The sequence below is a fragment of the Pan paniscus genome, chromosome 6, assembly GCF_029289425.2.
Source record: "Pan paniscus chromosome 6, NHGRI_mPanPan1-v2.0_pri, whole genome shotgun sequence".
Lineage (NCBI taxonomy): Eukaryota > Metazoa > Chordata > Mammalia > Primates > Hominidae > Pan > Pan paniscus.
In genome coordinates, this window is record NC_073255.2 from 22,885,869 (window position 1) to 23,955,689 (window position 1,069,821).

The window sequence follows — 1,069,821 nt, forward strand, 5'->3', positions numbered from 1 at the left end:
ATAAAAAAGTATAAATAAATAGGAAAAGTCATTGAAAATCCCACCACTCATTTTGGCATATTTCCTCAATTTTTAAAACACATTTGAAACTTTACTATACATGGATTCTCAGTTCTAGCTCTTGCATTTAATATTATAGCATAAGGATTTTTTTCTAGCCATTTAAAATGCCTAGCAAGCATAATTTTTAAACAAAAATGAATACTTCTTTGTTTCCTAGTCTCATGATATAAATAATTCATGCTAGTTATAGAAATTCCAAATAATACATAAGTGCATATAGCAACAGTAATCTGCCACACAGAAATAACTGCAGTTAAATTTAGTGTATATCCTTCCAAATTTTTGCCCATGCTTTTAAACACAAACTTCTATGTGTATATACAGATAAATATATGTGTAAACATGCAACATTGGGATCATACTTTGTATAGAGTTTGGCAACCTACATTTTATACTTAATACATTTTGGATGTGTTACTATCTATCATCTTCATGTTTATGTATTATTTACCCCTTTTAACAGCTGCATAGTGCAATATCTTAAAAAAAGAATCTTAATAATTACATAAAATTGTATTAAAATCTTGTTCAACTTGGCCCAGGATGGCTTTGAATGCGGTCCAACACAAATTCGTAAACTTTCTTAAAACATTATGAGATGTTTTTTGCAATTTTTTTTAAGCTCTTCAGCTATCATTAGTGTTAGTGTATTTTATGTGTGGCTCAAGACAATTCTTCTTCTTCCACTGTGGCCCAGGGAAGACAAAAGATGGGACACCCCTGTTGTATTGAATGGATGTGCGACAGTGTCCTTAACTTTTCCCCACTGTCCACTCCCACTCCCCATTAATGGAGATGGGGGCTTAGTTTGTTTCTTAACTTTAAAAACTAAGAGTGATGCTAAACTGAAAACAATGTTACAGTGGACATCTTTACCCATAAATAACTGTCCACATATAAAATTATTTCCTTAAGATAGAGTCCCACTGTTAGAATTATTAATTCAAGACATGAAAAAGCTTAAGACTCTTGATCAATCTTATAAATTTTTTTTAAATAGGGTATCAGGATCTAAATTGTTTTACTGGCCAATGAAACAAGAATTTCTGCCCAGAGGGTTAAATATTTTGAATAATATTCAAAAATTTTGTGAAAAAGAATTTTAAGATTTTCTTCGTTTGCCTTCTGTAAGGAAGCCTTTTTATTCTTTTTTCTTTTTTTTCTTTTTCTTTTCTTTTCTTTTTTTTTTGAGACAGAGTCTTGCTCTGTCACCCATGCTCGAGTGCAGTGGTACGATCTCAGCTCACTGCAACCTCCACCTCTCGGGTTCAAGTGATTCTCCTGCCTCAGCCTCCTAAGTAGCTGGGACTATAGGCACGTGCCACCACGCCTGGCTAATTTTTTGTATTTTTAGTAGAGATGGGGTTTTACCATGTTAGCCAGGATGGTCTCGATCTCCTGACCTCTTGATCAGCCATCCTCAGCCTCCCAAAGTGCTGGGATTACAGGCGTGAGCCACTACGCCCGGCTGGAAGCTTTTAATGTGGTAATCTTTAATTCTTTAATATTTTAGATGGTTCTGTGTACCAATTAAAGAATATACCACATTGTAAAAAATACGGTTTTAATTTTAAAATTTCTTTGCTATTTATTTTATGTAAAATGCTTATATCTACCTCCCTGTTGCTTTTTAATAACTGTATCCTAAGTCTTTTAAAATTCAAATTTGCATTTCTGTCATCTTCATTGAATACATTAGATGTGATTTTATATCATTTAATATAAATTTAAGAAAGACTGGTGAAGATGGCTGGTACAAGTGTGAAATTTGCTTGTGGATAGAGTTGAGGGTGGTTTCTAGCCCTATCTTTTGTCCTTTATCAGACTTTTTGGGAAAGTTTACGGCACTAAACGTATGGGTAGTATACCCAGAAGTATGAAATTAGTCTTCAGGAGCTGCATTACCTGCTTTCATTCTGTAACAATTCCTAATGTTAGATGAAGTTTTACTTAGGAACATTCTCAACTCTGAAGTCTCTCACAAACTTCTATGAAATGCATGTGTTCAGAGTTAAATTTTCACAAGAACTTTGCTCAAGAAATTACTTTTCACCTCAGTTCAATGTGAATTTTCTCTCCTTGTAAGCAAACAGAATGTAGCAGTACTATTTCTATCCTAAGAACATATGCACGTTGTTCCATTAGTAGTAATATTTTCATCAGAACATTGTTTAACAGTAGCAAGTGATAACATTTGTAGGCAGTAATCAGAGACTTGACAGCTTTCCTCACCACTAACATTCTTCCATCTAGGAGACAAGAGATGTAAATGAAATAGAATACTTCAGAAAATGATTATTAGCCGATGCTAACTCAAGTGCCAAGTCGAAGTTGAATTACGTGTTTAAAAAAAGAAAAAGTGATCTTCTGACATTGCTGTTTCCCAGCGGCTTCATTTTATAGGTGATAGTCATAACAGAGTAGGGAATGAAGTAGGATTATGCAAATTTTCTCATCTCGCACAGAGAAAATAAGAGTTATCATGTGTGAATTTCTTCAATTTCGTGATATGCACCTAAAATTTACCAGCATCCATTCCATCTTCTTTTTTTCATCTGTGAGAAGAAAAAAGTGCCTCTTCTTCTATCCAAAGCTAAACCCTCCCTTCTCCTCTGGCAGTCAGTGCATTAGTCAGATCTCCTTTGTCTTCTGCTCTTGACAGCCCAACTACTAAAAACCTTTGAAAGATGCAGCTTCTGTTCCTTCTCCTTTTCTTTTTTTAATTTAAATAGAATTGAGACAGGGTTTTACTGTGTTGCCCAGGCTGGTCTTGAACTCCTGGCCTCAGTTGATCCTCCTGCCTCAGCCTCTCAAAGTTTTGGGATTATAAATATAAGCCACCACACCTGGCCTATTTTTTTTAAAGCTAATTTTTACTTTTCTGTCCAACTATACATGCCTTTCTCAACAGAGCTGCAAGAGAGAACTAAGCCCTATAGAAAGTGATTTGAGCGACAATTTTTTTTCAAATCTCTCATGGATGGTACCCTTCATCATGCACGGGAAAAAGGTTAATTCATAACATGCAATGTGTGCTCTAAGGCATTAAGGGAAAATAGAAATTCAAGGTATAAATTTCCTACCTCCTATCTTCACTGCTTTATTAAAGGTGCAGTTATCTTCTGTTGGCTTCTCCAGACTCACATTCCACCTTCCTCCATCCACTTCTGTGCCTTGCAAGGATGTGCTGTACAGACTGCATCTGTGGGTTTCTTTCATCTATTGCTTTCAGTAGGGTTCAGCTCATAGGCATCTCATCAGGAGTTAGAGGAGAGCAAGTTTGGCATATTTATTAATATTTCTCTGGATCCCTCCTTGGAACATCACCTTGGGTTGCATATGTCCCTCAATTAAAAGATACAACTTCTCTCAAGGTGGCCCTTTCCTCTACAGGACCCTCTTGCTGGATTCCAGTGACTGCATCCTTACCTTGAGGTTATTTAGGCCTCAATGTGATAACAGCTCCATTACTACTAATCTGGGGGAACTGCACTATTCTACTTTTGTAAGTCATGTAAAATTCACGCTTTGTAGTATGAAGTTCTATTGGATTTGACAAGTCCATAAAGTCATGTATCCATCACCACAATTATGACACAAAACTGTTCTATCATACCCCCAAATTCCCTAATGCTGTCTCTTTGTAGTCAAGCCTTCACCTTCCTCCAGCATCTGACAATCACTGATAGGTTTTCTGATCCTAGAGTTTTACATTTCAAATCATAACAAATGGAAGCATACACTATGTAGACTTTGGGGTCTGGCTTTGTTTACTTAGCAAAGGTACTTCAGATTCATTTGTGTTGTTATGTGAATCAGCAGTTCTTTCTTCTTTATTGCTGAGTAACATTCCATTATATGGAGATGTCAGAGTATGTTTATTAATTCATTGGTTTAAGGACATTTGGGTTGTATCCAATTTGGGGTGATTATAAGCTGCCAAAAACAGTTAAGAGCTGCTATAAACACTTGTGTACAAGTTTTTGTGTGAGTAAAAGTATTCATTTCTCTTGAATAAATACCTAGGATTTTTAAAAATTAATTTTTAACTCAAGATGGATTAAAGATTTAAATATAAAACACAAAACTATAAAAACCCTAGAAGAAAATCTAGGCAATACCATTCAGGACGTAGGGATGGGCAAATATTTCATGACAAAAAGGTCAAAAGCAATTGCAATAAAAACAAAAATTGACAAATGGTGTCTAATTAAACTAAAGAGCTTCTGCACAGCAAAAGAAACTGTCATCAGAGTGAACAGACAACCTACAGAATAAGAGAAAATTTTTGCAATCTATCCATCTCACAAAGGTCTAATGGATAGAATCTACAAGGAACTTAAACACATTTATGAGAAAAAAACCAAACAACTCCATTAAAAAGTGGGCAAAGGACATGAACAGATACTTCTCAAAAGAAGACATACATGTAGCCAACAATCATATGAAAAAAAGCTCAACATCAGTGATCATTAGAGAAATGCAAATCAAGACAATAATGAAATATATCACACCAGTCAGAATGGCTATTATTAAAAAGGCAAGAAACAACAGATACTATCAAGGCTGTAGAGAAATAGGAACACTTTTACACTGTTGGTGGCAATGTAAATTAGTTCAACCATTGTGGAAGATAGTGTGGAGATTCCTCAAAGACCTAGAACCAGAAATACCATTTGATCCAGCAATCCCATTACTGCATATATACCCAAAAGAATATAAATCATTCTATTATAAAGATACATGCATGTGTATGTTCATTGCAGCACTATTCACAATAGCAAAGACATGGAATCCACCCAAATGCCCATCAATGATGGACCGGATAAAGAAAATGTGGTACATATACATAATGGAATACTATGAAGCCATAAAAAGGAATGGGATCATGTCCTTTGCAGGGACATGGATGGAGCTGGAAGCTGTTACTCTCAGCAAACTAATACAGGAACAGAAAACCAAACACTGCACGTTGTCACTTATTAGTGGGAGCTGAACAATGAGGACACATGGACACAGGGAGGGGAAAAAACACACACTGGGGCCTGTCAGGGATGGGGCCAGTGGGAGGGAGTGCATCAGGAAAAATAACTAATGCATGCAGGGCTTAATGACTAGGTGATGGGTTGATAGGTGCAGCAAACCACCATGGCACAAGTTTACCTATGTAACAAACCTGCACATACTGCACATGTATCCAGAATGTAAAATAAAATGTTTTTAAAAATTAATTTTATAATGTTCATTGATTTTATACAATTTTCTGGGTCCTGTGTAGAAGATGGTTGCAGCCTGGACAAGTGTGTTCCTGATCGTTGTCAATGAATTAGCCAAGATGAGGAGGAGATTAGCATAACTGGGAGATTAGCATAGCTAAGGAATTGAAGGCTAAGGCAAACTGGTTCATGCACCAAGAATGAAGGAGGCAGAACAAAATAAGCAGTCAGCAGCTAAGAAGCAGCAAGGGAATGCAGGAAAGGGTGGATAGTGAGGTGTAGAGCAGGCAAAATTGGAGATTCAGGCATCCTACTTGCTGTCTCCTACCTTCAGCTTTAAAAACAGGTCCCAAACCCACAAAGCCCCAGAGTGAACACTCAATAACCTGAGGATTAGCTCCTTTCTCAGCCTTGAACTAATTACCCATAACTCACCACACTTTGACTGGGTCATTTTATACTCTCCTTGTATCAGCTGCTATTTTGCTCTGCTCTTCTAGCATGGGTCTATCTCCATGTTCGGTTTCCGGGGCAACAACTGACTGTTCCCTTCTTTGTGTTACCACTTGACTGAGTGTGCAGACACTTCTTCCAGCTCAGATTGGGCCCAGCCTGCTTCCATGAGCCTTGGTGACATTACTGGCTTGAATGGAGGGCAGATGTGTACCTTCACGAAGTACACGAAGAAACTAAACACTGAGACGTTGAGTGAGTTACATATACACATCACATTCATAATAACAATGGCAGTAAAAATTGGCACTAACATTTATAGAGCATTTACTTTGTACCAGGCATAGTAGCAAGAGCTTTCCAGGCGCAATCATGTAATCTTTGCAAAAACCTATAAAGTATTTACAACTCTTATGCCCCCATTTTACAGATGAAAAAATTAAGGCAGGGAGATCATGACATGCTTATTGAGCTAGTAAGAGAAGGAAGCAGAATATGAACCCAAGGATGGAGATCTAGAGCTCTTAAACACCTATACTATGCTGTTGACCAAAAATTTTAAGTAGAAGATTTAGGAGTAAAACTTCTGACTCCTAGTCTATTGCTTTTCTTGGAATGATAAGTCCTAAGTGTGTGCCATGTCCAGATCAATATACTCACTGGGGATACAAAATATGCAAATTGCATGGTCTTCATCTTGGGAAAATTTATAATACTACCAAATAAGTACACAAAATATTTTTATTTGGAGAATGAATTAAATAAGACAGGACCAGTTCACAGGTGGCTTTGATTGTACAGCTGTGTAGTCTGTAGTTGTAACATAGTTGGTTTCAGTTACCTCACATATAATGATAAAGCATATGGTCATTAACTCTAAATTTATGATTGTTTTTTTCTCTTCTTCCTTCTCTCCCTCTTTCCTTTTTCCTTCCTTCCTTCCTTCCCTCTTTCCTCCTTTCTTTCTTTCTCTTTCCTTCTTTCTTCTTTCTTTCTTTCATTTTGCCATTCTCCCACTGCCTACAGAGCACTTGTATGTATTTCTATATAAGTTAGTTACAAGAATGTTTTAAAATTTGTTACAAGTATTTTAAAAAGCATTCAATTTATATTTAGCATTAAAAACCCCAACTAAATTTTTGATGTCTTGATATGATATTTGAAAATAATTACAATTTTTCCTCTTTTAAAGAAGACACCATAACTGGGTCTGAAGGAAAAGTTGGCTTAGATGTATTTTACTGACTTGCTTTTAGTAAATAGATAAAAATTATTTCTAAATAGCATAACAGTGAGCCATGTTTAAGTGAGTGTTCTTAAATGCTTAAAGGTACTTGAAAGTAGTGGCCTAAAATAGTTGAAAGAGTTTTCATAAAATTTTGTGAAAGTGTTCATCTACTTAACAAAGACTTTCTTGGCTGGGTGCAGTGGCTCACACCTGTAATCCTAGCACTTTGGGAGGCCAAGGCTGGTGGATCATCTGAGGTCAGGAGTTCAAGACCAGCCTAGCCAACATGGCGAAACCCCTTCTCTACTAAAAAAAAAAAAAAAAAAAAAAAAAAAAAATCAGCCGGGTGTGGTGGTGGGCACCTATAATCCCAGCTACTCAGGAGGCTGAGGCAGGAGAATAGCTTGGAGGGCGGAGGTTGCAGTGAGCTGAGATTACGCCACTTCACTCCAGCCTGGGTGAAAGAGCAAAACTCTGTCTAAAAAGGAAAAAACAAAACAAAACAACCCAACAATAACAAAAAGCAAAAACAAAGACTTTCTTTAGAGATAGCATAAACATTAGTCTGGCCTTCTTTATCACAAATTCAGCTTTAGTGGAGTGTGAATTCACAAGATATTGTTGTCTTTCCAATGTTCCCCATTCCAACTGGAAAAACTAAAAAGATTAAGGAAGGAATTGTCTAGTTCAGGGGAGGGATAGCATTAGCAGAAATACCTAATGTAGATGACGGGTTGATGGGTGCAGCAAATGACCATGGCACGAGTATACCTATGTAACAAACCTGCACGTTCTGCACATGTACCCCAGAACTTAAAGTATACTAAAAAAATTTTTTTTTAAATGCATCACAGTATCTTGTATGAGCAGTGGACAGTCACTAAGTGTTCCCGATTGATGGGGATGAAAGGACAGATGGGTCCCGGGAGTGTATTTACCAATGCAGACAGTCCCTTCTGGGTGATGAAATCACAGAAAACGGAAGCTACTTGCACAAAAGAAGAGATAGAAAAACAAAGATTTGGTTTGTAACATCATATATTTTTTCTAGTTGTTTTAGAATTTCCATTTTCAGGTGAATTTCTTACTGTGTGAATTTATGAAAGGCAAATTGCAACTTCCAGTGTTTTTCTTTCAAGCCATCCACTTATTTTTCCACTCTACCTTCCCCAGATGATTGCATTTTGTTAGAAATGTTATATGCAACTTTGTGTTTTCCACAAGGAATGAACTGAAAGAGAGGGGTTGGGATTTGGGGTTTTGTATCATAAGCATCTCTTGTATTGCCTCCTGCATATACTCACAGTAAAATTATGCTCAGCAGGTAATCTGCCTCATAACAGCAAACCTGAGCAGACTGGATTTAAAAAAATACTAGAAAGTGAAATCGCCAAATGAAACTCTCCTATTTGTAAAGCATCAATGAAAAGATACGTAGATTGAAACATGATAAAATTCTCAAAAGAAAAATCAAGATGAAGGCATTAACATTCTCAAACATTCATAGTGTAAAATTAATTTGTTAAATTCATTATTAAGTTAATTTTATTGCATGCCTACTATGTGCCAAGCATGATTCTAGGCACTTAGGGATACAATACTGAACAGGATAAAAATCTCTGTTGAGTTTGCCTCTAGTGGGAATGGAGTGAAGACATATAGTATTCCAATAAATAAGTAAAAAATGCAGTACATCAGTGGAGATTGGTACCATAGAAATAAGCAGGGAAGGGAATAAGGAGTGACAGAATGGGGGTGCTGGTTTGTAAATTTAAATATGTGACTTGTGAGTAAATACTAATGTTTTAAAAGGGATGTGTTTGCATATATTTGGGAGAAGGGCATTCCTGCAAAAGCAGCAGCAGGCGCAAATGGTCTGGGCAGCAGTGTGTCTGGCATGTTCAAGGGACAGTCAGACCCGTGGAAAATGAAAGACAGCTATAAGACATGAGCGCAGAGAAGTCAGTGGGGCAATTGATCATCTAGGGATTTTGTAGGCCATTGCTAAGTCTTTGGCTTTTATTTGTGTTGGCTTCTGTGTTGAGAATAAGCTGTGGAGTAAGCTTGGAAGCAGAGAGACCAGTTAAGAGGATGTTGCAATGATCCAGGTAATGATGGTTAGAGAGTGAATGGTGGAGGTGGAGAGATGTGGTCAGATTCTGGATATTTTGTGAAGGTAAAGCTAATAAGATTTGCTAATGGATTGGATATCACTTGTGAGAGAAAGAAAGCAGTCAAACGTGAATCCAAATTTTTGGCATGAGTAGATGGAAGTTTAGAGTTATTATTAACTGAGGGAAATAGTTGTTAAGTGGAACTTTATTGCAGATGGAAAATTAGATGCCAGGTTTGGGCATCTCAGCAGACTTGTCTGGTAGCAGACACAGAACGTGGAATGAAGGGAGAGATCTAGGCTAGGATATACATTTGGAAGTCATCCACGTATATATGGTATTTAAAGTGATAAGATTGGTGTACTCACCAGATCAAATTCTCAGTTCTAATACAGTTGTGTTTTCTCATGGTGATGGCGCAAATAGATTGATTTTTAGGTGTTTTGACATACTTGAAGTTGGTCTAATGATAATGTAAAACACAGGCATTTTCTCTATTTTCAGCTTCCAGTTTTAACATCACCTTGGCTATAAATACATTTGTTGCCAAGTGCAACTGGTTACTAGTGAGCAGTCTAAGCCCTCTAACCTTAAGGCCACTAGAAGACAGTACTCACACTTGTTGCAGCTCAAAATAAAACAAAATGAAGCAGAACAGAAAATATTCAACTCCATAATGTATTGGTGAATAATGAAGAATGCATTGCAGATTTTGTGGTTTGAGAGATGAGAAAGTTGACATTGCATACTACATAGATAAAATGTAATAAAAATTTCCTTCTTTGTTCTTCCCCCCGAAAGTTCCTCTTGGGCCACCAGCAGTCACCTCCATTCTCTTCCCCGGATCCCCTACTATCTCAAAGAAACTTCCTTACCACCCAAACTATTCATTTCTAGTTTCAGGTTTGCTTACCCTCCACCCTCCACAAAATAAAACCTTTCCCTATATTTAACCGAATCTACTTTTCTCACAAAGCAGTTTAGCAACTTCTACTCTAATTCATTTGTCTTTTAAGTAGCCAATCATCCATGTCAACACACTTCTCATCCAAGTGTCTGCCAAACAAAGCAGGTCTCTTTAAAAGAGTATATGTGCATATGTGTGTTTAAGAGACGGAAAAAGAGAAACAGAAAGAGGGAGAGAGACAGAGACTGGGTATTGAAGAGGGGACTTTCCAAATCAATACACATTTTTTCTCAAGTCTGGATAAAGACTACAACATTGGATAAAAAGGTATTATTTTTATTTGGTCATAATTTCCATACAGAGGAATATAAAATGCCAAGAAAAGTTTGATATCTTCACAATCTTTATACTCATTTTTACCATTCAATTTCTTATTCATGTTAATATAATTATTTTCAAACTCTCTTCCCCTGCCATATAAATCTGTATCACTGGATAACTGAATATAATCTGTATTTGTTAAATTTTAACACTTTTCCATATACCAGTATTCTCCACTTTCGTGGATGCTGTACTCTGCTGTCCAAATCTTCCATTCAGAACTGAGGGTCTTCTTCTCTCAGCTGATGGGATGAAATGTCATCTGTGGAAGGGAATCTTTTTGTCCAAATTCATGCCCCCTTCTATGGCCAGCCTGCATCTAATTGGTTGAACTAAGGATAAAAGTGGCTCAGCTCCCTCACTCCAACTCAGGACATCTGGAAGGACTGTCCCAGCTTCAGAGCTCCCCATGGGGTCAGCTGAGGCCTTGTTGTGACTTCACCAAAAGCTCATCTTCTCTCTCTGCCTCAATCCCTCTCTTTGCGGCTGGTCACTTCTGGGAACTCTGCAATACTGCTTTTTCCCAGCAGGAGGCGCTCTACAGCTCTCTATGTTAGGTAGGCATCATTCCCTTTCTGTCCTAAGCCTTTATTCTCCTACAATATCACCCACACCAAGCTACAAGGATATATCAGACTTACTGAAGCATTGCAGGCAACAGAAGTTATTACAACCAAATGTGATTGAACACATAGTGTAAAGGGCAGAAGCACAAAATGGTAAACCTCTCATTGGGGGACCCTCATGAACACATCCTGGGTCTTTATTATTACGTCATTTGTTTGTGTGTATGTTTTGTTTTGTTTGAGACAGAGTCTCTCGTCACTTAGGCCAGAGAGCAGGGGCGTGATCTTGGCTCACTGCAGTCTCGACCTCCCCTGGCTCAAGCTATCCTCCCACCTCAGACTCCTGAGTAGCTGGGACTATAGGCACATACCACCACACCTGGCTAATTTTTGTTTTTTGTATTTTGGTTTTTTTTATTTTTATTTTTTTGTAAAGATGGGTTTCACCATGTTGTCCAGGCTGGTCTCAAACTCCCAGGCAATCAGCCCATCTTAGTCTCCCAAAGTGCTGAGATTACAGGTGTAAGCCACCATGCCCAGCCTTTATTATGTTCTTTATTTTCAAATTCTGCCCTCTTAAGCATCTCATTTTTCAAATATCCAGAATGAACCTTTTTCTTCTCTTTTAAGAGAATCCTATCCTCAAACTACAAGATTTCTAGGATCATACTCATTCCATGCCAGGGCATATTAATCAAATTCCTAAAGTCTGGGCATCAACTGGACAGTGCCAAGTGGGGTCTGACACTTCAAGTCAGCTCACCATGTGGTCTTGTTACCAATGTAATGGGCATATATGTCTCATCACTTTCCCTAGCCATTCAGTGATCCACTATTATGTCATCTCCTAAAGGCGAATGAAAATTCTCATAGCCAGTATATATAAATCAGCACTGTCTGATACCATAGCTACTAGCTGCATGTGGCTACTGAGAACTTGAAATGTGAAACATTGTCCGGGGTTTCCTTCCATTATTTCAACTCTTGCCCCTTTGCGATTCCACTTTTACAGGTACCCGTTACTTCTGACTCATGAGTTGTGGGTTGACTAACTTCTGATTTTAGCTTTCTCTTGGCTTCTAAGTCAGTTACATTCATCCGTTTTGTTTTCCAGCCTCTAAAATTGTGCTGTTCTCATCTTCTTTCTCACTCTTTACATTTTCATGGATTTATGCTTTTAAAAATCTTCACTGTCATTTTAATGGGGTTTTAGGGGAAGCTAAGATAAGTACATGTTCAATCCACTACATTTAACTCAAAGTTTTAAATAGAGTACCCTCAAACAGTTAAACTTTTCCATTATAGACACTAAGTTTATAATAAAATTGAAGAAAAGTCATAATGATGAAATATAGGAATTAGTCTTCAAAAGTATCCTGTTTTAGCTTAATATTTTGGCTACTATTGAGGTTAAATCAATTTGAAATAGGAGAAAAGAGGATTTGCTATAATTCCATATGAAATATATTAAAATAGCATTTCAATATAAGGATTTGTGAAGATAGCCTATCAGTTGTCCTATAATTCTCTACTCCTTTCTGAGGAAATAGCTGCTTCATCCCTTTAAAACTTCTAAGTGAGAAAAACAAGCAGAAAAGAATATTTTCCCCAGTAAGCTTTTCTCAGAAAACATAATTTATGTCTCCTGTGCCCTATATTTTTTACTTCAGTCTTTGTGAGGCTATAAAGTAACATATTTTTAAAATTATGGATGCATTTCATATTTAAAGATGACAAAATATGCCTTTCTTACCAGTCAGCCAAAGAGTTAGGGAAAGTAGCACTTCATTTTTGAGTATTAAACGGACAAGTCTGAACAAACCCCGGGGCAGTGGAGAGAAGAGGATACATATTTAAGAAATATATTACCAATCTAAAATGATTTTTAAAGCACTAAAGTATGCAACTGTTATGAAGTAAGTAAAACCCTGTAAAATATAGCTACTGAAATATGTTTTTCAAGGGTTTTCAACTGACACTAGAACATTCTCGCTCAAGAACAAAAGATCAAAATCTCTTTAAAAAGAGTAGGAAGATGCTATTGATGGTACTGGGGATTTACAATATTCTGGATTCAACTAGAGAAAGTCATTTTCTTTAAAGCATAAAAATAAATGCATCCATAAGAGGTAAAATACAGACATTACCTTAAAAATACAAATAAATACCAAGGTTGGAGGTATAATATGGAAATACAGTCCCAAACTGAGAGAATTAATTTAAACTTTTCCTTACTGAGTTAGGAGATTAGTCCTCATTCATTGAATCATCTGAATTTTGCCGATTACTTTTGAACTCATTAAAGATCACTTTTGTTTATGATTTTGATCTATTTTTTCCGAACAAGCTCATTTTTTTTTGTTGTTTAGTAGATTTGACAAGGACCACCATGCTAATAAAATAACCTTATGGGCACATTTTTTTCCTCTTTATATGTAGTGGATATCCTCAAATCTGAAATTTTCTGTTTTTCCAATTCTTCTAATGCCTAATTATGGTCTCAGATCATCTATTCTAAAATTGCCTGGTTGGGAGTATTGACACTCTCTTTTGAAGAGTGATAGAATTATTGATTCTTCAACCATAGCCCCTAATAACACACTATAATGGAAAGAATGCTTTTCTGTGACAAGTACTTCAAAAACAAATTCCTTTTTGGTCCACAATTTACCTATTTTAAGTGAAGGATCCATCTCCTTGCAATGCTCTACCTGTCAGATTGATACTACTATTATTGTATTAGATATATGCATTGAAGATACACATGTTCATAATTAAGTTGAAACAGACACACACACACACACACACACACACACACACACACACACACACAAAGTGATTCTTCCCTGGCCAGTGAGACTAAAGCTTGGATAAATACAAGCATGTCCTAGATACCTTTAATGCAGTTAGGTGGGAAAATCCAGCATTCTTGGGAAACCTTGGAATTTTAAGCTTTAGTGAGCTGCCTGGTGTGCCTTAAAACAGGTATCCAATCTCATTCTAGTGATGATGATAGAGCAACATGGTAGCTTCAGTCAGAATATTTTGCGGTTGACTGACTTAAAGACTTATTCTTATTACAGGTGGTTTTAGCCTATATAATAGTCCAGGCAGAAAAACAGATAGCACAATCAAAGGTGTAATCAAAGGTGTAAAAAGGGCTTCAGTGACAACGTATAGAGGTGTAGGCAAGGTTTAAAATAGTCAACAAGTAATAAAGTACCTAGGAACTGGGTACTTCTGATATTCTTGCAGCAATAGCAGCAAGTCCTTAGTATCCCTAGGTCTGAAGAGTTGAGAAGTGAGGGCAATTTAACAAACCCTGTAAGAGCCATAGCTCTGGAAACTTCAAGCTGAAGAGGCATGCAGTCACTACCAAGCTGTGGCCCAGCAGACAAAGCTGGGAGTGGTGGTACTAAATAATATGTGACCTCTCTTTCTGACCCTCACATTGGCCAAACCCAACCAGGTGCCCAAAGGCAAGGAAGCCAGGTGATGCAGTCTGCAGAGGTCAGCCATCTGGGCTGACTGAGAAGAGAATGAATGAAATAATTCTCTTTAAACTGCAAAATGTGACCCAATTACCATGAAACTGAAACTACATTGAAATTAAACTGAAAATGTGACCCGTTTACTGATTACTGATTACACAAAGCCACAAATGATGAAGAGCTGAGCATAAATGAACAGTTAAGATTGGAATCTAAAATGAATTGACACATTTAATAATGTGCTCAGTCAATATTGTGTTCATTTCTTTATCCATTCAGACATCTACTTGTCTTTTCAAGGTAAGTGGTTTACTGTAGAATGTGATTTATATTCAAAGTCTAACTTAATTTTTAATTTTTAAAAACTTTCTCCTTTGTTAGTATATCAGAGGGCCAGGATTAGAACCAAGGAATAATAGGACTGAAAGAAATATGCAGCATTTTATTTAACAAGTTTATGGATAACTGAGTTCCACTTGCATACCTGAACAATTTTATGTTGAATAGCTTGAGAAAGAAGCTGCAGCAGCAACTGGGCCTGTTAGGACAAATGAGAAAGAGGACTGGGTTGATTTGGGTGAGCAGGAAAAGAGTGGACTCGACCAGCTGGAAATGCTGGTAGCAGCTCACATATTAGTGTGTCCACACTTGTCCCTAGCAACAATTCTATAGCTACAGCAGTAAGCTTATCCTGCTTAAGGTGACAAAATTAACGGCAATGTATTTGCACTAGAATATAATCAATATCATATTGTTTCTATTTTGATGGATGTGAGTGAAAATGGGGGAAAAGTAAAGTTTTGGGTTTGGAAAATAAACTGATTGATTAATCCCATGTACCTTTCATGTAATTGTGTCAGTTTGGGCTTGATTCTACATCCTCCTGCCTACTTCTCTTAACTCATTCTGGAGTGAACAAAGGAAGGAACTGCCTAAGCACCAGTGTGAAAGCCGAAGCATAGAGTCCGACACACCTGGAGTCTAATCTTGGTTCACGTCTTACCAGTTCTGTGAACTTAGGCAAGTTACTTAATCCCTCTAAGCCTCAGTTACCTCATGCTGATTATTGTACATTTCTCACAAGGTTATTATTTGGGTTGATTGAGATAATGCAAATAGAGAGAAACATATGATACTTATGAACTCTCATTAAATGTTAGCTGTGGTGATGATGATGATCACAACACCAGTGACCATGTCTAGAATGGTTCTGATTGTTATTTTCGCTGGGAGCAATATCCACTAAATTTTAGATTTGATAAAATGGCATTATTTGAGAATGTCACAAGTATGTATTATAAATAAAACTATTACTAAATTAAGATTTAAGATAACATTTTAATATAGACACCTGTAAGTAAAGAAACATTCAGTATGAGTTTAGTTTTGACCACAAATTCTTCCTAACCAGGGATCCCTGAAAGGCCGGGGATCCACATCTTGGTTAATTTTTTCAGTCCTCTTGGTCTTAGTCTTTGGTCTTTTTCAATAAATATCTTTTTGACAGTATCCTTATTGGCCTTCTTGGCCTCATTTCCCTGGAATGCCTCTTTCTGTGCTATTATGGATGTTGCAAGGTAGGTCTGGATTGCTTTTGCAAATAATCAAGTTTACTGAATATTTGTATTACCAAGACTTGCTGACTTAGTGCTCAAGTCTTATGAGCTTTCTTTGTTTTGCTCGTATTTCTGAATATTGCATCTTTTGCCTTCTGCATTCAATAAACTGTGCAGTAGACCCTTGTGTTGCTACTTCGGTATAATTTGTTAGGAGCTGGGCCCCAAAGTCAGACTGTCTGTGTCTGAATTAGGCTTCATTATTCATTCATTAGCTGTGAGATTTAACTAGTCAACTTTATTCTGTGTTAATTTCCTCTTCTTTAATAGTGACAATTATCAGTACCCAAATCGTAGGGTTGTAAAAATTAAATGAGATCATCTATGTGCTAGCACCTAGTCTACTGCCTTGTATGTAGGAAATCCTTAATAAATATTACGATACGTTCAGTACTACTTGAACTTCCTCCCCATGAGACGATTATACTTCTTTCCACTGAAGTTAGGCATGGCCAAATGATTTGCTTTTGCTAATGAAATATGAGCAGAGCAGATGTATGTAATTCTCATTTGGAAGCTTTTAGAGCCAGTGCACCCATCCACCATAGCTTTGTTTCCTCCATTATGAGAATGCACTTTCAGGATAGCTATGTTCTATGTGCCTAGGCCTTGGAATAGAGACATTGTAGAAGAAACTGATAGCTGACCTGCCAAGGACCAATTTCATGAACATAAAATAAACCTTTAAAGTGTGTGTGGGGGGGTGTTTGTAATTTTGCATAACTTTTAAAAAGCAAATACATTCCTCATGCCATCAGAATTCATTGTCAGACTGTTACTTGTTCACTGTCTATCTGCAGGTCTTTGTTTATGTTTACTTTTTAATGACAGAAATATCTGTAAAGACATGTTTTTACTTTCATAGCAAATTTGCCCACTTGGCCAGTAAAAGACTTCTGAGCAAGGTTGCAGTGAGCCGAGATGTGCCACTGCACTCCAGCCTGGTGACAGAGTGAGACTCCATCTCAAAAAAAAACCTCTGAGCAATGCTACCCTTAAGTCAAGTCCATGGTATCCTCTGCTCTGTTCCACCATTGTCTTATTTCTTGATACTCTGTTCAGAGTAACATGGTAATTGTGTGAATGTAGCTATACAATCTTAGTATTTTATCTTTTAAAAATTATCTGCTGACCTAGACCATTTAAAAGCTGTTTATTGGAGTTCTTTAGCTTAGAATAAATAAAGCTTATATATTTTACACAAATCCACATTACAATGAATTATTTTTTTTAAAAGACAATGACATGATGAGAATTTACTTAATGCTTTCTTTTTTTTTGAGATGGAGTTTCGCTCTTGTCGCCCAGGCTGGAGTGCAATGGTGCGATCTCGGCTCATTGCAACCTCTGCCTCCCAGGTTCAAGCAATTATCCTGCCTCAGCTACCCAAGTAGCTGGGATTACAGGCATGCGCCACCATGCCCAGCTAATTTTTTTGTATTTTCAGTACAGACGAGGTTTCACCATGTTGGCCAGGCTGGTTCAAACTCCCAACCTCAGGTGATCCGCCCACCTTGGCCTCCCAAAGTTCTGGGATTATAGGCGTGAGCCACCATGCCCGGCCTACTTAATGCCTTCTAAATGTTCCTGAATTACATGAAAATAAAAATTCGGAATTTATAAATAACTAGTAGAGCTTGTTACATAATAAAGTCTAGAGATTAAAATTTAAAAAATAAACTCTAAGAAAAATTTCTATGTTTTCCAATTATATTTAACAGAACATGACTGAAGATTTTAATGATCAAAACTATTGTAAAACAAATATTTTTTAACTGCTCTCAAAATTAATCTTTTTTTCTAAACTTGAATTTTCTTAAGACTATTTTGTGGATGTATCCTGTCTTCTCAGACAGCTCCAAGGAGTTACAGATGAGACTGTACTCCTGAATAGGCAGTTACAATTATCCTTAGTAAAGGAAGGTTCGTTCCAGTATTCTTAATGTTCAGAAATAATACTCCAAAGTTAACAGCAGAAGGTTTAGAATGGGGGCAGCAGCAAAAGAGGGTTATAATGTAAAACTGTCTTTTCATATTAATCAAAACCATACCAATATATTGAGACATCTTTGCTATGTATTTGGAATTTTGGCTCAGTAGATGGAAATAAGTTAGAGTATGGGGCGCACGCTTTTCTTTCCTTCTCTCTTTTTAAAACTGTTTTTTAAAAGTACTTACACAGAAAAGGCATAATGGACAGGGGTTACACTGGGAGGAGGATGCTAACACAGAAGCTGTGTGATAAATCAGAGTGGGCTCTTGGTTCCGGAATAACTAATTCTGGACTGGGCAAGTCAGCCAGAATTTGTGGATCTCAGCTTCCTCATTTGTAAAACCTAGATGGGTTAGATATGGTCACTAAAATCATGTAAATGAACGTCTGAAACTCTATGAAATTCTGTAACAAAGCACATTCTCCAAAAATTGTTGGATAACAAAATTTTCCTATTACAGTCAATACAACATTTTTTAGGAAACTTAACTTTAAGGACTATGGAAGATATTATAAGTTGATTCACTCATCCATTCTAACCCTCTTTCCCTTATCTTTATCTAGTATGGGGGCTGGGAAAATACATAATAAATAAATAATTAAGAAACAATTCTCTTTTCCAGTCTTCCTTGCAGACAGCATTGATGATGTGTCATAGTTGTGGCCACTGAGAACTAGGCAGAAGTATGTTGAACTTCTGGGAAAGCCCTTGTTTTCCTGATGCGTGTACTATCCCTTTTATATTTTCCTCTTGTCTTTTCTTACTGTCTAGAAATTAGTTTGATGGCTGAACCTGTAATCGCCATTTAATGAAGAGAAGGCCACAAAACCATCAGAGAAATGCAAATCAAAACCACAATGAGATACCATCTCACACCAGTTAGAATGGCAATCATTAAAAAGTCAGGAAACAACAGGTGCTGGAGAGGATGTGGAGAAATAGGAACACTTTTACACTGTTGGTAGGACTGTAAACTAGTTCAACCATTGTGGAAGTCAGTGTGGCGATTCCTCAGGGATCTAGAACTGGAAATACCATTTGACCCAGCCATCCCATTACTGGGTATATACCCAAAGGACTATAAATCATGCTGCTATAAAGACACATGCACACGTATGTTTATTGCAGCATTATTCACGATAGCAAAGATTTGGAACCAACCCAAATGTCCAACAATGATAGACTGGATTAAGAAAATGTGGCACATATACACCATGGAATACTATGCAGCCATAAAAAAGGATGAGTTCATGTCCTTTGTAGGGACATGGATGAAATTGGAAATCATCATTCTCAGTAAACCATCACAAGAACAAAAAACCAAACACCGCGTATTCTCACTCATAGGTGGGAATTGAACAATGAGATCACATGGACACAGGAAGGGGAACATCACACTCTGGGGACTGTTGTGGGGTGGGGGGAGGGGGGAGGGATAGCATTGGGAGATATACCTAATGCTAGATGACGAGTTAGTGGGTGCAGCGCACCAGCATGGCACATGTATACATATGTAACTAACCTGCACAATGTGCACATGTACCCTAAAACTTAAAGTATAATAAAAAAAATAAATAAATAAAATAAAAAAAAAAGAAAAGGCCACAAAAATTATCAACCTTGGCCTTCTATCCTTGAACCACAAATCAATATCGACAGCTTCCTGTCTTTAGACTTCTTATGTTAAAATTAAATAAATAAAACTTAATTTGATTGAGCCACCATTTAGATATTTCATAGCTTAGCAAACCCTAACTCTTAAAAGGACTAAAAATGGATCCCTTCATAAAGGCATCCTAAATTTAGTATGTTATTTTTTTATATGGGATATAAAATTTTCCAGCTGGTTGAACATTCCAACTTCAAAAGGCAACATGAACTTATATTTTATGTCATAAGGTAATATTATATTAGAGCTGAAATATAACCTAATGATTAGTTCAAATCCACTGAAAACAGCCCATAAATAGTACTTATTTGCTCACATTATTCCTCTAACTTAATTGGTATAAAACTTATTTATGTTATTTTCTGATAAGGGCTTTAGTTCACCTACTAATATTACATGTATAAATGTAGGCATTACATATAAATATATATATAGATTTTAAAATCTTTTCTTGCAATGTAAGCTGATTATAGATTTGGGGTACATGGATCACCTTAACATAAAGTATTTATAATAATAGATATGAAAAGGAATATTTTAAATTCACCCTGAAAGCATACATGTATATGCAAAGGCTCTTGTTTGTTTCGTAATTCAAAAACTTTGTTGAGGACCTGCTAACAATGCACATGATAATGGTGCTTCATATTTGTACATGACTAATTGCAGTTCAGGGTATTTCATAAATGACCATTGGGTTGTGATTAAACTTCACCATGAGCCACATGTTTTTGCATAAGAAAGGAATTATCGAAAATAGAGGCAGCGTATTCATTCAGTTCCCATTCAAAATTTAGCAGGAGAAAGAAATCCTTAATGGGTCACATTACAACTTCTATTACTGCACAGACCTGTCCTTTCAATGGGGAATTCCTGAACAGATGATGAGCAGTACAACATCCATTGTTGCAGACCTAGAAGTTGACAAAATTAATTGAGAAAAATTGTTACTTAAACCTCAAGAAAAAGTATTATCAGCAACCATAAGAAAGCTTATTTTCAAGATGAAATGACTTCTAGAAAAAAATCTCGGTAAAAACTGGAACTTTTATGAAGAAGACTAATAACTTGCTCAAATATTTTTTGGATGATAAGATGAAAGCCACATGATGGGAAAATGCTATGATGGGTACGCTGACACTGGCCTTGCATGTTGGGTGGTGATAGTTTGGCTGTGTCCCCACCCAAATCTCACCTGGAATTGTAATAATCTCCACATGTCAAGGGTGGGGCCAGGTGGTGATAATTAAATCATCGAGGCAGTTTCCCCCATACTGTTTTCATGGTAGTAAATAAGTCTCATGAGATCTGATGGTTTTATAAGGGTTTCTCCTTTCGCTTGGCTCTCATTCTCTCTTGCCTGCTGTTATGTAAGATGTCCCTTGCTCTTCAGCCATGATTTTGAGGCCTCCCAAGCCATGTGGAACCGTGGGTCAATTAAACCTCTTTCTTTTATAAATTATCCAGTCTTGGATATGTCTTTATTGGCAGTGTGAGACAGACTAATACAGGTAGCTTCTAGATTAAGGGGACTCTGCCCAAGGCTGAATGTATCCTCCTGCCTTACAGTTATAGATGCACATGCTGACTCAATTTTAAATCTCACTACAGAACTCAAGCTTCAGGTTCACCTTTCCAAAAACCCTATTTCTGGGAGGGGAGATGTACAGATTCTGTGTACTTGCTCCAGTGTGGGAGTGCTGCCATTTATTCTTAGGACTCTTATAGCTCTTTGTTTTCATGCTTTCATATTTGGTAGTATTGAGGGAAAGAGCCAGGTTTGGTGGGGTCTGAAGCTTATACACATCTGGGACCCTTTTAAGTAAAATAATTCTAAATTACGAATACAGTCTTAGAAGGTACCTGTGCAAATGAGGCTTCCTGAAGCCTAAGCTTCATTAGCGTCATGGTAAAATCCACCTCTGATAGTATATTATTCTAATTAAATTTCTTTGTTTATTACTTCAAAATATTACATCTTTACTTTTTGAAGTCAATGAAAAGTAAATGATGTCATCCTAAAATTAATATTCAGAAAAATGATTACAGTTTCTGCCATAGTGTTCTGCACACAGTGGGGGTTCAATTAATTTTATTGATAGTGTTGCAACAAAACATGAGGCTTGTTCCTTTATAAAGAACAATGTTTATTTTTAAATATAATGGGAAAACATTTTAAAACATACTTGTATCATAACCAAACACAAATAGTCCTAAAAGGCTGCACCCCAAAGGTGATCACTGATAAGAATTGAATCAAGCACAGCATTTGGTGGTCTCATTTTAGTAACTTAGGATTTTGCAATCAGAGTAGATAGGCTAACTAATGTTGTAATAGCAACAAACCCCCAAATCTCAGTGGTTTACTTCTGGGTCACATTTACATCCTCAGTGATTTGGAAAAGGTTCTGCTCATGTGGCCTTCATTCTTGGAAAAGGGAGCAATTTCCTTTATATGCAAAACTGCTGATTTAATGTCTGAGGACAAAAAGATAAATGGAAAAACCAAGGGAAGGCTGTATGGGAAGTATGACCCCTTAGGGAGTGCCACAAATATTTCAAATAATAGTAAAATGTACACAGTACTTCTCCCTCTAAAGAAAACTAGAAAACATCTACCATCACCATCACCACAAATACCTCATTTATCTTCCCCTCCATGCCTAACTTTTTTTTTAAATGGAAATTTAGCATGAGGCTTTTTTCCTGCTTAAATGCAGAGAATAGCATCACCTTTCTTTTTAAATTATTCCATTTTAATTGACAAATATATATTGTGTACACTTATTGTGTATAAAATTATGTTTTGAAATATGGATACATTCTGGAATAGCTAGATTGAGCTCATTAACATATGCATTACCTTACATACTTTTTTTTTAGGTGAGAGCATTTAAAATCTACTCTCATTAAGTTTCAAGAATATAATACATTGTTATTAACTACAGTTACTATGTTGTACAATAGATGTCTTGAATTTATTCCTCCTGTCTAATAGAAATTTTATATCCTATGAGCAACCTCTCCTTAACATCTACACCAGCCTTGTTCCTGGTAACCACCATTCTACTCTTTGCTATGAGTTCAACTTTTTTCGATTCCACATATAAATGAGATTGTGCTGTATTTGTGTTTCTGTGCCTGGCTTATTTCACTTAACATAATGTCCTTCAGTTTCATCCACATTATTGAAAATGACAGGATTTCCTTTTAATTAAAGCTGAAGAGTATCCCATTGGGTATATATACCACATTTTCTTTATCCATTCATGTGTTGATGGTCACCTAGCTTGATCCCATATCTTGGCTACTGTGAATAATGCTGCAGTAAACAGGGGATCACAGATATCTCTTCAACATATGGATTTCATTTCCTTTGGATATGTGCTCTGTAGTGGGATTACTGGATGACATGATAATTCTATTTTTAGTTTTTTGAGAAATTTCCATACTATTTTCCAAAACAGCTGTACTAATTTCTATCCCACTAATAGTGTACCAAGGTTCCCTTCACATCCTAACACTTCTTATATTTCATCTTTTTGACAATAGCCATTCCGAGAGGTATGCAGTGATATCTCATTGTGGGTTTAATTTGTATTTCCCTAAAGATTAGAGATGTTGAGCATTTTTTCATATACCTGTTGGTCATTTGTATGTTTTTCTTTGAGAAATGTCTGTTTTTCTTTGAGAAATGTCTGTTCAGATCCATTGTCTATTTTAAAAATTGTGTTGTTTTCTTGCTATAAAACTGTTTGAGTTTCTTATATACGTTGGATATTACTCCCTTATCAGATATATGGTTTGCAATATTCTCTCCTAATCTTTGCATTGTCTTTTCACTCTGTCAATTGTCTTCTTGATTGTGCAGAAGGTTTTTAGTTGGATTTAATCCCATTTTGTTTACTTTTGCTTTAGCTGCCTGTGATTTTGGGGTCCTAGGCAATAAATCATTACCCAGACCAATGTCATGGAGATTTTCCTCTATTTTTTTCCTAGTAGTTTTGCAGGTTAAAATTTTATGTTTAAGTCTTTAATCCATTATGAGTTGATTTTTGTATCTGGTTTAAGATAAGGGTCCAATTTTGTTCTTTTGCATGTGGACATCCAGCTTTCCCAACGCCCCTGACTGAAGAGACTATCTTTTCTTTATTGTATGTTCTTGGCAGCTTTGATGAAAGCCAATTGACTGTAAATACTTGGGTTTATTTCTAGGCTTTCCATCCTATTACACTGGTTGATATGTCTGTTTTTGTGTAGGTACTATGCTGTTTTGATTACAATAGCTTAATAATAGATTTTGAAATCAGACAGTGTGATGCCTTCAACTTTGTTCTTTTTGTTCAAGATTGCTTTGGCTGTTTGGGAGTTTTTGTGGTTCCATATGAATTTTATTTTTTTTTCTATTTTTATGAAAAATAACATTAGAATTTTGACAGAGATTGCATTGACTCTGTAGATTGCATTGAGTAGTGTGGACACTTTAACAATATTAATTCTTCAAATCCATGAACGTACAGTGTCTTTCCATTTATCTGTATCTTCTTCAGTTTCTGTCATCAATGTTTTATAGCTTTCAGTATACATGTCTTCCATTTCCTTGGTTAAATTTATTCCTATGTATTTTGTTTTTTGTAGCCATTGTAAATGATATTGTTTGTTTGATTTTTTCTCTTAGATAGTTCATTGTTAGTGCACAGAAATGCTACTGACTTTCGTATGTTGATTCTGTATCCAACAATTTAACTGAATTCATTTATTAGTTCAAAGAATTTTTTAGTGGAGATTTTAGGGTTTTCAATATATATGATCATGTCATCTGAAAACAGAGAAAATTTAACTCCCTTCTTTCCAATTTAGACGCTTTCTATTTCTTTCTCTTCCTTAATTGCTCTTCTAGTACTATGTTGACTAGAAGTGGCAAGAGTGGGCATCCTCCTCTTGTTTCTGATCTTAGGAAAAATGCTTTGAATACTTTTCACCATTGAGTATGATGTTAGGTGTGGATTTTTCATGTATGGCCTTTATTGTGTTGAGGTATATTCCTTCTATGCCTAATTTGGTGAGTTTTTTTTTAATCATGAAGAGATGTTGAATATTGTAAAATGTTTTTTCTCACCCATTGAGATGATTATATGGTTTTTGTCCTTCATTCTGTTAATGTGGTGCATCATATTTATAGATTCGCATATGTTGAACTATCATTGCATTCCAGGGATAAATCTCACTTGATCATGATGAACAATGCTTTTAACTTGCTATTGAATTTGGTTTGCTAGTATTTTGTTCAGGACTTTTGAATTTATGCTCATTATGGATATGGCCTATAGTTTTCTTTTATTGTAGTGTTCTTTTCTGGCTTTGGTAACAGAGTAATGCTGGCTTCAAATTTGGAAGTATTCTCTTTTCTTCAATTTTTTGGAAGCATTTGTATTAGTTCTTATTTAAATGTTTGGTAGAATTCAGCAGTGACAACCTCAAGTCCTGGGCTTTTCTTTAATGGGAGACTTTTTATTATTAATTAAGATTCTTACTTGTTACTCACCTATTCAAACTTTCTATTTCTTCATGATTCAGTCTTGGTAGGTTGTATGTGTCTTGAAATTTATCAATTTCTTCTAGGTAATCCAATTTGTTGGTGTGTAATTACTCACAGTGGTCTCTTATGATCCTTTGTATTTCTATAGTATCAGTTGTAATGTCTTCATTTCTGATTTTATTTATTTGAGTCTTCTGTCTTTTTTCTTAGTCTGTCAGTTATGATTATCTTTTCAAAAAAATCCATTCTTTTGTTCATTGATCTTCCTTGTTTTTCTAATCTCTATTTCATTTATTTATGCTCTTATCTTTATTATTTCTTTCATTTTACTAACTCTGGGCTTAGTTTGTTCTTTTTCCCCCTATCTCCTTGATTTGTTGTTTGAGATCTTTCTTAATTTTTGATGTAGGCATTTATTGCTATAAAATTCCCTTTTAGAAATGCTTTTGCTACATCCCATAAGTTTGGGCATGTTGTGTATCTATTTTTGTTTGTCTCAAGGTATTTTTTAACTTCTCTTTAAATTTTTTATTTGACCCATTGGTTGTCAAGGAGCATGTTGTTTAATTTTCATGTATTTATGAATTTTCTAAAATTCTTCCTGTTATTGATTTCTGGTTTAATTCCACTGTGGTCAGAAAAGATACTTGATATGATTTCAATTTTAAATTTGTTAAGACTTGTTTAGTGGTCTATACTATATGATCTATTATTGTCTAGGCCACTAAACAAGTTTCATGTGCACTTAAGAAGAATATGCATTCTCCTGGTGTTATATGGAATGTTCTGTAATGTCTGTTAGGCCCATTTGATCTAAAGTGTAGTTTGAATCCAAGATTTTCTTATTGCTTTTCTGTCTGAATAATCTGTTCACTGCTGAAAGTGGGGTACTGAAGTCCTCTGCTATTTTTATATTACAGCCTATCTCTTCCTTCAAAACTATTAAAATTTGCTTTATATATCTAGATGCTTTGATGTTGTGTGCATATATATTTATGATTGTTATATCCTGTTGATGAATTAACCCCTTTGTCATTATATAATGACCTTCTTTATTTTATTTGATATAAGCATAGCTACCTCTGATATTGTATTAATAAAGACATCCTGAGGCTGGGTAATTTAAAAAGGAAAGAGGTTTAATTGATTCACACTTCAGCAGGACTGGGAAGCCCTCAGGAAACTTACAATCACGGCAGAAGGGGAAGCAAACATGACCTTCTTCACATGGTGGCAGCAAGAAGTGCCAAGCAAAAGGAGAAAAAGCCCCTTATAAAACCATCAGAACTCCTGAGAACTCACCCACTATCATGAAAACAACAGCATGGGAGTAACCACCCCCATGATTCAATTACTTCCCAGCGGGCTCCTCCCAGGACACGTGGGGATTATGGTAACTACATTGGGTGGGGATACAGCCAAACCATATCAGCTATCTTTTGGTTTCAAGTTGCATGGAATTTGTTTTTTTTTTCATCCTTTCATTTCGATCTGTGTGTATCCTTAAAGGTGAAAGGTGTCTCTTCTAGCAAACGTGTAGTTGGGCCTATTATTTGTTAATATACTTTCTATCTTTTGATTGGATAATTAATCCATTTACATTCAAGGTAATTATTGATAGGTATGGACTCATTATTGTCATTTTGTTATTTTTTTCTTTGGTTGTTTTGTAGATCCTTTGTTCCTTTATTCCTCTCTTACTGTCTTCCTTTGTGATTAGGTGATTTTGTTTAGTGGTATGCTTTGTTCTTTACTTTTTATCTTTTATGTATCTACTGTAGGTTTTTGCTTTGTGGTTACCATGAGGCTTATATAAAATATCTCATAACAGGCTGCTTTAAGATGATAATTATTTAATTTTTATTGCATAGAAAAACTCAGTATTTTTATTTTACCCATTTTATGTTAAAAAACTTTTCAGTCTGAGTCAATAATGTTGATATTTTATGTTTTGATGTTTGAATCTACATCTTTTTATATTGTGTATATCTTAGCAAATTATTGTAGCTATTATTTTTAATAGTGTTGTATTTTAACCTTTACACTAAATATAAACGATCTGCATACCACTATTACAGGATTAGAATATTCTGAATTTGACTTTGTGCTTACTTTTACCAGTGAATTTTATACTTTCATATATATTTTTGTTACTAATTAGAGTGCTTTCCTTCAGCTTGAAGAAATCTCTTTAGCATTTCTTCTAAGGCAGTTCTGGTGGTATAAACTCTCTCAGCTTTTGTTTGCCTGGGAAGCCTTTATTTCTCCTTCATTTCTAAAGAACAACTTTGCTGAATATTAGTAGTCTTAACTGGCACGATTTCTTTTTTTTTCTTCAGCATTGTGAATATATAATCCCATTTTCTCCTGGCTTGTAAGGTTTCCACTGAGAAATAAACTGCTAGCCTTATTAGAACTCCCCTTTGTGTGATATGCTTATTTTCTCTTGCTGCTTTCAGGATCCTCCCTTTCTCTTTAATTTTTGACAGTTTGATTTTAATGTGTCTTGGTGTAGTCTCATTTGGATTGAATCTGAATGGAGACTTTTGACCTTCCCATACAATGATATTTATATCTTTCACCAGATTATATTACATTTTTCACCAAAACCCTGTCTTTACTAGAAATACAAAAATTAGCTGGGTGTGGTGGCAGGTACCTGTAATCTCAGCTACTTGGGAGGCTGAGGCAGGAGAATTGCTTGAACCCAGGAGGCAGAGGTTGCAGTGAGCTGAGATTGCACCACCACACTCCAGCCTGGATGACAGAGTGAGATTTCCTCTCAAAAAAAAAAAAAATATTTTTTCTGGCCCTTTATCTCTTTTCTCTCCTTCTTGAAATGGTATAATTCAAATATTTTCTCTTTTGATGCTTTCCCATAAATTCTGTAAGCTTTCTTTATTCCTTCAATTTTTTTTCTGTTTTCTCCTCTTATTTACATATTCTCCTCTTATATATTTGCAAATAACCTGTCTTCCAGTTCACAGATTCTTTTTCTTCATCAATTTTACTATTGATGCTCTCTATTGTATTTTTTATTTCATTCACTATGTTTTTCAGCTCTAGGATTTGATTTTTAAAGATAATTTTAATCTCTATTAAATTTCTCATTTCATCATTTATTGTTTTCTTGATTTCATTGAATTATTTCTCTGTATTTCCTTCAAGTTTGCCAAGTTTCCTTAAAAGAATTATTTTGAATTCTTTGTAAATCATTTCATAGATCTCAATTTCTTTAGGATTAGTTAGTGCTTTACTTCCCTTGCTTGGTGGTGTCATGTTTCCCTGATTTTTCTTGAACCTTATCGGTATGTATTGGTGTCTGTTAATTTGAATAAATAGGGACTTATTAAAATCTTTGCAGACACACTTTATCTGGAAAACCTTTTACCAGTCAGTCTGTCTAGAGATTCTGGCATGCTTTCTGGTGTGGTTCACAGGTAGAGTTACTGCTGGATTTCCCAGGGAGGCTGTGCCCAGGTCTATGGGGTTGTACCTGGGGTCTGCAACCACTGGGGTAGACATGTTGATTGAGTCCATGGGGGTGGCCCTGGAGCCTGTGTTCATGAGGGTGTGCCTACAGCCTGTGTCCATGGGATCCTGCCCCAATCCTGGGTCTATAGGGACTGACCTGTTACTGCTGTGTGCTTTGAGCTTCAATCTGCAGGGGATGGGCAGGCACTAAGATGGGGCTGGAAACTGGTCTGGCACTGGGGTGGCCCTGGAGGCTGAGTCTGCAGGAGCAGGCCTAGGTCCTGGGTCCGCTATGGCCAGTCTGTAGCCTGGGTTGGCAGGTTTGGTTCTGGAGTCTCAGTCCATGAGGTCTGGCCTGACATTGGGGTCTACTGGATTCTGAGTCTCTGGGTTATATCCTGGAGCCAAGGATCATGGGTGTTGGCTTGGTACTTGAAGCCATGAAAGCTAGCCTGGAGCTTGGGGTCTACCAGGATAGGCCTAGACCCAAGTCTGCTGAAGCAGGCCCGAATTGTGGGTTCACTGGTGTATAGGACCACAGCAGATGGCCTGGGGGTGTATTTTTGTGCATGAATAGTTGTTCAGATTGATGTTTCTGCAGGAGTACAAGCATTGGAAAGTCTTATTCACCATTTTGCTGACATCCAGATCCTATAAACTTTCTTGAGGGGAAAAATTCTGTTTAATCCTATTCTTGCACTTCACATGTAGTAAGAACCTACTATGTTGAGGGCTCTGTGCTGATCTTTGGAAATAAAAAGTGAATGACTAACACTTCCAGATAAATTATGTAGATACTCTGCCCTAAAAGAAGAGGTCATATCTTTGCTCCGTAAGTGTGGGCTGCGCATAATGACTTCCTCTCAGAGAATACAGTATGTAAAGGGGAGAAAAAAGAGTAAATTTGCAGTGGAGAAACCTGACAAACATTACCTCAGCCAGGCAATTAAGATCGTCATCAACAGGGACAAACCATGTTGCCTAGTATATACCCTTGATATAATGTAATGAAAATAGAACTTTATAATCTTCTTTTCCAAAATCCATCACTTTATTTTTACCATGAGAAAAATATCAGACAAATTACTACAGAGGGGCATCCTACAATATATCTGACTGGAATTCCTCAAAACTGTCATGGTCATAAAAAACAAAGAAAGTCTGAGGAAGTGCCACAGCCAGAAGCCTAAAAAGACATGATCACTAAATATATTGTGGTCTCCTAGATGGGATCCTTAAACAGAAAGAGCACATTAGTAAAAGCTAACAAAAAAAAATCTGATAAACTATGGACCTCAGTTAGTAATGTACCAATACCAGTTCACCAATTGTAGAAAATGTATCAAACTAAAGAAAGATGAGAATAGCAGGAGAAATTGTGTGTGTGTGTGTGTGTGTGTGTGTGTGTATGTGTGTATGCATGTATATTGTTCTCTATACAGTTGGCCATTGAATAACACAGGTTTGAACTACATGGATACACTTACATGCACATTTTCTTTCACCTCAACCACCCTTGAGACACAAGACAAACGTTTCCTCTTCGTCTTCAGCTTATTCAGCGTGAAGATGAAGAGGATGAAGACATTTATGATGATTTACTTCTACTTAATGAATAATAAATAAATTTTCCTTATGATTTTCATAATAAAATTTTCTTTTCTCTAGACTACTTTATTGTTTGACCACAGTATATAATACATATAGCATACAAAATGTGTGTTAATTGTTGATGTTTTGAGAAGGCTTCTGGTCAGCAGTAGGCTATTAGTAGTTTTTAAAGAGTCAAAAGTTATATGTAGATTTTCAACTTTTCAGGGGGTCTGCTCTCCTAACCCCTGGGTTGTTCAAGGCTCACTGTACTATCTTCTGAATTTCTCTGTAAATCTAAAACTGTTTTGAAAAATAGTCTATTAAAAAACTACAAAAAATGTGAATGAGTTATCTTTGTCCTCTTAGAGCTCAGTTGACAAGAGACTAAAACCAGGAAAAAATTATAATATAGTGTCATATATGCAATAATATAGGTTTGAACAGAGAACATGCCAACTCAACCAAAACCTTTAAGATAAACTATCTTTTCAACTAAATCATAATTTAAAAATTTGAGTCTCTAGTAGCACCCAGTATGTATCTTACTCAAAGTCAGCATTCAAATGTCTAGCAGAATGATGAGGAGGACTGCTCCCATTTGTGAAATGACCTGGACATGGGATAGTTAAATAATTAGACTTAAGTGAAGGTTAACTATGCCTGGTATCACCACCCTAAAAGATGAAAATGTTTCAATTCAAATTTTGCCATATACATCTTTATTAAACAAAATCTGTTTTAGATGCCCAGTGAAATCCCAGGGGCATTTCCTTTTATGTGCTTCAGCCATACTTTACATGAAAGGTTTCTTGAGAGACAAATAGAGGGAGAATTTTCCCCTTAAAGTCAATGGAAGGCAAACAGAATCATTAAAAAAAAAAAAAAAAAAATCAGTCTAGACACTAAAGTAAGGCCTCGTCTCTAAAAAAGTTAGTCCCAGATACTACTTGGGAGGCTAGAGGATCACTTGTGCCCCGGTCAAGGCTAGAGTGAGCCCTGATGGTACAGCTGCACTCCAGCCTGGGTGACAGAGCAAGACCCTGTCTCAAAATACAAAACAAAACAAAACAAAACAAAACCCCCCCACAAAAACCAAACCAAAACAAACAAACAAAAAACCCTCCAAACACTTAAAGGCTGGACACTTGACCATTTCTTAACTCCATTTTGAAAGGTAAAGGGTGAAAGGTCACTAGATAGTTATATCTGGCATATATACAAATCAGAAATATCTCTACTTGAGTCAATATCATCAATTTCATCCATGAAATGAGAACCCATTACTACGATTCGTCATGCTAACGAACAGAATCCTCAGTGTGGACAGAAAGTTAAGCAGAAGCTCTAGCACCAACAGCCTTTGGAGTATGACCTTTATTATTTATTTTTTATTTTTAAATTTTTATTTAAAGCTAGCTGACCACTCCTGCAGCGTGAATTCCTGATTAGAGCAAAGTGAGGGATAAATCTAGCCATCATACACTTTTATCCTGCTAAGAATGCTGAATTATTTTAAAAGTACAGCTACCATACCACTCCTTTTCTCGAGTTATCTTGCTGTTATGAAATTGGTAGTCTGGCTTTATTCCTGAGGTTTTTGTTTGTTTGTTTGAAATGGGGGTTTCACTTTGTTGCCCAGCGTGGTCTCGAATTCCTGGGCTCAAGCAATCCTCCAGCCTCGGCTTCCCACAGTACTGGGGTTATAGGCTTGAGCTACCGGGCCTAGGCCCTAATCCTAAATTTTAATCTTAACTCTGCCACTGTGAGACCTTGGGCAAATCACACTACTCCCATGGATCCCAGTTCTCTCCTCTAAAAATGAGGGTACTGGGTTAGGTCTTTCTTGATCTTTCCATCCATATAATTAATCTATAAGCTTAGCTGTGTTTTAGCTGACGTAGAGGAAAACCATAAATATAAAAGGAGAGACACCAGCTTTAATTCGTTTGACGGTCAAATTACATACACCATAAATATTAGCCTCTTTGAGTGATCAACTGTTAGCTTTAGCCAAGTATATTTAGGATTACACTTAAAAAATATTTTATTGTTGTACACTTCATAAAGGAATCTACAGCTACTAGTGATGCTAGTATAGACTTCATTTATAGCAGAAAAAAAATCCCCAAGGTAAGAATACTAACCACTGAAGGAGATCACCTCGTTAATTCTCGGCCCTTCTAACTCTGCTTGCCTTCTTTCAGGGTTGGTTTCAGAGCGAATGGTCCTCTCTGTTCAGCCTTAAAACGCGGCATACCTAAGTCATGTTTCCAACAGCAGTCACCATATTCCCTCACGTTTCCCATTTGACAAACCCCAAATGTAGCATTTTTTTCTCTTAAAATTCCCTTGAATGATTCTTCAAGCTCCACGCATCTGTGGGGACGTTCCAGGTACCGCCCCACAATGCTACCTCCTCTTAAAAAGAAGTCGTTCAGCTGGGGCGGGCTGGCGCTGCGTGGCGCGCACCTGAGCGGCCGGGGCTCCCCGAGCCACGGGGGGCGCGAGAGGGCGAGGCAGCGGCCTGGCTTCTCCCCAGCACCGTTCTCTATCACGGCCGCCGCCTGACCATCACCCCGCGCCTCGCGTGGGCATGTCTCGCTTCAGAAATCCCAAGTCGTCTTAGGTTCCCTGGTCCTTCCCCTGGGGGGGAAAATAACGCTGGTGCAGCCCAGAGCCCTTTTCCGCTCCACCCCGGGATGTCCTCGCTGCCCTCCCGCCTCCCGCGCGTCCTTCTCAGCGCGTCGGCCGCGCGCCCAGGTGTTCCCGCGTCCGTAATCCCCTCCGGCCCGCGCCTCCCGGCCCGCCCTGCGGGTCTCCAGCGCCTGGGCCCGCGCTCTCGCCGCGGGTCCTTCCTCCTATCCCCACCCAGCCCCGCCCAGCCTCCGCGGCGCTGGGGCTCCCGGCCGAGCCTCTCCTCCCACCTCCGTCCCCTACTTCCCTCCCCAAGAAGTGCTATTTTTAGCAAATCCTCCGCGCGCCGCCACCCGCTCAGCTCGCAGCTCGCAGCCGCCCGCTGCCGCCCTCCCGAGCCCCCCCCGCGCGGCGGCGGCGGCGGCGGCGGCGCGTCCCGCACATCGCGCAGCGCGCACCGAGCCGGCCGCGCCGCGCCCGCCGCTCTCGCCGCTTTCGCCGCGGTCTCCTCCTCTAGCGCCCGCCGCGGCCGGTAAATCTCGGCTGGAGGAGCAGCGGCGGCCCCCGAGTCAACTTTCATTCCCTTTTTGCTTCTGCCTCACCATTCTCTTCTCCTCCTCGAAAGATGGCTGTTTGGAGAAGGGGGAGAAGTTAAGAGGTCGCCGGCGCGGAGCGAAGGAGGGCGCGATAGCCTCAGCAGGAGCGGGCGGAGGTGAGTGGCACCACGGCAGTGTCCCCGGCTGGTGCTTGAGGAAAGCCCTGGGAATTGGGGGCCACCGGTCCTCAGGATGCGCCGCGGTATTCCCTTCTCGGGTTCCGCAGGTTAACAGCATCTCAGTCCGGACTCTGATGCCACTTGCCTTGCATCTCGCAGCCCGGAGACCGGTGGGTTTAAGGGAACCTTTGTCAGAAGTTGGGTGCTAGGTCATCTTTGTGGTGCAGACCCTGACATTTGGCTAGGCAAACTGAGGCGAGCGGTCGGTGGCGTGATTCTCTCCCGCCCCCAAACACACCCAGTTTATGTTGGAGCCGAGCTATGAATGAAAAGTTTGTACTGGCAACGTGTTGCTTGAGGGGAGCAACGCTTATTGGGGGGTACCTTTGATGTTTCGTGGAGGACTTCAGTTTTAAGTCAATACATCAGAATCCTGGGTTTTAAGAAAAGTTCAGGAGGCTGGGGGATGGGATGGGAGATAAAGCAGTTCCTTGACTAGTGGAAGGAGAGTGATGAATCGTAAGCTTATTAAGGTAAACTGGTTAATTAGATGCCATACGAGGGTGTCACAGTGGGGACTAGAGGGAACGGAGGACGGGGGCGTTCCCTGAGCGCCTAGCAGGCTGCGTTTGTTTGGCTTCGAAGCCGTTACCCCCTTGTCCGCAATGAGAGGTGCTGGTGTCAGGCCTGTGTATCTGTGATGTGACAGAGCGGGACTGAGCTCTCTCCAGATCCGAGACGCGGTTGTCAGGAGAGGTGGCCTGCAACGGAGAGCTGAGGATGCAGTTCCTGTGATGTGGACTTGGAGAATTCTCTAGTGAGTCTCCTGTGCTCCAATTTCAGGAAGATCTGTCAATTGTTTTTTCTTCCAGGGAGGTGTGTGTAATCTCCTAAAAGGAACTTTCAGCTTTAAGTAACTGTAGCATTTTGAAATCCTATAAGAAATAAGATATCTACATATATTCATTATTTCATGTATGTGGGGTGTGTATGTGTGTGTGTGTAAAATATGGGAAAGGGGTAAGAAAGGCTTAAAAAGTTTAACTTCTACCAGAAAAGAAAGCGAAGAGTTAATTTTTTTCTCCCCAAATGGTATAACAATGCATATACAACTAAATACTCTTGCTGTGCTGAGATTTCTCATAAGGAGTAAGATTTAGGAATTACAAGTATTCAGAGCACTGTCATGTTTTCAAATCTTGCAGGCACTATCGAAATCTGGAAAAAGGGAGTACGTACATAGAGAACCCATATTAAAGGAAAAAAGCATTGAAAATCTTCCAAAAGAAAACCTTATGACATTTGAAAAGGCCTGGATGTTTTCTGATGCTCCAGAAATCTTTCTAATCCTGTAATTAAAAACAGCACAGAATAAGTTGCATTTAAGAAATCAGAAATCATGTTTAAAGGGTATCTTTTGACCTTCTTTTTCGTACTTTTGATATTTATTATGGAAATTATTGTGACTGAAAATTTGTTGTTTAATATATTTGCCTTTTACCACAGATAATTAGTCCTCCTTATCCTTTTAAACCACTGTTCCAGTTTGGACCAATTTAATTCCCCAAACGTCAAATTACTGATGTTCCTTCTGGAAACCATTTATGTTTAAAATGGCTAATAAGAATATTATATTTTCAAAACAACATAATTTAGTCAGTTGTAAAACTTGCTTGTAATTTATTCTCATCCATTTTGTTTGAATGGGGCACATTTGAAGAAGAGCAGCATTTTCTTAGAATATGCCATTTTCTGTGTGGGAAAAAGCTAGTGTTTTCATATATGTTTTAGCTATTAAACAGATGCATGTAAGGTGGCAATCCTGTCTGACCTTTGATAAACTGCCAGCCAGAGGGAGAGAGATGCTTTCTTAGCTGTGCTCGTGAATTGATAATCTTTACTACAAAATGGACACGGTTAGATGCACATAAGGTTGTGCAGAAGGAAGTTAAGGAGTTTTAAATTAAATACCAGTTTATGGGTAGGAGACAGATTTTTTTTTTTTTTTAACCTTGATCTTCCTGTTTCTTTCTTTCTGCAGTTCAGCCTGTTGGGCTGGCCTTTATTGGAGAGTCAGACCAGCACTCTGACTAAAGAGTGTTTAGCACATTAAACTGCTGTCTTTTGTAGAAATAATGATGGCTCTTTTGCAATTAAAAGGTAATTTTATACATGGTTATAGATTTTTGTGATTGTTTGGTGACCAAATTAACCATAACCATTATTATAGTAGAAAGAGTTGTTTTATGAAGTTATTGCCACTATATATAAATAATTATATATTTAAGATATAGATGAATTCTATTTGAGGTTTAGGAGTTTTGAATCTTAAGGCCAGCTGACCAGATATAAACCTATTTAATTAACTAATTTGAATGACACCAGAATTCAGATTTTTATTAATATCTACATCTAGGTTTATGTAGCTTTCCTTTCTTTTTATTAGAATTACTTCTTTTTTGAATTTGTTTAAATATTACAACATATTACATTATAATTTGTACACACTCAGTGGGGAAGGTGCAGGTTATTCTTAAATAGAGATGTGGAGAAATAGCTAACAAGGAGAGTCATTTGAGAAACATATGGACATCATAAAATCCTTCTGTATGTAGCATCTGTACCTTCTCATTAGTGAAATATTGTAGTTATGGACATTTTTTGTTATTACATCCAAATGTGGCTTTTTATTTTTGCTTCATTGGTTTTTTTTGTTTGTTTTAAAATACAATTTGTATTACTGTTTAAGTTGGTGGGGGCTCTTACTGCTTGAAGCCTTTTGCTTTCAATAGACATCATACTTAATTTTTATTGCATGCATCTGCAGATATATACAATTGTTTCCCACTTTGTTATTATAATTCTTACACTTTTTGGTGATTCCTCAAAACATTTGAGAGATAAGTAGGGTGACATATTGTTCTCATTTTAGGAAGGAGGCGGCAGGTACACTGATATACCCAACGTTACACCATAGTGAATCAGTGTGAAGCTGAGCGTAACATCTATATTTCCTGTATTTTAATTATGAGAGCAAGCTGCTCCTGTGTCTTATGATAACTTCATAAATTTATGTATTTCTAGATTTTTAAAGTGGTCATCTTTATATATGTGCAGATCAGATTTTAAATCAGTCAATATAGTCATAAGGGGATGGATCATACTGTTGGCCTGTTGATGGGAGAGAACCATGACTCTAATAGCTACTGCTGAAATAAACAAAGAAGCACACACACCTCTGCAGAATATTTGTTCTTGCAATCAATCCATAGTCCACATATTTCTCTGCCCTGCTGGCCTCACCCTATCAACTACCTACTGACCTTTTACTGATCAAAGCAGTTCTTAAAGTTTATCAGCACAGTTGTCAAGCTTGAGGATCATCAGCCTCACTGGCAAGAAAAGTCAGAACCTGATTTTTGGGAAGAGAGAGTATTGACGGGGGACAGTAATGGAGTGTTCACTCCAGAGGCAGCCAGTAATGGTCAGAGATCATATTCTGGGGGTCGGGATGTCTATTTCTCTCATCAGCTCTGCTTCTTTGGCCGAACTTACAGGTATCAAAGTGAACAGAAGGTTTATGGAATTATCTAGTCATTTCTTTCCATGTAGATCTCATATCTGAATAAATCAGACTTTTTTTTAAAAAAGAAAAGGACAGAAACTTGTTCTTTTTCTTCATCTCACCAAAGCTCCTCTCCTTCAAATCCCACTAGAATTTTTTTTAGGATAATTGCCCACATGATTTGTAACACTAAAGTGATAGACTTCTGATATTGCATTATTACACTTAACAGTGGAATATATTATCCAGCTTGCAGAAGGAAGCATTGTAATTCTGTAGATAATGGTAATATGTAATCTTATGCAAGTATTTTTGAATAAGCAGACAGTACCAAGAGCTCTCCATTAAGCTAATATGTATATTCTTACTCTTCCATTCCCTAAATTACAAATGGTTTATAGGAGCTCATCCAAATCATTAAGTATCAAGTACTGAAAAAAAGTTCAGATGTGGTTTCCTGTTTACTATGGTGAATTTTGTTTAGAGCTTCAAAGAGAGGAAAACTACTATCTATTGTTTGCTGCACCAGAGAGAGTATAACGTGTTTCTGGTGAGCTTGAGGAGCATTGAGGTTGCTGGAAATGGTACTTTCTTCACATCTCTATAGAAGCTGTGATAAGAAGGAGATGGGTGTGGACTGGTTTAGTTCTAGTACAATAGTGATGACTGGAATTTGAAGTGACCACTGAAAGGGTAAGATTTGGATAGTCTGTGTGTCACTCAAGGTATTCAGTAGCAAGTCATGGAAACTAACTTTAGTTAATATAAGCATCAAATAAATTTATTAGAGGATATTGACTTTGTTTTCTCTTGCTGTGTAACACATTTCCACAAATTTAGCAGCTTAACACAACACCCCTTTATCATATCAGTTTCATTGCTCAGAAGTCCACACATAGCTCAACTAGGTCCTCTGGCCAGAGATCTTCTCCCATGTTGGCTAGGGCTGCAATCCCAACAGAAGATCAGTGGGAAAAGATCCACTTTCAAGCTCTTTTCTATTATTGGCAGAATTTATCTCATAGTGGCTGTAGGACTGAGGCCTTCATTTTCTTGCTGGCTGTCATTCAGAGGCTGCCCTTAACTCTTAGAGGCTGCTGTTATTCTTTGCCATGTGGCACTCTCATAGGTACTGTTACAACATGGCATCTTACTTTTTTAAAGGTAGCAAGGAAGTCTCTCTTGCTCCAGTCTGATAAGAAAGAGTCTTATATACTATAATATAATAGTGAGAGAGTGACATCAGACTATACAAGGGCATGACTCCTTGGAGGTCAGCTTAGGATATGTCCACCACATTGACTAGCTCATAGAATCTCTGGTGTAGGGTGGGCACAGTGGCTTATGCCGGTAATCCCAGCACTTTGGCAGGCCAAGGCAGATGAACTGCTTGAGTCCAGGAGTTCAAGATCAGCCTGGGCAACATGGCATGACCCTGTTGCTACAAAAAAATGCAGAAAAAATTACCTGAACGTGATGGTGTGTGCCTGAAGTCCCAGCTAGTTGGCAGGCTGAGGTGGGAGGATCACCTGAGTCTGGGAATTTGAGGCTACAGTAAGCCATGATCGTGCCACCATGCTCCAGCCTGGGCAACACAGTAAGACCCTATTTTTCTTTCTTTCTTTCTTTCTTTCTTTCTTTTTTTTTTTTTTTAAAAAAAAGAACCTCTGGTAAAGTCAGCAGACCTGACTTTGAAGCCACTCAAGTAGAAACAAGGCTCCAAATCCCTCTGCAGAATTTGTCCTGTGAGGTACTGCTGCTGTCGCTGCTGGCATATAGCTTCTACAGTTGAATGTGGGCTCTATATCATAAAAGAGAGGATTCTCCACATATAATAATGGGGTCCCATTGTCCATTGCCAAAAAGAATGACAGGTGTCCACTGCTGAGGGAAAGAAGAAAAAATGATTGCTTAATGAAATGTTTGAGTTTTTGGCCAGGATAGGCATGATAGCCTTCTAGGGATGGGATTGAATTGGAAAGTGACTGAAGTCATGATGACTCCTTGGAAGAGAAAACTCTTCCAGGATTTAGGAGACTAATGGTAATGAGGGTCCATTTATGAGTGGTAGTGATAAGAAAGGAGTAGAAAACCTTTGAAAGATGAGTCGCTACACATACATTAGTCTGGGTATTGACTTAATTAGTCCCTAAATATATTCCACGCATGAAAGACTTTTAAGGGACTGATTCCACTAATCCTTGCAGGGAACCAGCGCTGTGACTTGGAGGCCTGCAGTGTGGTCTACCCTCATTTTATAGAAAGGAGTAGAGCTAAGGACCACTGTACTGTATTTGTGGCCCAGTGACTATAGGGTGCTATGTAGTGGGTTGGGGACTATTGAACACACCCTGTGCTCTAAGCACTTTGCCAGACACATTTTATCTATTTTGTATCTCAAACTCTGGCAGTTTAGTTTATATTTCCCTAGTTCTGCCTCCCTTCTCCCCTGGCAGGTGTGTGGAGACTTTGAAAGGCTAAATACTTTGCCAAGGGTCGTTCAGCTAGGGGTGGCATTAGGATTTGAATCCAGGTCTGATTCCAGAGCCTGAAGTCTTGTAGTACACATCCCATACTCACAAGCAGTAAGTGAAGTTTCCAGGGGGAAAGCCTGTTACTCACATTGAAGTGGATGTCAGTGCTACAATTGCTGTTGGGTTCCATCATTCAGCTTGAGAGAACTGGATACTGCAAGATGAGGGTTAAAGAGAGGAGTGAGAGAGTGTGCTGTATCATGCCTTCTTTTATTTTCTCAGCAGGAAGTACATATTATAGGTCTCTCTTAGATCTAAAAGTAAGAATGGGGAGTAGAGGCTGTGCATTTTTATTTCTACTTATCATTTTGGTTAAAATCAAAAGCGCTGTGTCTCCTTTCTTTCCTATATGTAGATTTCTACTATTAAATTAAATCAGGTAACATTATGAATTCTCATTGCCTCTTTGGCCATAGGGTTCTTTCTATAGCTTTTTCAGTAGATGCCACTGTTTTGATCTTGAAAAGTCTATTGAGACATTCTTCCTTTGTTCTTCTATTACTCAGTCCCTCTTTCTACTCTGTGGTGCCTCTGAAATCTATTCATAGATATTCTACTTTTTTCTTCTGTTTTATGTACTTAAATATCTTCTTTAAATGGATCTAGTTTCATTGATCAGAATCATTGGCCCAGATCCCCTTGCTGCTCTACTGTACCCAGGAAGTCTTATCTATTTTCTGTTAATTTTACTGAGTTTTACTCTACATCCCAGCACAGTGTGAGGAAGCCTTTAAGATTTCCCTGGGTTTCTGAGCCTAAATGTAAACATTTAAAACTGAATACCTCAAGGAAGAGTATGATTGGATTGTGTTAGATCAGGTGCACACCTATGGACTACTCCACTGTGGCCAGGCAAAGGGAGTTTTATTATTGCTCCATCTGGGTTCAGGTGTCCACCCTTCTAGAATACTACTGTTCTCAAAGAAGGAAATTGTGAGCCAGCCCCAGCTTGACTGGGGTCAACAGTACTAATCTATTCTAGAGCACACTGTAGCTCAGGAAGTCTCTAAATAAACTTAATTTCTTCATATAGGTTTTAGATTTCCTAAACTAGATTAGGCCAGATTTGACTTTAAATTCCCCAAACTTCTTAGCATGACACCAGTTCTTTCACAGCCTGGACCCAGCCTATCTTTATTACCTTTACTTTTTTTTTTTTTTTTTTTTTTTTTTAGGTGCAGGGTCTTGCTCTACTCCCAAGGCTGGTGTGATCACAGCTCAGTATAACCTTGAGCTCCTAGGCTCAAGTGATCCTTCTGTGTCAGCCTCCCAAGTAGCTAGGACTACAGGCTCATGCCAGCATACCTGGCTAATTAAAAAAAATTATTTATTGTTTATTTTTAAACATTTTTTTGTGGAAGGGGTCTTGCTGTATTGCCCAGAGTGGTCTTGTACTCCTGGCCTCAAGCTGTCCTCCTGCTTAGGCCTCCCAAAGCACTAGGATTACAAATGTGAGCCACCGTGCCAGGCCCTTACATTTTTAACTGTTGCAACTCCCTGCCTTTCATCCAGTAAATCATTAAGGATTTCAATCCTAAACTTGGAGCTAGCAAGTGGCTTCGATTTTAGATAAACAGGAATAGCCAGCCTGAGAGAATACATCGACGTGTAAAGAAAAGTCAAGATGAGAGAGAGAGAAATAAGTACATTTCAGTTTTTCACTTCCTGCATCCAGTCATTCTTAAGTCTCGTTCTGTAGCTGATTTTTTCCAGGGATATGTTATGTGAGCAATGAATTATCCATAAATTGAGTTTCTGCCTCTTGCAATGGAAAGAGAACCGTGTAGCATAGGTTTCTATAAGTGATCATCTCGTAGTGAAAATCAGACTTTCATTCTGCTGGGGTTCTGTTGGGGGATTAGGAAGCTGTGCTTCTCTGCCCTACTTTTTCACTGGGCCCAATGTATGTCCCACCTCTTCTGTGATGCTTCCCCTGATTACTACAACACACTGAGATCTCATTCCTCTCTGAATTCCTACTGTAGTTTAGGGTTATGGCTATGTTTTCGCAGGCTTACAAATGGAATTCTAGTGTTAATTGAGAAAATCCATAATAAAAAGGCTACTGTATTAGGAAAGTCTTTAAAAGGAATTTGCATTTTTATTACCCCAAACAGCATCCTTACATTTTTGAAATATAGTAGTATATTTAATATACAGGAGGATTTACATGTGTATTTATGGTCTTCTTGCAATTACCCTGTGGCTTGCTAGAGATTCATAGTCTCCCACCACTTAGATGGAAAAGAGGGCAGAGAAGGTTTGGCTTCCTAATGGGTACCTTCTCCAAATAAAACACCACAGGAAGAATGGGCCGGTTTTGACTAAGACTACAGGTCTGTACAGTATGAGTGTGTTTATTTTTTATTAAACATTCTACTTAGGTATATAGGAACATAAATATGAATGCTTTTGCTTATAGATTTCATAAATTATAAAACCAAACCCAACAAACAAATGTTGAATATAAACAACAGAATTGATGAAATTAAAAGAAACAACATTGAACTCTGTGACAAATGATGCTGTATTGTTGAAATTACATTGCCAGTATCCAGTTTAAAAGTATAAAGATGCAGTCTCAGATTCTGTTTTTCTTTAATCTATTTCTATGTTTTATATCAATATAGATACAAAAATTGTCCGTTTACAACCAAACAAACAATGTTAACTTTGAGGCTTTGTGTATGGCTCAGGATAATCAGACTTTACACATGATCAAAATTCCTCAAATAATCCTCAAATGTCAGGTTTAATGAGATATCACCTGAGATCTCTATAACATCTTTTCGTTCCCTTGAAAATGTGATTAGTATTGTGGAGTCATCGAATTCTAAATCAAATCTGTAAGCTGTATTCCAAGATTTCTGGAATGGAGAACAGATTATGTAGAAGCTACACAGAGATAGGATGCATGCATTATCTTCATACTCATGATGATTATAACCTCTATAGTACAGGTACTTTTGCCTGCCTGTGCTACCCAGTGTTCTGTAATGACTCACTTCATCCTCACCTTTTCTCTAAACAGACTTTATTTGTTTAGCAACCTTTCTATTCTTTGATCTCCACTTAGTATATGCATGATTGAAAACACCAAGTGCAAACAACATGATGAAAATTTGGTGGCAGTATTTAGTTTTTAAACGTTTATTCAGAAACTGATTAGCATACAACATGTATATTTAGATGATCATCCCAATGAAATCCCAAAATGGAAAAAAAAATATTTCACATCAAGCTCATGGACCTCAGTTTGAAATACACAGTTGCAAATGTTAATTGGCCACTTAAAACATTTTACATCTTGCCTTATGTTGTGTGTCATTAATGAAATTGTAAGCTCCTTGAGGTGAGACTATATGCTTACTGTTTTGTTTTCTTCCATAGCACTGTGTGCATTTGTTATAGTTGGTGACCAACAAGTGTTTGCTGATTGACCGATTATTAATATATTGTTATTTCCTATTGCTCTGTGACTCAAAGGCAGGGACTATTTTGTTTTAATCTGTGGTCTCTGAATGCGTAGCACAGCAACTCTCACATGAGAAGTGCCTAATAAATGTTCTGAATGAAAGAATGGATGACTTGTTGGCTTTATGTGTGTGTGTGTGTGTGTGTGTGTGTGTATTCGTACTCTTTTAGATCTAATCTCTTATGTACAGGGCACTTCTAACAGTTGTATAGATTAGTGCTGTCCAGTAAGATTTTCTGTGATGATGGAAATATTCTATGTCTATGCTCTGCAACATTATAGCCACTAGGCACATGTGGTCTTTGAAATTTAGCAAATGTGGCCAATGGCCTGAATTGAGTTTTATTTCGTTTTAATGAGTGCATAGTCACACATGGCTAGTGGGCAGCACAGACCCAAATGATAAAATGTACTTTCTCAAACTTATTTGCTCTCATATCTAACATTATTATATTTTTTGGTTATAATTGGATGTTGTTATTTGATTTTGTTGTATTGGATGGATGAAGTGAGTTTATCACTTTAAAAATAGGGCAATATAGTCCACCAAGTTGACTTCATTCTTTCCTAAATGACCAGCAACATTGGATGTCATCTGTTTACTTGCCCCACCATCTATTTTGGTATTTCATCATTTCCTTATTAGGCTAGAGGCCTGACACCACTTTACCAAATAAGTTTTATGTACACTTTTACCTTTTTTTTTTTTAATGACCCAGGTTATCTTGCGTTTGCTTGTCTTTCTGTTTTAGTCCTTTTTTCCCCTAATAAACCATTTAAACTTGGATTATCTATATCATTATTATCATTTTTAGAGACAAGGTCTTGCTCTGTCACACAGGCTAGAATGCAGCAGTGTGATCATAGCTCACTGCAGCCTTGAACTCCTGGACTCAGCTTATCCTCCTGCCTCAGCTTCCCAAGGAGCTGGGACTACAGGCATATACCACCACACCTGGCTAATTTTTTATTAGATTTTTTCTTTTTTAGAGATGGAATCTTGCTTTGTTGACCAGGCTGGTCTTGAACTTCTGGCCTCTAGTGATCGTCTGGAGTAACTGAGATTATAGGAGTGGACCACTGCACCCAGCCTATATTATCATTGTTAATACCACCATCATCATTTTCATTTCTGGTGTTTATGCTTTGCCAGCCCATATTTGATGTTGTGTACTAACGTCTACTGATAGTCTAAACACATTTCAAATTTATTATAATCTGAAAAATGTCTGAATATTCTTTTTCTCCAATTGTTTTGTTTGCTTATCTTGCCCTTTTACCCTTTCTGGTCCAGAAGAATGAACTAGCATCATATGCATTTAAACATTACAACTCAGTCCTTACATAAGATGTAATCCCATCATGACAAGTTTCACTGCTGTTGCCAAATCCGTGAAATCGATACTACAGGACTGTCATTTAGAAAGACAGGAATTGCTTCCTGCAAATGGCTGAGATCTTTATGCAATTTGTAGTTCTGCTAGAGCAAGACTTCTATTATAAGTTATTGTACATATATTGAACCTCAGTATTGGGTATATTCAATTCTCCTTTAATTCTTATAACAGTATTGAATCTAGTAGTATGTAATGGTTATAGAGGCTATCTATGCAAATAAGTTGAAATCAGCTCTGCTGACTAGCAGAAATACTTTAGAATTTTCCACTCATTTTCTGTTTACTGCTAGAGATTTAATTGTTGTCTTATGTGGCAGAATTTGAATGCACAGACTTCAGCATGGAAGCTTGCCTTTTGTTCATTTTTTTAGTCTAGCTTAGTAGTTCCCAAACTTGAGTGTGCATCAGCATTTCTGTTCAGGGCGATACACACAAAAGATTGTTAACTATACTTTATGGATGAGTTAACCTCTTTTCAAGGCAGTTTTGTCTATACTAGATTTTCATCTTGGAACCTACCTTTCCCTCATTACCCCAAAGATGCATCTCCTCTTTATTCCTTCTGTTTCTACTTTCAGTCCAGCACACAGCTGCTCATTGAGTGGACTTGTAGATGTGCTCTTGAATAGATTTCACACAATGGGAGACAAATTCAGTAGCAATATATAGAATTTTGAACTTGTGAATCCCCAGTTGAGCTTTTATCTTCTTATTGCTTTCATATGCCTCTCTATGGTGAGAAGCTAGTACTGCTTTGTTATCTTCTTTCCCAATTTTTCCCCATAAACATTCTCCTAAAAAGCCCTAATGATGTAAATGATACATTATGTTCATTCTTGACAGGTTGGGGAAATGAGGAAGGGAACTTTCCTTTGTGACTTGTGCTGTAGATATATTTTAAAATCTCCTATTTATCTATTTGACCCAATTTTTAAAAGTTACCTACATTAAAATAAATATTAAATAAATTTAGTATTATAATGAAACAGTAGTTTGCTTTTATTTATAAAGTTCATCTGGGTGTGTTGGCTCACGCCTGTAATCCCAGCACTTTGGGAGGCCGAGGCAGGTGTGTCACCTGAGGTTGAGAGTTCAACACCAACCTGGCCAACATGGTGAAATCCTGTTTCTACTAAAAATACAAAAAAGAAAAAATTAGCTGGGCGCGGTGGTGGGCACCTGTAATCCCAGCTACTTGGGAGGCTGAGGCAGGAGAATCGTTTGGACCCTGGAGGTGGAGGTTGCAGTGAACTGAGATTGCTCACTGCACTCCAGCCTGGGCGACAGAGTGAGACTCTGTCTCAAAAAAATAAAGAAAAAAAAATAAAGTTCATCAAAGGCCTTTGCTTAAACTTATGAGATAACTTGTTTACTAACCAGAACACCCTTTTGGAGTTACTTACTACATTTCTCTGTGAGAACAAACATCATATATTCACCTTAACTTATATTTTCAAAAGTATAATGCTAAGACTACTCAAGCCAAGTGGGAAAGTGTAGGCCAAATGGAATAGTATTTCAGAATAACGGCTACAGTTTTAATTTCTCTAGAATAGCAGATCTGAAATATTGTTGTGTGTTCTAATTTTCAGGTAACTACTGGAAACTCATTAAAATATATTTTATACCCTATTCTATTTTTCTTACATATGTTATAAAGCCCTTACTACATTCGTATTTTATTAAAACAGTAATTATTTAAAGATATTTATGTAAAACAGAAATCTTTTGTATTTACTCGAGTAGTTACCATTTCAGTGCTCTTCATTCCTTTGTCTATATCCAGATTTTCCTCTGATATCCTCTTCCTTCTGCCTGACTTCCTTTAAACATTCTTTGTGGCACAGATCTGCTGGTGATGAATCCTATCAGCTTGCTTTTGTATTTCTGAAAATGTCTTATTTCACCTTATTTTTGTTGGATATAGAATTCTAGGTCAGTTTTTTTCTTTTAATAGTTTAAAGATGTTACTTCACTGTTTTGTCATTTGCATTTTTTTTTACAAGAAACCTGCTGTCATTCTTACTTTTGTTCTCCTTTATAGATATCAAGTCCTATAACGTATTCTGTTTATTCCTGGTTTTGAACAATTTGATTTTACTGTATCTTGGTATAGCTTTCTTCATGTTTCTCGTGCTTTGGGTTCATTGAGCTTCTTGGGCCTGAGGGTTAATAGTTTCCATCAAATTTGAAAAAAAAGTTAGTCATTATTTCTTCAGAATTTTTTTAGGAGTCCCTCCTCTTTTTTCTCTTATTCAGGAACTCCAGTTGCATGTATATTAGGATCACTGATGCTCTGTTTATTTATTTTTATTTTTTCTTCTCCATATGTTACATTTTGAGTAGTTTCTATTGCTGTGTCTTCAAGTTCATTACCAAGTAGTCATATTTAGTGTGTTCTCCATCTCACACATTGTAGTTTTCATCTCTTGAAGTTCAATTGGGTGTTTCAAAATTTTCCATGTCCCTATTTAACTTTCTGGACATATGGAATAGATTCATAATAACTGTTTTAATGACTTTGTTTGCGAATTCTAATGTCTTTTTTAGTTCTTGGTCAATTTTGTTTGATTGACTTTTTATCCTTGCTATTGGTTATATTTTCCTATATCTTTGCATGCCTAGTAATTTTTGATGGATGCCAGACATCGTGAATTGTAGGGTGCTGGATATTTTTATATTCCTATAAATCTTCTTGAGTTTTTTTTTTCTGGGATGCAATTAGTTACTGGGAAACAGCTTGATCCTTTCAGGTCTTGTTTTTAAGATTAGTTTCTGAGTACTCTACCCAACACCCCATGAATTATGAAGTTTTCCAGTCTGGCTGGTAGGAATAGGCACAATTCCCAGACTTGTGTGAGTGCTGGGTACTGTTCCCATTAACACTTTCAGGTGGTTGTTTTCCTAACTTTGGGTTGTTTTCTCACATCTGTGTCCTGATCATTACACTGCTGAATATTGAAGGGGGGAGCTCATTTGTAGACCTCTGGATATCTCTTCATATTTAGCTTTCCCCCTCCAGTACTCTGGCCTGTGACATCCAGCTGCTCTGATCTCCTTAGTTCCTCCAATTCATCTCCTCAATTCAGGGATTATGCTAGGCTCTGCCTGGGTTTTCCTTTCCTGGGCCACAATCTGGAAGCTGGAATAGTCATAGAGCCCAGGTCATCAGTTTCCCATTTCTTAGGGTTCACCTCATATGTTTTCTGTTTCTCAAGGATTATTGCATTGTGTCCAGTGTATTGAAAACTATTGCTTCATATTTTGTACAGAACTTTTATTTTCTTAGGCAGGGGGATAATTCCAATCCCTCTTACTCAGTCTTCTTTGGAAGTGGTTCCCCCATTCCTTTTCTCTTCCATGTAAAACCTTGTTGGTCAATATCATTTTGGAGACTACTTAAGTATTTAATGCTCAATTTAATGTAGTTTATTTTGATATTCTACATCTTTCTTTTCAGCAGTTTCCAAATTTTCTTTAATTAACATTTCATATTACAAGCATATTTTAAAAAATCCATTTGGCACAGTTATATTCTATATCATGCTTGATGCTTTTATCACTGTCCTAGCCATTCAAAACCATTCTTAAGGCAAGCTGGTCATAAAATAAGGAGTTAAATTTGTTGAGCATAATAATTTACATACTTTTAAGTGGATAAAAGATGCCACTATGGGAAAGTACCATGTTTTTTAAGAAGGATAGAAGCCAAGTGGCTTTGAAATAATGTACTCTTGAATCTAGTAAATGTGAATGATCATAAAACAGCTCATAAATTACTATATTTTAAATTGGATCACTTATGGATTGCTCCTCTTTTATATTTATTTAGGAGGTTCTGTAGTTCATGGATAGGCCTTGAGATTGTTCATATGTCAAGCAATAGTGAACTATGTGCTGGTGAATTATTTTATTTTTAATCCTCTCTCATATTTGAATGATAAAATATACTACTGTGAACTAATATGAGAATAAAGTGTCAAAATTCAGGAGCACATCTTGCTATAGTGAATACATCTTGTTACTTCAAGAGTTTTCTGGCAGTAAGGGCACAATTGACTGTGATAATTTAAAAGAATCCTTGAGGTGGTATAGTTCCATATGTCGTAGGAATATGTCAATGATTTTTTAATTTTGCAATTTGAGTTTTTAATGTAGTCTTTTGAAAGCTAGTTGTTAAGCATGGCAAGAAGACTAGAGTTACTTTAGAATTCTTAGGAAAATAATTTTGTAAGAACAAATTAAAATTAACTTTTTCTTCAGCACTGTCATAAATATCAGCACCATGAAGCCAAAATTGTGGCAGTGTTACATGGCTATGTTTCCAATATTTAAGAATAAAGGTTAGGCCAGATTTATATTCTCTTGCAAAATTGAACCAAAATATAAATAATTTATAGAATTTTAAGAATAGAATCTTGAAAAAGCGAATACTACTCTGTGAGGGAGACTGTTAGTTGTCTCCTAGTCTCTCTTTTCCCCACTGTCCTCAGACATAAAGCCCCTAAGTTTTATCTGGGGACAAATCCCTACAGGATAGAGATGACATTTCTTAGCCTTCCTTGCAGCTAAGAATTTTAAACCATGTGACAAAGTTCTGACCACAGGATATAAACAGAATGGTTATGTGCAACTTCCAAGTAGGCCATTAAAGGACAGGGGTGTGCTGTCTCCTTTCCCTTCTCATTTGCTGGAATGTGGGAATAATGGTTGCCTATCTTAGACTTTGCTAAGGATGCCAGCACTTTAAGAATGGCAGAACAACAAGATTTTTGAAGAAGGCCTAGGACAGTAATCTGTTCTCACACTGCTAATAAAGACATACCCGAGACTGGGTAATTTATAAAGGAATGAGGTTTAAGGGACTCACAGTTCCACATTGCGGGGGAGGCCTCACAATCATGGTGGAAGGCAAAGGAGCAAAGGCACATCTTACATAGTGGCAGGCAAGAGAGCTTGTGCAGGGGAACTCCTATGTATAAAACCATCAGATCTCATGAGACTTGTTCACTACCATGGGAACAGTATGGGGGAAACCAACCACATGATTCAATTATCTCCACCTGGCTCCATCCTTAACACATGGGGATTATTACAATTCAGGGTGAGATTTGGGTGGGGACACAGCCAAACCATATCAGACTGTGATAGTGACATTTTTACTTTATTATTTTATTTTATTTTATATTCGGGGGGTACATATGCAAGTTTGTTACAAGGGTATATTGTGTGATGCTGAGGTTTGGGCATCTATTGATCCCATCACTCAAATAGTGAACATAGTACCCAATAGGAGGTTTTTCAGCCCTTTGCGCCATCTCTCTGGCTCCTCCCTTTTGGAGTCCCCAGTGCCTATTGTTCATAGATGATGACTTCTTGAAGCAGAGTTGCCATAACAGCTTGGAGTCTTGTCTAACTAAGCCACTATTATTTTCAGTCTCTGTCACATACAGCCAAAGCTATATGCAGTAAGTCCTCACTTATCGTTATGGATAGGTTCTTGGAATCTGCGACCTTAAGTGAAATGACGTACAAGGAAACCACTGTTACCACAGGCTAATTGATATAAACAAGAGTTAAGCTCCTATGGCATATTTCTGGTCACAAAAATATCACCAAACTTCTACATAAAGATCGAAATATTTCTAATATAAAACATCGGAATAAATGTGAGCTATACATACATTTAAGAAAGATTCCTAAAAACAAGTCCGAAAATTGTTTACCCACTTACACCAATTCATGGTCTTGGGTGGCCAGAGCCGATCCCAGCAGTTTAGGGCACCAGTTGGGAACCAGTCCCGGACAGGATGCCATCCCATCTCAGGGAACACTCATACCCACCCACATTCAGACCGAGACTGTGTAGACACGCTGATTCACCTAACATGCACAGCTTTGGGATGTGGGAGGAAACCGGAGTACCCAGAGAAAACCTGTGCAGACAAGGGGAGCATGTGCAAACTCTATGCACACAGTGGCCCGGGCTAGGAAGTGATTATTTCTTTTATCAACTTTATAATGAAACAAATGAAATGACATTATTTGAGAACCTGCTGTACATTGTTCCCATAATTGTATTTTTTTTGTTTATAAGACACATTAAGGGTTTCTTTTTGTAACCATAAGCTTGAAAGGACCAAGTGATCATACATCATAGAGATCTAAACTTTTTCAAAGGCCTTAATTTTTTTAAAACCAGACTATTTCAATATCTATCAGCTGAGGTGAGGAACACAATATAATTAAACTTATCTGGCTCTTTTATGAGAAATTTAAAAAAAGATTTGAGGCACTTAAATCCTTATGCTGACTTTTGAAAAAAACAAGGGTTGGGAAAAGAGAGAATGCTAAGTTGTTCAGCTTTCTACTTTGCCCGCAGACACCAAATATTTTTTCAATTTTCAGTTCCCAGTGTGAAAAGACTCCCTATACCATTTCACACTGTTTACTACTCCCCCTTTTGGAAATGATCATCCCAGAGCTTCTGGGATATCATACTCTCCAGTTTCCTCCTCTGCCTCTGCTCTCTCCTTGTCTCCTTTTTGGGACCCTATTTAATTCACTCCCTCAGTGTGGGCATATTCTGATTCTTGGCTCACTTTTCCCTTTACTCTGTAAGGGAGATCACAAATTGGCAGCTTATAGACATGTTTTGTTGATGCCACACAGAATTCAAAGAAATATTGAATTAATTGACAGTGTTTAAAAATCAGGACATACAACATGAAGGTACAGATTTTGGCTCTTCTTGAATAGGGAGACCATCCCACTGCACTGCACAGACATTCCCGGTAGCATTAGGTGATTGGAGCTGAGTTACAGCTGCCTCCTTTAGAGAGGCGTGTTCTTTCTTTTTTGTTATAGTCCACCCTACTCCCCATTGCTTACATCTTGTGTTTTATTTATTTTCATTACTTGCCTGATATTTTAGACATTTTAGTGGAGAAGATACTCATCTTCCTAGGTAATTTAAATTTTGAATTAATCTTTTCTAAAGGCTATTTCCTTTTCCTCCCCCTTTGTTTTCAATTCCATTTCCTCCTTCAGATCATTTCTACTGTTATCTTAATCAGACAATCATGTTGTCTTACCTAGCTTCCTTGCAATAGAATTCTAACCAATATTACTTTTGGAATAGCCTTTCTAAAATGAAATTTTAATATTTTTCTATCTAGCCTCAAAACTTTGATCAGCTCATCTGCTTTCTAGATGTGGATTTCATCTACATCTAGATGCTTTCTAGATGTGGATTTCATCTACATCTAGGATGCTTTCTAGATGTGGATTTCATCTACATCTGGGATGCTTTCTAGATGTGGATTTCATCTACATCTGGGATGCTTTCTAGATGTGGATTTCATCTACATCTGGGATGCTTTCTAGATGTGGATTTCATCTACATCTGGGATGCTTTCTAGATGTGGATTTCATCTACATCTGGGATGCTTTCTAGATGTGGATTTCATCTACATCTGGGATGCTTTCTAGATGTGGATTTCATCTACATCTGGGATGCTTTCTAGATGTGGATTTCATCTACATCTGGGATGCTTTCTAGATGTGGATTTCATCTACATCTGGGATGCTTTCTAGATGTGGATTTCATCTACATCTGGGATGCTTTCTAGATGTGGATTTCATCTACATCTGGGATGCTTTCTAGATGTGGATTTCATCTACATCTGGGATGCTTTCTAGATGTGGATTTCATCTACATCTGGGATGCTTTCTAGATGTGGATTTCATCTTCATCTGGGATGCTTTCTAGATGTGGATTTCATCTACATCTGGGATGCTTTCTAGATGTGGATTTCATCTACATCTGGGATGCTTTCTAGATGTGGATTTCATCTACATCTGGGATGCTTTCTAGATGTGGATTTCATCTACATCTGGGATGCTTTCTAGATGTAGATTTCAAACTCTGGTGTTGGTATGAATGCAAAATGGGCACAGCCACTTCAGAAAACAATTTTGGTAGTTCCTCAAAAAGCTAACCAGAGAGTTACTATATTACCTAGGTATACACCCAAAAGAATTGAAAACATATTTCCAGGCAAAAATGTATATATGATTATTCATGTCCATTTATAATAGCCAGAAAGTGGAAACAACCCAAATGTTTACCACCTGGTGAATAGATAAACAAAATGTGGTGTAGTTGCACAATGGCATATTACTAGGTAATCAAAAAGGAATGAAGCAGTGATTTATGCTACACCTGGGTGAACCTTGAAAACATTATGCTAAGTGAAAGAAGCCAGACTTACAAGGCCACATGCTATTTTATTCCATTTATAGGAAATATCCAAAGACTAAAAGTAGAATAGTGGTTGCCTGAGGCAAAGGGAAGGGGGAATGAGATGTGACTGCTAAAGGATATACGGTTTCTTTCTGTGGCAATGAAAATTTTCTGGAATTAGATGGGGCTGATGGCTGTATACCTCTGTGAATATAATAAAAATCACTGAATTATATAGATTAAAAGGGTAAATTTTTAGGTATGTGAATGATACCTCAGAAAAAGTCAGGGAACGCAGTGAAAAACAAAACAAAAACCGAAAGCTCCTTAGAACTCAAGATCCTTCATGATCTGACCTTTGCTGGTTTCTCCAGTCTCATTTCTGGGTACTTTGTCTTTCCATATCCATTGCCTGTCTGTTCCTCTCTCCCTTCTTGCACTAGTATGCTAATCTACAAACTTTTCCAAGAGTTCCATGCTGTCTATGAGTCTTAATATCCATGCACACATTTCTTTTTTTTTTTTGAGATGGAGTCCCACTCTGTCTCCCAGGCTGGAGTGCAGTGGTGCGATCTCAGCTCACTGCAACCTCCGCCTCCCAGGTTCAAGTGATTCTCCTGCCTCAGCCTCCTGAGTAGCTGAGATTACAGGCACACTCTACCACACCTGGCTAATTTTTTATAGTTTTGGTAAAGATGGGGTTTCACCATGTTAGCCAGGCTGGTCTTGAACTCCTAACCTCAAATGATCTGCCTGCTGCAGCCTCCCAGTGTGCTGGGATTACAGGCGTGAGCCACCGTGGCTGGCCCTGTGTACACATTTCTACCAGAAAAGTCCTGCCCACTCTCTTCTCACATTCATCTCTTAAATTCCTGATTTTCTTTTGAGTTCATATTTCACCTCTCCTGGAATCCCTTTTTATACACCAGTGCTGGAATACTTAATAGGGGGATTATGTAGACTCTTCAGGGCAGGCAGGAGTACCCTACAAATGAAAATAGATTAACTTTGATGAGCTTATACCACCTTTGCAATCAGAAAATCTTGAAAGAAGCTTTTTGAGTGTGCATGTAAGTGTTATGTTTCATAGTTTTTAAACTTTAAATAAAATGTAGTGGACTGGGTATGCAACCATGATATTTTAGAACAAGCATCATGTCACAATCTTAATCTGGCTTTGCTGCCCCCTCTCCCCTGCCCTGTGTAGATTAGGAGCAAACCTAGGGTGTTTGCGCTTCCCAAATACTCTGGGCATCCCTTGCTTCCCTAAATGGTAAATATCTGTTTCTTTTTCTGTCTCTCCATCTAGACTGGGAGCTGCTTAGTGATAACTCCTTTGTCTTTCATTAAAAAAATCTTTACAACTAAATTCCAGTAATTCTCCATAGAAAGTGTTTGGTAAGTTTTGAACAAATGATTAGACATCCTTTGTGGTCAAATGTAGGCATGTGAGAGAGACTACTAGCATTTGACCTACTGAAGATCAGAGATCTGAGGACATTTTAAGAAATGCCTAATTAGATGGCTTCATTGAAATACAACTTGATCTCTTTCTTGCTCTCTCTCTCTCTCTCACACGCACACACACACACAGACACCTCCTTTAAAAAGCTAATTCAAAAAGAGTAGAAGCAAAAAAGTGAGATTTAGAACTTTTTCTCAACCTATACACCTGAGGAAGGTGTTAGATTTAAGGCCTAAAGTGGATTTTAAACTGACACTTTCCCTAACATATTTTTAAAGTGTTTTCTGTACTTTTTAAAACAGCTTTTCTTTTTCATGTCAGCAAATTCATGAGTTAACATTCATGTACTAACATTAACTCCCATTTTGGACTTGCTCATTATGCAGTGGTAAATAGTGGCTGGTTAATGTTTTCTCTTTCAAAAACGTGATTATACTTAGTTATTTATAAGTAATTCCCCCTTTTTTACCTTTCATTTTTAAAACTAGAAATTCTTGTTTCGACCCTATATGTCTTATTTGGGTTCTCCGAATCAGATTCTTAGACAAAGATTTGAGTGCAGGTAGTTTACTAAGGAGGCATTCAGTAAACTGTTTGTATTAAGCAAGTTACTGACTTGAGCAACTGAAATTTTAATTCTTTCGAGGGACCTGTGAAAAATATGCCTACAATTAGCTACATGAGAAGCAAGGGAGTTGGGATATGATATCCTAGAACCTGTTAGTCCTTAGTTGAGGGCTCTTCTAGGGGGTGTTAATACCCAGAGTTTCCAACTGCAGTGCAGGTCCAGAGAAAACCCTCAGGTAAAGAAATAAAAGGGTTGACGGTTGGAAGTCTGTGGGCACAGATTTAAGTAGCAATGACCAGGGAGTGTGGGGGAGTACCAACAGCGTTCACTGTATATGGAGATGGGCGCCATCATGGGAGGAGTGCTCAAGTGTGAAAAAGCCCAGAATTTAAGTTAGTTTTTCTCAAGCATTTACTCAGTCCTCAGGTAAGTACCTACTGTGTGTAAAGGCTGTGCTAGGTAATGGGATGTATGAATTCGCTTGTAGAGGCAATTAGCTGTTTAAAGCTCAGTTTCTTCAGTTCAAATGAGAACTTATTTTCTTTCTTTCAAAATGGAGAATCAAATGAGATAGTATTCCTGAACATACTTTAAAATGTTGAGAGCATTTTACACTCATCTCCTTTTTTTTTTTTTTTTTTTTTGATATGGAGTCTCACTCTTGCCCAGGCTGGAGTGGCAGTGTTGTGATTTTGGCACACTGTAACCTCTGCCTCCTGCCTCCCAGATTCAAGCGATTCTCCTGCCTCAGCTTCCTGAGTAGCTGGGATTACAGGCGCGTGCCACCACACCCAGCTAATTTTTGTATTTTTAGTAGAGACAGAGTTTCACCATGTTGGTCAGGTTGGTCTCGAACTCCTGACCTCATGATCCTCCCTCCTCGGCCTCCCAAAGTGTTGGATTACAGGTGTGAGCCACTGCGCCTGGCCACACTCGTCTCTTATCAGGAATATGTTAGCCAGTCAAAAGCTTGTTTTCTTCTTAGGCCATGTGAATTTGGCCTCTCTGCGAAGCATGTATAAGACAGTAAATTTAAAAGTTTCATGAAAGGAATAAGGTACCATGGGGATGGTTATTTTTAGCCAGTTGGCAGTTAAGACTTCCTGGGGAAAGTGGATAAAATGGACCTTAAAGTAATGGATAGGAATTATCCATGTGGAAACAGGGAATTTCTGAAGGAACAGTGAATTCCAGGAGAGCTTGAGCAAAGCCCTAGAGGCAGTGCAACTGAGAACCACTCAGTACCCAGATTAAGCATTTTTTCCCCCCTTAACTACAAATTGAGGATATTAGTACTACCTACACTATAAGATTGTTGTAAGGATATCTTGTAAGGATAAATGAGCTATGTCATGTAACGTAGGTAGGTTAGGGTAAATTCTAACTTCATCTGTAGCTTTTGGTGTCAATGTAGTTTCTGATGATAAGTTATCCAGTCCCAAAGAAAGCAGTGTTTCCTAAAGTAGATGGGACGTAAACCCCACAACATCTGCAAGAAAAAAGGATTATGACATTAAAAGAATTTGAGAAATCCTGTGTACCACACATAGATGGATTTCATAGAGAGGCACATTAAGATATTAACAGTGCTGAGAAGTGCAGCAATAAACAAACCTTTTTTTTTACTTTGTTTAATGCTGTGTATTAAATTTCTTTAATTGCTGGTTTCTTTTCTCCCCTTAATGTAATACTTATTCATGTTGGACATTCTTTGTAAAATGTGAATTTGAAGAGCTTCATGTGGTGCGCCAACCAAGTTACCAATACTTACATATCCACTTTAATGTTGTTAATCTATCTTAAGGAGTTGTAAATGGCTTGAAATAATAAGAAACGTTGCTTAAAATACTTTTTGTGATTCTCCCTCTAGGCATGCTTCTGAGCAGTTTCTTAGTCATTGCCCCCACATCAATCATTGTATGGTGCTTTACATATTTCATTCCTCATTTTCTGCACAGAATTGTATTGCTCACCCCATGATTTCTCCCAGGCCTCAGATCTGCTCAGAATGATGTTTTTTTGGCCTCACTTGAGATAATTTAAAGAACATTCCCCAGACAATTCTGAAAGTTGACTTCCAAAAATACTTGGAGTAATGCCATCATCATTAAACTAAGTGGATGACTTTCAAGGTGAGTGGTTTTAAAAGGGACAGCAGCTTCTTGGACGTGCACTTTCTCTGCAGAACAAATGGTTTGTCTTTTTATAGTCATAGAAGGAGCTCTGAATTCCTACTATGTGTTTGTCCTTTTGGTAGATGTAGTCTATTTTGGGCAGAAGTTCATAGTCTACTGGGGAAAAAATAAATGTTCAAAAGTAACCACTGTAGAAGAGGATAGATATAGTCATAAAAGCTTCAGAGTGTTATCAAAGTACAGAGGAGGGGTCTTCCATAGGGGTCAAGAAAAGTGGCAAGGATACTTATGATGAACCTTGAATACCACATGAACAATAGAGATATTCCAGGCAGAGAGAAGTAATGTGCAGAGGCCCAGAGATGTGACAAAGGACAAGGAACTCCATGTAAGTGCAAATGGAGTGTAGACTCCACATGGGAATATGGATGGTGAGTGAGGCTGGGAAGCCAGATGGAGTCCTGACCATAAAGGGCTGTGTAAGTGCTGGGGTAAAGAGTTTGGAGTTTAGCCTCTAGATGGTAGAACACACCTGATAGATTATTAGACAGAGATGGCCATAGTCACAATTTTAAGCAATTTGGTAAGTGGCAACTATGCAGTTGAGTTGGAGTGAAGAAAGACGGGGGCCAGGAGCTTGGGAGGCTATTACAGCGGTCCAGCCAACGGGGAGTCTAAACTAAGGTAGTAATTGTGATGATGGGGAAGACAAAATGGATATGATAGATATTTAAAAGATGAGGAAGGGAGAAGATAAGGGGAATCTGGGATTCTTTCACATGGGGAAGAGTTTGGATGTTGGTATCGGTCAGTGTAATTAGAATTCAGGAGAGAAACACATTTTAAGGGACATTTGCTGAGTTGTATTCTGTATTTGTTGTGTTTGAAGTGCTTATGGGTTATTCATTTGTATTTTCATCAGTTCCTAGAGTAAGTACTCTGTGCCAAACAATGTGTTTGACTCTGAGGATGTGGCAAGAAAAGAGTCAGAATGTTCCATGTGCCTGTGAAGCTTACAGCTTAGTGGGAGAGACAGACATAAATAATTACCCAACTAATTACTTCATTAGTAAGTATAGAAGAAGGGGACCTAACTCATAAGGAAGTCTTCTGTCCATTCTGGAACTTAGCAAAGTAGTTTGGTCTGCAAAGTGACAGAGATTTGAGGATGATTGGTGAGTAGTTGCTAACTGAAGTCATTAGTAAGATTGCCCAGACTAGGTTTGCAAAACAGGCAGAAAAGGAGGCCTAGGTTAGAATGTGAATATTTAAGGAGAAAGTTAGATAGAGTCCTAAAATGAAGCTGGAAAAGAGTGGCAGAGTATCACTGCCCCTCGGTATCTGTGGTGGATTGGTTCCAGCAACTCCCTTGGATACCAATATCAGTGGATGCCCAAGTCTCTTGGGTAAAAGGGTATAGTGTTTGCATATAATCCATACTGTATACTTTAAATCGTCTCTATATTACTAATAATACCTAATTCAGTATAAATGCTATGTAAGTAGTTGGTATACTGTATTGTTTTTCAACTTGTATTTTTGTATTGTTATTGCTTATTTATTTATTTTTAAAAAATATTTTGCATTTGCAATTGAATTTGGGGATGTGGAATCCATAGATATGGAGGGCCAATTGTAATTTAAAGGTGTATGGAAAGGGTTGGGAATGTTGCCAAGAGGTCACATAAAGTAAATGTAAGAGGTGCCATGGGCTTTGAAACTGCAGTTCCATGCTGGCTCTAGCAAGAGCAGGTGCAGTAGAGTGGTGTATGTACAAGCTGTATTTCCTCCCAGTGATGTGCTGGATCTAGCTTATGCTGCCTTGAGAGAGCTGGATTGTTAAATTTTCAGGAATTATGCAAGCTGGTTGTTAAAATAGCCATTAGTAAAAATTAAAGTATGTACACTTACAATTAAATTGTATTAGAATAAATGTAGTAAAAATATTAAAGCTCATCCTCCCTAATTATTTTACAACATTTTCCTATTATCTATGCTCTTAAGGTTATTTATGTCTATTATTTTCCTGAATGGGTGGATGTACTATACAATGGTGTACTACCGCACATTTCTTTTCAAGTCTATGTTTATTGACTCTTGTTGGCATATTGAAATTAGCCAAAGTGAGAGTATTTACACCGTGGAAATTGGCAAATAAATGCCACAAATCGGAGATTTTGTTTTGTTGATTTTCTAGACCTGAGAAAGTGATAGAGAAATTGTTAAGAATGCGGACTACACTTAAACTTGTGTTGGTATACAACAATTACATTGTGAATGGCACAAAAAAATCGAGGAAATGGTCTTTCGGTACTTGTGAACTGTCATCCAATTCAATAAAGAAGTTGCTCTCAATATGGATGAGTAAGAGAAGTTCCGATATACACAGTCATTGTTTCACTTTCTTCTTACTTATTAATGCAAAAGAAAATATTATTTGTGTCAGAACCTACCAGGTTTGGTAAGTATTAATGAAAGCATTTTGTAAGAAACAGTTGGCTATATGGAATTTTCAGTAAAGGATATTATATGTTTTATTATTATTTGTCAATTGTGTGCTGTATCTCCTTTATTTTAGTACAATTTATAACGAACATATGTATGTGTGTATATACACTTTTATTTTGATGAGAGCCAGTTGTTAACATTTATCAGCACACAGTGGCTATATATATGGGATGTGAAGAAGCAGGTCACATGTACTTTTTTGAAAAGTATGGCAGAGAAGGGATGTTGCATAGGTACTAGGTTGGTAGGTAGTCAGAAGATGTTTACAGGTTTGGGAGAGCATTTGTTTGTTTGTGTTTTTCCTTGAGTGGAAAGTGAGCAGCCAGTAGAGAGGGAGAGATTGATGGTACAGGCGAAGGTGGAAGTAAATGTTAGAAGAAGGCGATAAAGAAATAGGAAGAAATAAGATATAGACTATTGTGGGAAAATTAACCTTGAACACAGGAAGGACCCCTATTCCTGTAAGGATGAGGAAATGATAAACATAAGATGTGATAAATTAAGTACACGTACATTAAAATCATGTACATCAGTGAATTGTAATTTAAGAAATAAGAAGGATGAGGTCAGGAAAAGAAGCTCAGAAAGATATCAGTTAATTTATGAATAAAGTGTAGATTAAGAGGTGAATACTATGATTGACCATGGCAAGATTTCATGCTGATTTAATCTCTGAACTATTATGCTGTATTTTTAGTCTGTTTTTCTAGGCTGAAATATTTAAATAAAAAATGAGAGACAAGTTAAAGGCGCCTCATTGCATTTAAATGCCAACTATTATTTCTTTTACTTAGCTTTGCAATGTAATGCTACATTTCCATGGACACGGATTAAGTTTCTACGAGATGATCAGAAATGGGATATAATTTGAGGTTGACTAAACTACATTCATTGCATGCATGGATAGTTTGAACACAAGGTAAAATGTTATCCAGACTGCTGAAGAAAACAAGTCTTATTTTGGAACATGACTTTCTTCAGCATTATAATTTATGACTTTTTCACTTGGATTCTTGCTTTTAACACACTCTTATTTATATATGTATGCTTCAATTAAAGAAATGCGTAACATTTTGCTTACACTGTCTTAGTTCTATTAGTTTTCCTGTATTAAAATTTACAGTCCTTATATTTCTCTCAGTTGAAACATAATAAGATACAGAGCTTTTTTTTTATATTTGCATGGTAGTTTGACATTTCAAATCTTTTCAGATCTATTTTCTGAAATATTTATTAATTATCCTAAATATTCATAGATATTGGTATTGATGATGCTAAATATGGCTGTTGATATTGAATATACATATGTAATCTGCCCTTAGTGTGCCATTGTAGCTATCACTTTGAGCCTAACACTGTAGTTACATTCCCCCTCACCTTGCAGTCTAACAGCACCTCAGACATCTGGCTGAGAACCTCAAGACTTTGGAAAAATAACTCTGCATGTATGTTTTCAGAGTTATAACACTGTTGTAGCCCACTCAGACAGCTGGTCCTTGTGTTTGTTGATTAATTTATGGTTGCAAGATGATACTGTGGTCTAAATATCATGTTCAAGGTAGAAAAAGAGGGAAGAATCAGCACAGCACTAGCCATGTGCGTGTCTGGTTTAATCAAGGAAGCAAACGCGTTAGAGAGACATCCTTAGCGGAATTCTTCTTAGACCTCATTGGCCACCCTTGGCTACAATAGAGTTTGGGAATGTGAATATTTAGCTTTCCCACATCTATATTGGGAGACAGCAAAGGAGAAATTGGTAGAGAATGACTTTTGTTAGCCAATTAGTAGTGTTTGCCAAAGGGGATGATCTCAAGTCCTGTCTAGCTCCAACCTTTGCATTTTTACTATCAGTTGAATGCTATTTCACCTGGAAGGCTACCTTTTTAGTCCTTACCTGCAGGCCTGGGACAAACTTTGTTGACCTCCATCTAGACTATTTTTAATTAATAAGTGAAGACCTGACACAATTCCTTCTGGCGGAGAGGATCCATTCTTCAATGTCAATCTAGATGGAGCAGTCCAGGAAGTAACCCCAGACTTGAAAGGGAACCAATATTAATGACATCTCCTTCTCAAGCATGGCTGCTGGGAAGGCTTCTGTAAAAAAGATAAGCAAAGAGGAAAGTGATCTGAGAATCTGCCTGATAATACTTTTTATATCTGAACGATTTAAACAAATATAGCCGCATACATTGATGGGTGGTTTTCCATTTTGTGTGGGACTATATATTCAGACTTCTTGTTTGAAATATGTTAGCCTCTTTGCAGCTAAAAAATATTAGAAACGAGTGAAATTTAAGGCAACCATTTGTTCTTACACTCCCAGGGAGCATAGAGTATAGATTAGAAGTGTATAAGTGTATTTCTAAAAAATTCATATGTCCGGGCACAGTGGCTCATGCCTGTACTCCCAGCACTTTGAGAGGCCGAGGTGGGAGGATCACAAGGTCAGGAGATCGAGACCATCGTGGCTAACACGGTGAAACCCCATCTCTACTAAAAATGCAAAAAAAATTAGCTGGGCTTGGTGGCGGGCGCCTGTAGTCCCAGCTACTTGGGAGGCTGAGGCAGGAGAATGGCACGAACCCGGGAGGCGGAGCTTGCAGTGAGCAGAGATTGTGCCACTGCACTCCAGCCTAGGTGACAGAGCGAGACTCCGTCTCAAAAAAAAAAAAAAAAAAAATCCATATATGGATCAATCTTGCAGTATTCACATTTGCAAAAATATAATACTTCTGATCTTCTAGGCAAATGATAATTCTTTTAGATTTGTGAGAATATTTTTAGATGACAAAAAAATTGGTTGCACAAGTGCATGAAAAGCCAATGATTATGTTATTTGCAAAATTACATTCCACCGTGAAAATACAATGAGATATAAGTTTTTCTGAAAATGTAGTAGATTCCAGTATTGGGTTAAGTCATTTACATTTTATATTATTTTATATCCTTGAGGGAGTTACTATTATTTTCTCCTTTTGAGGAATTTGATGTTCAAATCGGTTATTTGACCAATGTTTCAGTGCCAGTAACTCATAGCAGCTGTACTGTGAAACCAGGCAGTTGCCATACCTGCCAGCTGTGGACCTGTGCTCCTAGTAATAATAACAATTAGCCATTATGCCAAAGATTTTATAGTCACTTAATCTATTATTCATTAAAATCCTAGAAGCTGATACTACTATCATCATCCCTGTTTTAAAGCTGAGAATAGTATTAGAGAGATTCAGTAGATGTCTCAATTTCTTGCAGCTTCCAGGGCTAACCTGTGGCTTCAAACTCAGGTCATCTGACACCATGTGGACCCTAACCACTTCACTACATTGATACTTAGTTACACGTTGAACTGTATCTCTATAGTTTTCTTTAAAATGTAGTGTTTATTTCTATAGAGAAAAATTCATCCACGTTTTGAAATTCAAGAAAAACCTTCTCATGTTTCTCAATGGTTTCATACTGAGATAATTTTCCTGTGTTAGATCAAATTTGCTAGCAATTTTCCTGGTGTATGTTAATGAAAATTTGATATGCATTGCTTTGTTTCTTGCATATATAACCATAATTTAGATTAGTTCATTTTTTAGGTAATTGAATTTTTGAGAATAAGAAATAAATTTATATTAGAAAAATTCCAGAATGAGAAATTGGACTCAAATTCCAGCAATTATGAAAATTATGCCTGCTTGGAAAAGTTACATTTTATGTTACTTGCTAAAATTTTTTGAAAAGGATAAAGTGATCAATTTATCTGTCAACTATCACTTTGATTAAATGATATTAATCAAAAGTACTGTGTGTTCCCTTATACTGTGAATTATATTTGGGAAAAATGTGATTGATATTCAGTGTTTAAAAATAACCTACCTCTTTATAGAAACAGCTATATGAAATTATAGTTCGTTCTAGATCAATAGTGCTTTGGTTTTGGTTAACATATGTATCAAATAAAATATGTATGTTTTGGTTAACATACGTATCAAATAACATATGTATCAAATAAAATAATAAAAATTTGTTTTTTTATTAACGAATAATAGAGTTGATTTAATAAATCAACTCTATTATTCTAGGCAGATTTCATAGCCTAACTCCCCTTCACCAAATTCAGTGCTGTATTTTATAGTGATTGACTCAGAGGAGAAAGATCTGTGACTTCTATCTTGCTGCATGACCTTGGGGAAAATTGGCTTAAATGTATGAAAGGATATTTCAGGCATTGACTCAGACTAAATAAATGTGCTAAATTTGATACAGTGAGTGGGAAATTTTTCTCACCACATGGAACCACTAATGAGCTTGGGAAGTAAACATAGTTAAGTAGGCATAGTTGCCTTTTTGTTACAATCATTCCGAATTGGTCCATTAGCCTGAATAACATTTCAATGAACTTCACATTTGTAGCTTTAGGATTGACCAAACCAAACCGCAACATTATAAACTATTTCCAGGTGAGAGGGTTGTAGTGGGTTGAATTGTTTTTCCCCAAGAGGTCTGTTTAAATGTGAACCCCTGGTACCAGTGAATGCGACCTTATTTGGAAAAAAGGTCTTTGCCGATGTAATGAAGTTAAGATGAGATCATACTGGAGTAGGGTGGCCTATCAACCAATATGACTGGTAACCTTATAAAAAGAAGAGAAGGTCAGGACATCGAGACCTTCCTGGCTAACACGGTGAAACCCCGTCTCTACAAAAAATACAAAAAATTAGCCAGGCCTGGTGGTGGGCGCCTGTAGTCCCAGCTACTCGGGAGGCTGAGGCAGGAGAATCGCGTGAACCTGGGAGGCGGAGCTTGCAGTGAGCTGAGATCGCCCCACTGCACTCCAGCCTGGGCGACAGAGCGAGACCCTGTCTCAAAAAATAAAATAAAAAATTAAAAAAAAAAAAAGAGAAGAGATAGAGAGACTGAGATCCCCGCAGGGAAAACACCATGTGACATCAGAGGTGGAGACTGGGATGATGCAGCATTGAATTGATGCATTGGGATGATGCACCCACTGAAGAATGCTAAGGATTGCCAGCCACCAGCAGAAGCTAGGAAGAGGCAAGGAAGGACTCCATCCAGAGTCTGAGAGGGAGCATGGACCTGCTGACACCTTGATTTCAGACTTCTGGCCTTGAGAACTGTGAGAAAATAAACATCTGTGGTTTTAAGCTGCCCAGTCTGTGGTACTTTGTTACAGCAGCCCTAGGAAAGGAATTCAGAAGTTGAGAATGGAGAGACAATGGAGAGAATGAAGAGTCAGCAGCAGTGGTAGTGCTCCCTGGATTGACTCTTTCTCCTGTAGTTCCACATCTTTCCTCCTCTCTTATGTTATTATCATACACATTAGACAACTGGGCTCTGTTTCCTCCCCCTTCATCACTTACAGATCTCTCTGAGTCTCATTTGCCTTGTCAGTGTGATGAGGATCTTAAACTCCTCTGAGTAATAATAACGACCAACATTTATGGGAGTTTAACCCCATAGTACAGCCAGGGCTCAGGGTTAACATGCATTATTTCATTTACTCCTCACCAGAATCCATGAGGATTATATTGTTATTATCCCTACTTCACAAATGAGCCAAGTAATCGCATTTCTCTATGACATCTTGCTTTCTCTTGCCTTGTTCCTTCAGAGACTTGAACATGAGAGTCAGAACTGGAATATTGTCGGTCCTTATGGTTCCTTGATGGGAAATATAGCAGATCCCTAACTTTACTTAATCTTGGTAGAATGGGGGTGAAGGCCATTGGAAAGGGATGTTACATCAACATGTTGTGTTCGTCTTGGCCATGTCACAGTTTCTTCATGTATAGAACATAGAAATTTTTAATAAAAATTCTTTCTTCATTATATTTCCCCTATTTTATTGGGGAAAATAATTTTAATATAACTCCCTTATTTTCTAGCTTGCTTGACAATTTTACTGTCTGAACTACTTAGGATATAACAGAGGAATTTAATGATATAGCTGCTATTATTGACATTCACCATGTGCTAGGAACAGCATTATGTACAGCAGACTATCAGATGGGTGATATTACTCCATACCTGACAGTCCAGGGCTTAAGAAAGTAACATGGTCCGAATTACTAGCCTTCAAATCCTTTTCTATTTTGTATCCAGAGCCTATTTTTGTATATTCTTTTTAGGGAAAGCCATTACTACAGTGACATGGATTAATTTATCAGATTAATGATGAACTTGAAAGCTGGACATCTGGGCTTTAAGAGAATGTTGGCCAAGAAAGGGTAGTATGGGAAATCGGAAAACACCTGAAAAGTGGCATGCTGAGTGCAGGTAGCTTAGATTTAAGGATGGGGCACAGTATGAGGACCCCATTTTTGTCAGTATGGGGATATCAGAGTTGAACCTGGCTTCTTTCAGAATATTTTATCTGAAGCTCTTCTAGAGTTAGACTAATTTCCTTAATTACCATAATTAGGGCCAAGCAAAAATTGGATGTTTCCTACTTCACTTTTTGGTTGCTTATTTTCTCTGAGTCAAGAACATGATAACAAACTTTACACTCTATTTCTAACAAGGACCTTTTAGTAAATGGTAGGTTACTATAACAGAAAAGATGCTATATCTGAAATCAAAGTGCACAAGTCCATTGCATGCTCCATGCTATTTCCTTGCAAGTCTAGATACTGTCACATGCCTGTAATACTAAACAGTCTTAGAAAATACAGCAAGCAGCAGTGTTGGAATAGGTCTTAGAGGCAAAACTGATCTGACCAAGCAATGTATGTTGGTTAAGTGAAATATGAAAGGCAGTCTGTTCTATCTCAGCTGAGGACATTTGCCATAGAAAATGTTTGTTATGGCACAGTAGAGAGACCGAAGCTACCAGTTTCTTACCACCAAACTTGTCTTGGTTGAATTTGTCTCCTGTCTTCTAAACTCTAGAGAACTGTCGGTCTTCTGAAGAACTGTTCAGCATAGTGAAGGAAACAGGAAGAGAGACTGAGGAGCTTAGCCAGTTGATCAGAGGGATTTAATGGGAAAACACACTTGGATAGTGAATAGACACTGGAAAATCTGACTGTCTAATTTGGATTTTCCCAATATACCTGTCATGGTGAAGTGAAATATCTGTTGGACTGAAAGTAAGTGTGTCAGTTATTTTGGTCACAGCTCTGCTACAAATTGACATTATGACTGGGAAGTGGTGGTTTGTGCCCATAACTTTCTCTGTGAGTCAAAGCTGTGGGATTTTACATCCTTTCAACTTCTCTCAAAATTCTTTTCTACTTAAAAGACCATAGGTGTCATATTGAGAATTCATTTCATCAAGTATTGATCAATCCTTGGGGTGTTTGCCATGATCTTGTCATGCTTTCCATCTTTGCCACCAAAGAATGTTTTTAGGGGTAATGTATGGGAAGTTTGAAATGTGAATTATATCACAGTTTGTATCTGGAAATCAATGTCTAATAGATAATGATGATAGTGAGTACTGTCTAGTAAACATTTACTACTGGGTAGAAAAGTCACCAGATTCTCCACAGGAGAAGATTTTGCTCCCTTGGGACATTTGGCAATGTCTGGAGGCATCACAACAGAAGGGAGGAGTGCTACTGGCATCTAGTGGGCAGAGGCCAGGGATGCTGCTAAATATCTTACATTGCACAGGACAGCCCCCCACAACAAAGAATTATGTGGTCCGCAAGGCCAGTAGTAGTAAGGTTGAGAAATCCTGCTTTACAGCTTGTTTAATAAATGTGCATGCTGATCGTAGAGGATGTTATGCTCATCTTGTAGCTGAGGTTCAAAAGGGTTAAGTAAATTCTTCAATGTCAAGCCATTCATTAGAGACGGAGCCAACATTCCATTCCAGTCTGTAAAGCCAATTGAGGGATGGTCCCCAAACACAAACCTTTTCTATTTTGCGACTTTGGGAAGTTTCCTTCATCCTCGTTTCTTCATTTTTAAGATAAGAAGGTCTTTCCTTTACCAGAAGTTTGTAGTAGTATATTTGGGTGGGGGTAGGCAGCGGGGAGAAAAGACAGGGGGTTTGGAGATTTTCAAAAAGTTGAGGTATTATGCTTAAATGTAATATTTTTGGCAAAAATGTGTAGTCATAAGCAGTGTGGGTGAAATACAAAATGTATATTTAGACTTTAGTGTTGCTCATACATATGCATTGTTTTTAGATTAAGAATGAGAGCTTTTAGTTTTTGCTTCTCTTTGTATCTTTCAAAAGCAATTTGATTTGCTCTTCTCTTGGGCATGATGGTGATTTGTAGAGCTTGCTGGTTGTTGAGAAATCGAAGACTCTTTGTGGGTTCTTAAGGATGAGAGTTTACTTCCACACTGGCAGTAAGGTAGATTTTGGGTTTTGGACTTAGAGCATAACAGAAGACATAGAGATGAGAGAATGGCCAAATTGCATTTTAGAGAAAGAAGTGTGGAGAACCCCATGAGAAAACTGTGTTTTACTTACATCTCTGGTCACTGATAAATCTCAATTTTGGGACAAATCCTGACAGATAAGGAAGGTTATTGGAATGTAAGAGGTAAGAAAAAGTTAATTTAAATTATTTTATTTGAAAACTTACATTTTATGAGTGGGAAGTGTGGTTTAAGGTAATTGGCAAGACTCCCTCCTCTAGAATATTAAATTTTTGCCAAAACTGCCTTTTGAATAGAGTATTTTGGGACTTGCACATTGAAAAATATAGGCAGTTGCCTTGTGTAGGGCTATACTTGCTCGTAGAGTTTTACACTTCCACAGGGTGTCGGGTTTTGTTCTGCAGACTTGTGGCAGCAGCTTTAGCTGCTTTGTGTGATAATCAGCACACAGAGCAAAGGCACCTCAGTAATTTACTGGGTGTTCATTCTGTCAATTGGTAGGTTTAATAAAGAGAGAAAGGACAGGACACGTAGCTAATACAGCCAAGGTAAGGTGAGCACCATAAGAATATGCAAAAAAAAAAAAAAAAACCATTGAAATTATCTATAAAGGAGTTGAAAACAGCTTTTAATCAACATTCAATAATTGAACCTTTTAAGGGAGCAGTACACAGAGATGTGCTCAGTGTGGCAGTCAAGTTAACCAAAAGAATGAATTCCAGCTTTGCAACGTGAATTTCAAAGCATCAGGAACACTGAGGCCTAACCCTTACTGTCTTATACTAACAAGAGTCTTACTGTTTTATAATAACTACATTCTTTTTACAGGCATTACTAATGATTGCAATTTATTTTTAAGATAAAAAAGGTTATTACTGAGAGTAGGATTAGACACTCTGAAACTCTTAACAGTTTACAAAGGAAAGATGAAGAGATCTTGAGGAAAAGATGAACTTTTCTATGTCATATCCAACCTTGATTTGAATCGGAATTATTATTTTGTGTTTCTTTTTCAACCTTTTATGAAATGAAGGCATTCTTGTATTTCTTCAACATGCCAGTTCCCCAGAAACCAACTTCAAGATCCATGGTATCAGCAGAATTTAAGTACAAGTAACAGTAATTATAGTATTGAAAAGCCCCCATAGCATTCAATCATAATATTTTATTTAAGGTTGGGAGAGCTTAAGTTAATTCGTTTCCACAAGCAGTTGAAAGATTGTGGTGGAATTGACTTTCTTTAGAGACCATATGCATATTTACCAGTTGAATAAACTCTGGTTGTCAGTTATGTGTGTAGGTTGGTGAGAATATGGATATGTTATATGAGGGCAGTATTCTTGTAGCGGGAGAAGAAGATGGAAAGTAATGGAACTGACAGTGAGTGCCTACTGGGCTTCAGACACAGCGCTGGGAAATGCTTTGGTTTGTAATTGTCACAATGTGTCTGGGACCTAGATGATATTATTTTCATTTTATAGCTGAAGAAAAAAGCCAAAATAACTAGGAAGTATTTTTTCTACTATATCCTTATCTGAGTCAAGAAATGGATATTTTTTTTGATGTGTATGTTTAGTGGGGGCAACTTTTAGTTGTTGGTTGACTCGAACACAGAATTCTAAGGATTTGGATCTATCATTATTTTTAATTTTTGTGGTGTTGTTTTTGAGACAGAGTCTTGCTGTGTCCCCCAGGCTGGAATGCAACAGCATGATCTCAGCTCACTGCAACCTCCACCTCCCAAGTTCAAGCGATTCTCCTGCCTCAGCCTCCTGAGTAGCTGGGATTACAGGTGTGTGCCACCATACTGAGCTAATTTTTATATCTTTAGTTGATTTGGGGTTTCACCATGTTGGCCAGTCTGGCCTTGAACTCCTGGCCTCAAGTGATCTTCCTGCCTCAGCCTCCCAAAGTGCTCAGGCATGAGCCACAGTGCCCAGCCTGGATCTTTCATTAAATACAAAGATTTCTGCTAGGGTTTTTTTCTTTATTTGAGGGCAAATAATTCATATACTTATTCAAATTACTGCTTTAAATATTTCCCAATGGCCCTAAAGAGACATTGGTTGCAGTGACAGGTTTTGGCACAGTGGGTGGTTATTTCCTAATAAATAGCCGAATACCTATTTAATTTGTAAAGTAATTCCTTCCTCCAACAGAAAATTACTTTAAAATGGAAGCTGGTAGGCTATCTTAGTTCTAATTTTGCATTGCAAGTTGGTACTGCAAGAGGTCACAACCCCCTTTTATTCAGAGCTATTTTATCTAAAATGGTAAAGGAACATTTATCAGTTTAAAAGCCAGAACTCCAAATGTGATTTTTGCAGCTGATAACTCAGTTTCATGCCTAAGTATTTTAATTATAAACAAATATGTAACCCCCCGATTTAAAACAGGTGGCATTCAAAAGTTCATTTGGAACAGAGTCGTATGAAGTTTGAAACATTTTTCCATAGAAACAATGTTAGGTTTCCAGGCCAACCCACAAAAGCCTATTTAAACCATATCGTACAATTTCTGCTCTAAAATCATCACGGGGCCCACACAACATATATAATAATATTTCTATTGGGAAAATGCATTTGGAGTTTAGCTTGGAATAGACTAGAATTTCACTGGAGTAGAACTGGGCATTTTAAAGTCCTCCTGCCATTTTGGCAATGAGGATCAGCATTTTTTCCCTAAGATGTATCTTTGGTTCCCATGACCTGGGGTGAAGCAGTATGAAGGCTAGGGCAGGCAACAGGGTGTCTTCCAAGGGTGAATTCATGATTCAACATGCTTTTGGCTACAAGCAAGAGGCTATTGAACTTGAATACTAGAGTTAATTTTCTCACATAATAAGTCTAAAACAGGCAGTTTAAGCAGTGGTTAATTTAACATCTCATTTAAGTCAGAGTTCTAGAAACCTTTATAACCTTATAGTTGGAAGATGTCCACTAAATATGTAAGAATCTTGTCTGTACATAACAACCTCCTGAAGGAGAAAGAATGAGGGGTGCTCTCTTAATCTTATTAAATAGGAAACTATTTCCCAGAAACCCCACCTCCAGCAGGTTTCCCTTTGCATACCATTGGCCAGAACCCTGACTCACAGCCTGCCCCAAACTAAACACTGGCCACCAAGAATCAGATTGTTAGAAGTGGCTTAGAGTCTAAGTTCTAGTTGAAGTATAGTTCACCTTCGGGGGATAGGCAGGTGGCCACCTTCTGTCATCACTTTGCCGAGCTCCTTTGGAGATCTGTAGACAAAGAAGAAGGTGGAATATCTGTTGGGTGAATGTTATCTATGTCTTTTACGGTCTGCTTCCATACAGCAATGGCCTAGGGCAAGGGCAAGGTCAGAAAAATTTTAGCTTTCCAAGTAGCTGTGTGATCTTGAAAAAGTCATGTGCTTTTCTTCTGCAGACTCCAGTTTCTATAAAACAAGGAGGTAGGATAGATTTGTTTATTCCTCAGTTTATTCATTCAACAAATGTTAATGAAGCACTTACTTTGTTACAAGCAGTATTTTATGCATGGAGGTTACAATAGTGAACCTTCCAAAGTTCTTCCCAGATATCTTATGTTTTTACATGATTGCTTGTGAGAAGCTGTGGTCCTGGTAAAGCTGTGGGCGTTGGTGTAGGGATGGTGTGCACCCGTGAGGCCTTCTAATACCGTCAACTCTAGGGGGAGTTTTTGGACGTCATGGGTTCATTTCACTTTATTTATTTATGTATTTGTTTATTTATTTAAGAATCCAAGAGATTGATCTGGTTCCTTCCATTTGCCTTGCCCCCAGCTGCTGTTACTGACAGGGTTTCTGCTTTCCATATTGCCCATTCTAGAGCAACACACAACCTCACTGCATTTTTCTTACACTTCTGCCTCTGATCCCAAAAGGAACAGATGACTGATATTTTCTGAGTTTTTCTTTGTTTCTTTTTCTTTTTTTCTTTTTTTTAATATTGTTAGCAACAGAGGAAATAGATGACAGTGGTTGTTGGGGGAAGCTTCTCTGCCCTTCACACTTTTTCATCCTAGCACTGTAGAGAAAGATAAAAGAACATTAAAGCAGAAAGAGTGTGTTCTTGAGTCTGTAATACTGAGGTATTATCTTATATTTTTGATAAATAGCCAGATTAGATGATGAGGAGGGAGAAGGGTGTGTTGGAGGAAGTTGACTAGTGGCTGAGAACAGCTGCAGCAGTCCTGGGGAATGAGGGTACCCCCCCATCTTTTACCCTTTGTCTCAGCCATATCAATTCCTGCCACCCGGGACACTGCTAGGACAGGCTGCAGTGCAGGTGAAGATCAAGGACTGGAGAGGGGAAGGGACTGTGAAGGCAACATCAAAGGTTTTGGGGCTGTGAGGGGAGATGGCACAGAGATCCTCTGTTGAGACGCTGAGTTTCTAGGACTTTCCTGAATCTCTGTTTTCCAAGGGAATGTATATATACACGAACACATATATATATATATGCGTGTGTGTGTGTATGTGTGTGTGTGTGTTAAATGGAGCAACAAGGTGAGGACTGGCTCATGATATATATGATTTGTTTCTTAAGTGATGATAAAATAAATTCTGAAGTACTGTGGTGATTTTAATAACAACACTTTGGAAACCTTTTGGGACATGTAGACAGGGATTACAGTCTGTGTTATCTATCTACTTATCTATCTCAGGGGTCGGCATACCATTCATATTTACTATCGGCAAGATAGTAAATATTTTAGGCTTTGTGGGCCATATGGTCTGTGTTACAACTACTCTGCCCTTGTAGCAGAAAAGCAGCCATGCACAATAGCTAAGCAAGTTGGCCGTGTTCCATTAACACTTTAGCTATGGACAACTTCCTTGTGTTTCCTTCAGTTTCATATAATTTTCATGTGTCATAAAATATTTTTCTGTTGAGTTTTTAAAAAACTATTTAAAAATGTGAAAACACTCTTACTTTGTAAGTGGTGCCGAAACAGGCCTGCAGGCTGTAGTTTGTCAACCCTGAGTCTATCTGGCTATCATTTGTTTATTTGTTGGTCTATCTACCTGTATGTTTTCCTTCTTCCTTCTTTCATCTAGGAGAAGAAATCTGGTTCCATTAAATTTTGTATGAGAAATTCTTTCCTATTTATATAGTCAACTACTCTAAACACTTACAAAGGGGATAGAGAATAACTGATTTATTGGATTTCTGGTATTGATTCGCTTGTGTCCTGTGGTTGAACTTGTACAAGCTTTATGTATTGTTATTATTTTAAAATACTACATTTAGCATTCTTATAGCCAATTTAGAATAATTACTTTGTAAAAGATCCTTGAGGAAGTACATTACATCTAATAAAAAATTATCTTGGATCTTGTTAAGACTTGAAAACCCCAGGTGAATGATAGCGTTGGGTCAGGTTTTACATTCTGAATAGAGCACGTGTTTTTTCTGAGTCAGACAGGCAAGACTTGGATAGCTGTATATTACTGTTTATGAGCCTTATCCTTTCCTGCAAATCAAGTGTTTATTCCACTCCTGAACTTAATTAGCAGCTAAGAGCTTTGTGCTTTGTATTTGAAGGAAGCATGTGATTTGTTCATTAGTTCAAAAGCAGATTAATTATTATATCTTTAGTCACCATCTGTAAACACATCTATATTGGTGAGCTGTCTCCTGCTGAGTTACCTTGAAATGCCCTGTGGTGTTTTATTAGCTTCAATTCTGTGTTTATTACAGTTGGCTGGAGATTTTTCAATTTAGTTTATTGGCCACAGAAAGTCCAATCATTCTGTGGAAACTACCAATTTCTGAGAGTGAGGGGTTTACTAGTGCTGGCTGTCAATTTGCTCTAAACATTTTCCCCAAATCAAACTGTATTTCTGTTTGTATTAAAGATAGTAGTAGTTTGATTATAAGCTAAGATTTTAAGCACCCTATATATTGTCCGCATTCAAGGAAGAGCAGTTGGGATTAAAATTAGTAATCTGCATGAAAAAATATCTTTCTAATCCAAGTTAGCTCCAGACAAAACTGTGAAGTACGTGAACGAAAGAAGATAAATGAATAGTTATTGATGCCTGGGCATTTTAATATTATCTAATTTTGGTTTTGCAGCAATGCTGTTAGGTTCCAAGTGACTCTCAGAGAATTTAAAGAACTTGCATAAGATCACTGATAGAGCTGGGATATGAATCAATATTAGTGTGACTTGTGAGTTTGTGCTTCTCTTCACCAGTGTCTAGATTGTCAGAAAAAAATATAGGACACCTAGTAATATTTGAATTTTATATTATCAACAAATACTTCTTTAGCATAAGTATGTCCCAAATATTGTTGTCCTAAATATTGTGTGGGCCATACATATATTACCAAATTATTTGTTGCTTATCTGAAATTTATATTTAAGTGGGTGTCATGTTTTATTATTACTTGTGAAATTTGGAAACCTTAGTAGTGTCCCTTCCTTCTCTCTCCTTCTCTAGGCATTAAGTCTGTCCAGGAACCCCTTTATCTGCTTCCCTGCTCCCTCTGTACTTCTGGCTTTGGCTTATTAACCCCATTGTTTGCTTCTTTAGTTTGAAGTTTACCTGCTCAGGTAAACTTAAACATTAACTGGGGACCTTATTCTCTCTGGTTTTCAAAGTGTCTAGTGACTATTTTAAAAAAGGAATAGGATTAGCCTGTTTGTCAGAGCTAATGTCTTCAGTGATCATATTTTTCAAGTTATGTATTTACTTAACACAGCCATGCTTTAATGCAGGGTAACTCTAGAGGCCAAAATTTTTAGACCCTGTGCAAAGAAAAAGAAGAGTTTAAGACCATTCTTTTAGTTATTCTGATAGGGTATTTTCCCCACAGAACCTGTTGGTGACTTTATATTTTTAATTTTATCTAAAATTTGATTATTATTATTCAGATTTTTTTTGCTTTTGTTTCTTGTATACTAAACAAATTTTGAAGACAATTTTGGTGCATTAAAAAAACTTTATAAAATACTTTTCAAAGAATTAGTAGATGATTGAGGTCTCTAACAATTCTTAAACTATATTTTCACTTAGTAAAAGGTAACACTTTTACAATACAATTTTTATTTCTTGAGTAACAAGAATACAGAGGGAAAAGTTACGGTTCTCAGTATCCAACCATTTAGCTATATACCAACATAGTAGCAGACCAGACGCTTCTCAGTGAAGCTAATCCAAGCCAGCACCTTATGTTCTCTGCCCAAACTCTAGGAAACTTGTATCTTTACCAAAAAATCTCAGAGACTGGCTTGGAAACCACTGGGTAAATCAGTAGGATTGTTTTATTATCTAGTTACCTTAAGGACTTTAACTGGGGCCTCAAACTCTTTTCAGACCACTAAGCAGGAAGCGTGTGCTGTTAGCCATAATGTGGCTGCAATAAGAATGATAGTGTTGGGTCAGCTAACAGCATGTTATGGATGAATGTGGCTCCTTTCATCTCTCTGAATCTTGGCTTTGTTGTCTGTAAAATCAAGCAGGGGTGGGATTGAATGATAGCTGAGGTCTTTGTTAGTTTGTTACTGGCTTCAACAGAGTTGGGAAGCCTCAAGCCACATGAACCTTTCTCAGAACTGCTTCTCAGGACACCTTAGGGTAGCTGAGTGATTACAAAAAGCATCTGAACTATGTGCAGATCCCTTGGAATAGAAGCAGGGGATCTGGAAAGGCTGTTCCCCAAGGTCTCTGCAGTCAGCCACGCACTTAGATTTGACTACAGACAAAACAGATGTATTCAAAAAATTGAATGGCATGTTTTACTTAAATGGTACGGGTTAGGGAAGATAGCTTCTTAATGGGTCTTTGTGCCATGTCTCTTTATTCCTTATGATTAGTACAGCTGAATCCTGATTCTCTTTCCTTTTCCTTGTCTTCCTTCCCTCTCTTCCTGTCTCTCTTTTTTTCTCCCTCCCTCTCTCATTGCTCATTTTTTTCCTTTTCTTCCTTTCTTGCCACTCTAACAGGCTGAGAACAGGACTTTTAGGAGCTAGCTTTCCAGAAGTGATATAGTTACATTGCCTTATCTGGATTTCCAGAGCGCATTTCTCCTCATGTGCTTTTTTGCAAGAGAGAGAACATAACATAAGCCCCTAATCCTTTCAAATATGTTAGAGAGAACAATGCTGTGATTGGAGCAAGGAGACTGGGATTTGACTCCCGTGTCTTCCTCTTACCTACTATTTGTATGGCTATTGAAGAAGTCACTGAATACATTTCATTATATCTAAAATGTGAGTATAATCCTCATTGAACTCTTAGGATTTCGTTAACACTGAAATTCTATTGAAAAACAGTTTTTAAACTGATATACCATGGAAATTATTTTTTCATGTGCCTAGGTAGGTTTGTTTTCTTTCTTCTCTCTGTAATTCCAGAGTTGTTATAATGTGTCTTTCTCTCATGCTAGACTCTAAATTCATTGAGAGAAGGACTTTGTTTTATTCACCTTTTAGGTTTTAATTAATAAGCCTATAGAACCTATAAAATGAGTCAGCATTTAGTAGGGTCTTATGTGTACTAATGTGTCTGAAGGCATGTACACATAAATTTAACTAATTTTTATTTTACTTATGATTCTGTCCAGTTTTTAATACAATATTAAAACCTGAGGAAAGCAGAATATTTAACTTTGTTATTATAGTTGATTAAATACTTTACTGTCTTTTTGCATATTCAGTTATCTGTAGCTTGTGCAGTCTTGTAAGACACTGGTTGTGGTACTCACTCATTCATTCTTAATCCATTCATCTATCCAACCAATAGTTACTTTCCCCATTAACTGTCCTCTGAATTGTGCTAGGCACAAAACAGATGTAAACTCTGACATCATGAAGCTTATAGTCAATGGAGGAGAAGGCAATAAAATAGGTAAACACAAATGAATATGTAATGGCAAAGTGATATAAGTGTTAAGGAGAGCATCCGGTTTCAAGTGAATGAGAATAACAGTGTCACCCACTCTAGAATGGATATATTTAAATTCTTTGAGGAAGTGGCATTTAAGCTAAGAGAGATCTACTCTTGAGGATGATTAGTTCTTGGCTAGACAAAACCAAACCAAACCAAAACAACACAACGGATGAAGAGTGGATCAGACATGTTACATGATACATACAGATGGAGTAGCCCTTATCCAAAATTCTTGGAACCAAAATCCTTTGAATATTTTCAGAATATATACCAGTTGAGCAGCCCTAATTTGAAATCCAGAATCCACAACCCAGAATGCTCCAACGAGCATCTCCTTTGAGCATCATGTCGGTGCTCAAAACGTTTCAGATTTTGGAGCATTTTGGATTTGAGATTTTCAGATCAATGCTCAACCTATATAATGCTCCACCTGTATAAAGGCCCTGAGGTAGGAAAGAGCCATGAGGACTCAAAGAATTGAAAGGTAAGCATGAGGAATAGTGGCATGAGGGACGGTGATGCTGTTCATAGTGCCCAATTCCCCAAATGTTTTATTCCCTTACTAAATTACTCCGTTGTAGTTGCTTTTTTTGGTGTTTCATTTTTCAACATCCTCATATGCCTCCTTTCTTGGTAACAGCTTTATTGAGATATAATTTACATATCATACAGTTCAACCATTTAAAGCATGCAATTCAGTGGTCGTTAGTACATTCACAGAGTTGTGCACCCATCACTACAATCAATTTTAGAACAACTTCATCGCTATTCTCTTTAGCTGTCACCCCTAAATCCCTCCATTCCCGATGCCCTAGGAAACCACTAATGTACTTTTCCCCCATTTATCTATTTTGGATATTTCATATACATGGAATTATATAATTTGTGATCTTTTGTGTCGTGCCTCTTTTAACAATTTTCTGTTGCATGTCCATCTGCTTTTCATCTTTGCTCCCAAGTTACTGCAATTATGGACTTTTTTTTTGCCTTCAGTGTGCTACCTCGTTCCAGTGAAGTTATTTCTCTTTTTGTTTCCCTACACCATTAGCAATGTCCAAACTTCGAAGAGTTTCCATATTGCTAAATGAAGTCATAAAATTTATATTAATGAAAAGTTGTCTTTCTAGTTTCTTATTATCCAGTGTTTAGAAATCTTTACGAATCACCAGTTGGTCATTTTTCTGTTACTCAAATTTGTGCTCTTTCACCTAAAAGAATTAGGAATCCAAATGAGATTTTGTACTATAATAAACAAATTGCACAAAGCTTCCATCCACCTCTAAATAAAAGGAGAACTTGGACAGCATACATTTTGACATTTTAGATGGTATGTGTAAAGAACACATACGTACCCAAATCTCTTCCAGTGATTTCTCAAAAGGTGAGCTCTCTGCTTTGAAAATAGAACAGTGATAATTCAGTGCCCAATATTTATTAGTATGAACTTAAAAAATATTGATTGATTGAAAACTAATAGCAAAATTTGGTTGTTGAGTAGATATCTGCAGTCTGCTGAAAATCAAAATGTTATGGTTAAAGAACTAGTTTAGTAGCACTAATCAGAATTCCTTGGTTTCTTGGGAAATTAGGAGGTTGCTGCTTTACTACCAAAGAAAAGGAATTAAGAAGTATTAATAATCTTCATTTGTTTTTGGCTAGACAACTTGTGGGATGCAGTAGGGGGTAAAGTGTATACATACTATTAAACTATCTTCTGAAATAAATTGTAGAGGGCATTTTTTGAAGGCAGAGAAGGAAGAGTCAGTGTGTTTCCTAAGCCAAAGCTTTGGTCATTGTCACTACTCCCTTTCTTTTAAGCAAAGGACAGAAACTCTGATGTTACAAACAAGAGAGGAGGGTGAAGGTGAGGCGGTGAGAGCCTCAGTGCTAGCAAAGGGTTTTAGACCCACACTCCCTCATGGAGAGCAGACCTAGTCAGGCAGTCATGTTCACACATCTTTGGTCTCTGCACTCTGAGCAATACAAAATTTAAGAATTATGGTTGGAATTATAGATAAGTGGGAGTCACAATTTAAGACACCTTCTTCCCCAATATGTTTTAGGCAAAGAAGAGGCTGGCGTCAAGTATTTAAGAGCTATTTTAGCTAATGGCAACAGATAGATTATGGAGAATCACTGCTTGTTCTGTGGGCCAGGTGGTAATTACAGACTTAGAGATATAAGAGTTGAATGTGTTCCATTCTCTAACACCTTCACATGCCTCTTTTTGAAATTCTCTATTGCGTGTTCATTTACTTCCCTCCCTTTGCTCCCAAGTCACAGCAATTAAGGGCTTTTTCTTCCCTTCATTGTGCCAGTGTGTCCCAGTGATGTTATTTCTCTTTTCTTCAGACAATTAGTAGCTTCCAAAATCCATGATGATCTCCAAATTACTAACTACAGAAGTCAAATGGAACTACATTCAAGGTGTTTAGAAACTCTCATAAGATTGTAATAATATGAAGAATAATAGGTAAAATATTTTGTCATATCTGAATATATTCAAAAGTTGTGATTGAAGTCTTTTTTTCTTTCTGTTTTTGTTTGTTTGTTTTTAAGAGACAGGGCCTTTGTCTCACTCTGTTGCCCAGGTTAAAGTGCAGCGGGTGATCGCAGCTTATTGCAGCCTCCAACTTCTGGGCTCAAGTGATCTTCCTGCCTCAGCCTCCTGAGTAGCTGAAACCGCAGGCACATACTACCACACCTGGCTTTGATTGAAGTTTTTAGCCTCCTTTTTGTGGGATCCAAAAACATTCCTTTCTGCATTACGTGGAAGAAATTAATAATTTTCAAAAAAGACAGCATGTTCCTTCAAGTAAGTTTATTCAGAAAATGGCCTATAATCATTAAAAGACCTTGGCTGAGTTCTTTGGACCTGTGAGGCCTTAGTTTTATTATCAGTAAAATAAAGAGTTTGGCCTATATTGGTTTTTAGTAAGGTGATTGGTGCAAGACCTTTTCAAATGATATTGTTTCTTTATATCAGAATCCCAATGTGCCCTGCTCCCCCTTCCCTAAATAAAGTGACTTTATTTTTTATTTGATTTTACTTTTGTATAGCACCCTAAGGTTAACAGTCTTTTAAAATAACTCTCAGAATTAAATCAACTGGCTGTGAACTTTGGGCCCTGTCCTAACTGAGTCCTCTGGTCTTTAATGTAGCAGAAACTGCTCACCATGGAAACAGCTGATAGCAGTGGTCTGTTTGTCAAGGAAAGCAAATCTTGATTCAGACTTCTCCCCACCCTCAGCTCACCATCCTTAGCTTCTGTCACAAATTGCATTGGAAAATACATCGGAAAAACACAAAAACACAGAAATATGAACTCTGGCTCAAAATAGAACAAATTCCACAAAAATTGCCCATGGCATATCAGTAAAATACAGGATTAATCACAAAAAATAATTATAGTCTTTGGACATATCAGAATCTCATAATATATTTAGAGCTGTTCATTCCTCTTATCATCCTCTTAAGAAAAAAAATCCACTGAGCATTTAGTTAAGCAGTGGTGATATTCTAGATGACATGTGAGAAGACTTGTCAAATATCCATGACTTGAAACTAAAAACAGCGTGACTTCTTGTCATTTTAGGGAGACTTAGGAGCTAAGTCTGGTAGCTTTGGCATCAGCTTATTTTTAGCAGTGTGTGATGTCTGTTTTTCCTGGTTATTATCCCTGGGCTCAATTTTGCAATTATAGGATGCACATGTTATTCAGCAGATATGAACGTTTTCACTTAGCAAACTGTGTACGTGAACACCTTTTTAAATGACTTAATGGGCTCGAGTTTTGTTGGTTGTTTTGCATTTAAAATGGCACTTGAGACAGATAACCAAAAGCATAAAATGGAAAAAGTGATTATTGTAGAAAAATGGGAAAGCAACATGTTTCTGTAAATGCTTTCATGTCGCTTACTCAGAGAAACACCATTTGACTATTGGAAGTTGCTATGGGAAGCATGCAACATTTCCGTGGCGTTACATTTTACTTTCTTATTTGCTTGCTTGCAGTTATTCTTTAAAAATATCTATATCTATATATCTGTGTGTGAATATACACACGTGTGCACACACACACACACAATCTCTAGCCTTTCATCCATCTATTTTTTTTTTTTTTAATGTGTCTGAGCACCACTTCTTAGGCAAGGTCAACACAGTAAAACTCAGCTTTGATTATAATGTTCACCCTCCTGGAATTGGTCCATTACAACCATTGTGTGAATAACCTTGTAGAAGTTTCCTGTAAATGTGCTGGCTCCTTGGCACCGTAGTGTTCTCAGTGTTCATACAGTGGGACTGCTTTAAAGTTCAACTCCCCTTAGCAAGAGCCTTGGTATTTCAGAGACTAAATTATCTTGTGGCTGAGTAATGCCAGGTATATACCTGCTTTATTCCTAATTCTGCTGGATAGCATATTATTTTTTATTAATGTCATGGTATATATTAATTAAGTATTATTCAAGGACTGCTAGGGAAAGAAATGAGCCATTGGGTGACCATATAAATTCCTCTATAACTCTGATAGATCAAGACCAATGGAGCTAGTGCTTAATTTCCACCATTAACTGTACTTATACCTGTCATTATCAAAATTCATGGATTGAATATACATAGTTTAGAAATTCTCATGCATGACTCTGTTTGAAGCAGTAGAAACTTCATATGAATTTTTAAAGGCAGAAATTAGTTACAAGGACTGCATAAAAGGAAAAAAGAGGATCAGTTGTAAGTTATCAACATAGTGAACAACATTATTACTCATTCTTAAACACTAGGTGTGATTCTAAATCAGCTTTCTGTTTCTAGTTCTCACCCTCATCTCCATGCCCGTTCTTACCCTCACCCAAATAATATTTGACTGATACCAGAAATATTCTTCTCTCTTTATTTGCTACATTAGGGATTTCAGAGGGAATTCTTTTCATCCAGGAAAAAGAAAATCAGGCCAGTTTTGAGGAACTAAAAATAAAGCTATGCAAAATTGTTTTCAAAGTGGAATTCATTGGCATTTGTTTTTATGCATGACAATCCCTTAGAATATAGCACTGAATCAAACTATGATTCTGACTTCAATGATTTTTGTAGTCAGTTTACGAATATTCACTATAGATTTTCTTATATATGGTTTGTATCTAAACAGATCTAATTTAAATCCTGGAAGCATGATAGTAATAGTAGTAATGGTAGTGATATAATGAGTTCATCATATGTGACAGACTGTGATAAATTATTTTACATCTATTTTCTCCTTAAGTTCTCACAACTACCTTTTTCAAGTGGATACTATTCACCCCATTTAAAATGTAATGAGGTAGGAAATGTCTTACTATTTTGACAGAAATACAGAATCCTCTTAGGAAGATAATTGTGTTTGTTTGCAAACATTTCTTTGTAAGGGTTCTAAGGAGACCATGAGCCCTGATCTATTAATACCTGTGTGCCTCCCTCTCCCTCTCTCCTTGCAAGGACATCTTCTGCTGGTGCCAAGACATCAGAATGAGATCTAGATTGCAAATGGTGTAAGAAGGGTTTAGAACTCCTGGTTTTAGGAGATGGAGGGAGTGTGGAATAGAGATGAGAGGGAAAGAATGAAATGGAGCCAAATAGCAAGATGGTGGGAAGCTGTAGGGAGAGAGAGAGAGGTGTGTGTGTGTGTGTGTGTGTGTGTGTGTGTGTGTGTGTGTGTGTGTGTGTACATGCATGCGCACGTGCTCATACACATGCTCATTTAGTTATTTGGGTTTTGGCTCAAGTGGATACAGTGCTGGAGAGAGCCCAAGAAGCAGAGTGGGACAGGCTGCAACCTTTCTAGGAACTCCTTTGGACATGCACCAGCCAAAAAATTAGAGGCTCAAGTCTATTTCATTAAGAATCTAGGTTGGCAGGGAAATGCCCAGGGACATCGCTCACATCACAGTGTAAGAAATTGAGAAAAAAATGCTCTCCTGAAGTCATTCAATTAATCAGGGGCGAGGATGGAATGCAAAGCCAAGTCTCTCAGTTCAGAGTACTGGATTCTCTTTATTATACCTTCCTGGCACTCTAGAATAATGATTCTAGCATCAGACATGGTAGAATCTCAACAAATAAATGCTATGATTATGTTTATGCTTACTAGCAGTTCTAGTAATCTTCCATTTCTAAACTTGGTAATCAGGTAATCAGATGTGTTAAAATTTTCTTTTAAATGATTCATTCTAGACAGTGGAAAGTATGCTTAAGAATATTAAATATTTAATTTTATTGGGTATCACCATCATATAATTATAATCTGGACTTTTTTTTTTTTTTTTTTTTTGAGACAGGCTCTTGCTCTGTTGCCCAGACTGCAGTGCAGTGGCACAATCTTGGCTCACTGCAGCCTTGACCTCCTGGGCTCAAGCTATCCTCCTGCCTCAGCCTTTCAAGTAGCTGGTACTACAGGCATGTGTCACCACGACTGGCTAATTTTTGTTATTTTTTGTAGAGATGGGGTTTTGTCATGTTGCCCAGGCTGGTCTGGAACTCCTGAGCTCAAGCAGTCCTCCTGCCTTGGCCTCCCGAAGTGTTGGGACTACAGGTGTGAGCCACTGTGCCTGGCCCTGGACTTCTTATGACACTTTATTTTATCCTGTGGCACCAAGTAATTATGATGCTTTACTTATAATCTATACACACTACGTTTGCTATTCCTTTTTTCCCTGTCAGGGAAAAGTAAAGTGGCAAGTTTTACGAACTGTTTTGTAATATGTTGGACTGTATGAGACACCTCTAGTAGGCTGAATAATGGCACCCCATAAAATATCCACCTTCTAATCCTTGGCATCTGTGAATGTTACCTCATACGGCCAAAAAGGATTTTGCAAATATGGTTAAGGCAGGGAGATTACTCTGATTATTCTATATTGTCCAGGTGGGCCCTAAATGCAGTCACACGTATCTTATAAAGAGGGAGACAGAGGGGTATTTAATACATACAGAAGGGAAGAAGGCAATATGATCATGAAAGCAAAGACTGGACAACCTCCAGAAGTTAGAGTCTTCAAGGAATGAATTATCTCCTAGAGCCTCTGGGGGAGAACAGCCCCGCCAACACCTGGATTTTGGCCCAGGAAAACTGATGTGGGACTTCTGTCCTCCAGAACTGTAAGAGCATACATTCTGTTGTTCTATGGCACAAAGGTTGTGGTCATTTGTTATGGCAGCCACAAGAAATGAATACAACACTGTGGAGAAGTGTAAGCCCATAAGCAACCTCAGTCCATGATGAAAGCCATGGCTAGATGTTGGTGTTTTCCCCCAAAGCCAGGGTACTCATTACTCAAATAAAATTCGTATCTTCCCAAAATGAAATCTGCAAACATCCCGGGGCCCTTCTACCTGGGAAAGGACCTTCTGATAGGAAAACAGTGACAGCATATTAGTCTACTGCTTGGGGAATTCTTGGCAACAGGGATATGGCCTCCATCCCATGGGAGACAGAACTGGCAAAAGAAGACATTGTGGATATTGTTGTATTTTTTAAAGATTGAAACATCTGCATAAAAGTTATTTTACAGGGTTTTCTCTTTGAGCCCACAAAAACAAGAAAAAAAATACTGTCTTCCACCGAACTTTAAAAAAGTCACTCTTAGACTAGATCCAGATTTTATCCCATCTCTTATTATTTTACTTTAAATAAGCAAAATTAGGAAACTGTCAATACTTTGTATTATGTAGGAAAAATTGTTATACATTATGCTTACGCTATTGATTAGTGAATATTTTCTTTTTAGTTGTGCAGTTACTATATCCATCTAATTATGATAACAGATTTTTAAAATAAGTTATTGGTTGGTATGCAGTATTTGAAAGAATGAAATTAACCTTTTCCTTCCATTATCAAGGATTTTAACTTACATGCCTATGTCATTGAACATACACATATATAGAATACATATATACACTGAATATATATATATATTCTGTTTTTTATTTGAAGTTCTTTAGTAATAAAATATCACCTTAAAAACAAAGCAATTTCTTTGACACAGCATTTAATTTGGAGGTCACTCATATTTTAAATGGGGAGCCAAACTTTAAAGTTTTTTTTTTTTTTTAAAGAGAGTGTCTACAATAGAATTTGACTTCCCTTGCCTTCATAAAGCTAAAATTCTCAATGAGCAGCATTTTTATTTAGGATAAACTGGCCTCTGTGAAAACAAGCATCTTCAGCTGGTGAGAAGTTGTGTGCCCTGATTAGCAAGCAAGCCACACTAGACTTTAAAATTGAACTGAGGGCCCTGCTGAAGCACAGCTTCTATTGTTCTGTAATAAGTGTTTTGCAGAGTCCTTTCAAAAGTAAACTGTATTGTTCCCTTGCTAGTTTCAGTACATCTGAGTGAGGTGATTATGTTCCTTAAAAAGCACTTTCAGGACTGCAGAAAAATTATCTACTTTAAAAAACATTTTTTCCCTTTATCTGGTGATAAATTTTAAAACCTTGAACGTTTCATGAGCATCCTGGCAAGAGGTTTAAAATTATCTGGAAATCCTGCCTTTGATCCAAGGTGCAGAGAGTCTAAAAACCCATCAGAGCCTATAGGCAGGTCTCTGCTGCCTGAGCTGCTGCTTGAGCAGGAAATTTTGCATAGTAAATACTTTAAAACTTTGGTATTCAGAGAGCAATATTAAATCTAGGTGAGGACTAACATCTCTGAATAGAGCAAAATTTCATGATGCCAGGGTACTTGTATAGCTATTGACAGCCTAGTTTTTCAAATAAAATTTTAAACTGCTGGGGCACTTGGAGTCCATTTGTATTTTTCTGATGCAATGTCCATGGGGCTTTCAGAATAGTGGGAGCACGGGTGGGACTGGAGCTCTTTTTTTTAACCTCTTTTCATTTCCACATGTCTGTTATTCTTAGTGACTTGTATCATTTCCGTATTACTAAGTTGAAACAGCCACAATCTTGGCCCTGCTGTCAATAAATTTGTTGAATTATTTATTCATTTCATTTATTTATTTATTTCAATAAATAATGTCTTAGAGCAGGACCAAGACTGTGGCTTTATAGATTTGAAATATTTTAGGGTAAGCAGAGTTTGCAATAAAGGAGGCAAATATTGGATTGGATCTAGAATACCCTATCAGTTCATTGAATCATAATTTCCCCACATAAATCCTTGGGTTCTTAATTTATCGAATTGACCCTAGTCCTTTATTGTGTCAGGACTTTTTTCCTAAATCCTAATTGAGTGACAAGTTCTATTTGAAGAATTCCAGCACTTCACCACTCTCTGTGTAGATGAGTTATTTTTCTGTCTCCTAGAGAGTATAGAGCAAGGCTACAAAGAGCCTGTACCCCTAAGGGTCTCCTGCATTTTCCCATTCCCCTAAGCATATTTTAGGTGATATAGAAAGGATTAGACATGTCTTAATTTGGCCCAAATAAGTAACTTAATTTGGCCCAATGAAACTACCCTTAAAATACGTTGTGTTTCCAAAACAATCAGTAAGAGGAGAGTGATCCCCCAGGGAGCCCCTCACTTCTGCTCATCCTTCTGTCCCCCCAGTGGCAATTTTCATTCTTATCCCTGAGGTTCTTCTCCCTATTGAAAAAATACAAGTTTGAAGATGAAATATACTGGATTCTTGTGCAGTGCCATGACGTCTTATGGAGACATCTGTTGTTACTGGGATGAAGCGAACGTCACCACATGGAACTTTGTTGTGCCTCCCTCACCATGCAAGGGAATTAGAGTTTTGTTAATTCCGTAGTTGTTTCTCTGCTTTAATCAGAGGGACAACTGGTCAGAGAGTTATGTCCTTTCTGGGACCAGCTCATCTTAGGCCATTCTAATGACTTTGCAGCTTGCCCTTGGGCCCAGGCCTTTGATTTCAGGTGGCCCATAGGACTGCAGACTTTTACTTCCCTTGAAATGAACAGCTCCATCATCCATCCTCCTAGAGGATGTGGCAGGTCAAGACTATTCAGCTTCACGTTCACAACTTCTGACTCCTCCTCTCCCTGCTCCCAAGTGTGTGGCGTAAACCGATAGCAGCCACCATTATATGATGCTGAGGGAGCCTCCTTCCTTATAACCTTCCGTTATAACAGCTGCATCCACAGAAACCCTGGACTTAGTTGTGAGATATATTCAGTCCCTCCAGGGCAGGGGATGTCCTTCAGTTCCATCCTTAGATCCCTAGTTTTGAATCACTTTTGATTTATAGTAACCTGGGTGAGATGCTTCCAAAACTCCATCCCCTGCTGCTTCATCACCTAAATGTGACACTAGGGCAAAGATCCCCCCTGCTTTTGTAAACTGGTCTATCCTGTGCACCTACGCCTATTGTCGAATTAATAAATCTCTATAATGGCATATTTGCATTTTGTAGCAATTGCTGATAGTAATTCTTTTCAGAACCTGGAAGAACATTCTTCAAAGAAATCAGGAAATTAAGTTATATAACTCGTTAATTCTTACCACACAACTGACTACATTAAGACATTTTAAAAAAAGTTCTATGTGCATGATGCTTTTGGTCAGTCTGATTATGAAAATGGTATGTTTTAGAAGAAGTTCTATTTATTGACAGGGTGATGGCAGAAGCTGTTTTTATATTACCATGTCATGTTTTTAAGTATGTAAATAAGATGAATTGCTGCTATGATCATGTAAAAATTAAAAGCAATGTAATAAATTCATAGAGTGAGTGTTTCTTGGGAGGCCAAGGCAGGCAGATCACAAGGTCAGAAGTTTGAGAACAGCCTGACTAACATGGTGAAACCCCGTATCTACTAAAAATACAAAAATTAGCTAGGCGTGGTGGCGGGCACCTGTAATCCCAGCTACTCAGGAGGTTGAGGCAGGGGAATTGCTTGAACTCAGGAGACAGGAGGCGGAGGTTGCAGTGAGCCACGATCACACCGTTGCACTCTAGCCTGGGTGACAGAGCGAGACTCCATCTCAAAAAAAAAAAAAAGTGTCTCTTTTTATTTTACCTATTAATTTGGTGCACAGTATGGCTGTGCATGATGTATTCTTACTGTAGGCATTATACAAAAATCCTGTGCCATGTGGCAGATAATCTCATTAGAAGAAGAAAAAAAGCCTAAATCGACATGGATCACCTGGTAGTGTCACAGTCTTCTCTATTGCTGGATCTATTTATGCAAAAAACATAAAATCTTCATACCCTCACGTCTATCTACATGTCACACCTGGTTTTGATTTTAATGACTTTCAGACTCTTCAGTGGGAAGGAAATAAATAATAAAACCAGTGTTATTGAAAAATTCTGGAAATGAAAACATTTTCTGATTATGAATAATACATGTTTATTTTAGAAAATTTGGAAATAAAAAAAGGATAAGATAAAGTCACCTTAAATACCAGCTCTAAGAGGGATCCATTAAAACTTTGAGGTATTTTCTTCCCACAGTTCATGGAAAGTGAAGGCTTCTGAACTGCTTGTTGTTCCTAATTCTTTGTTCCTGATTTCTGTAATTGGGACTTTCTTCTGGTCCACCAAATCAGAAACCTTTGGGGTCATCTTGGACTTCCCCTTTCACTCACCCTGTCATCTTTTGGCCCTGTGGGTCCTACCTCTGTGGATTTCCCTGCCCATTCCCTCTGGTTCAACCCCACTCCTATTATTCTAATTCAGTCTCCCTTTCTCTCTTATTTGGAATTCTGCTGCAGGTTTCTGCTCAGTCTTCTTGTCCCTAGTCATACCCTCCTCTGCTATATGCACCATTCTGAGACCATCATATCTTTTTTTCCCTAAAAGTTAACCCTATGTTGTTGTACTCTTGTTTAAGCCTCTGAAAGCCTCTCTGCTCTCCTTTTCGTGATCTGCCCTGATAAGTTTCCTCTTTCCATCTCTTCCTTAGCCTCACTCTCTGCCTTTTCTCTTTCCGTCTCCTCCCCAGCCATCATCTCAGTCACTGTGCTAGCAGTTTCTGGATCGTCCTCTTTTTTGCTTGCACAGTCACACATTCTGTTCCCTGTACCTTTTCTTCTAACCACCTTGAAGTTGCAAACTCCCCGAGGTCTGAGAAATGAAGTAGAAAGACCTTGTGGTACTGTATGTTTATTGTAAAAATGTATTTTGAATGACATCTTTCTGTTCCTCCTGTAGAAGTCAACTTGTCATCACCGACTCTGGGAACACTCCCTAGCCACAAAGACTTAAGTTTCACTTGCTTTGTGTTTCCACAATTTATGGACAACACTTAGGCTTTAGGTCAGTAAGTGATCCTGAAGATTTATTCAGGTGACATCCCTGAGAAGCAATATTTTAGGCTGATTTTATTTGGACAGTCAACAATTGATATGAACTATATGTCATATGTCAAGCACTGATCTCTGATTCCTGTGAATTAGACAGACATAATCTTTGCTTTCATGGAGCTTGTAGTCTGGTATAGTCTGATGTAGGCAAGCACTCAATAAGAAGCAATGAATAAGGAAGATAATCTCATGGAGATAATTTGAAGTAATAAATACAGGGTGATGTAATGTCATTGGGTGCAGTTATATGGTTTCAAGTTGACTGAGCTGGTAAGGGCTGTGCTGTAGTACCTACCAGTATATTATCCAGACATATGTCAATCATATTACTAAGTTAACAGCATTTGGTAGTGGAAGCTGTGCATATCTGTTGGGCTAATGGTTTTAGGGTTAAAACCTTATTTGAATGAATAGAGGATATTTAAGATTGGAAAGAAACATGATAGCATTCAAATAATTGAATGACTATATATTAGTACTATAACAAAGAGATTCTGGAACACTCCAGAAGGCTGACTGGAGCAAACCAAAAAACAGAAGTTACAGAGGGGTATATTTTAACTTAATATAAGGAACATCTCTTAAATGTTTATGATTTTCTCATCAATAGAATGGATGTGCTGAATCTTTGATAGGGGTTGTATTCAGATACCGGTGATCTGTCTGAGGTGAGTGAGGAAGTTCCTCTAAAGGAGAGCAAAGTAGCCTAGATAGTTTCAGAGATCTCTATTGTGTTATGTTGAGGAAGCTCAAACTAGGAGAAATAGAGGTATCCCGAGAGGAGCAAATTTAAGGCAGAACAGAAAGACCCCACAAAAGAGGTCAGTGGAACAAGAGATGATATTTCTCTGGAAAAAGGGCACATAGCAAATATGTAAGACTGTTGATTCACCAGCAAAAGAATCTTCATGCTGATTGGTTGGGAAAAAAAGGAAACAGAAGAAAAAGAGATCAAGAAAAGGAAATGTCTTATTGAAGAAGAGGGACCCTATCAAGTAATTCCAGAATGCTGAATGCTGTCGTGCTCTGAATAAATACGGCGTCAATTAAAGGGATAAGAGCTTTGATTATAACTTAATGTCTGGCTGAGCTATTTCTTACATCACTGTTTCTTAGGTAATAGTTTTTAATCTATTACCTAATAGTCCATTAGTACGTTGAATAGTATTCTATAAATGAATCTAGAATAATATGTTTACCTTCCATTTTAGGTATGATATGGCGACTCTTCATTTTCAATACTCACAGTTGTTGATTGAGACATAAATTTATTTGGGCTCAGGCTTGGCTTGGTCAGGAAAACAACAAAGGAAAAAGTTTTTCTTCAGAGCTGCTATGTTTATGCTTTTATGTTGTGGTTGGCATTTTGGCAGCACAGGTATTAAGTTATGTACCACCCAAAACTACTTAAAATTAGTTTTCGCAGGCTTAAAAGAAAGAGACCTTGGCTTTTTAAGACATTGAATAAGCTTTAGTTCAGCAACAATGGGCTGTAGAAGCAATGCTTTTAACTTTTATTTGTGTCATATATTTAAGTTACACATTATTTTCGATTCTTCTTGTATTTATTTTTTCCTTCTAGTGAAAACAATTTGGTTCCAGTATTTTAAGTTATTAATGCTTCCTAGAGAACAAGTTTAAGTTTTCCAGCTTAGGAGGAAAAGCATTCAAATCAGAAAACCCCCTCATTTTTAACATTTTTCCCAAGAAGCAGAACAGTCATTTTTTAATCTTCTCATAATGCCCTGGGGGCATTAGACAGACATTGTCCCTTAAAAAAGAGAAAAATAGGAATTGCATCATGTTTGATAGAAGTATAAGTAACAAGGGAAAAATATTAAACCACAAAAAGTGGATTTATATTTTTTCCTCAATATTTGTGTATTTTAGCAAATAGGTTTATTAAGCCTCATTGGTGGAGGGTTGACAAGGATATGTAATGTTATTTTGTCTATTTAACAACTTACAGCTTATTTAAACTCTTTTTCCTAAATGAATCATCCCCCTTTTTTTTTGTCTGAAAGGTGACAGTATATTTATTATGGTCCATTTTGTAAATACCCGCTTGCAAATAGACCTCTTCATACCTGGGTGTGCCTCTTTGGAGACATGCAGAAGAAACCCTCCCAGTGTGAATTACTTCTTGACTTTGCAGACTTAAGATGAAATTGCTTAAAATAAAAGGAAAAATAAAAATACACTGCTTGTTTTAGTGTACATTTGGAAGGTTACAAAAATTGGATTAAAATTGATGTTTGCTTTTAGGTATTTTTGTCTTTTAATTGGCAAGTTAATAGGGATACTTCCTTGGGTGAGATCATTTTCTGTGAACTTGGGAAGAATCAGTTTGCCTGTTCGCTGGTGGACACATGGAAAATACATCATTGGAGCATATGTTGTTTATTTTTTTATTATGAAATATTTTAGTAATTCAGAAAAATATGAATAATAAATTTAATAAATATTCATCTACTCATTATATGTTTATGTTTTGTCTTACCTCAGGACTCGTTTTTTTTTTTTAAGCAATAAGGCATTTAAAATATAGTTGAAGTGCTCTTTGTAAAATTTCACTCACTGCCCAGAGTTAGCCATTATCCTGAGTTGAATGTGGTGTTTACCATTCCCATTTATCTATTCTTTTAAATATAAAATATTTATTCATAAATATTACGATATTATTTCATATGTTCTTGAACTTTATATATGTGGTATATTATATAAATCATTTTTGATTTTATTATGTCTAATTTACTGTAAGTATTGAGGTGTATCCATTTTGACATATATAGCTCTAGGTCCGTTGTATTAATTGCTGTGTATTATTCTAATATATAAACTGCTACAGTTTTCACATATTCATTCTCCTGTTGATGGACATCTAGACTGTTTCCAGAATTTCTGTTCCACATTGTCTTGCTGTTAATATTTTTGTGATTTTTCTCAAGAAGATATTGGGGAATTTCTCTAGGAGTGGAATTGTTGGGTCACTTACTAGTTTCCTATTGCTACTGAAACAAATTATCCTAAGTGTGCTGGCTTGAAACAACAGAAATGTATTATCTTCGAGTTCTATAGATGAGAAATCTGACATGGTTCACACTGGGCTAAACTCACGGTATCCGCAGGGCTGTGTTTCTTCTGGAATCTGTAGGGAAGAATCCATTTGCTTTCCTTTTTTGGCTTCTAGAGAGTGCTCACATTCCTTGGATCATGGTTTCTCTCCTGCATCTTCAGCAGGACTGAAGAACCAGCACTGCTGCATCGACTATTATTCCATAGTCACATCTCTACTTCTGCCTAACTCTATTCTGCCTCTCCCTTCTACTTTATTTATTTATTTATTTTTGAGATGGAGTCTCACTTTTGTCACTCAGGCTGGAGTGCAATGGTGCGATCTTGGCTAACTGCAACCTCCGCCTCCCGGGCTCATGCGATTCCCCCACCTCAGCCTCCTGAGTAGCTGGGATTACAGGCACTCGCCACCACGCCCAGCTAATTTTTTTGTATTTTTAGTAGAGATGGGATTTCACCATGTTGGCCAGGCTGGTCTCAAACTCCTGACCTCAGGTGATCCTCCCGCATTGGCCTCCCAAAGTGCTGGGATTACAGGTGTGAGCCACCACATCTGGCCTCTCCCTTCCACTTTTTAGAATCCTTGTGAATGCGTTGGGCCGTTCTGAATAATCCAGGATAATCTTATGATTTTAGGTCATTTTATTAGCAACCTAAATTCTACCTGCAACCTTAATTCCCCTTGGCATATGAGGTAATATAATCAAAGGTTCTCGGGATATGGTCATGAATATCTTTGCAGGGGGATGGTATTGTACCTACACAGATCATAGGGTGTCATACATTGTCCACTTGACAGGATAGTTTTAAATTGCTATTTTAAATGGTGTGTGCATTTATACTGTCTCTGAAAGTGTATGAAAATTTTAACTGTTCCATATCCTTGCCAACGTGAGGATTATAAGACTTCAAGATGTTACCCAATTGGATGGATGTGTTTTGGTATCTCATTGAGCATCTTTCCATATAATTATTAGCTGCTGAAATTGTCTTTTTTATTTATTTCCTGCTTCTGTCCTTTTCTTATTTCTAAATTGTTCTTTGTTTTGTTTTCTTACTCATTTATACGTAAGAAAAAAAGAAAAGAAAAAATAATTAGTAGTTAATTATAATATTTAACAACATATTAATTCTTACAATAATTAATAATTTTTTCTTTTTTTTTTTTTGTTTAGAGTCAGGGTCTCACCGTGTCACTCGGGTTGGAGTGCAGTGGTGTGATCATAACTCACTGTTGCCTTGGCCTCCTGGGCTTAAATGTTCCTCCCACCTCTGCCTCCTGAGTAACTGGGACTACAGGCACGTACCAGCATACATGGCTAAGGTTTTTTATTTATTTATTATTTATTATTTATTTTTATTATTATTTTTTTGAGACAGAGGCTCACTCTGTCGCCCAGGCTGGAGTGCAGTGGCTTGATCTCGGCTCACTGCAGGCTCCGCCTCCCGGGTTCACACCATTCTCCCGCCTCAGCCTCCCAAGTAGCTGGGACTACAGGTGCCCACCACCACGCCCGGCTAATTTTGTTTTTGTATTTTTAGTAGAGACAGGGTTTCACTGTGTTAGCCAGGATGGTCTCGATCTCCTGACCTTGTGATCTGCCCGCCTTGGCCTCCCAAAGTGCTGGGATTACAGGCATGAGCCACTGCGCCCAGCCCAGTTTTTCATTTTTTTAAATTTGTAGAAATGCCGTCTTGCTATTTTTGCCCAGGCTGATCTTGAACTCCTGGTCTCAAGTGATCCTCCCGCCTCAGCCTCCCCAAATTCTGGGATTACAGGTGTAATCTAAAGTGCTCAGCCATAATCCCATTACTAATTCTTGTTGGTTATTTGCATTCCCATATTTTTCCCAGTGTGATTTGTCTTTGCACTTTATTAGGGTTTTTTTTTTTTTTTTTTAGTGCACAAAGATTTTAATTCAAAGTCAGCAAGTTCTGCCATTTCCTACTTGAAGTAAGCTATCCCTCTTCATTTTTAAATAAAGAGCAACATTATACATTGAAATAATTTTATTTGTATCTAGATATATATGTTTCTATTTTTGTTTTTGAGATGTAGCAACAAAACAGTCTGATTTATTAGGTTGGTCCAGTTTTATATAGGCCGCAATTGAGAACTGTGTAATTTAAAGATTGATGGGTTTATAAAATGTTATTGCTAGCAAAAACTTTAGAGATGATCTGGTCTGAAACTGATGTCCAGAGAGACAGGGAATGGCGATTCTAGAAGCGCTTGTATTGACAAAGTGAATTGCATACACACTGCAATATTATCTTCGTTGGCTAAGGGACTCTGCCTTACCTTGAAAAGCATGATTATAAAAATAACAACTGGACATCAATTTTGCTGAGAATCTTCTCTTATCTCTGGAGTGCATATTTTCTTTTGTAAGGCTTTTGTCACAAACATACCTCTACTGTGAGCCAGGTCCCAAAAGGGACCCTTACTTTAGCAAAGTCCCACAACTTTTCTGTCTGGGTATTCATCCACATCACTGTCTGTTCCAACACTGCTACTCCTCCAACTCACTAAACAGGTTTTATTTTCCCAATATCACTCGATTCTCAGACTCTTGAAGATCAGAGATAAAATTAAGTGCATCTTTTATGCCCAAAAATAAGTGTGTCAAGATTTTTTCACTATTTTTTTCTTAAGGAAGTATTGCAGAGGAACTTAAGAGTGAGTGACAGTTGACAAAAAGAAATGGTTGCCTGGAAACTGGCAATTTAAATAACTAGGAGCTGATATGATTTACCAGCCTGATAAACAGCTAGGACTTTAATACAATCTAAAGGGCTGCTACAGATGTTGGATTGAGCTATTTATATGTGTTAATCTGTCTCAGTCTATTTTAATACATGCATATATATATGCATTTTTTTGCAGAACTGGAATATAAAAGCAAAGGCTGTATCTCTTCCCCTATATGACATTAATAGAAATAATAGAAATTGCCTTCAATAAAATGAATTGTTTTGGTCCCTTGTTTTTATATAGATTTTCAGTTTCAAAGGTGGCTTTCTCACTCAGGGGGAATGGATGTCCTGTGGATTGAGTGCGGAGTTTGTTTTGAGTTCTGACACTGTAATTATATACTTAATAATTGTTACCTTGTTTTTTCAGGTTTTATCATTTGAAACTTTACTCCATTTGTTGAGATGGAGTTGCAGATACTTTTGATTCTTCACAGGAATAATGAGGTTTAATAGGATTGGTTCTCAGTGAATTAGCTTAATCAACTAGCCTGTTTTACTGATGGGATCATTAAGAGGCTTTATCCTCTCATGGGCCAGTTAGTTTCCTGGAGCAGGTGAATGTCTTTGCAGCCTCCTTGATCCTCACTAGACATCTTTCACATGGTTCTTCGAAGAGATGATAGAAAAGCTGCAGCCTATATTGTACTGTAATCATAGTTATAGTAACCCAGAGTTCCCTCTTCTGGCAGGAGGTCAGTACTATCATTTTGTGTATAAATAACTGATGGCATATTTGTGAAGCTGTCTGTATAAAATTCCACCATCTCCTTGGGAATGGAATGTGCTACGTACAACAAACTATCATCATGTTACTAGCATAAAACTTGAGATAATTTTGAGGATAATTTTGACAGTGGAAATGTTTTATGATATGAGGAATATAAAAATAGATCATTTAATTCACAGAATAGTTGAAGGACACAGCAAGGTAATTTTTAAATTGTTTCTTGCAATTGTTTACAATTCACTGAGCGTAGTAGCTATGACTTGGAGAACTTCTGGGAAAGGAGGACATTTTTACCACCCATGCATGTTTGAATAAATTTCAGTCTCCTAAAGCTGTGCACCAGCTCTTTCATGTATCTTCCCTTCTACCTCTAATCACAGTGAGAACTCCCATCTCCTAATTCCTGTAGCACTTGTGCTGTCCCTTTTTTTTTTTTTTTTTTTAAAGAAAATAGCTATCAGGGCTGCAGTGTTTCACAATTCGAGAGGCAGTTTGTAACACAGAGGCCCTGAATGTCATAATGTCTCACATATATTGAGCACTATGCTAAGTATTTTAAATATATTATCACTCATCCCTAGTGACCCTGCAAGTAACTATTAGAGCCAGCAACTTACCAGTGAGGAAACTGAAGGTCAGAATGGTAAATAATTTGCCTGTGAAAATACAGCAATTGGAATTTGCATTAAGGTCAGCCAGACTCCAAAGTCAGGGTTCTTTTCCTTGTGCTGCTCTCTATATATGTTTGTTATTTTGTTTCTTAATTGTTCATATGCATATGTTGTTTCTCTTGTGCTTCTCATACCTTAGCTTAGTTAAGAATCACCATGGAAACTTGTTTAAAATGCTGTTTCTGGGCCCTTGTCCTAAAGATTCTGATTCAGAAGTTCTCAGATAAGTCCTGAGTGTCTGCATCTGCATTTTCTGAGAGGTTCTTGGACTGTACTCTGAGAAATCACTGGTATGAAATCTGGGAGACAGGAGCTACCTGAACAACTCTCCCAGCTCTGAGCATTCATAGCAAGCACTCAATAAGTACATGTTACATTCAAGCAGAGCTAACTTGCTCCTGGGCAAAATATAGCCCACAAGGTTCCATAGCATGAACTTGGATTGTTCTTAACTTGAATATAAAGTTTGTGTAAGTTAGAAAAGTCAATACTAATTATAGGATGAAGTTCAAAGAACACAATATCTGATATGATTCATTTTTTACAAATTGGTGTATTCTGGAAATATAGGTGTATCCTAAATTAGGTGTATTGGTGTGTTTTCACAAGGAAGTTTCTGTAGACAAAGGAACAGCATTGGCTAGAAAAGAACTAGAGAGGGATGGAATCGAAGTAAGTTGTAGGTATAAAGTAGAGTTCTTTGGAAGGGGAGGAGGAGATGGAGATAAAGATGGGAGATGAGGTTGGTTCAACTCACTAGTGAAGGCAAGTTCTTTGGAAAGGGGCCAAATAACCAGTGGCCTAATCAATTGCAAGGGATTCTGGAGAAACCTAGTAGAAAAGAGGGTCACAGATGTGTTAGCGGTGAAAAGAATTGGACCAAACACACAGACAAAGCAAGGAAAGAATAAAGTGACAAAAGCAGAGATTTGCTGAAAATGAAAGTACACTCCACGGGGTGGGAGTGGCCTGAGCATAGGGGCTCAAGAGCCCTGTTACGGAATTTTCTGGGGTTCAAATACCCTCTAGAGGTTTCCCATTGGTTACTTGATATACACCCTATGTAAATGAAGTAGCAGCCCACGACCAGTCTGATTGGTTGCAGAAAGTGACCAATCAGAGGCTGAAGTGAAGTTATAAAGTTCTGTACAAATGAAGACTTGGCCCTCTACCAGCCTGATTGGTTGTGGGAGGGGTCCAATTAGAGGTACTTTCAATTCCTCATCTGCTCTGCAGGAAAAGGTGGGGAGGGTTGCAAAGGGAGTAGCCTTTGGTCCTTTTGTTACTTGAGCATGGAAAGTTGGGATTTTCCTTTTGATTTAGTTCTAGGAAGCCAGTGCGAATCGGCTTTAGGGTCCCTGCCTCTAGAACCTATTCTCCTGCCTCAGATGGAGGGATAAGAAGTAAACAGAATCAGTGTCAATGTGGGTCTTGGCTGGGGAGGGTGCCATGTACCTCACATCTTTGGGCAATGGCCCTGGTGACTTAAGACTCATACTGGTTTCCTTCTACATTGTGTGGGTATTTTCTGTTATCACTTCTTCACCTGAGGGGCACATCTGCTTGTGCCTAGAGATGTGTCTTGGCTGGCTTAAAATTGTGTGGACTGCTAGCAACAGGTAGAGCAGTGACTAAAATGATCAGTGAAATCCTTCCCAAAATAGAGGGACCTTAGGGTCTATTGAAATTCCCAAGCCAATCTGTTAAAACAGATTCAAGTTCTATATAGAAAGATCTATACAATATCAGGGGAATAGACTTCATGCTTCCCTTCACATTTCTACAAAATGATACATGTTTCTAACTTACAGTTTTTTTTTCTATTCGAATGTTTTTCTTTCTATTAACATCCAAGTGATTTTTTTATATAGCTAACACTAGTGAAAGATTAAAGTAAACATGGTATATTCACAAGCAAAGGATGGCACAGTATATTTCCTTAGAGTACACATTTGCCTTCTAAAAGAAAGAAAAAGAATGAAAAAAAGCTTTAGTAATTAGATACCTGCTGTAACCCTAGTGGAGTGAGAAAGATTAATAGTTGTGCTGCAGGACTCTGTGCCACAGTGAGAGGCACTGTGTGTCACTGTTTTCTCTTGGGATGAAATTTGGCCTGAAGTAAAATAAAATTTCTGTAATGATAATAACAGCCAATGTTTTTGAGCACCTTCACCTTACCAATGATTACTTTACATTTATTTCCTTCAAGCCTCACAATGACCTCATAAGTTAAATAATTCATGTTTAAGCAACTGAGGCTCAGAGAGGTTAATTGACTTCCAGACCGCCCAGCTAGTGACACATTTTACAAGAGCACTTTGCTCAACGTGGGGATTATCAGATCTTCAAGACTTGAGTTGCAGCATTAAAGAAATGTGATTAAAGAAATCACAGAATTTTAAAAAATGTACACAATATTGAGCTTGAAAAAGAGAATCATATCACTCTAAATTACAATGATGGCTAAAGGTCTTTTGTGTTTGGCTAGCTGATCATAACCCATGCCTCCACACAGGTGAGGTAGTAGACCAGGGGAGACGGGTTCTTTTCAACATGCTTGGTCGGCAGTTTTCTGCAGGGAAGGTTATAGCGTGTGAGTTACAAAGCCCTCCTGCTGCACAGGTATCAGAGGTTGTCTGTTACAAGTTCCTTCACTTCGACTATTACTTCCTTTTCACAATTCTATTTTGGACTTCTGTCCAGTGTGTATTTACAGGTAGACAAAGCTTTTTTTCTTTCTTTCTTTCTTTTTTTTTTTTTAACAACCCCTTTGCCATGACTGAAAAGAAGCCTGTATATCCTGCAGTTTCTGGGCATTGTGAGTCTCCTTTTAAACTCAAATTGGTGATAATGGTGACTGTGACTCCCTATTGTCCAAGAAGGGGAGTTGCAGATAGGGCCTTCAAAGATGATCCAATAAAAATCAGTGGAGTAAGACTTTTTGATAAAATGATCTTTATGATGTAGAGGCATTTGGAATATGGGTTGGGTACTGGATACCCTGGGGCTAAGCCCAGTGTTTAAAAATCAAGGCTTACTACGAAAAGGTCTGTTTTTATTAGTGCAGGTACTGTAGTTGGCAAGATTTCTTCTTATGAAATGCAATATCCAGCAGACCATTCCTGATTATGTTATGTATTTTTAGATGTTACCATTGAGTTATATTTATAGTATAGACTACTGAATCTTATCTTAAATATGCAAAATATATGCATAACTAACCTCCCAAGCTGCGTTCCCTGCTCTATATTACACCCAACAATGTAGCCTGTTCTTAAATGGTTCTCCTAAAAGTCTTAGAATGGAGCTTATTATTTGCTGTTAAAATGTAAGCACAGAGACTGTATGTTAGATGTGTGGCCTTCTGGGTGACATGTTCTGCTCCTAGATATACTCTAAGGGTGAAGTCAGCAAACCTTCGGCAGTGCAAGTGGGGAGTGAAACCAATAGTCTTGCATAGATAACTCCCCAGAGTCCAGAATGAGCCAAAAGTAATTGATATGCCAGTCTTTGCCAGCATGTTTGGTGAATCAGAGCAGCAGGTGTCTGTTATGGTATTGGGGAAGGTTAAATCACTGACTGCATTGCTGGTGTGGCTCTTGCTTGTGCCCATTAGCTTCCCAGTCCCCAGAACCCCCAGAGTCCTAGACTCTCATCATTCTATTCCTCAGGACAACATAAATATTATCAGGAGCACTGTGAGCACAGTCCTGCTTCTGCTACTTAAAGTTGAAGGGAAACGAGTATCCTTACATCTCTGTATCCCATGTTCCCCTGTCTTCATGAATAAGTGGTTTGATTGTTTTGAGGCCAACTTGAGTTTATAGAGCTTGTCTAATAAAAAGATGGATGTCCTTGGGGAAAAAAAGCTGAGGCTAATAAGGTGAGAGAGAAGCGGAATCCTTTCAATGAGCTAAGAAATTACTTCAATTGAAAAGCCTGGGAAGTGACCCTATCTTGGTCAACATATTTCATGGGCAAGGTCTGGGGATGTCTGGTGTCTTCCCAACCCATGAAGGCACCCATCCCACCTGGGTTTGCCCTTTCTAGATGGTGGCCCAAACTCAAGAATATTTTTCTTTCTTTCTCTGATCCAAATCCAAGGACTATGTTCTAGTCCTTCAGAAATCTATACTAACAAATTGGATAAGCGATTCTGCCTCAAAGTTGCATAACTGCAGAATCATTGGTTAAGTTCTTACTGCCTGCTCACTTATTCATCAGGAACTTATTGTGTACCTGCCATGTATCAGGTACTCTACTAGGGGTGGGGGTTACAAAGATGAATGTAGTACAGTCCCTGAACTGAAGAACATAGTCTCATCATGGATGAAAGTACTCCACTAACATAAGATACATTATTATTGTCTAACATATGTGATGTTATTATGGGTATGGTACAAGATACAGTGGAAACAGATGAGAAAGCTGATCTTTTACTTGGAGTGGTTGGCTAAGAATTCTCATTTCAGTATGGCTTTAAAGAATTCAAGATACAGCTGGGTGTGGTGGCTCACACCTGTAATCCCAGCACTTTGTGAGGTTGAGGCAGGACGATGGGGATAAATTGTTTCTATAAAAAAAGTAAAAATGTTAGGTGGGCGTGGTGGCACACGCGTGTAGTCCCAGCTACTTGGGAGGCTAAGGTGGGAGGATCACTTGAGCCCCGGAGGTTGAAGCTGCAGTGAGCTGTGATCACATGAGACAAACTGATACCCTATCTCAAAAACCAACCAACCAAAAAAACCCCAAGAATTCAAGGTGGGAGATGCAGAAAAGGTAATAGTATCCTTTGCAGACAGAGACACAAAAGCATGGACACGCGAATGATACTGTGCAGGAATAGTCAGGACTCGTAGTCAGCTGATACGTTTTAGTAAAGCTCCACCAGTGCTTATACAGGTGTTCATTCTGAGTAGCCTGTGCCTCGGTAGTAGCTAATAATGTTGAACATCACTCTAGGAGTAATCACAGATTGCCTGAAACCATAGGGGTTATACATAAGGGAAAGAAGGAAGAAGAAAAAGTGGGATGAAAGGAGACCAGTTATGAAGGCACTTGAATACCAACTAAGGAGCTGTGTGTCACCAAATTGTAGTTACTGACTCATTCATGTATTTATACATTCCCTGGAGGCAGGGATACCAGATAGAAGACTAGATTAAGAATCCAATCAAGAATAAACAATTAATTGAGCTAAGGCAGTATTAATTGAAATGGAAAGGAAGATTCAGATAAGAAAGATATTTTTAAGAGGTCAGTGTTCTGACTCTGGTGACTGTCTATGGTAAAAGCAAGAACAGAGAAATGAAATAGAATCTAAGGTTTCCATATTGGGTAACAGTGTGTCTTGTATGTGCTCAGTAAGGGTTGTTGAATTGAACACAATGTTAAGAGCGGTTTTCTAATGCTTTTCTCCAAAGTTGAAATTACAGCAGAATTTCAGGTTCTAAGGCATGAGAGAAAGAGAGAGAGAGAGAGAGAGAGAGAGACTGAGGATCTGATGAATCTCTTGGTGTTCAACGTGTTGGCACAGTAAGCATTTCCCACCAATAAATGATCTGTATAGTGATTGTGATAAACTGAGTTTTTGAAGGATACTCTATGGAGGAACCATGGTTAATGGCTCAGTTTGAGAAGAGAAGGACCTGTAGATAAGTGTGAATGGCTGTGTAGACTGAACTGTACATTTTGGCTTGCCCTAGCCATGAGAAAGATATATCAGATTTAAATAGACAGGTTTTTGTTACCTACATAGACTACAAAAGCGTTCTGCTTTTTTAGTAGCACACTATCCAAAATAATACTAATTACCCAAAAGTGGGGGAAAAAGACAACTGTAATAAGAAGCTCAGAGTATAGTTAAAAACCAAAATGATTATTGTGATATTCAAGGAACATGAAGTCTAAGTCAAATTTGAAAGCTTCTGTTGTGAGATGATTTGTAGACTTTTATGGAAAATTTTGGATTCATTGTATCATGTTTTGTGACTGAGTTTGATCTATTCAATGGCTTGACAGGTCCTTTAGTAAAGAAGACCTGTATCTCAATGAGCCATTACTGAAGTTGTAATGAGTAGATAGGCAATGTCTTGATGTTCATACAGCTCTGCTCAAGTGGTCTGTAATTCCTTGCAATGCCACGAAGAAAGCACTGGGCTAAGAGTTACAGAATCAGCCCTCCATTTGCCAGCCACATATCTGTAAACAAATCCCTGAACCTCTTTACACCTCAGATGCCTTGTTTGTAAAATGGGAATAATAACAGCTGATTCGGTATAACCCAAAGGGCTGTTGTGAAGATCAGAAGAGATACTCCATGTGCAATTTCTTTGTGACATATAAAGCTCTGCTGACTTGTGATGCTATTACTATTGAGAAGGCCACATAGGTGGAATGGTTAAAGGACCTATGGAAGACCACTATGTATGATGTTAAGGACAGTAATAGGCTGGGACAGTGAAATGTGGTAGTGCCCTCTCTTTTTTCTGGCTGCATGGGTAAGCTGAGACTGCAAGATGTCACTGTCTTGAGTTGTTGCTCCGTGCTACATCTGAGGATATTACAGTAGTAACGTACTTTCAGAGAGCTGACAAAATTGTAGTCAGAGATGATCTTTTTGAAGCAAAGGACTCTTAGTCTTTTATTGTGGATTTATGTAGCTCAAGGGATATAGTTAAGAACCAAAATAACGATTCCTGGATCTTAAGAGACAAAGGATTCATAGCAGCAGTTGTTTTTGCTGCACTTGTGTTTATCTCCTTAAATGTGCACGAATATGTATATGTTTTTTACAGCATGGGGAAACTCATGTTAAAATTCATTGAAACCATTAATTGAAAGCAGATATATTTCTATTATATGTTTTGATAATCTGTATTTACAAACAATTTGTATTATTTTTCTATTCTTTTTTGTTATCTACCCACCTGAAGGCGAGTTTCCTATTATTTCTAGTTCAGGCTTATAAGAATGACTAATATATGAGGGGAACTTCTAAACAGTCTATTACTCTGCAGCCCATTTGGATAAAGAAGTGTGGGAAGATTTGAAAATAAATTCCCCATTGTCATCGACACATGTTGACCACTGACCCTTCTTTCTTTTCAAAGCAACTTAAAGTGGTCTTAATTTGTATAAAATTATATATCAATCTTGTCCCTAAAAGGTGTGGATCAGGCTGCTAATCTGATTTTGTGGGTGTGAGGAGAGGGAAGCATATATAGCCTATGATGTATCCATACATGTGATGTGCACATATGTACAGCAGATCCATATCCCTGAAACATTTTAGGAGAACTCCTTAAATGACCATATTCTACTTGTGCAGCTGTGGCAGTAATGATAACTTTGGTTTAATATGGATTATTGGAAATGGAAATGCAGTAAATGGAAACTAGTGTATATCAATATAGAAATGCCTATTCATTTTCATTAAAAGAGTATTCAGATAACATTTTCATAAATGTTAGAGCAATGTGTCATGTGGAGGCAGTTATTAAAAAGAGTGAAGGCAAGGGGAGTTGTTTAACTTTCAAAAAGACTTGATATTTGTAAGTCAAATTTATATTTCCATCGGAGATTTACTTTGCAACTCAGGTTTGGAGCTGTGAAGTCAAAACCCAACTATTACATGCCCAGCCACAAATCAGCATGTCATGGAGAGTTGTTGTGTGTGTGTTTGTGGAAATAAGTGGGAGAAGTTAACTGCTGTTGAATTGTTGGAAATTATTGGTTAAATTTGAGTTATATTTGCAAATACACAAGTATCAATTGTGCAAAGTGACGTTAAAGATGAAAAAAATTTTTTAAAAATCACACTAACTATGCCCTTGATGGAAGTTACCTTTCAGAGCTGCTTCACTTACATTCTCTAAAGGTTTCCTGTTGCTTTCTATTCGTTATTCTTAATTTAAAATCAAATTGTGCCATTGAGAATCAAGAATGTATCAAGAGCATTTACAAAATGTTTCAGACTACAATGTAAAAAAGTAAGAATGACTAAATCTTGAAGCTCACACTTGTCAATTTAGGATAGTCTATAAATTCAAATTCAAGTAAATTTAACTTTTATTTTATTTACTTTTAATTATGAAGCAGATAGCATCTCAGTTTCCTCACCTGTTAGGTCCAGGGTGAGAGGAGAGAGTTACAAGTTATCTATTAGCATGGTTCTTATGAAAGTAATATCAAATATGGTGGCATGTCTAAAAGCACTTTGTAACTATAAAGAACAGCGTGAGCAATGTTTATATTTATTATTATTATTATTTTTGAGACAGAGATTTGCTTTTGTTGCCCAGGCTGGAGTGGAGTGGCACTATCTTGGCCCACTGCAACCTCCGCCTCCCGGGTTCAAGTGATTCTCCTGCTTCAGCTTCCTGAATAGCTGGGATTACAGGCGCCCACCACCATGCCTGGCTAATTTTTTGTATTTTTAGTAGAGATGGGGTTTCACAATCTTGGCCAGGCTGGTCTCAAACTCCTGACCTCAAGTGATCCACCCGCCTCGGCCTCCCAAAGGGTGATATTATTATTATAGTAAATATCACATTGAACAATTTTTATCTAAAACTAATGTCAGAATGTCCATTTCTTGATATAGAAATAAAAAAGTTTGCTTTTCATTTTTATCTTTCTGTAGAGATGTTGCTTTCTCATTGACACAGAAATCAAGACTGTTCAGATGATGTTAATAAAACAGCACATCAATATAATTTTTGAAGGAGATTTATAAAAATGTACATTTTAATTGTCGTTAAATCTTAATACTTATTGAGCACCAAGGATGTGATGAGAAGTAGCCTGCTAGGTCTAATGACACTACTTAGCTGTTTGAATAACTAAATAGCACATTTCTATTTAGAGACCATGTAAGTATTATAGGTATTCTTGGTGATGTTATAAAGTTCTTCAAAGAAAATATGTATTTATATCTGGCTTTATATATTGGGGCAAAAATAGCAATAACACTTTCAAAATAGTGACGGAAAAACAAGTCACAATAAATACGTTGGATTCTGAAGATAAAGGAGTATATAATTCTCAGTTACAACATCTGTCTATAAAAATAGTGCAATTTGGATATACTATTTTATTAAGAAACTCATTAAGTGTAATTTTAAAAGCTGCTGCTTTTTTCTTAAGTTTGACATTCCAGTAAACTCTTAGGAAAATGTCCTTCCAGTTGCTTTTCCTCTAAATGTCTAGAAGTGGAAGTACATTAAAATTAAAAGCAGAAAGTCCCTTAAATTCCTTTTAAGAAGTCCATCCTGTTAGTCTGACTCCTAGAAAGACTATGGTTGATATTACTTTGGGCTGGAACAAGATTACAAAAGACCTCAAGAAGAAGTGGAAATTATCATGGGAGTTTTCTGTCACTCTTATAGTTTATGGCCTATTTGTTCTTTTTTTAGTCCATTAAACATTTCTTTTTGCCAAGAGGTCCTATCTGTAAAAGGAAGTCTTTGATAATGATAGTTTAAAATGCTATGTAATGAGATACTTATATGCAAAAATCCAAAAAAGCTTTTTTATTTCTATAATGATAATAGCAAACAAATTATAGTGAACAGTAAACAATAAGCTAATTATAATTATGTGAATTGCTTTCTCCCTCACTGATTCCTTCTATACCTATTATTTTATTTCTGTGTTCACAATATTCCTGTGCTATAAGGGAGACTGCTAAATTTGCTCTTTTTAAGATGAAGACTTAGAGACCTGTAAGGTTGATATGACTGCCTCAAAGACACATGGTCGCGCTGTGGCTGAGTCGACACTCAAGGCCAGTTCTCTGTGTTTCTTTTTCAGTGTGACTTGACATAGCTTGTATCTTAAACACTGCATTTTTCTTATGTTCTAGGTTTCTCCTCTGCCAACCCCTCCTGGACCATCGTCAGCAGTTGAACCACAAAGGCTGTGAATCTGCATCCTAGTCTTAGCAGTCCCTCTGATTCTCATGATGAGCTCACCTGCACAGCCTGGTCAGTCTGGTTGCTTCTTAAACTGTTAATAGACTTTATGTGAAAGATGTTGCTTTGTGTTGTTTCAAACCAAGTAATTTAATTTATGAAGGAACTTTTTTTTTTGGACAAAGATTGCTTAATGTAACAAATCTTGAATTTTGCATTCGATAGCTAATTCTCTATTGCTTAACCCAGTTTGCTTCCTGGACAACTGATTTGATTTGCATTGTAGTCTGAGCATGGGACTTTAATTCTTCTGCTTCCAAGGTAACATTCAGATTGAACTTTATGAAGTTATGAATATGAACTATTATATAGGGATCCATTTTTCACCTGTAATCTTTCTGTCCTAACATGTGTCTGTATGCTTTTAAATTATACTGTGGGGCTTTGGAAGTCAGTTTGTGGATTGACTCCACCTCCATCTCTTTGATACACAGGAAGGATATTTTTCCTCCCCACCCTTCTTTGCTGCCATTCCTGTTTCCTATATACATATTTAATTATAATCTCAGCACCTCCTTCCTCCTATTCCAGTGATGTGTGCTGCTCATGTAGTGCTGTGATCAGCACAGCCAACACCCGTTCCTCCAGGAACAGGCTGTCATTTTTGGAACAAACATAATCCAAGTTTTGGGAATGATGAAGTAGGGTCAGATACCACATACTAGTAACAGACAAGTTTTACAAGAATTTTCTGCTTGGATACTTATAGGAGCATTTATTTCTTTATAGATTCCTTAGAATATTGATATCCTTGGTTTATTGAACTAAGTTGAAGCTTATGTACTATCATATTCAGGGCTTATAAGGGAGAAAACTTGCCAAGATTTTCATTCCCTGGATTGCCACACCCAAGTCAGCTGTTTGGGAATTCCGCTGTTTCATCAACCTTCCCCACATCCCCAACAGGCCGCCAACTTGTATGCTGAATTTGGAACTTGATTCTAAATGGTGCAGTCCAGAAATCCCTGAGTCTTTAGTCACAACCATGTTTGATAATTGGCATGTCACTAGGTTAAGCAGATGACAGTTACTTACTTATGCCTGTTATCTCTGAGTCTTTATTGCCTAGTGGTTCTCAAACTTTAGCATGCATTGACATCACTTGGAGAGTTTGTTAAAACAAGCCCTATTCTCGTAGTTTTTGATTTCGTAAGCCTGGAGTGGGGCACAGGAATTGTGATTTTTACAAGTTCCCCTGACAATGCTGTTGCTGCTTGGGGACCACACTTTGGGAATCACTGGTTTAGCTTCTTCTGCCCATTTCTCACCCCATCCCCTACCAGCCTCTACAAACAACCTTGTTTAAGTGTGTTCTGTGAGCAGCATTGCTTATTACAATTATGGTCTAGTACTATTATTCTTTCTGTTGGGATGAACTTAAATTAACATTTACCTTATATAGGTGTATATTGCATTTTAAATATTATGTATATTTATCTGTATATAAATTCAGTGTTTCAAAATTGGATTGTTTAAAAGAGGCATTAATTTAGAACCACTGTGGTCAAGTATTTTTTTCTTGTGATAATATTTGGCAGTGGATGTTGGTATACCCTGCTCCCCAAGAATATTGATTTTATAAAATGAAAATCTCACTTGAAGCTGCTATTTTGATGAGGAAATTCTTGCCAGTCATGATAATTGTTCAGTTACGAGGAGAGAAAAGGTGATGGATAAATAAGACAACCATTGAGTGAAGCTCACTTGACTTTAGGGTCACCAAAATTTCCTCGTGTACTTTTTTCTTATAAATCATTCTGCTGTGTTGACAATAACATTATGCAGAAGTCTCAATCAACTCCGTTTGGGAAATTTTTATGAATGAAATCTGAAGTTGAGGAAAGTGATAGTAAATGTGCCAGGTGGGTAGGAGTTTCTTCTGTTTATTGCAAGTAAAAAACTATGATCAGAGACCTGAAATTCACTTTGCATGGATAGAGGAAAATGTTCCTGCCACAAACATAAAAAAAATTTTTCTCCTGTTATTAGCCTGCATCTTAGGGTGCCGTATATATTCTGAGAAGTAACCTGATTGTTTGATTTAGAAAAAAATATGTTTTTCTTACATCTTTTTTCCCCACTATCTAAAAAGAGAATTAAATTGGTCTTATGCAATCACCATCCATTTATTTTGCTTTTGTTCCACAAATGGCTCTAAGGAGTTATTGTGCACCAGAAAGAAAAATAGACTCACTTCAGTAGTTCCAGAAATTCTTTAATAGTCCATGTTTCAGACTGAGTATGTTTGTCTTCAAAATTGGTTCTGGTATAGTGTGAATTCTTATTTTTCCCATACATTAACATCATTCTTAGAAACGTTCTCCATCCATATTCAAATATGGTTGATATGAAATACAAAATGCCGCCGTCTTAATCATGTATTCAGTCAAACAATAAGTGCTGATTTTTGTATATAAAATTTACTAGTTTTTATTTTAATTTTGCTGCCCAGTTCTGTTCAAAGTTAGAGCCTTGGGTATTGCTTTTAGGCACTGAGGATCCTGAATGGAGGAAAGACTATCTGGATAAGATTGGCAGCTAGCTGCTGCAGTTGAGCTCTTCATTCAAAACTTATTAAGCATCTAACTTGTGCCAGCCAGTGTGTTACCCAATAGGGACACAACGAGCACTAAAACATAGTTTCTATCCTTAGGGACAGCACCCTTTCATGGGAGAGACAAATAGTAATAGCTTTAGTCCATTCAGTGTCTTAAGTATTTTAATAAATTTAGGACCAGAAATTTATTTCCTCTGTACAGCAGTATGGATACTATTTCTAGTAATGTAATTTTTATCAGAATTGCCAAATCTCAGAAGGAAGGATTTTAGAACTTATCTAGCATTTTCCAAACATGTCAGATAGTAAAAATCTCCTGAGACTTGTTAAAAATACAGATTTCCAGACTCCTCCCTCAAAGAGTATCGTGTGGTAGCCTGGGGGAAGGATACTGGATTGTAGAATGTATATTGCTCTTTGCTATGACTTGGCAAAGTGTAGAAATGGTCTTAGTCCTTTCAACAGCACTAGTGTTTCATATTTGGAGACTATAAACACAAAAAACACATCATTAAGTCTTATCTCAAGTAAATGTTTCTCTTGTGAGCAAAACTATGCTAATTCAGTTATTTTGTTCTCTGATGGTAGATAAATCTATCTCTGATGATAGATGAATTTATCTCTGATGATAGATAAAGCTAACACTGGCTAGGTGCAGTGGCTCATGCCTGTAATCCCAGCAATTTGAGAGGCCTAGTGGGGAAGATTGCTTGAGCCCAGGGGTTCGAGACTAGCCTGGGCAATTTGGTGAGATCCTATCTCTACAAAAAAATTTTTTTAAAATTGCTTGGCATGGTGGTGCATGCCTGTAGTCCCTGCTACTTAGGAGGCTGAGGTGGGAGGATTGCTCGAGCCCAGGAGGTCAAGGCTGCAGTGAGTGAGCCATGATGATGCCACTGCACTGCATTCTAGCCTGGGCCACAGAGCAAGACCCTGTCTCAAAAAAAAAAAAAAAAGAAAAAAGAAAAAAGAAAGAAAGCTAACACTGTGGAAACCTAGAGAAGGCAATAATTTGAGGGGAACGTTCTAGTGGCTTTGCATCTATCTAGGCCATCTCATTTTTATGGGGAGGTGGATGGACCAAAGAGATTTTTATGGAGTGCCTTTATTTTCCTCAAAAGAAGTTTAAGCATATTTTAACCCAGGGCAGCTTTTTAGTCTGATCTCAAGATTATAGAAAACCCAATTTCAGCCTGAACGTTTTTAAATAAATTGGGCTACATTAACCCTAACATGATTTTTAAATTTGATGAATCTATCTTTTGTAATTAATTTTGATGAAAACGCATCCAAAGGAATTTTCCAAGCATAGAACACAATGTGCCTGTTGCCCTTAGAATTGTGCAATGCTCTGGCCTTGTGGGCTTCTAGGTAAAGTGGCCAAAGCTGTGTTGCAAAGTCCTGTAACATTAGTTTTCAAAGCCCCTTGTATAAAGCTAGCTCATCTCTCTTTTCAGCATTGTGGGAACACTTACAACTACTCTACTCATATGGAGTGAGAGGACCAAGCTATTTATAGAAGTGAAAGGTTTATAGCAAGATCTTATATTCTGTTCATTTTCTCATATTCTATTCATTTTCTTATTGGCAAGTCTTGGGCAAAAATTAGTTAAGAGATTTATCTTCATGCCTCTGTTTTGCTAAACAGCTGAATTCCCCTATAGAAATGTAGAGTACATGTAACTAATGATCAAAAAGTTCTTTGAAATATAAATTGTTATGGAAATGCTAAGTAGTATAAACAATTTGGGGGCAAGCATTAATAAAAGCTTCTCTGCAAGCATTTTTAAAGAGGACTAATAAAAGCTTCATGGTTCAATTAATACAGCACAACATCAGGTTTTTTAGAAGCATGTGGGACCCAGAAGGCCTGCCCCTGTTTTTAAAATTTACGAACTCTTTAATGATTCACCATTTTTACTCCAGTGCATTACCCACTGTGGTGCCATTTAGCCATTAAGTAGGAAACTAAAACCAGGACAAAGCTACAAACAAATATCATAATGTCCAAGTGGGTATTTTTTCTTCAGTTTGTTCATAGTGTGTTACCAAAAAAATGAATGTTAAATGAAACAGAGTCTTAGGGCAAATCAAATAGGTTATGGCTTCCCTAGATGAGTATGATCAGTTAGCTTTTTAATGAAATACAGGTCAAATCCCATGACAAGTAGCTCTACATAACTAAAATATTTTCAGGCCACTGGCCAATTATCTATTTCAAGTAATATTCAAGAAAAATATTCCAGGATAATAAAACAAATTAGTTTTTTGATGTTTGTTGTAGCAGAAGTTGATCACAGGGTATGGTATTAATAGGAAACACTGTATGTTAAAGTTATTAACTATTGTTTTGGATTGTTTTTTTTTTTACTACTTTAACTTCACAGTTAAGTGATTCATTCTTTTGCCATTTGTAAGTCAAAACTTCTCAATCTGATATTGAAGTTTGAAACATAAACCAAATAAAGCATTTTATTCATTCTCTAGTTTTTGAAGGACAGTGCTTTAATAAGTGAGGCATAAACCTTTTCTGAAAATGTTCAGTATAAATTTGTTTTGAACATTTATTTGTTTTTATATTTGCTTTTCACAATTAATTTTGGTGGGTAATTCAACTTATATAATTTTCATTATTGTAACAGTACAAACAAACTCCATAATGCAGGCCAAACAGAAAAGAAGGTTATTTCTCGTTCATATAAAGACTGAGTAGAGAGCTGCTGTTTTTCTAATGGCTACCCTTTGCCCCGGACAGCTTCTAACTGGTTTGTGCTTCTTCAGTTCATGTATTCTAAGGTCATTGTGCATCTCCCCATCAAGCTGATGGGAGGGAAATTGAAGAGGTGCATTGAGTGTGGGAGGTTTCCAAAGGTACATCACTTTTGTTCACATTTCGTTGAGTGGAATTTAGCCACGTGGCCATACCTAACTACAAAGGAGGCTGGGAAAAGTAGTCTAGCAGTACTCCAGGAAGAGGAGGAGACAGGTTTGGTGAACAGCTGGCCTCTCTCTACCACATTTGTCTTAAAATTTTATACCTAGGACTGCAGATACGGTATTGCTTACCAAGAGGTGCAGTATTTTATAATGCACTCTTGATTTAACCAGTCATTAAAAAGTTAAGTAATTTTCCTTTGAAGAGATTGAAACACATTAAAATCAGGGCAGATCAGCTCACCAACATTTCTAAGAGTTGCCTAAGCCTTTCTTTATGAATCATGCAGAATAGATAATGCCCAGTGTAGCTATTAGAAAATTCAAGTTCCTGTTAGTGGGAACTCTGCAGAAAATGGGAGTAAAATGTATGCTGAATATTATATGTCCTTAATTAGTGTTTAAAAATAATGTCAATTTATCTGAAATTATAATTGCACATATGCTGAGGAAAAAGTACTTTAAACTTTATAATCACAATTCTTATGTTTGTTCTTTATTGCATTTTGGGGTCACGTTTTTCAACACCTCTGTAGTTTTAAGTATTATGATGAAAATCTAGGCCAAATATACAGTGGTTGATAAATACTTGTTTTACACTGATCTTTTCATGAACACTATTATAAAACAATGCTAGACTATATATTTTCTTAAGCCCTGTAAGCAAAATCTTGCTACCTCTGCAAATACACATGTACAGCCCTTTGTTTATAACATTATGTGGAACCTTTATGGAGGATATTTTTGTCTGTATAGATTGGAGTTTACTCTTAAGAGTACAAAAACTCTGTGTGTGTGTGTACGTGTGTGGTGCATGTGTGCTTGTGTTGCAGTACTATAATAACTCTAGGGAAACACAAAGGTATGTGGAACCATGTAACCTGTACTTTTACACTAAATATCCCCCAAGGCTTTACTTTCTGTGGTTTTCTGCATGTTTCTTAATTTTTGTCATATTTTGAGAATGTCAACGTATAGCAGTTTTCTCCATTTATAATTCATTGCCTCTAACTTGTTGTAGGGTTAGAAAGCTAAGAACTGTGTTAAATAAAATTGTTAAAAGATCACAAGTTCTGAGGAGGTGCAAAAGTCTTGTTTTTGTGTGTGTGTGTGTGTGTGTGTGTGTGTGTGTGTGCATGTGTCTGTGTGTGTGTGTTTTAAATGGAATTTTGTTCTTGTTGCCCAGGCTGGAGTGCAATGGCATGATCTTGGCTCACTGCAACCTCCGCCTCTTGGGTTCAAGCAATTCTTCTGCCTCAGTCTCCCAAGTAACTGGGATTACAGGCATGTGGCACCATGCCTGGCAAATTTTTTGTATTTAGTAGAGATGGGGTTTCACCATGTTGCTCAGGCTGGTTTTGAACTCCTGACCTCAGGTGATCCACCCACCTCGGCCTCCCAAAGTGCTGGGATTACAGGTATGTGCCACTGCACCCAGCCTGCAGAAGTATTTTTTATGAACAAAATAGATGTACTTGTTTTTCTTACATACTGTAATTGCATTTTAATTGTCTCCTTATCCACTGCACCCCTCTTATTTTCTCGGTTCTTCTGTCTTTATTCTATAGATTTACAGAATTTTGAGTTTCCAGTGGGTGAGGCATCGTTATGGTTTTAATTTTGCCATACTTTTCCTTGCAGTTATGATACATCAGTTTTTTTTCTTTTTTTTTAAATTATACTTTAAGTTGTAGGGTACATATGCACAACGTACATGTTTGTTAACATAGGTATACATGTGCCACGTTGGTTTGCTGCACCCATTAACTCATCATTTACATTAGATATTTCTCCTAATGCTATCCCTCCCCCTGTCCCCCACCGAACGACAGGCCCCGGTGTGTGATGTTCCCCGCCCTGTGTCCAAGTGTTCTTATTGTTCAATTCCCACCTATGAGTGAGAACATATGGTGTTTGGTTTTCTGTCCTTGTGATAGTTTGCTGAGAATGATGGTTTCCAGCTGCATCCATATCCATGCAAAGGACATGAACTCATCCTTTTTATGGCTGCATAGTATTCCATGGTGTATATTTGCCACATTTTCTTAATCCAGTCTATCATTGATGGACATTTAGATTGGTTCCAAGTCTTTGCTATTGCGAATAGTGCCGCAGTAAACATACATGTGCATGTGTCTTTATAGCAGCATGATTTATAATCCTTTGGGTATATACCCAGTAATGGGATTGCTGGGTCAAATGGTACTTCTAGTTCTAGATCCTTGAGGAATTGCCACACTGTCTTCCACAATGGTTGAACTAGTTTGCACTCCCACCAGCAGTGTAAAAGTGTTCCTATTTCTCCACATCCTCTCCAGCATTTGTTGTTTCCTGACTCTTTAATGATTGCCATTCTAACTGGTGTGAGATGGTATCTCATTGTGGTTTTGATTTGCATTTCTCTGATGACCAGTGATGATGAGCATTTTTTCGTGTGTCTATTGGCTTCATAAAAGTCTTCTTTTGAGAAATGTCTGTTCATATCCTTTGCACACTTTTTGATGGGCTGGGTTGTTTTTTTTTTCTTGTAAATGTGTTTAAATTCTTTGTAGATTTGTCAGACGGATAGATTGCAAAATTTTTTCCCGTTCTTTAGATTGCCTGTTCACTCTGATAATAGTTTCTTTTGCTGTGCAGAAGCTCTTCAGTTTAATGAGATCCCATTTGTCTATTTTGGCTTTTGTTGTTGTTGCTTTTGGTGTTTTAGTTATGAAGTCCTTGCCCATGCCTATGTCCTGAATGGTATTGCCTAGGTTTTCTTCTAGGGTTTTTTTTTTTATGGTTTTAGGTCTAACATTTAAGTCTTTAATCCATCTTGAATTAATTTTTATATAAGGTGTAAGGAAGGGATCCAGTTTCAGCTTTCTACATATGGCTAGCCAGTTTTCCCAGCACCATTTATTAAACAGGGTATCCTTTCCCATTTCTTGTTTTTGTCAGGTTTGTCAAAGATCAGATGGTTGTAGATGTGTGGTGTTATTTCTGAAGCATCTGTTCTGTTCCATTGTTCTATATCTCTGTTTTGGTACCAGAACCATGCTGTTTGGTTACTGTTGGCTTGTAGTATAGTTTGAAGTCAGGTAGCATGATGCCTCCAGCTTTGTTCTTTTGGCTTAGGATTGTCTTGGCAATGTGGGCTCTTTTTTGGTTCCATACAAACTTTAAGTAGTTTCTTCCAATTCTGTGAAGAAAGTCATTGGTAGCTTGATGGGGATGGCATTGAGTGTATAAATTACCTTGGGCAGTATGGCTATTTCCAAGATATTGATTCTTCCTATCCATGAGCATGGAATATTCTTCCATTTGTTTGTGTCCTCTTTTATTTCATTGAGCAGTCGTTTGTAGTTCTCCTTGAAGAGGTCCTTCACATCCCTTGTAAGTTGTATTCCTAGGTATTTTATTCTCTTTGAAGCAATTGTGAATGGGAGTTCACTCATGACTTGACTCTCTGTTTGTTATTGGTGTATAGGAATGCTGGTGATTTTTGCCCATTGATTTTGTATCCTGAGACTTTGCTGAAGTTGCTTATCAGTTTAAGGAGATTTTGGGCTGAGATGATGGGGTTTTCTAAATATACAATCATGTCATCTGCAAACAGGGACAATTTGACTTCCTCTTTTCCTAATTGAATACCCTTTATTTCTTTCTCTTGCCTGATTGCGCTGGCCAGAACTTCCAACACTGTGTTGAATAGGAGTGGTGAGAGAGGGCATCCCTGTCATGTGCCAGTTTTCAAAGGGAATGCTTCCAGTTTTTGCCCATTCAGTATGATATTGGCGTGGGTTTGTCATAAATAGGCCTTATTATTTTGAGATATGTTCCATTGATACCTAGTTTATTGAGAATTTTTAGCATGAAGGGCTGTTGAATTTTGTCAAAGGCCTTTTCTGCATCTATTGAGATAATCGTTTCATTTTTGTCGTTGGTTCTGTTTATGTGATGGATTATGTTTATTGATTTGCGTATGTTGAACCAGCCTTGCGTCCCAGGGATGAAGCCAACTTGTTCGTGGTGGATAAGCATTTTGATGTGCTGCTGGATTCGGTTTGCCAGTATTTTGTTGAGGACTTTTGCATCGATGTTCATCAGGGATATTGGTCTAAAATTCTCTTTTTGTTGCGTCTCTGACAGGCTTTGGTATCGGGATGATGCTGGCCTCATAAAATGAGTTAGGGAGGATTCCTTGTTTTTCTATTGATTGGAATAGTTTCAGAAGGAATGGTACCAGTTCCTCTTTGTACTTCTGGTAGAATTCGGCTGTGAATTCGTCTGGTTCTGGACTTTTTTTGGTTGGTAGGCTGTTAATTATTGCCTCAATTTCAGAGCCTGTTATTGGTCTATTCAGAGGTTCAACTTCTTCCTTGTTTAGTCTTGGGAGGGTGTATGTGTCTAGGAATTTATCCATTTCTTTTAGATTTTCTAGTTTATTTGCATAGAGGTTTTTATAGTATTCTATTCTCTGATGGTAGTTTGTATTTCCGTGGGATCGGTGGTGATATCCCCTTAATCATTTTTGATTGCGTCTATTTGATTCTTCTCTCTTTCCTTCTTTATTAGTCTTGCTAGCAGTCTATCAATTCTGTTGATCTTTTCAAAAAACCAGCTCCTGGATTCATTGAATTTTTGAAGGGTTTTTTATGTCTCTATCTCCTTCAGTTCTGCTCTGATCTTAGTTATTTCTTGCCTTCTGCTACCTTTTCAATTTGTTTGCTCTTGCTTCTCTAGTTCGTTTAACTGTGATGTTACGGTGTTGATTTTAGATCTTTCTTGCTTTCTTTTGTCGGCATTTAGTGTTATAAATTTCCCTCTACACACTGCTTTAAATGTGTCCCAGAGATTCTGGTACGTTGTGTCTTTGTTCTCACTGGTTTCAAAGAACATCTTTATTTCTGCCTTCATTTTATTTACCCAGTAGTCATTCAGGAGCAGATTGTTCAGTTTCCCTGTAGTTGTGCAGTTTTGAGTGAGTTTCTTAATCCTGAGTTCTAATTTGATTGCACTGTGGTCTGAGAGACAGTTTGTTATAATTTCTCTTCTTTTACATTTGCTGAGGAGTGCTTTACTTCCAACTGTGTGATCAATTTTGGAGTAAGTGCGATGTGGTGTTGAGAAGAATGTATATTCTGTTGATTTGGGGTGGAGAGTTCTCTAGCTGTCTATTAGGTCTGCTTGGTGCAGAGCTGAGTTCAAGTCCTGGATATCCTTCTTAACTTTCTGTCTCGTTGATCTGTCTAATATTAACAGTGGGGTGTTAAAGTCTCCCATTATTATTGTGAGGGAGTCCAAGTTTCTTTGTAGGTCTCTAAGGACTTGCTTTATGAATCTGGGTGCTCCTGTATTGGGTGCATTTATATTTAGTATAGTTAGCTCTTCTTTTTGAATTGATCCCTTTACCATTATGTAATGGCCTGCTTTGTCTCTTTTGCTCTTTGTTGGTTTAAAGTCTGTTTTATCAGAGACTAGGATTGCAACCCCTGTTTTCTTTTTGCTTTCCATTTGCTAGGTAGATCTTCCTTCATCCCTTTATTTTGAGCCTATGTGTGTCTCTGCACGTCAGATGGGTCTCCTGAATACATCACACTGATGGGTCTTGACTCTTTATCCAATTTGCCAGTGTGTGTCTTTTAATTGGGGCATTTAGCCCATTTACATTTAAGGTTAATATTGTTATGTGTGTATTTGATCCTGTCATTATGATGTTAGCTGGTTATTTTGCCAGTTAGTTGATGCAGTTTCTTCCTAGCATTGATGGTCTTTACAATTTGGCATGTTTTTGCAGTGGCTGGTACCGGTTTTTCCTTTCCATGTTTAGTGCTTCCGTCAGCAGCTCTTGTAAGGTAGGCCAGGTGGTGACAGAATCTCTCAGCATTTGCTTGTCTGTAAAGGATTTTATTTCTCCTTCACTTAGTTTGGCTGGATATGAAATTCTGGGTTGAAAATTCTTTTCTTTAAGAATGTTGAATATTGGCCCCCACTCTCTTCTGGCTTGTAGGGTTTCTGTAGAGAGATCAGCTGTTAGTCTGATGGGCTTCCCTTCGTGAGTGATCTGACCTTTCTTTCTGGCTGCGCTTAACAGTTTTTCCTTCATTTCAACCTTGGTGAATCTGACAATTATGTGTCTTGGGGTTGCTCTTCTCGAGGAGGAGTATCTTTGTGATGTTCTCTGTATTTCCTGAATTTGAATGTTGGCCTGTCTTGTTAGTTTGGGGAAGTTCTCCTCGATAATATCCTGAAGAGTGTTTTCCAACTCATTTCCATTCTCCCCATCACTTTCAGGTACACCAATCAGATGTAGATTTGGTCTTTTCGCATAGTCCCATATTTCTTGGAGGCTTTGTTTGTTTCTTTTTACTCTTTTTTTCTGTAAATTTGTCTTCTTGCTTTATTTCATTAATTTGATCTTCAATCACTGATACCTTTTCTTCCACTTGATCGAATCGGCTATTGAAGCTTGTGCATGCGTCATGTAGTTCTCATTCCATGGTTTTCAGCTCCATCAGGTCATTTAAGTTCTTCTCTACACTGTTTATTCTAGTGAGCCATTTGTCTAATCTTTTTTCATGGTTTTTAGCTTCCTTGCGATGGGTTCAAACATCCTCTTTTAGCTTGGAGAAGTTTGTTATTACTGACCTTCTGAAGCCTGCTTCTGTCAGCTCATCAAAGTCATTCTCCGTCCAGCTTTGTTCCATTGCTGGCGAGGAGCTGCGATCCTTTGGAGGAGAAGAGGTGCTCTGGATTTTAGAATTTTCAACTTTTCTGCTCTGGTTTCTCCCTATCTTTGTGGTTTTATCTACCTTTGGTCTTTGATGTTGGTGACCTACAGATGGGGTTTGGTGTAGATGTCCTTTCTGTTGATGTTGATGCTATTCCTTTCTGTTTGTTAGTTTTCCTTCTAACAATCAGGACCCTCAGCTGCAGGTCTGTTGGAGATTGCTGGAGGTCCTCTCCAGACGCCGTTTGCCTGGGTATCACCAGTGGAGGCTGCAGAACAGCAAATATTGCAGAACAGCAAATATTGCTGCCTGATCCTTCCTCTGGAAACTTCATCCCAGATGGGCACCTGCCTGTATGAGGTGTCATTCGGCCCCTGCTGGGAGACGTCTCCCAGTTAGGCTACATGGCGGCCAGGGACCCACTTGAGGAGGCAGTCTGTCCGTTCTCCAATCTCAGACACCATGCTGGGAGAACTACTGCTCTCTTCAGGCCTGTCAGAAGGGGACGTTTAAGTCTGCAGAAGTTTCTGTTGCTTTTTGTTCACCTATACCCTGCCCCTAGCGGTGGAGTCTACAGAGGCAGCGGGCCTTGCTGAGCTGCGGTGGGCTCCACCTAGTTCTAGCTTCCTGGGCACTTTGTTTATCTACTCAAGCCTCAGCAGTGGCGGACACCCCTCCCCCCTGCCAGGCTGCTGCCTTGCAGGTCCATCTCAGATTGCCACGCTAGCAGTGAGCAAGGTTCTGTGGGTGTGGGACCTGCCGAGCCAGGAGTGGGATATAATCTTTTGGTGTGCCATTTGCTAAGACTATTGGAAAAACGCAGTATTTGGTTGGGTGGTGTCCCGTTTTTCCAGGTACCATCTGTCAATGGCTTCCCTTGGCTAGGAAAGGGAATTCCCCAACTCCTTGCACTTCCCAGGTAAGGTGATGCCCTGCCCTGCTTCAGCTCACCCTCCATGGGCTGTACCCTCTGTCCAACCAGTCCCAGTGAGGTGAACCAGGCATCTCAGTTGGAAATGCAGAAATCTCCTGTCTTCTGCATCGATCACGCTGGGAGCTGCAGACTGGAGCTGTTCCTATTCGTCCATCTTGGAACGGACCAATCCATAGTTTTATAATGCATGCCTATGTGTTGATTTGTGTTGTTTTGGAGTTGCTTTAATATCCAAATGAAAGACTCATGACCATATTATTGGTGAGCTTTTAAAAAATATTGTATTGATTTATAGGAAATTGATAAGCTTTGAGGTAGTCTGTAAAATTATTTTTAACCCCCCCGTTTTTTTTTAGAATAACTTCCTGGCACTTGATTATATAAGGCTCTTGCTGCTTATGATAGATGGTTGCTCCTCACATATCATTGCATAATTAACCTTTTCTCCCAGGCTCTTAATGTCCAAGAAAATGTTCTCTTCATACCAGTAATGTAGTTCCACTGGAAAGTGCTCTGGGTGAGCTGGGGATTTTTCCTTTGGAGTTGGAATTTGCCCTAGTAATTCTGCCTTCTTTGGAATTCTGTGAGTTCTGTGAGAGGGCAGATAATCATAGTGGTGTATGACCAAGCACTCACCTTTTATCTTTAACTCTCAGAAGAAATTGTTTTTCAGAAAGAAATGTCAAAATGACATTATTCATGAGAAAAACTAGTCATGAGTTTTGGACTCTCTAGGAATGTAAACATGTTTAATAAAAGCTGGTGACAGTTTTTCGGTCTGCTGTTACTGGAAAGCCTGCTTGATTTCCTTCCCTGTGTTTTTCTGGTCTGAGATCTCCAGTGCTTTCTGAAGATCCAGGAATGCCGTACAAATGGGAAAAGCCAGACTGTTATCTTGAACCTCTGTTTTTGAAATCTCTGTCTGATAAGGAAAAAAATATTGCAAGTCATTGTAGTTACTTGTTTGGTTTGTCACTGGAATTCCAAATATTTGCTTGGTGGTTCATGTAAATTTTGGGATATGTTACTATTGTTTAGGGTATACTGTCTGTAAAATAAGTTATTAACCCAGTGACTGTTAACTAGATCTTCCAAAAGCCCTGTCTCCTATCATTTTATGTTGTATTGAAAAATTATTATAATTAGAGATTTTTTTAAACTCTTAGAAAATGAAAGTATACAGCTATGAAAATTCTGTTTGGGTAATTTTTTAAAAAATTTATTTTCGGTTCAGAGGTACATGTGCAGATTTGTTATACAGGTAAACTGTGTGTCACGGGGCTTTGGTGTACAGATTATTTCATCATGTTTGGGTAATTTTTATGTTATTTTTTAATGCATTTTTATCCTTTTGTCTGTATTATTGTGCTTCCTTTTTTATTAAAGAAGAGTTGGATGTATCTTACTTTGGCTTTATGTTTAAAGTGAAACAGTAAATTGAAAGATTTTAACAGGTCATGGTATGTCAATGAAAGAACCTAGAAATTAGCAGAAAAATGCAGGAAGCCAACTATAGATACTGGAAAAATAATACATACCATAACTTGAGTTAGGTAATGTACACTATCGAGTCTTTGAATTTCAATAAAGTATCTCAAAGTAAACATTGTATGTCATTTTCCCTTCTGTTGGGTGAACTGATAATCCGCCTACCCATCTGCCTTCCTACCTTTCTTAGTTTTCTTTCTTTTTCTTTTATTCTGCCTAAGTCCAGAAAAGATTTGGGGTCTATATAAGTAAGTTATGGAAAATAAAATACGTGAGGAGGAAGGGAAATGAAGGGAAATTGGGTACACCCTGTTAGTACCTGCATTTAAATTCTGTGAAGTTGCTTGAAGACGGATGGATCTGTGTCTGAGCTTCCTGATTAGCAAGTCTGTTGTCTGTGGTGCGATTAATCTCTTCTCAGCCTAGCTCTGATATAGTCACTGCCCTGTATAAGAAATGTCAGTGGCTGTCTATCACATCTATTTAAGGTATATAAGAACCCGTACCCTTTTCAGGCTTATCTTATTTTTCTCCTCAATGAACCCCACTCTGTTCAACATGTAGAGCTGCTTACCTTCCCCAGGTCCAGTTTTCTTGCTTGGAGGCCTTTGAATGACCCTTCCTCACCCCTGGGAGTGTCCTGTTTACTTATCTTCAACACCCAGCTCCTACTCCATTCTTCTGTGAGGCCTTCCTGGGTGACGCTGACATTTGTTACCTCTCTCAGTTCTGGAACTTATCTTAGTACTGGGGTTGTCATCTCTAATAGGCTTAGCTTTTTGAGGGCAGGGGACATCTAAGTACATTTTGTGGGGTATATATAGAGCGAAGCAGTTGGCAGCTGTATTTATGGTTGCTCTCTTAGTTAAGTAATATACTGCCCAGCACACAAAAGGAGCCAAATAAGTGAAGAATAAAGGGCACTTTGTGAGGAGGCTGATTATAGTGGTGCTAGGGGCATGGAATTGGGGAGGAGGGAAGCAGTTGAATATACCTGAGCAAAACCAAACTGTTTCATATGTGTCATGAATCATATCCCTTTTCTTTTTGCTTACTCATTTGTTGACTTTCGGTTCTTTTCACCTCTAGTGCTATCCACTGAACTTCCTCCATCCCCCTACCTCCCCTTCCCTCCCGTTCCCTCCTCCACCTCCCCTCCCCTCCCCTCTCCTCTTTGACAGAGTCTTGCTCTGTCACCCAGGCTGGAGTGCAGTGGCACAATCTTGGCTTACTGGAACCTCCACCTCCCTAGTTCATGCAATTCCCTTGCCTCAGCATCCCGAGTAGCTGGGATTACAGGCACATGCCACCATGCTGGCTAACTGTTTTGTATTTTTATTAGAGACAGGGTTTCACTAGGTTGGCCAGACTTGTCTGGAACTTCTGACCTCAGGCAATCTGCATGCCTTGGGCTCCCAAAGTGCTGGGATGACAGGCGTGAGCCACCGCACCCGGCCCCCCTCTTTCTAAGGTGGCTTATCTATTCATTGAACAACAAACATTGCAATAGGGTAGTCATTGTTTGCAAGACTTGTGGTTTCATACTGAGTTCTCTAAATGTGGGGAAGTTGCTAAGTTTGGCTCTTCTTCAGCTAGCACAGTGGTAGAAGCAGACCTACCACCCTCTTTCCTTTTAGTAACTTGAACTTCTCCCTGTTTCAATGCTTATAAACCACCTCTCTCCCAAAACAAATATGTATTGTGGTTAAGAATAGTGGAAAGAGTAAAATGATTTTTAATTGTGGTTAAGCAGGAAATTGTTTTAAGTTAGTTTAGAATTCAGTGATCCAACATTCTTTATACTTTTAAAAAGTAATACAGTTTTGCATACTGTATAATTAGCAGTAACTTAAATATACTACGTTTCTGAGGACCTTCAGTAAAATATATAGAAAGGAAAACATCCGGCTTAAAATTTGTGACTTTTCAATCTGTATACATCTTCAGTTCCTCTTATTTAAAGTGATGGACTAATAAATATTTTAATATAATGGTTGAAGTCTTCATTAAGATTAAATTAGGATCTTAAACTTTCTGTGTGTCTCCATTAAAGATGTGTTTTTGGCTTCATTATTTGACAGTGTTGTGGTATGGCATTTAATGGAGAACAAGATCTCTTACTTTGGAATGTATCTGGTCAAATGGAGTTCCTTTCATATTTTCCCAGGAAGCTTATTTTTCTAAAGATTATGGAAATAACAGATGTGGAACAAGCAAGCACTGCATGTCTTTCATTCAGAGTTCTCTGAGGAACCACCTTGGGTAGGCCTTTGTTTGTCACACACATAGCAAGTATGTCTTTACCCTGACTGATGCAATAGTCCAGCCTCCTGTGGGGTATCATCCACTAACAATAATGCCATAACCCATTAGTCGATTGCAAACTCTCTGAATCCATAGGGACTTGCCCCAGTCCAAATGAGTGACTAATTCTTAAACTACAAGGTAAAGCTGAGGTCCTAAGGGAGGAGGGACATGTTAAGGTTTGACTGTTTATTTTGCTTGTTATTACTACAGGATCATTAAAGAAATGTTTATATCCTGTTGGGGTTCTATGTTCTTAACCACTATATAAGGATGAATAAGCTTTGTTTTTTTTGCTTCTACCTCTCTTATATTTCTTTCCATTCTCTACCCTCCCTCTCCTAAGGAAAAATGGTGTTCACACTCATTGGGTCTAAATAAACCCAAACGTCTTTTCTTTGAATATTTTATTACCTTATCTGTTTATCTATTAATGAGAAATTATACAAATGCATATTTGAAGTTCTTAGTAAAAGCCCAAGGACTTAAACGCAGCTCTGGAAACACCTGTCATCTATCTTTTATTTAGTAAATCTCCCTTTGTCCCAGATTCCTCATTTGGAAAATATGTCATGAATTTGTTATGTTGGTATCATAAAAGATGTAATTGTACAAGAGATACTAAAGTATCACATGTTCATTTAGAATGATCACACATAAATATGTGCTTTTTTCTCTCAACGTGACCTGTAACTATCCTTTTTTGAATGTCACAAAAATCTCATGTCTATAAGCCTCTCCACACTGATGAGATTGAGGCCTAAAGCCATCATCTCCCAGCTCTGTCACAATTTCCAGATTTGTCTCTGTCTTTAGGTTTGCTCACTTTTGAGCACATAGAATTATGCCATCCTTTTCAAATTACATGTCAGCTCCTTACTTTATCCTACCCCTAGTAGTGAGCGCCTTAGTTGCCTTGCTTCATCTTTTGGTGTGTTTTTACACTGTTTGTCATGCCAGCATTTCTTGTGAGCACCCTCCCCAACACACATACACACACACACACACACACACACACACACACACCACATTCTTAACCTATGGACATTTGCTGCTGTAAATTCATTATATATGGTGCATTGAAAATGTTTGCTCTGTGGTTCTTTCTGGACCTTGTACTAGCAACTTTGTTTTGTCATTTTTGTCAAGTGATTTTCTTTTTTCTTTTTTTTTTCCAAATCAGCTAAGTCATTGATAAGATTGATGAGTATGAGAGATTGATCATTTTACAATTTCCATCCTGCGGCCATATGAGAGGTTGTATTTGGTACCTAGATTAAATCAAAGAGTGTCAGAACTCAATGGGCTGTATAACATGTGGCAGGTAGCAGAGTAAATTGGAAAGAATAAGAATACCAGAAGGAGCCAAGAAATACCTGTTGGAAACCCCAATCTGCCCTAACTAAATTTGGGCCTTTGAGAACAAGTTTACGTTATCTCTCTGGATATCAGTTTTCTATCTTGTATTAGTTTCCTGTGGCTGCTGTAACAAATTACCACAAACTTGGTGGCCTAAAACAAAGGAAATGTATTTTCTCACAGTTCCAGAAGCCAGAAGTCCAAAATCAGTTTCACTGGGCTGAAATGAAGGTGTCAGTGGGACCTTGCTCCCCACAAAGACTCCAGGGGACAATCTGTTTCTTATCTCTTCTAGTATCTGGTGGCTGCTGGCATTCTTTGGTTTGTGACTGTATCACTCCAGTCTTTGCCTTTGGGGTCACATTGCCTTCTTTTGCATGTGTGTCAAATCTCCTCCTCCTTCACTCTTATATGCATATGTGTGATTGTATTTTGGGACCACCTGGATAATCTGAGATAACCTCCCCATCTCAGAACCTTTAAGCATGTCTGGGAAGTCCTTTTTTTTCCCTAAGAGGTAACATTCACAAGTTCTAGGGATAAGGATGTGGGTATCTTTTGGGAGGTAGTTATTCAGCTACTAAACACCTGAAATAATATCTGAAGTCATGCTGGCTTGGCTTGTAATTGCTATTCATTTAATTCATTTGTTCATTCACCAAACTTTTATTTCATGCCTAATATGTGCCAGACACTGTTCTAGGCAATAGGAATAACCCACTGATCATGCCTTTAGTAAATTCATTATATTGTTGGTGAGATTACCATACAGAATAAATGCTAAAATAAAGGTAAAAGAGAGAATTTAGACTATTGGATTAATTCTTTGTATGTCTCCTTTTGCACCGTTCTGGAGCACAAGCCACCAGCATGCCTCAGTACTTGTAAATCATTTCAGTAACTATAAGGATTATGTGTAGTGTAGCCTGTGGACCAGAAAGTATTTTACAGAGGTCAAAGCACGCATCAGCTTAAATTCAATTCAGGTGTGTATATTGAGTACAAAAATAAAGTTTAGACCTCCACCACAATTATACAATTTTTGTCAACCCTGGCTGCACATCAGCATCAATAGCAGACCTTTACAAACTACTCATACCTGTCCCCCCACCCCACCTTGTGCTTGGTTCTAGGTGGAGCCCAGGGGTCCTTTAAAAAAATCTTATTCGCGGATTCTTACATGCTGAGGGCATTGAACAGAGAGAACCTGTGGTCTGAAGAGTAGGAAAACCAAATACAAGGGTACTGATACAAATGCAAGTCAAAATGCTGTAAGTTTTATCAGGATATATAGAAACAAAATAGTTTGGATACTCAGAGGAAAATGAGATCACATCTGGCTCAAGGGAAATTTGAAGACGGAAGTGTTTGAAATATCCTTGATGGATGTGTAAAATTTCAACAGGCATTGATTAGGGGAGGGTGGAGGAAAGGGAATCCACAGAGGTCTGGAGTAGGGGAAAAGGTGTGTGTCATGGCCGGCAGCAGGGCCCAGGAGCCAAGAACTAGGCACCAATTCTCTCTCCTTTTGCTGAGACTTTCTGGCCGGGAAACTTGAAGAGCTTGAGAATTCTAAATTTAAATCTGGTCCTCTAGGTCATTGTGAAGGTATACTTTTTCAAGGCAGGAGGGTAAAATGTATTTTATTTGACAGGTAATAGGTTGATTTATACTTTTTAAAAATTTAGAAACATGATTTCTGGGCTTCCATTTGTACTCTTGCTCTATGTCGTACAAGTATTAGGAGCAGGCTTCTGTGGGGGAAATAAAAATGGAGAGGAATGTTTTAAAGTGTTTCAAAAGAAGAATAGCCAATATGTGATGACTGACTGGAAAACAGACAAACATAGTGGGAGGTAACAAAGGTAATTTAAAAGTTCAAGAATGACAGTAGAATTAGTGGGAGTGAGACATATTGATGGAAAAGATAGCTAGCATTTGTTGAGTTTTTCTCACAAGCCAGGGGCTTTCACTGCATTTTCTTTATGTCAATGAATTATTTTCATAAGCCTTGAGGTAGGTACTATTCTTATCCCATTTTACAGACGGGAAATTGAGACTTTGAGGGGTTAGTTATCTTGCTCTATCAAGGTCTTACAGTAAATCTAGCTCTTGGATCCAGGTACCTTAATTCTAGAGTTTGTATTGTTAACCACAGTTCTGCTAGTTGTCAGGAGATTGGCTTGAGAATAAGGCTGATGAAGAGTAGTTGAATTCAAAGACAGGAATTTAAGAATCATCAGAAGAGAGGTCACAGTCAAAAACTTGGGTAGTCAGCAAGCATCACCTTATCAATTAAAAAACGGAAGAAAGAGAGAAGAGTAGAGAGACAAGACTAAATGTCACTGAAGCTTTCAGGGCAGTATCTTGTACCTGTTTATGGCTGCCAGTCACTTAACATATGATTTTTTTTTTTTTTTTTTTTTTTGAGACGGAGTCTCACTCTGTTGCCCAGGCTGGAGTGCAGTGGTGCAATCTCGGCTCACTGCAAGCTCCGCCTCCTGGGTTCACGCCATTCTCCTGCCTCAGCTTCCCGAGTAGCTGGGACTACAGGTGCCTGCCACCACACCCGGCTAATTTTTTGTATTTTTAGTAGAGACAGGGTTTCACCGTGTTAGCCAGGATGGTCTTGATCTCCTGACCTCGTGATCCGCCCACCTCGGCCTCCCAAAGTGCTGGGATTACAGGCGTGAGCCGCGGCGCCCAGCCATGGTTTGTTTTTTTTAAAAAAGCCCTTGAATATTTAAGTAAGCAAATGAACCAATCCCTCAATCGTGAATTTTTCTACCTGTGCTTCAGATTCTACATACATAATAATTACGATGGCTAGAAGGAGACAAATCTAAAGAATTTCCTCAACTTTTGCTGCCTGTTTTTGTGACCCTGATTCAGTTTCAAATCCTTGGGGATCTTCCTTGGATTCCATTTTTTCACCTTACTCCATCTTTTCCCCCACAGAAGATAGCTGCTTTTGGAAGGTTATCCTAGCATAAGAAGATTGGCAGAACAGTTCACTACTTTTGTCATTTTAAACAGTTTCTTTAATTTAAATTTTTCATTTTTCTGTAGAGATGCGGGTCTCGCTATGTTGCCTAGGCTGATCTCAAAATCTTGGCCTCAAGAGATCCTCCTGCTTTGGCCTCCCAAAGTGTTGTGATTACAGACATGGGCCATCACACCTGGCCATTTTAAACAGTTTGTAAACTAAGATATTAAAGTAACAATACATAAATGGTAAAGTATCCTGGGCTGTTGAGTGTCTTTCTCCTCCCCTCCTCTTCGAGTGCCCTGAAACTTTTTTCATTCTACCATTCTCACAATGAGTATGCATAAAAAGTCACTATTAAATAATCCAGGAAAATAAAACTATTGCCTTTAAAATATATAAATTATACATTTTTGTGTTACCTGTTATTGCAGGTTGAGTATTCCTCATCTGACATGCTTGGGACCAGAAGTTTTTAGATTTTGTATTTGTTTGGATTTTGGAATATTTGCATATAAATAATGAGCTATTGGCCGGGCGTGGTGGCTCATGCCTGTAATCCTAGCACCTTGGGAGGCTGAGGCAGGCAGATCACCTGAGATTGGGTGTTCGAAACCCGCCTGACCAACATGGAGAAACCCCGTCTCTACTAAAAATACGAAGTTAGCTGAGCGTGGCGGCACATGCCTGTAATTCCAGCTCTACTTGGGAGGCTGAGGCAGGAGAATTGCTTGAACCCAGGAGGCTGAGGTTGCGGTGAGCCAAGATCTCTCCATTGCACTCCAGCATGGGCAACAAGAGTGAAACTCCATCACAAATAAATAAAAAAATAAATAATGAGCTATCTTGGGGATGAGACCCAAGTCTAAACATGAAATTAATTTATGTTTCATACATACCATATGCAAATAGCCTGAAGGTAATTTTATTCAATATTTTAAATAATTTTGTGCATGAAACAAAATTTGTATACCTGAGGTAAGGTGAGGAATTTCCATGTGTGGCATCATGTTGGTGTTCAAAAAGTTTCAGATTTTGGAATATTTTGGATTTCAGATTTTCAAAATAGGTATATTCAACTTATATTAACCAGATCAAATGTTCTATGCTTGTCTTGTTCTCTTGACCCTCGGATTATTTCACAACCAGAATCCAGCATATTCATTTGAAAGGTGTAGGGTATTGAATAAAAAGGATTTCAGAACAGCTATATAGTTGTGTCAGATATTTTAATATTATAGTACTGTATTTTTGTGCTATTGTATCAGAGTCACATTTTTATTAAAATTTATGATTTACACCTAATCTCTTAAAAAATACTGCAGAGCTTGCCTTAGTCTGTATCCTGCATGTCCTATTTCTTTTTCTAGTACTGTAATTGAGTTGCTATGTAAAATGCGGTCTGCCTATGTAATTCTTCCCACCTAAGTTTATTAGGAAAATTAATAGAATAGCAATATCACAAAAGTGTTTGATTAGAATCATGGGAAATGAAACTAATTTGCAATAAAGCCCAAGACTGGCTTTCAAAGCAAGTGATGTTTATGCTTAGAAGTAAAACAACTTTACTTACAGACAGTGATCGAGGCAAAAAAAGTCCATTTGTTATTTGAAAGACATCAGGGAAGCCACTGATTCTCAGTTTGGACTATACATTAAAATAACCTGGAGAACTAAAAATGAAAACCAAAAGTCTGAACCAGGACCACCACCTCAATGATACTGACTTAATTTGACTTTTATGAGGCTTAGGCGTGAGTATTCGTTAAACCTCCAAGGTAATTATAATGTGCAACTAATGTTGAGGACTGCTGTTAAAGCAAGCATCAGGAAAGCACAAAGAACAGGATAAAGTAAATAAATATAAAATCCTTACCATTTAGGAGATGACATGTCCTTTCTAAAAGAGGAAATATTGTCTATTAAGTTATGAAATCTAAACTTTTAGTTCTATTTTGAAAAGAGACAAGTTAATCTCATTTAAATATTGTTACAAGCATAGATAAGAGTACATATCTATACTTTTTAAAAAGCCCCTTTTTTTCTCTTTGTATTTAAACTCACTTATCTTCTTATATTCAAGATTATTAAATCTCAGCTATGGGCCTCGTTTTCCCCTGCCTTCATATTGTTCCAACTTATGAATTGAAACTGTACATTAATTTCCAAATGAATAATTTAAAATCAATGGAGTAAATGGGACACTTGCAATCAATGAAAAAATCCAGCGATTATCTCGGGCATTTTTTTTCTCCATAAGGAAAGCATGATTACTCTTACAAAATGGTATTTTGTCACTTCGTGCAAAGTATCTTGATCATTCTGGGCCTATGTTGCTTTTTCTGTAAAACTGGGATATCACATACTGCTGAATTGCAGTGACCATTTATTGAGTGTTCATTGTATTTCAGGTTCTAAGTGTATTAAGTGCTTTATATGTGATATCTCATTTTATCAGATTGAAAACACTATGGAGTAAGGACTATTTTCTAAAATCCTATTTTGAAGATGGAAAACCAAGCCTTAGAGACTTGCCTAGCTAGGTTAACATGTCTAAAGTTATATTTCTTGTTATCGACTGGGCCAGGATCTGAATTTAGGCAGTCCAACACGGTAGCCAGTGGTAACAAGGTAGCGCTAACCCTCTGTGAAGACAAATTTTTCTGTTTAGCTGACTGGTTAAGACTAAAATTAAAGCTTGTACCTTCTTTACAGGGACGTTTTCCAAAAAGACAGTCTTGATATTTCCCAACTGAGCAACAGGTTTTTCTGTTGAAGCTAACAAGGAACAGGTGCACTGCTGGTGTTGGCATCTGCCGCTGGCACCGGACTTGTGGTAGGATGGTGCTTTCTGGTGCTGGATGGGTTTGAAGGAAGGATCATGACACTCAAAAATTCCCAAAGCCCATAAGACTCTGCCCCACTCTTCACTACCAAATCTTAGGGAAAACTTCGGGTAGGGAGAAAATAGAAGAGAGCTCATCTGGATTAACATGAATTGGCTTGAGGAATGTCAGGAGTGGGAAGCCAGGAAAATTTGTGGTCAGAAGACCTTAATTAAATTCCTGGCTCTGCTCTTCATGCCCTGAAAGTCACTCAACTTTTCTGAATCTCAGTTTTCTCAACTTTAAAATAGAAATGATGATGTGGTAATTGAATTCCATACTTCAAAGGACAGATGATCAAATAAGATAATGTACTGTAAAAACTCTAAATAAAGCATAAGGTGGTTTTGAAAACTGTTAATGTTAATAAAAGCAGATTTTTATTTTCTAATTGGAAGACTTTATCTCTTTAACATGCAGAATAAAAGTAAAACAATATTTACTCTACAGAACTACTTAAATTAGAATGCCTGTGTGGTATACTTGGACTGACTTTTACTTCCCCAAAGTGTTCAAAACCCCTAGGCATTTAAGCAACTTTCAGTGTATTAGTTACTGCCTAATGGGCAAACCCTATGCTCTTTTCTCAGTCTTCATAGAATTATAGCAGTAATAATTTATTATTCAATAAGTGTACATTGAGTACCTACTATGTCCCTGGAATGGGTTTAAGTCATTGGAAATAACAGTCAGTGAAAATAAAGGTGGGCAAAAATGAAATTGTCTATTAAGCACCTAATGTGGACAAAGTGTTACATATAATCTCATTGAATCTTCACAGCAATCCTGTGACATAGGTTTTACTGGCATTACTTATAAATGAGGATACTGAGGGTCAGAGAGTTTAAGAGGCATGTCTGGCACATCCTAGCAAGGAGAAAAGTAGAACTGGGATTAAAACCCTATTCTATCTTCTTTTCTAGCAAGTGGCTTTTCTTGTGATCATTTATTTGTTAATTCATTTATTCATGCTTCACTCAGTAGTCGTTTGACTTTCTTCTTTCTATGAACATCACAGATATTTTCTTAGCCACCTGTGGTTAAAACCATGGCACCATCTTTAAAACTCTTAACTCTATTCCCCTCCACATCAAATCTGTTCCAATCTTGACAAACCTTGTCTTCCATTTTTGTTGCCAACCTTTTGCACTTATTACTCCTTGCTGCTACTATTCTACTAGACTTACAACTAGTCTACTTTCCCTCTCCCCTCCATTCAGCCTAATCCATACAGTGTTGCCTAGTGAATCTTACTAAAGCACAAATCTAATTATGTAATTTCTCGAAAATCTTCCATGGCTTGCCATGGCCTACAGAAATTGTCAGTAATCACAAAGCATTCCTACTGTCAAGGGTATAGGGCAAACCATATTTTCAGCCTTCTTCAGTGTGCTTCTTCCTGTGCACAAAATTCATGTTTCCCAGGCTTGTCTGATAAGAATCACCTGGGGCTAAAATAATTTATAGATTCAGTGGTATTCCCATCAAAATACCATTGACATTCTTCACAGAATTAGAAAAAACTATTTTAAATTTCATATGGAATCAAAGAAGACCCTGTGCAGCCAAGACAATCTTAAGCAAAAAGAACAAAGCTGGAGGCATCATGCTACCTGATTTCAAACTATACTACAAGTCTACAGTAACCAAAACAGCATGGTACTGGTACCAAAACAGACATATAGACCAATGGAGCAGAACAGAGGCCTCAGAAATAGCACCACACATCTACAACCATCTGATCTTTGACAAAACTGACAAAAACAAGCAATGGGGAAAGGATTTCCTGTTAAATAAATGGCGTTGGGAAAACTGGCTAGCTATATGCAGAAAATTGAAACTGGACCCCTTCCTTACACCTTATACAAAAATTAATTCAAGATGGATTAAAGACTTAAATGTAAAACCTCACACCATAAAAACCCTAGAAGAAAACCTAGGCAGTTTCATTCAGGACATAGGCATGAGCAAAGACTTCATGACAAAAACGCCAAAAGCAATTGCAACAAAAGCCAAAATTGACAAATGGGATCTAATTAAACTAAAGAGCTTCTGCACAGCAAAAGAAACTATCAGAGTGAACAGGCAACTTACAGAATGGGAGAAAATTTTTGCAATCTACCCATCTGACAAAGGTCTGATGTCCAGAATTTACAGGGAACTTAAACATATTTACAAGAAAAAGACAACCCTATCAAAAAGTGGGCAAAGGATATGAACAGACACTTCTCAAAAGAAGACGTTTACATAGCCAGCGAACATGTGAAAAAATCTCAACATCACTGATCATCAGAGAAATGCAAATCAAAACCACAATGAGATACTATCTCATGCCAGTTAGAATGGCGATTATTAAAAAGTCAGGAAACAATAGATGCTGGCGAGGCTTTGGAGAAATAGGAATGCTTTTACACTTTTGGTGGGGATGAAAATTAGTTCAACCATTGTGGAAGACAGTATGGCAATTCCTCAAGGATCTAGAATCAGAAATACCATTTGACCCAGCAATCCCATTACTGGGTATATGCCCAAAGGAATATAAATCATTCTGCTATAAAGACAAGTGTACATGTATGTTTATTGCAGCACTATTTACAATAGCAAAGACATGGAACCAACCCAAATGCCCATCAATGATAGACTGGCTAAAGAAAATGTGGTACATATACACCATGGAATACTGTGCATCCATAAAAAGGAATGAGATCATGTCCTTTGCAGGGACACGGATGAATCTGGAAGCCATCATCCTCAGCAAACTAACACAGGAACAGAAACCCAAACACCGCATGTGCTCACTCGTAAGCAGGAGTTGAACATTGAGAACACATCACACAGAGAGGGGAACAACACACTCCAGGGCCTGTTGAGGGGTGGGGGGTGAGGGGAGGAAATTTAGAGGACAGGTCAATAGGTGCAGCAAACCACCATGGCACATATATACCTATGTAACAAACCTGCACATTCTGTACATGTATCCTGTTTTTGTTTGTTTGTTTGTTTTAGAAGAAATAAAGAAAAAAAAGAATCACGTGGGGCTTATTAGTATGTGAGTTCCCAGACCCCACTTGACCATACTGAGCCAGAATCTGCAAGGATTTACAGAGCCTTGTGGGGCATGGTAAGACTGGTGTTCCTCCCAAAGACCCAGAACACAGGTGCATGCCTGTGATCATCCTAGGTCTCTTGCTAGCACTGTGTGTTGAGGAAGTCAGCCAGTGTCATCTGATATGATGACACTTTGTCATATCTGAGACCTCCCAGTCACCCTTCCTCATGCATTACTGAGGTGCAAACTAAGTGTCAAAAAACCCAAAGACACATTAATTAAATTGAATCCTCCAAAGAAGTGGTTTTCTCACATTTTTAAGAGCATGAGATATTTTTATGTGAGCACAATGTGAAACACATAAAAAGATTTAACTTGTAAATAACTTGTGTGTGGTGTGTGTGTGTGTGTGTGTGCACGTTCGAGACAGAGTTTTGCTCTCGTTGCCCAGGCTGGAGTACAGTGGCACGATCTCAGCTCACTGCAACCTCTGCCTCCCGGGTTCAAGCAATTCTTCTGCCTCAACCTCCCAACTAGCTGGGATTACAGGTGCCTGCCACCATGCCTGGCAAATTATTTTTTGTATTTTTAGTAGAGATGGGGTTTCACCATGTTGGCCAGGCTGGTCTCAAACTCCTGACCTCAGTTGTCCCACCAATCTTACCCTCGCAAAGTGCTGGGATTACAGGCGTGAGCCACCACGCCCGGCCATAAATAACTTGTTTAGCTCATATGTGATTGTCCAATTTTGGGCATGTATACATAGATACATATACATATATAAATGTATATAAATAAATATGTGTATATGTGTACATAAATGATTATGGGCATATGTATTTGTGTGTTTGAATATATGTGCGTAGGGATAGGGACACACATGTACATGCATAGATGACTTGCCTTCGCCAAAATTTATACGCATGTTTCTCAACTTACAATGGGGCTATATCCTGATAAACCCATTGTAAGTAAAAAAATTGTAATTATAAACTGGCTTATAAAAAGACCACCCAATATTGCAAGATAAAAGGCATTAACTGTAAGATTATGATGCAAGAGGAAAATAATGACCAGAAAATAAGTTGGAGTGGAAAACGTTTCTCTGAAACTTTCTACGCTATCATTGAAATAGCTATTAAATAGTATATTGAAATAAAGATTGTTGCTTTTCTCTTTTTATTTTCCCAATTTTCACTCTTATTAAGTAAAATTACTCAGCTTTTAAAATCACTTGTATCATCTCACTGTGTATTTACAGATTTTTTGCTTCTCAGAAATTTCTGTATGTCCCAAATTCCTTTTAAATATTTAAATATTATGCATGTTTTACCTTTGTAAACTCCTACCTTTGTAAAACATGCGGAATATTATTTATCTCGTGGATTTCACCCACTGTCAAAAGTCTACTTCCCTATCACCAATAAATACTTGAATACTATTAAGTGATAATTTTTTAGAATCACGGGGATCAAACTGTAGTTGACTTTTGAACAACACAGGGGTTAAGGGTGCTATCACCACCCCCAGTGGAAAATTCATGTGTAACTTTTTGACTCCCTGAGAACTTAACCATTAATACCCTACTGTTGACTGGAAGCCTTACTGATAACATAAACCATTGATTAACACATTATTTTATGTTGTATGTATTTTATACTGTATTCTTACAATAAAGTAAGCTATACAAAAAAATTAAGAAAATCATAAGGAAGGAAAGATATATTGCCATTTATTAGCTGTGTGGGTGAAGAAAAGTTACTTAACTTGACTACGCTCAGTTTATTCATTAAATAATCTTTGCAGACCTGGTAAGCACTGGATGAAATAATGTAATAAGACAAAAATGTGAAGATTTTCTCCATAGTCTTATCACTCTGTATCATAATTTAATCATGTTTCTTTACACGGTTTCTCAATTCCTGAGAGAATGATTTTAGACAAACCCAGAGAACTCTCTTTGAATATCATTCTTTGTTTCAAATGTATTTCCTTGTGGCAGGAAACGATAAACACACATGGCACAGACAGCTAGTGACTGAAGGGGAAGTTAATGGTGTTTGTTTTTCCTCCAGAATTAGTAGTTCAGAAATTAAAAATAAAAATGTGGCTTGCCAAGTTTGTAAACTACACAGAATTCTTTGATTACAAGATGACAATGAATTTAATTTTTTTGACATTTGTATTTCTTTGATACTTATGAATTGAAATGTTTTGAAAACTTATGAATTTGCAGCTTTACATTTTATAAACTATAATGATTAAAATATCCAAATCCATTAATTTCTTCCTTGCCCTGTAAACTTGAAAACTGAGAAAAGATTTAGAGTAAAGCATTTTGAAATCATTGACAAGCACAAATACTGTTAGATTCTATGTCAAGATTGTGTTGCTGCCCTTGAGGAGACGTTATACATGCTTTCTAAGCTATGACGAGAAGACATAAACAAGGTCTTTCCCCAGCTATGTGCTAGAAAAAAACCCTTAATTGTGATTGTACAGTATTGCTTGATGCAAAAGTCAACTCATTTTTCACCAGGGATTCCTGTCCATTCCTGGAAATGAGGTAGGATGAACCCGGGGGGGTGTCACAGTAGAAGGTGGTGGTTTAGGAAAATCTACAAGTGACGGTAAATGCTATTCTAGAAAGTTAATTTTTTTTATTTCAGGGAGCAAATCCTTTATATTTGGCAGGTAGAATGCAACTTCTTAGTAGTGTCTTTCATTTAATTAAAATTAAGATTGATGTGGCTTGCTGCTGCTGCGTAATATCATTCTGACTTTTGCATAGCTATTGCATTTGTAAATATTCAAATGCACTTTGTTATGGATAAAAGGGAGTTCCTTGGGTAGATGTTTAACTTTTATTGCAAAACCTCTTGTGCTCACTTACGTTGCCAGATTTGGTAGTAGTCATGCACCCTGGGAAAATCACTGGCAAAGCAGTGGAGTGGAAAGGATCATGGGCATTTACTGTGAGGAGAAGGGAAGGTAAAGATGTTGTAGGGGTTATATCATTTCACTCAGGAATTCGCTTTTGGAAATGTCATTAAGGATATAGTATTTGGGGATGGTAGGTATTTTCAGAATGTTTCTAAGTAAAATCACGACTTTTCTTTTAATGCACTGCGAAGAAATCATCTAGTCCAGTGCTCATGAAATCAATTTAGTAGGTTGCAATTCAACAATGGAATAGAATAGGCTAAAATACAACATGCCAGAATGCACACACGTTGTAAGATTTAGTGTTAATTTATGAGACTGCATGAGTTTTATATAGATAAGCATGTTTCTATATATATGTGCATTGTATTTAATATGTATTTCTCAGTATGAGTAGCTGTTGAAAAAGCTTAAAAGCCACGGATTGACTTTTTCTCCCATTTTACAGATGAGGAAACTGAAAGAGGCTGATTCTCATTTTATTTGAGTGGGTCTCCTTGAGGCAGCTTATCTGTCATCAGGGGTCTCTTGTTATAATCTGTTTAATTACCTATGCATCTTTTACAATTTTTCACCCTTGCTCAAAAATTGCTATATTTTTGTGACCAGAAATTGGATCAAAGATGCTGATTCTGGGGAGATAATCTTTGCTGAGTCTCTGAGCACCATGTTGGATGGGTAGTTGGTGCTTGTAATACCAAGGGGAAAAGAACAGAATATTTATAGCTCTCTGTAGAGGTAAGATCTTAGGTAAAGTCAGATGAAAAGGTGGAACAATAATCTAATACATTTCATCAATAGATACAACAAATCACCATTAGCTTCTACCATTTGTTTCAGTTCAGTTCAACAAATATTTATTGAGCTCCTACTTAGTATCAGGTATTTTAAAAGCTAACCACTTACTTCCTTCTTTATGATAAATTAATTAGTCAAACAATTAAATTATTCTCTCCCTTTGCTTGTGGTGTACAGGGAGATTTACTGAAGTAAAAGGGGGTTTCGTTTGTCAAAGATGAAAGACATGTAGCGCCATGCTTTATAACACAATATGCTACTTGGAAATCTGTTATGCCTTATCTAGAAATGTTCCTAATATCTTGAACTCCACCTTTCACTCATTAGGAAGTCCTGCAATATAAAGCTCACCTATAATATTTTCTCTATATTTGCTCTCATAACACATTGATTTATAGTGAACTTTCTCCTTGTTGCTATTTATACAGTGTCAGTTCTGCTCTATGAGCTGATTTTTTTTTTCTCTGACTACCTGAGAATTGAGGCAGCAGGGCCAAGGGGGCCGACTTGCCACGTGAGGTTTTGTCTTTCCCACCTTGTTAGGCTTCTTGTTTGCCTTTCTGCCTGGCAATTCCTGAAGGTGGTGTTCTGTTTTATCTCTTTTTTGTTTTTAAAGTGTTTGTGCAAAGCATATTATTCTGTTTTTACTTTGCTTCTTAATTGAGTATCGGCCATGTAACTTATTGTTTGAAGCAGTTACAGCATCAGGGAATAGTCCCAAATGGCACGATGAGCCTGATTTTTCCTGATGGCTGTCACTGTGGAAAGGGACACCCATGAGGTAGGTCCAAGCCAAAGAAAGGAGATGTATAAGTACAGCCTAATCTTATTAGTGGGTCTAGAAAAACTGCTTCTTTATTAACTGTCAATCTTTTAAATCTTTGCTAATTATAACGATTAAACATGATATTTTGTAGTCATTTCTACTTGCATTCTTGATTATTAGTAGTTTTGAGCTTTTTTACATATCTCTGTAGTATTTTCTTCCTATGTTTGGAATTTCTGTTTGTGTCCTTTGGTTATTTTTCTTTTAGACTATTCTGTTTTGTTATTGATTTATAAGACCTTTTTTCTATCCTATTGAAATTAATCATTTTCATTATGGTTAAATTTTACCATTTTAACATATTTTGAGTGTGCACTTTAGTGGCATTAAGTACATTCACACCATTTGCCACCCTCACCATTGTCCCATCTCCAGAAATTTCCCATTATCCCAAACTGAAAAAAACCATGGTAGGTGCTATGAAAATAGGCCCAAGGGCCTCTTCGATTCTTAACAAGAGAGATGCTAACCTTCTCTTTTTTCCCACAACACTAGTAACACTTCTTGAATCATCTAATCCCCTAATTATTTCTCTGGATCCAGTGCTGCCATGATGATTGCAACTGCATTTTAAAGATATATTCATACATTAAATAAACAGGCAAACAGCTGTTCTCATATGACCATCTTATTGAGCAAATTCTGTTTTGTTTAGTCTTTATAGTTCTTCCACTTGTTATTTAATCTACTGGTGTTTGATGTTTTCCTTGCTTGCCAATGTGGTATTTCCAGCTGTGCATGGAAATTAATTTTCTATTTGAATAGACAATTCCAGGAAATTATCTATTAAGGTTATAGGAGGCAAAAAGAATGTTGCTTTATAGTTTTGTGTGTGTGTGTGTGTGTGTGGTGTTCTTGGCATTATAAGGAGGAAAGGTTGATTTAAGAGTTCATGATTGCCAGTTTTTGTTTTTAACTAATATTATTTAAATAAAACAAACTCTGCCACTGGTCACAAACGCTGTCAATAATAGGAAGTATGGGGAACTGAAAACTTATTCTCTATCTGAAACAACAATTCTAAATGGATCGCTCATGGACTCTGAAACCTTTTTTGGACAATAGACCTCTTTGTGTATCTGACAGATTCTGTGGAACCTCAAAACCTAAGGTTCCCATATTTTTATCTAAAACCCTAGTTGAGGTGCATTTTGGAATCAAGAATTTATCAGATTTTAAAAAGGTAGTATGATTTAAAAAATGTATTAGGTTTTCAAAAGTACCATATACCCCCATATTACCTATCACCTTTAATGGGGTCTGGGATGGTTCCCTATAATCAAAAAATAGTATTTCTGCAGTTAAATTCACAGATCTTAATCTTAAATGAGATAAATAAAAACATGAAATAGCCTCACATCTGTGTAGGTCAGTTTATGCTGCCAGATAAGTTGAGGTTTGTTGCCAAACAATTTCTGAAAAATCTTTTGTTCTTTAGGATCAGTGATAAGGGACAAACACAATTTCACCTATACTCTAGGGGGTTCCACTGTCCTTGGTCAGGAGTGTTTTGGCTCCATGCTCCAGCCGGGCCTGCTTCTCCTCAGCCCTACTCAAGTCATGGACTTAGCATTTTCACTGTTACAGACATTTTTGCTTCTGGAGTTCTGCACCTGTCACTTTTTTGATGAATTTAATCCTCTTTTTTGCAGCCATATTGTATATGGGCTCTCATTCTTTATACTCAATATGTTTGCCATTATGTGTAAATGTTTCATCATAACGTGAACACATATATTATGTTCATCATCATCCCTGTTCCTTTGTATTGGTTAAAAAATTGGTTATTCTCAATACTTGAAATGCCTTTTTCTGTCTTCCTCCTGTTAATTTATCCTCTACCACATCATTGTACCAGGATAACCTATTTTCTCCTTCTTTTATATTCTCTATATTCTTTTAAAGCTTTGTGTCTACCACTGTTTTAGCATGCATTACATTCCTCCATAATTATTTCAATATTTATCCATCTCTTATATAAGACTGCACATTTCTTGAGAGTAATACCTCTTTATATATCCATTGCCTTGCACAGTGCCTGGCACATACAGATTCAAAGCTTTTCAGCCCAAGATAAATAGAAGGTGTACATTTGGAGCCAGTGGGGTAAGATTGGAGACACGAGAAAGAGGGATGTACAATCTTAATAAATTAGAGTTCAAGACAGAATAGTGTAGAGGAACAGTGATTTTGTTTAGTTTATGTGCACATGAGGATTAGGAAATTAAATGATATATATGGTTTGGAGAATGGAGAAATTTCAAAAAGGAGGTAAAGCTTCAGACAAACCTGGGCAAATGGATGAGATTGGGATGGAATAGGCAAAGAAGAATGTACAGTGCTTTCAGAGAAGGGAGTATGTTGAGGAGCGAATTGGCATTGGTGGCTGAACAAGATATTTAAGCTATTGCCAAACTATAATGGAAGTTCTGAATTATGAGATGATGGAAGAAAAAGGTCAGTAGGCCAAATGGTGCTGGATTATGTACAGCAATATATAATAAGAAAAAGAATTCGATCTATTCAGAGTAAGGTGTCATTATAAGTTAAGGAGTAGAACAGGGATGGTAAGATAAAAAACATTTCTGAAAATAAATGTGTCCACAGCATACGCAGTGATGCCTGAACTAAAGGGTGTAGGGGTGTGGGGCTGAGTTGTTTTACATCATAAGGACCTGAACCGAGAAGACAGTAATGAGACTGGAGAAAAGGGTGTGAAACTTTTAAAAAGTAAAACCATAGTGTGATAGTTAATTTCTTGTGTCAACTGGAGTGGGCTACAGGTTGCCCAGATACTTGGTCAAACACTACTTAGGGTGATCCTGTGAGGGTGATTTTAGATGAGGTTGACATTTAAATCAGTAGACTGAGTAGAGCAGATTGCCCCCTTTAATGGGGATGGGCCTCATGCAATTGGTTGAAGGCCTGAGTAGAGCAAAAGGCTGACCCCCCTTATGTAAGAGAGAATTCTCTTGCCTGACAGTCTTTAAACTGGGGCATTGACCATTACTGGTTCTGCAGTAGCCTTCTGGCTTCTGACTCAAAACTGGGAAATCAGCTCTGCAGCTTTTGGACTTGCCAGACCCCTTAATCATGTGAGCCAATTCCTTATAATCAGTCTCCCTTTCTTTCTCTCTCTCTCTGGAGAACCCTGACTAATACGCGTAGTATATGGAGACTGACTAGATATGGGAGCCACAGGAGGTGAGAAAGGAATTAACAATTACTTAGGAATGGGAATGGAGAAATTGAAAAGGGCAGTCAATTTTGATGGAAAATATATTTGGTTTTGATTTTGTTGACTCTGAAGTGATATTGGAGATTCAAGTTAAATTACTGTAAGCAGCTGTAGTGAGGTAGGTAGCTTGTGTGGGTGAGGCTGGATGTTGCATCTTTGAATCATCTACAAGTAGGGCAAAAGAAGTTACGTGACAGAACAGAGTTCACAGGTGAATGAGAGAGACAAGCATAGGCAAGGATTTGACTGAGGTTCTTCAGGTGGGAATTATGGGGCTAGAGGAGAAAGATGAGCCAGTGTATAAAAATATTGGTGGCAGAGCTCTCTTGACATCGGTTTGTCAGCCTCTTGCACCAGAATGTAAGCTCCATGAGGCCAACAATTTACTCAGTCCTTTTTCCCTAGCTTTAAGTGTTGTACTTCAGATATTTGAGATTTCTAGACATTGTTTTTTCTTCATTTTCCACTTGAGACAAAGCCTTTTAAGGAAAACTGAACCAGGAATTAGGATTTATTTGCTGTAATCTTGACTTTGCACTTAGATATAGAGACTGAGGTTTGACTTTTTAATTCCTAGGATTTTGACTCCTTTTTCAAAAAATGAGGAGATTGGATTAAGAATTTGTAGGATTCCTTACAACTCAAAAGTTATGGAGAAAAATATCTATAGGCTGAAAATTGTTCTAAGCTGCAAAAATGGCCTTGAGTAACTTCAGAAAATAAACATTAAAGCAAATCATCTTTTATATCCCTTTTTTGAATGTTTTATTTATTTAATATCAATCAAAATACTGTAATAGATTAAATAAATCAAAACACATATAATCTTGTCTAGAAGCAGCTTTGGACTAAAAATTTTCTTTGCAAAATATTAAAGGTGTGACTTTTAAAGAAAATCTCTTAATACAGGCCAACCCCATTTTATATAGCATTAAGTTAATATTACTGTAAAAAAGAAAAAAATATAAGCAGCATTTTTCTTTTAATATCAACACCATAAAGAAATTTTGGTTCTTATGGAAATTTTATTCTATTACAAATCTTCCAACTCTAAAATCTTCTCTTAGAGTTGATTATGTAATTGAAAACAAAGGGAAGAATCAGTGGCTCAAATGGTCCTGTGTTTACCATACTTCATTCAAAATTCTCTTGCATCTCCTCGTATGTTTCTAGTATGTTAACATCATACAATCTCACAATATCCATTTTTAATTTATGCAAGAATACTTTCTGTTTTGAACAGCACATTATTCTAGGTTATATCCAATGTCAGTTTTGGGTATTTGATCAATATGTGATGGTTAAATTATAGATGGCTAACTTTTTTTCCTAATTGTACAATTTGAAATATGGTGAATTTCCAAAAAATAGTTTGGAGAAAATATGAACTCTATTTTAAAAATGTGCATGTATGTTGATATCATGTATTTGACATAGAAACTGTCAAACAGAAATAGATGTCATAAACTTTAATTCAAAGGCATTAAACTACTAGCACTAACAACCAACATTTTTTTTTATCAAATAGAACTTATTTTGCCCCCAGGATCATGTGTTGTTTTAGATATTAATTAACATTATAATTGTCTTCTCACTTTCTGGTATGCAGGGGTACTCTCCATGACCATTCTTTGTCATTTATCACCTACAATGTAAAATTTCCATCAGGAAACAATCTTCTGCCTTGAACTACCAAAGTGCTGATTTTGCTTTTTGTCATTAAGTTGTTTGTTTGTTTGTTTGTTTTAATTTGCTTTAGAGCTTCTTTATTGAGGACAACTAACAGTTAAGAGTTTTCTTGGGGAATAGTGTCACAGCAAGAATCACACATAGACTTTTCAGATACAATTCTTCTATCTACAAAGTAATGCTAGAAATATTGTTGATTTACAATAGATATAATTTAAAATTATTTATTTTTATTTTCCACAGATCCCAATTTCTGGATTTCTTGTGAAGTTTAATAATTTATCCTTGGATTCATTTTATTTTTGTTTATATTTATATAGAAGGCATTTAGCCATTCATGTTGATCAGCTGACCTCTTAGTTCCATTTGTATAATGTAATATCTGGTTATATAAACCCAAGGATCTGCTGTTATTGTTTGCTCTGCAATCTGATAGATAAGAGATTAAAATAGGGTGGGTGTAGTGGCTCATGCCTGTAATCCTAATGCTTTGGTAGGCCAAGGCAGAAGGATTGCTTGAGGCCAGGAGTTTGCGACCAGCCTGGGCAACATAGTGCGACCTGTCTTTACAAGACATAAAAAAATTAGTTGGGCGTGGTGGCATGCTGAAGTCCCAACACTCTGGGAGGCTGAGGCAGGAGGGCTGCTTGAGGTCATGGTTTCAAGACCAGCCTGGACAACATAGTGAAGTCATGTGTCTACCAAAAAAAAAAAAAAAAAAAAAAAAGGTTGTGCTTAGTGTTGCACATCTGTAGTCCTACCACGCAGGAGGCTGAGATGGGAGCGAGGATTGCTTGAGCCCAGGAATTTGAGGCTGCAGTGAGCTATGATCACACCACTGCCCTCCAACTTAGGGGACAGAGTAAGACCCTGTCTCTGAAACAAAAAACAGAGAGAGAAAAAAATAATAAGATGTATGTATTCAGAAACATAAAAAAGGAAGAGTAAAACTTTTGTGACAACTTTGTTCCATTTATAAGTCACACTAATGACTGCTTTGCTTCTTAGTAATTTTCCATTTGAACATTTTATACCTGGATACACAAATGTAATGCAATTGAACAAGAAAACAATTATCTGTCTGCTGGAAATAATGTACTTATCTCATTGAAACAATTGACTTGTTTAAAAATACACAGGTCTGTTCAGACTGCAGTTACCTGTAATTTGTAATGAATTTCCAGGAAGAATTAAAATCCTCTGATGTAATTGAATCAGTAGTTGAAAACACTGATTGTGAATGATAAATTTCCATGCATAATTCCCCTCTTATATAAACCTCCATTTGGAGCCATTTTAGATTTTAGAGGTTTTTTCAATATTCTATGAGTTTTGGCTGGATCCCTGGAAAACTTCACTCAAAGGCTGTATCTTCCAGTGAAAGCTTCATGTTGACTTGTGGGTTCTGTGTCAGTGGAATGTTTCAGTACTTTTTGGCCTGGCTCAAATGTTTCTTGGCATTTTCTGTGGAGTTTGGCCCAACCAATCTATAGTATCACATTGGATTCCAGATAAACCCTAAAAGCCGTAATTCATCCGCAAGCTAATATGGGACTTTATTGGGGTTTGGTAGTAGACTAACATCATCGAGCAATTGGGAGTTCAACATTATGAATGATATTTCTAAGGACATATCTATCTGAAAAATCATACAAAGAGAAGCTACTTTTCCTTTAGCCCAGCACTTATTTTTCTCAGAGGTCTCTTTCACAGAGGTCAATGTCCTAATTTAATTCCTTATTATAATTTTTTCCCTCCTCAGCAGTTTCTAAACCTATTGCAGATCAACAGCTTTTTCTTCTTTCTTAAAGTGAGATGGCTCTGGCTCTTGGCTGACTTCAGTCTTGTGATGTGGGACTGATGTGCGTTTTCATTTTTCACTTTGAAGGTGCTGCCAAAGCTAGTTAATTTTAGTTATACCATCATAGAATGCTGGAGCCTGTAGGTGCCCTAGAAATGGTTTGGTACAGCCTCCTTGTTTTACACATAAGGGGAGCCAGGCCCAGTTCCTTAGTTCTCACAGGAAGCTACGGCACTGTTAGGATGGAACTCGTGTCCGCCTCGCAACAGAACGGGTCTCTGCAAGTCTATCCGGCTGCTGAAAGATCCACTCCCCATTCCCAGTCTCAGATTTTGTACCTCTGGGTAGTTTTCCTCTTTTCCTTAAAGCTTTTTAAATGTAGCTCCCCATATGTTATATTTATTTGGGAAACCAGCCAACAAATTAGTTTTACATTTGTTAGGATTCTAGGGTGTTATTTATGATACCATTCTCTTTGTGTTCTGAGTCACTAAGAAATAAATATAGGAACAAGACAGAGATCAAAATAATAGCTTCATTATAAACAGTGTTAAATTTTAGAACACATAGTGGACCCAAGGTGGAAGCCAGCTTCTTATGCCTTTAACAGTCCCCTACTGAGCTTAGCCACTCAGTCATAGAGAAGTGTGCAACTGCAGGTTCCTGGTCCAGCCCTCATCTGCAGGGCCCACCCTCAGGGAGGACTAGCTGAGCAGCACCTCTGAGAGACTCCAGGAACCAAGGGCCTCCTGCCAAGGGAAGGGCCTCTTTCTCAAGTCTGGCCAAGTAGAGCAGTCCATACCCACTCATGGAAAGCAGTGTCCTTCAATGGCTCACCTTCTGGTGAGTGTTTCTCTTTCCTTCTTTTCTCTTGCTTTAGCATTCCTGTTTCACACTGGTATTCTGAAACCAATATTAGTGTATTTCTTTTCCTTGTAAGATGAGTTATTTTCCCATTATTCTCCTGAATAGAGTTGAAAAAGCAAAGGTAGCAAAATCAGCCTAGGCAACTGATTATTTACAACAGAGAAAAATAAATGAAGAATTAAGTAGCTGGTAATGAGAGATGGCACCATGGGAATGTGCTCAGAATACTTCCCAGTAATGGAAGATGAATAATTTTTCCTGTTCTCTCCTGACCAGGCCATTGTTCTCACATTTTTAAGAAGAGAAAGTTGGGAAAGACTTTTACCTCTCTGTTTACATCTTTGTTTAAGCTCTAGACCTCTGCCAGCACCCACCATTGTATTTTGATAAATATATTCTCAGCCATCTATAGGTGGATTCACATGATCTTGTTTTGCTTTCATTTTCCTGTGATTTTGAATTAAGTAAAATTTCAGATCACAGAACTCTCTTGGAAATGTTAGTTGATTCATGTAGGTAGGTTTCTATAGGTTTCACTATTTCATTTTGTTCCAGATATTTTTCCAATGTTTATCTCTTTTTTAAAATCTTCTACATTAGCTTTCAAGATACTTATGAGAGCCCAGATAATATTTAAGTTTTCTTCATATTAAGGGATTTTTTTTTCCTTCAGATTTCTTGCCTTGTGGTGCATGTTGCACAGACACTCGTACTTAATTCAGAGGTAAATGAAAAGTAATTTACAATTCTAATACTCTTGATACTCATACCTTCTCCTTTACTGTTTTTATGCTTGCAGGTTTCACTTCCTTTTAGTAGGTTGAGGGCCATTTAGATAAAAAAGATACAGAATTGCAGACTAGTAGATTTAAGAGTTTATGTATTATGATTTAAGATGTTAAGATTTAAGGTGTTCCAGTAGCATACTTGGAGTTGAAATCACGATTATTAAGATGAATTCTTTTTGTGTGAGCAGCTTAACAGACTTCTCTTGAATCACCATAATGTTTTTGCTTCATGGGCATGCCAAGTATCTGTTATAGTGGAACCTGAGAGAGGTCATACAGGAAATAGCATAGAAGTTGTCACAGTACACCTGGAATGATGCTCAAGTGGTTGCCATGGGCTCAGGAGCCATTTGCCTGGGTTGAAACTCAGCTCTTCATTCCTTTGTTTCAGTTTGCTCATCTGCACAATGGGCATACTAATTAAGATATCTACCTCGAAAGTTCTTGTGAGGATTAAATGGATGAATATATGTAAAGCAGTTTAAACGAGTGTCTGAACATTATATATGCTTTATAAATGTGAGCTGTTAAAACAGTCCCCACGTGCCTAATTGGGTGAATAGATCAGGGTTCCTCTGTGTTTTCAAGTGTTTCTCTCAGTACACTATTATTTAGGAAAAATAGACTAAAAAGATATTGTCTGAGGTGTTACCGGCTGATATTTTAACAGGTGAACCATGCATTAAAAGATTGTGAGTCTAAATTTTGTGTAATTTAATATTAATAAATAACCTGACTTCTTTGATAGTCTACGTGAAATATGAGGATTTCAGGCACTTTGTTTCCACAGCCAAACTGTGTATATTGTCTTCATTACTGGCACTGATTTTGGCATTTTGATTTTTAAATTATTTTGTGCAGTTTTCACAGTTGCTCCCATTAGAAGGGAAGTATTGAGGAAGTAGTCTTCCAGTTATTGACGGATCTTAAGAAGCATAAAATGGTTTGGTATTTTGGAGAAATGTAGGATAATATAAGACCCAGAGGCATACTATTCCAAGTAGAAAATTTCATCATATAATGCACTTATATGTATGTGGTATATGTGGGTAGGCAAATTCCATCATGAAAGGAATAATGAAGGAACAGTTTTGGGGCAACCTAAAGTTTTACTTTAGTTTGTATAATAATTAACTCAGCTGCATAAATGCCAGGAAAATAATTAGAGCAACAGATTATGTTGAATGCCTAAAGAAATATGTTTAACAACTTTTAATTTTCTTTCCTCCCACACACCACTTCCTAGTTTGTTTCTGGCACACCAGTTGTGTCTCAACACAGTGGCTGATCTGGTAGAGTTGTGTGAACACCTGTGATTGTGGCAGAACAAATTTTCTCCTTTTGGTTACATTTAATGAAAGTAAAAGTAGAAGGAGCACTGTATTTTGGAGGTAATGTAGAGATATAGGGGATAGCCTACCTTTTTTCCAAAGCTATATATGAGCTTTCAATGTTTTGAAAGCTCATGCATACTGAAGCGTGTGTCCACATGGTGAATGTAAACAAACAAAAGCTGATCGTAACCATCTTGCTTTTCCTAGTTAGATATCAATGGGCTACTATTGGTCAGAAAAACAAAGAGGGACCTACATTAGTGGGGAAAGGTAAAAAAAATTTAGTGACAGTGAAAGTTTTAAAAGTAATATATATTTTTTCTGTTTAAGATATTCCTTTATATTTATGACATTATGATATTCCTTCAGGAGTGGTTGTTTGATAATCTGTAGTTTACTTAATCATTCCTATGGTGTTACAGACAGATTTATAAAGTTTTGCTGTTACAAATTATGGCACCACAAATACCTATTTGAATCTGCCTTTTTTTTTTTTTTGGAATTATTTACTCAGTTTAAAATTTCTGGCCTGATATTATTAGGTTAAAGGCTTTGCATATCTTTATAAGTCAAAGGATGTAGATTTTAACAAATGGCTTTTCAAGTGCTTTGCCAAACTGCTTTCTAATATAAATATATAAATTGTTAACAATAATGTATGGGTTTTTCAGTTTCACTTTTTGAGACCCTGAACAGTGATCGTTGTTGCTTTTTTAAAATAATTTTTTGTATTTATTCAATAAATATAAAGTGGAACTTCAGTGTTGTTTCAGTTTGCATTGCTTTGGTAAATAAAATGTGTGTGTGTTCTTTTTTTCTTCATGTGTCTTTAATAATTTAATTTCCTGTTGTGCATGTTCATGTTTTCGAGGTATTTTTTTTCTTGATTTTCTGTTTTTCTGTCAGATTGTTTATCCCCTGTATGTAACATACAAATCAACGTTTTATCTCATGTTTGATAAACATATTTCTGCAATATGTTGTTTTTTTATTTTACCATGACTATTACTTTTCTTAGTGTTAAAGCTCAAACTGTTGTAAAAGTTATATTATTTTGTTTCTTTTATTGACTCTAGGTTTAAAAAGTTGTCATCTTTCAAAAAAATATTCTATTCTATTTTATGCTAATGTTTAGTGAACTAATTTATATATGTGTGTGTGTTTATAAACCCACGGATACATATATGCACAAATACACATAGGGAGTTAGAGGCATTAGTATTATAATGATAGTATATGGCATACATTTTGATCCATTTTTTTCCTCAAATTACTAGCCAGTTATGTCAGCCTCATTGATTACATAGCTTTCTGTCTTCTCCTCCCCAGTTGTTTTAAATTTCCCCTTTATCATATTATTACATTCTAACATATAATTAGATATTTTACTGGGCTTTATTTTTTTATTCACTGATCTATTTCAAATTAGATATAAAAATATTTTTAAAATTTAATTATTTAAATTATTAATGCTTGATAATATGCTTTAAATGTAGTAGGTTCAGGTCTTCTTTTCCAAAAACATTGAGCTTCTCCTGTGTTACAAACTGTGAATATGGAAATTAAAATTATACGGTTTCCCCACTCATAGTAATCAAAGTCTTGCTGGAAAAACAGACATGTAAAAATGTAATTATACTATAATGCTACAAATCCAGAATGGAGAGATGAACAAAGCACTGATAGCACCGAGGTGACAGTATATTTTTACCTTTTTCCCCTATATTTTCTAGTTCTAATGAAAGTTTGATTATCATCTAAATTGCTAATTTATTATATCTACAAAATAACTTAGAAAAATTTGATTTTTTAAAATCCTATAATCTTCTCCCTCAGGGTTATTGTCTGTTTCATCTTTTTAATTTTCTAATTAAATTCTGTAGTTTTCCTTAATGTTAAATACTGGTTAGAAACAGTTCATGTTAAACATATGCATCTTATGGATATTATTGGTGACAGTCTACAAGTAATTCAGTGTTTGATTTATTTCTTTAAAGAAGCCTATATTTTGGGTTTAACATTCACAGGGAAAATCGGAGCCCATACTTTTTTATCTTTCTTTATTGAGTGTGGGGTCTCAAATATTCATTGGTAATACCTTTGGGATTTGGTAAGAAATACTGCACACAGATACAATGTAGAAATTTCATTGAGATTTTTTTAATAGTAACTTTTAATAGTTAAAATTTTGAATAGTTGCTTTTGAAATGAATGATAGGCCAATGAAAAATTTGTGTGCCATGAAAGCTATATTTTTATGAAAACCTGATTGGAATTATGGAAAACAATCTGTGTTTTATAGTCATGGAAACCTGTGACTGATGATCATTTTTGGAATGTTAATTGTAATTTCTATCATTGCAGCTGTTAATTGGTAACAAGGAGGGGATTAAAGGCATTAAGGAGTTTTGGAAAATAAAACTTAAACACACATCAAATAGCAATCATTTCTGGAATTCTGCTCATATTAGTTGTATAAACCTGACTATTAAAATATAGAATAAAGTGTATTTCATTATTCCAGCTTCTAAACTGTATATTATTTAAAAATATGTTTGTATTTACAAATTAGGTCAGGAGTAAGCAGGGCCTCAGTGACGTAAATAAATCCCAATGGAGGCTTGTCTTTGGACTTTCTCTTTTGTGTAATTCTTTGTATATACAAGATCCTTGGCCAGGATCCCATTATACAAAAGAAAAGGTGGGGATGTGGGGGAGGGTGAATATTCCCAGAGAAATTCAGCCTTTCAATTACTTGATTATTCTTGTGGTTGCAGGAAATTAAAGAATAATGAGTTTGTTTCCTATGTGAATCATAAAAAAAAATGGCCCTGTATACACAGGGCCATTGACTTAAATAAATGGATGGACCTTAAAAAATTCACTTTTTGGAGGGGTGCATAATGCTTTTTGAGGACACACTGAAATTTTGTTGGTAATCCCAGTTCCAAGCCTTTAAAGTTAGTTTAAGTGTAGGAAGAGGAGTGGCAGCAACTTGATAATAAATTTAGTACAAATGTTTATTTTATTTCATTTATGTATTGCCTCATTCAAAAAATGATTTGAGATATCTTTTCTTTTTTTTTTTTTTTTTTTTGTCTTTTGAGACAGGTTCTCACTTGGATGCCCAGGCTGGAGTGCAATGGTGCCATATTGGCTCACAGCAACCCCTGCCTCCTAGGTTCAAGTGATTCTCCAGCCCCAGCCTCCCAAGTAGCTTGGGACTTGTTTTTGTTTGTTTGTTTGGTTGGTTTGTTTTTGTTTTTGTTTGAGATGAGTTTTTGCCATGTTGCCCAGGGTGGTCTCGAACTCCTGAACTCAAAGCAATCTGCCTGCCTTGGCCTCCCAGTGTGCTGGGATTACAGGCATGAGCCACTGCGACTGGCCCTGATTTGAAATATAAGAACATGTTCAACTTAATAATAATAAAATGTGTATAGAAGAAAAGGTGCATTATCTGGAAAAGTATAAATAAGAAGAAAGTCCTAACTGGAAACAAGAAAATAAATATTTTAGGATCCATGCAATTTTGTTTTGATTCATTATTTTTATTTATTTATTTTTAATAAAGATAGGTTCTCACTCTATCATCCAGGATGGAGTATAGTGGTGCAATCGTAGCTCACAGCAGCCTTGAACTCCTGGGCTCAAGCTGTCCTCTCACCTCCTCTGCCCAAGGAGTCTTTTTTTTTTTTTTTTTTTTTTGATTTGAGCTTTCTAGCAGCCAAAACAAAAAGAGTGCTGTGCCATAAAAGGATAGATATAGATGCTATGTCTTTTGCCACACACGTGTGCATGCATACACACACACACACTTACATACTGTCTCTCATAATTATTTACTTCTTATTAGATTTATTTATTTATTCATTTATTTTTGAGAAGGAGTTTTGCTCTTGTTGCCCAGGCTGGAGTGCAATGGCGCGATCTCGGCTCACCACAACCTCTGCCTCCCGGGTTCGAGCAATTCTCCTGTCTCAGCCTCCTGAGTAGCTGGGGTTACAGGCATGAGCCACCACGCCCGGCTAATTTTGTATTTTTGGTAGAGATGGAGTTTCTCCATGTTGGTCAGGCTGGTCTCGAACTCCCGATCTCAGGTGATCTGCCCGCCTCGGCCTCCGAAAGTGCTGGGATTACAGGTGTGAGCCACTGTGCTCGGCCTATTTATGTTATTTTTAAAAAGCAAATTGCTTTCATGTTTCTTAGGAGTGGCACAGCTATGTGGATCTCTAATTTCTAAAATAAATTTCTCATACGTATGCTTAGTAGTACTTTCATTTCAAAGAACTAGCTTACCTGTGGGTGATTTCAGACCAACCTGTTCAGTTCTTCTGTTTGAGAGACAAATTCAAATGCTTATAGTTACCCAGATGACCACCTTTCACATTTTCTATCTCATCCTAGCTACCACTTCTCCCTTAACATCACCTGCAACCAACAAAACGACTCCCCTAATCTGAAGCCAATTTTAATTTATGGGATGGACCTAGTCATTTGTATCCAAAATGTCTGAGAGTATCTTTTTTATTTTTTATTTATTTATTTATTTTCCTGAGACAGGGTCTCGCTTTGACATCCAGGCTGGAGTATAGTGGCAAGAACAAGGCTCAGGCAGCCTCCAACTAACTCCTGGGCTCAAGTGATTCTACTACCTCAGGCTCCTTAGTAGCTAGGACTACAGGTTCGCACCACCACACCTGACTAATTTTTATATTTTTTGTAGAGACTGGCTTTAGCCATGTTGGCCAGGCTGGTCTCCAACTCTTGGACTCAAGCAATCCACCTGTCTCTGCCTCCAAAAGTGTTGTGATTACAGGCCTGAGCCACTGCACCCGGCATGTATATATTTTAAATTGTAAACAAAGTTATCATTGATAAGATACAGAAAAAAATTTAAAGAAAAATTTTATCTAGCTGTCAATGAGAAGGAAAGCAAGCTAAATAATGAAAATTAAATTAGCATGAGGAAAATGAAAAATAAAGAGAGACTGGAAGATACCACATAAATTATGTGGCTCATAAGTCTAAGAGTTTTGAAATAATAATTGAGTCAGGAAAAGACTTCTGCCTTACTCATATATGCATTTTTTGCATTTAATGTTTTATTATATACAACTTAATTGTCCCTTAGTTAAGTCCTAATCCACTGAATAAACAAAAGTAATTAGTCAACATACCTTGCTTAGCAGCTTTACCTTTTTCAAATTTTGTTTTGTTTATTTATTATGTCATTTCCAAATTCCTGTGGGCCTTTTGGTCTGTAATCTCCATAAACCACTGTAGGCATAGACATTTTAATGGAAAGGGCTAGTGACTTTTCTGGTTTTGTGACCTTTTACATTCTGATTCAACAAAACTTTATTGGTCTCCCGCTGATATAACAGTCACTATGCCAAGAGATTTTTCATACCTTATCACATACTACTTTCCATAATAAACACATGAGGTAAATACTTTATGGTCCCCATTTAATATAGGACACTGCTAATAAGCCTCAGGGAGAAATGAGCCCAGATCACATTGCTAGTAAGTGCTAAATTTTGGCTCAAACCCATCTTGACGCTTGAAGCCAGTGTTCTTTCTATAGCCATGTCTCTTGCTAAGTACTTCTGACTTTTACTTAAGATACAGTCTTCTCTTTGATTATTAATTACTCTGGTGTGAACTGTGATCTTTTATGAAATCTAAGACTGCTACTATTATCTGGGCAAAATTGTGGAATTGAATCATTGAGATGCAGATTGAATTGTTGTTGATGGTCCAACAATTTTGAGATGAGACAGATCAAATTTTCCTTTATTGAAATCAGAGTGGTTGGAGCTTAATAAAAAAGCAGAACATCTTAAGGTAAAAGAGCAGGTACTTTTTTCTTTCTTTTTTTTTTTTGAGACAGGGTCTCACTCTGTTGCCCAGGCTGGAGTGCAGTGGTGTGATCTTGGCTCACTGTAAGCTCTGCCTCCCAGTTTCACGCCATTCTCCTGCCTCAGCCTTCAGAGTAGCTGGGACTACAGGCGCCCGCCACCACGCCTGGCTAATTTTTTGTATTTTTAGTAGAGATGGGGTTTCACCATGTTAGCCAGGATGATCTCGATCTCCTGACCTCGTGATCCGCCCTCCTTGGCTTCCCAAAGTGTTGGGATTACAGGTGTGAGCCACCGCGCCTGGCCAAGAGAAGGTACTTTTTTTTTTTTTTTAACACTGACATTAGTTCTCTTTTTGACTGCTAAGGATAACTACAAACAATACATTCTGTAAACCTTTTGTCTGAAATAATAAAGAAAGTGAAGCACAGTAGGAATTCTTTAAAATGTTGTCTTGTTCATTGGGCATTTATTGGGTACCTAGTATAATCCAGATATTCTGTGGTGTTCTGTGATACAACCTTAAATAAGACAAGACATAGATCTGGCTCTCAAAATATTTATAGTCTAAGGGAGAAACTTTGAATTTATAATTAGATTGTTAATTTTCAAAAATTAAAATTCAATAAGTTGCTTATTAGCATCATCGGCTTTGGAAATTTAACACTTTTCTAATGAAGAACATAAGTTCCAGTTAAGAGGGTTTCCTATTTCAGACAATGTAGAATAAATCAGCTTGTTCCATAACTTTTAATATTTTTCAAATATAACTCGCATTTTACCTTTAGAACTAAAGATATGTCGAGAAGAGTTCATTATAATGTAATTGAGTCACTTACCAAGCCTATTTTAAAACCAGTTACTTCCTTTTCTTACTTTGCACTCTGTGACACATAGACTTCCAGAATCAGAGAAGTATTGTTTTTGTTTTTAGGGATTTGCTATATTATGTGGAACCAAAGCCAAGTTAATATGGCTAAGTAATTTTCAGTTCAAGGTAGGATATTAGATAGAAATTCTCTTTTCTACTTCTAGATTTGGACATGAAGTAGTTTTTCATGTTATAAAATGACAAATTTTATTTATTTGTAATGAAATAATCCCTTTTATTTATAGCCAAGTTCATCATTTTAACACTTAATCTTCCATGACAGTCCGGAGGAGAAGAAACTTGGCAACCATTCATTATTATCTGTTTTTATCATCAGAAGGTATTTATTTGTAGGGGGAGTGTAGAAATGATGTCAAGGGTAGGACATTTTTGTACAGGACGGCCTTTCCTTTGGAGTCATGATGGTAAATATGACCACAGTTACTTAAAATGCATGCAAATAGTTACCAGTCAAGATGTATAAAGTTCCCTGGAAACTCAGAAGCATGTGATTATAGCTGTGGAATGAGAATGTCTAATAATAAAAGGAGAAAATGTCAGTTTTGGATTAGTGATTCAGGAATCCCATCAGTGACCATCTAATCAGCAGCATTTCACCCGTTGTTTTACAAAGCTCTTATTGAGCTGTGCTTCCATACCTTTGTGCTTGTATGAAGATCTGCTCATCATAGAAGCCCACTTACCTATAGTTTCAACATGACAAATCTGAGCTTAAACACAAATTAGAATATTTAGGCCCTGAGGCTATTTCTTGGATTTAAATATAGCACATAGTAGGTGAACTTTGAGCTTGATAATGCTGTGGTACAGTGAGAGAAGGCCAGTGTCAAGGATATCTGAATTGATTTGACCTTTTGTCCTTGCATGTGAAAATGATGTGCTTCTGTAGAAGTCTATATACTCATGACTTCCTTCTAAAATGATTATTGTACAGTATTCTATGGCCATTTGATTTGATTCTTATCACAAAATTATCGAGACATCCACTAGTGTCTACTTAATTGATGGCAAACAAGAAGAAAACTGTAATCTGGAGATAACTAGGTAAACCACATATTCTACATCTGTGCCTGGATAGAATGACTTTTGTGGTTATGTATGCAGCAAACACTTTTGAGTGCTGGTCATTTCCCTAAGCTCTGAGAATGCAAAAATGTGCCATGTCCATTGTGATTATTGTGGTGAATACAGAGTGTTGTGAGAGTAAATAATGTGGAGGGAGTGAGAAAAGCCTCCTGTGAGGACATTTAGCTGAGAAGGAAGGGTAAGGAGGAGACTTAAGAGGGCGTCAGAAGTTCTGGAGGGAAGGGGAGAGTGGGAGTTTGAGGGACAAATGGCCGTCATGGTGGAGTGAACAAAGGGGAAAGTCACCTGGGATTAAGGATAAAGAGAATTCTTGAGTAACTAAAAAATTGATTTGTTCACATTGCTCAGTGATTCACTGACTGTGTTTCTTTGGGGAGAGGCTTATAAAAATTAGAATGTCCAAGTCTTCATAGCTATCTAAATGTTTTCTGCATGTTTCTGTCCAGCACCTATGTCTGACTTCATCCCAATTTGATGATTAGGATGATGATAAAGAGGATGATGAATAATACAACTATGGAGATTTAAATTAGAAGAAAAAATTTTCTTTATCATTTTTATTGTAAGATTTATTAATACAAATCTGTATTGTTATTCAGTTCTAGAATGTTCTAATATGCTTCTTCCATCCAAATTTATGATTACTTCTTTACCTCATATAATATTATTACACTTTCTTACAATAAAATACATTTTTAAAATTCACTATTAACCCTGTCTGTGATGAGACAGCATAATCTTGTGGTTAATTTAATATTAGCTCAGGCTCTGTAGCCAGAAAATACGGGTGTGAATTCTTGTTGCATCATCAAAGATACAGATGTGAGTCCTGGCTGTATCATTCACTGACTGTTTACATTTAATATGTTATTTAGCCTTCAAAACCTTTGTTTACTCATCTGTAAAATGGGATAATAATTGTACCAGCCTCCTAGGATAGGTAAGATATTGCAGTGAAGTTTCTTGTTACGATGTATTTCCTTGATTATTTCGTAAGACAGAGGAGGCATCTTTTCTACGTTCCTCCCTTGAGATACTAAAATGGCTAGTGAGCAGGTAAGTTCTAAAGATTAGGTTTCAGACTGTCATATACAACTTGTAGTCCATCTGTGCAGCTGGAGACTAAACCAAAGTGTCACATAAACCTTTTCTTAATCAAAGTGGTTGTTCATTTATTAATGTAAATGCCCTGTGCCTTGGATGTGTGAGTCCTAAAAATACACTTCCAGGGATAAAAATAGATTTCTGGGAGTTCTGAGATGCTGCTTAATCAGAACCAGCTGCAAGCTGTCTAGAAAACGCAAGTTATATGAGCCAGATGGCTTTTGCCCTTTTTGCTTTAGACAGCATGTAATTTGGATAACTACAGCTACAGTAATACATTTTGCCAGTCACAGTGTTTGATAAACATGTTTGTTGAGAACAGCCACTTCCAATTAGAGACCCAGTAAAATGTTAATTTATTTTAATAAATTTTCCCTCTAGGGCAAGACAAAGAATACTTTTGACAGGTTACAGAAATATCTGTTCATGGAACAGAGTACTGTTCAAAAGTTATTGTATGCCAGTGATTAATTTTTCAATTTGGCATTTAGAGAATGATGAGCAGTATTCATGACCTCCGCCTCCATTTTTCTCCTTACAACCTCATGTATATATAAGAGACCAGGATTTTTCATATTTGAAATTATGTTGCTTTACGTGTAGAAAGATGGTTTAGCTAATTTTTAACTTTCTTCTACCCATGTCTAATTACTATAAACTCTGATAATAGTTACCGAATTATTGCTTGCTTACAGATGCTTATTAATGTGGTAGTTCTTGGGATTTTTCTTTTACGATCGTATTCTTTGAGAAGAAGCTTTGTCTGTTAGCCTTATGTAGCCATGACTGATTTTCATCAGCTGAGGACTGCAAACGTAGTCACTGATATTGGCTGAATTCTAATTTTATTCAGCTCCTATTCAGACAAAATAGTAAAGCTAAATGTGTAAGCTATTCACACTGTAAGACCTAAACTCAGATACAGCCTACTTTTAGGAGATGTGAAACTATCAATTCTTCCATTTTCACTGGTGACACCACTTCTTGGAAAAGCGTATTTAAGCCCTGGTTTCCCATTACAGGAATTGAAATATTCTGTGCTTTATTTCTTGAGACATGTCTACCAGGCATCATGTAACAGATTGTGAAGTACCTTTGAAGGATCCCTTGAGTCATAATTTTTCCATAATTCCAGGCCTTCCAGCTTTGTAAGTTTAGTAATCACCCCGCAGTTGTTTTTTTCCTTCCCCAGTTTAAGAGGAGAGGGTATTTCATTTCCAGGTTAAGTGATATTAGAACATAAACATCATTATAATAGTAGCTACAGGTTTATTTACTCTTACCAGGAACTATGCTAATCACTTTATACATTATTGCATTTAAGCCTCACTACAACATAGTATTATAAGGTATATATTTTTATTCTGTTTTGCAGATAAGGATGTCACTATTAATATAACATTTTTATATTAATAGAGTATAATTATTCTAGAATTATCACTAGAATGATGATTATTCAACATCATACAGAAAGTATTACAGCCAGAATTTGAAGCTACTCTTGTATTAATGGTGTGTCTGGCTCAGGATCTTTAATTCCACCCATTAAGCTATGAAAATTGGCATTTGACCTAACTAGGGCTGCTTTTTCAGAGGTAAATGCATGCCTCTGGCCATCTTCATGTACTTCAAGGAATTTACAGTATTGCTTCTTAACGTTTATTTTAAGCTCAGATTGTATGTGAAAGAGTCTGATCTCTCTCATCCCACCTTGTTAGATGAATTATAACTGATGTGCTTTAAAAATAATTCATACTGCTGGGGAAAAAATCTCACTTTGATGCTTTTCCAGTATATAGTTAAGAATTACACTGATGGGTAGTAATTGAAGAAATTGGTAAGCACTTGTCTGATATGAAACAGCATAGGAAACTTATATATAATATATGATAGCCATTACATATAAGCTTATATATAATGTGTATAACATTTACAAAAGCAAAATAATACCTTTATGTTTTTATTTAACAAAGTGAGATAAATTCATTAGTGAATGCAGCAGGGCATACCTGCAAATTCTGTCATAGGTAGCAGGAAATAAAGCAAAGCGTTGTTTATAAAAATACCTCTTTGTTATGATTCTGTCCACTCAAAGCAAACTGATGGGGGCATGGAAAAGATCTTATTACTTTTGACTATTTTGGAAGAGCATACTGTTGGTATTATTTTCATTTGCAGCTATAAAATGGTACTTCTTGAAAGATACCATAAAATAATAGAACAGTTTATACTTAAGTACTATGGTATGGTAATGGGCTTATGCTGTTTGTTAGCAAAGAGTTGATGTTATTTGTTGTTTCTTGGAAATGAAAGGGAGAAACAGATAATATTCCTTTCTAATAAATGGATTATTCTATTCTACCCTATTCTATTAGACAATTTTATATCCAAACAATTACTGAACTCTATTTTTCATATTTCACAGAGTTGTACACAAGATCTGGATTTGAATATGAAATCTGATACCTCCGTGGGCCAGTCGAAAAAAGCATTTTGATATCATTAGATGAGAGACATTATAGACATATTAGTTCTAGAGAAAGTCCCAGTCCTTTCTTTATGTCAAGAGATTTGTGTTAGAAAGAGCCAACAAGGCCTATGCACTCAATTAATATACATCAGTTTTCTGTTAGCATGTAAGGTCCTATAGTTGGTGTTCAAGAAAAGAACATGATACATGAAAAGTGATCTTTGCCAAATGTATCCATGTTTATGCTAATGTGGGTAAATTGTTCCTCTTTTACCATGTGAAGGATTGGTAGCTTAATAGTTTGCTTTGCTTGAATGATTTTATGTGGCAGTGTTGAGGATCATCTGCAGAAGTGACTGTGTCCTTGCTCTCAAAGAACTTTTGGCATTTGGCACCAAAAGGGGGCACTGCTGTCTTGTGACATAAAATGTAGTCCCCAAATAGTGGGGCTTTTGAAGGTTAGTGACTCCAAAGGAAATAGTACATGAAAGGAAAACGTATTTACTTCATCTCATGGGGGTCTTTCTTGCCTTGGTCTTCCTGAAGAAAAGATAAGCATTGGGCTGAAAATGTTTGTTATATACCCTTGGGCACCATTGGCATATTCCAAGCTGTTTTTGTCAATCATATAAATACATATTTAGACAATTTCTGAAACATTTCTCATAAAGAAAGAAGTCATTCATCTGGTATATCATATTCATATGCATGATGGCTTTCTAGAGTTGTGTCATTTCTTCACTATGGCTTCTCTCGTCTCGCACCTCTTCAGAAGGCACCCTTCCTTTCTTTTTTCAGTAAATACCACTATTTTATTTTTAGGTGTATGCAGCATGAAATGTATGTGTGTGTATGTGTGCCTGCGTGTCTGTGTGTGTGTGTGTGTGAGAGAGAGAGAGAGAGAGAGAGAGACAGAGAGAGTTTGAGAGATAGAACAGAGAGATTGATTAATTGGTTGATTGATTAGTTGGTTAGTTGGAGCTTTTCCCAGAAAGTTTTCCAACTGTTCTTATTGGCATATTTGAAAGTTTAACAAAATCTCATTAAAGTTCATGGATTTCACTGAAATCTCTTATTTTTATTAGATAATCAGTAATATTAATAAGTATACATAATCTGCCATCCCAATATTTTCAAATTTTAGTTCTTTTTCTATCGTATTGGTAAGAATGTTACAGTTTCTTCCTAATGTTGGTGATAGGCATCTGTACATCTGGTTTTGTTGGAAACAACTCTGCTAAATGTTTAATAAGGTGCTCATTGTAAGTTAAAGATAGGGAATCTTTATTATATTATAGAACTACCCTGGCCTATGCACATGTATTGAGATGACTACATGTTATTTAGCATGCAGGGATAGGTTCTGTTTTAACATATTTTGACCTATTGATGTCGTAACTTCATTAGTAGATTACCTAGTATTAAACCATTCTGGGATTTCTGATGTAAACTCAATTGGACATGTTTTATTATTATTTAATATGCTGTTGGGTTTGGAATATATTTCATCTAGCATTTTTGCCTCTATATTTGTGATACTGAATGATAGTTTTCTGTTTTGTCAGCTGGTTTTCAGGTTTTAGTGTCAGGGTTACCAGGCCCATCACTTGTGATTATACAAGTTGTACACTGCCACCTATAATATTGTCATTTGCATAGTTATTATGACAGTTTTACAAAGGAGGACAGTAAAGTATCTTGAGGAAGGGACTTTTTAAAAAAACCGTGTTGACTTACCATATCAACTAGCAGAATGTAACATTCTAAAACAGATTTTTAAAAAATTCCATATTTTTCCATTCTTTCAGTGTTTAAAAGAATCCACGCAAAAAATCAGTCAGGTTTATTTGACAATAGTTGTTTACTTAAATTTCTTCTAGAACTGTTCATCTCTTTAGGGTTTATATATTCTACTCAGCTGGAATGATCTTTTAATTTCATTGAACTATTAAAATTCATTCTTTAACAACCAACTATACATAATATTCTTTATAATTCTTTTATTCTTTTCTGTGTTTTTCATCCCCCTTTTATTACTTTACTATTTTATCTTTTTCTTGAATATTAAGATTTGCCTTTTGTTTTCCTCTTTTTTCCTTCTCCAAATACTTTTGGCTTTATTTACTGGAATGTAATATTTTAGTATTTGAAATTAACAACTGTTTTTATCTTTATTATTTTTTCCTCTTGCTTTCCTTAGATATAGTTTGTTCACTTTTTTAAAAGGTATTTGCATTGAATATTTAGCTTTCTTATTTTCTCTTATTTTTTATTTTCAAAGGACCTTTTTGGGTACTTTTAAAGTTTGCTAATTTACTGTAACTGGAACATTTAATTTAGAGTTGAACCAACTGACATAGGTGTGCTATCCATGTGAGAATCCTTTGGAAACATTTAGCTTGACAAATTGAAACACTGGAATTAATCTTAAAAATCTGTATTAGGATTGCATTGACAATGTCTAGTGTTTTAAAATGGCAGTTTATTCTCTGATTTTAAAAGCAGTACAAGTTATCTGTGGATATTTGGAAAATATAGAGAAACATGCTTAGCTATGTAACAATTACCCTAAAATTTAACAACTTAAAATGACAAACATTAATTTTCTCACACAGTTTCTGAGGGTCAGAAATCTGGGAGAGGTTCAACTGGGCCATTTTTGCTCTGTCTCTCCTAAAGTAGTAGTCAGGCTGTGGGCTGGAGCTGCTGTTATCTGAAGGCTTGAATGGGGCTGGAGGACCCATTTCAAAAATGGTTCACTCACATGGCTATTGACTGGAGGCCTTAGTTCCTCACTGGCTATTGGCAAAAGATGTTGGTTTTTTTGCCATGTGGGCCACTTCTTGCTGCAGAGTGAGTGGTCCAAGACAGAGTAAAGTGGAAGCTACAATGTCTTTTATGAACTACTTTCAGAAATTACATACTGGCTGGGTGCAGTGACTTGTGCCTATAATTCTAGCAGTTTGGGAGGCTGAGGTGGGCGGATCACTTGAGGCCAGGAGTTTGAGGCCAGCCTGGCCAACTTGGTAAAACTCCGTCTCTACTAAAAATACAAAAATTAGCCAGGCATGGTGGTGCACGCCTGTAATCCCAGTTACTCAGAAGGCTGAGGCATAAGAACCACTTGAACCTGGGAGATGGAGATTGTAGTGAGCTGAGATCACACCACTCCACTCCAGCCTGGGAGACAGGGTGAGACTCTGTCTCAAAATAAATAAATAAATAAATAAATAAATAAATAAATTTAAAAAGAAGTGACATACTGTTCCTTCTACTGTATTCCATTGACCCTACTAACCAACCGTTATACAGTGTGGGGGATAATGACACAAGGGAGTAAATGCCAGAAGGTGCGGATCATTGGGCCTTCTTGAAAGCTATCCACCACACACAGAAGGACATAGAAGTTACGCTTAGGTCCACCATTCAGTCCCTGTGAGTCTTCCAGGTTTTTGTTTTCCCTTCCATTGCAGCAGACCATAAACATTTCTTACATTATGAAATAGTGTTCTAAAATGAGATTTTTATATGTTTGCTTAGTATCCATTTTTAGGGCATGCCAATTTATTTTACCAGTTTCTTAACATTATTTTATAATTGGGTTGTTTTGAGCATTTGACTATTATAAATTATAATATTTCTTGTCTACAAATCCTTGAGCACATCTCCTGCCATTTACCTAAAATAGATTCCTGGAAATGTTACTCCTGGGTCAAGGCATGTAAGCATTTTCAGGCTTTTTACACATATTGTCAAAATATTCTGCAGAAATTTGTACCCAAATTTATACTAGTATTGCCATAACAAAATGATGCCTAACTTCTTATGTGCTTTTCAATACTAGGTACAATATTTTAAAAATATAAAGAGCCTGATAAGGAATATAGTATCTCATGGCAGTTTGAATTTTTTATTACTAATAAGGTAGGGGAATTATTTTAAAAGTCTTATTCTTGAATCTATGTAGTATTTTTCTTCTTGATTTTTAAAGGTATCTTTATCATAATTACTTTTAAAGTTGTAATTAGTTCTCTTTAAAAAAATTATAGTTTGCTTTCTTTCAAAATATATTTCACTGGATGTTTTCATTAAGGCTATACAATGGGAGTGGTTCTGTAATGAACCTGGAAATGTTGAAAAATAATTGAATAACTTAAGCAGTTTCAAAATACCAATTAGTTTGTTGGTGACTAAACTAAGTTTCTCTAACTTACATTTTATTGATTGAACATTTGCTAGAATAATGAGTTAAAAAGTGAGAAGATGCTTTTTTTTTTACTTTTGTTGTAAGCCATCTGCCAAAATTTGGTGAGTGCTGAGGAACATTTGTCAAGGAATAAAATCATAATTGAGAGTTGTCTAGTCTGAAAAAATAATAAAAACACTCTCAGTGTTTCCATGTGATAGAATGAGAATGACTGTTATTACTTCAAAAGTTTCCTGCCCAGGACTTTCATATAACTGATGTTCTCTGTGTTGTACAAAAAAGAAAAAAAAAATAGCTTGCTGAACAGTTTTCTGGATTTCCAAAAAACTTTATTTTGGTTTTTGATATTTTCATAATAATTGGTTTTAAATTTGAAAGTTGTTAAGTAAGTGTAACAGTGAGAGTGGGTAAAATACGTTGTCTGGCAAGGCAGGAGCAGAGTGTAGCAGGGAGACCTTGGAATAAGGCGCTTATTTTATAGTCAACTCTGTTACCTGCTTTGTGGCTTTGGTCCTTTCAGCCTGTTTTCTCACCTATACAAAAGGAATACATTTTGCCAGATTTGCCAGATTATTTTCAAAACTAAGTTATATAATGTACACATAGTGCCTGGCACACACAAGTGCATGATACATGTATAAAGCAACAGGAATAACTATGGAAATGTGTACTATTCTTAACATAAGTAGTTGGAAGGGGAGATCTTCACAAGACCATAACAAAATGAAAAATTCAGTGATTTGTAGGTGAACATTAAATTTATGCTATAATTCTGACCAAGAGTGTATGTGATGGGAGGGAGGGGAACAAATATTTATTTTTTGCACCAGTGAAGAGTTTTGCAATTATCGCATTGCTATAAAAGTTTGCTGAAAGATTAAAAATAGAATAATATTAGCCATGACTATTCAGAACTGAAGACCGTGCCAAATAAAGCAAGCAATAGACTAGCAGTATGAACTTTGAAACCGACAGATGTGATGAATTCTGTGGAACCAGCTCTTAAGTGTATAGATACATAGATGTTCATGATTTCACTGGGGGAGGCTGATGATCATAGGTCTTGAACTGGAATTGAAGAATGGGTTGGTTTGTACAAGAGTAAGAGAGAAGGAGTGTCATAAGCCCAGGAATAGTATGGACACCTACACAGAGACAGATAACCATGTAGTGTTTTGCTGTGAATAAATTGACCTAACCTAGAGAATCTGTGTTTGGGATGCAGTATGGATAGGAATGGTCTGATCAGAATACTGAGAACCTTAATTGTCAGGCAAAAGAGATGAAGCAAACTGTAGACCATCAGTTGAAAGGTTTTAGAGACTTTAATGTAGCAGTGATGCAGGGTCTCTGTCGTAGTTCAGATTGGGATGCACTCTTAAAGTGAGCTCAGTAAGTCAGGAAGAAAGCAATCAGATTCCAAACACTGGAACCATAATTTCTCACTTTTTTCCTACTCAAGAAGCTTTTAGTAATGTTATCTTGTTCTCTTATGAGTATGTTGTTTTAAAAAGAAGAAATTAAAATGTGACATAGCTGTTGCTTTCCTTTGGTTGACCTCACTTTTACTTTTTATTTTAACACTTTATTTTTCAAGAAAACACATACTTTGAAAAATCGTATAATTATAATTCCACAGTGACAATTTCTATAATATTTTGCATTTCTATTCCTTTTTTTTTTTTTTTTTTTTTTTTTTTTTTGTGACGGAGTTTCACTCTTTTTGCCCAGGCTGGAGTACAGTGGTGCAATCTGGGCTTACTGCAACCTCCTCCACCTCCCAGGTTCAAGCGATTCTCCTGCCTCAACCTCCAGAGTAGCCGAGATTACAGGGGCCCGCCACCATGCCTGGCTAATTGTGTATTTTTAGTAGAGATGGGGTTTTACCATGTTGTCCAGGCTGGTCTCGAACTCCTGACCTCAGGTGATCCGCCCACCTCAGCCTCGCAAAGTGCTGGGATTACAGGCACGAGCCCAATTGTATTCCTTTCTTGGAGGTGTTTCCTATGACTTATCCTGGCTACAGACCTGCTGGAAAGGGAGTAGCATTTATGAAACTCCTACATTGTATTATGCATGTTAGTCTCAGCATCCTATTTAGTCTTTACAGTATCCTTATAAAGCAGATGATGTTATTCCTATTTTACAGATGTGTGCACTGAGCTTCCAGAAAATTAGATGACTGGTAAGTGTTAGTTCAGAACGCTCTGCTTTGTAACATGATGCTTCCTGAGAGAATCTGGGGAATGCACAACTTTTGGCAGGAGAAATAAGGACTAAACTAAGAACAGCAATGTTAATTTTTTTTTATGCCTTAGAGATAGGGAAGTTAGTCTCCCTCAGAGGAATCCAACTTGATTTTTTCTGAGGGATATAATATCTAGTCACAGGGCTGTTCCTTTGCTTCCTGAGGAAGTGAAATTCACTAAATTGGGTAGTGACCTTCCATATTTAAAGATACAGTTACAGCTTGCTTTAGTAAAAATGTTAAAAACCTTGGAAAATGCAAAATATCTGATCTCAAGAAGATTCTGATACCCTTCATTAATGAAAAAAGAATGTCTTGTTTCCTTTCTACTATAATGATCATGAATTTTCCATGTCACTCTAGTTCCTGAAAGAAGTGAATTAGTTTGCTAGTAGTGGGTCAAAGGTAACTTTCTCCTTTTAAAAACTATGATGAAAGGTGCGAGGTTTAGATAGTATGGGGAACTTCTGAGTTTCTAAATTATAAAACACATTTTGAAATTTGAATTATGTGCTGCTTAATCTGGTTCATAATTCTTGGTTTCAAATACTAATGGAAATGTTACTTGCAAGTTAAACCCTGAACTGAGAAACATGCTTTTCTTTATTCTTTTATAAGTGGCTCTTTTAATTGTAGTTCTTTTAAAAAGGAAGTTAACACTTAAGTATCTATTAATTCTTGACAAGGACCTTATTAAACCTAAGCAACGTGTTTTCAAAAGGGCAGGTAGCTGTTAGCTTTATGTGAGAAACTAAAACTAGGAAAGTAATTATTATGAGCTTCTTAATCTTTTATTTTTTCCAAAATAGAAATGTCCCTATTTTTTCTTATTATAAAAGGAATTGTTAAATGTTTAAAAGTATTGAAACAGTACTGAACAGTATACATTAAAAAGTGAATGTTTCCCATAATCTTACCCCCTACAGATGACCACTGATTACAGTTTAACACATGTTTTTCCAGAACTTGTTATTTGCAAATGTAAACCTCTATTGCTGTCTACATATTTAAAACATTTTAAATGGGATTGATTGTACTACATGTACTATTCTTTATTTTGCTTTTTCTTGTTGAAAATTGTTGTTGATCTATTTCCCCTTCAGTAATGACAGTTCTGTTTCTTAGATTGTTGCTTTGTTTTGCTATTTTAATAACAGTATGAAGAAATACCTCTTTTGTATGTTTTTGCACACTTCTCTATTTCCCTAGGCTAAGTTCTTACAAATAGAACTGTTAAGGGAAAGGTAATGCATATTTTAAACTTCAATATATGTTCATAAACTGCTCTCTAAAAGGTTTTGCCAATTTACTCTCTCGTCAGTATTGCAGGAGAAAGTCCTTTTTGACTAACTCTTTTACAATAATATGAATAACAGTTTTTGCCAGTCAGGTGAGAAAAAAGAAATGTATTTCTTTGATTATTAGTGAAGTTGAGAAGAATGTCATATGTTTGTGGGCCTTTATGTTTCTCTCGGGAACAGATTGTTCATGACATGTACCTTGTTTTTCTTAAGGGTGTTTGTTTTTTCTAGTAATTTACAGAGCTTTTAATATAGCCTTTGATACGTATGTTGTAAATATTTACATACGTCTTTTTCTTTTACCTCTTATGATGATATTTGTTGCACAAAATACCTAAAAGTTGACATATTTACACACATCATTCTTTTTTGCTTATGGTTTCTGTCTTTTGTTTGCATGCTAAGAGTAAAAACCCCGGTCAATTTTTTTTTTTTTTTGGATGCCAAGGCACTTTATGTGCATGTTCTTATTGAAACCTCCCAGCAACCCAATGAATAGAATACTTTAGCTTCCCTTTTATAGATGGTGGGTAATCACTTGTCCAAGGCTACACCGTTTTAAATGATAGTGCCATAACACAAATACAGGCAGTCAGATATCTCCCTAGGCCCAAGATTATTAATACAAACAAACAAGAAAATCTCCTGTATTGTAGCCACTGTGTTTTCTTTTTTTAATTGTTAAATATTTAATTCATGTGGGGTTCACCTGTTTAATTTCATTTTCATTTTATACTGTTTATTTATATATGCACATGTGTCTACATGTTTACTATATACTCATTATAATAATCATCATTTCTTTGTCAGTAAAACATTCTTTATTCTGATTTTAGAGTAATTTTTATATCTAAGGGAAAGTCTCCCTCTTTATTTTTGTCTTTAAAACTTCTCTTGACTATTCACACATATCTTTTCTTCCAGAATCAACATGTAAAATTTAATGTACAAATTCTCCTTTTAAAATAGTCTGTAATTGCACTAATTGTAATTGCACAATTATCGTCATTACAATATTTATCTTTCTATTCGGGAAAATAGTATGTCTTTTAATTAACTTTTTTAGTAAAGCTGTATAGTTAACTTCATTTAGATTTGGGGCATGCTATTGTAGGTATATTCCTGGGTTAAATTTTGATTGTGCTCATTATTGTTCAAATGTATGTATGACTGCATACCATTTTGACAGTGGGTACATGTTAAATCATTAATGTTTACGAAGTCAATGTCCATTTTTGTGAATGTTATGCTAGTTCATGTCCTCTTTTTAGACATTCAGTGTTAGAGAGTGAGGAATAATTTTAGTGTCTTGATGGCCAAGACTCTACTTAACCAGCTGTTGGTGACTGAAAGTCCAGTTTCCTTTAGATATGACTCATAGTTCTTGGTTGGTTCAAATTCTGGATATCAATTTAAAATTGTATTTAAAACCATAGTGGTCCTTAGGGGCCCAAAATTCTTCAAAATTGAACTGAAAGTCACATAGCAACATGGAAATAGGCAGGAAGTCACATTTAAATTCTTAGCACAAATTAACCTCCGCAAACAGGTTTGTTCCCTGCCCTGCCACCCAGCGTGGGTGCTTGTGCCACAGTAGGTTCTGGGAAGGGTTCAGTATTCTCTTGAGATTGGGAGGCACAGAAACATCACACACATTCACATGGAAGCTCTTTCCTAATCCCTCCATTACTGCTCCCTGTCTCCCATAACCAAGAGAAAGGAGGCCTTTCTTTACAAAGCGTGACCAAAGATTGTAGAATTAGAAGTTGAATGGAGAGTGTATAAGAAATTGAATTCCTAAAAGAGATATGAGGATGTAAAGTAATTACAATAATCAAAGAAGGTCAGAAGGAGGAGAAAGGATAATAAAGAGCAGGTAAATAAGAACATGAAGAACATTGAACCTTCCCTTTGTCCCCCCAAAAAAAGCTGCAGAGGAAGTTGGAGGATATAGAGGATGGAAGAAAGGGGCAAGACAGTAGAAAAATGCAGCAAAGTAAAGATGATGGAAGTTTAGTAAAATGGACTGATACTTACAGACATAGTTGGCTTAAAAAAAAAACCCTCACTGATCCTTTCCTTTAAACTGCTCAGTAGCTAAATAAAGAACTTGTTGATTTCTCTCTCTTTAGCAGGCTCTTTCAGTAGTGCATTTTGAAGATTTCTTCATAGAACATTAGGATATTTTACTACCTGACTGAAAGTGGATAAACAGAACTGGAAGATTTCTGCTTTGCACATTTCTGAAGCTTTATTTTATCCTTATATAGGTAAAGAGAGAAGTTATACACTGAGTATGCCAAAATGACCACATGCTTCACACTTGCACTACCTCTTTTTATGAAGCTAAATTTGGAGTTTTCAAAACCTCCTGTTTAAAAATACATCCCAAAAGACTTCTGCTTATTGCACATTTTGTTCCTGTCCTGTACAACTGAGATTTTCATTTATAATTCTTTTTGGAATGTTTTTCTTTTTGTCATAAATACAAAAGGAAGCTATTGACATATAATCCTTCATTATGTTTTATGCAGTAGCATCATAATTCTCAAATTTTGAGAATATATATTTTTTCTTTCAAGTCTAGAGACAAATCTTACAAGAAAGTTTAATTATGTGTTCATGCATATACATGGAATCTTAAATATAATTGAATGAATAAAAATTAAGTTGCCACAAATTAGTTTATGCAGGCATCTTTCACTTAAAAGATAGTTTGGAGGAGAAAAAATTCACTGACAGGTTTTTCTATTATATGATTTATATTTTCCTGTTGGATTTCATGATAAAGTTACAGTTTCATTTTATCAAAGGGAAAACTTGTTCCTTGATTTTTAAATAGGAAGTCATATTCAGAGATACATTAGTCCTTTTAAAATAACATATTTAAACATAAAATAGTAATCTTATAAAATTTATTAAGTCATACTTCGAGTATTAACTGTTTTCTGTTATGCTCAAGAAAAATTATAAATTAAAAATGAGGGTACCAGAAACTCTTAAAATATAATAATCTATCTCTCCTAATTTTACTCATAATATAATTCATTAACCCATTATTCCATCTTCCAGAATGCTAACTTGCCTCTTTCCAGCTATCTTGAAATGTACTTAACTGTAACATATCTATACTTTAATGTATGTCACTGAATAAGATAAATTTAGAGTATGCGAAGTTTAAGGCTGAATGTTTTGTGGAATTGTTCTTTAAACTAACCCAAAATACCACCTTTAGACTGCTATAGCTGATACTGGAGCATGTTTCTTGTCTCAAGGAGCAAATAATCTTTCTAATATTAAACCCCAGAATCAGAGAGATGTACCCATCCAGTTTTGGGAGTGGTAGACAACTGCAGGCTCCCCTGCAGGGAAAAGACTTGGCCCCTGTGAGACATACAGCACCTGGAGGTTGAGCACATGCTCCCTGTAGGTGAGCTAACTCCCAGGAAAAAAAAAGGGATAGAAGAGGCAGACTATACATTGCCCTTTTAAAATCTACCAGGTCAGTCACTCCTCCTGGAAGAATAAGTGTCACGCTAGTAGTGCTCCTTCCATAAAAAAAACTAAAGGAGTGGGGAAGAATCATTCCCTCCCATAGCAATAATGATGTGTGTAAGACAGAGTTGATGAAAAAGGAAGTATGGAATATGGTGGGAACATAGCCTAGCCTAGGGGTTCATTGGAAGTGATATTTCAGCTGAAGGAATAGGGAGTAGGATTGAGGAAGGTGGGTTTGGGCAAGAGGAAAGATGTCTTAACACATCTGTGGAATTTACAGCAATTCAGCATGGCCGGTTACAGCCTAGACTAAGAGACAGAATCTGGAGTGATATAGCAGGATATGTAGGCAGTGACCAGATCTCAGAGTGAGTTGTGAGTCAAATTCAGATGAATAAAGGGCAACAGAAACATTTGAAGGGTTTCACATAGAGCGATGACAGAATCAGATTTATGTTTTGAGGGGACAATCATTCTAACTGTAATTTGGAGGGAAGCAAAGCTAGAGAGAGGAAGATCTATTAGTGGTATGCAAGGAAAGGAGGTTTGTGGGAGGGGACGTGTAGATTAGTATAGTTTTATAAATTTTGCCCTTGAAGAGCAAGACATTCAAATAAAGTTGTTAAGAAAGTTAGATGGGTGCATACACATAAGTCTTTCTGTGAATGCCTTTTATTTGAAATACTGATCAATGGGTTTATGTTAAAGCTAGGGTAGCCATAAATTTAATTAGCCTTCTCCCATTGTGATAGAGACTTTATAATCCTTCTGAGTATTTTCTTTAGTTTTCTGATGAATCCACTTATTTAAATAAAATTATTCAGTTAAAAATTTTTTTGAAAGAATATAAAAATTCGCTGTTTCCTGCCACTGTTTACTACAAGATACTGTTGATATGTGGTAAGTGTTCTGGTTTATGGGAGGAGAAAGGAAAGTTTAGGTTCATTTTTGGGAAGACACATTTCCATTGACATTGAACTTGCTAAAATTGCATGATCACACACAAAGTGATTGCACAGCAATTTTTTTTTTAGTTGCTGCCAATATACAACTATTTAAAGGCTGGACTATTTCAAAAGATAATAATTTGTTATCAACATTCTTAGGTGCAGATAAAGAGCCTGGAACCATGTCTGATAAAACCCTTTCCAATTTACACCAGAAAGTCTTTGGCAAAGGTAATCCTGTGCTGCTTAGCTGAAGGCCCTTCAGTATCAACTAACAATGTGGCCTGCTGCCTGCTGTCATTTTTTCACTATTAGAAATATTATCATATTACTATTTTTGTACCTTTTGTGTAATGTTATAATAGCTTCTAAAGGTTTTCTCCTAATATTTTGAGAACTTTTGTTTGCATTCTTGATTTGAAACAGTGTGACCTGTTAGTGCCTATCGGATGAATTATATTCTTTGAATGTCTCTTTTTCTAAGCCACTGTGCTAATACACTTTTTATTCATTTTCCCTTGTGTTATAATAACTATGTTTAAGTCTCATGGCAATCTTCTTTAGTCTATATATGCTGAAAAGATTTATTTGCATTTCTATCCAGAATAAATCAAAATAAATTTTGCTGGAAATGGCATCATGTGAATTGAGTTTCTTTAGATTGCAATTTTTAATCATTGTGCTTTATCTGGTGGAAATGTTAATGTTTAGTGGCAAAAGAATTGTAAACAGTGTTTAACACACCTTTAGTCACAGACACTTTCATAGAATAAAGGGGGTTGTTTAATACTCCAAGAATTACTATTCTTATTTGAATTTTATTTCTATTGTTGCCAAGTCATTTTTTAAAAAGAAAAATGATCCCAGAAGTAGATAACCTTTTTTTTTTAATAAAGCAGATAAACTTACTGAAAATGACGTATAAAACTCAATTTTTGTGGTAGGTACATACTCTTTTGATTAAAAGTTATCTTAAACACCACATCCCTTAAAACACAGTTTTACCCATTCAACAATCTTGATGTTCACTGTCACTGTGATAAAGGAAATCCAAGAGATTAGATAGCAATATTCTAGAGAAAAATAAAGAAATTATATTTCCTTCCCCTGATGAAGTTGTCTAGAAAGCTCATCCAGGCCATGGGGTGAGACCAAGAAGTGAGAAGTTCTAGTGTCTGAAAGGAACTGCAGTTGAAGGACTTTATTCTTAGCATTATATATATATATATTTTTTTTTTAACCTCTCTTTGGTTCTCAGATCAACACCAAAATGCATGTGCTCACCTTCTCTTGTCTTTATGCTTTCAGTAGGAGGAAGGCTGGCATTAGCAATACAACTTTGAACTCAGGAAGAAAGTTTAGCCTGAAAAAATTAGGCTGACTAGGGTAAAGTTTGTGGCCTTCCAAACTAGCCTGTTACCTTTATAAGTTTATGAGGTAGTAAAATGGAACCAACATTTCTAACAGAATACAGTCGTGTGAGCCTGTCATTCTGAAAGGGACTTTATGTGTGCTGAGGTCAAAATCCAGTATGGGAACCCATGCAGGGCAGGATCCAGGTTTTGTGGCTTATTAGACTTGTGCAGTTTCATGGGGCCCTCTTTAAGAAAAAGAATGTGGAATTACAAATACAAAATTAGTGAAAAGATCTCGGAAGGGGCCTATGCAAGGAAAGGGCCCTGTACTTAAACTTCATTAATTCACAATAAATTCACTTCTAACCTCATACATAAACCTGTATCTAATAAGTTAAATTGTGAATTGATAATACAGCTAAATATTTTAAAATGAGATTGAATGTCACATTCTTGAGGAAACCTTCCCTGATTGCTTTCTTTGTAATGCCACTGTGTCACATATACATGGTGTGGTAACGATCCATTTACCCATCTAATTTGCTCATTAGATTCTAAGCTGCAGACTGGCTAGGATGTCTTGCCCACTGCTGTACCTTTTGTGCCTAGCACAGTGCTTAGAAAATTGTAGTTGTTAAAAGTAGAGTGCAGGGATGCTGGAGTCACAACACCTTCAAACGTATTCCAGCAGCAGGCTCGGTGCCGTGCCTGATGTGCCGAAAGGTGCCTCTAGTGCTATTACAATGCAGACACAGTTTCCATCAATCATATGGACAGCAGCTGCCAAGTTCTCTTTTACTTGGTGAGTTATGGATGGCAAAGATGTCTTTCAACTATGCACAAAAATTGGTAAAGAACTGGCTAGGTGTCCATCCGTCAGGTAGGAAGGAGTGATTATAACTGATCTGAAGGTAGAGTGAGATACAAAATGCCCTCTGAGGATATTTTACTTATTCCTGAGAGCTGCTGCTGTCTTTGAACACCTTTGAACATTTACTTTTTAAGACAATTAGATCAAGGGAAAAAATCATGGAAAGCATGATTCAAAGATCAAATTCTTCAATTTGATGAAGTCACACTTCATCTAACTGGGTCATTGATTTTAAACCACAAGCCTATTTACTAATTTTACAGCAAAGATATTTAACTGTTTCTACAAGTCATCATAATAAATGTTATTTCTAATGAACAGTGTCTTGAACTTAAATAAGAGAGAGAAAAATAGAGGCATTTCCTCTACTCCCCAAATAATTCTATTATTGCTTAAGTTTAGTGTTTATAAGATTTAAAAATAATGGGTGCAGGTTGGGATGAGGATCTATATAACCATGGTGGATTATTTTTAATACTCAGAAAAACATAGGATAAATTCTGCAAGTACTATACTTTTTCTGCCAAAGGAGAAACATCCTAAAACAAGAAACTTAGGGGCTGATTTAAGAAAAAGCTGGATGAAAGATGTCCAGACCGGCTACATAATTTATAGTGCCCAGTGAAAAATGAAAATGTGGGAATCCTGGTTAAAAATTGTTAATAGTTTCAAGTCAGCAACAGCAGAGCATTGAACCAAGTGTGGGGCTCTTCTAAGCTTGGGGCACATGTTACGTGCCCACGAAGCTAGCCCTTAAAGATGCCTTTGCGTGGTTCCTGAGAGCTGCTGTCAAAGACCGTATTCACTATGTAACCTGGTGAATTGCAAAGAAAAATTCACATGATAAATTCCTCTTTGTTCTCAGCACCAGAATAGCATTTATCACCCGAAATGACCTATTAGGTTCCTGTAATTGAGCAATAGGAGCTACCAGAATTAAATGTTGTGCTCAAATGAGGTCGTTTTGCTCAGTCTGGGTTTTGGGATGCCATTTCGTTGTTGCTATTTGACTTTGATTTTATATGCAATGTTAATGGGTTTTAGTCTTTGTGTTTTAAGGCATCTCAAATCCTTTTTTGGAAGTAGAGACAGTACGTAAGTAAACAAAACTCTTAAAAGTAGTTTTAAAAGTTGATTTTAAAAGCCTATCATCAACATTACTCACTGGTTGCAGTAATAGCTCTATTAATGAGATTAATGCGTTCCAACAACATAATTATTTGTTAGCGACTTCATAACTACAGGCAGAAATAATCCAGGAAAGCAGAAGGATGTGTTCCACATAAGCAAGAATATATAACAAATTTTAAATAGTGAGAAAAATATCTTTGTCTTAAGCAAAGCTCAGGCAACTAAGGTTAAAGGAGGTGAAGGTTGGGGCTCAGTTTATAATTGGGAATGGAAAACCCACTGGGGACAAGCTTAGAGCGAGGGACCTGCTGGCAGACAACCCTTTGCTGTGGTGATATAGGCTCACTTCAGAAAATGTAACATATACTCTTTTATTCCCTGAAGTTTCCAGGAGCCTTAGCTGGGATCCCAGAACAGTAAGGAACCAGTCTGGCCTTACAGTGTGCATTTGTGCATTCTTCCCCAATCATCCCACAAGAATTAAATTGGATTGCCCTTTAAGCAGGGCTGCCATGTTCAGTTGTGGAAGATTTTCCATTGCATAGACTCATTGGGTAATAGGCAGTGGCATCTGCGTTTCTCCCCACTTTACGGCGATCAAGCTGCATCCCCTCTCATGGGGCTGTGCTCCCCACTACACCAGTCCCAAGAAGAGGCACCATATGGGCTAGTGTTTAGGACTACCTGAGTCAGCTAGATAGGCTTAGTAGGCAACCTAAGTATTCAAGAATCCCTTAAAGTGAGAAAATGCCTTTCCTTATCAGGAATAAAAAACATTGCCAATTAGAGAGCTCTAGAAAGTGAAAATATTTTGAGTTAATTTTAAGTATGAAGAGTGCTAATTAGAGTGGAATTTTAACAGCAGTCATTCTCCACTTTTTGATAAGATTATGGGATGTGAAGGACCAGAGCCTCTATGTGGGAGTTGGGAGCTAGGAAATGCAGAAAATTGATGCAGAAGGAAATAGCGTTTCTCGTTACACTGGCTTTGGTTTACATGCCTCCTTCCTAAAGGATTTGTTAATTTAACTATTACTTGTATATGTTAATTGAAGTACTACTCGATTTGCGTGTAATTTTCTCTAAGTTTTTCTTATCCTTTGGTACAAAGAAATCATTTGTATTCCATTGTTAAAACTGATGAAAACATGTGAAATCATACATGAAGACATGGAAAGATACAAACTGAAAAATTAGTTAACATTTTTGTAATATTAAATGGGAACAAATTAATTTCCATCGAAGGTAAAATAATGAGTGCATTTGTGATTTTTGTTGCTTACTCATCATAATTATGAGACATTATATTTAAGCACATATAAAATAAGCACACTTTCACATTTAAAACTCTAGTGATCTTCTGTATGGAACTTACACTGAAATAACTGCCCTAGCTGGGGTCGTCTCCCTCCTTGATTCCATCGGGCTTGGCTGCCTTCCCTCAATATATGTTGAGTGGCTACTGTGTGCCACGTTTGTTCCTAGAGGATCCAAAACCCAAACCAGAAGCTCCCAGGGTTGCAGTGTAATTAATATGGGGTGTAATTATAGCCTTTTATCATAGTCTGTTTCTTTCCTTGTTACTGTAGTCCCCAACACTTCCTGAGATGTGCCCTTTAACCAAGTTTGTCCCAAGCCTCCACGTCTTAGGAAAATTATAAACTTTTCTGTGTTCTGTCTTTTCTGTAAAACCTTCCTGTCCCCCTAGTTGGACCTAATCACTTCCTCCCTGGTGTTTCACAGAGCGCCTCAAAATTTACTTTTCTATAGTAGTTATTTCTATTTGTGTTTTTATCCCCCACTAGGTTTTAATGTCCCTAGAGGCATGGATTCTAATTAATTCTTGTATCTCTATTGCTCAAGATATTTGCAGAATGCATTTCTCATAGTTGGTACTTACTCAAAAATATAGCATATTACACAAATCAGATTGGATTACAATAATGGTTTGCATGCCACCAGTTTAGGGACACAAGTTGTTGACCCCAAATACTGTAGAGCCAGGTTGAGTTACTGTCAGCATTCTTAATTCATGTTTACTGCGTAACAGAAAATTTAATGCCCTTTGCCCAATTCCTGAATAAATCCACTATTATCATTCTCTGCTCCCCTTTCTAATCTGCTATCCATGCAAACATCATTTCCATGAATTTATGAGCATAGGTTCATCATAAACAGTTTTGAGTGCTGTACTCTTCTCTCAGATATCTAGGAGACTCAGTTAAACTAAAGGAATAAGCAATTTTGTCTATAAGTATAAACATCTGAAAAATTGTTGCCCCCAAACAGCCTTTAAATTCTGAGAGAAGCATGTCTAGAGGTTTCTTATCAAGCTTCAGAAAGTACATCCTTCTGAACATTTTTAATGGCAGCTCATAATTGATGCCCATATACATCAGAGGATCACCTAAACTGGGCTTTTCCTGCAGTGAAACAGTGTCTAATAATTTGAGATGAAATTCTAATTATTTTAATGAGATTATTCTGCTTCTTGGCATCAAGCAATTTGTTTTACACCTTTACTCATTATTTTTCATTTTTGAGGACTTAAATAGAAGAGACATGACAGAATAGGAGTCCTGTTTCATCTCTTGGACCATTAATTATGCCAAGGCGGTTTCAGTACTGATGAGACTCCAAGAGGAATGAATCTTTTTGGGTCTTACTTGGTTTAACGGATTTCATTCTTTATACTTCAAACAAGTTTTCTTAGAAAACCATTAATCACTAAACTATGGATTAAATAGTGACAATAATGGAAATATAACCAAGAACAAATTGTTCATGGTTGGTTTCTCCAAGGGTTTGACAGCTAATTTATAAAACAAGTTGTTTTTGTACAGCAGGACTTTTGTGACTAAAGTAAAATTGCTTTGGCAAAAGGCTCAGCAATATTCTATAGCCTGTAGGGGAACGGAGCACACACAGACCTTCATCCTTCTTTCTTGACCCCCTTTCCTTGCCACTTTTTGCAAGATTTCAATTTGCATACCTGTCCTGACTTGTTGCCAGAATGTGCCCTTGACACAGTTACTAAGTTTGCTAGTATAAAAGATTCTGAAATTTGTTTTATCTTGTCAACACAAGGTCCACATTGGAGAGCTTCCAAGACATACTGTAGGAAACTTGGCAAATAGGTAAACCAAGTTTTTTTTTTTTCTTAAGTTTGGTCTTCATTTTATATAGTCATCTGCATCAATTACGTTCATAGTTTCATAATCCAAACAAACACTGACATAAAATATGTAAGGGTTGCTTTCTTAATCTGGACGTTTTCACCTTTGTTGGTTCTTCAGTTTGCCTAGCTGGGTGATGTGTGTTAGATTACGTAGTTGTTTGTACAAAGCGAGAGCTTTCTCCCTTCCAGACACATGTTATATCAGGGAGGCAGTCTACCAGGTATTACAGAGTGCTGGTAATTAAGCCTGTGCTGGGAAAAGTAGGGCCAAAACCAAGAACACATCTTGGATGCTTCCCTCAAGGGTCTTAGGTGTAGTTGGGGAACATAATTGTATTTAAAATTGTGAATAACAGTAAAAAGCAGTGACTGATAAATTGCCAATATGTAGAAGGGAGAATAAGTGTTATAGAAATTTAGAGAAGGGGTAGGTAGGCTAGAGTGGCCAAACTAATGTTATTTCTTAGAAATTGAACTGACCGTTTTCCTCATTCATTCTTTTATTCCATCTACTCATTTATTTATTATTAACTACCTTATTAATAAAAAGCAGCTAACCTTTATTTAGCTGCTCAAGCACTGAGCATTATATGTACAACTCATTTAATATGCCATTGTTTTGCAGATTAGTAATCCGAGGCATAGCATTTGACCAACTTGATAATGAGTGGAAGAGACTGGTGAGAAACCAAGTCTGTGTATTCCAGAGCCTGGCTCTTAACCAGCATGTCCTATTGTTTTTTGCCTAACATTTGCCGACAGCTTGTCAAGTAGTAGGTTCACAGAGACAGCTGGGACATAGAGATAGTGGAACAAAATCCCTCCATTTGAGAAACCACAGAAGTAAGTTTGAAGGCCAAGGATTCTGTTGCAGGACAGTGATGGTAGCTTCTGAATTCAGGGGAGGCACACCTGTGGGAACATTTGGAGATGGAGAGAAGGAAGTTAATGACCAGGTGGTAGAGGACTTTGAAAGCCAGAATGTGGGGTTTTTGTTTCATCCATAGCTTCACATGTCATCTTAGGACCCTCTATTTGGGATCCCCCCAGAGCTTGTGAAAAAAGCCCCTTTGGGATCCTTTGCCCAGAGCTCTTGTTCAGATTCTTCTTAGGGGTAGGGCTCTGAAATTTGCATTTTAATGAAGCACCCTAGATGATTGTTATCCCATTTGATGTGGAAAATCACTGCTGCAGATAAAAGGAGTACATATGGTAAAACACCATATTTGTTTATATTTTAATATGTTTTGCTTAAATGAAAACATTTTTGTGTGGTATAAAAAAGAGAAAATCTTTATCACTTTATCAAAATCTGACTATCACTATACTAAAGTTTACCAGAGGTATATTGGAAATATACCTCTGAGAGACCCAGTATGTCTTATAGGCAGTGGTATTCTGGTAAATGTTTTAACAACGAACTCTCTGAAAACAATGCACAAGTTTTGATTTGTAGCATTTGTTGATTTCAAGGTACCAACTTAATGTCACTGAACATGGGGTTAGGAAGAGATGTACACAGTTGGGTCCAGTTCCCCACTGCCTAACTGCCTATGAGTTTGACCAGTGAGTGACCGGCAGTATTAGAAGTCTTAGTGAGTATTTACAAGAAAAAATATTTATATGTATCCAGGTTTTATAAACTTTTAACCACTTAGGCTGATTGGAAGTTATTTGCATCATAACTTAACTTTAATCCTTAACTATTTTCAAAGCATGATCTCATACATTACCTTTGAATTTTGCAAATATTCTGTGAGATTGCCATGGCAGGGAAGATATTAGCCTTATTTTGTAGTCGAGAAAATTGAGAGCAAGTAAATTTAAAGAACTTACCTAAGGTCACAGTGCTATTAAGAGACAAAGACTGATTATTTCTAGTCATTTTTCTTCACTCTATACTGGATCAATACTATGTAACAAGCTGCAGGACACAACCAAGGGGGCCTATGTGTACAATGCTAAGATACTGACACTAAGGATATAGTGAAATCATAATTTGGGTATATTAGTAGAGGTGCTTCTACAACTGCACGTTTCTTTGCATTATACTGTATGAATCATCCTCAAGTTGAGACGGGTAGGGTACTCCTTCCACCCTCACTGGAGTTGTTTTGTTGTCAAACGCAGAGATGATAAACTTGAGAGAAATAGTTCAGAGACTGGAAAAAGACCAATGAGGAGCTAATGTCACCTGGAAGAGTCTTATCCTTGTCCCAGTGGCTCTCATTGCATGATCCCTGAGACCTCCTGCAGCATCAGCATCAACTAGGAACTTGTTAGCAATGCAGATCCTTGGGTCCCCACCTCAGACCTGCACACACTGTGGGCTGTAATCGACAAGTCTTCCAGGTGACTTTGTTGTTTCCTGAAGTTTGAGAAGAGCCCTATATCATCCCCTCCAACCCAGAAACCCTAGAGAAGTTTGTGGGATCTTAAAGAAGAGAAGGCATGAGTATTTTATTCCAAGTTGACAGAGTTTAAATCAGAAGTAACTGAGTAGTCACTAATTAGATTGCATTTACTTGAAGTGACTCAATTAAGTTGTCTGCTGTTAGCTGGAATTGGGGGTTTAAGGTAGGAATTAAGTTCAGTTTAAGGAAATTAAGATAGTTACACACCTGAGTTTGTAGCTTATAAAATAGAATTTTCTATGTACACTCTGGATGCACTTGCAATTTTGTCCTGGAATGAACCAAACAGATGAAGTGAACAGACAGACCTTGGTGCCTCACGTAGTGTCAAGAGGTAGTTCATACACTTGGCCGAATTAAGACTCATGATGTACGGCTGTGGGGGTGGGGGTGACAAAGCTTTTGAAATGGCATGCTGTGGCAAAATATGATCCACGTGAGTTTTCCTTGGCCTTTGGCACCATGGACTCTGGCCCCCTACCCCATGGCCTTGACTTCCCTGACCTGATTGTGCTTAGTGCTTCTCCTGCAGCTTGGCAACGTGCATCGTGGTCTCAACTAGTGCTACCGACTCATCCCAGTTGGCTTGAGACTTTCTCAGTTTTAACAAAGAAATTCCCATGTCCCAGGAACCTCTTAATTCTGGGCAAGCCAGTAGAGTTAGTCACTCTGTTCGTATCCCACTTGACTTAAGACCTCCACTGGGTGTTTTCTTTGCTTTTTCCACTGGTGCAGGTTGGTCCCGCATCTTTGGCAGGCTGGCAACCCCAGCTTCCACTGTTGTTGGTTGGGGAGCTGCCAGGGCAACTGGCTACTGAGAGTTGCTGTGAAAGAGTCAACTATTACTTTTTGTACATGTAAGATTTGTAGGAAGCATGATTAGAAGTTATTTTTAGGCTGCGTTGAGTATTTCTTGCTGATTTGGAAATATCTAGTCACATGTAACTGACATAGTAATTTAATAAATTACCAACTGCAATTTATTAAAGCTTGGAAACATCTTGCTGTGGAGTGACTTCAATTAAGGAAAATCACTTTGAGTGGAATTTGAAAACTTGGCATGGTACTGGGGTATTGGTTATTTCGAATAAATGGGTGATACCTGAAGGTGGAATCTTAAGAAAATTAATTCTGGCATATGTGAAATAAAATAGAGGGATTATGAGTATGGAGGCTCATGGGAGAACACATGTTAGTCTAGTATTGAGATGATAAAGGCACATTAAGGAGTTAATGGTCAGAATAAAAGGAAAATTTTTGAAAGATATTTTGAAGGAAGAACGGATGAAGTACTGAGCTGGGTAATTGAGAGAATGATGACATTATTAATGAAAAATAAGCAAGCCTAAATTTAGACAATTGCAATGAATTAAACTTTAGGACTGGTAAGTGTCAGGAACTCAGATGATTTCAAACAGTTAAGGATTTGAGTTAAGGCCCAGGAGAAAGGTGTGGGCTGCATATGTTCATTTGTGAGCATCTTATCAAAGGTGATGGTTGAAGCACCGGAGTTGGTGTAGTATTCTTGCATCAGTAGGTAGGTGATCATCAGAAGCAGACAGCTGAGTTGAGTAATGTCAATGGCCATAAATCTTTTGTTTGGTCCTTAATACATTTGGTGCTATGAAATTAACATTTATTCAGGATTTTATTGTGGTTCCTTCCATGCTATTTTAGCAGTGAAATTTCAGTGAACCAATTAGAACAGTGAACTTGATTGCACATGCTAATGAAGATCTTCTTAATTAACTTTTAATAATAAAAACTCCAAGTTCTCAAGAGCTAGTTTACTTCCATAATGATAAGGAAATTAGAGTTTGAGCATACCAATAGTAGTGTGATCCCTTGATTTCTACAGCATTTATAATTTGCAAAGCATTTTATTATTTTATCAATGACCAAAACCCTTTGGGACAGTTGGCTTTATGTCTAATTTATAGATAAGTAAACTGAGTCTCAGAGTGAGTGCGTTGCTTGCAAAGGCATGTAGTAACATCAGTCATAACCACGTCAGATTGTCTTTTAGTTCCTTGACCGATGAACTTTCCACAGTGCCATAATTGCTGGTTGCCACACATTAACACTAGTGTAGTGGGAGGTTGCTCCAGTATTTCCCCAGCACAGTGTAGATTTCAGAAGCTTTTGATAACACGCCTTCATTAGTCAGAGAAAGATAGACCCTCTATATATAGAAGATTTGATGGATAAATATATCTGACATTGCTATAAGGCGTTAGTACCACAATTTTTAGATTCAGTCATCTTCACTGAGAACCCAGGAATAAAATCAGGCTGATTGAGGGCAGAAGAAGGCTGAGCCAATTAAAGAAAACCCTGGGAAGCCAGGATTAAGTAGCACAAAGACAAAGATGAGTGAGCTGATGAAATTGCACCCCTAGCTGAAAAGCAGCACACTTGAAGGAAAACCATAGAATGTTCCGCTAACTTTTAGCAGTGGGAGTTACATAATCTAATAATTAATTGTCTGTAGCCTCCAGATCTATTAGGGAGGTGTGGAACAGACTCCAGAGGCAAATCACTGGCTCCTGTGCAAGTCAGGAACATTGCCTTAGGCACTCAGCTTCAAATTGGTAATGTTTACAAGTTGTTTTCCCCATAATTTTTTAACTCTGGGCATAATCTTTTTCATCTTAATGGGTATTTTAAGTGTATCTTAAAGATTTCTCACCGGCTTTACACTTATGATTGGAAATTGTCTAGTTTGTCACAATACTTCTGAGTGTCAGAGTACACATCTTGTTTTTGTTTTTGTTTTCCCCCTAAAAGACAACGTTCAAAATACAAGGTGATAGAATATCCCTGGCACACTGGAGAAAAACTGAGATCATGTGCAAACATGTGCAAACAGAAGGATACATCCTTTTAAAATAGTTTAAACTGCCATTAGAAATAGAAGGAAACCCATTTTATCTGGGTTACTTTGACAGATGTAACTCTCACAAAGGATGAATATCAACCACCAGCACCCTCTTGTCTGACATTCTGACTTGAAAAGGAAGAGCCCCTGCAACCACATAGCATGGAGAGGAGATAGGAGGGAGGCTGTGAGTAGATGAAGGCTTTCAGTCATCAGGGGCCATAGGTTTCGTTTTGATGTACATAAAAGCTGACCAAGGACTTTGTGAAAACTTTGGGCTGCCTTCCTGACCACCTTGGTTTTTTTCCTTCACCCATAGATCAGCGTCATTGACAACTGTGTTCTTTTCAAGTGGCAAAAAGAAGTTAAAAATAAAATTCTATTTTAGATGTACCTTTGATTTTCTTCAAAAACATTTCAGATGACATGAAAGAGAAATACGTGATAAATTTTAGCAGAGACCTGGCAGAGTCTTCCTATAGTTTAATCAAAAATGGGCTCAGTTTCAAATATATTAAGTTGCCACAGGAGAATGGGAATGACTTTTGGGAACAGTTAATAGTTCCTGGAATTTTAATCCCCTTTTATCACAATACTGGGTAAAAGTTCCAAGGTAAGTAGGCAAATAATACTTAAAGGAATATTGCATGAAATCTAAGAGGTGACGTATTTAAAAGAAGTATCCTTGTACAGCTCGCCTTTCCTGTGATATGTGCTGCATGTTTTTTTTTTTTTTTTCTGGATAATTTGTCCTGGACTTTGTCCAGGACAGAAAACTTTGGTGTTTCTAAAGTTTATTTAGTCAGTCTCATCTCCTTAACAATGTCAGAAGAAACCTTTTAACTTGGAACTTGGTAAAAGTAATAGAAGATATTGTTTAAGATCTAAATGTAAGCATTTGGGGTGAATTCTTTAAAAAAGTGGCTATTTCCTAGATTTATAACTGCAAACACTGTACAATTAAAACCACCATGGTATTCCTCATGATTCTTCCTATTTGGGTATTGATGAAGGCCTTAATCAACCATAGCTGTTTAGAATTTTGAGTGTAGGTTGTAATTTGGGATATTTTCTATTGAGGTCCTGGATTTGCATTATGTTCTGATTTCTTACCCTATACTGCATTTTCCCCTATGGAAAAAGTACCTTCCTTGTATTGGAATTTTTTAAAAGATTGCAGTTATTTGTAATTTGTAATCCCCCAGTGTTTCTAGTTTTTATCTTTAATGTTGAAATATGAAGAATATTTTATTCTATTTTCCAAACAGCTGGTAAGATAATTCCTCTGAGAAAAAAATATCTGCCTGGACTCTCACAGTCATCTCCTAATTTATCTTTCTGCTTCTGCTTTCCACGATTTAATTTTTTTTTTGTACAGTATCCAGAGTGATCCTGTTAAAAGTCAGATCACGTTACTCCTCTGCTCACAACCATCCAGTGGCTTCCCATCTTATCAGAACAAAATCTAGAAAAGTCATCCTCTTCCACGGTTCTATAAGTGATATGCACCTCAAATATATCTTTCTGGCCTCATCTGTAAAAACTCTCTTCCTTGTTCATTCTACTCCACACTGGCCTTCTTGCTGGTTCTTGCATACAGCAAACACAGACCTACTTCAGGGCCTTTGCATTTCCCTTTATCTCTTCTCCCAGAAATTTGCATTATTTGCCTCTCCTCCTTTCTTTCAGGTCTCTGCTCAGATGTCACGGTATCATTGAGACCTTCCTTGACCATCTGAAGTTAAATAGGACAAGTACTTCAGGTGTATACAGAGTCCAGACCGTGAGATCTTTGATCTCAGAAATTAGGAGGTACCCTTAGGGGATTAGGGCTTCCCAGGTTCTAGAAATGAGGTGGTTGTTCTTTCTAGGTCTTAAAGGCCAGGGGACCCCAGCTAAAATTTGGGTAACTTCAAAATACAAATACTTTCACTTAAGTTACACTGCTGTTTATCAACTATGTGTCTGTAGTTATTTAGTTTGTTAATTGTTACTCCACAAAACAAAGTATATACTGAAAATTCATAAAGCATATCTTTTTGCAAATGAAAATGTGATCTAATGGTCTCTTTGGGAATTCCTTCTGGGAAATGCTCCATTATTGTCATAGTTGGTTTATAGCCTTCCTTGGTGTTAAAAAGAGAAAAGATGTTTTCTCTTTCCATTATTGGGAGCTCTTTTCTTTCTGTTGTTTCTGTTCTTCCTGCCCTGTGGCTGCTCAGATTCTGTGTACAGCTGTTTCTATGAAGTAATCTGTGATCTCCTCATGTTGCTGCCTCTTTGTTGTTTTCACTACATGTAGACCACAGTGTCACAATAAGACAAGAGAATAAAATAAAATGTTTCCTATTTTATTAATGATTTAAAAGTCCAATGCCATTATTCAATGAAAAGCCCAAGTCAACAACATTTTGGTGTAATTTAGCGAGAAGTGTTCTGGTCACTTGGCTCAACCATGCCTGCAAGGCAAGTTTCAGTGTTTCCTGACGCTGAATCGCCTGAGTACCATTGTGGTTATACATATGGTGGGATGACGTGGCCAGTTGAAGTATATAGATTAACATGCTGAAGAAAAGAGAGTAGTGGCACTTGCTTCGTGAGCCAAAAAAATGCAATCACTTTTAAATATATGCCACAAGGCTGTGCTGGGATATGAAGGAAGGTAAGATAGAGCCTAGGTCTGTCTAGGGATTGGGCTGCTTCTGTTATATAACCACAGCAAGTCAGTTCAGGGATTTTAGCAAACCTTTGGGAATAGCAGGGACTGAGCTTTAGATGATGGCTCTGAACTGCTGGTTTCCAACCACTAGGGTGCTCTACCTGTGTCAGATTTTCCTGGATCCCATGCATTTCCCCAGTCCATGGTAAGGGAATCTCTGGGTATCTGCTTGTCATTCCCCAATACACAGCATTCTACCACATTCTGACTTAGAATTTCCTTACCACTATTTTACCCCCACTAGCCTCTGAGGGGCTTTCTGAACATTTAGCCCAACTCCTTGTATATGTAAGGCATTTGTTACACTTTGATGAAGAAATGAAATTGTGTGACTTACAACTATTATATTTTCTTTTCATTAATCCTTGTACTATATTTGCATGAGTAGAATTTTGTAAGGTTGTAAGCCCTAGGTTACTGGAAGAAACAGGAGTCCGATTGATTTGTTCTGAGAAAAATGACTGGATAACAAAGCTAGGGATATAGAGTTGAATTTAAATCCTTGAGATGATCTAACCTGATAATGTAACATCATCCATCTGTAATATTTTCTCAGTCAATTTTTCTGGTATTCTTCATTTTCTTTTTGAGAAAGTGAAGCATATATTTATAGCATTATAGCATATATTTATGCCATTCTCTATTCTTAAGGAATAGAGACAGTATTATTTTCTCTTCAATCTGTATTTCATAGTGACATCAAAGTAAAATTCTACTTAAATTGTGTGCTAATCATAGCTTTTTATGTTTTCCCTTTTCTGCCTTCTACTTTTTTCTACTATATCTCCACTTCAGGTGCTTCTCTCACATTTTCCTTAAATGTTTCTGTCAGTTCCTTAGTCTCTACAATTCAAGAGATTTCTATGAATCTCTTGGTCTATTATGTACCTTTAGAATGGAAAGGTCTTACTAGAAAAAAATATTTTTATCTGCATCACATTTGTTGACAGAAAGAGACCTTCATGCTCTGTTGTTAGGTGCATAAAATAGCACAAAACAATAGATACTGAGTGCTCTACTTCTGGAAAAACAAATATTTTGTTTTAGCTATTTGCATATGAAAAGATGTGGAAGGTTACTTATCAAAATATTAACTGATTATTTGAGAATGTTTAGAGTCTTGTTGATTGTAGTTTTCCTTCTTTCTTTTTTCCCCACTATTTCATGCATTCATTCACATAGTCATTCTTTTTCTGTGCATTTTTATTTTCTGATTTTCTGTATTACTAGTGTAAAAGCAAACACTAATTGGGAAAATATACAGGAAAAAATGTTCTATGGATGTAAAGAAATAATTGTGAATGTTTATAGCACCAATGGTGCTATGAAACTATTCTTGACTTCCTTTTCGTTGTTTCTAAGGACTAAAGCATAATCCCTACTTCTTTGGAGCTTTGGAGGGCTTGGATTGTGTCTTCCTCTTACAGTTAGAATGATCCGTGTTTTGCCAAAGTGTTCAAGAAAGGGCGCCATGTTGGATGTCCCTTACAGCTTTACCTGGGCATGGAGAAGGCCCAGTCACACAGTGATGACTTGTAGCCTCTGGACAAATGTCATAGAATGGCTATGCTCCTTCCAAATTCCACTCAGGGTGGGGACAGCTCTACTGCTTGCTGAGCAGTCTCCATTCAGAAGTGTTTCCCTTAAATAATATGGCAAAAGCCAAAAGGTAAGATTGGGGAAGGAAACGTGGACCTAGGCTAAGGTCATCTCCTCTCCCCCACTGCCACCTACATGTTTGTTTTGTTTACTTGAATGAAACATGGAGCTATTTTAAATGTCTGTGTAACACAGTGGTATCAATAAAATGCAGCTTAGTTAAAAAAATTATTTTATTTTTCTATTTGTGATTACATTAAGCTTCTGTGAAAATGGAACGCACCAGTTTCACAGCAAGAGAAGATACATACAGCAAGATTAGGGAGGCAAGATGTTCAGGATTAGAAGGATCTGTATGGCTGAAAGTGAGGTAATGATAATGATTATGTGATAATAGTACTGTTGTGCTGTTTTATGAGGCAGTAATCCAGCTCCCAAAGCAGATAAACTATGGGGGAGAAGGCTGAGTTTATCCCATGGAGGGGAATAGATTGTTGCTGAATAGCCCAGCATGACAGTAAGGCTTTTTCTTTTTTGAGGCAAGAGCTCAAAAGTAAGTTTTTAAAATAAAATGAGTAACTTCCCAAATACGAACAAGTGAACAGCTGAGCAAGGGTAAAAGAAAATCCAATAGTGCAGGAGGGTGAGGGGTTGGAGGGGTGGGGATGGGATTCTTTTTATGCAACAAAAACTGGAGTTCTAGTCATATGAGAAAAAAATTTCAGGGCCAAACACAAAAACAAAACCCCCCTACTATGCAAATTGGCAGCTGAAATGAAGTGGTATTTTCTAGAAAAGTATTAAACTACTGCAAAATGCAAACAGATTTCCATTCATCTCATTTTAAATCACTATTTGTTCATTTCTTGAAAACTTGCTTCATGGAAGGGACTATAATTATAACAGACAAATGGCATATTGTCCTTGACTTCTATGAGCTTACAGATTGGTATTTTTAATAAGATGTTGCGGCCAGGCGTGGTGGCTCATGACTATAATCCCAGCACTTTGGGAGGCCAAGGCGGGTGGATTACAAGGTCAGGAGTTCGAGACCATCCTGGCTAACACGGTGAAACCCTATCTCTACTAAAAATACAAAAAATTAGCTGGGCGTGGTGGCGGGCGCCTGTAGTCCCAGCTACTCAGGAGGCTGAGGCGGGAGAATGGCATGAACCCGGGAGGCGGAGCTTGCAGTGAGCCAAGATCACACCACTGCACTCCAGCCTGTGCAACAGAGTGAGAGACAGAGTGAGCCTCTGTCTCAAAAAATATAATAATAATAATAATGTTGCAAGAGCTAAATCTTCACTTTTCCTTTTGTATTCAGGATTGACTGGAAAGTAAATGTCACTCAGTCTGAGGATTCCTCCTTCCTGATATATATCTATATCTGTATCCGTATATGGACATAAGATATATATACATCTCTCTATTATCTATCTAATCTGCCTCTATCTGTCTGTCTGTCTGTCTGTCTGTCTGTCTGTCTGTCTATCTATCTATCTATCTATCTATCTATCTATCTATCTATCTATCTATTGATGCATTCCAAGCTTATTCAGTTCTAGAAAATGGAGGAGGGATGGAACTCAGTCCTCAGTTCATACTGATGTGACTTCTCCTGGGCTCCTTGCTTAGACATGTGGGGCCAATTTGATTTGGATGACTCCACTGGCAGCTGGTTTCACTCTAGGACAGCTGGGAAAATTTTGCTTCATCTCCCAAAGGTTTAGTGCTTAGTACTAATTCTTTCTCCCTTGCAGGCTGCCAGCAGGCATCCCCTTGTGGTATCGTCACATCAGAGGCTATGCTATCAAATGGGTTCATATGTCTTCCAACCTGTAGAATTGCAACCCCTGACTTTTCTATGTATCTGGAAGCTATTAGACACCCCAAGGGATGGGGCCATTTCTAACACTGAGACCTCCTCTTCTCCTCCATCTTCAAACAAAAACTCTAGCTCAGTAGCCTCATGGGCTGTAGTCCCAGCTACTCATGAGGCTGAGGTGGGAGAATGGCATGAACCCGGACTTTGACCTCCCAATGCAAAGGCCCATTTAGCCTCTGGGGGAGCCCACCAAGATAGAACTTCTTTTCAACTTAATCACTCAAAAAGGCTAACTTCAAGGACACTGAGATTACCTTCAGTGTTACTTTCTGGGATATGTGAGAATGAAAAACAATAGCTTTCATTTCTCTTCATTGAAGCTAAATTTGAGAAGAATAAGATTAAATTAAATTCTCAGGAGCTTATTCTGCCACCCTGAATTCTCCACAAAGTCCCTCCTGTACTTAAGAAGAGGGAGTTTTGTGCTCGCTTGTTCACCATTGAATCCCTAACATTCAGCAAACTGCTTGGCTCAGGAGGCCTGATATATATTTTTGAAATAATAGCGAATGAATCAGGCTTAATGTTTCCAGAAGTTAGTTACCATGACTGGATCAGTCATTGCTTATATCTGGGAACACTGAAGAGCATTAATTCACAGATAATCACTGAGTCTATGTACCAGGTGCTTATCTGGGCACTTGGAATCTGTCACTGAACACAAGGGCAAAGATCCTTGCCTTCATGGAGCTTTCATTCTAGCCAAGGAGACAATAATCAATGAATTTATTGAAAAAGTGGGTTATCTAGTATGCTAGGAAATAGGTATTATGGGAAAAAGAAGGGTTGAGCAGGGTAAGGGAGATACAGAGTAAGGAGCAGTTTGCATTATGAAGTAGGTGGTTGGCCTCATTAGATATGACAGTGAACAGAGACTTAGAGGTGGAAGGGAGTAAAGTGGAATTTAGGGCAAGAGTACTCTCTGGGCAGAGGAAACAGCTACAGCAAAGGTTGGAAGTCTGCTTGGCATTTTTACTTTAGTAAAATACACATAACAAAATTTACAATTTTAACCATTTTTAGTGTACGATTCATTGGCATTTCGTAAATTCAGTGTGCAGACATGACTACTGCCGAGCTCCAGAACATTTTTATCACCCCAAAGGAGAACCCATATTCACTAAATAGTCACCCCCCCATTCCCACCTCCCTCAGACTCCCGGAAATTCCTAATCTTCTTTCTACTTCTGTGGATGTCTTTGGCATTTTGGGGAGGTGAAGAGGCTCATGTGGGCTGGAGTCTAGTAAGTGAAGGGGAGTTTCGTAGGGGAGAAAGTCAGTGAAGTAATGGGGGCTGGGCCGGATCCCTGGTAAGCCACTGTAAGAACTATGACTTTTACTCTGAACAAAATGGAGAACATTCCAGAGTTTTATACCGAGGGGCAAAACTCTATGCAAGAGTAGGTCGTATGTGTGAGACAGGGTGAGAGGCAGATTGACTAGGAGGTTATCAGTGTAATCCAGGTGAGAGGAGATAATGGCTCAGAACAGGGTAGCAAGAGTGAGAGTGCTAGAAGGAGTTGAATTTTAGTAAGATTTTGAATCTAGGACCAAGAGAATTTGCTGTAGGCTTGGATTTGGGATGAGACAGAAAGGAGTTAAGGATTCTCCAGTTGTTCTAACCTGAGCAACTGGAAGGATGGAGTTGCCATTAACTGAGACAGGGAAGCTATGGCTGGAGCAGGCTTGCAGAGAAATATAGGGAATGCTGTTTTGGGCAGGTTGAGTTTGAGATGTCTGGTCATCTGAATAAAGGTGTCAAGCAGTTAGTGGGATATGTCTGTCTGGAGTTCTAGAAAGAGTTCTGTTGTGGAGAAAAAACAACTTGGGAGTCATTAGCATAGAGATGGTATTTAAAGCTATGAGAATGGGGGAAATCGCTGAGGGATTGAGTGTGAACTGATAATGAGAAGAGGCCACGTGGTGAGCACTGGGGCATATTCTCCTTTAGTGGTGAGGGGCACAGAAAAAAACTATAAAAGAAAGAATTGAAGTAGGAGAAAAATCATGGGTGTGTAGTGTTTTGGAAGCCATGTAATGAAAGTAAACCAAGGAGGAGAGGTCAACTGAATGAGATGCTGCTGAAGTGATGGACAGTTGGCTCTAGCAGATTGTGGTTGGATCGAAAGTCATATGGGAATGGGTTTAAGGGAAAATGAAAAGAGGAGAATTGGGAACAGTGAGTAGGGACAAATATTTGGAAGACTTTCTTATAAAAGCTGAAAAAAATGAGGGCAGTACCCCCTTCTTCGGTGCCTCACCTTCACTAGAAAGCTCCATATTTCTTAATTATTATAACAAATAATTATAGTTAATTCTGGTGAGTGATACATTTCTTTGCAAAATATTGTCTCAGTTTCTTCCTCACAGTTTCTCAGGATGCTCTTTGTCATCATTTAAAAAGAATAATAAACTAATGAGCAAGATAAGGAGAGAAAAGAAACAGATCTGAAAGAAGATTCTCTTTCTGGAACACTAATAATAAGCTTAATATTTTACAAAATAAAACACTTTTAAAAACTATCCTGTAAAGGTCTTATTTATGTACTTTTTATAGGTTAGCTTATAACTGTTTCTATAAAAACTAAGAAAATGTGGAAAATTTTGAAGTCATGGGGAGAATATCTGAATAGCTTTTCCTCCTAGTTTCTTGGAAAAACAGGAAATTATATGCAAGACTCATTTTAAGGCCTTTACAGTGTTTAATTTACTTAAGTACATAAAAATGTATTATGTATAACTTATTAAATGTATTATGTATAACTAATAAAGTCGTGTCTGGGATAATTAAATTTTAAAAATATGGTAGATTAAGAAAGCAATTGCAGATTTACTAATTGAATTTGCTATTTGATGTTTTTAATTTTTTAAATCACAAATAGGGTTCCAAAGTTGCTGCAGTGAAATGAATTTAACATTTCTTATATGCTCAATTAATTGGGAAGCAGGCAAACACCTGAACAACCATCATACTAGTATTGCACATAAATAGATCCTGTTTTAGCTAGTTTTATGCTCTTATGACATTAAAAAATTTTAGAGACAAGTTTTCTGGAAAAGTAGCTGTATCATAAAGGGGAGAAAGCCCTTGAATGTATTGAACATGGTGGGCATGAAACTTGGTGGAACTGTTGGCAGTTTTTGAGGTGTCACTTTCCACAGTCTCTTCAGGAACATTGGTTCATGTCTCATTCCTTCTCGCATGCTACTCTACTATTTCATTTGATCATTGTTTTACAATTTCCGAATGAAAATCAGCTTTTTTCATGCACTACATGAGAGGGAGGAGGCTAAAATGCAATAAATGGTCTTAGAGGATTGGTCTGTAAAAGTCTTCTCACCAAGGCTGTGGGAAGGAACGTTTCCTCCAAGAACTATTTGGCTTATTTATCTACTATGTGCCAAGTATTATGCTAAATTCTGTGATGCAAAGATGAGAGCTAGATTCATTCATTCAGCGATTTATTCATTCAATCAACATTTATGCAAAATCATTTGGATTATTCAAAAAATATATAAAGACAGTCATTATCCTGCAACAATTGAAAATAGAGTTAAAGCTTATTTTTGCTTTGTAATTTAATCAAATAAACAACTATGCTACTTGCTCTAACTTACTTTTCTGGCTTTTTAAGTCTTGAGTTCAAACTACTTTCAGCTGGAATCTTAGGGATACAGTTGAGGACAGTGCTATTATACCTGTTTTCCCAAAGCTCATAAAAAAATCCTAATTAATCTTTAACTTATATTCTTTACATTTTCAATTTTAGTATATATTTTCTTAAAACAAGAAACATTTAGTGAATTCTTAAATAAAATAATATTTTCATAAAATCTTTCTTCAGTCTGGGTGTGGTGGCTCACGCCTGTAATCCCAACACTTTGGGAGGCTGAGGTGGGCAGATTGCTTGAGGTCAGGAATTTAAGACCAGCCTGGCCAACATGGTGAAACCCTGTCTCTACTCAAAATACAAAAAATAGCTGGGTATGGTGGCACGTGTCTGTAATCCCAGCTAGTCGGGAGGCTGAGGTGTGAGAATCGCTTGAGCCTGGGAAGTGGAGGTTTCAATGAGCTGAGATCATGCCACTGCACTCCAGCCTGAGCGACAGAGCAAGACTCTGTCTCAAAAAAAAAAAAAAAAAAAAAAAAAAAAATCTTTCTGAACAGATCAATTTTTTAAGTGGGTAGTTTTACAGGGGAGAGGTTATTTCCTAACGTTCCTTCAAGTGAGCAAATCTGTCAGAGTTTGCTGCTCCCCACAGGCACCTACCATTCTACCCCCAAATTAACTCTTTCTTATCAATGAAAGGTATTTCCATTTTTTTCTGGGAGAGAACACCAATTAAATAGTTAGGTAATTTGGTACCTAATGTCTTTAGCATTTCTTATTAATACCTTATGAATTATAATATTATAATCTTCCTTTTAATGAATAGGTTATACTCCCCTGCAGGTGGAACACTTAGATGAGAAGTTGTAAATATTTTTAAAATAAGGGTTTAATTAATTATAAATATGCCTGCTAATTTTAGGCAGGATTCTACTCTAGGAACTGGAAAAGAAATCAAGAAAATAAATGTCTTTTCAGCTGTGAAGTAAATAACCATCTAGTGAGAGCAACAGAGTGAGCCTCACATTATTCAGGTGGAATTGGATTAAAAAGCTCTGCCAGTGAGATAAAAACAATGGGATCAGTGGTGGACTATTGAAATAGGAAGGAAAACCATACCTTATTTAGATATGATACTCATATAAAGATGTTGAAATGCTTTTATTTCTCTGCATTGTCATATGATTCAAGTTGGGATGGGCCCATGTAAGATAGATGAAGCAGAAGAGCAAACAGCATTGGGTTTAGAGGGAACATCTAAAACAATGTGATTATTTTGCCCCTCACAGAAATTAGTGTCTCAGTAAAAGTAAATACATTTCCTGGGCAACCAGAAACATATGTTGCATGTTCTTTCCAGTACAGTATGAATCCTCAGTAAGACAAAAAGAGAATGGTTCTCACTAAGCAAACCTTCCAACTTTTATGTCCCTGAGCCTTCAGTTGCTGTTGTTGGTTGTTAACATCTGGCTTTCCATCATCCCACTTTTCTCACTCATAGTTGTGGGCTTACTGTGGGTATTCCTTGGTAGTCTATCACCAACATGAGGGCAAGATTAGTAGATCAACATCTTGTATGTTTACCACTTAGCTGAGAGCCTTACACATAGTCACTGCTCAATAAATATTTTTTAGCAAATGAGTTACCACGCAAATCTCAAAGCCTTTCTTGTATTACATTCTAGAATGGTCTTTGAGGAATCACCACACTGTCTTCCACAATGGTTGAACTAATTTAAACTCCCACCGACAGTGTAAAAGCATTCCTTTTTCTCTGCAACATCACCAGCATCTGTTGTTTTTTGACTTTTTAGTAATAGCCATTCTGACTGGTGTGAGATGGTTTCTCATTATGGTTTTGATTTGCATTTCTCTAATGATTAGTGATGTTCAGCTTTTTTTTCATGTTTGTTGGGCACATGTATGTCTTCTTTTGAAAAGTGTCTGTTCATGTCCTTTGGCCTCTTTTTAATGGGTTTGTAGAAATACCATTTGATTCAGCAATCCCATTACTGGATATATACCCAAAGGAATATAAATCATTCTATTATAAAAATACATGCACATGTATGGTCATTGCAGCACTATTCACAATAGCAAAGGCATGGAATCAATCTAAATGACCATCAGTCATAGATTGGATAAAGAAATTATGGTCCATATACAGCATGGAATACCATGCAGCTGTAGAAAGGAGTGAGATCATGTCCTTTGCAGGGACTTGGATGGAGCTGAAAGCCATTATTCTCAGCAAACTAATGCAGAGAGAGAAAATTAAACACCGCATGTTCTCACTTATAAGTGAGAGCTGAATGATGAGAACACATGGACACACTGGGAGGAAACAACACACACTGGGGCCTGTTGGAGAAGAGTGGTGGCGGGAGGGAGAGCATCAGGAAGAGTAGCGAATGGATTCTGGGCTTAATACCTAGGCAATGAGATGATCTGTGCAGCAGACCACCATGGTACACATTTAGCTGTGTAACAAACCTGTGCATTGTGCACATGTACCCCTGAACTTAATATAAATATTGAAGGAAAAAAATACAAAAAAAAATTCTAGGGTGGACTTTGGAGAAGATGGAGGGCAGGGAGATTCTAAGAACAATTTTTTTGACACTCTAAAAACAAATGAAAGTGACATTAGTCATTGAGCTTTTGAATTTTTTCTGGTAGGACTTTACCTGCAACTAAAGAAAAAAGATGGACAACCTTTAATCTTGTATCACATCAATACTGTCATTACCTTGTATAAAATTTCCATTTAATGCATGTTCTTTAACTATCTGAGTGATAACAGGTGAATGACATTTTTGTATATGCGTATGTGGCTTACATATTTCCCAATTCTGCAAACTACCATGAAGTTAGTATTAGAAACTTACTTTGTTATGGTTAGATGAGTTAAAGGAGGGAAATCAGATGCACTGTATATACGTATGTCCCCAAGAGTGCACTTTCCGTAAATGATGGCTTGCATCTTCTCATTTTCCTAGATTTTTCACTTCTATCACTATCATGCAAGTAATTGCAAATAGCAAATAATTTTAAATGTCAGTAAGCTAGTCTTGAGAGCATGCAGCATTTACTGTCATAGAGCAAAATAAATTAAGTAGAAGATGAAGTCTTCTGCCTTCATGAAGTTAGCATTCAGTAGAGAAGTTGGGACAAAAAAATTATGAAATATTTGTTGCCATCTACAAGAGAAATGTGGAACTACAACCATTTGCAGTGATCCTCAAGTCCTGAAGGGTGGAAGGAGTCAATGTGGCCACTGGTTCCAGGAATGGCCTGGAGAACTACAGGCAGATTGTCTGAAAGCAGAGAGCATATCAACCTTCTCCTCTCTTCATGGGTAACAGATGCACCATTAAAATGTGAACATCACACATGTAAATCTTAGACTTTAATGTTTTTATAACTGCAAAAGTATAGCTTAATTAGACATATATAATGAACCTATCCTATATGTAGGATATATATCCTATATACCCTAAGGTGCATGAAACATAGGAATGACTTTAGAAATATCAAAATTAGGAATCCTTCTCTGTTGCCATGTTTTGAAGGTAAGATTTTTGGAGTTGTATATAATTCATTTTTTAACACTTTGAATGTATTACTTTGTCTCAAGCCTGCTTAACACCAAAGCACATTCATAAAAGCACTTAGCTAATTGTGAAAGCTAGTAATAACTAGGGAATCTGAACCTGAAATCACATACTTTTGTGTTTATTTTTGTTTGATTATTAAAAGAGAAATTAAGTTATTTGCTCATGTTTATATTATGGTAGGTAAATTTAACTCCCAAACCACAATCTTACATAGGTAGACTTGCACCACGGGACTTTGCTGTACACATTATTTCATCACCCAGGTATTAAGCCTAGTCCCCATTAGCTATTTTTTCGTGACCGTCTCCCTCTTCCATCCTCCACCCCAGTGTGTGTTGTTCCCCTCTATCTGTCCATGTGTTCTCCTCATTTAGCTCCCACTTACAAGTGAGAACATACAATGATTAGTTTTCTGTTCCTGCATTAGTTTGCTAAGGATAATGGCCTCCAGCTCTATGTTCCTGCAGATGACATGACCTTGTTCTTTTTTATGACTGCATAGTATTCCATGGTATATATGAACCATATTTTCTTATGCAGTCTACTGTTGATGAGCATTTAGGTTGATCCTGTGTCTTTGCTGTTGTGAATACTACTGCAGTGAGCATATGCATGCATGTGTCTTTATAATAGAACAATTTATATTCTTTTGGGTATATACCCAGTAATGGGATTATTGGGTTGAATGGTATTTCTGTTTTTAGGTGTTTGAGGAATTGCCACACTGTTTTCCAGAGTGGTCAAACTAATTTACACTCCTACCAATAGTGTATAAGCATTCCTTTTTCTCCAAAACGTTGCCAACACTTGTTATTTTTTAACTTTTTATAATAGCCATTCTTAATGGTATGAGATGGTATCTCATTGTGATTTTCATTTTCATTTTTCTAATGATCAGTGATACTGAGCTTTTTTTCATATGCTTGTTGGCCACATGTGTGTCGTCTTTTGAAAAGTGTCTGTTCATGTCCTTTGCCCATGTTCTAATGGAATTGACAAACCACAATCTTGATTGCTTAATACAATAAAGGATTATTTCTCACCATGTCATCATCCAGTTTGAGTTAGTATTCGTGGTAAGGGGACAGGTGTTGGGAACCTTTGCTCTGCCCAATCTTTTAGGAATTCCGATTTCTTCCACTGATAGGCTTCACTGTCAAGGAAGGCTGTGGAGTCCCCAGTGGATCCTCTGCGTTTGGCCTGGAAACAAGGGAGGAAAAAGTGTGGAGGATTGTGTTGAAGGGTTTATTTTTCATCCAGAACTGGAGGTGCTAGCCATCACCTCTGACCACCTTTCCTTAGCCAAAATTTAATCATGTCATTCCACTTAACTTAAAGGAGCCTGGGAAATGTAATCTAGCCCTTTGCTGGGGAGGAAAAGAAAACAGAGTTTTGAAACATGCAGCACTGCTTCTGCCATAGTGTTTAAACATCATGCATTGATGTAAAATTTTCTGGACTTTCAATATACATCAAAAGTTTCCAGCTTAACACAAAGTCAAATGAAAAAGGAATGGCCAAAAACATAACAAACAAGAAGGAAGGCATATCAAATAAATTGGTGAATTTGGAAGCACCTATTTTAAAAGAAATGGCTGTCCAAAGACAGTTCTAGTGGAAATGAAAGGCAAGTAACTCTATTTCAAATCTTGGACTAAATGGAATAGTGTAAAGAGTTACCTATCTAGGAATCCCCATTAAGTAGCCATACACCCTTGGACTATTCACTTATCTTCTCTAAGACTTGGTTGCCTTGTATGAATAGTGGACATAATGTTAATATATGTTTTCATGCTTGCTGTGAAGCAAACAATTATATATATGAGGGTGTTTGTGAAATATTAATTGCTAAACAAGTTTTCTTTCAGGCTAGTTGCATTAAGGAAAATATACTTCCAAGACCACCTGTTATTCACCTATGACTCATGAATTTCCAGTTGGCTAGAGTAGCATAGAAAGGCTTTCAGATTTGTAAAATCAAGGTTTATCTGAGGTAACCTTTGCTGCTTGTTGGAAGTATGTAGCTGAGTAATTGTTCAAAAATAGCAGGTTATTTTGAGGTAGAACATATGTTCTTTAACAAATAAAATAAGTGTTCTGAAGGGAAATTTTATAGCATATTTAATCACACACTTAAAATAATTTAAATCTGGCAGTTTAGAGCACTGTGTACTTTGATATGTTTTTTAAGTGCTTTATTAAGTGCAGTAATACTAAGGTGAGTACTATTGTGTGGATTTGCATTTTATGAGTAGCTCTTTTCAACTTCTGTAAAGAAAAACCATGTCATGAATAACCAAAACTGAAAAATATAGACTAAACATTTTTTATATTTGATATGTTTTATAAAATTATGAATATATGATTTTTATATACACACATATACATATATAAATTATAGGTATGATAAAAGTGACTTGTTTCATAAGTCAAACAAGCAAAGAACCCTTTTTTATTTATATCAACCTGTTAATGCATGCCTCTTGGTTGTTGGATGTGTTCATTTAATAGACATTTAAAGACTAAGTTGTTGTTGGTAGTAGGGAGCCCAGTAGGTGTTTTCAGGATATTAACAAAAAGCAGCCATAACTTCCAGCACAGAGCTAAACACATAGCTGATATTCATACACAAGAAAAATAAAATGTAGTCAAGCCAGTATTTTGGAATTGGTCAGGAGACAGATAAGTGGTATAAATATGGCAGAGTGAGATTCTTTTTAGGTTGGAGAGCCGGGCAAGACAACATCATGAGGAAGGAAGTTTTTCATTGATTCTTGGAGAATGGAAAAAATTTAGTCATGTGGCAGCCATAAGTCAGGCAGGGAGCATGGTATGAGCAAGACAAAGGGAGGAGCCAGTTGATTTGCCTGGAGAATTAAATAAGTACAAGAATATTGGAAAATTATTCAGCTCGGAAACATAGGTTGTGGCCAGACTGTGGATAACCTTAAAAGCCCACAGCTTTATGGATAGTTTTGATGATGTGACATTGATGAGTTTTCTTTTCTTTTTCTTTCTTTCTTTTTTTTTTTTTTGGAGATGGAGTCTCGCCCTGTCGCCCAGGCTGGCGCGCGGTGACGTGATTTCGGCTCACTGCAACCTCTGCCTCCAGGTTTCAAGCGACTCTCCTGCCTCAGCCTCCTAAGTAGCTGGGATTACAGGCACGCACTATCACGCCCAGCTAATTTTTGTATTTTTGGTAGAGACGGGGTTTCACCATGTTGGTCAGGATGGTCTCGATCTCTTGACCTCGTGATCTGCCCGCCTCGGCCTCCCAAAGTGTTGGGATTATAGGTGTGAGCCACCATGCCTGGCCCAACATTGATGAGTTTTCACAACTCATCATGTGATGTGATTAAGGAAGCATTGAAAGCACAGTTTAAAAAGCCTTAATTGCTGAGATGATTTCATGATTATTGTTGTTTCTTTAGAAACGTTGACATCTCAGCATATCTAGGACTTTTCTTCTCTCAATATCTTGAAGAGCTAATTTTGTTTGCCCCAGTTTTTAGGTTTTCACTTCCTATTTTTATGTCACGTATCTGAGATTATTATACAATGCCCCGTATTTTAGGGTTCCTACAAAAGATAGTAATGCTATTGCTTAAGCAGAAAGTAATATTGATTCTGACTACGTGGAAAGTGGGGTGGTAGGTGAAGTAAGGAACACACAAAGATATAAAACCATGATGTTATAATAATAATAATACTGCATAACATTTGGGGAACAGCAAATAAATAGGATAGAAAATACAATTCTGTAGGAGTTTGGAGCTGTGATTGGATTTTAGAGGAGCTAGATGGAAGAGTTCAAAGGACCTCTAACTCCAAAACTGAGTAGTGAAATTGATGGTGTATTATCAAGGAGCTTCAGGTAAATCATGCAGCCAATGAAGAGCCTTTTCTACCTCTCCAACTGGTGTTTCTGTGGCATTGCTTTAGCATAATTCATGGTCATCAGTATTGGGAACAATCATAAGGAATTTTTGAAGCTGAATCTTTTAAAAAGTAATTGTGTTAATAAAAATTTTAGTTGCTTTATAGTTTTTGCAGCAGATAATGGTGGAATGTTTAGGAACTGTGGTGGGTATATTTTCTGTTTCTTAAAAGTTGAACAATTCTGTTCTTTTATTTTCTAGTTCCATTGCTCTCTTATTTGAACAGGATTTTAAGTTTGTTTAAAATACATAAATGTGGCTGGGCATAGGGGCTCATGCATGTAATCCCAGCACTTTGGGAGGGCAAGGTAGGGGGATTGCTTGAGCCCGAGAGTTTGAGACCAGACTGGGCAACATAGTAAGGCCACATCTCTACAAAAAGTAAAAAAAACCAGGCATGGTGGTGCATATCTGAGGTCCCAGCTACTTGGGAAACTGAGGTGGGAGGATTGCTTGAGCCTGGGAGGTTGAAGCTAGAGTGAACCGTGATTATACCACTGCACACCAGCCTGGGTGACAGAGTGAGACCCTGTCTCAAATTGTGTATGTGTGTGTGCGTGTGTGTGTATGTGTGTGTGTGTGTATAAATATATAAATGTAACAAAACAAAAATAAGAGAAGAAAACGTTGGGTCAGGTGTGGTGGTTCACACCTGTAATTCCAGCACTTTAGGAGGCCTAAGTGGGTGGATTGCTTGAGCTCAGGAGTTTGAGACCATCCTAGGCAACATGTTGAAACCCAATCTCTACAAAAAAATACAAAAATTAGGCAGATGTGGTGGTGTATGCCGGTAGTCTCAGCTACTTGGGAGGCTGAGGTGGGAGGATCGCTTGAGCTCAGGAGGTGGAGGTCGCAATAAGCTGTGATTGCGCTACTGCACTCCAGCCTGGATGACACAATGAGACCCTGTCTCTCTGACTCTCTCTCTCTCTCTCTCTCTCTCTCTCTCTCTCTCTCTCTCTCTCCCTCCCTCCCTCTCCCCACACACACACACACACACAAAGAAAAAAAGAAAAAGTTGCATAAATTAAAGATGAAGTTATACATAGAATCCAGGTGCTAAGGTACTATCCATTTTGTATAAATAAATGACCCACATACTTGTCTCTTGAGTTTTCTGTTAGCCACACAAAAGAGTGAACGGTAGGAGGTTTATAAGATTGGCACTGTCTGTAGTATAAAAACAAACCAGCTACTCAGAAAGAGCACAGCCCTTCCTAATACCAACTCTAGGCAGAAAGAAATCTTTTCTGTAGGTTCTCTGAGAGAAGCCCCATAGAATGTAATGAGTAATGAATATCCTTAAAAACATCCTTACAAGTAGATAGAGAAAACTTGTTTTAGGACTTTAAAAATACACGTTTATAATGCTTTGGGTTAATTGCATAATGCCTAAGCATCATCCAGAAAAAACTTTTACAGAGGTCAAAAAAATGTGCACTAGACACAAACTGTAAGGGAGGGACTTAGAGCCGGGCCAGTCAGTGTCAGTTGCTGGCCAGCAGCTGCAGCATCATCTGTGGCCTCGTTAGAAAGGCAGACTCTCCAACCCCATCTCAGACCCTCTGAATCATAACCTTCAAGGCACTGTTGAGAAGCATAAAGTATCTAAGTTGACTTAAAAGACAGTTAGATAAGCCTTCATGAATCATATTTCCCTTAACTGAGTTTAGATAAACATTATGGAACAGCAAATTTGGAGATTTTTCTTTGTGAAAAGGAAATGAAATAAATATAAATTCTTTTACTGGTTAAGTGTAGATCTATTGCTTTTGCCTTTACCCAAGCATTGGGAAGGGTGTTAGACATTCAGTTACTATCTAATATGGGTGAAGCACTGGGTTAAATGAGAGATGTAAAGATGAACAAGACAGACATGGTAACTGTTTCTTTTATTTATTTTTTATTTCAGTAGGCTTTTGGGGAACCGGTGGTGTTTGGTTAAACGAATACTGTTCTTTAGTGGTGATTTCTGAGATTTTGTTGCATCCATTACCCCAAGCAATGTACACTGTACCCAGTGTGTAGTCTTTTGTCCCTTACCCCACTCCCACCCTTTTTCCCAAGTCCCCAGAGTCCATTAGCAGGGGCAATTTAGTTGTAAACAAGTTGAGGGAAGGAAACTACAAGGTATAAACAAAGTGCTGTGATGGTTATTTCTATTCTCTAGATTTTATTCAGAAGAAGAAACTAGCTCAGAGAAATAACTTGGTTTAGATTACACAGCTAATATGTTACAAAGTTAAGAATTGAACTCAAGGTCTATGTGATACTAAATTCAGTTTACACTTCTGAAATATAGCTTCTTGAAAGAAAAGAAAGGGAAAACTATTCAGAAAGTGAGAAAAATCATACTATAAATCAGTAGCTTCTCTATTCAACTCCAGTATTTTAGACAATGTAATAATTTTGAATTACATCTCCTGGAGCAAGTGCTGTTTTTAGTTAATATAAACGGAGGTGACTCTTGCAGTTTTCCTCAGGAGGTAATAATAAAGTAGGGATTCTTCTTCTCCCTTTTTTTTTTTTAAACAGGGTCTCACTCTGTCGTCCAGGCTGGAGTGCAGTGGCATGATCTTGGCTCCCTGCAACCTCCGCCTCCTGGGTTCAAGCACTTCTCTTGCCTCAGCCTCCCCAGTAGCTGGGATTTCAGACATGCGCCACCATGCCCAGCTAATTTTTGTATTTTTAGTAGAGATGGGGTTTCACCATGTTGGCCAGGCTGGCTTGAACTCCTGGCCTCAAGTGATCCACCCGCCTTGGCCTCCCAAAGTGCTGGGATTACAGGTGTGAGTCACAGTGCCCAGCCAAGGGATTAAATTTTGCCAAAATAAACAGTGCCATGATTGCAGTCCCCTGCCACCCCCCAATGAAAGTAAGATTTTATTGATATATGAAGACAAGCCTGTTTTTTCTTTTTTGAAACAGGATCTTGCTCTTTCCCCCAGGCTAGAGTGCAGTGGTGCAGTCTCAGCTCACAGCAACCTCTGCCTCCCAGGCTCCAGAGATCCTCCCACCTCAGCCTCCTGAGTAGCTGGGACTACAGGTGTGCACCATCATGCCTGGCTAATTTTTAGTATTTTTGTGTAGAGATAGAATCTCACCATGTTACCCAGACTGGTTTCAAATTGCTGGACTCAAGGGATTCACCTACCTCAGCCTCCCAAAGTACTGAGATTACAGGCGTGAGCCATCATGCCCGGCCAACAAGCCAGTTTTATCCTCAAGTGTTGTGTGAGGATTCATGAAGTGCTTAGCACACAGCAGGTTTTCAATAAATATTGATTGAGGAAAAGAATTTAATATTTACCCTTTAGATCACCTTTGGAGCCCACTTTTATTGGGTAATAAAAGAGTAGAATGAAAGGAATATATTTAGAATTTTAAAAATCTTACCTCTTTTAGAAACATTTTATAGTATACCAGTCGTCATGACAATATGTGAACTCCCCATCACTATGTACTTCATACTTCAGTTGGCATTGGCCACAGTTTCCCCCATATCATACTGATATGTATATTTGTCTTATATTCCCACAATAGTATGAGCCTTTTAGAGAGATCTTTATATTTTTCTTTCCTATATGGGCTACTGTTAGGTGTGTGTACTCAGAAGATGGTCATTAAGTATTTAAATGAAGAATGAATGATGATCACTACAATTATTTTAAGTCAAATCTAATCTAGCAACCTGTGCCTTTATAGTGAGTTCCCAATGGCTGCCTTTTAAACCTGGTCAAAGCCTTGCTAGTCAAAGATGATCTATGACCATGCTTCTGAGTATTTTTAGTATTGCTGTTGAGAGGGCTAGCATTTACGGGGTGCTAATTCTGTGATAGACACTTTTTTTTTTTTTTTTTTGAGATGGAGTGAACTCTGTCGCCCAGGCTGGAGTGCAGTGGCACGATCTCAGCTCACTGCAAGCTCCACCACCTGGATTCATGCCATTCTCCTGCCTCAGCCTTCCGAGTAGCTGGGACTACAGGCGCCCGCCACCATGCCCAGCTAATTTTTTGTGTTTTTTAGTAGAGACAGGGTTTCACCGTGTTAGCCAGGATGGTCTCGATCTCCTGACCTCATGATCTGCCCGCCTCAGCCTCCCAAAGTGCCGGGATTACAGGCGTGAGCCACCGCGCCCGGCCAACAGACACTATTTAAAACATTATTTCCTTTAGTCAGTACAACAGTCCTAGGAACTCTTACTGTCTGTAGTGGAGATAGGGAAACAGGTTTATAAGGAATTAATAATTTATTGCTCAAGAGTAAGAGTAAATGAATAACTAGGAGATAATGAATGTCCTGGCCATTTATTCTCAAAGAGCATGAATATACAAAATAGGCTGATTTGAGACATTATACTGCTTTCTTCCTGGAAACTGACTTTGGTGGAATGGTCAAGCTCTTACTTTAGAAGTCATAAAGAGCTGTGTATGGAGAAGGTAACAGTCGGTATGTTAAAACAACAGATCCGGCCATAGAATAGGTGCCTAATGGTTCTGAAATATAAGCAAACATGCTGGACAACTTTATCATTATTTCTGGCATGGCTGGCTCTGGGGCTTATGTTTGTAATCCCAACTCTCTGGGAGGCCGAGGCAGGGAGATTGCTTGAGCCTAGGAGTTTGAGACCAGCCCGGGCAACATAACGAAACCATGTCTTTACAAAAAATTAAAAAAAAAAATTGGGTGTGCATGGTGATGCAGGCCTATAGTCCCAGCAGCTCAGGAGGTTGAGGTGAGAGGATTGGTTGAGCCTGGAAGTTCGAGGTTGCAGTGAGCCATGATCATGTCACTGCACTCCAGCCTGTGTGGCAGAGCAAGACCCTGTCTCCAAAATAAAAAATAAAATAAAATAAAACATAGTTGTTTCTGACTTAGCAGAATGTGTTATATTGGAAACTCTATGCTTCTGTGAATCCAGTACTGCAACTCTCTCCCACTCATTTAAGAGTAAATCCTTAAGAATCCCAAGAAATAAACATATACCACAGTTCAGTCCATTGGGCCAGTATATTTATAGGATAGTCACACAAGTCCAGAAACTGTCAGGCTGTTACTCTGTGAGAATAATGGGAAGGGTTCTTATCTTCATTCCCACTCCAAAGTAAGGTTTACTTTCTAGAAGTGAGATGCAATATAAAGTACCCACGCAAAAGGTTTGAGGCTTATGCAGAAAACAAGCATGGATTAGGATAGTTACGGTTTCATGGAGCATACTTTTTCCATTAACACCAAGAAGATAAATTTAGTTGTCTTTTTCTGCTAGAGCTTTGTGGAATGGAGTTAGTGAAGTAAAAGGCATATTCCCTTTGTTTTTGTTGCAGAAATAAATGGGCGAGGACACTTTAAAGATTTCGTGTGTGCATTGTGGCTACTTGTCCTAAACATAAAATCATACAACTAAATGAAAATCTCTCTTTCAATTCATTTTAACATAGTGATTTGCTGCTTATTAGTGCAATCTGGCAAAAGTTAGCCAAGCAGCTAATATTTTGTTTACATTTTTGCCCTAGCAAAGATATAACAAATCCCCTAATGTACACCTCTTACTAAGGTATTATTGTAAAAATCAACAAGGACCACTTGAACACTGATAATACTAAAAACTGTCAGTTCCCTTATCGTTTCTTTAAAAATAAAACCAAAACAAAGCAATTAACTGCAGAGGGCTATATTAGCCCAAAGCAAAGTTTACATATTTAAACATAGGGGAGTAAGGAAGTACAGAAGTTAAACAACAAGAGAGATAATCTTGAAAGTGGCAAAAGTGACTTATCTCACTTAAAAGAGTCTCAATAAGGCTGACAGCTGATTTCTCTTCAGAGACCATGGAGGTTAGAAGACAGTGGCATGACATATTCAAAGTGCTGAAGGAAAGGCTATCAAGCAAAAGTTTTATCTGTAGAAAAACTCCTCCAATTTTTAAGGAGAAATTAAGGCATTTCCAGATAAACATAACCTGAGAGAATTTTCCACTAGTAGACCTGTTCTACAAGAAATACCAATGGAAGTCCTTCAGGCTGAAATAAAAGGGTATTAGATCACAATTCAAATCCACATGAAGAAATAACACTAATAAGGTAACTGCATAGGTAAATATAAAAGACAGTATAACTGTATTTTTGTTTGTAACATTTTTTCTTCTATCTGATTTAAAATACAATGACATTAAAGCAATAATGATAAAACTATGTGTTTGGCTAATAGTGTATTCAGAAGTAATTTGTGTAACAATAACACAAAGAAGAGGGTAGAGAACAGAGCTATTTAGAAGCAAGATTTTATATACTATTGAAATTAACTTGGTATTAATTCTAACTACATTGTTATAAATTGAGATAATATTAATCACCAGGGATTAAGAAAACAACTAAAATGCATACTAATAGAAATAACAAGGGAATTAAAATGATACATTATAAAATATAAATTTTTTATAAAAGAAGGCAATAATAGAGAAAGAGAGGACAAAAAGACAGCATATAGAAAACAAATAACAAAATGGTAGACATAAATCCTACCTTATGAGTAATTTATTTAATGTAAATGTATTAAATAGTCCAATAAAAAAAGCCGATGTTGAAAGAATGGATAAGAAAATATTATCTATTTGTATTCTCTATGTAAGAGACACATATGAGATTCAGAGACACAAATTAGTAAAAGAATGTAGAAAGTAAAAGAGTGGAGGAAGATATGCCATGCAAACAGTGACTGAAAGAGAGCTGACTACACTAATATCAGTATGTTGTGTATCAGACACAATAGATTTTTTTAAATAATAAAACTGCATTTTCATGTTACAAGAAGATTTTATATAATATCTGCATGATATACCAATTTTCTCATAATCTCTTCTGTAATATTATTTCGTTAACACTCTGGTCCACAGCTTGATTCAACAAGATCAGGAGGGCAGGCAGGAGGATGTTAAAAGAAAGGTACTGAGGTGTAAAAGGAACCAAACATTTACTGACTCAGGCACCTATTCTTGATTTCTGTTCACCTGTTGCCTTGAACAAACTGCCTGAGCTCATATGCCTTACCTCCATAAGGAGCATGACCTTTGGGAATTTACCAGGTCCTCATCCCTATGGACTCAGAATCTTGCTTGGTAAGAGTTTATAATTGACTTTTTTTTTTTTTGAGACCGAGTCTTGCTCTGTCACCTAGGCTGGAGTGCAGTGGTGTGATCTCAGCTCACTGCAACCTCCACCTCCCAAGCTCCAGAAATTCTCATGCCCCAGCCTCCCAAGTAGCTGTAACTACAGACATGTGCCATCACACCTGGCTAATTTTTGTAATTTTTCTGTTTTTAAGTAGAGATGGGGTTTCGCCATGTTCACCAGTCTGGTCTTGAACCCCTGGCCTGAAGTGATTGACCTGTCTCAGTCTCCCAAAGTGCTGGGATTACAGGTGTAAGCCACCATGTGGGCCTGGCTGACACAATAGATTTTAAAGGACAATAATTTTACTACAGACAAAAAAGGACATGTTGCAATGATAAAAGGCTCAAACCATGAAGAAGACATAGGAATTGTAAACATTTATGCACCCAAAATGTATGACACAAAATTGACAGAATTAAATGGAGAAATAGAAAATTTAACAATAATAGTTGGGAACTTCACTACTCCACTTTACATAATGGACAGAACATCCACAAGGAAATAGAAGACATGAACAACACTAAAAACTAGGCCTAATAGGCATTTCCACCCAACAACAGTGGAATACATATTCTTCTCAGTGCTCAAGGACTATTCCAGGATAAGCCATATTTGCTAGGCCATAAAATAAGTTTCAGGAAAATTTAAAGGACCAACAGCATGCAAAGTATATTCTCCAACTACAATGGAATGAAATTAGAAATTAAAAAAAAATAAGAATTTAGTAAATTCTCAAATATATGGCAATTAAACAATATACTCCCAAATAACCAATAGGTCAAAGAACAAAGCAGGGTAAACATACATGTATATCCATATTAATGAATTAATTTAAAGAATTTTTAGTCACATTATGGCTTAAAAATAATTTTTCAGTATTGTCCAAATAAAGTACCTCATTGCCATGATGAAATTGGATACGGGAGATGTTAGCTTGCTAAAAATGACATATAATTATTATGTAAGAGGGACATTAAAAGGCTAACAATTAAGTTTGAAGGATTAACATTCTTATTTTAGAAAGGATGACTCCTGTTAAGACATTCTTGCCTATACATACCTGCTGTTTGGATTTTCTTTCTAATGGAATAGACTAGTTTATATTACTATCTATCTTATTGACATCTCAAAGCCCTTGGTTTAAATTTATGGTTCAGTTAGACAAAATCTTAAGTTACAAGGAAAAGTTGTTTATGTAAGTGAATTTAGAAATTTAGCTATCTATACTTTTAAAAACGTTGGCAGTATATCTCAGTGGTATGAGATAGTCCACATCTTTTTATGGACTTTTTGTTTTATTATAGCCTTTAGTGCCATTAAGGGAAAACTATTTAGTTACTCTAGGAATAGCCAAACATTGTTCCCAGAAATGCTTGTGTTATGTCTGTCATGGTACATTGTTAAGTTCAGAGCACATGTGTTTAGGAGTCTCAATGCTGGCTGAAGAATGGAAAGGACTTTTATTACAAATAGTGGATTTTATTTAATTTTGAATTTACATTAAATGATGAAAAAATAGGTCCTGCAATAATTTAGAGAAAACCTGTCTCTTCAGGGCAAGGACAAATCAATATTGAGTGTTTCAATTGAATTGATGCACTTTCAATTATAATAATCTTCATGGTAGTTGAAAGGGAGGCCAAAGCAAAAATCATGATATGCACAAAAATATTGCTGGAAGCACTATCTGCTATTAGCTATCTGCTCATGCTGTTTACCTTCACGGAATTTCTAGGTTCAAAATCAGCCATTTATTTAGAACGTCAGAGTACCCACCAAGGAAGCATATTGTATAGTTTTGTTCTGACAAAGCATGTGGCTAGAAAACACCAGAAATTAGAGTTGGGGTTACAAAGAGTCTATGCACATTTCTTAAGTCTGAGAGGTTTTTTTCCTTATGATAATTCAGTAGATTCCTATAAATGACTCTTTAGTCACAAGTTTTTTTCATTTAGAAGAAAATTAAAGGTATTTAAATAAATAAATAAATAAATGACATGCCCATTACATGTTAACATGAGAAACTTTTTTAATGAAAAATAAACATATTTTCGAAAAAAATTTAGTGAGGAGAGTAGCAGTGTTTGCATTGTTGCAAATAGCTTTGATATTTAACGTAATACAAGACAGCTGGATTTTCATATCTGCTTCTGCATGCAATCTTTAGCAATATGTGTTTCAGGTTGAGAATATGTGGAAAATTTGGCCTTCCACAGATAATATTGTTCAAAGAGGAAGAAGTATTTTAAGAATCTCTGCAGACAATTATGGAGATTATTCTATAATACCACACCCAAACTTCAAAAGTAGTAGTTTCCTAAAGGTTGGTCGCAATGTAGAATCTGACACCATATCAATAATTTTTAATACTCTTATTACATTAAAATTTGTTGGTCTATCTTGCACTTTGAATGGGCTTTTTAACCATGCTTGATATTGCATCACTCATTGGTCATTTGGAAAAAATGTGTGTCACTAAATTATACAGATTTTCCAAATGCTGACACACTTCATTGTACATTATCTAACAAAACACTTTCATTAATTACACCATTTATCTCATTAGAAAATCCTAAGTATTGACAAGATATCATGGTGGCCAACGCACAATTTCAAAAATTTAAAGTTTTCCTTGAAAGTTCTAATTTTATTAGCAACAATTACTCTCAGTTATTTTCCTTACCGTGACAGGCACTTTGGGTTCATTTTTGATAAGATATAGGCCAAATACTCAGGTCTGAATAATCAGTTAATTGAATCATTCAAGTAAAAATGTTTTTCTGTTTTTAAGAAAACAGCTAGTTTGGCTTGCAACTCAAACAATTGCACAAGTACCTTTCCTCAGGACAGACATTGTGCATCTGTATGCAGCAGGAAGGCTTTATGTGCACGTCCCATCTCATCACACAGAATATTAAAAAGATGCATGCCCAACAGTTGACATTCAATAAAATTAATTTTTTCCTGTTTCATCAAGAATATTAGTAAATAAAATATATGTTGTAGGTTTTTTCCTAAAGGTGGGGGTACAGTTTTAAGGGATACAATGACTGTAAATACAGTGTGATACCACTGCCTTGATTGTTGATAATTGACAGCTGCAGTTTTACCTGCCATCACTTCTGTACCATCGGTGCAAATATCAACACAGTGAGAAAACATATAACATCTTAGTCTTCTTATGAAAGTCATTTTGATGCCCAAGAGCCCATGTGCCACGCTTTTTGAGAACTAGTGCTTTATTTATATTTATGATGGAGCCATCCAATTTTAGAGATGCAAAAACATTAGGTACATAGGTTTTAAGAATTTTCAAACTGAGAAAAAATATTACAAAAATCACATATTTAGGTTTTAACCTGACTTCTGTGCTGTTCAGCTGTGAAAATAAAACCATGTTATTAATATAAATTGTGAGGGGACCAGTCTACAGCTTCTGTACTCCAAAGTACATTTTGCTAAATCAAGGTCATATCTAAAAGACATGGCTTTATTAGGATAGTGTAGTTTAGAAACGTTAAAACTTATTTCTAAATTTATTTTAATTGACTGTATAATGTATAATATGTTGTTTTGAAACATGTATACATTGTGGTGCAGCTAAGTTGAGATAATTAATTTATGCATTATCTTTCATACTACTTTTTTTGTGGCGAGAACACTTAGGAATATTTCTCTTGCAATATTCAATACTACAATGCATTGTTATTAGCTATAGTCACCATGGCGTACAATAGATCTCTTGAACTGAGTCCTCCTATCTAACCGAAACTTTATATCTGTTGACCAAGAGCTCCCCAGTCTCTTCCCCACAACACTGTGATTAGTACCTACCCTTCTACTCTCTACTTCTATGAGAGTGATTTTTATAGAATTCTACCTATAAGTGAGATCATGCAGTATTTGTCTTTCTGAGCCTGGCTGATTTCACTGAACGTAATGCCATCTAGTTTTGTCCATGTTGTTGAAAATGACAGGATTTCCTTTTATTTGTTAAGGCTGCAAGGTATTCCGTGTATATGTATGCATCACATTTTCTTTATTCTTTCTTTATTGATGGACACTTAGTTTCATTTCATTTGGCTGTTGTGAATAATGCTGCAGTGAACATGGCAGTGCAGATATCTCTTTGACATATTTACTTCATTTCCTTTTGATACATACCCAGTAGTGGGATTGCTAGATCTCGACTAGAAATATTTTGTGCTTCTGCTTCTGTCCTTACATAGCTGTTTATGATAGACAATAAATATTAGGCAGATACCTAAACACTCTTAAAATACCAACAAAAAAACCTGTGACACCATTCTTATAGTATTTCCAATTTTACTCTTTCTTTGCATAGTACTTGATAGAATGCTGAGCACCCTGACTTAACACAATCTTAATTGATGTTGGTGCTACTCAGTTATTGGAATAATTTAAAATGTGCCTTTCTTGATCAGTTAGTATTTTCATTACAGCTCACTTATTTAATTGATCTAATGAAACACTAAGCCTATTAGAATGTGAAGAAATCAAAGAGAAATATAGAAAATATTTTATAAAATTCATCTAACATATCCACTGTGCTGTGTGTTTTGCAGCTATTTTCAAAAAGTTTATGTCCATGTCCATGTTTTATTGACACACATACAATCGATACATACATTGCTTGAGATGATAGTTTCTTTGATGGCTATATCTTATTTCTCATATACCTGTAATATTTAGCACATAGAATTCGCATGACCAAAGTTTGTTATTAGTTTGAATTTTAAATTTTACTTTATGGGCATAAGTTTATGAACTCATTTCCAGCTGAGTTTAAGAGTTTTCAGGTGTCAGAGAGGTTGCAAGAACCAAATTAAAAAAAAAAAAAAAGTTGTTGCTGAAAATTCTCTCTTAGGCTCAAGAGCCTCAATTTTCAAATGTGGTTGATTTTAATTAAAGTTTAAAGAGAAAAAGAAACTATTGGAAAGATATTGGAACTAAATAATTCACTTCTAGTGAATAGGGAGTTTGTGGTTTGAGTTAATAGTATTCATTACACTGATTAAAGGCAGTGAGCCATTTTGCCCTTGTTTATTTTCCAAGCCAGTGTTTTCAGTAATGGGGGGTGGCTGGTATTTGATGTTTTATGTAATGAGGTATTTACTGATGGGCTACTTTGACTTCTCTACTTAAATGGATAACCACTTGAAAGGAACTGATCAGAAGAACAATTTCTTTTCTAGAGCTGGACCATTTATTCCAAACTCAGACAGTAAGAAAACAATTGAATAGCTTTTATTGCCACCAGCTGTGCTGTGGTTATTTGAACAAATGGAAGACTAAAGTAATGGTACAATCTCATTTTATACAGCATTACACAAAATCAGGATTCTTTTGCCTAATAAATATTGCATTTATAGTTACTTAGATTTCCATCATTATGATGAGTTTGCTGCCCTTTGAGGGTTAATAAGTGGGTCTATCAAAGTTAAGTCTTCTGGAAGTTCAGGGAATGTGCTGCTTCAGGGCTTATAGCAAATTCATGATTATTTGTTTTGCAGATATACACACATATATACATACACATATATGGAATATGTAACGTGGAATATATATAAATAAAACTCTAAACTTTGAAAAATTATAGTTCCTCAACCAGGAATTCTAGTGATTTATATCACTTGGCTACTCTAGGGCTTTGGAAAAAATGAGAAGTGGGTGTTTAAATGTTTTAAGAGGTAATTTTCCAAGCAATTGAGCAGGTAGTTAAAAATACCTTGTTTTCATTTCCTTGCCTGAGAAAATCCTAAAAGTCTAAAGGTTTAAAAGAGAGTAGAAGGAACTACACTGAATTGGGCCTGAAGTGTATGCACCAGAAAAGAAGACCTTCACCACTCACCAGTCTCCAGAGTTTACTGATCAGTATATGAAGTCATTGTGTTCGAAATATGAGCATGGGAAGCTGGGCATGGTGGTGTGTGCCTATAGTCCCAGCTACTCAGGAGGCTGAAGTGGGAGGATTGCTTGAGCCCTGGAGTTGGAGGTTGGAGTGAGTCATGATTGTGCCACTGCACTTTAGCCTGGGCAACAGAGGGAGACCTTGTCTAATACATATATATGTGTATGTGTATATATATGTGTGTGTGTATATATATATATATACACACACACATATATACACACATATATACGTATATATACATATATACACATATATATATACACACACATATATATATGCATGGGAACCAGGATTGCCTCCTCCTAGTTGGGCTGCCTAAATATGTAGTTGCATGGTGATTGTTGGTGTGCCTTTTGATTCTTATAACTTATTAAGTGTTATCATTGAGGTGAAAAGATCTCTTGAGTTTGATAGAGATAAGCAGTCCACACAAAAGGGCTAGACAGGGGTTTCTCAACCTCAGCACTACTGATATATTGGGCTGGATAATTCTTTGTTGTAGGGGCCTGTTGTGTTCGTTATAGGAGGTACAGTCATATCCCTGGCTTCTATCTACTGGCACACTCAGCCCACATTGTGACAACCAAAAATGTCTTTAGGCATTGCTAGATGTCCCCCTGGGTTGGGGCACTGTGTAGTGGCAGAATGGCCCTTGTTGAAATCCACTGTAATAGACAGTGAACTCCTAGCAAGTGGTATTGGTTCTCGGTCATCTGTGTATCCTCAGTGGGATATCTTCAAAGGGCCTGGCATGGAGTTGCTTCTCAATAAATGTTTGTAGAAATTAAAAAAAAAAAAAACTGTGACTTAGAAAAGAAAGGGGATTTCTTTTCCTGTTACCTTCTCTGCCACTGATTTCCTGTTATTGGTAGAAGAGGCATAGAATAAAAAAGTTCAATGCTACATTACTTACAAAAAGCAAAAGCTCAGAAAAACTTCTGGATGCTTAATAATATAGAAAAGGCCAAGTACATTGGTACTTTCCTTTGTGGGATATGGTACATTTCTTTTGTGGGATACTACCTTCATAAAACAGGTTGTCTATCAAAAGTTTAAACGTTATTTTTTCTGTAAAAAGTTAGGCTTTAAACTTACATAATCATCTGTTTTTAATATGTATGTATGTGTATACATACGTAGTATATTATTTATTGGTGAAAAAAGAGTAGGAGGAAAAATGCTAAATTATTAGTCATGGTTGCTTTTGGTAGTATGATTACATTTTATGTGCACCTTCTGAGTAATTATTGAGAAGATGCCTTCTTTTTCTTTGGTCTTTTGACAAGCTAAATAAAACCAATAGAAAACCAGCCAAGTCTGAGTGAATTTTATATCATCATTGGAAATGGATTTTTTCATTTTTTAATGAAAATAAAAATAAATAACAAGTTAACAGAATTTTCCCTTTAATTTTATTATTCGATTCTGTGTAACATTGTTAATTTGCAAAAATAAATTTAGCATTAAAATTGATTCTGTGTGCTAAACATAGCCTGGAAAAAATGCTCAGGGCATTTAGTAACTACTATATGGAAGTTTCTTAAAAGGTAGAAGAAATAATTTCTACAAAGTTTGTCTGTATTGCAAACATTGCAGTGTAATATTGATTGTTTTTCACTATTATTCCTTGTGATTATCTCATGGTAATGCTTTCTTGTAGAACCTGTAATTGGGGAAGAAAACATAGATGTTGCAAGTGTACAGTGTGATTTTAAAAGAATTACCTGTTTTCAATTAGAGAGATAATGTGGCTATATACCTGTATGTATATATACTCTATGTATTGATTTGTATATTGAAGTGAGATTGTACAGGAGCTTTTTGTGAAATACTCCCAGCTGTCTTGCCTAAGCACACATTAGATACATACATTTTAGAAGGATCCATAACTTAGAACATTAGTGGTTCCCAGTTTTCCTCCTCACCATCGTGTTGGACTGAACAGCCCAAGTGGTATATGTATTCAGCCTGCCATATGTTTCAGTAAGAGCAAACATCTGGTACCAGTTTCCCCCTTGCTTTTCTTGATCCAGCTGTATAGACTAACTTTGAATCTTAGAAATGCTGCAGTCTTCCATTTCATGCATCCCTCAGCATGAAGCACATTTTTTTTCACCCGAATTCCTACATTTTTATTAAGTCTTAGTTTGAAAGCACTTCTTCAAGATGGGCATTTCGTGATGCCTTCTTCCTTGGATGCTAAGTTGTGCTCCTGACACCCCATGCTTCCTTTGCAGCAGCATTTTAATACAGGATGGAGAAACCTCCTTTGATACCTGCCTTCTGCAGGAATCTATAAGCTTCTGTGAAGGCAAAAATCAGTCATGTCCTGTTCACTACAGTATCTCAGGCATCTAACAAAGTGCCCAGAACATTGATAGCATTTAGTAAATGATGAATGAATGCATCCATAAATGAAGGAAGGAATCTGTTCTAACATCTTTGGGAGGAAAGAGTCAGAAGCATCAAAAATTAATTCTCAAATAATAGAGATTAGTACAATATTTGTTGAACAATAACAGCCATTGAAAGCGCATTCATCACCAATGTACTGATTTGGAAATGTGAAGTTTTGGAAATGTGAATTTTAGTAATATCATAGATTATTATGGAATGGCAGTATTTCAAATGTTTATGTTTTACAGGATGAGTGCTAACTCTACCAGCAATTATAATATTAACAGTATCATCAAATATTTTCCTTGTTTCTGAATCTTACCAGTTGTGCATAGGTGCTTTTCTATTTGAAAGCAGCGCATCATTCAGCCTCCTGAATGTATTTAGACCTTGTAAGTATAATTAACTCTTTCCTGACAGGGGCATATTTAAGATTTTTTAAAAAATACATATATAGTGTGTTGCAGCAAAACCTTTCTAAGAAGGAGTCAGTAGGATGTAGGGATAATTTTTTTCTACAATAAATATTTCCAGACCCTTTATTTATAATCAATACATGAATAAGGACCACTAAATTTAAAATGTTTAATGAGATGTGTATAGAAGGATCAAAAAGATATATTTCCACAGTTACAAAATGCAATGGAAGCTGTCTCTAACACTAGCTATCGAAATAAAAGAAACCTCAAAGTAGGCCTAATCAAAGATTCAAAATATGTTCATGTACAAAAATGATTTTTAATGAAAGTCATTTAAGAAGATTTAAATCAATGGAGAAATACTGTTTTTATGGATTGGATAAGTCAATGTTATAAATTTGCTAATTCTTTTCGAATTGAGGTATGGGTTCAGTAAAATTCTAATCAAGACCTTAACAAATTTTTAAATAGAATTTGACAAGTTAATTCTCAGATTTATCTGGAAGAGTAAAGGTCAGGAAAGAAAAGACAAATTTGAGGAGAAAGAATAAAGTGGGAAGAATGGCATTATAAGATAACTAGACTACTGCTACTACTACTACTACTACTACTACTACTACTACTACTACTACTACTATTTCTTCCTCCTCTTTCTCCTCCTCCTCCTCTTCTTCTTCTTCTTCTTCTTCTTCTTCTTCCTCCTCCTCCTCCTCCTCTTCTTCTTCTTCTTCTTCTTCTTCTTCTTCTTCTTCCTCCTCCTCCTCCTCCTCTTCCTCTTACCCTTCCTCCCCTTCTTCTTCTTCTTTTTTTTTTGAACAAGACAGGATGTCTGTTGCCCTCGCTGGAGTGCAGTGACATCATAGCTCACAGCAGCATCAAACTCGTGGACTTAAGCTAGCCATCCTCCCACCTCAGCCTCCTGAGTAGCTAGGACTACAGGCATGCCACACCATGCCTGGCTAATTGTTAAACTTTTTTTGTAGATTTAGGGTCTCCCTTTTTTGCCCAGGCTGGTCCCGAACTCCTGGCTTCAGGTGATTCTCCCTCCTTGGCCTCCCAAAGTGCTGGGAGTACAGGTGTGAACCACTGCAGCCAGCCTAGACTTCTTATAAAGCCATAAGGTATATTGTGTATAGCAAAATAGACCAGACTGGAGAGCCAGAAAGGACTAATTTACACATAATATATACATATCTGAAAGAGGTGTCATTGTTGATCAGTGGGAAAGGGATGAGTCACTTAGTAAATGATGCTGGGACAAAAGTTTGAAATTGTATCTTTACCTCATGAAAGCACAAAAGCAATTCCAGATAAATTACAAATTAAAATTGGAAATGGAAATTGGAGGATATTTGTGTGATATAGGGAAGGACAGTAGTTTATAAACAACATTTTAAAAAGCACTAATCTCAAAGGAAGGGATTATAATTATGAACAAAAATGATGAACATTAAATATAACAAAGAATTAGCATTCAGAATACCAAAAATAATATAAGTAACACAGTGGAAGACGGGACAAATAAGAATAGTTAATCGTAAAATGAAACCCAAATGGCTACTAAGCAGCCAAGACAAGGATTAGGGAAATGCAAATCAAAACTACACTGTTATACAATTTTACACATCTATCATATTGACAAAATTGTAAAGTTCAATGTCACCAGGTGTTAGTGAAGATACGGAGCAGTAGGAAATTTCATAATTCTGAGGAATGTAAATTGGTGACACCTGGGAGAAAATTTCACATATATATGTAGTAAAGTTTCATATTTTATAAGGACCCAGAAATTCTATGGGAAGTATAATCCCTAGGGATACCTTCTCATATGTATACAAAGAGACATGTACAGGAATATTTATTAGGGATTGTTCATAATATTAAAAAAATAGAATCAAAGTGAATAGCCATTCTATTAGTTCATTTTGTGTTGCTCTAACAGATTACCTGAGGCTGGATAATTTATTTTTAAAAATAGTTTTATTTGGCTCACAATTCAAGTGGCTGGAAAATTGTCTGCATCTGGTGAGGTCCTCATGCTGCTTCAACTCATGGTGGAAAACAGAAGGTGAGCAGGCATGTGCATAGATCACATGGTGAGAGAGAATGCAAGAGAGCAAATCAGAGGAAGCCAAGCTCTTTTTAACAACCTGCTCTCAGGGGAATGAATCCGTTCTTGAAAGGCCAAGAACTCACTCACCCCCAAGAGAAGGCATTAATCTATTCATGAAGGATCCACCTCTATGGCCTAAACACCTTCCAATAGGCCCTACCTCCCAACACTGCCACATCAGAGACCAGATTTCAATATGAGTTTGGGTGGGGACAAACCACATCCCAACTATAGCAGCCATCAGTAGGAAAATGGATAAATAATTTGAGATGTTTTTATGCAATGGAATATTATGTCAGTCTGAGAAAGAATGAACTAGGGATTGACATATTGTCATGGACAAATCTCAAAAATATGTTTAGGAAAAATAAGTTGCAGAAAATTATTATACTTTATCATTTATATAAAGCTGAAACTATGCATAACACTGCTATATATTCTTTAAGGTTACGTACATATGAAATAAAACACAAAGACATGCTTCAGAATGATAAATTCAGAATTTCAGAACAGATTATTTGTGGGGAGGGATGCAATGAAGCTTCAAGTATATTTGTAATATATTTCTTAGGGATGGGGGCTGTGAATGCCATTTATGTGACAGTAGCCCCAGATTTGTATGTCTAGCCCAGGCAGCTTTCCTGAACTTCAGGCATGTATATCCAGATGATCTGGTAGCCTTCTAGAATGGCCAGACTGAATTGCTAGCATTTCAGCAAAATTGCTCTACACACAGTGTTTCCCATATCAATTAATGACACTTACTTCTAATTGCTCAGGCCAGAAATTTTTGAAAAATCATTGAATGTTGTCTTTTCCTCATGCCCTAAATTCAGTCAGAAACTCCTCTTGTCTGTACCTTCAATACATAAGGAGAGGCCTGTTATTCCTTCTCACTTTACAGCTACCCTCACAGATCTATATCACCACAATCTTTTGCTTAGATTTTCAAAATAGCTTCCTAATTGGCCTCTCAGCTTTCACCCCAGAAACTCTTCCCAGCCCCACCGTTTATTCTTAACACAGCTGCCAGAATGGTCCTGTTAAGTATGAATCATGTTGTATTACTCTTTTTCTCAAAGCCCAGCAGTGGCTCCCTATTTCTCTTCCAGAAAAAGCCAAAGTCTTAAAAGGCCTCAAAGGCGCTGTATGGTATGGTCCTTGCCATCTGTCTCACTTCATTCTTTTAACTCTCCCCTTCGTTGAATTGCTGCGGTTGCAAGAGCCTCCTTGATGTTCACTGGACCTGCCTCAAGTGCTCCCACCAGACATATTTTATCCTTGAGCTTTTCTCTCAATCTGCATGGTCAAGTACCTTTATGGGCTTGTTTACGTGGCCTTTCCCTTCCTCGGGTGTTTTCTCAGAAGTCACCATACCACTGAGCCTTTCACTAGCCACTCTATTTAAGATTGTAACACTCTCATTCCATGCTTCGTTTTTGTTTATAGCACTTCCTATTTTCTAACATACCTGTCATTTACCTCTGTTTAGTGTACACTCTTTATTGTCTGCTTCCCATGATAAAACAAAGTTTGCAAAAGCCAGGATTTTTGTCTGTCTTATCCACAGGCTTATCCCCAGCACCTTGAAGAGTACAGGTATAGTAGACTCTGGATAAACATATGTTTAACAAAGGAATGAATGAATATGCAATTGTTTGTTATGTTATTCTGTGTATCTATAATGTAACAATTTAAAGAAAGCACCTGGTTGAGAAAGATGCCATGGTTCAATGGTAGATACTAAAAATAATTGCAATCATAGTATACATTTTTATCAGATTTTATATCTATTCTTATACTATAGCTTGACTCCATTTTTAACCTGTATGAAACTAGGAATGGAATTAATGATAGGCCAGGTGTGCATATTGAATAGGTAGCTCAGAGTAATGAAGGAAAAGGCAAGAAAGAGCTTTCCCAAGAGCAAGTGTGGTATTGATACAGTATTTCCTTTATAATACCCTTTAAACTCTTATATGGAACCTTAGAAAAACACAAAACCTCCTATTTTCTACAAATACTTTAGAATGTCTTGCCTAATGCATTCAGTTTGTGTCAGCTTCTTGATATTATTTTAACACATCTTTCTGTAATTGTTTTTTAAGTGTGGCACTCGAGTTTTCAGGAGTGTTCTGAGCTGTGATTGATCATCATACATGCATTTTGAATAGGGACATCTGTCTCTGCAGCATATTATGTCTCCTGACATGCCATTTCTCAGCTTGACAGAGCACCTCTAGAGGGCATAGGCTTTAATAAGAGAGAATATGTGACTTTTTTTTACTTCCATAGACAGTGAGTGGTGTTACATTTTATAATGAAATAATGAATCGCTGAAGTGACAGCTTACCCAATTTGCCTTTCTTCGTGAGCCAAATATAAAACTAGAAATAAAGCTTATTCATTTTAGCCTAATATTTACTTCAAAAACATTTTAATAGGACAATATTTACTAAATAAGTTTTCTTGTATTCGTAGTTGACAGTGACAAAAATGGCTTCTTTGTCTTTTTCTCCTAAATTTTTCTCTTTTTATCCTTATCATTTTTTCTATACCTAAATTTTTCTTGCATCCTTTTATATGAGCAAATTGCCTCTAATCTTGAAACATATAGTTTATTAATTTGATTTGAAATTTATTTTGATATTATTTTTACCAGTCATTCAGTAATCATAGATGGTTACATTGTTAAAAAAACAAAACAAAACAAAAAAAACCCAAAAAAACAGGCACAAAGCTAGATGAATGAGCGTTGTGTGGACTCTGCCCTAGAGGAGACCCAAGTTTAGTGTGAGAAGGAGATAGAAACAATGATAAAGTTTGTGCACTCCAGAAGAAGTAGGAGCGATCGCCTGTGGCACTGAAGAAACAGTGGCAGGCTCTGCTTGGATGGAGGACACTGGCCAAGTGGTCAAGCTGGCAGAGAAGGCAACTGATCCATGTCTTAAAAAGTGCATGTGCCTTTACCAGCAAAAAGGAGACGAGATGGGGCAGACAAGCAGAGCAGCACGTGCAAATTGGAAGACTGGAAGGTTTTGGCCTGTTGAAAGAAAGATGAAAATTACTTGTACCTGGAGTAGTAGGTGTGCAAGGTGGGAGGAGGAGGATGACAGATGAAGCTGGAGAAGTAAATTTTTATTTATACATAGAACTTATAGTTCTTTTCTTCCATTTTGATATTGTCTGCCTGACTCAAGTATCTTATTTTACACCCACAACTGCAAATATCTCCCAGTCATTTGAAAGAAGACTTACTGGAAGTCATTTTCCTACCGCATTTTCTCATTTCCTGACAACTTCTTTCAACTGTCTTGATTAATTTCCAAATATGGGAATATTTTCAGGTCCCATGGTCAAAGATTTTATTAAAAAGTCTTACCTCTGATTCAGCTAAATGGTTAGTCAATTTACTAATTAATAGGAAATGCTTTGTAGTTATAGGTAATTAACATGTTAATAGTTTAAATAAAATTGATTGATTCTTCTCTTTGCTTGGTTAATTTAACTATCCCAGAGATCAAGTTTTAAAAAAACTTGTTATCGTGTAGCTTTATGCAACTAATTACCGTTAGTCCTTTACCATGTCTATGTCATTGCACTTGCTTCTTCAGCTAGTGACATCAGAACCTTCACTTCACTAGCAACATCGTACAAACAAGAAGAAGCACCATCTTGAACTTCCACAGGAATCTCTTCCTTTCGGAAGTATTTTAATCATTACTTCACCAGCTATGTTCCACTTCTGGATATTTTGGTAAATTTTCCGAGCATTTAGAAGCCACATATCACTCCTTTCAGTTGCAGGAAATTGGCCTTTTATATCAGAACACTGTGATCTGTGAAATGGGTACTCAGTGACTTTAGAACACGTCAAGAGATTAGCTTCGTGTCTAGAGTCTGCCTAAACAGTTCCAAGGTGAGATGTGTTATTTCACATTTAGCAATGATTTAAAAACAAAAACATACGCTTTGAATGGAGTGCTTTATTAAAATAATGGAAGAACATGGTAGAGGAAGAACTCCCTGGGAAGAGTTTAAATAGTATAAATAGCTTTGCTGAGAGAGCAACAAAGTTCTGTATTGTGCTGTTGCCACAGCAGCACCAATAATTCAAAACAAGGAAATGGAGTCTCATATTTAATATAATACAGACTTTTCCCTAGAACTTCTGTGGTCTAGGGTTTTTCAGGGATTGGCATGTTTACATATGTCTAAATTTAGACATGCCTTTTATGTAATATGATGAAAGAGAAGTACTTAAAATTCTATATGATGCAGTTATTTCTTAAACTTTTTTTTTGTTTTAAATTGACTAAAATATCAGGAATTTTCTGTGCTGAAGTCAATGCCCCAGGACATTGTGAATTTATGCATATGAAGGGAGACATAATCTCTTATGCACCCCACATTTGATTTTAAAAGATCACTTTGAAAAGTATGAAGAGGTGTTTAGTAATTCAAGGAAGAAAAATAATTTCTTTTCTATTGAATATTCTATTGAACATTCTATAACAAGAGTTTTCTCTGCTGTGGAAGTAGGTACTCTGTTCTGAAAGTCAGGATCTGGAAATTCAGAAACACAGATATGGACGTTTGGGGAATTTTAAAGTAAATTTTATATGTCATTTTGGAAATAAATTAGAAAGATATTGGACCAATCTCAGGCGTGGACAGAATTCAATTCATCATTCAATAAAGTACAACTAAATCTCTACCAAATAACAAAATCCAGTCATAATAAAAGCTCGCTTACAAAGAAATGTTTGACTGTAGCAAACTGCTTTTTATTAAACGTACTTGACACAACACAAGGAGATGGCAGTGTGCTTTCCGACTTTCAGATTTTTGTTGTCCCAATGTTAGTTACTTCATCTCGCTGCCTGCCTGGCTTTTCCACCACCAATTTTATCCTTGTTCTTACTAAAGAGTAAATTTGTAGGCAAGTTTGATTGTTATGGGATAAGAATAAATGAAATGGTTAGGGAAATTTTCATATTTTGATCTTTTCTACCCAGTGACATCATGATGAAGATGATGCAAAAAATTGATCAGATATATATCTAGTATGAATGTGTGTTTGCATTTACTTTTTTTTTTTGAGGCAAAGTCTCACTCTTGTTGCACAGGCTGGAGTGCACAGTGGCGTGATCTCAGCTCACTGCAACCTCTGCCTCCCGGGTTCAAGCGATTCTCCTGCCTCAGCCTCCTGAGTAGCTGGGACTACAGGTGCCCGCCACCACAGCTGGCTAATTTTTGTATTTTTAGTAGAGATGGGATTTCACCATGTTGGCCAGGCTGGTCTTAAACTCCTGACCTCGTGATCCACCCCCCTCGATCCCCCAAAGTACTGGGATTACAGGGTGAGAACCACCATGCCCAGCCACATTTACTCATTTAATAAGGACAAATACTGCCTAGAAACTAGTTTCAAAGAGGCCTAATTCATTTTTTATGTAAATTGACCAAATATTATTTCTTGCATGAAAGCTTTATTAAGGAATTATGATGTAATTTTTCATTTATCTCTTCTGGCTAGTGTCGAAAGGGGAATTCTGAGTGTTGAAAGGGGAATTCTTAGAGATGTAAAAAAATAACTGAATTACCCTTAAAAAGATTGAAAAATTAAAAAGCAAATAAAAAGAAAATGAAAATATACTTATCCATTTAGCAAATATTTAAGGACCTACGTCAGTTACGTTTCTAGGCACTGGAAATAAAATGAATATTGAAAAAGACAGGAGATAGGTTCATGAGACTTATGTATAATCAATATTTAAAGAGGGAATTTGGGCCAGGCACAATGGCTCACCCATGTAATCCGAGCACTTTGGGAGGCCAAGGCGGAAGGATTGCTTGAGCCTAGGAGTTTGAGACCAGCTTGGATAACATAGTGTGACTCCATCTCTACAAAAAAGTTAAAAATTAGCAGCTGGGTGCAGTAGCTCATGCCTGTGATCCCAGCAGTTTGGGAGGCCGAGGTGGGCCATCATGAGGTCAGGGGTTCGAGAACAGCCTGATCAACATGGTGAAACCCCATCTCTACTAAAAATACAAAAATTAGCTGGGCATGATGGTGTGTGCCTGTAATCCCAGCTACTCAGGAGGCTGAGGCAGGAGAATCACTGGAACCTGGGAGGCGGAGGTTGCATTGAGCCAAGATCGCTCCATTGCACTCCAGCCTGGGTGACAGAGCGAGACTCTGTCTCAAAAAAAAAAAAAAAAAAAAAATAGCTGGCGTGTTGGCATGCACTTATAGTCCCAGCTACTCAGGAGGCTGAGACAGGAGGATAGCCTGAGCCCAGGAGGTCAAGGTGGCAGTGAGCCATGATTGTTCCACTGTATTCCGGCCTGGGTGACAGAATGAGACCCTGTCTCAAAAAAAAAAAATAAATAAATAAAAAAGAGGGGATTTGGATAATAAAATAACTTATTGAGATGGTCTAATATTGTTATAACTTCTTCCATTTAATCATTTATTTAGGCATTATTTATCATGAGCACATCAACATTTGTATCTGCCCTTTTCTTCTTTGTTCGCTTAATGTTATCTTTTCCAGTTTCTCAAAAGGAAAAAGAATTAAATGAACCTCACATGTGATTTGAAAACAGAGATAGTATCCATTCCAGGCCTCTGTTTTATTTTGCTCTTCCCCTCTCCTTGACACTTTACTTTTGGGCAGATGTGCCTGAGGAAGACTTAGTGTAAGATGATACAAGGTGGAACAGAGCTTAGTTTGTGAGTCTGACAAGACTTAGTCTAAGATGATACAAGGTGGAACAAAGCTTAGTTTGTGAGTCTGAAGCAGAATCAGGCAGTGATAAGCAGTGTGTTTCCTGGAGGATAACAAACTTTCTATATGATGACCTTGTTTTATCGTGGTATTAGTGAGCATCAAAACTATTCACTGACTTATATTCATATATTTTCTCAAGAGGAGGAAAATACTGCATGGGTTTTACAGCCAGTCTTCCTGTTCAGATTTACTCTGCTTAAGTACTTAATTTAAGAGAGAGAGAGAGGTTGACAAAGGATTCCATAACTTCTAGTCTTCAAATGATCAAAACTGAGGACCTGGTGAAGATTTCAGGAAACCACTTCTTTAATTGATTCTCTTTCCATGTAAAATGTATTTCAAAGGATAATAGCCTACGATTTGACTCCAAAGCTTCAGCGTAGAAGAGGAATTCTTCTGGCTGAACTATATAGCTAATACTCAATTACCTTAGCTTCTATTGAACCGTATTCTAAACACCTTCCTTTGTAACCATCACCTTGTGCAGAAGTCTGTATTTTTAGCCTTTAAGCAGAGCTCAAGCACTGTATTTAGACATCTGACTTGACGACTAAAATTTGCTCAGTGAGCAGAACAAATGTTCAGAAAATAACATTTCAAGGTTAGAGTTAGTGTCCTGAATAAAATCCCTTTTCTTCTTTTTCTCCGTATTGAATATAACATAAATAATGTACCCTGACTGACTTTTAAGATTAAAAATCAGAGAATACAGTGAACTTGGAAAGGGAAGAGAACATAATTAAAAATTGAAGGGGCTTCAGTTGAACAATTGTTTGCCTGAAACTAAGTACACGTTTTATTCTTGACTCAATAGGATTATGGATCTTAAAAGGATTTTTAAAACTATATAGTAAGGCGTTTAGAAAAAGGGCCTGAATAAGCCTGCAGCTACTGTAAGAAATATTGAAAGAGACACACACACTCACAGAATCATCATAATATCCTTCTTAGTATGAGGAGGAAAAAACTAAATACTGTTTATTGCTAGTAGTTACAGTAATTGTATTTATCAGGTTTTGACTGTCTGCAATGTGTTAGTCACTGTGCAAGGCCCTGTATATAATAAACCTTATTTAATATTCACAGCAATTCTATGGAATAGGTATTATAAATCCCATTTTGTAAATGAGAAATAAAGTCCAGAAAGTTTAATAACATTCTTAAGATTATATAGTTAGTAAATGGAAGTATATTGTGAATATTTCTCAAGAAAATCTCAAAATGGTGCCCAAGACTCCCTGTCCTTGAGAAATAAAAACATTTTACTTCTTAGGGGAAATAGATGAGAGTGATACGTTGTGATTATTATTCTTAAACAAGACAATGCAAGGTCCCGGGACCCTTTTTTGAAAGGGAAATGACATATTTGCACTGAGGGAAAGTGATTATCACTTGCTGAGCATTTCCTTAAGAATTCTGCTCACTTGGATTATGTGTAATTTGGTGAAGAATTTATCCCCATGTATTCCATGAGGCAAAAGGATGTTGCAATTGCACTGCACAGTGCATCCATACCAATCCACCGGGGGAAAAATAATAAATGAGTCTGGGTACTCCCTTCTCTTGGCCACATGGTTGATGTTGTAGTCTTCACTCTATACAGCCAGTCACCTTGTGAACAGAACTAGCTAGAGCCCAGGACTATTTGATTGATTAAAGATTCCCACCCTTAAAATTAGGACTGAAAGACATGTTAGAAATTCTGAATATGTTTTAGGCCCTGCATTTGAAAGGTAATAAATAGGGCATGTGAAACTCTTTGACCTTTTTCTGGTTCTCAGTGCCTTGAAATTTCTATCTCAATTTTTTAGATACTCAACACTCTAACCCAGCAAGGGGAGATATTTCATAGTGGGGCATAGTAATAATATAAGAAGAGTGTATTAGTCTGTTTTCACACTGCTAGAAAGAACTACTTGAGACTGGGCAATTTAGGAAGAAAAGAGGTTTCATTGACTCACATTCTGAAGGCTCAACAGGAAGCATGACTGGGAGGCCTCAGGAAACTTACAATCATGGTGGAAGGCAAAGAGGAAACAGGCAGCTTCTTCACATGGTGGCAGGAGGGAGCAAAGGGGGAAGTGCCACACACTTTCAAAAAACCAGATCTTCTGAGAACTCACTCACAATCAAGAGAACAGCTTGGGGGAAGTCCACCCCCATAATCCAATCACCTCTCACCAGGCCCCTCCACCAATATGTGGGGATTACAATTCGAGATGAGATTCAGGTGGGGACACAGAGCCAAACCATATCAAAGAGACTGAGTAAAGCAAAGGTGAATTAGAGATTTATTTTAAATGTAGTGGAATACCAAGTTTATGTAAAGCAGAAAGTTTAACAGTGGTATGGCTATTATTTGGTGAACTGATTATCATTCCTTTTTGCATAATAGGTTGTGAGTACATGTGGCCCAATGGTATCTTAATTCTTCATTTGAAATTCTAAAGGTTTGCATTTCATTTTTGTTAAGCATGTTGCATTACTCTAAAACAGATTTTAAAAGAAAGATACTGAAATATAATTCCATATAGTTACTGAGTCATTGACTTTTTCAGAACTCTTTTAGGTAATCACCCTTATTTATAGATGGGAAACATTCAGCTGCAGCATTAAATGATTTGCTCAAAAGGAAACAGGAATAAATGGCAGAATCAACCACCTAATACTTTGGATTTTTGGAAAGTATTAAAAATAAATAAATCAGAACAACAAAGTTCTCCATTTCTTTGTTTGTGGAGTATTCTCCCCTCTGGCCCCAGCAAAATAAAAAGTTAGAAAGGAGATCCTCTGGAAGTTAAACCAATGTGTTTAAGGTTAAACCCTGCCTCATGTCACTTGTACAATTTACACAACATTCATTTCCTTAAGTGCTACCATAATTTTGTGAATGTTAACATAAAGAAGTCCAGGAGGCCACCAAATTGTTCCCATTGGCTTTTTTGTGTAGTGTAGGATAATGAGGCAATTTTTGCTTTGTCTATATATATTTTGTGTATTACTTGATTTTATGATCATATATTGTTTGTGTGACTTTACCTTTAAAGTCAATAGAATTATAAATTTAATTTGGTATTTACAACACACTTATACACACACACATATATATATATATTTTCATCAAACATTAGGCAAATGATGGTTACATGAAACATGAAACTCTGGGACTACTTCTGTTTCACATGTTCAGATCCTGTGTCCTGACTTTTGGTTGAGAAAATATAGGCTCAGTTAATGTATTCAATTGTGTGCTTTTACCCAATTTTCCATTATCTCCTATTTCATCTTCCACCATAGTAACTTCAGACGAGAAAAGTGTGTTTGAAGACTACCACGGGTTAACTACCTGTATTCCATTATAAAATCTTTGTATATCGTGTTAGTCTTTGGTTTTGTGGTCAGGATCGACTATAATGAATTCTGGTTCTTGATTTACCAAATGTGAGAACTTGGCCGATTTATCTAATCTTTGGGTAAATTAGTCTCCCCATGTGTAAATTAGGAACGAGAAAACTTAACCTTTAGGGTTGTTTTGAGAACTAAAAGAGCTCCAGTTTGTCCAGTGCTTGGTTTTATACGGACTAGATACAGGTAGATTTCTTTCTTCTTCATTTGATTTAAATCCAACGCTCACTCTTACTGTTGTCCCAGGTAAAATTTTAAAAATTCATTTTGCTATAAGTCAGACATGATTTTCAGCACTCTGATTTAAAAAGTAATGTGATTTCTTGTGGAATAACTAAAATAAGGACCCAATGACAGTTGTTTCCACATTAAAGTTGGGTGGATTTCACCTAAAGCTTCTGAATTGCCAGACAAGCTTCACTTTATCAAGGAGAAAAATTAAAATCCACTAAACCAAAGTAAAATGAACTAAAATTCCAGAAGCTAAAGGACAAGTAAAGGACACAGTCTTCACACTCTGGGCTTTTCTTTTGGTGTTCTTTCCATTGAGTGTGGGATAAAATTTGGGGGAAATTGTGAGGGTGTGAATGGCAAGTGTATGTTTGGGTTCTAAGACTTGGGTCATTAATACCAAGTCATAATGTATATTTTTCTATCCCCTTTCTTACTCAGTATTGTTCATTTTTTAGTGTTATTCAGTATTTTCAGTATGATGATTTGTAGAAATTTTTATAATAATGACATAATTATACCATAATTTCTTTTACAATTTTCCTTATATTGGGAATATACACCATTTGCAGTTATTCAGTGACACTTTAAAGTAGCAGTGTGATGGACATTCATTTACATAAATCACTATCCACAGCCTTGATTTTTTTTCTTTTGAAATGATTCCTAGAAATAGAATCACTCTTAAGGAGTGTGAACGTTTTAAAAGATTCTTGATATAGTGTGACATTTTTTTCCCTGGGAAAGGTGTACCAATTTACACTCCTACCAGCAGTGTTTTTCACATCATGTGCTTGTCATTATCTATTAGCATCAATGATATATGAAAATGCTAATGTTTCATAATTTACATTTACTTGCTTACCAGTGAAGTTGAGTGTTATGTCTTATGTTTACTAGAGAAGACAGGCACACTGGAATGCTCCTTCTTTTCAGCAAGTACATATTTAGACACTTTGTGTTCCAGTGGTAGTTTTTCTCATTTATTTGAATATATGTCAATAAGCAAAATCTTGGCTAAAAATAATCACCTTAGCACTAAATTTAGTCAAGTGTCAAAGGCATTTTAAAGAGACTAAATTTGGGATGCATCTCAGAAAAACATACTGCATGATACTATGCTAATGAGATTTTCTTTTTTTTTTATGCTGGGCAATTGGTAATTTTGTTGTTCACCCTGAGTTCCCCAACAATGTTGAACTAGCAATTTTCAAACCTGTAAACATTTGCTTTTGTAATCAAAATTGAAAGATACAATTGAAAGGAAAGGTTTAGTTCACAAACTGTATAATCTTCTGATTCTGCAGAATTGAAATGAATAAACTTGAACACATATTTAAGAACTCAAGCTCTAGTCAGCATACAACTTAAGAGGGAAAAGGTTGAATTTCCTTTCAAAATAAGCACCATGCATGACCATGCTTCCTAAGAAAAAAAGAAAAGGTAATATCTCTAAAAATTGTATCATCATTATTTTCATACCAGTTACCATGGTTCAATTAGTCCCTCTCTATACAGTCTAGTGGTACATTTTTCTAAATTGTGAAAATTCAATAATAATTACATATATAGTAATATGTATTTATATAGTATTATATAATATGTAAAATAATAATTATATATAGTTTATATAAATGTGTGTTTTAAGTGGTCTTATTATGTATGATATTTCAAGGTGTAAGCTTATTTTTCAGGATATTGTGTTTTGGTACCTAGGAGGATCAGCTTTGAATCATTTCTAGTTACATATTTCTAATTTGGGGGAAAATCAGGTTTTATAGGAATAAAATGTGGTCCAAGTCTTCAGCAGAGTGAAGGATAAGACTGAATTATAAAAAGAGAGGTTTAATAAAGTATTTTTTAAGCCTTAGAGGAAGTTAATAAAATCATTTTATTGAATTCCATCATGACTCATCTTCTAATATTAATTTTGTAAATAGGAAAAAGGTAATTAAATTACTAAAGCACCTTCATTTTAAAGGTTAACTTTATTATTATTGCTCATAGGAAAGTTTATTTTTTACCACTTTTAGAACACTAGGTCTTTTTAAATTGATGCACAATTCATTTGGGTGCTTTCTATGACACGCAGTCAGACTTGCCTCCTTCCTGTGTGGGCTCTGACTATCTAATAAAAGAGATAATGTAATGACTTACATATCTAGAACACAAGGTAATGATTCCATTACCAGGCATATCCCTGTTCTGATTTGCAGACAGTTTAATTTTTACATCTGATCTTTAACTAGTGCTTCAAATGAAGCAGAACTGGGTATTTGAAAGGAATTTAATTTGTTTTGCCCATTTTAATGGTAGTTTTTTCTGAGTGTATTTAAAGAGCTTTTTATAACTACCATCTTCCAATTTTTAAAATGGAAATATATTTTCTATTGCTTATTTTTTTTACTGCAAAGCCTTATGTGTTTATTTTAGAAAAATTAGAAAATACTGCAAAGAAAAAAGAAAAACGAAAAAATAATATATTCCTAGAGAATTCTCATTAACATGTTGGCAGATACTCCAGTTTATTCTATATAATTCCTATATACAATAGGGGATCAAAGTACTTGTTACACTGAATACCATACTCTGACATTACATATTTTGTAAATGTTGTTATATGTTTTTGATTGAGCAACCAGTAATCATGTTAGCCTGAAGACAAACTTTGCATAGTTCAAAGAGTGTTTGCCAACCCTTTTTTAAAAAGGAGGTTTCACATAAAAATCCAGATGTCCACCTTCTCTTGATAGATGGGGATTCTGTGCTGCTGGGGCTCAGAATCCTGGTTGGCCACAGTTGAGAGCAGATGGCCACAGTTGGCCTTAGCCAGCCAGAGCATGCACTCTGCATTCAGCGCATTCCTGCCCTGGTCTCCTTCACATCTTGATGTGCCTACCTGACTCCCAAAGCCAGCTATTTGAAGGGTAGTAGTTTGTCTAGGGTAGTGCTTTTCAATGAGGCTGTACTGGCCCCTAAGGGAAGACTGGAAAGTGTTTTCTGGATGCCGCAATTCTTGGAGAGCACTACTGGCATTTAGTGGACTGCAGTCCTGTTATGTGAGAGGACTGGACCCGGAAGTTGTGTCCTGCATTTTCAACAATCCCTTTGGGTAGTCATATAGGTGAAACACCTGTTTATAATTATTTGAGCCTAGAAACAAAACTGGTTGCACATATAAAAATTGCTTTAATTCAATTTTAGTATGCGTTGAATTTCCTAAGACTACAGCTACTGTATAATTTCAGGTAAAATTGTTCTTTGCTTTGGAAGGTTTACTGTGCATTGTTCACCATTTGGAAAACCATGTTGCTGACAACAAGGTGGCTCATGGTATTTGAATAACCAACACAGTGCAGCTCCATCAGTGCTCATTTGTAGCACCCTTGTTCAATACAACAAAAAGCAAAATTAACACTCCTTTAACATTTTTTATGAATAAGAAATAAATATCAGATCTTATGAGAGAATATTAATTCTTCTTTGTGTGTTCTCTACTTTTACCATCTATAATTTGCCTTGGCATGTTATCTAGACTTCATTTACTCTTATTTTCCTTTTATCACTTGCCTGTAAGCCTGCTTTATTGTTTCTTATTCTAATACTAAATTTTAGCCTAATGTCCATGTAACCACTCAACCCTCCAGTCTTTCACTTTCTTACTCTTCTTGAAAGTACTGGCTGCTTATTACTTCTCTTTAATTCATATTTACTTGTTGGTAGTAGGGCAGGCATCAGATGACTTCCTCAATATGTAAGTTATGTTCATGCCTGGAGCACTTTATGATTAAAAAGAATATTATGTATAGAGGTTGTTTGTATAAACTATGAACTTTGTGTTAGGTTAGTAAAAGCGGCATTACAAAATACTTGTTTTTAAAAGTGAAGCTTTGTGCTTGAGCAGCTTAATGCTCTAGGTGACCATCGAGAATATACGTTGGTCCTAAAGAGGCTTACAGGCTTCTAGAAAGACATTACATAGAAATAAGTTATGCCTAGACTGAGAGGATGATGAAATATGCTCCAGGATTTCAGAGAGGGGCAAGTAGGTGTGTTTGAATGGGTGAGGAAGGCCTGTGGATGAAGCCGAGGAGGTGCCACCAAACCTAGATGCTTGGGGAAGCTGTTAAGAGTTTTGGAGAAGGGGACAATGAAGCAAAGTTCTCTCCCTTTCTTTTTCACTTCCCCCTCTTCTTTTTCTTCTAGAACTGTGTCTTTTCTTCTTTCTTTCCTGAAGATGCAAAAGCCACAGATGTAAGTGAGAGGGACTAAAGCCAGAGTCATGACTATGAAGTATTGATTTCAGGTGTTTGTTCTCACCTTAAACTCAGACCAAATATAAAAATATGACCTTGGGGGCTTAGAATTGTGCAGTTTTTGTTCTTCAAGAGAAACTATTGGAGAGATCTCAGAGCAAGGCATTGCTTGTATTTCCCTTCAGTGTAGTACTTAGATTTTCATTTTCTTAGATCTAATTATAAAAGAGACTTAGGAGGTGGAAAATAAATTCAATAAGTCTTCAAAGTTTTTCCTTTCTTTATTTTATAAGCTAAGTATCACTGAATTGGGGGTATACTAAGAAGGGTATCAATGACAGAATTGCTAGTTTCCTCAACCTGCCTCAGCTTACCAAATTTAACTCTTTTTGTGAAACTATTACCACATGTAAATATATTTAAAAAATTAGAATTTCTTTGAAGAAACATTTTCCTAGCCAATCAAAAGCAAGAGCTAGTGAGGCTTCAGGATGATTTGGTTTTCAGACTTTTTTTTTTCTAATGCCACAATCCTTACATATGGTGGGGAAGGCACTTCAAAGTGAGTACTCCAGATTTAATTCAAATGCACCCATTTAAGTAGCTCAGAAAATTGCATCATCTAGGGTTCTGGAGTGACAGTGTTTTATATGTTGAAATCTTTTGGAGTGGGATTGAAACAGCAAAATCATTTTATTTCGTTAAAATCGGTCTCAGCCTCTTCTTTTTCCTCTCATTCACTGCAGGCCTTTCCATCTAAGAAACAATTCATAGCTGCTTCTTCAGAGGATGTCTAATTTTCCCTCATTCAGAGGGACACATTTGGTACTTTGCCCTGTGTTTTAATTAGTAAGCTTCAGAGAAAGAAAGTTGTCAGAGCCAGGGCCCCCAGTTGTGGAAGTTTCTATATCCGGTAAATTGGATCCATTCCAGGGCAGAATCATTTATCAACAAATGAAACACCAGCCACTTCCCACACGTCCTCTGATTGCATTAAAAAATCACTCCCCTTCCTACCCAAATTGAGTATACTTAGAGTATGGAGCTGACAAACATTCTCTTTCCTTCTCCTCCTCCTCCTCATTCTGTTGAATTGCTGGTTTCTGTAGTCTATTAGGCTTCTTATTAATAGTAATAAAATGTTCATTCATTAACTCTCTCATGACTGCATACCAGCTATAGTAACTGTCTTTGCCCCCAAGTTATGCAGTCTTTATAAAGTCGTTCAGTAGCAGGGCAATGAGTTGGGAAAACTGATATTGCTTCTGTAGCATCAGGTACTATTTAACCAGTGGGAGGGACTGATAAAATTAGCAAGTTGACTAACCACTTCCCTTCCTTGTGGCTCTTTAATATTGTAACGGATACAGAAAAGTTCAGAAGGACTGAGCTAGTTTGCGAAACCACAGCACACTTTGGCAAAGAGGGAATGCACAACAAAACGGGTAAGTTTCTTTATTTTAATCTTTTAAGAGAACTGTGAAAAAGATAGTGGGGTAGATGTTTTTAAGTCTGACTCTGCAAATCGTCTTTAATAATTTGTAGGCTGTGGAAAGATAAACTTGTCATGCGGAGGGAAGCAAAAGGTTTTCCAATCAGTAACAGTAGCAACAACAACAACAAAAATTACATTGAGCAAAAAATTCAACTCTGAGAATGCCTTTATTATTTCAGATAGAAAGACTAAAGTATTTTGGGGACAGGGTTCTTGAATTAGTAAAAATATTGATGAATAAGTTCCTGTACTCTGATTTTTTGAAATTTAGCCCGGAATTGTCAGCAGGGGCATTATCTACTGAAGCTGTATGTCCGCCTAGATCCTGAAACAGCTTAGTCTTCTGTTGTCTTCTTTGTGGTTGAAAATGTTTGTTGCTTTTAACTCTTTTGTTATCAAAAATTTCAAACACAAGCAAAAATAGAGTGAATAGTATAGAGATTTCCCATGCATCTATCACATAGCTTCAACAGCTATGACTTCAGAGCCCAGGTTGTGTAATCCACACCTCTGTGGTACACTCCCTCCTTCAATCTAGTTGAATTGCAGCATTTTGAAATATGCCTATTGTGAACATTAAATAAAAGAGGCCTAAAGTTTCCTAAAGGCTCATACCACCTCAGCAATATAAAGTTTAGAGAAATATTATTACATAAAATTGAATTATGAGTCATAGAAAGCACAAGTGAGTTTCCACTGGTTGTTTTACCAGTGGGAGCAGGAGTAGAGGATAGTAGATATTAAGATTGTAGTCTCTGGAGCCAAACTGTTTGGGGTCAAATTTGGTTCTATCACAATCCAGTATCCTTAAGAAAATTTCTTAACCTTTCTGTGTCTCAGTTTCCTCACCTGAAAATGAATACAATAGCACTGATCTCCTGAGCATGAGGGATGATGAACCAGTGCATGCCAAGACTCTGAAAATTGCTGGGAACATAGAGTGCTCACTGTTTGTTAGCCCTACAACTGTTGGTCAAAATTATTAGAGTGATGGTAGGGTTGTGATTTGTCCAAGCAGAAAGCCAAAGGTTGTATCTGAGCATATTGGGCTGTCTTCTGACCATTGCTTTTCTCCTGATTATTTTATAATGCCAGGCTAGGAAAAGTCTCCATTGAGATATCTTGCTTGCTTTTGCACCCTGGGAAAACTCCTTGCTCTTGCTTTCCCCCACCAGCTCTGAATTAATTCTCTCTACAAACAAAAGTTATCTGAGCTTGTCTTGCCCACCTTCTCACTGTGAGGATGAGGGAGTAGAGATTGGTCTAAGCTCACAGAGCAAGGAGTAGATCTAATGGAAAAGACCCTGTCATGGGCTTCATGGACTCCTCTAATGTCTGTTTGGAGGGGCGCTGCAGTTGGGTTTAGGCAACACTGTTGGGCCTGAGAGGCTGCCTCATATCTGAGCTCTTATGCATCCATCTCTGATGTAGAGGTCTTCCAGGGCTGCAAGTTGCTCAGATACTTTTTTCATTGCTAATGAGAATGGTGAAATTCTGAGGATGGCAACAAATGGATGGTGAGGACCTTCCCTAAGCTATTTTTTTTCTATACTATAGTAATGGCTGTCATTTATTGAGCATTTACAATGCACCTGGCACTGTGCTATGTGGTTTTCTTATTTAATCCTCCCTATATCCCTATATAATACTTAATATTAATATCTTCATTTCATAGAAAAGGAAACTAAGGTGCAGAGAAGCTAAGCTACTTACCCAGCTCATAAGAGACAGCCAGGATTTTGTTCCAAGTCTGTCTGACTTCTTAGAGCATTTGTCCACAAGAAATAGGTTTGTTCAAACATGTGCACTCGAAGTGCATCCGTGGTTTTGCTCTTAGGCTTCCTGAAGATGAAAGTCGTCAGTATTCCTATAAAGCAAGCTGAATGGAAAACCTTTTCTCTAGTAATAGTTTTCCCACAGTGAATTTTCAGAATGCCTAATTACAAGCTGGAAATTTGTCATAAATTTTGACAAATACAGAGGCGGGTGGGGATGGTGTGGAGTTACCACTGTAAAAAGTAAATATTGAACTGACAGGTTAAAAAAAAGAAATGCTCTTTTAGTAAATTAACCATGCTTCAGTGGTGGATTTTGTTTTTAAGGCCATTTGTCTCTCTTGAGTTTTTGTAGAGGAGGGTGAAATACATCTAAGTCAGTTTTTGAGAACATGCAGTGCTGTTGTAAAACAAATGATAAACACTGATGCGCTGCAGAAATAAAAATTGGCTGAATCTTCTGGGAGGTGCTGAAGAGAACTGGGACATGCACAGTCAGACATTTTAGAAACCTGGAATTGACTTGAAGTGCTTTATCTTTTACATTACGGGTACAACTGCAAAAATAGAACTGAATGTGTGAATGAAGAGAGAGGTTAATTTCACAACTTTGGAGTTTTTTTTCCCCTCCAATAGAGTAATGGTGTTTTAAAATTTTTTTTTCTTCACTCAAGGGGACATGGTCTAAAATTTAGAGCTAAAAATGCAAACATCAGACATAAACGATTGACTTGCCTTTTATCAGGCAATCTGATACAATTTGCAGTCGTTCATTTTTCCTTCATTGGCTACAGTACTTTTGTCATCTTGACAGAATCAGCCAAGCTTTACCTGTAAAAATATTGGAAGAGATTTGAAATCATATGATCTTTTTGCAGAAAAAGAAAAGGATAAAGGGAATTGCAGCTGCCAGTGTTGGGGGGAGTGAAGTGGGAAGGGTCACTGTTATGTCACATTCTTAGATTCTTTTTTTTTAATTATACTTTAAGTTTTAGGGTACATGTGCACAACGTGCAGGTTTGTTACATATGGAACCCATCATTCTCAGCAAACTATCGCAAGGACAAAAAACCAAACACCGCATATTCTCACTGATAGGTGGGAATTGAACAATGAGAACACATGGACACAGGAAGGGGAACATCACACACCAGGCATTCTTAGATTCTTAAACCTTTGAGAAAGCAGAGCAGCTCTTTAGTGCTGGCCACTGCAAACCATCTTCCAGAATTGTTCCATCATCTTGGTATTTTTCTTTTTCTTTTTGTCTCTAATGTCTTTATCTCATAAGAACATATTCACAACCTGTAAAGCATGGTTTAGGGTCGGAAATTTCTGTATTTGTCTGTCATTAGAGACAGATTCAGAGTGCCATTTAGCTTGTCAGTGTCCACTTCTTTGTGCAGTAATGTAATTTCTGGTGGGGTTGGTCACCCACGGGATTACTGCGTACTAGTGCCTTCATGTTTACAGATTGTTTTCTATCCTGATCTTTAACATTTGTCAATGCATTATGTCACTGCTATTATTAAATGTAAAAATTTAATAAGTTTTAAAAATCAATAAACATTAGTGCTTGATTTAAATGCTTGATTTAATTATTAACTTAATAATCAATTTAAATTTTAATAATAAAATGTATTAAAAGTCTTAAATAGATAAAGCATTGTTTTCCCTTGAGATGAATTCTGTCTTCATTTGTTCTTTTGTCCATTTATTCACAATTGCTTAGCATCTCCTGCTGGAGATCCAGAAATCAATAATCACAGTTTGTGCCCTCAGAAAATTCACAGGTTTGGGGTTAAAAAGAGTTGTATGAAATAAGTGATGCTATAGTTCACAAAATATATTCTAACTACATTGTACTGTCTACATTGGGAGAGAGGGTGTGTGTGTATGGATAATCCCAGACCCTGGGATTAGAGAATCATGGTTCAAAGCCCATTACCCTCTGGTTTTGGGTATTTAACTAATGTTCTTATTCCGTGGTTTCTTCACCTGTAAAATGATACTGAGCTGCTAGGGGTGTTGTATTAATTTAACATGTGATACATGTTAAGTATTTATATAGCATATCCTATAGTCTTTGGGGGATCAAGGATAGTTTCTCAAATGAAGTTAACTTTAAACAACCTGAATGGCATAGATGCTTCTAGTCACAGGGAACTGGATATGACAAAATGGAAAATAGTTTTGCCTCTTTGAGAAGGAGAGTAAAGGTCAGCATGGCTGAAACATGTAAAAAGTGGGGAAGTTGCTTAGAGGTACTGGCAGAATCCAGATCGTGCTGGGCCTAGTAGGTCATGTTATGCAGCTGCATGTTGTGCAAGTGCAATCAGAAGTGATTGAAAGGTTTACACGGGGAGTTGCATGACCTGAATAATATTTTTAAACTAGTTGCAGAGTGGAGAATAGATTCGTGAAGAGCAAGAGTAGTCACATGGAAATAGGTTAGAAAACTATTTCAATAGCTTAGTCCAAAAATGATGGCCACTTGGATTAAACAGTGTCAGGGGTGTAGGGGCAGTGGACAGAGTGAGAAATACTGTATAATTAATAGGACTTGGTAAACAATTGGATGTCATTGGGGAGCATCAATTATGATCCTATGGTGTTTAGCCACTGGGTCTAGTGAGATGTCTTGTGTGAAGATGGGCAAATTGGAAAAAGCAGGCTTGGACTTCTCAATTTACATGCTTTTGAAACATTCAAGGGGAGATGTCAAGTAGGCATAAGATGTCATGTAGATGTTAACTGAAGCCATGGAAATAGATGTGATCACTCAGAGAGATGGGATGAAGTGAGAAAAGCTGAGGGCCCAGTACTTAACCACTGGAAATTCCAAAATTTAGAGGACAGAGGAGAAGCAGCCAGTAAAGGAGGTGGATAAGTCATGGTCAGAGAAAAGGGATAACAAGAAAGTTGTGGTTTTTAAGGAAAACAAAAGAAAATAGCATATTCAGGAGAAAGGAGTGATTATCCATGCCAAATGCTAAGGAGCTAATAAATAATCAAAAAATACCGTGGAATTGGTATCATGGAGCTCATTGACCTAAAATAAACAGGCAGAAAATATAATTTCTTTAAAATTGCATTGCATTTTAACATACTGACTAATCAGTTTTACTATTGACTAATTGAATAAATATATGAAGACAATAAAAGAGACATATTATTTTCCCAAGTGGCAGTATATTTAGAAATTATCTTACTTCTATCTTTACATAACTGTATGGTATACAAGGAAGCAGTAATAAACTATGCTGGTCTAAACTTACTTCCTTGGAAGTGCAAAAGTACTTGAATTCAGCACTTTCTTCTTGTGTATTCCCAATATCAAGATTACCAGGTACCATTGCTGAGGGAACCATTTGCGTAGACCAGTAGTTCTCAACCGGGGGCAGTTTGGTACCCCAGAGCACATTTGGCAATGTCTAGAGATATTTTTGATTATTACAGCTGGCAGCAGGTAATCTAGGGGGCAGCATCTAGGGGGAAGAGGCCAGGGATGCTGCTGAATATCCTATAATTCACCAGACAACCCCCCACAACAAAGAGTTATTTGGCCCCAAATGTCAATAGTTGAGAAACCTTGACATAGACTAATGCAGACCTGCTCAGTGCCTAACATCAGGCCTTGGCAATAGTAGATCTTCACTCGAATTTTTCTGCAGGAGAGTGGGAGATCCTTTACTGCCTTTTTTTCATGGTCTACCAGTAGGTTTGTGTAGTAAGTGATCTTTGAATTTGGTTTTTATCTTGAAACTTCTTTGTAGAAAACAAAGTGAATAAATAAAAGTATTGTGTACTCACGTGAATTACCTCTGCAGAATTTTCAATAGAATTTATTTATGTGGTTAAAAATAGAGGACAGTGCTCCACCCAGTGCATGTTAGACTACTTACAGCAGAACTGGCTTCTTTATGCAAAGTTAGTTCCTATGCTGAAGTGCATTTTAGAGAAGTTTCAGTATTAAAACATACTTTAAACATTTAATAGATTAATTTTCTTAAAACCTGTAAAGATCTACGTCTTTAAAAATAATAACTTTTATTTTCTCTTGATTATAACATAATTCATATAGCTCATATTTGTGTGTGTGTGTGTGTAACTATGATAAACTCTTAGATACCTATAACTAACGCAGGATATGGAATTTAACCATTATCAATAAAACCTCCTTTGTGAATTCCCCTCTTGGCCAAGGAGAAACACAATTCTAAATATTTTGTTTCTTGTTTCCTTGTGTTAAAATTCTACTACATATATATGTATCCCCAAACAAAGTATGAAATTAGTTTTTAAAATGTCTATGCCTGTACGATGGATTGGCAAGGAGAGCCATGGGAAAAATAAAACAAACTCAATGGCTATTTGAGAAATGCAGACACATGGCTTTGAGGCTTGGCACCAAGCGCGGGGGCAGTGGCACCATTAGAAAGAAGTAGACATTTCTGTGACTGTCTGCCTCTGTGGAGAAAGGGGGAGCCTAAGGTCAAGATGACAGTGGTTTAAACACAGTGTTAGAATGGAGGTTTTATGAACAGAATCACAGAAGGAGGCAGGGGACAAGAAGCACACAGGCTGAGACAGACTTTGTATGCGGTGCCTTCTTTCAGGAAGATTGAAGTGCCATGTTTATTGTCTAGACTTGTACTTGCCATGGAAGCAGGACATCTGAGAGCTTGCTCTGTCTGGGCAATTCAAGATAGAGACTTAGAGACGTCATTGTTGAGCAGTAGAGCTGGAGGTGAAGATTTGAGAAACTTCCGTGTAGGTACGAGTTGAAGCCACATGAAAGGAAGAAACCTGGGGACAAAAAGCTTAGGGAATGCCCATAGCTAATGGTGGTATTTAAAACACATTATAAGCTTTTGCTGTGGCTTTTGCTTATTTTTATTTAAAAACTTTTTTATTTAAAAAACTTTTAATTAAAAACTGTTTTATGTCCACGTATAGGCTTCCTCGGGCTGTCTTTACAATATATGTTATGGTAGGGGATTATTAGGCTGGCACAAAAGTAATTGTGGTTTTTGCCATTAAACGGAGTGGACCAAAGAATTTTGCACCAATTCTTTGGTCCATGTGTCTGCATTTCTCAGATAGCTGTTGAGTTTGTTTTATTTTTCCGACTGCTCTCCCTGCCAGTCCATCCTACAGGCATAGACATTTAAAAACTCAAATTTCATACCTTGTTTGGGGATACATAAATACATAGTGGAATTTTAACAACATGTTAAATGTTTGAATGCTACAATAACATTCTAAACTAGGTTAGATTCTTGTGACAGTAAATAGGATGTTATGGTTTGGCTTGGAATTCTTGTAAGACTTGGCACAGTTTTTAGTCCTGATCCAAAGGAGTTTAGTCATCAGAAGAACCACCAGTGGCACAGTAAATGTCAGTGCTAGGTAAAAATATGACATCAACAAAGTTTGTTTCTAGGGCTGCCATTCTCCTTTTTGTTAGTTTCTTTGGTCCTACATTTCTTCATCTTCACAATAAGAAGTTGGTCTGGATAATGTGTCAAATCATTGAAAAAATGTTCTCTGCTTTTTAGCCTTCATGACCTTCCATCCTGCCTAGGGCCTGTGCCTGGGGGATTTCACTCTGCCCTTTCTTCTCTCACAGGCCATTTAAATGTTACAGCTCTAAATTCGTTTTTCTCAGAGTCCTGCTACTTACTAATGCTAATGTGTCAAGTCTGTATTATTTCCAGTAATTCACAATACACTATGATTGGCCTAATATATTCACTCCCAGATGGCTTCTTCACTGGGGGTTTCACTGCCTGAACCTAAAGTGGTGCTCAATGGTAGCATGGCAGAGGTAAGCTAAACAGGGTGATATTGTTATTATTTATTTTCACAAGTACTTTTCTGATCCATATTTATCTAACCTTTATAAACATAACATTAGAAATGTAAGACCTACATTTTTATGTTTTTCTTACTTGAGATAATTTTCAAAAGTTTTTACTTTCCAGTCAATGAACTTTCTTTGTTTAGCTTGTATTTGAATTGACTGTTATTAAGTCAATTTTTATGTGACAATGTTGCTACATAGGACACTTTTAGTCATATAGCTATAGCTGTGAGTTGGTTTAAATATCCCATATAAAAAGTTATAAAAACAAATAGTAAAGCTGTTATTATGAATTTACCTATAGGAAAACTGAAATTTTATTAAAAATTTCATATCAGCATTTTGTGATTTTGTAACAACACCGTGAACGAAAACCCAGTAAGTAGGAGGGAAAGTGTTCTGTATTTATAGTTAGGATTGTATCTGTTAGATTCAAAATGATGAGTTAGATTTTAAACTTATTTTGGAGCCCAACTATTCTTGAGTTTCCAAATGAATAAAGATATTTATATAATAAAAATTCAGTTTATTGTTGAAAAATGAATTAAGATGACAGTAAATAACCTCAGGTATAGGACTCTGCATTGTAAAGTGGTACATTTAATGTTTATGCAAGAGTAAGATTTTTTTAAAAATTTATTTTAAAAAGTGATTAGCACCTTGGCTGTACAACTCTTAAGTTTTTTTTTTTTTGCAACACTGCATAAAATTTGAAGTATTTTTTGCTTCAAAATTTGACCTACTTAGAAAAGTTCTGATAATTCCAACGTAATATATTCCTTGTTTTGTAAGCGCCTTTGGGTAATGTATTGGAGAGACAAGTAATCTCATCAAGAAGCGTAATGGACCTTATCACATTTCAAGATATATTTTTTTTCCTAGCACTTCTGCTTCAAATTTAGTCTGTGTTTAATGATACCACACTTTACTGGCGAGGGTACTTTTCCAGCAGTTTAACTCTCTTTGCATACAAATGGTGTTTTGGGTCTGGCTGCCATTACTGATCTTTTCCTTGAAATGAGGTGACATAATTTGATTTTTTACAGTCAGGAAAAAAAGGTTTAGTTCACCTTGAGAGGTTAGAGAAAGAAAGGTTATCATTGAATGAAATGCATGGCTTGATGCCATTTGTAAAACAGGTTGGTGCTGGCTCAAGAAGGCAGGAACAAATTCTAACTTGGTTGAAAAGTATGATTGGCGGAGGGGTAAAGGAAAATCTCCAGAATTAGTCATTCAGGGGCTCTGCAATGTAGATCTGAAGCAGCGCGGAGAAAAGGCTACCAATCCACCTTCATCTTAGCAAGCAAGCACTGTTCCTCTTCTTGATTCCAGGGAGCTACGTATTTTAGTCAAAGATGTTAAATTTTGAAGGCTTCTCGAGAGACTGTCATGACAAGCAAGATATTCTTTATTATCTCCTTTTATTAATGAAGCAGTTGAGGTCCTAAGAGACATTAAGTGACTTTCCCAGGAACTCAGATACCACCACCCTAAAATTCAGGTCTTCCTCCCGTTACAGCAGCCTCTCTCTAGATCAAGCTTGTCCAACCTGTGGCCTGCGGGCCATGTGCAGCCCAGGGTGGCTTTGAATGCAGCCCAACACAAATTTGTAAACTTTCCTAAAACATTATGAGATTTTTTTGCAATTTTTTTTTTTTTTTAGCTCATCGGCTATCATTAGTGTTAGTGCATTTTATGTGTGGCCCAAGACAGTTCTTCCAGTGTGGCCCAGAGAAGCCAAAAGATTGGACGCTCCTGCTCTAGATATACTGACTTTTCCAAGGAATGTCAGGGGTTAAGATCCGTTTTTAATTGGTTCCACTCCTGGTGGAAGGCTTTCTTCTATACATGTCAGGTTTTCTTTGACTTATCAATACCTTCATGAAGAAACAATGAACTGAAGGACATTTTAAAAGCAGGTTGTATAAGCCACTAAAAAATTTTGAATAATGCCTAGTCTCTGCATATAAGTAAAAAAAAAAAAAAGCAGTTTAACAATATGTTAATTATATGTAGACATTATTTTTATCACAATAAAATTAAGACATACTACAAGAACAAATTGACTTAGTTTTTCAGTTTGCAATTATCTTCCCAGTTAAATATAAGTAAAGATCTTAATAAATGTAACATTAAAGTTCTTGAACTATATACCACACACCATTCCACATAAACAGACAGGTTATATTAAAACTAGCAAAGCCGTATTTTGTCTGTGCTTGCTAGAAAATAAATTTTGCGTATATTCTAGAAGACAAAGATGATTTTGTATATGTAATTGACAAAAAATACTTCTAGGAGAAATATAATTATTGTATTAAAGGTTATGAAATGGCAGTTGAAACCCCTAAAGTCATGGATTCTAGTTAATACAGTATAATAAGGGAGAGCTCACACTATTCCTCATGAATCATGCTGAGAAAACTCCTGTCAAATAAAGAATTATTAAGTTGAGTTAAAGAAATTAATTTGTTTCTTCAAAACTGAAGTTAAGAAATGCAAACTTTTTTTCTCTGGATGAAAACACTGTTTTTTTTTTTCCGCAATGCAATTTTATAAATAAAAGGTTTATTGCAAATGTATTTTGATGACCTTATTATACTCATTTTGTGTGAAATTGTTTAAAAAATAATATTCCCTCAAGTTAAATTGCTCAATTGAAACTTCTCTGCTTCTCAATATAAGCATCAGAATAATACTTTAAGGTCATAATATCAGAAGCTATTGACTAAGTGATTTAAAGATAGAATGTCTGTATTCTCAGATGGAGCAAATTAATTTAAATATGGTAGTTGAAGTTGCATTTTATGATAGAGCAGGACATTGTTGTCGTGTTTTTTAACCTTAACCTGAAAATAATTAGAGGAAAAAGCAATCTAGATACATTATAGATTTTTTTTTATTGCATAAAGTGATTTAATCCTCTGTTTTATTCCAGAGACTTATTTAGGTTTCATTTACTATCCCACTGGGATAGTAAATAGCATAATGCTTTCTTTCATATTACTATCTAAGTATTTAAATGCAGAAATGGAGATGAAAACTTTGACTCCTACTGCATTTGAATGTATGAATTTACATATATAAAAATGTACAATAAGCATGTGTATAGAAAAAATCAGTTATATTTTTTGTAGCTCTTGCTACAGAGACCAAGAGATCAAAATAAATCTGCCCTCAAATGAGAAGTGCCAGCTTCTTCGCTTCCCATTTCTCCCACCAGACACTCATGTTTAATAATGAGAATGAATGAATGATGCAGTGGATAAAGGTCTGTCTTGTTAATTAGATGTTCTCAGATAATGAAGTCTTAATACACCTGTGTTTTCCATATTCCCTCTAAATCACCATAGAATTCAAGAAAATGGATCTTGTATAAATCTTCAGATCTATTTATTTTTGTGCATATGCATTTGACCAAGTAATTTATTTAAATGATTTAAATGTTCAATGACTCTACTGCTTTTGAAGTCATATGTGTGGTTCTTAAAAATTTTAAATACTCAGGTGTTAAGAACAGCAGCCTTACCATCAGTTGGTGATTTCCTTAAGTGAAAATTGAAGAGTTTAAGGGCGCAAGTCATACAGCAATTAAGTAGAAAATGTACATGTGATTAATAATAATTCCAGTCTACTTGTTTGTTTGCGCTCTTGGGTCAGTGCTAGTAATCTTACACACTTAATTGACACTTGTGATGTATGCCCATATGCTTAGTTCTCTAATTGTGGTTCTGAAGGGGACTTACTTGGCATATGTAGTTTATATGCATCATCTCAGTCAGAAAATGAGAAGAAATCCAGTTGATGATATGAAGTATGCAATGTTATCCTTTGGTGAAGACATTGTTAATGTGTATGGTGTGGCTGGATATGAGGGTTGAGGTGTCAAAGAAGGGCGTTAGTCTTGGAGCCAGGAAGATCTGGATTTTTACATAAGCATATTATTAGCTACCTCAGTGATATTTGCGAACTAACTTTACCTTTCCAAGTCTCAGTTTCTTCATCCATAATGCCTTCTTTGTGAGGTGGTAGTAAACTAAAAGGAAAAAATTTATGTAAAGTTTGAACCTACTTTCTAGAAGATGTGAACAAATTGACTTTGCCTTCATTTGTTTCAGTTTCTTCATCTAAATGTCTAGTCTGTAAGGCAGTAGTAATTGTATGATGAAGTCATTCTGTAAAGCTAGAAACAAACCTTCTAGAAGGCATAGACAGTGTCTAGTCTATAGTACAGTGTTTGGAGCCTAGGGAGTGCTCAGTAGTCATTTGAGTGACTTTAGGCACTTAGGATACTGACAGATATTAAACAAATATTATTTCTGTGATCTTCTTTTTCCAGAGTTCTTTAACTGGTTGAATTACTAGTTAACAATACTTAATCATCTCAGTTAAGTAACTTTTTCCTTCAGGTCTTATTTTGTACATATATAATATATAATATAAAGTGTTGTTTGTCAATTGTTTTTTTTTATGGCTTTTCCTAAAAACATGACTTTACTGGATGCAGTAGCATAAAGAAGCCATTAAAATATTGATAGTTTTTCATAGAAAGGGTAGAACACCAGTTAATATAAAGATTAAGTGTATAGTAAATTCACCCCACCTGTATTATGGTCAAGTCACTAGCATAAAGCTATTAAGTTTTCAGAGATGGCAAATGGGTAGTTATGGAATAAGACTCTTTTTTTTGAGACGGAGTCTTGCTCTGTCGCCCAGGCAGGAGTTTAGTGGCGCGATCTCGGCTCACTGCAAGCTCCGCCTCCCGGGTTCCTGCCTCAGCCTTCCGAGTGGCTGGGACTACAGGCACCCACCGCCACGCCCAGCCAATTTGTGTGTGTGTGTGTGTGTGTGTGTGTGTGTGTGTTTTTAGTAGAGATGGGGTTTCACCGTGTTAGCCAGGATGGTCTCGATCTCCTGACCTTGTGATCTGCCCACCTCGGCCTCCCAAAGTGCTGGGATTAAAGGCGTGAACCACCGCGCCCGGCTGGAGTGAGACTCTTACATTTACGTTGAAAAGCATAGGTGCTGGAGTCCATGGTAAGATTATTAGCTGACTACCAAATTCCATTCCTTCTTGTTCCATGGAAACAGTGCCTCAGCAGGTGACTGGCCAGCTAGGCACTATGACTTCCAGTTCCCATTTGAGATAGGTGTGGCCATGTGGCTGAGTTCTTATGAATAGAATGTGAGTGATTTGGCAATTTGTGTCACTTCTGGATCTGTGCTTTAAGATGTTAGTTAGGCTCCATGTTCCTTCCCCGTTCTGCTGGCTGGAACCTCACATGGTTTTGGTCCAGTGTCAACCTTCTGCTGTAGCAGTGCTCTAGAAATGTCAGGGCAGCAAGGTGGAAAGAACCTTGGTTGCTGAGGTCCTGCCAACCTGAAGTGTTACACAAGAAAGAAACTTCTCTGTTGTTTACAACACTGTATTAATTGGTTTCTTTCTTACAGCAGCTTAGTATAAACCCTGCTTGATAGAGAGTCCCATAGAATTTGGTTGACCTGGGCTCTGCCCAGCATTAGCAAAGTGTTTTCAATCTCCAAGCCCCAGGTTCCTCCTGTGTTACATAGTACTATTGTGAGATTATACTATATAAGAGTTTAAAAGTTCAGCATTTAAATATACCAGGGACTGTACTAAGTGCCTTCTATACACTGTCATTTAATGTTCATGACTAAGTTATGAATTAGAAATTATCTGGATTTTATGGATGGGAGCTTTGAGGAATGATGAGTGTAAATTACTTTCCCAAAGGTCTAGAGCTGGTACTGATAGAGCCAGGTTTTTAAAAAACTCAGACTACCAGACTTCAGAGCTCACACTCTCAAGCAATACCAGTAGCTCTTAGCAAAGTCTTTGGAAAATATTAAGCATTCCATAAGTGCTAATAGTATTATTAATTCTTAGCAAACATCATGGAGCCCCTGTTATAGGTAAAGTAATGTGGGTTGTGTTTTGGGGACCCTCAGGCTATTTAGCAGGGGACACAGATGTATAGAAAAGTCATCAGAGTACAAGTACTGCATGAAAGTTGAAAAAAAGTAGGTTCTCTTTGACAAAAAAGTAATAGAGATCAGTGAATCTCAGAAACTAGATCACCTACCATGCAATCACAAAATATGCCATATTCTACACTGTTGATATTAAATTAATATTTAAGGTCCATACATCACTTTTTAATGGGGGCAGAGTGCGTAAGCCATTTTTACGTATTCCAAGACTTAAGAATATGTCTTGTGATTTCTCTAAGAGAAATTCTCCAGCAAATCAGAAGGATAGAACCCTCAGTGGAAAATGTATGAAAATCATCCATGCTGCCCTGGACGTTCACATATGCCCCCACCCCCACCTCTGCTGTCCCCAACTAGTGAATCCTTCCTAACACATCCAGATGCCATGGTCCCTGATTTTGTTGGAATAGGGTAAAAAGTTTAAGAACTGGAAATTCTAAATTGTGTTTCTTTATAGGATAAGAAATCAGTTTTTTGCTCACACACTCTTCCTTCAGGGCAGGAAGACCTTCTCTGACCCACCAATCTGGGTAGCACCTTTCCCTCCTGGTTATTCTCTTTTCCAGAATTCTGTATATTTCCTCCATAGCCCACTTTTTATAATTGTAATGTTTGTGTTTGTTTTTACTGGCACACTGTGTATCTTTTTCCATCTTCACTCTTGATGATAAGTGCCACAATAGCAAAAATCGTATATCCTCCACCAACCAGTGCATGTAGATATCCTAGGCCGGTGCCTGACACATAGCAGGTTCTCAATAAACAGTCATCAAATATGAAAACACATGAATAATATTAGGTTTGAGTAAAAGAAAAAGAAATATTGTTAGTTTCCCCACTTTCTCGACTAATTCTGAAAAAGGAAAATAAAAACATGTTCTGGAATAGTTTGCTTCCACTGAAGCTAGAAATCCACATTCACATTTGCTGGTCCTTTCACCTTCTTCCACTGTACCAACCCATATGTGTCCAAAGAAACATAACTCAAAGCTAAATAAAGCATGACTCCCCTTTTATCATCAGGTTTTCTGGTCTGTAAGTCAACCAGAGAAGTAGTAATCTAGAACTGTTTGAATGACACATAGTTCTGTTGTACCCTTGTAGAGCACACAAAGAAACAAAGTTTCTGATCTCTAGGCAGGGGTCTAATAGATGAGAAGACAAGACATATGCATAGCACACCATGTAATATAGAGTGAGTAAAGAGTGCAGGCAGTAATTGCTTAAGGGTTTAGGAAAGGAACTTGGTACAGTGGCCTGGGCTGATCAGGAGAACTTGGAATGGGTTGGTGAAGGGAAGTACTTTCCAGGTTTTGAGGGACTATCTGGAACGAGGAAGGTAACCTGAGCCAAGATGAGTGAGCTAGAACACCAAGATGTATTTTAGTTTGAATTTATTCCCGCCCTCAGCAATTCACTCCCCAGTCCTGAGACATGGAATGAAGTGTAAGTTGTTTATTTGGGAGGAGATCCCAGGAAACTCCAATAGGGGAAATGAGGCAGGGAATGGAAGGCAGCCAAAAAACAGTATGTTATCAAGTAAGTTGGTGTGCTAGGTAACTAAAGCTTAATTCTGCTGGGGAACTCTGGAAATCTCTGTACAACAGGCACACAGGGTGAGGAGCTGGGGTATTTCAATACCAACTCCTGAACATCGTTATTAGTTGGGGGCTGCTGTGGGTAGGACTCAGACTATGGGTGGGGATGTTAATTCCTCAGCACTTCTGGCCACTGAAAAATACATCCAATCGTTACAGTTAGAAGTCAATGTCTGGCCAGTGTGTACTGCAGTCGCAAAAGCAAGGAGATATGGGTGGACTGTTGATAGCATCTGCTATGATGTGTTTTCAGAAGTAAATCTGAGTTTTACCCATGCTCCAGAAATATGTTTACATGGTTTTGAAGTAGCAGCCTTTGTAGGAAAGAAAAGATGATAGTAATCTAAGTTTAATTAAGACTGAGTAATATAGGGGTAGTTTGGAATTGACCAATAGATTCTGAAGCCTTCTACACATACTTTTGGTCTCTCTCCAAATGGTGCTATTCGTGCTGCTGGTAATTACTTTTCTTCAACGCCTTTTGATCCAGGCATTTTCTTGCTTACGATCTTTGGATGGATATTCATGCTGGCAGGATTAAGTCTTAACTCCTCAGACTTTAAGATTTCTACAGTTATTTCAACTGTTTTTCTAGCTTCATCAATATTGCTGAATATAAATTCTTCACTCCAACCAGACTTATTTACTCACACTCCTTTTTGCTTGTGCTATTTTGGATTTGCGAAACACCCCCCACTTACTTAAATTCTTCCCATTCTCCATGTCTGTTTCCAAACTCCCTCATGCAGCCATCTCCCCTGGTCATCTGAGCCAGCAGGCTGAGATCTCACTTCTCTCGTGGACCTCATTCCACAGTTAACATTGTGACATGTATTCTATCTATTAATGTGAAGTTAATTTTTTCTTATGTTATTAAATTTATTGTGTGTTTATATCTTGGCCCTTCAGCTACAGGAGGGCAGTTCTTGTGTGTGTGTGTGTGTGTGTGTATGTGTGTGTGTGTGTGTGTTTGTATAGGGGGAGGCAAGAGTATCTTTTTTAAAGCCATACCTCTCAAGTTCAAATCCTGGCTTCCCCATTTGTGAGCTTTGAGTCCGTGGGCAAGTAATTGACACCTCAACAACCATGAACATTTATACCTGTTAATCCAAGAGTACAAAGGGAGGGCACATAAATGAAAGTTCTGACGTGTATTAGAAAGGTTCTGAATATGAGAATCATCTTGAACACATTGAATTTTGTGAAAATAATGGTAATTGTTCAAGATCGTTATAAAAAAATTCATTTCCCCCAAAGTTCTTGTTACCATGTCATTTTCACAAATAAAGTGCTTGCTCTTTCTTAGATTCTAAAACTAGTTTCTAACATTATAAAATCATAATTATTGCCTGGTGCCATGGCTCACGCTTGCATTCCCAGCACTTTGGGAGTGTGAGGCAGGCAGATTACCTGAGGTCAGGAGTTGTGGGCCAGGCTGACCAACATGGTGAAACCCTGCCTCTATTAAAAATACAAAAATTAGCCAGGTATGGTGGTACACACATGTAGCCCCAGCTACTCGGGAGGCTGAGACAGGAGAATCCCTTGAACCCAGGAGGCAGAGGTTGCAGTGAGCCAAAATTGTGCCACTGCACTCCAGCCTGGGTGACAGAGTGAGACTCTGTCCCAAATTTTTTTTAAATTGTAAAATTGAAAAAAATCGTAATTATTATTAAAGTCATAGTAATATTTTAAAAACAATTATCACACATTAACAAAACAGCCGATGTCACTAACACCAAAGATCAGGGTGTGGAATATATGCACCAGTGGTTCTCCATCTGACTAGATATACTTTCCAGGAAATGAAAATACTTGGAAGCTTTTCAAAAAGTTCTAGAAGAAAAACCATTTCTGATACCTACAAATACACATGTATATGAAAGTGTTACAAATATAAAAATACATGTTTTCAAACTCAAATGTAATTTTAAGAACTTTGCCTTAATTTATATTGCCAAGTAGCTTAAACATTTTAATAGTGTCACTGACTGATGTTGATTGTTAAAGACTTCATCCAATTTATGAAGTTGGTTTTAGCAATCTATATGAACTAGGTTAATTAAAATGTGAAATTTGCAAAACCAAGCCTACGTAGAATACTTTTAAACATCAGAAGAAAATAAATCACTGTTGTAGCCTTGTTTCTTTCATAGTTATATAAATTTGCTTAACCATATACAAGAAAAGAACTTTTCTTTTGAGGAAAAGGTACACTTGAACTCTGATCTGTAATTATTTAAGCTTTGGGCAGTTCATAGCCTAATGATCATTTGCTGTAAAGATACCATACTCCCTTTCAAAATGATATTTAATCTGCATTTAGTACGTGGTATTGGATTTTAAATTTCTTAATGATATATAAAAGTTTTGGTATACTCAGTAGGTGATTGAAGATGTGCTACTTCATGGAGAAAAATATATTAGGTGCGTCTGACCTGGAAAGAATGTTCTATTAATCTTTTTCTTGTGTCAGATTTATAACAAAAAGAAGTGGAAACTATATTAAGCAAGGATATAAGTTACATATATATATGTGTGTATGTGTGTGTATATATATCTGTAGGATATGAAAAGATGTTAGCCATTATATTTTCTCTTATTCATGCTGTTCTCTAATTTAAACTCAAATTCTGGGGATTCGTATGAGTTTTTATGGGTAAATACTAAGACAGGAAGATAGGGTTCGTTGAATGATCCCTTCTTCAGATCCACTTTATGATGCAGGCTTTACCTGTGTGCATAGATGTAGAAACAGGTCCAGAAACACCAGGGAACCTGAACAAAGTCACATGGCTGGTGAGAGGAGAATTCGTATCAACTCCAATTCCTTTGGAGAATATATGCAAATTATCTGCTTGTGTTTGTGGAGATCTCTAAGTCAATCCATATTACCCACATTTCAATGCATAATTGTGAGTTTACTGAGACTTTGACCAGAAGTATTGTAAAGCTGAGCTTGTTCTATGGTGTTTGGGAGGAGTTGAAATAAATCATTTCAAGGACAATGAAATGTTCAGCCCAAGGTACACTTGTCCTTGGTTTAAACACCCATTTCCTTTAAGGACTTTCTAATGAGACCTTGTGGATTTTCCAAAAAATATACCGTGTCAGTGGCAGCTTATTCACCTTACTTACATAGTTCGAGGAACTGCTTGTTTAAATTTAGATACTGTCTCTGATGAAATGTTTTGACAAAGTAATACCAGCTTGATACTATTTAAAATATTTTGACAGATGGGAAAATTGTTTCAGTCTGAGTTGAGCAATACTTTATTGCAGTATTTTGTGAGTTAGAAAAAAAATGGTAAAGGTAGCCTCACTGTTCCCCAAAATAACATCCTTCCATTCTCCCTGAGGAGAGAAAGGCCTCCATTCAGTCATAGATTACAGTATGTGTGCTGAGTATGTTAAGAATTCACACAGTTTAAACAAGAGGGAACATTTGGGGACTATTTCCATACAGGGAACATTTATTGTTCTATAAGCAAACCGAACCTAAAGAACTTTCGGGAACATTTGTTGTGGTAGCATGTTATCAGAGCCTTCTCATGCTGCGGTGAGATTGTTCTCAATTAATAAAACTAAATCACTAGATTTTAAAACTGACTTGGATGAAAAAAAAAGCTCAAATTTACCTACTTCAATATCTAGAGTTTTAAAAAATATGCTATTATAATAAAAAATATTTAAATATTTCACATTAGTTGCAAAGGAAGAAATCCAGGTGGTCCTTGTTTGTGATATTAAACAAATGTGTTGAAGCAATGTGGTAGGGCAGTGGTCCTCAAAGTGTGATTCCTGGACCATTAGAAATGCAAATTCTAGGCTTTCTGATTCAGACACTGGTGCAGCCCAGCCATCTAGATTTTTAACTCGTGTTCCTGATCATTCAGATGCACACTTTAGCTTGATAAGTGCCCAGATAGTGTAGAGACTTTCAAGCTATCCCAAGGCCTGCCAGATTGGAAAGAGGGAGGACTGTGGTTGGGGGGTGGGGTTGGGGGGAATGATCAGGAATGGTTCCCAGGCTTCCCCATGTCCATTTCTACTATGGGAACTTTGATTTTCTGTTTTACGTATCACAGAGTTTTATGTTGGGCTCTGTGACTACATGGTTTTGAAAAACACTGGGATAGATATTTCTTTGGAGGACGATATACCATGGCCCAGAAAATCTTTAGAGAATAACAGCATCTCTGGCTGTGTTCACATCATTTTAGCAATATGTGTGTCCTGAAACTGAATTTGGTCAGTAAAGTAAGAGTTAGCCTGTGTGTCAGTGACAGCCTCATGTTAACCAGTCTCCTAAGGAACACATGTACAAATCAGAAATGCCAGTTGTATTTTTCTAATTACAATCAGAGGCATAACAAAAAATTATGCGTACACTCACGTTTAACTTCTCCTGATACTCGCACTGTGCACAAGTTAACATTTAGAGTTGGGAATATCCCAACAATCCCTTGTCCAGTGATTGAATTGTCCATGATACCAATTCAGGCCTCCACCTTTGATATATTCCTGCAGGTGTGACATAGACATCATACAGCATTGTTAACTTACAGCTATAGAATCAGGGGAAAGAGAAGTTGACATTTTCTACAGATTTTTATCAACTTGTACAAATCCATTACACACACACACACACACACACACTCTTACTAAATTGCTGAGGGCCGCTAAACTCAGTGTCTTTCTGAACCATGTTATACAAATCTACTCTATTATCTCTTTCAAATTTCTATTTCTAAAAAAAGTTATATATTATTGATGGTTATTTATATAGATTTTTAATATCATTAATTAAATTGTAATAAGATCTTTATGTTAATGTAACTTTTTGCTCACATCAATTTTATATTGATATTATTTGTTTACCTCTCAGTTCTGGAGAGAGGTGATGATGATGATGATGATGACAAAAATAGGTTACTGTTTTTATAACAAGGATTCTGCAGTTAACATTTAGAGGTCTTACACGGTACCAAACAGTGTTCTAAGTATTTTATATTTATTAATGCTTTTTATTCACACAGCCTACTTATGACAAAAGCCTTTAACCTTTTGAACATAACCCCCAATGAAAAAATTGAGATTTGGTACATATATACTTCCTTTATGTATATATTGTATATGATTAGGAAAAGAAATAATGAATCAACTTTTATTATATCTAATAACTTGTGAGTTTTTATTCCCTTCCATTTTATTATGTTTAATTTCATTTTTAAAAGTCCAGTTGAGATTCAGAAAATTGATTTCATTACTCACATTAATAGTCACAGCCTGCAGAATAAAAAATTGTGCTATCAGATAGATAATATTATTATTTATATTTTACAGATGAGGAAATAGGCACAGAGAGGTTAGGTTAGTTGCCCAAATTTACATAATGAGTGGCAAATCCGCAGTTCAAACTTAGGCAGTCTGTCTCCAAAGCCCTCACTCATAGTACTATATTCTGTCTTACCTAGTCAGCTCCTTCATATTCTACTACTGTCAAGGAGGGATGAACCAAATGGGGAATGTTTTTCTCCCAAATATGGGGACAATATAGTGACAGCCTCAAATTTTCTAAATAGAAGGATTTAGAGATGAAGGAATGGAGACTGGCTGTAGACTGGCGTTAGAGCTACTTTTCCATTTGAAGGCATCCTTTTATTTAGGATGTGTGTTTGTTTTAGGAAGTATTTGTAAAGAGGCTGATGGAGATTACTATGGGGGGAAATGGCTTTTGCCACTGAACCACCCTCTTGGCACTACCACGGGAAATTTATTTTAAACAATCTAAAGAACAGTAGGTGGAAAAGATGTGTACCCAGATTATGTGGACCTTCCTGGTGAATGAGGAGAGGACAAAGTGATTGTAGGGCCTATTGTCCTGAGTCCTTCTAGGGCATACGGTTAGAGGTGCAGGACTGCTACCATGGCTGCATATTTTTGAACACAGACATATTCTTTCCCTGGTGCTTTTAAATGTGATTTAAAAATATGTGTCAGATGAGCAGGCACAAAATGCAAAGATAGGAGAGCCATACAGTGAAAAATCTATTTCTCCATCTTTTCCTTGGTTGTCTCTCTTTTCTCTCTCTTTCCTAGAAACAATCACTGTTGTCTCTTTCTTGTGTAGCCTTCCAGAATGCTATGCTGTGTGTGTCTGTGTGAGTATCTGTAGTAAACATTAAAATATTACTACACATTTTCTGTGCCTTGAATTTATTCCTCTTATTTTATGTTTCAGATTTTGTTCCACATGTGGAAGTGCCTTGTGCCTCCTTTTTCACTGCTACATAGTAGTTCATTGTGTGGGTTTTCCAAAATTAATTTAACAGATCCTCTGTTAGCAGACATTAGGTAATTTATAATCTCTTGCAAGCCTGATTATTTTAAATTTAAATTGCACCTAGGGTTCTGAGTCCTCTGTATGGTCTTTTATTCTTAGCAGAAGCTTCACAACTCTCTGGGTCTTCAGCAGGGACTGATAAAGATTAAATTGTTAAATTAGGTCAGGTTTGTGTCAGGAAGTTGCTTGATCTCAATTTTCTTCGATGGCTATTTTTAGCTTGTGAACAGTAATCATGGTAAGAAATCTTTGTATCTTGCCCTAGACAATCTTCTCTTGGAAGATTAAAGTGGCCCCCTTTAAAAGATTTAAGAAATGCAATTTGCTAACAGTTTAATGGGTTTATTAGGGACTTTGAGGGTATATTTCTAGAAGGAGAAATATTTTTGTTTCTCTGAAAGTTCTAGCTACTTTATTCTCCATAGCCCTTAAAAACTTTTCAGATTTGTCTTCCTATAATTCATAGAGATTTGGAAAATTAGACATAAGGCACCTGTTTTCTTAAATGCATGGTTACCTATTCCTTTGTCCTATCCTTTCAAGACAATTCTGGGAACAGTTTGTTCAGCTTTACAAAGAAAACATTTCTTCACCACCTGAGTTTTCAGTCACCCATGCATTCTAAGAATATTTTAGCTGATTTCAGGGAAAAAGTATTCAATATTAGTGATTGATAATTATATGAAAAATAGACCAGTAAAGCAATCAAGTGGAAACTTGGTAGAAATGTATAGATAAGTGACCTGGTCCATTCTGCATTTTTCTGATTCAATTATATCCACAGTAACTCAGAGATAACAAAATTGGTGCTATGTAGCAAATAATCTGAAGAAAATAATGCTATAAATTCTTTCAGAAGTGATTTCAGAATTTAATATTTTCCTGTCAGGAGATTTATGACCTGACACTGAGAATTATTAAGGCTCAGATCCAAATACTTAGTTCATATTCTCTTGCTCAGCATTTACTAAAGATGTGGAACACACTAGTCAGATACTGGTTAGTCAAGCTCGGAATTCAGGATTTCATATCCTTGTCACCATGTGTGAACTTTGGAATATTTGGATTTTAATATATGCAAATGCTTTTATAATGTGTGATGTGTTAGGTGAAAATTATTGCACACACTAACAATTTAATTTAAAATGCTACTCTTGAATATTTTATAAACCACTGGAATAATAACATAGCCTTAATGAATATAAAACTGTTTCTTCTTCCTTTGTTAAATCATGTGGGCTGCATTCTACTTAATACACTGCCTCAATTTATCCTTTTGTGCTAAGATTTTAAGTTAAAATAGAAAATAAACAATAAATCAAGTTGGACTGCAATCATGTTCACTTGGGAAATTTCACTTAGAGACATTTGATATATTTTTGGAGGGATTTCAGGGATCTACATTGGTTAAGTTGAATCTGTAATTTGGTTATACATAAAATTAAAGTTAATCTAAGTGGACAGAATCAATACTCTTCTGAGTTTAATTAGATGGCCAGCTTCCAAGCAAGAGATTATTCTTTTTACTATCCTCCTATCCTCTTTCCTTAGGCAGCAAAATAATTCCTTTGCCAAAGTATGTTGGACAGTTCCCTGGTGACAAGTTCTATAGAAACTCATAGCTATGCTGTTAGCAATGTGAGACAGAAGGGAGGGATATGTGGGTGAGGAGGCCATTGTATTCTAGAGATAGTAATAAGCCTACCTTATCTCCAGATCATAGCCCAGCCAAAGGGATAGTGTCCCATTTGCAGAGGATCTGCAGTCACTGTTTCTAAACCAAACCTATAAAACAGGATGGTGTTTCTTTCAGGCTGAAAAATCCCAGGACAGAAAAACAGGAAAAGTTGGGGAGATAAATTATAAATTAGACTGGACTTGCAGTGTGAGAATCCTGCTATTAATAGTTAAGTTTGATATGAGATGCCTGGAAATGTGGCAGTAAATTGCAGTGAGGTTTTATTTCAGGTAATAACTTTCCTTTTATCTCTGTTGGTGCATTGGCAAGAAAATCTAGAAGAGTTTTAGGAGGACTGGATGCTATAACCTTCATTGTTCTTTATGTTCAGTGTCATACGCAGGCTTTTACTTATTGAAGAGTAAGTTATTTACAGTGTTTTAAGAGTGAGATTTTATTCTAGCTCCATGAAACAGACAACTGGGTTGAGTTGTCATGGTTGATATTACAGAAATTATTTGATGAGTAGATGCATTTTTAGCAATAAATTTAAAATAGGTTTAGTAATATTTAAGCTACATGATTATATTTCTAACTTTGTGGCTGTCTTTTTTTTAAATAAATGAAGTTTGAAATTTGTGTTTTATATTTCAGATTTTTATTCTTCATGTTGCACCATCACAAATAAATATGTGTTAAGTAGTTAATATGAGCAAGGAGCAGTGAGAAATAAAGATCAGTAAGAAAGGTTCTGTCTTCAATGGTTCGCAGCAACGTGGTTGAAAAACCTTGGCAAGAGTACATGAACTAAATAATATTAACCACACACAGGTTGTGATCTGATTGTAGGTATTAGGCAGAGTATCAGAACAGAATGCATTTCTATAATCCTCATGTTAAAGAAAATGGATTCTTTTCTTTTTATAAGACTAATGATGACTAATATAAGACTAATAAGAATAAACCAACTTTTATTGTTCTGTTTCCTATACCTTATTGTAAAATTAATATTTATTGAGCACTTAGTAGGGGTCAGGCATTCACTGTTCTGTGTTTACCATATGTATGAATTCCTTTAGTCCTTAACATCTCATGAGATGGGCATGTTATGATCGTCCCTTTAGAATATATAAAGGAACTGAGGCACAGCGTGGCTCATTAGCTGCTCAAGGTCACAGAGCTCATAACTTATGAAACCAGGCTGGAAAAACAAGCCGCAGGACTTGTGAGTCAACACTCTTAACCTCTGTGCTTTATACTTTCTCTCATTTCACTTCATATTAGTTAACACCTCTCTGCTTTAAGCCTAAATAGATGTCCAGTTTGCACTAGGAAAATACAGGCTTTAGGCTAGGATCAGAGACTTGAAATTTATTTCTGTAGAAAAGGATGAGTTATTTTGATGTAAGTATTCACAACACTACATAATTTAAGTGATTAAATTAATCCCCTTTGGTGAGGTGGGGGGAGTTTCTAGGACAATGACACCCTCACCTTTGGATGTTGAGAGATGCATATTTATGGAAGTGTGCATTTCCTCTACCTGCTCAGTCTAAACTGACTTTCTTCCTGGACAGATCCTTGTGATGATGACTTCTGTCACAGATCACAAGAGAGCCAGTCACAAACTGGGTGTCTGCACTGAAGAGAGTCCTTTAGAGACTGAGTGTCTGATGGACCTGTGTTTGCAATTGTCTTTTTCTATTTATGTGACTTTGGAAAGTTACTACTGAGTTTTATTTCTTCTTCTCCTTAAAATGGTAATGATAAAAGTGAAAACACCTAGCTCATAGGGTGGTTGTGAGAATGAAATCTGAAAACATCTATAAGCACCCTAGCTGCATATGAGCTATACCAGTTTTTCTCAAAATGTTAAGTACCTGTGAAGTCATCTGGAGATCTTTTTAAAATGCAGACACTGATTCATTTCATTTAGTTAATCTAGGGTGAGGCCTGAGATTTTGCATTTCTAACAAGCTCTCAAATGATACTGTGCTGGTTCAGGGGCCACACTTTGAGTCACAAGGTCCTGCACAATATGCATAGAAGAAATGTTCCTATTAATAGGAGCTGTTAAAGTTTGTATTAACAGAATATTTCTGTTGATAACTTTGCACTCAGTTTGGGGTTGTCTGCTGAAATATGTACATATAATGTATAAGTATTGAGAAATATGGCATTTAGAATCTTTTCATTGGGAAATAATGCATTCTATAATGGTTTTGTGCTGCATTGTGACAAAAAATAAATTTGGAGTCCTCTTTGGAATAAGATTCCATTAAAAATTCACCCATGTTGCCAGGTACGGTGGCTCATACCCATAATCTCCGTACTTGGGAGGCCAAGGCACATGGATTGCTTGAGCCCAGGAGTCTGAGACCACCCTGGGCAACATGGCGAAACCAGATCTCTCCAAAAAAAAAAAAAAAAAAAAAAAAAAATTGGCTGGATGTCATGGCGCACACCCAGCTACTCAGGTGGTGTATTCTCAGCTACTCAGGAAGCTGAGGCAGGAGGATCGCTTGAGCCCAGGAGTTGGAGGTTGTGGCGAGCCAAGATTGTGCCATTGTATTCCAGCCTGGGTGACAGAGCAAGCCTCTGTCTCAAAAATAAAAAATAAGAAAATAAATCCAGCACTTTGGGAGGCCGAGGCAGGCAGATCACGAGGTCAGGAGATCGAGACCATCCTGGCTAACACAGTGAAACTCTGTCTCTACTTAAAATACAAAAAAATTAGTTGGGAATGGTGGCGGGCGCCTGTAGTCCCAGCTAATAGGGAGGCTGAGGCAGGAGAATGGCGTGAACCCGGGAGGCAGAGCTTGCAGTGAGCCGAGATGGCGCCACTGCATTCTAGCCTGGGCGACAGAGTCAGACTCTGTCTCAAAATAAATAAATAAATAAATAAATAAATAAATAAATAAATAAATAAATAAATAAATGGCGCCACTGCACTCCAGCCTGGGCGACAGAGTGAGACTCTGTCTCAAAATAAATAAGTTAATTAATTAAATTAAAATAAAAATTCAGCCATATTAAAAGACTCATGAGTGTAGTAATGAATGAAAGATGTGATTGAGTAACTTTGTATCATATGTTTATTTCTAGCAGCCAGATTTTCTTGACTAAAGCAATAATAAGTCATCGCTCTCTGATTATTCTAAAAAGTGAATTTATTGTCTTGAGGGCGTTGCTCTTAATATATTTTGAATAATAAAATGCTGAAATTAAGTATGCTTGACTTGTGTCTGATAAATTTGAATCTTAAAACAGACTTTTGAAAATATAGGAAGAAAAACTGTATAGGAATATCCAGTCACTTGTAATGTTGACAAAAATAGTAGAACCTATGACTCACGTGTGTATTTCCCAAACGTGAGTTGAGTAACTGGCTCCAGTTGTTACTGATGGCATGCCGTGCTTGTGCCATATCTGTGTTCTCTGATAACTGCTAAATCAACTGCTGCCTGAAGTAGTGTCAAGGCAGTGAAAAGCCTCTGGCCACCTGTGGAATTGTTTCGGGGGATGGGACTTTCTACTTTGGGGAAAATCTGTAAATCTATGGTGTAAGGCAATCCTTTGTGTTTTGTTTCTGTTAGACTACTTTTGTGTTATCAAAAGTAGTCTAACAGAAATACTGAGTAGTCTAACAGAAATCCATGTTGTCAAAAGTTCTTCATAAATTTTATTGCTGTGTCTTGCATAAATGGCCTGTATACAGGCTCTTTAAAATGGTTGGTAAGAGTGGAAATGGGAAGAGAGTCTTGCCCTACTTAAACTCCAGAAAATATGATAATGGTTGCCTGTAGGAGCTCTGACTAATCATATATTTTTTGATGACATGTGCTTGCCATCAAAACAGCATCAAAGAGAGAAGAAAAGAATTATATCAGAGCCTGGTTCATCCCAGTGTCCTGGCCTCCTAGGGAGGTGTTAGAATGGGATGGTTTTTTACTTGCAGCTGCAAGATACGCCAGCATCTCTTGGATCAGAGCCCTTCGTGAAGTAGGGGAGAATTACAATAGGACTGTAAGCTCAGGCCAAGGGATTAATAGAAAGATTAAATTTTGTATGTTTTAATTCAATACAAAAATGCTACATAAACATCTACCTTTTTAAAAAATATGAAATCCTTTCCATCTTGCTGATCAGCTTGATCAGCAACCACACCTCACACTTACTGTTTTCAATAACAAATGGAATGCAGATGGCATTTGTTTCAACGATAACTACAGACAGCAATAACTAATGAATAACTTCAGTGATACCTGGAGTCACCTGTGGAGATGGTGAAAATATTTAGAACTGACAATTCCTACTGCATTCATGGAAAAAGAAGTAAAGTGGAGTGGGGCCTCAGCATCTGGATTTTTAAACTGTTCTATTGTTGATTTGAATCAATTCATCATGAATTAGCAAGTTGCTAGTAAGTAGCATTAACTACTGATGATGATCAATTCTTTCCTTGAGAGACGAAGGCAGTAAACTATTATAGAGAAGGTCTGTGCTTTGGCTTCAAAGAGACCTGGGTTCATACTTTGGGTCTGTCACAGAATTATGTGAAATACCTCTTTTCCTCTGTTTCTTTATGTGATAAGGGGGGATAATACACCCTATATCATAGGGTGGTGGAGGTTAAATGTAAAAACATAATGACTAGTATAGTGCTTAGTACATTACAGACTTTTGCTCCTCAAAGTCTCGCCCTGGGATCAGCAGTATTTGTATCACAGCAGAGAGATCCAAGAAATGCAGTATCTCAGGCCCATTCCAGACCTCCTCAGTCGGAATCTGCATTTCCGGGGGATTCCTCTGTAACCTGTAGTGTGACAAGCACTGATACAAACAAACGTTAAATGTTTGTTAGCGTAGTAGCATTTACCGTAATTGTTGATTGCTTTTACAGTTCTGAGCTGATAATCTTAAAAACGCCATGATGGTTGAAACAAAAACACTTTGTGGTATTTATTTTCTGGTATTTTCTTTTTATTCATACTAACTAGAGTAGTTTCTGTTGCTGCTGAAGATTTGTTTGGGGTTCAGTAAAACTTTCAAAATCGCCTTTCAGATCTTAAGTATCTTCTAGTTATCTCCTTCTTTTTGTGTTTATGCATTTAAACATAAACTATAAAGCCAAAATGCAGTTTAAAATTAGGCACAATGTATCTAAAAATAAAAGCTCATCTAGCAACCAATAAAATGGAAACTTGCAGATTCCCAGCCAGATTTTAAAAATCAGATCAAATATTTGGAAACTATGTTATTTGTTGACGCCTATAAATTTAAAAATAAGTCAAACAAATCTGCTATTCTTGCAAAGCCTAAATTTTATGAGTTCCCCATCATTATTGGAATGAGAAATTGCCATTGTAAACTCTGTGCTAAATTTACTTTCTTTTTTGACTTTTAAAACTCACCAATATATTGCTTGTAATTTAGCTCTGACAAAAATATAAAAAAGGCTAAATTTAAGAGGCACTTCTGTTGTGTTCCTCAAAAAAATTTTTAGCCATCCAACTTTGGAAGGTAAAGATGTATTTGTCATCTACAGCTAGGCTTAAATATTATTGAAATTATTGAAGGCTTTTGAAAAGTTTCTTTGCAGTTGTTTAAAATAACAGCTTTGCCATTAATGGCAGGCAATCACAACATTCATCCAGTATTTTGATTTTTTTTTTTCTTGGAGCACAAACTGAGTGAGAAAAGTAATTTTCTTTTTCACATATAGAATCTATTTTAGTTACTCTAGCAGGTTTTTGTTGTTGTTGATGACCAATTTTCAGTTCCAAATGTTAACCTTAACAATTCACGAGGGGTGGTGGGAACTAAAGATTTTTTTTCACTCTCTAGTCCAACTTACTTCAGCACCTGCTACTCACTATAGGCAGCCTGACTTTTAACAGGCTCATCAGCAAATCCGTGGAAGAAATGTCTTGAGGACATTCAACCACACTGAGGGGCCCAGTGATCATCAAGGATGCTTGCAGTAGCAGCCTATTAACTTCCTTTTATCTGCTTATGAGATTAATTTGGGTTGATCAGATACTTGATTGTACTGTATTTTTCTCCCTTCCCTGTACTCTGTGGTTGATTTCTCATTAAATCCAGTGGTGACACCTCCACAAGGCTTCGAAATCTGTCTTTAACTTCCAGCTAATGGAGGAGCTTGCTGTGAATAGTACAAGCTCTTATTTTTCAGGACAGTAATAATGACTGAGGGAATAAAATCCTTTGTACCGGCTCTCCTGTCCAACCTTGAAAGATGTGTTGCTGCAGGATCGGTGGCTCTTCAGAGTATCCCTTACTGTCAATCACGTTAACTAATCACCAGCAGAGGACTCTTGAATTTGGCAAACTTGGGATTTACTCTTTAAAAGTGCTGTTAGCTCATGGAACTTGAAGGACCTGTCATTCTTTCTGCTGACTCATTTTTTATTCCTTCATTGTGCTCTGGTATATGAGGAGGAAGGGATCTCTATTTTGGTAGATATAATTATGTCCTTTAGTGAATTTCTGAGTGAGAGATAAGTCTGACATTTCCTCCCACTTTGTTTCTCTCCTTGGACACCCCCCACCCCAGTTGTCACAATAGTGTTGTGGAAAGAGCACTGGGCCGGGGGGAGACCCTAGTTGCTTGGCCCCTGCTCTGCCTGTGGCCAGCTGTGTGACCTCAAGCAGTCCCATAAACTTTTTAGGAGAACTTTCCAATTGTCCACTTTCCAGCACATTTATCTAAGTCATGGTTGAGAGGAAGAGAGAAGAGAGAGATAATTAAGGAACTAACTAGTATTGAGAATAAAAATATTTGTCTTAGGTTGAACATATGCAATCGCCATTTTTGTAGGCTACGTATTTTCATAGAACTTGACCAAATAGGTTCCTCTATCCACACCTCAAGGCCTAAGGACTCTAACATATGTAAGGCAAGTTCTATAGATGTGTCAGAAATTTCCCTACTCAAGTCAGATCTGGCTTGAGTCCACATAGTGGAGGAGATGGAAATTGTTCTTAGTATTTACAACTACTTCTTTTTCTATCTCTTCCCTTACATATTATTCTCTCTCCTCCCTGGTTAACTCCAGACCTTCAGAACCTTCATACTCTTTCCATCCTATCCATTCATCATTAGTTCATCTACCTTATTCATCTCCCTACTTGTTTCACATGTGTTTTTAATACTTACCATATTCCATGTACCACACAAGAGAAAGGAAAAAGGTGAGCTAGAGAATGGTCATAAACTCAATAACAGGCCATTCTAAATAGGTGATATGCCTTTATGTTGCTGAAGATACTCCATTTTAACCACAGAATCATTTTATATGCTTTTTAAAAAAATGTTTGTGTTATTGTGGAATTACAGGAATAAGAAAATTACATGGGAAAGTGGTTGATTTAGTTCAGAAATTGTACATATTGGTGAGTTTTGGAAAGACTGTTCCTTTATATACTGTGCCTTTTCGAAGAAGGTTCAGATTCCTGTCTGATTTTAGGTAGCACATGAATAATTGCCTTATTAGCTTTTCTTCTCTTTCCTGAACTAAGCCAAGTTCCAATCAAATTGTATAGTGTGCCCCAGATGAGATGCGCCCTGGTGCACAATAGAACCATATAAATGTTGTTATCCACTTCTTTTAAATTGGAGAGCTGTAACTTTTTTGTAGCTTTGAATATTTCATTTAGAATTTATATAAAAAGTAGGGCAGAAATTGAAATATTTCTGCTTTCCATTATGTATTCGCCTCATTTTCAGAGAGATATTTAACATTTCAAACTAGTTAAATTTATTTTACTCTTCTTTGAGGTGAGAATGCCTTTGAGATTTCTAGTGGAATAAATGTAAAGCTCCCATGTCACTCGGCCTTCTCAGGTCCTTTCTCTCGTATTTGAACCATCTCCTGACAATAACATTTAGAACAATATCATCTACATGTAAAGCCTGTATTAAAGTAATCCCTTCTTCACTATCGATTTAGCAGCATTAAACACTGTTCATCTGTAAAGCTGGGGCACAATCAGAAAATTATTTTTTCTAGTCCCATACTTTAGGTTATGAATGTGAGCATCACAATTTGAATTACTTGGTCTGTTTCTTTTTCATAATCACAAACTTTGGGCATAAGAGAAAGATTTTTGGATGTTGAGAAAGGGATATTGAGTGTAACTGTCATGGTTGTAAGCTATCACAGAGTAATTTTTGTGGATTACCATATCAGATATCACAGAATCCATTTTACCTCCAAGAGTATAGTTAGATACATCTTTGATTTGTCAGTGAGAATAACTTTCAAGGCTTACTTAATGGGAACATATCATTTTGATATACTGCATCCTTTATCTTCTACTTAGCAAGAGATTATTATTTCCATATTGAAAGGATCTAATTCTATAGACAGACGCAGAATGTTTTTTGTTTGTTTCCACCTCTACAGTATGCTGCTGAGGATCATGCTGATTGCCGATTGGCAGGGGCATCCAAGGTGGTTTCCTTGTTAGGTGCACAGGAGAAGAAAGCAGACAGTCATGGATAATAGTAAGCCGGCATTCGAGAACAGGATTGAAGGCAAAGTGTGGGGTCACTGTAGGAGAGAGAAAAATAACAGTTAGTTTCAAGATGAAGAAAGAAGCAAGAATAATGTCCCCTTGGGAGAAAAATACCTCCAATAAGCATATGGGAAATGAGAAAGGATTCATGAGGGGAAAGGAGGATTCTGGGAAGGGCTGGGAAGTTGGCTTGGGGAAGAAAAGGTGCCTGGTTTAGAGAAGGGTGTCAGGATGGAGAAAGTATGACAGGGAAAAGAACTCCATTACTAAAGGGTGGATGCCATTTTAAATAATGCCAACCTCAAGGATGGTTGGCCCACTTCTGGAATGAATAGCATCAAAGGTTTACGTGTTATTTATCCTTTCTTAAGGCCTCCTCATGTTAGAAAGTAGCAAACTTAGTCTTCTAGATGCTCAGGCCCATAACCTTGGAGTTATCTTTGAACCCGTTCTGTCTCCCAGACTCCATATCCACTGATTTCCAGTTCTTTCTTATTGGCTCTACTAGGGAAAATATATCTAGACCCATGACTATTTCTCACCACCTCCATTGCTACCTCCCTGGTCCAAAGCTCTATTCTCTCTGTCAGATTATTACAGTGGCCTCTGACTTGTTGGCCCAGTTCTTGGCTTGGGCCTTTGTTTCCATATAGACTATTCTCAACACTTTAGTGGAGAGTCACACCTCTCAAAGGGATACACACCTCACCCACAGTGAAAGCTCCAGTTCTCACTATCTCTCATGAAGCCCAAAGTCAGGGCTTCTCACCTGGGGGCACATTAGAATCCTCAGGGGATTTTTATAGACATGCTGATGTCTAGGCTTTAACAAATTTGAATCCCTGGAAGTGGAGCCTAGAGGCATTGTATCTTTTAAAAGCTCCCATGTCCTAAGTTTTGGGGATCAACAATGAATAAGACCTAGTTCCAAGTCTTAAGCTTTTGACACCTGACCAGGGACACCCACCCTGGTAACTGTAATAGTCTTTGGTGAGTACCAAGAAGAACAAATTGCTGGGGGATCTCAGGAAAAGTCAGGTGTCTTAGTCTGTTTGGGCTGCTGTAACAAAAATACCATAGACCACGTGACTTTAACAACATACAGTTATTCTCACAGTTGCGGAGCTTGGGAAGTCAAAGATCAAGGTGCTGACAGATTCAGAGCCTAGGAAGGACCTGCTTCCTGGCTTATGGTTGTTGTTGTTGTTGTTGTTGTTTTTTTTTCACTTTGTCCTCATATGACTGAAGGGGTGAGGGAGTTCTATGGGATCTTTTTTATAAGAGCACTAACCTCATTCATAAGTCTCAGCTCTCATTACCCAATCAGCTTCCAAAAGCCCCACGTCCAAATACAATCACATTGGGGATGAAGCTTCAACATATGAATGCTGGGGGCACATAGACATTCAATCTATATCTCCAAAACTACACAAAGTGGAGGGGAGTCAAAGAAGTGGCATTTTTCTGGACTTTGAAGGATGAGGAAGGCTTTCCCTGAGAGAGGAGAGAAAGTGCAGTCAAGATGACCTCATTTATTGTGGCTACAAAATGCGAGTAGGAACCATGCTGATGTGATTATAGAAGAAGCTTTCAAATTAGGCAAACCCCGGTTCAATTTCTTGGCAAATTACTTCGCCTCTTAGTGTCTCAATTTTCCTGTCTCTGAAATGGAGATAATCATAGGACCAGTCTCATAGGGATGTAAGAATTATCAACTGTCTTTGGCATATTGTAGGTACTTCATAATGTTAACTTTCTACAATAGCTAATTAGGCATTTCTCTCAAAGAAAAGTAAAGGAAATAGCTTTTAAATGGCTTATGGTTTTTCTTGGGTGCTGTATACCCTTGCTACTCACAGTGTGGTCCTCACACCAGCACGGGCAGCAGTTGGCAGAAATTGCAGTGCCTCAGGGCCCATTGCGGAACTACTGAACAGAATCTGCATACTAATAAGATTTATCCCCCAGATGATTTGTGTGCACATTAAATTTGTGAAGCATTATTGTAGAGCATAAAAAGGTGAGCAAGAAATAGCTCTTGCCTTTGTGGTGCTTAGAGGTCCCTTTAATAACTGTAGCATTTACAGAAATAATTATAATTCAGGGTATAATGTGATAAATGACATGAGACGTCCTCACCAAATACTAAAATACAGCAGATTGTTTTAAGCTCCAGTTGAAAATAGTATAAAGTTCCCTTTCTCTCTAATAAAGTATGAAAGTTCTTAAAGTTATAATAAGCCCCCTTCCCTTTCTGCCATCCTTCAATTGCTGTAAACCATAGAGCTTATTGAATATCTAAGCAGAGAGCTACATCTGTTTATGCACATTGGGAACAATTGACCAACAAGTACGAGTTGAATCCGTTGCCTGAAATAAAAGGAACAAGAAGTACCAGAAGTTAATAAAAAAAGACCCAATAGTTTTGTCTATGAGATGAAGTAGACTATCTAGAGAAAGATCAAGGTTAAGATAAGCATGTGAATATAAATATTAGTTTCCTTAATTTTTGATGCTCAGCGCTTTTCAAAAGAAAACCCTATTTTTTAAATATAACAGCAATGAATAAAACAAAGTCTTCAATTTCCCCGGTTGACATTATGATCAAAATATCAATTTAATAATTATTCTCCTTTTAATAGGACTGATTTCATCTTGTCAAGTTTACCATTACAAGTTACTAGAACAGCCAGAGTAAAGCAATTTGAGTTCCATATAGTCACCACAATGTAATTATTATTTTTGAAATTAATTTTGCCGTTTTCTTTTTGTTTAAGAAATGAGGTCTTACTGTGTTGCCCAGGCTGGTATCAAACTCCAGTGATCAAGTGATCCTCCTACCTCAGCCTCCCAAACAGGTGGGATTACAGACACACAAAATTTTCAAGTTTGGGGATATTTAACTTCAGTTCGTGGTAAAAATCACATGGCCTAGTGTAATCTAAGCAAAAAAAAAATAATAAAATAAGTGTTTCTGTCACTGGCTGTAAATAATGATACAGTCATGTGATAGACCATATATATGATTATAATATCATGTTTTTAAAGTACCTTTTCTATGTTTAAATACATAAATACTTATACCTGTGTAACAGTTGCCTCCAGTATTCAGAACAGTAACATGCTCTACAGGTCTGTAGCCTAGGAACAATAGGCTATACCAGATAGCCAAGTTATACCATCTAGGTTTGTGTAAGTGCACTCTGTGATGTCCACATGAAGATATTGCCTGACAGTCCATTTCTTAGAATGTATCTCTGTTGTTAAGCCACACATCACTGTATTTAACCAAAGTGAACACATTCTGCTGGGTTTTGTTCTTGATACACGTGTGTAAAATTATCACTTTTCAGGTGATAAATTAGACCAATGATATTCTGACACAGCAGAAATGAAATTATTCATAGCAAATTACATTTAATATTTTCTGTTTTTAATAAATGTAAAGATCTGTTATTGTCTTATTTCAAGTTTCATTTTTGCTGGCAAAAGGTTTTGGCCTTTACTTTCAAGAACTTAAAGTGAAATTCCCTACATTCTTCAAATAAGGTATGCTTGAATAAAAGCATCTAAAAGAAAATGTTTTTTTATAAATGACAACATACTTAGGAATTTTTACAATTTGGGGCAAAAATTGTTTGAAAGAAGTAGATGTTGGGTAACACATATTCAGAAATATTTATATTATTTTCTTGTTTATTTTATGCTATTGCAGTAGATGCTTCACTTCTCTATAGGAATTACCAATTCTCAATTCCTCTTCACCACTTACATGTTTTTGATTTTGTCCCAAATAGCCAAACATGCTGCCATAACTTCTGAGCTCAGAATGAAGGATCTGATTAGGAAAAGCAACATGTTAACAGTGTACATGCTCCATCTATAACCATGATGAATGTATACTTTGGATTTATCATCACTTTTAAATTATTGAGATTTTTAAAAACTCTATTAGTGCTAGCTAAGACTTGTGTACTGCATGGGCTATGTTGTTTTGGTGCACATCTATCTTTGTAAGCTATTTCTTTCTAGAAGCTATTTCTTTCTACCTTTTGTACAGGGTAGAAACTTTGCAGAAATCCGAGGTCTTCAGAGTTAGAATTCAGGGGAGAACTGATGATGGGTAGTCTATTGATGGGTTAAGTCCTGAAGGTTATTCAGGTAAACATGAACCTTTCCCCTGAATACCTTATTTTCTGTCATTTCATCATTATGATTTTGGATGCCTCATTACATCTGTAAAAGCAATTAAGAGTTGAAGGAATTCTTTTTTTATAGTTCCAGTCTGCTGATGACCCATTAATGTCCATATAGATATATTATAAAATATTTATAAATGAATACTTACATTGATTTTTATTTGAGCTGGTTTTACATTTGACTTATTATTTATTGGACTATTTCATTTAGTAAGGAAACACCTCTTTTTCATTTTTAATTAGTGCATGGAAGGCTTATAAGATTAAAAATAGTTGTGTTTAGGGAAATAAGCTTATTTCTTATGATGAGCAGTTACCTACTATAGATTATATTTAATCTGGTAACTAAAATATTATTATTTTTAGTTTACATATCAGAACCTAGATATAATGGCCAGAAGATGTAATGCTATAATATAGTTAATTTGCAGTAATAATCACATTTTCAGTAAATATTTGTTTGAACTATATGAAATTGCTGATAATTGATCATTTCTGACCTACAGATATGACAGCTGCATAGATTCAACCTACTATGAAAAGCCAAAACATGGAATATTACACTAGTTAAAATGGTTACACAACAGAACATGGAATGTGCGACACTTCATCTTGGGATGCAAATTTTTGTGCTAAAAAAAACAGAAAAACAAAAAGAAAAACACATATTTCTGAGGAACTTGTTTTTATATCTGGCATAAATGAGAAAAAGCTAATTAAAACTATTAATTATCAGAAAATTGAAGATAAAGTTGAAGAGCCTATACCAACCAAAGTTGAATAAATGGCAAGATATAATATAGATGAGTTACTCTGAAATAATTTTTTATTTCCTACTATCAAACTTACCAAACTTCCTGATTTTAATTAGATAACAATTTTTTGGTTATTTTAATATTCATTTGGTACTTATTTCCTTTTTTATTGTTATAGTATTAGATGAAATAATAACATCAATTTGCTCCTTTGTAAAAGAGGATGTTGAGTTAGAAGTGTTCTAAGGTGGCTTTCAGCAATAGGCTGCCATACCAATTGGAAAAATCTAGCATGGTATAAAAGAATATTTAAGCAGTAATTATGACTGGAAAACATCAGAGTGGAAATGAAGTATGGCTTAGAAACCTTTTTGCTTTTAGCTTTTTTTGGAGTTCATTACAATAAAATGAAATTATAGAAACTTAACCCATGAGTATTTTTCTCTTTGAACTTTAGTTCCTATTGAAATTGGAGAGGAAACTACACAGTAATCTAAGGGTGATCACAGGAGATGTCAGCTGCCTTCCAGGGCTTTTTGCAACGTGGAATTGCCTTTACTCGTTTATTGAAGAGTGCCCGTTATGTGTTGGGGATGGACTCACAGTTTCCAGGGTGTAGATCTTAGCCATGGAGATCCAGACACTTACTGGGTTAGGATATTGGGAGTAGAGCTCTTATGCAAGGACAGGCTTGCATTAACCAAACTCACCAGATATTAGTGTATAACCAAAATGCAAATTTATTGGTTTACAATAAGAATTCTTTGCACTAAGTAATTTAGAATACACACGTAAACCCACTCTGTGCTAACTAAGTGAAAGTCACTTTATAGGGAAAATCAAATTATAATTAGAAGATCATGTAATTTTTATCCTCATTTTGTTAATATGGTGTTCACATTTACTGATTGCAGATGTTGAACCATCCTTTCATGTTTGGGATAAATCCCACTTGATCATGGTGAGGTGTCTTTTTAATGTGCTTTTGAATTCAGTTTGGTAGTATTTTGTTGAGGACTTTTTGCATCTATGTTCATCAGGAATATTGGCCTGCAGTTTATTTATTTATTATTCTTGTATTGTCCTTGTCTGGCTCTGGTATCATGGTAATGATGGCCTTGTAAAATTAGTTTGGAAGTATTTCCTCCTCTTCAATTTTTTAATATAGTTTGAGAAGGATTGGTATTAGGTCTTCTTTAAATGTTTGGTAGAATTTGTCAGTGAAGTCATTAGGTCCTGGACTTTTCTTTGATAGGAAATATTTTATTACTGAATCAGTCTCCTTACTCATTATTGATCTGTTCAGATTTTCTTTTTCTTCTTGGTTCAGTCTTGGTAGGTTGCATGTTTGTAGTTCATTTGTTTCTTCTAGTTTATCCTATTTGTTGGTATATAATAGTTTATAATATTCTCTTCTGATCCTTTGGATTTTTGTGGTATCAGTTGTAACATCTCATTTTTCATTTCTGATTTTGTTTGGGTCTTCTTTTTTTCTTTGTTAGTGTAGCTAAAGTTTTGTTCATTTTTATCAAAGGGTACAAAATTTTAGAGTGGAGGAATCAGTTTTAATGTATGTATTTTATATTTCAAAATTATTGGAGAATAGATTTTTAACATTCTCACCACAAAATATGGTAAGTTGGTGAGTTGATAGGTATGTTAATTAACTCGATGCATCTGTCTACAATGTATAACATAAATCAAAATAACATATTGTACTCCATAAATATACAATTATTATTTGTCAGTTAAAATAAATATGTAAAAATTATACTTAGAAGGCCACTTTGGTAAGTGTCGGCTTAAGAGTGAATGAAATAATTGTCAATTAGTAAACAAAAGAAATGTCATCTCTCAAAAAAAAAAAAAAACAGTGAATGGAATGAATTGTATAATTCAATGTTTGATGATACTGGTCTCTGATATTCTGTGGTCTCTGATTCACAAAAGTGATGTGCCTGTCAGGGGATCAGATTGCTCAAGAACATGGGCCAGAGTATAATTCCTGTCGATGGCACTTGGATCCAGATTATGTCTTTTGAAGCCTTCTGTTTCTTTCCTCCATTTCACATTACACTCTCCTTGCTGCCTTTTATGCATTTTATGTAGGCTTACTAACCCAGCTCTCTAGCTTAGTGCCTGGCCCCCAGAAGTACTCAAGAAATGTTTAACTACCGTTTAGCTAGCCACAACATTCTTAGTAGTTTTGCTTTGGGAATAGTGTGTATTTTACTTCTAAGGTACTTTGGGTCTATTTTATTGCTGCATTCTAAGGCTTGTGTGTGTGTGTGTGTGTGTGTGTATGTGTGTTCCATGTGTGTGAGAATAATGGGAAGGTATGATACCCACCTCTCATACCTTGATGCTTTGGGAAAATAAAAATTTTCTGATTTTATTATTTTGCAGATGTTCTAGTTATACTTATCAATATTTTCTGCTTGCCAAATGAAGATTTAGATTGTGAAGATACTTTTCAGAGACATAGGTTCAAAACTAAATGAAACCCAGGGCATCTGTAATTCTTCACACTTCAGTGAAGCTCTGTGATAATAGTGAGTAGATGTGTGGTGTGGGGACACTTGGAGTGGTATTTCAGACACTTAGATATTTGCCAGAAATCTGAAACTTGTTAGTTCACATTTAATTTTCACTAAATGGATTATATTTTTCTCCTAAAACTGCTATTCCACTATTAAAATTAATGGACATACAAGATACCTTGTCTGTAAATAGAACAGATATTTTAAATATTTTGTCACAGTCCCCCAAAGCATTAGTCTGTAATGTTGACTAATGGGTTGAAAAGATATTAACTTCAGAAAAACCAAAGAGAATTAATCTTTTAGAATACTTCTGAAACCACCAACTTCTGTTTTTGATTTTATATTTCTATACCTCAGGAGGGAAAAAAAAAACAACCAAAAACTATTTCCCCTCTACTCCCTCCCTGTTTTCTAAAAATAAGTCACTTTTGGTTTGTTACCCTATAACACATGCCAAAATTTATCCCAGAGTGAATTTTTGTAGCCAACTTAGAACCCCAAAATAGAAACTGCTGACAGTTCCTTAAATACAGTAACACTGGCAGGTGCCTTGGTAATAAATTCACAAGCTTAGAATCTACAAAACAATAAAGTTATGCAAATTGGAGCATGTAGGAAGAATAATCTGAAACAAATGGCAGAACAGTAAGTTTAGCATTGTGGCATCCTGGTTTTACTAACATAAGGCAAATAACCCTGAGGAGAATCAGGGAAATTTTAGATCAAGGAGGATTACACAGACATACAGTAATACATGAATACAATTTGAGTTGACCAATTAATAACTGGTTTCTCTGTTATCACAACCATAAACGGAGATGGGAAACTGATCATAGGTTTTGCATTTGATAGGTACAACTATCAAGAGGTAAATGGAAAATAACAAGAGACCTAACTTGAAGTGATCACATGTGCAGAGCCTCTTAGCTTTTGTTTTAATTGTTCCTTCAGCGTCATTCCCATCAGTCATATTCAGATTAGTTGTTTAATTTTAGCCAAACAATCAGGCATGTAATACACTTGTGAATTTCATTTATTTTAAATATCTTTGCCTAGTTATCTTTTACTTTTGTTATTAATCTCTGATATGGCATAATGAAAAATTGTGTTTTTTAATGAAAAGAAAAGAAGATGTGTTCAGTTAACATATTTTCAGGAAATACATATTTTCAGTTAAAATTAGAATAGCTCTAATAATATCAGACAAAAATGGAGCTGAGGAATATAGCACTACCTTTTATTAGTTGTGTAGTAAAATGTAACTTTTTGACCCTGTAGTATCGCTTGCAGAATGTAACAGAAATGTTTAGCTTTTCTTCTTTTTGTTTTCATCAACCTCAAGTTAGTCCCAAAGAAGTTCAAAATGTATCCCAGAACTTAAAGTATAATAAAAAAATTTTAAAAAAAGAAGTACAAAATGTCTGTTGTGTACACAAGAAAAATATATTAGAATAATGATTATCTTAAGTATACTACCTACCATATTCGAGGTGATGAAGTAGTGGACTGCTACAAGTTTGTTGGAGAGAGGGACTAGAACTGTCCTTTTAAATGCTATATTCTATATCATAGCATTTTTGTCTGGCACTTAGAAGATCCTCAATAGAGATTGCTTGAAATGATAAACAATATCACCTCCAAACTCAGGTTCACAAAATTTGAGTTCAGTGGCACAGTGGTGATCACATGTGCAGAGCCTCTTAGGAAAAGGAGGCCTAGAGAAGTATTGAGTTAGATGCTCAGGTTCCAGAGCCAGGACTGGAACACAGATACTGGACTTCTGTCAAGCACAATATACTTTTCATGGCGTTTGCCAGTCATTCAGATGTTTAAATTTGCTTAAAACAGTGCCATCTATTTTCTTTGGAGTTCGAATAAAAGTTCTTTCTAGCAGAGTGAGTAATTCACACAGATACTTAATAATTTCCCTGATTATTTTTTCATTTAGAGATTTTCAAACTAACAACCAAAATATTCTGGTAGAAATAAGGTAAGGTTGAGAAGTAAATATTATAAACTGGTCTGTTTAGCCAGAGTTCCCCTAAGAGCCTTCCTCATTCCACCTCAAAGACCATGTTTTAGTTTTTCCAAGTGTCTGTGAATTGTGGCTGTGTGTGCGTGCATGTGAGTGTGTGTGTGTGTGTGTGTGTGAGAGAGAGAGAGATTTTTACTTTAAAAAATTCTCCTCATCACTTAAGCTTGACTGTTGCTTTTCTTCTTGCATGTAGCTTTTCTAACCAAATAAATTAAAAATTGAGTATATTCCATAATTGGTCCAATAAAAGAGGGGATGCATTGGAAGGGAGCTATGGCACAGGGATTAAAAAAAAAGTTTTGCACCTGGCTCCTCTATATTAGGTGTGGAATGGCAGTCAAGCCGTTGAGCTGCTGTGGATTTCAATTAATGCATTTCTAAAATACTTTCCAGAAATTCAAGATGGTGATTATTTAAATACTTGAAAAATACTACATCTCAATTTGGCCTATCTTTTTGTGTTGAAGATAGAGGATGTAATCTTTTTTCATGTTCAGTAGACTGTGAGCTAATAGTTTTGTTAGGGGCTGAGAAATCAACATACACCTTATGGCAGTGGAGAAGCAGAAACCTGGCTTAATTTCAGAAGTGCAGGAATCTTTGACAGAAATATTCTACTGTGAGGAAATAAATTTACACAAGGATCCCTTCTCAGAGTATTTACTAAAGTCTGAAAAGCCTTAATTTATTTTATGCCAAAATTTATGTTTATGTCATGCCAAATATAGTTGCTGATATTGTTAGGTATTAATTTGTGTGCCAAAAGATACTCTTTATACTGTATTCTCTGATCACAATGTAATAAAGCAGAAATTAGTAAGAAAAAAAGTAATACGAAATAAACAACGATTTGGAAGGAACAAGCCATTAAAATCTACTGAGTCAGAGGCAGTTTTTAAACAGAGCTCAACTAGAGATAGAAATAGAGAATGTTAAAACAGTCTTTACCATTGGATGGGGTGAGGTTGGAGAGAGGAAATGGGGAGATTTAGGCCAAAGAATACAAAATAGCACATGTGTTGGATTACTAATTAAGAGATCTCATGTACAACATGAGGATTAAAGTTAATAAAATTGTATAGTATTAGGGATTTTTGTTAAGTAGATTTTAGCTGCTCTGGTCACACACAAATAGTAACTATGTGAGATGATAGCTATGTTCATCTGCTTCACTATATAGCCATTTTACTATCTCTCTATATCCCATGTCATCAGGATATAAACCTCAAATACACACATGAAATGTGTTTTTAAAAAACTTGCAATCATAGGTTATTTAGAAAATAGTAACACCATTAAGGGAATAAACAAAATGGTGCACCTTATGAGGTGCAGCCAAAGCTGTTCTCATGGCAAATATATTAGTATTAAATAATTTCACTATGAAACAACAACAAAAAACCCCAGCAAATCATTTAGGAATTTTTTAATGTGAAATTTAAACATAATGTAGCAATGTTAAGGAGAATGAGGTATGATAAAATATAAAGTTTAAGAATCAGTAAAAAGTGGAGTTTATATATGCAAGAGCTGGTTCTTAAAAATAATAATTACAAATGTCTGAAAATGTAGCTAAAAATGTTAAGTACAATTATTTTAAAAATGAGTAAAGAAGTTTAAATGAAATATAAATTATAATAAAAATAGAAATTATAAGCTAACACACTGTGAAACTTGGTGGCAGGAAAAAAGTCAATGACTACTTATAATTTCAGAGTAGAAAAATACAGCTTTTGAAAAGGGAAAAACTGGAGAAATATCATTTGAGGATTACTTCTCAAAATGTTTTTACCAGTTAGATTTTCAAATTTTCAAGAGATAAATTCTTATTTAATGAATAGAAGTTGCTAGAAAGTATTCCAATGACTGTTTTTGAAGGTCTCATACTCCTGAATCTAAAACCTGACAGAATATCATATCACAAAAAATCTACAGACCAATAATTTTTATGACTTTGTAGGCAAAAGTGTAAGTATAAAGTAGCAAATTAAATTTAGCAATATTTTAAAATAATAATTCACCTGAATCAGGAATGGCTTAGAGTCAGGAATTCATTAATAATCACAGAACTAGATCAAAAGAAAAAACATCTCACCAGAGATGGATAAAAAGCTATTCCTGCAGGAAAATATTAATAAACTAGAAATAATATAATCCTTATTATGTAAGAAAATGTATCTCAATCTATTTCATAATTTGTCAAATGCCAGAGGCATTCTTGTTACAATCAGGGCATGTTTTATATTAAAGATTATTGGTGATGGTCACTTTTTCAAAAATCAAGTAACTTTTCCAGTGCATTAATAAAAAACATACGTTTATATCCATTATTTCCAGAAACTCCACTCACGTAGTAATAAGAATTTAAATTATGAATGCACAGGAAAAAGAATAGGAACAAAGATAATTGTAAAGAAGGAATGTTAGCAAATTTTAGGAATATATGAAGAGGGTGGAGGAGTTAGCACCACAGAGGAAGTTCAGGTTCAATGTCTATAAGGAGAGTGACATTGAGAAGCAAGCTATTTTGCTCTCTAAAACTCTAATGGGTCCAGAGATTACAGGCGGGGATGAGGTTAAGGGCTGGGTACATAATGGTAGGTTAAAAATGTGTGTAAATAACAGATCACCAGATCACTTCTCTCCCCTCTTTGGCTCACTACCCTGCACACTTAGGAGACAACTTTTCTTTTTGTCCGGCAGGGTTTTAGAAGTTGATTATTAGAAGAAATTAATCCATAGATTTTGAGACTTTCAGACACCTGAAATATGGGAAGCTGGGAGTGAGGGATTGAAAAGGGATTAAGAGAAAGTCTTCATATTGAAAGTGAGAATTGTCAACTTACTTCCCACCTGCCCACCGTCTTTCAGAAGATTTTCCAACTCTAAGGAGATAAATAAAACCTTGAAAATAGGAAGAAGTGAAAAAATGGAACTTGGAGGAAATACATGTAATGCAGGGCACAGGAGAAAAATTAAAACAATTTAGCAATAGCTGCAGAGAGATAAAAATACTGATCTTTATGCCACCAACAATCTTAGGTCCTAATCTTGTGGCTTCTTCAGCAGGTAGGACGGTGACCCAGAGATCCCATCTCATGGTTCCTTTTTGATTGCTCATCGCCATGTTCCAAGGTTTCATCAGGCCCACAATGGTCTTGATGTACATGGATTTTCTTCTTATCTTAGTGCAGGTCTGGGAAGGCTATTAGCTGTTTTTCATTGCTTTAACTTGCAAGAGTCTATCGGAGCCTGGGAGATAAAAGGGCAAGAATTAGATAACTTTAATTTTAGACATCTCTAACGAGTCTGAAAAGATTAATGGGGAAAGTAGATTTATTCTCAGGTAAAGGGTGGAGGTAAATGCTGAGCTACTGTTTATCCTTCTAAGAATGTTTAGAATCTCTTTCTCATAGAAGGAAGTAAAGAAAAAGGCAGGATTATTAGCCCTGCTATACCTGGGATGATACCAAACCATCACCTTCACTGGCTGTCAGCAGAACTGATGAGTGAAGAAAGGATCATGGCTGATGCAATGGTGGGGAAGTGATTTTGTTTGGAAGGCCAATCCATAAATAAGGGCAAGTGTAAGACATGAACTAGTATATTTCAAGAAGTACTTCAGTCACACAGACATTTTGTAGTTTGTCTTTTTATTTATTTTATTGCTCATGATGTAACATTGATGACGTAAATGATATAATTATAAAATATTTAGTTTAGAGCAATGCTTTTACATTTTCTCTTAAGAAAATTAAGAATTTACCTTCTCTAGTCAGAATGGCTGAGATCAAATTTTTACTCAAATGCTTGCTAGATATCAGGTCTTGGACAAGTATTTTAACCTCTTGTGCCTCAGTTTTTCCATTTACAAGATAGAAATTAATAGCACATAGCATATCTTGTATCAGGTCAAATAGATGTTATTGTTAATGTTGTTGTTATTATTATAAGCATTTTGGCCTAGCCTCATTTTAAATCCTTCATGAGATGCTCCCCAGATCTGGTTATCCATGTGCTATATCCTAACCTCTCTCTTTGTGTCCCATGTTTTCACATTCAACCACTGACCCAAATGCAGTCCACATACATAAGCAGAGTTAAGCAAACAAGGCTCTGTGGAATGAATTCTGTAATGAGAAGACTGTTGATTTATACTGTCCTCTCTGCTGTAAATAACATCTTCATTTTAACATATGTACTTTTCACTATGAATATATGTAAAATTGTCTCTATATTTTAAAGAATAAAACTGATAGAAATTTGGCTGCAATCCTAGCCATTTGGGTGAGATTTAATTATTATTGCTAGTTTAATCTCATGCTAAATATTTCAAAAAGTCACTCTCCAAGTTCAGGATATTTATTATAATACTTCATTATGCTAATTTCATGTTTTATAAGATGGCAAGCTATTGTCATGATTTATTCCTTGTCTATATTCTTTTGAGGAAGCCAATTGAACGTTAAGTTCTTGTGGATGTATTTCTTTAAAAAGTAGTAGTGTCATACCATGTACTGTCATTATTTAAAACTGTGACATTCTGACAGTGTGTCAGAAAAAAATGGTGGCTGTGTGAAATTTACATGCCTAAGTTTGTAACTAAAACTAATTGTGTCAGGATATATTTTATAATTACCAATTTAAAGAAGTGTATAATTAAAGTAAAATGAGCTCTGCATGTGCCTAGAAACATAATTTTTAATGCTTTTGTTAGATTTTCTTCAATTGAATTATTTTATAATATATTTAATTTATATCAGAAACAGTGATAGAGTAAGATTACTTTTCAAAAAGTTACAGTAATTTGGAGAAATCCATGAACAACTTACTATATTAATTATTTTCACATTAATTTAGTGACTTTTAAAAGAGGAACGGCAAATCAACCAACTTTCAAATGCTCCCCCTTCTTATACTTCTGTATTTTATTTATAGCAGAGGAAAACCTTTCTTCCTTTCTTCCTGTCAGCTGTGCAGTAGCAGTTCTACTGAAATTGGATAAAGAATCTCCAAAATATGCTTTAGCACTTTGAGTTAGCCTCTGTTCAGTAATTTGAGTAAGATGATTATTTTTCTAGCTAAATCAACTACATGGTTTCATGATATAGGTCTAAAAAGCAGCTTATTTTTTAACATTCCTGTATAGCACTTTGAAAACATCCCTCAGTAAGGGGAATTTATTTTTACAGAGTAACTTTGTAGACATGTAATGAATGTTTTTTACATTTGGATTCTAATGTTATAATAATGTGCATTTTTAGTTCCTGATCTCATCTTCTTCACAAGGGCACTTGCTCACTCCGGCCAGCCTGATCATCTGGTAACAGCGTAAGACTTGCAGCGTGTGTATGTGCTGAACTTCATTACCATTGAGTAGAAATATTTAGTCGCCATATTAAAAAGGTTTCATTATTGAATGTATTTGAAGTGGCCCGCTTAGGAAATGATTGGGCATGTGCCACTACATTCAAAAAAGATGATGCATATTTTTAAAACCAGCTATCTTTCTGAAAATTGAAGGAGATGGGTAAATAACATCTATTTTTGTATAAAAATTAAATAACTGTGAATGATGGATAAATCGCTTAACTTCTTTGGACTTCAGTTTTCTCATCTGTAAAATAAACGTAACATTATCCTTCTCTGGTGAGTTCAAATAGTTTTAAAAATGAGATAATGAGATAATCAATGTGAAAATGCTTTGAAAAGTATAGAGCACTGTGCAACTTTAAGGCATTACTATTTTTCACTATTGTTTTGTTATTTAAATCTACAACAGGGTTAAGTACCTTTTTCCTGGTAAACAGGAATGGAAAAATAAAATTTTTGTCTTTAAGATAATTCACATTTCAGAAGTAGAAATAGAATGTGCACAGGCTATGATGATACAGGGTAAGTTATATATAATCAATTGAATATGCAGTAACAACTCACCATGTTGGCAATGTTGCAGTGGGTGGTAAAGTACCATTGCTATTCAAAGAAATATCTGAACAGAGGAAGAGAAATGACAACGATGTTGCAGTGATAATGACAACAATACAGATATAATCTCTATTGAGGCACAGGTTTTTGTCTCTTTTTCCTTAATGTTTTCTTAGATCCAAGGATTAGGCTCAAGGTACATAGCAGGTACTTAATAAATATTTGGCAGTATTACTGAGTGAATATCACTTACTTTGACATAAACAAAAAGTTTACACCTATTTTCATGTCATCAAGAATGCATTTAGTATTTCCTACTTCTACTGAAAAGTCATGTAGTTTTTGTTATTTATTCTATTAATATGGCATCTTTTATTTATTGATTTTCAGATGATAAATCAATCTTGCATTATTGGGATAAATCCTACTTGGTCAAGGTATATAATGCTTTTTATATAGTATTGTATTCTATTTAAATAACATTGGTCTATAATTTTCTTTTCTTGTAATGTGTCCCTCAGATTTTGGTATCAGGGTAATTCTGATCCCATATAATAAATTGAGAAAGAGTCCTTAGTCTTTAATTTTTATGGAAGTTTACAGAGAATTGGCATTATTATTATTTTTTTAAATCCTTGGTAGAATTCAACAGTTAACTCCATCTGGGCCTAGAGCTTTTCCTGTGGAAGGATTTTAAATTATGAAACCAAATCCTTTAATAAATATCGTGCTATTCATGCTACCTATTTCTTGTTGAATTTGGTAGTTTGTGTTTTCCAAGGAATTTGTCCATTTCATGTAAGTTTTCAAATGTATAGGTATAAAGTTGTTGGTAATATTCTCTTGTTATGCTTTGAGTATATGTAGAATCTGTAGTGACGTCATTATTTCCATTCCTAATATTGGTAATTAGTATCTTGCCTTTTTTTTTTCTCCATGATCAGTCAGGCTACAAGTTTGTCAGTATTCTGGATCTTCTAAAATAATCAGCTTTTGATTTCATTGATTTTCTCTATTGTTTTTCTACTTTCTATTTTACTGATTTCCACTCTGATCTTCATTATTGCCTTTCTTCAACTTCCTTTGGGTTTCATGTGCTTCTCTTTTTCTAGTTTCGTAAAGTGGAAGCTGAAGCAATTGGCTTAAGATCTTTCTTCTTTTCTACTATAGGCACTTAATGCTATAAATTTTCCCCTAAGTTCTATTTTAGCAGCAATCTGCAGATTTTGATATGTTATGTTTTCATTTTCATTGTTTAAAATATTTTTTTTAAATTATACTTTAAGTTTTAGGGTACATGTGCACATTGTGCAGGTTAGTTACGTATGTATACATGTGCCATGCTGGTGCGCTGCACCCACTAACTCGTCATCTAGCATTAGGTATAAACTATCGCAAGAATAAAATATTTTTTAAAAATTAAAAAAGAATGTACTATGTGAAGTAATAGATACGATAATTTGCATAGTAGCTTCATTGTGTATATGTAGTTCAAAACTTTATATTGTACACCTTACAGTTATACACTAAAACATAAAAATAACATATTTCCTATTTTTTAATTCTTTGATCTGTAGATTATTTAGAAATGTTGTATTTATTTTCCACTTATTTTAAGATTTTAACATATATGTTTCTGTAAGTGATTTCTAATTTATTCTACTGGGGATTAAAAACACAACTTCTATGACATTAATTCTTTTAAATTTCTTGAGATGTGTTATTGCACACAATGTGGTCTATAAGACCACATTTATAGGTAAATATTCAATATCCATTTGAAAAGAATGTGTATTATGCTGTTGAGTTTTCTACAAGTGCTAATGAGGTCAAGTATGTTTATAGTGGTATTTAAGTCTTGCATATTCTTACTGATTTTCTGTCTATGTTTTCTATCAGTTATTGAGAAAATAGTATTGAGATTTCCTACTATAATTGTGGATTTGTCTGTTTTTCCTTGCCATTCTGTTAATTTTTGCTTCATGTGTTTGGAACCTTTTTTATTAGGTGCATAAACATTTAGGATTGCTATATCCTCTTGATAAATTGGCCCCTTTACCATTATGAAATGATATTTATCTCCAATAATATTCTTTGCTTTGCAAACTATATGTCTTAAACTTTGTTTTGATTAGTGTTAGCATAGTATATCTTTTCCACTCCATTCACTTTTAACCTATTTGAGTCATATTTATAATGAGTACCTTGAGGGCTGCATATAATTGAGTACTGTTTTTTTAATCCAATCTGGTAATCTCCACCTTTAAATTGGAATGTTTAGACCATATACCTTTAGTGTGATTATTGATATGGTTAGGTTTAAATCTACTATTTTGCTACTCATTTCCTACTTGTTCTGTCTGTTCTTTGTTCCCTTTTTACTTTTGTACCTTTTTATGGGTTGATTATTTTGAAAATGATTCCATTGTATCTCCTTTTATTGGCTTATTGTCTACAACTCTTTGTTTTGTTATTTTAGTTGTTACTTCAGGATTTATAGTATACATCTTTAAATTATAATTATCTTCAAGTGATATTATAGCATTTCATGTATATCACGGGAATTTTACCAAAAGTGTGTTTCCATTTCTCCCTCCTATTGTGCTGTCATTGTCATAGATTTTACTTTATATTAGTTATAAATCCCATGCTGAATTTTTATGAGTTTTGTTTAAACATTCAAGTATCTTTAGATATTTAAATAATTAAAAATGTTTATTTTTTCATATGGTTACCTTCTCCTGTGCCTTTTATTCTTTGTATAAATCAATTTTCCCATTTGGCATCAGTTTCCTTCTGCTTGAAGGACTTCCTTAAACATTTGTTGAAGTCCAAGTCTGCTGGTGATGAATTCTTTCAGTTTTTGTATGTTTGAAGAAGTCTGTTCCACTTTCTGTAAGATATTTTGGCTGGGTATAGAATCCCAAGTTGACTTTTTTTTTTTCTTTTAGTATTTTGAAAATGTTGGCTCCACTATCTTCTTGGTTACAATGTTTCTGACATAAAATATCTGCCATCCTTATCTTTTTTCTTTTGTACTTAAAGTGTGTGTTTTCCCCCCTGACTACTTTTAAGATTTTCCCCTACCTCCATGACTCTTTTGGAGAAATTTGATGATAATGTGCCTTGGAGTAGTTTTATTCGTGTTTTGTGTGTGTGTGTGTGTGTGTTTGTGTGTGCACACACACATGTGCCTGGTGGTTGTTGAGCTTTTTGATTCTGTGGATTTATATTTTCCATCAAAATTTGAAAATTTTTTTGCCAGTATTTCTTCAAATTATCTTCTACTCTTTGGGGGCTTCAAATATATGTAACTTAAAATGCTCCCACATGTTGACAATTCTCTCTTCTTTTTTAAAAAATTTAATTCTCTCTTTTCTGAGTGTTTCATATTTTGGTAGTTTCTGTTGCTGTACCTTCAGGTATGCTAATCTTTTTTTCCTGCGATATCTAATTGGCTGTTAGTCTCATCCAAAGTGTTTTTTATCTGACAGGTTATAGTTTCATCTCTAGAACTTCTATTTTGTTCTTTCTAATGTCTTTTATGTCACTACTTAGTTTTTTGGACATAGGGGATACAGTGACACAACTGTTTCAATGTGTTTTTTTTCTATTTTCTCTTCAATTAATTCTAGGATCTCTATCAGTTTTTGGCCTATTTTGATTGATTAATTTTTCCTTATTTGGGGTTATATTTTCCTGCTAATTTGCATACCTGGTAATTTTTTATTATATGTGAAATAATGCAAATTTTACTTTCTTGGGTCTTGAAAATTTTTTTGTACTTCTATAAATATTCTTCAGCTTTATCTAAGGACAGTTATTTGAAAACAGTTTTATCCTTTTGGTTGCAGTTAGGCATGACTAGAGTAATGCTGTCTAGGGCTATTACTTCTCACTACTCGGGGAAGCCTCTTCGGTTTACTGTACTCAGTGTCCCGTGATCAAAGAGGCTTTCCTCTCATTTCTAGCCTTTTGTGACCATAAGGAACTATTACCTTTAATTCTTTAGGCTTATTCTTTCCCTAGCCTCATTTAATTTCCTTACACACATGTACAGGTCAGTACCCTGCTGATTTTTCAAGGGAAGAACTTCTGTATAGGCCTGGAATTCTCTGTGTTGTTTGGTGCTTCCCTCTCCTCTCTGATTCTTCCTCCTGTGAACACTTTGGTGTTGTCAGACTTTCAGCTGTGTTTCTTCCACTCTGTGAGTTTCCTCACTTATTCTTTGGTTTCTGCTCACTGCCCCATCACTGGAAAATCTTTCAAGGCATTAAACTGGAACAATATTTGGTCTCACCTTGAAAATTTCACATCTCACAGGGATTACTCTCCTTTGTTGCCTCATGTCCAGTGTCTTAAAATGTTTGCTTCAAATATTTTGTCCATTTTTAATTATTTCAGGTGGGATAGTAAATCTGGTTCATTATGCCATCTTGACAGGAAATGGAGTTTCTGACTCATAGTAATTTTTATATTACAAGAAAAATGTTTTAAATGCTTACTTTTTCACTTTTTATTAAGAAGGCTAATTACTTTACCTCTCTGCCTCAATTCCCTCATCTAAAAATTAGAATTATAGTTGTGCCTACTTTCGGAGTGGCTGATAAATTTTACTGATAAAATGGTATAAATCACTGAATAGACACATTGCAAGCACCCAATAGATTACTTATTTTATCACTATTTTATATTACAAATCACATGAAACAGTCTTTCATTTGTAAATGCAGTCTGTCCACTTATATTGAATTCAATTTCTATTTCTATTAAACAAGCTGAATATTTGCGTTATGTGCAAGCAAAGAGTGAAGTGGATCTACTGAATGAGAGAGAAGAATCATACATCTTGAAAGACAGGTGGTAACTGTGAATATAGTTAGTTGGGTAAAATTTCTTGGGAGAAATTTTATTAAGGACACTTACATGGTGCTCAAAATGTTCCTCTGAGAGTGAAATTCCCTATCCGGAGAAAAGATTCCCAGTAACAATTTGCCAAGTCATTTATTTATGACTTGGATCCTCTCTGTACCCTCCTGTATAAAATCTCCTGTCAAGGAAGACACACATTTATTTCCATCTTTCTCAGTAAAAGTTGGGCTGTTAAACCAGCAGCATGGGATTTTAACATATCTCTATGGTATCTTACTCATCAGTTTTTTTAGGCATGTGTCACTAAAACTACCCACTGGAAAACATTTCACCGTTCCCTAAGGTTAAATGTAGAAGCTACTTAACAGTAAATACTTTATATCTTATGAACTTTTGGCAAGGAAGGTAATTAGTAACTTGGTATTTAAAATGTCCAAGGAAATTTATGTTATATAAATTCTTAACACAGTTATAACATATTTGACAGAGTTTAATGGAAACAATACTAGGCATATTTCAAATCATCATAGAATTCAGATTATCTACAGAAAATGTTGCCTAGTGTATGGTGTGTTCAGCTCTGCTGTGTCTCTACAGAATATTGAGAAAGGGAAGAAGGAGCGATTTTTTAAACTCAAAATTAAAACAGAAATTTAAGCATATTTTTATATTAAAGAATACTTTGCTTAATGTACATTTTTAAAAACAGCAAAATATAAAACATAGAAATAAATTTCTACCTTGGATCTAACTAGGGAGCTCTTTTGCCTTCTCTACTTTTCTTGGATTCAGTAAAAATAACAACCATTTTCGCATAGATTTTATGGGTACTGAACTGCATTTTCTCAAGAAAAAATTATTTTCTTAGTAAATTCACCTTTATATATGTATTTACTTCTAATAGAAAGAATCATAGTATTGTTTTATCAAAAAGTAAGCGTAGATGATATTTATTTTAGGATACCCACTAAAGTAATACATAGCCTAGTCTAGTCTAGTATAGTTCAGAAATAGTTTAGTAAACCCTTATTTTTCCAATAACCCAACTGTATTGGGTCAGGACCAAGTCATATCTGCCTTCTTTACAATTTCTTCTGTGTTGAGCAATTCAATAGAAATATCACTTTTTAGGGTCTTAATGAGTAATTGTCTTGGGGGAGTGGCCTTTGACAGAAAATATTCAGTTTCTTAGCACATGTAATGTGAAAAATTAGGGTATTTCAGATTATAAGTAAAAGCTGGAAATGTCTTTTCAAAAATTATTTTTGTTTTGCAAATGCTATGACTAGTGTCTTGAACCCAGTAGATGAAAATATCTAACAAGATATCATAATAGAGGTATTATTTGTTGATTATGTACTATGTGGTAGGAACTAGATCAAGCACTTTACGGATATTATTTCAATGACTTCTTCCAACAAGCTTATAAGGTATTATTATCCTCCTTTCACAGATAAGGAAACTGAGGTTGAATGGTTAAGAATATTGGCCAAGTAGCACAGAAAGAATTCTAATAATATTGTCTGATTTCACATATAGATTATGATAGTGACGTTTCATAGCACTTATGTTTACAAATGGCTTCCAGAAATTGTTCAGGTAGTATTCGTACTTAAATAGTAAATCAAATTAATCTACCATTCTATTGGTCTTAAAATCATTTTTCTTTGCATCCAAAATTACCATTGTAAAGTTTTCAGGGAAGATAGAATCCACATATTTTCAGCCTTTGTTTTGGCAGAAAAAAATAGGAGTTAAAAATTTGCAATTTGTTCAAAGTGCAAATATGCTGTGGCATTTTGGCATTATTCCAAGGGCACAGATTTAACTTGGAATTTTGGTGGCTGTTACTGGGAATGTACTGTTTATCAAATTCAGTGTTAACTGCACAGTTGAAGATTTTCTAGCAAAACTTTCTCTTTTTAACACTGAAAAAAATTCACCAAATTCTAAGGATTGATAAGTAAAATCCATAAGGAGCTGCAGTCTTTAATGAACAAATCTTCTATTAAAAAGTAATCAGTCAGGTCATTCCACAGAGAGCTTGCATAATCGGGATTTGGATGATCTTGGGCTCTCTACTAAAAGCTCACGGCCTCACATCTTAATGGAAACAAGAGAAGATGAAGTTTATAGCCCTTCACTTATGTAATGAGTGAAATAACCAGCAAGCAAACACCTGTCAGATGGTAGTAGGTGCTCCTGAGAGGTATGACACGTAATAATTTAATCAGATGCATTGGCAATTCTATGACCTGAAAGGGATATTGTGTTTCCAAAGCCCAGAATTTTCTTTCTTCTAGATAATGCTGTGTCCTTGTGTACAAAATGACTTAAAATGAAACATTAGAATGTAGAATATATTTTAGCCTAAAATGTTCTTTAGTTCTTCATTGCTTTCAGGAATTTCTCCCTCCTTTGTGCTTCTAAATTGTTAATCCATGCAGATCATACTAAGCATTATTTCCTCTCATATATTAGAACAAATATCTGATTAAGAGGTTATTGACATTAGGAATCACAATTCTCCTAGCCAACCACACAGCGGGATTCAAAGCTTGTTCATTTAATGAATTGTTGTTTAGTGAAAGTACGTGATTGTGTTCTCATAGGACACTTTGTTCCCTTTATTATTCAACAGAAGACAAAAAAAAAAAAACTACAAAATTTCAAGGACAATTTTTTGCCCTTTTAGCTTATTATGCTCCCTGGAACATACATAGAAAGGGGTGCATTTGTTTCTCACAGGTGGATGAGAATTCATTTTATCTTCTTGAGCCAAGGCCCTGAAGAATCTGATTTTCACCTTTTATTTGACTGGGTGACTGATTCTCTTTTCTTTACAAGTTGGTGCTGCCTATACCTTCATTCAGCATTTTTTTTCCCCTTTTACCTGTATTTTTGGGATTTTACTCCCCCTGCTGGCCTCTGGCATGCATTAGAGTTGACTCTTTTCCAATGACTCCTGTTTCTGTCTGTTTCTCTTCAAGGAGCCTCATGTATAGTACATTTATGTTCCAAACACAGCAGAAACGACATGAGTTTAAAGGTAGGTATTTTAAGTTTTCAGGAACTCATTTTTCTCAATTTTTTTCTAGAGAGACTAAAGTAGACCAATGCTAATTTAGAAAATATAGAAACAACGTTCTGAATTTTTGAATGCTAAATGTAATTGGTTTAATTACAAATCATTTTGCTAAAGAAAAGTTATGTTATGGCCCATAATGAAGAAAGTTTCTTTCTCCTTCCTAGGATAGCAGTAATTATGCTGCAAAAAAACCAAAATGTTTCTATTTTAAAAATGTCTTATGAATTATAAAACCTTTGAAATTGATGGCTTGATGTTGCAGATAAATTGAACTAGATTTCAAAGTACAGTTAACTTGACAGTGCTTTGAAACAAGGGTCACTCATTGTCATTACATCTTTATGACTATTTTTATGAGAGAATTTGGATAATTTAACTCTCAAAAATTGTCACATGCTGTTTTAGCTTTTGTAGTTTGGCTTTTGTTAGATGCCACAACCGCTATTAACACAACTTGCATTTTTTCCTTTCATTTATGTTGAACTAAAAGATATATGTGAATATTTTCTGGGAATTATTTACCTTAGATTGAAGAGGAGAGTTGCAGTTTTTACATTTTACAGTTCTTTTGCTGTCATTAAAACAAAAAAAAATCATCTGACCAGGAAATAGTATTTTTAGTAAATATACTCTCAGAATCTTCTCCTTCCCATCTGAAAATAAGATGTTTTTGCTTTTTGATAAGGTAAAGGTCAATGGGATCGAAAGACACTTTTTTCTTCCACAATTACAATAGACACTGGTATGGTTTATTGATGATTCTCATCAGTTATATTTCACCAAAATCTCATAGCAACAGGAGAAAATTTCCCATTGTTTGGTTGGGAGCCAGAGGCTGACAGTGCAGGTCATTTTTCTTCATCTGAGGAAAGTGGAATAGCCAATCCACCACTTTGTTTTCTAGGTCTAAAATGATCTGTTCAGTCTTTCCTAATTCATGGGTGTGGCATTCATAGGAGAGGCTGGTGGCACAAAGGAAATAAGACATCTATGCATCAATATCTTTATATTGTACCATGGGATGGGGGTTTTAAAAGTTGTTCTTATTTGTTTTCTGCACCATACTGAATGAATATTTCACAGTACCTCTTTTTAGAACACAATACTTTGTGAAAAATAAAATTCACCGTATTAATGTAACATTTTCCAATCCTAGTTACCAGCACTGCAAAGTACACACCACTCAACAATTGCTAGAATATGTAGCTATGTGTATTTTTAAAGCATATTATAAATTTTCCCACTCTTAGCAGAAAGTGAAGGAAAATGAGCACTTCATTAGCAACACTCTTAGTTGTGCAGCCAAGAAATAAAACGTGAAGTAAAGTTTCTAGATACTATGGGAACCCCATCATGATGACTCCCTGGGGAGGCTTAGGGGAGGATGTTTTTCATAATGAGTCCATGCAGAAAGTTTTAATACTAGAACATCCTTACTTAGACATCTGCTTAGATTTCTACCACTAATGGGAGAACAAAACTAACAAAAACAACAACTCCCATGTAAATTGTGTTTATTCCTATTCAGTTAAACAAAGGGATCTTAGACCAAGTTCATAAACTGCAACATGTTTTTCTTTATTTTATTTTATCTTATGTTATTTTATTTTATTTTTTAGACAGAGTCTCACTCTGTTGCCCAAGCTGGAATGCAATCTCGGCTCACTGTAACCTCTGCCTCCCAGATTCAAGTGATTCTCCTGCTTCAGGCTCCCGAGTAGCTGGACTACAAGGTGTATGCCACCACGCCCGGCTAATTTTTTGTATTTTTAGTAGAGATGGGGTTCTCAAACTCCTGACCTCAGATGATCCACCCACCTCGGCCTCCCCAAGTGCTGGGATAACAGGCATGAGCCACTGCACCTGGCCTGCAGTATGTTTTTAATCTGTATCTCAGTGCCCTCTGTTTTTACAAAGTAGATGATAAGTATTGAGTTTTGAAATAGATAAAGGGTTGACAGTCATAGATTCTTGCTTTTAGTTTTAAGAGAGAAGTAGGTAGCAAATTTTTGAGTTGAAAGACGGATCATGCAGTAACTAGCAACTGTTTCTCAAAATTCCCTCATCATTAGGATCTCTTGAATTGCTGGTTTAAAATATCAGTTTCTAGGCTGCTCCACAAAATATTTTGGGTCCTGCAGTTGAACATGAAAAGCACAAGCTCCCTAGGTAATTCTTATGATCAGGAGAATTTGGGAAACATTTATCTGATTTAATTAATTATAGAGGCAATGTCAGCGATTAAGAGGTAAGATATGGAGTATAGATTCGTATGTTCATTTAGGAAATGCTTACCTATCAACACTTATTGAGCATTTATACTGTGGACCAGATTTGAGCACACTTACTACATGTGTGATTTTTGAACTTGTCTTTTACCCTTTCTGAATCTCAGTTTCTCATTTAAAAAATGAGGATAATACCTTACTCATGGATTTTTGGGAAGGTTCAATTAGATATGCCCCAAGAAATGCTTAATTTTTCTGAAAAATACCACTGTTTTTAGGCATCTATTATACTGTAGGGGTCGTAATTTAATTATTTCTATTAGGTATTTTTACTATATACCAAGATTTCATTATGCAATCACACATCTGTTGTTCTGAGCTGTGGTTCTTACTGGCATCTTTTGGAGATGTATTTAGAGGTAAAGAATCCTTTAACAACTTTTAGGATCCAAAGTCTCCAAACACAAACTTTCTCCTTCTGCCTTCTCTTTAGCCCTTTTAAAATTGGTGTATTTCCTACTTAAACTCAACATATTTCAACTTCTTGCAACACTATTAAAATTACAGCTACTATTTGTTAAGCACTTACTGTAATCCAGGCACAGTCCTGGATGCTGCTTGTATTATTTAATCTTCACAGTAGTACTGCAGTTTAGGTATTATGACTATTTAAATGGAGTCTGAGAACACAGAACTCAGTAATTGAGACAGCATCTTATAGGTATGATGCTGTGAAGAACAGAAATTATTTTAATCCCTGTATATCTGTCTTCAAGCCCAAGTTCTGTCCACTATAAGCTATTCCCATAACTTTAATACAGTCATTTTCCCAATATGAGAACATGAATTTCTCCCATTGGCTTCCTAATGGTTTTCTGTCACTCAAAGTAAAATTCAGAGTCCTTACTTACTAAGGCCTCCAAAGCACTGCACCGTATGTCTTTCATGTTCTAAGACTTTTGCATTTGTTGGTCCCTGTGCTTGAAACTGTCTTGCCTTAGGTAAGCTGTGCCCCTCTCCCTGACCTCATTAGAGATGTCTTTCCAGATGACCTCCCATACTTGAGAGCATCTACACACACACACACACACACACACACACACACACACACACACACAGATATTGCCCTTACTCCTTGCTGGCTTATTTTTTCTCTATAGCAGTGTTCAACAGCTAACATCTTAACATCTTATATAGTTTTCTTTATTTTTTCTTTCTCCCAGTATAATGTTAGTCCCTGAGAATGGTAGCTTAATGTTATCTGCTTTATCCCCACCGCCTAGCACATAGCAGGGATGCAATAAATATTTGATTCTCAAACATTGAATTGGGGGACATATCTATATTCTTTATATTAGTAATTTTATAATTTTCACAGCATTAGAACTTCATATGTGATATCTTGGTGGTTACCCTAATATTGTCTTTGTTAAGTATACTTTTCTAAACAAAGTTCCTGACAAAAAAAAATGTGGTGTTGTGTTTTACTTTTCGCGCCAACAGGAATAGCACTATGCAGAAAAAATATGTCTTTCTATGTAGAATATTTAGAATAAAAGGTTTTTGGAAAGATCCCTTACTCAAATAATGAAGTGGCTATTCAGTATTAATACTTAGTATATTTCAGTTGTTCTTTGCTTTGGAAATTAGGGCTTGGGAACATATGTGAGAATTAGGTATTACTTCAGTATTAGGAGGTCTTCTACTTGCTGACAGAATACTTCGTTTGTGCCAGTTCTGGCCATCATTCATTATTATTAATAGTAGTATATAAGCGTGGTAATGCTAATTCGATAGGTTTTCCAGGCTTTTTCTCCCTCTTGTTATTATCTTTTATTTTGAAGTTTGCCTTTATTTCAAGTTGTATTTGTGGGTATTCAGAATTATTGTACCTGTGTATAACTCAGTGGTTCAAAAGTCGTTAGTCTTTAATAAATTAGAATTTATTTTAAAAATTCAAGATCTGAAAACATCATTTCATTGACTCTCAAGTAATGTTAATGCCAAGTTTTGAAAAGCAATTTTTCTTTTTGGAGGCAGTAATTTTGAGTAATTGGATTCCATGAAAAAAATGGATTCAGGAGCTAATTGTGTACCAGGTTTACTGGCATTTGTGCAAAACAACATTTAGCAACTGTCAGTGACAATACTCATCTAATTTCTCTTTATCACCGGCTGGTCAATCACGTATCTTCATCAATACAAGTATTTTAATTTCCTCTTTCAGGTATCCTCTTTGTGTGTTTTCTTCCTTCTCACTCTCCCTTCTCTCCTTATTTTAAGCTACTTTAGAAAATAGTAATACTTTACTGATGTGTAAGATGCAAATCACTTTGGAAGTGAGAAGGTGGATATTTATACATTTGTTCTATGACGGGGTTTCTAAGTCTGTCCCACTGGGAATGGTTAGTACATTCCATAGCTGTAAGGGAAAAATCCACTTTTCCCAGAAATAAAGGTCAAGAGACATGGAACAACTCTTTTATTATTTGCTTTCAAAACAGAGGGAATATGATTTATGTCGAATATAAGCTTATGTCATAGCTGTGCAGGTGCTGCCGTGAAGCTGTGACCCCTGTCTAATCCCCATAACGACACTGGGCATTGACCACATTTGCTTTGTAGTTACTGAGCTGCTTTCCCAGGGGCCTTCTAGTTTCTGAACCCAGCCGCTGGGTAGCTGGTCGACCCGTGCTTGGTGCAAGAACATTGTTTTGTAAGTGCAACCTGAAATACATTTTATAACCCCTGCCTAAGTTAAATGACTGTAGGTCTGTGACGGAGCCTCTGTGACTGAATCAAAGTCTCCTCCTAACTCCTTTTTTTCCTTCATGAATTTAGTAGTCGGCTGTAAATAGTTTTTTCTGCTTTATTTTTTATTTATTTTTTATTGCGTTAAACATAATCACAGTGATTTATTTCAAAAACACTAAACAGTTGCTTGATATTTACAAGATAAAATGTAATACTGACTTTAATACATCATTGCCTGATTTACTTATATAATTTTTATTTATCGTTGTAAGATAGTTAACATTTTTCCATGTTGCTTCAATATTTTTCCCTTTAAAGATTAATGACTTGGTAAAATTTGCAGTAATCACACAAAAAATTTGTTTTCCAATTTCATTCTGTCTTCCAACATTTTGATCTCCCAGAGTTTTAATATTTTTTAAGTTTCCTATGTGTTATGAATTGTAAAATAAAACAAAAATCCCCCAAAACAAAAAAAGACAGCTATATTCAAAGTATTAACTTTATTTTAAATCTTATTAATGCTTTTTATAATGGGAGGGAAGATTTGTATATTTAAATGACCATTTAAAGCAAAGTGAGGAAGATAGGAACCAGGACGCTGAAGCTAAACTGAAGCTGAATCTCAGCTCTATCATGTCCCAGCTCTGTGATTTTGTTAATCTCTCAAAATCTGTCTCATCTGTAAAAAAAGGTGAATGATAGTAAAACTATCTGTTGCATAGCTGTTGTGATTATTAAATGAGTTAGCATTTGCAAAGCCCTACATAAATATTTGCTGTGTAGATAATGTTTAATTTTGTCAAGAACTTTTAAAAGATGTGTTTTGAGTCATTCATACAGGCACACACACAGGTTATTACAATTTTATCAAGAAATTATTAGCCTTATCTTAAATCTCAAAAAATTTGAATTGACGGTGAATATGTGGAAAGTGACAATATACAAAGTTATCCACTATTGGAAGGTGTGTGTGGAATAGAACAGAACTAGATCACATAGCTGTGGAGAACAAAAGCTCAAGAAGAAAAAAATTCAAAATGAGTTTATATTTTTCTCACAATAACTGTGGGCACCCTTCAAGCTTCAGTTAAGTGATGACAACATAATTAGACAGTAAAATATTCTGTTTCTGAACTGTTCTTTGTGTGACCTTCAGTTATCTCTGAGGATCCTCAGCTTTCTTAAGGTTTCCTTAGGCTGTCTGTTTAATCTGATTTTTCTGAAAAATGTACATGAATAAATAGGCCCTCCAACCAAAAATATTAATATTTAACATTTAGCCAAAGAGGTAGCAAATATTATTTTCAAACAAAATGAAGTAAGATAGAAGAGCTGAGACAATATGATATTCTGCTTAGAGGGAAAGAGTAGGTTGCCACTGATTTTTAGTCCTGTGTTTTGAAAACTATTTGAGATAGAAGGACTAAAATTGCAATGAAGATTACTGCAACACAGTTACTTGGTCCTCATATCATTAATTGATTAAAGGTAATTGCCAGGGAGTCACCTCTGGAGGGCAGTGCAGTCTTATATTTGTTGCAGGAGCTTCAGGTACCTTTAAATTTTCCAGAAGTTCATTTCAAAGATTCTTGGCCTTGTGAGATGTGAGTCATTCCCCGTTTTAAATACTCAAAGGGAACGTAAAGGTGAAAACAAACTCTTTTTCGTTATGATGGTTAGCATGCTAGATTCAGGGAAAATGACGGGAAATAGGACTTATATAGAGTTAGTGAATCTCGGTGTGCAAATAAGGAGCTGGCTGATGTTTGTTTTTTCCCCCCTTTTCCCCACTTTGATTCAGATACTTGTGAACCTCCATTTCATGTTCCTTGTTTTTGTCTCTGTCTTACTCTAAAATACAAATCTGTATCTTCTAAGAAAATCTTTTAACAGCCTCACCATATAGGGTGTTGTAGAAGGTCAGCTCGGCAGCCAGCAAAATATCTTCCAGTACCTTAACAAATCAGCAAAATATTTTGAGAAATGCTTTACTTTTATGAACAAATACCCTGATAGTTATTGGATTTGTCATAGCATCTAAGGTTTCTCTCATAACCATACTGACCTTCATGTGCTATTGTATTACAAAACCAACTCTTTATGTAATCAAACCTAAGGAAGAATGCTTAATTAGCTATACATGACCCTGTGTTATGATACAGGCATACAAAAGTTATTTTCTTCAGCACTATCTAGCTATTGTACAAAGAAACTTCTTTATAAAGTAAGACATGGGATATTTGATGTCTCAGGAGTAAAGTAATATTGGGATTTTTTTTTTCCTCTGCAAGCTGTTTGAGAGCTTTCAGCAGGGGGATACCGTATTTAAAGGTAGCCTAAGATCTCATAACTCCATGTGTCACAAAAACTGTGTAGGTTATGAAAGACTTTTCTCGTGAGCAAAACAACTGTGCTTTTTAGCTCTAAATCATGACGTAGTCTTGTTATACCACAAAGAATTAAAGAATGTTAAGTAAATGACTTTCTTCCCTCCCTCTGTGCCTCTGAGGATAGTTATTAATGCCGATTCTTGCTGCTGAGTGATCCTGAAGCTACTGTGGCAACCTTTTTATTCCCCGAGTGCAAATGAATCCTCTATGAGGTAATTGAAGGAAATTGATGACATTATTTGCTGTATCTTGGGTATCAACAGCATATACATGAAAAACACAGCAGAATGCCTGGCCTGTGTTACCACATTGACCTACACATTTGGATCTGAAAGATCTCGAGCTATTTTCTGCCTAAGCAGACTTTGCACCTTTGTGTTTTATAGTGAAGTAGCAGGTACACAACTTTTTAAAATCATGAACTCCTAGCATTAGATTACCACCACCTGGTGTAAGGGATAGGTTTTATAGAAACACAAAGAGCATGGACTTATTCTTTTCATTTTTGTTCTTCTTTGTTTATTTTAATGTTATCTTCACAATCTGAACAGTGTGACCTGTTTCACCTTCTTTTATTTTGAATGTTAGTGTATGCACATTCTAAGCCAAGGGTGGCTTTACCCTTTAAGTTAAATTAAACCATTTGGGACTTAGCAAATTCCGGGTTGTATGTTTTAAGGTGAAAAAAAAAGCACTAAAAAGAAAATTTAAAAGAAATTTTATCATCATATAGGGTGTGGATGAATGATTCAAATAGAAAACCTATTTTAAATCAGCCCTACTGAATGAACTATACTAAAAGGACACTTATTTACCTAGTTAGGGAAAAAAGTCACCTTAAATATGGTCTCTAGTTACTTTTGTTCCCATTTATTACATTTGCCACTTCATTGTGACCTTACTATGACCTTGTAGTTTATGGGCTAAAGGTAACCATTATGCAATAATGAAAATATGCAGGCCAATCTTTACCACCTTGAAAAAATTGGTTTCTTATATTTTGTTTAAATTAACACACTTTGCTATTTATAAAGCTCTGCTCTACGGTGCTTGAAAGAGGAGAGAAGAATTAATCACAACTAATGTGCAGATTGAGGCTTTTAGAGACTGTGTTTAGTGGAGGTGAGTCAGCAGGCCTTGTTATATTAATTATAGTGGTTTGATTCTCTACTGGTTTTGATTCACAAAGATATGCTCTGTACGTAAGACTTAAAGCATCAATTGCTTAGGAGAAAAAGGAACTTAAAAATCAAACCATTAATACCTATCTTTGCTTTCTTATTTTGTCTAATTTGTTTTATTTTAGTTATCCAGGCCCAGATTTCCTCCACTTTCCCTTTGCCTTGATCCCAAAACCTGACCTCTGTGAAAAAGGCAATTCATCAATTGGATGCGGTGAGGGAAATTCCCTTCAGAAGGATCTAAAACAGGCAATACAAAAAGCTTTAGACAGTCAACACATCGGGGCACGTAAGCTCTGATGTGACTTGCTATCTCTGAGACCAGTGTTCGCATTTTTCCTGGTTTGTTCCTTAGGCTTGGAAATGCACTGAAACCACAGCTGGTCTTGAAGAGCCATAGAGGATGTGATACAAGGAATGATAAATTAATAATTACAGATCCTCAATCTGCTTATTGTCAGTCATTTTTTCTACCACCAGTTACAAATCCAGTCTTTATTCTCAAACAGAAGTGATGATAATTATCCTTGGTAAAATAACTTTCAGATAATGTTGATTGCAGACAGTCACCAAGGGCTATGCTCCAAGTACACTTCTCACCATTTTTATACATGAAATAAAAATTCTTATTATCTCCACTTGTCCATGAGGAAACCAATGTACAGAGAAATTAAGTACCCTTCTCAGGGTTACACAGAAATTCAAGAGCTGGATTTTTACCATAAAGGATGGTTTAGAGCCTCTGGTCTTAACCTTCCAAGAGTCTGGGTTCTTGGGAATCTTCATTTTCAACATAGGCTCTTTATACTACCAGAACTAGCATGTTCTTCAGATATTCAAAACGGAGACTTTTAATAAGTTCATTATTAAAGAAGTGAATAATTTAGGATTAAAAAAATTCTGTTAAAAATGGGTTGCTCATAATTAATGAAGGCAGATATTTAAACCATGAATCCTTTATAAAACCTTGGGATGTGAAAGCTTATTTTGAAATGGACTGTTGGACTGCATGCTAAAAGTATACCCAGAGTGAATTTTCAGAGACATTAGAGACAAATTTAACATCACCCTCAAATCTGTGGAAGGTTAAATATACAGAGTGTGAGACATTGAGAATTAGGCATTTACAGGTACTTTTCCCCAAAGTTTGGTTTGGTGAGGGATTTAACCCCCATTTCGTGACACTGATCAAGGCAGGACATTTTGAAGGAAAAGCACTACAAAAAGGAGGAATTGCCTTGTCATGTTATGAAGCATTTAATTCTAAACTTCTCTGTTTTAAAAACAAAAGAGGCCTATCTATAGATAAACAAAGTAGACTCGTGATTTCCAAGGGCTGGGGCAGGAATGGGTGGGTATTAGCCATAAACTGGCTAGAGGGATCTTACTGCAGGCGATTGAAATGTTCCAAAATTGGATTATAGTGATAATTGTACAATCTGGTTTAAATGAACTTTGAAATCATTGAAATGTACCCTTTAAATGACCAAATTTATGGTATCTAAATATACCTTAGTAAAGTCATTTTTAAAAATGCATGTAAAAAAACTAAAAAAGAAAAAAAGGAAGATCCAGAATTGGGTCTTCAGACAGAATCATTATTTGCATCAAATTCAGAATTTCCCATACATGATATTAATTTACTTCTCTAATTTGAAGTATGACACTAAATGTAACACGTTAGGTCATTCATTTGGCAAAGACAAATTCTTCCTGCCTGTACTTTTTCCTTTCTGTTTTTAGTAGGTGGCTCCATTATTCTTTGTAGCCTCTAGAGGGCAGCACATAGGGGTTTTTTTTTTTTTTTTTTTTTTTTTTGAAAGACAACAAACTTGTAACTCCCAAGCATCAAGAATGCCCAGTTGTTTCAGATGAACTCTCCAATTTTAGTTCATCCTGGCGACCTCACAGTGGAGGACCTTCCTATAGTGACTCCTGCAAATGAATCCTCCCTTCCTTCCTGTTAGTTGCTCCCTTTCACCTCTGGCTATTTAATGTCCTTGAAAGATCTTTCAGCTCTCTCTACAGGGGAACATAGGAGTAATTTCAGTTGAAACTTTCACAACCTTTTTCCTTTAGAGAGCTTGATTTTTAGGTAAAGACAATAGTCAGTTAATGAATAAAACCGGTATTTGCACATGGGGGAGGGTTGATGCCCAGGAGATTGTCATAAGAATTCCTGACACAAGTTCTTCAGATCGCATCGGAAGAATCAGGCTATGCCAAAAGATAAATGTAGAGTTCTCCTCAATGTATGAATAACTAGGGATGCAGGATTTAAAATCTATAAGAATTTTTAAAGTTGTAAGACATAAGCATCCTGGTGTGTTTTTTGATTGTTGTTCTTTTCATTTAATTATTTATTATTAGTTTATGTACAGTAGAAGCCAACAAATAAGGGTTGGAAAGGTAAATTAACTAGCATTAAGGTATATACTGAAAGTCATTTTAAGAAATGCCTTACCTCTTCTCATCCCCACGATTAATGGCATTTTCCCTATGATCATTGAATTTTAAAAATACCTGGAAATTTATACCATTCTAGGATCTTATAGAATCTTATAGGATTTATTGGAGTTGATTTTAGTGTAGGAACCTGAAACAGTTTTAGGTCCCCCTCACTATGTCTTATTGTTACTTCGTTTCTGACATTCTTCCTATATATCCAATCTAATATATATGTGAAAAAGGGTAGACATCAATCAATATTAAGAAACAATGAGAAATGCCTGAACAGACCTTTAAGCTGTGATTTAAAAAATCGTATTTGGGTGATCCTAGCAGTTAAATTGACTTTTTCTTTCCTTCTGTCGTCTCTGTTCTCCTTTTTTTTCCTCAGTAAACTTTGATTGCTTGCTAATTGTGTGCTAGGCATTGTTTGGTTGTTTATTGAGAGAAAGAAATAAAGGAGAAGGGAGAGAACACAAACACAATTTCTGCCCTTGTGGAATTATAGCCAGTGTAGGAGACAGACAAAACAGTATATAAACAAAAAATAACAATACATAATTACAGATTGAAATCAATTCTAAGAAAAAAAAGGTCAGTAAGTATATATAACCTTTGGGGCCAACTTTAGGCTAGAGAGTTAGGAAAGAATTTCTGAGGAGGTGAACTTAGGTGGCCCTACCACATAAAGGATTGGGCAAAGAGTTATCCAGGCAGAGGAACAGAGTATGAGAAGGCCCTGAGTCAGGAAGGAGCATGGCTTGTTGCAGAAACTGAACTAGTGTCTAAGTGTTTCACTGTGAATCAAGAAGTAAACTAGGATGTGGCTTGGGGAAGTAACTGGCCAGGACTGAAAGATCTTTGTGAGGAGCTTGGATTTGTTTCTAGGTTGAGTGATGCCTTCAGAGGGCAAAAGAAAAACAGCAACATTATCTGATTTTGCTTTTGATAGCATTATTCTGGTTTCTCTATGGAGATTGGATTGGAGAGGGGCTCATATGAATGTGGCAGAAGTTTAGAAGGTGTAGCTGGGTGTGGTGGTGGGCACCTGTAATCCCAGCTACTCGGGAGGCTGAGGCAGGAGCATCACTTGAACCCTGGAGGCAGAGGTTGCAGTGAGCTGAGATGGTGCCATGCATTCCAGCCTGGGCAACAGAGAGATACTCCATCTCAAAAACAAAGCAAAACAACAACAGCAACAAAGAAGTTTAGAAGGTGGTTGTGATCTAGACAAAAATGCTCTTGCAACTGAGTTTCACCTGCAATTTAGGAATGGGAAGTAATGTGTTGAGTCCACTGATGTTGGGAGCACAAACACTTATGTAGGAGGTAGAAGAAACAGTTTTTTTTCCTATAAAGTTATAAATAGCTTTTAGCTTATTAGGTGTGGCTATGTTGAGACAGTAGTTAATGATTAGTGGGATATTTAAAAGTGATTTTGGAAACATGAATATCTTGTGATTTTTATTTTATGCAAACTGGCATTGATTTTAAAAGCTGAGGCAATTTAAGCAACTTTGAATGAGTGTTTTCTCTCTGAGGGCTGGAATTTGGAAAAAATTGAAATATGGGAGCAGATGAGAACATGAAGAACTTGATAAGTATACCTACATATCCTTTGATATCATTGTTAGGAACTTATCTTTTAATCGAATACATGGTGCCATAGGTTATTCCTTCTCTATATCACTTAGTACTTAAGAACACAAAACTAGACATTAGTAGAATTCACAGATACACATTTGATTCCTGGCTTTACCACTTACTCTAGCTATAACTTTAGACACCTGTCCCCTCACTGATACTTCTGAACTGGAAAATTGAGATATAATAACCACGTTAGAAGAATGTGGTGAGGATTATGCGAAAAAATTTATGCAAAGTACCTGTCACATAGTCAGTAGTATTCAATTAATACCAGATTAGGTGATTTGCCATGATTTGCCCAAGGACAACAGCTAATAAATCGTAGGACTAATATTTCAACCCAGAAGGCCTTATGCCAAAACCTGCACTGTTCATCACTGCCCAGTACTTCTTTCTTAAATTGGGGCAGTGAGGCCGGGCACAGTGGCTCACGCCTGTAATCCCAGCACTTTGGGAGGTTGAGACAGGCAGATTACATGATGTCAGGAGTTCAATATCAGCCCGGACAACATGGCAAAACCCCGTCTCTACTAGAAATACAAAAGGTAGCTGGGCGTGGTGGTGCACACCCAGCAACTTGGGAGGCTGAGGCAGGAGAATCACTTGAACCTGGGAGGCAGAGGTTGCAGTGAGCCAATATCGCACCATTGCACTCCAGCCTGGGCAACGGAGTGAGACTCTGTCTAAAATAAAATAAAGTAAATTAAATAATAAATTGTGGCAGTGAAGGGACAGGGAGGGAAGGATATTTGCTGTTGTCCCAAACTATCTTCTTACTTCTTTTCTTCCACTAACCTGCTTTTCCTCAACTCTCATTCACATTTTCTAAAACTTGAGAATGAAAAATTCAAAATTGCATAAAAATAGAGCAAATAGTACAATGAACTTGCATGTAACTGTAGTCCCCAGCACCTGCTTTGTGTCTCCAGGGACCCAGCAAGGTTGCTTTGGTGATTTTTTTTGTGGAGATGGAATCTCATTCTGTCACCCAGGCTGGAGTGCAGTGGCACACTCTCAGCTCACTGTAACCTCTGCCTCATGAGTTCAAGCAATTCTCCTGCCTCAGCCTCCCGAGTAGCTGGGACCACAGGCACGCACCACCGTGCCCAGCTAATTTTTGTATTTTTAGTAGAGACAGGGTTTCACCATGTTGCGCAGGGTAGTCTTGAACTCCTGACCTCAGGTGATCCACCCACCTCGGCCTCCCAAACTGCTGAGAATACAGGTGTGAGCCACCGTGCCTGGCCACTTCGGTGATTTTCTAACCACACTGAAGGGCATTTTCTTAACCCTCATTTTCCTCTGCAGTTAGGGCTCCTGCTGACACCACCTTCTGCTCTGCCTTAGCATTGCCACAGGACACGGTCACCTCACCTTCCACCCTCCGATTCTCCTCTCTAAACCCCTCACTTCTTGCTCTTCTGCTCTTCTTGTTCTAGATTGTTTTCAGAAAGTTTTTATGGTTTCTTGGACTCAACTATAATTGTAATTAAGAGATTAATCTCCAGTCCTAACCTCTTATCCTATGTATATTCCTACATTTTCAATTACTTTTAAACATTTATGACAAAACTCATATCTGCCACCAAGTGGATGGACTTCCTTTGTGCCATCATTTTTCTAGTTTACATGAGTGAAATTTTCAAGTTTTTCCTCTGTGCTTTCGTACTCCTTCAGTCATGTAGACCCAATGTCCTTTGGTAATATGTTTCAGTATCTTCTCCTTATTTTATTTTCCTTTTTCTAGAAACATGCATCAACCTTATGACTTGTTATCCTCATTTTAATCTTTTCCCCTACACTTTCTGAACATCTCTTTAGCCAAAAATTTCCAGAGGCTCTCCATTTGCTATGGAAAAAAAGGAGAATTTAAGAATTACCGTTTCAAGTGCTTTTCCTCTCACTGTTACTTTAATAAATTCTTTTCATCTTTCAAGGTCCACTTCAATCTCATCTCCTTTTTGAAGATTTCCATATTCTTTCCTCAAAGAGTAATATATTCCTTTCATTTAGTTACTACAGCACTCTTGGCACCACTCATTTCAAAATTATTATGTAGTACATTGCTGACAATTTTTTTTATTTGTCTTGTTATACCAGTAAAAATGTTTACTTTCCAAGAGTTGACTTTTTTTTATACTTACTTACTTTCAGTGTCTAGAGCATTTCTTTATACATAATAGTTGAATGATTGATTTTCATACTAGACAAATAATGATCAATGGGTAAATTAATTAGCAGTAAGTTATATACCTGAAAATTATTTAAAGAAATGGCAGAATAATTACCCTTGTCTGGGATCAGTTTTGTAACATGCCACAGCTAAGAGGCAAATTTTCAGTTCATTAAGCTTCTTCCAAAAGAGTCTAGTTTCAGAATGGAATGGTGTTTCTCCTGTTCTGAGAATTATAAGAAAGTGCTTTAGCTAGCAAATTTTTTTTTCCTCCCAGGTGGTTCTTTGTCTACATACCATCCAACTATGAACAATAATGTATTTTATAGACTATACTAAGATATTGAAAGTTGGAGAGATGTATTCCTTTGTCTGATCAAACCTAGCAAGGAGAAAAACTGGGTTTTCTTCTCCTAAAATATTAAATTCCAAAAATTACAGGTACTCATTAAAAATCTCAAACAATACATAAGTAAGTGAAAGTAAATGGTGATGAAAGCCTCTTATCCACCCACACCTCTCTCCTGAAGTTACCTAGACCACTGCTTTCAGTTCATTTCAAACATCTCATCTATTGCATGTCGATTTATTTGGGTAGTATTCACTGCCTTCCCTACCCCTTCTTTACCACTGCACCTCAAGAAGACCTGAAAACCTTTAAATTGAAATTTAATTATTTCAATTTAAACATTCTTATTCTGTATATTTGGTAAATAATTATATTCAGTTATATTACACCAGGGAAACCAAAGGAAACATTCATTTCTCTTTCTTTAGAAACATTTTAACTGACTCAATAGGCATAAAATTTTACTGAAGGTTAGATTTCTGTTGAATATATGGTTAATTCTACTTCTGTTTAAGGAAAAGACCTTGACTTTAATTCATAGAGCAATGCCGTTGCAAATGTGTAATTTTCCAAATTGTCCATAGTCCACAAAACACTTTAATGTATTATTTCCTTTATTGCAAGGAGAGAGAGAAAAAAAAAAAACATTCTGGCATAAAGCCAACTTATTACTGATACACTCGGGAGACTCACTGTCAGTACATGATACGCTATTTTCCTCCAAGTGTTCCTTATTTCTTCCCTTCTCTCCTTGCCAGCTCCCCGCCCTTCTGGAATTTCTTGGTTCAAGGACAAGTGCTGACTCAGCATGGGCCACCTTCTTAGGCTAACTTACTGCTTTCCCTGCTCCTAAGGAGTCACCAGAGGGGGAGCAAATGGAGCATCAGCACATTCTCCAATTCTCCTAGGTGTCGTAGCTCTCCTCACTGATTATGAATTGTTTCTGGGAGAACAGAATGAGCTGTTAGGCTGCAAATGATCTAACCTTTCATACTTGACCATGTAGACTTTCCGCATTTATTCCAGTCCTCATTTCCAAATTTCACTAACAGAATTGCAGAGATCGTAGGATTCTATTGTCACAGAATAGAAATCTGTGATGCTTACGTGTTGCAAACCTAATTTCTCTATATATTTGTGTTAGAGGAAAGTTATATTTTTCTATTATCTTTGTAGAATAACTTTGGTTTTTAACAATCATGGTAACTTAAAAACAAGTTTCTTGGTAACTTAGATGATCCAGTCATTAAAATCATGATATAGATTCTAAATATTGGGGAATTTGGAGATTTTTGATTCTTAAAGGCATTATAAAAAATAAATAGGTATATGGTATACAGTTCTAAATAGCTTGGAATTATGAGTGTAAATGTTAAGTGTACTAGCAGTGATTTCTCTTTAAAAAATGAGCAAAAATTGACCCTGGATTGATGAAATTTTTTTAACCCTTATTCATGTTGTAGGAAATTTTATAGACAGACATTGTAAAAGAGTGAATGGATTGCTATTGAAAGATAATCTGATATCAACTTAACTTGCTGGTGACTTTAAATTTCATATACTGGCTTTCATGCTACATTTATATCTTAGCAATAAGTATTCATGAGTCTCATATTTGAAGGTAGAGAATCTTGAATAGTAAAGAGTTCTGGTTTACGTCTTTAAAGGTCAGAAATATGCACTGTTATATCTAGTTTGTATATTTCCTCTGGTAAAAATCTATGCTTGACTGAAAGTACTGAATTTATGGTAGAACAAAAGAGACTTATCCCACCCAGATTGATTCAAATACCTGGAGATACCAGTTTCAGACATGTGTTGATACAGTTTATTGAAATAGTAAACTCACTAATAAGCATTTTTGTATTTTGGATTGATTAAAGAATGTTTATGTCAAGAAAAGCATATTTTGAAAGTAATTACAACCATTAGTTATAATTAATTCTATTTATCTTTTTTAAGGAAGGCTAGGATTTAATAAGGTGGGTTTTCCTAAAGCCTTTAATCCATGGCTTTTATTTTCACCACGGTTGATTTTCCATATAATTTCCCTCCTTACTTTTTCTTAATGTCAGATGAGGTATATACATCTTTTGTAACTTCCTGGTGTCTGATCTTAGATACTTCTAAAGCTGATTGTGAGGATTAATGGACAGGGATTCTATCTAGTAATTGTGGGTTTTAGAAGAAACATACTCATCCTAGAGAAAGAACTGGCACACATTTGCCCATTTTTGTAGAATATGGCCTAGATTCGCAAAGAAAAAAATAAATTTTGAAGACTTCTGGTGGTTCATTTTCTTAAGAAAGAAAGAACTGGTTGTTATTATTATTTGCATTTGGTACTGTGCTATGTAAATAAATCAGTGGCATCTAAGTTAGACTTGATTTTGAAGTGCTGTTATTGATTCACTAAGAACCACTAAGTTTCTGCATCTGCTTCCTATTTACAAAATGGAGATGTTTTCTGTTTCTAATTTGCCCCTCAGAAGTGCAGTGTTATAAGGATTAATTAGAGAAAGCCAATGGGCTGAACAGTGAGGAAGACATAAATAGAGACAAACGGGGACATTACCAGGTGCCTCCTCTTTTTGTTCATGGTTGATCTTCAATCTCATTTTTTTTATACAAAGGGCATCTCATTGTATTATTTGGTCCAATGACTTGCATTGAAAGGATACTGACTGCCCCAGAATTCATTTGATTTTCTTAGTGAAATGCCTTAACATTAATATTTTTCAGGGTCTAACTTTTCCTAAAGATTTTCAGGTCCCAGAATTTCATTCTGAATGGTTGGGCTTTATCAGATTATTTTTCAATAGCAAGCCATTCACTCTTTTACAATGTCTATCTATAAAATTTCCCACAATAGTTCATAATCCTCTTTTCAGCAGCCTTTTCTCCTTCTTTATCACTTCTTTTGTCCACTTATTTTCAGGATGCAAAGTTGGCATCACTGACTTGCTCATGGCTTCTTGAACATCTGTGTGAGGCAGGATTGCTGAAGATCCTAGGCTTTTGAGTTAAACTGCCTGGGGCTGAATCCCTGTTCTAATCTGGCTGTGCAGTGTTAGTAATGGTACCTCAATTTAACCATCTTTAAAGCGAAAAATTTCTCATGGATTCCTGTGAGGATTCAGATAATGTAAGGTCTGCGGCACCGGCATATGATAAATGCTCAGAATAGTACTATTACTTGTATTAACATTAGAAATAAACATTTAGGCACAAGGAAGGAAAAAATAAGCAATAAGAAGGAAGAAAAAGAGCAGTCAGAAAATGGTGAGAATTAGCATGGGGTGTGTTGTGAAAGTAAAAAAGAAGAGACAGTCATTCAGAAATAGAGAATTATCTATACCTTTGCTACTCAGAATGGCTCGTGGACCAGCAGCATGGGCACCCTGGAAGCTTTCCAGAAATTCAGAATCTCAGGCCCCCAAAGCCCCAGGAATCTAAATCTGCATTTTAACAAAATCCCCAGGAGATTCATTTTAAAGCTTGAGAAGGCCTGGTCTACAACCTAACATGCAGCAGAGTTGACAGATGAGATTAAGACTAAACAAACCTTCGAATTTTCCTGCTAGACCTTTAGTGGAGAAAACAGGGAGGAATGAATAGGTGGAAAATAAAAGAGAGAAATCAGGTATTGATAATTCTTTCAAGAAGCTCAAAAATTAATCAGGGTGAAAAAACGTTAGATAATACCTTTAAAATGTAGCAGAATCGAAGGGAAATTTATTTTTATGAACAAGAAAAAGTTGAGTCTGTGTGCAGGTGGAGCTAAAGTGTCACACAGGGTAAAAGATTGAAAAGTAATGAACACATGAAGACATGGATAGCTAAGAGATGGGGCAAAGAGTGCTTTAAAAACATTGACAGCTGCTAAGTTTGAGAAAAACACCTTCATAGACTAGTGCAAAGATGGAAACAGTGAGGTCAATAAGAGAGAAGATATGTAATTAGGTGTCTTCAGGGCTGTTTGCTGGGAGTAAGTAGGGCAGGAATGTTATTGGTAGCTGATGTTTTGATAGGGTTAGAACCACTTTGGTGAGTGAGATAGAACTAGAGTTGTAAATAAATTTTAGATCTAGTGTGAACTCTGATAGGTAGGAGCTGCATGGAATATTGTGTTGAGAAGGCTTCTGAGGCCAACATAATATTAACAGATAAGAGCTGTGTATGTCATGAGCAGTTCCTGGCATTATAATTAGGGAGACATAGTAGTGTATGCTCTGCACATTCACCATCCCTGGTATAAAGGATCTCCTGGCCTTGTATGAAATTATTGAGTAGAAATAAAGAACTGTAACATGAAAGTGTGATGAATCATTTTTGCAGTATTTTTTCTTTTCTCCAATAATCCTTAGCCTAGGAATAGAAAATACAGACAAGGGACTAACGAGCAGTAATAAGTTTATTTTTGAAAGGCTTGACTTTTATAGTCTTTATGACTTTTTTTAATAAAAAAGAAAATAAAGCCTACATTTGAACAATTTTATGTTTTAAAAAGTGTGGGCTCTTGTATAGAACAGACTATGGAATTTGAACATCACATCTACTACTTTTTAGCTATGCCTTTGGGCAAATTATAGTTAACCATTTTCTAGAATGAAAAACTCAGTTTTCTGAGTTTAATATTAGTAGTAATAATAACTAATAGTAATTTCCAAATAGAGTTGAAGAGAAGATTAAATGAATGTAACATCATGCCTGATGCATTCTTCTGCTGGTTACTTTTACCCTTTAGTGTTGTTTTCAGTTGTTTTTTTTTTTTTCTGTCAATTTCTTCTCTATTAAAAATTGTTTTCTGTCACCACGCAAAGCAACCAGGAATCATAGATTATGGTTGAAAAATCAAATGGCAGGCTATTTGAAAAATATTTATTTCAAAATTTTATTTGAAAAATAAAATTCCCCACTGCTGTAATTTAATGCTTATTCCTAATCTACTTAATTTCCATTGCTTTATGTATTATATAGAGATAAGCTGGAGGGAAACTGATCATGGGTGATGATAACTGCAGAACTGCTGTAAGCAAGGCTTGTTCAGAAACTGACAAATCTATTACAAAGTGACTCATGGAAGTGGAGGTTCTGTCACAAACAGGGTCAGTTATTACTTGGCAGTATTCTGTGTGCTTTAGAAGAAAACAATGGGCTGACATAGCATAGAACTTTGGGAATAAAAGTTTCTGGATCATGGCAATTGGCCCAGGACACCAGACCTAGAATTTGCACCGGTAGAATTTCTCTGCCCCAAAGTAACTGGCAACAATGCCAATCAAGACTTGTGCCTACTCTTCCATGGGTTCTGGTCCTTCAGTCACATTTGGCCAGGAAACTTCTTGGCTGATGAACTTTTATATGGATACACTATAAAAGAGCACAGCTGAGAGCCAAGGAGTGGGATGCATTAATTCCATAACCACATTTTTTCTTTATCCTTCAAAAAATTTGAGAATATATGACACTGACAGATGACATTTTTTTGGCAGTGCTTTTAGGTCTTTGCTACAAGGCAGTTTTCCATCTTTGTAGTTGCAGAGTTATAACTTGGTTTCTAAAAGAAATCCTCATAGCTATTCACCTGGCTCATATTTCATTCTCAGCTTGAAATTCAAATGTATTGACTCTCCTATTTTTATGTAAAGTAAAGCGTTTAGTTAGATTGTCACATCTTCTATATATTGTGTACTTAATCAGTTTAGTAAGAAAAAATCTATAGAAAATGCTTTGGATGAAGTATGCCTATTAAAATCTCTTACATTTGGCTAGTTTTATTAACATGCAGTTCTTAATATGTAGCATTCACTACCTTTCTATATAACTAGTTTCTCATTCTCTTCCCATCTGTATGAGATTTTTTTCATTTTCTTTCAGAATATACATCAAAATAATGCTTTTGTTTCTTTTTCACAAGTAATAGATGTTCACATCAGAATAATGAAAAGGCACAGATAAGTAAATAGAAGAAATACAATCATATTTAATTCCTTCATTCCAAGAAAGCCATTGTTAATTCCAGTGCATTCTAAGGGGTTGCAAACTCAGATGCACAGAGAAGGCCAGTTGAGATGATAAATGTACAAATCAAGCTGGATGGGGGCCATGGGACTAGTCCTTGCAAGCATGTGGGCCTGGGGTCCCCTGTTCTTCCTATTTTTCAGGAGAAGAAGGGTATCAGATTTTTATATAACACATCTGATATTGAAATTTGAACGTGATAAAAGTTGGTAAAGACTCTGTAGAAACCAAACAGAATAGGTATGCACACCTTTTGCTTTGTTTTTTTTGTATATATAAACTATAATGTTAGAAATTACAATGGTGTTTGCATTTCTTCATTTTTAACTGTACTTTAATATTTCTTCCTTGAATAAATGACATTTGCTTATCTCTTTTCCTCTTGATAGGCATTTACATTGTTTTAGGCTTTGCTATTATGGCAATCATTTTCTGAACATGCTTGTGCATGTTTTCTGGTACATGTATGGGTATAAGGTATATTGGAAGTGGAATTACTGAGCTAAGTCATAGGGTGGGTACATGTTCAACTGTATAAGATAATTCCAAGTTATTTTTGAAGATGTTTGGAACCAATGTATATGCCCATCAGCAGCATATGAAGGCTCCTAGTGTTTGCCATGTTTCCCAACACTTGTATGTTTAGATTTTTTCATTTTTGTCATTTGGAGAATGTTCGTGTGATCATTTGCACTTTCCTGATTAGCATGAGGTTGAGTATCTTTTGAAACTTATTGATTTGATACTTATTCAACATAGTGTTTCGACTTGTGGGAAATGCCTGCTTTGTCTACTTTCTTTTGAGTTGTTTCTATCTTTTGTTGACTTACGGAAGTCATTGTAATAATTTGATACTAATCCCGTGTCAATTTTGTTACCAGTATCTTTTCCCAGATTGCATATCATCTTTTCACTTCCTTTTAGTGTCATTGATAAATGGAAGCTCTCTTTTTGATGGATTCAAACTTTTTTTTAACTAAACAGTTAATACTTTTTAATGTCTTGTTTGAAATTTCCTATGAAAGGTCATAAAGATATCCTCCCATATTTTATTCTAAGATGAAAGTGATCTATCACTTTACCTTTTAATCCATCTGGGATTTTTTTGTGTTTGGTATGAGGTGCAGATCCAGTTTCATTTTTGTTTTCCATATGGTTAACCAAGTATCCCTGACTAACCGGTGATCGGCAGTGCCACTATTGCCATATATCAAATTTCTTATATATCAAACATGCGGTTTCTGTTTCTGAACTCTGTTTGGTTCCATTGCTGAGAGCTTTGCTTCTCATGTACACTGTGTTTATAGAGCAAAACATATTGTTTTGTTAAACCGTGCTTTATTTTCTGGAAAAAAAAACCCCAAGGTTTATATTAATTTTATGAAAAAATGGCTGTCAGTTTATTTTATACCTTTTCCCATCTGCCCCTTTATGCTGATTATAAGGATTAACCCTTTCCACTATCTAAGCTTTATGATGATCCACTTGAGTAATATTGGAAAAGAAGGAACAACATGTCCAGGTTTCAGACACATGCTCAGGGAGGCAAAATGGAATACAGAAATTCCTACCTAAGTAGTAGCCAAGTCAAAGAGAGAAATGCCTCTCTGTGGTGCCCCTGAGAAGGAACAGGGGTTGTAACTGATGAACTCACTATGTAGGCCACAGCCTGATGCTTGAATATATTGCTGATAAAAATCCTTATAAATATCTAGATAGTGATTATAAATTAAACTTGTATTCCATCTGCTATTAGTTTAAAATCTACTAAACCCATTTTTCAGCCCGTGAAAAATATACCACCTGGCCAAGTGCTTTCACATTATTTATGTATGGGGCATTTAGGGTTTTCTTATGTCTTTTTTCCTTTTGCTCTACTTCAGGATCTTTTATATGTTTAAAGTGAAAAGTATTTCCACATATCTCTATTTAAAATAATTTAGTAGATCCTTCTATGTCTCTCTATATTTTTGAATTAGAAATGCCATTCTGGATTGTTGTAAATGAATTATTTGAGTCTGTTTTGTCTCAATGTAACAGCAGAATAGTGGAATTCTTATGGAAATAATTGTTTTACACTTAAAAAATTCTTTTAGTGACCTCAAATTCAAGAAAAAAGAAATTAACTGTATCATTATTTTCTATAGTGGTATTTAAAATATTGTAATAATATGCTTACCATGTTCTCTGAAAGTGAACCAAGAGAGTTATATTGCAGATCTATTCTCTGTTTTTTCTCCTCTGTTTCTTTACCTTTTCTTTTTCCTTTTTTTCTTTCTCCTCCCTTTTTTCTTCTCTTTTAAATATTTGTAAATTAATGTCCTTACCTGGAAATCCTGAGAATATTTTATCTTGAGCTTGATATCTGGGCTTTATTTAATGACTCCTTTAGTGGAATTTCTAACTATAATTGAAATACATTTTCCCTAAATGCTGTGGACTTTGCAGTACAGGAGGCCGATTAAGTCAAGATATCTACTATTGTTATTCTATATGCCACGAACAGTGTTTCAAGGTTCAGCAAGTCATGAAAAGTGTTTCAAGGTCCATCAAGGAGAGACTCAGAGGGATGATTGAGGAGGTGTGCTGCTCACTGTGTCTGTCCCTGCCATCATCCCCAAATGGGATTTTTTGCATCAGTGTAACTGCTGCTCCGAGCGGAAATAAAGTTTATAGAGAATCTTTAAATTATTCCAGTGTAGGAAAAAATTATAAGATCAACTTTCTCATCACCTGCCAATGCAATAATTTTTTTTTGTAGGTTGAAAGCATATTCAAGAAGAGTTTTTTAAAAAAGATGTCTAAGACTTACTTTTTCAGTTCTTTTTTTGTAACTACAAACAAAACTTGTCAGTAGAGGTAATGATACTGAAAGGGAAGGAAGTATGAATTTTAAATGAATGGAGCACAGGCTATTAAGAAAGTAAATTTATTCCTGCAAACCATTGTGCATGTATTCTATAGGTTATTCCAGCCCCAACTGGGTTACCTTCTCCCTGTACTCACTAGCAATCCAGTCAGTGTGGTTCTAGTTAGAATCCCATAAATCTGTAATATAATTAATTGCATATCCTTCCAAGCTAGCAGTGAAAGGAGTAACATTGGCCAGGATTTTGATGTTTTGCCATATTGTAAAATCAACATGATGGTATACGACATTGCTGAAAACATTAATTTAGAGGGTGGCTGGAAATTGCTGAAAATATTGAACTCTAGCTAGTGAACCCAAACATTCTCCTTTTTTTCTACTTCTAGATCAGAGAAGTCCATGTAGTTAAAACTTCACTCTTAATTTAATTCTCTACCTCAAGTATATATGCATAAAACCATATTTCTTTGTTTAGCAAGCTGAACACTGCTTTTTATAATATTAGTCTGTAAATCATAAGTGTGAGGCAATTGGATCATTGTGCTCTGTAAGGAGCATATTCCACAATAGCCAGTTTATTTTATTTGACTTTTATCTAGCCCTTGCTAGCAATATACTGGATTCTGTTTGATGCATTTTGCATAAGGGTTCTATTTGGTCCATAATGGTTTGTGTAATGAACTATTTGTTCTCTTCTAGATGACAGCCAGTTGCTTAAAACCTATAATGAGATGTCAGGTGAATTGCACTGATTGGCATTGATGGATGGACTTGTTGAAATATTGCAGAGTTTCCGTAGGGGCGTAGAGGAAAATGGCTGTTTAGAGGTTTGGGTCTCCTAAGCATTGAAACTGTAATCACATAAACAGAACCACTTCTGCAGGTCTGAGGTGTCATCGTGCATTTTCTGGCTAATCTATCCATTCATCTCAATAGTCCAGAACTCGCGCATCATGTCACTCTTTGCCTTTGTTCTGCACTTTGATCTTTCAGAATGTCTGTCAGAAGAAAAGTGTTTATATTGAATTATGTGTGGAAAGGGGTAGGCTGCATACTTCAGAATCTTGGCATGAAATTTGCTAAACAAACCTTGCCAGTTGCTCTGCAGCAATAATCGAAGTATGGATTTCAATTTAACGATATGTAGGTGCACACTTTTCCCCTTCAAAAACAACTTTAATGTGGATGTTTGGGTGTAGGAGATTTTATTTTGTTTTGTTTTTCCTGTAGAAAGTATGTAGCACCTTTATTGTTAACTGTTAAAATTAATGTTAAGGAAGATAAATGAATTTTTCAAAATCAACTTTTTTCCACTAAAATTCTGGTTAAATGAATTAACTAAATGTATGCTTGGGCTGAAATATCTTTTTGTGTGTATATTTTATCTCACTGATTCTAACATTCTAGTATAAGATAGTGTATTTTGGTATCCATTATATCTATTATGATACATGTATTAGAACACATTAGGAATTCCACAACAAAACCAAAAGCAAACAAAAATAGGAACTAATTACATTGAAAAGTACTATACAGACACAATAGCAGAAACAATGCGTGAATTATTAGTTTCTGCATTCTGTCACAGCTATCCATTCTCTTTTCTCATACCTTTTTAATATGTTTGAAATAAAAAATAATTATGAGATCAAGGTTTTTTTCCTTCAAAGTTGTCTAAAATGATTAAGGACATCAATTTCCACTGATATGATGCTGTGGGCAAGAAAATGTATAATGGTTCAATTCCTCAGGTTAACTTGCCTTGCAGTGGGCAAAAACAGACTTCAGAGATCTTTTGACATTGGTCATATGTCTTTCCTCAGTCTGGAGATTGAAGTTTTGGTGCTCTTAACTGCTATATCCTGGGCTTCTCGAGGTAATGACAGATCTTATGCTAACTTAGGGACCCTTTGGATTAAAATTGAATAGTAACCTGCAATGACATGGATGATCTTTGAATCAATAACTTTCTTACTACAAATGAAGCATTCATGGAAGCTGAATGAGCTCAGCTAACCCAGTAAGGTAACTCACATTCAACAAACTGATTTGGTCTTTGACAAGGCTCAAGTGTGAGTAGTTCTGAAAGTTTCCCAGGTGATTCCAATGTGCAAGCCAAGTTCAAAGCCACTGAGCTAGGCAGATTGAACAGAATCATTGCAACTGTATGAATATGAAGCTTTCCAGGCAGAATGAAATACATGGACACTCATGAGACATCTAGAGCTAGCTGGTCTACCAAGGGCTTCTCAAACCTGCAAACCAAGCCCTGCTGATCTACCAAGAGCTTCTCAAACCTCCAAACCAGGACAGGCATGGCAGGAAGAGGGTTGAACCACAGCAGAGAGCTGGTGAGACAAGGTAGTCTGTTTTCCAGGTCTGTATTTTCCCTTAAGTGAAGACCACATCAGATGTTAAATGAAGACTATGACCCTTTAAAGGCTTTGGCTTGCTTAGTATAGACACTTCTTCCCACTCCTAGTGTCATTCTTGAATGGTTTAAAATATGTTGATAGAAGAGTAAGAGGGGCAGAGCTGTTATTATTTTCTGCAAATTTTTAAACATGAGAACATCACGACAGTGTCCCTAGGATTATAAGCTAGGCCCAGACCTAGTCTAGTCTGTGATCTACCAGGGTTGACAGAAAAAAGCTTTTTGACTAGCTGAACAGCTTCTGGCAGACTTGGTTGTGTTTGATGGCATTTATGGTGATGTCAGTGATGCCATGGTAGTGACTGGCTGTTACAGATTGTAAAAAGGACAAGGCATTTGGTACAGGCAAACAGAGGTATTAACCATATAACAGATTTCTCTATTCATAACAATGGTTACTTTTAATAAACTGGAAATTGCATGTTTAGTCATTTGTCTGATACTTGTTCAGACTTGGAGTCAAAAGACTTGAGTTTTTTAGCCTCATTTTGTAATTTTAATAATTATTTTTACTATTCACTATATTCTAACTTTTTACTAGTATCAATAAATTAATATCTCCCCCATTATTTTTACAAGTACTTAGGTTAAATATCTAATTATAGAGTGCTTTTCATATTTTTAAAAATATCAACTGTCAACCACAAAAAGAACTGGAGTCACAAGTATAAGTCTACTGTAAGTATACTGCTATGTATTTGTAGTAATTTCTAGCTGAGCACTAATGAGTAAGAAAAGGTGGTGCAGTAAGAAAAGGTGGGTGGGTATGTTTCTTCATTTATTTCAAGTTATAGTTTATGTAAAGTTCGTATGGTTTTAGAACATTTTTAATGAGGACCTCTGGTATATGTTACCTTAAAAAAAAGGATAGCTTAAGTATCCTTCATTTATTCATCTGTAAAACGGGATAATAATAGTGACTGCATGTGGGATTATTACGATACAAAAAGATGTATATTTGGAGGGTCTTAGCAATGACAGTGAAAACTATTTTGTTGAGCTTTGTGTCCAAGTAATTCAGACATCCTGATGAACTTTCTTTTTGTTTGAATATTGAAAACATTTTTCTACTTTAATGGGATTTCATAATAGGTTAGAGATTCCATGCCAGGAATTGAGGTGTAAATGCCACATTTGCAATGCTACTTCCCTTGAAATCCAGGTGAAACTAAAGAAGCTTTGAAGGAAACATGACAAAACTTAAACTCTTCAGGTAACCCTTCTTTTCTAATCATTGACATTTTTTAGGTTGCTTTGATATTTTGTTTTGGAAAAAAATGATAATATATTTTTTCTGGCATTTAAGTCATGCTAACTTTTAAAGAGAAATAGTAGACTTAAACTTGTGACTCCAGTTTTTTTTGTGGTTGACATTTGATATTTTTAGAAATATGAAAAGCACTCTATAATTAGATATTTAATCTAAGTACTTCTAAAAATAATGGGGGAGATATTAATTTATTGATACTGTAAAAAATGTTACAATATGGTGAATATAAAAATTATTAAAATCACAAAATGGAGTTAAAATGTCACTAGTTCCCTCTCAGATGTGTTTCTTTTACATTGAAAAATTGCTTATTCACTAAATCATACTATGCATATATATCATAAAAATATAGCTTAACCGTATCATATATACTAGATATATGTAGTATATGTATAAATCTAGTGTGTATGTATGTGTGTATATATATATACACACATATATAGGTACAGTTTAGAAGTTATATATATGTAGTGTAGGTGTAGGTGTGCGTATATATAGTTTTGAATGTGTACACACAAATACACAGATGCGTTGTTGACTGGGATAGGTTCTGATAAATACATGGTTAGGTGATTTCCTCATTGTGAGAACATCTTAGAGAGCACTTACAACACAAGCCTAGAGAGTATAGCCTACTACACACCTAGGCTGTATGGTATAGTCTGTTGCTCCTAGGCTACAAACCTGTACAGCATGTTACTGTATGGCATACTTCAGGCAACTGTAAAACAATGGTAAGTATTTGTGTATCTAGGCATAGAAAAGGTAATGCATTTGGCTACAACATTAAAATGGCTACAACATCACTAGGTTATAGGAATTTTTCAGCTCCATAAAAATCTTATGGGACCACTGTATATGTGTTCAGTCATTGACTGAAACATTGTTATGCTGGGTGTCTCCAGACCTCTTAAAGTCTTTATATATATAAAATATATAAAGTCTATATATTTAGATGCTCTGCTGTTGGCAGCATAATATACAGTCATGTGCTGCATAACAATGTTTGGGTCAATGACAGATGGTATGTACAACAGTGGTCCCATAAGATTATAATGGAGCTGAAAAGTTCCTATTGCCTGGTGCTATCAAGCTGTCCTAATGTCATAGTGTAAAGCATTCCTCACGTGTTTTTTGGTGATGGTGGTGTAAACAAGCCTAATCTGCCAGTTGCATAAAAGCCTAGCACATATAGTTATGTACAACACATATCACTTGATAATAATAATAATTATGTTACTGGTTTATGTATTTACTATACTATTAATCATTATTTTAAAATGTGGTTATATAAACAAAGTTAATTGTAAACAGCCTCAGGCTGGTCCTTCAGAAGGAGATGATAGCTTCATGCATGTTACTACATAAAATTGTTTGGGATAATAAATAAGATAACTTGGCTGTGTGAGGCAGCTCACGCCTGTAATCCCAGCACTTTGGGAGGCTGAGGCAGGCGGATTACCTTAGTTCAGGAGTTTGAGACCAGCCTGACCAACATGGTGAAACCCCATCTCTACTAAAAATACAAAAATTAGCTGGACATGGTGGCACATGCTTGTAATACCAGTACTCAGGAGGCTGAGGCAGGAGAATTGCTTGAACCCGGGAGGTGGAGGTTGCAGTGAGCCGAGATCACGCCACTGCGCTCCAGCCTGGGCGACGGAGCTAGACTCCATCTCAAAACAACAACAACTACAACAACAACAACAAAAAAGATAATTTATATAATGCGGTTGGTATATGGTAGGCCCTTACTAAGTTGTCCTTTCCTTTTCTCCTTAGCTAGGACACCACATATGTGGTGCAGATGGTACCCTGCACACTGGCACTTCGCTGAGGGATGAATGGGTGCTGCAGTCCAGTGTGCTCTCATTTTTAGTAAGCCTAAAGCCCCAGTGTGGAGCTGCATTCACACTAGCCTGGGTTAGTGGTGGCCCTGCCCCTAGGGCTCTGAGGTTGAGAATCAGAAGTTCATCCAGGACTGAATCCTAGCTGGCCCTAACCAGCTGCAAGGTCCTGGGTATGCCACCTCACAGCTTGGTATCCATGCCTCATCTAGAGGAAATGCATTAGGATCTGTCCCTAATGCTAATTCAGATGTCATTTTTTTCAAAGATGAAATGAAATCATGTTTGTGAAGAAATAATTATAAACTGAATGTATTGTACAATTCCATTGTAATAGTTTTTATATGCAGAAAAGGCAAGATCATTAAAACATGATTATTGACATTGAGTGTTATCATTTAGTTAGGTGGGTGGTTTTAAAGAAGGAGCCAAGAGATCTTTGTGACCCTTCTGAGCCAGAGGGCAGTTTGGTAATGGGGAGGAGGTATAAGAAATGAGGCCCTGGAGGGAGTAAGAGATACACGGAAGGCCACTGTGAAAGGCAATGATTAGAGCATGACATTGATGTTGCTTGGGCCATGAAAGAAGAGAAGTGGGTACTCCGCTCAATTAAAAAAATTATCAAAATAAATTCAATCTAGAAGTAGAGATAATTTCTCTTCTAAATAAGATTTGAAATGTGTACATTTGTAATAGTTCTATTTCCAGGACATAAATATTATTTTAAAATGTGACTAAACTTGCCCTGATGCCATAATTTTGATTTCATAGAATGAGTACATACTTCCTCATGCTTCATATGCAGAATGCTTTGATTTATCAGCTTTGGTATATTAGGATTTCTGGCACTCTAAGTTGATGCATATTTCCATTTTAATGTTAAATTACTGAATTAATTATTGTATATTTCTGTTGTTTTGGGTGCCTGGCAGTCATGAAATAATTCTTACACCATATTGATGCAGACTTCTGGTTAATAACCATAAAACTAACATGAGCCTCCCTTCCTTTTGCTTAAATTGAGAAAGAGCTATCAGAGATGCTGAAGCTAAGGTCCAGTTAATAATAACCTGGAAACTATGGATTAACACTGTATCTCTAGCCTAGAACTTCTACTTTACCGTCACTTTAATTCATCAATAATCATATGCCTGTTTGCTTTAAAAAACCATCAGTGTCTTCATCAGCTTAGGCTGGTGTAATAGACTGCTGGGTACTACACCATCCAGTTTATGGTATTTTATTATAGCAGCGTAACTTAGGTGCTATACCATCCAGTTTATGTTATTTTATTATGGCAACCTAAGCTGATGAAGACATTAATGATTTTTTAAAGGGAACAAGCATATGATTATTGATGAATTAAAGAGACTGTAAAGTAGTCCTTGGCTAGAGATACAGTGCTGACAGTGCTGATATAGCACCAGTTTCTGTTCTTATAGCAACAGAAATTGATTTCTCACAGTTATGGAGGCTGGAAGTCCAAGATCAGAGTGCCAGCATGGTTGAGTTCTGGTGGGAGCCTGCTTCCTGATTCATAGACAGTTACCTTTTCACATGGTGGATGGGTGATGGAACTCTCAGGGGTCTCTTTTATAAGGGCACCAATCCCATTCATTCATAAGGGTAGAGCCATGGATGATTGGGTAGGACCCAATCACCTACCAAAGGCCCACCTCCTAATACCATCACATTGGAGGTTAGAATTTTAACATATTCAGTATATAGTGTTTGGTTTTCTAGAGGTTTCCTTTAAAAATGAGCATAAGTTTTATGTACAAAATGTTGTCAATATTTTTCTAGTCAGTAGTATTTATTAACCATATTAACTACTTCTTCAGGAAGATTTCTTCTTTTTTTCCTTTTAAGAATGAGAAATAAACTCGTTATCCATATATGTGCATGACACTTGATTTGTTGAAGCTAAAATAAAGACAATAATTTCAATGTAAGTTTTAAAATCTTCTAACCAAAGTGAATGTAGCAAATGTGTTTAATATGATTTGAAATTTAAATAGCAGCCTCCAGAGTTCAGGTGTACTTTATTCTTTCAGTAAATTGGGTGGACTATGGATTTATATTGAGCAGTTGTTCTGATTTATCTTGCCTGTGATTTCTTCTCCAAAGATAATAATGTAATAATGATTCATTAAGGATCTCGTTACATTTAAGCATTAAAAAAATCTGCAGTTATCCATACAAAGATAAGAATTTCATTTTTATTATTTTTCCTTTTGTTCTCCAGATTTAAAGTAGACATTTGGTCCTGTAGATAGAGTAGGGAACAAGAAAATGGTTTAATTTTACATCTTAAGAAATACTTAACTTTCATTCCAGAAGACTTAAGGGAGGTCTCAGATTCCCCAGTAGATGAAAGAAAATGAGTAAACCTAGAAACTTGGAAATAGATGGTGATTTAAATAATTAGTTAGCAAAATGAAGTGCTCGAAGGGTTTTGAGGCAGCAAAAACAAGAGGCATAACTAAATTAGGTGCCATTTTCCAGTGACCCCATACTGATAGCACTGACTGAATGATTGAGTGCAGACTTAGGAAAATATAAGAGATTCGGAAATCAGCAGGTGACAAGTCAAAGGAGTTTCAATTGTACAAATGTCAAAACAATTAGAAATTTTCTTTTAGTACAAACGAATACCACAGTTAAACTTCTGAGAGAGTAATTAATTTAGTATGTTTGTTTATATCCGTATATGTATTATATTAAAAAGTTTATTTTTAATAAATTATATAAAAAACTTTATGTGTATACTTAGAAACTACATTTATTTTGTTTTACTACACTGCTAATCATATTACAGTATAGCTTTTTCATAATAATGCCAGATAAAAATATCTGAGAATGGATTAAATTCATATTAAGAATAGTTAGGAGAGAAAGGAGCCTAACCACAGAAAGTCAAATTTTAGTAATCTAATTTTTACGTGGATGTTTACTAGAGCAAAGTGAAATTATATATACATATACATATAAATATATGCACACACACCTAACTGTAGATATATATTTATGCACATATGTTTATATGCATATAAATATGTTTATGTATATGCATAGTCTCTGTTTTGGAGTAAACATATGCATTTTATAAATGCATAGCCCATACCAAAACAAAACAAAACAAAATGCCTTCACTTCAGTATGTCTACACAATTGAAGCGATAAAGCATATAGCAAAGGGAGCTTGTTTTTATTTAAATGACATCTGTATTGTTTTTAGTAGAACTAAATATGGAAAGCCTTCCCTTAATTCAGTTTTATCTAATGTTGTAATTGGTTATCTGATTTATGGGCACATCAGTTTTACTTAGATACCTGCCAAAATAAAACCAAAGTTTGCTTTTTAGAAGATTTATACCTAAAAAAATCATTATTCTTACTACACATGAGGCTCTATGTTTGTAGTTGAAATGCAGCTATTGACATTTATAACTTTATAACTCATAAATAGCTTCTCTGTTTTAAAATACTTTTGAAAATCTACCACTCAAAAATCTGATTCTGTGAATAATAGAAAATGCACTTAAGAGAATGAATACAAACTACATTATTTTTAGTATGTCATCAGGTTATATTGAGTCTTAGATAAGTATAGATGAAAATCGTAACCACATTATCCAACATTAGTGGTCACTGTTTAGTTGCTAGAAGTTCTGTCAGTAGAGAAAACAATTAAGTTTGCTAATGTAGCAAGTAGGCCTGAAATCCATGTATACCAGACAAACAACAGCTTTGTCTTGCTATGAGAAATCTGTTTGTATTGTGAGCATCTTTTCAGGGAAATCAATACTAGTTTTTTCTTGAATCCTTGAATGCATTGCACTATTCTGTCTCTAAATGGCCTCCTGTCCTATGAAAGAAATTGAACTGAGTTAGGGTAAGGAATTGGTTAGTGTGCCAATTGTGTCTTTTTGAACTCACACACAAACAATTTAAAAGTCTAGTTTCACAAACAGTTCTTAAATTTTAAGATTAACCTTAAGTATGCAATCCTTTTCTGTCTTAGTTTCGGAACCTGTCACAAGGACACTGAATTTTTCCCCCAGTATTTGTTCTTCTGTTTTACTGGGAGGATTGTTGTCTGACTTCATTGTGTAGTTTTTCTGAGGCTCGCGGTACATTATTGGCAAATAATTATAAGGTCTCTATTTCTTGACCCTCACATGTGATTCTTAAACAGATCTAAGGTATCTTATTTCCACATAGATGCTGCAGATTTCCTAAAGGATCAGTTAGAACTTCCTGGAACACCCTTGGATGTGGGTCTTGCAGCTGGCTCTTACTCAAGAAAACCTCCACTAAGTCAGGGCAGAATCACTCCTGTTGCTCCCCACCTGGAGTAGAATGAATGGAGTAACACATTTTAGTTTTTCTCTAAAACCAATTGAGTTCTTAAAGACTCTGATCTCTAAGTAAAATGAGACATTTAATTATGCTAGTGAATACAAATGTATCAAATTTTACTTTAAAAGGCAGAGGCTCTTTCAAATTAGATTTTATAAAAATTGTTTGCAGAAGGCCTGAAACAAAGTGACAGAATAAGATTAAAATCAAATAATGGGTTAACGTATATCTTAATTGATATATAGTAAATAGGGAAAATTATATAACAACTTATAGAATATAAGACAAAAAAGCATTACATGAGAAAAAAGGACTTTTTAAAATAATTTAAAGAAAAATCCACGGTGAAAACACAGGTGTTGTAGTTTATGTACCAAACACCAAAGAAAAGAGTGTCAAATTAAATTGTATTGATTAAATCGTATATTGCAGTTTGGTTATTAAGATTGGCAGAAAGAGACCAAAGCATTACTTGTTATAAGTTTGCCATAAAATTTTTCAAGGGTATTTGGTGAAACAAAAGAGAGTCATCTGTATAGAGAGGAAGGATGCAGCAATTGACTGTATGGCTTCTCCTTTGGCCCTCACGCTGTTGCCCTTGACTCTCCTGGCACAGGTATGGTCTAGCAATGGTCTTCACTGAGCTGAAAGGGAGGCCAAATACTTGCAAAATTGGAATCCATTTACACATTGGTGTCCGTCACCAAACACACCTAACATCAATAAGCTTCTCTTAGAGGTTTTTTGTTTGTTTTTAAACAAGTGCATAATTTTCAAAGCTGCTTTCTCATCTAGGAGGAAAGAGAAGTTCTGGGGCTCCCCAAACATCTTTACCTCCAGCACTCTGGAGTTTAAGAAAGCTATCTCTTCATATTTATAAAGCAAAACTTTTGGGGAAAAACAAAAGATTAGGGCCAGGTGCTGTGGCTCATGCCTGTAATCCCAGCACTTTGGCACTTTGGGAGGACAAGGCAGACAGATCGCTTGAGGCCAGGAATTCAAGACCAGCCAGGCCAACATGGAGAAACCCCATGTTTACTAAAATTACAAAAATTAGTCCGGTGTGGTGGTGCATGCCTATAGTCCTGCACTACTGGGGAGACCAAGGCACAAGAATTGCCTAAACCCAGGAGGCAGCGGTTGCAATGAGCTGAGATCATGCCACTGCACTCCAGCCTGGGTGACAGAGCAAGACTCTGTCTCAAAAAAAAAAAAGGAAAAGAAAAAAAATAAAAATAAAATAAAATAAAATAAAATAAAAAGATAAAAGATTAATTGTGTTAGAAACACAATTTTATTCTGGGTCTTTGACCACATGGTTTGGGAGGAATTTGGAAGATATAATTAACATGGTTGAATAAATTTCTCTAACTAGAAAGAGCATAGTTTATATTATCTGACCACCAAGCAGTAAAGTATAAATTAATATCAAAGCTTTACGTAAGAAAATCACGGGAGATTTAAAACAAAAATCAACTTTCTAAATTTTGGTATCAAAAGGAAATAAAAACTAATCACTGACAAGAAAATAGTGGCAATGATGGGATAAAATATCATAATGTATGGCATAGGACAAAACTATAATTAATAGACAAATTTTAGGCCATTTTTTATTAAGTAAGAAAAAGTGAGAATAGACCATTCATTCAATACTCAAATTTAGATAAATAATGCTGCTGAAATAATATGAAGAAAATAAAAATAACTTAAATAATAAAATATTAATTAGAGACAACTTTAACAGAGTAGACAAATAGGTTGAAGAGTATATTTTAGGAAAATACATGCTGACAACAGAGTTCTTATTTCAGGGTTTGGCAGTATATTTAACGTTAGAAAATATTTTAGCTTCTTACTTTTTTTGTTGTTGCTTGTTTCCTATTTTTCGCCTCAGGTATACGGACTCTTGGATAGTCCATGCATGAAAGACTTTAATGCCAGTTCATCTCTGAGGTTAAATACAAATGTGTGTGTGAGTAACATTTTTCTAAACGTAGTAATAATGTTTTTCTAATGTGAATATGAGAGTCTCAAAGTACTCTGGAACTCCCTCATAAAAAAATCCAGTTATTGTTCCCACTCAAACAGTAAATCATCTTGGTAGACCAAAGGAGAAAACCTACGTGGTATTTTTCCTTTAGGAAATATCCAAAATATGTTCTATATCTATTCCATATCTTTAAAAAAAAAGATAAGACAAAATAAAACAAGAAACAAAAATAGTTATAGAAAGTGCTTTCTTAATAGTAACAAGTGATTCCCAAGCCAGATTGAAATATCAGTTATATATGTAATAGAAAACTACTACATTTTTTGTAAAAAATAAGGAAAAATCGCCACCTCCACCATGGTATTCTGGAAGTTCTAATGAATGTATTGTGTCAGGAAGAAAACCTTTGAGATATAATTCTTAGAAATATGAAGGGAATATTGCCATTGTTTTTGCAAGATTTTATTTCAAGGAACAGGGTCATTCATTAAGTATTGAGTATCTGCCATATGGCAGTTACTTTTCTAAGCCCTGGAGATCAAACTGTGCACAGGACAGGCAAGGCCTGCTCCCATGGAGTGTATTATTTAGAGTGACTATGTAGAGAAAGACAATAAGGAAACAAATGAACAAGAAAATTTCAGATAGCAGTCTAATAATTTCAGATACGATGTCATTGTCTACCTAAAAGTCAAAATGTGTTTGCAGAAAAATTATTAGAAACGACATGAAGGAATAGTAAGCTGAGGATGTAAAATACATATAAAAGTAATAATTTTAAAGTAATTATTTGGAAACAGTTATAGACAAATATCTCCATTCATGATAGCAACAAATAACATAAAATATACTGAAACTTAAGGAAGTATAGAACATGAAATATATATCTGTATATGTGTATGAGTGTGTATGTATATGTATATAAATGTGCAAATACAAATATACACACACACATATTTTCTTTTTAATTTGGAAAATCCGTGACTAAATGGGGCAACTTAAATTTCTGGGTAGAAAGATTCATTGTGGTAAAGATGTCATGTCTTGTCATACTTTTAAAATAAATGTACTGTTATAAATTAATTCTAACAAGTTTTTAAGGAAACTTGTAAAGAGAAAATGACATTCATCTGAAATGAACATTAAAGAACAACCATACATAATTTGATTAAGAAGAGAAATAAAGTCACCCAGCCTACAAGATATTAAAATGCGTATCATAAAGCTGCAATAGAAATGAACTAGAAAACCCAGAAATCGATGTGCTAGTGCAGGGATGGCACATTTGTGGCACAGTTACCTTCTTTCCCCATATTGTTACCATGGTAGACATTCACTAGTAATTGATGTTGTCACATTTCCCTGCTGGGCCTGGACGTGATCTCAGAACTAGATGAACACTATTAGGCTATCAAAGTTGGCACGTGGATTAAAACATTTTGGCACCCTGTTCAGGTATATGATAAAACTGGCATTTAAATTAGTAAAGAAATGAAGGGTTATTTCAGAAATGATTCTGGGAAAAACTGGCTCTTTGGAGAAAAAAATAGTCCTTTACTTCACATTATATACTGAAATAAATTCCAGATGGATCAAAGGATTGAATGTAAAAAAAGAAAGCAGGAAAAAGCTTGAAGATAATATAGATATGCATCTAACATTAAAGAAAGCTTTTTTAGCATGAAAGAAAAGGAAGAAATCAATACAAGAAAGAACTGATGACCCCGTCTCTACTAAAAAAAAAAATACAAAAAATTAGCCGGCGTGGTGGCGGGCGTCTGCAGTCCCAGCTACACGGAAGGCTGAGGCAAGAGAATGGCGTGAACCCGGGAGGCGGAGCTTGCAGTGAGCCGAGATTGCACCACTGCACTCCAGCCTGGGCGACAGAGCGAGACTCCGTCTCAAAAAAAAAAAAAAAAAAAAAAAGAACTGATGAAATTACTACAACATTTTAAATTTCTTTAAGTCTTAAATGTACTAGTTACAAAACATACTGGGTATGTTTTACAATGTTTTGTAAAATATTATTTGGAAGTACACATAGGCCAGGCATGGTGGCTCATGCCTGTAATCCCAGCCATTTGGGAGGCCTAGGTGTATGTTCAATAACGTTCTTCTCACAGTATGTGTGCTTCTAAAATCATATCATTTTCCTTTGGGATAATAACACCATAAGAAATGAATAAAGTTGCCTTAGTATGCTAGTGAATGTAGCCAGTTTTCAATTTTGGTCTGGGATATGTTAACCCACTAAAGTAAATCTGAGTGTATTTTGGAAAGATACATCACTATATCACTATAGATACATTGTATTGTTTTCTGGTCTGTGGTAGGGTCTTTCCCTTCCTCTTCTGTTGACAGGAGAGTATTATTTGAGAACATCTGATCAGATATAACAATTTTCAAATTGACTAAAATAAGGGCCATAGTCATACTTACGATATTGTTCTTCTGGAACTATTTGCTAATAGCCATTTCTCATAAATTGGCTTTAGAATATACCTCTAAACAACATGATAGTGACCACTTTATTGCAAAACAAACCCAATGCACTGAATCTTTTTATTTTTAAATACATTTTATAATATTGAGGTCATTATAGGCATTCTCTAAGAGCTGGAAGAAAAAATTTCCTAGCATAGGATCTGCTCAGTATGTTATAGAGTGGACGATATTTAATTTCACTGAGTTCCTTTCCTTCTTCCCAGTTTGCTTGTCAAAAAAAAACTCACATTCCACATACCCAAAACTACCTTTCAAGCTGCTTTTAATGTTTAACGCACTCTTTGTTTCTGCAAAGATGTAGCATTTAGTATTTAGATGATTATACTTATTCATTTTCTATTTCTTCTGATCATCGTGCTTTTGATTTCCTGATATATCTGTCTACCCCATTTCTCTCTGGTGAAAGCCATTCAGGCTCAGCTTAACTCATCAATGAAGCTCTCCCCGATCCCCAACTCTGAACTCCCATAGATTGCTTGTTTGCACCTCTGATACCATGTACCTTGTATAGATCTTTTCATAAGTTAACTTTCTGGCAGCCCCATAATGTGCACCCTGGGCACCTGCATCATATATGTGCAGTTTTCTCAATTCTTTATGGTTTTCATTTCCTTGAGTAATTCCTTACTCCTCACCTCACTTGGTTTGTATTTTCTATCAACTCCAGTTTTAGACCTTTAAATGAGGTCTTATTTTCATTGAACTTGCATAGAAAATCCTATTTTGTAATGTTATTTTGCAATGGCCTCTCTAAGACAAGCCTTGTGGCCCCCCTATGCATGTTACTTAATACCTTTTGAAGCCAAAACAACCTGAGGCCACACCCTAACTTGAAACCCAGGTCACGCTCGCCTTGAACCTTCCCACTTACCAGTGGAGGGGAATTAAACACTTACAAGAACATCGCATGTAACATTACACTCTATGAGGTGGTCCCCCAGTCCCTTTTGTGCAGCCTAGTTAGAGTAATCAAAGCAACTCATCACGATTAAACCATAGCTGGAAAAGAGACTGTTCTATTGCTATAGTTTCAAGCAATCTATTCCCACTCGTATTCAGTCCTCAGAGAAAAGAAGATTACACACTGCCTTCTTTTGTCATTTCAGCTCTTTTACTGAATTCCACTAATGGAATTTAGTCTGGTCTCTTGGGATACACCACATGGCCAAATTCATTCTCTGCTTTTGACAGAAATATCTACCATGGATTCTCTCCCTTCAGCTCTCTCTTACCATTTTCTTCACCTCCCGCAATGTGGCAGCTCATCAGTGTTTTTATGTCTTTGTAACCCTCTTGGGTCTGGCCTTTCGTGAAGATTGCCAGTCTCAGATCTGCCTAGTTCTGCTGATAGATAAGGAATGTGGAGCTTCCATTTCTGAGGATAAAAGAAGATTCAAAGAGGAAGAGTATCTCCTGCTCAAAGAGGGCTTGTCTCTCTTTGCTTTAAAAAGCTCCCATTTTTATAACTTGAATCTTTTCTATGTTTCAGCATGGGCTGGATCAAGGGGGGAATCTACCCTGCCACAGCTTTCTGTCCATCACTATTCTTGTTCTATTTATGTGTAGATTTTCAGCCAATATAATATATTGGTACCCAGTGAGGAGTTTTGCATATAAAAAGGGCTCAATTAAATGCTGGATTCATAATCCTGCCCATTTAAAAAAAGTCCCACATTTTATTCTCTTTTGCTATTATAGAATCTGAGTACAATTAAAGCTTTCTCCAAATTGCCTGTGTTGTATTTCTCAGTCAGAAGCTTGCAAAGAATATTTTAAACAGTTGTCGTGTGGGCTTTTCCCGAAATGCCATGTCACTCCAAAAGTGATACTCTGCTATTTTGACTACTCATAGAAAATGAGGAAGGAGGTAGGCTGAACAGAGAGAAATTCCAACTGAAGTAGTACTCCTAGCCAAGCCAGTGGTATAGCACCATTGCTCATCTTTAGAATTTTAGAAATAACTAAGGCAGCATGTACTTTTAAAAATCTTTTATTTCAGTGGCAAAATAAATGATTAAATAATAATAGCAGTTGGTATAGGGATAAGCTAATAAAACATCTCATTTCTTGATATTTTTAATATGAATTCCAATAGTGTGATGTGGTTATAGTCTTTGTTGGGGACTGTGTTTGTGACGGTAAAGCAATAAATTTTATTATGTCATTATTTGAAAAACATCTTAACATTTTTTGTGTGTCTTAAAGTAGGTTACAGAGGACAAAATAATCTGTGGAGAGAAAAAAAAAAGAAAAAAGCTTTCCATTCACATTAGATTGCAGTAACCCAGTGATTTCTTGTACTTTAAATAATTTCTGAAATTTTAGTTTTAAATTCTAGTAAGAATATTTTTAAATTATACATAGGATCTATGTGGGCCCATCTTATCCAGGAGAGAGTTTATTTCACATATTCATGTAGGCTGGTTTTACAAAAACGACGTAAATATTATGACTAAAAAACACCCTGCTATATTTGTATGTGTGGCTAAGATAATCAAATAAGACCATTCCCAAGTTGTCCCTAGAGTATTTTATTTATGTTCCCAGTACCCCTGCCATGACTCCCTGAGAGGTTCTCCCTTGACAGTGATCCTCCTTGAGCACATCTGAAGTAGCTGGTAGGGAAGGTGTCCACAGTGAGGGCTGTGTAGCTTTCAGAGCCCCCATCCCTTCCATGTAAGTCTGAAGCCCCAATATTGTTTTGTGCAGCCTCTGAGGATAGAGGAGAAGGGAAGGAGGAAGTATTTTTGAGAACTAGTTTCACAGTGCTTTTTTGAAATTTTAATCAGAGAGTTTGCTTTTTTAAACCATAGACTTGTAGTTTCTTAGTACTTTAGTTCCCTCAGAAATTTAATAGGTTCTGATATATTGCTTCTAGTCAGTTCTGTGACCAGGAAACACATGAAAAGTTGTTCTAAATGTAGTTCCTAACTCTGCTCTTTTTCTTTCTTTCCATACCCCGTGCTTCTTTCTCTATTCAGTGGTGGCCACCTTGAGTCCATCTGAAACAACAGACTGGGGGAATTGGTGGGGTGGCTTTATTCTTAGCTACAATACTATTTTTGTTACAGAACTAAGTCTTTTGTGAATTGGGAATTTTAATGGAATTTTGTTTTTCAAAGCTTTTATATTTATTTTTGCTCTTTGGGAATCAGATGCAGTGTAATTTTTCAGCTCTTCAAAGTATCAGATTTCTTGACACTCTCATTCCTTTTCATTTCTAGTTAATTTTTGTCTGAACTAAACTTTTTCTTGTCGTACCTTGCAGTCAGTGGCAAAAATCAACAATATATAAGAACATCATGGCCTCTTGAACCCTCTTGTTCGCTAAAGCTGCAGTTTCACTAGGCAATTGGATTGCCTTTTGAATAGCTGTAGGCTTTAGTTTTACTGAATGTTTTTTCATTGGTATGAGTTGCTAGTATTCCAGCTTGTTTTGTCTGTTTTTTTGCTACCTGATTTTGGCCACTAAGCTAATACTTAAGTGTTGAGCCTTTGTTACAGTCCCAATTCATTTCAAGTTGTCAATTCAGTTTCTCTGTTAAGCTAGGCTAGGAGTAGTAGCACAGAGACCACAAAATAATCAGTGGATAATCACAATAATATTTTATTTCTCATTCACATAAGAGTCCTGGAGTTATAGGCATTTAGGACAGCACAGCAGCTCTCCTGTATTCTTCAGGGCCCTGTAGTGATGGTAGCTTCAAAATCAACACATGGCTTCCAGTGTTGCTCAGGATGGCTGCATCCCAGGCACTAGAAGGGAAACAGCATCTGGACGAGTGCTCATGGTCATTCTGTAAAGGCTAGATCTGGAATGGCACTTGCTACTTCTACTCACATTCTGTTGGAGACAAGGTTGTCACTTTACCTAACTGCAAGGGAGGCTGGGTTGTATATGGTAGGAGGAGAGAAACATTAGTGGCTGGCTTGTGGTCTCTGCCACAAGATGATGGGAAGGAATTTATGTATGTCAAGTATATGCATAAGCAAAAAGAAAATGTTTACCTTAAAGACAGTTGGACTTAATGATTAGATGATAAGGGACCAAAATATGGAAAAGGAACTGTGAACTAATCATTAATATCATGTGATACTCTGAAAGAGATAACTATTTTGATTTTCTAAAAATGCAGCAAAGGCAAAGAGGGGTTAATAAAAGTTGGCTTCTGGGATTGTATACTTTAGAGAGTGTGTGACTTCCTGAGGATACAGTTTTATATTTATTTTGGCATTTTGTGAACATGACTAACATGTTCTCCATACGCATCAATTAGTGTAGTTGTTCTGAAAAAATAAGATATTTTTAGATCTCTGTTGTGTTTGACCCTAGAGAAAGACAACACACACACACACACACACACACTCACACACACATGTCGTAGAGAAGGGAAGTAATGGGGGATGAGGCAAGGGGTGAGAACTGAACATTTATTTGTTCAAAGGTTTGACTGTGATTTTCTTGGCTTTTGTTAGGAAGAATATAGCTAGATTTAAAAGTAATTCTCGGATAATGACTAGACACAATTCAGTAGTGTTTGCATGGCTCTTGGCAACTGATCACTCCCTGGAATACACTGAGAGAGCTGGAGAGGGGGTTTCAGTGCCTGCTCTTAGGTTTTTCAGAATTATGGCTGAGATCCCAGTAGGTCAGCAAGGTCTGTCTCTCACAGCAACCATTGGTTCCTAGAAACCCTTAGGGTTTACTTATGTTCTTGAATGTTTGGTTTTATTCTTAGTTCCTGTTTTTCCTTCCTGTCACATCCTAGACCAGGCCACTTTGCATGTCATTCTTGAGTTCTGTAGTAGTTTGGTACAGGCTACTCCTCTCTTTCCACTTCAGTATATTCTGTGTCCGGCTTTTTCCTGCTCATAAAACCTTAAATTACTGTACGTTGTTCAAAGGATATATTTCTGTCTGTGCCTAGACAAAGCCTAGTCCAGCAGCCAGAAGTCTTCAGTTCTGACCCCAGTTTTGCCACTAACTAGCTGCATGGCCAAGGAGAAGTGACTTATGAGAATATATCTGTCCCCAGCTTCTCTGTGAAACAATAAGCATTCTAAGGAAGATTAGAAAACATTGTGTTTGGGCTGGGCATGGTGGCTCACGCCTGTAATCCCAACAGTTTGGGAGGCCAAGGCAGGCAGATCACTTGAGGTGAGTAGTTCAAGACCATCCTGGCTAACATGATGAGATCCCGTCTCTACTAAAAATACAAAAATTATCCGGGCATGGTGGCACGTGCCTGTAATTCCAGCTATGTGGGAGGCTGAGGCAGGAGAATCACTGGAACCCGGAAGGCAGAGGCTGCAGTGAGCCGCTATTGTGCCACTGCATTCCAGCCTGAGCGATGGAGCGAGACGCCATCTCAAAAAGAAAAAAAGAAGAGAGAACATTGTGTCCTACATCCTTTTCTTGGCCATCTGAAGTTGTATAGTGATATATTTTAGATGTTTCGGGAAATCCTGTCACAAAGTGACCTGTTTACCTGCATTAAACCTTGCATAGCCTTCACCAATTGGCCAGCAAAACCTTTTGTTCACACAACATATTAACATTCCACCTCCACACAAATAGTGTTACCCAGAAGACACACTTAGAAATAATGAACTATGTTGAGGATACTAGAGAGCTTCTGAAAATGTCTCCACTTTTTCATCTTTATCACCTATCAAGAATGGCAGCTTTGAAGTAAGATGCCTGGATATAAACCCCTCACTTAGTACACAGACAATTTTGGGCAAGTTACTTAATCTTTTTGCTCTCTGGTTTCTTCTTCTGTCAAATGGGGGCAATAGAAGTTTTTACCATGGGGTTATTTACAGGATTCCATGAGTTCACACAGGTCTAGTGCTCACAGCAGAGCCTGGTATGTAGTAAGCATTGCCCATTATCAATAGGCACTTTGCCTATCTCCTCCATGGTGCCTTTCACTTTCCCACACTTTACCTTTACTTGTGTCTTTCCCTTATGTAAAATGACCTCCTCATCCTCATAATTTAACTAGCAATTTCTTTAATGAGGTGAGCAAGACACAGTGAAAAGAGAGAAGTTTTGAGTCACACAGATTTGTATTCTCATTCTAGAATGACCATTTACAAGTTGTATTACCTGAGTGAGTTACTCAGCCTATCTTGACCTTAGATTCCCTGGCAATCTGGGATTATTATAATATGATCCACAAGTGTGCTGTGAACCTTCAGGTACATGATTATACATTCTCTTTCTATCTCTGTCTCTGTCACTCTCTCTCTCTCTGTCTCTCTCTCTCTCTCTCTCACACACACACACACACACACACTGTCTATATCTAATCTCTGTCTAGATAGATAGATAGATAGATAGATAGATAGATAGATAGATAGATAGATACTCTTTATGGGTGATGCTAATGATGTTAAAATCCGTTACTGGTAAATATAGGTATTTGGTAAATGCAAACTTGATATTCTTATAATTATTATAATTATTAGCTTAAATCCTGTTCTCACTCTGGCACCTTTTCTGACATCTGCAATCCAACTAATGCAATTTTCCAGAGAATGGTAAGAGATTGACCTCTGTGTATTGCGCATCCAGATCAATTTATTATTGATATTGTTAGTATTTTACCTTGTCATCAACAAAGTATTTGAGTTATACTTTTATTTTTCCAGAGGACATGATATTTCATTCTTCACATGGGAGGGGGTCACTCAGATATGATTTAGACTAGAAAGAACCAGCGAGGGCTAAGGGAAGCAGCTGAATATACTTTTCCCCTCACCCTGTTTATTTGCTGGACTTGACATTCAGAGTTAACAGTTCACTAAAAAGGTGTGAATGTAGGTCTGGCCATGACTGGCAAAAAAAAAAAAAAAAAAAAAAAAAAAAAAAATTGGAAATACTAATAAAATAGACAAAATTTCACCAAGATTTTTAAAGAAAATAATTAAGTGTGGAGGGATGTATGAACATTATTAGAAATGGGAATGGGCAGAACAGTGATTCACTTGTGATATTAAAATCTTAAGTAAATACAAAAAAATTGCTGATGATTTTAAAAATTTAGATAAAATGGATTTAAAAAAAAACAAACATAAATTGGCTCAAGATGAAATAGAAAACCCGAGGAACAATAATCACTAAAGAAATTAATTTAGGCTAAGAAGAAGAGTGAATTAAACCAGTAAAGTTTATAAGAAGTATCCTGGACAAGAGAAGAAACATAAAATTGGTCAAAATTAGAATTAGGAAAAATGTATTTGGAGGAGAGATAATCTTGACCAGATAGGATCAGGGAGGTTCTTTTCAAGATGGATTAGACCTGGATAGTAAAGGCGTAGAGGGGACAGAGGAGATTTGCAGCAAATGCAGCAAAATGGTCACCTGTTTTAAATCAGGCATGCTTCTCCTACTATTTTTGTTACTTTTCTAGATATTTGAAATATTTCTAGGTTTAAAATTAAGTTTTTAAAAGGATGGATGAGGTGAGGCAGGGAGGGGGAGGCATGTAGAACTGTGAACAGAAAGACTCATCTGGAGTCGATTTTTGTTTAGAAGTGCAGGAGGAAAGTGAGCTAAAATTAAAGCCACAGAATTTTAGAGTATTATGGGAACCTCCCATTTCCCATTCCTGCTACCCTGACAGAGCTGCTTTTAATACCCTAGATGCTGAAAGCTTAGGAAGCTTTTTGTTTTTTTGTGTTTTGTGTTTTGTTTTATTTGTTTTGAGTGAAATCATTTTGGCCTTCCTTTTCTTGGTTATGGGAAATTGTTTCAGTGAAAATTTCCTACAGGCTGCTTAAAAGCCACGCACGGAACAATGGGCCTTGTGGCAAGTGAAATGCGTGTGGGGAAGTACTTAGAGTTTAATGTGAGTTATTTTTATTTCCATTCATAGACATGTCTCAGTGAAGTTCAAATTATCCCTTGGACAGTAGAAGGCAGTCTGTTAATTTAAAGCTAGACTTTTTTGGTTCCATAAAGCCAAATTTAGGATTGATTTCAAAAGCTAAATAAACAACAGTCTACCTCCCTATTAAAAGTGAGTGTGTCAAGTTTCTGTGTACCTTAGTCTTTAAATAATCTCCACTTAGCATTTCTACAAGGGGCCTTAAATATTTAGAAAGAGGCTATCCTTTACAATTATACCTTGTTTGTTAAAGGGACACTCAAAGGTTGGGGCTGTCTTAATCTTATTACTAAAATTCTGTAGGTGTCACATTTATTTTAACAAATTAAAGCAGAGGCTGGAAAAGTTAGGGTTATTGCAGGTGGTGTGATTGGAAATATTAAGAGGGAGCATCGTCTAGAATCCTTAGAGATATTGCTCAGCATCATTTTCCTACAATGCCATAAAATATTATTCTTAAAAATTGTCAGAGGAAACAAATGTTACACTTCTAGGAGTGCTTCTGAATTTTGACTCTTAAACAGAATCCCCGTGGAGTTCTTAAAAAGTACACATATTGGGACCCTGTTTTGGAAATTCTGATTCAGTGGTCCAAGGGGACTGGGCCTGGGTGTGTATGCATGTGTGTTATGTGTGGTTTTGTGTGTGTGTGTGTGTGTATCTGTGTGTGGAAAGTTTCACAAGTTATTTTAAAGTAGATCTTGAGGATCAAGGGCTACTACAATAGACTACATTTCATTTCTGTTGAAATTCATTATTTAAGAACTGTACTCTGGAGATTTACCATGTCAAGCTGTAACAAGGCTATTGCTTTCAAGATGGCAAGGTAAAGTCTTAGCCGAACTGTTGTATGGAGGAGCGTGTCATTTCTGATACCAAAGGACACTTTGCAGGCCAATCAGCAACACAGTTACCTATGTATTTATTAAATAGTTTCATATTTTAGTTTGAAATTTTTCATTTAACATAATTTAACAAAATAAGACAAAACTTCCACTGAGTTAAATACACAAGTATTCAGACATTTAATAGTATTCTGACTCAATATGATGGTCAATGTGATTTACCAAAAAATTTCAGTAAAAATGGTAATATCGTAATTTTACAAGGTGGATTTAAATTGATACTTGCACTGTTTGACTTTCTACCAAAATAGGAGTACCTGTTAAAATGCTGTGGTGTATGGAGACAGTTATGAGAAACTGGAGGGAGGATGATAGTTGAGGTAAGTTCAGGCTTTGAGTCACGGTTCTTCCACCAGCTGTGTGACCTGGCAAATAGTTTAACCTTAAAATAGGGCTAATTTTTAGCAACTTCACACATTATCTCACTTAATACTCAACTTGACTAGGTAATTTTGAGTATTTAATGAGATAATGTGTGAAAATGCAACATAAAAATTAAATCAGTATAATTAATTGTTTGGAGTGGACTCCCTTTGCACTTCTTCTCTATTGGAATTAATGCATGTATGGGACTATCATGTGGTAATTTTGTGGGTATAGATTGTGGAATTGCAGAATAAATGAATTATGGTAGACATTTTCACATTTATATTTTTAGTAACCTAAGGCTTCAAAAAAAAAATAACTAGATACCTCTCCACTCTTATGGGAAGGAGAGAATTCTTTGTTAGAGTATTCTCCAGTTTGATTATTTTTTCCTGAGATTGGATTTCTTTGATATTATTTATGATCACAACAAAGATACATTTTATGTATCGGAAACTTGACATTGCCAAGACATATTAGACTTTTTAAACATGTTACCTTTTTAAACACTCAACCACTGTTCTCCTAAGGCCGTTACCTTATTTCAGAGAAAGCCTAAAGCCTTTAATTTTGCCTCAAAAAGTTTTGATCTGTAGAATTCATGTTGATACCATTAACATTTGATACCATTTTTCTATGTGAGAAAAATTTAGGAGGTAGCTACCTTCTTTTGAAAGCCTATATATTGGCCTAGTAGTTGATTCTGTTTTAAATTATGTTTTGATAAATTATAATATTTTGAAATTACACTTTTTATTCTATTAGGAAGGATGTAGGGACAAGCCAGTCTTTTTATATGGTTTCTAGCTGAGTAGATTGTCCTGCCAATGACTCTCAAAGTGTCATTCCCTTCCCTTCCCTTCCCTTCCCTTCCCTTTCCTTCCCTTCCCTTCCTTCTTTCCTTCTTTCCTTCTTTCCTTCTTTCCTTTCTTCTACAAATATTTACCGAGGGACATTGTGTGCCAGGTACTATAATAGGCACTGGCACTGGGAGTAGATGTGAATAAGAAACACAAACTCCCCACTCATACAGAATTTACATTTTAGTGAGGAATATGGACAATAAATAGGCCAAAAAACTTATAAGATGATTACAGAAATGAAAAGAACTACGCAGGTATTGGCAGGATGCTGTAGAAGGGTGGAGGGATAGTGTAGATGCGCTCACCTAATTGCATTCAGTACAGGATATATAGTTAGTTTATTAATATTCCCAATAGCTTGGAAGCAAAGAGGAGTTGATATTCCCCCCTCCCCACCTTCTCCGTATATTCTCCTCTCTAACTTGATTTTCCATTTCAGGCTGCTCTTGATTTTTTACTTGAATTAGAGTCTATCCTGGAAATTGTTTTAAGGGACAGAGGTCAAGGTGTTAATTTTTACCCTTGATTGTCACTGTTAAGAGACAATGCCCCTAAGTTTCACACTCCTTTACGCAGACCAGGCTTAAAAATTCCAGGTTTCTAATCAGCGGTGATAATTGTGTTTAGCCAATATTTTAAAGACTGCTAAATATTTGGAATTTTACATGGGAAAAATACTTCAGTTAGCATGTTTATCCCACAAGTTCTCCTGATTCCTTGTTGCCGATTTTAATGGGTGAATTCACTTGGGTCAAAGGTTGTCATTGTGTTGTAAAACACATTTTTGTTTTTTTTTGGTTTACTTGTTTGTTTGTTCATTTCTTTTTGACTTACAATGTGATACCTTCTCTCCCAATACCGATTGCTCCCCACCCTTGCCCCAGAGTTCAGTCTTCTGAGTGAGAGAAATCCACTCTATGTTGGAAAAAAAAAGATCATCGTCGACTCCTATCTTTAGGCAGATACAAAAGGGTATTGAGAGAATAGATTTAGGATGCATGAGAATAGGTGATTAAGGGATATAATGGATGTGAATGGAAATAGAAGGCACACAGCTTTTAAATGGGTGAAGATGTGTGGACGAGAGAATACGGGGGCAGAAGGGAGTGGTCCTTGTATATTAGTGGTCATATAGTTTTTGTTTTTCAAAGAAAGGAAATTGACACTGACATATTAGCACTAAGTTACCTAAGAACTTTGTTGGTAAAAATCCACTGTATTTTCAACTCAGAATGCACTGAGAGGCATCAAATGCTTTTATATTACAGAAAGAAAAACATGTCACAAAATCTTGAAGGGGCAATCTGAAATCAAAGCTCTTCATTAAGGAAAATCAGCATAGGGATTATTCCCTAGGCAAGTTTTTGGGAGATGGATCGTACACTTTATTCACTGTTTTAGGAAAATGTAATCACCCCTACCTCCTGAGAAAACATTTAGCTTCCCATCCTCCCAGTGTTAGTGGGTGTCTTTGAGAATGCAAAATTCTTTTAATGTTAACTAAACCAGACATCATTCAGAAATGCAATCTGCTTTTTAAAATTCATGTAATATATGGAAAAATTAAAATATAAGTGATTTTTAAACATTCTGCCATATGGAAATACATTCTCTATGACATCCCTTCTCCATTGCCTGATAACAAAAAGCCAGTTGTAGTGAAATTTACATCACAGTTTGAAAGACAGAAATTCCACATTCCTGACTGTTACTGACCCTATTGGTAGTATTAAATCAGTCAGGAGGGCCAGAGAAGGGGCTGGCCTGTGGTGTCATTTTAACAATGTCACAAAGTAGCAGCCTCCCAAACCAGGCATTGTCTGTGTATTTCAACCTAAGAAGCGGGAGCTGGCAAGATCCTGACCCTCATTGATTCAGCCACATCATCTTACAGATGAGGGATCTGAAACCCACTAAGGTTCGGAGATTTGTCCAAGGTTTAAATACCCAACCTGAAATTCCAAGTTTATTCTAAAGTAAATTTGTATTACAGGGTGTTATGATCCATTTCTAAACCCGAATCCTAGAAGTCATCCCTTGTAGCTTCTACTTATGAGTATTTTCCACAACTGCTTCAAAGGGCTGTCCTTCTTCAACTAACAGTATTTCAAAATAAGCAAAAACTATTTAAAGCACAACTCAGAAAAACATAGACTAGCATGATTTAATAATGAACAATATCAGTTTTTCAATTGATTCCATATTTTTCTCAGATTTTAACTGATGTCTTTGTATTTTCCATGTAGAAAAGAAGGTATGCTTAATGTGAACATTGTGAAACAAAATAAGATTTTGTTCTTGGGAAACCCTTTTACTTCAAATTTCAGAAAGTAAAGCACTGCCTTAGAGTTGAGTTTGTTTATTTTTGTTTTGTTTTTGTTTCTTTTTGTCTTTTATAGCTTAAAACATTTGCCTTTTTTTTTTAACCTGGAAACATTGTGATGGACTTTATAGTTCCTTAGATTGGACAAGTAGAAAGATACAGGACTGTGAGTATGAGCCTTTGCTCAACCCAGTGCTTGAGCTGTGTTAGCCCATTGAATTCTTTAAGATATATTTCAGTCATAATTTTACATTTAAATATGGCTAAACTAAGTTTAGCCAATTCTGATGCATTTTTAAAAAGAATGTGCTGTTGAGCTAAGACTCTATATGCTGTATTTTAGCCCCAAGCAGATTTTTATGACAAAGTAATAAACCCCTGGAAACATGTTTATAATGGAAAATGCAACTTGACCTTAACTAGAGGAACCCAAATGCACCTTACAAAAAGGCTCATTTTTTTTTTTTGAAACATACGAAATCCCTTTCTCCCAGAGGTGGTGTCACAGGAGAAAGGTGTATAATAATAGTTGTATTTACCATAAATACCTAACATATTTTATGATGATTTGATTGTATTAAAAAATTTCACCTTATAGATTTTAATAAAGCTGCCTATGGGCAAAGTTATTGCAGTTGGATTTCTTTTCTTTTGCCCACTGCTCTGTGTGGAAAGAAGCAAGCAACCCTTATAAAAGGCTTTAGTTTTTAGTACCTGGTTAATAAAAAATAATTTCCTCTCCTTTGGACTTGTTCATGAAGCTGAAAAATGACTCTGCAGGTCAGTGGTGTGTGGCAAAGCTAATTTCTATAAGCTTTTTATCAGGTGGTACTGAGTAAAACAATATGGGAAACTGAAAAACCCACCCTTCTGTACCAGATTTACAAGGGTGAGGGTTATCCCCAGTGTCACAAAAAGAAAAAAAAATGACACTTTTTCTTCCCAATTTCTAGTACAGTAACGAAAAATTCTGTATTATAAAAGGTACGAAAGGAAGAACTAAATTGTATGGAAGTGTTCAGCTAAATTTAGATTTTAAAATTCGGACACAAATGGCACTCATTGTTTAAAGCACAGTAAAACTCAACTTTCATTTGTTGTTTTGTCGACAAGGGAATCTCATAGTAATAGGCTAAATGAGGCAAGGCACATCATAGCAACCAGGAAAGTGATTGTCATTCAAATAAATATGCAAGGCTTCTTTTCCCCAAGCATCACATTTTTTCAGAGGAGTACTAGGAAGACATTCTAATCAAGAGAACTGGAGCTGCTTCCCTTGAGGTTCAGCAGAGTGTTTGCTGTGTGCTTTGCAGAGCATGATAGAGAAATATCACATCCCTCCTGTCTCTCCAAGATATTCACAGGCCACATTCCAGGAAAGAAGCTGGAGCAGGGCTGCATAAGGCTCCCAGGCACCTGTGTAGCTGGCAAATCTGCTCCCAGCAAGCTTGAAGTCACATTCTTTTCTTTAGTTTTTCAGGCTGGGGAACAGCGAGGATGCACAGCAGCAATGTATGCTTAGGAGGTCACAGAACCCTTCTTTACTGTCCTTGTGTCAGGGTACCTAGGGCCTTCTTACACTGGCCTATTCGCATCAGAGCCCAAAGGAAAAGTCAGAAACCACAGGAATTTGGAGAGGTTATGGGTGAGTCTTTCTTTTATGATTTCTATTTTAGCAGCTAGCATGGAGACTTGTAGCTGACAACATTAGATGGAAGAAGTACCATGCTACTTTGGAGTCATGTCTTAGATGAAGGTAAAGAGAGAAAAATAATTATAAGGACTTTGGAAGATACAGACTGTTTTCCCTTATTTAGTTTAGTTTAATAAAGGTAAAAGCATGCGACGTGTAGGTGTGAGAGAGGTTTTGGATTGTAAGGGTAGAAATATGTAAAATTTCCAACATAACTGCTGTTCAACAGCTGTATCAATGATTTGGAGAGTGATTGACAGGGAAGAGGACATGTTTTACTACAATACTGAAGTGGAAGACAGAGATCAAGACGGGTGTGGTCTCAGACAAGCATGTTGCTGTAGAAACTGGGGGTTGGCAGTATTCCCTCCCACCAGATGACTTCTTGGTTTCACTGTGAAGTTGGACATGGGGTCATCCATTGAGAGGATAGCCGGGAGGTATGAATGGGAACTTGAAAAGACTGGATGAGGAAGGTGGACAGTTTCTGGAATGGGAGCAGATGCTGAAAAGTGGCACTTAGAAAAGTTGAGAACCCTGCATCAATTTATACATGCAATTATGTGAGTCAAATAGAGGAGGATGAAGATGAATTAGGACTCTACTAGATAGGAGAGGCAGAGGAACAAGAAAGTAGATGTACAATGAAAGCCATGAATCCTGAGGCCCAGAAAAGGAGGAACAGACTACAGTGACATTCCCCTTCAAAAACTGGAGATTGAATCCTGCAAACCACGTCTGCATTTTGTGAAACTTACTTTCCTCTTAGGTTTTCTTTAATGGATTGAGGCCTGAGTGTTTAAATTGAGCTATCAGAAGCTAAATAAACAGTAGTGTAATTTGCATAAGCTAGTCTCAGATGCCTTAGTTGTGGTATAAAAACGCTTGGGAAACTCATCTAAATTTAATCTTTTGTAGGCTGTTTATGGGCTTTCTGGAGAAAATAAGTCTTCCTACTTTTTGTTCAGCTTTCATTACTTTTAATCATTTTGGTCATGGCATGTCAAAGGTTTTCTCTTTGAAAAGTGCTTTTAGTTGGTATTTTTAATGAAGTGTTATCCACTTAAAGTGTGATATAATTGTGATATTACAGCTAGCAGGGAACAAAACAGCTTGATAGTCACTTCCAGGGCTCCTTTGAAAAACTTATACTCAAGGAAAGGTCAGCTCCTCTCTACTCTGTATACATCTTTTGGGTGCCCTTTCTCACTTTTGCACAGCTGCTTTGCATGATTCTATGGCTGTTTGCCTCATTTGAAGATGCAGTTGGGAAGAGGAGCAAAGAGTGGCTATGCTGGTGGTTGGGGTGGCCATGTTCTGCAAAACCCCGCATTCTTCTGGGAGCTTTGCACTTTGCATGATAAGACTTCATCTGTCCCTTTCAATCATAAAGTGGCAGAGCTAGGGTATACTGTGGTGATCATCATGGTGGTGATCATGGTATTCATGATGGAGAATAACCTCAATGCCTCAGCAGAACTGGATAGGTAATTTTCTCTTGTTATAATTGTGCTCAAAAACCTGCATTGGTTTTTGCCTTAGTTACATCATGTATAGACTAAACTTAAATGCATGAGCTTTCAAAAAAACCCATGCTCTAGTCCTAGCCTCCTTTTTATTTTTCTTCCATATTCTGCTACGTACAGCTCTCTTGGCCAGAGTTACTACTCATAGTTCACAATCCGGTGTTACCTGCCTCTGGTATTTTTTTATACAGGCAGTTTCTCTGGCCCTCTTTCCATTTTCTTCTATCAAAATTATACTCATTCCGAGAAACACAGTTCGAATATAACTTTTGTTGATATTCTCAATCTGTTGTTCCCTTTTTCAGCTCCCACTGGCCTTTATTTGCACACTACTTTGTGGCACTTCTCATATCCACTTCCTGATTTATGACTGTTTTTATACTTATTTCATTCTTTTCTCAATAATCTATTTTGTAAATGCCTTCAGTACCTTTTTGAGAAAGGAAACAACTAATATTTGTTAGGCACTGATCTTGAGTTAAACACCATGGTTGACTTGGAGGGGGTGGATACAACGAAAAATAAGACTTATATCCCTGTTCTTCAGTTCTCAAGGATCTTGTAGTCTAACCAGAAGTAGGACGGGTTAACAGGTATATCAATATAATATAATAGGTGTAAAAATACAGTAAGCTCAAATTGTTCTGGAAAACAGAGTAAGCTGTCTATCCTGGGATGGAGAGCTCAACAAAGGCCTCCTAAAGGAATGAAATGAAGTAAATCTTAAAGACTGAGTAGGAATCTTTAAGCCAGAAAAGGAGGAGGTTCTGATCTGAGGAAAGAGCCTGTGCAAAGGCATGAGACAGTGTGGGGGATAGAGAAGCCATTAACTTCTCACTATCAATGTAGTATAAAGTAAAAGACTGAGTGAGGTGGGTGGTGAGCTGGGAGTGTAAAACAGGGACCAGTTCATGGAGGGTTTTGATTGCCAAGCTAAGGAGCTGGACTTTTATCATGAATGTATGGGAGTGCCCTCAGAAGGTTTCAGGCAAGTGAGAGGCATGATAAGATTTCTGGTTTGGAGAACTTACTCTGGTAGCAGTGTGAACAATGAACATAGAGGCGAGAGACTGGTTCATATTTGGTATTGCTGATGGTTGGGATGAATTTTGTATGTAAAACAGTTGAATGAAAGGTTGCTTTCAGGCACTTCTTTACTGGCTAGGCACCTTTTTTAAGAACAGACTCAATAAAAAGCCATATACATTATATTACCCTTCAGAGAAAATTTTGGGTGGCATAGCAAATCTAAAAAAAAATCCACAGGAAATCTGATGTTCTAAACAGAGCGATTATATAAAACGCTGGCTGTGGCTTAAGCAAACGCAATCACAGAATTGCCTAGCTGTGAGTCAGAGTCGGCTTGATCCTGAAAAGTCCCTTGCTTGATAGTAAATTAGTGGCTTAGGGAAATATGTTTACATTTCATTTCATATTGTACATCTGATTGCATGTTTTGAGAATTGGATATAAAATATCTTTATTTACAGATTTGGAGCTGGGAATTATATTGACTGTGTGTACATACAGACTTAAATTTCCCAGTTAAGTGTATAAATGCAGTGAGGTATATACTTACATAGCAAGATAATGCTAATTTGCCATTTTATCTCAAATAGAAACATATCCAAGATATAATAATGGAATTCAGTGACTCTTACGGTAAAGTCATCATTACTATAGAATGGCATACTAGGTCTTATGATTTGATCAATAATAGTTTATTGGGGGAAGGCAGAACAGGTTTAACTATTTTTAACTATTTCTTTGCATGTACTTCCATATTTCTTTCTATCATAAAATCGAAACAAGCTGTTGCACTTGTTATTTTCTTGGGTCTTTTTTCTATATTCACAAATGCACCTGCTGTGTATTTGGTTGTAGCATCAGAGTCTAGCACAGTGCCTAGTCCTAGTAATTTCTCCATGTATATTTGTGAGAATGAAATGGCAAAATGAATAATGAGTAAATGAAAATAAATAAATGCATAAACAAATTAGTAAATGAACCCTTGGTAGGCTTGGCTCACTCATAACATTTATTGAGTAGCTACTATGTCCAAGGTTCTGATCTGGTACACCATGGTGAGCAAGGCAAAAACAGTTCTTGCCTTTTGAGTTCTTGCTTTATAGATCAAGACATATGTTAATCAAATAGTTATAGAAGAAAATATGTAATTAAGACATATTGTAAGCATTGGGAAAGAAAAGTAGAACTTTCTATGAGTCTATTTAATGGAGAGACTTAATCTACCCTGGGTAGGGCAGAGTAAATAAGCTTCTGTGAAGCAGTAGTCTGCAAGCTCAGACCTGAATGAGTTAGCATTAGTTCCGTGAAGAGGGGCGAGACCTTGCAGGCAGCAGAAGAGTCTTTTAGAGCTCTTGAGGAGGCTAGGAATGCGGCATGTTGGAGAAACTGACAGGCCAATGCAGAAAAGAAAAGGGGAGTTGACCTTAATCAGAAATCAATAAGGATGAGGCAATACGTATCTTCAAATTTCTTCTTTGACCACATGTACTTGTCATATAAAAATACAAATATAATGTCGGGTAATGCAATGATGTTATATTCATATTTAATATCTAGTTAGTCCACCAAAAGGTATCTATTGATTGACAAGTTGAAAGCCAGCAAAAATGTAAGAGGCATCCTGCCTTTAAGAGGTATATAACATACATAGGCAGGACAAATGTAATGTTTTTTTAAAGGGAAAAATAATAAATCATGTAAACGATTTATCCTGAATGGAAGAGCAATGTCAAATCAGAAGAAGGAGAATGAGAATAGGTTGTATATTGGAGAATTATGCTAGGATTATGCTAGACTGTAAGTTCTACAGGGTAAGGGCTGTGTCCAACTTGTTTCCAGTGCTTAGTGCCTAGGCAGGTATATAATATAATTACTAATGTTGAATTGATTTTACTTCACTTTGTATTCTTGAAATTAGGGTTTCTTATACTATTAATAGTTAAGCTTAGAAACACAAAATACAGTAAATCTTCACTTAATCATTGATAGGTCTTGGAAACTGCAACTTTAAGAGAAACGTTGTATAACAAAATCAATTTTACCATAGGCTAATTGATATAAACAATAGTTAAGTTTCTACAGTATATTTATGGTCACAAAAATCATCAAACTTCTAAATACTTCTAATATTAACTATTGAAATAAATGTAAGCTATATGTAGAAATGTATAAAAAGAAAGATTAATAAAAAGAAGTACGATTATTGTTTCTCTGATTATTCTACTTCAGGGTTGTGGGTGTCCAGAGCTCACCCCAGCAGCTCAGGGAACCAGCCCTGGGCAGGACGCCATCCCATTGCAGGGTGCACTCACACACACCCTCGCACTTATTTAGATGGGGACTATGTGGACACACCAGTTCACCGAACATGTGCAACTTTGGGCTGTGGGAGCAAACAGGAGGACCCAGAGAAAGCCTGCGCAGATAAAGGGAGCATGCGCAAACTCCATATAGATAGTGGCCCCCGGCAGGGAATTGATTTTTTTCTTCATCAAAGTTATAACAAAACAACATTATTTGAGGACATGCTGTACATAGACAGCTTCATTTGGAAATGAAAACCTAGTAAACTTTCCCTAGCTCTCCCTTAAAACAGAGCTGCTTCAGACTAGTTTTACATTCCTGTTTTTACCTAAACATGCACAAATATAACTCCAATTTCTAAGTATTTTTTGCCATATTTAATTCTGCTTATTGATTCCTGTTCTAGATTGCTTTTCAGTGTCTCTCCACACATTTTCTCCCCATAATCATCCCCCTATCTTACTCACTTTTCCTTCCCCAAGTGAAAATACAGCACAGCCAGTATAGAAGCATCTGTAACCCACAGTGAAGTGGGAATAGCCATTTGGTTCCTTTCCTCCTGGTATTGAGCAACTTTTGTTCATCAAATCTGAAAAACAATATCCAGCTTACCTGGGCATCCTTCTTAGAAAGGTAATGGAGATTGGGGCATAAGAAGAAAGAAAATATCTTTTGAATGTGCAGGATTTTCAAGAGAGAAAAAAAAAATATGCTAGGGAAAGAAATTAAGGCAGAACTGATAGTGTTAGAAAAGGTACACTTGAATTTTTTGTTTTAAAATAGTTCAAGTTCAGATAATAATTTGCCATCTTCAACTTTAGCACTTGAACTAAAATACCGCTTTAGCACTTTAACCTGTAGCATAAAAACAATTTAACAAAACAACTTTGGCAGATTCTGCTTAGTTGCCTGTGGTTTCTAGCTGGGTTTCCTGCAATTGCCTGGCAGTTCCTCTCTGTTCTGACCAGATTTCTGGGTAACTGGCCTCCCTTCCCCTCTGGGATTCATGAATCCTGTCTACCAGAAGTTATCACACAAATAGTTACTTTTAGACCAATCATTGGTTGTAAATATATGTTTTAAATATAAAAGCAATATTGTACAATTATGTTACCTACAGTTTTTAGAATAATGAAAACATTCTTAAAAATACTGATAATTCAGCTAGTATAACATGAACAAGTGTATCATTTTGGTTTATAAATTATTTAATCGATTCAAAATAATATGACTTTTCCATAATTGTAAGTAGAGTTAACACAAAACATTGTCCTACTTTCTCATCCAAACATTTTTATAAGACAAGTATTAGGTTGGTGTAAAAGTAATTGCAGTTTTTTGCAATTACTTTTAATGGCAAAAACTGAAATTATGTTTGTACCAACCCAATCAATATTTCCCTTTTTTTCTTTTTCTTTCTTTTTTTTTATTTTTTTCTTTTGAGATGGAGTCTCGCTCTGTCGCCCAGGCTGGAGTGCAAGTGGTGCGATCTCAGCTCACTGCAAGCTCCGCCTCCCGGGTTCACGCCATTTTCCTGCCTCAGCCTCCCGAGTAGCTGGGACTACAGGTGCCTGCCACCACGCCCGGCTAATTTTTTGTATTTTTAGTAGAGACGGGGTTTCACCGTGTTAGGATGGTCTCAATCTCCTGACCTCATGATCCACCCGCCTTGGCCTTCCAAAGTGCTGGGATTACAGGTGTGAGCTGCCATGCCCGGCCTTCCCCTTTTTTTCTAAAATACTTTTACATATAACTTTTTTGGATGCCTAATTTTGGTCTAGTAACTACACCATATTGTATGAAACATCTCTCTTATGATTACAGTTTTAGGTTCTTTCATCTTTGCTTTTTTTCTCTCTTTTTCTAGTTATTAAAAATAATATAGTGATGAAGGACTCTCTTTATACACATAAAGATGTATTGCTTAAAATTACTTATGTGAGATAGGTTCCCAGAAATAATCAGATATATCTTCTTAGATAAAATAAACAACTTGGTTACATGCCTGGAAAATAATAATAGAAATATATAAACAATATGTCTACAAGCAATTAAAGGTATATCAATATGTATAGACCCAGCTTAGGTATTCTTTCTTACTGAAATCTCCTGATCTCACTATATGTATTTCTTTCTTTCTAAACTTCCAAAGTCTAAGGTCTGGTCCTTTTTTCTTTCACTCTAGATCTTATTTATCTCTCAGTCTGTTGGAGAAAATTCCACTTTCCTAATCTTCATGTTTTGTTCACCTATTTATTGAGTTCTTTGCTCTATATCTAGAAAAACTCCTGAATGTTATCCTATGATTCCTTTCTTGGACCCAAGAGTCATTTGTTCAAAATGTTATTTGAACATCTCTGCAGTAAGTATAGTTGTTCATCAGGGACAAATAATGTTGCACATTAAAATCTTGTCTCCTTATGTATTGTGTTCTAATGTCTCAAGCTACTGTAACAAATCTCAAAGTGGGGTGACACGTTTAGGCAACCAAAGAGCCTAAAAACGTATGAACAGCCAATAGAAACTGGAAATTCAAAGTCAATGTGCAGCCTTCTGTGATTCATCAGTTCACCAGGTAAGATCTTGGATAAAAAAAAAAATTATCCCATTGTTCACACAGTCTCTAGCAGAATGTGGGTAGGCACTTAATAACATTACAATGCAGTTTGAATTCTTGAAACCCTGCAAAGCATTTATGAGTTAAATGTTAGAGCACTAGGATGCACCATTCCATAGAACAGTAGTAAAACTGGCAGAACTGTTTTTCATATGTCAATTAAGACTGCACTCCGGAGACCATTAAGGAAAAGGATGCTGCTATTCCCCGCTGTTAAAGGAAATCTATTGTGTTTCCTTTGGTCTAGATATATAAGTTCTGCAGAAAATGTCTTTCAGTAGGTTAGGATCTGCTAAGATTTGATCCTAAATTATTTTTCAGATAGAGATAATAAAATCATAAGAAGAAACACTTTGGATTCTAATGGAGTGAGTTTGAGTTCTGGCCATATTCAATTGTGTGTCGATGGACAAATTAACCTCATACTTACATCATACTTACATCATGGAATTATTGAGGGGATTAAATGAGATGATGTATGTATAATGCTTAGCATTATACTTGGCGCAAAGTTGGTACTCAATAAGTGTTAATACTTATTAGTATGATGATTTTGTTAATTTGATGACAAAAGGGGATGAACTGTGTTAAAATTAGCAAATATTGAAGAACCAACCTAAAGGTTTTTCCTCACTAGATTATCAGCTACATGAAGGCAAGTATGTGTTGTCTTTTAAAAAATTATTGTTTCTACAATACATAATTCTTGAGTTATAGAAGGCACTCAATGAAGGAAGAGAATGAATGAATGAATGAACAAATTCCTAACTTGTGTCTGTCTCTTGGCCTTTGAGTATGTAGGTATTTTCACAGCCATAGGAAAATCAGACGCTATAATAATAATTCTACTAGCTTTCTGACATAAATCTTTTAATTTCCTTCTTAGGAGGCTAGTTCACATAAATAAAACACTAGAAAAGGAAAATAGCTCTTCCTGGTTCTGTAAGTTCAAAAAATAACCAATTTCTTAATATGGCAGTAATTCCTTGTATGACTAGCTGGGCTGTGACTGAGATCAAGGACCTTGACACTAATGGGCCGTTTGTGAAACTTACATAGCCTGAAGTCATCCTATCGGAATGTCCTTAGTAACCATCACCATTGTTACAGAAAAGAATTGGGAGGCTTTTTCTTTCTTGCAATGATTTCTTTAGTTTTTTTATGTTGTGGATCCTATGGTTGAGATCATGGTTTGAGTATTTACATAAGAGCAAACAGTCCTAAAAGTATGTAATAATTTCTAATGCAGCTCCTTGGTAAAAAGAATGCAACAAATGACACAGATCTACAGCACAACATTAGAAAAGGCGCAGATTAAATTTGAAACAAGAGCAACCTAGTGCAAATAAAACCCTTCAGGTAGCAGCTTTTTGGAGATAATCAAATCCATTTTTAGACTTCCACATTTTCCTAACTTTATGCCCTCCATAAGGATGTGATTTCTGATATGCGTTTGTGTGCTTTTACTTGTTGGTGACTTTTGTAAGAAGTCAGCCCTGGAATGTAGTTGCCTTGCAAAAAAATTCAAGGGAATATTTTTTAGGTTTTGCTGTCTATGCCTTGGAAGCAAACAAATTATGGTACAGGACTGGAACTTTACCTACTTGTTAATTGGCAGGTTAAACTTTTATGAGTTTCTGGTACCCTGGCGATACATGACTATTAAAATTTGCAGGTGGTTCAAGGGGAGAGAGATGTAAGTTCCTGTGCTAGTCATATATCATAAAAGTGTGTATTTCATGTGCCTGTTGTGAAAATGGAGACTTTAATACTCTTTCACAGTATAAGCTGATTAAGGAATCTTTATGGATCTCATTAACGATGGGCCTTTTTTTCACAGAAAGTGAAAAGTGTAATGCTTATAGACAAGCATAGAAGAAAATAATTAGCTTGGTAGTGCCTCTTTGAGACTGAGTTTAGTGCACCCTCTGCATTCACTTCCCAACCCTCAGAAACTGCCCTTGTCTCAGAAATTGCTTCTACCACATGAAATACTGTAAATCTGTCATTTTATTTTTACTTTCAAAAGACCGTGTTTGCTTAATTTTACTTACATTTAATAGATGGTATGTTTCCTTTTTCGAGTCCATGTTTTCATTAGGAAATACAAAGACATATACTGTGGCTAGTGATGTGATTCCACATAATGAACTAAATTTTGGAAAAAGTGATAAGGGGATTGTAGTTCTTTGGAAACTCTATTTTCTTATATTTTACATGTAGTCTTATGATGGAAAGCTCCTCAAATATTGGCTAAATTAAACATTTGCCTGCAAATCTTAGAAGTAGATCTTTGTATTCAGGAGCATAGCTTGTTTTAGCATAGAGAAATAGTGATATGAATTAGCTTTAACTAAGAAAAGGGTAGTAAAGTGAACAATAGAAAGTATTCGTTTTATTTTAAATTTTTTTAGTCCATAATTTTTCTTTACCCATTTTTTTTTGGAGAATTTCTGTTTGTTTCTCTTAGTATCATCATAATCTTAATATAGCACTTTTGGAACACTAGATTGTGATTTAGTTTCTTCACTCTCTTGGTAAATATATAATGTAGTTTGAAGGTACTTCATCCATTGGCACTTGTTGAAAAATTCATTCTTTAAAAATGGTTATTTTCTAAATTGGTTTAACCTATGGTCAGGGTGATGGAGCAGCAAGGGAGGTGGGATTGCATGGGGCCAGGGGATGGAGAGACTTAGGGACAAGATGAGTGTGTCACGGAGAAGCTGAGGACCACAGGAAGGCATTGGCAATGGACATCATGAAGAAAGAAGTAATGCTGGATGAACAATCCTGTTGGGCTTTTAGCTCTGACATCAGTCATAAAAATTTTGTCTCCCAAATTGGTTGCCAAGAACCTATAGTTCTTTGTTTCAACAAAGAATGTTTTCTGAGCATGACAATTGTGTGCATATAATTGTATATGATAATAAGTATATATACACACACTATTTACATGTTATGTACATACATACACTGATAATGTACTATATTTTAATAAAGACTTGAATGACCTTTATGGCGTTTGTTAAATTAGCTTTGTTTTTAAAATCTCATTTTAAAATGTGAGACAGTAGTACATACAGTAGAGTTGACAGGAATGTATTTCCTTATTTTTAAAGGATATATTGTGTCAGGAAAGAAGAATCATCAACTCTTTTGACCCAGTGAGATTTAAGAAGGTGGGAATAGAGACTTTTATAAAAGTTTCTGCCTAAATATTTTTTTAAATTGTGTATGTACTCCAAATGATATTCTTATCAAGTCTTATGATTAATATAGCTTTACAAATAATTCACCATTTTAATGAGGGTTGTGAGAAGCAAACTCAATGTTATAGGAAAGATGTAAAAAAATAGTTCGCCTTATAGAATTATAATCGTCAAGGAAGTATTTGGGAATCAAAGCCTAGTTTTGGAAATCATTTCTTGCCAAGTGAAAAGGTGCTAAGCTTCTCAGCAAGAAGTCATTTGTAGCACAGGCTTATCTGTCAGTGTTTGGGAGGTGCTAATAAGCAAATAAGCCTAGAGTTCCAGCCTGAGTATTTGGTACATCCATGGAGTGCTGGTGGGTATCTTACCTTAGGGATAGCTGCAAGTCAGTCCACAAGATTTACTGGAGACCTACTTTCTATATATAGATAGTCTCCGATGTTTGATGGTTTGACCTAAGATTTTTTTGACTTTACGATGGTACAAAAGTAATACACCTTCAGCAGAAATCAAACTGCAAATACACAATCATTCTGTGTTTCATTTTTAGTACAGTATTCAATAAATTACATGACATATTAGACTTCTTTTCTTTTTTTGAGATGGAGTCTTGCTCTGTCACTCAGGCTGGAGTGCAGTGGCGTGATTTTGGCTCACTGCAACCTCCGCCTACTGGGTTCAAGCGATCCTCCTGCCTCAGCCTCGCAAGTAGCTGGGGCTACAGGTGTACACCATCACACCTGGCTAATTTTTTTGTATTTTTAGTAGAGGTGGGGTTTCACCATGTTAGCCAAGATGGTCTTGATCTCCTGACCTCGTGATCTGCCTGCCTTGGCCTCCCAAAGTGCTGGGATTACAGGCGTAAGCCACTGTGCCCAGCTGGCTTTTTAAAAAATAGTCTTTGTGTTAGATGATTTTGCCCAAATGTAGGCTAATGTAAGTTTTCTGAAGAAATTTAAGGTAGACTAGGCAAAGCTATGATGTTCACAGTAGGTTTGGTGTACTAAATGTAATTTCAACTTGCTTTTTTTTTTTTTTTTTTTATCAGACAGGGTCTCACTCTGTTGCCTAGGCTGGAGTGCAGTGGCATGATCTCAGCTCACTGCATCCTCCACCTCCCGGGTTCAGGTGATTCTTCTGCCTCAGCCTCCTGAGTAGCTGGGACTACAGGTGTGCACCGCTATGCCCAGCTAATGTTTGTATTTTTTGGTAGAGAAGGGGTTTCACTGTGTTGGCCAGGCTGGTCTTGAACTCCTGACCTCAAATGATCCGCTTGCCTCAGCTTCCCAAAGTGCTGGGATTACAGGTGTGAGCCACTGCGCCCAGCCTCAACTTGCTGTATTTTCAATGTATGATGGGCTTATAGGGTTATAACCCCATCCTAAGTGGAGGAGCATCTCTGTAGGTCTTTTACTAGGTGCCTGTCGGGGAGAAAATGTTATTTAAGAATAGGTTATAAGGATTTGTTTTTTCTTGCACATTCTTTATTTTCTAGCCAGAGTACATAAATAAACAAATAATATATAGCTCACTGAAAAAACTATAATAACAAAAAAGTCAAAACTACGATGGAATGTATCAATCAGAGGAGGAAACAGAGGCAAAGGTTTCAGGAAAGGAAGGCTTCCCACAGTACTGTAAGGGATGGTGGTAGTGATTGCTTGCAGCTTTGTTTGTCAGCTTTGTGCTATACGCCTTATCAATCATTTATTTTTACCATTTAGTGCCATAGGAATCCTATGATGAAGACACGATCATACTCCTGTTAGATGAGGATCCGGCAGTTCAGATGTTTGAAGTAACTTGCTGGCCGTTGCATCACTAAGGGACTCACGCTCAGTTGTGATTTGCTTCAAAGCCTGATCTCTATTACATGGCAGAAAACAAAGTGAATGTTATTCATAATAAAAAGTATGTGCCACATGCAACAGGGACTCATATCTCCAGTTTTCTTAGTTCAACTGTGAGGTAAAAATTATGTAAAAATTAGAAGAAAAGGCCGTCTAGCAAAGGAAGACTCTTCATCTAATGAAAACTTGAAAAAGTTAAAACAATAGTGTAATGAAATGGATTATTTTTTAAAATTCATAATTTAATGAATATTGATTTTAAAAACTTTAGAAATTAGTGGAATATGAAACAATTCAAACTACATTAGAAACAAGTGCCAGTCAAGGTTTTAAAATATGTCCATCTTTAGATTAACTAATTAAAAATGTTTTAGCTTAAGTAAATTGTAAAATTTCTCTGTCAAGGATGTCTGTCTACTAAAATTTCATTTAAAGGCATTCATTAGTTTTAGCTACCAACTAAATAGGAAAGTTTTCATCGCAATTTGAAGGGTATGCAAAATAATAATATGTAATTTCCTATAGATATTTTTGTTATGAGTTGGTATTTGCTGCAATGATATCAAAAAAGGAAAGTAGAGCAGAAGGAAGCCCAGACGTCTCAGTTTTAATTTGAGGAAAGAGTATGTGATAAGTATAATATACCACTGGTTCTCTAGGTTCCATTAAAAGACTGTAAAGAGAAAGAAAAGAATTCTTTGGAACTAATGATTCCAATCTGGAGTCTATCTCTGGATCCCTAAGGATTCACCAACTTAAACATTAGTTTCCTTGTTGATATTTTTGAAGTCCTAATGTTAATACCTTTCCCCCACTTAAAGATACACAAGACTTAAGACTTAAATTGTTGAGCATTTTCACTCTTTATTACTACATCAACAGTATGATAACATTGTCTCTCCTATATGTCGGAAGCTCTGATTTGCCATTATATGTGTCTTTGTTTATAAATAATATGAAACTGTATAATTCTTACTTTATACAATTTGCTTGGTAGACAAAATTTTTGAATTAATTGTATACATAGAGGAATAGATAATAAAAGGGTATATTGAAAAGGCTGGGAATCACTATTCTGTATACTGTACTTAGAATTTAGGTGAGTAAAATGACCCCATACATCATTGCAAGACTGAGGCTGGTGTTTTTTGCTGCCTAAAACTAAAGATATTTAGCGTTTGGGCATTAGCTAATAATGATTAACTCTGTGGTAGGTGCTATATCTTTGTGTTAAGGTAAACATACTTTAATATTTGGGACTTTCCTTGAATATTGTATAAGCCAGTTATGACAAGAGATTTAAGTGAAAGTGCTAATAAACTCCCTTCAGACTCAGACCACACATGAGAAACTTCCCCTCAAAAGGAAATTAGAAGGCCAGAGGGAAGAAATTATAAGTAAATGAACGGCGTTTTAAAACTGAGGTGCCGTAACTAGAATGCTGCTAAGATATTAAAGTACTTAGACATTTAAAAGACATGGTTATTTATATTTAATTTTAAAATTATTTAAGTGAAAATTTGAAAAATATTTGAGATAAGCAGAACTTTCAGATTTTTTTTTCATTTTGTTAAAGGAAATATCCTACTTTCATGTATTTTGCAAAGATGTCACAATGATATTGACCATTATATTACCCGATGTCCATTAAAGGACAAAAAAAGACAAAAAGTAACTTTAATGTTTTTTGTTATCAAATAATAGGAGACATGTCTGCTCCTTACTCATCCTTCCTTTTTTTTTTTTTTGCATTGGCTGACAGAAAATTAAATTTAGTATTCAGTTGAGGTAAATAACTTATCTCAGCCTAACTACAAGGACATACCTTTCACTATGCATTTTATTTGAATTTTAATTCAGTAACGTAAGTATTTAGTTATATTTGCTATCTGAAATGCCTTTTAGATATTTGTAACAAATAAATTATAAGTAAACAAGTGACCTCTGAGATATAAATTTTTTACATCTTGCTATTTCCAAGTTACATTGCCTGTTCTTATTGAATAAACAGGTTGGCAGAATATTAAGAATATCAATGTTTACTTCTAAATACAGAAAAACATTGTAATGGTAGGCACAAACGCTTCTTAGAAGAAATTAAGAATGAATATAACTTAAGAAGAAAGGCTCTTTGTTATTTTTGAAGACTATCCTGGTTGACTTTACATTTAATGGGGAAGCAGAGGATGTTTGATATTTTTACCTCAACTTTTTTTCCTCCTCTTCCTTTTTGTAGAGAATACTCTTACTTGAAACCCTTTGTATTTGGTCCTCATTCTCTGCTTTCCATGGCTTCCTACCTTACCTATTTGTTCTATGGCCTGTGTGCCTCTTTCTTTTCTCTTTGTTGGTTCCTCACCCTTCTTCTTATTGTGTTCCCAAATATTTTCCCGAATTTTACAGATGAGAAAGCTGATACTCAGCGGCATTAAGTAGCTTGACAGAGTTTACACAGCTGCTAATTGGTCAAAACTGAGGTGAGAACTCTAATCCTCTCCCTCCTGGTACACTGCTCTTTCTAATGGAGTTACTTATAATAGAACACGATGCTGATAGACTGTGATGTAGTTCTTGATGGCTTAAAGTGTATGTGTTTTTCTGTGTAAACTAGAATCCATGGGGCTGATGTTAAGCCAGTTCACACTGGTACAACTGTGCTAGTTTTAAAAATACTGAAATATTTCCACATTGGCTAATTGGTAGCTACTGTTAGGAGCCTCTCAGCTGTACCTCTTCCTTCTTTAGAGGCCTTTAGTGAATCCATCAGGAACCTCACAACTTGGTCCAGTGGCAATCAAAGAGAGGCATTTAGCTACCAATAGTTGGATAAGATGATTAGTGTAATACTTCATGTTTTTATAAAGAGCAACGCTCTCTAACATAATTATCTTTTTGGTTTGTTTTTTTCTCATGATAATAATGAGAGGGAAAATTTATTCTGCTCAAAGAATGATGATTTCAGGTTTTGCTGGCTTTTGTTATTTAAAAACTTCATGTGGTGAAAAGTGCCTGAACAGTATATGAGAATGTTATGATGCAGTGTCAAGGTTTTCTAGCCCCTGTGTTCACTTAAAGTTTTGCAAGTGTGATTCCTTTTAGAGATCATTTAAACATTTTAATTCTGAAATAACTGAGTATCTATATATGTTTTGCAGATTTCAAGTATGGGATTACTATTGTTATATCTTTACTGTATTCTTGCTCTTTTTTTTAGTTATAGGGAATTGCACTGACTGATTTTCAAATGCTAAATCATCTATGCATTTTTTTGTGATAAACTTCACTTGGTCATGATGTATTATCCTTTTAATATATTATTGGATTGGAGTTGCTAAAATTTTATTTAGAATTTTTGCAGCCAGGCTCAGTGACTCACGCCTTTAATCCCAAAACTTTGTGAGGCCAAGGTGGGCGGATCACCTGAGGTCAGGAGTTTGAGACCAGCCTGACCATCATGGTGAAACCACATCTCTACTAAAAATACAAAATTAGCCGGGCGTGGTGGCGCATGCCTGTAATCCCAGCTACTCAGGAGGCTGAGGCAGGAAAATCGCTTGAACCCGGGAGGCAGAGGTTGCAGTGAGCTGAGATCATGCCATTATACTCCAGACTGGGCAACAAGAGCAAAACTCCATCTCAAAAAAAAAACAAAAAACAACAACAAAAAAAGAATTTTACATCTATGTTCATGAAGGAGATTACTATTTTCTGTAGTTTTTTTGTAACATCTTTGTCAGGTTTTGATTATTAGAGTAATACCTCATTGGGGTTAGGTAGTATTACCTCCTCTTCATTTTTCTGGAGGAGCTGTGTAGAATTGGTATTATATTTTCTTTAATCATTTTATAGAATTTGCAAGTGAAGTCATCAGGCCTCGTATTTTCTCTGTGGGAAGGTGTTTTGCCAAATATTTAATGTCTATAACAGATATAGGGCTGTTACGGTTATTTATTTCTTCTTGAGTAAGCTTTGATAGGGTTTTTCAAAGAGTTTGTCCTCTTCAAGTTCTTCAATTCAATTGAAAAAAAATTGTTTATAATATTACCTTATTATCCTCATAATATCTGTAGAATTTGTAGTAATTAATGTCACCTTTGGATCTCCTTTTTTGCCAGTATTTTAAATAAGTGGACCCACTATCTCCTTGCCTATACTGTTTCCTAAGAAATATTAGCTGTCATTCATATTTTGTCTCTTTGTGTGTGATTTTTCTTTTACTGTAAATTTGTAAAATAATTTCTCTTCAGTTTTGGTTTTGAGTATTTGATTATGGTGTATTTTGGTCAAGTTTTCTTTATGCTTCTTGTGCTTGGGGTTCGCTGAGATTTTTGGATGGGTGAGTTTATAGATTTCATTAAATTTAGATATCCTTCAAATATTTTTCCATCCCTTGCCTTTGGTTACTCCAATTACGAATATATTAGACTGCCTAAAGCTATCCCAGGGCCCACTGACTTTTTATTATCTAATTTTCTATCTGTGCTTTCTTTTGGGTAATTTCCATTGCTATGCCTTCACATTTACTAATCTTTTCTTCTGCATTGTCTCCTCTGCCTTTTAGCCTATCCATTGTATATTTTAATCTCATATATTGTAGTTTTCACTCTAGAAGTTCAACTTCCATCTTTTTTACATCTTCTGTATTTCCACTTAACGTTTTAAACATGTAATTACAGTTTCAATAACTGTCTTAATATCTTTGTCTGCTATTAACATCTGTTTCAGTGCTGGATCATTTTCAATTCGTTGGCTTTTCTCCTCACTATGGGTCATATTTTTCTGCTTTTTAACAATCCTGATAATTTTTTTTGGAAACCAGTCATTGTGAGTTTTAACTTGTTGGGTGCTAGATATTTTCATACTCCTATGAATCTTAGTTTGTTTTGGGGTGCAGTTAAGTTACTTATAAACAGTTTTATCCTCTTGAGTGTTGTTTTTGAGATTTATCAGGACTAATGCAGTGTTTAGTTTTAGACTAATTATTTTCTAGTACTGATACAACACACTTCTGGATACTCTACTGAATACAGTTTCCATTATGAAGTTTTCTAGCGTGGCTGGTAGGAACTGCATTCTTCCTGGCCTGTGTGAGTGCTGGTCGCTGTTAGCTTTAGGCCTCTCAGATGGTACTTTCTCTTGCCTCAAATAGTTCCCATACATATATGTATTAATTTGCACTCTGCTGAATAGTTAATAGAGATCTTTTATAGATTTTTAGAGTTCTGTGCCTGTTCAGCCCTCTTGTCTCTGGTGCTCTATCCAGAAAACTGTAACTGCTTTATTGTCCCTGAAATCTCAGCTCTGTTTCCTCAAGTCTGGATGGATGTCCACCACGCTCCCCCGGACTCTCCCTCCCTATGCCATCATATAGAAATGCTCTCTTGGCAACGACTTTGGATAATCATAGAGCTCACCACCTTTGTTTCTCATCTCTCAGGATTGCTATCCTTTGATGGCTCAAGTCTAGAATCTTGAAAACCATTGCTCAGCTTTTGGTTTTGTTCGCTTCAGGGTTTTAGTTGTTTCAGGCAGAAGGGTAAATTCAATTCCTGCTACTAGAAGTTGAAGGCAGAAGTTCCTTGACACTTCATGCAGAGTTGAAGTGGGAAGACTTTTAGACTTAACTACCAAAGTGTCCACTTCAGAGAGTAAAACTCAAGAGAATAAATCCTAGTATTTTTTCTATTGAATACATCTTTATATTTACTTTTTTCTTTTCAGAAAATAAAAACTTGCTTTTTTTAAAAAAATTGGAAAAGTATACAAACCAAAAAAAAAAAAAAAACTACAGCTACACAAACACTTAAAGTTTTTAAAAATAAGATAATGAAATAGTATGATTGTGGGTAATTTAATAGATTGTGGAAGTGTTTTCCAAAGTCACATGAAAGTATGGGTACTTACCTTTAAGGATGATTTTACCAGGCCACAGAACAATGAGAATTAGGAAGTTTTTCACAAAACTAAATTTATTCAATTTAAATGACTTTATTTTTTACTTTGTCATTCTTATTAGTGATAAAATTTTATGCTTAATTAAATTTTAATATGAAAGCTGATGAATCGTAAGAATTTTTTTTAATATGATAGCTGATGGATTATAAGAGTTTTTTTTTTTTTCTTTTCATTCACTACCTGGCAAAAGTACAAGAGGGGGTGCATGCTATGTGGAGTCCCCATAACATTTTTGTACTCCAATAGTCTGGAAACAACTGTTTGTATACGCTCAAATACTTTACCCATTTTTATTCAAAGATTGATTACCTAAGACTATTCAGAGAAGTAATGTTTGTTTGTTTCTTTGTTTTGTTTTTGAGCATCTGCCCTGTACAACTCATAGAATCTTTAGGGACAAGGGCACATGTCTGAATGGCTAACTTGTGTCATCTTTATATGTCCTTTTCTTTACACCATATAGAAGATATGGAAATCAATTATTTCGTTAATACTTACAAGCACTATTTGGAGATGTATTTTTAATTTTCATTGTTTCCTAATATTATTTCTTTCTATTGTATGACAAGGAAACAGGAATTGATTTGGTTCCTGCCCTCTTTGTCATGAACATATGACCAATGAGAAAAAATGCCTTTTTAACTATGATATTAATAATAAATATGTGTCAATTATTGATGTATTAAGTATATCATTCAGTACTTATAGAAATTATTTGAAGTAGCCACAATTATTATTCTTTTACAAATGAAGAAATTGAGGCTTAAAGAGTTAAGTAACTGCTCAAGGTGTCACAGCAAATGTAAAGCCATATATGAGACCCCCGTTTGAGTCAGGCAAAGACTGTGCTCCATCTACTGCCTCCAAGTGAGAAGATAAGTTTTAGTGTTTTCCACTAAGCATTTCCTGGCAGTATTTCTCTCCAGACGCTATTCACAATCTCCAAAGAGGAGAAACGACTCTATTCTATGCACAATTTATTACTCCGGTTATTATACAGAACTCTTTATTTAAAGGGGAGAATGATAAATTACACCCTTGTTGAAATAAGCCTTGTAGACCTTTGAAGAGGGTTGGAAACCAAAGGAAACAGACATTCCAGAAGTGTGACCCATTTTTTTTTAATAAATCTTTTCTTTTGCTTAAGATCTCCTAAAATATTTCCATTTTTATAAAAGCCTTCTGGTTTCTTTGTGAAAATAGCTGCAAGGATATGTCACTGGGTAGGTTCATTAAAAATTACAAGCATACACCATTACTATGAAAAGCTCCTATAGCCTGTTTCCTGCACATTGGGAAGAGTGCAGCTTTCCAGCGATGGTACCCCATGAATCTCGGAGGCCTGCACCTGCAGATTACAGCCTCAGGTACAGGCACTATGAGAATAGCCCCTGTTTTGTCAAAACAAAAAGCTCTGCTAGTCTATAGAAATTGTTGGGAAAGAGAAGCGGACCTGTGTGAGATAAACAAAACTCATAAACCACTGAGATTAGATAAATTGTTAGAGTTGTTTGGAAGTCCAGGCAGGAACAAACATTCTCTTCCTAAATGTAGTTTTCCTGCACTTGGGACAAGCGTACTATCTGATTACCCCAGATGATTTATTTATCCTTCTAGACTGTTGACATGAAGTCTGCATTTCAGGCCTAGGAATAGGTGTACTTTCTGCAGTTATTTTGTTTGCAGAAATCACTGACTTCTCTCATGTTACTTTTTGTGATTGCTAGAGGTAACGATATCAAAGTTCAATGTGCTCAGCTTGTCTGTAATAGTAAAATCTTAGTAAATCACTCTAGGTTTGAAGGATAGGCCCTGGTATAATAATATAACAATAAACAGAGTTCCTGTTCTCTTTATGGTTTTAGTTACAGCATTGTATCAGTGATACTTCAGTTTCTTCTTGATAAAGATTTTTCATATTTAAAACTCATAAAATTCATGCTGCAGGGTAAGTAAAGTCTTCTGAAAGCATACATTCATTTACTTGTTTATTCACTGACTCCATAAATTTTTATTAAGTACCCAATTTCTGTCAGACATTCTTGTGGATCATGCAGACTCAGTGGTGAGAAGAAAAATAATATCCCTGATCTTACAGAACTCATTTTTTAATTGGGGGAGGGGCTTAAATAAAAGGTGAATAAACCAAACAAGAAAATATCAGGTAGTGATACTACCCAGAAGAAAGTAAAACAAAATGAAGCAATTAAGTGTGCTTGGACACCTGCTTTAGATTGTGTGGTCAAGGATGGCCCCTCCAAGGACTAGCGTGTAAGCTGATACTTGAATGAGAAACAGGCTGCCATGCAAAGATCTGCTGGAAGAACATTCCAGGCAGAAGTAACAGCTAATGCAAAGATATAGCCTAGACATGCATCATAATGCCTTACCTTGTACCTTGATTTGCTTTCATTTTTACAATTTAAAATTCTGCTTCTGTACTATGTCCTACCTCCCCTTACCCTTCATTATCCTTAAAATTGTGTATTCTTAATGAAAACTATATTGTTAGGTGACCATAGAAATATTGTTATTTTAGATAGTTGATTCTGTAGTGTTTTCAAGAAATTATTTCATATTTAGAATAATTTTGCAAAGTGAGTTAGTTTAAAAGTAGTTCTTTAAGAAACAGGTAAATTTCAAAACACTTCTTTCCAAAATCTTTTATCTCAAAACTTGCATTAAAATGAGAAAATATGACATCTCTTAAAAACAGAAAAAAGGAAGGAAGGGGGAAGGGAGGGAGGGATGGAAGGAGAAAGGGAGGGAGGGAAGAAGAGAAGGAAGGAAAGGAAAGGAAGGAAAGGGAAAGAGAAAAGGGAGAAAGAGAAAGAGAGAAAGAAAGAACGAAAAAATGAAAAGAAAGAAAAGGAAAAGGAAGAAAAGAAAGAAATAGAATAAAACAGAAAGAACACAATTATTTTTATGTCTGGAAAGATACAGGGAACTTTTTCCCAAATGAGGTAACTTTGAAGCTGGGAGACGGATTCACACGTTCATAAAGTGAAACTTCCAGGGCATAATTTCCTAAATTATTTCTTTCACTGCCCTCTTGGTAGCTCAGTGTCACGGATGAGTGAGTTTACCTCACAAGTAAGCAGTTAGCTCCCGCAAAACAGACTCTTAACCTTAGCTCACCACGTGATTAGACTCAGGGTGAATGCACAAGATTAATGAGAGCCCTGAGTGAAAACAGTCTCTTGTAAGGACAGCACTAAATCTTGAAAGGCTGGTGGTTATTGTTTGTGGAGGCTGAGCCCTGGACTAATCCCAGAAGGGATCATGGTGGTGGTGACTCCTAATCTGGGTATATCTTTCGTGCTTGATCATGTTTTTCTGTGACTGCCATTGTGTGTCTGTTGGAATCTATTTTTAGGAGCCACTGCATATCCTTGTGTTTTCTTGCTGTGCCTAAATGTAGATCCTTCTATTCTACTTTTACTCCATTTATTTTCCAGATGATATAAAGAGGACATATTCTCACATCTGGAAGTTAATGCCTTGGTTCTAGTTTATTCTTCCTCCAAGCACACTAAAGACTTTTTCATTTCCTAGCATTGGTCTTCCAGTGGCCAATAAAATGGTAAGAAAAGAGTCGGGAAATTCTTCCCTTTCTCCTCAGTTTCCCCTTATTTTGTTGCTTCATTTAATCCTATTCTATTTCAGTAAAGGAAACACGGTCTAGTTATTGCAAGGGAGAAAGACTAGAAAGGAGAAGATATTGGCAACTAGCAATCAGCCAAGCAATAGCAACAAGAGATTCAATATTGTCAGGTGAGGTAGCCTGGTTGGAGAATGCATATGCAAATTACAAATCAATCATAAACAAATACTTATACGCATGCAGAAAATCCTAATCTATTCCACTTTGCCCAGTTTCTGTCCATGGACTAATAGTGGTGGTCTCTAAAGAGCACTCTATTAGGCAAGAATGAGGCATTGATTTTATAAAACAGAATCTTCAAAGGAGGGGGAAGCCAGGCCTGTGGGGAAAGAAAGCAGAAGTCTGGCAATAGGTCATGGGAAAGGAAGGAATCACTGTGGGGTTTGGACTTGGAGAGAAAAAGTAGCAGCAGGCCACAGGCCAACCTGTCATTAGCTTTAAGACACACACACACACACACACACACACACACACACACACACACAGCCACTGCTTACCTCAGAATGGATTGGGTTAAAGGTTATTTTTTTCCCCTCTCAAGACTGGTTTCCTATCTTAAGTTTATGTTAATAATTTTACTGCTTCTTTACAGTCCTAAGTTTGCATATGGAGAGGTTAGGTCTCAAAACTTTCAATCTCATAGTCCAAGGTATGCCCTTAAAGTGTAATGTGAAAAGGGTTCTATTTGGCTACACATGCATCAGTTTTCTATCAAAAGTTATTTTATAGCAGACTGCTATTGGGTAATTGAGATGCACTTTACTAAAAATATAACAGGTTTAAACTAGTGGATTTTATTAATACTTGTTTTTGTTTTTACAGTCCAATTACCTAGAACACTATGGTTTATTCAGAACAGGTATCTTTTGTTTTTATTTCAAAAAGTACATTGATTATTTTTATGAATGTTTAAAATTTAACAGCTTTCTATGCTTTTGCAGAGTGAAAATTTCAACAAATAATTTTTTATTTGCTGTGATTCTTTTGTAACCATAGATATTTTTTATTTAAGCGAGGCTATGTATATAGTTTAAGACTTTGAGAAAATCAGTAAACCTAATTTATTTCTTTGACAATATTAAAAGAGCTTAGTTTCTGGTATTAGAAATACCATCAAGACAGGGCTTTATTCATAAAATATTACAAGATGCTTAAAGCAGTGGCTTAAAAGAATAGATTTAACGAAGCGATATTTTCATTTTCTGTAGGTCTGTAAAATATTATCCCCACAACATAGTGACATAAAACACAACTAATTATTTGCTCATGGTTCTGCATTTTGGACAGCATTTACCAGAATGGTGGTCTCTGCTCTCATGGCATTTAGTGGAGGCTTGGGCTGACAGGCCTAAGGTGGCCTCTCATTCTTCAGGGCCATTCCCCACATGGCCTCCTAGCATTTGTAGTCCCAAGCTCTTTACATGGAGAATGGATCCCAAGAGAGCAAAAGTAGAAAGTGCCAGGCCTCTTATAGGCTAGATCTGTTTAAAGGCTTGGCTCAGAGTGGGCACAGTACCACTTATATTGCATTATATGGGCCAAAGCAAGTCACAGTGCCAGACCAGATTCACAGCAAGGGAAAGTGGACTTCACAGTTTTTTGGGATGAATTGTTCACATTTATAAGGAGGGAAGGAACTGTTGGCTGCCATATTTGGAGACTCTAGCACAACCTTTTAACAAATATTTTGAATAGAATGAGAAACCTTCTTAATTATGAAGGTAGTTTTGATACATATCACCTATAAATATGCAGTAATTTTATATTCACTCCTAATCTTGTAATATGAGTTTGTTTCCTTGATTTGGAGCTATGACATTCCACGTTATTGATCTTTAGTCTGACAGAAGAGAGCTTGACTTCTCATTCAAGTCAATTTCCAAATGTTTACTGTTACACACTTGGCAATCAACTGAGTTATTTTTGAAAACATCCCCTTCACCAGTGTAGTGAAAAGAATATAGAGGCAAACAGATTTAGGTTCAAATACCAATCCTGCATCTTACTGACTGTGGACATTTGGGCAAGTTATTTAAAATGTTGGGGAGTAATTTTACTCATTTGTATAATGAAAATAATTATACCTACTTCATCAGGATGCTATGAAGATGAAATAAAATAATTATAGGACAGTCACTGGACACTATACTGGAGGGCTCATTTTTCACAGTTCTTTATTTTTACTTTATATAATGACAACAGTGCTCAGAAGTGGAAGTCATGTAGCAGTATTTTTGTTTGCCTTTATGGCTATTATGTGATTATATGACTTTTACAACAAAAAAATCTAATGAGATATTCTTCTTCTATTAGGTTTTAATAATTAAAATAGGCTGGGCGCAGTGGCTCGTGCCTGTAATCCCAATATTTTGGGTGGCTGAGGCAGACAGATCACCTGAGGTCAGGAGTTTGAGGCCAGCCAGGCCAACCTGGTGAAACCCTGTCTCTACTAAAAATGCAAAAAAATCAGCTGGGCGTGATGGCACATGCCCAGCTACTCTGGAGGCTGAGGGAGGAGAATCACTTGAATCCAGACAGTGGAGTTTGCAGTGAGCCAAGATATCACCACTGCACTCCAGCCTGGGCAACAGAGCGAGACTATATCTCAATTAAATAATAATAATTAAAATAATAGTAATAAGAATATATTTTATGATTTCCTAGTTCAGAATATTCTATTATTGTATATTCAAATTGCACATTACTTATGTGTTTTGTGTCAAAGATATTTGTGGGTTACCTAGGAGAGGTATATGAAAATATTTTTATTATTAATTTTAATCTTGAGGTGTAGTACACCAATTTTTTTCTTGTCATAAAATAGCATGCAGCAAGTTGAACCTTGGCTTTTTCTGAAGTTAATTGGACAGAATTTGCAGACAGCTTGCAGGATTGTGTCCAAGTAGATTTTAAAATTTCAGAAAAATGCAAAATTATCATTAACAAAATTATTATCGCAGACAATTTCATCCAAGTAGATATAGAAATAGTTGTAAAATGCCAGTTTGCATCTGAGATGTATCACAATGACACTGTTTTCAGAGTTGAATAAGAAATAAGACTATTCAACAAGTACTCATGTCACCATGAAAGAGAAAAATGCAGAGCTGAAGGTGGCATGACACATTTTCCCATTCACAGCTGAGTGGGCAGGTGACACGTGTTAGGGAGAGAGCTGCTATCTGATATTCCACTGATGAAGCTTGTCAACTAAATTGTATTTGGAGTTTTCAAAATATCAGAGTGGATGAAGTCTTTGGCATATTTTAACATTTAACTAAGTCTTACACATGGCTCCAGAGGAGGATCTTCCTTCGCCAGTTAATACTAAATTACCAGTGCTTTGGCAGGAAGCAGAAAGTGCCATGTGGGTAGTGGATTCTGGAGAGTTAGCATTGAAATACTCATTGTACATTACATTTATAGAGAAGATTGAGAGGAAATTTCTTCCTAGCAGGCTTCATGCAAGGTTTGGGCCCTTTCTAGAACGAACTGCAAGTCCCTTTAACAATATCCCTGTGATCTATGCATATAGGTGAGATCATCATATGTCTTAGAACAGGTTTGTTTTGTCCTTCAGAAATTATACCCCTTGTGATCAAGTCCAGCCTGCCTTTTGCCAAGCCAGAAGATATTTTTTAACTTTGGGAGGACACAACAGAAGAGAGATTTGTTTTCACTTTGGACATGACTGAGTAGTTGCAGGCTCTCAGTGGGGAATAGACTCTTCATAACATTAGCACAGTGATATACGGACACACAATTGCGGAAATGCAGATGCAGTGTTTTCATTTGATTTTTGGTATAGTGTTTCTTCTGAATAAATCAAGCATAATTATGAGCCACATGTGACTAAATCAGGTAGAGTAATTCCAGGGAATTGGTTGATATATATCAAGAGCTTTAGGAGAGAAATGTTAGTGGTTTATGTTTATTATTTTTTGTTCATAGCAATCTCTGAAAGCAGCTGCTATGCAAGTCATTTGTCATTCTTTTCCACTAAGTGCCAGTTTGCCAAGTGAGCTTTCATGTAAGTGGCGGCGTTTATGCAAATGCTAATGCAGTTTTTAATCTTAGAAGCAAAGAACCTGAATATTTTGCTAACATACAATAACAATGATACTTAATATTAAATAGCAGCTTTTATCCAGGGATAGCTATATAATTTACAATTGAATTGGTGCAAATTATTTACATACATTGAGGGCATTGGGTTACCATATTTAGATCATAGTTTATCTGATGTATGAACACACTGAAAGGAAATGTGAAATTTGTATTCAGCATCTTCAAAGAGTAGAAAATGACTACCTCAGGCATCTAATAGCCAAAAAGTTTAGTCACACTCATATACACCATCTTGAAATTGCTTTTATTTACCACTCTCATCCTTGTTTCAAGTCTAGTTTTATACTTTATGAATCTGCAAATGATTGCCTTTATTGAAAGGTTTGTGTTATTCAAGATGACTTGTAAAGTTTACTCAATCTTCCCTAGCAAGGGAAACAGGAAATTCCAGAGAACACTAGACTCAGCAAACCTATAAAATCTGAGAAAGCAGACCATTATTTCTGGAGACATTTCACATAACACTTTGGGAAGCAATGACTAATTAGTTTTTGGTCTTAACAATAGCACTTTCAGGGACTGTTTTCTTTCTTTTTTTTTCTTTTTATAGCTTTCATATTAGGAAAAGAAGAAAGTAGCTCTGAATGATGAAATATTGGCAATGTATGCACTTGCTTCTCTGTAGGAGCTCAACTCTTTGATCCTTCATACAATTAACTTCATTGCCTAGCTGGTATTAACCGGCTGGAGAGTAACAACCAATTGTTGCAGGCACAACAACACCCTAATATGCTTTGCCTTTAATGACTGACTGTTTCAAATTGAAAGCTCTGTTCTCTCTATTCCTAAATTCCTGTTGAAGTAAGTTAAGTCCTTAAATAAGTATAGGTACTCATTCACACCTACAGCCTTATCTTTTTTGTGGCACCTTACCCAGTCCCCAATTGCCAGAGAATACTTGGTCGTTAGCAGGGGTAAGATGTATTCTGGGTTCTCTAGACCTAAACATTTGAATGTTAGGTCTCCTTGCTTGCTTTTATTTCTTTATTTTTTTTTACCTCCTTTCTTATTTACTCATTCATTCATTTTAGAATTTGACTTCCATATGTCTAAACACAAGCAGCCTCCCTTGACTCCTCTTCCCTCTCCCGATCCACAATCAATCTATCTTTGAATCTTATCTGCTCCACCTCTACCATAATCCTGCTGATCCTGGCCTCCACCATGGCTCTTGGATTATTACAGTAACCTTCTCATTGATCTCCTTGGTTTTGTCCTTAATCCCCTTCCCCTCCACCTCTCATCGCCCACCCTGGACACAGTTTCTTTCTTCTTCTTTTTTTTTTAAAAAATATTTTCTTTTATTGTGGCAAGAACACTTAAGAGGGTGAGACCCACCCTCTTAACAGATTTTTAAATGTATAATACTGTATTGTTATCTGTAGGAATAATGTTGTACAGCAGCTCTTTTAGAAATTATTCACCGTGCCTAACTGAAATTTTATACCCACTGATTAGCAACTCCCCATCCTCTCCCCTAGATCCTGGAATCACTATTCTGTTCTTTGCTTTTATGAGTTTGACTGTTTTAGTTACCTCATGTAAGTGGAATCATGCAGTATGTGTCCTTCTGTGACTAGTTTATTTCACTTAGCATAATGTCCTCAAGTTCCATTCATTTTGTCGCATATGGCAGGACTTCCATTTTTTTAAGGCTGAATAATATTCCTTTTATATGTATACCACATTTTAAAAATGTACATTCATCTGTCAGTGTACATTTATATTTTCAATTTTTATATAAATACTCTAAGTGGGATTGCTGGATTGTATGATAGTTTTAATTTTAACTTTTTGAGGAACCTCTACCGTTTTTCATAGCAGTTGCACCATTTTGTATTTCCACTAACAGTGTGCAACAAACTGAAAAGCTTCTACACAGCAAAGGAAATAATCAACAGAGTGAAAAGGCAACCTAGAAAAATGGAAGAAAATATTTGTAAACTAAACTAAACATCTAATAAATGGTTAATTTCCAAAATTACAATGCAACAGTAAGAAAATTAATAATCTCATTTTAAAATGGGCTAAAGGTTTCCAGGGATATTTCTCCAAAGAAGACATACACATGACCAACAGGTATATGAAAAGATGCTCTATGTCACTAATCATCAGGGGAATGCAAATTAAAACCACAGTGAAATATCACTTTATACCTGTTAGGATGGCTAACCTCAAAACAAACAAACAAAAACAAAAGAGAACTGTTGACAAGGATGTGGAGAAATTGGAGCCCTGGTTTATTCTAAACCCAGCAGCCCCAGTGAGCTTTTAGAAGTCATACCATGTCTCTTCTCTGCTCAGAACCCTCCAGTAGCTTCCCATCTGCCTCAGAGTAAAAGCAAAAATGCTTTCCAGGGCCCACCAGAATCTGTGGCTCCCCTCACTCTGATTCATCTCCTACCACTCTTTCCTACCATGCTGGCCTTGCTGCACCATCCACATGCTGAGCACACACCACATTGGTGCCTTGGCATTTGCTGATCCCAGTGCTTAGAGAGTTCACCTCCAGATATCTGTGTAGCTCCTCGCCTCACGTCTTCAGATCTGTGCTCAATTGTCACCTTCTCAGAGAAGTTTTTCAGATCACCCTGTAGAAAATAGCAATCCTACCCACCTCCAACCTACGGCACCCTCCTTTTCCCCTTACCCTGCTTTCTCCACAGTCCTTATCACCAACTAGCAAGGCTTGTTGTTTTGTTACTTGCAATCGATCTCCCCCATTAGAACATACAGTTCACAGAGGCAGAGAATTTGTTTTGGAACTGCTGTATTCCTAGTGCCTAGACCAAATGTCTACCATGATATGAATTAGGAGTTCAACAAATCCCTACTTCATACTAGTTGAATGAAAAAATTAAATAATAAGTGAGTAGGAATTAATGCCTCTACTTTCTTCTCGTGTTCTTTCTTTTATCTTACCCTCCCCACTGCCACCTTTCTACATTCTGCCAAGTTCTCATGTCTCAAGAATGTGGTGTTTTATTCCTTGTTAGCTGTAAATGTAATACTCCTTCACCCATTTTTATAGAAAAGTTAACTTTCCCCTGGATGCTTGGGCTTCATCATTTAATGTCCTCAATTGCAGATGGCTATCCATAAGTTTGACTCTGTGTGTGTGTATTTGTGTGTGTGTGTGTGTGTGTGTGTGTGTATGTATTTTAAACTTGTCTTTACCTTTTAGTGTTTGCAGTAAAAACAAAGGAGATTATAGATTACGTGTTTTTGGTAAAATGTTTTCATGTTGTTGCAAGTCATTCAAGAATGAATGCAAAGCATAAAGTTTAAACTTGGAGAGGCAGAAATTCAAAATTTCTTTGAACCGAATCATCGAATTCCTATGCTATTTAGATACACTTCCATTGAGTAGAGAGCTGACAAAGAATACACATTTTTCTCAGTGGACTGAATTCTTCTTTAAATTAATTTGTCAGTATTTGATTGAAATACTAAAGCAATTCATTTCAGTTACATTCAACCAGCATTGCCTAAGGGACTACAATGTAAACTAATGTTAATAATTTATAAATACCACTTGGGTGTCAAGAACTCTTACAGGCATTTCATACATTAGGTATTTAATATTTGAAATTTATAATAGTTCTATAAGATAAAGAATATCATCCTTTTTTTGATATTAGGACTTTGAGGCTTCCAAGAGGTTAGTTTGCCAAAATATACAAAGTACGCAAAGCCAGGAATGCCAAAGCTTGGAAATTGACCCAATTTGAATTTATAGCTTGAACTTGTTCTCCTAGACTAGTGTTTTTCAAACTGTGGACCACAACCTACAGTAATTGAATGATTTTTTTTGGCGATGGTGTCTTACTCTGTTGCCCAGGCTGGAGTGCATTAGCAAAATTATAGCTCACTACAGCCTCAAACTCCTGGGCCGAAGTGATCCTCCCACCTCAGTCTCCTGAGTAGATGGGACCACAAGTACGTGCTACAACACCTGGCTAATTTTTTAATTTTTTGTAGAGATAGAGTCTTGCTATATTGTCCAGGCTGGTGTCAAACTCCTGGCTTCAAGTGATTTTCCATCCTTGGCCTCCCAAAGTGCTAGGATTATAGGTGTGAGTCATTGTTCCTCACCTCAAATTCTAAATTATAATTATCTACACACATACAAATAATTGAAGCGAAAGTTTCATTAAGTAAAACCCTCACCAGGCTGGGCATGGTGGTTCATACCTGTAATCCCTGCACTTTGTGAGGCCAAGATGGGTAGATTGCTTGTGGCCAGTAGTTGGAGACCAGCCTGGCCAACATGGCTAAACCCTGTCTTTACTAAGATGCAAAAAAAAAAATAGTCAGATGTGGCAGCACATGCCTGTAATCCCAGCTACTTGGGAAGCTGAGGCATGAGAATCACTTAAACCTGGGAGGTGGAGGTTGCGGTGAGCTGAGATTGTGCCAGTGCCCTCCATCCTGGACAACAGAGTGAGACTATCTAAACAAACCAAACCAAACCAAACCAAACAAAACTAAACCTTACCATATGTAACACACTGATATTTTCTATTCTGTTCCAGACTAATCTCATCTAGCCTACACTTGCCATGCCTTGCATTGCTTATCCTATCTTGTCCTGTCCTGTCCTGTCCTGTCCAGTCCAGTCCTGTCCCATTCCTACTCAGCCCATCCCATCTCAGAACCCACTAAATTGGCCTTATGATGCACCTACTGTTCCATACAGTTTCTATATGCTTGAAACATTGTGGATACAAAATAGGAAAAAATTAAATAGTAAGGAACTTACAGATAAATGAAAATTAATGGTTAAATATGGTAATGATGCGAAATAATATATTAAATGTTAAAGCCCTTTGACTCTTTTACTTCTATCAGGGCCTGAAAATAGGAGATATTCCTTGAATCACTCCTCTCAGATACTTTCAAGGGTCCCAGCCTGATGAAGTCATGAGAACTAGGGAAATGACTGCCATAACGTAGTCACATCATGCCTGTGTAACTTTTCCATTTATTTTTTCTTTGTCCGTGACATGAATTTTGATACCTAACCAAAATCTGTTATACTTTAATTTTATAGGTGTTTTAATGCATGTGTATTATTTCCCCAATAACCCTGAGAACTTTAATTCAAGGAATAGCCAAATAAGATAGCTGTAAATGAGAGGGCTCCCAGGCAATACATCATTCCTGATGTAAATATCATTGTTACTAACATTATTATTATCCTATTATACCCCCATGATGCCTTAAAAAGTAAATATTAGATAAATACATACTGGATTGATGAATGAGGGACTTATATGCTACTTTCAATACTGTAAAATACGATTGTGGGTATGACTGTGAATTTCATATCAATTCCTTCAGACTCAAACATTAATTTTTTTGTCTATTGTAAGAAAAATAATGAAGTCAGTTTATTCAGCATTTATTGAGAACTTGGTATCTGTAGAAAGAACACTGTGTTGAGTATATTTTCATTGCCTACATGAGAAAGTCAGAATTCCAGAATGTGTCCTTTTTACCTCTTCAAACACATCTTCTGCACCTTCCTCCTCACATCCTTCTGGGCAAGTACTGGTTGAAGTGTCCTGAATAAAACAGGTATGCATGCCTTTGTGCCTTAGCCCAGCTGTTTAGCCCTACTTGTCTGACAAATTCAATCATGGCTTTCAAAATCTCTATCAATCAAATGTTGCTTTCTTCCTCCAAGTTAAGAGTTGCACCTCCATCCACCTATCCATCTATCCACTCAACAAATGCTTGTTAAGTACCTACTAGGCTCCAGCTCTGAACTGATTGGGAAGCTCTGAACTATCTGCCATTGGGAAGCATTTCTTTTTAGCTCTGGGTACCCACTGGCAGCTCCCCCATTCCATCCATTACCTGTCTGTTTCTTCTAATAGATTGTGAACTCTTATGAGGACACGTATTTTAACATATTTACCTTTGGATTTTTAGAGCCTAGTATGAGGGTCTTGCACATGGTAGACAGTCAACAAATGTTGAATTAATGAATGGAGAAACATTAAATTAAAATGGACATAGATTTCTCATCACAATCCTCATGAGTGTAGCTATTCCTATTCCTTCAGATTCTGGGCCTTTGTTAAAGCATTCTCATGCACTGATATTTGCATCTTCCCCTATAATTGGGAATAGTGCTACTGTCTACCTACTGAACACTGTTGAAAATTTGAATGTTCATTTTGCATGCTTGAAATACCAGTGGAAGGCCGGGCGCTGTGGCTCACGCCTGTAATCCCGTCACTTTGGGAGGCCGAGGTGGGCGGATCACGAGGTCAGGAGATAGAGACCATCCTGGCTAACATGGTGAAACCCCGTCTCTACTAGACAAAAATACAAAAAATTAGCCGGGCATGGTGGCAGGTGCCTGTAGTCCCAGCTACTCGGGAGGCTGAGGCAGGAGAATGGCATGAACCCGGGAGGCGGAGCTTGCAGTGAGCCGAGATCACGCCACTGCATTCCAGCCTGGGCAACAGAATGAGACTCTGTCTTAAAAAAAAAAAAAGAAAAGAAATACCAGTGGAAGGGTTCTGCACAGGAGGATCATAGTCTATGATTATACACACATCAAAAAGCTAATCCACCGTGACCAAGTAGGCTTTATCCCTGGGATGCGAGGTTGCTTTAATATGCTCAAATCAATAAAAATGATTCATCACATAAACATAACTAAAAACAAAAGCCACATGATCATCTCAATAGATGCAAAAAAGGCTCTTGATAAAATTCAACATTCTTTCATATTAAAATCCCTCAACAAACTAGGCATTGAAGGAACATACCTCAAATAACAAGAGCGTCTGTGACAAACCCATAGCCAACAACATACTGAACAGGCAAAAGCTGAAAGCATTACCCTTAAGAACCAAACCAAGACAGGGATGCCCACTTTCACCACTCCTATTTGACATACTACTGGAAGTCCTAGCCAAAGCAGTCAGGCAAGAGAAGGAAATAAAAGGCATCCAAATAGGAAGAGAGGAAGTCAAACTATCTCTGTTTGTAGACAATATGATTCTATAGTCTCTGCCCAAAAGCTATAGTCTCTGCTCAAAAGCTATAGTCTCTGCCCAAAAGCTCCTAGATCTGATAAACAACTTCAGCAAAGTTTCAGGACACAAAATCAATGTGCAAAAATCAGTAGCACTTCTGTACACCAACAACATCCAAGCTGAGAACCAAATCAAGATCTCAGTCCCATTCACAATAGACACACACACACACACCTCCCCGCCCCAGGAATACAACTAACCAGGGAGGTGGAAGATCTCTACAAAGAGAATTGTCAAACACTGCTGAAAGAAGTCAGAGACAGCACAAACAAATGGAAAAGCATTCCATGCTCATTGACAGGAAAAATCAGTATTGTTAAAATGTCCATATGGCACAAAGCAATTTACAGATTTAATGCTATTCCTGTCAAACTACCAACCTTTTTCACAAAATCCTAAAAATCACATGGAACCAAAAAAGAGCCTGAGTAGCCAAGGCAATCCTAAGCAAAAAGAACTAAGCTGAAAGCATCATTACCTGCTTTAAACTATGTGACAGGCTGCAGTATCCAAAACAGCATGGTACTGGTACAAAAACAGACACATAGACCAACAGAACAGAATAGAGAACCCAGAAATAAAGCTACACACCTACAACCAACTGATCTTTGGCAAAGTTGACAAAAACAAGCAAAGGGGAGATGATTCCTATATAATATATGGCACTGGAGGAACTAGCTATCCGTATGCGGAAGATTGAAACTCGACCCCTTCCTTTCACCGTATATGAAAATCAAATCAAGATGGATTAAAGACTTAAGTGTAAAACCTGAACCCTAGAAGAAAACCTAGGAAATACCATTCTGGGCATAGGCCCTGGCAAAGACTTCATGACAGAGATGTCGAAAGCAATTGCAACAAAAACAAACATTGACAAATGGGACCTAATTAAACTAAAGAGCTTCTGCATAGCAAAAGACAGTATCGACAGAATAAACAGACATGGGAGAAAATATTTGCAAACTACGCATGCAACAAAGGTCTAATATCCAGAATCTATAAGGAATTTAATCAAATTAACAAGCAAAAAACAACTCTATTAGGAAGTGGGTAAAGGACATGAACAGACACTACTCAAAAGAACACAAACCCATGACCAACAAGCATATGAAAAAATGCTCAACATCACTAATCATTAGAGAAATGAAAATCAAAACTACAAGAGATACCACCTCACAGCCATCAGAATGCTTATTATTAAAAAGTCAAAAAATAACAGATGCTGATGAGACTGTGGAGAAAAAGGAACACTTATACACAGTTGGTGGGAATGTAAATTAGTCCAGCCATTGTTAAAAGCAGTTTGGTGATTACTCAAATAACTTCTAACAGAACTACCATTCAACCCATCAATCTCATTATCGGGTATATTCCCAAAGGAATATAAATAGTTCCACCATAAAGACACATGAACTTGTATGTTTGTCACAGAACTATTGAGAATAACAAAGATGTGTAATCAACCTATATGTCCATTGACAGTAGACTGGAAAAAGAAAATATTGTATCTATACCCCATGAAATACTACACAGCCAAAAAAAAAAAAAAAAAAAAAAAAGAACAAGATCATGTCTTTTGCTGCGACATGGATGGAGCTAGAGGCCATTATCCTAAGTGAACTAATGCAGGAACAGAAAACCAAGTACTGCATATTCTTACTTATACTTGGGAGCTAAACATAGACCATACAGGAACACAAAGAGAAGAACAATAGACAATGGGGCCTAGGTGAGGGTGAAGGTAAGTGGGAGAGTGAGGATTGAAAAACTACCTATCAGGTGCTATGCTCATCACCTGGGTGATGAAATAATCTGTACACCAAACCCCCAAGACATGCAATTTACCTATGTAACAAACCTGCACATGTACCCCGGAACTGAAAAGTATAAAAAAGAAAAAGTCTATGGCTATATAGACTATGGTAACTAGGGTCAATTAAGTAATATTTGTACTATACTAGTAGCAAAACTTTCGAGAGAGAGAAAGTATTGGAAAACTTTGCTACTAGTTAATGCAAATATTATTCATTTGACCCTAGTTACCATAGTCTACATAGCCATTGACTTTTTGTTTTTTACAATTTTATGTTCGGGGGTACATGTGCAGGTTTGTTATGTAGGTAAATTGCATGTCTTGGGGGTTTGGTGTACAGATTATTTAGAATCAACTTATTGTAGTGAAATATTTATGCATTTGTGCAAGCTCATTCATACAGACTTCTTATTTTCAATCACAAAACAATTGGAGAAAGATTAAACTAGAATATATCTATACTTTAGAATGGAATAGAAACATATGTATAGACATGGAAAGATGTCCAAGACATGTTGCTAAGTGAAAAGACAGTGATATGCAATGTATATATGTGTATATATATGATAAAATATATAATATATAAAGAGAGAGAGAAAGAACTGGAAAATTTATATATATATATAAAGTATACATATATATGAAATATATGTGTGTATTTTTTATTGAAGAGGCGAGGTTTCACTATGTTGCCCAGGCTGGTCTGGAACTCCTGAGCTCAGGCAATCCACCTGCCTTGGCCTCCCAAAGTACTGGGATTACAGGCGTGAACCACTGCACTTGGCCGATTTTCCAATACTAATATTGATGACTCCTGTGTATTTTCTTTTAATATGTATGTACACAACATACATGAAGTAGTTTTACAAAAATTGATTACTGCTGAAATCTTAAGTGGTATTGTCTAAAGTTTGATTAAGATGATATTTTTAAAATTTCTACTTCAAATAAAATTATGCAAATTTTATTATTGCTACCCCACAAAGGTTTAGGCAGTAATCTTAACGGAAAAAGCCTGCAGTCTTTGAAAGTTGGTGTAATCGTATTAGGAATTCTTGTGAGTAATGGTAAGATAAATGGGAAAAGATTTCCCAATTTCATTCAGTTTTCATTTAAAAAATCCGTATGTGGTTTTGTTTTCATGCTAATTTCTGATAGACTGATCTTTATGAATCCATCTGTCTTAATGATTTTAAGTTGTGGAATTGTCATGAGGGACTGTTTGGTGCTTCACATATACAATAAACTTTTAATTTAACGTCTTTGCATGGGAAAGGGTGTAAAACATTTAGCATCTGCTATGAATGGTTATACCTTGTAAATTGTAAATTGAATAGATGGTGTTTTCATAAAAATTTGCATGTGCTAAGTGAGGCTTCATTTTAATACACAATTTATAGTTAAATCATCTGTGTGTTAGCAGTAGGCAGATAATGAAATGTAGATGGTGGTTCAGCATTGTTTATTTATTGAGGGAAGAAGTAGATGAATAAGGAATAGATTTGATGTGATGAAAATAATGGGATTGCTGGTCCTGAAATTCAAGCCTGGTCATATCTTATTTACTGATTAATAAATCTAACAGATAGCATGAATACACATATTATTAAGTAAAGATTCTGTTTAGGATGAAGGTCATGTAAAGCCAGAGATATTTTGAAGACTGTCTTCCCATGGGACTGGGAGTTTTATATACTAATTAAAACTCTGTAAATTTCCCCACAGCACTAGCAGTCCAGTATCAGGTTTTCTGAGCTGATTTTAATTAAAGTTGATTTTAGGCTCAATTTAACTTCATTTGAAGCTAAAATGGTCTGCAGAAAGTAGCCTTTAAGGTCTGAGGGTAGAAGGAGAATTGTGAAAGAGTGTATGTGTATGTGTGCATGTGGTATGTGTGTGTGTTTATATACATATAATATATTCACGAACACTAAAGCCTGCCAAAAATATCATATGGCTTTTTTGTTACTGTAGTTTGTTTGAGCTCTAGCCAGAGGAACTTCAGCCAACCAAAGTCAGACCCCTGAATCACCAGTGTGTATCTCTGCGACCATGGACAACTCATTTCAAGCCTTTGCATCTTTATGTGCTCATCTATACTCTGTTTTTAAATATTTGCTCCCATCAAAATATACACTTCAGAAGTCATAAGGGAAAAAGATTGCAAATTTAATATGTTGTAACTTCCAGATAATATATATATATATAAAATCTGGAAATTATATATATATAATCTGAAAGTTTATATATATATATAAACTTTATATAAAGTATGATATGAAATCATACCACAGTACGCGCACACATTGTTTGGTACTATGCAGTGTTCGAAAATAATTTTCACTTCTCTGATGCCCTTAACTGTTAGCATCATCACTGTAATGCAGGCAAAGATAATTTATAATTTCTGTTGGTTTTAAAAATATTATTAAAAGTTTAGTCCCATAAAATGAAAATAATTCATACATTTATAGAATAAAAAGGGAAAGTCCCTCTCACAGGATTATAGAATTAATAATTATTAACACTTTTCTGTATATCTTTCCAGATCCCTTTTTCTGAACATTTACACACATGCACCACACACACACACTGACACATTATATAACATTACACACACACACACACACACACACATACGTAGCATATCACTGTCTTTTCACTTGGCAACATGTCTTGGACATCTTTATAATATGTATATACACTTTATATAAAGTGGTATATATATAAAGTTTATATAATAAATTTATTAGATGGTGGCTAAATATTTAAATATATATTAAAAATAAATAAATAGTATATAAGGAGTTCTCACAAATCAAACTGAATATAAACATGAACAAAGGATATGCAAACACAATTCATAGAGGAAGAAATCAGATGGCCAATAAACATATGACATATGCTTAAGTTAATAAATTATCAAGAAAAAGTTAATATGAGATACCTTTATTCACTCTGAGGATTGATAAAAAATCTAAAAAGATTGCTGTTATCCAGTGTTGGTAATGCTATGGGGTGTGCTGGGCACTCTGATATACTATTAGAAAAGTTTGAGGGACCATGTTTTCATTTAACAATTTTAAATATAACACTTTGCCAGTCATTGGACTTTTTAGAATCAATGTATTGTAGTGAAATATTTATACATTTCTTCAAACTCATGCATATAGAGTTTTTATTTTCAATCACAACACAATTGGAGAAAGATTAAACTAGAATATATCTATACTTTAGAATAGAAACATATGTCTAGACATGGAAAGATGTCCAAGACATGTTGCTAAGTGAAAAGACAGTGATATGCTGTGTGTGTGTGTGTGTGTGTGTGTGTGTGTGTGTGTGTGTGTGTGTAACGTTATATAATGTGTCTGTGTGTGTGGTGCATGTGTGTAAATGTTCAGAAAAAGGGATCTGGAAAGATATACAGAAAAGTGTTAATAATTGTTAATTCTATAATCCTGTGAGAGGGACTTTCCCTTTTTATTCTATAAATGTATGAATTATTTTCATTTTATGGGACTAAACTTTTAATAATATTTTTAAAACCAACAGAAATTATAAATTATCTTTGCCTGCATTACAGTGATGATGCTAACAGTTAAGGGCATCAGAGAAGTGAAAATTATTTTCGAACACTGCATAGTACAAAACAATGTGTGTGCATACTGTGGATATGACATCATCCTTAGTATTTGTACTTCCATATAATGTATATTAGATGTAACTTTGGATGAGTGTGAGTACCCTCCACTTAAGCAGTTAATTTATCTTACATTATCTTTATTTATCGGATCTGGTGGCTTTGAATAATGCTAAATTTCGCTTCTGATCATCCCAGAGAATCAAAATGAAAAGGTTGCCACATGTAGGAGTTTTCAGTCTGTTTCATTCTCTCTCTCTTTCTCTGTGACTACAAAATGTTTCCCTATTCTGCTTTTTTCTTCATCTCTTTTCTCATTGTCTCTAATTCTAAAAACGGTTTTCTATAAATACTGGAGGCGCATTGTAATTTGACTTCCCAATAGCAATGATAAACTTTGAAATGCTTAATATTGTTTAAATCAAGACAACAAATGAAACCCTGTCTGGCTATCAGTCTTGTTACAGTCTCTCACTTAGGTAAAGACTCAAGAACTTTTGCCCATCTCACGTCTGCTTCATCAGTTTCCCAACATCCTGTGCACCGATAATGCTAATATGCCCACCATCACCTTCCCCGATTCATTACTCGAAGGAACCCTGGGAAATTTTTGGCTCAAAAACTTCAGAGGTCCTAGGTCTCATTACTACTGTCTTCTTATTGACATGGAGACCTATTTGTAGTTTGAGAAATCAATTTAGTGGTTTGAAACTGGCATTTTAAACACAAGATTGAAAGTATCAGAATGTATAATATGTAGAAAGAGTAAGAGAAGTATCATTTCATAAAACTTTAATCTCTTTCTCGCTCTTCATACATACACACACAAAAGATGCTCTCTCTCTCTCTCTGAATGTACATATACACACACAAACACACAAAATGTAAAATGTATTTCTATTATGGGTTGTGGTAAAAAAATTCAAATCTTCTATTTTTTGAGCTGCTTTCACTTAATGATAGTAGATATTACTTCACTTAATGATAGCAATACCTTCAACTTGTATTGATGCTTGATAAAATAAAATATTTTATGAAATTCATCATTGTACCCACTCTTAATATATTATCAAGGAAGTTATTCATTACATCACTTCATCATGGAGACTGTAAGAGAAATTCCTGTATGGTATAAATATAAGAATAACTGGACATTGTTTTGTTTTGTCTTTGGGATACTGTGAAATATTCTCTTAACTAGGTTTACCTCTTTTTTTTTTTTTTGGCGGAGTTTCGCTCTTGTTGCCCAGGCTGGAGTGCAGTGGTGCGATATCGGCTCACCGCAAACTCCGCCTCCCAGGTTCAAGTTATTCTCCTGCCTCAGCCTCCCGAGTACCTGGGATTACAGGCATGCGCCACCATGCCTGGCTAATTTTTGTATTTTTAGTAGAGTCGGGGTTTCTCCATGTTGGTCAGGCTGGTCTCGAACCCCTGACCACAAGTGCTCTGCCCACCTCGGCCTCCCAAAGTGCTGGGATTACAGGCATGAGCCACCAGGCCCGGCCGGTTTACTTCTTTATATTGTAATTAAATAGACTAGAACTAATGCTGTGATTCACCCATAAGTGAATAAGGGTTTTTGTATGCATTTTACTTTGTCTTATTTCAGACATTTTTAATCTCTATTCTTGTTTCCCTTTTCTATTTCTGATATTATTTTATACACCTACTCTTGTTTTCTATTTCATTACCCTTATCGATTATATTAACTCTTTCTTCTAAAATAAATAATATTTTCTGAAGAAAAAAGACATATACAGATGCTGATGATTCTAAGATGCCATAATCACTTTGTTTGCCATAATAAACAAACACAACAAGACATGTAAAACTCAGGAATTTCTCTTTCTTAGTGCAGCCTCATATATGTCTTCAAACCTTGATGATCTTTTATATTTAAATACTATCTTTTCTGAAAGCTGCTTGACTTCCAGTCTTTCATATTAATGTTTTGTAAGCCAAAAGTTAATGATATTAACTGCTTTAATTAAGTGCATTAGGGGAACGAGATTTGGCTTCTAGTTCCAGATTTATCACTGTGTGCTCTTGGAGAATTTGGCAATTCAATGGACTTCTCTGGATCATGTTCCTTCGTCTATAAAATGGATATGATAATATCAAATTCTCGTAAAAGCTGAAGGGATACCCCGGATACTCAAAGTTCTTTCTTAGGTCTAACATTTGTATATCAAAGAACATGTCATTCTATTCGTTTGTTAATAGCAACTTCATAAGCTCTTTTATATCCGGTGCTGTGTAGACATCTGACCTTTTTTAAAGAAAAAAAAGTATTCCATTGCTTCACCCACATCACATGTCAGCTTTTATTGTAATATTTTACTGGAACATTTATCTTTCTCTTTATTTTTGGATTACCTTTTTTCTTTTTTGAATTTTTAGTATCTTAGCACTTGCATGACAGTGAAAAATGTTAAATGTTTAAATAAATGTATTTAGAAGTATTAGGTGCATATAAAATACACACATATAAGCACATTTAAAATCTCCATATTTTTCTATATAGTGGTACAACACTTGCTTGGAAATAACATGAAGTGATTTATCTCAGCTCTTATTTTCACACATGCATAATATAGATTGCAAATTGTGTTACATTCTGAGGACATTCTTCAGTATTCACTTGTTTGGAGGTGAGACTCTCAGGAGACTTATGTTTTAGAAATATAAAACAAAAGAAAGAAAATTATTTAAGAATCCCTCTCTTCTTCCACCTATCTTCCATCCAGAAAGGGATATATATATATATATATATATATATATGTTTTTTTTGTTGTTGTTGTTGAGACGGAGTCTCACTCTGTCGCTCAGGCTGGAGTGCATGGCGCCATCACAGCTCACTGCAAGCTCCGCCTCCCGGGTTCACGCCATTCTCCTGCCTCAGCCTCCCGAGTAGCTGGGACTACAGGCGCCCGCTACCACGCCCGGCTAACTTTTTTTTGTATTTTTAGTAGAGACAAGGTTTCACTGTGTTTGCCAGGATGGTCTCGATCTCCTGACCTCGTGATCTGCCCGCCTCAGCCTCCCAAAGTGCTGGGATTACAGACGTGAGCCCCTGTGCCCGGCTGGGACTTACATATTTAGAAGAGATACAGTGACATAGAGGGGAAATTAGTTTTCACAGATTTTCAATTCCCAATGCAGGGATTCTTCAAAGTCAGAGCAACCTACAGATGATAGATGACTACCAATGACAATGTTTTGACATCATATTTACAGGATTTCTTTCCGGTCAACATTGAGCATTTTCTACCCCTATGTATAAGAGTGGTTGGGAAGACTTCTAATTTTTTTTCCTGTCCATTCATCTCTCTTACAAGATACATTATTTTGTTGTAGCCTTAAGATTCATATTAATGCTTGGAAATAAATTTGAGACAATAGAAGTGACCAAATATTTATTTCCCCACCAGTTGCTGGACTCACATTCCTTCAAAGCTGAGACTTCCACTCCATGCTATCATGGTACATCTCCCTCTCCACCTTTCCCCAACCTTTGCTTAATGTATTCATATGCTCATTTTATCTCCATTAGGGAGGCCCAAAATCAGTCGGATATCTTAGCCTGCATTGGAGCCTCCATTATCTGAAATACTGTACTGCAGTTGTCCTCAGAGTTATCTGAACTGACCTATGTCTGTATTAAATTTTATCTTTTTGAGTGAAAGGAGTTTATACTGTCTTACTACTTTACAATATCTATTTATAATTCTTTAGTGTCATGGAAAAGCTGTATTTTTTCTTCTCTCTGAGGTTTTCAGTGGTTGGATAGTCAAGATAGCGCCTGGTTAATTAGCAGCTGGTTTGTCTACCTCCCCAGAGGAATATTCAGTCCTAGCCCAACCACAAAAGCACAGCTTCAAACAGGGAAGGTGACTTTGTTGTGAGTCTAATAAGATCACAAGGGGCTATATTTGGGGCTTCAACTACAGTGGATGGCCTAGGCATCCAGGCTGATAGCTGATTGACTCCTAATAATCTGAATTATTCTCTCAAAACAACACAACTCAGTGGGAGCTACTGATTTGCTAGGGTATCATAAACAGTAAGAGAATTAATAGTAGTCTCTGCCCTGATACAAATCCACTTCCACTGAATTGAAACAAACTCAGTAATCATAAACTAGCCAGGAATGGTGAAGACCTACTTTGACCCAAATTGGCTTATTGACTTGAGGTTTTTTTCCTAAAGAAAATACCTCTTATTGCTTATGATTATAAATTTCCACAGGGATTAGATAAATTATATTTTATCATTAATTTTGTGTACGTGGCAACATGATTGGGGAAAATTATCTAGTGATTAAATGTAACTGTATTTGCTTTGCTAGAAAATTACACCAAAGAAGACCAATGGGTAAGTAGTCTCACCTCTCTTGTAAATACCAGATTGGAAACTGGGTGTGTTCTAGGAAGAACACACATGCACCTCATAAAAGTAAATAGAATTAAATCAACAAGAAGTAAGCACTAATTATACCATAGGGTGAATAGTTTTTAAAAAGTCTTGTCTTTTCAATTGTTAGTTATGGTCCATTCTAAAAAACATGTTATGCTCTTATAACAGTGAGGAGATCCTCAGGGGATGAATATTAGTGAACCCTCAAGACATCTTATATATAAATATTTGGTTTAAAACTAAATATTTAACTCTTTGTGTTAAATAGCAGAGTACCGCCCTTCATTTGTAAAATAGAATTCAAGATCTTAAATATGTGTTGTATGACAGTAGAACCAGTTTTAATTTGTACACACACAAACATTATGTCCTTTCTCTCTCTCCCTCTCTGTGTGTATGTGTGTATATATATACATATATATATACACATTTGTATAAACATTTGTATATACATTTGTATAAACATACATTTGTATTATATATGTATATATGTATGTATGTATGTATGTATATATGTATGTATGCATGTAAGCATATATGTGTGTATGTATGTATCTGTCTATCTGAAGGAGAAAAGTTTCATGCTGGCCACTACTAATAAAGGTGATTTGCAACTGGGCATGGTGGCTCATGCCTGTGATCCCAGAACTTTGGGTGGCCAAGGTTGGTTGATCACCTGCGGTCAGGAGTTCAAGACTAGCCTGACAAATATGGTGAAACCCCTTCTCTACTAAAAATACAAAAATTAGCCAAGCGTGGTGGCGTGCGTCTGTAGTCCCAGCTACTTGGGAACCTGAGATAGGAGAATTGCTTGAACCTGGGAGAAGGAGGTTGCAGTAAGCCATGATCATGCCAATGCTGCACTACAGCCTAGGTGACAGAGTGAGACCCTGTCTCAAAGAAAAAAAAAAAAAGAGTGATGTGCTATCAACATAAATAATGAAGTACATGTCTCAATAGACATCTCAGTTTGTATTTTCTACACACTCAGTTACATATCTTGTAAATAAAAGGGGAAAGGTAGATTAGTATTTTTTATCCCCCGACCACTGTATATCCCATACTCATCTTAGTACTTAAATGGCTATTTCCAAATACATTCATTTTCTTAAGCATATGGGATGAGTTGATGGTATCCTAGATACAAAGGAGTCTCATTGTTTTATTTTGCCAGAACTTTTTTCTTCCCCGCAGGTTTATAGTTTCATAGTTCTTTATAGTATGCTACGCCCAAAGGAGGCATGAATACCGAAATAAAAAAGTGCCAATGTTAAGATACATGTTTTGCACCAGAATATAAATTTTCGCATTGGTTGACTGATAACACTGTTGTATTGTCATTTTTCTCAAAGTAAGGTCTTACTAAGCCTGTTCTTGACCATTACCATCAAGTACCATTACCATCAAGCTATTTATAATCTTTGTATTTAGTTTCTATGTACTAGCAATAGAAAATATTATCTTTCTCATCTCTTTCATTTAGTGACTAAATTTCCCTAGAATATACAAGTGATCTAAGACCCAGGGCTGGAAATGGGAGGTACATGTGAGTTTCTCAAATTATGCAAGAGCTTTATCATACTATGGCCTGAAAAATTCCTGCATAGTGGCCATTATCTGTCTTATAGAAAGGCAGGAGTTTGCATTCACCAAATAAACGAAACAAGAATTCACAGCTGCAGAAAATTGAATTACACATTTTCTTAAGACAATAGTCATATCATGGCAACAGATTACCTACTTAATCAACTGTAATCAGCTTTTAGTAATTGTGAAGGTAAAGTTAGTTCTATTAGCTCAACTCACAACTTCCTTTAAGTAGTAAAATAAATCTAATTACATTGAGTTAACTTTTTTGATGACTATAGTTTTCTACTATAGGCTATTTTTCAATGAGTTGAATAATTTGCTTATATATTTATATGGTTTTTTATGATAGTGTTAATCAACTTGACATATCAAGAGGATAATAATTTTCTGCTCATTAAATAATATCCCTAACTATATTGTCAAAGTACTCATAATTTAATGCTGAAATATGTAGGGGCTGAGCGGCCTCTGTGATTGTTTCAGATTGCATCTTCCATTGTTGAAAGAATTACCTGTGATATCAATTAATGTTCATAGAATTTTCGGAGCCAATTTTAATGAAAAGTTAAACCCAGTACTGTTTATCAGTGCCAGTAATTGCTCTCCTGTATGTTATAACCAGGCCTATCTATTCCCAAATGCCCCGAGGCAGAGCTGTTTATAGATAGCCATGAAAACAATGTTTTGAAACTTCAGCTTGCCTGAATCAAAAACCTCCTTTTATGCATGGTTAGTTAAATCAGCCAAAAAGATAGTTGACAGCAATATTTGAAAATATCCTGAAAATGGTTTGACCTTTTCATTAGGTGCTAGAAATAAAAGCAGAGAATTAAAAGAAGACTTCTATTTAACCTTTTGAACAAAAACCGGTTTATAAGTCAAACATATCTTAAGATTGTGCGTGAGCTGCTGATGACATAGACACTCATTTGCTCCTTAAAGAACAAAATTTGAGCACAAGGAAAGAAAACCTTTCTCTGGAACAAGTAAGCTCTATTTAAAAAGTGTAGGTCTCTATTTAAAGAGAGTAGGGCTGGCAAAGGCCTTTGTCGTCTGGCCAGCAAAGAGGATAATGTGCAGAGACATTTAAATTCAGTGGGACAAACACTACCCTTTGTTGGCTCCCACACTCTCAGACACACACACAGAACTTCCACTAAAGTGAGAGAACTGTATCTAATTTGGAATTCAGAAGATGGCCAAAAATAAATAGTTTATTGTCATATTCAGATATTGTATTCATGGTTTTCTAGGTTGGTGTGTATGACATCACTGCTTTAAACCCAGCCATTCATCAGCATTGGTCACTGTTCTTTCTCATGCCTAGTCGGGGGGTGGGTTTAAAAAAAGAAAGTGTTGAGCATAGATTTGACAGGACTTGAAAATTGGGAAAGGTTTAGGGATACACTTTTGAGTTGAATCTTTTCCTTTTTGCTAATGCTGCTTCTCATATAATGTATATTCAAATATATTAGGTTTTTTAATTACAAAAGTAATACTTGCTTATTGTTTTCAAATATATTATGGGTAAGCTGTTTTTTAAAAAGTGAAACTGTCTTTCTGCCTCTATGTCCACATCCTCAGCAAAAGCACTGTTGATATAGTTTTTTTCAACCTTTTTGCTATGCATTTACAAATATACACGTTCTTTTGTGTGTGTGTAGATGTAGAACATATATTCCAAGTGTCATTGAGAACAACATATATTTTCCTGCAAGATGCATTTTTTAAAAAAAACTTGGAAATATCAAGGGCTGCCTTCTGTGTTAAAAGCTATAAATACTTTCAACAGATTATCCACAGTTGTACATTATCCACAATGTAAGTGTAACATGATTAATTTTTTTCCTAAGGTTGGATATTTAGTCTCTCTAAAATTTTTCACTACTATGAAAAAAAGATTCAACGTATATCTAAGTATATGCTAATCAATAAATGCTTGTGACCATGTGAGCTTTACATTAAAAACAAAAAGTTTTGAATATTTGGGTAAATGTTGAATTCCCATCTTGATAGATTCTTTCAACCCTAAAAATAAGATAGGATTACTGACGTCTTTAAAATAATGGAAATATTTATTGGCCCTAGTGTATCTGTGGTATCATTGACCTTTTAAAAAATCCAAATCTAGATATGAGTCAGTGGTGTGAAAACAAAAAATAACAGAGAGTTTAAAATTATTTATGATGAAATATACTGACACCTAAAATAACCCCCATGTGAAGAAATATTTCACACTTTATTTTAATATATGTTTTATATTTTACAGAAACATTTATATATCCCTTACCACAATTATGGTCACTAATATTAACCTTTTTCATTTACCATTTTTTTATTTCAGAGATAAAAATAAAACCAATAAAGTTATGCTGCTTATAAAACAGAAGACCTTGAGATGTGTCTAGTTTTATTATATTGTTGTGGAGCCATTTGTATTGTTAGCCCATGTAGAGGAAAAACAGAAATGCAGCCACGTCCATAACTCCTTTTATTCATGTGTAGGTTATAATTTGAAATACATCAGATTAATGATCTTAGTCATGCAAATTTAATTTATAAAGTTGAGATTATTTTCACCAATACCTAAAACATCTGTATTCAGAGTTTTTATTAACTATGCTTTATTATCCAGGCTGAATATTGTAGCAAGAACTTTATAGTTAACTGTCATATACATCTCAGAAGACTGGCATACATTTTGTGAAATCTATGAATTTGATTGCTTAACAACTCCTTTGGCTCCTATAGTGTATGTATTCCTATTAGAATATACAATTGAAAGAACACAACTAGAACGTATATAAAGGGGAGTGGTTAAATCGTAGAGGACCCTGTCACCCACGCTGTAGTGGAGTGGCATGATCTCTGCTCACTGCAGTTCTGCCTCCTGGGTTCAAGCAATTCTCCTGCCTTAGCTTCCCTAATAGCTGGGATTACAGACGTGCACCACAATACCTGGCTAATTTTTGTATTTGTAGTAGAGAGGAGGTTTCACCAGGTGGGCCAGGCTGGTCTCCAACTCCAACTCCAACTCCAACTCCAACTCCAACTCCAGGCCTCAAGTGATCCACCCACCTCAGCCTCCTAAAGTGCTGAGATTACATGCGTGAGCCACCATGCCTGGCGATCTGGAGGTATTCTCCTGTGAAAAAGAGACAACTGTGATTGTTATAAAATATTCCATAAACTCTTATGTGGGAAACACATTAAATTTATTCTGTATAGCTACATGAAGCCAACTAAGACCAAAGAGTAGATGTTGAAATGAGAGCAACGTTCAATTTTAGTTTAATCCTTAAGAATATGTTCTGCTTATATTAATAACAATAATGCATATTTATCGTACAAAATGCAAGAAAGCATTAAAAGAAAAAATATCACCTTTGATCCCATAACCAAGAAATGGTTTGGTACCTTTTCTTTAAAGATTTTATATATGTATGGTTGTATTCAAATTGAGTATTAATTATTAGATTTCTAACAGTTATTAAATTGCATAGGGAAGAGAGGGTAACGTAACTATTTTATGTTAAATTGAACGTTTGTAATAATTTTTTTATTTAAATATTCCACTTTTTAAAACGGACCCATTCCATCAGTTTCCTTTTTGGTCAATTTCCTATTCATTTCTGAAAACAATTTGGAGGAGACTCCTTTCAAAAATATATTGCAAAAATGGTACAAATTAATTTGCAAAGTCAAATTGTGTTTTTTTGGAAAAGATTCAGGATTTTATTGCTAAAAGTGAAGTTGGAAAACAACTTGGACTGCAAGGCTCCTGAAATTCTGGTAGAATTTGGTGTGTTGATAGTTCAAGAAGACCAAACCTACAAGATTTGTGGCATAGTAGATGCTTAAAAATATAATAATAAAGTGACAGAATCAGGGCAGAGAGAATAATTTGCATGTCAGAGGAATAAGAAAAGCTCTTGGGCCAATTAATAGGCCCTAGAGTATTTTGTCAAAACTGAAGCCTGTGATATAAAATCTTACCTTTTTGTGCTGGCAAAATTAAGCCCAAAACACTTTATAATAAGTAAGTCTGAACGTATGTATACCTTAAGACCCTGCATACACCTTTAGATACATATCCAATAGAAATGTTTACACTAAATGTGTTTTCCAAAAGTACATGCACAAGAATGTTTGTAGCAGCCCTATTTATAGTAGCCAAAAAGTAAAAGCAATGTGCCTCAAAATTAGAGTGGATAAATTATGAAACATTCATGTAATGGAACACCATACAGCAATGAAAAAGAATGAGCCATTGTTACATACAATAATATTGGTTTACTTTACAAATATAATACTGAAAGAAAGTAACCAAACACAAGAGTGCCTACTATATGACTCAATTTTTATAAAGTTAAAAATATGGTCAAAACTAATATGGGGTGTTAAAAGTCTGGCTAGTAGTTACTTTGAGGGTATTAATGAGAGAGGGCACAAGGAGTGCTGTTGCAGTGTTCAGATGTTTTCTTTCTTGATCTAGCTGGTTTATTGGGAGTGTTTACTTATATTAATACACTAAGATATACACCTATGGCTTGCCCACTTTTCAGGATGTATGTAGCACTGGAATAAAAGTTTACATAAAATAAAAAAGTTTCCCCACCATGGCTCTTCCACCCTCCACAAAAAATACTTTGTCCATTAAAGAAGGAGCTCAGAGTTATAAATATTACTGAAAATTTTATTAAAGATACATTTGTTTAATTTTGAGGAAAGGTCTTCCTCAAGTTTATTATAAAATTTAAGTTTACTAATTATCTGTTTGTAGTATCTCAGATAATGAAAATCTCCAATTTATACCTCTGCTCTATACTCATGTCTTTTTTATTTAACAAAATTAGAATCAGACTTTTAAAATATGTTTCACCTATTGTTCTGTTTTTGCCATTTTTCATGACATTAAATATTTCCAACTGAAATACGTTCTAACAAAGGTGTTAACAAATGAAACAAGTATCTCAAAAGATCATGCTACCTCTATTAAATATTTGAGTTGAGGCTGCATGGCCACTTATGGGAGAAGTAAGTGGAATCAGACTAAGATATCAATGCCTAGCAAATATTGGGCTGTTCAGTGTGTCTGTGGAATGAATTAATGTTTTTGGAAGTCCTTCCAACTCTGATTGCCTAGAATAAGCAAAGTCAGCAAGATTATTGTGAAATGCTCACTCACTGACACTAAATGGTACATAACAGTGCCTGGTTCTAATTATTACATCAACATCTGTGATTACTGATTCAACCCTAGCTCTTTGATATTTATTCACCAACTTTGCCATTGTTTTAAAGATAGATGATAAGCACCATGAATACTGATGGAAGCCTTTGCTTTTGGCAAAGGGTAGACAAGGTGTCTCCAAAAAGGCTTTATTTCAGCAGCAGAAGAATTTCTAACAGAGCTTGTAAATTTATTTTTAGTCTCCGCCCCTTTCCCAGTTCTGGTTACAGGGCAGACACTTTTAGTAATTTTGCTTGTCTGATAAATGATTCTATCATTATTGATATTGTTATTCTCTTAGCCACATGTGAACACATTTGATTGAGACTTTAAGAAATAAATTATTTCCTATTTCAAGAGTGCTTCTCTTTTGTTACAGAACTCAGAGGTCTGACTTGGAATTGTGCTTTCATTGTTTCTTCATATTCATACTATAACTAATATTGCTAATGCCAAACTTTTTATTCTATTTTTTAGGAAGAGGTGAAGCTTCAGAGATTATATTGTGATTGGTCAGCTTCTTAATCAAAAGGAAAGGAGTGTTTGTTTAGATATCTCTTACATTTACTTTTTGACTGCTATGCAACAAGACATAGAAAATGAGGGTGAAAGTGTCAAAGGGAAAAGAGTAGTAGATGTCAAATGTCATACGTGTTTCTACATGGATATATGTTCACATATAGGTTATGTATACATATACATACCGCTGTGGTCTGAAAGTTTGTGCCCCTCCAAAATTTATGTTGGAACCTAGTCACCATTGTGGTGGTATTAGGAGGTAAGGTCTTTGGAAAGTGATTAGGTCAGAATGGCTTTGCCCTCAAGAATGGATTAGTGCCTTTACGAAACAGGCCTGAGGGAGCTTGTGGGCCCCTTTGCCGTTTCATCATGTGACGGCACAGAGAAAGCATCGTCCATGAGGAATGGGCCCTCACCAGACATAAATATGCTAGCCCCTCGATTCTGGTCTTCCAAGCCCCCAGAACTGTGGGAAGTAAGTTTCTGTTGTTTATAAATTACCCAGTCTAAGATATTTTTGTTATAGCAGGCTGAATGGACCAAGACACATGTATATGTGCATGTGTGTGTGTGTATATATATATATATAATGTGTGTGTGTGTGTATATATATGTATATATATATGCATACATATAGGTGAGTATATTGGATTACATTAGATAGATATGCATAAATAATGGAGAATCTCAATTGGCCAGGAGTAGAAATTATACATTACACATCTGACATGTGGATTTCCCAGATATAATGCATCCACTGATGCATTGTATCCACTGATTTATGTGGATATAGAGGTATCCACTGATTTATGTGGATATTATTTGTATCCACTGATCTATGTGGATATAGAGGTGCTTTGGCGGGGTTTGGGTGGGGGGAAACATTTGCTATTCAGCCCTATCGGCATATTTGGTGAACTGTGTGATGTGAGATGGCTTGGAGAACAGGCGGCACATTTTAGGAAGGAGTTTGTGGTCCCTAGGAAAAGATTCACTCAAAGAAAAGAGTCTGGCTCGGTGACCTGGAATTAAAGGGCACCTGGACACTAGGGGAATTATGGCTTTGGGAACAGCATGGCAATGTCACCTAAATCTGCCCCAGTTCAGCCATCGTTATGGTAGATCCATATCCCAGATGTTAAGGACTGTGTGGAACCTAAAACAGATACTTCACTAAAGTATTAGGTCTCAAGTAACTTTGCTGTAGGATCCATCTGAAGTCCGGAGTCAGCATTTGAACTTCAGTTAGCAGCCTTGAGATGCTAGCCAGGGCAGTTTAAGTGGCCATTGGGCAGATTATCAGGATAGAATTCCAAGGTCAACAGCAAAGTGACCTGAATCCTAGGCTGAACTGTGGTAGCCACACAGTCCCTGAGCCTCATGTAGTGATCTTTCAAGACCAGGAACAACCAAAATGAGCACTAAGAATGTGGCCCAAGGATAACATAGAAGTGGCAGCAGGAACATTGTCCAGGATACGTCAGTAAGAACACATAAGCGTATGACACTCTGAGGAAACAAGCAGAAATATCAGAAGTGAGTCTTGGAAGTTGAGGCTCATGTCTTCCAATTGAGGGTCACAACCTGGAGTGTGGGCTTGATTTGTCAAAGGACCTTTGTGGGAAACTACAGGTGGGAAGACCTGCCATTTGCATAGAGAAAGAGAAAGAACATGTGAACAGTCTTATAAGATGCAGACTTAGATGCATCAATATATAATTGATATGGTTTGGCTGTGTCCTCACCCAAATCTTACCTATAATTGTAGCTCCCATAATCCCCATATGTCATGGGATGGACTCAGTGGGAGGTAATTGAATCATGGGGACAGGTTTTTCCCATGCTGTTCTCATTATAGTGAATAAGTCTTACAAGATCTGATGGTTTTATACAGGGCAGTTCCCCTGCACATGCTCTCTTGCCTGCCGCCATGTAAGATGTGCCTTTTCTCTTCCTTCACCTTTCACTGTGATTGTGACGCCTCCCCATCCATGTGGAACTGTGACTCCTTGAAACCTCCTTTCCTTTATAAATTACCCAGTTTCGGGTATATCTTTATTAGAAACATTAGAACAGACTAATACAATAATATAAACTTGGACATACATAATATAAACTAGGATGCTCTATCAAGGAAACAATAAAATGTTACCTTTTTTTCCCAATGTAAGTTTACCATGATTTTGCTTTTTTCTCATTCCTGTGATACTTTTTATAAAATAAATTTTAAAGTATTCATTGAATGAATTTATATCTTCTAATCAGAATTTTCCTTAGGAACTTCTCTAATTGTGTAGTTAGGGTAAAAATTGCTTTGTGTATGCCTGTGGTTTCAAAAGACTGGAATGTGCTATTTATCTTTTTATTTACTGAATGTTTTCACTTACTTCTTATGTATTTCTTATACTGTATTAATTCTAAAGTATTAACCTATTTCCAGGTGTAATGATGATAAGTACACAAAGGTCAGCATTGATTAAAAAAAGGGGGGGGGAAGGAATTTAATTCTGGAGCCAGAATCCATTTAGTTAAACAGATCAAGGACATACATTAATAGGCTGCTGCAAGCACATAATAGCCTAAGACATAAATAGGCAAATATTTTTTTCCTTGGATGTTAAATTCACAGTATTCACAGTAGCTGCCTAGAGTATTATGTTAAGAAAGAGGCTGAGGTTTGTTGGAAAAGAATTAGTAGTGCTTATCTGGGAGTGCCTAAACTAGTGCCTGGGAGGTTGTGGTGACACAAGTGCCACATATTTGCTAATCCTTGTCTAAAGCTTCCCTTAACTATTTAGTTTAGCTAGTTCATTAATACTATATAATATCATAACTTATTTTGTTTTGTTTTTCATAATTTGTCTACAGAGATTACATTATTTTCCAAAATTTTTGTATAGATTATTACAAATAAGTAAATGTCAGATATTTTATGCAGGTATCTGGAACTAAATTATCAATATTTATAAATATGATCTAAATCAAACAGTACACTTGCTAAAGCAATCTACAGATGAAAACCAGAGTCTCATTTAGAATTGCCCAAAGACAAAAGGGAAGGGACTCATGAGCCTTGAATAAATGGGGAAATTGTTCCTTTTCAGTTCAGTTGCAGAAATATTTATTTAGCAAGTACCAAGATATTCTCGGAATTAGATTATGCACTGAGAGCCTCATAATCTAATAGGAAAACAGACATATTATTCCAAAGTATAATTGCCTAAATTAATAATTATAGAATTGCTAAAATTTTCTGAAGTGTTAATTATGGAATTACTAAAAGCCAGCTTAGATGTAACAAAAAAGATCTAGGAATTGTCTGATACATTTATTAATCTTATCAAAATACTGGAGATTTACAAAATCAGAGATTTTTTTATTTTGGGGCTCAAAAAATTGAAGTTCTTCTTGGACAGTGTAATTAATCTTATAATTTTAGGTAGGTCACTCGAATTTTGAGATTAAAACTCTAGAATACTTTATAATAGCAGTGTTTTATATTTGAATAGCACTTTAAAATTTGCAAAGTGTTATGTTTTCAGATACTTTACTTGGTAATATAAATAGGTGAAGTACTGTCTCCACTTCCTATGTAAGGCTACTGTGGCTCAGAAAATTTAAACAAGTTACTGTAGTTTACAAAGCCAGTGGAGTTGGAAGTCAAACCCAAGTACTTGGGTTTCTAATTCCAAATCCTTTCTTTATGTTAGAGTAAGCTCAACATAATATATTCTTGAAAGCAACTTAGAAACATACATCATTATAAGGTAAAATAAAATTTATTTATTTACTTTTCTTATTGCTCACCATGTGAAGAACCTGTGAACAGCAAGAAACTTTCTTTAATTCCCCAATTAAACAAAATTATCTTATACCTTGTTATGCACCTGCTATTTTCAGCATTTATCCTAAAAAATGTGGCATTGGATAATTAACCAATTATATGAATTTTATTTAACTGTTTTGTTGTTCTAATTATGGGGTTAAATATAATTATTTTTCTATAGCTTTGTAAAGGAAAACATCATAAATTAATTTTCATTGTGTATCTTGGCTCTTGCTGAGGAAAATATTCAAAATAAAAGCTTTGTCTTACTTAAAAATGGAGGAGGATGGCATCAGAATTTACTGTCATCTTAACTGATTTCTAATAAGGTGTCTCTGAACATACAGGTCTCACATAATTCACAGCTGCCTTTTGTCTTGATTTTTTCTTTCTTTTTTCTTTTTGAAAACTGAATATTTTTTTACTTTATTTAAAGCCCAATATTTGGATAATAAAAAGGAGACAAGGACATAGAAATAAGTGTAGTAAAAAAGCCAGATATCTTCCTTTTTGCTCTAAGAAACTTAATATTCTGTAGCTTGTATATAATCATGTAAATAAAGATAAAATGAGTTCTGTTTTTTCAGTTTAAGTTCAAGTTGATATTTGAAATAGCTTTTTAAAAAAAAGTTAAGTCAAACCCAAAGAATCCTGTAAAACTTTTACTGGAAATATTTATGGCTATGATATCCTTGTCCCTTTTTCTCATTTTTTTGTGTAATTTTAGCCAGGACATTGATTTCATTACACAGTTGAAGAATCCTGTATAATTACAGCATTTAAATGAAATGAAAAAAGAATTTTGTTACTGGTATTTATCTTTTTTTCCAAACTGAGAAGGAACAATTCTTACAGTGAGAATCTGCCAGCCAGGTCTCAGTGTTGATTATAATCGTATTTTAAAAACATAAATGAATGATTTTTATTTAATCATTTTCCAAAGGATGGATTGAAGCACAAAATCTGTTGCACACCCAGAAGACAGTGCAAGAATGGACTGGGTTGGGGATGTAGCCAACCATCTAATTACACAAATAGATTCACAGCACAGTTGGGTCACAAATTACGTTTCTAAATTTAGAAGGTGAATCTCCACCATAAATTATTGAAAAGCACTCTGTGGTACTCCTCTCTCCATTTCCCACAAATTAGATTACTGAAAGCTATAAAGCATCTTTAGAATGTGTTTTCCTTGCTGTTTAAAAATGTTCCTTTATCATCAATTAGTGCCAACCTTGACATCAGCTATAACCAGAAAACATTGAAACCAAAGGATAAAATAAAGAAGCAAGGAAATTATTTCTAAAAGAAACAGAAGAAGCTTTTTTACTTGCTAGGGAGATTTAACTCCTTAAAATATTTGTGAGTTTCCATCTCTAAAATTTTCTTGGGATAGAAATGTAATGACATATTACATAAATAGAGTCCCCAGCACATTTTATTTCCTTGTTGATAGTATTAGGTAAAATAATTACAGCTGAGCTAGAACAAATTTTGATAAAATAATTTCATTCTACCATAAATTAAGTCATTTGCATTATTTGTCCAACTTTACTTTTGATTTGATTTGATTGGTTGGTTGGTTGATTTTTTTGAGATGGAGTCTTTCTCTGTTGCCCAGGCTGGAGTGCAGCGGTGTGATCTCCACTCACTGCAAACTCCACCTCCCGGGTTCAAGTGATTCTCTTGCCTCAGCCTCCCAAGTTACTGGGACACAGGCACATGCCACCATGCCTGGCTAATTTTTGTATTTTTAGTTGAGATGGGGTTTCACCATGCTGGCCAGGCTGATCTCGAGTTCTTGACCTCAGGTATCAGCCCATGTAGGCCTCCCAAAGTGCTGGGATTACAGGTGGTAGCAACCAAGCCCAGCCCACCTTTAGTTTTTGAGCTTATATATACTCACCACTTTCATTCATATGATTTATGAACCTGAAAAACAGTTGATGGAAGATATTAGAAAATAAGATTATGTATAACATTACACTAAATTTAAGGTTTGGCCTCTCTATTTCAGTTACGATTTTCTCTACACCACCTCTCTTCCTGTGTCTATAAAATGGGAATAACAGTCCTTACTGTGTACTTACTTAAATGGGATGATTCGCAAGTTCCTTGTTCACAAGAGATTTTTCAAATTGTTTTTTATTTTCTAAATTGAATATGCAGTGATGTGCCATGCAGAACTCTGGTTCCAAGTTAAAAATGTCCAATTCAAATAGCTGCAGGGTATTTATTGGCTCACATAAACGATGGCCCTGGAAGTAGAACCAGCTTTATATATAGCTATACTCGGGAGTCACACATAGTTTTATCCACCTTCAGTTTTGCTACAAATTGTGTTGTCCTCAAACTCAGGTTTTCTGGTATAGAAAGATGGCAGTGGAGCTCAAGTGCCTACCTTTTCTGAGACCTTAGTCTAGTAGATTTCCATTCCCAGGATTCCTTGGAGATACTTGTTGAATCTCAGAGATTTTGATTAACTCAGCATGTCCATTTCTTAACCCTTGCTAATGAGAAAGAAGAGAATAAAGCTTTTTTCATTTCATATCCCAGAAAATATGCATGCAGTTCTGCTCCCATTTTTCCTACAGTATTTCAAGTGAACCACTCAGTGACAATCCCATCAACTTATACTGCCTTACTCTTTTAATTTAATATGAAATAGAACTGTCATTAACTGAATGGGAAATTGCTTCAGTGAATATATTTGTGAAGAAATAAAATTGCTTCAGTGAATATATTTGTGAAGAAATAAAATTCATGAGATATTATAAACTTGATTTGCCTTCAAAATTTTAATTTAACTTTTAAAATTAGTTACAAAATATAGTTTTAAAAATAATCTAATTATTCATAAACTTTTAATTGAGAGTTTCTTTCTGATTAGTTGCTGTCTGCCTCTGTGCAGCTGACCCATTATATTTACAAATTAGTTTATCTCTGCATATAGGCCATAATAGTCTTATAAACTGTAGGTTATAAACGTCTGCTCTAATTAATTTTCTTTCATATCAACTGAATTTGATGTTGTTGAGGCATTAGTGAGTTTTTTAAAAATAGTTTACATAGAGCTTCATTTTGTTGATTAGTCAAAAGTATTGTTAAACTGGCTTCATGGTGTTTGAAATCACCTATTTTCAGGTGATAAGACTTTCTAAATTGATTTTTCCTTGTTCCTGGATGGGTCTTATTCTGCCAGATGGGAGTTAGATCACTTCCATTGAAAGAGAGTCTGCATGTGTTCCCAGAAGCACACATGTGTATGCAAATGCACACACTGACACTACAGAGTCTGGTTCGTGTGTTCTTTCTCACTATCTGAGGTTGTGTTTGGCCATACACGCCTCAAATGGGGTTGGTTTTTATAAAAATGTTAAGGCTGAATCATATTTGTTGTGTTGTGACATTTGCTGCCTTGCCATCAAAGAGTAGGTGCCTTTGTGCTGACAACTCTTTGGCATTTTGCCCCAGGGAAGTGTTGCATTATCAAAAGAGACGCTCACCCTCTCAGTGCCAGGGTGCTGGTAATTAAATCGTGGATGGTTGACCAGAATTCACAGGTGAAAAAGATGAAAAGAATGTATTGAAATGAAAACCTGAACTAGGCAGCATTATGTCTAATGAGCAAGAGGAGAGCTCTTTTAGGCTTGGTAACTTAGATGAGCATATGTGAAATATGGCTAATGCTTCTGATAGAAAATGGTTACTAGGAAACCATAAAAAACCCTCTAATTATGTGACCTCCAAGCTATACCAATAAATATAGAATTCAGATGAGTTTGTGCTAAAACCAGTAGTAACCCACTAATATTATTAATACTCTTGTAGTTTGTTTCCAAAGAAAGTAAGATTTATTGTCCTTTTAAGTACTGGATAACAATTCACAAAGATTGAATTTATTTAAAAGTTCGTAGCCAGTGCTACTGTGTTTTAACTAATGAATTTTGGTTTCCTTTTGCAGTGTTCTGTATCATGGCGAAAGGTCACAAAATAATATCTTGCTATCAAAACTTTTTTTTGTGGCTTAACTAGACAAAACTTCGATTAATAAATGATAAGCTGTAGACCTGTACTCAGAGTAGTAACAAATAGAGAGCTGGAGGTGGTGGCTCTTGCTTGTCACTCCAACTCCCATGGAGGGTCCTTCCTTCTTCAACCTGACTTTCTTATCCCCACAGACCTCATGTGGAACCTTGTACCATGGGTGCTATTCTGTGGCTGCTGTAGGATCTTCCCAGGTAGAACCAGACCTTATCCTTTTTCTTTGGTTTCTTGGGAGTAGAGCTGAACATGAGTGGGTGACTTCCTTTTCCAGGCTATTGGTCAAAGCTGTGGTCAGCAACAACTTGGCCAAGATATGCTTGACCCAGTTTTACGACGGGCTACTGACCAAGAGGTTGCTGTTCGGAGTTGGCATGAGTCAGAGAAGCAGGTTACCAGCAGGTTACCAGCTGGGCAAAACTCAGATCGATTAGACATATCTTGGGGTCTTTTTACCCCTCTCTACTCGTGTTATAATTTTTTATCTTAGGCCCCTGCATTCCTTCCTCTCCTTAGCCACAACTGCCTGATATCTGTTACTTCCTACTAAGTTTTAACAGATAAGCCAGACTGAGGTTAAAATGCTAAGAATTAACTCCTCTTCCCAGAAAAGTGTAATAGAAAGATACTATAGTGGAGTGGGAATTTGATAGGAAAGCATAAAATTATATTAAACTGGTAAGTGAAAAAATATTCTACAAAAATGGTGAGTAAATAAATAGCATTTTGGTAGTTTACATGCTCAAATGCTTTATTTTTCTAGTTTTTTTTTTAAAGCATTTGTCTTCTGGGGAAGCAATTTTATAACAGGTAATATAAGCTTCCTTTGACTGACTATAATTGACTAATGGCAACCACAGAAAATAGCCCTTAGCCTTCAATTTTTGCTCCCTTGCCAGTAAATCGTCCTGCCTGGGGTGATGATTTAATTTTCATGGTATTCAAATTACAAATTAACATTTGCAAGTGTAGATTTGGGGGGTTATGCTGGAGCCTAGTAGAGTTCTCTAAGGATAGTGTGTCCCCTTGGGCTACATCATATAACTTCCTTATTAAAGTGAAAGGAAATTCCCTTTTGGTTTTCTTACAGCTTTTCTTCCTGTCCTCATATTTAAGAAAGGCATCCATCTATTCCACTTTAAATATCAAGCTTTTCTTATATCAAGTATTTCAGATAGTCAGTTTGCATACTGCTTATGGATGAAGTTAAGGGTTTTGGAAATGTTAGCCTACAGATTTGCTTTTTTTTTTTTTTTTTTTTCGAGACAGAGGTTCTGCTCATCACCCATGGCTCACTGGATCCTCAAATTCCTGGGCACAGGCAATCTTCCCACCTCAGCCTCTTGGGTAGCTGGGACTACAGACATGTACTACCACGCACCACTGATCTTTTTGACTTTTTGTAGAGACGGGATGTCACTGTGTTGTCCAGGCTCGTCTCCAACTCCTGGCCTCAAGTGATCCTCCTGCTTCAGCCTCCCAAAGTTATGTTTGCTTCTAATAATCATAGTTGTTCATGAGTAGAAGGTATAATTCCAGCCCATCACCATACTGATGATAATTTATAGCATTATTTGTACTTGTGTTTGTAGTTTAACCTGTGTGGAATTATAGAGAGGAAACAAATCTTTTGACAGGGGCTAAGCTTGGTTTCAGGGCAGAATAAACAATGTTTTTTTCAATTATATAAAATTTTGTAGAATTATGGTAAATAGCAACTGCATTTGAGGACCAAAATTCAAAGGTTTCTGTATTTTATGGAATTCGAATTCATTCTATTGTATTAAGAGTAGATTATCCTGGGGCCAGGTGCAGTGGTTCACGCCTGTAATCCCAGCACTTTCAGAGGCTGAGGCGGGTGGATAACCTGAGGTTGGGAGTTGGAGACCAGCCTGACCAATATGGAGTAACCCCATCTCTACTAAAAATACAAAATTAGTGAGGCGTGGTGGCACATGTCTGTAATCAATCCCAGCTACTCGGGAGGCTGAGGCAGGAGAATCACTTGAACCCAGGAGGTGGAGGTTGCAGTGAGCTGAGATCGCACCACTGCATTCCAGCCTGGACAACAAGAGCAAAACTCTGTCTCAAAAAAAAAAAAAAAAAAAAAAGGAGTGGATTATCCTGAACCCAAATAGAAAGTATTTGAAGGGAAAGACTATGTTTTCCTGTAAGGTAGATTGAGCAGAAAAATTATTAAAACAAGCTAATGATCTACTGTGACTAACATTTTGCAACTCAACCTATTTAATAGGCTCTGGAAAATAAGCAATGATTTCTAGAGAAGAGTAAAAAAGCCAGAAGAAGAAAATTAAATGAGCGGCACTCTTTCTGTGGGGAAGCCTATTAACCGTGGAAAAGAATAACAAAGTTAGGCAAAAGAAGCCTACAACAAATCTTGCGTATGTGTACGTGTGCATGCGTATACATACATACACACATATATTTCTCTCAGACATACGCAGACTTTTCAGTCAGAAAAAAAAGGCTAAATGTTGGAAACCAGTACTTAATTGATTTTTAGAATGCAAACCTAACCCTTTTTGACATAGATTGATCCTATTACAAAATTCATAAAATTTAAAAATAAAAATCTCTTATGTAATGCTTAAGTAGATATTGGTAGTTTGGGATTAAGTTTCAGTTAAAATGGTAAAGGGAGAATTTTAGTGGAAGTGTTTATTGTAAAATTGAATGATACTAAAATATTTTGCTTACAATTTTTTTAAAAGTCCAAAATGCTTAAAAAGTTTTGGTCACATCCAATATTTCCTAAAATGTTTATAATATTGTAACCTGGTAGTATGACATTTGCCCCTCATTTTGTTAGCAGCTGTATTATGCTCTCTAATAATACAATTTCTTTTTTATTATGTAAATATAACACTGAAATTAGTACTAGGAAAAGCAACTGCGTGTTAAAAACCATCATATTTTTTACTGGCAAATTTGGACTGAAATTGTCACTTTGTCAGTTTTGTCATTGCCTACCTTTATCTCCAGGGCATCATCTGATCAGAGATCTCCCTTAATTATTTTAAGATCACTGTGTTACTGTTAGATTTTTTAAATAAACACTTAGATGAAATATTTGATTAAACTGTTACACTAAAAATGTGTTTATACTAATATGACTTTAGTCAGTTTCCTATGATGATAATGTAGCTTACATGTAAGGGATGCATCTTATGTACCAGACATTCAGCTAGACAGCTGACATAGATTATCTCATTTCATCCTCCCAAATGTGAGGATGAGAAAACAGAGGCCTGGAGAAACTGAGCAGTGTGGTCGTGATCACTAAATTAGTAAATGGTTATGTTTTGACTAAGTATTTCTTGTTATCATGTAATACTATCTATCTCCTTTAAATAGTTATAAAACTCAGAGTTTACAACTTCTGGTCTTAACATTAAAAAAAATCAGCTGGAAATTATGACTATCATATAAAAGTATGTTTTAACCTTCAAATAATGATGTTGTAAGCAATTCCATCTTCACCGTCACCCCCCAGTATTTGATCTCTGATAAATGAATTGTTTGTTGCACACAGCCTCTTAGCTTCTTTCCTTTGTCTAGGCTTCTGGTTCTCATCCACTCTTCATAGAACTGTTTTATAAAATTACTCAGACACTAGGTTCACATTATTACTCCATTATTTTTAAGAATGCTGTTAAAAGTCAGGAACCTTTATTTATTTATTTTCTTAATTAAAACCCTCATACAGAAAATGCTCAATGAACATATTCTAGTTCTTAACCCCCAGATGAAGAAATAAAATAATGCCAGCGCATTAGAATTATAGCAAGCAAGCCCCCAACCCCAACCCCAATCCAACCTTCTTCCCCAAAGGTAATCTCTATCTTGATTTCTATCAATGTTATTGTTTCATTTTGCCTGTTTTTATGCTATATAAAATATCATGATATTGTATATATTCTTTTGTGACTGGCCTTTTTATTCAAACTTAAGTTGGTGAGATTGATTCACAATGTCGTTTATAACTTTAGTTTGTTGATTTTTACTGCTGTATAATATCTACTCCATGACTGTGAATATATATGACAATTTACTTACCACTTTACTCTTGATGGGTGTTTAGGTGTGTCCAGTTTTGATCATGTTTAATAGTGTTTTTATTATTGCTGTTTTTCCTATGCATAGGGAAAACTTTATATGCCATTTATATGCCATAGGATAACATATAAATATAGTCAAATTTAATACTCAATATTGAAAAGTTTTCCAGGGTGATTGTGCCAATGTATAGTCCTACTGGTACTGTATGAGAGTGCTGGTCACTCCAATTCCTTGTCCATACTTGGTGTCCACAGTTTTGTAATTTTAGCTATGCCACTGGGTATATAGTTTCAGTTTTAATTAAAATTTTTCTTGAAGAGTCCTATAACTGAAATAAATTGAACTCATCCTTAACTTATTTCTGGATTTATTTCTTACATTTGTTTAGGATTTTAGTCTCTATGTTTATGAATGAGATTAGTTTGTAATTTTCCTATCTTGAAATTCTCTTATTAGAGTTGGCACCAAGATATACCCACATAATGAGTTATTCAGTATTTTCTCTTTTCTGGAAGAACGTGGTGTTATTTCTTCCTTAAAGTTTTGGAACAGTTTACTGATAAAATTGTCTGTGCCTGCAGGTGTGTGTGTGGGGCAAGGGGAGGTTTTAAATTATGGGTTAGATTTATTAAAAATTGTTTTATGACTATTCAAATACTCTATTTACTTATATGTCAGTTGTGTATGTTTGGCTAGTCCCTTGTATCTAAATTTTCCATTTTTATTTTTATAATGCAGAATCCTATTATATTTGAAGTCTCCTTTAATATTCCTGCATTATTTGTTTGAATTTACTGAACCTCTTTGTTCTGCATATTTTTTCTATTTAAATAATTTCTGCAGTTACCTTTTTAAAAAATTTCCTTCAGTTTAACTTTTATTTCTTTTTCTAATTTTTGAAGTGGTTGGTTGCTTATTGATTTTGTTTTCCTTTATATATTGAAAACTATAGTTTTTCCTCTCAGCATATTATGCTTTAGTTTTTCCCAGTTTTATTATCATCCAAATAAAATAATTTTTGTTTTCCATTTGATTTCGTTTTTGACTTATGAGTGTAATACTTGTCAAACCCACAGATGTTATCTGTTTATTATTTATTATGGATTTCTGGATTAATTCCACTGTGGGTATAGGACATACTCAGATTTTAATACTTGGAAATTTGTTGAGACTCCTCTGGTCAATTATCATCAAGGATTTGTATGTACTTGAAGTCATGTGATTAAGTTTTTGTTGCTTGTGTGGCATTTACTGAGGGAAATATGTTAAAATCTCCCAGCATGTCGGTTTGTCTATTTGACTTTTATTTTAAACATATTTCATTTTCCTTTGTATCTAATAGTACTTTTTTATGGTGCTAATTTAACTACATTGGTTTTCTTTTGGTTAGTGTTTGCATAGTATATCTCTCATTCATTTCAAACTTTCTATATCTTTATATTTAAAATTTCTTTTAACCAGCATGTTTTAGTCCAGACTGAAAATACTTGTCTTCTAAAATTGTGGTATTAATTCACTTCCATTTAATATGATTACAGCTACATTTGGATTTCAAACTACCATCATATTTTTTAGTTCTAAATGGTAGGTAGTGGCTTAACAAGTTCTCAAAGTCGTCTTTTTCCTACTTGAATATGTTAAGTATGTTTACTTTAATATCTGCATTGGATAGCACATTATTTGTATTACCTGTAGGTTCATCTGTGTCATCTTGATTTTTGTCAGATTGTCTTGTCTCTTCACATGCCTAGTCATTTTTTAATTGCATGTCAGATGTTCTATGTTAAAATTCTCAGAAGCAATGTGAGGCCTAGTATGTTGTTTGAAATTAACAAGTCATTTTTCAAATGACAGGGAGCATTGCTATACAGTATTGCTATACTGGATCAATTTAATCAAAATTCTGGGATTGAAATGATTCAAGTGTGGTCTTTTATGTTATCTAGGAATATTTTATGCTTCCTTTTATTTCTGTGTTATAACACCTTGGAGTCTCAATCCTACATGGAGTGTTTTGATATAACCCCCTCTTTGGTGAGTTCTGGACTTCAATTTATGTCCTCTAAGATTTAGTAGATTGTCAAACCTTTGTTTAGCCTCTCAACTACCTTTTCTGAAATCACTAAACTTTCCAAGGGTCAATGTGATATCAAATTTTAGGCTTACTCCTCTGAATTCCTTCTTATCCTGTATCTTATCCCTTTAATACTTTCTTGTATGTTTGGGATATTTTGGGCACTTAGGATCTTTAGCTTGATGTCTTTCATCAGTTTTAATTGCCTTTAAAAATATTTGTAGAGCTTTTTTAGTTCTTTCTACAAGTGTTGATTCTTTTTACCTGATACGCCATTATATGAAGTAGAATTTCCTCTTTTAACAAACTCTAAAATTTTTTTTAGTTTCTTGAAGTTCTTTGCTTTATGTTGGTTAATTTTATATTGCCTCTCCTTATATAGATGCAACATATTCTTGTATATTTCTAAAGATTCCCATTATTTTTAAATTGCTTATAGGTTCTTTTATTTCTTGAATTATCTGTATTTCATCTATTATTGATTTCCCTCCTGTTTATTTTGATATTGCTTTTTATGTTGCTTACTTTCCCCACAAAGTCCTTCACTGTGATCCTTCATTATATATTCATTATTAAGAAAGAGGAAATACATTAGAGAGTCTGATTTCTGTGGAGGTGGGTGGGGTTTGTGAATTTTGCAGCTTTCATTTATAATTTTTTAAAGAGCAGAATGTAAACAATACAAATGCACTCTCTTTTTTCTGGGCTGCTAGTTTCTGCTGAGTGGGAATAGGAGCAGGATCTACTCTTTTGGAATCAGAATCTGAATAATTCTTCATACATTCAGATCTGAGTATTAGCCGTTGCCTTTTCATTCCTTGATTTTTTTTGAGACTAAAGTCTGTATTCTTCTGTCTTTATTTCTTTCCCAAAGTACAATAATTTATAGCTGTGTCTGATCTTCTTAATCAGTTACTAAGCTTCTACCCCTTTCCACTTCTATCCTTTGTAAATTTGTTAAAAATCCCTTATCCAGTGATGGACTCTCTTTTTCTAATGTGGAAATATATCTATTTAGATGTTATATTAATTTTCTATTGCTGCCATCAGGAACTAACATAAATTTAACAGGTTAAAACAACACAATTTATTATTTTACAGTTTTGTGATCTGGAAATTCAGTAAGGATTTCACCAGACTAAAATCAAAGTATTAGTGGGGCACATTGGCTATGTTCTTTACTGGAGGCTATAAGGGAGAAATCAGCTTGTTGCTCATGCAAGTTGGTGGCAGCATTCAATTCTTTGTCTCAGAATGAGCTACTGTGTTCTTAACGATGACCACTCGGAGCTTCTTGAGGTTACTCACCTTCCTTGTCCCGTGACCTCAATTTCTTTTATGTATTTATTTATTTAGAGACAGGGTTTCACTCTGTTGCCCAGGCTAGAGTGCAGTGGCGTGATTTCAGCTCAGTGCAACCTCTGCCTCCCAGGCTCAAGCCATCCTCCTGCCTCAGCCTCCCAAGTAGCTGGGATTACAAGCATGCACCACCACACCTGGCTAATTTTTGTATTTTTAATAGAGGTGAGTTTTGCTATGTTGCCCAGGCTGGTTTCAAACTCCTTAACTCAAGTGATCTGTCCACCTGGGCCTCCCAAAGTTCTAGGATTACAGGCATGAGCCACTGCGCCTGGCCACAGCCCTTTTTCTTTATCTTCAAAGCCAGTAATATTGGGTAGACGTCCTCTCGTACTTCAAATTGCTTCTGTCTCTTTATCATTGTACATCTCTGACCGACTCCTCTGACTTCCTCTCCTACTTTTAAGGACAATGTGATTACCTTGGGCTCACCCAAATAATCCAGGATAATCTCCTATTTTAAATTTAGCTAATTACAGCATTAATTCCATCTGCAATCTTAATTCCCTTTTGCCATGTAGTGTAACACATTCAAAGAAGTAAGACTAGGGGGGTGAAAATCATGTGGTCAGAAATTCTGCCTGCCACAATCTGTGGTCTGCCCACTGCCATGCACTGAATGCTCCTTCTTACCTTTCTGAAGATCATCTGTCTGTTTCAGGGAAACCTTATTCTTCTCAATTTCCTTATTTCTACCATTTATAATTTCCCTCCCTCTTTTATAAAATATCTATTCATTCTTATGATTGACTATTTTCTCTTTCTCTAAGCACTCTTATTTTTTCAAAGAGCTTCAATTACTGTCTATACACCAGTGACTTTCAAATCTGTTATCTGCCCACAAGACCCATCTGTAAAACTGCCTACTTGGCATTCCTGTTTGGATGTTTCACAGTCAAATAAACTTTAATAAGGCCAAAATATCTCACCATCTTCTTCCCTACTCACACATTTCAAACTTACTGATCTTTCCTCTTTGTTCTCTGTCAGTTAATGGACTCACATTCCCAGTCAGTTATACAGACCAGAAATGTGGTAATCATGTTTGATATTTCCCTCTCCCTCATACCCTACCTCTGTCAGTCATTGACCTATTAATGCTTCCTATCAACTATCCTTTGAATGTTTCCAGTTTATCTCACTATCATATATACTGGTCTCCCTCTCACTCCAGGCCTCTGCTGCTTTCTCTGCCTGAAACAACTCTTGTTGTTTTTCCTGCTTTCTTGCCTAAGTTATACTTATCTTTTAGACCTCTGATAAATGTCACTTTCTTGGAAAAGCTCTCCACAAATCCCAGGGCTGTCATAAAATTCTATACTTGCCATTTATATTACCGTAACTATAAATGATTGATAAATTATGTAACTTCATAAAATAAACATTTTATTGTTGAAAATTTTAGATTTACAGAAAAGTTGCCAAGATATTACAGTCCCCATATATTACTCATTCTTGTTGCCTTATATGTTGTTAATATCTCATATCACTATATTACATTTATTACAACCAGAGAACCCACGTTGGCACATTACTGTTGCCCAAACTCCACAGTTTATTTGGATTTTAATAGTTTTCCCCTTGTGTCCTCTTCCTGTTCCGGTATTGCATCTGGTATACAATATTGCATTTGGCCATCATATATATCCTTGCCTTCCTCTGGTCCATGCCATTTTCTCAGACTTTGTTTTTGAGGACATTGAAAATCTTGAGTAGTACTACTCAGATATTTTATAAAATTCCATCTGTTGGGTTATATCTGGTTTTTTCTTCATGGTTAGACTTAGGTTATAGGTGTTCAGAGAAAGATCATGGAGGTGAAGTACCTTTCCCTCAAATGATGCAGAGGGTACATATCAATATGACTTATCGCTGGTGATGTGAACTTTGACCACTTGGCTGAGGTAATCTTTGCTAGACTTCTTTAAAGTTACTTTTTTCTCCCTTTTTACACTCCACTCTTTAGAAGCAAGTCACTAAGCACAATTCATAAACAAGGGGGTGAAATTTAAACTCCTCCTTGAGAAGAGGGTATCTACATAAATCATTTAGAATTCTTCTGTATGGGAGATTTATCTCTTCTCCATTTATTTCTTTAACCACTTACTTAGATCAGTGTGGACACATGGATATTTATTTTATTCTTTGTGTTACAATTCAATACTACTTTATTTTGTTGCTCAAATTGTTATAGCTTTAACCATTGGAAGGTGTAATTTTTTTTTTTAAGAGAGGGGTCCTGCTGTGTTGCCCAGGCTGGAATGCAGTGGCTATTCATTCACAAGTGTGATCATAGTGTAATACAGCCTTGAACTCCTGGGCTCAAGTGAATCTCCTTCCTCAGTCTCCCTAGTGGCTAGACTACAGGCACGTGTCTCTTGGCCCAGCTTAATTTTTTAAATGTCTCTTTTCCTGGATAGAATGTAAACCACATGAGTATGGGCTTCAGGTCTTCTAAAATTTTAGTGAGAAGCCTGGCACCTGGTAAAAATCAATTTGTATTTTGTGCAAAAATAAATTCATGAATGAATGGGATCTGTAAAGATGAGAAAGTATCATTGTGCTTATTTAATGTTGAATGATTCCTGTGTTGTCTTCCATTTCTAAGTGCCAGATATTTCTTTGTATTCTCTGAGCCTCCAGACTGTGGTATAAGTACAAACCAAGAGACACAAAAATCAATTTAAAAGATAAATCTCTGTATTGTCAGCCTTGAGTTTAGATGGATGACATCATTGTTACCTTGGTCATCTGTCTCACTTCAGACTTTTATTCATGCATCTTACTCATCCTGCCATTTCTCTAAGTCTTATAATCACCTACTCTATATTGATTCAGACCCACATCTAATTGTGGTGGCCTCTGGGTTTTCCCACAGATAGCCACCAGGTTTTTATGATTTCTAGTTTTACTCCATTGGCCAGTGTGACTAAATCAAACCTGTGGGAAGGAGCTAAGATTTTTTTATTGTGGACCTATGTATGTGTATGTAATTTTTTAAAACTTTTGGCTGTGTGCTGAAAGAAGAATTGTGTTAACTTATTTTTAATATTCTGCTACTTTCCCTTTGGGAAAGAAAAGTACATTTTCATGGTCAAATATGGGAACTTTATATTATTATTCACCATCAATTATAGATCTCATAAATCAAAAAGCAGTATTAAATGTCATATTTGTAAATGCTATTTCTGGGAAATACCAGATCTAGTGTTATTTTGGGAAACTGTGGGTTGACCTTGCAAAACTCACATTAACGAGAAAAAAAAGCACATTTTAAATGGTGACACATCTAACAGGGAGCTTAACAGAGCAAGAGAAAGTGTGTAGGTGTTCAATAGTAACAACCTAATGGTACCACATTGTATTTCATGAATGGGAGCAATTCACGAAGTTCCCACAAATAGGACCTCATGCAAGAACACAACTGTATAGTGGTTTTCTCTATCCTTATTCTATCAACATTTTATGAGTCCCTACTAAGTAGCAGGGAGGATCCTAGTTATTGTGAAAATAAAAATGAGTGAGTTACAATTCCTTCCTGCATGTAGCTCAGCTTAGCAGGGGAACTCAGATCTTATAGGTAAATCATTCATATTATATATTATAGAAACAACGAATTATAGGTGAGATCAACCAGGAGAGTAAAATCATGTCACCCAGCTTGACGCCCAGATGTGTTTTCTTGCATTTAATAAGCCAGTAGCAGAGAGGAATATAAGGAGCTATGTCAGAAACTTAATGGAGGTGATCTCTGTGTATAGCTTATTAATAACGATTTTCCAAATGTTCCATAGTTTCTAAGACAAGTATATATATATTTTTTAATTTAAGAAACAGGGCCAGGCATGGTGGCTCACACTTGTAATTCCAGTGCTTTGGGTGGCCAAGGTAGGAGGATCCCTTGAGGCCAGGAGTTCGAGACCCTGTCTTTACCAAATAAATAAATAAGCCAGCTGTGGTGGTGCATGCCTGTAGTTCTAGCTACTCAGGAGGCTCAGGCAGGAGGATCAGTTGAGCCCACAAGTTTGAGGCTGCAGTGAGCTATGGTTGCACCACTGTACTCCAACCTGGGTGACAGAGGGAGACCCCCAACTCTTAAAAAAAAAAAGAAGCCAAACCAAAAAGCCAGTTGTTTTAAGCTACTATAATCTCTAATTTGTAACGATAATTTCAGTATTTCCTTGTGTTTATTTCCACACCCTTAGCCACTTGTGGAGTTTTCTTTTTTATGGTATTAAAATAAAATTCTTTCTTTTAAATCATTAAAATGCAGAGGTAAAAGAATCTTTCACTACAGACATTAGACAGCCTATGTGAGAATCTCTTAAGGCAGGAGTTGGCAAACGTTTTCTATAAAGAGCCAGATAGCAGTAAATATTTTGGGCTTTGCAGGCTATATGGCCTCTGCTACAAGGATTTCTCTGCTTTTTAGCAGGAAAAAAACCATAGATAATATGTAAATAAATGGGTGTGGCCATATTCCAGTAATACATTATTTAGAAGAATAGGCGGAAGGTTGAATTTGCCATAGTTTGCCCCACCCCTGACTTGGAGGATTCATTAAAAATGCAAAGACCAAGTTCTTATACCTTCCTGAATTAGATTTCAGAGAGATAAGCCTTTGGAATCTGTGTGCTTAACCAGTTGCATATATTATTAATATTATTATTATTACTTATACTCAAGTTTGTGAACTTTCATTTTATTTATATACTAGGATATCTGAGTCCTGAATTTGTCTCTACAGTATTGCTAGGGGATTTTTCATTTAGTTTGAATAGTTACTTTGAACTTTTTTTTTTTATTTTGAACTATATTTATGGAGTACACCTTTATCAGATGGAACCTCTGTTTCAAATAATTGACCGAGAAAATATGAAGGTAAGTTTCTGTTCAGTTAAAGTTCAAAAATGGAAATGCTGAAAGAACAAGGACCTTTTTCCTCCTCTTTATTGCTATATTTCTAGCACTTGGAACTATACCCGGCACAGGGCAGGTGTTTTGAGAAATATTTGTGTAATGAATGAATACACATTCGTATTACTTCACTCTCAGCATACAGTGATGGCCTGAATCCAAATGGCTGCACTGTCCCTGTATTTGATATCTGGGTAATCAAGTCCTAGCCATAGCCTTTCTGCTTTTACACAATATCTTTTAGTTTTTATCCAATATTCCACCTGTTTGCATTAATTTTGGGGTTATGAATGCTGCCCTTAATTGTGCTGTTTCAACATTCATGGTTCCAAAGCAACATCTGTAAGTATGAATGATTATATTAGCTAAGGATCTTTTGACTATAATCAATGAAAATCCATATGGTCAACTTAAACAAAAAAGGTAGCTATTAGGAAAATGGGTTAGGTGAAAGCTCAGTATCAGGGGCCTGCTGAACTTCTCTCTGGAATGCCACCCAACATAACTCAGCTCCTAACCTTATCCTAACTCCAGGCCTGTGCACATGCTGTTCTGTGTGCCAGTTTTTAATTCTGAGAGATTGGGATTGTCCCAGCTAAGGGCAAGTGCCTGTTGTTTGGTTTAATTTCTTGGCTGGTGGGTCAGGGGGACCATTATGTAACCATCCTTGTGGAGAGAAAATCAGAGATTACTACCAGAAGGATGTGGGAGAAGAGATGAGAGATGCTAGGAAGATGCAACTAGTTTAGATATGTTGATTTTGGTGCCTTTAAGAAAAAAAAAAACTTTGCAAATAACTATTTGTGCTCTGATTTGCCAAAGCCCTATTTTAAATTCTGCTATTAATGCAAACCAGGCTGCAGACCTCTGAGGTCCATGCTGATTCTTCTCTCCAGGCCTCTGGTCTGCTGTGAACAGGGCTGTTCTCTAATTGTTACAGACTTCCTCTAAACCTGAAGATTTGATTTGGAGCCTTGCTTTAGCTGCCTTTAGCTGGAAGATTTGATTTTGAGTCCTGTTTTTGCTTTTAGATTATATTTATTTATAATATCTATCCCTCTCTACTTCCAAGAAAAGATTGTTAATTCCAGATTTAAAATCAAATTCCATGCTAAGAAATGACACAGATCATCTTCAGACTGCTCCCTGTAATCTACTCATCTCTGGTTCTGTCCTTGATTAGCTGCCACCCAAACAGAGTGGCCCAGCATGGTCCTAAATCCAAGCCATAGGATAAGGATCCTAGAAAGAGAATGGAGTTCTTTCCCAATTTATGTCCCCATCTCCCACATGCCCAACCCCCAGAAGCTCAGTCTTTGTTCCTTTATTGCAGTCTGCAACTACTGACAGGTTCTGACTGCTGTCTACTCCAAAAGCATCATGTATACTTCTCCCCACTGCTTTTTGTGATACAGTTCCACTGGCCTGCTTTCTGTTACAGACACACAGAAGTCTATTCCCTCTGCATGAAGCGGGCCTTCCTTACGTATTTACAAGACCGGCTCCTTCATGTTTTTCAGATCTCAGGTCAAGTGTCTCCAACTTAGCAAGAGATGCCTTCTCAACCACCCTTTCTAAATACATAGAGCATGCCTCCTGAGTCACTCTGTATCACCTTACCCTGTTTTATTTTAATGTTGCAATGATCCCTATGTAGAATGTCACTTCTTTGTATACTTGTTTATCGCTTTGTTTTCCTGCTAGAGTGTATGCCCCAGGAGGGCAGAGATCTTGTCTCTGGTTTATCCCAGTTGTTTAGAACAGCACCTGATGTACTGGGTGTTCACTTGTAAAAATGAATGAATTAAGGCAACTTAGCAATTTCTAAATCACCTTTGATATACAACAATCCATATGCACAACATTCCAGATAGACTCACCTGTCTGGGGTATGTCAAAGCCACGGAGAAGAAAACTCAGCAATCAGCATTTTTCAGACTGTGGGGAGCTGAGATCACTGGCCTTGCTGAATCTCTGGTCCCAGAAACAAATACAGACAGGGATCGCCAGCATTACTTAACACCCATTCAAACAAAGGCATTGGGGATTTGCAGCAACTTTTATACCCATGTTCTTTTGTCACCCTTCTCAGTATGTGTATCAGCATGTTTGTAGGGTTCAGCAGAGAATTTTGTCAGGTTAGGAAGAAGTAACATATGGTAGTTGTGATGAAACCTTAGCACCAGGCATGCCTCTAACATTAACTCAGAGGACTTGTTTTCGATTCTTTCTTTTATGAAACCCAGCCTTTCTATTTTCTGCTAAATCAACAGTTCCTATATACACATCAGCTTTACAAGTCTCTAGGAGACAATATTTCTTTTCCACTAATATGTGTATTCACAGCCCAGGTGCACATGTGCATGGATGCACAGACAAGTGACTGCATTTTAAGAAGTTTTGGCAGAAGCCAAGCCATAGCATAACTCATTAAGACAACCTATGACAATATAAGAAGAGATTATTTTGGAAATTCTTAAGGTAAAGATAAAAGACAAAACATACATCGAGTGGTCTTTAGCAACCCTGAGTTCTTTCCTCAGTAGCTCTTCTTGGATAGCACACCTAAGTTTTCATATCAAATAGTAATACAGCTCACCTCTCACTCACTAGAGCCTTGTTATGTTTTCCGTAAAGCTTCATGCTGATGGATCAACCTGTTGGTGAAATGGTGTTAAATGGTCTTAAAATAGTTCAGAAATCAAACCCTTCAAATCTTTGGGTAAAGTCTAAGAGGAGCATTATATTAGCTGTACAGTAAATAATGCTATAAAAAGACTCTTGTATGAGTTAATGGTGTTCCACACACATCACTTAGGGTGCAGGAATGAAACAACTTGTTCTTAACTTGCCAAGCCCTTGTACTTTTCAGCTTCTTATCTATGTTCTTGGAAATCATCAAAGAAGAAATGGAGGAAGGGGATGGCATGGTAACATTTCTCTGAGGAAGGCTATTTCTTTCCGTCCAATGCTGATTGTGAGCCTTGGTAATCTCTCTCAACTTTTCTATGTGCATACATATATGCATTTTATGGAAACTAAATTAAATTACATTTAAAAACAACTATATAATGTGGCAAAATGTTACTAATGGGTGAATCTATGTAGAGGGTATATGGAGTTCTTAGTACTATTCTTGTACCTATACTGTAAGTTTTTAGTTGTCTAGAAAAATGTTTAACAAAATATCAGCAGCATCCAAGGTGGTCACACTTGTGCTTTTGCATGTCAGGTATCCATCTCTAGCTGCCCCTGTGGCATGTGTTTTTTCCTGCTAGACTCTAGCCACAATAATCACTAGGGTAGGCTGAGCTGAACTGATGAAATCAGATATCCAGGGAAACAAAACAATCAAATTTTAATATATTTCTTTATTTGTACATACTTTATTATCTTTGAACTATAATTTTTTCCTTTGGGGGAGTAAGGCAGGTTTATTACCAAATTTTAAGAAGATTTTATGTTCTCAGAGCATTTAAAGCATGTTTGAAATAGATAATGATTATTTTATGTGTTTATCTTGAGCTGAGATTCATATTCTATGGTTTCAGGGTATTAGTGAACTACTTCTTAATAAACACAGCATCAAACCTGAAACTCAGAGACACAAAAACAGTGAAATTTAAAACCATCTCCATAGCAAGAATCTGGAAAATCTAGAGGAGAAAAAGTGAATGAATAAGGTAGTATGGAAGGAAGAAAGAGAGGAGAGGAGAAGGGTGGAAAGGGGAGGGGAGCAAAAAGCAAGAAAGAAAGGAAAGAAGGAATGGTCAAAAGGAAAGAGAAATCTATAAAGACACCTTGTATGGATGTTGCTGATGTCACTTATTGGGAAGCATAAAATGTAATTGAAAGATAGTCACAGTAAGTGTCAATAGAATTTTAAACTAAAGTTCATTATAGGCTGTGGATTTACCCTGTGGGTTTTGTGGCAGCTTAGGCTTCAAGCAAGGCCTGCTGTAGTGTCATGGTCAGGAGGAATCCTTTGCCTAACAGAGCTCGGAAGGATCTTGTGGTGGTCAATGACCAGACCTTGATCTTTTCACCCAGGGAATCCACTGCCTTAGTAACAAATCTCTGCAAACGGGACAAGAGCCATGGACTCTTCTGACCCCTGATCCCACACAAAGTGCCATGTCACCAAATATTCTGTTTCTTGAACTAGTAGGGAATGGTTCTGTGTATAAAGTGATTAAGTTAAATTCTTTGAGTCACATTTTTACAGAGATTTAAGAGTTAATTTTATAGAGGGTGCCAAGCTTCTTAGAAGCAAGAATATGGATAAATATTTTTGGTTACCATTTCCCCTGTCCCGGGGGATATCTTGCTATCATTATCAGAAATTACTTTTATTATTGTAGAAAGAAGTTCATTCTGTAGCCCCAAACAAGGCAAAGGTGGCAATTGGACAATAAATCAGTACTTTGTCAACATGGAGATGCATTTTTTTCTAATTTTACTAACACTGTAGCCAGTCACTATGCCGCCCCAGCCCATGCAGCTGCATAATTATACATCAGATCTCCAAAATGAATTAGTTTATTTTTAAAACAGCTAATTGCCTTAGTGGAGTCATGTTTTACCAGAAGCACAAAAGGGCTTTGTTCACTGCAGGGAAATTTTCTTCTGGAATGACTGTGTTAGGCTCTAGCTTCTGTAAATGTCAGTCATAAACAGCAAAATATCAGCAAAATGCACTAAAATCACTAATAATCCAGAACATCTCAATGCGACTTCAGCATTATTTGCTCTGCATGTAGCTCTATGTGATTTTAAGATTAAAATGGCATAGTTAGGTATGTTCTGTGGTACAACCATATGTGACTTTTTATGTGTGTTTTCTGTAGCCCAGTTTAGATATGTCTCTTGAAACCCAACTATGTGTTTATAAGGCAGACCTCTTATTGCATGTTTGGTCTCCATTAGGGGTGACAAGCCAATTTTTGGAAATCAAGACTCCTCTCTATTATAGTCTTAAACTTCAATTTTTACATTTTGTTTTTGGATGCTATTATATTTAAATAGAAATAGCAGGTGTAATGTTTATGCTATGTTACTCTGCAGGGATAGTGGGCTCAGAAAACACTGATTAAGGATAAGTTCCCACAGTGTGGCATCACCTTGACAAATTCACATCAGTAATGCCCACGAAGACTAGTAGATTCAATCCTAATGTCAAATGAATACTCACAATAAAAAGTATTTCCCCAAGGGACAATATCCTCATGACTTATGACCAACAAGTTGTAAGAAACCAGATTATAATTAGATGTATCATGGCAGAATATTGACTCAAACCCATACTTATTAGTTACATGGTTTGAGTGTTTAATAGCATGAGGCTAAGATGGCTGACTAGATCTGCCTCTAGGGGACTTAAATGTGGCAGGACCATCACAGACAGCCTCAGATGTGACCCCAAACCCAACATGACATAAGTTTCTGGACTTTCTCTTTAAACTTTAAGGCCTGAAGCATTAGTATTTCAGACTTCATAATGTATAAGAAAAAAGCCAAATGATTATCATACAGTTAATTTTAAAAGTCCAATTAAATATCTTATTTCTTCCCTTAATATTTCTCCCTAGAAGGCAATAAACTGATCTGTATATCTCTGTTTCAATTTTTTCTTCATTCTCTGTCCACACAGGTCCCAAATAGATTTTATTATTTTGAACAACTAAGTTCTGGCTCCAGTTTTGTATTCCTACCTAGAAAAGCAAAGCCTGCAGTTAGCTAAACCCTTTCTATTGTTTGCAAAGTTCTGCTTTTTAAGTTTGCCCCCTGGAGGTCTCATGTTCCATGCCAAATAGGTTTTCAAAGTATTTACCTAATAATTCCTAGGAAAACATTCTGCTCCTAAAAAAATAATACTTACTACTTACAAATATAGGAATTCACATGCCTTTGGTACTGAACACCCTCTCCTCAAAGTAGACTTTAGGTGGGCATTGACAAGGTTCACCTTGACAATGTTCACCTTTGTGCTCTGCATTTTCTCTGACTCCAAAGCTAACACATACCCCTTCTGATGAATCCTTCATTAAACAGATTAAAGTAATTAATTATATTATAGTCAACTATGACTAATCTGCAATCACTATATATTTTCTAATTTGAGTTAGCTCCCCCAAAACATGAATATTAGGACAATAATAATAGCCTTTGAGACCTTACTTGGTCCCCACTAACTCACAGTTTAATCCAGTGTGTCTTAATTTCTAAGCAAAGGCTGACAAACAGGGTGATCAGTTATGTGTGCGTGCGTGCGTGTGTGTGTGTGTGTGTGTGTGTGAAACAAATACACACAGGTGTATTTATTTCAGGAACCAAAAGACTGCATTTACAAAATATATTTGAGATGGAGATAGTTATTAAATTAAGGCCAAATTGTTTCCATATGGTGAAAATACTTCTTTACTAGTAAAAGATATTTTTATAATTTAAGAGGTTTAAGATGGTTTCAAAATTCATTTCTCATCACATTTCCAGCATTCATGAGCCTTTGAAACTTAAAGCCAGAGAGGAGCTTATCATTTGACAAATTACTTAAGAGTTCCAGAATTTAATGTTATGTCGATTCTTAAAATTGGCCATTATTCACAAATTATATTTATCACATGCGTTCATGAAAATCAAGAGAACTTTAGAATAATTGTATATATTCCTTTATCTAATATTAACGACTCACAGCCTGTAACTACCATCTGCCCTTTCTGCCAATGGTGTATTTATTAATATATTTTAATAACAATTCTAATAGTTTTCATTTTAGGTTAAAATGTGTTTGCCTACCACAACTATACCTGCATTTTTCTATGCTTGCTTTTCACACTAGAAAACAAAGACCAGTCAATACTTTAATTGCCCAAGGGTTGTGAACAGACATGAATGATTCCTTAAAGCACCAATCACCTTTAGGAAAAAACAAACAAACAAAAAAAACTTTTCTTTTTTTTTTTTTTTTTTTTTTTTGAGATGGAGTCTTGCTCTGTCGCCCAGGCTGGAGTGCAGTGGCAGGATCTGGGCTCACTGCAAGCTCCGCCTCCCGGGTTCACGCCGTTTTCCTGCCTCAGCCTCCCGAGTAGCTGGGACTACAGGCGCCCGCCACCGTGCCCCGGTAATATTTTGTATTTTTAGTAGAGATGGGGTTTCACCGTGTTAGCCAGGATGGTCTTGATCTCCTGACCTCGGGATCCGCCTGCCTCGGCCTCCCAAAGTGCTGTGATTACAGGCGTGAGCCGCCACGCCGGGCCAAAATACTGTACTTTTAAGTGCAGTTTATGCATTTTCTAATTCTGTGCTGCACTCTCAGGATGATGGGCTGCGCATTATTAGCTCATTCCTTTTATGTTATATTACTTAGTTTGAAAATCAACTTTTATTTCAGATGCCATAGTAATTTCTCACTGTTGATAACAGAATTACAATGAGAAAACCTTGAAAAGAATACATTTAGTTTAAATTAAATAGAAAAGAAAAGAGGAAGATAAATTTAGCCAAGATTCAATTTAGGATTGTACCAGAATATTTAGTTCCCTTACAAAATACAAAGTATTGCTACTTCAAATGAAAATTTCTTGAGAAACTCTAGCCCTCATTAAATGAAATGTTTGTAACAAAATAAACTTTCACTATCAATGTATCAGAGTCCTTATTACTCAGCATTCTTACCAATACTTGGTATTGTTAGACTCAGTTTTTGTCTGTCTGCTGGGTTTAAAATGATGTCTCATTTTGGCTTAATTTTCAATTTTCTGATTACTAATGTGCTGTAACATATTTCATATGTGGATTGGACATTAGAGTTTCTTCTCCATCACTTGCCTATTTTCTTTTGCCAACTTTATTATTGGGTTGTCTTTTCTTATTTTTTAACCATTATTAATATATATTCTGAATACTCATTTTTGATTGATTAAATTCACTGTAAACGTTTTCTCTCAATCTGTCATTAATACATTTCCCTTTTTAAAAGTGTCTTTGCACAAAATTATATTATTATATCATGTTTATCAATCTTTTTCTTTATGATTTGTGTTCTTTTATGTCTCATTTAAATCAATTCTTTACCTGAGAATTTAAATGTATTCTTTGACATTTTTTCTTGTAAAACTTTTCAAGTTTGCTTTTTGTATATATGTTTAAACTACTTGGAATTGATTTTCTGAGTGGGAGTGTACATGTATATGTGTATGTGTAGTTTGATACAAAAAATAAGAGTTTAACATAGAGTAGCAATTATCTTAGCACCAGTTATTGAAGATCATCCCTTCTCTGTAGTGCTAGTATTGATATATGTAAAGTTTCCACATATGTGGGACAATATTCCACATATGTGGGCCTAATTGTTGTTGGTCTATTCTGTTCTCTTACCTAGTTGTCTATATTTGAACCAATAATGTATTCTCTTTTGTATAGCTTAACAAATAACTCCTGAAATCTGATAAGGCACATACCCTCATTTTAAGTTCCTTCAAAATTATGACTTTTCTTGGAATTTTGCTATTTCATGTAAATATAGAAGTAGCTTGTCAAGTTAAGAATAATATTAACACTAAATATTGATTTTTTTCTATCCATGGACAAAATGTATCTCCCTATTAATTTTTTTCTTTATTGTCCTTTATCTATTACTTCTTCAATTCAGGACACTTTACTTAGTTTAACTATCGCTCAAGACTATTTTATTAACATTATTTTAATATTATGTAATATGGTAATGGTTTATTATATTACATATTATTGAAGTGTGAGAGTAGGCCTCTGTGTGCCAACACTCAGTTATCCTAGATTGCAATGCTAAGAGAGGTCTAAAATCTGCTAATTTTAGCTTTTCTTCTTTCTCCTTTATTTTATAAATTCCACTCTGTCTTTTTTTTTTTTTTTTTTTCTGGAAGATTGCCTGTTTCTAGCAGAACCCTTTCCTCCTTTCTATTTTTTTTCCTAGTCTGCTGCCAACGAACTTTTTAGAATTTTTTTCTGAGATAAAAGTAAATTTATTTTGAGTATGAGGTTTACAACATACTAATTAATTAGCTACTAGTTGTTGATTAAATACTGTGCACCAGTGTTTGTATTAGACATTCTAGGTTTTCCCAGCAACACTACTATTAGGGATAGATGGTAATCACCAGTAGATAGATAAAACTGAGGATAACATGCCCCAGATTATGAAATTAGAGTGCTGTGTAATCAGGATTGAGTCCGAATCTATGTTTTTTCTCCTAGCACCACCCTGCCTCTAACACATAACAATATTTTAACACTGAAGTGTAATCATAGACAATGTGCTGTACAATTCTAAAACCAGACAACCTGATTCTGAGGCAGGATGGGCACCCTTCCCTAACTTTGAGGCCATAGAGCAACTGCTATGCCAGAAAGTTTGTAGGGAGGGAGGGTGGTTAGGTAAGTAGAAGAGACGGAGATACCTGGGGGATAGAGCTGCAGGAGGCTTTCAAAGGTGGTTGTAGTGAGCTGAATAAAGCATTTCCAGTAGGTCAGAGCTGCAGATTGAGGAAAGGAAATAGAGTTTTAAGATATTTAGCCTGTTCTGCTACAACACATGTTTCTATAACAAAAATTAAATGTGATTGGTACATAGATGATAATGAGTATAAAGTGATGTTGGTTCTTAAGTGATTTTTTTTCTAGTCATGGGGAACCAGAAGAGTAGAAATACAATAATAACTTTTAGTAATAAATGGGAAAGAAAAAGCCATCAACTGGGCTGCTACATTGCCAACAGGAATCATTTGGAGTATGTTTAAGAAATGAAAAACTAGTATCTGCATCCAGTGAGTTGCTTATCTCAGTTCCTCTTGCCCAAACTTGTTATGCTGTAGGCTCATGGCAGGGGACATTTCCTCCAAGCCCACCTAGGCTGCAGCCCTGCAGCAGAGCTCCAGTTCTCCCAGCAGTGCCTCAGTCCCCATCACCCCACTTCACTGTCCTCTCTATTGTTTTGTGCATTTGTCCATCCACTGTGGCGGCCTCTGGCCAAGCTGAGCTGCTGGTTTTTTGGAGAGGGCAATCCAACTTTTATCCCCACTTAACAACTGTAAATATCAATAATAATAATAATATTATATGATAATGATAGTGATGATGGACATGGTGGTATAATTACCAAATAACATAGGCTTTGAACAGTTTGCTTATAATCCCATCATCTCATAAACTTGTTATTTAGAGTACATATTTAACAGAATGTGAATTTTCTCTGGAACGCAATTATTGTGTTATTGCTGCATACCTGTACTGTTACAGGTCTAATGTTTCCTTCGTGGTGTTCAAAAATTACAAATAATGGACCTTACTTACTTAGATATTACTTTTGGGTTACTCAAATGGATATTAACTACAACACCACTATAAACTGCTGAACACTATGGGTTATAGTTATAAGGGTTATACTTGGTTCTGTTTACTTTGAGTACCAGGGTATTTTTGTCTTCAGTAGTCAGATTGTGTCACCCCAGTATCCATTATAATACCTAGGAAATTTATTTTCATTCTAGGCTTTGAAAAGATGATAAAATGATGTAATGTGAATTAATCAACTGCAGAATGGCTTACTTTCCTATATAGTTAAAGCAAAATTATACATGACAAATGATGAGTTGTGATATGAATCTTCAGTTCACCCCTCACTGTGGATCTGGTGTATACCTTTAGCATATGGAGCTAAGTCCAGTCTAGATTACTTGCCTTGTGTAGTCTGAATGCTTGAGGTTCAGTTCTGGATGGGCCACAGTATTGCATGAAGACTTTTGTCTGGTTGTTACTTCCTCATGTCCAGATCCTTCTAATTATTTGCAGAAAAATCATTATTAGCTGTGTCTGTAATTGCCTGTGGGTGACTTTATGTGCCAAGTCTTCACTACCAGCATTTCCAAAGGGCTTGGTTTCCTTCCAAGCCATTCATCAATTGCCTATCGCCACATCATATATGCCTTGAGGCATGATCATTCAGTCAGGAGCCTCTGTAACTCTGACTGTGCTCTGCACTTTCTCTGCAAAATTAAGGTGATGGAAAAGATCATATTCTGCTTGTTCTGGCAAGAAGGGAAGAGGTCTGAACTGAAAACAGGGGCACAACCATGGACCCTCATGTGCCCTGTCACACTGTTAAAGAGTATCCCTGGCTGCTGAGCATAGTGGTGTGTACCTGCAATTTCAGCTGCTTGAGAGGTTGAGACAGGAGAATCACTTCAGCCTAGGAGTTTGAGACCAGCCTGGGCAACATAGTAAGACCTGGACTCACCAAAAAAAAAAAAAAAAAAATTCTCCTTGGCTGCCACGTCTCAGGGATTTTTTTAAAAACTATTTTCCCCTTATGTGGATATTGTTTGTATTTTTGTCTTGATCTCAGTTATCTTCCAGCAATAAATACTTGAGATGTTATTAGAGTTATCAAATCTTACAAATGATTATTACAGAAGGATAGAAAATTGTATTGAAGGATTAAAACATAAATTAAGAAGAAAAGGAACTGAGCAATGCCCTTATTTATTTTTTTTCTTAGAGAAGCATCACACATTTTTAAGACATTTTTTTGGAATCACAGAGCATAACTTTTCTTCCTGGGCCATCGAATCAAAGCATTACCAAGGGAGCATTAACAGCTAGGTGTGCCTGGCTCTACAGCTCATGGGTGTCCTGTCCAGTGGCTTGCTGCCCTCTCTGGTCATGCCCACTTTGTGTGAACACTGAAGGCCCTTCTTCCCAGGAGCCATTGGAAGAACTAACACTTGTCAAAGCAAATCATATTTGTTATCTAAATATGAGGAAACCCTTAAAAACAGAACAAAGTCTAACGCATTACTCTATAAGACAGATTTTTTTGAAGTACTGCTCTGAAGTGTGACTTTTTCCACTGCTATATTAAGAATTAGCAAAAGAAAAAGATGGTGAATTATGCATTATATAGTATATGCATTATATACAGTAAATTACGCTTTATATACTACAAAGAAAGAAGAAAGATGCAGAAAATAATATGGAAGCTAATGGATAAGAAATATGTGCTTAAGTTGGGGCAAGAAAGTCAACTTTTGATTTCTATGAAAGAAAACAAAGGCTTCAATGAGTATTATGTAAATGGGTGTCTCAAGAACAGGTAATGATTGCTGAAATGAGGGAGATATCATCTTAAGCAACTAGAAAGGACATGTGCGAAAGCATTGATATACAGACAGGATACAGTGATTTTGAAGAACCTAAGTAAAGATGAGAGCAAGGTTTTCAGAAAAAGCAGAATAAAGGAAAATAAACCCTCAGCAGTGAATTGGAAGAACTTTGACCAGTAATCTATTTGATAGTGGATGTGTTTTGAGGATTATTTATGACCTGTATCAGTAGGCATTGTTGTTATGATCATAGGAAAATCCTGGGAAAGAGGGTTTTTGGAATGAAGGGTGGCCATGTTGTCTAATGTGTCTTCTTACCCAGGTCGCCCTATATTAAGAAGCTTAATTCTAGAAAATTTTAAATTGCTTCTGGATACACATAAGAACTTCTGGCAGAATTTTTCTCATCTGGAAATAAAGTCGTTTAGAATTTTTACAAATCAAGTTCTTTCTGTTTTTTCATTTATCTCAAATTTTCTAAAACTGATGCTACATTGGCAATTCTGTTAAAGTTCAAAATTAACAAATTTTATTACCAGAAAGGCTTATATCATGACTGTCTAAACATTGTGTTATTGGCACAGATTCAAAATTCAAAATTTTGATTATTAATCTTTCTGTTTTCTATCAACTGATTTGAATCACATACATTTAAATGTCTGAAGGCCAATATATTCTACTATGTAATGATCTACACAGTTTTGAGATGTTACAATAATTCATGATTCATTTGAAAGTGTAAAAAAGGGTACTTTAGTTTTACCCTAATGGCTGAATATTTAAAATACTGTTATGGGGCTGGGCATGGTGGCCACTGTAAGCCCAGCACTTTGGGAGGCTGAGGTGGGAGGATTGCTTGAGCCAAGGAGTTCAAGCCTGGGCAACAAAGCAAGACCTTATCTCTCAAAAAAAAAAATTAGCCAGTCATGGTGGTGTGTGCCTGTAGTCCCAGCGCTTGAGGGGAGAGGATCCCTTGAGCCTAGGAGGTTGAGTTTGCAGTGAGCTATGATTACACTACTGCACTACACCTGGGTGACACAGCAAGATCCTATTAAAAAAAAAAAAAAGTAAATGTCTATAGGTATTGAAATACAAAGGTAGCCCCATTATCATAGAACTTGATAATCATGGGTTCTCATTTCTTAACCCCCATATTGGTTTAAGTGTTTTTGTTCATGTAATGCTATAAGCATGTTTTGAGTGAAGTGCATATTTTAAATGAAATCAAATGCCTGAAGTTTTTGAATATTATGTCTGCTGAGTGTTTTCTCCCTAGCTTTTGAAGGGGATAGCATTAACTTATGTTTGTGGATTCCCTGTTAATTAGCCCTTAGAACCATTTAGCTCCTAGATTTTAGTTTCGTTTAACTAGGCCTCGGTTTTTGAAGTCAACACATAATTATTCCTAATTGAAATAATGAAAAAGTATTAACCAGGCATGGTGATGCATGCCTATGTCTCAGCTACTCTGAAATCACGTGAGAAGATTGCTTGAGCCCAGGAGTTTGAGGCTTTAGTAAACTATGATTATGCTATTGCATGGCAGTCTGGATGACAGAGCAAGACCCCACCTGTAAAAAAAAAAAAAAAAGGAAAACGTAAAAAATTTTAGTTCATCTAGGGTTTTGAATTTAAAATAACTAAACTTGGGTTCCAAAGGGTCCCTTCTGCTTATAAGCAAGTACCATTGAGAATTTCCTTCAGACATAGCCAAAATAAGACAACAGTCCCTGCTTCATTGCAAAAAACAGATTGTTACAGCTTCAGGTGAAATAACTAATGTTAGCTTATTGATTCTTAAATAGACTGTCCCTGCCATCTGGAGAGAAAACATTAGTTGGGGGGAACACATTGTTTACTGAAGATATTCCTAGGTTCGAATTAAATGACAAACACAGGCGTAATTCATTGTACCTAATGAAGGCTCTGTATTTCATGTGAGTGTTGTTATCAAGCTTCGTTTCTCATATTAAAATGTCAGATTTGGCTTTATAAAAAGAATATAGCAAATAGCCCAGCATATTCCACCACCTTCTTGTTCATTATTTCCATATCTTATTTGGCAGTTAGGAATCATTGAATCGTTGAATATAAATGGTTTGTTTAGCAGCCTACAGAGTGATATTCATATGATGAAAATTTCCATTCTAACTTTTCATATTTAATTTATATATATTTATTATATATATTTATTTTTTCTTTAAGAAACAAAGCAGACTAATGATTTTTATGTTCTGTTTTATAATGTTTATAGCTGATGTTAGTTCAGCAATACAGAACTCAATTATCTTAGTTCAGAATACAGAATTCTAAGTAGTCCTTCAATCATTTAGTTCTAATTTATGTATTAATATTATATTATAATCATAATGACTACTGTATATTGAGTGCTATTAGGTTATCATAATGCTAGGAACTTTATATTTACTGTTTCTAAATATTGAAGCTATACTGAAAGGCAGATGTTAATATCCCCATTTATAACATGAGAGAATTGTGACTCAGAAAGGCTAAGTAACATATCCAAGTTGTACAGTCCTGCATAATAAGTGGCAGAGACAAAATTCAAATCAAATTCTGTCTTAATCCAGGCCTCTTATCCATACAATAAGCCACATTATTTGAAATGTTATTGTCTTAGTCTGTTTTGTGTTGCTGTAATAGAATACCACAGACTGGGCAATTTATAAAGAAAAGAAATTTATTTACAGTTCTGGAGGCTGGGAAATCCAAGAGCATGGTAAGGGCATCTTGTGAGGCCTTCTTATTTCATCATCCCGTGGTGGAAGGCAGAAGGGCAAGAGAGCATGAGAAAGCAAGAGATGGCTAGATTTGCTTTTATAACAAACCCATTTATGATAATGACATTAATCCATTCCTGAAGGACCTAATCACCTCTTAAAGGTCTCACTTCTCAACACTGTTGCATTGGGAATTAAGTTTCCAACATATGAACTTTGATGGCAAACTATACCAGTTATATAGTTCTGTTTCATAAAAAAGAGATGCCATGATTCTCATGAATCAAATTTAAATTAATATCTGAAGCCAAACTTTCCACATTTTCCAGAATATATCTCTCTGATCTAGAAAGTATATGATCATAAGGCCCTTCCTTCAAAAGGCTTAGACCATATAGGATCTCTTTAAAGCTGAAAAGACAGCCTTCAACTCGATGAGAATGTAAGGTGGAACTTCTTTTTATTAGAGCTTTGATGTTCTCAGAGTGTCTCATCAATGTGTTCTGTAGAAAAACTGTAATAGAAGCCAGTATGGCCATTAGACAGAACCAGGGAGACCCTTAAGAGCATAGAAACAATTGTTAAAATTATTTTCAGTAAAAATAGTTTCAGTATAGAAATGGAAATGTTTTAAGTAAATTCTCTGGAATCTTGAGTATCTAATTCCTTGTGTTTAATTATAGGAAAATAAAGCATAATATAATTTATAATCTCCATGTTTTATATTGATAATATGAAACATGTTTGGGTATAATTTTGTCCAGAAAAAATATTAGATTTGGGGAAGGGTGGTAGGTAGAATGGGGAATGATAATGCAGAAGATGGTCAAAATTGTGTGCCTGACATTTATTTGTGAAAATAAGTATGAATGGAAGTGTTTAGTTATCAAATGTTTTATCTACATTTCTGTAGATTCATATGTATCTATTCAACCAACATGTGGCTTTGCCAAGGAGATCATCTTTGGAGAGTGTTTTGGGGGATGAAAAGGATTTACTGCTTTTAGCTCCAGAGAATATGGTGCACCAGCAAGGTCTTCTATCTCCCTTCTGTGAGCTCACCAAATGCAGAGACTTTTATATTGGATATAAGGAAAAAGATACAGAAGTAGGCTGCTTATAAAAGAGAGTGATGCCTAAAATAAAGGCATTGAAAAGTTGAAAATAAAGGGAAAGAAAAATATCTACCAGGCAAATGTGAATAAAAAGTCTGTTGTAGTAATCTTGAGGCAAAAGTCATCATAAGGGACAAAGAAGGACATTATATACTGGTAAAATGAAAAAGAATTTCCCAAATGAAAAAGAGTGAATACAAGAACATCATGTTCAGAGACATGGAAAAATGAAAAATTTGGGTAATATCCAGGAATTGTGTCTGTTGCATGATGTTTGCAAAAGAAAGTTAGGGGTTAAACTCCTAGGTCAGGTGGTTGTCAAAACTTGAATGGCCTTAGAGTGTGTTTGCCTCTGTTCTTGGCACTGAAATAATAGAAGTCCTGAAGTAGAGACGATTCCATAACCATAGGATGTATAATATAAACTTAGTGATATGGCCAGTTGTAAATGTTTGTATTTAGTTATATGCCATTGCTATAAATACTTTTGATCTGTTGAAACATAAGTAAAATATGTTTTAGGTACTTGCTATTTCTTAAATTCAATAGTTCACACCCAATTAGATCGAATTATGAAGTCATAATTGAATTGCAACATGAACCAAAAGTTGTTGCTATTTTCAGAGGCTAGCTTTCTAGAATCCTCTTGATTTAAATTGGTTATAGATCATGGTGTGGTATGCCACGTATCAACTTGACTTTTGTAGCAAGAAATGATGTAAAAAGCTCTGGGTTGACTTTTGGTATCTGCTACAATTATGTTAGCAAGTAGTAACTTAGTCTTGTCACAGCTCTCAAATGTAGTAAATATTCAGATGCTACACATGACAGAATTTTTGGTGTTCAGAATTTCCAAGTTGATAAATATTAAATGTGCAGCTACATAAGAAGGAGACTTATTTTGTGGAATAAAATAAACTTTTGATTCATACCAAGTAGTGAAGATCAGAATGCTAATCCTTAACTGGACTTCTAGAATTTTTTTATTTTCATAGTCCTGTAGCTAAAAATAGTGTTTTGTTGAAACAGAGCTTTCCATTAAGTTTCTGATCCTGTGAACACCTTGTATGTACATAGCGTAGTCAACATAGGATGGGTTAGTCAGTGTTAACTTGCATTTCAAAGTAGACACTGTTAAATAAAGAAAATAGTGCTTCATTATTCAGCATGAACCATTACGTGTCACTTAAAGGAAAAGCAAGGTTTTCTAGTTGATATGTACTGATACATTCAGGCATATGTAGTACATATACTAATGCAAAATGATGTTAAGTTGCTTAGTTATCTTATATGAAACATTAGTTTTAGGGTCACAGAAATGCTGTTTATACGAAGTATAAAAATTGTGTTATAAGTTTCTCTAGTGACCTTTGAAGGGAGGCAAAGTTGGGTCTGAAGCTGTAGTATATTTCTTCTAGAATTTTGAGCACAAATGGTGTATTCAGTGAAATTCATGAGTTAAAGATAGAGCATGAAGACATTAGCCAATGCAGCTTATAACCAGAGTTTTCTGGAAGCTCTGTCATGATTACAAGGTTACTAGATTCATTACTGTAAAGCAGAGTTACAAACACATTTTTATATTAATTTCTTAGTGCTGATATCTGCTATAAATGCCTCACAAGAAAGATATTTTAATACTTTGTTCATTCAAATTGTACTAGATAATGATGGTCACATTGAGATCATTTATGCTACAGTCTGATGCCAAGTCTTTTTCACTGGTTGGTCTATGTTGTGGGACAAGAACAAGGCAAAGGAAATGCAAAAAGTGAAAGTGCAATTAAACTGCACTTGCTTTCAATGAGATTCTTTATTCAGTTATATACTTAGCTTTTAATTATGGTTTATTTTTGTTATTAAATTAATATTTTAATAAGAAACTATATAAAATGAATAACAATGAAATATTAGAGGTTGAATAGTATATTAGTGATTTACTCAAGATCAGTAGTCACTTAGTAGGTTCATCTGAAGAAGGAATCATTTATTCATTGCAGAAATATTTATTGAGTGACATACTATGTGCCAGACATTATGCTAAGCTCTGGTAATACAGGAGAAAGCAAAATGAACTATTTTTTCAAGTTGATGCATGAAACTTTTTATAACTCTGAGTAAATAATTCAACATTTAATCAATTATATAACTTTCTTTAGAATTTATACAGTTTCTTAGAAAAACAAATGAGTAACAGCTTTTCAACATTTTAATAATCATGAATTAACGGTCCATAGGAGGATATTTTTAATAATCAGTTATAGTAATATTAGCTAGTATTTATTCAATACCTATTTGCCAGGTATTATATAATTCTCTATCATCCTTATAACAATCCTGAGAAATTTATTATTTTGAATCCATGCTTATAAATTAAAATTTAGGGAAGATTTGAAGAAAATTTAGTTACAGAGTTTCTTATCAAACTGTATAGTAATCACCTTGATTGTATTGCTTCTAAAACTGAAAATTCCATGAAGGTAGAGCCTGTGTCATTCTTGTATACATTTATATCTTCAGGGCTTGCACTGTGGCTGTGAAATAGTTGATATTCAATATATGAAATAACTCACTTTCATAGAAAAAATAAACTTCCCTTGATTCTATCAAAAGACTATTAAGTTTTCCCTTATCTCTAATTACAGGACTGCACAGGGCCATATTGATTTCTCCTCCTGCGCTGGCTGCCTTGAGTGCTACAGAGAGGGGCTGATGTGCAACTGGAAAACACTCAGAAAAAAATAGAACCTGGAACAAAATGGCTGAGCAGGGAAAAGCTGTGCACACATGCCCATCATCTTAAGAGTACAATGCTGCTCTCATTCGCAAGCTAGAGGATCCCTTTCTTAGCAATCCACCTTAGTCTTTCATACTCCGAATATTGATAGCCTTGTTCTTACCTAGCCTTACCTAGTCTAATTATTTTCATTTTTAAAAATTGTTCTCTAAAAATGTTGGCTAATTTGAAATCACACCAAAAGATACTTTATTCTTTTATATTTTTGCTATGTAACTCCTGCTTTTGAAAGGATGATCTCATCTTATGGTTCTCAAACTTTATTGTGCATCAGAAGTACTTGGAGGGCTGATTAAAATACAGATTCCTTCCAGAGATTCTGACTTACTCGTTCTGGGGTAGGAACCAATAAATTGCACTTCTAGCAAGTTCCCAGGTGATTTTGATCCTCTGTAATCCTCTAAAAATAGAATAAATCTTGGCTCAACACATCCCATTTGAAGGGAAGAGTTATTTTCAATCACTGCAAGGCCAATGATTCTAAAGTTTTTGTTGTCGTTGATTTGTTTTGCTTTCAAATGTAACAGTCTCCCTGAAGTTTCAATGCCAACATGATTTCTCAGACCCTTTACCTGCTGTAAAATCTTTCGTCAGATGAGGAAGATTTTCTCAGAAGACCATTTGTTATCTAATTAGGCTTTCTAAGTGGGGAGAAATCACTTGTTAATTGAGTATCCCTTATTCACATAGAATTGATGATGTTCCTCTAAGAAATAGAAAATTCAGATAAATAAGGTCTTGAGTTGGAACAAAAATTAGTACACTGTACTTTCCCCTCCATCCTATTCCTTGGAGGTCTAAGGGAATCAAGCTCACTGACTGCAGGCAAATGCATATGGTTTTATTGCTTTAACAATAGTTTGAGGAATGTGAGGTTGGGAGAAGAGGTAACATCAATGAGTGAGTAAGTGAGTGAGTGGAGGAGCAGCAGTTATTGGTGAGTAATTTGCAGCATACTACAATTGTAGAGCACAAATTCGGTATTTGAGGGAATTAAGTTTTAAATCTTACTTCATTTACATTCCAGAATCATAGGGTTTGTTAATACATGAAAAGTCTCTGCTTGATTACAGATGAACTGATGATATATCATTGTGGTAGAATCAATTGGGTTACATTACCTCCTTTGCTTGTTTCCAGTTATCAACTGAGATTGATTTTAGAAGAAAGCCTATTATAATCCAGAAAAATACAACTTGAACTCCATAATCTCAAGTGTTGAAATCCCAAAAGATGAAAATATAATTCTGAAAGAAGTAATAAAACATTCTTTATATTTATTTACATTTTAAAAGGGGGTTTATTTGAGAAAAATTAAAACAAAACAATACACTGTACACGATAAAATAAATAATGGCACATATTTTTACAAGCAAAAACACTCAGGTATACTAGCAACAGTCACACCAGTATAACAGTTATGATGCAGACAAACCGTATTTATAAAGAAATAGGTTAAAAATGGAAATGTATAAATGCATATCACTGTGGTTGATAATTGTGTGCACCCAGCTTTATATAACTGTAGTCATCTTAAATTTCCTGATGAACAAGCTAAGCTTTTTGGCAAGATGGATCAAAAAATTCAGTGGGTCAACAACACACATATAGTTACCCAAAGAACCGAGATCCTGATAAATTTTCTTTCACAAGCGCAGATGTACAAAATCTTTCTTTCATTTATTGAAGAAATTTCGACATGTTTGGGTTCAGAAGTAATGCTTATATGCAAAGTCAACGTTGTGATAATGCAGTTCTCGTGGAATCAAATTTCTGATGTCCAAGGCATTCGAAGAGAAGCCTGCCCTAGTTCTCAGACAGAAACCAGTTCACCTCCTGTGTTTGTTCTATATGGGTCCCCGGCAGATCGGATGGTGCCTGCTAACATTGAGGGGAGATCTTCTTCACCTAATCCACTCAAACTCACACACTAATGTCATCTGGAAGCACCCTCACAGACACACCCAAAAAATGCTTTAATAGGTTTCTAAGTATTTAATCCAGTGACATCTCAAATTGAATCCACAGGTCCACCCCTTGTCAACTTGGCTCCCGTAAGTCTCTCCTTAACCATACTTAATTTCCAAGTAAAGACTGTAACAGCCGCCTAACATGATGCAACTAACATGATGCAATAATCCTGCATACGACCAAAAACTAATCGCTTCACCAGAATTCAGCTTTCAAGATTTCATATTTGAGATTTTAATATTTCGAGATTGTCATTTTCAGGATTGTAGACGTGAGAGATTTTAGACCTAAGGGATTTAGACCTTAGGGATTTTGTATCTTTTCAGATTTCAACATTCAGGATTATGGCATGTGGGATTGTGTCTTTCAGGATTGTGATCCAAATCCATTTTAGAAAAGGTCATTGTGAGCTAGAGGTCTGAGGATATTTCTGGAAATATTTTGGTGCCATACAGGTTTTTTAATACTTTTTTTTTGCTTATATGTCTGCATAAAAAGAAATTGGATTATGGTAACTTTGAAATAACATTTTACATTAGGATTTAATTCCCACTTTCATTTACTATTAAATTGAGAACCTGAGATTTTTTGGCCCTTGTTACTTTTTTTACCTTTTTCTTTGACCTATATGTATATAAAATATAATATTTGGATTAGTTTGCAATAAATGCTTATTTAATTGAATTTGAATTTGTTATATTGAAACTTTTTAAACTACCCATCTACCTAGACTGACATTTGTATTAGCTTGTTATAGTTCTTGTAATAGAACATATATCTTTTTCCCCCAAATTAGTAAACTGTAGTTTTATAAATACCCCAAAAGAAACTGAGTCACATTTCTTTACTAACATTACTGAGATGATGTGAGAAGAATTAACTCAACATTCTTAATAATGGAAATATGGTAATCAATATAGTTGATGGTTGTTTTGGTGATACTTATTTTTCTTCTGAGAAACAAGTGGGGTTTTTTGTAAGTATCCAATGTCTTTTCACTCTAAAATATTTTTTCATTATCAAGAGTTAAAGAGAAGATGGCTAATGGAAAAACATACTGCAAGAATGCAGGGATGAAACGTAAATAAACCTCATGTTAAATAATGGTCAAAATGAAGAAGACACATTATTTACAGTATTTTATGTGGAATACCCTTTCCTGGAACCTTTAAGAACTAGGATAATTACTAACTCAGTCTTCTGGAGTTTTATTCTATTGTTTATTTTTTATTATAAAAGCTGAGAGATCTTTTTTTATCAATTGTCGTTTGAAGGTGTAATTTAAACTTAAAAAGAAAAGATGCATAGGCATATTGTATCAATATGGTGATTTTGTTATCCCTTTTGTATATTCATCATAAATTTTTGTATTCTGTTAAAAATCACTCTGAAACAGACAGTGGGTCCATTTTTCATCAGTAGATCATATTAAATTTTATTTGGAATATCTCAGATAATGATTTGTATCATTTTGGTAAGGGACAAGATGGTGAGACTGGATAATATAAATGCTAGACCTATATGGTTAGTTATTAATTACCTGTATTTCCTTAAGCTACTGTCTTTAAAGCCTGACTCCAATAGTGAGTCCTTTTGTAATCAAGCCTCCTTAGTTTCCTCATGAGTGAATTTAAATTATTGTTTTTCTTAATATAAGAAGTTCTTGTTCTGATCTCACCACAAAAAAAATGGTAACTAGCTGAGATGATAGATTTGTAGCTTGATTATGGTAATTATTTCACAAGGTATAGGTGTATCAAATCATCAAATTGTACACCTGAAATATAAAGAATCTTGATTTGTCAAATATACCGCAATTTAAAAAATGTTCTTTACATAAATGTTTTGTAGAATAAAAAAAAAAAGTTCTTCAAAAGAAATCTCAAATCTCCAAATGGAAACAGGTAAAAGTGGAGCTACCCTGGTTCCACGGAGAACCTTTTTTTGAGGAAACTTAGGCAACTCGCAGGTACCTTATGTCATGAGACAGAGTTTGAAAACTACAATTGACTATCTCTAAATTTCCTCCCAGGTCTAAAATGTGATGATAGTTACTACTTCAATACATCATCCTTAAGGAAAATTATTAGGTCCACACTGTTTCTATCCTTTGAATTTTACACATAAATTTTGTAATCAAAAGTTTATTTGTAATATCAGATGGAATCAGATAATTGTTTTTTGTTTTTTCCACTGACAGGAACATAAGATTTTGTTGTGTAGCTTAAGTCAAATGCAGTTTGGAATATATATTTTTTAAAAATTGTAACTTACATATCCAAATACAATTTTTCAAGAAGTAGAGTATTCAGTAGAAATTAATCTGTGAAAGAAGAGGAATTCAGCAGTGGCCTATTTGATGAATGATTTAACATGTTTCTTTCTTCCCTTTCATCAAAACTCTGTGTCCCCTTGTTTGCCCCCTCTGACTTCATACTCTGGAGTTGACCAAGATCCCTCTTCCATCGGATTGTTCTGGGAATTTTGAAATAATCTGCTTTTTCCTCTCTTTCCCCTGTTGCTTCTGATGCCTTAGAATTACATTTTCCTCGCTGATGTAGTTTAGAAAAGAGAAAAGAGCTTCCATGACTAGTAGATTATCACTTTTGGGTTTGCTCTTGGAAGTGACAAGATGCTAGGATCCCTCTTTGGAATGTAAAATTTATCTCTTATATAGAAATGATATAAATGTGCACCAGAGACTATAAAACTCTGATACTATCTACTGTACTGTATAGCTGAACGCCACAATGTGTCTGGTAATCTATTGACTATCATAAATGCTATTTCTACAGAAAAGTTAGGAGGTCCATATTTCGGGCAACCAATGTATAGCTGAATGCAGAACAGTCATAGTTGGGTATAACCATATGATTTATCCATCAACAGGTGCATATGCTCGGAAATTCTGTATCCATAAGAAATCAGACTACTTTCTTTTCCTTTTGCAAGTAAATTGAATTTAGCCTGAGAGGCTGAGGGGAAATTTTCACATATAAGCCACGGTTTTGTGTTTTGTGTTTTGTTTTGTTTATATAGTACTAACTGGATGGATGCGATAAAATTCATAGGTGGTACTAAGATACAATAGGATTTGTGAAATGGACAATTGTCTGGCATAAATAGCAAGTAAAAAATCAAGCCTGTCCTTCATAAAAATTTTATTCTGGGGTGTGCTTGTTTTCCAAAACTACCTCTACTAAATCTCCTGTTAGTCCTGAAACTAGAAGGCAGAAAAGCTTCTAGTGCTACAGCCAACTGCAGTGTAGCCTGAGAAACAGGCAACAAAAATAGAACACCAGGATTGCTGTGCGTGGGTGAGGCAGAAACCACATTATGAGCAAAAGCTTCCAGTATTATTTTAGAACCAATACAGAGCTCTGCACTTCTCTCCTCTCTCTTCCAAAAACACATACTACAAAAATAAAATGAAATAAAATGTATGTGCATTTGCCCTCTTAGAATTATGATTCTTAATTTTTTTTTTTTTGCCTTCCTTTCTTTGGAAGCGAATCGCCAGTATGGAAACACAGTGTGTAAAGCAAGCTTCGAGAGAGGAAAGAGTTAATTGGTTTTAAGGCCCTGCAATAGAGAATTATGGTTTGAAAGATAGAGGCTGGACAGCTGGGTTTGCTGGGGTATTTTTAAATGCATTAATGCAGGCTCCAATCACTCGGCCATGCTTGACCTATTTTTGGCTCAGGCCGACCATTGTTCTATTTCTGTGCCTGTGGGCCATGCTGTTGTTGATTCATATGCAAATGGATTATCACTCGCTTTAGCCAACTTGAGCTGAGAGAGACTGAGAAAGGGGGAAGAGAGGCACAGACACAGATAGGAGAAGGGCACCGGCTGGAGCCACTTGCAGGACTGAGGGTTTTTGCAACAAAACCCTAGCAGCCTGAAGAACTCTAAGCCAGGTTTAATTGGTTTCTTTTTCTCGTGGGTAGACTTAATAATTTTCTACGTATTCTGACAAAGAAATAACCCCGAAGCACGTTCCTGTTTCCCACCTGCTTGTAGTTTCCGGGATAACCTAAACTCCAGAGAGCTATAGCATCCACTCTGTCCTTTCTGCTTTGCACACAGGTTGGTAACATGGGAAAAGTGTCCAGGTCTTTTTAAAAGTGGATGCCCATTTGAGCAGAAAGGAAATCATTGTCGAAGTTGATCCTCTGCTGCTTCTCCTCAGGGAGGAGGGAGAACCAGCGAGGGTAGCTCCTGGGGCCGGTGCACTGAGCAGTGATGAATGTTTCATGTAGCTGAAGTAAGAGTGACTGGAATATGCTGCAGACAATTTACGAGAGTGACTCCTGTTTTTCCTCAGATGGGGTGGCTGGACGAGAGCAGCTCTTGGCTCAGCAAAGAATGCACAGTATGATCAGCTCAGGTAAGATCCTCTTTCATAACTGAGACGTTTTAGGTTTGAAAGGGGGCTGGCTTGGGAAATGCAGCTAAGAAAAGCACCTCTCTTAAGGAAATGGCAGCTTTTTCGTGTTGATGTTGCTATTTTCTTGGTGCGTCTGTAGGGTTTAACTTAGATCCCTTCCATTACTGTTTCTGTGCATATTCAGTCTGCTTAGGGACAGCAGCTTCTGAATGAAATTGCAAACTATTGCTTCTGATGAAAGATGAGACTGAGATAAGTAAAATGTAGTTGGGGGTGTTTTGCCTTTACTATGCAACTAGAAAAAGGAGCTGTGTACTGATTGTAAGCCTATTCTAATAGGACTTTAAAAATCAGGTAAGTTCATATTGGGGCTTCAGTTTAAACTGCAGCCCCGCTAGCCTGACGATTTTATATTTACTCTGTGCCTACAGAAGCACATCTATTTATAGACCTACCTTCTAAAATGTGTTCGCCACAGAGTTATAAAGGTAGTTTTCTTTTTTCCTTATGTGGCTTTTTCTCATCAGCCCCAAATGAAACTGTTTAGGATGAAATAAAATTGTTATTAGCAGATGCTTATTTTAATTTTCTTCAAAAACGTGGGAAGTCTAGCATTGTCAGGCAGATGTGATGGCATAACACACATGTAAATGTGTTAAAAGCAGGTGCAGCGTTTTAAAGGATAATAGGAACAGATTCTAATTTCTAGTTTCTCAAGGAGATGAGCTGGTGGGAGATGGAGCTTGTCAGCTTTGTCAATTTATACTTACTAAATGAACATACTCTCCAGGCAGTATCACTTACGTGTAATTATTGCCTTTCATATTTATTTCCTATGGCTATTTCCTAAAGCTTTGGGAACTCTTTGTTTCTGTCCTCTTCTGAATGTTTCAACCTAAAATTGGCTTAAAGTTCTCACTTAGATCCCACTTCCCATGTGGGCTTAATCGTAATTATAGATCACCGCCTAGATTTCCATGATAAGAATGCCACATAAAGCAGTGTTTACTTTGTAGAGCTAGGTGTGAAAGAAATATTCCACAGGTTGGCATGATGTCTGTTTTGGTGTTAATACACCTTCCCATATGGGGATCTATGTTTAAAGCTAGTTTTCTTTAAACCTTGGTTAGTTATGTTAATTTTAAGATCCTTCTGTTGACCCAATCTTTTCATGGAATCAGAATAAAATATCAATTTTGCATAATTTGGTATTTATACACTTAAGTGACAGGAATTATGTTAATGAATAGTGCCTGCTTAACAAAAGCAAACCTACCAGAATTTCAGTACAGTTTATTCTTATAGCTGCAAAGCTGACAAGGGCTCCAGGAGGGTTTAACAGGTATGTCTCTAATGGGACTGGTCATTTAACTTAGCATTTTATTTTTTAAAATATGGATGAACCCTTGGAAAATAACTATTTTAGAAATCTTTTCAGCACTATGCTTTATCCTTTTAGTCCTCACTTCTGTGTTACAAGTTTGATATTTTTTTTCATATGGTAGAAACATACATGCCTTCCAAGTAGCAAGTGTCTGCTGAAGCTAAGGCTGGCTACAGGTGTTTGCAAGCTTTGCTTTTTTCTCCACATCTTTGATAATCACATACAGCTTTACACCCATTTCAGTAGAGATTGTCATTTTCCTAGCATTTAATGGTTTGTGTACAAAGCAACAAGATTTTCAGACAGGGAAGTGCTTCAGGCTGTCCATGCTTTTGCCAGTTCTACAAGAAGCAACATTTAAGCAGCAGCTAGCTATTAAATGAAAAGTGATGTAGGTTAACATCGACTCCCAAAACCTGTCTGGTATAAATACATAATCACTAAGTTCTATTTATTTTTAAAATGTGAAGCATAAAAACAATTACACCCTTCCTGCCATGCCATATATTTCATATATGTTCTTAAATTTAATTCACCTAGTCTTTATTGTATACTTCCTGTGAGGCACTGGCTCTCAAAGTTGGACTCACCAGAAGCACTTTACAAAATATGATACCTAGATTCCACTCCCAGAATGCCTGATTTAATTGGTATGGGGAACAGCCTGGGGATTGAGGTTTTTAAAATCTCCCCACCTTAACCTTCAGCAAACTGAGATTCACTGCTGTAGGGCTAGGGAACAGATGGTGATGCTGGTGAACCACTATCAGTAGGGTTTGTCCTTTGAGCTAACTGCTAAATTAGGGGTATGTTTGTCTTAATTTAGCTACAAATCTTGTTCAGCTCCCTTTTGGACCAGTGGTCTGGACGTGATTCATAGGCTTAGAAGCAGAGTCTTTGGATTTGAAAGAGAGAAAGGATGCCTGGCAGCAGTGCAAAGGAGTGGAGAGAGCACTGTTCTAGGAGTCAGACACTCTGTATTCTAGCATGAGCTCCACTGCTAGCCGATTGTGTACTGATTTTTTTACTCATCTTCAAACTGAAGAATAATGATGTCCTCCTGCTTGCCTCTTAGCATTCTTGTGAGGTTCAGATGTATCCATATGTCTTTAAAACGTATACTCACTATTAGAATTGTTGTTTTTAGTGAATGAACCTAAGATCTTGGTTTTCAATGCCATGTTCTATCTTGCTGAACAAGCCACATGAGTTACATTGTAGGTCACATGGGGGAAATGATTGTTTGTTTTGATAATCAGTTTGCCTTAGTTATCTTATAAATCAACTATTTATTTTGTTACCTTGGTTTGATAAGAGTTGAGATCTTTCCTATGCAGACTATCACTATAGGTAAGAGTAGGGTGTGTATGTGTGTGTGTGTGTGTGTTCTCTGAAATGTCTCATTATGTAATAAAGGCAAAGAAGTTGCACAGTATGTGATTGAACAGTGAACCCCAATGGCAGATTTCATGAGATTATTTTTAAAACATTGGTTATGTTGTGTAATTTCTTTAACAATTGCTTTAGAGTTCCCATTTGTTGTTCTAGTTATATTGGATATTATGCACTAATATTGATGGTTTTTGTACAGAGCTCTTTATATACTATTGGAATACAAGTGTTTTTTATGGTTGTATGTTTTTTTGATATTGACTCGGCCAGGCTAAACATGTTTGGTAGAACCAGGTTCTATAATATTGTACTAATATATTTTAGTTTAAAGTTCTATAATATTAAATCTTAGAATTCAGTGTGAGTGACACATTTTGTCAAGTACATCCCTACTTTTGTGACTCAGGTCACTCTGCAGGAGCTGGCAGGATTAGGGGTGTTCTCCCATTGCCAAGCATGTTGCTTAACACGTTGGGCAGCAGAGCTGTCCAGACAATATTGGAACAATTATTATGAAGGAATTTCCTAGAGTTTGTACAGAAGTAATGTAAGATATATTTACAATAAGGAAAGCTCATATTTTGGCCATCTATTCTTATTTTAGGGTATAAAAGAAAAACATTTAAATCAAAATCCTGAAATTCTTTTATATATCTTCACCCTTTTTTGAATCCTTTTGTTCCTTAGTGTATGGTGTTGAGGGGAAGGGAACATTTTAGATTCAGTAGTCACGTCACTTATGTCTACTTGAAAAGCAGAATCTAATTATGAAAATGTAAGTCTGTGAAATGTTCTTGTCATGTCAAGAATCACTTCTGGTATTCCCCATAATTACTGTTTTGCCATTCTCTAACTCAGGTTATCTTCACTTGCAAGTCTGTTATCAATTGAGATAGATGATAGGTATCAATCAGAAATATAATTATAAATGGGCTCATTGAGAATGGAGACAAGAATGAGTATTTCATATTTCTAAGGATGACACAGGAGGCATAATTATTGTTATGTCCGTTAAGTAAGAAAATCCAATAAAACCCCTTAGAAGACTGAAATAAATCCAAATTCTGAATTCAAAAAATATTCTAAATGATGATTTTAATTTTGGAGATGAGCAATTTTAAAATGTGCCTCATAATTTCTCACTACTGATAAATAATGAAGTGAGCCCAAAATAGCATGTCAGCCAACAAACATTCCTTCCATCCCTGTCACCCAATATATTCAACAGTAACTGAGCAAAGAAAATGATATAACCTAATGCAACATACCTCAGAGGCTAACAGCCAAGGCAAAAATGGATGCAGAGGTTCTTTGATCATAACAGAGACCTGTCTCCTGGGCTGTCTTAGAATTTTACTGGCAAGTTGACCAGTTCCTGAGGATTCTCACTAAGATTCCCAAATCTGAAGAGAAGAAAACTGAGTAGGTATCCTCACCATTTTGGGTTGTTCTTGTTTTCTCTTGTGGCTGAGAAATAGTAGAAATGAAGGCTTCAGAGCAGCATACTAAATTGGGAGAAAGATCGATCCATAGCTCTTTGGAATGACGTACCTTTCACCAACTAACCTTAGAGATTCTGCCAAGAAGAAAAACATCAACTCATTGAACCCATGGAATTAGACGTCTTAGTATTGCTTCCTACAAATAGAGCACCTTACATAAATTTTATATAAAAAAAAGCTGAAAGGTGAGATGATAAACAAGAGAATGAGATGAGAAAGGAGATATAGATCTCAGGAAATGAATTAAGAATGGAAAATCATAATGATTATAGAAAAAATATTCATTAGAAATAGAAGAAAACAGAATAGGCCCAGGTAAAAATCTTTACACATAAAGATGAAAGGTTTGAAAAAAATCAGAGTAAATGAAAAAGGAAAATAGACAAAGTAGAAATTCTCAAACATGAAAGAGGCTGCTTGACAGTGAAAGCCACACAGTGAAGAAATGAACTTAAAACAAACAAAAAACTAAATTCAGAAGTAGAGAAAACATTATCAAAGTAACGAGGGAACACTGAATGCATTTAAACAACTATTGGATTGTGTTTATAGGGCAGAAAGCAGATATTACAAAGTAGGGGAATGTAAAAATATTAATAAAGCTGTCCAGTGTGAGGTGTTAGAGAGAGGTGAGATGGAAGGATGTGAGAAATGCTAATATCCTTCCCTTTCTGAGCAGGGACAGACTCCCTGCTGCTTAAAATAGAAACACATACTTAAAAAAAAAGATTCAAAGCACTGATTTTTAAAAATAGTTTATTTAACCTTAAAGAGGTCTTTTTGGAAATAGTATCTCTTATGTTAAGGAAGTATTTAGTACATTTATAGTTCCTTCAACTGCAGTTTTAAATCTGCTTAATTCAGTTAAATTTAAATTTAAATTCAGTTAAGTTTAATTTCAGTTTTTAAAAATAAATATAACATCAGTGATATGTTCTTATTTTTATAATTTTTTAAATCTATCCATCCATCTCCTGAAGAATTCATATAAAGATAGGAAGAAATAAGGAAAGATGCTGTGCTGTGTTTGGTGAAGAGGAGGGGCTTTTTCTTTTAGCATCATACCTCTTTACAGTGTATGATTTTTTATAATAGGCATGTATTCTATGAGAAGTGTTCATTACACACCCCCACACAAAGCTACTATGTCAAAATACTAACAGTGATTAATTGTAACTAGTAGGTATATTAGTTAGGTTGTTTTCTCCTGCAAATAAAAGAACACCCTAGTCAAAATGACAGACAAGTAGGACATTTATCATGTGATAAAGTAGTTGGGTGGTTAGGCAGCACCAGGTAGTCAAAAATGGCAGCAGCATTCAGGTCCTTCATATAGCTCCACTCTGCTGGTCTTAGCCTTGGTTGGTGTGATCCTAAGACTGGATCTTCCAGTGGTCACAAACTGACTTGTAGCAGTTCCAACCATTATGTATATTTATGCATAACAAATTGCAGAGACAAAGGTTGGATCCTCCAATGGTCACAAGTTGACTTGTAGCAGTTTCAAGCATCATGTTATTTATGCACGACAAACTCCAGAGGCAAAGAGGGGAAACTGCTGTCTTGGCGTCTCTTTTAAAGGAAAGAAATCTTACCCAGACTTCTCCAGCAGATCATCCTTTATACTATATTGACTAGAATAGCATCACCTGCCTATTCTTTCACTTGTTTTTCAGAGGAGTGGGACCCATGGCTGAGCTGGGAAGGCAGGATACCTAAACCTGCTCAAGTTTCTATTGGGAAGAACAAAGAAGCAGGAGGAATAGATGTTAGCTAGGCACTAGCAGTATTGGCTACAACGTGGATATTGGTGATAAGAAGTTTCTTCTTTGCAATTTTATTTACTTTTTAGTTTCCACAAATATAATAAAGTAAATGGACTATGTTTATAATTTCCCTTTCAGTTGAACTATGGGTGTTGACTTTCTTTTCATGAAGATAATATATCTGTTTAAATACTAGTGTAAGTATTTTTTACTAGTATTGAATATAAGTTTTTTATTAATATTGAATAGATTGCCTTTCTTAGTACTGTCTATTGTTAGAAGAAGCCCCCTAATAAAGAGACTGAAGTAATTGTAGAAGAAACTGGATCTCTCTAAGCTATTAATCATATTTTCTGAAGGAAGGAGAGTCAACATTGTGGCCTCATGCCTTACAAACATTTATTATAAACTTGAATAGAGTATTCCTTTAATGTTGGCTTCGAGGCACACAAAATTTTTTTTGAGAAATATAATAATATATGAATTGTTTTCAATATATGAAAGGAGGATTATCTTAAAAATACTCAGAATGTGTTTGCCAGTAGGTTGTCACAAGTATTACATTTTAAGAATCATGAACAATTTTTACAATATGGAATGATAACTACATTTTAACATTTTTTTTCTGAATTTGAATGCTTTGAAAATAATTTAATTGAAATAAAAGCTCATGCAAATGACTTTAGCAAAGAAGCTTTCAAGAAGAAATTCAAAAATACGTTGGCCTCTGCCTCAAGTCAGTGTTGGCTGTGCCATGGTCCCCCCTGTTTTCGAAAGGAAGCTGAAGTGAGTGGTTAGCTTGGGATATGTGGTGTCCTTCCTGTTGGCAATTTTCCCCTTTTCTTTTCCCAGTAAGTTGGCAATAGGGAAGCAAAGAAAGAGGAAATGCCTGGTGTTCCTAGTTCCATTCTTCTTCAACTAAGTCGGTTGCACAAAACAAATTTAATTTAAACAACATTTTTCACAATACTAAACGACCTACACTTTCAAGTGTTATCAGAGAACATTATGTTTAGGTTTACTCTAAGTTGCTATGATTCATGAATATAAGAATAAGTACTTCTTGTGTTTTTATAAGAATATATTTTCCATTCATTATCATAATGTTAACTTTTCCATAGTAAAATAAGTGATGGGCTTTTCGTGTACAGTGTTTCTTAAATACCCATTAATTAAATCCAATGAAAACCACTTTTAAGGAAGAAAGAAATTTACCAAACCACAGAGTGTAACTAGTCATTTGCTTATGATTAAACTTTTTGCATGCTGATAAGGTTGGAAATACCCACGACTTTATTTTCCTGCTTCTCCTTATGGTTCACCACTTGTATCAGAAACTTTTAAATTCATAATGTATGTTCATTATTGACCCAGTTGCAGCCATGTGGATGTTATTTTCAATTTGCTTGAGGTACATTTTGGTGAATGTCTAAGGCATGACATTTCCAAATGAGAATGTCATGAAGTTGTTTCAAAATTTGAAACTTGATATTAAAAACAAAATAAACCCCCCAAAATCCAGAAAACAAAAAATAAGTAAATTTCACTGAGTTTTCATTAAATGACATCATACCTTGGAAGTTCTTGCTTTAGTAAAAATGTGTTTACCCAGAAGGTTTTCAGGGAACCCCATGTAGGGTGAATAAGAAAAAGCTCTTGTGTTAAGCACTGTTTTAACTTTATTCTTGATGATGCTTTTGAAATCTCATAATCAAAATTCAAGGGTGTATTTTAAGTACATGATTTTTACATTAGGAACTATCCATTTTAAGTTAGAAAGTTATCACCACCCGTTTTTGTTTTTTTCTGTCATACTCTTCTCTGATCTTCTAGTTGCTTAGTTCCAATTTTATTTTATTTTATTTTGTTCTGTTTTTTGAGACAAAGTCTCACTCTGTCATCCAGGCAGGAGTGCAGTGGTATGATCTTGGCTCACTGCAACCTCCACCTTCTGATTCAAGTGATTCTCCTGCCTCAGCCTCCCAAGTAGCTGGGATTACAGGCATGTGCCACCATGCCTGACTAATTTTTGTAGTTTTAGTAGAGATCGGGTTTCGCCATATTGGCCAGGCTGGTCTCGAACTCCTGACCTCAAGTGATCTGCCCGCCTTGGCCTCCCAAACTGCTGGGATTATAGGCATGAGCCACTGCGCCCAGCCTACTTCCAATTTTAGAGGTCAGTGATTGTAAGCATATTTTTTCAAAAATTTTTATGTCATTCTTTTATTATTGACACAATGGCTAATGTTTCAAAAGTTTCTCTGTGTATCACTTGATCATTTAATCCTCACCACAGTTTAATAATGCAGTAGTTGTTGCAGCAATATTGGTGTTTTACAGTTGAGGAAATATATTCAGAGAGATAAGAAATTTACTGATGGTTACTGCAGGTAGGAAATGGCAGGGTCGTGTTTAAAATCCTGCCCCATTTTCTCAAAAGATATTTAGCATAGGATAATTCTGCTTGGTACTAAAAATGTGGACACATTTATATATGTATAAACAAATATCTAGACAGACTTCTTAATCCTGGGAGGTTTAAGGCACAAATAGGCAAGTATGTTGAAAGTTTTGCTGGAAGATCCTTACTTCATGTTCTCAGTGCTAGATAATTAAATTCGAGGAAGTTAGCACTATCTAGGGCTGAGAGGAGCTTAAGGAAACCAAGCTTCTATGAGCGTGCTCTTTTCCTTGGAGCAGATGCTCTGGACAGAAGCAGCATTCCTGATGCATTTGGCACCTGTTTGCCAGTGTTCATGATACACAGATCATGAGGGTAAAGTTAGCCCCGCTTCAAAATAGCAAATTATTATTAATGTATTTTGGCAGGAGAAAGTAATTTTTTTTGAAATGCTAGCCTTATGGGGTTCATTTATTTTGACCAAAAGGTTTGAATTATGCTCACCTTGGCATTTACCTTGAAATGTAAGGTTAATAAAGCCTATATCACCACTCAAATCCTAATTTCAACTTGCAATGTGAAATTCTCTAGCCACAATAAAGATCTAGCTAACATAATTCAGTTTCTACTTATTTTGAATATATATCTGTCCAATTTGGGTCCAGTTTGGACAATTTAGGTGAAAACTGGATGGCTGTGTTTATATGTATTATCATCATACTACGTTTTACTTTATCTTGAGTTAATTTTGCTTTATTGGATGAATATTATATGTTCTGTAGGTGGCTTAAGCATAAAATTCACCCATTACCTACTAATCCAATTATGCAAAAGCCCACTCTTGGCTTTCCAACAGGTAATTTTTATGATCTTATTTGCTATGAGAATCTTGAGCCATCTTCAGGAATCAATACATTGTAAAAGCATTATTGATTATCACGTTAATGATTGACGTAATTTATTGCCTTCCTAGGGGAAAGAAGCTTTCAGAAGATCATTAAATGCATTAAAACCTGCAGATGTCCACATGTCTGTGCCTCTCTTTAGCAGCCTGACTCCTTTGGGTCAGTTATTCTTAGCCTCGGTATTTCTATCTTATGGCATCGCAGGTCTAAGATTAGCTTGTTAGGCGTTATCATGCCATATGAGTTACCTCCTAATATAACTCTACACTGGAATGATTATTTATAGAAAGAGCATTCTGTCATTTTTGGGTTATTTCTAGTAGTTTAAATAAAGAAGAATAACATTCAAGTGAAACCACAGATTCCTTCCTGCTGCCAAAATAACATGATAACTGTCTGCTTAAGGGGCAATAATGTTGTTTAAATGTGTGCTTAGGGTGATTGCAGAATTCTTTTTATCTCTGCCACCTTGAGAGAAAAGGGAGAGCTCTGGTAATGATGTATCATGCTTATGGAAAGGCAAAGAGGCGGCCTTGATGCTGTCTCAGAGCACACAGGACTCTGGTTGATGATGACAACAAGAGACACACAGGGTTTATTTTTAGAAACAGACATTGCTAAGCTCTCCATTTGGTGTTAATATTGCTCATAAACAGAGCTCCTTGGGGCTGTTGACCCTTCTAGTGAATATGGCATTACACACACATACTGTTTTCTTTTTTCACTTTGTAAGAATGATTCTATTATTGAAAGTGTATATATATCTGTTTCTAAAAATTAAGAAATCTAAATTCTATTCAATTTCTCCAATAGATTTAGAGTTTTTTTTTTAATCCCATGAAGCTTGGGTTTAAGAATTGGTTTATGAAAAACAATTGACTATTATAAGCACAATAAGTATACAGGTTAACTATAAGGATGGGAAAAAGGCAAATATACATCATGAATGACTTTTAATATTAAATAACACCAATGCTCCTAGCTTTATTACCACAATATATAAAATATAGCCATAAAAGATACTGTCATTATAATGCACTATTGTGAGTTACTGATTTAAATAGATGAGATAAAATTCTCAGCATATGAGAAAAGTAAGTGTAAGCCTCTGCTTGCTGTTTGGGTATTACTACCTCTTGATGTTCCCAGCAAGTCTCATATACAGTAAAATATGCAGTTTTACATTTGAGAAGTGTTCTCTCAATTTACTTTGTGTGCTTAATTCAAACCTTAGCAATTGTTACTTTGCTCTAAAATTAGAATTGTGTTTTAATGGTAAATTTGCATTTTATATTTTACTATTAACTCATTTTTCCTAAATGATAAAAATGTTAAAATGGATGTTAGTGCATTTTATGTTAAACATTTGCCAAATGCTATAGAATGGATAACTTATGCAGGTCTTCCAAATATTCATTACTTATTATTATTATTATCATTATTATTATTACTATTTGAGACGGAGTCTCACTCTGTCGCCCAGGCTGGAGTGCAGTGGCGCGATCTCGGCTCACTGCAAGCTCCGCCTCCCGGGTTCACACCATTCTCCCACCTCAGCCTCCCGAGTAGCTGGAACTACAGGCGCCTGCCACCACGCCTGGCTAATTTTTTTTTGTATTTTTCGTAGAGACGGGGTTTCACCATGTTAGACAGGATGGTCTAGATCTCCTGACCTCGTGATCTGCCCGCCTCGGCCTCCCAAAGTGCTGGAATTACAGGCGTGAGCCACCGCACCCGGCTATTATTATTATTATTATTTTTTGAGATGAGGTTTTGCTCTTGTTGCCCAGGCTAGAGTGCAGTGGCGCCATCTTGGGTCATTGCAACCTCCGCCTCCCGGGTTCAAGCTATTCTGCCTCAGCCTCCTGAGTAGCTGGGATTACACGCATGTGCCACCAAGCCTGGCTAAATTTGTATTTTTAGTAAAGATGGGGTTTCTTCACATTGGTCAGGCTGGTCTCGATCTCTCGACCTCAGGTGATCCGCCTGCCTCGGCCTCCCATGTTTTTAAAAGATAAATATGTTTTGTGTTTTGTTTGGTTATCTGCTGACCATTAGGAATTTCCAAAATGAAAGACAAAAATAGGAAACACACAGTAATTGAAATGTATCTTAAAAGAAGTCAAGATGGAAATAAATTCAGAGAGTGGAAGTGGAAGCAACTGAAGGAACAACATAACATGTTGCATCCTGACCACTCTTTTAATGAGCGGGTCAAAGACTTTGGAAGATGAAATTGTTTGAAGCTTTGGGAACTGAGGTGAAAGAGTCATTTATCGGTTCATTTTTTCACCCAAAACTGTTTAAGAATCAACCATATGACACAGAAGATACAGCTATTAAACAAAACAAGGAGATACATGGTTGGTTGTTCAATGGAATGATGGATGGGTAGATAAAACTACTTGAGATAGGAATTAGTATTAAGGTGAAATAAAATAAGACAATGGGGTAGAAAGTGACTGATAGGGCAGTATTAGCTAGGGTAGCTAGGGTAGTTAAGTGAAGGCTTTTGAGTCTGCTAACCTGTAAAGGGTATCTTTCTAAAAAAAGTAGACTTTCCTTCAACGTTTAATTTGTTCTAAGTCAAGTAGAACAGAAGCACAGTTAAAATAGAGTAGGAAAGGTCTCGATCTATTTCAATATTGTTACCTCTGCTTTGTGGAAAGGATGGGGAAGCATTTAGCAGTAGGTAGGTAAGGGAACTGGAGAAAGGCTGTTAGCCATGATTTTCTCTGTTTTTCATAGAGATCGTGAACCAAGTGCCTCTCTCTTGTATTCATATTATTAACTTGAAGTGAAGGCTCTTTTAGAACTTGTTCCCTTTCCTTGTTCCTAAGGTTCACCCTTGTCCCTCATCTCACCTGCCCTGTCAATTGTGCTTAAATTTCTTACCCAAGCAGTATGAGTCATTGCTAGTAGTTTAGTGAAGCAAACAGTTTCTCTTTCTCAGAAACCCAAAAGAAGGGGAGCAGAGTATCTTCGCCAGCTGAAGTTAGAAGTCTTAGAACATTTTCTCATAAACACAATATTGCACACTTTTTAAAGGGGTATGAAATACAGTATTCATCACACAGGCATTTACTGTGTACCTACAACGTGCCAGGTATTTAATTCAGGTAGATCCTGGGTCAAATCACACCTTTGTTAGGCGGCTGGAGAATCATAACTTCCCAAGAAAATATTTAGCATACATAGCATACATAGTCTTCGTTGGGTTAGCAACTGGCTAGATTCGTGACACATTGTTACAAAAAAATAGTTGTATAAGGAAGTATTTCATGAAGGTGACACATCTATTTTTTAAAAAGGGAGAAACAGCTAAGAGCTATTTTTCCTCACACATTATGCTTTGTGAATAGGGAACAACGGTGGATACACAGAGTAGGTTGGACAAACATTTTTGAGGGACTGACACATTATCTCACATGCTTGATGCCTCATGGGGTTTTCCCTCAACATTCCAATTGGTCTAAGTCAAAGCACAATTAGAATAGAGCAGGAAGTGTTCTGGAGCTATTTTAATCTCCACTTACTTCTGCCTTGTGGAAGGGGTGGGGAAGCCTTTATCAATGGGTAGGTGGGAGAACCAGGGGAAGACTGTCAGCTACGATTTTCTCTAGCCTCAAGAAGACTGAGACCGAGCCAAACTCCTGGCCAACGTGCTTTGTGGATTCACAGTGTAGCTTGAGAAAAATGGTTAGTGGTGACTTGTTTTTTCCCCCGAGTGATTATCTCATTCAATCAGTATTTATTGAGTACTTGAAAGCTGTATTTTTTAAACGAGGCTGCTTGTTTATCTGTTTTTGTTGTTGTTGATTTCTTAGTCTAAGAATTACCAGGTATTTCCTTCTTCTGAGATACCTTAATGCTCTATTCCAACTGGTCATCACTGAGGAAAATTCTCTTACAAGCCCAATGCAAATGTTACCTAATGTCTGACACCATCACCGATTTCCCCTCACCTCTGTAATATTAATACTTCCCTAATTACGTGTACTTTTTTTCTCTTTCTCCCTTCTCTCTCGATCCTCATAGTCCTTTTATTACTCTCTTTAGAACATTTCCACTTTCTGTCTTACACTGTGACTGTGTATGTGTGTCCTCATCCCCCCAATTAGTTATATTATAAGCTCCAAGAGGAAAAGGATCATGTTTTACTTCTATTTTTATTCCCTACAGTACCTAGCATATAATTGATCCCTGAGACTATTTTTAGATAAATGAATGATTAAAGAGTACAGTGTTATTGCACAATGTGTTTTTATACATCTGGTATTTTTAAAAAATGATTTCTTCTTTTATGAAGAAAATTACTCCTCAGTTTCTTTGTAGATTTGAAAAATGTAGACATTTTTGAGGTGTTAGAGCTTTTTGCCCCCAAATTAAAATTATTCATTATAGAATGTAAGCAGGAATGACCTCCAATGCTTTAACAATGTGTATATGACCCTTTAAATGCTTCAGTTATTCTTAACAAAGGGAATTTGGGAATATTCTTATTTGATGTGATTTTTCAATGAATAATGAATGCCAATAGAAATTTCCTGGGATATGTGTCTGCATTCAAAATGTGAAATGTGAAATAGCTAATTTAAGACTGCCTGAATATAAATGCATACTTTTTTTAATCCAAGAGAAGAATAAATTTAGTTGTGAAAATGATTACAGGTGTACTTTTATGTTATTCAAATAACACTTTGCATTTAATACTGTTTTTCCCTTCTCCTATATTTTTATGTAGAGACAATTTTCTTAGATAAGGGGCAAAAATAGGTGGATTTTTCTGTTAATAATATTATCAATTGGAAATAACTTATCCCCACAATTGCTATCTAGCTCATCTGCATTTATTCTGACATTATTTAATTAGCTATATTATTTGACAAGGGGGCAAGGAATGATGATTTTTGATGAACAATTTAATCAAAATCTCAATGCCAAGGGTATCAGTAATTTGAAAAATTATCTAAAGTAAAATGTCAGAACAAGGAGTTAACATAGTGAGATATTAAGGAAATATAGATGGAATGGGTGAATCAATCTCTATGTACAACTCTTCTAAGAGAAGAATGAGAAAATTATCTTTATGTGTATGTGGGAAAGGAATGGTATAGGGAATAAGATATAAATCTTTCAGGGTAGTCTTTTTGCTCTATTTTATCCTTAAAAAAGCATAAGTTAGGATAAGGGCATTAAGACTTAGAAAATTAATTGAGTTCGTTGATAATAGATGTGTGGGCTGAGAAAGGAGTTAGATAATAAAACCAAATTTTAGAGCATAGGTGTTGAACACAGTGTAGTATATCATGGTGAACAAATGTATGCTAGTGTCCTTTTAGTGAATTTGCAAAGGCTGCCAATTAGGCTTTCTTATCATTGTTCATTTGTTTGCTAAAAGATGAACATAAAAATATTAGAAAAAAATTATGTGAATATCAGCTTAACCTAACTTTTATATTGTAAGAAGGAAAACAACCCTCAATCAACTGATACCCGTAGTACCCCTAGTCTCTCACTATTTATTATCCCAATAATTAAATGGACAGTCTTCCACATCCTTGATCTGGAAAGATCAATATCTTTTTCTTTTTTTGCTTTTTCTTTCCAGCACATCGTTTCAAATCTGAATATAGTTATAACTCTAACGTTAGAAACCTCTATCTCAGTTCAGTCTTAGATGACTACAAACCAAACTAAATTGCCAGGTACAGTGGTTCATGCCTTTAATTCCAGCACTTTGGGAGGCTGCGGTGGGAGGATTGCTTGAGCCAGGAAGTCAAGGCTTCAGTGAGCCGACATCACTCCATTGCACTCCAGCCTGGGCAGCAGAGTGAGACTCTGTCTCAAATAAATAAATAAACAAATAAAAGAAAAGACAAATATTAAATTGTTTAGTGGACACAGGAGACAACATCTTTCTATTTGATTATCTACTGCCCAGTCAGCTTCCTTGGGCACTCAACCAACAGGTAACAGAGATTATCTTTATGCTTCACCAGTCATATATGAGACCCACTTTCTCCACACCCCTGCCAATATATTGGATATTGTCAGACTGTAGATATTTTTGCCAATCTTAAAGATGAAAATGGTAGAGAATTACTTTTTTCTGTGAATTTTTCTGACTACTGTTGGATTCGAGTGGTTTTCATATGCTATTAGCCATATGGGTTTTCTTTTATGGAGAGAGAATTCCAGGAATGCAAGATTGGTTAAAGGAAAAAAGTCTATCAGTGAATGTTGCCCTGTTAATAATGAATTAAGCAAAAAAAAAAAAAAAAAATCTTCTCATTAGATGTAGAAAAACATGCAATAAAATTCAGTGTACTTCCAGCATAGAAACTCTTATTAAACTAAAAAATAGAAGAGGGAAGTAAGTGTTATTGGCCAAAACCCATTCACCCTATCTGAAACTTTATATTTAATGGTAAAATTAAAATACATTCTCTTTAATGTCAGGAATTGTCTTTGGATGTCCTAGTCAATATTTCAAGACATGAACATTCAATAAGATGTATTAGAAATTAAAAGGAAAATAAAATAATTGAAATAATAAAGAGTTCACTTATATTGCTCAGTACAAGGTCAGTACAAAATAAAACATTGAAAGGACTGTTTTATATAAAAAACAACCAAACACAAAGTGTAATAGTGCTAGCATTTACATGGCAAATGAAACTTTTATGGAAAAATTAATAACATTGTTGAAGGGCATATAAGAAAACTTGATCAGATTTGAGCGATGCTATGCTCATGAATAGGAAGACTACATCTTTAAAAAGTTATTTATTCCCAAATTAATCTACATATCTCTTTGTTTTTAAAACAGTTTTTTAAAAAAGATGCTTGATGAATAGTATTAAGTCAGATACACTAAGTGATGTATAACAAGAAGTAAATCTTATTTCCACCTCAACTCTACTAACCATTCGATTTCCCGCCTCATACATAGTCTGCTGTAAATTTCTTCTATACATTATAGTGTATTATATTTCAGCACAATGTTGATTAAAATTCTGACAGGATCTATGAAGGAACAAGGCATACTGATTCCAAAAATTCAAATATACGAGTAAGTGTGCACAAATGGCAGTTTTGTAAAGCAACAAATGGAGAGAAGAAGCCTAGATGTCAAGTCATACAAAGCTGTATTAATAATGATTATTTGGTTTGGGCAGGGACATGCTCACATAGATGACAAGGAATAGAATACAACGTTATTTTTAGTAGCTTTGTGTATGACAGAGTTTGCATCACAAATCAATGGAAAGAGGACAAACTGTTAATTAGTTTGGGAACAATTAATATATTCAGTTTTTAAATTCATAGCCAAATGATTTCGTACTCAAATATCTATTTTTGCAATACTGTTGTTATCCAATTATGCAGGTTACAATTTAAATTTCTGCAAAGCCTACGTATTGTATCATGCATGTAGGATCTTGCATTGTATAGAGGGACCGGAAGGAATTTTATGAAGATATGGCAGGGACTTTAGTAAAGTGGTTCTAAACTAGGTGAGAGAAGTACACAATGTTTATCTAGCTCAATTCTCAAAAAATAACTTGAGACCAAATAAAAGATTCAGATCTATGAGTACGATAGAGTGAAATAGAGAGGTGATAATTTAGTCAAAGAAGAAAGGTAGATAACTGTATCCTAAAGTTTCACCAAGTTAGTCACTGAATAGTGCCTTAAAAGACCAATGGAGAAGTGACTTTTAAGCTGATGCCTGAGTGACTAGAAGAGCCCAGCCATGCAAAGATCAAAGGACAGTAATTCCAGGCAGGGGGAACAGCCAATGCCAAGGCCCTTGAGACCATTATGTATTTATTTGGCTGTTCTCAGAATGAAGGCCACTGTGGCTACATCACTTTCAACACAATAGAGAGGATTTTCAGGAGGTTTAGCCAAATCTGCCACTGTCTGTGTGAAGATAGGTAATCTAGCTGTCTTCTCTGGCATCTGTAAGCTAGGATGAGTTGCCTAGATTACCGTTAGGTCCCTGCCATCCTTAAAAATGTTAGGGATTTTACTTTTTAATTCCCTAAACCAGATCATATCGCAAGACTATGTCTTTCTTGAACCTCCAAAATAATTTTGATTTAGTGGGCAAATAACCCCAGTAATTTGTTTGATACTGCTAGTTTATAATACTACAGATTTTAGGTTTGGAAACCCATTCAATTCTAGCTTATTTAAACGTTATTGCTTATTTTGAAGCTTATGCCGTATCTGACTTTGGCTTAGAATGTATTGCCTTTTCACAAAAGTGTTGTGGTCTGTTATAGACCTGTTTACAAAGAACTATCACTAATAGTTATGACTTATCTAGCTTAGTTTGATACCTCAAAACAATCTGAATCAATCTTTCTTTTTCTCTGGTGTGTATATGTGTTGTATGTGTATATGCATATACAATGCATGTATTACAACTGTAATTGAACTATTTCATATTTTTCTCTGTAGCAAGAGTTATGTCATTCTTCTAATAGAAGTAGAAAGAAATAGATGGAAAATTTGACTATATGCCAAATTTCTTACAGCTTAGAACTATTTATTACCATCTTAGTAATGAAGATTATTATTTGATTGTTTATCAGAAATATAAAGTTGTGTCATTAGTGTTCATGTTTTTCTTCCAATCTCTTTGCCCAGTGACTACATTTGAATTTTCTAGGTCAATTTAAAATTGTATTTCACTTTTAAAAATTCGGACTTATTTTCGGCTAAAATATAACAGAAATTTCAGTTAAGCACAATAACAGAAATTATTGTGAAAATGCAGAAATTCCAGTTAAATATTAACACTTAATATAATTAATTGCTGCAGGTCAGCTGCTTAATAAGTAAATAATTGTTTCCAGCTATCTTTTTTCCCCAGTTTATTTTAATCAAAATAATTTTCTTGGCTGTGTGCTGTGGCCCATGCCTATAAATCTCAGGATTTGGAAGGCTAAGGTGAGAGGATAGCTTGAGGCCAGGAGTTTGAGACTATCCAGGGCAACATAGTGAGACCCTGTCTCTACAAAAATGAAAACGAAAAATAATTAGCTGGCTGTTGTGGTGTGTGCCTGTAGTCCTAGCTACTCCAGAGGCTGAGGTGGGAGGATTGCTTGAGTCCAGGAATTTGAGTTTGAAGTGAGCTATGATCATGCCGCTGCACTCTAGCCTGGATGACACATAAGACCCTGTCTCTAAAAATAATAAGAAAATAATAACATTAAAAATAATTTTCTTCGTTAAACTAGTATTTTGGGATAAGTACTACATAGTCCTTAGGAATTTTTATTCATAACTTTTTCTAAACTCCAGTTTATAGTCATATGGTTAAAATTTAAAAACAGAAAGAGAGATTATATTGGTTATTGGTTCTAAAGTCATATTTTATTGGGTTTTACACCTACTATGGTGATATTTAAATGATGCCAAAGCTACATGTTGCAATCAAGATAACAAGAGTATTTTTTCCTTCTTCCTCATTCCAATCTTTTGAAATGTAATGCATGGAAATTTTTCTTTCATATGTTAAGTGTATCTCATTGCTGAATATAGTGTGCCTCACTGAAGTATTCACTTCGTTGCCAAAAACACATCAGTCATTCACAAATATTCAGTATTCTGAGAATGAAATTTTTTTTTAGCTACTTGGGTAGTTGGTGAAAGCCAGTTTGCAAAGATTTCTAACTCCTACAGCGTTAGACATATTATGTGGAATCCAGGGCTAAGTAGCAGCTCCCAAAACATGAGGTAGAGTTCTAGATACGTTGGACCCTTCAGGCCACAGTATCCTGGACCAAGATTTGTAGCCAGTTAACAGAATGGCAGTAAGCAGTCTTCTATTTTGTCAGTGAGATCAAAGAGCATTATAATTTTGGAGAACAAAGGGGGTTCCATCCCTGAACACATTCATTAGCATTTAAAGGAAATAGATATAAAATAAAAATACAATCCCTGAGTTAATTAAAACATGGAGTTTCAACGTAAGCAAACCTAAGGCTTAGAAGATTGGTTGACATATAATAATTGCTTAATGAATATTCATGGGATAAGTGAATGAATGAATGGATTGAATATCATCCATTTACAGCAGCTGATATTTCAAGTGCACATGTGCGTTTGCACTTTAAATGTTCTAGGCTTTTTATCCTGGGTTTTCTAGGCATAAGATATATAAAGAATATATTTTAAAAGCCAATTTTTAATTTTAAAACTTAAAGGGAAGAAGAACTTCTTTTCATTCTTCATGATGCTTTTACTAAGGACACATTATTATTTTTATGAATATTAACTATATCATACTTCAAATATGGAGGTTCTTCAGTCACACTTAAAATTTTTTGGGTTGTTTTCTTCAGACAAAAATGGCTTTGCAGCTGTGATTTTATACTCTTCATCCTGCCTGCAGTCCTCTTTCTAGTGGGGCCACATTGTGTCATCCTAATTTATTATGTGCAGTATAGTTAGAGAATAAAACCTCAGATGGTTGGGCTTATTGCATTGGTTTCTAAAATGAAATTTAAAAGACCTTTAAGAAGGATTTCCTCTGGGTAAAATATATTCAGTTATGCTCATATCCATAGAAAATGTAATTTGGACAATAAAAGGCCAAAATCACTTGAGTCTTTGGTATGTTCTGGATAGCTGATGTTTTTAGAGTTGTGATTTCCAGAAAGGAGGATGTCACCTTACCGCCCTAGTCAATATCCTATTTACTTAAGAACAGAAACAGGGAAAGGACAACTCAACCTTCCTCTCACCTCCTTCACATGAGAACCCCAGAGGATGTTCTGATGTGTGTCAAATTCACATTCTAGATAGTAATATATTAGGCTGGGTGCAGTGGTTCACGCCTGTAATCCCAGCACTTTGGGAGGCCGAGGTGGGTGGATCACCTCAGGTCAGGAGTTTTGAGAACAGCCTGGCCAACATGGCCAAACCCTGTCTCTACTAAAAGTACAAAACTTAGCCAGGCGTGGTGGTGTGTGCCTGTAGTCCCAGCTACTTGGGAGGCTGAGGCAGGAGAATCACTTGAACCCAGGAGGCAGAGGTTGCAGTGAGCCGAGATCGTGCCATTGCACTCCAGCCTGGGTGACAGAGTCAGACTCCATTTCAGAAAAAAAAAAAAAAAAAAAAAAAAAAAAAGATAGTAATACATTGAGCATCTGATCTGCCTTAGCTGAAAAATCAAACATCTGGCATAGTGGTAAAAAATTATATAGAAAGATTACTTAAAAAGACATCTGATTTTAGGCTTCTTTTTCTGGCAACAACAACATCCACCACCATCACCCCAATTCAGCCAGCATTCTCTATATTTCTAATTTATGTTTAAATAAATATGAATATTTAGTCCAAGATAAATTTTTTGGTCAAAACTGATGATCTCACACATTGACAGATTTACTTTCTGGTATTTAAAGACAAACATATTCAGAAAGGTTATGCAGTGCAGGGCGTCATGTGCTTACAGGAATTGATATCTCTTAAAAGTCCGTCTTTGTGACTGCCTCATTTCACTGCTTGCCACCTGACTCTGTTCTTACAAACGATAAAAGTTCAAAGAATACATTATGAAAATGCGTTCTGAGGATGTTTTATTTACTTGCTACTTTCCACTTGTAGTTTCATGTCAAGTATGGTCCCTTACACCTGGTAAGAACTGAATACGATGTTTGGGAATGAACGAACTAAAGGATCAGCTTGTGTGATGCGAGAGCTGCTTGCATTATTTCCTCCCCTCCATTTCTCCTCTTTTACCGTCTAGAGTCTAGTATGGCTGCTCTCATAGTTCTTCTATACATTCATTCTAAAGAATTAGCAGTAATCTATTACACATCATATACCAACTTTGTCATTCTCTTGTCAGTCACATATCTTTTCTCAACACTGATTTGAACATTTGTCCATCTTTCAGAACACGATGTTGCAGGTAGAAGAGTACAAGTTAAGACAGGATGCCTTAATTAAAGAAGAGGCCTTTACTCCTGTTTTCTTCCATTCTCACCCCTCTGTTTCTGCCAGAATTGTGACAGCAGGGCAGAAAATGGGCTTTTCGTGCAGAGTTGACAAGATACAGGGTAGTGAAGACAAGAATCTTCTTTCACATGCTAAGAAACTCCTGACTATACTTCTGAAGTAGTAATTGGAATGACAGCTTTTCTGGCTGAAGTACAATTTTTTTGTTTTAAAAATACAAATGGTCCCTCTCATTTTCTATTCCCAGTTCTTTCACTCACATGCTCACACTTACAGTTATACAGTGTTCACACATACATTTTTCATTGTTTTCTCATTTGAAATAAAATTTTATGAGACATTTTTACCATAAGCAAATAATCACTTATTTTATTTGTTTTAATTGAGCTTTTAAAAGGACATTATTTATTATTATTTCACACAGTCGTGCATTTATTGATTTACTCTCTCCCACAGTGATTGATTTACTGGTATTTATCTTCTCCAACTAGACTGACTTCTAATGACTCATTTATTTGGGAACTTCTTCTATACGAATCAAAATCAAGAGTTTGAAGTAACCCAGAAAGAGACTTGGAGAGCCCAAGGGATCTGTGAATGAGCTTTAGGCAGTTTCTGAATCTAAGAAAATTGTCTGCAAACAAATATATTTGTGTACATATGCATTTTGGGGGAGAGACTGTCAATTCCATGTCTTAATACTCAAAGAAGTTTGTGTCCCTAGCAAACGTAAGTGATCAATTTTAGAAAGAGTGATAACAAATTTGATTATTTGGGTCTTCAGCCCAAGACTAAAAGGCATAGATTACAAGCAGGGGAGTTTACTAGATTTAGACTACCTAAAGACTTACCTAGAGCCACAGCACACAATAAAAAGCAAAAAGAAAACCAACCCATCTTCCAAATATAGAAAAGGTCGAGAAATTAATGCAAAAGCTTGTCCCACCTCCATTAAAGCCGACTGCTGTATTTAACTGGCCCTGAGGGAACCACAGTTTCACAATGCAGTTACTGAAAGGCCAGTAATAGCCCTGGCTGGCTCCTCCATGTTATAGATGTCTTTAAAAGCAGAGATGTATCTAACCCATTTTGGAAAGCATACCTTAAAACATTAAAGTGTTTTTGATATTTCAAGGAAAAGGCTTCCGACATGTGAAAGGTTTATTTTCTAGATTCTCTTATTCCAAAATGAAATCAAACATGTGTATGAAGCTGTGGGATGTGTCATTTGCCCCTTGAAGCTATAGTGTGGTAGAAATTGAATCTTTATGTCCAGAAGCCCAGTGTCTATATTATTAGTTTTGCAAACATCTGTGGGCTCTAAGTGATTGATAAATACTGTGTATAGAATTAACCTAAAGTTTAGTTTGAAGACCCTACTTCATAGATCAATATGAAAATGATGCTAGCAAAAAATATAGTTTAGACATTGTGCCTTGGAAAAATATTTCTATTTATATTAATGAGCTTATGTGATGTCATCACAACTCATTCTAGGAAAGATCTAGGTCAGTGTAATCCTATCTAGAGAAAGTTAAAAAAGAATAATTGTTGACTTGGTATTCTTCGTAGTCAGAAACAAATTAAATGACAAATTATGACACTATTTTTTATTACATGACAGACAAAAAGTTACCATATATTAAATGCTCAAGAGGTTAATATCTATAAAGCAGAAATATAAACTGTAAATCAGTAAGAAATACCAGTAACTCAGTGGATAAATAATCAAAGGCTATGAATAAGACATTTACAAAGGAATAACCAAAAATAGGCAATAAGTATCTGAGAAGATGATCAATCTTTGTCATGATTAACACATCAATGAGGTGCCGTTTTTGTCAACATTATGGGAGTAAAAATAAATGACTAGATAATGCTTAGTGTTGATTGTGGTTTGGAGGAAAGGGGTGTTGTCATGTATTAGTGGAAGAGCACACTGTTCAAATTTTGGAGCAGCATAAATTGGCAGTACTATAAAAATTAAAAATCTACACACCCAACAATCTAGTAATTCTACTTAATTGGTATACAGAAATACTTGCACAAATTCACAATAATTTATGTACCAGGATATTTATCAGCAGTTTTATTTATAATAATGGAAAATTGAGGGCAATCTAACTAGAAGTCAATACATAATCCATACTCTGAAATACAAGTCATTAAAGTTATTAAGTAATGTCTGAAGATATTAACATAGAAGGATGAGCTCAATATATTAATGAATGCAAAAAAATGTAGAATGGTATACAGTACATATAGCATAGTAAGCTCAACTAATGGATTCATGGTACTTGTTTCCATTATTTTATTGTTGTGGTAGGAGCAGAAAAGTAGTAAAAGTATTTTAACCCAAAGAAAAAAAATGCTAGCATGAAAATCACAGTTCAATAAAGTGTTTTTATATCAGTATGTTTATTAATAATTAAAAGTATTAATAAGTTTACTTCAGGAATAAGATTAATTTACGTATCTGTGAGAAACTTCGTGATATACATCAAAATATTAAAGTAATCATGCTATATTTTTCTTTTCATTCTGAAGACCATCTCTTGCAGGTAACTTTTTCTATTTTATTATACTGTCCTATTCTCCTTTCTTTACTTAGTTATATATCACAACTATAGAAGAAATAGGTTACCTGTTACTTGCAGAAATGTCACTCACTATTAATATTACTTTGCAACACAGAAAATTTTTCTGAATAATTACAGGCAACTAAGCAAGCTTAAATGGAGTTGGTTAATTAAGTTATAAAATTCTAAGGGAGTATGATGAACCATGTAGACATATGAGCTTTCTGTTCTGCTTTTTTATCAAATGTTTCTGGCACCTGGGTTTTCTCAACTGCCCTTCTGTTGAATATGATTTTCGAATTGATGTAATGAAGAGTGGTGCTCTCTGGACAAATAAGCTGTTCATTTGTAGAATAATAATATGTCAACACATATTTTCCAAAATAACAGTCCTACTACCCTAAATGTCTTGGAAACAGTTACCTGACACCCAGAGAGTAAGTACAACTAGCCTAGAGCCTTGGTCTGACACCAAGCAAGAGGGTTTATGAGAGAAGATAGCCCAGAAAGCTGGAGCCCTGCTCTGCTGTGTCGACATGTCTACAGCTCAGAATAAAATTGAGTTTCCTGCTTTAGCCATAGCTGGGTCTTAAAATAACCTGAAGAAATTATAGTTCTGATTACATAGAAAGTGAAGGACTTAGAACATTCTCCTAATAAAGCCATGAGAATGACACAAAGCTTAGTCATCGGCAGTCCTCCTCTAACAGGCGTTTTAGAGAGAAAAATAGAGGTTTGAAATTGGATAATTTGATTTGAAATCTTGCCTAATTATTTTAAGAATGCAGAAAACCTTTCTTTTTTGGCCAAAAAAATAATGATCTGGAATCCAATTAGGAAAGAACAGGCTTTTAAAATGTTTGATATCTCCAGTAATGGAGAAAAATCATGTCTTTAAAATTACATTCTGCTACAAACCTCATTCTTGGATGTCTTGCTTTTTGCATTTTGAATGGACAAATTTAATGTAATTTCCTTTTGGAAACATGGCATTGGAAAAGTTAGATGAGATGTTTAATTTTATGTTGGATCCCATCTACCAGGGTACAGATTTTTAAGAAGAAAAACACTTCTTGTTTCGTTTTATTTCCCAAGGGAGATATCTCACTTAACCAGATGCCTTGCGATTTGTCACAATATAGATCATTTACACAGAATTTGTGTCCAGTCGTCCATCTATTTGATTTGCACACCATGAATAAAATAAGCAAAATGGATAAAGCTTCTAATACTCCCAATTAAAAAATTGCTATCTATTTTTTCACCATTAATATGCTATCCCAAATGGCATTTATCACCATACTGTCTCACCATATTTATTCGTATGCTGTTGTTTTCTCAAGATACGTTCAATTCAGATTATATTTGACTTGCAGCCATATCAATAATATGACTAATCATAAACAACAGTCTAGGATTTCCAGTTTTTAGAAAAACGATAATAAATTTGAAGTGAACCTATATTCAGATTTACATTTTACTTAGTATTTTTTTTAAAAAAACATTCAATTAATGTTCTGAAATGATTCCATTTATTTTTACTACAAAGTTAGCTGGACCTTTACAGCATTTTAGAGTTTTACACGAGGTTTAGATTTGACTAAGCCTTAGTACGATGTCTGGAAACAGGAGGTTGAATGAACATTTGTTGAAAGGAAAAATCAGTTATTGAAATATTGTGTCTTCTGTTATCATTCTTGAGAAATGGTGGTGAGACAACTTAGTAGAAGTGACTAACAACTACATATATACAGAAGACAGGATGTAAGTCTCCAAGGTAATCAAGACCAACAGGAGGATGTTAGACCAAAATTAACACCGCGAGAAATGTGTTATGCATATATTACAGCCCACGTGTGAAAATCTGTTCATTTATAGAGAGATTGCTTCTCTGTGAATGGCTAAGTTGGCTCCACTAAGTACAAAAAAGCACTTAGGGCCATTCAGAACTAACAGCCACACACTCTGAAAGACTAAACCAAAAGATACCTGATTAGTAAGTGCTCTTTAGATGTGGGGATAGACATTTTAACAAAGAAAGGATAGGGATGGAGAGGACTAAAGCTCCGTGCTGGGAAACTCTTAAGGAGCCAGGGCCTCCCAACAATATCCTAAGAGTGCACCCCTAGCTGTCTGGCCACATTTTCATTTCTTGTCTCAATCCTGAGGATTAATCATGAATTCCAGTCCAGTTTCTTTCCAAGCATATAACTGGACATGACAGAGTATCTTAGCTTCTACATCATAAAGCTCAATTGTTAATACTGAAAAAAAAAGCAGGGTGGTTTAAAAAAAAAAAAAAAACATCTAATGAGCAAACAAACCAAACATGCCTCTCTTATTTCTTGTCCTGTCTATTTTTTATTTAAGCGCTGTAGGTGAGGTAATTGAAATGGAGCCCATGATATGTCTTAAGAAGGATTAATAACATTCAGTGAACATGAAGTGCTATGAATTTTCAATGTATAATGTTTTATTTGTTTCTCCCAGGAATCCTCTTTGTAGGTGGTAAAAATCATTTAACAAGTGAGGAAACTGAGCTCAAAGAGGCTGAATAACTTTAATTAACAAGCATTTATGGATGTCCACTGTATTTAGGCCAAAGTAAATGATGTAGTGTCTTGCTTCCAAGAGCACATTGTCTAGAGTGGAGGAAAAAGGCAAAGTAAACATGAGAGAATAGGTGCTAAAACTAGACTTTGCAATATTGAGAAGGCCTGGGAAGCCTTTCAAAGGAAATAAATGAAGGGGAGTTCAGTGTTTTTGAAGATGGTTGGAGGACATGATCTATAATGTTGCCATGGCTGGAGATGACACTGCAAACCAGGCAGGAGACAGATGATTAAGGACCTTTAATTCCATGCAAAGCTAGTGACTTTGAACCTCTAAAGGATTTTAAGAAGAGCTGCATGATCAGAAATACTTCTTGGAAAAGTAACTTTAGCTGCTGTATAAAGGATGGGACACTCCTTAAAATGGGTTGTGTAATTATCACATAACCTCTAACTATTAACTAGAAGTGCCCAGCAAGGAATAGGGAGAGAATAGTAAGAGTGAACTGGAAGGACCAGAAAGAGATAAATTGGGAATTCATGCAAGAGGTAAAGGGACAAATTCAGAGTCTGAGATTTCCACATTCATAACTGGGTAGATGTGTTGCCATTATTCATTCATTCATTATTTTTTGAGTTTCTCTTATGTGCCAGACATTATCTTCGTGCCAAAATAGATGACAGAGCGAAACAACCTTATATATTTGCCCTTGTGGAATGTGAAATCTACACTGTTTGCACATGTGTATGTGTGTGTGTGTTGGGAGACTGATAATAAATTATAAATGTACATAATTATGTAATTGGTTAGAAATGGTGCTATTAGATGAACAAAAGGTAGGGCAGAGAAAGGTGGTTCGTGAGTTGGGAGAGAAAGGTGCACCATCACATAGAGTAGTTAGAGTAGGTAATTTTTATGAAGGTAAGATTTTCAGCAAAGGATTGGAGAAGGATTGTTAAGGTGAGGAATTACACAAGAGACAGATGAGGAGATTTAAATGTAGACCCCGCCCTCCCCCACCTCCCCCTCCCCCCTCCGCCCTGCTTCCCATTGCTTGTCTTGCTATTCACCTGGACTGGCAGAATAAGCGTGGAGCTTGATAGGTAACATTGACTGACTATCACAAAATGAAGTGTAGAGCAACACTGAGAGTAGGAAAACCTTACACTATGAAAACATAGAGGGGAAAGAAGCACTTCTTCATCTGGCTGGGTTAGCTATTCTCAGGATAGGTACTCAAGTATGGAAGGTATATAGAGATTGGGCCTTGGCATCCACTCATATCTACACAGATAACATCTATTTACCTGTGTAGTGAATGTGAGCATGATAATTAATGTAATTAACTGCCATATTTCTTGTAGGGACTGAAAGTTAACAACTTTGTATATTAATACTCTAAGAGAACTCTAACTATAGTCTCCAACAAGAATTGCAGGGATTTTAAACTCATAATTACTCCTCAGCTGTAAATTTCAGATGTGGGTTATTGCTTTTTCTCATTTAGGGGAGTGAAATTGCTTCAGCCATCGACTTTGTGATGAGGCCTGCAGTCAGCTGTAGTTGAGAGGGGTACTCTCTCTCTGCTCTTATTAGTAGTTTGTCCACGTAAAGACAATCATACAACATGTGCAAAAGTTGGATTCAGGATAGCAACATATTATGTGTTGTGGCTGCAAGATATTTAAATCTAACACCAATAGCATAACGTTTAAAAACAATAATTTTATTGAAAATAAAGTTTATGTTTGGGGCAAAGGAAGATTAAGAGGATAGGAATATATATTTTCTCATTCTTAACTCTGTCTCTCTTCTAGGGATTGAGAGATACAGAGAGATTGAGAGAGTGAATTGGAGTGAATGGATATGAGTTATATAGCACTGCCTAATGGATTATTACCTCCCAAACCCCTGAGTTGAAGAGTAGATGGAGAGCCTGTGTAAAAGATTTTGGGTAGACGATTTTGAAATAAAACTTAGTGACATATATATACACACACACACACATACACACACACACACACATTACAGATATGTATATATATGGAAAAATATGTATACACAAGGAAAATACTGCTGTTCTAAATGTAGTATAATGATTTTAATATACTACCCAAGAAATCTTATGAGACTTTAAAATCATTTTAAGATTTAATAATAGTAATGGATTTAATTTTTTTAGTATGCTATTCATTACAAACTAGAAAAAGCCTAATAAATCAGTCTGAATCAGTAAAGCCTCATAGATTTCCATGCAATAATGTGTTTCCTCAGTTGCTTTTACAGGAAAATAATTACTAATTATTTGATAAATTTAATTTTGGAGCAAATGTGTTGACAGCTGAAAAAACATGTAATGACTTGGATAGAGACCAGATATAACACTAGAACAAATAATATTGGCGACTTAAAAAAATAGTAACTGATGAAAAAAATCTAATTGCGCTAAATATTTTAAAGTACCTAAAAATACCAAGGATTTTGTATCTTTTGTCCTTTTCTACTTGAAATTTCTTAATCATTTTGGTGATCATACAAGATAAATCTTTAAAATTACTGTGTGAGTATTCTTAAAATAAATATAATTCTTTGGTTAAACTATACTTCTCTAAATTACATGCAGTCTTAATAAAATAATTCCTATGGATGTTAATGTTCATTCTAAACAATTTTGCTCAATCCACATTTTTGTAAACTGCCTTGCTTTGCTTTTTTTAAAAGCTACTGTTTATATAGTCCTATTTCCCAGTTTTTCATATATACTGTATTGTGTCTTTAAAATTAGAAATGCTGCTGAAACATAAAATATATTAATCCTTGATGAAATGGGACCTCTCTTTGAGTATAGGACTGTTGCCTGTACAACTAAGTCTAGTCTTTCAGAACAGAATAGGATGCTGTATATCTGTTCCCTGGAACTTAGATCCTTTGGCCTTGGTTCTACCTGACTTTGAGAAATTACAATCCCTAGTTTTTATACATGTTTCACTTACTTTCTGCATACGATTTCTGGCTTACTTGACTCTTAAGTTCTTGCTGCCAGTCTTGCCTCTGCAGCAGTCCACATTCTCTCACCACCAAAGACATAATGTCTTGTGGCTTCCCCACTTTTATCTCTTTGCCTGCTACTCAACATTTGTTCTGCACCAGATGAAAGTCATTGTTTTAGGTACTTTTTAGGGGTACATAAATAATTATTTCCTTCAAGAAGCCAGCAATCTGCATAGGAAAGGTTCACAAAGCACTTCTGAAATCATTTAATAAGTCTGTATAATGGATTATCACATGAGCTTTGTAATTTATACTATTTTGTTGGAATTGTATAGCAATATTTATAAGTTGTTACTATTTGAGAATTCTTGTGTCTTAAATCATCTTCCTATTAGACTGATATACAAGTCTCCCCATTGACCACCCCCAATGCCAAAAAGAAGCATGCTGTGAACACTGCAAAGTAAACTATTAGAAATTAATGGTCACTACCTATAAAGATAGCAAAATACTAAAGGGGTGGTATTTTATGAGCAATGGAAACTTTTGTTGTAGATATTTCAACTGACACTGTGCCTTTATTACTACTTTATACCTACATCTGAAGATCCAGACTCTAGTAGTTGTAATACAATAGATGCAAACAGTGGGAACATGTAGTTCTTGTCAATGTGTCTCCAAAACATATTATCAAAGCTAATCTCATAAGGGTGTCAGAGGAAATTAAAGTTGCCTTTGGCTGCATGTTATAAGAACTGACTGAAATTTTAAACTACCTCAGTAGCTGACTATATACAGCAGCAGGAAGCCTTCAATTAACTGCACCAGTTCTATTTGTAGTACAAAGGATCTATGGCTTAGGATAGCCTACATAACTTAAAAAGAAAAAACTCAACTAGATCTTAACAGTATCCTGAAGTACAGCCTGAGAGAAAAGGATAGATAGGGTCAGATAGGAGCATGGAGCATAGTAACTAATTCAAAGACAAGGGGGTCTTAGGTTGAGCTTTAAAAAATGTTCTGTCTAGTCAATAAGAAATTCAGAGACAATGTCTTTGAAAGAAAGGTAAGCCAGAATGAAGAGTAGCAGTCTACATTCTAGAGATTATAACAATAAAAGTCAGCAATATTAAATGATTTAGTATAGAAAAAGGTGAACTTTTACAAGAATAATGGATAGAAAAGAGTTCTTGAGGTTATTAAGTCGAAATTCACATGGATTTAATAATGAAAGATCATTTCCACATGATCCTCAGTTAGGCCCTGTTTCTTGGACTGTAATTAAGAAGAAAAATGGAAGAACACTAAGAGAAAGGACTAGGGAGTGGTAGTGGCTCTAATGTTCTTCTTTTACCTTTTGAAATGCTACCTGATACTAATTTTTGAGAAAAATTTGTTGGAGAGTGAAACTTGCATGTCTTTTGGATAATTTTATTTAAAGGTGAATGATCTCAATTTTACCTTCTTTGTTTTTCACAGTTGCCTCCCTCTCCTTTTGCTATATGGACTATATGTATCTGAGTAAGTTAATGTTGGAAAAAAGTTTAAACATTGAGAAAATTACTGAGGGTGTCTGGGTAACATCTCAGAATTAGATTTGAAAGTCACTGAAAGATATGTTGTGGCTCAATGAGGAAGTTGTTAGATTTGTGATAATACCGAAAAAAATCCCTCTTTTGGTTTTATCTAAATTAGCATTCACAATACAAAAGTCATTCTAAGAATTGTAATTAGGAGTCTGACATTTTACACAGAATTTGGTAGTTATTTTTGGTAAATAATTTTTACAGAAGATGTTTGATCAAATTAAAATTTAAAAATTTTAAGGATCAACCTATGATTTTCTTGTATTAATATATTCACATGGGATCTAAATGCTGAAAAATTGTATTATTATTTTTTCTAGTTTCAAATCTACTGGAATGTTTATCTATAACAACTTCTATACAGAAGTTGTTTAAAGTTCATGGAAACTATCTTCTGTAGGAGACAGTTTACAGTTTACAGTTCTGTAAAATGAATCATAAAATCCAGAATTTTGCTCCACTTGTCCCATTACTGATCCATAAAAACTGGATTTAATTTCTACTGTAGTTATTTTTAAAAAATACACATTTGGTACCTTAAGAATGAAATAATTATAGGTCAGGCATGGTGGTTCACTTCTGTAATCCCAGCAATTTGGGAGGGCGAGGCAGTAGGATCACTTGAACTCAAGTTCAAGTGGAGTTTGAGACCAGGCTGGGCAATAAAGCAAGACTCAGTCTCTACGAAAATAAAAATAAAAATAAAAGTAAAAAAGTAAGCCAGGTGTGGTGGCACATGGGAAGCTGAGGTGGGAGGATTGGGGAGGTCGAGGGTGCTTCTGTAGAAGTTTTCCATGAAGTATTTTTTTTTTTAAATTAGGTCGAATTAATTTGCTTATTTTTCAGAAAATAGATTTTGGAGCTGGTAAGAAGAAATGAGAAATACTAATATAGCATATTAGAACAAATAACATTTTATATAAGTGAAAACAGAAAAAAATTAGGTAAAATGATATATTTATAAGCCCAGTGAAGGAAATGGAATGAATTATCTTCTGGGTTTTCAGACCAAATGGACTGTCAGATCCTTTAGTTAAAAATTTGAAATATCACCTTTAAAATTAAGGTTTACTCTTCTCTTCTTTGCCACTTTACTTACTTTTTAGGGCATTAAAAACTACTTAGCAAACTCATAATTATGTACCAGAATAATTCCCTTTAATAGGAATTTTATTCTAGGAAATCATTTCTAAAAGTGATAAAATTTTACCAATTTACAAATACTTTTGCACTAACAGTATTAATAACAATGAGTTTTATAGTAGTGATAGATACATAAGGAGACAGGAATCGTTGAGCATGGGACTTATTATGGAATATAGTTGACCATGTTTCAACATATGAAGTATTATTAGAAAGTGATACCTCTCTACCTCCACTCTTCTTTCTAACTTTAACAATTTCCTGCCCAGTCTAGGGTGTGCATATTTGGAATTATACCTATTTACAAAGGAACCACATAAGTAAAAAACATGAGATAAAATAGCTATTTTAGCCATCAGAGTTTTTCTGGGGTATTTGTATTACATTTCTGTTTTCTTGCTTGATGTCTTTATCCTTCTGTCATGTGAATCTCTTTATTCCCAAACATTTGTCTGGGTATTAAACCTTTTTTCTTATATGACTCAATGTAAGAGAGCCTCAAACAGCTAAACAAAATAACAATGAGTGGAAAATTTCTGTAGCCAAGAAGAAAATTAAAAATAGGAGACAGAAAATAACCAGAGAAGAAAAAAAAATCTTTTGAAAAATGGTCAAATGTCATCCAGATAACCTTCCAAGGAAAGCTGCCTCTCATCTCCTTCCCCCTTCTTTTCCTTCCTCATCTTCCTAAGGTTGTCAGTTGGCATAGGACATAAAAGTAAATAAAAAGATGGGCATAAAAGCAAATCAAAAGTGGTAGGAAAGCAGCCAATAAAAATGGGGAGGTATTGTCCCAGAATAAGGACAGAGATTTTACTTTAGCCAATTCCAAGTTAAGTTTTCATCCAACACTTAGTTTGGTATTTACATGAATGCTTGTATAGATTTCCAAAGTAGATGCCAAAGTAGATTGAGGAAGTTAGTAGATTAGTCCCTAGGGTTTGTTTGTTAAAAGAATTTGAGAAGCTTCCCATAATAACTTTAACATAACAGAAAAGAAAACTGATAATTGTGTGTATTTCGTGTATGTATGGTTATATACATTATGTAGTTTATTTCATCCATAGACTTGTTTTTTCTCAATCATTTCTTTAGTTGTTTTAGAATTAAGAAAATGCATTCATACATTGTTGAGGAAAGAGTCTTGAACTCATTGGATTCACCAATGTTTAAAATCTTTATTGCACCAATTTTTTAAATATTTATTGGTTTTCATTGATCTGATGTGGTTCATGATTTTTCATGACATTCACTCTTTTAAAATGAATCATAAAATCCAGCATTTTGCTCTACTTGTCGCATTACTTATCCATAAAAACTAGATTTAATTTCTACTGTAATTATTTTTTTAAAATACACATTTAGTGCTTTAAGAATGGAATAATTACAGGTCGGGCACGGTGGTTCACTTCCGTAATCCCAGCAATTTGGGGGGGTGTGGCAGGAGGATCACTAGAACCCAAGTTCAAGTGGAGTTTGAGACCAGGCTGGGCAACAAAGCAAGATCCAGTCTCTATGAAAATAGAAATAAAAATAAAAAAAATAAGCCAGGCGTGATGGCACATGGGAGGCTGAGGTGGAAGGATTGGGGAGGTTGAGGCTGTAGTGAACCATGATCTTGCCCCTCCACTTCTGCCTGGGCAACAGAGTGAGATCCTGTCTTAAAACAAAACAAAAAAGAATGGAACAATTATAAAATAATGTATGTTCTATCTGAAAACAATGTCATTAACACTTTATGGAAGCTGTCCCCAGAGTTGAGGGACACTTGCTGATGTGAAGTTAGCCAACCCATGACTGCTTCAGAATAGAAACAATGTTCAATGGTGTTGAACAAAAAAAAAAATGCACCCTTGCTAAAGCTGCTTCTAATGCTGTGTAGCTCTAACAAATGATTTATACTGGTTTTCCATTTAATGAGCTGGCAGGGAGGATTTTTAGCTACTGCAAAATCTTCTAGAAAAAAAAGAAACTTGTTGAGAAGTCTCTGAAAGGGTGTGAAGTTTCTTATTTTACATTCATTAACTTTTTATTTTATTCAAAGTTCAGAAATAGGCTGTTGGTCATGCATTGTGAACTCACCATCTGGCTCCATCCAGCTTCCTGAGGGATTTCCCCCAGTGTCACAATCTTCTGATGTACTTCATGTTTGTAAAAGTTTAGAATGCTTAATTATATATATAAAATATATATTTATATATGTATGTGTATATGTATATATAAATACATATATGTAACACTTATAAAAGTGTGAGAATTTAAATATAGATACATAGTTAAAAAAATCAATCGGTATATAAAGGCTTACAGTGAAAAGAAATTATCCTCTATTTCACTTCAGCTTCAGCCCGACTCGTTTCAGTACTCCAGCCCTGCCTCCCATATTAGCCATTTTAACAATTTTTTACTCGTATGCTTCTAGTGCAACCTCTGTCTTTAAATAATATTCTTCCTTTATTCACTTTCAGCATTGTCTATTGACTTAATGCATGGTAATAAGAATAACTCACCAATTTTTCTCTTTTCTCTCCTGCTTCAAACTATACTTACTTTATTCTTAGTTCATTCATTTATTACAATAATTATTATTAATTAGTGTTCAGAAACCTCAGGAAGAATAATTGTCTTAACTGGTTTCTAAGTTGTTGAGATATGTGTGGATCTGAATGATTTGGAAAGTAAGTAAGTGGACTAGCAAACTGTAAGCATCATATAAATATGCTTTATTAAGGAATGTGGTTACACTCAAATTACTCTTTTACTTAAGAAAATAAGAATTTAAACCACTTGACATAAACTGCAGGAAATTGTTGAATGATTTATCTTAATTTAATTTCTTTAAATTCTTTTCTGTGATGTGATAATATGTATGTAATTAAGAACCAAATGAGAAATGTACTCTTGAAAAAAACTTTAAGTTTTGAAAACCTTATAAAAACATAAAAAGTCATTTTTCCCCTATGATTAAAGAAAATCAAGTTAATGCATGACCTATATGTTGCTCCTTGACAGTCTTTAATAGACAAAATACTGGATTTCCTATAAATAAGAAAATGGAAAGGAAAAAATCCTCTGTTCCTTTCATACTTTTACCCCCTAACTCCTTAACTATACAATGTAGTTCGGCCTCTAATGTGCTTGTGTAAGCAAAACTCAATACCCTTAACCTCCCAGAACCACACTTCTACTGTTGGAGTTCTATTGAACTCCATTTCAATGCAAACAAGTAAAGGAAATGTTTAAAAAGTTGACGTGTGATGAGAAATTAACTCTTTTATGTTTTGTCAAAATTTGGTGCTTCTGGAAAAAAATTGTCAAATACATTTTTTGGTCCAAAGCTTTCATTTTATATTTAAAGAATTAAAAGGCTGGGCACAGTGGCTCAAGCCTGTAATCCCAGCACTTTGGGAGGCCGAGGCAGGTGGATTACCTGAGGTCAGGAGTTTGAGACCAGACTGGCCAACATGGTGAAACCCTGTCTCTACTAAAAATACAAAATATTAGCTGGGCATGGTGGTGCACACCTGTAGTCCCAGCTACTTGGGAGGCTGAGGCAGGAGAATTGTTTGAAGCTGGGAGGTGGAGGTTGCAGTGAGCCCAGATCACACCACTGCAGTCCAGCCTGTGAGACGCCATCTCAAAACAACAACAACAAAAAAAAAACCAAAACAAACAAACAAAAAGCACAAAGAATTAAAATACTTCCATACTAAGGCATCACATTTTGGCCATCCAGGAACACTGTTGCCTACAGTAAGATTATGAGCTCTCCTAGAGGTATGATTCTAAAGCAAGATTAATGCATTTGATTATTTCTGGATACAGGGATGGGAAGAGAAGTGGTCTAATTATTCATTTAAAATATACCAATTCCAAAAATTAATTTGTTCTTTCTTGTTTAATTATATGATTTTCTTAGAACATCATAAACATCTTGTTTATGCCTCTTCTCTCTACTCTGAATATTGACTATCGTGAGAGCTGTTCAGGCATTAAACACCGATTTGAATTTTGGGTTCTCTATGAGTGAACAAGTAAAATTATCAAAACGTTATGTATTGATCCTATACCGTTTTTGTTTTAAATCAAAGTAAGTCATGCATTTAGTTTAAAAAGGAAAAGGTCTTTTAATGAAAATAGCAGTTCTCTGCCCTGCCTCTCCCCAATCCTCCTTTTCACTCCACAGCAGCAACTACCTTCAACAGTTCTTGCTTTCTTCTGTTTTTTTTTTTAACTTTAATATTTCTAAATAACGTATCCATATAGAAAATTATTTGTTTATGCATTTTAAGCACTATGCATTGTTTTCTCAGCCTGTGAGATGAGGAGGTTCCCCTGTACCCATACGTGTTCACCCACAGGAGTGTGCTTGTGTGTGTGCACACACACACAAATATGTACACTTTTCTTCTCTACTCTTCCCAGTAGTTGAATCAAATCAATAGTATTTATATGACTAGTCAAATGTTTACTGCTGAACCAAGTCATGTATTATCACCATGTCACTTTTCAAGTTCAACTTAGGCTTTTTTCTGAAGTTCATTGCAAAATCGTACCCTCTATTTATCTGGTTTTGTATACTTGGATGTTTCTACCATGTGCTTAAAAGTAAATATTTTCCGCGCCTGCAGCACTTCAACTCTGTTTTCTGCAGGAGTTTCCAGCCTTCTCTCTCTATTGGGAACTAACTGCTTTAGGCTCCCCACTCATCCTTGGTCTGTTCCTTTGCTGTTCTTTTGCGTAATCCTCTCTTTCTTGGATTCTTGTAGCTTCTTTGTAGGTTTTATTTTTGTTTTAATTTTCAGAAGAATATTTTACAATAGCTTATATTTGTTGAATTTTTACATACCTGAAAATGTCATTTTTCTATCTTTTTCAATGATAGATCTGTATGACTGGGCATAGAACCCTTGTGGAAAATTATTGTGAGTTCTAGTCCCAATTTGATTCTCTTTCCTTTGCATTTGGCTTCCCCAAGACATTTGGAAGCTTTTTAGAATCTTCTCTTTATCTCTGTGGTTCTAAAATTGTATAACAGTGTATCTTACCTTATTCATTTTCTCGGTTATTCTATGGCCTCTTTCACCTTGGAGGCTTATGTTTTCAGTATTTAGATACTTACTCGAATTATTTTCCTTTCTTTAATATAACTTCTTCTCCTTTGTGTTCTCTACTCTTATTTTTCTGCAGTTCTTACTAGTTCAGTGTTAGACCTTCTGATTAGAGTCTAATTGTATTTTCTTTCAGGTAGATTTAGTTCACTTTGTCTTCAAGAACATTTAGTGACATTTTAATTTAAGTTACTGAGTTTTTAATTTCAAAGAGTTTTAAATTTTTTTTAAGTTTTTCATCAAAGTGCACGGTTCTTTATTTTAATGTAGTAGGTAACTTCCTCTATTCGATAGAGGCTATTAATTATAGTTAACCACATTTTAATTTTTCTGCGTGCACTTTATACTTTTTCTCTGCTCTCCTCCTTTCATGTTTGTTTTGATCTCTCCTGCGTGTTGGGAGCTTTCATATTTAAAATGAGCATTTGATCTTTGGAAGCTCATCATTTGTGTGGCAATTGTAGCATAGAGGGGTTCTGGTATAGATGGCATGGACATTTAGCAGCCCTTTCAGTGGGTACATGTGTGTTTGTGTGTATGTGGTTAGAAAGAATCCTTGCATGTGCTGGCGTGATGGCTCACAGCTGTAATGCTAGCACTTGGGGAGGCTGAGGCAGGAGGGCTGTTTGAGACCAGCCTGGACAACACGGTGTGACCCTGTTTCTACAAAACAACAACAACAACAACAACAAATTAGCCAGGCATGGCACTGCATGCCTGTAGTTCCTGCTACTTTGGAGGCTGAGGCAGGAGGATTACTTGAGCCTTAGAGGTCAAGGCTGAAGTGAGCTATGATTGTGCCACTGCACTTCAGCTTGGGTAACAGAATAAGACCTTGTCTAAAAAAAAAATTTAGAGAGAGAGAGAAAAAGAGAGAATCCTTGCATACTAGTGTCTGCATTTCCCACCTCATGAGTCATTAGATGTCTCAAGGAAAGAATTTTCCCAGCTTCTACTTGAAGGCAACGTGCTTGTTTGCCAGAGCTGGGGAAGTAGATGGGTGAGTGTGCTTTGTGGAATTGCACTCAATCCACCACTGTGCAGCTCTTGTGTCCCATGTTTCTGCTAGAGCTGTGGCCTCACCTCAGTTTTGTTTGTCCAGGGAATAACTCTTTATTCTTCTAGTGAAAAGAAGGGTAGTAAATACAGAGAGTGGCAGGGACTTAGAGAGGAGGAGAAATGTCTTGGCTGTGAGGGTATGGACATGGTGATTTAAGGATGCTACAATCAGACCTTAAACCAGTCCCTGCGCTTTTGACCTTGCGCTTGACCACTCGTCTTCCTCTGTGCCTTTCTGCAAGTTCTGAACCTCTTAGGGATTCTCTGGCATGAGGCTGCTTGTTGCTCACTCACTGCAGTTACTTCGGGTTGTGCTTTCTCCTTTCAGTGGGGCTGTTAATCACTATCCAGCTCACTTTCCATCTTCAGCAATTCACTGAACTCTCCTGCTCATTCTTGTCATCTCTTCCCTCTTTTTTTTTGCTGTAGGTTTATAGCATTTTAATTCTTTTACTGTCATTTTATGGCATTTCTGAAGGGAGTAGAAATAAATGCATTTGGTCAATCCATCATTTTTATTCAGAAGTCATACAATTTTTAAATCACCCCCAAATTGATATAATAAATATTATTGTTGATGTTCTTATTATTATTTATAATATGAAATATTTTAAGTTAATAATACTGGAGCCATTCTGAGAAAGTTCCTAAAATAGACTACTGAGGAAGCCCATTATTGCCATGGACCTGATATATTTACATCTATAATTTTAATGAGGATGTCATAAGATTAAAATTTGTGATGGACATTTGTGATCTCTCTCAATGATGATCTCTATTATATCTACATACATTCATTTCTTTATTAATAGCTCATCCATCCAGAACTCAATTATCCAACAATCTCATTTTATTGATAACAAATGCTAGAAAAAGAAAGTATCAGAAATGGCTTTGAAACAACGTTTGCATTGAATCTACAAACATTTTTCTGGGGATAGCCCATAAAGGCATTAAGCAAAAAAAAAAAAAAAAAAAAAAAATTTACTTCTATTTCATAACCAAGTACAACAGCTTTTGAAATTTACATTTCAAATACACAGAACTTAGCAAACAAAACAGAAGAAAATAAGAGGGAGCCTGTGAACAGACAAGGAATGATCGATGAAACTCTACAATAAAGAGGAAGAGAGGGGAACCAGATGGTAGCCAAAGCAACTCACATTCCTATTAGGAGCTTGTAGGAGAAGCTGTAGATGCCCCACTCAAACCTCCCAGGGCTCTGTCATTTTTATGTTCCCCGGCCTGGCTCTTGTCTGCATAAACCTCTCTTTGCCTCAGAGCTTTCTTTTGTAGTTCAAGCCTACACTGCAACCCAGGTGCATGACAGGTTAAGAGTGCCAGAGAATTAATGCCACCAGGAAGCAGCCTGCAATGAATGACTGACAGAATTGATGTGTAAATATCCCAGCTTCCTTGCCCCTTGGTTAAGTCTAAAGTATGTGTTGTGCACTGGTGACCAGAGGTCCCTGGAAGGATGAAGCTCCAGTTGTCACTGTGGTAATCTGCCTGCTTTCTTGGCTGCCTTCCTTTACTGTCTCATTTCTCTACTCTACTATAAGCATGATGTTTTCCCGAATCAGCTCCCACCTAAACCACAAATTTGAACTAAAATTTGTAACTTAATTTGGAAGAACCCAAAATAAGAAAGAACTATTTAGATTTGGAGAACAATTACGTATTCCTCAACAGGACATTATTATATGTACAAAAAGTGAAATATTTAATTTTCAGGATGACCCACATTCAGTGAGGAAACATTCAGTTACATTCAATATATTCTATTTAAGAACATAAGGATCATGTATATATTTAAGAAGACTTCTACTTAATCTAGCTAATACATTATGGTTCCAGTGTTTGACCTTTACTTATATGGAAATTTAAACCACCCTGAATGATTCATCTGATTAAAATTCTGCATATATAAGAGCTCTTGGGTTAAGGAAAACACGTGTGAATGTTAAGGTACTTTAAGGAAATAGGAGATTATTAACTAAATAGTATACATCAAAAATCCTCCATAAGCCTCTATAAATTCAAGAGAATATACTAGGGAGGGTATTAAATAAGTTAGTTATAGTTACTACTCTTATGGAAGATAGAATATTCTAAAATATTTAAAAAGTTAACACATTTATGAAATAAATGCTTGCATAAAATACTATGTGTATATCTGTGTGTGCTTTCTCCCAGCTTCCCCTGGAAATTAGTTTACTAGAATATCCTTAATGCTAACACATTTCCACATTCTCCTGACTCTCTTGGGATCATCTGAACTATGGGGCTAACTTACTCTCACTCTACTACAAAAATTTAACTAACAGGAATAATCGTAAAGCAAACATTTTAAGTGTATCCTGAATAAAAAATTGTCTCCATGCTTCTCCATTCTGCTTTCTCATCTTCTAACAAAAACTACCAGAAGAGACTAAGGACTAAATTTTGGGACAGGTGAAGGAGAGAGTTGAATCTCTCTGCCAGGAGAATGGAAGAAACATATCTGTTATCGTTGTTGTTTCTAGAGGAATGGAACCAAACTAAGGGGTTTGGGATAGAGGAGAAAAGGTTTGGAAAAGGAATAAGAGAGAGGAGCCAATAGACTTGAAAAATAGCTTGTATCGAATTGCATTTTACAGTGATTGTGCTGCACTCATCTCCAATGCTACAATAAAATCAAATGCCCACAAAAAGGCCACAAATTAATGAGTGATTTATTTTTAAATAAATAAAATAAATAGGGATCAAAAGCAGAAACTTTTTTTTTTTTTTTTCTAATTTCTGTCAACAACAGAATCAATGCCAGGACAGGGATAAAGGTGGAAAATGCAAAGCCAAAAACAATAATTTAGTGGAAACAGGAAGTTAAAGCCAGAAGTAACATTAAGGTTCTAAGTCCTTGGAAATTCCCTTACATACAGAGAAAGCCATTGGATTTTTGTATGTGGACGGAATACTGGTTCATCCCAGTCTGACCCAAAAGTTATGCAGGAGAATAGTTAAGTTCCAGAGAGATGTAGCTAATGTCTGAGTATCTACTTAGTGGCCACAGACATTGCAACTCTTGAAAATGCCCAAATCTTGAACTTGAGCACTTCAGTTTTAGCCACAAGAGTGAAGAGGTAGACCAGCAGCTTTCCTAAGGCCTCAGTCAATGGGCCTTGCCTTCAGTCCTTCATAACCTCAGGCAGCATCATCCTCTGTGCCCAACATGACCTCTGCTCTATTCTGTGCTTCACAAGCTTAATGGACTTACTTTGTAGTAGACCACTCATTCTTCCACAGTCTTGATTGTATGGAAAGAGGGAAACTACAGTAGTTTTTTTCTGTAACAATTGTCTGCTATTATTTTCTGTACATTTCTCTGGCATTCACCCTGAATTTATTTTCTGGTCATGCATTAACTTACATTCTCCCGTGGGGTCTCACTTTCCATTTAGTCCTCCTGTTCCTAGACTTGATGATGTTTATCTGTGTTGTCTGGTATCCTACTAGTGACAGGTCCTGTTTATCAGTTTGCTAATTATCACACAGCTCAGCCACAGCCTTGTGAAATAAACATACTAGTTAAGTATGGTGGTATGTTAAGGAGTAAAAGTAAAGTCTGTGAGTTGCATACTTAGAAACAGTGACAGGAATTTATCGCTTCATTCTCATTGACATTTATGTTGTGGTAGATGAAAGGACAGTCTGACAAGAAGAGAGCATGTGTTTGGGAATCAGATATTCATACACTTGAATTTTATTTTTACCCCTTACTAACTAATAGCTATTTAACGGCCATGAGCCTTAATTCCCTTGTGAAGTCAGGATGGTAATACTTGACTCGTGTGTGCAGTTATAAGTAAAAGGAAAGCACCCTCTACATGACTTTCACATGATAGGGGTATGGATAAATTATGCTTGCAATAGCATAGTCATAATAATACTTTTAAATTAGTGACTCACTTCCAAGAATGGAGTATAGGAAAGAGAAAATTGTAAAATTATAATGAAGAAACCTGGCAGAAACCTCTTTAACCAAGTTTCATTCTGTTTTCTACTTCTGTGTTAGAATGCTGGAGACTGTGTCATTTATAGAAAAAAAGAAATATATTTCTTACAGTTCAGGAGGATAGGGAGTTCAAGGTGGAGGGGCTGCCTCTAGGGAGGGCTTTTTACTGTGTGATGCAGAGGCTATCACATGATGAGAGGGCAAGAGCATGCCAGCTCAGGTCTCTCTTTATCTTCTTGTAAAGCCACAAGTTCCACCGTGGGGCCTCTACCCTGATGACCTTATCTAATCTTAATTACCTCCCAAAAGCCCCACCTCCAAATGCTATCAACATATGTATTTGGAGATTAAATTTCAAACAAATGAAATTTAGGGAACACAGAAACACATTCAAACAATGGCACCAAGTTATCAAGGTGAACATCACCAGTGATAAGTCATGTGGCTCTACTCTACTTATGTGGGTGTGATAGGAAGGGCACTTCACCTCGTTCTTTTTCCCCCAAATTTATATCCTCAGTCCAATCACAAAAAAACACCAGACAAATTCAAATTCAGGAATATTCTATAAAATACTTGATCAGGAATCTTCAAAAAGCATGTAGGTCATGAAAAACAAGGAAAGATGGGAAACTGTCACAGATCAGAGGAGACAGCAAGTAAATGCAACCTGGGACCCTGGATTAGATCTTAGAACAGCAAAAAGGATACTAGTAAAAACTGATGAAATTCAAATAAAATCTGTAGTTTAGTAAACGGTATTGTACTCACATTAATTTCTTTGTTTACATTATGGAAAACAGGGTGAAAGGTATATGGGAACTTATACTATCTTGAAAACTTTTCTGAAAATCTGAAATTATTCCAAACAAAAAGTTTGTTGTTGTTGTTGTTGTTGTTTAAACTGAAAAGGAAAAACATTTGGTAGGTAACAGATCAGTGGTTGCCAGGGGTTAGGGTATGGGGAGCATAAGGGAGATTTTAGGGGCGATGAGGCTCTTCTGCATCTTGCTTGTGATTATAGTTATTTGAATCTATAAATGTGTTAAAATGAGTACACCAAAAATGTCAATTTTACCATATGCTAATTTGTTTAAAATAAAACAAAATAAAAGAAACAAATGTCAATGGGAAGCATAAGTACCTTTTATAGTAAATAAGGCAAAAGGGGAAAATGTTGGCCAGGCACGGTGGCTCATGCCTGTAATCCCAGCACCTTGGGAGACTGAGGCGGGTGGATCACCTGAGGTCAGGAGTTCGAGACCAGCCTGGCCAACATGTTGAAACCCCATCTCTACTAAAAATACAAAAAAAAAAAAAATAGCCAGGAATTGTGGTGGGTGCCTGTAATTCCAGCTACTCAGAAGGCTGAGGCAGGAGAATCACTTGAACCCGGGAAGCGGAGGTTGCAGTGAGCCGAGATCTCACCACTGCACTCCAGCCTGGGCAACAATAGTGAAACTCCATCTCAAAAAAAAAAAAAAAAAAGGTTGGGTGGGAAAGTTTATAGACAGTGTAAAATTGCTGCCTTCTTTCTTACATATAACACTGTCATCATCAAATTGAAGAAACCTTATTAAATATATTTATTCTTTCCTTTAACAAATATTCATTGAATCCTAATGGTGTGTCAAGTACTGTGCTAAGCCTTGCCAGTAGACAAGAACTTGATGTGTTCTAGATGTTAAAAGAAGCCCTTATTCCAAGATAGGCCAGCATATACTGTTAAAAAGTTATTGCATGAAGTCAGGGCGTAGACATATCGGGGGTTAAACAGACATGAAATATTTACATGATATTTCAAGATAATGTTGGTACTCTATTAAACAAAGTGAATTATGATGACATAAGTTAAGAGGAGACTTAAGACAGCCTTGGATGTATAAAGAATTTTTGTGAAGGAGGTACAGAGAACTTGCAGAGTTTTCTTGTCTGTAATGTAAGACTATTATATTTAGAAAAGGAACATTGAAATTTAAACAATGTAATGTTTTTAGTTCAAAAGTATATTAAAATACCCAACACTAATGAGCATTTAGCATAAGTAAAACACTATTGTAAGGACTTTACATATGTTAACCTACATGATTCTCGTAAGAATTTTAGAAGATAGATACTATTATTTCCCCTATTTTATAGATAAAGAAACTGACACCAAGCATGTAATGTGCCTAAGATCATACAGCCAGTAAGTAAGAAAGCCAGAATTTGAGTCCAGGTATTTGACTCCAAAGCACACACTCCACCATACTAAATACATGGCATCTATAGTGATGGTTATTTAACTTTCCCAGCTGGAAATAGCATTAAGTGTTTCAAATATCCAAGGAACCATGTTTTTTTTTTTTTTTTTTTTTTTTTCTGATTGAAAATACAACTGGTTATAACATTTGTTTTTTTCTGGAAGCAGATAGCCTTTGCCATGCCTTCCAGTTGGCACCTTGCCCCTTGCTAATGTGCATGGATGGGTGCCTTTTGCTTTGCAGCCTGCCAGTAGAACGTGACCTTGGCAGCCCGGTGTGCCAGCCAAGATTCCAGAAGAGCGAAAGTAGCTCTTAACTTCTTGAAGAAACTCTTTGAATCACCAACTATGCCTTGCCATATCTATCCACATGGCACTAGTCCTTTCACAAGGGGCTCCCAAGCTAATGACTCTAATTGGGGCTCAACTGTCTCTCTAATACATTCTTTCCTTAATTTTATGTTTTTCTCTGGTTGGAATTTCCTAATGTCTAAAATATTCCATTCTGTGTTACTCAGCAATGACCTTATTTGCTTGCAAGCATTGTGGTGACAAACATAATAATTAATTATGTGGAATTTTGTTTAGAAATATTTTTGTTGGAACAGAAACAGGAATTCTATATCTGTACAGTGACTGAAATACAAGGGCCCTCTCTAAATGAATTATGTGTTTAAATGTTCAGATTTTATAGTCTATTTAATTCTGTAAATCTTAATAATAAATTTGATGGCAAGCAGACTGTGAGTGGAATTTTAGATAACAACATATGTTCATAGTGATTCATGAAAATGTAATCCTTTATGGTAAATCTGTATTATTTATACCAAATCTTTCTCTCTGGCCTAGACCGCTTTTTTAAATTCCAGACTTCCTACAGATATATCCATTTAGATCAGGGTTTTTGAGCTTTGATGCTGTTAACATTTTGGACTGGCCAGTTCTTTGTTGTGGGGTGCTATCCTTCCCACTGTAGGATGTTTAGCAGCATCCCTGGCCTCTACGCCCTAGATGCCAGTAGCACAACACTCCACTCTGTGGTGACAATCAAAAATGTCTTCAGAAGTTGCCATAAGACCCCTGGGCAATAAAATCATCTCTATTCAAGAACCACTGATTTCGATGTTCTATAGGCTTATGAAAAATGACATATACAAAATTAAACTCATTTTCCCCTTAGAGCTTCTCCTACAGAGGGGTGAGGAGCATATCTGAAGCAAACTCTGCCTCCCTGCTTTGATAGCTGTGGAACTTGATCAAATTACCAGCCTCTCTATACCTCAATTTCCTCATCTCTAATATAAATACCTTAATAAAACCTCCTTCATATGACTGTTAGGAGGATTGAATGAACTAATATATATAAAACATTTAAAGCAGTTCCTGGCACATAGGATGCCTAAGTTAATATTTGCATAATCAATTAATACTACTGGATGTTAGCAATAGTCCTACAGTACAGGAAAATTCTAAGATTTTTCTTTGTATAGAATATGTGCAGATACTTTTTTAAAAAGATTAATAAGTGACAGTAAATACATGAAACAAAGCTCAACATCATTAGTAATCAAGAAAACACAAAATAACATCATAGTATGTAAATCTATTAAATTTGGAAATATTTTTAAAAATACTTCATATTAATAAGATTGTGGCAAAAGGCCCTGTACTCTACTGATGGGAGAATATGTGTCTGTTTTCTTTCTGGAGGATCAGTTACCACTATGTATCAGAGCATTAAAATATGTATAGTCTTTCACAGAGTTAATCTAGCTCTAGAAATTTATCCTAAGTGTGTAATATGTTAAAAATTAATGAAGTATATTAATTACTGTTATTTATAATGGCAAAATTAGAAGCTACCTAAAATCTCAATAACAGGAATGAAGAAATAGCTCATGGTATATTTATGTCATGCAATATGTAGATATCACATTTTACAAATAATAAATTAGGAGAATGCTCTGACTATGGTAATTCTTAGTTCAAAATGCCTCCATCACTTTCAAGATAATAATAGAAATATTTAAGTGTGCATTATCATGCACACATAAACATACACCTTTTAAAGTTATTTTTTGACAGACCCTGTGTATTTATCGAGTCATTTTTTCTCTCTAGGTTTCCTTCCAAATTCTCTACCCACACACCTTAAGAGATTCTGATACATCATAAATAGAGGGACATACATCTTTACATGAAAACGACATGGAAGATTTTCTGAGGGACATGTGAATGGTGAATTTGCATGATGTGGAGACCCAAAATGGCTGAGGACTGCTGCTCAGTGCCCCAGCTCTGTTCACTCGCCTAGAGTTTCCTGAACAAGCCCTGCTGCTTCTGTCTTCTGAGCTCTGACCCACCAAGCCATTTCCTCTACTTGGAGTGCTTTCCTTCCCTTTCTGCTTTTCCCTTCTCAAAACCAAGCTAAAACATTGCCTGCTCTATGAAACTTATCCTATCACCCTGTTCAGATGCACATGCCTTTCTTCTCTACTTTTGTGACACCACATGCAGATCTGTTCATCATATTTTCTGGTATTCATTTGTTTAAAAATATGAATTGAGATACCACTAAATGCCAGATGCTATATTAAGTGCTAACTACAGTCTTGGTGAACAAAAAGGTAAAATTTTCCTGCTCTCTTGGGGCCTGCATTCTTATGGAGGAGATGGAATATATTTTTTAAAACATAAAATTTAAATTTATTTTGAGGTGATTTTGATCAGCACCTCAAAGAAGCAAGAGGGTGAACAGCAGTAATATCTGAGGGACAAGCATTCTAATTATAGGGAACAGCATATTTAAAAGTCCTGGACTCGTTCAGTGTATTTTAGGAAAAAAAAAAAAAAAAGGAAAAGTGGCTTACAAGGTTGAGACCAACAGAAGTGCAGCAAGAAATGCGACCAGGAAGACACCAAGATGCTGTATGATAAAGTCCTGAGGCCACTGTAAGATCTTTGGATTTTAATCTAAGTGTGTAGAATAACATGATCTTATTTATGTAGTAAAATACTAAGAGGCAACCTTCTGGCTGCTCTGTAAGAAGGGATTGTAGGACCCAAAGTGAAAGCAGGATGGTCAGCTAGAGGCTGTCATGGTGATTTAGCTAATTGATGTTGCTGGCTTGGATCTAGGTGACAACACTGGAGGTGGGGAGAAGTTATCAGATTTGAAGGATATTTTGAAGGTAGAGTTGATAAGATCTCATAGCTTTGGTATAGCTTAAAGAAAGCTAAGCCTCAAGGACAACTCTTTAAGTTTTGGGCTTCAATAATTGGATGGATTTTGGTGGCACTTTGGTGAATGCTGAGTGAAGGACATGTTTAAGAATGAAAACATGCTAATAGATTCTGGCTGTATTATTAGGTGTGAGATGCCAATCAATGTGGAGATGTTGAAGGGACAGTGTTTAGAAAAAGGGTCAGAACAGAGATACGTATTTGGGCATCATCCTCATATAGATAGTACTTAAAGTTATGGTGCTGACATGCCTACCAGGGCTGTGAGCATAGTCTGTGAAGATACAAGTTCTGAGGTCTGAACTCTGGGCCACTCCACCATTTAGGGAGCAGAAAGAGAGTCTAACAACAACAACAAAAATGAGTAGGAGTGGTTAATGAATTAAGAGAACAGGAGGATGTGGACTATTAGAAACTAAGGAAAGACAGTATTTCAGGAAGGGGGAGCTGATCATCTAGGTCAGATACATGAAGAATTTACCACTGGATTTGCATTGTGGAGGTCATTGCCAAATGGCTACCTTTGTCAGAGCCATGATGCTATTCCTTGGCAAATGTTGACTTACTTATCTGTTTCTTCCAGGAAACCTGTGAACCTCACATAGGAGTGATTTTGCCCTCCAGGAAACCTTTGGCAATATCTGGAGACATTTTTGGTTGTCAAAACTGAGCGGTGGTGGAGTGATGCTACTGGCATCTAATGGATGGAGGCACAGGATGCTGCTGAGCATCCTGCAATGCACAGAGCAGCTCCCCCACAACAAAAAAATGATCTGGCTCCAAACGTCAATGGTTCCAAAGTTGAGAAATCCTGCACTAAACTTATAGTTCCCAAAGTGTATGCTTAGACACCCCAGGGTGGACATAGGAGTGCTGTAGGACATTTTAAAGTGTGAATGGAAACACAATGGCATCTGTCAAGCACTAAATGAACTACTAACTCAAGATAGTTCACAGTTTCAACATTAGCTTTCTTTCTTTTTTTTTTTTTTTAAATAATGTCTCTTTGTAAAACTTGGTTTTGGAAGTTGCTGTGATAAGAATCAAATACTTGGTGAATATCATTGTGGAATAAGAAGTGAGAATGGCAGTTTCCAATCTGACTTCAAGGTTTGTGAAGTTGGGTAGTGACCAGAAGTTGTTGAGTTTTTAGGATGTAAGTAGTTATTAAATTGTTTGGACTTGACAACTCAAGAAACTCAATTATTAGGTATATCTTTTAGCCTAGGGGGTGTAGTAAAAAATTATGGATATGCCACGGGCACCATAAAGCAGAAGGCTTGAAACTGCTGGGCTTGACTTTAAGTTCCTTGGGAATAGGCATTGTGTATTAGTACTTTGTATCTGCAGCACCCAGAACAGTGCCTGCTACAAGTGTGAGGTGCGAGAATGCCAAACAGATATCCATAAGGAGATTGAGGGAAATTTAATAAATTTAAGAAATAAAATGGCAGGTATGAAATGAATGAAAGGGCACATGTGCACTGTAGTGTCAAGAGAATTATATGTTAAGTGGCAAAATTCTACCTACTGGTTCACTATGCACTACAACATCCCTAAATACCTCCCTACTTATATAGGATAAAATAAGAGAGGGGAAAAGAATAAAACTTGACTTTCTTATTCTTTGGCCTGTGAATCTCTAGACTAAAATTTCTTGAGTTTAGTGCAAGTTTGCTTCCTCAGATTACATTATTTTTTCCCAATACAAATTTCTATTCTCACTTATATTATGCATATTGACAAAACTGTGATCTTATTCTGCAGGAATATGTGAACGGGAGTAATTTGAATATCTCCTAAATTTTTGGCTGCTTTTCTTCCTGCCCCTTTTGCCAAGCACTACATGCCCTAGCCTAATGATTGCATAGATGTTGGAAAGAGATGTTCTTTTTAGAGTTAGTGATTCTATTTTGTTTTTGAAAAAAATCTTTTCAGTGTAAGAATATGATTTCAGAATATAAACTTGTGGAAATATTCTTGGTATAGTGGCAAGAAGTCAGCTTTTAGAATGGGATATATAGTCCCATGCATCTCACTCTCACTGGGTCACATCTGGATCAAGGCATAAAGTTTCTTTGACTCTTAGATTTGTCACCTGTAAACTCGGAATACGAGCTCTCAAAGTTCTTAAGAGGATTAGACTAGTTAGCTGATGACAAGTAGCTATCACAGTGCTTGACACAAGGAGATACTCAATAAATTATAGCTTCTCCTTATATTTCAACCTGACCTATCCTGACACCTTCTTTCTCCTTCTTGTTCTTAGTCTTTTGTTTGACTTTAACACCCAGGATGAAGCTTATAGAACTTATTACCATTTTAAAATAGGCAAGTTGTTTGCTTTGTTGGTATTTTGTGTTGTATAGTGATGGGGTGGTATTTTCCCTATTAATAATGTAGTGCATCAACAAATGTAAATATATCCATAGAAAGTTCTCCAGCAGGGACAGAGTTGGAGAATCGCTGAGTCACCAGTCTCCCCTCACCTGAGAGTGTTCACGGTGAAACTTCTCTCCATTGTGTGTTTTGTGGCCTTGCTTATTTGCAATGGTCTGTCCTGAAGAATTTGAGATTAGAGACCCCATGGATAATCATATTCCAAGGTAACCAGTAAAACTAAATTTCTGTAATAGTTATAACTTCTACTAAATATTTTTGCTAGAGCAGCTAAAATGCAGTCTGCCTGTGAAATCTGGCTGACTTACCTTATTCAGCCTATAAAAGTTACGTTTAGTCTATAGTGTAGTCATTTAAGTATGTAACAGCATTAGCCTAAAAACTATACATACTTTAATTAAAAATTACTTTATTGCTTAAAATTGCTAATGATCATCTTCACTGAGTCATAACCTTTTTTGCTGGCTGAGGGTCTTGCCTCAATGTCGATGGCTGCTGACCAATCAGGGTGGTGGTTGCTGAAGGATAGGGTGACTCTGACACTTTCTTTTTTTTTCTTTGAGACGGAGTCTCGCTCTGTTGCCCAGGCTGGAGTGCAGTGGCACGATCTCCGCTCACTGCAAGCTCTGCCTCCTGGGTTCAGGCCATTCTCCTGCCTCAGCCTCCCGAGTAGCTGGGACTACAGGCACCTGCAACCCCGCCCGGCTAATCTTTTGTATTTTTAGTGGAGACGGGGTTTCACCATGTTAGCCAGGACAGTCTTGATCTCCTGACCTCGTGATCTGCCCTCCTCGGCCTCCCAAAGTGCTGGGATTACAGGCGTGAGCCACCATGCCCTGCCGACTGTGGCACTTTCTTAAAATAAGACAACAATGAAGTTGGCTGCATCGATTGACTTTTCCTTTCATGAAAGATTTATCTACAGCAAGTGATGCTGATGTGGTTTGATAGCATTTGACGTACACTAGAACTTCTTTCAAAATTGAAGTCAATGCTTCTCAAACCCTGCTTCTGCTTTATCAGCTAAGTTTATGTAATATTCTGAATCCTTTGTCATCATTTCCACAGTGTTCACAGCATCTTCACCAGGAGTAGATTCCATTTCAAGAAACCCCTTCCTTCCTTCCTTCCTTCCTTCCTTCCTTCCTTCCTTCCTTCCTTCCTTCCTTCCTTCCTTCCTTCCTTCCTTCCCTCCCTCCCTCCCTCTCTCCCTCTCTCCCTCTCTCCCTCTCTCCCTCTCTCCCTCTCTCCCTCTCTCCCTTTCTCCCTCCCTCCCTCCATTTGCATTCACAATTTTGTGGTTTGGTTCAAGAGGCCTTGCTCTCCACCTGTCTTGGCTGTCAACATGCCTTCCTCACTCAGCTTAATCATTTCTAGCTCTTCATTGAAAGAGAGATGTGCAACTCTTTCTCTTTCACTTGAACACTTAGAGGCCATTGTAGGGTTATTAATTGCCCTAATTTCAATATTCTTGTGTCTCTGTGAATAGGGAGACCTGAGGAGAGGCAGAGAGTCAGAGACTGACTGCTGGTCAGTGAAGTCGGAACACCACACACAACATTTACAGATTAAGTTCACCATCTTATATGGGTGTGGTTAATGGTGCTCCAAAACAATTACACTAGTAACGTCAAAGATCACTGATTACAGATTACCCTAACAGATATAATAATAATGAAAAAAAATTGATTGCGAGAATTACCAAAATTTGATAGAGACATAAAGTGAGCACATGCTGCTGGAAAAATGACACTGACACACTTGCTCAAAGCCGAGTTGCCACAAAACATCAATTTGTAAGAGGAAAAATATCTACAAAGCACAATAAAGCAAAGCAAAATAAAATGAGATATGTCTGTAGTTGTATCTGGTATGTAATTAGCTCTTGGATTTATTGCTTTAATAAGTGTATGTGAGTCTATTGGTGTAACCTTCACTATGTAAAAAAGCAACACTTTTGTAACTACATTTATGACAAAGGACTCATATCTAAAATGTATAAATAACTCTCAACACTCAACAGTAAAATAAACAACCAGAGCAATAAGGAAATGGGCAAAAATATTAAAAGACTGTTCACTGAGGAGGATATACAAATATCAAGTAAGCACACAAAAATGTAATAAATATCAGTGGGTAAATATATATATATATATATCTATGATAATAGCTAGAATTCAAATTATAATGTCAAATGCTAGTGAGGATGTGGATAAATTGGAGTGCTCATCCATTGGTATTGGGAATGTAAAATGATACTGCTATTCTGGAAAATAGTTTGGCTGATTCTTTAAAGATATAAAAAATAGGCCAGGTGTGGTGGCTCATGCCTGTAATCTCAGCACTTTGGGAGGCCAAGGCGGGAGGATCGCGAGGTCAAGAGATCGAGACTATCCTGACCAGTATGGTGAAACCCCATCTCTACTAAAAATACAAAAATTAGCTGGGTGTGGTGGTGCGTGCCTGTAGTCCCAGCTACTCAGGAAGCTGAGGCAGGAGAATCGCTTGGACCTGGGAGGTGGGGGTTGCAGTGAGCTGAGATTGCACCACTGCACTCCAGCCTGGTGACAGAGCAAGACTCTGTCTGAAATAAATAAATAAACAAACAAACAAATTTACCATATAAGCCAGCAATTGCACTTCTGGAAATTTGTCCTACAAAAATTAAAACTTATGTTCACACAGAATATTGTGCACAGTTGTTCACTGCAGCTGTTTTCATTTGAAATAACTCAAAACAATAAACATTCACAGTGTCCCTCAGTAGCTGAATAGTTAAACAAACTGTGTGGTACATCCATGCCGTGGAATACTGCATTGCAATAAAAATGAATGCACTGTTGATACAGACAACAGCTTGGGTGGACCTCTAGGGCATTATATTGAAGGAAAAAAAGCCAATTTCCACAGTTTACATAGAGTATGCTTCAATTTATTAACATTTTAAGGATGTTAACTTCCTGATTTTGATATTGTACTATTATTATATAAGATGTAACCATTGGGGAAAACTAGGTGAAGCTTTCACAAGATTCCTCTTTGTACTACTTTTGCAACTCTCCAAGAATCTATAATTATTTCAAAATAAAAAGGTGGTTTTTTTTTGGTAAAGTCATATTTTATGCACACGGACACGCACACCCACACATACACACAGTTTCTTATGGGAAAATGTTATTTTGAAGTAAATTGGGAATGTAGGCATTTCATTTATTCTTTCCAAAATCATTTGTTTCTACTTTTGCAGGATTTTTTTTCTTCTTCCTCCTCTTTCTCTCCTTTCTCCCTAGTTCTTTTTTTTTTTTGTAGGATACTGAGATAGCTTACTTTTCTTGCTTAGGAATGCCTTCATTTTTTGGAAAGGCATTCTTTATTTTTTTTTTTACCATTTTCAACTCAATTTTAGTTATTTAATTTTCCTGTCATTATAATTTGGATATATAACTTCTTTGAGAAGTGCAGATCATTTCATAGCTATCTCATTCTTTATAACTCAGTCTTTTTGTTTTTTAACAGATTAGAACCTAAAGCAGAGAAAGTTAGTGATAGAAAGCATGAAGTAGAGTAACAAAACTGAAAACAGCCAGTTGCCCTACCAACCTGTTCTGCTCTATTCTTTTATTTTTTACTGTACTATATTCGATCCCATTTTATTCATTCCATTCTATGTTATGATTTCCCAACCTATATGTATTCCATTCATCCTGTTCTGTTCCATTCTATGCAATAAATATTTAATGAATGTTTAGTATGTGGCAGGTGTTAGTCTATGTGGCTTGGCATATACCAGTCAACACAACAGATAAAAAAATTGCTGCTCTTCTAAAGCTTACATTACAAGAGGAGGAGACAGAAACAAAACAGACTTAATTCGTAAGTAAATTTTAGAAGTTAGTGAGTGCTATGGAATAAAGAAAGAGTTAAGTAGGTGGGGGATATCAGGTGGGAATGGAGGGAAAGTTACAATTTTCAAACAGGGTAAGGTGTGAGAAACTGTAAGGAATTTTGCCATAAATTGATCTGAGCGATGCGTTTTCTGATCACTAAGAATAGCAAGGCCAAAGGCACTAGGATGTGAGATGCCTGGAATGTTTAAGAAACAGCAGGGAGATCAGAGTGGCTGGAGTAGAGTGGTGAGAGGAGAGTAGGTGCAGGTGAGGTCAGATAGGAAAGAAAGATCTGACTACACAGGGCTTTTGAAGGTGTTGGTTTTTACTCTGAGCAAAATAGCCAGCCATAGCAGGGCTTTCAGCAGAAGACCACATGATCTCAATTATAGTTTAGGACCCTAGCAGTCCTGTTGAGAAAGACATTGGCTTATTCTATACTCTTAGCTGTGAAGGTAGAGAGAATTATTATTCATATTATTAACAACAACCACATACACCAAAAAACCCTCAGGATATTTTGAAGATAGAGTCAAAGGGATTTCCTGATGAATTTAATACAGATTGTGAGAGAATGGAAGGGGTAAAACATGATTCCAAGGATTTGGGCATGAGCATCTGGAAGGTTAGTGTTGCCAACAACCAATATGGAGAAGATGGCATATGGAGCAGGTTTGAGGGGGAATGTCAGGAGATCTTTTTTTAGATATGGTAACTTTGATATATCTTTTAGACATACAAGTAGACATTGCTTGTAGGCAGGTGGGTATATGAGTCTGGAGTTCATGAAAGAGATCCAGGGCAGAGATACATATCTGAGAGTTGCCAACACATAGTGATATTTATCATGAGATTAGATGAGGTTACCGAGGAAGTGACTATAGGTAGAGAAGAAGACCAAGAACTAAACCCCGGGGAACCAGAGTTAAGAAGTCAGGGAATAGACAAGGAACCAGAAAATGAGACAAGAAGCAACTAGTGAGATAGAAAACCTGACAATGTGTGTCCTCTCAGCCAAAAGAAGAATAAGTATCAAAAGCGATCCAATTACTAAACTATATCTCTTACCTCAGTGCAAATGTGTATGATGTGATTCAATATCTTCCTGTATCCCTAACTTTATTTTTATTCTATTTTTATACTGGAAAACAGGATCATTTTTTGTTTGAAATTTAGCCTGCTAAGAAAAAGTAGACTTTGTTGTTATTGTTGCTTAAGTTTCAAACAGAATCAACATTGTTTAAAATTGTTTTAAGAACTAGATTTGGTGTTAACAGTTTTTCTGTGGTGAGTCTGAATTTCCTTGAGCCGTTATTTACAGCAGAAGGTAACCACTACACTTATTCTAGGAGGCTGGATTGAAATGTATTTTATGTATTATTATTTTAGGAAAAAGATATTAAGCACCTTATCTTTATTATGATCACATTTGTTATTATCAGCATCTTCTATAAATAGTACTTTTTGAGGCTACATGTTATTGTGGACTTGTGCATTTTTAAAAGATTAAGCATTTGGCTTGGAATTATCAAGTAATCCTGTGTAGTAACTGTGATTAAAATTATACAGGAATTCATTTCAAACTGTGACAAATATATTGTAGCTTACACTCTTATTGAATTTGTTCATATATTTTATCAAGAATGTCAAGTATTTTTGCATTAGGTTTATGTAGGTTTATAGGTGGAAATATAAATTATTAGTAATGCAAATTATGATCTTGAAAAAGTAGCTAGATTTTCAGGTTTTCCTTTTTTTTGAGCCTGCAGAATATTTGGAAATTCATTTGCATTTTTTTGGTGTGTATTTATATTGTCTTTTGCTTATATTCTGCATTACAGGATTCTGAGTTTCCACTTAATGAGTAGGCTTTACAGTACCCACAAATTACTGCAACAAAGTTAAAAAAAAAGCACTAGAAGCCTAATGAAATGGACTGCTGAGAACAGAGCTGAATAAACACAAGCTTCCCTTTTTGCAGTGACTGTTCCAAACTAAGCAGAAGCTGCTTCTTTATTTCAGGGAAGGAAAAATAATGACCCGGTTTTCTTTATTTTTCTGGTGAGCAATTTAACTGCTACCTCCATTTGGCATATTCTCCCACTTCTTTTACTGGAATGGGCTATAACTGTAGGTATGGCATTCTTTGCCACAATGTATATTTTCCTTACTGCAGTGTATATTTTGAGCCATATTTACCAACACAGATATTTACTTTTTCTCTGAGATGTGGTCTAGAAGCAATTGTTCAGAGAGAAATTCAACACTGACTCTAGAGGTAAACCTGTACCCGGCATTTCAGTGTGTATGTGTGTTTGTAGAATTATCATCAAAGAGAGAAGATTATTCTTCCAGATGGCATTTACCTTAATAAAAACTGCTAATATGCACAAGCTTGAAAACCATTTCTAATCCAAGTGTACTGGCAGCGTGTTATTTTCAGGAGTAGTTGCATTAACTCTTTGAACCTTTTTAAAAAATTATCTTCTACTTTTGAACTAGGTCTTTTGAAAGATAATAGCTATCCTAAGTAAGTTATCCTTTGAGTACTGTGCATGTGCACCTTTGTGTGTATTTGTGCTGTGTGTAAACCATTGTGTATTTTGGCATGGCCCAAGTCAGCAGGAAGGCTCCAGGGCTGAGGCTGCTTTCATCCTCTGTTACACCCTCACAACCTTCCTGTTTTACGATAATTCTGAAACCTAATGCTCCTGCTACTTTTAACTCAGAACTGTGTTTATTTGCCTGTGGCCTGTTTTATTGTAAAATAAAAACCTTAAGAACCCTATGTTTTTAGGGTGCTTTCCCCCCCTCAAGAACACTGTGGTTGTCTTAAAGCCTAAATGACTGTGTTTTAATGATGTGTAAAGATTCAGTAAAAAATAAATCATGGCAATTTTGTTTTAAGGAGAAACTTTTAAAGGCAATACGTGCTGCAGACTTCAAAAAGTCTAATCAAACAATTAAGAACAAACAGTACTTGTGTGAACTTATCATTTTATTCTGCACTTTTCATAACATATTAGGTGTTAAGCTTCGAAAGATTCTGCTTTAATTCCGGGTAACTATTGGTAGGGGATTTAAGTCACAATTATTTAAACATAAGTTTTTCACAGATCTTGAATGTCTCTGGGAATTTTCTCCCCGAGGCAAATAATAGAGGGAATTAAAGCTGATTTGTTTTCTTTGCCAATTGAAATTATGAGATAGGTGGCTGCCACTGATTTTATCTTACCTACGAGCATCCTACAGCCCCTTATGTTCTGGTAATGCCCCTGATGGTGATGCATAGTAAATAGTGGAGTAAATTAGAAGAGAGTTATAGGTGTGATGGGAGTAATGGATAAGTTAAATGCCATCTTTATCCTCAAGGGACTTACAGTCTGGCTCAGTATTTCTTATGAAGGGAGGGTGGGACACTATTGGCATTTTAGGTAGGGCAGTTCTTTTCTTGTATGGAAATGTTCCACACGTTGTAGGAAGTTAAGTTTCTCTGGCTCCTGCCTAGTAATTATTAGTAGCACCGTTAGTTACTGTGACAGTAAAAAATAAGTCCATATATTTATCAGATGTCCTCTAGAGAAGGTATTAATTCTAATCCTTCTTCCTTAGAACAGTTAGAAGATCTGAAATATACACTATATGCATAAGAAGTGATTATAGAACTGTATTGTCTATATTGTCGAAACTATGTTAAAGGAATGATGCATACCATAAAAGCTAAGAAAAGACAGGAAAAAAAAAAGGCTGGTTAGTTGCTTCTGTGTACACCAACTGGTATTACAGATCCATTTTTTTTTTTTTTTTTTTTTTTTTTGAGACGGAGTCTCTCTTCATCACCCAGGCTGGCGTGCAGTGGCGCGATCTCGGCTCACTGCAAGCTCCACCTCCTGGGTTCACGCCATTCTCCTGCCTCAGCCTCTGGAGTAGCTGGGACTACAGGCGCCCGCCACCACGCCCAGCTAATTTTTTGTATTTTTAGTAGAGACGGGGTTTCACCGTGTTAGCCAGGATGGTCTCTATCTCCTAACCTTGTGATCCACCTGCCTCGGCCTCCCAAAGTGCTGGGATTACAGGCGTGAGCCACCGCGCCCAGCCCAGATCACTCTTGAAGATCATGCTGATTCTTCTGCTGTGACTATCCTCTTCTGTCTCCCTCCTTTTTTTTTTTCTGCCCTGGATAACTCCTACTTAACCATCAAGATAAACTAAATTGTTATACCTTCCAAGAAGCCCTCATGAGCTTTCTCTCTTCTTAGACTGGGTGGGATGACTATGAACCTGGTTCTTACAAATCATTGGGTGCATCTCTGTCACTGTCTTCTAGAATTCTATTGACATCATCTGTTAAGGGTCCTTTCTATCTTCTCGATAGCTTCTATGTGTATATTGCAGGCAGGAACTATATACTACATCTTTCTTACCTAGTTAAATTCTATGTGTGAAGTGCATATTCAATTAACTGACCTGAACTTGGCAGAAACATATAAAATTGTGTAGTTGTATAGTTGATGAAAACAAATAAATGTAGTTTCATTATTTTTTGACATCAAATTAAAATTCTGTTCAAAAGTCTCCTTTAATATAACTTTGCTCATTTAAAAAAGATTCTTATGCCCCACTGTTGGAAATATAATTTGGTACAATGCTTTTGGAAAGACATTTGGCAGTAGGTATCAAGAGATTTACAAGTTCATGGTATTTGATTCATTAATTCCATTTCTGGGAACCTCTCCTAAGGAAACAATTCTAATTATAGAAAAAGCCTGATACACAAAAGTCTCCATTACAAAACTGTTACTAACAGGAAAAAATTCCGAAGTCTTCAAGAAGTCTGGGGAATGGGAGCTTAGTTAATTATTGACAATCCAATTCTAATGGATAATTTTGGGACAATTGTGGGGAATTCTGTGTGAATATGATCTGGCTTTTAGATGTGATGAAATTATTCTGAAATAGATGGAGATTGTTGACCCCCCAAAATAATATAGCTACAATACAATATGAATATATTACCTCATTTTAGTATACACATGGAGACAGACACAAACACACAGATGTGTGTATGTGAAAAAGATCCAAGAGGATATACTGGATCTTAGCAATGCTAACATCTGGGTATTAGGAATTGATGTTGATATTTTCTGTATTTTATTATTTCCTAATTTCTACAATACCCATTACACAGATGTAATAATAAACGATATTTTTAAAAAACAAGGAATCGAAAATAATTTAAATGTTCATTAGTAACATATGGCTAAATTAATTATTGTAGGTCTATATTCTAAGTTATTTCATTATATTCAAAGACAATATGAGAAATTTTTATAACATGGGAAAATAGTTGTATTGTAGTATTCAGTGAAAAGAGCAAGATGAAAACCTTTTTACATAGGTTGGTCTACACTCCAAAAGTAGATCTCACAGTGATTTTTTTCTACATGGTAAAATCTTGGGATTTTCTTTTTATTTTCTTGAATTATTTTTCTTTAGTAAATATATCTTTTTAATTGGAAAAATAAATATATCATCAAAAATTCTGTTAAAAATGTTCATGCTTCAAAAGTTTTAGGTTATTGTTGGAGGCAGTTCAAAAATGTTATAGCTGCAAATCATGGCTGTATTTAAATACAGGTAGCGCTTTGTGTTAGAAATATGTGTTGGGAGGGGTTTATATTGTGTGTTTTGTAAAGATAGGGTAAGATTTCACAAACTTCTTATAGACAAAAACAGTTACAAAGATTTGTGTCAATTTAGCATAAAGGTGAGTTCCTTAATATTACTTTTTATTAAATCATTTATTCATTCCTTCATTCAATAATTATCCATTGAGCAAGGGCTTGGGTGCCCAAGATTCAGAAATAAGAAATGTAGTAGGAAACAACACCTAAAATTGACTTTTCTCTCACCTTTTGGGCAAAAATTGGAAGACAGTTAAATTCTCTTACGATAGCAGTATGCTATGTGATCAAAAATTCAAAGCGTCTTTACTATCTAAATAATGTCTATTGAATTTTCAGATGTTCTCTCAGCTCTTTAATTAAGTTCCCTAATTTCTGTCTCAATCCAGTGTTGAAGTCAGCAGCCAAATGCCACATATGGAAAAATGTTCCTCTGGAAGTAAATTGAATATTTTAAAAATTACTGTCACTTATCTTAATATTTAACTCAATAAAACTTCTGTTTCTCAGTGTTTCCCCACACATTTTCATGTGTCTGTTAAATTGTTGGTAATGCTGCATACATAATTCCTTGGAAAACTAAATGGATTCTCTATCATTTAGAAGAGTTTTGGGGGTAATGTGGTAAATCATTTTTTAAGTTGGTTAAATCATTCTTTTGAGTAATTAAGTAAATCTAATGAGTGCTGTTTAATTGCTTATTGGTTTATTCAGTCTTTTTATTTGCTTCCTGTATGGCAAGTTCAGAAACCTATTAATATTGCTATTTATTGAGAGGGCTTCTTAATATCTTTTAATGAGAAAAATACCTGGTGACAGTTTATTAGGGAATTCAGTAGATTCAAGAGGAATTTTTAAATGATCTCATTTGTATTTTAGCTATAAGTTAGGAGACAAGGTTCTGTGCTCAGATTCCCAGCTACTGTAGGAATTGTGTGATTGTGGTTATTTTTGAAGCCAGAAGACGCTCTTTTGGAGTTCTGTTATTTCAACAAGCTAGATCTATTCTCCATGTGATATTGACTTAAAATTTAAAAAGCAGATGTAGGTCAAAGGAGATTCTGCAAACACTTTTGCTGTTTTATCCTGGGGCTTTGATAACTTTAAAGCAATGATGAGTTTTGTTTTTTTTTATATATCTAACCTTAATCCTTCTGGTATACTTTAAAGTCACCTCTCCCTAAGTTTTCTTTATTACAAATGTAAATAAAAATGGGATTGTTATGTGTGTTCTTTATTTTAGTTATGTTATCTGTTTCATCTATAATATATAGAGATATAAACATAATATTTCATGAAAGATAGACTTTATGGAGAATACACAGAATCTGTTACTAGGGATTTCTATTAGTAGTAGTAGTAGAAGGGGTGAGAAAAGGGAATTTTTGACCTATTTTTCTCTTGTATGGTTAAAATGTCTTGCCATGAACATTGCAAATTATATATTATAAATTACTTTTATAATTTAAAAATATATTTTATATTGTAAAATATTACAATTATATTATGATATTAAGTATTATAAATTATTTTTATAATTTAAAACAAAAATGAAATATTATTTATATACAAATTGTTGGTTTGTATTAGGCTTTTGGCATATTAGGGGCTTAATAAATATTTAATTGAATTTCAGCATGTACTAACATATATTTTTCTTTTTACAAGTGAGCCTACTACCTGCTGAACTTGAAAGAATCTAGCATTTAAAAGTTCTTTAACAATATATGAAACCTAGAATAAACAAGCATAAAGACTTTAAACATTTTTAAAAGCTGTTTAAAGAATGTTCTTATATTGGTTAGCCTTTGGGCCCCAAATACAGAAAGCATTTATTTTCATTTTAAAAAGGGCCCCCAAACAAGACAGGGCTAATAAACCAGTTATAGGATACAGTTTTTTTTCCATTTGGAACTTTATGCAATCTGTCATCTTCTCTGATCCATCATTATTAATGGTTAGTCTTCTCATGTTTTACATACTTTATTCTTAGAATCCTCAGAAAACACACTCATTTTTCCTGCTACTAAAATAAATAAACATTGCAATTTATTCCTAAATATAGTGTATTTCCGGTTATTGGTGTTTCTTTCATAGGCCATTGGTAAGTGAAGGAACTACAGAGAAATAAGGGGTAAGAGGAAATAAAAATGCTATCTCAAGGTCTTTGTTCTGCCAAGGTCATCTAAAAGCTACACAGCAGGGTTCATTTCAAGACTACATTTCAGGGTTAGCTCACTAAATGTATCCACCATACTCTACAGATGGGGAAACTCAGGTTGTGCTTAGCCTAACATACTTGGTTCTGATAATGCTTGGTTCTGATAATGCTTGGTTCTGATAATGCCAAGATGATAAATAGATTTAGTCCCTCTATTGTAACGTTTATATGGAATATATGGGTTTTGTAGGATACCACCAGAAAACCAACTTTAATTGCTTTCTCTTCTACCCATTCAAACTAGCACTGAAAGAGAAGTCTGACTCACTCACCACCACTTGAGCACGAACTTTTCTGGCAACATTCAGATAATTAAAAGTCATCAAAGCACTTTAGCCTCAAATGGTCTCGATTCAGTAATTATCAATGTAATGACGTTTTCTTCACAGTAAAGGTTTCTCAGATTCACTAGCTCAACCAGCTGCATGGATACACCTGAAACAGAAAAGAATGGCATGGTCAGCTTTGCTGTTTGCCCCAGCTTTTGTGTTCCATAGCTGCTTTGCCAGCTTGTTAAGAGTGGTGACATTGGGAAGTGAGGGGAACAGGTAAGGCAGGGAAATGCCTTCCATGTTGGGTGAGGTGACATCCCTGTTTTGGACTGATGATTAAAGCTGCCTCTTTTTCTGGTGGATGCTTACCCAGGGTTCACTCATCTACAGTTCCCTGAACTAAGTGAAGCATCCCCAGACTGACAAGTTACAACTTGTTCTTCACACTTTGGACATTAGTCTGTACACCTCCAGAATATTCCTTCTGAATTCCAACTAGGTGTCCTTCATGGGCAGATTCTAAGACAGCAAAGCCCAATAGTCTTGTTCTCCCTCTCTCCCGGCCCAGATCTGACCCACACAATACATACACACACCTTCGTCCTGCTGATTAGGTGGGTCATCTTTGCCCAAGTGTGTTCAATCACCTTCTTATCCTTGATGTTTATACTTTAGATTTCTCAGGCTTGAGTGAGAAACCAATCGATCATATCTCCAAAACTTCAGGAAACATATCAATCTCTCTAAATGAATTCTCTGAAGTCCTTTTTACTAATGTTAAGGTGAGGGACAAGCAAGCCTGAACCATCCCTGAGGAGGAGGGGGTAGGGACATGGAACATACTGACAACTCTCTCTCAAGACATTCCCCATCTCTTTTTTCCATCTCTTTGACCGGTTTTACTGCAGCCCTTTTATACCTTGGAGTTTAAGGAGCTAAGGCCCCTACACTAGTGTTCAGTTATTCCCTTTTCAGCCTGCATAGGTGGTCTGGAATGTGGGAGTAGTTGACACCTACTTTCCTGGGGTCTCAGCCAAATGAAAACAATTATTTAGTAACAGCTTTGGGAATATAACTTTTTCACCCTTTACTGTGGTCTCTGAGATACTTTTTAATCCTCAGATATTATATTCTAAGGTCTTTTAAAAATGTCTGTATGTTAGAAGCAGTAATGCTGGCTATACCACCTAAATATAAGTCTTACACTAAATGTGAGTCAAATTGACCCAAATCCTAAAGTCTTCCTATATTTGTTTTGATTACTCATTCACTTGAATAGATAATACATGACATGATATGAAAGCTAAGATAAGCAAAAGACTATATAATGAAAAGTCTTTCTTCTGTTGTAAATCTTAGTCATGTTTCTCTTTCCAAGAGGCAATTTTTTTGTTATTTTTAAGATTCTTATTTCAAACATTTCTGGAGATCTCAAGATTCATGTGGAGAATATAAAAAATAATTGGGCTCAGACTGATCTGACATAATATTAGGTATATGTTATCTGTCAGCAGAGAGATATTGAGCATGGACCATAACTGGGCTCACTCCTGCTCTTCTACCTGTGAGTTAGAAATAATACTAAAGACCTCTAGGAGTTGTGAGAATTAACTGAGAAAAATCGATTTAAAGGAAATAGTAGTTTCTGTTGTAGAATATTCACTCTATACATATTAATTTCTTAAAGTCCCAACCTCTTTGTGATGTCGTATTAGTTTCTGCTTCCTCCCCACCCTCAACACTAACCATTGTGCTATCAGCATCCCCTGTATGCCTCTGTGACAGCTGCTTGGTTTCCTGCATATACTCAGTTCCAAAACCTTGTTGTGTAAAGTGTGCCTGTTGTGCCCCGTGCACATCTCTGACATAGCACTTCTTCACTACAGTGTAGTGGAATATGCGTTTTTCTCTTCAACTTAGTGCCTTGTTTTGTCACTCAGCACAGTGATTGGCACCTAGTAAACAGTATGTATTTGTTGGACGAGTGAGTGCACAAATTAAGCACCCTCATTAAAGGCCTGTTCTGTTTTGATAGAGGGGACGTGGACAGAGGTGAAGCATTTTGATGTGGGGAATTGTGGGGACCATAGAGCTAGCTCCCCTGGAATCAGAGAGGGAGCATTAGCTTGGTAGAGAGAAAGAATATGTTAAGGAAAAGGCAAGGGGCAAAGTCAGAAGGCCATGAAGGTCAGATAACACATCTGGAAGTTTGCTTGGACCTCACCTTGTCCCGTGCTCTCCTCCTGGCATTAGGAAATGACTATCTTATTAAGACACTGGCGCCTTTGAAGGATACCACCGATATTCTTACATACTGTATCAGTCAGCCCCAGAAAGCCTTCGGTGTCAGGGGATAAAAAGAAACAACAACAAAAAAAGAATCATTTTTCTCTCACTTTCAAGTGATTAGAATAGAAGAAATAGAAAGATCCATTGCCTTGATTAAAAGAAGTCAGTTATTTGTGGTGGCATTTTAAGTGGATGCTTTCGCATGTGCTTCTCCAAAAGAAGCTGGTAATAGTATGTATTGAATTTAAATATAACCTGAACAGCTAGAGTGAGCACACTAATATGGCATTGGCAACTTCACTGAGCATACTTTAAAAATTCTAAAGGAATATGCCAATTCCCCAGAGATTATCTTCATTTCTGAATGAAGAAATATTTTGTTCTGTATATTAACCTTTTGTTATTCCTAGAGCTCAGTATATCTAAACAATTTAATTAGATTATTTTAACTGCTTTATTGAGATAACATGAAATTCACCCATTTAAAATGTACAATTGAGTATATTTTAGTCTATTCACATGGTTGTGCAACCATCACCACAATCTAACATAGAATACTTTTTACCCTTTAAAAGAAACCCCAGACCCATTAGCATCAATTCCCATTCTCTTTTCCATACTACCAGCCATAATTAATCACTAATCTATTTTTTTATCTCTATAAATGTGCCCATTTTGGACATTTGATATAAATGAAACGATACCAAATATGTGGTCGCTTCTGACTGCCTTCCTTTACTCAGCATGTTTTTAAGGTTTACCCATATTGTAGCATGTAACTCAGTACTTGTTTTTATTATTGCTGAATAATACTCCATTGTTTGGATATACCACATTTTATTTATCAGTGAATCAGCAGATGTGAATTTGGATTGTTTCGCCTTTTGGCTACTATGAAGAATACTGCTAAGAGCATTCATGTACAAGTTTTCGTGTGGATGTCTTTTTGTTTGCATATATCTAGGAGTGGAGTTTTGCTGGCTCGTAAGTACTTGCCAACACTTCTTATAATACATCTTTTTGATTATAGCCATTCTAGTGCATGTGAAGTGGTATCTTATTTTAGTTTTGATTTGCATTGCCCTGAAGACTAAAAATGTTGAGTGATTTTCAAGGACTTATTGGCTATTTGTATATCTTCTCTGGAGAAATGTCTTTTCAAGTTCTTTGTCTGTTTTTTAATTGGGTCATTTTTATTTTGATTATTGAGTCGTAAGATTTTATTTTATACACGCTGAGTATTAAAGATATATAGTTTGCAATAATTTTCTTCCATTTTGTGGATTGATGGTATTATTTTCAGCAACAATTTTAATTTTGATGTAGTCCAATTTATGTGTTTTTCTCTTATTGCTTCTGCTTCTGATTTTGTTACCTAATAAACCATTGCTTAATCCAAAGTCACAAAGATTTACTCATGTATTTTCTTGTAGTTTTAACTCTTAACATTTTAATACGTGATCCATTTTGAGGTTTTCTGTGTGTATGTGATTAGTTGTCCCATCACCATTTGTTGAAAAACTATTATTTTCCCCATTGAAATAACATTCTTGTCTAAAATTGATTAACCATAAATGTAATGGTTTCTTTCTGGATTCTAAATTCTATACCATTCATCTGTACATCTGTCCTTCTGCCAGTACTTCTTTGTTGTATTATTATAACTTTGTAATAAGTTTTGAGATTGGAAAGTGTGAGTCCTCTATATTGTTCTTCCATTCTAAGGTTATTTTAGCTATACTGGGTCTCTTCCATTTCCATATTAACTTTAGTATGTCAATTGCCAGGGAAAAAAGATGGAATTTTGGTAGGGATTTCATGGAATCTGTGGATGAATTTGGGTAGTATTGCTATCTTAATAATATTAAATATTTAACCTATGAAAATGAAATGTTTTTCATTCATTTAGATCTCCTTTAATTTCCTTCCATACAGTGTTGTAATTTCGATGTACAAGGTTTGCACTTTTGTTAAATTTATGCCCAACAATTTTGTTCTTTTTGATGTAGGTCATGTTTTATTGATTAGTTATTTATTTTGGTTGTATTTACTGATCAAATTTTCCAAGATTTCATAAATATATTATGAAATATTTTGACAGAAAACTTTTGTGATGGCTAAGAAAAGTTTATTCCATTTATGTGCTCCCATTTTTGCTCTCAAATGATGTTGCCCACTGACTTTAAAATTAATTTCAAAAAGTTCAATGTGGCCATAATAGTGCTATTATAATCTCAGTATATCAGTGATTTTTAAAAACGGATTTCTACTTGTTTTATACAATTGGGTTTCAAATCCTGCTATTATACCTTGGAAATGTCTCTCAAAGTCATCTTTTTTTTTCCATCCTGTGTTAAGCATTTGAAATATAAAATATATAAGCCTCCCCCAAAAATATATAAGCTCCAGTTATTCAATGGTTATGTTTTTGTTATCTTCTTTTGTTGTTATTGTTAGCTTATTTTAGTTATTTCCCCATTTTCTATCCCCTAATATCTTTTACTCAGAAAATTTTCTTATAACCCCTACAGGCAGAATTAATTTTTCCTGTTTCTGTGATTACACAATGTATTTAAGGTGTTTAGCACAATATTCGTTATAGAGAATAGTCTCAAAACATGGCACCTGTCACCATCTCTAGTTATCTATTCAAATCATCAGTATTTGCCCATATCATACTCTATATCTTTGGTATGTTTTCTTGCCATCAATTCCCTCAGAACCACCCAACCCCCCCAAGGAACTTAGATTTTTTTTTTATTATACTTTAAGTTCTAGGGTACATGTGCACAACATGCAGGTTTGTTACATAGGTATACATGTACCATGTTGATTTGCTGCTTTTTTTTTTTTTTTTTTTTTTTGAGACGGATTCTTGCTGTGTCTCCAGGCTGGAGTGCAATGCCACAATCTTGGCTGACTGCAACCCTGCTGTCCTAGGTTCAAGCAATTCTCCTGCCTTAGCCTCCCAAATAGCTGGGACTACAGGTGTGTGCCACCACGCCCAGCTAATTGTTTGTATTTTTAGTAGAGACAAGATTTCACCATGTTGGCCAGGATGGTCTCGAACTCCTGACCTCATGATCCGCCCGCCCCGGCCTCCCAAAGTGCTGGGATTACAGGCGTGAGCCACCGCACTCGGCCAGATTGTAAATTTTTTGATAACAATGACTATTCTCCTCATCTTTCTATGTTCAAGGCCTGCATAGTTTAGAAATAAGGAAACAGTACAGTTGCAAGCATACAATTGAAAAAAAAAATTGTCCATGGCTATAAATTAATTAATCTGTCCTGATTTTATGTCTGTCAAATTATAGGTAGTACTAACCCAGTAAGAGCTTTATTGATAAATAAATGAGAAATTACAGTTTTATCAAGTGTGAGGTAATCCCTTTTTTGGGGGCTTGCTTATTTCTATTAAGCTTCCAAGTATTTTTTAAAAGACAATTTGTATTCCTGGCTTTATTTTACAGTTTGGTTTTATCTATTCTATTTGCATACTGAGAGGAAGCTGGTATATAGCAGTCTAAGCTAAATGAAAAATAAGTGCGCAATTCTAATATTCAAAAACAGGATAGAAGATGTCCATTTTTATTTTTTTATTCTAAATAGGAATAATATGCACTATAATGTTTATATTTCTTCCAAGTATCTTGTACCACATGCTTATGATTGACATTGGGCCTCTATACCTATTCCTTTTCATTAAGAGACTACTTTTGTATTAATATTTTACCATTAGATTTTATTGAAACACTATTCAAAGTCCTCAAAATTTCAATTTTATACCTTTTTATTTTTCTGTAAGATGAAGCAATGTCTTTAGAACGTTATTTTAAGCTCATCTTTGGGCTTCCACTGTTTCCTCTACTTGCCCTTATTTTAAACTGGAAAATCCATGAATGTAATGACCACATCTTAGGCTCTTTCATATTTCAAATGCCTAAGCCAGCATGAAATAAATGTATTTTATTTATTTATTTATTTATTTATTATTTTGAGGCGGAGTTTCGCTCTTGTTGCCCAGGCTGGAGTGCAGTGGCACAATTTGGCTCACCGCAACCTCTGCCTCCCGGGTTCAAGGGATTCTCCTGCCTTGGCCTTCCGAGTCGTTTGGATTACAGATATGCGCCAGCACGCCCAGCTAATTTTGTATTTTTAGTACAGATGGGGTTTCTCCATGTTGGTCAGGCTGATCTCAAACTGCCAACCTCAGGTGGTCCACCCGCCTCAGCCTCCCAAAGTGTTGGGATTACAGGCGTGAGCCACTGTGCTCAGGCAAATAAATGTATTTTTTAAAAAATATCCCATGGTTTATCATATAATGTAAAATCAAGAATCCAAATATTTTTCAAAGGGTAGAGAATTTCTGTGAGTAATTTTTTCCTCATCATCTTAATATCCAAACTCTACTTGCTCACAAGATTACTTAATCAGCATCATATCAGAGACAGCTTGCTGTGTTTACCATTGTTAGTTGGGCCAGCATATGTCCAAAACAGTTGGAATGAGAAAAACAGCCTTGACTTGAAGCCAAATTAGAGAGGGAGGAGGAGAAGAGTTCTTTAGCTGTTGAACAGGACTACATGTTTTGGACAGTGTAGGGTACTTCTGTAGAAAAAAAGAAAAAAAAGGGTGGGGAATTCTTTCAGCCAAAAAAAAAAGGTGCATTTTGAAATATCTAAATGCACTGAAATAATAAAAGCAAATTGGTGATGTTGCTTTAATTTTATTTATATAAGCCTTTGCAAGTAATGAAATCTTTTTATGTTAACCAAAAAAAGAAAGAAAGAAAGAAAAGTATTCTAAGATATTTATAATGTGGATAATTTTTTTTTTTCAGTTTTACCCTAGCAACTTTAATTGGCTTAGTGGTTTCTAATTCTGGGCAATTTTCTGTTTCTTTATTAAGCAATGTGGGAGCTGTTGAATAACCATCACATTTCATAGGATCAGAATAATATTTCTGATTTTTCTCAAACTAGGTATTGTATTACTGTATAGTAAAAACTTTTTAAGTGAGGAAAATGTCTATTCTTGTTTTGCTAAGTAACATTACAAAAAGTAGATATTTTTGTGCATTCCACCCCCTTAAGAAGCAACTATCGTAGAAAGTGGTGTTTTCATTGAGAGAGAAAATGGAAAGTAATATTTTGCTATTTATTATGGAAAGTTAGAGGAGAGGTTTCCAAATACCACAATCAAGGAATAAAACAATTTTGACCACAACTGAATTTTATATATCAGGCAAAGCCTGTCCTAGGGTAGTTTTTAATTAGATAAAGCTTTCTTCAGAGTTCCTGCTTTCAATTCTCTGTCATTTCTTATCTAGTAGGGATCCCGCTTGCTTCCTAGTACCTCTCCCTTTCTTTACATCAGAATCTATTATGTATGGTGGTTATTGATTTACCCAAAGAAGTCAATGAAGGCCAACAGCAGTTGCCTTTTGCATGAGATATACTTTCTGATAAAGACTAAAAAAGTAAATCACACACACATACTTTCTGATAAAGACTAAAAAAGTAAATCACACACACATACACACAATTTTTAGGTGGGGAGGGAATAGCTTTGGCAGTAGAGGAAGCCTTGGGAATCACTGTTTTACCTCCCTGGTTTTATTTGTTTTATACATGAGAAACCCAGGATCCATAGACGTGGACTAATCAAGACTAGAACTGGAGACGCAGTGTTCTTTCTGCCAAATTCTGTTTCTTTACATTGACAAGATATTGGGCATTAGCAAGCAATTGAGAGTAGACTGATAGAGATGTTAATTTATTCATTTCTTGTTCTTTAAAACAACTGTATCCTATGCTTGTGAGAATCAAGCAAGATGACAAAGATTTGTTACCAACGAGTTTGGTAAAGCATTTTCAGAGGAGTGTAGTGGATGTAGTAGGTTTGTACTCTAGGACCTGGAGGTGAGAGAAGACAGAGGAAGGATGTACCATACCGTATGTTCAGAATCAAACCTTCCCTCAGGTCCTGAGGTTATCAGGTCAAGTGTGTCGCAAGGCCTAGCTTCCTCTTTGCTAAAGATGAGTTTTTCTTAGGTGGTGCCTTAGTCATTTATGCAAATAGACATCTGCAGTGCCAGCCCCACCTGCTCTCCAGACATGCCCAGTAGTTTTTGAACCTTGGCTTTGAGTATGTCCTGCAGCATGCCAAATTTATCTCGAGGGGAATAAGCCCAAGTGAACCGCCTACGTAAATCTAACCAAGACAGGCCTAATGTGGCGGGTTGAATTTCTATGTTGAACTAAGGAATCGCATGGGGTTCTATGGCTATACTTCTCCCCACTAACTGGGCAAGGCGAGGAAACCTGAATAACAACCCCTATACAAGAGCATTTACCTTAGCATAGAGACAAATTGCACTGTTTGTTGTTCTCTCATTTCTTTTGTTTAACCATGATAATACTTACCTTTTTAGCTTCAAGATTGATAAATTCCAAGCAATTCATTTAAAGCATTTTTTTAAAAGCTTGAACTTAAAATTTTGTATAATGTGTTCTCTAGCTACTGAATATTCTACTGGTCTGATCTAAGTTATATTATAAATTTTGTGGAAAATAAGCAGAAGCCATTTTATTCAGAATGACTTTGCTAAGCTCTATGATTAGCAATGTATTTCCTATGATTTTGGGTTATATAAATTTAAATTTGCATTAATATCTGGAACAACATTTGGGTAAATATTTTTCCCATAGTTTTTAAACAATACCTAACTACCAGAACTATCTTGCATGAAGCACAAAATTTCTGTAGTGGTTTGACTACAGATCTATTACTAGGGTGATAGCCAAACTTGTAGTATTATTATTGCAGCTTTGAGGTGTATAAGATGTTTCTTTAAAACCTCAAGGTTTTAAAACATTCAGAATAAACTATATCAACCCACACATTAACAAACATTTAAATGTCAAATAAGCAGAATATCCTTTAATTTATAACCATCCCTTTGCAAAACCCATTCCAATGTTGGTTTCTATAAAATATACTGGGGCCTTGTTAGTTTATACATACAGGATATATATATATATATATATATATATATGTAAGCTTGGAATTATGTAGCAACTGCTGCACAGATTGGAACAGTCTATGTCTTTCGCTATAATTTATTAAAAGAAATTTCAATTCAACAAGTATTTGTTCTATTTGTAGCTTATTGAAGGGTATACAATCTCTGTCTCATGGAAAAAGAGATAATTTAGGAGAACACTCCTGAATCTTTTAGTATGGAATATTATACAGGATCTTTCATTAGGACCATTCTAAATTAATATTTACCATATTATTAAATATGCAAGATAAAAAACACTGAAAAATAATATTGTATATGTGACAATGGCAAAGCTAACTGTAACCTGTCTAGTGCTCATTATTCTCGTCTGTGAAATGGGGATAATAGTAAAGCTGTGTATTCAGACAGAAAGTCCATCCAAAAGTCATAGCTAGCGCTCAGCATATGTTGCTCATTTTAAAGTGCCATCATTCTTATTTATATTTTTGTTTTCCAGTTGACTGCGTATTGTGAAGAGCAAGCAACAAAGTCTAAAATTAGTGTATCAATCTAGTGAAAATACTTAGAACTTGTTTTATATGGTGTTCTCCTGTCATGTTCTATTTCCTAATTATGTTTTATTTTAGATGAAATACACTATGATAATTTTTAACCTAATTCATTCAACCATTATAGCGGAGAGGTAGCTTGGAAATTTGTTTGTCACAGGGACATCCCACCATGTGAGAATAAAAATTGGGCCGGGCGCAGTGGCTCACACCTGTAATCCCAGAACTTTGGGAGGCCGAGGCGGGTGGATCACCTGAGGTTGGGAGTTCGAGACCAGCCTGACCAATATAGAGAAACCTCCTCTCTACTAAAAATACAAAATTAGCTGGGCGTGGTGGCACATACCTGTAATACCAGCTACTCAGGAGGCTGAGGCAGGAGAATCGCTTGAACCCGGGAGGCGAAAGTTGCAATGAGCCGAGATCACGCCATTGCGCTCCAGCCTGGGCAACAAGAGCAAAATTCTGTCTCAAAAAAGTAAATAAATAAATAAAATAAAATAAAATTTGGCTATAGATTGATTCTCAGGAGCAGGAGTTCGCAAACTTTCTGTTAGGGGCAGATAATAAATATTTGAGATTTTGCAGCCTGTACTATCTCTGTGGCATTCAATTCTGACTTTTTAGTGCAAAAGCAGCTATACACAGTAAGTCAATGAATGAGAGTGGCTGTGTTCCAATTAATTTTATTTGTAAACACTGAAATTTGAATTTCATATATTTTTATGTCACAAAATATTTTCCTTTAAAAAATTGTTTTCCCAACCATTAAAAATGTAACAATCACTCTTAGGTTGCAGGCCATAAAAAATTAGGCAGGCTGGATGTGACCCATGAGCCACAGTTTCCTAACTCCTGTTCTGCATAGTTACCTTCATTGTAAATATTTTCAATAATTTCTTATACTTTTGATTGTACAAAGAGGTATGGCTTCAAATTACAGACTGATATCTCAGAGCTGTGCTTAAAGTATTGAGAAGCATTCTGTAATGCTGATGGTTTTCTCAATATTGGCTAATTCTATAAACAGATACTATGAGTTCTGCCAGAAATAGAAATTCTAATGACAGTCTAATTAAATAGAAGCCATGGAGAAGAATTATTACATTTTCTTATGCCAAATTATAAATGTCTTCAATTAATGCACAGATATTTATTTATTTATGTATATGTAAAATGTGGATTTTCTGACAGCCTCAGGCTCCTCTTTGTGGTAGAACCTTCTGTTTCTCTAATTAGTTGTGCCTTAATGGCCAGTAATTGTCTTTTATAATGCACAGGGAACCTAAAAAAAAACTGAAGTAAAAAAAATAGACCATCACAGTCTATCTTTTCAAATCTTTTCTCATGCTGTCAAAAAACAGCTGCCTCTTACTTTTTGTTACTACTTTCTTCAATTAAAAAGTAATCTCAAAATTTATGAATAATACACCCAAACCTCATTAACACTGTTTACAGTTAATTATGATTTAGTATCTCTCTCTGTCTGATATAACCCAATGGGATTTAGTTAATCAAGTACCAAAGATGACTTCATTACCAGGCAGTCTTTACCTGTGAATCAGTAGATTCACAGATTGGAGAGTACAGCCATAGTGAATTTAAGAAAAACAAAAACAAAAACAAAAAAAATGCTAATTGCCTAGACTCAATAGAATTTTGTATAGCTAAAAGAAAAGGGTGAAATATTAAATTTGGAATTCTTAAGTACAGAATTGTTCCTTAAAAAGAGTGCTGAAATACACACGTTAAGAAAGATGCTTTAGACTTACCTGAAAATACACAAGTGTGTCAAAATATGAAGAAATATATTCAATTACACATATCTCTGTGGAATATATTGACAATTATGAACAAATGTTTTTCTTCACCTTTAAAAACAAAAATATGTAATATTATTTTAACAAAAACTTTTCAGTCTCATCTGTATCAAGGTATACTGCAGAATGAAATGTGTAGAAATAAAATGAAATGCCTATTTTGTACAAGTCAAATAGAATCAGAATGGAGTGGTTGAGATCATGGACTCTGGAGCTGGACGTGTGTTCTAATTCCTGTTGTACCTGTTAGTGGGTGTGTGACCTTGGCCAAGCTCCTCTGTGGCCTCCATTTGTAAGTAAGAATCCCAAGCACGTCTACTCCACAGGTTACTAGATATTGCAACCTCATCATGTGGTAAAGAACAAATGAATGAATATTTACTTTATAAAGCATTCAGAACGATGTTTGTTATACAGTAAGTGCTGTAATTAGTGTTGGTTCCATAATTTAAATTAGAATAAGAGAAACTCGGGAGACTGGCCAAAATTATGCTGTGACTCTTTGTGCTTACCCATGTTTGTAAAGCCAGACTTGGAATCAGTACATATAGGGAAGTCACATTTTATTAGAATGCTTAGGACCTCAAAACTCACCTATTTTAAAACTCACATATCCAAAGTGCTTCCTGACAAAGGATACTGGATATTTCTCTTTAGGAGCAAAAGTGGTGCCACCATGTGGCAATAACATAAATATAGTTGCCAATCCATTTAGCTTGGCAAGGCTTGAAATATGAGCACATTACATGAATTTTTAAAATGTTTTAACATTCAATTTTTTTCTAAATTGTATGTACAAAGTATAACTTTATTATTTTTAATTCAGCATTTTAAAATTCCCATAATTTCAATTCTCATAAAACGAGAGTGGCATTTTCTTTGAAAAAACAGTAATGTAATTTGCCTGTGATTTGAATTTGGCAAAATAAACAAATAATGTCCTTATAACACTGATTTTCAAACTGAGTTCCATGGAGCCTGCATTCCCTGGGGGAAAGGAATAGCGGAGGAAGTGAGTGGCTAGAACCTTGGTTCCTCCTCTCCGTCTTTTCTAAAACATTTCCACTTATGCTGGTTTTATATGTTGGAACTGTTCGTAAGATTTTATTTGAAGAAAATAAGAAAATATCCAGCCGTTTAAAGAAATGTTTTTCTTTTCTAAAAGCCAGTGCAGTCCTATATTAGGAGTTTCAGTGGGGCTTTAAAACTTTATTTTATTTTTTATTTTATTTTATTTTTTGGTAATAAAGATTTACTCAGAACTAGAAAACAGCTAAATTCTGGAGAAAAGGTAAGATGCATTGGTTGAAACCCTATTCCTGTTCTGCAGGACTGAAAAGATTAGAGCAGAGAAAAGGCAAAGACATGGTCTGAATCGCAGAAGAAAAGAAGGAAGGTATATCACACATGGCATTTCAGCTTTGTTTCTCCTACTTTTCCCGCATATTTTCATGTATGTTGTTGTCTTAAACATATTAAGCATTGAGGCTTTCAGAAAATATTCAACTGTTTTGTGCTGGCTAAAGGTAATTGTTTCCTGGTGGCAGGAGGCATGAACCAATGAAACTTTTTTTTTTTTCTGTCAAAATAGCACATAATGATGTACTTTTTGTAAGCAAGAATTCCTGATAGAAGAGTGGGAACACATTTTTGAAAAAGTTTATTTGCTGAGTAATTTGTTTAGAAAGAATGTTGTTAGAGAAGGATATTTGCTAAGAAAAATCATTTATTCAACTAATATTTATTAAACTTACAGTATAAGCTACATAATATACTAGGTTCTGGAGTTATAAGGGAATCCCTTGCCTCAAATATTAGGGTTTCATAATGAGAGGGAAGTTTTGTTAGTCATTTGAAATAGCTATTTGAAATAGTCAAATTTGAAATTTGACTATTTTGTCATTCATAAATATGTCATATTCACAAATATGACTATTTGTCATATTCAAATATGACAAATAGCTATTTCAAATGACTAACAAAACTTCCCTCTCATTATGAAACCCTATATTTGAGGCAGAGGATTTCCTTATAACTCCAAGTATTTGTCTGTGACCTAGAAGAAAATATAAGTTGTAGAAAAAAATATGGGAAAGGGGACGGTTTGCACCATCTTCCTCGTAGTTCCTTTAGAAGTGAATTTACTTTAGATCCCAGAGGAAGAGTATTAGATCTGGCCACATAAGTAACTCTTTTATATTATTACCTATATTTTCTATTTTAAAACATTAAAATTTTGAATCTTCTCAAGATTTCATTTTTAGGTACATTTATATCAAATTGAATTTTAATCTCAAATTACAAAATAATATGGATTACCAACTAATATATAGGTTCTTAGCTTCTATTACCTTGGAGTCCCATAAATTGGCTTGATTTTGTTTCCATAGTGCAAGGAGCTGAATAAAGCTTTTACTCAGTTCTTAAATAGTAAAGAACTAGCAAACATTGCGATACTTTAGAACTAAGTGGCCATTACAAATTAGTTAGCAGTTCATGTTTGTGTTATGGTTTGTTATGACTGCTTAATTCAAAAGCATATTTGCAGACAGGGAGTTTGGATTAAGTAAATCAAAATAGTAAAGGCTTTGATTAAGAAGTTAGCTTGCTTTAACTTAAATGTTGATATTTCAAGGCCTACTGATATTTTAGTCATTTGCGGTTATTTTTGTTTCCTGTTCAGACCCCTGGGAAATAAGAGAATAGTAAATCAAAGCCCAGATTGCTTTTTGCTTTTTTTCCTTTTCATTTATGCCATGTAGTAGTTGACTTTAAGAAACTAAAGACATGGATAACTTGAACAGAATCACTGTGAGGGAGAATTGTATTTCTGGATTAATCAATTTAAATAATTCTTGTTATAAAATGATTCTTTTCATGTTTGATAATTTAGTAATTCTTTTTATTCCACGATAATGTTATCATAACTAGTGGGAAAGCAGCTAAAAATATCTGCATTACTAAAGTCCAATTTGGGCAGTATTGTTATCAAACTGAGGCTATGTTGCTTGGGTCTAGGGATCGCTAGGGCGTTGCTTCATCAGCCAGAAACCTCTGTGACAGGTGGTGCCTTCTGCCTGAGTATTGCTAGTGCCCGTTTCTTTCCACCCACTCGGCTCAACAGGCTGCACTCGGCTCGTGCTGCCAGCCCAGAACCCACACCTGCCAAGTACGAGCAAGGCGTGGAGCGGTGAGGGGTGTGTGTGTGATTGAGTGCTGGGTCTAGCCACTGCACACAGCTGGGCACACTGGCTGCTGTGGTGGGGCAGGCAGCTCCAGGCAACAACACAGGTGCCAGCTCCATGTGAGGAGGCTGAGGCTGGAGCACATGTACTGCACGCGGCTTCTGCTGTGGGCATCCGTGTCTGGATGAGGGGAACATGGTGGCACCCAGAAGCTTGGAGATGCCTGGAACCACTGAACCCCAAAGAGAGTGTCACAGCCCCCTGGCTCAGGGAGCCCCTGGGCCTGGGCTCCCCAAAGGGCCACAGCTCCTCTCCCCTTCTCATCGCCCACAACATGGCAAGCGGGAGGGTGTGTTTCAGCCCTGTTCGTGTTAACAGCTCTTTTAGTCCCACCATTTGATGTGTTCCGAGTTCTTGTTTCATACCCAGGAAGAATGAGGTATGCGGACAGCTAGAGGCTGAGCAAAGCGAAGAGGAGCTTCACTGATTGGCAGAACAGTTCTCAAGAGACCCAAAGTGGGCAGCTCCTTTCTGCAAGCAGGTCATCCTGACGAGTGTCCAGCTCTCAGTGGAGAGGAGACCCACAGTGGTTAGCTCCTTTCTCCAGGCAGGTCATCCCAACACGTGTCCAGCTTTCAGTGGAGAGGAGACCCACAGTGGGTAGCTCCTTCCCCCAATCAGTAGTCCAGACATCTGTGCAGCCCTCAGTGGAGAGGTGACCTAGAACGGGTAGCTTCTATCGGCAAGCAGGTCGTCCCATCCTCTGCCTCAGTCTGGCTGAGTCCAGGGTCATTATGCGCTTCAGAGGAGAGGAAGTATGTGCTAATTGGTCCATGGACGGCCATGGGTGGGCCTGGATAAAGCACCATAAGTTCTCACTCTGGTCCACGGAACTGACAGCCTGGCCCCCAGGATTTTGGCTGTCCCTGGCTTGAAGGTGGGGCTTCACCAGGTACCCTCCCCTTTCTACCCAGGAGCTTGTCTGCCTCCTGCCGCCATCAATTATGTTGTTCACGGTTCCCAGGCTGTTGCCCAAGGGCACCTGCAGGCCCCTGTTGAGCTGCCCTCAATCTCCCACTCATGCTCTTTGGTGCCCAAGTCCAAAGGAGGCCAAGACGACAGGGGGCTGGAGTGTCAGTGCTGCCCTGAGCATGCACATACCCAGCCGGGTTGTGACAGTGCCTGGGCTTGGCCTGAACTTTGCTTCAAAATCAGAGCGAGTGCTGGGAGCATGGAGAGGCCAGGCAGCGAGAGCAGGCACTTCCAAGCCTGTGGGGAGCAGAGGACCTACCAGGTCCCCGACTGTGCGCAGGGATGCCTGGGTCCATAGCTGCAGCTGCACCCCGGAGGGTGGGGCTTCTGCCCCTCAACTCGAAAGCGGGTGAGGCTCCCGCCTGTTCCCAGCTCCTGCGGGCTCCATGGAGTGGGCAGCCCCCGCCCCCACTGCAGCTGGTGTCATGGCAGCAGCCCTTCTGGACAGGCCTGCCAATGCCATCACATGTTTTCCCATTTTCTATTTTTGGTGATAGCAAATTCAAACTTCTTAATTTACTTTTCCTGAAAAAAGTTGCCTTTCAAGACTACACATTTTAATGAAGAGCCTTCAGTAATAAGCATTTCAGCATGTCTCAAAAAAGATTCAACTGTTGGTTATTTTAGCTAAAATGTCAAGGAATTTTGATTAACTTTAAAAGGATTTACCTTTTATATTTACATTTATTAATTTAATTTTTATCTTTAAAATGGAAGATTTGAAAAAAAATCTTAGCTTAGCTTGCAGCTTACCAGTTCTGGTGTAATTTTCAGTAATATAACATGGAGTATTCAATCATGAATTAGCCATTATTATTTAAATAATTCACGGTGTGACCTATACTGGGTTATCCCTACTGAAGCAAACAGCATGAATGGGTAAGTTTTATTTTCCTCAGTGTTCACTTACTCCATGTTGTCACGTGTCGGCACATTGAATTTTAAGAGATACAGTGGAGTCTAGGAAATGCAAAATTACACCTTGGGTGGAAAAACTTTTCAGATTGTTTTCAAATACTTATGCAGTGTTGCCAGAAATGCGTTAACTTAGAAATTTAACTAGTAAAACAGCATATATTTGTAATTCAAACAGTCAAAAAGCCAAGTAAGTCATTGCTTTAGGATTTTAATCGGGTATGTGTGTATGTGAACATATACATGCAGATGTGCACATGTGTTACTAATTTTATTCCCATAATCTTGTGACTATTATTCATTCATTCATTCATTCACCACAGTGCACCACACATGCACTGAGGCCTTACTATGTTTTCATGTTGTACTAAGCACTGAAAACATAGTCTCTGCCCTCATGAAATTTGGAATAGTGGTAAAGATAGACAAATGAATGTTATGAAAACAACTGAGAAATTTAATGGGAAAATTAAATAAAACTCAGAAAAACATCTATATTAAATCATGTTTTAGCTAAGATATGAAGGATAGGACTAATCTAGAGAAATGTGTTGGTATTGGGGGAAAGGTTTTAGGAAGAGAGAACACATAAGGAAAATCTCTGAGACCCTGGAGTGCATAACATGTTTAAGGAACTGAAAAATCAGTGTGGCTTGAGTGAGTGGAGGACAGGTATTATTGAGGCTGGAAATATACAGAGAAAGCACACTATGGAGAAACAGGCCAGCCATATTAGAGACAGAGGCTCCACTGATGAGTGTTAGCCAGGAATGTAACAGAAGTGCTTTAATAAAACAGGCAGCAGTGGCAGAGAGACCTTGATGGCTTCAAAAATTATTTAGGAGTAGGGGCCAGTCGGGCTGACTCATCCCTGTAATCCCAGCACTTTGGGAGGCAGAGGTGGGAGGATCACTTGAGGTCAGGAGTTCAAAACCAGCTTGGCAAATGTAGTAAAACCCCATCTCCACTAAAAATACAAAAATTAGCCAGGCATGCTGGTGCACACCTGTAGTCCCAGCTACTCGGGAGGCTGATGCAGGAGAATGACTTAAACCCGGCAGGCAGAGGTTGCAGTGAGCCGAGATCGCGCCACTGCACTCCAGCTGTCAGAGTGAGACTTCATGTCAAAAAAAAAAAAAAAATCAGGAGTAGGAAAGATAATTTCTATCAATTAGGTAATAAAAGAGAGAGAAGTCACTATCACTTCTCTGTTTCTCTTGTCTGCAATGATAAAAAAAAATACAGGGATACTGGAGAAAAGAACAGTAAGAGACAGCTAAAGAGAATCCCAGTAGTACCTGTACATATGAGTTGCACATTTGGTGGAATAGATGTTTAAGCTGGAGATAGAATTGTCAACATAGAGGAAGCAAAGCCCTAGGAATGGAAGGGATCTGCAGTGAGAGAGAAAAAGAGAGAGAGAGAGAGACTCTTTTCCATTAGTTTCCCATTCCATGACATACTTCCACCAGACATAAACTGTTCCTTCATGCCTTTATTCTACTTTAAATCATTTGATGTCAGTATGTCAATTAGCATTCACAGAATAAGATAAGGGAAACTTTTTTTAGTCTCATTTACATCTCACAACTAAATAGGCCAGATTTTGTTAGGGAATAAACTCAGAGGCTGCTGAGGGGTTGAATAACTTGTCTCTCTGACAGTGGTGGCCATGGCTTCTGCCACACTGCTTGTTTTGTGAAACAACCAAGTCTCCTGCCTACCTTTCTGACCTTTCATTCCACCTGTGCCTTGTAGAGTCCAATCACAAGTCATTTGCAGTTTCCTTTTTCTTTTCCTGTTCCTGTGTACATGCTCTTCTGCTCTGAGTTCACGTCTCTGTGTTTTTGGTGGCATAGGGAGGGTTAGGCAAACATGCTTTCTTTGTGAAGCCTTTTCTGACTCTACCTGAAATAATCAGTGGTTTCTCTTTTTCAAAATTTCTCTGTAACAAATAACATAGGACATTATTTTTCAGTTGGATGCCTGTCTCATGCCTTTCTCCTATTCACAGAACCTGATTACCTTGCCCTACCCTGCCCAACCCCATTTTATATGTACTTTATGTGAGCTTTGGCAAGCAGGGACCACATTATACTTTTTATTTTTATTTCCATTGTATTTAGCAGAGTAATAGCATATGCTCAAAAAATGCTTGTTGAATTAAGTTGATAAAGAAGGAAGACATGGGCAAGAAATATAGTGTAAAAGGCAGGAAGGAAACTATGTGTTAAGAGACAGTGGTTTAGCCCCCAAAAAAGGTAGCAAGAGATAAGTCTAGAGAGGTGTTGGTGAAACTCGTCTGTGGTAAAATTTGTTGGGGCAAACAGTATTTATGAAACCCAATCCATAATACATAACATGGATAGAAAGAATGAGACTGAAAAAAAGGACTTGTTAAAAAAAATTTAAAAACCTTGGCAGCTGTCCCCTCTCCCCAAAACACACACATCCTCCCCACTCACGCCCCCACTTCTGCCTCCACCTCCATCTCTATCTCCATCCCCATCAGCTTAGCTTGACTTTTGGGAGCTAGAATCCCAAAGATCCCTTTCCCAGAGTGCTCTGCTCCAGACCTAGCAGCTGCAGGGAACTGTGGGTATTTTGTGATTTTGGAGCCAGAGAAACAAGATGGTGAGTGACCTCCACAAACTGAGGGAAAATGTTTGGGTTTTGACTGGGCTTCTTCTGAGCAGTAGTGCAGCCCTAATTGATTCTTCTCTTTTCCACACAATGACATCGAAGGTGTTTTGGCCTGCTATTCGTAACGACCCCTTCACACATGTTAGCCTGCGGAAAGAAGCTCTACTGAGCAGAGGCGATCAGCTTTCCCCAGGTGGATTTTGGGCCATGTTACCCAAAGAAAACTTCTGTTTTCTGTTTTGTGTCACTCTTCTCAGTAGCTTTGCTCTGTAGGCCAGCCCTGGAGGCCCCTTCTCTGCAGAGGGTTAGAGGCCTGTCCCCAGTCCCTCATCATCATATTTCAGGATGGCTGGAAGCAGTGGTTCCAAGGCCAAATTCATCATCAGTGGGAAATACAAACTGGTGTGGAAGATCACATCTGGCTTTTTTGGGGACGTTTATCAGGCAAAGAACATAACCAATAGTAAGGAAGTGGCGCTAGCATCCTTGAATTCTGGAAAGCTAGGTATTTCTCATTGCAGTCCCAGAGAAAACTTTTTAGATTCTTCAAGGCGGGTTAATATTTCAACATGAGATGGTATGATTAGAGCAAAGACTGCAATGTGCTACTCTTGGATCTTCAGCCCTCAAGACCTCTTCATTTTCTTTTGGAGAAGGCTCTCAGTGAAAACCCTAGTTAGGTTAGCAGACCAGATGACTGGTAGAATTGCATATGTGCATGCAAAGAATTTGAGTCACAGTTTAAACCAGATAACTTCCTAATCAGTATTGAGTATTGCTATAGGAAGTTATTCCTTATTGATTTTGATTTGCTGAAAAAGTACAGAAACAATAGGATAAGGCAGCACATATCATAGAGGAGATAGTAATCTCTAGCACCACTTGCTAAGTTAGCATCAGTGCACATCTTGGTATTGATCAGAGTTTTAGAGATGACATGTTATCATCATGATACATGTAAATGTAATTTAATAGAACCAGCCTGCCATGGCAAAGATTAAAGTCTGCAACAAAGAACAGAAAAATGAAAATGTTAATGAGAGAATGATAAAATGAAAAGGAGTTGATGGAAGATATCTACTCCTGTTGAAATTTTGTATAAGGGGTTTTCTGCAGAATTTGCAGTAAACTATTGTTATGGATCACACGTTAAGGAAGACTTGAGACAGCTATTCCACAATATTTTCTGGACCCTGAACTGCTGATATTAAATACATATTTGGTTGAATATTGTTAAAGCAGAAAACAGTGCAGAAGGCAGCCTCTTCCCATGGAGTTAGCATGCCCAAACTCTCACAGGTTTCCATGCATGAAGGGAGGAACAGAAGAAGCAGAATAGATAATCAGAGTAACATTTGTATATCCCCAGATCCAGAAATTTTAGTTCATATGTCGCATTGCCAGTGTTGTGAACAACCATTTCCCAGGTAAAAATAACTTAGGAATAAAATGGCTCTGGGCAGCATTGCTGATATAACCAAGTTGTGGCCTCTGTAATTATGTATATTAACTGAAGTTGTTAAACATGCTTTCAATTTTTATAGCACCTTTTTCAGTGGAAAACTTAACTAAATAATTGGCATATACCAATTTGTGTTGAGAGTTTTTCCATGCCTGTGTGTGTGTGTATGTGTGTGTGTGAAAACCTATTATTTTGAACTCTACTGCTTTGAGAAGGGCCATATGGTTGTATATGCACAAAATTGCGCATTCTTAAAGTTTTTTCATACGTAAGGCTTGCAAGTTGTTTACTTAAAACATTAAAATGGATGGCATCTTGCCTAAGGCAGCTGATAAAGTAGCAACGAAAGAGTCCAGTTTTTGAACATATGAAAATTCTGTTTGTTATACTATGAATAGCAGCATCTAAAGTGAAGAAGTAAGAAATACTCTGTGGTAACTAGATCATCCTTAGTACTCTGAATGAACTCTTTAACGACCCTTGAATTAAAAAATATTTGTTACAGAAATTGAAAGCTAAACGTGAATGTTCATGTTCATGCTCAAATAAATGTAATTATTATGAACACCTACATGATTTGGGATTTTGGTTTTATTTTGAAATGAGAGCTCTTTCATTTACAAGTTCACTAAAAACTCAAATGTTTCTTGAAAATCACAGGAGCTTATAAACATTAAAAAGAAGGAATAACTATTGAACAAATAAGACAGACACTGTCAAGAACGGGCAGGACTTTGCAAAGTGATAATTAAGACTAGTTAATATTTATGTGGAAAAGTTCTGACTGGGCATTTGGAACATAATAATATGAATAATATAATATAATAAATATAGCATACATTTGCATTTATTTGCAACCTCGGACAAGCAAGATGAGTCCAAATAAAGCTAGCTTCATAGTCCTTTCTTACATGTGTCACAAGGTCTTGAGATCAGTTTAAAAAACATGTTTTATTTACAACTAATGTGAATACTAATATTTGCTGTCATCAGATTCCTTCGAAAATAACATATGCATCACTGGCCACCTGTTCTAAGTAATTTTTGAGGAATTTGCATGTTCCCAGACAAGGAATATTGTGAACAGAGATGATTCTATTTATCCACTGTTAAAAATGGCAGTTAATTTTTCCTTGTAAGTTGATTTCTAATTATGATAATATGGCAGCTATGGACAATGCCCTTTCTTAAACATACTGGGATGTAAAAGTGACCGTAACTTGTTGAAACTCAGTCCTGGTATTGTGTTAATATTATTTCTCCTGGGGAGGCTTATTAGCCTGTCACAAAAGATGTAAGAAAAATCCAACATTCCTTTTGGAATATGATGAGCCTTTGTCACCCACAATGCAATTAATGTTAAAAATAGAAAGAATGGCTATGATATGATTATGATTAGGCAGAGATGAGCTATTGTCCAAGTAACAGGAACTAATCTAGCAGGCCAAAGATGACCTACACAGAACCATCAGTGTGCTGATTGCCATTTCTCTCTGAGTTTGATGAAATATTCATGCCTTTGCTCTCCTCTCTGCAAGCACTATTGATTTCTTGTATAAACGCTGCTATATTTAGTCTAGACAAATGGAATGTGGATTGCTGCTGAATAAATTGGATGAAAGACTGGGATCTTGCCTGCCACTTTCTCTCAGTCTTGGGCAATTATTTATAATCAAGAGCAGTTTTTGTAAGTTGAGGGTGATTTTTCACAATTTAGTGATTAGTCTCTGAACAAAGGCAAGCAGTTAGACACAATCATTTCTGTTGGGATAGCAGGTTAAGAAGTCAAATTACCCTTTGAGGTTTACAATAACTGTTTCAGAGACTTGTAGGACTTTTTTTCTTATCTTTTTAAAAAAGCTTTTTTAGAGGTTTGATGTTTGTAGTTCATGGATAACAAGAATGCCAGCAAGAAGAGACTCCAGGGTCTCTTGAATTTTTACATTTTGTCTTTATAGGGTTAAGTTCTGACCTTTGTTTTTTGAGATTTCCATGTAAAAGCTGAAGGCTATAGCTTGGCCTTTTTAATGTAAAAATGAAATATATCATTAACTGCCATTGCTTTTGGTTGGAATTATGCCAACTCTTTTAGTTAATATTCAAAATCTCATGTTACTCCAGAGCCTTGACTAAAAGTTCTACATTGGGTGCTACAATTAAGAGATCTTACAGGCCATCATTCTAATTTGCATCTGAACTTGTCATGATTAATTTCTTTCCTTCCACAAATATCATCTTTGAGAAGTCAATGTCCACCAAACTATAGTTCATTTATAAATTATTTTCCCATTTTCATTAAAGTGACACATAAAGTACCATCAGTGCAAACTTCTGGTCAATCCATGGCAAAATAACCAATGTGAGCAACCCAAGATTGATATCAGTCTGCATGCACAGGCACATGCACATGGACATTCAACTCAGATGACCAGCAAGGACATTTAAGTATATGAAGCCTTAACATCTGTAGACAGGATTTCTGTTAGCCTTTTTTTACTCACTGAAAATAACTCTTAAATTCACATGGAAAATTAACTTCGTAGTTCCCAAACTGGAATCTGCAAATTTAAGTTAGTTACTTATAGTAATAGAGCATTAGATGCAATTTGGAAAAATACAGAAAAGTAAAGGGAGAATCATTCATATTTCCATCTAAAATACAGCCATCTTCTGTTCTCTACATCACCAGTCATTGCTATTAGAATTTAAAAACTAATATGATTTAAAAACCGTGGTAGAATATGTGCTCGATAAGGGCTGGAATTTTTGTCTTTCTTTAAAATACCAAACCCCAACATCTAGAATGAAGCCTGGGACTTTAAGGGGCTTGATAAATCTATTTTGACTACATTGCTTATATATATATATATTTTTTAAATGGTTATCATAGTGTAAATATCACTTTTTTCACTTAATGTAACAACTTTTTTAATGTTCCCACAAACATTATTTTTAATGAATGCGTAGCTTTTCTACCAAATGGATGCGACTTATTTTGCTGAGACATTTCCTTGTAGTTGGTGATTTCAATAACAATACTAGAACTCTAGTAAATAATATGACGTTGAACTGTTTTTTTCCCTATTCAGTATTATCTCGTGGAGATATAATCCTAGAGTTGGCAAACCTGAATCAAATGGTAGAAATATGTAACACTTCTTGATACATATTACCAAATTGGTTTTGCATAAGTTTTGTACCAATTGACAGCTCCACTTGCCATAAATAATCGTCTCTTTGGTCATACGCTTAGCCTATACAATGGGGCATTGTACACGTATATGTATACATGTGGGTCATATATATGATAATAATTAATGATGCTCTATTTTGATTCATAATTTGCAATTCTTTACTAGTGAAGGTAATTTTCAGTTGTTGCATTCTTTTGTTTGTTTTGATCTAGATGTTTTAGTGTTTTTATTTTCTAATGTTTAGTAGAAATTGTGTGCCATTTTATTTTTATATTTGTTTCTAATATTTTTGTTTTGTTAGCTACTTACTATTGATGATTTATTTTAATATGTAAGAAATTTCCATTTCATATAATAAAAAAGCAAAAACAAACATCTGTTAAGGGCTGTGCTACATGGTATTAGTACTTACTGTTACTATCTCCAAGTTACGGATGAGGGAACAGAGGCCTAGGGAAATTAATAACATCTTCAATGTTACACACATGAAAGAGTCAAATAAGCATTTAGATTATAGAACAGAATTTGAAAACTGGTACATGTAAAGACTGAAGCATTTTGTTTGGTTCCTGGAGTATTTAAAGCTTTTGAAGAGCTTGGTGCTGTGACTCATGCCTATAATCTCAGAACTTGGGAGCTCAGGCAGGAGGATCACTTGAGGTCAGGAATTCAAGACCAGCCTTGGCAACATAGCAAGATAATACCCCAGCTCCCACTGCCCTGACCCCAGCTATAAAAAAAAAAAAAAAAAAAGAAAGAAACAAAGAAAAATTTAGCTGGTCATGGTGATATGCACCTAAAGTCCCAGATACTTGGGAGGCTGAGGCAGAAGGATCCCTTGAGCCAGGAAGTTCTAGACTGCAGTGAGCTATGATTGCACCACTGCACTACAGCCTGGACGAAAAAGTGAGCCCTCCAGCAGCCTAACAAGTCTTTCAGTTTAATTTTCAGTTAACAATTATTTCTGTCTACACTGGATCTGTATTTTCTTTTCCTCCCACTACTCCCACAAATAGTTGGTTTTATCTGAGTAGTGACTGGCCTCTTTTGAAAAGCCATGCAATCCAGTTTGCCACAGTTTCCCCTCCAAAATTCCTGTTGTCTTTAGCTTAACCTTTTACACTGAACTACAGAATTTTCCCGATTGTTGTGGGTAAGGGTCATACTCAAAATATTTAACAACCAGTTTGGCATGGATGCTGGTCATTCAAAATGTCAGAATGGACACCAACAATAAATAAATGGTACACCTGGATATCTATCCTGTCTGTGAGTTTTCCTGCTTAAACTATTCCTTTAGAAAGCAGCATTCTTTTTTTTTTTTTTTTTTTTGGAGACAGTCTCGCTCTGTCACCCAGGCTGGAGTGCAGTGGCGAGATCTCGGCTCACTGCAAGCTCCGCCTCCCAGGTTCACGCCATTCTCCTGCCTCAGCTGGGACTACAGGCACCCGCCACCACACCCGGCTAATTTTTTGTATTTTTATTTTTATTTATTTTATTTTATTTATTTTTTCTTTTTTCTCTTTTTTTATTTTAATTTTTTTATTATACTTTAAGTTTTAGGGTACATGTGCACATTGTGCAGGTTAGTTACATATGTATACATGTGCCATGCTGGTGCGCTGCACCCACTAACTCGTCATCTAGCATTAGGTATATCTCCCAATGCTATCCCTCCCCCCTCCCCCCACCCCCCACCCCACCACAGTCCCCAGAGTGTGATATTCCCCTTCCTGTGTCCATGTGATCTCATTGTTCAGTTCCCACCTATGAGTGAGAATATGCAGTGTTTGGTTTTTTGTTCTTGCGATAGTTTACTGAGAATGATGATTTCCAATTTCATCCATGTCCCTACAAAGGACATGAACTCAACATTTTTTATGGCTGCATAGTATTCCATGGTGTATATGTGCCACATTTTCTTAATCCAGTCTGTCATTGTTGGACATTTGGGTTGGTTCCAAGTCTTTGCTATTGTGAATAATGCCGCAATAAACATACGTGTGCATGTGTCTTTATAGCAGCATGATTTATAGTCCTTTGGGTATATACCCACTAATGGGATGGCTGGGTCAAATGGTATTTCTAGTTCTAGATCCCTGAGGAATCGCCACACTGACTTCCACAGTGGTTGAACTAGTTTACAGTCCCACCAACAGTGTAAAAGTGTTCCTGTTTCTCCACATCCTCTCCAGCACCTGTTGTTTCCTGACTTTTTAATGATTGCCATTCTAACTGGTGTGAGATGGTATCTCATTGTGGTTTTGATTTGCATTTCTCTGATGGCCAGTGATGATGAGCATTTTTTCATGTGTTTTTTGGCTGCATAAATGTCTTCTTTTGAGAAGTGTCTGTTCATATCCTTCGCCCACTTTTTGATGGGGTTGTTTGTTTTTTTCTTGTAAATTTGTTAATTTTTTGTATTTTTAGTAGAGAAGGGATTTCACCATGTTGGCCAGGATGGTCTCGATCTCCTGACCTCGTGATCTGCCTGCCTTGGCCTCCCAAAGTGCTGTGATTACAGGTGTGAGCCACCGCGCCGGGCCCTGAAAGCAGCATTCTTATCTACTAAGAGTTTTTGCTAAGAATTTTATATCTATTATCTAATTTAATTTGTATAAATTTAAATATTATCATCTGTAGTTATTCTCAGATCATCAAATCTTTTTTACTCCAGTGGTTTGATTAAATACTTGTTTTAAGTTTCCTCATACTTTTTCCACCTTGTTTATTTTAGGAATGAGGTAGCTGAGATACAGATTATTACCAATTAAACATCAGGACTTAGAAACTTGGCTACTTTCACTCCTTGTTGTTTGGATCTGGCACCATTGCTGTGGTTAATTACCATTTTCCACATTTTAGCATGCAGTTGTCTATTCTGTCTTTGGTACATCCAATAGTGCTGCAAATACGTTATATTACAACCTTTACTCTGTAAAGTTGAAGATATCTTCTGACGCTGATTACAAAGGAAGATGTTCTTAAGTGTACAAATGTAGTCATGGTGGAAGTTCTCTCTTAGGGCCTCTTTTCCTCAACATAATTCCATTTTTTTTTTGTCCTCGTTGACTTGATTTTTGTTAGTGGTTCAGTAGAATAAGTTTTATGAATGACTGATACCAGTAAACAATTGAAGTCACCTGTTTGTAAAAGGAAATTGTGGAAGATTCATGGCAGAGTGCAAATTGCTGAATGAAAATTAGCCTATGGCCCATTTATCAAAACTAATGTACAAATGACTTTATATCATCATTGTAAAGAAATGGCTAGAGTCATTGGCATAAAATTTGTTGTACAGGGTCTTATACTTTTTATTTGTTTCCAAATCAATGTGCTAATTTCCAATCTTCTATTACCCTCCCCCACCCCATTTCCCTTTTTTTCTGGTTCTTTAGTGGATGTGAAGTCAGAAGTTCCTGTGGGCCTGGAGCCCATCTCACCTTTAGACCTAAGGACAGACCTCAGGATGATGATGCCCGTGGTGGACCCTGTTGTCCGTGAGAAGCAATTGCAGCAGGAATTACTTCTTATCCAGCAGCAGCAACAAATCCAGAAGCAGCTTCTGATAGCAGAGTTTCAGAAACAGCATGAGAACTTGACACGGCAGCACCAGGCTCAGCTTCAGGAGCATATCAAGGTAGCAAATGCTTCTTTGTCTGTGACCTTACTCAGGAGTCTGCACCGTGGTGGGCATGAACAGTGCCCATGGGAACACTTTGCGGGTAGATTCAGTGTGATTAAGACATGGATATATGGCTTGAAGGGAATTGTGATTTTACTAGTGAAAACTTTGGGTAAGTACCTGTTAAAAACCTGTTTTGCTTCTCAGAGGGACCTTCTTTATCCTTTAGCACATAGAATCAATAGTAGGGAATAGTAACTTCCTATCCTAATTTTAGATTCTCTCCTACGTGATTTTGTTCATTTGCCCCATCTGCTCTCCACCAAGAAGAAGCATGAGCCTAGAAGACCCATTTTATATTTCATTTCTGAAGAGTCGACATGTACTCTTTGTGAGAAAGGATAAATTAGTCACCTTATATGAAGAGAGCTGTTTTTAAAAAACAAACATGGTGTATAAGTAGATGTTCTGAGTTTGTCCGACTCTTCCTTATAGAAAAAGTCTCATAATGTACACATTCAAAATAATAGTATAATAAAAAGCTTAAGGGAGTTATAAATGGAGAAACTGGTGCAAATATTTTTATAGACTGTAAGTATTTGGGAGTAGTCGACAATTTGAGACTAAAGTTGTTTAAATTATTCTAGCACAAATATATCCATATTCCAGAATTTTTAATAATAACTTATTTTATTATCAAATAATATTAGATGTGTCTGTTTTTTAAATTTTGTATCTTCAGAGATAAATATTACTTTAGCTTTATTTGTAAAACATCTTGCAACTTCTTGACAAAGACAGTTGAAACAAGGCTATTTAATTTGAATTTATTATGACAGAGAAAAGCAGAAAAGATTTACAATAAAAATTTTATTTTTATATCTAACTTTCAAAGATGACAAACACTTGCTAATTTGTGAATGTAATAAATTATGTTATCTCATACTTTATTGTTTTGTATTATAGGAACTTTATTACTTGCATATCAAGTACAAGCACATTGATAGAGGGTTGATATAGATAACTGATGTTACTAGTATGTAATTTTACCACATTAATATGACAGTTTCTAAGGAAGTAAAAATGCTATCTTCTTCTCTATATTACTTGGTTTACAAGATGTTTCTTAATCCTAAAAGAACTTTATTATCTTATATTCCTAAAAAGACTCTTTGACAAGTGATATAAAATATATTTATTTCTTTTAGTAGTGAACTTTCCAAAAAGAACTCTTGTATATTATTGATGTACAAAATACCTTAAAGTGAGAGTATTTTCTTTTGTCCCAAATGGAATCAGTAGCTCATGGCTACATTTTGAAGTATGGGTAGCCTTTCTTTAGTTTTTAGACTTATTTCTGAATGAATACTGAAGCATTATTTAAATTTAACCTTTGAAACAATAATAGAAACATTGATATCTAGATCTGTTTCTTTCCTTCCAGCATGTTAAGATGGCAAAGAGAAATGAGTAAAATGTACATTTTTCACCATACTTTAAGATGTAAGGGACTGTGTAGTTCATTTTGCTGCTTTGTGTGAGTCATGTTTCCCTAAATACAGGGCAATACTGATAAGTTACTGCTTTAGATACTTCTTTTCATTTCTATTGCTGCCTTTGATAGCTATAAAATCAATATAAATTGTTTAGAAAGAAATTTATTGCTTAATTTTACTCAAAAGGTAATAGTAGCAAGTAGATAATTAATTGTTCATTTGGCACAAGCAAAACAATAGTGTTGGTTTATTGACATCTGGAAAATATTGGAAAAGTGGCTCCTGTGAGAAAAAAGAATTATGAGATAGCTAAAAGGAAAATTTAGCTTTTAAAATGATTTTCCAAAATAATAATTTGTTTTCTTAGAAACCAAAGACATAATTAATATTACTTTTTCAGATTAGGAAGTTTTTTGATTTTTAGAATTTTTATTTTGTTTTTTGTATTTTTTATGGATAAAGCTAAAAGTTGATGCTTTTCATTAAGATTTTATTTTTATGAGAAAGATGCATTACATGATGCTTTATTTATATTAGCTTTTTGCATCGTTAGCTTCTGTAATAATCAACATTTGTTGAGTTAGATGCTGTTATTCCATTTCTCCACCTAGTGAACTGAGGTAGAGAAAAATAATGTTACCTTTCCAAGGCTACGTAGCCAATAAATTGTTGCTCCAAGATTTACTGTCTTGCCCTGTCTGCCTCCAAAGCTCTTAAGTTGCCCTGCCTCTCTCATGGGCCAGAGCATCTAGCAATAGAGGGCTAAAGTTTTATTTCTTTCTATTGTTTTAAACCTCATTCATGCAATCTTTGATAATGAATAGTAGTGGTAATTAAATTGTGTGCTTTTCTAGATTCCTATGAAAGATTAAAGTTCAAATACACTGGGGCTTTGGGTGAAGCACCAAATTAATTTGACCAACCCAAGTATCTGTATAGAATTTAACAGTAAGGCAGAATTTAAGCATTCCTTCTGCTACCATGGAATATTATTTCATTACAATGGAATAATAACACCCATTAAGGGAGTGTATTGAAGCCAAAACACCAAAGATTTTAATATGAAGAGTAACCAGAAATGCTTCTAACTATGTCCTTCTGGGAGTAATAAGGCTGTTACGGTTGATATACAGAGTTAGCTTCCTGTTGCTCCAGAGTGACTCTGATGCCATTCCATATAATAGCTTTTTATTTTTGTTCTATTACTTTTTGGTGTAAAATCAAGAGTTTTAGGCACCTAATGTAAAAAACAAAATTTACTAATTTCATTAGTATTGAAAGTTACGAACACATGTTGGGTATCCCTTATCTGAAATGCCCGGGACCAGAAATATATCAGATTTTGGATTTTTTTTTCTGGATTTTGGAATATTTACATATCTGTACATAATGAGAGTCTTGGAGATGGGACTCAAGTCAAAAATATAAAATTCATTTATATTTCATATACACCTTATACACATAGCCTGAAGGTAATTTTATACAATATTTCCAATAGTTTTGTGCTTCAAACAAAGTTTGGGTACATTAAACCATCAGAAAGGAAAGGTGTCATTGTCTCAGCCACCCATGTGGACAATCTGTGGTTGTTTGGCATCACTATTGTTGCTGAGTCTGAATGTGAGGAACATGCCATTGGCATGTCTTGCCCACACACACACCATTTTGTTATCTTTTGTGGGTGTGCTTATGTGGGGGAATCTGGGTGTGTGTGAAAAAAATATATTGCAGCTGAAAGGGGGCTGGAAGGGTCTTTTTTCCCATGGTGAAGCTGAGTAAACTTTGTGCTGTGTGCCTGCATTTTGACTGGAACTCATCACATGAGGTCAGGTATGGAATTTTCCACTTGTGGCATCATGTCAGTGCTCAAACTATTTCAGATGCTGGAGCATTTAGGATTTTGGATTTTCAGATTAGGGATGCCCAACCTATAATAATAATAATTAAAATCAGTAGGGTTCAAACTTAAAAACTAAATTTTATGTACTTTATGAATATGCGGCTGAAGAGAGATATTCTCTCTCTTACATATGAGGAACTATGGCTCCGAGTAGTTTAGTAACTTGTCCAGATTTCATATCTACTAATGTCAGAACTTAAGTAGAACTCAAGGTCTTTAGTTACTCCTCAGTGAGCACATTTACTATAGTTCATAGATATATATTTCTCAGTCTGAGTGGAACTAGACATCTCAAGATGGCTATTAAAAAAGAATGCTTCAGGCTGGGCAAGGTGGCTCACACCCGTAATCCCGGCAGTTAGAGAGGCCAAGGTTGGAGCATCACTTGAGGCCAGGGGTTTGAGACTAGCCTGGGGAACATGGCAAGACTTTGTCTCCACTAAAAATGATAATTTTAAAAAATTAGCCAGTAGTGGTTGTATATGCCTGTAATCCTAGCCACTTAAGAGGCTAAGGTGGGAGTATCGCTTGAGCCCAGGAGATTGAGGCTGCATTGAGCTATAATGGTGCCACTGCAATCCAGCCTGGGCAACAGAGTGAGACCCTGTCTCAAGAATAAAAATAAAAATAAAAAAGAGTGCAAGAATGCATCATATTCATGTCATTCATTGTTTGAGAGTGAATTCAAGGGATTCAGAAAGCTAAACAGTAGTGCATTAAAATGAAGTTTTGTCGAAGTGGTTTCTGCTTGACCAGTGTCTTTAATCTAAAAGCTTTTATGTGCTGAATGAAAGAATAAAGCTTTTGCTATTTTGATATTTTGAGAGACTATATGTATATAATATATTCTACATATTATGAATATATACATTGCATTAGTCTATTGAGAACTTGCTCTGTAAGGTTTTGAAATTTTTAGCATTTGTTTACTTCAGGTAAACTTCCCCCAAATTAATTTAATATCTCACCATTCTGTATTTGCCTTGATTATTTTTACACCATTTTTTAGGCTAAGAATGGAAGATTTCAGTTGTTCATTTATAATGTGAGGGACTTTGTAAAATAGGCTTCTGGGCAGTCCCTACCTTTTCCTGTTTGTATGTTCAAAGAAAAGTCATTAAGGGAACTAAAGATTTAATTAAAGGAAATGAGAAGACCTGAGTGAATTTAACAGTTAGTTTTGATAGGGATGCACAGATAATGGAGCTACCTAAAACTTGCCTGTTGATGACGTTAAGACCTTCACTGCATTAGTTGCTTGTCCTTAGATTTCAATGATTTACAGAAAAAGTGGGTACAAATATGAACTAAATACAAACAAGTTCCAAAAGCTCATAACATTTCAGTTTTGGTCAGTGATGACTATGAAGCCTAAAGAAATTGCACACTCTCATGTCTTTCTCTTCTCGCAAGTTGCAACAGGAACTTCTAGCCATAAAACAGCAACAAGAACTCCTAGAAAAGGAGCAGAAACTGGAGCAGCAGAGGCAAGAACAGGAAGTAGAGAGGCATCGCAGAGAACAGCAGCTTCCTCCTCTCAGAGGCAAAGATAGAGGACGAGAAAGTAAGAGGCACCAGGGTAAACGATGGACTCTCTTTCCTCATCGTTAGCTGATCATTATTCAGAACAAAGCCTGATAAACAGTGCAGTTAGACTCGTCAAAATTATCTGTGTTTAATTAAAAGCATAGATTACAGACCCAACTGTAAAGTTTTGACATTTACGTACCAGCTCACATCATTGAGTCTGCAGAGCGTCTCAAGAAGCAAACATAACATTATCTGGCAAAGGTGCTGATTTCTGTTGTTTTGAACCTTAAAAATAATGTAATTCTAAAGCAGTCTAATATATGCCATCTTGTTTAATAATCAGCTTGTATCCACATCTCCTGACTATGCCTTCCTTACTCCTGGCCAAGTAATAATTGCTCTCTAAGTAAAGCCTTGCCTCCATTTAGTTTTGGCATACTCAAACTTTGAGATTTAAGGCATAACACTTGCAAAAGAACTATCCACAAGAGGGAGACAGATCCAAATAATTCCCCTGTATTAGGTCAGTTCAAAATCAGGTCGTAGCAAGGTTTAAAATTTGATGACTTGAACTGGAATTGTCAGCAATATTTATTTGTTTAATGCTCAAAGGGTTTTTTTTTAAACTAAGGTTTTCAAACTAGCAACTCAGAAAAGATTATTTTAATGTGTTTAAGGGATTTAATATGGATCTAATCCCTTAAGATAACTTGATTATTAAAATACAGTGTTTTGTTCCTCTGCAGTATTTTTTAAACTTAAAAAAGTTGATATTGGGAATTCCCTCTTTGCAAAAGTAATTAAAGAAATAGCTGAAAGTCTTTTGAAAATTTGCAATTTAAGTAGTATTTATAAAGCATTACTGTACTATTTTCTAAAGCATATTTGGACTGCGGTTTCTTCTTTTAATAGGAAAACTTTATGTGCTGTGACCAGCGATTTTACTTTTTAATCTTTGTCAAATATTCTAGAGGCATGAGAGGACAAAACTCACCATCAACATCTGTTTCTGTGTGTGTGTGTGTGTGTGTGTGTGTGTGTGTGTGTGTATTTCAGGGGCAGTGGCAAGTACAGAAGTAAAGCAGAAGCTTCAAGAGTTCCTACTGAGTAAATCAGCAACGAAAGACACTCCAACTAATGGAAAAAATCATTCCGTGAGCCGCCATCCCAAGCTCTGGTACACGTATGTTCAGTGTTTGGCTGTTTTCATTTCTGGGGTAAAGAACACAGGTTCTGTATTTAGCCGACCTGGGTACACATCCTTAGCCTGCCATTTCTCAGCTGTCTGGCTGTGGGCAAGTTCCTTCAGTTCTCTAAGGATCAGTTTCCTTCTCCATAAAAAGAGAAAAATAATAGTGCATGCCCTCTAGGGTTGCTGGCACAGTCCTATGAAATAACATGGTAAGGTACATAACAGAGAGAAGTGCTAAATAAATGGTAGCATTTATCAACTTGAGGGCAAGGAAGTATATATGTTCTTTTATGAATGAATAACTGACAAATGTGAGGTGGACAAAGAAATTTGTATTTTGCATTTTTCCATTCTCAACTGGTGCATTTGGTATCTGTATAGTAATTTCAAAAGATTTAGCAGATTGTGATTTTATTACACTTGACTTGGTGTAAGATGGAGGTCAGAGCGATTTTCAAAAATCTAGTAGAATTTTGTCTCAAATGAAGAAAAAAGGAAGGAAGAAAGGAAGATAAGGGAGGGTAGGGAAGGGAAGAAGAGAGGTTGCTAAATACATAACTCTAAGTCTTCAGCGAATAGTTTACCCCTGCCCACCTCACCTCATTTCTTCCCAGACAGCAAAATAATAGCTTGGCTCCTGACACACAACCTGACAACATAATACACTGTGGTATTGTGGTTTTTATGGAACTGTATTTCTGTAAGTCCAATACACAAATATTTCAATAAAATATAGAGGATGTGGTGATTTTAAAACTCAGCGCAAAGAACTGATAGGCAAATCATATATGGATAATAAAGTAATAGATAATAGTTTCATTTATTTCTTAGAAGTGTTTGCCAAATGACCATATAATTTTATACTTATATATTTTTCAATCCCTCACACCATTAAAGATAGGAATAGTACTTGATTACTCTGTTATATTAATATTGTAAGCAGCCTGGGAGTTTTATTTAAAGAGTTAATGTACTTATAAGGCTATTTTATAGGTATCCGCCCTTCTCTGCATCCCAAAACCGGTAACAGACAGATACCATAATGTTTTATAAATACTTTTTAATGATTTTCATAATTTCTGTCATGTATATCAGTTGACATGAAAAACAAATCTCTGAAAAACAATTTCAAATATTCAATCAATATCACGAATGATTTAAAAAGAAACACGATTTTGTTACCTAAAACTACACACATAATTTATAGCTAATTCATAATTCAAAATTAAAGTCTGTTCTAAGAAAAGATAATAGCATTAAATGAGAAACAGCTACATGCAAAGAATTTGTCGGTTAAAGTTCATTAGCTGTTCTCTTAGGTAATATTAAGCATAGCTCTCACATGTTACTTAGCAGTATTTACCTTGTTTTTATGGAATTGAACTTCAGTAGAGTCCAACTTCAGATAACCACAAATGATTAATTTATAGAATCTGAATTTAATGCCATTTTTGCCAGTTATAGCTAGAAGAAATATCCTTAAACCAATAAAGTCTTAAGAATATATGATTTAAATAAATAATACTGGTAGAACAATCATTGTGATGGTGATACTATGTCCTGTTCATTGTTTTCATTACATATGTAATTATAGATGTTTATATCTACTAGATAGTCAATGTTCAGTCCTATAAACTTTTCTCCAGCAGCACAATTGCATGTCTTAGATTGTATTCACCCAGGAAAAAGAAAACATTAAAAAAAATTGGTTTCATATTAAAGAATGTGATCCCCATTCTTTACTACTGAAACTGCCCCAGAAGTCAGGAGATGGGAGTCCGTTGGCAGAATCCTGTCTTTTCAGTAAAAAAGGCTACTCTCATGTACTCACATGTACTATCTAGCAATTTTTTAAAATGAAGTCCTTGCATATGTTTACTATTACCTTGATTGTTTTATACTGTTGACTAGAAAGTATTCAGATGATGACTTTTCCCCTAGGGTGGCTCTTAAGAGAACATAGGCAATAATCTCAAATTGTCAAAAGCTCAGACTCTTGGTAAATTATTTTAGTGAAGCAAACTTTCTATGTGACTGTATGACCAAACACATGCTGGACATCCTTAGGATCCCTGCATCATTCCATAGCATACTGCTACAGTGAACTTGGTTACGTGAGGCTATGGTTTGTATACACTAAGGAGAAAGAGCATAAACATAGCTGAGACACGTGTACAGCATGTGCAGCTGATTATTGCTGACCAATATGCAGTAAAAACTACCAAGTAAATAATGAAACTTCCTTGTCTTTTCTAGGGCTGCCCACCACACATCATTGGATCAAAGCTCTCCACCCCTTAGTGGAACATCTCCATCCTACAAGTACACATTACCAGGAGCACAAGATGCAAAGGATGATTTCCCCCTTCGAAAAACTGGTAAGTTGGTTTAACAAGAACTCTGTTTGCTCTTCTGTAACACACCTGTAAGTTTCATTTTGCCACACCTCTAGAAGAAAGTCAAAGGATTTGAGTCATAGATAATATACCTCCCCACCCCTGCCCCCAGCATAAGCAAACAATGCACACACATACCCTACTTATTTCTGCATCAGTTGATTCATGACATAATCAAAATATCTCTTTTTCAGTTTAAAAGTTTATCATATTTGAACTTTAGCCAAATTATTTTCTTACTAGGAATAAATAAAAATAAAAATTTCATATCTTGGAAAATCTAACTCTTCTCCATTAGGTAGGGCCTCTGTAATATCTTTCATTGTCCTGTTTTTCTGCTGTACCTCAACCATTTACCACAAAAACGAGAATAATAAAGTTTAATTTTTCCAATAAATATTTTACAAACCTTAAATTTTAATTGTTTTTGTGGTAAAAGCAGGTAAGGCCAAAGCTACCTTCTGAGAAAGTGACTTGCCTAATATCTCATGGATTATAATAGAACTCAGAGTGAAATTATATCTGATAATCTCATGAAGTTAGGGGAAATAGCGCAATTAAGCTTTTATTTAGAATTTAGTAAACAGTTCTGTGGCTCTAAGGATTGTATTTGCTGTTCCATCTTCATCTCCTTTCTGAGCATTCTGATATGTATATATTTAATGTCTTATATGCTCTTACTGCTATAATAAATGTTTAACTAGATATACATATAAATAGCATTTGTGTACATTCTATTCTAAATCTCACGTTGTTTGCCAAATATAGTTCTTTAGAGACAGTAGTAAATTTAAAAATGTTTATCTCCACAACTGATCTGAAAAGATATTCATGTAAGATAGCTTGGTCTATTGTATTTGACTCAGATCTACTTGAAGAAGTATAGATTTATTTATTTTATATATGAAATCTGCAGAGTGAAAATAATTTCAAATAATTATATTCATTTTCCCAAGCAATTTTGAGTAATTAAAATGAATATAGATTGTAAAAACACATGCCGAAGCTATTTTTTGTCATATAATTTACCTGTGGCATAATGAAGATTTAAAAATAAAATCAATTATGAATAAGAATTTATTATTCGCCATCTAGCATATATTGAAGGCGCTAGGAAAGGATGTTTAACTATTGCAAAACAACCTGTGGCTTTTTAATTTAAATAGCCCAAATATTTTTGCATTTCTACTAAAAGATGATAAGTATTATAAAATACCTTAATAGAAGCCTATGCAAAGGCAAGGATAATTGAGTTTTATGTATTGCATCAGAATTCCACACTATTATCTGCAAATCAGAGTGTCTTATAAATAAACTTTTCTAGGATAAAAGAAAGAAAGCAAAATATGAGCCTCTATGTTATTTCTAAAACATGAGTATAGTTTATGAAAAGTGATCCATAAAGGACAGGAGTTTTAGAATGTGGGGACTTTGATCTGCAGGCTTGACATTTATTTGTGAGTAGCATGAGTAGGAGCTATTTACTGAGATTATGCAGATACTACTACCCCAGGTCTTAGGGCAGTGAATGGCATTCAAGAATCTAAGGAGTTACTAAAAGGAAAGAAAAATATGGATTCCCCTTATGGCAGGAGGTTACTGATGAGTGACACAGTTACATTCACAGAGAAAGACTTCTATCCTGCTGAGCACAGAGCCTTTGAATATATCCTTACCACTGGGAGATTGAAAACTGACTGCAGAGCTGATAACTGACTTTGAAAAGAAGTGGCATTTGGGAACATTAAGCACCCAGTGAGAAAATCTGATATTTTTAATACTTAAGGAGAAGTACTAAAAACCCATACTTCATGTCCCACTGTTGCCATGCGAACAGCTTAAGGTTTTTCCTCTGTGAAGAATAAATAACAAGCTGTTAATTTATTCTCATAGATTTTTTTCAATCCACAACACAATTTAAAAAGAAATCCTTCTCGGGATATATATGTTACAAACCCTATTTAGATTTGTACAAATATGCAAGACATTTTCTGTGCCTTATTATGTGCTGTATAATAATAGTGAAAAATCCCTGGTCTTTTCTAGAGGTATTTTTTCTGTATTTGATCAGTATTTCATGTTTCTTCCTTTTATGTTGAAAATCTGATATTTACGAAGTGTCTGGCTGTTGATCTGTAAAACCAAACATTTTCAAGCATCGTAGCAATAAAGTTCTTGAACAGCCATTAATACTTTAGTATCTCTATAGGGATTTCAAAATATTCCTTAATTCAATTCCAATTGTCTGTTTAAGAAAAGTAAGATGTAATTAAATACAGATGCTTTCTATACTCTATCTAAAATACTTAGAGATGCCCTTCATTAATTACAAAATAGGTGGAACACTCAGCTTTTATAAATATAATCCATTTGGTGTATTTCCAATTCCATTGTGAGAAAATTTAGACATATATTTTTGTCAAATAATTTTTACTTCAATGTTTATTGTATTTCAGTGACTCAAAAGTCTTTACAAACAAAGCGAGCAATAAAATTTTACCATAATAAAACATATGTGATGATTGGGGAAACTGTTTTAGATAGCTTGTGTAAAGCTACATCATACTAAATGAAATCTGGAAGAGTGTCATTGATCATAGAGTGTAAACACCAGCCCAGCTACTGTAGAGTGATGCTTTGTTATTAGAGCCAGCTTCTAAACCTCTCTTGTCTGCTTGGATTTCATTGAACTCAATCTTAGAGTTAAAAGAAGTTGTTAAATGAGTGTGTTCTATCGTTTGATCTATGTATGATACTATTTTAGTTTCTTTTAAATCTACATCAGCAATATGTATTAGCAAGCAAGATTTACCAGAGTAAAACTGGAATCAGAGTTAGAAAAGTCCTAATGATCTTACATTGATTGAGGTAGCCCTAGGATGTCCCTTAAGCAGTGAGCACAATTTGAAACCTCTCTTGACCTTTTAGGACCTTCCCCAGACAGTGATAACCCGGGAACAGTTAACTACAGAAACCTCATTTGCCTGCAGAAATCTGACCTTTGTCACGCAAAGTGGACCTTTACTTCCTTCCCCTTAGGAGAATGATAGTTGCTCCTAGAATTTGGGCGTTTTAGAAACATGGAATTATATTAAAAGTTGGCTCTAACCATGCCCATTCCAATTCACTTTTCTTTAAAATGTAAGAATGGAGTGACTTCTCCTTTCACAACAACATCAAAGGCTTTACATAACTTGTTTTGAAGTGGAAAATAACATAATTGTTTTTAATTTTTATATGCATTGCCCACACTTAAGGTAGTACTTCCTTCTAGAATTATACATTGTAATTAATTTTGTTCTATAACACAAGGATAGGTTGATAGGAAAATTTGGAATATTTTACTAAACTTATGCTTTGGCTGAAAATAGTATCATTGCTGTAGTAGATGACTTTATTGTTTTTATATAGTACACTGCTGAACTGACAATAAACTATCAAGTAGGGAAGGAAGTTTTGGAAATAGTACATATTTCCTGGCACTTTGGAAATGGTGCATATTTCTCACAGAGATTCTACATATGTGGTGATTTTGAACTGACCTTCAAAACCATTTGATTGGATTCTGTTCCAGTGAGTGTGTGCATATGTTTCATAAAATATTGTGATAAAAATTTCTAGAAGTTTTACGCTCCATTATATTATTGAGGTTTTACCCAATGAACTTTGCCTTTCTTTGAATATTACAGTCTTTCCATTTAATACTTCTGAACAAAGGGAGTTAGCTGGCTAGATTAACCTCTTAAAGTGCACAAGCCATGTAAAACTTGGCTTGGGCTGATAAGAGACTTTTCCAGCCCCACTGAAATATTTATTTTAATGGTCAGCAACACTAGAATAAGACTCAAAGATGGAAAGAGTCCAAACATAAGTGAAGGTTTTGGAAGGCCAGTATCATTTTCCACACTGAGTAAACTGGAACGAAGGCAGAGATGAGATATGTAGCTTTATAAATTGCCTTTTGGTATAGCAGTCAGCAGTTATGTTCTAGTACCTTGATGACCTATTCAAGTCATTATAATAAAAATTAACACAATAATTATTTTAAATAGTTTAGAATATCTCTTCCTCTCTCTCTCTCTCTTTCTGTGTCTTTCAGAATACACTTGTGCATGTGTGAATTGCATACATGAACATTATACACATTTCTGCAAAGATATCATTAAAGATGGCTTAGGCTTATAATGATATTTGCTGAAAATCTTATTCAAGATTGACGAACACTGGAGCATTTTTATATAGCTTAGTACTCTATCTTGGTTACATTGTTTTGACTAAACTTGTCAAAGTTTATTTTTATTGAAATATACTTCTTTTAATGAATCTTATACTAGTTTTCTCAGAATTGAGAAGTAATACGGCCATTGTAATTCAGGCTTTGAATCCACACATACCACTTGGAAATTTGGGTCCTCAATCTTGAGCGATTAATTTAAGCTCTCTAGGCCACGATTCCCTCATCTGTCAAATGAGGATAATAATTGCACTTGATTTGCACAGTTATTTTTAGAATTCAATTAAATAATGCATGTAAAGCACTTAGGATCATACCTAGGATTTAAGGAGTGCTTACTCTTGACTGTATGTTTATATAAGGAAATGTTATTTATTTCTATTATGCCAAAACTAAATCTCTTTTTGTTGTAGAAGGTCTTTTTAATGTCTTACATTCTTCTACGTTTATTAATAAAACAACCAAACTAATAAAAAGGTGATCAATATTTTCTTTTTAAGCTATGGGCAACTCACAAGGCTACTGTCAAAATGAGGGTAAAGTTATTTGTTAATTTTGCGTATTCTCTGGCGTTTCAGAGCTCACTATGGTATCCAAAAGAAGCAGCAGGCTGCATGCCTATAGTCCTAGCGACTCAGGAGGCTGAGGAGGGAGGATTGCTTGGCCCAGGAATTTGAGTCCAACCTGGGTAACATAGGGAGACCCTGTCTCTTAAAAAATAAAATAAAAAACGGAGCAGCAGGCTTGTTTTTGTTGTTCATCGTAGGAGGAAGTCTGATTGATGTTCTGTGCTCACTAGGGCCAGAGTTTTAATTTCTGCTGTTAACTTCATTTTTAAAGTAGCAGACTTTAATTTTAAGAAAAGTTTTATATTTACAGAAAAATCGAGCAGATATTGTTGAGTTCCCATATTGTTGCCTCCTCCTAACCCCTAGGTTTCTGCTTTTTAAATATCTTGCATCAATGTGGCACATTTGTTGCAATTAAGGAACAACTATTGATACATTATTGTTAATGCAGTCCATAGTTTATATTCAGGTTTACTCTGTGTTGTAAGATTCTATGAGATTTAACAAATGCGTCATATCATGTCATATATCCACCATTACAGAATGATATAGAATAGTTTTACCACCCTAAAAATCTCCTGTGCCCCACCTATTCATCCTCCCCCCACCCAACTTTTGGTAACCACTAATTCTTTTATTGTCTCTATAGTTTTGCCTTCTGCAGAATGTCATAGAGCTACAATATGTGGCCTTTTCAAACTGGCTTCTTTTATTTGGCAATATGCATTTAAGATTCTTCCATGTATTTTGGTAGCTTGAAGCTTTTTTGGTTACTGAATAATATTCCATTGTATGGCTGAACCACTGTTTATCCATTTACCTTTTGAAGGACATTTTTGTTGCTTCCAAATTTTGGTGATTATGAATAAGCTGCTATAAGCATTCATATGCAGTCTTTGTGTGGACATGTTTTCAGCTCAATTGGGTAAATACCTAGGAGTACATTAACTGGATCATATGGTAAGACTTGTTTGTTAAAAAAAGAACAACAAACAACAAAAAACTGTCAAACTGTCTTCCAAAGTGGCTGTACTATTTTGCATGACCACTAGCAATATAACAGAGTTCCTGTTGCTCCACATACTTGTTAGCAGTTTGTATTTTAAGTATTTTTTTTTTTAATTTTAGCCACTCTAATGGGTATGTAGTGGTTTCTCATTGTGGTTTTAATTTGTAATTCCCTAATGACAAGTGGTGCCAAGCATCTTTTCATATGTCATTTGCTATCTCTGTATCATCTTTGGTGGTGTCTTTTTAGATATTTTACATTTTTTAAATTGTTTTTTTTTCTCATTGTTGAGATTTAATAATTATTTGTGTATTTTGGGTACAAATTCTTTATTTGCTGTTTGTCTTACAAATATTTTTCCTCAATCAGTGGTTTATCTTTTAATTCTTTTATCATTGTCTTTCACAGAACAGACGATTCTAATTTTATTAAACATCAATATTTCCTTTCATCGATCATGCTTTTAGTTTTATATCCAAAAATTTTTTGCCAAACCCAGGGTTAACTAGATTTTCTCCTGTTTTCTTCTAGAAGTTTTACAATATTTCATTTAGATCTAAAATTCTTTTTGAGTTACTTTCAATGAAAAGATAAGGTCCTTGTCTAGATTCATTGTTTTGCATATCGATGTCCAATTTTGCTGGCAACATTTGTTGAAGAGACTATCATCCTTTCTCCAAAGAATTGCCTTAGCTCCTTTGTCAAAGATATATTTGTGTGGGTTTATTTCTGGACTCTCTATTCTATTTCACTGATCTACTTGTCTGTTCTTTTGCCAATACCACACTGTCTTGATTACTGTAACTTCATAGTAATTCTTAAAGTTGGGTACTGTCAGTCCTCTTAACTGTTCTTCCATATTGTGTTGGCTATCCTGAGTCTTTTGCCTCTGGGTATAAAGTTTAGAATCTGTTTGTCAATAATCACCAAATAACTTACTGGAATTTTCTTTTGTTTTGTTTTGAGACAGGGTCTCACTCTGTCTCCCAGGCTGCAGTGCAGTGGTGCAATCTCCTGGGCTCAAGTGATCTTCCCGCCTCAGCCTCCTGAGTAGCTTGGCAGCATAGGCACACAACAACATGCCTGACTAATTTTTGTATTTTTCGTAGAGATGGGGTTTTGCTATGTTGACCAAGTTACTTACTGGAACTTTAACTGGGATGATGCTGAATCTAAAGGTCAAGTTGAGAAGAATAGCCATCTGAACAATACTGAGTTTTTCTATCCATGAATATGAATAATCCTTTTATTTAGATTTTCTTTGATTTCTTTCATCAAAGTTTTCTAGTTTTTCTCATTTACATCCTCTACATAATTTGTTTGATTTATACCTAATTTTTTTGGTATTCCTAATTTTTTTGGTATTGATGTAAATGTTACTGTGTTTTAAATTTCAAATTCAAATGGTTCATTGCTGGCATATAGGAAAGCAGCTGACTTTTGTATATTAACTTTCTATCTTGCCAATTGGTATAACAGCTTATTCATTGCCAGAGTTGTTTGTTGTCATTGATTCTTTGGGATTTTCTACATAGACGATGTGATTTGTGGACAAAAACGTTACTTTATTTCTTCATTCCCAATCTGTATGCCTTTTTTTTTCTTTTTCATATATTATTGCACTAGCTAGGACATTCAGAATGATGTTGAGATGTCGAGCAGGAGAAGTAAAAGGGGACATCCTCACCTTGTTCCCAATGTCGGGGGAAAGCATTTTGTTTCTCACCATCAAGTGTGATATTAGCTGTAGATTTTGTGTTTGTGTTGTCAAATTCAGGAGTTCCCTCTATTCCTAATTTTCTGAGAGTCCTCACAAATTAATGTTGGCTTTTGTCAAGTCCCTTTTCTGTATCAACTGATATAATCATACGATTTTTTAAAAAGCCATTTGATGTGATGGTTTACATTAGCCAATTTTCAAATAGTGAACCAGCCTCATATACCAGGAAATCCTACTTGCTTGTGTTATACAACACTTTTTGTACATCATTGGATTTGATTTGCTAGTATTTTGTGGAAGATTTTAAAATCTATATTCAGGAGAGATAATTGATCAATGGCTATCTATTCCTATAATGTCTGTATCTGATTTTGGCAGTATGGTAATGCTGTCCTCATAGAAAGAGTTAGGAAGTAGTCCTCCTATTTTCTGGAAGAGATTAGAGTATTGATACCATTTACACTTTAAGTATTTGGTAAAATTTACTAGTGAAACCATTTGGACCTGGTGCTTTCTTTTTTGGAAGGTTATTAATTATTGATTGATTTTCTTTCATTAGATATAGGCCTATTTAAATTATGTTTTTCTCCACTTGTGAGTTTTAGTAATTTGTGTATTTCAAATAATTCATTTGAGTTTTCAGACTTGTCAGTATAGAGTTATTCATAATATTGCTTTATTATCCTTTTAACATCCACAGCATCAATAGTTATGACCCCTCTTTCATTTCTAATATTAGTTATTAGTTTCTTCTCTCTTACTTTTTTCTTCCTGACAGCCTGACTGTAGTTTCATCAGTTGATCTTTCAAAGGACCAATTTTTTGTTTTGTTGAGTTTTCTCTATTGATTTCCTGGTTATAATTGTCTTGATTTTCCCATTAATTTTTACTTTTTTTTTCTGCCTACTCTAAGGTTAGATTGTTATTTTTCCTCTATTTTTTTTAAAGTGGAAGCTCAGATTATTCAATTTTTATCTTTTCTTCTAATATATACACAATGCTATAAATTTGCCTGTAGGCACTGCTTTTACAGCATCCCACAGATTTTGATAAGTTGTATTTTCATTTTCATTTAGTTGAAAATATTTTGAAATTTATCCTGAGAGTTTTTCTTTAAGTCATGTTTTATTTAGAGTCATGTTATTTAATTTCTAATCACTTGAGTATTTGCTAGCTGTCTTTCTGTTATTTGTTTTAATCTTTCTGTTATTGATTTCTATTGTGGGCTGAGAAAATACTGTGTACACATTCTGTTCCTTTAGATTTGTATAGGTACATCTTATGCCTCAGAATGTATTCTGTTTTGGTCAGTAGTACTAAAGTCTCCAACCGTAATAGGTTTGTCTATTTGTCCTTCCAGTTCTAACAGGTTTTGCCTCATGTATTTTGATGTGACATTATTAGGAGCATACATATTAAGGATTGTTATATCTTCTTGGAGAACTGTGACTATTTTATCAATATGTAACAAACACCACTTTTATCTTCAATAATCTTGGCTTTGAAATCTGCTCTGTCTGAAATTAATGTAGCTTTTCCGACATCCTTCTGTTTAGTGTGAACATGTTATATCTTTCTCCATTGCTTTACTTTTGATCTGTGTCTTATATTTAAAGTGGGTGTCTTTTAGGTAATATGTAGTTAGGTCTTGTTTTTTAAATTTACTGACAGCCTTTCTTCGTGTATTGAGACAATTCACATTTAAAATCATCATTAATATAATTAGATTAATATTTACAATGTTTGTAACTGTTTTCTTCATTATATTTACTTTTTTTAAAATATTCACTTCTCTCTCTGACTCCTCTGGTGTTCAGAACTTTATATAATTCAATGCTCTCTACTCTCTTAACGTATCAATTGTACCTCTTTTAAAAATATGTTTCAGTGGTTTCTCTAGAGTTTGATGAATACATTTATAGTGAATCCATGTCCACTTTCAAATAACAGTATACCACTTTACAGGTAATACAGGTACCTTATAAAAGTGTATTTCTAATCTCTCCCTTTTATTCTTTATATTGCTGTCATTTATTTCTGTTTTCCAAAAGCTACAATTATCCAGTATTTTGTTCCTATTATTATTGTGCACAGTTAACGATTAGATCAATTGATAATAAAAATAAAAGATTTTCTTTTACCTTCATATGCTCCTTCCTTTATATAGGTCTGAGTTTCTGACCTATATCCTTTTCCTTCTCACTGAAAAACTTTTAACATTTCTTGTATGGCAGGCCTACAGGCAATAAATGTCCTTAGTTTTTGTTTGTCCAAGAAAGTGCTTTATTTCTCCTTCTTGTTTAGGATAATTTGCGTTCTTTTTTAAATTTTTTTGGCAACATTTTGTACTATACTTTCTTTTTTATTCTACAGCTTATGACAGGACATCTGATCTAAATCTTATCCTTGTTGCTCTATAGATAAAGTTTTTCTTTTTTTCTATGGTTTCTTTGAAGATCTCTTTATCTTTTATCTTCTGCAATTTGAACATGATATGTCTCGATACTGAGTTTTTGGTATTTATATTGTTTCATATTCTCTGAGATTCCTGTATCTATGGATTGGTGTCTGTCATTAATTTTGGATAATTCCCAGCCATTATTATGTCAAATATTTATTCTTTCTCTCTTTCTTGTTATTTTGCTATTCCCATTAGGAATATGTTATACCTTTTGCAATTTTCTTAGAGTATTGGGGAATTCTGTTCCATTTTAAAAAATTGTTTTTTGCCTTCCTTTTTAGGAAGTTTCTATTGACATATCTTCAAAGTTATTGATTCCTTCCTTAGCTGTGTCCAGTCTACTGATGAGCTCATTTGGACCTTTTTTTTTTTTTTCTTGAGACGGAGTCTTGCTCTGTCGCCCAGGCTGGAGTGCAGTGGCGCGATCTTGGCTCACTGCAAGCTCCGCCTCCTGGGTTCACGCCATTCTCCTGCCTCAGCCTCCCGAGTAGCTGGGACCACCACCACACCCAGCTAATTTTTTTTTTAATTTTTAGTAGAGACGGGGTTTCACCATATTAGCCAGGATGGTCTTGATCTCCTGACCTCATGATCCGCCTGTCTCGGCTTCCCAAAGTGCTGGGATTACAGGTGTGAGCCACCGCGCCCGGCTAAGACGTTTTTTTAATTTCTACTGCTGTGCTTTTGATCTCCAGCATTCCCTTTTCAATCTTTCCTAGAGTTTCCATTTCTCTGTTTATATTATCCATCTGTTGTTGCATGTTGCCAACTTTCCATTAGAACCCTTAACATACTACTTTTAGTTCCTTTAAGTTCCCTTTCTGTTAATTCCAAAATTTGTGTCATAACTGAGTCTGGTCTGATGTTTGCTTTGTCTCTTCTGATTGTTTTTCTTGCCTTTTAGGATGCTTTATAATTTTTTGTTAAAAGCTTGACATGATATATTGGACAATAGAAATTGAGTAATTATACTTTTGATGTGAGGTTTTATGTTAATCTGGCTGGGGCTGGGCTTTGTTTAATATATGTTGTAGTGGTAAATGTCAGAGTCTTCAGTTTTCTCTAGTTTCCTTTGATTTTTTTCCTTCTCCTATTGCTTTGGGGTTTCCCTAAGAGCTCCTTCTTAAATAGAATTTGTGTCCTGTAGCTCCCTCAGTTTTAATTCACTGTTATAATACAGAACCCGGTTGATGTGATGGTAAGGCGTTGGACAGGAGAAATGTTCTATAACCTTACAACTAAATTTCATTTTTTAAAGTGGGCCTGAGTTTGTATGCTGTGATCCCTTGAACTACTTCTTAGCCTGTTTCCTCCCCTTAAGTAAGATAGGAAGCTGAGATTTACTAATTGCCTTCTCCCTTAGGTCAGATAAGGCTCTGTAAAATATTTTCCCTTGGAGAGTAGGCTGTTGTTATGAAGAATCCTTTGTGTGTATTTCAAAATTGTTACTTTTTCATTAGACAAGTATTACAAAATGGTTACTTTTCTTCCCTCTCCCACGCCTACTCCCTACCTTCACTTAAACAGAAAGGGATTTTTTTCTCATATATTCACTGAGAGAAACTGGTTGGGTTCCTGGAAGTAAAACCCATGAAAATGTAGGATTCTTCTGAGACTGGGCCCCTGGAGTTTTGTTTGTTTGTTTTTTGAGACAGAGTCTTGTTCTGTTGCCCAGGCTGGAATGCAGTGGCATGATCTCGGCTCACTGCAAGCTCCGCCTCCCAGGTTCACGCTATTCTCCTGCCTCAGCCTCCCGAGTAGCTGGGACTACAGGCGCCCTCCACCATGCCCAGCTAATTTTTTGTATTTTTAGTAGAGATGGGATTTCATCGTGTTAGCCAGGATGGTCTCCATCTCCTGACCTTGTGATCTGCCCACTTCGGCCTCCGAAAGTGCTGGGATTACAGGCGTGAGCCACCATGCCTGGCTGCCCCTGGAGTTTTTAACTCTCAAGCTGGTTCACATTCAGCCTCCAGCAATTCATGCCTCCAACACCTCATTAAAATTACCTCATTTAAATATTTCTTCGTTACTGACTCCAGTGGCTTCTGCTTACTGTAAGCTGAACTCAGCTGTGATTTTCTGTATTTTCCTATTTCTCCAGATTTTAGCATGGCAGTTTGCCCTGCAACCTTAATTCTCTGATAGATCTAAGAAAATAATTTTAATTTTTACTTTGTTCAGCTTTTTACTTGTGGTGAGGTTGGGAGTGAAAATTTCCCAGTTCTTCACATGTGGAAATGAAACCAGAAGACTACCACTTACTTTTAAACCTGTAAAACATTAAAAATACTTTTTAAAACTCAACTTTTTCATTTTTTGAGGTGACAAATTCATATTTGAGCAATATTATTCTTACAAATTAATGATTATATATATTTTAAAGATTAACATCAGTGTCCATCTTGCTCATGATTAACAAGTTCATATGCTAAAAACTGAGAGAGAGAAAATAGGTTGAAATTATTTTAAGTCACATTTTGTAAGCAAGACTTGGGAATTGTAAGGACTTTTTGTCGATTTTTGTCTTACTGTTTTCATAACATTAAACCATTTAGGAAGGTATGAAAATCAAACCAATTTTTGACCTGTATCAAATTAGAAAATTTTAGCTTCTTTTCAAAATAAGACTCACTTTTAAAGTAATATTTTTTCTAGAAATAATTTACTTTTTAAGCAGTCATTTTGGTAGATGTAATCATTTAGATTATGAAAAGTTGGCAATTTCAAAAGAACATATTTAGTTGATTTTAAGATGCTCATTTTTTAAACTAACATATCTGAAATCTGAATTGCTCTAATGGATGTTTATAGTTTAGTAGTGCTTTCTGGTGGCAGGGAGTTAGTGGTATACAAGGTACTTGTAAATGTTGTAATTGATTAATTACCATAGTATTTACCCAACAATTAAATGGTCCAGAATACTAAGATTCCTCATGATAAAGAAATAATACAAATGTATAATTTATATGTTTTTTACTTTAAAATAACAAACATAGTAGAAATTAATAATCCTAAAAATTTTTTATGAAAAAGTTAAGTATGTTAGTTTCAAATCAATGAACAAAATGATTTAAATTTCACAGTTCAGTAAGTGAGAAGCTGGTTTCATTGATTGCATATGCAATTTGTATGACAAGTAGTTGGAGCTAAGAGCAAGTATCAAATGACAATTGTGTGATAATGAATCAGCCTTGTAAGAACTTCGAAAATCTAACTCAAATATTTTGCTTGCAGAAAAGCTAAGGTAGCCTAGAAAGACAAAGCATGGAAAATAATTTCATGGCTTGGCATTAGATGAACAAAACTGAGACTAGCTTGGCACTTTTGATGAGAGCTGTGTGACCTGCACATAGTGCAGGATTTCTCTGAGCCTCAGTTTCTTCAAACAGCAAATATGGAAAATATTTGCCTTCCAGTGTTATTGTAAGCAAAAATATACTGCCCAGTACAGTGCGTGACATAAGTCTCAGTACATATTGCCAGTATGAATTATTAAGAATAATAGTATGGCATTAGTAATAGGAAATATTAGTAGTAGCCATATAATGTAATTATTGAAGAACTAGAATGGCAAAATGAGACTTAAGTTTTAGTCTTAACCTTGTCACTAATATATGACTATGAGCATAGTGCTTCATGATTTTAGATTTCTGTTTTTTCAGTTAAGTGCAAATGGACCAAATGATTCCTAAGATTGTATATGAAACTAAGAAGGAAATATATAATTGCGTTTCATAAAGAGGTGTGATAAAAATATATTAATGATTTGAAGAATATATAAGAAATAAATGACCATGCTTTTGCACAGTGGTATCTCAAATTAATCATAACTGGTAACTGCAGAAAAGTCTAATGACATATTTTTCACTCCTCATGAAATGCTCATTTAGAACAGGCAGGACATTTTAGATAAGATTGGAATGAGAAAATGGCAAAAAATAATAATTAAGACTTTAAAAGCATTTAGCCATCTGTTGTATAATCATGAGATTTATTGAAAAATGATTCCTAATTTATAATATTCACAACTATAGAACTGAGAACACTGAGGAAATATTCCATGCAAATACATGCATTTATATGTCTTTAGACTTACCTAATGAAGTAAATTAAGAGATAGAAAATAAATGATGAAATATTTGGGATTGTATTTTCCTTAAATTTTCAGCCTCTAACTCAGTTACTTTAAAATGGAAGTGTTCTTTATGGCAAAGAAATTGGAGAGAGGAGTAGGGGTGGGGGGACTGGCTTAAGAACCATGTTATTATTAAAAGCAGCACATAATAACAGTTTGACATGGCACGTAAGATTTTTTATCAAGTGACTTTATTTTGCTTTATGTGTATCAGCCTCATGTTTTATAGATTTATTTGCTTTTTAGCCTCTTATTTGCATTTTTATTTCAATATTCACAGTGATTCCTCCATTATTTCCCATTTATTCATATACAAGATAAATTCTAAAGTTATTTTTCATAGAACCTTCATTCTAACACTTCCCTTATCTGTATTCTAATATCATTGTAATTTTTGCTCTAAAAGCTGGTAATTTTGTCAATTATGAGATATTAAATTTTATAATGTTGTTTTTATCCTGTTCATCCCAATTAGATGATAAAAATATCTAAGAATATAATGCTTGTAACATCTTCCTCCTTTATTTGACAAACCACACTTTGTGCTGGGCCTGGACATAAATATTAAATAAACCAGTATAAGTAAAAAAGGATTTCTGACATTAAGGAGCTCACAGTCTTCATAGTGAGGCACATGTAATAGGTTCCTAATAGATTGATTGATACTTTAATTCAGCAATTGAACAGTTGAACCACCGTACTTCTTGAGGAACTACTATTTCATATTTTCAGATTACAGGCATTCTTGAGTGAAAGCAAAGATCCAAGCCACCCGAGGAATATAGCTGGGAAAAGACATTAAGATGTTGTTATTATTATTTTTTTGGTTGTAAGCCTTCAGTATCTTTATTTCAAAATGCATATTTTAATGTCATTATATATATTTTGAAGTAGGTAATACAGAGGTAATTAAGAGAAATTCTTGGAGAGAATGCATTAGCCTATTGTAGCTGTACATATGTGGTTCTTTGAAAATAGTATGGACCAGCACTGCCAAATATAATTTGATGGAAGAGTTCTATATTGGCATGGTTCAATTCAGTAGGCACTAGCTGCATGTCGCCACTTGAAATTGAACACTTGAAATGTGGCTAGTATGACTTAGGAGCTAAATTTTTGTTAACTAATTTATTAGTTAGCTCATAACTAATTTTGTTAACTAATTCATTTGAATCTAAGTTTAAAAAGCCACCTGTGTCTAGTGATTATCATGTAGGACAGCACAGGTATACACCAAGGCAGGCACATGTGTGGCATAAGCATCATGGTGAAACCGTTTCGGTGTCCAAGACAGAGTTCGCTAATCAGTCACAGCAAACTCTTCCCTCTGAGTTTGAACACAAGTCTTAGTAAAAGCATTCTAAGTCACATCACCTAAAGAAGATACAATGTCTAAACAGAATTATATTTTCAGAACTCGTTAATTTTTTAAATATATATATATTTTTATTTTACTTTAAGTTGTAGGGTACATGTGCACAACGTGCAGGTTTGTTACATATGTATACATGTGCCATGTTGGTGTGCTGCACCCACTAACTTGTCATTTACATTAAGTATTTCTCCTAATGCTATCCCTCTCCCCTCCCCCAACTCCGTGACAGGCCCCGGTGTGTGATGTTCTCTTTCCTGTGTCCAAGTGTTCTCATTGTTCAATTCCCACCTATAAGTGAGAACATGCGGTGTTTGGGTTTTTGTCCTTGCGAGTTTGCTGAGAATGATGGTTTCCAGCTTCATCCATGTCCCTACAAAGGACATGAACTCATCATTTTTTATGGCTGCTGGAAGACAGTGTGGCGATTCCTCAAGGATCTAGAACTAGAAATACCATTTGACCCAGCCATCCCATTACTGGGTATATACCCAAAGGATAATAAATCATGCTGCTATAAAGACACACGCACACATATGTTTATTGCGGCACTATTCACCATAGCAAAGACTTGGAACCAACCCAAATGTCCATCAATGATAGACTGGATTAAGAACTCGTTAATTTTTAAGAAGCAAGCACCAAATACAAATTAGTTTAGTTTAAAAAGTGGGAGGTGTTTGGAGGGGGTCATTTTAATGAATTTTCCTAGTGTCCAGCTGCTTAGATGATGTTATCAATTCAGTGTATTTAAACTTTGTTATTGGAAGTATGAGTTCCAGTCTTGCCTCTTCTGGGTTTTATGTGCAGTAATGCTCTCCCTCCAAATTTTGACAATAACCCAGAGCAAGCCTAGGCTCACCTTTTCACAGTTTAACAATGATAGCAAAAACAAGCACTCTTTCCCGGGTCATTCTGATAAATTCCCAGGACCATCTCATTGGGACAGCTTATCTCACTTGCGCCCTCTAGAAGTTTAGATGGAGTTTGCAGTTTACCTCTCAAATAACCTGGACTAAGAGCAAAACCCTAACCAGCATTCATCCATCTAATGGGCAGCTTTGATGTATAAACTTTTCTGTTTAGAGTTTTGTGTGGATTTTCACTAATGCGCTTGGCCTTTCCTAAGTGGACTTTTCAAGTATAAATTGTCTACCCTTTCTTCACAAGCCATCGTAAGCACTTCAACTCAAAGGAAACTTTTCCCAATCCTCTGTTTTCTGCCCCAAAGCAGTGATGTTGAAATCTTACAATTCTGTTCCTTTAATTTGCCTTTGCTGCTGTGCTATTCCCATGTACACATTGCACCTCCATAATAATCAAGTTTATTCAGAAGCAGGATTTGTGTTTTATTTTGGGGGCCTCAACAGTGAAGATAATATATTCTTTCCTATTACATTCTTTCCTGTTTATTTAAAAACTGCTGCTAACAACACAATAGAGTCATGTGAAATCCTTCGTTTTTTGAAACATTATAATAGGTGATCATGTAAGATTTATGAGATGAAAGCTGTATTTTCCAGAGAAATGCATTGAGACCTTTGTAATATAAATCATATTTGGAGAATAAAGAATGTAATAGCAAGAAGAGCATAATGATTTATTACATGACAGTGATGTTTAACCTACTTTAGACACCACACTGTGTTTTTCCATAGTAAAACACTGATAAGGGAACAGCACATTACTTTAGGGTATTATTTGGTCAGGAATAAATGGGTAATTAGTGGATTCTGAGATCACAACTAGCAAGAATAATATATATTTGTTCAATAATAATTTTGAAGAAAATTAATGTTAACAGACTTATATAGTAGAATAGATAACTTTGGTGACTATGTGCTAGATCCATTTTAGGCATCTTACCTATATCTTATTAACTCTATACAATAATCCTAGAAATAGATTTTATTATTTCTCACCAGTTTTATAGATGAGAGAACCGTCACAGAGAGGTTTACTAACTTTCCTAAGGTCTGATTTTCTTTATTATGGCAGTATGTACAATGCCAGGTTTGAAGACAGCGAGTTTTGTTTCAGAATCTGGTCTCTTAACCCTTAACACTTATTCTTTGAACATGAATAAGTGATATCTAATATCATTGAGAATGGCAATTTTGCTAAAATTAAGTACCATGTAGCATCTATCCTAATAAAAGAAGTGACTTATAACAATTTAGGTGGTGTCATTTATAAGTTAACTTCAGTCCAATGATGAATAAAGTTCAAAATCTTTTTAGAAATAGCATATGTTTGGGATATTCTTTGTAAAAACAATGATGAGAGATATTTTGAATGGAAAACAAATTATTAAAACCACAAATTTTTGTTTTCTTTCTGCATCGAAATATTTAACAAGTTTTTCAAATAAGGTATTTCAAAGGTAAAACCTATTTCAAGTTGGGCTTTCCAAATATGTTTGCCATAAACAAACTTTCAGAACTAATTTGCTGATTATTGACAGAATTCTGAGAAATTGTAAATGTCGTAGTAGTGCCAAAATATGTTAATTTGGCTAATCCTATAAAGGAAAATACAATTTTTCAAATCTCCTGTATTTCTTAAGGGAAATAGATAAACTTACAGGCCCATAAATAATAGACATACTTTAATTACATGGGTTTAAATATTCCATATAGAGGCTATTACAAAAGGGATCTTTCATTTGTAGTACAGTTATAAGAAAACAATGAATATATCTCCAGCTTTTATAAAATGTTTTTTAAAGACACATCAATTGTGTTTGCCATTACCACTACATATACATATGTAGAAAATCATTTCTCTTTGGATTTATTACTAGGATAATATTTATCTTTTTTTAAGAATTAATATACTTATTTATTGTTATTACAGTGATGTTATGAGTCCTCGAGAAGTGAAAGATGACTGTCAGATAGAGAAGGGGTGGGGAAGGACAGAGGATATGCATATTAATGTTAGAGAATTAGAGAACTGAGGAGTCTCACTGAGGACTCCAGGGTTGGAAAAGAAGATGAGTAGACACAGAATTCAATGATGAAGAACTCTGTGATACGGAAGGCAGGAAGAGGAATAAAATGTTGGCTATTTCATAGGTAAGCATTGGAAACATCTTAATTCCTTTCCCTTGTTTAAAATAAGTAAATCAGATAATCCAGATATAGTGTTGAGTAAATCCTAGAGATGAGTGACATGAGACCACAGGAAAATATTGAGTCAGAAAGAGAATGGAGAAGCTGCCACATGAAGAAAGACCATGACTGTTAAGGTCTCGTCTCTCTTTTAAGGGGCAAATACTAAGAGGAGAATATGAAAGACAAAAATCAGGAAGTTTATGTTTACAGAAAGTTTCTGAGTTTTAAAAATAGGTATGTTAAAATTTGAAACTTTAGGCTGACTAGCAGAAAATATTTTAAAATTTTGTTGGAAGAAATTTTATTAAAGTGTATAGTCTAAGAAGTTGTACATGTTTATAATTAGATATATTTATATATCTAATTATATATTTATAATAGACTGAATAATAGATATATTTATATCTCTTTTATATATAAATAGATATAATTATATATAAGTATAATATAATAGATATATTTATAATAGACTGAATACAGTCAGTCTATTACTTCATAGAATAAAGATTAGAAGGAACTGAATATATTGGAAAGAACAGTCCATTAGTTTTGTCATTTTTTTTAGAGTTTCATTAGCAATCTTCTAATTCAAGCTGTTCCAAAGAAATAGGTCGTTTTCACAGTTGTCCCTTTTAATTTTGGGAAATGAGACAGGAGAGAAGGAAAAGGAGGCGAGCAAATTTTTACTCACACTTAACACTGGGCTGGAAGTTGTGGTCACTCTGAGCACATAGAGTGGATTAAGGGACATTTTTGCTTTCAACGAGCTCAGAGTCTGGTTCTAAGAGATTTTTCTCAACTACCCCTAATGTAAGCGTCTTCTAGATTTTATAATGCTTACACTCAAAATCTATCCCTCTCCTAAACAATGAAATAGAAAAAAACAAAAATTCATTGAAATTTACTACTATGTGTTGTAGCTATAATTTTTTTCTTTCTCCTTTTCTTGTCAAACTGTGATATCATTACCTATATGATTGAGTTTAGAATAACTTTTATTGAGCATTTATTCTAAAGTAGTTATTATGCTAGGTTATGATGTTATAAAAATGTGTGTCATCTGATTCAGCGTTTGGTCTCTTCTAAATCAGTGTTCTGAAACAATACCAGGGACTCCCAAATCCTGAAATCTGTGCATTTTTCTCAGGCTTCCTTTTTCTCTGTGGCTTTTGACCCCATTGTCCAACCCATGCTCCTTAAAATTTTAACCTCGTGGGCTGCCCTTTCATTCATCTGCTTTACCCCTCTCTATTTTTACCACCGCATCCTTTAAATATGAAGCTCATGAAACCTGAGGTTCCTGAGGTTCCTAAAGTTGCATTGTCTCTTCTATTGTTTTAACTTTTCTATTTCAATTGTCACCATCTTAAAGACTTTGATCCTACTTCTTATTCATTCTAACCAGTAGTCGTTTCTGATAGTAGGGTTTAACCCAGCTTTCTCATCTATAAAATGAAAAGGTTGATCAGGACTGCCTTCATTTTTTTTCCCTCTAAGTTCTTTTATTTGGGATCTAACCCACATCTCTAAACTTCAACCTTTTCATAGACTTCAGGCTAACATTTCCAAGGTATCTTGCAGCTATTTAAATGTAACAGATTTGGAAGTTGACCCTCCAATCCGCCACACCGCAAGACTTCCTCCTCCTCCTGAGTTTCTCAGTTCTGCCAATGCCTCTCTCCCAAACATGCAAGCTTGACTTTTGGGTTCAGTTCTGTCTCTGTTGTCTTCTTTGTTGTGTTCTTTTGTCCACTCTGTCACCAAGTTGTGTCTTTTCCCCCCACCTACTTTTTCTCATTTTTAAAGTAGGAAGCATCTTTTCAGATGTATTTTTTTTTTCTTCCATAATGCCTAGTGTAAACGTTGCACAGAGTAAGTGCTTAGTAAATATTTGTTGAATGGAGTCTCTCTTCTTCTATTCTTGTCTGATGCTTAGTACTTGTTAAGAAATGGTGAATCCCAATTAAAGTCAACAAAACGTGAATCAGAGCAACATTCTCTTTTTTCGACTCATCTTAAGTACAGCATTTTTTCTACCCATCATGAGTACAACATTTAAACCATCTGAAATAGAATAAACTGGTTAGAAAAATAGTGTTCTTCTTTGAGCCCCTCCAGAATCTGAATTCAGTGAAAATCTGTTCAAACCATAATTCTAATTAAAGGTTTTAGCTGCCAAATAATATGTTCTGGTTAAAGCCATGTTAGTATTATGGAGTGTTTCATGAATAACAGCACAAGCTTTAAACTTGCTGTTGATTTTCTCATGGGAAACTCAAGTAAAGGAGAATGATACCTCCCTGTTGACTTTAACTTTTAGAAATGCAAAGCATGCTGAAATTGTACATAATTCTCTTCTAAAGAAAAGGAAATAGCATTTCAATGGTTTTCCTCAGTGTCTTATTGAGTTATGGTGGGGCACAATTATGTCTGTTAAACTGATTTACCAGATGGAAGGTTACATTTTATATTTAGCTGATTAAGTTGTTAAGAGACTGGAATTGTATCTCATACTATAAAGGTCATATATAAAATTTAAAAATATTTTGATTAACTATTTTGAAGCAGTTAAAAGGTTTAAACTGTTCCCCCTCCTCTTTTACTTACATTAAACTAGAAATGAAGTTATTCTTAGAAATAGGCCTATCACAGAGTTGGTATTTGGCTTAATAATATATCAAATGGAATGTGTAAAACAACAGCAACAAAAAAAGGGAAATATTCCCATTCAAGTTTTGGAAATTGCTTTTCTTGGCTATTTAATGTATTCTTAGTATTTTATGGTTAAATTAAATAATCCTTAATTTATGTACTTATACCCTATGGAACTTTTACAGAAATATTTAAAGGAAATAAATTATACTTTTTGTCTTTTTTCTCTTTTGGATCTTCTGCAAGTAAACAAATACATTAATAAAACCTTTACCATAGAAAATTAAATGTGGCAAAGTGCTAAGTAAATTTTTGTCCTGGCATTTTTGCTGTGTGATCATATATCATTAATACTACTCTTTAATTCCTACTACATTACCTAAAAATAATGCATTAAAAATACAGCCCCGTAAAATCTGATCTAGTCAGAACCAGTATTTCAGAATATTCAGACTTCCAAAATAGCACCAATCTTGGAATTCATTCAACTACTGTATTATTTTCCTGTGGATGCTGTAACAAATTACTGCAAACTTAGTTGCCTAAACCAATCTATATTTATTACTTTACAATGCTGGAGGTCATATGTCCAAAATGGCTTTGACTGGGCTAAAATGAAGGCATCACCCTGGCGTGTTCTTTTCTGGGGACTCTGGGAACGAATCCCTCTCCTTGTTTATTCTGGCTTCCGGAGGCTGCCTGCAAGCTCTAGCTGTGGGCTCTCCCATCCTCGTGGCCACTAGGACCAACCAAGCCTTTCTCAAATGGCATTGCACTGACACTTCTCTGCCTCTCTCTTCCTTATTTTTTAAGGACCCCTTGGATAATCCAAGTTAATCTTTTTTAAGTCAGTTGATTGGCAACCTTAAATCCATTTGTAACTTTACCTTTACCACCTAATGTGATATAGTCACAAATTCTGGGAAATAGAACATGGACATCTTTGGAGTGGGGCATTATTCTGCCTACCCCAAGTGCTTAGAGTTTTCGTTAAGATGGTGTTTTCTGCAGTGTACTTTGACTTACTACCCCTTTACTATTTTATGTGAAATTTGTTTGCGATGCCTTTATCCAGGCAGTCATCCAGAGAAAGTTGACTAAATAGAAGGTGTTTAACTGATGATCTGTCTAGAAAAGGATTCAGGGGAGGCCTGAATGAATCTAGAGGTGAAATTTTGCCTTTTATATCCATTCAAGATAGGTAATAGTGTTTCCTTATAAATATATATTATAAAAAAATGTATGATATAGTTCAGTAAAGTTATAAATGCTATTGAGGTAGAATTGAATTACCAATAACATTCCAAAACCATAAAGGTTGTCTAAAGGTTATAAAATCAAAACTTGCAAAGCAAAATTAATAATAACAGATGCCCAGGTGACTTGGAAGGTTCTGAAACAGGACAAGAGCAGGAAGCAAAGTGGTATTTGAACTGGGGAGAGGACAATCTCCTGTTGGCCAGAAGTCACTGCTGACCCCTTGTCAGTGGTGCTGCTGATCCATGGTACCTGAATGTATCTGACGGGCTGTGAAGAGTTGAATAGACTTAGAGGTTGCACCTAAAGACTTAAAATTATATTGTGAGAGATAACAATTATTAGTAACAGTAATTAGACGTTTAAAAAATGTACGTGCGTCTCTTTATTAAGCTGAACAATGTGATTCCCTAAAGAAATAAATGGAACCGTGTTCTGTCCAGAAATCTCAGAACCACACCAGGTGCCTAGTTCTCCTTTATTTCATCCAGTACTAACTTCTGTTATTGCTTGCTGTTAAATCTCCCCTTTCTTATCATGCCTACTGTTATAGTTCATTCCCTATTTTGTTCAGCCTCCATTCCAGTTATTAACCACTGATTCCATCATACTCCTGTCCAGTCAATCCTTTGACTTTCTAAAGTTTAAGTCTAGTCTTCCTACCCTCTAAAAGAGCCATTTACTGCCTCTTCTGTTATGTACAAGGCTAAAGCTCCTCCATCGCAAGCATGATCTCTGTCTCCTCATTCCCTCTCTGACCTCTCTCAACTCTCCCCACTCCACTACCTCATACCCCTTTGCCCTAGCAGTAATGAAAAAATTGAAATTCCATGAACAAATCTTTCTGTTTCCCATTCACACAAGCCATTCTCATCTGGTTTTCCAGATGCTCCTTGCTCTTAAAGTGCCCTCTTCAATAGTTCATACTCATCTTTAAATGCTCAGATGATATATATACTTCCTCTCTGTTAAGCTTTACCTGGTACCTTCCTACCCACCAGGCCACCCCAGATAGTCACTTCATATTTTATGCCAAATGTATATGCCCAAATATGCCCTGACATATCTCTGTGCATATATCTCTATATTAAAATTACATTCTACTCAGTTGAGGAATCCTTGAGGACAGTATCTTTAGCCTATTTATTATTGTATCCCCAGCATCTTCAGAGAGCTCATAATTGGCACTGAATAAATTTCTGTTATATGAGTAAATGAATATATGCACTAAAATAGGAACTAATACACATTTATTTGGGCTAAAATAGGAACTAATACACATTTATTTGGGTATTTAAAATTCTAGAAGTTGTTTTGCTAAATAATTTTTAAGAATTTAATTTGCAATAACATTTTGGAGGTAGGAGACTAACTGCTTCCAGATGACTGTAACTGGGTAAATCAGAAGAAAACAAGGAAACAAAATTTTTCATGTTAGCAAGTTGATGTTATAGTCTTTTGAATATTATTTTATTTTAATTCTTGTGGAATGAAATGACTTGCTAGAGGATGATTTTGCAATTTAATGGGAATTGGCTAAAAATTTTCGGATAAACATCAGAGAGAAAAAAACCTAAAGTAATATATTTGAAGAAGATAATTGTATGGCATTTCAAATTAGACAGTGATTTACTATACTTATTGTAGTCAATGTATTCCATTCATTACTTCTGAACTCTTTAAGGTCAGGAATGGCTGTTATTGTCCACATTTGCAGGCAAGAAAATTGAGGCACAGCGACATTAAATAATACTTTACTCAGATGTTATGGTGATAGAGTCAAGACTGGAAAACAACTCCAGACTCTTAGGAGGGTAACAAGATGAGGTTCATGCTGAGAGAACCAATAAGTACAATAAAGTTTAGGTTTATGATGATACCCAGGATATTATCAGGGGATAGGTATTACCTTTCTGGACCATGAAATCCTGACCTGTAACGTTTTCTGGGAGTAATTCCATGCTGTCTCCATGTGTGTCCCTATCAAGCACTGGGCTGCACCCTAAATAGATCTCACCTACTAAAATGGCCCCACTCTCTCACGCAGTCAGTTCACATGTAGCTCTTATGAACTGTCTGAGTAGGAGGGACATGAAAACATTTTATATCCACAATAAAATTACTTTTCACGCCATTTCTATTTGAAATGGTATATAAAAGATATATCTAGTACAGGATTTTGTATATATATATATATATGTAGGAATTCGTTTGTTACAGAAAGATTCATAGCAGAATAATTATACAGAATTTTAGAGTGAACAGGACTTGTTTATAAGAAAAAATACATAAACACATGTATGAATTCAGATTTCCCCCAAAGTAACATGTTACTTGTGAAATACCAATTCAGAAGTATACTTTATAATAAAACTTTGGGATTCAGGTAGAAAAGAAAATTATTTTAGAAACTGGATTGAAGACTGAAACATGTTTATAATCTAGTTTGATTTATTGAAATGATAATTCAAAATGATGCTAGATAGATTTTTAAATTTGTCTTAGGTAAATAAAATATATTTGAAAAATTAAAGCATATAAAGGAGTTAGCATATGAAGGCATTCTGGCCTGTATGAGATATGGATTTCCTTGACTCCAAAATGTAGTATTTGTGATGCTTGCCAGAAAAGAGAAATTCCTTCTGCATTCCACATCTGATCTATGAGACCTCTTGCCATGACATTCAGCATCAAGAAATTCTTAGAAATTAGGGTAGTTGAGGTTCATCTAGTTCTCTTCTCAACAATATTTGAGACTCAGCCTTTTAATGTAAGTTTCCTTCATGCTTGGATGTATACAGGCATGTATTATTCATTCAGCAACTGTTTATGGAGACCCATCGAGCCTATGTTCTTGCTAAGTACTGGAAATAGACACAAGATCAATGATTACATTATATTTCTGCTAAGCATCAAGGGCTGGAGCCATATTGCAGTGTTTTGAGGTTAGGAAGTGGTAGTGGCAAGTATAGGCTATTTCTTTAACTTGACTATGAAAGTGCAATCACAGGAAGTAGCTCATAAGATCTGTGTCTATGGGGGCTTATTTTTATTTGAATGGGAAATATTTGAGCATGTCTACATTCTGAGAAGGAGCCAGAAGAGAGAGGGAATTTGAAGATACATGTTGAATAACCTCTATAAGTATCTCATAGATTAACTAAAATGTGTTTGATATTTATCTTTGAAGTTTTATTTTTTATTTAGTATTCCTTCCCTCACCAGCATACTTAATCTCCATTCTTTGAATGTGTGGGCTCTGTGCCCTTGGACGTGGTTATTTCCTCTGCATAGAACTGCACTTCTCCCACCTTTACCTGTCAACATCTCACTAAGCCCTGGAGGATCCTCTTTCAAAGCAAATGAATCTCTGCCTTTCAGCCACAACACTCTGCTTATACCTATCACGTGGCACTGATCCCAGTTAGTATATTATTCAGTCTTGAGACCATGAGTACCTAGGAGAAAAAGACTCTCTGTCTTTTCTCTGGGGGAGTTGCCTCAGCACTTAACATGCCCTTTTTCCCATTCCTTGATTCCTTGTTTGAATAAATAGCTAAAGGATTTATTCCATGTAGTTGGCAGTGTATAGGTACCTGAACAATGAAAATATGGCTACACATGCTTCCAGTCTGCATGAAACTTGCAACCTTGTTTCTCAATATTATTATTCAATAGCTGTTAATCGAATGTAATTAAACAATAGATCTAATTAAATAGTAGGTTTTAATTTTAACTATAAAAGAATTCGAATTTTATAACTTACTATTAAAATTTGTTTTTATACTGAATCACACTGATTAAAGTATTTTTATGTTAAAAATGATAATTTGTTAAAATGTCATAAAAATTTTAGGAAGTTATTTTTTCCTGTTTGTCCTAGTATTAAAAAAAACAGTAATGAGTAGTACTAAAAGTAGTACTAAAAACCAGTATTACTACTGAGTGGTACTGTTTTTTTTTTAATACTAGAACAAACAGGAAAAAATAGCAAATTTGTACATTCATTTATTCACTCCGTAAACTTTTACTGAGTTTCACCTGAGCCAGCCGAGTGCCAGGCACTCTTGAGGCACACTGGTGAGGAGGAGGAAAAGTGCTGCTCTTAGAGGGAACTGAGTGCACTGTCATGAGCTTTAGATGCTAAGGAAAAATGCCCACCTTTCCCCTTCTAGACCATGCTCCTGTTACTTACGGCCCCGATATTGTTTTCCCATCCTACTCTGCGATGCTTCCAATGACTTGGTAGTTCTCTTTCCCATGTATGACCATTTTTTTTCCTATATGTAAAGAGGTTATCATTGTTGTTTCCATCTGTGATAAACGTAAGAATTAAGTTTCTGTTTACATTGATAGAAGGAAATACAACTTCCTAGAAAACTCACACGATGTACGTAACAGTGCTGTCTTTCGAAGCAAAACAATGTGTAGTACACCCAAGTGTCCAACATTGTCTTATTCTTAAGTGAAATATTGTGTATTCACATGTAAGTGTGGATATATAATATATAGTATATCCTCATAATGTATTTTTAAAAGAATATATAATTGCTTGGGGAAAAACATAATAGATTTTTAAGTGAAAAACATAATAAATGCAATAATTTTAAGGAATATGTAATTATCTGGGAAAAGACCCATAATATATTATTAAATGAACAAATAAGATATAATCATAAATATAATGATCTCATTTTCAAATAATTTTACCTATATAACACAAAGGAAACATTTTAGAGTATACACAAATTTTCCCATTCTTAAAAGTCTCAAATATGTATGACTTACATAATCGGAAGCAAGCAATAAATTTTATTATAAAATTAGCACTTTTCAAAAGATCATATTGTAAATTGAGTAACATTTACCAATATGGATTTTGAAAAATGGTAATCTTAACAAGTAGACAAAATTGGTGTATTTGCAATAAGAGAATGGATAGATGCAGTAGTATTTCTCAAAGACGAATAGTATTATAATGTCTTTAGGAAATTGCATTCATGTATTACCATACATGTGGCTAGAAATTCCCCCAAAATTATTTTTTGAAAACTTTATATATGAATTACATACTGTTAAGTGGTTATAATTAGAAATAGTTACATTAGAAATTTTGCTCCTTAGTGTCAAAATATATAAAATCTAATTCATAACATTAAAGGTTCATTTTATCCCAGCCAGAAGAGGCATACATTGTATTATTTATTGTAGTAAGCCAAATAGTACTTTTGAAAATATGTACCTTTTGTATAATTATGAAACTTTTAATTAGAGTAACCTGTGTATTTTGATTAACTAGACTGGAGGATCTACTGTGTCCCCAAAGTGTCTTTCATAACTGTAGTGATTACTGATTTGAACAGTTTCTAGATTTCTACAATGCCAGCTTGGGTTAGAGGAGAGATTTGGGCAGGAACTGTGTCAGGAAATCTAACCTTCCGAAAGAATAGAGAGTGAATGAATAGGTGATAGATTATAATAAGTATTTGGTTCCAAGTAACAAAACATTTAAATATGGCAGCTCCTAAGGGATCCCTGAGAGGAGGAGATAGCAGGAGAAACTCAGGGGAGGGAGAAACTGTGTGGAGAAGTTGACAGATATCCAGTACTGCAGGGAAGAATAGACAATGCCAGAAAGGGATCTGAAGCTGGTGGTGAAGACTTGACCTTCACCTATGATTACAGAGCTAAATGTTCACTACAGGTGGAATCATTGTATATCCCAAATATTCATTATTTAAAAAACATGTATGTATGTATTTATTTATTTAGAGACGGAGTCTTGCCCTGTCACCCAGGCTGGAGTGCAATGGCATGATCTCGACTCACTGCAACATCTGCCTCCCAGGTTCAAGCAATTCTGCTGCCTCAGCTCCCAAGTAGCTGGGATTACAGGGGCGTGCCACCACACCCGGCTAATTTTTTGTATTTTTAATAGAGATGGGTTTTCACCATGTTGGACAGGCTGGTCTCAAATTCCTGACTTCATGATCTGCCCGCCTTGGCCTCCCAGAGTGCTGGGATTACGGGTGTGAGCCACCATGCCCGGCCTAAAGAAACATTTATTAATCTAGTACTCAATCTTGGTTAATAATTAATCATCTTAATATATGAAATATGTTAAAATATTTATATAATATTAACACAATGGAAAATTTTCCATTTTTTCCTTATGATAATTTTCAATAAGAATGAAGAACTTCTACATACCACGCTATGTGGTATTGAAATTTTTTAATCTAAATTATTGTTGTAAAGAATATTCACAACCTAGGATTAAGAGTGAACAGAGGCCAGATACAGTGGCTCACATCTGTAATCCCAGCACTTTGGGAGGCCAAGGCAAGCAGAACGCTTGAGCCCAGGAATTTGAGACCAGCTTGGACAATGTGGCAAAACCCCATCTCTATAAAAAATACAAAAATTAGCTGGGTTTGGTGGCATGTGCCTGTGGTCCCAGCTACCCAGGAGGCTGAGGTAGGAGGATCTCTTGAGCCCAGGAAGTTGAGGCTGTAGTGAGCTGAGATCATGCCACTGCACTCCAGCCTGGGTGACAGAGTGAGAAAAAAAAAAAAAGTGAGCAGAAGCAAAATACACATAGTAGGTGGTCCTTCTTAAGTGGATGATGATCTAGTTAAGACTTAGAACTAAACAGAATACAATTTATAAGCAGGGAAATTAGAAAGTGAGAAAAATATATGATGTCAGTTATTAACCAAAAGTTATTTTAAGTACACTGAGTCAAAGTTCAGAAAAGGGCTATTGTTATGGTTATGGTGTTTTCAAACATTACACTAGGCAAAGGAGTGTACCAATTGCAGCCATCTCTCTCTCTACTTATTTTTTATTTTGTTTAATTTTAACATAACTTCATCTTACATCTGCACTTCATGAAACATTCATTCGACATCTATGTAATGAACAATTTTTTTTTTTATGATAGACAACCAGGTGAGCCAAGAACCAGGATGTGTGGTAGGCATTGTTACCATTCTTTTATAGATGATAAAATGATTCACAGAGATGAAATCACTCATTTGGGGTTACAGTTAGTACATCAAAGAGTTAGCATTGGTGGCTGGGTGCAGTGGCTCACGCTTGTAATCCCAACACTTTGGCAGGCCAAGGCGGGCGGATTACAAGGTCAGGAGCTCCAGACCACCCTTGCCAACGTGGTGAAACCCTGTCTCCACTAAAAATACAAAAATTAGCCAGGTGTGGTGGCACGCCCCTGTAATCCCAGCTACTCGGGAGGCTGAGGCAGAATTGCTTGAAGCCAGGAGGGGGAGGTTACAGTGAGCCAAGATCACGCCACTGCACTCCAGCATGGGCGACAGAGCAAGACTCCATCTCGGGGGGGAAAGAAAAGCATTGGAATGAGAGGTCTGGTCTATTTGTGTCAGAGTCCTGTGTGCTTCTACACAAGATAGTTTGTGTGCCTGTCTGCATGCATATGTGTACAAAAATCACACCCCACAATTATGTACACAGTCACACATATCAATCTCTTAGTAAAATGACAAGTCTGGGCAGTGTCACTCACTGTACCTTGGAATCCTAATTTTTTAACCTTTGCTTCCGCCACCTAGGTTTACTATTCCTCTCCCATGTTTTATGCTCATACCTGCCACCCTAAGTTTATTGTGTACCATGGAGACTAGTATGAGAATAAAGATTTGAAATACCTTTAGTTCATGAGGCATTCTTCAGATATTTTCTGTTACCTTTTATTGAGGATATTTTCTTTTAGGTGAGAAGAGAAAAAGGTATTGGGTCTGTTCTGTTTTACTATTGATTGTTTTCACTTAAATAATGATAGCCAATTTTTATACAAAGTTTTCATCTCAGCAGGCAAATGTATTCAGATGAGCACACACACTAAAAAGTTTGCCTTCTGTTTCTATGATTAATTGAGATGTAGAGAATGATGGGTGTGGGGTAAAAATGGAAAGGTAATTAGTGCAACTAGGCATGAAATACATTCATATACAAGCAGAACCTCTCCCCAGCTAGTGATCTTTTTCTGGGCTCTGAGGATTTGCATCCCATTAGTAAGTCACTGGCATGGAAATCTTCAGCCTTTGGGGAGACCAGAGCATTAAAAATAGAATTAACTCTAACTGCAAACCGAGTCAGCACACTAGGCCATTAATTCTTCTGCTTGGGTATATATCATGCTGAGCTTCTGTGTGTGGGCTTCTGAAATGTTAGGAGTGAGTTTTATAGAGCATTGCCAGGACTAAATGATAGTTATCTATCATCTCGTCTCTCACCCTCACTACTGAGATTTTAATATCTCTCATGACCCAAAACCTGAAATACAGGCAGAAGGTTTTGCTAGAAACATTAAGTAGGGGCCTTTCTTTAGAGAAGTTGTATACTGTATATTTTGTTAACATAAATCTATGTTGTGCTTTACAGTATGTCAGAGATTCCTTATTTTCAAAACCTTATGTCCTCAGATCATCACAATGCCTCAAATGTTATCCTTTCTAAAACTGAGAATTATGCCTTTTTGCATAACTCCACCAACTAATGATAAAAGTTGCCTAGTGTTATTATTTTTAGAAATATTAGTGGTATTGGAAACATTTTAAAATCAACTTCCAAGTATAAAATTTATTGAAACATTTAATATATACAAGCTACATAGAGTACTCTCAATTTCTAATAATCTCTCTTTTCTTTTCTTCCCTTACCCTTCTCCAGCTTCTTTGGTAATCTCTGACAGATATTATTTTCTTTAGTCATCCCAGAGCAGTACAATTATTAACAGCTGCCATTGACTGATTGCCTGTCCCAGGGTTTCTCATACTTCGCACTGTTAACATTTGGGTAAAGATAATACTTTGTCATGGGATGCTGTCCTGTGCTTTGTAGGATGTTTGGCAGTACCCCTGGCCTGTACCCATACCAGATGCCTGTAGCAGCTCTCCATACTGATGACCAAAAATGTCCAGATATTGCCAAATGTCCCCTGGAAGAGAAATCTTCCCTGGTTGTGAACCACTGGCCTATTCTCTACTAGTCATTATTTCATTTGATCCTATAGTAGCTGCAAGATATGTGGGACTGGCTGGGTGCAGTGGCTCACACCTGTAATCCCAGCACTTTGGGAGGCCGAGGCGAGTGGATCACCTGAGGTCAGGAGTTCGAGACCATCCTGGCCAACATGGTGAAACCCTGTCTTTACTAAGAATACAAAATTAACCAGGCATGGTGGCACATGCCTGTAGTCTCAGCTACCTGGGAGGCTGAGGCAGGAGAATTTGTGGAACCCAGGAGGTGGAGGTTGCATCAGTGAGCCAAGATCGCACCACTACACTCCAGCCTGGGCAACAGAGCGAGACTCCATCTCAAAAAAAAAAAAAAAAAAAAGAGATATGTAGGACTATATTAATCAGGATCCTGGCAGGGAACAGATCTTTGCAGCATGGGTCATAGACTTTTATGAAGGGACTACTTATCAAGGAAGTTAGTAAGGTTAAATGAACTGCTTAGGGAAGTGGGGGTACCCAGAAAATAGCAATAGTGGGAGGTCATTCCCACAAAGAAGAGAGGGGAGGAAATTTTTCCTGGAGTGCTGGAGAGCTGGAGCCCTGGAATAGCGGCTTCCAGAGGGAGATGAAGTCAGGAAGAGACATAGCCATGGCCAGTGATGCAGCATTGTGACAGGGAGAGTGTAGGACAACCTGGCCTCTCCCTCCTCCTTAATTCTTTGGCCACCAGCCTGTCCTGCCAGTAGATTAAGCCCAAGTGAAATCCAACCAGCAAAGAACTAGAGTGTTGCAGCTCCAGGATTCAGCCCCCATGGGCTCAGAGAAGGAAGGAAAACTGAATCTGTTGGGGAGAAAATGAAGAAAATCCCTCCAACATCCCCATTTTAACATGAGAAATCGAGGTTTAATGATATAAAGTAATTCATCCAGGCATCTATTTGACTCCAGGCACAATGAAGGTATCATCTTAGTTGGTCTGTGTGAATGAACTGATGTTCAGCAAGACTGTGAATTATTCAAGGTTACTTATTTTAGTAGGTGGTAGATACAAGACTAAAACCCAGTTCTCATTCCTCTTCTGGTGTTTGCTTTTTTATGTTGACCATTGAAAGAAATCTGAGAGCTGTATATCTGGCTGATTCTCTAGTAGATAAACAGGAGTGAAAGCTATCTGCTGACCTTAAAAATCATTTCTTTCTGAAAATCTTGGAAAATTCTAGGTTTCATCTAGAATGTTTAAATGGCATATGCTATTTTTCCAATCTGTCAGCACATTTTTATCTTGATTGCAGACACTCAGCCCCAGCTGATGCAATATATTAGGAGAGGAGGAGGACAAGACTGAGAATAAGGAGATTTGGGGCCCAGTTCTGGATCAGCCCCTCTTAGCTGTATAACTAGCCTTCAGAAATAGTACCAATAATATGTTTCCTAAACCCTTCCCTTCTACATTCACCCAGATCTTCACAGTTATTCTCAGGTATCTAATTGGAAAGGCTTTAAGCTATGTTTCACAAATGAAGAATCAAGCTTAGAAAGCACTATAATCTCACTGCAAATTTCATAACAGGAAAGTTGTCCCATGCAGACTGAATTCACATCCCTCACTGAAAATGCATGGTCTTTTCTAGTCCACCGACTGCCTTTTGAAGTGATCAATTGATTTACTCCCTATGGACTGCCAGTTTGCAGCATTTAATCCATCAGGTTGCATTATAAAATCATATCTCCATCTAAGTTCTGAGAATCTATGATTTCCTGTGGTTATTAGCAAGGCTACAGAGGATACCAATGTAGTCAGCACCTAGGGATTCATGGTTCTTTATTTTTCCTTTCTAGGTTTTAGATAAATATATTTATTATCTATAACTTTTTGGAGGCAAGATCAATATTTTTGAAGTAATTTAAAAATACATGTGTACATGAAAACATATCTAAGTACATTAATACAGTCCCAGTATCTCACTTTATTCCTGGGTAAGTTGGGGGTTAGAAACTGAGATAGATTCCTACACTAAGGTGAAGTGTGTTGCCACTACTGGAAGATCTGGCAAGAATCCTAATCCTTTCCCAAATTGGTTGGTTTGTTTGCCTTCTTGTGGGAGTCCCAGCAAGTGATACATTTCAGATCTCTCTATCACTTTGAGCTTGTGCTCACCCCTGATCTCTGCCCCACCTTTTGACACCCTACTTTTACAGCATTTTAGGGCTTTTGGTTTTTTTTATCTTTTCAGTATTTTCAGGCATAAAATCAGGTTTACAATACAAAAAAAGTAGCTTTATTTTTTTGTATCTGAACTTCATTTTTAAGTTCCTATTTCACCAAGCCAATTCCAAGAAAACATATAATGCAAGAGTTCCCCATCGAAGCTTAAAGCAAAAAGTATAGATATTTGAAGACTAAAACAACAAAAAAAGTGGAGAAGAATTGTAAGTTCTACCTTTGATATCCCTTGTAGTCTGTCAAAAATATAAATTCCCTCAAAAATATTTTCACTGATAAAATCTGGCTACATTATAACATTGTATCTGCTCTAGATGATTAGTGGTGCTTTGGGAAAAACTATTTTATAATTTTTATGATGATAATACATAAGGAAAGCTGGAAGAACAACATTTTCAGTATTTAGAATAGACTTATGCCAGACTACCTCGGTACAGAGCCTGGCTTCATCTCCTTTTACCTCTGTAACCTTGGGCAAGATACTTACCCTGTCTCTCTGTTTTGGTTTCCTCATTGATCTAATCAAATTATAAATAGGCATAGGCTTTCCAGATGTTTTTATGGTTAAACAAGTTGATATTGATAAAACATTTAGAATAGTACTGGAACATAGAAAAGACTATATAAATGTTAATTGTTATGAGAAATATCCTTTTCATGATGATCATTACCACCACCATCCCCACCATCCACTTCTGCTGCACAGAGATGCAATCCAATGTTTCCATTCTTCTAAAGTATAATTATTTTGAAATAAGTGGTATTATTTTTAAAATAGTGAAGCTCTGTAATAAGCTTCACTGTTTAGAATATGAAATAAATGGTAACATACATGTGAATAATGTGCATTTGTATTATGGAATATATAACCTAACTCAGAACCTTCAATTCGAAGACTTAGCCACCTTTTCTTTCCAGCTGATAGTATACTGAATGTATAGAATGTCTTATTTGCATTGATTCTAGTTGGTTTGGTGTCATTACACTGAGTATGTTTCCCCAAGGTTTTAGATTAGAAACTACTGACAAAGAAATATTCCAGGAGTCAGAATTAGACATAAATTATATGCTGCAGAGGTGTCTTCTTATTACCACAAGCCAGGTCAAAGTCTCTAAAATCACATTAAGTTACTCTTTTAGTGGTTATTAAGTTTCACCCTTGAGAGAATTAAGAGGCCTGACAATGAAGTATAATAAATCTTACTGTGACCCAAACACAATTAGTAATTAAACTTCCCATTAACAATCCCAAATCTGCTAGATAAAATAAGTAGAAAACTTATATTTTTGTTTACTTTTTACTTTCATATTTAGAGAAGTTGAAAAAACTTTCACACATTTCATAAAAATAATTGCAATATTTGCCTGTTTCATTAATGTAGAGTCAATGCCTCATTTATGTGCTTGGGTTTTTCATTTGAGAATGAGAATGGACCAAGAAAAGGGTGAGACTTTTTTTTTTTTTTTTAACACATGAGCAATTGGCTCTCTATTTTTTTAATTTTTATCTATTTTTTTTTTTTGTCTCAATCCCCAGCCTCTGAGCCCAACTTGAAGGTGCGGTCCAGGTTAAAACAGAAAGTGGCAGAGAGGAGAAGCAGCCCCTTACTCAGGCGGAAGGATGGAAATGTTGTCACTTCATTCAAGAAGCGAATGTTTGAGGTGACAGGTAATTGAGGACTGGGCAGACCTATGAATGCTGGGAGTAGGAATGAAAAAAAATAGTTTAGAATAAATATAACTGCTGCATATTAAAAGTTATTTTGAGAAGAAATATTTCTTGAAAGGAAATTATATTGAAAACTCACAAGTAGTTCAATAAACCTTGCTATGCATTCACCAACTGTGTTAAACAGGAAATGAATGAAAAAACAGAACTATGTGTCAATCAAGGTGTAACTAGGGAACACCAAAGCTCACCTTATTCTTTTCAGGAACAGGCAGTCCATTTTGGGAATGCCAACCAGGAGAATATAATTTTTAATGAAATTTGATCAGAAATGAGCAGAGGGAGGTCCAAGAAGAACACTTTCCCCTGTACTCAGACATGAATGTACAAAATACATCTGGGAAAATTAAACTACATGGAACAGCAAAACCTTGACTTTTCAACAAATTTACAGAACTCATAAATGACTTTATGTGTTTACTAGTGAAGTGGGACTTATGGCAGGAGGGGGATATATTGCTTTTTATGAAGGGGAAGAAACTGTCATTTTCATGGGTCTCAAATGGAAGAGTTATTTTTTTAGCTGCCTGTTTTAGTAGAGGGGTTAGGAAATTCAACCTGAGGTCTTACAACACCCCTAGTTCCAGTTGTACCTGGTTTGAAATGAAAGACCTAAGGCTGTAAGAACCAAAAATACTAGCCAAAATACTACTGCTTACTACTGTTTTTTGAGTACCTACTTAGAGTCATGTACTGTATCTAGTTGTTTCCTTTGGTTGCATGAAGAAAGAAGTGGTAATCTGCAACCACTTTTTTTCCCATTCTCAAGGAAAACTGTGCTTATACCAATGTGGGCAGTTGGTATTAGTTCTCCAAGATCAGATCTTATTTTTAGTAAGTTTTTAAAAATTCTTTATTTCCTGTATAACTCTTTTGGCCATGACAGTGTCTACAGGAAGGCAATATAGAGGAAGACTGTGGAAGTGGTGGTAGAAACGTGTATTTAGGTTCTAATGCAACCTGAAAGTTTGGCCAGTAATTTTGGGAAAATAATATTTAGTCTCCTATTCAATCTGGACAACTTTATATGCTTATCTGAAGAAAAGTGTTAGTGATTTCAATGGAAAGTATTTCCTTGGGATAAGAAATATTAAATCTGAATAATAAATACAATTATTTTACTAGAGTTTATATGTATTTTCCAACATTAAATATAATCACTAATTTAGACGAATTGAATTCTAAGTTTGGAGTTACAGACTTTTTTCCCAGGAAATACTATTGTATGTAAGTAAATAAAAATCTTAGGTTTTTCTAATAGAGGCCTTTGATGGGGGTGGGCAGTTGAGGAGTGAATTTGTTTTAGTGAATGTGAAGAATTATAAACCTATCAGGTGTCTAATGTAAATGTAGATAGGTGGTTTTTCTAACTGCAGAAAGTAAGCCCCTTCTAACAGAAAAACTTCTAGAAAAGACAAAACTGAATATAATGCTATTTTATTTTGCTTCATAGTCTTAATGTCTGAAGTCATATTTATTTATCCCAATGTGCTTTTCTGTGTTCCTGTAGTCTGTTTTCTTGATCATAGCTTTTTCTACACAGTCACTTTTTTTTCCGTACCAAATTGCAGTGGCATTTAGCTCATTACCTATCTCAGTAATGATTGGTTCTTATTTATAAGGATTATGATTTACCAGAGTTTTACTCGAATTTCCTTAAATTTAAAATATATTTCTCTTCTTAATTTCGTGAGATAAGCACTCGCCCTTTCATCTCAGGAAACAATATGTATTGGAAGAGAGACTTGTACATTTATTAGGAAGACATTTCTGGTGAGTGGACTTATGGATGCTTTGGTAGATACTTTTAACTGGTATACCGCACTTACTCGAAATGTCTTTGGAGGCTCCGGACTACTGACACACAGCTGTCTTCACCTGTACTCCTTCCCATTGCTCTGCCAACTTTCATCTAGTTTGGATGAGATTTGTTTGGATCTTAATACTAAATATTTTTAGTATCTAGTCAGAGACTATCATAACATCATAGCAGTTCAGTTGCTTTTGCTGTTATCCTCTTACCTCTATGTCTTTTCTCTCTTCCCCATTTCATAGATTAAAGTGTAAGCTCTTTTCAAACTCATTCCACTCATTGACATGGGAACCCACTTGCCATCTTTTTTTTTCAAATTCAAGTATTTTCTGCCCCCTACAAAAAGTCCTGTTCTTTTCAAATGTTAAAATTGACTCCCCCTGTGCCTGCAATGCCTTCTCTGCCATTCTCCCTACTCCAACATCCTTATTTCATTGGCTACCCTTCTTCAAGCTCCAGTTCCAATATCATACACTGAGATCAGAGATCTCAGAAAATCAGTTGCTATCTTCTCCCAGATCCCATCCAGTGTCATGTCATAGAATCCTCTGGTACAGTAGTTGTTGCCCTGAATTCTAGTGCTTATCACAGTGATTTCTACATAAGGAAATACTTCAGTCTTAATATCATAAAATAATATAAATATTATAATTTAAAATTGGTAAGACAGAATGTTTAAGAAAGTAGTTTTAAAAAAATATGGAAATGGAAATGATATGGAAATGAGACATTAACGAGAAATCAGTCATATTGTAAAGACGAGAGTTAGGAGTTGGGAAAAAGAAGCTCCTGTAAGAATTTTTAAATTCTACATTTCCTTTGTTAAAGGAAAACAAGAGGTGATGATTAAAAAAAAATTAATCAAAATATAAACCAGATATATAGACAGAAAGGCAGTGAGCAAAATGTGTTTAAGTATTTTATGATACTAATAATTTGCTCAAATCCCACAGTAAATAAGTGGCAGGATTAGAATTCTTATATTAACCTCACATTCTTTCCAGTGGTACTGCATTTCTGAGTAGAGATATAATTATAATACAAGTTGAGAGTTATAGGTGTTCTGAGAGAGGGTAAGAAAATATTGCCTGGAAACTGGGTGTTCCCTTTCTCTGAGGGACATATGTTATGTGAGCCAGGCTTGGACCTTATAGGTGGGATTCGGCCTGCAATGAAATGGAAAGAAAGGAGGATACAAAAGCATGAACTGGAAAAGTATTTGGCATGAAAGGAGAATAGGTGATTTAATTTGACTGAGTGTAGAGTACAGAAAGGGCAATGGTGGGAAATAATATTAGGCTCTATTTTGGAGCAGAGGGACATGGTGTGAGTTATCTCTGTCTGATCCTTTTGCAAGAGTTTGAAAGAAAGGTTTGAGAGACTACTGTAGTGACTCAGAAATATTAGCAGACTTTTGCTATAGTTCATGACAGAATAACAAGGCCTTAAACTGAAATGATTGTAGTCAGACATAGATGGAAAGATAGTGTAAAGATCACATTAAAAGGGCCTAGTAATTAATTAGATTTGCAGTAAAGAGAGAGTGAAGATGACTCTAGGGTGATGAAAAAATAGAGATTTGCATACGTTGTAGAGATACAATGTATGTATTTTAATATTAAAATACATACATTGAGTTTTACACATATGTAGGGGAGCTTGGAAGGTCCAGCTTTCAGAGGAATTTGGGCTGGAATTTATGAGTTAAAGGCAAGAAATGTGACTTTCCTGAGATAATTCTGCCCCAAAATGACATATGAAGTCATGATATTGAGTGATTTTGACAAGGGAAATGGATAAAGTCACAAACTTAGGTGAATGTCTGAATTTAGGAATTGGTAGGAGGAAGAAAAGTCAAAGAGTTGGAAAGACAAACATGGATGTAGAGAATGCCACTGTAGAAAGGATGTGGAAAGGAATGTTTTCTCTGAGGCCTTCAAGTGTGGTGGCATTTGAGAGAACAGTTGCAGTTATAGTGGGTAAGCTATATTGCCAGGGCTTGAAGAAGTGAGTGGACATTGTGAGAGCACACCATTTCTCAAGAATTACTAGCATGCTGTCAGACTAGAGGGGCAATTCCAGTGTAGGAGGAGGGCCTGAAGATTCCACCTAACTAATCCTTTTAGGATTTTTTTAAGGGGATGGGATCATGGGTAAGACTAAATGTGTGAGCATTAGAGAGGAAGAGAAATGCCTTATATTTGAAATGGGAAAAGAGAATGTAGATAACATAATCATGAGTAGAAAGAAAAGATGCTGGTGGAAATCATATCAAAAATCCTGTCTCTGAAAAGCATGAGGCAAGATCATTTGTGCAGAGTTGGGTTGACAAGGTGTAATGATGAGGCAGCTAGGACTAGATTTTGAAATGAGTGAAGTGTAGAAGGTGGTAGGGAATTAATTAGAGCTGAGTAAATAATTTGCCAAAGCTTGATAAGATGACTTCTCTAACTATATTTCTAGGAAATGGAAATTTATATTTTTGATTAAATGTTTTAATAAATGCATTAGTTTTTGCATAAGTTGAGGTACATGTGAATTTCATATCTGAAGAGGAAAGGATGGGTTAAATAAAGAATCTGTCTTGTTGTTGCCTGACTTTTGCTAAAAGGAATTTCTTGTTATATTGGTATTTAAAAATCTACATGTTAAATTTAGGCAACTTCTCATTTTCTGGAAAATAAGTTGAGTAGAGTTAAAGTCAGATGGTCTTGTACAAGGTCATCGGTGCAATGTTGAGATTTTACATTCTATTGTATTTTCTTCATATAACTTTAACTAGTATATGCTATAATAAGGTATAGCCTTAGTATATTAAATAAAAAACAATTTACAGCACAGCATTTGAACAATTTTTTTCAGACCTAATGGAATGGGTCTGAACCTCATGGGTTAACGACTTGTCTTTTGATGTGCACAAGTTCATTATCTTCATTACTGTTATTTTCTGTAATAGCATAAGAGCAAGTAAGAAAAGATTCCTTTCTTCAGTTTTTTTTTTTTTCTCATTCAAAGCTCCTGTGAGACCCTCTCTAACTGGATATCTTTACTTCTCTAGAAACTGTTGAACACTATTTTGTATGTTTTGCCATGAAAACAAAGGAGGAATAAGTGGTATGAAAATTCAGAGATACTGCAGAAATTTTTAGTTCTTTCTATTTTGTGAAATAGTGCTTGCATTTACATAGGGGGAAAATAACATGCCCAATGTTACATGTTACAGTAACTAAAGTTCATCTATGTATGTTCCTCATGAACAGATTTGTACTTCACAATATTTTTCAGAATCCTCAGTCAGTAGCAGTTCTCCAGGCTCTGGTCCCAGTTCACCAAACAATGGGCCAACTGGAAGTGTTACTGAAAATGAGACTTCGGTTTTGCCCTCTACCCCTCATGCTGAGGTAAGACCCTTATTATTTTGTTTCTTTTAAAAACTGAATTTCTGATTAGCTACCTAATACAAAGTGATATTTCTGAGTTGACCTTCAATATCCAAATGATATTTATGAATTGAAGTTTACTCAGTTCCACATATTGTAAACCAATTGAAAAAAATTGATATTTACTAACTAATGTAAATATTATAAACCTATAAGAAATGAACTGATATTTATTAGCTGACATAAATAAATATCAATTTTTTTCTTACAGATTTTTTTCTTATGTATGGAATTCAGTAAAATTGATCTTATTTATAAATCAGACAACCAAAGATGTTTGGAAGGCAATCCGGGCTTGAAATGTGATCCTCAGTCAAACATTCTTAGTGATCCTCAGTGTACACTGCCTGACAATTATGTAACTTACTAGTCCCTCTGCTGGGTTATTGGTTATGCTGATGTGAGTAGACACATCAGTAAGTAAAAACAACTCATACAGGCCTCTCAGAGGAAGAACCTAGCGAGGCGGATTTTTATCCATTTGAACTGAAAAGTGATGAAAAATAATTGCAGTATTATGGTTGAAGGGTGTAAAGCTTCACTGAGCAAACCTTTTTTGAGCACCTGCTATATTCAAGTCATTTTGCCTCACAGTAGGGATATAAACATGGACAAGATATGAACTCTGTGTTTGAAGAATGACATATTAAAGGATATTAGTTTAAAGTAACACATGATTTAGTGTAACCAATGATACAAGACTAAGAGGAAAGTTAATATAAAAGTCAGCAAGAATTTGTCTATGTAGTTTCTGTATAAGGCTATCAAAGGCAAGAGTCTGAAAATAGCCACTCATGAAATCACCTGTTTTGAAGTCATCAACAATTGACTGAAAGCCTTATTTTTGTTTCTGTTATTATGCCTTCTTCACTGTGCATTGCTCTGTGCAAGGAGAGCTGGTGCGTTAACTTCTAATATATAACATACTTCTTTCGTTATATTTTGTAGAGTCATGGTACCTTGAGACAGAAAGGGACTGGTCAAGTCTCTTATTCTTGGATCATCTCCATAGCTTTTCTGCCATGTGGTTATCCAGCCTCTGTTAGAACACTTCTGCTTATAGGGAGCTCACTTCACTGTCTCCTGAGGCAACCCAGTTGATTTTAAATAGTTATTTTGACTGATATGTCTCTGTACAGCTATTGCTCTGTAATTTCATATATTTTATACACACAAACACAATATGATATGTATAATAAATTATTTATAAGTTATGAAATTATCAGGTCAGAATATAATAAGTGAAGGCAGAAATCCAGAAGTTGTCTCGGATGAGCAAAGGACTGAAGCCAGTAAAGTCAGTTTTGCTCTAGGCACATTTGCACACTTGAGTTTTGAGCTTTGGTTTTCAGGGCCTCAGAAACTCAAGAGATAGAAGATAAAGCCTAGTACCAACCAGGGAGGATAATCTAATAGGAGATCCTGCAAACACTAAGCTGACACCCCAGAGGCCTGTGTCTATGTTACATTGGTGAGTTGACTGCCCCTCTTACTGCTGTGTCCCCCGCCAACCCCCCTGCCCTGGGCTGTCTGATGTGGAACAGAGCAGAGGGCAGATCCTCTCTCTCAGATGTCATAACCACAAGCTAGTCCTTGTGTAGATCTGTAGCCCAAATCATATAACCTCAAGCTGTTAACTTGACTTATCATGGCACCACATTTGTAGTTCCCACGTTAGGAGTCTGCACAAAGCAAACAAAAACCCCCCTGGAGGAATATACCTTCCTTCTAGATTTCAAAAATTTCCCTCAAATAAGTTTCCAAGAAACATGAGCAAACTATCTAGATGCTGTCGTTTGACCATTTTCAGCTATTTAAAGAATAGTAATTCTGGCCTCTACATGGTCTTCAGGTCCCGCATCTATTTCTTACTTACTATCCTGTTACCCCTCTTTATCTTTTTCATTATCCTTTCAAAAACATGATAGCAGATGGAATAAATACTTTGTTTATATTTGCAGCCAGAGACATAAGTGGAGTTATTGGGTTATTAGTTGTAGATAGCATCTTTTTGTTAGTGCAGTTATATCTGGATATTGGTCCATTCTCTGCAACTATTTAGTAAATTTCCAGGAAAAGAACAACTTGGTTACAATTTTTTTTTTCAAAAAACTTTAGATTGTCGTTATCTCTCAGTATGAAGAGTGTAATTCTTAGTAATTGCAAAAACACCAAAGGATCTGGGTTCTAATCAGTCCCTGGATGGATTTTGTGCCACTGAAAAATGAAAACAACACACTAGACTACATTCAGCAGCATGTATGATTCTGAGAAATGCATTGTCATTGCAGTGTTTCAGAAGACCACTTACAACATGGGAGGATTTTATTAGGTTCAGAAATGGTAATAGCATACTTTGATAATATGTAGTAATAGTATATTTTTAAGAGGCGAGAGAGTGATGAACACAAAATTTAGCATGATGATTACCTTTCAGGAGGGAAGAAGGGGGAAAACATGATTTGACAGTTACTAAAGAAGATACATAAATTCCTTCATTGTAAATACATATGTATGTGCATATAGTATTTAGTACAACATATTGGAACAACCAGTAAGTATACATCGGTGAAGAAAGTAAATAAAAGATTTTGCTTATACTGTTTTAATCTGTTTTATATTTCTAAAGCCATAACTTGCCACAAATCATCTGTTTAGGTACCCTAGCTTTTCAGCTAATTGTTGAACATATTCTCTCACTGCAAACCTTTCCTTTCACCCCCACCATTAAAAAAAGAAAAACAAAACAAAACAGAAGGAAATGTGATTTAATGGAGTTTAAAAGGGTAGAGGTATTTCTTCAGGTCAGTGACAGGACATTCACCTCCAAATCTGGAAAGACGAGTTCAAAAGCAAGCAGTGACTTACCTCATAATGAATTAATTGTGTGCCTGAACTATGATCCAAAAGGCCAGGTGGGCAGACCTTTATGCACTGATGAGTAGCCTCTCTGTGGCCCAGAACAAAAAATGCAACCCTGATGGCTAACATGTGGTTTTCTGCTGTATTGCATTTACAGAGATCTATGGTGTAATTCATTCTCGATAGGTGAGGAGACAGCGGAATTTAGACTAAGACTGTCAGCAAATTAATATCTTAGCTTTTTAGCACTAAATGTTTCCACCCAAACTGGAGAAAAGAAAAAAAAAATTTCTTAGCCATAGTTGAGTAACCATCATTTAGAATTTAGGATGATTTTTACAGATGTCTCCTAAGATTGATAGTACTACGGGATTTCATAGCAACAAATATTTTGGGGGTATGAATTATTTGCATAATATATTGCACTCTAAAAAAATGGTTGCATACTTTACCGTTTACAAAATTGGCTTATTCTACTGTTTTTGCTTAAGCAACACTGGTGAATTTTCTTATTAAAGTAGTGTATATTTGAATGAAGTCTTTATTTTATGGCCTGTAAGTAGAAAAGCATGTCACCTAATTCAGAGCCCATGTAAATGAATGGGATTCTATCCTATTGTGCTGCTTCAGAAGTAGGAAAGTCAGGCTGTATCTAAAGATCTTGAGCCCTAGATGAAAACAAAATTTTCTATCTTGTAATTCACATGTCCTGCCTAATTTAGATAAAGGGAAGACAGAAGTAGGAGGAGAATTTACTCATAAATTGAGGTTCAGGAAATAGCACATTGTAGTAGAATGTATGGGTGTTCCATTCAGAAGACTCGGCCTGAACCTGGCTCCAAACCCAGCTACCTTGTAGTCATTGGTCAAGTTGCCAGACTTCCCCTGACCCCCAGATTCCTGATCTAGGAGAAGGTAGTACCGTAATACCTACACTAGCAGCTTTGTTTTAAGGAATCAGTGTTTGGAAGGCAGGTGGTAGATTGTGAAGTTCGGAACAAGTTCATTTTTTGTTGTTATTATCAGCGCTGACTCCTGGTAGGGAAAACTCATTAGCATGTTTGTCTTCAAGCCAGCAGCTCTCATGTGAGAGTGAGTCTCCATCTGCTCTGACCACTTCTGTTCCATTTCTTCTATTTCCTACATATGCTCAGTCCCAGAACTCAGATTGTTGGAGCTACTTGCTTTACTCATTTGTAAACTTGGTTGGGGAGCTGAAACCTCAGAGGTTTCTATTTCCAACTCCAGTCAAAGATGTCTTTACCTATCTAGTTACTTTATTGTTAATACTGTGGGCCTGTGGGTTCAAATATGTTTCCATGGATATCAACACTATTACTTTAGATTCAGTAGATTTATTTGATAGCTATTTTAACGGTAGCCAAGCTGCTGGTTTATTTCTAGTTGAACATTAGTGGCTGTCTCTGCTATGCTATTTTTTAAAATAAATTTTCCAGCAGATACAAATGCTTTTAAAAAAGGATTCTAATAATAAGGTTAAGTGTTCTAAAATCATCTGTAATGTCACTTGTTTTGCCCCAATCTCACATGACTCATCTGCCTGTTGTTTCATAATAGTTGTTGTGACATTTGCAGTAAATGTTATGCTCCCTTCTGAGTGGGTGTAGAGCTGTGGTTTTAGATAGCAGCAAATAAAACACGTTCCCCCCACCCCCGATTCAGGGAAAGGAGGTTGCTATGACAAAATAATCATTTACTAGGAATAACATGAGTCAATATTTTAAAGTAAGATCTTTAACAAAACATCAGTGCCTTTCAAATGCTAAGGAAACTCTGTCAAATGATCTTTCTCTTATATTTGTTTGTTTGTTTTTTGGTCTCACAATATGTCTCACCATTTTATAGTAACACCTTGGGTGTCCAGTAAAATGAAAACTTGAGAGATTTCTACTGCTTCAACAATTTTTTTAATTACATGGAGATTTTAATTTTCTATGAGCTATCTGAAAGAAGAGTAGAAAATAAATACAATCTTGAAAAATCCCGTGAAAACCATAGGCAAATATTAAATGATTGAGGCTTTTCTTTTTTAAAACGTGGCTATGTTCTTTTTAGATAGCCTGGATTCAGGGACTTGGGACCTTGTAAAGCCAAAGCTGATTGACACTCATAAGGATGTCTTCCTGTATGCCATTCTAATAGACACACATGTTACCTGATAGAGCTGGGCAGAGGTGCTTCAATCTCAGGCTGAAGGTTCTGAAGTCCAGGGAAGTTGGGTGCTGCCCAGGGTTACAAGCCATGAGTGGGAGAGCTCAAGTATAAGACACTTAGACCAGACTTCGTTTCACAAGTCCAGGCTGCTCCTCACCAAAATTCTGTGTGTATATATATATTTTTTCTTTTTCTGATTCTCATGCATATTGTAGATAATTTGGAATATACAGTAAACTGAAAATTCTATATCCACATTTCTGTGAGCTTTTTACAATGTGAGTGATTACTGGCCAGGCATGGGGGCTCACATCTATAATCTCAGCAATTCGGGAGGCTGAGGTGGGAGGATAACTTGAGGTCTGGAGTTTAAGACGAGCCTGGGCAACATAGAAAGACCCTGTCTCTACAGGGAGAAAAAAAAAAAACCTAACAAACATTAGCCAGGAGTTTGAGCCCAAGACTTTGAAGTTACAGTGGGCCTTGATCGCACCACTGCACTGCAGCCTGGGCGACAGAGCAAGATCCTGTCTTAAAAAAAAAAAAAAAAGGAAAAGTAGGTAATTATTTACATAACTAGTATAACTAGCATTCTGTCAAGGGCTATCATTGACTTTTTTGTCTTCTTAAGAGTAAGAAAAGTATTTGTTTATCTTCTTCTCTTTCCCTTCCTCCTTTTTTCCCTGCCTCCCTCCCTCCTTCCTTGGTTCCTTCTCTCCATCTCCTTTCCCCACTTTCATTTTCCTTGCTCCTGGAGGCATCATTCTCTCCCGTGTTCTTGTTTATATGAATTTTTACATCATATATATTTTTTACTTTGCATCCATGAGTTTTAATGGGATATAAATGGCACAATGTTATCTGCATCATTCCATTTTCTTGCTTTTATCACTAAGCCTGTGTTTTTACATCCAGACACCATGTCTTTTTGGATGCAGAAGTCTAATGGTGTGCTTTCAATCACCATAAAAATCCATCGTGGGTGCTGCCGCGTACTGATTCCCCGAGGTAGATGTCCTGGTGCCCTTCAATATATACCATGGCCCATCATCCTACAGCTTAATGAGATAAGTTCTCAAAGTTAGAATTCCCGGCAAAGCCATCACTGGGTCATGGTATACAGTATAATTATTTTGGTTTAAAGTTCAGCAGAATTGCTGTACCAGACTACTGTCCCACCAGCATTATATGAGAGTTTTTACCTTTCTAAATCCCTGTAGCAGTTGACATTGTCCATTTTTCTAATTTTAGCCAGTGTCCCTTTTGGAAGAGATTCTGACTCTTTTAATTGAAATCAGTGGCTTAATTTAAATTCCACATAAATAGCTCTATTGAGAGGCATAATGTTTCAGTCTATGTGTTTTGTATTCATTTGAATTACAAATATTATTTATGAGATGCCCCTCCTATTGACATAACAGGAGAGAAATTAAATAAGATTTTGAAGAGCCTTAGTAAAATGTGAGTAGGCCACACTTACCCCAGCACTTGGCCCATTTCATATCTCATGTCCTAACATAATGCTCCTTCCTCTAATTACAGTAATTATCACAAGTCAAAGAATTAGCTCTTTACTTTTCTGTGCACCTAACTACCATGTGAATTGGTGTTTTATAGGACATCTTTGTATGCCTTGCACCCAACACCATTAATCTAAGACAGAGAAGTTACTCGTTAATTGTTTTGTGAAGGTTAAACAATAGCCATTCATACATTTACTATATTCATTTTATCTAACCACAATAAAAATCTTTGGTTCTGAAAAATTTTCAGATTAAAACCGTCATTTCCATGTTCTAAACTGTGAAGTATTGGCATCATAGCAAAGCACTGATTTAAGGGCTGGGCCAGATTCAAAACTTCTTCTTGGAAAAATCTTGGCTTTGTCTGAAAACACTTGTGAGCTCACTGCAATGCTAAGGTGGGATGGTCTTCCAGCCTTGCAAGAATGCTAGTCAGGATCTTTCATTGTGTCAGGTGAATGGTACCCCTCCCAATCTGTTAGTCTGACTTTAAAGTGTGTCTATACTCAGTTAGCAGTGTAGGCTATGGCTCCAGGTCTTATTAAGAGATAAACGTGGAACAGATAGACTGCTCCGATCAAAAAGCATAGTTGAGGAAAGCTGTATTTAAAGAAAATAATTCAAGGGAAATGGTTTTTCAATTCTCTGAAGTCATCCTAGACCTTGAAAGTCTACATAAATGCTGTGCCTATTTCCTTATGTGTAATCCAAGGAGATAAGCTAAACAATGTCCGGGTCTGTAAAGTTTCTATGAAGATGACATACCAGTTAAGAGTCTTTGGGAAGAACCAACTATACCTAGTAGATATGCGGGACACAGAACCATCCTTGCTTCATCAAGAATTGTCTCCATGACTTGAAGATCCTGACAGTTATAAAGTCACCGGAGCTTTTTTCTTGTGCCCAAGTCCTCTGACTCCCAGTTGCACTCCTTTATTCCTGCCATGAGCTTCAGAGCCTAAGTTTGCTTCCTCTTCTCCTCCAAAGCCACCACCATTCTCCCTACTTTTCTGTGGTTCCCCTGTCTTCCAGCAGTGGCTGCAGAGTCATACTCCCTGTAGCAGCAGCTGTCAACAAATCTCATAGCCTTGGTCAGTTTAAAGGTTTTGTTGCTGGTCCCACATGGAAGCAAAATTGGGGAAATGACTCAGTTTCCTCATCGACAGCATGAGCATAATGGTAGCTTGAGAGTGCCTGTGAAGAATAGGTTAGCCTCCAAAAAATTCTGGCCCAGGGCACCATGGTAGGTGCTGAATATCAGTACACTGCCAGAGGAAATGGAGCCACTCAAGTTTTATAGGAAACTACAAAGATCTGCAATCCCAGAGTAAGACTGTCCCCAAATCTCTTCACTTTAGTCAAAGCCAGTGTGAGGAGCCAGTGTGTTGCTGCCATTATTACGTCTGAGAAGATAATCTATTTCTCATTTTAGTTTAAGTCTGGTTCCTGTGATGAGGTGGGAGGATATCACAGAAATTCTCTCTGGGAAACAAAGAAAACTCTTTTGTGAGGTCTATAGTATTTTTTGTGCCATTCTCCCAGTCCGTGTCAAATCCCCTAGTCCATATCTTAGTGCTGTGAGAAGCAGATATAACCTTGAATGAATATTATGCCCTATTTAAAATGCTTATTTTTCCACACTTACTTTCTCTTCAATGAATACAGATAAGTGAATAACATATCCTTTTATTTTAAATTACTATTTACTGCCAATAAGCTAGTTAAAATATTTTTACTTCCTTATATGTTCCTTTTGTTCTTGTACAGGTATGTATTCTATACTTACAATTTTCGTGAAAAGCTTATTATTTGTATGAGTAAAAGCGTAGCTTGCCTTTTTGTTTACAGCAAGTATGCAACTCTGTCTGATATCTCATAAAATAAAATTGCAACCCCACACATTGTAATTTTAAAATCTTTCCCAACAATCTTCATGCTATGTCACTTAGACAACTAATTTTTTAAAGGACTGCATATAAAGTCAATGTAATGTTACTGCTTTCAACATACCTCTTGGTTTTCATGCACAAATATCTGACATGTTCCTTTAAGAAGTAACAAAATCTGAACTAGCTTTGAGTTCCAAGTTGCAATGAGAAAACTCCATGTTTAACCCTGTGCTCTTATTATGTTAAGACTAAGACTCATCTCCAAACAAACGTATGATTGAGATGATGTTTTGGAATAACATCCTGTGTTTTGGTGGTGCATCACTCTTCAGTGACATTCTGAGGTTGCATTGTATTAGCACATGATATTTTCCTCGGTTAATTGATATCCCAGGTTTGTCCAGGGGAAAATCTACAGCTCCCCCAAACATGCTTGACAAGTTATTATATTTACTTTAGTCAAAGCCCGTGTGTGCAATATCCCTCTTGGAGGTGGTCTATTATTGGAGTCCCATATGCTTTTTGTTTGGGAAGAAAGCAGTCACTGTGTCATACTGTTACAAGGAGTATTCTTTTTCAGGGATGTTGTTCCCTTGGGGACCATATCAGGCCAGAGTTCCTTAGTCTAATAAGACCTTTGTAACTCTTATTGTATAAAAGTTCTGGGAGGGAGGCAAGAGTTAAACAGAAAATGTAATTCAAGCAACCATATTAGGCCACATGTGGGAAAACATGACTCTTAGTAATGGATTAAAAAAAATGTATTTGTTGTAAAAAGCACAGTGATGCCAAAACGTTCAGGGTATTTCAATGTAAATGAAGCCTACTGTGGCATAGGACTCATAACATTTTAACATTTACTTTAGTTTCTGGATATGAATGATCTAAAAATACACCACACAGAATTGTCTATTCATAAATGTTTATAAGTAAAAAAGATGTGATTACTATGGAAGCCCTATATGGTGATATTTAATCTAAGATTTTTCTTGTGTCAGTTTTCCCATCAATAAAATGACATTAAATGAAGAATCAGATGAAGATAATGACTGTGGTGGCATTATATACATATTTTTTTCACTGAGTAATACAAAAGAAGTAGACATACTAATCAGAATTATCCAATTTTATCATTGTACTTTATCAGCAGATGACAAACATGCTGACCATATTTTGTATAGCCAGAATTTTATAAATGAATTTGCAAAAAATGAACATAGATGCCTTTTATTCAGATTTTATAACTATGTCTTTGGAAGAAATTTTTTATTTAAATTTTACGTTATAACTTTTGGATACAGAAGTCATAAAATAAATACTTAAAATCTTTTCTTAATTATGGTAAGACCCATTTTCTGAAATGAGAACATTTTACAGTAAAATTTGTGATACTGTGGTATTTTGAGACTCTCCTCTTTTTTTAACAGCAAATGGTTTCACAGCAACGCATTCTAATTCATGAAGATTCCATGAACCTGCTAAGTCTTTATACCTCTCCTTCTTTGCCCAACATTACCTTGGGGCTTCCCGCAGTGCCATCCCAGCTCAATGTAAGTCATTGCACAGCATCAGCCTTAATCAACCTAAGCAATATCTTTTCACAGGGGAACTCTCTTTCATGTTTTATGTATTTAGACTTTAGAAAAACTTGACGGAGCCAGCATCTCCTTCACTGTTTGCTATTTGCTGTGTTGTTCAAAGACATTCAGTCTAATTTCAAGTCAGAATTATCCTGGTTCACATAATCATATGTAAACATAATAACTAACATTTGTATAATGGTTTATAGCTTTAAAAAAAAAAGCACTTTCCAGATATATTATTTTAATAGCTCCACACAGCCATCCTGTGAAACAGAGATTACAGCCCACGTTTTTACAGAAGGAGAAGCTGAGACTTGGAGAGTTTCAAAGCACAAGATCACAGAGCCAGTAAGTGGCAGACCTGGAACACAAGCCAGGGCAGTGCTGAGAGCTGCAGCTTCGAAAGCACAGCAGCATATGTTTATAGAATTTATTTTGTGAATGAGTTTATTTTGGGAATTTAAGTTACTGACTCTCTGGTACTGGCGAATATGTATCTGGAAAAACTCTCTAAGAAAAATATTAAACTATTCCCAGAAGATTCAAAGTGAATCAATTACTTTAAAAGTCCTGACAACTGAAATAGGCTCTTTCGGGAAGAAAGCAGTCACTGTATCATACTGTTACATGAAGGCCTAGAAGTGATTCCTTGTTCTGGACTCTTTGCCTTAAAATTTCCTAGTACTCAGCAGAGAAAATGGAATACTAGAGATCTGTTTGCCAAAGCAGAGCTAAACTTGAAATGTTATTGTCATACTAGCAGAAGATGGCAATAATTATTCTAGGCATATTCCCTAAAACAGTGTCAGTTTTAGTTGTAAAAAATGTGTGGGCCTTATCCAGAATAATTCATCTCTGAAATGTTAGTTAATTAAATTGTATATATACAGGGGTCATATGATACATTAGGTTTAGAGAGAAATTTATTCCAACTCTCATCACCAGTTTGGCCAATCTTTATCTTCAAGTCTTCCACTGAGTTGAATGTGTCAAGTTCACTTGTATGTTCAACACACGGTTTCAATACATATTTTAAAATCAACCTAAGAGATATTATATCTGCTATTGTCAATAGACTATAATGTCATTTTATGTGGTACTGTGTTCTTATACCAATGAGGAAAAAACAAAATTTGGATGTTGTCTTGTATCTGGGGATTATAAAAGAAAGCATTGAAAATACTGAATTCAGCTATGCTCTTAAAATTCCACATGAAACATTTGTAAATGAAGTGAAAAACAAAAAAAGGAATTAGGAATGAAACTAAAAATAAATATTCATGGATGATATTTTACAGTTATCACTAATTAAAAATTATTTTTCCTTCTCTATTTCCTGTCTCTTCTAATGATAAGTAAATACCAACCCAAAAACTTCTTATGACACATGAATAGGCATTTTATTTTTACTTATTTTTGTATGTTCTAGCCAGTCCTCTCAATAACTCACACATGGACCACTTTTAATGTGGTCAGGGAAAATTTTTTCCCAAAGGACCAAGTACTAAAGCCAGACCATTTAATGTTTCAGAGGTAATACGATTTGGTACCATTGGATGAATAAACCAATGTGGTTTGGATTAAAGTTTCATTTTTCTTTGCTTCCATTTTGGTGTGGATGAGGCCATCACAATTAATTTTTCAAGATTAGCATTGCTTTGCCAACGGGATTTGTAGTATTCCATTTCTACACTGAATACTGGGAAATTTTAAGGAAAAGAGGCCAGGACAAGGAATCACTTCTAGATTAAACATTGCATTGACTTGCTGTGTGACTCAGACAAACCACTTACCTCTTTGTCCTTCAGTTTCTCCATTGCTGAAAATTGCTTCGCCTCCCTGGTGCACAGCAATTTTGAAAGATGAAACATGAGTTTTGAAAAGAAACATGCCACATAATTTTGAGGTATTAGAGTCCTGCTTTTGTAATAGCAAAATGACCACCATTCATTAAATCCTTTGAATAGGATAATTCATTATTGCTATTGATGATATAATTATTATTGCCTTATTACTGTGTTATCATACATTTCAAGTTCTTAATAGCATTTTTTGTAGTTTATTATACAAAATATCTAGTGTCATTTTCAATATTTAGAGATTTGGGTATCTGTTATGAATTAATATAAAATGTTTAAATCAAATTTCTGCATATTTTTACCTCCTTTCATTGGGTTATTTTAAGAATTTAATTTAAAAAATTAAACATTGGACACTTACAGCTCTGTGAAATTATTAGAAGCCATGTAGAGAAAGGGTAAATTGTTCCTTTTGCTTGCAACTCCAAAATTACAGTCCATCTTATCTCCAGCTTCTTAATCCCCATGATATAGTCTTTGAATAAATTTTACCTCTCCAGTATGCCTTTAACTTAAACAGTGTATAAAATATTTTAGAAATGTACTTTCCACTTATTAAGCCTGAAATAAGCATTTTTTGTTTTTTTATTGACATATAAAAGGTACATATATTTGTGGTTTACAACATAATGATTTGACATATGTATACATCGTAGAGTGACTTAAGCTAATTAACATATGCATTGTCTCACATACTTATTTTTTATGGTGAGAACACTGAAAATCTATTCTCTGAGAAATTTTCACATGTACAATATATTGTTATTAGCTGTAGTCATCATCATGTACAATAGATCTCTTGAATTTATTATTTCCACCTAAAATTGTGTATGTAGCATCACTTCTGATTTTAATTATAAAACCTTTTTATGTTCAATACAATGACAATATTAAATTGTCTTCAGTGCTCCAACCCTATTTTTATTCCTTCTTTTTTGAACTGAGTTAGTTTAAAAAGTCCATTTTCCCTGCTCAGCCATTGGGTAAGATGGGGATTTTGTTTTGGGAAGCTACGGCATAGGAAACTTGTCTAATGATTTAGAGACCCAGTGACCCACATGGATGAAAGAGGATTAACATCTTTGTTATTTCTCAACACAGGCTTCGAATTCACTCAAAGAAAAGCAGAAGTGTGAGACGCAGACGCTTAGGCAAGGTGTTCCTCTGCCTGGGCAGTATGGAGGCAGCATCCCGGCATCTTCCAGCCACCCTCACGTTACTTTAGAGGGAAAGCCACCCAACAGCAGCCACCAGGCTCTCCTGCAGCATTTATTATTGAAAGAACAAATGCGACAGCAAAAGCTTCTTGTAGCTGGTAATTCATTATGGCACCATTTGCAGGTCATTTTAGGGTTTTATTTTATTAGTGATCCAGGATAATGTCTCTTTTACTCAAGACCCTGATAGAGATCCACAGTGCTATACAAAAGTTTCCCTGATACCTGGTACTGTGGGAAAGGCTATCATCTTTATTTATTCCTTCAGATCCACCTGGGGTAGGAGGACTCACCTCATTTAACCTTTATTCATACCAGACTAGACTGTGGTGAGTCGTATGGTCAGATGCGTACCTGTCCAATGCCTTGACATTTCTCTCTTCCCACACCTGACCTATTCTTCTGTTGTTTGCCTGGTAGCATCACTAATTCACTAATTTTCTTACAGTTTATACCATGTATCTGTTTTCTTTGGCTTATCTTTTCTTAAAATTGTGTGTGTGTGTGTGTGTGTGTGTGTGTGTGTGTGTGTATACACACATATACATGTTTTTTTTTTTTTTCAGGTGGAGTTCCCTTACATCCTCAGTCTCCCTTGGCAACAAAAGAGAGAATTTCACCTGGCATTAGAGGTACCCACAAATTGCCCCGTCACAGACCCCTGAACCGAACCCAGTCTGCACCTTTGCCGCAGAGCACGTTGGCTCAGCTGGTCATTCAACAGCAACACCAGCAATTCTTGGAGAAGCAGAAGCAATACCAGCAGCAGATCCACATGAACAAAGTAAGCCTCCAAGCCAAGTCAAAATGTTCTAACCGCCGGTTTGGAAATTGGGTATCTCTTCACTGATATGGGTGTCTAAGAGGAATGTTGATGGGAGTCACAGCAAAAAGGGTGTGATCATCCTAATCCTGCTTTCTTGGCTCAAGGACACCATCACAATATCAGTGTTTTAACCACCATTATGTTCATAAGACATTTGTAGCAAAATTGAGATGATACAGTCACAAGATCTTTTTATGATCAGGTATCTATTTTGGTACACAAGCCCATACGGGCATATGTATGTGGAGCCTCATTTTTTAGTGTTGCAGAAAAGGTTTGAGGCAGACTTGAATGTGGTGCGTTGACATGTCAAAAAGTTTGTACAGGTGATGACAGATAGGCCAAGATTAGCCAGTAAGGCACTTCTCAGCAACTTGTATGCATCTACGTTAATTTTGCGAATGCCCCACTTCATTCCAATAAGCGTTTGGAGTAGTTTCTCAGAAACTTGTGATCATTTCTTCCTGGAAGTCTTAATGTTGCTAAAATAGACAGCGGATGTCTGTACCGTACCACATCCTTAGGAGCTCTCCTGCTGAGGCAACTACAAAGAAACAGTGATTGCAGCATGATATCAGACAGGCCAGTAAAGGATTTTCTATGAATTCGTAAGCAAAATGATATTAAAGAACCTGGTCTGGACAGTTTTTCCACTACTTTTTGCTGTGGTAGGCTTAAAAAAGCACCATCTTCTCATTCCTGGAAAATTCCTGGAAAATATTAAGGTCCTGAGTATTAAAATTCTATTCCCTTGCCTTTGTGCTGTATCATCTACAAGTTATGTTACAGAGGCATGAGAGGCATGATATTGCAAACTGATACTTTGTTTACTGATAAATGGATAGCTAAAACCTGGCTTAGTAATAACTTTGTTGTACTATGATGTAAGAAACAAACAAAACAAAACAAAATAAACTCTCATGGGCAGAGGCTTAATCATCTTTCTAATGGCAGTAGGGGAAAGGGATCTTCATTACTTGCTGGTTTTATGGCAAGTGTTGCTGGAGTTTTTCTCTTCTTTTGGCCTCCATCGTAACAAGGGCAGAGCCATGAAGGAAGCATGGATTGGATACCATGCTTCCGAACAGAAAGTTTTCCAGCCTAGCCCTTTGCTACTCTCAAAGTAGCAAAAATATGTGTGGGATTGGGGTGCTAGAGATGGGGTGGCTGGCAGGGACAACTCTCTCTCTAACCTTTTAGTATGCATTGCAGACCCTTTCTGTGTCATTAGATAATGCCTATTTTATTGCTGTAGCACTTCTCTAAATTTAGCAAATATTTCAGTTTCATATCAAATTATTTTATATCAAATCAGTATCTTCAGGAGAGAGCCAATTTCCTTCTCTGACTAATGGCATAATACTCACTGACTTGTATGTGACTCTGCATATGTTTTCTATATTATGGTAGAGTTAGGTTTGTTTATTTGTTTTGTGGCCTTTCAGCACAACTTAAAATTATTAGGTATTCTTGAAAAATTGTCCACTGTTTAGTGCAAGAAATGTATGTGGGAGGGAAGATTAGGGATCTTATTTTTTTGCCGTATAGTGTTTTGATCTAGAATTAGGTTTGTTTATAAAACCAGTATTAGATAGTAGATAGACTTTTCTGCTATGCTTGGTTCTATTTCCTAGAAACACATGGATGTATATATTTTACTATGGTAAAGTAGGTAAATTACTCACTTTGAAATTGTGATCTACAAATGGTTTCTATGAATACCTTTAAGAATATTTTGGAATACAGTTTTTTATTAACTAATTGCCACTGTTTCAGATTCAGATGGTGTGCTAATATCAGAATCTTTCCTTTTCAGTATCAAACTCGAGATTTTGACAGGCGAATGCTAACCTCAGTCACACTGGATAAAACTCAGATGAAAAGCAGGCATTTGCATTTTAGCAATGAGAAAAGCAAATCTTATCAGAGACCTTTTCCCATGTGGAGCTGATTCCTTTAAATCTGTTAAGAATTCTTCCCAAAATTAGAAACAAACCTATACTTTTGGGTACATGTTTGTACAGTGGTTTGATTATTAAATCTTGTCTTAATTAGGCAAAATGAAGACCAGAAAACTTCAAAGTCCAAAGCTGATCTTTATATGTTAACCTCTCTCAGCTTGGGTGTTTAGATGACTCAAGCAGGTCGCCAGTTGGCTTTTCTCCAAGTATGTATTCCATATGTTTAATCAAGTTGGCATATGCACGTTGGGTATTCTCCAGATTTTGAAAATATTTTACCTGCCCTCAGTTGTCTAAGGGGACAGAGAGGAAGCTTATTAAAGAAAATATCAAACCCATGTCCTATCCTGAAATATTCACAATAGAACGCTTAAGACGTGAATGGCTGGTGTTCACCTGCTTCCGTGACGTGACAAGGATGTTTATTTCATATTGGGTCAGATTCATAACTTAGATGCCCAAAGCTAACATGTTTCTGTATAATATATTGCTGCATACTTGGTTTAACCATTTAGAATGCCCATTAGTAAGAAATCACCACAGAAATTTTGTCATTTTTCCCCATTTCCATGGATGAACCTTTATGAAACCCATTCAAACTGAAGCGATGGTCCTTACTCTTGAGATACTTATAGCAGGAAATACAGGCACACATGAAGATGTTGACATACAAATGACATATTTAAATATATCTTCTTTTATTTCCTTTTTATGATTCTTTTTTGAGGAATTTAGAGAAACAAAAAATGAAGTGGGAACAAGAAAATATAAGTAGGATTATTTCTAAACCTGTATCAGATTAAATATGATGGGCTTCCTGGTATAAAATTTGTAGTAATGTGTTTGAATTACTAATAATTTTCAGAAGAATTAGAAACAAAGCTATAGTTTTAGGGGCATGGGTGATGCAATGATTGACTTATTAAATTTGAAAGAGTTTTTCATATCTTGCTATTATTTTAATGTGTTTATAAAATATTCATGTTCAGTGTAACTACATAATGTAACTGTTATTAATCATACAAAATAATTTACCTACCTGTTGCCTTATACTTTAATATCATATTTGGGATATTTGTGGGATAGTTGTGTGTTCTAAGATTATTTGCCTCTTATAGTTATGGTGTAAGTGTTCAAGGGCTTAGCAGAAATATCCCTGGAATGGGCTTGTATAGTATTTATACTGTTATATCTGCCAGTAAATAATGGGGAAAGTCAGAAAGGAGAGTGCTGGGCTGGAGAGGAAACCCTGTGAGAATGATTTATCTCTGTTCATGAGTTTGAATATTCTATTTTTCACTGAAACTGTTTTGAGAAGTTTAATCATAAGGAAATCAAGGCTTACAACATTTGATCTTTTGTTTTCTGAGACATTTTACAAATCAGAAATGCATTAAACGGGTTCTATTGCTAATATATGGTATTAATATTTTTGTGCAATAATGTCATTGCACATTCATTTATATCATTTTTCCCCAATACCATGGAAGAACCTTTTCAAAAAATCAAGAGTTTCTTTATACCAGCATCAAGGGAAGACTGATGCTTTTGCCAGTACACCTTGCTTTTCTCATTGGAGGAAAAAAGAGTTTCTAAAGTAGAACTTCCCTCAAATACAAAATATCAAACAAAAAGTAATAAGGTATTGGTAATTTTCTCCTGGGCCCATTTCAAGTTTAAATATTACCACAGGATTTTTTTTCTGGTGAAATAAAACTGTAATTGATTAAAACAGAATACGTAACAGTTGTTTAGACATACTGATGATTTTAAAGAAGTATTCTAAGCACTGCCTAAAAAATAAAAGGGCAAATCTCCAGTCACTTCACTATTTGAATGATATATAGAAATTTTTCAAAATCTCTTTAGGCATTTTTGTTGTGATATAATTTGACATAGATCTCTGCCATGCCCCATCCCCTTGACAACATTATTCTTTATTTCTCTGTTATAGTATTAATAGAATTGCACTGATTCATGCCTAGCAGTTTCTATTTTAACTAGAATATTAATATCTTTATTAATATGTTTTTCATATCCATTCCATTAAATCCATAAGAGCAGAAATTTTAAGAAAATTTATACTTTGTTTAGTACTTACTTTAATGAATTATTAATCTATGTATGGATGCGTTAAACAAATCATTAAATACTGTGTGCAGACACAGTTTTAAGCACTAAGAAAACAACCTTCAGTGTCCTCATGGAGCTTATAGGATGGGGAGCAGGAAGTGAATTATTGAAATAAACAGTAATACAGGCTGGGTGCAGTGGCTCATGCCTGTAATCCCAGCACTCTGGGAGGCCGAGGTGGGTGGATGAGCTGAGGTGGCGAGTTCGAGACTAGCCTGACCAACATGGAGAAACCCCGTCTCTACTAAAAATACAGAAAATCAGCCGGGCATGGTGGTGCATGCCTGTAATCCCAGTTACTCAGGAGGCTGAGGCAGGAGAATCGCTTGAACCCAGGAGGCAGAGGTTGCAGTGAGCCGAGATCCTGCCATGGTGCTCCAAACCTGGGCCACAAGAGCGAAACTCCATCTCAAAAAAAAAAAAAAAAAAAAAACCAGTAATACAGTGTGTTAAGTATTAGGAAAGGAGACATGAGAAAGACAACTGATATCTTTAAGGAAATAAAACTTGAGTTAATTACTTCTCTGGATTGTCTTGTTCTTATTATATCTCACTCCCTTTCTTTTTCTTTCTTGCTTGCTCGCTTGTTCTCTTGCTTTCTTCCTTTCTTATATGCTCTGTGATAAATATCTTGTGCATTCCTATGACTGGCTATCAGCCAACACTTTTTTAAAAACTTACATAAATCATGAGATGATATCTTATATATGCCAAGGTTCGGTCTAGATATAAGTATTTATTATATATTTATTACTGTGATACTTAGGCATTTTGACATGAGTGCTATTTTATCATAATAAAAATATATCTAAGACAAGACCAGTAAATGTGAGGTCAAGCAGATGTCCTGTGTTGCCCTTATTAAAACAGGTAGATGTTATGTTTATGTTCTGACAAGCAAGGCATGAATATAATTATGCTCAAATGCTGGATCTGAGCAAATGGGGAGCTTTCATTAGCTTTTGGAAGAGAATTTGACTGTTTATTTGAGTAGTATCTGCTTTATTCCTTTTTTGACATAATTTTCTCACATGAATGTTATATATTCTCTGAAATCCTCTTGATTTATACCCATTCCCTGTCCCCAACCCTCCATCCACGGTAACCTAAGAGAGTATATTCTTTCATGCTTGTGGTCACATACAAACATAGCATGCATGCCTGTGTGTGTGTTAATGTGTTGCCTTGTAAAGTGTCCCTGAAGGCAGTTATAATGTAGAACTATTTTGTGCACTATTGAAAAAAGTATAAGTTTTGAGAAGGAGATTAATTAGAAGAACAATTCTTTACATGTGTGTGTATTCCAAAAGTTTACATTTTTTTAAAGTTGTACTTCACATTCTCAAACAGATACTTTATATTAGCTGTATTCTAATGTAATTCTATCCATGGCTTACTTGTAAGCAATTTAAATGTTAAGTATAATTACACGAGGGCCATTTACCCACTTTTGACTTTTTGCTGCACCTATTTCTTCTAGTGTACCTCTTCCTCCCCTTATTTTAGGCACTGTGCATCTTTTCAGCACCTTCTCCATAGATACCTTAGGGTAGGGTCATTTAAAAACTATCAGCTCACTTTTATATGGAGGAGCTACTATAAGCTGGACTCCATACCAGAATTCTTACGTCTATCATCCCTTCAACCTTAACAACTCACTCTTTTTTAGTTCAAGAAAATTAATTTTACAGGGCTGAAGTAGATTGAGCAAGGTGGCAGGGCTAGTGCAGAGCTGAAATCCTAACATAGGTTGTATGACACAAAAGCCTGTCCTTAATCATTTGTGCTTATGATTACAGTCTTATTTTATGACCAAGCAGGAAACCGGCTTTTCCTAATTTTATTTTTGTCTAAAAGTAGAAAATTCACAATTAAAAACAAGGCAAACAAACATTTAAAAAAATAGGGTGATCTTATTTTTCTTTTGCACCGGTTTAGATTTGGCACGATGAAGAAATCCCCTTTCCCAGCTCTGCCTCCCAACTTTCCACACATTGACCTCCTTCAAGTTACTCACTTGGCAGTCTTTGCACGTGGACCTGACGGTGAGACATTGAGATATCCTGTTGGATTATAAGGCTTTCCAAACGGTGCAGAGTGAATGCAGTACAGAGCCAACTACAGCCAGGCCACATTTCGTTCCTTTCTCGCATGTTGTCACATTGCCGTTGTTTTAGATTGGACAAACATCTTCTCACGGAAGTTCTGGGCAAGCCTGAAGCTGGAAGTTACCGACTTCATCAGGTTCAACTGAAATGCAAATTTTGGCATCTCATCTATGGGTGGTTGGAAAATGCCTTGTTTTATGTTTTGAAAAATGGATGAGTAGAAACTGGAACTGGGCTTTCATTTAGGAAAGTAGGCATTAGTGTTGTCAGGTTTAATTTCTCTCCATCCATTTGACAGCTTGTTTCCATGCAGGGTCTTTTAATCACCAATTTAGGATTACATTTTGCCCATTACATGGATAGTATGTCCAAAAACTTTAGCAAGCATTGAAAGGCAGTCTTAATTTTATAACAGTAAAAAGCCTTCTAGATTATTTATGTATCTATAGAGGTTTATAAAAGAAACTTTGACGTTACCCTTAAATCAATGTTATTCTGAGATAACTGACCCAATATAAATAGATTCTTTTAAATACCTAGTGGTCTCCAAAAAAATCCACTTATACAATACCAGCTTGTATCATCACAAGGAATTCATATAGATGTATTTCACTGTATAATTACAAGTTGATGGTTTCTAACATACAGAAAGTGGCTTGTTGCTTTATTATTAGATGTGATGAAATCCTGTGTTTGGAAAAGAAACAAAATGACCATTTCAGTGGATTAATGTGCAGCATTCATAAACATTCCCAGTGCTGCTTTCATAACTTGGAGACCAAGGGAAGGGACCTAGACCTTTCCTTTTCACTCTGCACTGTTAATCTAGTCAGAGACGCTTTTATTGAATGAGAAAGACAATAGTTGGACATGACTATGAGGTAAGAAAACGGGGGGAAGAAAAATATCTGGGGAATTAAACCACGTGAATTGTTTGATTGATGTTGATTCCAGGCAGTTCAAAGGGAAAGGGAAGCTAAATAATTTGGTTGTTTCCCAACCTTGACAAGTAGTTTCATGTGACAGAATGAAAAAATTAGGTCTTGCTAAGGAATTTTTAATATAGTTAAGTGATTTGTAGACATGAAAACTGCCAGTGGGTAGCAGTCTCTTTTTTTTTTTTTTTTTTTTTTTTTTTGCATATTTTGGTAGCTTGCAAGTTACTGGTTTTAGTTCTTTTTTCCTGTATCTTTCAGCTCTTCCTCTAACTACTTATGAAATCTGAGGAACTACAGTGACCCTGAAATGTCATCTGGTCTAGAGTATTCCTCTTCCTGCAGGCAGAATTGCATCCAGAGCTATTCTCTCATATCTTAAATGTACTGCTGCTCTCTTGCTATTAACCTAGTTGTATCAGCTAGCAATGTAAACTCCTGCAACAGTCTCCGGTCATGGAATAATTGATGATGTTCCACAAAGACTTATCTATTAACAACCATTACACTTCATTCTGGAAATGAAAATAAAGAAGGCATGTTCTTTCCCTTGAGTGGCTCAAAGACCTGTAAACGGATCATTATAATCAAATATGATTCTATCAAATGCATAGCTCACATGAATTGCAAAATCTGTCATCTTGATAGATTTTTCAAGAGAAGTTTCTGAGGTCTTGTACAATTATTTGTTTTGCAATATTGGTCAAGATATTCAACCTTTTTGTTTAATAATTCCATAAACAGCAAATTTTTGAGGTTTACAGTGAGGATTACATGTGAGAACATATCTGAAAATGCTTTGTAAACATGATAAGCACCACTAAAATCTTATACAGTATTTATATTCTTCCAAATCTTAGCTATTGTGGACAGTGCTGTGACAAACACAGGAGTGCAGATATCTCTTTGATATACTGATTTCCTTTCTTTTAGGTATATGCCTAGCAGTAGGATTGCTGGATCATATGGTAGCTCTATTTTTAGCTTCTTGAGGAACCTCCAGACTGTTCTCCATAGTGGCTGTTCTAATTTACATTCCCACCAACAGTGTACGACAGTTCCCCTTTCTCCACGTGCTCACCTGCATTCATTACGGTCCATCTTTTGGATAAAAGCATTTTAACTGGGGTGAGATGATGTCTCATTGTAATTTTGATTTTCATTTCTCTGATGGTTAATGGTGTTCAACATTTTTTCATATGGTGTTGGCCATTTGTATGTCTTTTGAGACGTGTCCATTCATCTTTTATCCATTTTAAAATCAGATTATTAGATTTTTTTACTGTTGTTTGAGTTCCATATATATCCTGGTTATTAATCTCTTGTCAGAGGGGTAATTTGCAAATATTTTCTCCCATCCTGTGGGTTTTAGCTTCATTTTGCTGATTGTTTCCTTTGTTGGTCACTGTGTTTAATTGGGTTTGCCCTGCTTTCCAGTTTACCAAAGTAAGGAATTGATCAATGGGGGAAAGGGCGATGTTTATGAGTTGGGAGAGAGTGATTCATTGGTTTGAGATTTTGTCTATTCTGAGACCCATTCCCAAACCATCAATGATTAGCAATGAAAATAAGGATGCCTTTCCACACTGTGCCTCTATTTTCTACTCTTAAAGAGAAAAGGAGGAAAACTTGGGCAGAAAGTATACTGTCACCTGAAGGATCCTAAAGATTATCAGGGAAAGAATCCTATTAGGTAATTTTTAAAAGGACATAAAATTACGCAGTGCTATAAAAGAAGGGAAAACTGCTTATTTTTGTCCTAGTTAAGAACACTGCCCCAACCCCTGCCAAGAAATCTTGGTTAAGAATTCCACACTCTTGCTGAGGATTGTATGTTTTGAAAATTCAGTCTTCCTCTTTCTACTTTTGCCTCCCTAAATCCAGTCTTCCATAGCAGCCAGAATGATCATTTCAAATGCAAACCAAATCATGTTATGGTTAAAACACCCTACTTGCTCCCTCTTGTTTGTAGGATAAAATCCAAACACTTTTACATGGCCTACAAGGCTGTCATGATCTGATTCTTGCCTCCTCCCTTGCCTTCATCATCTCTTCCCTTCCCTCTCTCTCTAGGCTCCAGCCACACTGGCCCCCTCTCTTATCTTTGGGGAATCTCCTTCCACATCCAGGAGCTGCGCCAACCACTGTTTTGTGTGGAAGGCTCAACCTCCACGTCTTCTCTTGGTTTGATTGTGTTTTGGGGTCTTTCTCAGCTCAAACCTTACCTGTTGAGAGGGGTCTTTATTGCCCATCCAAACAAGAGTAAACACAAACACCCACCTGCTCACCCCTTCTTTCATCGTTCCCTATCACTTCAAGTTTCATTTTTCAGTTGCTAATTTTCTGCCTCCCCTACTGTGTGCTGGGATCTTGCTTGATCAACCTTTCTTTTCCTAAGGCCTGGCATATAGTAAACGCTCAATAAAAATTTATTGGAAGAATGAAAAAATGGGTGGGCAATGTTCTCAAACTAGTTGGAACAAACCTTCAGTTTCCTTCCCAGAAGGGAACACTTATTGAAGTTACTGAAATATTAGGAAGTTTTGAGAACAGAGGAAAAAAAATTTAATTGCAGGCATTGTTTTGGACAATCATTTAGAGTTAAAAAGGTGAAGCAGCATTTATTAAAAATTCACTTCATCCTGAGATTAATTTTGAACCTCTTTAATATTGCTTAGAAATGGTATTTTTCAGTTTAGACTTCAATTTGTGTGAATAATGAACCAATATTTAGAAAATCTTTCTTCTCTTGTTATTTAATTTTGGTTCATCTGATTACTTCCCTAAAATGCACAGAAGCAAAATGACATGGAGTATTATTTTGGCTTGAGGTTGGAGTTCTACTCCAAGTAGACCTCTCAATTTGAAAGCCCTCCAAGCTCTGCGTGTTGTTTTTGAGAACAGTTGGTCCATACCTAATCTATTTGTGAATTGAAACAGAATTTTATCATTATTTTTAAATCTAGTTTCCTTGAAGCTTAAGGGAAATGTTTTATTTTCCAAAGGAAGAATATTACATGTATTTAAAAGAAAAAAAAAGCAAAAAAAAAAAAAAGCAACAACAACAACAACTTCTGCTATTGCCATTCCCCAAGTACAATCTGTCTTAAAATCTGAGGCAAAATAAGAAAGTGATGAGTTGCATTGAAGGTCACTTTGCATAGTTTAATAATCATATTCAAACACTTGTATTTAATGGTATGTTGACAATGTCAGAAAATCAGATGTTTATGAGGAACAGATTTATTCTTACATGATCCTGTTCTTAGTTGATATTTTGTATCTGAAGATATTTGTTGGGATGCAAAGGATTTCTGTGGGAAACATTAAAATTATAGAATTTAAGCATATTTTATTTAAAAGTACATATGCTTATAGAGACTTATAGACTTGTATCAAGTTATATAATTTACACAGAGGTGAACTTAAAGTGCTAACATGTAAACATTAGTGACAGTCTTTAATTATTATTTAATGAATTTTTCATCATGTGCCAATAGAATATATGATGTTAAACATGGAATGTGAGATTCTGAAATTAAGGAGTTTGCTATAGTTATGACCTGAGCAGGGATTGATAAGAATTGAAGTTTAGTTGTAATCCTTGAAGACTTTCGAAATTTGGATAAATTACGATGGTATCTGGCACACAGAACAACATCTGTTTGAGTATATATAAGTGTGTGTGTGTTACAAACTCAGAATGGTCATAGGCTGCCCGTGGCATGCTTAGTGTTCGGCCCAATTGCTATACAGTAGCACAGAGAATAGAGAGACAGCCTGACAGATGAGTATGAGCACAAACAAAAGGCAAAGGAGAAGCTGTGCAGCTGCCCTCTTTTTCATCTCTGCTGGGTTCCCCACTGAAGTAACTCACCTGGTGTCAGATGAGTGGCACACGGTGTGTTTTACAGATGAGGCCTCAGCAGAGATTCACACAGGCTTGCACATTTATCTGTCCCACAGATGTTTCGTCTTCTGTTTTCTAGCCAGCAAGGCAACAGCTCGACTTTGCTAGGGGATCACCTCCAGATGTTCAACCAAAGAGAGACCCTGCCACCCCACGGAGAGTAAGCAGACATCTCCTCACTACATCTGGGGCCACTCAGTGACAGTACAAATTAGAAAAGGGTTAGCCCATACCAGCTTTGCAGTGGTCATATTTGTAGTTGAGAAACACATAGAAGAAATTCCAAATACTCATTTTCCTAGTAAATAGTCGGAAATTTACAAATAGCACAAAGTAACTTTTATAGGAAATAATTCAAATCTGGCAGGCAAGACTTTCTGTGACTTTTGTTTGTAAATTTTCCTTGCTGAAGTTAATTGAAAATTTTTCCACTGTGACAAATTTGACTGTTTAAACAAAAACAGCCTTAGTCAGATACCTAAAATAAGAAGTGTAGATTAACTCCCTTTCTGCATTTATATTTTGCAACACTGGCACCGGATGTCCCATTTGTCTTTTTTGTATTTTGTGAATCTTTACAAAGAGCATATTTTATTCCAGAGAAGATGAAAAACGGGTAGTTATTGCTCTTTTAGACATTGACTTTGTTTTGTAACGTAGGAGAAAAAGTGTCAAAGCATTGTTACTAAGCATTAATAATTTTTTCAGAAATTTATGAAGCGCCAATTAGGTGTTATGCAATGTATTAGGTACTAGGATATAAAATGATGAAAAACATATAGCTCATGCCCTATGAGATTTATATTATAGTCTGGGAGATAACTATATTGTAAACAAAGACAGCGATATGATGCCAGACAACAATAAGGACTCTAAAGAAAATATATTAATGAGATAATAACAGAGGTAAAATATGATAAGAAGGAGCCAGTCAGGCATGTAAAAATTTGAGGGAGTAGAGAGAGCACAGCGTAGACTCAGGCCTTGTGGGCGAACAAACTCTGCATGTTTTTATTCACGGGGCAACCAGAGGCCAGGGTAGCTGGAGCATGTGAGAAAGAGAGAACAAGATCCCAACTAAGGTCGGAGAAGTCGGTGGTGCCAGGTTGTCGAAAGTCTATGGACCATGGTAGGAGGTTTGAATTGTATTATAAGCATAATAGGAAGTCAGTGGGAGATTCTAAGCAGAGAATTAATGTTACCTAAATTATATTTTAAAAATAATTATTAGAGCTACTGTAAGAGATTGTACTGTTGAGGGCCAAGAGGGCAATCAAGGAGCCCAGAGTAGGGCCTTTGGGTAGTTTAGGGTGAAAATGATAGTATTTAGGAGCACAGTAGTAGTAGCAGAAATGGAGAAACATGTTAAGATAAAGCCTTTATTTTTGGAGGTTGAATTGCCAGGGCTTGCTCACAAATTAAATGAAAAAGATGAGTGATAGAGAAACAAGGATAAATCCCAAATATTTGGCTCATGCAGTTGGGTAAAGCTGTTTACTCAAATGAGAAAGATTGGGTGATCAATACAATTGGGTTAGATGGGAATAAAGGTTATTTTTGAGGTGTTTAATGTTTATGATGCCTATTAGATATTCTAGATCTAAGAAAACAAGTTAAGTACACAGCTAACTATGCAAGTTTGGAGCTCAGGGGAGAGATTGGAATTGCTCCTATTAATCCAGTTGTCATGAGAATATATAGCTATTTCAGAGCAAAATGTGGAGTAGAATGGTATAAAAAGTTCTAGGTTTCTACTCTTTTTTTTAAATCAAATTCATATCTTACAATCTTAGAGATGACTTGTCTTTTTTGGGCATGAGATTCCTTATTTAAAAAATAAGGTTTTTAAGAATGTTATTAAAAGATTTTCAAGTCCAGCATTTTATATCTATATGTTTTCTACTTAGAAATTACTGTTTTATATCAAGAAACATTTCTTTTACAAACCATGAAGGAATTCTGCTCTTGGAAAAAGATCATTTCACCGTTTGTTCTTCTTGCCAAGTGATCACAACGTTATTTATTCTGGCTTTTTTCTTCCCCGTGTTTCCTTTGATACATCAGAAGTGTAGATGAAGCCAAAGAAACTGACCGGAACAAATAGAATTATTTCTGTATTGCATATCAAAAATTGTTATATATACTGTCATATGCATATCTGTGTCAGTGAGGTTGTAAATACTGACCAGATTTGATTAATGGACTGAACAATGTGATTTCTGGGTACTTCAGTGACTTCACAGGTCAGATTTCAGAAGGTCTTCTGTTAAAATGTACATGTAATACATTCCATGGAAACTCAGGGGTTTGTTAATATTAGAGATTTTCTTTAACTTGCTAACGATGGGAAATTATATTCTAGTAAATTAACACTCAGTTTGTCTGGTCTTTGGCTGCAGTGGTAATACCAGTCTCTTATTTTCAAAAATGCTATGATTTTTGTCTTATTTCCCTTTCTAAAATGTTTCACCTTTGCTGCCACCTATTAATATCGTATTTAAATGGCCACTGGATTTGGCATTATTGCAGTCATTATTGACCTTAACAAGAGATTTTGGTTAAATGGTGTAGAGGAAAGCCTAGTTGGCTGGTTTCTAAAGAGAAGGGGAAAAGAGAAATGAAGACAGTGAAGAGCGATAACTCAAGAAATTTTATTGTGAAGGGAGGTATGTAATGTTGTGGGTGGGGGAGGAGGTCAAGGAAAGTTTTAGTTAAGATGGATGATATTGCTGAAAGAGTACTAGTGAGAGCATTCCAGCAGAGAGGGGATCTGTGTGATGGAGGACACAGTGGATAATTGCAGGAGTGGAAGGGATCCAGAGTGTAAGCCAAGGGGTTGACTGAGATAGGAGTGCAGACATTTCATTCATTGCAACAGCAGGAGGGGTGGATGGGATAGCTTAATAAATGTGCTGGTAGCAGTAGGCTGAGTTTCTCTTCTGATGCTTCCATTTTCTCAATGAAATGAGAAGCAAAGGTATCAGCAGGGAGTGAGGAAAAGGGGAGAATGTTAGAGATTTGAAGGGAGAGGAGGTAGTACGAGACAGTGAAAGTAAATTAACTAGAAAAGTGGAATAGGGTTGCTAGGCAGCACTGAGACCCCATTGGAGGGTGTAGTCATGAATTTGGAGAACACTCAGCATGATCGTAATTTGTTTATTTGTTTCCTAGCTCATTCAGCTGCTTGGGTTTGGCAGAGATTTAGTATTGACCAAGGTTAGAAGTCTTATTTGTCCAGTAAAACCCATATTGAAAGGGGCAGGAGCACTGATGGTAATATAAAGGAGTGGTTTTCAAGGAAGTATGGAACCTAGTCCAGAAAGGAGGGAAGTGAGCAAATGAAGGGGACAATATGTGAGAATGTGGCTTGGAAAACCCACTAGAATGAGGAATGGTTGGAGTCAGACTATTCTGAGAAAGAGCCAGAAGAAAGGAATGATGTTTGAAATTGAGATTTAGAGGAATGCAGGGTTACTGATAAAGATAGGTCTCAGGTAAGGTCATAATGTTGGGGAATGAGGTCAAGTGGAGGACAAAACCATTGGAGGTTAGGAGGTTGAGACACTGAGAGGCCATGTTGTGGCCAGGGATTAGGAAGGAGAAGAATCGCAACAGAAGAGTCTTTTTACTTGGTGGGTGATATTTGTGGCTTCCTCTTCGTTATTGAATATTTCCTGTAATGTCACACATCCAGAAGCTAGCTAGGTTCAAAGTCGCGCCCTTCCTCCCCCTCACCCCCCAGTAAGCAGGGACTTCCGACATAGCATTTCCTGGACACTGGCTCTCTGGCTAATCTTTCATCCGGTACTCAGTTCCTATTCCATGACCACACATCCCGTATAGTTCTTCTGCTATCCTCAAGAGGCCCTTATTGTCAGGATCCTTTGAACACCTCTCCGGGTATCTACTTGAATCCTTAGTGTCATTGGTCCACGAGCTCTACTGAACAGGTTCCCAGTAACTTTTCAGCTGTGCTGTGTTAGTGAGAGGGAGAGTTTCTACAGCTCAGTGAGCATTTGTCCAGTCTTCTTACATTTGGTTTCTCTGATGGGCTCCTGCAGCCTCCTTCACCTGGCTTGTATCTTTTCTCAGATAAATCCCTTCTTCCCACAAGCTCCCCTCACCTGCTCTTATTTGTAGTCTGAGGTATGAGTAAGGGTTGCAGCACTGACTGATAGTCTCTGTCCCTCTCTCTCTCTGAATAATGAGTGGATGTTTGTTACCCAGTGTCCTTATTCCTGGCATCCCAGCCAAAACTAGGCATTTTTCTTTAATATCTTGCTCGTTTCTATGCTGTTGCATATTCTTTCTTAAACAGCCAATTAAATGGGTTCCTACAACTTTGTAGTCAAAATTTAAGACTATTATATTGTCTCTTTTCTCCAGAATCTCAGTAGTGTCCAAAGTAGTATGTATTAAAGAAAAGAAGAGCTGATTAGTATTCAGAATTGGGACAAAAGTCCTGCAAATAGTTTCCTAAAATATACTTAAAGTCATCTAAACCATGAGTAAATGAATGTCCTCCTTCTCCCGACTGCCCAGTAACAATGGATGTTAGATGGTAGGCACAAAGGAAATTCATATTCAAATTTCTTCATTGTGATGCGAGTTTTGATTGGTATATGTTTTCTTAGCTTGATCTTGTCTGACTTACTTTGGTGATATTTAGGTCTTATATGTGTTTTTCCTAAGTTATATTTTATTTCTCTAGATTCTTACTCTTCACCCAAATATATTATAAATTGTATCATCTACTTTAACATTATCTTTCGGCATGTTCCTCTGGTTCTCAAACTCCACTAGCCTTTTGGTGACTTAGATGCGCTGGTCTCCTTTTCCAATCCAAAGTCCCCACAGACTCTGCCTTCTACCAGAAATGCTCCCCACCCTTATTTCCACCCCTGCTTCCCACCCCTCACACATGTAACTTACTCCTTTCCATCCTTCATTCTTTGTGTCTAAACCTAAATATAACACTTCCTCAGCTTAACTCCCTTAACAATCCCCATTTCCACTGCTATGCCAAGCAGTATGTGCTCTTATAACACCTTGTGTTTCTTTCTTCAAAGCATTTTGTCATACTTGAAAATAGGAATAAGTATTTGAAGCTTTCTAAGACATTCACTAAAAGCTCCATGAGGGCAGAGCAGTGGCTATTTTTCTAATGCTTAGCATGGTGTCTTGAACATAGTTGGCACTCAGTAAATATTTGTTGAACAAATGAATGAAAATTCCTAATAAATCTACCTACAGTGAAATCAAAGGACTTTGTTAGTGTGTTCAGGGCCATTTGAGGTTGCGTGGACTGCAGGAAAGTCTATAAGCCTAAAGAGGCTGAGGTGTCCATCTAAGTCTGAGTACTTAAGTGTTCACATTTTAAAACATGTGTTTTGTAATTATGTGTGAGTGGGAGGTAAGCATGAATTTGACAAAGAAAAATCTGCATTCATGTTTATGGTGGTAGTATTATAAGTGTGCTGCTAGTTACAATAATTGGCATGTTGCTTACATAGGCACTGACTTAGCAGAAAACTTAACAACTCTTGAAAACACAGTTCAAGGTCTGCAGATGATTTGGTCCACAGGGCCACTGTGAAATAAAACAAATGGCCAGTGTGAGACAAAATAATCTTGAGACTTTTTCCCCATTTATTGAGCTTTCATGTTATGATATTTTGCTATTGTTTAAGTTAGGCATATTGTCAATTATCTTTTAAAATCATTAAGCAGTTAATTCATTGACTTCTGAAAACTAAGTTCAATCTAATTTATAAAATAAATAAAATGTCTAAATAATGATTTTCAAATTAAAAAATAATTTCCTGATTCTTTTCTAATATTTAATTTCCATTTGAGTCTGTTCATAAAACATCTTATTGTTAATTTTTTTTAAATCATACACCTCTTTAAAGTTCAGAATATCAAAATAAATATTTCTAGTTCTTACAAATATATATAAGAAGATGCTTTTTCATTTGACTGTCGTTTCTGTGTATAGGTACAAGAAAATTAGACAAAGACTATTAGCATTTGTGTTCTGGCTTTCATAGCGTTTAACATTCGTTGAAAAATGATATTGACAACATTTTTTATCACCCCCTTTATCTTTTGAGAAAAGTATTATTCCCAGGTTCAACTTTCAAAACCTGTCCTTTTGAAAGTTTCAGGGTTTCCATGGATAGTTTATTTACCTTTTTCTACACCATGTTCTAACTGCATTAAAGAGTGATCCATTAAAAAGAAAAAACAATCCAACACTTAAAGACCTTATTCACTGCCTACTGGACCCATACAATAAGGAATAATGGGACTACTTTAGATTTAGTATTACTGAGGAAACTTGTTGCCTACAAGTTCATTCTGAAATTTATGTTCAATGATTAGAAATCACAGTGTATGAGTTATTAGAAATCAAAGTGTAATTTGCTTCTCTGTTACCATGAAGAACTACTGAATTTTGAACCCCTGAACACTCTCTTCTAGCTGCTTTCGAAATCTATTGAACAACTGAAGCAACCAGGCAGTCACCTTGAGGAAGCGGAGGAAGAGCTTCAGGGGGACCAGGCGATGCAGGAAGACAGAGCGCCCTCTAGTGGCAACAGCACTAGGAGCGACAGCAGTGCTTGTGTGGATGACACACTGGGACAAGTTGGGGCTGTGAAGGTCAAGGAGGAACCAGTGGACAGTGATGAAGATGCTCAGATCCAGGAAATGGAATCTGGGGAGCAGGCTGCTTTTATGCAACAGGTAATAGGCAAAGATTTAGCTCCAGGATTTGTAATTAAAGTCATTATCTGAACATGAAATGCATTGCAGGTTTGGTAAATGGATATGATTTCCTATCAGTTTATATTTCTCTATGATTTGAGTTCAGTGTTTAAGGATTCTACCTAATGCAGATATATGTATATATCTATATAGAGGTCTTTCTATATACTGATCTCTATATAGATATCAATGTTTCATTGAAAATCCACTGGTAAGGAAATACCTGTTATACTAAAATTATGATACATAATATCTGAGCAGTTAATAGGCTTTAAATTTATCCCAAAGCCTGCTACACCAATCACTTCTAAAGAAAACAAATTCACTGTTATTTTGAGTTTATGTGTTGAGATCAGTGACTGCTGGATAGTCTCCCAGTCTGATCAATGAAGCATTCGATTAGTTTTTGATTTTTTGCAACATCTAGAATTTAATTTTCACATCACTGTACATAATGTATCATACTATAGTCTTGAACACTGTTAAAGGTAGTCTGCCCCTTCCTTCCTCTCTCTTTTTTTAGTTAAGTAGAAATGTTCTGGTCACCATGCCAGTAGTCCTAGGTTATTGTGTAGGTTGCAATTGAACATATTAGGAATACAGGTGGTTTTAAATATATAGATGCAAATTGCAGCACTACTTTAAATATTAGATTATGTCTCACATAGCACTGCTCATTTTACTTTTATTTTGTGTAATTTGATGACACTGTCTATCAAAAAAGAGCAAATGAAGCAGATGCAAATGTTGGTGAGAAGTAATGTGCAGCATTATGGTCCAATCAGATACAATATTGTATCTACAATTGCAAAAAACACAGTAACAGGATGAATATTATCTGATATCAAGTCAAAATCAGTTTGAAAAGAAGAAGGTGTATCATATTTTATATTGTCACTAGAATCTCTTAAGTATAATTCCATAATGACATGGGCATATACCGTAACATTCTGGCAAATAACAATTAGAAAAGATAGGTTTAACAAAAAAATTTACTTGTATATAATGCACCTTCAGGAGGACTATGTCCTTTGATGCTATAAAATACAAACAACTTTGAAGGCAACAGAAGACACTGTTTATTCAAGTCAGTTCTTTGTCAGGTTCCTGCTGTTCTCCTACAGAAAAGTGATTCTGTGAGGCTGAACAGGAAATGCCTTGTGGAAACAGGAAGTCCAAGTGATTCATGTACTGAGGAATGTAGGAAAAAAAATCTGAGGATAGTGCTTTACTCTTTCTGTTTTTAAAGGGCACTCTATGAATTGATTTATTGTCTAAGAAAATAACACCACAAGTAGGGAAATTGTTACGGAAGCTTTTCACTGGAACATTTCCTTCATATTCCCTTTTGATATGTTTACCTTGTTTTATAGGTTTACTTTTGTTAAGCTAGTTAAAGGTTCGTTGTATTAAGACCCCTTTAATATGGATAATCCAAATTGACCTAGAATCTTTGTGAGGTTTTTTCTATTAAAATATTTATATTTCTAAATCCGAGGTATTTCAAGGTGTAGTATCCTATTTCAAAGGAGATATAGCAGTTTTGCCAAATGTAGACATTGTTCAACTGTATGTTATTGGCACGTGTTGTTTACATTTTGCTGTGACATTTAAAAATATTTCTTTAAAAATGTTACTGCTAAAGATACATTATCCTTTTTTAAAAAGTCTCCATTCAAATTAAATTAACATAACTAGAAGTTAGAAAGTTTAAAACTTTTCCATATAATGAAAGTCCTTCTGATAATTTGACAAATAGCTATAATAGGAACACTCCCTATCACCAACATATTTTGGTTAGTATATTCCTTCATATTAAAATGACTTTTTGTCAGTTGTTTTGCATTAAAAATATGGCATGCCTAAGATAAAATTGTATATTTTTTCCATCTCATAAATATTCATTTTCTTCAAAGTCTTTTTTCAATCTCATAAAAAAGGGATAGTGCATCTTTTAAAATACATTTTATTTGGGGAGGAACATGTGGCTGAGCAGACTTTTGTATAATATTACTTCAAAGATATGTAATCACAAACAAAAAAAACTATTTTTTATAATGTCATTTGAGAGAGTTTCATCAGTACAGTTGGTGGACGTTAATTGTTTGAATTTGATAGTCTTTGAATTTAATCAAGAAACTACCTGGAACCAGTGAAAAGGAAAGCTGGACTTAAATAATCTTAGAATTAATTGATAAATGTCTCTTTTAAAATCTACTGTATTTATTATAATTTACACCCTTGAAGGTGATCTCTTGTTTTGTGTTGTAAATATATTGTTTGTATGTTTCCCTTCTTGCCTTCTGTTATAAGTCTCTTCCTTTCTCAAATAAAGTTTTTTTTAAAAGATCCCCTTTCATACACTTGGCTTTGTGTAAACTTGCCGTATTTAATCGAAGTTGAAGCTTGCACACTAGATCTCATATATCAAAATACATTGCCAGTCTTTGTTGAAACAAGAAAATAAAGACATTTTGAGCAGTTACATCTAATACCATTAAAAACAATAAATTCAGCAATAATGACTTTCAACTATTTACATCCAAAATTTTCAAATAGCTAACACATGTAAAATTTGTTTCATTTTCCTTTTGCCAGTGTAAACTTTTTCATGATATGTTATCATGTTTGGTATTTAAATTAAAATGTCAACTTCTAAATATAAAACTTTATCTAAATAGATGTCAGTTCCTAACTTTGCTCAACTTAAAAAATTATTTTTAAAAAGCTTAACATAATCCCTTGAACATAACAAGCACTCAATAAATATTAAAATGAATAATATTCCAAGTGTCGTAATAATTATGTCTATTACAGTGAGATCTTGAAATACAAGTAGAAAGTGACAGCACATAAATTTAAAGAGAAAATAGTAATTAAATGATCTCCCCTTATATGGTAACAATTGTTATAATACCAGCGTGAGGAATAGGAGCCTGATTCAAGTAAAGGCAACTCTGCCGTGCTCTAAGTCACATCAGTATTGCATTAGAGTATCAAGAAATCTGGAGCTATAATTATTGACTGTTACAGAATGGATTATCATTTCATAGTGCCATAAATTTGAGAATACAATCAGAATTCTGGAAATACCATTATTGCTAATTATAATTTCCTGTAATTTGCCTTTGAACTATAAAATTACAGGACTAACTTGGTACCAGAGATCCTAAAATATGAGTTAGAGAAATCAATTAAAAAATGGTTTTATAGTGTATATCTGATTTCTGAAGTGTTATATAGGGTGACTTTTAATACAAAGCATCAATCCAGCATTAGAAAACTTTTCATTAGAAAAAATAGTTATTGCCAAGTCTTGAAATAAATAATCATTATATTTTTTTTCTTCTGGAAGTAAAAATTCACCTTCTCATTGGTGAAGGTGGTTGATGAAGTGTAGACTGCTACTTTTCATAGATCTGAGAAAGATAGTCTTCTAGAAATTGTTATATATTGTTTTATGCTCCTTTTTTTCAAAGGATGTTGAAAAGGAATTCAGACACTAAACCTTTTGTTGAAACCTAGTACTTAACAGATATATGTAGAGTATTGTTTTTAATTTGGTGTTTCATTGTGTTTTTTTCAATAATCGAAGTGTACAATTTTGAATCGCTGTAATATGTATAAATTGTGGGTGTGTGATTGAAGGTTTACAATGATAAATAATTTGAGGTCTCCAATTGTAACTGATTATATCAGGAACTTGGAGATACAAAAGAAGGAGTTTGAGACTATTATTCCCTTTATTATTGATCATTGCTTCATCTCTATTTTCAGAAGAAAATACTGAAGGCAATCAAAGAATTTGGGCAAACACAAAGGAAATTGGGAATGTGACTTTTCAGTCATGCCAACAACATATCTATGTAGGCTTAAAAACGTTTATATTCTTGTTGTTACATCTAATTTTATAATAACATCTTTGAGGCTATAAACTGTGTTTAGGCAATGCAACTTTTGGGGATCATTTTGATTTAGAAAAAGATGTTTACTTTTATCTATTACAAACACACAGTGCGCAAGCACTTCATATCTATTAGCTCATTTGGTCCTCACAATAACCTGATGAAGGAGGTATTATTATCATCCCACTGTAGAGATGAGAGCACTGCAACAGAGAAATTAAAGATTTAGGAGGTCTAACTTTAATTTGAACCCAGGCACTTTGGCACCAGAGTCCCTGTTCTCAACCTTTACCATTGTGCTGTGTTGGTGCAACGATTCTTTATATCTGCCCGATATGCTTACTTCTGTCCAATTTATTCAATTGTTTCTCTCTCTTTCCTCATTAGCATTTACCAAACTGTCTTGATCAATAATCTTTTTTAATAGCTTCTATAAATTATGAGATTAGTGATTAGTACTCTTTTTTTTTTTTTCTAATTCTAATGAGGGTTAGGGTTAGATGAAGGTTCTAATCCTGCACACATTTTATTCAACCATTTTTAATCGTGACAATCTGTAGACTTCTTTTTTATGACCATAGCCGGTCCTAGGAGGGACTGAAACAGAGTGGCCACACTTGGTTAACTTTTAGGGGAAGGAGAAAGGATTTCAGCAGGTTCAGAGCTCTCCTTTACTTCTTACCTTCACTCCCCAGCTAATGCAAAGAAAGTCCAGTTTCTAAGCCATCAGGACGCTGCCTTTTACAGACTTTTTAAACCTATCAAGGACACACTTGATAATAATTTTGACTTAAGTAGTCTGTATAAAACGTTGTGGAAGGGAAAAATAGAGACAGTTGTCACGTTCTAGACCTCCTAAGTGGTATTCTAATAGAAAGATGCATGACTATCCTCTCGAGGGGAAACAGGTTCTGACCACACCCCTAGAGGTTCTGAGTCTGTTGTTCTGACTGGTTGCTCAGTCATTTACCTTTTTCAAGCCTTTTGAAGAGTCCGATTCAGAAATAATGTTTTGGAGATGGCCAGGTGCCCTAACCACTTCCTGAAATCTGGCCTGATTTTTAATAGCTTTTACCTAAGTTCCTCAGATTCTCTGATTCATAGTTTTCAAAATATCTTGTCTCCTATTTTTGTATATTGTTCTCGGCTTCTTCTGCATTTTAACTCAAGTATAGGCAATTCTCACTATATTTACTGGAATTACTCCAATAAGTTTTAGAATATTCATGGTGCTGTGCAGCCATCACTAGTATCTAATTCCAAAACACTTCCATTAACCCCAACTCAAAAAAAAATCTTGTACCAACTAAGCAGTCACTCCCACTCCACGCTCCTTCTTGCCCCTGACAACCACTAATCTGCTTTATATCTCTGTGGATTTGCCTATTGTGGATATTTCATGTAAATGAAGTCATGCATTATGTGGCCTTTTGTGCCTGGCTTCTTTCCTTATGCAGAAGATTTTCAGGGTTCATCCACAGCATCAGTACTTCATTCCTTCTTATGGCTGAGTAATATTCCCTTGTATGGCTATACAACATTTCGCTTATTCATTCATCAGTTGAACACACAGTTTTCACTTTTTTGTCTATTATGAATAATGCTGCTGTGATCATTCGTGTACAAGGCTTTTGTGAGAAGATATATTTTCATTTCTCCTGGGTATATATCTAGGAGTGAAATTTCTGGGTAATATGGTAACTGTTTAACTTTTCGAGGAACTGTCAACCTGTTTTCCACGTAGCTGAACTATTTTACTTTCCTGCTAGCAATGTGTGAGGGTTCCAGTTCCTCCACATCTTCTCCATTTGTTATTTCCCCTGCTTTACTGATGGTAGCCATCCTAGTGAGTATGCCGTGCTATCATTGTTGCTTTGATTTATATTTCATTAATGACTAATGATGTTGAGCATCTTTTTATTTGCTTATTGGCCATTTCTATAACTTCATAGGAGCAACATCTAGTCAAGTCCTTTGCCCATTTTCTAGTTGGCTTGCTTGTCTTTTTGTTGTTGAGTTGTAAGTGCTTTTAGATATATTTTGTGTAGTAGACCTTTATCGGGTATATAAGTTGCAAATATTTTCTCCTATTCTGTCAGTTTTCTTTTCATTTTATTAAGTGTTCTTTGATGCACAAAAGTTTTGAATTTTGCTGAAGTCCAGTTTATCTATTTTTCCTTCTGCTGCTTGTGCTCTTGGTATCATATTTTAAAAACTGTAACCTAGTCCAGGGTTATAAAGATTTACACTTACGTCGCCTTCTTAGAGTTTCATTAATAAAAATTTAGCACTTAATATTAGGTCTTTGATCCATTTTGTGTCATACACATTGTTTTTAAATATTCTTCTATGCATTTAAATTATTTTCAAAGAGATATGAACTTCATGATTATTCGACTTCATTTTCTCATACTTTATCTTCATTTTCCTTATTATATGAGTTGATGCAAAAGTAATTGCGGTTTTTGCAATTACTAGTTGCAATTACTAGTTGATTTTGGTCTTGCCTTTCTGATATTTCTGTGGCTGACCCTTGTTGCTTTCTAACTTTTGATACTGTTACTTTTTTCTTCCCAAAATATCACTGAAATGTTACAATCTTGATGTTTATTATTCCTTTTTTTCTGGTGCTCTTTAAAAATTAAATCAATTATTTTTCTTCATGAATATTACTTTTAAAATCCTACCCTCGTCACTCAGTTTTGCTAATTACAGTTGAATTTTATGTTGAAGCCAGGTGTGGAAGGATGTCTGTAGACCTAGATACATGGGAGGTTAGGGCAGGAGGATTGTTGAGCCCACGAGTTTGAGGCTGCATTGAGCTATGATCATGCCACGGTGCTCTAGCCTGAGTGACAAAACAACAGCATGTCTTTAAAAAAATTATGTCGAACTAATGTTCATGTCTTCGCTTTGATCTTCATGCCTCTGTTGACAGAATTTCTGGAGAAAGAACCCTAAATTTGCTCTGTCCAAACTAGTAGCCACATGTACCTATTGAACATTTAAATGTGGTTGGCAAGAATTGAGGTACAGCCTAAGTAGAAAATGCACAGCAGATTTCAAAGATATAGTACAAAAAGTTTATTAATATTCCATGTCTGTTGATTACATGTTGAAATAATATTTTAAATATATATTAAGTCATATAACGTCATTAAAATTAATCTTACCTGTTTTACTTTTTAAATGTGGCTATTCGAAAAGAATATACATGGTTTGCATTTGTGACTCACATATTTTTATTTGTATTTATGTTTCTGCTTTAGATCATCTTCATCTCATTTTGTATTTTGTTAATTGATCTCATCACATCAATTTGAAAATAGATGGGCTATAAAACTTGAACAGATGAATTTTTGCTCTTGCCAGTATCTTTCTGTTGCTCTTAATTAACATAGAGGCATAAAATGTTAGTGTTAGCAGAGATCTGAGGCATCTGAATGGTTTAAGGGTTTAAAGATCCTTCTCCTTTACCTTCAAGACAACTCAAAGTCTACCAAATGTTTTATTACCAATATTAGTTGTAAGGAGAATTAACTTACTGCTCCATTCTCATCTCAAAGTTAGTAAATTCATCCATAATATGTGCTGGTTTTTCCTGCTTTTCCTTTTTGTTGTTGTTGTTGTTGATGAGACCACCATTTAGACAGTGGGATAGATGATCTTGTAGTCATCTTTGATTATCTTCATTGCTTTATCTCCTATAGGCAGTTGGTCCTCCTGTTTCTGATTTCACATCATCATATTTCTTTACTTCATCTTCAGCTTTGCTTTCTCCAGCTACTAGTGAACAGTAAAACAAATCCATGCTGCTCTCATTGCAATAGCCCCCTTTTACATCAGTGTGATATTTATACTACTTCAATTAACTTACTGTAAAATACCAATACCATTTTCCCATTTTCTATGGTCAACCTACAGTAATTGCTTTCTAATATTTCACTTAAATGATATCAGAGAGCTACAGTCTTCATAATTCAACCTTTATACACTAACCAAGCACTCACTTCTGCCATATGCCATCTGTGATTTCTCCAGCCCTTCTGATCTCCCCAACTTGAAATCAGTTCCAGAGTTTCCCATGTAATTCTTATTTATCATTGTCTGTGTGGCGTTATATCTTTTTGCTTTTTGAGGTCAGGGAAAATGTACTCTATTGTGTTCATCATTGTTCCTAGAGCCACTCAGGGAACCTATGAAATGTTCAGCTGAACTTTATTTTAATGGTTTTTGTTTTACATTGTTCTTATTCAGATGTAAATGGTTAAAGGCATTTTCTTCCATACTATGATTTTATTCTCACTTTTGTTTTCGATGTGAAATGTAGAGTCATTTTTTACTTGATGGACTATTTCTTGTCCTCAGTGTCCTCCTTAGTAATATATTTTTTAAACTGGCTTTAGTAAAAATAGCTACTATTTTTCATTTTCAGCCTATGGTAAATGATGGAAATATTTTTCTTGATGAATTTATTATTTAACAGTACTCGCACCATATTAATTTTTATAATTTATATTTGTATATGAATTATTGACTATGACTTCTAATATCTAGCATACATTTTTAGATAAAAATATATCTAGATTAATTTGAATGACCTCTTTATAGTATTAATTTTTCTATTTCCATGTATTCTATAGATAATTTTTTAAAGTGAGAGCTTGGAAAGAAGACAAAATGATTCATATTAATCTTTCTTAGAGAGTGAATCAGCCTCCTCCTTGTGCATATTTAAAGAAAACTTACTAAATGTGGAAATTGATGTGTTGTTTTGACTAGGTATGCATCAAACCCTATGTATGCATCAAAAACAGTGGCATTTTGCATTGTCTTTGAGATCTATGCATGGAACTGCCTCGTATGGTAATATTGATTTTATAGTTAGGCTGCAGGAGTTGCAGCTCCAACTTCCCCACCTACTAGCAACTCCATGTGAAGTAAATTACCGAATTCTGCCAAGCCTCTGTTTACTTGTTTGTTAAATGTGGTCAGGAATTCTAAATTTTTCTGTTAAGGAATTGTCAGCTTTAAATGTGTTAACATGTTTAAATAATGTAATGAGTACTAGCATAATGGGTACACAGTAAAAATTAGCTATTGTTATGAAAAGTAGCATTAATATATCTTGGAACTTTAGTAACTTTGTTCTCCTTGGTAGGAGCTGACCTTACACTCAATTTCAATCTTTAATAATGAATAATTTTCTCTTCTGTAAATAAAAAAAATTCTAGTACAGTGCTTCCCACCTTTTTCATGTCCTAGCACACATAGAAAATGGCAATATGTATACGGCCCAGGTCACTGCAGGAGACTGCTCAGCCTCTCCTCCCTACCCCAAGAGTTGAGAACCGTCTAGGGTTGATTCAGCTGCAGCCCTTTCATGACTTACAGGGAAGTCCTCAGGCTGGAATGTTCTTTGGGAGACCCTGTGAGTACATTACTCCTCTTCTTCCTCTCCACTGCCTTTTCTTATGTCTCCTCTCACCTCCCATAAAAAGAATCCTGGATTTTTTTTCACCAGATTTCAACTAATGACTCACTAATTTTAAAACAACTCTAGGTGTGAATGATTAACATGATCATTGTTCCGAAGGATGTATTAAGAATATGTGTTGATCACGGAGGATCTTTGGATAAGCTATGTCTGTGCCCAGGTCTCCTCTAACTTTAATTCTCACCCTATTATCAGCACCAAAACCGTCAATCAGAAAGCAAAACTCAGAAAATTGGCATTGTCTAGTAGCCTACAGGGGGTTCTCTTGTCATATTTGCACTGGACTCTGCCTTTCTTTCTTATTTTTATTTTTAAAGCCAGTCAAATTTAGCAGTGCGGGGTTGTATATGGACTCTTCCTTTGGAATCAGCATGAAATAAAGAATGCAAAGATTTTTCTGTCTCTGCTTTTTAACAAATATTCTGGGAAACGTCCCCCCTCCCCCACCTACTATCTCTAGTTAGGTAAATGCTCAAAGAACTTAGAATGGGAAATCTTGCAATGATTTCTTGATCTTAAGTAATTTGACTGCATAATTTTGCATAGCCATTTGTCCTCTCTCTATTACCTTCTTTTAACATGCTGAAGAATAAGTCTACTTTACACTATATTTTTAGCATCTTAGACATATTTTGGTCATGAAGATGGTGCTATCAAATCCTTTTTTGAAAAACTTACACTTTATGAATTATAGCACATTTAATATTTATTTTTCTACTGTAAATTATAAATTATTTGACTTTTGCTTAATTATTTCAATTGTCTGACAAACTCATAAAAATATCCAACTTGGTTCCTTTATTTTATATTTTCTTTATCACATACAAATCTTAAAATGTATATATTTTATGTCTTTATATGTTTACAGTGGTTAGTTGTATCTCATTATAACCTTTTTCTGGATATGGAAGCAGATAATATTTTCTTCCTTAAAAGGGGCTCTCTCAGGGATTAAAAAAATTCTAATTGTTAATGTCCTGGGGTTTTTGGCATGCTGTTTAAATTAAAATTTTAAAATGATATTTTTACTTTTGTTTGCACACAACTTCCTAAATCTTAGTGATTTTTAGTCTACTTTTTGAACTATAATATCCATACAAACCCCACTTGATATATATACATAGAGTTTAATAAACTTTGAGAAATGTATATGCCACTATCTAGATAGAGAATATTTGTCATTCCAGAGAATTCCCTCCTGCCCTCTTTATACTCAGACTCACATCCTCACTCTCCTCCCAGCCCCAGTCAACTATTGATCTGTTATTCTGACACTATATATTAGTTTTTATTTTTCTAGAAGTTCATTTAGGTGAATCATATAAAAAAGAGTTTGTGATATTTTCAGTCTGAATTTTTTTTCAATCAGAAAATGCTTCTGAGATCCCTCCATGTATGTACCGGTGATATGGTCCTGTTTATTGCTGAATAGTTAGCCACTGTACAGATATGCCACAATTTGTTTATATATTTGTCTATTGATGGAAATGTAGGTTATTTTCAGGTGTGAGTAATTATGAATGAAACTACCATGAATATCTTATACAAGTTTCTGTAGAAATGTATTTTATTTCGTTTGAGTAATTACTTAGGAGTGAAAATGAGTTGTACACTAAGTATAGGTTTAACTTTATAGGAAGCTGCCAAATTATTTGTAATTAATTATTGTTTGACATTCTCATCAACAATGTATGAGTTTCTATTACTCTGCGTTCTTGTTTACACTTGATATTGTTGGGTTTTTCTAACTGTATGCAGCTAATGACTGCATTAGGTGGCTCAGTTTTTAAATTGAGGCATGTCTTTTTATTGTTGGTTATCAAATTATATATTTTGGATACAATCTATTTCTACATATGTATGTTACAAATAATTTCACTTACTTTGTCATTGGCCTTCCATTTTGAAGAGCAGAATATTTAAGCACTAACACTAGCACTTGATGTGTTCCATTCTATCAATTTGTTCTTCTATGGTTAGTGCTTTAGTGTCCTTTCAAGAATGATCTGTTTTCCTGCTTTCTTCCTCCAGTTTAAACATTTAAATGAAAGAGCAATTTTGAGTTAATTTTCATATGATGTGAAGATAGGTTGAGTTTCATTATCTTACAGGATTAGATTTTTCAGCACCTCTTTTTTTGAAAAGATTATTCTTGCTCCTTTGAATTATTCTGGTCTATTTGTTAGAAATCAATTGAACATATAAATGTTAGCAGATTTCTGAGCTCTTTATTTTATTCCATTGATCTCTGTCTTTACACCAATACCACAGAATCTTGATTACTGTTGCTATTTAGTAACTCTTAACATTAAGTAGTTTATTTTTCTCTGCTTGTTTGTAAGATTTTTTGGTTAATACTAGTTTTTAGCAAATTGATTATGATGTCCCTTAATGTGGTTTTCTCTGTGTACATCCTTCTTTGGTTCACTGAGCTTCTTATATCTGTGGGTTTGCACTTTTTAAAAGTTTAGAAAATGTCAAGTGTTATTTCATCTGATATTTTTCCTGCTAATTATTTTCTCTGTCTTTCTTTTGGGACTCCAGTTACACATAGAGTAGACTGCTTGATACTGTCTCACATATCAAGTTTCCATATTTTTTTCTTCATGTTTTCTTCTGTACATTTTCTATTGCTGTACACATCTTTTCTTCCTAGTGGATGAACTTCTGTTAATCACATCCAGTAAATTTTTCATTTAAGATCTGGAGGTTTTCACATCTAGAAATATAGATATGTTTTCCATTTGTCTCTGCAACATATTCACATTTTTCTTTAAATCCTTGAGTGTATTTTTGTTTACTTTAAAGTCCTTTTCTGCCATTTTGGGGTCTGCTACTACTGCTTAATTTTTCTCTTGAATATGGTTCATATTTTCCTGTTCTGTTTAATGTCTAGTAAATTTCCATTCAATGTTAGACAATTTAAATTTGTTGTCTTTCTTTAAAGAATGTTCACTTGAAACATTCAAGGCTTATGTTAAAGTTTTGTTTGTGCAAGTCTATCATAACCTTTACACTCAACTTGGTTTCTCTCTTGCTCACTAATTTGTGAGTTCTCTGGAGCATTTAACAGGGGTGGATGACACCATGGAATAATCAATCTTAGCCTAGGACCCTGGTGCAGGAATGAAGATGGAGAGAAAGGATTGGATTTAGTAAAGATCTGAAAAAATAAATCCAGCTATTCTGGGGGGAATGAGCTGCTTCAACTCATTCTTAGTCCTGTATTCACTTTAGAAGCTAGTGACTTGCTGGGTCCTACCAAGTCAGTTCTCCAGTGTGGCTTGGTCATTTTCAAGCAGGCTTTGAATTTCTTGGATTTTGGTACTCTTTACATTCAAATATTAACTTTAAAGGCAGATATGAGGGAACAACCATTAACAATTGCCTATACATATACAGACAAACACAGACTGAATGGACATTTTTACCCAAGTTTTTTGGAGGACCTGTGCATCCTACAATTACGTTGGTTAAACCATGTGAAAACAATAATACGATCTAGTTTAAATTTTTTTTCTAATCTCCATTTAAAGAATTAGAATTTCTCTTTCTTCCTTCCCTCCCACCCTCTCTCCCTTTCTTTTCTTTTCTTTCTTTTCTTTCCTTTCTTTCTTTCTTCCTTTCTTCCTTTCTTTCTTTTTCTTTTCATCTTTCTTTCCCTCTTTCTCTTTCTTCTCTCTCTCCGTCTCTTTCTTTCTCTCTCTTTCCTTTTCTTCTCTGAGTAACATTGATCCTACTAAATTTATTAGACCGTGTTCTGTTAATTCAGTTACTCTTTAATATAGTAAGAAATAATGTCTTATGAAAAATTTTAATTCCGGTATGAAGCATAGATAATGGACTATTTATAACATCTAAATACTAGGTAACATAAGTGTAATTTTTATTTTAAAAATTGACTATTATTTACATTTTGTATATTATATTATATTTTAATGCTTCTATTTAAAGAGGTAAGCCATGGATGTTCTGCCATGATTCTACATTTTCTATGTCTCTAAGTTAAAAGTGCCTTGCAGTCTTCTAATTTGGGATCCCTGTTAAGCAGTTTTCTTGCATTTAGTTTTCCACCACAATGCTTAGTTCCCGGTTTCTTTATCCAGGATGACAATTACTATGGCATAGTTCATGTTCTTTGCATTAGAAATCAGTGCCACTATAAACCATGACTGATAAAAATGAATGGGACCTACAAACCCAGGGGAACTTTTCTAGAAACATGGAAGTATGGATATGTTTAAAATGTTCTTGACCAAAAGCCTAGAACTGCAGTGGCAAACTTAGAGAAAATTGTGCCATTGGCCTAAAAATTGTGGGGAGCCTACTAGGAGAGTTTTCTCAAAAGATTCCAAAGGCTTTTATGCCTTTTAAAACATTTATCTCTTCATCTTCAGTTGAGTAATGAGGAGGAAGAAATTAAAAGTGGTGGAAAGTGAGCAATAGATTTTCTTTTAACTTTGATTCAGAACTATTCAGGTTTTGATTTTAGTTGGTATAGAAATGTGTTCTTAAAGCAATCAGAATATTAGCTGAAGTTAGTGTTAGTGAACCTTGATGGGCAGAGGTGTTTCTTTTTCATCCTCTTTAATTACCATGGACTTTTAGATGGCCCCTAAAGTGAATTTGGAAGTTTTCAACATTTGGCATTAAAGTTCAGGCCCAGGGAGGTTATGTGGATGTGTAACTTCTGATTCTTGGATGGTGTGTTGATACTGTATATTTTTTAATGGTTACACTTTTCCTTGACTAGTATAAAAGATTTACTGTTACAGTTTGTGTGTGGCCAGGCAGTGGCATATGGAAAAGCTGTTTCCTGCTATTTAATTTAATTAGCCCGATCACGTGCCAGCCTTCGGGCATGTCACTCTGGACCTCTGAGGCTCTTTGTCTGTCAAGGAGATGAACAATATCTTGGCTTTGTTTGGTTGCTTGGGATGCTGAAGATAAAAACCACTGAAATTTTGACTGTTTGTTTAACCAAATCTTTGCATTTTTACCATTTGGCTTTGATTTTGTTTTACAAAAAAGGATGACATTTGGCCTTGGGGAAGTGAAAAAGAAATATTGAGTAGACGAAGAAGAGCTGTTGCTTTCTATGGCTTAATACAGGATTGAGATGATTATCATTTTATAATCAGGAAGTTTTAGTTTTCCACTATTTTGTTAGTAAAAACTGAGGACAATTTTCATTGCATCACTTTAGCCCTAAACTTAGCTGACAAACTGTCATTCTAATTCAAGCCTCCTTCTTTGGTTCATGTGTGTATTTTTGTGTGATTTTCTTCATCTTGCCAAATCTCGAAATCTTTCAGTGAATTCATTGTTGAAAAAGAAAATATTTTGTTTCGTTTTTGAATTAGCATATTCCAGTTTGGTCTTGTTTTCATAAAAAAGATGGTGATCAATACATTTAGGCACCTTCAGAATTGTTCTCAATATTTTAGCCTTTCTTTTAAAGTACTTTTAAAACTTTTTTCTTTTATAGTCAATATGTTCAGTTTTTAAAAATTATCTTTAACAATATTTGTTATTATTATATTTCTTTAGTTTCAAAGCTTTAAAATTAGTAAAGAACATTTGAAGAAAAACAGAAGATTTGAAAATATATGCTACAGTATAGGAACTTGATTTGCAATAAGGACTTCTGCCTAAATTTCCAGCAGAATTAACAGCAACTTCCATGAGTCAAAGTTACTTGTCCCAGGTGATCAATTTCTTTGAACATCCAGATTTTAAAATTAGTTGTCCCAGATTTGAGGTTCTTAACCAATTATAGATACATGCACAGTTTAGAAGTTCAAGAATATGTGCCCATGGCCTTAATCCTGCACTAAGAAAGTTAGATTAAGTCACACAGAGCATCCATTCCATATGAGCTACTGTCCCAGGTGCCAAGATACAGCCCCACCCTCTGACATCTCTTGGCCTTTGGAGTAACCCATAGGACCTATACCGAATAAATGACAATCTGTCCCAAAGAAAATATCCTTTGTCTAACGCTAATAGAAACATTGCTTCTGAATAGATTGGGATTTTTTAAGCAAATTATTATCTATTTCATTTTGATAAACTTTGCAAGAAAAGCCCTTACCTCTAATTGCATTTTTAAATTTAGAATAAAAGGTTAAATTTATTAAGAAAAGGAAATGAAAACCTAAAAATTTAAATTATCTTTACCAACACAATTCTCAGAACATAATTTACATTCACAATACAGACATTTAAAATGACCTTATAATATAGTTTCCACATGCAAAGTATGAGTCTTACTTACAAACCTATGATCTGCATAGATTTTGCATTTTGTTTAAGGGCAAGTAAACAATAACAAAGAGAACATTGTGCTTTTTCTCTTCTAATGCTTTCTATCATCATTTCTTCTGTGTAATTGTACTTAAAACTTCAATCATTGTATCCATTTTGGGATTCATTATTGTAATTTATAGTTCTTTGTGTATGATTAATTTTTCATTTTTATTTTCCTTATATGTATAGAGCGTGATATTTCTGAGGGTACACACATGCCTACACACATTCACACTCACTCTACATATTGATTTTAGAATAAAGTTGTATCCATCCAAGACAATTTGTTTTGCTGGTAACTTTTTAAGAATGAATATATTTTTAATATTGGGAAACACCCATATTCTCTAAATAAAATATAGCCATGGCAGAAATGCAGTCCTTTTTTTTTATAAAGGTCTTTTTTTCACTATTGGCGTTTTGTTGAAAATATTATAAAGTATAACAAGACTAAAGGTTGAAATCAAATTAATCATGAGGTGACAGTTAATTCAGAAATAGAGATCTCCTTAAAAATTTTCTGGGAGGTGGAGGTGGGTGGATCATTTGAGGTCAGGAGTTCGAGACCAGCCTGGCCAACGTGGTGAAACCCTGTCTCTAATAAAAATACAAAAATTAGCTGGGCATGGTGGTGGGCGCCTGTGATCCCAGCTACTTGGGAGGGTGAGGCAGGAGAATCGCATGAACCTAGGAAGCGGAGGTTGCAGTGAACTGATATCATACCATTACACTCCAGCCTGGGAGACAGAGGGAGACTCTGCCTCAAAAAAAAAAAAAAATTTTAAAGACAATTTATTTGTTAACCAAACATAAGGCCCTAGAATATAGGTATTAAAATGGTACAACCTTGTTTCTGCTAGAAAATGTAATCTTTGTGAAATTCTGAACTTTTCTTTTTTTTACAAAAAACGAATAACAATAGTGAAAGTAATTGTGCAATTTCAAATAGAGATTTAGAAACAGCAAGGTGTATAGAAAAAGTCCTTATAATTAAACTTACAAATTAATTTGGCTTGTAGTAAACATTACTCCAAATTTTATTTGCACATTGTCCTAAAATTCTAAATGAAAAAAATAAAAAATACACTGTCATTTGTGCCACTATGGTCAAAATATATATAAAGCGCAAAACCTGCACCAGTCTTGATCAAGGTCTTCCAGCTTCTAAGTTGCAGAACTGTGATCAAAACCTACATCCAGTTCCATGTTCTTTCCATTAAACATCGCTACTTCTGAGCAGAACCCACAGTTCAGCAAAGGGTTTGACATCTTGTCCCTGGTTCTTCTAAAGACTGAAAGTAGGAAGGATCTTTACTTCCCTACACTACAGTTTCATGACCTCTGTTATCCACTGGGTTACTTTGAGGAACAGCTTCCGCTGATAATTGTAATAGTTTATTTTTTGTTTGTTTTGTGATAATGGAAAAAATTTATTGAAGAGCTTGCTTACTTCTTATAGGTATATTGAGTGAGCTGTTGTATTTTTTCACTCAAAATGGAAAGATAGTGCTGGCAGAAACCAATCTTTACATTGTTTTATTTCAACTCTGCTTGTTAACAAACTGGAGGCATCAAAGTTTGAGATATTGGGAGTTGAGTTTTCTATGTGTAATTTCTATGATATGCTTCCATTTTTCAAACTTTTTTAATTTTCAAGTTTTATTTACTCTAAAATAAAACTAAGAATACTTAACTCATGAAGACCAGAAAACAATATTTGATCCATCTTACTTTTTAAAATCAAAACTATCATGTTAGACCAGGTGCAGTGGCTCACACCTATAATCCCAGCCCTTTGGGAGGACAAAATGAGCTGATCACTTGAGCCCAGGAGTTCAAGACCAGCCTAAGTAGCATGGCAAAATCCCATCTCTACAAAAAAATACAAGAATAAGCCATGTGTGATGGTGCATGCCTGTAGTCCCATCTACTTCAGAGGCTGAGGTAGGAGAGTCACTTGAGCCTGGAGGCGGAGATTGCAGTGAACCTATCATCCCACTGCACTCCAGCCTGGCAACAGAGCCAGACCCTATCTCAAAAAAAAAAGTAAGAATATTTAACTCATGAGGACCAGAAAACAATATTTGATCCATCTTACTGGCAACAAAAACTTTTTTTTAATCAAAACTATCCTGTTAGGCCAGGTGCAGTGGCTGACACCTACAATCCCAGCACTTTGGGAGGACAAGGTGGGCAGATTGCTTGAGCCCAGGAGTTCAAGACCAACCTGAGGTGCAACAACTCACAAACAAACAAACAAACAATAAAACTATACTGAAAAGGCTTTAATACACCAACTGATAACTTTTAGATGGTTTAAAGGCATCTTCTGATGAACTGTGTCCTAATGAGTGTGATTGGATACCTTTGAGCAAGGTACCCAGATTTAAAATGACATATCTCTTAATTTTAAATGTAAGATCAAGGTCCTAAAATTTGATATAGACTGATTATTCTTCAACAGCTTGGGAACTTTATTTCCTACCCCAAGAGACAGTTGGTTTATGAAGTAACCCCCTACACACAATATATATACACATATATTTATATGTATATGTATATTTATGAGTGAACTTTTTTCTTTGCACACTTTTCCTAATGGTGTCATGGAAAACTCCCCTCCACCTAAGTTATGTTCTAAAGCCAATCTTCTAGTTGTTTATCACATCATTTCTCTTGATTTTAAACATTTGAAATTTGAAGGAAAATGGTTTCTTCTGTAACATGATCCTCTCTATTCAGTTTTATGTGGTTTTCTTTTCCTTGTTACTTTTCCTCCTCAAGGTCCTCCCACTTTTTTTGTTATTAAATAAAATTCGTCTGAATCTCTCTTTGAAGATAATTTATGGAGAGAAACTGTCCTCCACCCTCACTGTGGCTTACCACAACCTCTAGAAAGGTTAGTTGGAGTACACTGAAATAAAAAAAGACTGTCAAACAGCAATTCTCTAGCTATGGAATCTACTGGTGTTTTGCTGGAAAGCTTATAAAATGAAGTGTCATTATGCACTGTGCTATACCATCCATTGTGTGTTCTAACTATATCACTCCCTTTTCCACTTACCCATGGGAAGCAGCTTACCCAACCAGTCTGGCCTATGTGATGGAGAAGCAAAGATCTGAAGAGCCAGTTTTTTTTTTTTGTTCTTGGCCAGCTATACGATTTCTAGGTGTTCTATGCCTCAGTTTCCTCATTTGTTAATTGAAAGTGTTAATCCTGATCTTCATCGAAAGACTATGTTTTGCTCACCCATGCTGACATGTAAAGATGACATATAGCCACAGCTTTCTTGACAGTTATCAGGAAGACAGACCAATATTGAATGACCGTCTTAGTTTTAAAAATTATTTTTCTTTTATGTTCATATAATTTCCTTTAAAATTCTAACTAGTAGAAAAAAGATTTGTTGAGTGTTTAAGAAAATGTCAAGTGAATGCTGATTTACTATTTTTGAACTAGAATTGGCAAATAGATTTCCTCCTAAGGGGGGTGGGGTGAGATGGAAGAAACATTCTATGCTGACAGAGTTTTTGATATTCCTCAGGAATGAAAATAACCTAACTAAATTAGTCATAAAATATATGCAGAAATAGTCAGCGTGTGCCAGTATTTAAAGTTTAAACACTATTAAAAATAGTGTAGAATGGCAAAATTTTATTGTTGATAGGAATGTTAGATAATGACAACAATAACAACAATGAAAGGTAGTAGGGATTGAAAGCTAATTAATTGCCAAACACCATACCCAGTAATTTATGTTTATCATTTAATCACCATTTCATATTTACCAAAGAAAAAATGAAGACTTCAGTGTGGTAAAGCAGAAGTCATACATCTGAACTATGATAGAGCTCAGATTCCATCCCTGATCCATATCCAGAAAGGTTGAGAGGCTGGCTTAGAGTCTCAGTCAATTCGTGGTGATACAGTAACAGACACTCAGGTCTGACTCATAAACTATTCAATGTAACTTCAAAATACAGTACTTTCAACATCAAATCAGAAAAGCCATTTGCTACTATGCTAACTTTTCAACCAAGTCTTCTTTACTCCCTCCAATTATTTTCATGGTAATGTTCCAGCACTTGTAGAAAGCAAAGGCAAAGTTGGAATGTGAAAAACTCCTATCAGTCAGGAAGTCACTGTATGAATGGCTTCACAGTTGTGGCCCTGCTTTTTTCCTTCATACGAAACACATGTCTTAGCATTTTTAATTCTTCTATTCATCTCTAGTTCATAAAGCTTACATCTTGTGGTCATGGCTTGGAAGACTACAAATGTCATTTATGAAATCCCCAACTCTTCCATTCTTATATTACATACTTGATGTGGAATTTGCCTTATGTATTAATGTTTTAAAGTCTAAATATATATTCATTCCCTTCACCTCTTAGAGTATCTAGAAAAACACGAATTTAGATATATAGCCTGGCATAAATTCTTCACAAATGGCTGAAGTCTCCTTAACCTACCTGGTGGATTCTGAAATTTTAACTCTGTCAACATTTATACATAACTTTTTCCTCTTCTCCGTACATAGTTATAGTAAAACACTATGTTTAAAAGAATGGTTGGAATCCTCTCACCTTCATATGTAAAAATCCTCATAAAATAATTCAACTAAACTAACATAAACCTCCATTTCTTTAATTGCTTATCACACATCAGAATGTGCAAGGCATTATTTTAAATATTGGACATGGTCCCGCCTGGCTCCAATAAGCTTATAACCTGATAAGAAGAGGGTAAATTATACATATATAAAATTATTAGATAAAAGATGTTAGGTACTACATGATAGGAACAGATACAGTATGCTTTGAGAGTTCATATTTTTATAATTGTTTAAAGTCTGAATTTTCCAAGTACCATGTGCTTTACATAAATATAAATAGTTAATAAACATTTATGCTTTCTAATCCTATCAAAATTCTTAGTGTAGCTTGTTAATGTTATTTCTGTATATACACATTTCCTAGGGCAACACATTTTCCAGCATAGGCAATAAGCTGTTCAATATGTAACATAAGCTAGTAAATAGTACAACTGATTTAAGTAGGTACCATTTAAATAAATCTTCTACTCAATGCACTGGCTGTGCCAGATCCCTTTATGTGTATTTGCTTGCAAAACCACAAACTAGTTTACTATTCTTGAAATAACAGATATTCAAAGGTGTATGATATAATTTACAACAATATTTTTATGTTATAATTGATACTATCATAGAACCCTCATTGATGGGAAATAAATGTCTATATTGGGATAAATAACATCTATACTTTTCAAAAGTACTTCAGTGAATTTTTCATTCTTTCATTTTTCACAACTCCGGGTATAGTAGTAGATGCAGGACATCATTATTTTGGCAATATTAAGGTATCTTTGATATTCACTATGGAATAAATTATTTCAACATATCGAGAACAGATCCAAGGAGGTGACCTCAAAGACCTGAAGGTTAATTAATGGACTAGGCTATCCTGACTCAAAATGAATAGGAATTCAGAAAGGGAAGAAGAGGGAAAGCTGTGTATTTCTGCAGGGATTCATGACTAGTTAGATGGACATATTTTATTATGTTTTTTCACAAGGGAAACATTTTTCTTCATTGTATATTGAGGTGTGGTCTCTTGTAATAAAGATTGTTTTAGTCTTTACCCGATAAATTTTCCACAGTATCTAGTATAAACTCTGGCTAGATAACTTTTTACTTTATAGAATTTTTCCCTAATGTAATGTGTGAAGGAGTGAGGTAGCTATCAGATTTCCATTTATAAGCTAACTGAAAACATGGAAACTCCACAAACAGCCCATATAACCTGAAAATTCAGCAAAATGACTATATATATACATATATACACACACACACTTATATATGAGCTATGTCTATATGTGTGTGTATTATTTAGAATACTATTTTTCTATACATCAGTTTGTTCTACTCCATTACTCTTTTAGTTTTCAACAAGTGGAATAAAAAATAGGATTTCAAGAGCAATATCATAAAGAATAATATTCTCAGAGAGCAAGAAATGATGGAGGAAAAATGCTGTTTTATAAAGCTGAGTCTGTTTAGTCTAGTCTTAGTTTGACTGCTGACACCGGGAATGCATTTCTAAACTTCTAAATGATGAAGGTTCCATTTCTAGTATATTTATATACAAATTTTATGAATAATGTGCAAATTTACAAAAGATGATTTGCTTTACTCCAATTCCAGTGACATTTTCCAACCAATTATTTTAGAAATATTTTTACATATGCCCTCTATATTGCTGATAAAAGCTGACTCCTGAAGGTTACATGTTTATTCTCTAATAGTTTTCATTTTCCAATTTTGATACTGACTTCTGGGTTCACTTATAGTTGGCACATCCTTTTTTTCCTGTTTACTACTTTGTAAACCTTCTTCCAATACACAATTACCCACCCCACATGTCTTTTCAAATAGGAGATAATTGGTTAGACAAGTAGATCCTACTGTTTCCACCAAAAAACTAGAAGAAGCACACATTCACGGGAAATGTCTTTAAGTTTATCTTTAAATTGGAGCAGGGCAGAGGTCACTAGCTGAAAGGAAGTCAAAATGACAAGGACCCTAATGGTTACAGAGAAAGGTTAAGACAAGTAAATATCTTTCCATGAGACACTTGGGCTGTTGTTAGCTACCTGGCAAAAACCATTTTCCACTGAAATAAGTTAAAATATCACTAACTTAGAAAAAGTAAAGGAAAGACAGTTTAACTTAATGGAAGTTTTAATTATAGTCTACTTTAAAAGTGATTTAACTTTATTGCTTCTGAACCTGTATTCTGTCACATAAATTAAAACTACCAAATGGGAGCAGATAAATTAAAAATACAGTTTACAAAGACTTACATTGAAAAATAACTTACAAACATACACACCATTAAAACATTAAAATGGGTTGCTAGAGACTGGCCTAACCTTGGAGAAGAAATCCTGGATTTGGATTTGGGGGAGCTTTCTTTTCTAAACATTATTGCAACTTCCAAATGAATACATCATTTCCCTCCCACCGTAGGATAAATAATGAGTTTAAACTACGACATGGGAGACAGAGAGAGATTTTAGGTACTACAGCCTTCCTTACAATTTTCAAAATTCAGAAACGCCCATTGGCTTTTCTAGTAGCATATGGCTAAGAAACAATGTCACAAGGGTCAATGGTAATTGCTGCAGAGGATCTAGTCTGAGAGGAATGATTTAAAGGCAAAGAGGAAGAAAAATGATTATAACCAAACAGTCCCTTTAGGAATGTTTTAGGAATACATTAAAAGTTCTCTTAATCAAGAAATTTCTCTTAACCAGATAGTGCCTGATATCCTTGGAGATTTTCAAACTAAACGTAAAGTTTTGTTGGCTTACGGTTTTACAGCAGTGTTGTTTCTAACTGGTTTTATGCAACCACGGTAGCAACAAGGCCTAGTGCTTAGCATGATGGATTTATGGTCCATTTTGGGCTTACGGCCATTAGGATCACTAGCAGCCTAGTTTCCCTTTGATTTAAACAGGATATCATTGGTTTGGTTGGTGGCATATTTCTTCTGTGGCTATGGTTGGCTTAAAGTAAGCATTTTTGGTGTACTTGTCAACTGTATCTAGGGAGAGGGAATAATCCAAATTGTCCAAATTTTATTAAGAAAAGAAATCACATTCTTGCATATATCTATAAGTCAGGACACAAATTCCATTATGATGTGTAGAAGATATTCTTCCATGGGTAATTTTATGCCTTAAATCAAGATTTATTGACATCAAGCAGTGGTGTTTCATCAAATGGCCTAAGCATCCTTGGGAAAGGAACAGAGGCGGTGACTGTAGAATGAGGCACAAAGTTTGTTGAGCAGTCCCACTGGTTCATTTCCAGACAGCATATTGCTGCTTGTCTCTCAACCCTTTTTGCAAGAGCCCCCTTATCTGATGGTAACTAAAGAGGTTTTTATCCATATTTGATATTCCTGAATGTTAGATGTGAACTTTGAGTAGATAAAGTGAAGAGATATTACTGGTTATAATACGCCAAGATGCAACGACTGCAATTTGCATTTATGAAACTAAAATATTTGTAAATTATATCCCATAACTGTTCATAGGTTATATGATAGGTGTATAAGTATATTTTGGTTTTGTTTTGGCAGAGACTGGTATTTTTAAACTTTGACTCTCCTTTGCAGAGATTGATGCTGAAAAGGTGTCTGTGAGCATAACTTTTTTAGCCAATCCATCTTTTGTGGGACAACAATCGCTTCCAGACATTTCTTTAATGTTTGGCACAATCTATGTCCCTGTTTCTTTTCTGGAATTAGAGCTCTTTTTTTATTCTTTCTGCTGTTCTGAAAATGAGAAGCAGCCCCCTTTCTATTTTCACCAGGGTCAAATTGCTAAAGTACCATTTATTTTTTTTAAATGTGGCTATAGGACATATTGTGCATGAATTTATTCATAGAAAAGAGAAGACTAATTATTTTGAGAGAAAATCCTCTCGAAATTTGAATAAAGACAGGACAAAGTAACCAATTTTGCAAACAAGACGTACGGCATGCAACTAGCACATTTTGGCATTATGCCTTTTTTCTGTACAATATTAAAAGATATATTAGATTTGATAATAGAGTTGCTTAATGTCCTTTATGGAATTTGCCTCTCCTCACTCAGAAACAAAAGCATATTTCTGTTTGATCATATACCTTGCGATTATAGTTTTCCACTAAGGGATTGTAGGGAAAACAAAAAAATCTAATATTATCAGATATTTGTTTAATGTATATTTATTTATAAATAACTTCTGTGGAATTCTTCTGTCTTGGAAAATTCTGAGCAAAATGCTAATTTTGTTTGCTTTGCAGTATTTACACGTGCATAGAAGGTCTTTTCTTAACTCTGAATGAAACCCATCTAATTAATGATGAAGAAAAAGTGTCTGAGACGGTGCATTCAGGAGATAGGAGACATGACAAACCACTGAGAGCAATTTGTGCACTCAAGTTTATGTTCTGCATAAGAGGGTTACCTGCTACTTCCTAACAAAAAAATTATTTGCAGTATAAGTATTTAACATGTCCCCATTAATGCTAACAGACAATAATCCAGAAGTTTAAATATGTTTTACCAAAACTTTTCTGAGAGGTTTGTGGGTCACTTTGTATTGCTCTTTCTGATCTTATATTCATTTAAGTACCAAAGAGTAGAGGGACTTTAGTAAGCAGTATAAAACTAAATTATATGTTGATTTTTCCGTGGGCTATTAATGTCTTGTTACTGTGAGGTGGAAAGGGCTGCTTCGTGGTTTCTGGCTTGGTAATATTTGGCTTGTAGGTAAAGGGGAAGAAAACACAGACCACCTGTAACATGAATGTTGACCTCCAATTGCTCTTTAACCAAAATTCCTTTCAGTTATTTCCAAATTTATCTTTGATTAATTTTAACATTTATGCATTCTTCACCCTACTCTGTGTGTCATAAATGGCAGTCCTTTAGAATGGATAATGTTCTAAATAAAATTAACCTATGTGTAATTTTTTTCCACAATAGATAGAATTCAAGCTAACATAGACTGCAGTGGTCAAAGAGGAAACCATCAAGATTGCCAATGCGGGGTAGCCCATATTGATCCCAATCAGGTCATATGACCTTGGCATACCAGAGAAGTCACTAAAGAGTGTCAACAAAAGAGAACAGTCTGTGTAACACAACATAAAGAAAAGAGGGCAGACCCTGCAGTGATCACATCTTGTTTGAGACCTGCCTTGGCCACTTACAAGTCTCAAGTTCCTCATCAATGAGATGGAGTTAATAATACCTGTCTCCTGGGGTAAATGGTGAATGAGTCTCAGAAAAGACAGCATATTTCAGCCCCATTCACAGAGTTAAGGCTTAATGTGATAGCTACAGATTGGAAAGGAATGAACCATTACTTTTCTTAAGAATACTCAGAAGGAAAAAGCCTGGATGACTTAAGAGAAAACTTTCCAAATTGTGTTTTAAAACATCAGTCCAGGGAGATGTTCTCTTGTCTGATGAGTTTTGTAAGCTTCACATTCTATGTAAGCTTTGTGGAGACACCCAGAGTACTTTAGCAAACTGCTGGCTCTGAGAAATCCTGCAGCACAGCAACTTATGTACATTATTGATCGCAACATTAAAAAAATGACCATGACATTTTTAAAATGTTACTTTTCTGTGGAACAAACTTTTTGAAACACTGACCTAGGACATAGGTAATAAGCTTTTAACTCCTCATATCTCAGACTTTAGGTAACAAAACTGAAGTGAATTGTAACTTAAAACAAACCGTCTTTCCTTTTTCTGCGCATTTGAGAAAAAGAAGATTTGGATGTAAATCTATTTATCTCAGACTAAGTTTGGGATTTCTTATTAATTTCTCCTTAAAGGGATTTTGTGGGCCACGCAAACTAATGGAGATCTAGTTAGTATATAATACTTTCTCACATCATGTGGCTAAGTTTACTTGTTTGCTAGTCTTGTATATAAATAGGGCTCTGACAATCTAATGTCTTTCGCCAGCCGTTTATAAAAGTGACCATGTATATTTTATGGTAAAAAGTAAGTGCATTTTTTGGGCACTGATAAATAATGATTTGTTTTGTCCTGTTATTTTTTTGTGGAAAGAAAAATCTTACATTTCAGTCAGATGTTTGTAGTAAAAGAAAATTGTCATATTCAGTAGCCGATGATAAATACATTTTTTGTGTTGTTATGTATACTATGCTGTTTTAAAGACTAAGCTATTTTTTGGCTTTTTAATTTTTTATTGTGATAAATTTAAATAACATAAAAACTAATTGTGCCCCATAAATATAGACAATTATTTTTATTAATTAAAAATAAAATAAAACTTTAAAAAGGAAAAAAATTTAAATAGTAGCTGAGAATAAAAACTAGATCAACTTAGATATTATTAAATTCCGGGGACTCACAGAAAACAATACACTGAGATAAGGTTATATTTGACACCTAATTTTTAAAAGGAGAGATAACCAAACCAAACAAAAATAGCATTATTTCTATTTAGTCTATTGCAATGTTTTTGTAATAGTTATTGAAATTCAGAGTACATTTATAAAGCTAAAGGAATTCTTTAATTATTAGATACAGAAAATGTCCTTGAATGGGAGAATAGATTGAGAAAACACAGTACTCTTCCTATTTTAAGAAGGTCAAATATTTTTATAGGACATATTTGGTGTGTTTGTTTAACTAAATATTCAATATGAGAAAAGAAGTTACACAATTGACTTTTAACGAAAAAAATTTTCAAATAGGGAGGAGAGAGAAGAGGAGAGAAGAGATGCTTCTGGTGGTGCAGCAGCACAAATTGAGCAATTGTCCAGTAGGGGTTGCTCATAGAGCAGGAAGGCTGATTGTTCCAGCTACAAGTTTCACAACTTCAAGTAGACTGGGATTTCAAGGCCACTCAAGTGTCTTAGTCGAAATAACCTCTTTATGTACTCCGGAAGTGACCCAGCCTCTGATATCTATTAGGATAAAATAGTATGTGTGAAATTAAAGAATTGCTAAATAAATCATTTGAAGCTTGTCATCTGCCTTAAAATGACATTTTACAAACCACATTTAATATGTTGCTGTGCATTAGTGAGGGGAGCTCATAACTGCTTTTCCAAACAGAATCAAAGTGTAGTTAAATTGTTTTTAAACACAGATTTAGAGAATGAAATTGAGGGTAGTAAACTAGTAGCCAACTAAAGCAAAACAGGCTGGAATGTTGGTAACCGATTGTACACACAGGATCCAAGCAAAACATCTTGAATTGCTAGTACAGTAATAAATTATAGTTTTCACATTTGTATTTTGCAAGTGAAAACAGCACTAAGTCAAGCTTGTGAAATAAAGACCAAATGATGACATTTTTAATTCACCCACACCTATGATGAGCCAGTAGACCTGCCTCATCATGCAATAAATGGAATAACTGAGGCTGAAAAAAGAAAAGGCCAGTAGACAGAAACTCCATAGCTAAAATGCAATTGTAGATGGGAAAAAATGGTTGAGAGAGGCAAAGGGTTAATTGTCACAAAGGATCTAATGAATGTGTTGATTTCTTCTCCTTCCTTTGTCCCTCTCTCCTCACGAGATGACCCATACCACATTCAGCCAACAGTCAAGGGGCTATCTCATTTTCTTTAGGGTTAATTTTCTCTTCTTAACCTAATGAGATAAATGGCTAAATGGGGTTGGTGTCTCGGGAGTGTTCAGAGGGCAAGAAATGGTCAAGAACTGGTTTATCTCCAAAGTTCATTAGCCTATTAGATAACTGATGCAGGGCACCCCAATTATCTCAAAGAATGAGAGACTTCTAAGAGATGGGAGTCAGTCCTTATAATAATGGAACTTGGCTGCCTACTTCAGAAAAGAGACTCGCAAATCCCTTTCGTGGAGCAGGACTCTTCTGGGTGGAGAGGATGGGCTGATTTATTTCTCTGTGGTGTCCTGGAGTGTATCTGCCCTGATTGACTCCCTTGATCTTGACATCAGTCACTTTGGAGTCAAGATAATGAAAACTACATTAAAGAGGCCCCTCCAGTTTATGCAAATGGAACTTTTTCTTCAAAGGGGCAATATCCTTGGGAGAGTTTCTTTACTATTTAAAAGTATTAATAAAAGAAAATGTGTTGGATATTTCCTCCCTCCTACTCCTCATTTTCTCTAATTTACATAGGAGTGGGGGTGACATTTTTTATTTTGTTTCATTAAAACCCTAAATTTTCCTCATGCTTTATCTAAGGAAGTCAAATTGTATTTGGTCTGAAGGTTGCTTCATGGAATTAGTAAGGACATAAGTGACACTTAACATTATTCTAAACAAATAAAGTTACACTTTAGGACATCTTGGGACTGGATCAAGATGACTAGAGGAACATCAGTTTTGCATCTGAACAGGTGTCCCTTAGGCTAACAGGGCAAAAATGATAACACTATTAGCAATGACATCTGCAGTTGTAGCTTGGGTTGCCACTCAAGTTAGAAAAGAATATTATGTTATGTCTATTCAGGGACTCTTTGGGGGAGGGAACATGAGATAATGCTCAAGGAGGGAATATTGGAATCATGTGGGAATGCAGTGTTTCGCTATCTTTCCTACTATGCTAATTATTTAACAAATAATATCAACATAAACGTGACAATAAATGAGGATTGTGTTTATATGACACAGTCCATGTTGACTCAACATTTTTGGAGATTGATTTGAAAGAGTAGAAGGAGTTTCTCAACACAGCATAGTGACACTTCCAATCAGTGACCAGAATGGGACTTAGCAAGAAATCATTAAAGAATGAATAGTTTACTTGGTAATCTCTCTGGTGTTTTCAAAATGTTGCCAAGGTTAGAGATACAGGATTTAGTTTGACCTTGATGTCAGGTTTGTGTTCCTTGGTATTCTAAATTGAGAATGAACGGGTGGTTTATGAGTGTCCAACAGGAGCTTATTCTCACCTGAACTTTCTTTAACAACCAAAAAAAGAGCACAACTTGACGGATTCTTCCTTTTTCTTCAGAAAAATCTATACCTAGAGAAGAGTGTCTCCGTTTTTCAGTTTTCTCACACATTTTTATTTATTTTCTGGCTAGTATTTTGAATATAATGGACCTAGATGCAGTTTTGTCACACATTTTTATTTATTTTCTGGCTAGTATTTTGAATATAATGGACCTAGATGGTAAAAAGTTTTCTGTAACTATTTCACATATGACTATTTTCCAAAGTGAACTCAAATTGTTACTTTATTTTTGAAAGTTGAAATCTGTAATATCTTTCGTCCTAACACTATGCTGTATGTATGAAACATGGTTAAAATGTGATAGAATGCTCTTGCTTTTAATATCATTTTTGTCTTTTCCTTAGTATTGCCAATCAGATAGTGATCACTAATAGGATACATTTATATAGTATTCCAAAATGGTGGCTTCTTTAAACCAAATAGATTTTTAATTCAAACTGATCACTGAAATAGTTTGGCTGTGAAATTATAGCTAAATTTTCTTAAATGTTGTCACAAGATGCAAAACTACATTATAGCTGCATAATTACATAACTATATTATAATTATATACTTGTATATATTATATAGTTATATATGTTATAATTATATAGTATAATAACATATTATACTATATAATGTATAAAACTTGTATGTTATACATTATGTAGTTATAGTTATATAATGATCTGCGGTTGTTTTTTTTTTGTTTTTGTTTTTTTTTGAGACGGAGTCTTGCTCTGTCGCCAGGCTGGAGTGCAGTGGCGCGATCTTGGCTCACTACAACCTCCACCTTCCGGGTTCAAGCGATTCTCTTGCCTCAGCCTCCCGAGTAGCTGAGACTACAGATGCATGTCACCACGCCCAGCTAATTGTTTTGTGTTTTTAGTAGAGACAGGGTTTCACAATGTTGGCTAGAGTGGTCTCCATCTCTTGACCTTGTGATCAGCCCACCTCGGCCTCCCAAAGTGCTGGGATTACCGGCGTGAGCCACCGTGCCCAGCCAGTTGTTCTTATTATTACTTGACTTAGGAATCTATGGCTGTACAATTACAGGTGAGATTCACAATATTGAACAACCATTTGGTTTGGCACTTATCAAACAGAACAGAACAGATAGTGGCAATAACAATCATCACATTCTCGGTGAGCATCATTGGCGCTGAGGAAGAGATATGATTGCAAAGATATCTGTTGGAGGTATTATTCTTCCCACACATAAGCACAAACAACTCATTACAGAGAAATAAATAAAAGTAACCCAGAGACTTCCTTTGCTAGTGAAAACACAAATGCAAATTCTTAGAGTTAAGCTAATAGTAAACGATGCCTGAGGAATGCATTCAAAGTCCCAAATACTTAACTTGGAAGACTCTCCTTGTAAGGATGGCCTAGCAGTTTCCCTTCAGCAGTAGTAAATCTGGATGAGCTTCTCTAGGATCACATCCTGGCAGATGAGATGCTCATCACGATGAGGCCCAGCCTATGGGAGATGGGATCATTAGCCTGTTTTTACATTTTAAAATGGCCGGTGTGTTTTCTTCCTTTTATTTTTTTAAAATCAGGAATGCATGATCTTTGTAGAAAATTTGGCAAAAGCTGACAAGTATAAAAAACAGGTGAAACATCACCCATAAAACCATCACCCAGAGCAAGCACTATTCACATTATTACATGTTTTTTCCCTAGTCTCAATCTCTCTTTCTTTGTCTCTCTCTCTGTGTCTCTCTTTTTGCTGAAAATTATCTTGCTGTTTGGAAAGATAGTAAATATTTCTTCCTTTGAAACATCTGAAGCTTTTTGTCCCACTCCCTTTTCAACTGTAATACCACCTATGTTAAGACTGTTTAAGATGGCGAATCTTTTAGACACTGATATTCCTAAAGTCTTCAAATGGCTCTTATCCCTTGAGTCACCATGGTTTGCTCAGTCTTCATGGGACCTGTGAGGAAATTCCTTTCAGGGGTCTTGGCATGAGCTGAGAGTTTAGAGTTCAAACATTTCTTACTTTGGATCGAAATGGAAGTAAACAGTAGATTTTTGTTGTTGTTGTTATGCTCATGACTGCCAAGATTTTTATTTTAGGGTTGGATGTTATTTTAGGGTTGAATTTTAGGGAGGCATGATGAGGGTGATCAGTACTAAAGCCTTGCCTTAATAAAAAGAATTTTGATGGTAGTCATGGAAGTGTTCAGTGAACTCTAACTACTCATGAATCAATGATATCATGAGTAATGCTAAAATTAGACTCACCAGGAGAAGACACATGAACAAAAATTATGTGATTATGAGAAAAAGAAGGAAACTTATCTGTTATCATAAACACTGATTATATCTCTGGAAATGCTTCACTAAACACATCAAAAATACTTTTTGATCAGAATTTAATATAAGCTCAATGAGTTGATTATGTAAGCCCTCTGCTACTTTTCTCCCCCTACACCAAATGCCTAAATAAACTTTATTTTTCAAGTTGAAAGGACCGTTCTAAAATTCCTCATTCTTAATGCTCTAAAACGCCCGGGTTCAGAAAATTAAATTACGCCATTTTTATCTGTTTGAGATCAGTTCTGTTTCCTCCTTTGGTTTGTGTTTACTTTCCTGCAGTAGCTGACATCAAAATGTTTTCTGGAATGCTGGGACTGAATAAGTTATGCTTAACTCAGTATCTAATACAAATAGCCCTGGGGAGCTTCAGCGACACAATCATAAAAGCTATAGTTTCTTTTAATAGCTTGCCACACTTTGCTGATATAGTATTTCTCTAATCACCAATCTTTATGTGCCTTCCTGACCTTGGAGCTCTCAGTCCAAATGGCTTTATGGTATCAAAGGCCTGTGTCATTGGAAGAGTGAATGGCTTTCATTTTTCCCCTTGAAACTTCCAGTTCCTGGCATCTGTAAAGAATTATTCCAAGTGGTGTTTTGCTGCCTTGCGGCCACTGCCCTGTCCAATGGAAGTGACTTTTCCCAGAAAGGTCACAGTGGTCTGTAATAGGTGGATATTGCATTCAGGGAGGAGGCAACTCTGATTTCTCTATTTTTTTCTTTTACAATATTAATTATTCTTGTATCACAGTAGTTATCAAAGATCTACATCACATTTTGTTTGCAAAATATTTTGGCAAAAAAAGGTACACTGTCATGTTCTAAGCATGAAAGGTTAGCAACAAGCTTCATAAAGTCATCCTATTTGTTGGGAAAAAGACTTTTCATTTACACTTGATGGGGGAGATTATAGCCATGCACAATAATTCGTCTTCAGACTCTGTTCCTCTTCAGCACCTCAAAAGCACACCAAAAAGTGTGACACAGCAGTGATTCTGGGGTCTCAAATCCACAGTATCTCTCCCTAACTGTGTCAACTAGCTGGGGCAACCATTGAGAACCAAGACTTCTGATTCACACCTTATTCTAAATTTGCATTTCTCAACATAATTATGTTTTAAGCATTGTGCACAGTCAATAGAGGGTGATCCCATGGATATCTTTCCATGGCTTAGACAGGAACTTTGGGTAATAGGTAACATTTCCAAACCTTCTCTGTGCCCTAGAATCTTAAAAGCACAGAGAGCAGTGTGGGCAGGGGAGTCTGTAGGTGTGTCTGTGTGTGTGTGCGTGTATGTGTGTTTGTGTGTGTGTGTACGTGTGTGTCGAAATAATGTAGAATACTAGCAAAACCTGTGAGGCAATTTAATATGTTTCCAATCAGAATTCCTTAATGCAAATAAGAAGTGTAAGAAGTATAAAATCAGTACAGAAGAACATGACAACGATCTTTAGAGGTTCTTGTATATCATACAATTCCATCTATTTATTTATTTATATAAAATCTGAACATGTTTTCCCTGCTATAGTGAACACCCACCCAATTACTCCTAGGAATGTTCATTGTCTGTTATTTGGTCTACATTTCTTGATTTTTCCTAAATGGCTCTTAGAAATCTACTTTATATATTAAGATATTCCCCATTGATTCCAGTTTATGCTAATTTGTCTTGTATTTTATATGCATTTTAATACTACTGAGGATTAAGACTAGAAAATAGAAATCTCCTCTAATTCCATAAAATCTTTTACTATTTGGTACATTTTCTTCAAAGTCCTTTTTTTTGTATTTCATATATAAAATATGTATATTTTTTAAAAATTTGATTCATATCAGATGTACAATTTTGTAAAGTGATTTTTTTTCTATTGACATGTTAACATTGTTCTGTGTTCCTAAATATTCCTCAAAGCCATGTTTTGTGGAATAGCCAAAATACCTTAAAGGAATACCTGTTTACGAAAATTAGTCTCATAGATGATGGTTATAGAGTAACAGGCACACTTGTCCTGGCATTGGAAGCTACAAGAAGAAAAAAAAATGTCTCCCTTTTGGAGAGGTAACGATTCTAAAGGTTTTGAGATCTTAGAGCAATTACTAGATTTGGATGTTTCCTCTACTTCAACAATCATATGTTTGTGTATGGTGATGGGGAGAGGGAGAGAAGTAGTTTTGAAGTCCTGGAATTTCTGTGAAATGCAGTTGCATCTTATGAATGAGTTGTCTTTATCGTCTTAACTTGACCAACCCTGTAACCCCTCACTGCCCCCTGTGGCCTTTTGCGTGAATAACGGTGACAATGCGACTGCCGTTCTAGAATTTAGTTTCCCAGAAGTAACTGAGGTAATTGGTCTGTTTATCAAGATACGCTTGGGAGTGAGGCTATCTCTCACCTCTGTGTGTTGGTAACAGTTTTCAGTAACTCTGAGCCTTTGCTAGATTTATATTTACATTTTTGGAGGAACAGTATTGAGTTGGCAACCTTTTGCTCTGTAACAAATCAGCCCAAAACATAATGAAAACAATAAACACGCATTATTACCCAGGAATCTACTGATCAGCTGGTGGTTCTTCTGTTCTGAGTCTACTCTGCTAGGTCTAGGCTGGCCTTGCTCACACGTCTGGGAAAGCTTGCCTGGCTGAGAATGCTAGGGCCTCTCTCCACATGGTTGTCATCTCCAGGAGACTAGCCTTAGTGTGCTCACAGGGCATGGCACAAGTGCTCCCAGTAGCCAGAAGTTGCTGGCCCCAGCTGGCAAGCACTTTTTAAGTGTCTGCTTCTGTTACTCCTGCTATTATCTCATTGGTCAAATCACATCCCACGGCCAAGCTCAGGGTTATCATGGGAGGGAGCTACTTAAAAGCTTGTGTGTAGAGAGGAATGCTTCACTGGGTACCTGTACTGCTACCTTTACTGCCACTTTCTTCCTAGTTTCTGAAATCCCTTTCAGTTGGACAGATACAGGACCAAATTAAAAAGCTTTCATGACTGTTGCTGCAAAATTTATGTTTCTGCAAAATTCATATTAGAATCAATAAACCTGAATACACAGAAACTTGTTCATAAAAAAAAACCTTGCCACTGTGAGGTTTTTTTCCTCTTAAGCAAAACAAAAGAAACAAACAAGAAAACAACTCTCCGAGATAAGTAAATCTTCTCCCAGTTTTGGTGTATCATTCTAGTCATTGGAGATATTTAGGAGAATAATAAATGCATGTTTTACAAACTGTAATCTGACATGCCAAAAAGACATTTCAAAATTCTCATGTCCAATACAGACATTGATTCTGTTATGGCATCTGTTTTTTTTTAAAAACAAAACAAAACAAAACAAAACACAACTGTACTATAGTACCACAGTACACCAGTACTGTGAAACTCAACTGGTTAGTCTTAACATGTATTTTCAGATAAAGGCAATTTTCTAAAGATGAGTTATTTTTTGTTAATGTCCGTTAGATATATACTACACACCCATATGTTGCATATTTTTAATAGAAAATACAATGATGTTTCAAAATTCCGTCTTTAAAATCAAACCCATTATAAATAATTTCATCATGGGAATACAGAACTTTGAATAATTAGTAGATAAAATCATCTATCAATATCATGCCTAATTCACACATGAAATGAACAGGGAACATCCATTAGATGTCCAAAGACACCCTAGATTCCCACATATCTGTGATGTCTTGTACATATGATTTCCCATAAATTCACCTGGAGAGAGCGTAGACTAAGGATCTTCCATATTGGAGACACACTTGGATTAAAATTCTTGCTCTATTAATTACTGTTTAATCTTGAGCAAAATCCTCCAGTTTTCTGTGTTTCCATAGGGATGACATAGAGTCAAATAAGGCACAGAGACAGTCTCCTGAGTGTTAGTTTCCTGCCTTCTCTCTTTCACTCTTTTTCTTACTGTTTAACTTCAGCTACTAACAGCAGTTGAACACTTTCTGCTAAGTTGCAAGCCAGGCACCATTTGGAAGCAAGGAAGCATGCTGGGAGCATGGCTCTAGGTTAGTCGGATCTCGCTGACCCATGAAAAGGGACAGGCTGTCGCTTGTGCCAGACCCATCTTTCTATGGTTGTTTGCTCCTCTCTCCAATTTCCCTGCATCTGCTTTTTGGAGACCTGCTAAATTTCCATGCATACTGACAACCAAATTGTTCTGCCTCTAGTGCTTATTATTATACTTCAAGGAAAAGGCACTTGGGGGCCGTAAGGAGAACTTAAGGCACAAAAGCCAAAACCTTGAGTGGATTTATGGACGCACTGGTGTCTGCAGCACCTCCAGAGAGTGGATGGAGTGAGGAGGATAAAAGTCGGCGACTGTCCAGTCTGCATAATTTTGGGATGCGGCTTGTAAGGCTTTACCATTTCTGTGACTTTAATTTGTGTTTTTGCTAAACATTAGATGGCTTAATTTGTCAGTGGATCAGAATCAAAAACACTTTGGGACAACCATAATGCTATCCTGAGAGAACCCAGGGACAAGCTAATTAGGAATAAAGAGGAGAGATGGAGAAGAGGGTGTATCTGGGTAACTTCATGGGGTGAAAACCCCTCATGGGAGGTGGCAGCTCGGAAATCTGCATAGTAACAAACCTGTCACGATTCAAGGACAACTCGGCGGAACAATTAGAATTACCATTTCCCTCTGGCCTTTACCAAAAATCTCTGCCCACACTTTACTCTTTGCAACCAAAACTGTGGTTTTGTCTTAACATTTAGTAAGCTGTTGTTGAACTTTAAACATCCTTTGTAAGGTATGCATATTCTGCCTCAAGAGTAAAAAAGAGTTACATCTTTTGAATTCTCATATCTCATATGAATCCTACACTGTTTCCATTTGAATGACAATTGTGTATTTTGAAATCCACACATATTATATGAATTCTAAACATTTTATTTGAATAGCAAATGCTATAAGGAATCAAGAGAATATTAAATATTTTATGGTAAATAACATCTGTTTCAATGATTTCTTCAAGCCTGTTTCATTTTATTCTTTCCTGAAACTTTAAAGCCAATCAAAAAAAAACAGATACACTGAGTATATATATTGTTGCCTTATAAAAGAAACACAATTCTTATTTTTAATGTTTCTTCTATATAAAACAATACTTTGAATGTTTCATTTCTGAACAGGTGCTCAAAGGAAACAAAAAAATTAATGATATTATGGTATTTTGTAAGTTGTAATTATATCCCTGACTTCCTATTTCCATCAAATTATTATAGATATTCATATATCAAAAAGCACAGTTTCCCCAAATAATTAATTTTTTAAATTAAATAAAATATATCTAAAGTAGCAATAAGGGTAAAATCTCATTGGTGAATTTCTGATTGTAAGAATTAATATTAATAACTGACCTTTAAGAAGACAAATATATGTGAGAGTAAATCTGGTTTGCACTTCTGTCTGACTTTCTTCTCTATCTTTCTGCATAGCAGCATAATCTGGCATGTTTCCTATTCTATCATTTTAACATTTTCCATTTTATTTAGACGTAGTGAACTAATGCATGCATGTTTATGAAGGATTTCAAATTGGAAGAGTTAGAAAACAATGAAGAGAGATCAACACACAGTTCTGAAAACAAAAGGAAGAAAAATTATGATATTTCCCCCTCTCCTTCCAGAAATAACCCCCAATCCCCATCCCTGTCCCCCAGGGCCCTGGGCAGTGTCACATTCCTACCTCTTCCTCCAGGCAGAACTATGCAAGTGTGAACTGGGTTGGCTCCTCTGTTTTCTCCTTTTTCACCACAACACAGGCACACATTCAGTCCATTACTAATTTTAGCTGCTTCCTTTTGCATACTCCCACAAGCAGATCTTAGGCCAAGCCCTGACCTTGTCCTGCCTTGACTAATGTGGCATCTCTGCCATTCCTGGACTACAGGAGGAGGGTGGCTTGGAGAAAAACGATATCAAAAACAGCTCTTAAAAACAAGAAGTACACTCTGCTACTACCATGTAACTGGCATTTGCTAGATTCTCTTGAGGGCCCACAAATGTTCTTGGTATAATCAGGACCCAGTGGCACCCAGGCACTCTGGCCTGCCTGCAAAACATAGCCTTAGCCAGATTTAATTTGTGACACCCAAAAGAAGAAAGTGTCGGATTCACCAAGGTGCAGTGTGTATACTGTCTCTACTTTTGCTTACACACTTCTTCCTCCATGACTTGTTGACTTTGGAGGATTTGGGACTTTTCCTTGCTTAGGAATATTAGAAGTATTGTGGGCTCTTCCTTACCTTTAGTGACTTTAAGCATCAGCATTCTTCTGTGTACTGCAGAAAACTCTTATTGCAATCCAATTTTCCTCCCATATTTTAAGAAGCCATTCTAGGTACTTAACTGAATTTGTATGTTTCGAATCTCCTCAAGTGACTGACATCTTCCCTTTGACAGTCACATCCTTAAGTCACAAATGGACATTCTCAAATGGCATTCTCATCTAGTTTGACCTTGATAGTCTCTTACTTTTAGTACTTCAAAATGGGGACAAACATAAGATTTTGAGCAAAGATAAAATGAAGAATTTGAAGTTTAAACATACTGCTGATTTCAGTAGCTGATGAAAAGTTAAATTTGATTTTAAACATCTGAGGAGCAGGAAAGGTATTCTCTTGCATATACACAGACTTGATAATAATTTTTAAAAATAGGTCACATAGCCTACATAGCACAAGCAGTTAAATACTAAATTATACTTTAATAAACTGAAAGAGAAGAGGAAATCGAAGTAAAACATCCATTGCCATTAGTTAAAAACGGTTTTCAGCATTTTATAAGAAATGGAATATTTTGTTTTATTGATATGAGGAAATGATATACATCAGTACTGTCTAATGGAAATATGTGGGCCACACATATGATTTTTAACTTTCTAGTAGTCAATTAAAAATAAAGAGACAAGTAAAATTATTTTTAATAATATATGATTTTTTAAATTAAATATGCATTCCTGTGTTTAAACACATTAAATGGGGATTGACTGATATACCTGCGGGACTTCTGGATCCTTAACTTGCTAATTTGTGTTGTGCATCTATCAACAGGTTAGAGTAGGGTTTCTCAACCTGAGCACTAATGACACTACTGACTTGCCAAAATGTCAGCCCCTTAATTCCCCATTGCGGGAGCTCTTCTGTTTATTGTGGTATTTTAGCAGCGTCCCTGACTCCTCCTTACTAAATGCTAGTAATACCCTTCTTCCCTACCCCACACCCATTGAGATAATGAGAAATGTCCCTAGACATTGTCAAATGTACTCTGTGGTGCAAAATTCTCCTCCACTCCCCACCCGAGCCACACAGTGGGATAGAGTGTGGAGCACGATTTCACCCATTTGCTCACACCTGGTGATCTAAATGGGTGTGCATATTCTATTCCAATGATTAACCGAACACATGTACCTATGCTTAGTAACTGAATTGAATTAGTTTGAAATGTTTTAGGCTGGGCACAGTGGCTCATGCCTGTAATCCTAGCACTTTGGGAGGCCGAAACGGGCAGATTGCTTGAGGTCAGGGGTTCAAGAGCAGCCTGGCCAACATGCCGAAACCCCGTTTCTACTAAAAAATACAAAAATTAGCTGGGCGCAGTGGCGCGTACCTGTAATCCCAGCTGCTTGGGAGGATGAGGCAGGAGAATCGCTTGAACCTGGGAGGTGGAGGCTGCAGTGAGCCGAGATGGCACCATTGCACTCCAGCCCAGGCGACAGAGAGAGACTCTGTCTCAAAAAAAAAAAAAAAAAAAAAAAAAAAAAGAAATGGTTCAGACCCGTAGGCATTATGATATGTTTCACAAGAACAAAACAAGAACATATATTCAGGACCTAAATTAATCCTGCAGTGGAAAGGAACCCTTTCATTGATGTCTGGGCAGATTTGTGTCCTAGGAGACCTTGATACTGACCCACAGACGTGAATCCTTTCCCCAGTCTTTCCCACATGAATAGAAAATGTCCCATCTTTCTTGCCTTCATGCTAACCAGGTCGTTTGTTTACATGTGGTAAAATTTTGATCCTCTCTGAAAGTTTTCCTTTTTTTTTTTTTTTTTGCTTTATTCTCCCTGAGCCGCAATAAATTTCCACAGCAAACCTAAACATTTCATTTGCGTAATTAAGTTTCCATATGGATGCTGATGGCTTGCTTGCCTCATTTCTTTCCAGCAAAATTGTAAGCACCGTGAGGTTAAAGACTTCGTTGATTTTTTTCAATACCTACCATGGATCAAGGAAATTTGTTAGTAATAAAATATTTGCTTAATGATTGACAATAAAATTGAATGCTTTCATAAAACAACAAGCTGTTCCCACTAATTTTAACTTTTTCCCAGCTTTACCTTGTATTTCACTCAAATAGGGAAATGATTCTTTATTTGGCATCATTTATGTGCTGGACACTGGACAGGATTCTGGGCAAAACTGATAAACAAAGAACTCCTGCCCTTGCAAAGCTCACAGTTGAGCGCAGTAGTTCTCAACCTGGGAGGACTTTGCCCTGAGAGACATCTAGTCATGTCTAGAGACATTTTTAATTATCACAATTGGGGTGGGTTGCTACTGGCATCTAGTGGGTAGAGGTAAAGGGTGATGCTAAACATCTTACCATATATAGGACAGAGCCCAACAACAAATAATTATTTGGACTAGAATGTCAAGAGTGCTGAGTTTCAGAAAGCTTGGGAAGAGGAGGATAAATCAACCGATGACAGCTTAATGGAAAGTGATGTATGCCTTGATAGAGTTAGGTCGAGGGTGCCTTGAGAGCTCACAAAAGGAAAAATAAATCCAAGTGTATGGCTGAGAGACAGAGAAGGCTCCCCAGACGAGGTTATGGAGGCTGGGTATGCAGCTTGGGAACCAGCAGCAGAGGAGTGAACAATGAGGCACTGGTTACCCCCAAGAAGAAAGTGTGGAAATAGAGCCAAGAGCTAGGGGTGGAGCCCCAGAGAAGCCAACTGTCAAAAGGAAGCCCAGGAAGAAAAGCCACAAAGAGAGGGAGGAACTGGAAGGGTGGAAAGCAGCGAGTTGGCGTGGAAGCCAGCGAAGGAGACTGTTTCAAGAAGGAGAGAATCACTAACAATGTCATATACCTCAGAGAAGCTGAGTGAGATAAACACAGAAAAGTATCTTTAACATAGGTAAAGAGGTCACTAGTCACTTTAAAGAGAGAAATTACAAGTGAAGGAAGTCTTAGAAGTGATGGAGGATAGATTGGCCTCAGCAGAGAAGTCAATGTGGGGAGATAAAAGTGTGGATTTATCTTCAGGAGGAATGCTTCTGATTATTTATAGAGCAGAAAAATTGAAAACAGTCCAACAGTCTAATAAAAAGGTATGAAAATATTTATAAATATATGCAGGAATATACAGCCACTAACAGGCATACTTTTCAGGAGCATTTAAGGTGAAGGGAATATAGTCGGAATATATGAAAAAATCAAGATGCCAACCATTATTCAGTATGACACCTGCTCTTTTTTTAGGTAGGGAAGAACAAAACTACAAAAAATCCAAAATATTAAATATTAACAGTTTATTCATGCATGGTGGATATGGGCAATTATTATTTTCCTCTTTGGAAATTAATCTCCAAATGTTCTAAAATGAGCATGTCATACTTTTAAAATGAGAAGAAAACTTTCTTAAAAGAAGAAACTTGACTGAGAAAGAACAGAGAAAGTTTTGGCAGTAACTTGAAGGGAACACAGGGAGGGGAAAGGAGTGTGTGTGTGTGTGTGTGTGTGTATGTGTATGCACGTGCATACGTGTGTGTCTGTATTTGAGTTGGAAGCGATGAGAGCATTTTTGTATATTGAGGGGAGACAGACAGTACATGCTGAGAGGCTGAAGATACAGGAGCATGGATGATTGATGGAGCACATCCCTAAGGGAGCAGGAGGGGATGAAATCCAGATCACAGGTGGTGGGATTAGCCTTGGCTAAGAGGAGAGACATCGCTTCAACTGAAAAATGAGGAAAAGAGGTAAGGATGGATGTGGGTGCTGATAAGAGTGTAGAGGAGGGGGCAGGAAGTTGAGGGAGTTACTGTTTGTTGGCGTCTATTTCCTTTGTGAAGTAGAAGGTGAGGTCATTTGCTGAGTGGGGTCAAGGGTTTACAGAGAATGGAGAATGATGGAGATTTGGAAGGGTGGTTATGGAGAAAAAGAGGGAGCAAGGGGACTTGGGACACAGAGATTGCCCAGCTGCCTTGAAAGGCCAGCTGAGGCTGAAGACAGGATCTTTAACAAACAGCACGTATTTGTGTGTCCACATGGCTTTCTCTGTCACATGTTTAAAAATAGACAAAGCAAATAGTAAGACTGATCATAACTTGCAGTTTTTGCAGAAATAATGAGACTGATCATAAGGGCTTTCTGCATAAGGCCCTGTGGAAACATGATTATTTTGAGTGCCTGAAGTAATAAACAATAGAGTTTGTACTGGAAAGGGAGAGAAATAAGCCAGAAGAAGGCTGAAGGGAATGGAAGCCAGGTGAGGTCTACAAGTCCCAGTATTGGGAGACAGGGAGTGAGAGAACTTGAATGGTGAAAGGTTTGGGCTGTGAATGGAATATTGGACGGCAAGATTCTAGTTATGAAAGAGTGCTTGGTGGAGGGGAGAGATCTCATTAGCTGATGTCTCTATGGACTCTCCCAGCAAGTGTGGCTACTGGACTGTGAAAACACAGTTTCTTATCATATGTGGTACACAGAAACACTCACAAAAAGAAGCAAAATCCTCTGTGTAGATTAAATCACACTCATTCTTTCTCCTCTCTCCACACACACCCACACACATGCACACACACACAATTCATACACACATGTATACATACATATATATATTCTTACATATGACTTGAAATATTATTCAGAAAATAATATAAACGTTAACAACAGATTCCCAACCAAGAAAAAAGAACACTGGACTTTGTTTCTTTTTTTTTTCTTTTTTTCTTTATTTTATTGCAGAATGTGCAGGTTTGTTACATAGGTATATGTGTGCCATGGTGATTTGCTTCACCTATTGACACATTCTCTGCGTTTCGTCCCCTCACTCTCTACCTCCCCAGCAGGCCCTGGTGTGTGTGTATTGTTCCCCTCTCTGTGTCCATGTGTTCTCATTGTTCAAATCCCACTTATGAGTGAGAACATGCAGTGTTTGGTTTTCTGTTCCTGTGTTAGTTTGCTGAGGAGGATGGCTTCTAGCTTCATCCATGTCCCTGAAAAGGACATGATCTCATTCCTTTTTATGGCTGCATAGTATGGAGTTTGTTTCAATTCCAGATATTTAATTGCTCTATAATTTAACATGACACTTTCACATCAGAAAACTTGATTTTCTCATTGGCAAAATGGGTTAAATTATATCTATTTAACAAGTAATTTTTTAAGAACTGGATTAAAATTTAGAAACATATCTCGGAGTTTTTGAAACCCCAAATATTATAGCTTAATTCACTTATTCAACAAAGATTGATTGGGAACTACAACATGTTTGTATTTGTGCTTGGGGAATTGACTGTGAATAAACCAGACACATTCTTCTCCCTTACAGGTTTAGAATCAAATGGGAGAATTTAAGGGATTATCATATAATAAAGCACCTTTCTTGCCCTGTGTTGTCCTGGCCTCAAGCAATCCTTCCACCTTGGCCTCCCAAAGTGTTGGCATCACAGACATGAGCCATGACACCCAGCCTTGCCCTGTGATTCTATGCTTCACCCTCTTCCAAGACTTAAGCCAGAGTTCTGCCAGGGTCCTCCTACACTCAGGGGTGTCTTCTGAGAAATGTCAGTGTATTAGTTTGTTTTCATGCTGCTGATAAAGACATACCCGAGACTGGGTAATTTATAAAGAAAAACAGGTTTAATGGACTTAAAGTTCCACGTGGCTGAAGAGGCCTCACAATCATGGTGGAAGGCAAAGAGGAGCAAAGTCACGTCTTACGTGGCAGCAGGCAAAAGAGCATGTGCAGGGGAGCTGCCCTATATAAAACCATCAGATCTCATGAGACTTATTCACTATCATGAGAACAGCATGGAAGAAACCCACTCCCATGATTCAGTTAACTCTCCCCAAGTCCCACCCATGACACGTGGGAATTATGAGAGCTACAATTCAAGGTGAGATTTGGGTGGGGGCACAGCTAAACCATATCAGTCAGGGAAGAAGGATTTTGGTTATCTGTGATCACAATTTGTTAATGTTTCATCTTATGTTACTTTTATATTGGTTTAATTATTCAAAATCTTAAATGCAAGCTCATAATTTTACTTCAAAATGATTATTTTCACATGCTTATATCAATCATACATGCACACATATACAGATATGTACAGAAACACACATATATGCATACACACATACATATGTATATATATACACACATACATATTCTGGTAAAAAAAAATTCACGCATAATCAAAGCCCAAAGGAGGTTAAATATTCAGAATATTAGCTCATTAACATTCAGCACATTGGGGATAATGTCTATGTTAATGGTATCCGTTCATCTAACAGAGGGTTGGCATTCATACCTAGGAGTTGAAAGTACATCAAATGCTCCTTGATGAGCTAAGCAAAGTGAAAATGTACGTGCTATTCCCCTAACAAGGAAAGCCGCTTGAGTTTAAATAACAACAAAGAGCACGTGGATAGAGAAAAAGTTAATGCAGAACATTTTGTTGCTTTATTATTCAGTGATAAAGATTAGCCAGTGGGGAATATATATATACATGTGTATATTTACCCATATAAATAAATACAGATTTTAAACTAACAGTCACAAAGGATATCATACATTTCAAATTTGCATACAAATAGTACATCCTAAAATTGGCAATTTGATTTACTCATCTTCTGAATATCTTCTGCAGGTGTAGTAATAATTTTCAGTATGTCTGGATGCCTAGAATATGTTTAGCAGTGTCCTAAGTATTTTAAGTGGATCATCTCATTTAATTTCGACAACAATCTCTATGCAGTAGATACTACTGTTATTGAAAATTTACAAATTCAAAAGATGGGGCAACTGAGGCTTTAAGGAATTAAGTAACTTATCTGTCATCGTCATTGCTCCTCATTGCCCCAAAGTAGAGAGAACATCTCAATTCAACAAATCATATTGATTCCACCTTCTAAATATCTCAGGGGTCCACCTTCCTCTCTCCAACCCACTGCTGCAACTCTGGTTCCGGCTGCTGTCAGCTGAGTTAATGTAAAGTCTCTGGTAGTCTGACTACTGGAGTTTAATAACCCAAGTGGTTGATTAGTGTTTACAAATAAGCTCATATTAGTTTTGATTACTAACCTCCTGCTGTCACAATAGTCCTAACACCATAATCAGTGTCTCTCAGGTACTTCCGGGTCTTCCTCGAGGGAGTCTTGCACGTGTTGAGGAATGAGTCTGTGCTCAGTTGAGAGCCACCAATACCAGCTGTGGTCTGCCACACCCACCACCCCTGCCCACACTTGGGGTTGCTGCTTCACAGTTCTCAAAACTTTACAATGCTCAGAGTGCAAAGTGACTCTTCATTCCTTTTAGCCCTGAATGACTTTTTTGTCACAAATGAGAGGAACGCTGTCTTCCAAACTGTTTCATTTTGCCACAAAAGAACAGCACTTGTGCTATAAATCTCATATGACACAGTTCTTTCTACTTCTTCCTGAAGGCCTTTTCTCTTGGAGCTCAAATAACCATTCACCAGGCTCAACAGAGAACACACTTTGTTCGGGGCTGTCCATTCCCTGTCTTTTCCCATCTCTTCTCTCATTTCTCACCATAATTCTTTTTTTTTTTTTTTCCTTCGGGAAAACAGTCAACCAAACAAAGATAAATCAAACTCATATCAATCAATGCAAATGCCCAGTGGATGTAGTGGGCCAGTGTGCAGGATGAAGGATGTGTAGTAAACCCCTTAGTAGTGCACTGGTCATGGCTCATCAGGTTTGCCCATAGCCAGTCTTTGAATCCCAATTTAAATAAATAGGGGTACTTTAAGTCTTCCTTAAATTTAAATATACTCACATTTTTTCATTCTTTAATATACATCAGTGACTTCTCATTGTTTTCTGATTAAGTTAAAATCCCTAAAGATGTTGACAAATTTTTCATTAACTGCTTTCAGTTTTTTCTCTTTCATCAGCGGCAACAACCTTCTCTACCAACCTTACTTCAAACTCCATGTTCTAGAGAAGGGATGGGCTCTAGCATGTGGGACTATTGCATGACAAACAAACAGCAGTGCATAGAGCTATTGTAGAATGCCATAGTCACTTATTCTGCAAGTTTACAATAATTCCTGTTTCAGTGTCAATTTATAAATAGCTACTAATAACTAAAAGCATGATTTTAAATCTGCAGGTATAAGCAATAACAAGCTTAGTTAACATCTAAGAATGATGAGAACTGTTTTAGCCTTTACTCAAGTTGTGAACAAATATTATGATGATGACTCTGCTGAAGAACCAAGCAGATGATAAACAATGCCGGTAAATCCTAGGTATTGTGGGTTCATTGACATGTTATAAATCAAATAAAGTTAAGCTTGCCAATAATTGAATATAACCACTTTAACATATTATTTATATTGCTTATTGAGCCTACAAGTATAATTTTGAATAGCAATGTTTGATACTTTACAAATTATAATAGCATGTGCATAAATGTGCATAATAATATTATTTTATGTCTTTCAAGGAGATGAAATAATTTTTATATGCAAGAGTTTATTCATGTAAGCCAGGAACTATTTTAGTGAGATTTACTTTGTTTCTATTGATTCTATTTAGAGCTGAATCTGTAGCACTAAAACCAAATAATACCAGACAAGGTCTTAAACCAAATTGTTAAGCCTTGTCTAATCATATTATATTATCCATTTGTTCTTTGTTCCATTTGATGAGCATAGTTAAAATCAGGTAACTGAAGTTAACATAACTTGACGCAAAAGCAATGCAAGTTGTATAGCAGAACAGAAGAGTCTATTTTGTGGGCAGTGACCACTAAAAATAATTGTGAGAAATGAGTGTCATAAAAAAAATTTGACTGTTGATAGATGTGACAATTTATGACAACTAATGAGACCACTTAGCAGAATCTGCATACCTTTGGTTGCTATAGGCCAAATTATTAAACAATGTTGTTAGGATAATAGTTTGGTGATGAGCATTGCAGATGAGTTGATAAAAATTATTGACCCATGAGACTAAATACAGGGACTATTTCAAAAACCAATTGTTAGAAGATATGTAAGAACAGAGACACAAAATAATTAAGTACGTGAGGTAACATATGTTAATTAGATTGATTTAGCTATCTCAAACATCATGTTTAACACCATGAATATATACCACTCTTATTTATCAATTACAATTAATTTTTCAAAAGAATGGAGCCATCACAACAGATTTAGAAAGATTTGTCTTGTCATCCTCATAAGGATGTAGGGCATTTATGCAAGAAGATTTATTAATATAAAAATATTAGTAAATTATAATAAAAATATATGTAAGAAAAATCAACATGTGCATAATTCTGCATAAGGAGCTAAATGATCGTGGAGGCTGAGAAGCACCATAGTAGATGGTTAATGAAGTGGTTAAAGACTGTTAAACAATATCTAGTTGTGACTAGTCATAACTGATGACTGTGGCATTGGTGATGGATATCAGAAAGAAGGCAGAAGTTTGGCTCAATAACACCTTGTTATAATGTATTTTGGTAATAGAGTCAATTTGAGTTTTAAAAAATAAGTCGTTGATAACAATGATATATTAATGATTGATTTCCTTCTCCTATCTGGAGAAATACCTGATACTATGAACGTTTAAATAACAATGCTAATTAGATTACTCTTTTTTGCAGATAAACCACTTATTCTGGAAGAAAAAGTGCTTATCAAATACACTGTCATTTCTTTATTTTATAGATGTGCTCTGAGAGTTCAAATAAAGTTTTCCTAATTTGCATCTTTGTAAAGTGGTAGAGCTGGAGTACAAACCAAGGAGTTTGTTTTTTCTGAATCCTGTACACTTTTTAATAACGTCATTTAATTTGCGTAGCAAGGTGTGTGAAGATTAAGTTGCCTACTCTACACAAAACATAGGTTATTTTTCTGCTGGAATAATCATTTCTAATGCAAATTTGTTCTTATCAGCCCTGTTAAACGAATTCAATCCTCAGGCCCAAACTCCCGGAATCTAAAGCTATTTGCTGACTTGCTATTGCTCTTAGGTTTGAGAGTCAGCCTCCTTAGATAGGGTGCAAGTACTGCATGGCCTCCACAATTCTATTCATTCCCCAGAATCTCCATAACCAGCAGTCTTATGGAGTCTTATGAATAAGGGCTATTCACCCTTATGAATAGCCATGCTGACCTGCACCTGCTCTGTGGCATTTACCAGGTGCCCTGTCACGAGAGTGACTTTCCACATGCTATGCTGTCTACATGGAACATTCTTCTTTCTTTCTTTGCCAAGCTAAATCTTTCTCATTCTTCATCTCTTGGCTCAGAGGAGCTTTTCTTGGTTGCTTCCAATTTAGGACCCTGTACTACTCTTCATAACTCTTACCTCCATTGCTCTTTTATAATTATTTGTGTGGAACTGGATGAATATTTGTCTCCCTCACCAGATTGTAAATTCAGAAGAAGAGTGACTGGATCTGTTGAGTCTACCATTGTATCTTCTAATTTCTACTTTGATTCCTAACACCTAGTAAGCGCTTAATATAATGGATATACGAATGAAAGAATGAGTTCCATGAAAGCCAAGAAATAATTACAAAAGTGTTTTAAATTATCAATGCCTTTTTGTGATATTTATTTTTAAGTTCGAGGAAATACTTACAAAAGACATTCTTTTCAAAAACCAAAGTATTTTTAGATATTAGGTTACATTCATCTCAGCAAATACACCGGAGTATTATTGTTTAAAGGTTTGGTTGTTGAGACAACCACAGTTTTCAATTCTGACCCACAGTGACAAGTTTTCATTCTATTTAAGACATTTTCTTACACGCTGTGAGTTGAGCTGTGTGCTTCCTCAAACACTTATCTATTTTAAGGGGAAAGTGTTTTTTTTTTTAAAGCGGATACTTCTGTTTAAATGCCAAAATAAATACATGTTAAACAATATTCTCTCTGTCTTATTTTTATTTTTAAAATTTTTTGTTAGCCAAACATCTTAACATAAAGTATCAGTAATTGGCTCCTAGTTCAATGACAAAAGATATTTGGAATATCTTTACTTTGACCCATGCATGCTTTGGGAGGAAGGGTAAAATAGAGATAAAGTCAAACTTTTCTTGAGTTAGACATGCTTGGTAATTTATACACAAGCAATTGGGTCTAGACCCCAGTGATGAAAAATGTGATTCTCCTAATGTTATGTTTAGTAAGATGTTTTCTTGGGATGAGAGGGTATAAAGATTAATGTCTGATCCTGAAAGAATTGGGATCCTACTTACTTGACCCAACATGTGATATGTCTGAACCCATGGGTTTTAAAAAATACATTCATGACGTATTATCAATGTTAAATCTAGTATATTAACAGAGAAATCTAAAAGTTGTAATTAGTGAGATTTTATTATGGCCACTTACTCCATTTTTTCTTTAAAGCTATGCTTTGTAATATTATTTTTTAAATTAATGACCTCTGACGAAAACTATAGACTAAATCTTCAGAAAAATTCAGAGATGCACATTCTCATATAATTTTACACACAACTTCAGGAGTTTTATATCCACTAGAATTCTTCCACAGATCCTAGACTGAGAATATCTGTTCAAGATAAATCTATCCAATTCATGTGTCTTAAATAGAAATGATTTATATTACTTGTCATCTCTCTCGTTATGATATTTCATATCCAGACTCTAATTATCAAAAGGGAGGAATAAAGGAAATGCTCAAGAGATCCATCTTATTCAAATGAAACCTCTTTTTCCCCTCCTTCTCTTCAGGCTATTATCTCTAGACCAGAGCTCTATTGTTCATCCTGTACTGTCCATTGGCTGCCAACCAGACAAGGGATGCTAATCTAGGCCATTGTACAATTTCATCCCTCTCTGGGCTGTTATGTAATTAAAATAACTTCAGTGTGCTCTCTTGAACATTTTTTTCTACAGGCAATTGTAAAAATATAGAAGTTAAAAAGCAAATGAAGGAAGAAAAATATAATTTGTTTTCTTTACTTTTCTATTGCAAAAGACGTTACTTATTGTGGACTTGTTATTTATTTAATTTCAAAATTGGAATATAGTTTCTTTTGTATTTTGTACTGCAGAAAAATTTCTATTGATTTAAAGTGGTCATTTTCCAAGAATGCTTCAAGGCAGCTGAATTTTAAACATTTCTAAAGCAACTAGTTTTCATATATATATAAATGCATAGTGCAACCAAATTAGTAATTTATTTTCTCCTGGAACCTTTATGTCTGAGGATACCAGAAGCAATTTAAATATTCTGTATATAGGTAATAACTTTTACCAACATTCTACCCAATTGAGAAACAGTGTTGTTAAATAGGTGCAGCTTCACATAGGTCAATGCCAACACTAAACTAAGTCCCTAAACCTCAATCCAGAATCATGGGTTAACTAAACATACACACTCTCTCCCATTGTGTGTGCATACAAACACTGGTTACTCTTGAATCCAATTCCCTCTGCTTCTGTTGGTGATACTTCAGCTGAAAGCTTTGTAGCATTCAGCTACCAACAGTCCTGTCTTATAAGTCACATTATTGTTTTGGATTCTTCATGATTTGAAAACAAGAATAATTGATTTGCAAAATTTTACCTCTCGTTAGCACATTTTTTTTTTTTTTTTTTGGTATTTTGTTCGCTGGCATGAAAAATGTGCTAGGCAAAAACTCCTGTTTAAAATGAGAAGAACGTGAGAAGGAGAGAGTGACCTACCCTCACTGGAAGTGACCAGTGAGTACCTGGGGGCAATACTTCATCTCCTTAGAGGCTCACCACTGTTACAAGGGGCCACCACTTGGCCCTAGAGGGAAGACCGGTAGAAAACAGTGAGCGCATTCTGTTGCTGGTGAGCATACACCTGTTAATCCAGCTTCCCTGAACTGTGCACCGCACTTGCATACCAGAATTCAGAAATGCTATCCATAGCTAGGGAGAAGGGGGAATAATAAAGATCCTCACACGTATGTTAAAGATACCCTCTACCTTAACCAAATTTTTACTGAGCACTTCACCTTCCACCTCTTATGGATTGATTTACAATTTCCTTTTTTTTTTTTTGAGACGGAATTTTGCTCTTGTTGCCCAGGCTGGAGTACAATGGCGCGATCTCAGCTCACTGCAACCTCCGCCCCCCAGGTTCAAGTGATTCTCCTGCCTCAGCTTACCAAGTAGCCGGGATTACAGGCATGTGCCATCATGCCTGGCTAACTCTGTATTTTTAGTGGAGATGGGATTTCACCATGTTGGTCAGACTGGTCTCCAACTCCTGACTTCAGGTGATCCACCCGCCTCGGCCTCCCAAAGTGCTGGGGCAATTTCTTAAAATCACGAGTGATAAAAATATTTTAGCATAAACACACACAACATATAATTGTACAGATGTACAAATATAAAAATATATTTACAAACTAGATAATGTATCACTACATAAATACGTGATATGTTACAAAACATGCACACCAATAGAAATTAAGAAAGGAGATAAAAATGAAATAAACATTATTTTAAAATTAATTTTGAGTTAGTGGGATAGAAACTTTTTTACTATGATTTTAAAAAGTGTTTTTAACAACTTTATTAATATATTCATATATGCTATATGCTTTACTCATTTCTATGTACAATTCAGTGGTTTTTCGTATAGTCACTGAATTGACTGGTGCAACCATCACCAGAGTCAATGTTAGAACATTTTCATCACCCCCCAAAAGAAACTGTACCCATTAGCAGTAACTTCATCCTCCTACAACCCTAGGCAACCACTAGTCCACTTTTTGCCTCCATAAATTTGTGTGTTCTGCATATTTTATGTAAATCATATTGTATGGTATGTGTTTTTTTGTTTGTTTTTTGTTTTTGAGATGGAGTTGCGCTCTGTCCCCCAGGCTGGAGTGCAATGGCGCGATGTTGGCTCACTGCAATCTCCGCCTTCCAGGTTCAAGCAATTCTCCTGCCTTGGCCTCCCAAGTAACTGGGATTACAGGTGCACGGTGCCACGCCTAGCTAATTTTTTTGCATTTTAGTAGAGATGGGGTTTCACCTTGTTGCCCAGGCTGGTCTCGAACTCCTGAGGTTAGGCAATCCACACGCCTCGGCCTCCCAAAGTGTTAGGATTACAGGTGTGAGCCACTGTGCCTGGCAGGTGTGTGGTCTTTTGTGACTATTCTCTCATGTTTTCAAGGTTCATCCATGTTGTAGTATGTATCAGTGTTTCATTCCTTCTTATGGCTAGATAATATTCTATTTTATGGATAAAGCATAATTTTTTTATCCATTTATCAATTGGTGGACATTTGGATTGTTTGTACTTTGGGCTTTCACGAATAGTGCTGCTATGAACACTCAAGTACAAGTTTTTATGTGGAAGTATTTTTTCATTTTTCTTAGGTGTATACATATTATTGAAATTGCTGGGTCATATGGTAACTTTATATTTAACCCTTTGAGGAAGCACAAACTGTTTCCAAAGTGGCTGCATGATTTTACACCCCCACCAGCAGTGTATGAAATTTCCAATTTCTCTGCATCTTCCACAGCATTTGCTTTTTATTTTTTATTTATAATAAACATTCTAATTGGTGTGAAGTTGTAAATTGTTGGGGTTTTGATTTACAAATCCCTGATAGCTAATGAAGTGAGCATCTATTCACAAGCCTATCTTTTTTAGACAAATGTCTGTTCAGAAGTTTTCCCATTTTTAAATTGGGTTGCCTGTTATCTTTACCTGTTCACCTCATTTTAAATTGGATTGCCTCTTAGTATTGATTATTGTGTTATAAGGATTCTTTCCATATTCTGGATACAAGTCTCTTACCAGATACATGATTTGCAGATATTTTCTCTAACTTGTGGTTTACCTTTCCACTTACTTTATGGTGTCCTTTGAAGCACAACATTTTGTAACCTCAATGAAGCCTAATTAACCTATTTTTTTCTCTTTTTTTTTTTTTTTTTTTTTTGAGATGGAGTTTTGTCTTGTCGCCCAGGCTGGAGTGCAATGGCACGATCTCGGCTCACTGCAACCTCCATTTCCTGGGTTCAAACGATTCTCCTGCCTCAGCCTCCCTAGTAGCTGGGATTACAGGCTCACACCACCACGCCCAGCTAATTTTTGTATTTTTAGTTGAGATGTGGTTTTACCATGTTGGCCAGGCTTTTCTCGAACTCCTGACCTCAGGTGATCCACCCACCTTGGTCTCCCAAAGTGCTGGGATTACAGGTGTGAACCACCTTGCCTGACTTAAGTAACCTATTTTTTTGGGGGGGTCACTTTTGCCTTTGGTCTTATACGCAAAAAAAGTTCTCCTCTATTTCGTCTGAGAATATTATAGTTTTAGATCTTACATTTGGTTCCGTGATCCATTTGGAGTTAACTTTTGTGTATGGCATGAGGAATGGAGTTTTACTGTATTCCTTTGCGAAAATGCGATGGTGGTTATGCAGTTGTCCCTGTTCTATTTGTTACAAAGTCCTTCACGGAGGAAGAATTTTTAAAATATTTTGCCCTACTGAATTGTCTTGGCACCTTTGTTGAAAATCAATTCATCGTAAGAGTAAGAGTTTATTTCTGGATTCTCAATTCAGTTCCATTGATCTACATGTCTATCCTTAAGCAAGGAACACACTGTTTTAATTACTGTACCTGTATAGTACAGTAAGTTTTGAAATTAGACTCTTCTTCCTATATTAGGATATCTTCATAGAGTTTATATATGTGACCCTTGATGCAGGAATTGGGTAGAAATGCTAGTATATATCCATATATCAAATACTGGTATAATTTATTTTCTTTCTTATATTTTAATTTAAAAATTAAATATGAGAAGCTCTGGTATTTTCTTCTGCACCTGAACAAACTGGCTCATGCTATTGAATTGTTTTCTTAAAGTTTGCATTTTAATTAATTTATTTAATTTTAATTATAATTACATTTAATTTTAATAATGTTTTAATGTATTTATTCTTTTGTTTCAAATCATCATATTAAGTTCCCAATTTATAATCTTCTTAATTTTTCAGTCCCTTTAGTGTCATTAACGGCTTTCTTATTGAGTGAATTCAAAATGATAATATGTTGAAATTTTAAAGACAAAATATACTTAATTATACATATTACTGTGTTCATTTATCTATCAGTGAAATTATTTCATAGTTGGTACAGATTAATGTATATCTTATGAATATATGACCTGAAAGTAAATTCACATACTTTACCTTAGTAAAAAAAAAAAATGTGTTACCAAACGTATTTTTATGCTCTTTTCTTTTTTTTTTTTTTTTGTTTTCTTCTTTTTTTGAGACAGAGTTTCGCTCTGTCACTCAGGCTGGAGTCCAGTGGCCTGATCATGGCTCACTGCAGCCTCAGCCTGCTGCATTCAAGTGATCCTCCCACCTCAGCCTCCTGGGACTACAGGCATGTGACAACATGCCAACTAATTTTTTTGTTGTTTAATTTTTTATAGAGATAGGGTCTCCCTATTTTGCCCAGTCTGGTCTTGAACTCCTGGGCTCAAGCATTTCTCTGCCTTGGCCTCCCAAAGTGCTGCGATTATAGTGTGAGCCGCTGTGCCCAGCCTATTTTTATTTTCTTTTTTCATTTATTTTTACATTTTCTCTCTTAATTTCTTCTTCTTCTACAAAAATGTAGTGTTTACAGTAAAGGTATCTGTATGTGGAAGGTTAGTTATTATAATAATATTGGTGTTTTATGTATGACAAACATGCCATAAGCATTAATTCTATTTTTGAAAAATTATTAAACAATTAATATGTATAAATATTACAACAATGAACACTCATAACATCCAGCTTAAGAAATAAAACACTACAGGTACAATTCAAGTTTCCTATGTATCTCTCTCCTATTGCCCCTCCCATTCCTTCCCTTCTGAATTTGCTGTTTATTTTTTCATGTATGTCTTTACTTTTTATTAATTTCATTAACATACTTAATATGTGATATTAATTTGCAAATTTTGGAAATAAAAATTTTTCATATATTCTTTTGCTTTTTTTCACTCACCATGTTTGCGATAGTTTATAGTAAATATAAACTATTTGTACTAAATGTTAGTGAATTGTTCTTTAAAGTGTTAAAACAATTTACTCTCCTCCAAGTAGTCTATGAGTGTCTCTTGCTCTATATTTTCAGAGTATGCATTATGATTTATGATTTCTGTCATTTGCTCTTGCTAAAGTTGCATGATGATATTGATTATAGCCCATGAGTAACCACCCACTGTTCAGGAAGCAAATGGGATCATCCAGAGCGAAGTGAAAACTCAGAAGCTATACATTTGGTCCCTGTGCGATAGCAACAAGAAAGCAAAGAAAACAAAACAAAACAGAAAAAAATCTGTTATTACAAAAAACGGAACCATGTAATTTCCTTAACTCAGGGACTTTAGTACCTCATAGTCTCCATTAGCAGGCCACCCCCAAGAAAATATTTAATTCTAAGCCAGAACATTATGCTTGTCATACAAAGACCTTCTAGAACTATCCCTACCCACTTTCAAATGATGGCAATGCCTATGCCTTACCACTTAGAATGATGGGGCCACAAAGGCATTGATGTTTTACTAGGCAATATTGAGGAATTTACAAAATAGTTGCATAACAACTCTTCTGTCAAAGTAATTACATGAATTTTATCAGTGGGAGTGGACAGATGTTTGAGCACAGTGGCCTTAGACCACACCATATAATGAAAAGTTGTCTTACACATCTCAGTTAGCTGAGAGTATTTTCCAGAATGACCATCTGGCAAAATAACCCATCAAAACAAAGTCCCCAGGTGAATCAGCTGAAAAAGAAAGACGAATACTTTGACTGCATAAAAAATAGACTCAGTAGAGAATATGTAAAATAAATGTTAATAAAAAATGCTTTTGTGGGGAGCATGTTAACTATTCATTTAAGGGGGGTAACACATTTTCTAATGGTGCTCAATAAGTAAAATGTTATCTTGGGTATTTATCTAATTTTTATTAACAGTAGATTCTGAACTGTTTGACATTTAAATTTTTCAGCACTGTAAGAGAGAAGCATGCTCTTTCATACTTACTTAGATGTATAAACATGAATAAAATTATCTCAGTAAAACTACTAATAGTAAAAAAACTGGCTTAGTGAAACACTTCAATCAGTTCCAGAGACAACAGAAAAATGTAATTTCAGCTTTCAAGCTCAAGAAGGATGCTTTTGTTAATGAGGCTGGGTATCTATCCTAAAATAAAAGTGACCTGGCATTTAATGATAACTCAGTGATTAATATGCAGTATAATAACATGTGGTTTACTGGATTATTATAACTCTCCTTATACATTGAAAGCCATATTTCATTTGTAAAAGTGTATAATTGCAATCAACTCTTTGAATAAACTTCTCTCTTCTATAGTCCTATTTTGAAAGAAAGTTCAAAAATGTTTGGCCCATCTCTGTTCATAGTTCCAATAATTATGAATCTGTCCTAATAAAGTGTTTGGAAGATTTAGCTGTTTAGTTTAAATAACATTTACCATTTTTTCTTAATTACAGTTTTACTATAGGTAATATGCAGAAAACTTGGAAACGACATAAAAGTTCAAAGGAAAAATAATCCTCAAATCACTGGAACTTTTCTCACATTATCTCTTGGCTCCAACACAAAATAATTTTAGGATTTCGTCCCTTGGTAATCATTTTGTCTGGACTCTGTTTCTCATATTTTTTTTCTCAGCCATTTCTTGGTTATTTTGTGTTGTGATTGCTTATAATATGTTTCCTTGTTTTATGCTATCCTTATAATAAGATCTTAAGGATGATTTTATATATATCTCTCTCCTTATTATGCATTCATTTAAAACTGAAAAATATATATTATTAAAGCCCACTATGTGTGAAACACTGCATGGGAATGATATGCATGGGAATATATAACAGCCAAAGGTCATCTCTTCATGGAACTTACTAACTACGGTTAAGGTGCAAGTGCCTAAATTTTGTTGTCAACGCACAACATCCTTAATCTCCTTTGCTGTCTGTACAATGCAGCACAAGGACTGTTGCCTTTTGGTTGAGCAATAGATATTGGATGAACATTTATAAGTAACGAACAAATTAATGTTAAACAAGTAGTTATTTGTTTCTTACTTATATTGCCATATTCCTTCTGGTAGACACTGGACAGGTAGGATGCTGCTTACTGAATTGTGAAATTTTATACTATGATGTAACATTTATAAAATGCTTTTGAGTTAGCAAACTGTTTTATCTTACAGGGTTTCAGTGAAGCTCAAGTAAAACAATACTTACTTACTATTAAAAAAAAAGAAAGGTAGTGGGTGGTGTTATTTAAATGGAGTCCTTACGGTATCAAACTACTCATTAACAGGAAAAATATTTAGTAACCCCAGTCATCTAAAACATGGCCATGTGATAAAAAAAGAAACATGGCCTTTCATTTCCAAGTATCTATTGCATTTTCTTAATGCACAAATAAAATAATATGGCTTCTAGAAACTATGGGAAAATATATAAAATGCAGCAGAAAATAAGTTAAAAGATGAGTTATATCCAGTTTCTGGTTCAACGAGCTTTCAACATTATACAAGGAAAGATCATGTTACACACACACAAATGTGCATGCACACACCCATGCAAAATGTATTTAGAGCTTCTCCTTGCATTTGTCACCTGGTTAATTCCAATTCGTCTTTCATATTTAAAATTAAACATTACTTTCTTAAACAAAATTTCCCTGAACCTCTTCATCAGGTTTTTCTTAAAAGTTTTTCATATCATCCTGAGTTTTTCCTATATAGCACTCACTGTATTTATAATTACATTGTTGTACGAACATCATAGAGTATACCTACACAGACCTAGATGGTATAGCCTACTATGCACCTAGGCCATATATGATAGCTTACTTTTCCTAGCCTACAAACCTGTACAGCATGTTACTATACTGAATACTGTAGGTAATTTGTGCATATAAACATAGAAAAGGTACAATATAAATACAGTTTATTATAAAAGGTAAAACATAATATACCTGGATAAGGCACTTACAGTGAGTGGAGCTTGCATAACTGGAAGTTGCTGTGGGTGAGTCAGCGACTGGCTGATGAGTGAACATGAAGGCCTACGACACTATTGCATGGTACTGTAGACTTCATAAACACTGTACACTTAGGCTACACTAAATTATTAAAAATAAAGTAATTGTGCTATGACATTAGGAAGGCTCATACGTCAGTAGGTGAAAGGGATTTTTGTGCTCCATTATAATCTTCTGGGCCCAGTGTCATATATGTGGTCTATCCTTGACCAAAATGTTGTTATGGAATGCATGGCTGTCTTTAGTATCTGTCTCCTTACTAGAGAATAAGCATAAAAAAGGTTCTGCACACTAGCAAAGTGTCCAGCATGGAGTGTGAGCTCAAGAAATAGTTACTGCATGCAATAAGTCTAATATATAAAAGAGTATGGCAGGGAAAGGAGAGAGAAAAACAAAATGTGGTGGGAATGTAACAGAAGGGGAAAGCACAATTAATGTGTGTTCAAAAAACACTGTGAAATTTTAAGTGGACCTTAGAGGATGTGTGTAGTGCTGAATGTGGAGCTTCATAGCCACACATAGAGGGGTGATCTAGAAAGGATGGCTTGGAAGAAGCATGAATGTTCATGGTCAACATATCCATGAGACACAGCAGACACAGTGCCCAAAGCCTATGATATGCTGTTAGGGGCCCACAAAACATTTTAAATTTTAATTTCTTAATCGGAAAAAAATGAATCTAATAATATGAATATATAATAATGAATCCAATATATGCCAATGTAGGCTTAAAATGTAGTTTTTAATGCTATTTTTTGAAGTCCACAAAGGTAAAATTGCACAGGGCCCCTGAAAGTCATACTGCAGCCCTCGGAATGATATCTGATGTTCAGTAGATAGTATTCGGTTAGAACTTAGAAAAGAATAAATAATCTAAGGCTTAAAATGTAGGTTAGCCTCAGGTAAAGGAGAGTACAAATGACAGGCTGTAGAGATTCTTCAAATTTGGGTTGACTTTCGGAGTCTTTTTGTGTTAATGTCTTGCTTACTGCAGGGCTTCAGGAAGAGAATTCTTGCAGGAAGGAATAGCACTGGTTGGTATTAGAAGTTGGGTGATCAGTTAGGAGCCTTTTGCCATGTCTTACATGGGAGCTGAAGAAATTATGGTAGAAAGAAATGGAGGAGATGGATATTACAAAAAATCAGATAAACATGTACCCAGGAATTGTAGATCATATATGGAAAAGCTTCCTTTTCCCGACATAACCCCCCAAATCATAATTATATATTTGTGTTCCCTGTAACAGTAAGTTCCATGTGAGGAAGGGCTATACTAATCTTACTGCTGTGTCCTCAGGAAATTGAACACAAGACACTCAAGAAAACAGGAGAGTCAGACTCTTGTAAAAGTGTATAAACCTTTGTAGTTAGAACTAGGTCCCTGACCAATCCATCCCAATCATCGAAGCGAATGCCCAAAGCCTCAATATGTGAAATATACCTTCCAATTGATTGATGGTTTGATTATTCTGTAGAGCAAAACAGAAGTAACAACATACACATTAATTATAACCTATTTTAAAGTTGATTTTAAATCATTCTTTTTTCTAAATTCAGAAATCTCTGCTTATGGTCTGTAATTAAATCTATATTTATAACCCCAATTTATAGATTTATATGCAGCATTAACTCATATCATGTAGAGAGAAAGCTACAATTACATAAAACCACATAATACGCAATGAGTACAGTTGTGTTGTATACAGATTTGTTAGCTTTCTCAGTAAGTTTCTCAGCCAGTGTAATTTGTACACTTAGCATGTACCAAGCCTTGAGTGAAAATACAGGATGAGTATGACCTGTGATGGCACATATTAGATAGAAGGGGAGCACCTAGTCTAGCAGGAAGGTTAAGGCAAGGCCTTAACTAAGGAGAAGTAATGTCTGCCTCAAGTCTTGAAAGAACAAATGCTAGTCAGGTAGGGAGCAGAAGCAGAAGAGCACACACATTTATAAAATTACAAGAATTAGACGTTTAAAAATACTTTGGTAACATTTGGAGCAACAGTTTCTTTATCCATGGCAAGAGAGTATTATGTTTTTTACCACTGTTCAGCTATTTTTCACATTCGTTAGGAAAGATAAATAAAAACAGCATAAAGATTATGAACTCCCTCATGTTGAAGTTAAAATATTCAGTGTAGTATATATATTTTTGATAAATATTTTTATTAATAAATAAATAAATTATTAATAAATAAAATTTTGAAAGAATATATATTTAAAATATATATTTTGAAATGTATACCTTTTTTTGCACAAAGCTCGCTGTGTAGCATTGATGATTAAATAAGCTGCCTATCTGTGTTTGAGAATATCTTTTCTTGGAGACAGAGGAAGAGACTAAGTGAATCTTCCATAAAATTCCAAACTGTGATTCACTGATTCGGTAAGTTGGGAAGGATGAAGAATAATAACAGTGTTAAATCACTGAGGATATATTTAATAGTATATTAAAAAACCAAATAATTTTATAGTGTTGAAATTATACCATACGAACTATGAAATATTCATTTTTTTCTATACCAATATATGAAGACTGAAAGGTGTCAAAATATAATTGTGTAATTGGTCATTTTTAGAGACATCCATAGAATTCATAAACAATATTCACTGAAATAAATTCAGGAGAGAATTTTCAGAATTAGGCCTCACTGGCAGTTTGAAAGTGTTGAATTGTTCTCCCACGTTGTGTGGCAGTTCTGGGGCTGTATTCAAAACGTTGGTATCTAGGTAGGAAATGAGTCAAAGTCGACGTTACTCTTGAGGTTAAAGGTCTGTTTCTTTCAATCAGTTCAAACTGACAGGCCTCCTGCCATCACCTCCTCCTTAGCCAGGCAGACAGGCCCTGGCCGTCAGTGTGAAAACATCTGTTGAATGGATTTATTGACTGGATCTTGTTTTTTCTCTCCCTTTCTCTATTTTTTTTTCTTTTTCCTTCACACCGTTTATTATGTCTCTGACCTGATGAACTTAATTTGTTGACATGTCGCTCAGTGTCTCCCTCAATCCTTGTCTCACATTTCTTTCTACTGTGCTCTTTTCTTGGCAACAGCCCTTCCTGGAACCCCCGCACACACGTGCGCTCTCTGTGCGCCAAGCTCCGCTGGCTGCGGTTGGCATGGATGGATTAGAGAAACACCGTCTTGTCTCCAGGACTCACTCTTCCCCTGCTGCCTCTGTTTTACCTCACCCAGCAATGGACCGCCCCCTCCAGCCTGGCTCTGCAACTGGTAGGAATCCCTAAAGACTCTCTCTAATAGGCAGGCTAAATGCACCGTTCTTGTAGGATTAACCGATTTAAATGCTCTGAATAACTCCAACAGCAGAACACTCCATTTTAACCCAGTGCAACCCAAATTTTATGAGGTTATATTGGCTATAAGACAAACAGCACATCTGATAAATCTTGGGCTTAGTACTAATAGCCTCATAAATTGCTATCATCCAAGGGCCTGGAAAATACATCAACAGGTGCATGAGTTTTTTGGAAATGAAAATCCCTGCAACATTCTTTAGCAGTGTTCCTCAATCTCTTCTCTTACCTTCTGCCCAGTCACTAGGAAATTGATGATGCTTGGCTTCCTCATTTGACTCCAAAGAGTACCCTTTAACCAGTTTGGTTTTTTTTGTTTGTTTGTTTTATTTCATTGTTTTCTTCTGGTTCCCCATGCAAATGACTCATGGGATTCTATAGTACCAAAGCAAACTTTACTTGATTCTATGTATGTTACTTTCATTTCTATTTATTATGGAATCTCTGGGTGGGCTTTTCGACCAACCTCTTCCTTTGTCTACAGCTGTGTTTGATATTTCAGAACCTGACTACAGAGGAAAACAAGCCAGATAATTCCAAGGCCAAAGGAAGGTTAAGTGTGGAACACACACACACACACACACAAAGGGTGCTATTCCCTCTGCAAAGGAACAGTGCTGTACATATATGCGTGGATAATTATTTCTTTTGTGTACTCTACTCCATTCTAGTTCCGTGTTCTCAAACTGTGGCTAATCAAATGAAAGATATTGTAGCCCTAAGAGACTCATAACTTGGATACTGCAGAAGGAGAATTTATATGTACCTTCCCCAAAGGCTCTTTTGAGTTCTCTGATTTATTTTAAAATCCATTTTCAGGATTCAGAGCTTGTTTTTGTGGCTTCTGTGACCTCATGCAAGCCTTCGTGCTTGGAAAAGTTAAATCTATTTTCTAAAACCATATTCCCAAGCCTTGGTATTATCTTTAGTTTAAAAATTAATGAATGAAATGGCCAAGTTAATTAACTTTGGTAGGCATCTTTAATAAGTATGCATAGAAGCTACTTTTTATAATGTTTTATGCCATAAGAAAACATTCCATACTAGGAGCTATGAGCTGGGTCTATTTCTTTCTCCGTACTAGCCATTGCCTCTGACTCTTCTACTTTCAGGAGCATAGCAAAACTGCCCAGATATTCCGGAAAACCCAGGAACACTGCCCAGTGTTAGTGGCAGCCTTTTGAATCAATCATGCCTGGTGCTATCCCTGTGGATTCACCGAGTTTTTGCTCAAAACCAGATACATGATACAGAGGAATAATTTTTTGCATGTAGAAAGAGCAGTAGCCTTTAAGAATTACCTACTCTCTATTCTTTCTCCTGAAAGTGTCTTTTATTCAACCCTAATATTTCAGAAAATACAGAGTAACAACAATTCTATCAAAATAACTGTTTCCATTGACTGAAATAATTTCCTTAATATTATAATAATATTAAAAATTAAAAATAATAATAAAAATAAATCCCTTAAGTAAGCTTAACTACAAAGTTTCATGTTGATGTGCCCAAGTTTGCTACTGTATATTACTGTAATCCTATGGATAAAGTTTCTTCCCTTGGTTAAGAGGAGTGGCCCTTTTCTGACATACTTCAGTGTCTTCTAGTTTTCATATGTTCCTTTGAATGAATGAAGCAAGATATCTGAATATTAGAGAGAACCTGGAGTTTAAGGAAACTGTGTTGCCAAATGGATAGGGTTTGTAGACCTTAGAAGAATCCAGATGGAAGGGTAGACTGTAAACCCAGCAACATAAACAGGACATAATCCTACCCTGATCATTCAAACAAAGACTAGGTCATTTCAGAGCGTTAGGTTTTTTCCCCCTCATAATGTCAACATTTTAGTATTTATCAAAGCGTGTATTCCAAAAACAAATAGGAAAGTGAACTTAAGATTCTTTTTATATATAACGGATTTGATGAGGCAATTCCTTGTCCACATGAGATATTATATAAAATTATTTTAGAAAACACAGGATTTTGTACTTAATAGGCATTCAATAAACATTTTAGTTGAATCAATGAATATTAATTTCATAATAAACACGAATTTACTAGTTCAAATTTGAATACACTGAAAGTAAAAGTTACATTGTAACTATTGTTCCGCTAAAGGATAGCTAAGTTATTTACAAGTTACAATAACTAAGAGGAATATTTGTTAGCTCATTTGAACTTACAAGAATGTTGCATCTTTACACTGAAAATCTTACAAGAAAAAGGCACAATATTTTAAAATCATGCAACATATGCAATTTATAATAATAGCTCTCCACTGGCATTGGGATTAAAATATATATATACTTGATATGTAACATTCATTTAGTACTATTCCAAATCCTAAGGAAATGAAATACACCATCTTCACTCTGCTATTCCACATATTGCTCTGGCTTTAAACCAATCTTAAATTTCCCCTGTAGCCTGAAAACTACTGTAATCCACATGATCTCAAAAATCACTTTAGTATTTCTAATGATCTTGATTTCAGATGAGAACTGTAAGGTTTTCATTCTAGTATGATTGAAAATATATCTTTTAAGCACTAATCTCCTTTCTTTTCACATTTTAATATCTATTTGTTGCAGACATGTTAAACAATCTAAAGGAACATTCACATATGTTCTTTAGGAATACAGTAGACACTCTTATCTGCATCGGAGCTATTCTAAGACTCCCAGAGAATGCCTACAACAGCCAATAGTATTGAACCAGTTGAGGTCAATAGGAACCCATTTCTGTTCATGTCTTCCACCCATAAATTTATGGCCTTTTCTATCTTAACTAAGCACTTTTCACATGCTGTGGCCATAGCTTTTGTAGTGTGAGGTGTGGTGGGACAGGAAAACAATCACAAATTTCTTTTTTCTTCATCACAACTTCAGGGATAGAAGATTCCCTCTTACTGTAGAGCTTAGCAACCTTAGCATATGATTTTTTTTTTTAATTTCCTTAAGTCGAGAACTTAAACCTTTCATTTAAAGGAAGCCCTTTAAGGCTTGTCTTTGGCACATCCAAACTGTTAGCATCACTACTCTTGCACTTTGGAGCCATTATGAAGTAAAAAATAATTAAAAGCATGCACTGGTGACACTGCCACAGTCAACCTGATCATCCAGACAGCTACTAAATGACTAATGGGCAGGTGACATAGAGAGCATGGAGCTGCTGGAGAAAGGATAATTCACATCCTGGGCAAGCCGGAGTGGGGCACTGTAAGACTTCAACATGCTGCTCAGAATGATGCACAATTTAAAACTTAGAATTTGGTTGTTATATAATTGTGTATTTCTGGAATTTTCCAGTTAATATTCTCAAACCATAGTTGAAACTGTAGAAAGAGAAACTGCAGATGGGGGAGGGGAGAGGCTATTGTATTTGCATTTTTTTTTTAAATAAACTCATACGATCTCACATTCTCAATAGCTGTTCCACTAAATAGCAAGGTAGCGGACACAGATACATTATAAAGCTAGGCGGCTGGCTTAAATCCATCCTCTAAGAGCTATACTTTTTGGTGCTACTAAAAAGTTATTTAACACAAAAGTCACATAATTTTCAATGCACATCGTTTAAACCTTCACCATCCATGTGCATCCTCCACAGCCCACTGGATTAGCCACACAACTCCCTTTCTGACAAGAACAAAAAATGTTCCAAGGGAGAAATATTATCTGAGTTTAGTCAGTTTTGGAAAGATGCCGTCTTCATTCTATTTCCTGAGAGTAGAAAGTAGGCATAAATTGCATAAAATTATTTTTAAAGATAATTTTTTTTTGAGACGGAGTTTTGCTCTTGTTGCCTAGGCTGGAGTGCAATGGAACGATCTCAGCTCACCGCAACCTCCGCCTCCCTGGTTCAAGTGATTCTCCTGCCTCAGCCTCCCTAGTAGCTGGGATTACAGGCATGCACCACCACACCCAGCTAATTTTTGTATTTTTAGTAGAGACGGGGTTTCTCCATGTTGGTCAGGCTGGTCTCGATTTCCCAACCTCAGGTGATCCGCCCATCTCGGCCTCCCAAAGTGCTGGGATTACAGGCGTGAGCCACCAGGCCCAGCCTTAAAAAAATGATATTCTTAAGACTGTACTGTAAGTTTTTCCCCCAAACAAAAGACATAATTGAATTTAACCTTTATCACTAAATATTTGGTGAATATGAATATATGTATTTTTGGTAGAGACGGGATTTCTGTATGTTGCTCAGGTTGGTCTCCAACTCCCAACCTCAGGTGATCCACCTGCCTTGGCCTCCCAAAGTGCTGGGATTACAGGTGTGAGCCACTGAGCTGGGCCTGAGATAATTGTTATATATTAATTGAACTTTCGTGGTAACATTTGTACTTTTGAGAATTATAAAAATTGATACATGTTCATTGAAGGCAATTTGGTAAATCTAGAATATTATAATGGAAAGTCACTCATTATTCTCCCACTCAGAGGTAACCTCTATTAAAATATGTTTATACTTATTTTTCAATCAATACTTTTTACTCTATAAGCTTCTCTTTAATAGAATAAAGAAAAGTGATTTGTATTTGTATACATATCTATGTGCATGTGTGTATGTGTATATCTGAAAGTATGTGTGTATATTTGTATGTGTGTATATATATACAGTGTATATATGTGTATATGTGTGTATAATGTATACACAGTGTATATATGTGTATGTGTGTGTGTATGTGTGCCTGTGTTAAGGCCTTCTAGAGTAGCTTCTGTTATTACTCATATTAGAATAGAGAGACTAATTTTTTCTTTTGTCAGGAAATCTATTTTTTAAATTGCTGTCCTCAAATATATATGCTTGAAATTTCTTTCAAAAAACTCTTCTAAAATTTACTCATCTAATAATCACTGAAGAAGATAAAAAGAGCTATCTTCTTTATTTAGGAGATTAATTCAACTTGATCACATATATCATGTATCATGTATCATAACATAAACATTAATGTAGAAAATATGTTTATAAATATAGTTATATAATACATATTATTTATGTGTATCTCATATATATACATACATACAGACACACATATATGTTTTTTGGGGGGTATGCTTTTTATACCTAAGAATTTCATCCTATTACCTTCACACATGTTTTGAAGACAGACTTATTGGGACACAAGTTGTTTGTCTGAAAAGTCTGGAAATGTGATCAAATGTTCAAGGGGTTTAGCACTGAAGAGTAGAAGTCTGAGGCCAACCTGATATGCGTTTCTTTGTGGGAAGCCTGGTTTTTCTTTTCTGGAGATAAGACATATTTTGTTATCTTGTTAATTTAAAAAAATCATCTTTGTGATAAACATTTGCAATTACTTATTGATGCACAAATTTTTTTCCACTTATGGAAATATCCTCAATTAGTCCTATTTCACGTATACCTTGTTTTATTACATTTTACTTTAAAAATTGAAGGTTTGTGGCAATCCTGAATTGAGTAAGTCTATTGGTGCCACTTTTCCAATAGCATGTGTTCACTTCCTGTCTCTGAGTCACATTTGGGTATTTCTCATAATATATCAAAACTTTTCATCATTATTATATATTATAGTGATCTGTGATCAGTGATCTTTTTCATTATACTGTAAGTTATAGGGTACATGAGCACAACGTGCAGGTTTGATACACAGGTACACATGTGCCATGTTGGTTTGCCGTACCCATCAACTTATCATTTACATTAGGTATTTCTCCTAATGCTACCCCTCCCCCAGCCCTCCACCTCTAGACAGGCCCTGGTGTGTGATGTTCCCCACCCTGTGTCCAAGTGTTCTCATTGTTCAGTTCCCACCAGTGAGTGAGAACATGTGCTGGTTGGTTTTCTGTCCTTGTGATAGTTTGCTGAGAATGGTGGTTTCCAGCTTCCAGCTTCATCCATGTCCCTGCAAAGGACATGAACTCATCCTTTTTTATGGCTGCATAGTATTCCATGGTGTATATGCGCCACATTTTCTTAATCCAGTCTATCGTTGATGGACATTTGAGTCAATTCCAGATCTTTCCTGTTGTGAATAGTGCTGCAATAAACATACATGTGCATGTGTCTTTATAGTAGCATGATTTATAATCCTTTGGGTATATACCCAGTAATGGGATCAGTAGGTCAAATGGTATTTCTAGTTCTAGATCCTTGAGGAATCGCCACACTGTCTTCCACAATGGTCGAACTAGTTTGCACTCCCACCAACAGTGTAAAAGCATTCCTACTTCTCCACATCCTCTCCAGCATCTGTTGTTTCCTGACTTTTTAGTGATTGCTATTCTAACTGGTGTGAAATGGTATCTCATTGTGGTTTTGATTTGCATTTCTCTGATGACCAGTGAAGATGAGCATTTTTTCGTGTGTCTGTTGGCTGCATAAATGTCTTCTTTTGAGAAGTGTCTGTTCATATCCTTCACCCACTTTTTGATGCGGTTGTTTGATTTTTTCTTGTAAATTTGTTTGAGTTCTTCATAGATTCTGGATAATAGCCCTTTGTCAGATGGGTAGATTGCAAAATTTTTCTCCATTCTGTAGGTTGCCTGTTCACTCTGATGGTAGTTCCTTTGCCAGGCAGAAGCTCTTTAGTTTAATTAGATCCCATTCATCTATTTTGGCTTTTGTTGGCATTGCTTTTGGTGTTTTTGTTATGAAGTCCTTGCCCATGCCTATGTCGTGAATGGTATTGCCTAGGTTTTCTTCTAGGGTTTTTATGGTTTTAGGTCTAACATTTAAGTCTTTAATCCATCTTGAGTTAATTTTTTATAAGGTGTAAGGAAGGGATCCAGTTCAGCTTTCTACATATATCTAGCCAGTTTTCCCTGCACCATTTATTAAATACGGACTCCCTTCCCCATTTCTTGTTTTTGTCAGGTTTGTCAAAGATCAGATGTTTGTAGATGTGTGGTGTTATTTCTGAGGCCTCTGTTCTGTTCTATTGGTCTACATAACTGTTTTGGTACCAGTACCATGCTGTTTTTGTTACTGTTGCCTTATAGTATAGTTTGAAGTCAGGTAGCATCATGCCTCCAGGTTTGTTCTTTTTGCTTAGGATTGTCCTGGCTATGCAGGCTCTTTTCTGGTTCCATACAGAATTTAAAGTAGTTTTTCCAATTCTGTGAAGAAAGTCAATAGTAGCTTGATGGGGATAGCATTGAATCTATAAATTACTTTGGGCAGTATGGCCATTTTCACGATATTGGTTCTTCCTAACCATGAGCATAGAAAGGTTTTCCATTTGTTTGCATCCTCTCTTATTTCCTTGAGCAGTGGTTTGTAGCTCTCCTTGAAGAGGTGTTTCACATCCCTTGTAAGTTGTATTCCTAGGTATTTTATTCTCTTTGTAGTAATTGTGAATGGGAGTTCACTCATGATTTGACTCTCTGTTTGTCTGTTATTGGTATTCAGGAATGCTTGTGATTTTTGCACGTTGATTTTGTATCCTGAGACTTTGCTGAAGTTGCTTATCAGCTTAAGGAGATTTTGGGCTGAGACGATAGGGTTTTCTAAATATACAATCATGTCATCTGCAAACAGGGACAATTTCACTTCCTCTTTTTCTAATTGAATACCCTTTATTTCTATCTCTTGCCTGATTGCCCTGGCCAGAAGTTCCAACACTATGTTAAATAGGAATGGTGAGAGTGGGCATCCTTGTCTTGTGCTGGTTTTCAAAGGGAATGCTTCCAGTTTTTGCCCATTCAGTATGATACTGGCTGTGGGTTTGTCATAAATAGCTCTTATTATTTTGAGATACATTCCATAAATGCCTGATTTATTGAGAGTTTTTAGCATGAAGGGCTGTTGAATTTTGTCTAAGGCCTTTTCTGCATCTATTGAGATAATGATGTGGTTTTGTTGTTGGTTCCGTTTATGTGATGGATTACATTTATTGATTTGTGTATGTTGAACCAGGCTTGCATCCCAGCGATGAAGCTGACTTGATCGTGGTGGATAAACTTTTTGATATGCTGCTGGATTCGGTTTGCCAGGATTTTATTGAGGATATTCACATAGATGTTCATCAGGGATATTGGTCTAAAATTCTCTTTTTTTGTTGTGTCTCTGCCAGGCTTTTGTATCAGGATGAAGCTGGCCTCATAAAATGAGTTACGGAGAATTCCCTCTTTTTCTATTTATTGGAATAGTTTCAGAAGGAATGGTATCAGCTCCTTTTCGTAACTCTGGTAGAATTCGGGTGTGAATCCATCTGGTCCTGGACTTTTTTTGGTTGGTAGGCTATTAATTATTGCCTCAATTTCAGAGCCTGTTATTGGTCTGTTCAGAGATTCAACTTCTTCCGGGTTTAGTCTTGAGAAGGTTTATATGTCCAGGAATTTATCCATTTCTTCTAGATTTTCTAGTTTATTTGCGTAGAGGTGTTCATAATATTCTCTGATGGTAGTTTGTATTTCTGTGGGATCGGTGGTGATATCCCCTTTATCATTTTTTATTGCGTCTATTTGATTCTTCTCTCTTTTCTTCTTTATTGGTCTTGCTAGCAGTCAATTTTGTTGATCTTTTCAAAAAACCAGCTCCTGGATCACTGATTTTTTGAAGGGCTTTTTGTGTCTCTATCTCCTTCAGTTCTGCTCTGGTCTTAGTTATTTCTTGCTTTCCGCTAGCTTTTGAATTTATTTGCTCTTCCTTCTCTAGTTCGTTTAACTGTGATGTTAGGGTCTTGATTTTAGATCTTTCCTGCTTTCTCTTGTGGGCATGTAGTGCTATATATTTCCCTCTACACACTGCTTTAAATGTGTCCCAGAGATTCTGGTAAGTTGTGTCTTTGTTCTCATTGGTTTCAAAGAACATCTTTATTTCTGCCTTTATTTCGTTATTTACCTAGTAGTCATTCAGGAGCAGGTTGTTCAGTTTCCATGCAGTTGTCCAGTTTTGATTAGAACATAGTTTTCATTAGACTTAATTAGAACTTAATCCTGAGTTCTAATTTGATTGCACTGTTGTCTGACAGTTTATTGTGATTTCTGTTCTTCTACATTTGCTGAGGAGTGCTTTATTCCCTATGATGTGGTCAATTTTAGAATAAGTGCGATGTGGTGCTGAGAAGAATGTATATTCTCTTGATTTGGGGTGGAGAGTTCTGGAGATGTCTATTAGGTCCGCTTGGTGCAGAGTTGAGTTCAAGTCCTGGATATCCTTCTTAACCTTCTGTCTCTTTCATCTGTCTAATATTGGCAGTGGGGTGTTAAAGTCTCCCATTATTATTGTATGGGAGTCTAAGTCTCTTTGTATGTCTCTAAGGACTTGCTGTATGAATCTGGGTGCTCCTGCATTGGGTGCATATATATTTAGGATAGTTAGCTCTTCTTGTTGAATTGATCCCTTTACCATTATGTAATGGCCTTCTTTGTCTCTTTTGATCTTTGTTGGTTTAAAGTCTGTTTTATCAGAGACTAGGATTGCAATCCCTGCTTTTTTTTGCTTTCCATTTGCTTGGTAGATCTTCCTCCATCCCTTTATTTTGAGCCTATGTGTGTCTCTGCAGGTGACATGGGTCTCCTGAATACAGCACACTAATGGATCTTGACTCATTGTCCAAATTGCCAGTCTGTGTCTTTTAATTGGGGCAGTTAGCCCATTTAAATTTAAGGTTAATATTGTTATGTGTGAATTTGATCCTGTCATTATGATGTTAGCTGGTTATTTTGCCCATTAATTGATGCAGTTTCTTCATAGCATCAATGGTCTTTACAATTTGGCATGTTTTTGCAGTGGCTGGTACCAGTTGTTTCTTTCCATGTTTAGTGCTTCCTTCAGGAGCTCTGGTAAGGCAGGCCTGGTGTTGACAACATTTCTCAGCATTTGCTTATGTATAATGGATTTTATTTCTCCTTCACTTATGAAGCTTAGTTTGGCTGGATATGAAATTCTGGGTTGAAAATTCTTTTCTTTGAGAATGTTGAATATTGGCTTCCACTCTCTTCTGGCTTGTAGGGTTTCTGCAGAGAGATCTGCTGTTAGTCTGATGGGCTTCCCTTTGTGGGTAACCTGACCTTTCTGTCTGGCTGCCCTTAACATTTTTTCCTTCATTTCAACCTTGGTGTATTTGATGATTATGTGTCTTGGGGTTGCACTTCTTGAGGAATATCTTTGTGGTGTTCTCTGTACTTCCTGAATTTGAATGTTGGCCTGCCTTGTGAGGTTGGGGATGTTCTCCTGGATAGTATCCTGAAGAGTGTTTTCCAAGTTGGTTCCCTTCCCCTCATCACTTTCAGGTACACCAATCAAATGTAGATTTGGTCTTTTCGCATAGTCCCATATTTCTTGCAGGCTTTGTTCATTTCTTTTTACTCTTTTTTCTCTAACCTTGTCTTCTCACTTTATTTCATTAATTTGATCTTCAATCACTGATACCCTTTCTTCCACTTGATCAAATCAGCTATTGAAGCTTGGGCATGTGTCATGAAATTCTTGTGCCATGGTTTTCAGCTCCATCAGGTCATTTAAGGTCTTCTCTACACTGTTTATTCTAGTTAGCCATTCATCTAATCTCTTTTCAAGGTTTTTAGCTTCCTTGCGATGGGTTTGAACAAGCTCCTTTAGCTCAGAGATGTTTGTTATTACCAACCTTCTGAAGCCTACTTCTGTCAACTTGACAAATCATTCTCCATCCAGCCTTGTTCCATTGCTGGCAAGGGGCTGAAATGCTTTGCAGGAGAAGAGGCACTCAGGTTTTTAGAATTTTCAGCTTTTCTGCTCTGGTTTGTCCCCATCTTTGTGGTTTTATCTACCTTTGGTCTTTGATGTTGGTGACCTACAGATGGGGTTTTGGTGTAGATGTCCTTTTTGTTGATGTTGATGCTATTCCTTTCTGTTTGTTAGTTTTCCTTCTAACCATCAGGTCCCTCAGCTACAAGTCTGTTGGAGTTTGTTGGAGGTCCACTCCAGACCCTGTTTGCCTGAGTATCACCAGTGAAGGCTGCAGAACAGCAAATATTGCAGCCTGATCCTTCCTCTTGAAGCTTCTTCCCAGAGGGGCAGCCACCTATATGAGGTGTCTGTCGGTCCCTACTGGGAGGTGTCTCCCAGTTTGGCTACATGGGTGTCAGGGACCTACTCGAGGAGGCAGTCTGTCCATTCTCAGACCTCAAATGCTGCGCTGGGAGAACCACTCCTCTCTTCAGATCTGTCAGACAGGGACGTTTAAGTCTGCAGAAGTTGTCTGCTTCCTTTTGTTCAGCTATGCCCTGCCCACAGAGGTGGAGTCTATAGAGGCAGTAGGCCTTGCTGAGCTGCAGTGGGCTCCGCCCAGTTTGAGCTTCCCAGCTGCTTTGTTTTACCTACTCAAGCCTCAGCAATGGCAGACACCCCTTCCCCAGCCAGGCTGCTCCCTCACAGTTCCATCTCAGACTGCTCTGCTAGCACTGAGCAAGGCTCTATGAGCGTGGGACCTGCCAAGCCAGGCACGGGAGAGAATCTCCTCGTCTGCCGGTTGCTAAGACCTTGGGAAAAGTGCAGTATTTGGGCAGAAGTGTCCCGTTTTTCAGGTACAGTCTGTCATGGCTTCTCTTGGCTAGTAAAGGGAAATCCCCCGACCCCTTGTGCTTCCTTGGTGAGGTGATGCCCTGCCCTGCTTCAGCTCGCCCTCCATGGGCTGCACCCACTGTCCAACCAGTCTTATTGAGATGAACCAGGTACCTCAGTTGGAAATGCAGAAATCCCCCATCTTCTGTGTCAATCACACTGGGACCTGCAGACCAGAGCTGTTCCCATCTGGCCATTTTGGAATGGACCCAATCAGTGATTTTTTTATTGTACTCTTGTAATTGTTTTGGGGAACCATGAACCACACCCAATCAAGACAGTGAACTTGGTAGATAAATATTGTGTGTGTTCTGACTGCTCCACTAAGTGGGCATGGCCCCATCTTCCTTTCTCTTTTTGGCCCTCTCTATTCCCAGAGACACTGGGAATTTAGGCCAATTTATAAACCCACAGTCCAATTAGGCCAATTTATAAACCCATAGTCCCTTTGTGTTCAAGTGAAAGGAAGAGTCACATGTCTCCCAGTTTCAATCAAAAGCTGGAAATGATTAAGCTTAGTGAGGAAGTCATGTCAAAAGCTGAGATAGGCAAAAGCTAGGCCTCTTGTGCTGGTTACCCAAGGTGTGAATATAAAAGAAAAGCTCTTGAAGGAAATTAAAAGTGTTACTGTAGTGAACAGACAAATGATAAGAAAGCAAAACAGCCTTATTGCTCATATGGAGAGAGTTTTAGTGGTCTTGGTAGATCAAACCAGCGGCAGTATTTCCTTCAGCCTAAACCTCATCCAGAGCAAGTCCCTAACTCTTCAATTCTGTGAGGGCTGAGAGAGGTGAGGAAGTTGCTGAAGAAAAGTTGAAAGCCAGCAGAGGTTGGCTCTTGAGGTTTAAGGAAAGAAGCCATCTCTGTAACATGAAAGTGGAAGGTAAAGCAGCAAGTGTTGATGTAGAAGCTACAACACGTTTTCCAGAGAGTCTAGCTAAGACCATTGATGAAGATGGCTACACTAAACAACATAATTTCATTGTAGATGAAACAGCTTTTCACTGGAAGAAGAGATAGAGAGAAAACTTTAAGAGATAGAGAGAAATAGTCAATGACTGGCTTCAAAGAATAAGCTGACTCTCTTGTTAGAGGCTAATGCAGCTAGTGGCTTTAAGTTGAAGCCAATGCTCATTTCCCTTCCTCAAAATACTGTGCCCTTCAGAATTATGCTAAATCTACTCTACCTGTGCTCTATAAATGGAACCACAAAGCCTGGGTGACAGCATATACGTTTAGAGTGTGGTTTATTGAGGATTTTAAGCTCAATTTTTAGACTTACTGCTCAGGGGGGAAGAAAAGTTCCCTTTCAAAATATTACTGCCTAATTGACTGTGTACCTGGTCACCCAAGAACTCTGATGGACATGTGCAATGAGATTAAGTTTTCATACCTGCTAACACAGCCTCCATTCTGCAGCCCATAGATCAAGAGGTCTTTTAAATTTTTACATCTTATTATTTAAGAAATACGTTCTATAAGGCTATACCTGCCATAGACAGTGATTCCCCTGATGGGTCTGAGCAAAGTACATTGAAACCTTCTGGAAAGGATATTCTAGATGCCATTAAGAACATTCATGATTCATGGGAGGAATATCAACATTGACAAGTGATTGAAAGAAGTTGATTCCAGTTCTCATGGATGACTTCGAGGGGGTCAATACTTCAATGGAGGAACTAACTGCAGAAGTAGCAAGGGAACTAGAATTAGAAATGGAACCTCAATATATGACTGAATTGCTCCAATCTCATTATAAAACTTGAATTAATAAGGAGTTATTTCTTACGGGTTGAGCAAGAAAAATGTTTTCTTGGGATGGAGTCTACTCCTGGTGAAGATGCAGTGGGCATTGTTGAAATGACGAGAAAGGATTTAGAATATTACATAAACTTAGTTGATAAAGCAGCAGCAGAGTTTGACAGGATTGCCTCCAGTTTTGAAAGAAGGTCTACTATGGGTTAAATGCTATAATACTAAGCAGCATTTCATGCTACAGAGAAATGTTTTGTGAAAGGAAGATTTCATGGATGTTGCAAACTTCATTGTTATCTTGTTTGAAGAAATTGCCACAGCCAGTCCAGCCTTCAGTAACTACTACCCTGATCAGTTAGCAGCCATCAATATCAAGGCAAGACCCTCCACAAGCAAAAAGATTATGACTCACTGAAAGCTCGGATGATTATTAGCACTTTAGCAATAAATTAATTTTTAATTAAGGTATGTACATTGGTTTCTTTGACACAATGATTCCACACTTCATAGGTTACAGTATAATGTAAACACAACTTTTACAAGCATAAGCAAATCAAAAAACTCATGTGACTTGCTTTATTGTGATATTTGCTTTATTCAGATGATTTGGAATCTAACCAGCAATATGTCCTAGGTATTCCTGTATTTGGTTAGTCAGATTTCCTCCTCAGGAGCAATTACAACTTTTTATTTGGTTATTTTTTTTTTCTGACCACTGTATTTTCATCTTATTATGTACATCTAGTAGTCCTTTCCTTTATATTCTGGAGGCTTCTCAAGTTTGTATTCAATAGCGCTGATCTGGCTTTCTGAAATGTAAATTCCTTTCTTTATTGCCTCCAGTATAGATTTTAATTTTGCTACTCTTTAATTTCCTTGCAATCCCTGTTTATCATATCCAGTTTTATTTTTATTCATTCCATTGTCTTTTTAATTTAGTTCTATCTCTGCCTTTAGCTTTGGTCTCTGATGTTATAGGACCAGTGTCTTTTGACTTTTGAAGAGAACAAAACATTTTCTAAAATCTTATTTTGCTTCCTATAGTAAATCATGTTCACTGAACGAAGCAGTATGAATGATATTTCCTTCATAATATCCGTAGTATATTCTCAACGGCCCTGTTTTTTTTTTCTCACTCATTCCTGAATGTAGAAAATCTTTCCAGATATTTTGCCAGCAAACGTGTAGTGAATTGTGTTTGGCTTCCCTTTTTGCCAACTTACATGCTGGTTGAATCTCCTTCCTGGCTTTACAGTTAAATGGCAACACTTAATCTAATTCCTACGCCTTAACAGACATTCATATAGTGTTAGTTGGAAGGCTTATGTTGGGAATTTCTTCTACCCACTTCCTTTCTAGCTGTCTGATACTCTGTTAAGATGACTTACATGAAAAAAAAAAAAAAAACAGACAAACACAAAGCTGTAAGGTTTAGAAAATGCTTCTTATCTAGTGAGAGGTACAATTTATCAATTTTTTTAAACAGAATTTTTAGGCATTATATCATTTGCTTGCTGGATACATCAAGTTTCACAAATAATTTAAAAATTACACTGTTTGGTACTTTGAGTTCTGTGTTCTTGTTAAAAAATGTTGCAGATAGTAATCACACCACTACACTCCAGCCTGGGCAACAGAGTGAGACTCCGTCTCAAAAAAAAAAAAATTGCAGATAGTAAAATATAAACTGCACTTCAGCCTAGGTGACAGAGTGAGAACCTGTCTCTAAAAACATAAAATAAAAAAATTAAAATTAAACTAGTAAAAAATAAATTAAAAAAATAAGACAGCATAAGTCTTATGGATAGATTAGCATTATGGATAGAAATAGTAACAGCCACTATGCGTGTGATTTGACGGTCATTAGACATGAACCTTGTTTCAGAATAGTTTTTTTTATCTTTTTTAGTAATTCTACCATTTGAAGATCATTCCATCTTTAAAAAAATTTTTTTTTTTAGGAGATCTTTGATTCTCTAGCCTCACAAATTTTTTCTTTAGCAGAGTTTTCAAAAGTGTCATATTTTTACATCTCACTTTTACTACTAGTTTTTTTTTTTTTTTTTTTTTTTTTTGAGATGGAGTTTCACTCTTGTTACCCAGGCTGGAGTGCAATGGCACTCCCAGGTTCAAGCGATCCTCCTGCCTCAGCCTCCTGAGTAGCTGGGATTGCAGGCATACGCCACCACACCTGGCTAATTTTTTGTATTTTTAGTAGAGACGGGGTTTCTCCATGTTGGTCAGGCTGGTCTTGAACTCCTGACCTCTAGTGATCTGCCCGCCTTGGCCTCCCAAAGTGCTGGGATTAGAGGCATGAGCCACCGCGCCCGGCCTTTACTACTAGATTTTAAGTTAAATGTGGTAAAATGAAGCTGCTAGAATCTGGAACATAGTGAGCATTCAATAACTGTCTATTGATTCTGCATCTTCCAGGAGAATGCCATGTCATATATATTTGTGCTGTGCTAGTCCTTCGTCCAGTCCCTTGCCCTAGAAGGAGTTTAATAAGTGTTGTTTAGCAAACACCTTGGGAGGTGTGAAACCTCAGGTAGTTCCCAGAAATGCGATATGAAGTTGAATGTTAGGAACTACAAATCAGGATCAATAATTTTAGTCCAAATGTTCTAAACTCAGCTTTCTTTATAGACAAGATAAATTGTCTATAAAGACTCTATAGACTCAGACTAACAGGTCTTACTAGACTGAGTGTAAATTTGAAGACAGAAATAGATTATATGGCTAAAAAATGACAACTACATGCAATAAAGAAGGAAAGATACTACACTAGGTGCTACAAATACTTTATCTCATTTAATAAGACTGAGAGAAAGAGAAAGCACAAAGTCCAAGTTTATCTAAAAAATTTATCAAGAAATTTTCAGGATTTCTTGTATGTAAAAAAATATATATATAATACATATTTTCTACATATATAAATATATATGTGGAAAACAAACAACTGTTGTTTAAAATGCAGGTAAATATTTTAAGGCTCCTTTGTGTATTTTTCAAATTCTAATTTTAACTCTTGTCTCACTGATCAGGAGAAAAATTAATTAATCTATTGGCTTATGTTATATTGCAAATGGTAATCAGTGAGCCAGAAAGGGTCAAACAAAAGTAGGATTCCATATGAATTGCAAAGACAAGAGCAGGCTTATTTCTCACCCTATAAGTCCATGTTTCTGAGAAGCCAAAGAGAGAGAATGAAAGAGAGAGGAAAGGAATGAAGATGAAGGATGAGGTTAAAGTTTCATTTTCCAGTCTACCTGTTAACACCTCAGTGATACATCATTAGGATGAGTCAGTGGAAGTTTGGGGTTCCAGATTGTATATATTTCCCTTTAAATTCAAATGGCTTTCCAAGAACCCCTGGACTTTGAATTATAATCTCTAGGTACCTGGCAAAAATTCCCAGCTACCATTACCTGTTTCACAATTTTTTTTCTTGGCAGTGGATTATGGGGAAAATGTCATTAAAAGGGGGAAACATTACTAGAGAAGTAAGCTTAGATATGTCAAGAGATGAAATAGTGAAAAAGTTAAGCAATGTAATGATTAGACTCTCTACTCTTGAAGAATATATTTCTTCTTTTTTTTTTTGTTTTGCCGATGCAGGTTCTCACCCTGTGGCCCAGGCTGGAGTGCAGTGGTTCAATCACTGCTCACTGCTGCATTGACGTCCTGGGCTCAAGCAATTCTCCCACCAGCAGCAGGCACACCACCATTCCTGGCTAGTTTTTTAAAATTTTTGTGGAGACAGGGTCTCCCTATGTTGTTCAGGCTGGTTTCAAATTCCTGGGCTCAAGCAATCCTCCTGCCTCAGCCTCTCAAAGTGCTAGGCTTACAGGTGTAAGACACCGTGCCTGGCCAAAAATATATTTTCAAAATGAGGTGGATGTTATACTTTTTGTTTCCATGTTATTAAACTATCACTTTTTATTTTATGAAACTATAGTTGAAAAAATGTTAAACAGTTCTTCTTATATAGTAGTAACTCATAAATACTTGATATATTTAAATTGTGAAGACACGTCTTACACATCTCTATATTTTAAATGTTATTCTTCCTTCCTGCTTGCCTGCTTCCTTTTCTGCCTTCCTTAATGTCTTCCTTCTGACTTTATTTAAAAATATTTATCCATATTGGACTTTATAGAAAATGTAAAAAGAGGACTTTGTGAAATTCCATGTAGAAATATAAAGCTAAGTAAAATAAATGCCTATATTAGAAGCACTTAGGGTAGGAAGATAAGGGACATAAAATAAAAGGTAGAAGATTAAACAAGTAAGACTACCCTTCAGGAATCCAAGGAGATCCACCAATTAATTCATTGAGGAAAGCTTTAGTGGAAATATCTGACCTATTTTTGGGATACATTCATTCATTTACAGTTTTCATTCACTCATTAAAAAATATTTTTTGAGGACCGGCTTTATTTAAGCTTGTTTATGGCCACTGAAATTTCGAAGGTAAAAACACGACTATCATCTGCACTCTCAAAGATCTCACCATCTAATGAAGAAAATATACAATTAACAAAATTATGCAACAATTATATAATTGTGACAAATGCTTGAAGGAGATCCAGAGGATGCTAAGAGAGTATATAGTAGGAGACCTAATTTAGAGATCTCAGGGTATGCTTGGTAGAGGAGGTGACATTAAAAACTGAGCCTTGAAGAGTGAAAAAAGATTAGCCAAATGAGGACTGGAGTTATGGAGGTCAAGAAGGAAGAATTTCTGGCATAGAGGGAATAGCATGTATAAATATCACAAGGCTGCTAGGATTTTGATCTTTTTGAGGAAAGGAAGGAAGGCTTTTGTAGGCGAAATAGAGAACAAAAGAGGGAGGTATATGAATTGAAGCTGGGAAGATGGGGAGGGGCCTATTTATGCTGGCCTGGAGGAATTTCAGTCTCTTTAGTGAAGGCCCTGAAGGATTTAAACAGAAGAGGCCACTGTTGTGTGGCAAATGGAATAGAGTGAAAATCAGGTTGTGCATTACAAGGCAATCTCAGGAATCCAGATTAGAGATAATAAAACCTTGGATTGTGTATGGTTTTGGCAGTGGAGATAAGGAGAATGAATGATTCAAGATCTGTTTTGGAGGGAAAACAGACACTGCTTTGGTTCTTTGGAGGGGGAGCGTCAAGGGGACATTAAGGTTTCTCATATGAACAATGGCAGATCTTGATGTCTTTTGTAAACATGAGTAATATCGTGTGTGGTTTAAGATCATGAATTAAAAATCAGAGACATTTTCACTTTATGAAAACCATGAGACAACTAAGTGGAGATTTTGGATGGATCATTCAATGGGGAAGTGTGTAAGTAAGCTGCTCATTAGGGAGGTCAGTCCTGAGGATGAAAATGTGAGAATCAGGGGAAGAAGGATAGAGTTTGAAGCCATTTAAGTCCTAAGAATAGATATTATTTGGAATGGTAAAATTATATTCTTTTGTTAGACATAATTTTTACCACATGGTTTCAAAATGCATGTGCCATTCTTCTCCATTATTTGAGCACACTCAAGGAAAAGTATTTTCTTCTCTTGAGTAACATTTCTTTAACACAATAATGTAAACCAAAAGGAGAATAAAATGTACTTCATTAAACTTCCTTTACAGCATAAATTACTGCTGCTTATCTATTCCTGAAGATTTTTTTTGGTTGTTGTTGTAAAACTTCTTATAATGGGTATTCTCCCCATCTACAAATATACTTCGATGGTCATTTATTGGAAGACATTTGATTTGTTAAATAATTTCTTATGTCAGGCAATTTTGCAAGTAACATGTTTCCACCTCAAGGAATAGGTTTACGGGTAGATATCTTCTTTAAATGAGCCAGAGTTATAATTATCATCTAACTTGTTACTTTAAAAAGTCCTGTTTTAAGTTCTGCTAATAATTCACCTTATCATGTTATTATAAAATATTTCCCATCATAAGGCTTACTTGAAAATGAAATATGCTAATACTTGATAATTTAAAAGAAGATTGTATTCATTAGTATCTGTATAATCTCTAGTAGTGGCATTGTAATTTACATTTATTTTTTAAAAGAAACACTTTAAATGCCCCACGATATTATAAGATCTACAACATCCATATTGGTTACATAATGACATAAATTATGGGGAGAAACACAAATAAACAAAGAAACTGTTTTTGAACAACCTTGAAGAAATTACTAAACAGGATAGGCAGAGTGGGAAAATCTTCCATTTTATTACAAAAATGAAACCTTGATCTGAAGTCAGGCTAGAATTACTCATGAAAGATTTAAAGAGACAGCTTGTTTAGTGGCTCCAATGGTGTGGTGAAATTAAAACCTCTGCTGAATTAAATTATCTGCCTAAAAACAATTCATAATGATTTAAAATACTGGTAAGATTACAATATGTGTATTTTAAAATCTGAAGTGTCTTAAAATGTCATCATCTTCATCACTTTACAGATTTACTAAACTAGGGTCTGAGTACTGGTTAATGCATAAGTTCGTGTTTTTTAGTAAATATCCAGATAGGCAGGTCTAAATAGTTCTTATGTGCTCCTGAGAATTTGCTTTGTGATATTTCCCCCTTTGTTAAATTTATTTTAAGAATAATGACTTTTTTGGAGTTATCATATTATCTCCTAACATGTGTCATTATCTTGTACCGTTACTCAATCTTGTCCTGTTTTTCCCTTGTCTTGAAGGAATTGCCTATGACCCCTTGATGCTGAAACACCAGTGCGTTTGTGGCAATTCCACCACCCACCCTGAGCATGCTGGACGAATACAGAGTATCTGGTCACGACTGCAAGAAACTGGGCTGCTAAATAAATGTGAGGTAATCCAGAATTGGACACACTCCTTTACTTACTTAAATAAATCATGTAAAGAGGCCAGTATTCATTTGGGGAGTAATAGAAAAATATTAACCATATAGTGCAAACACCATGATTGATGAACCGTCATAGATTCAAGTAGCACAGAGCTTACCACCTGACTGTGGGCGGGACACACTGTAAGTACTTGGTCAGTGTTGATGAGCTGAGCAGCTGCCTGATGTGTGTGTTCCAATGCTGCAGTATTATTACACATACATGGTAGCACTGTTTGTAAACAGACGTTATTTATTGAGTTGATCTTCTGAGAAACTCTTTGCTAAGTAATTATTATTTTTGGTTATAAACTAAACTTTGGATTTAGATATATGCCAATTTTGCCACATGGAAATGAATCAATTTAAAATATCAACTGTCCTCTTACCACTAAAAGTCATTTCTTTTTATTGAAATGATTGATGTGTTTATAACTTGATGAAGGGATTTGAATACTTTGATTTTATCATTATTTCTTTAAACTCATTTCAGTAGGTGCTTGGTGAATACCATTTTTATTTGGAAAAATATACCTTTTTATGCTTTCAAAGGTTAAAAACAACAGTCATATCAATTCAGAAAGGCTCCCATCGTCAAATGTGCAAAATATGTAACAACTAGCTGCTATTTGATTTAGTTGCTATAAATGTCCATTGTTGTCTGAAATCCAGTAACATTCTGCATTTGAATCTAAGGCATTTTTAAAAGAAAAATGCCCTCCATGGGTTTTCTCACATTATTTTAACATTTACTAATTATTTCTTTTACTGGGTCTCTGTTAGGTTCTAAACATGATTCAAGTACTGGAATTATAAAATTTCACAAGATAAATATGGTCCCAAAATGTAGTCAACAAAATTCCTATTCAAATTCAACTTAGGTTTAAACTAAAATATTTTTAGTTTAAATATTTTACTATTTAAACTAAATATTTGTTTAAATATTTTACTGTAAAATATTTTACTTGAAATAGAAATGCCAAAGCAGACAGAATTTTTCTGCAGGTCAAGTGCACTTGCCTACATATGATAGTGTGAGTTACATCAATCTGATCCCCTTCCTCTGCAAACTACTAAAAATAATTGACTTTTGAAGATGCAAAGCCATTCATTCAGTTTGTTCATTTCTATGGATAAAAAAATTTTCTTTATGGATTTGTTTCTTTAAAGGGTGGATAATATATTGTATGTTACAAGGGAAATTAATTGGTTTTTAAAAACATCAAAATATTGGTAGTGTCTTATGGATCGTTCAGTAGTTGAGATTGTGAATGAATATACCACAACACCATGTACAGATTTAGTCTCACACGTTTTATTATATATTTATGGTAGAATTATCAAACAGTTTTCATATTTAAAGCTCTGCTTTTGATTAAATGTATCCTTTACCTAGAAACCCCAAAGTGAAGGAAAATGAACTAGATTTATTTATCTGGTCCTTTCCTGAGTGCAAGTCTATTACTCATTTTTTTTTGCCAGTGGCGTTCATATTGTATGGCAGAAGGCTTTCATACTCTGGTCAATTTCACAGTTATCTTTAAGGATTTCATGTTTCTGATACTGCAGTTTGGAGGCCAAACCATTCTCTTCTACGCAATCCCATATGGAGTCCATAAAGTAGACCAGCAAGGAGAATTATTTGTGGTAGGCTGGTCTTAATGGACAAAATGCATTTATTCATGTGAACATTCCTGTCTCACCTTTTCATCTGCTCTGCAATTTTTCTGTGCTTTTGCCAGCTGAGGCATTGCTGCTTACATTTTTTCACATTCACGTTTGTGTTATATCCTGTGGTAGCTGGCCTGGTCCCAACTACTTCAAATTGTGAGTGGCTGATCATAGCCTTCGAATGCCTTGTTAGATAGTGGTATTCCTAAAACCTATTACCTGAAGGAGAACTGTTTATGAAAGGAACAGAGTACAGAAATAAATGGAATTTGATATGATTCACACTGGCCTAAAAATTAGAAAGTCTATTATCATCCTTTTCTGGTTAGTCTTCTTTTTCAATTGCTTATATACACTACATTATTTTAGTTCTTTATTATTTGAAACCATACAATTCAGTTTGTATAGCACTAACCGACGTAATATCAAACACAGGTTGAGATGTCAGAAACACTATCATACAACTATGGGTTTGAGGAGAATAGAGTCTCCTTGGTATCACTTAATCACAAAATTAACAAATAATACACTCACAAGCCCAGATCAGCAGATTTGCTCTTAATTAAGATCAAGTACAAACATCATATCCAAAACATTGCAACAATGCAAATAGAAGCCACTTTTCCTAACATAGTTTGATGGCAGTTCACCAGGTGTTTGCTTTCTTAAGTGAAGATTATGTTGCCGATTTTATTTATCATTATATATGATAATGCTCCTACATTATCAAAACTCCCATATTAGCAAAGAAATTATTGCCCATATAAATTCATTTACTTTATGAAATTATGAGATGCTAACCTAAACCAAACATGAAATGGAACTTCTAAAACTGCTAAAAATTAATTCACATTTAAGATACCTAGGAATTTAATGTCCATCTGCCCATGTGTGAATGATATTAGAAAAATTCAAAATTAAATTTTAGAAAGTATTAACTAAACAAATGTTATCCTTGTGTAGAGACCTTTTGTTCAATGTGAGATAAAACAGAACTAAAAGGGAAACACTATTTTCATAACTTATTTTCTCTTCCTGATTGATTTTACCAGAAGAGTAAGGGAGTAAATAAAAAGGGAACACACAGAGATTATTCCAAACCAGGTTAGCCCCCTCAGAAATAGTAGAACACTACCTAGTGCTCCCCCAAGTCCATTTTTTTTTTTTACTAAACACAATGGAAGCAACTGATATATGTTCCTTGTAGATTTCTTCTAATATTTTTGATTTGACAAATTAAGTATATATGCAAATATTTTACTATGTTATTAAGCCATCTTACAAAGATGCTAAACTTATTTCATGCCAAATTATTTTCGAATGCCATGAAAAATACAACACAAAGTTATCAACAAATACTTTAGCAATTTGCCACATGTCTTAAAAATCAGAGTTGTTGAAGAATCAGGAGAAAAGCACACCATGGAGGCAAGTGATCTGTGTGCCTGGTGGGTATTTAGGCTAGTTGAAAGGGCAAGAAGAGTCCTACCCAAAAGCCTACTGGTTAGTGTTTCTGAGCCTTCTAAAGGAATCAAAGATAATGACAGTATCTGCCCACTGAAGTTCACTTATTCACTCGACAGAGGAAGTTGGGTCCCAGCTCAGGTGTGAGTAACTTATTTACCAAGATACCCCAAGGACCCAAATAAAGAGAATCAAGGCTCAAGGGCATTACTTCTAAATAGGCTGGAAGGGGCTATCAGAAGTTAAACTTTTGTTCCTTTGCCTAGTTGTGTCTAAAACACGCTAACATGAGGAGGTATAATCTCTGCTAACTGGGGCTCCAGGGATTTGAGTACCAGGTGGGATGTCTTAGGTTATCATTCTCTCCTAAGCAGTATGAACAATTTCCTCTCTTTGTTGTGGGAAATAAGAACTCAGTTGTTTCAAAAGAGAGGATTTATTAGATTCCACAGGAAAGGGTATAATCAAATAGGAATATAATGCATACAAGCTAGGTCAGTGCATTGTTTTTCAGTATCCAGATAGTCATCTGCCATCTTTGGGAACTATTCTCCCACCAGGTCTGTGTAGCCACTTCTGGTAAGAAGGGTATCTTGAATGTTGACATATTTCAGAATCATCTGAGGGGATGGTAAAACACAGATTGCTCAGATCTAAACTCAGAATTTCTAATTCAGTAAGTCTGGAGTGGGGTCGGAGAATCTCATTGCTAACATGTGTCTAGGTGATTCTGGTACTTTTGGCCTGGACACCACACGTTGAAAACAGTGATGTATCCATTCGATGATATTTATCAAGAATTTGAGTTTTCCAGGCATCTTTGTTAGGAGTAGAAGATATAATACTGAGTACAAAATATACATCCCCTGTCTTCAAGAAGGTTACTATATGGTGTGATCAGCAGGCATTAATTAAACAATCATACAAATAAATACACAATTACAAATTTCAAAGGGGTTTTGAGTCATTCATTTTATATTGCTGTGATTTTGAAGACTCTTATTGATTGTGCTTGAGAAAGAAAAAAATGAGGAAGATTTTGGTCAGCTGCCTCTATAGTCTTGACAGCATCAGTGGGGCCCTGTGACCAAGAGACAGAGGAGGTAATGTTACATGTGAGAGTGTGAAGAGGAAAATATCCTAGGTCTTGTGATGAATAACTTGCCCTCTTTGTGTTTTCATTTGTGTTCTTTGTTTATTGGGGTTACTATTTGACCAGGACAAAAAATAAGGAATCTCAATTCTGCTGACATACAGAGAAGGGTCAGCTTTCCTCAACCAACAGAGCAGTCAATTTTAAAATTAATGAAATAAAAAATTACATAATAGAAAAGCTAGTACTTTGAAAATACTAGAAGGATTCCTTCATTTCCAAACAGTAGACTGATCCACAACTCAAACTTTTGGTTTATGTCAATTCATTTAGCAATGTCGCAAATTAATCAAAATGTATTCTCTCAAAGATGATCATTCAATATTAGATTCGACCTTAGTTTTGTCATTAATTATCTGTGTGCTTTTGTCAGACCATTTAACTTTGCTGATCTTTGGTTTTCCTATGTTTAGATGAGGGTGTTAGGCAAGATATTTGCTAGGATCTCTTACAGCTCTAATACTGTCTGACACTAGAATTGTTAAGCAGTTCTTTTGGAACATAACACTCTCTTTGGTTAAGAGTAGACTAAATTTTTAGAATGTTTCAGTAAACATATTGCCCTTAGTTTGTAAGCTATAGTGTAAATTGGCTCTGCTTACTAATCCTGATTAGTAGCCAGAGAAAACATTAGTCCTCATTATATTAGATTACAGTGGTTACATGGGTTAACTTTTTTTGGCCTGACGTGGCACTGTTTTTAATAAGTTGAGGCAGTTAGTAGTCCTTCATGCCAATACTATTTAATTTTTTCCCCTACTGAATCATTCATACTTAGTTTAGTGATTCTGTTGGGAGCGAAGAGCAAAACCAGCAGCTTTCTTATCACCATGAGAAATGGATCTGGAGGGGTTATTTGGTGTCCTCTTCAGAAACAAGCTATTTGATTAAGTAGCTGGGTTTCTAAGATGTGCATGCTCCTGAAGAAAAGAAATGTGCTCTTCTGTGGTCAAAAAAAATTGTGGAGGTTGACCCATCATCTGTTAGAAATGCACTTGCAGTTGTTTTTTCCAGAAATGCTCATGACTCCCAGCCCCACCAAGCCACCCACAGACATTTGCTTGCTCTCACATTTGTTTTGAGAATAATAACATTTTATAATGCTTTTGTTGGATTACACATTATGTGGAATTTGCATTGCCTTTTTGTGACTAATACTGAATAACTTTGCTTCGCTTAATTCATAAGTAAGAACCATAAGCAACATACAGTGCTGAAATGTTTAACTCGTTTATTCAAGTGCCAACACAAAGTAATTACAAAACAATTCTGGGACGCAAAACCAAGCTACTGTTGTCCCTTCAGGGACTTCTCAGCAGTTCCAATGAGAAAAATGGAGAGCAAGTTTAGTGCAGAATCTTATGATGCCAAGAAGCAGGGATTCCAGCATATCTTCTTGCACACTTAGGTGACTGTAAAATACCGCTTTGTTTTAAATCAAATCTAAGTAAGGAAATACATTCATCTGTGGTGAAACACTTTGGAATGTGCAGGTTTTCTGACATCAAGACTGCAAAGCGCTGAAAACGGCAAGTTAATGGAAATTCAATTAGACATTTGTTTTATAGAGTAGTCTAACTAGATGGCAGCACGTAACAGCGTACTGTTTTGCTTAGTTTGCAAAAAAAAAAATTTATGTGTTTGTGCCTTAGAATCTAACCACAAAACAGAGAGAAACTCAAACAGGGAGCCCTGTGAATTGTCTCTAAAGGATATGGCAGTCTTGGAAAGAAGTACAAGTGATCTAGATTTGATGAGTAAACCAGGCTACATTGTCATTGTTCTAAAAGATATTTGTATATCACAGAGTGGACCCAGGCAGATAAATATACCAAAACTAATTGTACACCTTATAGTCAAATGATTTAGGATTTCTTTTAACAATGTCTGCTAAACAGAAAGAATTAACGTGGAAAACAACCAACAACAGGAAATAAGAGAGGCTGTTCTTCTGAGTCCATTTGGAAAGTAATACAGAGCTTTTGAAACAGCAGCATTGAAGCTTATTAATAAAAAGAGTTACATAATTTTCAGCCATTTGAAAATTGCAGTTTTTGAGTAACAAAAAATATTTGTTGAAAGTTTGTTTCATACATGATGACCAGTTTAAAAACGCAAAGCTTTAAATTCAACCATTAAAATATTTATTTACAATTTTTAGAAAGAATAATTGCAATGTAGGGGGTTCAATTGCATAAAGGATTGTGAAAATTGAGCAGTTAGACTAAGGGATAACATTTTTTTCTTGCTTTCTGGTGAGGACAGTGATTTGAAATAGGTGGAAGTAAAACTTAAAAAAATAGAGAGTATATATGCTTGTCACCAATTCAGAGCTTTATTATTGAACTGGGATTTGCTGTTTTCTGAAGTGCTTTAGAAATGGCTCTATGTCCTAAAATACTTTAAAATAAGTCGTAGTGACTGAATCAAGCAGTATTAAGACACATGAAAGGCACTTAACATTTTGAAGATTGATAATATTTTTACTCACCAACCTTCTGTCCACCAATATTTTAACCATTCCGTAGTCCCAAGTGTTGGTCAGTACAGTGTCAGTATCTTGCACTCAATTATGAGCAGTAAGTATGGACAGCTCCCTCTAACACGTGGTTCTTGACCTAAGCTACCCATTAGAATCCTCTGGGTGGTTGGAAACATCTGGGTGCCCACATTGCACCCAGACAAAGGTAATAAGGTAGGACCCAGGCATCAGTAACTTTTAAACTTCCCCAGCTGATTCCAAGGTGCAGCCAATGTTAAGAACTACTGAAACAGAAACACAACTTCTTAACATAATCTTAACAAGATAGAGACAAATAGGCAAGTGAATCAAATATTTGGAGATGGGAAAGTAACAGAAGTAAGCATTAACCTGAGAAACAAAGATGACACTAACTCACAAGTGTCGTACATAATTTTCAAAAATTATTAAAAGCGTTTATTATTTTGAAGTTGTCACAGGATAGGAATATGAGCTGTGAAAAATTCTCTTATTTTTCAATTATGATTAAGCTTATAAGAAACAAGCATCACGGAATAGCTGGACTCCTTTTGAAAATCCTTATTCAGGTTTCCTGTTTGGCCTCAACCTCAGTAATTTATCATTGCAATTATTTTATTTGCTTGCCTAAGGCAAATGCATAAATCAAAGCGAAGCGTATTTTATTGCATTTCTATTGCATGTAAGGTTATTTCACATAGAATCCTATCATCTTAAGGCTAAAAATGAGCTTTGACATAATTTAGTCAAACATCTTTATGTTCATAGATGAAGAGACAAAGGCCCATAGAGATATCTCACGGCTGACTATAGGCACATTAAGGACACGTGGGAGTCCGAACCAGAAGTCAAGGCTCCCAACTTGCAATTCTCTTTTTTTCCATGTGACCCACAGAAAGGACCAAAAGCCTGTTAGGCCACTTGCCTGCTTGATTGCCTCCTTCCTTCTTTCACTCCCCCACCTTTTTTTTTAATGAGAAAAACTCTGAGAAGTACAGGTTATTACACGAGGATGGTTGTATGGAAGATCGTGCAGTTGCAGGGGCAGTTAAAAACCATTTCTTACGTAACATTTTAAGAAGCAGTTGGTTGGAGCATTTTAAAACTCCAGTAGTTGTGCTTAGGCATAAGCAATGAGATCATATTTTTATGTTTTTTTAGGAAAGACAGATACATAAAAAAATCAATAAGACTATGAATTGACTCATTAAATATTAAGTATGGTATTTGTGGCAGAGTGTAACTTTGACACTAAGAAGTCATTTATGATTCTTTATTCATTTTTTTAACCTTTGAATTTCTTCAGCCCTGGATTTTTGGAGAAAATAAATAAAAACACATCCCTTTATTTAGAGACAATGGATGAAATATTTTCAGAAAATGGGATATTTCGGTGGAAATTCTTGCCTGGTATGTCACCACTTTGAAAATGATTAAAGAAAATGGAGTTTTCCCCAGTGGAAGCAGGTACTTTGACTTGTCAAATTTAAGTTGGACATTTTCTCTTAGTTTGGAACTGCCACAAAATGAGCCCTTTCATGTCCACAATAATACCAAACCAATGCAACCCATCTGTTCTGCTAAATTATTTCTAGTTCCCTAACCAAAGGCACTGCTTTTTCATGCATTTTATCATGATTTTATGCCCTTTATTATATTTTACAAAAGGTTCTGATTCCTCCAGGGCCAATGAGAACTGATTAGGACACTGGCCTCAATCCAGGCTTTGAACACAGAAGGGAAAGGAATAGAACCGTTTCCTTTTTTCCTGCTCCTTGGCAGAAAAAAATATGAATCTATACCGTGTGTGTGCTCTGTGTGTGGGTGAGTGTGGGTAGGCTGCATTTTATCCTGTCACAGTATGACTTTGTAGATCATGTTCAGAACATTTCTTCTATAATCGGGATGCATTAACGGGCTGTCTTTCAGAAAGACTATTTCTTTAAGAAAGAACCATGGTGTGTTGTGAGACTCAATGATATGGTCATTTTAAATGACTTTAGTCAAACTCCCAACCTGAATATAGACTGTTTAGGGTTCTGAACTAAACATGATCATATTCCTAAGCACAGAGTAAGTGCTCAGTGAGCATAGCTCCTTTTCAGACTCTCAGGGAAGAAGCTAAGTGCACGTCACGGGGAATGATAAGGTAACAATGAACACAGTCCTACATCACAAATTTCCTTATTAAGAAGGTGACAAAAGCTATGAGGTTTCATTCCTAGGCCTGTGTTGGTAAGGCATTTAAGACCTGTATTGACTCCAGGTGAGAAATCCCCAGATGAAATCCATTACTTATTTGCATTGTGTGCCCCAATATGCTCAGAATTCTTAAAAATCTTTTTGGGCAGGCTATCATAGATAACTTTACGTAGATAGCCTTCAGACCAAGTATCTCTGAGAATAGAAATCAGTACTCCCTAAATTAAGATTATCAGAACACTTTAGCCTATTTTTTGACTCATTATGCTATTGACCTTTAACTCAAGAGAGCATGGAGAGAGAGAAATGAAAGAATAAAGGGTGAGCAGAAAGTTGAAAATATGAGAAGTGATTAAGTGGGAATATCTCTATTTAAGCCTACACAAATAAAATACTAAATTACTGATGGCAATACCAGAAAATGGGAACTGGTGAAGATCTCAATATGAAAGGAAAAGTTGAATGTGACAAATTTAAGGCATTTATACAAGTGAGGCAAAACGGAGTTACTGCAGGAGATCCTATGTGTTAAGGAATAAAGAAAGCTGTTGCTCCTTCAGAATTTTCAGCTTAATCATCCACCAAGTTCTCCTAGCAGTGTCTCTGTGAGATACAGATTTCAAAACATGCTTTTTCCAGATCCTATCTACAGGTAGAAACATTTTTTTTTTTGGTACTGAATTAGTTTTCACTGCTGTCTTTCTGTAGAAACATGTGCACTATGTTTGTGGGCTGTTCTCTAGCAACCAAAGAAGCAGAAGGTGATTGCCAAGAATAAATACTTCCTTATATTTAGTGAAATTATTTTTTAAAAATATTTTTAATAATAATAATAACAGCCGGTGTAAAATAGTTGCTTAGAGTCAAAAGAAAGAATAAGGAGAAGGAGAAAAAGATAAATCAAAGTGAAAACTTAGGAATAGTGGTACATTTTAATGGCAAGGATGGGGCCTAGAGTATAACTAGCAGAGAAAACTGTTAGATTAAGTCAATGCTAGATAGCTGGGCCAAATGAGCTGTCTTTACTGTTAGATGACTGATCTTACACAAGGGGATGACCGATTCAGCAGGTTTCGTCTTATCAGGGGTCCCCAAACCCTGGGCCACGGACCACTACTGGTCCATGGCCCGTAAGGAACCAGGCTGCACAGCAGGAGGTGAGTGGCAGGTGGGTAAGTGAAGCTTCATCTGTATTTTCAGCTGCTCCCTGTTGCTTGCGTTACCGTCTGAGATCAGCAGCGACATTAGATTCTCAGAGGAGCACTAACCCTATTGTGAACTGCGCATGTGAGGGATCTAGGTTGAGCGCTCCTTATGAGGATCAAATGTCTGATGATCTGTCACTGTCTCCTATCACCCCCGGATGGGACCATCTAGTTGCAGGAAAGCAAGCTTAGGGCTCCCACTGATTCTACATTATGGTGAGTTGTATAATTATTTCATTACATATTAAAATGTAATAATAATAGAAATAAAGTGCACAATAAATGTAATGTGCTTGAATCATCCTGAAGCCATCTCCTCCACTTTTTTTATCTTCCACAAAACTGGTCTCTGGTGCCAAAAAGATTGGAAACCGCTGTTCTTATGACTTACTAGCACTTCAGCTACTGTCAATTACAGTGAATCTTGTTAGCAGATTAGTGTTCAAATGTGTGATTGAGCATTCAGCTAGAATCAGTGGGATTGTGGGAGAATAAGCAAAGGTGTTGGACAAGCATAGAGTGCATGGTATGCAAATTTACATGACTAGTGTATGAACACATCAAGATATACTTAATGGTATTTAATGTTATACCGGAGGTAAAAATTTAATTTATAGATGAAACGAATCTTTATAGACATGAAGAAAGGAGAAAAAAATCAATGAAAGTTTATGATAGTCATCAAAACATGGGTCTGATCATTAGCTGCAGAGCTGACATTGTTTAAAATACTGATGTTTCACTGTATCAGCATATACGATGTTAGTGGCTATGGATTTCAAAGACCCATAGAAGGAAGAGGTCGAAGCCCTCTTATTTCATGGTGTTCATTATTCTGCCAGACTCGGATTGGTTGCCACATTCTGTTTTCCAATGCCCTGCTCAGTCCAATTTTAGATGACTCAAACCATGGACTTACTATTATTAATCTTGAGGGATTCTCCACCGCCTGAAATCTCGCAGTTAAAACATTTCCCTTTAATGTTGCCTTCGAATTTTCTCATGCTTATTTAGTCTCTTTACATGCCATCCTACTTCTTTGGTTGTTCTGGTCTTCCATAAACTTTCCGATATTGAATGTTTCCCAGCAAGCTACTTGGTTCAAGATGTTTTCTAATCAATCAGAAAGATGGCTGACCAGAAGGCCATCATTAAATTTTTCTTAGTCTTCAGCATCAGAATTCTGATCTTACCCACCTGGAATAATTTCTCTAAATCATATTTTTATTTTTATAGTAATTTGAATTGGGTTAGACAATGCTGAATGATAGCATCAAAAACAGAGAACTTCAATGATATACAAAGAAAGTTCCATAAGTATTCATGAATTTATTCAGCACGTAAAGGCAGTGTTAATGAGATTTTGCTTTAATCACTCCCTTCCTGTTACCCCTGCAGACCCCCACCAATCCTCCCTCACTGTGACCTGATCATTTATTTTCAGTGACAAGCACAGCTCTGCCTCCTGCCCAGTAAATGCTGAGGAATTGTCAGATATTGAAGTTGTCCTGGCCTGCCCCTTCAGTGAACCACATATTAATGTTGAAGAGTCTGGCAGCAGCTGCATCACCTTAAACTAGGGAGGCTGAATGTGGAATTGTCCTCGTCCTGAGAGAGGTGTTATCACCTGATGTTTCCAGGTTACCTGGTGGTTCCTTGGTCCGGAACCTGAAAGGACAGCGTTCCCTGAACAGATTCTCCTTGAATTTCATTGTAGTTCTGTACTTAAATATTAACTTACAGCTGCCTTGTGTTTACATATATTTTTAAGTGAAATATTAGTACTGTCTCTGTAATACTAGAAAGCACAGCCATTTCCAAAAGTTAAGGCTAATTAACTTCGTGCACCAGCACAATATTTATCAGGCTCACAGATGTGCCAGCTGAGGAATGTAGCCAGAAAGAACACTTTGCATACTGGATAATTGAGGTTTGACCTAATGAACAGTTTTGCCTATGTTGAAGGGCTGTAATTTGTTAGCTGGAGTGAAAGTCTCTGCCTAGCCTTTTTGGAAAAAATTGGTGGAGTCTAGAGTGTCTCAAACAGTGTCTGATTAAACAGCAGGTTTTGTTTTTGTTTAATTTCCAATCTGTCAGAGACTAATACTCATAAAAAAATGTTAAAAATGAAATACGGCAAAAGTGAAATAAATATTGAAGAGAGGTAAGATTATAGTAGATTCAAAAGACATAAAAATACTGTCAAATTGCCATAAAAGTTTCTAAATATTGATCTGAATTTCTGTACTGACCTCACTACAGACCATTAATAAACAGATATTGACCTGTTATTGATCCCATGGGACACAGTTTGAGGAACATTGGTTTAAACTAATACTACTGTGAGGTGCACACATGGGAAGTCATTAGCGTATCTGTGATCATCAAGTTCATTAAAATGAAATGGTATTTATGTATGTCCTTCAAGAAGGAATAAGGAATGTGTTCTAACAACTTCTTTGGGTAAGTGTAAAATAAGATTTAATAAATTTAATTATCAGCTAAATAGTAGCCCTGTTGGTTTTTAAGCTGATACTTTACAAAAGAGTTAACTATTAATTTCTGTGTTATAGCTTTCTCTTCCATGCCAAATAAGAATATACTTTATGTCAGTTGCCCATTTAGGTATAAGCAATCTGTTGGATCTGAACCTTCCATACACTCATTTTTCAAATATTATTATGGTACTTTACTAAGCAAATCAGTGTCACATTCCTACATGATGAAATTCAGCCCATTATTAATCATCTTAAATGTGACTTGGGGTCTCATTTTCTTCTAAATGTTGTCAGTGGTGTACTGTTGGCTTCTGCTATTTTCTTTCAGCGAATTCAAGGTCGAAAAGCCAGCCTGGAGGAAATACAGCTTGTTCATTCTGAACATCACTCACTGTTGTATGGCACCAACCCCCTGGACGGACAGAAGCTGGACCCCAGGATACTCCTAGGTCTGTACGGGCCTCCACTGTACTGGGAACAGCACATTCCAGCACTATCATTAGTCAATGCTGGTGTCAGTTCAAAATACTTGGCAAGTAGTGCAACAAAAAATCAGTTTTTCCAACAGCTTTGCTCTGTGGAATGAGTCATTTGCAACAGAAGCCATTGTAGATTAAGAAAATCCTGCATTAGAAAATGACAATGTAGGTTCCATGGTGTTTACTTTAAAATTAACCTTCATTTGAATAACATTTGTACAATGTGTTTTTGCATATAGAAAAAACTACATTGCTGAATTTGTTTATTATGTTTTCAAACTTAAAGTAGAAATGATTTACACATGCTTTATGCAAATTTCTCTTCACCGTTCCCATTTTTTTGTATCTTTTAGTTCTTTCTTCTATGACCTTAAGAAACAAAGGAAATAGTACAACTTGTATTAAGTGAAAACTCATTACTACTATGCCCATCACACTACATTCTATAGCAAGATTGCAAATCTATTTATTGCCTTACCTTTGGAATTAAATAATACATTAAATGCAAAACTAGAAAACTAATAAACAGTTTTTTGTTAATGTATGATTTTTTGAAACTTTATCGTCAGATTTTAAAATAAAATTTATGTTGCAGAACTTTATATAAGCTTTATATGAGCGATAGAAACAACAGGTTTCTGGAAGAAAAATTAGTGACAAACCTTATTTTAGCTGAAATGATAATATTGTTTTATTAACTTTTTATAAGTGAATAACAATATCTAACATTGGCCATAGATGCTGATGGGGTCATGTTTTAAATGTTTTAACTAAAAAAGACATTTTAGGAGTTTTTCCTTCAAATAAATGTATTGTGTCAGCTCTAAGTTATTGAACTCTTTCACCTAATTCAATATTATTTCAAAATTGTTTTATATTAACTGGTCCTAAACAATTTGAAAGCAAGTAGATAACATATAGTAGGTAGGTATCTTGGAAAGCAATTGTAAGGAAGAATTAACAGTTACTCATTATAACACAATATACCTTTTTAAACAAGTGGCAAGCATCTCTTAAGTTTATGAAGTGCAGGCATGTGAGTGAGCATAAATATGCCCACACATGCGTGTAGCAGTATAGGTAGCAGTAGCTTGGGGAGAAGTAAGACCAGAGGGGAATACATAAAGATTATCCAATTTTTAGAAAGTACATTGCTAATATTTGATGATAAAAAATAATGTATACTATCGAATTAACATTATATATTCATATGAATACAAATAAATCAATCTAAACATATATGCTCATTTTTTCCTTTCTATTTTAGAAACCAGTCTCTGTACATGCAGATACTTTACATAAAATACCTCTTTTGCTGCAAATATTGTATAATAAATGTTCTTATTTTAACATGAATCAATAACCCTACCCAACTAACCAAAAAGATGAAGTAAACCCGACATTTTAATTGTCATGATTTTATGAGGTCATAATACTCAAGCATTTAAACATAGGAGACTGTGTCCATGTCATTATTTTTTAATTGAGTTAAGAAAAAACAAGTAGAAAACCTCCCCCCACTTTTTAAAAATCTCTGGTCCTAAAGTGTAAATCAACCTTCCAACTTTATTGGAACAGGCTGGGATTGATCAAATTGTGAATATAAACACGCATTTGATATTTGAGAAGTGCTCCAAAACAACCATTGTTCCACATTTTAAGAGAAAGACATATTTATAAGATAAATGAAGTTTAAACTTTTGCAACATCAAACTTTTATTTATAAAACATGGCGATGTTTTTTTAAAAAATTTGACTCTTTTGAACAAACCTATTTTTTGTAAAATATTTGATGTGCATATCATTTTTAAATTTGATGATTTTAAAATGAAATTCCATTTATAATTTTAACTTGGACAAAGGTTCTTTTTATGTATGTATGTGATGAAAGCAGCAAGTACCTATGATTCAATGTTTAAAATTTTAATCTAAATAAATTAGCCATTTATCTCATTAATTTTGAACATATGATGTGAAATAATATTCCTGCAGTTGATAATGTTAGAGTTAGCATTCTATACATGTGTGGAGTTTCATATACACTTCTCAGCGATCATTGCAACAATTTCAATATTGTGTGTGGGCTACATAAGTACACAGAAACAGAGATGTTGCATTCTATCAGGCCTTAAGGTCGAGCACTAAATTCAACTGTATCAACACTTCAAAACTACTTCTCTTTCCCTAGTGTATCCAAAAGTTTAGCTAATTTTTCTCAATCTCAGTTCAAAGTGAATAATTCTGTTCTTTTTAAAGGTTAACTTTTAATACTTTTTTTGCTCTTTGTGGCATTTGCATTCTTCTGGCTTTTTTTATTGTTGTTGTTCTTTGTTTGTTTGTTTGTATCTGGAAGACCGGATTGAAGCTGCCATATGTGAATGTATACAAATTCATAATCGTCAAGATGTTTTCTCTCTTTTTATCCATTCCTTTCACTTCCATATATCTTACTACATCCCCCAGTTCCTCCCAACACATATGGGAGATGTCTTTTCTGAGTTAAATTAATGCTTTTTCCCTTGATAGTTGTGTTCTAGAGTTAGGAGGAAGGGTTTAAATAAAAGTTCAGTATGATGAGACCTATCAGTCTTTGTATCTTGAAAGACATCTATAGATGATAAAATAATTGGATTTGAAAATGAACATCATTTATCTCTTTAAATACTCTAGACCCTGTAAGGTTACATGGAGAAGACATTCTCTCCAATTATTTCTGGTGCAAGGCTTTCCTTAGCATTAATATTCCTGTCGCTCTTATGACCAGTTTCCAGTCGTCTTGAGGCTAGCCAAATTTCAGTGCATTGATAAGACAATATAATTAAAAATAAATCCAGTCAGTTTGGTGAAATAAAAGTTTCTTGCCCATTTCTAAATTTAAAGTATCAATTATATGCCTGTTTTGTATTATGTAAACATTCTCCTAAGTAGGTATTAAATAATAGTATTAAATAAAACTCTCCCAAGTAGGATACTTATTTTGCTAATTCTCTTGGGGGTTAATAATTTTTTTCAATTACTCTTAAAAATTAATTTATTGGCTGGGCACAGCGGCTCATGCCTGTATTCCCAGCACTTTGGGAGGCCAAGACAGGAGGATCACGAGGTCAGGAGATGGAGACCAGGCTGGCAAACATGGTGAAACCCTGTCTCTACTAAAAATACAAAAATTAGCCAGGCATGGTGATGCGCACCTGTAGTCCCAACTGACGGGAGGCTGAGGCAGAAGAATCGGTGGAGGCTGCAGTGAGCTGAGATTGCACCACTGCACTCTAGCCTAAGCAACACAGTGAGACTCCATCTCAAAAAAAAATTAACTTACTATTTTATCATATTATCTTCATTCCTGTTGGTTGACTATTAAGAATTCAGACACTAAAATGTACATATATATTTTAATTTCACAGGTGATATATGAATATACTCTTGCAAAATATTCAAGGATACAGTTATATTTTTGTTAGGAACAACAACATAAGAAAACTTTACTCCTCCCCAAAAATTTTGATGTGCCTTTTACTGGTGCCAATATTGCAGTTTTAATATTATTTTATGATTTTTTTTTTGTAATTCTATTGACTTCTCATCTTTTTGTTAAAATGAAGATCTCTCTTTATAACTAGATGGCTTCATTTGTACATATATTTTTCTTTATCATTTTCCATCTTTTAGTAATTGCATTTAAAAAACCAACTAATATGATTTATTGTTTTCAAAACAAACTGTCTTCTGTGACAATAAAAGCTATTTAGACTTCTACTGACATGGCGTATGAATTCTACTACAAACCTGTTTTCAATTTTAATTTCTCATTTCATTGACCATCAATAGAACAAATTAATGGGATAGATGAATTGGAAATTTGTACCTGGTTCTACCACTGAACTGCTGAGTGACATGCCAGAGTCCCTTCAGAACCATTTGACTATGAAATAGAAATGTTCACTGCCCTTCCCCGTGATTACTCCACAGACAGATTTTAATGTTAAAGATGTAGTAGCAGTTACTACTGTTTTTCTCTATTCGTGTAGTAGATAACGTAGAAAATAAAAGTACAGGTAAACAAAATAATTACTAAAAATCCCATGAAACACCAGTTCTAAGAGATACTCACAATTCAGTTTTGGGCATATATTTTTAAAGAAGATATTTTATATAGATATTGATGTTATATAGATCCCCAAATGGGATTATTTTTCATAGTGTACTGTTTAAAAAATTGTGGATGTTAGAAGTGGCCTATGGTGTACTTGGCTTTAGCTCTATCTTAAAGTTGATATAGCTTCTTATAACCAGCTATACTTAGTTATGTCTTAAGTAGAAATTAAGAATAAGTCTGTACATTTGAGAAGATATGTTAATATTTGAAATATTTTTAAAATGGCAGTATATGGTGGCATAAACCTTGTAGCTCAAAACATCCCATTGAATGAATATACTCAGTGAAGAGCTGAATTGGTTACCATAAATTTTAAAAATTGTAATGTATAATATAGACATGGAGACCAACTTAAAAAAAAATCTTGTGACCCAAATCTCATGAGTATGTGTTTATTCATGTGGGGCAATAGACTCTACATGCAATAAAATTTATATTGATTTGCTTTTAGTTCTTATTTGTGTATACAGATAGGCAGAACAATGATATTCTGAAAATTGACTGTGTTGAATAATTGGTCTGAAGTTTTATTAATTTATTTTTGCATGAAACGATAAATACCATGTGACGTATTATTATGTGTTAATAAATGCCAACATTTTAAAAACTATATGACCTCCATTTATCTATATTTTTTATGTCTTCTTACTGTATAGGTGATGACTCTCAAAAGTTTTTTTCCTCATTACCTTGTGGTGGACTTGGGGTAAGTACGAGTTGGTTTACTGCCTTTAAATAACATAAAATTACAAAAAAAAATCTTGTTTGATTTATCTATTCAGTTTTAAGATTATTTCTCAGTGAAAGTTATGCTAGACTTCAGGACTGCCTACTTAATTTGCAGAGCTAAGTGCCAAGTAAAAATGTGGCAGCCCTTGTTAAAAAAAATTCTTAAGAATTTCAAGATGGTGGCAATACAGAATTAAACCAAGAGCAAGGCCCTTCTAACTGTAAGTTCCCGTGTGACTGCACAGGTCACACACTCATGAAGCCAGCTTTGCTAGGCCTTTATATAGCTGGAGAAAAGGTGCTGCAAGAGAGTTTAACACAGATTTGCAGCAGACTTCCATTTTCAATAGAATCACATTGAGTACGCACATACATTATATTCCTGGTGAAAATGGCATTAACTTCACAAAGTGCTTTGCATTATGGGACATTTTGTTTGTGAACCCCTTGGGGACATTTTTGTCTTCAATAATTAAGGAAGCCTTTTGACTCAACATATTTAGACCACATTTCAAGGACAAATTTGTTAAAACCCAGCAACACATGAAGAAAAACGTCTACATTTTTGTAGATGATTAGAACATATCCTATAACCTGAAATCTATTTAAAGTTAACCCTTACCAGTAACAAACCATCATCCTGTAGAACTAAGTGTTATGTTAGAACAACATAATTCTAGGTGAAGTTTTCAAAGACTAAGGTATTTAAGTCAATTAAATTGACTCGATGTTGAAGGGAAAGAACGAAACTAGTCACATGTATATCACGTTTTAAACAATTGTTTTGTGAGAACTAAATTTGATGCAAAGAAATCTTGAATGTTTTCAGTTTATTCTATCATTTTGATGATGCCAGATTTAGTGAGTTGTAGCCTTTTGTTCCTTTGCTTGTGATTCTGCTTACTCTGGAAAACAGAATGGTAGCTATATCCATTTGCCTCTGTGAGGACTTTACAGTTTGCCAACAAACAAGTTCCAAAACAACCTTGTGAAATAGTCATTAACACCATTTTGCAAATGAGAAAGTGAAGGCTGGGAGAAGTTAAGTTATTTTCCTGAAGTCACACAGTAAAGGGTAAAAAGCTGAAAGTATGGGGGTGATGTACACATCCTTGTCAAGGAGTTCCAAAAGAGCTTTCTAGACACTTTCATGGCTTTCATCTTTAACAAACTAGCCTCAGCTTCCCCCCACTCCCTCTGGGTAAGCAGTGCAGCAGTGTGGCTGATGTGGTATAACCCCTTTGTGACAGCTCACCAGTGACTTTTGCTTTTTGACCACCAGCATGGGACAGTCATCATCCCACATTAATCCTTGCTCATTTTTAGCCAACCTCCTGTGGAGCTGGGAGCTTGCAAAATCATTCTGGAAAGCAGAGGATAAGCTGATTTTTAAAATGGGTTTCATTGGGTTTGTGCTTATTTTCTAACATCTCAAATGGCTGTTTTATGAGAATGGCTGCCTACCTGTAAATGGGGCAAAAAATGAAACAAACCTAATGACTACTTAATGGGAACAGCGATGTGGAGGAAATCAAAGCTATTAAAAGGGTGGCAGTCATCAAACCCCACTCTTTAGAAGTATAGATGATCCCCGAGTTATGATGGTTCAATTTATGATTTTTTGATTTTATGATGGTGCAAAAGTGTTATACATTCAGTAGAAACCATACTTTGAATATACAGCCATTCTATTTTTCACTTTCAGTACAGTATTCAATAAACTACATGAGATGTTTAAACTTTATTATAAAATAGGCTTTGTGTTAGATGCTTTTGCCAAACTGTAGGCTAACATAAATGTTTGGCATGAATAAGGTAGGCTAGGCTAAGCCATGATGTTTGGTAAGTTAGATGTATTAAATTCTTTTTTGACTAAGGACATTTTCAAATTACAATGGGTTTATTGGGACTCCTTCATGAGTCAAAGAGCATCTGTATATTTAATGTATGATACAGGACTGAATTGAGGCCATCTCCCTAGGACTCACCTCCCAAATCTGACCTGGGACGTGCTTTTAATTCACTATCCCTTCAATGCGAAGTTCCTCTACTCAACTGCTCTAAACCCAAATTGACTTCTTATTTCTCACTTAGAACTGCTTTAGTAAACTCTTCAAAATGACCAAGGAGTGAATATTGGCTGCTTCCTCTGGACCAGTATATCAAACATAATGCACAGTGTGGGTCATAGAGTAAGTCCTTAGTAATGTCCCTAGAGCTGACCTCACCTGGATGGTGGCAGCAGTGGTGGTGGATAAGTCTGGGGTAGGCCAGCAGAGGCAGGAGAAGGAGCCCTGCATTGTTAGTTTGACTCCATCGGTGCTGGAGAAGGTTGGAGAGATGTGATGCTTATGTAGGTCAGGGTGGGTGTGAATGTGTGTGTGTGTGTGTGTACAAGTTTGCACTTGCTGATGCTCTTGTGAACTAGTTTGACTCAGTATTTTTGTTTACAGGAATGAAATAGTTTTCTTAGCCTTTCAAAAGTCTTCTTGCCCTCTCAGATTTTTGGTTTTGGTACAAGTCCTAGGAGAAACCCTGGATCCTCTGGATTTAAGCCTGTCTAAATTTTCACCTCCAGGACAATCCCAGACAGATTAGCTATACAAAAGATCCCCAGTATGATCCCGGAAGGCCCCAACTTGGCAGCATGGGAGCACCCTAGAGATTTTGGAAATTACCGAAATGACTTTTGTCTTAAGGCATGGTTCTGTCTCAAATTACTTAAGAGGGACCTGTTGGTTTCCATTCTGAAATACTCAGTGATCCCCAATTGTTAAAGTAAACTCCAGTTCCTTAGAATATATAACTTCATTCTAGAGGGGTTTGATGTATACCTACAGAATACTGATGGGTTAATTGGCTTTTGAGGACCCTACCTGGGACATTATGAAATCAGAACATCTCTACTTCTCATTAAAATTTCCCCTAAAATTGCACGTGGTAATTTACTGTTGGTCAAGCAGCTCAGTGGATAAATGATATTTAAGGTGCTGTGAAATGTACTCTCCAGAACTGCATTTCGAGCAGCAATGTCAAGGTTTCTGAATTCCTTTGTGTTTGCTTTTCATTTTGTTCAGTTATTATGGCTGACTCATTTCTGATTCCTGTGTGATTGCACTACAAGAAAATGCACCAGTTGAAAAGAACATTTGACCAAATCCCAGGACTTGGTCATGGTGCAGTAAAATAGATAATTAAGGGACTCTGGAAACAAGAGCCAGTGCAGGATCTCTTCAGTTCTCACTCCTCAGGGTATATCACTAAAAATAGTGATCATTTTCCTGGCCATCTGACCTGCTGCTGTGTGAAGAAATCTTGAAGTCATTTCTCAGCCTCATTTTCCCCTCTTCACTTGATAGGCCACAGAAAAACCCACAAAAGCAAGGACGAGCAGGCTTTTATGATAATGTCGTCATCAGCTCCCAGCTTCAAACGCTTCTGCGGCTTTTGAGTTGTCATTTATAACTTGGAACTGAATCGACCCATAATTCCCCTGATACACTTAGAGAAATTGATAACAGACTCTGCGCTTCTTTTATGGCTCAGAGGAGGCAACTCCAATCACATCACTATTGGCAGGCAATATTATTTTTTGACATGGTTGTAAAAGTATAAAGGGGCTTATGGCATTTGTTTAGATGAGGAATGGGCTCTCAAGCTGTGCTGGGGTTTACGGGACCAGATCAGTGAGAAGCAAAGGGAATATGATGTTTGCAAACAGGATATGATTTTATATAAGTTTGGGTTTCATGCTCTGTTCCCTGGGGAAAGCCCTGCAGACAGCAGAGAATTCCACTTTTATCCTACAGCAGACAAGCTCCCAGGGCCAAAAGGCAGAAAAATAAACGTGGTCAATGGGCAGTGTCAGACCCTTGATTGGAAGAGGAGGAGCTGTGGACGAGGGAGAACAATCCCCTAAGAGGACTGAGGATTTGCAGGGCACGGGCAGAACTGGGACCTGACTAAGCGGTTGAAGATATGCAAAAAGAGGCTCTAAAAGGTTTAATGAAGGCACCTTCTCCAGCAGCGACTCAGTCAATCTGTGAACACAAAGCTAGCTTTTTATTACAACTTTTACTCTGTTCATATTCTGTTTGATTACACCTAGATCTGACACACTTAGGAATGTCATTTTTGTGATTGGGGAAGGGGAGATGGGGAGAAGGATTAGGTGATTATGACAGGGTAGTAATTTAAGGCCCATTTCAATTGCTCTGAGGTTTTCTGCAAACGTTTCAGTTGTATATCAACTATACTCACTATGTGAGAGGCAGATTTGGATGAAATGTCTTAAATTTTCTTTTATCTTGTCAGAATTAAAATGTAAGCTCTCCCCTCTTATTTATAAATTTACAGATATGTGTGTGTGTGTGTGTGTGTGTATATACAAGAAACATTGTATGTACACATACATAATCAGGAGAAAAATCTATTTTACACCACATGTGTATCTTCATATTATTTTTCTAATTATTACACCACATTGGTCCTTCACATTTATTCTCCCCATTACCAGTAAATAGTATTCTAGTGGCAAGCCCTACAAAGAGCTGCTCTGGTGTTTCCCTCCATTATAATACTAGGGAATGGATTTTGTTTTATGACCACATCTATGGACATATAGTTAAACTCAATGTGACAAAAGCTTGGTTAATAATGCATTTTACTGCTGTGATTTAGGATGGTCATCTTTGAAACAAAACCAATATTTTCAAAGCCATAATGTGTGCCATCAGATAAGGCATGAAGGGCAGGAATAATAAGATCAGGCTTGTTGTTGATGACTAGACAAGGTGCAGCATGCAAAAACGAATGAGCAATGAGACAAGACCACTGCTCTCAATCTCAGTTGCTCACAGCCTAGCCATTGGGCTGGTTTAGAAAAATGCTAAGCTATGAGAGCACAGAGAAGGAAGCTTTTAAAACAGCAAAGAAAGAATAGGGTGTGGAGGTTACTCAAGCAGTTATAAGCTAAATTTTCAAGAAGAATTAGCAATAAATGTGTGAGTTGTGTGTTGGGGGTCGTATGAGGACAGGTCATGGGAGGCAGCCAGGCATTGACTGTTCAGGCAATAGAACACACCGTATTTCTGACAATTGCACCAAGCTGTTGCCAATTAGTAGAGAATTTTTTTCTTCCAAAAAAGGAGGGAAAAACCTCACCTTCTGTTTATGCCAAAACTTTGCATGTTCCTGAGGTTTTGATATTGACTCAGGAACCTCTTTCTTCATATGTTATTTCAACCCAATTATCCTGAGCAAGCACAATGCCTTTTGTTACATCAGCAGAAAGAGGAGGGGGTAGCATCTGCTTCTCACATGCAGTAATCAGGGTAATGTTAATTTCCCTCCTATTAATGTTCAACTCAAACCTGGCTTGCAATCAGTACTTCATTTCCTCCACTGTTGCTATCAAAGAGGTATCACAAACTTTTTCCCTCCAGCACAATAAAAGGATCCACCCTGATTTAGAATCTCTCTTTTTTATATCTCCTCTTCCTAATTGTATCTGGATTTTCATCAGCTTCAGACTTGATGCAATTGATACTAGCAGGAACACCCCATGGCACCTGGCAAAATTAAAACTGATAAGCCACCTTAATGAAACTGAGAATTTAGTTTCATGCTGCAAATTCTGTAAAAAGATTATGTTGCCTCAGACTTCGAAAAAATGCATGAAATATTATTAAAATCAGGGAATTCCTTCTAAATTGCAAAGGAAGTTTCCAGTATTGCATAGATTATGCTAATTGTGTATACTCAATAATAGTTGTTGGGATGTAGACAACACTCCCTACAGAGATACACATGTATACATTACTCTGTGTATGGGACAAAATGTGAAAATACATAGAATCATTAAGCATCTAATGTCCGTTGCAGGAAAGAAGAAAAGGAGAGAAGAAAACCTTAATTTCCTCCTTAATTCACTTACTTGCAGCATCTCATCTGTGATTAAATTCTTTCTATTGCTTTGACATTATGGCTAAGTACAACAAGATGCATTTTGAAATAAGAATACTTCATTTTCTTATTTAAAGTAAACATGAATATCACAAAGCTGTTAAAATTCTTCTGTTGCCAAAATGAGATGGCTAAAAAAATGCCATCATCAAAGATTTATGTGTGTTTTTTACATTACTGGGGCCATAAGACCTATTTTTTTAAAAAACTGTATACACACACACACACACACACACACACACACACACATATAAAAGCACCTATTTCCACCAAAGTAATGTCAATAACAGGGAGGAAGAAAACGATTATGAACATTGAGACAAGAAGAAATTGAGCCTTAGGCTCTGTAGTTGCTGAAGGTAAATGGATTTGATGAAATTTAAATTTCTATCTAACTTAGAAGATCTGTGGCTTGATTAAATAAAAGCTGAGAAAGTAAAACATACTTGAATAGATTTGAAAATATGATCATCTACTGATTGCTACTTCTGACTGCCAAGGAGACGTTAGGCTTAAATCGAATGAAAATTTAGAGTAGACAAAGGAAATGGTACTACCTAAAAAAAAAAAAAATTCTTGTAGCAGCCTGAAATACAGCTATATTCAGGCACACCTAAGCTTTTCATTTTAAGGTGAAGTAACAGCATTTGTATTTTTCATCTGTCATATTTCCACTCTGAATAGTTAGTTCCAGATCCAGATATTCACCCCCGTAACAAACGAATATTCAATATGTAAAACTGATGTGTCATTATTGGATTTGTCTTTGTGAAGTATTTTAACCACAAACTTAGTAAAGCATAACTTCTAAACTTTCATTAATGAAGAACAACAGTTTTTTTTTCAAAATTCAAAACCAAAATAAATTAGCTCACTGAATGCTTGAGCCATAAGCAGGCAGTTCACAGCAGAATCCCTAGGATTTAATCATTCCCCAACTCAAGAAAAACCCATAGCTTCTGAGTTTTAGACTAGCAGTATCATTATTGCTATAGAGTGTCTTAACTTTAAATAAAAAATAATAAGTAAAATAAAGGAATTAAATGACTAAGCAATGATTCTCTTAGCAATAGAGCATGCATTGAGTCATTATTTCTATGAAGACTGATAAGACTATTAAAGGACTAATATATTCGATATTTATATGCTCCTGAAGTCATTTGGTGAATTTATTCTGTTATATTCTAAATATTATGATTTATATAATCTCTAATTGATATTTACTATGGATACACACAGACATACCTTGGAAATATTGCAGATTCAGTTCCAGAGCAACACAGTAAAGCAAATAGCACAATAAAGTGAGTTACACAAATGTTTTGTTTCTCAGTGTATACTAAACTTATGTTTATACTGTCCTGTAGTCTATTAAGTTTACAGTAGCATTATATCTTTAAAAATGTACATAATTTTAAAACTATGTTTAAAAATCCAAATGATCATCTGAGCCTTCAGTGAGTGGTAATCTTTTTGCTGGTGCAGGGTTTTGCTTCAATATTGAGGGCCTTATTCTGGATAAAGCGTTGGCTCAAGGGAATGTGGTTGGGTTGATCTTCTGTCTTGACCACTCAAACTTTCTCCATATCAGCAGTAAGGCTATTTCACTTTTTTAGCATTTGTGTGTTCACTGCAGTAGCAGTTTCAGTTTCCTTTAAAAACTTTTCCTTTGCATTCACAACTTGGCTAACTGTTGGGCACAACAGGTCTAGTTTTCGGCCTGTCTCAGCTTTCAACATGCCTTCTTCACTAAGCTTAATCATTTCTAGCTTTTGATTGAGAGTGTTGAGAGTGAGAGACGTGCAACTCTTCCTTTTACTTGAAGACTTAGAGGCTACCGTAGGGTTATTAACTTGTCTAATTTCAATATTCCTGAATATTAGGGAATAGGGAGGCCTGAGAAAGAGAAGAGATGGAGGAAAGACTGATCGGTGGAGAAGAAGTCACACACGATATTTATCAATTAAGTTCACTGTCTTATATGGGCACAATTCATGGTGCCCCAAAACAATTATAATAGTAATATCAAAGATGACTGATCACAGATGGGCATAAAAGATAAAATAATGATGAAAAACTTTTGAAATATTGCAGGAATTACCAAAATGTGACACAGAGACAGGAAGTGAGCACATGCTGCTGGAAAAATGACGCCCATAGACTTGCTTAACTTGGCGTTGCCACAAACCTTCAATTTGTAAAAAATCAAAGTATCTGAAAAGTATAATAAAGTGAAGCACAGTAAAGCAAGGTGTGCCTGTATCGAGTATCTTCCTGACGATCTGTAAGCACTTCTCAAAATGACTTGTATCATTTTGAGATGTGACCATTTAAGGAATAAAAACCAAGACCTACAAGTAGCGAAATTCTTTGCTGCTAAATAGATTACTTTTCTTTCCTTAATCTATTGCCTCTAAAGACAATTTACCATCCATTCATTCATTATTAAATAAGCATGTACTGTCCAGTACCATCCTATGTGCTAGGTGTGAAGCAACATGTAGACTCACATTTTTTCTTATGTTGTGTTTTTTTTTTCCTTTTCAATTCCCACTCATATATCTTGTCATACCTATCACTTAGACTCTGCATTGATTTTCTTCTATTCATAATTGTCAACTCTGGTAGGAAAGGCCTGGGAGTTCATAGGACTAAGGACAGAAGATAGTCAGAATATCCATACTCAGTTGAACCAGATTCAAATTCAGTAGTCTAATGAAACAGTTCTACGAGATGGCCTTCTTGTCTCAGCTTTCTTTAATGGGGGCATCCAATTTTTTGTTTGTTTGTTTGAGACAGGGTCTTGCTCTGTTGCTCGGGTGGGTGTACAGTGGTACAATCACAGCTCATTGAAGCCTCAACCTCCTGGGCTCCAAAGATCCTCTTGCTTGAGCTTTGTTAAGAGCTAGGAGGTAGGAATACAGGTACACACCACCACACATATTTGGCTTTCTTTCTTTTATTTTGTAGAGATGTGGTCTCACTACGTTGCTCTGGCTAGTCTCAAACTCCCTGCCTCAAGCAATCCTGCCACCTTGGCCTCCCAAACTGCTAGGATTAGAGGCCTGAGCTACTGTGCCTGGCAAATTCTCATTCCAAGAGCTAGGAAGCGCAGTATCAAGCATCAATCCACAACTCCATTAATAGCAAATGTGGAAGAAGTTCAAAGACCAGTGCTCACTGGTGCAGACTATTCTCTGTGCTTCTGAACTTACTATACTCACAATTTCCAATTTTCACAACTTGGGACAGAATTCATTTGCTCACTTATTTAGTAGTTTATTTATACAGCAAATGTTTATTGAATGCCTATTGTGTGCCTGGAACTGCAAATACAGTTCTGAACAAAACAGAAAACGTTCTATCCTACTGGAACTTATATTCCAGTTGAGGAGACAAATAAGCAAGAATGAATGACTTTAAATATATGTGCATGTATGTGATGATGATGAATGCTATAGAGAAAAGGAAGCAAGGAAGGGGTGTGGAGTCTTGTAGTGTTGGGGCAGAGAACTAGTGGTTAATGAGAAGTGTTGCTTCTTTGGATATTAGAACAGACAGGTGAGGGGTGACCTGGGAGCCCTGGTTTCTTGTGGTGACTGACTTAAAGAGGGGTACAGAGAATAATAAGATCCATACTGAGGGTGCAAAGCAGAGTGGTGGGGAAGCAAGGAAAGTTCAGGAGGTGGAGAGGAGGCTTGCCAAGACTGCTCAGAGTTTGGGGACCCCGTCTCACTCTCACTGTTAAAGATCTGGGCGTCTAGAGGTAGGGTTGTTCTATTCAGAACACATAGAGCTTCTGGTCTTCCTTCTGACAACTGGATTGAGGTGTGGCAATAGATGATGAGAGGGCAAGTTGAATTTCTAGGCACACCCTGAGATGCTGACATTTCTCTTCAGAGCTGGCTATGGAGGTATAGAGAAGGTTGGGGGTGGGGGCACACTTACTCAGGCATTCAAAGATCTGGGACTCAGTAGCAGGCCCTGGGCTGTGAGATATCTCTCTGGGTAGTTCCAGATCTTAGCAGCACTGTGTGCTTTGGGGTTCCAAGTCCCTGGAATATTATGTGGACATACTTTTCTTTTTAAATTGGGCAGCTGCAAATTATATACAGTACTCCAACACCTGCCCATTTTCAAGTCTAATAAAAATGTCCTGACATTTGCATGACCTTTGCAAGTGGGTTTTTTTCCTTGTGCATTTTAGTGTCTTCTTGAATGACATTGTCACATTATGGCCTCAGTTGCTCTGGCTGGTCCATCCTGATTTATATCTGAACTGTGAGATTTGGGGTAACTGATTTGTTGGTCCCATTGTGTTGGTGCATAGAATGGACCAAATAATGATGACGTCTCAATTTCCATATGCCCAGTTTTGTGTTGTATTTATATAGTGCAAGAGAGATAAAAGTCTGAATTCCAGGGTATTTTTACTATTGACAATCAGTTTCTGATCCTCAGCATCCTCAATATTAAATGAATAGAATCAAGAAAAAAAACTTGGCTAAATTTTTTAGGATTATGCTTTAACCATTTTAGCAGAATAATAATTCTCGGCTTTGACCCCAGTGGTATTCAGAGGATCGACCTTAATGATGGGATTATCCATCAAGTAAAGGGACAGGTAAGGTGCCCTAGATTCGGCTGGGCAATAGAGAATCCTGCAAAACATACCCTCCTGATTCTCACAGAACCAAGAGGGCTGATTCACAGCCTCACAGCAGAGACTAGCCATTCTTTACACAAACCTTCCAATGATAGCCTGCCTCAATCTCTTTTAAATCCCAAATAATCCCAGAGGTTTTATTGCTAAAGATGCAATTGAGGTTTCCTGTTCTACAGAAAAGGAAACAAAGGCTCAGAGAGGTGAGTAACTTGTTCAGGTCATAGAATTAGTAGGCCATGGAGCAGAGAGGGCCTGATTCCCAAGCTTTTAACCACAATACTATGCACACACAGCACAACTCACCATAATTTCAACCTCATATGATTGTCAACACTCCTTTCCCAAGTGAGAATAGCCCTAGCCGTAAGAAAAAAACAATTGCTATTTTTGCCAAGAGCATTCTCTTTTTTATTGAAATTCCTATGAAGTATTAAATCCATGCACTCAAACATCATCAATTCTGGGTAAAAAAAAAAAAATTACACAGCTATACATAGTATTTCAACCCTAACTAGAACACTGAAAAGTCTGTCCTTGGACCAAACCACTGTGGGATGAGATAGAGAGAATCTCATTTCACACACCTACTGAGGCAGAGTTAATTTTATTAAGCTACACTCTGTAGGAATGAGGCTCTAATGTGCACTGTCCAGTGAATAAAAAGATTGGCATATTTTGAAGCACCCTTTACACAGTGTGGACATCAGATTAAATGAAGAAACAGTAGGAAAGTACTAAAATGGTATTTCTTGGCTTTGTCTCTAACTCAGTCTTGGTAGAACTGACCAGCAGTTCACTGAAATTGGATAACAATAGGGACTCTCAAATTCCTTTACTGGTCTTTACTGGCCACATAACCCACAGGAATCCATATATTACTTGGTAAATCTATGAGTCCCCCGGATCTTAAGTAAGGATCCTTAGAGTCTCAAGATGTAGCCCTTTCGCCAGAGCAAACATATTCCTCTCCTTATTCTTGTTACTGGCAAGTAAATAGCAAAAGGCAGATTTTTCTGAAGATAAAGAGTGACTAGAAATTGCACATGCAAGGTCAATGGAGCTGCCAGAAAGCAGTTGATCATACCGGGAGATGGTTTGTGGTAGAGCATTAATGCACATGGCATGCCCCTTTTCTCCTCCAGCTGTCACATTAATATTTCACACCTTCTTTCCATATGGAATATCAGTCACAGTATTCATTCATCATATCCATGGCTTTACTTGGAATCTGAACGTCTTCCCTGTAGCTGCTCTGTTTCTTTTTCATCTCACCATGACTAAAGAAGCTAAGGTGTGGGCATTATAACCTACAAGTGATCCCAAAGGAGTGGGCTGTCATTCATGTCTTCCTTCCAGTGTTGAACAAAAGAGAGAATGCATGTGGGTTCACCCACCCATTGTTATCATAAATCCATCCCAGCTCCATTTCAAGACTCTCAGGGTTTCAGCAGAACATCTAACATGAAATGAATATATACATTCAAGGAGTTGGCATGTTGTATCACAAGGGAGAAGGGAAAACACCCATTGTTACAGCCTCAGAGCTGATTGAAAAAGAATGCAATAAAGAATATCAGAGGTTCTCAGACCAGAAGGATGATTCTCATTATTATCCCACAGGAGGAGAAAAGGGACAGTCACCCAGAATTAGAGAGGGCTCTAGAAGTTTTGAAGTGTTGACACCTAAGCGTCCACAAAACTGCTTGGAATAGTTTTATTTTAGAAGTATCCTGCCCAGCCTGAGTCTGAGAAACCAGCAATGCAAAGGCTCTGTTAATTATTATTTCACTTATCTGAGACTTGGTTTCTTTATCTATGAAATAGGGCTAAGCAAGGCTCCCACATGGTATTATTGTGAGGATCAAATGTGATAATGTAGGTTATCACTGGCAGCTATATGTGGTAATGAGCACTGCACCACCCTGTGGGGTCACCTTGAGTAGATTCAGGGCTGCAGAGGGTAAACAGACTCCCTGATTTAAAGGTTCTCCAAAGCCCTGCAACCCTGAGGTCTCCACCTGACCTACCTATCCAACTAATAGTCTACCATTAGAATCAAGGCACTGCAGGGAGACAAATAAAGGGAGGGAGGACATTGCTTTCAGAAATCCCAGTGATTAGGCACCTAGGCAGAGGGCCTTCATTTCGGAACTCCGGAATCTGGATTCAAATCTTTACGTTGTCACTGCTCCAAAAGCGCTCTTTCAGCTCTAAAGTGCAGATTTCAATTCAGCAGGACCAAATGCGAGCTGAGATTCTGCATTTCTCATAGCACTCAGGGATGGCATTGCTACTCATCCGTGGACCACATTTTGAGTGGTAAGATCCTGTAAGACCATGGACTCACAAATCATTGAAATGATTGGGCCTCAGTTCCTTCACCTATGAAGTAAGGTGATAAATGAAATGTGATTTATTTTCTTCTCTGGGGATCAAATATGTCATTACTGTGTGATAGTACTTTATCCAAATTTAAAACAGCTTTTTACAAAATTCATTTTTCTTGAGAGATCAGATAGCAGGCTCCCATTAGCTTGTCACTGGGGATCTTGTTGACTTAAGTCTTACGCAGTCTGTCTCCCTTGGGAAAATAGTGAGTGGGGAAGTTTCTGTGAGAGACAGGGGTGATGCATGACAACAGAGATCCAGGGCACTGGGGACATCACAGTTGTTGTTGGATGATTCAGTGAAGGAGCATCACTGTAGGATGATGCACCAAAGGAAGCACCCAATGCTGGCAAGCAAGAGCTAGGAGGCTATACATGGTGCAGACTGAAGATGAGAGAAGCAGTCATCACTACATCATGGATGTATTGCAGGACCCAAACAGGGGTGGTGTTTGTAGTTTAGATAGTTTAGCCACAGTAAAGCCCTGCAAAGAACAGTATCACTATAGGATTCTTTTGTTCTCATCCTTAATTCATTCCCTCGGCAAAATTTGTTAAGCATCTATTATGTGTCAGACCTTGAAGAAAGAGCAGTAAAGACAGACACCCATAACCCTATGCCTAGGACACTTGCACTAGCCCATCGTGTTCTAAAGAATCAACAACACAGAATATCTTTTTAAAGTTCACATCTGTATTTGGCTAGCTAGGGCTGTCATAACACAATACCACAGATTGGGTGGCTTAAGCAACAGGAGTTAATTTTCTCACAGTTCTGGAGCCTAGAAGTTCAATATCAAAATGTTGGCAGATTTGATTTCTCCTAAGGCTTCTCTCCTGGGTCCTTGGATGACCTTCTTCTCATTGTGGCCTCACAAGCTTTTCTCTGTTCACGCGCATCCCTGCTGTCTCTTTCTCTTCTTATAAGGACATCAGTCATTTTGTATTAGGGCCCCACCCTTATGATCTCACTTAACCTTAATTACCTTTTCAAAGGACTTACTGATTGCTGAATACAGTCCCATTGGGGTTAGGACTTCAATATGCCAATTCTGAGGAAACACAATTCAGTCCATAACGATATTAATGTCCAGGGTTGGCTTTGGTTGAAACCCCAGCTCTTCATCTCATCAACTATGTAACTTTGGTCAAGTTACTTAACCTCTTTACAGTTCAGTTTACTCTTCTGTAAAGGTGACTAATAATACTTTTATAAAGCTCTCATGAGGAATTAAATAGGTAGTGTTTGTAAAGTGCTTAATAGGGTCCAGCACCTAGTAGGTGCCCCAGTCTTACCCACTATGCTGTTCTTTAAATACTGACCAAACATATTTACTTTTTGCTTTCTTTGGGCAATAGATTTGACGTTATTACCTCTTCCTGTGAATCTACTAATAAATTAGGCTTTTCTTTTTCTTGGAACCTCGCAACTCACACCCCTTTTCTTACCATTTCCAAAAACAAAATATCTACTGGAATCATCAGCTTTAGCCCTAATTGTAAAGGATCAAGGATAGGAAAATGTTGAGCTTATCAAATACCACTTAGGTGGGAAAAGGTAATTATTTTGTTTCCCAAGGCAAACACAAAAAGAAATTTGGCATTAGAAGATGAAAGTAGATAATTTTTAAGTTACCAAATCAAGATGCTGTTTGCAGAAATATTTGGTCCACAGTAGATGATTCACTTAAAAAATACACTTTACCTGACACAGTGCAAAAGTTAAAATGATTTTTATTTTATTTTGCAGTTTAGCTTTAATACAACCTGCTAAAATGGCACAGAATCAATACTGCAGTGAAAAACCTCTGTTTCTTTGTTGAGTCTGGTGTCTGTCAATAGGTTTCTAGGGGCATCTGATCATTATTTAAGCTTAAACTCAATTATTCAGAAAATGCCCTGTGGCCCTAGCATCAGCATAAAATAGCAGCAAGACCTTACTAAACTGCTCAGAACTGGGTGAAGAGTTTCATTTCCCAACTTTCAGGGTGAAATGTTCAAGGCATCTGAGGAAGGATAGTGTACCACATTAAACATGCACAGTGCATATGAAACCTGTTTTGTTAATGGGCACAATAGTATTATATTTAACTCTGGGAATATTTCCACCAGGAAGCAACAGGCTGCATTTAGATTATACAAAGGAGACTGTGCCTAAATTCCTTTTCTTTTAAGTCATTCCCTTTCCATTTTAAATACCTTCACATCCACTTTCAGGACAGGTAGCTTAATTTCTATCATGTGCGGCTTTTCAGAGCATTAGCTTTGTTTCAGATTCCAATGATTGAGCTATGCTGGATGTGCTTGGAAAAGCCTGCAAAGACCCACATTCACTCAGGAAACTACAGTTGAACTAGATCCATATGTGGCTTGAAAACATGTAGCTTTCTGATTGGAGGTAGTTCCTGGCTTCCAGCATTATCACAGATGATTTTTGTCCTTTGATGTGCTGCTAAATAGAAAGTAATGTTAGAAGCAAAATGCAGGGATTTTTTTTTTCTTAGTTACCATTGACTGAGAGCTTACTGCTTCCAGCATTGTCTTGTGCTGTGTTAAGCACTTTATATGTATTGACTAATTGAATGCTAACAATAATCCTATGAGGAAGGAGTATTATTCCATTTTTCTTAGGTCATGGATCGGTGAATGAACTTGCCCATGTTTGAATAGTTTGCAAGTGGAACTGCTGGTTTACGAGGTCTCTAACGCTAAGGCAACAAAATAGATAAGGTGTCATTGCAGCAAATGTCAATGATGTCCTTGCCAATGCTACCACCTAAAAGAATAGGATAAAGTAGAGGAGGATTTGCCCAAAGCTTGCTTCCTTTTAATGTCTGTTTAAAAGTATATTTAAAGCCTAACAATTTCTCGAAATCCTGGGGTTATACCAGTCTGTAGGTACCAAATTTTGGTGTATGACTCAAACAAATTATTGGTAGTCATTCTCTCTTGGTACAATTTATGTTGATAGGTGTAACTTATTAATAAAAATTCCTAAAACATTTCTAATTTTACTTCTGGCTTCACCTTTTCTTTCTATCCTTTTATCCAAATAGAACTCTTTCTTTAAACAGTTTGCAAAGAAAAGCATTTCTCTATGAAGTTAATGCTTCTCAAATTATTATGTGGTAAGGGGCAAGGTTTTGTTTACTTACATTTCATTTCCTATATCTGTTGTGAAGAAATACTTTTATATGAGGCAATAAATACAAATTACTAAAAGTGAGATACAAAAGACATAGAACATAAAAACCCCAGTTATTTTTTATTAGATTCAACAGATCATGTCTGGCCTTGTCCTCAGGCAGAGGCTGGAATCCTTCAGTAACATACCTCTGTAAGAGTTAGAGGACTTCTATTCTCCCAGGGCACTGCCCTGAGAAACCTCCTTGAATTAAGCTTTGATGGTTACCACACAAGGAATCAACTCAACTAGTTCTGCTGAGACTTTTTTTTTCTTTTTTGCCTTTCCCGCTTTAGAATTTTCAAACTTTGTGTAAAAATAAATCACCCTGGGTAGCAGAAGTTATGCACTGCCAGGCCAGAAGCCATATTCAACACATACATAGATTTCTCTTAGCTTGGCTGGGGATTTTTAAGTGAATTATTGTCAATATTTAAGATAGAAAAATTGCACCTAAGAATACAATATTTAGGGCTACTAATAAATACCATGCTATCATTTCCTTAAGACAAAAATTGTTTGGAACTGTGTAGCCATTGTCCTTTTAGCTGGGACACAAACACTCCAGTCAACCATAGTTCCAACCAGAGAACCTGTCCCTCATCCCCAGTTACCTGACATTATGTCTATGTCGCCATTGTGGCTTTCGGTGTCATTTGAACACGTGGCTACTTCTTTAGCCCTAATCTGTACCCCTTCTATATTCGAGTCTTTCTGGGTATTATTATTATTATTATTATTATTTGGTTCTTTGTCTCTGTCTGTGGACTCATGGACACTACTTGATTCCAATACATATAAGACAATTAATCCCTTTAACACCAAGGAAATCCTCTCCTCTCCTCTCCTTTTCTTCTCTTTTCTTTTCTTTCATGTCTCACCTTGTTACCCAGACTGGCCTCAAATTTCTAGACTCAAGTGATCCTCCCGCCTCAGCTTTCTGAGTAGCTGGGTCTGTAGGCACACACCACCAAAAGCTAGCTCAAGAATTTTTTTTTTTACAACCTAGTAAACATTTAATTTATTCCTGATTCAAATCCGAGGAGGCATTTTAGAAGAGAAGGTTGCTACTATTGCTCTCAGTGTGAACAATAAGAGGACAAAAAAAAAACAAAAAAAACAAAAAAAACTGAAGGCCACCAGGTGCTTGCCCCAGACATTTGCAGAAGCACAGAGACTTCTGGATAGGAGAGCACTCAGGAAGCATCTTTATGTTCTTGCAAAATCCTGAGTTGGTCATGGGTTTTTATCATTTTAATTCATGTTCTTAACTCACAGTGGAATAAAGAAATGGTGTAAACAATGGTTTTGAAATGTTATACCCATCTCTCAGCTGCTCAGAATCTGTTTCAAAGATAGTGAACAATTAGAAGGGTGGGTTACTCAGAATCAGTGCCCACATATATTTCACTTAACAGAATGAATCATGGCCACTCAAAGGCAGCAGACTTTCCATGTACTCCCAGCCTGCCACGTGTGTAGTATGAACCCAACATTCTCATGAACAACAGTTTCTCAAAAACTTGGCTTTTAATAGGTAGCAATTGCTTGTGTGTGTGTGTGTGTGTGTGTGCATGTGTGTGTTTTGTATAGACTCATAAATTATATGATGTTCCTTGACCCTTTATTTTGCTAATGAAATTATATAATTATCTCTTTTTGAAATCATTAAATAAAATTGCAGTACTTTCCTTTGGCTTATTAAGGAGTGGTAAGGTGAGAATGAAGCAAAGGAATGGGAAGAACTATGAAGAGTTTTTACTGGTTCTGTCACTAACATTTGTGACACTTAAGAAACCAAGGGCAGAACAATGCTTAAAAATAAATATATAACAGCATTGATTCTGTTCAGTAGACAGAATTATTTGGACAAATTCAGGGAAAGGACACTGATTAAAGTTATTTTTGGTTGTATACCAAAAAAAAAAATCATGCATCGTAGGACGCGTAGTGGCATTCCTGGCTCTATGCACTAGAAGCCAGTAGCACACCTCCCTTACTCAGTCATGACACCAAAAAATGTCTCCAGAAAGTGCCAAATGACCCCTTAGATGCAAAATCACTGTCATTGAGAACCACTGCTCTACCATAATAGCAGACAAATCACAACACTCAAGAAAAGCTCAACTCTTCTAGGTACCACTTGAAACATTTGATTTAAAAAAAATATTTTAGCACTTTTAACAGGGTAGGGTTTCAATACCTTGAAAGAAAAAACATTCTTGCAGGTCTTAGCTAATTTATTTAATTAGAAAACTCTTTATGCATATATGATTAGAATCTGTTTTTTAAAATACCATTTTATTATTTATTTTACTTTTTGGATTTTGATTTTACTAGCATAAAAATTACTATGGGCTAACAGCTCATAGTTTTCTCAGTTCTTTTTCTACCTTCTCTAATTACTAGCTGAATAACCTCTGAATTTCATATATAAAACTGCTTAATAATAGCATCTACATTAATGGTCGCTGTAAGAATTGTATTAGTTACTATGGGCAAAAGCTTTGCACAGTGCCTGGATCTTAGTAAATACTCAATAATTGCTAGACAATAATATTATTGTTATTGTCATTATTATTTCTAAATAAAAAGAAAATAACTTTATAGAGTAGGGAAGTATATAATAAAACTGAAAACATGGACTGTTAAATTTTAGTTTTTTATTACTTTCTCTATGTATTTTCTGAATTGCATTCTGCTATGACTGAGTAAACGAAATCATGTTTCTGCTATTCATGTTCCCTAAGTTATGTTTAACTCAGCACTCATCCTTTTTATCCCTTATTCTGGATCACCACTAGTAAGAGAGATTGCAACATGCTATTCTTCTTTTAAATGTGAACAGCATTATGTAGTAGCTAAGTTTTAATAAATAGATGTATAACTAGCGCTTTACTGGCCCTAACTCTTTATCCTCTTGCAGTCCCTCCATGCCTCCATAGAGAGGAGTATCTTCCTAATTATTTTAGGAGCTTCAGGTAATGCCTAATGTGAATAGTACCATATGCTTCTGAATGCAAGATGTTTTTTCCCATCGCCCTTTCCTTCCTTCCTTCCTTTCTTCCTTCCTTCCTTCCTTTCTTCCTTCCTTCCTTCCTCTCTCTCATGTACTTTTTGCTCACATACACTTCCTGTGTCCCCTGTTTCTGTCACACCTCTTGGGTATGGCTGGCTTCCTTCCTTCCTTCCTTCCTTCCTTCCTTCCTTCCCTCCTTCCCTCCCTCCCTCTCTCCCTCCCTCCTTCCTTCCTTTCTTCCCTCCTTCTTTCCTCCCTTCCTCCCTTCCTTCCTTTTTGCTCACATATCACTTTCTGTGTCCTCTGTTTCTGTTGCATGTGCCTCTTGAGTCTAGCTTTCTTTCTTTCCTTCCTTTTCTTTTTTCTCTCTTTCTTTCTTTTCTTTCTTTCCTTCCTTCCTTCCTTCCTTCCTTCCTTCCTTCCTTCCTTCCTTCCTTCCTTCCTTCTCTTTTCTTTCTTTGTTCCCAGTGAGTACTGCTGGCCCCTGCTGATGCACATTACCAATATTCTGGGGTCTTTACATTGCCAAGTGCTCAGGATTCTATGAGGTTTATAGAGAAACAGAAAATGTGCTTCCTTCCCTCTTTTAAGGTCATAATTTTTCAAATTGATACCAAAGTGTTCTACGTAATTCTCATGTTTTTAGAGGGTTTAAAATGTTTTGCGTATTTTAGTTATTTATAATCTTCTGTGTTTCTCAACCCCTTTCTACCCTATTAGATAGACAGGACTCTGGGAGTGTGGGTTGGGAGAGAATCTCAATGAGAGACTCTGTGCTACTTCAGATTGTGCCTCCTCCTCTGATGACTAAATCTTTCTTATGGGCCAAGCTCCTGTGACTCTCACCCTAAAGTGGGGTTCTACTCAATCTCACCGAGTGTGTTTGTTCCCTCACACAGAAAGACTTTTTGTGGAATAGCTTCACTTACACTTCTCAACCCCAGTTTTGGATGTATGTTAGGTCCAGACCCTCCTACATATTTATAAAGTGAGTTGAACTTTGGGATGCCTATTTCAAAACTGATAGATTTTAATTCTGGCAATAAAACAAGGCCTCTGTGGACCTATTTCTCAGCAGACTACTAAAGCTGCCTTCATGCTTTGTACATTAGTTACATCATTAGAAACATTTGAAAGTTAAAAGCATACTGTTTTTAGAATGGTACATAAAGCAAGGCTTGGTAAAGATTCCAGAGGAATCTGAAGGTAGGAATATTTAGGTATTTCCATACTGTAAAATACAGTTAAACCTCACTAGCCTGTGTGTACAGCATATCCTTAGAGACTTCTGCCCAGAATCCTGGCTAGATTTTTATCCCTGCCATTTGGCAAAATAAATTCCTGACCTTGGAAATAAATGGGACACAATATTTCCCATGCTCCCTCAGATGTGTGATGAATATGTTATTTATTTTTTCTCCCAATTATAGTGATCCTCTCCATAATTAATAATCTATCAGCCTCTTCCAGTTTGAATAACTTCCTTTCAGTTTAGAAATACTGTCTTTTCAAGATCACCTTATTGTTGGACTTAATGTCTTTAGGTAATTGCTTAGCGTCTCAGATTCCTCTTTGAAGATGGCATTTGGGCACCTGAGGGAGGGATGGAGAGCTGAAGGGGTACCTGGATCCTCATGCTGTCCTCTGAACACTCAGGGTTCCATGGCAACCTCTCTGCACCACCTGACTCTTCCTGAAGTTGAAGCTGAGGTCGGCAGCAGATTAACTCCTGATTACTGACTTCTCTGCCAGCTGGAGCTTGGCAGGGTTCCCGGGCTCCAGTAGCCTCCCTTTGGCTCACATTGGTAATGGGGTTCCTCTGAACCCCTCTGTGGACTCCATTTGGCTCCACCCATAGTTAAACCATTTCACAGGCTCTCCCATATCATACCCCTTGGAGGATTGTGAGAACTTGAGACTTCCAGCTGCACTCTACAGGAACCAAGAGCATCTCAGGAATGCTGTAGCTTAATCTTCCATTAGTTTTTCATACCACTCTGCAGACTTTATTATATGGTGGCCACAGTTTAGTGTAGACATGACTTCAAAAAGTCCCAAATATTGGCTGAACGCGGTGGTTCACACCTGTAATCCCAGCATTTTGGGAGGCTGAGGCAGACGGATCACCTGAGGTCAGGAGTTCAAGACTAGCCTGGCCAACATGGTGAAACCCCATCTCTACTAAAAATACAAAAATTAACTCAGTCTGGTGGCGGGTGCCTGAAATCCCATCTACTTGGGAGGCTGAGGCGGAAGAATGGCTTGAACCCAGGAAGCAGAGGTTGCAGTGAGCCAAGATCGAGCTACTGCACTCCAGCCTGGATGACAGAGCGAGACTCTGTTTAAAAAAAAAAAAAAAAAGACCCAAATATCAACCAAAGTGAAGGCTCACCGACCATTTTGTCAACTTACCTGAAACATTTTTCTCTCTCGTTTGCTCACATGTCGCTTTCTGTGTTCCTTGTTTGTGCCGCACCCCTTGAGTCCAGCTTTCTCCAGTCTTTCAGGACCAGAAGAGATGGATTTTAGGTTTTCCTTCCACTCAATGTATTCTATATGTACCCTAATCAACAAGCATCCCTGGTTGTCACAGGTAGAAGGGGTCTCTACTCTGAATCATTCAGAGAAGAAATAATCATATTCTTTCGATGCTATCACTAACACAGGACCGTGATCCGAGACAACCAGGTTCAGTTCTTGATATGTAAAGGAATTTGGGAAAATATCATCTCTCACCACGAAATCTGTATTTTTATGTATATTGAAGCAAAATCCTGTTTTGGTCATCATTTTCTTTACCTTTCTTCTATATCCATCCTAATCTCCCTTTCAGCTCATGTACTATTACTCCTTAATGCACACGCAGACACATACACGTGCGCACACACACACACACACAGTCTCTCTCTGTCTCTCTTTCTCCCTTTCTCTCTCTCACTGGGAAAAAGAATACGTTGTTGGAGAGACAAAGGAGAATTTATGTGCATGGAAAGAAAAATGACAAAGCATATTTTTTCAGAATATAGTAGTTCTATTTTTAAGAATTTGCCTTGCATGTCTTCTCAACTTTAGCAAGACCTTGGTAGTAGGCCACTGTGCTCAGGGTGGCTCCCTGCTCCACTGTCATTTCTTTCCTTTCCAGCCTCATCTATTACATCTTGCATTATTTTTCCATTTCCAGAGCCAACTTTATGCCACTGTCCTTCAACTTCCAAATGTGAGGGTGCCTGTCTTCTTATAGTTCCAAACCCTTCTGATCTCTACTTTCATCATTATTGCATTGCGATTTCAGCCCCTTAATCCTGCATATCTGTATGCATTCCAAGCAAATCCTTCTTTCCCTTTTTTCTTCCCCTCCAGCTCCAAAATATCTTATTCTATGCAAGGAACCACCGTCAGTTGATGAACTCAACTGTTTTCTCTTACCTATAGTTTTTTCCTACCGTCAAGATGTTCTTCAGCAGTTGAAATCAGAGCTCTCTTAAGGAAGTGGCCCTCTTGATGCTATCACTAATATAGGGAAATTGGTTGGAGAGATTGACAACCAATGAGAGGGACAAAGAGGGAGGAAAAATATTTTTACCATTGAGAATATTGGAAAGTGGATATGGATGTTCTTCTAGTGACACAGATTATAGCATAATTCATGAGTTATGTATCCTGTTTTATCATTGAAGTTCTTATGAAACTGTAACATGGAAAATACACGTGGGGAGCTTTTGGCAGCTAATTTGGCCCTGGACCCCATTTGGAACATCATGCCTTAGGAAAGTATGCTTGTAATTTGACTTATGAACAAGCTTTTGGGATTTAATCTTACTATGAACTGAAGAGTGTGCCCTCAAAATTTATGTACTGAAGCTCAAATCGCTAATCTGATTATATTTGACTACCTTTTGAAAGTAATTAAGATTAAATTAGGTCATAAGGTACTATGTGCTAATCCAATAGGATTGATATCCTTACGTGAAGAGGAACTTTAGTACAAGGAAAGGGCATGTGAGGATGTAGCAGAAAGGTGGCCATCTGCAAGCCAAGAGGAGAGTCCTCACCAGTCACCAAATGGGTTGGCACCTTTATCTTGAACTTCAAAGCCTCCAGAATTGTAAGAAATAAAATTTCTTTTGTTTAAGCTACCTACCCCTTGGTATTTTGTTATGGCAACCTGAATGGACAAAGACAAACTTGTTTGTAAATTCAGAATTAAGTGCAATTACCTATTTATGAACAGATTATATCCACAAAACTTGACCATTACCATTTATAAACATTTATAAACTAAATGTAAGTAAAACATAGGTTGAGGTGGTATTGAGATAATTATTGTTTTTGTTTAAATATAAATAAATTAATGGATGATAAATCCCATAGATTCCTAAAGAGAACTTCTTTAGGGATAAGCCTAAACATTGGTTATGAGTCAAAATATCAATCATCCACTGGATACCTATGTGCTCAACATTCTTTATGATCAATAAACATAGCTTTATTTTAAAAGTAACCCCCACCCGGCAACTCACAGTAGGTACTCAATGAACGTTAACTGAATTAAAACAAAACTACCATTATTAGTAGAAGTTTAGACACCAAAATTAATGTCACAAACATCTTTGGCAGATAGAAAGGTATGGACAGGCATATGGGTATCACGCAAACGTATTTGTGGCTACCTAATGCCCTTTAGTATGGTCAAAGATACAGCACTCTCTGCTGCTGGAATGTTTTTCTAATCAAGTTCAGTATTTATAATTTTTTGGAAGGAAATTTGCTACTGCTTTAAGAAATAAAGAAAGAAACAAAGCTTATGATGTACTCCAAAGTTGAGTAAAAAGGGCTTAGGAATTTTACATGGTTCTTGAGTCACCGAATACATCTTTTGGAATTTACTTATTTTATTTTTTTGCTTGCTTCCCCAGTAACTTAAATTCTGATTAATGCAGGCTTTTCTTTGGTACTAGTAGCTCTGTAGTGGTGGGAAAACTGACTAAAACCTATATAATACATGGTAAATAATGGTTTTTATTTTTCAACTTGTGCAGTCATCTTCCTTAAGAATATAGCTACACAAAGCTTAAACAACTACTTATTTATATTGGTTCAGTAAAATAATAAAACCTTCAATTTAGAGGGCAAATGATTAGGTCTCAGTGTCCATTTCAATGATTCCTTCACTCTTTAGCTGACAGTGCAGACCATGATGGTATCGATTATGATAGGGGATGCTGGCTCCTAGAAAGCACGGGTTTCTTCAGGAGGGTGATGGAAAGACATGTGCTGACAGGGTCAGAATTCTGTGTGAGAGTCCCGTGGTCTACAGAACAGCCTTTCTAAGCCACAGTGTACTCATTCAATCAACACGTAGGCCTCTACTATGTGCCAGGCTTTGCAAAACAGGTATAATAGTAGCTGAAATGGTAGTAGCTAGCTTTTGCTTACCACTTAGTCATTTAATCCTCGCTAAAATCGTATGCAGATGATACTTTAAAAAGTTGGTATTTTCACAGATAAAGGAACCAAGGCACAGAGCCATTAATTAATTAATTCTCCAACGTCACTCAGGTTTTAATGATGAAGCCGTGATTTTACCCCACCAGTTTTATTCCAGAAACTTCACTACTATACTGCTGTTTATAGGATCTTAATTTTCTTTTATTATGTATGCACTTATTTACTGTTCTCATTTATTATTTTTGTATTCATTGTTCTTGGTAGTATTTAAGTGTGTAAGAACCTCATGAGAAAAAGGCATGTGAATATTCTTAGAAAACTTCTTAGTTCACTGTGAATGTGTGTTGTTATTATTTATTGTATTTGTTCCATGTGATTAGGCCCCTTGCATTTAATTCTCTTTTTAAAAAAAAAAAAAAAAAAAAGCTTTGTTTTATGCAGAATTTCTCCCCTTTGATCCATTTGGGAAGTCTTGCTATTTACAGTCACAAACTTTGTATTCTATTTCCTGGTGCTTCAAATAACCTATGTGTCCTAAAATTAGAGACTTCTACCATCTGGTACTGTTTTTTTATGTTATGAAGTATTTTATATATTAAAAATATAACATATGATAATTATAAGCCACCATTGTTGCTCTTTTCATGTATGCATTATTATGTGTTTTCATTGCATTCATGAAAAAGGGTAAACAGCATTTTATAAAGGGAAATCCAGAATATTGGTACATGCTTTGTTTTGATAATAATGTTCTCTAGTAGGTAAGCAACCATGCATTTTACTGGCTTATCCAATTTTAACAATACCGGTTTGAACTGAAACAATCTGACAAATTATACTGAAAGTTAGAAATCTTAAGCTTATACTTTGAACATCACATTTCTCCTTGCAATTTGCTGTTATTGTTTTAAGTGTGAGGACCACACACTCCTTCCATTTAGTTGGAGAACCTGACTTGTGGTTGCTACTTTCTACTCCCTGACTGCTGCTGCTACCTGCCTAATAATTGTGTTTGGCTCCCTGTAAACCTACAGTCAGAAAGGTATTTGAATTTTCCCCCTCTAGCACTTGCAAATCCGATTTTTATGTATAACTAAGTGCTCTTAGTTTTTACTCTATCTACTACTGGGGCCTGGTTTCTAGCAAGCCTGTAACTAAGCCAGATCCGGCCTATGTAATGCTGTTTGTAATGAGAAATCTAAACAGGGAATGGCAGTGAGGCATGGCAGGAATGTGTTTCCATTGGAGAAGTCAGTGTAGAGAAAAAGTATAAGCAAAGCCATGTCCAGAAGGCCTTTTCAGCTGGCCAAGACGGAAGACTAATGTTATTGTACATAGACTGTTACCCTGCCAGCCCTTCCTCACAGATTTGCTTTCTCTCTCTGTCCCTCTTCCCCTGCGACCTCTTCCCCTTTTACCCCTTTCATCTCTTCCTTCTCTTTCGCTTTCTTCTTCTGTCTTCGGACTCTGCTGACTGTTTGCTCAGGTGGACAGTGACACCATTTGGAATGAGCTACACTCGTCCGGTGCTGCACGCATGGCTGTTGGCTGTGTCATCGAGCTGGCTTCCAAAGTGGCCTCAGGAGAGCTGAAGGTGAGGTCTGGGTTGCATTAAGTGTGGGAAATCCAGAGAAGAAACTGAAACAGAGTTGTTGTTATGTGGGAATTGTGGGGAGTGTGGCGTGGTAATAAAAGGAAGGGCAGAAGGAAGAGGGTAGAGATGGCCACTAAGGTGTGATAATAACTCATCTGTAGGCAGGGAGTAGCTCATCCTGCTGTCAGGGCCTTCTTCTGCCTGAGAACACTCTGCAGTCAGGGCCCACTGGTGTGCATTTAAGAGCACAGAGATAATAAGCAAAGCTATGGTTCAGGTTAAAAATACCTTTAGTATATACATGTCCGTCATACCATCCTGAGATTCTCTTTTGAGGCAATTTTAAAAATATGATTACTGAGAAGCGTGTATAAGCTCAGAATACCACCCAGAGAGAGGGAGGCAGAGAAAGGTAAATACCAGACGGGAAGGATTGGGAGGAAGAAGGAAATTGTTGATTAGAAGGGTAATGATCCAGAGTGTGTTTTTCCATGAAAGAACTTAAAAAATGAGCTATGCTTTATTGTTCTTTTCTTTTTATGGTCTCTTCTTTTCTACATCGTATGAAAAGAACAATGTCCAAACCCCAGCGTTTCCCAGTCTAAACAATTTATAAAAGCTAGAGACCTGACAGACGTTGACATTTTATTTGGTATTTTAACAGTGCTATTTAAAGGTATGCCATGTGCATCTTGAATGCAGTTACCCCAATAAACTTTGTTGGTGTTAACACGGCCTTTTAATGCACTAGTTCACACACTTCATGACGCAATCTGGGTCGTGATTGATTCGGTATTTTTAGCAATTGTGGGGCTTAGGGAAATGTATTATGACCAATAACATATGCACTGTGAGTTTTGTGAAACCAAGATAAAATGTAATTAGGATTACTTTTCTTTATGTCTAGTGAATTTTTATTCGATTACATGGGACTCTTCCAGTTGTGATTAAAAATGTGGAGTAGGAATGTGCACTTCACAATGCAACGTTTGTCCAAGAAGTCTTTACTCTTAACTCTTTAAAGAGTCAGAGCCTACGGAAATATACTTTTGATAGGGTGAGCTCTATTTAAAAAGTAGATGTGCCTGTATATATTTGACATAAGTAGTATTAGGACATTGCTCATCTCAGGGGATATATGGGGTCATTAATGTGGTGCTTACTCTTCAGTCTTTACCTTTGAAAATGAGAAAATAAAAAGAGGAAAGGAATCAGCCTGTGGAGAGGTTTTGGCTATCTCCCAGTAGAACTTGAGGAAAAATTCTTCCTATTTGAGTGCTTGTGTTGTACTTGCACTACTGCAATAAATTAACACTTTAAAAGAAAATTTGAACATCTTATTTTAAAAAGAATCCAAATGGCAGAAATCAGCCAGGCCACAATATTATAATTTTAAAGATTATGCTGACACAGCTCTTTGATAACAAAGATAATTATTATGTTAGCTTTCACAATTTCTAATTGTTTTAAGTTTGTGTAAGTTTAAGCAATAATTCAGAAACCTTCTCAAGTAGAATGCCCACATGTTTCAGTCATCAGAAACATCATTATTAGCTTCACTGTGTGCAGAATTGCCAAATATATGCACGAAGATAGTTGAATAAAAACATAATTCCATGTTTAGAAGTTATCCATTTAAAATAGCCAGTTCCAAACAATGTGTCAACAACACATAGTATGGGCATGCTGACCACCAGCTGTAGTAACATCAGGTATTTATATTAAGAACAAGGATTGGTACAAATTTCTTCCCTTCCTCTGGTTAAGGAATCAGCAGGCATGGTTTAAAAAGAAAAGAAAACAGTAAAAAAAAAAAAAAAAAAAAAAGAAAAGAAAAAAGAAAAGCCAGCCTAAGAATCAAGAAATCTTAGTCCAGGTTCCACCACTTGCATAGTGTGTCATTTGTGGCAAATCTGTAACTTTTCTGGGGCTCAATTTCTTGTTCTGCACAATCATCTAGGTGGAATTGATAATATTGAAGGTCATCCATGTCACTGGCATTTTGAGCTATTTGCAAATGAAAAGTGGATATGAATCTCAATTATAACACTATGGCATCCCGAGTGGTAGATATTCTGAAATTTCAATTTGCTTTGATGAACATTCCAGATTGTGCAGCTGGGTTATCTTTCTGATTGCCAAGTCCATTGTAAAAGTCCAAGATAGGCAGAATCATAACAGAGGCACTGGTACTATGCTGACAGGTCAAGAGACTGAAGCCCTGGGTTGCTAATAATTTGGGTAAGGCTACAGAGATGCCATGGGGGAAAAGTAGAACTCACAAATGATTTGGAGCCATAGTAAAGAACATGTGTAACTGAGGTAGACAGCCATGTTTGTGGACCGCTATTCAACAACCACAAAAACTACCCAGTGCCTACGTGTCCCAGACTCAAATATGATGGGGCTGATATACCTGCAGGCCAGGAGCATTATTACTCATGGTTTGTGGATTCGATTCATTCAGAACTTGGAAGAAAATAGGGAAGTTTATTCAAGGACACTGGTAAGTAATAAGAAATGTGAAAAGAAAAGACTTGAGCATTTTGTTATTCATTTTTCTGCATCTACATTCAGTTCTCACATATTCTATCCCATTCTCCCAGTAAATCAACATTTAATTAAATAACATTGGCATGTTACGATACCACATCGTATGAGATTGCACTAATTTTTCTTGGAAAATAGAGTAAAATTAAGAACTTTATTTGAAATATGATGTGCCTGGATATAGTGTGGAAATGAGAGATGAGAGCTAGCTAGAGGAGGTCTCTGAGATCACAGAGGATGAGGATCTAAAAGATAAGAAATGTGCATAAACAAAGAAAATGCCAGAAAAAATTGTATGACTTGGAAATTTTGTTTGATGCTGAACTTGACCATGGCTAACCTCCTAACTTTTGATAGGTCCTTTCCTTTCTTCCCCCAGGGGATATTGATGAGCTGAAGGAATTAGAAGAATGAACCAGGCACAGGGGGTGGGTTTCCTGTTAATGCTTAAATAGAACATGTGCAGCAAACTGTATCAGCAAATTGGTATATTTTTTGGCACAGCATAGACCTGCTCAGTGGAGCTCAGTGAAAATCATGGGGACTTTCAGACTTTCCAAGTTTTTGTTTGTTTGTTTGTTTTGTTTTTTAATTATGCTTTAAGTTTTAGGGTACATGTGCACATTGTGCAGGTTAGTTACATATGTATACATGTGCCATGCTGGTGCGCTGCACCCACTAACTAGTCATCTAGCATTAGGTATATCTCCCAATGCTATCCCTCCCCCCACCCCCCTCCCCTACATTTTTAAAAATACATAAGAAGGAATTCCTCAAATTTACAGATATTCAAATTGGCTATTTCTCAGATTCTCTTAAAAAGGAACAAAAATATTCTGAAATTGTTGGCGTGTTTGGTATATTGGAAATCATAATTGGAAGAATAATTATCTCAAAATGGTTTTATTGTTTTATAGGACATTTTAGAAAGTATGTCAAAGACATAGAAATAGCTCTAAAAGGTGAACATTTTGTAATCATAAATAAAAAAGGATTGATATTTATTGAAATTTAATATAAAGATTCACTTTGGTGTTCTTTTGACAATGCTACCATGTCTTCATAAAATAGTCAAAATTGCTTTTAGCTTCTGGACATATTTATCAAAACAAACAAAAACAAAAAAAATCCTAAACACCTGGTTATCTGAGTGATGGATGAATTTGAGCGTATACTGAATGAATATGAGTTTGAGTGTGTATTATGATGTCATGTTGCTAATAATAACTGCTACTCATTGAGTGCCTTCTATAGGCAGCCAGTTTATATGTAATTTACTATTATTCTCACAATGTACCCTTGAAGTAAGTACAGGACACTGGCTCGAAGACATTAAGTAACCTTTTAAGATCCTGCAGATAGGTTAATAAATAATAAAATATGTAAATCTGATAATCCTCTGTTTTCTTTCAACCACTCTATCAGGACATTCTTTTACAGATAGCACAAATATACATTTTAAAAAGGGGCTAAAACTATTTTAAGTAAGCAAAATTTTATCTTTTTTATTATTATAAAACATTTGAGACATACAAAAAGACAAGAAGTTACATTCTTACCTAACAAAATATAATAATAAAATAAATACCCACGAACTCCTCATCCAATTTAAGAATTGAACTTTGCTCACAATATTAAAATTCTCTCAGTACTTATCTCATTCCTATATTTTAAAACCAGATAGTCATTAATCTATTATATTTTTTAAAATTATGGCCCTGCGCAGTGGTTCATGCCTGTAATCCCAGCACTTTGGGAGGCTGAGGCGGGTGGATGACTTGAGGTCTGGTGTTCAAGACCAGCCTGGCCAACATGGCAAAACTCCGTGCTCACTAAAAATACAAAAAATTAGCCAGGTGTGTTGGCAGGCACCTGTAATCCCAGCTATGTGGGAGGCTGAGACATGAGAATCGCTTGAACCCAGGAGGCAGAGGTTACAGTGAGCCGAGATTGCACTGCTATACTCCAGCCTGGGTGGCAGAGTGAGACTCCATCTCAGAAAAAAAAAAAAATTCCTTTCGTCTTGTTAATAGCTTTAAACATGCTTTTTGCTTTATAAAAATGGAACCTTATCGAATATATTCTTCTTCAGCATATTTCCCCTAAAAGGTATATTATGAGGATTTATCCATGTGGAGATATATATATATATATATGAATGATTAATTCATTTTCATTGCTATAAAATATTCCCTTTGCACCATAATTTATATATTTATTCTTCTGCAAGACATTGTAGTTGTTTCCAGGTTTTTGCTTTTTTGAATAATGCTATATGAACACCCTTGAACATGGCTGCTCTTTCACTAGAGTATAACAAAGAGTAAAACAGTCCTCTCCTAGGCTACTTTCACAATAAATTTCAGGAGGTAATGCCAAGTGGAATTCCAAAGTCATTTTACCACAGTGACATCAGCAAAGTGTCAGTCTAAGAGTTCAAAAATTCTTTTCTCCATAAAAACAACGATAAAACAGGCAAAATGCGTCAGGATGAAATTTTTCAAAACTCAGGAAAGTAATCAAAGTCTTCCAACAACTCAGGAAGCATGTTTCAAAAAACAAACCAGCTGAATTTTGGTGAGCACAGAGAGGTTTGTGGTGTTTTAACTCATCGTATTTCCATCTTCCCCTTTCTAGGTCCATGGTAGCCTTACCAAATCACAGCCTGCATTCTTAGCATAAACTAGTAACTTGTCAACCTCTGATGGGGAGATAAGGGAGTGGATAATGGAACTGGAACTCCTTCAAAGCCTCAATCCTAGAGAATTGTCATTATTTGACCTGTCCAGTGCTTCCCTGCATAACTTACTTGCAAGGCTTTATTTGGCTTCATGAGGTTTTCACACAGTGTGAAAGCCTTTTTCTTAGAAGTATTTGTTGTGAAAAATTAGTGGCGATCACTCAACTTTATGGCTGCTTGAGGTGGTGGATAACAATGGGGCAAACAATAGGTTAGCCGAAAGCATCAAAGAAAACCTGAGGAATGTGCATAAGGACTATGAAAAGCCACATCAGATTCCTAAGAATCTAGAAAGCCACATGTATGATAGGGCTATATGCATACTCAGGTTTGTGTTCCTACTCAGGAAAGACCTGAAAAGGCCCTAAGCTCTTATCTCAAACTGATTTTGAGGCTCTGTTCAAACAGGAAGTGAAGGTCCAGGTAGGGTTGTCAGCTGCCTGGCTAAATATTTAAAATGTGCCCTAACACACACACACACACACACACACACACACACACACACACACACACACACATACACACACAGAGCCCCTCGGCAAAGGCTGGGGGAGTGCTGGTTTTAAGCATTAAAAGAAATATATGTATCCAATCATTGACTGACCACTAAGCTAACAATGCAAAGACTTCAGTAGCATATAAAACATAGAACACAGATTTTACACAACTATTTCAGAAAAGTCACTAAGAAAATGACAATAACAAAAAGGAACAACAACAAATCCTGGAAAGAGGTGAGAATATGACTTCTAGTTTTGCCATACTGTTTTGTTTAAAATGTCCAGTTTTCCACAGAAATGTTTGAGACAAGCAAAGAAACAAGAAAGAATGCCCCACACAGAGGAAAAACAAATCAGTCAATAATAACTGTCCCTGAGTTAGCTCAGTTATCAGACTTACTAGACAAAAACTAAGCTAGATATTTTTAATAATTTAAAGAAGTAAGTTAAGCCATGTCTAAAGATTGTATGAGGATGTATGACTCTATAAACAGAATACTAATAAAGACACAGACATTGTTAAAATAAAAGAACCAAGGAAAATTCCGGATTTGAAAAATACGATAACTTAAAAGAAAAATTTACTAGAAGGGCTTAGTAGAAATGTGAGCAGGCAGATGAAAATGTCAGCAAACCTGAAGATATCTAGTCTGAAGACCAGGAAGAAAAGAGAATGAAGAAAAATGAACAGAGTTTCAAAGGTCTGTAGGACATGATCAAATGTACCAACATATGCATAATAAGTTTCAGAGAAGAAAAGAGAAAGGGGAAGAAAGAATATTTGAAGAAATTATGGCTGAATATTCCCCAAATTCAATAAAAACATTAATCAACATATTCATGAAGCTCAGTGCTCCAACTAGGATAAACTCAGAGATCCACACCTAGACACACCATAATGAAACCATTGAAATCCAATGATGAGAAAAAAATCTTAAAAACAGCAAAAGAGAAGCAACTCATCACCTCCAAAAATCCTCAATAAAATCAACAACTTAGGTCTCATCATAATCTGTGTAGGCCAGAAGGCAGTGGGATGACATCATCAAAGTGCTGAAAGAAAAAGACCATCACCAAGTATTCTATGTCCAACAAATCTGTCCTTCAAAAATGATGGTGAATTTAATACATGCTCTGTTTTACCCCATTAGTCCATTCACCTATCTCGGAATCAGTACCACATACTACTCATTACTTCAACTTTATAAGAGGTCTTGACTATCTGATAGGAAAAATTTTTTCACTTTCTTATTCTTCCTCACTAGATCTTGACATTTTCTTTGTTTTTAAATGTATAGTTTAAACTCACCTTGTCATTTTGCATGAAACATTCCATGAGAGGTTTTTTTGCATTGAATCTACAGATGAGTTTGACAATAATTAACATTTTTAGATGATTGAGTCTATTTGTTTCTGAGCATATGTTTACATTTATTTATACTTTCTTTGAAGTTTCTTAATCAAGTTTTATAATTTCTTCTTGGGCAAGGGATGGCGGTGCATGCCTGTAATCCCAGCACTTAAGGAGGCTGAAGTGGGTGGATTACTTGAGCTCAGGAGTTTGAGACCTGCCTGGACGATATGGCAAAACCCTGTCTCTACAAAAAATACAAAAATTAGCCAGGTGGGGTGGCATGTACCTGTTGTCCCAGCTACTCAGGATGCTGAGATGGGAGGATTGCTTGAGCCCGGGAAGTCAAAGCTGCAGTGAGCCAAGATCGTGCTGTCTCATTCCAGCCTGGAAGACAGAGCAAGGCCTTGTTTCAAAATAATAATAATAATAATAATTTCTCCAAAGACAAAAAATATATATATGTAGGTAATTCGTGTTTTTGAAAAGAATTTTAGTGGCATCTTATTACAATTACATTCTCTGTTCTGATGTACAAAGGGGCTGTTTATTTTTTGCTAATTGTACATCATTATTATTGCAAAACTAGTAATAATTTATAAGTCATTTGGGGTTTCTTTCTCATATCATCTGCAAATAATGACAGTTTTATTTCTTTTTTTCCAATAATTATGCCATTTTAAAATTTGTATTTCCTTATTACATGGGCTAAAATCTCTGATATAATGCTGAAGACAATTGAACATGGTGAGTATTCTTGTGTCTTTCTAGATTATCTGTTTCACCATTAAATATTATGTTTACTACAGGCTATTGTAAATATTTTATATTTTGTGGAAGAAATTACCTTTCATTTCTACTTTTCTAAGAATTTTCTTTCTCCTGTGAGAGAATTTTACATTGTATGAAATGTTTTATAGGTGGCTATTGGTATTATGAAGTGAATTGTATTTAATTTCTTAATGCGATAAGTTATATTAATTAAATATTAAAAATTTTTTGTATTCTTGAGATAAATCTACCTTGGTTATGATTTATTATCATTGTTATGCATTTCCACATTTGGTTTGCTAATAATATTTTGGTTGGAATTTTTGCATATATGTTCATTAATGAAATTGGTCTGTAATTCTTACAAAGACCCGTCAATCTAGTGCATCAGGGCTTCATAAAGTGAATATGAGACTGTCTCTATATTTCTCTACTTTAGAGTAATAGTTCGGTAAAATTAGGAAATTTGTTTTTTCAACGTTTGGTAAAACTTTCCTCTAAAGTCATAGAGCCTTGTTATTTAGGAAGATTTGTAACTACTGATTCAAATTCTTTCATTATTATGAAACTATTTGGAATTTGTATTTCTTTTTGAGTCAATTTAGGAGTGTTGTATTTTTTCTTGACATTTACATATTGGAGCCAAATTTTCAAAATTACTCATATGAATCCGTTCCTAATATCCTCTTTTAACACTTCAATGTTTGCAGGAGCTTTAGCAATATATCTTTTTCATTATCATACCGCTTATTTTTCCTCTTTTTCTTGATCAATTCTGTCAGAAGTTTGACAATTCTCTAATTCCTGTAGAGCAAACTTTGGCCTTTGTAGATGTCATATATTTTATGAATTTCTTCTATTTTTATTATTTATTTTATTTGGGGGAAGGTCATATATTTCTTTTAATAATTTCTTAAATTATTTAGCTCATTATTTTACAACCTGTAGTCTTTTCTACTTATTAGAGCTATAAAAAACACCGCATATTCTCACTCATAGGTGGGAATTGAACAATGAGATCACATGGACACAGGAAGGGGAATATCACACTATGGGGACTGTGGTGGGGAGGGGGGAGTGGGGAGGGATAGCATTGGGAGATATACCTAATGCTAGATGATGAGTTAGTGGGTGCAGCGTACCAGCATGGCACATGTATACATATGTAACTAACGTGCACAATGTGCACATGTACCCTAAAACTTAAAGTATAATAAAAAAATAAAAATAAAAAAAAAATAAAAAAAATTTTTTTCTTTAAGTACTATTTGAGTTACATGCTGTTTTCTATAAAGAATTCTCAAGAGTTTAGTTTTTAAAATGTCTTATTTCCATTATCTCCTTTTTTGAGCCATTAGTTTATTAAATGTGTATTTTTAAATTTCCAAACGTGTGAGTGTTTTTGTCACAATTTTTGTTATTGACTCAATTTAAATATAAGACATTCATAAAATTTGATCTGTATCATACTAGTTCTTGGAAGTTTATGAGACCCGCTTTATTGACAAGTGTTCTTGCTATTTGTAAAATGTTCTTTGTGTGCTTAAATAGAATTGGCATCCACATATTATTGAGTGTAATGTTTTATATGTCCATTAGCACAAGCTTATTAATTGTTTTGTTAAAATAGTCCATATTTGGCTGCAGGATTTTTGCAAGATTCTATAATGGCTATTTAAAAATGTGGTGTTAAAGTTTCCAAATATCATGATAGATTTTTTATCTTTATGGAACTGTTAATTTTTGCTTTAGATATTTAAAAACTCTGTTATTAGGTACAGTAAAATTAAGACTATTATATGCTTATAAATCCTTTATTAATATTTAATAATTATCTTAAGTAAATATTTTTATCCTCAATTATATTTATGATATTAATATAGCAAAAATAGCTTTTTTTCTTTTCTGGTATTTTCCTGGCTTATCATTTACCATTCCTTTACTTTCAGACTTTCTCTTTATTACATACTAGGTCTATCTCTTATAAACAGCATGCCTGGATTTGTTTTCTAATATGACTGTGTATTTTAATTGGGGAGTTCAATTCACTTATATGTGTTATGATTTATAATATACTGAAACATATCTCTATCATCTTATTTTGTTTTTTCTTTTTGTTCCATTATTGGTTTGTCCCCTTACTTTCACCCACCCCTTGCTTTATTTTTAATTGAATTAGTTTATTTTTTCTCTATGTGACCTCTTTTTTCAGAAAATGCACACTTTTTTCCTATTATTTTAGTAACTACCTTTAAACATTTAACCTATTTATAACACATCCTAAACTTCACTATGTTTTTTTCCCACCAACAATACAAGAACTTTATGTTTTCTTTCTATTTTAAAGCAATAGTCCTGTCCTAACTTACATGCTTAGGACTTTAGTTGTATTTATAAAAGACTAGTATCGCTGATGAGTTATGATTGTACTGTTTTAACCATCAGTGTTTCTCTATACTTGCTCGCTATTTACCATTTTTCTTATCACCATTTTTGATTGTATCTGAAACCTCTGTTCTGGGATTGTTTTCTTTCTTCCAGGACATTTTTTCGGATTTTCCTTACTGACGGTTTCTCAGTTTTTATTTATCTATGATGTCTTTTACCCTCATTCTTGAAAGACAGTTTTGCTAAGTACACAGTTCAAAGTTGACAGTTTCTCTCAGCACTTTAAATATCTTCTGTGCTTTTCTGGCTTCCAATTTTGTTGAGGAAAAATCAGCTGATAGTCTGATGATCATTTCTTGTAGATTTTCTATTTTTTTTATCTTGGATTTCTTTTAATGTCTTCTTTTTGGATTTGTTATACTGTATCTTGCTTGCCATGTATTTTTAGTGGATTTTACTCAGTCAAGTTGTTTAAAATATATACGTATTAGGAAAATCAAAATTTAATGCAGCCAGTCAATGATATTTTGTGATATATCCCTTGCAATAGGCTGCAAGCAACCTTGCTGATTTCAATAATCATTGATTAATTTATTTTTTAAAAAAACATGTTTCAAGTACCTATCATATGCCAGAAACTACTATAAATACTGAAAATACTGTGGTGATCCAGACAGGGAAATTAGGTTTCCTACTGAAGAGCAATGATAAAGAGATAAATAAATAGACATATGATACAAGTTCATGTGAAAATGTGTTATGGATAAAAGTAAAGGATGAAAGAGAGCTAGAGGAAGACTGAGCAAGAAGGCTAGCTCTGTTAGCTTATCAGAAAGCTTTACTGATAAGGAGAGATTTGTGCTGAGTGAATTAAGGGAAGAATTATGTAGATATGTGGGGAAAGAATATTCCACACGGGAAGAAAAGCAAATACAGAAGCTCTCTCAGGGTGGGGCAAATAAGCAGGTCTTGACATGTTTAAGAGACTTCAAGGCCTGAGCATCTGAAAGTGAGATGAGGTTAGAGAGAAAGTCAAGTGCTACATGATGGGATGCATGTGCACGTCCACCCTCACACATACACACAAACACGCTGTGGTTCATACACACGTATGCATACGTAAATAATATTAAAAATGAAGGGTCTATTTCTAATAGGGCATAAGGATAGCGACGGTGGTAAGTGCTGATTGTGAATAAGGAAAGCTGCATTGCATTTCATATACATTTTGCCACACATTTGGCCTTTCTTAAAATGTTATATTGCTGTCTACCCTAAAATGGTTCAACAAATAAGGTATGCATTGAAATACCTGTGTTGACTCCAATTATGACCAAATCCTAAACTGTGGACAATGGATATTTACCATGCATACTATATATTGCTTCAGTGAATTCCTTAAAACAGCCAAAGAAGACTGCAGTTATCTTACCTAATCCAGTTCACATTACAAAAGACTAGAGAACATAGATGTGATTGATGGAAGATTCTTTTCTTTTCTTTTTTATTGAGACATGGTCTCACTCTGTCACCCAGGCTGGTGTGCAGGGGCGTAATCTCTGCTCACTGCAACCTCTGCTTCCCAGGCTTAAGTGATTCTCCAGCCTCAGCCCCCTGAGTAGCTGGGACTACAGGTGCCTGCCATCACGCCTGGCTAATTTTTTGTATTTTTTGAAGAGATGGTGTTTTGCCACGTTGCCCACGCTGGTCGTGAACTCCTGAGCTCAAAAAGATCTGCCTGCCTCGGCCTCCCGAAGTGCTGGGATTACAGACATGAGCCACTGCGCCTGGCCCAGTGGAAGATTCTTAAAAGGAATTTAAGTATTCTGACTATCCTGCTCAGTTCCCTTCCTAAGCTTTGGTCCCACTTAAACTAAATGTGCAAGAGAAGGGGAAGGACAATAAGGAAATCACTCATGTCCACAAACAGGAGGAGTAGCTTTTCAGTCTTTAACTTGTTGCATGTTGAGCTATAGGAATTTGTAGGTTCACTTTAGACTGTTACCAGAGTGGGGTAGGACGTTCACTAGAAGGCCTGATAAATGTGTCAGGAGTTTGAGAGCTTATGTAAAGATCGAGGAATACTCAGGCTTGTCACCTGGAGAAGAGATAAGTGGAGAGCTGGCTGAACGTGCCCATGTGGATAGGTCCAAGAGAGAGAAGTCAGCAGCTGCACAGATGCAAAAACCGTTGGTGGGGCAAGGATTTTTCCCCCTGCGGGCCAGTGGACACTGGGCAGAAGCCAATTTTAATCATGAAAGGATTTCACCAACAATGGTTGCCTGCAAGGGAAAAGCCACCAGTAGAATGAGACTGGAGGCAAGTGAAAGAGCTGATGAAGGCCTGCAAGGTCAGCCAGTGAGTGCATGACGCATCTCAGTGAACTTAGCAGATACAGGTCACTGACAGTGGACCTGAGAGTGTTCCCATTCATAAGGAACAGTGTTTGGATGTCTGCTGTGACTGAAGGCCTTTGAAGAACCCAGAGAGATCACCAACTTGCATTGCTAATCCAGTCTTTATGATTTTTCCTTCTTCCCAGTCTCCAGAGCTGTAGGATCTGTAAAGTAAGCAGGAAGGAAGTGGAGTAAGAAGGAAAAAATATAAACTATAAATTATATAGCCTCCTCTCCCCAACACACAGAGATGTACACATCACATTTGCCCACTGCTGGTCCCTGATCCTGTGGGTCAGCTGAGGAGTTGGGGAAGCTTCAAATAAAATGTGACATTAAAGTTTTCAATGAGGCCGAACTGGACTTTTTAACATCTAAAAATGAGACTATTTCTATAGTAAAAGTAACTGAAAAGCTGTGGAATACATCAGATAAAAACTAAAGAAAGACTAGGGCTTGGAGAAAAATAATCCCACTTCCATTTCACCCCATTCAATATATCAGTGCATTATTAACTTTCTATTGCTGCTATAACAAATTACCCCAAATTTAGTGGCTTAAAACAATGCAAATTTATTCTTTTCAGTCCTGGAAGTCTTTTGACAGGACTCAATGGGCAAAATCAAGATGTCAGCAGGACTACATTCCTTCCTTATTCAGGGGATGGCAGAATTCCTTTACTTGTGGTTGTGAGACTTGGGTCTCCATTTTCTTGCTAGCTGTCAGCTGCAGGCTGCCCTTAGCTCCTAGAGTACTCTCCCCATTCTTTGTACCTCTACATCTCAGAGCCACCAATATGGCATGGAATCCTCATGTTGTCATTTTTCTAACCCTTTCTGTCATTATGTCTCTCTGTGACCACGGTTGGAAAAGGCTCTATGCTTTTAAGGATGCATGTAATTATGATATTAGCTGTGCTCTTAGATGGTCTTCATTATATGAAAATACATTTATTATATACCTAATTTGTTGGGAATTTTATTCAGGAAAGGATGCTGAATTTTGTCAAATGCTTTTTCTGCATCTATTGAGAGGATCATATGATTTTTATCCTTCATCCTGTTACTGTGTTATATCACGTTTATTGATTTGCATATATTGAAACAACCTTGCAACTTAGGGATAAATCCCACTTTATCATAATGTGCTTTCAATTTGGTTTGCTAGTATTTTGATTTTTACATCCATGTTCATCCGGGATATTGGCCTGTAGTTTTCTTGTTTTGCAGTGTCCCGGCCTGGTTTGGGTATCAGAGTAATGCTTCCCTCATAAAATTAGTTAGAAATGCTCCCTTCTTTTTTAATTTTTGAAAGGGTTTGAGAAGTATTTGCATTAATTCTTTAAATGTTTGGTAGAATTTACCAATGAAGCTTTTTGGTCCTGGGTTTTACTTTGTTGGGATTTTTAAATTTTTGATTCAATCTCCTTGCTGTTGCCTGCTTCAGATTTTCTGTTTCTTCATGAAGACTCTGTTTCTCAGCAGGATATATGTGGCTAGGAATTTATCTGTGTCTGTAGGTTATCCAATCTGTTGGCATACAGTTATTCATAGTCTTTTATGATCCTTTTTATTTCTGTGGTATCAGTTGTTAAGTCTTGTTCAATTCTGATTTTATTTGAGTCTGATATCTTTTTTTATTAGTTAATCTAGTCAAAGGATTGTCATTTCATTCATCTTGTCTGAAACCAACTGTTTTGTTGACCTTTTCTAATTTTTAATGTTTTTATTTCATTTATTTCTGCTGTAATCTTTATTATTTCCTTCTTTGTGCTAACTTTGGGCTTAGTTTACTCTTCTTTTTTTTAGTTATTTGTAAAGGTTTGTTGTTTATTTGAGATCTTTCTTTTTTGGTACTGTAGGCATTTATTGCTATAAACTTCTTTCCTAGAACTGCTTTTGCTGCATCCCTTGTTTTGGCATATTGTGTGTTCATTTTCATTTTGATTAATTTTTTATTTATGTTTGTTTTCTTATTTGACCCATTGGTTTCCCAGAAATATGTTGCTTAATTTTCACATATTTGTGAATTTTCCAATTTTCCTCTGGTTATTGATTCCTAGTTTCATACTATTGTGGTCAGAAAAGATACTTGGTGTGATTTCAGTCTTCATAAATCTGTTAAGACTTGTTTTGTGACCTAATGTGTAACCTGTCCTGGAGAATGTTCTGTGTGCACTGGAGGAGAATGTGTATTCTGCTGCTGCTAGATGGAATGTTCTCCATCTGTCTTTTATGTCCATTTGATCTGTAGTGTTTTTCAAGTCCACTGTTTTCTTATTGATTCTTTTTTTGTGGATGATCTATTCTGTAAGATCAGTAACAAGATAATCTTGCTACTTCTTGAGATCATGTTTGGAGATTCTATCAGGGAAGTGCAGCTACTTGTATACCCTTGATCAAAGAATGGTACTCCTCTATTGAGGAACGTCATCCTCTTCAACTAAGTGCTCAGCTTCAGGAGAAAAGCACGTGAAGCAGTGAAGGAGGAAGGGGATCTCTGCATAGCCAGTGATCTGCCAAATCAACCCTGGTGATGAATGAGTTGACAGATGTTGCAGTCAGATTGCTTTCACATACCAATCTTTCTATTGCTATCCAATATTGTACTGCAAGCCTAGTTAGAGAAATTAGACAAGAAAAAGAAGTGAAAGGCATCCAAATTAGAAAGAAAGTAGTAAAATTGTCTCTGTTTGAATACGACATAGTTCTATGTATAGAAAACCCTAAAGACTCACCAAAATACTGTTAGAACTAATAAATTTGGGAAAGTTATAGGATACAAATCACCTACAAAAATCAGTAGTGTTTCAATATACTAACAATGAACTGTCCAAAAAAAAATCCCACTTACAATAGCTACAGAAAATACTTAGAAAAAAATTAAACCAAGGAGATAAAAAATTTGCATACTGAAAACTATAAAACATTGATGGGAGAAATTTTGAAAGACTTGAATAAATGGAATGATATCCCATGTTCATGGACTGGAAGAATTAACATTGGTAAAATATACAAGATAATCTATGGATTCAATTCAATCCTATCAAAACTTCAATGACATTTTTCACAGAAAGAGAAAAAAAATCCTAAAATTCATATGGAACCAAAAAAGACCCTGAATAGCCAAAGTAATATTAACCAAAAATGAAACACAACAAAAAACCCAAAAAACAAAACAAACAACAACAACAACAACAAAAACGAAGATGGAGACATCACAGTTCTTGATTTCAAATTCTGTGGCAGAGCTATAATAATCAAAACAGTATGATCCTGGTATAAAAATGAACATATAGACCAATGGAATAGAATGGAGAGCCCAGCAATAAAATCCACCTAAATGTGGTTAGCTAATCTTCAATAAGGGCATCAAGAATACAAAATGGGGAAAGGATAATCTCTTCAACAAATGAATTGGGAAAACTGGATATCCACATGGAATAATATAAAATTGGATCCTCACTTAATACTATAGACCAAATTTAACTCAAAATCTATTAAAATCCTAAACATAAGACATGAAACTATAAAACTACTTGAGGAAAACTTAGGGAAACCCTCCTTAACAGGGTCTTGGCAATGATTTTTTGGTTATACACAAAAAGCACAGGCAACAAAAGCAAAAGTTGACAAAGGGATTATATTAAACTAAAAAGCCTCTGCATAGCAAAGAAAACAATCGACAAAATTAAAAGGCAACCTGTGTAATGGGAGAAAATAGTTACAAACCATATATATGATGAGGTTAATGTCCACATTATATAAGAAATTCATACAAATCAATGGCAAAAACAAAAACAAAATAACCTGATGAAAAGGCATGCAAAGAACTTGAATAAGCATTTCTTAAAGAAGATATACAGACATATATCTGGCCAGATAAAAGAAGTCATATATCTGGCCAACAGATACATGAAAAGATACTCAACATCACTAATTATCAGGGAAATGTAAATGAAAATGAAGATGATGTACCTCACACCTGTTAGGATGGCTGTAATTTAAAACAAAACGCAAGTGTTAGCAAAATTGTGGAGAAAAGGGAACAATGTTACACTGTTAATGGGAATCTAAATGGGAAATTTATCATTATGGAAAACAGTATGGAATTTCCACAAAATATTAAAAATAGAACTGCCATATGATCCAGAATCCAACTTCTGAATATTCATACAGAGGAATTGAAATCAGGATCTTCAAGTGTCATCTGCCCTCTCATGCTCATTGAAGCATTACTCACAATAGGCAAGATACGGAAAAAACCTAAATGTGCATTAGCAGATGAACTACAAATAAAATATAGCATATACATACAATGGAATCTTATTCAGCCTTTAAAAAGAAGGAAGTTTTGCCATTTTCAACAAAGTGGATGTTCCTGGAAGACAATATGTTAAGTGAAATAATCCAGACACTTACATGTGGGTTCTAAAATAGTTGAGCTCATAGAAACAGGGGGTTGCCAGAAACTGCAGGGAGAAGGAAATGGAGAGGTTATGGAATTAAAAACAACAACAATAACAGAAAACAAACAAAGAAAGGAAAACACAAGATTTTATTGAGCTCATGTGCATAATTCGGAGTATTCTTCCCATCTCAAAGTCTTTAATCTCAATCACATCTGCAAAGTCTTTTTTGCTATTTAAGGTAACATTCACAGATTCTGGGAGTTAGTATGTGTACACCTTTGGGGAACTATTATGCTTACCACAACCAGTTTCCCAAGATTCAAGGTAGAGTTCTTCTTTAATATTCTCACTGTATATGGCTATAAGCAGTTTAACAATCCATTGATGTTTTTCAGAAATCTATGATATCATTTATTTTTAAATTACAGTGTAACGTACACTGAATAGAACACACAGATTTTCATAAAACACACATAATGTCTTTTGACAAATGTCTATACCTGACTATCACCACAAATTATAAAATATTTAAATCACCCCAGAAAGTTCCTTCATGTCCCTGGTAGTAGACCTAGATCATAGGCAAACACTGATCTGTTTTTTCATCATCATCTATTTGTTCCTATTATAGAACTTTATATAAATGGCAGTATAGAGTATGTGGTCTTTTCTATGTGGCTTCTTTCACTTAAAATGTTTACGTGATACATCCATGCTCTTGCATGGGAGTTTGTTAACTTTTACTGCTGAGTAGTATTGTATGAATATGAACTAATTTGTTGATTCATTCTAGTTTTGGGCTATGATGAAAAAAACTGCTATAAAGAAACTTTTCCAAATCTGTTTTTGGACATATATTTTTATTTCATGTGGGTAAATGCCTAGCAGAGAAAACAATGTTACAGCTTAACTGTATGTGTATTTTATAAGAAAATGACAAACTATTTTCCAAAGTAATTACCACTTTATTTGTGAAATCTGTAATGTCAGCTTTCTTATTCCTGAGAGTGGTAATTTGTGTCTACATTTTATTTGCCTTATCAGTCTGGCTAGAGGTTTATCAATTTTATTGATCTTCTACCAGCCTTTAGTTTTGTTAATATTCATTACTTTTTTTCTGTTTCCTATTTCACTGACTTCATCATTATTATTTCTCTTTTTTCTCCAGACAACATGTTTTATTTGCTCTTATTTTTCTAGTTTTCAAAGTGGAAGCTGAGGTCATAGATTTCAGATTTTTCTTCTTTTCCAATACAGCATTTATTGCTATAAATTTCCTTCTAAATCCAGCTTTATCTACATTCTGTAAATTTTGCTATGTTATATTTTCATTTTCACTTGTCTGATTTTCTCTTTGAGTTCTTTTTTGACACGAGTTATTTTAAAGTATATTATTTAGTGTCTGATTACTTGGGCATTTTTTCAGCTATCTCTCTTTAATTGATACGTAATTTAATTCCACTGGGGTCAGAAAACATTTTCTGTATGGCTTTAATTCTTTTACATTTATCGATATTTATAATGGTATAATTTTTTTTATCTCTTCCTACAGTTTGTATTACTTTATTGTATATTTACTTTTATGCATATGTAGATTCTCACATTTAATCATTATTAATTTTCTTAAAAAGTTGAAAAATTTTAAACAAGTTTAAATGTTGGTATATGTTTTTATGTGTTTGTGTTATGTGCTTGTGGGTGTGTGTGAGAGAGAGACAGGAGGAGAGAGTAAAGGAAAGAAAGGGAGAGGAAGAGGGAGAGAGAGAAAGAGAGAGAGATAGAATATGTGCATATTCATCCCTTGATATATTCACAGGGGATTGGTTTTAGAACCCCCCTTAAATAGCTCAAATCCCTTACATAAAATGTTGTAATATACACATGTAGCTTATGCAATCCTCCATATACTTTGTCATCTCTAGATTATTTATAATACTTAATATAATGTAAATGTCAGGTAAATCGTTGTTATGCTGTGTTTTCTATTTGTACTTTTAAATGTTATATTGTTGCTTTTTTATTTTTTCTAAATCTATTTTATCTGCAGTTGATATAATCCACAGATACAGAACCCATGCATACAAGGGTCAACAGTATATGTATAAAATAAAGACAATTTATGGAATGTCTTTTATATTTGCTCACATATTTAACCTTTCTAGTGTTCTGTATTTATTTGAGTTGATCCAGGTTTCCATTTGCTATCATTTCCTTTCAATCTGCAGTATTTCTTTCAACATCCTTTGCACCACTGTGCTGCTAGCAACAAATTCTCTTATCTTTTGTTTATAAGAAAATATTTTTATTTTCCTTTAATCTTTGGTTAATATTATCATTTGATATATAAAACTATGTTGACAGTTATTTCACACTCTAAAGATATATTTTCAATGTCATTTTTTTATTTTTGTCTTTCCTTTTTTTGAAAATTAGAAATCAGCTGTCATGCTTGTTGAAAAGATGTATATGTTTTCTCTGGTTCTTTTTAAGATTCTTTATATAGTTTAATGATTAGGTAGATTTCCTCTTTTTTTTCCGGTTGAAGTACATTGAGCTTAATGTGTGGCTTGCTGTTTTTAATAACAATTGGAGAACTTTTAGCTAACATTTCTTCAAACACAATTTTCTGCCCCATTTTTTGTGTCCTCTGTTTCTGAGGGTCCAATTACATGTTTATTTCATCACTTCGGTATGGCCCACTGGACATTGAGGACTCTGTTCATTTTCTTGAGTCTCATTTTCTTCTTTGCACTTTTGTTTTTCTTGCCCTGTCTTTAAATTCTTTGTCCTTGACCTCTGTTGTGTTCAACCTGCTGCTAATACCATCCAAAAAACTTTTCATTTCACACATTGTACTATTTACTTCTAGGATTCCCATTTAGTTCTTTTTTACACTTTCCAGTTCTCTTTTGAAATTGTCACTTCACCATTATATTCATCTTTTCCTGTAGATTGTTTGACATGCTTATAATTATTTTTCAGATTTTTATCTTATACTTCTGAGTCATTTGTGAGTCTGTTTCTATTATCTTATTTTTCACTTGATTATGAGTCTCTTTTTTCTGCTTCTTTGCCTGTCTTGTAATATTTGACCATATTCTAGGCATTGTGTTAAAGAAAAAGAAACAGTGGAGGCTTAAAAGAGCTTGTTACTTTGGAGTTTAATTCTTTTAAAAGTTTCTTTGTTTGTGAAGTTATTCAATTATTTAAAGGAAAACATGCTTCTCTGGGGCTTCTTTGGTTATCTATTGTTACTTTGGCAGACTGAAGGTTTTGAACATCCTTCTTCTTCCTAGTCAGGTGTGGATCTCCAAAACAGATTCATATTTGAGAGGGTGTTGAAGCTCTTTGTTGTTTCCAATTTTATGAGTCATACTCATAAAGGACAAAGTCAAGTGATGACAACAGGGGCACATTTATTTATTTATCTATTTATTTCTTCAACTTAAATGGAGGATAGGACAAATATGTTACTAAATACTTTCTGCACATCCACTGCTGAAAAGCTACCTAAATATCTGAGAAAGGGATAAATCTTGGCAGTTATACATTTACTTTGTGGGAAACTACCTTGTTTTCAACCTTCTTGCCTCCTGTTGTACCAGTGCTCCAACTCTTTCTGAAAGCTTAAGTTAGCCAAATTACAACTCTGAAAAGTTTCAAACAAATAAACACTTAAAAACTTTGGGTGAAGTAAAAGGTGAGTCTACCTATTATTAAGATTTTTTGTTCAGGTACCAAGACCTGTCAGCTAGTTGTCTGGTCTATGGTGTTCCCACACCACAGTCCATTTCCTTCTAGGATGTTAGTCCCTCCGTCTGCATTTCTGAAGACTAAAATTTCAGTTTCTCATTTGTAGTTTTAACTGCCTGCTTTATGGTAATTGGATCTGCCTATTTCCAGCCTCTTCATCTGGCTCTTGGCTTCAGACTGTCGGGATTTCATTACTTATATATGCTTTAGCTTATACTGACTAAAAATTGCTGCGTCTTTCTTCAGACTCTACATCACTCCCCGCTCTGAACCTTGCTGAGCTTTTCTCAGTACCTGACACCTACTTTGCACTTTTAAACAAAGTCCTGATATTTTAAAAATAACATAAATGGGAAATAATTGTTCCTGAAATAAATTATAGTCTTTAGCATTTACTTACAAGGTTTTCTACTGCTATATTTTTACCTGAATATTTAAAATATAGAACAAATAAATAACGTAAAATGAAAAATATCTTCCAAGTAATTTATGTTTGTTTTTATCTTTGATAGTATTAAATTTGATATCTGCTGGTTTATGTATATTGCAGATGGTTCCTTGCTTTTTTGTTTCAATCTCTGCAAAAGACATTGTTTGGCTTTTTTGATACCAGTGTTCAAATTGTACATATCATACACACTTGGAGAACATTAGTATTTTTCACCTCTGTAATTTTATATGGCAGTAAATTTCATTCACATGTGCATGCTCACCCCCCACCCCAACTTGCTATAAAATGAAAAGGCTGGTCAATTGCTTTGATGTTCTTTATATATAATGCTATTATGTACCTAATGCCACATAATTTAATTTCTGTAGTCAAAATTTGTATTCAATTGCCTAGTTTTTACTAAATTGATCACATTTACTTGTTGGTAGCTATTCTACTAGTGTATAGCCTTGGAAAATTAGAGTTTAATGCAGGAAGAACATTTACAATCAGAATAATATAATCAAAACTAAAATCATCTATCCAAAGAACCTAGACATTCTGATAATAGTTATACAATGTACATTGCAATTAGTTACTCTTTAAATTTTTGAAATTTTATAAATCTGATTGAAAATGTTTATAGGTAATGAATGATGGTGAAAATATTAGTATTACTGTTGATTGAAGGCACATCTATTGTAGTAAAATATAAGAGAAAGAGATATTACAATGGGGCATTCGTTGGTACAGTCTTTACAGCCCAGTATAATCTTTGTTCAAGTCATGATTATTACTATTATTGTGTGTTATGATCTTCAAAAAGGCTATGAACATCTGTCTTAAAAAATAGTGTCTTAAAAACAAAAACAAATCTTCTTCTTCCCTGATTTATTTTTTTTTGAAGTTTTGCATACTTGGGCCATATTTATATGACAAAAAATATCTGATTTTGTTTTTTGATCAATGTGATCCAAAAATCAGTCATGTTTCAAAAAATTTGGCCAATTGAATTGTTGGGCCTTATGTCAAATAAAACCACTGCTTGATAAACTAAACAAATTGCTTTCAATGGGTTACTATTGCCTTACCAAGACCACATCCTGATGATTTCCCCCCTCACAACAAGACTTCCTTCATAGTGGATCCATTGTTATTATTTTCATAAAAGGCTCAACTTAAATTACATGCAATAGAAGCGCCATCATCAGATGCCCTGTCTCCTTCCTAACAGAAGCCTTGTTTTTCACGAATGCATTTAGTCCTATCTGTAGCCCCAGTTTTGACAGGCTGAAGGCCGTAGGCATGATGGGCCGCAGATGCCAGGCTTCTTAAGAACTGTTTTCCAGTGCTGTCAACAAAATCCCTCCTTCCAGATTCTTTACAGAGCAGGGCTGGCAGCTGTGCATAGGCTTTGGGATCCACCATCCAGTTACATTTCTAATGCTGGGCTCTTGTTTTCCTGGCTCCCTTGAGCTGGCTCAAAGAAACAAAATGGTATTCCCATATGTCCCTTATTGTTTTCTTGGCAAATATCCCTACTTCCCTGAATCTCCCAGATTCCAGCATGTGAGAGACAAATTTTCTTTGTGAAAATTCCCTCCCTCAAAGGCTGCAGATTAATAGCATTGATTCTAAAGCAAACTGTCTTTTTATAAGGTCTTTTGTAAGGCTGAAGTTAGCTGGGTTTAGGGGCTATATTAGCATATTCCGAAATATTATGCATATGGTAAACCATAGCAATACAATACAAAGGCAATACAAATAACTGAGCTTGATTTACTAATTTGAATGTCAATACCAATAGTTCAGATATGAAGAGATGCCTATTGACTGAGTGATCCTCTTTCCCTTTCTCATAAAGATTTATGTGTTAAGGCAAAACAACTATCTACAATCTTTAGTAGACATATGCATTTATTTTTACTTCTAAATAAAGCTTAATTCCAATAAATTGAAGTTAGGAAGGAAGCATTCAACTTTCATATTATTGTTGCCATGATATAAATCATGTGGAACTATTTTTCATCACAGAGATTAGTGTAGCTAAAGAGGAAGACTTTAGAACACATCAAGGATCCATAGTTACTATTGAACAGCAACTTTGAATGTGAGCTAGTATAGGCATATTGAATAAATGACGAACTGTATCATATTCATACTGGTTAATTTGAGATTGCCAGTTATTTAACAGGATATTAACTATAGCTATACCTGAGCCATTTCTGAAAAGAGGAATCGGAGCCAATTGTTGCACAAGCTCTTACAAGGTCAACAAAACCAAGGGAGGTGATGCAGGAGGAAAGACTTCGTTTTCTCTCTCTGCTCCTAAATTGGTTTCTGGTCATCTAAATCCCCCAATCCATTACCAGAGAGTGAGAGCAGGGGAAGGCAGTATTCATTCATTCCAATTTTCATGCATGATCTAACTCAACAATTTTTAACATACCAGTGACATCAACAAAGACACTGTGTTTAATTTCCACGGAACAATGTTCAGTTTCTTTAGATAAAACAAAATGGAATCCCATATCACTATGTTAAGTGTAATCAACACCATTTTGGATGGCGAAGCAGTCACATATAAATGACCTATCAGAGGTATTCCACAAGGACCTAAAGAATTTTGATTGTATTTTTTTGGGCCCTATTCAACTTTACCCAAATAAAAGGGGGAAAATTCTTATAAATAAACGACTTAATATACCTAGGTGAGAAGTTTTTTGTTTTTTTTTTTTTGAAATGGAGTCTCGCTCTGTCGCCCAGGCTGGAGTACAGTGGTGCGATCTGGGCTCACTGCAAGCTCCGCCTCCGGGGTTCACGCCATTCTTCTGCCTCAGCCTCCTGAGTACCTGGGACTACAGGCGCCCGCCACCACGCCTGCCTGATTTTTTTGTATTTTTTAGTAGAGACGGGTTTCACCGTGTTAGCCAGGATGGTCTCTGTCTCCTGACCTCGTGATCCGCCCACCTCGGCCTCCCAAAGTGCTGGGTTTACAGGCGTGAGCCACCGCGCCCGGCCGAGAAGTATTATTTATATTGTAAGGCCTGTTACAACAAATATCATTACACACTCATTCCCCCAAAACAAAAACAATCAAAAAAACCCAAAGAGGGTTCAACCAATAACACAAATGCTTGAAGCAATGATTTTCCAGAACAAAATTTTAGTGTAATAGGAGAACATTTGGATCTTTTTTCCAGTTAAATCTTTCAAAAGCATTATGTCCTGACCATGTTTCTGATTTCTTGACCTCTGTACAACTTAATATAAAAAATCAGAAGTTTATTGCTGTAAATATTTTAAGATATGTTAAACTAGCTAATGTATGCTTTATTTTCTTTATGCTTTTGTTCTGTCATCAGGTAAGAGACGTGTACACATGGCAAGCAAGATGATTGGGAGGTTAGAAAGGGCACTTGCTAGCAAACCTATTTTTGACGGAGAAAAACTGTACTATCCCAGCATAGTCATAGAAACTGCAGGTTCTGGCTGCTTTCAACCCTTCTTTTTTAAAAGACCCAAATTGCCTATGCACAAATATATTTAATAATTATAATTATCATTAAGTAGCAAAGTAGATTAAATATCCTCAATCATTCTTCTTAAAAAATAAAAACAAAAACCTCAACCTACATTTAAGCAAAAAATGCTTCTTAAAGTCATTTTCAAAACTGATAATGCATCGGTATGAATTTGGGTAGCTGAAATTTTGGCTTCCAGTGAAGTAGTTCACACACATAAAACATTGCATGCGAATTTTGAATTCAGCAAATGTATTGGAAGTAGTAATTCAACCATCACATCTTCACTTGGAAATACATGCTGTAGAATTTTTCCATACTGTGCTTGCTTTTGATACATATTATTTTACTGAGCATTGATACTTTCGGACATTTAGAAGTACCTTAGTGCTGATACTTAAGCACTGGGAGGTAATTATTGAACTCTAAATTACCAGTACACTCAAAGAGAAATTTTAAAAACAGAATCCCAATCAGCTGGTCTGATATGCTCAATTAGTTTTTGGATAGTAGGCAGTTATATTATACATAAAACATTTTTCTCTGTATGATTTTTTATTTTGTTATAGTTTCCTAAAATAGTTATATTTATAAAACTTAAGTAAAAATCTAATATTTGATCAACTACTTTCAACAAAGAAACACAATCATCTCATCTCTTGTCAGTTTATAAATGTCACATAGACTTACTATTCTCTGCACTGCAGCTATACCTTTACCAAGAATAAGTATATAAAAATTAGTAAGTAGCTAGCAGGACTACTGGGTATTAAAGGTAGTATTAATTTAAGTTCTGGCTCATTGCTTAGTGTTTGTTAAAGTCTGAATCATCTTGACGTTTTGTTCTGCATTCTGTATTTATTGGCTGATTCTGGTACACGATGTGTTCTTACTCTCATCAGTGGAGATTTGACCCTTATTTTTCATGATTTTGAAGCCTAAATTACTCCATCTAGGTTGGAATTAGTAGCAGTTCTTACCATCCAAATACTATTTGGCTATGGGGATGTTAGAGAAATGGAAATATACGTTTCTGTTGCCCATGGGACAATCTTAATGAATGCAGCAAGTAAAATGATCATATTAATTTGCACTTTCTTATTTTCTGTACCTATCATTGCCATAGCAATAGACTTAGTTTATATGAAATTAAAAAAAAAATGTTTAGCCAGGTGCAGTGGCTCATGCCTGTAATGCCAGCACTTTAGGAGACTGAGGTGGGTGGATCACTTGAAGTCAGGAGTTCAAGACCAGCCTGGCCAACATGGCAAAACTCTGTCTCTACTAAAAATACAAAAATTAGACAGGCTTTATGGTGCGCACTTGCAATCCCAGCTACTCAGGTGGCTGAGGCAGGAGAATCACTTGAACCCAGGAGGCGGAGGTTGCAGTTAGCTGAGATAGCACCACTGTACTCCAGCCTGGGTGACAGAGCGAGACTCCATCTAAAAATAATAATAATAATAAATAAATTTTAAAAACCAACAAAAAATAAATGTTTAAATTGGTTCCAGTGATTTGCTTACTGCCTGCCCTTTATTTGCCTAGGCAGAGTTTCACTATGTATATAAGGAACACAAAAATAAATCTGACATTTTGATAAATTTGCCCAGAAAATGTGAATTTCATCAGTTATGAAAATAGACTAGTCTAAAATGATCAGATTCTTTTTTTTTTCAAATCCAGTTTTGCATATAGACTATGCCATAGATTTTCTTTCCTGGATACCACATGGCTATATTTGGCAATCAAATATTCTCTTGTACTTCCGCATATGGTCCCACCGGAAAACATCATTTCTTCCCTTTAAACTAAGGAGAAACATCCATAACACCAATCTAAACAACAGCAAGAAAGTAGGAATGTGAGTATTCAGTCCTTGAAAGATTAATCGTCACTTTTGGTGACATTAAAATACTGCCAAAGTTCTATTATTAGTCATGTTCATGCCTGAAGAGAAAGTAAAACTTGAGAAGAAATGTTACAAATCAGTTTATTAAAATAAAGTCTATGTCACCATTAAATCCACAGAAAGGTACTATAGGATATATTTGCTTAGATTAACTGCTTGGTCTTTGTAACTTAAAATAAAATATAAAGCAAAGAGTTTTTCCATGTTATTATGTAGAAAAAAATCTAAATTGTATTGCATAATATGGCATTTGTGGGTTTTACTACAACAATCTAAGATGCTCATAAGTTTAAAAAGGTTAAATATGAATATATTCGCTTCAAAGTTCGAGAAACAGATTTGTTTTCATAAAATGAAAAAATTTTCTATTTTTATTACCATTAAACGAGAAAATAAGAAATTAAGTCACTGAATTCTTTCTTGCATATGTCTTCTGATAGTTATATTTTCTGAGACTAGTAGATTTTCAAGTCCTTTGAAAAACAGTAAATTAATTATTTAAAAAACTTGTTGAGAAATTCTCATTGAAGAGAGACATGTTCTTGAGCCAAGGAGAAACTTGGTTCTAGTATAATATACAACACATCTTTATGTCAGAAAAATACTATACAAATTCCCTGTTAGGAGACTCAGAATTCAGTGAGAAAAGCAGATACTGTAAGAATAGTAATCTTATTTTAAAACATTTTCACAGTTTCATCAAATCAATGATTCTATTCATTATAAAGCACAAAATATTTTATGTGTTTTAAGAAAGAAGGTGCTGTGCTCCCAAGTCTAAACAGCAACCTTCTCCCAAAACCTGGGGTGCAAAATCGGGGGCCCTTGAGAGAAGGAAAATTTTCTAGCAAAGGCCAGAGTAGAGGAATGGCCAGAGGGAGAGGAAAAAAGCTAGGGTAGTAGCTACTCATAAATCTATTTTATCATCCTTTACTGGCCACTATATGTCAGATACTATGTAAATCTAGCAGATAAAATGGTGAGCAAAAAGTAGATGCTTTGGGGAGTGGGGAGGAGGACATTAATCGTATAATAAACATACTAACAACAAATGTATTAAATAATCACACCAAGAGGTGTATCATTAGAAATAGAGATGAGTTCTCAGAAATCGGGGTTGGCAAATCTCTAAGAGCATATTATAGAGTGTCTTAGTCCATTTGTACTGCTGTAACAAAATACCACAGATGCAGTAATGTATAACAAACAGAAATGTATTTACTCTCAGTTCTGGAGGCTGGGATCAAGTCCAAGATCAAGGTGCCAGCAGATTTGATTGTCTTGTGAGGTCTTTCTCTGCTTCCAAAATGACACTTTGTTGCTGCAGCCACCTGAGGGGAGGGACACTGTGTCCTTACAGGGTAGAAGGCGAAAGGGCAAGCCCACCAAAGGCTGCAAGAAGCCTATTTTATAATGGCCTTATCCGATTTATGATAGGAAATGCTCTCATGACCTCATCACTGCTTAAAGGCCCTACCATTTAATAATATCATATTGACCCTTAAGTTTCAACACCTGAATTTTGGAGGGAACACATTTAAACCAGAACACAGAGGAACTTGATGGTGACTGATAGAGGCTTAGGAATGGTTTCTCTGGTGAAATGATGTTGGAGCTGAAATGTGTGGATAAGGAGGCATTATTCAGGCAAAGGGAGGGAGTGGGTAAGTGGAAGACATCCCACATAGAACTGGGAGCATAGGCAGAGCCTTGTGGCTGAAGGAACCAAAAGGCCAGTGTGGCTGGGGTGGAGAAAGCAAGATGGATGGTGGTACAAAATAAAACTGATGCAGTGGTAAAAGGAAAATCAACTGTTATTCTGTATATTCACAATTAACATAGAACACTTCAGACACCATATGTATGTGTTTTTTTCCTACAGCCAGCAATTCTCCAATTATCTGCAGACACTGACTGGGTGTCCTACAGTTTAACTCAATTCTGACACTCTCTACCTGCAGATAGAATCAGATCTCACAAGTTAAGGGCTCAGTCCCACAAGACTGTCCCCACTTCAGATGCTGGTTGCATGTCCAGGTTTTCATCTGTGCCTCTGCCCAGTTGGCTATAAATCAGATGTTATTACAACCCCCTCTTTGTGTTTGATTATGCTAGGATAACTTCCAGAACTCAGGAAATCAGTTTACCTACTAGATTACTGTTTTACTATGAAAGACACAACTCAGGAACAGCCAGATGGAAGAGATGCATGGGAAGAGGTATGGAGGAGGGGCACAAAGCTTCCATTGTCTCTCCAAGTGTGCCACCCTTGCAGTTTCTCCACATGTTCACCAGCCTGGAAACTCTCTGAACCTTATCTTTTTATTCTTTGTGGAGGTTCCATCACATGGGCAAGATTGATCAAATTATTGGCCCTTGATAATCAACTCTACCTCCAGCCTCTCTCTCCTCCCCAGAGGTTAGGCTGTGGGGATAAATATTTCAATCTTCTAATCATATTGTTGGTTCCTCTGGAAAGGAGCCACCATCCTGAGGCTATCCATGAGCCCCCAGCCCCCAGTCATCTCATTAACATACAAAAAGACACCTTTCACTTCAGAGAGTCCAAGCGTTTGGTTTTTGTTTGTTTGTTTGTTTGTTGTTGTTGTTTTGTTGTTGTTTGAGATGGAATCTCACTCTTGTCGCCCAGGCTGGGGTGCAATGGGGCGATCACAGCTCACTGCAACTGCCGCCTCCCGGGTTCAAGCGATTCTCCTGCCTCAGACTCCCGACTAGTTGGGATTACAGGTTCCCGCCACCACACCTGGCTCATTTTTGTGTTTTTAGTAGAGATGAGGTTTCACCACATTGGCCAGGCTGTCTTGAACTCTTGACCTCAGGTATCCACCTGCCTTGGCCTCCCAAAATGCTGGGATTACAGGCGTGAGCCACCACACCTGGCCACATATTTCTTTTTTATGTCATAGGTGAACAGAGACGAGATCAGGCAGTTGACTAGTCTTAAATGACTTTTCTTCTGTGCCAGATTGCCTAGAATAGGATCCCAGCACTGTCACTTGCTAGATATGAACTTTAGGCAAGTTCTTTCATCTTTCTGTGCCTCAATTTCTTCATTTGTGAAATGGGGATAATAATATTATCTGCCTAACACAAGTTGTTAGGATTAAATGGGCAATAAAATATTAGATTTTATTATGTATCATAGTATTTGTATTTTGTTATTTATGTATTATATATTCTGCTATAACATTATGATATAATACTTTTATTTGTCATTTTGTTTTGTTTTTATTAAGACTTAATATGTTTTTTATTCTGATGGAAATAACCCAATAAAAGAAAACACAGGCTATCAAAGAGGGAGAGAGGAAAGCTGTGAGTGAGATGTCCTTGAATAGGTGAGAGGGACTAAGATTAAGTGCACATGCCAATTAACTGTTCTCATATAGAATCAGGGATGGTGGGGTAGGTGGGTAGAATTTCTGGTGGAAGAATGTAGACATTGTATTTGAATTGCTGCTACTATAGTGAAATAAGAAGAAAAGTCATCAGCAAAGGGTAAGGAATGAGCAGGGTAGGAGATTGGAAGAAAGAAAGGAAGGTAGAAATCCTCATCTGAAAGGATGGGAGAGTTCATTGTTAAGGACTATAGTATGATTGCTGGGCACCACGTAGAGTTTATTTAAGTTTTTGTGGTCATGAATTTAGACGACAAGTCATGTGGCTTTTAGATATGCTTAGGTGCGGGGACAGAGCAGGTGTGACTTGTGTTTAATCAGGATGGCAATTTTACCATGGGAGTATGTTGGAGGGAGAAAGTGACAAAGTGATTGAAAGTATGTCTGTGCCTCCCCAAAATTCATATGTTGAAGCCCTAATCTCCAGTGTGACTGTATTTCAGTACAGGCCTATGAGGAGATGATAAGGATCACATGCGGTCTTAAGGTCCCCAGTCAGATAGGCTGGTACTGTTGTAAGAAGTGGAAGAGGCCAGGCACAGTTGCTCACACCTGTAATCTCAGCAATTTGGGAGGCTAAGGCAAGTGATCACTTGAGCTCAGGAGTTTGAGACCAGCCTGGGCAACAGAGCAAAACCCCATCTTCACTAAAAATACCAAAATTAGCCAGGTGTGGTGGTGTGTGCCTGTAGCCCCAGCTGCTCTGGAGGCTGAGGTGGGAGGATGACTTTAGCCCACGGGTTGAGACTGCAGTGAGCTGAGATGATGCCACTGCACTGCAGCCTGGGTGACAGGGCAAGACCCTGCGAAAGAAGAAGAAGAAGAAGGAGAAGGGGAATGGGAAGGGGAAGAAGAGGAAGAGGAAGAGGAAGAAGAAGAGGAAGAGGAAGAGGAGGAGGAAGAAGAAGAAGAAGAAGAAGAAGAAGAAGAAGGAGGAGGAGGAGGAGGAGGAGAAGAAGAAGAGGTGGAGACACCAGAGCCCGCTTTGTGAGTGCTCAGATGAAAGGCACTTGAGGGTGGCAGAGGGAAGACGGCTGTCTGCAAGCCGCAAAGAGAGCTCTCACCAGGGAACAAACCCTGCTGGAGCTGATCTGGGACTTCCAGTATCCAGAACTGTGAGAGATGCATGTCTGTGTGCAAGCCACCTAACCTATGGCAACCTGAGCAGAATACACAAAGGAAGTATGCTGGTGGGAGAAAGAGACAAGATGACTAAGTGTATATGCAAGGAAGTAAATTTAATGATGGGTCTGAAGTTTAACCCAGATAAGAAGGAAGGCAAACATGGTGGTGGGGGTGATTGATGGATAAGCAAACATAAATAAGATGAATGGATTGGAAGTCCCAGTGCAGATGAAGCTATAACTGGAATGATAGGATAGGAGAGTAGGATGCTTGACATTGAAATCATGAAAGTGATGTTGCTATTGGTAATTATAGGGTCTAGGAATATGACTGTAAAAAAAGACTAATGTATTGAAAGCAAAGAGTCAGAGAACTGAGAAATCAGGATATTGAATGGATTGTGTGCATGTTGGAATCATATAGTGAGAGCTCTCTTCGTGGCTTGCAGACAGCCATCTTCCCTCTGCCACCCTCATGTGCCTTTTGTCTGAGCACTCACAAAGTGAGCTCTGGTTTCTTATCCACTGTGTGGATGTAAGAATAATTACTGGAGGAGTAATTCAAAAGGCAGGAATTCAAAAGGCAGCATATTCAATGAATGCATTCAGATATAACTGCATACATTTGAGTGATATATAAAAACAAAATCAACAGGAATTTGTCATGAAATAAAAGGGGATGGAGAAAAGATAGGGAGAAGGTGCCATTAAAGAGAACTCATTGGTCTCTGACTTGAGCCACTGGATCAATCATGGTACCATTTCTAAGTTAGAGAAGGCTGGCAGAAGTCCAGAAGTTTGATTTTGGTATAGAGTTTCAAGTGACTTTGATATATCCAAGTGATACTGAGTACATGGGCTAATATATATTGGGCTGGTTCCCAGAGAAGAGTCCATCTTGGAAATAGAAATCTGTGAAGTGTATGAGATGGGTGATGGCTGAATTCATAAGACTGGTGGCCTTGCCTAGGAGGTATGGAAAGAGCAGAGGAAAAGACAAAGACTTGGACTTGAGTAATTTCAGTATTTAAAAATGAGAAGACTTAGTATGAGCCTCCAAGGGAGATTGATTAGGAAGGGGAAAAGTAGAGGAAAACCAGGAGAGCATGAAATTATAGAAGCCAAGAAGAGTCTTGTGAAAAGGAAGATGCAGCCGATAGTGTTGAAAGTTTAGGGCCAGAAGGCTGAGAGGAAAAAAAAAATGACCTTGGAGTTAGTAGCATGGCGGCCATTGGTGACTTTTGTAAGAGCTTCTTTAGTGGACTAATGAGGTTGGAGGAGAAATTAGAGGTTGATAACTGAAGCAGACATGAGGAAAAGGAGAAAGTAGGACAGACCACCTTTTCAAGAATGTTGACTATTAAAAGGAGAAGAAGAAAAGCGTGGGAGCTGGAGGGATTGATGGAATTAAGGACAAAGATTTTATATATACATAAATTATAAAAAATATATATTTGTATGTAATTATAAAAATATATAATTATCAAAATTATATAGATATATAAAACCTTCACATACACATATATACACACATATAAACAAATACACACATATATACATATATGCACATAAATATACACACATATCATATATTATGTAATTTATACTTATATAATATATATAATGTTATATTTATATAATATACATTTTTAATATCAGAAGCTTGAGCCTATTTGAATCTCAATACAATGTCTATAATTTGGAGGGGAATTATACAAATGTAACATGTTAGTGCGAAAAGTTTTATAAGGGATGGTAGAAAAGCAGGAAGGTTGGGGTCCAAACTGCAGGCAGTGACACAGATTTTAGAAGGACTAACACCTTCTCTAGTGTAACAGAGAATAAAGGAACCCAGATTGCATTAGGACTCAGAGTCAGGCATCTTACTGTGTTCTATCTTCTCTTTTTCTGAGTGATACAATTCTTTTTTACAAGAAAGTATTGTGGGGGTAGGTGCAGTGGACTTTGTGCTCTCAAAGCAGCAGTGAAGAAACAAGGACACCAACTCTGCCTTCTGCTGCAGGCAGGTTTGTGAGGTATGAGAGAGGAAACAGCTACCACTTGAGCGGATTGTGGGAGAAGCAGCCTTTTGAGGTTTCAGCTAAGGAAAGGGGGGGCACTCAGAAAATATATGGAAAATGTAGAGGAGTTTGATATTCCTGAGAGCACAATGCAAGGTTTGGGTGGATCATGATGACTGAGAAAAAGTTTGTTGATTTTGGCGAGAAGAAGATCATTTTCAACCTAAGATTAAGCAGTTTCAGAAATAGTTTAGCAGAATGATGGAGGTTCCTGCAAAGGATTATGAAGTGAAAAGCAGATACTTCGTTCAAGGAATTTGGCTGTAAGTGAAAGGAGGAAGACAGAATTCAAGTCTTTTTTTTTTTTTTTTGGTTTTGTTTTTTTTTTTATAATCCAACTAATTACCTGTGAGATTTCATTTCCATTTTGTTTCTCAACATGAACTCTAGAGTCAGATTGACTTTCTTCCATAATGCTTTCTAAAATCCTTTCTTCTGTGTTTTCATGCTTTAACTCCTGCCTAGGATGCCTTAAATTTTTTTTTCTTCCTTTGTAAACACAACTTTTCTGGTAAGACCCATTAACATCTACCTCTCAATATTATCTGTTATATATATTTTTTCCCCATTAGATAATTCATTTTTGTTATAAAACTATTCGAAAAATATGTGAAATTTAGCCGGGTGCAGTGCTGCACACCTGTAATCCCAGCACTTTGGGACTCCAAGGTGGGTTGAATGCTTGAGCCCAGGAGTTCAAGACAAGCCTGGGCAACATAGCGAGACCTCGTCTCAAAAAAAAACTATATATATATGAAATTATAAATTAAAAATAAAATAACCCACATTAAACCTTCCTTCGTATATATTAGACTATGTATATTATTAATACTAACACTTCAAAAATTTACATGATAAAGTTTTTTGGTTCCACTAAATATTTATAACAAAATGTTAAAGACTATCTAATAGTCCATGGTATAAATGTACCATAAGTCATTAACCAATCTCCTAATGTTAGCTCACTAAAGTAATTTGGTTTTTCCTATTATAAATAAGACACTATCTTTTACATAATTGCTTGTGTACATAGTTAATGGCACCCTTAAGGCAGAAATTTTTTAACTAGATGACTAAATTAGAAGATACGTAATTTTTTAAGGCTCTGGATATATAGAGATGAATTATTTTCTAGAAAGTCTCTAATGAATTATCCTTCTACAAGCAGCATATGAGCATTTAGCGTACCCCCTCCATTGTCAGCATAGAACATTTTCTAAAAATTTAATTTCCAAGGTAGAAAAATGGCTTCTCTCTAGGTTCTAAGCTATGTTCATTTAATTACTAATTAAGCTGAATTTTTTAATAGCTACTGGTTACTGGGTGTTTTCTTCTTTGTGTTGTTATGCCATACCTTTAACCCATTAAACATATTTTTAATTGAATCACAAAAGTTTGAGTGTGGTTGATCTAATCATAAAAGTTCTTTACATGCTAATTATATTCTTGTATTATATATTGTTATTTTCATCCTATTGGTTTCCCAGTGAACCATGTGCATCTGTCATAAGCTTTACCAAATTCTCTATTCTCAGAAGTCCTGCAGCACTCTATAGTGTCAATCTACCATCTTAATGTTTCAGTCTCTATTATCTTGTGTTGTTCATTGATAGTTCCTTTCATATTAATATATTACCATCAGAGAGATAGTAAGTGTCTTAAGAATAAGAACAGGGAATATGTTTATCACCATTACTAGATTTCTAATTGACATTATGTTATATGATTCTAATTTGTTTATTAGTGTATTATTATATATATTCAACAAAATATATAGCAAATTAACTCATTGTGTGTTAATGACCATAACATTCTGGAAAAATGTGTGTATGTTTAAAGACCTAGAGAATAGATTAGTATTCTCAATATTTTTATATATGCAGTAAAAGTTTTGAAAAAAAGTCCTTGGGGTAGGTTGAAATTATTTCAAAAGTTTTAGGATTGTGTATGAAACAGCATTAACATGCTCTTTTGGGCGTGTTACTTGAACCATAGTTAAGCGAAAGGTAGTGTGAACCATGTGATAAATGATTACTTCACGTCAAACAACCCAACTTTTCTGAGCATGCTGGCTTTGCAAGGATTTATAGTTCCCTGCCTTCATGCCGGAGTTACTTCAGCTTTCCGTGATGCATTCCAACTAATCTGGAGGTTAAGGCATTTCTTGATCATGGATAGATCTGCTTGCTTCTCAGCCCTGGAATTCTTTATAAAATTCCAGAACGCAGGCTAGAAATTGACTTAGGGAATCCAATAAAGTTGCAAGTCTTGGCGGTCATCCAAGCTAAATTTATAGACTGGAAGAAATATGGGCTTTCCATTGTTCTCTTTTTCACCTTTCTGGGATTTCTTTTGTGTCTATGTGAGTGTGTGAGTGTAAATTTATCATTTTACTGACATTGGAGTGTAAATAACCATCAAGGAGATCCAGTTAAAGAATTTTCACTTTGGATCTTCTCTGGTCTTTCCAAACTTTGACTCAAACCTGCACCAAGAGTGAATTTCTTCTCCCTCTGTAGGATGTTGATGTCATAAAATAAGAAGTTGTTCTTGAAAATGAATCATGCTAGTTTAACAGCTGACATGCATGTTTGCCAGCTAGGTGCACCTCCCCAAATCCTGCCCTTCCCCTGACTCGGAGCCTTCCTTTTGGACATGATCTGAGAAAATGTGATCATATGTGTTGTTTCTCTTCATTCTATGACTGGCAATGGGGGAACAAAAACAATCTCGGAAGCGTATGAGACTTCAGTTTTGTGTGTGTGTGCCTGAGGCACTGTTGTGCCTGGAGATCCAAGCAATCCCTCTCCTGCCCTCTCCGTTATATCTGACCATTGAAAACCTGTCTTGTTTTCACAGAATGGGTTTGCTGTTGTGAGGCCCCCTGGCCATCACGCTGAAGAATCCACAGCCATGTAAGTACCAGGGACTGTTGCCCATCTCCAAGCACCACGGTTCCTGGCGGTCACCTGCCCCGTGCATGTTTCTGAAGCCTCTAATTGTTAGCAGATGGACTGAAAAATCTTGCGAGGTACTCCCAGAAGCAGATTTATGGCTTCAGAGATCATATAGCATTTAAAAAAATGCTCTGAACATTATTTATAATGGTTTTCCTGGATGATTTGCTTTCTTATTTCTCTGTTCTTCTCTATTCCGCAGGGGGTTCTGCTTTTTTAATTCAGTTGCAATTACCGCCAAATACTTGAGAGACCAACTAAATATAAGCAAGATATTGATTGTAGATCTGGTATGTATTCCTGGCCAGAGCTGCATTTTCAGTGATTCTAGATAAAGGGGAGTGGATTTATATTTCTCTGTTAGGTTGTCTTGCTTTTAGCACTTGCAAACAACTGAAGGGTGTGTTTTCCTTTGAATGTGGAAACTCATTAAACTCAGGATTGCAGTTCTGAAACCATAAACATTCACGTTTCACTTTCATGGTGTTAACTGCAATTTAATGAGAAGAAGGCGCAGATCAGGGCAAGTTTTATGATCCTTAAATGAATTGATACTTCCACAGTTAAAATAACCCAACAGAACCTGAATTTACTTTTCCCTACAGAATATAGACTCAATAGTCAGATGTGCTGGAAAGAATGCAGTTGCTTTGGTAACCAATTGGCCACTTCCCCTGGTTAGAAATCATGTTGCTTGTTGTGCAACAGTGGTATTATTAAAACAAGTCAGCATGTCACTCTTACTGAAAAGATCTCCAATCTCAGATGCCAGTTTGGGATGATTCTCTGCAGGAATCCTGAGTGATTGAAAGTTAGAGGCACTAGATTAGTCTTGTATTTTAAGATGATGCATTCTTACACAATAAAGTTAGAATTTGTCTAACAAACGGTTTGTTTAAAAGCAGATGACACTTGGCATATTGTCCACAGTATATTCATGAATAATGAGCTGGAGATCTGCCCCATACAAAAAGGACCAACCCAGGAAAGGGCGAAAGAGAAGTGAATGGTGATTTATGATCCCCGTTTTCGGTTTGCCTCCAGTTCTCAAGGAGGTGTAATAGGTTGTCTGACAAAGCATAGACAGGAAATGAACCCTGGCATCCAAACCGAACCTGGTACATCTGCACTTAATTAATTTTTGCAGGTGATAAAAGATTTAAAGGCAAAATATGCTAAAGGTTTTTTTTTGAAGTGCAAGCCTTAATAGTCTAAATCTTGTTCATATCTGCACTCATAATTAAATCTTATTGGAAGTCACGGCCTCGCCCTCCAGCCTTCCAATCCAGTTAAGCAGGCACACCAAAGGGTTGAGAGAGCACAAACAAAGCCATGTGAAGAAATGCTTAGTTAAGTTAAAATGAAGATAAAAGAAATGGAAGAACGATACCCATTTGTTGTGCTTCGTTGGAATGGGTATTTTTCACACACTATATTGAAGCATTCCTGCAAGCACTTTGGAGAGAAGAATATTGAAACCTAACTATCCATGTATTTTCCATACACGCCTGAGTCTCAATGTCAGGCATAGCTCACCATTAAAGAAATGTGTTGAAGGCCTAGATATATTACAGCAGCAAGATGTTACAATTTTACAAAAATCAAGACATCAGTACCCATTTTCTCATTTATATGCAAAATGACAGCTAAAGTAATTAATAATTGCTGTTCTGCATAATTTGTAAGATATTAAAACTTTAAAAATAGTATGCTCCTCTTTCTGTAAGTTTTATGCCAGGAAGATAAGCCAGAAACTTAAGAAAAGCAGATAAAGAGCAAAGATTGTAGGGAAAGAATTTTTCTAAGCTTTCTAAATTTGTCAAAATTATGTAAGAAGGTGATTGGTCAACAGTTTTTCCTATCCTTAGGGATCTTTTAGTGTTTACTTTCTAAAGAATCTTCTCTGCTACCATTTTAAAGTTCTAGGAGGATAGTCAAAAACTGTTAGGAGTCCCCTTTGAAAACACATTTGTGATATCTAGACTCAAAAGTAGTGAATTGTACAAGAGACTTGAAAGCTAAAATGCCTCCCTTGTGATAAATGGATACTTTGTATTTCAGAGGATGTATATGTAAAGTTTTGTTTTTGTACAGTAATACAGTATAGGAATAAAAGACTGCTGGAAAAATCTGATACGATTTATAAAATAAGTTACTTGGTAGCTCCAAGGAGTTTCCTGTAAGCTTCCTGGCCTTTGATTATGTATTTGCTCCATTATCCAATCAGAAAGGATACTGATTTCCCAACAGGCTGTAGTAGACGAGAAGTTTTTGTTTCAAATTCTCTAAATATATGGAGTTCTGTCCAAAGGGTTGCCTCTGAGATCACCACCAGCCCACATATTCTTACTTTCAAGTCTTCCAAATTCTGCAGCTGCAGGGCTACTTTGAGGAAATTCCTGTTTCTTCCAGCTGCTGAGAAGGAAGTTTTAAAGTGCCACGTGGCCTTGAGACATCCGTTCTCCCTGGCTGACAGGTCTATTCTGCAAGTTAGCAATGAAAAAGCCAATAGATGGCTTTTCCATAGCCAAAAAAAGAACAACAAAAAGTTATTCCTGCAAATCCAAAGTCATTAATGTTAGCTGGGGGGTGTGAACTAACTCCACCAAATTACAGCGCCAATAGATGGCAAAGGTACTCCTTTGTCCAGCAGTTTCAGCATTTTTATATGTTTAGTAAATACAGAGCTAGAGTTCTAATTTGCCTACTACTTTGGGTCACAGCCAAATTCAGCAGCGTTGAGTATTTTAGGCAAGAATGATTCTAGTTGATCTGTGGAGCTCATTTATTCCATGTTCCTTTCTGAGGCAGATCCCAAACATATTCAGACTGGTGTGGACAGGGAGCAGGTGTACTTGCTTTTCAACTTGCAAGAGACTGATCATTGTGTTTAGGGGATTAACTTGTCCTACAAGTAAGACTGTATGACTCAGGTAGCTTTTAGGTAATGTGACTTTTATTTTGACAATAGTACTTTTTAAGCTGTCTTTGTAAAAGGAAAGTTAATTCAAATGTCCTTAGATTTTGGGAAATTGCGTTGTTGATCAAGTACATTTAGATCTTTATTACAAGTCCCTATACTGAGTAACTAGGAGTGATAACATTAGCTGGTAGAATATATGATTTATTCAAGGTTACTCAAAGTTATTTTAACATAATAGTGAAAATATACAGGTTCTAAATCCTTGTACAGCATCAATGTTTGCAGTATGCTTTTTAACCAGTAAAATATTTAAATGATTTTTCAGCATTTCCCCACATATCTTAGATACAAGGTCTATTTTGGGAGTTTTAATGTTTCATTTTATTTCATTTCTATAGTAATTTCTCACAATCACCAATAATTTTCTTATCTTAGTTTATTATATATGTGTTGCCATGAAGAAACAAGCTTTAGATCATACCTGACCAATCAGTACTTTGTATGAATATTTTACAGCAAGGAAAACAAACAAAAAAATGATATATATATATATTTTTTCTTGAGACGGAGTTTCGCTCTTGTTGCCCAGGCTGGAGTGCAATGGCACGATCTCGGCTCACCGCAACCTCCACCTCCCGGGTTCAAGCGATTCTCCTGCCTCAGCCTTCTGAGTAGCTGGGATTACAGGCATGCGCCACCATACCCAGCTAATTTTTGTATTTTTAGTACAGACGGGGTTTCTCCATGTAGGTCAGGCTGGTCTCGAATTCCCAACCTCAGGTGATCCGCCCATCTCGGCCTCCCAAAGTGCTGGGATTACAGGCGTGAGTCACCATGCCCAGCCTTAAAAAAAATGATATTCTTAAGGCTATACTGTGAGTTGTTCCCCCAAACAGAAGACATAATTAAATTTAACTTTTATCACTAAATATTTGGTGAATATGAATACAGAATCAAGAATTGCCCCTATTAGAATGGATTTATGTATTTTAATAATAATGTCTGTTGAAAATCTTATTATGCTGTGAACAGGATTTTATTTCTTACTCAGAAATTTATGCACTAGTAAGTACCCAACAGATTTTTCAAGAACAAATAATTTTATATCTGAGAGAACATATCATTTTATATTTGACTGTTTTAAGTAAACATTTACAGTGTCCCCAGAGAAACAAAAGTAATCAAAGCAATATTTTTCTGCTGTTCAAATTGTGGATGCATTTATGCTCAAACCAAATGTGTCTTAGAACTGACTAAAATTACTATTGTATAGGGGAAATACAAATATCCCCTTAATGTTGTTTTTCAAAATATTTTATTTGTCCATTTTCTAGATATCCAGTAACAAACACAAAAGACATTGTGGCTTTAATTGTTTCACCCTTGTTTACATACAGGAAAATAGTTTTTTTTGTCTCCTCCTTCCTTTCCTTGGGATATTCAGAAATCCAGGAATTGATATAATTTGACTAAGTTATTTTTTTTCCTGATGATGTATGTCTTTAGCTGAAACAACTTTCTGGGATGATGTGTATGTGCCCCAACGTTATGATTTCTTAATTTTGGATATGTGTACCATTCAAAAAGGGGAAAGGATTATTGTATGTCTACACCGTGGATGGCAAGATCAATGCAGGTTTTCAGAATTCACCAAAAGAAGGCTATGATAGTGTCTAGTGAAGGAGTACTGGGCTGGAGATTGGCATGAAGACAGGTCATATAAATCTCCTATGGAGCAATAATGACTGACAACCCACCTCACAGGTTTGCCAAGAGGATCAAACAGATTATGAATGTAAGTTTCAGTTAACTGTATAATTGTTAAGAGTTTGGCCTTTGGAATAGGAAGTAGATTCAAGACCCAGTCTTGCAACTTATTTCCTGCATAGTCTTAGTAACTGAAACTCTCTGAGCCTCAGTTTACCTAATAATCCATACCAGATATTTATATAGTGCCTGACTTAAAAATTGTAGAAATCATTGTTGAAAATAGCATGATTCTATATCTTGCTAATATAAAGTAAGTATATAGTTACAAGTTTTAAAACTTTTAAATAACAGAACCGGAAACTATGTATGTTTGAAGTGTAGCAGTAATAGTCTATTGAATACAAATATATAAATTATCCACTTTTGGAGTGGCTCTTTTTTTTTGGTCAGAAGATATTATGAAGCATATTAATTGAGGTGTTTTTTTTTTACACTTGAAGTCTTTCAGTGAAGACATTTAAAATAATGCTATTAGTTCTATTGACTTTTTCATTTCTTATATCAATTCTGGCACGTATCTGTATCCTAAAACAGTGAGAAAAAAGAACTGTCAAGTTTTAGATCAGGCTTTTTTTTTTTTTTTTTTTGAGTGGGAAAGAGGACTGGTGTAGGGAAAGGAAAAAAGAGCAGGAAGGAGGCTGTAAAGAAAGCTATGATATGATATTAAAATTAGGCAGATTGCACATGATTGCATAAAACCCCATGCCATCTTTCTGCTTTGGCCCAAATGATTTAAGAGCTAATGAGCTCATGCTCCTGTGTCTTCGACTCTTGTGTTACCGTTTTATCAAAATGAAGTATGAAGTTTTTTTGCATCTGGCTTCTCTTTTGAAGTGATTCTAACTGCGGAGGGATTGCTAACTGAACTGAACGCTTCAAGAAAGCCAATTTATTCAGCTGGTTGCAAAGCCTTTGACCTTAATGGTGGGACTTGGCAAATCAATGCATACACGTATGTTTAGTGTTCTGTCAAGAATCGCGAAAATGCTCTGTAAGCCATAGATCCTTCTGCAAAATACTAGTTTGTAGTTTAGTTTAAACATTAGTCTTTTTTCAGAGGCCAATGAGGCTAGTTAATTAAGCCTGAGGGGTTATGAACTGTTGGCAGTTAATAAGTCATAAAATTCCTCCATAAAACAGGATGCAAGATTCCATCACTGAAGCAAAGAGTACAAAGAGCCGGTGTATAAATATCTAATTGTACCAAAGGACTGGGCTTTCTCAATGACTGCTCATCTGGAGTCTCCAGGGCATGCTTGCTGTGGTTTCCTGATTTTTAGAAGCCGGTTTAAAAAATGAGTGCATTAAAGGGTAATTTGCCTGAAAATTCAGGAAGTAAAGGGGGTGGTGTGGAAGCAGGCTGAAAGGGAGAAAGAAAAGAGGAACGTAGTGAGAAGACAGAAAATGAGAAAGAAAGTGGTAGAAAGACAGGGAACTAGAAATCAGAAAGGTTGTCTCCACACAAAGTTAGACATGACTGTATTTGTCGTCTGTTTTCATTTCCCTGTAGGATGTTCACCATGGAAACGGTACCCAGCAGGCCTTTTATGCTGACCCCAGCATCCTGTACATTTCACTCCATCGCTATGATGAAGGGAACTTTTTCCCTGGCAGTGGAGCCCCAAATGAGGTTCGGTTTATTTCTTTAGAGCCCCACTTTTATTTGTATCTTTCAGGTAATTGCATTGCATGATTACCCCTAATTTTCTTGTCCTTTGCTGGTGTTTTAAATTACACGAGATTACTGAATTGTCCCATGGGACCAAGAACCAGTGCAGAACAAGTGCATAACCCAGAGCACTGTTTGTCAGGGAAGGTTGGGCTGATTTGATGTGTTGTTTGATGTTTATTTCAAGAGCTCCCATGTGCTTGTTTTCCTCTCTTCTTGCTTTCTTCCATTTGCCCTCTTCTCTGCCCACCGTGGTGTGTCTTTCTCTTCCCAGGTTGGAACAGGCCTTGGAGAAGGGTACAATATAAATATTGCCTGGACAGGTGGCCTTGATCCTCCCATGGGAGATGTTGAGTACCTTGAAGCATTCAGGTTGGTACTTCTTTCTCTCTGAAAGTGGCAAATTGGAAAATAAATGTCCATTGAAATAACACCAAATATGGAAGAGAAATGTAAATGTCTAATTAAGGTAAATTATCGCTCAAAGCCACATAAGAATATGTATAAGAAGAAAAGATATATCAAGACCTGGTTTTGATTATACAGGTATATTGGCCAATGGCCCATTTTCCCCCTTCCCTCCCAAATAAGGAGAAAAAAATATTTTATTATTAAATAGTTCTCTCTGGAAAATTCTGCCTATTTTAACATATGATGTGGTTTTTACAGTAGACATTAGCATATTCATTGCCCTGAGAAGTCCTTCATTACCTATTTGATTTTGTTGAACAAGCATTTCTCAAACTTCATTGGACTACAGAATCCCTTTTTTACATAGCACCATTTAGCATTCCTAGTTCTGGGGAGCTCACTCATTTTAATGACATTGGCCAAGGCAATCTCATTTGATGGTAGGGTAAATGACTTTTGTATAGTTTTCCTTTCACATGAAAACATTAACTAATTAATTGGTTGCTTCCATTTTCTCTGGAACAAAATCTACAAAATGTAACATTAAGTACAGTGTATTCACATAGCATTCTGCTTTTGTCTAAGCAAATAACTAAATATTAATATAAATAAGAAAAAACAAATCAAAGGCTTCTCTTTGAGAGAATTTTAAAAATGAGCATTTCTTCTCTGGAATTAAGAAAATATTAGTTTGTAGTTTAAACATCAGTCTTTTTTCAGAAGCCAATGAGTCTAGTTAATTCAACCTGAGGAGCCTCCCTTGCAAGATTTTTGGAAGAGGTTTTAGCCTATTGGTAATGCATAATTTCTCAAATTTTTTATTTAGTTGAAAGCAAAACAACCACATGAAAAAAACTTACATGTGTTCATAGTTTTGAAATTTGCCATTTATAAGTTCCCATGAAGAAAATCCTGCTGATACTCTATATTTGAAACTTATGGAAATAATAGGGAAATTTTTTAATTAATGAAGTTTTGGTGGGTTTCTTTTGTCCTGTGTGTCATGCATACTTCGTTGTCTTATTTGAAGTTCATTTCTCATGAGAAAGCAGGTCCAGGAAAAATGATAGAAAAATAGCTATTTAAAAAATACATTTAAAATAAATATGTTTGGCTTGGCATTCAAGATACAAAGGAAAATTCTACCCACATTCTGGAATGTGTACTTTGGGAAAAAATATACACAAAGATATCCACAATGTTGTAGAAAAAAATGGCTGGAATAAAATTTTCTACCGTAAACTTGGGTTGATTGTGAAGATATTTTGCTTTAATTAGGAGCAAAATAAAAAATTATGTTAAAAAATAGAAGTTTTAATGTTATGAATTCTCTTTTTCAACATCACAAATACCATTACATTTGCAAATTTCACAAACATTATTAATATCTTGTAGGAACTTTAACAGGATAATAGACTTCAATATTATATCACATATGAATTTATTTGTCTGCCTCCCAAGTTAACCTGGTAACTTGCATGATACACATTAAATTCATGTTAAATACACTTTAAATTCTCAACCTTACTATCTCATATAATCATATCCATTATCTTTGATGCAGAATTCATAGATTTTTAAAATTATCATAATTCCATTTGGGGTACTATAGCTTTATATAAAAATAAATCATGTATGCACAGCAATGAAAGGCAACTTCTATTTTGTGCCTTTGTTTTCCCATCACAAAGTGAGCGGTGGATGAGATTTTTTTCTAAAGAAACTCTTTGAACACAACCATTCCATTAAATAATGTAAACGCAGATATTAAGTGCACATATTGTTTTGTGATTTAAATGGTAAATGAATGAAGTACTCCTGAATGGGGTTGACTATTCTCAGAATGGCGCCTTCTCTTTGCCTGGAAGGTGGACACTTTATATTAGCAAACTTTTCTAAGCTTCCCAGTGTATCTCCATTACTTGAGTTTAATTAGAGAAGTGGCATTATCTAGCTAGGATGCAGAAATGTAAATTTCTGGCTTTCAATGTCCATATTTATTTAAGAACCAGATTTAATTTATAAGAATCCTGCCATTTTGAACTATGGCCTGTCTGCTATTCATCATTTATGACCAGAAGTACTTGTGAATTTGTTACGGCTAGGTCAAACAGGTAAGTCATTCATTTCAAAAACCATCATTGAACACATATTATATGCTGGGCACTGTGGTAAGCACTTGGAATTCAGAGCTGTTGTTACTTTCAGGGATCATAATATATGTCATACGTATTATTCTAGAGAACAGAAGCGCTCAGAGCAGATAAAATGATTAACTTGTCCTCAATGGTTTCAGGAAAGGTTTCATCAAGTATTGTTCAACCTGTGCTTCTAAAGATGAGTGGGAACTTTCAAGGGGAGAAGAGGAGTTGGAGTCGGGGGTATTCATACTGACTGGGCGGAGAGAGTGAACTGTGAAATGCATGGAGCCATGAAATGATCTTTCTGTATTGGCTCAAGGACATGAGGTGGGATTGGTAGAAAGAAAATGAATCATATTTTGTAAACTCTTATGCAGGCAAAGGATAGCCCGTCTATATATGTATATACTCCTTTGTCAATTTGGGCTTAGTCAGATAGACTGCCAAATAATTTTTAATGTAGTATTATTTTCTAAGCTTATCCTTAATACACTTCTTGTTTCCTGGTATTGAACCAGAAGATCTTTCTGGCATCTGTGTGTGGGTGCAGGAAATGGAGGTGGGGGAAAGAGTAAATGGTGCCTTTTCTTTTCTCTTAGTTTTTAATTGTTTCTGGACTCTTATAAGTATCTTTTGAAGGAAAATCTCTCTCCCTGTGAAGCTACATTTATAGTGGGATATAAGATCGCTGCTTATTTTACTAGCCAAAATTTGTCACATATATTGCCTTCATGGTTTCTATTATGTGCTTTTTCTATAGCAAAAAAATCATAGACAAACCAAAGATTTCACATTTACTGTAAGCTTTAAATAGAATTTAAAAAATATAATAGAATAACTAAATTATTTCAAATGACTAGTTATTTCTTCCAAGCAGTTATCATTCATCTCTGAAATAATTGAAGGGTATACTTAAAAGATTCTTCACGAGAATTCTTAAAATATTCAGTATCAAATATCTTTTATGTTCAACTAAAATATATTTCCGAGGTTGCCATTGTATAAAATAATTATGACTATTTTTACTGGGGTCTTACATGCCAGGTCCTAGATTAGAGACTTTATAGACATTATGGCTAATTCTTAAGTGCTTTATATAAGTCACGGAACTACTAATTGGAAGGGCAGTAATTTAAACTTAGTTTGTGACTCTACAATCTATGCTCCTTTTGTCACACCACGTTGCTACTCTCTTCTGTTTATGACTTAAAATACTCAGGAGTAATAAAGCACAGTGACTTTTTACCAAAGTGTAAGACCTTCATGCCCGCATAGCCTCCCAACCTAAGGCACAAATGCCTAGTGAACAACATGGCAGAAAAGAGCTATTCAATAATATTTGGTTGAATGAGTCAATGAATGAATGAATGAATGAATCAGAGAAGAAAGAGGGAATAATGTTGTCAATGGGAGCATTGTCAAGCTCAGGTATTAAGCGAACCTAGCAAAAGTCTGAGGGAACTACCTTGGCTTCTTAAAAACTATGCTCTACAAAGAACTCTGAACATCTATGCATTTTGTTATAAGAATGTCAGACTTGTCTTTATTGAACAAATCTTTTGCTGAATGCCTGCTAAGGAATCTCTGTTTCAATCATTTCAAAAGGATGTTCCAATGGTTTTATACTCTCTACAGTCCATTGATGAGGATTGGGCACATTATTTTTTCTATAGACTAATTCTTTTAAGAGTACTGCAAATGTTAAAGTGATTATTTATGTCAGACCATTTAAGTGGTTTGTTTATAGTGGGCAAGAGACAATTATGAATCTCATGCTTCTGTTTAAATCTGAGAAAAATATCTTCAAATGTTTAAAAAATAAGTAGCAATTTCCAATGAATAAGATTTTATTTAGTAGTCCTTGAAATTATGCCTGTTTTATTAAATAAATAAACAAATGAGTGAATGGAGGACAATTCCTTTGTAGCCCCTTTTAATTTCAAGAAAAGAAATATAAGCCCCTTAAATTTAGCAGGTCTTAATGAAATAATTAAAGTGACCCATCTGGCATATACTGAGGACTAGCTAAAGAAAGGTCATAGAGCTCTTGATCTGAGTTCTTTAGATGGAAACAAGTTCTAATTTTAAATATCATCTTTTCATGTCAGTATGTTGTAGTATGTAGCTACCTTAATTAATATTTGTTATTGATGCATATTTTCAGTAGACAGTGAATCTGTACATATCAGCTCTTCAGGGAAGTTCATCTCAGGGGAAAACTCTGACCCAGAAGGACTCTCTTGCACTGAGGTTGTCACTATGCCAACTGAAAAGGGGACTTTGAGAGAGTTGTCTAGTAGAGGTAGTACACATTTAGTCAAAATTTTGGGGGTTATTATTGAAAACTACCTATTTTTATTTTATTGACTTATGTAGGTAGTATCTGTATTTAATCAAAATGCTATGTGCTTCTAAATTTAGGCATTACTAAAATATTTTGGACATATCATTACCTGGAATTTTTAGAAGCTTAATGTTTTTGCTACATAGTCAAAGCCATTGAACCATTTGAGCACATACAAGCAGCCCAGTGTCTATCTCTTTCTCCTGTCTTGAGTTCATATCTGTTTGCTTTAATGACATAAGCAAAACTAAAGTCCATTAATGCAAAATTGTGATTGGAAATCTGTCCAGATATCCTGTCTATTCTTAGTTCACAGTCAAAGTGGCAATTCTGTTCCTGATGCTGAGTCTTTAATATAGGAATCATGGCTTCCGGGGATTCCTCCCCTGCTTGTGACAAAAATGTAGAAAGGGCATTTAACTCAAGTGCAGAATGAAATAAAACCTTTTATTGTCATATCCACACTGCAAGTGCTCCTTGGACAAGTCAATAATGGTCAGCCTAGAGATTTCTTAGAATGGTTGGGTTTACCTTGGAACTATAGTAGATAATTTGGGGCAGGGCACATAAATAAGTTAAATATATTTTTCTCTCATTCTTATTTTATAAAATATATCATCATTATTCTGGCTAATTCTTAGAAGATTAACTTCTAAATATTCTTGTTATATGTATAAATTGAAAAAGCGGTTTCTAAATTCTATTTAAGAGATAAAATGGGACCATAAGTAAATATTTGCATTCACTCTTTTGGTAATGACAACTAAGTAAATACTGTTTGGTTTTTTTTTGTTCTTGTTCTTATTTTTAATATTTTAATGTAATTTCATGATAAGTGAATATAGAATAATACCATTGTAAAAACAACAATATAATAATAATAACATAGTAATATAGAGTATTCGTTGAGGCTTTAATTTTTGCTAGTTGTTCATTTTTTTAAAAAGCTTTACAAGTCCTTGAGTTAGGTGCTTTTGTTTTCCACAGGCAGTTACCACGCTTCTTGAGCTTCGGTAGGTTTCCTGATGTCACACAGCTGGTATATGGTGATCAGGGCTTCTGAGGCAGCAAGTGTGATTTTGGAGACAGTACTTTGTTGTTCCCAAACCATACAGGAACTGTAGTCCCTGTGTCAAGAGTATGGGATAACAAAACAATCATATACCGAAAAATTCTTTGCAATGCATTTTAGTCTATTTAACTTTGGCTTGGACATCTAAACTGGTAAGTGCCCCAAAATTGAAAATTTAGACTTTCACTACCCTTGATATCTCCAAGCCACTTCTCCTTGTGTCTTCTCCTCATCTGACATAGTAAGAGAGCCTATCAAATTAAACCCTTGGTTCTTTTTTCCTTTTAATAACCAATCTAATTACAACGGGGATATAAATGTTTTCATCTTTGTTAAAAGAAATATTCTTCTTATGTATGCATTTAGATTTTGTGGAAAGGATATGTAATAGAACTTGAAAATACCAAATTAAATTTTAATAGAATATATAGTGAAAAATGAACATTTAGATTTAATTTTGAAATAAAGCATGATTTCGTTGTCATCTAAAAGTCATGCTTAACAATGTCAAATGATTTGGGATCTTAATTTGTCAATGAGAGCTGTGGTTGATGCTTCCCAGTCTTGCAATGGATTCTCAATTGTTAGTGACAAGTAAATATATTAAGCTCATGATATCATGTATTTTCCCAAGGATGTTGAAGACAGTTTGAGAAAGAGGGTGGAGTTTCTTGAAACAATTTGCCAATATGAAATACTGTACATATCAAATTGGCCCTACTACCATCTTTCCCAGACCATTTATCATACCTCACAAATCAAGCCCACATTTTCTCTTTCTGAAAGACTTGACTAATAAAGAAGATGTGGGCTTCAATCTCAACTTGTCAATCAATCTTAGTAACAAAGCAGTAATGATTTTCATCTATTAATGTTTTATTTCAATAAAAAGCAATACGTATGAATTTATTGCTAGTGTGAACCACAATTATTCACTGTCCAGATTCCGTTCTCTATTTTCAGTATGTTGAGATGTTTCAAAAAGTTTTATCAAAGCGGGTCACAAGAAAAAAAATCCATAGGAATAAATTTGAGAAAGCTGTCAGCTCTATCTGCTTTTCAGCTTCAAAAATAAATATAGTTTAAGGACATTTTTTCTCTCATCTGTTCAACATATTGTACCAATTTTCATCAAAAAATTACAATTTCTAGGTGTGCGTCTCTAGATACCCTTAGAATTTCTGCTCTTTGACCCTGAGAGTAAATTGATCTTATGCACACCTGTCTTCCTAGGGAAACTTGCAAACTTGATTTTGGAGCCAAGCATCAAAGAGATATGATATTATTAGACAGTGTAGAGCTCAGGTAAAAAGTCCAGGAAGTATCTTGAAGTACTTGAAGTTTTGAAAGGGAGGTGATATCTGCAGTGAAGAGCTATTTAAAGTAGATCAAATGCTACAACTTACTTCTTCTTATTGTTTTTAAAAGGTCAGATCAGCTATAAAAATTTTAAGACAATATTTTTTCTCTGCCTTAAAATGGTTCTAAAGCCAAAAGTTTTCTGGAATCTGTATAGCAATTAAACAATTTTCCAAATAATGGGGACTAATTAAAAGGATATCTATGTTTAATTCTTTTCTCTAGAAGTTCTTTCTAAGAAAAAGGTAATTTGTATGCGTAGAAGTGATTTGTTTTTGTTTTGCAGATGAAACACTGAATTATATAACCCTTGCCTGCACAAAATCCTCTCAATGTATGTGTAATACTTTGAAATATCAGGAAATGAAATCTTTTTATGAAATATTATTGTGGAGCATTTTAAGGCCAGAAATAGCAGACATTTTGGACTGTCAAGGAGCTTACATCAATTCATTGACTTAAATAATCTAATCTAGTAATAATGGAATTGTCATGTAGTTAATGCTGATATGAGATGGCCAGAATGGAAGGTAAACATAATTAATAAATTATAGAGTCACACTTTTCTTCATAGTTCTAGTGAATATTTTAGAATTTGCTTCATTTACTGGTAAGATAAAGCTCTCGCTCAATTAAAAGTTACTTATCCTTTACTTCATTGAACAGCTGTTTTTCAACCAAATTTCAATGTCTGGGTCATAGAGTGAATTTTTTTTTTGAAACTGAGCAAATTACCCTCTTTTTCTATGATTTTACATCTAAAGTTTACTACTACTAGACTTATTGAGATGACAAATAATGTGGAAAAAAGAGATCGAATGTTTGTTTTAATATACTGTAAATATAAATTTATAGTCCCTTTTTTGAGAGCTAGATAAATATAATGGCTTACTAGTATTAAAATTTACATATTGACTTTCCCACGTGGAGGAATCATACTCGTGAAAACTTTGCTCAACTGAAGGTCTGTTCAGATATTACATCTGAGATGCAGAGCTGAAGTTCACACTGTTTTCTGATGGGCAGGACTTTCAGAGAGTAGTTCGAGTCTTTGCATGACATCAAACATGTGGATGATAGACTCAGTTTTCCATATTTCATCGCAATGATTTGATGTCATATAGATGGAACTTATAAATCAACATCTGTTTTCGTTTAGGCAGAAATTTAAACTTTTCTGGCACTATTCTAGAAGGGTAATGGCTTGTTCTTGTATCCATTAGGAATCTGCCCATCTTTCTTGTGGGCACTGCAGTACTGGGTATTGGTTATCTAAACATCTATTCCAAAGAGCAGCACTACTGTCGTAAAGCCATAGGGAGGGTGGTGAGCTTATGAACGACAAAGCTTCTAGTGGGAAAGACTTACCAAAATGGCATTTGTCCCATTATCACTCATATCTCAACTTCAAAGTGGAGAGAAGAGGACAAATAGATTATTCAGTCCACATTTAAGCACAGCAGAATTGTAAATCTGCATCTCAATTTGAAGATATTTTTACATCCCAAAACACTTGTATGAAAGGCCATCAAGAAAATAACATGTACACATTATCTTTCCCATTAAAGAAACATATTGTTGCACTTGAAAATAAAATGTTGGCTCGCCTAGGATGTATATTTTTAGTTGGTTCTTAACTCTTTTAAAATTAAAGTGATGCTGGAGTTACCGAAATGGACTGAATTTCAGAAACAAAAGAGCATTTTTACTGGAACAGAAGCCAAAAGCAAATAAATGAAGAAGAGTTCATTCAAACCCAAGAGCAAGAATAGAACAGGCACAGATTTATAATTTGAAAGTTTTATTACCCAAAGAGATCTGGGTTTCTTATCCTTCTGTACTTTTAGTTTCAGAAAGTCTCCCAGAGTTGCCTCATTAGGCCTCTGATTTTGCTTTATATACCCATGTTGCCTCCCTTGTAGAAGTTTCTGACACTGTAGATTCTTTTATGTTTCAGTACTTCTAAAATGAAAACAGCATTGTAGAAATTATTCAGTGATGGCTTCCTTTCCGATAAATATGACACCGTCGTAGTAGGTGAAAAGGACAGGAACAGAGATAATAAAATCTGACGTGTCATATTTTACTGACTCAGTTTCAATGAACTAATTAAATTCTAAATTATTAGAAGAACCGAAGTCTGCCAAAAGTTTGTTAATATATACTATGTAGTTTGGTTTTTTGAGGGTGTGACAATTAATAAAAATCAAATGATTGTATGTAGAATAAAAAAATTAATATGAAGGAAGGCTCACTCACCTGTTAATTTACTAGTCTCAATTTTTTTAATTAACAAATTAATATTATTTTGTCTCTCTTCTAAGATACACACAGAAGGGAAGAGAGAGGGTGAGTTTGGCACAGGTCTCTAAACATACTTTAGAAGAAAAAGAAATCCTCCCATTGTCAGAGCTGAGCATAAAATCTGCACCAAGTTTGAAGGGCTTATGTGGCCCAATTTAAAATTTTGTTGTTTTATAATAACTTTGGAGAATTGTATTGTTCCTTATAAAATACCCACATGTTCTCCTTTGGAATAGCTCCAGAGTGTAACTGAACCACGAGGTTGCCTCCTGGTGCTTTATGTATTGTTTAATTGTTTGCTTTGGTGGATGTTTTTATTAAAAGCTTATTATTTAGGATAAGACCAAAGTGTCATTTTAAGAACAACAGAAGCAGAGCTGTTTGGTCTCATAGTTCTTTTTCATAGGTGTGTTAGTGAATACTAGATACAGCTAATGAACCAGCTGAAAATTGTTCTTGTAATACTTCACAAAGAGCAACAACAACAACAAGCAAAACCCTTGATTTTTATTTTCCTTCAATAAAACATGACCAGATTGGCTAGAAGAGCCAGGAGTCTCCATGGCTGTGCCCAGGCCTGGAAGGAAGAGAGGTATCTGTGGGTGCGCATCTGCTCTGTCTGTGTTTTGTTCCAGGAGGAGTTTGCTTGGAGTCACGTGCACTGTGGTACACAAGGCCATAGCAAACCTCAGGAGCTGGGAGGCAGTGAAGCCCCTGTGTCACAAGGGCCGTAGTGGGCTTCCTGGGGTGTGTACCAAGCCTACGAAGGCTTTAGTGTATCTCAGAACTACAAAGTTCTTCATGTCCTCCCTCTGCCCACAATTTGATTGCAAGATAATTATCTTAGCTGAGATCATGCTGAATATAAATTAGGTCTGGGAAAAGTTTTTAATTCAATGATTTTAATTCTAAATGTTCTTCTCCTCCCTGAATATTTTCTTTTCTGAAGCAGTATCACCATATCACTCACCGACTCCTCAGAAGTTGGCTCTGGAAAGAATTCATAATGTTCCCTAGCAGTTCCTTGCCACAAAGAGCAAGCAAGAGTTTGATTAGTCCTTGACTTCCCAAGCTAGTCTTTGTGACTGGGACCCACCCTCAGACAAAAAACTTAAAGGCAATATACCTTGAGATAATTTCTAGGACTTACATGACCTCATTAAATTCCGACTCTAGATCTTATGTAGACATTTGAGGAAATATGATTATTGACAAAATGTAAGCCCATTATAGACTATATCACTTCAAAAGGAGAAAGGCCATTAGGACATAATTACATCAGAAACAGTATACACATTTGGCTGGTTTATAAACTGTCACTTTCAGAAGTACGAAGACTTATAAAAGTTTCCAAAGGTTCCATTATAACCCTATTTCCAACAGTATTCTCTGACAAACTAAATAAATTACTGCATGTATTGGACCTTTGAGGCTTGAGGCAAAGAATGGAAAAATTATTTACAAAAGCTTGAAAATATTTAATCACTAGAGGCAGGGGGGCAACGGTGTTTTAATTAGCAGGTCCTCGGGCCATTGGCTGACTAGAGGCTTTCTCAAACAACCACACAAATGCACTGAATAGCTGCTTGCCAGCCTTAGGGTCAGGCCTGAGATGAAACAGATAAGATAATTGGCTCTAATGAAATCCAGAAGGCCTTGGCTTTCTTGTTTGAGCTTGGATTTGAAAAGTGCGTGTGGAAGTGAGGCTTAATTCAAACCAGAACTGAGCTAGGCCCGTTTCTCAGTGACTTTGATATTGTTTGAAGTTCTAAAAGTGTTCGCCACACCACTAGCCTGCTGGGCTGGGCCTCCCTGGTACCCTTAATTACTAAGCTTTATTGCTGACTTTACTACACAGGAAAGGGGCCATTATATGTTCCATCAACATCAGCTCTTCTCAGATTGGAGGAAAGGGCAGGGTTAAAGGCCACTGTAGGAAGGCAAAAGCTTCACTTTGAGGTAGTCAGATCATTTACCAGTGTTGAATTTCACCGTTACGCACATACATTCCTTACAACACAGAAGCCCCAATTTCCATTTTTTAAACAAGTGATTACTTTTCAAAACATTTTTGTTTGTGCCTTTTTTTCTTTTTTCTTTCTTTTTTTTAGAGAGAACGTTTATTTTTAAGGACTGAAATGATTGCACATGATACACTGAAAAAAAAGTGTACAACACCTCCCAATTAATCATCACACCAGAAGGTCTGGTTGGATTCTGTAATAAGGAGGATTATTATTAATGCCCCTTTGAAGTGGAAATAAGTGAGGAACCCTCCTGTGGTGTGAGAGTTGTCCTGACACCCTGAGGAATACAGACGCCTCAGGAGACTCTACAAAATTAAATCCCAGCTTCTAGAGTCTCTCACAAAGTGGGTACAGAAAAGTGCTCCCAAACCAGTTTGAAGCCAAGAAGCAAAAACGAGGAAGTCTCCCCCTGAGGGGTCAGCTGTGGTGTTACTGAGGATTCCATCCTCCCCAGTCTGGCCGCTGCTCTGCCTTTGGTCCAACTGGTAAAATGGATTATGCATACAAATGAATTAGTAACTATTCAACACTTACCCCTCTCAGATGAGGAGATCTGGTTATGCTATGAAAGCCAAGGGACACGGAGTCCAGTCCTATTTCCTGCCCTATTTATCATCTTTGGTTAGGAAAGTCACGAGCGATTCTATCAGACTTAACTCGTTATGAAAGAACAAGTTGAGTATTTTTTGCATTATTTAGGTAAACTTGACACTAATATGATCCAATTTCATCCATGATCCTGCTAACCATTTATCCAATACTCTTTTCTGGGTATTGTTATGCACAGGTGGACTGGGTCCTAGGTCTCCACTAGGATGATGTGTGTCTGGGCCTAAGGAACCATATTAGGAACCCAGGGAGACCAGTATTAGGAAGACAAAACTGAGCTTCTGCTTCCTAACCTTTCCTAAGCGGAATTAAGGAGGCCCTATACAAATTTTTGCCAGTGATGAACATGATATCAGCTCTGATCAGAAGAAGAATCTGATCATACTTAGCTCATTTTAAGTATGTATGTTTTTCATTAGGCACTGTTATTGTCTAAATGTTTGTGTTCCCCCAAAACATGTATGTTGAACCCCTAACCCTCAATGTGATGGTGTTTGGAGCTGGGGCCTGTGGGTGGCAATTAGGGTTAGATGGAATCTTGAGGGTAGGTGCCCTTATGAGCAGTGACACCAGAGAGCTTGCTTCCTTGCTCTCTCTCCATGCACACACACCGAGGCAAGTCTATGGGTGCACGCAGCGAGATAGGGCTGGTTGCAATCCGGTGAGAGCGCTCTCATCAGGGCCCAACCATCCTGGCACACTGACCTCAAACTTCTAGCCACCAGAACTGTGAGAAACTAAGTTTATGTTGTTTAAACTACTCACCTGGTGGTATTTCTTTTTTAATGGCAACCTGAGCAGAATAAGACAGACACTATGAAGATCTTTAATATGAGAAACCAAGCAACCCACAAATGGACTTAAATTACCAAAAAAAGTATCTTCCAAACCATATTTTACTAAACACTGGATACAAGAAATGTTAATAAGTGTTTCTCAACAATAAAGAATATCCTATAGGGAAAAATCTCTAATTGAAGACATATAATATGTAAATTCATATTAACAACTGCAGGAATTCCAGTAGTAATTTTACATTATTTAATGCATTCTTCCTCAAATTATTTGAACATGAATCTCCCAGCTCCCCACATCTCTTCACCCAACATCTGTAAGTATCATGAAAACTAACATTCTGTAGAACACAGTTTGAAAAATTCTGATAGATATAAGTAGCAAACTTAGTGGGCATTTTAAACAGTCCATCGCTAATTCAGTAAACATGATAAAAGTAAGTAAAACACATCTGCCCCTAAGATTCTCACAGTCACTTTAATAAAATAAGTACATTATATTACATGTCATTATAATTTTGTGTTATCACATAAACTGAGCATACCACAATCCATATTCTACGGACTGTCTTCTCCTTTTTCCACTGATTACCTGTGAGTGGTTCTTAGATAACACACCCTAAAGACAAAGAAAGAAAGGAAGAGAAACAGAATTAACAAGAGAGGGAAAAGAGTGTCAGTTTCCTTTGCTATCACTATTAAATGACTCAGTGAATTTTCTTAGGGTAAAGTTACTGCCATTCAAAATTATAGTAAATTGGTAATATTTTACAGTCATATATTTTTTGTTTCAGCTGAGTATATTTTGTTTCAGCTTAAGTATGGGCACATAGCTCCCACACTTTTTTAGATCAGTTATGACACATAAAAAAGATGGCTTCGGTTTTTTTAAAACTCTTACAATTAGCAACTAATGGCAGTGTGAACATATAATTGGTTTTTATAGGTAAATCAATTTGTCGACTTACAAACTTTTAAGACTTCATTTGTTATTCATAACTACATTTTGCTGAGGAAAAAAATACTTGTTTATGTCAAAAAGGGGAGAGTTTCCATTAAGTTCATACTCTCCATGATGAGAAAGCACACCCCGAAATAAGACATTAAATGTTAGAATGTATTACTTTTCCCGGTTAGAAAAGAACTTGGCTTTGGGAGTGGACCCTATGCGTATCATGGTGTGGCAATGCCATTTTGTTTCCAAAGATAACATTTGTAGATGTACAGATGTCCTGAACTTTATTAAACCACAGCTGTGGTTATCACATATTTATTCAAAAGATATTACAGCTATCAAAGCAGTATGTCAGCAAAGTCCTTAGTAGTTTGCTGAAATTGCTCTTTCATTTTACTGTATATATAAGTATTCAACCAATGTCTTTAAAAGCCTGAGTAAAAAAAAAAAAAAAAGAAAACACAAATAAGCAAACACGAAGCATTATTTACATGGAAGCATTCAGAAATCATGAATAGCATTATCGCAAATGAGTTATGACATTTTATAGGTTCACAAAAGAGAGAGAGAGAGAAAATACTTTCCTTGAATAGCACAAAAGCATGCAGCTTTCTTTAGCACATTGATTCTTATTCCAACAATCTGAATGTGGAGTGTGCTTGGGCAATGATGATGTGGCTGAAATATGCAATATTTATGAGGCACAGACCCTTGTACTTCTTGTTCGGGGAGAGGCAGAAGTGTGACAATGTCCTTCCAAAAATGAAAGCGTAGGGGAGGATTCTTCCCTGGAATAAACCTACAGAATGCTTTCTTCTGTGGACCATTAGTAGATTTTTTCCTGAGCCAAACATAATGAAGAAGTATTTTTTATCTCAAAGCTCAAAACCTCTGCATCTATTGTCATATTGTATTTGTCCTCAAATATCCTTATGAATTGGACATGGTACTTTTGAAAATCACACAGGAAATTATTCACATGTCTAGAATAGAGGCTTCCCTCGCCATTAATTCAAAATGGGAAACCGAATGCATTCCTGTCTTGCTTCATTAAGGCTGCTGTCACAACATATCATGGATTGGATGGCCCATAAACAACAGAAATATATTTTGTACACTTCTGGAGGCTGAGAAGCCCAAGATTCAGGGGTCAGCAGAATCAATGTCTGTTGAGGGCTGCTTTCTGGTTCATAGATGGCACCTTCTAGCTAAATCCTCACATGGTGGGTGAGGCAACTCTGTAGGTTTTCTTTCACAAGGGCACTAATCCCGTTCTTGAGGGCTCTGCTCCCATGGTCTAATCACCTTCCAAAGGCCCCACCTCCTAATATCCGTCTGGGTTAGGATTTTGACATGTGAATTTATGGGGGACACATTTAAGCCATAGCAATTGCCAAGACAAACAAGAGTGGATTTTGAAGAGTAGTGAGAATTAACCAGTTCTCGTGGTTGCAGTGCTTCCCTTTGCCTAGCAGCAGCAGGTCTCCTCTGCTCTTACCAGATTTCCATGAGGAGCAGCTGAGCAGCAGTATCTATTCGCTCTACTTTCTTGGGTGCTGATACGGTTTGGCTCTGAGTCCCCACCTGAATCTCATCTCGAATTGTAATCCCCATGTGTCGAGGGAGGGACCTGGTGGGAGGGACCTGGTGGGAGGTGATTGGATCATGGGGGCGATTTCCCCACGCTGTTCTCATTATAGTGCTTGAGCTCTCACGAGATCTAATGGTTTAAAAGTGTTTGGCAGCTCCTCCTTTGCTCTCTCTGTCTCCTGCTGCCGCGTATGAAGTGCCTTGCTTCTCCTTCGCGTTCCGCCATGATTGTAAGTTTCCTGAGGCCTCCCCAGCCATGTGGAAGTGTGAGTCAATTAAACCTCTTTTCTTTATAAATTACCCAGTCTCGGGTAGTTCTGTATAGCAGTGACAAAACGGACTGATACAGGTGCTCTACGTTCGTATTACCTCTTAGTAATTATCGTCTTTTATTTGCCTTCCCATGAAACTGCATTTTTAATTTTCAAAGAGTGGACTTGAAAGGTTAAGAACACATTTGTACGATGTGCCTTTCCTGAAATGTTAGTTAGTATAGTGATTTATATTACATCATCCAATCTACTTTTTAAAATTCCATTAATACCAAATGTCGAATTATTCCTGTCTTGTAAAATGCATTTATGAAAGCAAGCCATTTTCCATTTTCTTTCTTTTACGGAAACATCCAATCAAAGTTGGTTTCCTGAATGTTTAGATTCATTAGACTTTTTTCATTTGTAAAAATATAGGAGCAGCTACTCAGCAATGCCTTCTTCGCTCCTTGCAGGCAGGTAGGTGCCTGTGTGGGAAATACCTTAGGAACCAAGGATTGTTGGAAACTTGTCTTTAGAGACAGTCCTTCTAACGAGGCTGCTGAGGGGTGCAGAAATGGTACACCTCTGTTCTGGCTGCTTGATCAGTGTCTCAATTTAGCCTTTGGTGCTTTGAGGTATCTTTCATGAGTATGAATGTGCGTAAAGCTGCCTTACAAGTAGCTGACTTTCTCCCATGTGCTTAACTGAGCTAGTTGCTGTGGAGAAAAATGCAGAAGCATCTAACAGTCGGGGCTGGGAGTGAGAATCACTACAAGACAATTAGAGAATGAGCAAAGCCTGAAATATTGACCATGCACTAGGAGAACAAAGATAAGGGAAAGGACTGTTAATCCAAGTCTTGTGAGTAGCCCAGTGTCCTCCTGGCATGTCCAGGAACTTGAGGACGATTAGAGTCAGGCGAGGAGGAGGAGGATTATAGACATACTATCATTCCTATTCTGAGGCCAGGCCTGATTTGTGGGTGTTAATCTTGTACAATTACAGAAACTCTCTTTCAAAGAAATAATACAAAGGCAAAAATTCAAAAATAGGTACAGGGACTTGGAAAAGGTCCATGTGAGTGAGGGACTTTGAAAATTAAGATTCATTAGCTTTATGGTAAATATGCCTTGGTACATATAGTCCTAACACCTTGTATTGCCATTAATTGAAGTGAAACAATGGACACTGCACCCTGGAATGAGCCTTAGGTAAAATTAATGGTTATGCTGGGTAGTGAAGAGAAACAGACAAATTCTGCAAAGGTGGGGGATTTCTTAGAGAAACTGCACTGACAGGGAATGATCTTGACATAAAAATTCAACTGGGATACATTTTTCATCTGAGGGCACATGCTGAGGAGATCAAAGTAAAGGAGCTTTTTTTCTCTCTCTCTTTCTTTCCAGTGTATGTTAAGGTAGATTTTTAAAAATACATATAAGAAGAAAGGATCCATCGAGGAAAAATAATGAAGTCAATCCAAACCAAACAAATCATAGTAGGGGTGCGGGGAGCAACCAGTATTTACATGGGGAGCGCACACTCTTCTTCTGGGTTTGGTGTGAAGGGTCTTCACCTGTTTGTGAACGTGTTCAGAATGTGGACTGAGGCTAGTCCCTGAGTCGGCCTGGCTCCGACTTTCCACCGAAGGGGTAGAGTTGCTTTAATGTGGTTCACGTGTATGGTGTTTCATCTTAAGCAGAGTGATTTATGTTAATGAAATGAAACAGAAAAAATACCCTTTACATCCTAGTCACCTTAAAAATATTAAATAAATATGTCCAGGACTTTTGCATGATTATATTTATTAAAACAAATGGAAGACTTCAATCCATACCAGAATAAATTTGTAGGTGACCCTGGGGAGGGTTAAATCCATTAGGGAAAAAAAATGAGTTTGGGGGTTTCTTACCAATTCTGAAAAGAAAGTTTTTAAAGCCATTAAGTTCAGCAATATAATAGATGGTTACAAAATGAGCATCAATTGTAAGATAATTTGTTCTGTAATTTAGAATATTGTTTTGTTTGGCTTCTGAAAATTTAATCCCCAAATCATGGTTCACAAAATATATTCAGAACATCTTTATAAATTAAATACTAGGACTTTTTACTGTGTTAATGAGAATTAAGCATGTGCCATCTTTAAAGTATCTATTTGAAACTGTTATAATTTAAGAGTTCAGCTTTCAATTGTTTGTCATAACCGTTCTACTAATACAGAACTAGTCATTTTAATAGAACTTAAGGGCAGCAGAATCTTTTCAACTCTTAGATTTCATTAGCGTGCATTTACCTATACCTTTACAACGTGATTATATAATTAAATTTCAAGGAAATTAAATTAGCCAAATGAATACATTTTTAAAAATTAGTTGATTGGCATTTTTCTCAGAAGTTACCTATCTGATGACAAACATTAGACATAAGAATAATTCACATGTCTGGTTATCTTAAGTGCTGATTGAATTGTAATTTATCCAGCTGACTGTAATATTTAGTAAAAGTGGAATTAGCCAAGGAAAATGTAGTTTACTTGCTTGGAACATAGTGACATACTCTTAATTCCTCTAGTATAAATAAATAGACATCTATTTTTGAAATACTTTTTAAAAACGAGGTTAAGAAAGTAATACAATAAAACTTCTATTTTAAAAATCTTTCTGTTCATTGCTATGTGGGAAGACTTCACCAGAAATGTACCAGAAATTTGCCTTAATGTGATGTACCTGTGGGTATTTGGCAAGCATGTCACTTGGCAGATAGTTGCTAATTAATGGAGCACAAGAAAATGAAATGGAAGGGTACTTTTAAAACACATTCCTGAGAAATGCTTAGCTCTATCTGCCAGGTGATATATCATTTACTGTCATATATTGGCAGCTGAAAAACCGAATTTTATTTTTGCTATCTTGGCTACAGATAGTATGTAAATTATATTCTTATGGGGTTCAAGGTAGTGATCATGATTGTAATGACGTTGATAATGGTCATTTAATCAATACAGAGTCTGTCGGTGTATCTTACTGCAAAGAAAAATACGTTTATGGTAATTCAGGTGTATTTCCAATTAAACAGAAAGGGGAATCAGAAGAAGAGTCAATAGGAGGGTAGAGAAAATATAGAAATGGCTGTAAGAGAAAGAAACAAAGAGAAATAAAGATAGAGGACAAAGACACTACTCTAGTCTAGTATGGGATGCTAAAAGAAAAAAATACTGAATAGAGAAAAGTATAAAAAGTCTAATAGAAGAGTAAATAATCAAATTGGGGTAATTTTTTTAATGGATGGGAGTAAGGAGCCACTACAGCAAGAAAAAAACAAAAATAGTAAATGCCATTATTTTCAATAAATGCTAAAATTTATGAAAATGGGATTTTATCACGGTCATTGATGTTATAGCATTAATGGTCTATATATTTTGACAGTGTACTTAAACCCCCAAGGTAGGCAACATGGTTAGTGCCTGCATAAATTGGTCAGGGCTTGGGTTGTTATTGTTAAATATTTTGATTATCACCTAGGTTTAAAATAATGCTTTTATAATATAATGGGGAAATGGATGCAATTGGCTGCTAAGTGATTGGTGTCAGATTTCAGAGGTAGTAAGAATTAGCTAGAAGGCATCCCTTAATCTCGCTGCACTCCACTCTCCAGAAGCCATCTCTGAAACCAGAGCAGTAATAGGACATGTCTCTATCATACAACCAATGAATGTCACAGGCTGGTTTTAAGACTTCCAGCTGAGGACTTGCTTTAAACTAAATTACGTGCAGCAGACATTTTCCAAATATACACCCCCTAAAGATCTATCACGACCTAGAGTAATGTTATTACAGAGAAGGGAGTTGGAAAGATTGACTGATTGATTAGTGGCCATTCTCTGTAAACCTGACATAAATGCACATTTCCTCTATTTACAGAAAATAGTTGCAATTGTTATTTTATTATTTTTTATCCTGGCCCATGGTCAGTAGCTCTATCCACCTCATTTCTATCATTGCTAGAGTCTTTTGCTTTAAGTCTTCATCATGAGCATGCCTTTCCTGCTTGTCCTTTGAGAACACTGTTCACAGTTCATGGCACTGACTGTGTTTAGGCATGGTGGCCGTGCTGAACTTGAGCACTCCTTTTCACCTGCCTGTGGTTTCACCACTTCTTAATATGTTAAATTTAATTAGGCTGTGGTTGTTAGCCCCTTATTTTTCTGCTTGCCGTTCTGTCAGTTAATGTTTCCCTTGCGTAGGTCAGAAGGTGGAGAGGGGAAGAAAAGAGGGAGAAGGGATTCTTAGCCGAATCCAGGTCAAGCTGTCTAACCAAACGGTAGCTGATTCTACTACCGACTTGGTCTCTGTTTCCCAGCCTTTATGGTACCAAGAGACTTTTGCAGTAATGGAAACATTCCTTCTTTTGCTTCTGTGCACCGTCATCTTCCTTGACTTCATGCAGAGAAACACAAGGAGCAAAATAATTGTAAGCATTACAGCCTTTTACTCTAATGACCTTGACTCTGCACTGGGATAGATGTCTAATTACAAAGAATTCAGCACAGACCACATTAGCGGGGCTGGTGTTTGCTTTGCACACAGACCCAACATCTGTTGGATCTTTGGAGCAGAGATTTAGTTATGGGAGATGAATCCTGCTGTTCTCTTAAAATGCATGCTTTGAAAAGAATGCTCTTATAATATTTTGGTCCTGAGAGATACTGCATCATAGGTTCACGCTAAAGGCTCACAGCCCCTAAGAAACTATGAGTAACTGATTAGATTTTTTAACTGCAGATCAAGTCCCTAAAATAAGAATCTATTCTTATCTTAGAAACTATGAGTATTATTTAGAAACCATGAGTAACTGATTAGATTTTTTAACTGCAAATCAAACCCCTAAAGTAAGAATCTATCCCTAAAAATCAGAATCTATTTTGCTGTTTTGGTCACTATAATGACAGAGGGAGTTGAACACATGGTTATCTCTCCACCACTCATGGCTGCTGCATAGAAATTGCCCCTAAAGGATGTTAATATTATTGATTTTATAAACTATTTAGGTAGAACCTCTATTTTTCTTACACTGAACTTGGAGTGGGCAAAAAGAAGCCTACAAATGCATTACAAACATTGCAAATGTACATTATGAATGTCTATTACAAATACATTACAAATGTACAAATGCATTAGTAGCTTCCCTTAATTTCAGTTTATGAGTTTGTGATATAAATGGCAGGAAAGAAAAACATTTGTGTGCATTTATCTTTGGAAATAGCACAACTTATTTAATCAATTGCTTTCTATTAACTTTTTTTGGTGAATGTGAACAATACAATCAAATGTAACATCGATTTGGGTCTCTGTGATTTTCCCTGTCACCTCAATGCATTCCCACCTTTTCTCCACATTACTGTCTTTCCCTGAAGCATAGGTAGTATTCATTTGCCACCTGAATGATCACCGCTGGGTCACTGTTGTGAAACCATAAAGTGCCTTGAAGGAAATCACAGTGCAGTTATTCAGTCTGTTCATATATTCTTCTCCTACCTCTCAGCTTTATCTTTTTCTTTCTCTGATTTCTTCAGTCCAGCTTTCAACTCTTCACTCCCATATATGTCATGCTTCAACTTCATTTAAATTTTTATCTTTTTCTCTATGTGTCATAGTTTTGGTAATTTTATGACTAAAACATGCTCTTCCTTTTGTCTGGAAGTATTTATTTTCTTTCACTGAATAATTGCTTCTCTTTTTTTATTTTTTTTAACTGTGTGTTGGAGCACATAAAAAGTTTATGAAATCAATTTAGAGGGTCAAGATTGGCATTTTAATAGAATGTAATAGAAGATAAAAGAGTGTCACATATTGTTTCACAAAATATGTTTTAGTTGTGTGTGTGTGTGTGTGTGTGTGTGTGTATGTGTGTATGTACTGGTTCCTGGAGTGAAATGTACTTTTTTGTTGTTTGTTGTGGTTTGAGAATTTTGAAAGCCACTGTTTAAACAGCCAGTTAAAATATCATTTTATCTATAAAGCCTTGTCTCTGTTCTCCAGAATAATTAATAAGTTCATTTTCTATGTCCACATTTATAGCTGTAGTTTTTAGAGTAATTATTGTTTTGAACTGGGAGAAAAAAATCAATATCTGTATTAATGAACGCATCCCTTTGAATTGGAAGAAATTTGTTTACAGAGTTGCTTCATCCATGCCATCTGAACTTGTTAAGTATAGGAATCATAGGAATCTGTCCTGATAGTATGAAATCTAGCACTTGGCACCTTGGCATTGAGATTCACTGTAGATGTTCAATGAATGTTCCAGGAATAAATTAATAAATGAAAAAATCTATGAAAAGACAAACTTGACAAAGTTGGGTTCAGCTATTTTGTTTTCAAATGGGAATGTGACATATACAGACCAATTTGAAAATATTTATATAATATCTGCTACTTGAAAAGATTTTTAAAAACAAGCTAATTTTTTAAATATGAGGGTACAGTACTGCTGTACTAATAACTGTGGAGTATTTGGTCTAAAACAAATACACATGCACAAAAGAAAATTAGTTTTCAAATGTTTATCCATTGAAATCTTGGATTCTGCCGGCTGTTTAGTGGTTCATTTAGCATGTCACAGTATCATGACAGCAGTGTCGAAATACCACCATAACATTCCCTTTTCAAAAAATGAAAATAATCAGTGAGAAAGCTAGCTATCTGTGCATATGGATCCACATGGTTGCATATTTGGAAAAATGAATAATCAATGTATTACTCAATTCTTAGGCTGCTGTGAAGAAATACCCTAGACTGGGTAGTTTATAAAGGAAAGAGGTTTAATTGACTCACGTGGCTGCATGTTCTGCATGGCTAGGCAAGCCTCAGGAAACTTACAATCATGGTGGGAGGCACCTCTTCATGAGGCAGCAGGAGAGAGAATGAGTGCCCAGCAAAGGGGGAAGCCCCTTATAAAACCGTCAGATCTCATGAGAACTCACTATCACAGGAACAGGATAGGGGAAATCACCCCCATGATTCAATTATCTCCACCTAGTCCCTCCCATGACATGTGAGGATTATGGGAACTACAATTCAATATGAGATTTGGGTGGGGACACCAAAGTAACCAAATCAGCTTATTTTAACATTTCCTATCTAGAATGTTTGAATGTACTTTACTCAGAAATTGCTTTCATGCTAATCCAAGTGACAACCCATAGTCTAACTAATCAGAGTATATTTTTATCTTACTACTCTATCATGTCACCATGGAAATTTCGTACTTTGTGGAGTGAACATTGCAGTTGGAATTGTACCTGGAAATAAGTTGCTGCTGAATAAATATTGACGGCAGTGTCTCATTTTTACCATGTCCTGATCTCCTGTGAAGTTTGAGTGGCATACCTACTTCCTTTCTAACTCACAGAAACACTGAAGTGATTGCTTCAATACACATGATATGCCTTCATTGCCTCATTGAATCAGAGCACTTAGAAACACTATTTTTTCATCCAAAAATGCAGTTAAAAGGCAGTGAAATTGTCAAGTTTCTGAGAACATGATCTTTGGATTCAGACAGATATGAGTTTGAATCCCAAGTCAGTCAGTTATTTGCTGAAACAACTTGACTGATTATCTTACCTTCATTGAGTCTTAGTCTTACTATCTATAATTGGGATCAAAATACATAATTTCAAGTATATTGTGATCATTGCAACATTAGAAGGAATGTATAAACTTCTTAACTTCATGCCTGGCACCTAGTACATTGTCAAAATGGTTGATAATTTTGTTGTTGTTGCTAGAAGAAAAGAGTTTCCTTGCCTCCAACATAAATAAACTATTTTTTTAGTTTTGGAATTAATCCTACTCTCCTGTTGTTTTAGCTATGAATACATGTAACACTCCTCGATCTTGGGCTGATCTCCTGATTGAGAAGACAGCCTGACTCTGCACTTCAGAACTCTATTCAGGCCCCAAGTTCTTTCTTTCTTCTCAGTCTCTTTCTGGCTATGCCTCAGGGAACAAGTAAAATGTGTTACTAAATGAGCTTGCCTTTTGTCTTGTTCATCTCACATTGTTACGCAATTAAAAAAAAAAACTTGATGATGCTGCCTTCCTCAGAAAGGCCACATCAAAAGGTAGAGTTCACCAAAAATAATACACACTTTTTCCAAAGACACAAACAGTTCCTTGAAAAAGATGTCATGCTGTAATTTGTTTTGTGAATTCTATAAACCACAGAACATTTACTTACAGTAATGTTTGACCTTTCTTTTTCCTTATTTTTATGCCTACAAAGCTTCTTTTTCTCTCCTCTTGAGAAGAAATATAAAGGCTAACACTCTCATATGTATATATATGTGAGAGAAAGAGAGAGAGAGAAATATATATGATTTTATTGGAATACTGAATTTAATTTTTAGCCAAAGTCCTTTGGCTTTATGCAATAATATTTTATGGAATGCAATCACTTGTGCAAAGACTAAAGAGAGGCTCATTTGAAACTTTGCAAAAAGAATATGCTGCTCATAGGGTAATGGGAAATGCAATATGTGTACTAAGCTACACACTGCACCCCACCGAAAGGAGAGAAATCCCTATGACTGATTTGATGGTAGTATAATCTCTTTAGGGATTTTTTGGATAAAGAAAGTAATAACAAAAAATAGGCACATAATTAAGTTTCCAAAGTGCACGTGTCACCAGCATCTTATTGTCCCTCTGGAGGGGAAATTTACTAATGACTTGGGTAGACCTTTTTCCTGCTATGAGCCCAACTGAGAAAAAAAAAAATCAGCCTTTCCAAATTTTCTAAATAATTCTCTGCTATGTAAGTTTTAAGAACATTTTACTGTCATTTGTGTTCTATTTTCTATTCATTATGGCAATGTTTTACAACCACCAGGTTGCTATAGAAATGAAAATAAACAAAGATTTGGAAAGATACATGTTGCAGGGGCTTGTTCTGCCTCTCTTGCCTAAACCATGAGGATTATGTTATTCTTTAAATATACTTTCTTCCTTGGTTATCCAATTGGTCTTAATATAAGGAAACAAAGTTAAATACTTTGTTCTGACTTGTGTCAAATTTTTCTCAATGTTTTAAACTCTTTTCGTGTCCTTTAAGAATAAATTGGGCTAAAAGAGGATAAAATTAGAAGGAAATAAAGGAAAGAAAAAAAAGGAAGACGGAAGAAAGGAAGGAAGGAAAGAGGAAGGAGTAATAAGGTAGGCATGAGATAAAACTAAAAGTTGCTATGGAGCTGACCTCCTTGTCGGCACCCACTGGTACTATAAGGAAGGGTGTATTTTATTGAGCAATCACAGGCAATTATGAAGGGGTTGAAGAAGAATCAGTAGTTCTAGTGCATTATGCTGGCAAAGACCCTTGCCCGCTCTCCACACCCTTGTAGCTCAGCCTCAGTTCTCTAGGATGTGGTCTTGTTAATTGGATAGTAGCAGAGCAAAGTCGGGACTACTGATCCTTTCCAGCTCTAGTCCTTACAAATATGGCAAGACTGATTTAGTAATGCTTATGAAACCAAATACGTAACAGCCCCTTTATGTTACTGGACTCACATTTGAAATCATAATAAAATATTTCTTGAGAACAACTGTTGCAAACTTAAAGACACATTTTTGGCATATTAAAATTCACGGTATTTCTATGCTTTTATACAATAATGACTGGGAAGGGACATATATAATTACATTCTACATTTCTCAGCAAAAGAGTGTTTACTTCAATACAATTTTAATATTAACTCTTAATGACTTCTAGCAACTCCAAACTAAGCATGTTTCAACATTTTGTTGTTGATTTTTCTAGACTAGATTTCAGTACAGAGTTTAACGAAAGCAAAATCTGTTAATTCTGTTGTCATTGTTTTATATATGGTAATTAGATAAGAATCAGTTTATCTGTTTTGATAAACTAGCAATCTTACCATTTTGCCCAGCTCCCTATGCTTGCGTATAGGATTTTGCCTAGGGAGGTGGCATCATTCTGTATTCAGAGGCGTTCCAAATATAATAATATAAATACACTAATACTATTCTCACAGACAATGTCCCAAAGTCAGGAAGAGATACTGTTGAGAAAAATTTCTCTCTCAACTCTTAGCTCAGAGACACATTGGGCAATATCTCAGAATTAGTCAGAAATGTTACTGGCTACATGACACATCTTAGGCACGGAAAGTCCCTCATTGCCTTCAAATATTCATTATTTTTTAAACACATAGCATTTAAAATTAGCATTGGCTTCTTAAGCACTAAAGCAATATAAACTTACTAAATGTCATATTTGAAACTCTAATTAAAAGAATACACTTTCTGGACCAGGAATATATGTGAGTGTACACACACACACATATTCCTAATTATAATATATTGCGTTATATTATGATGTATATGTGCTATTTGTTTGTAGCTTCCTTATTCTCATAAATGATTCATTTAAAAGCACGGAGTACTATAATTAGGATTGCTATTTTGATGTAGTGAAATGATATGGACTCACAATGTCACATTTAGAGCTCCAATCTCTTTAGAAGTGATAATTCAGCCCCCAAAATATAGCTCATACAAATTGTGTTCTTGCAGTGAAATAGTTTGCTCTCCACTCTAGGGTCTAGCATCATCAAAGGGAAGACACACTTTAGAATCGATCTGAAAGGCCAGCGGCAAATCAGTGGATATGTAGGCAAAGATTTTGATCAGCAAGGATGCTGAGCTTCAGGCAACAACTTTTCTTATCAAATGCAAGAGAAAGAGAATGTGAAGGGGGAAAAAAGTGTCCCTTTGGCGTATTAGATCTGGAACATAGAAAAATCATAGAATAATAGAGCCGCATATGACTTTAGAGTTAATCTAAATGAATCCCCCCAGTCTCATATAATAGTTGAAACTAAGACAATTTACTAAGGTTACCCAAGTGGAGGCAGTGCCAAGAACAGAAGTGGAATATCTTGAGTTGGAATCAAGTGATTTTTCTAACCCCCTGCAATTGTACACTGAAGCCAGATAATTCAATTTTGAGATGGCACACTGTAGAAATCATTGCAGAATTTAACCCCCTTTTTGAAGACTTTTGGAGAAACCTCACCTTTCCCCCTCTCCATCTGGCTCATACAGTGTTCCAATGCTCATCGAAGCAAGATGGTTAGAGAATGTTTTCCTTTATACTGACAGAGTTCCCATTTGGATAATTAATTTGTAAAAATACAGAAAAAACCTAGCTAGCTTAGAAGCATATCTAAATCAATGAATAAAAATAGGGCAAGATAAGAGGAAATTCATTTTGAGAAGAATTATGAAGACAGAAAGAGAAAAGCTATGTAGATTCAGGAGAATGCAATAAACAAAACATATAAAAAATAGAAGCCATATCATATATATGTCACATTTTCTGAAGGTGTGAAAATTTTTTAGCCCAATTTTTTCCTTTTCTCCTCATTACAGTAGTATAATTTCTAGATTAAAAATGAATTAAATGAGCATTTGCATATTCTTGTAATTATCATCCCCATTCTGCTTTTGTGTCTGGAGAGATTTGGAACCAGCTGGACAAGAGAGGAAAGGACGATTTTCTGATGTTTGCATTTAAAGCAAAGGCTCATAAACAATGAAGCCACAGTAGAAATGTGAATGGCCTTTCACTAAAAGAGGGATTTTACCTACATTTGTGAAATGTGCAGAGGCTGAGGAAGAGTGAGGCACCAAGAAAATCTGACCTGCAAACACGAAAAACCAGAGAGGGCATCACTGGGTATAACATTCAACAAGTATTTATTGAGTATCCACCATGTGCTAGACTTTAGCTTGTCCAACCCATGGCCCATGGGCCACATGGGGCCCAGGACGGCTTTGAATGTGGCCCGACACAAATTCGTAAACTTTCTTAACACATTATGTTTTTGTTTTTGGATTTTATTTTTTAGTTCATCAGCTATTGTTAGTGTTAGTGTATTTTATGTGTGGCCCAAGGCAATTCTTCGTCTTCTAATGTGGCCCAGGGAAGCCAAAAGATTGGGCACCCCTGTTTGGACACTCTTTTACGTCCCCAAAATACATATGTGAACAAAAAGACAAACATTTCTTCCGTAGAGAACTTGCATTTAGTGGGAAGAAGCAATGAAAAAATAAACATTGGACATAATATATAAGTAAATCATGTATGACTTTGGAAGGTAAGTGTTATGGTGAAAAAGAACCAGAAGAGAAGAGTTAGGAATGACAGAGGTGGGGTAGGCGTGGGAAGGGTTGTCAGGAGAAGGTCTTACTGAAAAGATAATAGACGACTAAAGGTTTGAATGAGGCAAGGGAGCTAGGCCTCTGGGGAAAATCATTCAGGCGAAGGGAACAGCCAGTGTGAAATCTCCGTGGCCACTGTGAGTACTGCTACAATGAGCATGGGAGTACAAATATCTCTTTGAGATTCTGATTTCAATTCTTTTGGATAAACATCCAGAAGTGGGATTGCTGGATCATATGGCATTTATATTATATGTTTTTTAAGGAAGCTTGCACTGTTTTACATAGTAACTGCACCATTTTACATTCTCACCAACAGTGTACAAGTGTTCCAATTTCTTCACATTAAACAACTTAAGTGTCCCTGGATGGATGAATGGATAAAGAAAATGTGGTATATAGATACAATAGAATATATATTCAGCCTTACAAATGAAGGGATCCTGCCATATGTAACAACATGGATGAACCCAGAGAACATTATGCTGAGTGAAATAAGGCAGAATCAGGACAAATACTGCATGATTTCACTTACATGAGGTATCTAAAATAGTCAAACTCATAGAAGCAGACAGTGCAATGGTTGCCAGGGACTGGAACCAGGGGAAAATGGGGAGTTACTCAAAGGATATAAAGTTTCAGTTATGTAGGATGATGAAGTTCTAGAGATCTGCTGTTTAACATTGTACCTACAGGTAACATTGTATTATACCCTTAACAGTTGTTTAAGGGGGTGGATGTCATGTTGAGGATTCTTACCACAATTAAAAAAAAAAAAAGGAAAGAAAAAAAACTAAGAGGATTGGGAGTAAACAAATATTTTATCACCCTTGAACCTCCCAAAATGCTGTACTTACAGAGACAGAAATTGGAATGGTGGTTGCCAGGGGCTTGGAGGAAGGGGAAATGGGAAGTTATTGAGTTACTGTATGATGGTTACAGAGTTTCTCTGGAAAGATGAAAAAGTTCTGGAGTTGGAATGGTGGTGATGGTTGCACAACAGTGAGAATATATTTAATGCAGCCAAACTTAAATGGTTAAATACTTAAAATGGTTAAAGTAGTACATTTTATTTAATGTACATTTTACCACAATAAAAATTTTAGTTGTTAAAAAAAATCCCTTTGACCATAGTGTGTCAGGCATATTTGTGAATAGAGTCCTGGCCAAGCTTCACTGACCAGAGACTCATGGGTCATTAAAACAAACAAAACAACAACAACAAAATTTGCTTCCACCAGAGGAGAAAGGATGAGGATCTGATTAAACATGTTAAGCTGGCCGGCTGCCATTTTGAGAACAGAGTACAGGGGTAAAGAGGTAGTATGGGCCCCTCCGAGGAGGCCATGGCTGTGATCCAGGTGAGCAGTAAAGTTGGCACAGGCCAGGGTGAGAACAGTGGAGGTGTAGGAACGTGGTACATTTCTGGATATATTTTGAAAGTTTGACAATAGGATTCCTTGGAAGATTGGCTGTGGGTTTGAGAAAGAGACAGGGAGCTGCCAAAGATGAAAAATTGAGGCAATAAAAAAGGGAGTGGTAAAAGAGAGAAGGGGGCAATGTGTGTGTGTTGGTGGTGTGAAGAGTTGGAGGGTGAATGCTAAGGAAGAAGAGCAGGACTTATTCAGGTCTGGGCTGGTGGAGCTAGAGGAGAACATCAATTATACCTGGTGTGCTTAGCGCTCCTAGTGCTGACGCTTTTCCACAAATGCCCATGGTAAACCTTCATTTAGTGCCCCCCACAAGGACCCTACTGGGCCTGTGTTGTGTGAGGCACTGGGGGCTGTTCTGCAGCACTAGCAGCCACAACAGCTGCCTGGAATCTGTATAGACAGTTCTTTGATGTGCTGCCTTCACCACTTTGGGAGCCTCTTTTCCTTGTACTTCATGCACAAACATAGGTGAATGCATGAAAAAATGTGCAGTCTATAATGTGCATTTTTGTTTTTGCCAGAAAAACCTAAAAGAAATAAAAGTTCTTGTACCATTTGAAAAGGTATAATTTTATAATATGATGCTTTCGTGCAATGACATACAATTAGACTATAGAGAAAAAAGGTAGGCTTGGATTTTCACCTATAATTTACATTTGCATGATTATAATATGCTATTATAAATTATACAGGGGATCAGAATCTGCTGTCTCAGAGGTGACATATAAGATCATATAACTGCCTGCTCAAAACTTTTGAGTTTCCACTCTTGTTCAGAATGAAATCCAGTGTCCTCACAGTGGCCTACGAGATGCTACATGAACTGGCTTTATGCCACCTTTCTGATCCCATTTCCAACCATCTTTCCTTTCATTCACTTTGTGTGAGCCACAGCGACATTCTTTTGATGCCCTGAATATGTGGAAGACCCTTCCACTGCAGGGCTATGTCCACCTCAGAATGGCCTTCTCTAAGTACCCCTGTCTCAACGTGCACCACCCCCGTGACTTTCTGTACAATTTGTTTTTCACCTTAGTCCTTATTACATGCTTACTTGTTTATTTATATAGTGTCTTGCCATGAAGGCAAGAGATCAGGGACTTTGCTGTGAACCCTGGCCTATAACTGATGTCCTAACTCACTTTACACATCCTCTCTGGTGGACTTTCACATTGTTTCTTCCTTGTTGGTTGCCCGCTCTCCTCTGTCCCTCAGTACACTGTGTGTGCCTGGGTTTGTTTTCCACCTGCCTTTCCTTCTAACCTATGACCTTTTTGAAGGCAGAGTTACAACATATTTGCATTTTTGAATCCCAGCACCATCCCAGTGCTTCCCATATGGCAGGGACTCAACAAATTACTTCTAAATGAATATAAAAATATTGTTGAGTAACTTTATAAGTTAAGATGTTGTGAAATTTGCTTTATAATTTTGAGTTGCAGGCTGTGGAACCAAGCCAAAGTTCTGGTCCTATGGGAGTTCCCTTCTTGCAACTGAGCACGTCGAATGAGTGGGTAGCGTCTTATAGCGTTCACTCAGCACATGCTGGGGTGAGTCATGGGAAATTACTAGTGTGGTTCAACTTAAGGACAACACTTGACTCAATGTCAGTGCAACCAGTTGTTTGGCCATTGACTAGAGATGAAATAGTTCCAGAAATCTGATTCTGAGGAAGTTCAGAATCAGAATCAGTTGTTCCAAATCTCATGGAAAGAAATTTAAAGTGGAATTCTTTTCTGCTTACTGTGTTTAGCATCTAGTCACATGATTGATATCTCTTTATGTTAGTGGTAGTACTCTTTCTGTCTCCTTTTATTTTTATAAGTTTGGTTTATTTTCACTAGCATGGATTTCACCAGGGGTGGAGACATGCAGGGAAGAAGGAAGAGGGTTGTTCTTCAAGAAGAGCATGACAGAATAACCATTGGTAGGTGAGGACAAAAAAGCATATATGCCATTGTTATTGCTTCAATCATGTGTTTTCTAGCAAAGCAACGTAGGTGCAAATCACCAGTGAATCCTCTTTATTCTCCTACGATGGCATATCCACTACTTGGTCCCATGCCTCATTCTTTCTTTGATACACTTTCTTGCTTTGCAAAAGTACATTGTCAAGTAAGTTATTCGGAAAGGGTGCATTGAACATAGATTTCTGAGCCCTAAAATGTTTTAAAGTATTTTTATTTAAGTCACATACTTAAATACTAGTACATGATAGCTGCAAGCAGCATTAAAGTTTAAAAGTAATTTTCCCTCAGAATGTAAAAACATTCAGTGTTACTGATTAGGACTTTGCTGTCAATATCATTTTCTGATTCTTTGAGGACACGTTTTTTCTTTTTAAGGCTCTCTTAGGATCTGACAAGTGTGTATTTTTTAAAAAATACGTAGAGCTTCACACTGGTTGGACTAATCAAATACATATACTTGAGTATTTTTAGTTCCGAAAAATTATCTTCTGTCATAAGTTGATCATTTCCTCTCCTCTCTTTTCTTGGGTCTCTCAGGGACTCCTATTATTTAAATATAGGACTTCTGCAATGACCCTCTGTGTCTTACATTTTCCCATCTATTTTATACTTTACCTATTTGCTTCCTCTTCTGGGCGATTTCTTCAATTTTATTTCTTCAGATCGTCTACTAATTTTTTAAGTTATGCAATTTTAGTTTTTATCTTTAAGTACTTCCCTTGTTCTTTGATTGTTCTTTTTCATAACAGCATGTCTTTGTTTTAAGGCTAAAATATTTTCCAGCATTTCTTTGAAATTATTATGTTTGTTGTCTGAACTTTATCTGTTTCATTTAGAGTCTTCTATGTATATGTTTGTTTTAATCTTTTTTTTTCTTGCATACAACATGGTCTTCTTATATGCCAGGTAATCCCTGATTTCCACTCATATTTAAGAAAGTAGCTAGTACCAGCTTTCCCTGTGGTTGTATAAATGGGTCAATTGAGTGTGTGTGGACTGTCAAACCCCACTTTAGTGTTAGCATTCTAGAAGATAGCAGCTCTTGGTCTCTGGATCCCCATAAATGACAAAATAAGGAGGACCGTGTGTTAGAGTCCCAGTATCTACATTAGAAGTCTTAGCTTTGTTCACACACATACATACTTTTCTTTAAGAAAGAGGCAATCTGAGTGTGTTGCTTGGTTGCTGGCATCAAGGAAAGGTAATTAAGGCGTTGGGATGTAGTCTGATGTTCTTAACCGACTGACACTTTTTTAATTTCTTGTTTTAAGTCCTGCCTGTTTTCTGTCACCATACCCATTTCCTCAGTGGAGTATATGGTGTTAGGACATACATTAGTTTTTTTCTACAGTTCCTGGCTCATAACTCCCATAGTTCTTGCTACAGTTTTTTTTCTTAGTAGGTTGGTGCAAAAGTAATTGTGTTTTTTGCCATTAAAAGTAATGTCATTAAAAGTAATATAATGTTGGGTGTGCTAGGCTTCAGAGGCGGGCCTCTGATCTTCTGCTTTCCTTTCACCTGTCCCAAGGCAGGACTCTACTCTTCCCACTCTTCTTATTGTAGGTCTTAAGACCCTCTCTGGAATGAAGGAATGCTGAGTGTCCTGAAGCTTTCATAAAAACTCAAGAGGACTGGTTTCGAGAGCTTCCAGATAGCTAGAAATGTAGAGGTTCCTGGAGGGTGGCATTCCCAGGGAGGGCATGGAGACTCCATACGCCTTCCCCCATACCTTGTCTTATGCATCTCTTCATTTGTAGCCTTTGAATGTCCTTTATAATAAAGTTAATGTCAGTAAGTGCTTCTCTGAGTTCTGTGAAGCAGCTCTAGCAAATTAATCCAACCCAAAGAGGGGGACATGGGAACCCCAAATTGAAGGGAAATTCCTGGACTCACAATTGGGGTGTGTGTGTGTGTGTGTGTGTGTGTGTGTGTGTGTGTGTGTGTGTTGCGGTGGGGGGAAGGGCCTTGGGAGAGTTGTCTTGGTCTGGATCTGTGTCCCACCAAATCTCATGTCAAAATGTAATCCTTAATGCTGGAGGTGGGGCTTGGTGGGAGGTTGATTGGATCATGGGGGTGATTTCTTATGGTTTAGCACCACTCACCTAGTGCTGTTCTCATGATAGAGTTCTCATGAAATCTGGTTGTTTAAAAGTAGCACCTCCTTCTTCTCTCTCTTCCTCCAACTCTGCCATGTTTGTAAGTTTCCTGAGGCCTCCCCAGAAGCCAAGCAGATGCCAGCATCATGCTTCCTGTACAGCCTGCATAACTGTGAGCCAATTAAAGCTCTTTTCTTTATAAATTACCCAGTCTCAGGTATTTCTTCATAGCAGTGCAAGAACAGACTAATAAAGAGACTGAGTCCTCAACTTGTGGGATCTACACTATCTCCAGGTAGATAGTGCTGAAACTGAATTGGAGGACACCCAGCAGACATCCACTGCTTGGCGTGTGGAGAAAAGCACCCACCTTTGATCACAGACATCTTCTGTATTGAAGATTATTGTGGTGGTGTGAGAGCAGAGAAAAAAACACTGGTTTAGAGAGTTTTCCTGACACAGGCTCAATTGGATGGAGTGTCTCTCATCTCTTCTGTGGTCCCATGAACGCATATGCAAAGCAGTAGCTTTCTTTCTTGGGTTTTTTTTGGTTTTTTTTTAGTGTGCTTCCAGTCAATTTCCTTATTCCGGAAATTTGTTAGAAACTTGTTTGATAGCAATGGTCCTTACCCTCTTTAATTGCTATAATTTTATTTATTTTGATATTCTGATACTTGCTAGCATTTTATTTTGAAATAATATTGAAATTACAGAAAAAGCTGTCAAAATAGGACAGAGTTCCTGTACGCCAACACGCAGTGTACCCTAATATTAAAAACTTACCTAATCATAGTATAGTTATCAAAATTAACAAAGTAATATGTGTACAATGCTCTTATCTAAACTACAGATTTTATATGGGACTGCAAATTTTCCACTGATGTCCTGTTTCTGCCCCAGAATCCAATCCAGCATACTGCATTGCACTTAGACATCATGCCTCCTCAATCTCCTCCAATCTGTAGCAAGTCCTTAATCTTCCCTTGTTTTTTATGGCCATTACTTTTGAAGAATACTGGTCACTTATTTTGTCAAATATTCCTCAATTTAAATTTGTTTAATATTTCCTCATTATGAGATTTGAAGTTATATGTTTTTAGTAAAAATGCCATAGGACTGCTTTGCCTTTAATGCATCATATCAGGGAGTATTGATGCTGATATGTCCAATCATAGGAGATGTTAACTTTATTCAGGTAGTGTCTGAAGTTTTCATTTCAAAGTTTCTATTATTTTCCTTTTTAGTACCTTGCAGAAGATACTTTGGGATTATGCAAATATAATGATTGACCGCAAACTTTTGTCCACTAATCTTATTTATTATCATTATTATTGTTATTACTATTTTTTGAGACAGGGTCTTGCTCCGTCACCTAGGCTGGAGTGCAGTGGCATGATCATAACTCATTGCAGCCTCAAACTCCTAGGCTCAAACAATCCTCCTGTCTCAATCTCCCGAGTCATTGGAACTACAGGCACACACCACCATGTGTGGCTAATCTTTTTTGGAGAGATGGGGTCTCTCTGTGTTACCCAGGGTGGAACCCCTAGGCTCAAGCAATTCTCCTGCCTTGGCTTCTCAAAGTGCTGGGATTGTAGCCATGAGCTGCAATGCCTGGCTCCACTAATTTTGGTATCCATCCTTGAATCTTGCCTGCATCAATTATTTCTGTCTTGTTCCAATGGTAATTATATATTTTCCTCAATTCTTCTACATTTATTAGATGATATTTTTCTGTAAGAAAGAGCTATTTTCTCTCCTTTCTATTCAATTATTATGTATTCACTATGGACTTGGTGTTTGATTGTTTGGATTATAATCCAATACTATCATTATTTATTTTGCTCATCAAATTGTTTCAGCTTTGGCCATTGAAAGTGCTTTCATATTGGTTCACATGTCCTGTTGACATGTCCATGTCTCTTTTAAAGCATTTTTTTGACTTCTGTCACCACAAGATATTCCAGAGTCATGTAGTATTTGCCCTGATGCAGTGCTGGACTCAACCACTTCTCCAAGGATCTCTGGGTCCTTTTATTGGAAATTGATATGAGAAAGCAAGATCTGGGTATTAACTCTGCTCCTTGTCACTGGGGTGCCATTGCTTTTAGGAAATATATACTAACCCATGGATACAGTCATCTAAATTATTCATCTATTATATATTAAGAACCATGAGTTCATATGTATCTTCCTATACTTTCTTTTCAGTGGGATATTGGAAAAGATGAGAGGCAAACATGTATTCTTTGTTTGCTAACTTTAATCAGAAATCCCAATTTTCAGATAAAATTTTAAATCAGTGCTTTCGCAGATTTGTTTTAATAAAAATTACATTGTTTTTCCTACTTCGTACCCTCAAATACATTATTCAATCTTTCAGACACGATAGATCTTTTTGAATACAAATTAATCTAGACTGGCATAAATAGAACAGTGAACACTTCCATGGACATTCGTAAATTCATTGCCAAAATAAAGAGATCTGTGGAGTCTCAGTTTCATTCATTTATCAGAGAGGAGAGCAAGAGTTTAATGCTGACAATAGGAAAATAAATAATATTCAGTTCAAAATTGAGCACATCTTTAGACCAAGACGGTGTTTGCAACATAGTAGACACTCAATATATACTTGTTGAAATGAATGAATGAACCTTACCAGTGTCACCCTCCATAACCATCTGTTGCTATGTAGTTCTTCAATGTAATGGAAAACACACAGCATGCATTGCAGCATGATGCCTCTGTTGTCATCATACTTCACTAATTGATTCAGCAAACAGCCTCCACCCAGACATAATTCTAGGCATGTATATTTTTAAGTGAAAGGATTCTATCAGGTGATGTATCCTTTTTCTAAATTTCCCATCTTTTTCTTACTTTTTGGAATGAGTTCAAATATATAGGATTAGGCCTATAAGGTGAAGAAATTTGAAAACCCACAGGAAATTAGAAAACACATTGTGTTTGTGAATTCAGAAGTGACCTACATAGCAAATGTGCAATTTGCTTCAGATGGAAACCAGTAGATTCCGTATATTCAGAGATATGTGGCATAGAGAGCTATAGTTCCCCTGTAAGTGGGTAAGATGTCTTTATTAACAAAATATTTGCATTCATCATATTGAAGAAAAGGGCACTGTAAAGGTGAATGGGGCTTTTTGAACACTGATTCACGATAGCAAGATTGGAAAAATAAGCTGACTGTTGGTATTTTCTGCTTTTTCAGTTAGTTTCTCCAAGAAGAGAGAGAAAAATTCTCTTGCTTTTTGTGGCTTCTCTGTAGGCACTTATACTCTGTAGATCATCTCTATGTTTTCAGTGTTCTAAAATTATGTGGGCAATCTTGTCTCCTCTCCTGTCTTCTTGTACTTCAAAAGTATGCACCTATATTTAATATCCATGGGTAGAGAGAAGCCTTTATGGAGAAGATAGTATGTGAATTGTGCCTTGAAGGATGGGGAAATACTGGGGGGAAAATGAGGGAAGGATGACCTTCTGATAGAGGGAAAAGAGATGGAAAATTGATTACTACGATGCTTATGATTGCATAGACAATCTGGTTCAATCATCTACTTACTGAATTTTGTAGAAGCATCCATTCTCTAAAGTAGTACATAGGATTAATAAAATTAAATTGAGCATCTTGATAAAGCACTCTTAATTCTTTGGAAAAACTTGTTTCAATCTCTAATATCCCAACATACACCACAATACTATTTCACTCAGGAAAAATAGTGAATTTATTATATGTGACACTTAATGACAACCATAATGTAAGGTTTGTAATTACTGGGATGGGGAAGAATCTAGTATATCTCCTGATAATGTAGCTATATTTGAAATTTTTAATTTTATTGAAGAAAAAACATAATACAATTGTGTATAGTTAATAAAATTAGGTTTTCACTTAGTTTTACTGATGAGCCAATTCAGATTTATGTGGTTTACCAGTTGTTGGAAGGACTACTGTGGAAGTCACTTACATGTGTATTTATGAACTTGAAGGATAGAATTTTTATGACAGTAGAGGATTCATTTAGGAAAAATATTTCAATCATTTACATTTCTAGCTAAGTTTCAACTAAATATTTTTATTGCATAACTGCAACAACTTCTTGTTTATGATATGCAATAACATTTTTTAAATATAAAATTAATACGTAATCATTGTAGAAAATCTGGAAAACTTACAAACATAAAAATTAAAGTAATTATGTCATTATTGAAGGATAACTATTTTAATATTTATTTTAGTTATGTCTCACAACCACACAAGAGTGATTGTACTACTTTTTAAATTCATCATAGTGTGCAGTTTCCCCATTTCAGTAAATAGTTTTTGAAATTTGAATTTTTATGATGGCATACTGGTCTTCAAGCCTATGTTAAAAATTTTATAAAGCCCAGTTGCATTCATTAGTCATTCTTTCTGAAAGCTAGCAATGATGAGAAAGGGGTTTCGGAGCCCTGAAGTTGAGAAGGGAAGTGTTGAAGTGTCTGACTGGGGCCAGCAGGGGTTGCTGTCATGGATGAGGCTGCCACATTCCTGGTGTGTCTGACTTTGGACTCACTTAACATTGTAGTCTGGATTCTATTAAGGGAACTTTGTGTTTCTCCTTTGCAAGAGTCACCCCCTACCATGATAAATATTTAAAAATGTTTTTTTTTTTAAAGTTGGGAAAGCAAACTTTTCCCAAAAGAAATTTATAGTTCAAATTTACACCAAGTTCTCACTAACTGGAGCAAGCCGGGTTTTCACTAAAGCTTTGACTTTCCTCTGTAAAACATTAGTCACTCCCTTGGAAGAAGCAGTTTTTTATAGGCAGTGGGATAAAACAGCCACAGACGTATGTGTAATATGATGGGCTTTAGAATGTACCTGCAAAGCAGTTTTTTTTTTTTTTTCCCATTTGGAGGAAAAAAGATGAACCAAAAAAGACTGAATTGGGATGCTAAAATAACAGCGATTCATTATTAAGGAAATGATACGCTTTTGTCCCATTCAAATAATGTTTTTATTCCCCTTTTCTTTATTCTTGGGAGGTTCCTATTGTTGTGCCAGGTCGTTTTCACTGAACGATTTTTAAAGGTATTCACCAGTCCCACGTGTGACCGGTTGCATTTTTACTGTGCAGGACCATCGTGAAGCCTGTGGCCAAAGAGTTTGATCCAGACATGGTCTTAGTATCTGCTGGATTTGATGCATTGGAAGGCCACACCCCTCCTCTAGGAGGGTACAAAGTGACGGCAAAATGTAAGTACCTCTTTCAGGACTTTACGAAAGGCTCTGATATCATACCATCTTTTAGGTCTTTATGATAGACACCACCTTTTACATGTGTCCAGTAAACTTGGGTGAGACATTTGAAAATGATTCAGATGGTGTTTATTGCTCTGTCGGATTCATGTTTCTGTAGAAATTTGCCTTTAAGTAAAACAAAGTTAAAGTGCTTCGTTTGGTGGACATGACAGCACGTTTCAGAAATCGTATGCTTTTCAGGAGACCTGTTTTACATTTAAAGGCAGAAGTGATAGGGCTTCTGTTTAAAATATGCTGCATGACTTGAGAGGTCATGAGTCTAGAAAAGCTACTGTGCTTTTCCAGGGAGAATGGAAGTTCCATTGTACATGGGATAAAAATAACTATTTCTTATTAATATTATGCACTTCCAAGTTTGAAAACAAAAGTGTAATTCCCCTTGCTCAGAGCCTCTGTATGTGTCTATGGGCAACCCTCATAATCTCTACTCGTCTTCTGTTGTGTTGCAAAGTTGGACTTTTTGGCTGTGTTCCTTAGCAACTGGACACCACATGAAGAAATAAATTTTATGTTACAGTGCATTTGAATAACACAACCTAATGGAATCTGGCTAGAAAGAGGATTTCTTTAAAAATAATTCCCTTGCTCTCTGAGTGGGAAAAAAGGTATATATATATATAGCTCACATATAAATAAATGTACATTGGCACCAGGGGTATCTATTTAAAAATAGAAGAAAAAAGTAAAATTACACTAAGAATAGGGCCCACAATGGTGTATTTTAGGGAGCGTTGCAAAGCAGACAACAACAAAAAACCCAAATACTTTTAAGTGGGAGAGATGAGTTTGGAGCAAATGTGCTGTATTAATTTAAAAAGAATCAAAGAAATAGCATCATGCCAACCTTTGTTTTTAGTTGGCTTCTCATGTGAAAGAATTTTCTGCACTCTAATTGTTCCAGTAACATTGTTAGGTAGTAACTATTTTTAACATATATTATTTACCCAGGATTCTTTGTGCCTTGTTTTCTATTAAAAACATATTAAAACAGGAAACTCTACAAAGACAAACAAAGCAAAATAATTCATGATTTTGGTAAAATTGAATAGAGAGGTGTTTGCTCAGATTAAATGTCTGTATGGCCTTTTTAAAAAATTATTATTATTATCCATGGAACTCCACTCAATGGAAGTCAGTCTTTCCATCACAGATAAACCTCACTTGTGGGTCAGAACTGGTAAATAGTTGTCTAAATAAACAAAGACAAAGAGAGTTTGTACATCAAGTTGAGATAAACCCAAAAAAATACAAAATACCTAGCGAAGAAAGAAGGAAACTCTCGAAAAGTTGTTCCTTGCCATTAAATCCAAGAATCTCACTCAGAAGAGAGGAGTGTCTATGTTTAGGTCTTTCTCCTTGCCACAGGGAAAGGTTGTAACAAGACTATTTGTCAGAACTAGTTAAAGGGATTGATCATTTTGTTCCCTTGTGTCTTCATTGTTGGCCAAGTCAAGTTCAAATCTCAAATGTTACCTTGAAAATAGTCGCATGGTTTCTTTTGGCCATTAGGTATAGGAGACGTGGGTTCTACCACTTCTAGGTTTAGTAGAGTGTAATAGCGTCTTCAATATATTCTTTACCCATTTACATATATCTATTCATTGGAGAGGAAGCTCTTCATTGTGTTCCATCTCAGAATCAGTTTGTCTAGAATGCCTCCAACTCCCCTCCCCTCGTTCCCAGTCCCTCCATACCCCTTGTGTATCTTTCCTACTCAAGAACCATATGTTCTCTGCTAGGTGCCTATTTCCTAGGAAAAGCAAGCAGACATATTTTAAGTGATATCGTACTTTACCTTTTGCGTATTTGCAGTTTAATAAGGAAAAATATATACAATGAGAAGAGAAGTCCTTAGAATCTAAACAGATTGTAGTTGAAACTCTTCACATATCTTATAGATAAGGAAACTAATTTATTTTAAAATCTGAAATAACTGGGGTTAAAATCAAAGTTCTTATCCTGAATCAGTAGTTAGGTGAAATTACATGAGGCATTTTCTGTATTTTTTCCATTAAAAAGAAAATGTTTCATAAAATGGATGAGAATTTTTTTTTTTTTTTTTGAGACAGAGTTTCACTCTTGTTGCCCAGGCTGGAGCACAGTGGGATTATCTCGGCTCACTACAACCTCTGCCTCCCGGGTTCAAGCAGTTCCCCTGCCTCAGCCTCCCTAGTAGCTGAGATTACAGGCATGTGCCACCATGCCTGGCTAATTTTGTATTTTTAGTAGAGACAGGGTTTCATCATGTTGGTCAGGCTGGTCTCGAACTCCTGACCTCAGGTGATGCACCTGCCTTGGCCTCCCAAAGTGCTGGGATTACAGGCATGAGCCACCACACCCAGTTGAGAATAGAGAATTTCGATGCACACTACAGAGAACACATTAGTGCCCATGACCCTTAATCCCCCAAACATAGTCTATGACAGACATTGACTAGTTTTGTGATACTTAAGTGAAACACAACAAAGCCTCACATCTGGGCAACTGTATAATTTCATGGAAGCCTGAGTTTCTCAGCTATACTTTCTAGAGATGCTGCCACAACAAGTGGGTAGAAGCTGGGATTACTAGATAGCTCAATAGTTGTTCCCTAAAACACTCCCCACTTGGTATCTTTGTTTGCTTTCTAACCACCTGGCAGATGCATTCATATTGCTTTGGTCCAAAAATTCTGTACAGGCAATTAACACTGGACTTTCACTGTCTTGTTCAGGAAGTCATCCTTTATTGTGGGAGTAGGGTGATCCCAAAACGAAGTTAGAAATGGGCTAGATTCTAAAGTAAAAAGTAGGAACAAGATACACAACCAAGTTCTTCTCCCCGTGTTTTCCAATTCTAGCAAAACTCATTCCTGCTCCAAGTAGAATATTTGATAATTACAGAGAGTGGTTTTGAGGATGCTATCCATGTCAGAGATGCTAAAATTATATTTTCTTAGCACATTGAGTCAATCTTTTAAAATAGTTTTGTTTGCTATCTCTGAAAGGAAAAGAGAAATGAAGTCAAAATAACTAGGGTTTTTGTTTGTTTTTAAACATTGTTACCTGATTGAAAAATAATAATAAAAGGTTGGTGTAATCACCAATATCTCAGCCCAAATATAGAGGTGATTTAAAATTAAAGGTAATTCTTTTCACTAGTGACGTTTTTCTTTCTTCCTCTTTTCTCCTCTCCTTTCTTTATATATTAAGTGTTTTCTGTTATGAAACTACAAAACTTTTGGCATTGGTTTCTGCTGAAGTTTTAATCAACAATCTGAATTACTTACTTAGTATCAGTGCTGCTCTTTAAGGACCAAGGCTAAATCCCAACCCGAAATGACTAAATAGCTTTTTAACCTGCCCTAAACCCAGCATCAAACTGTACCTTGAAGTTATCAGTTTATCTTTCTAAATATGCTGATTCAGATATAATTGTCTTCAGGTTACAGCTTAATCAGGTTGCCATGACAACTAAGTGCTGTATTCAAACAATAAAATTAATTCATCATATACTACCACCCCCTGGCTTTATAGTGTTGTTAACATTTTTTTTTAAAAAAAGCTTCTTTGGTTTAAATTCGTTTTGCCACAACATATATTTTTTCTTCCCTTTCAACACATATATGCGTTCACTACTTTTGTTGGTGTCAGGCAGTGAATTCATATATTCAAATTGCTTTTGTCATGTGAACAAGAATGTTTTTCCTTTGGAATTATGCAAAATCATTGTGAGATGATAGCCATATCTGATAAAAAGTATGTTCCTTTTATAAACATGTGAAATACATTCCTTTAATAAACATTTTATAGTCCTTGAGACAGAAACCATTTCTCTCAGCAAATATACAAGGGTTATTCTGACAAGTAAATCAATAAATGTGATTCATCACATAAACAGAGCTAAAGACAAAAAACACATGAGTATCTCAATAGACATAGAAAAGGCTTTCAATAAAATTCAACACCCCTTCTTGATAAAAACTCTCAATAAACTAGGTATTGAAGGAACATATCTCAAAATAATAAGACCCATCTATGCCAAACCCACAGCCAACATTATACTGAATGGGCAAAAGTTGAAAGCATTCCCCTTGAAAACTGGCATAAGACAAAGATGCCTTCTCTCTACCACTCCTATTCAACATACTTTAGAAATCCTAGCCAGAGCAATCAGGCAAGAGAAGGAAATAAAGGGCATCCAAGTAGGAAGAGAGGAAGTCAAACTCCCTGTTTGCAGACAACATGATTCTATTGTTAGAAAACCTCATAGTCTTGGCCCAAAAGCTCCTTCGGCTGATAAACAACTTAATCAAAGTTTCAAGATGCAAAATTAATGCACAAAAGTCAGTAGCATTCCTACCCACCAACAACAGTTAAGCCTAGAGCCAAATGAGAAAGGCAATCCCATTCACAACTGTCACAGAAAGAATAAAACACCTAGGAATACAACTAATCAGGGAGGTGAAACATCTCTACAATGAGAATTACAAAACTCTGCTCAAAGAAATCAGAGGAAACATAAACAAATGGAAAATCATCCCGTGGTCATAGACAGGAAGAATCAATATAATTAAAATGGCCGCACTGCCCAAAGCAATTTACAGATTCAATGCTATTTCTATCAAACTACCAAAGACATTCTTCACAGAACTAGAAGAAAACTATTTTAAAATCCATATGAAACCAAAAAAAGAGCCCAAATAGCTAAGGCAATCCTAAGTGAAAAGACATAGTTGGAGGCATCATGTTACCCAACTTCAAACTATACTTCAAGGCTACAGTAGCCAAAACAGCATGGTACTGGTACAAAAACAGGCACATAGACTATAGAACACAATAGAGAACCCAGAAATAAGGCCACACACCTATGACTAACTGATCTTTGACAAAACTGCCAGAAACAAGCAATGGGGAGAAGACTCCCTATTCAATAAATGGTACTGAGATAACTCGCTAGCCACATGCAGAAGACTGAAGCGGGACCCCTTCCTTACACCATACACAAAAATCAACTCGAGATGGATTAAAGACTTAAATATAAAACCCAAAACTATAAAAACCCTAGAAGACATCCTAGGCAATACCGTCCCGGACATAGGTATTGGTAAAGATTTTATGACAAAGACACAAAAGCAATCCCAACAAAAGCAAAAATTGACAAGTGAGATCTTAATAAGCTAAATAGCCTCTGCACAGCAAAAGAAACTATGAACAGAGTTAACAGACAGCCTACAGCATGGGAGAAAATTTTTGCAAACTATGCATCTGACAAAGGTCTAATATCCAGTATCTATAAGGAACTTAAACAAATTTACAAGAGAAAAACAACCCCATTAAAACGTGGGGAAAGGACATGAACAGACATTTTTCAAAAGAAGACATATATGCAGCCAACAAGCATATGAAAAAAGGCTCAATATCACTGATCATTAGAGAAATGCAATCAAAGCCACAATGAGATACCATCTCACACAGGTCAGAATGGCTATTAAGAAAAAGTCAAAAAATAACAGGTGCTGGCAAGGTTGCGGAGAAAAAGAAACACTTAGACACTGTTGGTGGGAATGTAAATTAGTTCAGCCATTGTGGAAAGCAGTGTGGCAATTCCTCAAAGAGCTAAAAGTACAACCACCATTTGATCCAGCAATCCCATTACTGGGCATATACCCAGAGGAATATAAATCATTTGACCATAAAGACACATGCTCGCAAATGTTCACTGCAGCACTATTCACAATAGCAGTGACCTGGAATCAACTTAAGTGCCCATCAATGATTGACTGAACAAAGAAAATGTGGTACATATACACCATACTATGCAGCCATAAAAAAGAACAAGCTCATGTCCTTTGTGGAATCATGGATGGAGCTGGAGGCTATTATCCTCAGCAAACTAATGCCAGAATGTAAAACCAAATACTGTGTGTTCTCACTTTCAACTGGGAGCTGAATGATGAACTTCTGAACACAGAGAAGGAAATAACAGATACTGGGGTCTACTTGAGAGAGGAGGGTGGAAGGAGGAGGAAGAACTTAAAAGATAACTATTGGGCTTAATTCCTAAGTGATGAAATAATCTGTACAATAAAAACCTGTGACGTGAATTTACCTATGTAACAAACCTTCACATGTACCCCCAAATATAAAAGTTAAAAAAAAATTAAGTGATTTAAAAAAGAATAGTTAATAGTTGCCAGGGGGGGAACCAAATAACAAAGCTTAGCGTCTTGAATTACCATCTTTTTTTTAACAGAAAATTGTATTTCTTTTTAGTATCTTCTGATTCTCTTTCCCCCACCGAGTGCCTGTTTAGCAATGAGAAAGCATAATTTGGGGGAAGATACCTGTATAAATGAATTTAGACTTAACAGTGAGTTATTCTTAGGGAAGTACAAAGATTCCTTGTTTAGTCAGTCAATGATCCAAAAGTAAGACTCTAAAAACTTGAGTGCTAATCCGATAAACAAATGCCAAGAAACAAACTGATAAATACACAAGGCCATGTTGTCTACGTCTTCTGCTAACAATGCGTGTACATGCTTTATCCCAAGTGCCTCATGAAGTTTTATCTAACTACAAGTTCTGAATAAGCACTTCAGTTTTAACTCCAGTTATTACAGAGGATAAGATAAATTAGTTTCCTCATCTATGAGACATATAAACTTTTTTAGATAGCCTTGATTACAATCTGTTTGGATTCTAAGGTCCTCTCTTCTCAATGGATATTTATTCTTTATCAAGGTGCAGATACTCAATAAAAGGTCATATATGGGTATGTAGCTCAAATACCCTCCACTTACCCATTTCTTGTGTCCACAGAGTTGAATATAGATTGAGCCAGAACTAAGTGTGTTTTGGTGAAGTTGACTGCTTTTTTTCTTGTTCTTTTTTACTAATGACTTTTTACTAATGACTCTATACCTATCTTAAAATGTCCATGGCTCTCCTAAGTGTCTAATTTTTTCCACATTATCAAAATCTATAAAGAACCTAATCATATTTACTTAAATGCTTCACTAATTACCTGACTATGGTCTTTAAATGTAAGTGTATTTCACCTAATGTTATGGTTGTAATATTTCTGTAACTATTCAGAACGTAGTAGCTCTGTTTAGCAGTTGTATCTTTTATTACTTACCTGTAATCAGGGACTCAATGCCTTGTCTTCTCATAATGGCATTTCAGGCCACAGCAAACATGTATGGAGAAAAGGAGTGTCTAGAAGTCACCTACCCACCAGGTACCACTTCATGAAGGGTCAACCTTAAACTTGAAGGGCTTCAGTTCTTTTAGATTAGGGTGAACACAGGGGAATACCATGCAGCATTGATTCTTCAAAGTATTGTCTTATCCAGCTACCATCAGATTAACCTCTTTCATCTGCTTCTGTGCCATGTTTCAAAAACTGGCCAAGTGCCTGGAACATAGTCTAAATAGCATTTTTAAAAATGAGTAAGGCTAAAAAGAATCCATGATTTTTTTTAAGTAAGTCAGATGATTTCTTCCACTATATTTGATGTTTCTTGAAATAGGAGTTCATAATTTTTTTTCTTTTTTGCCATTGCTATCTTCCCCATCACTGCCATTTCTTTGTGAGTTTTGAATCACATATTCCTGTGTTCTATAATATTTTAATTAACAAAACCTTGTTTTTCTGAAAACTGCTTCTGACAATGGACGCTTGTTTAATATTTCCCTTTAATAGGAATTGTATTCAGGGAAGTCATGGTTTCCTTGTAACAGTGGGCTTTGGGCAAAAGTGCGGAGACCCAGCTGTTAACACCTGCTTGAATCTAATTGGTGAGAAACTCATTTAATCTCTGCTCAGAAAACCAGGACAGTGGGAGATGATAGAGTCCTTTAATTATTAAACTTGAAATAAACAGTAAGAATTAAAGGAGAGTAAACAATAGCTAATTTTGGTATTGGAAAATATATGTTCAGATCTCAAATATGTTTCTCACTAATTTTGTAATCAAGTTAGTTTCCTAATCAGCCAAAAAAAAAAAAAAGTGGGTGGGGAAGGGAGATAATAATTTTACTTACAACCTATGTAATAAATGATTAGGTTGTGAATTAATAGTTTTGAATTTTATTGTTCATATCATTTCAACAATTCTAAATATTCAGTGAAAGTCTGGATGTTTAGATGATATATTTGAGCACAAAATATACAACACAAATTCTGTAGCTTTTTTGAAGGTGTTTTAGACTCCTATTTGAAGAAAATGGAAGGAGGATGGGCAGACATCTTTGGAAGTAATGCAGGATTTTAGGTAAATAGTAAGTGTATTGTCCATTTAATTAAAAGTCAGTTTATAAAATAAGTGCCTGCATTTCACATTTCTATATCTGTTTGTATTCCTGCTTTATAATAAATCCAGAGACAATTGAAAAAGTGGTAATGTTTTTAAAAGGAAATAAAGCATTATTATTTTGTGATGAGGATACCTCAGTCATTGCTTGCCTAAAAACTGTGCATTTTGTTATGATATATTGAGGTATGTTCTGCTCTTAACATTATGAATATGCCAATGCAGAATAAATAGTCCAGTGATGCTTTTTTAGCAATTGACTACAATTTTAGTTAACTGACAGTTAACTATCTGAAACACACTTGAGAGTCAGAAAAAAACTTCTCAACAAAACACTACCAAATCAAATGCAAAAACACATTAAAAAGTTCATTCACCATGATCAAGTGGGATTTATCTATGATGATTCAACAAAGGCAAAGATGATTCAACATAGGCAAATCCACATTTGTGTTATACCTGATTAACAGTATGAAGGACAAAAACTATATGATCACTTCAATAGATGCAGAAAAGGCATTTGACAAATTCAATGTCCTTTTATAATAAAAACTCCCAAAAAATTAGGTATGGAAGGAATGTACCTCAACAAAATAAAAGCCATATATGATAAGGCTATAAATACATCATACTCAATGGTGAAAAAATAAAAGTTTTTTTCCTAAGGTCAGGAACAAGATAAGGATGCTCACTCTTGCTACTTCTATTCAACATACTAACAGAAGTTCTATCCAGAGAAATTAGACAAGAAAAAGAAATGAAGAGCATCCAGATTGGAAAGGGAGAAGTTAAACTGTCTGTTTCCAAATGACATGATTTTATATATTGAAAATCCAGAAGGTTCCAGAAAAAAAAAACTGATAAAACCAATAATTAAATACAGTAAACTTGCAGAATATAATATTAACATACAAAAATCAATAGCATTTCTGTATACTAACAATGACCTATCTGAAAAATGATTAAGAAAATAATCCCATGTACAATAGCTACAAAAGGGAAAAAATGCAAAAACCTTAGGAATGCATTTAACCAAGGAGGTGAAAGATCTCCAAACTGAAAACTATAAAATGTTGATGAAAAATATTGAAGAAGATGTAAGTAAATGGGGAGATACCCCCTGTTCATAAATTGGAAGAATGAACATTGTTAAAGTTTACATACTGCCCAAAGCTATCTTCAGATTCAATTCAATCTCTGTCAAATTCCCAATGACATTTTTCACAGAAATAGCAGAATCAACCCAAAAATTTGTGTGGAACCACAAAAGACCCTGAATAGCCTAAGCAATCTTGATCAAAAAACACAAAGCTGGAGGTACCATACTTTCCAATGTTAACAGCTACTATGAAACTGTAGCAATCATAAAAGCATGACAGTAGGCATAAAAAAAGACACATAGACCAATGGAACAGAATAGAGGACCCAGAAATAAATCCACACACCATGGTCAATTGATTTTTGACAAAGATGGCAAGAACACTCCATGAGGAAAAGACAGTCTTCGATAATTGGTGCTGGGAAAACTAGATATCCAAATGCAGAGGAATGAAATTAGACCCTCGTCTTATACCATGTAAAAAAAATCAACTCAAAATGGAGCAAAGATTTATGTGTAAGACCTGAAATTGTAACATTAATAGAAGAAAACATAGAAAAGATTTATGGCTATAGTTACTATTATAAACAATGTTGAAGTGAACATCCTTTTACAAGTCTCCCTCTGCATGTGTGTTAAAGTTACCTTAGGCTGATGTTTTTAGTCAATTGGGGCTTCTGTTTCTTTTTTAGTATGTAGCACTTGAAAACATGAAGGGAGGCAGGAAAATAAGGAAAGAATGTCTTCGACCTTCCTTACCTATTCCTCGAACTTCAGTCCATATCCCTGTTTCTCAATACACATGCACGCACCCACACAACAAATCTCTCCTCCTCTCTTTACTGTTTAATACTCTGTATATCACACCTCTTCGGTTCCAGTTAAAACTGGCAGAAAGGGTGGTTCTGTATACTGATATTCTTCAAGTTTAATCCAAACTTTAGGGGAAAAGCAGGTCAAAAGTCATGCAGTAGATATGTAAAATACCATTTTGAGGTGTTTTGAAGCAATACTTTGGGAATTACAATTTAAATAGAAAAGATGACTTTCTACTCAAAACATTCTGCTTAAGTTATCAAGGACTGTGGAGGGCAATGTGGTCATAAGGGTGAGAGCACAACCTGGTCGTCCAGCAGAAAACATCATAATTCTGGCCTGGGCCATCAGAATTATCACAGAGATGTCACCCAACCTCTTGAAGATTATATTCTTGACTGAAAAGGAAACATTAATTTCATCCTGGCTGTGTTGTTGTTATTGATGATAGAATTATAATACCTGCCAGTGATGTTGAATGTTTTCTATGCACTAGGCACTATGCCTCACTGCTTCTCTGCACTATCTTATTTTGTTTTTATGATTAAATGAGATAATATATACATAGTACCTTTTTGTATTTTTTGTATTAATATCATTTTTTAAGATTTTCTTATCCCTCTGAAACCATTACAAAATTTTACAACTGTTTATATTTCTAATTTTAAAAGTAACAGAAAAATTAAGTAACTATGCTTAAGTCACAGAGATGAAGACTAACAAAACCACAACCAGATCTCGTGTCTCTAGACTTCCGTCTTCATTTATTTTCACTAGGTTTAATGGGTTATTAAAAATATCTCAAATAAATATGTATGCACTTTTTAATTACTATAGAAGCTTCTCTAAATTGTGAAAATATTTTTCAAAAAGAAAATTTTTCCAACAGTGACTTTTTTATGTAAATAAAATTTTCCAGGTCAGAAAAGTAAGCTTTATAATATATTAGCAGTTTACAGACCATGTTTCCTATTTTTCATGGAGCATTTTTCACAAGAACGAATCAAGGACTTACTCTTTGACTCAAAATTCCTGCAAACCAGTATGTCTCTTTGTTATATTCTCAAGCAAGTACATGGCTTCCTGCAAGGACAGGAAGGGAATATGCAAGACATTTATGATTGCATGTAATAGAGTTCACTCATATATATTTAACAGCTAACAAAAAAAGCAACATGGCTGATTAAGAAGGCAAACCTGTCAGGATATAAAAACACAAATTTGAGAATGATTTTATTTTTAAATTACAACCAAAAGATTTATTCAAGTGAATGAGTGCTCCATGTTCGCTATTACTCTGCATTCACTTTCTTGCTCAATTGCCTATTTCCTCATACCACATGATAACTCAGATACCAAATTGTAGAAGAATATTTTCCACCTGCACTGTTTAGTTACTGATGTCATGAAACAATCCTTAGGCTAGGATGACTGCTGCTTAACTTTGAAGAACACAGTTACTATAACTGTACCATAACAGGCCATTTCAACATGGCTTATGAAAAGAAAATATGTAAGCAGAGTTTGCCGCAGAGGAAGATGCCAAATGCAACTAATGTGTACTGTATTCCATTAATACTAAGATATACTTTTTCGTATTTTGACATATCTGAAATTGGAATGTCTCTTACACTTGATGGTGTTTCATCATGAGATTGAGGCTGTTTTTTTAATTTTCATAGTGGTATATAAAATAATGGTTACATTTATTTTGTGCCACAATTGATGGTATCTTAGATTCAATGGAAAATAATATTTTACTCTTTGAGATGTTTGTAGAATCCCAGCCAATTGCCTTCCTAATCTAATAGCTTAGATTTCTATTTTATATTTTCTTTACAGACTTCCAGTGACTGAATAGAATCCCAAAGAAGCAAAAATTAAAATAACAAAATGAACAAAAAATATTGCCAGGGACAAATTTTAAATAATAGTTGATTCTCTTACTGTGAGTTTGCTTTGAGCTCAGACAAAAAATGGTTCTTCCTTGGCCTGACATCTCCATAACCGTAGATTTTGACCCTTTATTATGATGATTGCTATAAGTAAAATAATTGGTTTATGATTCATCTTACAAATCAAATCAATACGGAAAAGAATCAGTTAGTCAAATCCTTTGTTAAGTAATGTCATGGCCTGGTGCCAGCAGTGTTAAGTGTATGGAACAGCATGTGATCAAGAATCAGCTATTAATAAGTGTGTGGCTGATGAAGTAATCAAGGAAATCTTGGGGAATGGACGTGCAGCTTCCCTCTATAGGAAGTTCTCCTCACACTACTGTCATGGGCTGGAGAGTCACTATGGACTACTACAGTGGTTTCCAAATTAACAAGCATCAGTATCGCCTGGAGGGCCTGTTAGGCATGCTGGGTTCCACTTCCAGAATTTCTGACTTAGTAGGTCTGGAGAGGGTACTGCAATTGGCATTTCCAACAAGCTCTCAGGTGATGCTGATACTCCTGATCTAGGGACCAGGCTTTGAGAACCACTGGGCTAGTGATTGAAAAAAAGAAAACAGGATTTGGAATTGGTTGATCTGCAGTTTGGGTCTAATTGGCTACCAACTAACTTCTTTTTTTGTGTCTTGATGTTCTTTTTATTCCTAACAGAAATAGTACAAATCATGTCTGCTTTGGCTAAATATAGGGCCATTATGAGAATCAAATGAGGTAATGGACCTAAATAAAATGATTTGCAAAATGTGACACTCTACATATAATAACGTATAAATGATATCATCCCCACGAAATCTACTATTGTTTTCATACATATAAGCTGGGGTCAGAATTCATATGTCAAAATACATTTGCAATCTTATGTGAAAATTAATACTAAGCTATTTAGTTATTTTTAAATGTTTAACATTATTTTATATTTCTAAAAACATTTGAAATATTTAGTTATTTTTGTTGGTTTTGATAGGAAGTGGCTAGGATTCCACATATATTTTCTTCCTCTACCTAATCCCTTTCCAACTGAACCTCTAGACTTGTCCCATGCAACACCAAGATTTGTGGCCACAGATAAGTCATCAGGAGTTGCAGTGGTTCTCATGCCAACAGCTCTTAGAATTCCTCAGAATGATAGAAATTTAGCCACCTTTACCCAATATTTCTCCCACGTAGTTTCAGACCAAGAGTAACTTTTATGAACTCCCTCATTTATCTTATCCCAAGTCACCTAACTGTTACTTGGTAAAGCGCCATAAATTCTTCCTGATCTGTCAGTATTAATAGAAAGAGCTCTATAGAAATGAGCTTTCACTGGGCTGGGCGCGGTGGCTCCCACCTGTAATCCCAGCACTTTGGGAGGCCGAGGCAGGCGGATCACGAGGTGAGGAGATCGAGGCCATCCTGGCTAACACGGTGAAACCCCGTCTCTACTAAAAATAAAAAAATAAAATTAGCCAGGCGTGGTGGCGGGTGCCTGTAGTCCCAGCTACTCTGGAGGCTGAGGCAGGAGAATGGCGTGAACCCGGGAGGCGGAGCTTGCAGTGAGCCGAGATCGTGTCACTGCACTCCAGCCTGGGCGACAGAGCGAGACTCCGTCTCAAAAAATAAAATAAAATAAGAAATGGGCTTTCACTGGCTCTCAGGATTTGATACATTTTCAATAAACAATATGAAAAGTGACATAATAGAGATGTATTAATTTTCCTCCAGGTTGTTTTTAAAATGCAAAACTTCTCTTAGAAGTGTCCGTATCCTATCGACCTCCCACCTTAACACTATCCCCAGATCTTAGTATCAGCTTCTTCCATGAGAAATTGTGTGGATCTAGCCAGATTAAAACTATTATTTCTCTCCTCCTATCATCTCTTTACATTTTTAATGTAACTTTTAAATCTAAATGAGCCACCTCTGTAAAATACATATTTATTTTAATGATAGAAGTGAAACAGAAATGCCTAGGGTTATAAATATGAATTTTGTAAATACTGGCTTTGATTGCTGCATGCTTTTGTAATGTTCAACCCTTTTTCAGGAACGACTTTGTCTAGTCATATATAACAATACAGTCTATAGATAAGGTCTTTATTCCATGCTGTTTTCCTCTTTTCTCTGCCTTGGTGAAATTTGTCTATAAGCTACAGAAATTACCTATTTCAGAAATTATTTTACCAAACAATTGATTATCTGTGGCATATCATTCCTCTGCTTTATATTCTTTTCCTGCAACTACAATAATATACACCTCTTACCACACGTGATGTCTTTGTACTCTCTACCCTACTCTATGCTCCTCTGCCATCCCTTTTTTCACTATTCTGCAGCCTGGAAAATCTTTCTGTCTCTCTAACAGACCAGGCTCACATCAGGGTCTTTGCATGAAAAGATCCTATTCAAAGGATCTCTTCTTTAGTGATAACCTGGTTATCTTCTCAGCTCAGATATCACCTTCTCAGGTCAATTTTCCTGACCAGTGTACCCATCCTCCGTCATGCTCTATCACTTCTTTGACGTTACTGTGTGTTGTTAACTACTATGTGTCCCCAGGGGCTGAAATATCACCTCAGCTATTGTCTAGGCTCCAGAAATATTGATTGACTTTCATGTATGGAGTGATTTTAAAAAAAATGATCTATTTAAAAATATATTTCAAGTCAATCTCTTTATTTTTTCTTCTACTTGAAAAGTTTGCTGCATGGGTGTTTATTCAAGATATTTTCATAATAAGCATCCATGTTGTATTGTGCTTGTTGCTATAAAAAAAAGAAAAGGAAACAATGATCAGCCTGCCAGACCAGTACTTGGCAGTGGTTCAAAAAGCAGGCTCTGCAGTATATACACCTTTATAGGACCAACACATGGGTCTGCCACTTTTCTTCTTTGTTTTGTTGTTGAGATAGTGTCTTGCTCTGTCACCCAGGCTGAAGTGCAGTGGTGCAATTATGGCTCATTGCAGCCTTTAGCTCCTGGGCTCAAGTGATCCTCCCACCTCAGCCTTCTACATAGCTAGCACTACCGGCCTGTGATACCATGCCCAACTCATTTTCCTGTAAAAATTTTTTTGTAGAGGTAGGAACTTGCTATGTTGCCCAGGCTGGTCTTGAACTCCTATGCTCAAGTGAGCCTCTTGTCTCAGCCTTCCAAAGTGTTGGGATTACAGGCGTGAGCCACCACCCCTGGCCACTGCCACTTTTCTAATTGCGTGACCTTGGGCAACTTACTTTCCCTTTTAGTGGGCCTTAATTTCCTCATATGCAAATAGGACTATATCTCATAGATTTATGAAGATTAAATACAGCAACTCATTTAAACATCTCAGCCTAAAGCCTGACATTTAGCAAGCACTCAACAAATGTTAGCCAATATTATATAGTCTTATCATGTTCATGTGCCTCAAAAGAGCTCTGGATTATAACATCTTTAATGCCTGCATAGCAACTCTTAATGCATGAGAGTTGAACAGTTTTAGATCTGTGTTTTGATAACAGCATATAACTATCTGACTCTTAAATGCTTCAAACCACCTAACAGATGAAAACTGCTGTAATGAGCAACCACCAAAAGTCAACAATACATGAGTCATAGAGTTTTGGAGATTTGAAGAGTTTTGGAGATCTGCCCATAGGATGACTCTCCCAGACATCTATGTAACAAGAAGTCAGTCTTGATAGCCAGGCACACGTAGATAGTACAGGTTTAATAATATCTGGGACATTTAGCAAACTTCTTCATTTAGTAAGCATTTCCATAAACATTTCAAAGATTTTCATATGTGAGAAAGAAGAGTTTATGCTGCTCAAGATAAATACAAAGAATGAAACAGAGGGAACATTTCTGTTGATGATTGGAATTACACCACATCCATTGTGGTCGATTACCTTTTGAAAAGCAGATTTTTTAAACTAAAAAGGAAATTCACTACAGTGTAACATAGAAGTGTTAATATTTACTTTGGGTCTGTAACATAGAAACTTATCTTTGATGGCACCGTAATATAAACTTTAAGCGAAAGTAGAAAATAGATGAAAGGATAGGTGGAGCTAGTGATGAAAAGACAAAGGTAAGCCCAGAGAGACCAGGCAATTAGACCAAGGTAGTGCACTCAGGATTTAATTTATTTAGCTGACCTGTACTGACCTCCAGCAGTCTAGGATATTTTGGCGAGTCTGTCTGATCTGGGTTTCATAGCACGTATTTGTGCGCTATATAAAATCCAGCTGTCTCATTTAGAATTGCTTATCTCAGATTCAGAATGAGCTGCCAGCTCTGTTCATTTGTTTGCACTTTTCTGGATCTACTATAAACAGTTTTCTCAGATGTTGTTACTCTTTAGTCAAAGATTTCTCCCCACAGCACTTTCCTTATGCACAATATTTCCTTCCTGCCTTAGGGTAATCATCTAAATAAAGTGAGTCCCTAAAACCACTTTGTCGCCCAAGTAGCCAGCAGAGGGAATCATTTATGAAATGTAGTTAATTTCAGTAACTGACAAGCACATGAAGTGCCTAAAGAAAACAGGAGTGTCAGGCTACTTGGGATGGTTCCAGGAAGGTCCTCTACTTTAAGAGCTGCATTTTACTAAGGATCCTGATGGTTATTGGAACTTTTCCTGTTGTTTTACTCAGTAGTCTCCAGGGGACTATTTGGCACTTGGGTGCAAAATGAGATCAGCAATTAGGAAGAACCACTGCAGACACTTGAACAGTAAATCATTGAGTACCAGGCTTAAGAGCTAGTAAGTACCAGGTCAAAGTAATAGCCTAAGGATATTGGTAAGTCTGGCTTCTTAGTCTTTCCAGGGTGCTTGGGGCCCTAGCTCCTTGTGTGACTGACTTGAGGTGGTGTTCAGGTATTTAGCAATGGGAAAGTTGTAATCAACTTTCAATCCCAATAGATCACCAAAGGTTTGGAAGTTTCATCAACTTGGGACCTGAAAAGTCTATACTATTCACATCTATTTAAGGGCAGCCCTAGACCCACCTTCCACATAGGACACATAGGACAGAGATACTAGTGTCAAACAGCCTGGCAGGTCTTTGTATGAATGGATTCATTCCCTCTGGGGGTAATCTATTTGATTAGATCGAGCTTATCTATTTGATGACACCCATGTAGGTAAAAAATAAAAATAAAAAATAAATCTTGGAGAGTAAAATAAGTAATTTTTTACTTGCAACCAAAGGCACAATTACCACTTATTTCCAAGCTCTGATTACTTCATTTACTCCCATGTAACAATCAAGAAAAGAATGAAAAAGAATGAGGGGAAATAGTGAGCTTTCAAGGAGTTTATTGGAAGAAACACAAACTAGGAAATAGGAGACCTGCGTTCTACAGACATGAAGTATCTATTTGAAGAATTGATGTCTTCAGTCCTCATCTGGAAAATGAAGTATTTGGACCAACTCATACAATGGTTTAAAATTCTCTATCTAGAATATCAAGAGCTACGGACATTTAAAATGTGTTTATAATCAATAGTAAGCACATTGCATTTACTATTTAATCTTTATAACAATGCTATAAGATAAACAATATCAACATGATCCTCATTTTATAGATGAAGAAACTAAAGCATAAAAAAGATAAGAAAGGGTCAAATTTATGAAAGAGCTAGAGATGGAATTCACAGGTGGTCTGGCATCAGAGCTAGTGGAATATACTTTCTGTCTACATTTATATCAGAAATTGACCTTCAAAACAAAGAGAGGCAGTCTCTCTCCCTCTCTGTCCTTCCCGCTATTCTTTCTTCTCTCCTGGGAGGTCATATTGTTTATGGAGAGCATAACTCTTCCACTGTAAGGTCTTGAGCCCTGCCCTGCAAAGACAGAAAGAGGTAAATTTGGTTCCTTGTGTATCTATTCTCTTATGATGCTTTATTAAAGGATAATTTTTAAGAAGCAATACAAAGTGAGAAAAGGAGAATTATTGCCCAGAAATAAATTCTGAAGGCTCAGGAAGGTATATTTGTTTTTCTCCCAGACATAAAATGCAATTAAATCTACCCCATGTAAGACTGATGAAACTTCTTTCTTGATAGAGAGATGTGATTTATATTCTAGCAATAATTAATACTGAGTTTAAGGAACTTAAGTTTATGTCAGATCATTTTTTTTTCCTCCCAGGTTGTTACTTGTTGCTTCTCATATTTAGCCTTCCTTCTGCAGCTGTGTTGAGAGCTTATACAGTGTTTCAAGTAGGTAATAGGCCGAAAAAAAAAAAAGAAAAAAAGAAAAGAAAAGAACCCTAAGTACTTCTGTCATTACAGCAGTGAGAACAACAGACATGCAAACACCTTCATATCTAGAGCTCTCTCACTGTACCCTTAAAGTTCTTTTCATATTGATGGTGACAGTAGTGTCAAAAAGCAGAGAGAAAGCTGTAAACCGTAAGCTACAGGGAGATCTGCAAAACCAAGTTACTCAGGGTCACAACCTGTAGTTGTGTAGTTTGTGCTTTACACAAGGGGCAGCAGCGTGAAGGAACATAACATAACCTTCGCTGTCCTTATCAACCAAATACCATGGCCTGGGGCAATATTCAACCAGAGAAATAAAACCAGAAAGAAAAGAAAGTGACTAATTCAATTCACAGGTATACATCAGGCATCTAGTGCTGGAGCTACATCAGTCTGAGGAAGTCAAAACTCGCTGTTTGCATGTGGCTTATATTTAAACTGTGCTGTCTAAAATGGTACTCCCTGGCCATATGGTTATTTAAATTTAACTTAATGAAACTATGTATTTCAACTGCCCAATAACCATTCACAGCTAGCAGCTTCCACAATGGACATTGCAGATATAGAACATTTGCATCGTCACTGAAAGTTCTTTTGGGGAGCATTGTCTAGTGGTTAAAGCCTAAGCAAAATAAGTAAGCAAACATAGAGTACATTAGGAGTTCATGAATAAAATGAACGCAGGGAAAGGGTCAGATTTTGCTGGGACAAGGGAGGTTTGTGATTTTTAAAAGGGTGATCAGAAATGGCCTCACTTATAAATGATGTTTGCCTGAAGAGCTGAAGGTGATAAAGGAGCAAGCTGTGAAACTATCATAGGGAGGAACATTGTAGGCATGGGGAACAGAAAGGGCAATAGCCCTGAGGCAGGACCAAGCCCACAGTGCTCAAGGAAGAAGAAGGCAAGTATGAGATGTTCAAGAGAAAAGGGTGATAGAAGTGGGGAAAAGTAGTCATAGTTTGATTTATTTTGAAGATGAGTGAACTGGATTTGCTGGCAGGCTGGATTGGGTATGAGAGAAGATCAGAAGGTGGGAATGGAGTAAAGGATGACTTCAGGGTTTTGGGTCTGGGCACCAGAGAGGAATGAGTGGCTCTTAACTGAAATGGGGAAAGATGTGGAAAAAGGTTTAAGCTGAGAGTTAAATTTAGTTGTTATCAGCATATAGACGCTATTTAAAGCTGTAAGCCCAGATGAGATCACCTAGGGAACAAGTGTAGGTAGAAAAGAGACGCAAAGACTGTTGCTTGGGACACTCTAACATTATGACATTGGAGCCATGAGGGGGAGCCATATGAAGCCTGATTGATTTTCACTGGCAGAGTGTGCTGTCCTGTAGCCCAATGGAGGCAAGCCGTTCAAAGAGGAGCACAAGCCATTAGCTCTATCAAATGTCGTTAAAGGGTCAAGTAAGATAAAAACTGACCACTAGATTCAGTAACATGCAGGCCACTTCTGACCTAGACAAGATAAGGAGTTTGATGAGTTAAAAGCCTGATTAGAGGAGAAATTGGAGGAGAGAAATTGTAGACTGCACATATAGACTGCTGCTCTTGAGGAATTTTATTCTAAAGGGGAAGAGATCAATGGAGCAGTAGGTAGAGGGAGGAAAGGGTCCGATGAGTACTTCAAAAAATAATCTTAATAAAATGACAGCATATTTATGTGATGCTGGTAATCTTCTAGTAGAGAGGGAAAATTGATGCTGCTGTGAAGAGAAGAGAGAATTGCTATACAAATGTCCTTGAATTTGTGAAAGAATTGAGTTCTAGGACACAGGTAGAAGGCTTGGTCTTAGATACAGGAGAATTTATCCACAGGAGCAGTTGAAAAAGCAGAGTATGTGGGTCCAGATGCTGGCAGGTGATGGGTGTAATGGTGGGAGATTTATGAAGTGTGCTTCTGACTTTTTTCTCAGTGAAACAGGAACAAAGGTAATCACTGAGAATTAGAATGGGCAAGAACATTTTGGAGGCTTGAAAACATGAGAGAAGGTATGGCATAATTATCTACAGGAGTGAAAAAGGGGATCTACTAGCGGAAAATAGCTTAGAACAACTTATGAGCCCATGTAAATTTCACATATCACTTTAAAGTGAGACCAGTCAGAATAACTATGTCAAGTAACAATACCATTTCACCAGCCATATTCAACAGGGCTCAGGCCCGGCTAGGCAGAGAGCTGGATGTAACCAGGATTGAGTTAGAGTAAAAGAGACAAGTGATTATCTGATGTACTGAGGATTTTAAACTGGTTTAAAAGGAAAGTGAGACAATGAAGATGATAAGAGAAATGAAAAATTGGTAGGATCAATGGATTGTAGATCCTAGAAATACTGCAGTGTGGCAGTAAAGAGAGTAAATTGAAAAGCTAGAAGGTGATAATAAGAGAGGAGGATGCTTGGAATTGATAGTATGAAAGAGTTCTGATTTTTGTTAATCAAAAGGACGAGAGCATGATTACAAAAGTGAGTCACTAAATCCTGTTCTAAAGATCAACTCATGAACTGAGTCACTTTAAATTCTTATTAGGTCAGCGTACTCCTCCTTTGAATATGAGTGTTATCTCTTTATGAAAGAAGAAAGTTTTGACTTGATTCTTTCAGTTAATGCTGAGATTTAAAAATAAAAAACAGCAGGACAGCATGTTTCCCTCAGCATCGAACAGCTCTCTTTGGCTGTCTATTCTCTTGTAAGGTTAGACAGTTGGAGTTCGCATTTGATCTGAGGCTTTAAGCTTCTTGTTCTACTCAATTTCCAAGAGTTTCCTGTTTAGAGACTTGAAATGCAGCTTAGTAACAATAAGGCATTATTTAATCATGATTAACCACTTTTTAAATGGACATATTTCCAAAAGGGAGAGGTAGCAGTTTCTTAGGTGTGGATTTTGTATTCCTTGACTATACAAGCATAAAGAAAACATTTGTTTATTTGGATAATCAAGAAAATCTCAAAAAGGAGCAGCTACAGTTTTCATTAATGCCGAAGGGAAACATCAAGAAGATACTTTTCCTAATGTACATTAAATTCCAAGTGTTATTTATGAAAGAAGAAACTATTTTATGAAATACGATCTGTTGATGTTTAAATGTAAATTTTATTTTCCATTAGAGTCTTATTTATGTTTCAAAAATGGACAAATATTTATATTTATGCTTAAGATAAAAATACAGAAATATTTCTGCTTACTAATTTGAAGATTTATTAGCATTTGATCATAAAAACATAGAAAAGAGACTAATCGCTTTAAGAGCCAAGGAAAATATGTATATTTTTTCCAACTTTACGGTAACTTTTAAGAAACACTCAATTTGGTCAGGCAGGATTCATTCACCATTACCTTTAAAAGCACAAGGTAGAAACTTATCTTCATTAAGTGCCACTGAATGTCTGGCACCACATAACTAACCAGAGAATTCAGTAGCTTAGGGTCTATGGAATGCCTCAAGTTCAAAGGAAGAGAGACATCCTGTTTGGTGTTGTATTTCACTTATGCTGTTAAAACTGCCCAGACCCCATTAAGTGTTTTCTTTTTCATTCTTGGGCATGATCTTCTTTGTCCCTCATGAATAACACAAAGCTTAATAAAACTCCATGCCAGACTAAATAATTTTAACAATGTGTTATAAGATTTTATTTTTAGGTATAAAGGTCTTTCTTTTTGTGCAAAAGCCATTTTGTTAATGATAGTGACATCGGGTCACACGCCACTCCTGTGGACCTGGCTTGTTAGAGAACTAGCAAGAACATTGTCTCAGACCCAATTCCTTCACACTGCAAATTCTCCTGTTGAAACTTTTACTACAATGGGTATCTATGGAGAAATAGTGAAGGTAAATAAACTCTCAATTTTCCACTGAGGAAAATTCATTCTCAATTCCTGAGACCATAAACATGAACACAGAAAAATAAGGTGTTTTGAACTACTTCTGCATACAATGACATTATAAAGGATTTAGCAATATGTATTCATTGAGTCTAGAGTATGCATATGCTCATTTTTTCTAGTTTAAAACCACAACCTATATCTTCCTTGAATTTCCTGAATATAATAAATTTTAAAAATAGAAGAAAAATTAATTAAATTTGGGGAAAATAATGGCTGAAAAAATCTGGTCTGACTGAATTTTTCAGAAATGGCTTTAGTGACATTTTTCTACATAATTATTTGTAACAGACTGTGGTTAAGAAATGTGTACATCTAATTTAAAGATGACTTTTGAAGAAAAGGTAATAGAGCCTTTCAAATGATCGCTTATTGAATAATTCTCGAAAATCTAAACAAAGACTTGGAAGAATTTATGATTTGTCAAAACTCTAGGACTTTACAACTTTTTCCTTTGTTTTCTTAGAATATAGCTATAAGATAATAAATAAAAATAATGTGACTACTAAAATGCAGTGTTACAATTTACTAAAAATTGTTTAAAGAATCCTATGCGGAGGTTTCTGATCCTTCCTGTTTGCTCTGCTACCTTTATCTGCAGAATATCGAATAATCAGATTTGTAGGTCATATCGATTCAACCATGTTTTACTGGAGAAGGTCTTGCTAAACTGCTTGATTTGGCAACCTAAAAGGGTGAATAATGGGCTATAACTCTCTACATAATATTTTAAGAATTGGACTCTACTTAAAAATTTTATTTGCTACTCATTATATGTGTTGAATGAATATAATGAAATTTTAAAAGTGGTTATAAAACAAATGTTATGTTTTCTCTATCTAATTGCTCTTTTAAAATATGGTTACTTAAAAAAAAAAAAAAAATCCCTCCATTTCAGCTAAGGGTCTTTGCCACCAGGGAACCATGCATGGATCCAATGCTTTTAAATATCGTGTCCATGTGTGATCTTTCTAGACACAGTTTTTTACTGTCACTTTTTAAATGTTCCCTATAAGTCAATCTCTTCAGGAACAAATACATTTTTGTATATGCATGAATAGTAAAATATATTTCACACATTTCTTTAATCATCTCCTCTGGACCATAAAGTCATACATGGCAACTGACCTTGTAAAGCACCATTTTAGACATTTCTTGGTGGAATTATTTCTTAATTATTGAATCATTCATTGACTTATTTGTTTTGTTTTAAAACATTTATTGAATTTTTAACATTGGGGAAGCATTCATAGTCTATTAAGACAGACACATACACAATTATGACAATATATTTGTAAAATACTTATAATATTCTATGGGAACACAGATGAAGAAGTACATCAGATTACCTGGTTGAGTAAAGACCTCACTGACAAGGTAACTTGAATATGGCATAAAAAGATGAGTGGTACACAGCCAAATGGAACAAATAGCTAAAAATTTTTTACATAAATATTTTAAAAATTCTAAAAGCATGTTATATTTTCAGAAAAATAATGAGTGGCCTCATGTTGATAGTGTTTGAGGTATGTGAAGGAGAGTAATTAAGAGAACATATTATTTCTGAAGGCGTTTCCTTTGACCACAAAATACTGTGAGTTTTATAAAGAAATATTGAGAGAGGCAGTATCTCATTTTATCTAAGTTACAAACTCAGAGAAAGGGTATGTACTCAGAGAAAGGGTGTTTACTGTATATATATCTACTTACTTATCTATCCATTGATCATCAGTCTGCTTATGTTGGAATTCACATTTACAACATTTGAATGGAAAAAAAGGATAAGACTTTTTTTTTATAAGTGAGTCTGATTTAGTTGATTGGTGTGACAAGAAAGACTGGCATTGTCTATCTGATTGCATAGTGGACATTTTCCATAAATTGAATCAGCTAAATCCAGAGGTCCAATATTTTGAGGAAATGTTTTTAAATCACTTACACAATATGCTTAAAAGTATATCCTTTAAGAAATACTAACTCATAAAAATATTAGACATCCCCTTAAAAGATGAAAGAAGGTATATAGTTTTTCAAATTCTGTTACGATTATGCTACCAAAAAGTATGAAGATTGCTGAGTTAGGAAGTTATTGCATAGGGAAAGTTTCCAAAGTATGGCTTAGGTTTTGGAATCTCCACTAAGCAAACTGTTATTAATGAAAAAACATGTTTTAATGTCAGGATATATTTGCTATGGTTTGGCTGATTGAAAACATAACTTTTGGATGACAGCTAGACTGTCGTCCCTATTAATAAAAATGCTGTTTGGGTGTCTTGTCAATAGAGGACACTTTTCTTGTAGTGCTTAGATTTGAAGTGAGCTCCTATGTGGTAACTAGTAATTAGTAGGACGGAGTTTACTCACCTGATGTACTGGTATAATTTTTTTTTTCCCTGAAAGTTACTTGCTCTCCCTATACCCAAACATGAACTTGATGTCTTCTTTTTTATTATCTTTTCTGAGATTGATGAAGAATCTGACAACCTAGGCTAGATCATGTTAAAGATGTTGACATGATGGAAGACTGTCGATTGTCAATAGTAAGTTTCAACTATGTAACAATTAAATAAATCGTACTTCAAAAATTTTATAGATTCAGAATCTACAGATTTTAATCATTTGGTTTAGTCCAATTAAAATTAATAGTATATTAATTATTTCTTTAGAAGACATGGTGGTTAGCTTACCTTATAAATAATGTGAATACAGTGAGTTAATGATACATTATTTAAAAATCTATAAGCTTTGAACTATTCAATGTAATTTGTTATTTAACAAATTATCAGTGTAATTTGTTATTTAACAAATTATCAGTGTAATTTGTTATATAACTAGGGTTATATAACCCTAGTAGTATGGATAAAGATGGATATCCACACTAATCACATCTAACTTTTAACAAGCTTCATACTATCTGTGACCTGTAATATAAAAAAATTATCTTCAGTGTGGAAAAATTCAAATTTCTATTCTCACAAATTGATAATGTGCATTTTCTGAAATAAAGTGTTGTTTGAAAGACTTGATAATACACACACAGAAAGATGATAGATTTCTCTGTACATGGATTTCAAACAAGGAGTTTCTCTAATTTAAAAAAAAATGAACGGGTCACACAATATATTCGAAACAAAACAAAGACTTCTATCAGCATAACATTCCAGAGGTTTTTTTCCCTGTCCAAAAGATGTATGAATACATACAAGAATTTTGCTTTAATTGTGATACTCTTAATTTCAAGTCTACAAAAACAACTCAAATCTATACATGCACACACAGGTGCACACACACTAATGCACCTATGCATACTACCATTATTTAGAAATCAAAGATAAATAAATTTAAAATATGTCTCATTAGGACTGGGAAAGCTCTAGGGTGCTTCTTCATGCTTTCTAAGCATGAAATGTACTTGATCCTGGGATGCTGTGAAAACGATGATTTAGCCCACTGAAGAACAGATGGCCCTTAATCACCCCATGTGGCTAAACACACAAATGCCAACCTCAGAGACGCCTTACCTTTGCCCTGTCTGTCCCCTCTAGGCTAGTCCTGCTATATTAAGGGTTATTGCCTTTCTGGCCCTCCCTGCAATCAGCTTTTGAAGTCCATGGCCAAGAAGGCAGTGTGAGAATACCATTATGAGAGAGGTGTTTGCTTAAAGTCATAGTCCGGACAAGATCCCATGGACCCCTTGATAGTCTAGCAGGGAGCCACAAACTTTAGCCAATATCTTCTAATTCCCTGAGGATTCAGAACTGCCCACCATAAAAACATAATGGGCTGTTTATCTGAGCAGCCAGAAGATAACATCTTAAAGTTACAATCTGGGTTACAGACTGGTGACATAAAGCAATAAGAAATACGAATACCACCCCTACCCTGGGAAAAACAACATGTGAACAGTCTAGTGTATAGATACCACTGGATGCCCTTTTCTCATGCTAATAAGAGCCACAACTTTCCCAACATTTTTCTGTTAAATAGATTAAATATACTTGGGAAGAAATGGATGGACCCCGCCCCTTACTCCATTTGCATGCTTTATACTGTTTTTGAAGTTTGGGACTATGTTAGGAAATATTCCCACTGGCACAATCAAGTGAATTTTTGTGGCACATTTTGACTTCTTTTCAAAGACTGCTTAAGTCCTGTGACATTAATCATGATCTTCTAATAATATACTACAGAGATTCCCAAAAAGATACTTTATTCCCAAGGCTCCAATACTGCAACAGATCAGACTCTCTCTCTCTCTCTGTATATATAATATATATACATATATATACACACACACACACACACACATATATACATATACATATACATATATATATATATAATTGTATGAATAATATATTTTGTTCCTGTGATTCTTTGACTCTCTGCTGGGACAGAATTAAAATATCTCAAAGTTAAAAAAAAAATCCTCTTTTTTCCAAACGCCTGTTATTTGTCTGCATTGCTGACATTAGGGAAAAGAAAAGCTAGGTTTGATATTTCAACTGCATCAATTGAACACGTAATATAGTGGAGACTTTACAACTGTTTGTTTCTGGTAAGCCTGTTTGTTATTATTACCAGTCAACTGGGAGAATCCAATGCCTGTAGGGGATCCCACCCCCAACAAATGAATCTCTATGATTATGGAGAGTGACCAAATTAACCACATAATTGCTAGACTTAACCTCATTGTATAGTATGGGTATTTTACCACATATAAATATGGCCATGAACCAACTATATCTCAACCAACTTGGTTCGTTTTAAACATTTCCTGAACATCCAATAGGATTGTTTTCATAACTTATTTAATCATAAAAGTTGTTTCCATATATCAGTCCAGTATTTTTAATCTTTTAAATGTTCACATCTGCATATATACATTTCTAATCTACTGCATTTAACAAGCAGCTTTCTTTTTTATTTCTCCCAAGAGTATGTCATATTATTATTTTATGCCAGATTCAATTTAGTCACAAGTTTTGTCTGGCCTTACCTACTGTATTTTCTTCTACCCTTTCAGGAACCCTGTAAAGTGGCAGAGGAAAAGTTACACGTAAAATTGCCCTAAAGTGTTTGGAAACAGCTTCAGTCACAACTGCATTGTGCTATGCAATAAAGCTACCCTCACAGGCAACTGTTGCTGGAGGCTGAAGCCTCTGGAATGAGTCTCAGGGAGAATGTACTCCATCCCAAACTGTCTTCCTTAAGGATGACAACAGTGAAATGTCTGCCCTGCTTGGGAACATGCACTAATGCTGCTTTCTCTTACAACTTGAAAACGTTTTATTGGCTTTAAGAATTTGTTTAATCAAATCCTAGTGAAGGTTCTTCTCACTCCTGGGGCTGTTTAGTAAAATATGGATTAGGGCAAAGCCCTCTAATGTGTCCTTAGGAGAGTCATCATGGTGAGATCTGTGGAGGGGTAGGGGAATGAACAGGCTCCAGAAGATTGCTTTTAGCCAAAAAAGAAGGAGAAAAATGAGGCTTTGGCAGGAATAACTCTCTGTGTTTGAAACCAAACTATGAAAGAAAAGTATGTGAGTAAAAAAGATTTCCCCAAAGATTCGTTTGGAATAGAATTTTCAATATAATGAAGATAAAGCAGTTTTGAGAACCCCCTCTAACAATATTTTATTTCTAATAGAACTGCCTGTGAGCAACTGAAACAATTGACAAGGGCAGGGGGAAATGATTGAATGAACTGCATCACTGAAATAAATAAAAATATGCTTACCTCATGATATCTTGTTGGATTTCCTAAAATATAATTATTTAGCTACGTATTTGAATTAGCACATAAACAAATAAGGAACAGTTTTGATTTTAATATCTGAGGAATGGAAAAGTTTGGAAAAAGAAATTTCACACTATAAGTGAAATATGTCTCTAGTTTACATGTACAAGTTTTCTGATTCCAGGAATCTCTGCAGTCTCGTTCCTTTGAGTGTTTTCTAATGAGTATAATCATGTATAGTAATAGTATTTATTTACATATGGTATTGTGCTAAGGGGTAAGCAAAACCAATTGTGCAGAGCTACTCCTTGCCTGGTAGGAAAGGTCAGTCTGATATAATAAAGCATGATACACAGTTATGTAGGGGAATAGGAACAAATATGTTCAGCAATTTTCTTGCATGAGCAATTTGAAAACAATTTTACATGTTCAGGCCAGAGAATACATGTTTGATCAGAGTAAGAGAAAGGAGGTGCTTTGAGAAATGATGGAATTTCAGCCTGATGGTTAACTATAGCAAGGGCTGTGGAACTAAATAAACCTGCATTTGGGTCCTGACTTGGCCCTTCTAAGCAGTAACATGACTTTAGGCAAGTTGTTAATTTTTTTAAATCCCAGTTTTCTCATTTGTAAAACATAGATGACAACTGCATTTTATTCATAGTTTACGTAAAATACTTGTGTGGCGCCTAAGCAATGGTGTTAGACCAAAATCAGGGAATCGGTAATAATCCTTTCAAGTTTTAATCCATTTTCATCTTTTTTGACTTCTTTATTACATATCCTTCCTCTTGTCAATCTTTCAAATAGACATCCAGTGCAATTTCCTCTCTTCCACATTCTGAGGCCATCCCTAGAGTTTCTGTTTTTAGCTTCCTTAACTCTTTTTTACCATCGTTTCACTGGCAGCCAGCATGTGACCCTGAAAAGGTGAATTTTCATACCCTTGCAGAAAATGTTGACAGCCTTCTTATCTTTGTGTCAGCTATTTACTCCCATTTACTCCTCACTATCTTTCTGACAAACATTCTCATTTATTCTACCTACATCCTAAAGTAAGCCCTGATAAAATGAAGCTTCAATTCCACTCCTAAGATCTCTTCTCTCTTTCATTGTCAGTCACCGTTAGTCGAGAATGTACCATTTGGCTCACTCTGGCTCAGGATCTTTGTAGTCAAGCATGCTGTTCTCCCTCTCTATTTTATCAATCTGGAGTCACTTTAATGTTCCAAATGGAATTGGAGCCAGATACCTCATATTCTGTTCACCTCCACATGACCCTTACACAACTGGCAACAAATCTAGGATGAGAATAATGCTGGCTACGATTGGGAACAGAGATTCTGATGGAAGTCTGTAGTTTCGATAGTCATAATTACAATACACACAATTCCTGTCCTTCCCCAAACACCCAACAATTGGAACAAGTACGAGCTTTAGCATTCCTTGGATTAAAAATATGTATTTTCCCGATTTCTTTTAAGTAGATAAAGTTTACTTTCTACTTTAGTGGCAAGTGTGAATTTACTGAAATAGTAAGGTTTTCTGCTTTACATATTCATACAATAAAAGTAGAAGATAATTATGAGAGATACATTCTTCTTCCCAGTCCAACCATGTTATAAAAGGAGGATTTAAAAAAATGCTGCTAACAGGTGAAAGAATTCACAGATTTTCTGTGATGATCAGGGTGCTGCGTTGCCACTGTAATGATAAAGTGTGTGTGACATAAGATGTGCTCTCAAATCTCATAAAAGTTAAAATCTATATGGAAATATGTCACAGGGATGAATTTGTTATAAAACATTTAGATCCATAAAATATTGCATTGGCTTATTTATCATCTGAGTTTCCTACTTGCTAGATCCTCAACATAAGTTAATGGGGAACCCTCTACCCTCCCCATTTCTTTTTTTTTTTTTTTTTTTTTTTTAGATGGAGTCTCGCTGTCTCCCAGGCTGAAGTGCAGTGACGCGATCCGCTCACTGCAAGCTCCGCCTCCCGGGTTCACGCCATTCTCCTGCCTCAGCCTTCCGAGTAGCTGAGACTACAGGCATCCGCCACCACGCCCGGCTAATTTTTTGTATTTTTAGTAGAGACGAGGTTTCACCATGTTAGCCAGGTTGGTCTCGATCTCCTGACCTCGTGATCCGCCCGCCTCGGCCTCCCAAAGTGCTGGGATTACAGGCATGAGCCGCCGTGCCCGGCCACTTCTTTTCTTTTTTTTAACGAGTTTGTTTTGTTTTGTTTTTTCTCAAAGTCTTGGTCTATTGCCCAGGCTGGAGTTCAGTGGCGGGATGTCCACTCACTACAACATCCGCCTCCAGGGTTCAAGGGATTCTACTGCTTTAGCCTCCTGAGTAGCTGGGCCTACAGTCATGAGCCACCATGCCAGGCTAATTTTTGGTTTTTTAGCAACCTGACCATGTTGGCCAGGTTGGTCTCAAACTCTTCGCCTCAAGTGATCCACCCGCCTTGGCCTCCCAAAGTGCTGGGATTACAGGCGTGAGCCACTGCGCCCAGCCCAGCCTCCCCATTTCTTGTTAACCTCTCATGACCCTGTCAGAATCTCTCTTGTTGCTCACTTCTTTTTTTGCTGTTGTAAGCTGTGGCCTTGCCATATATCTCTTACCAGCCTGCAGGCACTTGAAGGTTTAATAAGGCATTTTATACAGAGTAGATGTTCATTAAGACAATGTTGTCCCTCAGAAGCTAGATAAGCTCAATTCAAAGCTTCTCACGTAGATTTTTGAAAGTCCATTTTTCTACTTAAGATTGTACAAGTGACGTGGTGAGGATAGTGTGATAGTTATAGTTTCTTGAATGTTGTAGCTCTGTGTGCCTGCTTCCTCTTAATAACTTTATGTTAAAGATTATTGCCACAGCTCAACAGTGCCATTTTTACATTGCATAATATCAATGCTAATGTAAAATTAAACCCTTTTAAAATGTTTTCATGAAGAAACAAACCTGCAAGTTTTTGTGTGTGAAAGCATTTATTGTGTGCAGGGAAATGGAAGGGATTTCCATTGCAGATGAGACAGAAATGTAACATTCCAATTTCTAGAAGTATTTCAGCCATCTGTGCATTTTAAACGACAACCTCTTAACATATGACTTAGCAATCACACTCCTTCTTCCTTCTCCCTCATCCTCAAGTTTTATAGTTATTTCTAATGCTGAATAGTTTCTTTCTTTCTTTGCTTTCTTTTCCTTCTTTTCTTTCTTTTCCTTCTTTTCTTTCTCATCTTTCTTTTTTTCTTTCTCCTCTTTCTTTCCTTCATTCCTTCCTTCCTTCTTTCCTTCCTTCCTTCCTTCTCTATTTTTTCTTTCTTTTTGCTTTCTTTCTCTCTCTCTTTTCTATCCTTTCTTTTCTCTCCTTTTGCTTTGTCTCATTGACCCATAACCTCTGCTTCTAATTCTTCACTTTCAAATGTCTTTTTCCTTTTTTTTTTTTTTAACGTTATTTTTTTTCTTGAGATGGAGTCTCACTCTATCTCCCAGGCAGGCTGGAGTGTAGTGGCACAATCTCAACTCACTGCAACCTACGCCTCCCAGGCTCAAGTGATTCTCCTGCCTTAGCCTCCCAAGTAGCTGGGATTACAGGCACTTGCCACTATGCCTGGCTAATTTTTGTATTTTTAGTAGAGACAGGGTTTCACCATGTTGGGCAAGCTGGTCTTAAACTCCTTACCTCAGGTGATCCACCTGCCTCGGCCTCCCAAAGTGCTGGGATTACAGACGTGAGCCATGTTGCCAAATGTCTTTTTCTAAATACAGATATAAATGTCTTTTTCTAAGTACAGATAGTTCCTCTGCCAAGAAACATTTTGAGTTGTTAAGATAATATAGTTTTCTGCCCTGCTACAAATGCATGAAATGGTGAAATAGAGTTTGTAGAGGATCTTCAGGGGTACATATGATTTACCTATGGTGGGAAAAATGATGGTAAAGAGATTACAGGATGCAACAGTGGCAAAGGAAGCCCAGTTTATTTGCTCCTTCACAGCTCCAGAAAATATACAGCAGTGACTCTGAAGACCTTGTTTGACGGCCTCCTACCAATAGATTCAACTAACCTGAGCACTCTTGTTTAAAATGCAGATTCCTTGTCTTAACAGCTAGAGATTACAATCCACCTGTTCTTTATTCAATACACACACAATCAATTTTGAGGACCACTGACAAAGGAATGTGATAACAGCTGATATGGCCATGAGTACACTGCACTTTTCATAAGGTTTTTAAGCCCTGGAAAGCCCTGATTTAAACCTGTGATTCTCCAGAAACTCCTGTGCTGGAGGTACAACAGTTTGGAAGTATACTTGGGGAAAGAGAAAACACAAGATGGAAGGAAGATCTCTCTTTTCACATTGGGAGCACCCTCACAAGAAAAGAAGAAACCAGCTCCATGTGCATCCAAAAGCATAGAAACCACAAGGAGGCACTATGGAAACCACCTGCAATTAAACCCAAATGATCTCGAGGGTAGGAGTCAATCCTGCAGGATGGTGTCCCGTGCAGAGCATGGAAAGGTGTATTTTTTCTTTATAATTCTGTTTGAATGGAAAACAATTTAGCTCAATGTAGAAGAGAAGGGAGAGTCTCACATAAATCAATGCAATTCTGTGATTTGAAAAATATTTCCCAAGTGAAATAGAACAATGCCCAGAACAACTGTTAAACACATTTGTCACTAGATGAGCTAGAATGGGGATTCTAAATTACTTAATTCATGAGTGATGAAGTTTTGTTTACAATGACTTTTTAAAGAGGGGCACATTATAAGATGCTATGATGCATGTCAAGATTATATCACCTAGCTTTATTCCTAGTTGAGCCTTATTGCTAGTGTAAGAATTCCCTGCAGATTTTGTGATGTCATATTATTTGACAAGCAAAATTTGAAAAAAGGTCAAAGAAAGGACCACAGGCTTTCTGGGAAGGGCCACAGGGCTTTGGAGCTATAGCTAGATAATTCCTTGGGCAAAGGTGGACCTATAATCCTCTGTATCATACCACCAATAAAGCACAATCAGATAATTCTGGAAAGAAAACAAAACTCACCAAAGGGCAAACTTGAGAGAGCATGAGCCATTCTGACAGTTTACTTTACTTTTGTTAGGGTAGTGACATCTTGAGAGTAATTCTTAGAATGTCTGGTCATTTGTAGCATTATCCATATGCAGAAGTTTGAAAGGGAGCCACTCCCCTAGAATTGGATCTGATTAAATTTATACCTCTGGTATCATCATAATGTATTTTATTCTGTACACATACTATGTATATATCATGTATTTAGCCATTTTTACAGTGATTTTTCCAGGATAGAATATTTTATTCTAAAGGAAAAGGCATCATTTATTATACTGCCTCTTACAATATAGTAGAAAAACACTTTATATGGACCATTTTTAAATGTCACATGGAATAGTTAGTTAATTTGAGACATGAAATGTCTCAAATTATGCATATTCTTTAAAAACATTAATATTCTAGAAATAAGCATAATATAGAAGCTCCCAGCCACATCAATTATAGTGCCTTTATGTATTCAGAGCTTAATTTTTTTATTCTTTGTACTCTTTAAAAAAAATTTTAGTTGACACATAATTGTACATGGTTATATGGTACAGAGTAATATTTTGATACATCTCTACAGTGTGTAATGATTAAATCAGTGTGTGATGATTAAATTAACATATCCATCACCTCAAGCGCTTATCATTTCTTTGTGATGGGAACATTCAAAATCCTGTCTTCTAGCTATTGGAAAACAGAATAAATTGTTGTTAACTGTAGTCACTCTACAGTGTTGTAAAACGCTAGAAGGTATTCCTCCTATCTACCTGTAATTTTGTATCTATTAACCAGCCTTTTCCTATTTCTCCCTCTCTCCACTCACTTCCCAACTTCTGGTAAACACTATTCTACTCTCTACTTCCATGACATCAACTCTTTTGGCTTCCACATGTAAGTGAGATTGTGCGGTATTTATTTTTTTTGTGCCTGCATTATTTTACTTAACATAATGTTCTCTTGGCTCATCTAGAGCCACAAATGACAAAAAAAAATTTTCATTCTTTCATTCTGTTTTAATGGTTGTATTAGATTCCATTGTGTATTTATACCACATTTTCTCTATCCATTCATCCGTTAATGGACACATAGGTTGATTCCATATCTTGGCTATTGTGAATAGTACTGCAATAAATACAAAAGTGCAGATATTCCCTCAACACATTGATTTCCTTCCTTTGGATACACACACAGTTGTGAGATGGCTGGAGCATACAGTCATTCTGTTTTTGGCTTTTTGAGGACCCTCCATACTGGCTGTACTAATTTACATTCCCATGAACAGTGTATAAGAATTCATTTTTCTCTACATCCTCACCAGCACTAGTTATCATTTGTCTTTTTGATAATAGCCATTCTAACTGGGGTGAAGCAAGATCTCATTGTGGATTTGACTTGCATTTTCCTGATGATTAGGGAGGTTGAGAATATTTTCATATGCCTGTTAGCCATTTGTATGTCTTCTTTTAAGAAAGGATTATTCTGATCAATTGTCCATTTTTAAATCAGATTATTTGGTTTTATTTTGCTGTTGAGTTGTTTGGGTTCCTTGTATATATATTCTGGAAATTAATTAATTAATTAATAGTTTACAAACATTGTCTTCCATTCTACAAGTTGTCTTTTCACTTTGTTGATTGTTTTCTTTGCTCTGCAGCTTTCTAGTATGATATTATTTCATTGTTTTATTTTTGCTTTTGTTGCCTGGTGTTTGAAGCCTTATCCATAAAGTTCTTGCCCAGCTGAATGTCCCAAAGCATTTCCCCTATGTTTTCTTTTAGTAGGTTCATAGTTGTGGGTGTTCCATTTAAGTAATTAATCCATTTTAAGTTGAAGTTTGTATATGGCGAGAGATGGGAGTCTAGTTTCATTGTTCTTCATATGGATATTCAGTTTTCCCAGCACTATTTATTTATCTATTTTTTAAATTTTAGATTCGTGACATACTATGTGCAGGTTCATTGCATGGATATATTGCATGATGCGGAGACTGTCCCTTCCCCAATGTATGTTCTTGCTACTTTTGTCAGAAATCAGTTGACTCTATATATGTGGGCTTATTCTGGGTCCTCTCTTCTGTTCCATTGATCTATATGTCTGTTTTTATGCCAGTGCCAAGATATGTTGGTTATTGTGGGCTTGTAGTATATTTTGAGGTCAGGTAGTTTGATGCTTTTAGCTTTCGTTTTTTTTTGTGGGGTTTTTTGCTCAGGACTCTTTGGCTATTTGGGGTCTTTTGTGGTTTCATACAAATTTTAGGATTTTTTTTATTTGTGCAGAGAATGATATTTCTACCTAGATGATCTGTCCAATGCTGAGAGTGGGGTGTTGAAGTCCCCAACTATTGTTGTATTGGGATCAATCTCTCTCTTTACATCTTTACATTAACTTGATAGGGATTGCATTTAATCTGTAGATTGCTTTGGGTAATAAGGCTATTTTAACAATATTAATTCATCCAATTCATAAACATGGGATGTTTTTTACTTTCTGTGTCTTCTTCAATTTATTTCATCAGTGTTTTACAGTTTTCATCATAGAAATCTTTGACCTCCTTGGTTAAATATTTTCTCATATATTTTTGAAGCTATTGCCCATTGGATTGCTTTCTTGATTTCTTTTTCAGGTAGCTCACTATTGGTATACAGAAAGATTACTGATTTTTTGTAGGTTGATTTTGTATCTTGTAACTTTACTGAATTTGTCAATTCAAGGAATTATTTGATGGATTCTTTAGGTCTTTATATGTGATTATATTATCTGCAAGCAGGGAGTTTGACTTTCTCCTTTCCCATGTGAATGCCTTTTATGTTTTTCTCTTGCCTAATTGCTCTGACTAGGACTTCTAGTACTAGGTTGAATAACAATGGTGAAAGTTAGCATCCTTGTATCATTCCAGTTCTTACAGAAAAAGCTTTCAGCATTCAGTGTTCATCACAGTTGGCTGCGGGTTCAAATACTCTTTCTGTGTCTATTGTGATGATCATATGGTTTTCATCTTTTATTCTGTTGATGTGATGTATCTTGATTATTGTTTTGTCTAAGTTGAACCATCCTTGCATCCATGATCACTTGATCATGGTGTATAATCTTTTTAATATGCTTTTGTATTCATTTTGCTATACTTTGTTGAGGATTTTTTTGCATCTATATTCATTGGGGGTATGAGCCTATAGTTTTCTTATTTTGTTTTGTCCTTATTTGGTTTTATTATCAGGGTAATATTGGCCTCATAGAATGAGTTTGGAAGAATTTTCTCCCCTTTAATATCTTGGAATAGTTTGAGAAGACTTGGTGTTATTTATTCTTCCAATATTTGTTAGAATTCAGCATTGAAGACCTCCAGTTCTTGGTTTCTCTTTGTTGGGAGACTTTTTATTACTGATTCTATCTTGTTATTTGTTATTGGTCTGTTCAGGCTTTTTTTTTTTCTGGTTTAATCATGGTAGGTTGTATGTATCCAGAAATGTATCTGTTTCCTCTAGGTTTTCTAATTTGTTGGTTTATACTTATGTCCGTTTTATACTTGTTGCATAGTTGTACAGTTGGTGTCAGTTGTAATGTCTTGTTGTTGTATAGTTGTATAGTTGGTGTCAGTTGTAATGTCTTGTCATATAGTTGTATAGTCGGTGTCAGTTGTAATGTCTTCTTCATTTCTGATTTTGTTTATTTGGATCTCGTCTCCTTTTCTTAGTCTAGCTAATTGTCAATTTTGTTTATCTTTTATTTTTAAAAACTTTTCATTTTGTTCATTTTTTGTATTTTTGGGTCTCTATTTTGTTCATTTCTTCTCTGAAACATTATTTCTTCACTTTTACTAATTTGGGGTTTGGTTTTTCTTGCTATTCTAGTTTTTTTTTAGATGCATTGTTAGGTTGTTTATTTGAAATCTTTTGTTTATTGCTATAAACTGCCCTCTTAGTACTGTTTTTGCTGTATCCCATGGGTTTTGGTGTGTTGTTTTTCTGTTTTCATTTGTTCCAAGAATTTTTTAAATTTCCTTTTTAAATTCTTCATTGACCCACTGGTTATTCAGGAGCATGTTGTTTAATATCCATGTATTTGTACAGTTTCCAAAATTCCTCTTGTTATTGATTTCTAATTTTATTCCATTGTGGTCAGAAAACATATCTGATATGATTTCAATTTTTAAAAATCTTTTGAGGCTTGTTTTGTAGCCTACTATATGATCTATTCCAGAGAATGTTCCATGTACTAATGAGAAGAATGTGTATTCTGCAGTTGTCAGATAAAATATTCTTTAAATGTCTGCTAGGTCTAGTGTAGATTAAATCCAAAGTTTCTGTGTGGATTTTCTATCTAGATAATCCGTTCAATGCTAAGAGTGGGGTATTGAAGTCCCTAACTATTTTCATATTGGGATATCTCTCTCTCTTTACATAGAATAATATTTGCTTTACGTATCTGGGTGCTCCAGTGTTGGGTATTTACAATTGTTAAATATTCTTGCTCAATTCATCTTATTATCAATATGTAATGACCAGCACTATAGATGAGCGAGCTTTAGGAAGTTATTTCCTCTCTTATGTTCACTTTTCTCAGCTGTGAAAATGAACATAAAAACCTATGCCCCTAAGTTTTTATAAGAATAAAATGAGATAATATTTTAAAACTGTAGAAAACTGTAAAAGTATCCAATAAGTAGGTATAAGTATTAATATTAAATTTGTTTTCTTTATCAAGAAATAAGAAACATTTGAAAATATGTTATGCATTGAATTAACACTTTCTCTGAAAATTAGCCTAATTTAGTTGCTCTCAAATGGAGGTGATTTTGCTTTCCTGGGGATTATTTGGCAGTATCTAGAGACATTGTGGTTGCCACAACTTGAAGGTCCCACTGGCATCCAGTGGGTAGTGCCCAAGGATATTGCTGAACATTCTACAGTGCACTGGATGGTTCTCTATATCAAAGCATCATCTGCTCTGAAATCTCAATAGTATGGACATTAAGAAATATTGGTCAGATTTTAATTTTAAAAAACAAAAATGAGACAACTGTAAATTGCATAAATCGCAAGGATTCTAACAAAAAATTAGAGTAATCCCCTATTACTTAGAAGTTGGGGTAAGACAGATTTGTGTTAAACTTACAGAAGGTTTGAGAGGTAGGTATTATAATTTCACCAAGAATATGCTCATGCACCTTGAAATGTATGTTCTGCTAGAGTTTAAATAATGTGTTTAGTAATTCACTGCACTGTAAATAATACTGATCTTAACTATTAGAAAACTAAAGAGTTTTCAGTGAAAACGTTGCTATTTAGTTGTGGCACATACAAATGGATATTTTCTCTGCTTAAAAACTTTCTATTTATCTTTTGTGTCAGAGAGGACTCTAGCATTTTTGAGTACTAGAACAAAGGCTGTATAAGTATATATAAATAATGCAATCTTTTCAACACGTGGCTAATTTCCACGGTTAAACTTTCTCCAGTTCTTATCCAAATCTCTTCCACATCCCTTCTGGATAAAAATATCTTAATTCGCCATGTCTAAAATCTGTTTGTATTCAAGACAGTCACTCATGTCACAATAATAGAATTTAAACTACTTGATGCAGAAATGTTTTTCATTTATAGATGTAGGCTGTTGTCAAAATAGAATGGGAGGATGTTTGGCAATCTATCTGATGATTATTTAATACTTAAGGAATCAGGCTACTTGACATACATGGTACCTCCCTTCTAGACATTTACAGTCCAAAATTCTAAGGTAATGACATAGCAATATACAATTTGTTCCACCCACCTTTAAACAAATAATATGCGTAATTTTCTTTCTGTTTCCTTTGGACTCCATGTGCCTGACCCTGTGCCAGAAAATAAGAGGACTCTTATAGCAGCCTTCCTAATTAATATTGACATCACAGCATATGTAAGTTTTCATTAAAGCTTTGAGAGGTGGTTCAGTAGATGTGAAAATGCAGTTTCATTCTAGGCAGAAGAGAAGTTAAAACCCTAGAAGATAAGAATTTAAAAAGATAATCAATATATTGACTAGCAGTGAATGGATTAAAAAACAGTTTGAAGTTAAGGATGAAGCATCCACGATTCAATATAAGTACTCACTGTAAGTTGTAAATTAGCTCTTTCAATAATTCTGGTACAGAAGACAATTAGTAATTTGCAGGTAAATATTTAAAAAGTAGCTCTTAAAAAACAAAAACAAAAAATAAAACCAAGGAAAATATCCACACTACTATGGTCTGAATATTTGTGTCCTCTCAAAATTGATATGTTAAAACCTTATCACCAATGTTATAATGTTAGGAGTTGGGGCTTTTGAGAGCTAATTAGGTCATGAGGGTGGCAGAGCCCTAAATAAATGGGATTAGTGCCCTCAATAAAGAGGCCATCGAGAGCTGTCTTGCCTCTCCCACCATGTGAGGACGTGGTGACAAGGTGCTGTCTATGCACCAGAAAGTGGGCCTTCACCCAATACTGAATCTGCTATCAACCTGATTTTCTTCTGCTTGATCTTGAACTTCCCACCCTCCAGAAATGTGAGAAATACGTCTTTGTTGTTTGTAAGCTACCCAGTTTATGGTATTTTGTTACAGCAGCCCAGACAGACGAAGGCATTCCACCCGGCTATTCATTCGTTTCAGGTTTTCAATGTGGAAGTAACTAGCACAGCTGAGACAAGACATGCAACAGCAATCCATAGTCCAGTATTTCAACTCTATCTATACAATAGACAAAAGTAACCCCAATAGCACAAATAATAGCAAATATAGTAAAATAATTCAGAAATAATGAATTTGGGGTACATAATGCCTTTGTTTCTAATATAATTTTTAAGTTGTAAGTTTATATAATTTAACATTTATAATGGTGTTTAAACCAGGCTCACAAATTTCTGAAGATTTAGCTGTCAGTTCTTGCAAGTCAGTATGAGCTGGCTTTAGCACACCATTGATGGGATAGTTATTTCAATTTCCCACTTAACTTTGATGTATTGAGTTGGAACTTGATGTAAAAGATGACTAGTAGTCACTGTAAGTGTATTAAAGGTCATTACACTGGGTGAGAAACATATTTTTTGAAATTTTGACCGTTAAAGATATAGCAGAAAAAACCTCTGGAATAGAAGTTATACTATACAATTGGTATAGCAGTATTTTGAAAGAGTATAAATATTGGAATACTTTACATAATAAAACCAAGAAGAGATTATAGGAAAAAAACAGAATGAGAAACATGATTTTGGGGACTAAGAAACTTGTAGCTTGTTTGTGGGTTTAAGATTTAAAAGGGATGGTTGGATTACAAAATCTTGTGTATCTTGTTCAAATAAAGATATATGACCACTGACTGACAACAATAAATCAATTTGTATGCATTTGTGCATGTGTCTGTATGTGTAGGGGATGTGTGTTTTCAAATGTGGCATCTGTCAGGCTATATTTGAAATGCACAGTTTTTATTAAGGATCCTAAAATCTTCTGTAAGGATATTTTATAAGTAGAGCATGAAAACCAAGTAGACATTTTCTTTAGATTGCCTGAAAATTTAAGGTACATTTTTGTCTTTATGCCAAGAGAACTGGTTACTTTAAGAGCTAAACCCTATATTGCTATGGCTTTTATCAAAAAGATTCCATTTACTATATTGCTCTGGATTTTCCTGTTCCTTTCTTGTTTTCAGAAAACTGCAAAAAACTATTTTTTTTTAGTTGAATAAAATAAAAGTAGAATGCCTCACTTTGGAGAGGAAAAGAATAGCTACGGTTGAGCTTAAAGGAAAAAATTACAAAAAATTATGTGCCACAATGAAGCTTTGAAAATGAAGCATTGAACAAATGAAAGAATGACAGTTTGCAAATCAGGGGTCCAGAAGTTTTGTTTTATGATTATGTTGCAGCTTAATTTCTTTATATCTTTCTGCCATTGTTAAAAAAAAAAGCAGTCGGAACTTCAAAGCGACCCCGCATGTGTTCTGAATCAGGGCTTCAGAGCTGATGTCTGACAGCCCAGAAATTAAAACGAAATAAATATGCCATTTTAACTCCAATTTTTTCCCTAACAACAACAACAACAACAACAAAATCACTTTTTCTCTATTTATGGTTTTTTTCTTTGTTAACTTTAAAATTGTGTTCCTTTGGATATTTTCTCATTTACCAATTATGGGACTGGGCCCTTAGAGTGCAGAGTTCCCGTAGACTTCAGAGGGAATTTCAGGAAACTAGAGTAGATGTTAAGGCTTCGCATCAGCCTTTGTGACTTTTTCTGTACATTAAAACAGACCCTCCTCTCACCCCCCGCTGGAAAAAAAAAAAAAAAACAAAACGGAAAAAGACAAAGAACCTTAGTCGTTAGGCCATACCCAAACACCTGCATTTGGCTGTTCTTGCATTTTCTTGGGATGACGGAAGCAGACATCTCCAAAGAACAAAGAAAGGCTCAGGAATGGTTTGTGTTTGAAAGTGCACTAGCGTGAATATGAAATGTCAGTCACTAGCCAGAAATTTGGCAGCCATTTCTTGGAGCATTGAAGAGAGTAATTAGAGTTTGACCCACAGAGCTCTGTGATGTGGTGGTAGAGATGAATCTTTGACTAATGTAGAGTCATAAATGCAAAGGGACTTTGATATCATCTGCAATAATTTCTTAGTTTTACAAATGAGAAAGTGAGGACACTGTGTCTCAGGGTGGCAAAGTGTTTTGCTCAAAATAATACAGTTAGTAAAGTGGTGTAAAATTTTGATGAATTCTATTATGTGGCGAATGAGATAGAGATAGAAGCTATTGGGCTTCAGAGAGAAACAGGCACATAAAGTGGTGTAAAATGTTGATGAATTCTATTATGTGGCTAATGAGATAGATACAGAAGCTATTGGGCTTCAGAGAGAAACGGGCACACAAATGCTTTGGATTTAAGTGCAGCATTCTACCCGCCTATCAGAGCCATTACTCCCAAACACCTCTGCCTTCCTCATTTAATCAATATTCACAAACAACCAAAAAGTGTACATACATAGAAAACAGGAGTAAAGGACTTGCTGGCCATGTCTTCGCAAAGAAAAGCGGAGAAAAGTAAAGCCACTCTGGGAATATCCTAAGTTTAATGGGCTTGCGTTCTTTCTTTTCTCTCCCACAATGCCATCTCAACAGTCTGCACATCTGGCCTGCAGAGCATCCCAGAATGTTTATTTCCGGAACCTAAGAGGCTTTCCTGAGTATTGCTGGGGAAGAGTCCACATTTTATTGATGTTAGAATACATTCTGAGAGTATATTGTGCCCAATCAGAGATGATACACTTCAGTTTCAATATGCTCTTAGAAGTTCTGTGAATATTTGTGGTAGACAGAAAATAGTAAACATGAGCTGAAATGCTTTCAAAGCTCGCAAATATGAAATCGTCTTATGTTTCTTAGGAAAGAGCAAGGAGAAGGTCCAAGCACTGATCTCTCCGCTCAGACACTGTCATGGTTTTTGCAGTCAGTCATGAGGGAGAACTCAGGATCAAGCATGGGCACTGCACAATTGAAGCATCCCTCTGGACCTCTGGATATGAATTTGAAAAAAAACTGGGATTTTTTTTTTCAGTAAATACTACTGTGTTTATTTATTGGTTGATGTGCCAAGAATTAGGATGTTGAACTACTCTTTCAAAATCTCACAAATAAATTGAAAATAGAAAAGACACGTATATATGAAAAAAGACAGTATCTGATTGAGCAAATTCTGCAAGCAAAATGTCTAGTGATCAGAGCCACTTGTCTGAATGTTGTGATGGGGGCAGCAGAGTTCCTCTTGAGTGGTAAGTTAGACATAGATGAGAGGAGGAGGAAAAGCAGATGGAAAGAAGGACACGAGTGAAGAGATCACATTTGTTCTCCAGCAACCATTTGCTGCTTTTACTGTGTCCTTGCATTGGACAAAGTAAATAAGTACATTTTTTTCATGTATTCACCTTAGCTTTGGGTGTTATTATCCCCGATTTATTGAAGAAGAAAGGGAGACTCAGGGAAATTAAAAATATGTCTGAGATGACACTGATGACCGTGAGAGAGATGAAATTCAGGCCCCCAAATCTATGCTCTTATCTAATACATGCAAAGGAAAGCCTACTCAGTGCAGTCATTTTGACAATAATGGCATATTGGGGCCCTGATTACCAAACTGAGCAGTTTAAGCTCATTTGTCATTGGGTAGTTTGAGATAGTGTGTCATTAGCGTTGACAGACATTAAGGTTTCACAATCTTGATTACCTATTGGCCAAAGTAGTGACATCAGGAGGAGAAACCGAGGATGACGGATAATGGATAATATTTAAACACATTCAATTAAAATCAAGTCGATGTGCAAAGAAATGCATTTCTGGCCATTTCTGGTTGGAGATAAGGGCTAGAAAAGGCGAACGGGAAGAAAAGGAGATTTCAGTCTTTGGTTCAGTGATAATGGGAATAACTGTGACAGTGAAAACATTCACTGATGAACTGTGTTTGCAGAGGGAGAATGGAGTGCTGAGGCCAGTCTCTGAGGAGTACCCATGTTTCTCAGGTGGAAGGAGGTAGAGGAGCTGGCAGCTTGACGTGGGGGGGATGGAGGGGAAAGGGGGAAATTCAAGAATGTGATGGCACTAGGCCAGGTGAGAAGAGTGTTTCATAAAGCAAGAGAGATAAAACTGTTAATAACAGAGTATTATTCTAGAAATATTTTATATAGCACACTTAATATATAATTTTTATAGCTTTTATTACTCAGGTTAAGAATAGACATAAGAATTTTAGACTTTTTTCAGGTGATCATTAAAAGTTGCTCCTACGTTAAGCCACCAAAATAACCACAGTCTTACTACCTTTTCCCATTTATTGTCTGTCTCTCCTCCACTAAAAGATTAATATACTCTTGGGTAATGCATTCATAACACAGTTTGACTGCATAGCCCTACAAATTGTGCCACCTCCATTGTTTTCACCAGAAACAAAACATGAAATTATTCTATTGAATCAACTAGCTGAAATGATGAAGTATCCAAAGAACCTGCTTTTCCTTGTAGTTAAATGATTACGGTGGAATTAATGAGAGTTCTCCTGTTTAAAAACTTAGTTTTAATCCTAGGGGCCTGAACAATTGTTTTCTGTTGAGAATCACGGCCTCTCATATTTAGTTCTCTGGTTGGTTCAATAGAGCTCAAGTTTCTTTTGTTTAGTAATATTACATGTTTCAGATCCCCTGTGCAAATCAAGCCTTTGCCCTTTCAAGTCACTGGTAATAAAGAGGTAATTACAACATAGAAAACTTTTTGCAATAAATACTTGAGTTAATCAATAATAAGCCACAATTAATGTAAAGGCCTAATTATAAAGAATAGCCAATGCACTTCAAGGAAAATTTATAATTGTTAGAAACACAAAGTCAGAAGGGCGCTTATGTATCATTTTGCAAATTATCATTTCCAAGGAGTTGCCCCTTATCATGATACCTAAACTATTTATTTACTATTTTTGGAACGTTTTCTTCATGTTGGCATGTAACTGTTTATACTTCATCATAAAGCTAACCAATATGATGGTAACCAGTTTGGTGTTAAATGTGAGTAAATAGTTTCCTTTAGGACTATATTTTGTGAGAGCCAGGACACAAGTCCACTTAAGCAATCTTCCTAGAGAAGAAAAAATGTCGTATCATTCTAGAATTAACAAGCAGTTACATAAGTCTTACAATGTTAGGCACTTTTCTATGAGTTTTGCAAGTATTAGTATTTAAATGTTGAGATGTGTCTCCCAAATCTACAGCTACCTGATAAAAACAACCCATTGATGTAAATTCATTGTGTCAAAGAAGATTTCACAGGGATTAAAGGGAAGAAGAAAAGAGCACTTGAAAGGGAGATGGGAGGCAGGGGAGAAGCAAAAGAACAGGATGAAATTCCACCTCCTATACAATTTCATGGAAGTCCTAGACCTGGAATAACAATGTATACTATTATTTATCTTGTTGATAAACAAATCAAAACCTGACTGTCTTTTATTTTTGTTTTGGTATGCTTAAGTTGTTAACTACTAAAAAGTAATAAAAGTTGTCAAAGGCTCTGTTCTGTTCCATTGGTATATATCTCTGTTTTGGTACCAGTACCATGCTGTTTTGGTTACTGTAGCCTTGTAGTATAGTTTGAAGTCAGGTAGTGTGATGCCTCCAGCTTTGTTCTTTTGGCTTAGGATTGACTTGGCAATGCGGGCTCTTTTTTGGTTCCATATGAACTTTAACGTGGTTTTTTCCAATTCTGTGAAGAAAGTCATTGGTAGCTTGATGGGGATGGCATTGAATCTATAAATTACCTTGGGCAGTATGGCCATTTTCATGATATTGATTCTTCCTACCCATGAGCATGGAATGTTCTTCCATTTGTTTGTATCCTCTTTTATTTCATTGAGCAGTGGTTTGTAGTTCTCCTTGAAGAGGTCCTTCACATTCCTTGTAAGTTGGATTCCTAGGTGTTTTATTCTCTTTGAAGCAATTGTGAATGGAAGTTCACTCATGATTTGGCTCTCTGTTTGTCTGTTGTTGGTGTATAAGAATGCTTGTGATTTTTGCACATTGATTTTGTATCCTGAGACTTTGCTGAAGTTGCTTATCAGCTTAAGGAGATTTTGGGCTGAGATGATGGGGTTTTCTAGATATACAATCATGTCATCTGCAAACAGGGACAATTTGACTTCCTCTTTTCCTAATTGAATGCCCTTTATTTCCTTCTCCTGCCTGATTGCCCTGACCAGAACTTCCAACACTATGTTGAATAGGAGTGGTGAGAGAGGGCATCCCTGTCTTGTGCCAGTTTTCAAAGGGAATGCTTCCAGTTTTTGTCCATTCAGTATGATATTGGCTGTGGGTTTGTCATAGATAGCTCTTATTATTTTGAGATATGTCCCATCAATACCTAATTTATTGAGAGTTTTTAGCATGAAGGGTTGTTGAATTTTGTCAAAGGCCTTTTCTGCATCTATTGAGATAATCATGTGGTTTTTGTCTTTGGTTCTGTTTATATGCTGGATTACGTTTATTGATTTTCATATGTTGAACCAGACTTGTATACCAGGGATGAAGCCCACTTGATCATAGTGGATACGCTTTTTGATGTGTTGCTGGATTCGGTTTGCCAGTATTTTATTGAGGATTCAGAAATAATGCCGCATGTCTACAACTATCTGATATTTGACAAACCTGACAAAAACAAGCAATGGGGAAAGGATTCCCTATTTAATAAATGGTGCTGGGAAAACTGGCTAGCCATATGTAGAAAGCTCAAACTGGATCCCTTCCTTACACCTTATACAAAAATTAATTCAAGATGGATTAAAGACTTACATGTTAGACCTAAAACCATAAAAACCCTAGAAGAAAACCTAGGCAATACCATTCAGGACATAGGCATGGGCAAGGACTTCATGTCTAAAACACCAAAAGCAATGGCAACAAAAGCCAAAATTGACAAATGGGATCTAATTAGACTAAAGAGCTTCTGCACAGCAAAAGAAACCACCATCAGAGTGAACAAAAGCCAAAATTGACAAATGGGATCTAATTAGACTAAAGAGCTTCTGCACAGCAAAAGAAACCACCATCAGAGTGAACAGGCAACCTACAGAATGGGAGAAAATTTTTGCAACCTACTTATCTGACAAAAGGCTAATATCCAGAATCTACACTGAACTCAACAAATTTACAAGAAAAAAACAACCCCATCAAAAAGTGGGTGAAGGATATGAACAGACACTTCTCAAAAGAAGACATTTATGCAGCCAAAACACACATGAAAAAATGCTCATCATCACTGGCCATCAGAGAAATGCAAATCAAAACCACAATGAGATACCATCTCACACCAGTTAGAATGGCAACCATTAAAAAGTCAGGAAACAACAGATGCTGGAGAGGATGTGGAGAAATAGGAACACTTTTACACTGTTGGTGGGACTGTTAACTAGTTCAACCATTGTGGAAGTCAGTGTGGCGATTCCTCAGGGATCTAGAACTAGAAATACCATTTGACCCAGCCATCCCATTACTGGGTATATACCCAAAGGAGTATAAATCATGCTGCTATAAAGACACATGTACACGTATGTTTATTGCGGCACTATTCACAATAGCAAAGACTTGGAACCAACCCAAATGTCCAACAATGATAGACTGGATTAAGAAAATGTGGCACATATGCACTGTGGAATACTATGCAGCCATAACAAAGGATGAGTTCATGTCCTTTGTAGGGACATGGATGAGTTCATGTCCTTTTTAGGGACATGGATGAAGCTGGAAACCATCATTCTCAGCAAACTATCACAAGGACAAAAAACCAAACACCGCATGTTCTCACTCATAGGTGGGAACTGAATAATGAGAACACATGGACACAGCAAGGGGAACATCACACACTGGGGCCTGTTGTGGGGTGGGGGGAGAGGGGAGGGATAGCATTAGGAGATATACCTAATGCTAAATGACGAGTTAATGGGTGCAGCACACAAACATGGCACATGTATACATATGTAACAAACCTGTACATTGTGCACATGTACCCTACAACTTAAACTATAATAATAATAATAATTTAAAAACATTAACTATTATAAATTGCTTTTATAACAAGACACTGTGCTAAATTATCCTATTTTTAAATTCTATGTTTTCTATATAATTAAACCTATTATTTATAATGTAATGATAGTCTAATTTCTTTTTCCCCCCAAAAAAAAAAATGTTGTCGGAGGATCAACTCAAATAACACAGCTAGAAGGAAGCCTTCAAGATTTTGTAGTCAGATGACCTTCAAACCTCAATGCAGGTAGAAGGACCTCAGTGGAAAAACTCAAACCTCAGTAGAGGAACTTACTTTAAATGCTGAGATTTGGATTCAAACTTGGTCTGGGATGAGGCTTACAAATCTGCATTTTAACAAACACCCAGGAGATTCTGATTAACCAAAGGTTAAACTCCACTTTAAGAAATATGAGTTAGTCTGACACTTATATTTGACCCTTAGAGAAACAAAGCAAAGTCCAGAGATGGGAATTGGCAGGTCCAATTATCCAGTAGGCTATAGAACCTGAGTTAGATTTAGTTACTAATATCATTTGTAATTATTGATTAATTTTATCCAAATTCAGAATCAGTGGTGCCACCCTGGCTCTGTTGCTGATGCTTCCCAAGGTAGACTAGATAATTTTCCTAAGCAGTTAACATTTTTATGGTAATAAAAATCGACAAATGTCTAGAGAGGGTTTAAGCAGCTGGCAGAGAACGCCTAGGTGTCTCCTAAGAGAAGTAATGTCTCTTCAATGAATTTGTCTGAAGTTGGAAATTATTAGGATGAGTTACACAACTCTTTTGACACATGGTGATAATGATAAAAGCTTTATTCCTTTAATAGTCACTATGAATTTCTTTTGTTAACTATTATTAATTAGGTAATTTTGAACACCCAGTTGCTATTATTTTCTGAAGCTATAATACTTGTGATTGGGATAAGTGAAATGCTGATGGTCCCACTTTAATAAAGTGCTACTTTTTTTATCTTATACATCTATCTGTTAATATCCAGATTCTGAAATTTTAACTATTTTTGAAAAATCTAAACTCACACTCTAAGGTTAGAGCAATAGACTCAACAGCTGCGTATCCCTAGTGTCTTCCAGCTTGACTCCCAGTCTAATGCATCTGCGAGCTTCTTCGGTTTGAAAAGTAGTTGCCTAATCTCATTATAGACCCTTGTTGAAAGATGTCCATGACCTCTTAGTTTGAACGATTCTAGAATGGCTAGCATAGTGCTTTTTTATTTATTCTGGTACATACCCAGCTATTCCCCAAAGTCCTGGCAACTCCTCTTTATCTTTGATCTCCCCACCCTGAATCTGGCCTCTGCTTACCTCACTCTCTCATCATTCAATTCCACAATCTTGTCATCTTCTTTCAGATACCCTAAGTGTCTTGAAGTGTTTGACCTAAAATGTCACCGCCTTACCCGAAATACTCTATTTTTACCATTATGAAGGTTTTATAGCATTTTATATAAGTTGGATATTGGGCTTCAATCACAAGTAGACCATGGCTTAAGATGAAAGACCTCTGGCATAATAAAGGAAAGACTCCCTTTTCATGTCCCACACCTCCAACTTGGAAAGGTAGGAAAATCATGCAAGATAAAAACAATGATCCAATATGCTATGGAATATGTAATGTTATTCCCCAAAGAATGATAGTTATATGGAAATCTTTCATGGAAATTGGAGGCAGTCTTTATTTTCTTTTAATGATTTTTTTAATGGCAGGTGGGAATAGACTTAAAACAGAACAAAACCACTGTGATAAGTATTTGAAAGGAAGCCTTTATTTTATCCATATTGACAGGTTGAATCATGGCATTTGTAAAGATGGTGTAGGATCTTGGCCATGTTTGTGCTGCAAATTTTCTGCCCTGATGTTGGAGAATTGCCTGTTTTAAAAAAAAGGAAGGAAAAAAAAAACTATCCTAACTATCCTATTGGGCTTATTAGATGCTTATGAATTTTGCTAAATGTTATCCTTTCTTTTGAAAATATTCTTTAAGTATTTCAACTAAATGTTGATTTATTTTAAAAATCATCAATAACAAATGTATAATAGAAGCTTATGTATTATGGAATTCTTAATCTTTAACAAACACATTTAGAGCCATTTCATATTTAGTTAACATACAATTGCTGTCTAATTTAATCTAAATTAAATGGTTGCTTGTAACTTATAATTCGGAGGGTTCCTGAACCTCAACTTATGGCAGGAAAAATAAGAAGTCATCAGTTTTGCCCAGAGGGTAGATACTTATCTTTTAAAATCAGGTATTTTGGTCTTGAAATTAAAAACCCTGGTCATTTGGGAAATGCAATTCCAAGGAATGTTTTTGGCAATGAGACATGTCCCCATTTTCCTTAGAAGGCAATGGTTTTGTTTTTCTACCATTTAACAAATCTGTGTAATTTAGCTGATACTTATCTAGCACTTTAAAGATGAATGATCATCTGTTTGTGAAGAATATACACGTTGAGATTCAATAGTAATATTTTCGTTGTTGTTTGTTTTTTTAAAGACCAGATAACTTATTGTGTGTCAGGTACTATGCTAGTTGAAAATATCAGTTTATAAAAAGCAACTAGGCATGCAGAAACCATGAGGATGATTATGGCAAATCAGTGCATAAGCTTTTTGGCAATGGTCAATTATAAGTGTTGCCATGGCCGTCATAACCTGAGTTGAATTTTGGGAGTACTGCCATGAATTAATGCTGTGCTCAAAGTTAAAATGCAAGCTTAGATGCAAGGGTTAGTTTGAAAAGGAATTAGTTTTTTGAAGGTGTGATATATTTCCTTTTCAAACTGAAAAAATAGCAAAAAAAATCGAAGTGGATCAGTTTTAACTACTGTAAGTTGTAGCTTGAGTAAGAAGAATGGGTTACAGTAATTAACGTTTGAGGATTATTTTTCAGGCACAACTGGCACTGTGATTGTAGTACTAATGCATTAAATTTGCACTTCAGTATTACTTGGATTTAGCCACAGAAGAGTGGCTTGGATGACAGGCACTAAAGTCAACTGACCCAACCTCTTATCCCAGCTTTGTCATTGATTGACCTTTGTTGCTTGGGCAAGTTAATGTTCTTATTACTTGGGAAGTTGTGTGGTGAATAAATGAGATAATGCATTTCAGCACTTAGCATGGTGCCTGGTTATATTAGGTCTCACTAACATTAGTTTATACACCATATAAGGATAATGAACACCTTTGCTTGGCTCATAACTATGCCTTCATTGCCAGCACAGTTCCTTGGTCACATAGTAGCTTCTTAGTAGGTATCTCTTAATTGAATGGATCTACCACAATTATTTTTTGAGTCCTCTTGAATACATGATGTTTCAGTTTTACCCTGTGTAAAACTAAATCAATGAAATTTTGTATAAGTTAAATTTTTTTAGTTAAATACGTCTCTTTTTTTTCCATAGACCTATGTAAGCAAGAGTTTGTGGCCAGAAAGACTTGAGCCTTTTTCATTTGGTGTGTTATATTTATTTGGACTTGAACTTCTTCCCCACACATCTCTCACTCCTCACCCTCACCCCCATCTTTGAACATGATTTTCTACTTATATTGGCCATAATGTCTTTTTAAAAAACATTCTTCAAAAAGGATACTAGATATTCTATAGCAGGTATATCATAAGAGCATAACATTTTTCATGTTTTACTTGCTCTTCTTTACTTTTCCTCAAAAAATTGCTCTCTGGTATCACTATGGGCCTTAGTTTCCTCATCCACTTCTTAAAACGATAGAATTGGAATATATAAACTGGCAATTATATCTAGATCTGTAATTGTTAAATGAAAAACTTTCATTAGAAGTATAAATACTGGCCAAGCATGGTGGCTCACACCTGTAATCCCAGAACTCTGGGAGGCCGAGGCAGGAGGATTGCTTCAGGCCAGGAGTTCTAGACCAGCCTGGGCAACATAGTAAGACCCTGTCCTTATAAAAAAAATTGAAAAATTAGTAGGGTATGGTAGTGGGATGTAATCCAAGCTAGTCAGTAGACTGAGGTGGGAGGATTGTTTGGGCCCTGTAATTTTAGGTTAAGTGAGCTATGATGGTGCCACTACACTCCAGCCTGGATGACAGAATGAGACTTCGTCTCCAAAAAAATGTGTAAATACTGAGCAACTGCCATATGCCAGACTCTGTTTGATAAACTGTGTATCCATTTTGCAGTTGGCCTTTAATGATTAAATATTCATTTCAAACCTGTGATGTAGAATAAGTAGTATTTAATTTTATTTATAGGTAATACAACTAAGGTTCAAATAGAGTTTATAATAACTCATATCTAATAGAAGTATCAAATTTATGTATAAAACTGTGGCACAGAGTAGGTATTTTGTAAATAATAGTTGATTTGTAGTTGGATCATAGATGGATGGAGGGATGGGTGAATGGACGGATGGATGGATTGATGGATAACTAAAGTTCCAGTCAATCATTCTTGCCATTTATTTTCTCAGGAATTTCTGAGGATCAATTTTGTCTTACAAAAAATAATGGCATTGAAGTATTCTGTTGTTTCAGACTTTTTTTAGGATACAAACCAAATATTCATTTGCTTTCAAAAGGTGCTGAGAATATAAACTTACCTCCTGGAGCATCACTGACTAGAAGAGTAAAAGGATTTTTACTGCGATTGAAAATGCTTTCTTTAAAACATATGCAGTATTTATAGGGCTGCTTGGAATAAGCCAATTGAAAGATTTAATGATAATAATCTCCATATTTCTTCTAAAATTGATTTCCGGATTCAATGAACTTGGAAAGAGTCCTGGGACATCAAATAAGTAAAATCTTAACATGAAATGAATCTTCAGAATATGTTCATAAATTTACATTTTAAACATAACCAGATAATATATATCTTTACCCATTATTAAGGTGATACTTTAATGAAAATTTTTCATTTGCATGAAATAAACCTTTTTGGCTACAGATGAAAGGACTTTATGGTAGCGACAATGGTTCTGTGAGTTAAATGATCCCAACATCATCAGGAATGAATCACAAGTGCCTACCATATGAATTACAGCACCATGAGTCTTAAAAAGGTATTTCTGTGGAAAGCATTCCTCCCATCTGCAACAATCAGATTCTGCTTTGAAGTCCTGCTGGAGAGCCTCACAATACATGAGACTGCCACATGCTATCCAAATTTCTCTCTCTACTTGAGCCTGAGTGCATTTTCCTAAAGAATAACATGGTAACTTAATGACCAGGGGGTTTAGAGAGGGAGGAAAATGGCTACAGTTTTTATAGTTAGACTTCCCTGGATGTGCATTCTTCAGTAATACTTTCTGGATATAACTACAGAAGGTAGTCCAATGGATGAGAAAAATTTAATTTCAAATGAAAATAGGGCAACAATGTGTGACTCCTTTGGTCCCTACTATATTAAATGTGTGGTGAAGGCTTCATAAACATTTCAGGCCCAAATGTAATTGACATGTTAATAAATGAGTAAATTGGTAGTGAGACTTTTTAGCCATAGAAGAGTTACAAATTAATACAAATCATCAAGAGATAGGTGTCAGTGAGTATTTCAAAAGCTTTCACTCCTGCTTATCTTGATGCCAGTGCCTCTGCTGCTGAATGGCAGAGTGAGGATGGAAGTTGCCAGAATCATCTTTGTTGTTTCTTTTTTTAACTAGAGGCTTTCCTCAATAGAAAGAAAATAATAGTTGGGGGAAGACTTGTCATGAGTGGGAGACTGGCATCAGCAATGTCAACAAATGTTTAAGTAGAAGTAAAATGACTTATCCAATAGATGACAGTGTGTCACCATTTCTTTATTAACCAAACAAATCATGATCGAGGTATCTTTCTCTGAGAATTGGCTGCTGATTCTAGAGTCTGTTCTATTTTACTACAGGGAGGCAGGATAGCAATAGTAACTAAATTGTAGGTTGGAGAGAATTCCCTGTTCAACCTACTACAGCATTAACTCAGTTTTGGCCTCCATAGAGACTTCCAATACCATTTGCGATTTTGTAATAGAAACAGACTTTGTGGGAGAATCTCTCATTTCTCTGAGCTTCTATCAAAACATTAGGTTATTCAAAATAGGCATTGCTAAATATACATGGGTTTTAAAAGAAAAAAGTTTATACAGTTCTGACTGTACTTTGTTCTCATTTTGGCTTTATGTGCTGTAGTACTTAGGTTCTAGCCCATGCTCTGGTGAAACAGATAAGTTAGCAATAAAAAGAGCAAGCCTTCTTCCAACCCTAATAATACATAATAACACTAGAATAAGATAAACACTAACATACATTGGTCACTTTGATTATACACTAGGCTATTATTTGCTATCTTGTATATTAAACTAAAAACCTAATAACACACTTAAATATCTAAAAACAGAATTGCTTGGTGCATGGATACATTTTAAATGATATTGTAGAGAACATGAAAAATGTATCCACTATTTGATATTTGTAAATGTATTTTTAAAAAACCAGAATGATTCTGTTTTATTTAGAAAATACAACAAGAAGCATGAAATACACAAAGGTAGAATTGGCTATTTCTGGTCGATGGAACTATGTATTTATTATTTATAATTATTTGATGATGATCATTTATATATTTATCAAATAAAAGATAACACTTTATATATCACAACATAGAGCCTGTTTATTATTATACTATTTATTTATTATTTTCTATCATTTTCCAAATTTCTTACAACGAGAATGCAATAATTTTGGTTTTTTAATATAGTTTTTTTTAATGAAAATTAAAATAAAGCTAGTTAAGGTTGTTTCCTTTCACTACCACTATTCTCTGGGAACTATTTGGAAATGTTAGAGAGAAGCATTTGAGACATGTCACCTTGAAGGATGAATCCTTTTGTGTCATCTGACTTGGTTATTAAATACGTATATAAGGCTTAATCTTTGAGCCTTCTTAGAGCAACTTTTCATTTCAAACAACTTCTAAACTAGAGAAAATACTGACACAATATGATTTCTTAGCAGAAACCAACCCCTATAAAGTATCAGGAAATCAAATTGAAATTGATAATTTGAAACCATTATCATATTGATAGCTTATTTAATTCTATTTTTATAATCAAAAATATTAAATTTGTTTCTACTAAATTAATGGAACCAAACAGAGTATTTCATTCTGAAAAGGCCCTTCTAATTCTCTCTCTCAATGGTTTCAAGGTCATGGTAATTACCAGTTCAGCTCCACTTGGTCATCAAAAGAAATGATTTGTTACAGTGTAGAATCCTTCTCATGCTTATAATTTAATGCTGATAGACAATTTTTAAAACAACCAGGCTACATGTAGGATTCTTTAGTAGTAGTTGTGGTGTTTGATTAATGCCTCATTCTAAAATATTTCCTAAAATAAAAGCTTAAGGTACCAAATCTCTTTTAAAAAGTATCTGACACGCCTGGGCATGGTAGCTTACACCTGTAATTCCAGCACTTTGGGAGGCCAAGGCTGGTGGATCATGAGGTCAAGAGATCGAGACTATCCTGGCCAACCAACATGGTGAAACCACGTCTCTACTAAAAATACAAAAATTAGCTGGGTGTGGTGGTGCACGCCTGTAGTCCAGCTACTCGGGAGGCTGAGGCAGGAGAATTGCTTGAACCCGGGAGGTGGAGGTTGCAGTGAGCTGAGATCACGCCACTGCACTCTAGCCCAGGTGACACAGCAAGATGCCGCCTCAAAAAAAAAAAAAAAAGTATCTGAAACAATATGATTTCTTAGCAGAAACCAACACCTATGAAGTATACAGATTCTTTTGTAGTCAATGCAGGTAATAGGGATGACTGTCAAGGCTGATTTTTAGTCAGTGCATCCCAATATGAACCTGCACATGTGGCTGCTCCGAGGCATCCAAGCTCCTCCCTCAGCTCTGCACTCAATTACGAAACTGATGGCCTATGTGGTTGTTGAGAACCCCGTTCCATCTCTATGTCCAGTGATTGCTTGAGCCTACAAGGTACCATGGTATAGGAACATGTTTTCCACTTAATCACTTAGCCCATCAGCCCTCACAGTCAAAACACTCAACCCCGCTTGAGGAAGGTCTGTGCTAAAATTTTTCAACTCTGAAGGTGTTATTAAGTTTACTGTCAAATGTAGGATGAGCTTTTGTGTCTTTAATGAAGCTAGAAGTAAATATGATTACATGAAACTTGCAATCATGCCTACTAAAATTGTTATATATGCTCTAATCTAACACACACATACACACAAACACACACACACACACACGTACACATGCCACTGAAACCTTTAATATGTCCTGAAAAATAATACCTTCACCTTGGTAGCCACACTTGGCTGGCATTTTTAATGTTTCTAATATGTACAGTAACAATGGACACAGCAGAATTCAGGATAATAAAATTTAAAAAAAATACTGAATTGCTTATTTTGGTTTGAAGAAAGGGCATCGGCCTTGTAGAACTTTCCTTACATCACTTGAATGTTTTGTGCATGCATAACTTAGAGTTCAGCTGCCTCAGTCTCTGACTGCAGAGATCACATGGGTAACATGTGAATGGAAATAAACCCTGTAGGTAAAAGAAAGAGGAATTTGGATAGAGATCAAAGATTAACTTCATTCCACTCTTTCCTTCCACTTTTTACTATCCCATCTAAATTTGGCATTTTATGGGACTTTTTTTCATTCCCAGAGGAAAGAGTGAACTTAAACCAGATTTGGATCGCTCTCTCTCTTTCTTTCTTTAATCCAGTGATTTGGTTTGTTCAATAGTGACTTTAGATAATTGAATTCTCAATTACTAGAAATTATTAGTAAGATTTCTGGCTTGATTTATTATATCTTTTAAAATTATAACTGTAGCCCTGGTTTAGGTTACAGAAAAAGCTGTCTAGAATATTTAATAATATGATTAACAGAAATGTGTCCTTACCTATCAGGTTTTTTACATAAATTTTCTAGAATGGTACTAATTACTATGTGCTATTAATCTTGGCTTAGGGAAAGAACATTTCTAAGCATTAGGGATCAAAATTTTGCATTACTTCTTTTCTGAATGTTTATCATTCTTTTTATTGTCATCCCGCTAATAAGGTAGTTTAGTGTGGACAGCCTCATTCCTAAGTGGCCTGGGTAAAAGATTCTTATTGGCATCATAATGAGGTCCATAGGAATTGAGAAAAACTAAAATGCTTGATAACAGTTTTTAACTAATTTTTAAATCCTTTTTAAATGAATTTTTGTCCAGAATTTTAAAACGTGATAATTGTAAAGTGACTAATTTGACTTCCATCCAAATAGTAGTTAAGTGGTTAAAATCAGCATTAAAGTGCTTCAAGATATTGAGGAGATTAACTCAACCTGTTCATGGTGAACATCAAGTGCTAGACCAGAAGGGAAAATCTAGGCAGTTGTTTACCAAGTGGATTATTTTAATGCATTACTAGGATTAATGTATTATTTTATTGTTCAAAATAGAAGCAACCTAATTTAGTTTCAGGTTCTCATTATCTGATGATTTTATAGGCTTTCATTAAATTCTAGTGAATACATCCTGAGAATTTATTTTCTTTTCAGACTAAAGACTATGACAATTAAAAGATCACTGGTTGCCAGGGGTTGAGGGTCAGAGAGGGAGGATGAATAGGTAGATCACAGGAAATTTTCAGGGCAGTCAACGATTCTGTCTGATAGTATAATGGTGGATGCATGACATTATGCATTTGTCAAAACCCACAGAATGTACAACACAAAGTGTGAACCTCAACTATACTTTAGTTAATAATAATGCATCAGTACTGGCTTATCAATCATAACAAATGTACCAAAATGATGCAAAATGTTAATATGGAAAGAAAGAGACTGGATATGGAACTTGCTGTACTTCCTGCTCAGTTTTTCTGTAAATACAAAACTGCTCTAAAAAATAAAATCTATGAATTATGAAAAATTCAATTGATTTAAAAATTAAAATTTTTTGCTGTAAGTTCACAAAGCATGTAAAAAATGAAATGTTCTATTGAAACACGTGTTTTTATTTATTTTTATTTACCGTACCTTTTGGCAATTGCCCCTGAAATTGGACAGGTCGGATGCCGTGATAATTTTTTCTAAATGTTAAATGAGAAACATTCAAATTTGGCAATATGAGACATTACATATTCTTAAACACTTTTATGTGAAAGTATCTCAAAATGCTGAATTAAATATTAAAATCATCCTTTTAAATTTGTGGTTGACTTCCAAAAGATAGAAAAAGGAGAGTAAATCCTGCAATTGTTAACTACCCTGGGGGCATCTATACCAAAATCTCCAATCGGTCGGAGTTGGAACATTAATAATCTACTGCATATTGCAAAAGAGGGTCAGAGGCTTGGGCCTAAGAAGGGAAGGGAATTTAACTGGAGACCAGAATAAAGAAAGAATGACAAATGGCCAACACTTTGGAAGAGAATAAATAGGAGAAAAGAAAATACTCCTAAATAAAACATCACATCTATCTTAGCTTTTGCTACCAATAAAGGGAATTTCCGAAAGAAAGTTTCAGAGAAAGAGAGAGAAAGAATGTAAGAGAGAAAGAGAAAAAGAAGAAAGAAGAAAGAAAGAAAGAAAGAAAGAAAGAAAGAAAGAAAGAAAGAAAGAAAGAAAGAAAGAAAGAAAGGATGCCCTGACTTTCTTCTCCATGAGAATTTGTAATAAAGTTTTAAGGTCCATATTAATAATATACATGTGCAAACAACAACAGCAAACTCCACAACCAGTCTTGCCATATAAGAATTTAAAATAGGTCCTAGAAGGTAGTGTCCCAGATATCCAGCAAAAGCAAACAATATCACACTTGAGCCAGACTTGAAAGACAGATACCACATTCAACCCCAGTGTCTTAGTTCAGGCTGCTGTATCAAAATACAATAGACTGATAGCTTATAAACAACAGAAATCTATTTCTCACAGTTCTGGTTGCTGTAAGTCTGAGACCAGCTTGCCAGCATGGTCAGGTTCTGGTCAGGGCCTTCTGGAATAAAGACTGCCAAGTAAAGACTTGGACCCTTAGAAGGCAACAAGAGAACTAGAGGACTCTCTGGGTCCCTTTTGTAAGGGTACAAATCTAATTTACGAGGACTCTACCTAATCTGGATTAAAGAGTGCCAACTTCTCCTTGGATCCTTAGAAGGCAACAAGAGAGCTAGAGGACTCTCTCTGGGGTCCCTTTTGTAAGGGTACTGATCTCATTCATGAGGACTCTACATAATTATCAAAGGCTGCCTCTCAAAAACATCACATTGGAGGTTAGAATTTCCACATATAAATTTTGGGGTGTAGTCACATTCAGTCCATTGCACCAAGCTTCAAATATTTTTCACATATAAAGTTACAATGAATACAAGCTCAAAGTACTCCACAAATAAATTAATAAAAGTTTTTTAAAAGGGGGATAATTAAGGCAGCATGAACATGAATCAGCAGAAACAACAGAGAGCAAACTAAACCAAAAGATTTCAAATGTCAGTTACAGAATGTAAAATAATTATGCTGAAAGAAATAAAAGAAGAAATAAAAACATAAGCAAGGAGTTAAGAAAGTATCATAATGACCAATAAGTCATGAAATAGAACAAAATTGGAATTCTAGAGTTAAATAATACAATCACAGAAATGAAAATATCACTAAAGATGTGATGTAGCAGATTAGAGATGTCTGAAGAGGGAAAGTCTGGAAGACAGCTCTGATTCAAAAATATACGTAATGCAGGACAGAGAGAGATGGAAAATATGAAAGAGAACTTAGATCAAGGAAATATTTACAGACAATGTCCACCTACATCTATATGGAATTTCAAAATAATGTAATAGAGTAAGCAAACATTTTATTTCAGCAAATTTAAACAATGAAATAAAAGAAGGAAACGCCTGTAAAAATATAACTTAGGCCGATATAGAAAGCAGGTGTAGTGATATAATCCCTTTAAAAATTCAATCAATACTAAAAATATTCTTCAAAGTGAACACAAGACCCTAATGGTTTCATACGAGATTTGTCCCCAACATTCTGGCATCAGATAATAAAAACAGAGGGTCCCAACCACATCAAAATTCATTATGGCCAATACAAGAATGGAAAAGTACAGATTAACCCCATTCATGAACATACTCAAAAAAATCTCAAAGCATTAGCAAAACAAATCCAGGTGTGTACTAAAAAGATAATACATTATGACCAAGCTTATTTTACTTCCTAAATGCAATGATGGCTTCATATTTGAAATATTAATTAATGTAACTAACAACACTGTGAAATTATGGGGAAAAGTCTATCTGTGTAAAGAAATAATTAGATTAAATTACATTTGTAATGAAATCTCTAAGTTAAATTAGAAATAGAAAACTCCCCTCTTACACTGAATGAAACCACAATAAGATGCCATTTTTTTGCCACCCACTTGGCAAATCATACCAAATGTTGGCAAGGATGTGACTTAACTGGAATTCTTACATATACTGTTTCTGAGGGTGGGGCTTGGTAATAGCCCTTTGGAAATAATCTGGCATTATTTAGCAGATTTTTAAGACTCAACAATTCCGTTTCACATGTGCATATGTGCACCAGAAGACCCGTGTAAGAATGTTCATGGCGACGTTATTTGTAACGACAAAAAAACTGGAATTTGGTGATAACAAGAAAACCAACTCTCTGTCAATAGAAGAATGGGTAGATAACCTCTGTTGACATATAATGGCCTACTAGACAGCAAAAAAACTATAGCTACAGGGATCGACAAAGATGAGCTAACAAAATACATGAAAATAGCAAGTTGCAAAAGTGTAAAACCATTTTTATAAAGTTGAAAAACAAGGAAATTTAGAAAAGGAAAGCAGTGGAATTGTAAACTCAGGATCCTGATCTCCCACAAGGAGGAGGATAGCTACTGTCAGAGAAAGGCACATGGGGGTTGAAAAAGTGTTGCTAACTTAATTTTCCTTAAGTTGGAAGGTAAAAAAGCAGATATTTGTCATATTATTGTATTTTATAACACGTATAGATGTTATTCATATTTTGCATTTATCAAATGTTTCATAATAAAATAATGCTTATAAAATCTAATGTAATAGATTTTACATTACATTAGATAATGTAAATAATTATATTAGATAATGTAAATTTGTAATATATAGCAATTTGGGGCATAGAAAACTTTCTATAATAAAGGCCAATGATAGCGACAGGAAGCATATGGTAAGCAAATGGAACAGTTTACCTTGTTAACACCCGCTGAATAGTATTCCGTTTTTTTATCCAGATACATACAGACCATGTTATGAAAAGCAGCCCTGTGCACTGGTAAAGAGCCAGATTGGTGCCAGTCTTGGTTGTGATACTTCTTAGCTGTGAGATCTTGGGCTTTGGGTCCCTTATGTGTAAAATAGAGATAATAATAGGACCTAATCCATAAAGTTATTTTAAGTATTGGATGAGTTAGCACACAGAAAATGCTTAGTAATGACTTACTCAAAATACATGCTCAATGTTAGATTCTAGTGATCACTTTCTCTTGATTTAATACTTTGAAATGTTCTGTTTGTATTATGGTAGGTTTTGGTCATTTGACGAAGCAATTGATGACATTGGCTGATGGACGTGTGGTGTTGGCTCTAGAAGGAGGACATGATCTCACAGCCATCTGTGATGCATCAGAAGCCTGTGTAAATGCCCTCCTAGGAAATGAGGTAAAAAAGTAAAAGTACAAAAGGGCAGGGGTAAAGAATCAGGGATGTATGCATGTATATTTTTAAACTAAAAAAAAATTCTGCATACTCAGAAAGCTTAACATTGCTCTTACCATTAAGAAAGAAGGTAAGCCTTAGATAAGTTTACATGTTCTCGTATACTACAATGTTATCCCAGGTACAGAATCCACATAGCACTCACTCCCTTCAATCAGGTTAGCCACGGAGCTCAAAAATAAGAACGTTTTGTCCACTGACCCAACCAATGAGTACGGAAACATTGAATAAGAAATAAAACTTTAAAAAATGTCTGGAGGTTTCTTGTAGGATTATGTTATTTCTGAGAAAAAAAACTATTTTAAAAATTGGTAAACTATTTTTGTCACCATTTAAGAATTCTTCATGCTAAGAGATAGGTATTTCCATCTTACAGATGGTGAGAATGAGTCTCAAAAATGTTGAGAAATCCATCCAAAGTCATGCAGTCAGAATGCATTATAAGATCCAAGACATGAACATGAATCTAAATGGCCAAAGACCATTATTTTTTCTTTCACATCACATGGCTACATTGCAACATACTTTCTGACTACTCTGCAGAATTCAGATCCAATTGCTATGAGGTTCACTTCCAGCTCATGGCAACTTTTTCAACCAATTAGTTGCAATTCAGCAAATATTTCAAAGTTTCTATGTATTCATTAATATTATCCATTAATCTATTTTCTATAGTGATTATACAGTAGTGTTAAGACTATCATATGCATTTTGCCTTTCTTTTATGAATTTGCAATATGATTTTGCTTATTAGATAAACATATACAAAATCTTTTTAAAAATCTATCATTCATATCATTTTTTTAACTGTAATGCATGCCTTTGCCTGTAGTATTTATAAAACAAAATGTACCTTTTCTTCTGCACATAGAACACATAGTTACTATTGTCATCATTATTTTACAAACCTGTAATGTTTCCATATGATTATTTTTCATATATATTGAAGTAAAAATGTATGTTGTTAATTTGAAGAAAAAATATGAGAGAGAAAACTTAAGCATTGCTCAAGTACTTTACTCTTGTTAATTTTTTTTTTTTTTCTTTCTGAGACAGAGTCTTGCTCTGTTGCCCAGGCTGGAGTGCAGTGGTGCGATCTCGGCTCACTGCAACCTCCGCCACCTGGGTTGAAGTGATTCCCCTGCCTCAGCCACCCAAGTAGCTGGGATTACAGGTGTGCACCATCACGCCCAGCTAATTTTTGTATTTTTAGTAGAGACGGGGTTTCACCATGTTGGCTAGGCTGGTCTCGAACTCCTGACCTCGTGATCTGCCCGCCTCGGCCTCCCAAAGTGCTGGAATTACAGGCCTGAACCACCGCGCCTGGCTGTCTTGTTAATTTTAGACAGCACAATAACTCAAAGGATGTAATTATCTAATGATTAGTGTCAACAAAGTGCTGCTGTTTCAGATCACACACAATTCAACGTGTGTAAAATTTTCTAAAATGTTAGTGTCTTTCTGTGATCCCTGTACGCCAATAATGTCAAACAGGATGTTGAGTATTTTTTTATGGCAGTAAGGGAGTGCAAGAAATAAATGCTATTTTTATTTTATAAGTTGATGTTGGGGTGCTTTTTTGCCCCCTAGATAACATTTTTTTGCATAGTCACCTGTATTCTGAAATCACTTATTTGATTTTAAATATAGAAACATGTTACAGAAGCATAATAATATTAATATTTGCATTATAAAGGCTTACACCAGATGTGCAGACAATCAGAATAGGTTGTGGATTTGTAGCTCCATGGATAATTGACCTAGCCAGAAAGAAATGTTACCTGATTGCAAAAGCCAACTACTTTTCTTCCTATGTGGAAGGAAATCAGGGATTTTACTGGCTTTCTTTGAACACATGCATTCAAATGTCGCTATACTCATAATCTTTTGCTCTTAACCCAACATTTCCAATGAGGATGGAGTGATCTCCCCTATGATCTCTTTCTTTAAGAAATGATTATGTTTCAGAACAGATTCAACTGTGTGGAGTTACATGTTTTTCTTAATTTATCTGTGTTTACTGTAAAGCAAAGTGTGTTTTGTACCTTGCTGCCATTCTATGACCTTTTGACTGGGAGAACTCTGGTCATTTTAGTACACATGCTTTTCATGGAGATGAAATACACTGCTTTTGTAGAGCAATTAGTGACTTTAAAATTGATGGCAATATGAGAGATTACATATTCTTAAATATTCCTATATGAAAGTATCTCGCTGGCCGGGCGCGGTGTCTCATGCCTGTAATCCCAGCACTTTGGGAGGCCGAGGCGGGTGGATCACGAGGTCATGAGATCAAGACCATCCTGGCTAACACTGTGAAACCCTGTCTCTACTAAAAATACAAAAAATTAGCCAGGCGTGTTGGCGGGCGCCTGTAGTCCCAGCTACTCCGGAGCCTGAGTCAGGAGAATGGCATGAACCCGAGAGGTGGAGCTTGCAGTGAGCCGAGATGGCACCACTGCATTCCAGCCTGGGCGACAGAGGCGAGGCTCCGACTCAAAAAAAAAAAAAAAAAAAAAAAAAACTCAAAATGCTGAATTAAATATTAAAACCACCCTTTTAAATTTATGAATGACTTCCAAAAAGATAGAAAAAGGAGAGTGAATACTGCAACTGTTGGCTACCTTGGAGGCATCTGTTTGAAAATCACCAATTGGTCAGAGTTTGAACATTAATAATCTACTGCATATTGCAAAAGATAGTCAAAGCCTTGGGCCTAAGAAGGAAAGGGAATTTAATTGGAGACCAGAACGCAGAAAGAATGACAATGATGTCACCTGATTTAAGTTTGAGACCTGTGCCTTTTCTCTATATGTTTAGAAAGACCAGGCTTGAGAAAGAGAAAGGAATAAAGGTATCGCTGGACAATATTAAACCTGACCATGTGAGTGTTTAGATTGCTAAAATTTCCAGTAAGTGCTAACTGAAATGATTATTTTTGGCTATATTGACTATTGAACTTACTAATTAATATGTATGTCTTATGGTAAATTTGAGTTAGTTATTATGATGCCCTAAATACCAGCTTGTCCCTTTTGGTTGGTGATCTTCAGTTGCATAAGCACAACCTAAAATTTTTTCAATATAAACTAAAGGAAGGGAGGTTTAAATAATGTATGCTTTTCTATATTTTTTGCATTAAACTTTCTTGGGAACATAAATAAGAATATAGAATTCCTAGCAGATACTTTAAGGGTAACAATGAATATGGGATTATTGAATTTTTGAAAGGTAAATTTTGTTGTGTCAGGTCTATCAGTATATGGAAGAACAAAGTTAAGAAATAGAAAGATTATTAAAAGTGAAAAATTAAAGAAAAATACAAACATGTTGTACATTATAATTCATTTGGAAAAAGGAAATGAAAATATAATACATAAAACACATTAAAGAATGGAGAGTTCTTCTCACTTTCATTGACAATATTTATAATCCAAGGCCTGGTTTTCTGTATTTTTTTCCAGGTCAAAGATCATCATGACTACACTGAAGTTTTAAATTTTATTCTTTTAGAAAAATAATATATAAGGCGTATTACATGTACCTCACCATTTTTTAAAAAGTGCATATATGTAGTTTTCACAGTAGTTTTATATGGTAAGCTGTAGGTAAAAAAATACAAAAGGATGTCTTTCAGATTGCAATTTCAAATCCCAGTTTCCCTCCAAACCCTTTATTCAATGATTAATAGAGCAATTATAACTCATTATCTGGGATTTCACTTTTACAAATAACAAAATGTAGTAAAGCTTGAACTTAAAACATTGGCAGAACCCGCTTTAGTTTCTCAACACTGAACATGCAATTGAACTCACATTAGAAAGGTCAAGAGGGGCCTTTCTGAGGGCCTCTGCTCTTTGTCAGATGTATTTATTCATGTGCAGAGGATTAGAATTCATAAACATTTTGCCAGTTTTTTGAATGCTATTTCTTTCCCTTGTTGTTTTTGGCCAGGCCATGTCAATACAGCAAAATTTTGCTTCTTAGGGCTTATGATCAGCAGAATAATATGTATTACATAACCCAAAGTAATTATAAAATCAGCAGGAACCGTTAGCTGTGCATCTGTGTAGACACATAGAAGGGTACCAAAAAACTTGATTTTTAAAAATTTTAGTTATCTGAGTGTTGCGCCCAAAACAGGCATTTTCTTCTTTTTAAATATCTTTATCATGAAAATGATCTACTTAGCAAAACATCTCTTAACTATTCTTTTAAGAAATATGTACAAGGTCAGTCAAAATAGTATACTATTGGATTAAAACTAATTTGAGCATGGTACAGGAAATTCCTAGAGGCAACTGATATTGAAGACATACCAGAAGTCCGTTTTTTTCTTTTTCTTGGCAAAGTTTAGAACTTAGATTTATCAGTCCAATCAGTGCATGATGAATATTTTTGATCTTTTTCAATGAAGCACTTAGAAACACCAGCTTGGGGTTTGCAAGAAATTGAAGTGAATATTTAAATGAGAAGAATCATTAAGTTGCTTGGAAAGGCATTAGGGATACTTGTGTCAATAACCACATAGTTTTTAGAATTCGTAATAGAAACATCTGTGAGGTTCCCAGAAAATCTGATTTTGGTAATCTGTATTTGAGCTGATTGGCAAACAGTGTCACAGTTGCTTTAAGGCCAAATTTGCCTACTGTTATGCAAAGCCAATTAGTGGCACCCCGGGTTACTTCCTCTGAAAGAAATTTTCCCAAGAGGTGAGAAAAGCTTTAAGCAGTTGCCATTCCTATGGAATCTAAAACAAAAACATTGAAAAACTTCAAGCAAGTCAAAGAAAGGAGAGGACATGTAGTAGTAGAAGCCTTAGGTAGTGAGTTGAGAACATGGCCATTAGAAGATCACCTGTCAATACCGAATAAATGATGATTTCTAAGCTTGTTAGAGGAAAAAAGCAAAACAAATTGTCATAGGTCTGGAAGCTGTTGAGATTATGCTAAATCCTCTAGTACTGCAAGTTCAGCATTTACACTTGGAGCATATAGCATGTTTTGATTTCCCTCACTCTTTTTAAAATTTGGATTCTGATTTCTTTTTTTGTCTCTCCTTTTTTTTTTCTTTTCTTTCTTTCCCTCACTGCCTCCCTCCCGTTATTCTTCACTTCCTCACTCCCTTCAACCCTCTCTCCCTTTCTCCCTCCCTCTCTCCACTTTCTTTTTAATAACTGCTATCTCCTGTTGAGTATGCTCAGCTGCTTCTATTTGACTTGAATTTCACAAACAGTGGCTAAACTTAGTGATTGTGTTTGTTGATAATCTTTTAAAGATGACGTTTTGCTCTAAAGCTGCTGAAATAGTCTCTTGAATTGACTCTAGTAAGTGTTGACAACCACCCCTGAGGTGAACTCTTGAGATGTTGTTGTCCAAGTTGCTCATCAGGGGTTTGTTTGCATTGGATTCCGAATGGGGAAGTTGTTTTGCCATCTTTTTCATGCTTTAGATTATGTATGGCTGAAGCTTAGTCCATTGGGGAATTGGTGTGAATCTGGGAAAGCTTACAAGCTCCTAAATAGTTGCCATTCATGAGTAAAGGAAGGAAGAACTGAATACAGGGACAATGTATGATATGTCAGAATAATGTTTTTCTATGGTTTTCTTTTAAACTTTGAAGGCTCTCCATACTCTGAAAGAGAATGTATGGGTAATCTAAAGAGAATAAAACTGTTTGGGGAAAATATTATTTGAAGATACTTTTCAGTGTAGATGTGGCCTGTGATGTTGCATTTCTTATATTCAACAAGGCAGAGCCAAATTGGTTGTGGATTTATTTTTGTTTATATGTTTTATCAAATGCCAAATGAAGTGGACGTTGTTTGGATAATTCAAAACTCCATTATATAAATTTTCTGTATAGTCTTTAGGTTTTTCAGAGGGTGTTAAGGAGAATATGGGCCAGGGACCTGGATATTTCACAGGTTGTGGTAACCAATAAAAGAAAGAAAGCAGTTCTTTGCCATGGTGAAACAAACATGAGATGACATTCATTTATCTGACCATTCATTAGTCTTTTATTGGGCATGTATTTTGTGCCCAAACGTATCAATATAAGTAAAAGTAAAACAAAGTGCTTTGGGAATATAACATAAAACCATTGTTTTTAACTACAGAGATGGAGGCATATTTTAATATTTAATTGGTCTTGAATAAAAAATCAGACTAATATGAGCTAATATCTAAGGAAAAGATTATCATGTAATGGGAAAGCATAGATAAAGACATTAAGACTTCTTGGAATTGTGGATGGCTCTGTTTGGATTTGTTCGTTTTGTTTTTGGTAGAGGAGAGGTATGTTGAGTAGAATAAAAGTATATACTGAGGCTGAATCTGGGTAATGGAATATCATAAGGAATTAGAATTTCTGTGAAAAAATATGGAAGCTTTGAATACATGAATCCCAAGCTTTGGTGTAAAACAACAACAGCAACAAAACAGCGTTTTGTTTGTTTGTTTGTTTGTTTGTTTGTTTGTTTTTTATGGAGATGGCAGAAGCTTATAGAAGAAAACAAAGCTTACTATGAAAATAACTATTAGCAATTTTCCCAGATAATCAATAAACAAAATTGTACTCTAACCACAATATGCTGGAACTGACTGTAAATGACTTGTGAAAGCCAATTGTGTGTATCTCTGCTTAAATCTAAGTTTAATAACATCACATTAGTAGCTCGAAATAGGCCATGGTGGGAATATTTACAGCACAGAAATCAGCAAATACTACAAATTAGGACTACTTCTTGGACAGTTAGCAGTTCAACATTTACCGGCACACCACTGCTACACAATGTGAAACAGGTCTTGTTAGCAGAAAAGTCAACAGTTGGAAAAGAGTATCATACAAAATCTCTTTAATAAAATAAAAAAATTAAAGAAAATATTGAAAAATATAAAATTAGCAGATTAAAGGAAGAAGAGATTTAAAAAGCAAATAAAGAGAATACTAAGGCACACAAAGTGAAACAGGACTTAACAAATTTGACTGTCAAATTTAAACTTACTTGCAGAAACAGGGGCAAGTAAACAAGATTTTTGGCATTTAATGTGAGCCAAGCCTTCTTCATAACAATTGATATCCAAACTACAGACATTATGTTGGAAAACTACACATACAGTCCTGAACGAACTTCCCTTCAATGTTGTTAGAACTTTAGTTTGACATGTACTTTTCAACATACGTAGTATTTTCCTAACTCTACTGTGTGGTTCTAACTGTTTTCTCATTATGTTGTATATCTACAAACTTACCTTAATGATTAAACAAGAATATCAATAATCTGAATTATCCAACAAATTGTATTTATTATCCTCTTTCCAATTGACCGCTATGCCTTCTTCCATTTATTTTTAGTTTTATTTTTAATTACTTAGTTGGTGATTGCCATAGATGTTTAAATATATCATGTGCAAACTGTCCATGGTTAAGCATCATGGAAATTATAGGATACTATTTGGGTTTGATATGGAACAGAGGCATCTTCTCATAGTCTTCCTCCTTTCATTCATTGGCTGATGTATTGTTTAACCTACATTTCTCTAAGCCATAGTAGTTTTGGACAAAACTCAGTTAATAGAACAATAACTACAGTAATAATCTCAGAGTCTGACTCACTGGTCCCTCTTACCTTATTCAAGGAATTCCTGCAATATCTCATGTGAGCTGATGACCATGACTGTTCCCTTTACCTCTTGGTCTTCCTGTTACTCTCATAAGACTTATGTCACTGCTATTGACCAGAGATATTTCTTTATTGCTGTGTTGATATCACCCTATGTCATCCACATGTAGGTAGGATGCAGGCAGACGCAATCTGAATAATTTCAATAGTTTGTCAGTGTAGTAACTTGATTGTTAATACAATCACCCTGATTCTGATATTTCCCCCAATCTATTTGGTCAAGAATTTTAATGACTTCAAACAAATAAAATAGGTTATTTCAAGAATGACTCATGAATCACAATTTGGATAAAATTATAACCAGATTTACTTACACAATCAAATTAAACATACACAACTAATTGCAGACTTCTCTAAGACAATTATTCAAATGAGAGTTGAGTTTCCACCACCAATCCCTCCTCACTAGGGAATTGATAATAGTTCATCAGCATGGAGAGTCAGGTCTTCATTACAATCTGCTTCCCTTGTCCTCTTGGTCTTGATTATCATATTCTTCCAAAGTTCCACAATATCTGTGACCCTGACAACTGAACCCTTTCTGCATTTTGTCTGAGTCGCTTTGCATGTTGCAGGGGGACTTTCAGCTTTCTTTGTAAGTAAATTTGTGGCCTTGTATCTAAGAATATAACATGTTGCTCTTATGCAAAATATATAATCTCACTTTGTTTCCTGGAAGGACAATAATACAGTGGAAAGAACATGAACTCAAGATCCAGACTTTGTTTCCCTATTCTCTTACATCACAGTGCTTTTAATTTTTTTTAGATTTTTAATTTTTGCTAAACTGTTTTTAATTGTAAAATATAACACTTATACAGAAAACTGCAAAACACAAATGTACAACTCAATGAAATATCACAGAGATCACATATGTAATGATCAACCAAGAGATAGAGTAATGTCAGCTCTATCTCTATGAAAAGACCCCACATTCCTTTTCTAACTAGTATCCCCTTTCTCTTTTCTGAAAGTCACCAATTTTCTGATGTCTAAGACTATATTTTAATTTGTAGCTTTATATCCATGAAATCATACAGTATATAATTCTTACTCATTTTGCTTAAGAGATTTATCCATGTTATTGCAGCTAGCTATATTTGTTTCATTTCCATTCACATATAGTATTCCATTCTATAAAAATAATTTTTAGGAAAATGTCACAGTTTATTTACATATTCTGCTTTTGACAGATAAAGGGAATTTTTCCTGTTTGGGGGCTATTGTATCTAATGTTGTGATGGACATTTTATATGTGTTTCTTGGTGCACTTGTACCGACATTTTTGTTGAATATATTTCTACAAGTGGTATTGCTGAATCCTGAAATATGCATGTGTTTAAATTTTGTGGATAGCACCAAACTGTTTTCCATAGTGGCAGTTACAATTTGTACTCCTACCAGTGGCATACAAGTGTTTACACAGTTCTGTATCCTTCTAATACTCCATATTGTCAGTCTTTTAAAATCTTGCCATTCTGTTGGATGTGTAGTAGTATATCACCATGGTTTTGATTTGCCCAGACGCTAATGTGGTAAAGCAGTTCTTCATCTATTTATTGATCATTTGTACATACTGTTTTTGAAGTATCTATTCAAAACTTTTGTCCACCTTCATATTGTCTTTTTCCTTACTGATTTAGCAATTCTTGATAGGTTCTAGTGTTAGTTTCATGTGTTGAAAATCTTGTCTTTTCACCATCTTAAAGGTGACCTTTGATAATTGAAAGTAACTTTTTAATGTGGTATAATTTATCAATCTTTTCCTGTAGGATTAGTTCTTTTTGTAGTCTGTTTAAGTATTCTTTCTGGATTCCCAAAGTCAAGAAAAGATTATTTTTATTCTTTCCTTCCTCTTTTCTGAAAGGTTTATTTTTTGACTTCAACATTTAGATGCATAGTTCATCTGGCATTGAATATGTATATGGCATAATATAGAGGTCAGGTTTGTTTGTTTCAATGTGAATATACAGTTGATCAAGTACCACTTATAGAAAAGACCATCCATTCAGCAGGGCACAGTGGCTCATGCCTGTAATCCCAGCACTATGGGAGGCCAAGGTGGGCGAATCATGAGGTCAGAGGTTTGAGACCAGCCTAACCAACATGGTGAAACCCCATCTCTACTAAAAATACAAAAATTAGCCAGGCGTGGTGGTGCGCACCTGTATTCCCAGCTACTCAGGAGGCTGAGGCTGGAGAATCGCTTGAACCCAGGAGGCAGAGGTTGCAGTGAGCTGAGATAGCACCACTGCACTCCAGCCTGGGTGATAGTACAAGACTCCGTCTCAAAAAAAAAAAAAAAAGACCATCCATTCATTATGGCTCAGTAGTGTTAACTTTATCCATGTATACATGGAGAGTCTATTCTATTTCACAGGTTTCTCTCTTTTTATGTGATATTATCAGACTGTCTTAACTACTGTAGTTTTATAAAACGTCTTGATATCTGGTAGAACAAATCTTTCCGTTTGTTTTTCTTCTTCAAGACAGTCTTGGCTACATTTGGCCCCACTGCATTTTTATATAAAATTTTAGAATCAGCTTGGGTGGTTGTACAAATCACATATAAGTGGATATAAATGGATTTAGTTCACCAACTAAGACAAAGGTGATAACATTGTAGTAGCAGATGCTCTTTGAAGGGAAGCTTTCTGTAATATAAGGAAAGTTTGAATGAAGGAAATGAAAAAAAAATTATCCACAAGAACTAACTGAAGGAAAATTCATGTGACCATATTAATATCAGATAAAAATGGACTTTAAGGCAAGAAAAAAAGAGAAAATAGAGATCAAAAGAGATGTTTCATACTGATAAAATATTCTATGAACCAAGAAGATAAAACAATTCAAACTTTTTGTGTCTAAGACAGCATGAAAACATATTAAGTATACATGGAAAGAACCAAATGAAAAAATAGGCAAAACCACAATCATCATAACAAATTTTAGTACACTTCTCTCAGTAACTGATAAACCATGAAGAAAATAAAAGTGAAGGGTGATGTGGAAGATTTAAACACTTGATAAACTTGCTATAATTTAAATATATAATGGAGTATATATCCCCTAACATGACAGAATATCGTTCTTTTCAAGGACATTCTTAACATTTTTAAAAATAGACCATATATGGAGCATAAAGCAAGTTTCAATAAATTTGAACTAATTGAATTCATACATAGTGTAATTTTTTACCCACAGTGAGGTAATTAGAAAATCGTATATATTTTGAGATTTCAAATATACTCTAATTCATGTGTCCAAAGAAATCACAGTGAAATACTAGAAAGTATTCCAAAATAAAGCATTATGAAAACATAACATGTGAAAACTTGTGTGATATATAAAGCTGAACTTAGAGAAACATATGGTTTTAAATGTATATATTAGAAAAGAAGAAAGCTTAAAATTAATGTTTAAAAGCATGTATCTCATTAGAGAATCAAAGCAGCAAATTAAATGCAAAGAAACCAAAGAAGATATAAATAAAATGATAAAATAGAAAACAAGCATATATGTAAGATTTTTAAAGTCAGAGGTTGATTCTTTGAAATAAGTAGTAAAATTGATCGAACTCTAGTAAGACTGACCAACAAAGAAAAAGCATGCATGCCCAGCACTGGGAAAGAAAAGGGGACTTCACTACAGATTTTAATGTTATTAAAAGGATGACAAGAAAATATTAAAATAAACTTTACGTAAACATTTCAAAAACTTCTGAAATGGAATATATTAAATGGAAAAATTATAATAAAAATGCAACCTTGCAAGACTGAATAAAAATACAGCAAATGTGAATGGTTCTTTAATTACTTACAAAACTGAGTTTTTAAAACTAAATTTACCAGGAGAAAACACAAAACCTATAGAGCTTCACCAGGAAATTCTACCAGGAATTTAAGGAAAAAATAACACCAATCACAAATTGTTTTAGAATAAAGGAATGGATGGTAGGAAGAATCCATCACAAATAATTTTTTGAGGCCTATGTAATACCAATACCAAAAACTTAACAGAATATCACAAGAAAGGAATATTATAAGAGAATATTTCTCATAGTCATAGTAGTTAAAACCCTAAATAAAATATTAGCAGTTCATCAACATCTTAAATGTTCATAAAAATTGGGTTTACTCTAGAAATATAACATATTAACTTTCCAGACTAATTCATTATAATTCATCACATTAAGACAATGAGGAAGAAATATATTTCAATAAATGTTTTAAAAGCAGCTGATAAACTACCCAATCATAATGAACAATTTTTACAAATAGAAATAAAAAATGTTTATTAACTTGATAAAGGATAGCTACAAAATAAATTCCACAGTATACATCAGGTTTAAAGGTGAAATATAGAAATTATTCTTTTAAATTGAAAACAAGACAAAGATACTCTTACTGCTTCATTTCAGCATTGTTCAGGGAATCCTAGACAGTGCGATATTGTAAGAAAAAGAAAAAGATACCAGTATTGGAGAAAAATAAATAAATCTTTCACTATTTACAGATGATTTGTAATTGAGTATGAAGAAAATCTATTAAAAGATGTTCATTTAAATTATGAATTAATATGTAAATTTAACAAAGTGGGTAGTTAATTAAAAATCAGTGAAAATTTAAAACTCACTTAAAAGGTTTAGTAAAAATTAATTATATATCTATATAACTGTCATAACTGTAGAAAATAAAAGTTTAAGAATACACTGGTTTTATGTAACCAGTTATCATTAAGGGAAACTGGGTGAAGAGTACATGGGAATTTTGTACAGTGTTTGAAACTTTCTATAAATATAAAATTACTTCAAAAAACATTTTAATAATGAGTTTATTTCACACACACATTTTTGTATCCCCACCATTTCCGTGTCTGACCACTACTATACTATATCCTATCATAACATTCCATACATACTTAAAACCAAGCAAAGGGTGGAGTTCCATCTTAGAAAACTGAACAGACATTTTGGACAACACATTCTTGGCAATGGAACCTGGACAACATTTATTAGATATGGTATGTAAAGTTCTCACTCTGCATTACAAAAAGACAGGTGGATATCAAATGATAGAGAAATGAAATAAGACAGAAATTTTCTAACAAGCTGTTTAAACTATTAAGGAGACTTCTTGCTCCACTGCCAGAGATCTTGAATAGCCTCTTGGTCAGTCATTAGGAAGCAGTTCTTCACATAATTGATGAAATTGGTTTCCAATTTGGGAAGAGAACCACCTTTTTTTGTACTTGCTTGCGTTTTTGCTTTAATGTTTTCTACAGAACTAGGTCCTTTTAGCGTTTTGGGAGGGGTCTTTTTCTGTTTTTTGAAGGATTCTTGACCTTTTGGTCTTGATGTTGATGGTTTTGAGTCTTTTTCACTCTGGTTTGATTTTTGTGCATTTTTGGCTGGAGTATCTTGTATAGATTTCTTCACTGGGCTTTTTCTTCATCTTCCTCACCCTTGTCATCGTCATCTTCATTGTCATCATCATTATCTTCATCAGCAGCAAGTTTTTACTGTTTTTCTGTGGAACCTCACTACCACCTCTAGAGGCAGCTCGCTTTCCAGATATACTTAAGAGCTTTGCATCCTCCTCCTCTTCATCTTCTCACTGTGCATCTTCCTCCACAGCTGTTAAGTGCTGCCCAATAATATGCACTGGCCCTGAACTATGCTTCAACCATAAGACCATAGGTGGTGGTATTTCAAAGCCCACAAAGGAAACTGTTGGCTGTACAGACATTTTCAAAGTTGCCAGTGTTACTTTTATTTGGACTGCGTTTATATTTCATTGCTTCTGCTTCAATGATGTGCAATTCATCATAGGTACTGGCTCCTGAACTGGCCATTCTTAAAGAAAACTGGTGCTCATTTTCATCGTCATCCACATTAAAGTGATAATATTTGTCAGCTTTAGTTCACAATTAAAAAGTTAATTTTGAGGCCTTAGAGGGCTCATGTCCATGTCCATCAAATCTTCTATGGGTTTGTGGCACCCACTGTGGTGGGAGAGAAGGCGAATGGAGATAAATGACTCCTACTCCAGAGAACAAACACACAGGACAGAATCACACCAGGATTGAAATTTTTTTTTTTTTTTTTTTTTTTTTTTTTTTGAGACGGAGTCTTGCTCTGTCGCCCAGGCTGGAGTGCAGTGGCGCGATCTCGGCTCACTGCAAGCTCCGCCTCCCGGGTTCACGCCATTCTCCTGCCTCAGCCTCCCAAGTAGCTGGGACTACAGGCGCCTGCCAACACGCCCGGCTAATTTTTTGTATTTTTAGTAGAAACGGGGTTTCACCGTGTTAGCCAAGATGGTCTCGATCTCCTGACCTCGTGATCCGCCCGTCTCGGGAAAATTTTTTAATTAAATTATAAATATACATATTTTATATATATAGTGTAAATATATACACATACATAATTTACAAAAGCATTAAACAAACCAAATACCTAGAATAAATCTATCTGAAAATATGACCCTATTCATAAAATTGTAGAATATTTTTAGAGAAGTTAACAAACATCTAAATAAATTATAGAATACATTATGTTATGGATTAGAGGTCTAGGTATTGAGATGATCCCAGTTCTCCTCAAATTGGATTAAAGATTAATTTCAATGCCTTTCAAAATTTCATTCCATTTTATTGTCATTCTATTGCTTTTTCTTCCGCTCAATTGGAAGCAACCTTTTCTCCTCTAATTATTGGCATGGCCATTCTGCCTCTACTTGCCCTGGGTCTTTGTTTCTTTTGCATTTCCCTGCATTTCTGATCTATAGAAATATCTGCCTGCATGTCAGGAAACCTTGCCAATGCATAGGAGAAAATAATTGTGTGGAAATTATGCAAGAGCAGTTCACCTTAGAAAACAAAATGAGTTATCACTGCTGTTCTAATTCTTCATCTTAAAACCATATCCTGATTACAGCAGGCAACCAAGAGGAAGAACCCATTTTATTTTGTCTTGTTAGCTATGGTGAGCAGAATAAAGGCCACCTCTTCATGTTATTTTTTCGATTAAGTATTTCTCCATTTATTCAACATTTTTAAAATGTCTTTCATATACAGTCTCCATCTTTGTCTTTAAATGGCTCACAACAAAATAGAGAGTGGGATAAAATGACTTTCTACTACATAATGTATTTAGTAAATAAGAATATTTGTGGGGGAAAGGGCCATAGGAGGGGAAGAAATTTGCTCTAGTAGAGAATTTGAGGAGCAGGCAATATTTGCGGTGGTCCTTGAATGCTTGGTAAGGTTTTACCAATTCAAAGAAGAATGAAAAACATAGAATTCAGAGGAAACAGAATAGATAAAAGTACAGAAATATTAAAATAGTTGGCATATTTGGGAAACGTCAACACATAACAAAAACGCTAACAAGTCTATTTAATAGATCCTTTGCTTGATTGATGTATACATCCATCCTCACACACCTGTTACATTTGCAAAGGCTCTGTTTAGCTTCTTTTATGTTCTGTTCTAAGTCATGCAAATAAAAAAAATCAGTGAGCTGTTTTTCATAGCTCATCAGTACAGCGTAAATTTTAAAAATCTTACTCAACAGCTTCTCCAAGAATATCCCTCGCCTCTTTCTATAGATGAATCTTAGGCAACTAAAATGATTTTTGACGATTTAAATGATCTGATTCTAAAGAACCTGGGAATTACTTATAAGATGATAATGGCCACAATTTTATGGTGTTTTAAAATAGCTACAGTACTTAGAATGTATATGGTATATGCAACTTAACAAACATGTGAATCATATCAATACATTATCACAACTTTCTGAAAATGATGTAGAAAAATAAATTTCCCTGTCACTGAGCCTGAAAATCTGTGTAAAGAATTGCTATGAGTAATGCTTGTGATTAAGCTTTAGATACAATTAAGCTGGATGAGAGCTTTAAGTGTCAAGAGGTTATGTTAAAATTATCTAGCGTATCTTATAACTCCATGATAATTACCATTATTTAACAGAACTGCTTGACAGAAATGGCATGACGGGTGTGTACTATTTCCTACATTTGCATCTGCTTTATCTTTCTGTAACTTTTGCATGCAAAAGTTGTCTTGTTTATATAAATTACTCCTTATTTATCTTTTAATAATTTCCAGTAATGCTGATTAATCTCAATCACCAATGTTTTTGCTGTATCTAATCACCTAAATTAAATACATAGCAAAACTTTACCACATATTCTTACTTTCTGCTCCAAATTTATAAAAAATGAATATTTATTTAATATTATTTATTAGTTATTAAATTATGAATAATGACAACACTCATAAATATTTATTAAGTGGATGCTTCAATCAGATGTTGTTAGTGCTTATAATTGTGAGTGATTAAATAAATAATTGTCTAGAAAAGACAACCCAATTCTGTGGTCCCGCCATACAAGATTTTAATTTTATAAAAACAGACTCAAAATGCCACTTGCCTTCTTGCCAACGGAGAGAATATTATCCATTGCATACCTGCCAGAGAAAAAATAAAGAACCTACATTGAGAAATTTCTGAATTCAGCTCTGTCTGTATGTATACACTCAAAATGAAACAAATTGGGGCAATTTACTGAAGGTTAAATCCTCTAAATGACATTCAACTAAAACATGCAGGGAAATGCTTTGGGAGGTTTAAATGATCAATTTAATTGCCTTAATTCTCTGAATTGCTTTTTAAAATAGACACAACCCTTTTGCATCTAACTGAAGATTCTAAATTGGGGGTTTAGGGGTGTTTGTATTTTACTCTCAATACTCTGAATCACGTATGCTTTCTGTATAACCTGAGTCTTTAAAATAGCCCAGACCTCAGTGTGCATGAGACCAGAAGTTAGATGTTTTACATATATGATCTGCCTATAGCTTTCTTTCCAGGAGCCAGCACCTTTCAGTTTGTCAGGATTTTTACCCCAAAGTCACAGGGAAGCTTTTTGAAGAGCTAAATATGCTGACATCGCTTTGTGCTTTTGTTCTTAAATATTGGAACATAGAGTGTCATTTCAAGATATTTTATTAGTAAAATCTATCTGATTTCTATTAAAAATTATTTTCTCTAAGCTCCAAGAAGGGAGTGAAAAATTATTTATAAGCAAAGTAGCCCTCTGAACCTTGTCTAATGCATAAGAGTTTTCCAAGTAAGCTTCAGTTTATGATTCAGTAGTTCCTCTGAGTTAAGAGAGTGTTACTAGACTAACATATTCTTGAAGATACAATTTGAAATACCACATTTTAAAAATGATTTTAACAAGTTTTAAGAGTTTATTTCAGAACCTTGTACTGCCACAGAGCGGTGGTGGTGATGTTTTTTTTTTCCTCTCACCAAACTGTATTGCAAATAAACCTTTTGATGTTTAAAAGTTTTTCTTTGGCAGCTAAGAAAAACACTCTGGAAAGTTATAGTTAGTGAATTTACCCGTGTATAAATATCCCTGAGCTAGTCTGTTATCCTGTGGCATCTGGAATAAAGGTGCTATTGTTGTAGATTTCATGATTGAAGAATAGAATAATCAATTCAGAGGGACCCTGAGGGGAAGATTCACTCACATATGTGGTGGAAACTGGTAATCCCTGTGTTTTTTTAGGTTTTCCTACAGATGAAGAGACATAGATGAGTTCATGCTTTGATGCGTCTAGTGACATCGCTTCCCATTCATGCCATATTATAGTTTGATCACCAGTTCTTATTTGAGATGATTAACCTTAATGTTTCTAGGAAAACTACTTTTTTGTTAATCCTTTTGTTACTATTACTTTATTTGCTTTTTGGGTCACAATAGCTGGACAACTATTTTATTTGCAAGGGCCCTAGCCATGCGCTTTCTGCTGCAACATGCCAAACTAATCACCACAGCATTCTGAGGGATGTGTTATCAGACTTAGGCCTGACAGATAGGCTCTATAAATTATTTAAAGCTTCTCTTCATTTCTTGCAAAGCAATGCTTGCTGAGCTTCTCCATGAAAAATTAGTGTAATTCCAGAAGATTATGATAGATTTGCAAGGTAGGAATTTGGCCTGTGCTTACACACAGACATCTGCATAGTTGTGAATAAAGTAGAAGTTAAATGAAACGGTACAGTTATTTTACATTTGGTTATTTGAACCCTTTCTCTACTACTTTATTCAATGGCCTTTGAATAAAAGCAGCTGTGTCTCATGGCTTTCTATCATGAAGTGTTCAAATGTATAAGGTGGTTGAATGTAAAAACACTGTGAAAGTATGGATAATAGACTGCCCACTTTCTGTCTATTGCAACTTCCCTGAGGTTTTGTTTGCAGGGCCCAGCTGCGTATACAGACATGATGGAATTTGGTTTGTCAGGAACCTACAAAAATTACACAAATAACTCAGATTTTTAATGAATAATGCACAGACATGCACCTGCTTCAGGGACTTCATAGATTAGTCTTGTGACCAATGGAAAAGCCCCTTGGAATTCAATTACATGGATACAAAACAGAAAATAAAACTGGCTACACTTTTAGAACTAATATCAGCAAAATGTTAACTAGTTCTCGGAGCAAGCTTTTCCTGAGGATTAGGTTGTTTCAGTTTGCTTTGCTTCTGTGAGACTTACTATAAAGTCATAATATTCTGCTCATACTATTATCTACTATTCTTGCAGCTGGAGCCACTTGCAGAAGATATTCTCCACCAAAGCCCGAATATGAATGCTGTTATTTCTTTACAGAAGATCATTGAAATTCAAAGTATGTCTTTAAAGTTTTCTTAAAAATTCTAAGCAGGTAAAACTAACTAAAATTATATTGAAAATTATAGTACAAAGAAACATTTATTTAGAGTTATCATAATTTGCACATGCGTTCTTAAGTATATATCTTAATGTGTTGCTCTTAATGCAGCAATCTTATCTTATACTGATGACAAAACGTAGAGACTCTAGATTTAGAATCTTGTTTTCTCATGTATTTCAGGTATTTGGAGTTTTTACCATTATGATCACTAAGCATTTACCCAGAACCATGAAATAAATGCAGAAATTGTGATTTTGTAATCCAATCTTAACGAAGGGTAGTTATCTCCTAATGATGTTGGAATTCAGCAGTCATTTACTGATTCATATGTGTCAAGAGAGGAAAAAAAAATTAATGAGAAAGGCTCTGTATGGGAAAATCCAACTTAACAAAGCAGGGTGAAGTCATAGACTTTTTTTATTATCCAATTCCCTTCACACACATACATACACATAAGCACGCATGGGTGCACACACATGCTGAAATCAAGCACAAACTAACATGAAGATTAGCATGAAGAGGAAAACCAAAGGGCACTATTAGGTGTCCAGGAGGAATAGGAAAACCCTTAGGTTTGCTACTGTCCTGTAGAAGCATTTATTAAGTGCCACATAAGAAGCCACTTGCCAGCTATCTCTTTGGGTCATTGCCTTTGCTTGTTCAGTAGCAATTTGGAGATATGAGTTGACTGGAGTTAAATTACCCATTTATTTGATACTGTGAATATTTACACATCAGGCCATATAGGAACTAAAAATAATTCTCCACTTCATCTCACTCATGCTGTGACTGAGGGCCATATGTACCCAATAAACATTTATTGACTACATGTCATAACTGAAATAAACTATGAATTTTGAAGACTTTTAGGGAATAGAAAAATAAATCTTCAAATGCTGGGGTGCACTATTCAAGTCTCTGATATAAGCCTAAAGTACAGGAACTGACAGAGACAAAGCAGGGAAGGCTGGAGGTGATTTCATAAGCTTGAGAAGAAAATCCTGTCATTGTCCTGTCTTTGTCTTGTTTCCATTGGGGCTAGATAAAGAGGGTCTATTACATGTCATTCTAGATTTCAAAGCAAGGAATCTTGTAGTGATCTTTGACAGCATTCTTCTCTTCATCCACATGCAATCCAATGCATGCTTTCAGGTCATTAACAGAATGAAAATATCTCAGTTTTTATACATATTATTATCTTTTTCTGAGCATTGTTTAGCCATTATCTACACAGAGTGTTAAAATTGATTGTTCCTATGTATATTCTGAGCATATCACTTCAATAGGCATTTTTGAGTTCTTATTACATGTTGATCAATTACCAAGGCACAGAGGTTATGAAGAGGAATAAGACATAGTTTCTGCATCAAGGAGCTAACAGTCCAATGAGTGAGAGACAACCAAGTAAATAATTGCAATACAGTATTCACAGAGTACACTGAGGTCATGGAGAAGGGGCGGTCTGTTTCTTCAGTCCCTTTCAACTGGGGGTGAGAGGGACTGGATAGTAAGGAAGGTTGCTTGACAGTGATATAGCCTGAGCTTGGTTCTTCAGGGCTGAACAGCACGTTGAATAACTGAAGAAAGAGTGAAAATGCTTTGAAAGGACCGACAGAAGTGAAGGACTCTCTATTTCCACATAGGTATAAAAAGGCGTAATTTCTGCACATCTTTAGAAACTCTACTGTTGCCTTTTATATTGGATCTAATTTCCTAGTAATGATTTTCCACTGCATAGTTTTTTTCCTTTCACTACTGATGTTTTCAAGTGGCCTCTACAGTCTGCTCTAGCCAAGCAAACCTGTTTGACTCTTGAAAAAGACTCAATCTACTATCAAAACTTGCTGTAGGAGTATCCTGCCACTAAGGATTGTCAATTCCACTCTTCTGCCCCAAAGTGCATTTTACACCACCCAACAGTGATCACTTGTCTGTGAAATCCATTTCCTTCTAAACTCTTAATGAGTACCCCACCCAGCTTGGAGCATTACTGATGATCCAATAATGCCATAATTTCTCGAGACCAATATGTGTTGGTTCAGTGGTATATTTATTTTCAATGTTTCTCTTAAAAATATCAAATATTTAAATGTCTGTTAGCTCTGGTTCCTAAATTAGAGGATAATCATCAGGAGGACAGGAATCATATCTTTTTGTCTCTGAATGTCCCTCCAGGAAGGGTTGACAGCAGGTGTGAGGTGCTTGGGAGCCTGGCCATTAAAAGTAGGCAGATTTGAGTAGGTAGGACTTGAATAACTCTTCAAGATCATAAACAACAAAGGCCATAAGCAACCAGAGCTCCTCCTTCTGAGTCAAGGATATATGGTGTAGTGGACACTGATTTTGGTATACCCAGAAACAATCCACTCTTCACATCTACTCAAAAGGAGTCTGGTTTTATTCATGAATCTTTGCCACCAGATACCATGCAACTCAGGGGGAAGTTCAACTTAGCTCCAACCCAGGGGAGCTGTTTTTAGTCTAAGTCAGTCAACCCACTTAACAGTGATTGGTTAAGAAATGGGTACGTGACTCAGTTCAGGCCAATGAAAATCAGGACTAGCTTTATGGGCATTCAGCCTGCATGGTCACATAGGTCCCACACATAGAAGGGCCCCATCCTTAGTGTAAGGCTCTTGCTGTTGCTGCCTAAAATTCTTACTGCGTTTTAAAGAAGCTGCCCATATTTTCATTTGGTAACAGGCCCTATAAATTCTGTAGCCAGTCCTGATGAAAGTCAAGGTGATGGTGAGGTGAAAAAATGTTTACCAAGAAGGAATGATAGTAGCATCACCACAAGGACAACTTAAATGTCAGTTGAGAGTGCTCTGAATAGTGGGTTGAGGTTGTAAAAGGAAAGAAAACACAAGATCGGAAAGTGATCTCTCACCATTTGAAAAGTGGAGTGAAACTCGGTAGAGAGAAAGTGTTTCAGCACTGTGGCTTTGACCACTGTGTGGTGTATTTGTATGTGGTTATAACTATGTGTCTTTGGGGCCACTCTTCTATGCTAAAGGAAGAGAAAAGAGCCCTCTAATGTCCACAGAGCAATAAAATCGAGTGGGTATTTCAGAGTCTCAAACTTCGTAATGGCTTGGGAAATTAAAATTATGGGCTCCCTGATTAGTAAACAGTGCTTGATTTCCTCACAAGATATGAAATCGCACTCTTGCTTCTCACTGTTTTATAACTGATGCTTCCATTTCACCTGCTCCTTTGGGACTCCAGGACCCTAATTGTGTTCCTCATTTCCCCTTTGGCAGAGAAAGTGGTAGGGACAGGTTACTTATTTTGTGAGACCCAGTTCAAGATGAAACTGTGTGAACTCTTCCTTGTTAAAAAATTAATAATTTCTGGAGGGTAACAGCAAAGCACTGAACCAAGCATGGGGTCTTTCTGAGAGTGGGGCGCTTCGCAACTGCACAGGTTACCCATTATGAAGCCGCCCCTGAAGGTAGTCTTTGTTCAACAGGAGCACTTCCTCTTCACATATGTATCTGAGTGTCACACAAGTGCCTCCTTTCAACTTTGGGGGGTGTTCAGATTTCAGCCCACCTTCTAGCCCAGGTTCTGAAGGGTTCTTTTGTGCTGCAGTTTGCAACGACAGTATCAGAAAACTATGTTACTGTTGAGAAGCAGGCTTGTAGCATGTGGGAAACATTCAGGCAAGTTTCTAGATAGCCTTATCCCAAGGCACATGGCAAGGTGCTGACAGTTCTCCCGTGAATTTCTTTTTGAGAACTGAGTCCCCCAGCTGAGGGTATGCAGGTGCTGGAGGTGCATTGGCTCCTTGCCTGGCCACATGTATGTGAATATTTTCCAACAGGATCATTTATGTTGTCCTGTCCTTGTTTATGTTGCTCATCTAGCTGAAGAGAAAAGGCCTTACAGGCTACAGAAGGGCAATGATTTCTCCTGACAGGTGAAGACCCTTCCTGACAGGAGAGGGTCTGGTTCCATCTTAACATGATAGATGGCATGCAAGGGTCAACTATCTTTGAGATGACAAAATGGAAAAAAAGTTTCATGTTATTCCTTAAGAAATTAAAAATAGAAATACCATATGATTCAGCCATCTCACTTTCTGGAAGACTTATCAGAAAGAATTTAAATTAGAATCTCTAAGAGATGTTAGCACTCTCGTGTACGTTGCGGCACTATTCACCATAGCCAAGAGATGGGAGCAACCTGAGTGTCCATCAGTGGATGAGTGGGCAAAGAAAATGTTGTATAGACATAAAGTAGAATATTATTCAGACCTACAAAAGGAAATTCTGCAATACGTGGCAACTTAGCACAATCTTTTGATGGCAGATATTATTTCTGCTGTGTTCCTCCTTGTTTTTAATTGCCGTATCTTCCGCACAGTCTCTGGCATGTATTAGGTGCTCTGCAAATGTGTGTTGAATGAATGAATCAGCTAGTCTGTCAATGTTTGCCACATTTTTCTTCTAAGCCTGGATTGATTTTTGTAACTAACCTCACATATTTATACTCCTTGGCACACTCATGCAGAATGAGGGATTAAGAAGACTAAGCAAAATACATGAGAGTCCATTTCTTCTCCTTTCTTCACAACCCACAAGGATGAGTCATTTCTAAGTTAGGAAGAACATGGATTATTTTTGTGAGTTGCCATTTCCATGGGTAAGCTTGGGGTGACAATTCTCAGAGCTGGATCTAGCACTTGGCTAACTGGCTTTAATAATCAACAAGTGATGCCAGTAATGAGTCAGCCCAGAGTGAGATAAAGAACTCTCATATGGATGTTTCCTTTCCTGAAACCCACCCTAGTGATTTACAGCATCCATGCACCGTTGAATTCCTTCACTTTTCTGCATGGCATGGTGGGCGCCAGGGTTCTAAAACACCACTCTTTATACCAGTGCTGGCCCATTATAAGTTTTTCACAGATTTGGGAGGGGAGGAACCATGAAGTGAGTTTTCCATAAAAGTAAATTTATTTAGTTTGAAAGACTATCACTTTAAGTTCTAAAAACAAATAATGAATGATATTGATATTAATCTGTGAAATCTCAAAATATGAGAACAAGTATAGAGCCATAGTTTTCTTTATTTAAATTTCTTAGTGAGAAGAGTATTCCTTTTAAGTGTCGACCAATTTTGTAGACTTCTTGAATGATAATAATCATAACCATAGCATCTTTTGTTTTGTGGATCAAGGAAACATATACATGCACAAGGATTTGAGGATTCTTTCACAATTTTGCTGCAACCCTGCAGTGGTTTGCCTCTGATAAGTTGAAGAACACCGGTGTAGGAGATTTTAAAATGATACGAATTCCATCGTAATCTTCTCCTCCACTCAACAACCATGTGACAATGAGCAAGCCACTTGTTTGAGGAATTTCACCAGGAATGACATGGCACATCACTAGAATTGCTTTTCCACGTTGGCGCTACTGTGACAACAAAGTGGCAAATAGGCAGAAGAATCCTAAAAGAACAGCAAGAATTTTCTGCCTGTAGCCCTGCTTTCAGTTTTCCCCACTCTAGGGATTATCCCTTATTTAGTGAATTGAGGTCTTTTTAGAATTTCTTATTATGCCAACCAAGGCAAAATGGTGGCACAGGCAAGAATGAGGAATGGAAAGTACCTGCAATTTCACCGTATGTTCTTGTCAAATGTGTTTTACATAAATAGAGGAGCAATTTCCATGTTTCTTGTATATAAAATTTGTGAGTATAGCTAATCCTCTATTGTTTTAAACACACACACACACACACACATACACATACACACACAGAGTATTATTTAGGGCAATGAGAAGTGAATTTATAATCCTCAGAATTTATCCAACTTTTGAGGACAATTTGAAAACGGACATGATTTCCTTTGTTGCAGGGGAATGTTACAAGTAACTATGTAATTGACTAAAGCATAATCAGTTATCTCCATGGTTCCATACCAGCAATGCACAGAGCACACTCTCACACATTCTAGAGTAATAAGAATGAAATCAGATTTTCCCTGGGAGATGAGAGGCAAGTATATTTGACACCTACTCCTTGTCAGAACTGTGCTTGATTTATGTTTTGTATATGTGTTTTTGAGTGAGTGATGTCTTGCTTCTCCTCCTCTTCCTCTATGTTATTGTTATTCTTTACTCTTATTCTTCCTCCTCTTCCTATTATTATTACTAATATTATTATTATATCTGTAGTTCTGGGAACTGGTCTTAGAAGTAACAACTGATACTAGAAAAGAACAAAGGAATGCTGATTTTGTTGATTTTACTTTTTATTATATTTCCAATGGGAGATAACTCATAGGTAAAATTAAATACTAAATAAACACTGTCAATGTATTAGAATGAATAATCAAAATATGTGGTACTAGTTTTCTTGGCGATTAAGAGAACTGGTTATGAATTGAAGGAAAAGGCTATAAAAGTAAAATAAAACCGTATTTTATGTAATGTTAACCGTAAAGATAACAACCATTGTCTTCTTTTATCTGAAATACCATCCTCTCCCATCATTATAATATCCTCTACCGACCCCAGTACAAGGAGAAGGGGCATTTATATCAGATAATCCAGGGGAAAATCCAAATTGTTTCTAAGCTGAAAGGAATTTGTATACATCTCTTGTTGGGGGGTGGGGGAAGTTATCCAATGTTTTGACCTCCTGGGGCTATGTACACAACTAAAAGCGTTGTTTCTCCAGATTGCAACGTGTGCTGCATAAATTAAAGTGCTCACAGACTTTACTAGCTTCTTGACTGCACACCAAAATTATAACTCAAACTCAGTTTTTCTTCTTTCTTTTTGTCCCCATCTACTTCATTTTGATTTTCTGCCTTTTTTTCGTATGTCTCTTCTCCTCTCTCTTCCATTTCCATCCTATTGAGATCCAGGGGAGAAGGACAAGAAAGTATTCCCAATATTGGAAAGGAGCTTTTAGCTCATAGCCATTTGAGGTTTTATTTCAAGCAGGGAAGAAGCATGATAAAGCCGCAAATCGAAAGATCACTGTGCTTGCTCTGAAGACAGGAGATTAGCAGGGCTTATAGTCAAATATGAGCTGTTTAATTCAGAAGTAGAATTGGTATAATATGGTAATTAACTGACAGGGAGAGGATTAATAATGTCTGGGTTTTCTGGCTTGGAAAACTAAGATGATGGTGGTGATCAGCTCCCACGATAGGAAATTGTGAAGAAAGAAAAGATTTGAAAGGAAATGAAAAATATTAGACTTAAGAAAAAGACACTTTGCTGATAGAAAGTCTTAACACTTTGGGGAGAAGGCAGTATCCTCCAGAATATACATTTTCATTGTATTGAAGTTACGGAGGAACATTGGATGAAATTATTTACACAATACAAACCCTGTAAGATGTTAGCAAATAATAAAATAATGTAATAATAATTGAGTGCTTACAGTGTGTGAGGTACTATTAAAAATTAATTTGTTTAATCTTCTCTACCCTGTAGTTACTATTTTCATTCCCATTTTATAGTGAAGTAAACTGGGGCACATCAAGGTTCATTGTATTCCCCAAGGTTACACAGCTAATGAGTGGGCAAAAGCAAGATCATAAACCAAGCAGTCTAGATCCAGTCTCCCCTCTTAGCCTCTAAGTTACACTATGTCACAAATAAGTTCATTCCTTTTGCAATTTTTGGGTTGAGTTTTTCCCATTTCTTCCCAAAGTGACATATTTAGACAAAATTTAAGTTAAGTTAAAATTAGGAATTTGGGAAGTTCTGGCTAATTGAGATTTAGCCACAGTCAGTTCTGGAAGCTCAGTGCCAAAGTACAAGAAGCCATGGAGCTGTGCGTCCACTTTTGAGCCCCTTATAAACTTGTAAAATACATCTAATCAGAAAAAAATGCAAGGATTGGCAGAATTTCAAATCCCTGCCCTGTTGAGTTTAAAGCCCTGACTGTTGTCAGGTGGGAGCTGCTATTTGTCATATATTCTTTGGCTTTAGACAGAGGCCTTGACGTTAGAGTCCTGGGCCAGGCAGACCTTCATTGAAGAAAAGCAGCGTTAGGCATTTTCCCACTATTAACCCTGCCAACCCTCGCTTGTATCACAGCCAGGTCAGACTTGTACACATGGCTTTGTGAAAGTTGACTTTGAACTTCTAATTAACCATTCTCTTCAAATGTTCAAAGTCTGGTTGTTGTGTTGGTGGCGCCCTAATACTAGAATGTATCAGAATAAAAAAGAAAAGTCTGCCATCTGCTATGAGACACAATTTTGGGGGGTATTTTTTATTCCAACTGGGTCTGCAGTTTTTTTTTCACTCACACATCTACCAAGGGAAAACCAATTAAACCAAGAAAATGAAACTATGCATGCTTCTAGGACTGAAAACTCTTTGTGGATTAGGAAAGAGTAGGAATACTTTGTGATCACATACTCAGGTGTTAGCACCCAGATCAATCTCACACATACACATGATACCATGATACCATTCACTGAGACTAGGACATACTAGAAGAAAGTCAGGTTTAAGGGAAGATCGTTTCCTAAGTATTTACGTATATTATCTCTACTCCTCACATAATTCTGCAATACACAGTTCTTTCCTCATTTTGTTCATGAATAACTTGAGACTTATCAAGTTTAGGTAGCTTGTTCAAGTTCCTTCTACTGGTAAGAAGGAAAACTAAGATTTTAATCCTGGTCTTACTGTGATGTCAAAGCCCACTTTCTTTCTATTAAAGCATCTATATGACCTTCCTGTTCCCACTCCATTTCAAAAATGAGAACAATGTTCTACCAGATTGCCTCTTCCCAAGTATAGACACTATAACAGGACTCTCCTAAAATGTAATAGAGTTTGCATGCATTAAAACAATCTATTGAAATACATTAGTGGGCTTGCTAGAATGACAGCAAACAGGAGAGGGGAAAAAACATAAGCTGAAATTTAATAAGGAGCAGTAAGCAACACAAAAAAGGGGAATATCTCTGAAGCAAATAATGGCATCAGTGCTATAATGCACAAGAAAGCTTAAGATCTGCATCAAAGGGATATGAATTTGATAGATACTAAAGAGTTTTGATCTTTGTCCACTCCTGGGTTCAGGAGGAAGCCAGTAAAATTCCTTCCTGGAGGAATGTATTTCTAATTTAGACCCTCAATATATGCAGAGATCAAGCCCAACAAAATACGAACTCAAATACATAAATACATACATATTTAAATAAATGAATAAAATCCAATGCACAATAACACAAGGCACTAGGGAGAGTTGGTAGAAATGAGATATATTAGAATAATAAGACTTATTTGTGGAGTTAAAATGGAGAAGGAGGATTAATTTCAAGTAATGATAATAGATAAAGAATATTCATTTATTTTCACTTCTTCATGGAAACCCACTAAAACAATAATAGAGTTTTCTTTTTTTCTAAAGACATAAACTCCTATGGATAAAGAATGAAAAAGGAAACCATCTGTTACTGTCTTAGCAGACCTAAAAAAGGTGAATCATATAGCAACACTAGCAAGCGTATCTCTGATGGGATGGATACATCAGGCTATTGTACCCATATGTCATAGAATTGTTGACTTGCACACCTAAGGCACTGTTTTATTGTCTAGTTTTTAATTCCTCATTTCTCCTCATTCATTGCCCTTTCCTGTCTTCACTTCTTTTTCCATTCAGCATTAAAATTATAACATTCATTTGCCCTTCTACGTTTCAATCTACCTTACCAACAATCCTGCCCTTCAACTTTACCCATCTAAGAAAATCTCAACCCTGGATATACAGGACAAACAACTTTCCCTAACACTGGTCTTCCAGAGATTTCCCCAATGCAGGTCTTCAAGAGATTGTCATGATGTATAGCAGTTTGACCTCTTAGAAACTTATAATTACCAAACCTAAATGGGCCCATTACCATTCTACTGCTTTCTACTCTTGACCCAACTTACCTTCTTTCAGTTCTTTTAGTGTGCTATTTTTCCACCTTCCTCAAGACCTTCATATATTTTTTCCTGCTATTCCTCTTTGACTACTTAACTCCTATACATACTTCATATCTCAGCTTAATTGTCCCTTGATCAGATATACACCTTCTGATTATCAGTTAAGATCAGATTTTTTTTTTAATTTCATAGAATGCAGTACCTTCATTTTAGTAGCTTATTTCAGTGTGAGACATGTACTCATAGAGCATGATCATTTGATTAATGGCAACCTGTAAGATCTATGAAAGTATCCACATTCCTATATTTCCAATATCAGAATGCTTGGTAGGTAATAAAATCAAAAAGTAAGAGTATATTACTCCATTCTCACACTGTTTTAAACAACTGCCCAACACTGGGCAATTTATAAAGAAAAGAGATTTAATTGACTCAGAGTTCCATAGGGCTGGGAAGGCCTCAGGAAACTTATAATCATGATGGAAGGGAAAGAGACATATCTTACATGGTGGCAGGTGAGAGAGAGCAAATGTGTGAAGGAGGAACTGTCAGAGACATAAAACCATCAGATCTCCTGAGAACTTACTATCATGAGAACAGCATGGGGGACACCACCCTCGTGATTCAATCACCTCCCACCAGGTCTCTCCTTCAACATGTGGGGACTATGAGGATAACAATTCAAGATGAGATTTGGGTGGGGGCACAAAGCCTAACCATATCACTGAGTGATAGAAACAATCCTTTGAATGCAATTTGGTTTCCCATGTAGGGAAATTGAGATAAAATGGACTGGTCATCCTGACAGTAATAGTATAGCCCTCATAAAAGCTATACTTCTTTGGTGAGTTAACAAATTAGCTTTGCAGTTTATTCATAAATAGCTTCTGATTAATGCACTCACAGCTCCGTATCCAAGAGACTGACTCTTTCCCAGAAGATGAGTATTCATTTCATCTATTACCCCTTAATCTGGCTTCATGCTTGCTAAGAAAACTGGAATATCCATGTTTGTCTATGTACAGGGAGATAATTCACTATTCATGTTGGCACTATTATTTCCAGGACATGGGATAGTTTATTATTCAATAAAAGTTAATTTTCAAAAAAAGATTGGTTTCTAATGCAACATTCAATGCATTTTAGTAATATGTGTCTCAGGGCTTGAATATATCAAAACATTGACAGAGAGGACGCTTGAGATGTATGAAAGGAACAATTCCTACCAGGTTTTCCTTACATCTGTTACATGTTGGGAGACTCTTGGTTTGGCTTCTACCAGAAACAGATCCTGATACACAAGGAGTCATGTACAAGTAATTTATTTGCAGGTGCAGGCATAGGGAGAAAAGGAAGAGGAATAGTGAAGTGTGACAAGAAAAGAAATGAAGTGTCATTTGTTCAACTATCCTTGTAGGTATCTAGAGTTTAATTCCTCTGGGGAAATTCTGAGAGCTGATGTAAAACACATAGCTCAGAGTTATTTCATGTGAGCTGCGAGGGAGCAGAGAAATTTATGCTCCAACTCCAAACAGTTATTGCCTGAATACTGCTCCTGGGGGACAATATTACCCTGACATTTCTGGCCAATCATAGAGCAAAAACTCTCCAGGGGCACTGAAAGCTGTCCTGAAAAGACATGCTGGTTCTGGTGAATGGAAATGAGGTTGTGTGCACTCAATTAGTAAGGGGCGGGACATGTGGATGAGGCCCTGACAGTGGCTGCTACAATGACGGTTCTTTCTTGTCAGCCACAGACAGTCTTGGTTTATGTCTGTTGTCTCAACATCTCATCCAGATACTGTTTGTTTCAGATTTTTCATTCTGAATGAAGTATTATTATCTATAGTTTTATTAAGTGAGTAAGGATGGATGTGTTACACCTGTACTTTGCTTTAGCTTCTATCATTGTTTCGTCTGGTTGTATGAGAAATGCGTGGAAAGTAAATATAATTTTTACTTTGAACACATGGTTAAATCTATACAAAATACAATTGATAACCCATCTCTCTTTTCCTGGTCCTTTTGTGATATAACTAGCGCTTCCCTTTTAAGAAAAGCGTGTAGGGTCCTCACGAATACCAGTTGTAAATGACATTTAAATTTCTGATCTGGGAGGTAAAGGAAGAAATACTCAACATTGCTGCCACTTGGCACACCAGTCATGGGTGCTGTAGCTTGTGACGTGCAGGAAGCTACCAAGCTGTTAGAAGACAGAGTTAGGGGTCGGGAGCCGGTGGCTCACGCCTGTAATCCTAGCACTTTGTGAGGCCGTGGCAGGCAGATCATGAGGTCAGGAGTTCAAGACCAGCCTGCCACCATGATGAAACCCTGTCTCTACTAAAAAATACAAAAATTAGCTGGGCATGGTGATGCGCACCTGTAATCCCAGCTACTCACGAGGCTGAGGCAGGAGAATTGCTTGAACCCGGGAGGCAGAGGTTACCATGAATGGAGATTGCACCACCGCGCTCCAGCCTGGGTGACAGAGCGAGATTCCGACTCAAAAAAACAAACAAACCAAAAAGAAGATAGAGTTAGGGGAAAATTTGAGAAATCAGCAGTTAGGTGTGAATAAAATAAATTCAGGAAATAGAAAGGACCAGCCTTCCATACAGCATTTACACTCTCAATACTTTTGCTACAGAGATTTTGTCAATTATTATACATTGCAACTTCACTATATGTATATTTGTTTTATGTATTGTTACATATTTTAATTTCGCTATCAACATTATTAGCTGAAATGAGCTCACAAACAAGTGTGAATGTGAATTTTAAAAATGAGTGCTCTACTTCTGTCTCCCAAGCGAATTGATAATGAATATGTAACTTGAACAAAATGTTTGTCAATATTCATTATTCATCAGGGGGACAGAGTAAAATCACAGACGAACACTGAAGACACAATGCTGTTAAAGAAGCAGCACTTTCTACTTTAAAATTTAGTTATTATTGACCAAAACAAAACAAAAATAAAAACTAAAACCAAAAGGAACAATTTAAGAAGTGCAGTTGCAGAGGGTGCATTTATGTAACACTCCATGAAGCATTACTTTTTATTTAGATAAAATGACTACGATTAAAAATTTTGTAAATCAATTTTCAGTTTCTAGTATTACTTTTAAAAGTTCAGGAGTGAGGTAATAATTCTTCTTTCTTGACTCCATTAGTATCATTTCTTGCTAATGATACAGTGTCCTTAATTGCTTCAAACAGAAAAATCACTAAATTCTAATGATTATTCTATATTTTTCATTCAATTTATGGAATCAAAGCAAAACTTCTGTAAATAAAGTTGCCCAAAAAAAAAGAAAAAAAAAAAAAAGCAGGGCATTATTGTGAAAGCTATTTGTTATAAATTTTGGTAAAAATGTAACACTGATAATAAAATCATTTGGTTTTGCATTGATATACCAATCTAAAGTTTGGTGGAACATAACATCTTATAGAGCAGGAATGTACTTAGCATTATGTATGGGGCACACAATTTTTATAAATAACTTAAGATTTAATTATAAAGTTAATGACATTTAATAACTCTTAAAAACCTAAACAAGCTTGATATTCTACCAATGAAAATCTAAGCTACTGTCAAAATTTTAAAACTCTTTATATAAACATAGAGTAAATAAAATACACTGTTTTAGATATGTGACAGGTGAGGACAGTTAAAAAAGAAACTTCAGGCCGGGCACAGTGGCTCATGCCTGTAATCCCAGCACTTTCGGAGGCCGAGGCGGGCGGATCACCTGGGGTTGGGAGTGTGAGACCAGCCTGACCAACTTGGAGAAACCCGGTCTCTACTAAAAATACAAAATTAGCCAGGCGTGGTGGCATATGCCCGTAATCCCAGCTTCTCGGGAGGCCGAGGCAAGAGAATCACTTGAACCCGGGAGGCGGAGGATGCAGTGAGCCGAGATCGCGCCATTGCACTCCAGCCTGAGCAACAAGAGCAAGACTCCACCTAAAAAAAAAAAAAAGAAAGAAAGAAAAAAGAAACTTCAGCAAGACAGTTGAAAATTTCTCTCTTAGCTTCCCCTTATCAACCATACTTTAGGAATGTTTGAACATCTATAGTAATATTGAACCATTTTGCAAATTAGCTTTCTGAATTTTTATATTTTTCCAATTAGTTAGAAATCAAAAATATTCAATAAGTGGACCTCTGACCCCATGTATGAAAGAGTAACTGCTATCGAAGTTGCCCTTTGATCAGAAACAAGAGAAAACTATATACAGATAGAGATAGAGAGATATATGATACAGAGAGAGATAAAAAGATATCTAATGTTCCATACATATATGGAACACTGTCTTTCTTTCAGACATTGGCCTGCAGGCAATGAAGAAACAAAATGAGTACCGCAGATTCCAGGGTAACTGACTAGAGGAAGTTTCCAGGCTGCAGCATAGAGAAGAAGAACCCAAATAGGGTCCAGTGGTATTACTGAGTTGAGAATAAAGCCATCAAAGTTACAGAATCACTTTATCCCTGGGCGCAGTGGCTCATGCCTGTAATCCCAGCACTTTGGGAGGCCGAGGCGGGCGGATCACGAGGTCAGGAGATCGATACCATCCTGGCTAACAGGGTGAAACCCCGTCTCTACTAAACATACAAAAAATTAGCTGGGCGTGGTGGCGGGTGCCTGTAGTCCCAGCGACTCAGGAGGCTGAGCCAGGAGAATGGTGTGAACCCGGGAGGCGGAGCTTGCAGTGAGCCGAGATCTCGCCATTGCACTCCAGCCTGGACGACAGAGCGAGCCTCCCTCTCAAAAAAAAAAAAAAAAAAAAAGAATCACTTTATCCTCTAAATAAAGGAGGATAAAGTGGCTAGAATTTGTGAGGCAAAATATTGGAGATGAAGTTACCACACACACACACACACACACAAACACACACGTGTGCGCGTGCACAGAGTGCTGCATGTACAGGAGTTTCCTTAATGTTTCATTTGAATAATTTTCTTTACATATATGAGGTGAAACTCCATAAAGCTGAGGAAATAACCAACGAAAAGTAGCAGGTTAAACAATTCAAGGAGTTCACAGAACTGGGAATAGTTTGCATTAGCCGGAGTGGAGAGATCTTATAATACACAAGGCATCAAACAGAGACATCAAAATGGTATCATCTTAGTTATAGGACTAAATTAGCCTTACATTAAAGGCTACATTTTAGCCATCCTAACACAGTGTACAAGTGAGCCTCAAAAGTATTTTGCTAATTGTGAGTAACTTAACTTCATGCTAAAACAAAGTCCAGTACTCTGTCAAATAATATGACAAAATCCAATAGCCAAAAAATGTTCAAATTACCAATGTCAAGCATCCAAATGAAAATTACTAGGCATGCAAAAATGTAGGAAAGGGATCACAAGGCAAATCAATAAACAGAAACTGACTCAGAATGTTAAAAATGTACTTCCAATATGAAGAGGAAAATGTAAACATAATAAAGAGATAAATTAAAAAGATAAAAACCATGCAAATTGACATTTTAGAGGAAAAAAATACAGCATTTGATATTTTTAAAAGTCTGCACTTTGGATGGATTAATGGCACATTATGCAGTACAGAAGAAGAAAATTAGTGAAGTTGAAGACATAGCAGCATCTGAATTTGGTAAAATTTTGAAGAGTCAAAAACAACGAAAACTTTTTGACATTTAACTTATTTGTGTTACATAAAATGTTTGCCAAAGTGGAGTATGCTGAAAGGAGATAAAAGACAGTAACCATGAGACATTTGGAATAAAATAGTTACTCATTTCAGTATTTTAAAAATTAAAAGTGAAGATATTCTGCTTTTAGCAGAAATTGTTCTGAGCTTACCAGGTAGCACCATAGTTGTAGAGACTATTTCTCAATGAAAAATATTGCAGTATCTTGAGAAGGATAAATTAAAGATGCTAAAAATTTCGAACTTATTAACCATACAATTAAGTTTTCAAGATTATAGGCAATTCTATCAAAAAGCCTAAAGTATTTAGACCCCATTGAAACAAAAAATACATTTTTCATAAGAATATCAGTATATTGTATCAGTGAGTGATAGAGCTACAAAACTGATTAACATATGTGATATTCAGCAGGAATAATAATTCTGCTTGTGTTATTTTCTAAGGTTCAGATAATCAATATAAAGAAGAAGCTGGTAGCCATGCTTTGACAAACATGAATTATGCAATTTTTATTTTTTGAAATGAATTTTAGTTGTAACAATAAATTTTGAATAGGACTATTTTATAGGCCAACTGATAAAAATAATTTCTTGGCCAACAAATATTTCCAAAACATATAATTTTTATTTTTATCCCCATTTAGCCTCAAAATAGCCCCAATTTATATGAAAAATTACCTGGTCACTCAATTTATGCACCAATTTTCAATGTGGCTTTATTTTTGCATTTAAACAGTGTTTTGGATCATGCCAAAGTTGTCTATTTAGCTAAAAAATTTATCTTAAAAACATATTAAGAAGTTTTAGAAAATCCATAGACCTAGGCTCCTTGTAAGCCCCAGGTGTTAATAATTTCTGTGGTTGAAGCAGATAGCAAGAGGTTAAGATTAGCAGCAGCTTCTTTTCCTATGAGAACCCGGTGTGTAAAGCTGAAAGGCAACATCATTCAAATGGAAAGAAGGTAAAAAAAAGCAAATTTGAGAAGGAGTGACAGCTCTAAGGCTCCAAAATGATGATGGAATGAGGGATTTCTGGGGTCAGGAAGTTTTCAAAGTAGCAAAGGGATTTGAATTGAGAAAACTTTTGGTAGATAGGTGACCTGTGTAACACAGATTTTCATGAGTCAACAACTGCCTATTTTTCCAAATTGTCCATTTCCAAGAACAATCTGGTTTATACTGAAGTCTGTTTACGGAGTACCTGCAGGATGCCCTCTCCTGGGTCTTGTGTAACCTAGTGAAACCCCATCTATGGCCCTCACCTCTAACTCTTGACTCTCTACATTCCATTCTCTACTTTTTATCTTTATTGTAGATTCATTATTTGTGTTACTTTTGCCAGAAAAAACAAAAACACAGAATGGTGAAGGCTGGATAGTCCTTAAAAAGTCCTGAAAAGTGGGAAGATTTACATAGTGGGAAAAATGAATAAGGATAGAGGATATGACTGAAGAGGGAGTGTGCATGTCCAATTTTAATGGAAAACTCTTCTCTTTTGCCAGTTGCATAGCCATAGGAGAGCAACCCAGTTGTGGCTCATTACTAATATTTGACTTTATGAATAACAGCTCCTGAAAACCCTAGCAGTCAACCTTGGTTCATTTCTCGTATGTGATAATGGTGATATTATTCCTATGCCAATAGATATGACTTTCTTGCACATCTGTTTCTGTAATGGAAGAAAAGACCCTACACATCACATGAAAATATAACCCATAAATTATGGGGTTTGAATTGTCTGCATATTGCACAGACGGTGCTGTACCCACTTCCATTTCAATTATTCTCCTCTATGAATAGAGATAGTAGTCTATAAATGCATTATTAATGTAGAATATTTCCCTTGTTTTTATAGACTTTGCCAGAGGCCAAATAGAATTTAAAGTTTTGGGTTATTTCTGAGTCAGGAAACTCATACATGTGGATAAAAGCCAAACTTCTAATATTTAATCTTAACTTAGCAGGATATTTTATACACATTCAATTTTATCCAAAAAGGTCTCAACTATTTTAAATCCTTCCTAGTACTGACATACATATGGGCCAAAATTTAAAGGATCATTGTCAGTCATTCTTCTTAAAGATTGCTATTAACCATGCATACCTTCTGTCCTGATTGTGTTATGGAAGTAAAGATGTTTGTTTGTGGCCTAGACCTCTCCTGTTGAGAAATAAGACCCAATGCTTGATAATTAAAGCCCTTGCTTATTCTAGATGTGCATATTATGTGCAAAGAATGTTTGCTGACCTCTTCAAGAGTTCATAGGCTCATAGAAAAGGTTTTCTGCCATAGCAAATTTATTGTAACATCCGAGATTGATATGTAACATGAAATCAGAAGGACCACAATAAGTGAGGATGAGAGCAGGAATAAAACTTTCATATCATTAAGCCTACCACCATTATTTATAAATGTGGAAATTGTGCTCCATTGTGATCCAGTGACTTCTCCTGGATTAGTGTGGGAATCTCCAATCTGGAAATACTTTTAGTTAGCTCAATTTTCGATGAGCTTCTTCTTCTTCTTTTTTTTTTTTTTGTGAGATGGAGTCTTGCCCTGTCACCCAGTCTGGAGTGCAGTGGCACAATCTTAGCTCACTGCAAGCTCGGCCTCCCGGGTTCAAAGGATTTTCCTGCCTCAGCCTCCCAAGTAGCCAGGATTATAGGCATACACCACCACGCCTGGATATTTTTTGTATTTTTAGTAGAGATGGGGTTTCACCATGTTGGCCAGGCTGGTCTCAAATTCCTGACCTCAAGTGATCCACCCCCCTCAGCCTCCCAAAGTGCTGGGATTACAGGCATGAGCCACCACACTCGGCCTTTGATGAGGTTCTTATTCATACTCTTCAATTAGCCCTGTCTCCAGTTTTATGATAGCCTCAATAATTTACCTGGTAAAAGGTACTTGCAACAGTGCAATTTTATGAGAAATTAAGAGTAGAGTGAACTAGTTTCAACATGATTGTCTCACACTGTCCAAATAAACCATAAAGTCAATAAAATGTGGGTCAACTGGATCACATATCTAAAGTACAAGGGTAACGTATCATTTCCAAAGATTATTTATTTCTTTAGTAATTTGCAATAGGCATTATTCTTTTAAGCTGAGAATTTTATAATTCAGCTTTTTGGTATTTTTATGTCTACTGGAAGGTGGGTGGAGGACAGCAGAGTGCAGAGGAAGAGGCAATTTAAAATTAGTGCTGAGTAAGGATTTTAGCTCCTCTCCCTACTAGCCATGTGATCTTCTAAAACACTACCTGACATTGCCTAAATAGTTGTCACCAGGGTTAAATAAAATTACAAATTATAAATGTAGAAACACCTAGCACAGTCTTGGCACATATTTAGTTCTCAATAATGCTAGTTTGTCTTTCCTCTAGTCTTTATAATTTGACCCATAAGCCACTAGCCACATGTAGTGTGTTTGTCAGAGTCCCCATGTTAGCCACCATAGAAAACAAGAAAAGGATGTCATAAGGCATCACTAGCTTTGTAACTGTCATCTGCTAAAATAATGTTTAATAATAATATTTTACGTAACTCATTACAATATATGTACTTATAGATGGTATATGGAATTTTCAACTTGGGTAATACTACAATAACATTAACTTGAAAGTAAGTTTAATAGTAGCGGACACCTATGTCAACAGGTCTTGTTGACATGGAAAGTGGGTGGTGAGACTGAATTTCCTCCCCTAATGTGACATCTGTTCCTTCATGAAACAGTAAGATAAAGAAAGGCCAATCATGAAATATTAGAGCTGGATAGTATTTGGCATTGTGATCTAGCGAAACTAGGCCCTGGGAAAGGAACTGTCAATTCAGAAATAACTTTCAAAGTTGAGAGATGTAGGGTAGGCCAAAGATACATTTTCAACCTCCCAAATCTCTCTTAGTGTCTTCTCGTTTCGATTCTGTTACTTCCTTTTGGATTAGACATCATGGTTTCCCACTTGGACTTTTGCCAAGATGTGAAATTGGTCTTCCTGCCCCCACTGTTATCACCTTCCAATCCATCACCCATAATCTCTCCAAAGGGATCTTTTAAAAACATAAACCTGATTCTATACCTTGTCTGCCTAAAATGCCCCCTGATCATCCTCAGGTTGAAGTCCAGGATCATCGGAGTGTCATTCAAGAGTGTGTATTAATTAGCCCTTGCCTACCATAGCAGTCTCATCCATCCCACTCCAGACTCTTCCTATGTTCTAGTCATTCCCAGCAGTTGACGGTCACCCAGTAAAACACAGAGACTCCAGTCTCTGTATATTTGTATGTGCTGTTTCCCTTCCAGGGATATCCCATGACCTCACTCTGCTGAAGATCAAGAAAAGATTTGGAAAGGCAATCAAGACATCAGGATGATCAACTATTAGGTTTTTAGGAGCACATTTGCACTCTAATTTCTAATGATCTTTCAAATACTCAGTCAAGTGTTATTTTTCCTGGCAAGTCTTCCCATACTTTCCCATCATCTTAAATACGTGTTCTACTTATTCCCGTTCAAGGTCACTGTGGGCATTTTACACACAGAATTGTAATTCTTAACTAACAGGGCTGTCTCAACTGGACCATGCATTTCTTGGTGTTAGGGAAGCATCTTTGTGTCCTCGACATGTGGAAAAGCCTTAGCTTCTACAAAATGTTAGTTTTTGGATTCATTGACAGAATTGTTATTGTTTGGTTCAAATTAAAAACTTTATGATTCTCAGACTTTGGTCAGAATAAGGGATCACAGCAAGTTAAATAGTAATGGACACCTATGTCAGATGGTCTTGTTGGCATGGGGAACAGATGGGGAGACTTAGTATCCTCTCCTAATGTGACATCTGTTCCTCTATGAAACAGTAAGAAGTAAAGGCCACTCATAAAATGTTAGAGCTGCAAGAGATTTGAGGCATCTCCCTATTTCAGAGACAGAAATAAAGTCCTGAGAAGCCTCACTAATGTCATTGGGATGGCAGTGCTGGGTCCAGAACCCTGTTATCTTACTGCCCAATCCAGCGTTCATCCATTTGCCTTTTCCACTCAAACAAGGCTTTTTTTTCCAAGAAGTAAGCAAACACTGCATACCAAAGTTCTTGCCAACTAGTCAGGCTGCAGAGATAGTACTAACCTGGTGAGTCATGTCAGCACCTAGGGAGATTCTCTTGCTTTGATTTGGGGCTACTCATCATTTCACAAAAAAAATAGCCTAAGGACTGCAAGAAAGCCATTAACTATGCTCTTTCATATTTATCCCATTGGCATGTTCTCATGAAATGACCTTCTATTTTCCTCTCTTTCTCCTTTCCTGCCTCAAAAAAAGAAACATCAGTATGACATATGGATGGGCTCCAACATCAGCCAGTACATATATTAAAGTTTTAAGTCAATTATTGTTCTAGTACACACCCTGAGGTTGAGAAAGAAAGAACATCCAGGACTAACAAACCTGATTGTTCTGGCAAAGTTGCCATTCAATTCATGCTGGCATTTCTGGGCTTTTCTTTTTCTTTAATATTCCAACTTCATTTTCTTAAAGTTAATGATTCAAGTAGCAATGTTTAACAGTACGATTCCATTCATTTTCTCTGTAAGAGTGCTGCCTCCTGGTCTCTTGTGGGTTTCCCAGGGAGCGTGAAGCCCGGAGTTTGCTTACTTAGTTGCAGAGACAGCTGTCAGTCTGAGGGTGAGTTCAGTAGGCCATGGATTATTCCTCACTGTATTGCTGTGTAAGCAAGGGGGAGACTCAGCTTGGGAATATGGGCACTTCACAACTTGGCATTCTTAGATTGAGAAAAAGACCCAATCATAACAGTTAAGAAACCAAATTACAACTGTGTATAACATGGGGAATTTTAACTTAACAACTGCTCTGAGTTGGACGTATGTGAGTATTCTGATTATTACTGCTGTAATTACAATTCTTATGAAGTATGATGGATGTTTTTCCTAGGCAAGTATTGGAAGTCAGTAAGGATGGTGGCTGTGCCAAGGGGCTGTGCTCTGGCTGGTGCTCAGTTGCAAGAGGAGACAGAGACCGTTTCTGCCCTGGCCTCCCTAACAGTGGATGTGGAACAGCCCTTTGCTCAGGAAGACAGCAGGTATGAATCCAACGTGCGGGAATAATCCGGGTCAGTCATATCCAGGCTCATCGCTGATATTTGTGAATCTTCCTCCTGGCTTTCCTTCACCTGTCTCCTCCACTTCCACCACCTGTCCTCTCCAAAGCCACAGATGCCACAGCACATGCTTTAGGCTATCGAGAATTCATTGCTTCATTCTTTATGCGAAATGCAGAGCTGGAGCATGTGGTTGCAGTTCACAGAGAAATAGAGGGGATGAGATAGATGGTGAGAAAAATCACGCCTTATCAGATAATTGAGTGCAGATCGTTATGGAAAGAGCTGCTTGTGGGCTTAACTCCTTTTCCTAGTTATCTCTGTTTTTCCAGATGTTCTTTTTCTTTCTCTAATCATTTTGAAATTGCTGATATAACAAAGAGAAAGAGGAGAGTAGAAGATGGAAATAATGCTAGACCGTTGGATAGCCAAAATACATACACACTCCTTACGTGGCTGTCCTTGAGGTCCAACAACTGGATAAAGGGGGAAGTTGCCTGCAAAGGAGACAAGAGACTGTGTGTAAAGGACTGTGTGAACTTGGGGCTGATTTTATTTTATTTTGGGATAAGACAGAATTGGTTTTAATGCATCTTCTTATGAATATAGATTTCTGGAGAAAAAATACAGTTAAACTAAGATTTGATTCACTTGTTCTCTTTTTAAGGAATGTTTGTCAGTTTGTGCATTTGGTGTTCATCATTCAGTTCTACAGAAAATGGTACATTCAGAATTTCTTTGAAGTCTACCAAAGCCACCATAAATGTACATAAATATTGGTGATTTCTATGGCTGACTTCAAGGTCACATTTCCTCAATTTAAAAACAAATCAGGTGAGGCTTTACTAAAGCTCTGCCAGCTTGCACTCTTAAATTGCTCCTGAGAAGGAAATCAGACTCCCTCCGTCAATAACATCACCATTAATTACGCAGATCCTGCTACTAGTGCACAGGTTGGCAATTTTCCCAAGAATGCACAAATACGAACAGTTCTACTTTCTTGCTTTTACTGGATACTCAGAGTTTAATGGATTTAACATCTTGTTTTGGCCAAGAACAGAGATAAAATGAATAAGAGATTTTATTTTTATGCAATTATTTTCTCTTACCATAACCACTTAAACAGCAGATTAGCAATAAGGGGGAAAAGTTGTATATTACTCTATTGAAAGATATCTTTATATGAATATCTAGAGCATAAGGGAAAACTTACTTTACATCTTTGATAATATGAACTAACCCCCTGCCATTCCCAGCTAAGAACTGAACCAAGTTCATAATCCAAAGGTGTTGCAATTATTCCCAAGGCCAAAAACAGTTAGTTGTCTGTCATCTGAGGGCCATAAAACTGAGGAAACTAACATCTGTTAGTGTTGGATATAAAAGGAGCATAGCTATTCTTTAGAATTAATTTAATATAGAAAAACGAAGCTAAATTCCAACCTGAATGAAATGAATTGTAAATATTTTTGCCCGTTAAATTGCAGAGCTTAGAATAATTAACAATAATAAGTGATGTTATGAGCCTCAAGTAATATAAAAATCTCAGCAGTTTGGCAGGAATTGGCCCTGTAGGCAAAGTTGTTTATCCTCAGGTAAATAGTGTGCTTGACTCATGGTAGTCTGTAGAGATTTAACCTTGGCTTCAGTCCACAGTGATTTTTATTTTAAACTTCATCTGATGGCAGAGAGAGAATGTGAATGTTCTGATGTGCAGGAAAGCAGAGTCAAAGCGTGTAGCCTGGTTTCATGTTCGTTTATCACTTTTAGACAGATTATATCTATTGTGATTGATTTTTCTTGTGGGAAGAAAAATAGTTTTGCTTGAAATATTTTTGATGGCTTTGAACTGAACTCCCTTTTTCAGCAGAGGAAAAGAAAAATTCTTCTAGAACTGGCTCTTGCATTTCAATTGAACCATGCATGAATTTCCTCAGAGACAGACAGACAGACAGACACACACACACCCACACACAGAAAGAGAGAGAGAGAATGCTCTGAAAAGCCACAGAGCATTTACTCTTTTCAGGGGAATACTATCAGTATTGTCCCCCTACTCAAACAGGAAAGATGACTTTCAAAATGAGATAAAGTGGCGGAAACGATTCTGGGCTTTTCTTATGAATGCAATATTATAAGCACACAGGAAATTGAAAAATTAGAAAAATCAGAGAGCTAAATGGATGGAAAAGAGTGAAGGCAAGATTCCTTTTATAGGAAATTCTTGCCAGTTATTTTGGAGAACATATTGGTGTTTGGAGTGAGATGACTCATTTCATACTAAGATTTTGGGTAAAGCAGCTCTTTTCCTGGCCAACTCATATCTGACTCATTTACCACTAGTGAATAAGGGATAAAATGCTCCTGGCTAAGACCCATTGTAAGTATTTTTTTGTTCGTTTTTCTTGGATGGGGGAGGGGATGACAACACAGTGCAGATAGTCATTTCATTTTTATAACTACATTGATGGGCCTTGAAGAATAAATTACTAGGAAAAGGCTGATATGTGGGAATTCCTTTTGGGGATAGTTAATTTTCAAACATAACACATAATTTTCTGGGGGCAAAAGACTTGATCAAAAAAATGATTGATGGGTCAACAAAACCAAACAATACAAAAAATCTTGAAGGGATCCAAGTTATATAGTCAAAGAAAATTAAATATATAGGCCTGGTCACATATAGCATACTACTTAGAAGCAAGAAGTTTTCTTATTGTTTGCTAGGAATGTGTACCTTTAAACAATTGTAGTTTGCATTTGTTGACTATCTGTTTCAAAATGCTTCTACTTTGGAAAGGTCAGTGCAGTACTCAGGTTTACTCTTGGATATCAGTTCAGGCTCTGCTGAAGATCAAGAAAAGATTTGGAAAGGCAATCAAGACTTCAAGATGATCAACTATTAGGTTTTTAGGAGCACATTTGCACTCTAGAATGCCTAACTTGGTGACTTTGTGTGTGTGTGTGTTTTTTTAACTAACACAAAAACCAGACAAACTTGAAAGTTAGATTTGCAGTTGTCATTTTGACCTGTAAATCGTGTTACATTTTTTTTTTAACAAAATCCAGAATAGTTGTCTCTTTAATCATTTAACTTTCAACTTTTGGCAACCTTTCTCATGAACGTGATGGTTTCATGTCATTAGATAATATAGAAACATGAGAAAACATATTATTCAAAGTCTGACCACTTTGTTTTTTGAGTAACTATCTAGTTTGTGAATATAACAGTGTAATAATCAGCTAAATCCAAGTATCATCTACCTGAGCTTTGAATGGCTTATCAATAGTTCCAATGACATCAAAAACCCCATTTTCCTGAATCTTAAGATTTATATAGAAATATAGACCATTATTAAATATACATTCATATCTAATGTACTTAGAAACATGATTTTCCTCAAATAGCCCATCCCAATGGGATTGTGTCTCCAAAGGCTTCTAGAAGCTAAATGTTGCACAAATTATTCACCCCTCTTATTTTATTCTATGATACCATTATGTTAAGTACTTGTTTAGGTAACTAAGAACTTATTTAGACAACTTAGATAACTAAGTATGTGCGTTAGGCTGTTCTTGCATTGCTATTATATAAATAGCTGAGAATGGGTAATTTATAAAGAAAAGAGATTTAATTAGCTCACAGTTCCACAGGCCTTTCAGGAAGCAAGTTCCTGGCATCTGCTTGGCTTCTCCAGAGGCCTCAGGAAGCTTAAAATCATGGAGGAAGGTGATTGGGGAGCGGGTACATCACATGGCAAAAGCAGAAGCAAACAAGAGAGAGAGTGGAGGGGAAGATGCCACACACTTTTAAACAGCCAGATCCCATGTGAGCTCAGAGCAAGAGCTTACTTATCACCATGGAGATGGTGCAAGCCATTCATGAGGGATCTGCCTCCATGATCCAAACACCTCTCATGAGGCCCCACCTCCCACACTGGGGATTATATTTCAAAATGAGATTTGGGCAGGAACATTTATCCAAACTATATTAGCAGGCAAATTTTTCAATATAAATTTTGTTTTTAATTTTCCTCCAGTGTCAACAAAGCCTTAGCTGAAAATTGAGGTGAGATTTGGAAGCTCCTGGTAAAAAGAAAAATCTGCCCCCTCTTCACTTATCTTTCCTCCTCTTCCTAGGGCCATCATTTTATCTCTATTTTCCCAACGTGTCTAACATGTGGTCTTGAGGTGCATGTGAAGTCTGACTTAGAACATTAGGGATGTTCTAATCCTCCAATGCCCAATTATGTATTTTGGGGTTCAGTTCTGTATTATTTACAAAACAGTGTTTACTTTGAAAAAAGAAACAAAATTGAATAGAAACGTATATAAAATAAGATGCATAATTTAGCTTCCCATCTCATCTTTTTCATCACTCCTTCAATCCTATCCTCTTACCACTACAGAGGAAGAGTAGAGCTTGCCTCTAGAGTCTCCACACTTCACAGTTGTTTGCTCAAGGGCAAGTTACTTAATCTCTCTGCGTTTAATTTTCCTCATCTTTAAAATGAGAGAAAAATGTCATAGAGTTGTGAGAATCAAATGAAACAACACATCACAAGAACTTAAAACAATACCTGGCATGTAGTAAATACTTGATAAAACTTGATAAAGGTTGATTTTTATTATTTTTCTATCACTTTTCTTCTTCCTCAATTTGTTACACTTTTTCTTGTTCTTCTTGTTCTTGTTCTTCTTTCTTCTTCCTCTTCCTCTTCTTTTCTTCTTCTTCCTTCTTCTTCCTCTTCCTCCTCTTCTTTCTTCTTCCTCTTCTTCCTCTTCTTCCTTCTTCTTCCTCTTCTTCTTTCTTCTTCCTTCTTCTTCTTCTCCTTCTCCATCTTCCTTTTCTTCTTTTCTTCCTTCTTCCTTCTCCTCCGTCTCCTTCTTCTTTTTTTTTTTTTTGAGATGGAGTCTCACTCTGTCACCGAGGCTAGAATGCAGTGGTGTGATCTCAGCTCACTGCAACCTCCACCTCCCGGGTTCAAGCAATTCTCTTGCCTCAGCCTCTCGAGTAGCTGGGACTACAGGCACGTGCCACCATGGCCAGCTAATTTTTTTTGTATTTTTAGTAGAGACGGGGTTTTACTGTGTTAGTCAGATGGTCTCAATCTCCTGACCTCATGATCAGCCCACTTCTGCCTCCCAAAGTGCTGGAATTACAGGTGTGAGCCACCGTGCCCGGCCTGTTTCTTCTTTTAATATATTGGCCATCATTCAGTAATCTATAATATAAGAATATAGAGCCTATACTTGGGCATCTATACCTTTAGCTGTTCATAGGTTAAATCAATCAGGACTATCCTCCAACCAGCAGAATGAGGAAGAAGAACATGTGAAAATATCAAGTTCATTCACTCTTTCAACACTTTCTGATTATTTCTAGGAGCCAGATAAAGTGTTAGGGGCCAGGATCACAAAGCTGCCTTGTACTCCTCAAAACGTTCACATACTTTTTTACAGCAGTAGAATACTGCAAATTTAATGGCTTAAAACACACAAAGTTTGTCAGTCAGAAGTCTAACTAACCCAGGTCTCACTGAGCTAAAAGCAATGTATTGGCAAGGCTGCCTTCATTTGTGGAGGCTCTGGGGAAAAATTGGTTTCCTTGCCTTTTCCATCTTCTGGAGGTTGCCTGCATTCCTTGGCTCATGACCCCTTCTTCCATCTTTAAAGCCAGCAACTTCACATCTATCTGACCTTTCTTCAGTCATCATATCTCTCTCTGCCTTCAGCTGAGAAAGGGTTTCTGCTATTAAGGGCTCATATAATTAGATTAGACTCACCAGGATAATTTAGGATTAATTTCTCCACCTTATCAATCCTAACTTTAATCACAACTACAAAATCACTTTTGCCATGTAAGGTAACATATTCACACGTTCCAAGGATTAGGACATGGATAGCTTTGGGGACTATTATTCTTCCTACCACAGAAACAAACATGAACAATCAACTATAATAAATGGCAAGTCTTTGATAAGATTGAAATAGGGTCCTGCAAAATGAAAAAAAAGCAAAACAAAACACCTTATAGGTCAAAGACTGGGGAGCAAATCACAGAACAAGGGAGAAGTGAATCAGGGTGGAAGAATGTGTAGATTTCACACAGTAAATAGGACAAAAGGCATTCAAGATGTCTTTACTTTGACAAGACAATTTAAGAAGCCCTTACTTTACAAGACAATAACTTGAGACAATATATATATTTTTAACTTCTACTGCTGACACTCAGTCCAAAGTATCATCATCTCTCATCCAAACTTTTACAGTAGTTTCCTTACTGGTTTTCATATCCAGTTTTACCTTCTTTCTAATCCATTTTATACACCTCAATCAAAAACAAAACAAAACAACTGGAAAGTGTATCTGGTCATGCCTCTGCTTGAAACCCTTCAATACTTTTCCATTTCCATTAACATAAAGATCATCATCTTCAATAGGCTCCATAAGGTCTGTATTAGTAGACTCATACCTATAATTCCTGCCTTACTTCTAACATTCTTCCTCTTTCTTTTCTGATGTGGTTTCCAACAATGACCTTAATTAATTTTTAATGGAAGTATATCTTACATATAATAACATGCACACGTTCTAAGATTTTTACCAATGCCACCCTCATATAAACACCACCGAGAACAAGTTCAAGAACATTTTTATTACCTCCAAAAGTTTGCTTCTGCCACTTCCCAGTCGGTGCCACTCCCTCCAGAGGTAACTACCGTTTTACTTTTAACACCATCAATTACGTTTGCCTGCTCTTGAATTTCATTTAAACGGAATCATGCATGTGTACTGTATTTCTTAATCTGACTTATTTCACCTCATTAAGCATGTTTTTGAGATCTATTTATGCCATTGACAATCAGAAGTTTCTTCATTTTTATTATTGTACATTACTCCAGTGTATTAATACACCCTAATTTGTTTATCCGTATACCTGCAGATGGATGTTTGGCTTGCTTACACTTTGAGGGCTATTATGAATAAAGCTGATCAATTAATTATTATTGTAGTTTAAAAACACATGTAAAACTTACCATCTTAACCATGTTAAGTGTTCAATACAGCAGTGTTTATATGTGTATTGTTGTGCAACAGGTTTCTGGAACTTGATCTTGCAAAATGGAAACCTTGTAGCCATTGACCAGCTCCTTCGTCTTCCCCCCTCATCCTTCCAGCCCCTATCAACCATCATTCTGCTTTCTGTTTCAGAGTTTGACTACTTTAGATACTTCATATAATTGGAACCATGCAACTTTTGTCTTTTTCTACTGGCTTACTTCACTTAGTGTAATGTCCTTAGGGTTTCTCCATGTGGTAACATATGAAAACATTTCCTTCTTTTTTAAGGCTGAATAATATTCCATTGCATGTATATGCCACATTTTCTTTATCCACTCATCCATTGATAGACTCTTGGATTGCTTCCACCTCTTGACTATTGTGAATGAATGCTGCGGTGAACATGGATGTGCAAATAACTCTTTAAGTTCCTATTTTCAGTTTTTTTGGATGATATATACCCAGAAGTGATATTTCTGGATCATATGGAAATTTTATTTTTAATTTCTTGAGGAATCTAAATCTCTATGAAATTTTCATACAAGTTTTCTTTTTGTGGTCACAGCACTCAGTTTTTTTGGATAGATAGCTAAGATAGCTAAAAGTAGAATTGCTGGGTTGTAGGGAAGTCATATGTTTTACTTCATAAAAATCTTCCAAACTGTTTTCCAAAGTGGCTGTACCATTTTTCATTCCCACTAGCAAAGAATGACAGTTCCAATTGCATCATAGCCTCACCTACACTTGGTAAAATCAGTCTTTATAATTTTAGCCTTTTATTGTGGGTGTGGAGTGATATTTCATTGTGGATTCAGTTTTCCTCCAAAAAGCCATACTCATGTCCACATCAGGGCTTCCTTGGCACATGCCTTCTCTTCTGTTTGGAAGGTTTATCCTGTCCTCTACCTTCTTCCACCAACCCTTTATTGGCCTTCCCATTCTTTTCATCATATCCTGTAGATTTCAGATCAAATATCACTACTTCTTCTTGAAAAATATTCACCGACCACTAACCCCCAAATTAGATCAGGTCCTCCATACTTTCTCATGTCTCCCTTACACTTCTGCATTATTCCACAGGACATAATTGAAAATTAGACACATTTCTGTGCTTATTTGATTCCTTTATGTTTTCTCCTGTAAGCTCCTTATGAATAGAATCTGCATCCCTTTGGCTTAGCATTATTTTTTTAATAGCAGCATATTACCTGACACAAATTAGGTACTCAAGATCCATTTTGTTAGTAAAAGACGAGCAAAAGTTCAGAGAGTATATGAGTGCAAACTTTGGGAAAGGAAAGGACTCCCGGGGCAGTTGCGGTGCCACAGAGTTGAGTAAGCTGGCTGGGTAGAAAGGGATCATGGCACAAAATTTAATGGAAGGGAATTAAAATAAATATTACCATTGGAATTTGAGTTATATCCTGTTTTCAGTATTAAGCTTTCACAGAGAGAGAGAGAGATAACTTAGGTCTATACATTGAACAGAGAGTGTCATGGAGGAGGGGCCAGCATACTACTAAAGGGACAGCCAAGAAACCCTTATGGTAATTGTGGTAAAGAAGCCAATTAATCATGGTAGAGGAAATGGAGAGGAAGAAAACCTAGTGTAGATAAATTGTTGAGAAATAGTGAGTAGTTGGCAATTCATGAAATATCAATGAAATGGGAGAGAAAGAAGTCCAAATTAATAGTCTGGATGATAATGCCATTAGCTGAGAGAGAAAAAAGGAAGACTTTGGTTGAAGGTGACTATGTATTGTAGAATTAAGAGGCCAACATGGACAAAAGGAAGCAATAAGGCAAACTAGGGTTGAGTAATGGTACTGTTAGAAAATCTATGTCTATTCCCCACAAAAACTTGCTGCCAGTTGTATTGTTATGGTAGGTGTGAGTTTGTACAGTGTGTGTGTATACATATGTTTGCTTTTGTTGGGCATTTATTTATGCACAGCCTTGTGATATGAGGGAATATATTCCCAATCACACATTTAGGTGTAGAATTGTTACACAGGAAGTCTGTACTGAGAATATTTCTGGATCTTTTTTTTTAATTATTTATTTATTTATTATTATTATACTTTAAGTTTTAGGGTACATGTGCACAATGTGCAGGTTAGTTACATATGTATACATGTGCCATGCTGGTGCACTGCACCCACTAACTCGTCATCTAGCATTAGGTATATCTCCCAATGCTATCCCTACCCCACCAACCCCACAACAGGCCCCAGAGTGTGATGTTCCCCTTCCTGTGTCCGTGTGTTCTCATTGTTCAATTCCCACCTATGAGTGAGAATATGCGGTGTTTGGTTTTTTGTTCTTGCGATAGTTTACTGAGAATGATGTTTTCCAATTTCATCCATGTCCACACAAAGGACATGAACTCATCATTTTTTATGGCTGCATGGTATTACATGGTGTATATGTGCCACATTTTCTTAATCCAGTCTATCATTGTTGGACATTTGGGTTGGTTCCAAGTCTTTGCTATTGTGAATAGTGCCACAATAAACATACGTGTGCATGTGTCTTTATAGCAGCATGATTTATAGTCCTTTGGGTATATACCCAGTAATGGGATGGCTTGGTCAAATGGTATTTCTAGTTCTAGATCCCTGAGGAATCGCCACACTGACTTCCACAATGGTTGAACTAGTTTACAGTCCCACCAACAGTGTAAAAGTGTTCCTATTTCTCCATATCCTCTCCAGCACCTGTTGTTTCCTGACTTTTTAATGATTGCCATTCTAACTGGTGTGAGATGGTATCTCATTGTGGTTTTGATTTGCATTTCTCTGATGGCCAGTGATGGTGAGCATTTTTTCATGGGTTTTTTGGCTGCATAAATGTCTTCTTTTGAGAAGTGTCTGTTCATGTCCTTCGCCCACTTTTTGATGGGGTTGTTTGTTTTTTTTCTTGTAAATTTGTTTGAGTTCATTGTAGATTCTGGATATTAGCCCTTTGTCAGATGAGTAGCTTGCAAAAATTTTCTCCCATTCTGTAGGTTGCCTGTTCACTCTCTGATGGTAGTTTCTTTTGCTGTGCAGAAGCTCTTTAGTTTAATTAGATCCCATTTGTCAATTTTGGCTTTCGTTGCCATTGCTTTTGGTGTTTTAGACATGAAGTCCTTGCCCATGCCTATGTCCTGAATGGTAATGCCTAGGTTTTCTTCTAGGGTTTTTATGGTTTTAGGTCTAACGTTTAAGTCTTTAATCCATCTTGAATTGATTTTTGTATAAGGTGTAAGGAAGGGATCCAGTTTCAGCTTTCTACATATGGCTAGCCAGTTTTCCCAGCACCATTTATTAAATAGGGAATCCTTTCCCCATTGCTTGTTTTTCTCAGGTTTGTCAAAGATCAGATAGTTGTAGATATACGGCGTTATTTCTGAGGGCTCTGTTCTGTTCCATTGATCTATATCTCTGTTTTGGTACCAGTACCATGCTGTTTTGGTTACTGTAGCCTTGTAGTATAGTTTGAAGTCAGGTAGTGTGATGCCTCCAGCTTTGTTCTTTTGGCTTAGGATTGACTTGGTAATGCGGGCTCTTTTTTGGTTCCATATGAACTTTAAAGTATTTTTGTCCAATTCTGTGAAGAAAGTCATTGGTAGCTTGATGGGGATGGCATTGAATCTGTAAATTACTTTGGGCAGTATGGCCATTTTCACAACATTGATTCTTCCTACCCATGAGCATGGAATATTCTCCCATTTGTTTGTATCCTCTTTTATTTCCTTGAGCAGTGGTTTGTAGTTCTCCTTGAAGAGGTCCTTCATATCCCTTGTAAGTTGGATTCCTAGGTATTTTATTCTCTTTGAAGCAACTGTGAATGGGAATTCACTCATGATTTGGCTCTCTGTTTGTCTGTTGTTGGTGTATAAGAATGCTTGTGATTTTTGTACATTGATTTTGTATCCTGAGACTTTGCTGAAGTTGCTTATCAGCTTAAGGAGATTTTGGGCTGAGACAATGGGGTTTTCTAGATATACAATCATGTCATCTGCAAACAGGGACAATTTGACTTCCTCTTTTCCTAATTGAATACTGTTTATTTCCTTCCCCTGCCTAATTGCCCTGGCCAGAACTTCCAACACTATGTTGAATAGGAGTGGTGAGAGAGGGCATCCCTGTCTTGTGCCAGTTTTCAAAGGGAATGCTTCCAGTTTTTTCCCATTCAGTATGATATTGGCTGTGGGTTTGTCATAGATAGCTCTTATTAATTTGGAATACATCCCATCAATACCTAATTTATTGAGAGTTTTTAGCATGAATGTTGTTGAATTTTGTCAAAGGCCTTTTCTGCATCTATTGAGATTATCATGTGGCTTTTGTCTTTGGTTCTGTTTATATGCTGGATTACATTTATTGATTTGCATATATTGAACCAGCCTTGCATCCCAGGAATGAAGCCCACTTGATCATGGTGGATAAGCTTTTTGATGTGCTGCTGGATTTGGTTTGCCAGTATTTTATTGAGGATTTTTGCATCAATGTTCATCAAGGATATTGGTCTAAAATTCTCGTTTTTGGTTGTGTCTCTGCCCGGCTTTGGTATCAGGATGATGCTGGCCTCATAAAATGAGTTAGAGAGGATTCCCTCTTTTTCTATTGATTGGAATAGTTTCAGAAGGAATGGTACCAGTTCCTCCTTGTACCTCTGGTAGAATTCGGCTGTGAATCCATCTGGTCCTGGACTCTTTTTGGTTGGTAAGCTATTGATTATTGCCACAATTTCAGCTCCTGTTATTGGTCTATTCAGAGATTCAACTTCTTCCTGCTTTAGTCTTGGGAGAGTGTATGTGTCCAGGAATTTATCCATTTCTTCTAGATTTTCTAGTTTATTTGTGTAGAGGTGTTTGTAGTATTCTCTGATGGTAGTTTGTATTTCTGTGGGATTGGTGGTGATATCCCCTTTATCATTTTTTATTGCATCTATTTGATTCTTCTCTCTTTTCTTATTAGTCTTGCTAGCGGTCTATCAATTTTGTCGATCCTTTCAAAAAACCAGCTCCTGGATTCATTAATTTTTTGAAGGGTTTTTTGTGTCTCTATTCAGTTCTGCTCTGATTTTAGTTATTTCTTGCCTTCTGCTAGCTTTTGAATGTGTTTGCTCTTGCTTTTCTAGTTCTTTTAATTGTGATGTTAGGGTGTCAATTTTGGATCTTTCCTGCTTTCTCTTCTGGGCATTTAGTGCTGTAAATTTTCCTCTACATACTGCTTTGAATGCTTCCCAGAGATTCGGGTATGTTGTGTCTTTGTTCTCATTGGTTTCAAAGAGATCCATCATTGGTTCCATCTTTATTTCTGCCTTCATTTCGTTATGTACCCAGTAGTCATTCAGGAGCAGGTTGTTCAGTTTCCATGTAGTTGAGCGGTTTTGAGTGAGCTTCTTAATCCTGAGTTCTAGTTTGATTGCACTGTGGTCTGAGAGATAGTTTGTTATAATTTCTGTTCTTTTACATTTGCTGAGGAGAGCTTTACTTCCAAGTATGTGGTCAATTTTGGAATAGGTGTGGTGTGGTGCTGAAAAAAATGTATATTCTGTTGATTGGGGGTGGAGAGTTCTGTAGATGTCTATTAGGTCCGCTTTGTGCAGAGCTGAGTTCAATTCCTGAGTATCGTTGTTAACTTTGTCTCGTTGATCTGTCTAATGTTGACAGTGGGGTGTTAAAGTCTCCCATTATTAATGTGTGGGAGTCTAAGTCTCTTTGTAGGTCACTCAGGACTTGCTTTATGAATCTGGGTGCTCCTGTATTGGGTGCATATATATTTAGGATAGTTAGCTCTTCTTGTTGAATTGATCCCTTTACCATTATGTAATGGCCTTCTTTGTCTCTTTTATCAGAGACTAGGATTGCAACCCCTGCCTTTTTTTGTTTTCCATTTGCTTGGTAGATCTTCCTCCATCCTTTTATTTTGAGCCTATGTGTGTCTCTGCACGTGAGATGGGTTTCCTGAATACAGCACACTGATGGGTCTTTACTCTTTATCCAATTTGCCAGTCTGTGTCTTTTAATTGGAGCATTTAGTCCATTTACATTTAAAGTTAATATTGTTATGTGTGAATTTGATCCTGTCATTATGATGTTAGCGGTTATTTTGCTCGTTAGTTGATGCAGTTTCTTCCTAGTCTCGATGGTCTTTACATTTTGGCATTATTTTGCAGCTGCTGGTACCGGTTGTTCCTTTCCATGTTTAGCGCTTCCTTCAGGAGCTCTTTTAGGGCAGGCCTGGTGGTGACAAAATCTCTCAGCATTTGCTTGTCTGTAAAGTATTTTATTTCTCCTTCACTTATGCAGCTTAGTTTGGCTGGATATGAAATTCTGGGTTGAAAATTCTTTTCTTTAAGAATGTTGAATATTGACCCCCACTGTCTTGTGGCTTGTAGAGTTTCTGCCAAGAGATCCACTGTTAGTCTGATGGGCTTCCCTTTGAGGGTAACCTGACCTTTCTCTCTGGCTGCCCTTAACATTTTTTCCTTCATTTCAACTTTGGTGAATCTGACAACTATGTGTCTTGGAGTTGCTCTTCTTGAGGAGTATCTTTGTGGCATTCTCTGTATTTCCTGAATCTGAATGTTGGCCTGCCTTGCTAGATTGGGGAAGTTCTCCTGGATAATATCCTGCAGAGTGTTTTCCAACTTGGTTCCATTCTCCCTGTCACTTTCAGGTACACCAATCAGACGTAGATTTGGTCTTTTCACATAGTCCCATATTTCTTGGAGGCTTTGCTCATTTCTTTTTATTTTTACTCTAAACTTCCCTTCTCACTTCATTTCATTCATTTCATCTTCCATCACTGATACCCTTTCTTCCAGTTGATCGCATCGGCTCCTGAGGCTTCTGCATTCTTCACGTAGTTCTCGAGCCTTGGTTTTCAGCTCCATCAGCTCCTTTAAGCACTTCTCTGTGTTGGTTATTCTAGTTATACATTCTTCTAAATTTTTTTCAAAGTTTTCAACTTCTTTGCCTTTGGTTTGAATGTCCTCCCATAGCTCAGAGTAATTTGATCGTCTGAAGCCTTCTTCTCTCAGCTCATCAAAGTCATTCTCCATCCAGCTTTGTTCCATTGCTGGTGAGGAACTGCGTTCCTTTGGAGGAGGAGAGGCGCTCTGCTTTTTAGAGTTTCCAGTTTTTCTGCTCTGTTTTTTCCCCATCTTTGTGGTTTTATCTACTTTTGGTCTTTGATGATGGTGATGTACAGATGGGTTTTTGGTGTGGATGTCCTTTCTGTTTGTTAGGACAAACAGACAGGACCCTCAGCTGCAGGTCTGTTGGAGTACCTGGCCATGTGAGGTGTCAGTGTGCCCCTGCTGAGGGGTGCCTCCCAGTTAGGCTGCTCGGGGGTCAGAGGTCAGGGACCCACTTGAGGAGGCAGTCTGCCCGTTTTCAGATCTCCAGCTGCGTGCTGGGAGAGCCACTGCTCTCTTCAATGCTGTCAGACAGGGACATTTAAGTCTGCAGAGGTTACTGCTGTCTTTTTGTTTGTCTGTGCCCTGCCCCCAGAGGTGGAGCCTACAGAGGCAGGCAGGCCTCCTTGAGCTGTGGTGGGCTCCACCCAGTTTGAGCTTCCAGGCTGCTTTGTTTACCTAAGCAAGGCTGGGCAATGGCGGGCGCCCCTCCCCCAGCCTGGCTGCTGCCTTGCAGTTTGATCTCAGACTGCTGTGCTAGCAATCAGCGAGACTCCGTGGGCGTAGGACCCTCCAAGCCATGTGCGGGATATAATCTCGTGGCGCGCCATTTTTTAAGCCCGTCGGAAAAGCGCAGTTTTTGGGTGGGAGTGACCTGATTTTCCAGGTGCCGTCTGTCACCCCTTTGACTAGGAAAGGGAACTCCCTGACCCCTTGTGCTTCCCGAGTGAGGCAATGTCTTGCTCTGCTTGGGCTTGCGCATGGAGCGCGCACCCACTGACCTGCGCCCACTGTCTGGGACTCCCTAGTGAGATGAACCCGGTACCTCAGATGGAAATGCAGAAATCACCCGTTTTCTGCGTCGCCCATGCTGGGAGCTGTAGAGCGGAGCTGTTCCTATTCGGCCATCTTGGCTCCTCTCGATCTTTATTCTTTTGTTGCAAATTCTTATCTTGTTCTTGATTTAAATTATCATACTTCTAAAGAGCATTGAAATCATTCCAACATATGTATATAAACATATCAAAAAGTATGGGATGTCTAGTATGTATACAAAATAGTATAACATTGGAGGGGGAAGATGAAAAAGAAAAATGAATGAGGAAATGAAAGAACATAAAACAAAATTCACAAAATACGAACTAATATATGAATTAGTTATATATAAAATCAGTTTGTGAATACTGGAAAGATAAAGAAGTCATCAGGCTGGGCACAGTGGCTCATGCCTGTAATCCCAGCGCTTTGGGAGGCCAAGGCGGGCGGATCATGAGGTCAGATCTAAACCATCCTGGCTAACATGGTGAAACCCTGTCTCTACTAAAAATACAAAAAATTAGCCAGGTGTGGTGGCAGGCACCTGTAGTCCCAGCTGCTCAGGAGGCTGAAGCAGGAGAATGGCGTTAACTCAGGAGGCGGAGCTTGCAGTGAGCGGAGATTGTGCCATTGCACTCCAGCCTGGGTGACAGTGAGAGACTCCATCTCAAAAGAAAAAAAAAAAAAGAAGTCATCAGTGAGATAAACAGAATTACTTATGACACATACTTATGAAAGTCATTTGATTCTCTGTCTTTTACTTTAGCTTTTGTGGCTTACTAAAAGTCAAATCTTTGTCCAAACTGATTAGTTATCAAATAAATGCAAATTTGAATAATAACAAGGTATTGTTTTACATATATTAGATGGTAAACATTCAATTAGAATATAAGGTCAATGGAGAATGTGAGTTCTATGAGAGCAGGGATGTTTGTCTATTTTGTTCATTGCTATGTTCCTAGTGTCTAGAACAGAACCAGGGCACACAGTACACACTCAGCAACTTTTTCTAGAATCAATGAAAAATATTAGTAAACTAAGTATTGCTAGCATGGGCGGAGATGTGGGGCTTTAGAGCCTCACTGCTTTGGGAAGATAAACTATGGCAGCCATGCTGCATACTAATTTAGTACCATTTTATATACACAAAATATATGACCTGGTAATTTTGCTCTTGGGAATGTATACCAAAGACATTCTCAGCGTAAGTCTTTAGAGTACGTATACTAGGAAGTTCACTACAGCTTTATTCATGGTGAATAGAGAGTTGGAGTCAAGCCCAGTGTCCATTATTGGGAGAATGAATAGTTAAAATGTAGTGGATGCACTGTATGGAGATGCCACGTAGAAGTTACCAGCTTCAAACTAGATAAATATAAGTGCATGACAGATCTAGTAAATACAGTACTGAGTGAGAAAATTATGCACATGTGTATAAAGATAAAATTCACATAAAATAAAAATATATACCCACAAAACAATAATACACAGCTTTAAAGAACACTTGCAAACAAAATAATGTAACAGGCATTGTATTGCTTGCCTTTCAGTAGGAAGAGGAGTAGAAGTAAGAAATAAGAATTAAATTAAATCAGTAAAATGAGAAAATGTTTTACTACATAACAGTGTTAATATAAATTAAACCAATGCTATTTTTAAAACCACAAGAAATAAGATTTAAGAGAGAACACAAGAATTTAATTTAATACTACATCTTGTCTCAAGTGAAATTACTTCCTTTTTTTTTTTTACTTTTGTAAATTATCTTATGGCTGTTGGAGTGAATTGATCCTTCTTTAGGATATGAAATCTTTGATTATCATTGACAGAAAACTATCAATGTTCACTGTGACATTGACTTGCTGGAGGGAATCTTATGTCTTTCAATTCGTTAAACCATTATACTAAAATTTATCTTTGCTGGGTTGATTTTATAGTTATCTCTAAACTTACTGTCTTCAGCTCCCTGCATGTCTTTCCTTCCCCCAGCTTGTGTCTTTGTTAATCAAGCTGAAGTAGACATGTATCTAGGGATGGCTGAAGTGGGAAGCCCCCAGATTTTCAGAGCACTGCTTCTCATTCCTCCAAACACAGCCATTAAAGGGTCATCACTCACCAGATATCTTTCTAAATGTTCCATAAAGAAATCATCTTTTTTAAAAATGTAGACATATAAAATAGTGACCTAGGGACAGGGATTATATGAAGATAATGCCACCTCTACTGAGAGCTAGGGGTATGAGAAGGGAGATACTATAAATTGTCCCAATGGCAGATATAAATAATCCAGTTATTTTACAATTGTTTCACACTTCACAGTTTATAAATCATGTTTTCTTACATTAACTCATTTCAATTCTCATAACCGTGAGCGCAAGTAAGGGATTATCATTTCTATTTTAAAGATAAAATTGACAATCTAGAGACATTGACTGACTCAAAGTCAAATTTTCGAAAGTAAAACAGCTGGGACTTGAACCCAGAACATCTACCTTGAAATCCAGGATATTTTCCAACTTACTATGCTACTAACACTTCTATGCTGCAAGACACTGGGGAGAATTGAGGCTAGACATGGTGGCGTACCCCTGTAATCCCAGCATTTTGGAAGGCTAAAGCAGGAGGATCTCTTGAGCCCAGGAGTTCAAAACCAGCCTGGGCAACATAGCAAGACCCCATCTATAATTATTTTTTTTTTAATTAGCCTAGCATGGTGGCACATGCCTGTAGTCTCAGCTATTCGGGATACTGAGGCAGGAGAATGGCTTGAGCCCGGGAGGTTGAGGCTGCAGTTAGCTATGAGTGTGCCACTGCACTCCAGCCTGGGCAACAGAGTGAGACCCTGTCTCAAAAATACATAAATAAATAAAAGGAAAGAGAGAGAATTGGTTAATTATGCATATGTGTAGATGGTTCAATAGAAGGTGGGCAGCTATAAGTGGTTTATTCCAAAAAAAAGAAGTCAATATAAAATGATTTCAAAGAGAGGAAAAGGCAGAGAAGCATCTGATGGAAAGCTTTCTATTGTACCTGCAAGTTGCCCTGTTACAACCAAAGAGGCTTAATTTTTGGCAGTGAGTGGGTTGCAGTGTAGACAGCCTACTCACATCCTTTAAGCCTAGGTTGGACATGTGGAGAATTCACAGATCCTCCACCACAGAGACATGTGTATTCCTTACATCTGTGACCTCTGAGACATTTCCCACACATGACTGTCTCTGGAATTCCAGCCACACTGAATCCTGGATTTGGGGGAAAAGATTATCCTGCTGCAGCTTGAGATAGAAATTGGAAAAATGGGTCTCCATTAGAATATCCAGTTTGAGTTCTATAACTGTGTTATTCACATATTCTCAGATGTAAATAAGGCTATATATTTATGTATGAATTAGTTTCAAAACTTAAATGTCTTCCTTAATTTAAAATCTTTCTTCTTTGAATGCTGATCATTTTTGATAGAAAAGACTTTTCTGAAGTATGACTCATTTATCTTGTGTACCACCTCTAAACACTCTCTCACAATCTCCTTATCCCAGACACTCTAGGACAGGGTATAACTTCTTAAGAAGCAACTTTTAAAATAGTCCACACAGACTCTTTTAGAATTTTCTTTTTTGGTAACAATAAATAATGAAGACTTAACGATTATCATTATTTTTAAAAGGATGCTTTAAAAATTTTTGATTACCCTCCTATGGATAAAATCTTTCTTTTAATGTTTTAGATTTGTTATACAAATGCTAAGCTACTACTTTATCTGTCAACACCTTTAGAGATGCATTGAAATCTTGGCTGTTTTTCTTATAAATCTGTAAAATAACATGGCCAAACGTTTCATTTGTTTGCATAAACAGCTCTGGTTTAAACATAGCATTTTTTCCTAATATGAAAGTAATTCATTATAGAATCCTGGCAAGTAGGTAAACATTATGAAGAAGAAAATGAAAACCACCCCTCTATTATTCCGCTACCTAGAGAGAAGCATCATCCAAATATTGTTTCCTTCTGGTAGCAAAGGCATAACTCTGCATTTGTGTGGCAACATGATTTTATGCATGTTAGACAGCAAAGGGACAAATCTAAAGTGTTAAGTAATGTCTCATAGTGTTTATTATTTACAGGTCAATTTTACCTCCTTTATTTTTTAATTTTATAAGGAACATCATTTTGTTCATGGTTTACACCTGAAACCAGAGCTTCACAAAAGCGTATTTAAATCAGCAGTTGCAAAATTAACAAATCGGAGAGCTCAGACACAAACTCAATTCACCCGGCATCTCATATCCCAGTAATCTTCCCATGACAATCCAACTACCTCATGTATTTGGATTCCTCCTACAATTTATTCTTTTGACTAAATTAAAAGTCATTCTAAAAGTTTGCCTTAAAACACCCTCAAAGTGTTACTAAATTAAGGTTAAATCTGAAGTATAAATTTTCAAGCAATTACTTTTGGTTTTGCCTGCGCAGAATACCCTGCAGATGATGCCGAATAAAAACTATTTACACACTACCATAGTGCATTTCTTGTAAAAATATTGGGTCTGTAGCAACAATTTGCTAATCAAATTCAGAATTTAATATTGGGTCTGTAGCAACAATTTGCTAATCAAATTCAGAATTTGATTTGAAATGCCTCCGGCAGGCAGCCAATCCAGTTATGAAAGAACAGAAGCAAAAACCAGAGCCCTAGTGAGTCTCCTCCAGAAGCTAGCTGGGTCCTTTGCTCTCCTTAGCAAACTGTTTCCATAGGAAATCACTGCAATTGCTCCTAAAATAAAATATCATAGTTAATTTTTTCAATAAATTATTGAACTGTACTAGACAAAAAACATGTACATTTTGGAATCTAGAGTTATAAAATATTCTGACATGTTTTAATATAAACAGGAACATTTCCAATGATTGCTTGGATCGAAAATGTTTTTCCCCTTGACATTTGTTTATACTTCCTAGGAAAGAAATTCTATTTATGGATAACTGAATAACACAAATAAACATCAGAGAGAGCTGAAAAATCAGCTTTGATTATGCATGAAAATCTACAATGTCATTGTGTACTCTTACGCCGTATTCTGATTGCCTGTTTATTTTTACAGAACTGCTGGTGAGCCTATGGAAGAGGAGCCAGCCTTGTGAAGTGCCAAGTCCCCCTCTGATATTTCCTGTGTGTGACATCATTGTGTATCCCCCCACCCCAGCACCCTCAGACATGTCTTGTCTGCTGCCTGGGTGGCACAGATTCAATGGAACATAAACACTGGGCACAAAATTCTGAACAGCAGCTTCACTTGTTCTTTGGATGGACTTGAAAGGGCATTAAAGATTCCTTAAACGTAACTGCTGTGATTCTAGAGTTACAGTAAACCACGATTGGAAGAAACTGCTTCCAGCATGCTTTTAATATGCTGGGTGACCCACTCCTAGACACCAAGTTTGAACTAGAAACATTCAGTACAGCACTAGATATTGTTAATTTCAGAAGCTATGACAGCCAGTGAAATTTTGGGCAAAACCTGAGACATAGTCATTCCTGACATTCTGATCAGCTTTTTTTGGGGTAATTTTTTTCCAAACAGTCTTAACTTGTTTACAAGATTTGCTTTTAGCTATGAACGGATCGTAATTCCACCCAGAATGTAATGTTTCTTGTTTGTTTGTTTGTTTTGTTTTGTTAGGGTTTTTTTCTCAACTTTAACACACAGTTCAACTGTTCCTAGTAAAAGTTCAAGATGGAGGAACTAGCATGAGGCTTTTTTCAGTGGAATAAACCACACCGTATCTCGAAGTCCAAATGCCAAAGGAACCTCACACACTGTTTGTAATGGTGCAATATTTTATATCACTTTTTTTTAAACATCCCCAACATCTTTGTGTTCTCACACACAGGCGATTTGCAATGTTGCAATTGTGTTGGAGAATGAAGTCCCCCCACCTCCCAGCCACATACACATCCCTTGTTCTCATGACAGTAGGTCTGAGCAAATGTTCCACCAAGCATTTTCAGTGTCTTTGAAAAGCACGTAACTTTTCAAAGGTGGTCTTAATTTGTTGCGTATCTATCAAGGACTTATTCACTCACCTTTCCTTTTCTGCCCTCTATCAATTTCTTTCTTCTTACCTTTCATCATTCATTCCTTCCTTTAGAAAAACTGAAGATGACCCATAATCTCCTCTTATTACTTGAGGGCCTTGACTATTTATTTTGTTTACTTTGCAGGTTAACACAGTTGTTTTGTCTGATTGCATTTTATTAACTGTGAAGCCGTTGAGACGAATATCACTTAAGCAACGTTGCTAAATTTCTATGTGTTTGAAATGTGTTAATGAAGGCACTGCTTATTTGTATTCACCTTGAATTGACTTAACCTAGAAGCTGTGCCTTCATGTGAAAAAAAACAAAAACAAAAAACAGCCTTTAAACAAGTTTCCTTAGTGTCAAGTTAAAAATAAAGGACATTTATTTCTGAGATAAAAAGTAACTTACTAAATATAAGTAGGTTATCCTCCTACCTCCTAAAATTCGATTTCAACATATAACTCAAACACCTAAACATATTGAGGTAGAATATCTCACAGTATTTAATATCTGACAATGCTTTTGAAAGAGTTGATGTTTCTTTTTATATATTTTTCTAACTCAAAGGATATATTAAAGCCATAAGTGAAGATTGTCATGCTTTTATTCAGAAATCTGAAAGAAACCTTAATTAAAACAAGGTTTTAGGGAAGGCCATGATATGAAAGATATGGAACAATATGGTTTTAGTTAGAGAGGACTCTAACCTGTAAATCAAAGATGAAAGATTTCACTCAAGTAGAATTATATAACTCCCTTTGTTATACAGTCAGACCATATTTTTCATGCATTTGGTTTTTTTAGGATTACCATTTTAATTTTAAAGACTTTTATTACATATACAAAAATGGCTCAATACTTGGTTTAACTTCTTAGAAATTTGAGACACCCTTTGAAATAGGAAATCTGAAATGGAATGTAACTTAGTATTAGGTAAAAATTGCTTTCATTGCATAAGGGCAAATTCAGTCTAGATTCATAGTAGTAATCAATTTTTTATAAATTTTATTTTCATGATATTTTCATGAGAAATTCATACCAATCATATTTGCTAGCTTATGTTATTTTGCAGTGATTGCTTGAGGATATTTACTTAAAAAAATAGTAGAGCCAAAGGCTTAACAAAAGACTCTCCCCCATTTTAAAAAGGAAACTCATGTTTTAATTAGAAAAATAATTGTGTAGTTTTAAAATCAACTTCATAATTATAAATCTGTCATTACTTTTTAGTCCTCCCAGATATTTTTTAGATGTTGAATAAGAAAATATAAAACAGTGTAATGCAAACATACTAATTTACTAAAGTTTCCTACAACAGTTTAGCCACATGTTTATGCCAAGCCATTAATCTGATAAAGCCAAATCACTAGGACATCTCCATGGTTATTTAGATTTAAAACTTGACACATTAATGAGTTAATCACACATACTCCCATATGACACCATACCCAATTGGTTGCACTTAGAGTCTTTAAGATACCTGGAGAAGCAAATGAACTGTGGAGAGGATTATTCACAGCTGAATGTATTTGTAAGAACAGAATGCCATTGCTTTTTGATTATACCATTAGAAGATGGAGCATAGCCCTGAGGGACAGAATGGAGGCTTTCAGAAAATATCAACACTTCTTTTGAAATAGACCAGCACTTTTTGAAAGGGTAGTTTCACTTGGTATAGTTTTTCTTCACTTACACGTTTAAATTTTATTGCTCACAATTGTTCTGAATGAGAGGCTAGAAGAGTATTATCAATTTTGCATCTCTTTGTGATCCTTTGAAGGAAAATCACATACGCTCTCTCACGGTCTCACGATATCTCATACAGGGTGAATAAAAATGATTTTTGATAAATCTACTAGTAAATAATACTAGGAATATAATAAGCTGTCAAACGTAGGTATAAAAAGAAGGCTTAAAAATTAATTTTCCCAATTGTGTAATTTGGGGCTGTATATTAAACTAAAAAACACAGACAGTTTTATTAAATAGTAACCAAAATGGACTCAAATAAAACCAGAGGCTATGTTACCATTGCTTAGTAAATGGAAAGAACATTTTGAGATGAACTATCTTTAAATATTGTAACAAGTTTATAACATCAATAGTGGAGAGAGAAGTCAGCTTTGCAGAAAATAGAGATATTTATGAAAAAACTACTACAAATCACATTTCCATTACCAATCCTGGGGATGGAAATATTGCCTTCAGTTTTTACTCCAACCCTACACGACACTCTCACTAACCTTTCACTGAAACATCATGGCCTTGAAAGCAGGGATCCCCTCCCACAAAGGCTTCAGAAATTACAGGACTGGTCTCTCTTAATAGTTTAGTCGTGCTTTATTTCCAAAGGTCAATTATAAAGCCTCGTGGATTTACTGGGTTTCTTTACAGACTCCATATGGAAGTAAAATAGAATGATCATTTGGAAAGTCTCCTGGGAAAAAATTCCTCTTCCATCAGCATTTTAAAACTTTTTTATTTTTGAGTCGGAGTTTTGCTCTTGGTGCCCAGGCTGGAGTGCAATGGCGCAATCTCGGCTCACTGCAACCTCCGCCTCCTGGGTTCAAGCAATTCTCCTGCCGAGTAGCTGGGCATGCGCCACCACGTCTGGCTAATTTTTGTATTTTTAGTAGAGACGGGGTTTCTCCATGTTGGTCAGGCTGGTCTCAAACTCCCGACCTCAGGTGATCCGCCCGCCTCAGCCTCCCAAAGTGCTGAAATTACAGGTGTGAGCCACTGCACCCGGCCAAATTTATTGTTTTAATCCCAGCATTTATGTTTAGAAGAATTAATTTAAATATTTCTTACTATTTCTCTGTCGAATGTTTACTCTCAACTTATCTCAATGAAAGAAATATTAAAAGTCTTATGGCCCCAAAAGAAACAAGCCAAACTTTACTGTCTTAAAAGTGATTCATTCTGAGCTTGAAACGACTCTGTCAGTGTTTGACATTGTCATTTCTAGTGGCATGTATCTTAATATTCTTTTCCTGCTTCAGGAATGAAATCACTTGTCCTGCTGACAAAATAAGGGGAAAACAAGATAGAAGTAAAAAACAACACACCTGTTGAACTATTTTCATAAAGATGGCGTTTTCACTTTCAAAAGAAATGAAAACCAGATGGTCTCTGCTAAGAAGTGAAGGCATTTTGTTGTCTTCAGAACTGATCAACATGGGTCATGATCATCATTAAATTTCTTGTTTCCAAAGGCCACTATTATAGTACAGTCTCCAGCAGGATTTTGTACCATGTGCTGCCTTTGGAATAAAGTATTATAATGTATCTTGTCACCTTCATCAACAGCACCATTAAATATGTAAGTTCCTATGTGTGGCTTCTTTTTCTGGGCATATTTGCATCAAAAATCACAGTCCTTGCCTCCTTGCTTGCTTTTACTCCATGAAATGCTTCATGAAGCAGAGCATGATTGTCAAGTGGCCAGAGGATGACATTTGTAAGTGAACATGGTATACTCACACATGCTATACTCATACTACATAACTTAGTTTCTCCAAATCAACTGCAGTCCATTTTATCTATGATATTCCTGGCTTCGTATAATGGTTTTGTAAAATACATTAAATACAATTAAGTCTGTTATTACTATGCTGGAAATAACTAGGTCAGACAATTAAACCTTAGACTTTTGATTGGGGCTGTTTGGACTTGATCCAATGATAAGGTAATAAAGTTGTTGCAATTTCTCAAACCATCTTAATTCTCAAACTGAAACATTTAGCAAATACATGGTGAATCTGGTGTAAACTTACAATCTAACAAATAATTTTCTTTCAACTCTTTTTCTGCCTAACAATCTATACCAAATTGCCCATATCTAAGCAATCAAAAGTTTCTGAAATCTCTGTTTCCTTAGTAGAAATGACCTTGACAACTTATTTTCTGAGATACCACTAGGCCTACTGTCTTTCATGCCATTTTATATAAACATTTTGATAGATACTCTGTCTGTCTTTTGTTTTTTATCTCTTCTCTTTTCAAGAGTCACTTGACTTTTTCAAATATTCTTAAAAGATAGATTTAGTTATTGTATTTTGGTCTACAATTTTGGACTTGGCAGTTTGTTTTACTAATGCAGAATTATTCTTTTTGTTTCAAACATAGTTTGCCATCATCTGGCTACTACCTAATCATGTTGTACTAGTTATTGTGTAAAGAAAATTGTACATACATTTCCTTGTCCTTTGGAAGATGTCTGAGTCAAACCCACAAGCATGAACTCTCACCTGAAGGAAAACTGGAAAAGGAGAAACTTTAAATCAGTATGTTTTGAAAGGAAGAGATTTCCAGACTTTTTAAAGAAAATTGGAATCGTTTTATTTTTTTGTTTGGGCCTTAGGCACAATAGAAGCAAATGTTGCAATATCAAATATAATAGGGAGAGTTCAGTGTTTCCTGGGACATTGTGGTCATGTCCTTAATCCTTCATTGTGATGCCCCTTCTTGGAGTTGGCATTTTGTGACAATTCATAGAGATCTTGCAGCAATATTTGGCTATTGGTTTTATTAACTTAAAATTCAACAGAAATGGAGTAATTAAAAAAAAAACAAAAAACAGAGAAGAATTGCAAAATCTGAAGTGGAATGGCACTTCCTTGGGCATGTAAGGGTTGTTTTTAGATAAAACTCCCGACTTGTTCTTCCTACACTTTAATAGTCTCAAATTCTTTCTGGGGAAGCAACGTCAGTGTCTACCTCCACAATAACTATGATATAGGAAATTGTCCTTTCAGTGGTTTCTAGGTATAACAAACAAGCCGTTAAAAATGAGTGACCATTTTGTAGGTTACAGCCTCCGCAATCTGTGTCGTTTGAAAGCAAATATCCTGATATTTTTAAATAAGGTAGGCAGGGCAGGCAGGAAACCAATATTTAGTACTTTTGTGATTAAACATTCTAGACCAGGCTGGTTGATATGTATGCCAATAGTCTAGAATTTTTGGCTTAGTGTAAAATAAAAATGTCTTTTCTATTGTGGTCTGATATCTGTTTCTGTAATAAGATCAGTTTGTTGTCCTCTGTGCACCAGTGGTTTTGCCCTTAATTTTTTTTGGCTAGCATCACCAAGATCTGTCATCCAGAGCTGCTGAGAAAGATACATGTTGCCAAACTTTTCTTAAAATTGTGCTGCCAGTGGTATTTTCCCAGATGTGAAAAATAATAATCTAATAAAGGATTAATATCTAATAACAATACCATTGTTGAACATGCTCATGCAATGTCCACCTTCTTCTGATTCCTTTTTTGTATTTGAAAATGCAATGGTGTGTTCCAAATTATTGTTGGTGTTGTTAATGTCATGACTCTCCTTTGAAGAGAATAAAATATCCCCTTTTGTTTTGTGTTTTCTACTGAATTAGATTTTCCTCTAGTCCTATGTGAATAAAAAGCTATTTGAAATAAAAGTGTTCTTATTTTTGTATGTCCTTGGTGCCTACCATTAGACTCTGGATAGCAGATATTTGACGAATATTTGTTGGATAAATACAATATTATGAAATATGAATTACCACAAAATGTACTATTCCATTTTCAAAAAAAAAGATTTACTTGTGAGTAAATCTCCCTTAAAATAATGTGAAAATTCACAAAAGAAGAAGTAAATTAAAACACAGTTGCTATTTGATTGTAGCTTGATGGTTAGAATAAAGAACAATAATAACTACCACTGATTAAGTACCTTCCATGTGCCCGTCACTCTGCTGAACACTGTACCTGAATGATATTTAACCATCACACGAACCCTGCCTCATAGGTGTTATTAGTCTCATTTAGAGATGAGAACATCAAGCACTGAAAAGGTTAACGCACTGTTACAGTGACAGACGGGATTTGACCCTTATCTACATGTATCTATCTCTGAAGTCTATCCTCTCCAAATGTATATATGACACATCAAAGATGGCATACTAAAGATATTCTTTGACTAAAACACTATGATTAACCTTCAGAACAGACTGTATGCTCAGTCTTTGCTAAGTTTTATTAAGTTACTTAAATGGATCTGGTAATTGTGGCTAGATTTGTACAGTAAGTACAAGTTTAAAAATGGTTGTTTCTATTCCTATATCAACAACTTTCTCTAATCTAGGCAAGAACCCTAAGATATCTTTAGAGCACATACTCCAAGAACTGTTTAAATATTCCAAGACCAATACTTATTTTTGTATTTTATAACCCCCTGCAATGTTTAACATTCTAAAATATAACTGTTTCTAATGGACAATGGTTTGGGTTCCTTCTGGGAAAAGATAGTAATATTTTGTCTAACAGAAGGTAAATGAGATGGAGTGGGTGGGTAGACTGAGTTTCAATGGTAAACACCTTTGATTTAATCAGATTTGTCAAATGGCAAATGTTACTTTGTGGTTCTTTGTTTCATTTAAGTTTCCATGGTAAAAAGCGAACAGTTGAAAAAGTGGAGCCTATGTTTAAAAATTAAGAATGAATGTCATATTGTTATTTTAAAAGAGTAGTTTGTAGTTGAAAAAGGAAGCCTAAAGAATATCTTTCACTACTTAACACTTTTGTGGTGCTTTAGGGTTATTGAACCCAAAATATTTCCAAATATTGTAATTACCCCTCAAATTTGTAATATCAATAGGCTATACAAATTCCTATGGTCTTCCAGGTTGACCATAAATAGATAATTCCCCACATGTCCTAATAATTACTTTGGAAAAGACTGACAGCTGTTCTTTCAAATGTCCTACGAAAAACAAAGTAAGATTCAGGAAAATAGATGAAAAGATGAATGAATTCCTTCTGTAATCTTTAAAAAAAAACTGGAGAAATAAGAGGATTTTTTAAAAGATTGCATTCACCTTAGATCAAATCAAATTTAAAGGTCTTAGTGTATCTAGAAAAGGTATTAACTCCATAATGAAAGCTTATACATTTAAAATATAATATAATCCCATATATATTTTTTCCTAAAAAATATTTTTTTCCAAAAAAGTAAGGTTTAAAAACTTAAGATGTGATAAAGTGAATCAATTTAATGGTATACTAAAATAAATCTTTTAATAAATTATGTATTTATGAAGATTTATTCTTAACCAAATGTGAAGACTTTACATCCATGTAAAATGAGGTTGTTTCTTTTAAGAATGTGTATTTTTAGTGCACAATTTTTATTTTTTCTCCTTTGTTAATCAGGTTTTGTTTTGGTTGTCTTATTTATTCTAAAAATAAAAATATTAATAGCTATTTACCACTTACCCTGTGCTCTTATTTAAATCTCACAACAAACCCATGAGAGGGGTAATTTAATGATGAGTAAATTACAATATAAATACCAGAACAAAGCTCATCTTATTTACTGCTAACCAACTAGTGCATACAATGTAATCAACATTCACTGACGGCCTACAATATGTCACAAGTATTCAGTACTTGTTCTCAGAATAGCATGAAAAATATCAAGAAAATTGGCAATACATATAAAGGAAATGAAAATTTCATTAAATCTCCATCTGATATAACTACAAAAGAAATATTACCACAAAATAGGTTTGGCTTTAGAATTGTGTGACACTAAGACTTTCTAAAAAATATGACTTCTCTTTTTTCTTCATAGAATTATAATATAGACGCAGAGATACAATAGATTTAAGAAATATGTGTGGTCTAAATTACATATAATTATATTCATGGAAAGATTTGGGCACAGCCCTATCAAGAAAGTAGATATGATAAGAGTATTTGTTCAAGTCCCTTTCATCCCTAAGGTCTACCAGATCAACATTCAATTTAAAAGCATGTAATGTTAAGATGTATAAAGACAGGAGATTAATTTTGTAGAAATCCTTAAAAAAAAAAAACCTTAGAAATTGCTTTCTAAATTCCAGTCATTTGCTTTTCTCCCATTATTTTGTTTTAAAAAAATTAGTTGATTATAATTTCTGGAGAGACACGTCCCCAACAGTCAAATTCGTTAATAACCATTTTGGCTTTACTCCATTGCCCCTTAATAAAGCATAATTTCCAAACTCTTTTACTTTTCAAAGCACTGATCTTAATAAGCAGTTTTTTTAATTCTTTCATCAGACCCCAAATCCTGACAGACTGTAACACCCTCAATCAGGCAGATTGTACTTAGAGGTGGTCTCTGGGCCATTAATGCTGTGCTACCATTTTGAAGTTTTAGTTTTCCTATTTTAAAATCCAGCCTGTATTTAACCAGATACATTCTGAATTCTTTTTCATGGTTACATAGAGTGCCCTTTCTCCCACTAGACTATTAAATTTAGCTCAGAAGTCCCAAACAACCAAAAACACTGCTTTGCAATTAGTACATATTTATAAAGGATGGCTACAGGCTATAAAGTAGTCATTTCTTGTCACCACTTCTTTTAATCTCAATGGAAAGTGGATGGAAAAGTATATGGTGCCCCATATAATAATCTGTGTTAAAAAATCAGTGTCCTTGGTGTTGAGATGAAACCAAGTCAGACGTTTACAACTTTAAGAAACAATTTTGGCCAGGCACAGTGGCTTGCACCTGTAATCCCAGCACTTTGGGAGGCCAAGGTGGGTGGATCACCAGGTCAGGAGTTCGAGAACAGCCTGACCAATATGGAGAAACCCTATCTTTACTAAAAATACAAAAAATTAGCCGGGCGTGGTGGTGCATGCCTGTAATCCCAGCTCCTTGGGAGGCTGAGGCAGGAGAATTGCTTGAAACCGGGAGGCAGAGGTTGCAGTGAGCCAAGATCATGCCATTGCACTCCAGCCTGGGCAACAAGAGTGAAACTCCATCTCTAAACCTAGGCATTACCATTCAGGACATAGGCATGGGCAAGGACTTCATGTCTAAACCACCAAAAGCAATGGCAACAAAAGCCAAAACTGACAAATGGGATCTAATTAAACTAAAGAGCTTCTGCACAGCAAAAGAAGCTACCATCAGAGTGAACAGGCAATCTACAAAATGGGAGAAAATTTTCACAACCTACTCATCTGACAAAGGGCTAATATCCAGAATCTACAATGAACTCAGACAAATTTACAAGAAAAAAACAAACAACCCCATCAAAAAGTGGGTGAAGGATATGAACAGACACTTCTCAAAAGAAGACATTTATGCAGCCAAAACACACATGAAAAAATGCTCATCATCACTGGCCATCAGAGAAATGCAAATCAAAACCACAATGAGATACCATCTCACATCAGTTAGACTGGCGATCATTAAAAAGTCAGGAAACAACAGGTGCTGGAGAGGATGTGGAGAAATAGGAACACTTTTACACTGTTGGTGGGACTGTAAACTAGTTCAACCATTGTGGAAGTCAGTGTGGCGATTCCTCAGGGATCTAGAACTAGAAATACCATTTGACCAAGCCATCCCATTACTGGGTATATACCCAAAGGACTATAAATCATGCTGCTATAAAGGCACGTGCACACGTATGTTTACTGCGGCACTATTCACAATAGCAAAGACTTGGAACCAACTCAAATGTCCAACAATGACAGACTGGATTAAGAAAATGTGGCACATATACACCATGGAATACTATGCAGCCATAAAAAATGATGGGTTCATGTCCTTTGTAGGGACATGGATGAAATTGGAAATCATCATTCTCAGTAAACTATCGCAAGAACAAAAAACCAAACACCGCATGTTGTCACTCATAGATGGGAATTGAACAATGAGAACACATGGACACAGGAAGGGGAACATCACACTCTGGGGCCTGTTGTGGGGTGGGGGAAGGGGGGGGGATAGCATTAGGAGATATACCTAATGCTAAATGATGAGTTAATGGGTGCAGCACACCAGCATGACACATGTATACATATGTAACTAACCTGCACATTGTGCACATGTACCCTAAAACTTAAAGTATAATAATAATAATAAAAAGAAACTCCATCTCAAAAAAAAGAAACAATTTTAAAAGCAGATAAATGTACAAATCTTGTTTATACTCTTAACAATATTCAAGTTTAGTAGATGTATTACCAGAGTATTTCCAGAAAAGAGAATGAAGGCCTGGGAATCCAGACTTTTAGTTTCCAGCCCTATTTCTGCAACAACCCTGCTTGTGACATTTGGCAAGTTCATTACCTTCTCATAGCCTTCATTTCTTTATTATTTCCTATTTAATGATTTGAAAGTTATACATCCAACTTTTATTATTTAAAAATATACATTATATGTCTATTATTTTACTCAAACTAGTCATATGCAGAATTGACTTAAAAGTCATTTCTCTTAACTACACGTCTACTCTCCACTTGCAGAAAACAAGAACCAAAAACTGTATTGAGTCCTACATATTCTATTTTATCCTACATATCATTATTGCCTAGCATTTAGTTTCACTTTATTTTTAAACCTTGATTTTACTTAGAGCAATTATTGATACATGTGTATGACTATTTATATAAATCCAGTTATAATACAAAGGTTGTCAATAATTATTGCTAATATCTTTGCTCAATAATTTTGGTTACGCCTCACACTTCATTTCTTTCTTCTTTCAGGATGGGAGTGATTAACTTTCTTCTAGCTTGCCTGTCTGAGATGAATTAATTTTTTATTTTTTGGCCTCATTCTTGAATGATCGTGGCTGGGTATAGAATTCTACATCGCCAATTATCTTTTTCTCAGCACTGTGATAACATCATTTTATTGTATTCTTGCCTCTACTTTCACTGCCAAGGTGTCTGTAATTGCTTAGTAATTGTTCCTTTGAAAATAATCTTTTTTCTTTCGGCATTTTAAGATCCTCTCTGTGAGCAAGTGTGATTGTGTGTGTGTGTATGTGTGTGTAAGCTGCAAGGGACTGACTGTGTTTCCTAAATGTAAAAATTCCATTATTTCCTGTATTCTGGAAAATTCTAAGTTATCTATGATTGATAATAGCTCCCCTAGTCTTCTATTCCATTTTTTCCTAATTCTTGTTAGATAGAACTCTTGTTAGATATATACTGATAAGCCTTATTCTATACTTTATGTCATTCAACTTGTCTTTTACATTTTCCACTGCATTGTTTCTTTATGCTGTCTTTGAATAATTTCCTCTAAAACTGCAGATCTAATTTTATGCATTTTTATACTATAAATTTTAACTTTCAAAAACATTATTCATTTTTAAAGACGTACTTAATTTTTAAATATTCCACTATTCTAGTCTTATTTCTTTATTGCTTAGATTTCTTACTTTATATTTTAATAATTTTCTACACATTTAGTTTATAGTCTCTATCAGAGTTCTCTGTGATCTCATACTTAAGTACTTGCTTACATTAATTTGGTTACTCCTGTAAAACTATTTTATCATGAGCTAATTTTTGGTAGGGCTTTTATCTGTGAGAATTACATGTTATCTGGATTGAAGACATATCCCTCTCAGGTAGTTTTTTATTTCCTTCTGACAGGCATTTCAGTAGTTTTACTACCTAGGACCCCTTTAATGCTTATTATTACTATTTTGCTTATGGATTATTTGGCCATATGACTAATATAAATTTAAATTTAAAAATCTATGTCCAGGCTTAACAATCTCAGAAGAAACTTTTTATACCCACCCAGTCTGCACAAAGAAACAACCAACTTCCTCATCATTCTGTCATCGGTGGGAAGACATTTTTTCATTCTACTCTCCCACCTGGGAGCAGCCTTTCAAGGTTCCTGATCAATTGTGAATGCCTGTGATAGGATGAGCTTCTCATTTTCAATTATCTGTCTCAAGAAGTCCAAGAGTTCATCTTCTGTCTTTATGCAGGTATTAAAACATAAACCCTTGGGTTACTTATACTGGCAACTTATACTCCACAACCCCATCCCAAGCCAATGACACCATCAGCTCTCCCACGTGCCACTTTCTTTTTCAGTGCCTTCTTCCTTCCTGGTATTTCTAGCACTGAATTTAGCTATGCATTTAAAAGAATATTCCACTCAGCATCTCTTGAACCTTATGGCAGGGGTGTTGCAGTTTATCTGGTCTTTCACATTGATGAGAATTGGAAGTGGCCTCAGTCTCCAGCCATGAAAGGACATCTCTAGGGTTCTCTTTAGCTCTGTTATTTTGCGAATTCTTCATATGTATAAAATTGACACTTTAGCTTCTGAAACTGCTAGTCATTCCATTACTTGAAAGAGCTCCTCATTGTGGATAATGGGCAGCCAGTGCCTTAACAGTTTTTGACAAACTGAAAATGATTAAAAAGTTTGCAGGCTGCTTCCGGAGAGAAATTACAAATTAGAAACACACAGATCATCTGCAGAGATTTGATGTTTAATGCACCCACTGAAAACTGTCTCTGACAATGGGTGCTGGTAGTCCTTTCTTTGGTGGTATGTGTTTAATCTTACTGTTGGCATCAAATAAAAAGAGAAGGGAATAGTAGTGAGTGCCACTTGTCTGAACCTTAGAAATGAGGTTCATTTTCTTCACTGTCAAAACATGACAGCAAAACAGATACTCGTTACATGTTGAAGAGTGAAAGATTTGAGCTAATGCTTGGCAGGAACATACATAGCTGAGGTTTCATTTCTTTGTACATACTGTGGCCGTGTTAAAGTTCAGTCTTCACATTCCTTTCTGGTGAAAAAGAGATTTAATGAACATGCTACATGTTTCTTTTAGCTGCTAAATGACATGCATCTTCTCCTTATGAATACTTTTTTTGAGTATCTTGGAAATATTGTGTGTGGCTCTCTTTCTGACTAAAAAGTACTCATTGAGAAGGATGAGGAGCCATTACTGTGGGACAAAAACACTTTCCCGCAAAAAAGAATGTACAAGCACACAAAAAAGATGTGGGATTTTTATGAATCATATCCTGTAATTTTTCACTTTTTTTCCAGCTACCTCCTTCTCAGAACAGAATCCAAGAAAACCAAAGAAAACTATTTGTGCTGTGTGCAAAAATTTTGCCAAATTGAATTACATAATTCATCTAGCAGATTTGATGAGTTCCTGGATGCAATTTGCAAATTTGCATTTTGGGCAGAAGAAAATAATGCATTTGTTATATATGAAAAAACACAGTGTTTGTTATGAAACCATATTTTGTAATTGCTCAGGAATGTCTCTGTATATATGTATAGTGTGTGTACTTAGGCATGAAACTTGGCTATTTATCATGTATACTTCAGAATATTTTACAGTGCACATAGTGAACTATGGAATCATATTAATGAATTTCTAGAAACTAAGCATTTTATACAAATACAAATTATGATATTGAAATATTAAATATGTTAAGTAAATATTTGGCCAACTTTTTTTTTTTTTGAGATGGAGTCTTGCTCTGTCGCCAGGCTGGAGTGCAGTGGCACAATCTCAGCTCACTGCAACCTCTGCCTCCCGGGTTCAAGCAGTTCTCTGCCTCAGCCTCCCAAGTAGCTGGGATTACAGGTGCACGCTACCATACCTGGCTAATTTTTTTCTATTTTTAGTAAAGATGGGGTTTCACCATCTTGGCCAGGCTGCTCTTGAACTCTTGACCTCTTGAACTCCACCTCGGCCTCCCAAAGTGCTGGGATTACAGGCATGAGCCACCACGTCCGGCCTTGGCCAACTTTCAAAACTCCTAGGTAAAGGAAATATTCTAACATTGATGCAGCACACCTGGATTCATGGTATAGTACCCACCATTTATTAAAGTAAACATTCTAAATTATAAAGGAAAGTACCATCAGCAAGATGGTGGAATAGGGTGCCCCAGGATCTTGTTCCCTTACAGAAATACCAGGTTAACAATGAAATGCTGATAAAAATAACTTTATGCACACTCTGGAAACTAGTTAAAGATCTACATTAACCAAGTAAATACCCAATAAAGAAAAAGCCATATTCAAATGGTAGGAAATTTCAAGTTTTTTTCATCCATCTTTGCCTCACTCTTTGCACTGGGATCAGGAGGAAGCACCCTATCTTAATCTACTTGGCCGCTGTAACAAAATTTCATAAATTGGGTGACATAAGCAACTGACATTTATTTATCACAGTACTGGAGGCAGGAAAATCAGAGAATAAGTTTCCAGCATGGGCAGGTTAGGGTGAGGGCCATCTTCCTGGATTGCAAATATCTGCCTTCTTGCTGTATCCTCACATGGTGGAGACAGGAAGCTATGGCATTTCTTTCTCTTCTTATAGGGGCACTAATCACATCATGGGGGCTCTGATCTGATGACCAGATCTAAACCTAATTATCTACCAAATGCCCTAACTCCTAATACTATGACATCGAGGGTTAAGGCTTCAAGGTATGAATTGAAGAGGGACAAACATTCGGTCTACGGTATGGCACAATTTCTGGTTCTCTACCTCAGGCCAGAAACAGCAGAGTAAATTGTTGGCAAAGTAGTTCGGTCCTGTCTGTGGGTTGCTCAGGGACTGGTATCTGTCTCACGGCACAGACAGGAAATGGTAGCATAGTTTAGATCTGAGGCTAGAAGCCGTGGATGATAGTGATGGACAATGACATGTGAAAACTGCAGGAAGACTACACACTTGTACCCACCCGGGGCAAATGATTGATTATGGGCAAAGGAATATAATAGAGCATCTAAGGCCCCAAGAAGAAGCTGGAGTTAAGACTCTTTGGGAAATTAAGACACTTAAAAGCAGCCAGGAGAATTCAGGGGAAAAAATTTTTAAAAGCACACATATAGACCCAAACAAATGCATGCTGCCAAAGACCTGATTAGACTTCCTTGGGCTAACCTCAAGGTTCAGGGTCCTGTTAATCAGAAAAAGACTTCCATGCCAATTTTAAAGACTGGGGAAAGCGGCTATTTGATGAAATGTCCAATAGTCAACAAAAACTCACAAGTCATACAAAGAAACAGGGAAATATAGCCGGTGTAAAGGAACAAAATCGATCTCCAGAAACAGTCTCCAAAGAAACATGCATCAGGGTTCCTAGACAAAGACTTTAAGACATCTGTCTTAAATATGCTTAAAAGGCTAAAAGAAATAGAGACAAACAAATAAATGAAACAGGGACAAGGACTAAAGAAAATCGGTAAAACAAATTGGGTGGATTTTTTGGCTATTTAAGTGTTTTGTTTGATATTTTACACGCAATTTAAGATTTAGACAATATTGGAATCATAGAGTATGATTTTCATTTAAAGGTCATTTAGTTAAGGGTCTCTCTTTTCATTCCTATTCTTTAGGTGACCCAGCTAAAAGTTTTGCTACATTAAAGACTTCATATAAATTCATATGATTTAAAGCATTTTCAGCAATAAATCTGCATGCTAGATAAGAAATGAAAGGGATCAAAGAGGAAATAAGTGATGCAAGGCTGCTAGGTAGAAATAAAATAATGTTCTTTTTTTAAAATTTTACATCATTATCAGATTATTTATTTATTTTTAAATTTTCATTTTAAAATCAGGGGTACATATGCAGGTTTATTACATGGGTATATTGTGTAATTCTGAGGTTTGGAGTATGAATGATTCCATCACTCAGGTATTAAGCATAGTGCCGAATAATTAGTGTTCCAACCTTCTCTCCTTTCCCTCTCTCCCTTACTATAGTCCACAGTTTCTATTGTTGCCATCTTTATGTCCATAAGTACCCAATGTTTAGCTCCCACTTAAAAGTGAAAACATGGCTGGGCACAGTGGCTCATGCCTGTAATCCCAGTACTTTGGGAGGCCGAGGCGGGCGGATCACTTGAGGTCAGGAGTTCAAGACTAGCCTGGCCAACATGGTGAAACCCTGTCTCTACTAAAAGTACAAAAATTAGCTGGCCATGGTGGCAGGAGCCTGTAATCCCAGCTACTCGGGAGGCTGAGGTAGAAGAATCACTTGAACCCAGGAGGCGGAGGTTGCAGTGAGCTGAGATTGTGCCATTGCACTCCAGCCTGGGGGTGAAGGGTGAGACTTCGTCTCAAAAAAAAAAAAAAAAAGTGAAAACATATGGTATCTGATTTTCTGTTCCTCATCCAACTGACTTAGGATAATGACCTCCAGCTGCATCCACATTGATGCAAACGATATATTTTTACTTTTTGTATGTCTGCATAGTATTCCCTGGTGTATCTGTACCACATTTTCTTTATCCAATCCACCTTGATGGGCACCCAGATTGATTCCACGTCTTTGTTATTGTATAATAAATAGTGCTGCGATGAATATGCGAGTCCTTGTGTCTATCAGTAGAATGACTCGTTTTCTTTTGGATATATACCTAATAATAGGATGGCAGGGTTGAATGGTAACTTTGTTTATTAAGTTATCTAGAACCTAAAGTTCTTTTATTAACAGAAATCTCTGAGCTGCTTTCCACAGTGGCTGAAATAATTTACATTCCCACCTACAGTATATAAGTATTCTCATCTCTGCAGCCTCACTAAGCAGCTCTTGCTTTTTTTGACTTTTTAATAATAGCCATTCTGACTGGTAGGAGATGGTATCTCATCGTAGTTATGATTTGCATTTAACTGATAACTAGTGATGTGGAACATTTTTTTCATGTTTGTTGGCCACATGTATGTCTTCTTTTGAGAAGTGTTTGTTCATATCTTTGGCCTATTTTTAAAAATGGGATCACTTGTTTTTTGCTTGTTCAGCTGCTTTAGTTTCTGTAGATTCTGGATGTTAGACCTTTGTTGGATTTACAGTTTGTGAATATTTTCTCCCATTCTGTAGGTTGTCTGTTTACTCTATTGATAGTTTCTTTTGCTGTGTAAAGGCTCTTCAGTTTAATTAGGTCCCACTTGTCAATTTTTGTTTTTGTTGCAATTGCTTTTTATGGATAATTTTTTTCCCAAGGTCTATGTTCAGAATGATGTTTCTTAGGCTTTCTTCTAGGATTCTTATAGTTTGAGGTCTTACATTTAAATCTTTAATCCATCTTGAATTAGTTATTGTATATGGTGACAAAGGTAGGGGTCTAGTTTCATTCTTCTGCATATGGTTAGTCAGCTATCCCAGCACCATTTATTGAATAGGAAGTTCTTTCCCCATTGCTTATTTTTGTTGACTTTGTGGAAGATCAGATGGCTGTAGGAGTGAAGCTTTATTTCTGGGTTCTCTGTTATGTTTCACTGGTCTATGTGTCTGTTTTGTACCAGTACCATGCTGTTTTGGTTACTGTGGCCTTATGGTATAGTTCGAAGTCAGGTAATGTGATGCCTCTGACTTGGTTCTTTTTGCTTAGGATTGCTTGGACAATTCCAGTTCTTTTATGGTTCCATTTGAATTTTAGAATATTTTTTCTACTTCTATGAAAAAAGTCCTTGGTATTTTGATAGGAATACTGCACTGAATTTGTAGAGTACATTGAGCAGTATGGCCATTTTAATTATATTGATTCTTCCAACCCATGGGCATGTAATGTTTTTCTATTTGTTAGTGTCATCTGTGATTTCTTTCAGCAATGTTTTGTGATTCTCGTTGCAGAGATCTTTCATCTTCTTGGTTAGATGTATTCCTAGGTATTTTATTTTATTTTCTTGTGGCTATTGTAAATGAGATTGCATTCTTGATTTGGTTCCCATCTTGAATGCTACTAATATTGGTACATTTAATTTGTATCCTGAAACACTGCTGAAGTAGTTTATCCTCTCTAGAAGTTTTTGACACAGTCCTTAGGGTTTTCTAGGTATGGAAACATATAATCAGTAAAGAGAGATAGTTCGACTTACCATCTTCTTATCTGGATCTTTTTAATTTCTTTAATTTATTATTTGGATAACTTTAACTTCTTTCTCTTGCTTGTTTTCTTTTGTTTTCATTTTATCCAACTTGCCAATCTGTACATTTTAAATGGGGGTGTTTAAATCCTTTAGAGTCAAGGTTAACATTGATAGGTGAGGTTTTGATCCTATATTGAAGTTGTTAGATGGTTGCTTTGTAGTTTCTATTATGTGGTTGCTTTATAGGGTCTTTGGTCTATGTACTTCAGTGTATTTTTTTAGTAGCAGATAGATATAGCAGATATAGTTCTTAAATTTTATTAACACTCTTAAGGATCTCTTATAAGCCTGGTCTATTGGTAGCCAATTCCCTTAATGTTTGCTAATTCAGAAAAGATTTTATTTCTCCTTCACTTCTGAAGCTTAGTTTAGCAGAATATGAAGTTCTAGGTTGAAATTTTTTTAATGCTGAAAATAGGCCCCAGTCTCTCCTGGCTTGTAAGGTTTTTTTTGCTGAGAAGTCTGCTGTTAACTTGATGAGGTCTCCTTTATTTGTGGTCAGAGCTTTTTCTCTAGCTGCCCTTGATATTTTTCTTTAGTGTTGACCTTGGACAGCCTGGTGGTGATATGCTTGCTGATGTTCATTTTGTATAGGCTCTTGTAGATGTTCTCCGGATTTCTTATATCTCGAAACATATCTCTCTAGCAAGATTAGAAAAAGAATTTAAATTATTCCCTCAAATATGGTTTCTAGGTTATTAACTTTTTCTGCTTTTCTCTCAGGAATGCCAATAATTCATAAGTTTGGTCACTTTACAAAATCCCATGTTTCTCAAAGATGCTGTTAATTTTTTAAATTCTTTTTTCTTTATTTTTGTCTGACTGCATTATTTTGAAAGACCGGTCTTCAAGCTCCGAAATTCTCTTTTTGCTTTGTCCAGTCTATTGATAAACGTTTCAATTCTATTTTAAAATTTCTTAAGTGAGTTTTTCAATTCCAGAAGCTCTGATTGATGTATTTTTAAGATGCTTATCTCTTCCTTCATTTCCTGGATTGCTTTAGATGCTTCTTTGTGTTGATTTTCAATCTCGTCTTGAATTTCACTGAGCCTCCTTGAAACCTGTACTTTGAATTCTTTTTCTGTCATTTCTGAGTTTCCATTTTGGTTACGGACCATTGCTGGAGAGATAGTGTGATCCTTTGGTTATATCACTACATTCAGATTTTTTAATGGTGCCAGAAATCCTGCGTTGGTTCCCTCTCATCTGGAGACGCTGGCACTTGTAATGTTTGTATTACTTTCATGTGGGTAGTAGTTTTTCTTCTGTCTTTCCCTATAATAATTTTTTTGCTTTCTCCTTCTCCCCCTCCCTAAGAGGTAAATGACTGATTTTGTATGCACCCAGATTAAAAGTGGCATCCTGCTCTCAGTCCCCAATCTGGGAAAATGTCTGCAGTTTTTCCCATTGTATTTCTCTTACAGCATCTCCAAGCCTCTTCCCAACTTAACTCTAGGACTTGGGAGAAACATAGTGGTTTCCCTTGGCCCTATTTTCTCAGTTATTCAGTGGAAAGATGAATCACAAAGGGAAGCTCTCTGCTGCTCTCATGTCCCAGGGCTTCTCTCATCTTTATCAGCTAGATGCCATCACATGCAGTTTTGCTAGTGTGCTATTCACCAGGGTCTGGGTGTCTCTCACAATTCCAGCTGAGTCATGTTTTCCTTCTTGAATTGAAGTTCACGGAGTTGATCTTTATGTGCTATCTTGCTATTTTTAAGTGGCAGTGGTATGCCAAAAGCCTCTAATCCATCATTGTGGCAGGGAAAAGAAAAAAAATTTTGAACAAAATGAGGATGCCAACAAAATATAGAATTTATTGTAATAAATCAAACACAAATTCTGGAGCTGAAAAATACCACATCAAAATAAAAGTTTACTAGACAATTTCAACAAAAAACTTGAATGGACAGAGAAAATGACCAACATACTTGAAGGTAGGCCATTGCAAATTATTAAGTCTAAAGTGCAAAAAGAAAAAACAATGAAAAGTGAACAGAGCTGAAAGGACTTACAGGATACCACCAAGTGGGTCAACATGTACATTATGGGAGTCATAGAAGTGAAAGATGTAGAGAAAGGGCAAAATCAGTTAATTTAAGAAATGTTAGCTGAAAATCTTCCAAATTTGAGGAAAGGCGTGGATATACAAACTCACGAAGCTCCATATACTCCAAGTAGAATGAAGGCAAAGAGACTGACACTGAGACACATTATAATCAAGCCGTAGAAAAAGACAAAGAGGAAATCTCGAAAGCATCAAGAGAAAAGCAGTACCCCCTCATGTACAAGAGATTCTCAGTAAGACTCAGCAGACTTTTGGCAGAAACATTGCAAGCCAGAAGATAGTGGAATGACATATTTTAAATGCTGAAAAAAAAAAAACCCATAACTTTTTAAAGAGAATTCTATGTCTGGCAAAACTGTCCTTGAAAAATGTGGAAAATATTTAGACATTCACAGATAAACAAGCTAAGTGTGTTTATTATCATTTAACCTGCTCTATGAGTAATGTTAAAGAGAGTCATTCAAGAATACACAAAATGGAACTAGATCATAAATCAAAGCCATAGAGAAAGATGAAGTTCTCCAGTAAAGGTAGATATATGGACCAATATACAAAACGGTGTTATTGTAATTTTGGTTTGAAACCACTTTTATTTTCAACAGGATTTAAAAGACAAATGAATAGAAAATGAACTTAATTCTATGCTTATGAGAATAAAATATGAAAATGTAACTTTTGGTATCATTTACATAAATAAGGAGTTTCTTAAGCTGTGAAAGAGCAGAGCTTTGTATGCACTGGAAGTTAAATTGGTATCAATATAAAACTGATTATCATAATCTTAAGATATTAGGTGTAATCCCTATAGTAACCACAAGGAGACTATCTATAGAATATACTGAAAAGTAAAGGAGAAAAGATCAGATATTTTCACTAAAAAAAAAAAAAAGAGAACTAAACACAAAAAAAGTATTGGAAGAATTGATAAAATGGCAAAAGTAAATGCTTTTCTATCAGTAATCACTTTGTAAATAATTAAACTTCTCAATAAAAAGACAGATTGTCAGAATTGATGTTCTTACACAAAAGGATTAAACTGTATGCTGTTTACAAGAAACATGCTTTAGCTTTAAGGACATACTTAGGTAGAAAGTGAAAGGATAAAAAAGGTGTTTCATAGAAATGGTAATAAAAAGGGAACAGGGTGGCTATACTTACATCAGAAAAAAATAAGTCAAAAACTGTCACAAGAAACAAACAAGGATATTATATAATGATAAAAGGGTCAATTCAATAGAAAGATATAACAATTGCCAATATACAGACACTCAACGCCAGAGCCCCTAAAATATATAAAGCAAACATTGAGAGTACTAAAGGGAGAAATAGGCAGCAATGTGATAATAATTAAAGACTTTAATATGACTTTCAATAATGGGTAGAACAATCAGATGGAAATTCAACAAAGAAATTGTAGATTTGAATAACACTATAGACGAACCGAAGGTAAAAAAAAATATACTGAACATTGCATACAATGCCAGCAGAGTGTATATTTGTTTCAAGCACACCTAGAACATTCTCTAGGATAGATCGTATGTTAGGTCACAAAACAAGTCTCAGTGAATATAAGAAGACTGAAATCGTAGCAAGTACCTTTTCTGGCCACAACAGAATAAAACTAGAAATCAATAGCAGAAGAAAAACTAGAAAATTTACAAATATATGGAAATTAAATAATACACTTATACAACCAATGGCTTAAAAAAGAAATCACAAGGAAAATTGGAAAATGTCTTTGAGAGAAAAAAAAATGAAAACACAACATACCAAAACACATGATATGCTGTGAAAACAGTGCTAAGACGGAAGTTGATAGCTGTAAACACATTCAAAAGAAAGAATGGTCTCAAATCAATAACTTAACTTTACACATCTAGTTAAGACATTAGAAAATTAAGAACAAACTAAACCCAAGCTAGTAGAAGGAAGGAAATTGCAAAGATTAGAGGACAGATGAATTAAATCGAGAATAGAAAAGCAGAGAACGTCAATGAAACCAAGAGTTGGGTTTTCAAATACATCGACAGAATTCACAAAACTTTACCTAGATTGACTAAGAAAAAAAGAGAAAAGACCCAAATAACTAAAATCAGAAATGTAAGAAGGGGCATTACTACTGATTTTATTGAAACAGAAAGGATTATGTAGGCAGAGGAGCCCTAAGATCTGTAGTTGGCAAGCTGGAGACTGAGGAGAGTTGATGGTACAGTGCCAGTCTATGTCCGAAAGCCTGAGAACCCGGAAATTTGAAGGTGTAGTTACAGTCCAAGGGCCAGTGGGCTTGAGACCCAGGAAAAACTGATGTTCCAGTTTGAATCTGAAGGCAGGAAACAAACAAACAAACAAACAACAACCACAACAACAACAAAAACTGATTTCCCAGCCCAAATGTAGGCCGGAATCCCCTTACTTTAGGACAGTCAGCTGTTTTGTTCTATTCAGACTTTCAACTGGTTGGATGACAGTCATCCACATTGAGGAAAACAATCTGTTTTACTCCATCTATAGATTGAAATGTTACTCCTACCCAAAAACACCCTCACAGACACATCCAGAATAATGTTTGTCCAAATGTCTGGGAGCCCTATGGTCCAGTCAAATAGACACATAAAATTAACCCTCACAAGTACACCCCTTGTCAATTTAGAGTCTATACCCATCTCCTTAAAGTAAATCTAATCTCCCATATCCACCTGACATGATACAAGTATTCTGCATATCACTAAAAATGCACTACCTCTTCCCCGAAAGAGGAGGTAAAGTTCTTGAGTGACGTCTACTCTTCTCCTTCATATCCCATATGTTAAATACTATGATGTAAAGTTAACACATAATAAGTCCTCACTAAACATTGTCCATAGGTTCTTGGAGACTGTGAGTAAGCAAAACAATGTATAATAAAACCAGTTTTACATAGGCTAATTGATATTAATATAAACAAGAGTTAACTTCCTATGGCAAATGTCTGATTACAAAAACATCATCAAATTTCTAAGACCCCAAAAACTTTTAATATTAAACACTGAAATAAATGTGAGCTATCATACATTTAAGAAAGATTAATATTAAAAAATAAGATAATTATTATTTTTTCAAATTTTTGGTGAATCCATGAGTGATGGTGGCCATAGTGATGGTGGCTTAAATGAAGGAATAAGTGTCTATGAAGTGAAAACTGTAAGGAGCATCTCCTCCCACCATAAAGTTTAAAAACCAACAAGAGCAAATACGGCAAAGTCACTGCATGCCTAAGTGCCACATCATTTATTGTCATGCATTAGTATGATTATCATATACATTATAAATGTTTATTTTACAATAATTTATATTCATGTGTTCATTCACTTTCTAATTTGCGTATTCCAGTTCAGGGTTGTGGGTGGCTGGAGCCTAATCTGGCAGCTCAAAGAACAAAGCAGTAACCAACACTGAACAGGATGTCATTTCATCACAAGGTACACTCACACACACACCCGCACTCACTCATACTGGAACAATTTGAACACACCTATTAACCTAATATGCACATCTTTGGGATGTGGCAGGAAACCAGAGTCTCCAGAGAAAACTCAATGCAGACACGAGGAGAACTTGAGAACTCCACACAGACAGTGGCCCCTGCTGGGATTTGATTTCTTTTCTCATTAACATTGTAACAAAACAATGTTTAACAAAATGACTTCATTTTACAAACTGCTGTACTATGATATAAAGTCAATGTATCTTATACGACAAATGAATAAGAGAGAGAAGAAAAATATATTTGAGGTATTGATAGAGATAGATAGATACATAGATAGACAGACAGACAGACAGACAGACAGATAGATAGATACACACACATGCCCTAAGCATATTTATAACAAGGAGGAAATATTTATGACATTTACAGTCCTCATTTCTGTAACTGGTTCTGTAGTCATAGCTGGTGTTTATAACTACCTTCTACTATCCAGTCTGCATTCCCTTGCCTTCAGCAAGAGTCTCAGCTGGTCATAATTCTTTACCTGATGAAGTGATCCAAATCTTCTGCCTGGATTGCTATAGTTTCCCATCGATCTTAATCACAGGGCTTGGTAATACTAAGAGACTCCCTATGAATTATTTTGTATTCCAGACATACTAGTTCTTACCTCCATTGTGGAGTAGTACTCCAACTTTCCATTGATATTCAGGATTAGTCACCCTAGCCAGCAAAGTGATTCTCTTCATTCCTGGTGATTCAAAAGCATAAGAATCCCAAATTGGTCAGGTAACCATCTTAATTTCCAGTTCAATGGAATCATTATTATTTCTTCTGATGGAACCATTCTTTCTTTTGGGAATAAAACCTCTAGGCCAGCAGAGCATAAGACCTTGGGAAACAGAAACAAAGTTTGCTGGTCAGTCACTAAGGATAATTTTGAGTGGTGCCATTCCCATTTCCACCCTTGATTCCTAGACCTGTAAGTCCTGGCTATGGAGAAATAACTCCTCTATTGGACATTGATGTAGAACGTATAATCCAATGTAGAACCTTGTTCCAGCCCTGCAAGGTATTGCCACATAACTGGTACTGTAAGAGAGTCTCCTAAAGGCCGTTCCACTTTTCTATCAAGCATTTGCTTCAGGATAAGAATAAACCTGGTAAGACCAGTGAATTTCATGAGCATGGGCCATTTGCTGCACAAGGCATTCTGTAAATCCACAGAAGAGAGTTTTGCCAAAAGCACTGCATGACAGGAAGGCAAAGCTACATCCAGAGCGTCAATTCCAGTAAGAATAAAATGCTGCCCCTTCTATGATGGAAGTAGCTCAGTGGAATCAACCTTCCACCAGAAAATGGTTGCATAGAGAATTCAGCATTGGCCTCCACTGACGACAGATTGGGCATTCAACAGTGGAGGTGGCCAGACACTCTTGAAGAGTGGAAGCCCATTTTGCTGAGCTCATGCATAACTTCCATTCTCACCACCATGGTCACTTTGCTCAGAAGCCCACTGGGTGATAAGAAGAGTAGCTGGGGAAAGAGGCTGACTGGTATCTATAGAACAAGTCATTCTGTACCCTTGATTATTCAAATCTCCCTTGGCTGAAGTCACCCTTTGGTAGGCATTCACATGGAATACAAATATCTTGACAGTTTTTGCCCATTCGGAGAGGTTTATCTACATCTCTTCCCCAAATTTCCTTGTCACCAATTTTCTAACCATGTTTTTTCCAGTTGCCTGATCATCATGGCTATTGGCTACAGCCTATGAATTGCTATATAATCATATGTCTGGTCATTTATCCTTCCAAGCAAAGTAAACAACCAGGTTCCCTGCTTGAAGTTTTGCCCACTAGAAGAATTTCACTCCCCCATTATGTTTCAAGTGTGTCCCAGTAAGAGGCTGTAATGCAACTGCCTTTCGTTGGTGCCTGCCTATCATACAGAACCATCTATTAACTAAGCCCAAACTCTCTCTTCCTCTGTCAATTGCAGAGGACTCTCCTTGAGGCCATGGGTGCAAGCTGAGCGAGAAGACAGTGTAGTAGGAGTGGGGAACACGGACATTGGAATCACTTCTTCCTGTAAATTACTGTGCCTTCAGGGTCTACTCAAGCCTAATCATATAAATATCACTTCCGTTTGATAATGAGGTGCTGCTGTGCATACTCAACTTGATGGCTTGGCAAGCCAGATAACATCCAGTTCATAATGAGCTGTTCAGGTAGGGCACATGGTAACTTGGTGATCCATGGTTAAGTGGTCAGTCTCTACGAAGGCCCAGTAGCAGTCCAAGAGCTATTTCTCAAAAGGAGTGTAGTTATCTGCAGAGGATGGCTGAGCACGGCTTCAAAATCCTAAGGGCCTGCATGAAAATTAACCTGTAGGGGTCTTCCAAATACTCCAAACAAAATCCCTGTCTGCTACTGGTACTGTGAGTACCATTGGATCTGTTGGATCTTATAGCCCAAGTGGCAGAGCAGCTTGCATAGCAACCTGGACCTGCTGTAGAGCCTTCTCTTGTTCTGGCCCCAGCTCAAAACCAGCAGCTCTTGAGGTTATTGGGTAAATAGGTCAGAGTTTCACACCCAAATGCGAAATATATTCCTCTAAAATCAAAAAAGGGCCACTAGGCATTGTGCCTCCTTTTTGGTTGCAGGAGAGGCCAGGATAAGATAAGGCCAGGATATGATAAGGATAAGAACAACTTACCCTTGACCTTAGAGGGGATATCTCCACATGCCCCACACCACTGGACCCTCAGAAATTTCCCTGCCTCTTGAATTTTTGTCAAATTTATTTGCCACTCTCTGACACACAAATTTCTTACCAATAAGTATAGAGTAGTTGTTATATATTTCTCACTAGTTCCAATCAGCATAATGTTATTACATAAATATAATGGACCAGTGTGATATAGAAGGAAAAAGCAGTCTCTGTCTTTCCTGTTCATCTACACTGACAAAAATTTTTTGCAGAAAAAAAACTTTCTTTATATTCATCTATTCACATAGGAAAAGAAAGTATGTGGATTATTGACTGGTTTCATTAAAATCTGACCAGACTGAAAAGAAATAGTCTTATTTTTCAAGGCTCTAAGAAATTGTGAAGCCTCTGCTGATTAGTATATGACAGATATAATACCATAGCCTATTAGCTTGGGGATCATTAACAAATAGCTTCTGCACTCGGCAGTTGCCACAGTGGAGTTTTCTTGCCTTCAGAAAGAAGTACTATTCGCAATGTTAACTTGATAACTATGATTGTTGTGAGCTGAATCATGCTATGTCTGTGGGTAAGTCTAACTGTGCTGCTGCCTTGGAAGCCAACTGTAAAATGTACTAAAATATCATTGGAAAATGGGGCCAGCTAACTCAGGTTTCCACATGGGACTTTTTATACAACTGGCAAAAGGTCAATTGGCCCTGATTTCCCTGAAACAGATAGCACCCCAGAGTGGAAATAAAATACAGTCATCATCTGCACTAGCCTGACTTTATTGAAAAGTTTTGTCACAGACATGTGTAGGTTATGTGGTGCAACTGCAGGGCTCGATCCCTGGGACCTACAAAGCCATAGTTGCCTGAAGCTGGCAGCCACAGGGCAGATTACCAGAACAGGTGATGTAAAGTTCTATCTATAAATAGAAACCATTTACTTGGTATCCAAAGAAGTTATTTAGTTCTGAAAATCACACACAAAAAAATGAAGACAAAAAATTGAATAATATGTTGAAATTTGGGGTGGAGAGCCCGGGTGCAGTGGTTCATGCCTGTAATCCCAGCACTTTGGGAGGCCGATGGGGGCGGATCACGAGGTCAGGAGATCAAGACCATCCTGGCTAACACAGTGAAACCCCGTCTCTACTAAAAATACAAAAAATTAGCTGGGCATGGTGGTGGGTGCCTGTAGTCCCAGCTACTGGGGAGGCTGAGGCAGGAGAATGACATGAACCTGGGAGGCGGAGCTTGCAGTGAGCGGAGATTATGCCACTGCACTCCAGCCTGGGTGACAGAGCAAGACTCTGTCTCAAAAAAAAAAAAAAATTTGGGGTGGAGAAGGGGCAAGATGGTGGGAAAGAACATTAAAACATAATCTCTATCTTCAGTAAGTGTGAGTGACTGATGCTATATGATAATGAGTAATGGAAAATTTTTGCAATAAATACAATCTCAAATAATTTAAAATGTTATATTGCATTCTGTCCAAGTATTATATTTCCAATTATGAGAACAAAATGTATTAATAGAAAGTTGGCTTACCTTAAACTCTCCTAAGGAAATATTCAAAATATTTGAATCAGAATATTAAATAAAACCAAAAATACTAAATTAAATAAATCAAATTAAACGTTTTAATACTTTAAATCAGCATGAAGTGGCCCTCAATAAACAATTTAGGATACCTACAATGTCAGTCTAGCCCTGGTTGTGAGAACTGATGTTATATCTTTATTCAATGTATATTAATGCAATAATTTTAGCTGATCACAATTAGAATATGACTAGCAAACACATAATTCATATCCTTCTTGCATAGTGACTTTGCTATTTTATTAGAGATTTTAGAAGTGGGATTACAACCTGACTACCAGGCTATTATTATCCTACTGCTATTTTATAGCTGAATGATTTTCTAAGTACCTAGTGTATGGATAACTTTTGCTTAAGCTATAGCAAATCAATAAAAAGAAAAGAAAAAATTATAAAACCTTTTATATGGAAGACAAGAACAAATAAGATAGAGCTGATGAGTAGGTCAGTAAGAATTTAGCAAATTATATAGGGATTATTTGTTCCCCAGGTTGGATGGCAAAGGTAGAAATGGTCTTTAGAGGTCCACTGTATATGCTCACGAGTTACCTGAAGAGAAAAGATCCCATGATGCTATGAAAAGCTTTCTCCAACCTGCTCCCCTAAGACTTCAAGTTCTCAAATCTACCAAATGTTGGCATAAAAGATAGATATTTGAGGCATTGGTTATTAACACTGATCAGAAAAAAAACCTTAATGTTGCAGCACAATAATGGAAGAGGAGATAAGAAAGCATGCTTGTGGACAGGCATGGGTGGACAGATTGACTGGAGTTGCTCAGGGTATTGGGTGGGAAGGCAATAACTGCTGGATATGGGAGGGATTAGAAGATCAACTTTTGACTAGAGTTAGCCCAAATTGTCAGCACTCTTTATCCCCAAAGGATTTGCAACCTGTGGGTTTAGAGAAACTAAGGATGAAGAGGAAGGATGACACAGAAAGTAAAGTGGCAATAACTTCTCTTGACATAATGGATGCAACTAAAACTACACCAAAAAACTGGATTCTGAACTGGAAACTCATCTAGAACGATGGTAAATTGAAAGGTTTTCAGTTAGGGGACATAGAAATTACATGAACACTGTAGTGAACAAAAAGAGGAACATATTTTATATAAACGTGTATTTTTTGCTAAGTAAGGAACATAGTATAGCACTGTCCTACTATTTCCATGTATTTCCCCGCATGTAATAATTTAATTTTTCAAGTTTTAGAGAAAGTTCCAGCAAGTGATCTTCTACCCTTAGAATATTCTGGAGCTTCAAATGTTTTCCCTTTTTAATCCCTTGGAAAATTTGTAGAAAAACTATAACAGATTTCACATTTTAGCATCAAAGAAAAAAAGGCAACTACTTAGCAATTTCCAATACTATCTTAAAAAAAAAAGACTCAAAATCAAATACTTCCAACAAGTTTTGCACTGTGTTTACATAGTAGGTGTTCAATAAAGTTTGTTAGATAATGGCCTTGGAGGTCTAAGGCTACCCTCTTAGTGATCTTTTGGTGGTATTGAGTAAAATCCCCATGACCAGACATGTTCAGCTGGGAGGCTTATTTTTATTATACTTGAAAAAGAGGCTAAGAGAAACTGACAGAGCCATGAGTAATGCTTGTACCATCCTAGGTCACTCAGTTTAAATCACTCCAAGGTTCTCTGAATCTCTGTGCTTCGAATGTGATTTCTTTTGCTTTTTAAAGAATTTTATATTTCTTTACATTTTACATCTATTGTCACTTTATGCCATTTGATTTTATGACGGGGTCAACAGTGCTAACTTTTGCAAAGTAAAGTTAAAAATGAATCCAATAAGTAACTTGTTTTAATGAACAGAGGGTGAGATCTGCTCTATGTAAACATGGATGTCTAAAACTATTATTAAAATTGGACAATTAATTTAAAATATTAAAATAGACAATAGCTCAGAATCTGATATAAACTTATTTATTTGTAGAAGTTTGGCTTAACATTAAAAGTTTAAATGAAATTACATTGCAATTGCCTTGATGAAGTATCCAAGCAGAACCCACTTCTCTCTTGAATTCTAAAAATTCCTGGAACAGTCTTGATTCCTGTGAGGTCTCCAGTTTTGGAGAAAGAAGTGTTCCTTTGATTCTAAGGTTTGTAATCACATGATATGTGAATAATAGGGTAAATAGGGTATTAAAATAGGGTGTGTGTATATATATATACATATATATATACACATATACATAGTTTATACAAACTATTTTATATATATATATATATATATATATATATATATATATATATATATACTGAAAGTTTAGTTATTATCCTGAGGCTAGAATTTCTGCACTGGACACACTATGGATTCTCCCCCGCCTCCCACCTTATATACTACACAATAAATATTAAATGGAGGTCATTTTTAGTGATTCAATAAGCCCTGGGCATAGGAATAGTAATGACAATGAACAATCCTAACTGCAAACATTTATTGGACACTTAGAAAATATCAGGCTCCATGCTAAGCAATTAAAGTTTGTAATCTGTACAGCCACACTGTGGCATATATCCCCACAATAACTGATATTACTCCTATTTTACAAATTAGAATATTGAGCTTTAGTTAACATCCCTCAAATAGTCCCATAGCTTGTAAGTGCCAAAACTAAGAATCAAAGGCAAGTCTTGAATATTATCCTTCACTTATATCATGGGACTAAGGCTAACTTACAAATTAGCCTATTAAGAAGTCTGGATGTCATTTATAACCCTTTATACCTAAAAACTAGGTAGCAAATGAAGGTGAAAGTCAAAGCATGTTGCCAGCCAATTGCTGCTGTACTTTATACTTTGGCTTTGTGTGCTATTTGCTAAAGCTAAGAATTAAATTAATTCAAGGTGGATTAAAGACTTAAATGTTAGACCTAAAACCATAAAAACCCTGGAAGAAAACCTAGGCATGACCATTCAGGACATAGGTATGGGCAAGGACTTCATGTCTAAAACACCAAAAGCAATGGCAACAAAAGCCAAAATTGACAAATGGGATCTAATTAAACTAAAGAGCTTCTGCACAGCAAAAGAAACTACCATCAGAGTGAACAGGCAACCTACAAAATGGGAGAAAATTTTCGCAACCTACTCATCTGACAAAGGGCTAATATCCAGAATCTACAATGAACTCAAACAAATTTACAAGAGAAAAACAAACAACCCCATCAAAAAGTGGGCAAAGGACATGAACAGACACTTCTCAAAAGAAGACATTTATGTAGCCAAAGAACACATGAAAAAATGCTCACCATCACTGGCTATCAGAGAAATGCAAATCAAAACCACAATGAGATACCATCTCACACCAGTTAGAATGGCAATCATTAAAAAGTCAGGAAACAACAGGTGCTGGAGAGGATGTGGAGAAATAGGAACACTTTTACACTGTTGGTGGGACTGCAAACTAGTTCAACCATTGTGGAAGTCAGTGTGGCGATTCCTCAGGGATCTAGAACTAGAAATACCATTTGACCCAGCCATCCCATTACTGGGTATATACCCAAAGGATTATAAATCATGCTGCTATAAAGACACATGCACACCTATGTTTACTGCGGCACTATTCACAATAGCAAAGACTTGGAACCAACTCAAATGTCCAACAATGATAGACTGGATTAAGAAAATATGGCACATATACACCATGGAATACTATGCAGCCATAAAAAATGATGAGTTCATGTCCTTTGTAGGGACATGGATGAAATTGGAAATCATCATTCTCAGTAAACTATTACAAGGACAAAAAACCAAACACTGCATGTTGTCACTCATAGATGGGAATTGAACAATGAAAACACATGGACACAGGAAGGGGAACATCACACTCTGGGGACTGTTGTGGGGTGGGGGGAGGGGGGAGGGATAGCTTTAGGAGATATATCTAATGCTAAATGACGAGTTAATGGCTGCAGCACACCAGCATGGCACATGTATACATATGTAACTAACCTGCACATTGTGCACATGTACCCTAAAACTTAAAGTATAATAATAATAAAATAAAATAAAGAAATTGATCAGATTTTAAGTAAAATTGCCAGCACTGTCAAAAAAAGAAAAAGAGAAGAGGAATGAGGCAGAATGGTGTATATGAAAATATCTCTTCATTGCCTACACAACATTCGATAACCTTTCCCTGCTGCTAGATATTATTCAGGTGGTGCCTACAGTACCTTGATTTCAGAGACTTTCGGTTCTCACCATAGGCTAGGGAGCAAAGCTCCATTGGTATAAACCATTGTAGTTATCTAATTGTCTTTGGTCAATTATTGGTCTGGAAGTGGTCATGTGAGTTACTTTTAACCCAAAAGATATAAGAGAAAGTCTTCTGGACTGAACTTCTAGAAAGGCATTACATTCTCAATTAAAAAAAAAAGTAAAGATATGGCCCATGTAGATCTTTGCTTCTTTTTCTTTCTTCTTGCCTGGAATGCAGATATAATGCTTGTTGCTACATCAGCCATGTTGTGACTAAGAAATGACAAGGATGAGAGTGAAAGACAATATACTAAGCATGGCAGTATACAAAGGATGCAAAAAGATCTTGGGTATCTGACACTATGGTTGAGCACCTGCGTCAGCCCTGGGCAGCCTATCATCAACATTCATGTTACGAGGTGGGAAAAAAAGGAAAAAATAACCCTTAATTTTTCATCCATGATAGGTTTTCATTGATCTGCAGCAGAATATGATTTTAAATGATAAAAGCTTTAAAACATGACCCACAATATGTGCAGTTGCTGGACAATTTTTGTTGATATATTTATCACACTAAAAATCACAAACTCCCAAACCACCTTTGCTGACCCAACTACTGGGTACCAGCAAGTTCTTTGTCATCTAGACTGCCTTGTGCTAGACTCAATGCCTTTGGATTCAGAGGAAAGAAAGGCCGCGGCAATGACTTAAAGCAACCCTGTGGTATCTGTTTAAGTCATAAAATATCTTGTAGACCTCAGGCTAGCAGGTTGATTTAACATTTTATGACACACTTTAGAGCAATAAATACCTAGAATTTTGAAATGAGTCCATGGTAACATTGGCAGAAATGACTGTGAGTAACGTGAAAAAGAACTTGGAGTGTTAGAATTCTGTAAGCATGAGACTTATTGAAGTGAGGTCCCATAATCATTATAAAATGTAAATGTTAGATTTATAGGAGCGTTCACAGCTTTAGTATCTTTATCACAAAAACATTTTCAAATTTATTTCTCATGTGCAATCTAATTTGTAGAAATCCTTCTACACTCCAGGATTTACTTTATTAATCTGTAATACTTCTCTATAGTAACTGTAATAAGCCAAGGAAATAACAATTTGGGGGAGCTTCTCTATATTTAGAAAAGTTAAGAAAGTGAAACCTTTCTGGGAAACATATTTAAGATTCCTAAAAGGCCTCTAGTATTTCACTGAATTTTAAAGTGACTGGAAATAAGTATAAGGTTCATTTGTAGAGATTTGTCTCTTTAAAAGAGCTTCTTCCCATTTGATTTACTTTTGTGTAAAACTTTTGGTTTATATAAACTATTGTTTCCTATAATGAAAAATATTAATATTATGCTTAAAATTTCCAAACTGTTATTGGTTTCCACACCTTGGAGAAGATACCAGTGTGTCAACACAAGCAAAGCACATGCACCAAACTTCAGATGTTTATTTTATCATTTGTAGCTAGAGAAATGTAATTATTTTAAGTGGCTATAATTTAATGTTTTGACATTTCTCGAATTACAGCATGAAAATGACTTTACACTTTTGCTAGCAAGTACATGAGAGACCAATAACGCAATATTTAAAAGCACACTGCAAAGAGAAGACACTTCCACTAGTATATAAGATATCTCAATAACATCTGATCAATAAACAGTTGAATAAATAGGAAGGTTTCTGGTCCACTTTTTTTAGCATGTGTGAATTTTGCCATCTCATTAAATTTCAAATATTTTTATCATGTTTACATGCTGAAGTCATTTGAAAGCTAACTTACCCGTTGGGAATATTGAGAGTCAGAAGTCAATTAAATCCTACTTTTTTTTTTTTTTTTTTTTTTTTTTTTGTGAGACAGAGTTTCTCTCTGTTGCCCAGGCTGGAGTGCAGTGGCATGATCTCGGCTCACTGCAACCTCCACCTTCCAGGTTCAAGCGATTCTTCTGCCTCAGCCTCCTGAGTAGCTAGGATTACAGGTGTGCACCACCACGCCTGGCTAATTTTCTATTTTTAGTAGAGATGGGGTTTCGCCATGTGAGCCAAGCTGGTCTCAAATGCCTGACCTCAGGTGATCCACCCACCTCAGCCGCCCAAAGTGCTGGCAATATAGGCGTGAGCCACCACGCCCAGCCTAAATCCTATATTAAATGGTAATACCCAGGCAAATTGAAGGTGAATGTTTTGGGCAGTAAATAAATTAAACATATAATTTCAAAAAAAAGATTGTTAAAATGAAGTATGTGATTTCCAGATATGTGTGTGTACACATGTGTATACACACACTCATTTTCCTTTCAGTAGCCACGAAGTGAAATTGTTGGTAGTTAACACTAAATTTAGTCCAATCTTTGCTTATGGAAATCTTAGCAATTAAAAAATAAATAAATATGAAATAATTTACTTTATTTCAACTCTAATATTCTCTACAATTTTGGAACGGTCAAAGACAGAGTAGCTAACTGCTTTCTAACAATTGAAAGTCAATTTCCTTAATTGAAAAGTAAATATAAAAATAACATATAGCTATCAAAAATTAACTTCACCATGCATCATTGCTTTATGAACTGGGTGTATTATTCTGTTTGTGGAATAAGCACTTAAAAGAAATTTAAGTTATGTAGGCTGTCTAGCATTTGGGCGAGAATGGAAAATATCCATCAAATTTTATTCAAAATATCTCCTTTATGAAGCCATCTCTAACATTTCTCAGCTGCTTTCATATACACTCAATTGGTAAACATTTCTTACTAAAGATAACTTGTTTTGTCATTCAGAGAAAATTATTTGAAATTTGAAAAGTCACTGCCCCTGCTTTGCCATTTAGTCTATTATTAGTCAATTCAAAGAACAAGTTAAAGTGATTGATATAAAAATACTGAAAGTTACTTATAAGTTTTACTTGTTCCTATCTCACAGGAAGATAAAACACCGTGATCAAATTTACAAGAAAAAAACCAACAACCCCATCAAAAAGTGGGCAAAGGATATGAACAGACACTTCTCTAAAGAAGACATTTATGCAGCCAACAGACACATGAAAAAACTCATCATCACTTTTCATTAGAGAAATACAAATCAAAACCACAATGAAATACCATCTCATGCCAGTTAGAATGGCAATCATTAAAAAGTCAGAAAACAACAGATGCTGGAGAGGATGTGGAGAAATAGAAACACATTTATACTGTTGATGGGAGTGTAAATTAATTCAACCATCTGGAAGACAGTTTGGCAATTCCTCAAGGATCTAGAACTAGAAATACCATTTGACCCAGCAATCCCATTACTGGGTGTATATATTCAAAGGATTATAACAATAAACACGTATGTTTATTGCGGCACTATTCACAATAGCAAAGACTTGGAACCAAACCAAATGCCTATCAATGATAGATTGGATAAAGAAAATGTGGCACATATACACCATAGAATACTATGCAGCCATCAAAAAGGATGAGTTCATTTCCTTTGCAGCGACATGGATGAAGCTGCAAACCATCATTCTACGCAAACTAACCCAGGAACAGAAAACTAAACACCACATGTTCTCACTCAAAAGTGTGAGTTGAACAATGAGAACACATGGACACAGAGAGGGGAACATCACACACCGGGGCCTGTCGAGGGGTCGGGGGCAAGGGGAGGGATAGCATTATAACAAATAGCTAATGCATGCAGGGCTTAAAACCTAGATGACAGGTTGATGGGTGCAGCAAACCACCATGGCACATGTATACCTATGTAACAAACCTGCATGTTCTGCACATGTATCACAGAACTTAAAGTACAATAAAAAATAAAACCACCTTTTATTTTATTTTTCAGTAAATACATATTTATTGAGTCCTTACCATGTGTTAGATATTATATCTTCAGTTACGTCAGTAAACTAAACAAAAACCTTACCGTAGTTAACCTTGAACTCTAGAGCTTGCAGATAGTCAATAAATAATAAAGGCAATAAATAAGCACATTAAACAATAAGTTATTAAATGGCATGTGCTATTAGAGAAAGAAAAAGTAGACTGAAATCAGAAAAAATTGAGTTAAAGAGGCAAAATGTGAAAAATCACAATTTTAAATGAAATTTTCAGGGTATGCCTTATTTCCTGTGGTGTAAATACTTCCACTATGGTTAATTTCAAGCTACCAAAGGTTTGAAAAATAGCTTACAAAATTCTTGAATATTTAACAATTGGTTCTTATTGGTAAAAAGGGGGCTCAGCACAAAATTTGAGCACAGACTTTAAGAAATGGAAGGTGTTAGCCAAACAAATATCTGGGGGAAGACCCTTCCAGAGGGAGCAGTTAGAGCAAAGGCAGTACCTGGAAGGTTTGAGGAGCAGCAGATAGGTCAGCCCAGGGCAAGAGGCAATGGGGAATAGGAGAAGCAATCAGATTCTGAAGGACCTTTTAGGACTTTGCAAAGGGTTTCATTTTCACCGAGTGAAAAAGAATCCACTGAAACGTACTGAGTAGAGGAGTGACATGATCTAACTTACATTTTCCTTTTTTTTATTTTTTATTATACTTTAAGTTCTAGGGTACATGTGCACAACGTGCAGGTTTGTTACATAGGTATACATGTGCCATGTCGGTTTGCTGCACCCATCAACTCGTCATTTACATTAGGTATTTCTCCTAATGCTATCCCTCCCCCATACCCCCAGCACTCCCCACAACCCCGCTGCAGGCACCAGTGTGTGATGTTCCCCGCCCTGTGTCCATGTGTTCTCATTGTTCAATTCCCACCTATGAGTGACAACACGCAGTGTTTGGTTTTCCGTCCTTGTGATAGTTTGCTGAGAATGATGGTTTCCAGCCACATCCATTTCCCTGAAAAAGACATGAACTCATCATTTTGATGGCTGCATAGTATTCCATGGTGTATATGTGCCACATTTATTCAGTCTATCATTGATGGACATTTGGGTTGGCTCCAAGTCTTTGCTATTGTGAATGGTGCCCCAGTAAACATATGTGTGCATGTGTCTTTATAGTAGCATGATTTATAACCCTTTGGGTATATACCCAGTAATGGGATGGCTGCGTCAAATGGTATTCCTAGTTCTAGATCCTTGAGGAATCACCACACTGTCTTCTACAAAATGGTTGAACTAATTTACACTGCCACCAACAGTGTAAAAACATTCCTATTTCTCCACATCCTCTCCAGCATCTGTTGTTTCCTGACTTTTTAATGATTGCCATTCTAACTGGTGTGAGATGGTATCTCATTGTGGTTTTGATTTGCATTTCTCTGATAGCCAGTGATGATGAGCATTTTTTCATGTGTCTCTTGGCTGCATAAATGTCTTCTTTAGAGAAGTGTCTTTTCAAATCCTTTGTCCACTTTTTGATGGGATTGTTTTTTTTTCCTGTAAATTTGTTTAAGTTCTTTGTAGATTCTGGATATTAGCCCTTTGTCAGACGGGTAGATTGCAAAAATTTTCTCCCATTCCATAGGTTGCCTGCCACTCTGATGGTAGTTTCTTTTGCTGTGCAGAAGCTCTTTAGTTTAACTAGACCCATTTGTCTATTTTGGCTTTTGTTGCCATTGCTTTTGGAGTTTTAGTCATGAAGTCTTTGCCCATGCCTAGTCCTCAATGATATTGCCTAGGTTTTCTTCCAGGGTTTTTATGGTTTTAGGTCTAACATGTAAGTCTTTAATCCATCTTGAATTAATTTTTGTATAAGGTGTAAGGAAGGGATCCGGTTTGAGCTTTCTACATATGGCTAGCCAGTTTTCCCAGCATCATTTATTAAATAGGGAATCCTTTCTCCATTTCTTGTTTTTGTCAGGTTTATCAAATATCAGATGGTTGTAGATGTGTGGTGTTATTTCTTAGGCCTCTGTTCTGTTCCATTGGTCTATATATCTATTTTGGTACCAGTACCATGCTGTTTTGGTTACTGTAGCCTTGTAGTATAGTTTGAAGTCAGGTAGCATGATGCCTCCAGCTTTGTTCTTTTTGCTTAGGAATGTCTTGGCAATGTGGGCTCTTTTTTGGTTCCATATGAACTTTAAAGACGTTTTTTCCAATACTGTGAAGAAAGTCATTGGTAACTTGATGGCAATGGCACTGAATCTATAAATTACCTTGGGCAGTATGGCCATTTTCACAAGATTGATTCTTCCTATCTATGAGCATAGAATGTTCTTCCATTTGTTTGTGTCCTCTTTTATTTCATTGAGCAGTGGTTTGTAGTTCTCATTGAAGAGGTCCTTCAAATTCCTTGTAAATTGGATTCCTAGGTATTTTATTTTCTTTATCGTAATTGTGAATGGGAGCCCATTCATGATTTGGCTGTTTGTCTGTTATTGTTTTATAAGAATGCTTATGATTTTTGCACATTGATTTTGTATCCTGAGACTGCTGAAGTTGCTTATCAGCTTAAGGAGATTTTGGGGTTTTCTAAATATACAATCATGTCATCTGCAAACAGGGACAATTTGACTTCTTCTTTTCCTAATCAAATACCCTTTATTTCTTTCTCTTGCCTGCTTGCCCTGGCCAGAAGTTCCAACACAATGTTGAATAGGAGTGGTGAGAAAGGGCATCCCTGTTTCGTGCCAGTTTTGAAAGGGAATGCTTCCAGTTTTTGCCCATTCAGTATGATCTTGGCTGTGGGTTTGTCATAAATAGCTCTTATTATTTTGAGATACATTCCATCAATACCTAGTTTATTGAGAGTTTTTAGCATGAAGCATTGTTGAATTTTGTCAAAGGCCTTTTCTGCATCTATTGAGATAATCATGTGGTTTTTGTCGTTGGTTCTGTTTATGTGATGGATTACATTTATTGATTTGCATATGTTGAACCAGCCTCACATCCCAGGGATGAAGCCCACTTGATCATGGTGGATAAGCTTTTTGATGTGCTGCTGGATTCGGTGTGCCAGTATTTTATTGAGGATTTTCGCATTGATGTTTATCAGGGATATTGGTCTAAAATTCTTTTTTTTGTTGTTGTGTCTCTGCCATCATTTGGTATCAGGATGATGCTGGCCTCATAAAATGAGTTAGGGAAGATTGCCCCTTTTTCTACTGATTGGAATAGTTTCAGAAGGAATGGTACCAGCTCCTCTTTGTACCTGCAGTAGAAATCCGCTGTGAATCTGTGTGGTCATGGACTTTTTTTGATTGGTAGGTTATTAATTATTGCCTCAATTTCAGAGCCTGTTATTGGTCTACTCAGAGATTCAGCATCTTCCAGGTTTACTCTTGGGGGGTGTTTGTATCCAGGAATTTATCCATTTCTTCTAGGTTTTCTAGTTTATTTGCAGAGAGGTGTTAATAGTACTCTGTGATGGTAGTTTGTATTTCTCTGGGATCGGTGGTGATATCCCCTATATCATTTTTTATTGCGTCTATTTGATTCTTCTCTCTTTTCTTCTTTATTAGTCTTGTTAGCGGTCTATCAATTTTGTTGATCTTTTCAAAAAACCAGCTGATGGATTCATTGATTTTTGAAGGGTTTTTCTGTCTCTATCTCCTTCAGTTCTACTCTTATCTTAGTTATTTCTTGCCTTCTGCTAGCTTTTGAATTTGTTTGCTCTTGCTTCTCTAGTTCTTTTCGTTGTGATGTTAGGATGTCGATTTTAGATCTTTCCTGCTTTCTCTTGTGGGCATTTAGTGGTATAAATTTCCCTCTACACACTGCTTCAACTGTGTCCCAGAGATTCTGGTACATTGTATCTTTTTTCTCATTGGTTTCAAAAAGCATCTTTATTTCTGCCTTCATTTCATTATTTACTCACTGGTCATTCAGGAGCAGGTTGTTCAATTTCCATGTAGTTGTGTGGTTTTGAGAGAATTTCTTAATCCTGAGTTCTAATTTGATTGCACTGTGATCTGAGAGACTGTTTGTTGTGATTTCTGTTCTTTTACATTTGCTGAGGAGTGCTTTACTTCCAACTACGTGGTCAACTTGAGAATAAAGTGTGATGTGGTGCTGAGAAGAATGTATATTCTGTTGATTTGGGGTGGAGAGTTCTGTAGATTGCTATTAGGTCAGCTTGGTGCAGAGCGGAGTTCAAATCCTGGATATCCTTGTTAACCTCCTGTCTCGTTGATCTGTATAATATTGACAGTGGGGTGTTAAAGTCTCCCATTATTATTGTGTGGGAGTGTAAGTTTCTTTGTAGGTCTCTAAGGACTTGCTTTATGAATCTGGGTGCTCCTGTATTGGGTGCATATATATTTAGGATAGTTAGTTCTTCTTTTTGTATTGATTCCTTTACCATTATGTAGTGGTGTTCTTTGTCTCTTTTGATCTTTGTTGGTTTAAAGTCTGTTTTATCAGAGACTAAGATTGCAACCCCTGCTTTTTTTGCTTTCCATTTGCTTGGTAGATCTTCCTCCATCCCTTTATTTTGAGCCTATGTGTGTCTCTGCATGTGAGCTGGGTCTCCTGAATACAGCACACTTATGGGTCTTGACTCTAACCGATTTGCCAGTCTGTGTCTTTTAATTGGGGCATTTAGCCCATTTACATTTAAGCTTAAGATTTTTATGTGTGAATTTGATCCTGTCATTATTATGTTAGCTGGTTATTTTGCCCATTAATTGATGCAGTTTCTTCATGGCATCGATGGTGTTTACAATTTGCATGTTTTTGCAGTGGCTGGTACTGGTTGTTACTTTCCATGTTTAGTGCTTCCTTCAGGAGCTCTCATAAGGCAAGCCTGGTGGTGACAAAATTTCTCAGCATTTGCTTGTCTGTAAAGGATTATATTTCTCCTTCACTTTTGAAGCTTAGTTTGGCTGGATATGAAATCCTGGGTTGAAAATTCTTTTCTTTAAGAGTGTTGAATATTAGCCCCCAATCTCTTCTGGCTTGTAGGGTTTCTGCTAAGAGATCCACTGTTAGTCTGAGGGGCTTTCCTTTGTGAGTAACCCGACCTTTCTCTCTAGCTGCCTTTAGCATTTTTTTCTTCATTTCTACTTTGGTGAATCTGACAATTATGTGTCTTGGGGTCGCTCTTCTCAAGGAATGTCTTTGTGGTGTTCTCTATATTTCCTGAATTTGAATGTTGGCCTGCCTCTCTAGGTTGGGGAATTTCTCCCAGATAATATCCTGAAGAGTGTTTTCTAACTTGTTTCCATTCTCCTCGTCACTTTCACATACATCAGTCAAATGTAGATTTGGTCTGTTCACATAGTCCCATATTTCTTGGAGGCTTTGTTCTTTTCTTTTTACTCTTTTTTCTCTAATCTTGTCTTCTTGCTTTAATTCATTAATTTGATCTTCAATCACTGATATCCTTTCTTCCACTTGATCGAATCAGCTATTGAAGCTTGTTCATGCATCATGAAGTTCTCGTTTTCAGCTCCATCAGTTCATTTAAGGACTTCTCTACACTGTTTATTTTAGTTAGCCATTTGTCTAACCTTTTTTCAAGGTTTTGAACTTCCTTGCGATCGGTTAGAACATTCTCTGAGATGGGTTAGTTCAGAGAAGTTTGTTATTAACGACCTTCTGAAGCCTACTTCTGTCAACTCATCAAAGTCATTCTCCATCCAGCTTTGTTCCATTGCTGGTGAGGAGCTGCGATCCTGTGGAGGAGAAGAGGCATTCTGGTTTTTAGAATTTTCAGGTTTTCTGCTCTGGTTTCTCCCCATTTTTGTGGTTTTATCTACCTTTACTCTTTGATGATGGTGACCTACAGATGGGGTTTTGGTGTGGATGTCCTTTTTGTTGATGTTGATGCTATTCCTTTCCATTTGTTAGTTTTCCTTTTAATAGTCAGTTCCCTCAGCTGCAGGTCTGTTGGAGTTTGTTAGGGGTCCACTCCAGACCCTGTTTGCCTGGGTATCACCAGTGGAGGCTGCAGAACAGCAAATACTGTGGAACAGAAAATATTGCTGCCTGATCCTTCCTCTGGAAGCTTTGTCTCAGAGGGGCACCCACCTGTATGAGATGTCTCTCGGCCCCTACTGGGAGGTGTCTCCCAGTTGGGTTGCAAGGGGGTCAGGAACTCACTTGAGGAGGCAGTCTGTCTGTTCTCAGAGCTCAAACACCATACTGGGAGAACCTCTGCTCTCTTCAGAGCTGTCAGGCAGGGAAATTTAAGTCTGCAGATGTTTCTGATGTCTTTTGTTCAGCTATGCCCTACCCACAGAGGTGGAGTCTATATAGGCAGTAGGCATTGCGGAGTTGCGGTGGGCTCCACCCAGTTGGAGTTTCCTGGCCATTTTGTTTACCTACTCAAGCCTCAGCAATGGCAGACGACCCTCCCCCTGCCAGGCTGCAGCCTCAGAGATCGATCTCAGACTGCAGTGCTAGCAGTGAGCAAGGCTCTGTGGGCATGGGACCCACCGAGCCAGGCATGGGACAGAATCTCCTGGTCTGCTGGTTGCTAAGACCATGGGAAAAGCACAGTATTTGGCCAGGAATGTCCTGTTTTTCCAGGTACAGTCTGTTACAGCTTCCCTTGGCTAGGAAAGGGAAATCCCCCGACCCTTGCACTTCCTGGGTGAGGCAATACCCCACCCTGCTTCAGCTAGCCCTCCGTGGGCTGCGCCCACTGTCCAACTAGTCCCAATGAGAAGAACCAGGTACCTCAGTTGGAAATGCAGAAATCACTTGTCTTCTGTGTCGATCATGCTAGGAGCTGCAGACCAGAGCTCTTCCTATTTGGCCATCTTGGAACAGACCGATCTGACTTATATTTTCAAAGGACCAGTTTGTCTGTTTTGTCAGGAATAGATTTCAATAGAACAAATTTAGAATGCATCAGTTTGGCATTTAAGCCACTGCTCCAGAGGGTGGTGTTAGCTCAGATTCGGATGGCAGTAGAGAAGGAGCAAGCTCTATATAGATTTTGAAGACTGAACCAAGCAACTTTACTAATAGATTGGATGTATGATGAGAGGGAAATGGAAGAGTCAGGAATGACTCCCAAGTTTGGCAGCTGAGAAGGAGAGCAATGGAATTGCCTTTGAACTAGATAGAGAAGGCTGTAGTGGAGCAGGTTTAGATCAGGAGTTCAGTTTCTAACAGCTTGCATTTGTAATGTCTATTAGACATATAAGCAGAGATATCAAGAAGACATATTGAAATATGAATTTAGACTTTGGGAGGGAGGTCTGGGTTAGGGATATACAATTTGGAGTCACCAAATATGAATGCTATTTAAAACCATACAATTGGAGGAAAATACCAAGGAGGTAAGTATAGATGGGTGAGAACCAATAACTGAGTTGTGGAGCATTTCAACACTTACAGGTTGGAGAGAAGAGACAGAATCAAAAGGGAAAGTGAAAAGGAGTAAGAAAGTGGGGTAAAAGCTAAAAGAAAAGATGTGAAGAAAGTATATCAAATATGGATTTAATATCTTTTCTTATGGAAGTGCTTTTCTTCATAGTAAGTTTTTGCTCATCCTAAATAGGTAGTGTCTAGGATTGAAAACTATAGAATTAACATTCTAATAAAATTATGTTTAGTTGGCAGTAATAGCCTTTACCATAGTAATGATCAAAAAGCCATCTATTTTAATGATTATAATTTGCTTTGCATTCAGCTCAAAAAGGAATCTGAGATCTTTTATTAGAGATTCCACTATCAAATCAGAACTTGAATTTTGATTTTTTCATGCTTTGGACACACAGAATTGAATCATAATCCCTGATTCATAATACACTTTTAGCATTGTATGATGTGCTTTTACTTAATAGCTATTTAGATATTTATATTTAACACCCCAAACCCCCCACCTAAAACCCAGTATCAAAAACAAAAGGTAGGATATTGAAAATTACCTTATCTAACCACAGTTTGCCTTCCATCACCTTTTCCTGGATCCCTCTACACAAGATAATCATCCCCCTGAGTGTTATTTTATTATTCTTCCCTAGCTTTCTTTCTTTTTTTTTTCTAGACTTAGTGCATGCCTATGTATTTCTTTAAACGTATTTTTCACTTTTAGGTTTTTTAATTTTAAAAAAGGGTAAAACATTTAATATTCTCAGATTTTTATATATTATTTGCTGAGAGTCATTGTATGTATTATATTTGAGTAGTTCATTTATCTTCACTGCTATATAATATTCCATTGTGTAAATGGGTTCCATTAAATCAATCTCATATTGATGCATCTTTGAGTTGTTTGCAGAATTTTGCTATCGTGAACAATATTGCTGGGAACATTCTTACTGGTCTCCTCTTATATATGTATCTGGTCCATCGATCTCTTTCTAGTCTTGCACAAACATCACACCATCTTAATTACTATAGCTTTACAATAACTTTTAATATCTTTAAAATCAAGTTATACCAATTTTTCCTTCTTCAGCTGTACCATTACATGGTCATTTGCATTTTCATATATATATTTAAATATCAACTTGTCAAGTTCTACAAAAAGTTCATTGAAACTTTGATTTGTAATTAAATTGAAACTATAATCAGAGTAAACTGAAATTTTTATAGCATTGAAACTTCCAATTCATAAACTTACTATACACAATTTTTTAAAGTCACATTTAGTGGCTTTAGATAAAGTTTTCTAATTTGTTTCCTCTGTAGACATCATGCACTTCTTTTAGTAAATCTGTTCTTAGATTTCATATTGTATAGTGTTGAAATCGTATTTTAAAATTACATGTTGTTTTTCTGATCTGTGTACAGTTGATTTCTGCATATTTTATCTTTAGTAACTTTTGCTATATTTTTGATCCTAATGGTTTCTTGAAATTTGCCAAATAGAATTAGTTATTATGATCTTATTCCTTTGTTTTCTAACTTTTTATAAGTAGACTTTTAAAAATAATTTCAACTTTTATTTTAGGTACAGGGGATGCATGTACAAGTTTGTTACATAGGCATATATTACATGCTGCTGAAGTTTGGGGTACACATCCTGAAACTCAGGTAGTGAGCTGTATAGTAGTGAATAGGTAGTTTTTCAATCCACACCCCCCTCCCTACTCCTCTAGTAGTCTGCAATGTTTAGACAGTATCTATGTCTAAAGATGTTTCTATCTTTATATCTGTGAGTACTGACTGTCTCACAAGTGAGAACATGCAGTATTTGGTTTTCTACTCCTGCATTAATTTGAATAGGATTATGGCCTCTGGCTACATCCATGTTGATGCAAAAAACATGATTTCATTTTTTATGGCTGCATAGTATTCCATGGGATATATTTACCACATTTTCTTAATCCAATCCACCATTGATAGGTACCTGGGTTGACTCCATGTCTTTGCTGTTGTGAATAACATGATGATGAACATATGAGTACATGTGTCTTTTTGGTAGAACAATGTATTTTCCTTTGGGTATATATCCAATAATAGGATTGTTGGGTTGGATGGTAGGTCTGTTTTAAGTCCTCTGAGAAATCTCCAAAATGCTTTCCACAGTAGCTGAACTAATTTACATTCCCACCAACAGTGTATAAGTGTACCCTTTCCCACAACCTCACCAACATGTTATTTTTTGACTTTTAAAAATAATAGCCATTTTGACTTTTTAAATAACAGCCATTCAGACTAGTGTGAGATGATATCTCACTGTGATTTTGATTTGCATTTCTCTGATGATTAGTGATGCTGAGCATTTTTTTATGTTTGTTGGCTGCATGTATGTCTTCTTTTGAGAAGTGTCTGTTCATGTCTTTTGCCCATTTTTTAATGGGTTTATTTGGTTTTCACTTGCTAAATTGTTTAGGTTTCTTATAGATTCTGGATATTAGACATTTGTTGGATGCGTAGTTCGCAAATTTCTTTCCCATTCTGTAGGTTGTCAGTTTACTCAGTTGATAGTTTCTTTTGCTGTGCAGAAGCTCTTTAGTCTAATTAAGTCCCACTTACCAATTTTTAGTTGTGATGCAATTGCTTTTGTGGGCTTATAGATAAATTATTTCCCAAGGCCTACATCCAGAATGGTGTTTCTGAGGCTTTCTTACAGGATTTTTATATTTTTAGGTTTCACACTTAAATATTTAATCCTTCTTGAGTTAATTTTTGTATGTGGTGAAACAGAGGTCCATTTCATTCCTCTATACATAGCTAGCCAGCTATCCCAGCACCATTTACTGAACAGGGAGTCCTTTCCTCATCACTTGTTTCTATCAGCTTTGTTGAAGATTAGATGGTTGTAGGTGTGTGGCTTTATTTCTAGGTTATCTGTTGTGTTCCATTGGTCTATGTGTCTGTTTTCGTACCAACACCATGCTGCTTCATTTATGGTAGCCTTATAGTTTGAAACAGGGTAGTGTGATGCCTCCAACTTTGTCTCTTTTCTAAATATTTTCCAGACTTTTTAATTTCCTCTTTAGCACCTGAATTGATTAGACATATGTTCCATTTCCAAATTTTAAAATATTATTTTGTCTTTTACCTCAAAATTAATTTCATTATGATCCAAGAATATATTCTGTGAATGTTATGGCACCTTTCTTTGTGTCTCGTTTTGTGATCAATTTTCATTATTCTTTATGTTAATATGCAAACTATAATTCTTCTGCTTTGTTAGATACAGAGTTCTATAATGACTCTAATATTGTGTGCTAATTATATTGTTTTAAATCCTCTTCTGGGCTGGGCATGGTGGCTCACACCTGTAATCCCAGCACTTTGGGCAGCCAAGGCGGGTAGATCATCTGAGGTGAGGAGTTTGAGACCAGCTTGACCAACATAGTGAATCCCTGTCTTTACTACAAATACAAAAATTAGCTGGGCATGGTGGCGTATGACTGTAGTCCCAGCTACTCAGGAGGCTGAAGCAGGAGAATCACTTAAACCCAGAAGGCAGAGGTTGCAGTGAGGTGAGCTCACGCCACTACACTCCAGGCTGGAGCGAGTGTAGTGAGACTCCATCTCAGAGCGAGACTCCATCTCAGAGAAAAAAAAAAAAAAATTCTGTCTACTTGATCTATCAATTAAGGAGAAAGGTGAATTATAACCTCACAATATGATAGTGGATTTGTCTAATTCTTGATATATATACTATATTAGAGGCCATGCGATAAGAAAATATAAATTTATATTTTCCTTGTGGCATAAATATCTATGACTTAAATTTGGATTTATTTTAATATGTATTCTGTACTTACAGCTATTCTGCATTTTCTATTTTCTTTTCTTCATTTCATTTTGTTTTTTAAATTGATCTTTTAATTGTTCTTTTTTTCTATCCTGCTTTTAAGTTATATATTCTATTTTTATTCTTTTAATGGCTGCCTTAGAATTTTAATATGTATACCTAATTTGTTGTATACAAATTTGATCAGCATTTATTACCTGACTCCAAAGCAATCTTAGGTCTTTAGAACACTCTAACTTCAGTTATGACCTTCAACTTCCATGCCATTATTACGTATTTTACTCACAATTTCACCCCATATTATTATTTTGCAAAATCAATGTTTCCTTAGATTTCTCCAAATACTTAATATTTTCTTTGCTCTTCTAGCTCAATTTTGCACTGAAAATAAACTATCTCAGGCAGATATCCAGGCAATCAGAGAAGCCGCTTGCCAGGATTAGGAGCCTGAGCCACCCTACCCTTCCTGTGCAGAGACTGTGGTGAAGTGAGGCCCTCTCCACTGCAAGACCAGGCAGATCTCCAGACATTCAGAGCACACCCTCACCTGGATCAGCAGCTTGAGTACATCCAGCCTTCCTATGCAGAGACCCTGGTACTGGGAGGGCCTCTCAACTTCATTTCCAGACAGAACTGCAAGCAACTGGAGCATCTACCCTTCTGGATTATTAGTTTAGGCTGCCTCCACTGTCCCACCCACCCCGGCAGAGAATGTTTGCCAGCTCCACGCCTAGGCACACCTCTGGGTGCTTGGTGGCTGCCCACTGGATTCACCCTCAGCACTGGAGCTTACACTTACCATCAGGGAACCTATCTGGTCTGGCCCTGCCCATTTTTCCCCTGCCCCTCTGAGGCTAAGCAGGGAGTTCAAACTGCTGTGCATGCCACAGATTAACCCATTGACAGAGGCAACGGGAGAGCTTCTCTGAGTGAAAAATAATCAATCAGGGGATCCACTCTAAGATGGCCAAATAGGAACAGCTCTGGTCTGCAGCTCCCAGCATGATCTACGCAGAAGACAGGTGATTTCTGCATTTCCAACTGAGGTACCTGGTTCATCTCATTGGGACTGGTCAGACAGTGGGTGCAATCCATGGAGGGGGAGCCAAAGCAGGGTGGGGCATCACCTCATCTGGGAAGCGCAAGAGGTCGGGGGATTTCCCTTTCCTAGCCAAGGGAAGCCTTGACAGAGGGTACCTGGAAAATCGGGACACTCCCGCCTGAATACTGTGCTTTTCCAATGGTCTTAGCAAATAGCACACCAGGAGATTATATCCCGTGCATGGCTTGGTGGGTCCCACACCCACGGAGCCTTGCTCACTGCTGGCACAGCAGTCTGAGATCAAACTGCAAGGTGGCAAGCCTGGTTGGGGGAGGGGCGTCTGCCATTGCTGAGGCTTGAGTAGGTAAGCAAAGTGGCCAGGAAGCTCGAACTGAGTGGAGCCCACCGCAGCTCAACAGGCCCACCTGCCTCTGTAGACTCCACCTCTGTGGGTAGGGCATAGCTGAACAAAAGGCACCAGAAACTTCTGCAGACTTAAATGTCCCTGTCTGACAGCTCTGAAAAGAGCAGTGGTTCTCCGAGCACAGCATTTGAGCTCTGAGAACGGACAGACTGCCTCCTCATGTGGGTCCCTGACCCTCGTGTAGCCTAACATGGAGACACCTCCCAGTAGGGGCCCACTGACACCTCACACAGCCAGGTGCCAATCTGAGACTAAGCTTCCAGAGGAAGGATCAGGCAGCAATATTTCCTGTTCTGCAATATTTGCTATTCTGCAGCCTCCACTGGTGATAACTAGGCAAACAGGGTCTGGAGTGGACCTCCAGCAAACTCCAACAGACCTTGAGCTGAGGGACCTGACTGTTAGAAGGAAAACTAACAAATGGAAAGGAATAGCATCAGCATCAACAAAAAGGACATCCACACCAAAACCCCATCGGTAGGTCACCATCATCAAAGAGTAAAGGTAGATAAAACCATAATATGGGGAGAAGAGCAGAAAAGCTGAAAACTCTAAAAACCAGAGTGCCCCTTCTCCTCCAAAGGATCACAGCTCCTCGCCAGCAATGGAACAAAGCTGGATGGAGAATGACTTTGATGACTTGAGAGAAGTGGCTTCAGAAAGTCGGTAATAACAAACTTCTCTGAGCTAAAAGAAGATATTCGAACCCATCACAAGGAAACTAAAAACCTTGAGAAAAGATTAGACAAATGTCTAACTAGAATAAACAGTGTAGAGAAGAGCTTAAATGACCTGAAGGAGCTGAAAACCATGGCATGAGACTTACATGATGCATGCACAAGATTCAGTAGCCAATTAGATCAAGTGGAAGAAAGGGTATCAGTGATTGAAGATCAAATTAATGAAATGAAACGGGAAGAGAAGTTTAGAGAAAAAAGAGTAAAAAGAAATGAACAAAGCCTCCAAGAAATATGGGACTATGTGAAAAGACCAAATCTACGTTTGATTGGTGTACCTGAAAGTGACAGGGAGAATGGAATCAAGTTGGAAAATACTCTTCAGGATATGATACAGGAGAACTTCCCCAACCTAGCAAGGCAGGCCAACATTCAAATTCAGGAAATACAGAGACCACCACAAAGATACTCCTCAAGAAGAGCAACCCCAAGACACATAGTTGTCAGACTCACCAAGGTTGAAATGAAGGAAAAAATGTTAAGGGCAGCCAGAGAGAAAGGTCAGGTTACCTGCAACGGGAAGCCCATCAGACTAACAGATCTTTCGGCAGAAACTCTACAAGCCAGAAGAGAGTGGGGGCCAATATTCAACATTCTTAAAGAAAAGAATTTTCAACCCAGGATTTCATATCCAGCCAAACTAAGCTTCATAAGTGAAGGAAGAATATAATCCTTTACAGACAAGCAAATGCTGAGAGATTTTGTCACCACCAGACCTGCTTTACAAGAGCTCCTAAAGGAAGCACTAAACATGGAAAGTAACAACCATTACCAGCCACTGCAAAAACATGTCAAATTGTAAAGACCATTAATGCTAGGAAGAAACTGCATCAACCAGAAAAATAACCAGCTAATATCACAATGATAGGATCAAATTCACACCTAATATTATAAACCTTAAATGTAAATGAGGTAATGCCCCAATTAAAAGACACAGACTGGCAAATTGGATAAAGAGTCAAAACCCATCAGTGTGCTGTATTCAGGAGACCCAACTCATGTGTAGAGACACACATAGGCTCAAAATAAAGGGATGGAGGAAGATCTACCAAGCACATGGAAAGCAAGAAAAGCAGAGGTTGCAAACTTAGTCTGTCATAAAACATACTTTAAACCAACAAAGATCAAAAGAGACAAAAAACGCCATTACATAATGCTAAAGGGATCAATTCAACAAGAAGGGCTAACTATCCTAAATATACATGCACCCAATACAGGAGCACCCAGATTCATAAAGCAAGTCCTTAGAGACCTACAAAGAGACTTACACTCCCACACAATAATAATGGGAGACTTTAACACCCCACTGTCAATATTACACGATCAACGAGACAGAAGGTTAACAAGGGTATCCAGGACTTGAACTCAGCTCTGCACCAAGCAGACCTAATAGCAATCTACAGAACTCTCCACCCCAAATCAACAGAATATACATTCTTCTCAGCACCACATTGCACTTATTCCAAAACTGACCACATAGTTAGAAGTAAAGCACTCCTCAGCAAATGTAAAAGAACAGAAATCATAACAAACTGTCTCATAGACCACAGTGCAATGAAATTAGAACTCAGGATTAAGAAACTCACTCAAAACCGCACAACAACATGGAAATTGAACAATCTGCTCAGGAATGACTACTGGGTAAATAATAAAATGAAGGCAGAAATAAAGATGCTTTTTGAAACCAATGAGAACAAAGACACAATGTACCAGAATCTCTAGGACACATTTAAAGCAGTGTGTAGAAGGAAATTTACAGCACTAAATGCCCACAAGAGAAAGCAGGAAAGATCTAAAATGGACACCCTAACATCACAATGAAAAGAACTAGAGAAGCAAGAGCAAACAAGTTCAAAAGCTAGCAGAAGGCAAGAAATAACTAAGATAAGAGCAGAACTGAAGGAGATAGAGACAGAAAAAACCCTTCAAAAAATCAATGAATCCAGGAGCTGGTTTTTTGAAAAGATCAACAAAATTGATAGACCACTAGCAAAACTAATAAAGAAGAAAAGAGAGAAGAATCAAATAGACGCAATAAAAAATGATAAAGGAGATATCACCACCGATACCACAGAAATACAAACCACCATCAGAGAATACTATAAACACCTCTATGCAAATAAACTAGAAAATCTAGAAGAAATGGATAAATTCCATACACCCTCCCAAGACTAAACCAGGAAGAAGTTGAATCTCTGAATATACCAATAACAGGCTCTGAAATTGAGGCAATAATTAAGAGCTTACCAACCAAAAAAAGTCCAGGACCAGATGGATTCACAGCCAAATTCTACCAGAGGTACAAGGAGGAGCTGGTACCATTCCTTCTGAAACTATTCCAATCAACAGAAAAAGACGGAATCCTCCCTAACTCATTTTATGAGGCCAGCATCATCCTAATACCAAAGTCTGGCAGAAACACAACAAAAAAAGAGAATTTTAGACCAATATCCCTGATAAACATCAATGCGAAAATCCTCAATAAAATACTGGCACACCGAATCCAGCAGCACATCAAAAACTTATCCACCAAGATCAAGTTGGCTTCATCCCTGGGATGCAAGGCTGGTTCAACATATGCAAATCAATAAACGTAATCCATCACATAGACAGAACCAACGACAAAAACCACATGATTATCTCAATAGATGCAGAAAATGACTTCGACAAAATTTAACAGCCTTTCATGCTAAAAACTGTCAATCAGCTAGGTATTGATGGAACATTATCTCAAAATAATAAGCACTGTTTATGACAAACCCACAGTCAGTATCATACTGAATGGGCAAAAACTGGAAGCATTCCCTTTGAAAACTGGTACAAGACAGGGATGCCCTCTCTCACCACTCCTATTCAACATAGTGTTGGAACTTCTGACCAGGACAATCAGGCGAGAGAAAGAAACAAAGGGTATTCATTAGGAAAAGAGGAGGTCAAATTGTCCCTGTTTGCAGATGACATGATTGTATATTTAGAAAACCCCATTGTCTCAGCCCTAAATCTTCTTAAGCTGATAAGCAACTTCAGCAAAATCTCAGGATACAAAATCAATGTGCAAAAATCACACGCATTCCTAGAAACCAATAACAGACAAACAGAGAGCCAAATTGTGAGTGAACTCCCATTCACAATTACTACAAAGAGAATAAAATACCTAGGAATCCAACTTACAAGGGATTTGAAGGACCTCTTCAAGGAGAACTACAAACCACTGCTCAATGAAATAAAAGAGGACACAAACAAATGGAAGAACATTCTACACTCATGGATAGGAAGAATCAATCTCATGAAAATGGCCATACTGCCCAAGGTAATTTAAAGATTTAATGCCATCCCTATCCGATATTACACAGAATTGGAAAAAACTACTTTAAAGCTCATATGAAATCAAAAAAGAGCCCACATTGCCAAGACATTCCTAAGCAAAAAGAACAAAGCTGGAGGCATCACGCTACCTGACTTCAAACTATACTACAAGGCTACAGTAACCAAAACAGCATGGTACTGGTACCAAAACAGATATACAGACCAGTGGAATAGAACAGAGGCCTAAGAAATAACATCACACATCTACAACCATCTGATCTTTGACAAACCTGACAAAAACAAGAAATGGAGAAAGGATTCCCTATTTAATAAATGGTGCTGGGAAAATTGGCTAGCCATAAGAAGAAAGCTGAAACTGGATCTCTTCCTTACACCTTATACAAAAATTAATTCAAGATGGATTAAAGACTTAAATGTTAGACCTAAAACCATAAGAACCCTAGAAGAAAACCTAGGCAATATCATTCAGGACATAGGCGTGGGCAAGGACTTCATGACTAAAACATCAAAAGCAATGGTGACAAAAGCCAAAATAGACAAATGGGATCTAATTAAACTAAAGAGCTTCTGCAAAGCAAAAGAAACTACCATCAGAGTGAACAGGCAACCTACAGAATGGGAGAAGATTTTTGCAATCTACCCATTTGACAAAGGGCTAATATCAAGAATCTACAAAGAACTTAGATAAATTTATAAGACAAAACCAAACAACCCCATCAAAAAGTGGGCAAAGGATATGAACGGACACTTTTCAAAAGAAGACATTTATGCAGCCAACAGACACATGAAAAAATGCTCATGATCACTGGCCATCAGAGAAATGCAAATCAAAACCGCAATGAGATATCATCTCAAACCGGTTAGAATGGCAATCATTAAAAAGTCAGGAAACAACAGGTGCTGGAGAGGATGTGGAGAAATAGGAACACTTTTACACTGTTGGTGGGACTGTAAACTAGTTCAACCATTGTGGAAGACAGTGTGGCGATGCCTCAGGGATCTGGAACTAGAAATACCATTTGACCCAGCGATCTCATTACTGGGTATAAACCCAAAGGATTATAAATCATGCTACTATAAAGACACATGCACATATATGTTTATTGTGGCACTATTCACAATAGCAGAGACTTGGAACCAACCCAAATGTCCATCAGTGATAGACTGGATTAAGAAAATGTGGCACATATACACCATGGAATACTATGCAGCCATAACAAAGGATGAGTTCATGTCCTTTGCAGGGACATGGATGAAGCTGGAAAACATCATTCTCAGCAAACTATCGCAAGGACAGAAAACCAAACATCACATGTTCTCACTCATAAGTGGGAACTGAACAATTAGAACACTTGGACACAGGACGGGGAACATCGCACACCAGGGCCTGTCTTGGGGTGGGGGAGTGGCGGAGGGATAGCATTAGGAGAAATACCTAATGTAAATGACGAGTTAATGGGTGCAGCAAACCAACACGGCACATGTATACTTATGTAACAAACCTGCACGATGCGCACCTGTACCCTAGAACTTAAAGTGTAATAAAAAATAATAAAATAAATAAATAAAAAATTAAATAAATAAGCATATACCCAACCACATTGGCTGGAGTTGGCTTTTACCCATAATCGCCACCTACTGGCCATTCCCTTGAACTGCACATCCCAGTATATAACCCGTGGAGAGAAGGGCATAGGTCTATAGAAGCAAAGCCCAAAGACCCTATCCAACATCCTCTATAGTCACAACCCCTGGAGTAATGGGAGGAAGGGAAGGAGAAATAAATACAATAATATAGGGAAAAAAGAAAGAAGAGAAATCCTACCCACATGAAAATAATTACAAAAATTAAAAGTGCCATCTTCTTCAGATGAGAAGGAACCATCATAAAAATTCTTGAGAAATCCGAATGTACTGACACTACCAGAAGATCACAGTAGCTCTCCAACAATGGTTCCTAACCAAAATGGAAACTGAGAAATGAAAGATAAAGAATTCAAAGCATGGATTGCAAAGAAGCTGAATGAGATCCAAGATTGAAAATCATCATCAACAACAACAAGTGATCTAAAGCAATCCAGGAAATGAAGAAAGAGATAAACATCTTAAAAAGAAATCAATCAGAGCTTCTGGAATTGAAAAACTCACTTAAGGAATTTCAAAATAGAATGGAATGCTATAGCAATAGACTGGACAAAGCAGAGAAGTAATTTCAGAACTTGAAGAACAAGTCTTTCAAATTAACCCTGTCAGATAAAAGTAAGAAAAAAGAATTTTAAAGAATAAAGTTTTCAACAAATATGGACTTATGTAAACTATCAAACCTATAATTTATTGGCATTCCTGAGAGAGAAGCAAAAAAAGCAAATGACCTGGAAAACACATTTGTCAGAGTAATTCAAGAAAAATTCCCTAATCTTGCTTGAGAGAGATACATGCAGATACAAGACATCCAGGGAACACCTGCAAGACCCTATACAAAATAAACATCACCAAGGCATATCATTACCAGACTCTCCATGGGCAACACTAAAGAAAAAAATCAAAGGCATTTAAAGAAAAAGGTCATATCACTTACAAAGGGAACCCCATCGAGAGTAGACTTCCAAATCGAAACCTTACAAGTAAGGAGTGATTGAGGACCTATTTTTAGCATTTTAAAGAAAAAAAAATTCCAATCAAGATCTTCATATCCCACCAACTAAGCTTGATAAACAGTGGATAAATAATTTTTTTCCAGAAAGGCAAGCACTAAGGGAATTTGTTACTACTAGACCACCCTTAGCAGAGATCCTTAAGGTAGTTCTAAGCATGGAAACAAAAGAATGATACATACTACCACAAAAACACACTGAGATATATAACCCACAGACCTTATAAAGCAACCACAAAATAGAAACTACAAAGCAACCAGCTAACAACTTCAAGATAGGATCAAAACCTCACATATCAATATTAACCTTGAATGTAAGTGATCTAAATGCCCCAATTAAAAGGCACAGAATTGCAAGTTGAATAAAAAAAACAAGACTCATCCATCTGCTGTCTTCAGGAGACCCATCTCACATGTAATGACACCAACAGGCTCAAAGTAAAGTGTTGTAGAAAGATCTATCACACCAACAGAAAACAAAAAAGAGCAGAGGTCACTATTATATCAGACAAAACAGACTTTGAACCAACAACAGTAAAAAAAAAAAAAAAAAAGGACAAGGAAGGGCATTACTTAATGATAAAGGGTTTAATTCAACAAGAAAATTTAATTATCCTAAATATATATGCACCTAACATTGGAGCACTCAGATTCATAAAACAAGTACTTCCAGGCCTAAGAAAAGACTTAGACAACTACACAGTAATAGTCAGAATAGCGCTGTAGAACCAAAAAATGTCTAGCCGTAGAACACAGGATTTGTCACATGATTTAAAGCAGAGGTATCCAATCTTTTGGCTTTCCTGGGCGACATTGGAAGAATTGTCTTGAGCCACACATAAAATATACTGACACTAACAACAGCTCATGAGCTAAAAAAATTGGTAAGATCTCATAATATTTTAAGAAATATGTTGGGCCACATTCAAAGCCATTCCGGGCTGCATGCAGCCCATGGGCCATGGGTTGGACAAGCTTGATTTAAAGAGAAGGACAAATATTGTCAGGCACTTAAGGTAGTATCTAATGAAAGTCATTATACACAACACAAACAATCAAAGAAAAGGAGCAAATAGAGATATGGAAGCCCAGAAATTCAACAAATTCATATTGTGCTTGCTGCCAATAAGCTTTTCTGAAAGCGGAGGCTGAGATGAAGTTTTTAGAGATTAACACCTATGGAAGGGAAACAGAAGAAGCAGAAAGGGTCAAAGGAGAAGTCTGGATTCAAGCCCTATAAAACCTCTGTCATCCTCACAGCAAGATTTGGAATTAGAATTATGCTAGAGTTATGCAGCATGCAGCTAAAATGGCCAAGCTTTTCTAATCCCATCTTGACTAGTCACTGGAGGTGGTCTGCCCTGGGAAATAGTGATCCTTGGCCAGACAGTACACTGTAGCTGAGGCAAACCCTGAAGGGGCTGACAGATGGAGGCTGCCTGCTGATAGACAGGGGAACATGTCCTCCTATGAAGTGAGGTCTGAGTGGCACATCTTGTCCACCACAGTGCTCCAATTTGATTCCTGCCACCATGTTAGCCTCTATGGATGGTGCCATTGGGCACAATTTTTAGAATGCCATTCTAAGTTAGATGATGAGGACTTAGGCTTTGGATCAATTTTTACATACCAGAAGCTCCTAATGAAGCCACCCACTATAATGCTTCACACTAGGTGCCAACTTTCAGCCTTATTTAGTTGTTGGAATCTCCAGTTCACCAATAAACTGGTTCAGTTTGATTGACAAGTCTTGCAATGTTATTATTTATTTAGGGTCTCCTATTCAACTATGTGTATATGTGTATCCTGAACCCCCACAAAAAAACTACATGCCAGTAAAAGATCATAATCACTTAGTGAATTAGAAAAGGTTAGATTTGCCCAATGAAGAAACAAAGATTTTCTCACATTTCTTAACTCTGAAAAATGACATCCACTTTTGGAGAAAAGAAAATTATAGATTATATAAAGTATTATCACAAGCATATTAAGGATGCATACAAATGAAGTCAAGGAATAAGACTGAACTCCAGAGAGGTAAATAAGGAGGAGATTAAAAATACTGGTGCCACATGTAATGTTAGTGCATTCCTTTTAGGCCTGGCACGGTGGCTCATGCCTGTAATCCTAGCACTTTGGGAGGTTAAGGTGGGCAGATTACTTTGAGCCCATGAGTTCGAAACTAGCTTAGCCAATGTGGTGAAACACCGTCTCTACAAAAAGTACAAAAATTAGCAGGGCGTGGTGGCACACACCTGTGGTCCCAGTTACTTGCAGGGCTGAGGCAGAAGGATTGCTTGAACATAGGAGGCAGAGGTTGCAGTGGGCCGAGATTGTGCCACTGCACTCCAGCCTGGGTGACAGAGAGACCCTGTCTCAAAAAAAAAAAAAAAAAAAAGTAAAACATAATGTTGAGTCCATAATAAATGAATGGCTATCTAAAAAAATTTGTTGGTAATATTTTTAATTTCTGGCTATGTACTGATATTTAAAATATAAAAATATCCTATGATTTTCTAGAATATTCGACAAGATTACATTAATAATATTCTTGGGAAAAGTTCTTCCTTTATATTTCCTTGTGTGTGTGCCCTGAAGAAAGTCATTTCCAGCAAAAACAAGAAATACAAAGATTCATCTTCTAAAATGTTTCTCATCAATCTTTGTCTTTGAAAATTTTCAATTCTCTTAGCCAAAGAAATGGGAAGCTGTGTGCAGCTTAAGTCCGAAAGAGCAAGATGCATTTGCCTTCTGTGACTCCTTCCCAGCCTATAAGTAGAATAAGGCAGCATGCTCCAGGTAGTCAAAGTCAGGTGAAACACTGGCCTTACCCAAAATTTTTACCCTAGACATTAGTATTGTATACATTTTACACCCAGTTCCAGGTTTCCAGTAACTTAACTATCTGCAGACATTTGTCACAGCAGTAGCAGTTAAGAAGTATTCACAATCTTGTACTTCATGGCCAAAAAAAGATTTTCCAGTGTCTTGATATTTACTGTCATAGTGCAAAATGCTTCGTACAGCAGATAATGTTACTCTTTTAAACTTACCATTCTTCTGTGAAGTGTTTTTTCTTGCCTCTGGAAGTCATCTCCACATTTGTTCTTGTTCTCCATCTTGTCTGATTTTTCTTAATTACAAATTATTTTCTGAATTGTATCACACCTGCATAATAATAAAATGGTGAATTATTCTGACAAGTGCCAGATTTTGTTTCTTTTGAAGAGTTTTATTGATCTCACTGTGCATTATTCTGCCTCAAACTGTACATCATACTGTAATTCAGAATGTAACATCTTGATTGATTTGCAGCCAGACTGACAAAAAACACAGCAGTCATGGCAAAGTCTCCCAGTTTGACTTAATGGAGTGTTAACTGAGAAGCACAATTTTGACCTTTTAATGAGTAGGCCTTTGGTATTTTTTCCAAACAGCACTATCCGAGGTAAAGGAAGTGATTTCTATTAACCTACAGGACACACTTCATTGGGAGGACTGTCTAATTGAGACATCTTCCAGATACTCCATTTAAACATAATGATGTATAATAGCAGTAACTGCAACTTAATTACAAGACTAATTCTACTACATCAGAAAGTAACCAAAGTACTGAATGATGTTGCTTTCCTATTAAAGAGGTAAATTTCTTATAGACTCAGAGATTATACTGTTACTTTTCTAATGTGTAAATTCCTATGATATTGGGAATACTTCCTAGTATTTTAGCCCTATTGCTATCCTGAAATTCCAATTAAAAATGGTCAATTTAATTAGGACTATTTTTACTAGGACTATTATCTTGGAAAATATAAGGGAAAATAATGAGCATTCATCAACTGCTTATGCTATGTCATGGGTCATTTTACATATGTGAACATATGATATCTCCTTTGATCTTTGCAAGATATTACTGCTCCTATTTTACAAATGGAGAACCTGAAGCTCAAAAGGTTTAAGCAACTGGATTGAGGTTATATAGCAAATAAAAGTCCAGGTGAGATGATGGATATGTTAATTAGCTTGATCTAATTCTACACTGTATTCACAAATCATGACATCATTTTGTATATATGTATATGTATAGCTATAATTTAGCTATACATATAGCTCTAATTTGTCAATTTATAATTTTAAAAATAAAATAAATATGATAAAATATCCAAATAAGTTTCAAGCCTTAATCTATTTTCTGCCTCTGTGTAGCTATGGGTTCCTTGTTTTATAACAAGTTTTAATATGATGTTAGCATTGAGCCACTTTTTAAAAACACCTGTGATTAATAAATGGAAATAAGTTTGAATGCTTCTTCCAAACTCTTTCACTTATCAGTACCAAGTCCAGTTGATGATTCATTTATTTGCAGAAACAGTTTGTATTTTCCCATATTCAACTCACTTCCAGTAGGTGAAACTAAAATCAGAAAAATATGACAAGTAGGTTAAGAACTATCCTGCTGCCACCACTAAAACTATATTTTCTAAGAAAGATAAGATAGATAGAGTCAAAAGTATCATTTACCTAAGACCTAAAAGGCACATTCTTAACCTAGGGAATGTTTTTTAAGTTTTACTGAGGCTAGCAATCTTTATCCCAGCCCCTCTTTCTGGATGCATGTAATGATACTCTAGGATGTATCTACAAACCTTCCAGGCAAATGTTGCTTTATGTTGGCTTTGAGAGAAACTTCACAAACACATATACACATCCTCTCCACCATCACCACTCTATACTCTTTTATCCCAAAGCAATAACTACTATTAGACATGTGTGCTTCGTACATATACTGGAATGAAGTAAAGAGAGTGGAGACAATTTTACAAATTGGGCATCCAAATCTTCTGTTTAGGAAAAACAAAACAAAACAAAATAAATGATTTGCTTGTCTGCATTGATTAAATTCTCCAGCTGAGTGCTTGCTCTGCGTTTTGCTCTACCTGTATAGGTGTATTTAGAATAATGCCAAGAAAAAATAATAGTTAGTCTAATATTTGCATATTTTTCAAACTAAGTCAAAACAGTTTTCTGTAAATTTAAAAAGAAGAACTAATACAAATTGGCTCAAATTATTTTATTTATCTATTATCTCAACTTGGAAGCAATAGACTAGGTTGTTTCTCATTATTCAAGTGATTATTTCTTCTTACTATTTTTTCCTGATTTAAAAAATGACACAGACCCTAAGAGTTTATAGGAATTGTGAGACATAAATAACAGAAGGCGCACTTTTCTGTAATGCTGAACATGAATATTTATATCACGGTCATGCTTGAGGTATCTTTATAACTTTAGCAAACAGAGATTCTTGTTAAAAAAAATCTTTTTTTTTAGTAATTTTTCTCTTTTAAATAAATGAGCACGGTATATGTATGCATGAAAGAACCAAAGTTTGATATACCTAAATGGATATAGGTGCTTGCAATATATGTAAATGTGTGTATATGAATATGTATACATCAGAAACTCCTTTATCCATTTAGGCATATTAAAATAGAAGGGTAATTGACTTGCTGAAATCGATACTTTAGCACTAGGCAAAAGGATAACTGACTGGCTCACTCTGGAGAAATGAGATCTAATCAGTATTTATCCAAAAACATATTGAGCCTGTGTGTTGTGCCCATCTTTGTTTAAGATAATAAGTGTAAAAAAACCTCTTCCTTGCTGATGAGTATGTGGGGTTCAAGAGGAGACAGGAAAGGTGAGTGAGTGTCATTTTTTACATGAAAGAATGACTGTCAAACTATGATTATTTAGACATGGGTATTTGGCAGACATTTTCTTGAAAATGACCAAAATAAGCTTGTTACTCCAAAGCAATAACTGAAAATGTGTGTTGCTAATGATAAAATTTAATCTTTCAAACAAAAATTTCAAATTTTGGAAAACTTACATCAACTGCCCTGAGCTCGAAAGCTTCCCAATACTTAATACTTTTTGGAAGATATTGGTGATATTAATGATTTTGGAATTATGATATTACATAATAAAATGTGTCAAGATTTGGAAGTTCTAGGCAACTCAGTTAACTAATAATTTTCAAATATAAATGCATATTGTTACAAAGTTATGCATGGTTAAAAGTTATATTCAACATATGATATAGACTAATAGATTTTCATGTAACAGAGCAGGAAAAAATGCACTGATATAGTTTCAAATCCCCCATCAAAACTCATCTTTAAGAAACTACTATTGCTGAGTTTTGGTGTAATATCAAAAAAGAATATTTATGATTACCTTAAAAAGGCTAGCAAAATAGTCCTTTGTCCCACAACATTTTTTCGTGAGGCCAAAATTTTGCTACATATGATAATCAAAACAGCATGTTGCAAAAGATTAAATGCAGAAGCAGAATCAGAAATCAAGAGATTTGCAAAACTGTAACACAATGTCACTTTTCTCATATTTCTTAGTCTTAGAAAATATATTCTTTTAGAAAATATTTTTCAAGTTTTTATTTATAATAAAGTAAATATCAATACATACAATACCATAGCTATCCAAGAGAGGCCACGAAGGGAGTTGGACCCCCACTGGGGCATTTTAGAAAAGAAGAAAGGCTGGAAATCAATGAACTATGTCATTCATGAAATAGTTGCCTTTTGAGTCCTTAAAATTCTGTCATAATTACTTTAAAATCTCAATGTTCAGGGAGCAGGAATGGCTAAGGATGAACCTTTTAGCTTTGCATTGTTTCGGAGAGAAAAGGAAAGCAGACATGTATTACAAAGAACTGAGATTAAAAAAGAGTAAGAGTAAGAACTGGTTTTGGAGGGTGGAAAAGTGCATGGGAGCCCTGAAGGAAAGGAAGTAAGTGATCTTTTGTTTCATACCAGATTTCATTCAACCCCAGCAATAGAGTTGAAGCATGGTATGGAGTGAACCCAACAGATGTTAAGAAGAAAATGGATTTCATTTGAGGAAGGAATATACAGGATGACTCTGGGATTTCTGGAACAATGGCTAGGTGTTTTGTAGAAGATTATTGACACCAAGGTCTAGCTTTCTGCCTTCATGTGGTTCTCAAGATTCCTACCTGTAAATCACAAGCCAGGGAACTCTTAGTGTTCTGTGATTAAAACATAAGATACCATGAGTATCAGAGAGCATCTGTTTGAACCAGCTTATTTTACAGAAGAAACGAAAATCTTGAGTGGCAAAATGATTTGCCCCCATAATGGCAGAGCTAGCACTAGAATCCTACCTTCCTGACTTTTGAATCAGCAGCATTTATAAATATAAAAAAACCCTTAAATTATCCCAGATAGATCAAGAGATCCATTTCATTCTAAATGTTCAGAATATCTTTGACCAATGTAAATGCTCTGTAATCTAGATTCCAATTCGCTGCGTATGTCAAAGCTAGATCGACCAAAATAGACTGGTTTTTCCATATGAGATGTTTTAAACAGGAATGTCAAACATCTGCAAGCACAGCTTAAATCCTATTTCATTAATTCCATCTGCATCTACATTTGCTTTATCCTGTATAGTAGGGGTCACATTTCCCTCCTTAAATGTATTGCATCACCCTTGTTAATGATGTGTACGGTACTATATCTCAGTATTACCATGTGAGTCTATTTCTATGCTCAAGTGAATAGGTCACAATAATGGTACAATGTGCCATCCAGAAAACTCTTGATTCTCCACATTAAAAAAAAGAAACAGGGCGTGGATAATACAAAATGGTGAGTAATCCAAAAGACATTTACATTTGTAATGTGCTTTGTGCTAACAATAAACATGGACAATTATGTTTTGAAAGTTTTCTTCAAACAAATGAAGTCATTTTCTAAACATCTGTGTTTTCTTGTTTTTGCTGTTTAATTATCCATACCCTATTGCACACCCTTCCTTTTGTATACTTTATGATAGTTATGTCTACAACTTCCAAAGGAACACTTATTTTAGAGACATAAAGAACCTGATAAATAAGATAGTTGAAATATAGCAAATATTTACTTCTTATGTGGCTATTTTCTTATCTTTCACCCTTAGTAGAAATTTGTTATTGTTCATGGTATTCTTGACCAAAGGGCCTAAATTCTGCTTCAGAATCCTTCTCCCTGTAGTTGTGTTGCAATGATGCAAGAAGCAAGACTAATTTGACACCCCTAATCTAGTCAAACTTTCCTAATAATGCTCACTCCTTATCCAATGACACACGGATGGTTAGCTACACAGCTAAGTCTAGAATGCAAAACTCCTAATTTCAAGTCTGTTATGCTTTTGTAGCCCCTTTTACTATCAAAAATCTCATTTCTTTAGATATAATATGAGTTAACTGAGTAAACTCATTTGGGTTACATGAGTATATGCAATATAATTTTTACATCTTAAAATGACAGTACAATTTGATTCTCAAAACTTACCATGTCGATTACAGTTAACCTATATTATCATTTATTCATTCTCAATGTATTAATATATTCATACACGTATTTTAAAAGAACATTATAGAGACTCATTTCTTGCAATTTTTTTAAGTAACTTACTTTTTTTGTTTGTTTTTTGTTTTTTTGAGATGGAGTCTCGCTCTGTTGCCCAGGCTGGAGTGCAGTGGCTTTATCTCACCTCACTGCAACTTCCGCCTCCCAGTCCAAGCGATTCTCATGTCTCAGTCTCCTGAGCATGGTATGGAGGAACATGCCTCCATGCCCGGCTAATTTTTGTATTTTTAGTAGAAACAGGGTTTCGTCATGTTGGCCAGGCTGGTCTCAAACTCCTTACTTCAAGCGATCTGCCCACCTCTGCCTCCCAAAGTGCTGGGATTACAGGCATGAGCCACCACACTCGGCCTAAGTAACTCACATTTTAATATTGATAACTCCTTAAAGATATTTAAAATCCAAACAATCATCACTCACACACATATGCAGGACAGTTCTCTGGGTGGCCTTGGATTGATTCAACTCCCCATCCCCCGCCCTTTTCTTTTAAAGTTCTGTAGAATGTGCTGGGAATGCAACACTCTGTGATAGGGAGGGACTGGCTAGAATAGCTCAAGCTCTGTTGCAGTCTCCCCTGCCCTGCCCAGCAGAAACTTGGCTTTCCACCAAGCACATGACTTCTACTGGTCCCTAATGTGACTGCCACATAAGTTATTTGTAACCATCCCAATTAATTCCACTATTAAATAGATAGTGAAACAGGCTACTTTCAAATGTCTTCTAAATGATGAATACTTGTCCCTCAAATGCTTTAGCCCAGGAAATCATGTGACCCCCTGAGATATAAAATTAAGGGCAGACTGCTTTTCGAGGTCCCTCAGCTGTAGTGCAAGTGGGGCATATGCAGTAGAGATTCCATGTATCCCAGGCAGCTTTCCTGAGCCTTGGGCAACTGCATCACAATGAATCCTGGGCATCTGTCATCCCTTGCTGCCTATCTATAAGTAATAAATCTGCTTCATGTAACTTGTGTATAAGGGTATTCTTTCTCACTGAACTGAGACAAGTTGGTAACCAGTGCACAATACACCTGCTTAACAATATAGGTCTATCTAAATTATACATTTGGTGTAGTAGAAATTGGCTAATTGATTTCCCAATCTGTTTCTTTCCCTTGGACACACAGCTAATCTAATGTTACTCAAAGTGCTGATCCACTACTAGAAGCTTGCACCAGAGTGTAAATCAACAAATGGCTTCCTTCATCAAGAAAGTTGTTACTGAATTCAGCTGTGTCCTTAGTAACATATTTGGTATACACCTAGAGCAAGTTCCTTCTCATCAAAGATTAGTAATTTAGATGGGCAGTCCATTCATGGAACATACTTAATTTTTTTTATTTTAATTTTTGTAGGTACACAATAGGTGTATATATTTATGGGGTACATGAGATATTTTGCTACAGGTATGCAACGAGTAATAATCACATCATGTATAATGGGGTATCCACCCCCTCGAACATTTATACTTTGTGTTACAAACAACCAAATTATACCCTTTTAGTTATTTTAAAATATACAAATAAATTATTATTGACTGTAGTCCCACTGTTATGCTATCAAATACCAGGTCTTATTCATTTTTCTATTGTTTTGTGTGCTAACTAACCATCCCCACCTCCTTCCAACTCCTCAACTAACCTTCCCAACTGCTGGTAACCATCCTGCTATTCTCTATCTTCATGAGTTCAACTGTTTGAATCTTAGATTCCACAAAGAAGTGAGAGCATGTGATGTTTGTCTTTCTGTGCCTGGCTTATTTCACTAAACATAATGACCTCCAGTTCCATCCATGTTGTTGCAAATTACAGGATCTTTTTTCTTTTTTATGGCTGAATAGTACTCCATTGTGTATAAGTACCACATTTTCTGTATCCATTCATCTACTGATGGACATTTAGGTTGCTTCCAAGTCTTAGCTATTGTGAACAGTGCTGCAACAAACATAGGAGTGCAGGTATCTCTTCAATATACTGATTTCCTTTCTTTTAGATATGTACCCAGCAGTAGGTTTGCTGGATCATATGGTAGCTCTATTTTTAGGTTTTTTAGGGACCACCAAACTGTTCTCCATAGTGGTTGTACTAATTTACATTCTCACCAATGGATAGATTGAGTCTGTCTCTATCACCTAGAATAGAGTACGCTCTGGATAACTGCCCGTGGAATGAATGATAAAATGAATGCTGTCATTTTTTACTTACACAATTTCAACACAACTTTCCATACTGATAAAATGCTGTTAAGATACGTATGTTCACTGTTTACAAGTAGACCGGCATTTGCATTTCTATCTCTTTATCTTATATAATGCATGCCTTCTCTTGATGTTAGTACTCCCATACAGAGCAGAAGAAGACCCTCTTTAGTCTCTAAGTTGTACCTATTACTCATAGTATACACAGTAGTAATAGCCAAAATTTATTGCATGTTAGAGGCTGGACTGGATACTTTCACTAGTGTCACTAATCCTCATAAAAACTCTCCCAAATAGGCCTTATGAGAGCATGTTGCACATGGGAAAACTAAAGGTTATGGGGAGGACCTTGCACAAGCTTGCAATGTAAGTAAAGAAGAGCTGTGATTTGTATCCCACAGGCCATCATCTTTCTACCATCTCATTCTACTGAGCACATTGGCTTTCTACCAAGCACATGACTTCTACTGGTCCCTAATGTGACTGCCACATATGTTCTTTGTAACCATCCCAATTAATTCCACTATTAAATAGATAGTGAAACAGGCTACTTTCAAATGTCTTCTACATGATGAATACTTGCTCTTCAGCATGGGAACTGGGTGTGTTCTGAAATTTTAATATAGGGATCCTATTTACCAGCCAGAATATAATGCTAATATACTTACTGAATGAAAAAATAATTGTGTTTGTGATAGGTCCAACTTCGCTGATAAAATAATCAAGGCACTGAGTAGTTTCTAGATGCAGCTGACTTCAGACTTTGTTAATCATATAGAATAGTGATTAACAGTGTGGGCTCTGAATCCAGAGTTGGGTTCCAGGCTCAGATGTTTCATTTATTGGCCACATTACCTTAAGCCAGTTTCATAACCTCTGTGGGCATCCATTTTCTCAATTTTGTATTCCACAGAATTGATTTTAAGATTAAACAAATAAATGTATATAAACCAGTTAACATAGTGACAGGCAAATGATGAATGCTAAGTGAATACAATTATTATTGGTCTAGATTTGTTTCTAATTTCTAGTTTCGTATCTTTGACTGGAAACTTCTCTGCTTTCTAGGAAGAAGATTATGGCAATATTTTTCCTCAGGGAGCATTTCTTGTTTGGGTAAATATGTGAAACACAGAACTAAAATCAAATTAATCCTAAAATAGAGAAGAGATCTATGTAGATAAAATATTAAGGAATATGATAGGAATCCTTTAGAGTGCTTTAAGTAGCACATGAATTGACATGTCTGTAGAAAACATCCACTATCCCTAATAAATATGAAAAAAAGTATGTGAATTCATAATTAATACTGTTTTACATAAAGGTTGAGTATCCCTTATCTGAAATGCTTGGGACCAGAAGAGTTTCAGATTTCAATGTTGTTTTTCAAATTTTGGAATATTTGTATTATACTTACTAGTTGAACACCCTAAATCAAAGTATCTGAAAATTGTGATGCTCCAGTGAGAGTTTCCTTTGAGCATCATGTTGGTTCTCAAGAAGCTTCACATTTTTGAGTACTTCGAATTTTGGAGTTTTGGATTAGGGATACTCCACTTGTATAAACAATAATATTTATAGGCCTCTGGAGCAGCAGTGGCTCAAACGAAACAGGACTCACCACTTGAAATTCTAACATGATATCTTTCAAACTCTTTATTTTATTTTTTTAAGAATTACTTTTTATATTGCCTTTATTTTAAAATGCTATTTAAAGATGGTGTTATAAGACTTTATAAGAAAAGTATATGTTTTAAGACCTTTCTGTCATTTATTCTGAATGTTTTTGTCAGTCAGAAAATTGAATATTATTTAAAATCATTCTGGATAATGGCATTTTAGAGAACTGTCCCAACATACTGAAAATCCATGATACAATATACAAACTAAACAAAACTGTCTTCCGACTGACTATATGGAGATAAAACTGTTTAATATTTTGGTTTATTAATTAAAACAAATTTTAAAATGACCAAAAAGAGTAAGGTCAACAATTGATATTTGGCAATATATTAGCATTTAAACAGTATCCACCCAATGAAGTGTTTTATAAAATAACATTTTTAAAACAATAAATTCTGTCATTTTGAAAAGGTAATTCTAGAGCTTTCTGTCTCCTTCACATTGTATTCTCCAGCGTTAGCAGATAAGAGTAAAACAGGAATTTTGTTTTTAATGATAAGCATGTCTAAGTACAAACCACACTTTTTAAAAGTAAGATGAGGAATTGTTGGAATTCTTCAACTAACCAAGTAGTTAATACATTCATGAAATTCATTCTTTTACAAGCCTGAAACAAAGCAATTTACTTACAGAAACGTTTAAAATATTTTTATAATATACCAACTCTAAATTTGATGGTTATAGCAAAAGAATTTTATACAGAGCATATTTTGTATTGCTATAAAACAATTCATATAAAAATAACTTGTATTGGAATGCAGAGTAATACATTTGGAATAACACAAAAAAATGAAGAATATAATACTCATAATCATACCCATATTTCTTTTTAGGCTTTTGTCTGTGAATGACTTAATGATTCATAGTTAAGAATACATAGCCTATAATTTCACATCTTGGTATTTTCACTACTATTTTCATTATCATTAACAATTCTTTCTAAAAAATAATTTAATTGGTAGACAACATTTCAACATAAGGATGAATGCTGCAATTTATTTTCTAATATAAGACATTAATGATAATTACGTTCTATATCTTATAATTAATTCTATTCCAAATATCTTGACACATACATTTTTATTTGCATTTGCTCAGGAAAGAGTCTAGTAACTATCATTATTGGCACAAAAGGGAATGAGTGAACATCATTGACTTACCTGTCATTATGACACAGGAACCAGGATAGATTTGCTAATATAAGATACAAGATTGGAATTTTTTAAAATTTGAATTTCATTTAATTACAAATGATGCCAGATTATTTTCAATACCAGTTGTATTTATCAACAATTAATTGCTTACATCTATTATGCCTTTGCTTACTTTTGCTTTACGTCTACTATCCCGTTGCTTACATCCACTACCTCTGATTCCCTTTTCTTTCTATTTACATGCATTTAAAAATACTTATATTCACAGAGTAAGCAATTTTGATGAATGGCTCTATTTAAATAAGATTCCTTACTTAGAAGTTTTGCCATTCAAGTCAAGAATAAGTTTAAATTTTGTCACCTCCACAAAATCACCCAGTTTTCATGAATAAATCTTGCCATTTATTGTTCGTAAAATTATTTTTTCTTATAAAATCACAAAATCTTCTAGTTAAAATTTAAGAAAAATGAAATGTTATAAAAGTGTTTAAAATAATTTTAAATTTTTTTTTTTTTTTTTTTTGAGACAGAGTCTCGCTCTGTGGCCCAGGCTGGAGTGCAGTGGCGTGATCTTGGCTCACTGTAACCTACACCTCCTGGGTTCAAGCGATTCTCCTGCCTCAACCTCCCAGCGAATTTTTGTATTTTTTAGTAGAGACGGGTTTCACCATGTTGGCCAGGCTGATCTTGAACTCCTGACCTCAAATGATCCACCCACCTTAGCCTACCAAAGTCCTGAGATTATAGGCATGAGCCACCACACCCAGACAAAAATGATTTTTAAAGCAAAAAAATATGTACATTAAGAATATCAAGACTGTCTTATTTGTTGCAGATATTTTTCAATTTTTTGCCTCTTAATTTCACTTAAGATTTCTGTGTTTCAGGAACAGACACTTTTATGTACTTATATCTGCTGATATTTTATTTTGTGATTACTTGCATTTATTTAAATTAAAAAGTTTTTAGAGATCAGATAGATATTCATTTTCTGTTTTTTTCTTTCTAAAATTTAAGTATTTTCTTAATCTAAAATGTATTTTGTGGTTATGGTGTGAGGCGAAGACCTAATTTTTTCAAATATTTATTCATTTTTTCTGATATAAAATATTGAGAAATCTATTTACCATTGATTTTTAATTTTACTTTTATACTGTATATAATTCTTATATCCATATATAGATCTAAATCAATATGAATAGATAAAAATATATTTTTGTTATAATTTCCCATTTTACTGACTTGACTATGATTTCTTCATAGCCACATTGCTTTAATTATTGTAGCTTTAAAACACTTTTTAAAACTCATCACTTTGTCCTATTTTTTAAATGTTCTTAGATATGTTTACTGTTTGTTTTGCCAAATGAATGTAGCAAGTATTTCAGTAAATATCTTATTAGAGTTATAAATGGATTTTTGTGATGCTTCTTAAATTTTTGCTAGGCTGTGCATCTTTATAATATTTAGTTTTACTATCCCCCAAAAATGGCATGTTAATCTACTCATGTGTCTTATTAAATTGATTTGAATAATAATAACCACCATTTTTCATCATTTAATATGTTTTATTAATATGTGACACCTCAATTAATATATTCACAAAATGTAAGAAATTTATATATATAATATATATCCTTGTATACTTATCCCTATTTTAACCCTTAGAAATACTGAAGCTCTAAAAAGTTATGTGAATTATTGATGATCATAAAGCTAGGAAATCACAGCTAGATATGACTCTATTTTTTTCTGTATAAATTCTCCCTTCTAGTACTAAAATTTTTCACATAGGTTATTTTAGCATTTTACTTTTTTCCTGCTGTTATGTATCCAATGTTTTTGCATTGATTTGTCATTAATTATTAACCTGAAATTTTTTCTACACTAATTTATAGTGTTGTTGCATGTTGGTACATGTTTTTATGGAAATTCAAGAAAGTCATATATGACTACACCATAACTTAATTTCCTATATTTGGAAATGTGGATATTTGTGCTACTTCCTTTTATTCTTTCCATAAACAATGACGTAATTATATATCCTTGAAGAAAATTTGCAGTTGCACACAATTAATTGTGTAGTATGCACTCCCAGGGATGGAAATGGTGGCCAAATTAATGCACATTTTAAAGGGATTTTATATGAAGTGACCTCAAAAAAATGCAATAATATACATTTCCAGCAACTGTGCATGAAAGTATCCATTTCCCTAGAGGCTTGTAAAAACATAGTAAAGCTAATATTTAACATTGGCTTATTTTTTCCCAGGCCCTGTTCTAAGCACTATGGTATATTTACTCATTTAGTACTCAAAATAACTCTTGAGGTATTAACTAATATTTGTCCCATTTATTGAAGTAGGAAAAAAGACACAAAGAGATCGAGTAATTTTCCCAAATTAATCTATTAGCTAATAAGTGGTTATCAGAATTTAAACTGAATCACTTTGATCTATACCATTTTTAAAAATTTAATCAAAATACAAATTAATTGCTAGTATGATTTGCAAGGCTAGACATTTTCACATGTCTATACTTCATTTTTATTTCTTCATTTGTAAGCTTCCTCTTTTTCTATTCAACTTTATTGATGTATAATTTACATATAAAAAATTCTATCTATGTCAAGTGTCAGGTTCCACATGTTTTGGGAAATATATTCAAACATATGATCAACATTACAATCAAGATATAGAATATTTCCGTCATCCAAAAAAGTTCCCTCTTGTCCCTTTGAAGTCAATAACCCCTTCCCCAAGCCCAAGTAAACAAAGGCACAATTCTTTTGTCAATTTAGATTAGTTTTACCCGTTCTAGAATTTCATGCAAAAAGCATCACATAGGATGTTTTCTTTTCTGTCTTACTTCTTTTGTCAGAAAATCTTGTTGAGATTTACCCATGTTTTTCCATATGTAAGCAGTCCATTAATTTTTATTTTTGAATACTACTCCATTGTATATATATGTCACAATTGCTTTATATAGTCACCGTGATGGATATTTGGGTTGTGTAATAAAGAGTCTGGACTCCACTTTAATGTTTAATTTTTGACAGTTTTTAAGTCTCACTCCTCCTCCTACCCCTCTTGCTCCATTATATAGGGATGCTGATGAGAAAGCTTAGGTGCTCCCTCCTTTGGTGCCAGTGGGAATTTCAAACTGTATAAGCCTGGGCTCACAGACAGGAACTCTTCCCTCAGCCCCACTCCCAACTGCCATAAAGCTGAAAGCCCATCTTTTTCCCTTGTTTTCTCAAGCCCTTGTCCACAGCTCTCCTCAAAAAGTTTCATTATATGAGTAATAATCTTTTTATGCCTACTTTGTGTGTGTAGCATCATTGATTTTTGGGAAAAATAAAATACATTTAAAAGCCTGTATGTCATATAAAAAACAAACATAAAAGATAGAAGATAGGCAAGCTAGTAACATCAGGACCCAAGAAGTGGCCAGAGTAGTGTCAGCAAAGACCTATGGGGGTCCCGTACTCCCGACTCCTAATGTCAGTGGAGGCCAAGTGAAAAACCTGGACTTTCACTGTAATTTGGCAGTAATGATGTGGCACCTTCCTGCACTCAATGGAGTGGGGTCAGAGGAAGCTTGTTGAAATGGAAGATTAAATACGATCCAAAATTCTGTAACATAATACATAAAATATCCAGGTATCAATAAAAAACTCACTTGTCATGAAAAGAATCCGGGACAGCTCAAACTGATGAGAAAAGACAATCAGGAGATGTCAACAACAAGATGATAGTTGTTGGAATTATCTGACCAGAATTTTACGGCTGCCATCATAAAAATACTTCAATGAGCAATTACAAATACACTTGGAACAAATGAAATATAGGAAGTCTCAAAGAAGAAATAGAAGATATGAAAAAAACCAAAGAGATGTCTTAGAACTAAAGATTATAATAACTGAAATTTAAAAACTCAATGGATGGGACTCTGAATTTATCTCCAATATGCAAAGAGATTGGATGTCATTATTTTCATCCTTAAAACAAGAAACAATAAACTGAATGAAACGAAAGTCAATGACTTTTTTGGGCCCCCTGGAAAGGTAAGATCTAAGAGCAAATGAGCACAATGAATCTGGAGACAAGAGAATTTAGAAGTTCACTGCTGAGATCTATGCATTTGAAGCCGACGCCGTTGGAGCCATAAATGGGTAGGAACGATTAAATTACAATTTTGATAAATCGTTGGAGGCTGAATTTGGACTAATGTGAGAGTAGGGATCCATTAGGGGCTGCAGTCTTAGCGGGTCTCTGCATTTCTGTATGTTTGTCCCCAGGAACCCCATCAAATTCTTATGGTGAAGAGTAGAGAAAGGTACCCTTGTGGCTCTGGCAGGGTAAAGGAAGAGTTATCATTTTGAAATGCACTTAGAATGTTCTCCATAACAAAGGCCTACTCTCCCTACTCTCTTCTATCAATTGTCTCCCCACTCCTTTCTATCAAATACTGGAATCTTAACTATAATCGTGGATTTGTTTACTCCTCTTTTCAGTTTTGTCAATACTTGAAGCAGCCATGTTGAAGCTGTTACTGGGTGCAAACATATTTTAAATTTGTATGCCTTCTTGATGGATTGGCTTTTTTATTATTATGAAATAATCCCTATTTATCCCCAATATTTCTTGTTATTAAGTCTACTTTGTAAGATATTAATATAATCATTTCAGAGCTATCATGTAACATGTTTGCATGGTATAGCTTTCCCATCCTTTTACTTTTAACATGAAAGACTTTACCAGAGCATTATCCCACTGAGTGAATGACATTTCTCCCACCCTAGGCCCCTTTAGACTTCTTGTTTCACCTAAGGGGGTGGGGGAAAATAGCTAAGAAACACTTGTGAAGTCATAGCTCAGGAACACAGACACACTAAATGATTAATATTTAATCGTAAGACTTCCCCTCTTCCCACTAGACTTTACCACCACACAAGAGGGCTCTGTTTTCCAGATAGTCTGCTATGGATGAACAAGCTGCAAGGCACAGGCTCTCTGTGGGGAGGAGTCCTCAGGGAAGTCCAAAGTCAACAAGGAAGACACTAGAGGAATTCGAATGCTCTGTCATCTACATCTACAGTTAACATAAAACTCTACATTAAAGGCCTATTACTAGATACAACATGTCCGGCTTTTAACAAATGTAATTACAAAGCATGTTAAACAACTAAAGACTAAAAAGCTGAAGATCTACATCTACAGTTAACATAAAACTCTACATTAAAGGCCTATTACTAGATACAACATGTCCGGCTTTTAACAAATGTAATTACAAAGCATGTTAAACAACTAAAGACTAAAAAGCTAAAAATCCACAGTATGAAGAAACAAAGCAAGCATCAGAATGCAACCCAGATATGGCACAGATTTTGTATTAATCAGAGGTTTAAAAATAACTCTAATACGTAAGGTCTCTAATGGGAAATTAGACAGCATTCAGTGACTTATGGGTAATGCCACTAAAGAGAAGGAAACTCTAAGAAAGAACAAGAAATGCTAGAAATTAGAAACATCATATGCCTTTTAGTTCATTGATGTTTATATTGTTAATATTTGTCTTCTTTCTATTTTCTTTCTTCTACTTAATTTGGGTTTAGTTTACTTTTCTTTATCTATTTTGTTTAGAAGCAGCCTTGATCGTGTATTTTAGAACTTGTTTCTTTACTAAAATAAGCATTTAAATCTTAAATTTCCCTGTAAGCAATGACATCTCACAAATTTTAATATGTTGTGTTTTCATGTCTATTTAATTTGCAATATTTTCTAATTTGTGACTTCTTTAACTGTGGTTATTTAGAAGAGGGTTATTTAATTTTTAAATATTTGAATATTTATAAAGTAACTATTGGCTATCCATTTTCAATTTAATTTCATTGTGATCAGAGTTAAGCACAGATAATCTGTATAATTTCAATTCTCTTACATTTTTGAGACTATGGCCAAGAGTTAGGTATATATTTGTGAATGTTCCATGTGTTCTTGTAAAGAATGTATATATTCTGCTTACTATGTGTTATAATCACCAATTAGTTCAAGTTAGTTGATACTATTTTCAAGTCTTTTGTATCCTTACTGATTTGCTGGGTACATTTTCTATCAGTTACTGGAATCTTAACTATAATTGTGGAACTGTTTATTCCTCTTTTCAGTTCTGTCAATACTTGAAGCAGCCATGTTGAAGCTGTATTACTGGGTGCAAACATATTTTAAATTTTTATGTCTTCTTGATGGATTGGCTTTTTATTATTATTAAATAATCTCTATTTATCCCCGATATTTCTTGTTAAGTCTACTTTGTAAGATATTAATATAATCATTTCAGAGTTATCATATAACATGTTTCCATGGTATATCTTTCCCATCCTTTTAACATTTGTACGATGTATATACAATAAAACATATTTATATATTATGATTTCATATATTGTAAAATCTTTTAATAGATTGCATATATTTGGGCCTGTATATATAAAATATTCCATAATCTCTGCCTCTTAACTAGAACGTTTAGATTATATTTAATTAATGCAAGCACTGATATGATGGAGTTTGTCTCATTTTTTCTATTTTTCTCATCTTTGATTTATCCATTTTTCTCATCTTCTATTTATGCATTTTAATTACAGCCTCAGAATGCCTGCCACAGCTGGCACCTAATGTGTCTGGAGCTTGCTCTGCCCTGCCTAACAGAGATGCCTATATACACCATTGGGGGAACCTGAGAATAGGTTCTTGCCTACCTGGGACCACCCTCTCCTAGTTCTTGGGCTCACTATCTGGAGGCCTGGGGATTGCCCACCTCATCAGTCACCCCAGTGGCACATGCACACCACCAGAAGGCCTAACAACAGGTCCAGAAAACCTGCTGCTGTTGCCCAAGCATGCCATCTGGAGGCCTGGAGATTAATCTGCCCCATCCACCACCACTGGAATATGGGCAGTTCTCCTGGGGGTCTGAGGATCAACCTGAGCAGCATGCCACAACCAACACTGCTGATATCCATATACGCATGCTACATGGAGGCCTGGGGACTGGCCCACTTGTGTCACACTGCCACCACTAACATGAGCAAGTACCGCCTGGAAGCCCAAGGAACGTCCAGCCACCGCTACTATGATCACCCATAACATACATGCTGCTCAGGGGCTCAAGAACTCACCCTCATGCCTGACCCACCACTGTCACTACAGGCACCCACATAAGCCATCTGGAGCCCCAAGAATAGGCTTGCTTGAACCCACTAACCAGAAGGTGAAGAGAAATGTACTGGCACAGAAAACCTATTTAACAAAATAATACCCAAAAACTTCCCAAATCTAGGAAGAGGTTTAAACATTCAGATATGAGAAGCTCAGATAAACCCAAAGGGATACAACCCAGAAAGGCCTTCTCCTAGGCACATTACAGTTTAACTGTCAAAAGTCAAAGACCAAGAGAAATTTCTTAAAAAAAAAAAAGTGAGAGATAAATACCTAGTCACATATAAAGAAACTCCCATTAGAGTAAAAGTGAATTTCTCAGGAGAAACCTTACAGGCCAGGAGATAATATGATGATATATTCAAAGTGTTAAAAGGAAACAACTGTCATTCCAGAATACTATACTCAGCAAAGTTATACTTCATAAAGATGGAGGAATAAAAACTTTCTCAGGCAAGTAAAAACAGAAGAAATTCATCACCACTAAACTAGACCTATATGAAATGCTTAAGGGAATTCTACACCTGGAAGTGAAAGGACTATATCTGCCATCATGAAAATGTGTGAAAGTATGAAACTAACTGATAGAGTAAACACACAAATGAGAACAAGAAAGGACACAAATGTCCCCACTACAAAAAAAAAAAAAGAAATCAAACAATAAGACAGAAAGAAAAGAAAATGGAATATACAAAAAAAAAAGAAAACAATTAATAAAATGGCAGGAATAAGTCCTCTCATATAAATAGTGAGCTTGAATGTCAACAGATTAAATTTTTCACCTAAAAGATATAAACTGTCTAAATGAATAAGAAAACATGGCCCTATTGTATGCCCCCAAGAAGAAACTCACTTAACCTGCAAAGACACATATAGGAGGAAAGTAAAGGAATAAAAAAAAAATACATGCAAATGGAAATAAAGCTCACAGGAGTAGCTATACTTATATCTTCAAAAAGTAACTTTAAGTCAAAAATAGTAAAAAGAGACCAAACAGGTCATTATATAATGATAAAGGCATCAATTCAACAAAAGGATATAACAATTCTAAACATATATGCACCCAGCATCAGAACACCCAGATATATAAAGCAGACATTATTAGGTGTAAAGGGAGATATAAACCCAATACGGTGATAGTTGAGAATTCTGACACCCCACTCTCAGCAATAGTTAGGCTATCTATATGAAAATGAGCAAAGAAAGACTGAATTTAATTTGCAGTTTAGACCAGTGGGCCTAATAGATATTTTCAGAACGTTTTATACAACAACTTCAGAATACATATTTTTCTCATCAGCACATGGAATATTCTCTAGGATAAATGATATATTAGGCCACAAAACAAGTCTCAACAAATTTTTAAAAATCAAAATCATATCCAGTATCTTTTCAGACCACAATAGAATAAAACCAGAAATCAGTAACAATAAAACATTGGAAACTGTACAAATATATGGAAATTAAACAATATGCTCTTGAATGACCATTGAGTCAGTGAGGAAATTAAGAATGAAAAAAATGTTTTTGAAACAAATGAAAAAGGAAACATAGCATACCAAAACCTATGGAATACAGCAAAAGCAGTGCTAAGAGGGAGGTTTACAACAATAAACACCTATAACAAAAAAGTAGAAAGACTTCAAATAAATAACCTAAAGATGAACCTCAAGGAAATAGGAAAGCAAGAGGAAACAAAACCCAAAATTATTAAAAGAAATAATAAAGATCAGAGCAAAACCAAACAAAGACCAAAAACAAATACAAAGGATCGACAAAACAAAAAGTTGATTTTTTGAAAAGATAAATAAAATTGACAAACTGCTAGCTAGACTAACCAAGACAAAAAGAGAACACTCAGACGAAATCAGAAAAGAAAAAGGAGACATTACAACTGACACCACAGAAATACAAAAAATCATCAGAGACTACTGTGAACAACTATAAGCTAATAAGCTGGAAAACCTAGAGAAAATGAATAAATTTCTGGACACATACATCCTACCATATTGAACCATAAAGAAACAGAAAACCTGTACAGGCCAATAATGAGTAATAATATTGAAATAGTAGAAAAAGTCTACCAGAAAAGAAAAGTCCAAGTTTTACCAAACTTATAAAGAAGAACACCAATTTTTCTTAAAGTATTCCAAAAAATTGAAGAGAAAGGAATTCCTCCTAACTCATCCTACAAAACTAGTATTACTTTGAAACCAAAACCAGGCAAGGTCACAACAAAAAAAACTACAGGCCAATATCCCTGATGAACACATACGTAAAAATCCTCAGTAAGTACTAGCAAGCCAAATTCAATACAAATCAGAAAAACCCAGAACACCATGATCAAGTGAGATTTATCTCAGGGATGCAAGGATGGTTCAACATGTGCAAATCAATTAATGTGATACATCATATCAATAGAATGAAGGACAAAAACCATATGATTGTCTCAATACAGAAAAAGCATTTGATAAAATTCAACATTCCTTCATGATAAAAATGCTCAACAAACTAGCCGGAGAAGAAACATACCTCAACCTAAAAAAAGGCCGTATGTGTCAAACCCATAGCTAACATCATAATGAATGGGGAAAATCTGAAAGCTTTTACTCTACGAAGTAGAATTAGACAAGGATGCCCACTTTCACCACTTCTATTCAACCTTGTACTGAAAGTCCTAGCCACAGTACTCAGGTAACAGAAAAAAATAAAAGGCACTCAAATTAGAAAAGAGGAAATCACATAGATCCTCTTTTCAGATAACATTATTGTATATTGAGAAAAACCTCAAGACTCCATCAAAAATCAGATAGATAACTCAGTAGTTACAGGATACAAAAGCAACATGGAAATATCAGTAATGTTTATAAACACTAATAATGAACTAGCTGAAAAAGAAATCAAGAAAGCAATCCCATTTACAATTGCTAGCAGAAAAAAAAAAACTAGGAATAAGTTTAACCATGTACATGAAAACCTTCAGAGAAAAAAATTAGAAAACACTGATGAAAGAAATTGGAGAGAACATAAACAAATGAAAAGACATCCTATGCTCTTGGATTGGAAAAACGAATATTGTTAAAATGATCATAATACCCAAAGCAATCTACAGATTCATTGCCAGCTCTATCAAAATACCAATAGTACTTTTCACAGAAAGGGAAAAAACAATCCTAAAATATGTATGGAACCAGAGAAGAGTCTAAATGGCCAAAGCGATCCTGAACAAAATGAACAAAGCCAGAAGCACCACACTACCGGACTTTAACATATATTACAATGTTAGAGTCAACAAAACATCACAATATTTGTGCCAAAATAGACACATAGGTCAATGGAAAAGAATAGAGACCCAGAAAGAAACTCATGTATTTACAGCCATATGACTTTTGATAAAGGAGCCAAGAATATACACTAGGGAAAAGATACCCTCTTCAGTAAATGGTGCTGGGAAAATTAGATATCCATATGCAGAAGAATGAAACTAAACACCTATCTCTCACCATATACATAAATCAACTCAAATTGGATTAAATACTTAAACATAAGGCCTGAAAATATAAAACTATTGGAAGAAAATAAAGGGGAAGCATGCCAGGCCATTGGTCTAGGAAAATATTTTATGGCTAACACCGTAGAAGCACAGGCAACAAAACCAAAAATAGACAAATGGGATTATATTAAACTAAAAAGCTTCTGCACAGCAAAAGAACTAATCAAGAATAAAAAGACAACCAATGGAATAGAGAAAATACTTGCAAAATAGTCATCTGACAAGGGAGTAATATCTAGAATATACAAAAACTCAATTCAACAGCAAACAAAACAAACTAACCAAAAACACCAAACAATCCCATTAAAAAGTGGGCAAAGGATCTAAATAGACATCTCTCAAAAACAAACAAACAAAAAAACAAACAAAACACGTGGCTGACAGTGTATTGAGCATTCAAAAGAATCACCAAGGAAATACAAATCAAATCACATTGAAATATTGTCTTACCCCAGTTAAAATGGCTATTACTAAAAAAATAACAAATGCTGGCAAGGATGCAGAGGAAAAAAAACTCTCATACGCCATTAGTGGAAATGTAAATTAGTATAGCCATTATGGAAAACAATATGAAGACTTCTGAAAAAACTAAAATCAGAACTACCATACAATCCAGCCATCCTACTACTGGGTATTTATCCAAGGAAAGGTAATTGGTATATCTAAGGGATACAAACAGCTCCATGTTTATTGCAGCACTGTTCACAATAGCCAAGATACAAAATCAACCCAAGCATCCATAAACAGGTGATTGGATAAAGACAATGTGGTATATTTATGCAATGGAATATTATTTGGCTATTAAAAAAGAATAAAATTCTGTCATTTGTAGCAGCATGGATGGAATTGGAGGTTAATGTGATAAGTCAAATTAGACACAGGCAAATATGTGGAAGCTAAAACAGTTGATCTCATGGAGGTAGAGGGTAGAATAATAGTTATCAGAGGCTGTGGGTGTGTAGGGAGAGGGGGAATGAAGAGAGGTTGGTTAATGGGTACAAAATTACAGTTAGCTAGAAGGAATAAGTTCTAAGGTTTGATACTATAGAAAGTGATTATAGTTAACAACAATGTATTGTTCATTTCAAAATAGCTAGAAGTAAGGACTTGAAATGTTTTCAACACAGAAATGATACATGCTAATGGTGATGGATATTCTAAATACCCTGACTTCATCATCACACATATCTGCATGCAACAAAATATCACATATACCCCTTAAATATGTATAAATAGTATGTACCAATAAAAATAAATCATATTAGAGCAGGTCTAGAGTATCCTTTATTCTACATTTAGCTTAGTTTTACTATTAACACATTGTATTTTATTACTTAATATTGAATGCCCCAGATGTTCAACAATTCTTCTTTCTGACTAGTTGGAACACAAATATCTGCCATTTGCAGGTGAGCTCTAAGAATTTTTCAACTTACAGCTCCCTAGTAGTTCTGAGACTGACCTCATGTTCCAGCCTATAAATGCATAGTTTAGTAATCAGTCACAGACTCAGGTCACCTCTATGCAAACTCGAATGCTCCTTTTCTAGTCACCTTTCTCCTCTGAGGCATTTTGTGAGTTCAGTTGGCTTTGCCTCCCAGAACAATAATCTCTTTTTTTACCCAGCAAGACCATCGTGCTTTCCTTGGGTCCCATCCCTGTATTATGGTCGGGAAAATTCCTTTAGGCAGAAAGATGATGCAATCATAAAGCTCACTTTGTTTATTTCTCTTCTCTCAAAGATCACAGTCCTGTACTGCCTACTGTCCAATTTGTAAAAATGATTGCTTCATATATTTTCGTCCTGTTCTCTAGTTGTTTATAGCAGTAAGGCAAAACTGGAACTGATTACTTTTTCATGGTAGAAGCTGAAGTCTTTGAATTTTCTATTTTTGTCATCTGTAGTGTAACAGAGTGGTATAAATCCCACCTCTATTACTGCCTAACTAGATGGATTTAAATTTATTGAATTTCCTTTTCCTTATCTGTAAAATGGGCATAAAAATATATACCACTAGATTGTTCAGTTCACTAATTAGTTAAATATGGTATAAACACATCTAGAAGGAGTATCTAAAGGTTGATTCTCCTCCTTCTTTCAAGAGAAAAGACTATAAAATAAGACAATTTCATTAAATACCCAAAATATTAAAAGCAAAATTTTGTGATATCTATAATAAAAATGGTTTCTGTGGGCTCCCATCCGTGTCTTCAAAACACATGCTAAGTACTAATTAAACCTATATCCTAAATTCATGCCTCTTTTTGACCTCTGTATTCAACCAGTTGCTTCCATCTGTTCATAAGCTCCCATCTCTCCTGTTATCAATTTTCCCCGTTGTGGACTTCACCACTTGCTATCTGCACACATCATCATCAACACCACATTTTCCTAACCTTAGTTATTAACCTTTCTGTCTGATTATCTGCTCTAAGTATAGAACCCCATGACACATTCCTAGTTTGATCATTTTTCCTGTCAGAGGCATTCAAACCAGAGCTACTCCAAATCACAACTGAATAGGGGCTGGGTAAAATGAGGCTGAGACCTGCTGGGCTGCATTCCCAGGAGGTTAGGCATTCATAGTCACAAGATGAGATAGGAGGTCACAAGATACAGGTCACAAAGGCCCTGCTGATAAACATGGTACAATAAAGAAGCCGGCCAAAACCAATATGGCAACAAAAGTGACCTCATTATATGCTAATTATAATGCATTAACATAGTAAAAGAGACTTTCACCAGCATGATCACAGTTTGCAAATGCCATGGCAATGTCTGGAAGTTACCCTATATAGTCTAAAACGGGGAAGAATTCTCAGTTCCAGGAACTCCCCATCCCTGTCCCAGAAAACTCATGAATAATTCACCCCTTGTTTAGCATATAGCCAAGAAATAACCATAAGTATACTCAATCAAGCAGCCCACGCTGCTGCTCTGCCTATGGAGTAGGCATCTTTCACTTGCTTAATAAACTTCCTTTCACTTTGTTCCGTGGACTTGGGGAAAGAATCCCCAAATTCTTTCTTGTGTGAGATCCAAGAACCCTCTCTTTGGGTCTGAATTGGGACCACTTTCTGGCAACATTCTTACCTTCCTCTCTTTGGGTCTGAATTGGGACCACTTTCCGGCAACATTCTTACCTTGAAATTCACCTATAACATCATTTTCTCCTAAAGAGAAGCCTGAGAAGATAGTTCTGTACATTTGAATTTCTTAATATACGTGGACACCAAATATAAACAGAACTAATTTTGTGAAGGTTCACTTGACTTCTTTATGATAATCGAGATTACTGGAAACTGTGAAATAAATACATAATAGCACACTTTCTCAAATAAAGTCACTCAGTATAAAATTTGGAAGTTCACAAAACCTCTTGAGGGAAAAAAATATCTACATATTTAAGAATCAATATCTAAGTGTTCATAATATTCAACATGCAATTTCTAAGCGTCTACCATGTGCTAGTAATTACTCTTGACTCTAGAATATCAAAGATGAGCAAGATATAGTCCCTCAAAATGAGGAGGAATCAAAACAATCATACATGGAAGGCATCATAAATTGCACAGTTAGTTAAGAGAAAAAGCACATGAAATTGGAAAACAGAAGATGCGTTTTACCTTTTTATGCTACTTGAAAAAGGTGTAAGATAAACCTCATACTTTGCATAATATTCTCATTCCATCAAACACAAAAAAGAAAAACCAAAACTTCCTCTAATATCTCAATTGCTGTTCTATTTTTATCCACAAATGATAACATGGTTGAGGAACTAACTTACATCTTTGTAATTAGGTGCACTATAGATTTGAACCTATCATTATTAGGATGTTTTTAAATAGATCAAGTCCTTCCTGTCAACTAAATTCTTGCTATTGAAAGCCACACATTGAGATATGAAGCAATTCAACGGTAATAGTATTGAGGCAACCATAGTAGTTCTGCCCAAATGATTCAATCACACTCTACTAATTGGTGATCCATATTTCACTTCATAATCAAAGTAAGAAAAGAGACTCATCTCTATAGAGCCCTTGAAAAACTCTTTTCATCATCACTGTATCACAGTCTTAGCATTACATAGACCATGCTATTGCCAACACAGCACAATCAATGAGTTAGAGCATTGCAGCCAAGAATACGTATTCAAAGATTATACTTGGAGAAACTGCAAGAGGAAAGATTGAGACTTGGGAATAGTGTCCCTGAGTTAGGAAGCTAAAGTTCCAGCACTGATCAGAATTTGTAAAAGGAGAGCAAAATAGAATAAACAGTTATAGTTAGCAAAGGCCATCCCTCAGCCAAACTAATAATTACCAGTCTCTTTTAGGAAGGAAAAACTGGAAAACTGTCTCAAAATTAGCAATGTAACCTTTACAGTTTGTTTCCTAAGAGTCTGTATATTAAACCATATACAGTTTTCATTATAAATATGGGTTAATTTCCTGACTAAAGAACTTCAATTACAACTACATAAACACCATATTTCCAAAAACATATTAAAATTTTAACCTTTATGAAGATTATATGTATTTTGTAATCACTGTCAAAAGAAACTTTGCCAGTTGCTAAGTAGAAAAATAACCAATGAAACACCAATTGTAGTTTCTCCCTATACAGTTACAAATGTAGCCATGCGTAAGAGAAATACTTTTGCCTACCATTGACTTTTTCAACTCAGTTAGTTATGTATTGGTGCCAGAAATATTATCTAGATTTTAAATTTGTAAAAGTCTCATAATCAAATTTGATTGTGCTGTTGAAGAAAATGTTATTGAATTGTAAAATCAATTGAAAAACAGTGCATACATTTGATTTAATTTTTAATTTTTCCAAAAGACTGTTACTAAATCAATGGTGCATATTACAATTGAGGAAATACGGTGGCTTCCTCTACTCATCATTGATAAAATTGTGGATCTTCTTTCCATGAAAATACATTTATATATGTGTATCAATAATATTATTTATAAATGCCAAAGGAACAAAAATTAACTACCAGAAGCCAATTCATGAATATTTGGTTAAGAAACTTGATCTACATAATTAAATATTTACTCAGTCATTTAGTTTGCATACATTATTTTTGAAAAGGATAAAAAACCCCAGGACTTCCAGGGACCATCCAGGCAGCAGGAGTTGGAGAACATCAAGGTAAAAGGCTTTGGGAGAGGCATTGTGGTAACTGGAAGTTTAGGCCCCCCTTAAAGGCACCCAGGTTGTGAATAAATAAATAAAGGAATAAATAAATAATCAACAGTACTGTGCTGAGGCAATAAATTATGTCAGTGGGGATGAATTCACCTGAATATGTTACGTTTGAAATTAGTTGTCTATTACTTGGGATTGGATTAGTGCCAAGTATTATGTTTGGGGAGTGTGAAGCTGATTTTGTCAAAGAACCCACTTCCAAAGAACTCACAAATATGTGGGATGGGAAAAATAAATATAATACAATAACATAGGCCCAAGGGATGCACCATTGCTGGGAGAACACAAAGCAACTGTGTATAAAGGGGATGTTTTTCAAGAATGGGACCCTAAAAGGGATTTCAAGAGTGTGAGTTTTATTTCAAGAGTCAGCCCTGGCTCCCTGCCCACTGTGCACTGGCCTATTTCTGGGGATACTCTTAAGGTACCTCATGAGTTTACAAAGTTATGCATTTTATTCAAATGTGTTTTATAAGAACAAAAACTCAGAGAAAACTTAATGCTTTTATTATTTGAGTAAAGATTTGCCATATTAAACATTTGGGAGAATATTCATTAATATATGTTGTTTTACTTCCCCAAAATGGATAAACATGGGGTGCATTAGGCTGAGTCCAGTTATTAAAAAGAAAAACATAAAAATGTTAAAAAAAAAAAAAAACTTTTCAACATACAGATGAAAAAATGCTGAATGCCAAAGACAAAAAGATAATCTTAAAAACATCAAAAGGAAAAAAAAGTATGTCACTTATAAGGAAAACCCAGTAAGATTAACATCTGAATTCTCATTAAAAAAAAAAAAAAGACTAGACCCAGCACTTTGGGAGGCCAAGGTCGGTAGATCACAAGGTCAAGAGATTGAGACCATCCTGGCCAACAGGGTGAAACTGTCTCTACTAAAAATACAAAAATTAGCTGGGCATGGTGGTGGCCACCTGTAGTCCCAACTACTCGGGAGGCTGAGGCAAGAGAATCCCTTGAACCTGGAAGGCGGAAGTTGCAGTCAGCCAAGATTGCGCCACTGTATTCAAGCCTGGCGACAGAGCTAGACTCCATCACAAAAAAAAAAAAAAAAAAAGAAGCTGAAAAGTAGTGGGATAAAATACATGATGAAATAGAGATATTCACAGATAAAAAAAATTGAGAGAATTTTTGACTAGCAAATCTCCCTTTCACTAGAAATACTAAAGAAGTTTCTTCAGGCTGATAGGATGTGACTCCAGGAGATAATTTGAATCCACATGAAAAAACAGTGCCAGTAAAAGTAATTTTGTAAGTATTAAATACAGTATAAATAAATATTTCTTCTCCTTAGTTCTTTTAAATGATTTAAATAAATTTGCATAAAACTATATACGCACGTGTGTGTGTGTGTGTGTGTGTGTGTGTGTGTGTGTGTAGTGTATTATTGGGTCTATAACATAAAGAAAGATAATATATTTAACCCTGACAGCACAAAGGAGATGGGTGGAAACAAAGATGTATTGGAATGACTCTAGATAATAACTCTAAACTACAGGAACAAATAAAGAGGACCAGAAATTATAAATAAGATTTAAATAACAAAAGCTGTAAATACATACTTGCTATCCTTTCTTCTCTCACAGTATTTAAAAATTATAACATTGTATAAAATAATAATTATAATAATGGATTGTTGAGTTTGCAATATTTATAGATGTACTATGTAAAATAATAATAGCACAAAGAGGGAAAAAGAGAATACAGCTGTATAAAAGTAACTTTTCTATGTATTACCGGATTGGGTTAGCATAAATCTAAAGCTGATTCTGAGAAGTTAAGCTGTATATAATAAGCCTTAGAGTAACCCACCAGAAAATAATTTTAAAAATATGTCATGAAAAAAATATTAAAATAATTAAAATGTTACATTAGAATATATTCACTTAATGAAAAATATGCCCCAAAGCAGGAATAGAAGAGCAAAAAAGACATGAGAGATACAGAAAACAAAAAGTTAATTGGCAGATGTAAATTCAACTATATCAATAACATTAAATGTGAATAGATTAAATATCCCAACCAATTGACAGATTTTTAAAACACATAGATTCAACTATATGCTGTTTACAGTATATACACATTAGAGTCAAAGTTAAAAACAGATTGAAAGTAAAAGGATGAAAAAAGATATATAATGTAAACAGCACCCACAAGAAAGCTGGAGTGGCTATACTAATATGAGATGAAATAAACTTTAAAACAGAAAGTTTTATTAATGATAAAGATATAAATTTTATAATTACAAAAGGGTGAATTCACTGGGAAGATATAACAATTATAAACAACTAATATGAATGTACCAAAATACATGAAGGAAAACTTGACAGAAATGAAGGGAGAAATAGAAAACTCAACAATAACAGTTGGGGACTTCAATACCCCACTTTCAATAATGGATAGAACAACTAGGCAGAAGATCAACAAGGAAATAGAAGACTTAAACAAAACTGTAAACAAATTAGACTTAACAGACATTTATAGGACACTCCACTCCACTCAACAATGACAGAACATTCATTCTTGCCGATTTGCATGAAACACTCCTCAGGTTAGACATACATTAGGCCATAAAACAAACCTACGCTTTCAAAATAAATGTGAAAATGTAGAAATAATATAAAGTATGTTCTCTAATCACAATGGGATGAAATTAGAAGTCAATTACAGATATTTTTTAAAACTCACAAATATGTGAAAATTAAACAATATATTCCTAAATAACTAATGAGTCAAGGAAAAAACCAAAAGGGAAATTAGAAAGTACTTTGTAATGAAAACAAATAAAAACACAACGTACCAAAATTTACAAAATACAATTAAAGCAGTACTTACTGGGAAAGTTACCTGTATGTGCCTATGTTAAATAAAGAAAGAAATATACCATATGAATAATCTAACCTTGTACCTTAAAATGCTGAAAAAAATAAGAATGAAGTAAACCTAAAATGGAAGAAAGGAAATAATAAAAATTAGAACAGAAATTGACAACAATAATATAAAAATAAGAGCTAAGAATCAGTGAAATCAAATGTTTCTTGAACAGATCAACAAAAACTGATGAAACTTTAGCTAGAATGACCAAGAAAAAATTGATGCGGCTTAAATTAATAGAATCAGAAATGAAAGAGAGGACATATTGACTAACCTTAGAGAAAGAAAATTAATTATAAAGAACACGACAAAGAATCATATACAGGCCAGGTGCAGTGGCTCATGCCTGTAATCCCAGCACTTTGGAAGGCTGAGATGGGCAAACTGCCAGGAGTTCAAGACCAGCCTAGGTGACATGGCAAAACCCTGTCTCTACCCAAAAAAAAATAAAAAAAATAAAAAAAATAGCAGGAGGTGGTGGCATGTGCCTGTGGTCCCAGCTACTCAGGTGGCTAAGATGGGAGGATCACCTTGCCTGAGGAGGTTTAGGCTGCAGTAAGCTGTGAGCCCACCACTGCACTCCAGCCAGGGTGATACGGCAAGACCCTTTCTCAATAGATAAATAAAAGAATCATCTACAAATATATCAAATAGTATAGATAAAAAAGACAAATTTTTAGAATAACACAAACTACTAGAATTAACACAAGAATATACCACCTGAATAGCACTATAAGAAGTAAAGAAAATGAATTCATAATCCAAAATGTATCCACAAGAAAAGCCCAGGCCCATGTGGCTTCACAGCTAAATTTTACCAAACATTTAAAGGATACAAGTTATTCACAAACTCTTTCAAAAAATTAAAGATGAAAGAATACTTCCCAACTCAGTCTACAAGGTTAGTGTTATCTTGATACCAAAACAAGACAAAGACATCAAAAGAAAACTATGGATCAATGTCTCATAAAAATTGATACAAAAATCTTCAACAAAATTCTAGCCATGTGAATCCAACAAATCCAACAACATGGAAAAAGGATTATACACAATGAAATAGTGGAATTTATCTCAGGAATGCAAGGTTGGTATAATATCTGGAAATCAATTAATGTTAATACACCATATCAACAGAATAAAATACAAAAGCCACATTAGCATCTCAATAGACTCAGAAAAAGCATTTTACAAACTCCAACACTGTTTCATAATAAATATACCCAACAAACTAGGAATAGAAGGTAATCTTCTCAACCTCATAAAGGGCATCTACAAAAAACCCACAGCTAACACTTCATGGTGAAAGACTAGAGGTTTTTCTACCTAAGATCAGAAGTAAGACAAGGATGTCCACTCTCACACTTCTATTCCATATTCTACTGGAAGGTCTAGCCATAGCAATTAAGTAACATAAACAAAGTCATCTAGAGCTTATCTATACATTTTTTTTTGGAGACAGAGTCTCACTCTGTCACCCAAGCTAGAGTGCACTGGCACAATCTTGGCTCACTGCAACCTTCGCCTCCACCTCCTGGGTTCAAGTGATTCTTGTACCTCAGCCTCTCAAGTAGCTGGCACTACAGGTTCACACCTCCACACCTGGCTAATTTTTGTGTTTTTAGTAGAGATGAGGTTTCACCATGTTGGCCAAGCTGGTCTTGAACTCCTGGGCTCCAGTGATCTGCCAGCCTCGGCCTCCCAAAGTACTGGGATTACAGGCATGAGCCACCATGCCTGGCCATCTATACCTATCTTTAAATTTATTTTAATTTTAATTTTTAATTTTTGAATTCTGCCTTGATCTTGGAAAAATGTCTAAATATAAATGCACTTTAGAAATAATTAGCAGAACTAATAAATGAGTTCTGTAAGATTGCAGGATCAATATTAAAAATTCAGTCTTTCTGTATACTTGTGATGAACAATATGAAAATGAAATTAAGCAAAATATTTGATTTACAGTAGCATAAACATAAGATAACTAGAAATAAAAATTTTAAAAGAAGAGTAAGACATACTGTGAAAACTACAAAACATAGTTGAAATACATTAAAGAATATCTATGTAAATGGAAAAATGTCCTATATTCATGGACTGGAAGACCTAATATTTTTAAGATGACAATACTGCCCAAAGATGTACAGAGTTCCCTGCACTCCCTGTAGGAATTCCAGCTCACTTCTTTGTAGAAATTGGCAAGCTGATTCTAAAATCTCTGTGGAAATTTAAGAGATTAGTATAGACAAAAAAATCTTGAAATAAAGATTATATTGGAAAGACTCACAATGCCCAATTCCAAAACTTAACTGGAAAGCAACATTGATCAAACAGTATGATGCTGATATAAGGATAGATGTAGACATATAGATCAAATGAACAGAATTAAGAACCTAAACTTACATATCTATGGTCAACTGATTTTTAACAAGGATTCCAAGTCATTCAATGGAGAAATAATAATTATTTGGACAATTGGTGTTGGCAAACATTGATAATCACATGCAAAACAATAAAGTTAGGCATATACTTCATATCATACATCAAAATTAACTTAAATTGAGTTAAAGACCTCAATATAAGTACAAAAGTATAAGACCCTTAGAAGAAAACTTAGGTATAAGTCTTCATGACCTTGGATTTGGCAATAAATTCTTAGACATGAAATCAAAAATATGAACAATAAAGAAAAATAGATAAATTGGACATTATCAAAATCAAAAACTTTTGTGCTTAAAGAGCAATATCAAGAAAGGAAGAGAAAACCCACAGAATGGGATAAAACATCTGCAAATCATATATATAGTAACAAACTTTTGTCTAGAACATACATATCTCATACAACTCAACAATAGGAAGAAAAATAACCCAATTTATAAAGATACGTATGATTAAAATATACTACTCTCCAAAGAAGATGTATTAATGGCCATGAGAGATGCACATGGAAAGATGCTTGACATCATTAGCCATCAGAGAAACGTAAATGGAAACCACAAGAATCCACTTCACACCCACTAAGATGGCTAGAATAAAAAAGTCAGATGATAACATGTGTTAAAAAGGATGTGGAAAAATTGGAATACTCATACACTACTGGTGGGAATGTAAAATGGTGCATTCACTATGGAAGATACTCTGGTAGTTCCTCAAATGGTTAAGCATAGAGCTATCGTATGGCTCAGCAACTCACTCCTGGCTACATACACTCAGGGGGAAAGAAGACCTACATCCAAACTAAAACCTGTACATGAATGTCTATAGCAGCATTAATTATAACAGTGAAAAAGTGGAAAGAACTCAAATTTCCATCAGCTGATGAATGGATAAGCAAAATGTACACTCATATACGGTCATAAAGGGAACTGAAGCACTGATACGTGCTGCAATATTGATAAACCTTGAAAACACTAGGCTAAGTGAAAAAAGTCACAAAAGACCACCTATTGTGTAATTCCATTTATATAAAATTTCCAAAATAGGCAGATCAACAAAGATAAAAAGTAGATTAGTGATTGTTTAGGAAGAGTTGGGGATAGGAGCATAGAAAGGTGACAGTTAAGTAGTATCAGTTTATTTTTGAAATAACAAAAATGTTATAAAATGTACTGTATTGGTTTTTGCACTGTAAATATATTAAAAATCATTGGTTTGTATGCTTTAAATGGGTGAACTGTATGCTATGTGTACTATGCCTGAGTAAGCTGTAAAAAATCTGCTTTTTAACATATCAGTTGTAGAACTGAACAATATTTACAAAATTTGAAAAAGCATATGACCAATTATTTTTTTCCCATTGAAGTCTTGTGTTAATTACACCTCTGTTTCTGATTCATTAACATGCAATTCATTAGCGTGGCTTCTGAGGCAGCATTTGCTGACTAAGGGAACTGATAAATTTTTTACTTAGTGAACCTTGGTTAGATGCTTTTCTTTTTTCCCTCTGAACCGTGATGCTGTGCTTGACAACATCAGACTTAACTTAGCTCTGGGAAGGTTCATTTCCAGTTCCAAACTCAGATCTCAGGAATTGTGAGGGAGTTTTACATTTTGTAAAAATGCAGAACATATTATTTCCTCTAATTTGAATGATAAAGTAGATTTCATGTGACACTGATGAGCAAGATAGCAAATTCAAAAGCCCAGAGTTTTTAGACATATATAAATTAATACATAGCTGTATATAAATTAATACATAGCAAAGCCTAAAACGTGCTTTGCAGAAGTTCTTGTTCCTGTGGCTGACACATTAGTGGAAATGAGGAGGGGTGCTGTGCGGGCACTGCCAAGAAGAGGCAGGAGGAACAGTCCTGGCGAGGGCTTCCCCTGACTTACTCTCATGCAGTGACTTTCTTCTAGCTCTCCTATGCAAGTTATGTCTGTGAAAGAAGAATAAAAGTGAAATTTTCTGTGAAAGGGGGATAGTGGGGAAGAGAAAAGAGATAGTATGGCTATTTATCAGATATTTAATTGTAGAATTGAAGTGCTGCAGAGACACTGACTCAGAATTATTTAGGAGACACTAGCAGCTTCAAATCCTCAAGGCTGACAGCACTGAACATGTGCCATTTGTTGGAGTAGCAAGCATGGTATTGCCCCCAAGACATGAAATTATGTGCTAACTGCCCTCACCCTAAGAAGTTTACTATGTTTTCTAGGTTTTTCTGGTTGTTGATTGTGTGGTTTCAATGCACACAAGTAGCAGGACTATTGCCAAAGGAAGTATCATGGCTTGCAAAGAGTGACATACAAGATCTATTTCACATCTTTCTATTTTTCCATTCCTCCATGTCTATACCTAGTGGCAATAATCCCAAAATTTTTGCAAAAATGTGCCAAGATATTTCATTTTAATATTAAATCAGATATTAACTTGTTAGTGCCTACACCTTCTTCTGACCCAGTAGAAACCCACCTATTATTTTTAAGACAGAAACAGCTTTAAAACCCTTCTCATTGCTGGGGAAGAGCCATCCTTATTCCAGCTGCACTTGCAGTGAGTCACTGCAAGTAAATTAGATTTACCAAGAGAAAGGGAGGAGCTGAAGATGAAAACAATTTACCCCACCGAAATAATATTATTTAGGAGTCCAGCCTCCAAACCCTCATGTCTCTCTCTCTCTAACACACACACACACACACACACACTCTCTCTTTTGCACTTTTCACTGCAGCTTGGAAAGAACTTAAGTGTCCCCAATGCTAGCAACAAATTCAGATTTGAGGTAGTGAGTTGGTGCTCTGAGTTTTACCGCAGCCATGCTGGCATTAGACAGAAAGCTGAGAAAATCTGTTTTCAACAGGCACAGAATTGGAAAGGAGGAGAAAAGGTCAGAGAAATTAGCTTTTCTTCTTTTCCACAAAAGCAAAGGGTGATATTTTCATGTTTTCTATGATAATAATGACCACAATTATAACAAGATTGAGTAGTTTTTAGGAAGTATGAAGTGCCAGATGCTAGTCTAAATCTTTTACATAGATAATCTCATTTAACCGACACACGTTTATGGATAGGTAACATCACTTAGCAAATGTGAGAACGGTATAGAGAGATTGGGCACCTTGCACAGTATCACATTGCTGAGCTGGCACAAGGGAGATTTGAATCAAAAGCACTGACCTTGGATGCCAACGGCCTCACCTATGTGTAGCAGTAAATGGGGGTCTTGGGTAAGTGAACAAAACACATGGCCTGCATATTAGTTCAAGTCACCAACCATTTAATTTAAAATCTTCTATGTACAATAAGAATCACGAAATCCAAATACATTTCTTCCTATCCCGTATTAAAATTAAATCACTAGAATTAAATAAGGAGGGGAAATTTTTACTTAATTTATATTTAGAACTTATTATTCCTGTGGTTGAAAAGAAGGGTTTTCAGTCATATGCATACAATACAATGTTTAATTCATAAAGCATTAAAAAAACCCATGAGACTGGGATTACAGATTGATTGATATTCTATGAACATGACTAAAAGGTCCTATATAAAGTACCATAAAGTTAAAAGAAAACAAGTCTCCCTGCTGAACAGTCATGACAGAATTGCTGCTTAAAAATAGACCAATCATATGATTTAAACAATTCCTCTGGAGGATAGGGAGGGGACATGAAGAAACTAGAATATTTAAAATATTAAAAAGTCCTTCTAGGGGCTTGAGAACAAACGCAGCTTTAACAATGTGGGCACCAAGCCCAAAACTGCCAAGTTGCCTTTGGGGATAAAGACATTTAACTGTTTTCCTAAATGTATAACAAAAAAGAATGCTTTCCTCTTCTTCTACCTCCCCTGTAATAAACAGTCAAAGATGCACCGTGTGAAAATAACGCATTTGGGCTTTGAGACCATATGCTGACACTGAGAATCTAAAATGGGCTGACTCACGAGCCTTGTGAATTTTTCTTCATTGTCCTGATTAATAAGGTTAGTTGAAGTCAAGTTATGAGAAAACCAGTCGAGCACAGACAAATCATTCTCCTTTCTTTTCGGAAAATACCACCCAGCTTTTAATTACACATGTTGTATTTACAACAAGAAGTCAATAGTTTGTTCAACTTTACTAACAAGAAAAATAGTATTTGGAAAAATTTTTAAGCAGAATATATAAAAATATTATTAGGTTGTAATTGGCAAGATCTCACCAGCCCCACTAGGGGGGTCATTTTGACTAGAGAGATACAACGTTGAGTAAGGGGTAAAGTCATGGTGTTTGGAACCTGAGAGACTTAAATAGAACTCATGGGTCTCTCAGTTAAATGACTCCTGGATAAGTTATTCAAACCTCTCTGAACTTCACTACCTTATTTGTGAAATGGAGGTTATATATATTACACTATGAGTTACTTTAAGGATTAGAGATAACGCATATATATGCCTAGTTACTAGTACTAATTCTCATTATAAACATCTGGTTCTTAATCTGATGAGCCAATTGGCTCGCAGGTATGGCTGCTACCAAGATGTTCTTTGATCTGACTGCAACTTCTACCATAGTTTCCATGCTTTAGCTTCATTTAAGTGCTTTAGCTTTACTAAACATGTTGGACTCATAAGAAACCCTGATATTCTTATTGCTCCTGTGATCGGCAAAGTACAAGATGAAATAAAGAGGAATTTGGTGTCCAAACTTTAGCCTCTTACATAAAACGACAACCTTAATACTTATTTATCAAATATGTATGTAGCTTTCATTGCATGCTTAACATTGACGTTACAGAGGTGACCGAAAAACACAATGCCCTGTCCCTATAAAGTTTACATTTGTAGGATAAGGTGGGAGTGAGAGGGCCAGAGCTACTTGGTTGGAAAGGTGAGAAACAAAGTCTATGGGGAAACATAAGGCAGGTTTATGGATGGGCTGTGGATGGTTTACGTGAATCTATGTGAGAAAGAACAGCCATGAGAACACTTGCTCTCTCCTAACGCAATTAAAAAAGTAGTTTCTAGATTATTTAACTGTTATCATATCCTGGGTGGCCACTTCCAATCTTAATTCAGATTCTGCTTAATCATCTCAGCACTGTTTAGAATCCAAAAGTCACGTCAATATATCCCCTATGAATCCCACCTGTAATTGTCAGGACCGTAAAATACATTGTAAGTTTTCTGTAATATCAGTAGGAATTGAGGGAAGAAATTTTACCCCTGGGGTACTTGAGGCAGCATCTTTTCAACACTGCTTGGGCAGAAAAAAAGGACTCTGTTGTGGGGCAAATTGTGTTCCCTAAAAATTCATATGTGAAACTCTTCATCCCCAGTAGTACCTCACAATGTGACTATATTTGGAGATAGAATCTTTAAAAAGGTAAATACAGTTAAATGAGGTCATTAGGGCAGGCCCTCATTCAATATGACTGGTGTCCTCATAAGAAAAGGAGATTAGGAGGCAGACACAGAGGGAAGGCCATGTGAAGACACAGGGAGGTGAAATTCTGCAAGCCAAGGAGAGTCTCCAGAAGAAACCAACCCTGCAGACACCATGCTCACAAATTTCCAGCCTCCAGAATTGTGAGATAAATTATTGTTGTTTAAGCCATGCAGTTTATGGTCCTCTGTTATAGCAGCTCTAGGTAATTAATTCAGACTCCAAAGTAATATAAAAGCCATTCAGCCCATTTGTCTTCCCAGTAATTTATTTTTCAGGTTATTTGACTTTAGCTCATCATAAGAATATAGAATTATAAACATTGTTTAACATTTATGAAAGAACCTCAGTCACCACCCTCTAGGAACAAAGGTGTGCCTTTCCCACCCCTAATATTTTTGGTTGCTTCCATTTTGGCATAAAGGTAACGTATTAGACTATGACTGGACCTCCACATTTCTTCTTTATGAAAGAGCAATATTCTTTCCACTACACAATGCTCTATTCTAAGTTGAACCATTCTGAAAAACAAATTACATTTCCACTAAAATGATCTTGGTAGGGATAGAAAAAAACTGTTTCTTACTTTCTCAATTTTTAATTTTTCTCTCTCACTTATCTTTCTTGCACCATCAAAGGCAGGGTGTGGACAGGGTAACAGGTTACTAAACAGTAGCTGTCGGCAGGAAATGATTTGGGATGGTATGGGTTAGTTCTTTCTCATTCACATTTCAGAGTTTAACAGAAAGTTGGAATGCTGGACCAGTAAAGCAGGAAATTCTTTACAAGCCCCCACTTCCACATCTGTTGCCTCTTTTTAAGTCCATCTGCTGAAGTTCAATAGTGTCCCCAGGTTTCCTCAATTAATTTTTCAGTAGGCAATTCCTTGCTAGTAGACTGATATTTTTGGTAGATGAAAGACCCCAAACCCTTTATTTTTTCAGAAAGATTCATACTGTAAAAATGTTTGCAAAGAGTTAATGGGAATGGAACACTTCATATACAGTCTGTGCCACACATATATCCACACAGCTATTAGAAAAATACATTTGTAAGGTACTTTATTACTAAAATTCTTCTTAATCATGGTCTCCTGCAATACTCAAAAGAACTGTGCCAGTAAGTGGGCAGTTATTGTTCTTGTACATAGGGTGTGAAGGAAGGGGAGATCAGTGGCAGGGACATTAACCAGCTCAACCAATAGGCAGACCAGAAGCCTAGGTCTCTGGATGCCGTCTAGTACATTGCCTTACATAAAAGTACAAAAATGCTGTGCTTATGTGCTCACAGTTGAGATTTTTTGAAAATCTGAAGATATCAGCTATTTCTTTTAAAAAATCTAATAGTTTTATTAAAATTACTGATCAATCACGTGAAAAGAATTACTTTGGTTGCCTATGTACCCACTGCCTTAGGGTCTGTGGGACATGGAACACAGGTGTGCTTTGTTATGTCCTTGGGATTCAGGGCAATTAATGTTCTCTTTCTCCTTTTCCCTATTTAGCACACAGCAAGGCTGGCCCGTTTGAGCATCCTCATGTGATCCTTGATTGCATTACAAAATATGATCAAAAGAATCTACCTCAATGGGCATGATTGTGCTGCTTGCTAAACTCAATGGCAATTTATTTAAATATGATACTCTGCAGGAGAACTCCTTCAAAGAAAAGGCACAACAGGCAGTTTATCATTTCCATGCAAGGCATTTGGAGTTATTACCTCGTGAAAGCATTGGGGGAAACAAGGATAATGCTGGTGGAAGAGTTAAAATGTGATATGATCATACGCCCTACTCTCTATGCACAATGCTAGTTGTGTCCTAGGGTTAATAGCTTGGTGGTCCCTCTTAACACAAATCAGCCTTCCAAACAGAGAAAAGGGATGGGTGTGGGTGGTAAGGAAATTAGGATCATGGATTCTAGACAATAATGTATCTGAGATAATCGCGTGATGCAAGCACATTACTATTCAGTGTGTGGCAGATACTGCTAATTCACTAAAAAACTAACTCAGGCAAATATAAATTAAAGCATGTGCAGGATTGGATTGTAAAAATAAAAGAGCAATTAGTACTGCAGTATGTGCACATCTGCAATAATCCTGTTTGATGCATCTTCTATTAATTTACTTTATTGGAAGGGAAAAAAAATCAGGTCAACAGAAGGAAATGCATAGCTTTTGGCCACTACAAAGCATTTCCAAACATTGACTAAGTTTGCTATGTAAATGTGTCAAATATCCTTCTTTCAGCCCAGAGTAGAAAGGCAAACTGTCTCTTATTTGTGAAGCTGTGATTTTTAAACTTACAAAGTTTAATTTTCAGAAGTGCGTTAATGACAATTTTTGTTCACGTACTCATTTTTCTCCCTGGTAATGTGCTTCCCATGTTTATGGGGAAAATATGTTAAATAGTAGGATTAATAAATTCATTTATTTACACAAAACTGCAACCCAATAAAATCTCTGATTTGTAATATGTAATGTGAAAAATTGTAATTGTATTCCCGAATCTGGAAATACTTCATTGTATAACCTTCATTCAACAATATGTTTTAAACGTTTCTATGTTGAAGTGTAGAACACAATAATTTAGATCTAAACTAATATATAAAAATTCAATAAGTATAGAGAGCATTTCTGGAATGCAGCAATTAATCCTTTCCAAACTATAAAAATATTTTAACTCCTAGCTTAATGGGTTGTTAAATATTTCTCACTATATACTTGTTATTGTACCAGTATTTTCTGAAATCACTAGCACAAACAGGCAAATTATCAGTTTTCAACCAATTTAATTCTATGTTGAATAATAACTATTTCTTAAATACATCATCTATCATGCCTAATTTTTAGGATAAAATTTCTTTTAAAACAGAGCTTTTTTTAAAAAACAAAAATTGCTTTTGGGGAGGTAAAGTCTATGTCAAAAACAACAAAAAATATTTTTTCCTTTAAAATTAGAAGCAGTCTATGCTCTCTGCTTTATGCCAATTCATCTTCAGCTTTCTGATTCCAAACATGCTTACTTTAAATAACTCACACATTTGTATATTACTACCTTTCTCTTTCATTTACAAAGAAAGCAAATAATATGGCTGTAAGTGAAGCAATACATTATTCATAGATTAATTATCATTGTTTAATTATTCGGACAAAACTTCAGCTCAAGGGAAATATGTTTCAAGTATACTATATCCTATCCATTATGAGACAATGCACTTTGAATAATATTATCAGGAGTATATCTGTAACTTAAGGATTGTCAGTCTTTCTATTTTTATAGATTTAAGACATTTAAAGCATTGTGCTCAATTCAAGAAAATATTTTGATATAAACTAAGCTTTATTATAATAAATTACGTGTTGAATAATTTATTTAAAAATAAAGCCACTTTCGATATAAACCTTGTTATTAAATATCCCAAGTATCATTTGTGTATTATGTAATAATTAAATATTAAAATGAAAACAGGTAACTATAAGGTCTTGAGGAAAAGTGTTATGTAATTTAAATAAATTCAATACAGTATAATAGCTAATCAGATTAAATGTTTTTGTCAATTGAAATTTGCTTTCTTAATTTATAAATTTCAATTTGTATATATATATATGTAAAATAATGTTTGGAAAATAACACTTAAAAAGCGTAGTCTACAAACATTGAACTTTTGCTTGTGTGCCATGTACATAAATGAGACTTTATTTTCAAGACCGAATCTGTGGGAACAGCCTGAATTTCTGGTTTCTTAAGTGAGATTAGTAGAATAGATTAGAAGCATCGCTTCTACCATAAACCACATGCAGAGATAATACAAGTGAATATTACTCCTAAAACTTTGAGAATTTCATATTTGTTAAGTCTACACCATTAAGTATATCTATACCACAGATCACAATCTACATTGTTACATTGGAAGCCTTTGAATTTATAATTTTAATCTAAGTGTTAGACAAGAATTGGTGTTTATGAAAAGCATTATTTTATATCAAGTAAGTGTAAATGTTAGTGTCTCAGATAACTTGCACTAACTACGCATGCCCTCTACCACACATCCTGCCGAAATAGTTTTTTTTTGTCTTAATTTTTGCACATATGTGGGCTGGGTACTACCTGTCATACTTCAGAGTTCTAAAGCCCCTAGGACACAGAGCCAGATCAGAGCTTCTGCATTAACTCTCAATTTCCTGGCTTTTTGAGGGATTCGGCAGACCCATAATGTTTCTTTAGTATTGGCTTTTTGGTGTGGTTTAATATTTCTAAAAGCAGTAAATTATTTCCAGCGTATGTAAAAAAGACAAATTTCTCTGTGGTTAGTGACCACAAAACAAAACAAGAAACAGAAATACTCCAGAGCGTAGATCCTAAGAAAAGTTTCAAATTCTAAACCTTACTTTAAGATCATAGGTGAAAAAGAAAATTTTGAGGCAGAATTTTGAACTGATATTTTAAAGACTTCTTGCCAATATACGTTCCTGTATCTATTATTTCCATCATCAGTAGTAAAAGTGCTAATCACTACATAAGCATACACACTCATTGTCTCTCATAGGCATATAACATAGCTACGAGCTGTTGAATAAGACTAATATTGACTAGTAAAGATACCTTATGAATGACTTACGGGAGACTCTTAATTTTTGATTCAATGAATTAATAACAAATACTTTCTTTAACAAGAAAACAGTGAAGTAAAACTATTAGCAAATGACTTCTGATAGCAAGAACATGTTATTAGTTGATCACTGTTTTTGTTTTTGCTCTTGGATCTCAAGTTTTTCTTTTTGTTTTTGCACTATAGTAATTTGAGATTCAAAAAGAATTTTTGGATTTTTAAAATAATGCTTCACTTTGCAGGCTTTAGTTATGATTTTAAAAAACATAACATTTTAAAAGATTCTATAGATTTAAAATTTTGCATCTGACAGAAAACATTTCTTGACAACTTAACCCATTTATGATGGAGGTTGCAAATTTTTTGTGAAAAATCAGACCTTGGCGATGACCTTGAGCAGTAGGATACAAATAACTCCCACAAGCTTATCATTCAAATAATGGAACACTACAGCATAAATGATTTAGAGCAGTAATTGAAAATTGTATTTTACTGAGGCATTGTCTGACATATTCAATTACCAGAATGATAGTGCTGGGGATACATCCATTTTGCTATACAACTATAGACACCTAGATGCTCAGATAAATTCATTTAAGTGGCTGAGGAACACAGCTAATAATTGGCAGAGCTTAGACTCTTTCTTTTTCCATTTATACCCCAAGCTAATCCAACTACACATCAGAAAGAGTACTTTCATTTAGGGCAAAATTAACAATGCAAGAAGACCTCATAACCTCAAAATAAAGACACATATGCCAATGAGAAGGGCAGCATTAATGGTTTGATTGCTGTATATAAGAAAAAGAAGAGCAAAATGCATATTGCTCGTAAAGCAATCATGAAGCAGAACCATTCTTAAAACATTGTTTTATGTTGCTAAACTTTTACCTCTCTCAAACTTCGCCAAAGACAGCACAAAGCAACAGAGATTTCATGGACAAGAGAGACTAATAATGACAAAATGCAGTGCAGATTCTAGACTCTCAAATTCAGGCGAAATAGCATAAATAAGTTTTTAACTTTTTAAAAAAATCATTACTCCTGCTTGTTTGTGCATATTTCTTGTGGAGCAGATCAAAACTAAGCTGAGAACCTAGATGGTATGCACAGATAAAGAAATGGGCATATCACGTCAAGATTTCTACCCCGATATGGTAAAACCAATGTTATATATGGAACAGCTTTTTCTAAACTTTCTAAATTACATAGCTTGGATCTGAGAATTTCTAAGCTTAGAAAATTAGAGGGCATAGATCTAGGATTTTTTTTTTTATGTAAACAATTACAAGTAAGATGGACTAAGGTCAGCTTTAGTATGTATCATATTAGAATGATTCCAGAACGTTTCTGGCTTTGTGTAAGAATCTTTCACTATGAAACATAGGTTGCAATTTAAAAACTCACCTTGAATATAAAGTAAAAGAAAGGGAAACTAAAATAAACTTTTATTTAATAAATTGTTTTGTTTCAAATGTATAATTATTCTCGAATACAAACTATAGTCTTCTTTTTTATGACATCCTCTCTGCTAAAATTATATACATAGTCCTTCTATCTGCTCCCTCGTTGGAATAAAATACTCAAGTTGTTTTACATCTGAAAGCAGAGTTGAGATTCCTGCCCAAACTTGACAATGGGCTTTAAAAGTAAATGTAAATTGTGAAATGGTGTCTCAAGAGGATATTAAAACATAAATGTTAAGTGGAATAACACAGTCAAAACTGTCACACAGAGTTAACAGTAAATTGTATAATGATGCCAAGGAGGCATAATCTACATTTAATTCGAAGCTCTTCAGACTAAACTACGATCTTGAAGCAGATGCCTATGCTTGGAGATAATGAGCCAAAACAAAATTCCAGGACAGAATAAAATAGCTATAAATAAGATAGAAAAGAAAAATGCCTTTAAGTTTGAAAATGTGCAAGTGGCTTAAAAGTATACATATATATCCAGCTATATATGTGTATGTATAGTTATACACATGTATGTATGTGTGTATATGTATATAACATATAGCATTATGCCTTTGCTTCCTAGCTGAGATCAACACATGCTTTTGTACTTATAAGGAAGTAAACTTTAAAAATCACACTGCCACTTTCTATGTGCAAGCAATATTCTTTTTATATTTATATGCAATAATTTCACTAGAAGCTGTGTGCTTTTCTGGAAAAGCAAGGTCCACAGGTTTCTTTATCTTTGACATTTCCAAAGTTATTACTCTTTTCTCCCTTGCATTGGAATCTTTTTCTTATATGCATAAGAGTGCCTTTTCTTCCAGATTTTCCTTTTGAAAGAAGGAGCGGATAAGTGGTATGTCACAGAAGCACAGCCATGTGAATGGTACATGGGCTTCTGTTTCCAGCAGTAACAAAGACTCCACTGTGTGCCCTCAGGTGAGTCACTTAACCCTGCTGTGTCACAACTGCTCCATCTGCAAATTCAATAATCACCTTTGCCACTCATCTTCCTCTTGGGGTTGTTTTGAGTATGTCGTAACTGGTCATTTATTTGATCCATTCAAGAAACACCCAATGCCCTTGGACCTTTGAATGTGCAGACCCAAGTGCAAGCTCAGTTATAAAACTACATCCAACAGCAATATTTCCTTACTGAAAGAGACAAAAGGCAGCCAATTGAAGAATGCCAGACCCAAATGACATCTTAAAGGCCTTTGAGATTCTCAGATGAAAGGCTTTATGTAAAAATAAAGTGTTGCTACTACCTAGGCAAAGAAAAATGCACACGTTTTCTTTCAGCATTCAAGAGACCAATATAGTGGTGCCCTCTGCTCTCCTTTGATTTTTCGTTTGCATTTAGTTTGACGACAATATAGATATATCCTCCATTTGGTGCCATTGGACCAGGGTTACATTTCAGTATGTGGAAAAATGATGAAATGAAAGAGAAAAGCCTTTGAAAGAAAGTGAAAATAAATGTAATAGCCAAAGCCAAATAATAGTCAGAGTATATTTAAAGTCTATTAAAGAGCAGCAGTCAGGGTATCAAATGCACACTCTTTCATCCTCTGTGGTCAGCCTACTATGTGGACCACCTGCCTTAAATTACACAAGTTCACCACATCCCTGGAGTGAAGGGGAAGGCAGGAGAAGAATGGGGGTGGAGAAGCAACTTTCTCCATTCATACTAATCACACAAATGGTAAAATCTTTTTAGAATGCCTCTTTTCAATTCACAATCAATTACAGTTGAGTCTCTAAACCACCACTCTTGGGTTTGGAATAATGTGTGTATATGTGCAATAAATAAGTAACTTGAAGTTTCAGTTTCTCAGCAGATACTGATTGACATGTACTGTTTAATCATCAGTGATTATGCTGTTTTAGAAGGTGAAAGAACAATGTGGAGCTGTTTATTGCACAGGAATATATGAAAATAGAGCCCTAATTGGCCGAATCAGGAGAAAAGACAGACCCTTCTGGACAGGCTGCTCCAGTTTGGACAAGAATCACATGTGGACAGTATATGTGGAGCTCTCACATGAAACAAATGGAGTTGATTTCACAGACATTACAACACACTAATATGCTAGCCAAATTTCTTATTAGACTTAATACTTATTACTTTCAGAATACTATGGCTGCCACATATGGTTGTGAGGGATGTTCACCGAACAAGGGCACTTGGTCCACAGTGCAAAGGGGCCTGAAATAAGTCCCACTCTGCACAATAAGATATAAGCCCTGAAAAAAAGGGCTCCCTTTACTATTTAGACAGGAAGCTCATATAAGCAAATAGCAACTATGGGCTCCACAGCTATTTTAAATTTAAAACATTCAAAATAAGTGTCTGAATCATAATGTTTCAATAAATGTTTTTGAACATCTTTTTGCTTACCTGGGCTTTTATTCTAAAAATGAAAGATAAGAGTATTAATCCTCCTACCCCGCTCCCCTGCCCATGATAGAATGGGACTGTCAGTATTGTCATTTTTCAGTCATTTCTGCCCAGGTTTTCCTATTGGTATAATGTTGATAATTAGTATATTTAGTTCAAATTAACAAAAATGTCATGTGCCAGGCACTAAGCAAAGTGCTAGAATTACACATCACTAAGCTGGACAGGCATCTGTATACCAAAAGCATATAGTCTAATAAGTGACTACTAATCACTTAATTTTTCCTACAGATTGATGAAAAGATAAAATAGCAAATGCAAAAGAGAAAGTTCTTGGGCTCACTTCCATTAGTTCTGTTCTAAAGTTTATACTCTCAGAATGCTTAATGCAGAGGAACTTATTTTGCCTCTCCACTCCTATTCTCCCACAGGTAAGGGGTCTCTAATTTTCTGCACCACCTCAAAATATCAAAGAAAACTGGGGTGTGGTAGCCACTGCAAGGACCTCCAGTGCACATGTAGCTAAACATACACGCTTATGTGAGACCACGCTTAAGTGAGACCACGCTTATGTGATTAGAGGCTTCTTCCTTGTCATGAGCATAACATGGTCACTTATGCATTGTCCTTAGATCGTAATCAGAACTCCAAGAAATGTTTGTTGACTGAATAATCTTTCATTTGTTCAACTGAAGGCAGTGTCATAGTGGCCAGCCATGCAGCCTGTCACTTGAAGAAAAGTGCTTGAGGAAGAATGAACATTTCGACATTACTTCTTGCTGATCTACAATTTTAACTCTATTTGTACAGCCAGATAACTGAGTACATGATTTACAGGAATAAACGAGAGTCACCTGTGGCTGTACATTTGTGTAAGTCCACATACTTTTTAGGTAGGTTGTTATATTTATGAATTGTGCTGCCTACACTCTGGTTACAGGTTGTTCTTTACATCAATAACTCATGAAAACCCACTAGGAGAGCATGTCAGATGTAAGAATGGCACCACAGATCACAGATTGAAAAGACCTCTGGGATCATCTGCACAGAGTAGGAAAAACCACTCATGATCACTCTCCTTTGGTTCTGCCTCATCTGTAATCACTCCATGGGGCAAACTGCACTCCTGGTTTTTCTGACCAACAAACAGTTCTGCACAGGCTAGTTAAATTATCTTTCCGGCCGGGCACGGTGGCTCACGCCTGTAATCCCAGCACTTTGGGAGGCCGAAGCGGGCAGATCACGAGGTCAGGAGATCAAGACCATCCTGGCTAACACGGTGAAACCCCGTCCCTACTAAAAATACAAAAAATTAGCCAGGTGTGGTGGCGGGCGCCTGTAGTCCCAGCTACTAGGGAGGCTGAGGCAGGAGAATGGCGTGAACCCGGGAGGCAGAGCTTGCAGTGAGCCGAGATCGCGCCACTGCACTCCAGCCTGGACGACAGAGCGAGATTCCATCTCAAAAAAAAAAAAAAAAAAAAAAAATTATCTTTCCTTTTCCATCAGTCTTGAATTCATATGAGTATTGTTAGTGGTAATTATGCTTATAAAAGGCAAAAATAATGGTCTCAGGGCATTTTTCCACAAGCAAGGCTTTGTATCAGAAACAGTAAAAATCAGAATGAAATCAAAAGTATTTAGAAAGTTACATGTGTTCAAAATACTACTATTAGAATTTTTAATTTAAATAAAGACACTTATTTTCAGTCAGGAAGCAAAATGATATAATAGCCAAATAGTAATTCTTATTCCTATAACTTGGCCTTTACAACTTACCAGGTGTTAAGTCTATACATAGAGTAGTGTCCAGTCTCATTATTTAAGAGACAGTCGTGTTCTTGTTATCTGCTTTGTTTATCTAAAACTTTGTAGTAAAAGAAAATGATACTGAGCCTTGGGGAATCCTCGTTCAGCTGAAGAAAATGAGTAGTTCTGGTACCCAGGCCAATTTTAGATTTTACTATCATACTTAAAGTACAAAAATCATGGTTCCAAGTAGAGAAAAGAATGCTAGACTAGGCCAAATTATTCTTGGGCAAATGTCTCAAACATATTGGGCTTCGAGTCCTTCATGTAAATTAAATAGTTAAATTAAATGAATCTAAACACTAGGAGAAATAGAAATTTTATTCCAATGTTGGAGGACTATTAATAACCAAACAAAGAAGGTATGGAAATCACCATCAGGTGAAAGTTGGCATTGGAAACCACTTGTCTTAGGAGGCAGAAAGAGGCAGCCAAAGCAACTTCTGAAAGCATTGTGAAGACAACCTCAGTGAAAATCGGAAATAATGACAATAAAGTCAAACCAGTTGTCAGAGTTTATCAGAAGAACGGTCCCAAAGCAGTACCTGACCTGACTGGCCAACTAACCTGAAATTCAACAGATGAAGTTTGAGTGGCATATTTATAAAATCAAACGTCTTCTGGAAGCTACATGTAAAAACGAAACTGTAGCTTATGAATAGAAGAAGTGGACCAGAAGACTCTACCTATATTTTGGAGTTCATTTTAGGTCACATATCATTCTTGTTTGTCACAGCCAACTATGGAAATAACACTACCAGTGTCACTTCCCAATAGGTCAGGAAGAATACTTGGAAGAAACATTTTGGAAGGCAGCCGGTGTTTGCTGTTAACAAAAATGGCCACACCAATGTATACCATCTCCCCATTCCACAATGAAATATTATTTGCTACTACAGATATCAGAGTTTTATACAGAAAACAAGTGACAAACATATAGAAGTTCAACACTAATTTCTCCTTACACAAAATACAGGTGACCCCTTTGGCCACCAACCTGTTGCTCAAGCTAGTTTTAGAAACCCTGTCAGGAAGAATAAAAATTTCTGTGGCTTCTGGAACATTTGGGGGGTATAAGGTCTTGACCAGCAAATATGAAAGGATATTGTAAGGTTTCCTCTTAATATCAATACTTAGTATCACATTTTGGGTCTTGTAAGTGCTCCCATATGTTTCAGAAACAATTAAATTTTTTATTGACATTTTGGCCTGCCTCCTAAAGATGATATCCTTCAGCTGTTAAACATTTGATAGTCTTGAAGTTGGGAAAGTTTTTTTTATTTAATATTTTTATGCTCTTGAATATGTACATACAGAAAAGGCAAGAGGTGACGTGAGTCTTTTGAAGTAGTAATCAAACTTTAGGAAAAAGGCAGAGACTTTCAAAAACCTTTCTGGGTGTCTTTTGAGAGAGAGGAGGGAATAATTAGTAGACCTTTGTCATATGATTAAGCTTATCAAATCAGGATCGGTTCTACACACACCAATAAGCTCTGATCTGGTTCCTTGTTTTGTAACATTATAAAGAATGAGGAAAACTTGTGCATTGGAAAATAAATTTGTTTAAAGGGTCTCGAATTAATTAATTTATTTCACCTGGGAAATCGCACTTATTTTTTCAATTGGGAAGGCAAACCGCTAACCTTCAAGTTACTAACATCGACAGGACTTGAAAAGAGAAGGGAGTCTGTAACCTCATCAGAAAAGACTGAAACAGTCAGATACTGTTCCCCAAATATTACAGATTTCCTGTCTTAGAGGATTCTAAGCAAATAACCAGAATATCACTCCGGGGTACACCTTCCTGTATAAGCAATGCCCTGGACTAGACCCTCCTAACAGCTGCTCTCCAAGTCTCCGCAGCCAATTCCTTCCTTAATTTGCCTTCACTTTGAGAAAGAAAAAAGAAAACAAAATCCCCCCATTCCCCGTTCCCAATCTATTACATTTCAAAGGAGGAGAAAGAACTGGAAAACCCCGTTTCCTTTGAGAAACGCGTCCGCGGCAGCTACTGAGGGTCTGCCCCACCTTTAGCTTCAGGTTGACAAATGCCTTCAGCGCGTTCTCAGCTCAGCTGGCCCTATGGGTCCCCTAAAATCGCCCGAGCGTCCGCCCTGTCTGACCTGCCCCCCTGCCGCGGCGCACATTTCAGCTTTTCAGCTTCACGGTGGAGCTCGCAGTAATTGAGTCGCGAGGGTTATTTTTCCTGGCCTCACCTCGCGGTCCTGAGCCTGCAGGGAGCTTTCGGAAAGACATCGCCCCCTCCCACTGACTCCCCGGCAGCTTCTGAACGCTGCGCGGGTCTCCGCCCCGCGGGAACTAGGATTGCGATCCGTTCCTCGGCGGCTAGAGGTTGAGGCCGGAGGCTGACACCACCAGGGACCCAACGGAGTGTTTATTCTGCCCAGCTTCACATTTGGGGGTCAAATCGCATTAAAGCCAAACCACCAACGGGGCAGGGAGCAGGTGGTTAACTGCACAAAATAGAGTTACAGAAAAAACCTCGTTTTGCAGGCGAGTGACTTGGTTTCCCTCTGTAGCTTTGCCGTCATAAAAAGCAAGTCCCTCCCCTCTCCTGAGCTGGAAGGCGGGGAAAGGTTATCAGCGGCTCCAGATGGACGCCCGTAGACAGGGTCAGTTTAGGAAGACCGGCAGGCAGGCGTATTAGGCGCGCGGGCTCCCATCCTCATGGCTATGGGAAGCAAGTTTCCCTCATCCCTTCTTGGAAGGTAAGAGCTTTGACATCTGGAAGTGTCAGAAATGAGCCTTTTGCCATAAATCATCCTGAAAAGCATTCAAATCAGACAAGCGTCTAGAGACCCTTTAGACACTCCACCCCCAAAATCCTAGATCAAAGTGCAGTTCCTGGAACCATAAACACCTATTATATGCAAAATCCTACTTATCTGGAGGATGCCAAAACTGAGAGTAAAGTAAGGGGTAAGGGGCACTTTTCGCTGTAAATTTCCGATACAAATCTCAAAATTTTTCTTAGCATTATCAACTACCTTCTTGGAGGCAGGCTACAGCGCTTCTAAACCCAATACGCTTTTCTGGAGTCTTCGGAACAGCTGGCCGGGGCTTTTAGCACACGGGACGGGACCTTCGCCTTTGCCTGTTTTTTTTTCGACCAGGAGAAGCAGGTGCGAGAGTCTGGGGCTTAGGAGGTGGAAGGCGGGGAAAGAGAATCCACTAGGTCCTCGTGTAGAGAACAGCAGTCGCTCCTTAGATATTACTCCAGGACGGAAACCTGATTGCAAACCGCTGTTCCTTCGAAACTTGCAAAACCCGGAACAGAAAACTCCCGCCCAGCCAATTTTAGCTCTCGCTGAACTCTCCCGCCTGCGTTACGTTTGCACAGCAACTCTTTGTAAATGTCCGAGTCCTCTCGGAGGAAAGATCGTTAGGGCGACGAGAACATTAAGAGGGGACCTGGAGGGCAGATATCTTCCATCCCAAGAGAGCAACTTTGTCGCCTCAGAAATGAAAAGACGCCAACTTCCCTCCTGCTCTTTCCTTGGTCAACTCAGAATCAACCGATTGTATTGAAATCTCCTGAAATCCCGAACAGGGATGGCCCAGTCGGCTTCTGAAACCGAGGCCGGGGAATGGCAGGAATGGGGGGCAGAGAGGATCGGAAAGAAGAGTCCTTCCCCCACAGACATTCCCAGCTGGGACACGAGCTCGCTCGCAGCGCGTTTATGGAAAGGGGGCGCTGGGAACCGCGCTGGCGGCGAGCAGACTCCAGGGTCGAGATTATTCGACACGTGTCTTTTATTCCTCACAATCCATTTCTTACGGGTGATTTATGAACGAATCTCTTTGATCAGGGACGGTTTTATCTGTCCACTGCTACAGATGACAGATGCGGCTGCTAAAATGCCTGGTCCCCGCTGCCTAAAAGGTTGCTCCCCCCCTTCCCAAATGCTGTTGCTTTTTCTCTGGCGGTCCCCACCCCCTGCTTCTTCGTTCTCCTTCCCTACCCCCAACCCCGTTTGCTGTCTTAGTTGCAATCCCTCTGGGTGGTTAAGTCAACAAAAAAGCGCAGAGCAGGGTCAGTAGGAAGCCAAGGCAGGCATACTTTGGGCACGCCATCCTCCTGATGCCACATTTGTTAGGGTCTTAAGAAGGCCCCTAGCCGGAGACCAGAAGAGCTTGCTCTTAAGGTGGGGGTTGCCTGCCTTCGGAAAGGAGGAGATGAGGTCCTCACAGCCAAGTCCCATGGGCCTGGCTCTGCCCAGAAAAGGCTCGTGCTGGGGTAGGGAGCCGGTACACCGGGGGAAGCCTCAGCCTGCGGTTCTGTGCGGGCCGGGGCTCATCAGAACAACCACTTTGGCTTAATTGGGGAGGGAAGGAGGCAGCTGGAAAGGGGGAGAGGGGAGAGGATCACGTTACAGAGCCTCCTAGTCCCTAATAGGTAAAGGAAAGCGGAGTCTCTGAAGCGGTTATTAATAGTAGGGGTGTGTGTGTGTGTGTGTGTGTGTGTGTGTGTGTGTTAGTAGTATTTCATTAAAACCATATCCTGGAACAAAGAGTTGTTCTTTCATGTTTCTTTGCTTTGTTATTACTCTGACAGGAGTTCTAAAAACAGGATTTTTCCAATCAAAGGATCCCTGGAGTTATCTGCCCCCTCCTAGCCTCCTTTCCCTCCACCAAACTGCTCTTGGTATCATTATCCCGCTATGGATTCTTTCTTATACTCTTGATTTAGCCAGAGGACATTTAATAGCTGACTGGATTAAATGTTGCAGACTCCAGCCTGGGCTATTTGAAAATCCGGGTCGTGGACTGTGCCTAACATCAGAGAAGGAAAACTGATCTATGAGATGTGTTTTAAGTTTCACGTAGTCCGGCGGGGAGAGGAGGAAGAGGAAGAAGGAGTCTCTAGGTTACAAAGTTAGAAGTTTCAAAAGGTGTGCGTTGATGAAGGGTAGGGAGAGAAGTCAGGGGCGGAATGAGGCAAAAGGCAACCTTAGCAAGAAGCTAATAGAAATTTCCTCCATCATAATGTGCAAACGAGATTTATAAGAACATTTTGTAAATATTGCTCTGGATGTCAGAATTCTTCCCCAGGAATGGAGTGCTGACTCCATTAGGGGTGCATCCACAGACCTCTCTGAAGGACTTGTTTGTCATTGCTAAATTTGTGGTAGGAAGATGGTTTCTGCTTCAAGTTCGCTTTCAATAATAGTAACAATTCTTTGATTGGTGTTAAGTTTCAGGAACAAAAGAAGAGAAATGTGGGCTGTTTTTGTCCAGTACTATGTTTAGAAAATGGAGGCATAGCAGTCCCAAAGGAGAGCTTCGCACAGCCAAATCTGGGTGTTGGGGTTTGACCGAATATTTCTACAAGGACGGGAAAACCTAGAGAGGCAGGATCTGATGCTCCTCAGTGACCAGGACCTCTGTGAGCTACAACCAAATAATATGATATGCACCCAAAGGTAACAATAAATCAAGGCTAGGAATGACTGGATGGGTATTGAGATTAAATGCTATAGAGAGAAAGAGCCTGTTTATCTGGTCCTGGAAACTTTAAAAATTGTCAATCCTTAAAGCTAATATGATCACTGACTATATTTCATTTCTAATTATGCCTGTAGGAAGCCCAAAAAGGAATAAGATAAACCCTCACAGTAAAATTGGATTTAATATCGTGGAAGAAAATACCCTGACTTTTAAATTTTGTTTAAAGTAGAGAGCTATATGGGTGGCTATATAATAACATAAGCCAGATATAATGTCAATTTAACAGAGATTTAGGGATAGTGTTGCATTTAAAAGAAGAGCCACAGCACAGTTCATTGAATATATCGTCTTAATATATGGGCAACAAATATTTAAAACCTTACTGTATGCCAAGACCCTGGCCTGAGCCACATGTTCGCATTCACAGTAACCTCTAAGAACATTCCTATTCAACATGGAGAAAGTAATTGGACTCTCTTCCACATCTGGCGAACTGCTAATTCGTTTTAATTTTGTTTACAAGCTTTCTTCTTGCATAAAAAAGATGCTTCCTCTGTTTACAAGTCATTTTTAAAAATCCTTTTCAATCAAACTGATCATGTATCTTGGTAAAAGCCCTTCCGCATGGGCTCGGGGATTTCAGAGTGCTGGGTCCTGGCCCCATGATTAAGGGATCACCCGCTCATCTTTCAGCCCATCCAAGCATCTTGGAGGTTTAGAATCTGTCAGGCCTGGCATTCCTTCGCTCTTCTTATCACTCTCTACCCCTTCAAAAAGGCAATTGATTAGCTTCAGCTTTTCCAAACCGAGATCCGATATGTTTTTCAGGATCAAACGTCTTTGAGAAGTCCAGAGAGCAATGTGGGAAGTGGGGAATGTGAAGAAGGAAAACAGGAGGGGGATGGTGAAATTCATCTCTCACCCTAACTCTCCAAAGGAACCTAGGGGATGCGCATGTTGGGCAGGAGATGGAATTGTGACTTCTGGAAGATGCACTTAACAACTTAAGGTGTGTCTTCCCTTTCTGAAAGCAAATGTTTAAAGAAGAAAAGAGATATCTAGAAAAGGAGGTTGATGATTTATGCCTGGATTTCTCTCCAAGCATTTGCCTTCCTTGTATTTACAGGCGTGTCCCCATTTGCAAGTTGTACATCTGTTCCTTTCACGTGACATTTCATAAAAGCCCTAACATCTGGGCAAGATAAACTTCCTTCAGGTACCTGCTTAACTTTTCACTTGTCACACTCACATCACCTCCCAAGGCATCCCTTTCCCTCTCCCGCCTGCCTCAGTGGTGGCCTCTGTGGGGGTGCACTTTGTTCCAGTCCTCCCACCTCCCACCCCCATGTCGCTGGCCCCAGTTCCAGCTTCCCACAATATCACCCCCTCCCAGTGCCAACCTTTGCCATGGCCAGGTTCTTTGAGAGACTCCCGATCCTTAGTCTCCCACTTCAGGCCTGACTGTGCAGGTAAATGAGGGTAGCATTTTGAACCCCAGAAAAAAAGTCATATTTCGATTCTGTCTTCAGACCAAAACCAAACCAAAAGGAAAACTGCCGACTACTCCATACAAACTCACACTTAGGTTCGATAGTCCCTTATACATGTATATATTCCTCAATAAAGTGAAATAAAAGAGCAGCTGATTTTGGTGGTAGTCATTTCGTGAGATTTCCCTCTCTGGTAGATACGCAAACTTCATGTTTTACAGAAACTTAATTTCACTTGCTGGAAATCTCCCCTCCCCCAAGAAGGCTGCCTTCTGGAATGAATGCTTTTAGAGTTGTTTTTTCTTTTCCTAATCTGGAATTTTGTTCCTCTGACTTCAGCCTAAATCGCACGAAGGAGGAGGACACATCGACAAACTTGAGAGCGGGTGGGAGAAAAAAAAAAAAAAATAGAAGGAAAAGAAAAGAGTCCACGTAAACAAGAAAGGAGGCTGTTGCAGGCTCTCACTGCAGCAAACCCCAAACGATCTCGTTGCAGGGCGCCCACAAAATCCCGGCTATAATTGAGTGTTTTCTTTGAGGTTTTCTGACCATGTGCTTTTTACCATGGTTACTATGACTCTGATTCCAGAAGCTGAATATTCATCATGATCCCATCCCAACCTTTCAGAAGGCTTATCTCGTTGGTCCTTACAAAGAAGGAGAATCTAAAGGGGGCTCGTCTGTGCCAGTGATTTTAACCTGCTCCACCTTCCAGTGACCTGCCACATGCTCCTTCTTACTTTATAGACATCTGGGAATTCCATACATGCCTTAAACTCCAATTACACACCTTCTTCAAAGCACACGTGCTTTGATTTGCTAAGAACATTAAGTGGGCTCACGTCCTTAGGCCTTGAGACAAAAGCGAGGGGAAAATGGAAAATGTATCCCATGTCGTTTTTTTTTTTTTTTAATTTAAACTGGGTCTATCCTTTGCTGTCCAGTAAATAAAGATGGTTAATAATCCTCCTATTTGCACATTCGTGGGCTCTCAAAGAGTTGGAAGGTTTCTGAGAAATAGTGGGATTGCCGGCTTTGAGAAAATATGAAGAAACCGATTTCTCCTTCCACTTTGCCAGTGCACTTTCCTTCCACTTTCACTGGTGCTGGGGGCGGCGCACTCTTTACGACATATAAGCGGAAAATTCTGCAAAAGTGGCCCCCGGGGATCCCCGCCCGACCCCTGTCTGTCGCTAATGTGGGCCTGTCTCCGGAAATTCGAGGTTGGGCCTTTGCCTGAATCTGTTGCTATTGCTCCCCTTGCTACCGCTGACACTTGGCACCGCCGCCTCCTAGCAGCGGCCAGACGCGGGGCTGGGGGCCCTCCACGCAAACCGAAGGAGATACGGACATCGCCATTCTCCCCAACGCGCGAGCCGGGCCCGCCACCCACGCAGGGGAGACCGTGCCCGTGCCCCTCTCCCGCGCCTGCCGCAGGTGAGACCCTCGCTCCCCACGGAGTTCTGTTTGGGTTTCCGTGGCGTTTGTTCCCCGCAGGTTTGTTTATTTTTCTTCAAATTACAGATGCAGGGAAAACCGCCTGACATCATGAGAGCGGGACAAACGCTCACTTTGAAGGATTCCTGGGCAGGACTTCAAGTGAAATCATATGCCTGAGAAGAACTTGATACCGGTCTAGAGAAAATAACCAGTTCTGACTTTGCCAAACCATGGAATGTGCAAAATGCTCTACTTTTTTGCAAGAGGCCAAATGTCCCTTAAAAAGCTCCATTATGAATATGAACCTTAAGACCGAAGGGTCAAGAAGCTTGTGCCGTTGTTGAGTGTGGGAAAAAATTTACACACATCGTGCAAGTTTCTGCTCCTTAACATTATTTTATTAATAATAAGTTCCACTTTGGGGAGGGGAACCTGTAACTGTGCGTGAATTATCATCTGGACATGTGCTTCTGTGAACAAAAGGGGAAATGTGCATATGGGTAAAAAAATTACTGCTTTCTTATAACTAAAGGCTATCAATCTGACCAACTTATAAGATAAAAATCATCAATAGCACAGTAAAGGAAACATTAAATTTTCTACAATTTACCCAAGACAATTTAATACAATACTTTCCCCTAGCAAATGCATTCTGAAGGAAAAAGATCCCAAGTGAACCAACACATTAATTGGAAAGCGTTAGCTTCTTATTTCCGAAAACAAGAGGTAATTCATTCTATGTGTTCTCTAAATAAGGGTAGGTAGCAAAAATAAAATGAAATAACATAAAATCAAAAGAAGATATAATGGTGGAGGAAAAGAAACAGGTGGCTTCATTACTATTCTAAAAAAGAATTTCACGATTTATGTCTTGTGTATACAGGGGTAGGGATTAGAATCTGCAAGCTGGAAATTGCATTCCAGTAGTGAATATTTTTCATTGTGCAGTCGCCTCATTCAAAATAAAATTACCACCTTTTTCATTCATTTATTTCTCTGAAAATCTGGGGGGAAACATTACCTTCAGTTTAGTATTTAATATTACTATAAATATGGCATTTGCTTTTCTCCAAAGTGTTTCCCCTTATGAAAAAAGTAGAAAAAGCAAAACACATTAAAAAAAGAAAGAAATAAAAGAAAGGCAAATGGAGAGCTACCTTTCTTTGACACGTCTAGTTCTTATATCCAGAGTTAAGATAACAATTACCTTCTCAGCAGTGATGGCCAGCTCCATCCTGGTGTACCTTAAGAAATCTGAAATATCAAATAGTCAGACCAAGCTAGTGAACAAGGAGACTCCCCATGAATAATTTAGAAAATGGAGGTGGTTGGATGATACGTACAAAAAAGAATTACCAACCTAATGCTTTCCCTCATCCTCCTAGGGCACCCTCCTTACATTTCTAACCTGCCTTACACACAACACACACACACCCCCCACAAATACACCAACACATAATCGCCTTCCCTTTCTGTTATTTGCTAAAGGACTATCAAAATAAAAAAATAATAATACTTCTCCAAGCTTTCACTAACCTTTTAATACAAGTAAATGCTGCAGACTCCTTATTGTAAAATATTGTCTGAAATATTAACAATAAATTCATAATATTCTTATGTCAGCATTCTATGGTGCTGTGTGAAGAAGAAAACAAAAACCTTCAGGCAATAAAATAACCTCGACCTGAGCTAAGCAAAAACGATCTGTTTGGATACATACACTTATTAGTCATTGTTTGAAACAGGCACCAAAATAATTTTCCAGTTTGAAAGCTTCCCCAGTTACACTTGGATGCAGTAAATCGGATGTAAAAGCTAAGAACTGATACAAAATCACTATTTCTAATAATGTTAATTATAAAAGCCGGTATGTTCCTGGCCCACAAATAATCAGAATGAAATAAAAAATCAAACATCCCCGTTTGCCCATTATTGTATTACTTAACTTCAGATTGTGTGTGTGTGTGTGTATGTATGATCTCACCAGGGAAAAATTCTGTGTAATTCTGGATAAAATAAAACGCTAATGAATTGACTAGTAACTGCATAGCTGTAGTATTTAAAACTGTGATTATTCCAACAGTTACCAAGGATACTGAAAGTTCAGGATCTTCATTTTTGTATATTATTCCACAGCCTTATATTCTTTACACATAAAAAAAGAATGATGCTTCCCAAATAGCATCAATATAGGGATATATTAACTTTTCTTTTTAGCAAACATGACACTAAACGTCATATTCATTCATGAGAGAAGAGTTAAGCAAATTACAAATGGAATTTTCTCTTTTCTGCTGATTTACACTTTATTTTCTATGCATTTCTGGTCATTTCTATGTGTGTACAGATAATTTTCATAACACTATATATGTTTTCACTGAAAAGAACCTGTTATTTAGGAATCTTCACAAAGAGTGAAGAGCATGACAAAAAGTACATAATAAGAGAATAGTGCAGGTTTTATACTCCTTATTTGCATTTAACTGTTTTAACAACTATCACCTCAAAATAAAAAGGAGGTGAAGAGCAAATTTGTTAGTTTTTGCTGTTTGGAGACAATAAGAGATGAAGAGATGCTACTAAGCCCTCTGAATACCAAACTGGAATAATAATAAAGCTGTCTTTTAAAATAACATGCTTGTGCCTGTCAGTAGCTGCTTTATTTGAGTTTTTCATTGCTTTGTTTGTATTAGTGCCCCCTCCCTCCTGGGTGCCTCTAGAATTAAACAAGCAGGTATTTACCACCAACTTAATCTTTAGTTTTAAAAATATAGACCAAACTCTAAGGTTCTTTAAATTTTTTATCATATTTATTTATTGCAGAAAAATATACAAAGATATTTACAAAACAATCATAAAAATATGAATGCATTTAGACACCGGATCTATTTGCATTTTACCATGGGTCCTCAATAAATAAATAGAATGTTGTTTTTTGTATTTTAAGTTTTTTTTTTGTTTTTCCCCTCAGAGGAAGGATGAAAAAAAGAATTAACTGACTATGGTTTTGCAGGCCAGTTTGATCCCAGTATTTTTATTTCTAAAGGTGTTCTTATAGTTCCTCTGATTGTTACCATTTTAAAATAGAGAAAGTCCATAGTGATGCCTTTCCTTTCAGTGGCTGATTGGCACGACCTCTTGAGAATGCATGCATGAAAAAAATAAAAATAAAAACATTCTTCGTCAAAAAAAAAAAACAACACAAACAACTGTTCAGACTTCTATCAGAATGCAGAGGTGTGAGGATGGTGCCGCTGCCCGTCTGGGAATCACTGTCCACGGGCCTGTCTCGCTTTCTCTTTTAAAAGTGCGCCCCACGCCCTGTTTCTTTGAATTTGGATTTTGCTCTTCTAATTTCCAAGAAAATCTTTGGCATATATTTTTATTTTTAGTTATCCAGCTCCAGAGTCTCTAGACTGTCCATTTTCTCCTTCTCTGGAAACAATGACATCTGCAAAAACCCAGAGGGGGGGGGAGTCGGTTATTGTTTAGGTCTCTGTGGCTGTTCTCTAAGACTAGTGAGCACTGTTCTTATCACCACCACTGAGAAATTAAGCTGAACAACCTGGAAGGATTTCAGCCCAAGGGCAAGAGGAAGTGGGTGGGTGGAAAGGAGGAGGAGGTGGAATTTGTTTTAAAACATTTGTTTTAAGGAGAACAAAAATTGAAAGCCGAAAGAAAGGGTGGCGCTGACAAAACGGTCCTTACCCGTGACCCTGGGTGTCTCTGTCTCCCCTCCTGTCACGCACACTCACGCGCACACACACCCCTCACCAGGGCGCATCCCCCTGGAGACTGCTCTCCCTAGCGGGGTCAGACCGGCCTTCCGGGGACGCTGGGGGCGCGAGGCAACGGTGCCAAGTGAGGTGGGAAGGCTGAGCGGAGAGCGGGAGAGGGGAGGAAATCGAGGTGGACGGGGAACCGCGGCCTGGCCGGCCTGCCGTCTGCCACCTGAGAGGCGAAGGGGTGCAGCGGCGCGGTCCTTACCTAGGTCTCCGGCCCTGCTGAGGGGGTGGGGGGCTCCGCCTGCTAGTGGGACGCGGACATGGACCAGGCCCCCTCCATCCTCCAGACCGAGAAGGCGTAGCTGAGCCGCTCGTGAGCCACATAGCTGCAGCTTGCCATCTTGGAGTCCAGCTCGTCGCTCTGGAGGACCTGGTAGAGGAAGTCGATGTACCTGGCCGCCAGCTTGAGGGTCTGAATCTTGCTCAGCTTGTCCGAGGGCAGCGTGGGGATGATCTTCCGCAGCGCGGCGAACGCCTCGTTCAGCGACTGGGTGCGCTGCCGCTCCCGCACGTTGGCCATGACCCGCTGCGTCTGCAGCTCCTCGTAAGACTGCGGACTCCCGCCGCCGCTGCTGCTGCCGCCGCCGCCCGCGCCGCCGCCGCCGCCACAGCCCGCAGACTTCTTGCCGCGCTTGCCCTGGGCCGGGCTGCCCGGCTCGTCGCCGCCTCCGACGCCCCCGCCCGCGGCTCCGCCGGGCCCCGCGCCGCCGCCCGCGCTGCGCCGGCTGCTGCGCCGCTTGCGTCCCCCGCGCTTGCCGCTCGGCGGCTGCTGCCGGTCTGGCTCTTCCTCGCTGTTGCTCAGGCTGTCGTCGGCCGGCGAGACTGGCGAGCTGGACACGTCCTGCATCATCTCTCGAGCGGCGACGCGTGGCCTCGCGGGCCCGGGGCAGAGGGGCAGCCCGGGGAAGAGGAGAAGAGCGGGGCGCCTCAGCCCGCCAGCTTCCCCCGCGCGCGGCGCCGGCCCGGGCGGTGCGGCCCGCGGAGGAGGGAGCAGGAGGACGGACGGGAGGGACCTCCGCGGGGAGGGCGCGCGGGGGAGGCGGGGAGGGAGGCGGGAGGGGGAGGGGACGGTGTGGATGGCCCCGAGGTCCAAAAAGAAAGCGCCCAACGGCTGGACGCACACCCCGCCAGGCCTCCTGGAAACGGTGCCGGTGCTGCAGAGCCCGCGAGGTGTCTGGGAGTTGGGCGAGAGCTGCAGACTTGGAGGCTCTTATACCTCCGTGCAGGCGGAAAGTTTGGGGGCAGCAGTGTCATTGGCCTGACGTGAGGAGGAGGGACTTTTCGAAGTTTTATAGGAAAGTTTCCGCTTTCCAGTCCCCCTCCCCCGTCCCACCTCCCTTCCTCGGGGTCTAACAATTCGTCCTCCCAAACCATTCAAAAACGACCTGGCCCGGGCGGCCGGCCCCTCCACCCGCCTCCTAGCCGCCCTCCCCCTTCCCTCCCCGTCGCCTTCCTCCGGCGGGCGCGGGGCGATTTCCTTCCCCGCCGGAGCGTGCGGGCAGCGCCCCCGAACCCTAGCGCAGCCCAGGAAGCGGTCGGAGGAGACTGTCCTGGCCGCGGTGGCAGCCCCATCCGGAGTGGCTGTGACAGCAGCAGTGGCAACAGCTTCTACACAGTGGGTGATGTCTCATCTCGCCCAAGAGCCCTCTAGGTCCGTGGGGCCGATTTGGGATTGCTGGGGCTGGGGGGGTGGTGTGGCGCAGGGTGGGGGGGCATGCCAAGAAAAGTGTCAACCGCGGAGCCCACCCAATGGTCAGGTAGACGAACCCCTTGGAGTTCCAAGGGCCAAACCGCGGCGGCCCAGCCCGGAGGTCCTGGGCGTTTCTGAAGACGTGGCCGCGCCGCGGGGGCTGAGGATTTGCGTCCCGGCCTGCTCTCTCGCCCTTCTGGGCCCTCCTTTCCCCTCTACAACGACCCAGTCTGACACTCCCCAACATCCAAAGGACTACGCCTCGGAAGGTGCTCGAAAGAGGCAGAAGTTCACTCTTCGGTGGAAGGAAACCCAGTCCATTGGAAAGGCAGGAGAGCCAGAGGGGGGCAGCGCAGCGCCTTTGCTGCGGCCCTAACAGCTGGCAATGCCAACCCAAGGGAGAGACCCTGTGGCCATTTCATCCCCACCCCCAAATTAGGCTCCGCATTGTGACCTTGAAAGGCCAGCTTGTAAGAGAGTGAAGTGGGAATTTGATAGCGCCTAGACATAGGGGCTGCCCGCTCTGAGACACCCCCCCGCCCCAGCCCCCACTATCTAGGGCATCCAGTGGACAATTAGGCTTCGTGAGCCCCAATTCCAAATACTTGGATACGCTAACATTTTAAGCATTTCTGTCTATAAGTTAAAACGAAGAGCCCCAAAGGGGGTGTTAATGTAGATCCTGGCAAACTGGAAGCAACAAAGTTGGTGAACCAGAAAGGAAGTCGCCTTGGATAAGAAGCCCATCTTTTGCAATGCCATACTTGTTTCCTTTTTGAAATGAATTGAGGTAAAATAACCGTTTCAGGTCCATCCCTTACATGGCAAAGTAAAAAGCTGGAGTCAGTACACAGTGTTGGGGTGGGGGCAGCGTTTGGGGGCGACGAGTTTTGTGCACCGCGCTGGAGTACCCTGCACATAAGGTCCGCTCATGGGCTTCTCAGTACGGACTCGCCGGCGGGAACAATTAATTGAGCAAAGCGCCCCTTTCTGGGCTGGACCAAGGTTCGCGGCTGCAGATATCTCAAGCTGGAGGCAAGAGCCCAGGCGAGGCGCAGGCAGGCCACGTGGCTGTTCCCTGCTGAGACTCGCAGCTTTGGTCTTGGAAACCTTAGGGTGTGGAGCTCCTTGGGCCGACTGAAGGGTTCAGCTTTTTGGGAGAAGTGAGGGCGAGTGTTATTTCTCCAGCGAGGTGTAAACAAGACTGTGCTTTCATGGGAGGGACAAATTGCAGAGTTGATCCCTTACCATTTTTACAGAAATATTCAGAAACAGTGACTACAGCTTGTCAACTGGCCTGTTTAGTGAGCCGCTGCCTTACTGTAAAATAGTCTGAAAATCAGATTCGACTTGACCTCCACTTAATTTCAGTAGCACTCTAGCAGTTCTCAAAACAGTCACCCCTGCACCCTTGCGTTTGCATCTTCCGCTACAGGATTTTATCTCTTGGAAGCGCTTAGAGAATGCGGCAGAAATTCTGCCCCACTCTCCACCAAGTGTTCTTTTTGTAAATCTGAATTTACAGTATTCTGCAATTCTTATTTAGAACGTGGCTGCAGAAATCTCGAAACCTTTTCCACTTCAGCTTTTTTTTTTTTTAAAGATAAGTCTTATTTTTGTTTTGTTCTTTTTTCCTCTTTTCTCAAAAATAAATAAAGAGATCGAATGATTGGACTCTTTCCTTTGTGGCCACGGATAAGCAAGACAGGAAAGTGTGGGTAAAGTGTAAAGGAAATCTTACCTGACCAAGGGGAATTTGGGAAGGGGAGGGGAGCGGACAAGCTAGAGGAGAAACCAAGTCCACAGCAGCGCAGCAGCCAGGGGTCATTAGCCAGTCCATCTTGCAAAGTCATCAGTCTCAAAGACTGGTTCTTAAACAAGTGAGCCCAGCCCTTTTCCCGGCACTAAACTTCTAGCTGATGAAGAGCTCCTGGCCATTGGGTACAGGGACCCCCCCAAGGCTCAGGCGACGCTCTGCTGCCAGAATACTTAGAGGGGAATTCAAAATGAACACCTAACGAGAACCATCCTGCCCATGGAATCTTTCAGCCACAGTCACAATTGATGACTAGTTCTAAGAAGAAATGGCTCTTGAACTGTTCCGGGGAGTGGAGGATGAGACGACTTTTGAGTTCTTTAGTGGAGCTTGAATGTTACTTATGTAGCAAAAGTAGTCCAGGAGGTACCTCTCAAAAAATGGCTGGAGCTAGATACTCCCTGCTTTGCAAACTGCAACACGCCCTGGCTGACGAGTCCAGTCTGCTCATACACAGCTCTTTCTTATCTAACATTTTACCTAACAATTTTCTTTTCCACATTTGCAAGGATGGCTCCCTTTTTACTTTTTGACAGGTCAGGTATAATTCTGGATTCTCTTATATATGCAACAATAATTGCAACTTCTGCAATGTTTAGTTTAAATTTGAAAGCTTCTTTCTAAAATCCCAATCTTGAGATCATAAAACAATCTTAGAAATTTTCTTTTGAGGCTGAAGTTAGCCTAACTGGAAGGATGTCAGTGGGGACTACCTTCTTTGGGAATGCCAGATTAACTGGAATTCAGTCATTTTGCCTCCTTCTAAAGTAAAGTCCTCCCCAAAAAAATTTAACTGAAAGAAAAAATTTCTTTTGTACTTGGATAGTTCAAAACGATCTTTGTTTTCAAACTGCAAACTTGGCATGTTTGCAATCCTGCCTGAGGAATGTGTGCTGTGTTAAAAATTGAAACAAAAAATACTGTTAAAAGTAACAGAGTTAGAAATCTCACATTGAACATATACAATAAGTATTAAGTATCCTGGCAGTTTGAATATGCTGTGACATTCTCTTAGCAGCAACCAATTATAAATACTTTTAGATAAGGAAAAGAAACACACACTATAGAATGGTTAGCCAACTGGTAAATTCTGGAGTTTGGGCTTGCATAAAAGGTGAGTACCTCAATCTGTTCCTACTCTTCTTTCTCCTCAGACCTTAGATGGCCTATCACCTGTTTGTTGGCTCCGAGTTCTGAGAAATAATTTATCTGAATTGCATAAATAGTGCACAGGAGCATTCGCACGGAAGGGAGTGAAAATTAGAAAGGCTGCAATTGAGTGAATATCAGATGAGGTTGTATATCTTAGATTTCATCTTGTTTTGAACACGCCAGAGGGACTGCTGTTTAAATGAGAGAATTTTAGTAAAGTGGAATATAAAGTCATGTATGTCAACACAATAACTGTGTAAAAGCTTATTCTTCTTTCATGACCCTGGTAGCCTTAATGATGTTTGAACACCTTTCCCTATATAAAAACTCATTCTCTTTCTCTTTAAATGATGATTTAATTCATAAATTCAACTGATTCTACATTTTTCTATCTGAATATCTTTAAAAGTAAAAAAAAAAAACTAAAGTTATAAAATGTGAAGTTTTCAATCCAGAAATAAAACGAAAAAGTAAAAAACACAATAAATTGGGGTGCGAACAGTACCGCAAGTGAAATTTTCGAATAAATGTTAATCTTTAAAATAGCTGACATTCTGAACTCAGCTTAAGGATGGGATGAGGAGACATAGGTCTAACCTGTAGAAAGTGCAGGATCAGAATATGGAAAAGTATGGAGTCTTGAAGAGCATTTTTTTTTTCATTTTTTTTTTTCAGGGGGTGTGCAGGCTGGAGAGTTGGTGTCTTAGCTGCCCATTAACCTTGTTGGAAAACACACTCACTTCACTTGTATCAAAGAGTTGCTGGAATAACTGATGAAAGAATGCAAGAAATAAATATTTATTCATAGGAACTATTATCATGGTCTCAGTCTTTCTACATAGCATTATGTGTCTTCTTTTTAATCATCCAATGACCAGTAATTTAAATATAAATGGAATGATTTACATTCTATGTTTTTTCAATTCAATTTCTCTTTCTGATTACTCATAACTTTCACCTTTCTTCACTGGAAGGGATTTCCGTTTTTCACAAATGGGTTTTCCTGAAGCCTTATGCCCTGCTGCTATTGTTTGGTTTGGTTCTTTCTGCAGAAAACATGTTGTTTTTGCCAGTCACCACAAGAGGACACAATTTCCCAGATAACTTTGTTTAGAAAGAAGCTCAGAGAAGAGGAAAGCTAACAAAACAGCAAAAATAACACACAATTAATGAATATCATTTGGAGATGTATATTTGATTTATGCCATTTTTATTAATTAAAAAAACATGAGTTAGCATTCAAACTTTTGAAGATTTTATAATTTGTACTTTCTTAGAACATAAAGAAAATATACTAAATATACTAATGTAGTTAAGGGAAAATGTTTATTTTACGTTGACATAATTTTGTAGAAAACTCTTGGTGACTTTGAATTTTACTTAATTCCATGTTTGGCAATGAAAAACAGTTTATTTTATTTTTCTAAAAGATTTTTCAAAATGCCTTTAACAGTTTAAATTTCTACTTCAGGCATTTGGGTTGTCTTTACATTGAAAACTATATGGAAAATTATGTTTTATAGTTTTCCACTTATATTTTACTGCAAATTTTAGGGTAATAAATTATTTTGCAGATACATGGAAAAAATGTGATATCTTAAGGTACTGACTCTCAGCACTTCCTCAGAATTATTATACACAATCTCTGATTTTAGAGATCCTTCCTCTTTTCTAGTACCTTCTTTCAAAACCATTTTAGAATATTTGATTACTTTGTACATTAAATTGGATTATAGCTTGATACTTTTCTGAAGACTTTCATGGTTCTGGTGGATTGCTACCATGATCAGGCTGTGGAATCCTGCTTTCCTTGGAACTAAATGTTTTGCTTTCCTTTTGTATCTTTATGCAGATATATCCCTGATTACTCTCTCTGAGACCCTGCTGGAGTGAGTGAGCAGTAGACCAAAGACTCTGAAAAAAAAAAAAAAAAAAAAGAAAGCGGAAAGAGTAAGAGAAAATAAGAAAAATAAGGAGGTCAAGAGATAGATCAGAATCTGGAGAGAGAAGGTGAAAGAGAGAGCTGGAACAAGTGGACAAGAGTGATAGAGAACAAGAGAATGAGACTTTATATATAGGAGGAATAAAAGGCCTAAATAACAAGAGAAAGAAATTGATGCATTTGAGAGAAATATAAAAGCTCCAGGATTATTTGTCTCTGTTTCTGATCAAACACACTGCCTGTCCCTTGGTACAGACGTTTAGATTCGAAAATTTCTGTAATTGTTGCCCAAGTCATAACAAAGTTGAGACAGGTGGAGAGCCATTCAATTTATAATTAAGGTTGGTGTTCATCTAATGGGCGAGCTCTGTGCCAAATTAGAGTAAAGATGGCAATATGTTGTCATTACTGGATCTTAGGGTGGATCTCATCTGGGGGAAGACAGATATCATCATTTTTCCATGGACATGATATTATTTTCCATTTGACCTGCACATCAGAAGTCAAACTGTATTTTTCCTAGTGGTTTGCTAGGGTCAATATCTTTGCCCTTCCCACCACAGATACCTTAGTAAAAGCAATGCAAATGACGATTCTTGTTCTCACTCACTCTATTCAAGACCTTGAGACATTGTAAGGTTCTGGTTCTGCCTAATGGTGCATTTGGGAGATCTGAAATCTGGTTTCAACTGGCACTAATTAACTGCAATGGATTTATTGATTCTTTGGTAATTTAACAGAAATGTGTCAATGTCTCTTGGGTTCTCTGAGTAAGAAGGTTTAGTCCCTGACAAATATGTAACAGTATTTTGGGAAACAAAATATGAAAATAATTTTGTAACATAGGGAGATAAATATTATGATATATGTGTGCACAGGATGCCAAGGAAGGACATCAAACCTGGACTGAGGTGATGAGTGCCTTTGTGCATTGGAGAATTACCTTAATGCCATGGTGGTGGCCAGGAATGCTATAGCTATGCCAGACAGAAAGGCACAGAAAGGCTCACAAACCAAATTAAGATACAGATGGCATGTCTCATCGTTTATTGAGTCAATCTGAAACATACAGCAAAAAAAAAAAAAAAAGGAAAATCTACAGCCTAGTTTAATATACTGGGATAGGTTGCAAACAGGCAGGAAGGACCATGCTCCCCAGATCCTCTTGTATATGATGTTAACCTGTCCTAGGTTTTTTTTCTATTTCCCTATATCAATCTTCCCTGCTGATCCTGTGCTTAAGAGGTCCAAAGTTAAGGATAAGCATGAATGGAGGATGAATGGAGAGACACAGGGCAGAAGCTCTTGTCCACGGCTGGGACTGAACGGCGTGGCTGAAACTGTTAGTTCTGTCTTTTGGGACCAGCTCTAGATAGATAGAGCATAGTGAGAAAATGAAGAAATGAGAACCCGCCTGGTCTTGTCTCACTGTCTTGATTTCTGTCAATTGAAAGGTCTTGAAACCTTGAATTATGTCTATCAAATAAGACATACTCTTCTACTTCACTCTCAGTTGTGAGCTAGTAACAAAAAGTATTGCATAGGCTCTTTGTTTTAACTGTAATGGGCTGTAGAGACATAGTTGTCATCAAGAGTAGGAATATTTCCAGGAAATATGAAGTGTATATAATGAAGACCGGGAAAACAAGAATATCCACTAATGGTCTTAAGCAACCTTAATGCAATTTTAACTTTACAGCCAAATTTTGGACAGGAAGAAAGTAACAGTTATGTATAAATTAAAAGAAAGACAAAGGGCCGGGCGCAGTGGCTCACACCTGTAATCCCAGCACTTTGGGAGGCCGAGGTGGGTGGATCACGAGGTCAGGAGATCGAGACCACCCTGGCTAACACGGTGAAACACCGACTCTACTAAAAATACAGAAAATTAGCCGGGCCTGGTGGCGGGCTCCTGTAGACCCAGCTATTTGAGAGGCTGAGGCGGGAGAATGGTGTGAACCCGGGAGGCAGAGATTGCAGTGAGCCGAGATCGCGCCACTGCACTCCAGCCTGGGCGACAGAGCGAGACTCCTTCCCAAAAAAAAAAATAAAAAAAAAAAAAGACAAAGATATTAATTCTGAACAACATGAGCAGGCTTGGACTATCTGACGAGCAGGTAGATACTATAAATGAATTATACTTAATTTATTTTGTTTTAACTGGGACATCCTCTAAAATATACTACAATCTGATTTAATTATGAGAAAGAACAAACTCTTCTTCTTGATTTATGTAACATTAATTCAGTGTTATTTTCATTATGTGGATTCTTATATGAATGTTGGGTACCCAGATTTTAAATAGAGATTCATTAAAATATTCCATGGTAATTTTGTAGAAATTTTAACACATATTTTAAATGGAAGAGAAAGAATTTTAAGAGAAAATTTAGCAGAAAGATTATTCAATTTTACATGTGAGTACAGTAGCAATCACAACTGCTTTATCTTGTATCATTCCCATGGGTGACTAGGTATAGCAGAAGTTCATATTGTTGGAATAATTTGATAGAATGAAAGCAGAATAAAAATAGAACAAAAAGGAATCTAATTCTACTTTAACTTATTGTCAAATTCTTAACACATCACAGTTGAGGACTGGAGGAACTGCTTACAAAATGCACTTGAATAAAATCATAGAATACTGGAACTAGAAGAGGTTTCAGAAGTCCAGAGCAACTCTTCCTTTTCTGGCAAGGCAGAGTGGCTGTAGAGAGTAGAGTAGTGGATTGTAGCCTGGATTCTAGAGGCAGTCAGCCTGGGTTCAAATATGGCTCAACTTCTCACTACCTGTTTAACCTTAGGTAAGTTACTTACCCCTCCATGCTTCCTGTGAAAGGGAGAAAATAATGTACATCATTAGGTTGTTGTGATGATTAAATTCCTAAGTGCTAACCCCTTAAGATGGTGCCTGGTACTTGGTACATGTTTTCTATTATTGTTTTAACTGAGAACTAAGTTATGCAAGACCTTGTAGACTGAAATGAAGCATTTGCCCTCAATTCTGAATGCAAAAGTTGCACTTTAAAAGGGTAAATGAGGAAATTAATTGATGAGCCATTTCTGTTTGAAGAGCAACTATTTCTATATCCATCTATTACCACCCGAAGCCACAAAGTGCACACTGGGGACATCAACTGGAAGTTTTATAATTTATCTATGCCCTGCCTGTCCAAGAATGGTAACAGGACACACATGACTTCTTCAGCTTCTATACTGGGCCACATCTTTGCTGAGGTAAAGGCTATCATATTAAACTGTCTACTTGATACCACAATGTGGGATTCTCACAGACATCTCACTACTGTCACTTTCACATAACCTATGCTTCCACCCCTGCAAATCAGTAAATTTTGGTACATTGTTTATCTGTTTAGCCCAAAAGCCTAAGAGCCATCATGAATTCCTCTGTTTTTCTTAGCCCAGTATCTCCTTCATCCAAGTGATTATGAGAGGAGAGCAGCCTCCCACCAAGACTGACAGACTGGACATTCATCAATAGTAGGAAGTTGGTTTGCATGCAGGACAGTTCACAAAACTAACAGAGATGACATTGCCAGAGTTTGTAGCACTAAGATTCTCTGTGGCACAATTTGGCATACAGTGGCTCATAACTGGAGTCTGTTTCATTTGTGTTAGGATTTTCTTCCCAAGTAGCCTAATTGCCACAAGAACACAGACTCTTCTCATATTACTCGTGGACTCCATAATGTGCAAAATAGATACTTCATAAATTCTTGTGTATTGATTATTATTCTCTTTGGAGAATTACAAGAAGTTCAGTCTTCCATAGGTTAAGTATTTCTCAGTTTACCTCAGTGTTACCTTAAACCTGCATTTTAGCTAATATACACAAATAATAAAACCAAGTAGTATCTGTTACTTAAAATCAGAGATTAAAAACACCTCTTTAGAAATATTAATTTAGAGAATATTTCTTTCTGGATTCTGGAATTACCCAATGAACATATCTGGCCCTGCTTGCCCAAGTACAATAATGAATAATTGGGACAATTTTGTATTTTGTATCATAGAACCAGAAGGATGTGACACAGTACAAGTATTGATGAGAAGTAAAAAGAACTACAATAAAGCAGAGACCATCTGTAAATTATTTGATTTATGTTCTTTGCAGAGAATAAATTAAATTAGTTGACCCTGAACTGGAAGAGGAGAAGAACCTTTCACTTGTGTAGTTTCAAAAGCCAAAGATTTGTGTAATAAAATAGTAGGGAGAAAATACCAAGGGAGTTCCCAATCAGTGGCTGTAGTAATTAGAATAGGAAAGGAGTTTTTCTTTGACTGAGGAAAACATCAATTCTATCCTCTTCTGATTTCTCAGGATGGTACAAACATTTAAGGAGTGGTGCATTCTGGTCATAATATGTCAATGTCACTCCATCAGCAGTCTCAGAACTCATGAGTATTCACTTGACCACACCATTCTTGTGCAGCAGGAATAGTGCTGACCTGGAAACTGGTCAGTGTCTATGGCATGTATGGGCTTTTCTTTGGGGGAAAAGAGAAACAAGTTAGGAGGCCATTGCAATAATCTAGATAACAGGTGATTGTGACCTGAACTTGAGTGGTACTAGTGGAACTGGAATTGGAAAGAAATGATAAGATTGCAGATATATTTTGAAAGTAGCCAACAGGATTCGTTAAAGGTAAGACATGAGGTGTGAGAGAGAGAGGAATGAAGGGTGACACTAAGTCTTTTGATCTATGCAAAATAAAGGGTATGTTGGCAACCACTGAGATGGAGAAGGTTGTGAATGCAACACATTTCAAGGGAGTTAGAGAGCTCAGTTTTAGATATGTAAACTTTGAGTTGTCAGCTAGAAATTCAAGTAGAATTGTTGGGCAGGCAGTTGGATATGTGCATCTGAAATTTGTGAGAGAACTCTGGGTTGGGAGCTCCAGGATAGAATTTGGAATTAATCAGTATGGATAGCATTTGAAGCTATGTAATTGGAGATCACTATGGGAGTGAGTCTGTGTGAGGAAGAGATGAGGACTAAAACTGAAAAAGATGGTGAATACTGCTATGAAGAAAAAAAAATAAAACAAGGAAGGGACATAGGGATTAATGGAGAAAGTATAGTTTTAACAACAGTAATATTTGTGAAATCAGAGATAATTACTTTTCTGAAGAAAAGACTAAGACAAATTGAGAAGAAGCAATAATGCAAGACATAATGGAAAAAATTCTCCAGAGTAGGAAAAAAAACCCCAGAGTTTATAAAGTAGTATAGCACATTGTATTCTGAGCAAAGTTAATGAAAGTAGACTCATATCTATAAATATTCTCAGAAAAATGTTGACCATTAAAGACAAAGAAGCCATCCTGTAAGCATGCAGAGAAAAATTTATCTATAAAGGAATAAAAACAGGCTTTTTAGGTTTTCTCCATAAAGAAAAATTGTCAAAAGGATGTTGTCCAGGCAGTTCATATACCCAGCTAAGATTGCGTTTTACTATATGAAGTGTGAAAGGACTATGGAAATACCATTTTGTTCCCTTACAAAAACAAAGTCAAGTATTTTTTTACTTATTGAGAATCTCACTTCAAGAACCGTGGTGAGCAATGGTACAAATAAACATAGAGATTTAAATCTAATCAATTGTTACAAAACCAAGACAACAAGAGTAAGTACAAAAAGAAACAACACATTCTTAAACAAGAAGCATATGTTATAAAAGTATTCATGTATTTGTAAATATAAACTTAATTCCAGAAACAGACTTGAGATAGATGACATGAATTTTTTAAAAATCAGCAAGAAGACACATTAAAGATAAGTGAGATAATTTAATCAAGAAGAGAAGGATATGAAGAATATAAAACTTAGCTGAATTAGCCTCAGAATGTATATTTAATGTCATGTAT

General features: G+C 36.2%; 2 protein-coding genes, 2 long non-coding RNA genes and 1 pseudogene across 29 annotated transcripts; 1 reads left to right on the forward strand and 4 right to left on the reverse strand.

Annotated features, from left to right (window-relative positions):
• The first annotated feature begins 33,266 nt into the window (after positions 1-33,266).
• On the forward strand, positions 33,267-945,028 carry HDAC9 (histone deacetylase 9). 26 transcript variants are annotated; one of them, XM_034963753.3, is made up of 27 exons: positions 33,343-33,650; positions 106,153-106,273; positions 438,479-438,541; positions 528,355-528,596; positions 533,391-533,556; positions 534,564-534,690; positions 536,956-537,077; positions 572,384-572,515; positions 577,674-577,789; positions 587,705-587,827; positions 590,821-591,034; positions 591,503-591,720; positions 609,293-609,556; positions 670,565-670,742; positions 690,812-690,945; positions 704,000-704,120; positions 708,963-709,012; positions 735,190-735,297; positions 771,507-771,562; positions 771,807-771,894; positions 777,808-777,927; positions 778,241-778,338; positions 816,706-816,824; positions 878,155-878,288; positions 896,672-896,756; positions 918,343-918,490; positions 938,620-945,028. In XM_034963753.3, the coding sequence occupies exons 2-27, from the start codon at positions 106,249-106,251 to the stop codon at positions 938,657-938,659; spliced, it is 3,291 nt and encodes a 1,096-aa protein (XP_034819644.1). In that variant the 5' UTR covers positions 33,343-33,650; positions 106,153-106,248; the 3' UTR covers positions 938,660-945,028. The 26 variants fall into 26 exon arrangements, with proteins under 26 accessions (XP_034819649.1, XP_063462257.1, XP_063462259.1 ...); XM_055115734.2 differs by having other exon boundaries at positions 534,564-534,684; XM_034963761.3 differs by having other exon boundaries at positions 533,391-533,541.
• On the reverse strand, positions 138,437-138,529 carry LOC112440592 (U6atac minor spliceosomal RNA; annotated as a pseudogene).
• LOC117980885 (uncharacterized) lies at positions 389,821-422,904 on the reverse strand. Its single transcript, XR_004672370.2, has 6 exons — positions 422,828-422,904; positions 415,993-416,050; positions 415,274-415,367; positions 399,321-399,429; positions 399,010-399,177; positions 389,821-390,486 (listed from the first exon to the last, which is right to left on the reverse strand). It is a non-coding gene; the product is annotated as an uncharacterized LOC117980885 (long non-coding RNA).
• On the reverse strand, positions 901,860-919,048 carry LOC134730769 (uncharacterized). The gene is made up of 2 exons (XR_010112725.1): positions 918,950-919,048; positions 901,860-910,682 (listed from the first exon to the last, which is right to left on the reverse strand). It is a non-coding gene; the product is annotated as an uncharacterized LOC134730769 (long non-coding RNA).
• Positions 945,029-1,054,758: 109,730 nt separating the features above from the next.
• On the reverse strand, positions 1,054,759-1,058,324 carry TWIST1 (twist family bHLH transcription factor 1). The gene is made up of 2 exons (XM_055115749.3): positions 1,057,534-1,058,324; positions 1,054,759-1,054,800 (listed from the first exon to the last, which is right to left on the reverse strand). The coding sequence occupies exon 1, from the start codon at positions 1,058,179-1,058,181 to the stop codon at positions 1,057,576-1,057,578; it is 606 nt and encodes a 201-aa protein (XP_054971724.1). The 5' UTR covers positions 1,058,182-1,058,324; the 3' UTR covers positions 1,054,759-1,054,800; positions 1,057,534-1,057,575.
• Between the last annotated feature and the right edge of the window lie 11,497 nt (positions 1,058,325-1,069,821).

Bases quoted from the DNA above. Each gene is read 5' to 3' on its own strand.
- TWIST1 (XM_055115749.3), bottom strand. From the start codon at position 1,058,181: ATGATGCAGGACGTGTCCAGCTCGCCAGTCTCGCCGGCCGACGACAGC.
- HDAC9 (XM_034963753.3), top strand. From the start codon at position 106,249: ATGATGAGCTCACCTGCACAGCCTG. The intron at 591,721-609,292 runs GTAAGCCTCCAA...ACTCTCTTCTAG, and splicing joins AGCAGATCCACATGAACAAA to CTGCTTTCGAAATCTATTGA. The intron at 735,298-771,506 runs GTGAGGTCTGGG...TTGTTTTCACAG, and splicing joins TGGCCTCAGGAGAGCTGAAG to AATGGGTTTGCTGTTGTGAG.